Source organism: Hyperolius riggenbachi, chromosome 1 (genome assembly GCF_040937935.1).
Source record: "Hyperolius riggenbachi isolate aHypRig1 chromosome 1, aHypRig1.pri, whole genome shotgun sequence".
Classification (NCBI taxonomy): Eukaryota; Metazoa; Chordata; class Amphibia; order Anura; family Hyperoliidae; genus Hyperolius; species Hyperolius riggenbachi.
The window spans coordinates 73,145,661-74,185,660 of NC_090646.1; the positions used below are offsets into that span (position 1 = coordinate 73,145,661).

The 1,040,000-nt window shown below is 46.0% G+C and overlaps 2 protein-coding genes, 1 long non-coding RNA gene and 10 gene segments (V, D, J or C); 11 read left to right on the forward strand and 2 right to left on the reverse strand.

Moving 5' to 3' along the window:
• The first annotated feature begins 15,714 nt into the window (after positions 1–15,714).
• On the forward strand, positions 15,715–678,203 carry LOC137563083 (Ig kappa chain V-III region MOPC 63-like). The segment is given in 4 exon segments: positions 15,715–15,778; positions 15,903–16,197; positions 669,315–669,352; positions 677,622–678,203. Coding segments are annotated over 4 exon segments (711 nt in total).
• LOC137545463 (uncharacterized) lies at positions 40,217–93,638 on the forward strand. Its single transcript, XR_011026044.1, has 3 exons — positions 40,217–40,379; positions 54,441–54,636; positions 93,550–93,638. It is a non-coding gene; the product is annotated as an uncharacterized lncRNA (long non-coding RNA).
• Positions 232,966–233,498, forward strand: LOC137545468 (immunoglobulin kappa variable 1-8-like). The segment is given in 2 exon segments: positions 232,966–233,020; positions 233,145–233,498. Coding segments are annotated over 2 exon segments (357 nt in total).
• LOC137545472 (Ig kappa chain V-III region VH-like) lies at positions 241,807–242,622 on the forward strand. The segment is given in 2 exon segments: positions 241,807–241,958; positions 242,083–242,622. Coding segments are annotated over 2 exon segments (360 nt in total).
• LOC137545473 (immunoglobulin kappa variable 3-15-like) lies at positions 422,173–422,684 on the forward strand. The segment is given in 2 exon segments: positions 422,173–422,239; positions 422,368–422,684. Coding segments are annotated over 2 exon segments (372 nt in total).
• LOC137561519 (immunoglobulin kappa variable 3-11-like) lies at positions 516,195–516,694 on the forward strand. The segment is given in 2 exon segments: positions 516,195–516,261; positions 516,390–516,694. Coding segments are annotated over 2 exon segments (354 nt in total).
• Positions 565,784–566,299, forward strand: LOC137545480 (immunoglobulin kappa variable 3-15-like). The segment is given in 2 exon segments: positions 565,784–565,850; positions 565,983–566,299. Coding segments are annotated over 2 exon segments (372 nt in total).
• LOC137561529 (immunoglobulin kappa variable 3-15-like) lies at positions 577,957–578,468 on the forward strand. The segment is given in 2 exon segments: positions 577,957–578,019; positions 578,152–578,468. Coding segments are annotated over 2 exon segments (372 nt in total).
• Positions 594,970–595,474, forward strand: LOC137561537 (immunoglobulin kappa variable 3-15-like). The segment is given in 2 exon segments: positions 594,970–595,029; positions 595,158–595,474. Coding segments are annotated over 2 exon segments (372 nt in total).
• LOC137561540 (immunoglobulin kappa variable 3-15-like) lies at positions 599,896–600,404 on the forward strand. The segment is given in 2 exon segments: positions 599,896–599,962; positions 600,091–600,404. Coding segments are annotated over 2 exon segments (369 nt in total).
• A 67,489-nt stretch (positions 678,204–745,692) lies between the features above and the next one.
• RPIA (ribose 5-phosphate isomerase A) lies at positions 745,693–801,854 on the reverse strand. 2 transcript variants are annotated; one of them, XM_068275140.1, is made up of 10 exons: positions 801,768–801,854; positions 786,910–787,038; positions 776,310–776,370; positions 776,167–776,222; positions 774,831–774,890; positions 767,375–767,439; positions 765,544–765,612; positions 763,599–763,740; positions 758,418–758,517; positions 745,693–750,183 (listed from the first exon to the last, which is right to left on the reverse strand). In XM_068275140.1, exons 2-10 carry the CDS (start codon positions 787,000–787,002, stop codon positions 750,086–750,088), a joined length of 744 nt encoding a protein of 247 aa, XP_068131241.1. In that variant the 5' UTR covers positions 787,003–787,038; positions 801,768–801,854; the 3' UTR covers positions 745,693–750,085. The 2 variants fall into 2 exon arrangements, with proteins under 2 accessions (XP_068131241.1, XP_068131250.1); XM_068275149.1 differs by lacking the exon at positions 801,768–801,854 and adding an exon at positions 801,705–801,752.
• A 50,556-nt stretch (positions 801,855–852,410) lies between these two features.
• Positions 852,411–940,639, forward strand: EIF2AK3 (eukaryotic translation initiation factor 2 alpha kinase 3). 3 transcript variants are annotated; one of them, XM_068275159.1, is made up of 18 exons: positions 852,411–852,753; positions 884,034–884,163; positions 901,053–901,247; positions 901,693–901,823; positions 903,237–903,471; positions 908,004–908,166; positions 911,224–911,361; positions 912,632–912,754; positions 912,989–913,087; positions 915,846–916,060; positions 918,200–918,306; positions 918,450–918,572; positions 921,352–921,501; positions 923,541–924,318; positions 927,011–927,178; positions 928,298–928,399; positions 933,316–933,378; positions 936,376–940,639. In XM_068275159.1, the coding sequence occupies exons 1-18, from the start codon at positions 852,500–852,502 to the stop codon at positions 936,550–936,552; spliced, it is 3,351 nt and encodes a 1,116-aa protein (XP_068131260.1). In that variant the 5' UTR covers positions 852,411–852,499; the 3' UTR covers positions 936,553–940,639. The 3 variants fall into 3 exon arrangements, with proteins under 3 accessions (XP_068131260.1, XP_068131270.1, XP_068131278.1); XM_068275177.1 differs by lacking the exon at positions 852,411–852,753 and adding an exon at positions 882,206–882,303; XM_068275169.1 differs by lacking the exon at positions 912,989–913,087.
• A 51,418-nt stretch (positions 940,640–992,057) lies between these two features.
• LOC137545484 (immunoglobulin kappa variable 4-1-like) lies at positions 992,058–1,028,513 on the reverse strand. The segment is given in 3 exon segments: positions 992,058–992,477; positions 1,027,962–1,028,319; positions 1,028,447–1,028,513. Coding segments are annotated over 2 exon segments (375 nt in total).
• Between the last annotated feature and the right edge of the window lie 11,487 nt (positions 1,028,514–1,040,000).

Here is a 1,040,000-nt window from a genome sequence, read left to right on the forward strand (position 1 = left end):
TATTCATTTTAGGCATCTAGAGGGATAGAAACCTTTGCAAACTTTAAAATACTAAATTTCGTAATCGTAATTACGAAAATTTGCGTAATTTGCGAAAATTACGAAATTTCGATTACTGCTAAAATCGTAATTGTAGTAATTTCGCGAAATTTCGGAAATTCGTAATTAGGTCATTACGCTCATCCCTATGCTTGACCCAATACTCCATGGGATCAACAGGGGCCACGCTGTCAAGCCCGCTGAAGGACCCCATGTAGTCAGGCCACCATGCGGGTCAAGCGCTGCCTGTGACTGGAGAAGGATGCTGTTGCAGGCACCTCCTCTCTAGTCCTTGGCAGCTCTACACTCATGTAGAGCTCTTGGGTCAGAGACAGCAGGTCTGTGGTGCACGTGCGCTTGCTCCTGGTGGATGCAGGCACCTGCTGCTGTCTCTGTGCTGGCTGGACAGATGGGGTGGATGTCTGAGGGAAGGCTTCCTCCAAGCGCTCAACAAGGGACAGCTGCAAATCCCTCATTTGTTGCGCACAGTCTCCTCCTGCAGGCAGGAACTGGCTGAGCTTCCCCTTCAGACGTGGGTCGAGGATCATGCAGATCCAGATGTCCTCCCTCTGCTTCATCTGGATCACCCTTGGGTCCTTGCGCAGGCACCTCAGCATGTGTGCTGCCATTGGGAAGAGTCTGGCCACGTCTGTTGGCACATCATCGACAGCCCCAGAGCCGACATTGCTGTCCTCCTCTGCCTCCTCCACCTCATCCTCTCTCCACCCCCGCACCAGTCCAGCTGCGTTCTGCTGCTCCCCCTCATCAGCAGCAAGGTCAGGGACCTCCACCAACTCCAAGCCCTCCTCCTCCTCCTCAGAAGTGGCCTGTGAAGCTGCCTGCAGCTCCTGCTGGTCCAGGACTGCCGCTCCCTCTTCCACCAGTGCATACAGGGCCCGGTCCAGCACACACACCAAGGGGACCCACTCGCACACCATTGCATGGTCCCTGCTGACCATGTTCGTGACCTGCAGGAAGTGTGCCAGGACTGAGCACACCTGCTGCATGTGCCCCCAGTCCTCTGTGGAGATGATGGACGGGAGGTTGGTGGCGGCACACCCAGTTGCAGTGATGGAGGCAACTGTTGCACATGCAAGGTACTGACTGACAGCCTGCCTCTGTTCAACCAGACGCTCCAACATCGCCAGGGTGGAGTTCCAGCGAGTTGGAACATCGATTATGAGCCGGAGCTGTGGCAGGTGCAGCTCCTTCTGCACCTCTTCCAGGCTCGCTACGGCTGCAGGTGAGAGCCGGAAATGATGCACGACCTTCCTTGCCGCCTCAAGGAGTCGGTCCATCCCCTGGTAGGTCCGTAGGAACTTTTGGACTACCAGGTTCAGGACGTGCGCCAGGCAGGGCATGTGGGTCAGGTCTCCCCTGCTGATGGCAGCAACCAGGTTTGCCCTATTGTCGGACACCACCTCTCCGACTCTGAGGCCTCTGGGGGTCAGCCAATTCCTCTCCTGCTCTCGGAGTTTGGCCAGGACGTGGTTCGCCATCAGTTTGGTCTTCCCCAGGCTGACCAATTCCAGCAGCGCTTGGCAGTGGGCGGGGCTTCACGCTGCTGCTGAGGCGGGGGGTTTGGGCTGGTGTGCCGGAGGATGGAAGATGAATTAGGGTCTTCTGCATGCGCGGACCTCCCGCACATGCACAGAAAATACCGACTAATGCCACCATTATTACACTCTCATGGTCTGGTGATAATACAAGGGAAAGGCTATGGAGACATGACGCAGACTTATATAAAAACCCCAATACAGTGGAACCTTGGTTTGCGAGCGTAATGTGTTCCGCAAACATTCTTGTAATCCAAAGTACTCTTTTATCAAAGGACATTTCCCCATAAGAATTAATGGGAACCCAGTTGATTCATTTCACAATCCAAAAACAGTTATAGCTAAACAGTATAAAATAAAAATGTAAACAAGACTTTCACTATAAGTAACAGAGTCAGTGCCATCTGTTGACTCACCCCAACTGTGTTTTGTGACTTTAACAAATAAATTATCCAATGACAGTTGCTTTTGAGGATTTCATGGAAATGTTGCTTTGCACAGTCTTTACACTCACATTAAAAGTACAATTAAGTACAATCCTGCAGCACCAAAGGGGGAAGAACCATCGGCCCAGTTGTGATGACGTGACACATATGGACTTTACTTTGCTTGTATATCAAGATGTTGCTTGTATAACAAGTCAAAATTTCACAACAAATGTGTGCTTGTATTGCAAAGTGCTCTTAAAGCAAGTTACTCTTAATCCAAGGTGTTACTGTATAGTCTTAGATATAACAGATAAGATTAGAGATTTTTTGATGATAGAGGAGACGTTCCTGATAAAAAAAAACCTCTGGCACACATGTAAATGCTGTTTGTTTGTTTGTTGTTGTTTGTTTGTTTAAGTCTGAGGGGAAAATAAAGAAGAAAAAAAAGAAAACCCAGAATGCCCTGCAACTTCCTTTGTGCGGCAGATGTACCAAATAAGAGCCAGGGAAACTGGGGAATGAGGTTTTATGAAGAAGGAAAATTAGAGGTATTTTTTAACTTTTGGGCTGTCTGGTTAGCATCCTTATTACTTGTTTACCATATAAAAATAAATAATTGATTTTTGATTTTATGGTCGACAGTTACTTTTTAATCAAACATAAATCCAGACAAAAAAAAAGAGGTCAACAGGAAGTAATCAATCATCTATTGAAAATGCTGACAGCCTTAGAAGAGGAAGACAAACAAAACCCATCAAACAACTACTTAGAAAAAAATACAAAACTCAAGCTGAATGCTATCTTGAATACACAATGTCAAAAACAGTTTAAAGTGAACCTCCGGACTAAAAATCTACTCAGCAGAACTGAAAAGGCTTAGTGTTTCTTTAACAGTTTCACAGCATCAGAACGTTGTTTTTCTTACCAAAGCATCATTTTTAGCTGCATTTTTAGCTAAGCCCCACCCATCAAAGAAAACTGCCCGGGCTTTTTTTCCCTGATGCTGTGCAAAGCATGATGGGATTTCCTATGTTGTTATTCACGTTGCCTAGCAACTGGGAGGGGTGATCAGCACACAGGACAGTTGGAACTGCGTCTCATGCTCCCTGTCACCTCCTTTCAACCAAAAAGATGGCTGCCCCCATTAAATCACAAACCTTTGCCTGTTCTTTTAAAACAGGGTGGGTAAGAGATTATATTACCTATCTATTTTAATTAACATAACTAATATAACTTAATGACAGTATGTTTGTTTAGGCTGAAGTTCCTCTTTAAGGAAATTGAGAAATCCTATATCATGGGCATAGTTATTATTTATTTATTATTTACAGGGAAATTGTTAGCAAGTATACTACATAATGATAGAACCCTTACATTTATTAGCCAAATTAAAGGGAACTTAAAGTGAGGCCTCCATATTTACGTCCCTTTAAGCAATACCAGTTGTCTGGCTATCCTGCTGATCTCTTTGCTGTGCAATAGTGTCTGAATCACAAGCCTGAAACAAGCATGCAGCTAATCCAGTCAGATATCAGTCAGATCACCTGATCTGCATACTTGCTCACGGTCTATGACTTAAAGTATTAAAAGCAGAGGATCAGCAGGACTGCCAGGCAGTATGCACTGCTTAAAAGAAAAATTATTATGGTAGCCTCTATATCCCTCTCTCTTAAAGAGAACCCGAGGTGGGTTTGAAGAATATTATCTGCATACAGAGGCTGGATCTGCCTATACAGCCCAGCCTCTGTTGCTATCCCAAACCCCCCTAAGGTCCCCCTGCACTCTGCAATCCCTCATAAATCACAGCCACGCTGCTGACAAACAGCTTGTCAGAGCTGGCTGTGTTTATCTCTATAGTGTCAGTCTGCTGATCTCCCAGCCTCCTGCAGAACTCCAGTCCCCGCCTGCATCCCTTCCCTCCCTGCTGATTGGAGGGAAGGGACGGGGGCTGGGACCAGAGCTATGCAGGAGGCGGGGGAGCAGCTGAGACTGACACTACAGATGTAAACACAGCCTAACAGCACGGCTGTGATTTATGAGGGATTGCAGAGTGCAGGGGGACCTTAGGGGGGTTTGGGATAGCAACAGAGGCTGGGCTGTATAGGCAGATCCAGCCTCTGTATGCAGATAACATTCTTTAAACACACCTCGGGTTCTCTTTAAGGTTTCCTCTAAAAACAAAAATGGAGAACTTAAAGGGAATCTGAAGCAATTGCGGAAAAAAAAAATACCGAAGGAGAGTGAAAGCTCTGGGTCCTGTAGAGCCTTCCCACTCCTTTCGCACTCCCCGCGCTCCAGTGCTGGCTCCCCAGCCGGAGACTGCTCTCTGCCGCTGCAGGAGGCTTTAGCAGATGCTACTATTTGCCCAACACTGGGAGCGAGTCAAGGAAGCCTCCTATACTAGATGGGCTACTGGCACTCTGGCTGGTGTTTGCGAGGAAACAAAAAACATTTATTTACATTTTGCTAGTAAAACTGATCGTTTAGAAGTAATTTTTGTTTATTTCTCAATTGTGTATAAATATAGAATCAGTGCTCAGTCATGTGATACAGAGAGGTGAGGTGTGACCTATGAGGACAGGACATAATTTGCATGTTTACTGTGTGACCTATGTGAGGTGGGCGTGTCCCCCTAATGATTGCAGCTGTTATATAGGAGACATTGTACAGGTGACATCTCAGTAGTCTGTGTCTGTCAGTGCAGAGACACCAGGATGGGATCTCAGGGGCTTCTGCTGGCCGCCATACTGCTCTGTATTCATGGTGAGAGCGTCACATAATGCCATACACGGCAATACTATGGATAATGGGTTACACTTACTGTGCATAGACACTAATGATGGAAGTTACTATAATAATGTGTAATCAGTTTCTTTATACTCCTCAGGCTCCTGGGCACAGATTACACTGACACAGTCTCCTAATGATATCACTGCCAGTCCAGGGGATACAGTCACCATGTCATGTAAAGCCAGTACTGGCATCGGCTATTACTTACACTGGTACCAGCAGAAACCAGGACAACCTCCAGCACTGATTATCTATCAGACAAGCAATCTTCACTCTGGAGCCCCAGCCAGGTTCAGTGGATCTCGGTCAGGACAGGATTACACTCTCAGAATCACTGGTGTGAAGGAGGAAGATGAAGCCGTCTATCACTGTCAGCAGTATTATAGCTTCCCATACACACAGTGATACAGAGCTGTACAAAAACCTCCTTCCTCTTTTAGCAGCAATGTAAACACTGGCTGCCACATGTCACACATGCAGCTGGATGAGGATCAGGTTAGGTAATTATCTGGCAGAGATGATGAGTAAACATATTTCATTTCTCTCATCTATCTATAAATCTTTGATACATCATAAATGAAGAACAATTTGAAAAGCTGAAAGCTATAGGACATTTGAGACCCCTGTAAATGTCTGCAGTTCCCCCCTCAGGTGTGTTGTCAGTGGTGGCATGACTGGCTGAGTGATAGTTTGCTGTCTTAGGGCCCATTTCCACTAGAAGCATGCAAATTTGCATGCTAGTTTCATCACGCAAAAATGCATGACATTTTTTTTCGTTCTGTTGACATTAACAAAACCGTACATGAAACCCTGCGAAAAACTTGATCCCGAGAATGGATGCTAAATCTCATGCAGCATCCAAAAACTTACAGCAGTGCTGTCCAGATTTTCCCCAGATGCAAGTTTCACATATAACGGAAACGGGCCCATTGAAATGCATTGATATGTGAATTTGTATGCAGTCATTCCCTGTGAGTGCACATGATGAGGTTATACTGTATGTTATGCTAAAGGAACAACTGGGGCCACCTGGCTGTCAGGTAACCCACCCTGACCTCTGCACCAATGCCGTCATGTGATGGGAGGAGTCATGTGATGGGAGGGCGCAGGCCAGCACATATTAGATGGGGAAGTGGACTGGGCAGTAAATAGGGTCTCATCTCCTTCCTCCCCCCACTTCCGTCATCTGAATAGCACTCACAGCGCCTGCACTGTGCACTCTGCCCTCACACGTGGTGCGCCACTTTTGGCGCATGCGTCTAATCAACTCCCACGTAGTGCGCCTTTTTCGGCACACTACCCACCCATTGACACCTGACGGCAGCGATTGGCTGCATACTACGAATCCACGCTGCCAGGCCCCACCAGCTCACTCCCGCCCGGCCTCTCCCAATTGGCTAACAAGCCACAGGCATCATATTTATAGCACAAAGCAACCTCATATTGTTACAGAGGCGCTACACGTGCTCTTGGCGAATTTCTGGTAAGATTTATATCTCCTTTTATTTACATTGCCATTATATGCTAACTGTAACGATTGCGGAATAATTTCCGTGGTCAGCGCACAGGATGAGCACTGACACTGTGGAAATCCTCCACAAGCGTGTGAATGACAGAACCCAGCTATGGTGCTATGCACCTGTAGAGGGAGATTCTCACCGACAGATGGAGCTGTGGAGTACAGAGGAACACAGCCTCTGCACTGCCACAGATGCCAGAGGGGAATTGTACGATTTGAAGCAATGCAGGGCAAGATTGCCCTTAGAGAGAGATAGCACAGAGACAGATAGTATATGTGTCCACCAATCTAGTCGCCACCCAGTGACGGTGAACACACAACAGGGGAAAATGACGTGAGAACGCAATCGCAAGGGTTGCGATTGCCAATAGTGACACAAGACCGAATTAGACAGAGCACAAGTGTAGCAAGAAAGACATAGCAAATAACAATGTCAAGGAAAATAACAAACGCTAGCTAAACGTGAACTCCGCACTCATTCGCAACAGCGAATGCGTTAAAGACACGATCACCGCATGTTAGGCGCCCAGTGATAAACGTGCCACCCTAACTAACCAATGTAACACAAACACGAAATAGAGAATGCGAACGCTTTCTAAACGGTTACCTCACCGAGCCTACAACAAGCGTTCGTACCAGACAAGACAGAGAGAAGGAGTAGCCAGCAGCAACCGCAGCTCTGGTCTATACTCCCAGAAAGAGCACAGAAGGAACCACCTCTACTACCGCTAGAGCGGATGCGATCCAGACAGACAAACAGAAGAATCAACGAGTAGCAACCGCTGCTCTGGTTTGCACCCCTAAGACGGGATACAGGCAGAACAATCTCCTGTCAACCGCCGCTGGTGACAAGACAATCGCAACAGATAGACAGTAAGGCAAAACAGATAATACAACCTGACTGCACTAGAAGGGATGCCTAGTGCAGTCCCAAGGAATTACTCTAAGATAATCTTAGCAAATAATCGCAAAGGCTGATACTCCAGGAGAGTTAGCAGGAACAAACCATCATGACCAGCAAGGAATTCTGGGAGCAAAAGGTATTTATACTGCCAGCCATCAAAGGAAGCAGCTAAGCAATTTGCATGACAAGTGTATGCAAATTCCTCACCAGCAGAGCAACTCTGAAACTTGCAAAGCGAAGACAGGTCTCTTTTCCAGAGACCTGCAGCACTCAGACCTAAAGAATGGACAAACAGCTGTCTGCCCGTGCAGACAGCTGAGCAGATCATTACACTAACACTGCCTACATCTTATTATGCAATCCTACCACTGCTACTCCTTTCTTTTGCACCTTAGAATGCATCCTGAATACCTGCTACTTTTGCACCTTATTATGTATCCCTGGTACTGCTAGTACCTATTCACCCACCTCCTCCCTCCATTATACTATATATAATTGGGCATCCACCCTCAAGTGACATTATGTGACTATTTGCATCTAATGTTGCTTGCACTCAGCACTTTATTATATTATATACTCTCATTATTATTTTATTTATGGCATCTGACACCTTACTATTCTTGCACTTTTTGTACACTGGTACTACATGACACACTATTTTATAACACGTATGTTTTCATTCTGAAAAATCGATAGCTAAGTACTGCATACATTCTGCAACTAACCAGTTTCAGAACTCACTATAGCAATGTTTGTTGTCTCTTGTCCACAGTTTGTCCCCCACTTTATTGCTTGATGAAGCGGGCCGTGCCTGCGAAACGCGTTGCATCCTTTGGGGTACCTATAATAAATGTGTTTGTATAAATTCATACAGTCTTTCATGTCTGCTTTCCAGAGGTAAGTCCACCACCTCCTCCCAGCAACTTTTTAGAACTTTTATCAATTTTTATCCTGCTGGCGTCTCTGTTCTCTTACTAGTATAAAATAAAAATGTAAACAAGACTTTCACTATAAGTAACAGTCAGTGCCATCTGTTGACTCACCCCAACTTTGTTTTGTGACTTTAACAAGTAACTTATCTAATGACAGTAACATTTGATGATTTCAGGGAAATGTGACTTTGCACAGTCTTTACACTCACATTCAAGAGAATCTGTATTGTTAAAATCGCTCAAAAGTAAACATACCAGTGCGTTAGGGGACATCTCCTATTACCCTCTGTCACAATTTCGCAGCTCCTCGCCGCATTAAAAGTGGTTAAAAACAGTTTTAAAAAGTTTGTTTGTAAACAAACAAAATGGCCACCAAAACAGGAAGTAGGTTGATGTACAGTATGTCCACACATAGAAAATACATCCATACACAAGCAGGCTGTATAGAGCATTCCTTTTGAATCTCAAGAGATCATTTGTGTGTTTCTTTCCCCCATGCACTGAAGTTTCAGGTTGCTCTTTTCTTCCTGCAAACAGCTTTGCCCTTGTTTGTAATTCCTCAGTATGTGAAAGCCCAGCCAGCTCAGAGGACGATTTATCCAGCTTGTAAAAGATAAGAGAGAAGAGAGAAGCTGCTCTAATCCTAAATAATACACAGGCAGTGTGCAGAGAGGGGCCAGAAGGGGGAGTTCATAGCAGAACCACAACACTGAAGAACTTGGCAGCCTTCCAGACACAGGCTGACAAGTCTGACAGGGGAAAGATACATTGATTTATTACAGAGACTGTGTTAGTAGAACGTGCTGCAGTAAGCCAGAACACATTAGAATAGCTTTTGGAACTTGTAGGATGATAAAAAACAGGATGCAATTTTTGTTACGGAGTCTCTTTAAGTAGAATTAAGTACGATCCTGCAGCACCAAAGGGGGAAGAACTATCGGCTCAGTTGTGATGACGTGATGCATGTGGACTTCACTTTGCTTGTATATCTAGACGTTGCTTGTATATCTAGACGTTGCTTGTATATCAAGTCAAAATTTCACAAAAATGTGTGCTTGTATTGCAAAGTGCTCTTAAAGCAAGTTACTCTTAATCCAAGGTGTTACTGTGTAGTCTTAGTTATAACAGATAAGATTAGAGGTTCTTTTTTATTAATGATAGAGGAGAAGTTCCTGATAAAAAAACCTCTGGCACACATGTAAATGCTACACCAGAAGAATCTTAAAGTGGAGCTGTCAGCTATACTATCTCAGAAAAAAACCCACACATATATAAGTAGATAAATACTTGCTCTGTTTACATAACATATGCATTGCACTGTCCACATTTGATTTTAATGATTTTTCTATAGTAAAAAAAGAAAAAAATCTTTCTAAGAATTTCCATTTTGTCTGTGTCTATCCTGAAGCCACCCCCCCCCCCCCCTTTTCTCCCAGTCTTCAGACACTCCCGCCCAGCTCTGCAGTAGAAAGTGCATTGAGAAATATTGGCCAATTAGAGAGGAACAGAGGTGTGGGAGAGTAAACAGGAGGAAAAGAAGCTTCAGCCAATCAGGCAGCATTAGTTACGTCTGAGGGGAAAATAAAGAAGAAAAAAAGAAAACCCAGCAACCAGGGAAACTGGGTAATGATGTTTTATGGGGAAGAAAAATTAGAGGTATTTTTATCTTTTGGGTTGTCTGGCTAGCAATTCTTATTACTTGTTTACCAGATAAAAATAAAAATGTTTTTTTTTTATTTTATGCTCGACAGCTACCCTTTAATTAAACTTAAATCCAGACAAAATAAGAGATCGACAGATAGTAATCAATCAACTATTAAAACGCTGACAGCCTTAGAAGAGGAACACAAACAAAACCCATCAAACAACTATTTAGAAGAAATACAAAACTCACGCTGAAAGCTATCTTGAATACACAATGTCAAAAACAGTTTAAGGAAATTGAGAAATCTTATATCACGGGCATAGTTATTATATATTTATGTAACGATTGGTGTAGCAACACAGATGTCTGGTTATTGTGTGATCTGCAGTATCACCAATAATCCAGACACTATACCTGATTATGTGGTGATCTGCAGAATCACCAATAATACAAGTATAGCTAACAGGTAACAGAAGTGTATAGAAGTGTATAGTGCTTGGTGCAACTAGATAACTGATTAGTTTAACTAGACCTCACCAGAGGAGCTGGTGGGTACTATCAGTAGAACCTCACCAGTGACAAGGGCTCACTGGTGAGTGGAGTGGTCAGACAGGCTAGGTTCGGTAACAGACAGGCAGTTACAGTACAAATTCGGCAGGCAAGAGAGTAGAGGTAATTCAGGCAGAGTCAGCAACAGCAAAGTCAGAAGTGAGCCAGAGTCGTACACAGAATATCAAGTAATAACAATATATAACAATCCTAGTCTTGTGTGAAATCCCCGGTTTCCTCCCGGATCAAAGCATGCCGGATACTGACTAAGGTCTGAGCGCTAACACTAAGTATTGACGACAGCAGACAGTTTGCAAGTGAACACCAAGGGCTTAAGAAGCAGAGGAGACCCCACAGCCGCGCCCACTCCCATCAACCAATCAGAAGCGCCGTGAGTCTCCTCTGACGTCCGCCGACCGGCAGGTCAGCTGACGCGCCTCCTTCCAGCATAAAGGTCCTGTCTAAGCGTGCCCCCACGCGATACAGCAACCCTACGAGCCACTGATAATCCCATCCTCGGCGTGCTAGACGCCGGAGGATTGGGTGAAACACCCACCAAGGAAACCGAGGCAGCTGCGTAGGCACCCCGCCTGCCCGCAGCTGCATCTTCTAAGAATGTTACAGTACCCCCCCTTGAGGCGTGGACTCTGGACACGGTCTACCTGGTCCCACATCTTCCCTAAGTTCCTCCGCATCAATCACCAAAGGGAGGGAGTGAGAGGAATCCACCTGAATAGCAGGATTTAACAGGGACACATGGGAAGATCTAACCCCCCTTATTCTGGAAGGCAGTGCCCACACCATGTCACCTGGTGCAAACTCCCACTCCTCAGACCGTCTCTCATCCGCCTGTTGAAATGATTCCAAAGCAGAAGCCGCATCCTCCCAAATTTCAGCAGCAGCAAGAACCAGTTTCTCGGGAAGGATGCCTACCGGGGTAGAGGGCTGCACTGTCTCGGGCTCAAAACATCTAGACAAGGCGTCTGCCTTAATGTTTTTACTACCCGGTCTGTAGGTAATAATGAACCTGAATCTCGCGAAAAACAGGGACCAACGAGTCTGTCTGGGACTGAGGCGTTAAGCCCCTTCAATATACACTAAATTCTTGTGATCGGTATAGACTGTTATGGTATGTTCAGCTCCCTCGAGCCAATGTCGCCATTCCTCAAAAGCAAGCTTGATAGCCAACAGCTCTCGATTCCCAATATCATAATTTCTCTTAGCGGGAGAAAACTTCCGAGAGAAATATGCACAGGTGTGCAACCTGCCCTGTAGACCGGAGTGTTGAGACAGTACAGCCCCAACCCCGATTTCTGAAGCATCCACCTCAACAATGAAAGGGAGAGCAACATTCACATGTCTCAAAATGGGAGCGGAGCAAAACAACTCTTTAAGCAATGAAAAGGCAGACTGAGCTTCTGATGACCAATTGTAGGTATCTGCCCCCTTCTTGGTAAGCTCAGTAAGAGGTGATACCACAGAAGAAAATCCCTTTATGAACCTTCTGTAGTAGTTGGCAAAGCCAAGGAATCGCTGGAGTGCCTTCAACCCCAAGGGTTGCGGCCACTCCAGGACAGCAGATACCTTCCTGGGGTCCACAGACAATCCTGCGGTAGAGATTATGTACCCCAAAAAGAGAACCTCAGAAACTTCAAAAAGACATTTCTCAATTTTAGCATACAGGGAATTCTGTCGAAGTTTCCCTAAAACATACTTCACGTGTTCCCTGTGTTCAGCTAAATTGGATGAAAAAATGAGTATGTCATCTAAATAGAGGAGGACGAATCGCCCTAGGACTTCTCTAAAAACCTCATTAATTAATTCTTGGAAGGCGGCGGGTGAGTTGCACAACCCGAAGGGCATAACAAGGTACTCGTAGTGCCCGTCGGGTGTGTTGAACGCCGTCTTCCACTCGTCACCTTCTCTTATGCGAATCAGGTTGTATGCCCCTCTGAGATCAAGTTTAGTGAAGACACCTGCATGTGTAATCTGAGAGAATAGATCAGCAATCAGAGGGAGAGGATAAAGATTTTTCACAGTAATCTTGTGCAACCCTCTGTTATTGATACACGGCCGAACACCCCCGTCCATTTTCTGCACAAAAAAGAAGCCTGCCCCGGCCGGGGACCTAGATGGGCAGATGAACCCTTTGGCCAAATTTTCTTTGATATACTCCTGCATGGCAAGTTTCTCAGGCCCAGAAAATTATACAAATGGCCCCTAGGGGGCATACAACCTGATCTCAACTCAATGGGACAGTCAAAACTTCGATGGGGTGGAAGTTTGTCTGCGGCCCGGGGACAGAAAACCTCCGCAAAGTCAGAATACTGAGTAGGCAACCCCTCCACTTGGACCTTGGTGGCACATACCGTGACCTTCTCCATACAGTGATGATGGAAATAGGAGGACCAGCTCAACAATTGTCTGGTACTCCAGTCAATCTGAGGGGAGTGTTTTTGAAGCCATGGCATACCAAGAATAACAGTGGAGGTAGCCATTTTGAGAACAAGAAATTGTATTTGTTCTTTATGTAAAGCCCCCACCTGACATAATAATACAGGAGTCTGAGAGAGAGATTGTTTTCCCTGCAGTGGAGAATCATCCATGGCAGTAACAACAAGCTGACGTCCCAAAGAACGGAAGGGAAAACCAAACTTAACAGTAAAATCATAATCCATGAAATTGGCTGAGGAGCCAGAGTCTATAAGGGCCTGGGTAGCTTGTACCTTATCTTCCCAGGTAATAGAACACGGGAGGAGTACACGATTATTCTTTAAAGGCAAGATAGGATCGCCTAGGCTAGTACCACCAAGAACCAGTTTTTCAGCCTTCTTGGGACAACTTTGGACCATATGCCCCGTCTCTGCGCAAAACAGACAGATTCTATCCAAATATCTCCTGTTTTTCTCAACCTCAGAGAGCTTGGTGTGTCCAATTTGAATTGGCTCGTCCTGAGGAGGAGCAGGAGCAAGAGTGGGGAAAACAATCTGAGAAAATCCCCTGGGGGCTCTATCCCGAGTCTGCCTTTGATATCGGAGTCGGCGATCAATCTTCACAGCAAGAGAGATCGCCTCATCCAAAGACTTGGGTTCTGGGTGACCCAGCATCAAATCAGCAACAGCATCAGATAGTCCTGATAAAAAACAGTCTAATAGAGCATACTGCCCCCATCTGACTGACACTGCCCACCTTCTAAACTCAGCTGCGTAAGTTTCCACAGTGTTATGCCCCTGTCTGAGGGTTTTGAGTTTCCTCTCTGATGTCATAGCTAAATCAGGATCATCATATATGACTGCCATCGCTTTAAAAAAATCCTGAACAGATGCCAGCGCCTTGTGAGTATCGGGGAGACTGTAGGCCCAAGACTGCGATTCACCAGATAGTAAAGCCTTTATAAAAATGACCTTCTGACTCTCAGTCCCCGATGAGGTTGGACATAACTCAAAATATGAAAGACACTGATTCTTAAAATTCTGAAAATCGGGCCTGTGCCCAGAAAACCTTTCAGGGAGAGGCATTCTGGGCTCCGTAACAAGAGGGGATGACACTGGTGCATTAGGTGCTTGAATGGTGTGCACCACCTCAGACAGTTGACTAATCTGAGTCTGTTGGGCATGGGCGTAACAATAGACCCTGGAAGGGATGCAGTCGCAGGGGGGCCCAGAAGCCACAGGGGGCCCTGTCCTGAAAGACTGACAACTAAAGACAAGGAGAGAAAACTTTCTGTTCTATGCAGTTTTTCTAATGACTGCATCTGTTCAGCCACTGATAAGGAACCATACAAAGATTTGTAGGCAATCCCTATTCAGTGTTCAGCAGGGTCTTGTGTACAGTGTTGCTGTCTTTCCTGTGTACTGTAGTACTGTAGTGATGCTTGAGGAGTCTGGGCACAGAGAGAAAAAGCTTTCTATCCTCTGCACAATTGTTCTAATGACTGAGTCGGGGGAGGGGGGAGGTTGGCGGAAGGGGCCCCATCCAAATTTTCTCAGGGGGGCCCAGTGATTTTTAGTTACGCCCCTGCTGTTGGGTGTTAACCGTGAGGGTCAAATGATTAACAGCCGTGATCAAAAGTTCAACATGACTGCACAGTGCATCCATCGACATTTTGGTCTGCTGTTCTGTAACGATTGGTGTAGCAACACAGACGTCTGGTTATTGTGTGATCTTCAGTATCACCAATAATCCAGACACTATACCTGATTATGTGGTGATCTGCAGAATCACCAATAATACAAGTATAGCTAACAGGTAACAGAAGTGTATAGTGCTTGGTGCAACTGGATAACTGATTAGTTTAACTAAACCTCACCAGAGGAGCTGGTGGGTACTATCAGTAGAACCTCACCAGTGACAAGGGCTCACTGGTGAGTGGAGTGGTCAGACAGGCTAGGTTCGGTAACAGACAGGCAGGTACAGTACAAATTCGGCAGGCAAGAGAGTAGAGGTAATTCAGACAGAGTCAGCAACAGAATCAGATGGGCAAAAGTACAGAATCGATAAGCAAGAGCAAAGTCAGAAGTGAGCCAGAGTCGTACGCAGAATATCAAGTAATAACAATATATAACAATCCTAGTCTTGTGTGAAAGCTCCGGTTTCCTCCCGGATCAAAGCAGGCCGGATACTGACTAAGGTCTGAGTGCTAACACTAAGTATTCACAACAGCAGACAGTTTGCAAGTGAACACCAAGGGCTTAAGAAGCAGAGGAGACCCCCACAGCCACGCCCACTCCCATCAACCAATCAGAAGAATATACATTGCTTAAAAGGAAATAAATATGGCAGCCTCTATATACCTTTCACTTAAGGTTTCCTTTAAAAACAAAAATGGAGAACTTACAGGGAATCTGAAGCAAATACAAAAAAACAAAACAAAAACAAATACCCACCAAAGGAGAGGGAAAGCTCTGGGTCCTATAGAGCCTTCCCACTCCTTTCCCACTCCCCGCGCTCCAGTGCTTGCTCCCCAGCCGGAGACTGCTCTGCCGCTGCAGGAGGCTTTAGCAGATGCTACTATATGCCCAACACTAGGAGCGAGTCAAGGAAGCCTTCTATACTAGATGGGCTACTGGCACTCTGGCTGGTGTTTGCGAGGAAACCAAAAACATTTCTTTGCATTTTGTTAGTAAAACTGATCATTCAGAAGTAATTTTTGTTTATTTCTCATTTGTGTATAAATAGAGAATCGGTGCTCAGTCATGTGATGCAGAGAGGTGAGGTGTGACCTGTGAGGACAGGAGATAATTTGCATGCTTCCTGTGTGACCTATGTGAGGTGGGCGTGTCCCCCTAATGATTGCAGCTGTTATATAGGAGACATTGTACAGGTGACATCTCAGTAGTCTGTGTCTGTCAGTGCAGAGACACCAGGATGGGATCTCAGGGGCTTCTGCTGGCCGCCATACTGCTCTGTATTCATGGTGAGAGTGTCACATAATGCCATACACGGCAATACTATGGATAAGGTGTTACACTTACTGTGCATAGACACTAATGATGGAAGTTACTATAATAATGTGTAATCAGTTTCTTTATACTCCTCAGGCTCCTGGGCACAGATTACACTGACACAGTCTCCTAATGATATCACTGCCAGTCCAGGGGATACAGTCACCATGGCATGTAAAGCCAGTGCTGGCATCAACAACTACTTACACTGGTACCAGCAGAAACCAGGACAGCCTCCAGCACTGATTATCAGATATGCCACCACTCTTCACTCTGGAGCCCCAGCCAGGTTCAGTGGATCTCGGTCAGGACAGGATTTCACTCTCAGAATAACTGGTGTGAAGGAGGAAGATGAAGCCGTCTATCACTGTCAGCAGAGTAGCAGCTTCCCATACACACAGTGATACAGAGCCGTACAAAAACCTCCTTCCTCTTTTAGCAGCAATTAACTTCTAATTGACATAATGAAAGGAAAACTGTACAGAAAGGCAGCCACTTAATTTCTAGGAATTAATTTTATCATAGCATGTAGTCTGCCTCCATTAGGGATGAATATGCATTTTTTCAAAATATTCTTTATTTTTCATAACAAAGTTTGACAGTATTCAACGTGCAATACAATGTCATCACAGACAACTCCAGTTAGGGCCAGTTCACTTTGGGGTCATTCTTGAGCGCTTTGCTGATCGCCAGCGATCAGCAAAGCGCTGCTACAATGCATCCCTATGGATACATGTACACTACAGTGGTTGCAATTTCAATCAATCGAAACCGCGCTGCATGCAGCGTTTTGGGGGCGATTGCCCTGTGATTCCCATGCTATTGAACGGGAATCACAAGTGCAAATTGCAGCAGAATCAAGATATTTAAGTTAAAATCGCGATCGCGGGCTAGCTGTGCTCCGAACGCCCAGTGTGAACTATCCCTTACAGGGAAGCAAATCTATATAGACAGCGCTGATAATCTATGATAACACAGGATTACTATGCATCAAATAGTCTATGGCAACTGAGGGCAGTTCAAGTCACTCAGCAATATTAGTGATTAAAGATAAATGCTGCCCTGAAAGAGGGATACACAATATATCTTGACCATAGAAGAGAGAAGGAGAAAGTACAGAGAGAAAGAAAGAAAAGGCAGTAGAAGAGACAAATTAGAACCTTTAGATTAACCAGCAAAGGACACACCACAACCCTGTTAGTGATAGCTACAGAGGTGTAGCATGAGGTGAGCATGGGGGAACATATGTCCCTGGGCAAACACTGGTATGGGCGCTCAGCATGCCTGCTTTTGTTTTTTAACTTACAGCTGTCCGTGATCACATGACGTCATCTGCCGGCCACAGCATAAATAAAAATACTAACCTTTCAGCTTTCTTGTATCCTTGCATCACCTGCAGCAGAAATCTAGGCATTGACCACAGACTGTAATCCAATGAAAGTGTTTGTTGTGTCTCACCCTTCCCCTAGTCATGGTCAAGCCTAGGTAGCCAGTTCACAATCCTCCTGAGGGTCACAACTCAACACTTATTCCATAACAAATAATGTGAAGGAGGCTCTCAATAGTCTTTTGAATTTGTGTTGATTAAATCTAGGCAGTTACACAACATGTTTCTGGGTTACCACTTCATCGGGTGTACATGCTACCTCAGAATCACAGTGAATATATACAAGTGTTAGTACATTGGGTATACATGCTACCTCAGAATCACAGTGAATATATACAAGTGTTAGTACATCGGGTGTACACGCTACCTCAGAATCACAGTGAATATATACAAGTGTTAGTACATCGGGTGTACACGCTACCTCAGAATCACAGTGAATATATACAAGTGTTAGTACATCGGGTGTACACGCTACCTCAGAATCACAGTGAATATATACAAGTGTTGGTACATCGGGTGTACACGCTACCTCAGAATCACAGTGAATATATACAAGTGTTAGTACATCAGGTGTACATGCTACCTCAGGATCACAGTGAATATATACAAGTGTTAGTATATCGGGTGTACACGCTACCTCAGAATCACAGTGAATATATACAAGTGTTAGTATATCGGGTGTACATGCTACCTCAGAATCACAGTGAATATATACAAGTGTTAGTACATCGGGTGTACACGCTACCTCAGAATCACAGTGAATATATACAAGTGTTAGTACATCGGGTGTACACGCTACCTCAGAATCACAGTGAATATATACAAGTGCTAGAACATCGGGTGTACACGCTACCTCAGAATCACAGTGAATATATACAAGTGTTAGTACATCGGGTGTACACGCTACCTCAGAATCACAGTGAATATATACAAGTGTTAGTACATCGGGTGTACACGCTACCTCAGAATCACAGTGAATATATACAAGTGTTAGTACATCGGGTGTACACGTTACCTCAGAATCACAGTGAATATATACAAGTGTTAGTACATCGGGTGTACATGCTTCCTCAGAATCACAGTGAATATATACAAGTGTTAGTACATCGGGTGTACATGCTTCCTCAGAATCACAGTGAATATATACAAGTGTTAGTACATTGGGTATACATGCTACCTCAGAATCACAGTGAATATATACAAGTGTTAGTATATCGGGTGTACACGCTACCTCAGAATCACAGTGAATATATACAAGTGTTAGTACATCGGGTGTACATGCTTCCTCAGAATCACAGTGAATATATACAAGTGTTAGTACATTGGGTATACATGCTACCTCAGAATCACAGTGAATATATACAAGTGTTAGTACATCGGGTGTACATGCTACCTCAGAATCACAGTGAATATATACAAGTGTTAGTACATCGGGTGTACATGCTACCTCAGAATCACAGTGAATATATACAATTGTTAGTACATCGGGTGTACATGCTACCTCAGAATCACAGTGAATACTGTATATACAAGTGTTAGTACATCGGGTGTACACTAGAGTTGGGCCGAACCTCCGATTTTAGGTTCGCGAACCGGGTTCGCGAACTTCCGCGAAAGGTTCGGTTCGCGTTAAAGTTCGCGAACCGCAATAGACTTCAATGGGGATGCGAACTTTGAAAAAAAAAAATAATTATGCTGGCCACAAAAGTGATGGAAAAGATGTTTCAAGGGGTCTAACACCTGGAGGGGGGCATGGCGGAGTGGGATACACGCCAAAAGTCCCCGGGAAAAATCTGGATTTGACGAAAAGCAGCGTTTTAAGGGCAGAAATCACATTGAATGCTAAATGACAGGCCTAAAGTGCTTTAACCTCCTTGGCGGTAACCCCGTGTGTGACACGGGGTAAGCCGCCGGAGGGTGCCGCTCAGGCCCTGCTGGGCCGATTTACTTAATTTTTTTTTTGCTGGACGCAGCTAGCACTTTGCTAGCTGCGCCAGCACCCCGATCGCCGCCGCCGCGCACCCGATCGCCGCTATCCGGTGCGGCGCGCGGCCCCCCCCCCCCCCAGACCCCGAGCGCTGCCTGGCCAATCAGTGCCAGGCAGCGCCGAGGGGTGGATCGGGTCTCCCAATGACGTCCCGACGTCGCTGACGTCGGTGACGTCATCCCGCCCCGTCGCCATGGCGACGGGGGAAGCCCTCCAGGAAATCCCGTTCTTTGAACGGGATTTCCTGATCGGTGACCGCCGAAGGCGATCGAAGCGGGCGGGGGGATGCCGCTGAGCAGCGGCTATCATGTAGCGAGCCCTCGGCTCGCTACATGATAAAAAAAAAAAAAAATTTAAAAAAACTGTTGCGCTTCCCCCTGGCGGTATTTTTCATACCGCCAAGGGGGTTAAAACATCTTGCATGTGTATACATCAATCAGGTAGTGTAATTAAGGTACTGCTTCACACTGACACACCAAACTCCACTGAACAGAACAGGTATGCAGTGGCGGGTTCACTAAACAGGTATACAGTGGCGGGTCCACTGAACAGAACAGGTATGCAGTGGCGGGTTCACTGAACAGGTATGCAGTGGCAGGATCACTGAACAGGTATGCAGTGGTGGTGGGTGGGTTCACAGAACAAGTATGCAGTGGCAGGATCACTGAACAGGTATGCAGTGGTGGGTGGGTTCACAGAACAGGTATGCAGTGGCAGCAGGATCACTGAACAGGTATGCAGTGGTGGGTGGGTTCACAGAACAGGTATGCAGTGGCAGGATCACTGAACAGGTATGCAGTGGTGGTGGGTGGGTTCACAGAACAGGTATGCAGTGGCAGGATCACTGAACAGGTATGCAGTGGCAGGATCACAGTACAGGTATGCAGTGGGCTGAGGGCTCACTGAACAGAACAGGTATGCAGCCAGGAAGAAGTTAAGCCTAACTAATCTTTCCCTATATGAGAGACTGCAGCAGCTCGCCCTACTCTCACTAATGCAGGCACACGAGTGGCCGTAATGGCCGCCGCTGCCTTATATATATGGGGTGGGGCTCCAGGGGCTAGTGTAGCCTAATTGGCTACACTGGGCCTGCTGACTGTGATGTAGAGGGTCAAAGTTGACCCTCAGGTGCATTATGGGGCGAACCGAACTTCTTCCGCAAAATGTTCGCGTGCGGTACCCGCACGCGAACCACCTAAGTTCGCGCGAACCACGTTCGCCGGCGAACCGTTCGGCCCAACTCTAGTGTACACGCTACCTCAGAATCACAGTGAATATATACAAGTGTTAGTACATCGGGTGTACACGCTACCTCAGAATCACAGTGAATATATACAAGTGTTAGTACATCGGGTGTACACGCTACCTCAGAATCACAGTGAATATATACAAGTGTTAGTACATCGGGTGTACATGCTACCTCAGAATCACAGTGAATATATACAAGTGTTAGTACATCGGGTGTACACGCTACCTCAGAATCACAGTGAATATATACAAGTGTTAGTACATCGGGTGTACACGCTACCTCAGAATCACAGTGAATATATACAAGTGTTAGTACATCGGGTGTACATGCTACCTCAGAATCACAGTGAATATATACAAGTGTTAGTACATCGGGTGTACATGCTACCTCAGAATCACAGTGAATATATACAAGTGTTAGTACATCGGGTGTACATGCTACCTCAGAATCACAGTGAATATATACAAGTGTTAGTACATCGGGTGTACATGCTACCTCAGAATCACAGTGAATATATACAAGTGTTAGTACATCGGGTGTACATGCTACCTCAGAATCACAGTGAATACTGTATATACAAGTGTTAGTACATCGGGTGTACATGCTACCTCAGAATCACAGTGAATATATACAAGTGTTAGTACATCGGGTGTACATGCTACCTCAGAATCACAGTGAATACTGTATATACAAGTGTTAGAACATCGGGTGTACATGCTACCTCAGAATCACAGTGAATACTGTATATACAAGTGTTAGTACATCGGGTGTACATGCTACCTCAGAATCACAGTGAATATATACAAGTGTTAGTACATCGGGTGTACATGCTACCTCAGAATCACAGTGAATACTGTATATACAAGTGTTAGTACATCGGGTGTACATGCTACCTCAGAATCACAGTGAATATATACAAGTGTTAGTACATCGGGTGTACATGCTACCTCAGAATCACAGTGAATACTGTATATACAAGTGTTAGAACATCGGGTGTACATGCTACCTCAGAATCACAGTGAATACTGTATATACAAGTGTTAGTACATCGGGTGTACATGCTACCTCAGAATCACAGTGAATACTGTATATACAAGTGTTAGTACATCGGGTGTACATGTTACCTCAGAATCACAGTGAATACTGTATATACAAGTGTTAGTACATCGGGTGTACATGCTACCTCAGAATCACAGTGAATATATACAAGTGTCAGTACATCGGGTGTACATGCTACCTCAGAATCACAGTGAATATATACAAGTGTTAGTACATCGGGTGTACATGCTACCTCAGAATCACAGTGAATATATACAAGTGTTAGTACATCGGGTGTACACGCTACCTCAGAATCACAGTGAATATATACAAGTGTTAGTACATCGGGTGTACATGCTACCTCAGAATCACAGTGAATATATACAAGTGTTAGTACATCGGGTGTACACGCTACCTCAGAATCACAGTGAATATATACAAGTGTTAGTACATCGGGTGTACACGCTACCTCAGAATCACAGTGAATACTGTATATACAAGTGTTAGTACATCGGGTGTACATGCTACCTCAGAATCACAGTGAATATATACAAGTGTTAGTACATCGGGTGTACATGCTACCTCAGAATCACAGTGAATATATACAAGTGTTAGTACATCGGGTGTACATGCTACCTCAGAATCACAGTGAATATATACAAGTGTTAGTACATCGGGTGTACACGCTACCTCAGAATCACAGTGAATATATACAAGTGTTAGTACATCGGGTGTACACGCTACCTCAGAATCACAGTGAATACTGTATATACAAGTGTTAGTACATCGGGTGTACATGCTACCTCAGAATCACAGTGAATATATACAAGTGTTAGTACATCGGGTGTACATGCTACCTCAGAATCACAGTGAATATATACAAGTGTTAGTACATCGGGTGTACATGCTACCTCAGAATCACAGTGAATATATACAAGTGTTAGTACATCGGGTGTACACGCTACCTCAGAATCACAGTGAATATATACAAGTGTTAGTACATCGGGTGTACACGCTACCTCAGAATCACAGTGAATACTGTATATACAAGTGTTAGTACATCGGGTGTACATGCTACCTCAGAATCACAGTGAATATATACAAGTGTTAGTACATCGGGTGTACATGCTACCTCAGAATCACAGTGAATATATACAAGTGTTAGTACATCGGGTGTACACGCTACCTCAGAATCACAGTGAATATATACAAGTGTTAGTACATCGGGTGTACACGCTACCTCAGAATCACAGTGAATACTGTATATACAAGTGTTAGTACATCGGGTGTACATGCTACCTCAGAATCACAGTGAATATATACAAGTGTTAGTACATCGGGTGTACATGCTACCTCAGAATCACAGTGAATATATACAAGTGTTAGTACATCGGGTGTACACGCTACCTCAGAATCACAGTGAATATATACAAGTGTTAGTACATCGGGTGTACATGCTACCTCAGAATCACAGTGAATATATACAAGTGTTAGTACATCGGGTGTACACGCTACCTCAGAATCACAGTGAATATATACAAGTGTTAGTACATCGGGTGTACACGCTACCTCAGAATCACAGTGAATACTGTATATACAAGTGTTAGTACATCGGGTGTACATGCTACCTCAGAATCACAGTGAATATATACAAGTGTTAGTACATCGGGTGTACATGCTACCTCAGAATCACAGTGAATATATACAAGTGTTAGTACATCGGGTGTACATGCTACCTCAGAATCACAGTGAATATATACAAGTGTTAGTACATCGGGTGTACACGCTACCTCAGAATCACAGTGAATATATACAAGTGTTAGTACATCGGGTGTACACGCTACCTCAGAATCACAGTGAATACTGTATATACAAGTGTTAGTACATCGGGTGTACATGCTACCTCAGAATCACAGTGAATATATACAAGTGTTAGTACATCGGGTGTACATGCTACCTCAGAATCACAGTGAATATATACAAGTGTTAGTACATCGGGTGTACATGCTACCTCAGAATCACAGTGAATATATACAAGTGTTAGTACATCGGGTGTACACGCTACCTCAGAATCACAGTGAATATATACAAGTGTTAGTACATCGGGTGTACACGCTACCTCAGAATCACAGTGAATACTGTATATACAATGGTTAGTACATCGGGTGTACATGCTACCTCAGAATCACAGTGAATATATACAAGTGTTAGTACATCGGGTGTACATGCTACCTCAGAATCACAGTGAATATATACAAGTGTTAGTACATCGGGTGTACACGCTACCTCAGAATCACAGTGAATATATACAAGTGTTAGTACATCGGGTGTACACGCTACCTCAGAATCACAGTGAATACTGTATATACAAGTGTTAGTACATCGGGTGTACATGCTACCTCAGAATCACAGTGAATATATACAAGTGTTAGTACATCGGGTGTACATGCTACCTCAGAATCACAGTGAATACTGTATATACAAGTGTTAGTACATCGGGTGTACATGTTACCTCAGAATCACAGTGAATACTGTATATACAAGTGTTAGAACACCACACCCAAAACTGGACAGCCCGTTCCTGGTCAGCTGACCATTGTGACATCGTCAAAGTCCACAGAGTTCATTGTAACCCCTTAGGGTAACAAAACATGAATGGCACTACACACAGGGAGGTTGATTTGCGAGTAATGCGCAATAGCAGCGCAGGATAAAAGAAGTGTTTGCACGCTATGCTCAGTCCTGTCAGCAGAGTGTGCACTCGTTACGCATGATCCTTTTAAGTGCCGCATGATGTCCTGTGGTGTGACCCCGATACTTCACTAGCACAGCCGCTTCTACGTTAGTTAAAGTAGTAGCGGATGTGCTAGTGAAGTATCGCAGTCATGCTATAGGACATCATGCGGCACTTGTAAGGATCATGCGTAACTGCACAGCATACACTACACTGACAGGACCAAGCATAGTATGCGAGCACTTATTGTATCCCACGCTGCTTGTGTGCGTTACTTTTAGTGAACCAACCTCATTGTCTACTCAAAGATATGGTAAACCGATTTTTGAATGAATCGCTCCAAAAAAAATGCTACGTGAGCTTACAGGTTTATTTTCCTCGCTCGCTCCTCCTGCCGTGTGACTTCACATCTCCACCACTACATCGGCCCTTAAAAGTTAAGAAAAACTTACCTCAAGAATGAAGCATAGCTGTAATAAAAAAAAAAAATTATTTTTATTTCAACTATGCTTCATTCTTGAGGTATTTTTTGTACCCTTTAACCCCTTCCCAACCACCTAACGCCTATAGGCGTCAGGAAGGTGACATCCCCAGGACTGCCTAATGATGAAAGGCGTCATGTCCTGGGGCGGGGTTTTACAGGTGATCGCGTGCGCCAATGCGCATGCATCTCTGCTTGAGTGATGGAGCTACTCTAGTCTCCATCATCAGTCTACCAGCGGCGATCTAGCAGACTATTAGACGACAAAACCAAAATCTATTTGCATTCTACAGCTCTGCAATCTACTGCAGAGCTGTACTGGGGACAGCCGTGTCAGGCTGTCCCCCTGGCGGCAAGGAAGTGATCCGCTGTCATAGGCTGAAGCCTATGACAGCCGATCGCGCTGATTGGCTGGTGGGGGGAGGGAGGGTAACAAAAAAAAATGCACAGATATATGAAAAAATAAAAGCAATAAATACAGAGCAATCGGATCTCATAGGCCGATGTCTATTAGAGCCGGTCGCTGTCATTGGCTATCTGGGGGAGGGAAAACATAGATAATTTTATTTAAAAAAATAATACATTACTTAGGAAAAAAGTAAACCTTGCAGCAGCGATCAGAGCCCACCCACAGAAGTCTCTGTTGGTGGGCAGAAAATGGTGGGGGGGGGGGGGGGGTCTGTTTGGCTGCTAAGTTGTATCGCTCTGCAGCAAGCCATTAATGCTGCAGAGCACTTAATTGTAAAAATAGCCTGGTCACTGGGATGGGAAAGCCCAGTCGTTAAATGGTTAAACTGTTTTTAGATATTTTTTGTTTTTCCCTTCCCTTCTAATTTGTGCTATTTACTCAATTGTCTTTGTCACATGAAAAGAACAGCAGTGGGCAGGTATTAAATTATACATGATTAACCTTAGTTGTCCTGTCCCCACTACTCATGTTCCCTCCTGGCTGCACTGCATTGCAAATGCATCCACGGTGTCTGGGTGTCATTAGGCAGTAGGGGTGTATCAGGTGCAGATGTCAAGGCAAAGGCTCTCAAATACAGCAAAAAGAATACAGGTAAACAACATGAAAAATAAGTATGTGTGGACAACATGAAAAATAAATGTTGATGGATTTTGGCCACAAAAACAAAATAATAAATTAAAATAAATTAACAATGAACTAAAAAAAGGAATGTTTATATTTGTTAACCCTTTCAGTAAATAAGTAAACCCTTTTAAATGTTGAATTCCATGACTTGGCAGTAGTAGATGCCACAGGCTTGTTTGCCCTTTTCCAGATGATCCCCATTCTGCTTCGCTGGACAGAGAGTTGGTTTGAACTAAGAATGGCCAAAGAGATTCATATAATGCAGGATTATGCAGATTTTGTGTACAAATTTATGAAGCTAAAAAATGCACCAATCAGATACTGCAAAGGCGAAATTTCGTTTGCCTGTTTTTTTAAACTGCATATATTTGCATGCAAAATGTAATCTGCATAATCCTGCATCAACTTGGAAATATTTTAATCTCAACCATCCATAGTTGGAACCTCTTCTTAAAGTGAATGGGAACCGCATTTAAAAAATGAGACAGATACTTACCCAAGGAGAGGGAAGGCTCTGGGTCCTATAGAGCCTTCCCGCTCCTCTCCTGGTCCCCTCGTTCCAGTGCTGGCTCGCCCGGTAGCAGTATTTGACTAAATTAGTCAAATACTGCTTTACCTGGCTGAAGGAGGCTTCAGAAGTCTTCAGGGAGCCCGAGTGCTCCTGAAGAAGGGCCGTCCTGTACTGCGCCTGCGCAAGCACGCTCTCTTGCACGCTCACGTCTGTGCAGTATGGAGCCGCACGTCTTCAGGGGGACACGGCTCCCGAAGACTTCCAAATACCCTTTCGGCGGGGGATTGAAACGGGGGGGGGGGGGGCAGCACAGGATAGGGAGCACCAAGAGAGGAGACGGAAGGCTCTATACGGCCCAGAGCCTTCCCTCTCCTTAGGGAAGTATTTGCTTCATTTTTTTTTAAATGCGGTTCCCATTCACTTTAAGGGTCCTCATGCTGTCATTTTTCTATTTTTTATAAGAGTACAATCTCGCTAAATTTTAAATTCTCACCCTATGTTTTGCAAATATATCTGTTGTAGAACCACAATGATTTAGTTTTTGACTTGATCAGATACTCCTATCATGATTAAATATATATATATAAATATATATTATAGCACTTCTATCATCATGTCTAGTTTGAGACTTTTTTGGGCCAAATATCCCAAGTATTGTTGTATTGTCTTTATAAATAATTTGATGAGATTCAAAATGATAAAAAGACTCCAAGTTTTATAAAAAAAAAAAAAATAATGAAAAAGTTACCAAAAAGTGACAAAAAAAAATTACAAAATAAGTTTGTAGTATAAGAAGATACTAATTGGTGAATTCAGAGCTTCTTTGTGTATCTTATATTTTAACCCAGGAAAAAACGGCACTGGTGATTATAGACATTTTGGGTGCTGCCATAGACTGTAATGGATTTATTGCTATATCCAGCTGGGCCTTTTTTTCATGGCACCTTTTTTCATGCACGCAATAATAATAATGAGCTTTAGTAGTAATTTTGTAGCAAAATTCAGATTTATTATGCAAAATCTTGGAGGGCAATGATTGGGCAGAAGTGTGGTACAGTTAGTGCCCTTCCACTACTTTGGGAAGGACCCACTGATGATGATGACCCACTTGAAAATGCTTGTCTCACTACAAAATCATTATTTCTTAAGAATATGTGTAATGAATAGCGGAGATGCCGCCGCATGGGCAAGCGGCATGGCGGCTATCTCCGCGTCCCAGCCAGCGGCTGCTGCCACGCAGCAGCGTGATACTGCTTTGCCTGGTACTTCTAGTGCATGGATAGCAACAGGACCTTTATGCTGCTAGAAGGGGAGTCAGCTGATCATGCCGATCAGCTGACTCCAGCTAGGCTCTGGATTGGCTGAGTGACTGGGGCGGCGCTGTGGAGCGCTTTTAGTATATATAGGACTTGCCTGTCACTTGCAAGTGGTCTGCTGTTGCGAACAGTTACGTGTGAGCTCTCAGACCTGAGTCAGATCCCACAGTGTGTTAGAACCAGCCGGAGCTGGGAATTCACACTGAGTCAGATTCCATTGATAGCTTAAAGTACAATTGCTTGCTACTGTGTATGTGTTAGACTAGTTCCCAGGTGTTGAGACCAAGGACCTCACACCTAAGACTAGGAGATCACTACATTGTCACTGCTTATCTGTTAGACTAGATCCCAGCTGTTGAGACCAATGACCTCACACCTAAGACTAGGACTGTGACACATTATTTGTTACCTGTTATGACCTTTGGCTTTCCTGACTACTCTCCTGTTCTCTGATTCGGTACTTCCGCCCATCTGATTATCGGTTGCCAACATTGCCTGTACCTGGATACCGAATCAGTCTTCCGCTTCTGTACTTTGTCTGTCCGTGTGTTGCCGACCTGGCTTGTCTGACCTTTCTGGCTGTCACCTAGCTCTTGGGTAATCAGCCTTACTGTACACCTGTGACACCTGCTCTTCAGGTGGTTACTAGCTGCTATATCAGGCCTATGGTCACCAACTCCTCTGGAGGCCATCGTGCAGCACAGTCAGTGGGTCTCTACCTCTCTAGGTCCACTGGCTGCAGTACAGTCTGATTCCCTGCCTCTCAGGGAATCCTTGGCTGCAGTACAGTCTGATTCCTTGCTCCTCAAGGAATCTCTAGCTGCAGACCAATCCTCATCATATCACTCCAATCAGTTGTCCCTGCCCCTCAGGTATCCACTGGCTGCAGTACAGTCCGATTCCCTGCCCCTCAGGGAATCCTTGGCTGCAGTAGTGTCTATATCTCCTGCCTCTCAGGAGATAACCTCTCCGATTTCTGTTGCACAAAACACTATACCACATTGGGTGTCCTGTGTCTAGCTATACTAGTATTATTGGTGATTCTTCAGATCACCACATAATCAGGTATAGCATCTGTATTATTGGTGATACTGCAGATCACCAATAATCAGAAAAATCTGTGTTGCTGACACCAATCGTTACAATATGTTTATCTGTATAGGCTAATCCCTGTTGACGAACAAAACCCCTCTATTTCCCCCTTAGAATGTCCTCTCTTAACCTCTTAAGAACCACAGGCTTACACCCCCCTAGTGACCAATCTATTTTTTACAATTCACTGCTCTGCAGCTTTAATAGCTTGCTGCAAAACCATACAATGCAGCACACAAACCGATCCATCCCCCTTTTCTGCCCACCTACAGAGATTTCTGTTGGTGGGCTCTGATCGCTGCTGCGGGTTTTTTTATTATCGATTTGTAAGCTATCTTTTTTAAATAAAATAGAATTTTTTTTTTAAATTAAATTTTCCCTATTACAAAGAACCTCTCTCATAGTCATCTGCCTATAAGAGGGGATCACATTTGGAGCATCCCCAGGGAGACAGCCAAGTGACACGGCTGTCCCCAGTACATCGCTGCATTTGATCGCAGCACTGTACAATGTAAATAGACCGTGGTTTCGCTGTCTAACAGTCTTAACAGTCTGCTAGTGGCGATCGCTGCAGGCAAACTGTTGACAGAGCAGAGCTCTGTCACTCAAGCAGGGATGCGCATGCATTGGTGCGCACAATCCTCTGCAAAACACTCCCCCAGGACTTGACGCCATTCAGCGTTAGGCGGTCCTGGAGGAGCCACCTTGCAGCTGCCAATCAGCGTTAGGCGGTCGTAGGGTGGTTAATTCTGATGTGCATATCTGTATTTATCTGCTAAAATATTTATCTTACATCAAGGTTTATATCTAGTTCCTTAATAATTGCCTATTTTTCAATGCTAACGTGAAGGAGAAGTAATGATGGACTATATGACCAATATAACCTGCAGAATAAATATATCTCCCTTCTCCATGTTATGTATGGCTGGGAATCATTATTAGCCAGCTGATGTTATGATAAAACTGTCCCTCCTTCTGCCCTCTGAAAGTCAGGAAGGATCTGATTTGCATGTTTTCTGTGTAATATACATGAGGAGGGGGTGTGTCATCACCCTTACCCTGTCTTATCATAATGCTGATCCTCTGTCTTTATCACTTCCCAATTCATATTTTCAAAAATGATGTCAAAATCAGAAATGGCAACCTCTATATTGCTTTTACAGCAGGTTATATTAGCAAGAACATGTTATTACTCTGTTGCCAGTAAATAGAGAATCAGTGCTCAGTCATGTAATGCAGAGAAGTCAGGTGTGACATGTGAGGACAGGACATCATTTGCATGTTTCCTGTGTGACCTATGTGAGGTGGGCGTGTCCCCCTAGTGATTGCAGCTGTTATATAGGAGACATTGTACAGGTGACATCTCAGTAGTCTGTGTCTGTCAGTGCAGAGACACCAGGATGGGATCTCAGGGGCTTCTGCTGGCCGCCATACTGCTCTGTATTCATGGTGAGAGCGTCACATAATGCCATATACTGCAATACTATGGATAATGTGTTACACTTACAGTGCATAGACACTAATGATGGAAGTTACTATAATACTGTGTAATCAGTTTCTTTATACTCCTCAGGCTCCTGGGCGCAGATTACACTGACACAGTCTCCTAATGATATCACTGCCGGTCCAGGAGATACAGTCACCATGTCATGTAAAGCCAGTACTCACATCGGCTATGACTTACACTGGTACCAGCAGAAACCAGGACAACCTCCAGCACTGATTGTCAGATCAGCAGATGCGCTTTACTCTGGAGCTCCAGCCAGATTCAGTGGATCTGGAGGATATGGACAGGATTTCACTCTCAGAATCACTGGTGTGAAGGAGGAAGATGAAGCCGTCTATCACTGTCAGCAGAGTTGGAGCTCCCCATACACACAGTGATACAGAGCCGTACAAAAACCTCCTTCCTCTTTTAGTAGCAATGAACTTCTTATTGACACAATGAAAGAAAAAATGTAGAGAAAGACAATTGCTTATTTCCAATCACTGATGTTATTATCACAGCAGGTAGTCTACCTCCACCTGTAAGCCATCACACGGTAAATCCATTCTCAGACAAGTTATGGGCCCCATCAGTCCATTTGTACTAAAAGCTGTTGGGATTACAGGGAGCACAAAATATGGAAAAACCCTGAACTCAAAACCCTGAATTCATAATTATAACATCAACTAATAAATAAGGACAAAACACTCTAAACACTACATATGGCAAGAAAAGGCTGTGGTATTTTGTTTTAGACAGAAAACTTTCAGTTATGTAATTTTTTTCTAAAGGTATAAAAAAAAAAACTGAAACCATAAACATAAACCGAAATTATATATTGGGAAGCCAAGACCAACCAAACAAGCCAATAAACTGCCTGGATATCAGATCTCAGGTAATGCATCTGTGTATATAAACAATATAGTTTGCGCGCAAAAATTTGCATTTGCGCACAAAAATGTTATGTTTCATGCGTAATTTCGCGACCGCACACAACGCAAAAACGGTCATTCGCGTGAAAACGGTCATGCTATCAGTTAGCACTCTTTTGTGAATCAAGCCCTATGAATACAATTTGCAGGAACTGATCTTGTGCAGATACTGAACTTTTGTGTCTGTACAGCATCTGTGTGTGCAGCATCTTGCAAAGATTTCTGTCTGATGGGGAGTTCAGCTCCATAGAATAGACTGTGTAGATATGCTCTCATACTACATGGTAGGGGGTAAAATTGGTCTGTGATCTTTCATTTCCCACAGACTTTTATCTGATGTGTGTACCCACCTTTACAGTAAAGACCTGGGTGGCGATGGGTTTCTTCAAAATCTAAAAATCCAGTTGCAATTGGACAGTATCGATTTATGTGAAGTATTCACAAAAGTTTCCTACACACACTACTACACTGCTGACAGAAGATAGGTTCCTCACCTGTTCTCTTGACGAAATGCGCGAACTACTGATGCCACTGTGTACCTGCTTAGGTTAGGCTGAACTCTTAACCCAGCCTCCCTCATTGTAAGTCCATGGTTTATCACATGGTCCACAAGCGTACCAGGAATTTCATTCGAAAGAATTTGTTGCCTTCTTTGTCCACCTCTTATGCCTCCTCCGGGTCTTCCTCTTCCTCCAACTCCACCTTGTTCTGTCTGGATGCTTCCCCCCATCCGCACTCTCCCTCTTGCTCTGACACCATCCATTTTTGTTGAAGATAGGCATCTTGTTGCCTTTTTATAGTGTTTAAAAATCTGATTGGTGTGTGCATAATTATGCACTTGTGTGTGTGCACACCTGGTGACTGTGTTTAACCAATTGGCTCATGTGAGTGTTCATTTGAGAGCCTTTGTTTTGATATTGCAAGGAAGCGTCTATATGAATGATTTTTGAGTCAAATGTACACAAATTGTGTTTAGTGTTTTGAAAATCTATTTATGTATGTGTGTGTGTGTGTATGTATGTAAGCATATATATATATATATATATATATATATATATATATATATATATATATATATATATATATATATATATATATATATATATATATATATATATATATATATATATATATATATATATATATATATATATATACACACACTAGCTGGTCGCCCGGCGTTGCCCGGGTATGTAATTGGCTAGTGTAAGCTCTGCCCACTTTTTCTAATCCTAACACACAATTAGTCAAGGATGACCTAGTTTGTGAGCTTTGTGGTCTTTAGCATCAATAATTGGCATTGAAATGAAATAAATCTAATTGGCTGTGGCTCCACTCCTTTGAAAATCAATAGGTGAATTTTGATTAGCTTTTGTAGGCTCCACCCACTTTTCTGAATATTAATCCCAGTCACCCAGTGACCAACTGTGCAAAGTTTAAGAACCCTGCCACTGACAGTGTAAGAAAAACAAAAGTTTGCTTTCTTAAAACAGAAAGAATTTGCAATAATTCAGGTTGGCGTGAGCTTAAAATGTCGCCCAGTGCATCACTGTTGAACACATGCAAATTAACCATTGTTACCCTTAAAAGCTAAACACCTCCAGAACTGCTGGAATGCAATGATGCGTCTTCTTGTTAATTTGTACAGAGCCATGATAATCCAACATGCATACAGACTGTTTTGGATTGTTTGATCCTCATCAGTGCATGGCATGGATTAATTTGGTTCTATGCAGTAGGGCTTGTAACACCGAGAGGTACAGACTAACCAGCAAGCTCATGGTGACCCAGAACTCATTGGAGTGTGTAAGGGACTACAATGGTCCTAAAAAGCCCCCTTACTAAGATGTTAAGAAAAACAAAAGTTTGCTTTCTTAAAACAGAAAGAATTTGCGATAATTCAGGTTGGAGTGAGCTTGAGATGTCTCCCAGGGCATCACTGCTGAATATATGCAAATTAACCATTCTACCCTTAAAAGCTAAACACACCTCCAGTGCAACAGTGTAAGAACGGCTGCAGTTTACATTTTCCAGTGAAATTTGTATTTGTCTCTGCCCCCTTTTTGGTTATGGGAATAAAAAGTATCCTATACTTTATTCCAGGTAATGTACTATGTGTGTGCCAAATTTCAGTTTACATTCTGGCAGTTAACTTTGTAATTTTCTCCACCCACTGATTTTTTTTTTTTTTTTCCTTTTTTACCTCAGATTAGTCTTAATCTCTCCATAGAGACATAAATGCCCCTTAACCACTTAACATCTCAGTCGTTTTCAGCTTATGCATCCGAGCAATGTTCACCTCCCATTCATTAGCCTATAACTTTATCACTACTAATCACAATGAACTGATCTATATCTTGTTTTTTCCGCCACCAATTAGGCTTTCTTTGGGGGGTACATTTTGCTAAGAGCCAATTTACTGTAAATGCATTTTAACAGGAAGAATAAGAACAAAAATGAAAAAATTCATTATTTGTCAGTTTTCGGCCATTATAGTTTTAAAATAATACATGCCTCCATAATTAAAACCCACGTATTGTTATTGCCCATTTGTCACGGTTATTTCACCATTTAAATTATGTCCCTATCGCAATGTATCGCGACAATATTTTATTTGGAAATAAAAGAGCATTTTTTCCGTTTTGCATACATCACTATTTACAAGCTTATAAAAAAAAAAATAGAGAGAAATATTTCATCTTTACATAGATATTTAAAAAGTTTAGACCCTTAGGTAAATATTTATGTTTTTTTTTTTTTTTATAGTAATGTTTTTTTTTTGTTTTTTTTTATTAAACATTTTATGTGGGCATTTTTGGGAGGGTGGGATATAAAAGTGTTTTATTTGGGGAAATATTGGTGTTGTGTGATGTTTTTGGGTATTTGCTTGTAGTTTTACTTTTTGGCCACAAGATGGCAATCTCGATTTTTTTTACATGACGTCACTCTAAGCGTACAATGAACGCTTAGAGGGACACAGCTTCAGAAAGAGCGAAGCTTCCGAGAGAAGCTGTCGCTTTTTCAGCGGGGGAGAGGAATCAATGATCGGGCTCCCCAGCCCGATACATTGATTCCGTGGCTACCGACTCCGCGGCCGGGAGTGCGCGTGCACGCGCGCGATCGGGCGCGGGAGCGCGCCTGTCCTCCTTGACGTTTTTATACGTCAAGGAGGACAAAGTGGTTAAAAGAGGAATCAGTCCAATCATCATATGGCGTTTATTTTTTTAAACTTTTTTCTTAGGTCATAAAAAATCAATATCCTCCAGAAATTAATTTTCCCCACACTCTTCCCTGTTTAGACACATAATACCCCATTATCCTCACAGTCATATCATCCTGATGATAATCTGACATGTTATAATAATACACCTGCATCCTTCTTACAAGCCACAATGGAAACCCATACCTCCTCGCTGTTATAGCGGTATCTTCTCCAAGCATCTCTCTTATTACAATCTTTATGCGTAAAGTAACATTATCCGACATACTATTCCACAACTTATTCGTCTCTTCCACCACCTTCACAATCTCTTTAACACAACTTCTAGTTTGTATCACACAGTCCCTCTCAAGTGGCTCATAATACTGCCTATCCAGCCGCACACTGGGTATACTATGTTCCAATAACACAGTCTGATCACCTCCTTCTCTCCCAGACGCTGCAACGCATCTCCTGGGCTGCGGAGCAGGGCTGTCCGGCTGCCCAGCATCTTCCACCTGAACTTCCATCTCATCATCCGAATCTTCCAGTACAACATACGGATTAGGTGACAGGGGCACCTCTGGAGCACTCCCTACCCCCAACTTCAGCTTCTTACCCCCTCCTACTCTGCTTTCCTCCTCCTTCCTCAGCCTCCCCCTCCCTCCATGCCTCATCCTTGACTTCTGCTTCTCCCACTCCATCTTATCCTGCTCCTCCTTTTTATCCATCTCTGCACCCCAATCTATGGGCTCCTCTCCCCCCCGTGCCTCCTTTACCTCACCAGAACCTACTACCTTCGGCAGCAACACCGCAGTCTGCTTCTTCTGCACCTTGGCCACACACCCCACTCCTGAGGAACTACTACTCCCAGCTCGGCTACTCTGCACCTTCCCGCTGCCCATCCCACTGCTCACCTTACCTTTGCATACTGACTCCTCCCTCCTCTCTGGCTGACCCGCCTCCTCCCGCCGTCTCCCCCGCTCCTGGGTGACCCCCTGCCCCTCACTCACCCCCGCAATCACCTCCGCAGTCTTCCCAACACCGGACCCACTCTGCACATCCACTTTCCGTGCCAGGGCCTCCTCCTCCTCCTCCCGCAGCACGGCTTGCACACAAGTAGCGTCACCCACCGGCTCCTCCTCCCCAGACACGTCACCATCTGCCGGTGCAGCTCCGCTCACTCTCTCTCCACGAGTCTCCTCCTCCATTCGCTCCACAGCCTGAACACAAGAATCATCACCCACGGACTCCTCAGCCGTCACATTCCCATCTTCCGCAAACAGATCCGCCTGGCTGCACGGACTCTCACCAGCCACTCCCACAATCACTCCAGCCACTCCCACACCAGTCACCTCCGCAATCACAGCCGCTGTCACCTCCGCCGCACGCTCGTCACTCACCCCAGTCTCCTGGCGGCCATCCTCCTCACTGTACTCATCACCCTCCTCACTCTCCACATCCAGCAGCCCAACATCCACCTCCTCACCACCCAGCGTCACATCCATCACAGCCGCATCATCCAGCAACTCCTCCAACTCCCCAATCACATCGGCAACAGTATCCAGAATCGCCGAGAGCGGGACCACCTCACTGACGTCACCACTCTCAGCACCCACACCAGTCACCTCCCCACGCTCCACAGACACCTCCCCATTCGCTGCAGCCCCGCTCTCCTGACCACGCCCACCACTCTCTGCAGCAGTCACGTGAGACGCCAAGCCGGCAGAACCTCCGCCCTCCTCTGCCACCGGCCCGGACGCCTCCCTCCGCTCCTCAACATCAGGTACAGTATCAGGTACAGTATCAGTAGCACGTAACACATCAGCAGCAGCAGCCAGCACAGAGCGCCCGGTGGTATTAGCACCCCAGCCAGCAAACATATTACGGCTCTCCCGAGCCACCTCAGCGTAGAAGAATAAGCTCCTCCCCCTGGTCATCTTACAGTCTCGTGCCATGTGCTCGGCCGACCCGCAGAGATCACACACACGGGGGGCCGGGCACGCAGAGGCCATGTGTCCCTTCAGCCTACAAATGCGGCAGGCTGCCTTATTGGGGCACTGGTCCCTGAAATGGCCATATAGGAAACAATATCGGCAATACTTCGGCTGCCCCTGGTAGTACACCGTGCATCTCTCACCTGCCACGGTAAAGGCAGCCGGAGGGTGCACAGTGCCACCGTACCCATCAGAGTCTTTCTTCAAAACCACCTTAAACTTGATCTTACTCCGATACATCTTATAAGGGTTATACAGTTTCTCAGCATTACCAATATCCTCACAATATTGCTTCAAAAAGGTCCTCACTGTGTGCACTTCCATAAACGGGTTCAAACAATGGACAGTCAAATACTTCACCCCAGGGTCAAACATGGGAGTGATCTGGATCTTCTGCAGCACAGGATAAGTACCCTCCAGAACCAGCTTCTTCCAATTTTCACACAGTGCAAGACATTTCTCCTCGGTATAAAGAGAAAGATCATAAGTGCCCAATTCCACAAACTCCTGAATGGCATAGATCTCTGTTACCTGTAGATCTAGGATATCCAGCAGCACATCAACACAGTCTTCAGACCGATTTCCTTCACCGCCTCCTTATCCACCTGAATTCGCACAGAATTGCGCAGTGGCGTTCTCCTGGGCTCCGTCATCGCAGCAACCAGCTAGACGACCTTCGCCCCTCTGATGTTCCCGGGGCCCCCAAAAGGAGACCCCCCACTAAACCTCCTGACTCAGAACCAAATACAGACACACTTGATCTAAGCCAAAAGGCCGAGCGGCGATGCACAGCCTGATTCGGATTGTTTGATCCTCATCAGTGCATGGCATGGATTAATTTGGTTCTATGCAGTAGGGCTTGTAACACCGAGAGGTACAGACTAACCAGCAAGCTCATGGTGACCCAGAACTCATTGGAGTGTGTAAGGGACTACAATGGTCCTAAAAAGCCCCCTTACTAAGATGTTAAGAAAAACAAAAGTTTGCTTTCTTAAAACAGAAAGAATTTGCGATAATTCAGGTTGGAGTGAGCTTGAGATGTCTCCCAGGGCATCACTGCTGAATATATGCAAATTAACCATTCTACCCTTAAAAGCTAAACACACCTCCAGTGCAACAGTGTAAGAACGGCTGCAGTTTACATTTTCCAGTGAAATTTGTATTTGTCTCTGCCCCCTTTTTGGTTATGGGAATAAAAAGTATCCTATACTTTATTCCAGGTAATGTACTATGTGTGTGCCAAATTTCAGTTTACATTCTGGCAGTTAACTTTGTAATTTTCTCCACCCACTGATGTTCTAATGTTTCCCAGGTATGTATTTGGCTGCTGATGGCTGTGGCCACTTTTTCTAACCCTAACACACAATTGTCAATAGTCAATGACCAAGTTTGTGAGATTTGTGGTCTTTGGCATGAATAATTTTCATTGAAATGAAACACATCTGATTCGCTGTTTGTGGCCCCACCCCTTTTCTAAATATTTAACCCCAGTCACCCAATGATCAACTGTACCAGGTTTGAGGCTTGTGCCATTAACAGTGCAAAAATGGCAGCAATTAAATATTTGCCTTGAAAATCAATAGGTGAATTGTGATTGGTTTTTGTAGGCTCCACCCACTTTCTGAATATTAATCCCAGTCACCCAGTGACCAACTGTGCAAAGTTTTAGAACCCTACAATTAATAGTGTAAGAATGGCTGCAGTTTACATTTTCCCAGTGAAATTTGTGTTTGTCTCCGCCCACTGAAGACTCGGCATTGCCCAGGTATGTATTTGGCTGGTGCTGGCTCTGTCCACTTTTTCTAACCCCAACACAAAATTACTTAATGACCAAGTTTGTGAGCTTTGCGGTCTTTGGCATCAATAATTTGCATTGAAATAAAATAAATCTGATTGGCTGTGGCCCCACCCCTTTTCTGAATTTGAACCCCAATCACCCAATGGCCAACTGTACCAGGTACAGGTGATTAACAGTGCAAGAATGGCATCAATTAAATGAATCAATGTACAGAGGCGCCAGTAGGATAAAAGATACTAAAAGGTTTAAAACATCTAGGTGGCGGTGGTGGACCGACCGACCCAAAACAGACACGATGCTGTCAATTAAAGTCAACGAAAATTTATTCACATACTCCAACAAACACTGCGACGCGTTTCACGGGCATAGAACCCGCTTCTTCAGGCATTAAACAATAGGAGTATCTCACTAAAAAATGACAGAGACATAAACCATATCAGGGAACTGTAAACAACATGTTGTACACTTGTAAATGCAGATTTAGATATGTATCAGGGGGAGAAGGTAATGAAAGGGGTAATTGAGTGCATCGTTAATTGTACTGTGTATGGGAGGTGAGAGGGGGAGTACTGTTAGTCAGAACATTGTGGGAAGAAATTACTGGGCAGGGGGAGACAGGAGGAGGCAACACAAATATATCACCAGGTATTATGATATGTGGTAGTGGGGAATGGGGAACAGAGAGGTGTATGATTATGAGCAATAGTACAGTATTCATAGACTAGATAAAACGTAAAAGGAGTAAATTGCTTACCAGCTCTAGGTCCTGATAGGGTTTGGCACCTCTGTGCTCAAAAACCCCGCTCTGGACCTTTAAATAGATCAGTGTCGGTGCAGGAACGATTGGGAAAGCGTGGCTGGAGGGCGTGGACCTGGATGGTAGCCAAAAAACGAGAAATGTACTGGATACAACTACTGAAAACACTAACTCCAGATGGCCTCAACGAGGTACTGGAGAAAATTTATTAGGTTCACTCCTCAAGTACAACTGATTTCTCTTTTTAATCTGGCGCTCTCCTTTTAGTAATTTTTTACGTTTATATGTGTTGAATTTTTATCTATTGCATCCATGTTTGTGTTATCATTTTTTAAGTTTTTTTTACTTCTTTATTATCTCACTTTACCTCTTTTTATAAGTGTGTATGTGTGTGTGTGTATGTATATATATGTGTGTATATGTGTGTGTGTATGTATATATATATATATATGTATATATATATATATATATATATATATATATATATATATATATATATATATATATATATATATGTTTTACTATTATTGTGTTATATAGGAATATTGTCATATGAAAAGAATTCATATGTACCAACCATATACGAAAATGTGTCAATACGTATACACTTGAATGTATATTACCCCCATACGATATATTTTGATCACTTCTTCTATGTATATATATGTAGATGTATGTTGGGGCGGTGCGGAGTAACGGGGAGGAGTCCCTCAACGGATTTATCCTTGTAGCTTTGCATAGTTTTAATGTTTACCCCTTTGGATCCTTCTCCTTTCATGATTGCAACTCGAATCATGATGGAAGTTATGATCTGTTTACTTATACCAATCCTAGCACCAGGACACACACAACATCACTATCAGCATTAGATACGTTTTCAATTCCTCTCTGGAACAGCTCATCCTTTGCAAACCTTCTCTATAACTTTAATACGATATATACCTAAAATGGCCACTAGATGGCAGCGTCTCATCACTATTACTAATCTGTTAAACAATCCCACGTTCGTTTGAAAATACAGGAAGATTCTGTGTTTTAATGCGTGTCCTCAAAGCTCTAAACATCGTTTGCCTATCTAATGACATGGTTTGACATTCGGTCATTCCCTCATCCACGGGCCTCCCCTCCCTTACATTGCCCTCTGTTCCCCCAACAAATATGGCGGTCCCTGCCTCATGCGCAGGCGCCCTCCATACCCACAACTCCCCAGAGCCTTTCTGTACACGTGGCATATTCAGCCACTCACACATGCGTACTTCAGGCAAGCGGTGAGACTCAATCGTCACACCGCTCTGCCTCCGCGAAGACACGCCCCCTTCCCCATTACGCTCTACAGGGCTGGCTCCCTTGTCCACACCCCCTCGCTCACCTCATTGGCCCCCTACCCTGGCTACCATCCAGGTCCACGCCCTCCAGCCACGCTTTCCCAATCGTTCCTGCACCGACACTGATCTAAAAGGTCCAGAGCGGGGTTTTTGAGCACAGAGGTGCCAAACCCTATCAGGACCTAGAGCTGGTAAGCAATTTACTCCTTTTACGTTTTATCTAGTCTATGAATACTGTACTATTGCTCATAATCATACACCTCTCTGTTCCCCATTCCCCACTACCACATATCATAATACCTGGTGATATATTTGTGTTGCCTCCTCCTGTCTCCCCCTGCCCAGTAATTTCTTCCCACAATGTTCTGACTAACAGTACTCCCCCTCTCACCTCCCATACACAGTACAATTAACGATGCACTCAATTACCCCTTTCATTACCTTCTCCCCCTGATACATATCTAAATCTGCATTTACAAGTGTACAACATGTTGTTTACAGTTCCCTGATATGGTTTATGTCTCTGTCATTTTTTAGTGAGATACTCCTATTGTTTAATGCCTGAAGAAGCGGGTTCTATGCCCGTGAAACGCGTCGCAGTGTTTGTTGGAGTATGTGAATAAATTTTCGTTGACTTTAATTGACAGCATCGTGTCTGTTTTGGGTCGGTCGGTCCACCACCGCCACCTAGATGTTTTAAACCTTTTAGTATCTTTTATCCTACTGGCGCCTCTGTACATTGATTCATCCAGTGAACCACCCTTGGTGGAAGGGTGTTGTACCCTCCTTTTCTTCTATCACAGAGAGCGACATCTTAATCCTGAGTGGGGACAGGTTTATACTCCCCACCTGCCTATACAGTGGTTGCCTCAGCGGTAACCCTTGTTTGTAAGTATAATACTTACCTTTCATTTCTTCCATTCGGGCTAATACCTACTACACTATATTGGGCTCTCGGTTTATCTGCTTATATCAATTAAATATTCCTCTTAAAGATTAATAGGTGGATTTTGATTGGCTTTTGTAGGCTCCACCCACTTTTCTGAATATTAATCTCAGTCACCCAGTGACCAACTGTGCAAAGTTTTAGAACCCTACAATCAATAGTGTAAGAATTGCTGCAGTTTACATTTTCTCAGTGAAATTTGTATTTGTCTCCGCCTACTGATGACCCAGCATTGCCCGATTATGTATTTGGCTGGTGCTGGCTGTGCCCACTTTTCCTAACCCTAACACACAATTACTCAATTACTCAATGACCAAGTTTGTGAGCTTTGCGGTCTTTGGCATCAATAACCTGCATTAAAATGAAACAAATCAGATTGGCTGTTTGGGGCTCCACCCCTTTATACAAATGTAAACCCCAGTCACGCAATGATCAACTGTACCAGGTTTGAGGCTTGTGCCATTAACAGTGCAAGAATGGCAGCAATGAAATATTCCCCTGAAAAATTAATAGGTCATTTTTGATTGTTTTTGTAGGCTCCAACCACTTTTCTGAATATTAATCTCCGTCACCTAGTAACCAACTGTGCAAAGTTTGAGAACCCTACCATTAACAGTGTAAGAATGGCTGCTGTTTACATTTTCCCAGTACAATTTGTATTTGTCTCCGCCCACTTATGACCCTGTGTTGCCCGCTTATGTATTTGGCTGGTGTTGGCTGTGCCCACTTTCCTAACCCTAACACACAATTACGGGGACAAGAGCGGGCTGGGCACCAGCGATCGATTATTCATGTTCCTTAGGCCTCGTTCACATCATTAGCGCAGATGGCTGTGCGATTGGAACGCAACGCGTCCGATCGCACGCCATCTGCGCTCCTATGCGCTGCGCTGCAGATCCCATTCATTACAATGAATGGGATCTGCGCTGCGATTCCCAAAAATGCGTGCAGCACGCGATAGCGCAATCGCGCTGCCGCGCAGCGCATATGATGGGAACGGTAGAAGGGCTGTCTATGCCCTTCTACCGTTCTTGCGTGTCGCACACTATACGCGCTGCCAAAATGCGCACGGCAGCGCGTATAGTCTGAACGAGGCCTTAGTACTACAAGGGTGGGAAGCGATATGTCCAGAGGGGGTCCTATATTGGCATAGGACCCTCTTGATGTAAGTGTTTTTTACTCCGTTTTATTGTGCCTTGTATGGAAAATTAAAGTGTTACTGCTACCCACTGAGAGAGACTTCTTTCTGCTTTTCTGCTTTCCGGCTAAACGAGTCACACAGGAAGCATGCAGATCTGAGTATACCTCTGGAAGTGGAGTAAAGTGGATTGTTTGACTGCCTGACACAGCTTAAATCCTGGCGCCGTGACACTGTTTGACTGCCTAACACACAATTAATCAATTACTCAATTACCAAGTTTGTGAGCTTTGTGGTGTTTGGCAACAATAATTTGCATTGGAATGAAACAAATCTGATTGGCTATTTGTGGCTCCACCCCCTTTCTGAAATTGAACCCCTGTCACCCAATGATCAACTATACCAGGTTTGAGGCTTGTGCTATTAACAGTGCAAGAATGGCAGAAATGTAAATATTCCCCTTGAAAATCATTAGGTGAATTTTGATTGGCTTTTATAGGCTCCAACCACTTTTCTGAATAATAACCCTAGTCACCCAACAACCAACTGTGCAAAGTTTGAGAACCCTATCATTAACAGAGTAAGAAAAACAGAAGTTTGCTTTCTTTAAACAGAAAGAATTTGCGATAATTCAGGTTGGAGTGAGCTTGAGATGTTTCCCACTGCATCACTGCTGAAAATATGCAAATTAACCATTGTTACCCTTAGAAGCTAAACACACCTCCAGAACCGCTGGAATGCAATGATGTGTCAACTTGTTAAATTGTACAGAGCCATGATAATCCAACATGCATACAGACTGTTTTGGATTGTTTGATCCTTATCAGTGCATGGCATAGATTAATTTGGCTCTATGCAGTAGGGCTTGTAATACCGAGAGGTACAGACTAGTGTTGGGCGAACAGTGTTCGCCACTGTTCGGGTTCTGCAGAACATCACCCTGTTCGGGTGATGTTCGCGTTCGGCCGAACACCTGATGGTGTTCGGCCTTTTAAGTTCGGGTTCGCCCCGAACTTCTAATGGCCGCCGAACAGGGCCGAACAGGGCCCCTGTTCGGCCGAACAGGGCCCTGTTCGGCCGAATACGGCCCCCCTATGGGGTCGCAGGCATAAGGGGGGAGCATGCCCCGATCGCGGGGGGGGGGGGGGTCGGAAATTCCCCCCACCCCCTCCGCTAGCACTCCCCCCTCTGCCCGCTTCCCCATAACAAAGTTTCAAGAAGTACCTGCTGTGTCCGGTGGTAGTGTGGGTGGCTGGCAGTGGGCGGCACTATGCAGTGACTGAATGAGGAGGAGGAGTCCGGAGAGTGACGCGTTGAGGGAGGCCGGGCAGCGGGCGGTTCACTGCTGAACCGCCCGCTGCCCGGCCTCCCTCAACGCGTCACTCTCCGGACTCCTCCTCCTCATTCAGTCACTGCATAGTGCCGCCCACTGCCAGCCACCCACACTACCACCGGACACAGCAGGTACTTCTTGAAACTTTGTTATGGGGAAGCGGGCAGAGAGGGGAGCGCTAGCGGAGGGGGTGGGGGGAATTTCCGACCCCCCCCGCGATCGGGGCATGCTCCCCCCTTATGCCTGCGACCCCATAGGGCCCCCAAAAGCTGGATGTTCGGAAAGTTCGGGGTTCGGCCCGAACATGCCGAACATCTCGGCCATGTTCGGCGAACTTTCCCGAACCCGAACATCCAGGTGTTCGCCCATCACTAGTACAGACTACCCAGCGAGCTCATGGTGACCCAGAACTCATTGGAGTGTGTAAGTGACTACAATGGTACTAAAAGCCCCCTTACTAAGATGTTAAGAAAAACAAAAGTTTGCTTTCTTAAAACAGAAAGAATTTGTGATAATACAGGTTGGAGTGAGCTTGAGATGTCTCACAGTGCATCATTGCTGAATATATGCAAATTAACCATTCTACCCTTAGAAGCTAAACACACCTCCAGTGTAACAGTGTATGGCTGCAATTTACATTTTCCAGTGAAATTTGTATTTGTCTCTTTTTGGCTATGGGAATAAAAAGTATCCTATACTTTATTCCAGGTAATGTACTATGTATGTGCCAAATTTCATTCAAATCCGTTCAGCCGTTTTTGCGTGATCGAGTAACAAACATCCAAACATCTTTCCCATTTATTGTAGGAGCGTGCGTGCGTGCGTGCGTGCGTGCGTGCGTGCGTGCGTGCGTGCGTGCGTGCGTGCGTGCGTGCGTGCGTGCGTGCGTGCGTGCGTGCGTGCGTGCGTGCGTGCGTGCGTGCGTGCGTGCGTGCGTGCGTGCGTGCGTGCATATTGTGAAGAGAAAGTTGAGAGACGCAAGACCCAACACTCTGGATGAGCTTAAGGCTGCTATTGAAGCATCCTGGGCCTTCCTAACACCTGAGCAGTGCCACAGGCTGATTGCCTCCATGCCACGCCGCATTGAAGCAGTCATTTCTGCAAAAGGATTCCCAAACAAGTATTGAGTGCATAACTGAACATAATTATTTGAAGGTTGACTTTTTTTGTTTTAAAAACACTTTTCTTTTATTGGTCGGATGAAATATGCTAATTTTTTGAGATAGGAATTTTGGGTTTTCATGAGCTACGGTATATGCCAAAATCATCAATATTAAAACAATAAAAGGCTTGAACTACTTCAGTTGTGTGTATTTGAATCTAAAATATATGAAGGTCTAATGTTTATCAGTACATTACAGAAAATAATGAACTTTATCACAATATGCTAATTTTTTGAAAAGATCCTGTATACACGCACGCACTCACGCACGCACGCACGCACACGCACACGCACACACGCACACGTATATATACACACACACACGTATATATACACACACACACACGTATATATACACACACACACACATATACACACACACACGTATATATACACACACATATACACACATATACACACATATACACACATATACACACATATACACACATATACACACACACACACACACATACACACACATAAATACAGTATACACACGCACGCACGCACGCACGCACACACACACACACACACACACACACACCTAGGAGAGGAACTTTTCCCTCTCAAAAATGAAAAATATTGTTTTTAGTAAAAATGATAAATATCGTTTTAGTAAAAACGATAAATATCGTTTTTTTAGTAAAAACGATAAATATCATTTTAAAAATTATCGTGCATAACCAGGCGCCATTATTTGGCCGGCGCCATTTTTAACTGGACGCTCTTTCCCTCCGGTTTTCCTCTCCCACACCTCTGTTCCTCTCTGATTAGCCAATATTTCTCATGCTGAGACAATGCACTTTCTATAGTGGAGGGCAGGCAAATCAGGCAGAGGAGAGTAGGGCAGGAAATGACATCAGGATTATCTTCAAAATAGCCACAGTTAATATGGAAATTGTCTAGAATAGGATTCTCTGCTTTTCATTTATAAAATTCAGAGGGAATCATAACGTGGACAGTGCAATGCATATGCTATTTAAGTAGAGCAGGTATTTATCTACTTATATATGTGTTGTTGTTTTTTCTGAGATAGTATGGCTGACAGCTCCTCTTTAAAGTCGCAGGTTCGCTCTTAACACCGCAAGTTTCTCACACACCTTACCTACATCCTAGTTCTGCAAGTCAGATCATCTCTCCCATACCCAACCACTGTGATTTCAATAGCATTCTGGTAGCCTGGGTTAAAAATATCCATTTCCACAACATGGAAATAGTAGCAGGGATGTGATCAGGAACAGGATTGCTCTGTGTGTGAAGCTGTCAGCCTGGCACAATGGCAAGGGAAGATGTAGAATTTCTGACACCCACTACAAACAGGGAGAGGTAAGTTACATGTTACCTACTATCTGTTAACCTTCTCTGCCACTACTTTTAACTCAGTTATTGTCACTACCCGCTACCTAACCGCAGCTAACTGGGCTTCAGCCACCCAGCCAGTAGTGTTGGGCGAACAGTGTTCGCTACTGTTCGGGTTCTGCAGAACATCACCCTGTTCAGGTGATGTTCGAGTTCGACCGAACACCTGATGGTGTTCGGCCAAACCGTTCGGCCATATGGCCGAACTAAGAGCACATGGCCGAACGTTCCCCGAACGTTCGGCTAGCACTGTGATTGGCCGAACGGGTCACGTGGTTCGGACCCGAACGCGCTCTGATTGGCCGAACGGGTCACGTGGTTCGGGGAAATAAATACCCGATCCACATCATTTCTCCGCCATTTGTCTGTGGGTTTAGCTTTGGGTAGGCAGGCAGGGTAGTTCTCTCTCCAGCCAGGCTAGCCAGGGTCCCCCCAGTCATTGTGTCGCTGCTGGGAACAGTAGTACACCGCTCACCCACACTATATAGCATTGTGTTTACTGCCACTCTGTGTACACCGCTCACCCACCACTGTATAGCATTGTGTTTACTGCCACTCTGTGTCTCTGCTGGGAACAGTAGTACACTGCTCACCCGCCACTGTATAGCATTGTGCTCTGTGTCGCTGCTGGGAATAGTAGTACACCGCTCACCCACCACTGTATAGCATTGTGCTCTGTGTCGCTGCTGGGAACAGTAGTACACCGCTCACCCACCACTGTAAAGCATTGTGCTCTGTGTCGCTGCTGGGAATAGTAGTACACTGCTCACCCACCACTGTATAGCATTGTGCTCTGTGTCGCTGCTGGGAATAGTAGTACACCGCTCACCCACCACTGTATAGCATTCTGCTCTGTGTCGCTGCTGGGAATAGTAGTACACCGCTCACCCACCACTGTATAGCATTGTGCTCTGTGTCGCTGCTGGGAATAGTAGTACACCGCTCACCCGCCACTGTATAGCATTTCTGTACTGCCACTGTACTGTTGCCAGTCAGCGTGTACTTTAAGGATAAGTGAAATGAAGAAGAAATCCTGTGAAAGAGGGAGGGGCAAGGGAAGAGGTGTTTCCCCTGACGGTTCACGTACAGGCCACAGTGGAGCACCGAAGAAAACCCACTCAATACCGCCCATGTTGTCCAGGAAATCAACCCTCACAAATCCAAAAGAACTGGACCAGATAATTAATTGGATGACCTCTCAAGCGTCCAGCAGTGGGTTAAGCAGCACCAGCACATCACGCACGAGGTCCGAGTCATCAGCCAGTTACAAGGAGCCAGTGGGCACAAAGCTGACACAACCGGCAGCTACACCACGCACACAACTGCCAAATAACCAGTCCGAAGAATTTCCTCAGGACACAATGCTGTATTCGCAGGAGCTATTCCCAGCCCAACAAACTTCCACCTTTCAAAGGTCAATGGAACAGCCAGAAATGTTGTGCCCGGATTCACAACCATTTACTGTGGGAAATGCACCGCGCACTGAAATACAAGGCGAGTCCGAGGACTTTGAAACCCAAATCCCAGAGCAAGTTGGGCAGGAGGGGTTTCAATTGCAGGAGGTCAGCCGAGAAGATCTGGAAGACGACGTTGGAGTGAGCTGCGCAGAGGTTGTTCTGGGGAGCTCTACTCCACGGCGGCGGCCCACAATCACATATGACGAGTTTGAGGAGATGGAAGAGGAGGGTTTGGACAATGTGGACACAGACCCAGATTTTGTATGTGAAGGAGAACATCGCCGTCGTAGCAGCACAGATGAGTCTGTTGAAGAACCCACTGCTGCACGAGTTCGCCTTGTGCCACAAGGTAGGCGGCGCGAAATTTCAGGCACCACAAGCGTGGAAGTTCAAGTGAGACGCAAAAGAGGCGCAAACAGAAATCGCCAGCAAGGCAGGTGCTCCAAAGTCTGGCCTTTCTTTGAAGACTGCAGTGAGGATGGTACCATGGTGATTTGCAAGGTGTGCAAGACCCGCCTGAGCAGGGGGAAAAATATTAACAACCTCTCCACCACCAGCATGACCCGCCACATGGTATCCAAACATCCTACTCTGTGGGCAAACGCGGCAGGACAGGGTACCAGCAACACTGCCTCCCTTGGGGTCACCAGACTCACCACCAGACCCTCCTCAGCAGCAGCAGTAGCCCAGCCATTGCGTGGTTCACAACAACATTCACAAACATCAGATGACGCTGACACTGTCACTTTCCGGAATAGTGCTCTTGAGGTCTCCCAGTCTTCATCAAACACAACAACCAACAGCCCTTCAGTGTGCAGCCCTACGGTTCAGTTGTCTGTCTCGGAGATGTTGGAGCGCAAGAGGAAATTGCCAGCAAATGACCCCCGGGCCGTGGCACTAACAGCCAGCATAGCCAAGCTTCTGGCCTGCGAAATGCTGCCATATCGAGTGGTGGAGACAAACAGCTTCAAGGGCATGATGTCAGTGGCCATCCCACGTTACGTGGTTCCCAGCCGCTACCACTTTGCGCGCTCTGCAGTGCCTGAGTTGCATGAGCACGTGGTCAGCAAAATAACCCAAAGCTTGAAGAATGCCGTTGCCTGCAAGGTTCACCTCACCACTGACACCTGGACGAGTGCGTTCGGCCAGGGTCGATACATCTCCCTTACCGCGCACTGGGTGAACCTTGTGGAGCCTGGCAGTGATTCCTCACCTGCTACGGCGCAGGTGTTGCCCCACGCCGCAAACAGCTGCACCGCCGTCCCTCCCACTGGATAACAACAGCAGCACCTACCTCTCTAACTCCTTCCCCTCCAACGCATCTCAAAGCTGTACCTCATCCGGAAACGCGAACCCAGCAGCAGTAGGATCGTGGAAGCAGTGCAGCACAGCTGTTGGCATGCGTCAGCAAGCGTTGCTGAAGCTGATCTGCCTTGGGGATAAGCAGCACACAGGGGAGGAAATTTGGAGGGGAATAAAGGAACAGACGGATTTGTGGCTGGCACCGCTGGACCTGAAACCGGGCATGGTTGTGTGTGATAATGGGAGTAATCGCATTCGCGCTTTAAGGTTGGCTAAGCTGACACACATCCCTTGCCTGGCGCACGTGATGAACCTAGTAGTTCAGCGGTTCCTGAGGACATACCCAGGCGTGGCCGATCTTCTGTTGAAGGTGCGACGAGTGGCCAAAAATTGTAGAAATTCCAGTACTGCTTCGGGGGCACTCGCCAAGATGCAGGAGCGCTTCAATCTCCCCCACCATCGCTTGCTGTGTGATGTCCCTACGCGCTGGAATTCTACGCTGCACATGCTAGCCCGCTTTTGCGAGCAGAAGAGTGCAGTGGTCCAGTACATGACGGCGCAGTACCGAGGCGCATCCGGATAGCTGCCAAGCTTCTGTGGATCCGATTGAGCCAACATGTTGGACCTCTGCCAAGTCCTCCAAAATTTTGAGCAATCCACGTTGCTTGTGAGCAGTGACAACTCTTCAGTCAGCATTACCATCCCACTGCTGTGTTTACTGAAGAAGTCAATGTTGAAAATCAAGGAAACAGCTGTCATGATGCAACTGGGGGAATCTGAAGGAGAAAACGATCAGCGTGATGATACCAACATCAGGCCATCTGCCTCAGGAAACGCTGGCCCCAGCAGCTATGACAAAGAAGAGGAGGAGGAACAGCTGGAGTTGGAGCAGGAATTTCATGCCACCACTGACGAGGGCCAGAGCGGTGCACGTTGGACTTCCACAATTCAGCGCGAATGGTCAGCAGAAGCAGACCAGGAAGAAGGTGACGACTATGATGCATCACAACTATCACAACGCTCACAAGAGGATGATGAGGATTCTTGCAGGACTCTGGCACACATGGCTCAATTCATGCTAGACTGCATTGAACGCGACCCACGCATTGTGCGCATTCTGGACAACACCAATTACTGGGTTTATACCCTTCTGGATCCACGGTACAAACACAATGTTCCAAAACTGCTTGAAGAAAGAGTCAGACAGGTCAAAATGGAAGAATACCAGCAGGCCCTTGTGGAGACTTTAGAGAGGAGATTGACATCCTCCCCCTCCTCTAGCCAGTTGTACGCCGACAGACTGACTTCCGCAAACCCAGGACGACCAGGAGGGCAGCAAACAACACAAGCCGCAGCTAGTGCCCAAAAGGGAATGGTATCGGCAGTGTCCTTGGAGTGGGAAAATTTTCTGACACCCATGCAGCAGCCCACAGAACAGCAAGCGTGCAGATCCACCTCCAACACCGATCGCCTGGAGAAGATGGTCAAGGACTACATGTCAGATGGCGTAGCTGTGTTGAACAATCCATCTGCACCCTTCAACTATTGGGTATCGAAGCTAGACACCTGGCATGAACTGGCAATGTACGCAATAGAGGTGCTGGCTTGCCCGGCAGCCAGCATTATGTCGGAACGCTGTTTCAGTGCTGCCGGAGGCATCGTCACAGATCGGCGTATCCGCCTCTCCACCGAAAATGCAGACCGTCTGACTCAAATTAAAATAAATCAATCCTGGATTGGAAACGACTACGCAACACTCCCGGACCCCAACCAAGTAACATGAACAATAAACATCTGTGATGGGTTAGCGTTTCCGGTCCCTGTTTATTGAACCTCTCATCTGTATTACATTTATGACTGCATGGCGACAAAATGCATTGCTATCCGCACGCTTCTTGTCCTCATGCAAGGCCTGGGTTGCGCCTCAAAGCGTGGCCTTCTCCTCCTGCACCTCCTCCTGTTCCATCACGTGTGCTGCTGCTGGGTTAGCGTTGCCGGTCCCTTTTTACGGAACCTCTTATCTGTATTACATTTATGACTGCATGGCGACAAAATGCATTGCTATCCGCACGCTTCTTGTCCTCATGCAAGGCCTGGGTTGCGCCTGAAAGCGTGGCCTTCTCCTCCTGCGCCTCCTCCTGTTCCATCACGTGTGCTGCTGCTGGGTTAGCATTGCCGGTCCCTTTTTACGGAACCTCTTATCTGCATTACATTTATGACTGCATGGCGACAAAATGCATTGCTATCCGCACGCTTCTTGTCCTCATGCAAGGCCTGGGTTGTTGTGTCTCAAAGCGTGGCCTTCTGCTCCTGCGCCGCCCTCCTCCTGTTCCATCACGTGTGCTGCTGCTGGGTTAGCGTTACCGGTCCCTTTTCCTGGAACCTCTTATCTGTATTACATTTATGACTGCATGCCGACAAAAAGCATGTTACCTGTGCAAAGAAAAATGACATTTTCCGCATTTAAAAGACATTTTTTCCTTTGAAACTTTACAATCAATTTTCTCAAAAACTATAAGCTCTTTTTCAAATATTTTTTTTCCTCTTGTACCCACTCCCAAGGTGCACATACCCTGCAAATTTGGGGTATGTAGCATGTAAGGAAGCTTTACAAAGCACGAAAGTTTGGGTCCCCATTGACTTCCATTATGTTCGGAGTTCGGCGCGAACACCCGAACATCGCGGCCATGTTCGGCGAACGTTCGCGAACCCGAACATGCAGGTGTTCGCCCAACACTACCAGCCAGCACCCTCTACCTGTAACTACCCACTACCTGCTCTATCTGCCACCTACTGTATGCTACTACCCTTCACCACTTCTCATTACCCATCCACCAAGCACTAGGTAGTGTTAGGTAACACAGCCCGCTGCCCACTATCTGCCACTACCTGTCCACCCACCAACCACTGCCCAATCAGTAGCTGATACCCCCTTTCCCATGAAAAATCTATTCTTTTTCACAAACTCATCATCATCAGGGGGCTTTGTATGGCTAATATTGTGGTGAAACCCCCCCCCCATATGTGATATCAGGACCATGGTTCTGACCTCACACTGTGGGAGCCTCATTGAATTGTGGGAAATAACAGCTGTTTCCAACTGCCAAAAAAGCAAGCAGCATCTCCTTCCACTGACATCACCTGCCATCAGTAAAAAATGTCACCATGTGATAAATGTCAGAATGTAAATCAGGGAGAGGAAAGCTTTTACAATGGGCAAACACTGACTAAATCATTTATACATAATTATTGTAAAAATGAAGCACTTTTTTATTACATTATTTTCACCGGAGTTCCTCTTTAACCATTTAACGGCAAGCATACGTATTAAAACGTCATGCTTTCCCCTATTAATGGCAACATGACGTTTTAATACGTCGCGCGTTCCCGCCGCCGCTCCGCACGTGTCCGCGCCGCTACAGCCGCCGTTTCCGTTGGGTTCCCGTGCTGGGTGATTGGGGAAGAGGACCGAGCGGTCCTCTACCCAATCGCACTGCCTGGAGTGAATGGACGCGACCGCGAACAGCGGCCGCATCCATTCACAAAACAGGAAACTGTCACAGTTGCTAAAATGTAAAAAGAAAAAAAAAGTGATCACTTCCTAATGGGAGAGTGTTCACTAGCACCATCTTGTGGCCAAAAAGTATATTGCACATACAGGCAAATACATAATATCCACACAATATTAATAAAATTAAATTACATTTCCACCCTTTCCCCCCTCAAAAAAAACCCACTTTTAAAAAAAAATCAGCTATAAATAAATAAATAGTTGCCTTAGGGACTCAGCTTTTTTAATCTATATTGTATGAGGGAAAAATAATTTTACTTTATTACATAGGGGCTTGTAATTATGGCCAGAACAAAAACAAAACAAAACAGAAAAATAACACCTATATTTCAAAATAATATATTGTCGCCATACATTGTGATAGGGACATAATTTAAACGGTTTAATAATCGGGACTACTGGGCAAATACAATGTGTTGGTTTTATCAACAGGAGCATGTTTAATTTTAAAACTATAATGGCTGAAAACTGAGAAATAACGATTTTTTCCCATTTTTTTTGAATTTTTCCAATTAAAATGCAATTAGAATAAAAAAATTCATAGCAAAATGTACTACCCACAGAAAGCCTAATTGGTGGCGAAAAAAACGAGGTATAGATCATTTCCTTGTGATAAGTAGTAATATAGTTATTAGGGAATAAAAGGGAGGAGCACTGACAGGTGAAAATTGCTCTGGTCCGTTAGGGTAAAAACCCTTGGGGGTGAACTGGTTAATGTGCCACTGATGACCCCTTAATCTGGCTGCCCAGCGGTGCTTTGAATATTCTGAGGATCCTAGCAACACACATGTCAAACGTCTATAGTTGTATTATTGTATTCTATAAATATTTGTTTTAATAATGAAATAACTGATTGTCCTATATTAGGGTATGCATGTGTATGTGGGGCTAGGGTGCCAAACAGGCCAGAAACTGCCCTGCCTGGATGACAATTTCAAGTTTAGCTTGAAGATTAAAGGCTTATGAAAATGTGACAAACTAATTCTGTCACTGCAGCTGTCATCATTAGTTTAGTGGTTATTTTCCTGATAAGGTAAACTTAGTTCTAGAAGTATGGGGAATTTCCATTGCTGACATCCTTCTGATGCAGCCTGGCAGTACTTTTTGATTCATGTCACAAGCAAGCATGCTGACTAGGAGTCAGTCAGATCACAATCTGCATACTTGTGGTGGATCAGCATTACAGCCAGACAATCAGCACTTTCGTGAGTCATGCAATGGCAGCTCCATATTTCTAGTAAAGGATGTTTATATGAAAACATGCTAATTCTGTTTGTGTAAATATAGAGTCAGTGATCAGTCATGTGATACAGAGAGGTGAGGTGTGACCTGTGAGGACAGGACATCATTTGCATGTTTCCTGTGTGACATATGTGAGGTGGGCGTGTCCCCCTAATGATTGCAGCTGTTATATAGGAGACATTGCACAGGTCCACTTTCCACTAATGCTGCAGAGTAGGAATGATCAATAAGATGCAAATTGTTCCAAAATTATGCATTTTTTAATGCAAATGTATGCAGTTTGAAAACAGACCAATCAATTTAAAGCCAGGTTTAAATTGATTGGTCCATTTTCATGCTGCATATATTTGGATAGTGCATACATTTGCATCAACTCAGAACAATTTGCATATCTGTGATCATCCCTACTGCAGAGTCTTCATAGAGAATACACCTCAAGATAAAGCACAATGCTTCCCATAGTGTAAAACCACATGCACATATTAACATTGCACACTCACATATTCCATAATTGTATTTGGGCACAGAGTTTTAATGGGCTCTCCCCCATGCTGTGGCCACCGGCTGGGCTGAATGATATCTCGTCTCCTCAGGTCCCAGGATCCATCTGAAAATTGCGCCTGCGAATAATGGCACACAGTGTTGCCGCTAATCCATTTGTCACTTATTGCTATTTAACGTTAAAGCCTTATTGTTATTTAGCGTTAACACACAGAACCCTCTCTGTACCTATCCCTAGACTGGAAGAAGGCGTGGCTAAGCGCTGAAACGCGTTGTGACGATCAGACGGCTTGCCGAGACGTGTAGGAGCCAGCGGTTGGTCCCCAGTCCACTTGCTCTCCATCGCATACGGATCCTTGAAGCCCTGGCCAGGCTCAAGAAGTGGGTGATACTCGCTGGCGGCCCCCTACATGTGCAAAACCTGCACATACACTGTAAGTGCAATTGTTTTTAGCGTGGAATTGTCAAATAAAAAGTTAATGCACCATAGGAGCGCACCCTTGTTTTCTTGTTCCCCATATGCTAGATTTCTGGCACCACCCAGTGGAGGGAGCAGCACCGTGGGCATAACATACACCCAAAGGGCCTTACTTAGTCGAAGCTAGCGCCGGTTACACATCTCTTCTCTGTACCTATTCCTAACCCTAAGACCCCCCCTGGTGGTGCCTCACCCTAAGCCCCCTCCTGGTGTTGCCTAACCCTAAGACCTCCCTGGTGGTGCCTAACCCTAAATCTCCACTGGTGGTGCCTAACCTTCACAGTGTTACATTAAATCCATTCACCATTTTGCAGTTAAATAACGTCTGCAGTTTGGCTAATGTAGGGCGCTATTGATAAATAACGTTACCGTGCTCAATAACGTCTGCTGTTTGGCATATTAACGGCGCTATTGATAAATAACGTTACTGTGTGCCGTTTTTTTCTTATTTTTTCCCTGTGCGCTGTTATTATGCAGTACTAACGATAAATAGCGATAAGTGTATCATTTTAATCCGGCACCATTTTTATGTATAGGGACTGTGCGCCATTTTTCACTGATCCGCAGGTCCCCACGGCACTTCCCGCTGTACACCATGCTACCACTTCCTCGTAGCCCCGTCCGACTAGTTTCATCATAGGAAATCTTCTAGGCCCATCTATAGCTCCCTATACAGGATAAAAAGTCCGGTATGAGAATACTGGCCGCAAGAAAAATTGGACGCGCAGGCGCCGTGCCTGTTTTTATCGTTTTTTGTAACGACTATGATTCGGCAGCCCGACTTCTCCCTCCCCTTCTCTCCCAGCGCCGCCCTCCGTGCTCCCCTCTCGGACTCAGAGTAATGTGCACACACAGGGAAGCGATGTAAATCTCACCTCCAATTGCCGCTCACTCGCTGCCGGTCTTCTCCTCTGTGCATAGCCGCTGTACACACGCTGAAAAGCGTGTGTATATCGGCTATGCAGAGAGGAGAAGACCGGCGGCAATTGGCGGTGAGGTAGGTATTTACATCGCTTCCCTGTGCGGCGTGTGCGCATTTACAGTCTGAGAGGGGAGCACGGAGCACGGAGGGCGGCGCTGGGAGAGAAGGGGAGGGAAAGGTCGGGCTGCCGAATCATAGCCGCTAGCGGTGAGGTAGGTATTTACATCGCTTCCCTGTGCGCATTTACAGTCCGAGAGGGGAGCACGGAGGGTGGCGCTGGGAGAGAAGGGGAGGGAGAGGTCGGGCTGCCGAATCATAGCCGTTACAAAAAACGATAAATTCAGGCACGGTGCCTGCGCGTCCATATCTTCTTGCGGCTAAATAGCCGTTTCCGTAAAAAGTCTGTATAGAGGTTTGGTGGCCGATTGGTGATGTGAGGAGCGGTCCCCGTCACAGTGGCCCCGCCCACACCCACATGAAGCCCCTCCCCATCTGGGACATTTAAGAGTAAAGAGGTGCCATACAGGAATCCTAGTGTAACCATCCCCACAGACCTCTCCCTCCCCCAGCATCCACAGTGGCCTCTCCCTCAACTTTGCACCCACAGGGAACTCTCCCACCACCTAGGACCCATACTCCCTCCCCAGCATTAGCACTGCAGTGATCCTGCCTCCCCCAGCACCCACACTGACCCCTTCCTCTCCCAGCACCTACATTGACTTTTCCCTCCCCCAGCAGCACCTTTCCTGTCCCCAGCAGCACCGATAGTGACCTGCTCCAGCACCTAAACTGACCTCTCCCTTCCCCAGCACACCCAATGACTTCCCCTTCCTGCAGCACCCACATTGGCCTCTACTTCTCCCAGCATCCACCCCTTCCCCCATAGCTGGCACCAGGGGCGTAGCAATAGGGGTTGCAGAGGTAGCAACCGCATCGGGGCCCTTGGGCTAGATGGGCCCCGAAGGGCCCTCCCTCAACTATAGTATTAGCTCTCTATTGGTCCTGTGCTCATAATAATCACTTCTATAGATACTTTGAATAGTGGTAATCATTAACAAACTGTTCCCCACCCCCTTTTTGCACCTCAGACACTGTAATTGCTAATTGTTATGTATACAGTGCTTGGGGCCGCCATCAGAATTTTCTGGGCCCCATACTTGGCAAACCTACAGGGCCCCCCTCACGCCAAATAACAATCTCATAGGTAGATTGTGTGGGGGCAGAGCCATGGGATGTGGGGTAGAGTCAAAGCAATTTGCCTGTAGCCCATAACATTCTCCTCCCTGCATTGATGTGTGTTCACCAATCACGCAGCGGGGAAGAGGGAGATGACCACACAACTCCTGTTATGCCACAGTAGAATTGCCAGCAGAGGCTCGAGTGGCACTGCCACTGTTTGGGCCCCAGACCCTTCCTGGGCCCCATACTACTGTCTCTCTTGTACCCCCCTGATGGCTGCCCTGCCATTGTAAAACTTGCATCGGGGCCCACAGCTCCTTAGCTACGCCACTAGCTGGCACCCAGTACTCACGCTAACATGACCACAAGTACCTGCACCCAGGCCTGACATTGCACCCAGTACTCACACCTGCACACAGCCTCCTTATGGCCCCCATTATCTGCACCGAGCACCCACCCAAACAGTACCCACACCCAAAGTACCTGCATTCAAAACCTGCACCTAGAACCCATGTATCCTCCAGTGTAGTGTTGGGCGAACAGTGTTCGCCACTGTTCGGGTTCTGCAGAACATCACCCTGTTCGGGTGATGTTCGAGTTCGGCCGAACACCTGACGGTGCTCGGCCAAACCGTTCGGCCATATGGCCGAACTAAGAGCGCATGGCCGAACGTTCCCCGAACGTTCGGCTAGCGCTGTGATTGGCCGAACGGGTCACGTGGTTCGGACCCGAACGCGCTCTGATTGGCCGAACTGTCACGTGGTTCGGGTAAATAAATACCCGAACCACGTCATATCTCCGCCATTTGTCTGTGGGTTTAGCTTTGGGTAGGCAGGCAGGGTAGTTCGCGCTCCAGCCACGCTAGCCAGGGTCCCCCCCAGTCATTGTGTGTCGCTGCTGGGAATAGTAGTACACCGCTCGCTCAGCATTCTGTTTACTGCCACTCTGTGTACCTCGCTCAGCCACACTATATAGCATTCTGTTTACTGCCACTCTGTGTCTGCTGGGAATAGTAGTACACCGCTTGCACAGCCACACTATATAGCATTCTGTTTACTGCCACTCTGTGTACCTCGCTCAGCCACACTATATAGCATTCTGTTTACTGCCACTCTGTGTCTGCTGGGAATAGTGGTACACCGCTCGCTCAGCCACACTATATAGCATTCTGTTCACTGTTCTGTGTCTGCTTGGAATAGTGGTACACCGCTCGTTCAGCCACACTATATAGCATTCTGTGTACTGTTCTGTGTCTGCTGGGAACAGTAGTACACCGCTCGTTCAGCCACACTATATAGCATTCTGTGTACTGTTCTGTGTCTGCTGGGAACAGTAGTACACCGCTCGCTCAGCCACACTATATAGCATTCTGTTCACTGTTCTGTGTCTGCTGGGAATAGTGGTACACCGCTCGCTCAGCCACACTATATAGCATTCTGTTCACTGTTCTGTGTCTGCTGGGAATAGTGGTACACCGCTCGCTCAGCCACACTATATAGCATTCTGTTTACTGTTCTGTGTCTGCTGGGAATAGTGGTACACCGCTCGCTCATCCACACTATATAGCATTCTGTTCACTGTTCTGTGTCTGCTGGGAATAGTGGTACACCGCTCGCTCAGCCACACTATATAGCATTCTGTTCACTGTTCTGTGTCTGCTGGGAATAGTGGTACACCGCTCGCTCAGCCACACTATATAGCATTCTGTTTACTGCCACTCTGTGTACCTCGCTCAGCCACACTATATAGCATTCTGTTTACTGCCACTCTGTGTCTGCTGGGAATAGTGGTACACCGCTCGCTCAGCCACACTATATAGCATTCTGTTCACTGTTCTGTGTCTGCTTGGAATAGTGGTACACCGCTCGCTCAGCCACACTATATAGCATTCTGTTTACTGTTCTGTGTCTGCTGGGAATAGTGGTACACCGCTCGCTCAGCCACACTATATAGCATTCTGTTCACTGTTCTGTGTCTGCTGGGAATAGTGGTACACCGCTCGCTCAGCCACACTATATAGCATTCTGTTTACTGTTCTGTGTCTGCTGGGAACAGTAGTACACCGCTCGCTCAGCCAGAGTATATAGCATTGTGTTTACTGCCACTCTGTGTACACCGCTCAGCCAGACTATATACCATTGTTTACTGACACTCTGTGTACACCACTCAGCCACACTATATACCATTGTTTACTGACACTCTGTGTACACCGCTCAGCCAGACTATATACCATTGTTTACTGCCACTCTGATTCTGCTGGGAACAGTAGTACACCGCTCGCTCAGCCAGACTATATACCATTGTTTACTGACACTCTGTGTACACCGCTCAGCCAGACTATATACCATTGTTTACTGACACTCTGTGTACACCACTCAGCCACACTATATACCATTGTTTACTGACACTCTGTGTACACCGCTCAGCCAGACTATATACCATTGTTTACTGCCACTCTGATTCTGCTGGGAACAGTAGTACACCGCTCGCTCAGCCAGACTATATACCATTGTTTACTGACACTATATAGCAGACTATATAGCATTGTGTGTACACCGCTCAGCCAGACTATATACCATTGTTTACTGACACTCTGTGTACACCGCTCAGCCAGACTATATACCATTGTTTACTGCCACTCTGATTCTGCTGGGAACAGTAGTACACCGCTCGCTCAGCCAGACTATATACCATTGTTTACTGACACTCTATGTACACCGCTCAGCCAGACTATATACCATTGTTTACTGCCACTCTGATTCTGCTGGGAACAGTAGTACACCGCTCGCTCAGCCAGACTATATACCATTGTTTACTGACACTCTATGTACACCGCTCAGCCAGACTATATACCATTGTTTACTGCCACTCTGATTCTGCTGGGAACAGTAGTACACCGCTCGCTCAGCCAGACTATATACCATTGTTTACTGACACTCTATGTACACCGCTCAGCCAGACTATATACCATTGTTTACTGCCACTCTGATTCTGCTGGGAACAGTAGTACACCGCTCGCTCAGCCAGACTATATAGCATTGTGTTTACTGCCACTCTGTGTACACCGCTCAGCCACACTATATAGCATTGCGTACTCTGCCAGTCAGTGTGTATATTGCTGGGATCAGTAATACTCCACTCACCGTCAACCACTATATGAGCTCAACATGAGTTCCCCAGAGACCTCCGCTGTGAGCAGCACTCCCAACAACAGCAACAGCCAACGCCCCACGCAAGCTATAACATCCACCCCAGCAGCCAGTGGTCAGCAGCAGCCCTCCCCGGAGGAGAACGTTGTGTCCATCAGTCCGTCGCCAGAGCGATTAATGAGGGCTGCCATTGAGGAGATGATGGGGCCTGATGTGGAGGAGGAGGTCTGGCTCAGGCCAGCATCCCAAGTTAATGTTGAGGACGATGAGGGGTCTGTGTCTGGGGATGTTGGGGTGGCAGAGGTGGTGGGTGGGTCAGACTCAGGAGAAGAGTTGTATGATGAGGATGATGATCGGGACCATCTGTATGTGCCTCAGAGTCCGACCCCGGAAAACATGTTGTATCGTGTGTTTAGGTACTAAAATCTGCGTTCCCTCCCAGTAGTGTTGGGCGAACAGTGTTTGCCACTGTTCGGGTTCTGCAGAACATCACCCTGTTCGGGGTGACTATATAGCAGACTATATAGCATTGTGTTTAATGCCACTCTGTGTACACGGCTCAGCCACACTATATAGCATTGTGTTTACTTCCACTCTGTGTCTGCTGGGAACAGTAGTACACCGCTCACCCGCCACTGTATAGCATTGTGCTCTGTGTCACTGCTGACAATAGTGGTACACCGCTCACCCACCACTGTATAGCATTTCTGTACTGCCACTGTACTGCTGCCAGTCAGCGTGTACTTTAAGGATAAGTGAAATGAGGAAGAAATCCGGTGAAAGAGGGAGGGGCAAGGGAAGAGGTGTTTCCCCTGACGGTTCACGTACAGGCCACAGGGGAGCACCCAAGAAAACCCACTCAATACTGCCCATGTTGTCCAGGACAACAACCCTCACAGATCCAAAAGAACAGGACCAGATAATTACTTGGATGACCTCTCAAGCGTCCAGCAGTGGGTTAAGCAGCACCAGCACATCACGCACGAGGTCCGAGTCCTCAGCCAGTTAAAGTCTGGGCTTTCTTTGAAGACTGCACTGAGGATGTTACCATGGCGATTTGCAAGGTGTGCAAGACCCGCCTGAGCAGGGGGAAAAGTATTAACAACCTCTCCACCACCAGCATGAGCCGCCACATTCTATCCAAACATCCCACTCTGTGGGCAAACGCGGCAGGACAGGGTACCACCAGCAACACTGCCTCCCTTGGGTTCACCAGACTCACCACCAGACCCGCCTCAGCAGCAGCAGTAGCCCAGCCATTGCGTGGTTCACAACATTCACAAACATCAGACGATGCTGACACTGTCACTTTCCGGACTAGTGCTCTTGAGGTCTCCCAGTGTTCATCAAACACAACAACCAACAGCCCTTCGGTGTGCAGCGCTACGGTTGAGTTGTCTGTTTCTGAGATGTTTGAGCACAAGAGGAAATTGCCAGCAAATGACCCCCGGGCCGTGGCAGTAACAGCCAGCCAGCATAGCCAAGCTTCTGGCCTGCGAAATGCTGCCATATCGAGTGGTGGAGACAAACAGCTTCAAGGGCATGATGTCAGTGGCCATCCCACGTTACGTGGTTCCCAGCCGCTACCACTTTGCGCGCTCTGCAGTGCCTGAGTTGCATGAGCACGTGGTCAGCTAAATAACCCGAAGCTTGAAGAATGCCGTTGCCTGCAAGGTTCACCTCACCACTGACACCTGGACGAGTGCGTTCGGCCAGGGTCGATACATCTCCCTTACCGCGCACTGGGTGAACCTTGTGGAGCCTGGCAGCGATTCCTCACCTGCTACGGCGCGGGTGTTGCCCACGCCGCAAACAGCTGGATAACAACAGCAGCACCTACCTCTCTGACTCCTTCTCCTCCAACGCATCTCAAAGCTGTACCTCATCCGGAAATGCTAACCCAGCACCAGCAGCAGTAGGATCGTGGAAGCAGTGCAGCACAGCTGTTGGCATGCGTCAGCAAGCGTTGCTGAAGCTGATCTGCCTTGGGGATAAGCAGCACACAGGGGAGGAAATTTGGAGGGGAATAAAGGAACAGACGGATTTGTGGCTGGCACCGCTGGACCTGAAACCGGGCATGAAGCTAGACACCTGGCACGAACTGGCAATGTACGCAATAGAGGTGCTGGCTTGCCCGGCAGCCAGCGTTATGTCGGAACGCTGTTTCAGTGCTGCCGGAGGCATCATCACAGATCGGCGTATCCGCCTCTCCACAGAAAATGCAGACCGTCTGACTCAAATTAAAATGAATCAATCCTGGATTGGAAACGACTACGCAACACTCCTGGACCCCAACCAAGTAACATGACCGATGAACATCTGGGATGGTTTAGCGTTTCCGGTCCCTGTTTATTGAACCTCTCATCTGTATTACATTTATGACTGCATGGCGGCAAAAAGCATTGCTGCTATATCCGCACGCTTTTTGTCCTCATGCAAGGCCTGGGTTGTTGTGTCTCACAAAGCGTGGCCTTCTCCTCCTGCGCCTCCTCCTGTTCCATCACGTGTGCTGCTGCTGCTGCTGGGTTACCGTTGCCGCGTGGTCCCTGTTTATTGAACCTCTTATCTTTATTACATTTATGACTACATGGCGGTACAAAGCATGCTATCCGCACGCTTTTTGTCCTCATGCAAGGCCTGGGTTGTTGTGTCTCACAAAGCGTGGCCTTCTCCTCCTGCGCCTCCTCCTGTTCCATCACGTGTGCTGCTGCTGCTGCTGCTGGGTTACCGTTGCCGCGTGGTCCCTGTTTATTGAACCTCTTATCTTTATTACATTTATGACTACATGGCGGTACAAAGCATGCTATCCGCACGCTTTTTGTCCTCATGCAAGGCCTGGGTTGTTGTGTCTCACAAAGCGTGGCCTTCTCCTCCTGCGCCTCCTCCTGTTCCATCACGTGTGCTGCTGCTGCTGCTGCTGCTGGGTTAGCGTTGCCGCGTGGTCCCTGTTTATTGAACCTCTTATCTTTATTACATTTATGACTACATGGCGGTACAAAGCATGCTATCCGCACGCTTTTTGTCCTCATGCAAGGCCTGGGTTGTTGTGTCTCACAAAGCGTGGCCTTCTCCTCCTGCGCCTCCTCCTGTTCCATCACGTGTGCTGCTGCTGGGTTAGCGTTGCCGCGTGGTCCCTGTTTATTGAACCACTTATCTTTATTACATTTATGACTGCATGGTGGTACCAAGCATGCTATCCGCACGCTTCTTGTCCTCATGCAAGGCCTGGGTTGTTGTGTCTCAAAGCGTGGCCTTCTCCTCCTGCGCCACCCTCCTCCTGTTCCATCACGTGTGCTGCTGCTGGGTTAGCATTACCGGTCCCTTTTCCTGGAACCTCTTATATGTATTACATTTATGACTGCATGCCGACAAAAAGCATGTTACCTGTGCAAAGAAAACAGACATTTCCCGCATTTAAAAGACAGTTTTCCCTTTGAAACTTTAAAATCGATTTTCTCAAAAACTATAAGCTCTTTTTGCTAAATTTTTTTTTCCTCTTGTACCCACTCCCAAGGTGCACATACCCTGTAAATTTGGGGTATGTAGCATATAAGGAGGCTTTACAAAGCACAAAAGTTCGGGTCCCCATTGACTTCCATTATGTTCGGAGTTCGGGTCGAACACCCGAACATCGCGGCCATGTTCGGCCTGTTCGGCCCGAACCCGAACATCTAGATGTTCGCCCAACACTACTCCAGTGCTCTTCGGGAATGGACAAGAAAAAACAGGTGGGTGTGCTTAGTCACGTTCAGTTGTGTTTTATTCTATTAATTTCATGTATTTCAGTAAACTGGTGTGTTTGTGTGAGCATTATTGTGACTCATCATTTCACCCACTAGCGGTAGTGGTAGTGGCAGAGGTAGTGGTAGATTCTCATTTTAAACAGTTTACATGTAAGTATAGCTACACAGGCCTCTCCCAGACAGATAGCCAAAGCCAAACTTATACTTTTTGTGCACCTCGGCCAAGTATGTTGTGGCTCTGCTCCTCCCATTCCATGTTCAGTCCCCTCTCCCAGCGTACATGGCGTTCTGGCGCCAGGGCTTTTCAGTGCAGTGTGAATACTGTATGTACTGGACCTTATTTCTGTCTATTTATCTATCTACTCTGGAGTTAGTCCTGTTGGTTGGTTACTAGATACTAGACACTATTTTGAAAACATATGGTTGACAGTACAAAAAGAAGTGAAAAAGGCAGAGCAGTATTTAAAGCAGATCTGAACTCTTGCACAGGACAGAAGGAAAACACATAGAACTGCACCCTGTATGTATTTAGAGAGTTAAGCCTGTTTAATTCCCCCTCTTCTGTGATAAGTACAATTACAAGTTGTAATTTGATCCCTCAGCTGTGTCAGCTGACTGCCACAGCAGAGACTTAATTGGTAAACACAGGATGTTAACAATATGTCTATTTCCATGAAAGCAGGAAGTAGATACGCTGCAGAGTTATTGCAGGTTTTGTATCAAATTTAGCAAATAAATATTTTTCTTTAAATGTTATTATGTATCTTTTAGAGCAGAGAGGAAGTTCTGAGTTCAGGTCCGCTTTAAAGAGAATCTATAGGCATGACATTGTTACCTGTTTCACATGAATAGTCAGTTTTGTAGTTGCCTGTGGTTCTGTGGTGTATTGGCGAGCACTTCTGCCAGAGCCAGATTTACCATAAGGCACTGTAGGCAGGTGCCTACAGGCTCCTGATGATGGAAAGGCAGCTCACTTCCCTCCCTGAGCGCCTCCCTCTCTCGTTCACTATGCAGAGTCCTGATGAGAGTGTAAATGAGACGTTACTCACCCTGCTCTCTGCATGTCACTGACAAGATCTCCCTTCAGTCAGGGGCACCATTAGCTACTTAATAAGGAGGTTCTTCTAGCTACCTAATACCATACCTCCCAACTTTTTGATATGAGAAAGAGGGACACTTAAGCCACGCCCCTGCCAAACCTCTGATCACGCCTCCGTCACACCTCTAGTTACGCATACCATAAAGATTTCATGAGAAAAATATCTATATATATAATAGAGTAAGTGCCTCAACCTTCAAACAAGAAGAAGAAGTAGTGCCCTGCCCCCAGGGCCGGTCCAAGCAAGCAGAAGGGGCTGGTCCAAGCAAGAAGTATAAATATCAAACCAAGGGCGAAGAGGGATAATTTGCATATTCAGTAGCAGTGCATTGTGGGTAACCACAAATGTTCACTTATAGCTGAATTATTGCAGATTTGTTTCTGTTTTAAGAAGGCAAATTACACCAAGCTTTGCTTTTTTTTAGTAGGAGGGCTTTTTGGTCCCTTTTATCCCCTATACATTCTTAGTAGTTTGGGTCACCCCGAGCTGCTTGGTTACTCTGTTGTACTGGTCCAAGCCCTATCTCATAAAGCCATATCAATCCCTGTTATGTACTGATGAGGACCAAAAGTCTGAAATAGGCTGTCATGTGTGGGTTTGATATGACTATGTAAAATTTAAAGATATGTGCTATATGCTAAAGCCACTCATGGCAAACTGCTAGCGGTTAAGTAAAAACTGCTACACATTGTTGCAAATGGCAGTGTTCTCACTGTCGCAATTGCGGTTAGCGATAACCGCAAACACGCTTCATGCAGCAGTTTGCTGGCGATTTGTGTTTAGCGATTGTGATTAACGTGCAAAGCACGCTAATCGCGATCGCACCAAAACCGCTGCAGTGTCCAGTGATTTTTCCGCGTTAATTGCGTTAAATCAAAGGTTTGCGATTATAGGTGTGGACGGGCCCGTAACAATATGTGTAATCTGCTACCCAAAAACGCTCCTAAAACCGCTAGGCATGTTTGGAAAAGTCTCTAAACATGCCTAGAATTGCTCTGAAAATCTGCTCCAAAAAACGCTACTCATTTTGCAGATCTGCTAGCGTTTTTGGTGTGCACTGGGCCTGATAGTGGTTGTGTGAGTAGTAGTACACATTGCCAGCAATGATATTTGGTGTGTGAGTAGTAGTACACATTGCCAGCAATGATATTTGGTGTGTGAGTAGTAGTACACATTGCCAGCAGTGATATTTGGTGTGTGAGTAGTAGTACACATTGCCAGCAGTGATATTTGGCGTATGAGACAAGGAGTTAACTTTGTAACCAAGAGCTGCTGCCTGTGGTGCCTGTAACCTGATCCCTCAGTGAGCTCAGCTGGGAGGAGTTGCCTCTCTCACTCCATCCCTAAGGCCCCGTTCACACTGCATGCGTTTCCAGACGCGTTTTGGAAACGCGTGCGGGTGGCCTGACACGCACGACATCAGACAGTGCATAGAGTGCACTGTCTGATGTTCACACTGCATGCGTTCCGGACCTGTGCGGTCCGGGAACGCATGCTGCATGCATTTTTTGTAAAAACGCGTGGCTGTCCCATTCACTTTTCAGTGATGGGATCAGCCATGCAACGCACACGAACGCGGATGGCGTGCGTTCATACGCGTTTCATTCCGCACGCATGGCCATCTGCGTTTGTGATGTGAACGGGGCCTCACTCTTCGCTGCGCTTCCTGTTTCTTCCACTGTGATCCGAATCATTCACTGTGATGATCCGGATGATTCGACTCACAAAAAGGATTTGGATCAAAGATCCGAAGCGTTCATGATCCGGACAACACTAATACACCAGCGGTTCTAGATGCTTGCTTGACTTACCGAGGGTGAAAAGGGATAATTTGCATATTTAGTAGCAGTGCATTGTGGGTAACCACAAATGTTCACTTATAGCTGAATTATTTCAGATTTCCTTCTGTTTTAAGAAGGAAAATTACACCAAGCTTTTTTTTTTTTAGTAGGAGGTCTTTTTGGTCCCGTTTATCCACCTATACATTCCGAGTGGTTTGGGTCACCCTGAGCTGCTTGGTTACTCTGTTGTACTGGTCCAAGCCCTATCTCATACTGTCATATCAATCCCTACCAAGTACTGATGAGGACTGAAAGTCTGAAACAGGCTGTCTACATGTGGGGTTGATATGACAGTTTAAAATTTAAAACTATATGCTTGCTATACACCAGCGGCTCTGGATGCTTGCTTGGCTTACCAAGGGTGAAAAGGAATAATTTGCATATTTAGTAGCAGTGCATTGTGGGTAACCACAAATGTTCACTTATAGCTGAATTATTGCAGATTTCCTTCTGTTTTAAGAAGGCAAATTACTCCAATACAGTGGGTAGCATTGCAGGAAGTGATGACAGTGGAACGTGGAAGAGGTGAGTCATCCCTGCCCGCTGCCTCTTACTAATAGTGGCGGCTGCTGCTGAGCTTAAGCAGGAGGGGGAGTGCACATGGGGGACCCAGGTGAGGGAGGGGAGGTCCTGCTGAGCTTAAGCTGGAGGGGGAGCACACATGGGGGACCCAGGTGAGGGAGGGGGGTCCTGCTGAGCTTAAGCTGGAGGGGGAGTGCACATGGGTGACCCAGGTCAGGGAGGCGGTCCTGCTGAGCTTAAGCTGCAGGGGGAGCGCACATGGGGGACCCAGCTGAGGGAGGGGGGTCCTGCTGAGCTTAAGCTGGAGGGGGAGCGCACATGGGGGACCCAGCTGAGGGAGGGGTGTCCTGCTGAGCTTAAGCTGGAGGGGGAGCGCACATGGGGGACCCAGGTCAGGGAGGCGGTCCTGCTGAGCTTAAGCTGCAGGGGGAGCGCACATGGGGGACCCAGGTGAGGGAGGGGGGGTCCTGCTGAGCTTAAGCTGCAGGGAGAATGCACATGGGGACCCAGGTGAGGGGGGTCCTGCTGAGCTTAAGCTGGAGGGGAAGCGCACATGAGGCTCCCAGTTGAGGGGGGTCCGACCCCCCTCCCCGCCGCTGTGCCCAATACCCCCTTCCTGCCCTCTACCCCCTTATGCGGTGTATGCTACGCCGCGGGTCGGCTAGTTTTTTATAATTCAAACCACACTGGTCCTTTCTATCCTGGTTCATTTTCCTTCATATTAACATTTTAAAATGATAATGTATCAATTAAAAGGATGGAAATAAAGTCAATCAAACATATTTTTTTTTAGTAGAGAAATATCCTTTATTAGAAAACCCCTGTGTCCCTGCGTGTGCTGTCCCTGTGTAGCTTGGTAAGTGCTTTTTGCTACTGCGCATGTGCGCAGCACGGACCCAGCCTCACAGAGACAGGAGGACGGGGCCAGGGAGCCAGGCGGGCGTGTGAGCGGGCGGCCGGATGTGAGTCGGGTGTGCGTGCAGCGGGTGCGCACACGCGTCGGGTGCGCATTGCGTGCGCAGTACATGCAGCAGCTAGCGGCGAGATACACATACCCTAGAGCCCGTTTTTAAATGGGCTTGGGTCTGCTGTATATATATATTTTCATAGAAAGAGGGACAACTTCCTGAAAGGGGGACAAATGAGGAGGAAAGAGGGACAGGGGGACAGGGTTCCGAAAGAGGGACTGTCCCTCTAAAAGAGGGACAGTTGGGAGCTATGCTTAATACTAAGGGGCACCACTAGCTACTTAATACTTGGGGCCACTTCTAGAAACTTACTAGGCTACCTCTGGCTAGCTAATACTAAGGGGCACCTGTAGCTACCTATGACATGCAAGGGAAGTAAAGAAGAAGTGACAGCTGGGCCAGCCAGCACACTTGCAGTGCAATTTGGTGGAGGATGGTAGGTTCATGGAGGGCGGGGTCTAAGGTGCCAGGACATCTGTGCCTTATTTATGTGGTATAACAACAGAGGCGCCAAGTAGAGTAAAATTAGTTAAAATTGTTAAAAAGGGGGAAGTGGGTGGACTCACCTCCCTACTGAAAAAATGGCCAGACAACGGGCAGGTTACTTCAAGTTTAAAGTAACATTTATTATGAGCTCCAAAAGTGCAACGCGTTTCACGGGTAACAGTCCCGCTTCTTCAGGCAAACAATTTTTGGAGGGAGCAAAGTCGGGTCAAGAGCCAGATATAGCGCCTCTGTCTGGGGTCAGGTCAGGTTACAATTCTCCCCGCCTGCTTATCCAGTGGTTGCCTTGGAGGCGACCTGTCCTTGTGAGTATAACCATTGTGTGTGTTCAGTGGCGTAGCTAAGGAGCTGCGGGCCCCGATGCAAGTTATTGCAATGGGGCCCCCCCAAGCACTCTATACATAACAATTGATACGGCGCACCAAAACCTGCCAATGGTAACTACAGTGTCAGAGGTGCAAGAAGGGGATGGGGAACAGCTTGTTAATGATTACCATTATTCAAAGTATCTATACAAGTGATTATGAGCATGGGACCAATAGAAAGCTAATACTGCAGTTCAGGGAGGGCCCTACAGGGCCCCTCTGGCCCAAGGGCCCCGATGCGGTCGCTACCTCTGCACCCCCTATTGCTACGCCCCTGTGTGTGTTTGCATCAGACATCACCTCATTAACATACTACACCATATTGGGCTCTCGGTTCTCCCCCTTTCTTTCAATCTGTGCCTTATTGCTTCTGTGAAGTAAATCCGGGTCTGACTTGAGCCCTGCAGTGCCCTGCAGTGTTAGCTTCCCAGGGCCAAATTGTGGCTAGGACACTATTTCAACGTGCAGTTTGAACGTTCTCCCTGTGTTTGTGTGGGTTTCCTCTGAACACTTCACTTTCATCACACCTCACCAAAAACATTGATAAATGTGATGGTTATGCCCAAATTCCTCAGAGGGACAGTAATTTGCTTATATACTATGGGAGATGTCAGCACTGTTTTTTGTAAATACATCATGATATAGCTGTACTGTAGCTTAGATTGCTGTATCTCATTTGTTAGTAAATATAGAATCAGTGCTCAGTCCTGTACAGGGCCGTATTTAATAAAGAAGGCCCTCCATGGGAATGTGACAAACAGGAATCATTAATAGGTGGTTTTATACAGGTGAGGTAATGATTAAAACAGGTATTTTAAGCTGGTGCAATTGCCTGTGAGGGAATTGCATTGGCCTCTATGGCTGAGGTAGGCGCCCCCTGATTGGCTGCTATCCCTTCTCTAGGTAGTGAGGCAAAGTTTGTAGGCCTGTTCAGGATTGGTCAAGTAAGGTATAAGGTGAAGTCTGCCAGGTGTTGCTCGGCCTAAACTTTGTTGTAGCAGCCAATCAGGGGATTTCTCAAGGTATATAAGGAGGTGCTCCTCAGTGCATATCTGCCTTAGTGTCCAGCGTGGATGGGACAAGCTCAAGAGCTGTAATACTGAGCTTGATACGTGAGCTGTGTGATACAGAGCTGTCCCTCCACAATGGAAATCACTAGGCTGTTGGCTGCCCGAGCCGAAGAACCTGGTGGCGTGGAGCTGCTCACCAGGTGCCTGCAGCTAGCGGAGGCGGAGAGGGCTGAAGAGGGAAGAGCCACAGTACCTGTTCATCTGCCGGTGAAGAGGCTGAAGAAGACCAGGCATTCCTATTCTCCAGAAGCCAGCCCGCCCAGAAGTAGGAAGGAGAAGTCGCCGGCGGCTACAAGCAGGCCCAAGAAGAAGAGAAGGAGCGGAGCGGTGCCTCAGCGGCCGGTGGTGTCGGGCAGTCGGCCAGCGGCGGCGAAGAGTCCGGTTCCAGAAGCCCGCCCTGCAAGGATTTATAGTGTGGTCTACCCGGCCGCTTTGACCCCCCCGCCGGAGCTCCCCCCTGGTGTGTCGGGAGCTTTGACGGCGATGTCCGGAGTGATGTCGGCAGTCACCCCCCTGAACAAGGCCCGCCCGGCGGGAGTTTTGAATTCGGCCAATCGGTGCGAGTGGGAGGCGGGGCCTTCCGGCCCACTGGCGGTGCCGACCAATCAGCAAGAGGAGGAGGCGGAGCTTGTAGAGGTCGCCGGAGTGACCTATGAGAATGTCCGGGAGGCGGGTCTTGTTTCTTCCCCCATAGGAGCAACCAATGGGAGCCCTCCCGGGTTCCCTCAGCACAGCGCCGGAGCGAGGATGTCGGCCCCAGCCGGGGGCGGGGCCAGCAGCAGTGACTAGAGCCTTCACCTGCCGCCGTCCAGCGGGGCACACAGCGGGACCTTCTTCTCCTTTCACCAGCTGTCCGGGGCTGTCCGCCCAGAATCCGCGCTACCCATCGGGGGCCTGTCTGGCGGTGTGAGCGGCGCTGGCCTAGGGTCGCCATGGCAACAGGCGACGCCGGCCCCAGCTGCTGCTGGCTGCGCAGCTCCATGCCGAGGCCCCTGCAGCACTGAGCCTGTACGCAACATCCCAGCGATAGGAGCCCAGCCTGCGATCGCTACATCTGGGGATGGTAGGTATGCTTCTGATTCTTCTGTCACTGTTTGACTAAATGTCTTATTGTCAGCTTTACAGCCAAAAGAAAGTGTCCCTTCGGTGAGCAGAGTATGGGATGTCGGGGATGTTGTAAGTGTGGTCCCCCGCCCCCCCTCCCCTCCCTCTAATGAGCCTGTTAGTTCTATGCTTACAAACAATACTCAGGCCCCGGTGGTTTTGCCTCTTGGTAGGCCAGGGGTGCCTGAGACAGCATATAAGGAATCAATGCCCATCAAATTATCACCGCTGGGTTTTCATTTGACAATGTCTGTGAAAGAGAAAATGTGGAAGGGTGATTATATTGACATACTTTCATTGTTACCACATGTAAAAAATGAGAAGAAGGATGAGAAATCGGATGATGACCGCTGTCGACCGGTTGCGAGATCTTTCAGTAATTGGCTACAGGCGTTCTGCATTTACGCCAGTGTAATTGGTGAAAGATCTCCTGAGAAATGTCAGCAGATGTTTGTATATTTAAAATCAATTTTGAGCGCATACAAGTCGTTTGGTGGCTTTGTGTGGTTTGACTATGATGAGGCCTTTAGGCAAAAACTGTCAATTTATACAGAAGCTGGCTGGGGTTCAAAGGATGCTGAACTTTGGCTAAACCTCATGATGCCTCAAAAAGTTGCATCTTTTAAACAACCCACCACCACAGGCATTAGCAATTACAAAAAAGGCGTTTGTTTTGCTTTTAATGAATCACAGTGTAAGTGGCCTGGCACATGCAAATACAGGCAAGAATGCGGATATTGCGGTGGGTCTCATCCGATTTCAAAATGCTTCAAAAAAGCTAATGCTACCGCACAACCCACTAATAAGGAGCTTTTTCTTAAGCATAGTTACGCCAGTGAGCCTACAAAACATGCTCCCGTGGCTGCACATGTACCCAGACAGAGCGACAGGTCACATGCTAACTGAGGGTTTCAAGGAGGGTTTCAGGTTGCCAGTATTTACAGGTACAGGCTGCTGTATGGTAAGAAATTTGAAGTCAATTGAACTGCACAAAGATTTAGTTAGGGAAAAAATCGCTAAGGAAATAGTGGCCGGCAGAGTAGCTGGTCCATTTACGTCACCTCCTTTTGCCAATTTTCGGCTGTCACCACTGGGTATAGTGCCTAAAAAAGAGCCAGGTGAATATAGGATGATTCATCATTTATCATTTCCTAAAGGAAGTTCACTAAATGATGAAATTGATAAGGATTTGACCTCCGTCTCGTACACGTCGTTTGATGAGGCTTTAAAGCTGCTCCGCCCCCTTGGGCGTCAGGCGTTGTTAGCAAAAGCTGACATCAAGTCTGCCTTCAGATTACTGCCTATCCATCCGGACTCCTTTAACTCACTAGGTTTTCACTTTGATAACAGCTTCTATTTTGATAAATGCTTACCCATGGGGTGCTCTTTGTCATGTAGCTATTTTGAGAGTTTCTCAACTTTCTTAGAATGGGTAATTGTTGCAATTTCAGGTCATAGTACTTTGATTCATTACTTAGATGATTTCCTATTCATGGGCCTTAAGGACTCTGTCATTTGTCACAAATTATTATGTACTTTCTCTGTAGTTTGTGTACATTTTCAAATTCCCCTGGCAGTAGAAAAAACAGTTTCACCCTGTACTACAATTGAATTCTTAGGGATTACGATTGACACGGAGCTTATGGAGTTCCGGTTACCTTTAGAAAAAATAAATAAGCTGCAAGTTCTAATTTTTACTTTTTTAGGAGAAGGAAAGTTTTGCTTCAAGAAATGCAATCCTTGTTGGGTTGTTTAGCATTTACTACCAGAATCATGCCCATGGGGAGGGTTTTCTCACGTAGGTTAGCGAAAGCATCCAGTGGTCTTAAATCGCCACGTTCCCACATAAGGATGTCCACGGAGTTGAAGGAGAATTTGATGGTTTGGGCCAAATTCTTGGATAGCTATAACGGTCGGTCAATTTGGCAGGATGAATTTATGACCAATATCGATTTAGAATTTTTTACAGATGCCTCTAGCAGCATTGGCTGCGGGGCCTTCTTTAAAGGAAAATGGTTTAACGCCCAGTGGCCGACTTCTTGGCGCCAAAAGGAGGTGACAGGTAATATAGTGCTATTGGAACTTTTCCCGGTATTAGCAGCCCTATTCATTTGGGGATCTCAATTTGAAGGGAAACGGATATTGGTCCAAACAGATAACAAAGGAGTGGTATTTGCTGTAAACTGCATGTCCTCCAAGTCCCTTTTGGTTGTAAAACTTTTACGGGTTTTGGTCCTTTATGCTTTAAAATTTAATGTTTGGATAAAAGCTTGTCATGTTCCAGGTATCAAAACGATATCGCTGACCAGGCACGTGCACAGGGGGGTGCTTTGGATGCTCAAGCACCCCCCTGGGGAGAACTATAGCACCCGAGGCCCCTCCTCATCAAGGTTTCCAATTGTCAATCTGTAGATGGGCATTCTGTCCAAATTCCTTAGATGTTCCCTGTCTGTACTGCCTGTCCTTTGGGACAGGCATCCATCAAAAATAAATAATCACTTTGCTGCGATAGGGGCCACACACATGAGAAGCATCAGGCTTCTCTTTCCCCCACTTCCCTCCGCCCTCCAATCAGTAACATTCTTTTTTGTGCTGGTGTGCCTCCCCAGCCAATGAGAGAGGCAGCCAGCCGACTAAGCCCGCCCCCACAAACTCCGTGCAGACCATGCAGCCAGCAACAGGAGAAAGAGCTGCAAACATTTTTCTCAGGACAGCCGTCTTCTCCCGACCCCTAGCCAGCCAGGTATAAATAATGTGCTGTGAGACGTGTCCTCTGCTCTGGAGGTATAGGACCTCTGCAGCTAGGAGCAGATAAGAATTCCAATGCTCACATTGCTGTGTGTGTGACTTAGTTCAGAGCCCTGACAGTAAGGCAGGTCTGCAGGGCTACGTGTGACACAGAAACTGCTGGCTGGAGTAATGGCTGGAAAGCTGACCAAATGAATACTGATTCTGTGCAAATTAATTTAATGCAGTCTGGAGTTGCACACAAAACTTTTGTTTTATTGTGAGGTGCATGTATTTTATTTATATAATTTACTGAGAAACAAGCATGACTGAATGATCTCCTTTATGGAATTCATTAGTGTGCAATGCAGACTTGAGACTTCTATACAGGCGGTCCAGGAATTAGATCAGTTATGCTCGTTCTCAGTAATATAAGACACCTTGCAATAAAATGAAAGTTTTGCGTACAACACCAGACTGCACCACCATAGCAAGCTTTGACCATAAGAAAAATGTCAACCTACTCCACTGAGATCGATAGCCGACATTGATTTTACTACAATGTGATTCATCTACAGACTAGCCCCTATCCAGCTCCTTCTCCAACACTGCTGGAAGACCTCTCTGAAGACAGCAGCCAAGTCATGAGGGATGGGGAGAGCACAGCACCCACTAGCTCAAGTAGCAGAAGATTACAGATTGGGTGAGGGGAGCTAAGAGCCAGTGTCACCCTCCCTGCCAGCAGCACACAGTCGCATCCAGTGTCACCCTTCCACTCAGTAGCGCAAGTGTCACCCTCCCTGCCAGCAGCGCACAGTAGTGCCCAGTGTCACCCTTCCACTCAGTAGCGCCAGTGTCACCCTCCCTGCCAGCAGCGCACAGTAGTGCCCAGTGTCACCCTTCCACACAGTAGCGCCAGTGTCACCCTCCTTGCCAGCAGCGCACAGTAGTGCCCAGTGTCACCCTTCCACACAGTAGCGCCAGTGTCATCCTCCCTGCCAGCAGCGTACAGTAGCATCCAGTGTCACCCTTCCACACAGTAGCGCCAGTGTCATCCTCCCTGCCAGCAGCGTACAGTAGCATCCAGTGTCACCCTTCCACATAGTAGCGCCAGTGTCACCCTCCCTGCCAGCAGCGTACAGTAGCATCCAGTGTCACCCTTCCACACAGTAGCGCCAGTGTTACCCTCCCTGCCAGCAGCGTACAGTAGCATCCAGTGTCACCCTTCCACACAGTAGCGCCAGTGTTACCCTTCCTGCCAGCAGCACACAGTAGTGCCCAGTGCCACTCTCCCACCCAGCAGTGCCTAGTATTATTATTATTATTATTTATTGTATTTATAAAGCGCCAACATATTACGCAGCGCTGAACATTAATTTAGGTTACAGACAATATTTAGGGGTGACACAGCAATACGACAATACAGAATACAAGAAAACCAGATCACACAGCACAGTATGAGTACAAGGTAATGCTTAGTCAGTCACTGGAGGGGAGCATGGAGATTAGGCAAGTTAGGTTCACTCAGATGCATAGCATGGGTTCACAGTAATGGAGGTGCATGATCAGGTAGGAGGACACAAAATGAGGAGGACCCTGCCCAAAGGCTTACAATCTAGAGGGAGAGGTAAGGACACGAACGGTAGGGGACCAGAGTTCATCTGTAGGTTTAGAGCACTTGTGAGGGGTAGTAGGCCAGAGTGAAAAGGTGAGTTTTGAGGGCTTTCTTGAAGATGTTGAAGGAGGGGGCTGCCCTAATGGGTGGAGGTAGGGAGTTCCATAGTGTTGGAGCAGCTCTTGAGAAGTCCTGGAGGCGTGCATGGGACTGGGTGATGCGGGGGGCGGTTAGGCGAAGTTCATTGGAAGAGCGTAGTGAGCGGCTAGGTGTGTACCTCTGAGTAAGATCGGAAATGTAGGTTGGACAGGTTTTGTGGACAGATTTGTAGGTCAGACACAGTATCTTGAATTTGATTCTGGACTGGATAGGAAGCCAGTGGAGGGATTCTAGGAGGGGATCTGCCGTGGTGGAGCGATGGGAGCAGTGGATAATTCTGGCTGCCGCATTCATGATGGACTGCAGTGGGGCTGTTCGAGTCATAGGGAGACCAGACAGCAGGGCATTGCAGTAGTCAAGGCGGGAAATTATGAGGGCATGGATGAGGAGTTTGGTGGTGGCAGAGGTCAGGAAAGGGCGAATCTTACAGATGTTACGAAGGTGGAAGTTGCAGGACTTTGTGAGGATTTGGATGTGGGAAGTGAAGGAGAGTGCGGAGTCCAGGGTGACACCCAGACAACGGGCTTGAGATGTAGGGCGAATGGTAGTGTGGTTAACAGTGACATGCACATCTGGGAGGTTTGTGGATGGCCGGGGTGGGAAGATCATAAATTCCGTTTTGTCTAGATTTAGTTTCAGGAACCTAGCGGACATCCAGGAGGAGATGGCTGATAGGCAGGAGGAGACCTTGTCCATGGTAGTGGTGGATATGTCAGGGGTGTGGAGGTAGATCTGGGTGTCATCTGCATACAGATGATAGTTAAAACCCATGGAGGAGATAACCTTGCCAATGGACGATGTGTATAGGGTGAACAGTAGGGGGCCAAGGACCGAACCTTGGGGGACTCCCACCGAGAGGTGGTTGGGGGTGGACGAGGACTCATTGAAGGCGGTCGTGAAGGAGCGGTTGGAGAGGTAGGATGAAAGCCAGGACAGGGCGAGATCGTGAATGCCCAAGGACTGGAGGGACTGGAGGAGTAGGGGATGATCTACTGTGTCAAAAGCTGCTGAAAGGTCAAGGAGGAGGAGAATGGAGTATTTACCTTCAGCTTTAGCTAAGGCAAGGTCATTGACCACTTTGGTGAGAGCAGTTTCGGTTGAGTGGGCAGGCCGAAATCCAGATTGCAGTGGGTCTAGGAGTGAGTTGGCATTGAGGTACTGGGTCAGGCGTTTGTGAACTAGACGCTCCAGGAGTTTTGAGGCAAAGGGGAGGAGGGAGATAGGACGGTAGTTGGAGGGTAGCGAGGGGTCGAGGGAGGGTTTCTTGAGCAGGGGTAGTACAGTGGCCTGCTTGAAGTCTGATGGGAAGGTGCCTGTGGATAGGGAGAGGTTGAACAGGGTAGTGAGGACTGGGGCCAATTCCGTGAAGTGAGGCTGGAGTAAATCAGAAGGGATGGGGTCAAGGGGCGAAGTAGTGGTATGGGAAGTCTGCAGTAGGTGGTTGACTTCCTCGGTGGTAGTAGGGGTGAAGGATGTGAGGGGAGGATAGGGTGGAGGAGGAGCTGGTTGGGAGGGGGTGGGAGGTGAAGATTGGAGATTGGATATTTCTTGGCGGATGGAGACAATTTTGTTGGTGAAGTGGGTGGCTAAATCTGTGGCAGAGAGGGAGGAAACGGAGGGTGGGGGGGTGGGTTTAAGCAGGGAGTTGAAAGTGGCAAAAAGACGCCGGGGATTGGAAGCTTGTGCTCCGATGAGCTTGGTAAAGTATTCCTGCTTCGCATGAGCAAGGGCAGTGTGGAACTGCAGCAAATTGGTCTTGTACTGTAGGAAATCCTGGTTAAGTCTAGTTTTTCTCCATTTCCGTTCAGTGGCGCGTGTTTTCCTCTGGAGGTTGCGAGTATGGGTAGTGCGCCAGGGCTGGGGGTTAGGGGGTCGGTGGCGGCGAAATATTGGTGGAGCAGCTTTCTCTAGGGCTGATGAGAGAGTTTGGCGATACTGAGCTGCAGCAAGATTAGGACAGGTTAGGGTGGGGAGAGTGGAGGAGAGGGCATGGAGGGGGTCAGCAAGGAAACTAGGGTTGAGCTTGCATAGGTCTCGCTGCCATCGACCTTAATTTGGAGGTGCTTTCCGTGAGGAGGTTGAAGGTGAGAAGGTGATGGTCTGAGGGTGGAAAGGGTGCGATGTCAAGGTCTGCAATGGTGGTGGATTTAGTGAATATAAGGTCGAGAGTGTGACCTGCAGTGTGAGTGGGGGTGTTGGCGTGTTGTACTAGTCCAAGTGAGTTGGCAATGGTGAGTAGCCGGGTCACAGCGGAGCTCTTGGCTTCATTGATTGGAATATTGAAATCCCCAAGAATGATGGTGGGGAGGTCAGAGGAGAGGATGTGAGGGAGCCAGGAGGCAAGGTCATCGAGAAATTGTGGGGTGGAGCCCGGAGGGCGGTATAAGACCGCAACAATGGCAGGGAGGGGGTGGTAGAGGCGGATGGTGTGGGCCTCAAATGATGTGAATTGTAGAGAGGTAGGTGGGGTGAGGACACGGAAGGTGCAGGATGGTGAGAGGAGCAGACCCACCCCTCCCCCGATCCTATTGTCTGGTCTGGGGGTGTGACTGAGGTGAAGCCCCCCGTAGGAGAGGGCAGCCTCTGCGGCAGAGTCAGAGGAGGTGAGCCATGTCTCAGTGAGTGCGAGGATGGTGAGGGATTTGGAGAGGAAGAGGTCGTGGACTGCTGTAAGTTTATTGCGGACGGATCTGGCATTCCAGAGACCGCAGGGAAGGGGGAGTATGTGTTTGTGGGTGGGATGGATGGAAATAAGGTTGGAGTGAGGATGGGTGTTGAGGTTATTTGTGGACAGAGGGCTGTGAAGTGTATGAAGCAGGTCAGCAGGGGATGCTTGTCTGGCAGCAGGCTGTGGCCCAGGATTGGGTGATATATCACCAGCTGCAAGTAAGAGTAGGAGGGAGAGAGTGAGCAAATGTGAATGGGATTTAAATGTAGTAGCACCAGTGTCACCCTCCCACCTAGTAGCGCCCAATGTCATCCTCCCACCCAGCAGCACACAGTAGCACCAGTGTCACTCTTCCACCCAGAAGCGCTCAGTAGCACCCAGTGTCACCCTCCCACTCAGCAGCACACTCTAATCCCTACCATAGTCATAGTGTAATGTCCTACCATATTATTATTATGTATTTATATAGCACTGACATCTCCTACAGCACATTACAGAGTACATAGTCATGTCACTGACTGTCCTCAGAGGAGCTCACAATCTAATCCTGCCATAGACATAGTGTAATGTCCTACCATATTATTATTGTGTGTTTATATAGCACTGACATCTCCTGAAGCACATTACAGAGTACATAGCCATATCACTGACTGTCCTCAGAGGAGCTCACACTCTAATCCTGCCATAGACAGGGGGTAGGCCCCTTTTTTAATTTTGAGCACCCCCCACTTAAGGACCCTCTGCACGGCCCTGTCGCTGACTCTTTGTCACGATTCCAGATGACAAGATTCTGTTCCTTGGCACCATCTGCAGAACCGGCGGGGGAAATAATTCCGTCCTTCATGTAGGACCTGCTATGGAACTAATCTGCGCCAGGATTCGACAGTCTGTTTCCAAAGCAATGTGGAATTCCTATTCTGTTGCTTGGCTTAACTGGGTCAAATTTACAAACTGTATGGGTGGCTCTGAGTGGAATTTTTCTGAGGACTTGGTGCTTCAGTTTGCAGCAAGTGCCATTCAGAAGGGCATGTCTCATTCTCACATAATAAAATCTTTAGCAGGTATTTCCTTTTTTCTAAAACTATGTGGTCTGCCAGCCTGTAACTCTTTCTTTTCTGTGATGCAATTGTTAAAGGGTCATAGGCGAGTCACAAATTTACCAGATAGCAGACAGCCGATCACTGTTCACATTCTGTTGGCATTGTGGGAAGCTACGACGGCTATCTGTTCTTCCCCTTTTGAAGAAAAATTATTCAAGTGTGCCTTTTGCCTCATGTTTTTTGCTGCGCTGCAGGTATCCGAGCTCATTGCAGGGAGCAGGGCGATGGCAGGTGGTCTTTAATATAACAACATACTGATAACACATTCAAAAATTGGTATTTTCATTCAGAGGTCAAAAACAGACCAGCTAGGCAGGGGTGAATGGATCGAACTCAATTAAGTGGCCAGGAAATAAACTTTGTCCGTTACTTAATTTAAATGCTTTCTTACAGGTTAGAGGTAATGAGGCAGGAACGTTGCTATGTCATTCAGACGGTTCAGTTCTGACCAATTTCCAATTCAACTCAGTCCTTAAAGGGACTCCGAGCTCACGAAAAAAAGAAAAGTTGTACTCACCAGGGGCTTTCTCCAGCCCAGTGCTGGTCGGGAGGTCCCACGCCGGCGTCCTGGCTCCTCTCCTTCTCCCCGCTCCGGTATAGCTGACAGGCCGCAGCCCGGGCGACACTCGGTGGAGTGTCGGGCTGCAGCTTCCGCGTATGACGCGGATTACGTCACACGCCGGCCGCCTCGCGTCATCACGGCGGCCGGCGTGAAAGTGCTGCGCATGCGCGCTTTAATCGCGCATGCGCAGTACTTTCACGCCGTCCGCCGTGATGACGCGAGGCGGCCGGCGTGTGACGTAATCCGCGTCATACGCGGAAGCTGCAGCCCGACACTCCACCGAGTGTCGCCCGGGCTGCGGCCTGTCAGCTATACCGGAGCGGGGAGAAGGAGAGGAGCCAGGACGCCGGCGTGGGACCTCCCGACCAGCACTGGGCTGGAGAAAGCCCCTGGTGAGTACAACTTTTCTTTTTTTCGTGAGCACGGAGTCCCTTTAAGAAATGCACTACATATGCTGGTTTGGGGAATATGAAAGTCACATCGCATTCATTCAGGATTGGCGCTGCCACAGAGGCAGCAAGATTAGGTTTAACCGAATCGGTAATTAGGAGATTGGGGAGATGGAAATCTAACGCTTTCAAGTTTTACATCCGTCCTTAATTCTGTTTAGAAATTTGGATTGTAGGCCATTCATACATATTCTGGGCACATAAGAGGGCCTTTAGGAGGTGTTATACCGAAAACCTGAATTTGGACCCTGAATATTACACTGTGCATTGGAATGGAGTGAGGGGGATGCAGTGGTTTCAGTTGAATGCAGTTTTAAATGATATGTTACAGAGTTTGCCAAACCCTAACGTTCTAGTGATACATCTAGGGGGGAATGACATTGGAAAAATAAAATCGTTAGACCTCTATTTTCAGATAAGGGATGATCTCAGGGCTTTTCATGTTATCTTCCCTGCTACAGTTGTGGTTTTCTCTGAAATGATTACTCGTCCGGTGTGGTCCATTTCTCCTGATCTTCTCCCTTTCGACAAGGTAAGGAGGAATTTGAATCACAAAATTGAAAAGTTTTTGCCATCCATTGGCGGTTTCTCATTCCGTCACTGGGATCTGGAAGGTGACCCGCAGGGTATGTACAGACAAGATGCGGTGCATTTAAGTGACGTGGGTAATGACATTTTCAATTCTGGTTTGCAACAGTGCATTGAGAGGGCTGTTGGTGGTGGGACAGGCTGTTAGCCTGTCAAGGGGGGGTCCTTGCGGTATTAATATTTGATTTTTAGGTCTGAACTGTAGTTGTGGACCTATTCATGAAGTTTGGTTATTTATTGGTTATTTATTTTAAGCTAATAAAGTTATTTGGACCTTTTTGTGTTTTGTTTTAAACCAATAACATTGGCCACAGCCTTTTCATGCAATAAGTCCGTTTTCTGTGAAGTTATTATAAGTTAAGAATGTATGTATTGTTACATAGTTACATAGTTATTTTGGTTGAAAAAAAGACATATGTCCATCGAGTTCAACCAGTACAAAGTACAACTCCAGCCTGCTCCCTCACATATCCCTGTTGATCCAGAGGAAGGCGAAAAAAACCTTACAAGGCATGGTCCAATTGGCCCCAAAAGGGAAAAATTCCTTCCTGACTCCAGATGGCAAATTGGCAATCAGATAAAATCCCTGGATCAACATCATTAGGCCTTACCTAGTAATTGTAGCCATGGATGTCATTCAACCCAAGGAAAGCATCTAAGCCCCCTTTAAATGCAGGTATAGAGTTTGCCATAACGACTTCCTGTGGCAATGCATTCCACATCTTAATCACTCTTACTGTAAAGAACCCTTTCCTAAATAAGTGGCTAAAACGTTTTTCCTCCATGCGCAGATCATGTCCTCTAGTCCTTTGAGAAGGCCTAGGGACAAAAAGCTCATCCGCCAAGCTATTATATTGCCCTCTGATGTATTTATACATGTTAATTAGATCTCCTCTAAGGCGTCTTTTCTCTAGACTAAATAAACCCAATTTATCTAACCTTTCTTGGTAAGTGAGACCTTCCATCCCACGTATCAATTTTGTTGCTCGTCTCTGCACCTGCTCTAAAACTGCAATATCTTTTTTGTAATGTGGTGCCTAGAACTGAATTCCATATTCCAGATGTGGCCTTACTAGAGAGTTAAACAGGGGCAATATTATGCTTGCATCTCGAGTTTTTATTTCCCTTTTAATGCATCCCAAAATTTTGTTAGCTTTAGCTGCAGCGGCTTGGCATTGAGTACGATTATTTAACTTGTTGTCGATGAGTACTCCTAAGTCCTTCTCCAAGTTTGATGTCCCCAACTGTCTCTCATTTATTTTGTATGGTGCTAGACCATTGGTACGACCAAAATGCATGACTTTACATTTTTCAACATTGAATTTCATCTGCCATGTATGTGCCCATATAGCCATCCTATCCAGATCCTGTTGCAATATGACACTATCTTCCTGAGAGTTGATGATTCTGCACAATTTTGTATCATCTGCAAAAATAGCAACATTGCTCTCTACTGCATCCACTAGGTCATTATTAAATAAATTGAAGAGCATTGGACCCAGTACAGACCCCTGTGGGACCCCACTGCTAACAGTCTCCCATTTTGAGTATGATCCATTGACCACAACTCTTTGTTTTCTGTCCATTAGCCAGTTCCCTATCCAAGAACACATACTCTTCCCCAGTCCTTGCATCCTCAACTTTTGCACCAGACTTTTGTGGGGAACAGTGTCGAAGGCCTTAGCAAAGTCCAAGTATATCACATCTACAGCATTCCCAATATCCATATTAGCATTCACTACCTCATAAAAGCTGAGCATGTTAGTCAAACAGGACCTGTCTTTAGTAAACCCATGTTGATGCTGAGAAATAAGATTATTTTCTACTATGAAGTCATGTATAGTATCTCTTAGTAACCCCTCAAATAGTTTGCATACAACTGATGTTAAGCTTACAGGTCTATAATTTCCTGGATATGATTTTTTGCCCTTCTTAAATAATGGGAAAACGTGGGCTGTACGCCAATCCACTGGGACTCTGCCAGTTGAAAGAGAGTCACAAAAGATAAGATAAAGGGGTTTATCTATAACTGAACTTAATTCCCTTAGGACCCGAGGATGCATGCCATCCGGGCCAGGTGCCTTGTCTATTTTTAATTTATTTAGTCTTGCCTTTACTTCTTCCTGCGTTAAGTATTTAATATTACAGTTTGAAGATTGAGACTCTTCTGCATCTGTAATTTGCAACAGTGCTGTTTCCTTTGTGAAGACAGAAGCAAAGAAAGCATTTAATAACTCTGCCTTACCTTGGTCATCCACCATTGAGTTCCCACCCTCATCCTTTAGGAGTCCTATATAGTGTTGGGCGAACATCTAGATGTTCGGGTTCGGGCCGAACAGGCCGAACATGGCCGCGATGTTCGGGTGTTCGACCCGAACTCCGAACATAATGGAAGTCAATGGGGACCCGAACTTTTGTGGTTTGTAAAGCCTCCTTGCATGCTACATACCCCAAATTTACAGGGTATGTGCACCTTGGGAGTGGGTACAAGAGGAAAAAAAAATTAGCAAAAAGAGCTTATAGTTTTTGAGAAAATCGATTTTAAAGTTTCAAAGGGAAAACTGTCTTTTAAATGCGGGAAATGTCTGTTTTCTTTGCACAGGTAACATGTTTTTTGTCGGCATGCAGTCATAAATGTAATACATATAAGAGGTTCCAGGAAAAGGGACCGGTAACGCTAACCCAGCAGCAGCACACGTGATGGAACAGGAGGAGGGTGGCGCAGGAGGAGAAGAAGGCCACGCTTTGTGAGACACAACAACCCCGGCCTTGCATGAGGGCAAGAAGCGTGCGGATAGCAGGCTTTGTACCGCCATGCAGTCATAAATGTAATAAAGATAAGTGGTTCAATAAACAGGGACCACGCGGCAACGCTAACCCAGCAGCAGCAGACGTGATGGAACAGGAGCAGGCGCAGGAGGAGAAGGCCACGCTTTGTGAGACACAACAACCCAGGCCTTGCATGAGGGCAAGAAGCGTGCGGATAGCATGCTTTGTACCGCCATGCAGTCATAAATGTAATAAAGATAAGTGGTTCAATAAACAGGGACCACGCGGCAACGCTAACCCAGCAGCAGCAGACGTGATGGAACAGGAGGAGGCGCAGGAGGAGAAGGCCACGCTTTGTGAGACACAACAACCCAGGCCTTGCATGAGGGCAAGAAGCGTGCGGATAGCATGCTTTGTACCGCCATGCAGTCATAAATGTAATAAAGATAAGTGGTTCAATAAACAGGGACCACGCGGCAACGCTAACCCAGCAGCAGCAGACGTGATGGAACAGGAGCAGGCGCAGGAGGAGAAGGCCACGCTTTGTGAGACACAACAACCCAGGCCTTGCATGAGGGCAAGAAGCGTGCGGATAGCATGCTTTGTACCGCCATGCAGTCATAAATGTAATAAAGATAAGTGGTTCAATAAACAGGGACCACGCGGCAACGCTAACCCAGCAGCAGCAGACGTGATGGAACAGGAGGAGGCGCAGGAGGAGAAGGCCACGCTTTGTGAGACACAACAACCCAGGCCTTGCATGAGGGCAAGAAGCGTGCGGATAGCATGCTTTGTACCGCCATGCAGTCATAAATGTAATAAAGATAAGTGGTTCAATAAACAGGGACCACGCGGCAACGCTAACCCAGCAGCAGCAGACGTGATGGAACAGGAGCAGGCGCAGGAGGAGAAGGCCACGCTTTGTGAGACACAACAACCCAGGCCTTGCATGAGGGCAAGAAGCGTGCGGATAGCATGCTTTGTACCGCCATGCAGTCATAAATGTAATAAAGATAAGTGGTTCAATAAACAGGGACCACGCGGCAACGCTAACCCAGCAGCAGCAGACGTGATGGAACAGGAGCAGGCGCAGGAGGAGAAGGCCACGCTTTGTGAGACACAACAACCCAGGCCTTGCATGAGGGCAAGAAGCGTGCGGATAGCATGCTTTGTACCGCCATGCAGTCATAAATGTAATAAAGATAAGTGGTTCAATAAACAGGGACCACGCGGCAACGCTAACCCAGCAGCAGCAGACGTGATGGAACAGGAGCAGGCGCAGGAGGAGAAGGCCACGCTTTGTGAGACACAACAACCCAGGCCTTGCATGAGGGCAAGAAGCGTGCGGATAGCATGCTTTGTACCGCCATGCAGTCATAAATGTAATAAAGATAAGTGGTTCAATAAACAGGGACCACGCGGCAACGCTAACCCAGCAGCAGCAGACGTGATGGAACAGGAGCAGGCGCAGGAGGAGAAGGCCACGCTTTGTGAGACACAACAACCCAGGCCTTGCATGTGGACAAAAAGCGTGCGGATATAGCAGCAATGCTTTTTGCCGCCATGCAGTCATAAATGTAATACAGATGAGAGGTTCAATAAACAGGGCCCGGAAACGCAACACCATCCCAGATGTTCATTGGTCATGTTACTTGGTTGGGGTCCTGGAGTGTTGCGTAGTCATTTCCAATCCAGGATTGATTCATTTTAATTTGAGTCAGACGGTCTGCATTTTCTGTAGAGAGGCGGATACGCCGATCTGTGACGATGCCTCCGGCAGCACTGAAACAGCGTTCCGACATAACGCTGGCTGCCGGGCAAGCCAGCACCTCTATTGCGTACATTGCCAGTTCGTGCCAGGTGTCTAGCTTCGATACCCAATAGTTGAAGGGTGCAGATGGATGGTTCGACACAGCTACGCCATCTGACATGTAGTCCTTGACCATCTTCTCCAGGCGATCGGTGTTGGAGGTGGATCTGCACGCTTGCTGTTCAGTGGGCTGCGGCTGCATGGGTGTCAGAAAATTTTCCCACTCCAAGGACACTGCCGATACCATTCCCTTTTGGGTACTAGCTGCGGCTTGCGTTGTTTGCTGCCCTCCTGGTCGTCCTGGGTTTGCGGAAGTCAGTCTGTCTGCGTACAACTGGCTAGAGGAGGGGGAGGATGTCAATCTCCTCTCTAAAGTCTCCACAAGGGCCTGCTGGTATTCTTCCATTTTGACCTGTCTGACTCTTTCTTCAAGCAGTTTTGGAACATTGTGTTTGTACCGTGGATCCAGAAGGGTATAAACCCAGTAATTGGTGTTGTCCAGAATGCGCACAATGCGTGGGTCACGTTCAATGCAGTCTAGCATGAATTGAGCCATGTGTGCCAGAGTCCTACCAGAATCCTCATCATCCTCTTGTGAGCGTTGTGATAGTTGTTGTGATGCATCATAGTCGTCACCTTCCTCCTGGTCTGCTTCTGCTGACCATTCGCGTTGAATTGTGGAAGTCCAACGTGCACCGCTCTGGCCCTCGTCAGTGGTGGCATGAAATTCCTGCTCCAACTCCAGCTGTTCCTCCTCCTCTTCTTCGTCATAGCTGCTGGGGCCAGCGTTCCCTGAGGCGGATGGCCTGATGTTGGTACCATCACGCTGATCGTTTTCTCCTTCAGATTCCCCCAGTTGCATCATGACAGCTGTTTCCTTGATTTTTAACATCGACCTCTTCAGTAAACACAGCAGTGGTATGGTAATGCTGACTGAAGAGTTGTCACTGCTCACAAGCAACGTGGATTGCTCAAAATTTTGGAGGACTTGGCAGAGGTCCAACATGTTGGCCCAATCGGATCCACAGAAGCTTGGCAGCTGGCCGGATGCGCTTCGGTACTGCGCCGTCATGTACTGGACCACTGCACTCTTCTGCTCGCAAAAGCGGGCTAGCATGTGCAGCGTAGAATTCCAGCGCGTAGGGACATCACACAGCAAGCGATGGTGGGGGAGATTGAAGCGCTCCTGCATCTTGGCGAGTGCCCCCGAAGCAGTACTGGAATTTCTACAATGTTTGGACACTCGACGCACCTTCAACAGCAGATCGGGCACGCCTGGGTATGTCCTCAGGAACCGCTGAACTACTAGGTTCATCACGTGCGCCAGGCAAGGGATGTGTGTCAGCTTAGCCAACCTTAAAGCGCGAATGAGATTACTCCCATTATCACACACAACCATGCCCGGTTTCAGGTCCAGCGGTGCCAGCCACAAATCCGTCTGTTCCTTTATTCCCCTCCAAATTTCCTCCCCTGTGTGCTGCTTATCCCCAAGGCAGATTAGCTTCAGCAACGCTTGCTGACGCATGCCAACAGCTGTGCTGCACTGCTTCCACGATCCTACTGCTGCTGGGTTAGCGTTTCCGGATGAGGTACAGCTTTGAGATGCGTTGGAGGAGAAGGAGTCAGAGAGGTAGGTGCTGCTGTTATCCAGTGGGAGGGACGGCGGTGCAGCTGTTTGTGGCGTGGGCAACACCCGTGCCGTAGCAGGTGAGGAATCGCTGCCAGGCTCCACAAGGTTCACCCAGTGCGCGGTAAGGGAGATGTATCGACCCTGGCCGAACGCACTCGTCCAGGTGTCAGTGGTGAGGTGAACCTTGCAGGCAACGGCATTCTTCAAGCTTCGGGTTATTTTGCTGACCACGTGCTCATGCAACTCAGGCACTGCAGAGCGCGCAAAGTGGTAGCGGCTGGGAACCACGTAACGTGGGATGGCCACTGACATCATGCCCTTGAAGCTGTTTGTCTCCACCAATCGATATGGCAGCATTTCGCAGGCCAGAAGCTTGGCTATGCTGGCTGTTACTGCCACGGCCCGGGGGTCATTTGCTGGCAATTTCCTCTTGCGCTCAAACATCTCCGACACAGACAACTGAACCGTAGCGCTGCACACGGAAGGGCTGTTGGTTGTTGTGTTTGATGAACACTGGGAGACCTCAAGAGCACTACTCCGGAAAGTGACAGTGTCAGCGTCGTCTGATGTTTGTGAATGTTGTGAACCACGCAATGGCTGGGCTACTGCTGCTGCTGAGGCGGGTCTGGTGGTGAGTCTGGTGAACCCAAGGGAGGCAGTGTTGTTTCTGGTACCCTGTCCTGACGCGTTTGCCCAAAGAGTGGGATGTTTGGATAGCATGTGACGGCTCATGCTGGTGGTGGAGAGGTTGTTAATATTTTTCCCCCTGCTCAGGCGGGTCTTGCACACCTTGCAAATCGCCATGGTAACATCCTCAGTGCAGTCTTCAAAGAAAGCCCAGACTTTGGAGCACCTGCCTCCTTGCTGGCGATTTCTGTTTGCTCCTCTTTTGCCTCTCACTTGAACTTCCACGCTTGTGGTGCCTGAAATTGCGCGCCGCCTACCTTGTGGCACAAGGCGAACTCGTGCAGCAGTGGGTTCTTCAACAGACTCATCTGTGCTGCTGCTACGACGGCGATGTTCTCGTTCACAAACAAAATCTGGGTCTCTGTCCACATTGTCCATACCCTCCTCTTCCATCTCCTCAAACTCGTCATATGTCATTGTGGGCCACCGCCGTGGAGTAGAGCTCCCCACAACAACCTCTGCGCAGCACACTCCAACGTCGTCTTCCAGATCTTGTCGGCCGACCTCCTGCAATTGCAACCCCTCCTGCCCAAATTGCTCTGGGATTTGGGTTTCCGAGTCCTCTTCGGACTCGCCTTGTATTTCAGTGCGCGGTGCATTTCCCACAGTTAACGGTTGTGAATCCAGGCACAACATTTCTGGCTGTTCCTCCATTGACCTTTGAAAGGTGGAAGTTTGTTGGGCTGGGAATAGCTCCTGCGAATACCCCATTGTGTCCTGAGGTAATTCATCGGACTGGTTATCTGGCAGTTGTGTGCGTGGTGTCGCTGCCGGTTGTGTCAGCTTTGTGCCCACTGGCTCCTTGTAACTGGCTGAGGACTCGGACCTCGTGCGTGATGTGCTGGTGCTGCTTAACCCACTGCTGGACGCTTGAGAGGTCATCCAAGTAATTATCTGGTCCTGTTCTTTTGGATTTGTGAGGGTTGTTGTCCTGGACAACATGGGCGGTATTGAGTGGGTTTTCTTGGGTGCTCCCCTGTGGCCTGTACGTGAACCGTCAGGGGAAACACCTCTTCCCTTGCCCCTCCCTCTTTCACCGGATTTCTTCCTCATTTCACTTATCCTTACAGTACACGCTGACTGGCAGCAGTACAGTGGCAGTACAGAAATGCTATACAGTACCACTATTCCCAGCAGCGACACAGAGCACAATGCTATACAGTGACGGGTGAGCGGTGTACCACTATTCCCAGCAGCGACACAGAGCACAATGCTATACAGTGACGGGTGAGCGGTGTACCACTATTCCCAGCAGCGACACAGAGCACAATGCTATACAGTGGCGAACGAGCGGTGTACCACTATTCCCAGCAGACACAGAACAGTACACAGAATGCTATATAGTGTGGCTGAACGAGCGGTGTACCACTATTCCCAGCAGACACAGAACAGTACACAGAATGCTATATAGTGTGGCTGAACGAGCGGTGTACTACTGTTCCCAGCAGACACAGAACAGTACACAGAATGCTATATAGTGTGGCTGAACGAGCGGTGTACTACTGTTCCCAGCAGACACAGAACAGTACACAGAATGCTATATAGTGTGGCTGAACGAGCGGTGTACTACTGTTCCCAGCAGACACAGAACAGTACACAGAATGCTATATAGTGTGGCTGAACGAGCGGTGTACCACTGTTCCCAGCAGACACAGAACAGTACACAGAATGCTATATAGTGTGGCTGAACGAGCGGTGTACCACTGTTCCCAGCAGACACAGAACAGTACACAGAATGCTATATAGTGTGGCTGAACGAGCGGTGTACTACTGTTCCCAGCAGTGACACACAATGACTGGGGGGGACCCTGGCTAGCGTGGCTGGAGCGCGAACTACCCTGCCTGCCTACCCAAAGCTAAACCCACAGACAAATGGCGGAGATATGACGTGGTTCGGGTATTTATTTACCCGAACCACGTGACAGTTCGGCCAATCAGAGCGCGTTCGGGTCCGAACCACGTGACCCGTTCGGCCAATCACAGCGCTAGCCGAACGTTCGGGGAACGTTCGGCCATGCGCTCTTAGTTCGGCCATATGGCCGAACGGTTTGGCCGAGCACCGTCAGGTGTTCGGCCGAACTCGAACATCACCCGAACAGGGTGATGTTCTGCAGAACCCGAACAGTGGCGAACACTGTTCGCCCAACACTAGTCCTATACAGTCAACCTTTCTTTTTTTAGAGTTGATGTACTTGTAAAACTTTTTGGGGTTAGATTTGATATCCCTAGCGATTTGATTTTCAGCTTCGATCTTTGCCAGCCTAATTTCTTTTTTACAATTTTTATTGCACTCCTTATAATTGCTGAGTGCAGCCTCGGTCCCCTCCTGTAGTGTTGGGCGAACACCTGGATGTTCGGGTTCGGGCCGAACAGGCCGAACATGGGCCAGATGTTCGGCATGTTCGGCCCGAACGCCGAACTCAATGGGAGTCAATGGGACCCCCGAACATGCCCATTTTGGGGGCCCTATGGGGTCGCAGGCATAAGGGGGGAGCATGCCCCGGTCGCGGGGGGGGTCGGAAATTCCCCCCACCCCCTCCGCTAGCGCTCCCCCCTCTGCCCGCTTCTCCATACAAAAAGTTTGAAACAAGTTCAATAGTACCTGGGCTGGTGGCACTGGCTGGCAGTGGAGTGAGGAGGAGGAGGAGTCCGAGTAGCAGAGTGACGTTGAGGCCGGGCAGCGGGCGGTTCAGCGCTAGTACCCTTGTGGTACTTCCGCCCTTTCTCTGACCTCACGTCCTCTGCGTGATGACGCATACGAGGGTACGCGTGATGCGTACCCTCGTATGCAGAGGACGTGAGGTCAGAGAAAGGGCGGAAGTACCACAAGGGTACTAGCGCTGAACCGCCCGCTGCCCGGCCTCAACGTCACTCTGCTACTCGGACTCCTCCTCACTCCACTGCCAGCCAGTGCCACCAGCCCAGGTACTATTGAACTTGTTTCAAACTTTTTGTATGGGGAAGCGGGCAGAGGGGGGAGCGCTAGCGGAGGGGGTGGGGGGAATTTCCGACCCCCCCCCGCGATCGGGGCATGCTCCCCCCTTATGCCTGCGACCCCATAGGGGGCATAGGGGGGCAGTATTCGGCCGAACAGGGCCCTGTTCGGCCGAACAGGGGCCCTGTTCGGCCATGTTCGGCCATGCATTCTGCAGTTCGGGCGAACCCCGAACAGTTTGGCCGAACACCACCAGGTGTTCGGCCGAACTCGAACATCACCCGAACAGGGTGATGTTCTGCAGAACCCGAACAGTGGCGAACACTGTTCGCCCAACACTACCCTCCTGTTTTAGGACCTTATAGGCATTCTTTTTCCTCTTCATTTTATCTCTAACCTTTCTATTCATCCATAGAGGCCTTTTTTTATTCCTAGACATTTTGTTTCCATATGGGATATACATACTACAATATTGATTGAGAATACGTTTAAAAGCTTGCCATTTCCCTTCAGTGTCCTCCCCTTGTAGTACATTATCCCAGTTCACCAAACTTAGTGCCTGCCTAATTTGATTGAACTTTGCTTTTCTAAAATTCATAGTTTTAGTGGTCTCGCTGTCCCGTGGCCTATCAGTCACCAGATCAAATGTTATCATGTTGTGATCACTATTTCCCAAATGTTCTTGAACCTGCACATTTGATACATTATCTGGTCTATTAGAAATGATCAGATCCAGTAACGCATTTCCCCTAGTTGGTTCCGTTACCATTTGAGTCAAGTAATTGTCCTGTAGTGCTGCCAGAAATCTGCTGCTTTTACCAGAATGGGTAGCCTCAATACCCCAGTCAATGTCTGGAAAGTTGAAGTCGCCCATAACTATGACCTCATTTTTACTTGCAGCTTTTTCAATTTGCTGTAGTAATCGCAGTTCTGCAGCTTCATTAATATGAGGTGGTCTGTAACATACCCCAATAAGCAATTGGCAACTTTTATTTCCACCATGAATATTTACCCAAACGGACTCCACATCTTCGCAATCTTCCTCCATCTCATCGTTGAGGACAGCTGCAAAAGAATTCTTAACAAAGAGACAAACCCCTCCACCTTTTTTCCCTGTTCTATCCCTCCTAAACACATTGTATCCTTTTAAATTAGCTATCCAGTCATGGCTTTCATCCATCCATGTCTCGGTTATTCTCACAATGGCATAGCCTTTGTCATTCAGAATGAACTCTAGTTCGTCTATTTTATTTGCAAGGCTCCGAGCATTGGTTACCATGCACTTTATATTTTTACCACCACATTTACCAATTTTGTTTACCTGAAATGGGCTACTTGAAGTTTTACCAACCTCCTTAATCTTTACACTGTCCCCACCCCCCTCTCCACCCCCCATAATGTTAGGCTCCCACTGTCTTTTTACCTTATCTTGTCTACATATTGAGACTTTATCCTCCCGCCTCCCCCCAGATTCTAGTTTAAAATCTCCTCCAACCGTTTAGCCATCTTCTCCCCCAATGCAGCTGCACCCTCCCCATTAAGGTGCAGCCCATCCCTGCTGTAGAACCTGTAGCCGACTGCAAAGTCTGCCCAGTTCTCCAGGAACCCAAACCCTTCCTTCCTACACCAATTTCTCAGCTGAGTCTTCCCCAGCCCCACCCAATAATTGTCTACAGTCCCATGTACAGGACCGTATTTAATAAAGAAGGCCCTCCATGGGAATGTGACAAACAGGAATCATTAATAGGTGGTTTTATACAGGTGAGGTAATGATTAAAACAGGTATTTTAAGCTGGTGCAATTGCCTGTGAGGGACTTGCATTGGCCTCTATGGCTGAGGTAGGCGCCCCCTGATTGGCTGCTATCCCTTCTCTAGGTAGTGAGGCAAAAGTTTGTAGGCCTGTTCGGGATTGGTCAAGTAAGGTATAAGGTGAAGTCTGCCAGGTGTTGCTCGGCCTAAACTTTGTTGCAGCAGCCAATCAGGGGATTTCTCAAGGTATATAAGTAGGTGCTCCTCAGTGCATATCTGCCTTAGTATCCAGCGTGGATGGGACAAGCTCCCCACCCACCCTCCCAGCAGGAAGAAGATCCGTCGTGGTCAAGTTTATTGGTTCCATCAAGGGGTCCTTGCAGTATTAATATTTGATTTTTAGGTCTGAACTGTAATGGTGGACCTATTCATGAAGTTTGGTTATTTATTGGTTATTTATTTTAAGCTAATAAAGTTATTTGGACCTTTTTGTGTTTTGTTTTAAACCAATAAAATTGGCCACGGCCTATTCATGCACCAAGTCCGTTTTCTGTGAAGTTATTGTAAGTTAATTGTAAGTTAAGAAGGTATGTATTGTCTACAGTCCCATGTGATACAGTAAGGTAAGGTGTGACCTATGAGGACAGGACATAATTTGCATGTTTCCTGTGTGACATATGTGAGGTGGGCGTGTCCCCCTAATGATTGCAGCTGTTATATAGGAGACATTGTACAGGTTACATCTCAGTAGTGTGTGGCTGTCAGTTCAGAGACACCAGGATGGGATCTCAGGGGCTTCTGCTGGCCGCCATACTGCTCTGTATTCATGGTGAGAGCGTCACATAATGCCATACACTGCAATACTATGGATAATGTGTTACACTTACTGTGCATAGACACTAATGATGGAAGTTACTATAATAATGTGTAATCAGTTTCTTTATACTTCTCAGGCTCCTGGGCACAGATTACACTGACACAGTCTCCTAATGACATCACTGCCAGTCCGGGGGATACAGTCACCATGGCATGTAAAGCCAGTGCTAACATCTATGGCATGTTACACTGGTACCAGCAGAAACCAGGACAACCTCCAGCACTGATTATATATGGTTTAAGCAATCTTCACTCTGGAGTCCCAGCCAGGTTCAGTGGATTTGGATGGGCACATGATTACACTCTGACAATCACTGGTGTGAAGGAGGAAGATGAAGCCGTCTATATCTGTCAGCATTATTATAATACCCCATACACACAGTGATAATGAGCAATACAAAAACCTCCTTCCTCTTTTTGACAGCAATGCACTCTTTAACCAGATGCTGAAAATAATTAGTACAGGGACAGATGATTACTTATTTAATGGTGAATGTAACTCCATAGGATACATACTAAGTATGCATTACTGATAGAGAGGTAACAAACCCTATTTATGTATACAGTATATTCTGTACATCTGCATCACTCCCAACTTTCTGAGACAGGAAAGGGGGCACTAAGACCCGCTCCTGCCACACATTTAACTCAGGACCGCCTAATAAGGAATTGTGTCATCTCATGTAGCGCAAGATTAGCAGGGAACGAGTTCTCGCTCAAGCCCCGCAGCGATCAGCGTGCCAGCCTGCGATCGCGGCTGGCATGCTGTTTTTTACAGTTCGTGGGGTAATTAAATGTAAACAGCGCTGTGGATCTCTCGCAGCGCTGTTCAAGTGACAGACTTGTCACCTCACTGTCCCTCAGATGCACTCGCAATCGCACCCCTGCCGTAGTCCTATGCCTTGCAGGCATAGTGGAAACTACAGATCGCTCTATAGGGACAATTTGGGGGGGAAGGGGGGAATTAAAGGAAATAGTTTTTTTTTAACAATAAAAGATTATTTTTTTATAAATTAGAAAAAAACAAAAACCTAACAATCGCAGGAGCGATCAGAGACCACCAAAAGAAAGCCCTGTTAGGGACAAGAAAATGAGGTAAGTTTAATTTGGGTGGTAAGTTGTATGGCTGTGCAATATACTGTTAAAGCTGCAGATGCTAAATTGTAAATACAGTAATCACCTGGTCACTAGGGGGGTGTAAGCCTGTGGTTAATACACAGCAACAGTTGGTTAGCAACCTCTGTCAGATGCAGAAACCTCCTCCATTTGGATTTAGGCCCACAAACAGACCCCTGTTTCATATATGGGCAGCCTTGATGTGAAGCAGATGTACAACAGTTCAGTTCAGTGTACAGCCTTCCACAATGTGGATCATGTGCAGCCTTTTTATTCTATGTGCAGCAATCCAACCCATGTGCAGTTGACAAATCACCTGCAGCATTTTCACGAGGACAGGAGCTCTTATAATCCCCTATTGAAGCTGTCCGTATCTGAAAATGTAGGAGTCCATGTAAGGGTTGTTCCACTGACTGCCACAAGGGGGAGCTCTAGACACATTATTGCGTTTTTACGCCTGACAAGGTGGTAGGCTCAGTTCACACTGGCACAGATAGTAATCTGATCCGTAAAGGCATCAGTTTTCCATCTACGACGCTCTGTTCTAGTGTTGGGCGAACATCTAGATGTTCGGGTTCGGGCCGAACATGGCCGCGATGTTCGGGTGTTCGAGCCGAACTCCGAACATAATGGAAGTCAATGGGGACCCGCACTTTCGTGTTTTTTAAAGCCTCCTTACATGCTACATACCCCAAATTTACAGGGTATGTGCACCTTGGGAGTGGGTACAAGAGGAAAAAAATTTTTAGCAAAAAGAGCTTATAGTTTTTGAGAAAATCGATTTTAAAGTTTCAAAGGGAAAACTGTCTTTTAAATGCGGGAAATGTCTGTTTTCTTTTCACAGGTAACATGCTTTTTGTCGGCATGCAGTCATAAATGTAATACAGATGAGAGGTTCCAGGAAAAGGGACCGGTAACGCTAACCCAGCAGCAGCACACGTGATGGAACAGGAGGAGGGCGGCGCAGGAGGAGAAGGCCACGCTTTGAGACACAACAACCCAGGCCTTGCATGCGGACAAGAAGCGTGCAGATAGCAATTTGCTTTTTGTCGGCATGCAGTCATAAATGTAATACAGATTAGAGGTTCCAGGAAAAGGGACCGGTAACGCTAACCCAGCAGCAGCACACGTGATGGAACAGAAGGAGTGCGGCGCAGGAGGAGAAGGCCACGCTTTGAGACACAACAACCCAGGCCTTGCATGCGGACAAGAAGCGTGCGGATAGCAATTTGCTTTTTGTCGGCATGCAGTCATAAATGTAATACAGATGAGAGGTTCCAGGAAAAGAGACTGGTAACGCTAACCCAGCAGCAGCACACGTGATGGAACAGGAGGAGGGCGGCGCAGGAGGAGAAGGCCACGCTCTTTTTGTCGGCATGCAGTCATAAATGTAATACAGATGAGAGGTTCCAGGAAAAGGGACCGGTAACGCTAACCCAGCAGCAGCACACATGATGGAACAGGAGGAGGGCGGCGCAGGAGGAGAAGGCCACGCTATGAGACACAACAACCCAGGCCTTGCATGCGGACAAGAAGCGTGCAGATAGCAATTTGCTTTTTGTCGGCATGCAGTCATAAATGTAATACAGATGAGAGGTTCCAGGAAAAGGGACCGGTAACGCTAACCCAGCAGCAGCACACGTGATGGAACAGGAGGAGTGCAGCGCAGGAGGAGAAGGCCACGCTTTGAGACACAACAACCCAGGCCTTGTATGCGGACAAGAAGCGTGCGGATAGCAATTTGCTTTTTGTCGGCATGCAGTCATAAATGTAATACAGATGAGAGGTTCCAGGAAAAGGGACCGGTAACGCTAACCCAGCAGCAGCACACGTGATGGAACAGGAGGAGGGCGGCGCAGGAGGAGAAGGCCATGCTTTGAGACACAACAACCCAGGCCTTGCATGCGGACAAGAAGCGTGCGGATAGCAATTTGCTTTTTGTCGGCATGCAGTCATAAATGTAATACAGATGAGAGGTTGCAGAAAAAGGGACCGGTAACGCTAACCCAGCAGCAGCACATGTGATGGAACAGGAGGAGGGCGGCGCAGGAGGAGAAGGCCACGCTTTGAGACACAACAACCCAGGCCTTGCATGCGGACAAGAAGCGTGCGGATAGCAATTAGCTTTTTGTCGGCATGCAGTCATAAATGTAATACAGATGAGAGGTTCCAGGAAAAGGGACCGGTAACGCTAACCCATCACAGATGTTCATTGTTCATGTTACTTGGTTGGGGTCCGGGAGTGTTGCGTAGTCGTTTCAAATCCAGGATTGATTCATTTTAATTTGAGTCAGACGGTCTGCATTTTCTGTGGAGAGGCGGATACGCCGATCTGTGACGATGCCTCCGGCAGCACTGAAACAGCGTTCCGACATAACGCTGGCTGCCGGGCAAGCCAGCACCTCTATTGCGTACATTGCCAGTTCGTGCCAGGTGTCTAGCTTCGATACCCAATAGTTGAAGGGTGCAGATGGATTGTTCAACACAGCTACGCCATCTGACATGTAGTCCTTGACCATCTTCTCCAGGCGATCGGTGTTGGAGGTGGATCTGCACGCTTGCTGTTCTGTGGGCTGCTGCATGGGTGTCAGAAAATTTTCCCACTCCAAGGACACTGCCGATACCATTCCCTTTTGGGCACTAGCTGTGGCTTGTGTTGTTTGCTGCCCTCCTGGTCGTCCTGGGTTTGCGGAAGTCAGTCTGTCGGCGTACAACTGGCTAGAGGAGGGGGAGGATGGCAATCTCCTCTCTAAAGTCTCCACAAGGGCCTGCTGGTATTCTTCCATTTTGACCTGTCTGACTCTTTCTTCAAGCAGTTTTGGAACATTGTGTTTGTACCGTGGATCCAGAAGGGTATAAATCCAGTAATTGGTGTTGTCCAGAATGCGCACAATGCGTGGGTCGCGTTCAATGCAGTCTAGCATGAATTGAGCCATGTGTGCCAGAGTCCTGCCAGAATCCTCATCATCCTCTTGTGAGCGTTGTGATAGTTGTTGTGATGCATCATAGTCGTCACCTTCTTCCTGGTCTGCTTCTGCTGACCATTCGCGCTGAATTGTGGAAGTCCAACGTGCACCGCTCTGGCCCTCGTCAGTGGTGGCATGAAATTCCTGCTCCAACTCCAGCTGTTCCGCCTCTTCTTCTTCATCATAGCTGTTGGGGCCAGTGTTTCCTGAGGCAGATGGCCTGATGTTGGTATCATCACGCTGATCGTTTTCTCCTTCAGATTCCCCCAGTTGCATCATGACAGCTGTTTCCTTGATTTTCAACATTGACTTCTTCAGTAAACACAGCAGTGGTATGGTAATGCTGACTGAAGAGTTGTCACTGCTCACAAGCAACGTGGATTGCTCAAAATTTTGGAGGACTTGGCAGAGGTCCAACATGTTGGCCCAATCGGATCCACAGAAGCTTGGCAGCTGTCCGGATGCGCCTCGGTACTGCGCCGTCATGTACTGGACCACTGCACTCTTCTGCTCGCAAAAGCGGGCTAGCATGTGCAGCGTAGAATTCCAGCGCGTAGGGAGTCGGGGACATCACACAGCAAGCGATGGTGGGGGAGATTGAAGCGCTCCTGCATCTTGGCAAGTGCCCCCGAAGCAGTACTGGAATTTCTACAATGTTTGGCCACTCGGCGCACCTTCAACAGAAGATTGGCCACGCCTGGGTATGTCCTCAGGAACCGCTGAACTACTAGGTTCATCACGTGCGCCAGGCAAGGGATGTGTGTCAGCTTAGCCAACCTTAAAGCGCGAATGAGATTACTCCCATTATCACACACAACCATGCCCGGTTTCAGGTCCAGCGGTGCCAGCCACAAATCCATCTGTTCCTTTATTCCCCTCCAAATTTCCTCCCCTGTGTGCTGCTTATCCCCAAGGCAGATCAGCTTCAGCAACGCTTGCTGACACATGCCAACAGCTGTGCTGCACTGCTTCCACGATCCTACTGCTGCTGGGTTAGCGTTTCCGGATGAGGTACAGCTTTGAGATGCGTTGGAGGAGAAGGAGTCAGAGAGGTAGGTGCTGCTGTTATCCAGTGGGAGGGACGGCGGTGCAGCTGTTTGCGGCGTGGGCAACACCCGCGCCGTAGCAGGTGAGAAATCGCTGCCAGGCTCCACAAGGTTCACCCAGTGCGCGGTAAGGTAGATGTATCGACCCTGGCCGAACGCACTCGTCCAGGTGTCAGTGGTGAGGTGAACCTTGCAGGCAATGGCATTCTTCAAGCTTTGGGTTATTTTGCTGACCACGTGCTCATGCAACTCAGGCACTGCAGAGCGCGTAAAGTGGTAGCGGCTGGGAACCACGTAACGTGGGATGGCCACTGACATCATGCCCTTGAAGCTGTTTGTCTCCACCACTCGATATGGCAGCATTTCGCAGGCCAGAAGCTTGGCTATGCTGGCTGTTAGTGCCACGGCCCGGGGGTCATTTGCTGGCAATTTCCTCTTGCGCTCAAGCATCTCTGAGACAGACAACTGAACCGTAGGGCTGCACACTGAACAGATGTTGGTTGTTGTGTTTGATGAAGACTGGGAGACCTCAAGAGCACTATTCCGGAAAGTGACAGTGTCAGCGTCGTCTGATGTTTGTGAATGTTGTTGTGAACCACGCAATGGCTGGGCTACTGCTGCTGCTGAGGAGGGTCTGGTGGTGAGTCTGGTGACCCCAAGGGAGGCAGTGTTGCTGGTACCCTGTCCTGGCGCCCACAGAGTGGGATGTTTGGATACCATGTGGCGGGTCATGCTGGTGGTGGAGAGGTTGTTAATATGTTTTCCCCTGCTCAGGCGGGTCTTGCACACCTTGCAAATCACCATGGTACCATCCTCACTGCAGTTTTCAAAGAAAGCCCAGACTTTGGAGCACCTGCCTTGCTGGCGATTTCTGTTTGCGCCTCTTTTGCGTCTCACTTGAACTTTCACGCTTGTGGTGCCTGAAATTTCGCGCCGCCTACCTTGTGGCACAAGGCGAACTCGTGCAGCAGTGGGTTCTTCAACAGACTCATCTGTGCTGCTACGACGGCGATGTTCTCCTTCACATACAAAATCTGGGTCTCTGTCAACATTGTCCATACCCTCCTCCTCTTCCATTTACTCAAACTCGTCATATGTGATTGTGGGCCGCCGCCGTGGAGTAGAGCTCCCCACAACAACCTCTGCGCAGCTCACTCCAACGTCGTCTTCCAGATCTTGCCGGCCGACCTCCTGCAATTGAAACCCCTCCTGCCCAACTTGCTCTGGGATTTGGGTTTCAAAGTCCTCGGACTCGCCTTGCATTTCAGTGCGCTGTGCATTTCCCACAGTAAATGGTTGTGAATCCGGGCACAACATTTCTGGCTGTTCCATTGACCTTTGAAAGGTGGAAGTTTGTTGGGCTGGGAATAGCTCCTGCGAATACCCCATTGTGTCCTGAGGAAATTCTTCGGACTGGTTATTTGGCAGTTGTGTGCGTGGTGTCGCTGCCGGTTGTGTCAGCTTTGTGCCCACTGGCTCCTTGTAACTGGCTGAGGATTCGGACCTCCTGCGTGATGTGCTGGTGCTGCTTAACCCACTGCTGGACGCTTGAGAGGTTATCCAATTAATTATCTGGTCCTGTTCTTTTGGATTTGTGAGGGTTGATTTCCTAGACAACACGGGCGGTATTGAGTGGGTTTTCTTCGGTGCTCCACTGTGGCCTGTACGTGAACCGTCAGGGGAAACACCTCTTCCCTTGCCCCTCCCTCTTTCACAGGATTTCTTCTTCATTTCACTTATCCTTAAAGTACACGCTGACTGGCAGCAGTACAGTGGCAGTACAGAAATGCTATACAGTGGCGGGTGAGCGGTGTACTACTATTCCCAGCAGCGACACAGAGCACAATGCTATACAGTGGTTGGTGAGCGTGTACTACTGTTCCCAGCAGCGACACAGAGCACAATGCTATACAGTGGTGGGTGAGCGGTGTACTACTGTTCCCAGCAGAGACACAGAGTGGCAGTAAACACAATGCTATATAGTGTGGGTGAGCGGTGTACTACTGTTCCCAGCAGCGACACAGAGCACAATGCTATACAGTGGTGGGTGAGCGGTGTACTACTGTTCCCAGCAGCGACACAGAGCACAATGCTATACAGTGGTGGGTGAGCGGTGTACTACTGTTCCCAGCAGCGACACAGAGCACAATGCTATACAGTGGTGGGTGAGCGGTGTACTACTATTCCCAGCAGCGACACAGAGCACAATGCTATACAGTGGTGGGTGAGCGGTGTACTACTGTTCCCAGCAGAGACACAGAGTGGCAGTAAACACAATGCTATATAGTGTGGATGAGCGGTGTACTACTGTTCCCAGCAGCGACACAGAGCACAATGCTATACAGTGGTGGGTGAGCGGTGTACTACTGTTCCCAGCAGCGACACAGAGCACAATGCTATACAGTGGTGGGTGAGCAGTGTACTACTGTTCCCCTGCAGCGACACAGAGCACAATGCTATACAGTGGTGGGTGAGCGGTGTACTACTGTTCCCAGCAGAGACACAGAGTGGCAGTAAACACAATGCTATATAGTGTGGGTGAGCGGTGTACTACTGTTCCCAGCAGCGACACAGAGCACAATGCTATACAGTGGTGGGTGAGCGGTGTACTACTGTTCCCAGCAGCGACACAGAGCACAATGCTATACAGTGGTGGGTGAGCGGTGTACTACTGTTCCCAGCAGCGACACAGAGCACAATGCTATACAGTGGTGGGTGAGCGGTGTACTACTGTTCCCAGCAGAGACACAGAGTGGCAGTAAACACAATGCTATATAGTGTGGATGAGCGGTGTACTACTGTTCCCAGCAGCGACACAGAGCACAATGCTATACAGTGGTGGGTGAGCGGTGTACTACTGTTCCCAGCAGCGACACAGAGCACAATGCTATACAGTGGTGGGTGAGCGGTGTACTACTGTTCCCAGCAGCGACACAGAGCACAATGCTATACAGTGGTGGGTGAGCGGTGTACTACTGTTCCCAGCAGAGACACAGAGTGGCAGTAAACACAATGCTATATAGTGTGGGTGAGCGGTGTACTACTGTTCCCAGCAGCGACACAGAGCACAATGCTATACAGTGGTGGGTGAGCGGTGTACTACTGTTCCCAGCAGCGACACAGAGCACAATGCTATACAGTGGTGGGTGAGCGGTGTACTACTGTTCCCAGCAGCGACACAGAGCACAATGCTATACAGTGGTGGGTGAGCGGTGTACTACTATTCCCAGCAGCGACACAGAGCACAATGCTATACAGTGGTGGGTGAGCGGTGTACTACTGTTCCCAGCAGAGACACAGAGTGGCAGTAAACACAATGCTATATAGTGTGGATGAGCGGTGTACTACTGTTCCCAGCAGCGACACAGAGCACAATGCTATACAGTGGTGGGTGAGCGGTGTACTACTGTTCCCAGCAGCGACACAGAGCACAATGCTATACAGTGGTGGGTGAGCAGTGTACTACTGTTCCCCTGCAGCGACACAGAGCACAATGCTATACAGTGGTGGGTGAGCGGTGTACTACTGTTCCCAGCAGAGACACAGAGTGGCAGTAAACACAATGCTATATAGTGTGGGTGAGCGGTGTACTACTGTTCCCAGCAGCGACACAGAGCACAATGCTATACAGTGGTGGGTGAGCGGTGTACTACTGTTCCCAGCAGCGACACAGAGCACAATGCTATACAGTGGTGGGTGAGCGGTGTACTACTGTTCCCAGCAGCGACACAGAGCACAATGCTATACAGTGGTGGGTGAGCGGTGTACTACTGTTCCCAGCAGCGACACAGAGCACAATGCTATACAGTGGTGGGTGAGCGGTGTACTACTATTCCCAGCAGCGACACAGAGCACAATGCTATACAGTGGTGGGTGGGTGAGCGGTGTACTACTGTTCCCAGCAGCGACACAGAGCACAATGCTATACAGTGGTGGGTGAGCGGTGTACTACCGTTCCCAGCAGAGACATAGAGTGGCAGTAAACACAATGCTATATAGTGTGGGTGAGCGGTTTACTACTGTTCCCAGCAGTGACACAGAGCACAATGCTATACAGTGGTGGGTGAGCGGTGTACTACTATTCCCAGCAGCGACACAGAGCACAATGCTATACAGTGGTGGGTGAGCGGTGTACTACTGTTCCCAGCAGCGACACAGAGCACAATGCTATACAGTGGTGGGTGAGCGGTGTACTACTATTCCCAGCAGCGACATAGAGCACAATGCTATACAGTGGTGGGTGAGCGGTGTACTACTGTTCCCAGCAGAGACACAGAGTGGCAGTAAACACAATGCTATATAGTGTGGGTGAGCGGTTTACTACTGTTCCCAGCAGCGACACAGAGCACAATGCTATACAGTGGTGGGTGAGCGGTGTATTACTGTTCCCATCAGCGACACAGAGCACAATGCTATACAGTGGTGGGTGAGCGGTGTACTACTATTCCCAGCAGCGACACAGCACAATGCTATACAGTGGTGGGTGGGTGAGCGGTGTACTACTGTTCCCAGCAGCGACACAGAGCACAATGCTATACAGTGGTGGGTGAGCGGTGTACTACTGTTCCCAGCAGAGACACAGAGTGGCAGTAAACACAATGCTATATAGTGTGGGTGAGCGGTGTACTACTGTTCCCAGCAGCGACACAGAGCACAATGCTATACAGTGGTGGGTGAGCGGTGTACTACTGTTCCCAGCAGCGACACAGAGCACAATGCTATACAGTGGTGGGTGAGCGGTGTACTACTGTTCCCAGCAGCGACACAGAGCACAATGCTATACAGTGGTGGGTGAGCGGTGTACTACTGTTCCCAGCAGCGACACAGAGCACAATGCTATACAGTGGTGGGTGAGCGGTGTACTACTATTCCCAGCAGCGACACAGAGCACAATGCTATACAGTGGTGGGTGGGTGAGCGGTGTACTACTGTTCCCAGCAGCGACACAGAGCACAATGCTATACAGTGGTGGGTGAGCGGTGTACTACCGTTCCCAGCAGAGACATAGAGTGGCAGTAAACACAATGCTATATAGTGTGGGTGAGCGGTTTACTACTGTTCCCAGCAGTGACACAGAGCACAATGCTATACAGTGGTGGGTGAGCGGTGTACTACTATTCCCAGCAGCGACACAGAGCACAATGCTATACAGTGGTGGGTGAGCGGTGTACTACTGTTCCCAGCAGCGACACAGAGCACAATGCTATACAGTGGTGGGTGAGCGGTGTACTACTATTCCCAGCAGCGACACAGAGCACAATGCTATACAGTGGTGGGTGAGCGGTGTACTACTGTTCCCAGCAGAGACACAGAGTGGCAGTAAACACAATGCTATATAGTGTGGATGAGCGGTGTACTACTGTTCCCAGCAGCGACACAGAGCACAATGCTATACAGTGGTGGGTGAGCGGTGTACTACTGTTCCCAGCAGCGACACAGAGCACAATGCTATACAGTGGTGGGTGAGCAGTGTACTACTGTTCCCCTGCAGCGACACAGAGCACAATGCTATACAGTGGTGGGTGAGCGGTGTACTACTGTTCCCAGCAGAGACACAGAGTGGCAGTAAACACAATGCTATATAGTGTGGGTGAGCGGTGTACTACTGTTCCCAGCAGCGACACAGAGCACAATGCTATACAGTGGTGGGTGAGCGGTGTACTACTGTTCCCAGCAGCGACACAGAGCACAATGCTATACAGTGGTGGGTGAGCGGTGTACTACTGTTCCCAGCAGCGACACAGAGCACAATGCTATACAGTGGTGGGTGAGCGGTGTACTACTGTTCCCAGCAGCGACACAGAGCACAATGCTATACAGTGGTGGGTGAGCGGTGTACTACTATTCCCAGCAGCGACACAGAGCACAATGCTATACAGTGGTGGGTGGGTGAGCGGTGTACTACTGTTCCCAGCAGCGACACAGAGCACAATGCTATACAGTGGTGGGTGAGCGGTGTACTACCGTTCCCAGCAGAGACATAGAGTGGCAGTAAACACAATGCTATATAGTGTGGGTGAGCGGTTTACTACTGTTCCCAGCAGTGACACAGAGCACAATGCTATACAGTGGTGGGTGAGCGGTGTACTACTATTCCCAGCAGCGACACAGAGCACAATGCTATACAGTGGTGGGTGAGCGGTGTACTACTGTTCCCAGCAGCGACACAGAGCACAATGCTATACAGTGGTGGGTGAGCGGTGTACTACTATTCCCAGCAGCGACATAGAGCACAATGCTATACAGTGGTGGGTGAGCGGTGTACTACTGTTCCCAGCAGAGACACAGAGTGGCAGTAAACACAATGCTATATAGTGTGGGTGAGCGGTTTACTACTGTTCCCAGCAGCGACACAGAGCACAATGCTATACAGTGGTGGGTGAGCGGTGTATTACTGTTCCCATCAGCGACACAGAGCACAATGCTATACAGTGGTGGGTGAGCGGTGTACTACTATTCCCAGCAGCGACACAGCACAATGCTATACAGTGGTGGGTGGGTGAGCGGTGTACTACTGTTCCCAGCAGCGACACAGAGCACAATGCTATACAGTGGTGGGTGAGCGGTGTACTACTGTTCCCAGCAGAGACACAGAGTGGCAGTAAACACAATGCTATATAGTGTGGGTGAGCGGTGTACTACTGTTCCCAGCAGCGACACAGAGCACAATGCTATACAGTGGTGGGTGAGCGGTGTACTACTGTTCCCAGCAGCGACACAGAGCACAATGCTATACAGTGGTGGGTGAGCGGTGTACTACTGTTCCCAGCAGCGACACAGAGCACAATGCTATACAGTGGTGGGTGAGCGGTGTACTACTGTTCCCAGCAGCGACACAGAGCACAATGCTATACAGTGGTGGGTGAGCGGTGTACTACTATTCCCAGCAGCGACACAGAGCACAATGCTATACAGTGGTGGGTGGGTGAGCGGTGTACTACTGTTCCCAGCAGCGACACAGAGCACAATGCTATACAGTGGTGGGTGAGCGGTGTACTACCGTTCCCAGCAGAGACATAGAGTGGCAGTAAACACAATGCTATATAGTGTGGGTGAGCGGTTTACTACTGTTCCCAGCAGTGACACAGAGCACAATGCTATACAGTGGTGGGTGAGCGGTGTACTACTATTCCCAGCAGCGACACAGAGCACAATGCTATACAGTGGTGGGTGAGCGGTGTACTACTGTTCCCAGCAGCGACACAGAGCACAATGCTATACAGTGGTGGGTGAGCGGTGTACTACTATTCCCAGCAGCGACATAGAGCACAATGCTATACAGTGGTGGGTGAGCGGTGTACTACTGTTCCCAGCAGAGACACAGAGTGGCAGTAAACACAATGCTATATAGTGTGGGTGAGCGGTTTACTACTGTTCCCAGCAGCGACACAGAGCACAATGCTATACAGTGGTGGGTGAGCGGTGTATTACTGTTCCCATCAGCGACACAGAGCACAATGCTATACAGTGGTGGGTGAGCGGTGTACTACTATTCCCAGCAGCGACACAGCACAATGCTATACAGTGGTGGGTGGGTGAGCGGTGTACTACTGTTCCCAGCAGCGACACAGAGCACAATGCTATACAGTGGTGGGTGAGCGGTGTACTACTGTTCCCAGCAGAGACACAGAGTGGCAGTAAACACAATGCTATACAGTGGTGGGTGAGCGGTGTACTACTATTCCCAGCAGCGACACAGAGCACAATGCTATACAGGGTGAGCGGTGTACTACTGTTCCCAGCAGAGACACAGAGTAAACACAATGCTATATAGTATGGGTGAGCGGTGTACTACTGTTCCCAGCAGCGACACAATGACTGGGGGGACCCTGGCTAGCCTGGCTGGAGAGAGAACAACCTGCCTGCCTACCCAAAGCTAAACCCACAGACAAATGGCGGAGAAATGACGTGGATTGGGTATTTATTTACCCGAACCACGTGACCCGTTCGGCCAATCAGAGCGAGTTCGGGTCCGAACCACGTGACCCGTTCGGTCAATCACAGCGCTAGCGGAACGTTCGGCCATGCGCTCTTAGTTCGGCCATATGGCTGAACAGTTTGGCCGAACACCATTAGGTGTTCGGCTGAACTCGAACATCACCCGAACAGGGTGATGTTCTGCAGAACCCGAACAGTGGCGAACACTGTTCGCCCAACACTACTCTGTTCCGTTAGCACGCGGTCAATGCAACACATCCGTCGATCCGGTAAAATTGCTGCAGATCCAAACTTGCGACCCATCCAGTGGATCATGTGGAATGGATCCGTTCAAACAGATCAATATGAACAGATCCATAGGTTAACACTGGATCTGTTAGCAACCATTTAGATTTGATTATGATCTGCTGAACGGGCCATTTTTTGTTGTTGTTGTTTTTAGTGCCAGTGAAGTCTGGGCCATACTCTGGACTTCTAATCGTTTCAGGGGAGTTTTATCTGTCTCTCTAGTACCTGCTGCTTCCTCAGGGTGTTTCATGTCTGTGTAGCCACACTAGCATACAGGGATCAGCAGCACAGCAGACAGAGAGGGGCATAGTAAGGCTGGCTGTGCTGCACATTTCATTCCAGTGCAGAGCTCAGTGAAACTTTCTTTAAAGTTTGCCCCTCCCTCCTCTATGATTGGATGGCCACAAAAGCACCAGCATTAGCTAGTGGGAAGCTAGTGCTGCTGCTATTGGCCAACTGCTACATGAGGGCTCTTTCACACTAGAGCCCTTTTCATGCGTTTTAACGTAAAGTCCAAACTTTGCAGTAAGCACGGTAAAATGGAAGCCCATAGACTTTCATTTTACCTTTCACACCCGACGCTGCATTTTGGTGCGTTGTGTTTCAACGCACCCGGGAGCGATGAACCGCGGGGAGCCGGCATTTTCCCATCGAATGAATAATAGCTACCACCGCTGTTTGCGTCGCACCGCAGCATCCCGATGACACGCCACAGGCCATTGATAAGAGGGTCATCTGCAAAAGCAGATGGTTTAAATTGTCTCCCTCCCACCTCCATCCCTTTAATGTCTGGATTACACATGCTCCTCAATAAAGGTTCAAGAGTGAGCACAAACAGGAAAGGGGGAAGAGAGCAGCCCTGCCTGCTGCCACTGCTTACCAAAAAAGGATCAGAAAGGACCCCATTGACTCTTACCCTGGCAGAGGGGCATGAGTAAAGCGCCAGTATCCATCTGAGCAGGTTTGGCTTTAAACCCAAAAAAAACCTCAAGATCTGCTCTGTCAGGATTCAGCTCATCCTATCAAAAGCTTTTTCAGCATCTGCCGATAGGATCATTAAGGGTGAGCTGGAGACCTGTGTTCAATGTATCAAGTTAATGTCTTTATTAGACTTGTCTCTAGCCTCCCTCCCTGTAGAGTTTAGCCTGTCTAACTCCCCCTCATTTGTGTCTAATCACAAGTTGCAATTTGATCTCTCCACTGTCACGTGACTGCCACGGCAGAGATGGCAGATAAGCTTATTTGAAAGCACAGGAGGTTAACAATATGTCTTCTTCCATGAACCAGGAAGTGGAAACAGTGCATGTTTATTTTAGGATTTCTATCAGCTGCAACAAAGAGATGGTTTTTGTTCAAAGGTTATTATGCTGTTGTGTATATTTTAGAGCAGAGAGGAGTTCTAAGTTCAGGTCCACTTTAAGAGATTGTTGTCAGTTGCGGCTCAATAAGAGTACACTATTGACTACTACCACTTCAGCCCGCGGTTGTTTTCACCTTAAAGAGGAACTTCAGCCTAAACAAACATACTGTCATTAAGTTATATTAGTCATGTTAATTAAAATAGATAGGCAATATAATCTCTTACCCACCCTGTTTTAAAAGAACAGGCAAATGTTTGTGAATTCATGGGTCAGCCATCTTTTTGGTTGAAAGGAGGTGACAGGGAGCATGAGACACAGTTCCAGCCGTCCTGTGTCCTGATCACCTCTCCAGGCTGCAGGCGCTAGACTTCAAATTTCAAATATTTTTTTTTTAAATGCGCCAAAACAGCAGGAGTACAGCAACATCAGAAATCCCATCATGCTTTGCACAGCATCAGGGGAAAATGCTGGGGCAGATTTCTTTGATAGATTCTGTGCAGCTTAAAATGAGGCTTGGGTAAGAAAAACAAAATTTTGATACTGTGAAACACCAAGCCTTTTCAGTGCTGCTGAGTAGATTTTTTAGTCTGAAGGTTCACTTCAAAGTGGTCTGAAAGTCAGAATTTCTACTTTGCTCTAAAATATTCCTTACAGCTTTAAAGCTACTATCCCAGAAAAAAATTGTAGCAGAACATCACTGAAATGGTTAAACACAGCACTTTGTCCTGCTAATGCAAAGGCTATTCAGCTTCAAATCTGCATCCAGACTGGAGATAACAATCTTTGTTTGCATTCAAATGTTGATACATTTGTGTGTAACAAGTAAAAAACACTCTCTGAGAAGCTGTCTCAGGCACACACACACAGTTCAGAACAGCTCATTAGAAGATTCTAATATATAATAAAAACAGCTGGAATAAAATGCAATGAGTGCTTTCAGGGCAAGATAAGATACACTTTGGGAATTTGTAATTTGTAGACAGACAATATTACTTGTGCACAAAAGCAAATAGGATAACTGTATGATTAATACAAAGTAGGGCAACACATTTTTATTGAATGTTATGTCAGAGTTTTAGACCACTTTAAGGACAGATGCAGTTTTCCTCCCATTCATTTTCCAATAATTTTATCAATACTAATCACACCTAAATGATCTACTGTATATCTTGTTTTTGCACTACAAATTAGGCTTTTCGGGGGTGATACTTGTTTTCATTAATTAATTTACTTTCTTTGCATTTCATAGGAAAAATACAAGAAAAAAAATACACAATTTCTCTAATTCCATCACCTATAGTTTTAAAATAAACAATGCTACTATAGATGCAACCCACATATTACATATAACACCATATTATTTGGAAATAAAGGTGCATTTTTTCTTTTTTTTCATTTTTTTGTACACACTCAATAATTACAAGCCCTTATTTGCTAAAATAACAGTATTGTGCCCTCATTACCAACATAATAAAAAAAAGCTCAGACCCTAAGGTAACTATATATGTTTTTTGTTTTTAAACTGTCACTTTTTTTTACTTTAATTGTACTTTTTGGCCAATAGAAAGTTATCAGGAAGTGTACAATATTTTTTTAACTAAATTTGTACTTTTATGACCAACGTGCCTGGTGATTCGAGACATGTTGATTCATTCACAGGGGCTTCAGTTTCAGACTGCGGATTAGTGGCAGCAGTGTGGTGGGCCGATCCGCTCTGGGACTACCGTGTTAATATGCGGTAATCCCCTTCTGGCTGACAGCCAAAAAGGAAGTGACGCTCACTTGCGCTCACTTCCTGTTTCGAAAATACAGAAGTGCAAATAAGCATATTGTAACGCCACCACGCTGCAACGCCACTGCATACATTTTTTAAAATCCCTGCATCGCCAAAGACTTACATGACTTCCGGTCTGCCGCAGGTCATCCTTACATCAGGGATATTAATAGCCATAGAAAATACACATCAGATTGCATCAGGATCATAAAGGTTCCCATAAATTACCATATTTTTCTGCATATAAGAAGGGCTGTGGAGTGGGAGTCTAGGAGTCGGAGTAGGAACACTTTTGGGTACCTGGAGTCGGAGTTGGAGTCGGTGGTTTCATAAACTGAGGAGTCGGAGTGGGGGGGTCAGATGATTTTTATAGAAAATCCACTGCCCTGGTAAGTATTAGACTAAGGAGTCGGAGTCGAGGAGTTGGAGCCATTTTGGGTACCTGGAGTCTATCTACTGAGCGCGCCCAGCCGGGCTGCAGCTCTCTTAAGCTGCTCCAGACCTTGTCTCAGATTTCCACACCTTTAAACCTATTTGTGCTGAAACTGGACTCAAAATACGGAGGAATTCCACCCACCACGACCAAGGCTACAACTACAACCAACCAGAACAATCGGATTACTTTGGATGGCAGAGATATAAACTGGATTGAAATCCTCCATGAAGCTTACCACTGCTGAACACACCAAGCCTTCTAACAGCTGACCTGAAACAAGACCTTCAACCTCTCTGGAAACTTGATTGCCTGTGATTGCCCTCACTCCACCCTGTGAGTAATCCTTTATACATTATCCAAGGCATATGCACCAAGTGACTATTTTCCACATTTATGTTATCATTTATCATCTAACTCTTGCAGCTCAACTGTCAGCAGAAGTAAACATCAACATATTGCTCATATACCGCCCCCCAAAAAATGGTCCAGCCTTTCTTAAGGAAATATCTGAACTCTTATCCTGCCTAACAGTGGAACACCCTAGATGGATCATCCTGGGAGACTTCAATGCATGGGTGGATGATCACGACTCCCACCTAGGAAGTGAACTACTTCTCATAATGAGTGAACTGGGTCTCTCTCAGGCTGTCAACCTCCCCACCCACAAGAAAGGGTACACCCTGGATCTTATATTTCATTCCGGACTTTTAATATCACACATGGATATAAACCCAGTGGACAACCACACCATCCACTTCTCTCTGACAGCACCAGCGATAAAACACAGAGGGAAAGAACTCATAAAATACCGTTTACTGAAAGATGTCTCACCCCAGCACGTTCAGAATACCCTCAACTTCGACGCATTAACCAATCATTGCGCAGACCCAGACTCCATGGTCCTGATGTACAACCATGCAGTGTCATCTGCCTATGACGCCCTTGCTCCAGTTCGCATTAAACGGTCTACACCACTTCACCATGCACGGTGGTTTGACAGCTCACTAAAGGACCTAAAGAAAGAAGTGCGCAGACTAGAAAGGAAGTGGCGAAAATCTCAGAATTCAAAAGATAAACACACCCTTGTCTCTCACCTGGAAAGCTACCAAAATGCGATCACCAAGAAAAAATCCTCCTACCTATCACAGGAGATTGCAAAGGCCGCCAACAGGCCAGCCCAACTATTTCGCACAGTTGATAGACTGTAATCCATCCTGTCTAAAACCTACTATAACTCCCTCAAAGGAGCTATGCGAGAAATTTGCTTGCTACTTTGCTGACAAAGTATCCTCTATTCGGTCTCTCATTCAGTCCACAGTACCTAAGACTTATTCAACTCCCGGAAATAGTGGCAAAAACAACCTAACACCCTGGACTGACTTCAAAAGTATTAGTGAGGAAGAGATCTCAGACATCCTCCGTCGCCTCCGCCAGACAACCTGCGACCTGGACCCTGGACCAACTAAACATATGCTGAAATGCCCTGACCTGCTTGGTCCAGCATTTCACAAAATAGTAAATTGCTCACTGCAAGCAGGGAGGTTTCCTACCTCTCTAAAAGAAGGAATCATCAAGCCCCTTCTTAAAAAACCTTCCATGGATCCAGATGCTATGAGCAGCTACAGACCTGTCTCCAACCTCCCCTTCTTAGGTAAAGTTATTGAAAAGGCTGTCTATCTGCAACTTGAAACCAGGCTGTCAGTAAACAACATCCTGGACCCTCTACAATCTGGCTTTAAGAAACACCACAGCTGTGAAACAGCCCTCATCCAAGTCTGCAACGATCTGCTCATGGCAAGGGACAGAGGGGAATGCTCCATCCTAATCCTGTTGGATCTCTCAGCGGCTTTTGATACAGTTGACCATGAAATCCTGCTTAACAGACTGCAGGAGTACTGTGGCATCAGTGGATCAGTCCTCCAGTGGTTCAGATCATTCCTGACTGACAGAACACAGAGAGTATCCCTAGGTCCTATAATGTCCAAACCTGTACCTCTACAATTCGGAGTGCCACAAGGATCAATCCTATCCCCTCTGCTGTTTGCAATCTACATGTTGCCACTCGGTACACTTATCCTACGTCATGGCCTGACGTACCACTGCTACGCCGATGACACACAGCTATACCTGTCCTTCAAACCTGGTGGAACAGACCCTACCCCAAAAATAAACTCTTGCTTAGCTGAGCTACAGGCATGGGTGAATGATAACTGGTTGAAACTGAATGCTGACAAAACTGAGGTCCTGTTTGTCCAAAGCCAGCACTCGCCATCAAAACAGCTCTATCCTAAAGCAACACCAATCAGGATTGGGAATTCAGACATAAACAGCTCCAACCTTGTGCACAGCCTTGGCGTACTAATCGATGAGGAATTGAGTTTCAGAAACCAAATTTCATCTGTAGTTAAATCTTCCTTCTTTCATCTGAAGAACATTGCAAAGATTAAACATCTGATTCCCCCAGAGGATCTTCCAACCCTAGTCCACGCCTTCATCACATCACGGCTGGACTACTGCAATGCCCTTTATGCTGGCCTCCCCAAAAAGGACCTGCGTCGCCTGCAATTAGTGCAGAATGCTGCTGCCAGATTGCTAACAAACCAGCCGCGCCACTGTCACATTACACCGATCCTTCGCTCACTGCACTGGCTACCAGTAGAATGGAGAATACTCTTCAAGATTGGACTGCTGACATTCAAATCCCTGCACAATCTGGGCCCTGGATACATGAAGGACTTGCTGAAGCTGCACCACACCTCTCACAACCTCAGATCAGCAAGTTCTATAAACTTGGTCACTCCTAGAGTGCACCTCAAAAAATCTGGAGATAGAGCCTTCTGTCATGCTGCCCCTACTCTTTGGAACTCCCTACCACACCCAGTAAAGACAGCACCATCCCTGGAGCTATTCAAATCCAGACTGAAAAGCCACCTGTTTAGCCTGGCATTTCCAGATTTATAAAATTCTTCCTCTGTACCACGATGGTCGGAGCCATGCTTATGCGCTTTGAGTCCCACGGGAGAAAAGCGCTTTACAAATGTTATTTGTTGTTGTTGTTGTTGTTGGAGTCAGAGTGTAACGGTTAGTGTCAGCAAGTGACAGATTTCTGATTATTTGGTGATATGCAGTATCACCAATAATACAGAAACTATATCTGATTATGTGGTGATCTGCAGAATCACCAATTATACAGAAATAGCAACACGGTATAGCAATGGTCAGAGAAACTCTGCTGACCGGAGTGAGCTCAACAGACTAGTAGCAATACAAACAGTAATGAGAGCAGCAATGTCAGTATTTTAATAAAGGTGTAGACACACGTGTTTAGGTGCACAGTAGCTCAGGAGTACTACTAAGTGATAGCCCCTTGGCTGTGGGGACTATCACTAGTACTAGAGAGGTCGTACAGGCAGGGTCGGTAACTGATCGGTCAGGTCGCAGTACAAAATCGGTAAACAGCAGGGTTGCTCGGGTAGTACTTTTTAATACCCGCCCGGATCCGGATCCGGGTACCCAGATACCCGGATCTGATTCGGGTACCCGGATTCGACCTTGCGGGTATCCGAGTGAATTCGGATATCCGACCAAATTACCCGCGGGTACCCGACCTATTCGGTTACCCAGTTAGATAAAACGGAAGTGCCCTTTAAAATTTTTTATAAAGGGTTTTTAGGGTAAATGATGCATGTAGCATCATGTTTTTTTTAAAGGGAAAGACTAATTTATTATTTTGTTAACATAAATTGAAAAAAAAAAGGGCCTGTAAATTATTAACATCAGTGTAGGTTCCAGACAGCGGTCGACGGTCGTGCAGCCCACATTGTGTCCAAAGTCCAACAGCACAACTGGGACATGACAGTTTTCAGCCCAGACACCTCCAAAAAATGACACCGCAATTGTGTTTTGGGTTGAATATAGGTGGTGGTATCAGCAGCAGTGGCCTGTGGCACCGTGGCAGTGGGAGCCAGCGCCAGCTTGCTTCAGCCTCTTGAACTCCTCATGCTCATCCCTCCTCAAAACCCAGAACATCCTCCTCAAACTCCTTGCGGCTAACAGCCCTGAGTTCAATCGTGGCGCCTGGAGCGAAAAGCTCGCTGACTGAGGGTAGGCTGCCCGCTCGGGTCGACCCTGACACGGCAGACCTTCTGAGGTTGGCCGTAATGTTGCTCCCTGTCCTCTTGCCTTTGCTGCCCCTCCCCCAGCTGCCGGTGCCAGCAGACATAGTACAACTTATACGTGATGATGTCACCAGATGATGTGGGGTACTTTTACTTTAATAGAATCGGGGTTGGACTTTAAATCAAATCAGCACGGAGTGACAGACTGCAGAGTAGAGGACAGACAGTGCACACTATCTGTTTAATGGTGGGTACACACGGTGCATTCCCGCACTCCATTTCCCGCTCGATTCCCATCGACTCGATTATTTCCGACATGTCCGATTTGCGTTTCGATGGATCGTTAGGTCAATTTGGCATACTTTACATGCGAATCGACCTAAGGATCCATCGAAACGCAAATCGGACATGTTGGAAATAATCGAGTCAACGGGAATTGAGCGGGTAATCGAGTGCGGGAACGCACCTTGTGTACCCACCATAACAACTAACTGCAGTACTAACTACAATACAATACCACAGTAATCCTCCTATTCCCTATACTGTCCTGCTGGCCTGCACAGCACACACAGACACAGACAGGACCTAACTGAGTGAATGAACTCAAACAATTGCAAGCTAGCTAGCTAAAAAAAAAGAATAGAACAATAATGTAGTGAAGGTGTTTAGCACTCAAAGCTTTAGGTTTATCACTGTATACAGCACTTGCTAAGCCAACAGCACTGGAGCAAGTCTGTCAGTGAGCAGCCAGCCAGCCAGCCACACAAGCAAGGACGGCTGGCCAGGGTTCCCTTCTGTGATTGGGTGCCAGGGCTTAGGCTGGGAGGCCTCTGATTGGCTCAATGAGGTCAGGTGGGGCTTGCCAGGGTTCCCCTCTGTGATTGGTTGCTAGGGCTTCTGCTGAGAGCCCTCTAATTGGCTCAATGACATCATCTCCTTACTTTCACTACCCGGATCCGGATATCCGTGGGTACCGGGGTTATGCGGCCAGATACCCGCAGATAGCTATCCGGATCTAAGCCCAGGTATCCGGATCCGAATCTGACCTGGATAGCAGAAAAATGGTCGGATACCCGGGTTTACCTGGATACCCGGATCCGGATGAGCATCCCTGGTAAACAGAATCGTAGTCAGAGTAAAGCCAAGGTCGGCAACAATCAGATATGCGGAAGTACAGAATCAGAAGGCTAGAGCAGATTCGAGGTCGGGCCGGGGTCGGCAACAAGACAGATAGGCAGAGTACAGAATCGTGAAGCAAAGGATAGTCAGAAGTTCAGGCAAGGTTCATACACATAAAGGCAATAATATCAAGTTATAATTATAGCTATCAAACAATTCCTAGCTATGTGTGAAATCCCCGGGGTCCTGCCGGATCAAAGCACACTGGGAACTAACTAAGGTCTGAGAGCTTAACCGCAAAGTTTCAGCAACAGCAGACAATGATGCACTGACAGTTTAGGCCTTAAATACAGACAAATGTGAATACAAGTTCTGCCGAGCAGATTCCAGCCAATCAGTGCCAAAAGTCAGCCCAGCCCTGTCAGCTGACCCGCCTCCTCAAAGCATAAAGGTCCTGTCTCCTGGTGCGCGCGAGTGCTGCCCTGCTTTGATGGACCCTGGAGAGACCTGACCTGCTGGAAAGAGATGCCGAGGAGGCGGCGGCAGAATCCGCCGTGACGTCAGATGCGAGAGCGGCGGCCGCGCCGCTCTCCGCTGCAGAGGTAATTTTGCTGTTACTGACACAGAGTTAGAGTTGGAGTCGTTGGTTTCATAAACTGAGGAGTCAGAGTTGGAGTCAGATGATTTTTGTACCGACTCTACAGCCCTGCATATAAGACATTATTTTTGTCCCCAAAAAATGTGAAGAAAAAGTCCCTGCTTCTTATATGCCAAATACAGAGAGTCCCCAACTTACGAATGGCCCTAATTCAAATAGCCAACTCACTGCAATGTCTGGTACTCCCTCTATTGTCCTGATTTGTCCTCCTAAGTAGCGGCAGCGCAGCTCACCTAATCCTGTGGCTCCAGCAGGAACCAGAGACCTCTCCTCTCCATCACTGCACCTCTAGTGCTGTCTTCTGCTAATGATGGAATGGAGAGGAGAGGTCTTTTATCACAAGTGGAGCCATGGATTAGGTGAGCCATGCTGCTGCTAGTTATATTTATGGACAGGGAGCAGAGGAGGACACAGGGAGCAAAGGAGGATGCAGGAAGACACAGAGGGAGCAAAGGAGGGCACAGAAGGACAGATGAGGACACATGGGGAGCAAAGGAGGACACAGGGGCCAGAATGGGACGCATGGAGGAGCAAAGGAGGACACAGAGGGACAGAAGGTAACACGGTAAGACGATAACAAACAAGAGTGAACAGTCGCGCACTGGTGGATGGAGCAGCCAAGGTGTACTCAGGGTCAGTCCTCAGCCACTAAAAAGATGTATGTACAGTATGGTGGGAGCACCTGGCGCTCAGAATCTAAAGGGTCACAATCTATAGTCAGTCGGGTATCCAATGCGGAGAAACACCGTGAGAGTGACAGTGGGGTGGCAACACCTCCCTTCACCCACGGTGGATCATCCGACTACAGGAAGTCTCGTAACAGTACCTCAAGGCTGGAAAATACCCCAAAACGAAGATGGTGCTTTCTCCTGTATCGCAATCCGTCCCGGAATATGGAAGGGAGAGAGAGACACTCTCAATAGCGCAGCCAGACTCAAAGCTCGCGCAGAGACGCTCCGTCCTTCGTTCTCCACATCCGCCGGCAGTGACGTCAGCCCTCTGCGTTCCACCACTCTCCAGACCAGTGTCAGCCTACTTCCTGGATAAGGGCACACGGAGGGGACAAACACTGATTGTGCAGACTGCGCTTAGTGTTGGTAACGCTGCGCAAAAGAATGCACTTACAGGAGAATTTCTTGATTTTATTGCATGTAAAAGAGTATCCCGATCCGGATTTCGGCCTTACGCCTTCATCAGGGGATACTTAGATAAAAATTCAACAAGCTTATATAGACATATATGATTGAATGGATCCTCCTCCCTCCCTCCCCCCTGACTGGCCGACACTACAGAAGGCAAGGAGGGACAATCCTGTGTCTTCAAATTACAATATATGTACAATCAATGAAACAAATAGTACTTCTTATATCACACAAGCTATAATGTTTCCTAAAACATATGCAGCAGATTAAAACAATGAAATAAAATATGGAAATGTAAAAAGATAAAAAATATATATATATGATATCAGAAAAGCGATCCTAGAAAAACAATTATTCATCTCTAATAAAACAATTTAGATCAATATGAGCATTTAAGCCCCCTGGTCTGAGTGTATCTAACTGATAAATCCATCGTGTCTCCAATTGGGATAGCGTTTTAATGGTGTTTCCACCCCTCCAATTGGGTTTTACACAATCAATAGCAAAACATTTTATACCCTCAGGGGATTTATTATGGCACTCTGCAAAGTGTTCCGGAATACTATGTGACTTGTCATCAGGATGTCGGATGTTATATACATGTTCTGAAAAACGTTTTTTTGTCGTTCTGCCCGTGCGGCCCACATATTGCAGGCCGCACGGACAGATGACCAAATATACCACATATTTGGTCGTACAGGTGAGAAACTGATGAATTTTAAACTCCTTCCCATTCACCCGAGAACTAAAGGTTTTAGTGGCTCTCCCCCCAAACTCACAGATTTTGCAGAGGTGACTCTTTTTGCATGGGAAGAACCCTTTTAGATTGGGGAACATATAGGGCCTTTGTATAGAAATGGAATTTTTTACCAATCTACTACTCATATTAGGTGGCCTTCTAAAAATTACACGGGGTTTTTTGGGGAGACTGGGGCCCAAAACCGGGTCCTGCTTCAAAATCCCTCAATTCTTCTCCACAACATGCCTAACATAATGGTGGTCTTTGGAAAAGGTGGTGACAAAAGAAAACTCATTTTTAAAACTGTCTCTCGCCTGTAACGATTTTTTAATTAATCTCACTGAGCGGTGTACTACTGTTCCCAGCAGAGACACAGAGTGGCAGTAAACACAATGCTATATAGTGTGGGTGAGCGGTGTACTACTGTTCCCAGCAGCGACACAGAGCACAATGCTATACAGTGGTGGGTGAGCGGTGTACTACTGTTCCCAGCAGCGACACAGAGCACAATGCTATACAGTGGTGGGTGAGCGGTGTACTACTGTTCCCAGCAGCGACACAGAGCACAATGCTATACAGTGGTGGGTGAGCGGTGTACTACTATTCCCAGCAGCGACACAGAGCACAATGCTATACAGTGGTGGGTGAGCGGTGTACTACTGTTCCCAGCAGAGACACAGAGTGGCAGTAAACACAATGCTATATAGTGTGGATGAGCGGTGTACTACTGTTCCCAGCAGCGACACAGAGCACAATGCTATACAGTGGTGGGTGAGCGGTGTACTACTGTTCCCAGCAGCGACACAGAGCACAATGCTATACAGTGGTGGGTGAGCAGTGTACTACTGTTCCCCTGCAGCGACACAGAGCACAATGCTATACAGTGGTGGGTGAGCGGTGTACTACTGTTCCCAGCAGAGACACAGAGTGGCAGTAAACACAATGCTATATAGTGTGGGTGAGCGGTGTACTACTGTTCCCAGCAGCGACACAGAGCACAATGCTATACAGTGGTGGGTGAGCGGTGTACTACTGTTCCCAGCAGCGACACAGAGCACAATGCTATACAGTGGTGGGTGAGCGGTGTACTACTGTTCCCAGCAGCGACACAGAGCACAATGCTATACAGTGGTGGGTGAGCGGTGTACTACTGTTCCCAGCAGCGACACAGAGCACAATGCTATACAGTGGTGGGTGAGCGGTGTACTACTATTCCCAGCAGCGACACAGAGCACAATGCTATACAGTGGTGGGTGGGTGAGCGGTGTACTACTGTTCCCAGCAGCGACACAGAGCACAATGCTATACAGTGGTGGGTGAGCGGTGTACTACCGTTCCCAGCAGAGACATAGAGTGGCAGTAAACACAATGCTATATAGTGTGGGTGAGCGGTTTACTACTGTTCCCAGCAGTGACACAGAGCACAATGCTATACAGTGGTGGGTGAGCGGTGTACTACTATTCCCAGCAGCGACACAGAGCACAATGCTATACAGTGGTGGGTGAGCGGTGTACTACTGTTCCCAGCAGCGACACAGAGCACAATGCTATACAGTGGTGGGTGAGCGGTGTACTACTATTCCCAGCAGCGACATAGAGCACAATGCTATACAGTGGTGGGTGAGCGGTGTACTACTGTTCCCAGCAGAGACACAGAGTGGCAGTAAACACAATGCTATATAGTGTGGGTGAGCGGTTTACTACTGTTCCCAGCAGCGACACAGAGCACATTGCTATACAGTGGTGGGTGAGCGGTGTATTACTGTTCCCATCAGCGACACAGAGCACAATGCTATACAGTGGTGGGTGAGCGGTGTACTACTATTCCCAGCAGCGACACAGCACAATGCTATACAGTGGTGGGTGGGTGAGCGGTGTACTACTGTTCCCAGCAGCGACACAGAGCACAATGCTATACAGTGGTGGGTGAGCGGTGTACTACTGTTCCCAGCAGAGACACAGAGTGGCAGTAAACACAATGCTATACAGTGGTGGGTGAGCGGTGTACTACTATTCCCAGCAGCGACACAGAGCACAATGCTATACAGGGTGAGCGGTGTACTACTGTTCCCAGCAGAGACACAGAGTAAACACAATGCTATATAGTATGGGTGAGCGGTGTACTACTGTTCCCAGCAGCGACACAATGACTGGGGGGACCCTGGCTAGCCTGGCTGGAGAGAGAACAACCTGCCTGCCTACCCAAAGCTAAACCCACAGACAAATGGCGGAGAAATGACGTGGATTGGGTATTTATTTACCCGACCCACGTGACCCGTTCGGCCAATCAGAGCGAGTTCGGGTCCGAACCACGTGACCCGTTCGGTCAATTACAGCGCTAGCCGAACGTTCGGGGAACGTTCGGCCATGCGCTCTTAGTTCGGCCATATGGTGTTCGGCTGAACTCGAACATCACCCGAACAGGGTGATGTTCTGCAGAACCCGAACAGTGGCGAACACTGTTCGCCCAACACTACTCTGTTCCGTTAGCACGCGGTCAATGCAACACATCCGTCGATCCGGTAAAATTGCTGCAGATCCAAACTTGCGACCCATCCAGTGGATCATGTGGAATGGATCCGTTCAAACAGATCAATATGAACAGATCCATAGGTTAACACTGGATCTGTTAGCAACCATTTAGATTTGATTATGATCTGCTGAACGGGCCATTTTATGTTGTTGTTGTTTTTAGTGCCAGTGAAGTCTGGGCCATACTCTGGACTTCTAATCGTTTCAGGGGAGTTTTATCTGTCTCTCTAGTACCTGCTGCTTCCTCAGGGTGTTTCATGTCTGTGTAGCCACACTAGCATACAGGGATCAGCAGCACAGCAGACAGAGAGGGGCATAGTAAGGCTGGCTGTGCTGCACATTTCATTCCAGTGCAGAGCTCAGTGAAACTTTCTTTAAAGTTTGCCCCTCCCTCCTCTATGATTGGATGGCCACAAAAGCACCAGCATTAGCTAGTGGGAAGCTAGTGCTGCTGCTATTGGCCAACTGCTACATGAGGGCTCTTTCACACTAGAGCCCTTTTCATGCGTTTTAACGTAAAGTCCAAACTTTGCAGTAAGCACGGTAAAATGGAAGCCCATAGACTTTCATTTTACCTTTCACACCCGACGCTGCATTTTGGTGCGTTGTGGTTCAACGCACCCGGGAGCGATGAACCGCGGGGAGCCGGCATTTTCCCATCGAATGAATAATAGCTACCACCGCTGTTTGCGTCGCACCGCAGCATCCCGATGACACGCCACAGGCCATTGATAAGAGGGTCATCTGCAAAAGCAGATGGTTTAAATTGTCTCCCTCCCACCTCCATCCCTTTAATGTCTGGATTACACATGCTCCTCAATAAAGGTTCAAGAGTGAGCACAAACAGGAAAGGGGGAAGAGAGCAGCCCTGCCTGCTGCCACTGCTTACCAAAAAAGGATCAGAAAGGACCCCATTGACTCTTACCCTGGCAGAGGGGCATGAGTAAAGCGCCAGTATCCATCTGAGCAGGTTTGGCTTTAAACCCAAAAAAAACCTCAAGATCTGCTCTGTCAGGATTCAGCTCATCCTATCAAAAGCTTTTTCAGCATCTGCCGATAGGATCATTAAGGGTGAGCTGGAGACCTGTGTTCAATGTATCAAGTTAATGTCTTTATTAGACTTGTCTCTAGCCTCCCTCCCTGTAGAGTTTAGCCTGTCTAACTCCCCCTCATTTGTGTCTAATCACAAGTTGCAATTTGATCTCTCCACTGTCACGTGACTGCCACGGCAGAGATGGCAGATAAGCTTATTTGAAAGCACAGGAGGTTAACAATATGTCTTCTTCCATGAACCAGGAAGTGGAAACAGTGCATGTTTATTTTAGGATTTCTATCAGCTGCAACAAAGAGATGGTTTTTGTTCAAAGGTTATTATGCTGTTGTGTATATTTTAGAGCAGAGAGGAGTTCTAAGTTCAGGTCCACTTTAAGAGATTGTTGTCAGTTGCGGCTCAATAAGAGTACACTATTGACTACTACCACTTCAGCCCGCGGTTGTTTTCACCTTAAAGAGGAACTTCAGCCTAAACAAACATACTGTCATTAAGTTATATTAGTCATGTTAATTAAAATAGATAGGCAATATAATCTCTTACCCACCCTGTTTTAAAAGAACAGGCAAATGTTTGTGATTTCATGGGTCAGCCATCTTTTTGGTTGAAAGGAGGTGACAGGGAGCATGAGACACAGTTCCAGCCGTCCTGTGTCCTGATCACCTCTCCAGGCTGCAGGCGCTAGACTTCAAATTTCAAATTTCAAATATTTTTTTTTTAAATGCGCCAAAACAGCAGGAGTACAGCAACATCAGAAATCCCATCATGCTTTGCACAGCATCAGGGGAAAATGCTGGGGCAGATTTCTTTGATAGATTCTGTGCAGCTTAAAATGAGGCTTGGGTAAGAAAAACAAAATTTTGATACTGTGAAACACCAAGCCTTTTCAGTGCTGCTGAGTAGATTTTTTAGTCTGAAGGTTCACTTCAAAGTGGTCTGAAAGTCAGAATTTCTACTTTGCTCTAAAATATTCCTTACAGCTTTAAAGCTACTATCCCAGAAAAAAATTGTAGCAGAACATCACTGAAATGGTTAAACACAGCACTTTGTCCTGCTAATGCAAAGGCTATTCAGCTTCAAATCTGCATCCAGACTGGAGATAACAATCTTTGTTTGCATTCAAATGTTGATACATTTGTGTGTAACAAGTAAAAAACACTCTCTGAGAAGCTGTCTCAGGCACACACACACAGTTCAGAACAGCTCATTAGAAGATTCTAATATATAATAAAAACAGCTGGAATAAAATGCAATGAGTGCTTTCAGGGCAAGATAAGATACACTTTGGGAATTTGTAATTTGTAGACAGACAATATTACTTGTGCACAAAAGCAAATAGGATAACTGTATGATTAATACAAAGTAGGGCAACACATTTTTATTGAATGTTATGTCAGAGTTTTAGACCACTTTAAGGACAGATGCAGTTTTCCTCCCATTCATTTTCCAATAATTTTATCAATACTAATCACACCTAAATGATCTACTGTATATCTTGTTTTTGCACTACAAATTAGGCTTTTCGGGGGTGATACTTGTTTTCATTAATTAATTTACTTTCTTTGCATTTCATAGGAAAAATACAAGAAAAAAAATACACAATTTCTCTAATTCCATCACCTATAGTTTTAAAATAAACAATGCTACTATAGATGCAACCCACATATTACATATAACACCATATTATTTGGAAATAAAGGTGCATTTTTTCTTTTTTTTCATTTTTTTGTACACACTCAATAATTACAAGCCCTTATTTGCTAAAATAACAGTATTGTGCCCTCATTACCAACATAATAAAAAAAAGCTCAGACCCTAAGGTAACTATATTTGTTTTTTGTTTTTAAACTGTCACTTTTTTTTACTTTAATTGTACTTTTTGGCCAATAGAAAGTTATCAGGAAGTGTACAATATTTTTTTAACTAAATTTGTACTTTTATGACCAACGTGCCTGGTGATTCGAGACATGTTGATTCATTCACAGGGGCTTCAGTTTCAGACTGCGGATTAGTGGCAGCAGTGTGGTGGGCCGATCCGCTCTGGGACTACCGTGTTAATATGCGGTAATCCCCTTCTGGCTGACAGCCAAAAAGGAAGTGACGCTCACTTGCGCTCACTTCCTGTTTCGAAAATACAGAAGTGCAAATAAGCATATTGTAACGCCACCACGCTGCAACGCCACTGCATACATTTTTTAAAATCCCTGCATCGCCAAAGACTTACATGACTTCCGGTCTGCCGCAGGTCATCCTTACATCAGGGATATTAATAGCCATAAAAAATACACATCAGATTGCATCAGGATCATAAAGGTTCCCATAAATTACCATATTTTTCTGCATATAAGAAGGGCTGTGGAGTGGGAGTCTAGGAGTCGGAGTAGGAACACTTTTGGGTACCTGGAGTCAGAGTTGGAGTCGGTGGTTTCATAAACTGAGGAGTCGGAGTGGGGGGGTCAGATGATTTTTATAGAAAATCCACTGCCCTGGTAAGTATTAGACTAAGGAGTCGGAGTCGAGGAGTTGGAGCCATTTTGGGTACCTGGAGTCTATCTACTGAGCGCGCCCAGCCGGGCTGCAGCTCTCTTAAGCTGCTCCAGACCTTGTCTCAGATTTCCACACCTTTAAACCTATTTGTGCTGAAACTGGACTCAAAATACGGAGGAATTCCACCCACCACGACCAAGGCTACAACTACAACCAACCAGAACAATCGGATTACTTTGGATGGCAGAGATATAAACTGGATTGAAATCCTCCATGAAGCTTACCACTGCTGAACACACCAAGCCTTCTAACAGCTGACCTGAAACAAGACCTTCAACCTCTCTGGAAACTTGATTGCCTGTGATTGCCCTCACTCCACCCTGTGAGTAATCCTTTATACATTATCCAAGGCATATGCACCAAGTGACTATTTTCCACATTTATGTTATCATTTATCATCTAACTCTTGCAGCTCAACTGTCAGCAGAAGTAAACATCAACATATTGCTCATATACCGCCCCCCAAAAAATGGTCCAGCCTTTCTTAAGGAAATATCTGAACTCTTATCCTGCCTAACAGTGGAACACCCTAGATGGATCATCCTGGGAGACTTCAATGCATGGGTGGATGATCACGACTCCCACCTAGGAAGTGAACTACTTCTCATAATGAGTGAACTGGGTCTCTCTCAGGCTGTCAACCTCCCCACCCACAAGAAAGGGTACACCCTGGATCTTATATTTCATTCCGGACTTTTAATATCACACATGGATATAAACCCAGTGGACAACCACACCATCCACTTCTCTCTGACAGCACCAGCGATAAAACACAGAGGGAAAGAACTCATAAAATACCGTTTACTGAAAGATGTCTCACCCCAGCACGTTCAGAATACCCTCAACTTCGACGCATTAACCAATCATTGCGCAGACCCAGACTCCATGGTCCTGATGTACAACCATGCAGTGTCATCTGCCTATGACGCCCTTGCTCCAGTTCGCATTAAACGGTCTACACCACTTCACCATGCACGGTGGTTTGACAGCTCACTAAAGGACCTAAAGAAAGAAGTGCGCAGACTAGAAAGGAAGTGGCGAAAATCTCAGAATTCAAAAGATAAACACACCCTTGTCTCTCACCTGGAAAGCTACCAAAATGCGATCACCAAGAAAAAATCCTCCTACCTATCACAGGAGATTGCAAAGGCCGCCAACAGGCCAGCCCAACTATTTCGCACAGTTGATAGACTGTAATCCATCCTGTCTAAAACCTACTATAACTCCCTCAAAGGAGCTATGCGAGAAATTTGCTTGCTACTTTGCTGACAAAGTATCCTCTATTCGGTCTCTCATTCAGTCCACAGTACCTAAGACTTATTCAACTCCCGGAAATAGTGGCAAAAACAACCTAACACCCTGGACTGACTTCAAAAGTATTAGTGAGGAAGAGATCTCAGACATCCTCCGTCGCCTCCGCCAGACAACCTGCGACCTGGACCCTGGACCAACTAAACATATGCTGAAATGCCCTGACCTGCTTGGTCCAGCATTTCACAAAATAGTAAATTGCTCACTGCAAGCAGGGAGGTTTCCTACCTCTCTAAAAGAAGGAATCATCAAGCCCCTTCTTAAAAAACCTTCCATGGATCCAGATGCTATGAGCAGCTACAGACCTGTCTCCAACCTCCCCTTCTTAGGTAAAGTTATTGAAAAGGCTGTCTATCTGCAACTTGAAACCAGGCTGTCAGTAAACAACATCCTGGACCCTCTACAATCTGGCTTTAAGAAACACCACAGCTGTGAAACAGCCCTCATCCAAGTCTGCAACGATCTGCTCATGGCAAGGGACAGAGGGGAATGCTCCATCCTAATCCTGTTGGATCTCTCAGCGGCTTTTGATACAGTTGACCATGAAATCCTGCTTAACAGACTGCAGGAGTACTGTGGCATCAGTGGATCAGTCCTCCAGTGGTTCAGATCATTCCTGACTGACAGAACACAGAGAGTATCCCTAGGTCCTATAATGTCCAAACCTGTACCTCTACAATTCGGAGTGCCACAAGGATCAATCCTATCCCCTCTGCTGTTTGCAATCTACATGTTGCCACTCGGTACACTTATCCTACGTCATGGCCTGACGTACCACTGCTACGCCGATGACACACAGCTATACCTGTCCTTCAAACCTGGTGGAACAGACCCTACCCCAAAAATAAACTCTTGCTTAGCTGAGCTACAGGCATGGGTGAATGATAACTGGTTGAAACTGAATGCTGACAAAACTGAGGTCCTGTTTGTCCAAAGCCAGCACTCGCCATCAAAACAGCTCTATCCTAAAGCAACACCAATCAGGATTGGGAATTCAGACATAAACAGCTCCAACCTTGTGCGCAGCCTTGGCGTACTAATCGATGAGGAATTGAGTTTCAGAAACCAAATTTCATCTGTAGTTAAATCTTCCTTCTTTCATCTGAAGAACATTGCAAAGATTAAACATCTGATTCCCCCAGAGGATCTTCCAACCCTAGTCCACGCCTTCATCACATCACGGCTGGACTACTGCAATGCCCTTTATGCTGGCCTCCCCAAAAAGGACCTGCGTCGCCTGCAATTAGTGCAGAATGCTGCTGCCAGATTGCTAACAAACCAGCCGCGCCACTGTCACATTACACCGATCCTTCGCTCACTGCACTGGCTACCAGTAGAATGGAGAATACTCTTCAAGATTGGACTGCTGACATTCAAATCCCTGCACAATCTGGGCCCTGGATACATGAAGGACTTGCTGAAGCTGCACCACACCTCTCACAACCTCAGATCAGCAAGTTCTATAAACTTGGTCACTCCTAGAGTGCACCTCAAAAAATCTGGAGATAGAGCCTTCTGTCATGCTGCCCCTACTCTTTGGAACTCCCTACCACACCCAGTAAAGACAGCACCATCCCTGGAGCTATTCAAATCCAGACTGAAAAGCCACCTGTTTAGCCTGGCATTTCCAGATTTATAAAATTCTTCCTCTGTACCACGATGGTCGGAGCCATGCTTATGCGCTTTGAGTCCCACGGGAGAAAAGCGCTTTACAAATGTTATTTGTTGTTGTTGTTGTTGTTGGAGTCAGAGTGTAACGGTTAGTGTCAGCAAGTGACAGATTTCTGATTATTTGGTGATATGCAGTATCACCAATAATACAGAAACTATATCTGATTATGTGGTGATCTGCAGAATCACCAATTATACAGAAATAGCAACACGGTATAGCAATGGTCAGAGAAACTCTGCTGACCGGAGTGAGCTCAACAGACTAGTAGCAATACAAACAGTAATGAGAGCAGCAATGTCAGTATTTTAATAAAGGTGTAGACACACGTGTTTAGGTGCACAGTAGCTCAGGAGTACTACTAAGTGATAGCCCCTTGGCTGTGGGGACTATCACTAGTACTAGAGAGGTCGTACAGGCAGGGTCGGTAACTGATCGGTCAGGTCGCAGTACAAAATCGGTAAACAGCAGGGTTGCTCGGGTAGTACTTTTTAATACCCGCCCGGATCCGGATCCGGGTACCCAGATACCCGGATCTGATTCGGGTACCCGGATTCGACCTTGCGGGTATCCGAGTGAATTCGGATATCCGACCAAATTACCCGCGGGTACCCGACCTATTCGGTTACCCAGTTAGATAAAACGGAAGTGCCCTTTAAATTTTTTTATAAAGGGTTTTTAGGGTAAATGATGCATGTAGCATCATGTTTTTTTTAAAGGGAAAGACTAATTTATTATTTTGTTAACACAAATTGAAAAAAAAAAGGGCCTGTAAATTATTAACATCAGTGTAGGTTCCAGACAGCGGTCGACGGTCGTGCAGCCCACATTGTGTCCAAAGTCCAACAGCACAACTGGGACATGACAGTTTTCAGCCCAGACACCTCCAAAAAATGACACCGCAATTGTGTTTTGGGTTGAATATAGGTGGTGGTATCAGCAGCAGTGGCCTGTGGCACCGTGGCGGTGGGAGCCAGCGCCAGCTTGCTTCAGCCTCTTGAACTCCTCATGCTCATCCCTCCTCAAAACCCAGAACATCCTCCTCAAACTCCTTGCGGCTAACAGCCCTGAGTTCAATCGTGGCGCCTGGAGCGAAAAGCTCGCTGACTGAGGGTAGGCTGCCCGCTCGGGTCGACCCTGACACGGCAGACCTTCTGAGGTTGGCCGTAATGTTGCTCCCTGTCCTCTTGCCTTTGCTGCCCCTCCCCCAGCTGCCGGTGCCAGCAGACATAGTACAACTTATACGTGATGATGTCACCAGATGATGTGGGGTACTTTTACTTTAATAGAATCGGGGTTGGACTTTAAATCAAATCAGCACGGAGTGACAGACTGCAGAGTAGAGGACAGACAGTGCACACTATCTGTTTAATGGTGGGTACACACGGTGCATTCCCGCACTCCATTTCCCGCTCGATTCCCATCGACTCGATTATTTCCGACATGTCCGATTTGCGTTTCGATGGATCGTTAGGTCAATTTGGCATACTTTACATGCGAATCGACCTAAGGATCCATCGAAACGCAAATCGGACATGTTGGAAATAATCGAGTCAACGGGAATTGAGCGGGTAATCGAGTGCGGGAACGCACCTTGTGTACCCACCATAACAACTAACTGCAGTACTAACTACAATACAATAACACAGTAATCCTCCTATTCCCTATACTGTCCTGCTGGCCTGCACAGCACACACAGACACAGACAGGACCTAACTGAGTGAATGAACTCAAACAATTGCAAGCTAGCTAGAATCGTAGTCAGAGTAAAGCCAAGGTCGGCAACAATCAGATATGCGGAAGTACAGAATCAGAAGGCTAGAGCAGATTCGAGGTCGGGCCGGGGTCGGCAACAAGACAGATAGGCAGAGTACAGAATCGTGAAGCAAAGGATAGTCAGAAGTTCAGGCAAGGTTCATACACATAAAGGCAATAATATCAAGTTATAATTATAGCTATCAAACAATTCCTAGCTATGTGTGAAATCCCCGGGGTCCTGCCGGATCAAAGCACACTGGGAACTAACTAAGGTCTGAGAGCTTAACCGCAAAGTTTCAGCAACAGCAGACAATGATGCACTGACAGTTTAGGCCTTAAATACAGACAAATGTGAATACAAGTTCTGCCGAGCAGATTCCAGCCAATCAGTGCCAAAAGTCAGCCCAGCCCTGTCAGCTGACCCGCCTCCTCAAAGCATAAAGGTCCTGTCTCCTGGTGCGCGCGAGTGCTGCCCTGCTTTGATGGACCCTGGAGAGACCTGACCTGCTGGAAAGAGATGCCGAGGAGGCGGCGGCAGAATCCGCCGTGACGTCAGATGCGAGAGCGGCGGCCGCGCCGCTCTCCGCTGCAGAGGTAATTTTGCTGTTACTGACACAGAGTTAGAGTTGGAGTCGTTGGTTTCATAAACTGAGGAGTCAGAGTTGGAGTCAGATGATTTTTGTACCGACTCTACAGCCCTGCATATAAGACATTATTTTTGTCCCCAAAAAATGTGAAGAAAAAGTCCCTGCTTCTTATATGCCAAATACAGAGAGTCCCCAACTTACGAATGGCCCTAATTCAAATAGCCAACTCACTGCAATGTCTGGTACTCCCTCTATTGTCCTGATTTGTCCTCCTAAGTAGCGGCAGCGCAGCTCACCTAATCCTGTGGCTCCAGCAGGAACCAGAGACCTCTCCTCTCCATCACTGCACCTCTAGTGCTGTCTTCTGCTAATGATGGAATGGAGAGGAGAGGTCTTTTATCACAAGTGGAGCCATGGATTAGGTGAGCCATGCTGCTGCTAGTTATATTTATGGACAGGGAGCAGAGGAGGACACAGGGAGCAAAGGAGGATGCAGGAAGACACAGAGGGAGCAAAGGAGGGCACAGAAGGACAGATGAGGACATATGGGGAGCAAAGGAGGACACAGGGGCCAGAATGGGACGCATGGAGGAGCAAAGGAGGACACAGAGGGACAGAAGGTAACACGGTAAGACGATAACAAACAAGAGTGAACAGTCGCGCACTGGTGGATGGAGCAGCCAAGGTGTACTCAGGGTCAGTCCTCAGCCCCTAAAAAGATGTATGTACAGTATGGTGGGAGCACCTGGCGCTCAGAATCTAAAGGGTCACAATCTATAGTCAGCCGGGTATCCAATGCGGAGAAACACCGTGAGAGTGACAGTGGGGTGGCAACACCTCCCTTCACCCACGGTGGATCATCCGACTACAGGAAGTCTCGTAACAGTACCTCAAGGCTGGAAAATACCCCAAAACGAAGATGGTGCTTTCTCCTGTATCGCAATCCGTCCCGGAATATGGAAGGGAGAGAGAGACACTCTCAATAGCGCAGCCAGACTCAAAGCTCGCGCAGAGACGCTCCGTCCTTCGTTCTCCACATCCGCCGGCAGTGACGTCAGCCCTCTGCGTTCCACCACTCTCCAGACCAGTGTCAGCCTACTTCCTGGATAAGGGCACACGGAGGGGACAAACACTGATTGTGCAGACTGCGCTTAGTGTTGGTAACGCTGCGCAAAAGAATGCACTTACAGGAGAATTTCTTGATTTTATTGCATGTAAAAGAGTATCCCGATCCGGATTTCGGCCTTACGCCTTCATCAGGGGATACTTAGATAAAAATTCAACAAGCTTATATAGACATATATGATTGAATGGATCCTCCTCCCTCCCTCCCCCCTGACTGGCCGACACTACAGAAGGCAAGGAGGGACAATCCTGTGTCTTCAAATTACAATATATGTACAATCAATGAAACAAATAGTACTTCTTATATCACACAAGCTATAATGTTTCCTAAAACATATGCAGCAGATTAAAACAATGAAATAAAATATGGAAATGTAAAAAGATAAAAAATATATATATATGATATCAGAAAAGCGATCCTAGAAAAACAATTATTCATCTCTAATAAAACAATTTAGATCAATATGAGCATTTAAGCCCCCTGGTCTGAGTGTATCTAACTGATAAATCCATCGTGTCTCCAATTGGGATAGCGTTTTAATGGTGTTTCCACCCCTCCAATTGGGTTTTACACAATCAATAGCAAAACATTTTATACCCTCAGGGGATTTATTATGGCACTCTGCAAAGTGTTCCGGAATACTATGTGACTTGTCATCAGGATGTCGGATGTTATATACATGTTCTGAAAAACGTTTTTTTGTCGTTCTGCCCGTGCGGCCCACATATTGCAGGCCGCACGGACAGATGACCAAATATACCACATATTTGGTCGTACAGGTGAGAAACTGATGAATTTTAAACTCCTTCCCATTCACCCGAGAACTAAAGGTTTTAGTGGCTCTCCCCCCAAACTCACAGATTTTGCAGAGGTGACTCTTTTTGCATGGGAAGAACCCTTTTAGATTGGGGAACATATAGGGCCTTTGTATAGAAATGGAATTTTTTACCAATCTACTACTCATATTAGGTGGCCTTCTAAAAATTACACGGGGTTTTTTGGGGAGACTGGGGCCCAAAACCGGGTCCTGCTTCAAAATCCCCCAATTCTTCTCCACAACATGCCTAACATAATGGTGGTCTTTGGAAAAGGTGGTGACAAAAGAAAACTCATTTTTAAAACTGTCTCTCGCCTGTAACGATGACATTGGATGACATTGGTATTGAGGGCAATCGCCATGTCAAACCCAATTTCACCAAGAGAGAACATTTGTTGTTACAGGAGATGAGCAAAGACGAAACATGTGTTGTAAAAGCAGCGGACAAAGGGGGGGGGGCATTGTCGTTTGGGAGAGAAATGCTTATATTCATGAGATCCAACAACAATTGAATGACACTGAGACGTATAGACCTTTAAAGGGGGACCCTACCATTAAATATAGAGAGGAATTGGAATTTCTATTGAAGGATGGTTTGGAGGATGATATCTTGACCCAAAAAGAATTTGATTATCTGAATATTAAATATCCCAGAAGACCGGTCATATATGTGCTCCCCAAGCTACATAAAGATCAGGAAGCCCCACCCGGTAGACCCATTGTATCAGGCATCCACTCGGTAACCTACCGGGTGGGGGAATACCTTGACCAGTTCCTTCAGCCCCTGGTCATCACTACCCCGGCTTTTTTAAAGGATACCCTTGATGCCATTTTGCACATTAATGAGGTTAACCGGATGGTCCAAGGATTGGACCACCCGGTTTACATCTGTACTGCAGACGTGAAATCCCTGTATACATGTATACCTCAAGAGAGATCATTAGAAGTTATTGGGGATTATTTGGGGAAAGGGGGAAATTTATTGACTCCTCAGATAGAGTTTTTGAAAAAACTATGCACTTTTTCGTTCACTAAGAATTACTTCTGGTTTGAACATCGTTTTTACAATCAACAACGGGGTGTAGCCATGGGAGCTAAACATGCACCCAGCGTAGCTAACTTATACATGTCGGCATGGGAAGAACAACATCTGGGGAATTACAGGGGGGGGCCATTGATAGCATGGAAAAGATTCATTGATGATTGTTTGTTTTTTTGGGATGGAGATGAGGAGTCTCTACTCTCATTTATTTCCCATATAAACAACAATCAATGGAACCTGCAGTTCGAAGTGTCATACAGCCTCACTTCGGTTAATTTTTTAGATTTTAGTATATTTTTAATAGAGGGACAGTGGAGAACCAAATGTTTCTTCAAAGGAACAGATCGCAATTCATACATCAGATATGATAGTTGCCATTACCGTCCATGGCTCAGCAATGCCCCTAGAGGACAATTTTGCAGGGTCATGAGAAATTGTTCATTTGAGTCTGACTACTGGGAACAGTCCCAAATTATAGAGGAACGTTTCCTATCCAAGGGATATGATGCGAACACTGTACGTAGGGATAGAGAAAAAGTCCTACGGGAAGGACGCTCAGTGAGATTAATTAAAAAATCGTTACAGGCGAGAGACAGTTTTAAAAATGAGTTTTCTTTTGTCACCACCTTTTCCAAAGACCACCATTATGTTAGGCATGTTGTGGAGAAGAATTGGGGGATTTTGAAGCAGGACCCGGTTTTGGGCCCCAGTCTCCCCAAAAAACCCCGTGTAATTTTTAGAAGGCCACCTAATATGAGTAGTAGATTGGTAAAAAATTCCATTTCTATACAAAGGCCCTATATGTTCCCCAATCTAAAAGGGTTCTTCCCATGCAAAAAGAGTCACCTCTGCAAAATCTGTGAGTTTGGGGGGAGAGCCACTAAAACCTTTAGTTCTCGGGTGAATGGGAAGGAGTTTAAAATTCATCAGTTTCTCACCTGTACGACCAAATATGTGGTATATTTGGTCATCTGTCCGTGCGGCCTGCAATATGTGGGCCGCACGGGCAGAACGACAAAAAAACGTTTTTCAGAACATGTATATAACATCCGACATCCTGATGACAAGTCACATAGTATTCCGGAACACTTTGCAGAGTGCCATAATAAATCCCCTGAGGGTATAAAATGTTTTGCTATTGATTGTGTAAAACCCAATTGGAGGGGTGGAAACACCATTAAAACGCTATCCCAATTGGAGACACGATGGATTTATCAGTTAGATACACTCAGACCAGGGGGCTTAAATGCTCATATTGATCTAAATTGTTTTATTAGAGATGAATAATTGTTTTTCTAGGATCGCTTTTCTGATATCATATATATATATTTTTTATCTTTTTACATTTCCATATTTTATTTCATTGTTTTAATCTGCTGCATATGTTTTAGGAAACATTATAGCTTGTGTGATATAAGAAGTACTATTTGTTTCATTGATTGTACATATATTGTAATTTGAAGACACAGGATTGTCCCTCCTTGCCTTCTGTAGTGTCGGCCAGTCAGGGGGGAGGGAGGGAGGAGGATCCATTCAATCATATATGTCTGTATAAGCTTGTTGAATTTTTATCTAAGTATCCCCTGATGAAGGCGTAAGGCCGAAATCCGGATCGGGATACTCTTTTACATGCAATAAAATCAAGAAATTCTCCTGTAAGTGCATTCTTTTGCGCAGCGTTACCAACACTAAGCGCAGTCTGCACAATCAGTGTTTGTCCCCTCCGTGTGCCCTTATCCAGGAAGTAGGCTGACACTGGTCTGGAGAGTGGTGGAACGCAGAGGGCTGACGTCACTGCCGGCGGATGTGGAGAACGAAGGACGGAGCGTCTCTGCGCGAGCTTTGAGTCTGGCTGCGCTATTGAGAGTGTCTCTCTCTCCCTTCCATATTCCGGGACGGATTGCGATACAGGAGAAAGCACCATCTTCGTTTTGGGGTATTTTCCAGCCTTGAGGTACTGTTACGAGACTTCCTGTAGTCGGATGATCCACTGTGGGTGAAGGGAGGTGTTGCCACCCCACTGTCACTCTCACGGTGTTTCTCAACACGGTAAGACAACGGAGGATACATTGGGGACACAGGAGGACACAATAATTAAGGTAGAAGAACTACAGGATGCTCCTTGACCATGGACATACCAGGTTTAGTGTATTTTTCCCCGGTTTCTGACCTCTAAACCTAAGTGCGTCTTATAGTCAGGAGCATCTTAAATGGCGACAAATATGAGTACTGCACATGAAAACTAAATTGCTAGAAGAAAATGCAACTATAAATATCATCAGAATGTGTGCCTTGCTCTTACGCCCAGGTGCATAACTAGAAATCCCCGGGCCCCCTTGCAAAAAAAAAAATCCCCCCCCCCAGGGCCCGCTCAGGGACTTTTTGGGCAGGCAGGAGGGGTCGCAACATAAGAGAAGAGCGTGGCCGCACATTGGGTGACACAGGAAGTAACATGAAGCACTTACTGATCGGAACCTCCGGCGCAATGGAGATTTGTATTCAGCCTGCCTCTGCCCGCCCGCTGCCACTAATGATTGCAGAAGAGGGGGGTGCTGAGAGGAGAGCATGAGGAGAGCCCGATGTGCGGCCATGCTCTCCTCTTATGTTGTGACCCCTCCTTCCCCCCAAAAAGGTCCTGAGCGGGCCCTAGGGGGGCCTAGCCCCCCCCCCCCCCCCCCCTCTCCCATCAGGGCAGGGGTTGCATCTCCCATTGTTACACCCCTGCTTACACCCTTATCCTGTCTTGCTGTAATGCTGATCCTCTGCCTTTATCACTTACCAATTAGCATTTAAAAAAACGATGTCACAAATGACAGCTCCATGTTTCTTTTACAGCAGGTTATATTAACAAGAACATGTTCTTATTCTGTTGCTGGTAATTATAGAATCAATGATCAGTCATGTGATACAGAGAAGTGAGGTGTGACCTTTGAGGACAGGAGATAATTTGCATGTTTCCTGTGTGACCTATGTGAGGTGGGCGTGTCCCCCTAATGGTTGCAGCTGTTATATAGGAGACATTGTACAGGTGACATCTCAGTAGTGTGTGTCTGTCAGTGCAGAGACACCAGGATGGGATCTCAGGGGCTTCTGCTGGCCTCCATACTGCTCTGTATTCATGGTGAGAGCGTCACATAATGTCATACACTGCAATACTATGGATAATGTGTTACACTTACTGTGCATAGACACTAATGATGGAAGTTACTATAATAATGTGTAATCAGTGTCTTTATACTCCTCAGGCTCCTGGGCACAGATTACACTGACACAGTCTCCTAATGATATCACTGCCAGTCCAGGAGATACAGTCACCATGGCATGTAAAGCCAGTACTAACAACTGGGGCAATTTACAGTGGTACCAGCAGAAATCAGGACAACCTCCAGCACTGATAATTAGAGGTGCCAGCACCCTTCACTCTGGAGTCCCAGACAGGTTCAGTGGATCTGGATATGGACAGGATTTCACTCTCAGAATCACAGGTGTGAAGGAGGAAGATGAAGCCGTCTATCACTGTCAGCAGAGTAGCAGCCTCCCATACACACAGTGATACAGAGCCGTACAAAAACCTCCTTCCTCTTTAGCAGCAATGTAATCACTGGCTGCCACGTGTCACACATGCAGCTGAATGAGGATCAGGCATTTGTCTAGCAGAGATGGGTGAAAGCAGGAAAAGTAATGTCACTCATTTTTTCAACACATTTTTAGCACTTTTTACAGACTTATAGCAAAATGTAATCAAGAATTGAAAAAGTGAAGCTCTTTATGAGTCTTGGGACCTTCTGACTGTTCCCAGGCAGTGTCTATTTCATTTGTGTTGCCAGTAGGATTCTCAGTTTCAGCTGAAAAATTACATTTGCTTGTTGCTTTGTAATGTATAGATTTATAATCAGTTTAGATCTTTAGCAATAAGGCTGCATTTCAGCAATGTTTCTGAGATCTTGCTGTCTCCATGTTTAAAGTAAACCAGTAGGGGAAAATGCCCCTAAAGGGTAGTTACCTCGGGAGGGGGAAGCCTCTGGATCCTAATGAGGCTTCACCATCCTTTGCAGCCAGCTCGTTCCAGTGCCGGCTCCCCCGCAGTGACACCACAATATTTACAACCGACAGTGTGCGAATGGGCACTAGCGGCATTGCAGTCGGGCTCCGGTGGAATTAGCCAAGCCTGATGGGGTTTGCTCTACCGCTCAGGTGCAAACCATCTGTGCGGACCTGATCAGGCTTGGTTTTTTCCGCCAGAGCCCATCGGAAATCTGCTACTGCGCCTGCACGCACCACCAACAAGGCGTGCTTTCTGGGGGTTCCAGATCGCTGTACTTAGGCGGAAGGGAGAAGACCTGTTAGGATCCAGAGGCTTACCCTCCCCGAGGTAAGTACCCCCTAGGGGCACTTTTTTCCCCTTTAGGTGCACTCCTGGGCAGGGCCGTGCAGAGGGTCCTTAAGTGGGGGGTGCTCACATTTAAAAAAGGGGCCTGGCAACATCTTCCCCCGCATGCCCCCCTCCTCATTTCTGGCTAGGGGGGTATTGGTTGTTGGGCCAAACGGTTCGCCTGCGAACGGTTCCATGCGAACTTCCGTGGTTCGCGTTCGCGTCCCGCAGGCGAACCTTTGCGGAAGTTCGGTTCGCCCCATAATGCACATGGAGGGTCAACTTTGACCCTCTACATCACAGTCAGCAGGCCCAGTGTAGCCAATTAGGCTACACTAGCCCCTGGAGCCCCACCCCCCCTTATATAAGGCAGGCAGCGGCGGCCATTACGGTCACTCGTGTGCTGCCTGCGTTAGTGAGAGTAGGGCGAGCTGCTGCAGACTGTCTCTCAGGGAAAGATTAGTTAGGCTTAACTTGTTCCTATCTGGCTGCATACCTGTGCTGTGAACCCACCACTGCATACCTGTGCTGTGAACCCACCACTGCATACCTGTGCTGTGAACCCACCACTGCATACCTGTGCTGTGAACCCACAACTGCATACCTGTTCAGTGAACCCACCACTGCATACCTGTGCTGTGAACCCACCACTGCATACCTGTTCAGTGAACCTGCCACTGCATACCTGTTCTGTTTAGTGAACCCGCCACTGCATACCTGTTCTGTTCAGTGGACCCGCCACTGTATACCTGTTCAGTGAACCCGCCACTGCATACCTGTTCTGTTCAGTGGACCCGCCACTGTATACCTGTTCAGTGAACCCGCCACTGCATACCTGTTCTGTTCAGTGGACCCCCCACTGTATACCTGTTCAGTGAAGCCGCCACTGCATACCTGTTGTGTTCAGTGAACCTGCCACTGCATACCTGTTCTGTGAACCCGCCACTGTATACCTGTTCTGTTTAGTGAACCCGCCACTGTATACCTGTTCTGTTTAGTGAACCCGCCACTGCATACCTGTTCTGTTCAGTGGACCCGCCACTGTATACCTGTTCAGTGAACCCGCCACTGCATACCTGTTGTGTTCAGTGAACCTGCCACTGCATACCTGTTCTGTGAACCCGCCACTGTATACCTGTTCTGTTTAGTGAACCCGCCACTGTATACCTGTTCTGTTTAGTGAACCCGCCACTGCATACCTGTTCTGTTCAGTGGACCCGCCACTGTATACCTGTTCAGTGAACCCGCCACTGCATACCTGTTCTGTTCAGTGGACCCGCCACTGTATACCTGTTCAGTGAACCCGCCACTGCATACCTGTTGTGTTCAGTGAACCTGCCACTGCATACCTGTTCTGTGAACCCGCCACTGTATACCTGTTCTGTTTAGTGAACCCGCCACTGTATATCTGTTCTGTTTAGTGAACCCGCCACTGCATACCTATTCTGTTCAGTGGACCCGCCACTGTATACCTGTTCAGTGAACCCGCCACTGCAAACCTGTTCTGTTCAGTGGACCCGCCACTGTATACCTGTTCAGTGAAGCCGCCACTGCATACCTGTTGTGTTCAGTGAACCTGCCACTGCATACCTGTTCTGTGAACCCGCCACTGTATACCTGTTCTGTTTAGTGAACCCGCCACTGTATACCTGTTCTGTTTAGTGAACCCGCCACTGTATACCTGTTCAGTGAACCCGCCACTGCATACCTGTTGTGTTCAGTGAACCTGCCACTGCATACCTGTTGTGTTCAGTGAACCTGCCACTGCATACCTGTTCTGTGAACCCGCCACTGTATACCTGTTCTGTTTAGTGAACCCACCGCATCAGTGCGCATACCTGTGCAGTTAAGTGAACCCACCTACCTACGTGAGTGCACGCAGTGTGATATACCACTCCGTGCATACCCGATATGGACAAAACAGGTAGAGGAAGAGGTAGTGCCAGAGCCAGAGGAAGGCCACCCGGCAGGTCTGCGCGAGGTCGTGTAAATGTAATTTCGTGTGGACCTGGCCCACAGTACAGTGCTCGGAAGAAGGCACGTCCCATCACCTCCCAAGATTGTCAGGACGTGGTTGAGTATTTAGCGACACAGAGCACCTCATCTTGCTCAGCCACCAGCGCTACTACTAGCACCACTTCCGCTGCATTTGACACTTCGCAAGAATTATTTAGTGTTGAAATCACTGATGCACAGCCATTGTTGTTACAGCCAGATGAATTTTCACCAGCTCATATATTTGAGTTACCCGGCAACACTATGGATGTAACGTGTAAGGAGGATGAAGGACCTACTGATGGTGCATGTTTGGATTTGTCTGAGGCAAGCGAAGCTGGGCAGGATGATTACGATGATGACGATGATAGGGATCCTCTGTATGTTCCCAATAGAGGAGATAAAGAGGGGGACAGTTCAGAGGGGGAGTCAGAAAGTAGTAGGAGGAGAGAAATTGCTGAAAGAAGCTGGGGCAGCTCTTCGTCAGAAACAGCTGGTGGCAGAGTCCAGCACCATGTATCGCCACCTATGTACAGCCAGCCAACTTGCCCTTCAGCATCAGCTGCTGAGGTCCCCATAGTGCCCACATCCCAGGGTGGCTCAGCGGTGTGGAAATTTTTTAATGTGTGTGCCTCAGATCGGAGCAAAGCCATCTGTTCGCTCTGCCAACAAAAATTGAGCCGTGGAAAGGCCAACACTCACGTAGGGACAAGTGCCTTACGAAGGCACCTGGAGAAAAGGCACAAACAGCAATGGGATGGCCACCTGAGCAAAAGCAGCAGCAGCACACAAAAGCAAAGCCACCCTCCTTCTCCTCTTCCTCCTCCATCAGGTGCATTATCTGCTTCTGCCGCTTTCTCCCTTCCACCTTCACAGGCACCCTCCTCCACTCCGCCTCTGCCCTTGAGCGGTTCCTGCTCCTCTGCCCACAGCAGCAGTCAGGTGTCCGTGAAGGAAATGTTTGAGCGGAAGAAGCCAATTTCGGCCAGTCACCCCCTTGCCCGGCGTCTGACAGCTGGCGTGGCGGAACTGTTAGCTCGGCAGCTTTTACCATACCGGCTGGTGGACTCTGAGGCCTTCCGTAAATTTGTGGCCATCGGAACACCGCAGTGGAAGATGCCAGGCCGCACTTATTTTTCGAGAAAGGCCATACCCCAACTGCACCGTGAAGTTGAGAGGCAAGTGGTGTCATCTCTTGCGAAGAGCGTTGGGTCAAGGGTACACCTGACCACGGATGCCTGGTCTGCCAAGCACGGGCAGGGCCGCTACATTACCTACACAGCCCATTGGGTCAACCTGGTGGTGAACGATGGCAAGCAGGGCGCAGCGGACCAAATTGTGACACCTCCACGGCTTGCAGGCAGGCCTCCTGCCACCTCCTCTCCTCCTGCTACATGCTCTTCGCTGTCCTCCTCCTCCTTGGCTGAGTGGCAGTTCTCCTCTCCAGCTACACAGCCCCAGCTCCGCAGGGCCTATGCTGCATGCCAGGTAAGACGGTGTCACGCCATCTTAGACATGTCTTGTCTCAAAGCGGAGAGTCACACTGGAGCAGCTCTCCTGGCTGCTCTTAAGAAACAGGTGGATGAGTGGCTGACCCCGCACCACCTGGAGATAGGCAACGTGGTGTGCGACAACGGCAGCAATCTGCTTGCCGCTTTGCATATGGGGAAGCTGACACACATACCCTGCATGGCACATGTCATGAATCTAGTGGTTCAAAGATTTGTGGCAAAGTACCCTGGCTTAGCGAATGTCCTGAAGCAGGCCAGGAAGTTCTGTGGGCATTTGAGGCGGTCTTACACAGCCATGGCACGCTTTGCAGAAATTCAGCGCAAAAACAACATGCCGGTGAGACGCCTCATTTGCGATAGCCCGACTCGCTGGAACTCGACCCTGCTCATGTTCTCCCGCCTGCTAGAACAGAAGAAAGCCGTGACCCACTACCTCTACAACTACAGTAGAATGAAACAGTCTGGGAAGATGGGGATGTTCTGGCCCGACAACTGGACACTGATGGAAAATGCATGCAGGCTCATGCGGCCGTTTGAGGAGGTGACCAACCTGGTGAGCCGCAGTGAGGGCACCATCAGCGACTTAATTCCCTACGCTTACTTCTTGGAGCGTGCTGTGCGTAGAGTGGCGGATGAAGCTGTGAATGAGCGTGACCAGGAACCGTTACGGCAGGAACAGGCATGGGACCAATTTTCATCAGACCCAGCTGTTTCCTCAACACCTGCGGCAGCACAGAGGGGGGAGGAGGAGGAAGAAGAGAAGTCGTGTGCAGAAGACGAGTCAGACTCAGAGGATGATGAGCAAGGTGTTTCTTTGGGGGAGGAGGAGGAGGAGGAGGGGACAGCGGCAGGAGAACAACCTCAGCAGGCATCGCAAGGGGCTTGTGCTGCTCAACCTTCCCGTGGTATTGTTCGCGGCTGGGGGGAGGAGGTTGACTTACCTGACGTCACTGAGGAAGAGCAAGAGGAGATGGAGGGTACTGGATCCGACTTTGTGCAGATGTCGTCTTTTATGCTGTCCTGCCTGTTGAGGGACCCCCGTATAAAAAACCTCAAGGGGAATGACCTGTACTGGGTGGCCACACTACTAGACCCTCGGTACAGGCACAAAGTGGCGGACCTGTTGCCAACTCACCGGAAGGTGGAAAGGATGCAGCACATGCAGAACCAGCTGTCAACTATGCTTTACAATGCCTTTAAGGGTGATGTGACGGCACAACGCCAGCAAGGTACCACTGCCACTAATCCTCCTCCCGTGTCCACGCAGTCAAAGACAGGACGCTCCAGCGATCTCATGGTGATGTCGGACATGCGGACGTTCTTTAGTCCAACGCCTCGCCGTAGCCCTTCCGGATCCACCCTCCACCAACGCCTGGAACGGCAGGTAGCCGACTACCTGGCCTTAAGTGTGGATGTAGACACTGCTGTGAACAGCGATGAGGAACCCTTGAACTACTGGGTGCGCAGGCTTGACCTGTGGCCAGAGCTGTCCCAATTTGCCATCCAACTTCTCTCCTGCCCTGCCGCAAGCGTCCTGTCAGAAAGGACCTTCAGCGCAGCTGGAGGCATTGTCACAGAGAAGAGAAGTCGCCTAAGTCACAAAAGTGTTAAGTACCTCACCTTTATCAAAATGAATGAGGCATGGATCCCGGAGGGCTGCTGCTCGCCCCAAGACTAAGTCAGTCCCCGCACACACAGCATCTCTGCCTGCACGCCGTGTGACTGGCTGCCTGGCCTGCCCCAAGAAGACTAAATCGCTCCCAGTCCCTCCACACAGCATGTCTGCCTGCAGGCCGCTTGACTACCTTCTCCGCCACCACCAACAGGGTCCAGGACTCCAGGCGGATTGCTGAATTTTTTAGGCCGCTGCTAGCAGCGGCCGCTGTAATAATTTTTCTGGTGCGTGTACATGACTGCCTAATTTTTCTGGCTGCACTGCGGGCAGCTGCAACAACAAAAAATAAGGCATGTACATGCGCCCATTCCCCTTCGTGATCATTACCTTGCCGTGGTGAAGGGGCTTGCGTATCACAATGAAGCAATGACCGGCGCCTAGATGAGTGTCTCGGGGGGCACACCCACGATAATAACGTCGTTGCCTCATTGTGGTCAGACCAAATTTGATCAGCTGGACAGTCACTGTTCTGTCATTCAGCTACATCAGCCAGGCGACCATATGGGCTGTAAAGCCACCAAAACCTGCACTCTCGCCATGGTGCGCACCAGTCCAGCACGGCCGTCACTACACAAACAGCTGTTTGCGGTGCGTTACACGGTGAGTTTGGTGTGTCAGTGTGAAGCAGTACCTTAATTACACTACCTGATTGATGTATACACATGCAAGATGTTTGAAAGCACTTTAGGCCTGTCATTTAGCATTCAATGTGATTTCTGCCCTTAAAACGCTGCTTTGCGTCAAATCCAGATTTCTCCCCGGGACTTTTGGCATGTATCCCACTCTGCCATGCCCCCCTCCAGGTGTTAGACCCCTTGAAACATCTTTTCCATCACTTTTGTGGCCAGCATTTTTTTTTTTTTTTTCAAAGTTCGCATCCCCATTGAAGTCTATTGCGGTTCGCGAACTTTAACGCGAACCGAACCTTCCGCGGAAGTTCGCGAACCAGGTTCGCGAACCTAAAATCGGAGGTTCGGCCCAACTCTAATTGGTTGTCATGTTAGTGCTGAATGCAGATACTGGGTGTCATGTGAGTTCTGGCTATGTTTGAGTATCGAGTGCCATGCGGGTGTTGATTGCAAGTACTTAGTGCCATGTAAGATCTGGGTGTATGTACTGGATGTCATGTGGGTGCTGGGTGCAGGTACTGGATGTCACATGGGTGCGAATACTTGGCGCCATGCCTGTACTGGGTGCTGGTACTTTATGTGCAGGTATAGGTTAAGTGGGTGCTTGGTGCAGATAGTGGGGGCCATGTGGAGGCTGTGTGCAGGTGTGAGTACTGGGTGCAATTTTAGGCATGGGTGCAGATACTTGCAGATACTTATTCCTTTATAGCAGTATGAAGGAGACTTTGTCTCCTTCCAACCAACTCTTTTGGTGCCACCACCCTCAAATCAGCAGTGATAGGTACCCACTGTTAGTGGGTTAGAGTGGGCACAGTGGAGCCCACAGTGGAGGCACAGACTCACCTTTCATTACTGGGACCTCTGTCCCTCTTGATCAGCACCCAATCTTATTTTCAGGCATAGAAGAAGTGGTTACCAATATGCAGTGGTTGCTAAGCATTAGTAGATGCAAAACTGCAGTAAGTGCCAAGGTGCAGCGGGTGCCCAGATACAGTGGGTGGTAAGATGCAAAGGTTCACTTTGTGCTAAGTTGCAGTGGGTGATGAGATGCCAAAGTACAGTCTGTGTCAAGCTGCTGTGGGTACCGAGGTCTAGTTTGTATTGGGTGTTTATTTGCAGTGGGTGCTATGCAGTATTGGGTGCTGAATGAGTAGCATATGGTGATAAACAATAGTGGGTGCCATGTGAGTGTTAATTGGTACAGGGAGCCAGTAGGGTATTTGTTGTCATGTGGGTGCTAAAGGCAGATGCTGGGTGCCATGTGGGTTCTGGGTGCTGACACAGGGTGTCATGTGGATTCTGGCTGTATGGGTGTGTATCAACTATCATGAAGGTGTTGATTGCAGGTACTCAGTCCCTTGTGAGTTCTGGGTGCAAGTACTGGATGTGATATGTGAGTGCTTAGTGTTTGTACTGGGCACTAAGTGGAGGCTTAGTGCAACTGGAACTACTGCAGATGAAGCATATGGGTGTTGGGTGCAGGTACTGGGTATCACATAGGTGCGAATACTTGGTGCCATGCCTGCACTGGGTGCTAGCTATGGGTGGGCATTGTGTGTTATGTGGGTTCTGTGTGCAGGTACTTTGGGTGCTAGTACTAGTTATGTGGGTGCAGATAGAGGGTGGCAGTGGGTGGCATGTGGAGGCTGTGTGCAGGTGTGAGTAGTGAGTGCCATGTTGGGACTAGGTGCAAGTATTGTGCCATGTGGTGTGGGTGTGAGTACTGGGTGTCAGCTATAGGGTGAAGGGGTGCAGGTACTGGGTGTCATGTGGCTGTTTGATGCAAGTACTAAGTGCCATATTGAGGCCGGATGTGAGTATTGGGTGCAGGGTGCAAGTACTGGGTGCTTGCTATAGTGGGAATTACTGGTTGAGTGTAATGTGGGTGCTGAATATTGGTGGGATTGTTGTGGGTGCAGGGGGTGGGAGATCACTGTGGTTACTGCTATGAATGGCATAGTTTCTGCTAGGGGAGGTAGAGGTTAGTGAGGTTGCTGGGGGAGGTAGAGCTCAGTGTGGGTGCTGGGGGAAAGGTAGGTCACTGTGGGTGCTGGGGGGAGTAACTGTGGGTGCTGTGGAAGGTAGAGGTCAATATGAGTGCTGGAGGAAAGGGAGGTCACTGTGGGTCCTTTGGGGAGGTCACTGTGGGTCTTGGGGGAGGTAGAGGTCATTGTGGGTGCTGGAGGAAGGGGAGGTCACTATGGGTGCTGCTGTGAATGGCATAGTTGCTGCTAAGGGAGGTAGAGGTCAGTATGGGTGCTGGGGGAAGGGTAATTCACTGTGGGCACTGTGGAAGGAAGAGGTCAGTGTGGGCGCTGGAGGAAGGGGAGGTGACTGTGGGTGCTGGGATAGTCAGTGTAGTTACTGGAGGAGGGAGTGGATGCTGGGTGTTGGGAGAGGTCACTGTGGGCACTGGCAATGGGAGAGATCACTGTAGGTGCTGCTTTTGGGATGGGAGGTCCCTGTGGGTGCTGCAGGGGACAGGAGGGTAGCCACTGGGGTAGGGAAAGATCACTGTGGGTGCTGGGGGAGGGATAGGTCAGCGTGGGTGCTGGGGTAGGCAGGATCACTGCTAGAGCTGGGGAGGGAGAGGTCACTGTGGGTGCTAGGTGGAGGGAGAGGTAACTGTGGGTGCTAGGTGGAGGGAGAGGTAACTGTGGGTGCTAGGTGGAGGGAGAGGTCACTGTGGGTGCTAGGTGGAGGGAAAGGTCACTGTGGGTGCTGGGGGAGGGAGAGGTCAGTATGGGTCCTAGGGGCAGGGAGAAGTCACTGTGGGTGCTAGGTTGATGGAGAGGTAACTGTGGGTGCTGGGGGAGGGAGAGGTTACTGTGGGTGCTAGGTGGAGGGAGAGGTCACTGTGGGTGCTAGATGGAGGGAAAGGTCACTGTGGGTGCTGAGTAAGGGAGAGGTCACTGTGGGTGCTAGGTGGAGGGAGAGGTCACTGTGGGTGCTAGGTGATGGGAGATATCACTGTGGGTACTGGGGAGGGAGAGGTCAGTATGGGTCCTAGGGGGAGGGAGAAGTCACTGTGGGTGCTAGGTGGACGGAGAGATCACTGTGGGTGCTGGGGGAGGGAGAGGTCACTGTGGATGCTGGGGGAGGGAGAGGTTACTGTGGGTGCTAGGTGGAGGGAGAGGTCACTGTGGGTGCTAGATGGAGGGAAAGGTCACTGTGGGTGCTGAGTAAGGGAGAGGTCACTGTGGGTGCTAGGTGGAGGGAGAGGTCACTGTGGGTGCTAGGTGATGGGAGATATCACTGTGGGTACTGGGGAGGGAGAGGTCAGTATGGGTCCTAGGGGGAGGGAGAAGTCACTGTGGGTGCTAGGTGGACGGAGAGATCACTGTGGGTGCTGGGGGAGGGAGAGGTTACTGTTGGTGCTAGGTGGAGGGAGAGGTCACTGTGGGTGCTAGGTGGAGGGAAAGGTCACTGTGGGTGCTGAGTAAGGGAGAGGTCACTGTGGGTGCTAGATGGAAGGAGAGGTCACTGTGGATGCTAGGTGATGGGAGATATCGCTGTGGGTACTGGGGAGGGAGAGGTCAGTATGGGTCCTAGGGGGAGGGAGAAGTCACTGTGGGTGCTAGGTGGACGGAGAGATCACTGTGGGTGCTGGGGGAGGGAGAGGTTACTGTTGGTGCTAGGTGGAGGGAGAGGTCACTGTGGGTGCTAGATGGAGGGAAAGGTCACTGTGGGTGCTAGGTGGAAGGAGAGGTCACTGTGGATGCTAGGTGATGGGAGATATTGCTGTGGGTACTGGGGAGGGAGAGGTCAGTATGGGTCGTAGGTGGAGGGAGAAGTCACTGTGGGTGCTAGGTGGATGGAGAGGTCACTGTGGGTGCTAGGGGAGGGAGTGGTCACTGTGGGTACTAGGTGGAGGGAGAGGTCACTATGGGTGCTGGGGGAGGGAGAGGTCACTGTGGATGCTAGGTGATGGGAGATATCACTGTGGGTACTGGGGAGGGAGAGGTCAGTATGGGTCCTAGGGGGAGGGAGAAGTCACTGTGGGTGCTAGGTTGATGGAGAGGTCACTGTGTGGGTGCTGGGGGAGGGAGAGGTTACTGTGGGTGCTATGTGGCGGGAGAGGTCACTGTGGGTGCTAGATGGAGGGAAAGGTCACTGTGGGTGCTGAGTAAGGGAGAGGTCACTGTGGGTGCTAGGTGGAGGGAGAGGTCACTGTGGGTGCTAGGTGATGGGAGATATCACTGTGGGTACTGGGGAGGGAGTGGTCAGTATGGGTCCTAGGGGGAGGGAGAAGTCACTGTGGGTGCTAGGTGGATGGAGAGGTCACTTTCGGTGCTGGGGGAGGGAGAGGTTACTGTTGGTGCTAGGTGGAGGGAGAGGTCACTGTGGGTGCTAGATGGAGGGAAAGGTCACTGTGGGTGCTGAGTAAGGGAGAGGTCACTGTGGGTGCTAGGTGGAAGGAGAGGTCACTGTGGATGCTAGGTGATGGGAGATATCGCTGTGGGTACAGGGGAGGGAGAGGTCAGTATGGGTCATAGGTGGAGGGAGAAGTCACTGTGGGTGCTAGGTGGATGGAGAGGTCACTGTGGGTGCTAGGGGAGGGAGTGGTCACTGTGGGTACTAGGTGGAGGGAAAGGTCACTGTGGGTGCTGGGGGAGGGAGAGGTCACTGTGGATGCTGGGGGAGGGAGAGGGTACTGTGGGTGCTAGGTGGCGGGAGAGGTCACTGCGGGTGCTAGATGGAGGGAAAGGTCACTGTGGGTGCTGAGTAAGGGAGATGTCACTGTGGGTGCTAGGTGGAGGGAGAGGTCACTGTGGGTGCTAGGTGATGGGAGATATCACTGTGGGTACTGGGGAGGGAGAGGTCAGTATGGGTCCTAGGGGGAGGGAGAAGTCACTGTGGGTGCTAGGTGGATGGAGAGGTCACTGTGGGTGCTGGGGGAGGGAGAGGTTACTGTGGGTGCTAGGTGGAGGGAGAGGTCACTGTGGGTGCTAGGTGGAGGGAAAGGTCACTGTGGGTGCTGAGTAAGGGAGAGGTCACTGTGGGTGCTAGGTGGAAGGAGAGGTCACTGTGGATGCTAGGTGATGGGAGATATCGCTGTGGGTACTGGGGAGGGAGAGGTCAGTATGGGTCATAGGTGGAGGGAGAAGTCACTATGGGTCATAGGTGGAGGGAGAAGTCACTGTGGGTGCTAGGTGGAGGGAAAGGTCACTGTGGGTGCTGAGTAAGGGAGAGGTCACTGTGGGTGCTAGGTGGAAGGAGAGGTCACTGTGGATGCTAGGTGATGGGAGATATCACTGTGGGTGCTGGGGGAGGTAGAGGTCACTATGGGTCCTAGGTGGAGGGAGAGGTCAGTATGCCACACTAGGATTCCTGTTTGGGCCTCTTCACTTCAAAGTGTCCCAGGCGGGGGTGGAGCTTCCCACGTGTGGGCGGGGCTTATTTTGCGCACCGAGAGGGGCCTTTTTTGAAGATTTTAAAAGGGGGGGGGTGCCTGGGCACCCAGAGCACCCCCCTCTGCACGTGCCTGCTCCTGGGGGTGTTGCTAGGATCCCAGGAGACACGAGGGAAACCTTTCGGTACCAACAGAAGAAAAGTTGTGCACCGCAGCAAAAAGTGGTTGTGGTCATGGGATTTTGTGGACATAGCCAAAGAATGTATATCAACCAAAAAAGGGTGTACATATAGCAATCACTGGCATCACCCTAAGCAATATTTTAGAGAAAACTTCTCCATATTGAAAATTAAGAAAATCCTACTAATATAATAAATGGGAAAGTTCGGATGTTTGGATGTTTGTTACTCGATCACGCAAAAATGGCTGAACGGATTTGAATGAAATTTGGCACACACATAGTACATTACCTGGAATAAAGTATAGGATATTTTTTATTCCCATAACCAAAAAGGGGACGGAGACAAATACAAATGTCACTGGAAAATGTAAACTGCAGCCATTCTTACACTGTTAATGGTAGGGTTCTCAAACTTTGCACAGTTGGTCACTGGGTGACTGGGATTAATATTCAGAAAGGTGGGTGGAGTCTATAAAAGCCAATCAAAATTAACCTATTGATTTTCAAGGGGAATATTTACATTGCTGCCATTCTTGCACTGTTAATGGCACAAGCCTCAAAACTGGTACAGTTGATCATTGGGTGACTGGGGTTCAATTTCAGAAAGAGGGTGGAGCCACAAACAGCCAATTAGATTTGTTTCATTTAAATGCAAATTATTGATGCCAAACACCGCAAAGCTCACAAACTTGGTAATTGAGTAATTGTGTGTGAGGGTTAGAAAAGTAGGCACAGCCAACACCAGCCAAATACATAAACGGGCAATGCCGGATCATAAGTGGGCGGAGACAAATACAAATTTTACTGGGAAAATGTAAACAGCAGCCATTCTTACACTATTAATGGTAGGGTTCTCAAACTTTGCACAGTTAATTACTGGGTGACTGGGATTAATATTCAGAAAAGTGGGTGGAGCCTACAAAAGGCAATCAAAAACTACCTATTGATTTTTCAGGAGAATATTTCATTGCTGCCATTCTTGCACTGTTAATGGCACAAGCCTCAATCCTGGTACAGTTGATCATTGGGTGACTGGGGTTTACATTCATAAAACAGGGTGGAGCCACACACAGCCAATATGATTTGTTTCATTTGCAGGTTATTGATGCCAAAGACCGCAAAGCTCACAAACTTGGTCATTGAGTAATTGAGTAATTGTGTGTTAGGGTTAGGAAAAGTGGGCGCAGCCAGCACCTGCAAAATACATAATCGGGCAATGCCGGGTCATCAGTAGGCGGAGACAAATGCAAATTTCACTGAGAAAATGTAAACTGCAGCAATTCTTACACTTTTAATGGTAGGGTTTTCAAACTTTGCACAATTGGTCACTGGGTGACTGGGATTAATATTCAGAGAAGTGGGTGGAGCCTACAAAAGCCAATCAAAATTCACCTATTGATTTTCAAGGGGAATATGTAATTGCTACCATTCTTGCACTGTTAATGGCACAAGCCTTAAACCTGGTACAGTTGGTCATTGGGTGACTGGGGTTCAGACAAAGGGGTGGAGCCACAAACAGCCAATCAGATTTGTTTAATCTCAATGCAAATTATTGATGCCAAAGACTGCAAAGCTCACAAACTTGGTTATTGAGTAATTGTGTGTTAGTGTTAGAAATAGTAGGCGGAGCCAATACCAGCCAAATACATACCTGAACAATGTTAGGAAATAGGTGGGTGGAAAAAAATACAAATTTCATTGTGCAAATGTAAACTGCAGCCATTCTTTCACTGTTAATGGTAGGGTTCTCAAACTTTGCACAGTTGGTCACTGGGTGACTGGGATTAATATTCAGAAAAGTGGGTGGAGCCTATAAAAGCCAATCAAAATCCACCTATTGATTTTTAAGGGGAATATTTAATTGCTGCCATTCTTGCACTGTTAATCACCTGTACCTGGTACAGTTGGCCATTGGATGATTGGGGTTCAAATTCAGAAAAGGGGTGGAGCCACATCCAATCAGATTAATGTTATTTCATTGCAAATTATTGATGCCAAAGACCGCAAAGCTCACACACTTGGTCATTAAGTAATTGTGTGTTAGGGTTAGGAAAAGTGGGCAGAGCCAACACTAGCCAAATATATACCCGGGCAACACCGGACGTCCAGCTAGTAAATAAATAAATAAAGGACACCTAAACTGAGAGGGATATGGAGGCTGCCATATTTAAAAGGAAATAAACAATACCAGTTGCCTGGCAGCCCTTCTTGTCTATTTGGCTGCAGTAGTGTCTGAATAACACCAGAAACAAGCATGCAGCTAATCTTGCCAGATCTGACAATGATGTCAGAAACACCTTATCTGCTTGTTCAGGGTCTATGGCTAAAAGTATTATTGGCAGAGGATCAGCAGGCTAGCCAGGCAACTGGTATTACTATAAGGAAATGACAAGCAGAATTATTGTGCAACACAACTGAGCACTGTGAAGTAGCCCTACAAAGGCTTATTTATTTATTTCATGCAACATTTTACAAAATCCTTTTATTTTCTCCTGTTGTGTTTTCCTCTTCTGCCTCCAAAAATGTATATCTGCATTTGTCCCGAAATGCTCCATTTGTGAAACAAGTTTTATGTAACGGTACGCACACATACATACATACAATTTTGATATGCCACTCAATGATCAATTTTACCACTATGTAGTATGAAGGCCAACAAATCCTGAATACCATGAATAGATTGTGTAGATAAACTCTCATACTAGATGGAAGTGGTAACATTGGCCAATGACAATTGGATGTGCGTCTCTGAGGAAGCAGAGTTCATCTTTGCGAAACAGCTGTCAGACATCTCTTTTCCCCCCACTGCTGTAACCACTGTGTCTACCCACCACACCAAAGGGTTTTGTATGCAGTAGATGCCCATCATCTTTCTGTTTGTTTGGACTGCAATTTGATCGTTTGTGGAGCACGCTGCAGGTAAAACCACTTGTGGTTATATCCTCTCTGCTGCATTTAGTGCCAGTGCTTTTTTCTTCACCTTGCATGAAACAATTGGATGTGTGTATGCACCCTAAGTATTATTATTATTACTATTATTTTTTTTTTTTTCAATCCAATCGGATTTCCCATTTTTTTTTCTATTTTTATTGAACCGGAATGCTGGAAATGTTTCTTCAATTTTTCTAAAGATTGTATGTTGTGTGTTAGATTGTCAATTTATTAATATACACACCCTAGCAATTTCCGTAGAGTTTCCAATCATTTTTATAATAATTGGGGAAAAATTGAACATAGGTGTGTGGTACATTGGTCTATTTTTGAAATGTTACAATCAGTCAGAAAAAATGATTGCAATTCTTGAATTGAACAGATATTTAAAAAAAATTGTTTGGTGTGTGGCCACCATTACAAGGAGGTGGTAAAATTGGGCAAATTGAGCCAACAGATTTTAAATACTGTGAACAGATAGTCTATGTCTAATTACCCTTGGTTACTTTGCCTAACTCTGTGACACTCAGGCCCACTACCTTTGAGTTACACTGTTATATTACCGTTGACTCCACCCACACCCTGTCATGGCCACGCCCATGCTAGTCACGCCCCACTTTCCCTTTATCCTTGGTGCTCCAAATCTTTCAGGATCCTGTCAACACCCCTGAGTCAAGGCTCACAGCTAGCCACCCCTATCTAAGGGAGCACGGGAGACAGTTAGCAGGCTCAGGCACTAAGACAAGGCCAGAGGAAAAGAAACAGCCAGCTGCCTCAATGTGGGGTGGGTGTGGGGCAATGTCACCTGACCTGGTGGTATGTAAAATTTACAAACTTTTCAGGACTGATTTAAACAAATGTGTTAAACTACTAAACGTAACATGCATTTCTGTTTCTGGTAACTGCAATACATTTCCGGAAACTTCAGTCTTCTTGTGCAATTTTGGAAAAAAAGTTTATAGAAAACCCCTCCCACTTTTAGGCCACACACCTAAAGCTGGTATTTTTTTCACACTAAAGGTGGCAACCCTAGCCAGCACCCAAATTCTAATCCCCAGAGGCTGCCTTCCGCTCCAGACAATTGTTTCATTACCTAAAAACGCTTGGCTCATGCCAACACAAATGTCCCTCACAGCTTTTGAGGCTTGGTGTAAAAATACTCCCCTACAAGGTGGCCTCATCTCATTTATCTATAGCCTTGTGTCCTTCAGAACTGATACCACCAAACCAGGCTTCATGATAGGATGGGAGACTGACCTCAATATCACCTTATCAAAATCCAGATGGGCACATTGCATGCTGACACCAATTTTCCTAGAACTCCAACTATCTCAAAGCTCCTATGAACATAACTTATCTGTCATTTCTATTTAATAGCCTTCTGCATCCTGCGATATCCCATAACCACATGACTCATGGAAGATAATATGATGATGTGATATATAAATGATATGCAAATACATATTTTTGTGTTTATGTTAGAATGCAATAGCCGTAACTATTTTCTTTCTCTTTTTCATAAGAGGAGTAGCAGTGTACTCCTTGGACCTCAATACATCTCTCGCATCACTGAGCATGTCAGTAATATAACCTGTGGATGAATATTTCTGCATGTTTCATGCTGGACTAAAATTCAAGGGGATCGATAAACTGCCCAAAAAATAGGAGAGGTGGAGACAGAGGGGGACATTTATCAAGAGTGTCTGAGACAAAATATTGGTAGGGTTTTAGAAATCCGTGCAGAACTGTCTCAGACATAAAGAAATCATTAGATGCAGTGCAGATTCCTTCTAAAACTGTTGTAGATCAGGAGGAGCTAGGAAGGTCTCTCAGACAGTGCAGTGTGTGAGGGGAATTGCTGTTGCTGTGGTAACCAATACATCTGCTGTATTGATAGCAGCAGGAATTCAGCAGGGGGGAGGAGCACCTCACAAATCATGTCTAGCCTGCACTCTGCAATCATGTTTAGCCTGCAGTTCTGCACCTGTAAAACTGCTATCAAGCACTTTTTAATCTGCAGCAGTTTAGGGATGGATTTGCACTTTTCTTAACTGTAGTGCAGGTCTAGAAATTCATGCTAAACTGCCACTATTACCTAGGATTTAAGAAGGTTCTTATCATGCAGCACTCTTCTCCCTGCTGGTTAGAACAGATTAAGAAGAAAAAACTTTCTGTATTGCTTTGATAAATCTGGCCCAGAGAGAGGTTGCTCATACAGCCAGAAAGTAGATGGTTCTACATGCTGAGGTCCAGATAAGGATTAAGATGAAATGTGACCCTGGGCAAGATAGCAGTTTTTGCTATCTTCTACTTTCTGACTCACTAGTCAGAAACAAGCATGCAAACCCAGAAACCCAGATAATGAGCATTTTCAGGAGTCCAGCAATGACAGCCTCCACATTTCTTACAGAAGGATAGCGCTAAAAAAGTTATTATATTTCTGTGGGTAAATATAGAGTCAGTGATCAGTCATGTGATACAGAGAGGTGAGGTGTGACAGGGCATCATTTGCATGCTTCCTGCGTGACCTATGTGAGGTGGGCGTGTCCCCCTAATGATTGCAGCGGTTATATAGGAGACATTGTACAGGTGACATCTCAGTAGTCTAAGTGTCTGTCAGTGCAGAGACACCAGGATGGGATCTCAGGGGCTTCTGCTGGCCACCATACTGCTCTGTATTCATGGTGAGAGCGTCACATAATGCCATACACTGCAATACTATGGATAATGTAATACACTTACTGTCAGTGGCGTAGCAATGGGGGTTGCAGAGGTAGTGACCGCATTGGGGCTCTTGGGTCAGAGGGGCCCCCAAGGGGTCCTCCCTCAAGCACATTATTAGCCCTATATTGGCCCTGTGCTGGTAATATTCACTCGTACAGATGCTTTGAATAGCAGTAATCATTAACACACTGTTTCCCATCCCCTACTTGCACCTCTGACACTGTGGAAATCCTTGGCAGGTTTTGGTGTGCTGTATCAATTGTTATGTATAGATTGCTTGGGTGGCCCCATGTAAAACTTGCACCGGGGCCCATAGCTTCTTAGCTTTGCCACTGCTTACTGTGCATAGACACTAATGATGGAAGTTACTATAATAATGTGTAATCAGTTTCTTTATACTCCTCAGGCTCCTGGGCACAGATTACACTGACACAGTCTCCTAATGATATCACTGCCAGTCCAGGGGATACAGTCACCATGGCATGTACATCCAGTTTTGACGTGTGGACCCTCTGCCTAAACTGGTACCAGCAGAAACCAGGACAACCTCCAGCACTGATTATTTATACTGCCACCAAAATTAATTCTGGAGCCCCTGCCAGGTTCAGTGCATCCGGATCAGGACCGGGTTACACTCTGACAATCACGGGTGTGAAGGAGGAAGATGAAGCCGTCTATCACTGTCAGCAGTGTTATAACTTCCCACTCACACAGTGATACAGGGCTGTACAAAAACCTTCTTCCTCATTTTCTTCTACTTGTTTTGAAATTACAGATAGTCCCCGGTTAACAAATTAGACGGACTATAGGTTCATTCCACTTCAGCCTACAGGGTTGAAATGTTTTTGCATCTGAGCAACTTTCACCTCCCATTCATTTGCCAATAACTTTATCACTACTCGGCACAATGAATGGATCTATATCTTGTTTTTTCCGCCACCAATTAGGCTTTCTGTGGGTGATACATTTTGCTGAAAATTAATTTCTTCTAAATCAATTTTAACAGGAATATTAAGAAAGAAATGGAAAAAAAATATTATTTCTCAGCTTTTGGCCATTATAGTTTGAAATTCATACATGCGACCATAATTTAAACCCATGTACTTTATTTGCCAATTTGTCCTGCTTATTACACCATTATGTTCCTATCACAATGTATGGTGCCAATATCTTATTTGGAAGTAAAGGTGCAATTTTTCAATTTGCGTCCATCACTATTTACAAGCCCATAATTTTTAAAAAATATATTAATACACTCTTTTGACATGCATATTTATCAAGTTCAGACCCTTAGGTAACTATTTATGTTTTGTTTTTATTATTGTATTTGTAAAAATTTTTTATTAAAAATTGTATGTGGGTAATTTTTGGTGTGGGAGGTAAACAGTTATTTTTTTAATGTAAAAAAGTGTATTTGTGTAATGTAAAATGTATGTGGGTGTAGATTTGCTATTTGGCCACAAGATGGCCACAGTAAAATAGTCCTGGGAGCGATCGAGCTCGCTTCCAGGAAGAAGATTGGAGCAGGGGAACTTTTTGGAACACAGAAAAGCTGCAGCGTCTGGAGAGACGCTGTCGGCTTTTCTCCGGGGGGGTCCGATCAGTGAAAGGGATCTATAATCCCTTTCACTGTTCGCTGGGCTAACGGCCGGTAGCGGGAGTGCGCACGGGGGGGGGCCCGCAGGAGCGCGCGCGACTAGCGGGAGTGCGCGCAGCCTAACTGGATGAGAAATTTCGTCCAGTTAGGCTGAAGTGGTTAACCTGAATGCTTTCTAAAAGGAGCACTATCGCGAAATGTATAAAATATTCAAACTAAAAATTATTCATACTGAAGACAAAGCTGGCAAAAGGGATAGCAATAGGTTATAAATGAATTAAAAAAATAAATAAATCACACTAGTGTTTACACTAACATGACAACCTGCATGTGCTGGGCTTTTACCGATGGCTTTTGGGAGGAGTTACTGCGCTGCAGGGGAGCAACAAATGATCCCTTTGAAGACAAAAACCATTCCCCTCAAGATGATAGACCTTGGAGTATCCCAACAACATTTTAGCTAGTAATTAAACTGTACCTAGCCATGCAGAGACATCTGTAGACCAAGGACCCCTCCCCGCTCCTCTTTTATAAATTTGCTATTTATTTTTTTATAAAAAATGAAATTTTCTTTAAAGTTTCTTCCTCCCCCCTCCCTTTCCCCGACAGCCAATCCCAGCGATCGTCTCTCATAGGCATTAGCCTATGAGAGCGAACGCTCTGTGGGCCACTCCAGGAAGGGGGGGGGGGGGGGGGAAGACAGGAAATTTGGGCGCATGAGGCAGGTGGACAAAAAAGGTGCCGCCATTGGCTCCCATATTAAATATCATTTGACAGTCGCTGAATAGAATAAAAGGGCGCCCGTGATAATTTACGTTTTCAAACAGCATCCGTAATAATTTATGTTTCCCAACTTTGCCGGCGACCAGTAACATTTACACATAATATAATACTTATTTATAGTTTTGAGTTAAATCTTTTTTTTCAACATATCAAGCCGTCAACAAATAAATCATAATATACTTTTTTTTATTAACACTCTGTAAAACATTATTATCCACCAAATAAACTGCGCAACAACAAAATCATAATATATCGTTTTTCACACTTAATACTTATAAAACACTATTATCCATCTGATAAACTGAGCAATACCTAAATCTGACGAATAATGATTACAAACATTGGGATCCTCGGATGACCCTCGAATGACGGCAGTCAGGCGGAGGAGGAGAGGATTGCGGCGGCAGGATCAGGTAAGTATGTTTTGGGGCCAAAATACCATACCTTTACAATATAAGACGCACCCACTTTTACCCCCTAGTTTTGGGGAAGAAAAAGTGCGTCTTATATTATGAAAAATACGGTATATAAAATCAGATATATGTGAGTATGTATGTGTGTGTGTGTGTGTATGTGTCGTGATCACTCGAAAACGTCTTGACCGATTTGAACTAAACTTGGTATACAGATCCCTTACTACCTGGGATGATATGTTCTGGGGGTCTTGGGCAGAGCTACAAACAGCCAATCAGATTCCACCCATTCAAGTCAATGGAAAAAATGTAAAAGGCTGCCATTCTCACAGTAATCAAGCCAGAGTCCCCACACTTGGCACAGTTGGTCACTTGGTCACCGAGGTTACAAATCCAGGAAAAGTGGGCGGAGCATAAAACAGCAAATCAAAATTCAGCCATTCATTTTAATAGGAAAATGTCATCTGCAGCCATTCTTAGACTGTAAATCGCAGGGTTTTTACACTTGACACAGTTGGTCACTGGGTGACTGGGATTAATATTCAGGAAAGTGGGTGGAGCCTACAAAGCCAATCAAAATTCACCTATTGATTTTCAAGGGGATTATTTAAACTGCTGCCATTCTTACACTGTTATTGACAAAGGCCTGAAACCTGCTACAGTCGTTCATTTGGTCACTGAGGTTCAAATTCACTAAAGGGGTGGAGCCACAAACAGCCAATCAGATTTATTTGCTAAATAAACTGCTTCCATTCACACATTTTTTATGCCAGGAACCCGAAGGCTCACAAACTTGGTCATTGAGTGACTGCATGTCAGGGTTACAAAAAGTTGGCGGTGCCAAAATAATTTCACTGGGAATATATAAACTGCAGCCATTTTTACACTGTTAATGGCAGGGTTCTCAAAGTTTTCACAGTTGGTAACTGGGTAACTGGAATTAATATTGAGGAAAGTGGGTGGAGCCTAAAACAGCCAATCAAAATGCACCTCTTGATTTAAATATTTAAATAGCTGCCATTGTTACACTGTTAATAGCAGATGCCTCAAACCTGGTACAGCCGGTCACTGGGTGACTGGGGTACACATTTAGAAATGGGGCGGAGCCACAAACAGCCAATCATATTTGTTTAATTTCAATGGGAATATGCAAGTTATTGACCAAGGACCCCAAAGCTCAAAAACTTGGTCATTGAGTGACTGTATGTCAAGGCAAGAAAAAGGTTAGAAAAAGCACCAACAACTACATTTTTAACATGGGAAAATATAAACTGCAACCATTCTTATACTGTTAATGCCAGGGTTCCCAAACTTGACACAGATGGCCACTGGGTGACTGTAATTAATATTCAGAAAAGCAGGTGGTGCCTACAACAGCCGACCAAAACTCACCTATTCATTTTCAAGGGGAATATTTACATTGCTACCATTCTTACACTGTTAATGTCAGGGGCCTCAAACCTGATACAGTCAGTCACTGGGTGACTGGGGTCCAAATTCACTAAAGGGGGTGGAGCCACAAAGAGCCAATCAGATTTGTTAGATTGATTTCAGCCATTCTGTTTTTGGCAGGGTTCTCAAACTTGACAATGTCAAGGTTAGAAATAGTGGGCGGAGTCAAAAACAGCTAACTTTTTGCATGGGAAAATATAAACTGCAGCCATTCTTGCACTGCTAATGGCAGCGTTCTCAAACTTGACACAGTTGGTCACTGAGTGACAAAGATGAATATTCATAAAAGTAGGTGGAGCCTAGAACAGCCAACCAAAATTCACCTATTGATTTTCAGGGGGAATATTGAAAGTGCTGCCATTCTTACACTGTTAATGGCAGAGGCCTCAAACCTGCTACAGTAGGTCATTAAGTGACTGAGGTTCAAATTCACTAAAGGAGTGGAGCGACAAACAGCCAATCAGATTTGTTTTATTTCACTGGGAAAATAAAAATTATTGGTGCTAAGGACCCCAAAGCTCACAAACTTGGTCATTGAGTGACTGTATGTCAAGGTTACAAAAAGTGGGCAGAGCCAAAAACTTATTTCACTGGGAAAATATAAACTGCAGCCCTTCTTACACTGTTAATGGTAGGGTTCTCAAACTTCGGCCATATGGTCACTGGGTGACTGAGATTAATATTTAGGGAAGTGGGTGGAGCCTATAAAAGCCAATCAAAATCCACCTGTTGATTTACTAGGATAATTTTTAAATTGCTGCCATTTTTACACTGTTAATAGCAGATGCCTTAAACCTGCTACAGTTGGTCATTGGGTGACTGAGGTTCAAATGCTGGAGAGGGGCGGAGCCACAAACAGCCGATCTGATTTGTTTAATTTTTATGGGAATATAAAAAAATTATGCCAAAGACCCCTAAGTGCACACACTTGGTCCCTGAGTGTTTGTGTGTTAGGGTTAGAAAAAGTGGGCAGAGCTAACACCAGCCAAATATATACCCGGGCAATGCCAGGTCATCAACTAGTGAGTAAATAAAATATTAAAAATCCCCCATGAAGAGATGGACTGGTCTAAAAACTATCAGTTCCATCAGATTTCTGCTACCTACTGTAAGTTAAGGCAACATAGGAGAAACATAATAAAAGACAGTTTAAATTGGACAGGGAGTGTTGGGCTTACCTCTCCTGGAGAAACAAACCACTGTTGATGGAGGCACACTTTCCTCCAGTAAGGAGCTACTGTATGATTGAGATGCTGACTGTCAGTGGACTCCTACCCACACCTACATCTCCCTGCACTGCATGCTACAACCTCAGGGCACAACAGCACCCCCCCCCCCATTCCCCTCCTAATAGCATTGAAGGAGAGTGTGACTGGAGAAACCACCATGTACCTTTCCAGAACAGACTGTAGAAACCCAGCTGCTGCCATGACGTTGTTGCCCATCTCCAGAAGCCATTCAGACATAATCTGGAATCATTTTAACCTCATGTAAGGCTCGTTTCCATCTGCAGCCCAGGTGGGTGTGCGCCAGCCATGCTCTGCGTTGCATGTGACTCCCCCAGAGGCAGAACTTGCGATCTCATTCATTTATAATGAATGGGATCGGGGTTGCAATCACCCAAAATGTGTGCAACTATTCCCTTGTAAATCACAGCGCATGTATGGAAACAGAGAGCGCAGTCTATGCACTGTCTCCTGTCTCTTCTATTGTATTTCCATAAGCACGGCTGAAAACGAGCCGGAAACAAGCCCTTAAGTATCAGTATAATTATGAAAGGTAGGATAGAAAGGTGCTGGCACTGCAACTAAGGGTGCAGGGAGGGTTGCAGGGGTGCAGACCAGGTATCCGGTGCGATGCAGATAGACCAGCGTGCTCAGGCTCAGATAGACATCATATGCAGGCGGAGAAAAAGATGAGAAATGCCGGCACTGCTGTAAACTGCTTGTTTATTCATAACACATGGTGCAACAACGTAAATTCAAATTTCATGCATATTGAGAGCTAACATACCGGTTTGCTGGTGAAGCTGTGCGGTGGGTGAAGGGGATGAGTGCCTTACAGCCGTTTCGAGCAGATGCGCTTCTACGGAGGCTACCGCAGCCTCCGCAGAAGCGCATGTGTTATGAATAAACAAGCAGTTTACAGCAGTGCCGGCATTTCTCATCTCTTTTCTCTGCCTGCATATCAGTATAATTAAGCTAATTTAAGCACACACGTATAGCTTCACCAACACTCTGAATACAAGAGATGGCGTTTTTCCTTGATCAGAGAGGTGGGTATAAATACATTGATTGCAGTAGCCAAGAATGAATACAGCAATTTATTGGATTTTTTTGTTTCAAACCTACTTACCTATGCACATTTTACATTTTAACTGTTGTTTCTCTTTTGTTATATTTAGAGTCAGTGATCAGTCATGTGATGCAGAGAGGTGAGGGGTGACCTGTGAGGACAGGACATAATTTGCATGTTTCCTGTGTGACCTATGTGAGGTGGGTGTCCCCCCCTAATGATTGCAGCTGTTATATAGGAGACATTGCACAGTAAAATAGGTTCCAAGCAGAAAGGTAACTACTATAGGTATCTAGAATGCTCCATCCAAAAAGTGTTGGAAGATTCAATAAATAAAGCAAGTTTGGAGAGCTCACTGTAACACTAGGGGTGACCCCTTGCCTACCACAGGACAGATCTCTCCTGATGTAAGGGCCGGCCAGGCAGCTTTTACCACTTTTGTCCCTCTTAACAAGCTGTGGAATGGGCTGTTAGTGGTTCTGATCTTCTTGTCACAAAACTGACAATTTGCCCGATTCTCTCTGGGGTAGTGGCTGTGCTCAACCAGGCCCAATGGATGGGGTGCCTGGTAGTGGACAACCACTGCTTAAAGTGGACCCAAATTAAAAATACAAGATTTCAGAAATAAAATCTATTTTCTAAATTACAATAATAAATAGCAGCCTTTTTTCAGCTGCATGATGACAAATATAAAATATTTTACATTTATTGGAGGAACCCCTCCCTTCCTTTCAAATTGCCGGGACAAAATCCGGCAAACTGGTTGAGTAGGTGGTGTCCGGCAATGGAGGAATTGCTAATGGCTGCCCCAGTATAACCCTAGTTATGAAAAGAGAAAGGTGAAAAGCATGCACTGAAATGATCATAGGCTTGAAGGAGTGTTTATTTAACTTTGTATGTGTCAGAGTGGTGCAACTAAATATTTTTAATTAAAAAAAATGTTTGGTTTGGGTCCGCTTTAAGAGTGGAGCACTACAGAGCCCAGAACCGCTAATAGCCCAGTCCCTAGCTTGTAAAAGTGGACCTGAACATTTGCACAGGGCAGAAGGAAAACAGAGAGAAATGCACCCTGTATGTATTTAGAGAGTTTAGCCTGTGTAATTCACCCTCATCTGTGACTAATCAATCACAAGTGTAATATGGACTCTTCAGTTGTGTCAACTGGCTGCCTCGGCAGAGAAGCGAATTTGTAAACACAGGATGTTAATCCTATGTCTGCTTCCATGAAAGAAAGAAGGAGACACACAGTTTTATTGCAGGATTTGTATCAGCTGTAACACAGAAATGTCTTTCTGTAAAGGTTATTATGCTGTTGCTTAACTTTTAGAGCAGAGAGGAAGTTCTGAGTTCAGGTGTGCTTTAATTCTAACTAAGACTTCCATGAATCCCCACAGCCTTATTTTGTGCTCAAAAGCTAAAAATCTAAGTTTAAAGTTTTTATTGTCTCAAATAAGTAATAGTATTTTTCCCCCTTTTCTTTTTTTTTCTTTTTTTTTTTTAGCCTATTAAAGCTACAACATGATAGTAGATTATATCACATAACAACCTGTAATCCATACTGTAAAATAATCTTAGAGTACAAATATAAAATAATACAGATCAACAGGTACAGAGATTTTAAACAGTAACAAAGTAAGGCGTAATGGTATTTATAAAATCCTGCAACAAAAGAGCTCCCAACAGATTGATATCATCCATAAAACAAAATATTAATACCTAAAGGTGTTGCAAAAAATCTCCAGTGGATCCTCCCCAACATTCCGCACATGCCTAGTCCACTCTCTACAGATCAAGGTCCGGTTCATGTGGCATTAAAAAAACGGTCCATTAGAAGATCAAGGGCTTGATTCACAAAAGAGTGCTAACTGTTAGCACGGCCGTTTTCGTGTGAATTTTCACGTTTGCACGCAATCACGAATTTTCACGTGCAATTAAATGTTTTCGCACGCAAACGCGAGTTTTCGTGCGAAATCGGTATCGAAAATTCGCGTTTGCGTAATGTGTCAATCTTTCACCAGATAATAATCGTAACACAGAAAGTTTCACCTGAATATAATCATAATGCAGCAATGTTTCACCTGAAAATAATCGTAATGCGGCAATCTTTCGCTGGAAAGTAATCGTAATGCAGCAATGCTTCACTAGAAAATAATGTGGCAATCTTCACCAGAAAATAATTGTAGCGTAGAATGTTTCACCATAAAATAATCGTAATGTGTCAATCTTTCACCTGAAAATAATTGTAATGCAGCAATGTTACACCAAAAAATAATCATCTTGTGGGCAGTGTTTCTCCAGAGAATCATGCGACCTGTGAAAAAAAAAGCATTTACTGACCTGCAGAAGCCTCCTCTCCCGGCGCGCAGCTCCTTCAGCTCCAGCTGTGAGTCCCGAGCTGACACTGGCAGAGAGCAGGGCTACAGGAAGATGGCGCCCTGTACTGGAGACACAAATAGTCTCCAGAGCAGGGCTTCAAACACCAAATTCCTGTAGCCCTGCTCTTCCTGCCAGAAGACTCGGCAGGCTGAGGTGAGCTGCAGGGAGTGAACTGGCGCGTCGTTTAACAGACGGGGGGTCAGCACGGTCCCACCGCTGGTGGCAGCGCCCCCCGCCGCACAGCAAGGCAGGCGACCGCTTGGTTCTGCCTGGTGGACGAGGCGCCCATGAGCGTCAACATATTCCGCAGCACTTTACAAAGCACAATAAGACGACAAGGGGAACATAGGTACAACCAAAAAATTTACAGTCTCAAGCAGCACAAATATTACAACAAAACAGTAAACATTAGGAAAACGACTCTGCCCTTGCGAGCTTACAATCTAAAGGGTAGTGGGGGACACATTAGGTAAGGGGGGGATGGATGAGGCAGTGAGCCTTTGCCTTTCAATACATTGTGAACAGATAAGTAAATAGGGGCTATAAAATGTTATAGGCTTGTCTGAAAAGGTGTGTTTTAAGAGTGCGTTTGAAGATGTCCAGGTTTGGAGCATGACGAGCAGGCTACACCATCACTCCAGACTCTGTGGGGTCTATTCCTAGAACAAGAAAATAAATGGCTTGCATGGAGAAGTTGCATTTAAGTTGTTTTTTTTTCTGGCTCAAATTTAAGTTTTATTGGTACTTGTTAGAAGACAATTACAACATATGCGTTAAGGTTTTGTTGCATAATAAATCACACTTTTGTTTTTGACTCATTTAGTAATGTTGCATTTGGTCACTAGATGGTGATAGAGGATAAGATTTGAGCTCTTATTTTATCTTTTACCTTATTTAAATGTTTTTTTTACTAGCAATAGATACCAGGACTGGATAAGTAATGGCAATGCTCTAAATGTATATTTTTAAGCCACTAGATGTCAGCATCAGCATTTGCTAAGAAATAGCATATTTTGGGTTCTTATGTAATGAATCCTACTTTACACCAAGCTTTGCTTTTTTTAGTAGGAGGGCTTTTTGGTTCCTCTTATCCCCCTATACATTCCTAGTAGTTTGGGTCACCCTGAGCTGCTTGGTTACTCTGTTCTACTAATAATATAAATGGGAAAGTTTGGATGTTTGGATGTTTGTTACTCGATCACGCAATAATGGCTGAATGGATTTGAATGAAATTTGGCACACACATAGTACACTACCTGGAATAATACATAGGATACTTTTTATTCCCATAACCAAAAAGTGGGCGGAGACAAATGCAAATTTCACTGGGAAATGTAAACAGCAGTCATTCTTACATTGTTAATGGCAGGGTTCTCAAACTTTGCACAGTTGGCCACTTAGTGACTGGGATTAATAGTCAGAAAAGTGGGTGGAGCCTACAAAAGCCAATCAAAATTCACCTATTGATTTTCAAGAGGAATATTTAGTTTCTACCATTATTGCACTGTTAATGGCACAAGCCTCAGATCTGGTACAGTTGGTCATTGGGTGACTGGGGTTCAAATTCAGAAAAGTGGGTGGAGCCACAAACAGCTAATCAGATTTTTTTCATTTCAATGCAAATTATTCATGCCAAAGACCACAAATCTCACACACTTGGTCATTGAGTAATTGTGTGTTAGGGTTAGAAAAAGTGGGCACAGCCAACACCAGCCAAATACATACCCAGGAAACGTCAGGACATCAGTTGGTGGAGAAAAAATACAAATTTCACTGGCAGAATGTAAACTGCAACCATTCTTACACTGTTAATGGTAGACTTCTCAATCTTTGCACAGTTGGTCACTGGGTGACTGGGATTAATATTCAGAAAAGTGGGTGGAGCCTACAAAAGCCAATCAAAATTGACCTATTGATTTTCAAGGGAAAATATTTCATTGCTGCCATTCTTGCACTGTTAATGTTAATGGCACAAGCCTCAAACCAGGTACAGTTGACCTTTTGGTGACTGGGTTTCAAATTCAGAAAAGAAGATGGAGCCACAGTCAATTAGATTTATTTCATTTCAATGAAAATCATTGATGCAAAGACCATAAAGCTCACAAACTTGGTCATTGAGTAATTATGTGTTAGGATTAAAAAAAGTGGGCAGAGCCAACACTAGCCAAATACATACCCGGGCAACGCCGGGCAACCAGCTAGTATGTTATAAACATAACAGGAGTAGTGACCAATTTCCAGTAGGAGCCACGGCTATAGGGATTTGACTGTGTGCCACAGAAATCTGCAAGTTTGCTTTGCAGTGTGATCTGGATGGCAAGCCATGAAAGAGATAAGCAAAGTTAAAGGCCCTCAGGGTATTTGTATTGTTGAAAAATAAAGTTTTGACTTATATATACTTACTAGCTGGTAGCCCGGTGTTGCCCGGGTATGTATTTGGCTAGTGGTGGCTCTGCCCACTTTTTCTAACCCTAACACACAATTTCTCAATTACTTAATGACCAAGTCTGTGAGCTTTGCAGTCTTTGGCATCAATAATTTGCATTGAAACAAATCTGATGGCTGTTTGTGGCTCCACCACCTTTTCTGAATTTGAACCCGTCACCCAATGACCAACTGTACCAGGTTTAAGGCTTGTGCCATTAACAGTGCAAGAATGGTAGCAATTACATATTCCCCTTGGAAATTAACTGTGAATTTTGATTGACTTTTGTAGGCTCCACTCACTTTTCTGAATATTAATCCCAGTCACTCAGTGACCAACTGGGCAAAGTTTGAGAACCCTACTATTAACAGAGTAAGAATGGCACAGTTTACATTTTCCCAGTCAAATTTGTATTTGTCTCTGCCCACTGATGACCCGACATTGCCTGTTTATGTATTTAGCTGGTGTTGGCTCCGCTCCCTTTTTCTAACTTACTCAATGACCAAGTTTGTGAGCTTTGCGGTCTTTGGAATTAATAATTTGCATTGAAAAGAAACAAACCTGATTGGATTTTTGTGACTCCACCCCCTTTTCTGAATTTGAACCCCAGTCACCAGGTTTGAGGCTTCTGCCATTAACAGTGCAATAATGGCAGCAATTAAATTTTACCCTTTAAAATCAATAGGTGAATTTTCATTGCCTTTTGTAGTCTCCACCCACTTTTCTGAATATTAATCCTAGTCACCCAGTGACCAACTGTGCAAAGTTTAAGAACCCTGCCATTAACAGTGTAAGAATGGCTGCTGTTTACATTATCCCAGTGAAATTTGCACACTTTTGGGTTATGGGAATAAAAACTATCCTATATGTTATTCCAGGTGATGTAGTATGTGTGTGCAAAATGTCATTAATCACTGTGGTCCTCAAGTAGTTAAAGAGGACCTGAACTCAGAACTTTCTCTCTGCACTAAAAGATACATAACAGCATAATAACCTTTAAAGAGAGTCTGAAGCCAAAATAATTTGCTGTTTTTATTGCCCAGTTAACTTAAGCAATAAGACCATAGCTGATTTGTTGCAACAGCGCGGCAGAATGAGGTTTTATCCACCTAAAATTCACCGACTTTCAAGGTCATGGATTTTGCTGCCCGGGGGAGGCAGAGTTGTGCGCTGTAGCTCTGCCACCAGACCAGTCAATCTAGGCGGATCGCCGCCTCTCCCCGCCCCTCTCAGTCTTCTTTCATTGAGAGGGGCGGAGAGAGGTGGCAATCTGGGAGAGATTTACTGGAGTGGAGGCAGAGCTACTGTACAAAGCTCTGCTTCCTCCAGGAAGCGAAGGCATAATTTTCCCTGGGAAATTTGGGGGGCTAACTAAATCGTTCTGCCATGCTTTTGTGGCAAATCAGCTATGGTCTTCTTGCTTAACCACCTTAGCGGTATGGACGAGCTCAGCTCGTCCATCACCGCCGGTGGCTGCCGCTCAGGCCCTGCTGGGCCGATTTGCTCGCTGTAAAAAGCAGCACACGCAGCCGGCACTTTGCCAGCCGCGTGTGCTGCCTGATCGCCGCCGCAGCGCGGCGATCCGCCGCGTGCAGCGGCGAAAGAGGGTCCCCCCAGCCGCCCGAGCCCTGCGCAGCCGGAACAAACAGTTCCGGCCAGCGCTGAGGGCTGGATCGGAGGCGGCTGACGTCAGGACGTCGGCTGACGTCCATGACGTCACTCCGCTCGTCGCCATGGCGACGAGCAAAACGAAACAAGGAAGGCCGCTCATTGCGGCCTTCCTTGTTACTGCGGATCGCCGGAGGCGATCAGAAATATTGGTTAGGAGCGCCCTCTAGTGGGCTTTCATGCAGCCAACTTTCAGTTGGCTGCATGAAATCATTTTTTTTTTATTAAAAAAAAACCCTCCCGCAGCTGCCCTGGCGATCTTAATAGAACGCCAGGGTGGTTAACATAACTGGGCAATAAATAACTGGCTTCAGACTCTCTTTAAAGAAAAACATTTCTTTGTTACAGCTGATGCAAATCCTTCAATAAATCTGCACTGTTTCTACTCCCTGCTTTCATGGCAGCTTAACATCCTGTCCTTTAAATGAGCTTATCAGCCTTGGCAATCATGTGACATAGGGGAGAGATCAAACTACAACTTGTGATTAGATACAGATGAGGGGGAATTAGACAGGCTAAACTCTCTAACTACATACTGGGTGAATTTCTCTATGCTCTATTGCTGTCTTGTGCAAGTGTTCAGGTATTTCCCTATTCAAGCCATTTATCTACACGTACTGGGGCTAGATGTCACAATATCTGGAGTGATGGTGGAAATTCGTGTACATATCATAATGCCACATGTAAGCTGGGCACAGGATGGGCCTAATGACGACTTGTGCTGCTACCACTGAAATTCCTGGCATCGTTAAAGCGAAACCGTGACCAAGAATTGAACTTCATTCCAATCAGTAGCTGATACCCCCTTTTATATGATAAATCTATTATTTTTCACAAACAGACCATCAGGGGGCTCTGTATGGCTGATATTGTGGTGAAACCCCTGCCACAAGAAACTCTGAGGACCATAGTCCTGGCAGTTTTCTGTCGGTGAACCTTGTTGCATTGTGGGAAATAGCTGTTTACAGCTGTTTCCAACTGCCAAAAACCATGCAGCAGCTACATCACCTGCCAGCAATAAAAATGTCACCATGTGATAGATGTCAGAATGTAAAGTTCCTCTTTAAATACTATTCCCACTGTAAGTCATAGCAACTCAGAGGGGGAACGACAGCTTGTTTCTCAGCAATAGTGGAGTCATATTCCAGAATCAGGTTACCATAACCCCTTGCTGGATCCAGATGGGAATTATTCACAAAAATTCTATTACTGTAACTCGAGAGATTCAGCACAGGCAGCATTCCTTGCTGTGTGCAGTTGTCATTAAGGAAAACCTGAGGTGAGGTTCTGCCATCATTATTAGGACACAGAGGTACATTCTGCATACAATGCCCAGCCTCTGTTTCCTTATATTGTGCCCCAGGCCCCCCTGCACTCTGCTGTCCCCCAATATAAAAACCACCAGGCTAGCGATATACAGATTGCCGCTAGTCGGCTGTTTACCTTTTTGCTGCCACTCAGCGTGGCTCCCCCGCCTCCGTAAGCTTCCTCTAATCGGCTTACGGAGGCGGAGAGGGAAGGGACGCAGGCGGGGAGCCGCTCTATAGAGGAGGCGGGGGGGCCACGCTGAGTGGCAGCAAAAAGGTTAACAGCCGACTAGCGACAATCTGTATGTTGCTAGCCCGGCGGTTTTTATACTGGGGGACAGCAGAGTGCAGGGGGGGGGGGGGGGGGGGCTGGGGGCACTCTGTAAGGACACAGAGGCTGGGCATTGTATGCAGAATGTGCCTCTGTGTCCTAATATTGATAGCAAGAACCCACCTCCGGTTCTCTTTAATGTATATTAATGTAAATGTATAGAAAAAGGCGTGGCAAAGGTACAATGTGTGATTTCAGCACCATGGACAGCTCCTCCCAGCTGCTTTCCCCACAGCTGATAAGGGATCAGCACCATGGACAGCTCCTCACAGCTACTCTCCACACAGCTAATAAGAGATCAGCACCATGGACAGTTCCTCACAGCTACTCTCCCCACAGCTAATAAGAGATCAGCACTACAGTATGTACAGCTCCTCACAGCTACTCTCCTCACAGCTAATAAGAGATCAGCACTATGTACAGCTCCTCACAGCTACTCTCCCCACAGCTAATAAGAGATCAGCACCATGGACAGTTCCTCACAGCTACTCTCCCCACAGCTAATAAGAGATCAGCACCATGGACAGCTCCTCACAGCTACTCTCCCCACAGCTAATAAGAGATCAGCACCATGGACAGCTCCTCACAACTACATTACCCACAGCTAATAAGAGATCAGCACCATGGATAGCTCATCACAGCTACTCTCCCCACAGCTAATAAGAGATCAGCACGATGGACAGCTCCTTACAGCTACTCTCCCCACAGCTAATAAGAGATCAGCACCCTGGACAGCAGTGTGGATAACCTTGTATTGTGAATAGTGCTGAACAGAGATGACTGATGAGAGACAAATATTCCAAGTCTGTGTGCAAATTGCCTAAAAGCACACATGGACTGAAAGGAATATGGAGGCTGACATTTTTTTTCCTTTTAAACAATGCAGATTGCCTTACTGTCCTGCTCATTCCCTGCCTCTAATACTTTTAGTCATAGACCCTGAACAAGCATGCTGATCAAATGTTTCTGACTGAATATTTTTTTGGATAGCAATATGAATGTAATTTGCATGCAGACCAGGATATTTGCATATCAACTACCACTAATGCTGAACCTGTCATTATCATTTTATTATTTATTCTTATTCTTATTTAGCATTTACAGTATATAGCACCCAAATCTTCTGCAGCTCTTTGCAGAGTATATTGTCTTGTTACTTAAAGAGACTCTAAAGTCTTTTTTTCTCCTTGATTTATTCATATAATCCTGTTAAAAGATAATGCCTAAGTAAAATCGCCGCATCCCCACGGCAGATGAGTGATTTATTACAGAGGATTAGCCCTGCAAAGATCCCAGGCTCGCAGGGCTTTATTTCCTCAAAGAGGCAGAGCTTTAGGCTGTAGCTCTGCCTCCTCCGCACTCAATCTCTGCGGATTGCCACCCCTCCCCGCCCCTCTCAGTCTTCTTTCACTGGAGAGGCAGAGCTACAGCCAAAAGCTCTGCCTCTCCAGGGCAGCACAATCTGCGACCTGCAAAGTCGTAGAACTTTGCAGGTCACTTTCTCTGTATTAAATCACTCATCTGCCGTGAGGATGCGGCGATTTCGCTTGTGCATTAATGCTTAACAGGGTTATATGAGAAAATCTGGAAAAAAAAAGAGACTTCAGAGTCTCTTTAACTGTCCCTCAATGGGGTTCACAATTTAATCCCTACCATAGTCATATCTCAATGTATATCTCGTGTAGTGTATGTATCATAGTCTGGGGCCAATTTAGGGGGAAGCCAATTAAATTATTTGTATATTTGTGGGATGTGAGGGAAACCGGAGAGCCTGGAGGAAACCCACACAGACACAGGAAAAGCATACAAACTCCATGCAGATAGTGCCCTGGATGGGATATGAACTGGGGAACCAGTGCTGCAAGGTGAGAGTGCTAACCATTCACTGATATGGATGTTGAAAAATCCTCCTAACATGTTACATAGTTATGTAGGTTGAGAAAAGTTATTTGTCCATCAAGTTCAGCCTCTACAGCTTCACTGTAGTTCAATTCAGAGGAAAGGCAAGCCACAGTGCCAGAAACCATTCCCCTGCCTGTATCAATGTATTACTTTCCACACCTGCACCAATCTACTGTCTGCAGCAAATGCTGATACTTCCAACCTCTAGTTTTTTTTGTTTGGAACACTGTGTAAGCAAAAGGAAATAATGTTTGCTGCGAAATGTTAGCTACAGAGTAAAATCTTTCATGTAATTCAGTTTAAAAGGTGGTAAATCCTATTTCTAGTGCTCCATTTCATGCAGCCTTTCCTAATTATCTAAAGTGTTTGTTTTTAAATACTAGTATGCAGAGAGCTATCACAGGTCCAAATGCCTTTTATGGGGGGGGGGGGGAGGAGTGGTCCGAGTGGTGACCTGATACAATGCATTTCAAACCATAGCCCTGCCTTCTTCTGTTCGCCTGTTCCCGGTGAAAGTGCACTATTCGCATGTTTGCGAGAAGTGTGAATGATGTGGGCAGTTTGTAGCCAACTTAAACTTTCTCATAGTGCCATTTTTCACCCTTCACCCTGATGTCAGGTGGTACAGGACAGCTAATAAAATGTGGTCACCACCCGGGCCACTCCGGCCCCTTCATAAAAGGCACAATCCTGGTGGCCATTTTAATACTGCATTAGTCAGTATAGGAAGTTGAGCTGCTGCTGCAGATAGAAGAGCAGTGAGAAATAGACTGTGTTTGGTGACTTATGGGAATATTGTGCTGTTTAGCTGCTTCCTAGGTGCTTTACTACTTGCAGTTCACCAGCTAGGGACCCCCGCTCCCGAATAGTCCTTTTGAGGACTGACAGTGACAATGACCTTGCTGTACTTATAATTTGTTGTTGCTTTTGTGTAGTGTGTTGTAGCGCCACAAAACCCCTATACTGTATACAATGTAGTGTGTGGCTGCATCACCATTATAGCCCACCTTCACTGCGCAAAAATAATTTAGTGTTTAACATTTTGACATCACAGCAACTTACCAACTGTACTGTGTTATAGATAATATTAGTGTGCCAAAGAAACACACTGTGACAAACATTTGTGACAATACCCCTTTGCTGACCACTGCCTGCTGTGTGAGCAACCAGTGCTGTTACTGTGTCACATAAACATCTGTGTAGCTGCACTGTGAGTGGCTGCACCACCATTACTGTATAGCTTACCATCACTTAGCCAACCTGGGGACTGCTGTGTGAGTGTCTGCCTTGTTCCTATTCTTCACCGGATGCCAATGCTTACACTTCACTTCTGTCCTTCAATGCCTGGGGAAATACCTCCTCTGAGCAATCCGATTCATTTGGAGAGGCTAGTGTGGTGGTGGAGGTGATGTTGCAGTTGACCACAGCAGAGGAGGATGAAAAGGAGGTTGGTCCTTCTTACATTGTATTCAGAGAAATTAATTGCCTGGCATATGACAGTTTTATTTAAAAATGAGTAAAAATGTAAAGCTTTAATATACAAGGCCTGATATTTCAGGCCTCTCATACATTGGATGTAAGTTACATGTTAGACCGTCACATGCCACCTTTTCCAATGGCCTATAATAGAGTGCCTGCATGTAACCAATGAGTCATTAAAGTGAAAAAAAAATAAAATGTAAAGATTTTACATACAATCAATGACATTAAAAATGTTGGCATCTCACACAGTGGCTGCACATAATTTTAGTCAGGTGAAGACGGCGGCCATTTTAATACCTTAATTTGAAAAAAATCTAGAAACTATAGGGGATTTTTGGCATTTATGCATGAAATTAAGCCTCAGTAAAAAAAAAGTATTTTTTGTTTAGAAACCTTTTGCCCTTGATACCCCTCCGCCATGTCATGGTCCAGGTTCTTGCATACTTTGTGCACCTTTTTAAAAGAAATTCTAGCTGCAGAGATGCTCTGAAAGTTTTTGATGTTTGCCTGCCAGATAAAGAGACACTGAAGCGTCCAAAAAAACTTTTTACTGCAGAATATTGTTTAGCATGAATGCCCTACCTGAAATGCTGTATCCCTGCGGCTGAACTCACAATTAAAACCCCCAAAATCCTCGGGGGAAGATTTGGGGAGCGCTTCCTTGTAGAGGCAGAGCTTTGGGCTGTAGCTCTGCCTCCATACACATCAATCTGCTTGGATCTCCACCTCCTCCCACCCCTCTCAGTCTTCTTTCACTGAGAGGGGTGGCGAGAGGCGGCGATCAGGGCAGATTGACACGCATGGAGGCAGAGCTACAGCCCAAAGCTCTGCCTCCCCCGGGCAGCAAAATCCAAGACTTTGAAAGTCGTGGATTTTTGCCTCGGGATTTCAGGGGTTTATTTGCAAGTTCAGCCGCGGGGATGCAGCCTTTTAGGACGGGTATTCATGCTAAACAATATTCTGCAGTAAAAACTGAGTTTTTAGGAGGCTTCAGTGTCTCTCTAAGTCAATGGTATTTGCTGCAAATTTCCAGTTTGCTAATTTTTGCAGTAAAATTTGTGAATGCATTTGCAAGTGCAAAATCGCCATGTTCGGCCATGCCTAGCTGCCATGCTGAGCTTTAGGCTTTAGCTGTATTTGTACATGGCAAGGAAATTAACAGCGCTACTTAAAGAGAACCAGAGATGAAGCAACCTCATGTATTTTACCTTATAAATCAGTGGGAACATGACAGTAAACACCTAATCTGCTCTTTGTTACATTGTTCTCTGTTTAATTTGCCTGTTATCACCTCTAAGATAAGAATCCCGACTAAGCAGTCGGTCTGGCTTTGCTACAGAATAATTATAGCTGAGACTGTGTTCTTTGCTGTCTTCAAGTCCAAGCCTGCCCCCTGCTGGCTTTGCTCAGGAATCATTATAGCTGAGTCATTATAGCAAAGCCAGAATCAATGCTCAGTCCGGGATTCTTATCTCAGCTAGATAACAGACACTTTTAGCAGTGAGGATGGAACAGAGAGCATGGTAAATGTTTTCTCTAATGTTCCCACTGATTTCTATGGTAAAATACACAATAGTGCTTCGTCTCTGGTTCACTTTAAAAACAGATAAGTGCCTACCTGCAAGAGAGTGCAAGCCCCACTTGTGGGATAAAATACACACCTAGCATACACATGACCTGTCTACCACTGAAGGATGTTGGTTTCCTGTAACAGCTTGCATGCAACTCGTTAAGTACTTGTCCCTCCCACTGCGGATAAGTCATCCTCGATGGGAGGGGACCTAACACTAACTAAATCCTAACCTATGTATATGCATAGCCTGGGGGCGCCACCAAGTAAAATTGCGCAAAAGGTGGATCAGCGCATCACCAGGCCGCCTCCGAATGGCCTCCAATCAGAGGTGCGCTGAGCCCCCCAGAAACTGCAAACGCACCTTGAACCCAAACAGAAGCTCTGCATATACACCAAAAGCAAGGCTGTTAAGTGGGAGCAGCTGACCAAAAATACATTAAAATTAGTACATGGCAAGGAAATGAACAGCGCTACTTAAAAACAGATAAGCGCCTACCTGCAAGAGAGTGCAAGCCCCACCTGTGGGATAAAGTACAGCTGTGTTTGAGTCACACACCTGCAACAGATCATCTCCACTGAAGTCAGGCAACTGGCACTGCTTATTAGGGAATAACATTGGCAGCCTCCCTATTCCTCTCACTTCATGTTCCCTTGCATACAAAATAAATGATCAGTTACCTGGGTGAGGGGGTGGCTTCATGGAGGGTGGCTACAGCACAGCACTCAGCCTTTCATCTGGCTATAAGCCAGCCTCTTCTCTAATGCATACTGAGGAATGGTCATGTAGGCGGTAGAGGGGTGTGGCTATGGTTGCTGCCTACACAGCTATAGTGGGAAGTACAGACAGAAATAAAAAATATACAAACTTTCTACAAATTCATTAAAAAAATGCAAACAGCCATTTATAGAAGATGATACGTTTGTACAGAAAGCAGCATTACCCAGTGTGGGCACAGTGTGTATTCTAAAGCGTGTTCTAAATAACTGTAATACATGGATGCATTTATAATGTAAGGATGGTCAGTGAGATGCTGATAGGTTGGAGTAATTTTCTGGAAAGTGATTGAGCTTTGAAATGGAACAATGGAACTGCAGCTGCTATAGATGACTGGTTCATTTTCAGGCTGTAAAAATGTACCCGTCATCTGAAGTCACAGAACCATCTTCCCCCTCTCCAGCGCTCCCTGTAGCCCCCTGTTCTGCTCAGTCATAATCTTCGACTGAGCAGAAGGTCGAATATGGGTTGGGAGGAAGTGGCAGTTCTTCCTCCCCTGTGCCCATCCATAATTCCGCCCCCTCCACTCGCCACTATAGTTCCACACTTGATTCACTGCACACAGCACGCAGGGGAGCTGCGCTGTGTGTGGGCCTGTGGTAATTGAAGCCTGATATCCTTCTGACCTCAATTACCACAAGCCTGCACACAGTGCAGCTCCCCTGTGCACTGTGTGCAGTGAATCATATGTGGAATTATAGCGGCGAGTGGAGGGGGCAGGACTAAGGACGGCCAGAGGGGAGGAAAAGCTGCCATTTCCTATCCGCCCATATTTGACAGCAGAATGGGGCCACAGTTGTGTGCTAGTCACAGCACAAATAATAAAACAATATTAAAAGTATTGGGGGAAGGGGACCAGGTCAGGGGTTCTTTAAAAATGCATATTATGTGGAATATATCATTATTTGCAATGCCTGAAGGCCACTCTGCCGACAGCTATATGTGTATGTGTTTTGGACAGCAATAGTCATTAAAAAGCTGTTTCCCACTCCCTGTTTACGCCTTCCTTACATTGTGGCTACACTTGAAAAGCCATTTTTGGTGATTAATATTACAGGATTGTTATATATACAGTGCAGGGGTCCGTGTACAGCTCGTTCTAAGGTCATGGCACCATAACTATGCTATTGATCAGTAGGCTTCTGCATATTAATGCAGTGTTGACATTCATTGAGGTTAGAAGTCTAGTTCCTGTATGCCAGCCAGAGGCATGACCTGGAAAGCAGCTCTGACCTGACTGGAATATAGCGGGACACTGCAGTATCAGACTGGGAGACTGGATAGGAAACCACCTATTTTTGTCAAGGAGACTGAAGTCACATTATAGCCCCATCTGTACAAATGAAGTCATCTGTGCCCATGAGATTTGCATCTTTCGGGATTTGCATATAGAAACTGAAGTTATTTTCCCTGTAGATTTCTTGTGATATAAATAATCTGACTGTACAGCCAATGACCCGTGTAACAATCTAGAGACATCAGGATGGCTGTCTTCCTTTACCTGTTGTGTGTGTTGTATATTCATATTACAGGTATGAGGACACTGTACAGTTTGTGGCATACATTTACTACATATAATCATATCACAACTATATGCTATTTTAAAATAAAGAAGAACATATACTGCATATTGAAAGAATGTGTGTTTTTTTCCCTTTGAAACAGGATCTTGTGCAGATATTGTGCTGAATCAGACTCCAGAACACATATTTGTATCTACAGGAGAAGATGCCATCATTAACTGTAAAGCCAGTGAAAGTATTTACAGCACTACCTGGAATGTGGATGCCTTAGGCTGGACTCAGCACAGTCCAGGGCAAAGGGGCAGAGGTCTCATATACGATGCTTTGATAAGATTAGGTGGCATCCCAAAAAAGTATGTTGGATCCGGATCTGGAAGAGACTTCAGGTTCACCATCAGAGGAGCCCGGCAAGAGGATGAAGGAGATTATTACTGCCATCAGTACCTCAACAACCAGTACACACAGTGATACACAGCTGTACAAAAACCTCCTTCCTCTTTTATTGTCTTTATATTATACTAGCAGATATGGACAGAGCACTGCTGGGTTACAGTGGGCATGCTTAGTAAAAATAATAAGTAGGCTGAAAATATCTTCTGAAGGGTACTTATAGCTGTCTCTCCATCAAGCTGGTCTAATACTATACAATCTTGATTGCCAATCTTGTTCAATCCTATCACTTCCATGTAGTGTAAAGGTACCCATAGATTTAGTGATTTTGGCAACCGAGGGACCAACAGATAGAACTCCCTCTCTGATCAGAGAGAGATCTGTTGGCTAACATAAACTGAAGGATGATTTCCAATCAATTTCAGCATGAAATCTTGTGGGAATCAACTATGTGACGCCACCACACCGTCTTGCCGCCCCCGGCCGCTGCTCCCCTAATGTTTTATGTCAAACCCTCCTACCATGTCCGGTGAAGTTATAATTTACCTGCAGTTGTCCACGCTGCCGCCATCCTTGTACTTTCGCATTTGCATCCCCACATGGTTGCCAGCATTATAGCACATGGGGGGCGTGATGTCACACATGCACCTAACGTGCTATATGCCGGTAGTCATATGGGGCCAGAATGCAGAAGTATGGTGAAAATTGTGGCAGAGACTAGAAGACAGCATAGGCAGTAAATTATAATGGCATAGGGCACCGGGGGGGGGGGACAAAAAACATTAGGAGCGCGCTTTCGTCATTCGTGATTATCTCACGCTGTTACCACCACGCACCCGATTGAGCATGTTGACCCAAGATTTTCAAGAATGTCAAATGAAATTGGTCACATTGTCAATCAGACATGCCCTTGTTGTTGGCACTGATTTTAAACTGATTTGATTAATATTTTTAAATTGGATGGTCGATTCTCTCCCAAGTTGAGTAATCTATGGGCACCTTAAATAGAGTTTGAGGTGGGCTCATAAAATGAAAAAAATGATGCTTCCTGATCCCGGGGGCTGAGGGGATCAGGTAGCCACGAAAACCGCTGCTCTCCGCCGCACCTGTGGGCCGCACTGGCCTACTTTCACTTTCGTGACCTCTGGGTCACGATGCTGGATGGAGAGAGAGATTCTCTCTCCCAGCATGCATCGAGGTGGGGGAACAGCCAGGGAGAGAGAGCTGCCTGATGGCAGCTCTGGAAACCCTGCAGAAACGCCGGACGGACGTTTTGAGCAGGGAATCCCTCTCCTATATTTACCCTCCGAGATAGCGACAAATAGTTTCACTAATTTCGGGGGGTGACAGTGCGGCGGTGGGGCAGACAGCGGCAGTGGAGGGACACAGAGGCTGAAGTAGAGAACATGCCTCTGTGTCCCATCTGCCACCCCCCACCGCCTTGGGTTCTCTTTTAATGATTGCTCCTAATCATTTGACTCTTATACATCTAACTCCCCCATTTCCAACAATACCAGGTGAAGTGTAAATGAAAAGCACGTGCCAGTGTCTGCAAATCATTGAACGCTTATATTGAACTGAAAATAGTCAAAGTCTAACATTAAATTTGATACTATCAACATTCAACATTTCAAAGTAGTTGGGACAAGGCAACACAAGTTTGGAAAACTTGTTGTGGATCCAACCAACTGAAAGTTGTCAATATCATGACTAGGTGTAAACAAGTAAAAAAGGGAAGGGTACAGCATAGACTAATAGTGTAAAAAATGAAGTATTACATTTCTTTAAAGGATACCAGATGTCCATTCTGCTCACTCAGCCACTGTTCTCCTGTAAACCTTCCCCGTCTTCTCAGCAGGCTGCTACGTCATTATGCACGACCACAGGGAAGCAGAAAAGACATGCTGCACATGCTCGGCGCAATATGTCCGGAAGACAAGTCAGGGGAGTCATCTGACTGGTGGTGACTTGAGGAGAAGACGGGGAAGGATTACAGGATAATGGGGGCTGACTGAGTGGAGCGGAAGGAGCGGTAAGTATTAGCTTTTACTCCCCTACCCACTGCATATTAGGGGTTTGCTTTGGACATCTGGTATCCTTTAAAGAGAATCTGTAATAAAAAAATAACCTCTGGGGGATACTTACCAAAGGATGGGGAAGCCTCTGGATCCTAACGAGGCTTCCCCCATCCTCTGGTTTCCCTGTAATCCAGCGCTGCAGCCCCCAAACCGTGGCGAGGTAAATAATTACCTACTGCAATCTTGCGCAGGTGCACTAGCGGCTCTCCATTCGGGTTATTATTATTATTTTTTTTTTTTATTTATATAGCGCCAACATCTTCCGTAGCGCTGTACAAACAAATAATGGGGAACAAATATACATAAGAAATACAAGACACTGTACAGTCATGACATTGAATAGAATAAATACAGATACTGTACATACATAGTTGATATGTAGTTGGTACATATACATATGTTAAAATAACAGCAGTATGAGAAACACTAGGAGGAGGTCCCTGCCCTTGCGGGCTTACAATCTAGAGGGTAGTGGGGAGGAAACAAAAGGGAAGGAAACACAAGGATTAGTGGGTGAGCCAGTGTGCCTTCAGTGCTGCCTATAGCTAATTATAGGCTTGTCTGAACAGGTGTGTTTTCAGAGTACGTTTGAGGGTTTCCAGACTCGTGGCATGACGAACCGGCTGAGGGAGAGAGTTCCAAAGGAGAGGGACAGCCCGTGAGAAGTCTTGGATGCGAGAGTGAGAGGAGGTGACTAGGCTGGAGGACAAAAGGGTCTCCTGTGAGGAACGAAGGGTCCGGGTGGGGAGGTATCTGGAGATTAAAGAGGAGATGTATGGAGGCGATAGCTTGTGTAGAGCTTTGTATGCAAGCGTGAGAAGTTTAAACTGGATCCTTTGGGCAACTGGTAACCAATGAAGGGATTGGCAGAGAGGGGCTGCTTCAGAGGATCTAGAAGAGAGGTGGATGAGACGGGCCGCAGAGTTTAGTAGGGATTGGAGGGGTTCCAGTCTGCTTTTTGGTAGACCACAGAGTAGGGTGTTGCAGTAGTCAAGACGGGAGATGATTAGGGCATGTACAAGCATTTTAGTTGCTTCTTGTGAAAGGAAGGGACGGATTCTGGAAATGTTTTTGAGATGGAAGTAGCAGGAGGTAGTTAAAGTGTTAATATGTGGTTTAAAGGAGAGCTCAGAGTCCAGAGTTACCCCTAGGCAACGAGCTTTGGGGGTTGATGCAATTGGGGTGTTCTCTACATTGATTGTGACAATGGGAGGTGGAACAGAGAGCGAAGGTGGAAATATCACAATTTCCGTTTTGCTCATATTGAGTTTAAGGAAACGGGATGACATAAATGTAGATACAGCGGATAGACATTCGGGGACTTTTGATAGTAGTGTGGAGAGGTCTGGGGCAGAACAATAATTTTGGGTGTCATCAGCATAGAGGTGGTATTGAAACCCAAAAGAGCTTATTATCTGTCCCAGGCCATGGGTGTAAATGGAAAAGAGGAGGGGTCCAAGGACGGACCCTTGTGGTACTCCTACAGACAGTGGGCGTGGAGAGGACATGGTATTCGGGTTAAGGCAGAAATAGCCGACTACAAACGGATACGCTCTACTGCACACTGCGCAGGCATGAGTCCTTTGTGCCTGCGCAGTACAGTGAATACAATAGGGTTTGGTTATTTCTGCCTTACCCGAATGAAGAGCCGCTAGTGCGCCTGCGCAGGATCATGGAGAGGTAAATAAATCAGCGCTTGTCAAGCTTGTCGGGGGTGGTTTCGAGGGAGTACCCAAAGCAACAGGGGAGAGGGAAGCCTCATTGGGACCCTGAAGCTTACCCCTCCCGAGGTAAGTATCCTCCAGAGGGCTTTTTTTTAAGTGTAGGTTTTCTTTAAAGAATCTCGGGAATTCATCATGCAGAGCGCTCGTGCGCACATGCACACGCACACACATGTACACGGACACACATGCACACGCACACACATGTACACGGACACATATGTACACGCACACACATGTACACGGACACACATGCACACGCACACACATGCACACGGACGCACATGCACACGGACGCACATGCACACGCACACACATGTACACGGACACACATGCACACGCACACACATACGGACGCACATGCACACGCACACACATGTACACGGACGCACATGCACACGCACACACATGTACACGGACGCACATGCACACGCACACACTTGTACACGGACACACATGCACACGCACACACATGCACACGGACGCACATGCACATGCACACACACACCCTGCTTTAAGAGACAAGGCTGTAAGGACATGATTTTTCAGTCCACAAATTGTATTTTGTTGTACCAAAGAAACCAAAGGGCCCTCAGTGATTCAGAAAACCCGGACCAACATGATTGCAACCCTTTTTGAGATCATATTGGAGGTTGCTGAATGTTTGAAAATTAGCATGCCTGAATACCTATAAGTATACCTGGGAATTTTCAAACACAGCCTAGCCGGAGAATTTGTAGGAGCAGATGCTACAAATCTAAGTTAGTTGCTAGTTGAAAAGAGCATAACTAGTAAGAATGAAGTCTAACAACAGTCCAATCGTACAGTAACAACCACCATGCACATGTGCCCCAAAATAATGTAATTAGACATGTCCTCCCCTCCCAAAAGAACAACACAAAAAAAAAACATAGAGGCAGAATGTCTTCGCCAAATAACATAGCAATATTTTGGCAGCATGGTATTGCACAATAGGCATGATCAGGCAAATTTAGCAAAGGGCCTTTCACCTGTGAAAATAGCAAATAGTGTGAGGTTTGCAAATAGCGAGGCTTTCGCAAATTTGCCACCTGAATTATCCATAGGGCAAAGTTTGATATTTCCATTTTTACATCCTGTAGATTAGTATTGACACCTTTGTAAAAGAAATTGTGGCTGCAAATATGCCCTGTAGGTTTTTGAAGTTCGCTTGCCATTAAACTCACTGAGAGTCTGCCGCGCACGTTCACATAAACATTCACAAACATATGTTTGTCCATAACTAGAGCCTACAGTATAAGTAAGCTGTTCATGTTTATGTGTGCGTATCCAAAGTGCTGCTTATCTACACTTTCACAATTCCAAGAATTTAGCTAATAAGGAAAAATTTAACTTTTGCAAAAATTGATATTTCATTTGTGCTTAACCCTGATGACCACCCCTCACCCTGTTTTCTTCCACTAGAGGTAACATTTCCATGAAGATGCATCAGGTCTTTGGAAATCACTGACTTTAATGCATTGGGTCTGATTCACAAAGCGGTGCTAACAGTTAGCACGCTAGTGAAAAGCCCTTTATCACGCCTAAACTCAGTTTAGGCATGATAAGTTTAGGTGTGATAAGTTTAGGTGTAATAAGTTTTTAGGCGTGATACGTTTAAGCACCAACTGGGTTAGCACCGCAGTGCACAGCTGATCAAAAGTTTTGCGCTAGCAAAGTCTGGTGCACTTTGCATAGAGTTTAATGGCGCTGCTTTGCGTGCGGGACTTTGCGCGCGATCTAAACTTATATAAACTTATCATGCCTAAACTTATCATGCCTAAACTTATCATGCCTAAACTGAGTTTAGGCATGATAAAAATGGTTATCACGCCTAAAGTCTTTAACTGGGTTATCACCGCTTTGTGAATCAAGCCCTTTGTGTCTAATCTCCTATCACACACTAATCAAATATGCAAAAAAAAGTCACGTGTGCAAGTATATAGGCAGATACTGGCTGGTCCCTGTGCATCTCTCACCCCATCCATGCTTTGTGTGTACTCCCTGGGTTTTATTTAAAGCCTGTGCCATCTGCATTTGCTGCTGTATGGGTTATATGGCAGTAAATGCAGGTGACACAGACTCAGAGGCATAGCTATGGGTGGCCAAGGGGGAACATATGTCCCCGGGCGCTGCACTGTGAGGGTGCTCAGAACAGCTGCTGCAACCCCACGCATGTGAGAGGCAGCTTGCTGGCTGCCCGAAGTGCCCCTACTTCTCTGCAGTGGAGTGCAGAAATGTTACAGCAGCAAGAAAAGCGGGCACATCTGTCTGTGTAAACAGGAGGAAGGGGGGCACATTTGGCTATCTAAAGGGGGGCACATTTGGCTATCTAAAGGGGGGGCACATCTGGCTCTTTAAATGGGGGCACATCTGGCTATCTAAATGGGGAAGGGAAGCACATGTGGCTATCTAAACAGCATTTTCTCCGACCAATGACCACACCCACATTCTGATACGTGTCCACACCCATTTTGTCTGGGTGGGGTGGTGCAAAAATTGTCTTTGTACCCGGGCACTGAAAACCATAGGTACACCTCTGCACAGGCTTTAGTAAAGCCGGGGAGGACAGGCAAAGCAAGGATGGAGAAAGAGGAGCATTGAGTCTACCTCTATACTCACGCATGTGACAGGCAGAGGCAGCCAAGTCAGTCTTTTGTGCGCCACCCAACAGCAGTCATTCAGGCAGTTACCACTTTTCAACTCCAAATTGTAAATTAAATTGTTGCCAGTTCAAGAGTTCTGTAAACCTCTGTGGAAGATAAAACTCTACATAAACACACAAATGATAAAAGAAGATATGCAGCTGTGTCACTGGTTGCTAGGCAATGGGTACTTTGTATAAACCTATATATAGACTTCTGCTGCAAATACTGTGGAAATCAAAGTTCTTAGCAAAATTCTGATATCTCCATAAAAGAACACTTCCAAAAAAGGGTAAATATCTGCCACTTAGTAACAGTATTGGAAAAAATAGATTAGTACATAAGCATGTCTGTCAAATTGTCATAAAAAAATAGTAGAAGTATTCTCAAAAATGTTTTCAGCGATATAGGTAAAAATTCTAACTTTTTCAAGTTACTACTGGAGAGTAGCGATGGCTCAACATCGCAAAAGCACAATCACAATTTTTACTGCAAAAATCGTGAGGTGAACGTTTATGGCAACTTTTATAGAGAAAGTTTGCGTTTGCGGCAGCCCCATTGACTTCAAAGCCCTTCAGGGGATATTTAACCACTTGATGACTCAGCCTTTACCCCCCCCTTAAGGACCAGCGCTGATTTTGATGATCTGTGCTGGGTGAGCTCTACTGCCCCCAGCACAGATCAAACACCAGGCAGAGCGACCAGATCGCCCCCTTTTTCCCCCACTAGGGGGATGATGTGCTGGAGGGGTCTGATCGCTCCTGCCTGCGTGTGGCTGGCGGGGGGGGGGGGGGGGGGGGCACCTCAAAGCCCCCTCCACCGCAGGATTCCCAGACTCCCTCTCCTCCCTCCCTTCCCCAGAGATCAGAGGCTGCACAGGAACGGATCTGTCCTGTGCAGCCTCTAACAGGCTCCTGCCTGTCATGTGACAGAGATCCACGGCCGCTGATTGGCCGGGGATCGCTGATCTGGTACAACGCTGCTACTGTTAGCAGCGTTGTTCAAATGTAAACAAAGTGGATTATTTCCGCTTGTGTTTACATTTAGCCTGCGAGCCGCGATCGGCGGCCCGCAGGCTATTCACGGAGCCCCCCGCTGTGAATTGAGAGGAAGCAGCCGCTCGCGCGAGCGACTGTTTCCTGATTAATTAGCCTGCAGCCGGCAACGCAGATGTGCGTCGCTGGTCCTGCAGCTACCACTTTGCCGACGCGCGTTATGAGTGCGCGGTAGGCAAGTGGTTAAGTGCTTACAAAATACAACCCCCAATTGCAGTGTTCCCCATGATAGTTCCACCACATATAGTACCCCTATTTAGGGCATCCCTTATATATTATCTCCAGGGGCATTTCTAGCCCCACACACACAAGCAATAGAACACAGCAGTACATGCATCCAGCTATATTTCAAGTGGTCAGCAGGTACTCGTCAGCCAATCAGGATGCACTAGCATTTATCACAACTTGGTAATTTTAGCCCAATCATAGAACTCGGAAGCATTGGACCAATCAGAGAATGCAGAGTCAACTCAAAAGCATTTGGCCAATCAGAGAATGCAGAGCCAACTCAGAAGTATTTGGCCAAGCAGAGAATGCAAATCATGACCAAAAAAAGACTCTTTGGAAATCAGAAAACGGTAATTGGATTTCTGTGGAAAGACCACCTTACCACTCGGAAATTTTAGCCCAATCACAGAACTCGGAAGCATTGAACCAATCAGAAAATGCAGAGTCAACTCAGAAGTATTTGGCCAATCAGAGAATGATTGAAAAAAAAGACTCTTTGGAAATCGGAATTTGAAAACGGAAATTGGCAGAATCAAAATTAGGAATTTGTGCGGAATTGGAAATCAGCATTTCCAACTATCCTTACTGATCCTCCCTAAGGAATACATTTAGTAGTTACTTCTGTGGGCCTATTGTGGAACTAAATCCCTCTACTTTTCCCCTTAGAATGTGCTCTCTTCGCTCTGATGATCAGAGCTGTGTAAATAAATGCATGTATTTACTAAAATATTTATCTTACAGCAAGCTTTACGTCTAGATCCTAATTTATAAAGGGGAAGTGGCAATGATGGAATATATGACCTATATAACCTGCAGCATGAATACCTCCTTTCTCCAGGGTATGTTAAGTCTGGAAGGTAACCACCCAGGTGATGTTTTGATAAACGTGTCTCTCTTTGTGCTCTCTGGAAGTCAGGAAGGAAGTGATTTGCATCATGTTTCCTGTGTGACCTATGTGAGGTGGGCGTGTCCCCCTAATGATTGCAGCTGTTATATAGGAGACATTGTACAGGTGACATCTCAGTAGTCTGTGTCTGTCAGTGCAGAGACACCAGGATGGGATCTCAGGGGCTTCTGCTGGCCGCCATAGTGCTCTGTATTCATGGTGATTCAATTCCTATATTTTATTTAATAATATTGACATGATCAAATTTGAAGCAAATTTAACCAAATATCTTATTTTCCTATTTCTACTCAGACTCGCTTGGACGAATGGTTATAACTCAGATTCCAGATAATGTGTTTGTGTCACCAGGAGAGACAGTCACCATCACATGTAAACTGAGTGGCTCGACAAGCTTTTTAAGCTGGTACCAACAGAAATCAGGCCAGACACCGAAACCTCTTATCTATCAAAACACCAACCGAGTCTCTGGGATTCCAGAGCGGATCAGTGGATCCAGATCAGGAAATGATTACAGCTTAACAATCAGCAAAGCAGAAATAGAAGATGCAGCAATGTATCACTGCCTGTATACTGGTGATGTACCATTCACACAGTGATACAGAGCTGTACAAAAACCTCCTTCCTCTTTTACTAAATGCTCTCGAGGAATCTTTATCACTGCTCTCTATTTCCATTTCTATAGTGCTGGGTATGTTCTGTTAACTAAATGAGTCAAAACTTAACATTCATAGTTTATAGGACTTCCAAAGTTAATACAAAAATTAATTTTTATCCACCTGGGGCTTCCTTCAGCCCCCAGCAGCTGATTCAGTCCCTTGCCACAGCCACAGTCCTCCTTGGAGTCCCTGCTGGCCGCTCGTAATGATAGTGACCCGCCGGCGGGTTCGACTCTTCTGCGCCTGTGCAGGTTCTCGTTTCCCGCACATCCATGTCTTCTGGCATCTACTGCGCCTGCGCACAACTACTTGGGGCTGGAAGAAGCTCCAGGTGAGTAAAAATAGATTTTTATATTTGCCTCGAAAGTCCTTTAAAGAGAACTTGAGTAGAAGCTGGGGTTTAAACATAGATACTTACCTAAAGAGAGGGAAGCCTCTGGATCCTAATGAGGCTCTCTTTAGCTTCCCATGGTCCCTCACAGCCGAGCGTGGACCCCCTGTACATCTGGGTCACGCTCCTTTTTTGTCATTGGTTTATACTTTTTGTGCCCCTAGGCCAAATATGTGTTGTGGCTTCCTTTTCTTGTGCAGCAGCATCCCTCCCATTCCATGTGCAGCCCCCTCTTCCGTGTGTATCATCCATGTACTTGTAACCTATCTCTTTCATGAACAGCATCAGTTCCCCTTTTTCAAGTGTTGCTCCCCATTTTCACCTTCCTCTTTCCAATGTAGCAACATCTCTTTTATGTTCAGGTGTCCCCTTGGGCTGCTGCCGCCCAAAGCCCAGGCTTTTCTGGAAATCTGGCCTGCACAGAAGCATGGAGCCGCTTGGCTTACCACACAGACTTGTGCCTGAAGAGAAACAGTGGCCAGATGTGATTGCCTATCAGGGCACACCAAGCGTTTTTGGAAGCGTTTTCAAAGCCGCTACCGCCTGTTAATGCTTGGTTAATGTATATCAATGGGATGGTGCACACCAGCGGTTTGAGGTTTTTAGAAAACCGCAAAAAACAACTTTTTTTTTCAGTAACAGCTTTACTGTAACAATATATGAAATCTGCTACACAAAAACACTCCAAAAAAACGCTAGACATGTTACAAAATCTCTCTAAACATGCCTAGAATCACCCCCCTAGAGGGCCCTTTTCCACTACAGCGTTTGCGATTGCTGAATCGCAAAACCGCAAACCACTAGTGATTTTCAAATTGCTACGGTTTGCTTTTTAACATAGGAATTGTGGTCATTTCCACTACCACTATTCGTTTTTTAGTTAATCGCAATCAGGCTGCGGAGTGATTATTGCCACGATTTTGCTATGCGGTGCATAGCAAAGCAAAATCGCGATCGCAAAACACCGGGGAAATTTGTTACTTTGCTGAATCGCAATTGCTAGCGTTCAGCGCGAACGCTAGCGATTGCTAGTGGAAAATCTGTATCTGTAGCTCCAGCTCCTCTACCTAAAATGACCACAGGCAGAGTGAAAATGGCCACCTGGATCGTGCCTTTTATGGGGGGGGGGAGGTGTTTGGGTGGTGATCCTGTCTAATCGGGCATCCTGCCCCAAGTTAGTTCCAGGTGAAGTGTCAAAAAAAGGATCCATGGGAAAGAATAGGGCAGTCATGAACGGCCATAATAGTTTCAGTTAGACACCCGGCGAACGGTTGTGACATGCCTATTAGGCACCCACCAGAGGCGCTAAGGCTAGGCACCAATATGTTATGTAAATGAAGTCGTAGAATATTATAAATTTACTGATATTCTAGTATCGGCTATTTAAATGTCTCAGAGGGTCCCCTTCATCAGAACAGTGCAGACAAATTTGATAGACCTCCCACAGCTGAAAAACATCAGACTCCCTCATGCTTATGCATGTCCTATCATACAAAAATGTTGAAGTATGCAATCACAGTTTGCTATTGTCCCATACCTAAATGTCACCTATGAAGTCATGGGTCAGGTCAATGTCACCATCAAGAGCATGTCAACTCCATTTCCAGAAACCCCAAAAACTGCAATTGAAAAAGGGAATCATGTTGCTCAGGGCCAGTTCTAGACTTTTTGCTGACTGTGGCAAACTTGTGAGGATTACCCCCCCCCCCCCATAAGGTAGTATAATTGCCCACAGTACAGGTAGCCTGGAGGAGGGGTGAGGCAGATTCCTCGGGGGGGGGGGGGGGGGTGCTGAGCTGCAGGGGGTAGTAGCCAAGAAGATGGGCAGTGGGCACAACGGTGGGGAAGGGGGTTGGACAGAACAGTGGGCAGCATTGCAGGAAGTGATGAGCGGTGATACACAGCATCAGGGCCGGATTTGTAGCTTTTACCGCCCTAGGCCTGATGTCACCAACTGCCCCCCCCCCCCACCACCACCACCACACACACAATCACACACAGCATCCTCACCAACTACTCACAAACATTCTCCCACAATAAAACCAGCAATTTTCGTATCCTATTTGATAAAACTCCTGTGTCCCTGCATAGCGCTGTCTCTGTGTAGCTGGGCCCATGCTTTTTGCTATTGCGCATGTGCGCAGCAAGGACCCAGACAGCCATTGGGACTGAAGGACGGGGCCAGTGAGCTGGGCGGACGGGTGGGCAGGCGGACAGATGCGCATGCATGCGCACAGGTAAAAAACAGACCTAAAGTCCGTTTTACAACGGGCTTGGGTCTACTTGTTTAAATATAATGCCCCCAGGGAGGCCACGGAAGTAACACTGGAACATTACAATGATTTTTATACCTCCCACAGGAGCACTAGAGGAAGCGGTACCCTTTACTATAAGCTACACTTCCTATACAGTAGCATAGCCCTCTATGTACTCCAGAGGGAACGTATAAGATCACTGTAGACAGCTCTTTCCCTCACACACATGCAACATATATTGCACGTTAATAACTGCCACATGCGCATTATGCAGTGTGGAAAGTAAAATGTGCCGTGTTGCTGTAAGGGCAGCATAGCAAATACTAAAAGCTGCAACTTCCTCTACTGCTCCTGTGAAAGGTGTGGAAGAGAATACAAATACATATATAGGCACCTCACTAACGTGAAACATCTGGATGGTCCTGAGGCTTCCCAGGGCTTCTTGCACCCCATCATGCCAGTGCTGGGCCCATTCGTTCAGTTTGTGAGCACTGCCATGGACGAGTGTGTCAGTACTGGGCATGCACAAGTAAAGTCCCTGCATGCCCAGTAGAATGAAGGTACTTGTGCACAGTGGTGCTCAGCAGAGCTCGAATATTCGAGTAGCTCGAATATTCAAGCTCTTTTTCAGCTATTCGAGCTCGGTATTCGAGCTCTGAATAGCTGCAGCTATTCGAATGGGCTATTCGAGTAAACGCGAATAGCCCATTCACTATTCGAGCTATTCGAGCAAACGGCGCTATTCGAGCTCGAATATCGAGCTCGAATAGCGTCATAGCCCAGATTGATGTCCTTAGAGCCAATCAGAGGGCTCCCAGGCCCTCTGACGGCAGCCAATCACAGAGGGGGACCCTGGCCAGCCCCTACCCTATAAATAGCGGCCGCCATGTTCCGTTTCTTCGTCCTTGCCTGAGACTTGCATAGAGAGAGAGTTGCTCCTTTGTGCTTTGGCTTAGCAAGAGCTTTATTGTGGTCATTTACCTAGCGTTTTTGCTCACATACACCTCCTATACACACCTATATTGTTGTTAGTTAGATAGACATTGTATTTTAGTTAGTAGCTTTTGTGTTACATAGAGACAGGCCAGCTGCTGCAGGCTTACAGCTTTAGGCCTCAGGGCCTGCCTGTGTGGGCAGCTGTCCTCCTGTCCTCTGTTAGTTTATTTCTCATTAGTATTAGACAGTATTAGACAGTATTAGATAGTATTAGACAGTATTTCTGCTGTCCCTTTACTACTTAGTGATTGTATTTTGTATTGTAGTTGCGCGTGCGTGCACTCACTGTCTGTAGTGTACACACACTCTATTTCCTTGTGATTACTACTGATTATTGTAACTGCTGCTAGTTGTACTTCCTGACTGTTACTACTTACTTACTGTACTAGGGACACTCACTCACTCTCTGTTCATAGGCCAGCTCCTGCGCGTGTTTGCGCGTGCGTGCACTCACTGTCTGTAGTGTACACACACTCTATTTCCTTGTGATTACTACTGATTATTGTAACTGCTGCTAGTTGTACTTCCTGACTGTTACTACTTACTTACTGTACCAGGGACACTCACTCACTCTCTGTTCATAGGCCAGCTCCTGCGCGTGTTTGCGCGTGCGTGCACTCACTGTCTGTAGTGTACACACACTCTATTTCCTTGTGATTACTACTGATTATTGTAACTGCTGCTAGTTGTACTTCCTGACTGTTACTACTTACTTACTGTACTAGGGACACTCACTCACTCTCTGTTCATAGGCCAGCTCCTGCGCGTGTTTGCGCGTGCGTGCACTCACTGTCTGTAGTGTACACACACTCTATTTCCTTGTGATTACTACTGATTATTGTAACTGCTGCTAGTTGTACTTCCTGACTGTTACTACTTACTTACTGTACTAGGGACACTCACTCACTCTCTGTTCATAGGCCAGCTCCTGCGCGTGTTTGCGCGTGCGTGCACTCACTGTCTGTAGTGTATACACACTCTATTTCCTTGTGATTACTACTGATTATTGTAACTGCTAGTTGTACTTCCTGACTGTTACTACTTACTTACTGTACTAGGGAGTCGGGACACTCACTCAGTCACCTCACCCACCAACCCACTCCATTAAAGTACCCCACTTTTCTCCCGCCCTTTTCAAAAACTTTTGTGTTTACGCCCAAAACATCGAAGATGTCTGGAAGTGGCAGCCAGCGCGGTTTGGGCAAGGGGAAGGGCAGCAAGGGAATCAGGAGGAGAGGGAGCAGCATTGTGGCAAGCCGCGGCCGTGGCCGCGCCACCATGCACAGTTCCGCAGCAGCAGCAGCAGCGTCAGTGGCTAACATTCCTCCCATAGCCACTGGCCATGGACGCCTTGGGCGCCGCCCAGCAGGAGCATCTGCAACTCACGCTGCAGAGACAAAGCAGCAGCAGCGTGTAGCACCTGCTCCGATTTTCCTCCAGCCGGGTCGGAAACGTCCCATTGAGGAAAAGGATGCAGACACTGTGGTGCAACTGATGACGGAGGATGAGCAGCCCGCCATCAGCTCTGCATCCGAGGCCTCCACCCTCACCACCACCACCACCACCCCTGTTTGCAGCAGCCGCCCAGCAGGGCCTGGGGAGGAGGCCAGTTCACCGTCACAAGTTGGCGACCTGTCACTCAGCAGTATTTTTACCCCAGGCACCATCAGGGTATTGTCTGCTGTTGTTGGCGATTTGGAGGAGGAGATGCTGATGGGCACTTTGGGGGATGAGGGATTGGACAGCAAGACTGTGGCGACAGTCAAGCAGCCCATCCATGCATCAGGAGAGGAGTTTGGGGGGGTCATCATCCCAGCAGGACATGTTTCAGGAGGGGGAGGATGATGATGACACGGCGACAGACAGAGACTGGGTGCCACCACCTCCAGGGGATGTCGTCCTCAGCAGCTCTGAGGAGGAGGAGGAGGATGCGCTTGTGGGCCTTGCAAGGAGGTGCATCATTGCAAGCATTGGCAGCAGTAGGCAGGTCCCACAGCCTGCTGGTGTCTCAGGCTCAGCAGCAGCAGCAGCAGCATCTGCCAGTACCACCACCAGCCGCACCCAAGCCCCCCCCCCCAACCACCACAGGGAGACAGGCAGCAGCGGTTCCATGCCGTAGGGGGTTGTTTTTGTCACCAATCTCGCATTTTTTCACCATGCCCACAGCGTACAGCAAGTACGCCACTTGCAACCACTGTTGCGGAAGTTGAGCAGAGGTGCAGACCCCTTAAAGTTCAGCACCAGCTCGCTCATCAACCACCTTTCTGCGAAACATTTCCACCAGCATGAGGAGTTCCAGAGGCTGAAGGCATCTGGTGCTGGCAGTGGCACCACACCCATCACTGCACAGCCTTCAGCAGCAGCAGCAGCAGCAACAGCAGCCACCCGCCCTCCTGCTCCTCCAGCAGCACCAGCAGGAGTGCGGAAACGCACTGCTCCTCCCCCCTCTGCAACTCCTGCCGCCGACACTGAGGCCTGTTCTGGCAGCCAGTCCTCAGTGGCCTCCTCTGCTGTGTCTGCTGATTCCCGTGCCAGTAAAAGGCCACGCCAGAGCCTTTTGAGCGAGTCCTTCCAGGGGGTGGTTAGGGCTCTGCCTCCCAGCAGCCGTCGCGTGCGGCAGCTGAACGGCTTGCTGGCACGGGCCATGTGCTCCCAACTCCTGCCGTACACGCTCGTGCAGGAGGGGAGCGACATGCGGGCGCTGCTTGCTTGTGCAGCCCCAGACTGGCAGCTCCCCAGCAGACACTTCTTCGCCCGCAAGGCCATTCCTGCACTGCACCGCTTTGTGATGGCCAATGTGGAGCGAGGGCTGGAGCACGCGGTTGGTGAAAGGGTCCACGTCACCATGGACTCCTGGAGCAGCCGCTTCGGGACAGGCCGCTACCTGTCTTTCACTGTCCACTGGGTCAGCTTGGTGGAAGGGGGTGAGGATGGGAGAGCAGCAGCGGGCACAGCAGCAGCAACACAGTGGGTGGTGCCCCCCCGCAGGGTCAGGGGAACTGCAGCAGGTTCCTCCGATCCTCTGCCATCCTCCGGCACACCTGGCCAAACCCCCCGCCTCAGCAGCAGCGTGAAGGCCCGCCACTGCCAAGCGCTGCTGCACTTGGTCAGCCTTGGGAAGACCAAGCTGATGGCAACCCATGTGTTGGCCAAACTCCAGGAGCAGGAGAGGATTTGGCTGACCCCCAGAGGCCTCAGAGTCGGAGAGGTGGTGGCCGACAATGGGGCCAATCTGGTTGCCGCAATAGACAGGGGAAACCTGACCCACATCCCCTGTCTTGCCCACGTGCTGAACCTGGTGGTGCAAAAGTTCTTGCGCACCTACCAGGGGATGGGCGAACTGCTGGAAACGGCAAGAAACGTTGTGCGTCACTTCCGGCGCTCGGCTGCAGCCTGTGCGAGCCTGGAAGACGTGCAAAAGGAGCTGGAGCTGCCACGCCATCGGCTGATCCTTGACGTTCTGACTCGCTGGAACTCCACCCTGGCGATGTTGGAGCGTCTGGTTGAACAGAAGCACGCTGTCAACCAGTACCTTGCCCTTGCCACTGTTTCCGCCGCTCGGAGAAGGGACAAGACCAGCAACATCCCGTCCATCGTCCCCGATGATGACTGGAGGCACATGCAGCAGGTGTGCTTAGTGCTGGCTCCCTTTCTGCAGGCCACTAACATGGTGAGCAGGGACCATGCTATGGTCTGCGAGTGGGTGCCCCTGGTTTGTCTGCTGAACAGGGCCCTCGATGCTTTGCTGGAACAGGGAGCGGCAGCCTTGGACCAGCAGGAGCGGCAAGCAGCTGCACAGTCCACCTCTGAGGGGGAGGAGGAGGAGGAATTGGTGGAGGTCCCTGACCTTGCTGCTGATGAGGGGGATCAGCACAGCGCAGCTGAGTTGGTGCGGGGGTGGAGAGAGGATGAGGCGGCAGAGGAGGAGGATGAGGAGGACAGCACTGCCGTCGATGTGCCAGCACACGTGGCCCGCCTCTTCCCAATGGCAGCGCACATGCTGGCGTGCCTGCGCAAGGACCCCAGGGTGATCCAGATGAAGCAGAGGGAGGACATCTGGATCAGCATGATGTTGGACCCACGCCTCAAGGGGAAGTTGAGCCAGTTCCTGCAGCCTGCAGGAGGAGACCCAGCGCAACAAATAAGGAGCTTGCAGCAGGCCCTTGTTGAGCGCTTGGAGGAAGCCTTCCCCCAGCCTTCCACCCCCACTGTCCAGCAGCCAGCACAGAGGCAGCAGCAGGTGCCTGCATTCAGCAGCAAGCGCCCCACAGACCTGCTGTCTCTCAGCCACGAGCTCTACAGGACTGTAGAGTAGTGTTGGGCGAACATCTAGATGTTCGGGTTCGGGCCGAACAGGCCGAACATGTCCGCGATGTTCGGGTGTTCGACCCGAACTCCGAACATAATGGAAGTCAATGGGGACCCGAACTTTTGTGCTTTGTAAAGCCTCCTTACATGCTACATACCCCAAATTTACAGGGTATGTGCACCTTGGGAGTGGGTACAAGAGGGAAAATTTTTTTAGCAAAAAGAGGTTATAGTTTTTGAGAAAATCGATTTTAAAGTTTCAAAGGGAAAACTGTCTTTTAAATGCGGGAAATGTCTGTTTTCTTTGCACAGGTAACATGCTTTTTGTCGGCATGCAGTCATAAATGTAATACATATAAGAGGTTCCAGGAAAAGGGACCGGTAACGCTAACCCAGCAGCAGCACACGTGATGGAACAGGAGGAGGGTGGCGCAGGAGGAGAAGGCCACGCTTTGTGAGACACAACAACCCAGGCCTTGCATGAGGACAAGAAGCGTGCGGATAGCATGCTTTGTACCGCCATGCAGTCATAAATGTAATAAAGATAAGTGGTTCAATAAACAGGGACCACGCGGCAACGCTAACCCAGCAGCAGCAGACGTGATGGAACAGGAGGAGGCGCAGGAGGAGAAGGCCACGCTTTGTGAGACACAACAACCCAGGCCTTGCATGAGGACAAGAAGCGTGCGGATAGCATGCTTTGTACCGCCATGCAGTCATAAATGTAATAAAGATAAGTGGTTCAATAAACAGGGACCACGCGGCAATGCTAACCCAGCAGCAGCAGACGTGATGGAACAGGAGGAGGCGCAGGAGGAGAAGGCCACGCTTTGTGAGACACAACAACCCAGGCCTTGCATGAGGACAAGAAGCGTGCGGATAGCATGCTTTGTACCGCCATGCAGTCATAAATGTAATAAAGATAAGTGGTTCAATAAACAGGGACCGGCAACGCTAACCCAGCAGCAGCAGCAGCACACGTGATGGAACAGGAGCAGGCGCAGGAGGAGAAGGCCATGCTTTTTGAGACACAACAACCCAGGCCTTGCATGAGGACAAAAAGCGTGTGGATATAGCAGCAATGCTTTTTGCCGCCATGCAGTCATAAATGTAATACAGATGAGAGGTTCAATAAACAGGGACCGGAAACGCTACACCATCCCAGATGTTCATTGGTCATGTTACTTGGTTGGGGTCCTGGAGTGTTGCGTAGTCGTTTCCAATCCAGGATTGATTCATTTTAATTTGAGTCAGACGGTCTGCATTTTCTGTGGAGAGGCGGATACGCCGATCTGTGACGATGCCTCCGGCAGCACTGAAACAGCGTTCCGACATAACGCTGGCTGCCGGGCAAGCCAGCACCTCTATTGCGTACATTGCCAGTTCGTGCCAGGTGTCTAGCTTCGATACCTAATAGTTGAAGGGTGCAGATGGATTGTTCGACACAGCTACGTCATCTGACATGTAGTCCTTGACCATCTTCTCCAGGCGATCGGTGTTGGAGGTGGATCTGCACGCTTCCTGTTCAGTGAGCTGCTGCTGCATGGGTGTCAGAAAATTTTCCCACTCCAAGGACACTGCCAATACCATTCCCTTTTGGGCACTAGCTGTGGCTTGCGTTGTTTGCTGCCCTCCTGGTCGTCCTGGGTTTGCGGAAGTCAGTCTGTCGGCGTACAACTGGCTAGAGGAGGGGGAGGATGTCAATCTCCTCTCTAAAGTCTCCACAAGGGCCTGCTGGTATTCTTCCATTTTGACCTGTCTGACTCTTTCTTCAAGCAGTTTTGGAACATTGTGTTTGTACCGTGGATCCAGAAGGGTATAAACCCAGTAATTGGTGTTGTCCAGAATGCGTACAATGCGTGGGTCGCGTTCAATGCAGTCTAGCATGAATTGAGCCATGTGTGCAAGAGTCCTACCAGAATCCTCATCATCCTCTTGTGAGCGTTGTGATAGTTGTTGTGATGCATCATAGTCGTCACCTTCCTCCTGGTCTGCTTCTGCTGACCATTCGCGCTGAATTGTGGAAGTCTAACGTGCACCGCTCTGGCCCTCGTCAGTGGTGGCATGAAATTCCTGCTCCAACTCCAGCTGTTCCTCCTCCTCTTCTTCGTCATAGCTGCTGGGGCCAGCGTTCCCTGAGGCGGATGGCCTGATGTTGGTACCATCACGCTGATCGTTTTCTCCTTCAGATTCCCCCAGTTGCATCATGACAGCTGTTTCCTTGATTTTCAACATTGACCTCTTCAGTAAACACAGCAGTGGTATGGTAATGCTGACTGAAGAGTTGTCACTGCTCACAAGCAACGTGGATTGCTCAAAATTTTGGAGAACTTGGCAGAGGTCCAACATGTTGGCCCAATCGGATCCACAGAAGCTTGGCAGCTGTCCGGATGCGCCTCGGTACTGCGCCGTCATGTACTGGACCACTGCACTCTTCTGCTCACAAAAGCGTGCTAGCATGTGCAGCGTAGAATTCCAGCGCGTAGGGACATCACACAGCAAGCGATGGTGGGGGAGATTGAAGCGCTCCTGCATCTTGGCGAGTGCCCCCGAAGCAGTACTGGAATTTCTACAATGTTTGGCCACTCGACGCACCTTCAACAAAAGATCGGCCACGCCTGGGTATGTCCTCAGGAACCGCTGAACTACTAGGTTCATCACGTGCGCCAGGCAAGGGATGTGTGTCAGCTTAGCCAACCTTAAAGCGCAAATGAGATTACTCCCATTATCACACACAACCATGCCCGGTTTCAAGTCCAGCGGTGCCAGCCACAAATCCGTCTGTTCCTTTATTCCCTTCCAAATTTCCTCCCCTGTGTGCTGCTTATCCCCAAGGCAGATCAGCTTCAGCAACGCTTGCTGACGCATGCCAACAGCTGTGCTGCACTGCTTCCACGATCCTACTGCTGCTGGGTTAGCGTTTCCGGATGAGGTACAGCTTTGAGATGCGTTGGAGGAGAAGGAGTCAGAGAGGTAGGTGCTGCTGTTGTTATCCAGTGGGAGGGACGGCGGTGCAGCTGTTTGCGGCGTGGGCAACACCCGCGCCGTAGCAGGTGAGGAATCGCTGCCAGGCTCCACAAGGTTCACCCAGTGCGCGGTAAGGGAGATGTATCGACCCTGTCCGAACGCACTCGTCCAAGTGTCAGTGGTGAGGTGAACCTTGCAGGCAACGGCATTCTTCAAGCTTCGGGTTATTTTGCTGACCACGTGCTCATGCAACTCAGGCACTGCAGAGCGCGCAAAGTGGTAGCGGCTGGGAACCACGTAACGTGGGATGGCCACTGACATCATGCCCTTGAAGCTGTTTGTCTCCACCACTCGATATGGCAGCATTTCGCAGGCCAGAAGCTTGGCTATGCTGGCTGTTACTGCCACGGCCCGGGGGTCATTTGCTGGCAATTTCCTCTTGCGCTCAAACATCTCCGACACAGACAACTGAACCGTAGCGCTGCACACGGAAGGGCTGTTGGTTGTTGTGTTTGATGAACACTGGGAGACCTCAAGAGCACTACTCCGGAAAGTGACAGTGTCAGCGTCGTCTGATGTTTGTGAATGTTGTGAACCACGCAATGGCTGGGCTACTGCTGCTGCTGAGGCGGGTCTGGTGGTGAGTCTGGTGAACCCAAGGGAGGCAGTGTTGCTGGTACCCTGTCCTGCCGCGTTTGCCCACAGAGTGGGATGTTTGGATAGCATGTGGCGGCTCATGCTGGTGGTGGAGAGGTTGTTAATACTTTTCCCCCTGCTCAGGCGGGTCTTGCACACCTTGCAAATCGCCATGGTAACATCCTCAGTGCAGTCTTCAAAGAAAGCCCAGACTTTGGAGCACCTGCCTCCTTGCTGGCGATTTCTGTTTGCTCCTCTTTTGCCTCTCACTTGAACTTCCACGCTTGTGGTGCCTGAAATTGCGCGCCGCCTACCTTGTGGCACAAGGCGAACTCGTGCAGCAGTGGGTTCTTCAACAGACTCATCTGTGCTGCTGCTACGACGGCGATGTTCTCGTTCACAAACAAAATCTGGGTCTCTGTCCACATTGTCCATACCCTCCTCTTCCATCTCCTCAAACTCGTCATATGTCATTGTGGGGGGCCGCCGCCGTGGAGTAGAGCTCCCCAGAACAACCTCTGCGCAGCTCACTCCAACGTCGTCTTCCAGATCTTGTCGGCCGACCTCCTGCAATTGCAACCCCTCCTGCCCAACTTGCTCTGGGATTTGGGTTTCCGAGTCCTCCTCGGACTCGCCTTGTATTTCAGTGCGCGGTGCATTTCCCACAGTTAATGGTTGTGAATCCGGGCACAACATTTCTGGCTGTTCCTCCATTGACCTTTGAAAGGTGGAAGTTTGTTGGGCTGGGAATAGCTCCTGCGAATACCCCATTGTGTCCTGAGGTAATTCATCGGACTGGTTATCTGGCAGTTGTGTGCGTGGTGTCGCTGCCGGTTGTGTCAGCTTTGTGCCCACTGGCTCCTTGTAACTGGCTGAGGACTCGGACCTCGTGCGTGATGTGCTGGTGCTGCTTAACCCACTGCTGGACGCTTGAGAGGTCATCCAAGTAATTATCTGGTCCTGTTCTTTTGGATCTGTGAGGGTTGTTGTCCTGGACAACATGGGCGGTATTGAGTGGGTTTTCTTGGGTGCTCCCCTGTGGCCTGTACGTGAACCGTCAGGGGAAACACCTCTTCCCTTGCCCCTTCCTCTTTCACCGGATTTCTTCCTCATTTCACTTATCCTTACAGTACACGCTGACTGGCAGCAGTACAGTGGCAGTACAGAAATGCTATACAGTACCACTATTCCCAGCAGCGACACAGAGCACAATGCTATACAGTGGCGGGTGAGCGGTGTACCACTATTCCCAGCAGCGACACAGAGCACAATGCTATACAGTGGCAGGTGAGCGGTGTACTACTGTTCCCAGGCCCAGCAGACACAGAGTGGAAGTAAACACAATGCTATATAGTCTGGCTGAGCGGTGTACACAGAGTGGCAGTACACACAATGCTATAAAGTCTGGCTGAGCGGTGTACACAGAGTGGCAGTACACACAATGCTATATATTCTGGCTGAGCCGTGTACACAGAGTGTCAGTAAACAATGCTATATATAGCGTGGCTGAGCGAGGTACACAGTGGCAGTACACACAATGCTATATAGTCTGGCTAAGCCATGTACACAGAGTGTCAGAAAACACAATGCTATATATAGCGTGGCTGAGTGAGGTGCACAGTGGCAGTACACACAATGCTATATAGTCAGGCTGAGCCGTGTACACAGAGTGTCAGTAAACAATGGTATATAGTCTGGCTGAGCGGTGTACACAGAGTGGCAGTACACACAATGCTATATAGTCTGGCTGAGCGGTGTACACAGAGTGGCAGTACACACAATGCTATATAGTCTGGCTGAGCGGTGTACACAGAGTGGCAGTACACACAATGCTATATTAGTCTGGCTGAGCGGTGTACACAGAGTGGCAGTACACACAATGATATATAGTCTGGCTGAGCCGTGTACACAGAGTGGCAGTACACACAATGCTATATAGTCAGGCTGAGCCGTGTACACAGAGTGTCAGTAAACAATGGTATATAGTCTGGCTGAGCGGTGAACACAGAGTGGCAGTAAACACAATGCTATATATAGCGTGGCTGAGCGAGGTGCACAGTGGCAGTACACACAATGCTATATAGTCAGGCTAAGCCGTGTACACAGAGTGTCAGAAAACACAATGCTATATATAGCATGGCTGAGCGAGGTGCACAGTGGCAGTACACACAATGCTATATAGTCAGGCTGAGCCGTGTACACAGAGTGTCAGTAAACAATGGTATATAGTCTGGCTGAGCGGTGTACACAGAGTGTCAGTAAACAACGGTATATAGTCTGGCTGAGCGGTGTACACAGAGTGGCAGTAAACACAATGCTATATATAGCGTGGCTGAGCGAGGTGCACAGTGGCAGTACACACAATGCTATATAGTCAGGCTAAGCCGTGTACACAGAGTGTCAGAAAACACAATGCTATATATAGCGTGGCTGAGCGAGGTGCACAGTGGCAGTACACACAATGCTATATAGTCAGGCTGAGCCGTGTACACAGAGTGTCAGTAAACAATGGTATATAGTCTGGCTGAGCGGTGTACACAGAGTGTCAGTAAACAACGGTATATAGTGTGGCTGAGCGGTGTACACAGAGTGGCAGTAAACACAATGCTATATATAGCGTGGCTGAGCGAGGTGCACAGTGGCAGTACACACAATGCTATATAGCCAGGCTAAGCCGTGTACACAGAGTGTCAGAAAACACAATGCTATATATAGCGTGGCTGAGCGAGGTGCACAGTGGCAGTACACACAATGCTATATTAGTCAGGCTAAGCCGTGTACACAGAGTGTCAGAAAACACAATGCTATATATAGCGTGGCTGAGCGAGGTGCACAGTGGCAGTACACACAATGCTATATTAGTCAGGCTAAGCCGTGTACACAGAGTGTCAGAAAACACAATGCTATATATAGCGTGGCTGAGCGAGGTGCACAGTAGCAGTACACACAATGCTATATTAGTCAGGCTAAGCCGTGTACACAGAGTGTCAGAAAACACAATGCTATATATAGCGTGGCTGAGCGAGGTGCACAGTGGCAGTACACACAATGCTATATTAGTCAGGCTAAGCCGTGTACACAGAGTGTCAGAAAACACAATGCTATATATAGCGTGGCTGAGCGAGGTGCACAGTAGCAGTACACACAATGCTATATTAGTCAGGCTAAGCCGTGTACACAGAGTGTCAGAAAACACAATGCTATATATAGCGTGGCTGAGCGAGGTGCACAGTGGCAGTACACACAATGCTATATTAGTCAGGCTAAGCCGTGTACACAGAGTATCAGAAAACACAATGCTATATATAGCGTGGCTGAGCGAGGTACACAGTGGCAGTAAACAATGCTATATATAGTGTGGCTGAGCGAGCGGTGTACTACTGTTCCCAGCAGCGACACACAATGACTGGGGGGGACCCTGGCTAGCGTGGCTGGAGAGCGAACTACCCTGCCTGCCTACCCAAAGCTAAACCCACAGAGAAATGGCGGAGATATGACGTGGTTCGGGTATTTATTTACCCGAACCACGTGACCGTTCGGCCAATCAGAGCGCGTTCGGTCCCGAACCACGTGACCCGTTCGGCCAATCACAGCGCTAGCCGAACGTTCGGGGAACGTTCGGCCATGTGCTCTTAGTTCGGCCGAGCACCGTCAGGTGTTCGGCCGAACTCGAACATCACCCGAACAGGGTGATGTTCTGCAGAACCCGAACAGTGGCGAACACTGTTCGCCCAACACTACTGTAGAGGCTCCGGCAGCAGTGACTAGAGAGGAGGTGCATGATGCAGCAGCATCCTCCTCCGGTCACAGCCAGCGCCTGACCCGCATGGTGGCTGACTACATGGGGTCCTACAGCGGGCTTGACAGCGATGCCCCTGTTGATCCCATGGAGTATTGGGTCAAGCGCCTGGAGATCTGGAGCGAGCTGGCGCAGTACGCCCTGGAAGTGCTGTCCTGCCCCCCTTTCAGCGTGCTGTCCGAGCGCTGCTTCAGTGCAGCTGGTGGCGTGGTCACCGAGAAACGCTCACGTCTGTCTCACAAGTCTGTGGACAGACTGACGTTTCTCAAGATGAACCAGGCGTGGGTGGAAGGCGAGTTCCTGGCCCCTGTTGTCGGCGAGAGGGGGACATGAACTGGCTAAGAACCATCGTTAATGTGCCTTACCACCCTTTACCACCTCCTGGCTCCTGCTCACTAAGCCAGCCTGGTTCAGTTTGACTATTACGTCGCCTGCAGCCACACATTTTACACCTACAGTGGGCTGCTGTGTACTGCCCTTCTGCTGTCTGTCTGTGTTTCCCACTGCCAGGGTACACAGAATTACATTCTGCTGCCACTCTGCCACCAGCTATTACGTCAAACAATAGCTATATATCTGTGTAATTGGTTGTACAAACAAAACCAAAAAACCATTAAAAAAAAAAAAAAAGGTTTAATTTTTCTGAGGTGCCCGGGTTGAAAACTGTGTTGTCCCAGTTGTGTATTGGACACGATGTGGGCTGCACGACCGCTGTCTGGGACCTCCTGCCTGCTGTGTTTATTTACAGCCCTGTTATCACCGCTAGGTACCAGGGCTATTATGTCACGCTGCCTGCCTGCTGCCACACTCACACTACTCCTCCATTCCTCCTGCTGTCTGTCTGTGTTTCCCACTGCCAGGGTACACAGAATTACCTTCTGCTGCCACACTGCCACCAGCTATTACGTCAAACAATAGCTGCTCACATTACTCCTCCATTCCTCCTGCTGCTGCTGCTGTCGGTCTGTGTTTCCCACTGCCAGGGTACACAGAATTACATTCTGCTGCCACTCTGCCACCAGCTATTACGTCAAACAATAGCTATATATCTGTGTAATTGGTTGTACAAACAAAACCAAAAAACCATTAAAAAAAAAAAAAAAAGGTTTAATTTTTCTGAGGTGCCCGGGTTGAAAACTGTGTTGTCCCAGTTGTGTATTGGACACGATGTGGGCTGCACGACCGCTGTCTGGGACCTCCTGCCTGCTGTGTTTATTTACAGCCCTGTTATCACCGCTAGGTACCAGGGCTATTATGTCACGCTGCCTGCCTGCTGCCACACTCACACTACTCCTCCATTCCTCCTGCTGCTGCTGTCTGTCTGTGTTTCCCACTGCCAGGGTACACAGAATTACCTTCTGCTGCCACACTGCCACCAGCTATTACGTCAAACAATAGCTGCTCACATTACTCCTCCATTCCTCCTGCTGCTGCTGCTGTCGGTCTGTGTTTCCCACTGCCAGGGTACACAGAATTACATTCTGCTGCCACTCTGCCACCAGCTATTACGTCAAACAATAGCTATATATTTGTGTAATTGGTTGTACAAACAAAACCAAAAAAACATTAAAAAAAAAAAAAAGGTTTAATTTTTCTGAGGTGCCCAGGTTGAAAACTGTGTTGTCCCAGACAGTTGTGTATTGGACACGATGTGGGCTGCACGACCGCTGTCTGGGACCTCCTGCCTGCTGTGTTTATTTACAGCCCTGTTATCACCGCTAGGTACCAGGGCTATTATGTCACGCTGCCTGCCTGCTGCCACACTCACACTACTCCTCCATTCCTCCTGCTGCTGCTGCTGTCTGTCTGTGTTTCCCACTGCCAGGGTACACAGAATTACCTTTTGCTGCCACACTGCCACCAGCTATTACGTCAAACAATAGCTGCTCACATTACTCCTCCATTCCTCCTGCTGCTGCTGCTGTCGGTCTGTGTTTCCCACTGCCAGGGTACACAGAATTACATTCTGCTGCCACTCTGCCACCAGCTATTACGTCAAACAATAGCTATATATCTGTGTAATTGGTTGTACAAACAAAACCAAAAAAACATTAAAAAAAAAAAAGGGGTTTAATTTTTCTGAGGTGCCCGGGTTGAAAACTGTGTTGTCCCAGTTGTGTATTGGACACGATGTGGGCTGCACGACCGCTGTCTGGGACCTCCTGCCTGCTGTGTTTATTTACAGCCCTGTTATCACCGCTAGGTACCAGGGCTATTATGTCACGCTGCCTACCTACCTGACTGCCTGCTGCCACACACTCATCCTCCTCCTCCTGCTGCTGAATTTACCTCCTGCTGTCTGTGTGTTTCCACTGCCAGGGAGCACATACAATGGCGCTTCCAACATGCGTGCGCCGCCAGCTATTTGTTACGCTCAAAAATAGCTGCATTTCTTTAAAAAAAAAATTTGAAAAGAGAAATAAGTGAAGAAGAAGACGATATAGAAGAAGATGAAGAAGATGAAGAAGAAGAAGATGAAGAAGAAGAAGATGAAGAAGAAGAAGAAGAAGAAGAAGGAGAAGAAGAAGAAGATGAAGGAGAAGAAGAAGAAGATGAAGAAGAAAATGAAGAAGAAGAAGATGAAGAAGAAGAAGAAGAAACAAGTGTTGGAAGCTATTTAAGGCCAATTCGAATAGTCAGCTCGAATAATGAGCTCGAATACCGACTCGAATAGTGAGCTCGAAGTCCGAGGTCGAATCGAATAGTAAAAATTATTCGACTCGAATATTCGACTGACCTCGAATAATTTACTATTCGAATTCGACCAAACTCGAATTTTAAAAAGGGGTATTTGAGCACCACTGCTTGTGCACAAAGGGAAAAAGCCATGCAGGGTCACCTTCGTTCTACTGGACATGCATGCACTTTAATTGCTCATGTCCACTATGGACATGCTTCGGCACGACCGTACTTACACACTGAGGAAACCAATTTGCCCAGAGAGGGACTGAGTGCTGTAATAATGGTGGGGTATAAGATGTGGGAAATCTCAGGACTATCCAGTGGTGTCCCACTAATGAGGTATCGATATAAAAATGTATTTTTATTTGCTGCAGGATTGCTTTAGGCCTGAGACACAATGTAGAGCACTTTTTGATTTGTCGATTGCGATTTGTATGCAATTCAGTGGGAGGTTTTTGGTATTTTTAACACACAGTGCTGACGGATCAAAATGTGATCTACAGTGTGTCTCAGGCCTTAAGGAGGTTGTGTGTGTAATATTGTGTGTGTCTGTAATACTATTTGTGTAAGACTGTAATACTGGGTGTGTGGGTGTAATAATGTATGTGTATAAAGTGTAGTCGTGCAATAGTGTGTGTAATGGTGAACGGATTGGGGGGAAACAATGCATTTTTTTTTCTTTCTTGTTATTGGAACACGGGGCAGAGGGAACGGATACTTTATCCTCCCAGCAGCTTAGCTTTCATCCCCATAAAACCGTCAGCTATGAGACCTCTAACCTCAGACCCCATCAGACGTCTGCTTCGTGCTGAAAAGCACACTAGACGAGCGATATGGAGCACAGGAGAGGAGGCTGCAGAGTGGTAAGAAGCCCCCCCCCCAATATATATAATTACCTAATATATTAATAAGTTACACAAAGTTAACATTTAGGTTCTACAGGGGAGAGGGGCCCTTAGTAAACATCCCCACCCAGCAATTATCATTTCACATTTGGTTATAGAGTCACTCGGGAACACAGACATGATGCTGCAGCAGACTTTAACTTACAGTGAAGTCTGAAGGTGCAGCCAGCCAGGCAGGGTGGGTGCAGATACTAAGCTGAAGCCAGGGATGTGCACAGCAAAGAATTAGGGAAGGAGCTCTCATTCTCCAGCGTGCCTGTGCACTGAGCCTCACATGGATCCATCAGCCCCAGCGGCACCGCGAGACCGCCCCATCCTAGTCTCCTGACCAGCTCTGTGCTGTGATGTCACACTGATTGACAGCGGGGGCGCCCTGTAGCAAGATGTGCTCTCCCTCGCAAGTTAGAAGCTCGGAGCTGCCTGGGACTCACTGGAGAGCGAAAAAGTATGCCTTCTATTAATAGCCAGATGCAGGCAGACTCGCTTGAGTCCAGGGCAGAGGGGCAGCAGCTTACTAACTTCCCACCATATTGCATGGCTCCGTCCTCCACCATCTCCTCAGTCCTCTGGGCTCCCGCCTCCTCGTAACTAGGCAACTGCAGCCGCTGCCGCCTCCACCTGATCTGCCTTGCCTCTGCTCACATCGCACACGCAGAGCGGGGGCAGACGGCGGGCGGCTCAGCTGACAGCCTATGGAGGAGGGTGACAGGTGCAGTCAGTTAACCTGTCATCCGCGGCCGCCCCACGGAAGACGGCATATTAAATTCGCCCTAGTCCTGTGCCTTGGGTGCCTGCCCACAAATCCGGCCCTGCACAGCATTGGAACGCGTAAGGAAGAGGTGAGTAATTACTTCCCCGCCCACTGTCTGACACATGCTGCGATCATAGCTGGAGGGGGAGAGCGGACGGGGGGACCCAGTTGAGAGACGGGGGTCTGACCCCTCCACTGCTGTGCCCACTGCCCCCCTTTCTGTCTGCTACCCCCTGCAGCTCAGCAGCCCCCCACATCCACGGCCAGGCGGGCACCGCCACCCCCCCCTCCCCCGCCTACTTCCTCCGCCTGAGGAATCTGCTCACCCCACCCCATGGGCGGCCCGTGGGTTAAGATTGCCTGTGCAAGTGGAAGGAGACCTCATACCCATGTGGTGGAGTCACTGGATACAGGTCTTCAAAATGATTGGATCACAGACCACGCCATAATCATCATTAATGGCTGCAATGAGCATACTGTAAGCTCAAGACAGGCTCATCTCTGCACCAACTTCAGCATTCGGAGGGACACATTGCTATGGCAACAGCCTGATCCAATCAGAATCCTACATTGCACACCCAATCATGGCTCTCTATTGGGTAAGGGGCTGCTCTGAAAGTGCCACCCCTGTCTGTCTAAAAACAACAGGATAGACAAGCTAAATAAGTAATTTCCTATTGCATGATTTTTTTCAACTTCTATGGTGTTTATATGGTGTTTCATCCCTCTTTAAGGCTAGGTTCACAGTGGCCATGGCATTGCATTCCCTGTAACAGCAGGAACACAAGATCAAGAAAGTTGCACGGCACGTTATCCGCACATAAATTGAATTACAGTGAAGCACACAGTCAATGAAAAGTATGCTTCACTGTCACTGTTTTGACTGCATGCAGTGGGTGAAGATGCTGTACTGCAACACACCCACCAACTGTGAATATATGTCCCTATAGGTGGTGCATTGTAGTGCAGCAAACCGCTTTACAAAGCAGCCACTATGCCACACCCCAACTCACCACTGTGAGCGTAGCCTCTGGAAATGTGTTTACATATATATATATATATATACTGTATATATCTATATATATAAAATCGTGTGTGTGTGTGTGTGTGCGTGCGTGCGTGCGTGCGTGCGTGTGTGTGTGTGTGTGTGTGTGTGACACCTGGGCGGAGCTACAAACAGCAAATCAGATTCCACCCATTCAAGTCAATGGAAAAAATGTAAAAGGCTTGCCATTCTCACAGTAATCAAGCCAGAGTCCCCACACATGGCACAGTTGGTCACTTGGTGACCGAGGTTACAAATCCAGGAAAAGTGGGCGGAGCATAAAACAGCCAATCAAATTTCAGCCGTTCATTTTAAATGGGAAAATGTAAACTTCAGCCATTCTTAGACTGTTAATCGCAGGGTTCTCAAACTTGACACACTTGGTCACTGGGTGAATGTGATTAAGATTCAAGAAAATAGGTGGAGCCTACAAAAGCCAATCAAAATTCACCTATTCATTTTCAAGGGGAATATTTAAACTGCTGCTATTCTTACACTTTTAATGGCAGAGGCTTCAAACTTGCTACAGTCGGTCATTGGGTGACTGGGGTCCAAATTCACTAAAGGGGCGGGGCCACCTACAGCCAATCAGATTTCCTTGGTGGATAAACTGCTTCCATTCACACATTTTTGATGCCAGGAACCTGACAGCTCACAAACGTGGTCATTGAGTGACTGTGTGTCCAGGTTACAAAAAGTGGGCGGAGCCAAAAAAACTTTTACTGGGAAAATATAAACTGCAGCCATTCTTACACCGTTAATGGCAGGGTTCTCAAACTTTGCGTACAGTTGGTCATTGGGTGACAGATTAAGATTGTGGAAGGTGGGTGGAGCCCACAACAGCCAATAAAAATTCACCTTTTGATTTTCAAAGGGAATATTTCATCTGCTACCATTCTCTTATACTGGTAAAAGCAGATGCCTCAAACTTGGTACAGTTGGTCACTGGGTGACTAGGGTCCAAATTCAGGAAGGGGGCGGAGCCACAAACAGCCAGATTTGTTTATTTTTCAATGGGAATATACAAAGTATTGATGCCAAGGACCCCAAAACTGATAAACTTGATAATTGAGTGACTGTATGTCAAGGTTAGAAAAAGTGGGCGGTGCCAACACCTTCATTTTTTACATTGCAGGGTTCCCAAACTTTACACAATTGGCCACTGGGTGACTGGGATGAATATTCAGAAATGTGGGTGGAGCCTACAACAGCCAATCAAAATGTACCTATTGATTTTCAAGGGGAATATTCACATTGCTACCATTCTTACACTGTTAGTGGCAGAGGCCTCAAACCTGATACAGTCAGTCATTGGGTGACTGGGGTCCAAATTCACTAAAGGGGTGGAGCCACAAACAGCCAATCAGATTTGTTAGATTGATTTCAGCCATTCTGTTATTGGCAGGGTTCTCAAACGTGACACAGTTGGCCACTGAGTGACTGGGACTAATATTCAGAAAAGTGGGTGGAGCCTACAGCAGCCAATCAAAATTCACCTTTTGATTTTCAAGGGGAATATTTACATTGCTGCCATTCATGCACTCTTAATGGCAGAGGCCTAACATCTGCTACAGTAAGTCACTGGGAGACTGGGGTTTAAATTCTGAAGGGAGCGGGCCAAAAACAGCCAATCAGATTTATTTAATTTCAATGGTAAAATGCAACTTATTGATGCCAAAGACCCCAAAGCTCATAAACTTGGTCATTAAGTGACTGTATATCAAGATTAGAAATAGTGGGAGCAGCCAAAAACAACTAACTTTTTACATGGGGAAATGTAAACTGCAGCCATTCTCACACTGTTAATGGCAGAGGCCTCAAACCTGCTACAGTCGGTCGTTAAGTCAAATTGGGGTTCAAATTCTTTAAAGGGGCGGAGCTAAAAACAGCCAGATTTTTTTGCTAGATAAACTGCTTCCATTAGCACAATTTTGATGCCAGGAACCCAAAAGCTCACAAACTTGGTCATTGAGTAGTGACTGTGTGTCAAGGTTACAAAAAGTGGGTGGAGTTAAAAACAGATTTTTCTGGGAAATTGTAAACTGCAGCCCTTCTTCACTGTTAATGGCAGGTTTCTCAAACTTAGCATAGCTGGTTACTGGGTGACTGGGATTAATATTCACAAAAGTGGGTGGAGCCTAAAAATGCCAATCAAAAATCACATGTCACTTTTCAAGGAGAATATTCAAATTGCTGCCATTCTTGCACTGTCAATGGCACAAGCCTCAAACCTGGTACAGTTGGTCATTGGGTCACTGAGGTTCAAATTCAGAAAAGGGGACAGAGCCACAAAAAAAATACAAATTATTGATGTCAGGGACCCCAAAACTCACAAACTTGGGCATTGAGTAGTGACTTTGTGTCCAGGTTACAAAAATTGGGTGGAGCCGAAAACAAATTTCACTGGGAAAGTGTAAACTGCAGCCCTTCTTACACTGTTTATGGCAGGGTTCCCAAACTTTGCCCAGATGGTCACTGAGTGACTGAGAATAATATTCAGGGAAGTGGGTGGAGCCCATAATAGCCAATCAAAATTCACCTGTTGATTTTCAAGTGGAATATTTAAATTGCTGCCATTTTTACACTGTTAATAGCAGATGCCTCAAACCTGCTACAGTTGGTCATTGGGTGAGTGGGGTTTAAATGCTGGAGAGGGGGTGAAGCCACAAACAGCCTATCTGATTTGTTTAATTTCTATGGGAATATACAAATTATTGATGCCAAGGACCCCAAAGCTCACAAACTTGGTCATTGAGTGTTTGTGTGTTAGGGTTAAAAAGTGGGCGGAGCCAACACCAGTCAAATACATACCCGGGCAACGCCGGGTCATCAGTGGCTGGAGACAAATACAAATTTCACTGTGAAAATGTAAACTGCAGCCATTCTTACACTGTTAATGGCAGGGTTTTTAAACTTTGCACAATTGGTAACTGGGTGACTGGGATTAATATTCAGAAAAGTGGGTGGAGCCTACAAAAGCCAATCAAAATTCACCTATTGATTTTCAAGGGGAAATATTTACATTTCTGCCATTCTTGCACTGTTAATGGCACAAGCCTCAAACCTGGTACAGTTGATCATTGGGTGACTAGGGTTCAAGTTCAGAAAGGGGGTGGAGCCACAAACAGCCAATTAGATTTGTTTCATTTCAATGCAAATTATTGATGCCAAACACCGCAAAGATCACAAACTTGGTCAGTGAGTAATTGTGTGTCAGGGTTAGAAAAAGTAGGCGGAGCCAACACCAGCCAAATACATACCTGGGCAACGCCGGGCAATCAGCTAGTCTATATATATATAAAATCGTGTGTGTGTGTGTGCGTGTGCGTGCGTGTGCGTGTGTGTGTGTGTGCCGCGATCACGCGAAAACGGCTTGACCGATTTGAACGAAACTTGGTGCACAGATCCCTTACTACCTGGGATGATATGTTCTAGGGGTCTCGCGGCCCCCCTGCACACGTGGGCGGAGCTACAAACAGCAAATCAGATTCCACCCATTCATGTCAATGGAAAAAATGTAAAAGGCTGTTATTCTCACAGTAATCAAGCCAGAGTCCCCACACATGGCACAGTTGGTCACTTGGTGACCGAGGTTACAAATCCAGGAAAAGTGGGCGGAGCATAAAACAGCCAATCAAATTTCAGCCGTTCATTTTAAATGGGAAAATGTAAACTGCAGCCATTCTTAGACTGTTAATCGCAGGGTTCTCAAACTTGCCACACTTGGTCACTGGGTGAATGTGATTAAGATTCAAGAAAATGGGTGGAGCCTACAACAGCTAATCAAAATTCACCTACTGATTTTCAAGGGGAATATTTAAACTGCTGCTATTCTTACACTTTTAATGGCAGAGGCTTCAAACTTGCTACAGTCGGTCATTGGGTGACTGGGGTTCAAATTCACTAAAGGGGCGGGGCCATAAACAGCCAATCAGATTTCCTTGGTGGATAAACTGCTTTCATTCACACATTTTTGATGCCAGGAACCTGAAAGCTCTCAAACTTGGTCATTGAGTGACTGTGTGTCAAGGTTACAAAAAGTGGGCGGAGCCAAAATAACTTTTACTGGGAAAATATAAACTGCAGCCATTCTTACACCGTTAATGGCAGGGTTCTCAAACTTTGCACAGTTGGTCATTGGGTGACAGATTAAGATTTTGGAAGGTGGGTGGAGCATACAACAGCCAATAAAAATTCACCTTTTGATTTTCAAAGGGAATATTTCATCTGCTACCATTCTCTTATACTGGTAAAAGCAGATGCCTCAAACCTGGTACAGTTGGTCACTGGGTGACTAGGGTCCAAATTCAGGAAGGGGGCGGAGCCACGACAGCCAGATTTGTTTATTTTTAAATGGGAATATACAAAGTATTGATACCAAGGACCCCAAAGCTGATAAACTTGATAATTGAGTGACTGTATGTCAAGGTTAGAAAAAGTGGGCGGTGCCAACAACTTCATTTTTTACATTGCAGGGTTCCCAAACTTTACACAATTGGCCACTGGGTGACTGGGATGAATATTCAGAAATGTGGGTGGAGCCTACAACAGCCAATCAAAATGTACCTATTGATTTTCAAGAGGAATATTCACATTGCTACCATTCTTACACTGTTAGTGGCAGAGGTCTCAAACCTGATACAGTCGAATTTATGCCAGTTTGATACACTATTGGAATAATCAGTAATTTACTGTTTAAATGTTTTGTAAGTACTACTATACCAATATATCCTCATATTGTATAAGATACTCAAGCTCTTGACTCTGTGCGATATACCTCTTGTATACTCAATATGTGTACCACTGTTACTTTCTCTTATCTAATGTTATTTGAGTACCTGTATGTACTTGTATTGTACGTGTTTCTTAAATCAATAAAATTGATTTGTTAAAAAAAAAAAAAAAAAAACTGATACAGTCAGTCATTGGGTGACTGGGGTCCAAATTCACTAAAGGGGTGGAGCCACAAACAGCCAATCAGATTTGTTAGATTGATTTCAGCCATTCTGTTATAGGCAGGGTTCTCAAACGTGACACAGTTGGCCACTGGGTGATTGGGACTAATATTCAGAAAAGTGGGTGAAGCCTACAGCAGCCAATCAAAATTCACCTTTTGATTTTCAAGGGGAATATTTACATTGCTGCCATTCATGCACTCTTAATGGCAGAGGCCTAACATCTGCTACAGTCAGTCACTGGGAGAGCTGGCCAAAAACAGCCAATCAGATTTGTTTAATTCCAATGGTAAAATGCAACGTATTGATGCCAAAGACCCCAAAGCTCATAAACTTGGTCATTAAGTGACTGTATGTCAAAATGAGAAATAGTGGGCGGAGCCAACTTTTTTTACATGGGGAAATGTAAACAGCAGCTTTTCTTACACTGTTAATGGCAGGGTTCTCAAACTTCACACAGTTGGTCACTGGGTGACTAGGATTAATATTCGGAAAAGTAGGTGGAGCCTACAAGAGCCAATCAAAATTCACCTATTGATTTTCAAGGGGAATATTGAAACTGCAGCCATTCTCACACTGTTAATAGCAGAGGCCTCAAACCTCCTACAGTCGGTCGTTAAGTGTTTGGGGTTCAAATTCAGTAATGGGGCGGAGCCAAAAACAGCCAGATTTCTTTGCTGGATAAACTGCTTCCATTAGCACAATTTTGATGCCAGGAACCCAAAAGCTCACAAACTTGGTCATTGAGTAGTGACTTTGTGTCAATGTTACAAAAAGTGGGTGGAGTTAAAAACAGATTTTTCTGGGAAATTGTAAACTGCAGCCCTTCTTCACTGTTAATGGCAGGGTTCTCAAACTTAGCATAGCTGGTTACTGGGTGACTGGGATTAATATTCAGAAAAGTGGGTGGAGCCTAAAAATGCCAATCAAAAATCACATGTCACTTTTCAAGGAGAATATTAAAATTGCTGCCATTCTTGCACTGTTAATGGCACAAGCCTCAAACCTGGTACAGTTGGTCATTGGGTCACTTAGGTTCAAATTCAGAAAAGGGGACAGAGCCTCAAACAGTGAATCAGATTTGTTTCATTTCATGGGAAAATACAAATTATTGATGCCAAGGACCCCAAAACTCACAAACTTGGGCATTGAGTAGTGACTTTGTGACCAGGTTACAAAAAGTGGGCGGAGCCAAAAACAAATTTCACTGGGAAAGTGTAAACAAACTGCAACCCTTCTTACACTGTTTATTTCAGGGTTCCCAATCTTTGCCCAGATGGTCACTGAGTGACTGAGATTAATATTTAGGGAAGTGGGTGGAGCCTATAGTAGCCAATCAAAATTCACCTGTTGATTTTCAAATGGAATATTTAAATTGCTGCCATTTTTACACTGTTAATAGCAGATGCCTCAAACCTGCTACAGTTGGTCATTGGGTGACTGGGGTTCAAATGCTGGAGAGGGGTGGAGCCACAAACAGCCTATCTGATTTGTTTAATTTCTATGGGAATATACAAATTATTGATGCCAAGGACCCCAAAGCTCACAAACCTGGTCATTGAGTGTTTGTGTATTAGGGTTAGAAAGTGGGCGGAGCCAACACCAGTCAAATACATACCCGGGCAACGCCGAGTCTACAGTGGGTGGAGACAAATACAAATTTCACTGGGAAAATGTAAACTGCAGCCATTCTGTTAATGGCAGGGTTTTTAAACTTTGCACAGTTGGTGACTGGGATTAATATTCAGAAAAGTGGGTGGAGCCTACAAAAGTGAATCAAACTTCACCTGTTGCTTTTCAAGGGGAATATTTAATTGCTACCATTCTTGAACTGTTAATGGCACAGGCCTCAAACCTGGTACAGTTGGTTATTGGGTGACTGGGGTTCAAATTCAGAAAAGGGGGTGGAGCCACACACAGCCAATCAGATTTGTTTCATTTCAATGCAGATTGATACCAAAGACCGCAAAGCTCACAAACTTGGTCAGTGAGTAATTGTGTGTTAGGGTTAGAAAAAGTAGGTGGAGCCAACACCAGCCAAATACATACCCGGGCAACGCCGGGCAATCAGCTAGTATATATATATACTAGCCGACCCCCGTGGCGTAGCATAGAGATTTCTTAAGAAAAATATGTTGTTTTATAATTCAAACCACACTGGTCCTGTCTATCCTGGTTCATTTTCCTTCATATTAACATTTTAAAATTAGTAATATATCAATTTAAAGGATTAGAATAAAGTTTAGAGTCAAACTAATTTTTTAGTAGAGAAATATATATATACTAGCCGACCCCCGCGGCTTAGCATACACCACATAAGGGGGTAGAGGGCAGGAAGGGGGTATTGGGCACAGCGGCGGGGAGGGGGGTCGGACCCCCCCTCACCTGGGTCCCCCATGTGCGCTCCCCCTCCAGCTTAAGCTCAGCAGGACCCCCCTCACCTGGGTCCCCATGTGCATTCTCCCTGCAGCTTAAGCTCAGCAGGACCCCCTCCCTCACCTGGGTCCCCCATGTGCGCTTCCCTCCAGCTTAAAGGATACCTTAACTGAACGGGGGGTAAAGAGTTTCACTTACCTGGGGCTATTACCAGCCCCCTGCAGCAGTCCTGTGCTCTCGGAGTCGGAGCCACTCTGGAATCCTCTGGTCCCCTGCTGTCACTTAGTTTCATTTTTGACGACTCACCAGTCGGCCGGCCGCCATGCGTATTATTGGACGCATTCTCTACTGCAATTAGCGCTGTTGCGGACCGCAACGCGTACAAAAATACGCGTTGCTCCATATCTACGCGTGCGGAATGCTGCAACGCGTATTTTTGTACGTGTTGCGGTCCGCAACAGCGCTAATTGCAGTAGGGAATGCGTCCAATAATACGCATGGCGGCCGGCCGACTGGTGAGTCGTCAAAAATGAAACTAAGTGACAGCGGGGGACCGGAGGATTCCAGAGTGGCTCCTAGGGCACAGGACTGCTGCAGGGGGCTGGTAATAGCCCCAGGTAAGAGAAACTCTTTACCCCCCCCCCCCGTTCAGTTAAGGTTCCCTTTAAGCTCAGCAGGACCCCCCCTCCCTCACCTGGGTCCCCCATGTGCGCTCCCCCTCCTGCTTAAGCTCAGCAGCAGCCGTCGCTATTAGTAAGAGGCAGCGGGTGGGGATGACTCACCTCTTCCACGTTCCAGCGTGCGTTCCACTGTCGTCACTTCCTGCAATGCTACCCACTGTATTGGAGTAATTTGCCTTCTTAAAACAGATGGAAATCTGCAATAATTAAGCTATAAGTGAACATTTGTGGTTACCCACAATGCACTGCTACTAAATAAGCAAATTATCCCTTTTCTCCCTTGGTAAGCCAAGCAAGCATCCAGAACCGCTGGTCTACAGCAAGCATTTAGCTTTAAATTTTTAACAGTGAGGCAGGGGTCACACTTGTCTTTCAGTTTCTACACTTTTCAGAAAACTGAAAGACAAACGTGACCTCTACCTTACAACAGCTAATGTAATTTATAGAGAAAACTGACAAATTGCGCAAGATGTCAGTTTTTTTTCTGCATGCGAAATCTGCATTAAAGTGTGACCTAGCTCATTGATTAACATGAGTTCTCAGTTGAAGTCAGTTTTTCTGTGCAGAAAACGCGTACGAAAGCCGGTAAGTGAGACCCCTGCCTCATATCAATCCCACATGTATACAGTCTGTTTCGGACTTTTGGTCCTCATCAGTACTTGGTAAAGATTGATATGGCAGTATGAGATAGGGCTTGGACCAGTACAACAAAGTAACCAAGCAGCTCAGGGTGACCCAAACCACTCGGAATGTATAGGGGGATAAAAGGGACCAAAAACACCTCCTACTAAAAAAAAAAAAAAAACAAAGCTTGGTGTAATTTGCCTTCTTAAAACAGAAGGAAATCTGCAATAATTCAGCTATAAGTGAACATTTGTGGTTACCCACAATGCACTGCTACTAAATATGCAAATAATCCCTTTTCACCCTTGGTAAGTCAAGCAAGCATCTAGAACCGCTGGTGTATTAGTGTTGTCCGGATCATGAACAATCCGAATCCTTTTTTTGAGTCGAATCATCTGGTTCATCTCAGTGAACAATTTGGATCACAGTGGAAGAAGCAGGAAGTGCAGCGAAGAGTAAGGGCCCATTTCCACTATGGCGAATTCGCATGCGTTTTTCTGCATGCAAATTCGCATAGCAATACAAGTGAATGGGACTGTTTCCACTTGTCAGGATTCCTTTGCGTTTTTCTGTGCAGAAAGAATTCGCATACCGCATACCGCTATGCGAATCGCATACAATGTATTTAATAGGAAATTAGCATGCGGTTTGGGTATGCAAATTTTGATGCGAATTTTCATGCAAATTCGCATGCAAGCAATGGAAAATCACACCAGCACTGCCATGGTTAAATTCGCATACATCGTCAGCCATGCGAATTCGCATAAATTCGCATGAAAATTCGCAGAGACGCATAAAATTAGTGAATTTTTCCAGCGACTATTCCCACCGCACAAGTGGAAATGCAGCCTTAGGGATGGAGTGAGAGAGGCAACTCCTCCCAGATGAGCTCACTGAGGGATCAGGTTACAGGCACCACAGGCAGCAGCTCTTGGTTACAAAGTTAACTCCTTGTCTCACATGCCAAATATCACTGCTGGCAATGTGTACTACTACTCACACACCAAATATCACTGCTGGCAATGTGTACTACTACTCACACACCAAATATCACTGCTGGCAATGTGTACTACTACTCACACACCAAATATCACTGCTGGCAATGTGTACTACTACTCACACACCAAATATCACTGCTGGCAATGTGTACTACTACTCACACACCAAATATCACTGCTGGCAATATGTACTACTACTCACACACCAAATATCACTGCTGGCAATGTGTACTACTACTCACACACCAAATATCACTTCTGGCAATGTGTACTACTACTCACACACCAAATATCAATGCTGGCAATGTGTACTACTGCTCACACACCAAATATCACTGCTGGCAATGTGTACTACTGCTCACACACCAAATATCACTGCTGGCAATGTGTACTACTACTCACACACCAAACATCACTGCTGGCAATGTGTACTACTACTCACACACCAAATATCACTGCTGGCAATGTGTACTACTACTCACACACCAAATATCACTGCTGGCAATGTGTACTACTACTCACACACCCACTATCAGGCCCAGTACACACCAAAAACGCTAGCAGATCTTCAAAATGCTAACGTTTTTTGGAGCAGATTTTCTGAGCAATTCTAGGCATGTTTAGAGACGTTTTCTAAACATGCCTAGCGGTTTTAGGAGCGTTTTCGGGTAGCAGATTACACATATTGTTACGGGCCCGTCCACAACTATAATCGCAAACCTTTGCGGGAGTGATTTTCCCACAATTAACGTGGAAAAATCACTGGTCACTGCGGCGGTTTTGGAGCAATCGCGATTAGCGTGCTTCGCACGCTAATCACAATTGCTAAACGCAAATCGCCAGTAAACTGCTGCATGAAATGTATTTGCGGTTATCACTAACCGCAAACGCAGTAGTGAGAACACTGCCATTTGCAACAACGTGTAGCGTTTTTACTAAACCGCTAACAGTTTGCCATGAGTGGCTTTAGCATATAGCATTTATCTTTAAATTTTACACAGTCATATCAAACCCACATGTGACAGCCTATTTCAGACTTTTAGTATCCATCAGTAAATTGCAGGGCTTGATATGGCTTTATGAGAAAGGGCTTGGGCCAGTACAACAGAGTAACCAAGCAGCTCGGGGTGACCCAAACTACTAAGAATGTATAGGGGGATAAAAGGGACCAAAAAGCCCTCCAACTAAAAAAATAAAGCAAAGCTTGGTGTAATTTGCCTTCTTAAAACAGAATGCAATAATTCAGCTATAAGTGAACATTTGTAGTTACCCACAATGCACTGCTACTGCATATACAAATTATCCCTCTTTGTCCTTGGTTTAATATGACACTACTTCTTCTTCTTGCTTGGACCAGCCCCTTCTTCTTGCTTGGACTGGCCCTGGGGGCAGGACGCTACTTCTTCTTCTTGTTTGAAGGTGGAGGCACTTACTCTATTATATATATAGATATACTGTATAGTATATATATATACTAGCTGGTCGCCCGGCGTTGCCCGGGTATGTAATTGGCTAGTGTTACCTCTGCCCACTTTTTCTAATCCTAACACACAATTACTCAAGGATGACCTAGTTTGTGAGCTTTGCGGACTTTGGCATCAATAATTGGCATTGAAATGAAATAAATCTAATTGGCTGTGGCTCCACTCCTTTGAAAATCAATAGGTGAATTTTGATTAGCTTGTGTAGGCTCCACCCACTTTTCTGAATATTAATCCCAGTCACCCAGTAACCAACTGTGCAAAGTTTAAGAAACCTGCCATTGACAAAGTTAGAAAAACAAAAGTTTGCTTTCTTAAAACAGAAAGAATTTGCAATAATTCAGGTTGGAGTGAGCATAAAATGTCTCCCAGTGCATCGCTGTTGAATATATGCAAATTAACCATTGTTACCCTTAAAAGCTAAACACACCTCCAGAACTGCTGGAATGCAATGATGTGTCAGCTTGTTAATTTGTAGAGAGCCATAATAATCCAACATGCATACAGACTGTTTTGGATTGTTTGATCCTCATCAGTGCATGGCAATGGATTAATTAGGCTCTATGTAGTGTTGGGCGAACACCTGGATGTTCGGGTTCGGGAACGTTCGCCGAACATGGCCGCGATGTTCGGCATGTTCGGGCCGAATTCCGAACTCCCCGAACATCCCGCTTTTGGGGGCCCTATGGGGTTGCAGGCATAAGGGGGGAGCATGCCCCGATCACGGGGGGCGTCACGCGTACCCTCGTATGCGTCATCACGCAGAGGACGTGAGGTCAGAGAAAGGGCGGAAGTACTACAAGGGTACTACCGCTGAACCGCCCGCTGCCCGGCCTCCCTCAACGCGTCACTCTCCGGACTCCTCCTCCTCACTTCACAGTGCCACTGCCAGCCACTACCACCGGTACTATTTTACTTTCCTTAAACTTTTGTATGGGGAAGCAGGCAGAGGGGGGGGGGAGCGCTAGCGGAGGGGTTGGGGGGGGGGGGGGAAATTTCCAACCCCCCCCCCCCCCCCCCCCCCCCCCCCGCGATCAGGGCATGCTCCCCCCTTATGCCTGCAACCCCATAGGGGGGCCGTATTCGGCCAAACAGGGGCCCTGTTCGGCCAGGCATTGAGCCGTTCGGGCGAACTCGAACATCACCTGAACAGGGTGATGTTCTGCAGAACCCGAACAGTGGCGAACACTGTTCGCCCAACACTAGCTCTATGCAGTAGGGCTTGTAACACTGAGAGGTACAGACTAACCAGCAAGCTCATGGTGACCCAGAACTCATTGGAGTGTGTAAGGGACTACAATGGTCCTAAAAGCCCCCTTACTAAGATGTTAAGAAAAACAAAAGTTTGCTTTCTTAAAACAGAAAGAATTTGCGATAATTCAGGTTGGAGTGAGCTTGAAATGTCTCCCAGTGCATCACTGCTGAATATATGCAAATTAACCATTCTACCCTTAGAAGCTAAACACACCTCCAGTGAAACAGTGTAAGAATGGCTGCAGTTTACATTTTCCAGTGAAATTTGCATTTGTCTCTTTTTGGTTATGAGAATAAAAAGTATCCTATACTTTATTCCAGGTAATGTACTGTGTGTGTGCCAAATTTCATTCAAATCCGTTCAGCTGTTTTTGCGTGATCGAGTAACAAACATCCAAACATCCGAACTTTCCCATTTATTATATTAGTAGGATATAAGACTATGTATTCTTATGCTTCATTGACTGCAATGTATTTGTGCAAAACTGTTTCTCATATGCAAAAATGTGTTTTCTTATGCTTGATAGATTTCAATGGAGGATTGCAAAAATGTGTGTTCTGATATGCAAACATTTGTTTTCTTATGCTCAGGGGCGCCTCTAGGCATAGGCAGTACAGGCCATTGCCTGGAGTGCCATTGGTCCTGGGGAGCGCCATGTTGTTGGATTAAGCCTCGCCCCCAAATTAAGCCCCACCCACAATTAACTCACACCCATGTGGGTGTTCTATTTCTTGCTTCTGCTGCATCTGCTTAGCGTAAGTTGCAGGCAGCTGACACTTCTGTGCCTTGTGCATCCTTCTTTCATCCTTTGTGCCATCTCTGCCTCCTTCTGTGCCCTTTGTGCCTCCTTCTGTCCCCCTGTGCCTCCTTATGTCTCCTTTGCCTTTATTTGTCCCCTTGTGCTACCTCTGCCCTCCTGTTCCTCCTTCAGTCCCACTCTGCCTCCTTCTGTCCTCCTGTGCCTCCTTCTGTATCCCTTTGTGCCTCCCTCTGTCTCCATGTGCCTCCTCAGTCCCCATGTGCCACCTCTGTCCCCTGCGCCTTTCTCTGTCCCCCTGTGCCCCTTTTGTGCCTCCTTCTGTCCCCATGTGCCTCCTTTAGTCCCCCTGTGACTCCTTCTGTCCCCCTTTGTGCCTCCTTCTGACCCATTGTAGAGGGTGCCATGCTGACCAGATGATCATGACTGCTGTGCAGGGGGGACCGTGGTCACACCCTTCCCTGCCAGATGTTGTGTCCCCAGGTGGTGAACAGGCTTGCGGCGTCTAATAGTTCACTGGCCTGCAGCCCGTAAGCTCACTTCTGCAGCCTTACATTACGTGTATTTTCTGGTGAAACACTGCACGCATTGCGAATTTTCTGATGAAAAACGCTGCCTCTTTATGATTATTTCCTGGTGAAATGCTGCCGCATTACGATTATTTTCATGGAAGGGCGCCATGGGGGTGGGGGGATTTCTCGCCTGGAGTGACAAAATGGCTAGAGGCGCCCCTGCTTATGCTTTAAAGAGTAACTGTTAGCCCCCAAATTGAAATTTAAAACACTATTGCAATGTTTTATTTATTATATAAGTGAGCCAAAAAGCCAATGTACAAGTTAAAAATCAATCTAATTTTGTTACTATGTAACCTTTTCCCCCAGCTCCGGACGCAAGCCACATATCAGATACTGATGAGCATGCAGAGCATGCCTATGTCTGGCCGACCCCCCTCTCCCCCCCAGGACCAGGTGCCAATATATTCTCCCCACCGCAGCTGACCGCTCTGACACGGAGACAGAGCGGCAGCACTTCCAGAGCAGCACCGCAGAGCAGCCGCCGCCGAGTCACATGTGAGAGAATCACATGTGAGAGAGATGCACGGCGCTGGCTGCTCTGCGGTGCTCCTCTGGAAGTGCTGCCGCTCTGTCTCCGTGTCAGAGCGGTCAGCTGCGGTGGGGAGAATATATTGGCACCTGGTCCTGGGGGGGAGAGGGGGTCGGCCAGACATAGGCATGCTCTGCATGCTACAGTTAGGGATGAGCGTAATGACCTAATTACGAATTTCCGAAATTTCGTGAAATTACTACAATTACGATTTTAGCAGTAATCGAAATTTCGTAATTTTCGCAAATTACGCAAATTTTCGTAATTACGATTACGAAATTTAGTATTTTAAAGTTTGCAAAGGTTTCTATCCCTCTAGATGCCTAAAATGAATAACCAACCACTCCTCCTCCTCCTCCTCCTCCTCCCTCTCTCTCTCTCTCTCTCTCTCTCCAGAGATCTGTAGTATTTCAAAACCATACTCACATTCATGACATGTCCAGGGATCAAACCCAGGCCAACCACATGGAAGACAGCTAAGCTCACCACCATACCACCAAACACACACTAAATAAACTGCTAACCTAAATCTTACTTGTAGACAGTCATATGAGACACATGCTGGGTGCAGGGCTTTGTGATTGGACCATGCGATAGAGTGAGGTGCAAAAATGAAATCATGCCTAGCAGAGGATGGTTTCACAGTGCTAAATGCTAGGCTGGCTGTGGTGCAATTGGTTAGTGTGTCTGGCTGGTAACAGCAAGGTTACAGGTTCAATTCCATCCAGGCATGTCTTTTCCTTTTGCGTTCAACAGTTGTCCAAACAGAGCCAACAGAGCCCCAGATAGCCATGTAGAGTTAGGTCACAGCTAGCCTGGCTGTGGTGCAATTGGTTAGTGTGTCTGGCTGGTAACAGCAAGGTTACAGGTTCGATTCCATCCAGGCATGTCTTTTCCTTTTGCGTTCAACAGTTGTCCAAACAGAGCCAACAGAGCCCCAGATAGCCACGTAGAGTTAGGTCACAGCTAGCCTGGCTGTGGTGCAATTGGTTAGTGTGTCTGGCTGGTAACAGCAAGGTTACAGGTTCGATTCCATCCAGGCATGTCTTTTCCTTTTGCGTTCAACAGTTGTCCAAACAGAGCCAACAGAGCCCCAGATAGCCATGTAGAGTTAGGTCACAGCTAGCCTGGCTGTGGTGCAATTGGTTAGTGTGTCTGGCTGGTAACAGCAAGGTTACAGGTTTGATTCCATCCAGGCATGTCTTTTCCTTTTGCGTGCGCGCGCTGCGCCATTGAACCCCATGGGGTATTTTGCGTGCGTAAAACTTTACGCATGCAAAACTTTGTGCTCGGTGTTTGGACAACTGTTGAACGCAAAAGGAAAAGACATGCCTGGATGGAATCGAACCTGTAACCTTGCTGTTACCAGCCAGACACACTAACCAATTGCACCACAGCCAGGCTAGCTGTGACCTAACTCTACATGGCTATCTGGGGCTCTGTTGGCTCTGTTTGGACAACTGTTGAACGCAAAAGGAAAAGACATGCCTGGATGGAATCGAACCTGTAACCTTGCTGTTACCAGCCAGACGCACTAACCAATTGCACCACAGCCAGCCTAGCATTTAGCATTGTGAAACCATCCTCTGCTAGGCATGATTTCATTTTTGCACCTCACTCTATCGCATGGTCCATGGTCCAATCACAAAGCCCTGCACCCAGCATGTGTCTCATATGACTGTCTACAAGTAAGATTTAGGTTAGCAGTCTATTTAGTGTGTGTTTGGTGGTATGGTGGTGAGCATAGCTGTCTTCCATGTGGTTGGCCTGGGTTTGATCCCTGGACATGTCATGAATGTGAGTATGGTTTTGAAATACTACAGATCTCTGGAGAGAGAGAGGAGGAGCTGGCTGTGCTATTCATTTTAGGCATCTAGAGGGATAGAAACCCTTACAAACCTGAAAAAGTAAAATTTCGGTTGGAGATACGAAATTCGTCATTACGGGAGTGAAATTTCGATTACGAAATTGTAAATTACGATTTGAAAATTAATTACGAAATTACGAATTTGGGTCGTAATGTTAAATTTCGCATTCGTAATAAAAGCAGTTCGAAATTTCGAAAATTTCGGCTCATCTCTAGCTACAGTATATGATATGCGGCTTGCGTCCGGAGCTGGGGGAAAAGGTTACATAGTAACAAAATTAGATTGATTTTTAACTTGTACATTGGCTTTTTGGCTCACTTATATAATAAATAAAACATTGCAATAGTGTTTTAAATTTCAATTCGGGGGCTAACAGTTACTCTTTAAGGCAGAGGTACCCACACTTTTCTGGGCTGTGAGCTACTTTTAAAAATTAGCACGTCAAAATGATCTATCTGTGTACAATTTTAGGAGCACAATTGTATGCCAACCGCATTACATTTCCTATTCTGTACATACAATTGTGCTCCTAAAATTGTACACAGATAGATCATTTTGACGTGCTAATTTTTAAAAGTAGCTCACAGCCCAGAAAAGTGTGGGCACCTCTGCCTTAAAGCATAAGAAAACAAATTTTTGCATATCAGAACACACATTTTTGCACTCCTCCATTAAAATCTATCAAGCATAAGAAAACACATTTTTGCATATCTACCATGAAGTAATTTGCGATCTACCAGTAACCCAATTGACACCCCTGCTTTAAGGGATGTTTCCACTAGAGGTGTGCAAATTCATGTCAGAAAATACGTAAATGAATTTGCATGTGTATGCAAATTCGCATGCATATACATGCATTATTTCATGTGAATTGGCATGCGTAGCTTTCGTTATTACAAGTGCTGCTCGGATACTCCTTTCGAAAATCCGGATACCCAGATATCCGATCCGGGTCGGATATCCGATTTCAAAATTTTCTGATCCGAATCGGATATCCGACCTCAGTATCCGGGGTATCCGTCCGGATTTGGATATCTGGATAGAAAAACCAGAGGGGCCCTTTAAATTGCTTTAAAATGTTTTTTTAGGGTAAATGAGGCATGTAGCATCATTATTTATTAAAGGGGAACACTGATGACGTGGGGACTTAAAATCCCCCCGCCCCCCCCCCCCAAAAAGGCTGTCAATTAACATTAGGCCTAGGTTCCAGACAGCGGTCGTACAGCCCACATTGTGTCCAAAGTCCAACCGCACAACTGGGACATGACAGTTTTCAGCCTAGACACCTCCAAAAAATTACGCAGCAATTGTGTTTTGGGTTAAATATAGGTGGTATCAGTGGCCTGTGGCACCCTGGCCTGGCGGTGGGAGCTGCACAAGCAGCAGGGCAATGCAGCAGCAGCAGGTGTAACGTGTGCCAGGAGCATGCTGGACGTGGCACGTGGCAATTGTCACTTAGCACGTGTCACGTGGCACTTGCCAAGTGTCAAGTGCCACGTGACACTTGGCAAGTGCCACGTGACACTTGGCAAGTGCCACGTCACACGTGGCAAGTGCCACGTCACACGTGGCAAGTGCCACGTCACACGTGGCAAGTGCCATGTGAGATGTGGCAAGTGCCACGGGAAACTTGGCAAGTGCCACGGGACACTTGGCAAGTGCAACGTGACATGTGCCAAGTGACACGTGCCAAGTGACACGTGCCAAGTGCCGAGTGACAGTCAGACAGCAGAGGAGAAGATACTAGTGCACACTAACTGTCACACTGGCACTGCTCACAGCACAGCAGTTCTGTAGAAAGCTAACACAGTAGTACTACTACTCTAACAACTACTAGCACTGACTGCAGAACTACAGTACTAACTACACAATAACACAGGAATCCTATCCCCTAATCCCTAACCTATACCTAAGGCTAATAGCTGGCCAGCAGGCAGCAGCTGGCCTGGTCTGTGCACAGCACACACACAGACACATAGCAGCTGCCTGCAGCACATACTCTGTCACACAAATGACATCAAGCTAATTAATGATTTAACAATAGCATAGTGATAGTGAACGGGTTAATCACTGAACAGCTTTCGGTTTATCACTGTGTACAGCCCTTGATAGGCCAGCAGCACTGGAGCACAGACTCTGACTGTCACACTATGACATCAATCAAGCTAATTAACAATTCAACAATAGTGTAGTAATAGTGAAGGAGTTAATCACTGAACAGCTTAGGTTTATCTCTGTGTACAGCCCTTGCTAGCCCAGCAGCACTGCAGCATGTCTCTCAGTGAGCATTCAGCAAGCTAGGGCGATATGTCTCATCATGGCAGCGCTCCTTATTATACAGGGGGGCTGGCCAGTGTTCCTTTCTGTGATTAGGTGCCAGGGCTTAGGCTGGGAGGCCTCTGATTGGCTCAATGAGGTCAGGTGGGGCTGGCCAGGGTTCCCCTCTGTGATTGGTTGCTAGGGCTTCTGCTGGGAGCCCTCTGATTGGCTCCAGGACGTCATCTCCTTAGTTACATTATTTCGGATCCGGATATCCGCAATATCCACGGTTATCCACGTTATGCGCCCAAATATCTGCAGATAGCTATCCGGATTTTGGCCCAGGTATCCGGAATCCGAATCTGGTCGGATAGCTGAAAACAGTTTGGATATCCGGGTTACCCGGATATCCAGAATCCTGATGAGCAGCACTGGTTATTACTATACGTTTTCTTATTTTTTGTTTTTCATTTCTATTGCAATTAATCGAAAACGCGTGACAAAATACATTTTTCTCAAGCACTGGGCCACTGTGACAGTCAATCAGGCCCTGGCCAGCCATTGCTCCACTGTCTCTCTTTTTCTTTTTTCTCTCCCCCCCTTCCCTAACTTTTTCACTTTCTCTTGCCTTGGAGGCAGGACCAGATTACCCACCAGCATAGCTCCCAACTTTCCCTCTTTTGGAGGGACAGTCCTTCTTTGGGAGCCCCGTCCCTCTTTCCTCCTCATTTGTCCCTTTTTCAGGACTTTTTCCCTTTTTCTATATAAATATCTAATTATATAATAGAGTAAGTGCCTCAACCTTCAAACAAGAAGAAGAAGTAGCGCCCTGCCCCCAGGGCCGGTCCAAGCAAGAAGAAGGGGCTGGTCCAAGCAAGAAGAAGAAGTAGTGTCATATCAAACCAAGGGCAAAGAGGGATAATTTGCATATTCAGTAGCAGTGCATTGTGGGTAACTACAAATGTTCACTTATAGCTGAATTATTCCAGATTTGTTTCTGTTTTAAGAAGGCAAATTACACCAAGCTTTGCTTTTTTTTTTAGTTGGAGGGCTTTTTGGTCCCTTTTATCCCCCTAATCATTCTTAGTAGTTTGGGTCACCCCGAGCTGCTTGGTTACTCTGCTGCACTGGCCCAAGCCCTTTCTCATAAAGCCATATCAATCCCTGCTATTTACTGATGGGTATTAAAAGTCTGAAATAGGCTGTCTCATGTGGGTTTGATATGACTGTGTAAAATTTAAAGATAAATGCTATATGCTAAAGTCACTCATGGCAAACTGCTAGCGGTTTAGTAAAAACCGCTACATGTTGTTGCAAATGGCAGTGTTCTCACTACCGCGTTTGCGGTTAGTGATAACCGCAAATACGTTTCATGCAGCAGTTTACTGGCGATTTGCGTTTAGCGATTGTGATTAGCGTGCGAAGCACGCTAATCGCGATTGCTCCAAAACCGCCGCAGTGACCAGTAATTTTTCCACGTTAATTGTGGGAAAATCACTCCCGCAAAGGTTTGCGATTATAGGTGTGGACGGGCCTGTAACAATATGTGTAATCTGCTGCCCAAAAACGCTCCTAAAACCGCTAGGCATGTTTAGAAAACGTCTCTAAACATGCCTAGAATTGCTCAGAAAATCTGTTCCAAAAAATGCTAGCATTTTGCAGATCTGCTAGCGTTTTTGGTGTGTACTGGGCCTGATAGTGGGTGTGTGAGTAGTAGTACACATTGGGTATCATTCATAAAACGTTACCTCATGCGGTAATGCTAATGTGGTGTTTTACCTCATGCGGAGTTTGCGGGTGTGTATTCAAGAAAAGTTTACGCATTTTTTTACCTCATGCGGAAAGGATGCGGAACGGATGCGGTAAAAGTACATAAAACTGCATTCATAAAAACAAAAGGGGGGCGTGTCAGTGCGGTGTTTTCCCACTCCTTATCACCTATAAATAGCTTGCGGTAAGGGTTACCGCATGCTGTAAGTATATGTTGGAAATGGAGCCTTTTGATCTAGTTTTGCAGGAATTCAACAGGATTCAAAGGAGAAGGAGAGATAGGAGACTGAGTTGAACTGGGGGGAAGGCTAATCACACTATAATCAGCAGCTGAGATTAGCGATGTGCTGCTGTCCTGCTTCTACAGCTGGCTAGAGCTGGAGACTCGAGACATCTTGAGCAGGCTTCCCCCTCCAGTGTGTCAGGCTTCCCTGCATTCCTCACCTCACACTCCGTCCAGTGTGTCTCTCGGTTCCTCCTCTTCTCCATCCAGCCAGGCTCTGGTCACATGTTCAGCTAACACCCTGTAATAGAGGCACTTGTGGGACTCCAATCAGGGTCCATGCGCGTTTCCTCGATTTCCCTCATTCATGATGAAAGATCCGCTGCCATCAGGCTCTACTGCTGTACTGCCAGGGACCTCGCTGCAGAAAGCCTGCAAGTTATTGGTGTTCACCTCAGTGTTACCCTCGTCTAGTACTACATGTCTGGCAGCGAACTTAAATAATTACCTCCAGTTATTCACCGAGCACCAGCAATTCCAAAAACAGACGGAAGCAACTCTACCCTGTCACATCGCAGCTACAGAGCACAGAATGCTGCTGCTGGCTACTAGTATCCTCCTCCCCCATCTAGCTGTTGCCTAAGTCGTGCTTCTCCTGCACACTGTGTGCTGGATGGAGAGCAATGCTGGGGTGAGTGCAGCCACGCGGGTCCAAGAGATCAGAGCAGAGGGCCCTGCCACTGCACGTGCATGCTCCTACTTACGCAGGTCTGCATCAATGCTACGAAAGCTTTCCTCTTCTTTCCGGCCATTCTTCCACGCAAGCTCGCGGCTCACAACCCTCCTCGGACCCTCCGCACTTTCACTACTGCTATCCTCCCTCTCCAGAATGCGTGCTTCCGTCTGCACGCTTCCGGCAGTCTGTGGCGCCAAACCAGGACTACGTCACAGCTGCCACTCCCTATTTTACCCATAAAGCACCTTGTTATGCTGTAGTACGCGGAAAAATTCCGCATACCACGATAATCTCCGCACGGCTGCCGCACTACTTCCGCATACTTACCGTTGACCCATCGCTAGTACACCGCAATCGGTACTTTTTTTATGAATACAACAAAATTCCCTCTTTTACCGCATGCGCAAAAATACCGCAGTCGATCAAATTACCGCTAGCTACTTTATGAATTGAGGCCATTGCCAGCAATGATATTTGGTGTGTGAGTAGTAGTACACATTGCCAGCAGTGATATTTGGTGTGTGAGTAGTAGTACACATTGCCAGCAGTGATATTTGGTGTGTGAGTAGTAGTACACATTGCCAGCAGTGATATTTGGTGTGTGAGTAGTAGTACACATTGCCAGAAGTGATATTTGGTGTGTGAGTAGTAGTACACATTGCCAGCAGTGATATTTGGTGTGTGAGTAGTAGTACACATTGCCAGCAGTGATATTTGGTGTGTGAGTAGTAGTACACATTGCCAGCAGTGATATTTGGTGTGTGAGTAGTAGTACACATTGCCAGCAGTGATATTTGGTGTGTGAGTAGTAGTACACATTGCCAGCAGTGATATTTGGCATGTGAGACAAGGAGTTAACTTTGTAACCAAGAGCTGCTGCCTGTGGTGCCTGTAACCTGATCCCTCAGTGAGCTCATCTGGGAGGAGTTGCCTCTCTCACTCCATCCCTAAGGCTGCATTTCCACTTGTGCGGTGGGAATCGTCGCGGGAAAAATTCACGAATTTTATGCAAATTTTATGCGTCTCTGTGAATTTTCATGCGAATTTATGCGAATTCGCATGGATGACGATGTATGCGAATTTAACCATGGCAGTGCTGGTGTGATTTTCCATTGCTTGCATGCGAATTTGCATGAAAATTTGCATCAAAATTTGCATACCCAAACCGCATGCTAATTTCCTATTAAATACATTGGCTATCATTCATGAACAGGCTGTCGGTAAGGGGAACCCGTGCGGGAGAATACCGCCGTCGGTAGTTTATCCTTCTGGGTGGTCATTCATAAACTTTGTGCCTGGGGCGGTAGCAGTGCGGAGGTTTTCTGGAGAATGGTGTCGGCAGGCGGGCGGTAGGCATGCGGAAACAGAAAAGCTGGCCGAGACCCTCCATGCGGTGCTCTCTCTGCTGCTGTGTGGGAGGTCCGTCCCATTCACTTACATGTACTCCGCAAGCTTCCCGCTACATCCAGGGGATCGGTAATCCCCTTCCGCATACCGCTATGCGGAAATGTTTATGAATGAACATTTTGCTACTTTTTCTGGATACCTGCGTATCCACACTGCACAAGGCGGTATGTTGTCACTCTGCACGGGAATGTCAGCTCCGCATGCGGAAAGAGGCTTTATGAATACAACACTTGCTCAGTGCTCGGTAAAGTCAGCGGTATTACGCATTTCCGCATGCGGGAATGCTTTGTGAATGATAGCCATTGTATGCGATTCGCATAGCGGTATGCGGTATGCGAATTCTTTCTGCACAGAAAAACGCAAAGGAATCCTGACAAGTGGAAACAGTCCCATTCACTTGTATTGCTATGCGAATTTGCATGCGGAAAAACGCATGCGAATTCGCCATAGTGGAAATGGGCCCTTACTCTTCGCTGCACTTCCTGTTTCTTCCACTGTGATCCAAATCGTTCACTGTGATGAACCGGATGATTCGACTCAAAAAAAGGATTCGGATCGTTCATGATCCGGACAACACTAATACACCAGCGGTTCTAGATGCTTGCTTGACTTACCAAGGGTGAAAAGGGATCATTTGCATATTTAGTATTTAGTATTATTTCCTTCTGTTTTAAGAAGGCAAATTACACCAAGCTTTGTATTTGTTTTTTTAGTAGGAAGTCATTTTGGTCCCTTTTATCCCCCTATACAGTGCGAGAGGTTTGGGTCACCCTGAGCTGCTTGGTTACTCTGTTGTACTGGTCCAAGCCCTATCACCTCATACTGCCATATCAATCCCTACCAAGTACTGATGAGAACTGAAAGTCTGAAACAGGCTGTCTACATATGGGTTTGATATGACTGTAAAAAATTTAAAGCTACATGGTTGCTATACATCAGCAGTGCTAGATGCTTGCTTGGCATACCAAGGGGGAAAAGGGATAATTTGCATATTTAGAAGCAGTGCATTGTGGGTAACCACAAATGTTCACTTATAGCTGAATTATTGCAGATTTCCTTCTGTTTTAAGAAGGCAAAAGCTTTGTTTTTTTTAGTAGGAGGTGTTTTTGGTTCCTTTTATCCCCCTATACATTCCGAGTGGTTTGGGTCACCCTGAGCTGCTTGGTTACTCTGTTGTACTGGTCCAAGCCCTATCTCATACTGCCATATCAATCCCTACCAAGTACTGATGAGGACCAAAAGTCCAAAACAGACTGTATACATGTGGGATTGATATGAGGCAGGGGTCACACTTACCAGCTTTCGTACGCGTTTTCTGCACAGAAAAACTGACTTCAACTGAGAACTCATGTTAATCAATGAGCTAGGTCACACTTTAATGCAGATTTTGCATGCAGAAAAAAAAACTGACATCTTGCGCAATTTGTCAGTTTTCTCTATAAATTACATTAGCTGTTGTAAGGTAGAGGTCACATTTGTCTTTCAGTTTTCTGAAAAGTGTAGAAACTGAAAGACAAGTGTGACCTCACTGTTAAAAATTTAAAGCTAAATGCTTGCTGTACACAAGCGGTTCTGGATGCTTGCTTGGCTTACCAAGGGAGAAAAGGGATAATTTGCTTATTTAGTAGCAGTGCATTGTGGGTAACCACAAATGTTCACTTATAGCTTAATTATTGCAGATTTCCATCTGTTTTAAGAAGGCAAATTACTCCAATACAGTGGGTAGCATTGCAGGAAATGATGACAGTGGAACGCACGCTGGAACGTGGAAGAGGTGAGTCATCCCCGCCCGCTGCCTCTTACTAATAGCGACGGCTGCTGCTGAGCTTAAGCAGGAGGGGGAGGGGGAGGGGGGGGGTCCTGCTGAGCTTAAAGGGAACCTTAACTGAACGGGGGGGGGGGGGGGGGGGTAAAGAGTTTCACTTACCTGGGGCTATTACCAGCCCCCTGCAGCAGTCCTGTGTCCTCGGAGCCACTCTGGAATCCTCCGGTCCCCCGCTGTCACCAGTCACCAGTCGGCCGGCCGCCATGCGTATTATTGGACGCATTGCAATTAGCGCTGTTGCGGACCGCAACACGTACAAAAATACGCGTTGCTGCATTCCGCACGCGTAGATATGCAGCAACGCGTATTTTTGTACGCGTTGCGGTCCGCAACAGCGCTAATTGCAGTAGGGAATGCGTCCAATAATACGCATGGCGGCCGGCCGACTGGTGAGTCGTCAAAAATGAAACTAAGTGACAGCGGGGGACCGGAGGATTCCAGAGTGGCTCCGAGGGCACAGGACTGCTGCAGGGGGCTGGTAATAGCCCCAGGTAAGTGAAACTCTTTACCCCCCGTTCAGTTAAGGTATCCTTTAAGCTGGAGGGAAGCGCACATGGGGGACCCAGGTGAGGGAGGGGGGTCTTGCTGAGCTTAAGCTGCAGGGAGAATGCACATGGGGACCCAGGTGAGGGGGGTCCTGCTGAGCTTAAGCTGGAGGGGGAGCGCACATGGGGGACCCAGGTGAGGGGGGGTCCGACCCCCCTCCCCGCCGCTGTGCCCAATACCCCCTTCCTGCCCTCTACCCCCTTATGTGGTGTATGCTACGCCGCAGGGGTCGGCTAGTATATATATATTTCTCTACTAAAAAATTAGTTTGACTCTAAACTTTATTCCCATCCTTTAAATTGATATATTACTAATTTTAAAATGTTAATATGAAGGAAAATGAACCAGGATAGACAGGACCAGTGTGGTTTGAATTATAAAACAACATATTTTTCTTAAGAAATCTCTATGGTATGCGTGACTAGGGGTGTGACAGGGGCGTGGTCAGGGTTGTGAAAGAGGTGTGGTTTAAGTGTCTCCCGACATCAAAGGAGGAAGGAACACAGACACTTGCAGGGACAGAGCCATGTGCCTACTCAAGGGAAACATCTCCAGCTGACTGCTCAGAACAGGATCCCAGCAATAACCTGCCCTGAAGTTCCCGGGAAAAGTGAAGCAGCCACCCTGGAGCCAGGTAGGGCGAACAGTGTGGCAGGGGAGAGGTTGTATTATTTTTTCCTGTGGATTTGCCATGATAGACAGTTGCCATACATATATATCACCAGTTCCTGCTATATCCACAAGGGTATAATAGCTTCTTGGCATACTCCTTTTTAATGCAAGTCTGAAGTCACTTAAAGGATACCAGATGCGAACTAAGGAACACCTGGGGGAAGGGGGGGACAGGCATGTACTGTCATCTGATGCCGCTCCCCCTTTCTTCTCTCTGACTGCCCCTCCAATCCTACCTAAATGCCCTCTGGCAGTCAGGCTTTAGTGCGCAGTCGGTAGCCCAGCCGCAAGCGTCCTACAGTGCGCAGCCACAGCCGGGAGCACACTGCGCATGATGTCACAACTACATCATACACAGAGCGCTACGGGCTGCTGCTACACACTGTAAGACGCTTGCGAGCGAACTAGCGCCTGCGCACTACTGTCAGACTCCAGTGACCCGGAAGAGGCTGCTGAGGGACATTTAGGTAGGATGCGGAGGCAGAGAGGAGAGCGGTGGGCATCAGGACAGCTGACAGTACATGCATAGAGAGGAATGGCTCAGGAGCCTTCCCTCTCCTTTCTTGGTCTCCTCTTTCCAGCACAGTTCCCCATTCAAATTTGCCACCTCCAGGAGCAATCAGAAGGTTCCGGAAGCACTCATGTCCTCCAAGTGTTTTTGAAGACCAGCGGTTCCATACTGTGCATGCACTCCTGAGCGCTCACACATGCGCGGTACGGAGCCTCCCATCTTCAGAAGCGCTTGGGGACGCTATGTGGCAGTATAATTCCCTGCAGTCTTCTGTCACCGACCCTGTATGTGCAAATCATAATTCCGGGTACAACCTCCATAGTAACTGGCGAAATAATAGATTCTGATATCAGCAGAACAAGAGACGGTATTTTCACTTTACACATCTCTGCTTTCTTGCTGTTATTTTTTACTCCAAACTCTGTGACCTATATTACAGCAAAGAGTACTGATGTGTGACCTATGAGGACAGGAGATAATTTGCATGTTTCCTGTGTGACCTATGTGAGGTGGGCGTGTCCCCCTAATGGTTGCAGCTGTTATATAGGAGACATTGTACAGGTGACATCTCAGTAGTCTGTGTCTGTCAGTGCAGAGACACCAGGATGGGATCTCAGGGGCTTCTGCTGGCCGCCATAATGCTCTGTATTCATGGTGAGAGCGTCACATAATGCCATACACTGCAATACTATGGATAATGTGTTACACTTACTGTGCATAGACACTAATGATGGAAGTTACTATAATAATGTGTAATCAGTTTCTTTATACCCCTCAGGCTCCTGGGCACAGATTACACTGACACAGTCTCCTAATGACATCACTGCCAGTCCAGGGGATACAGTCACCATGTCATGTAAAGCCAGTGCTGGCATCGGCTATGAATTACACTGGTACCAGCAGAAACCAGGACAGCCTCCAGCACTGATAATCAGAGGTGCCAGCACTCTGCATTCTGGAGCCCCAGCCAGGTTCAGTGGATCTGGATATGGACAGGATTTCACTCTCAGAATCACTGGTGTGAAGGAGGAAGATGAAGCCGTCTATTACTGTCAGCAGTACTGGAGCTACCCTCTCACACAGTGATACAGAGCCGTACAAAAACCTCCTTCTTCTTTTCTCCTGTTTGCACTGAAACGTTGAGTATGTAAAGTAAATAGTAGGCTGCGGAGATGATTTTCTAATATCACAAAAACTGCTATCCTGAATCAGAAAAATCCTAAAAGTGGATTTACTAAACAAAAACCTGTCTGCCCTCCTGTCCACTCTTGCTAGGTTACTAAATACTTTTTCTACTACACTTTAAATAAGCTGAGACACCCTCCAGTACTTTTCTGTTATTTATGTACAGTCCTGGCCAAAAGTTTTGAGACTGTCAAAAATATGTTTTCACAAAGTTTGCTGCTAAACTGCGAAATCGCATGCCATTACTGCTGAGCACCTAATCTACCATGTCGGCCCAAGATTTCCCAGCATGTCCAATTTATACATTTGACCAATTTCAGTGCAAAATCAGTCAAGTTGCTGATCGGACATGCTTGTCAAATTGGATTGACAATCGGCCACCAGATCGATAGATGTATGACCACCTTTAGTGTATGGTCATCGTGGCAGCAGGCATGGGAGGCGGTGGCACAATATTGTGTGTACGTTCACACACAAGGTAGGGGTGGTTGTTAAAAGTTGGCCTAGTGCACTAAAAAGTACAAACCGATCCTGCCTCCAACCTGTCTCCAGACGCTACATCCTGGCCCCTGAGACACACTTAGAAAAGTACTATTTAGAGGTGCCATGTATATGCAAAATACTTGAAAACAGTTTAAAAAGGAGAGGCAATACCTCTCCTTTATAAACAAACCAGTTTTGGCTGAGCTTGTAAAAAAAAAAAAAAGAGTAAAGGTAGCCATACACTGGTCGGTTTGCCATTAGATCGACCAACTGACAGATCCCTATCTGATCGAATCTGATCAGAGAGGGATCGTATGACTGCCTTTACTGCAAACAGATTGTGAATCGATTTCAGCCTGAAACCGATCACAATCTGTTGAGCTGCTCCTGCCGCCTGCCCCCCCCCCCCCCCCCGTATACATTACCTGAAGCTGGCTCCGGGTCCTCTTCTCTGCGCTGCACCGCATCACAGCATCCCGCACCGCATCCCAGCGTACACTGTGTCACTCCGTGACCAGGAAGTTCAAATAGAGCGCCCTCTATTTGAACTTCCTGGTCGCTGGAGTGACACAGGAAGTTATTAATGTACGCTGGGATGGAGCAGGAACAGAGCGGTGCAGCGCGGAGAAGATGCCCGGGAGCCAGCGTCAGGTAATGGATACCTGTATCGGATCGGCCGCCACTAGCGACGCGCTCCCTACCCACGGGCGATCGACGGTAATTTTCCGCACGCCCGATTGACGGACCGATTCGATTTCGGGAGGAAATCGGATCAGCGGGTGCGTTTAGCGCGAACGATTGGCAGCAGATTCGATCCCAGTGATCAAATCTGCTGTCAAATGGCGGCAAATTGGGCCAGTGTATGGCCAGCTTAAGCCCATTATAATATCTATATATATAATAGAGTAAGTGGCTCAACCTTCAAGCAAGAAGAAGAAGTAGCGCCCTGCCCCCAGGGCCGGTCCGAGCAAGAAGAAGGGGCTGGTCCAAGCAAGAAGAAGTAGTGTCATATCAAACCAAGGGCAAAGAGGGATAATTTGCATATTCAGTAGCAGTGCATTGTGGGTAACCACAAATGTTCACTTATAGCGGAATTATTGCAGATTTGCTTCTGTTTTAAGAAGGAAAATTACACCAAGCTTTGCTTTTTTTAGTAGGAGGTCTTTTTGGTCTCTTTTACCCCCCTATACATTCTTAGAAGTTTGGGTCACCCTGAGCTGCTTGGTTACTCTGTTGTACTGGATCAAGCCCTATCTTATACAGCCATATCAATCTCTGCTATGGCTATCATTCATGAAAATGCTGTCGGTGTGGAGAATCAGTGTGGGAAAACACTACTGACGGTGGTTTAGACTTCTGGCTGCTGATTCATAAAAAAGTATCCAGGTGCAGTAGCAGTGCGGAGATTCCCCGAACTAGGCAGGCGGTAGGCAGGCGGTAAGCTTGCAGAGACATGGAAGCTGCCGAGTTGATACATTTCTCCGTGTTCCGCTCTGCTGCAGCTGCCTGGGAGGTCTCTGTGTCTCCATTCACTTAACATTGTTATCGCCACATCAGAGGTAGCGGTACTTCCCAACCTTTATCTTTATGAATTAACGTTTTGCTACATTTTTTACAACAATCACCGCACAAGGCTGTGATTTATCGCTCTGCTCGGTAAGGTCAGCTTTTGATGCGGAAGGAGCCTTTATGAATGCAGATTTTGCTACGTGTGCGGGAAAGTCAGCTGTTTTAAGCATTTCCGCATGCGGAAATGCTTTATGAATGATAGCCTATGTAGTGATGAGAACCAAAGGTCTGAAATAGGCTGTCACATGTGGGTTTGATATGACTGTAAAACTTAAAGCTATAGGCTTGCTTGGCTACTAAGGGTGAAAAGGAATTATTTGCATATTTAGTAGCGGTGCATTGTGGGTAATCACAAATTTTCACTTATAGCTGAGTAATTGCATATTTCTTTCTGTTTTAGGAAGGCAAATTACACCAAGCTTTGCTTTTTTTAGTAGGAGGTCTTTTTGGTCCCTTTATCCCCCTATACATTACGAGTGGTTTGGGTCACCCTGAGCTGCTTCGTTACTCTGTTTTACTGGTCCATGCCCTATCTCATACTGCAATATCAATCCCTGCCATGTAGAGATGGGAAGTTTGGATCTTTTCAATGATCCGGATGATTTGAATCGGATCATTGAAGAGATCCGGATCTTTGATCCGAATCTCGGATCATTTTACTACAGAAGCATTCGGGGGGTGAAATGACTAGCAGGACAGGAGAAGGAGAGGGGGGTGGACACACAGAGAAGGGGAGAAGGTGGACAGAGAAGGGAGGAGGGACGATCAGAGAGCAGAAATGTTTGCTTGCACACAATACCCACATGCTGCAATCATATGCTTTACATATATGTCACCTATATGTTCATCTGTGTACTTTGAAAGCAAACGTCGCAGTGAAAGAGAGCATTCCCAGAAGATAAGTGCAGCTGTTTAGTGCCGAGTGCACGAGGATCATATTGCCCTGCAATCACAGTGCCTGCAAAGTTACTGAGCTGTGCTGAGCCAAAAGCTTCCAATGTGATCACTGTGCACAACTAGGAACAGACAGCCTGTAATGAGCAGCACATTGCAGCCAGTATGTGTGCTCTACACATATCTGGCAGTGGCACCGCTGTCCCCTCTCTCTCATCTACCTTTGGCTGCAAGGCTGCCTCCCCTTCAACTCAGCGATCCATCCCTGCTCTGCTTCCAGGACCCCGCTGCCCGCTGAGAGGGGGCGTGTCGCTCCGTGCCCCGCACCTTTTTCGATCCAAATCACTCATTTTGATGATTCGGATGATTCGACTCACAAAATAGATTCGGATCAAAGATCCGAATCGTTCATGATCCGGACAACACTACTGCCATGTACTGATGAGGACCAAAAGTCTGAATCAGGCTGTCTACATGTGGGTTAGATATGACTGTGTAAAATTTAAAGCTATATGCTTGCTTTACACCAGCGGCTCTGGATGCTTGCTTGGCTTACCAAGGGGGAGAAGGGGTAATTTTCATATTTAGTAGCAATGCATTGTGGTAACCACAAATGATCACTTATAGCTGAATTATTGCAGATTTCCTTCTGTTTTAAAAAGGCAAATTACACCAATACAGTGTGCGGCATTGCAGGAAGTGACGACAGTGGAACGCATGATGGAACACGGAAGAGGTGAGTCATCCCCGCCCGCTGCCTCTTACTAATAGTGGCGGCTGCTACTGTGCTTAAGCAGGAGGGGGAGCACACATGGGGGACCCAGTTGAGGGGTGGTCCAACCCCCCTCCCCACCGCTGTGCCCAATACCCCCTTCCTGCCCTCTACCCTCTTATGCGGCGTATGCTACGCCGCGGGTCGGCTAGTATATATATAATATAGTAAGTGCCTCAACCTTCAAACAAGAAGAAGATATATATATAATGGAGTAAGTGCCTCAACCTTCAAACAAGAAGAAGAAGTAGTGCCCTGCCCCCAGGGCCGGTCCAAGCAAGAAGAAGGGGCTGGTCCAAGCAAGAAGAAGTATAAATATCAAACCAAGGGCGAAGAGGGATAATTTGCATATTCAGTAGCAGTGCATTGTGGGTAACCACAAATGTTCACTTATAGCTGAATTATTGCAGATTTGTTTCTGTTTTAAGAAGGCAAATTACACCAAGCTTTGCTTTTTTTTAGTAGGAGGGCTTTTTGGTCCCTTTTATTCCCTATACATTCTTAGTAGTTTAGGTCACCCCGAGCTGCTTGGTTACTCTGTTGTACTGGTCCAAGCCCTATCTCATAAAGCCGTATCAATCCCTGCTATGTACTGATGGGGACCAAAAGTCTGAAATAGGCTGTTACATGTGGGTTTGATGTGACTATGTTAAATTTAAAGATATATGCTAAAGCCACTCATAGCAAACTGCTAGCGGTTAAGTAAAAACTGCTGCACATTGTTGCAAATGGCAGTGTTCTCACGATAACCGTAAACACGCTTCATGCAGCAGTTTGCTGGCGAATTGTGATTAGCGTGCAAAGCATGCTAATCGCGATCGCACCAAAACCGCTGCAGTGTCCAGTGATTTTTCCGCGTTAATTGCGGGAAAATCACTCCCGCAAAGGTTTGCGATTATAGGTGTGGACGGGCCCGTAACAATATGTGTAATCTGCTACCCGAAAACGCTCCTAAAACCGCTAGGCATGTTTAGAAAATGTCTCTAAACATGCCTAGAATTGCTCTGAAAATCTGCTCCAAAAAACGCTAGCATTTTGCAGATCTGCTAGCGTTTTTGGTGTGCACTGGGCCTGATAGTGGGTGTGTGAGTAGTAGTACACATTGCCAGCAATGATATTTGGTGTGTGAGTAGTAGTGCACATTGCCAGCAATGATATTTGGTGTGTGAGTAGTAGTACACATTGCCAGCAGTGATATTTGGTGTGTGAGTAGTAGTACACATTGCCAGCAGTGATATTTGGCGTGTGAGACAAGGAGTTAACTTTGTAACCAAGAGCTGCTGCCTGTGGTGCCTGTAACCTGATCCCTCAGTGAGCTCAGCTGGGAGGAGTTGCCTCTCTCACTCCATCCCTAAGGCCCCGTTCACACTGCATGCGTTTCCAGACGCGTTTTGGAAACGCGTGCGGGTGGCCTGACACGCACGACATCTGATGTTCACACTGCATGCGTTCCGGACCTGTGCGGTCCGGGAACGCATGCTGCATGCATTTTTTGTAAAAACGCGTGGCTGTCCCATTCACTTTTCAGTGATGGCATCAGCCACGCAACGCACACGAACGCGGATGGCGTGCGTGCGTTCGTACGCGTTGCGTTCCGCACGCATGGCCATCTGCGTTTGTGATGTGAATGGGGCCTCACTCTTCGCTGCGCTTCCTGTTTCTTCCACTGTGATCCGAATCATTCACTGTGATGATCCGGATGATTCGACTCACAAAAAGGATTTGGATCAAAGATCCGAAGCGTTCATGATCGGGACAACACTAATACACCAGCGGTTCTAGATGCTTGCTTGAGAAAAGGGATAATTTGCATATTTAGTAGCAGTGCATTGTGGGTAACCACAAATGTTCACTTATAGCTGAATTATTTCAGATGTCCTTCTGTTTTAAGAAGGCAAATTACACCAAGCTTTGTTTTTTTTTAGTAGGAGGTCTTTTTGGTCCCTTTTATCCCCCTATACATTCCGAGTGGTTTGGGTCACCCTGAGCTGCTTGGTTACTCTGTTGCACTGGTCCAAGCACTATCTCATACTGCATATCAATTCCTACCAAGTACTGATGAGGACTGAAAGTCTGAAACAGACTGTCTACATGTGGGGTTGATATGACTGTGGAAAATTTAAAGCTATATGCTTGCTATACATTGTCAGGTCTGGATGCTTGCTTGGTTTACCAAGGGTGAAAAGTGATAATTTGCATATTTAGTTGCAGTGCATTGTGGGTAATCACAAATGTTCACTTATAGCTGAATTATTGCAGATTTCCTTCTGTTTTAAGAAGGCAAATTACACCTAGCTTTGTTTTTTTTTTTGTAGGAGGTCTTTTTGGTCCCGTTTATTCTCCTATACATTCCGAGTGGTTTGGGTCACCCTGAGCTGCTTGGGTACTCTGTTGTACTGGTCCAAGCCCTATCTCATACTGCCATATCAATCCCTGCCAAGTACTGATGAGGACCAAAAGTCCGAAACAGGCTGTCTACATGTGGGGTTGATATGACTGTTTAAAATTTAAAGCTATATGCTTGCTATACACCAGCGGCTCTGGATGCTTGCTTGGCTTACCAAGGGTGAAAAGTAATCATTTGCATATTTAGTAGCAGTGCATTGTGGGTAACCACAAATGTTCACTTATAGCTGAATTATTGCAGATTTCCTTCTGTTTTAAGAAGGCAAATTACTCCAATACAGTGGGTAGCATTGCAGGAAGTGACGACAGTGGAACGTGGAAGAGGTGAGTCATCCCTGCCCGCTGCCTCTTACTAATAGTGGCGGCTGCTGCTGAGCTTAAACAGGAGGGGGCGCGCACATGGGCGACCCAGGTGAGGGAGGGGAGGTCCTGCTGAGCTTAAGCTGGAGGTGGAGCGCACATGGGGGACCCAGGTGAGGGAGGGGGGTCCTGCTGAGCTTAAGCTGGAGGGGAAGCGCACATGGGGGACCCAGGTGAGGGAGGGGGGGTCCTGCTGAGCTTAAAGAGACTCCGTAACAAAAATTGCATCCTGTTTTTTATCATCCTACAAGTTCCAAAAGCTATTCTAATGTGTTCTGGCTTACTGCAGCACGTTCTACTATCACCATCTCTGTAATAAATCAACTTATCTCTCTCTTGTCAGACTTGTCAGCCTGTGTCTGGAAGGCTGCCAAGTTCTTCAGTGTTGTGGTTCTGTGATGCATCTCCCCCCTCCAGGCCCCTCTCTGCACACTGCCTGTGTATTATTTAGATTAGGACAGCTTCTCTCTTCTCTCTTATCTTTTACAAGCTGCATAAATCCTCCTCTGAGCTGGCTGGGCTTTCACATACTGAGGAATTACATACAGGCAGAGCTGTCTGCACTCTACAGGAAGAAACAGCCTGACACTTCAGTGGAAGATAGCTGCAGGGGGAAAGAAACACACAAATGATCTCTTGAGATACAAAAGGAAGGGTGTATACAGCCTGCTTGTGTATGGATGTATTTTCTATGTGTGGACATGCTGTACATCAACCTACTTCCTGTTTTGGTGGCCATTTTGTTTGTTTATAAACAAACTTTTTAAAACTGTTTTTAACCACTTTTAATGCGGCGAGGAGCGGCGAAATTGTGACAGAGGGTAATAGGAGATGTCCCCTAACGCACTGGTATGTTTACTTTTGTGCGATTTTAACAATACAGATTCTCTTTAAGCTGGAGGGAAAGCGCACATGGGGGACCCAGGTAAGGGGGGGTCCGACCCCCCTCCCCGCCGCTGTGCCCAATACCCCCTTCCTGCCCTCTACCCCCTTATGTGGTGTATGCTACGCCGTGGGTCAGCTAGTGTTGTATGTTAGTACATACCTCCCAACTTTTTGAGATAAGAAAGAGGGACACTTAAGCCACACCCATGTCACACCTCTAACCATGCCTGGGAATAAAGTTTAGAGTCAAGCATATTTCCAAGGAGAAAAATGCATATATGTACACAGATCTGTACATCAGTCCTGAAAGAGGGACACATGAGGGAGAACAAAGGAAAGAGGGACTGCTTGCTCTTTCTCTCTCTCTCTCTCTCTCCCTTTCTTTCTTCTTTCCTCTTCTGCTCTCTCTCACTTGCTCTCTCTCTTCTCTTTCTGCACCTCTAGAACATTCTGTGAGGCATCTGAATTGCTGCAGAACAGCTGAGCACCACAGCGTATGTGGCAGCTTGAGCTTCACTCACTTGGCTCTCAGACGACCCCTCCGGACCTTCAACTACATTCTATGTATGCCTACTTATGTTATTACTGTATGCTTTCTCTTTGCTGTACCATCGCCAACCCTGTGTGTGCAAAACATAATTCCAGGTACAACCCCCATAGCACTTGGTGAAATAAAACATTCTGATTCTGATATCAGCAGAACATGATTTTTTCACTTCACACATCTCTGCTTTCTTGCTGTTATTTTTTTACTCCAAACTCTACATTTTAACTGTTGTTTCTCTTTTGTTTTTATATTTAGAGTCAGTGCTCAGTCATGTGATGCAGAGAGGTGAGGTGTGACCTGTGAGGACAGGACACAATTTGCATGTTTCCTGTGTGACATATATGAGGTGGGCGTGTCCCCCTAATGGTTGCAGCTGTTATATAGGAGACATTGTACAGGTGACATCTCAGTAGTCTGTGTCTGTCAGTGCAGAGACACAAGGATGGGATCTCAGGGGCTTCTGCTGGCCGCCATACTGCTCTGTATTCATGGTGAGAGCGTCACATAATGCCATACACTGCAATACTATGGATAATGTGTTACACTTACTGTGCATAGACACTAATGATAGGAGTTACTATAATAATGTGTAATTAGTTTCTTTATACTCCTCAGACTCCTGGGCACAGATTACACTGACACAGTCTCCTAATGATATCACTGCCAGTCCAGGAGATACAGTCACCATGTTATGTAAAGCCAGTACTCGCATCAGCACCATTGACTTACAGTGGTACCAGCAGAAACCAGGACAACCTCCAGCACTGATTATTTATGATGCCAGCAAGCTTTACTCCAGAGCCCCAGCCAGGTTCAGTGGATCTGGATCAGGACAGGATTTCACTCTGACAATCACTGGTGTGAAGGAGGAAGATGAAGCCGTCTATTACTGTCAGCAGGATAACAGCTACCCATACACACAGTGATACAGAGCCGTACAAAAACCTCCTTCCTCTTTTCTCCTGTTTGCACTGATACTTTGTGTATGTACAAGAAATAGTCAGTAGGCTGTGGAGAGGATTTTCTAATATCACAAAAACTGCTATCTTGAGACGGAAAAATCCCAAGTGTGGATTTACTAAATAAAAACCTGTCTGCCCTCCTGTCCACTCATGCTGGGTTACAAAATACTTTTTTCTACTACACTTTAAATACGCTGAGACACCCTCCAGTACGTTTCTGTTATGTATGTAGTTCTAACACATTTATCACAGTGCTTTGCAGAGAACCACACATTTCACTTTACTAAAGACACATACATAACATAGAGGGCTTCTGTTCTTTGTGATTGTCTCAGCTGACAGTCTGACTGTGTGTCTCTTCCCATATCTGCTTCTCCTTCTTCAGAAGTCAGCTGAGTTACATCATCTGTATTGTATATTGTAATTTACAAAGGCCTTCTGCTTAAATAGGATGCTCTGAAGGCCACCAGTCAACATCTCTATATGGGATTGGGAATTATTTGCAAACTGAGCCTCTCCCCCTAACTTCACTAAATAGGTTAGGTTCCAAACAGGGGAAGCCGTAAAGGACATCCAAGGTGACGTGACATGATGAGATAGACATGCGTTTGTACAGTGCCAAGCATACAAATGACTATGCTGTGTTCCTTTTTTCTTTCTCTGCCTGAAAGAGTTAAAGATTAGGAATGAAAGTGACAGTTCCTGTACAATCAGACCTGGCACAGACAATAGCGTTACCCCTTAATGCTGGGGAATGACAGCCATAAAACACTCTCCTGGCTGAAAATTGCTTCTGAGCAGTAAAGCAGGGATGTAACTAGAGGGGAGTAGCACCTGCGATCACAGGGGGGCCCAGAGCTGTTGGAGGCCCCAACTACTAACCTCCCCTTCCTCCGATACAGGGGACTATCCTTCAGATTAGGGGGTTTTATGGTTACACTTGTTATGGGTGGGAAGATCATGATGGCCATACTTGTTGTATGACCCTTGTGAGGTGGGCCCCCAGGCTTTGGAGAGCACCAAGAGGAGGAAAGGGAAGATGTGGGAACATTGTGGGGGCCCCATGCAAATCTGTATGGCATGCAGCAGATTTCTGCAGCACACAGCCAAATCCCTAACTTGTGCATGGCACGGCTAATGGTTTGGGCCGTGGTTATGTAGCAGAGTGGGAGCCGTGGTCACATCGCCATTTCATGTGAAACTGTCGTAAGGCCATGCACCCTCTGGCGCTAACAGCTGCCTCCTCCTGGAGGCGTATGTAGAAGGGTGCAGGCATGGCAAGTGTTATGGGTGGCGGGCGCCAATAGCATCATGGGCGCCATGCCTGCACCCGTGTTGTGCTACTGAAGCCGCCTGGTGGGTGTTCCGATAGCGGATACACACAGGCAAAGCTAAGCTGATTTTTCCGTCCAGCGGAGAGAACAGAGAGGAGGTGCCACTAGGGGGCGCTCCAGGCGAGAGTGAGGGCACTGAGCTCTGAAGGCTTGTGCATTGCAGATGGGAACATGCTGAGGATTGAGGGGCATGCCTGCACTCTTCCCCTCTTCCAGGATCACAGATCTGCCCTCACCTCGGCATCATCATAGTGGAGAAGATGAGCTAAGAGGCATGCAGATCTGCAGGAGAGGGAGTGCAGTGAGGCATGGAAATGTATCAGTAGATTAGCCCTGCGCAAGGGGAGAGAGAACATTGTTTACTCTCTATGCAGCCCAGACTCTGCAGGCAGCGTCTGTTCAGCTGCAAAGTGATGCATGTGTAGTGCACTGACAGGCTGCCCTGCAATCTGATCCCCCTGTCTGTTATTGCTGCACTCTGACTCTCACAAGGGGACAAGAATGTGATGAGCAGTCACTGTGGGTACAGCAGGCTGTCCTCAGAGGAGCTTACAATCTAATCCTACCATAGTCATAGTCTAATGTCCTCCCATATTATTATTATGTATTTATATAGCACTGACATCTTCTGCAGCGCATTACAGAGTACATAGTCATGTCACTGACTGTCCTCAGAGGAGCTCACACTCTAATCCTACCATAGTCATAGTCTAATGTCCTACCATATTATTATTATGTATTTATATGGCACTGACATCTCCTGCAGCACTGTACGCATACCTCCCAAATTTTCGAGGTGAGAAAGAGAGACACTTAAAGAGACTCTGAAGTGAGAATAAATCTCGCTTCAGAGCTCATATTTAGCAGGGGCACTTGTGCCCCTGCTAAACCGCCGCAATACCGGCGCTAAACGGGGGTCCCTTTACCCCCAAACCCCCCACTGCGACACTTGGTCGCAGACTTGGTCGCTCCTGGAGGCAGGGCTAACGGCTGCAGCCCTGCCTCCAGTCGCGTCTGTCAGCGGCGCATCGCCGCCTCTCCCCCGCCCCTCTCAGTGAAGGAAGACTGAGAGGGGCGGGGGAGAGGCGGAGATACGCGCTGACAGACGCGCGTGGGGCAGGGCTGCGGCCAGTGGCGTAGCTAAGGAGCTGTGGGCCCCGATGCAAGTTTTACAATGGGGCCCCCCAAGCACTCTATATATAACAATTGATACGGCACATCAAAACCTGCCAATGGCAACTACAGTGTCAGAGGTGCAAGAAGGGGATGGGGAGCAGCTTGTTACTGATTACCCCCAAGCACTCTATACATCGCAATCCCTGCCAATGGCAACTTCAGTGCCAGAGGTGCAAGAAGGGGATGGGGAACAGCTTGTTAATGATTACCACTATTCAAAGTATCTATAGAAGTGATTATTATGAGCACAGGACCAATACAGAGCTAAAACTGTAGTTGAGGGATAGCCCTTCAGGGCCCCTCTGGCCCAAGGGCCCCGATGCGGTCGCAACCTCTGCAACCCCTATTGCTACGCCCCTGGCTGCGGCGGTTAGCCCTGCCCCAACCAGGAAGCGCTCCCCCGCATTACGGAGGGGGATTTGGGGGTGAAGGGACCCCCGTTAAGCCGTGGGATGGCGGTTTAGCAGGGGCACACGTGCCCCTGCTATCTATGAGGTCTGAAGCGAGATTTATTCTCACTTCAGACTCTCTTTAAAGCCATGCCCCTGCCACACCCCTGATCACGTCCCTGGCACACCTCTAGTCACGTATAACATAAAGATTTCATTAAAAAAATATGTTGTTTTATAATTCAAACCACACTGGTACTTTCTATCCTGGTTCATCTTTCTTCATATTAACATTTGAAAATAAGAGATATATCAATTTAAAAGATGGGAATAAAGTTTAGAGGCAATTAAACACATTTTTCAGTAGATAAATACATATATTTACATAGAAAGAGGGACAAAGTCCTAAAAGAGGGACAAATGAAGAGGAAAGAGGGACAGGGCTCCCAGAGAGGGACTGTCCCTCCGAAAGAGGGACAGTTGGGAGCTATGCTGTACGGAGTACATAGTCATGTCGCTGACTGTCCTTAGAGGAGCTCACAATCTAATCCTACCATAGTCATAGCCTAATGTCCTACCATATTATTATTATGTATTTATATAGCACTGACATCTACTGCAGCACTGTAAAGAGTACATAGTCATGTCACTGACTGTCCTTAGATGAGCTCACACTCTAATTCTACCATAGTCAAATGTCCTACCATATTATTATTATTATTATTATGTATTTATATAGACTTGACATCTCCTGCAGCACTATATACAGTACAGTCATGTCACTGACTCTCCTCAGAGGAGCTCACTATCTAATCCTACTGTAGTCATAGTCTAATGTCCTCCCATATTATTATTATGTATATATAGCACTGACATCTTCTGCAGCACGTTACAGAGTGCATAGCCATGTCACTGGCTGTCCTCAGAGGATCTCACAATCTAATCCTGCCATAGTCCTAGTCTAATGTCCTACCATATATATATATATATATATATATATATATATATATATATATATATATATATATATATATATATATATATATATATATATATATATATATATATATATATATATATATATATATGTATGTGTATATATATATATGTATGTGTATATATATATATATATATATATATATATATATATATATATACTAGCTGATTGCCCGGCGTTGCCCGGGTATGTATCTGGCTGGTGTCGGCTAGACCCACTTTTCTAACCCTAACACACAATTACTCAATGACCAAGTTTGTGAGCTTTGTGATCTTTGGTATCAATAATTTGCATTGAAATGAAAAAATCTGATTAACTGTTTGTGGCTCCACCCCCTTTTCTGAATTTGAACCCCAGTCACCCAATGACCAACTGTACCAGGTTAACATTAACAGTGCAAGAATGGTAGTAATTAAATATTCCCTTAAAAAGCAATAGGTGAAGTTTGATTCACTTTTGTAGGCTTCACCCACTTTTCTACATAATAATCCCAGTCACCCAGTGAGCAACTGTGCAAAGTTTGAGAACCCTGCCATTAACAGTGTAAGAATGTCTGCAGTTTACATTTTCCAGTGAAATTTGTATTTGCCTCCAGCCACTGATGACCCGGCGTTGCCCGTGTAGGTATTTGACTGGTGTTGGCTTCGCCCACTTTTTCTAACCCTAATGCACAAACACTCAATGACCAAGTTTGTGAGCTTTGGGGTCCTTGGCATCAATAATTTATATATTCCCATAGAAATTAAACAAATCTGATTGGCTGTTTGTGGTCACGCCCCTCTCCAGCATTTGAACTCCAGTCACCCAATGACCAACTGTAGCAGGTTTGAGGCATCTGCTATTAACAGTGTAAAAATGGCAGCAATTTAAATATTCCCCTTGAAAATCAACAGGTGAATTTTGATAGGCTATTATAGGCTCCACCCATTTCCCTGAATATTAATCTCAGTCACCCAGTGACCATGTGGGCAAAGTTTCGGAACTGTAACGATCGGTGTAACAGAGAGGGTCTGATTATTGGTGATCTGCAGTATCACCAAAAATACAGATATATACCTGATTATTGATGATCTGCAGTATCACCGATAAATCAGATATAATGCTAACCTCTGGACACCTGAGGTATGAGTGTTTGGTGCAACAGTAATTCTTTGAGGACAATACCTGGAGTACAGGTACAAGGCAGTAAGGAATACTGCACAAGAGAACAAGTACCTTCTGTTAGATCCTGTTCTAATCACTTTTTTCCGGCACCAGCAACTTCTTATAGTTGCGTCTCATGGACTGTGAGATAACTTGACTCTCAACACAGCAAGCAGGAGATAGACTTTCTCAGGCTTCTTCAATATTCACGTTATTTATTCAGGAAACAGAAATACAGATAGATACAGTTCATCATATCCTAGCCACGCCAATCTTCATGTTGTGTTACAAGCTTCTTGATTAAACTTCCTGCTGAAGTCAATCAGGTACCTTCTTTCTAACCTACGTTACACTAGACTACCTATGTACAGCATACATTATATCAGATTACAGAAAGGAATGAACATACTTAGAGGTCCCAGTCAGCATTGCGAGCTAGTGTGAAAGTCAGAAGCAGAGTGAGCTCCCATAGCTCACTCGCCTTTTAATACCGACTAGGAAAGAGTTAAATATGACATCATCTTCGCCATCCCCTAGACCAGACTATTGGTGGACCCCCTCGTGGTGTTATCATCCACACCTACTCGATTAATAATCAATGAGGCATTTGACACACATACAAGAATGTGGGTATTTATAAAACATGGCTGATGTTTATTGTTCTAGTGGCGTACATGCCCAGGTCAGGGAGACCTGTGGCCTTGTCCATAGAACAGCTTCTTGGTATGTTCTAGTTCTGACAGAACTGAAGATTTTCTCTCTAAGAGAAAATCCCCTTAAAGGGCAGGTCTGCTCCTCAAGCCTTTTTGACTAACTCAGTCCAAATAACTGAGGCCTACTTAAATTATAACAATCCCCCCTAAAAAGGCTTGACCCGCAGATCCCAGCTTCTGAACCCACCCGTACCTGGTTCCTTTCTTTATGTTTCACTTCTCGATGTTCGTGCTCACACACCTTCTCTGCTCTAGGCGGTTATCCCTGGAAGAGAGAGAGCAAGACCTCTTGGTCTTCCTGTAACCAGGCTCTCTGGGGAGGCCCTACTTCTAAATCCCTCTATACCACATGCTCAGCATTTGCGTCACTTGCGTATCACTCACAAACTTGCATGACCACAGAAAAGTGAAACTCGTTTGTTTGTTACAAAACGGAGCAGTAGCCTGAGAATCTCCCGAAGGGAGGAGTCAGGCTGGGAGTAGGAAGGGCCAGAGCATGAGTGACACCAAGGTGGATGTCACTAACTGATCTGTGAACTATCTCCTAAATGGGGAGATAGCTCTCGAGGTCGGGCAAGCCTGGTCGGCAACACACGGACAGATAAGGTACACAGACAGAAGGCTGATTCAGTAATCCTAAGGAACGCAGGGTTTGGCAACAGAGAATCAGATATAGCGAGGTACCAAGTCAGTGATCAGAAGAGTGGTCAGGAAAGCAGAAAGTCATAACAGATAATAAACAATGCCCAGTCTTGGGTGCGAGCTCCGTGATCATCAACACCCTGGAACTAGTCTGATATATAACAGAATGGTAACACAAATCCCTAATCTTGGGTGTGAGGTCCTTGATCATCAACACCCTGGAACTAGTCTGAAGTATAACAGAATGGTAACACAGATTCCTAATCTTGGGTGTGAGGTCCTTCATCATCAACACCCTGGAACTAGTCTGAAGTATAACAGAATGGTAACACAGATTCCTAATCTTGGGTGTGAGGTCCTTGATCATCAACACCCTGGAACTAGTCTGAAGTATAACAGAATGGTAACATAGATTCTGACAAAAGGTCTGAGTGCTTCCACGTAGTGATCGCAACGGCAGACAACCAGAGAATGACCAGCACCCAATATACAGTATATAGTAAAGCGCTCACCAGCGCCTCCCCTAAGTGCTGGACCAATGGGAACTATTTGAATCGTCAGCTGACCGGCTTGGTCAGCTGACTCCCTTCTGGCTGTCATAAAAGTTCTGCCTCTCAGCGCGCGCGCGCGCGCTTCCTTCTGCACCTGTGTGGACTATCAGTCCCAGCCACACCAGACATGTGTTGTATAGCACCGGCCGCACTGGACGCGGAACCAGCCGCACCGCTATCAGGGCATGCGGCGGTTTCTCCGCGTTCAGCCATACTAGCATGCGGCGGTTTCTCCGCGTTCAGCCATACTAGCAGACGTAGGCCTATGCGTGCAAACCGTGGACGCGGAATCAGCCGCCTTGTTCTGAGCACATGCGGCGGCTTTTCCGCGTTTTCTCACAGTACCCCCCCCCCCCCCCCCCCCCCTGAGGAGTGGACTCCGGACAGCTCCTACCCGGTTTCTCAGGATGTAGGGTGTGAAATTCCTTCTTTAATTCATCCGCATGCATGCGGCAATCAGGTACCCATGTTCTTTCCTCAATGCCATAACCCTTCCAGTGAACCAGATACTGTACTGAGTTCTGTACAATGCTTGAGTCTAAAATCTTTTCCACTTCATACTCAGGTTGGTCATCCACCATCACAGGGGGAGGAGGAGTGGAATCTACATGCACTGCTGGCTTAAGCAGGGATACATGGAACGATCTCACACCACACATGCTGGCAGGAAGATCAATGGCATAAGTAACATTGTTGATTTTCCTGGTTACTGGGAAAGGACCCACAAATCTGGGTCCTAGCTTGGGTGAAGGCTGTTTTAGAGCCAGATGACGAGTGGACACCCAGACCAAGTCTCCTGGCCGGAACTTCCACTCTATGGAATGTTTCTTGTCAGCTTGTCCTTTCTGACTCTGAAAAGCCTTCTCTAGATTCTTTTTCACAATTCCCCAAATGTTTTAAATGACTTTTGCCAAGCCTCCAGAGCTGGAAACGGAGTAGAAGCTACTGGCAATGGGGAAAACCTGGGCAACCTTCCCGTTACCACCTGGAATGGAGAGAATCCAGAAGAGCTTTTCAAATTATTGTGTGCAAATTCTGCAAACGGCAAGAACTTGACCCAATCAGTCTGTGCATCCGCAACATAACACCTTAGAAACTGTTCCAGAGATTGATTAATTCTCTTGGTCTGACCATTGGTCTGTGGGTGGTAGCCCGATGAAAACGAAAGTTCCATGCCCAACTGATGACAGAATGCCCTCCAAAATTTAGAAACAAATTGGACTCCCCGATCTGACACTATATTTTCCGGAATGCCATGTAGCCGGAAGATATGCAGGATGAAGAGATCGGCCAACTCCTGGGCCGAGGGGAGTCCTTTCAGGGGCACGAAATGGGTCATTTTACTGAATCGGTCGACTACCACCCAAATGACCGACATGCCCTCAGACTTCGGGAGTTCACCCACAAAATCCATGGACAAATGGGTCCATGGTTCTATCGGGGTGGGTAAAGGCTGCAATGTTCCCACAGGTGCCTGACGGGAGGATTTACTTCTTGCACATACTGCACATTCTCTCACATACTTCTTGCAGTCAGTTGCCAATGAAGGCCACCATGCACACCTAGCAACAAGGTCCTGTGTTCTGGTGGCAAAAGCATGTCCAGCATTTTTGTGGGAGTGGAACATCTGCAATATCTGGAGGCGGAATGGCAACGGTACAAACATGACCCCCTCAGGCTTTCCCTCAGGGACATCCTGCTGGAATGGACTTAACGTTTCAGTCCAGTTCCTCCAGGTCTCTGTGGCTGCCAGCACCACTTTCTGTGGGAGAATAGTCTCTGGGTCTGAGGGCTGTGCTGTCTCTGGCTCAAAACATCTGGATAAAGCATCTGCTTTAATGTTTTTACTACCCGGGGTATACGTAATTATAAATCTGAATCTTGAGAAAAACAGTGACCACCGAGCCTGTCGGGGACTAGTGTTGGGCGAACATCTAGATGTTCGGGCCGAACAGGCCGAACATGGCCGCGATGTTCGGGTGTTCGACCCGAACTCCGAACATAATGGAAGTCAATGGGGACCCGAACTTTTGTGCTTTGTAAAGCCTCCTTACATGCTACATACCCCAAATTTACAGGGTATGTGCACCTTGGGAGTGGGTACAAGAGGAAAAAAAATTTAGCAAAAAGAGCTTATAGTTTTTGAGAAAATCGATTTTAAAGTTTCAAAGGGAAAACTGTCTTTTAAATGCGGGAAATGTCTGTTTTCTTTGCACAGGTAACATGCTTTTTGTCAGCATGCAGTCATAAATGTAATACATATAAGAGGTTCCAGGAAAAGGGACCGGTAATGCTAACCCAGCAGCAGCACACGTGATGGAACAGGAGGAGGGTGGCGCAGGAGGAGAAGGCCACGCTTTGAGACACAACAACCCAGGCCTTGCATGAGGACAAGAAGCGTGCGGATAGCATGCTTTGTACCACCATGCAGTCATAAATGTAATAAAGATAAGAGGTTCCATAAACAGGGACCGGCAACGCTAACCCAGCAGCAGCAGCAGCAGCAGCACACGTGATGGAACAGGAGGAGGCGCAGGAGGAGAAGGCCACGCTTTGTGAGACACAACAACCCAGGCCTTGCATGAGGACAAAAAGCGTGCGGATAGCATGCTTTGTACCGCCATGCAGCCATAAATGTAATAAAGATAAGAGGTTCCATAAACAGGGACCGGCAACGGTAACCCAGCAGCAGCAGCAGCAGCAGCACACGTGATGGAACAGGAGGAGGCGCAGGAGGAGAAGGCCACGCTTTGTGAGACACAACAACCCAGGCCTTGCATGAGGACAAAAAGCGTGCGGATAGCATGCTTTGTACCGCCATGCAGTCATAAATGTAATAAAGATAAGAGGTTCCATAAACAGGGACCGGCAACGGTAACCCAGCAGCAGCAGCAGCAGCACACGTGATGGAACAGGAGGAGGCGCAGGAGGAGAAGGCCACGCTTTGTGAGACACAACAACCCAGGCCTTGCATGAGGACAAAAAGCGTGCGGATAGCATGCTTTGTACCGCCATGCAGTCATAAATGTAATAAAGATAAGAGGTTCCATACACAGGGACCGGCAACGCTAACCCAGCAGCAGCAGCAGCAGCAGCACACGTGATGGAACAGGAGGAGGCGCAGGAGGAGAAGGCCACGCTTTGTGAGACTCAACAACCCAGGCCTTGCATGAGGACAAAAAGCGTGCGGATATAGCAGCAATGCTTTTTGCCGCCATGCAGTCATAAATGTAATACAGATGAGAGGTTCAATAAACAGGGACCGGAAACGCTAAACCATCCCAGATGTTCATCGGTCATGTTACTTGGTTGGGGTCCTGGAGTGTTGCGTAGTCATAGCGAGTGTTGCTGGGTTAGCATTTCCGGATGAGGTACAGCTTTGAGATGCGTTGGAGGAGAAGGAGTCAGAGAGGTAGGTGCTGCTGTTGTTATCCAGTGGGAGGGACGGCGGTGCAGCTGTTTGCGGCGTGGGCAACACCCGCGCCGTAGCAGGTGAGGAATCGCTGCCAGGCTCCACAAGGTTCACCCAGTGCGCGGTAAGGGAGATGTATCGACCCTGGCCGAACGCACTCGTCCAGGTGTCAGTGGTGAGGTGAACCTTGCAGGCAACGGCATTCTTCAAGCTACGGGTTATTTAGCTGACCACGTGCTCATGCAACTCAGGCACTGCAGAGCGCGCAAAGTGGTAGCGGCTGGGAACCACGTAACGTGGGATGGCCACTGACATCATGCCCTTGAAGCTGTTTGTCTCCACCACTCGATATGGCAGCATTTCGCAGGCCAGAAGCTTGGCTATGCTGGCTGGCTGTTACTGCCACGGCCCGGGGGTCATTTGCTGGCAATTTCCTCTTGCGCTCAAACATCTCAGAGACAGACAACTCAACCGTAGGGCTGCACACCGAAGGGCTGTTGGTTGTTGTGTTTGATGAACACTGGGAGACCTCAAGAGCACTAGTCCGGAAAGTGACAGTGTCAGCATCGTCTGATGTTTGTGAATGTTGTGAACCACGCAATGGCTGGGCTACTGCTGCTGCTGAGGCGGGTCTGGTGGTGAGTCTGGTGAACCCAAGGGAGGCAGTGTTGCTGGTGGTACCCTGTCCTGCCGCGTTTGTCCACAGAGTGGGATGTTTGGATAGAATGTGGCGGCTCATGCTGGTGGTGGAGAGGTTGTTAATACTTTTCCCCCTGCTCAGGCGGGTCTTGCACACCTTGCAAATTGCCATGGTAACATCCTCAGTGCAGTCTTCAAAGAAAGCCCAGACTTTAACTGGCTGAGGACTCGGACCTCGTGCGTGACGTGCTGGTGCTGCTTAACCCACTGCTGGACGCTTGAGAGGTCATCCAAGTAATTATCTGGTCCTGTTCTTTTGGATCTGTGAGGGTTGTTGTCCTGGACAACATGGGCGGTATTGAGTGGGTTTTCTTGGGTGCTCCCCTGTGGCCTGTACGTGAACCGTCAGGGGAAACACTTCTTCCCTTGCCCCTCCCTCTTTCACCGGATTTCTTCCTCATTTCACTTATCCTTAAAGTACACGCTGACTGGCAGCAGTACAGTGGCAGTACAGAAATGCTATACAGTGGTGGGTGAGCGGTGTACCACTATTGTCAACAGCGACACAGAGCACAATGCTATACAGTGGCGGGTGAGCGGTGTACTACTGTTCCCAGCAGACACAGAGTGGAAGTAAACACAATGCTATATAGTGTGGCTGAGCCGTGTACACAGAGTGGCATTAAACACAATGCTATATGGTCTGCTATATAGTCACCCCGAACAGGGTGATGTTCTGCAGAACCCGAACAGTGGCAAACACTGTTCGCCCAACACTACTGGGAGGGAACGCAGATTTTAGTACCTAAACACACGATACAACATGTTTTCCGGGGTCGGACTCTGAGGCACATACAGATGGTCCCGATCATCATCCTCATCATACAACTCTTCTCCTGAGTCTGACCCACCCACCACCTCTGCCACCCCAACATCCCCAAACACAGACCCCTCATCGTCCTCAACATTAACTTGGGATGCTGGCCTGAGCCAGACCTCCTCCTCCACATCAGGCCCCATCATCTCCTCAATGGCAGCCCTCATTAATCGCTCTGGCGACGGACCGATGGACACAACGTTCTCCTCCGGGGAGGGCTGCTGCTGACCACTGGCTCACAGCGGAGGTCTCTGGGGAACTCATGTTGAGCTCATATAGTGGTTGACGGTGAGTGGAGTATTACTGATCCCAGCAATATACACACTGACTGGCAGAGTACGCAATTATATAGTGTGGCTGAGCGGTGTACACAGAGTGGCAGTAAACACAATGCTATATAGTCTGGCTGAGCGAGCGGTGTACTACTGTTCCCAGCAGAATCAGAGTGGCAGTAAACAATGGTATATAGTCTGGCTGAGCAGTGTACACAGAGTGTCAGTAAACAATGCTATATAGTCTGGCTGAGCCGTGTACACAGAGTGTCAGTAAACAATGCAATATAGTCTGGCTGAGCGGTGTACACAGAGTGTCAGTAATCAATGGTATATAGTCTGGCTGAGCGGTGTACACAGAGTGTCAGTAAACAATGGTATATAGTCTGGCTGAGCGGTGTACACAGAGTGTCAGTAAACAATGGTATATAGTCTGGCTGAGCGGTGTACACAGAGTGTCAGTAATCAATGGTATATAGTCTGGCTGAGCGGTGTACACAGAGTGTCAGTAAACAATGGTATATAGACTGGCTGAGCGGTGTACACAGAGTGTCAGTAATCAATGGTATATAGTCTGGCTGAGCGGTGTACACAGAGTGTCAGTAAACAATGGTATATAGTCTGGCTGAGCGGTGTACACAGAGTGTCAGTAATCAATGGTATATAGTCTGGCTGAGCGGTGTACACAGAGTGTCAGTAAACAATGGTATATAGTCTGGCTGAGCGGTGTACACAGAGTGTCAGTAAACAATGGTATATAGTCTGGCTGAGCGGTGTACACAGAGTGGCAGTAAACACAATGCTATATAGTCTGGCTGAGCGAGCGGTGTACTACTGTTCCCAGCAGAATCAGAGTGGCAGTAAACAATGGTATATAGTCTGGCTGAGCGGTGTACACAGAGTGTCAGTAAACAATGGTATATAGTCTGGCTGAGCGGTGTACACAGAGTGGCAGTAAACAATGGTATATAGTCTGGCTGAGCGGTGTACACAGAGTGTCAGTAATCAATGGTATATAGTCTGGCTGAGCGGTGTACACAGAGTGGCAGTAAACACAATGCTATATATAGCGTGGCTGAGCGAGGTGCACAGTGGCAGTACACACAATGCTATATAGTCAGGCTAAGCCGTGTACACAGAGTGTCAGAAAACACAATGCTATATATAGCGTGGCTGAGCGAGGTGCACAGTGGCAGTACACACAATGCTATATAGTCAGGCTAAGCCGTGTACACAGAGTGTCAGAAAACACAATGCTATATATAGCGTGGCTGAGCGAGGTACACAGTGGCAGTACACACAATGCTATATAGTCTGGCTGAGCCGTGTACACAGAGTGGCAGTAAACACAATGCTATATATAGCGTGGCTGAGCGAGGTGCACAGTGGCAGTACACACAATGCTATATAGTCAGGCTAAGCCGTGTACACAGAGTGTCAGAAAACACAATGCTATATATAGCGTGGCTGAGCGAGGTACACAGTGGCAGTACACACAATGCTATATAGTCTGGCTAAGCCGTGTACACAGAGTGTCAGAAAACACAATGCTATATATAGCGTGGCTGAGCGAGGTACACAGTGGCAGTACACACAATGCTATATAGTCTGGCTGAGCCGTGTACACAGAGTGGCAGTAAACACAATGCTATATATAGCGTGGCTGAGCGAGGTGCACAGTGGCAGTACACACAATGCTATATAGTCAGGCTAAGCCGTGTACACAGAGTGTCAGAAAACACAATGCTATATATAGCGTGGCTGAGCGAGGTGCACAGTGGCAGTACACACAATGCTATATAGCCAGGCTAAGCCGTGTACACAGAGTGTCAGAAAACACAATGCTATATATAGCGTGGCTGAGCGAGGTACACAGTGGCAGTAAACAATGCTATATATATAGTGTGGCTGAGCGAGCGGTGTACTACTATTCCCAGCAGCGACACACAATGACTGGGGGGGACCCTGGCTAGCGTGGCTGGAGAGCGAACTACTGCAGAACCCGAACAGTGGCGAACAATGTTCGCCCAACACTATCGGGGACTCAATCTCTTAGCCCCCTCAACACCCTGGAACTAGTCTGAAGTATAACAGAATGGTAACACAGATTCCTAATCTTGGGTGTGAGGTCCTTCATCATCAACACCCTGGAACTAGTCTGAAGTATAACAGAATGGTAACACAGATTCCTAATCTTGGGTGTGAGGTCCTTGATCATCAACACCCTGGAACTAGTCTGAAGTATAACAGAATGGTAACATAGATTCTGACAAAAGGTCTGAGTGCTTCCACGTAGTGATCGCAACGGCAGACAACCAGAGAATGACCAGCACCCAATATACAGTATATAGTAAAGCGCTCACCAGCGCCTCCCCTAAGTGCTGGACCAATGGGAACTATTTGAATCGTCAGCTGACCGGCTTGGTCAGCTGACTCCCTTCTGGCTGTCATAAAAGTTCTGCCTCTCAGCGCGCGCGCGCGCGCTTCCTTCTGCACCTGTGTGGACTATCAGTCCCAGCCACACCAGACATGTGTTGTATAGCACCGGCCGCACTGGACGCGGAACCAGCCGCACCGCTATCAGGGCATGCGGCGGTTTCTCCGCGTTCAGCCATACTAGCATGCGGCGGTTTCTCCGCGTTCAGCCATACTAGCAGACGTAGGCCTATGCGTGCAAACCGTGGACGCGGAATCAGCCGCCTTGTTCTGAGCACATGCGGCGGCTTTTCCGCGTTTTCTCACAGTACCCCACCCCCCCACCCCCCCCTGAGGAGTGGACTCCGGACAGCTCCTACCCGGTTTCTCAGGATGTAGGGTGTGAAATTCCTTCTTTAATTCATCCGCATGCATGCGGCAATCAGGTACCCATGTTCTTTCCTCAATGCCATAACCCTTCCAGTGAACCAGATACTGTACTGAGTTCTGTACAATGCTTGAGTCTAAAATCTTTTCCACTTCATACTCAGGTTGGTCATCCACCATCACAGGGGGAGGAGGAGTGGAATCTACATGCACTGCTGGCTTAAGCAGGGATACATGGAACGATCTCACACCACACATGCTGGCAGGAAGATCAATGGCATAAGTAACATTGTTGATTTTCCTGGTTACTGGGAAAGGACCCACAAATCTGGGTCCTAGCTTGGGTGAAGGCTGTTTTAGAGCCAGATGACGAGTGGACACCCAGACCAAGTCTCCTGGCCGGAACTTCCACTCTATGGAATGTTTCTTGTCAGCTTGTCCTTTCTGACTCTGAAAAGCCTTCTCTAGATTCTTTTTCACAATTCCCCAAATGTTTTAAATGACTTTTGCCAAGCCTCCAGAGCTGGAAACGGAGTAGAAGCTACTGGCAATGGGGAAAACCTGGGCAACCTTCCCGTTACCACCTGGAATGGAGAGAATCCAGAAGAGCTTTTCAAATTATTGTGTGCAAATTCTGCAAACGGCAAGAACTTGACCCAATCAGTCTGTGCATCCGCAACATAACACCTTAGAAACTGTTCCAGAGATTGATTAATTCTCTTGGTCTGACCATTGGTCTGTGGGTGGTAGCCCGATGAAAACGAAAGTTCCATGCCCAACTGATGACAGAATGCCCTCCAAAATTTAGAAACAAATTGGACTCCCCGATCTGACACTATATTTTCCGGAATGCCATGTAGCCAGAAGATATGCAGGATGAAGAGATCGGCCAACTCCTGGGCCGAGGGGAGTCCTTTCAGGGGCACGAAATGGGTCATTTTACTGAATCGGTCGACTACCACCCAAATGACCGACATGCCCTCAGACTTCGGGAGTTCACCCACAAAATCCATGGACAAATGGGTCCATGGTTCTATCGGGGTGGGTAAAGGCTGCAATGTTCCCACAGGTGCCTGACGGGAGGATTTACTTCTTGCACATACTGCACATTCTCTCACATACTTCTTGCAGTCAGTTGCCAATGAAGGCCACCATGCACACCTAGCAACAAGGTCCTGTGTTCTGGTGGCAAAAGCATGTCCAGCATTTTTGTGGGAGTGGAACATCTGCAATATCTGGAGGCGGAATGGCAACGGTACAAACATGACCCCCTCAGGCTTTCCCTCAGGGACATCCTGCTGGAATGGACTTAACGTTTCAGTCCAGTTCCTCCAGGTCTCTGTGGCTGCCAGCACCACTTTCTGTGGGAGAATAGTCTCTGGGTCTGAGGGCTGTGCTGTCTCTGGCTCAAAACATCTGGATAAAGCATCTGCTTTAATGTTTTTACTACCCGGGGTATACGTAATTATAAATCTGAATCTTGAGAAAAACAGTGACCACCGAGCCTGTCGGGGACTAGTGTTGGGCGAACATCTAGATGTTCGGGCCGAACAGGCCGAACATGGCCGCGATGTTCGGGTGTTCGACCCGAACTCCGAACATAATGGAAGTCAATGGGGACCCGAACTTTTGTGCTTTGTAAAGCCTCCTTACATGCTACATACCCCAAATTTACAGGGTATGTGCACCTTGGGAGTGGGTACAAGAGGAAAAAAAATTTAGCAAAAAGAGCTTATAGTTTTTGAGAAAATCGATTTTAAAGTTTCAAAGGGAAAACTGTCTTTTAAATGCGGGAAATGTCTGTTTTCTTTGCACAGGTAACATGCTTTTTGTCGGCATGCAGTCATAAATGTAATACATATAAGAGGTTCCAGGAAAAGGGACCGGTAATGCTAACCCAGCAGCAGCACACGTGATGGAACAGGAGGAGGGTGGCGCAGGAGGAGAAGGCCACGCTTTGAGACACAACAACCCAGGCCTTGCATGAGGACAAGAAGCGTGCGGATAGCATGCTTTGTACCACCATGCAGTCATAAATGTAATAAAGATAAGAGGTTCCATAAACAGGGACCGGCAACGCTAACCCAGCAGCAGCAGCAGCAGCAGCACACGTGATGGAACAGGAGGAGGCGCAGGAGGAGAAGGCCACGCTTTGTGAGACACAACAACCCAGGCCTTGCATGAGGACAAAAAGCGTGCGGATAGCATGCTTTGTACCGCCATGCAGCCATAAATGTAATAAAGATAAGAGGTTCCATAAACAGGGACCGGCAACGGTAACCCAGCAGCAGCAGCAGCAGCAGCACACGTGATGGAACAGGAGGAGGCGCAGGAGGAGAAGGCCACGCTTTGTGAGACACAACAACCCAGGCCTTGCATGAGGACAAAAAGCGTGCGGATAGCATGCTTTGTACCGCCATGCAGTCATAAATGTAATAAAGATAAGAGGTTCCATAAACAGGGACCGGCAACGGTAACCCAGCAGCAGCAGCAGCAGCACACGTGATGGAACAGGAGGAGGCGCAGGAGGAGAAGGCCACGCTTTGTGAGACACAACAACCCAGGCCTTGCATGAGGACAAAAAGCGTGCGGATAGCATGCTTTGTACCGCCATGCAGTCATAAATGTAATAAAGATAAGAGGTTCCATACACAGGGACCGGCAACGCTAACCCAGCAGCAGCAGCAGCAGCAGCACACGTGATGGAACAGGAGGAGGCGCAGGAGGAGAAGGCCACGCTTTGTGAGACTCAACAACCCAGGCCTTGCATGAGGACAAAAAGCGTGCGGATATAGCAGCAATGCTTTTTGCCGCCATGCAGTCATAAATGTAATACAGATGAGAGGTTCAATAAACAGGGACCGGAAACGCTAAACCATCCCAGATGTTCATCGGTCATGTTACTTGGTTGGGGTCCTGGAGTGTTGCGTAGTCATAGCGAGTGTTGCTGGGTTAGCATTTCCGGATGAGGTACAGCTTTGAGATGCGTTGGAGGAGAAGGAGTCAGAGAGGTAGGTGCTGCTGTTGTTATCCAGTGGGAGGGACGGCGGTGCAGCTGTTTGCGGCGTGGGCAACACCCGCGCCGTAGCAGGTGAGGAATCGCTGCCAGGCTCCACAAGGTTCACCCAGTGCGCGGTAAGGGAGATGTATCGACCCTGGCCGAACGCACTCGTCCAGGTGTCAGTGGTGAGGTGAACCTTGCAGGCAACGGCATTCTTCAAGCTACGGGTTATTTAGCTGACCACGTGCTCATGCAACTCAGGCACTGCAGAGCGCGCAAAGTGGTAGCGGCTGGGAACCACGTAACGTGGGATGGCCACTGACATCATGCCCTTGAAGCTGTTTGTCTCCACCACTCGATATGGCAGCATTTCGCAGGCCAGAAGCTTGGCTATGCTGGCTGGCTGTTACTGCCACGGCCCGGGGGTCATTTGCTGGCAATTTCCTCTTGCGCTCAAACATCTCAGAGACAGACAACTCAACCGTAGGGCTGCACACCGAAGGGCTGTTGGTTGTTGTGTTTGATGAACACTGGGAGACCTCAAGAGCACTAGTCCGGAAAGTGACAGTGTCAGCATCGTCTGATGTTTGTGAATGTTGTGAACCACGCAATGGCTGGGCTACTGCTGCTGCTGAGGCGGGTCTGGTGGTGAGTCTGGTGAACCCAAGGGAGGCAGTGTTGCTGGTGGTACCCTGTCCTGCCGCGTTTGTCCACAGAGTGGGATGTTTGGATAGAATGTGGCGGCTCATGCTGGTGGTGGAGAGGTTGTTAATACTTTTCCCCCTGCTCAGGCGGGTCTTGCACACCTTGCAAATCGCCATGGTAACATCCTCAGTGCAGTCTTCAAAGAAAGCCCAGACTTTAACTGGCTGAGGACTCGGACCTCGTGCGTGACGTGCTGGTGCTGCTTAACCCACTGCTGGACGCTTGAGAGGTCATCCAAGTAATTATCTGGTCCTGTTCTTTTGGATCTGTGAGGGTTGTTGTCCTGGACAACATGGGCGGTATTGAGTGGGTTTTCTTGGGTGCTCCCCTGTGGCCTGTACGTGAACCGTCAGGGGAAACACTTCTTCCCTTGCCCCTCCCTCTTTCACCGGATTTCTTCCTCATTTCACTTATCCTTAAAGTACACGCTGACTGGCAGCAGTACAGTGGCAGTACAGAAATGCTATACAGTGGTGGGTGAGCGGTGTACCACTATTGTCAACAGCGACACAGAGCACAATGCTATACAGTGGCGGGTGAGCGGTGTACTACTGTTCCCAGCAGACACAGAGTGGAAGTAAACACAATGCTATATAGTGTGGCTGAGCCGTGTACACAGAGTGGCATTAAACACAATGCTATATGGTCTGCTATATAGTCACCCCGAACAGGGTGATGTTCTGCAGAACCCGAACAGTGGCAAACACTGTTCGCCCAACACTACTGGGAGGGAACGCAGATTTTAGTACCTAAACACACGATACAACATGTTTTCCGGGGTCGGACTCTGAGGCACATACAGATGGTCCCGATCATCATCCTCATCATACAACTCTTCTCCTGAGTCTGACCCACCCACCACCTCTGCCACCCCAACATCCCCAAACACAGACCCCTCATCGTCCTCAACATTAACTTGGGATGCTGGCCTGAGCCAGACCTCCTCCTCCACATCAGGCCCCATCATCTCCTCAATGGCAGCCCTCATTAATCGCTCTGGCGACGGACCGATGGACACAACGTTCTCCTCCGGGGAGGGCTGCTGCTGACCACTGGCTCACAGCGGAGGTCTCTGGGGAACTCATGTTGAGCTCATATAGTGGTTGACGGTGAGTGGAGTATTACTGATCCCAGCAATATACACACTGACTGGCAGAGTACGCAATTATATAGTGTGGCTGAGCGGTGTACACAGAGTGGCAGTAAACACAATGCTATATAGTCTGGCTGAGCGAGCGGTGTACTACTGTTCCCAGCAGAATCAGAGTGGCAGTAAACAATGGTATATAGTCTGGCTGAGCAGTGTACACAGAGTGTCAGTAAACAATGCTATATAGTCTGGCTGAGCCGTGTACACAGAGTGTCAGTAAACAATGCAATATAGTCTGGCTGAGCGGTGTACACAGAGTGTCAGTAATCAATGGTATATAGTCTGGCTGAGCGGTGTACACAGAGTGTCAGTAAACAATGGTATATAGTCTGGCTGAGCGGTGTACACAGAGTGTCAGTAAACAATGGTATATAGTCTGGCTGAGCGGTGTACACAGAGTGTCAGTAATCAATGGTATATAGTCTGGCTGAGCGGTGTACACAGAGTGTCAGTAAACAATGGTATATAGACTGGCTGAGCGGTGTACACAGAGTGTCAGTAATCAATGGTATATAGTCTGGCTGAGCGGTGTACACAGAGTGTCAGTAAACAATGGTATATAGTCTGGCTGAGCGATGTACACAGAGTGTCAGTAATCAATGGTATATAGTCTGGCTGAGCGGTGTACACAGAGTGTCAGTAAACAATGGTATATAGTCTGGCTGAGCGGTGTACACAGAGTGTCAGTAAACAATGGTATATAGTCTGGCTGAGCGGTGTACACAGAGTGGCAGTAAACACAATGCTATATAGTCTGGCTGAGCGAGCGGTGTACTACTGTTCCCAGCAGAATCAGAGTGGCAGTAAACAATGGTATATAGTCTGGCTGAGCGGTGTACACAGAGTGTCAGTAAACAATGGTATATAGTCTGGCTGAGCGGTGTACACAGAGTGGCAGTAAACAATGGTATATAGTCTGGCTGAGCGGTGTACACAGAGTGTCAGTAATCAATGGTATATAGTCTGGCTGAGCGGTGTACACAGAGTGGCAGTAAACACAATGCTATATATAGCGTGGCTGAGCGAGGTGCACAGTGGCAGTACACACAATGCTATATAGTCAGGCTAAGCCGTGTACACAGAGTGTCAGAAAACACAATGCTATATATAGCGTGGCTGAGCGAGGTGCACAGTGGCAGTACACACAATGCTATATAGTCAGGCTAAGCCGTGTACACAGAGTGTCAGAAAACACAATGCTATATATAGCGTGGCTGAGCGAGGTACACAGTGGCAGTACACACAATGCTATATAGTCTGGCTGAGCCGTGTACACAGAGTGGCAGTAAACACAATGCTATATATAGCGTGGCTGAGCGAGGTGCACAGTGGCAGTACACACAATGCTATATAGTCAGGCTAAGCCGTGTACACAGAGTGTCAGAAAACACAATGCTATATATAGCGTGGCTGAGCGAGGTACACAGTGGCAGTACACACAATGCTATATAGTCTGGCTAAGCCGTGTACACAGAGTGTCAGAAAACACAATGCTATATATAGCGTGGCTGAGCGAGGTACACAGTGGCAGTACACACAATGCTATATAGTCTGGCTGAGCCGTGTACACAGAGTGGCAGTAAACACAATGCTATATATAGCGTGGCTGAGCGAGGTGCACAGTGGCAGTACACACAATGCTATATAGTCAGGCTAAGCCGTGTACACAGAGTGTCAGAAAACACAATGCTATATATAGCGTGGCTGAGCGAGGTGCACAGTGGCAGTACACACAATGCTATATAGCCAGGCTAAGCCGTGTACACAGAGTGTCAGAAAACACAATGCTATATATAGCGTGGCTGAGCGAGGTACACAGTGGCAGTAAACAATGCTATATATATAGTGTGGCTGAGCGAGCGGTGTACTACTATTCCCAGCAGCGACACACAATGACTGGGGGGGACCCTGGCTAGCGTGGCTGGAGAGCGAACTACTGCAGAACCCGAACAGTGGCGAACAATGTTCGCCCAACACTATCGGGGACTCAATCTCTTAGCCCCCTCGATGTATTCCAAATTTTTGTGATCAGTGTAAACTGTAATCGTATGTTCCGCTCCTTCTAACCAATGACGCCATTCTTCAAAGGCCAACTTAATGGCTAAGAGCTCCCTGTTGCCTATATCGTAGTTTTTCTCTGTGGGTGAAAATCTACGGGAGAAATAGGCACACAGGTGTAACCTTCCCTGCAACCCAGAACGCTGAGACAGCACAGCCCCTACCCCAACCTCTGAGGCATCTACCTCCACAATAAAGGGATAGGAGATGTCGACGTGTCTCAAAATGGGGGCAGTACAAAACAATTCCTTCAGGGTGGAGAAAGCAGCAAGGGCTTCAGGGGACCAGTCGTTAGTATCTGCCCCTTTCTTTGTGAGGCTGGTGAGGAGTGTGATGACTGTGGAGTACCCCTTTATGAACCTTCTATAGTAGTTAGCGAACCCTAAGAATCTCTGGAGAGCCTTCAGTCCCACCGGCTGAGGCCACTCCAGAACAGCAGAGACTTTGGCAGGGTCCATAGAAAGGCCCGAGGTTGAAATTATGTACCCCAGAAAGGCGACAGATGTTACCTCAAAAATGCATTTCTACAACTTGGCATATAACATGTTTTGTCTTAGCTTGCGCAATACAAACCTGACATGATCCCTATGCTCTGAGAGGTTGGCTGAGAAGATTAGTATATCATTCAGATATACCAGGACAAATTTGCCTAAAACTTCTCTGAACACCTCATTAATGAGTTCCTGAAAGACGGCCGGGGCTTTACACAACCCGAAGGGCATCACCAGGTTCTGTAGCGATCGGTGTAACAGAGAGGGTCTGATTATTGGTGATCTGCAGTATCACCAAAAATACAGATATATAGCTGATTATTGATGATCTGCAGTATCACCGATAATCAGATATAATGCTAACCTCTGGACACCTGAGGTATGAGTGTTTGGTGCAACAGTAATACTTTGAGGACAATACCTGGAGTACAGGTACAAGGCAGTAAGGAATACTGCACAAGAGAACAAGTACCTTCCAGTAGCCTGAGAATCTCCCTGTAAGGAAACGCAGAAAGGCCGCCGTCTCTCGAGGTGAGGCGGCTGTTTCCGCGTCCAGCATGGCGTCACAACGCGGAAAAAACGCCGCATGCCGCATAGGCAGTGCGGCGGAATCCGCATTGGTAACGGCGGAATCCGCATTGGTAACAGCGGAATCCGCATCAGAGGCGGCCCCCGCATTAGATACATTGCATGACAGTACTGGTGTGGCTGGGACTGATAGTCCACCAAGATTCAGACTTACACGCGTGCGAGCACAGAGGCAGAGTTTAAATAGCAGTTAGAAGGGAGTCGGCTGACCAGCTGGGTCAGCTGACAAATTCCACTGCTCTCATTGGACCAGCAATTAGGGAGATCCTGGAAAGGTCATAGAGTATATATACTGCTGGTTGTTCACTTGCTCTTTGTCTGGCGTGCGATCACACATGTGGGAGCACCCAGATCCGTAGTCAGATCCGCAAGTGTGCCGGGCCCGGGACCAGCTGGAGCTGTAATCCTACACTTAGCTAGATTCTGTTGATAGCTAAAGTACTAGTTTGATTGTGATTATCTGTTATGACTTTTGCCTGCCTTGACTATCCTCCTGAACTCTGATCTTGTACCTCGATATTTCTGATACTCTGTTGCCGAACCCCGGCTCGTTCCTTGACTCTGCTTCTGCCTCCTGATTTTGTACCCCGATATATCTGATACCCCGTTGCTGAACCCTGCCTGTACTTTGACTCCGCCTTTGCCTCCTGATCTTGTACTTTATCTGTCCGTGTGTGTACGACCTGGCTTGTCCGACCTCGAGAACCGACCTTACTGTTAGAGGCGGTTCCTCGCTCTGTTAGTAACCCTTCCTCCTGAAGGTTACTTCCAGTCTGTCCTTCCTACTGTCAGTCTGACTCCTCCCGTCTTGGAGAGCTCAGGTCTGCGGAAGGAATCTGTGCAGTACTCCTTGCTGCACCGAGGCCTAGTCCTCTAAGTGTTACTGTTACACCTAACACTACACTCTACTCAGGCGAACAGAGGTTAGTTTGTATATCGGATTATCGGTGAGACTGCAGATCACTTATAATCTGGTATATATCTGTACTTCCGGTGATACTGCAGATCACCGGTAATCAGATACTCTCTGCGCCCACCGATCGTTACACTCCCGAAGGGAGGAGTCAGGCTGGGAGTAGGAAGGGCCAGAGCATGAGTGACACCAAGGAGGATGTCACTAACTGATCTGTGAACTATCTCCTAAATGGGGAGATAGCTCTCGAGGTCGGGCAAGCCAGGTCGGCAACACACGGACAGATAAAGTACACAGACAGAAGGCTGATTCAGTAATCCTAAGGAACGCAGGGTTTGGCAACAGAGAATCAGATATAGCGAGGTACCAAGTCAGTGATCAGAAGAGTAGTCAGGAAAGCAGAAAGTCATAACAGATAATAAACAATGCCTACAACCACAGAACTGGGCAAGCACCATCAACCACACAATAATACAATACAGTACTAAGTTGTGAGTGTGCAGAAAGGAACTCAAAAGTATATACAGAAGCTAAACAAGAAAAGTAGTTCCCTCAAAAACCGCACCACTCATCAATAAATAGTAAATTCATCATGTTTATTCAAAAATATACATAAAATTAATTAAAAACAATTGGAAGCCATGCACCACAGGAGTAAAGTATAAATAGTGATATACATATAATATATGGGTGCTAATCAATAACACTGTCCATAAAACACAATGATACTGGTAAGGTGCAATAGTCAATAGGTAAAAAACTACTGATAAATTGAATCAACGCACAAAGCAAGGCAGTCTGACCAACCAGGTGATAAATCGAAAATGATTGTGCAAAGAAAAGCCCACAGAGGGGTCAAGGAAGGAATATAAAGTGCAGGGTGCAGAAGCAGGAACAGCGTCACCGAGCTGAACAAGGGTGTGCAAAGAAGCATAAAAAAGTGTTGAGTGCAAAGAAGACAGCGTGCCCGCTGACCAGTGAACTAAGCTTACCAGAAAGGTATCAATAGGACAGATGAAGCATGGCATCCAGGGACGTGCCTGGATGCCATGCTTCATCTGTCCTATTGATACCTTTCTGGTAAGCTTAGTTCACTGGTCAGCGGGCACGCTGTCTTTTTTGCACTCAACACTTTTTTATGCTTCTTTGCACACCCTTGTTCAGCTCGGTGACGCTGTTCCTGCTTCTGCACCCTGCACTTTATATTCCTTCCTTGACCCCTCTGTGGGCTTTTCTTTGCACAATCATTTTCGATTTATCACGTGGTTGGTCAGACTGCCTTGCTTTGTGCGTTCATTCAATTTATCAGTAGTTTTTTACCTATTGACTATTGCACCTTACCAGTATCATTGTGTTTTATGGACAGTGTTATTGATTAGCACCCATATATTATATGTATATTACTTATTTATACTTTACTCCTGTGGTGCATGGCTTCCAATTGTTTTTAATTGATTTTATGTATATTTTTGAATAAAGATGATGAATTTACTATTTATTGATGAGTGGTGCGGTTTTTGAGGGAACTACTTTTCTTGTTTAGCTTCTGAATAAACAATGCCTAGTCTTGGGTGTGAGCTCCGTGATCATCAACACCCTGGAACTAGTCTGATATATAACAGAATGGTAACACAAATCCCTAATCTTGGGTGTGAGGTCCTTGATCATCAACACCCTGGAACTAGTCTGAAGTATAACAGAATGGTAACACAGATTCCTAATCTTGGGTGTGAGGTCCTTGATCATCAACACCCTGGAACTAGTCTGAAGTATAACAGAATGGTAACACAGATTCTGACAATAGGTCTGAGTGCTTCCACGTAGTGATCGCAACGGCAGACAACCAGAGAATGACCAGCACCCAATATATATAGTAAAGCGCTCACCAGTGCCTCCCCTTAGTGCTGGACCAATGGGAACTGTCAGGGCATGCGGCGGTTTCTCCGCGTTCAGCCATACTAGCAGACGTAGGCCTGCGCGTGCAAACCGCCGCGTTGGACGCGGAATCAGCTGCCTTGTTCTGAGCACATGCGGCGGCTTTTCCGCGTTTTCTCACAGGAACCCTGCCATTAACAGTGTAAGAATGGCTGCAGTTTACCATTTCCCAGTGAAATTTGATTTTGGCTCCGCCCACTTTTTGTAACCTGGACACACAGTCACTCAATGACCAAGTTTGTGAGCTTTGGGGTCCTTGGCATTAATAATTTGTATTTTCCCATGAAATGAAACAAATCTGCTTCACTGTTTGTGGCTCTGTCCCCTTTTCTGAATTTAAACCCCAGTGACCCAATTACCAACTGTACCAGGTTTGAGGCTTGTGCCATTAACAGTGCAAGAATGGCAGCAATTTTAATATTCTCCTTGAAAAGCGACATGATTTTTGATTGGCATTTTTAGGCTCCACCTCTTTCCTGAATATTAATCCCAGTCACCCAGTAACCAGCTGTGCAAAGTTTGAGAACCCTGTCATTAACAGTGAAGAAAGGCTGCAGTTTACAATTTCCCGGAAAAATCTGTTTTTAACTCCACCCACTTTTTGTAACCAGGACACACAGTCACTCAATGACCAAGTTTGTGAGCTTTTGGGTTCCTGGCATCAAAATTGTGCAAATGGAAGCAGTTTATCCAGCAAAGAAATCTGGCTGTTTTTGGCTCCGCCCCTTTACTGAATTTGAACCCCAGTCACTTGAAGTGAACCTCCGGACTAAAAATCTACTCAGCAGAACTGAAAAGGCTTGGTATTTCTTTAACAGTTTCACAACATCAGAACTTTGTTTTTCTTACCAAAGCATCATTTTTAGCTGCATTTTAAGCTAAGCTCCACCCATCAAAGAAAACTGCCTGGGTTTTTTTCCCTGCTGCTGTGCAAAGCATGATGGGATTTCATATGTTCTTATTCACGTTGCCTAGCAACTGGGAGGGGTGATCAGCACACAGGACAGTTGGAACTGTGTCTCATGCTACCTGTCACCTCCTTTCAACCAAAAAGATGGCTGCCCTCATGAAATCAAACATTTGCCTGTTCTTTTAAAACAGGGTGGGTAAGAGATTATATTACCTATCTATTTTAATTAACATAAGTAATGTAACTTAATGACAGTATGTTTGTTTAGGCTGAAGTTCCTCTTTAACGACTGACTGTAGCAGGTTTGAGGCCTCTGCCATTAACAGTGTAAGAATGCCTGCAGTTTCAATATTCCCCCTGAAAATCAATAGGTGAATTTTGATTGGCTCTTGTAGGCTCCACCTACTTTTCCGAATATTAATCCTAGTCACCCAGTGACCAACTTTGTCAAGTTTGAGAACCCTGCCATTAACAGTGTAAGAATAGCTGCAGTTTATATTTTCCCATGTAAAAAGTTAGTTGTTTTTGGCTCCGCCCACTATTTCTAACCTTGACATACAGTCACTCAATGACCAAGTTTATGAGCTGTGGGGTCTTTTGCATCAATAAGTTGCATTTTACCATTGAAATTAAACAAATCTGATTGGCTGTTTTTGGCCCGCCCCCTTCAGAATTTAAACCCCAGTCTCCCGGGGACTGACTGTACCAGATTTAAGGCCTCTGCCATTAAGAGCAGATGCGGAGCTAGGGGGGGTCGGGGTAGGACAGGTACCCCGGGGCGCCGGGTCCCCGAGGGCGCCCAGCTGAGCTGCAGTTTTTTTTTGGGGGGGGGGGAGGGGAGCAGCGCATAGAAGGGGGAGAGCTGTGAGAAGCGGTGGAGAAGGGGGGCCATCTCCCCCCTCCTTCTCTCACCTTAGGTGCTCTCCCTCCCTCGCTGTCCCCTTCATAACTAATGTCCGGGTGGCTGGCAGCGGCGGGCGGGACTTACCTCCGTCTCGCTCCAGCGCCGGAAGTTCGGGTCCTGCAGCCGCTGCTCTGGTCTGGACTAGACCAGAGAGTAGTGGCAGATCCATCCGGCGCTGTGACGAGACGCAGATAAGTCCCGCCCACCGCTGCCAGCCACCCGGACGGACATTAGTTGTGTAGGGGACAGCGAGGGAGGGAGAGCACCTAAGGTGAGAGTAGGAGGGGGGAGATGGCCCCCCTTCTCCACCGCTGCTCACAGCTCTCCCTCTTCTATGCGCTGCTCCCCTCCCAAAAAATATACATATACTGGGGACATATACCCCCTGCCTACATATACTGGGGACATATACCCCCTGCCTACATATACTGGGGACATATATCCCCTGACTACATATACTGGGCGCATATATACCCTCTGACTACATATACTGGGCGCATATACCCCTGACTACATATACTGGGGACATATACCCCCTGCCTACATATACTGGGGACATATACCCCCTGCCTACATATACTGGGGACATATACCCCCTGCCTACATATACTGGGGACATATACCCCCTGCCTACATATACTGGGCACATATACCCCCTGACTACATATACTGGGCGCATATATACCCTCTGACTACATATACTGGGCGCATATACCCCCTGACTACATATACTGGGCACATATACCCCCTGGCTACATATACTGGGGACATATACCCCCTGCCTACATATACTGGGGACATATACCCCCTGACTACATATACTGGGCGCATATATACCCTCTGACTACATATACTGGGCGCATATACCCCCTGGCTACATATACTGGGGACATATACCCCCTGCCTACATATACCGGGGACATATACCCCCTGCCTACATATACCGGGGACATATACCCCCTGCCTACATATACTGGGGACATATACCCCCTGCCTACATATACTGGGGACATATACCCCCTGCCTACATATACTGGGGACATATACCCCCTGCCTACATATACCCCCTGACTACATATACTGGGCGCATATATACCCTCTGACTACATATACTGGGCGCATATACCCCCTGACTACATATACTGGGCACATATACCCCCTGGCTACAAATACTTCGGACATATACCCCCTGCCTACATTTACTGGGGACATATACCCCCTGCCTACATATACTGGGGACATATACCCCCTGCCTACATATACTGGGGACATATACCCCTGCCTACATATACTGGGCACATATACCCCCTGACTACATATACTGGGTTTCATATATACCCTCTGACTACATATACTGGGTGCATATACCCCCTGACTACATATACTGGGCACATATACCCCCTGGCTACATATACTGGGGATATATACCCCCTGCCTACATATACTGGGGACATATACCCACTGCCTACATATACTGGTGACATATACCCCCTGCCTACATATACTGGGGACATATAACCCCTGCCTAAATATACTGGGGACATATACCCCCTGGCTACATATACTGGGCGCATATACCCCCTGGCTACATATACTGGGCGCATATACCCCCTGGCTACATATACTGGGGACATATACCCCCTGCCTACATGTACTGGGGACATATACCCCCTGCCTACATATACTGGGGACATATACCCCCTGCCTACATATACTGGGGACATATACACCCTGCCTACATATACTAGGCACATATACCCCCTGACTACACATACTGGACACATATACACCTGGCTACATATACTGGGCACATATACACCTGGCTACATATACTGGTCACATATACCCCTGGCTACCTGTTCTGTGGACATCTCTACCCCTGGCTACCTGTTCTGGGGACATCTATACCGCTGGCCACCTATTCTGGGGACATCTATACTGCTGGCCACCTACCTGGGGCTACCTATTTTTGGGGAACCACTGCTGTCGGATTGAGTGTATTTTGGGGAACTGCTGCCAGGTGAGAGGTGTCTACCATATTAAGGGGGCATTCTGCCTATTTATGTGAAATGCTGTCTATTTATGTGCCTCATGACTGCTGAATTTGTCTTGTTGGGGGCTTCATGATTTGTAGGGGGCCTCAAGATCGCTGAATTTGTCTTGTTGGGGGCCTCAAGATCATTGAATTTGTCTTGTTGGGGGCCTCATGATTTGTAGGGGGCCTCAAGATCGCTGAATTTGTCTTGTTGGGGGCCTTAAGATCGTTGAATTTGTCTTGTTGGGGGCCTCATGATTTGTTGGGGGCCTCAAGATCGCTGAATTTGTCTTGTTGGGGGCCTCATGATTGCTGAATTTGTCTTGTTGGGGGCCTCATGATTGCTAAATTTGTCTTGTTGGAGGCCTCATGATTGCTAAGTTGGTCATGTTGGGGGCCTCATGATTGCTGAATTTGTCTTGGAACATGCTGGAAGGTACATACTGAGGGAGGGTGGGTGAGCGTGAGCCTGATAACTTCCTGTACATTGGCTCCACCCATACCCACGCCCACATTTATTATATAGTCACGCCCCTCTTTTGGCACGGCAGCCTTCCCCTTAGGGGGCGCATTAATAGTCTTTGTTCCCGGGCTCTGAAAGCCCTAGCTACGCCTCTGATTAAGAGTGCATGAATGGCAGCAATGCAAATATTCCCCTTCAAATTAAACCGGTGAATTTTGATTGGCTGCTGTAGGCTCCACCCATTTTACTGAATATTAGTCCCAGTCACCCAGTGACCAACTGTGTCAAGTTTGAGAACCCTGCCAATAACAGAATGGCTGAAATCAATCTAACAAATCTGATTGGCTGTTTTTGTCTCCACCCGTTTAGTGAATTTGGACCCCAGTCACCCAATGACTGACTGTATCAGGTTTGAGGCCTCTGTCATTAACAGTGTAAGAATGGTAGCAATGTAAATATTCCCCTTGAAAATCAACAGGTGAATTTTGATTGGCTGTTGTAGGCTCCACCCACTTTCTGAATATTCATCCCAGTCACCCCGTGGCCAATTGTGTAAAGTTTGGGAACCCTGCCATGTAAAAAATTTAATTGTTGGCACCGCCCACATTTTCTAGCCTTGACATACAGTCACTCAATTATCAAGTTTATCAGCTTTGGGGTCCTTGGTATCAATACTTTGTATATTCCCATTGAAAAATAAACAAATCTGGCTGTTTGTGGCTCCGCCCCTTTTCTGAGTTTGAACCCTAGTCACCCAGTGACCAACTGTACCAGGTTTGAGGCATCTGCTATTAACAGTATAAGAGAATGGTAGCTGCTTAAATATTCCTTTTAAAAATCAATAGGTGAATTTTGATTGGCTGTTGTAAGCTTCACCCACTTTCCTGAATATTAATCCCAGTCACCCAGTGACCACATTTGTAAAGTTTGAGAACCCTGCCATTAACAGTGTAAGAATGGCTGCAGTTTATATTTTCCCAGTGAAATTAGTTTTTGGCTCCGCCCACTTTTTGTAAACTTGACACACAGTCAAGTTTGCGAGCTTTCAGGTTCCTGGCATCAAAAATGTGTGAATGGAAGCAGTTTATCCACCAAGTAAATCTGATTGGCTGTTTGTGGCCCCACCCTTTTAGTGAATTTGAACCCCAGTCACCCAATGACCGACTGTAGCAAGTCTGAAGCCTTTGCCATTAACAGTGTAAGAATAGCAGCAGTTTAAATATTCCCCTTGAAAATGAATAGGTGAATTTTTATTGGCTGTTGTAGGCTCCATCCACTTTCTTGAATCTTAATCGCATTCACCCAGTGACCAAGTGTGCCAAGTTTGAGAACCCTGCGATTAACAGTCTAATAATGGCTGCAGTTTACATTTTCCCATTTAAAATGAATGGCTGAAATTTGATTGGCTGTTTTATGCTCCACCCACTTTTCCTGAATTTGTAACCTCGGTCACCAAGTGACCAACTGTGCCAAGTGTGGGGACTCTGGCTTGATTACTGTGAGAATGGCAGCCTTTTACATTTTTTCCATTGACATGAATGGGTGAAATCTGATTTGCTGTTTGTAGCTCCGCCCACGTGTGCAGGGGGGCCACGAGACCCCCAGAACATATCATCCCAGGTAGTAAGGGATCTGTATACCAAGTTTCGTTCAAATCGGTCAAGCCATTTTCGAGTGATCACGGCACATACTGTACATACACACACATACAGTGGGTTGCAAAAGTATTCGGCCCCCTTGAAGTTTTTCACATTTTGTCAATATTACTGCCACAAACATGAATCAATTTTATTGGAATTCCAACACAAAGTGGTGTACACATGAGAAGTGGAACGAAAATCATACATGATTCCAAACATTTTTTACAAATAAATAACTGCAAAGTGGTGTGTGCATAATTATTTGGCCCCCTTTGATCTGAGTGCAGTCAGTTGCCTATAGACATTGCCTGATGAGTACTAATGACTAAATAGAGTGCACCTGTGTGTAATCTAATGTCAGTGCCAATGTTGAGAAATTTAAAGCAGGCTTAGGCTACAAAAAGATTTCCAAAGCCTTGAACATCCCACGGAGCACTGTTCAAGCGATCATTCAGAAATGGAAGGAGTATGGCACAACTGTAAACCTACCAAGACAAGGCCATCCATCTAAACCAGTGGTTCCCAACCTTTTATGAGGTATCGCCCCTTAGTAGAAGACGACTCACCCCTGTCACCCCCCTTCTCTTAGTACGGTATACCCTTACGCCAGGTGGTTATGCCAGTGGAGGGGGTACCGCTGTGACCTTGCCAGCTAAAAATAGCCAGTGACTCAACTACTTCGCGCCAATTCCCTTACCGATGTAATGTCAGCTATTGCAGCCCCGCACGTTGTGCAGCCCCGCATGCGCAGTAGGAGCCTGCGTCCCATTAAATTGTGCAGCCACGTAAAACATCCTAAATATCTCCGCTTCCGCACCACGTACACTCCCGAAATTTTCAGGGGAGGGAGGGGACCCCCAGATCTAGCTCTGTGCCGAATTGCAGCCCCCGAGCCCCGCTGGTTCCCGAGACTGATTGCAGCAAACCTATCTCGGGAACTAGCGGGGCTCGGGGGCTGCAATTCGACACAGAGCTAGATCTGGGGGTCCCCTCCCTCCCCTGAAAATTTCGGGAGTGTACGTGGTGCGGAAGCGGAGATATTTCAGGTAAATAATATCTAACTTCCCACTGAGCATGCGCGATACTCAGTGAGGAAGGCTGCTTCCGGGCTGCAATATCTAACATTACACCGGCGCGTGACCAACGAGCCCTGAGGAATTACGCAACTCTATCATGCACACTTGCATATTTTATACAGATCATATTTTTTGCCCATAATTTTCTTAAAAACGAGTGACACTGCGACACTTAAAGGGATTCTTAAGTCAAAAATAAAAAATGATTTTTACTCACCTGGGGCATCCCTCAGTCCCCTGAAGCTGTATGGTGCCCTCGCAGCCTCGCTCCGATCCTCCTGTCCCTGCCAGCGGCTACTTCCGGGTTCGTCGACAGGCTGGCAACGGGAGGGATTCTCCGTGTTCCCAGCCGCTATATCACCCACTATGCTGCTATAGCGTATAACATATATGCTATAGCAACATAGAGGGTGATATAGCGGCTGGGAACGCGGAGAATCACTCGCGTTCCCAGCCTGTCGGCGGCTGTCGCCGAACCTGGAATTTGCCGCCGGCGGGGACAGGAGGATCGGAGCGAGGCTGCGAGGGCACCATACAGCTTCAGGGGGCTGAGGGATGCCCCAGGTGAGTAAAAATCATTTTTTATTTTTGACTTAAGTATCCCTTTAAGATTCTACTCTACAGAAGAGTTAGTTTATTTTTTCTGCCTTTTCATACTGATCGCCCCCCTGTCACCCCCCACAAATTTACCGCCCCCCTTAGAACCCAAATCGCCCACCTGGGGGCGATTGCCCCCAGGTTGGGAACCACTGATCTAAACTCAGAGACCGAACAAGGAGAGCGCTGATCAGAAATGCAGTCAAGAGGCCCATGGTGACTCTGGACGAGCTGCAGAGATCTACAGCTCAGGTGGGAGACTCTGTCCATAGGACAACTATTAGTCATGCACTGTACAAAGTTGGCTTTTATGGAAGAGTGGCAAGAAGAAAGGCATTGTTAACAGAAAGTATAAGAAGTCCTGTTTGCAGTTTGCCACAAGCCATGTGGGGGACACAGCGACCATGTAGAAGAAGGTGCACTGGTCAGATGAGACCAAAATAGAACTTTTTGGCCAAAATGCAAAACGCTATGTGTGGTGGAAAACTAACACTGCACATCACTCTGAACACACCATCCCCACTGTCAAATATGGTGGGGGCAGCATCATGCTCTGGGGGTGCATCTCTTCAGCAGGGACAGGGAAGCTGGTCAGAGTTGATGGGAAGATGGATGGAGCCAAATACAGGGCAAACTTGGAAGAAAACCTCTTGGAGACTGCAAAAGACTTGAGACTGGGGCGGAGGTTCACCTTCCAGCAGGACAATAACCCTAAACATAAAGCCAAGGCAACAATGGAATGGTTTAAAACAAAACATATCTATGTGTTAGAATGGCCCAGTCAAAGTCCAGATCTAAATCCAATGGAGAATCTGTGGCAAGATCTGAAAACTGCTGTTCACAAACACTGTCCATCTAATCTGACTGAGCTGGAGCTGTTTTGCAAAGAAGAATGGGCAAGGGTTTCAGTTTCTAGATGTGCAAAGCTGGTAGAGACATACCCTAGAAGACTGGCAGCTGTAATTGCAGCAAAAAGTGGTTCTACAAAGTATTGACTCAGGGGGCTAATTAATCACGCACACCCCACTTTGCAGTTATTTATTTGTAAAAATGTTTGGAATCATGTATGATTTTTGATCCACTTCTCACATGTACACCACTTTGTATTGGTCTTTCACGTGGAATTCCAATAAAATTGATGCAGGTTTGTGGCAGTAATGTGACAAAATGTGGAAAACTTCAAGGGGGCCGAATACTTTTGCAACCCACTGTACATACATACATCCGATTTTATATATATAGATAGCACTGACATCTTCTGCAGCACGTTACAGAGTACATAGTCATGTCACTGACTGTCCTCAGAGAAGCTCACAATCTAATCCTGTCATAGTCTAATGTCCTACCATATTATTACTATGTATATATATAGCACTGACATCTCCTGCAGCACTGTACAGAGTACATAATCATGTCACTGACTGTTCTCAGAGGGGCTCACAATCTAACCCTACCATAGTCATAGTGTAATGCACTTTACAGAGTATATAGCCATGCCACTGACTTTCCTCAGAGGAGCTCACAATCTAATCCTACCATAGTCATAGTCTAATGTCCTACCATATTATTATGTATTTATATATCTTCTGCAGCACATTACGGAGTAGATAGTCATGTCACTGACTGTCCTCAGGGGAGCTCACAATCTAATCCTAGTGTAATGTCCTACTATATTATTGTTATATATTTATGTAGCGCTGACATGTTCTGCAGCACTTAACAGAGTACATACTCATGTCACATATTAATGTTAGGTGTTTAAAGGGGGAAGGTTATTGTTAGAGTGCAGAGAACTTTGGTAATATGAAGCTTCCAAAAACATATGTACATGAGAAAGTATGTTTTTATAAAGGGACACTGTGACGGGGGAAGGGGGCACAATTTTAGTGTTTGCCATAGGCGCTATGCTACCCAGATACGCCACTGCCTCCTCCATACTCAACATTTTAACATATAGTACATTGATTGCATCTTCACGATTGTCATTTGCACTGAACCACACTTTATTAATCATATGCTTTAAATTAGTAAAGGTATAGTGCCAGACTTTTTCCTTCTTTGGATTACCAGATGTGAGCAGTGATGGCAATGGCTAGTGTGTTTGTGTGCATTTGTGTCATCCTTCAAGCAGTGAAGAATTTGCTAGGACAATGTTATTCTCTTTTAGAAAATGAGGTTTGCCTGGCAGTCATGGTCACTGCAAGCTTCAGATGTGTCTGGGTCACACACTGGCCAGCTCCATGCAGCCAGTGGGGTCATACCAGGAGTCACAACATCGGAGGTCAGCACTAGCATGATCCATAAGCTGCCAGTCATTCCTTGAGCTGCTGCATTTGATTGGTCAAATACAAAAGCTGCATACAGGGTCGGGACAAGGTCCTCCAGCACCAGAGGCAGGGATTCCAAAGTGCGCCCCCCCCCCCCCCCCCCCCAAAGAAACTTGCGGCGCCATAGATGCCCATGTTAAAAGATAGAACTACCGGCCACTGCCAGTAATTCAGGTGCTAGGGGCACATGTATCGTTTGGACAGCATGGTAGCAGCAGTGGAGTTCTGCTAACATTTTTATTGGCGGGAACAGCACAATAGCAGCAGTGGAATCCCGCTACTCTGGAACATAACTCTGTAGTGACAGGGAAAGCGAAAAAAGCACCAATGGAATTTGCATACCCTAGGCAGGAGTAGCAACAATGGTAGCAGCAGGGACACTGGTTAACTGTGTCTGATACAGTGCTGGTCGTAATGGAAAAAGCTACGCTTACGGATCATTACGCGTAATTTTACGCTATTACGCATTACGAAATTACGCATAGCCCTTACGCAATTACGCGTAAGTATACCGTAATTGAGGTTATTACGTTATAGGCTTACGCGTAAAATCCTACTAGCAATTAATGCGTAAGGTCATGCTGCCAAGCGGAAAAGTTGACGCATGGATCAATGTTAGGTAGCTGCCGACTTTAAGGGTAATAGCAAAACCCCCTTAAGTGCTAAAAGCCTCAAATTTGGAGAATATATTAAGGAGATCAGAAGGAATAAGAGGAAAAAAATTTTTTTCAAAAAGACCTTATAGTTTTTGAGAAAATCGATGGTAAAGTTTCAAAGGAAAAATATATACATTTAAAAACCCGCCGACTTTAACGGTTAATAGCAAAGCCTGCTTAAAGTTTAGGAACACCAAATTCACAGGGTATATTAAGGGGATCAGTGGGAATAAGAGGAAAACAATTTTTTCAAAAAGACCTTATAGTTTTTGAGAAAATCGATTTTTAAGTTTCAAGGGCAAAAATGTCTTTTAAATGCGGAAAATGTCAGTTTTTTTTGCACAGGTAACAATAGTGTTTTATTTTCATAGATTCCCCCAAGTGGGAAGAGTTTTACTTACTTCGTTCTGAGTGTGGGAAATATAAAAAAAAAACGACGTGGGGTCCCCCCTCCCAGACCTCTTTAACCCCTTGTCCCCCATGCAGACTGGGATAGCCAGAATGCGGAGCACCGGCCACGTGGGGCTCCGCACCCTGACTATACCAGCCCGCATGGTCCATGGATTGGGGGGTCTCGGAAGGGGAGGGGCAGCCAAGCTTTCCCTTCCCCCTCCGAGCCCTTGTCCAATCCAAGGACAAGGGGCTCTTCTCCACCTCCGATGGGCGGTGGAGGCCGCGATTTCCTGGGGGGGGGGTTCATGGTGGCATCTGGGAGTCCCCTTTAAAAAGGGGTCCCCCAGATGCCCACCCCCCCCCTCCCAGGAGAAATGAGTATAGAGGTACTTGTACCCCTTACCCATTTCCTTTAAGAGTTAAAAGTAAATAAACACACAAACACATAGAAAAAGTATTTTAATTGAACAAAAAACATAACCACGAAAAAAGTCCTTTAATATTCTTAATTAACCATTAATACTTACCTGTCCCTTTAAAAGCCAGTTCCCACGCAATATCCTCGGAAATATACTAATCGTTACAATGTAACAAAGTTATTATAATGTAACAACTTTGTTACTTTGTAACACGACCGCACCCGACGTCACTCGCCGCTCACCCGCCGGCCGCCGCATACACGCTAAGTCCCCGCTGGCTCCCGCCGTCCACTCCGCCCACACCTGTCACCCATATACATGCTGGCACCCATGGGTGCCAGCATGTATATAGGTGACATGTGGGAGAGGCGGGGAGGGCAGCGGAGCCGGCGGGGAATTAGCGTCCCTTCACCCGACAGAGCTCTGAGCTATATAGCTCAGAGCTCTCTAAAGCATCTTTGTATTTGGGCTCCAAGGAGCCCCATTGGTCTTTAGCAGACCAATGGGGTTCCTTCTGATTTGAAGGAACCCCATTGGTCTGCTAAGGACCAATGGGGCTCCTTGGAGCCCAAATACAAAGATGCTTTAGAGATCTCTGAGCTATATAGCTCAGAGCTCTGTCGGGTGAAGGGACACTAAGTCCCCGCCGGCTCCGCTGCCCTCCCCGCCTCTCCCACATGTCACCTATATACATGCTGGCACCCATGGGTGCCAGCATGTATATGGGTGACAGGTGTGGGCGGAGTGGACGGCGGGAGCCGGCGGGGACTTAGCGTGTATGCGGCGGCCGGCGGGTGAGCGGCGAGTGACGTCGGGTGCGTGGTGTTACAAAGTAACAAAGTTGTTACATTGTAATAACTTTGTTACATTGTAACTGATTAGTATATTTCCGAGGATATTGCGTGGGAACTGGCTTTTAAAGGGACAGGTAAGTATTAATGGTTAATTAAGAATATTAAAGGACTTTTTTCGTGGTTATGTTTTTTGTTCAATTAAAATACTTTTTCTATGTGTTTGTGTGTTTATTTACTTTTAACTCTTAAAGGAAATGGGTAAGGGGTACAAGTACCTCTATACTCATTTCTCCTGGGAGGGGGGGTGGGCATCTGGGGGACCCCTTTTTAAAGGGGACTCCCAGATGCCACCATGAACCCCCCCCCCCCCCCCCCCCCCCCGGAATTCGCGGCCTCCACCTCCACCGCCCATCGGAGGTGGAGAAGAGCCCCTTGTCCTTGGATTGGACAAGGGCTCGGAGGGGGAGGGGAAAGCTTGGCTGCCCCTCCCCTTCTGAGACCCCCCAATCCATGGACCATGCGGGCTGGTATAGTCAGGGTGCGGAGCCCCACGCGGCCGGTGCTCCGCATTCTGGCTATCCCAGTCTGCATGGGGGACAAGGGGTTAAAGAGGTCTGGGAGGGGGGACCCCACGTCGTTTTTTTTAAATATTTCCCACACTCAGAACGAAGTAAGTAAAACTCTTCCCACTTGGGGGAATCTATGAAAATAAAACACTATTGTTACCTGTGCAAAAAAAAACTGACATTTTCCGCATTTAAAAGACATTTTTGCCCTTGAAACTTAAAAATCGATTTTCTCAAAAACTATAAGGTCTTTTTGAAAAAAAAATGTTTTCCTCTTATTCCCACTGATCCCCTTAATATACCCCGTGAATTTGGTGTTCCTAAACTTTAAGCAGGCTTTGCTATTAACCGTTAAAGTCGGCGGGTTTTTAAATGTATATATTTTTCCTTTGAAACTTTAACATCGATTTTCTCAAAAACTATAAGGTCTTTTTGAAAAAAAAAAATTTCCTCTTATTCCTTCTGATCTCCTTAATATATTCTTCAAATTTGAGGCTCTTAGCACTTAAGGGGGCTTTGCTATTAACCCTTAAAGTCGGCGGCTTTTTTATATTATACGGGAGCGTAATATTACGCGATTACGGCAGACTGTGTAATTTCAATGGGAGTTTACTGTCTTACGCGTAATTTGTTACGCGTAAAAACGTAACCCACGGTCTACGCGTAAATAATTACGCGTAATACCGTAACCTCACCTGTAACGCTTACGGTGCATTTGTAGTGAATTACGATGCGTAATTACGCTAAGGCGTAATTTCGGCCCAGCACTGGTCTGATAGTTGTGGTGTTGGTGTTAGGTGTAGATAGGCGGAAGGTTGGTGTTAATTGTAGGTAGGGGAGGGTTAGTGCTAGGTGTAGGTAGGCGGAGGGTTGGTGGTAGGTGTAGGTAGGCGGAGGGTTGGTGGTAGGTGTAGTTGGGGGAGGGTTAGTGTTTGGCATTGATGCTGAAGGGGACCAGGAGGACAATAAGACAGTTGATGGACTTCACGGGGCTGGAAGAATAAATCCTCTTCTACCCCTGGTGACAAGTACACTTTGAATGTATGTCAAAACACACACACTGTACACACACACACTGTACACACACACTGTACACACACGCTGTACACACATACACACACTCTACACACACACACTGTACACACACACACACTGTACACACACACACACACACACACTGTACACACACACACACACACACACACACTGTACACACACACACTGTACACACACACACTGTACACACACGCTGTACACACACGCTGTACACACACACACACTCTACACACACACACTCTACACACACACACACACACACACCTAATCAACTCCCACTGCCCTTACACATAATAAATGCCTGAGATGAGAGGGAGGAGCAAGTTACACTGAGGGCTCTACAGCGCAGGGCAGAGCCGTGCCGAAGCATAGGCCGGGGAGGCTCCAGCCTCGGGGCGCATCACTGTGCGAGCGCATTCTGCTCTCCCCGCTTGTGATAAACAGTGGCTGCGGCAGAGACACAACTGCAGGTTAACAAGTCCCGGCGCCCCCCTCCACAGAGTCCCCCGGGCCCCTGCGTCCCTGTACTATGCAGAGCAGCGCTATCATCAAACAGATGACAGGCGCCGCGGAGACTGTAGCATTGCTGTTGCTAGGCAACAGCAGGAAGCGGTGCCGGCTTCTTGCGTGTTGCCTGGGTCTAGGAGGAGTGGCCCCACTTGCTTGCCGTCCAAGACATCGTGGGACCCGGGAACTTCTGGAAGCCTGGCACTGCACATTGCTCAGCATCGGCAGTAGTGAGCAAGTGTCTTGTAGTCTGCAGCGGGATAGTAACCAGGAGACAGAAATCCCCAAGCAGCAACTATACTACAACCAAAGAAATAAAGACCCCTCCCAGAATCCGAAAAAGAGGCAAACGTGGCAAAAGGAAAACGCAACAAACAACAATAAAAGCTGATCCCAAACCCCAACCAAAACAAACCAAATGCATATTCAATCTGTCCGACCACCAATTATCCCATAGCGAAACTACTTTGCTGGAAAGAGGACTGTCATTCTGTCCCACCAATCAACCCAATATGTTTCAGATTTTTTCGGATCTTAACCACTTCTGTGCCAGGGGGTGGTTTTGCTGATCGGTGCTGCGTGGGCTCTCCAGCCCGCAGCACCGATCAGCTAGCAGCCAGGGCGATCAGACTTCCCCCCTTTTTTCCCCACTAGGGGGATGTCCTGCTGGGGGGGTCTGATCGCCGCCGGCTGCTTGCGCTTGCGGGGGGGCTCTCTTCAAAGCCCCCCTCCCCAGCACTTCCTGGCCTCCTTCCCCTTCCCTCCCTCTCTCTCCACTGTGAGCGGCGCAGGACGGAGTTCCGTCCTGCGCCGGATAGGATAGGCTTCAGCCTATCAGGTGCCGGCGGTCCCCGGCCAATCAGAGGCCGGGGATCGCCGATCTCCTCTACGGCGCTGCTGCGGCGCAGCGCCGTATATATGTAAACACCGGGGAAGATCTTCCCCGTGTGTTTACATTTACCCTGCGAGCCGCGATCGGCGGCTCGCAGGGTGTTCACGGAGACACGCTCCGTGAACTGACATGGAACGGTTTCCATGCAATCCACTTCAGGATTCAGGGGCGTAGTTAAGCGTACGCCGAATCCTGAAGTGGTTAATGCCTATATACATAAATTAACGCTAAAACGACATTTTGCCATAAAAAAACTATATCCTCCCACTTTCCATGAACATACTGCCCTGATCATAACCAATCATGAATCCACACCGACATGTACAATATCTACCCCTGAGATCAATACCGAACGTTACATTACCACCCAATTGAAGGGAAGATCCCGCTTCTACCCCACAGCATCCAAAGGCAACTTCATTGATACCTTCTACTCATTAGTACTGCAGGACCTACAAAACATTCACATGGACAGACCCTACCCCTCCCCCAATCTCACCCGTCAACAAAAGACAGCCATTAAAACACTACAGAATAATCATAATCTTATTATCAAGCTGGCTGACAAGGGGGGAGGGATTGTCATTCTTAACACCAAAGACTATCTGGAGGAAGCAGAACGCCTACTTGGCGATACCCATTACTATGAAATTCTTGATACAGATCCCACCCCAGAACTCAATACAAATCTCAAATCCTTCATCAACAGTACATTTTACAATAATATCATTTCCAAAAATGAAAGAAATTACATCATCAATCAACATCCTAAAACTCCATTCTTTTACTACTTGCCCAAGATCCACAAATCCCTCACAAAACCACCGGGACGACCTATTATATCCGGTATAGACTCACCCACCAGTAACCTTTCACGGTTTGTTGATCAACACCTTCAACCACACGTACAATCACTCAGTTCCTATTTAAAAGATTCCACACATCTCATCGAACTTCTTAGTACCATCTCCTGGCAAGACAATTACTCATGGCTTACCTGTGATGTCACCTCCCTATATACCAACATCCCCCACTCATACGGTATTACGGCCATTAAACATTTCCTGTCCACTAACCCTTTAATGCCCCACAGCCAACAGTTATTTCTAGCAAACTGTACAGAATTCATTTTACAGAACAACATCTTCACTTTTATGGATAAGGTATATCATCAGACTAACGGTACAGCGATGGGTTCGTTCTTCGCTCCTTCCTATGCTAATCTCTCTATGGGCCTCCTCGAACTCCAAAAAATGCAGTCTAATAACCCCTATTACAACAATATTCTGTTCTACAAGCGCTATATTGATGATCTCATTTTCATTTGGCAAGGTAACACTGATCTTATTCCCCTCTTCCTCAATTATTTAAATTGTAATTTGGCTGGACTATAATTCACATCAAAACATAACCCGATAAGTATCGAATTTCTAGATTTAACACTCTTCATCGAATCCAACCTCATCAAAACAAAAACATATTTCAAACCGGTAGACGCCAACAACTACATACACTTTGACAGCTTCCACTACCGCCCTTGGACTATCAACACACCTTGCAGCCAGTTTAAAAGAATCCACAAAAACTGCACAGATATTACTGACTATAATTCACAATTTGACATCCCTGCAAGTAAATTTCAAGCTCGGAAATACCCCAAAAAACTAATCAAGGACGCTATATATTTAAAGCAAAAAACCCGAGAAATAGTAATCCATCATCTAACCATACACAACCTACCAACCTGCTTGATGGAAGTAAGTCCACCACTGCCTCCTAAGCAATTTTAAATATTTTAAATATTGTTTTTACTCTTTTGGCGCCTCTGTTCAGTGTATAATATAAGAACAGATTTTTAACTGCTTTAATATAGTGTGCGATCCTAATAGGATCCACATAAGCTTTGGATTGGGGCAAAAAACCCGGAGACGGAACAACATCATTGTAAACATCATTATCATACTGAATGGTTTTGCACATTTCAGACTTGACAGAAATAACCTCTTTATTTGTGGTTGCTATGGGCAACGAATCTTTTGGCTGACAAGCCAAATCAGCAGATTGGCCTGCAAGCACCAATTCATTAACATATGGTAATGACACAGAAAGGTTGCATAACCTAATCTGATCAGCATCATGCGCTGCAGGAAAAAACTCATCTCTGGTTTCAGAGTCCAGTATCTTAAACCTCTTAAAGATACAGGACCCATCTTTGACCAAATCGTACAAATCGGAAATTCCCTCTACACTGGGAATTTTGGTTGGGCTGGTCATACTGTAACGATTGTGGAATTCTCTCCGTGATCAGCGCACAGGATGTGCGCTGACACTGCGGAAATCCTCCACAAGCGTATAATTTGCGGGAACCCAGTAAAAGGTGCAATGCACCTGTAGAGGGAAATTCCTGTCGGCAGGTGGAGCTGTGGAATGTAGAGGAACAGATCCTCTGCCCTACCACAGACGCCAGACAGGAATTGCACGAAGGGAAGAAACGCAATCGCAAGATAAGCGATTGAGGATGAGCACAGAGACAGAGTGAATGTGTGTGCACCAATCCAGTCGCCAACCCGCGACAATGCACACACAACAGCAGACACGAAATAGGAACGTGATCGCGAGAAGTGCGATCGCCAGACGTGACAGAAGGCTACAGCAAGGCAGAGCACGAGAGTAGCAAAGGCACAGCAAATAATACAATGAGGAGACAAGGAAAACAACAAACGCTAACTGAACGCGAACACCGCACTCATTCGCAACAGTGCATGCGTTCGTGCGCAATCCCCGCGTGATAAGTACAACAGGGACAAGCACGCCTAACTAACCACCGACAGACAAACATAAAACAGAGGACGCGAGCGCTTGCTTAACGGTTACCTCACCGAGCCTCCAGCAAGCGTTCGTAGCAGACAAGACAGACACACGAAAACAGGAACAAGCGAGAGACAGGATCCACAGCACTAGCGAAAGAGGCTAGTGCGATCCAGGGAGACAGAACAGAAGGATCCACAGCACTAGCACAAGAGGCTAGTGCGATCCAGGAAGACAGAACAGAAGGATCCACAGCAATAGCGCGAAGCGAGTGCGATCCAGGCAGACAGAACAGAAGGATCCACAGCACTAGTGCGAAGCAAGTGCGATCCAAGCAGACAGAACAGAAGGATCCACAGCACTAGCGCAAGAGGCTAGTGCGATCCAGGAAGACAGAACAGAAGGGGCTACCAGTAACAACCGCTGTTCAGGTTAGCACCCAGACACACAGAACGATTTCTTGTCGACCACCACTGGGACAGGACAATCGCAACAGACAAACAAAACAGATAAACAATCCTAACTGCACTAGGGAAACCTGCCCAGTGCAGACCCAGGAATTACTCTAAGCTAATCTTCAAACAAAGAGCAAGGCTGACACTCCTCCAGGAGTGTTTCACAGGAAGAAATCCTTATGACCAGCAAAGGACTCTGGGAAACATAGCTCTTTATACTGCCAGTCATCAAAGGAGGCAGGTAGGGGATTTGCATAACGAGTGTATCCAAATTCCTCAGCAGCAAGCTACGATACTGACAAAAGGTCTCTCTTCCAGAGACCTGCAGGATGCAGACCTGAACAGTGGTCAAAAGGCTGCCTGTCTGCGCAGGCAGCCCAGCGGATCCTCACATCTGACTTTTATTATCTCAACTGTTATGGAACTATTTACTTTTCCTCTGGCAGAGGAGAGGTCATTAGTTCACAGACTGCTCTGAAAGAATCATTTTGAATGCTGAGTGTTGTGTAATCTGCACATATTAGAGAATGATGCAATGTTAGAAAAAAACACTATATACCTGAAAATAAAAATATGAAAATATTTTCTTTGCTGCTAATCTTCTAGTAATTATTCATAGTACACAACCAATTCATTATATCATATATTTTTTTTCGCTTCAGTGTCTCTTTAAGTGGTTCACAAATTCAGAACAAAAAAATATTGGAATGCATTTAGATGTGAATTTAGAATCACCAGTGGGGCAGATTCATAAAAACCTGTGCAAAGATAATTAGTGCAACATTGACACAAATGAAGACCTGATGCCTAGTTCCAGCATTGTGATTGGTCGATCTAAACACCGCCTCCACATTTGTTTCAGTCTGGGTCCAATTTCCTTACATTATTTTTATATAACTTATCACTTAGAAGTGAATTTCTCTTTAGTTCTGATTTGTATTGTAACTAGAATCAGGGCTCAGTCATGTGATACAGAGAGGTGAGGTGTGACCTGTGAGGACAGGAGATCATTTGCATGCTTCCTGTGTGACCTATGTGAGGTGGGCGTGTCCCCCTAATGATTGCAGCTGTTATATAGGAGACATTATACAGGTGACATCTCAGTAGTCTGTGTCTGTCAGTGCAGAGACACCAGGATGGGATCTCAGGGGCTTCTGCTGGCCGCCATACTGCTCTGTATTCATGGTGAGAGCGTCACATAATGCCATACACTGCAATACTATGGATAATGTAATGTGTTACACTTAGGGCTGGTGCACACCAGAGCGGTACTGGAGCGTTTTTAAAAACGCTAGCTGTTTGAAAACCCCTTGGGTAATGTATTTCAATGGGCTGGTGCACAATAGAGCAGTTCGTTTTTTCCACAAACGCAAACTTGGGGGCTGCAGCATTTTTTAGATTTCTGAGGCGTTTCTGCCTCAATGTTAAAGAATAGAAAAGTGGAAAACCGCTCTGAAAAAACACAAGATCAGAACGGTTTTCCAGGCGGTTTTGTTACAGTAGCTGTTCAGTAACAGCTTTATTGTAACAATATATGAAATCTGCTACACAAAAACGCTCCAAAAAATGCTAGGCTTGTTTAGAAAACCTCTCTAAAGCCCCATTCACACTAGAAATTGCTAGACGCAAACGCTGAGCGATTTCCTGGCGTTTTCCTCTAGTTTTCAGCTTCAGCTAATTGCTGCAAATCGCAAAACGCTTAAATGAGAACAGCCACATAGGCTAACATTGCACAAGCACTTTTCAAAATGCTAGCAATTTTCCACCGAGGCTGAAATCGCCTGAAAAGCGCTCTAGTGTCAATAGGGCCTTAAAATGCCTAAAATAGCTCTGAGAAACTGCTTCAAAAACCTCTAGCGTTTTGCAGATTTGCTAGAGGTTTTTGGTGTGCACTGGCCCTTACTTTGCATAGACACTAATGGTGGAAGTTACTATAATAATGTGTAATCAGTTTCTTTATACTTCTCAGGCTCCTGGGCACAGATTACACTGACACAGTCTCCTAATGATATCACTGCCAGTCCAGGAGATACAGTCACCATGTCATGTAAAGCCAGTTCTGACATCCTGGGCTACTTACACTGGTACCAGCAGAAACCAGGACAACCTCCAGCACTGATTATCCACTATACCACCACTCTTCACTCTGGCGTCCCAGACAGGTTCAGTGGATCTGGATATGGACAGGGTTTCACTCTGACAATCACTGGTGTGAACTGTGAAGGAGGAAGATGAAGCCCTCTATCACTGTCAGCAGGGTTATAGCTCCCCATACACACAGTGATACAGAGCCGTACAAAAACCTCCTTCCTCTTCTAGTAGCAATGAACTGCTGCTCCTCATACTGAAGACAAGACAGCTGCAGTGAATGTTTTGCCTACTTCTAGAGACTGTACGGGAGATCACCATGAAGCAATGAGTAATGAATAAGAGTGGCATGAGAGGGTCCTCCTTTTTTTTTGAGAGACATGCAAAAATCCTTCCAAATCAAACAATGCATCACATGCAAAACTAAGGGGGTAGTTTATTTACTCATCTGCCTTTGTGGGTTAGAATATGTGGGTAGGACCACGGGTGAGTTACCGAGTTACAGGAAAGGATTAGGGAACATTTATATAATATCCAAAGGGGATTGGCCTCCCACAGTGTATCAAATTACTTTGCACAGGTGCGCATACCTCCCAACATTTTGAGATGAGAAAGAGGGACACGTAAGCCACGCCCCTGTCACACCCTTAATCATGCATACCACAAAGATTTCATAAAAAAATATGTTGTTTTATAATCAGGGGCGTCTCTAGCCATTTTGTCACTCCAGGCGAGAAATCCTGTGGCACCCCCCCCCCGTGATTGCCCCCAGTCCCATACCCCGCACCCCTCATGGTGAACACCACTCCTGTGGTGAACCCCACCCCCAAGACCCCCGAAAATCATAATGCAGCAGCGTTTCACCAGAAAATGTACTTATTGCGGCATGGGTTCACCAGAAAATAGTTGTTATGCAGCAGAGCGTTTCACCATAAAATATACTTATTGCGGCATGCACTCACACACACCACACACAGTACGCACACACACACTATACACACACACACACAGTGTACACACACACACACACACACACACACACAGTACACACACTGCACACAACATACACACTATACACAGTACACACACACACACACACACACTAGACATGCACAGCACAGTACACACACTATACACACACACACACACACACACACACACACACACACACACACACACACACACACAGTACACACACTGCACACAACATACACACACACACACAGTACACACACTGCACACAACATACACACTATACACAGTACACACACACACACACACTAGACATGCACAGCACAGTACACACACTATACACACACACACAGTACACACACTGCACACAACATACACACACACACACAGTACACACACTGCACACAACATACACACTATACACAGTACACACACACACACACACTTTAGACACGCACAGCACAGTACACACACACACACACACACACACACACAGTACACACACTGCACACAACATACACACACACACACACAGTACACACACACACACACACACACACACACACACACACACACACACACACACACACACAGAGCACACTGTACACAGCACACAGTAGACATACACTATACACATACAGAGATAGGAGGAGTGGAGTGAGACTGAGAATAGCCTGAGATGGAGCAGTTTATCTGTATTGCAGTCCCACATTACACAGAGACTAGTTGCTGGTAATAGGACTGCTGTCCCTGCCAATCTCTTACACAAGTCAGCAAGCAGCCCTCCTGGAGTCTAGGGACTGTCAAAACTTTTCAACCTGTTTAATACCTTATCTGCACATGCAGTCATTATAACAATGGAGAGAGACCAGACAGATTTTTTCCCACTGACCCTCCAGACGAGTTCTACATCATGCTGTGTATATTTACCAGCTAGCCTGCCCTCTAATTGCACTTTTATCAGCTAGCCTAGTATTTTACATTGCCTTACATCAACAAACCTGAATACAGCAGACACAGGACCAACCCTAAATCATTGAATGAAAGGCGGCCTGGGGGGAAGTCAATGCCTGGCTGCTACACAGTCTCTACATCCACGCAGTTAGCAGTAGCAGAGAGAGAGGGACTGAATTCTCAGGAGTTGGACTCAGGAGCTGATGATGCTGTACTCCTCGGATCCCTGACTAGGATGAGTGCCTTCTCTCACTGACTCATTCATTACTGTGGTTCTTTGAATCATTGAGCTGAAGTCCAGTCAGCCCCGCTGCTGCTGTGTAAACTGACACCTGAGTCAGCTGAGAGGCATTTCTTCTCTCACTACTCAGTGCAGAAGCACCCTTGCCTCTTCCTGTCGCCTTAGGCGAAAATTTATAGCTGCCTAATGGCTCGGACGCCTGTGTTTATAATTCAAACCAAACTGGTCCTTTCTATCCTGGTTCATTTTCCTTCGAATTAACATTTAAAAATTAGTAATATATCAATTTAAAGGATGGGAATAAAGTTTAGAGTCAATCAAACACATTTTTCAGTAGATAAATATATATATTTACATAGAAAGAGGGACAAAGTCCTGAAAGAGGGACAAATGAGGAGGAAAGAGGGACAGAGGGACAGGGCTCCCAAAGAGGGATTGTGGGTGCTCAGCTATGGGTGCGTTATCAGAATCCGTCGGGTTTGCAATTCATGGGAATTTGGAGATATGTAAGAAACTGGAGGGGGTCAAATTTGCAAAAAAAAGTATCTCTAAAAAGGCCTTGTTCACATTCGCATGGCCGTTAGCGTTGGGCGTTTTTTTGGCGCGTATTTTGTTTTTCAATTCCCGGGTGCTTGGGTGGGTGATTCGTTTTTGTGCCTAGCGGTTTTCTAAGGATTTTTTTCCAAACTTTTTTTTAATTCACTCCCTGACGCAATTCAGGAAGTGAACTCTTTGATCCGGAAAATAATTAATACAATGTATTTATTCTTAAAAACACGAATGCAAATGCTGCCCAAAGCAATTTTGTGAGCATTTTGCGTTTCGCCTATACTTTCCATTGAGGCGGAATCGCCCCGAAAATGGTCCATGAACTGTGTTGCTAGCCGCACAGCGCACGATCCGCGCTGATATGAACCTTCTCATAGACATTCATTGTCCACGCGGTTGGGGGGCTTTAAATTGATTGGTCCATTTTTAAGCTGCATATATTTGTAGAAGAATTTGCATCAACTCAGAATAATTTGCATATCTGTGATCATCCCCAATAGGGCAGTTCCATGAGGGGAGGAGGCGGCCCTTTTTGAACATTGACATAAATAGCCTGACGCTCTGACTCACGCCAAGCCCCTGATGAGACCTATTGGATGAAACACGCAGGATGGAGCCAGAGCGTCGTGACATCAATTTTACAGAACTTATCGGCCGGTTTGAAGGTGTGAGAGAGTGGGAGCCACCAGAGGGAGAGGTGACGTAAGTGGAGCAGAACACTGCGTATCTGAATCCCTGTACTAGTGCCCGATTGGACTGCTTATTAACACTACATGCGCTGAGAAACACCCGGAGGTGTAAGTGTATTTCTATTTTCTGGCGCAAGGAGCGTTTGCAGTGACATATATTTACACATGCGTTAGATCCAACTGCTTTTTGAGGTGGCAACGATTCGTTGAGCCCCAACAGGGAAGTGGAACTCCGCTCACAGCCTCTATTAGCTGACAGTGCTGGAAAACGGGCTGCTCAAACCCAGGATGCCAAGTAGTGAAGGTGAAATCTGCACGTCGGTTAAGACAAATCCTTTATTTGATCAAAAACATATCAATCCATACACCAACATGCTGACATGTTTCGGACATTGCACCATCCTTAATCATAGCAAGATTTGTTGAGCCCCATCACTGTTGGTGGGGATCCCCTTGTCTTACTGCACATGTGACGTGGTGTGAAGAGGAATCTGGAATACCCAAGGCCGGATTTAGGCCAAGGCCACGAGGCAATAGCCTAGGGCACCACAGGAGCAAGGGCACCAACGCAGCAGGTTAAAATGGTGCAGCATTTACAAGCTTGCAAATTCTGCAATGCAGGGAGATCAGACGAGCGCGGTACTCTCCTACTAGCCACCTGTGCAGCAGTCACCTTGCTCTCTGTGCACGTTTACATTGTGGCCGGTGGCTATGGACTTGGGCGGCTTTGGAGATGGAAAGGAAAAGGAAACTTGTGCACTGGAGACTAGTGGAGAAATGAGTGACACTGATGGCTGCTGCGGTGTGAAGGCAAGCTGGCTACCTATACTGAAAGGGGGGAAGGAGGGATTAAGGTAGTCATCTGGCTACCTTTACTGGAGGGAAAGGAGGCAGTGGTCATTTGGCTACCTATACTGGGGGGGTCATCGAGCTATCTATACCAGAGGGAAGAGGAAGATGGGTCATCTGGCCACCTATATTGGAGGGAAGGGGGGAGGTGTCATCTTGCTATCTATACTGAAGGGGCAGATGGTGACAGTGGCCTTGGGTGGTAAAGAGTATAAATCCAGCTCTGGGAATACCTCTCACAGTGGTCTTTTACCCTTGCATGTTAAGCTATTGTTGAAGCAGAGTCACGCTATGGAAAGTGTGTTTGTTTTAGGAACATTCACTGATGGTGAGCGCAGCTAGAGAATTTTTTATTGATGATGAACAAGAGTAACTAATGATTTTGTTTAAATATCCTTCAGTATGTATCAGCTGTAGAAATACCATTGCCAAGTATTTGAAGAACAGAAATATAAGCTCTATGTAAGTTTTGGAATTGTTTTGCTGACAAGACACAGAGCATTTATATTGCGCTTTTCTCCTGGCAGACTCAAAGCACCGGAGCTGCAGCCACTAGGGTGCGCTCAGTAGCCAGTAGCTACTGAATAGGTGCTGGATTACTGAACAGGAAGAGCCCTTAAAGGGACACTTAAAGAGAACCTGTACTGAGTAAAATTATTTAAAATAAACACATGAGGTAACTTCAAATGAACATTACATAGTTACCTTGCTATTAGTTCCTCTCAGAAGCGCACCATTTTCTTCTGACAGTGATCGCTTCGAATTCTGACAACATTTTGTCAGAATTGAAATATATCAGTTGCTGTCAGTTATTTATCAGTTGCTGTCAGTTATAGCTGAGAGGACAACTGATGTGCCAAGTAATGTCTATGTTTTCCTATGGCTCAAGTGGGCGATATGACAGTTTAACAGTGTGCTGATCAGAAATCTGGTATTGGGTAATGACCATTTTCAAAATGGAGGACAGAGAATTCCCTTGATCACAGTGGACAAACAGGACGCAGGAGAGGAGAAAGAGATTGAGGAGTAGACTACATGGAAGGTAAGTATGACCTGTGTATGGTTATTTTGACTTTTAATTTTCAGTTCAGGTTTTCTTTAAGACTAAAAAAAAATGAGTTTTATTCACCTGGGGCTTCTACCAGCCACCTGCAGCTATCCGGTGCTCCTGGCCTCGCCGACAACCACTTCCCTTTTCAGCGACAGACCCAACAGGCCTGGGAATGCGAGTGATTATTCGCATTCATGGCCGCAATAGCAGTATAGAGGGTGCTATTGCGGCCAGGAATGCAAAGAATCACTTGCATTCCCAGGCCTGTCTGGCCTGTCACCGAAAACGGAAGTAGCTGCCGGCGGGGACAGGAGGATCCGAGTGAGACTGTGAGGGCACGGGACAGCTGCAGGGGGCTGGTAGAAGCCCCAGGTGAGTAAAACTCATTTTTTTTATCTTAAAGACTACCTCCTGCCAAAAAAGGTCTGAATGGCAATACATATATGTAGTCTAGGCACTGTGTACAGTTAGATGAACATATAAAATTTACATCTTGTACATCATATTTGATTGAACAGACTGATATTTATATCTGTATGTAGCACTTCCTTATTTCTCCTGAAGCTGAAAACATTGTGCCCACCTCTTCAGCCTGGTTAACTCCCCTGCGCCTCCCGCCCCCTGCTGTCTGCTTGCCTGGGTCAAATTACTTCTCTTTTCACAAACTGTAGCACAGAAAAAAGACAGGGAAACTGCAGCAGCCTGTCTTATGTCTTTCTGCTATAATTTTTATTTCAGATGTCTGTCTGTCTGCCTAGATTAGATCACATGGACATGAGGGGTGGAGTTATGACATCAATCTCCCAGCATCCCTTGCACCTATAGTTAGGAAAAAAAAACTGCCCCGGGCCCAATTTCACACTGGGTGCGGGGATTTCAAGATTATATGTGGAATACGGACCCTGGGGGTGAGAAAATCACACTTTATCATGGGTGATTTTCTATATCTTGGCAACTTATTAGGTTAAAAGCAACTTGTAATTTATAATGTAGGTACTCTTTAAGTGACCCTTTAATCAGTACACTATCCAGCCACCCCAGGCGACAGACTGAAATGGGAAGAAGAAAAATCAATGACAATGGCAAAAGACAATCAATGACAATTACAAAAAGACTACAGTAATGTTCTATATTTGTTAATGTTATTAAAATAAAGTAGAATGATCCCTCTATCATGGTGGACAGAGCCCCCATAGGGTACATACTATACTAGGCTGACCAGGCGTCCTCTTTTGCCCGGACAGGTCCACTTTTTACGACCTGTCCGGGCCGTCCTCCCGGGTTTTTGAAATGTCTGGGTGAAGAGAGCCGAACACAGAGCGAGCAGAGCTGCAGAAGAGCCGCTTGAAGAGACAGAGAGCCGAACACAGGCGACTCTTTGGGAGCTGAGGCCAAGACTCAGTCCAGTGTTTTCCCCAGAGCCTATCAGCTGGGCGGTAGTGTTGTCTGGATCATGAACGATTCGGATCTTTGATCCGGATCTTTTTTGTGAGTCGAATCATCCGGATCATTACAATGAACGATTCGGTTCACAGTGGATGTCTGGAAGAAACAGGAACTGCAGCTTCTTCCGGAGTGCCTGTGTGTGTTTAGTGTGTGAGTCAGGAGCAGAATGGCCAGGGGGGAAGGGGGGCAATATCCCCCCAGGCTGCCTTTCATTCAGTGATTTAGGGCTGGTCCAGTGTCTGGTGTATTCAGGTTTGTTGTTGTATGGCAATGTAAAACACTAGGCTAGCTGATAAAAGTGCAATTAGAGGGCAGGCAAGCTGGTAAATATACACAGCATGATGCAGAGCTTGCCTGGAGGGTCCCTGGGCAAACATCTGTCTTGTCTCTCCCCATTGTTATAATGACTGCATGTGTGGATAAGGCATTAAAAAAGTTGAAAAGTTTTTGACAGTCCCTAGACTCCAGGAGGGCTGCTTTCTGACTTGTGTGAGAGACTGGCAGAGCCTCCTGTTTTCCTGCACTGCATCACAAACTGACCTTTGTTAGCTTAAATTAACCCCAAAGTGTTTAGTTAAATCACTGAGATATCCAGCTTTCAGTATGGGCAAAAGAATGGCAAAATGTTCAGTACAGCATGTTTAACTTGTCTTTTCTCAGCAGTTACAGTTTTAGGTTGAACAGAAGACATACAGCCATCCAGTTCAGCCAGAATACTAAATCATTGTGCTTAACTAGCATGGTTTTTAGTCTTCTCTGGAGTTCTCACCATGATTGTCATTTGTCACCTGCCTGTGTGATTTTATTGCATTTTGTGGGGAAATCTTCTGCGAATCTGATTGCATTTTGTGGTCGGTCGGCCCTCCACCACCATGTGGTCTGGAAAAAAAAAAGTCCTTCCATGCCCATGAAGTTGGACAGCACACTGCTAAGGTCTTGTATATTTGGCCCCACCCATGACCACGCCCATGGCCATGCCCACATGCTGTTGTGATCGTCCTCTTTTTTGGAAATCAAAATATGGTCACCCTATACTATACACACATCACTGTCAGAGCTGCTCCAGGCAGAGCAGTGCAATGTTACAGCAGCTATCTCCTCTGGGATCAGGCAGGGCTGGGATGTCAGCAATCACTGCAGTGTTTAGTGCTGCTTCTCTTGTGTCAGTGCTGTGGTCCTTTATGCTGGGGCAACCACCAGTTCATAGTGAGATTCAGGCTGTGCTCCAACCACAGTGGAAAACAGACATTTTTTTGGCCATTGTATTGCTTCACAAAACTGACAGTGAACGGATCCTATTTTATAAATAGGATCCGCCCACACTCAGGCCCGTATATGTACTTACCAGCACCCAAGGCCAGGGCCGAGCCTGGGCGGGTGCTGCGGGTGCATTGCACCCAGGCGCCTGTCTCCAACAGGCGCCGCCCGGCCGCCGCTCACCCCATCTGGCCGCCGCTCTCTCCCTCCCTTCCTCCCTCCCTGTAGTCGCCGCTGCGTCAGACCTCGATCAGGCGGCGACCAATAGAGCGGGCGCTAGGACCCAGCGCCCGCACTGATATGCGGAAGTGACATCACTTCCGCATATAGAGCGGGTGCGTCCGGCGCTCGCACTTACTGGTCGGGTCGCCGCTGATCTTGAGGTCTGCTGAGTGCTGACTGACTGCGAGGTAAGGGGGGAGCGGCAGCTAGAGGGGGGCTCCCTGTCACTCACTAACTAAAAGGGCTCCCTGTCACTCGCTAACTAAAGGGGCTCCCTGTCACTCACTCACTAACTAATGGGTCTCCCTGTGACTCCCTAACTAATGGGGCTCCCTGTCACTCACTCACTACCTAAAGAGGCTCCCTGTCATTCACTCACTACCTAAAGGGGCTCCCTGCCACTCACTAACTAATGGGGCTCCCTGTCACTCACTAACTAAAGGGACTCCCTGTCACTCACTCACTACCTAAAGGGGCTCCCTGTCACTCACTAACTAAAGGGGCTCCCTGTCACTCGCTAACTAAAGGGGATCCCTGTCACTCACTCACTCACTCACTAACTAATGGGTCTCCCTGTCATTCACTAACTAATGGGGCTCCCTGTCACGCACTCACTACCTAAAGGGGCTCCCTGTCACTCCTCACTCACTACCTAAAGGGGCTCCCTGTCACTCACTCACTACCTAAAGGGGCTCCCTGTCACTCACTAACTAATGGGGCTCCCTGTCACTCACTAACTAAAGGGGCTCCCTGTCACTCGCTAACTAAAGGGGCTCCCTGTCACTCGCTAACTAAAGGGGCTCCCTTTCACTCGCTAACTAAAAGGGCTCCCTGTCACTCACTAACTAAAGGGGCCCCCTGTCACTCGCTAACTAAAAGGGCTCCCTGTCACTCGCTAACTAAAGGGACTCCCTGTCGCTCACTAACTAAAGGGGCTCCCTGTCGCTCACTAACTAAAGGGGCTCCCTGTCGCTCACTAACTAAAGGGGCTCCCTGTCGCTCACTAACTAAAGGGGCTCCCTGTCACTCAATAACTAATAGGGCTCCCTGTCACTCACTCACTACCTAAAGGGCTCACTGCCACTCATTGCCTAAAGGGCTCACTGTCACTCACTGCCAAAAGGGCTCCCTGTCACTCACTACCTAAAGGGGGTCCAGGCTGGCTACATATACTGGGGACACTGGCTGTTTGTCATTATGTGCATTTACTGGTGAAAAGCTGTCTCTTATGTGCATTTGCTGGTGAAAAGCTGTCTCTTATGTGCATTTGCTGGTGAAAAGCTGTCTCTTTTTATGTGCATTTACTGGTGAAAAGCGGTCTCTTATTATGTGCATTTACTGGTGAAAAGTGTTTTTTTATGTGCATTTACTAGGGAAAAGCTGTCTCTTATTATGTGCATTTACTGGGGAAAAGCTGTCTCTCATTATGTGCATTTACTGATGAAAGGCTGTCTGTCATTACGTGCACTGGTGAAACGCTGTCTCTTATGTGCATTTAGTGTGGGAATTTTGCCAGTAAAAATAATCTTTTGTCAGTAAATTTTTAGGTATTTGTCAGTAAAAAAATAACGTGAAAGGTTGGCAACACTGCCTGGCAGAGCAACGGGAAAGATACAGGCAGCCCACCTCACACCTGGGCTTGGTGGGGGGGAGGAGCCAACAGCGAGTGAAAGTAGGGTGGCCGCAGGCAGCCATAAGTACGCAGTGTGTGACTGCATCGCACTCGCAGAGCCTCTCAGCCTGAGTTAGTCCAGAGACAAGCAGACTCGCAGGCAGCCAAAGCCAGCCAGGAGCAAGCCCATGGTAGAGGGGTAAGAATTGGGTATCACATGCATGCGTAAAGAGGTGGAAGGTGTGGGTGTGATTAGGCAGGACATGGGTGTGGTTATGTGGTTGGGTGTGGTTATGTGGTTGGGCGTGGTTAATTTAACCACTCCCATAGGCGCCAGAAAAAATCTTGCACCCAGGTGCCAGGCACCCCAGGCTCACCCCTGCCCAAGGCCCACTGTAACCAACTGTTCCCCCCCAATTCTGTCCAACACCCTGACTAGTGATCACTAGTTTTAATGGGGCCCCGCTCTGTTTTGCAACTCTTCCTCCTATTCAACAAAAAAAGCAATGCGTGTTCTGTCCACTCACTGTAATTTTGTACTCCTGCCTGGATGCATAGCAGCTGATAGCACTCTGGGTATGACTACTTCAGAAATGATGCTCATATATGAGCAGCACATGTCAAGCATGCATACCCATAACACTCCCAGCCTCAGCTGCTGTGCCCATCCAGGCAGGAGCACAAAATGACAAGGGGCGTGAGTAGACAGAGCATGCACTGCTTCTTTGTCGACTGTGGGATTGGCTGCAGTCAGAGCCACAAACAGGTGACAAGGCAGTGCAATGGAGAGAAGCCCATCCAAAACAGAGAACAGGTAAGTAGAAGGACCCTACACTTCACACACTGGCATAGATGTAGTGTCAGCTCAGGTGTCTTTTGCACAGTGACAATTTAGCACTTAGGGCAAGGCAAGACAGATCTTAAAATGACTCAGCAGTAAGTTTTGAAACAAAATAATTCCATGTATTAGCTACCTGAAAAGAAAAACAGTGAGCCTGTAAAGAAACGCGGAAGAGCCGCCGCTAGAAGTCAGTGGGAGGCGGCTCTTTCCGTGCATGGCATGGCGGAACGCAGAAAAACGCAAGTATTGTCCTGCTTCCGGAAGTGACGTCAGCCGCTAGAGCGAGAAGGCGGCGATGGAACGCAAGGAAGAAGGTATGTATCCTGCCGCCGCTGCTGCCCGCTGCCCACACACGTTCACTAGCTGGAGGGGAGCGCAGAGGGGAGAGCCCCGAGGACAGTGAGAGGGGGGAACTTCCCCTCTCCCCGCCGACTGTGGGCAAGGCTTTCCTCTCATGCTGCCACCCCTCCAGCACCCAAAAACCGGCCACGAGCGGGCCCCAGGGGGGGAGGGGGCCCGCTCTGAAAATCTGCAGGGGGGCCCGGTGGGGCCTAGTTACGCCCCTGATAGAGTACGAGACTGCCCCAATAAGCCGGGAAACGCTACCGCCTAGGAGTTGTAGGAGGTAACACCCTAGGCGCCCGACTCGTACCCCTAGAAGAAAAACGGTTGCTTTTTCCCTGTACAGTTACATGAGAAGATAAGACCGAGGCCATGGAAGCCTTTATTGATTCAGGCTCCGCTGCTAATTTTATGGATTTTCAGTTCGCTAAAAGGTTGGGTATTCCATTCACTGCGGTGGAACCACCCATTCAGGTCACGGCTGTGGATGATTCCCCCCTGCAGAGGAATCATCCGCTGTCCCAGCAGGGTTGCCAAGCGTCCGTATTTTTACGGACTGTCCGTCAAAATGCTCTTAAAAAAACGCTGTCCGTATTGCCCGTATTTCTGAGGCACTTGTCCGTCCAAATACACATAAATTGAATTGCTCTCCTTTGCGCATGCGGCATGCGCTTCGTTCTCCCTCTCTGTTCCCCCCTCCCTCAGCCTCCCCCCTCCCGTCCAATCACAGATTGCCTTTTCGCAGCTGGCGCCTCTCTCTGCCCAATAAGAGAGAGAGGTAGCTACGTCATGCAGCCCGGCCAGCCAGTCACGAGGTGTACACGCACGATACATAGAGAGGAGCAGCGTGCCAGCAAGGGGAATGGCCTGTCACCAGCCCCGGCCGCTGCCTTCACCTATCCTGCATCCACCCGCCGCCAGGCCAGCCACCAGAGAGAGAGAGAGAGACAGCCAGCCATGCAGCAGCATTCCGAGGGTGAGTGAGTCTGGTGGTGTGACAGGTCCCCCACTCCGCTCCTCCGACAGGACATGTGAGGAGGACAGTCAGAGCCTCTCTTTCCCACTATAGACTCATCTGCGGCCTGCCACTATTACTAACACCTCCACCACCCGACTGTTAGTGCAAGGCAGCCCGCCGTCACAGCCACAGAGACATAGTCATGTCCGATTTGGATTTCGATGGATCGTTAGGTCGATTCGGCATACTTTGCATGCGAATCGACCTAACGATCCATCGAAATCCAAATCGGACATGTTGGAAATAAACGAATCGACGGGAATCGACGGGAAAATCGAGTGCACGAACGCACCGTGTGTATCCAGCATAAAGGTTGGTTGTGAGCTGCTCTGATCAGGCAGGCAGCTTTCCCTTCTTTGCTATAGAAGCTGGGGTCTATAGATGTAAGTGCTGCAGAAGAGGTCAGTGCTATATAACTACATAACAATAATACAGCAGGCATTGCGTTATGACTGTGGTAGGGATTAGATTGTGAGCTCCGCTGAGGACAGTGAGTGAACTGACTATGTAAAATGCTGTGGAAGATCATGTCAATACTAATAATGATGCCCAGAGCTTAGCGCCACTCAAAACTCTACTTGAAGTGAACCTAAACTGAGAAGGCTGTGGATTTTTCCTTTTAAAATAATACCAGTTGCCTGACTCTCCTGCTGATTCTGTGTCTCTAATACTTTCAGCCACAGCCCCTGAACAAGCATGCAGATCGGGTGCTCTGACTGAAGTCTGGATTGAAGACTGGATTAGCAACATGCTTGTTTCAGGTGTGTGATTCAGCCACTACTGCAGCCGAAGAGATCAGTACGACTGCCAAGCAACTGGTATTGTTTAAAAGGAATCCTCCATATCCCTTTCAGTTTAGGTGCACTTTAAAAGTACGCTTTTGACTCCACCCCCAACTCCGCCCCCTGTCCGTCCAAAATTTTGGGTGTCCTGCTTTTTTAGGACTTTTGTCCGTCAAAAATTAGAAATTAGGTTGGCAACCCTGTGTCCCAGACACCAGAAGTGGGGATCACTGTGGGGGTTTTGCATTGGGAGAAATTGCCGTTCTTTGTGTTACACATGACCACGTCCACTATTATCCTTGGCATGCCGTGGTTACAACTGCATTCTCCACACATTGATTGGGCCACCAGTCAATTAATTTCCTGGTCAGATCATTGTTTTCAGCAATGTTTAGGGAAGGTGACTTTGGGTCAAACCAGGATTCAGGTGGAGGGGGTGCCGGAGCAGTATTGGGAATTTTCTGATGTGTTTTGTACCAAGGCAGCAGACAAATTACCCCCACATCGCCCTTTCGACTGCCCCATCGATCTCCGTTCAGGTTGCATGCCCCCCCGAGGTCATTTGTACAATTTATCTGGGCCCGAAAAATTGGCCATGCAGGAATACATCCGTGAAAATTTGGCCAAGGGTTTCATTCGGCCATCCCGGTCGCCTGCAGGGGCGGGTTTCTTTTTTGTTAAGAAAAAAGACGGAGGCCTACGGCCCTGCATTGATTACCGGGGCCTGAATAAGATTACGGTGAAGAACCGCTATCCGTTACCCCTGATAGACGACTTATTCACACAGGTCACCAACGCAAAGATCTTTTCAAAGTTAGATGTACGGGGCGCGTACAACCTGATACGTATAAGAAAGGGCGATGAGTGGAAAACGGCTTTTAATACGCCCGACGGGCATTACGAGTACTTGGTGATGCCCTTCGGGTTATGTAATGCCCCAGCCGTTTTCCAAGAGCTCATCAATGAGGTCTTCAGGGAGGTGTTTGGGAGATTCGTTCTAGTATATCTAGACGATATACTTATTTTTTCCCACAACCTCTCTGAGCATAGGACCCATGTACGTTTTGTTTTGGACAAACTAAGGCGGAACCAGCTTTACGCTAAAGTGGAGAAATGTATCTTCGAGGTAACGTCTGTCACCTTTCTAGGTTACATCATTTCCACCTCAGGTCTGTCTATGGACCCTGCCAAAGTCTCCGCTGTTTTGGAATGGCCACAGCCAGTGGGGTTGAAGTCTTTACAGCAGTTTCTAGGCTTTGCAAATTACTATAGAAGGTTCATAAAGGGGTACTCCATGGTCATTGCACCCCTCACCAGTCTTACTAAGAAAGGGGCAGATACCACTCACTGGTCTCCTGAGGCTTTAAATGCATTCTCCACTTTGAAGGATTTGTTTTGTTCCGCTCCCATCCTGAGACATGTCGACACCTTTTACCCTTTCATTGTTGAGGTAGACGCCTCGGAGGTCGGGGTAGGGGCTGTGCTGTCTCAGCGGTCAGGGTTGCAGGGAAGATTACACCCCTGTGCCTATTTCTCTCGTAGGTTCTCTCTGGCAGAGAGAAACTATGATATAGGCAACAGAGAGCTCCTTGCCATCAAACTTGCCTTTGAGGAGTGGCGTCACTGGCTGGAAGGAGCAGAACATACGATTACAGTATACACTGATCACAAAAACTTGGAATACATCGAGGGGGCTAAGAGGTTAAGTCCCCGTCAGGCTCGATGGTCATTATTCTTTTCGAGGTTCAGGTTTATTATTACGTACACCCCGGGCAGCAAGAACATTAAGGCAGATGCCCTGTCCAGATGCTTTGAGCCGGAGACAGCCCAGGGGGCTGCCCCAGAGTCCATTATCCCACAGAGACTGGTGCTAGCTGTAACAGAGACTTAGGAAGACTGGACAGAGACCCTGAGTCCCTTTCAGCAGGATGTCCCCGAAGGGAAGCCTGAAGGGGTTATATTTGTGCCTTTGCCATTTCGTCTCCGTATTTTGCAGATGTTCCATTCTCATAAGAATGCGGGACACCCTGGGGCGTCTAGAACGCAGGATCTTGTGTCCAGGTGTGCTTGGTGGCCTTCTTTGGCAGCAGACTGCAAGGAGTTCGTTAGGGAGTGTGCGGTGTGCGCAAAAAGTAAACTCTCCCGGCTGGCACCTGTGGGTACCTTGCAGCCTTTACCCACCCCGAGTGAGCCGTGGACCCATTTGTCCATGGATTTTGTGGGTGAGCTTCCCAGGTCAGAGGGCATGTCGGTCATTTGGGTGGTAGTCGACCGCTTCAGTAAAATGGCCCATTTTGTGCGCTTGAAAGAACTCCCCTCGGCCCAGGAATTGGCCGACTTGTTTATCACACATGTGTTTCGGCTGCACGGCATTCCGGAAAACATAGTGTCGGATCGGGGAGTCCAATTCGTGTCTAGATTCTGGAGGGCATTCTGCCACCAAATGGGCATGAAGCTGTCGTTTTCATCAGGCTACCACCCACAGACCAATGGTCAAACGGAGAGGATCAATCAGTCATTGGAGCAATTTTTGAGGTGTTACGTTGCAGAAGCACAGAATGACTGGGTCAAATTTCTGCCCTTCGCAGAATTTGCACAAAATAATCTAAAGAGTTCTTCCACCGGGTTTTCTCCGTTCCAGGTAGTGTCTGGAAGGATGCCCAAATTCTCACCATTACCAGTGGTCCCCACTCCGTTTCCAGCCTTGGAGGCCTGGCAAAGGTCTTTTAAAGACATTTGGTGGACGGTGAGAGATGGTTTGGAAAAGGCGTTTCAGAGTCAAAAGGGTCAAGCTGACAAGAAACGCTCTTTTGGAGTGGAGATTCCAACCAGGAGACTTGGTTTGGGTATCCACACGTCACTTGACCCTGAAACAGCCCTCAGACAAGTTGGGTCCCAGGTTTGTCGGTCCATTTCCGGTAGCTAGAAAGATCAACAATGTTACCAATGCCATTGACCTGCCTGCCAGCATGCGTGGCGTAAGAACTTTTCAAGTGTCACTACTCAAACTAGCAGTCCATGTGGGTCCCACTCCTCCTCCTCCTGTGATGGTACACGATCAACCTGAATACGAAGTTGAGAAAGTTTTAGACTCACGCCTAGTTCAGAATTCATTGCAGTATTTGGTACAATGGAAAGGTTATGGGATTGAGGAGAGGTCATGGGTACCTGATTGTCACATACATGCTGATGATTTGAAGAAGGAGTTCCACACTTTACATCCGGGAAAGTCTAGTAGGAGCTGTCCGGAGTCCACTCCTCGGGGGGGAGGGGGTACTGTAAAGAAACGCGGAAGAGCCACCGCTATAAGTCAGCAGGAGGCGGCTCTTTCCGCGCGTGGCATGGCGGAACGCAGAAAAACCGCCGCGTCTGATGCGGCGGTTGGTGCGCATGACATGGCGGAATGCGGAAAAGCCGCCGCGTCTGACGCGGCGGTTGGCGCGCATGAGCCTGTTGCGAACAGGCTGACCCAGCGCGGGGAGGCCGCCGCCGGTGCTGAGGGCAGTGCGGCCAGCCCCGCGCACGGGTCGACAAGTTCTTTGCAAGACAGTACTGGTGTGGCTGGGACTGATAGTCCACCAAGGTTCAGAATGACGCGCGTGCGCGCAGAGAGGCAGAACTTATATGGCAGTCAGAAAAGGGTCAGCTGACCAAGCCGGTCAGCTGACAATCCTGCTTCGTTTCATTGGTCCAGCACTTAGGGAGGGGCTGGTGAATGATTTTGTATATATACTGCTGGCTGTTCAGTTGCTGGTTGTCTGGCGTTGCGATCACTACGTGGTAGCACGCAGACCTGAGTCAGATCCGAAAGTGTGCCGGGACCAGCTGGAGCTGTATTCCTACACTTAGCTAGATTCTGTTGATAGTCTAAAGTACTAGTTTGATTGTGATTATCTGTTATGACTTTCTGCTTGCCTGACCATTCTTCTGAACTCTGATCCTGTACCTCGATATCTCTAATACTCTGTTGCCGAACCCCGGCTCGTCCTATGACTCCGTTTCTGCCTTCTGATTCTGTACCTCGATATTTCTGATACTCTGTTGCCGAACCCCGGCTCGCCCTGAGACTCCGCTTCTGCCTTCTGAATCTGTACTGTATCTGTCTGTGTGGTTACGACCTGGTTTGTCCGACCTCGAGAACCGACCTTACTGTTAGAGGCGGTTCCCAGTCCGGGTAGTGACGCTCCCTGCTGAGCGTCACTCTTGGTTGTCCTTCCTACGTCCAGCCTGACTCCTCCCTCCGGGAGATTTCAGGTCTTCGGAAGGAGTTTGTGCAGTACGCCTTACTGCTCTGAGGCCCAGTCCTCTAAGTATTACAGTTGCGCCAAACACTCTCACTCTTCTCAGGTGTCCAGAGGTTAGCTTGTATATCTGATTATCGGTGATACTGCAGATCATCAATAATCGGGTATATATCTGTATTCCCAGTGATACTGCAGATCACCAGTAATCAGATCCTCTCTGTGTTACACCGATCGTTACAGATCGGTGTAACACAGAGAGTGTCTGATTACCGGTGAACTGCAGTATCACCGAGAATGCAGAATATACCCGATTATTGGTGATCTGCAGTATCACCGATAATCAGATATATATTCTAACCTCTGGACACCTGAGTAATGAGTGAGTGTTAATGCAACAGTAAAACTTTGAGTACACAAAAACGGATGTTCCTTCCGTAGGCCTAGACTCTCCCGGGGGGAGGAGCTAGGCTGAAGGTAGGAAGGACAGAGTGTGAGTGACACCAGAGAGAGGGTGTCACTAACAGATCTGGGAACTGCCTCTGACAGTAAGGCTAGTTCTCGAGGTCGGGCAAGCCAGGTCGTAAACACACAGACAGATAAAGTACAGATTCAGGAGACAGATACGGAATCCAATGAACAGGCAGAGTTTGGCAACGGAGTATCAGAATAGCAGGGTACAGAATCAGGAGGCAAATACAGAGTCCAGGAACGAGCAGAGTTTGGCAACAGGATATCAGAAATAGCAAGGTACAGAATCAGAGTTCTAAGGAATAGTCAGGCAGGCAGAAGATCATAACAAATAATACAGTTCAAATTCCTAACGCTAAGGTGTGAGTTCCTTGGCCGTCAACACCTTTGGAAACTATGCTAGAACACAGATACAGACAAGGTCTGAGTGCTACCCTGTAGTGATCGCAACGCCAGACACCAGAGAAATGACCAGCACACAGTATATATACCTTAGCGCTCTCCAGCGCCACCCCTAAGTGCTGGACCAATGGATGGTGGTGAAAATGTCAGCTGACCAGCTTGGTCAGCTGACTCTTCTCTGGCTGTCATATAAGCTCTGCCTCTCAGCGCGCGCGCGCGTCCTTCTGAACCTGTGTGGACTAGCAGTCCCAGCCACACCAGACATGTTTTGCAATGTATCAGCTGATTCAGGCGGCTTCCCCGCGTCCCTCCATCATGTCAGCGCCAGTGCCATGCGTACAATCCGCCGCGTCTAATGCGGACTCCACCGCACTGCCCATGCGGCATGCGGCGGTTTCTCCGCGTTGTGTCGCCATGTTGGACGTGGAAACAGCCGCCTCACTCTGAGCACTAGCGGCGGCTTTTCCGAGTTTCCTCACACCACTTAGCTAAAAATTTGCTTTCTACCGTGGGGACCAAAACCAGGACTCGGTCACCAGGATTGAAAGACCGCACTTTTGCATCTTTGTTGTAAATTTGACACTGAGCCTTCTGGGCCTGTTGCATATGTTCTCTAACCAAGGGCTTGACTGCAGCGATTCTATCCTGCATACAACACACGTGTTCAATCACACTTCTATAGGGTGTTGCCTCTTGCTCCCATGTTTCCTTTGCTATGTCGAGAATTCCACGTGGTCTCTGCCCATACAACAACTCAAAGGGAGAGAAACCAGTGGAAGACTGAGTTTGCAAATAACAAATAGGGCAAGAAGCAGTCCCAATCCTTTCCATCTTTTTCAACCACCTTCTTTAGGATATTTTTCAATGTCTTATTGAACCGTTCCACAAGCCCATCCATTTGAGGATGGTACACTGAGGTGCGCAGCTGTTTTATTTTCATCAATTTACACACTTCCTTCATTAATTTAGACATAAATGGAGTTCCCTGGTCTGTCAAGATTTCTTTAGGCAAACCAGTTCTTGTAAACATGTGGAAGAGCTCTCGTGCAATCAGCTTGGAAGATGTGTTTCTCAGGGGTACTGCTTCCGGATAGCGGGTAGCATAGTCTACAACTACCAGTGTATACTGGTGACCCCGGGCAGACCGGACTAAGGGCTAAACTAAATCCATGGCTATTCTTTCAAAAGGGACCTCGATGACTGGTAATGGGACAAGTGGACTGCGAAAGTGAGGAGCAGGCGCACACATCTGGCAGTCAGGGCAGGAGTCACAATATTTCTTAACATCCCCATGCACTCCAGGCCAAAAGAACCTTTGTAAAATCCTGTCCTTGGTTTTCTCATACCCTAAATGACCCCCATGTTTATGGGCAAGGTCTAGAACCGTAGTGCAATAAGGCTGAGGCACAACGAGCTGTTCCACAATTTCATCCTGTACCTTGCAAACTTGGTATAATAAATCAGCATTTACTGCCAGGTGAGGGAACAGTTTGTCAGCCCCCGGAACATGGGGTTCACCATTTACCACCTTAACATTTTCCCAAGCTTTGCTCAGAGTGGGATCTCTCAGCTGGGCAGTACCGAAGTTATCCCGAGAAACCTCTAAATCTGAAAGCACCGTACCCTCTGAGGCTTCTGGGGACAACTCCGTCTCTCCCGCAAGAACAGACAGTGGAAAAGACATTTCATTATCAACTTCATCAACAGCCTTTGTTTCAACATTATTCTTATCCCATCCCTGCTATTTGCATTACCAAGATCTGAACACTTGTCATTTTTCCCTTCCCACAAGTTCCAAAACAGGGGAAAGTCCCTCCCCAAAATAACACTGTGTGCCAAATTTGGGCTCACCACTACTTCCTGTGTGGCAGGCCCACAGTCTGTCTCTAGGGTAAGAAGGGCTGTAGGGTATCGTTTAGAGTCTCCATGGACACACTGCACCGTGATGTGCCTATCACCAAGCAAGGCATTGTCCACCAGGCTGGCATGTACAAGGGTCACCAAACTGCCAGAGTCTAAAAGGGCTTGGACAGTTTGACCAGATACCTTTATCAAAGTCATGTGTGATTCAGAGTTTGCCAGGTATACAGGTCGGGCAAACAAGGACCTCCGCCTGGCATGATCACACTCCATTTCCTCTACAGCCATAGAGCAGTTAACAGCAATGTGTCCCACTCATTACATCGCCAGCACTGAACAGACCCTGGGTTCCTTGTAGTGGACACTGGGCGAACTCTGCCTGTCCCTTCAGGACCCTCAGGGGACTTCTGCTCCCCCACAAATCCTCCCGCCATACCAGCTTTTGTCTTACCAGTACTCTGGGGAGTAGACAGTTTCTGGGTCCAGGAGCGCTGGGCAACCGACCACGCCAGGGAATCCTCCGCAGCCAAGTGACATTCCAACAGCTCAATAAGTTGGTCGGCTAATTGAGGATCTGCATGGCTCACCCACCTTCACAATGCCTGCGGGAGTGAGCACAAAAAACGGTCGACTATAACCCTTTCAACAATCTGGGGACCAGTCAACATCTCCGGTTCAAGCCACTTCTTTACCAGATGGATCAAGTCGTGCATCTGTGACCTCGGGGAGCTTGCTGCTGAGTAGGTCCACTTGTGGACGTGTTGGGCCCTCACGGCCGGCGTAACCCCAAGCCGTCTCAGGATCTCATCTTTCAATTTGTCGTAGTCTTTGGCATTTTCCAAAGCAAGATCAAAGTAGGCCTTTTGGGCATCACCAGTCAAGAAAGGCGCTACCAATCCTGCCCACTGCGGCTTAGACCAGGTTTCCCTCTCTGCCGTCCTCTGAAACGTATGAAGGAAAGCCTCCACATCATCATGTGGTGTCATTTTCTGGAGGAAATGACTTGCACGGATAGCACCTCCATTGCCAGGACCAGCCAACTGATCCTCCTGGTTACGAACCACCAGTTGCTGCACCAACTCAGCCATAGCTTTCCGATCAGCCTCAGCAGTGCGCCGATCCACTTCTGCTGCTGCAGCCAGACTTTCACACATCGCCACAGACTGCTGCTGCACCGCCAGGGTCTGCTTTTGGATGGCTGCATTAGTTTGTCGCTGTTCAGCATTTGCCAGTTGTAAGGCTGCATTGGCCAACGCTAATTGCTTCACCAACTCATCCATGCTGCAGTGCAAGCTTTTAAGTCTCTTATCAAACCCGCTGGCTCTGTAATAGTGCTAGCTCTAGTCTGCCCGCATCCGAGCACCAATTGTGAGGGACCAGCTTCAGATGGTAAGCATTTTAGCAGGAACAGAGCAGCTCCAAGCAGGTTTATATGCAAACATAAATCAAAGTTTATTTTAGCAGCAGGTTCACAAACAACAGTTTGCAGTTCAGTAATAAAGTAAGTAATTCCACAAAACAAGAGTAAGGCCAACTCCGGCCGGGTGCTTACTTTCAGCATTGAGTAACGCACAAATGTCAGTCCAAACACATGCAGTCCCCTGCAGCAGCTTCTCAGCAGAGCTACCTCCTGGAAACAAACGAAAACCTTTTCTGTGCAGACTGACAGAACCTGCTGGACACACCTTCCCTCCACCTCCTTCTCTCCAGAGACTTGTTAGCTCTGTTGTTAACCCTTTGTGGGTTAGACAGGCAGCAGTCCACAAATATAATGCATACCAGTGGTGCTCACCGCCAGGTCGTGATCACGCTTACGCGTGGATTCACGACCATTTTGACGCATTCCGCCTCGGACACGAAAAACCGTGAATGGATTTTCAACCACGAAAATCTGCTTCGACTACGCATGAATGCGGACAGAAATCCGCATTCACGCTCGTGAAACCCGGCGCTGAAGTCGTGGTTTGCGGAAATGCATCAAACTATGCGGAAGTGACACATTGCAGGCCAATCAGAGGGCCCCAGCCAGGCCCTAGCAACCAATCACAGGAGGGGAGCTATGCCCTCCCCTCCTGAATATAAAGCGGCGGCCATGATGGAAAAGCTCTATCCTTGCTAGACTGTGGTGCTGAGAGGATTATCTCCAGGCCATTGTTGTTTGGGCAAGTGCATTTATTGTGTTAAAAACAAAGCGGTTTTTTTTGCTAACACTGCTCTTATACTGTACACAGTTAGCTAGTCAGTGAGTGATTGCTGTAGTTAGTTGTAGTCAGTGTAGTGTAGTGGGAGTGTGGGAGTCTAGTGATTATTTAACTGTGTGTAGTTCAGGCAGGTTCAGTGCTGCAGTGTAGTCAGTGTAGTGGGAGTGGGGATTATCTGTGTGTAGTGCAGGCAGGCAGGTTAGTGCAGCTGCAGTGTTCACTTGCATATTCCAGTGACAGTTATACACTTGTACTATTTACAGGCAGCCAGTCACACCGCCGGCGCCACCACTCTCTGCCAGCACTGTTCATTCATTCTGTCAGTGACCTTGTGCCGTGCCCAGTGCCCACTGCTCGCTCGCTGGCATATGAGCATCTCATTACACAGTGTGACATCCTTGTGTGCCCACTGCATCCTTCAGTGACCTAGTTGTATATCCAGTGCCCACTGCTGTGCCCACTGCATCCTTCAGTGACCTTGTACTGTGCCCACTGCATCCTTCAGTGACCTTGTACTGTGCCCACTGCATCCTTCAGTGACCTAGTTGTATATCCAGTGCCCACTGCTGTGCCCACTGCATCCTTCAGTCACTTGTACTGTGCCCACTGCATCCTTCAGTGACCTAGGTGTATATCCAGTGCCCACTGCTGTGCCCACTGCATCCTTCAGTGACCTTGTACTGTGCCCACTGCATCCTTCAGTGACCTAGTTGTATATCCAGTGCCCACTGCTGTGCCCACTGCATCCTTCAGTGACCTTGTACTGTGCCCACTGCATCCTTCAGTGACCTAGGTGTATATCCAGTGCCCACTGCATCCTTCAGTGACCTTGTACTGTGCCCACTGCATCCTTCAGTGACCTAGTTGTATACCCAGTGCCCACTGCTGTGCCCACTGCATCCTTCAGTGACCTTGTACTGTGCCCACTGCATCCTTCAGTGACCTAGTTGTATATCCAGTGCCCACTGCTGTGCCCACTGCATCCTTCAGTGACCTTGTACTGTGTCCACTGCATCCTTCAGTGACCTAGTGGTATATCCAGTGTCCACTGCTGTGCCCACTGCATCCTTTAGTGACCTTGTACTGTGCCCACTGCATCCTTCAGTGACCTAGTTGTATATCCAGTGCCCACTGCTGTGCCCACTGCATCCTTCAGTGACCTTGTACTGTGCCCACTGCATCCTTCAGTGACCTTGTACTGTGCCCACTGCATCCTTCAGTGACCTTGTACTGTGCCCACTGCATCCTTCAGTGACCTAGTTGTATATCCAGTGCCCACTGCTGTGCCCACTGCATCCTTCAGTGACCTTGTACTGTGCCCACTGCATCCTTCAGTGACCTAGTTGTATATCCAGTGCCCACTGCTGTGCCCACTGCATCCTTCAGTGACCTTGTACTGTGCCCACTGCATCCTTCAGTGACCTAGTGTTATATCCAGTGTCCACTGCTGTGCCCACTGCATCCTTCAGTGACCTTGTACTGTGCCCACTGCATCCTTCAGTGACCTAGTTGTATATCCAGTGCCCACTGCTGTGCCCACTGCATCCTTCAGTGACCTTGTACTGTGCCCACTGCATCCTTCAGTGACCTTGTACTGTGCCCACTGCATCCTTCAGTGACCTAGTTGTATATCCAGTGCCCACTGCTGTGCCCACTGCATCCTTCAGTGACCTTGTACTGTGCCCACTGCATCCTTCAGTGACCTAGTTGTATATCCAGTGCCCACTGCTGTGCCCACTGCATCCTTCAGTGACCTTGTACTGTGCCCACTGCATCCTTCAGTGCCGTTGTACTGTGCCTGGTGCATCCTTCAGTGACCTTGTACTGTGCCCACTGCATCCAGTGATTCATTACTAGCAACATGTCTGGCAGGGTTTCGCGGGGTGAGAGAAAAGGGAGTTCAATTGCCTCAGCCACTTCTGGGACTGCTCCACGTCCAGGGAGAGGACGCCCAGCTGTACATGGTCGTGATGCAGCAGAAAGGGGGGCAGCAAAGCCTGGGCCGAGTCAGCGGACGCCATTGTCCAAATATTTTAAAGTTTCTGGTCCCCATGTGGTGGTTGAGCAAATGGAACCTGACGTACTCATGGACATCATGACTTCCTCCCAGACCTCTACTGTGAGCACCACTCCAAGCAGCAGCAGCAGCCAACGTCCCACGCTTGTTGTGACATCCACCCCAGCACCCACTGGTCAGCAGCCCTCCCAGGATGACAGCGTTCTGTCCCTCAGTCCGGCTTCTGGGAACCTGCTGATGCAAGAAGCTCAGGACTTACTGGGGACTGATGTGGCAGAGATTGAGATCGGGCCACAATCACAAGCGTTGTTGAGTTCTGGTGATGAAGAAGAGGGGTCTGTGTCTGGGGATGTAGGGACAGAAGAGGAGGCGGGGGAGTCAGAGGAAGAGCTGGATTATGATGATGCTGCTGATGATGACGACGTTGTGGACCCTAACTATGTGCAGCCTGCTGAGTCCGTGGAAGAATGGTTAGAGCAGGATGACGAGTCACCTCGGCCTAGGCAAGGATATCGCCATATGTCAGGCAGGGGCAGGGGCATCGGCAGCAGTGGGCGTGGAGGAAGTAGACAGGACACTGCTTCAGCCGGCACCACCACCATGCAACCCCCAGCAACTACTACCACACATTGTTCCGCTGCACCCTCTGCTAGTGGGGGCCGCAGTAAATTAAAGTCACCAGTGTGGGATTGCTTTGAGGAATGTACTGATGACAAAAGGTATGCTGTGTGCAGGTTATGCAGCAAAAGATTGAGCCGTGGGAAAAGTCTGAGCAAGATGGGTTCCTCATCCCTCCAGGGCCACCTGAGAAGCCGCCACTGCCGCGAGTGTGCGGACTTTAAGAGGAAGCAGGCACTGCTGGCAGGGGTTCCTGAGAGCAGAAGGCCCACCAGCGCAGCAGCATCATCCCTCCCTCAGGGTCGTGAATCCCCCACAGCAGCAGTAGTAGTAGCACGCAAGCGCTCTTCCACCTCGGCTACTCAGGACACAGACATTGAGGCTGGCAGCCAGTGTTCGCCTCTCTCCTCTGTCTCCCCTGCATCCCAGCGTCGTCAGACCCTGCTGAGCGACACCTTTCAGGGTCTGACCAAGCCTCTGCCTCCAAGCCACAGGCGGATCCGCAAACTAAATGGCTTGCTGGCCCGGGCCATGGCATCACAGCTGCTTCCCTACTCCCTGGTGCAGGAGGGGAGCGCCATGCAGACGCTGCTCCAATTTGGCATCCCCGAGTGGCAAGTCCCCAGTCGCCACTATTTCAGCAGGAGCGCGATCCCAGCACTCCACAAGTTTGCGGTGGAAAACGTGGCCCGTTCCCTGGACTACTCTGTGGGCAAGCGGGTCCACGTGACCATGGACTCGTGGAGTAGCAGATTTGGGACAGGTCGCTACCTGTCCTTTACGGCCCACTGGGTGACACTGATGGAATGGAGGGAGGACAAGAGTGCATCAGCCCAGTTAGTGGTGCCACCACTAGGGATCAGGGGGGATGCAGAAGGGTCCTGTCACGACACTCCCTCTGCACCCGGAAAGCAAGCCCGCCTCGGCAGCAGCAGCGCCAAGCCTCAGCACTGCCAAGCCCTTTTAAAATTGGTGACCCTGGGGAAGGAGAGGCTTACGGCCACCAACGTCCTGGCCGCCCTCAGGAAGCAGGAGCGGAGGTGGCTGACCCCCAGAGGCCTGGAAGTGGGGTATGTGGCAGCCGATAACGGGGCCAACCTGGTGGCAGCAGTGCTGCAGGGAAACCTCCAGCACATCCCCTGCTTGGCCCATGTGCTCAATCTTGTGGTGCAGCACTTCTTGCGCACCTACCAGGGGATGAGCGAGCTGCTGCAGGATGCCCGGGCGGTGGTACGCTTTTTCCGCCTGTCAGCCACTGCCTCTGCACTCTTGTCCACCTTACAGCAGCAGTATGGAAGGCCACAACACCGGATGATCATCGACATGCCAGTTCGCTGGAATTCGACTCTGGCCATGTTGGAGCGGCTGTGTCAGCACAGGCTGGCTCTTAGGGCCTACATGCTAGACCCAAGTGTCCGCAGCAACCAGCAAGTCCCCATGATTACTGCCCCTCAGTGGACACTGATGCAGCAAGTATGCCTGGTGCTGAGTCCCTTCCTAGAGGCAACCAAGATGGTCAGTGAGGAGCGGGCCTCTGTGTGCCAGTGGGTGCCCTTGGTTTGTCTACTGGAGCAGGCAATGGACAATTTAATTGAGCGTGGGGATGAAGCCCTGAGGCAGTTGGAAGAACAGGAGCAGATGGCAGCACAGTCCAGCTCAGAGGAGTGCTCACAGCAGGTAGTGGAAGAGTTGGAGGTCCCTAACCTGAATGGCTTACAGGCGTTGTACGTGGATGGCGGTTTGAGGAGGACAACGACATGGCACAGGAAGAGGACAGGCATGCGTTATGGGACAATGGCGAGGACGAGGAAGATCTTGCTGGCAGGGCCCACTTGTTTCCCATGGTTGTGCACATGTTGCGCTGCCTTCGCAGGGACCCCCGGGTGATCCAGATGCGTTCAAGGGAGGACATCTGGATTACCTTGATGCTTGATCCCCGTCTGAAGGGGAAGCTGGGAGACTTAATGACGCCATCCACCACCGAGCAACGCACAAGGGAGTTGAAGGAGGCCCTTGTGCGCAGCCTACTGGAAGCATTCCCCCAGCCTTCCACCCCCACTGTAACTGCTCTCCCAAGCCAGCAAGAGGTGCCTGCCATTGCCACTAGCAGCACAACAACAACCACCAGCAGCAGCAGCAACTGGCGCCCCGGAGACCTGAAGAGCCTAAGCAAGAGCCTGTATGCAGTGCAGCAGCCCAGAACAGAGGTGCCCGCCACAGCATCCACCACCAACCAGCACAAGCAACGACTGACCACCATGGTGTCTGACTATATGGGGTCATCCAGCGGGCTCAATGACACCGACAGCCCCGTGGACCCCTTGGAGTACTGGGTCAAGAGACTGGACATCTGGAGCGAGCTTTCCCAGTACGCCCTGGAACTCCTATCCTGCCCTCCTTCCAGTGTCCTCTCACAGAGATGCTTTAGTGCGGCCGGTGGTGTGGTCACAGAGAAGCGCTCTCGGCTCTCCCACGCCTCTGTGGACAAACTCACCTTCCTGAAAATCAACCAGGCTTGGGTGGAAGGTGAGTTCCTGGCCCCTATTGTCGGACACAGGGGGACATGAAGTGGCTGCTGCATGTGCTGTTGTTAACTATGCCTGCCTTTATAAAGACAGTTACTACCTGCCTAGTGCCTACCTTGGTTAATTTTTTGGTGTTATGGTACTACTACCAGTAAGTTGCCATGGTCCTCCTTCTGAGCTGCTGAACTGACCGCCCGCTTTGTCCTCCTGACTCAGTCGCTACTACACTCTGCGTTCACACTGCCCGGGTCACTGGGTGCATTTGATTTTTTGGCCAGCACTATGACGCTGTGCTGCTACTACTACCACCAGTATGTTGCCATGGTCCTTCTGTGCTGCTGCTGAACTGAACGCCAGCTTTGTCCTCCTCCTCCTCCTGACTCAGTCGCTACCACGGTACCACCAATGTACTCTGTCTGCGTTATCACTGCCCGGGTCACCGGGTGCATTTAATTTTTTGGCCAGCACTATGACGCTGTGCTGCTACTGCTACTACTACCACCAGTATGTTGGCATGGTCCTTCTGTGCTGCTGCTGCTGATCTGACCGCCCGCATTGTCCTCCTCCTTCTGACTCAGTCGCTTCCACCAATGTACTCTGTCTGTGTTCACACTGCCCGGGTCACCGGGTGCATTTACTTTTTTGGCCAGCACTATGACGCTGTGCTGCTACTACTACCACCAGTATGTTGCCATGGTCCTTCTGTGCTGCTGAATTGACCGCCGGCATTGTCCTCCTCCTCCTGACTCACTCGCTTCCACCAATGTACTCTGTCTGCGTTCACACTGCCCGGGTCACCGGGTGCATTTAATTTTTTGGCCAGCACTATGACGCTGTGCTGCTACTACTACTACCAGTATGTTGCCGTGGTCCTTCTGTGCTGCTGAACTGACCGCCCGCATAGTCCTTCTCCTGACTCAGTCGCTACCACCACTGCACTCTGCGTTCACACTGCCCGTGTCCACTGACAACTCTGCTGCGATGTCATTGCTAATTGCTGCAAAAAAAAAACAAAAAATTTTTTTACAAAAACCTCTCTGGGGCCTTTTTGGCGTCAGCCACTCATCCTCCTCCAGCGGTACCTTCACCGCCAAGTGCCATTGGAACTCGCCTTCACCTCTTTGACTGCTTAACGCGTATATCCCTTTTTAAAACCACTTATTACCAATTAATAGCCCCATTTAAAGTGTTGATTTCACTTTAAAATCCATTTTCTCTAGAAAAAAAAATTTTGGGGAATTTTTTATGTTGAAGTTATGTTGCCCCTTATCACCTCGATAATCCATGCAATTTGGGGGATTGTAGCATGTATGGGGGCTTTGTTATTAACGTTAAAAGAAAATCCGCCTCCGGGCGGGAATCCACGCGTGATTACGCCATTCACGGCAGAAAATCCGCGTGGTTGCGTGGACGCGGCGGGGCCGAATGCGGATTTTTTTTTTGCAACCACGCGGATTTCCGAATTCGTGGATGAGGCACATCCGAGCATCCCTGATACATACTATATTCCACCCAGGACCTGGCGACCAGATGCACCCACCCTGCTCTACATCTAGTCAGCTCCGGACCCTCTCAAGGCTTTAACCCCTGTCACTCCTGACAGTCAGCAAAAGCCTATCCTCCGGAGCTGCTACAGGATGTAGCGCCTGAACCTGGGTGCAACATACCGTCCATCGCACACCACTTGTGACAAAGAGAGTGGCACTTTGCCAGCCACTTTGTCACAATACCTAGAGCAAAGCATCTTTCAATTTCCCTCCATGGTTGCCATTGGTCTGTTAATAGCCTTGGAGGGAAATTTATAGATGCTTTGCTCTAGGTATACTTAGTACAGCTAGAGCTGCAGTGGGGAACGGCATTTGTGGTGGGTGTGCTGAGATCTTCAATCAAGCTAACTGAGGATATTTGCGTGGGACATTTCTGAGGATATTGGCATGGGAATATTTTTCTAAAGGTAAGTATTCATGGTTAATTAAGACTGTTAACCTCCTTGCCGGTTTTCCCAAGCTCAGCTCGGGGTAACCTGCGTAGGAGGATTTCTCAGGCCCCGCTGGGCCGATTTGCATAATTTTTTTTTCCTGCACGCAGCTAGCAGTTTGCTAGCTGCATGCAGTTTCCGATCGCCGCCACTCCCCGCCGATTCACCGCTACCCGCCGCGCCGCACCCCCCCTCCAGACCCCTTGCGCAGCCTGGCCAATTAGTGCCAGGCAGCACTGAGGGTTGGATCGGGATTCCCTCTGACGTCATCCCGCCCGGTCGCCATGGCGACCGGGGAAGCCCAGCAGGAAATCCCGCCAAAGGCGATCAGAGTGGATAGGGGGATGCCGCTTGTCAGCGACTTTCATGTAGCGAGCCCTGGGCTCACTACATGATTTAAAAAAACATTTTTTTAAAAGTGTTGCACTTCCCCCTTGCCGCAGGAATTGTAACGGCAAGGGGGTTAAAGTACTTTTCTCATTGTTATGTTTTTATTTCATTTAACTCTTTTTGGAAATGGGTAAGGGGTACTATGTAAAGGGGACTCTCAGATGCCACCATGAACCCCCCCCCCCCAGGGTGTCATCGGCCTTCTTCTCCTCCTGGGGTAGCGGAGGGTGGGAGGAGCTCCTTGTCCACGGATTGGACAAGGGTTCTGGGGGAGAAGGGGAGGCTTGGCCGCCCCTCTCCTCCAGAGCCCCCCATATCATGGACCATGCGGGCTGGTATAGCTCAGGGTGTGAAGCCCCACGTGGCCGGGACTCCGCATTCTGGCTATCCCAGCCTGCATGGGGACAACGGGTTAAAGAGGATGGAAGGTGGGACCCCACATCATTTTTTTCCCCACACTCTGAATATATATGTATTATACACATGTTGATACATCATCTGTCATTTTACTGCATTTAACCTTCCTGGCGGTAAGCCCGAACTGAGTTCGGGCTATGCCGCCGAAAGGCACCGCTCAGGCCCCGCTGGGCCGATTTGCATAATTTTTTTTTTGCTGCACGCAGCTAGCACTTTGCTAGCTGCGTGCAGTGCCCGATCGCCGCCGCTACCCGCCGATCCGCCGCAATTCCTCTCGCCGCGGCCGCCCCCCCCCCCCAGACCCTGTGCGCTGCCTGGCCAATCAGTGCCAGGCAGCGCTATGGGGCAGATCGGAGTCCCCTCTGACGTCACGACGTCGATGACGTCGGTGACGTCATCCCGCCCGTCGCCATGGCGACGGGGGAAGCCCTCCAGGAGATCCCGTTCTTTCAACGGGATCTCCGGATCTCCGATCGCCGGCGGCGATCGGAGGGGCTGGGGGGATGCCGCTGAGCAGCGGCTATCATGTAGCGAGACTTTGTCTCGCTACATGAAAAAAAAAAAAAAAATTTAAAAAAAAAGATTTGCTGCCCCCTGGCGATTTTTTTGCAAACCGCCAGGAGGGTTAAAAATAGACTTTTTATTCCTTTAACTTTAAAATTTATTTTTTCAAAAACTACCGCCCTGTCGCACAGCACAGCTCTAGGTATACAGCTCTAGCTATACTCTGTATAGCTTGCTAGAGCATGAAAGCATCTTTGAATTTTGGCTCCACGTCTCCCCATTGATCTATTGATAGACCAGTGGGAATGCTCCTGACCCCCATTGGTCTGTGAATAGACCAATGGGGAGACTTGCAGTCAAAATTCAAAGAAGCTATGAATATAACTAGTGCTGTGCTGTGCGGTGCGGAATGGCGGTGTGTAGTGTCGGGTGCGTGTCTTTGATCTTTTGCTACAATCAAGCATACGAGATGATTGCAATGTGACATTTCCGAGGATATTGGCGTGGGAACCCATTTCTTAAAGGTACAGGTAAGGATTTCTGGTTAATTAAGAACAATAAAGGACTTTTTTCATGGTTGTGTTTTTATTTCATTTAACCCTTTGTGGAAATAGGTAAGGGATACTTTGTACCCCTTACCTTGTCTGTGCTCCACATTCTGGTTATACCAGCCTGTATAAGGGACAAGAGGTTAAAGAGGCTCGGGAGTAGAGATGGCCCGAACAGTTCACTGGCAAACAGTTCCCAGTGAATTTCTGCTGTTTGCGTTCTCAGCGAACTGCAAACATATGGCATGTTCGACCTTCCCCCTGTACATCATCTTGGAGCCAAACTTTGACTCCTTACCACACAGTCAGCAGACACATGGCAGCCAATCAGCTAGCACCCCCTCCTGGACCCCCCAGCAGTTGTGCTGGCCATAGTGGTTTCATTCTCTGCTGGCTGCTGACTGTTAGTGAGAACATGATCAGACTTGCTGCAGATAGGTAGGGTTCTTGTTCCTCACTTGCTGTGAAAGCACCCCAAACAGCCCTTTTGAGGGCTAGTACATTGGTCTCCTGTGTTTTTTTGTGTGTGTGTGACACTCCACAGCTCTTTGACACCCAGAGCTGTGTGCACACTACTGCTGTTGCTACATTAAGTTGCACGCACAGTACCACTCCAGTGCATTATATGTTGGAATGTAATGTGATTTCTGCCCCTTAGGGATTAAAACCCGACTTTGCATCAACTTTGTAATTTTGGTTGGACTTTTGGCATGGATCCCCTCTGGCATGCCACAGTCCAGGTGTTGCCCTTGAAACAACTTTTCCATCACTTTTGTGGCCAGAAACAGTCTTTGTAGGTTTTAAAATTCGCCTGCCCAAGACTACGACGGCTTGCATGTTCACGAACATTTGCGGAAGTTCGCGTTCATTGTTTGCGAATGGAAAATTTTATGTTCGTAACATCTCTACTCGGGAGGGGGGACCCCACGTCATTTTTCTTTAATTTACCACACTCTGAAAAAAAGTTTCCAAAATAGGTAAAGTTGCCAGGGATCTTTATACAGCCATATAGCGGTTGTATCGCGATTAGGGATGCTCGGATAGTACTTTTTAAAATCCGAATTGATCCGGATCCGGATACCCAGATATCCAGATCCGGTTCAGATATACGGATCCGACCTTTTAGATATCCACGTGAACGCGGATATCCGACCTATTCGGGTATCCGGATAGAAAAACCGGAAGTGCCCTTTAAATAGCTTTAAAAAGGGTTTTTAGGGTAATTGATGCATATAGCATCATGTTTTTTTAAAGGGAAACACTCATTTATTAGTTGGTGGACATAAAACAAAAAAAACAAAAAAAAAAGCTGTAAATTAACATCAGGAGTCAGGAGGACTAGGTTCCAGACAGTGATCGACGGTTGTGCAGCCCACATTGTGTCCAAAGTCCAACCGCACAAGTGGGATATCAAAGTTTTCAGCTCTGAAATCTCCAAAAAATTAAAGCTATTGTAGTGGCGTGATAGCTGGTGGCAGGCTATTGTATTTGTAGTGGCGTAATAGCTGGTGGCAGCAGACAATGCAGTTTAGTGTGGACCCTGGTGTTGGTGGGTACCACAGACAGGAGCAGCAGGAGCAGGATGAGTAGGTCGATGCAGCTATTGTAGTGGCGTAATAGCTGGTAGCTCATCCACATATCCAATTTTATCCAGAATATCCCCCTCAAACTCAGTGGTAACAGGCCTGATTGCGCTCGCAGGGTCTGGACTAAACAAGAGCGCACTCACTGAGGATAGGCTGCTCCCTGGGGTCGGCATGGGGTCCCCATGCAATGCTACTGGGCGGCTGCTGCTGCTCCTGCGAACAAGAGTGGTTGTGGAGCTCTCTGTTGTAGAGCTGGTGGTGGTGCCCTGCTCATCCAACATTAATAGCTGAATCACAGGCTCGGCGTCTTTCTCCTGCAATTTGAGGCGCCAACCCTGCTGAAAAATTGCCGCTACACGCTGCTGCGCCTCTGCAGCGTGACTCCCCCTATCAGCTGGGCGCCCAGTGCGTCCACGGCCAGTGGCTACCGGCGGATTGAACATTGGTGCAGCAGAACTGCTGGCGGTGACGGTGCCAGCGTTCCCTCTCTTCTTGCCCTTGCTCTTTCCCCAGGTGCCAGTTCCAGCAGACATGATGATAGTACATCTACTTTGTGTGATGGATGATTGATGGATGTGGGGTACTTGTACTTTATTGCAATCAGGGGAATTGGTGTTGGACTTTAATCAGCACTGACAGATAGCAGAGTACAAGACAGTGTGCACACTAATGGTCTAGACTGTCACACACACTGGCACTCAGCACAGAGACAGCAGCAGTAACCTGTAGTAAGATACACAGTACTCTAACAACTAACTGCAGTACTAACTAACTACACACAATAGCACAGTAATCATATTCCCTAAACTATAATACTGTACCTATTAAGGCTAATAATAAAAGTCTAATTATAAAAGGCTAATAATAATAAGTACTAATAAGTACTAATAGCTAAAGGCTAATAATATAGCACTGTGCAGGCCTATGTGCACAACAGTACACACACAGACACAGACAGACACAGACAGGACGTAGAGAGCTTCTGCAGCCAGAAGCACAGAGACTGACACTCACTAACTACACTCACAACAGAACTAGCTATCTACACAACAATACAACAGTGGTATAATGCAGGTGTTAAGCTGCAAAAACGCTGTCTTTTTACACAGTATAATGCACTTGCTTCAGCCAAACACACTAGAGATATTTCTCTGTGGCAGTCTCAAAACAAGGAGGACTATATCCATCATGGCCGCCACCTTATATACAGTGGGGGCTGGCCAGACTTCCTCTCTGTGATTGGTTGCTAGGGCTTCTGCTGGGAGCCCTCTGATTGGCTCAATGACATTATCTCCTTAGTTATAGTACCCGGAATCCGGAATCCAGATGAGCATCCCTGATCGCGATCCCTGGCCAAAGCGTTGAAACTCCGGAGGGGTTTCCAGGGTACGGACCTCCTGGAAACCCCATCATAACATTCATTGCTCTTTCTTTTGATATATGTAAATTTGCACTACCATTAGGTTTGCTACATATTCTGTCATTTACCGCATTTATATATATTTTTTTTCCTATGAAACAATAAAACTGATTTTCTCAAAACTATAAGGTCTTTTTGATTTTTTTTCCTCTAGTAGCCACTGTACCCTCCACATACCCTGAAAATTTGCTGTTAACCGCTAAAGCAATTTTTTTTTTGTTAAAAAAAATGTGTTGAACGCAAATTTCAAATACCGCTGGTTCGTTGTGAAGTATTCGCCTGGCAAAATACTTCGGCACATCTCTGCTTGTTATTCATTTTGTGTCTTGCAATTGTCACTGTAATTATCAATTCTGTATTTTGCACCAGTGTCTATATTTGGATGCTCGCTTAATTCCGCGGAATTGTTAATTCCGTGATTCCGGCCGGAATTAGGTCAATTCCGATTCCGGTAGTTGGAACGGAATTGCTATACCTCTCAAACGGAATTCCGTGGAAATTTTATTATTTCCTCGGAATTTTCCGGTATAACACAAAAATCAATCTCTCAATTTCTCTCTCTCATCCATCTGTATCATCCTGTAGGGAATTGCAGTTTTTCAAAACAGCTTACATACCTTGGCCAGGATTTGAACCCAGGTCTCAGTGTGTAGTAGGTATCTGTCTTACCCCCTAGACCACCAACCACACTACACGCAAAAGCTGGCCTAGCATGTACCAGGCATTATGATCAATTCAATAGAAAGAGTAGCATGATTAAGGATTTGTACTTTTTTAAAAGCCAGCTTACATACCTTAGCCAGGATTTGAACCCAGGTCTCAGTGTGTAGTAGGTATCTGTCTTACTCCCTAGACCACCAACCACACTACATGCAAATGCTGGCCTAGCATGTACAATTATGATCAATTCAATAGAAAAAGTAGCATGATTAAGGATTTGTACTTTTTTAAAAGCCAGCTTACATACCATAGCCAGGATTTGAACCCAGGTCTCAGTGTGTAGTAGGTATCTGTCTTACCCCCTAGACCACCAACCACACTACATGCAAAAGCTGGCCTAGCATGTACCATTATGATCAATTCAATAGAAAAAGTAGCAAATCCCGGCCAAGGTATGTAGGCTGGCTTTTGAAAAAGTACAAATCCTTAATCATAGTAGGTAGTAGGTAGTAGCAGTGTTATCGAGTCTTGGCCAAGGTCTCTGCACTGAATAGGTGCAGGCTTAGGCAGGGCCAATTTCCCTGTTTCTGTTTGGATTTTGCGTTTGCGTTAAACGTGTAAATTTTTCTATATACTTTTCTCCATTTACGCAGTTGTGGCGGCATGTACTGTATGTGAGTGTGTGGGAAAAAGCAGAAAACTGTGCGTTTGTAAATTGCAAAAAAAACATGAACGCAAAGCACACGTTTCCCCTGCAAGGGTATTTACTTTAATAGCCTGTATAACTGTGTTTTGCTGTTTGCCGCAAGCCCGCAAAACATGCAATGGGCTCAATTCACAAAGCAGTGCTAAAAGCCCATAGTAACTTATTGTGCACTAAACTTCGCGTGCTAACTGCTAAGTAAGATAATGTCGCACGTGATGTGTCTAAAACATTGGGTGTGCCTATAATGTTGCCCCTGGTGCGACCTTATTGAGAGAGAGAGAGAGAGAGAGATTTAAAAAAAAAAATTCTGACGGAATGCCGCGGAAGTTCATTAAATACGGTGGAATTTTATAGTGTCGGAATTTATCATTGACGGAATCCGTGAATTCCAGCAGAATGGAATTTGTTGGTTCCAATCATCCCTGTATTTGGTGTATATATCATTAATGGCGTCAATTCACCAGAGGTTACCAACCTATTTATCTCTTAGGAGGTACTTTACCTCCTGTGATATCTCCAAATAGCAATTCTCCAGAAGTATAGGGGAAAATATCGACAGAGAGAAATGCAAGAGATAAATGTGAGAGAAGTATGAGATAAATAAGTGATAGTTAGTTTTTCTCCAAATCACAATTCACCAGGGAAGAAAGGGGGTGTGGCCATTCGTTATTTTTTCATCTCTTTATCCCCTGAATGAACCTGGAGATATCGTGGTTTTCACACAGCAGCTGCTGCTGTGGAAGATGGAGCCTTTTGAGCTTACTCTGTAAGGCCTGGTGCACACCAAAAACCGCTAGCAGATCTGCAAAATGCTAGCAGATTTTGAAACGCTTTTTCTTATTTTTCTGTAGCGTTTCAGCTAGCATTTTCGGTTTTGTGAAGCGTTTTTGGTGTAGTAGATTTCATGTATTGTTACAGTAAAGCTGTTACTGAACAGCTACTGTAACAAAAACTGCCTGGCAAACCGCTCTGAAGTGCCATTTTTCAGAGTGGTTTGCGTTTTTCCTATACTTAACATTGAGGCAGAAACGCCTCCGCAATCCAAAATCTACAGCAGCCCGGGAGTATGCGTTTCTGCAAAACGCCTCACGCTCTGGTGTGCACCAGCCCATTGAAATACATTACCCAAGCGTATCCACAGCCGCAAGCGGATCGCAAAACGCAGCCAAACCGCTCTGGTGTGCACTAGGCCTTAGAGCTTGCTTCTATTATGAGGAGACGAAGGCGCAGGAGGAGGCTCTGTTTAATCGCCCCTCGTATTTTTCGTGAGAGAACAGTTCTTGATAATTTTACAGAGACAGAGGTGGTGAAGAAGTTCAGACTCACTCGTGATATGATTTATGACATGATCCGGCAGTAAAAGGTGGGAATACTCTGGTCACGTAGTGGTAAAACTCTGCCTCCTACCCACAATGCTTCACTTTCAAGCTTACAGAGAGGAAAAGTATCCCATGTAAATCATTAATACCGATTACCTAACTCTCTGCTTTCTCACACTTTCCTCATGCATATCTCTCCATTATCCCCTGCAATCGAACATTTTTCTCTCTGTCCTCTCACACTGGTGAATTGACTCCAGAGTGTTAAAATACCTCATGAGATAAACTACCTACCTTTTTTCTCTTAGTAAATCCTCTCTGGTGAATTGACGCCATTGTGTGTATTATTATGTCCCCTATGGTTGTCTTTTACTTTGTACAGTGCTACGGTATGTGCTGGTGCTTTATAAACCAATAATAAAGGAGATCAGGACTTGTTAGTATCAGGAATGGGCCGTGCATTGTAATGGAGCAATCTGTGGGCAGAATTATCTAAACAAGTGCGTGGGAATTTGAGGCAAAACTGAAATAAGGTCCCATTCACACTTGAGCGTTTTGCCGGCGATTTCGGCAAAACGCTCAAACACTAGCGCTTTTGAAAGTGCTAGTGTAATAAAACCCTATGGGCCTGTTCTTAGTTGGGCGATTTGTGGCACAAACGCATAGCCTGCACTGTTTTCAGCCGATTTCCCTGCGATCGCGTTTCAGTGCTATAGAAGCGCTAAACGCGATTGCGGAGAAATTGCTGCATTGTCCAGTGTCTTTTTCCCGTGAAATTGCGGAAAAATCACTCCCGCAAAACTCCAGCAAAAATTGCTGGCCTTCTAAGCTTCTACGCTTCTAAGTGTGAATGGGGCCTAAGGATCCTGACAGACAGCTCTGGGCAGCCGCTGCACTTTTGCACCACTTTTCCTTGTCCATTATAATAATCAGGCCCTGAAAATTTGCATAGCAGGCTAAACACGTGAGTAGTTTTTCTTTCTACCACACCTGAGGAGGGAAGAAAGATACTAATCATTGCTGCCAAGGGTGATTATAAGAATTTCATGGGAGCATTTAACTTAATAACCAGAGATGTCAAAAGTGTAATTTTCTCTTATGATAGTACTAGGCAGTGGGCACCTTAGCTTGTTTAATAACGGGCTAGGTCCATCACCACCGCCACTTATCAGCATGCACGTGCGTGCCCCCGACACACGTACGCGCGCCTGGCCCCCTGCCTGTCCTGCTCCCGTCCAACAGCTGTCCCTGCGGCACATGCGCAGTAGCACGCAGGGACACACACACGGATATGGGACGCAGAGACACAGGGGTTTTATTAGGTAGGATATGTAGAATCAGTGCTCAGTCATGTGATACCGAGTATTGAGGTGTGACATGTGAGGACAGGAGATAATTTGCATGTTTCCTGTGTGACCTATGTGAGGTGGGCGTGCCTAATGATTGCAGCTGTTATATAGGAGACATTGTACAGGTGACATCTCAGTAGTCTGTGTCTGTCAGTGCAGAGACACCAGGATGGGATCTCAGGGGCTTCTGCTCAGGGGAGGACTGGGACCTTTCGGCCTGGGGGGAAAACACAAACTAGAGGCCCTTTTTCATGGCAGCCTCAGCCCAAATGACTATATGCCAGTAGTCACGTGGGGCGCCATTGAGAAAATACATTAAGGACACTTGTAGGACAGCGGGACAGGTAAAAGTATAACTGCACAGGCACCGGGGGTCACATAATACATTTGGAGGGATGATGCAACCACATCGGCCTGAGTTTTCCAGAATCTCAGATTTGACCAATTTCCACCTGAAATCAGTCAAATCGTCGATTGGGCATGCTTGTGGCAGCACCAATTTTCATTCAATTTGATAGTAATTATCTAAACAGTTGGTTGATCGCCAAGTCAACAGATGTATGACCACCGTAATTCCCCAAGGCTCCCCGCCACCTCCTCACACACACTTATGTCCAAAGAGGAACTGTTCCTTTAAAAGAGGGACAGTTGGGAGCTATGATTGTGAGAGAGCAGACAAATGATTTTTTTTTTTACGGACCCTGCAGGCAGGCCACTGCTCTGCATCGTACTGTGTACATTTACCAGCTTGCCTGAGCTCTAATTGCTCTGTAATTGTGCTTTTATTTCCCTAAGCCAGCCTAGTGGTTTACATTGCCTTATACAAAAACCTGAATGCAGCAGGCCCTGCACCAGCCCTAAATCATTAAATGAGAGGCAGCCTGGGGGGAAATGTCCCCCCCTTCCCCCCTGGCCAGTCCTCCCCTGCTTCTGCTGGCCGCTGTACTGCTCTGTATTCATGGTGAGAGTGTCACATAATGCCATACACTGCAATACTATGAATAATGTGTTACACTTACTGTGCATAGACACTAATGATGGAAGTTACTATAATAATGTGTAATCAGTTTCTTTATACTCCTCAGGCTCCTGGGCACAGATTACACTGACACAGTCTCCTAATGACATCACTGCCAGTCCAGGAGATACAGTCACCATGTCATGTAAAGCCAGTAGTTTTATCAGCGATGGATTACACTGGTACCAGCTGAAACCAGGACAGCCTCCAGCACTGATTATCACATATGCCACCACTCTGCATTCTGGAGTCCCAGCCAGGTTCAGTGGATCTTGGTCAGGACAGGATTTCACTCTCAGAATCACTGGTGTGAAGGAAGAAGATGAAGCCGTCTATCACTGTCAGTATTATAGCTCTCCATACACACAGTGATACAGAGCCGTACAAAAACCTCCTTCCTCTTTTAGCAGCAAAGAGCTTCTAAATGACACAATGAAAGGAAAACTTTACAGAAAGACAATTATTTATATCCCCCAACTTTTCAAGTTAAAGTACTTCTGTACCAATGTTTATAGACCTGCATAAAAAAGCACCACAGCACAATTCAACTACTCCTGGATTCCTTTGCTGTCTTCTCCTCCCTGTCAGGCGTACGTACAAAAAGGGCGCCTGGACAAAAAGGGCGCGGGGTGTAAACTCTAAATAATAATTAATCATTAATAGGGTTTATAAATATAGTGTGCTATATTTCGTTTACAAATAATGTTTAACAAAATTATAAATCATTAAATAATGTTTATGAAATCGGAAATTGTGAAAACGTTAATCTTCCCTGTTTCAAAAGTTAAACTTATAATTACATTTATAAAAAAACCAATAATATATGTTTAATTGTTATAATTGTATATTATTGTGAATAACCGTCATTTATGGTTTGTTCTTATAATAAAATCTGAAAATATTGTTTATAAAGATGATATAAATATAACTACGTTCGTAATAAGTGTTGTAATACATTAGTAATTATTACTAAAATTTTACTAAAACTATACCTAAGCCTACTCTTACATAGAACCCTACCTGTACCTATCCCTAACCCCTAGACTCCCCTGTTGGTGCCTAAACCTAAGACCCCCCTATTGGTGCCTAAACCTAAGACCCCCCTGTTGGTGCCTAAACCTAAGACCCCCCTGTTGGTGCCTAAACCTAAGACCCCCCTGTTGGTGCCTAAACCTAAGACCCCCCCCTGTTGGTGCCTAAGTAACCCTCCCTGTACCTACCCCTAACCCCTAGACCCCCCTCTTGGTGCCTAAACCTAAGACCCCCCTGTTGGTGCCTAAACCTAAGACCCCCCTGTTAATGCCTAAACCTAAGACCCCCCTGTTGGTGCCTAAACCTAAGACCCCCCTGTTGGTGCCTAAGTAACCCTCCCTGTACCTACCCCTAACCCCTAGACCCCCCTGTTGGTGCCTAAACCTAACACCCCCCTGTTGGTGCCTAAACCTAAGACCCCCCCCTGTTGGTGCCTAAGTAACCCTCCCTGTACCTACCCCTAACCCCTAGACCCCCCTCTTGGTGCCTAAACCTAAGACCCCCCTGTTGGTGCCTAAACCTAAGACCCCCCTGTTAATGCCTAAACCTAAGACCCCCCTGTTGGTGCCTAAACCTAAGACCCCCCTGTTGGTGCCTAAACCTAAGACCCCCCTGTTGGTGCCTAAACCTAAGACCCCCCCCTGTTGGTGCCTAAGTAACCCTCCCTGTACCTACCCCTAACCCCTAGACCCCCCTCTTGGTGCCTAAACCTAAGACCCCCCTGTTGGTGCCTAAACCTAAGACCCCCCTGTTAATGCCTAAACCTAAGACCCCCCTGTTGGTGCCTAAACCTAAGACCCCCCTGTTGGTGCCTAAACCTAAGACCCCCCCTGTTGTTGCCTAAGTACCCCTCCCTGTACCTACCCCTAACCCCTAGACCCCCCTATTGGTGCCTAAACCTAAGACCCCCCTGTTGGTGCCTAAACCTAAGACCCCCCTTTATTATGTGGATAATAATGTTTTACTAATTGTGGATTCAAAAAATATTTTGCAATTTATGTTACGTACTGATCGCTTTATTTTGTGAATAATAATGTTTTACAAACAGTAAGGGATAAAACTTTAAATAATGTTTTAATTATTTAAATAAGATAAATATGTTTAGTATTTTCATAAACGTTATTCGGCACGGGTGCATTTTATAAACGTAAATCACCACAAGTTCAGTTATAAATCATTAAACATCGCCGGGCGCCGTTTGTAAACTTTATTTAGCTCCTGGCGCCGTTTATAAACTTTATTTAGCTCCGGCGCCCTTTTTTCCTACTCGGCGCCCATTAAACTCTATTTATTATGGGAGTGAATGGCGGCGCCCTTTTTGTCCACTAGCGGCATGCGCCCTTTTTTCCCAGCTCCCCCTGTCAGCTCTCCTGTTCTGCGGCCGTGTCCCCCGGATCTCCCGACATCTTCACCTCCATGTCGCTGGCCCAAAAGTACTTACAGATCAGCGCCATAGCAGTGGAGATGCCGGCTCACTGGCGAACTCAGGGGGCTATTCCGGGTGTCTGGAACCTCCCCCCTGCACTGAGCTGTGTATTCAGCCAGGGAAGCCCGCATAATATAAACAGCCTCATTCTCCCTCCCTTCTTACTTCTGGTGCCTCCCTCCAGCTAATAGAATGAGAGAGGCAGCCGAGCTTCCCTCACAACCCTCACAAGAAGATGCAGCCTGCAGTGAGAGAATGTTGATTATGGAGTCCTGGACTCTCCACAGCACAGAAGTGTCAGACATGATGAAATTAGAGTGCAGGCAAGCTGGTAAATATGCACAGCATGATGCAGAGCTTGCCTGGACTCAGGGTCTGTGGGCAAACATCTGTCTGGTCTCTCCCCATTGTTATAATGACTGCATGTGTGGATAAGGTGTGGATAACAAGCTGAAAAGTTTTTGACAGTCCCTAGACTCCAGGAGGGCTTCTTTCTGACTTGTGTGAGAGACTGACAGGGACAGGAGTCCGATTACAGGCAAGTAGCCTGTGTGATATGGGACTTCAATACAGATAAGTTCTCTGCTCCATCTCAGGCTATTCTCAATTTCTCCACTCCTCTCTCTGGGCTAGTGCAACGCCAAAATGACAATAGCAATCGCTAGCAATTTGTGAGTGTGATTTTGTGAAGTGATTTTCAGAGCGATTTTTGAATGAATTGCTCAAAAACATGCTACATGCAGTATACCTGCGATTTTGAAAAAATCACAACGCTGCTGTGGGAACACCCACATAGGGTAACATTAGCCAAGCGCTTTTCAAATCACTGTTGATTTGAAAAACGCTCAGAAGCACTCTTGGTGTGCACCAGCCCTCCCTCATTCACCTTTGTTTCCCTCTTCCCCTAGAGCTGACTGTGTGTTCTTGTCTTACAGGAAAGCTAAATAAAAGTGCAATCCTGGTGAGGCAAAATATTATTATTTAGTATTTATATAGCGCCGACATCTTCCGCAGATGCATATATCCCTGCATCATATGGGTATCGCTTGCGCTATGTGACACTATGTAGCATATTCCACTGAATTGTCCAAACTAAGTCTATCTCCTGTTCCTCTCTTGGGGAGTTGTTCCAGCGCTGTACCCCGTTCACATTTCCTGCTACCAGAAGCCCTCAGAAACACTAGTGTCCTTGAGTACTTCCAAAGATAGGCAGCTCCGTAATATGCCAGCGCACTTTTGTGCATGGGCAGTATGGAGCCACCTGTATTCGGAAGCACTCGGGACATATGTGCTTCTGGACCTTTCAGGAACCCCCCCCTTAAAAATCCTGCGTTTGCCCCTGCGGCTGATACCAGAAGACACAGCCGCAGAACAGGAGAGCTAGCAAGGCAGAAAAGGCAACAAAGGGATCCAGTAGTAGGTGAGTTGTGCTGTGGTGCTTTTTTTTTTTTGCAGATCTTTAATCGTCAGCGATGCAAGGAGATGTGATCAGGTAGGATAACTGCATTTTACTCACCGCACATATTCGACGCAGGGGCGGAGCTTGGGGGGGCGGGGTAGGACATGTGCCCCCGGGCGATGGGTCCCTAAGGGGCGTCCAGTGAAAAATGGCGCCGGCAAAATAATGGCGCCCCCTTCTGCCCGATATATGTTTAAAACGATATTTATCGTTTTAAAGGTTAAAATAGTGCAGACCTTTAAAAACGAAAATTATCGTTTTAAAACTTTTTTTTTTCTCCTGCCTGAACGATATTTATTGTTTTGACCCCTGCTTTGCTGCCGTTTGGAAAATATCTGCCCGCCGGCATTAATGTTTAATAGCAAAGCCCCCTTAAAAGCTAAAAACACCAAATTTGCAGGGAATGTTAAGAAGAAAATTGTGAACAAGAGGAAAAAAAAATCTTTCAAAAAGACCTTATAGACCTTCTTCTGACCGTGGGAAAATTAAACGCCCACCGACTTTAGCGGTTAATAGCAAAGCCCCTTTAAATGCCAGAAACACCAAATGTGTAGGGAATGTTAAGAAAAATAGTGGGAACACGAAGAAAAAAAATGTTCAAAAAGACCTTATAGTTTTTGAGAAAATCGATTTTAAATCTTCAAAGGAAATGTATCCATTTAAATCGCGTACTGACATTTCGTGGAAACTTTTTCCGCAGACTTTAGCAGTTAATAGCAAAGTCCCCTTAAATCCTAGCAACACCAAATTTGCAGGATATGTTAAAAAGATACTGGGAAACAATATTTTTTTAAAAAAATTGAAAAATGTTATTTTTTTTTTTTTTAAATTACATTTTTTGGGTTATGTTCAGAGTGTGGGAAAAGTTTTGAAAAAAATGACGTGGGGTCCCCCCTCCTGAGCCTCTGTAACCCCTTGTCTCCCATGCAGGCTGGGATAGCCAGAATGCGGAGCCCCGGCCGACTGGGGCTTCGCACCCTGAGCTATACCAGCCCGCATGGTCCATGGTATGGGGGGGGCTTCGTGGGGGGAGGGGCGACAAGCCTTCCCCTCCCCCCCGGAGCCCTTGTCCAATCCATGGACAAGGGGCTCTTCCCCACCTCCGGTGCCCTAGGAGGAGGTGGCGGGCGACAACTCCCTGGGGGGGGGGTTCATGGTGGCATCTGGGAGTCCCCTTTAAGAAGGGGAACCCAGATGCCTGCCCCCCCTCCCAGGAGAAATGAGTATAGGGGTGCAGGAGTACCCCTTACCCATTTCCATAAAGGGTTAAATGAAATAAAAACACAACCACGAGAAAAGTCCTTTAATGTTCTAAATTAACCAGAAATACTTACCTGTACCTTTAAGAAAAAAATCCCACGCCAATTAGGTCCCACGACAGTATCCTCTATCTTGCGACCTTCTGTTACATCTTGATTGAAGATCTCCACCGCCCCGACGCTACACACGCCGCCTCCGCCACCGCACTGCTCTTAGCTATACTTAGTATAGCTAAGAGCAAAAAGCATCTTTAAATTTTAGCTCCAATGGTCCCCATTGGTTCCTTAACAGACCAATGGGGATCAGGGGGATCCCCATTGGTCGATAAGGAACCAATGGGGAGCCTTGGAGCCAAAATTTAAAGATGCTTTTTGTTCTCAGCTATACTTAGTATAGCTGAGAGTTGCGTCTATGCATCTATACAGACGCATTAGCGCTAGCTGCCGCTGCCCTCCCTGCCTCCCCCCACCTGTCACCCTCACCCATGCTGGCACCCATGGGTGCATTGGGTGCCAGCATGGGTGAGGGTGACAGGTGGGGGGGAGGCAGGGAGGGCAGTGGCAGCTAGCGCTAATGCGTCTGTATAGACGCATAGACGCAACTCTCAGCTATACTTAGTATAGCTGAGAGCAGTGCGGCGGAGGCGGCGTGTGTGGCGTCGGGGCGGCGGAGATCTTCAATCAACATGTATAGAGGATACTGTCGTGGGACCTGATTGGCGTGGGATTTTTTTCTTAAAGGTACAGGTAAGTATTTCTGGTTAATTTAGAACATTAAAGGACTTTTCTCGTTGTTGCGTTTTTATTTCATTTAACCCTTTATGGAAATGGGTAAGGGGTACTCCTGCACCCCTATACTCATTTCTCCTGGGAGGGGGGGTGGGCATCTGGGGGACCCCTTTTTAAAGGAGACTCCCAGATGCCACCATGAACCCCCCACCCAGGAAATCGCGGCCTCCACCTCCACCGCCCATCGGAGGTGGAGAAGAGCCCCTTGTCCATGGATTGGACAAGGGGCTCCGGGGGGGAGGGGGAGGCTTGGCCGCCCCTCCCCCCCGGAGCCCTCCCATACCATGGACCATGCGGGCTGGTATAGCTCAGGGTGCGAAGCCCCAGTCCGCCGGGGCTCCGCATTCTGGCTATCCCAGCCTGCATGGGGGACAAGGGGTTACAGAGGCTCGGGAGGGGGGACCCCACGTCATTTTTTTTTTTTAAATTTGCTATTAATTTTTTTTTTTTAATGTTCAGAGTGGGGGAAATAAATAATAAAAAAAAAAAAAAAACACAAATTTGGTGTTTTTAGCTTTTAAGGGGGCTTTGCTATTAAACATTAAAGCCGGCGGGCAGATATTTTCCAAACGGCAGCAAAGCAGGGGTTAAAACGATAAATATCGTTTGGGAGCAATATAAATATAAACGATAAATATCGTTTTTAAAGCCGGCACCATTTTTTAGCTGTCAAAAACGAAAAATAACTAGTGATAATGGTTCTCTATGGGGCGCCGTTTTTTAACTACGATAACTAGCGCCATTTTTAACGGACACCCCCTAAGGGCGCCCAGCCGTGCAGTGTGCTTTTTTTTTTTTTTTTTTTAATTCTCCCAGACCAGTACCTCGCTTAGCTGGGCTGGCCGGGATCTCCCTGTCAGTGACATCACGGGGGGGCCGGGCCGCCAGCCGGGGCATGATTGCCACACAGCTTACAAAGCCGACAGACTCCAGAGTCCAGTTCTGCCCCTTGTCTCAGCCAGCCAATTGTCGCCCAGCCTCTTTCCTTCCCAGCCTCCCCTACTGTCCCCGCTGGTCAGGCTCCACCCCCTCTGTTTACCTCAACAGGCATGGACGTGCATCGAGCTGCCAGCAGAGTTACAGAGAGAATTAGAGAGCAGCTAATTAGTGGAGCCCAGCAGTGCCGCGTTCCAGCATAGGAAGGTTTGATCTCTGCACTCATCTCTCTTCTCTTGCCTGTAGTTGCTGGCTGCGTTGTTGTAACCCATCCCCCCAGCCCTCTGCCTGTCATTCAGTGTTCCTGTCAGCCTTCTTGTCTGCTGGGACATGCTGCTAAATGAGCTCACAGTGCATCATCATGGAAGATGAGGAATTTATTGCAGACCCCACTCATAGTCCTTGTGTAGCAGAAGTAATGGCTGGTCACTACTGCTGATCTGCATACATGCTCCCTCTGAGCAGCTGTGACATGTTAGTTTTTAGTGTTAGTTTAATCTTTAATCAGCTTTCCTCCTGACACCATTTCCTCTTCTTTATTTCTCTCTTAACACTAAAGGTGGCCATACATCTGTAGATTTGGTGGCTGATCAACCATCTGATTTGATAATTATCGAATTGGATGAAAATCTGTGCCGGCAAAAGCATGCTCGCTCGACGATGAGACCGTATCGTTCGGACATGCTGGAAAATCTCAGGCTGATCGGGTGCATGTCGGTAATGGCATGTGATGATCGCAAGCAATAAATGCGATGGAAATCCCGAACCACTGTCCTCCCCTAATGTACATGTACCCCCCCCCCCCCCCGATGCCCCGTGCATTTATACTTTTCCTGTCTTGTGTCCGATACTAAGTCTGCACTCCTCTTCCGGATTTGCGCCCCACGTGGTTGCCAGCATATTGTATGCAGGGCGCGTGTGTGATGTCATGCTATAACACTGGCAGCCGAGTCCGAAAGAGGAGTACAGACTTAGCAGCGGACACAAGACAGGTAAAGTATAACTCTACGGTACATGAGGGGGGGGGGGGGGGGCACATGTACATCAGAGGAAGACAGCGGCCAAGGTGGCGACACAAGGCTGGTTGCCAAAAGATTTAAAGCTCAAACTGATCGGGAATTAGTCTGTGGTTTATGGCGGCCAACAGATCTCTCTCCGATCCGGCCAACAGATCTCTCTGCGATCAGAGAGAGATCTGTCTGTTGATCGACTGGCCACCAAAATCTGGCTAGATGTATGGGTACCTTTAGGGCTGGTTTCCATTATGCTGGCATGCGTCTGGCGAGACACACACACCGGAGCTTGCACTGATGTGAGTACACACCAGAATCCCTGCAGCCCGGCCATGCATGGCTATAGAGATTCAGATGCATGCAACAGAAAACTGCAGCATGCCTACCAGAATCGCACCAGCAAGCAGTTCGGACAGCATGCAGGTGTCTAAATAGGCAGCGTTTCCCAGTCCAGCTCGCATGTGGGCAAACGCTGAGTATTTCGCTGTGGAAATGGGCTCTTAGCAGGCACTAGTTCAAAGAAGCCTGAGATGAGACACGCGTGTGCTCATTTATACTTACCTGGGGCTTCCTCCAGCTTAGTCCATTGGCTCCCTCACTGTCACTATGATCTTCCGCTGCCGGTAATCAGACTTCTGCCCATATCTGGCCCTGGCTGCTCGCCTCCTTGATCGTGCTCCTGTGGCGATGAGTGTTTTGCCCCTGCATAGTTAGTTAAGGCTTATGACAGGGCTTCTGGCCACGTGAACGCAACCAAGGAGGCATGCGACCAGGTCCATACATGTGCAGTAGTTCTCTAGTTCCTGGCTGGCTCAGTCAGTGTAATATTACCTTCCGGGTCTCAGGCGGCTCACGCCCCCACGTGGTGATGCATGTGCGAGCACAGACTATGCTATGAGACGCCGCGCTAGTAGGAAGTGCTCAGGAGCTGATTGGCCAGTCGCAGCTAGGCTGCTGATTGGTGCAGGGGAGGTATTTAGGGTTGCTCCTTTGCCATTTTAAACTGCCCGTGAAAGCATTAGCTTCTGCTAAGTGGGTGTGATTACTCTTATTGGATTATCTGGTTACCGACCTTGCCTGTTATTTGACTTCTCTTTGATCGCTGCCTGGACTGAATTTCTGCTTGGAACTGACCCGTCTGTGATTGCTGCCTGGTTTGACCCCTTTGTGTTTTTTATTATTCTTGGATTGCCGCTTAGACTAACCTCTGCTAGTACTTAAGCACTTTTTCATCTGCTTTCATCTTGTGTCCTACGTGTATGACCCTTGGCTGGCCTGACCTCACTATGACTATGGTAGGGATTAGATTGTGAGCTCCTCTAAGGTCACAGTCCTCCATAATGTCCTACCATATTATTATTATTATTATAGTACTGACATCTGCAGCACATTACAAAGTACATAGTCATGTCACTGACTGTCCTCAGAGGAGCTCACAATCTAATCCTACCATAGTCATAGTCTAATGTCCTACCATATTATTATTATGTATTCATATAGCATTGACATCTTCTGCAGCACATTACAGAGTACATAGTCATGTCACTGACTGTCCTCAGAGGAGCTCACAATCTAATCCTACCATAGTCATAGTCTAATGTCCTACCATATTATTAGTATGTATTTATATAGCACTGACATCTTTTGCAGCACCTTACAGAGTACATAGTCATGTCACTGACTGTCCTCAAAGGAGCTCACAATCTAATCCTACCATAGTCCTAGTCTAATGTCCTACCATATTATTACTATGTATTTATATAGCACTGACGTCTTCTGCAGCACTTTACAGAGTACATAGTCATGTCACTGTGTGCCCTCAGAGGAGCTCACAATCTAATCCTACTGTAGTCATAGTCTAATGTCCTACCATATTATTATTATGTATTTATATAGCACTGACATCTTCTACAGCACATTGCAGAGTACATAGTTTTGTTACTCTAGCTACCTAAAAGGGAAGGGGGGGGGGGGCTCTCTTGCTACCTAAAGGTGGCCTCTCTGGTTACCTACGGGGTGGGCTCCCTGTCTGCACACATAGTGGCCTCCATGACCATGGCCACATTCTAGTATATTACCACACCCATTTTCTCCGGGGCGTGGGGGGGGGGGGCGCAAAAACTGTCTTTTTCAAAATCCTAGCTACGCCTCTAATTTTGACGTTCTAGTCAGTCGAATATTTCAGCTGGCTAAAACGGGGACTCCTGGGGCACTGAACTGAAGGGATGGTGCTGTGACATATGTTCACAAAACGGAACAGACAGCAATCAATCCCCTTCTCGGTTCAGGGGTACTTTAACCTCCGTAGCGTTCTGGACGAGCTGTGCTCGTCCAGAGACGCTAGAGGGCACCGCTCAGGCCCCGCTGGGCCGATTTTGATAATATTTTTTTTCAAACACTTTTCAAGCACTTTGCTAGCTGCGTGTTTGCCCCAATCGCCGCCGCTCGCCGCCGATCCGCCGCTACCCGACGCAAAAGAGGGCCCCCCCCCCCCCGCACACTCCGTGCACAGCCTGGCCAATCGCCGCCAGGCTGCGCTTTGGGGTGGATCGGGAGTCCCAGTGACGTCACGACGTCGATGACGTCGATGACGTTACTCCATTCGTCACCATGGCGACGGGGGAAGCCCTAAAGGAAATCCCGTTCAGAACGGGATTTCCTTATGGGCTTGATCGCCGGCGGCGATCAGAAGGGTGGGAGGGAGAGAGGAGGAAGGGGAGAATCATGTAGCTAGCGCTAGGTTAGCTACATGAAAGGAAAAAAAATCGGGCGAACCCCCCCCCCCCCCCCCGCGGGAATTGAAACGCCCAGCAGGTTAAAGGACCACTACAGCGAAAACAAAGAAAACACTGAGAATTCTCCATGAGGAGATGGACTGGTTCAAAACTTTTCATTTCTGTCAGATTTTACCTGATTACTTTTTTTTTGCTGCAGTGGTCTTTTAAAGGACAACTGTAGTGAGAGGTATGTGGAGACTGCCCTTTTTTTACCTTTTAAAGAGAACCTGAACTGAAAATAAAAAGTCAAAATAACCATACACAGGTCATACTTACCTCATGTGTAGTCTATTCCTCAATCTCTTTTTCCTCTCCTGCGTCCCATTTGTCCACTGTGATCAATGGAATTCTCTGTCCTCTTCAAAAATGGCCATTACCCCCTAACAGCTTCCTGGTCAGCATACTGTTAAACTGTAATATCACCCACTTGAGCCATAGGGAAACATGGACATTACCTTGCACAATCAGTTGTAACTGACAGCTGCTGATATATAACTGACAGCAACTGGTATATTTAAATTCTGACAAAATATTGTCAGAACTGGAAGGGATCACTGTAAGAAGGAAACGCTGAGCTTCTGAGAGGAACTGACGGTGAGATTAGTATGTAATATTAATTTGCAGCTATTTCATGTGTTTATTTTAAATAATTTTCCTCGCTTCAGGTTCCTTTAAGGGCACTTTCACAGTGCAACATTAAAGTCACACGTTAGAAAATGTTTTAATGTGGACTAACAGCAATACTAAGTCTGTGCAACATTCACAGTGCACACGTTGCGTTTGTGTGTAACGTGTAGCATTATTAGAAAGTGCGGCATGCTGTGCGTTATACACGTTATTAACTACGTTGGACTGTTTGCACATGCTCAGTAATGACCTGGAAGCATACTTTTCATTGCCTGTATGCCCTACTGTATGCGACGATAACAGGGCATAGAGTTGCGTTGTGACATTTTTTGGGACGTTGCGTTATTAGTTTGCGTTGCGACTTTAACATTGCATCAAAACGCAACGTCCCATAGTGAAAGTAGCCTTAAGCAATACGAATTGCCTGGCTATCCAGCTGTTCAATAAAAAAGGGGGGTACCCCTGAACAAATATAAATAATAACAACCATAAATAAAGGCACGGCATTTCGGTACATGTGGCAATAAAAGTCCATGGTACTTTGTTTTAGACATAAAACTTTAAAATATGTTTTCTAGTTGAAGATGTAAAAAAATCTGTTAAATTCAAACGACAAAAATAAATAAAAATGTGATATTATAAAGCCAAAACTAACCAAATAAACCAGTAAACTTCCCTGACATTAGATCCCAGGCAACACGCCTGTATATGAAAGGACACCTGAATTGCCATTTTTATTTCCTTTGAAACAATCCACATCGCCTGGCTGTCATGCTATTTCTCTGCCCCCAAAACTTTTAACCATAGATCCTGTACAAGCATGCAGACCAGATGTTTCTCCCAAAAATCTGACAAGATTAGCCACATGCTTGTTTCTGGTTTGTGATTGTGACTACTGCAGCCAAATAGATCAGCATGACTGTCAGGCATCTAGTATTTCTTAAAAGGAAATAAATATGGCAGCCACCATATCCTTCTCACTTCAGGTGTTCCTTAACCACTTAAAGAGAACCCGAGGTGGCCTTGTATTACGTTAGTGGGGCACAGAGGCTGGTTGGGCACACTAACACCAGTCTCTGTTGCGCCATCGTGTGTCTCAAAGACCCCCCTGCTCGCCGCTATACCCCCACAGAGCTGGCGACACGCAGCGCGTCGCCAGCACAATGTTTACTCTAGCGCTGTCTGTCAGCGCCGCTCCCACGCCTCCTCCGCATTGCCGGTACCCGCCCTCGTCCCTTCCCTCCAATCAGCGGGAGGGAAGGGACGAGGGCGGGTAGCGGCGATGCGGAGGAGGCGGCGGAGCGGCGCTGACAGACACCGCTAGAGTAAACATTGTGCTGGCGACACGCTGCGTGTCGCCAGCACTGCGGGGGTATAGCGGCGAGCAGGGGGGTCTTTGAGACACACGATGGGGCAACAGAGGCTGGTGTTAGTGTGACCAACCAGCCTCTGTGCCCCACTTACGTAATACAATGCCACCTCGGGTTCTCTTTAAGGACCGGGGCTGTTCTTTGAGATCTGCGCTGCGTGGGCTGGGCTCTCCAGCCCGCAGCACAGATCGTGAGCAAGGCAGGGCGATCAGACTTCCCCCCTTTTTTCCCCACTAGGGGGATGACCTGCTGGGGGGGTCTGATCGCCGCCGCTCTGTGTGGCCGAGCGGGGGGGCTCTTCAAAGCCCCCCTCCGCAGCCTTTTCCGCGCTCTCTCCTTCCCCTTACCTCCCTCTCCCTCATTAGGCTGCGCAGGACGGATATCCGTCCTGCGCAGTGTAGGATAGGCTTCAGCCTATCAAATGACGGCGATCCCTGGCCAATCAGAGGTTGGGGATCGCCGATTTGCCTTACGGCGCTGTTACGCAGCAGCGCCGTATTGATGTAAACAGCGAAACAGCAGGGATTTCTTCCCCGCGTGTTTACATTAGGCGTGCGAGCTGCGATCGGCGGCTCGCACACTGTTCACGGAGACAGTCTCCGTGAACTGACATGGAAAGGCCGCTTGAACGAGCGGCCGTTTCCATGTAATAACCACTTAAACCCGCTGCCGCCTATCGGCGTTAGCTGGTCCTTACAAATTCCTCACATACCTGGCTTAAAACCTAGTTTTCAAAGTCTGACCATTTTCAACACTCAACCATGGTGATTTCCACAGCATCCTGACAGCCTAAATAGTCGGCGCATGTTATGCTTTTGTTGTGTTGGGAACAGTGAAGCATACAGTCAATGAAACATATGCTTCACTTTTACTGTTAACATGCACATTTAGCAGTGCGTTATGATGACCCAATCTGTTTTACGGTGGTGCATTGATGTGCAACAAGCCACGTTATAGTGCAAATGTTATGCCACACAACAACGCACCACTGTGAATGTGTCCTAAATATAGAATTATAGAATAAGTGCTCAGTCATGTGATACAGAGAGGTGAGGTGTGACCTGTGAGGACAGGACATAATTTGCATGTTTCCTGTGTGACCTATGTGAGGTGGGCGTGTCCCCCTAATGATTGCAGCTGTTATATAGGAGACATTGGCTATCATTCATAAAGCATTTCCGCATGCGGAAATGCTTAATACCGGTGACTTTACCGACCACTCAGCATAATCCCCATTTATAAAGGCTCTTTCCGCATGAAGAGCTGACAGAGCGATACATTTCCGCCTTGTCCGGAGTTTTTCTAGATTAATCTAGAAAAAGTTACAAACACGTGCATTCATAAAGATTAGAGCAAGCGGTATCCGGAAGGAAAATACCGCTTGCTCGACAGTAGCGATAGGCGGGCGGATTACATGTAAATGAATGGGACGGACCTCCCAAGCAGCATCAGGCAGAGGAGCGCACGGAGGGAATCGGGCAGCTTTTATGTTTACGCATGTCTTCCGCCACGCTACCGCCAGCTTCCTCCAGAAAACCTCCGCACTTGTATCGCAACAGGCAACTTCTTTATGAATGCCCACCCAGAAGTCTTAATTACCGGTTGCGGAGAAGAACGGTGTTTTCCCGCACTACCGACAGCCTCTTTATGAATGATACCCATTGTACAGGTGATATCTCAGTAGTCTGTGTCTGTCAGTGCAGAGACACCAGGATGGGATTTCAGGGGCTTCTGCTGACCACTATACTGCTCTGTATGTGTGGTGAGAGCGTCACATAATGCCATACACTGCAATACTATGGATAATAAAAAAAAATTACATTTAATTTGTGTAATGAGAAATGTTGATGGCTATAATAACAGTTGTAATCAATGTCTTTATACTGCTCAGGCTCCAGGGCACAGGTTACCCTGACACAGACTCCTAATCACATCACTGCCAGTTCAGGGGAGACAGTCACCATCACATGTAAAACCAGCTCTGGCATCACCAATCACTTACCCAGCAGAAACCAGGACAGCCTCCATCACTGATTATCAGATATGTCACTGGAGCCCTAGCTAGGTTCAGTGGATCTGGATGGATGCAGGATTTTACACTTATAATCACAGACATGAAGGAGGAAGATGAAGCCAACTATTACTGTCAGCAGAATTAGAAAGTGGTGTGCAAAAGTATTCGGCCCCCTTGAAGTTTTCCACATTTTGTCACATTACTGCCACAAACATGAATCAATTTTATTGGAATTCCACGTAAAAGACCAATACAAAGTTGTGCACACATGAGAAGTGGAACAAAAAACCTACATGATTACAAACATTAAAAAAAAATAATAATAATAACTGCAAAGTGAGGTGTGTGTAATTATTCAGCCCCCCCCCCCCCCCCCCCCCCCCGAGTTAATACTTTGTAGAACAACCTTTTGCTGCAATCACAGCTGCCAGTCTTTTAGGGTATGTCTCTACCGGCTTTGCACATCTAGAGACTGAAATCCTTGCCCATTCTTCTGTGCAAAACAGCTCCAGCTCAGTCAGAATAGATGGACAGCGTTTTTCAGATCTTGCCACAGATTCTTGACTGGATTTAGATCTGGACTTTGAATGGGCCATTCTAACACATAGATATATTTTGTTTTAAACCATTCCATTGTTGCCCTGGCTTAATGTTTAGGGTTGTTGTCCTGCTGGAAGGTGAACCTCCGCCCCAGTCTCAAGTCTTTTGCAGATTCCAAGAGGTTTTCTTCCAAGATTTCCCTGTATTTGGCTCCATTCATCTTCCCATCAACTCTGACCAGCTTCCCTGTCCCTGCTGAAGATAAGCACCCCCAGAGCATGATGCTGCCACCACCATATTTGACAGTGGGGATGATGTGTTCAGAGTGATGTGCAGTGTTAGTTTTCCACCACACATAGCGTTTTGCATTTTGGTCTCATCTGACCAGAGCACCTTCTTCCAACTGCCCTCGCTAGATCTTCTCTACTCCATGAGAATGAAGACAAGGGCCTCCAAGATCTTACTCGACCCCTCCCACCCAGGCAGACGATACTTTGTGACCCTTCCACTGGGTCGCCGCCTGAGATCCATCCCCGCCAAGACCACTAGGCGCATGAACACCTTCTTCCCCCAATCGGTTCTCCTGCTGAACTCACTGAACTCAACCCCACGGCCTACATCCCGGGGACACTCTAGCCCCAGGCATCACTTCCTCTCAGCTGCAAACTCTGCCCCCCCCCCCCCCTTCGAGACTCTAATTGAGACTGAGATGGCCTAAATGTATGTATGTATGCATGCATGTTTACCCTGCTTGCCTTTGCTATGTTTTGCCATGTGTTTTTATATGTCCCCGATCTACTCTTGCCATGTGAACCACAAACAATTCCGGGCACACCACTTGGTGTGCTTGGCGATAATAAAGATGATTCTGATTCTGATGTTTGCTGTGTCCCCCACATGGCTTGTGGCAAACTGCAAACAGGACTTCTTATGCTTTTCTGTTAACAATGACTTTCTTTTTGCCACTCTTCCATTAAGGCCAACTTTGTGCAGTGCACAACTAATAGTTGTCTAATGGACAGATTCCCCCACCTGAGCTGTAGATCTCTGCAGCTCATCCAGAGTCACCATGGGCCTCTTGGCTGCATTTCTGATCAGCGCTCTCCTTGTTCAGCCTGTGAGTTTAGGTGGACGGCCTTGTCCTGGTAGGTTTACAGTTGTGCCATACTCCTTCCATTTCTAAATGATTGCTTGAACAGTGCTCCGTGGGATGTTCAAGGCTTTGGAAATCTTTTTGTAGCCTAAGCCTGCTTTAAATTTCTCAATAACGTTATCTCTGACCTATCTAGTGTGTTCTTTGAACTTCGTGGTGTTGTTAGTCCCAATATTCTCTTAGACAACCTCTGAGGCTATCACAGAGCAGCTAGCTGTATTTGTACTGACATTAGATTAAACACAGGTGCACTCTATTTAGTCATTAGCACTCATCAGGCATTGTCTATGGGCAACTGACTGCACTCAGACATAAGGGGGCTGAATAATTACGCACACCCCACTTTGCAGTTATTGATTTGTAAAAAATGTTTGGAATCATGTATGATTTTCGTTCCACTTCTCACGTGTACAGCACTTTGTGTTGGCCTTTCATGTGGAATTCCAATAAAATTGCTTCAGGTTTGTGGCAGTAATATGACAAACTGTGGAAAACTTCAAGGGGGCTGAATACTTTTGCAAACCACTGTAAATACCCATACATACAGTGTTACAGAGCCATACAAAAACCTCCTTCCTCTTTTAGTAGTAGTGAACTCCTGCTGCTCAAACTGAAGAAAAGACAGCAGTAATGGTCATGTCTAGGAGAACTCATGGAGATGCATGTGATCAGTTTGGTCAGGTGATAGATATGCAAGTCTCTGATTTGCTAGTCATAATCATGTGCTAAAGCAGCATGTCTTCACAGCAAATCAGAGGTTTGCAAATCTATCAGCTTGTCAAACAAATCACATGCTTCTTCATGAGCTCTCCTAGACATGATCATCACTAAAAGACAGCTACAGTGAACATTTTACCTACTTCTAGAGGCTTTAAAGGAGATCACCATTAGGAGTCACTGCACTGAGTAATGAACAAGTATAACTAATGATTTTGTGTAAACAGCCTTCAAAATGTATTCGCTACAGAAGTACCATTGCCAAGCTTTCAAAGAGCAGAAATTTTGAAATGTTTTGGAAATTATTTTATGACAAAAGCAGACTCAAAGCACCAGAGCTGCAGCCACTAGGGTGCGCTCAGTAGCCAGCAGCAATGTTATCGAGTCGTGCCTGAGGTCTCCCTATTATATAGGTGCTGGCTTACTGAACAGGAGGAGTCCTTCGAGTGAACCTAAACCTAACATAAAAAAAGATTTTTTTTACTTACCTTGAGCTTCTACCAGCTCCCTGCAGCCGCCCTGTGTCCGCCCCAGTCACTCAACAATCCTCTGGTCCCCCATAGCGGCTGAGTTTCAGTTTAGAGTGACTGGCCAGTCGATGACCACTAGCAGTCAAAACGGAGCTGGGAAAAAAGGGCGCAGGCAGCTAGTGGACAAAAAGGGCGCCGCCATTCACTCCCATAATAAATAACGTTTAATGGGCGCCGAGCAGGAAAAAAGGGCGCCGGAGCTAAATAAAGTTTACAAACGGCGCCCGGAGCTAAATAAAGTTTACAAACGGCGCCCGGAGCTGTTTAATGATTTATAACTGAGCTTGTGTTAATTTAGGTTTATAAAATGCACCCGTGCCGAATAACGTTTATGAAAATACTAAATGTATTTATCTTATTTAAATAATTAAACCATTATTTAAAGTTTTATCCCTTACTGTTTTTAAAACATTATTCACAAAATAAAGCGATCAGTACGTAATGTAAATTGGAATATATTTTTTGCATCCATAATTAGTAAAACATTATTATCCACATAATAAAGGGGGGTCTTAGGTTTAGGCACCAACAGGGGGGTCTTAGGTTTAGGCACCACCAGGGGGGTCTTAGGTTTAGGCACCAACAGGGGGGGTCTTAGGTTTAGGCACTAACAGGGGGGTCTTAGGTTTAGGCACCAACAGGGGGGTCTTAGGTTTAGGCACTAACAGGGGGGTCTTAGGTTTAGGCACTAACAGGGGGGTCTTAGGTTTAGGCACCAACAGGGGGGTCTTAGGTTTAGGCACCACCAGGGGGGTCTTAGGTTTAGGCACCACCAGGGGGGTCTTAGGTTTAGGCACCAACAGGGGGGTCTTAGGTTTAGGCACCAACAGGGGGGTCTTAGGTTTAGGCACCAACAGGGGGGTCTTAGGTTTAGGCACTAACATGGGGGTCTTAGGTTTAGGCACCAACAGGGGGGTCTTAGGTTTAGGCACCAACAGGGGGGTCTTAGGTTTAGGCACCAACAGGGGGGTCTTAGGTTTAGGCACTAACAGGGGGGTCTAGGGGTTAGGGGTAGGTACAGGGAGGGTTACTTAGGCACCAACAGGGGGGGGTCTTAGGTTTAGACACCAACAGGGGGGTCTTAGGTTTAGGCACCAACAGGGGGGTCTTAGGTTTAGGCACCAACAGGGGGGTCTAGGGGTTAGGGATAGGTACAGGGAGGGTTCTGTGTAAGAGTAGGCTTAGGTATAGTTTTAGTAAAATTTTAGTAATAATTACTAATGTTTTACAACACTTATTACGAACGTACTTATATTTATATCATCGTTATAAAGAATATTTTCAGATTTTATTATAAGAACAAACCATAAATGAAGGTTATTCACAATAATATACAATTATAACAATTAAACATATATTATTGTTTTTTTAATAAACGTAATTATAAGTTTAACTTTAGAAATAGGCAAGATTAACGTTTTCACAATTTCCGATTTTATAAACATTATTTAATGATTTATAATTTTGTTAAACTTTATTTGTAAACGAAATATAGCACACTATTTTAATAAACCCTATTAATGATTAATTATTATTTAGAGTTTACACCCCGCGCCCTTTTTGTCCAGGCGCCCTTTTTGTACGTACGCGTCAAAACAGGCCATGCTGTGTCGATTTGATGCAATTCTGATTAGATTTCCAGGACAATATTCTAACCTGTAAATCCAGGCTGTAAATAATCAGTGTAATGTTTAGGAGACATTGGGCACGGCTTGACAAAGGAGGCTGAACCTCTGAAACATTGCTCCCTGTGGCTGATGCAATGCACCAAGTTTGTTTAAAAATAAAAGCGTAACAATTTAAACTTGATAGTGTTGGCGTCATCTTTTCACTTCAGTATAATGTTTAAAAAATGAATACACAACCCCTCTAAACTGTTATTAGAAGGGTTTGTTATATGGGCTCAGTGAGTTTGGGCCAGTGAGATTTCTAACACCTAGTAATATTTTGTGTATCCTTTACAAACTTATTTTGAAAAACAACATTATTTCTATGTAAATGATCAATTTCTTACTGGTGCCACAAAACTAATTGATGTACTAAGGTCATGATCTTTCTGTGTATGAGATTGGGGTAAGGAGACAAATGGTGCCTTGCCTGGGGGGCAATATGGCCAGAAACAGCCCTGGAGGGAGGCCACACAGACAGATAAGTGGGACTGAGGCCCAGTGCACACCAAAACCGCTAGCAGATCTGCAAAACGCTAGGCGTTTTTGTGAGCAGATTTCCTGGCTTTTTTTTTATAAAAACGCTAGTGTTTTTTTTTTAAATAAGTGTAGCGTTTTTACTAGCGTTTGCGGTTTGCGTTTTTAAGCTGAAAGAGGTTGAAATATCTCAAAGAAAAGGTTAAAAAGTGTTATATTGATGATGTATGTGTTTCCAATGAAAATATTAAGGTTAATTAACCATTTCCCCTCCCCCGGGACGAGTAACTACGTCCCTGCAAACTGCCATAACTCTGTGCAGGGACGTAGGTACTACGTCCCTCCCACCACGCCCCCCCGCTCGCCCCCCCCCCCCCCCCCCCCCCCGCGCTCGGTACCGCCGCTCATTACCGCCGATCGCCCGCCGCTAGAACAATGAATGGGAAAACAAACCCCATTCATTGATCTAATTCCCCGTGTGAATGGCTGCAGCCGTCTATGCAGACGGCTCGGCCATTCATTCATTCCGTATGCGTAGTGCTTCCATTTCCGTACAAACAGTACGGAGCTGAAGTCACTACTGAGGACATCTTGTGGCCAAATTGTAATATTACATCCCCCTTTTTTTTTCGGTTTATTATCCCTAGTTACCTTTTTTATTATTATTATTAACCCCTCACTCCCCTAAGTTACCATTTTTTTTTTATTTATTTTTTTTTTATAAAAAAAATTACAAAATTAAAAAAAAATACATAAATAGTTACCTTAGGGACTGAACTTTTTTAATATGTATACAAAAACGGTATACTACAATTACTTTATAAATTATGGGCCTGTAATTGGGGATAGACGCAAAACTTAAAAAATGCACCTTTATTTCCAAATGAAATATTGGCGCCATACATTGTACTAGGGAAAAAGTTTAAACGTTGCAATAAACGATACAAACGGGAAAATAAAATGTGTGGGTTTTAATTACGGTAGCATGTTTCATTTTGAAAATATAATGGCTGGAAACTGAGAAATAATGTTTTTTTTTCCAATTTTTTTCTTATTCTCCTTATTAAAACTGAGTTAGAAGAAAATAATTTTTAGCAAAAAAGTACCCCCCAAAGAAAGCCTATACAGTGGCAAAAAAAACAAGATATAGATTGTTTCGCTGTAATAAGTAGTAATAAAGTTATAGGTGAATGAATGGAAAAAACGACGGGTGAAAACTGCTCTGGTTTTTTGAGCAGAAAAACCCTTTGAGGTGAAGAGGATAAAGTCAATTGAACAATATAAAAGGGGCGTTGTCCTTCACAGTGTTGTGGATTTGTTATGGAGTATAGACAGAGTTGTTTGGAGACGGAGAGTATATTGGTTGTTTGGGAGAAAATGTATCCCGATTTGATTTTGTTATTTGCTGTAACAGCATATATGAGGCACAGATCAAGGGCCCGGAGATTCTGGGTGCATCCTATGCTGCAAGTGTGGCAGAGGAAGGGACAATTTTGGACTATCTACCGTGTGTTGAGGAAGCATCCAGATACGTTTTTGGGCTACACCAGGATGTCTATTGCCAGGGAATTGTTTTTGCTTTGATTTACATATTGAATAATGTATTAACTGTATATTTAGCAAATATATTTGTTTAAATTGGCAATATGCTTGTTCATGTTGTTTTGGCCACACACTGCTGAAGCAATATACATAACCTTGACTCTAACCAACCTTGTCTTGAATATGTTCATCCAAAAGCAGGTTTGTGTTACAATCTTTTCTTAAAGGGAACACAAACTGAGAAGTATATGGTTTTTGGTTTTAACAGTAATAGCAGTTGCCTGACTCTCCTGCTGATCCTGTGTCTTTAATACTTGTAGCCACAGGCCCTGAACAAGCATGCAAATCAGGTGCTCTGACTGAAATCAGACTGGATTAGCTGCATGCTTTGCTTGTTTCAGGTCTGTGATTCAGCCACTCCTGCAGCAAAACAGATCAGCAGGACTGCCGGGCAACTAGTATTGTTTAAGATGAAACATCCATATCCCTATCAGTTTACCTTAAAATATCCTGTTGAATGCAGGTTGTCTATGTAAATCTAGCATGCATCATACATTTACCACACACTAATGACAATTTTTTTTTTTGCTTTGATTTTATTTTTTTCCCCCTTAAAAAAATTAAAAAAAATGGCATTGTAATGTTGTGAACATACTTTTGTTTGTAAACCTAGCACAATTTTCATCTTGTACAAAAATAAAAGAAGAATTTCTAAAATGAAATCAGGTTTGCACAACCAACATCATAAGTTGTAAACATTACTTTCTCCTTTAACAGTTTTGATGCACTGTTGGAGAAGTTAAGGGATGGTCTTAGGAGGAAAGATACCAATTATAGACGAGCAATTTTGCCAACTGAACGACTAATCATAACATCGAGGTAAAAATAAAAGCTTTTTAACATTTTAACATAAAACATTGTTTGCTCATGAACTGGAAGTACTATTAATCCTGTTACTATTAATCCTGTTGGTACAGGCATTCTGTGATTGTATTCTCAGCACTTAAAGAGGAACTCCAGCCTAAACAAACATACTGTTGTTAAGTTCCATTAGTTATGTTAATTAAAATAGATAGGTAATATAATCTCTTACCCACCCTGTTTTAAAAGAACAGGCAAATGTTTGATTTCATGAGGGCAGCCATCTTTTTTGTTGAAAGGAGGTGACAGGGAGTATGGGACACAGTTCCAACTGTCCTGTGTGCTGATCACCCCTCCCAGTTGCTAGGCAACATGAATAACAACATAGGAAATCCCATCATGCTTTGCACAGCATCAGGAAAAAAATTCCGGGCAGTTTTCTTTGATGGGGAGGAGCTTAGCTAGAAATGCAGCTAAAAATGATGCTTTGGTAAGAAAAACAAAGTTCGGATGCTGTGAAACTGTTAAAGAAACACCAAGCCTTTTCAGTTCTGCTGAGTAGATTTTTAGTCCGGAGGTTCACTTTAACGATGGTGGCGTAGTGTCAGACCTGCTTTGTGAGTGGTTTTGATTGTTAAAGTCAGTGTACACAAAATTTTCATTAAACAATGATGAAGTATGATATGTATGTGTTGGCTCATTACACGCAGGTGGTGGTATAGGGAAATGAGCATGGCGACCATGTCTGATGTTTGGCCTATGCATAGCTGGGTAAGTAGGTGGCTCATACACATGATGAGGATGGTAACTTTGTTGTTGGTAGTGAGTATAGTGATGTTGATGGCCAGGGGCAGACATGTGTTGTTGAGGAAAGTAGTTTTGACAATCTTCTGATGGCTGTGTGTCAGATTGCAAAAAACTGTCCAGTGTATTAGAAATTGCAAGTCTGGCTGCACATTGTTTGTGTTCAGGAACTTTTTGCAGAAAAGGCACTAAACTTAAAAGATACTGTGTGCAGGGATGTTTTAATTTGTGTACTTCCTCCTCCCTTTTCTCCATGTGATCCACAGCCTTTTCTATTGAATTGATTAGCTTCTCATCATATTCAGCCCTGCTTATACCTTTCCCCATTCTCCTGCCTTGGGTTGATGCCCTGAACCCTCTATGTGTCAAATTTTTGCGTGGACTGGTAGCTGGTGAGTTGTGTTGTGTGTCATCTGGTGGAGTACATTCACTTTCATTCTGTGTCATTCTGTGTCGCTGTCTTGTGGTCCTGGGAACTGAGGTCTTGTGCTTCCACCACACTGTCTGTTTGTGGTAACACTTCAGCTTGTTCCTCTGCAGGGTCTGGTGGTAGGCTATCTTCAGTTCTTCAATAAAATTAAAATATATATATACTAAAGATATTTATATTGATGGTACAGCAATAGGTTCACATTTGCGCCATACTTACGCTGGATAATCATGATGTGGTCTTAGGAATTCTAGGATTGATGTGAATTGGTATTTGACCTGTTGTGAGCTGCCAGAACCACTTTTGGATTCCTGAAATTGTTTTTCTAACTCTTTATGGTAACTATCCCGTACTGACTTCCATCTTCCCTGAAGGACAGCAACTGCAAAACAAAATTAACCCATTTATTTTTCTATTCACAGATTCTTGGCAACAGGACACTCATATGCTGCACTGCACTATCAATTTAGGATGGGAAGATCAACTATCCGTTATCTGGTTTTGGACACCTGCACCTTGCTTTGGAATGTGCTTCAACTAGATTCTGCAATGTGGGAGTCTAACATTTGGAATTTGTGGGAAAAACATATTTTTCCAAACTGCCTAGGAGCAGTAGATGGCAAGCATGTGAGAGCGGTCAGTGGCAGTCTTTATTATAATTATAAAAAATACTTTTCACTTGTATTAATGGCTGTGGCTGATCCAGAATACAAGTTCATATATGTGGATGTGGGTGGTTATGGTAGTTCTCATGACTCAGCTATATTTCAGCATGGTCAGTTTGGAATTAAACTTCAAGCTTGAAATTTGAATCTGCCTGCACCATGACCCTGGCCTGGCCCACAAGAACCTAATTACCCTTGTGTGTTTGTGGGTGATGAGGCTTTTGCCCTTTCTGAGCATGTCATGCGACCCTATGCTCAAAGGAATATGTCGCACAAAAAAGTGGTCTTCAACAACCACCTAACAAAAGCAAGGCAAGTTGTTGAATGTGCCTTTGGGATTCTTACTAGTAAATGGCGAATTTTCCACACTGCCATCAATATGCAGCCAAAATATGCAATCACTGTGGTAAAAGCCATTGTGTATTGCGTAACTACTTGTGAACATTAGATGGCGCACAAATGGAAGAGGAAATTAGACCAAGTGGACTACAAAATGTTGCTGCTGCAACATTCCATGGGTAAGTTACAGCACTGCAAATGCGAGACAGACTAGCAGATTACTTTGTGTCCTAAAATGCTGCTTTCTTTAAAGAGACTCTGTAGCAAAATTTTGAGCCTTATTTCTTCTATCCTATAAGTTCCTATGCCTGTTCTAATGTGGTCTGTCTTACTGCAGCCTTTTCCAGTTGCACTGTCTCTGTAATAAATCTTATCTTCTTTCCTCTGTTGGCTCTGTCGGGCTCAGGCTGGAATGTGTGGAATGTGCAGCACTGCTTGTCATTGGCAGAAGCTTTACACACCCTCTCCAAGCTCTGCATGAGTCAGACAGTAAGCTGTTCTCAGCCTGTCATACTGGTTAGAAGCCATGTCTTTTGTTTGTAAACACTGACTAAAACTGTTAATTACAACCCAGGATTGCAGCAGGGAGTGGCAGAAACAGCACAGAGGGGCCCAGGAGAACATAATGAAGAGAATGGTATGCTTTTTATTGTAAGAATTTTAGAGTACAGATTCTCTTTAAATACAACACTTGAAAAACACAGTTATGAAAAATTGTACATTATGGGGATAAAACTTTTTATAAAACTATATATACCTGACTGTAGCAACTATTATTATATTCAATAACATATACTAACTTAAACCTGCATCATGTACATAAATGCACACACAGGCACCTGCACTTTGAACACTACAAACATATATAGACAGATATAATAATGATACATTTCTAAGTTTGAATGTTGTGGAGGGGACAGGGGAACATTATGTACAGCAATGCAGGTATTCAGAATTACATTAAGAACAAAAGGAAGTTTCAAATTATTACACTTACTTGTAGCTTCTTTGGCCTGTGGTGACAACTTATCCCAGGGGCTCTGAAGAAATTCCTTGGCTATATTACTCCAATAAATATTTGCTTTGGCAACATCTTTATAACCAGACAAACTTTTATCATATAATTCTGGTATATTTTGAATTTTTATAATTAAAGCTTCAGTCTCAAACCATTTCTGTGGCATCTTGCTTGATAGAAAGCCTCTCCCAGCATGTACACCTCACAAACAGGAAGTACACTTTGACCTGGAACAAAACAGCTCCCTCCTAAAAACGCTACTGAAACCGCTTGTTCTAGCGTTTTTCAGAGCAGTTTGCGTTTTTCCTATACTTTACATTGAGGCAGAAACGCTACTGCAAAAGTGCTGCAGGACCCATGTTTGCAGTTTGCTAAAAACCGCAAACCGCTGGTGTGCACCATCCCATTGAAATACATTAGCCAAGCGTTTTCACAGGCGGAAGCGGTTTGCAAAACGCTTCAAAAACCGCTCGATGTGCACCAGGCCTGAAGGAAGTTTAGGTAGTTGGTCTGATTCAAGGTTGATGGCACTACATGAGAATTAGAGATAGTCAATGAGATGCAAATCATTTTGAGTTGATGCAGCATTATGCAAATTTTGCATGAAAATGTATGTGTCAGAATCCGCTCTGCTGGCCTTGATTCCTTGGACTGTGTTGTTTCCTATGCAGCTTGCATAGTTCAGTCTAAGGAAAAGAGGCCTTTCTGTCAGTTTGAAAGGCTGACTGATTTGCATCCACTTGTCATGCAAATTGCTTATCTGCTTCCTTTGAAGGATTCTAGTATAAATGTCATTTTCTCCCAGAATTCCTTGCTCGACATAGTTCCTCATTAGGGAAACTTACCTTAGAGCCTCAGCATCTTGTTACTATATTCTAGTGTAGTTAATTCTTGGGGAGTGCTCCTTGCATTCCTATTTAGTGCAGTCAGGTCTGTGTTATAATTTGTCTTGTCTGTGCGATTGTACTGTCGCCAGCGGTGGCTGACAGTGAATCGTTCTGTCCTGTTCTTAGATCGCATTCGCCCTAGCGTTAGAGGCGGTGGATCTTTCTTGTCTGAATCTTGGAGTATAACCTTAGCTGCGGTTGCTACTGGTTACTCCTTCTGTCTGCCTTGTCTGGAACGAACGCTTGCTGTTGTCTGGTGTGAGGCAACTGATTAGCAAGCGTTTGCGTTATCTGTTTGTTTTCTTTCTCCGTGTTCATTTGTTAGTCAGGGTTGGTACGTTTTGCCACTGTTGCGCTTAACGTGCGGTGGCCGTACCATTAACGCGTTTTGTCTCTGTTGTGCATATCGTGCCGCGTTTAGCTAGTTCGTTTGGTATTTTCCTTGGCGTTCAGGTTGTGGTTATTTGCTGTGCCTTTCTTACTCAGTTCACGCTCTGTCTTTGCTCTATCTTGTGTTGCTGATAGCAATCGCCTCTCTTGCAATTAGCTTTCTTACTCTGGTCTGTTCTGATGGGATATGTCTACCATCGCTAGGTGGCGACTAGATTGGTAGACATTCATATAGACTATTTCTGTTCTTGCTTTCTTCTGAATTGCTACTTTGTTGCCCAGTCTTGCTTAATCGTACAATTGCAATCTGGCATCTGTGGCTGTACAGAGGACTTATCCCTCCACAGCTCCAGCTGCTGGTTGGAATTCTCCTCTACAGATCTATACTGGGTACTTTGCTTCTGTGTCTCGATTACCTTCTGCTTCAGCGCACGCGGTGTGCGCTGACTAGAAATCGCCCGCAGATCGTTACAGTATGCAGCTTGAACATGAGCCAATCAAATCCTGCTGAGGTAAGAGCTGGTCCATTGTCGAGATTTGCATAATCCTGCATCAACTCAAAATTATATGCATCTCATTGACCATCCCTGATTAGAATGACTACAGACAAAGGTTTTGCCGTTAACTTTCCTATTATTATATCCTGTAAATGAAGAATCCCAGAGGCTGTTAGCATTTATGATGGGTTGCACATCACGGTGACATGTTCAGTGAGGGTAGAAACACACTAGGCAGAATCACATATGCGTTTTCCACTACGTGCTATCTAAAATGCATATGTGATTCTGTCTAGTGTGTTCCTACCCTCACTCTGCACAGGATGCTAAATAAGGCCCAGTGTACACCAAAAACTGCTAGCAGATCTGCAAACGCTAACGGTTTTTGAAGAAGTTTTTAGAGCGATTCTAGGCATGTTTGGAGCGATTTTCTAAACATGCCTAGTAGTTTTTGGAGTGTTTTTGTGTAGCAGATTACAAATATTGTTACAGTAAAGCTGCAACTAAAAAGCTTTTGTAACAAAAACACTTGGAAAACCGCTCTGATCAAGTGTTTTTCAGAGCGTTTTTCCACTTTCCTATACTTAAAGTGGAATGAAACCCAGCATTTCCTCTTTGCTCTAATAGATTTTTTACAACATATTATATACAACCAGCATTTTTTTTACTAGAACAGCATTCAAAGGGTTACACACAGGACTTAGAAGTTTCCCTGCCAGCAAAGCTGGACGCATCCAAAGTGTACATAATGTTATCTTGTGTTTAAAGGGAACCAGAGATGAACGTTTCACACAAAATAAACATATCAGTTGATAGCTTGTAAAGAATAAATTCTCTACCTAATAATTTTGCAGCTCTGGTGTGCCTTTTTTAGTGTTTTTTATCCATTATTGCTCCAGGAAAAATCAAATATGGCCGCCGGCTCATATCCCTTCTCCTTCCGGGTTATAAGTTGTTCTGGATGTGCTGTCTAGGCTATATGAGACTATGCTGCTATCTAGGCTAAATGCAGCCTTTCATCTATGTGCTTTCATTTTGGTATGATGTACAGCTGCCTGTAGGAAGTGTCTCTCATAGGAATGAAACTGCAGTCATCAGTATCTACAGTATGCAGACAGAGCGCACACAGAGCACACAGGGATCATATTGCAGCCACACTCTCTCAGCAGGAGCAGCCCCTCCCATGTCATCACAGCTCTCAGTATGCAAAGCAGGAAATCTAAGCCAGGAGGGGGAAGGCTTGGGCTTGAAAAGACTTAACAGAAGAGTGACTCAGCTATAATGGTTCCAGGTCAATCCATGGACTGAATAGTCGGTGGATTTTTATCACAGTTGCTAATAGACTAATTAAGCAGATAACAATGAAACTAAAAGCAGGGTAGGTGTTAACTGTCATGTTCCCACTGATAAATGTAATAAAATACATGAGGGTGCATCGTCTCTGGTTCTCTTTAATTGTATCATGTGAGGAATGTAAATAAACACTTCTCTGACACTGCCAGGTCTCCTGAACAAAGTTAGACAATTTAGAAAGCATTTCTGCTTGTTAGAACATGAATAAAGCAGTTATAAATAAAATGCAAAGTCAGCTTTCAGAGCAAAAAAAAGTGTACTTTGGGAACGTATAATTTCTAAATGAATACTAATACCTATGCACAAAAGCAAATATGATAACCGTATCGCATATAAAAAGTAGGAAAACATGTTTTTATTGAATACTAGCTGGACGCCCGGCGTTGCCCGGGTATGTATTTGGCTTTTCCTAACAATAACACACAATTACTTAATGACCAAGTATGTGAGCTTTGCGGTCTTTGGCATCAATAATTTGCAATGAAATAAAATTAATCTGATTGGATGTGGCTCCACCCCTTTTCTGAATTTGAACCCCAATCACCCAATGGCCAACTGTACCACGTACAGGTGATTAACAGTGCAAGAATAGCAGCAATTAAATATTCCCCTTAAAAATCAATAGGTGGATTTTGATTGGCTTTTATAGGCTCCACCCACTTTTCTGAATATTAATCCCAGTCACCCAGTGACCAACTGGGCAAAGTTTGAGAACCCTACCATTAACAGTGTAAAAATGGCTGCAGTTTACATTTGCGCAATGAAATTTGTATTTTTCTCCACCCACTTATTTCCTAACATTGTTCAGGTATGTATTTGGCTGGTGTTGGCTCCGCCTACTATTTCTAACCCTAACACACAATTACTCAATAACCAAGTTTGTGAGTTTTGCGGTCTTTGGCATCAATAATTTGCATTGAGATTAAACAAATCTGATTGGCTGTTTGTGGCTCCACCCCTTTGTCTGAATTTCAACCCCAGTCACCCAATGACCAACACCAGGTTTAAGGCTTGTGCCATTAACAGCGCAAGAATGGTAGCAATTACATATTCCCCTTGAAAATCAATACGTGAATTTGATTGGCTTTTGTAGGCTCCACCCACTTATCTGAATATTAATTCAAGAATGGCAGCAATGTAAATATTCCCCTTGAAAATCAATAGGTTAATTTTGATTGGCTTTTATAGACTCCACCCACCTTTCTGAATATTAATCCCAGTCACCCAGTGACCCATTGTGCAAAGTTTGAGAACCCTACCATTAAAAGTGTAAGAATTGCTGCAGTTTACATTTTCTCAGTGAAATTTGCATTTGTCTCCGCCTACTGATGACCCGACATTACCCGATTATGTATTTTGCAGGTGCTGGCTGCGCCCACTTTTCCTAACCCTAACACACAATTAATCAATTACTCAATGACCAAGTTTGTGAGCTTTGCGGTCTTTGGCATCAATAACCTGCATTAAAATGAAACAAATCATATTGGCTGTTTGTGGCTCCACCCCCTTTTATAAATGTAAACCCCAGTCACCCAATGATCAACTGTATCAGGTTTGAGGCATGTGCCATTAACAGTGCAAGAATGGCAGCAATGAAATATTTCCCTGAAAAATAAATAGGTAGTTTTGTATTGCCTTTTGTAGGCTCCACCCACTTTTCTGAATATTAACCCCAGCCACCCAGTAACCAACTGTGCAAAGTTTGAGAACCCTACCATTAACAGTGTAAGAATGGCTGCTGTTTACATTTTCCTAGTAAAATTTGTATTTGTCTCCGCCCACTTATGACCCGGCGTTGCCCACGTATGTATTTGGCTGGTGTTGGCTGTGCCTACTTTTCTAACCCTAACACACAATTGATCAATTACCAAGTTTGTGATCTTTGCGGTGTTTGACATCAATAATGTGCATTAAAATGAAACAAATTTAATTGGGTGTTTGTGGCTCCACCCCCTTTCTGAAATTTAACCCTAGTCACCCAATGATCAACTGTACCAGGTTTGAGGCTTGTGCCATTAACAGTGCAAGAATGGTAGCAATGTAAATATTCCCCTTGAAAATCAATAGGTTAATTTTGATTGGCTTTTATAGACTCCACCCAACTTTCTGAATATTAATCCCAGTCACCCAACGACCAACTGTGCAAAGTTTGAGAACCCTACCATTAACAGTGTAAGAATGGCTGCAGTTTACATTTTCCAGTGAAATTTCTATTTGTCTCTGCCCCCTTTTTGGTTATGGGAATAAAAAGTATCCTATACTTTATTCCAGGTAATGTACTATGAATGTGCCAAATTTCATTCAAATCCGTTCAGCCATTTTTGTGTGATCGAGTAACAAACATCCAAACATCCGAACTTTCCCATTTATTTTATTAGTAGGATTATGTCAGGGTTTTATACCGCTTTAACATTGAGACAGAAATGCCTAAAAAAACCTGAAAAAAGTTGCAGGACCCGCGTTTATGTGTCGGGAAAAAAGAACCGCTCTGGTGGTGTGCACCAGCCCATTGAAATACATTAGCAAAGTGGTTTTCTACCCCCTTAGCGTTTTAAAAAATGCTCAGAAACGCTCTTGATGGTGTGCACCAGCTCTACATGTCATGAGTTTTCTACCACAAGAGGAATGGTTCAAGCATTGTGATTGGTCGCTCTAAACACCTACTCCACATTTGTTTCAGTCTGGGTCCAATTTCCTTGCATTATTTTATACAACTAATCACTTAGATGTGAAATTCTCTTTAGTCCTGCTTTCTGTTGTAAATAGAATGCAAAGTAGTGAGGTGTGACCTGTGAGGACAGGACATAATTTGCATGTTTCCTGTGTGACCTATGTGAGGTGGGCGTGTCCCCCTAATGACTGCAGCTGTTATATAGGAGACATTGTACAGGTGACATCTCAGTAGTCTGTGTCTGTCAGTGCAGAGACACCAGGATGGGATCTCAGGGGCTTCTGCTGGCCGCCATACTGCTCTGTAATCATGGTGAGAGCGTCACATAATGCCATACACTGCAATACTATGGATAATGTGTTACACTTACTGTGCATAGACACTAATGATGGAAGTTACTATAATAATGTGTAATCAGTTTCTTTATACTCCTCAGGCTCCTGGGCACAGATTACACTGACACAGTCTCCTAATGACATCACTGCCAGTCCAGGAGATACAGTCACCATGTCATGTAAAGCCAGTGCTGGCATCGGCTATGAATTACACTGGTACCAGCAGAAACCAGGACAACCTCCAGCACTGATTATCAGATTAGCAGATGAGCTTCACTCTGGAGCCCCAGCCAGGTTCAGTGGATCTGGATATGGACAGGATTTCACTCTCAGAATCACTGGTGTGAAGGAGGTAGATGAAGCCGTCTATCACTGTCAGCAGAGTAGCAGCCTCCCATACACACAGTGATACACAGCCGTACAAAAACCTCCTTCCTCTTTTAGCAGCAATGAATTCCTGCTCCTCACACTGAAGATAAGACAGCTGCAGTAAATGTTTTGCATTACTGTAGGGGTAGACTGTACAGGAGATCACCATGAAGCACTGAGAAATGAATACAAATAACTAATGATTTAGTTTAAATATCCTTAAATATGTAACAGCTGTAGAAGTACCATTGCCAAGTTTTTAAACAGCAGAAATTTAAGCTTTGTGTAAGTTTTGGAAATTCTTTGCTGATAAGACACAGAACATTTATATGTTCTCCTTTTCTCCTGGCAGACTTAAAGCACCGGAGCTGCAGCCACTAGGGCGCGCTCAGTAGGCAGTAGCAGTGTTAGTGAGTCCTGCCCAAGGTCTCCTTACTGAATAGGTGCTGGCTTACTGAACAGGAAGAGCCCTTAACCAGTACAATATCCAGCCACTCTTTGCTGGTGGCAGACTGAAATGGGGTAAAAAAAACAAAACATTCAATTAAAGAAAGACTTGAACAATGTTTTCCTATATGTTCTAATTTTAAGAAATAAAAAATAAAAAGTTGAATGATCCCTCTATTATAGTGGGCAGAGCCCCCATAGGGTTATACACACATCACTGTCAGAGCTGCTCCAGGCAGAGCAGTGCAATGTTACAGCAGCTCTCTCCTCTGGGATCAGTCAGGGCTGGGATGTCAGCAATCACTGCAGTGCTTAGTGCTGCTTCTCTTGTGGCAGCACTGTGCAGTGGTGCTCATCCAATATACGGATATCCGAACTACCCGGATAATCCGAACTTTTTCAGCTATCCGAACCCGGATTCGGATTTCTGTGCAAATCCGAATAGCACTATCCGAGTAACGCGAATATTTATTCGCAATCCGGATATCTGGTCGGATATCCGGTTCGGATATCTGAATCCGGATACTGTAACCATGGAGATGATGTCCATGATGTCAATGAGCCAATCAGAGGGCTCCCAACCTAAGCCCAAGCAACCAATCACAGAGGGGAACCTTGGCCAGCCCCTCCTGACCTCATTGAGCCAATCAGTGGGTGCCCAGCCTAAGCCCTAGCATCCAATCACATAAGGGAACTATGGCCACCCCCTCCCCTTTATATAAGGAGGGGTGCCATGATGAGAAATCTCGTCCTTGCTTGTGTGACTGCTCACTGAGAGACATGCTCTCCTGTGCTGCTGCCTGGCCTAGCAAGTGCTGTATACAGTGATAAACCTAAAGCTTTTCAGTGATTAACACCTTCACTACACTATTGTTCTATTGTTTATTAGTTAGCTAGCTTTATCTCATTCAGTGACAGTCAGAGTTTATGATGCAGCAGCTGCTATATTAGGTCCTGTGTCTGTGTGTGCTGTGCACAGACCAGGCCTGCTGCAGGCCTGCTATTAGCCACAATATAGGTTAGGGAATAGGATTACTGTGTTATTGCGTAGTTAGTACTGCAGTGCTAGTTAGTTGTAGTACTACTGTGTTAGCTTACTACAGATTACTGCAGTGCTGCTGTGCTGAGCAGTGTCAGTGTGACAGTTAGACAGTTAGTGTGCACTGTCTTCTCCTCTGCTGTCTGTCACTCTGTGCTGATTTGCTTTAAAGTCCAACCCCGATTTTAATAAAGTACAAGTACCCCACATCATCTGGCTGAAGCAAGCTGGCGCTGGCAGTAGTCAGACTCGGAGCACCAGAACCCCCTCTGCCACTCCTGCTGACACCGAGGCCTGTTCAAGCAGCCAGTCGTCAGTGGCCTCCCCTGCTCCCTACACCGCTTCCCATGCAAGGAAAAAACTCTGCCAGACCCTGTTGGGCGAGTCTTTCCCTGTTGTTGGTAAGAGGGGGACATGAAGTGGCTGGGAATCACTATGCCTGCCTCACCACCCTTTACCACTACCACCACAACCTCCTGGCTTCTCCTGATTAACTATTACTATCTAAGCCGCCTGGTTCACAATTTTTTTACAGCCGTGGTACCACCAATGCTACGTGCCACATACACGTGCCACGTACATGTGCCACGTCCGGCATGCTCCTGGCACACGTTACACCTGCTGCTGCTGCATTGCTCTGCTCCTGCTGCCTTTGCTGCTCCCACCACCAGGGTGCCACAGGCCAATGCTGCTGTGCTGATACCACCTATATTTAACCCAAAACACAATTGCTGCGTAATTTTTTTTTTAGGTGTCTAGGCTGAAAACTGTCATGTAGAGATGGCCCGAACCGTTCGCGGGCGAACCTGTATGGAGCCGCTACTACTTCCGGGTCGCAATGACCCAAAGTAGTACAGCTGCGCTGGGCCAGCGGTGCGCGTCTTTGATCATGCGCCCATTGCCGGCCACTCTCTGCGCATGAGCGTGACGTCACTCATGATGTCACGCACATGCGCAGAAAGTGCCTGGCAACAGGAGCACAATCTAGGACATGCACCACTGTGCCAGTGCAGGCGTACTACTCCGGGTCATAGCGACCCGGAAGTAGTACAGGTGAGGAGTTCGCCGGCGAACGGTTTGCTGACATCTCTACTGTCATGTCCCAGTTGTGCGGTTGGACTTTGGACACAATGTGGGCTGCACGACCGCTGTTTGGAACCTAGGCCTAATGTTAATTTACAGCTTTTTTTTTTTTTTTATATTTTAACCACTTAAGCCCGAAGGGTTGACATTTTTTTACATCCGAGCAACTTTCACCCCCCATTCATTTGCCAATAACTTTATCACTACTCATCACAATTAATTGATCTATATCTTGTTTTTTCCGCCACCAATTAGGCTTTCTGTGGGTGGTATATTTTGCTAAGAGCCACTTTACTGTAAATGCATTTTAACAGGAAGAATAAGAAAAAAATGGAAAAAATTCATTATTTCTCAGTTTTCAGCCATTATAGTTTTAAAATAATACATGCCTCCATAATTAAAACTCACGTATTGTATTTGCCCATATGCCCCGGGTATTTCACCGTTAAAATTATGTCCCTATCACAATGTATGGCGACAATATTTTATTTGGAAATAAAGGTGCATTTTTTCCGTTTTGCGTCCATCACTGTTTAGAAGCCCATAATTTATTAAATCATATTGATATACTCCTTTGACATGCATATTTAAAAAGTTCAGACCCCTAGGTAACTATTTATGGTTTTTTTTTTTTATTATTGTAATTTTTTTTTTTTAATTTAAACTTGTATGTGGGTATTTGTTGGTGTGGGAGGTAAACAGGGTTTTTTTTTAATATATTTATATGTTTATCTTTAAAACTTTTTTTTTTAGGTGTAATTTGCTATTTGGCCACAAGATGGCCAGAATCAAAAAGTCCTGGGAGCGATGGATCTCGCTCCCAGGCAGAAGAAAGGAGACCAGAGCTCAGAAAAGCCGCAGCGTCTGAAGAGACGCTGTCGGCTTTTCTCCGGGGGGGGGTCCGATCAGCGAAAGGGATTTATAATCCCTTTCACTGATCGGTGGGCTAGCGGCCAGCAGCGGGGGCGCACACGGGGGGGCCCGCGGGAGCGCGCGCGACCCGTGGGAGTGCGCGCAGCCCAACTGGACGAGAAATCTCGTCCAGTTGGGCCTAAGTGGTTAAGTTCCCACATAATCAATTAGTGTTTCCCTTTAAAAAAATATGATGCTACATGCCTCATTTACCCTAAAAAACGTTTTGGAAGCAATTTAAAGGCCACTTTCGGTTTTCTATCCGGATATCCAAATTAATTCAGATTTCCCGGATAATGCGTTTGGATATCCGCATCTATGCGGATACCAAAAAGTTCAGATTTGGATATCCGATTCGGATCCAGATATCTGGGTATCCGGATCTGAATCAATTTGGATTTTATAAAGGGGTATCCGAAGACCCCTGGCGCTGTGGTCCTTTATGCTGGGGCAATCATCACCAGTTCATAGTTACCTTCAGGCTGTGCTCCAACTACAGTGGAAAACAGACATTTTTTGTCCATTTTATTGCATCACAAAACTGACAGTGAACTGATCCTATTTTAAAAATAGGATCCACCCACACTCAGGCCCGTATATGTACTTACCAGCACCCAAGGCCCACTGTAACCAACTGTTCCCCCCCAATTCTGTCCAACACCCTGACTAGTGATCACTGATTTTAATGGGCCCCCTCTGTTTTGCTGCTCTTCCCCCTATTTGACAAAAAAGCAATGCGTGTTCTGTCCACTCACTGTAATTTTGAACTCCTGCCTGGATGCATAGCAGCTGATAGCACTCTGGGCATGACTACTTCAGAAATGATGCTCATGTATGTCAAGCATGCATACCCATAACACTCCCAGCCTCAGCTGCTGTGCCCATCCAGGCAGGAGTGCAAAATTACAAGGGGCGTGAGTAGACAGAGCATGCACTGCTTCTTTGTCCTCTGTGGGACTGGCTGCAGTCAGAGCCACAAACAGGTGACCGGGCAGTGCAATTGAGAGAAGCTCATCCAAAACAGAATACAGGTAAGTAGAAGGATCCCAAACTACACACACTGCATACCTCCCAACTTTTGGAGATGAGAAAAGGGACAGTTAAAGCGGAGTATAACCCTGGATTTCAACTTTGCTCTAAAACATTATTTACAGCATATTATATGCAAAAAGCATTTTTTTTTTACTAGACCAGCATTGGAAGGGTTAAACACAGAGGTTTAAAGTTCCATGGAGAGATATGCAGAAGTTCAGATTGTTACATTCTATTTAGTTATATGTATCTATTGAGAAATGTTATGCACTCTTTGGCTGTCCTCCAACTCCTTCTCAGTGAGAGAGATGAGACACATTCAACACTTAGATACATTTATGTAAACAAAATGTATCTATGTCAGCTTTGGATGGTCTGCAGAAATCTCCAGGAACTTTAAAGCCCTGTGTAACCCTTCCAATGCTGGTCTAGTAAAAAAAAAAAATGCTGGTTGCATATAATATACTGTAAATAATATTTTAGAGCAAAGTTGAAATGCAGGGTTAAATTCCGCTTTAAGCCATGCCTATGCCACACCCCTGGCCACGCCCCGCCGCACCCTTAGTCACGCATACCATAAAGATTTCATAAGAAAATATGTTGTTTTATAATTCAAGCCACACTGGTCCTTTCTATCCTGGTTAATTTTCCTTCATAGTAACATTTTAAAATTAGTAATATATCGATTTAAAGGATGGGATTAAAGTTTAGAGTCAATTAAATACATTTTTAGTATACAAATAAAAAAATATATATACTGTATTTATATAGAAAGAGGGACAAGGTCCTGAAAGAGGGAAAAATGAGGGGGAAAGAGGGACAGGGCTCTCAAAGAGGGACTGTCCCTCCGAAAGAGGGACAGTTGGGAGCTATGCACACTGACATAGATGTAGTGTCAGCTCAGGTGTCTTTTGCACAGTGACAATTTAGCACTTAGGGCAAGGCAAGACAGATCTTAAAATAAGTCAGCAGTAAGTTTTGAAACAAAATGATACCATGTATTGGCTACCTGAAAAGAAAAACAGTGAGCCTTTGGCTAATGAGCCTTTTTCAGACTTTGTATTTGTATCAGTATACATTAGAGCACACAGCATATATATTAGAGCACACAGCTATATATATTGTATATTCAGTATCAGAATACAGCTTGTTTCGCAAATATACATAAATGTAGAAGAAGACAGCAGAAAACAAAGCAAGCTCTCACCAACATGGGCTGCAACTGAATGACTCATCACCTCATATGCACCGCTTAAATAGCTCAAATGCACACTCAGCAATCAGACAGATGCAAAACATATGCAAAACTAAATACTTACTATGCAAAACAGGATAGCACAATGGGTGCTGCTAGCCTGGTAGTTACAGAAATGTGAAAACAAAATATAGGTAGAAAGCTGTGCATCCCTGACCCAATACTGTACAATTGAATGGTTAATCACTGTGGCGCACACCGCCCCCCCTGGACTAAAATGTACGCCCGCATCCAAACAATGCAATACTGGTCTATGGAGAAATTTTAGCTTCCATCATAGTTTTGCATGCAAAAATATAATATACTGGACATCTGCACCAACGTTGAGGTAAATCTCCAGAGCAGATGTCCTAACACTAAACTGACCTAAGTTAAAAGCAAATGTCTTTACAGTATTGGGTCAGGGATGCGCAGCTTTCTACCTATATTTTGTTTCCACAGTTCTGTAACTACCAGGCTAGCAGCACCCATTGCGCTATCCTGTTTTGCATGGTAAGTATTTAGTTTTGCATATTTTTGCATCTGTCTGATTGCTGAGTGTGCATTTGAGCTATTTAAGCGGTGCATATGAGGTGATGAGTCATTCAGTTGTAGCCCATGTTGGTGAGCGCTTGCTTTATTTTCTGCTGTCTGTATTGAATGTAAGTTACACATTTTAGCGTAGCTGCTGCCAGGGTAAAGACATTTGCTTTTAACTTAGGTGTCTCCAACTATTTGTGTCTCCAGTACAGGGCTTCGGGCGCCATCTTGCCATAGCCCTGTCAGCGCGGGAGATATGCAGGGGGAAGGTGGTCCCGGGAGGAGCGCGCCAGAGGCCGGAGACTTCTGCCAGGTGAGTAAATGCTTTTTTTCCAGGTGAACTTTGCCCGCATTGTGTTTCTTGTCTGGTGAAATGTTTGCCCACATTACGTTTCTTTTCTGGTGAAATGTTTGCCCGCAGTGCGTTTCTTTTCTGGTGAAATGTTTGCCCGCATTGCGTTTATTTTGTACTGACATGTTGCCCGCATTGCGTTTATTTTGTACTGACATGTTGCCCGCATTGCGTTTATTTTGTACTGACATGTTTGCCCGCATTGCATTTATTTTATACTGACATGTTGCCCGCATTGCGGTTATTTTGTGCTGCCATGTTCCCTTTTGTGTTTATTTTCTGGTGTCCGGGGTAACTGTTACTGCATTTATTATTTAATGGTCATAGATGGCTATGTTTGCTGCTTTGTGGTTACGGTATACTATTAGCATCACACAGTTTCTGCACACCCATGATGCAAAGTCTCGTTTGTCCACATCATGGCGTAAACACTGCTTTCTTATGCCTCGCTGTTACATCATTACGTTAGCTCCGCCCATACAATGTCATGGCCACGGCCATCTTTAGCCCCCTCCCCCCAGTCTTCGTCGCTGCGCGCTCCTCAGTCCTCCCCACTTTTCGCCGCAGCGCGCTGCGCGCGACGCCCCCCTCCCCGTCCCAGGTTGGACCCACAAAATTCTGGTCACTCTAATATAGGGAGAGGAATGGAGGAGACTGATCATGGTTGGCGAATGAGGCTAAACTGTTTCTGGATTGAGTGTCATTTTGTTTTCAGAAATTCACAATTAAACTATACATTTCTCTTCTGTAGGTAAATATAGAATCAGTGATCAGTTATGTGATACAGAGAAGTGACCTATGAGGACAGGACATGATTTGCATGTTTCCTGTGTGACCTATGTGAGGTGGGCGTGTCCCCCTAATGATTGCAGCTGTTATATAGGAGACATTGTACAGGTGACATCTCAGTAGTCTGTGTCTGTCAGTGCAGAGACACCAGGATGGGATCTCAGGGGCTTCTGCTGGCCGCCATACTGCTCTGTATTTATGGTGAGAGCGTCACATAATGCCATACACTGCAATACTATGGATAATGTGTTACACTTACTGTGCATAGACACTAATGATGGAAGTTACTATAATAATGTGTAATCAGTTTCTTTATACTCCTCAGGCTCCTGGGCACAGATTACACTGACACAGTCTCCTGATATCACTGTCAGTCCAGGGGATACAGTCACCATGTCATGTAGAGCCAGTGCTGGCATCAACAACTACTTACACTGGTACCAGCAGAAACCAGGACAGCCCCTGGCATTGATTATCTATGGTGCCAGCAATCTTCAGTCTGGAGCCCCAGCAAGGTTCAGTGGATCTGGATATGGACTGGATTTCACTCTCACAATCAGAGGCATGCGTAAGGAAGATCAAGCTGTTTATTACTGTCAGCATTATTACAATACATACACACAGTGATACAGAGCCATACAAAAACCTCCTTCCTCTTTTTGGTAGTAATGAACTCCTGTTTAAAGAGGAACTCCAGTGAAAATAATGTAATAAAAAGTGCTTCATTTTTACAATAATTATGTATAAATGATTTAGTCAGTGTTTGCCCATTGTTAAATATTTTCTCTCCCTGATTTACATTCTGACATTTATCACATAGTGACATTTTTACTGCTGGCAGGTGATGTCAATGGAAGTAGATGCTGCTTGCTTTTTTAGCAGTTGGAAACAGCTATTTCCCACCAGGGACGGGACAAGGTCCACCACCAACAGAGGCTGAGCTGCCCAAGTGCGCCCCCCCCCCCCATGGGCCACAACTATGTCACTGACATGGATTCCTGGCCAGTCCCTCCCTGTTGTTCCTCTTTACGGGGTGGTGTATATAAGCCTGGGTGCTTGGACACAAATCTTTGCACGACCAGATTCAGCACATGTGCCATACAGGGTATGTGTGTCAGCTTTCCCAAATTCAACGCAGCAATGAGATTGCTGCCGTTGTCACACACCACGTTGCCGATCTCAAGCTTGTGCGGGGTCAGCCATTGCTCCACCTGTTTGTTCAGAGCAGCCAGGAGAGCTGCTCCAGTGTGACTCTACGCTTTCAGGCAAGACATGTCTAACACTGCGTGACACCGTCGTACCTGGCATGCAGCATAGGCCCTGGGGTGCTGGGGCTGTGTAGCTGGAGAGGAGATCGCGGCACCAGCCAAGGAGGAGGAGGAGGATGACGACAGCGAAGTGGTGGTAGCAGGTGGGGAGGAGGTGGCTGGAGGCCTGCCTGCAAGCCGCGGAGGTGTGACAAGTCGGTCCGCTGCGCAGCCACGTACTCCCTGCTTGCTGCCATCGGTCACCAGGTTGACCCAATGGGCTGTGTATGTAATGTAGTGGCCCTGCCCGTGCTTGGCAGACCAGGCATCCGTGGTCAGGTGGACCCTTGACCCAACGCTGTGTGCCAGAGATGACACTACTTGCCTCTCAACTGCATGGTACAGTTTGGGTATGGCCTTTTGTGAAAAATAATTGCGGCCTGGTATCTTCCACTGCGGTGTACCAATGGCCACAAACTTACGGAAAGCCTCCGACTCCACCAGCTTGTATGGTAATAGCTGGCAAACTAATAGTTCCGCCACGCCAGCTGTCAGACGTCGGGCAAGAGGGTGACTGGCAGACATTTGCTTCTTACGCTCAAATACTTCCTTCACGGACAGCTGGGTACTGCTGTGGGCAGAGGAGAAGGAACCGCTCAAGGGAAGAGGCGGTGTGGAGGAGGGTGGCTGTGAAGGTGCAAGGGAGAAAGTGGATGAAGACGATGCACCTGAAGGAGGAAGAGGAGAAGGAGGGTGGCTTGTCTTTTGAGGGGTGCTGCTTTTCCTCAGGTGTTCTTGCCGTAGCTGTTTGTGCCTTCTCTCCAGGTGCCTTCGTAAGGAACTTGTCCCTACGTGAGAGTTGGCCTTTCCACGGCTCAATTTTTGCTGGCAGAGACAACAGATGGCTTTGCTCCGATCTGAGACACACACGTGAAAAAATTTCCAAACCGCTGAGCCCCCCTGGGGTTATGGTGCTACGGTGGCATCAGCAGCTGACGTTGAAGGGTATGTTGGCTGGCTGGCCATAGCTGGCGATACATGGCGCCGGACACTGCCCCCAGCTGTTTCTGAGGACGAGCTCCCTCTGCTTCTATCATGGAGTCGTCTCCTCCTACTCCTCTCTGACTCCTCCTCTGAACTGTCCCCCTGGTCATCTCCTCTACCGGGAACATATGTGGTATCTGTATAATCGTCATCATAATCCTCCTGGCCAGCTGCGCTTTCCTCAGACACCTCCTCAACTGCACCAACTTCAGGTGGTCCATCATCCCCATCCACACACGTTACGTCCATACTATCGCCACCTAACTCAGACGTATGAGGTGGTGTACCTGTGCCTTCTTGTTGTTGTTGCAGTAGTGGCTGGGAATCAGTGATTTCACCACCACCAAATAACTCCTGCGAAGTGTCAAATGCAGCGGATGTGGTGCTTGTTGTAGCGCTGGTGGCTGCGGGAGATGAGGTGTTCTGTGTTAAATACTCAAGCACCTCCTCACGATTTTGGGAAGTAATGGCACGTGCCTGGTGGCCTTCCTCTGGGTCTGCCTCTACCTCTTCCTCTACCTGGTTTGTCCATTTTGTCCATCTCGGGGGGATGCTAGGTATATGCAGTGAGGTGGGTTCACTCAACACAACAGGTAGTTAGATGCAGTGAGCTGTGTTCACTGAACAGTAAAGGTACTTAAGATGCAGTGAGGTGGGTTCTCACTCAACACAACAGGTAGTAAGATGCAGTGAGCTGGGTTCACTGAACAGTAAAGGTACTTAAGATGCAGTGGGGTGGGTTCTCACTCAACACAACAGGTAGTAAGATGAAGTGAGCTGGGTTCACTGAACAGTAAAGGTACTTAAGATGCAGTGAGGTGGGTTCTCACTCAACACAACAGGTAGTAAGATGCAGTGAGCTGGGTTCACTGAATAGTAAAGGTACTTAAGATGCAGTGAGGTGGGTTCTCACTCAACACAACAGGTAGTTAGATGCAGTGAGGTGGCCAGGTGGGTTCACTCAACACAACAGGTAGTTAGATGCAGTGAGCTGGGTTCACTCAACACAAAGCTAGGTGGGTTAAGTAAACACAACAGGTACTGGGTAGTTAGATGCAGTGAGCTGGGTTCACTGAACAGTAAAGGTACTTAAGATGCAGTGAGGTGGGTTCTCACTCAACCCAACAGGTAGTAAGATGCAGTGGGCTGGGTTCACTGAACAGTAAAGGTACTTAAGATGCAGTGAGGTGGGTTCTCACTCAACACAACAGGTAGTAAGATGCAGTGAGCTGGGTTCACTGAACAGTAAAGGTACTTAAGATGCAGTGAGTTGGGTTCTCACTCAACACAACAGGTAGTAAGATGCAGTGAGCTGGGTTCACTGAACAGTAAAGGTACTTAAGATGCAGTGAGGTGGGTTCTCACTCAACACAACAGGTAGTAAGATGCAGTGGGCTGGGTTCACTGAACAGTAAAGGTACTTAAGATGCAGTGAGGTGGGTTCTCACTCAACACAACAGGTAGTTAGATGCAGTGAGCTGGGTTCACTGAACAGTAAAGGTACTTAAGATGCAGTGAGGTGGGTTCTCACTCAACCCAACAGGTAGTAAGATGCAGTGGGCTGGGTTCACTGAACAGTAAAGGTACTTAAGATGCAGTGAGGTGCGTTCTCACTCAACACAACAGGTAGTAAGATGCAGTGAGCTGGGTTCACTGAACAGTAAAGGTACTTAAGATGCAGTGAGGTGGGTTCTCACTCAACACAACAGGTAGTAAGATGCAGTGAGCTGGGTTCACTGAACAGTAAAGGTACTTAAGACGCAGTGAGGTGGATTCTCACTCAACACAACAGGTAGTAAGATGCAGTGAGCTGGGTTCACTGAACAGTAAAGGTACTTAAGATGCAGTGAGGTGGGTTCTCACTCAACACAACAGGTAGTTAGATGCAGTGAGGTGGCCAGGTGGGCTCACTCAACACAACAGGTAGTTAGATGCAGTGAGCTGGGTTCACTCAACACAAAGCTAGGTGGGTTAAGTAAACACAACAGGTACTGGGTAGTTAGATGCAGTGAGCTGGGTTCACTGAACAGTAAAGGTACTTAAGATGCAGTGAGGTGGGTTCTCACTCAACACAACAGGTAGTAAGATGCAGTGAGCTGGGTTCACTGAACAGTAAAGGTACTTAAGATGCAGTGAGGTGGGTTCTCACTCAACACAACAGGTAGTTAGATGCAGTGAGGTGGCCAGGTGGGTTCACTCAACACAACAGGTAGTTAGATGCAGTGAGCTGGGTTCACTCAACACAAAGCTAGGTGGGTTAAGTAAACACAACAGGTACTGGGTAGTTAGATGCAGTGAGCTGGGTTCACTGAACAGTAAAGGTACTTAAGATGCAGTGAGGTGGGTTCTCACTCAACCCAACAGGTAGTAAGATGCAGTGGGCTGGGTTCACTGAACAGTAAAGGTACTTAAGATGCAGTGAGGTGGGTTCTCACTCAACACAACAGGTAGTAAGATGCAGTGAGCTGGGTTCACTGAACAGTAAAGGTACTTAAGATGCAGTGGGGTGGGTTCTCACTCAACACAACAGGTAGTAAGATGAAGTGAGCTGGGTTCACTGAACAGTAAAGGTACTTAAGATGCAGTGAGGTGGGTTCTCACTCAACACAACAGGTAGTAAGATGCAGTGAGCTGGGTTCACTGAACAGTAAAGGTACTTAAGATGCAGTGAGGTGAGTTCTCACTCAACACAACAGGTAGTTAGATGCAGTGAGGTGGGTTCCCTCAACACAAAGCTAGGTATATGCAGTGATGAGGTGGGTTAAGTAAACACAACAGGTACTGGGGTATATGCAGTACTGGGTAGTACAATGTGCAGCTCCCTGTCACACACACAGGTTGTAACTGAATGTGCCTTATACCTGTATAAGGGGGGGGTGGGGCTCCAGGGCTTAGTGTAGCCTGAATGGCTACAATGTGCCTGCTGACTGTGATGCAGAGGGTCAAAGTTGACCCTCATAGTGCATTATGGGGCGAATCGAACTTCCGCAAAAGTTCGCCTGGTGTAGGCGAACGCGAACCCCCTAAGTTCGCCTGGAACCGTTCGCCGGCGAACCGTTCGCTACATCTCTATTAACCACATGGTGCCCATACATCTTCAGCTTCTTCTGCAGTGTATGGGCAGCTGACAGATCTCTCTCTAATCAGATTTGATCAGAGAGAGATTTGTCTCTTGGTGGAATCTATCCATCTTTGCTAGATGTATGGCTGCCTTTACTCTAGCATGGCAGCATTAGGACCCTGTGCAGTGTCATTCCTGTAAGTCCAGGTACTTATCAGTACTGGGAGCGGAGAGGGTTCCGGGAGAAGTAGAGAAGGCTTTAGCACAGTTTAGGATGCAGAAGGGACACACACACACACACACACACACACACACACACCACACACACCACACACACACAGGCACACACACACACACACACACACACACCACACACACCACACACACACAGGCACACACACACACACACACACACGCACGCACGCACGCACGCACGCACGCACGCACACACACACACACACACACACACACACCCCTTGCCATTAGAATTCCATTCTCCATCAGCCAGCCACGCTTCACTGGGCTGACTTTTATTACCCCATCCTGGGAGAGCAGCTGGATGACATCATTGACACAAGTCAGTAAAAAAGAGTTGAAAAAACAAAACTTTCAGACCAGCTGAGTGCCCTTACTAGGAACTGTCTACCAATCTTACCATACAAAACTATTTATAACTCCTTCTCGGATGCAGTCTTTACAACTACTGTGCAGATAGCCTTTTCTCTCCCTCCCTTACTTTTGTCTTGCAGGACAGGGGAAAAAAAACCTTTTTTTTCTAGACTGCCTGTGGAATGAAATGCCTTTGAAAGCGCCCAATCCTGACCTGATAACCTGCCGCTCAGAGGCCGGAGCCTCTCGGGCCTCTATGCATGGGCGTAAGGCCCGTGGTTGCAGGGGTCGCCGTGGCGACCGGGCCCGCCTCCTAAAGAGGCAGGGGAGGGGCCCGGGGGACTGGACCCCCCAGGTGTTGAAATCCCCGCAGCTCACTGCGGGGACTGGCTCCCGGAGGCAGAGCAGGGCTACGGCAAGATGGCTGCCGAAGCCCTGCACTAGAGACTATTTGTGTCTCCAGTACAGGGCTTCGGGCGCCATCTTCCCGTAGCCCTGCACTCTGCCTGTCAGCGCGGGAGAAACTGGCTGCAGGAGAGGATCGTCGCTGAGGAGCTGCACGGGGGAGGCTGGCTGCACGTCGGGGAGCTCACGTCAGTGGCTGGCCAGGTGAGTAAATTTTTTTTTTACTTGTACAGGTTTATTTTCTGCTGACTGCTCCCCACGTAGCGTTTTTTTTCTGGTGACTGCTCCCCACATAGCGTTTTTTTTCTGGTGACTGCTCCCCACATAGTGTTTTTTTTCTGGTGACTGTCCCCACATAGCGTTTATTTTCTGGTGACTGCTCCCCACATAGTGTTTTTTTTCTGGTGACCGCTCCCCACATAGCATTTTTTTTCTGGTGACTGCTCCCCACATAGCGTTTTTTTTCTGGTGACTGCTCCCCACATAGCGTTTTTTTTTCTGGTGACTGCTCCCCACATCGCGTTTATTTTCTGGTGACTGCAGTGCTCCCCACATAGCGTTTATTTTCTGGTGACTGTCCCCACATAGCGTTTTTTTTTCTGGTGACTGCTCCCCACATAGCGTTTATTTTCTGGTGACTGTCCCCACATAGCGTTTATTTTCTGGTGACTGCTCCCCACATAGCGTTTTTTTTTTCTGGTGACTGCTCCCCACATAGCTTTTATTTTCTGGTGACTGCTCCCCACATAGCGTTTATTTTCTGGTGACTGTCCCCACATAATGATTATTTTCTGGTGACTGTCCCCACATAGCGTTTATTTTCTGGTGACTGCTCCCCACATAGCGTTTTTTTTCTGGTGACCGCTCCCCACATAGCGTTTTTTTTCTGGTGACTGCTCCCCACATAGCGTTTTTTTCTGGTGACTGCTCCCCACGTAGCGTTTTTTCTCTGGTGACTGCTCCCCACATAGCGTTTTTTTTCTGGTGACTGCTCCCCACATAGCGTTTTTTTTTCTGGTGACTGCTCCCCACATCGCGTTTATTTTCTGGTGACTGCAGTGCTCCCCACATAGCGTTTATTTTCTGGTGACTGTCCCCACATAACGATTATTTTCTGGTGACTGTCCCCACATAACGATTATTTTCTGGTGACTGTCCCCACATAGCGTTTATTTTCTGGTGACTGTCCCCACATAGCGTTTATTTTCTGGTGACTGCTCCCCACATAGTGTTTTTTTTTCTGGTGACTGCTCCCCACATAGCGTTTTTTTTTCTGGTGACTGCTCCCCACATAGCTTTTATTTTCTGGTGACCGCTCCCCACATAGCGTTTATTTTCTGGTGACTGTCCCCACATAATGATTATTTTCTGGTGACTGTCCCCACATAGCGTTTTTTTTTTCTGGTGACTGCTCCCCACATAGCGTTTTTTTTCTGGTGACCGCTCCCCACATAGCGTTTTTTTTCTGGTGACCGCTCCCCACATAGCGTTTTTTTTCTGGTGACTGCTCCCCACGTAGCGTTTTTTCTCTGGTGACTGCTCCCCACATAGCGTTTTTTTTCTGGTGACTGCTCCCCACATAGCGTTTATTTTCTGGTGACTGTCCCCACATAACGATTATTTTCTGGTGACTGTCCCCACATAGCGTTTATTTTCTGGTGACTGTCCCCACATAGAGTTTATTTTCTGGTGACTGTCCCCACATAGCGTTTATTTTCTGGTGACTGCTCCCCACATAGCGTTTTTTTTCTGGTGACTGCTCCCCACATAGCGTTTATTTTCTGGTGACTGCTCCCCACATAGCATTTATTTTCTGGTGACTGTCCCCACATAACGATTATTTTCTGGTGACTGCTCCCCACATAACGATTATTTTCTGGTGACTGTCCCCACATAGCATTTATTTTCTGGTGACTGCTCCCCACATAGCATTTATTTTCTGGTGACCGCTCCCCACATAGCGTTTTTTTTTCTGGTGACCGCTCCCCACATAGCGTTTTTTTTCTGGTGACTGCTCCCCACATAGCGTTTATTTTCTGGTGACCGCTCCACACATAGCGTTTATTTTCTGGTGACTGCTCCCCACATAACGATTATTTTCTGGTGACTGCCCCCACATAACGATTATTTTCTGGTGACTGCCCCCACATTGCGTTTATTTTCTGGTGAAAGCTCCCACATTGTGTTTATTTTCTGGTGAATGCCCTCACATTGCGTTTATATTCTGGTGAATGCCCTCACATTGCGTTTATTTTCTGGTGAAAGCTCCCACATTGTGTTTATTTTCTGGTGAAAGCTCCCACATTGCGTTTATTTTCTGGTGAATGCTCCCACATTGCGATTATTTTCTGGTGAATGCTCCCACATTGCGATTATTTTCTGGTGAATGCTCCACATTGCGATTATTTTTTGGTGAATGCTGCGCACATAACGATTATTTTCTGGTGAATGCTGCGCACATAACGATTTTCTGGTGAAAGCTGCGCACATAATTATTATCTGGTGAATGCTGCGCACATAACGATTATTTTCCTTCAGACTGGAATCTTGCTACTAATTGCTCTATTTCGTCTGGGTGCTGCGTATGTTTGCAAATTGAACGTGGCAGCCATGCTGCTGGAAAGCGGAATTGATATAGCCATGCCATGCACAGCTATGGGGATTTGGATATGTGTGTGCTTCGGGTGTTGCGAGGGGGGGGGGGGGCTGTTGTTGCCGGGAGGGGGGGGCCCACATCCAGATTCCGCATCGGGGCCCAGAGGTTTCTAGCTACGCCACTGCCTCTATGTTGTCCCGGCCCTGTTTCCCACAATGCAATGATGTTCACAGACAGGAAACTGCCAGGACCATGGTCCTGACACCACAATGTGGGAGGGGTTTCACAACAATATTAGCCATACAGAGCCCCCTGATGATCCGTTTGAGAAAAGGAATAGATTTCTCAGGGGAAAGGGGGTATCAGCTATTGATTGGGATGAAGTTCAATTCTTGGTTACGGTTTAGTTTTAACACTGTAAAGACAAAACTTTAGAGGAGGATAGTTACCTATTTCCCTATGGTTTAGTGGTAGCCACCCATGCCCATTTCTATGGGCATGCAGGGTGAGGCTTTGCCCGGAGTGCAGTAGTGGGGGAGAATGCAGACATTGTCAGTGTTTATGTACACTTACCTGCCGGGATCCAAGCGCTGCATTTACTTTCTTGCATCCTGTCTCTCTCACTGGTAACGATAACCGCACCCTCTAACGAGTGCTGTTACCAGTGAGAGAGACAGGATGTGAACTACCAGGAAGTTAATGTGGCATGTGCATCCCGACAAGTAAGTGAACATAAACTTTGACAAGGTCTGCATTCACCAGCCTCCCCAATGAAGTAAATTAACCACCCTGGCGTTCTGATTAAATCGCCAGGGTGGCTGCGGGAGGGTTTTTTTTAAATAAAAAAAAACTATTTCATGCAGCCAACTGAAAGTTGGCTGCATGAAAGCCCACTAGAGGGCGCTCCGGAGGCGATCTTCCGATCGCCTCCGGCGCCCAGAATAAACAAGGAAGGCCGCAATGAGCGGCCTTCCTTGTTTTGCTTATATCGTCGCCATAGCGACGAGCGGAGTGACGTCATCGACGTCAGCCGACGTCGTGACGTCAGCCGCCTCCGATCCAGCCCTTAGCGCTGGCCGGAACTTTTTGTTCCGGCTACGCTGGGCTCAGGCGGCTGGGGGGACCCTCTTTCGCCGCTGCTCGCGGCGAATCGCCGCAGAGCGGCGGCGATCAGGCAGCACACGCGGCTGGCAAAGTGCCGGCTGCGTGTGCTGCTTTTTATTTCATTAAAATCGGCCCAGCAGGGCCTGAGCGGCAGCCGCTGGCGGTGTTGGACGAGCTGAGCTCGTCCAGACCGCTCAGCTGGTTAAAGATCTATCTATCTATCTTTCTATATCTATCTATCTATCTATCTATCTATCTATCTATCTATATACATAAAAGATGAGACTGGGGTATGGCTGGATAAAATGGCAGTACCTTCTGCAGATACACCATGGCAAATGTGACAGTAGAAGGGACAGAGATACCATGGCAGTGGTAAAGGTGTGTATGCACGCACTACTGTAATGAACAACGGGTCCGTCAGACCCTCTCGCTGGGTGGACGTTCAGCTGACAGTAGTACATGTGTACGCACTGTCGGCAGACTGATAAGGCTGTTTCTGAACGATCTGCTTATCAGATCGTTCAGAAAAAGCCTTATCAGTCTGCCTGACTGACTGTACACACGGACTGCTGTCGGCAGAGTTATCACCAGGGGCGTAGCAATAGGGGTTGCAGAGGTTGCAATTGCATCATGGCCCTCGGGCCAGAGGGACCCCGAAGGGCCCTCCCTCAACTACAGTATTAGCTCTCTATTGGTCCTGCGCTCATAATTATCACTTCTATAGATACTTTGAATAGTGGTAATCATTAACAAACTGTTCCCCATCCCCTTCTTGCACCTCTGACACTGTAGTTGCCATTGGCAGGTTTTGGTGCACCGTATCAATTGTTATGTATAGAGTGCTTGGGAAGCCCCAATGTAAAACTTGCATTGGGGCCCACAGATCCTTAGCTACACCACTGGTTATCACTATGGTGATAAGACATGTAGTATTCAGGAAACTTTTTACCTCAAGCTAACTCTTCTGTCTTTAAGTTAAGATGAGATCTCTAAAGTTAATGCTTCAATCCTTAAAATCTATATATATAATAGAGTAAGTGCCTCAACCTTCAAGCAAGAAGAAGAAGTAGCGCCCTGCCCCCAGGGCCGGTCCCAGCAAGAAGAAGGGGCTGGTCCAAGCAAGAAGAAGTAGTGCCATATCAAAGCAAGGGCGAAGAGGGATAATTTGCATATTCAGTAGCAGTGCATTGTGGGTAACCACAAATGTTCACTTATAGCTGAATTATTGCAGATTTGCTTCTGTTTTAAGAAGGAAAATTACACCAAGCTTTGCTTTTTTTTAGTAGGAGGGCTTTTTGGTCTCTTTTATCCTCCTATACATTCTTAGTAGTTTGGGTCACCCTGAGCTGCTTGGTTACTCTGTTGTACTGGTCCAAGCCCTATCTCATACAGCCTTATCAATCCCTGCTATGTACTGATGAGGACCAAATGTCTGAAATAGGCTGTCACATGTGGGTTTGATATGACTGTGTAAAGCTTAAAGTGATAGGCTTGCTTGGCTTACTAAGGGTGAAACGGAATCATTTGCATATTTAGTAGTGGTGCATTGTGGGTAATCACAAATGTTCACTTATAGCTGAATTATTGCAGATTTTCTTCTGTTTTAAGAAGGCAAATTATACCAAGCTTTGAATTTTTTAGTAGAAGGTCTTTTTGGTCCCTTTTATCCACCTATACATTCTGAGTGGTTTGGGTCACCCTGAGCTGCTTGGTTACTCTGTTGTACTGGTCCAAGCTCTATCTCATACAACCATATCAATCCTTGCCATGTACAGATGAGGACCAAAAGTCTGAAACAGGCTGTTACATGTGGGTTTGATATGACTGTGTAAAATTTAATAGAGATGTGAAGTTCAGATCTTTTCAATGATTCGGATGATTCGAATTGGATCATTGAAAAGATCCGGATCTTTGATCTGAATCTCTGATCATTTTACAAGGGAAGCATTCAGGGGGGAAATGACTAGCAGGACAGGAGAAGGGGAGGGGGGTGGACACACAGAGAAGGGGAGAAGATGGACACAGGGCAGGGAGTGGACAGAGAAGGGAGGAGGGACGAGCAGAGAGCAGAAATGTTTGTTTGCACACAATACACACATACGGGATCGGTTGAAAAGGGCGCCCGAGCTGCCTGTATGAAAAGGGCGCCGCCATATACATCAATGTTATTTCTGGAAATATGGGCTACAAGGTGTAGAAAAGGGCGCCCGAGTTTTGATATAGGCTACAAACGGGCTCCCCTTTGTAGCCCATATTTTTTATTTTTTCGGCTACAAGGTTTTCGGCTACAAGCGGGCTCCCCTTTGTAGCCCGTATTTTTTTCGGCTACAAGGTTTTCGGCTACAGTAAGGTGCCCCTTTGTAGCCCATATTATTGCCTTTTTTTCTATGGGCTACAAGTGCTGGAAGCCGAATTATTTCATTCCCCCACTATCCATGGCGGCCTGGAGGGGGAATAGTAATTAACACATCCTGGAGTATTTTTGTAGCCGAAGTTTTCATATGGGCTACACCAGGCGCCTTTTTTGTAGCCGAAGTTGGTATATATGGGCTCCACCAGACGCCCTTTTTTACCGGCGCCCTTTTCATGTAGACCCCACACATACTGCAATCATATGCTTTACATATATTTCACCTATATGTTCATCTGTATACTTTGAATGCAAACGTCGCACAGTGAAAGAAAGCATTCCCCAAAGCATTCCCAGAAGTGAAGTGCAGCTGTTTAGAGCAGTGCAGGAGGATCATATTGCACAGCAATCACAGTGCCTGCCCTGTCCTAGCCCAGCATGCTGGCTGTAACGTAACTGAGCTGTGCCAAAAGTTTCCAATTTGTTCAATGTGCACAACTACGGAACAGACAGCCTATAATGAGCAGCACATTATAGCCAGTATGTGTGCTCTACACATATCTGGCAGTGGCACTGATGTCCCCTCTCTCTCATCTACCTGTCCCTGCAAGGCTGGCTCCCCTCCAACAGAGCGATCCATCTCTGCTCTGCTTCCAGGACCCCGCTGCCCACTGAGAGGGGGCATGCCGCTCCTGGCCCCGCCCCCTTTGCAATCCGAATCACTCATTTTGATGATTCGGATGATTCGACTCACAAAAGAGATTCGGATCAAAGATCCAAATCGTTCATGATCCGGACAACACTAAAATTTAAAGCTATAGGCTTGCTGTACACCAGTGGTTCTGGATGCTTGCTTGGCTTATTAAGGTTGAAAAGGAATTATTTGCATATTTAGTAGCAGTGCATTGTGGGTAACCACAAATGTTCACTTATAGCTGAATTATTGTGACTGTGTAAAACTTAAAGCTATAGGCTTGCTTGACTTACCAAGGGTGAAAAGGAATCATTTGCATATTTAGTAGCGGTGCATTGTGGGTAATCACAAATGTTCACTTATAGCTGAATTATTGCAGATTTTCTTCTGTTTTAAGAAGGCAATTACATCAAGCTTTGATTTTTTTAGTAGAAGGTTTTTTTGGTCCCTTTTATCCCCCTATACAGTCCGAGTGGTTTGGGTCACCCTGAGCTGCTTGGTTACTCTGTTGTACTGGTCCAAGCCCTATCTCATACAGCCGTATCAATCCCTGCCATGTACTGATGAGGACCAAAAGTCTGAAATAGGCTGTCTATATGTGGGTTTGATATGACTGTGTCAAATTTAAAGCTATATGCTTGCTTGGCTTACCAATGGGTAATTTGCATATTTAGTAGCAGTGCATTGTGGGTAACCACAAATGTTCTCTTATAGCTGAATTATTGCAGATTTCCTTCTATTTTAAAATGGCAAATTACACCAATACAGTGTGCGGCATTGCAGTAAGTAACGACAGTGGAACGCACGATGGAACACGGAAGAGGTGAGTCATCCCGCCCGCTGCCTCTTACTAATAGTGGCGGCTGCTACTGTGCTTAAGCAGGAGGGGGAGCGCACATGGGGGACCCAGGTGAGGGGGGATTTCCTGCTGAGCTTAAGCTGGAGGTAGAGCACACATGGGGAACCCAGTTGAGGGGGATCCAACCCCCCTCCCCACCGCTGTGCCCAATACCTCCTTCCTGCCCTCTACCCTCTTATATACTTGTATGCTACGCCGCGGGTCGGCTAGTAACTACATAATTCTAAAGTTGAAGACAGGCTGTTAATTAACTGCATGTGAAAATAACTACAGAGGAGGTAACTTAACTACAGAGGAGTTAACTTAAAGAGAACCTGTACTGAGTAAAATTATTTAAAATAAACACATGAGGTAACTTCAAATGAACATTACATAGTTACCTTGCCATCAGTTCCTCTCAGAAGCTCACCATTTTCTTCTTACAGTGAACCTTTCCAGTTCTGACAACATTTTGTCAGAACTGACATATATCAGTTGCTGTCAGTTACAGCTGAGAGGAGAAGTGATGTGTCCATGTTTCCCTATGGCTCAAGTGGGCGATGTTACAGTTTAACAGTGCTGACCAGAAAGCTCTTATGGTGTACTGGCTATTTTCAAAATGGAGGATGGAGAATTCCATTGATCACAGTGGACAAACAGGACACAGGAGAGGAAAAATAGATTGAGGAGTAGACTACACAGAAGGTAAGTATGACTTGTGTATGTTTATTTTGACTTTTAATTTTCAGTTCAGGTTTTCTTTAAGGAATGAAGTGATAAGATAACTCTCTATCACACTGGTGCGTGATGCGGTAACATAATACACAGATAATATACAATACAGTAATAAGGCCTAGATCGGTCAGTACTTGTGCACAAGTATAGTCAAGGGACAAAGTCGTGAGGCGTAAATTCTAGTCAAATTCCAAGCTGGGCCATACACGTGTATCAGATGTCTTTCGTATTGTAAGGATCAATCAGAAACAGAGTCAGGGACAGGCCGAAGTCAGTAACAGGAATCAGATGGCTGAGGTACAAAAGGACTAGACAGAGGCGAGATCAGAAAACAGGCAGAAGTCGGTACACAGAGAATCATACAATGAGAACAATACTCTATAACACCACAAGGGTATTATGAGAAATGACAAATTACAGCTATCAATAATAACTAGGCAGAGAACAGGGCCAAGAACCTGCGAACTGATTAGTATCAAGGCCAGTGAGCAACTGAAGCTCCTGGCCTTAAAGAGACTCTGAAGCGAGAATAAATCTCGCTTCAGAGCTCATAGTTAGCAGGGGCATGTGTGCCCCTGCTAAACCGCCGCTATGGCGCTGCTAAACGGGGGTCCCTTCACCCCCAAACCCCCCACTGCGACACTTGGTCGCAGACTTGGTCACTCCTGGAGGCAGGGCTAATGGCTGCAGCCCTGCCTCCAGTCGCGTCTATCAGCGGCGCATCGCCGCCTCTCCCCCGCCCCTCTCAGTGAAGGAAGACTGAGAGGGGCGGGGGAGAGGCGGAGATACGCGCTGACAGATGCGGAAGCGCTCCCCGGCTGTACGGAGGGGATTTGGGGGTGAAGGGACCCCTGTTAAGCCGCGGAATAGCAGCGTTTTAGCAGGGGCACACATGCCCCTGCTATCTATGAGGTCTGAAGCGAGATTTATTCTCGCTTCAGACTCTCTTTAAATACAATTCCTAATTTCTCCAAAACACTCCCCCAGTGCTGTCCCTAAGTGACATCACTGCTGATGTCACTTAGATCCTTCTTCTGAGCCTATAAGGCTCGCTCCAGCTTGCGCGTGCGCTGTGCGACCTTTGAGTCGTGCGTGAGCCGGAAGTCACCGCCGGAGGGATGCTGGGGATGCCGCCAGAAGATGTAAACGTGACAGTCCCGCCGCTCGCCCGGACCTCGCCGGAGACGCCGCGGGACCTGCCGCTGAAAGGTAAGATTATTACACTCTCAGTGTGAAAACTTTTCTCTACACCTTAATAAGGCAAGATGGATATGTAGTGGTAAGTTTTCTCTTGCCTTATTATCTCCAGCATGATTTTAGTGAATTGAGGCCAATGTCACAGAAGGCACAGGACATGTAAGAAACTAGTGTGACATGCATGTCTTTAAAGCACTGGTTCCCCAAAAATAAATGGCAGGGGTAAGGTAAATGTCCCCTCCACATATGTGGGTCCTGCAGCATTTATGAGGCAATTCAGCCTCAGTTTTAATTATACGAAAAGTGGAAACTCGTTCTAAAAACGAACTGCCATAACAAAGTGATTTTCCATGCATTTTCTTTTCAAAAGCTGTTCAGTTCCAGCTCAAACTGTACAAAAAAAAATCTCTACACCAAAATGCTCCAAAAATTTCTAGGCACATGCCTGGAAGCTTATGTTGCAAAAGCTATCGAGCGCTCAGACCAGTACTGTTAGCTGCCAGAGGAGAATTCCAATCCACAATGGAACTGCAAAGAATGTAATCTGTAATCCTCAGCGCTGAAAAACGTCACCCTCTTCTGTTGCTACAGCCTGCAGTCACCCAGTGCTCTTTTAGATACACAGTGTCCACCACCAAGGGACAAACAACAAGCCAGGCTCAGTAGTTTCCAGCAACAGGGGGTTACAAACTTTATTCCACAATCTTCATCAATTACTTACATTGTGGGCCCATGCAAACTGGACCCAAACTACATAAACACGCATATAAGGTTTTTGCACTGACCAGTATCAAAGTGCACCTTATCACACCATTCAATGATTGTTGTCTGAGATAGCCCGTCTCTCCTTCCCTACCGGGTTTCGGCGTTATGCCATCATCAGGGGATTAGGGATGGTCGGAAATGCCAATTTCCGATTCCGCGGTAAATCCGCATTCCGACATTGCCAAATACCGATTCCGCTTTCCGCTACCAATTTCCGCATTCCAATGCGGAATTTCCGCCGGAAATCGCGGAAATTCCGCCCGACTTTAACATCGATTTTCTCAAAAACTATAAGGTCTTTTTGAAAACTTTTTTTTGCATCTTGTTCAGGAGATCCTGCTTAATAAACCCTGAAAATTTGGTGTTTCTAGGACTTACGGGGGCTTTGCTATTAACTGCTAAAGTCGGCGGATTTTTACTGTAATTAAAATGCAGAAAATAGGCAGATGCAGATTTTCTGCATTTTACATTACAGTAAAAATCCGCCGACTTTAGCAGTTAATAGCAAATCCCCCTTAAGTCCTAGAAACACCAAATTTTCAGGGTTTATTAAGCAGAATCTCCTGAACAAGATGCAAAAAAAAGTTTTCAAAAAGACCTTATAGTTTTTGAGAAAATCGATGTTAAAGTCGGGCAGAATTTCCGCGATTTCCGGCGGAAATTTCCGCGATTTCCGGCGGAAATCCGCCTAACACACTTACATTACCGATTTCCGCATTCCGATGCGGAAATTCAATTTCCGATCGGAATTTCGGAAATTGCATTTCCGTGGAATCCGAATGAGCATCCCTACAGGGGATATGGAGAGCAGGCTCAAGATAGGGCTATTATATAATAAATAGTATTAGTTACCTTCAATGAAGTCCACTCGATAATCCCACCCGTGCTATCCAGGATTGCCCATAAAATTCATTAGGCAAACCTCATTGGTGGAGAGGTGTCACATGACCGCCTCCACCAACCTCCGCGATAGGCTAGAGCCCAACTAATCACTGATTGGGCCCAGCGGGGTCAAGTGGTAGTGTGACATCATTCTCTCCTGCAGGCATTGGTCGCTGTAAAGTCAGCTGACCTGCCTGCAGTGAGTCATCGGCTTGTCATACCCACGTATGGCAAGAGATCTTGCAAAAGCATTCTGGGGGATGTAGTTTTCAATGCGGACATGCGTGCAAACAGTGCGCACGCATCCGCAATCAAGCGCTAGAATTCACTGTGCGAACAATAAAATTAGTAATAATAATATTTTAAAAAAGGATATTTTTAAAAGGTATTTTTAAAGGGATTTATACATATTTATCTTAAGGCTGTTTTTTTTAACCACTTGCCGACCGCCTACTTCATATTGGCGGCGGCAAAGTGGCAGCCCCAGGACCACGTAACGCAGATTGGCGTCAGGTCCTGGGGCACTCTCTGGCCGGGGATCGCGCGCTGGGATGCGCGCGCATCCACCGGCAATAGGCTCCGCCCACCCGCAACGTCAACCCGCCGGCCAATCGGAAGCGCCGGCGGGTTGTTAACCCCGCGATCGCCGCTACAAAGTGTATAATACACTTTGTAATGTATACAAAGTGTATTATACAGGCTGCCTCCTGCCCTGGTGGTCCCAGTGTCCGAGGGACCACCAGGGCAGGCTGCAGCCACCCTAGTCTGCACCCAAACACACTGATCTGCCCCCTGATCGCCCACAGTACCCCTCAGACCCCCCCCTGCCCACCCCCCAGACCACCATTTGCACACAATCACCCCCCTAATCACCCATCAATCACTCCCTGTCACTATCTGTCAACGCTATTTTTTTTTTTAGTCCCTAAACTGCCCCCTGCTCCCTCCTGATCACCCCCCACCCCTCAGATTCTCCCCAGACCCCCCCCCAGACCCTCCCCCCCCTGCGTACTGTATGCATCTATCCCCCCTGATCAACTGTCAATCACCTGCCAATCACCTGTCAATCACCTGTCAATCACCCGTCAATCACCCCCTGTCACTGCCACCCATCAATCAGCCCCTAACCTGCCCCTTGCGGGCAATCTGATCACCCACCCACACCAATAGATCGCCCGCAGATCCGACATCAGATCACCTCCCAAATCCATCGTTTACATCTATTCTCTCCTCTAAACACCCACTAATTACCCATCAATCACCCATCAATCACCCCCTATCACCACCTGTCACTGTTACCCATCAGATTAGACCCTTGCGGGCACCCAATCGCCCGCCCACACACTCAGATTGCCCTCAACCCCCCCCCCCCCTTATCGATTCGCCAGTGCATTATTTACATCCGTTCTTCCCTGTAATAACCCACTGATCACCTGTCAATCACCCCCTGTCACTGCCACCCATCAATCACGCCCTGTCACTGCCACCCATCAATCAGCCCCTAACCTGCCCCTTGCGGGCAATCTGATCACCCACCCACACCAATAGATCGCCCGCAGATCCGACATCAGATCACCTCCCAAATCCATCGTTTACATCTATTCTCTCCTCTAAACACCCACTAATTACCCATCAATCACCCATCAATCACCCCCTATCACCACCTGTCACTGTTACCCATCAGATTAGACCCTTGCGGGCACCCAATCGCCCGCCCACACACTCAGATTGCCCTCAACCCCCCCCCCTTATCGATTCGCCAGTGCATTATTTACATCCGTTCTTCCCTGTAATAACCCACTGATCACCTGTCAATCACCCCCTGTCACTGCCACCCATCAATCACCCCCTGTCACTGCCACCCATCAATCAGCCCCTAACCTGCCCCTTGCGGGCAATCTGATCACCCACCCACACCAATAGATCGCCCGCAGATCCGACATCAGATCACCTCCCAAATCCATCGTTTACATCTATTCTCTCCTCTAAACACCCACTAATTACCCATCAATCACCCATCAATCACCCCCTATCACCACCTGTCACTGTTACCCATCAGATTAGACCCTTGCGGGCACCCAATCGCCCGCCCACACACTCAGATTGCCCTCAACCCCCCCCCTTATCGATTCGCCAGTGCATTATTTACATCCGTTCTTCCCTGTAATAACCCACTGATCACCTGTCAATCACCCCCTGTCACTGCCACCCATCAATCACCCCCTGTCACTGCCACCCATCAATCAGCCCCTAACCTGCCCCTTGCGGGCAATCTGATCACCCACCCACACCAATAGATCGCCCGCAGATCCGACATCAGATCACCTCCCAAATCCATCGTTTACATCTATTCTCTCTTCTAAACACCCACTAATTACCCATCAATCACCCCCTATCACCACCTGTCACTGTTACCCATCAGATTAGACCCTAATCTGCCCCTTGCGGGCACCCAATCACCCGCCCACACCTCAGAACGCCCTCAGACCCCAGCCCTGATCACCTCGCTAGTGCATTGCTTGCATCTATTTCCCCCCTCTAATCACACCTTGAGACACCCATAAATCACCTCCTGTCACCCCCTAGCACACCTACCCATCAGATCAGGCCCTAATTTGCCCCGTGTGGGCTCCTGATCACTCGGCCAAACCCTCAGATCCCCCTCAGACCCCCTTCCGATCACCTCCCCAGTGCATTGATTGCATCTATTCTCCCCTCTAACCGCCCCCTGAGACACCCATCAATCACCTCCTGTCACCCCCCTAGCACTCCTATCCATCAGATCAGGCCCAATACATCCTGTCATCTAAGAGGCCACCCTGCTTATGACCGTTTCCACAAAATTTGCCCTCTCATAGACCACCTGTCATCAAAATTTGCAGATGCTTATACCCCTGAACAGTCATTTTGAGAAATTTGGTTTCCAGACTACTCACAGTTTTGGGCCCGTAAAATGCCAGGGCAGTATAGGAACCCCACAAGTGACCCCATTTTAGAAAGAAGACACCCCAAGGTATTCTGTTAGGTGTATGATGAGTTCATAGAAGATTTTATTTTTTGTCAAAAGTTAGCGGAAATTGGATTTTTATTGTTTTTTTCACAAAGTGTCATTTTTCACTAACTTGTGACAAAAAATAAAATCTTCTATGAACTCACCATACCCCTAACGGAATACCTTGGGGTGTCGTCTTTCTAAAATGGGGTCACTTGTGGGGTTCCTATACTGCCCTGGCATTTTAGGGGCCCTAAACCGTGGGGAGTAGTCTAGAAAACAAATGCCTCAAAATGACCTGTGAATAGGACGTTGGGCCCCTTAGCGCACCTAGGCTGCAAAAAAGTGTCACACATGTAGTATCGCCATACTCAGGAGAAGTAGTATAATGTGTTTTGTGGTGTATTTTTACACATACCCATGCTGGGTGGGAGAAATCTCTCTGTAAATGGACAATTGTGTGTAAAAAAAATCAAAAATGTGTCATTTACAGAGATATTTCTCCCACCCAGCATGGTTATATGTAAAAATACACCACAAAACACATTATACTACTTCTTCTGAGTACGGCGATACCACATGTGTGACACTTTTTTGCAGCCTAACTGTGCTAAGCGGCCCAAAGTCCAATGAGTACCTTTAGGATTTCACAGGTCATTTTGAGACATTTGGGTTCAAGACGACTACTCACGGTTTAGGGCCCCTAAAATGCCAGGGCAGTATTGGAACCCCACAAATGACCCCATTCTAGAAAGAAGACACCCCAAGGTATTCCGTTAGGAGTATGGTGAGTTCATAGAAGATTTTATTTTTTGTCACAAGTTAGCGGAAATTGATATGTATTGTTTTTTTTTTTCACAAAGTGTCATTTTCCGCTAACTTGTGACAAAAAAAAAATCTTCTATGAACTCACCATACCCCTAACGGATTACCTTGGGGTGTCTTCATTCTAAAATGGGGTCACTTGTGGGGTTCCTATACTGCCCTGGCATTTTAGGGGCCCTAAACCGTGAGGAGTAGTCTAGAATCCAAATGCCTCAAAATGACCTGTGAATAGGACGTTAGGCCCCTTAGCGCACCTAGGTTGCAAAAAAGTGTCACACATGTGGTATCGCCGTACTCAGAAGAAGTAGTATAATGTGTTTTGAGGTGTATTTTTATACATACCCATGCTGGGTGGGAGAAATCTCTCTGTAAATGGACAATTGTGTGTAAAAAAAATCAAATAATTGTCATTTACAGAGATATTTCTCCCACCTAGCATCTGTATGTGTAAAAATACACCCCAAAACACATTATACTACTTCTCCTGAGTACGGCGGTACCACATGTGTGGCACTTTCTTGCACCCTAAGTGCGCTAAGGGGCCCAAAGTCCAATGAGTACCTTTAGGATTTCACAGGTCATTTTGCGACATTTGGTTTCAAGACTACTCCTCACGGTTTAGGGCCCCTAAAATGCCAGGGCAGTATAGGAACCCCACAAATGACCCCATTTTAGAAAGAAGACACCCCAAGGTATTCCGTTAGGAGTATGGTGAGTTCATAGAAGATTTTATTTTTGTCACAAGTTAGCAGAAAATGACACTTTGTGAAAAAAAACAATTAAAATCAATTTCCGCTAACTTGTGACAAAAAAAAAAAATCTTCTATGAACTCACCATCCTCCTAATGGAATACCTTGGGGTGTCTTCTTTCTAAAATGGGGTAATTTGTGGGATTCCTATACTGTCCTGGCATTTTAGGGGCCCTAAACCGTGAGGAGCAGTCTTGAAACGAAATTTCTCAAAATGACCTGTGAAATCCTAAAGGTACTCATTGGACTTTGGGCCCCTTAGCGCAGTTAGGGTGCAAAAAAGTGCCACACATGTGGTATCGCCGTACTCAGGAGAAGTAGTATAATGTGTTTTGGGGTGTATTTTTCCACATACCCATGCTGAGTGGGAGAAATATCTCTATAAATTGACAATTGTGTGTTAAAAAAAGAAAACAATTGTCATTTACGGAGATATTTCTCCCACCCAGCATGGGTATGTGTAAAAATACACCCCAAAACACATTATACTACTTCTCCTGAGTACGGCAATACCACATGTGTGGCACTTTTTTGCAGCCTAACTGCGCTAAGGGGCCCAAAGTCCAATGAGCATCTTTAGGCTTTACAGGGGTGCTTACAATTAGGCACCCCCCAAAATGCCTGGACAGTGAACACACCCCACAAATGACCCCATTTTGGAAAGTAGACACTTCAAGGTATTCAGAGAGTAGCATAGTGAGTCCGTGGCAGATTTCATTTTTTTTTTGTCGCAAGTTAGAAGAAATGGAAACTTTTTTTTTTGTTTTTTTTTGTTACAAAGTGTCATTTTCCGCTAACTTGTGACAAAAAATAAAATCTTCTATGAACTCACCATGCCTCTCACTGAATACTTTGGGATGTCTTCTTTCCAAAATGGGGTCATTTGGGGGGGATTTGTACTATCCTGGAATTTTAGCCCCTCATGAAACCTGACAGGTGCGCAGAAAAGTCAGAGATGCTTGAAAATGGGAAAATTCACTTTTGGCACCATAGTTTGTAAACGCTATAACTTTTACCCAATCCAATAAATATACACTGAATGGGTTTTTTTTTATCAAAGACATGTAGCAGAATAACTTTCGCGCTCAAATGTATAGGAAATTTTACTTTATTTGAAAAATGTCAGCACAGAAAGTTAAAAAAGTCATTTTTTTGACAAAATTCATGTCTTTTTTGATGAATATAATAAAAACTAAAACTCGCAGCAGCAATCAAATAGCACCGAAAGAAAGCTGTATTAGTGACAAGAAAAGGAGGTAGAATTCATTTAGGTGGTAGGTTGTATGACTGAGCAATAAACCGTGAAAGCTGCAGTGGTCTGAATGGAAAAAAAGGCTCTGGTCCTTAAGGGGTTTTATGACTGCAGTCCTTAAGTGGTTAAAGGGAGAGAGTGTGCTCATCTTGTTGTAACACCTCGTGGCCTTACTGTACTCATATACAGATATATGCAAATCACTAGCATATTATTGTAAATAAAATGTACATCTATATAACAACAATAAAATATCCATAAAGATAATACAAAGCAATAACTTAAATAAAATACACTTACGTGACCACAACTATGTTAGTGCCGCCATCTAGTGATAACTCAGGTATTTACATCTGAAACATATATTTGCACATCAACCATGTCAATAAAAGTATATATTACGAATTGTCAATAAAACAATTGATACTAAAATCAACATTCAGTCCTCCTGGCTTCAGAGTCTTAAGTTTATAAATCCATTTTATAAATCCATTTATTTTCTAGTTGCAATAAGTCTCTATCCTTGTTCTGTCCTCTCCACTTATTAGTTACTTGATCAATAATGCAAAAGTTCATTCTACTGGGATCCTTATTGTGGTATTCTTTAAAGTGATTAGGGACCGAGTGGTCCACTTCACCCTTCTCAATATTATGCACATGTTCATAAATTCTCCTTCTCCCCTCACGTTCTGTTTTTCCCACATATTGAAGTCCGCAAGGACACTCCAGCAGATACACCACATACATACTTTTGCAATGGAGAAATTTCTTAATATTAAATGTTTCACCAGTGACATTGCTTTTAAATGATTGTTGCTTTCGTGGGACATCCTTACACATCCTACAACTATAACATTTTTTACACTTAAAGTATCCATCCATAGTGAGAAACGTACGCGGCACTGGTTGTTGGTTAAAAGAGTTGGTTAGAACATTTTGCAAATTAGATGCCTTTTTAAATATCACACGAGGTTGGTTACCCACCACCTCCTTTAAGTCTGGATCTAAGTGTAGTAGATGCCAGTGCCGTGTTACTATTTTTTTGATGTCATTATGTTGCAGATTAAAATCTGTTATAAAAGGTATTTCGGTTTGTTTCATTGTTCTAGTGTTTATAATATTATCCGTTTCAACATCATCCACTCTTATTGCACTATTTCCATGTATAATTTCATACCGGTCTTTTGCTGCAATTTCTGATCGTACCCGTTGTAGCTCAACGTTATCATATCCATTTTCAATAAATCTATCTATCAGTAGATCCGTCTGTGTAATATAGTCACTTAATCTAGTACAGTTTCTAAAAATCCTCAGAAATTGACTTCGTGGGATAGATTTCAGCCATGTTGGATGATGGCAGCTCCCTTGGGAAATGTAGCTGTTGCGATCCGTCTTTTTAAAATAAGTTTTAGTATTAAAATTACCCCTCTCATTTGTAATAATTAAATCCAAAAAATTCACATTCATAGTACTGTATTCACAGTTAAAAACTAAGTTGTCATTATTTGTATTAATAAAACCTATGAACGTTTCCAATGATTGCACTTCTTCCTTCCAAATAAAAAACACGTCATCAATAAAACGTTTCCATAAAATTAAATCCGAATGTTGTCTTTCATATATATATTGTTCTTCCCATCTGGCCATAAACAGATTGGCCAGACTGGACGCATACCGTGCCCCCATGGCTACACCGATCTTTTGTAAGTAAAACGTTTTTTCAAACCAAAAGTAGTTATGTGATAATGCAAAATCTAAAATTTCTATTAAAAAGGAGATCTGAGCATTACTCAAAGTGTCCTGTGCTTTCAAAAAGTACTCCACTGCCCTTAATCCTGCATCCTGCTGTATCACTGTGTATAATGAAGATACATCAGCTGTTACCAAGATGTGTGGTTCCCCACATTGTACACCTTTAAGAATTTGGATTAGATGTTTGGAATCCTTTAAATAGGAAGGTGCCTTCGTGACAATAGGCTGTAAAAACGTATCAATAAATTGGCCCAATCTGGCCGTTATTGACTGTATCCCACTTATAATTGGTCTCCCTGGGGGGTTAGTACAGTCCTTATGTATTTTTGGGAGGCAATACATTACCGGAGTCCTATAAAATGAGGGTACTAGGTATTTTGCTTCCTTTTCTGTCAGAATTCCTTCACCTATACCTTTCTTTATTAGTTCCTTCAATTTTTCATAATAATTACCTCCTGGGTCTGTTCTTAGTTTTTCATACGTTTTACAATCTTCAAGTAAATCCAGCACCATTCGATTATATTTGCTGGTATCCATAATCACAACACCACCGCCTTTATCCGCCGGTTTAATGGTGATTTGTTTATCTTTGGATAAAGTGCTTAGTGCTTCCTTAAGGTGGCGATCAGTGCTAGCTGCCTTCACTGGTAATTCCTCAATGTCGTGCAAAACCGCTTTTTTGAAAGTGTCTATTATGCCACTGTTGGCACATAGAGGGTTAAATGTTGATTTGTTTTTTAACCCACTATATAAAAAGGATCTATTAGCATTCAGATCTACTGTAGATACTGTCGGGGCATTCCGGCCACTAAAAAACTTCTTTATTTTCAAATTTCTAATAAATTTATGAGATCTATATACAGCTGAAACTTGTTCATTGGTTTGGGGGGTGCAAATTTCAGGCCTTTATCCAAGACCATTACTTCATTTTTCGATAGTTCTTTACTGCTTAAAATATAAATCCCTTTACCTAATATGCTTTTGATTTTTTGTTTACTCCTCTGTTGTCTGTATCCTCCTCTGACTCCTCTCCGTCGCGACTTTGCCGTTTTCTGCGTTCCTTTGAAGGTCCTGCCTCTAAAAAATCCCGATCAATAGTGTCAGTTTTTTGGTCCTGATGTTTAGGGATTTCGTCTGGATTTAGGGCGCTAAATCGATTATAGACTGGAATAGTAGGGTTTTGCCAGACTTTATTTGTGTCATATCTTGGTTTTGGTCTCCACCCAAACTGTTGGCGGGGGGTCTATATACCCTATTCCTAGGTGGTATGGGCGGGGGAGGGTTATCCTGTTGGAAATATTTTTTCCGGTCATATAATTTTGGATTCGATGGTTTTTTCTGCCAATATGGTCTAAAGTTTTGATAAGGTGTATGGTTTTGTTTAGGAAAGAACTGCTGTTGTTTTGGATTTCTTGGATTATATCTTAGTAGTGGAGTACGTGGGGTATTTGGAGGTGGAATCCCTTTTCCTTTCTGTATTTTTATTGGTATATCAATTGGTTTATTCATATCTTTCAATACATTCACCTCTGTGGCTCCTGTCACTTCCACTGGCGTTTCTTTTGTTTGCTGCCATTTATATGCATTCCTATTGGTATAATCATTGTAATCACGTGTGTATTTCTTTTGTTTTTTACCTCTTAATTCATCGTCTACTTTTTTAAGGTGATAATGTAAGTCACTGGACATCCCTTTAAAATCCTCCAATTCACTTACAGGTTCTAATTTAATCCTCATTTCGTCAATGTTTTTATTTAAATCAATCATTTTTCTCCTTTTAGCTATTAGCAACATGTCAATTAATTCTTTACCACATCTATCAAAGAATTGTTGCCATTCCTCGGGAGGTACATATTTTAATTCCTGCTCATTTGGGCAGAAATCCTACCTTAGTCTACGTGGGATATAGCCATCTTTCCTCTGTCTCTCCAAAGAGACTACCTCCCACCATAATGATAATTTTTTTCTCAGAAATGAAGCCCAATGTTTTCATATGTGATTCTAAATCATTACTACCAGCTTCCTGGTTAAACACCTTGTCCAAATCATAGGCACGGGTGTCCAGGAAGTCAAATACCTCTATTCCGAAGACACAAAGGTGTCTAGTATGCTGCTCAAATAATATGGAAACAAAATAGTCTATGTTGCAAAAGCTATCGAGCGCTCAGACCAGTACTGTTAGCTGCCAGAGGAGAATTCCAATCCACAATGGAACCGCAAAGAATGTAATCTGTAATCCTCAGCGCTGAAAAACGTTACCCTCTTCTGTTGCTACAGCCTGCAGTCACCCAGTGCTCTTTTAGATACACAGTGTCCACCACCAAGGGACAAACAACAAGCCAGGCTCAGTAGTTTCCAGCAACAGGGGGTTACAAACTTACACTGTGTCCTGGGTTTAAATCCCAGCTATGGTATATAAGCATGCTTTTCAAAAAGTACAAATCCTTAATCGTGCTACTTTTTCTATCGAATTGATCATAATGGTAGTATGGTTTATGCTAGGCCAGCTTTAGCATGTAGTGTGGGTCATGGTCTAGAGGGTAAGACAGATACCTACTACACACTGCGTCCTGGGTTCAAATCCCAGCTATGGTATATAAGCTGTTTTGAAAATCTGCAATTCCTTACTGGATGATATAAGTGGATGGATGGATGGATGGATGGAGGAGGAGAGAGAGTGAGAGAGAGAGAGAGAACCGAGCTAAAGTCATTTAGCTTGCAAAAATGTTCAGTTGTATCTAGAAGGTGAGTCTCTTGGGCGAGAATTATATCCGTTTTGAGAATTTCCAGTTCTTTGTTTAATGCAAACCGCTTAATAGGTGATTGAATTGAGACCATTAACATTTAGTGATGTAAACCTAAGTTCCATAATGTCCTGGAAAGATGCAATTTAATAATGATAAAAGAAGCCAAGAGGTTGCAGAGTGTAACCAGGGATTATTGGGCACGAGTTGGGTCTGGTGCATTGTAGTAGGTACTATAATGACATATTGAGGAAACACAATGTAGACTAATATATGTAGTATGAACAGTAACCTTAACATTAACTCAGGGAACATTTGGTTCATTACTATAGTAAGTGAGAAGTCTGAGAAGAGGGCTAGGGAGGATCTGGATTTGTGATCCTGCCAAAAGAAGAGGCACTAGTGAAAGGCAACCAGAGAGGGTACTAGAAGTAGTTGGCGAAACCTCTCATTCATTTTTTGGTAGTCCACCAATCAAATATGTTTTTATCCCATTGGGTAGGTGGTTTAATGAAGGCTGGCGAAGCAGCGGAATCTAGCTTGATCTTCCAGCTTTTTATCAGATGAAGGCCTTCCTCCACACTGTGAATGACGTAATTTTTCCCTGCTTTGGTAATTAAGAGCTTGAGAGGGAAACCCCACTTGTAGTGAATCTGATGATTATTTAGTGTAGTAGTAACATTCTTAAGATCTTTTCTGAATTTAAGGGTAGCCTGTGACAGGTCAGGAAAGATTTTTATTTGTTTGTAAGCATCTGGTAGACTTTTGTTGCTTCTCAAACCCTGCAGAACAGCTTCCTTGGCATGGCAGAATGCAAGTCTAAGCACTACGTCCCTTGGCGCCGGACTCGGACGCCTTGGCCACAGGGCTCCAGCCTTTTTTATATTTTTAGAGGGCTATCCTTCCTCCACTCACCTCTGGCTTCACCTCTCGCTTAGGTAGGAGGCGGAGGACATGGCAACTGCCAGTCCGGCTCTCTATCAGCCACTGATCGCAGCAGAGGACGGCCGGCAAGAGGATAAGCTGCTCGCTCGGGGACCCACGTGCAGCGTGCAGGCATGATGAGACATGGAGCTCTGCCGATCTGCCGCCGGACTATCAGCGACACCACCCGCGCTGACACCACCACAATACTGAGGGCTCCCAGGGAAGAGGCACCCGTCCTCCGTATGTTCCAGCCATGGAGCATGATGCCTGTGCAGGCCACCGGCTCCTCTGCTGGTCGGGTGCGCCCCGCCTCACTCAGAGGACCAGCTGCTCGGGTGGATCAGCGCTCCTGCACTGGCATCTTTGTTGCTGCCCAACTGCTTCCCTGAGCCAGCCCCTCCAGCCACCGCTACGACAGAGGCCTAAGGGATCGGCTGCCACACTTAAGCAGGCAAGGGAGAGCTGCTGACCCAGAGCTCATTGGTAGCACGGTACCCCACTACCCAGGGCGACCAGGATGCCACCAGCACTGCAGGAGCAGCCTTCCTCCACAGCCTGGGTTTGAGGAGGCTATAGGATCCCCCTCCACCACGTGGGCCACTGTGATGGGGCCTAGGAGTCCAGGAAGCCAGCCGGAGCATGTTGGACACCCCACATGCTGGAGACCTGACCACCACGGCTTCCTGCGGGGCCTCCCACGTGGAATCCAGAGAGGGCCTTCACCAGCCACAGCCTCCACCAGCCGCAGCCCCCAGCCTGCTCGGCCACCCAGGGTCTACCCCTGCCACTGCCGCGGACCAGGTCAGCCTGCACCACCTCCCAGCCCTGAAGTTCAGCGATAAGCCTGCTCCACCACCCAGCCGTGAAAATGCGCGTGGGGTGGGCCATCTGGCTGTTTCCACAGGGATGGCCACTACTCAGACTGACTTTTCCCAGAACGTCATTTCGGACAGCACCCCTGAATGAGACTTGTCTCCCTCCCCACTGTGGACAGGAAACTGTTAAAAGAAGAATTTGCATAAGCAATAGGCAGCCACATATAAGATACTACACCTACCACAGTACCTCAGTTTAGTTTCCTGTCCCGGATGGGATGCATGGGAGAGGTCTCCAGGAGTGCTATCCATGTCAGGCGGCAGGACCAGCGTTTTCCAGGGCTCCAAGCAGCTCTTTTCAGTGAACAGTCGGAGCCCTGCAGCGTGGAGGAGGCTTCTCCATTGGAGGCAGCAACTTTATGCGCGCATGTGCGTGCATTGGAGAGAGTTCACTTCTGGTTGAACTGGAGGTAGTCACGTGCTGGCGTCCCGCGTGATCTGAAGTCTGAGCCGGGCGGCAGGGGCCGCGGCGGTGATTAGGAATCAGCATACAGCTGATTCCTTAAGGTAAGAAGCTGATTAAGCATATGCTTAGCCGGCAGGGGCCGCATGCATAATTAGATCAGCTGTATCAAATCAGCAGCACAGGTATAAGTTTGTAGTGTCCATGATGCACTCTGGTTTGTAGCTGGGATCATGGAGGACGCCTCTGGGTCAGCTCCTGCACAATCTGCTAAATCTGCCCAGAATCCCTCTCTGGCAAGTAGATGTGGTTATGTTTCTTCTGCTTGGCTGGTTGTATGTTATATATAAGGGGATTTGTCTAATGGCTGGCTATCGTTTATTATGTTTTATACCCCAAAAGATATAAGACTGAGAAGGTTGAAAAGTCTGACAAATCTTCTACTCAGTCCAGTCAGCATGGATTAGCAACTCTGAATGGAAATTGTGCCAGTATTGTACAGAGAAGGTCCACAGACAGCAATAGGAAAGTAAAGATTCTGCTATTGCTTCTACTGCCTCAGCTGCTTCAGATAGGCCTGGGACTAGTAGTGATATGGATTATCTGCCTGTTATAGCTAATCCATCATCTCCTATGTTGTCTGCACCTCCAACTATGCCTCCTGCTTCCAAGAGACATAGGCCTCTATTCATAGAGCATACCCGCATGCGATAATGCTCAAAACAGCTGACTTTACCCACCATTTAGCAAAGTGTGCATTCATAAAACCTGTGTCCGCATGAAAATCTATAATTCCTGAGCAGGTGTGGGAAATTACCGCCTTGTGCGGAGATTATCACAGCACATGTCACTGAAGGTTAATTCATAAAAATTAGAGCAGAGAAACCCTGGCTGTTTAGAAAAGGCAATAAGCCAGCAATAACAGGCAAGCTAATGGAGAGACAGACCTCCCAGGCAGCTGCAGTGAGAGCAGAACAAACTGCATCCCAGAATACCCAGGCTGTGTTTTTAACCTCTTGGGTACCTGTTTTCAGATAAATTTCACATCAGAAAGCCTGCATGTGTAACATTCTTGAAGTTCTTCTAAGCTGCAGCAATTAAATAGATTGTTTAGAAGAACTAGACAGATTCAGGGCAAGGAGAGGCAATTTAAACAAAAATGCACATGTAAAGGAATGCTGGGGCTGCCTCCTTTATAGTAACTCTCTCTGCACAGAGAAAATGTATCAAACTAGGAGGAAGATTTGAGTAAAACTGACTAAGGGCCTTTTTTTTCACTACCCTGCGAGTTAAGATTTGATTCTGATCGCGAGGTACGTTAAACTAATTGAAACTGCAGCAGCAATTTCCATTAGTGCAATCTGATTGCGATGCGATTTGGACAAAGCACAATCGTCATCCTCCTGCGTTTGTATGAGATTAAGCTGTACTATAAGTATAGTAGCGCAATCGCATAGTGGAAATTGAAGTGCGATTAGGATCGCAAATGCGGTTGCGATCGCATTTCATAGTGGAAAAGAGCCCTAACCGAAATGTTTTTTTACCTGAATTAATGAGACTTACTAATGGCTATGCATGAGGCAATGGGTATTAAGTCTGAGCAGAAATCTTTGACACCTTTGGATCAAATGTATGAGAGTTTGGCAGATCCTCATTCTCGGCTTATTCCAGTCCATGCTACTCTTAAAGAGACTCCGTAACAAAAATTGCATCCTGTTTTTTATCATCCTACAAGTTCCAAAAGCTATTCTAATGTGTTCTGGCTTACTGCAGCACGTTCTACTATCACCATCTCTGTAATAAATCAACTTATCTCTCTCTTGTCAGACTTGTCAGCCTGTGTCTGGAAGGCTACCAAGTTCTTCAGTGTTGTGGTTCTGTGATGCATCTCCCCCCTCCAGGCCCCTCTCTGCACACTGCCTGTGTATTATTTAGATTAGGGCAGCTTCTCTCTTCTCTCTTATCTTTTACAAGCTGCATAAATCCTCCTCTGAGCTGGCTGGGCTTTCACATACTGAGGAATTACATACAGGCAGAGCTGTCTGCACTCTGCAGGAAGAAACAGCCTGACACTTCAGTGGAAGATAGCTGCAGGGGGAAAGAAACACACAAATGATCTCTTGAGATTCAAAAGGAATGCTGTATACAGCCTGCTTGTGTATGGATGTATTTTCTATGTGTAGACATACTGTACATCAACCTACTTCCTGTTTTGGTGGCCATTTTGTTTGTTTATAAACAAACTTTTTAAAACTGTTTTTAACCACTTTTAATGCGGCGAGGAGCGGCGAAATTGTGACAGAGGGTAATAGGAGATGTCCCCTAACGCACTGGTATGTTTACTTTTGTGCGATTTTAACAATACAGATTCTCTTTAAGATTAGGATTAAGAAGGAGTGGGATAATCTAGGAAAATGGCTTTTTGGCCCAGATCATTATCTAAATGTTATCTTTCTCCTGAAGATCAGGGTTTTGGGGAACCCCGCCTAAATTAGATCCATATTTTTCAAGGGTATCAAACAAAACTGACCTACTTTTTTGAGGATTTCTGGGAAATTTTGAATGATTTCCCTAAAGTTTGGAATGCTTCCAATTTTCTAGTGGACGCTTCAGATGATACGGTTAAACGTACGGCCAGAACTACGGCATTAGTTAATTCATCCAGAAGAGGTGTATGGGTAAAAACTTGGAATGATGACAATACTTCAAAATCAAGTTATGTGGTGTACCTTGTGAAGGGGGTCTGCTGTTTGAGTCAGTTAGACGACCCTCTAGACAGAACGGCAGACACACACACACACACACAAAAAAAAAAGATTCCTGTTAAAGGAATACTATCGATTCACATATTTTCAATTGACACAGGAATTGTTTGGGAAGTGCTGCTAAGTACTGGTGTATTAACTCCATCAGATTCGCACCATCTAAAACAGATTTTTATTAAGTGATCTTCAGATAAAATACATCAGGTTAAAATCCACATGTGGGTATGCCTAGGATGACGCACAGGCGTTTCGGGCCGCTCTCAGTCCTTTCTCAAATCATGGCAGGCCCACAATAATCACAAACCGCTCATCACGAACTTATAAGGTCCACAGGAGGACCACACAGAAGACTAGTAATTAGCATATATGCATATTCATAAGAAACAAGAAACACCAATCACATTACATGTTACATAGAGGTCGTTAAAATAAACCTACCAGTAAAGTCAAACTCTCACAGAATAGTATAGATTGCATATAAATCACAAAAAACACTTACCCTAATCACCCTCATGTATATACTAGAGTGGAGATATATGTATCTACGGATCTCCGTGTCTAAATATCAATTTCATGGGTAAGCTCAAACGACCTATCAAAATGAAGCCTACTGCGTCCGCATAGAAGACTTCCTAAGAAGGCGACCAATCACAGGACGCGTTGTAAACCCAAAGGCATGTCGCATGAAAAACGAGGCCAATCAAGAGCAGGAGCTCACGTCGTTGTGTGCGGGTCAAGGAGAGGCGTAGATGGCCAATCACCACCTCGCCGACAGCGTCCGCCTATCTCGCAAGTCTCTGGGAGGAGCGTCTGCATGCAATCACACCCACCCACTACGCTGGACCAATTCTAGTGAAGCCGACAGCGTCCGCATATAGAACTAAACGCGTCAAAAATAGACGCGTCATACGCTACTACAAAACACGTGATGTTTCCTGCCAATGGGCGACCCGCCGACCACGTCCGCTGTGAAAACACCCGGAAAACTTGGCAAGTGGTGCGCACCACGCGATGTAAACATCACGTGGGCGCGCATCAGCCAATCAAAATCCGCATACACAGGGTAGCATCATCGCATCCATGTAAATTAGCCATGCAAACATGCCCAAGAGCCACAACAACCAGTGAACGTTACCTCCCTATCCTTGATAGTGGGACTGGCAGGACGGCAGGCACAACACATAAAATAAAATTTCAAAACCAATATAGATATAAATACAGCCCTCACCGAGCCGCCACTCCCCGCACCATGGTTTTTACAACCATCTGTAGGAAAAGACAATACAAATAAGTAACACGACCTACTTCATATCAATGCCGCCAATTCATAGTCTCTGTTAAGACCCTTAGGTACAAGGGTATCAAGCAGGGGTGAGCCTGGGGTGCCTGGCACCTGGGTGCAAGATTTTCTCTGGCGCCTATGGGAGTGGTTAAATTAACCGCGCCCAACCACATAACCACACCCATGTCCTTCCTAATCACACCCACACCTTCCACCTCTTTACGCATGCATGTGATACCCCATTCCTACCCCTCTTCCATGGGCTTGCTCCTGGCTGGCTTTGGCTTCCTGCGAGTCTGCTAGTCTCTGGACTGACTCAGGCTGAGAGGCTCTGCGAGTGCGACGCAGTCACACACTGCGTATTTATGGCTGCCTGCGGCCAGCCTACTCTCGCTGACGTCGGCTCCTCCCCCTGCCAAGCCCAAGGTGGGCTGCCTGTATCTTTCCCGTTGCGCCACACAGCCTGCCAGTGTTGCCAACCTTTCACGTTATTTTTTACTGACAAATACCTAAACATTTACTGACAAAAGATTATTTTTACTGACAAAAATTCCCCACTGAATGCACATAACAAGAGACTGTTTTTCACCAGCAGATGCACATAACAAGAGACTGCTTTTCACCAGCAAATGCACATAACAAGAGACTGCTTTTCACCAGCAAATGCACATAACAAGAGACTGCTTTTCACCAGCAAATGCACATAATGACAAACAGCCAGTGTGCCCGGGATAGGTAGCCAGGGGGTATATGTGCCCGGGATAGGTAGCCAGGGGTATATGTGCCCGGGATAGGTAGCCAGGGGGTATATGTGCCCGGGATAGGTAGCCAGGGGGTATATGTGCCCGGGATAGGTAGCCAGGGGGTATATGTGCCCGGGATAGGTAGCCAGGGGGTATATGTGCCCGGGATAGGTAGCCAGGGGGTATATGTGCCCGGGATAGGTAGCCAGGGGGTATATGTGCCCAGGATAGGTAGCCAGGGGGTATATGTGCCCAGGATAGGTAGCCAGGGGGTATATGTGCCCAGGATAGGTAGCCAGGGGGTATATGTGCCCAGGATAGGTAGCCAGGGGGTATATGTGCCCAGGATAGGTAGCCAGGGGGTATATGTGCCCAGGATAGGTAGCCAGGGGGTATATGTGCCCAGGATAGGTAGCCAGGGGGTATATGTGCCCAGGATAGGTAGCCAGGGGGTATATGTGCCCAGGATAGGTAGCCAGGGGGTATATGTGCCCAGGATAGGTAGCCAGGGGGTATATGTGCCCAGGATAGGTAGCCAGGGGGTATATGTGCCCAGGATAGGTAGCCAGGGGGTATATGTGCCCGGGAAAGGTAGCACGGGGGTATTATGTGCCCGGGATAGGTAGCCAGGGGGTATTATGTGCCCGGGATAGGTAGCCAGGGGGTATTATGTGCCCGGGATAGGTAGCCAGGGGGTATTATGTGCCCAGGATAGGTAGCCAGGGGGTAATATGTGCCCAGGATAGGTAGCCAGGGGGTAATATGTGCCCAGGATAGGTAGCCAGGGGGTAATATGTGCCCAGGATAGGTAGCCAGGGGGTAATATGTGCCCAGGATAGGTAGCCAGGGGGTAATATCTGCCCAGGATAGGTAGCCAGGGGGTAATATGTGCCCAGGATATGTAGCCAGGGGGTATAGGGTCCCCGTTCAGGTAGTGACAGGAGCGCACCCAACCCTCCCCTCCCGCCGCTGCTGCCGCCGCTCCCCCCTCACCTTGCAGCAGCTTCAGACCTCAATCAGCGGGCGACCCGACCAGTAAGAAGGCGCCAGGCGCACCCGCTCTATATGCGGAAGTGATGTCACTTCCGCATATCAGTGCGGCGTGCTAGGTCCTAGCGCCCGCCCGCCTGATCGAGGTCTGACGTGGCGGCGCCGGCGGCTACAGGGAGGGAGGGAGCGAGCGAGCGAGCGGCGGCCACAGGGGGAGAGCGGCGGCCGGGCGGCGCCTCTCAGAGGCAGGCGCCTGGGTGCCTTGCACCCGCAGCACCCGCCCAGGCTCGGCCCTGGTATCAAGTTTATTAATCCAATCATTCTCCCTTAATGATAAAAGTTTCTTCCTATCTCCCCCTCCCCTACGTGGAATGGGGATCCCCTCAATTACCTGTACCCTTAACTGAGACAAAGAGTGTTGTTTGTTACAAAAATGGTCAGAAACGGAAAGTTCCCGATTTTTATTCCTAATATTTGATTTATGTGAAGCCACACGGTCTCTGAGGGGTTGAGTGGTCTTACCCACATAACCCAGCCCACAGGGGCATTTGAGTAGATACACAACATATCTTGAATCGCAACTAAAGTTGCCTTTAATATTATATTTGGTCCCCCGGCTGGGGTGGGTAAAAATGTCCCCCTTGACCACATAGCTACACAAATGACAGCTTAAACATGGGAACAGTCCGTTTCTCTTAATGGGGTTGACTTTCTCAGGGCCCAAATCATTCCTAACTATTTTATCCCTAAGTGATGGTGCCTTTTTATAGGACAATAGGGGCAAATCATGGAATTACTTTACTGTAGGCAATCCTTGTTTTAGCATGGGCCAATATTTATTAATAATATGACCAATTTTGTCCGACAGAACATTATAGGTGGTAACACAGGGTATTCTGTCTGTCACCCCTAGTCTAACACATCCTCTACTCTTACCCCAGTACATCCCTGACTTGAACTTAAAGTCTGCCCGTAGGCAACTCAAGGGGTACCCCCTCTGTAAGAATTTGTATCTCATTTCTTCTAAACGTAATGCTCTAGTCTCCACATCCCCAACTATCCTCTCTATCCTCTTGAATTGTCCTTTGGGTATATTGTATTTGACATGTGGTGGATGAAAGCTTGTAAAGTGCAGAACGGAATTCCTATCTGTCTCCTTCACATACAGGTCTGTCGTCAATTTATCGCCATTCCTAATTACCCAAGTATCCAAGAAGTTAATATAGCGATTTTTCTTGACAGGATCCTGAGACCAATGGTGATCACCTTGGCGTCTTATCTGAAGGATACACAGGAATTCCTGACAGCCATCTCAAGGGTCGAAAATTTGGGGGAGACATCTCTGCTGGTCACCATGGACGTGAGTAGCCTCTATACCGCGATTCCCCATGATGGGGGATTGGAAGTGGTTGATTTTTTTCTGATGCTCTGTTCAGATTTTGATCAAAAACAGAAGCGTTTTGTGTTGCAGCTACTTGAGTTGATTCTGAAGAGCAATTATTTTTTGTTTGAGTCTACATTCTACGTGCAGCGGAGGGGCACTGCGATGGGCTCGAACGTGGCCCCTTCCTATGCCAACCTCTTTATGGGTTTGTATGAGGAGGCTTTTGTTTATGCTGATTCTTTATTTTGTAGACATGCCGTAATGTGGAAGCGGTACATTGATGATATTTTTTTGATTTGGGACCTGTATGTGAAGGAGACAGATAGGAATTCCGTTCTGCACTTTACAAGCTTTCATCCACCACATGTCAAATACAATATACCCAAAGGACAATTCAAGAGGATAGAGAGGATAGTTGGGGACGTGGAGACTAGAGCATTACGTTTAGAAGAAATGAGATACAAATTCTTACAGAGGGGGTACCCCTTGAGTTGCCTACGGGCAGACTTTAAGTTCAAGTCGGGGATGTACTGGGGTAAGAGTAGAGGATGTGTTAGACTAGGGGTGACAGACAGAATACCCTGTGTTACCACCTATAATGTTCTGTCGGACAAAATTGGTCATATTATTAATAAATATTGGCCCATGCTAAAACAAGGATTGACTACAGTAAAATAATTCCATGATCTTCCCCTATTGTCCTATAAAAAGGCACCATCACTTAGGGATAAAATAGTTAGGAATGATTTGGGCCCTGAGAAAGTCAACCCCATTAAGAGAAACGGACTGTTCCCATGTTTAAGCTGTCATTTGTGTAGCTATGTGGTCAAGGGGGACATTTTTACCCACCCCAGCCGGGGGACCAAATATAATATTAAAGGCAACTTTAGTTGCGATTCAAGATATGTTGTGTATCTACTCAAATGCCCCTGTGGGCTGGGTTATGTGGGTAAGACCACTCAACCCCTCAGAGACTGTGTGGCTTCACATAAATCAAATATTAGGAATAAAAATCGGGAACTTTCCGTTTCTGACCATTTTTGTAACAAACAACACTCTTTGTCTCAGTTAAGGGTACAGGTAATTGAGGGGATCCCCATTCCACGTAGGGGAGGGGGAGATAGGAAGAAACTTTTATCATTAAGGGAGAATGATTGGATTAATAAACTTGATACCCTTGTACCTAAGGGTCTTAACAGAGACTATGAATTGGCGGCATTGATATGAAGTAGGTCGTGTTACTTATTTGTATTGTCTTTTCATACAGATGGTTGTAAAAACCTTGGTGCGGGGAGTGGCGGCTCGGTGAGGGCTGTATTTATATCTATATTGGTTTTGAAATTTTATTTTATGTGTTGTGCCTGCCGTCCTGCCAGTCCCACTATCAAGGATAGGGAGGTAACGTTCACTGGTTGTTGTGGCTCTTGGGCATGTTTGCATGGCTAATTTACATGGATGCGATGATGCTACCCTGTGTATGTGGATTTTGATTGGCTGATGCGCGCCCACGTGATGTTTACATCGCGTGGTGCGCACCACTTGCCAAGTTTTCCGGGTGTTTTCACAGCGGACGTGGTCGGCGGGTCGCCCATTGGCGGAGAACATCACGTGTTTTGTAGTAGCGTATGACGCGTCTATTTTTGACACGTTTAGTTCTATATGCGGACGCTGTCGGCTTCACTAGGATTGGTCCAGCGTAGTGGGTGGGTGTGATTGCATGCAGACGCTCCTCTCAGAGACTTGCGAGATAGGCGGACGCTGTCGGCGAGGTGGTGATTGGCCATCTACGCCTCTCCTTGACCCGCACACGACGACGTGAGCTCCTGCTCTTGATTGGCCTCGTTTTTCATGCGACATGCCTTTGGGTTTACAATGCGGCCTGTGATTGGTCGCCTTCTTGGGAAGTCTTCTATGCGGACGCAGTAGGCTTCATTTTGATAGGTCGTTTGAGCTTACCCATGAAATTGATATTTAGACACGGAGATCCGTAGATACATATATCTCCACTCTAGTATATACATGAGGGTGATTAGGGTAAGTGTTTTTTGTGATTTATATGCAATCTATACTATTCTGTGAGAGTTTGACTTTACTGGTAGGTTTATTTTAACGACCTCTATGTAACATGTAATGTGATTGGTGTTTCTTGTTTCTTATGAATATGCATATATGCTAATTACTAGTCTTCTGTGTGGTCCTCCTGTGGACCTTATAAGTTCGTGATGAGCGGTTTGTAATCATTGTGGGCCTGCCATGATTTGAGAAAGGACTGAGAGCGACCCGAAATGCCTGTGCGTCATCCTAGGCATACCCACATGTGGATTTTAACCTGATGTATTTTATCTGAAGATCACTTAATAAAAATCTGTTTTAGATGGTGCGAATCTGATGGAGTTAATAGACTGTTAACTTGTGACTCCAAAGGCGATTCCTGCACATCGACTGAACCATTGGTGCTGATGCAATTACGTTTATGGCTAAGTACTGGTGTATACATTTTAGTAGCAACCTCTTTGTTTACTGTTATCAAAATACATTCAAACTTTACTGACAAAACTGACTCTGAGCCATGAGGAGAGGGGAAATTCCCCTCACACTTGATCAGTTAACTCTATGTGTAGCTCTGTGTGTGACAGAGAGAACAGCTGCAGTTTCTGTGTCCTGTGTTTCTGACTGAAGTGTCTGTAGAGAGCAGAGGAAATGTAACTAATTGTCACAGCTTTTTCATACTGTTTTTGCTTTCAGAGTTTGATATGTTTGATATTTGCTTTCTGTAGTCTGATATGCAACTCTGGCTGTGCATTGAAGCAGACACCCCTTCTGCAATTGATTTGTCCCAATATAGCTAATCCTGCCCTCAATAAATTACAGCTTTTGCCTCTGATATTTAACATGAAAGGTAGGAAAATGTTTACACAGCAACTTAGACATTATTTGTACATTGTCATTTTAGAACACTTGGGTATTGATAGTATTCCTTTTTTAAGAAAGGACCATTTCAAAGTAAACGGACTTTTCGTCCCTCTTCTAAGAATAAGTCAGATCCCTAGTCCTTTAAGGGCAGGAGATGGGCTCCCTACAAGTCACAGAAGCCCAAGTCCAACTTCACTTTTACCAAGAAGTCAGATAAGCAATGACGCTAGTATTCCAGTGAGATAGAGAATTGCAGATTTTCTTTTTTTGAAACATGGCAACTACAGTTCACAAAAACATTGGTTATTTAGGCTGTTTTCACAGTGGAACGTTACAGGCACTCGTTAGAGCAGCCTGTAACGCAGCCCAACTCACAGTAATGAAAAATCAATGGGCTGTTCACAGTGCCCACGTTGCGTTACAGTGTAACGCTGGACGTTAAAGAAAGTGCAGCATGCTGTGCGTTATATGCGGTTTTAGCCGCATTCGACTGTTTGCACATGCTCAGTAATATGTGTTTTTATTTTTTCGTGCAGGAGTCAGCTATTGTGGCCAGCCACATGACTAATTAATATGCACTTTAGTGTTTACTTCCTGGAGCTGCCGCTTATTGGCTGGCGGGACCACATGATGCGGAGTTTTCCGATCACGTGGTCTCCACAGTCTTTGCCGCATGTGCCGTTTTTGTCCGATAGTATGCGTCAAAAAGTATGCATCACGGACGCATAACGCGGCTCTATATGACGCCTAACTTTAAAGTTCACATGCGTTGCGTTGGGGGCACGTTATGCGACCTTAGCGTTGCATCTAACGCAACGTCTTAGTGGGAAAGAGCCCTTAAGGTGGTTTTTGGAGGGATACAGAATAGAGTTCAGCCAGCCTCCTCTTCAGGACTTTTGCATTACTCCCCGCTCACAGGATCAAATAAAGTTTTCAGCCCTACAATCGGAAGTCCTTTCCCTGTTTACATAAAAAAAAAAAATAATAATTCGAGAAGTACCGAAATGTCAGAGGACAGGGATTCTATTCCCCTGTTTTTTTTCTAGTGAAGAAGCTACAGGGAAATTATCGGTTCATACTAAATCTAAAGAGTCTAAACCAGAAGGTAAAATACAGAAAATTCAGGATGGATTCGATCTATTATTCATCTTACAGAAGGACGATTTCCTAGCCTTTCTAGACCGAAAAGATGTGTATCTTCAATTACTGATACATCTGTCTTCAAGAGGTAAGAATGTATCAGTTTAATGCTTTGCCCTTCGGATTATCTTCAGCTCCAGGGTTGTTTATGAAGGTAATGTCTGGGGTTCTGGCTACACTTAGACAGAGAAAGGTTAACATTTATGTTACCTTGATGATTTTCTGTTTTGGTGGACATCTCCCAATTCGGTAAGAGATCAGATTGTTACGACAATAGTCTTCCTACAAGAACTAGGTTAGATCATTAATTGGGTGGAATCTTCCTTAAATCCTACACAGATTATAAATTATTTTTTGGGGGGCTATTTCATCAGCATAGCAGACACAGGGGAAGCAATTAAATTCTATCATGGCTCACTCCACAGGAGGCATTTCGACTTCTTGGGCAGAGAGGGCAGGGACCTCTATAGATCAGGTTAGATCAGGTTTGCAGAGCTGCAAACTGGTCAAGTCAATACGTTGTAAAGCATCATCGCCTTAATGTATCTGCCTCTGCAGGTTTATCCTTCAGAAGGAAAGTTTTGCAAGCTGTGGTGCCACCCTAAGGCTTTATTTCTTGTACATCGTCTCATCCAGGGGTGCTGTCCGAAATGACGTTCTGGGAAAGACCACTTTACTTACGGTAAAGTCTTTTCCAGTAGTCATGAGGACAGCACCCCTGCAACCCGCCCTTATTTGGGTAGAAAAGAGAAATAAATTTGTGTAAGCATCATTAAATATCCGTGTCATCTTTTTATTAACTGAGGTACTGTGGTAGGTGTAGTATCTTACTGTATATGTGGCTGCCTATTGCTTATGCAAATTCTTCTTTTAACAGTTTCCTGTCCACAGTGGTGAGGGAGACAAGTCTCATCCAGGGGTGCTGTCCTCATACAATACCATACCATACCATACCATAACATTTCTATAGCGCTTTTCTCCCATAGGACTCAAAGCGCTTAGGCTCTCTCAGATTCAGTAATTAGTAGGATGAAGTATTCACACAACAAAAGTTATATTTCTGCAAATGCCAAACTGAACAGGTGGGTTTTCAGTCTGGATTTAAACACGTCCAGGGATGGAGCTGTCCTGATCTGTTGAGGTAAGGAGTTCCAAAACGCAGGGGCAGCATGACAGAAGGCTCTGGGACCAAAAGTTTCCAAGTGGACTCTGGGTATGACTAGATTATTAGAACCTGTTGATCTGAGAATGCGGGGATTGCTACGCAGCTGCAACATATCTTTCATGTATCCAGGGCCTAAATTATTCAGGGATTTAAATGTCAGTAGGCCGATCTTGAATAGGACCCTCCATTCTATAGGTAGCCAGTGAAGGGAGTGCAGGACTGGCGTTATGTGGCAGTGACGGGGTTGGTTGGTTAGCAGTCTGGCAGCAGTATTCTGTATCAGCTGTAGTCGGTACAAGACCTTTTTTGGAAGGCCAGTGTAGAGAGCATTGCAGTAGTCCAGTCGGGATGTGATGAAGGCGTGGACTAAGGTTGGCAGATCTTCTGGGGGTATGAGGTGCTTGATTTTTGCAATGTTCTTCAGGTGAAAATAGGATGATTTCACCACAGCAGAGATTTGAGTTCTGAAGTTTAAATCCCAATCAATTAGAACTCCCAGGCTACGCACATGATCAGAGCTGCGCAGATCCGTGCCTCCTATTCCCAGTGGTGAAGACTGCAAGTTAAATTGTTTTGTTATCATGCTCTGCCCTCCTATCAGAAGGACTTCAGTTTTGTCTGCATTTAGTTTCAGCCAGTTGTCATTCATCCATTGCTGTAGTTCACGTAAGCAGGCGTTTATAGTTAGAGTTGGGTCTGTCACACCAGGCTTGAAGGAAAGATATAATTGGGTGTCGTCTGCATAGCAGTGGTATGTCAGGCCATGTTTTTGGATTAGTTTTCCCAGCGGTAACATGTAAATTGTGAAAAGCAGGGGAGAGAGGATTGAGCCCTGGGGCACCCCATACTTAAGTGATACAGGGGTGGACAGGAAGGGCCCCATAGACACTTTGTGGGTTCTGCCACTCAAGAAGGATTGGAACCACTGAAGAACTATGCCATCAATGCCGCAGTATTCCTGTAGCCTGTTTATCAAGATGTCATGGTCAACTGTATCAAAGGCTGCAGAAAGGTCTAGCAGTATGAGGATGGAGCACTCTCCTCTGTCTCTTGCCATGAGCAGGTGGTTGCATATTTGGATGAGGGCAGTTTCAGTGCTGTGGTGTTTCCTGAAGCCAGACTGGAATGGGTCATAACTGTTGTTTTGTAGGATTTTGGCTTCTAGCTGGAGGTAAACAGCTTTTTCAATTAGTTTGCCCAGAAAGGGGAGGTTAGAGACAGGTCTGTAGCTGGTCATTGCATCTGGGTCCAGGGAGGTTTTTTTGAGGAGAGGCCTGATGATTGCTTCCTTCAGTAAAGCAGGAAATATCCCTGATTTTAAGGAACAGTTAACAATTTTTAGGAATACCGGTACGAACAGGTCGGGGCAGGTCAACATGAACTGTGTTGGGCCAGGATCTAGGTCACAGGTAGTTAGGCGGATGTGAAGGAGGATGCTTGATGTGACTTCTTCATCAATTTCTTTGAAGTTTGACCAAAGTGTTACATTGTCTCTGCTAATGGTCTTCGGCGCTATATTAGGCTCAGATGCTGTAAGTTGGATGGCGGACCTTATAGCGGAGACTTTGTCTGTGAAGAAATGGGCAAATTGGTCACAGAGGTCCTTTGAAGACTCGATGTTAAGTTTTTGACATGCCGGGTTGCAGAGTTTTTCCACTGTGCGGAACAGTTGGGCTGGTTTGTTAACTGCATTTGCAATCTCTTGTGATAGAAAGGATGATTTTTTTCCCGTGATTACCTTTTGGTAGCTCTTCAAGTGGAGGATTAAGGCATGTTTGTCTTCTGGGGACTGAGATTTGCGCCACAGTCTCTCAAGTTTTCGGCCTTGTCTTTTCAGCTCTTTTATAGCGTTATCAAACCACTGCGCATGATGGTGTGGAGTAAGATATTTGGTGCGCAGAGGAGCAATGGTCTCAAAGGTGGAGGACACACATTTGTTGTATTTAAACACCAGAGTATCAGGGTCCAAGCTGGAGTCAGTCAATTCATCAAAGCTAAGGTTATCTCGGATATGTTGAGGTGTTAGCCCTTTCAAGCGGCGATATTTTATTTGATTCTTGACCTGGTGTTTGACAGCTGGTATTGAGAGGGAGAAGTGGATAGTGTGATGGTCTGACCAGGCAACAGGATTAATTTCCACATTGGCTATTGACAGCCCAGTATGGAATATAAGGTCCAGAGTGTGGCCTTTCCTGTGAGTAGCAGAGCTGATTGATTGGAGGAAGCCCAGTTCATGTAAGGCACGAGGTAGCTCTATTCCAAGTTTTGAAGAGGAGTCATCCACCCATGTATTAAAATTTCCAAGAACAATCCATCTGGGGTGTTCCAGGGTTAGGTTGCATAGGAGGTCTACAAGTTCCTTAAGGAAGTCTGAGTGTTTTTCTGGTGGGCGGTAGATCAGCAATATGTTAATGTTTTTCTCAGCTGAAAGTTGCACCCCCAAGCATTCAAACGAGTTGGTAGGACCTACAGTAAGTGGTCTGATTTTCAAAGCTGATCTAAAGCAAAGTGCAACCCCTCCTCCCCTGCGTTCTTTCCTGTTGCAGTATATCACGGAATAGTTTGTTGGCACGGCAGCCTCCAGGGTGGGGCCAACTGGTTCAGAAAGCCAGGTTTCAGTCAGGCAGGCCAGATCAGAAGACTCTATTAGATCATGTATGATTGCTGTTTTGTTGTTTATCGATCTGACATTACAGAGGACAGCCTTGATGGGGCTACCCTGGGAGCTAGGGTCTGAGATTGATGACTGCAAGACAGAACAGTCTCCAGATGTGTGGCTGTCATCTCTGCTGGATTGTGCTGGAGCTATTAGGGTTGTTGGCTGGGTGTACTCTGTAGATTTTGTCACAGAGTTATTTTGGTTCTGCGGTGAAGACTCATGACTACTGGAAAAGACTTTACCGTAAGTAAAGTGGTCTTTTGTATCCTGCAGCCCAAAAATGACTCTGCCTCTGTCTCTCTCCCTGCCTTGGCTCTCTTTCTTCTACACTCTTTCTTAGCTATCCCTTCTCTCTTTCTCTCTCTCTCTATACACTCTCTTCCAGGACACGCTGCGGGGATCTGGGACTGCTGCGGAGCTGAGCGAGCGCCACCGGTAGACGGCAGGCTGCTCCCCTCACACAGCACTCCAGACTTCCCCATGCGTCCTTCACTAGATTAAGGGCTCTATGTATATATAGGTATATTGTTATTGTACTACTGCACCTGATTGTATGTGCTGGATTGCACATATGTGTTTGTACCATCTCCGACCCTGTTGTGCCAAAAATAATTCCGGGTACAACCCCCGTTGTACTTGGCGAAATAAATATGATTCTGATTCTGATGTTGTCGGGCAGGTGGTTCGGTTTAGGGACCCTGTGTGCCTTATTGATAATAAAGTCTTTTTCAGGAGTACTGGGAGAGATGGTTTTAAAAAGCTTTAGCAGGTATGACTTGCTCAGATATTCCTCTGATTTTTAGGTTCTGCCTTCTGTTTCTATCTTCTAGATCGACCAGTTTTCTTTTCATTAGATCCATCCCATCTGTATTATGATCAAGGGAGTCAATTATCTTGTTATGTTCTCGTGTGATAGCTGTAATCCTGTCCTCTGCTGTGGAAATCATGTCTTCCATTTCAGAATCAGAATCCTTTATTTCGCCAAGTACAACAGGGGTTGTACCCGGAATTATTTCTGGCACATACAGGGTCGGTAATGGTACAGCAATACGCAAAAACAGTATTATACATTACATATAGTAAACGAGTACATGAAGTATAACAGCGAAGCAAGCGTAGTGGGTCCCTGAGGGGTCATCCGAGTGCTATGTGAGCGGAGCGCCACATCATTGGCAGCGCTCGATGTCTCTGCAGCGGTTCGGACGCACCTCGGGAATGACCTCGGAAAAAAGTAGAGCAGAGAGAAAAAAAAGGAGAGCAGAAGGCCTAAGAGCAGAGAGAAGAGAAGAGAGAAGGAGAGACATTCTTTGGTGGTTGCAGCAGTGCTGTATCTGGCTGATGGCCTGTTTAAATGTCCCAGTGTCCATGCGACCTAGTCAATGCGATCACCATTCTGGAGGCCTAGAGTCTGCGCAGTGGAGACCCGACATGGTGGTAAACAGCAGGACTTCTGACACTCATGTTGTGCCTGTGGTGATGGGATACTGTCTGCGGCGGAGGAGAGCATGGGTTCCTAGGGCCATGCTGTCTAGTTTGTGGCCACAGACCAGAGTCCTAGGGACCAACAATGGGACTGCAGGCACAGTAGGCCAGGCCTGAGGGGCAGCGCAAGACTTTCTGGCCCACGATGTGGGGTGGTGTATGTGTCCCTAGCAGCGATGAAGGAGAGCATGGGTTCCAGGGGCATGCTGGGCTGCTGCTTTTAAGGGATCAGGCTGTGTGGGGATCATCAGCCTACCTTGTTTGTGGATAGGGCAGAGGCTGATCCGGTCTCGGCAGAAGTGATGGAGAGCTGCTGAGGATGGTACAGGGGGCCAGCATCACTTCCCCACGTGGAAAGCCGATGGTGTCCCAGTTTAGGTTGGAAAGCCATGGTAGAAGCGGCAGAGGAGGCTGGAACAGCGGCTAGATCCTTTCCAGGAGCCACGGTGAATGGTGCAGGGGCCGTGTTACTTCCCCGCCCGGTGAGCCGATGGATAGTCCAGGAACCAGAGATGCCGATGTGCAGCATCTGTGAAATAACAGGTTGGCCGCACTTCTTGATCCCCTCAGCGGCGTGGTGCAGTCTGGGCGGCGGTAGTGGGGTTACAGATCCTGGCACGTGGACTAGCCCGATCAGCTGTCTATAGCAGCAGTCCCGCGGCTGATGACTGAGCGCCGTGAAATAGCCTTCCTGTGTCCCCACATCCTCCCCGATAGGTTACGGGGGATTTGGGGGCACCAGTGTTAAGAAAAAGGACAGATTTGGGGGCACCAGTGTTAAGAAAAAGGACAGAAAGTAGAGAGAGAAGCCGGAGCCCTGCGGCCGTGGCTACCGGTGCGGTCCTGATAGAAGAGCTTACAGATCTAGAGAGCACATTAAAGTCTGCTGAAATTGAGTTTTTTAGCATCAACAGCATGTTTTTCATAGCATCTTGTGTTAGGGGCTGGTCAGTTGTGTGCAGATCCTCTAAGGAGTACTGTGCTGCTGCTGTGTTCACAGGGATAGTGTGTGGGCCTACCTTATTTATGTCTTCAGGGCCTCCTGATAACCTCAGCCTCGATTTGACCAGGCTGCGCAGTGTGGGAGAGCCTTCTAGCGGTGTGTCATCATTATCGGAGAGATGAGCGGCTGCTTTCTCCGCTGGCTCCGATGCGCTGTCAGCAGTGACTGATTGTTTTTCTAGTGAGGTCGCTGACTTTGTCTGGTCCTCTCCCTCAGCACCATCTTGACGAGGGGAGCTAGTGTTGTGTCTGCGCTCTGGGAAGAAGTCTGTGAGCTTTTGTGGCTTGCCAAGTCCTTTCTTCTGTTTGCGACTTGCCTCTAGGTCCATGGGTATTTCACCATCCTGGTCGGACTGCATTTTTTGCTTTGTACAGGCTGCTTTGTGCTGATCTTGGAGGTTCTTTGCCAGAGCTCACGTCTCAAGATGCAAATTACGCGTGCAGCAGGCCACGCCCCTTTCAGCACTGGTTCTGGCTCCTTAAAGCTAACCTGAACAGAAAAATAAAAGACAAAATAAGCAAACACATGTCATGTTACCTCCCATATAGTCTACTCATCAATCTCTTTCTCCTCTCCCACGTCCTGTTTCTCTAATGTGATCTATGGAATACCCCATCCTCCAGATTTGGCCCACCCTGGGTGTCATCATGGTTGGGGGTGCCAAGCATACATATGACTAGGTTGTGTCCCTTTTTTGATTACTGTCACTGAAAGGGGCGAGTTTCCAGGGCTCTGAATGACAGTTTCTCTCCAATCACTTCTGACTGTAGGGTAAAGCCAGCCATACACTATACAACCACTTCGCTGTTCAGCACTGTGATCAACATTATGCTTGTGGGTCGATTACAAGCAAATTGGGGTGCCAATGGAAAACACAGTTTTTGCCCAATTAAATGTTGTTGTCTAATTGAATGTCTTATTGGGCAAAAAAAAATGTATTTAATGTATGACCATCTTAACTCTCACAAATAACTAAGTACAAGCTATACATTTCTTGCAAGACAGAAATACTGTACAATTCTTAGTGAAGGAAAAATATAAAACAGGGTAATAATTGAAGATGGGGTCTGTAAAACACCATCGTTCGGCTGAGAGAAGAAAAACTTTAATCTATTTGTTTACACCTTCAAACATGAAATAAGACTGTGGAATTGCAATAAAAAGTCTATTTAGGAACAGAATTATGAATTCAAGTGTTAAACTCATCAATTTCTTTTCAGTTAAAGTGTTATTAAACAATTTTACATTTGTAAAGGTTTTGAGTAAAACTACTAAATGTTATACTGATTTTAGTAAAATATAAGCTACTTTTTAAAGATACACTTTGGGAGCTGAGTGCCTCAAGCTTCTGTTTTTACTATATACTGTATATATATTACCATTTTAGCCTGCTGCTGCGCACACACTCCCGTGCCACCGCCCGTTAGCCCGGAGATCAATGAATGGGAACGAAGTCCCCAGTAGAAAGACCAAAGGCTTTTTTGAGATGCTGCTATCTTTCTGAAGAAAAAAAAAAAGTTTCCCGTCCTCCCTATACTTCCTGTGAGCGAGAATGCTCACTTCCAGGACTAAAAAAAAAAAATTGACTGTGGCCATCTTGTGGCCAAATAGTAAAACTACATCTACATACATGTTTTTATTAAATAAACACATTATTACATTTAAAATTAACTGTTTACCTCCCACACCAAAAATTACCCAAATAAAATTTTTAATGAAAAAAAATTACAATTAAAAAAACAAACAAACATAAATAGTTACCTAAGGGTCTGAAATGTTTTAATATGCATGTGAAGAGGGTATATTACTAATATTTTACATTATAAGCTTGTAAATAGTGAACTAAAAAAATGCACCTTTATTTCCAAATGAAATATTGGCACCATACATTGGGATAGGGACATAATTTAAATGGTGTAATAACCGTGACAAATTGGCAAATAAAATGCATAGGTTTTAAGTATGGTAGCATGTTTTATTTTCAAGCTATAATGGCAGAAAACAGAGAAATAATGATTTTTTTCCCATTTTTTTCTTAATTTTACCGTTTAAAATGCATTTAGAGAAAAATAATTCTTAGCAAAATGTACCACCCAAAGAAAGCCTAATTGGTGGTGGAAAAATAAGATATAGATCAATTCATTGTGATAAGCAGTGATAAAGTTATTGGCAAATGAATGGGAGGTGAAAATTGATCGGATGTATAAGGTGAAAAACGAATGAACGCTGAAGTGGATATACAGTATAGTATGTAGTGTAATGTATTAGGATGTAATTTACTATTGGGCCACTAGATGTCCCCATCAGTTTATTTGGAATGTGTAGTGTTTACTACATATACAGGAAATAATGTGTGTATGTTTTCACTTTCATTTTGTCTATGACCACACAGCATCTCATTGATGCCGGCGATCATTGATCACAGGCACAGGAACTGCGTTCCCATACATTGATCTGTCTTCTAGCAGGCAACAAAGAGAACGCACATGGAAGCGTGCACAGGAGCGTGCAAAACGGCAACGTGGCAAGGTACGTATATTTACACCACTGGAACGGGAACAGTCCTCATGTGGGGCGTAGATACTGTGCCCAATTTCTGTCAAGTGGTTAAAACCTCCATGTTTAATGTGATGGATGGCTTCACTAACTAACAGGGAAGCTCAGGAGCTCTCTTCATTTTACTCATAGTTTGGTCAGCGAATGTTCTTTTGTGATGTTCATCCATCTCTCGTCCCGGCGAGCAACATCTTCTGTCAGTCTGTGTCTTCATTCTTCAAATATTCTCCCATCACACACCTTTTCAGGCCTGTAGATAGACCTCCGTGGCGATGCACACCTCCTGCAGGTACACCACTCCTGCCCAACCGTAGTACAATTGCACAAATGGAGACGGCACACAAATGGCTTCAGTAGAAAACTGTATTGAATAGCATGCAGATGCACACACACAACATGTTTCGGGTGGAGCCCTTCCTCAGGTGTGCCACACCTATCACCTGTGAAACCTAAATACCCACCAACAGGAAGTCATGAGACAAACACAGTCACATGACCCATAATAACAAATACAACAATACAAATATAATATTTTCCATCTGGGGAACTACACGAACAGTGTCTACCCCAGCTAACTGAGGATTAGGTCACCCAAGTACTGTCATAACAACATATACTCTTTAGACATACATGTGTCTTCATTCTCCCTGTGTTCATCCACCACTGCTTGCATCTTCTCTGTGACCCAGCACATGTTATTAGGTAATAAAATGCCCTGGGTCGAAGAGAAGATGCAGCAAGTGGTAGATGAAGACTGGAGTGCACAGAGCCATGGAGTGGTGAGTTGCTACTCTTCCAAAGACATTGCAAGGAGCACAGTTAAGTTGGAGGTGACCTGGGGGTGGGGGCAGTCTGCACTGGGCTTTGTGGTAATTTTCCAGGTTACCCATATGGTTGCATTGGCCCAGGAGATAATATATATGACTACCAGAACATGTTTGCTATACCTACTTATTTATAATTGGTTTGTCAATTCATTTAATAGAAAGCAACCAAGATATTAGAACAGGCTCTCTGGCTTGATCTACATACTACTTCAAATGTAAGATAACAGTCAATTCAAACAGAGAAGTGTGATCTGCATTCTGGTTACAGAAGGCTGAGCTCACTGGAGTGTGTAGAAGTGCAAATTACTGAACTGAAACTGAGAAAGAGGGGTAAAAAAGAAAATATTTGCACCTCTCCAGTATTTGCATATACAGAGTCCCGGGGGTGTCCCCTCCTCCGTCACCCTCTATATAGATGTCATTGTACAGGAGATGTCTTCTAGTCTGTATCTGACCCTCCAGAAACACGAAGATGGTTTCTCCCAGTTATCTGCTGGCCGTCATCTTCATTTCTATTCCGGGTGAGAGATGAGGCTCCTCCCATCATTCTGTGCACATCCATACATTGTACAATACATACACACATCAGCACTGATAGGGAGATAGACATGTATGAATAATGACTGCGTCTCTTCCCATCCTCAGGATCCTGTGGGCAGATTGTGATGACTCAGACTCCAGAGTATATCGCTGTGTCTCCAGGAGAGAAGGTCACCCTCTCATGTACAGCCAGTACAACTACACATAACTATATAGCCTGGTACCAACAGAAATCAGGAAAGTCTATAACACTTCTCATCTATAGTGCAGACCGTCGATACTCAGGAGTGCCAGACCGCTTCACTGGCAGCCGTGCTGGATCTCATTACAGTCTGACAGTGACTGGTGTGAAGGAGGAAGATGAAGCCGTCTATCACTGCCAGCAGGGTTATAGCTCATACACACAGTGATACAGAGCTGTACAAAAACCTCCTTCCTCTCTCACATAGGCAGACATCACTACACACTGCAGCAGGTGTATAATTTTCACAACAAATAAATAACTTCCTTTTCTGTATGTAAGGCTGGCCATGCATGGGATGCTTGATAAGAGTCAGTGACAATGTAATTTATATTCAGAGATCATCAATAAGATGGCAATATACATGGTATAATGAAATTCTGGACAGAGCATGAAATCTGTATCAGTGGCTGCAACCTGCCGGATAGTCATTGTCTGCAGCTGATCATCACTGAGGCATCGTACATGCACAATGTGCGATTTTCAGGCACATTCAACCACTCAGATCACATTTTCCAGTAATCTATTCACTGTCTGTCAATTTGCAGATGGATAAATGCCTGATTGCTTCTAGATCTGACAGAATGGTGACTGCATGGGCAGGGGCGTGACTACAAATCCTGAGGCCCCTCCCCCAGCAAAACTTTGATGGGGCCCCCAATGATCACACCCTTTCCCTTGCCTCCCCTTGGTTACCCCCACGGTCTGGCGGCCCAGCTTGCAAGGGTCATGAAACAAGTGTGGCCAACGGCCCATGTGCAATTCACTTTTCACCTAGGAGATCATTTTCATCTTCTCTTTAAAATAACTTTTCAGCATTTTACAATTGAAAAAGTACCAAAATCAGTGGCGTAACTGCATCCGTGGATGGCCCGGGGCCTGCTCAGGGCCATTTTGGGGGTCACAGCATAAGGAGAGAGCATGGGCACACAGTGGCGTAGCTAAGGAGCTGTGGGCCCCTATGCAAGTTTTACATTGCCCCCCCCCCCCCCCCCAAGCACTCTATACATAACAATTGATACGACACCAAAACCTGCCAAAGACAACCACAGTGTCAGTGCAAGGAGGGGATGGGGAACAGTTTTTTAATGATTACTACTAATAAAAGCATCTATAGAAGTGATTATTACCAGCGTAGGACCAACAGAAAGCTAATACTGCTGTTGAAGGTGGTTCCCTCAGGCCCAAGGGCCCTGATGCGATCGCTACCTCTGCACTCCCTATTGCTACGCCACTGGGGGCACACATCGGCCATGAGGGGAGACAGCCCCCCCCTCACCTCAGGCTCTTCCCTCAGCGTTCCCCTCCAGCATCGATCAGCGGCAGCAGGGGGGCAGTAACACATACCTTCATGCATTCCACATGCCGGAGGTTCTGTTCTCTAAGTGTCTGATGCTACTTCCTGCTTAAACAGGAAGTAGCGTGAGGCACTTAGAGATCAGACCTGCGCGGTGGATGGAAGTATGTGTTCCAGCCTGCCGCTGCTGCCAATGATTGATGCTGGAGGGGGAGCGCTGAGGGGAGAGTCTGAGGTAAGGGAGGGGCAACCTCCCCCCTCCCTATGTGTGGCCATGCTCTCCCCTCATGCTGAAACCCTTTCTGCCCCCCAAAATGGCCCTAAGGGGGCTCTAGGGAAGCTACCCAAATATTGGTGAAAAAGCACTATCAAAATTATTTTGAGTTTTGTCTTGCTTGTTGGTGGTTCAAGATGCATTTTACAACGAGGTGTCAAAATATCACCAAGGCAAAAAGTCAGGAGAAAAAGTGAATTGCATATGGGCCCTGATCTGAAGGAAGGACCCCTTTATTGGAGGAAGGGAGCATTGGTAGTTGGGGCCCTCTCACAGCTCTGCCCCCCCCCCCTCTTTTCCCCGTGGTTGCAAGGGCTGCTCCCCTGTAGTTACGCCACTCTGCAAAGGTTTGTACTATAATGAGTAGTATGCAGAATAGCAGTACAATCTATTATAATGGGCTTTTTGTGTAAAAGCATCGCCCACATAAGGTACTGTAATCAGCAGAAGATTTCTTCACCTTAGCTGGGCAGCTCTATCTTGCATCAACAACTGTATCATCAACACAATGGCTCTGTATCTTTAAAGAGACTCCGTAACAAAAATTACATCCTGTTTTTTATCATCCTACAAGTTCCAAAAGCTATTCTAATGTGTTCTGGCTTACTGCAGCACTTTCCACTATCACAGTCTCTGTAATAAAACAACTTATCTCTCTCTTGTCAGACTTGTCAGCCTGTGTCTGGAAGGCTGCCAAGTTCTTCAGTGTTGTGGTTCTGTGATGCATCTCCCCCCTCCTGGTCCCTCTATGCACACTGCCTGTGTATAATGATCTCTTGAGATAGAAAATACATTCATACACAAGCAGGCTGTATACATCCTTCCTTTTGTATGTGTGGACATACTGTACATCAACCTACTTCCTGTTTTGGTGGCCATTTTGTTTGTTTATAAACAAACTTTTTAAAACTGTTTTTAACCACTTTTAATGCGGCGAGGAGCGGCGAAATTGTGACAGAGGGTAATAGGAGATGTCCCCTAACGCACTGGTATGTTTACTTTTGTGCGATTTTAACAATACAGATTCTCTTTAAAGCTTTTGCACACAAATGGTCTCTAGTAACAGCACTTCAAAGAGATTTGGCCTCTTCAGGTTGTGGGTTGCTATATTTCTATCTCAGCAAGCCTCCGCTGAACACTGGCTACTAACTGAACACACACTGTAACTTGTAGTTGGCTCTCAGGCCTATACTCATCTGGCTCCTGGGGTCCTGTATGTGGTGTGAATTTGGAGAGAGATAGGATGCTGTTAGTCAGGGGTGGTTGGTGATAGTGGGCCTTGGGCAGTAAAAAGTACAAATCAGGCCCTGGTTGTCCATTCATTTAATTGAAAGCAACCCAGAGATTAGAACAGACTCTCTGGCTTGATCTGCATACTACTTCAAATATTAGACAACAGTCAATTAAAACATAGAAGTGTGATCTGCATTCTGGTCACAGAAAGCTGTGCTCACTGGAGTGTCACTAGAAATACAAATTACTGAACTGAAACAGAGAAAGAGGTCTAAAAAAGGAAATATTTGCACCTCCCCAGTATTTGCATATACAGAGTCCCTGGTGTGTCCCCTCCACCGTCACCCTCTATATAGATGTCATTGTACAGGAGACATCTTCTAGTTTGTATCTGACCCTCCAGAAACATGAAGATGGTTTCTCCCAGTTATCTGCTGGCCATCATCTTCATTTCTATTCAGGGTGAGAGATGAGGCTCCTCCCATCATTCTGTGCACATCCATCTATACATTGTACAATACATACACACATCAGCACTGATAGGGAGATAGACATGTATGAATAATGACTGTGTCTCTTCCCATCCTCAGGATCCTGTGGGCAGATTGTGATGACTCAGACTCCAGAGTATATATCTGTGTATCCAGGAGAGAAGGTCACCATCACATGTACATCCAGTGCAGCATCATATAATTCTATAGCCTGGTACCAACAGAAATCAGGAGAGTCTCCAACACTTCTCATCACTGGTGCAGTCACCCGACACACAGGAGTGCCAGACCGCTTCACTGGCAGCAGTGCTGGATCTCCTTACACACATTACACTATGACAGTGACTGGTGTGAAGGAGGAAGATGAAGCCAACTATCACTGTCAGCAGTATCATAACTACCCACTTACACAGTGATACAGAGCCGTACAAAAACCTCCTTCCTCTCTCACACATGCAGACATCACTACACACTGCAGCAGGTGTATAATGTGCATAACAAATACAAAACTTCCTTTTCTGTATATAAGGCTGGCCATGCATGGGATGCTTGATAAGAGTCAGTGAAGAAGTAATTTATATTCAGAGATCATCAATAAATCGACACTATTCTTGGTATAAAGCAATTCTGGACAGAGCATGAAATCTGTATCAGTGGCTGCAACCTGCCGGATAGTCATTGTCTGCAGCTGATCATCACTGAGGCATCATGCATGCACAATGTGCGATTTTCAGGCACATTCAACCACTCAGATCACATTTTCCAGTAATCTATTCACTGTCTGTCAATTTGCAAATGGATAAATGCCTGATTGCTTCTGGATCTGACAGAATGGCAGCTTCACAGGCAAATCATGGGGGCCCCCAGCAAGACTTTGATGGGGCCCCCAATGATCACCCCATTTCCCTTGTCTCCCTTTGGAGCCTTTTACTGGGGGCCCAGTTTGCAAGGGTCATAAAACAAGGGTGGCCAATGGCCATCATAATCCATAACAAGTGAACAGAGGCATAGCTATGTTTTTCAGCACCTGGGGACAAAGACATTTTTTGTGCCCCCCGCCCTCCAGACCTGGACAAAATGGGCGTAGACACTCAGTCAGAATTTGGGCGTGGTCATGGGTGGAGACAGATGGACAAATGCTGTTTAGATCGCCACATGTGCTCCTTCCCCATAGATAGCCGGATGTGCCCCCCTCCTCCTGTTTATATACACAGATGTGCCCCGTTTTTCTGCTGCTGTAATGTTTCGGCACTACTCTGCAGAGGGAGGGAGAGAAGCAGGGGCACTTCAGGCGGCCAGCGAGCCAGTGCTGTGGGTGCAGTGGCTCCACTGAGCGCCCTCACAGTGCTGCACTGGGGACACTTGTCCCCCTTGCCCACCCATAGCTACACCTCTGCAAGTGAAGCCTCAAAAACACCAGATCTGAAGGAAGGACCCCTTCTGCCCACCCACCACACAAGCACATAAAGTGAAGTAAAAGATATGCACACCACCAAAACAGAAAAAGGGCATTTTTTTTTTCATATTAGAGGCTGACAAAAAGTGTGCTTTCTTTCTGCTTATTCTTATTATTCTCTTAGATAATACTTTTCCTAAGTGTAGTTCAGGACCAACAAGTTCAAATGATTGAAAATTGGAAAAAAATACATTGATCATGGAACGATTTGAAGTACCCTTGGAAAAAATCATTAATAACATATTTTCCGGACCATAAGATGCACTTTTGGAACAAACAAAATGAGCCAATATATGTAAAAAACTGCCGTGGAAATACGCACTAGTAATTCAAAAGAAAAATAATCACCCATATAGCAAAAACTATATATAAGTATCAAAACTTGCTCCATAGTTTTGAAAAAAAAATGCATATTAATCTTTATTTAGACAGGGACATATCCCATACAAACAATTAAAAACACATAACCAGTGTGGGCAGATTCCAGTGATTTAACCACCTTAAGCCGATGGGCGGTGGCAAGGGCTGGGCCCAAACGACCGCAATATGCCCATCGGCGGCGGCGGGCGTGGTCATTCGTGACGCGATCAGCCGCCGGCGACTGGCTCCGCCCCCCTCGCGCTGTAACCCGCCGACTGTTCGGAAGCGCCAGCGGGTTACTAGCACCTGGATCGCCGCACGCAATATGTATAATAGGCTTTGTAATGTATACAAAGCTTATTATACCGGCTGCCTCCTGCCCTGGTGGTCCCAGTGTCCGGGGGGACCACCAGGGCAGGCTGCAGCCACCCTAGTCAGCACCCAAGGACACTGATTTCCCCCCCCCCCTGCCCCCTGATCGTCCACAGCACCCCTCAGACCCCACCCTGCCCACCCCCCAGACCACTGTTTGCACCCAATCACCCCCTTAATCACCCATCAATCACTCCCTGTCACTATCTGTCAATGCTATTTTTTTTTTAACCCTAAACTGCCCCCTGCTCCCTCCTGATCACCCCCCCACCCCTCAGATTCTCCCCAGACCCCCCCCCCCCTGTGTACTGTATGCCTCTATCCCCCCTGTAATAACCCACTGATCACCTGTCAATCACCTGTCAATCACCCCCTGTCACTGCCACCCATCAATCACCCCCTGTCACTGCCACCCATCAATCAGCCCCTAACCTGCCCCTTGCGGGCAGGCAAACTGATCACCCACCCACACCAATAGATCGCCCGCAGATCCGACGTCAGATCACCTCCCAAGTGCAGTGTTTACATCTGTTCTCTACCCTAAACACCCACTAATTACCCATCAATCACCCATCAATCACCCCCTATCACCACCTGTCACTGTTACCCATCAGATTAGACCCTAATCTGCCCCTTGCGGGCACCCAATCACCCGCCCGCACGCTCAGATTGCCCTCAGACCCCCCCCCCCCCCCCTTATCAATTCACCAGTGCATTATTTACATCTGTTATTCCCTGTAATAACCCACTGATCACCTGTCAATCACCTGTGAATCACCTATCAATCACCCATCAATCACCCCCTGTCACTGCCACCCACCCATCAATCACCCCCTGTCACTGCCACCCATCAATCAGCCCCTAACCTCCCCCTTGCGGGCAATCTGATCACCCACCCACACCATCAGATCGCCCACAGATCCGACATCAGATCACCTCCCAAGTGCAGTGTTTACATCTGTTCTCTCCTCTAAACACCCACTAATTACCCATCAATCACTCATCAGATTAGACCCCTATCCTCCCCTAGGGCACCCAATCACCCACCCACACCCTCAGAATGACCTCAGACCCCCCAGACCTCCCCCCCTGTGTACTGCATACATCTATTCTCACCTGTAATCACCTGTCAATCACCCGTCAATCACCCGTCAATCACCACCTGTCACTGCCACTTATCAGATCAGACCCTAACTTGCCTCTTATGGGCATCTGATCACCCTCCCACACCATCAGATTGCCCCAGACCTACCCTCAGATCACCTCCAAAGTGCATTGTTTACATCTGTTCTGCCATCTAATCACCCACTGATCACCCATCAATCAGCCCCTGTCACTGATACCCATCAGATTAGACCCCTATCTGCCCCTAGGGCACCCAATCACCCGCCCACACCCTCAGAACGCCCTCAGACCCCAGCCCTGATCACCTCGCCAGTGCATTGCTTGCATCTATTTCCCCCCTCTAATCACACCTTGAGACACCCATCAATCACCTCCTGTCACCACCTGTCACCCCCTAGCACACCTACCCATCAGATCAGGCCCTAATTTGCCCCGTGTGGGCTCCTGATCACTCGGCCAAACCCTCAGATCCCCCTCAGACCCCCTTCCGATCACCTCCCCAGTGCATTGATTGCATCTATTTTCCCCTCTAACCACCCCCTGAGACACCCATCAATCACCTCCTGTCACTCCCCTAGCACTCCTATCCATCAGATCAGGTCCAATACATCCTGCTGTCATCTAAGAGGCCACCCTGGTTCCACAAAATTTGCCCCCTCATAGACCACTTGTCATCAAAATTTGCAGATGCTTATACCAGTGGCGGACACAGCCAGCAGTGGGCCCCTGTGCAAAATATCAATTGTGGGCCCCCCTGACCTGCGGCGCGCGAAGATATGCCCAGAAAATACGTGCAATGATGTCGGCAGATATGACCAGAAAATACGTGCAATGATGTCGGCAGATATGCCCAGAAAATACGTGCAATCATGTCGGCAGATATGCCCAGAAAATACGTGCAATCATGTCGGCAGATATGCCCAGAAAATACGTGCAATGATGTCGGCAGATATGCCCAGAAAATACGTGCAATCATGTCGGCAGATATGCCCAGAAAATCCGTGCAATCTTTTCGGCAGATATGCCCAGAAAATACGTACAATCAAGTCGGCAGATATGCCCAGAAAATACGTGCAATCAAGTCGGCAGATATGCCCAGAAAATACGTGCAATCATACGTGCGATGACGGGTACATGAACTTAGCAGCAGTTAATTCAGCAGTTGACATCAACAGCGAACTTTGAGTAAAGCCCTGTCTCCTAATAAAAAGGAATACCTGGGTCAGGGTGGGTGGGTGGGCTGTGGGATTACCTGGGTCTGGGTGGGCTGTAGGATTACCTGGGGGGGCTGTAGGATTACCGGGGGGGGGGCTGTAGAATTACCTGGGGGGGCCTGTAGGATTACCTGGGGGGGGAGCTGTAGGATTACCTGGGGGTGGGTGGGTGGGCTATAGGATTACCTGGGTCTGGGTGGGCTGTAGGATTACCTGGGGGGGCTGTAGAATTACCTGGGGGTGGGCTGTAGGATTACCGGGGGGGGCTGTAGAATTACCTGGGGGGGCCTGTAGGATTACCTGGGGGGCGGGCTGTAGGATTACCTGGGGGGCGGGCTTTAGAATTACCTGGGGGGTGGGCTGGTCGGTCTGGGAGGGTGAAAGATAAGATTACCTGGTCAGGAGGGTGGGTGGACTATTTGCTCAGGCTTGGAGGAGGGCCCGATCACTCCCTCACCTCGGCGGGCCCCCCTCCTGTTATGCGCGGCACCGAGCGGGAGATACAGCTATTAGTCTCCGGGCTGCAGCAGACACTAGAGCTCCAGCCGCCTGTCCACTCCTGTCTCCTCCTCAGCAATACCGCTCTGCACTACTTCCTGATTCAGTGCGTGCAGAGCGGTATTGCTGAGGAGGAGACAGGAGTGGACAGGCGGCTGGAGCTTTAGTGTCTGCTGCAGCCCAGAGACTAATAGCTGTATCTCCCGCTCGGCGCCGCGCATAACGGGGGGGGGGGGGGCTGCTGAGGTGAGGGAATGATAAAAGTCGGGCCCCCCTGGGATGAAAAAACTTAAAAAAAAAAAAAAAACGCCTGCAATGCCTAATGGGCCCCTCAAAAACGGAGCTTGAGGGGCCCCTGTGCGCTTGCACGGCCTGCACGCCCGTATGTCCGCCACTGGCTTATACCCCTGAACAGTAATTTTGAGAAATTTGGTTTCCAGACTACTCACGGTTTTGGGCCCGTAAAATGCCAGGGCAGTATAGGAACCCCACAAGTGACCCCAATTTAGAAAAAAGACACCCCAAGGTATTCTGTTAGGTGTATGACGAGTTCATAGAAGATTTTATTTTTTGTCAAAAGTTAGCGGAAATTGATTTTTATTGTTTTTTTCACAAAGTGTCATTTTTCACTAACTTGTGACAAAAAATAAAATCTTCTATGAACTCACCATACACCTAACGGAATACCTTGGGGTGTCTTATTTCTAAAATGGGGTCACTTGTGGGGTTCCTATACTGCACTGGCATTTTAGGGGCCCTAAACCGTGAGGAGTAGTCTAGAAAACAAATGCCTCAAAATGACCTGTGAATAGGACGTCAGGCCCCTTAGCGCACCTAGGCTGCAAAAAAGTGTCACACATGTTGTATCGCCGTACTCAGGAGAAGTAGTATAATGTGTATTGTGGTGTACTTTTACACATACCCATGCTGGGTGGGAGAAATCTCTCTGTAAATGGACAATTGTGTGTAAAAAAAATAAAAAATGTGTCATTTACAGAGATATTTCTCCCACCCAGCATGGTTATATGTAAAAATACACCACAAAACACATTATACTACTTCTCCTGAGTACGGCGATACCACAAGTGTGACACTTTTTTGCAGCGTAACTGTGCTAAGGGGCCCAAAGTCCAATGAGTACCTTTAGGATTTCACAGGTCATTTTGAGACATTTGGGTTCAAGACTACTCCTCACGGTTTAGGGCCCCTAAAATGCCAGGGCAGTATAGGAACCCCACAAGTGACCCCATTTTAGAAAGAAGACACCCTAAGGTATTCTGTTAGGTGTATGATGAGTTCATAGAAGATTTTATTTTTTGTCACAAGTTAGCGGAAATTAATTGGTATTTTTTTTTTCACAAAGTGTCATTTTCCGCTAACTTGTGACAAAAAAAAAAAATCTTCTATGAACTCACCATACTCCTAACAGAATACCTTGGAGTGTCTTCTTTCTAAAATGGGGTCACTTGTGGGGTTCCTATACTGCCCTGGCATTTTAGGGGCCCTAAACCGTGATGAGTAGTCTAGAATCCAAATGCCTCAAAATGACCTGTGAATAGGACGTTAGGCCCGTTAGCGCACCTAGGTTGCAAAAAAGTGTCACACATGTGGTATCGCCGTACTCAGAAGAAGTAGTATAATGTGTTTTGGGGTGTATTTTTATACATACCCATGCTGGGGGGGAGAAATCTCTCTGTAAATGGACAATTGTGTGTAAAAAAAATCAAAAAATTGTCATTTACAGACATATTTCTCCCACCCAGCATCTGTATGTGTAAAAATACACCACAAAACACATTATACTACTTCTCCTGAGTACGGCGGTACCACATGTGTGGCACTTTTTTGCACCCTAAGTGCGCTAAGGGGCCCAAAGTCCAATGAGTACCTTTAGGATTTCACAGGTCATTTTGCGACATTTGGTTTCAAGACTACTCCTCACAGTTTTGGGCCCCTAAAATGCCAGGGCAGTATAGGAACCCCACAAAAGACCCCATTTTAGAAAGAAGACACCCAAAGGTATTCCGTTAGGAGTATAGTGAGTTTATAGAATATTTTATTTTTTGTCACAAGTTAGCGGAAAATGACACTTTGTGAAAAAAAACAATTAAAATCAATTTCCGCTAACTTGCGACAAAAAAAAAATCTTCTATGAACAATTGTCTATCTGTAAATAGACAATTGTGTGTAAAAAAAATAAAAAAATTGTCATTTACGGAGATATTTCTCCCACCCAGCATGGGTATGTGTAAAAATACACCCCAAAACACATTATACTACTTCTCCTGAGTACGGCAATACCACATTTGTGGCACTTTTTTGCAGCCTAATTGCGCTAAAGGGCCCAAAGTCCAATGAGCATCTTTAGGCTTTACAGGGGTGCTTACAATTAGGCACCCCCCAAAATGCCAGGACAGTGAACACACCCCACAAATGACCCCATTTTGGAAAGTAGACACTTCAAGGTATTCAGAGAGGAGCATAGTGAGTCCGTGGCAGATTTCATTTTTTTTTTGTCGCAAGTTAGAAGAAATGGAAACTTTTCTTTTATTTTTATTTTTTGTCACAAAGTGTCATTTTCCGCTAACTTGTGACAAAAAATAAAATCTTCTATGAACTCACCATGCCTCTCACTGAATACTTTGGGATGTCTTCTTTCCAAAATGGGGTCATTTGGGGGGTATTTATACTATCCTGGAATTTTAGCACCTCATGAAACATGACAGGTGGTCAGAAAAGTCAGATGCTTCAAAATGGGAAAATTCACTTTTGGCACCATAGTTTGTAAACGCTATAACTTTTACCCAATCCAATAAATATACACTGAATGTTTTTTTTTTTTATCAAAGACATGTAGCAGAATAACTTTCACGCTCCAATGTATAGGAAATTTTACTTTATTTGAAAAATGTCAGCGCAGAAAGTTAAAAAAGTCATTTTTTTGACAAAATTCATGTCTTTTTTGATGAATATAATAAAAACTAAAACTCACAGCAGCAATCAAATTGCAACAAAAGAAAGCTGTATTAGTGACAAGAAAAGGAGGTAAAACGCATTTAGGTGGTAGGTTGTATGACCGAGCAATAAACCGTGAAAGCTGCAGTGGTCTGAATGGAAAAAAAGGCTCTGGTCCTTAAGGGGCGAAAAGACTGTGGTCCTCAAGTGGTTAAAATGGATAAAAACAATGATTAAAATCTCCCAGTTCTAACGTAATCAGTATCCCCAGCTCACAAATATGTCACAAATAGTGATGAGCTCACGAGTAGTAACCTACATCCATGAATAAAATGAGGCTTAATTGCCTCAAGTGTGCGGCTGGGTGAGAGGGGGTTACTTACCCATAAGTCCGTGGTCCTGTATGCGTTCCAAACATCTTGCATGCATCCTATTGGACAGGTTGCAAGACTCACTATGCGCACTTCCTCCTTCCAGCTTGAAGGAGAAAGTGCACGTAGTGAGTCTTTTTTTAATCGAGTAGCTCACTACTCGTGAGCTCATTACTAGCCATACATACTATGTAGAAATGCACTAGTTGCAAAAATTTAGCAGTAGGAGAACAGAGGCGCCAGCAGGATAAAAGTGGATAAAAACTTTAAAATTTGCTGGGAGGAAGTGGTGGACTTACCTCCATAAAGCAGACACGAAAGACTGTCTGAATAGTAGTCACATTTATTAATTAGTACCCCAAAACAGTGCAACGCGTTTCGCAGGCCCAGCCCGCTTCATCAGGCAATAAAAATGGGGACAAGACAGAATTTCAGCAATAGCAGGTGTAGCGCCTCAGCTATTGCTGAAATTCTGTCTTTCGTGTCTGCTTTATGGAGGTAAGTCCACCACTTCCTCCCAGCAAATTTTAAAGTTTTTATCCACTTTTATCCTGCTGGCGCCTCTGTTCTCCTACTGCTATACCGTGTCCACCCCTGGTGGAGGGGTGATCTACCCCCTTTCGCATCTACAGAGAGCGACTTCTTATCCCTGAGTGAGGACAGGTCTAATCTCCTCACCTGCCTATACAGTGGTTGCCTGTGTGGTAACCCATGTTTGTGAGTATAATTTTCTCACGATAACCTTTACTTCATTTATGCTTAACATACTACTAGAGTTGGGCCGAACGGTTCGCCGGCGAACGTGGTTCGCGCGAACTTAGGTGGTTCGCGTGCGGGTACCGCACGCGAACGTTTTGCGGAAGAAGTTCGGTTCGCCCCATAATGCACCTGAGGGTCAACTTTGACCCTCTACATCACAGTCAGCAGGCCCAGTGTAGCCAATTAGGCTACACTAGCCCCTGGAGCCCCACCCCCCTTATATAAGGCAGGCAGCGGCGGCCATTACGGCCACTCGTGTGCCTGCATTAGTGAGAGTAGGGCGAGCTGCTGCAGTCTCTCATATAGGGAAAGATTAGTTAGGCTTAACTTCTTCCTGGCTGCATACCTGTTCTGTTCAGTGAGCCCTCAGCCCACTGCATACCTGTACTGTGATCCTGCCACTGCATACCTGTTCAGTGATCCTGCCACTGCATACCTGTTCTGTGAACCCACCCACCACCACTGCATACCTGTTCAGTGATCCTGCCACTGCATACCTGTTCTGTGAACCCACCCACCACCACTGCATACCTGTTCTGTGAACCCACCCACCACTGCATACCTGTTCAGTGATCCTGCTGCCACTGCATACCTGTTCTGTGAACCCACCACTGCATACCTGTTCTGTGAACCCACCACTGCATACCTGTTCAGTGAACCCGCCACTGCATACCTGTTCTGTTCAGTGGACCCGCCACTGTATACCTGTTTAGTGAACCCGCCACTGCATACCTGTTCTGTTCAGTGGACCCGCCACTGTATACCTGTTCAGTGGACCCGCCACTGCATACCTGTTCTGTTCAGTGAACCCGCCACTGCATACCTGTTCTGTTCAGTGGAGTTTGGTGTGTCAGTGTGAAGCAGTACCTTAATTACACTACCTGATTGATGTATACACATGCAAGATGTTTTAAAGCACTTTAGGCCTGTCATTTAGCATTCAATGTGATTTCTGCCCTTAAAACGCTGCTTTTCGTCAAATCCAGATTTTTCCCGGGGACTTTTGGCGTGTATCCCACTCCGCCATGCCCCCCTCCAGGTGTTAGACCCCTTGAAACATCTTTTCCATCACTTTTGTGGCCAGCATAATTATTTTTTTTTTCAAAGTTCGCATCCCCATTGAAGTCTATTGCGGTTCGCGAACTTTAACGCGAACCGAACCTTCCGCGGAAGTTCGCGAACCCGGTTCGCGAACCTAAAATCGGAGGTTCGGCCCAACTCTACATACTACACTATATTGGGCTCTCGGTTTCTCTACTCTTTAGTTGCAAAAATTTGTATAAGTTGACTTGTACAAGTCAGCAAAAAAACAAGAGCAGAGAATGTTACAAGTTCACCTTGCTGCGCAAAAATCACATAAAAATACAAAATCTAAATGTATAAAGTGCTAAAACAACAATGAAAAAAATCAATGGTGGGCAAAAAAACCCAAAAGTGCTCTGTGCAGTAGAATGTGTGCACATGTACCGCCATAGAAAATCATATGGGCATGCACATACACACATATACACTGTGTCAATAAAACATCCAGCAGCAAGGATAATAAAAGATATTCCTGTGTGGGAAAGTGCTAAATAGTGAAAGTGCTATAGTGCAATAGATGGCTGACCAGGTGTGGAATAAGCGGGGAGACCGGGAGACAGCCTGACGCAGTTGCAGTTAGCGGCTGCTCCTGAAGGAAGAAAAAAAGGAAAACTCAGAAAAACTCAGAAAAATTAGTTTAAAAACATTTTCCTTTGTATTTTTAAAATTGATTTTCTCAAAAACGATAAGGTCTTTTTGAACAATTCTTTTTTAACTTGTACTGACTCCTTAACATATGTAAAACAATTTTGGTAGCAATAGTATGTATAGGAGATTTGCTATTCACCTACAAAGTCGGCACGAAATTACACATAATTTACAAGTAAATTCATACGTAATCACGAATGCTTACAATTACAAATTAAATTGCACTTACACTTTTCCACACATTTTTGCATTACGATTATAATGCGTAATTGCAAATTACGATGCATAATTACACGTAGGCGTAATTTCTGCTTACCACATACTACAACATGGTGCAAAGAACCTCTGCAGAGATGAAGAACTAAGAGTAACTTACCGCAAGTGTCCCCAGAGCCGTCCACGCTGTCCCTAAGAAACATATGGCGCAAGTTTTGATAGTTTTTCACTATATGGATTTCTTTTTCATAAGATGCACTTTTTCTCCCCCAAATGTCAGTGCATCTTATGCTCCGTAGGTATGCCCCATAAGTAAATGTTGCTATTCCCTGTGTCCCTTCTGTCCCCGTGTCCTCCTTTGCCCCCTTTCCTGCGTCTCTACTGTCCCCAGACTCCCCATGTGCGCCTGTGTTGTTTCTGTTCCTGTGTCCACCTAGTAGGTGATATACTTACCAATCAGTGTAAAGGATGGCATGAGTTAAAGAGAAGCCGTAACCAAGAAGTGAACTTCATCCCAATCAGTAGCTGATACCCCCTTTCCCATGAGAAATGTTTTCCTTTTCACAAACGGATCATCAGGGGGCTCTGTATGGCTGATACTGCCGTGAAACCCCTCTCACAGTGTGAGGTCAGGGCCACGGTTCACTGACATCACACTGTTGCATTGTGGGAAATAACAGCTGTTTACAGCTGCCAAAAAAGCAAGCAGCATCTTCCACTGACACTACCTGCCAGCAGTAAAAATGTCACCATGTGATAAATGTCAGAATGTAAATCAGGAAGAGGAAAGATTTTACAAAGGACAAACACTGACTAAATCATTTATACTTAATTATTGTAACAAACACTGATTAAATCATTTCCCTGTACCTGCAGAATCAAAACAGCCCCAAAGCATGATTGACCCCCCGCCATGCTTCACAGTAGGCAAGGTGTTCTTTTCTTCTTATGCCCTGTTCTTCCTCCTCCAAAAATAACGTTGATACATGGGCCCAAACAGTTCTAACTATTTCATCAGTCCACAGAACACTAGCCCAAAACTTTTGTGGTTTGTCCACATGACTTTTGGCAAACTACAGTCGACTCTTCTTATTCTTTGGAGACAGCAAGGGGGTGCGCCTGGGAGTTCTGGCATGGAGGCCTTCATTACGCAGTGTGCGCCTTATTGTCTGAGCTGAAACTTCAGTACCCACATCTGACAAATCTTTTTTCAGTTTCTCAGCAGTCACACGGGGACTTTTCTCCACTTTGCGCTTCAGGTAGCGCACAGCAGTCGAAGTCAGCATCTTCTTTCTGCCATTACCAGGTAGCATTTCAACAGTGCCCTTTGCCTTGAATTTGTGAATGATGCTTCCTATGGTGTCTCTTGGTATGTTTAACATCTTTGCAATCTTCTTATAGCCATTGCCAGTGGCGTAGCTAAGGAACTCTGGGCCCCGATGCAAGTTTGACAATGGGGCCCCCCACGCACTCTATAAATAACAATTGATATGGCGCACCAAAACCTGCCAATGGCAACTACAGTGTCAGAGGTGCAAGAAGGGTATTGGAAACAGCTTATCAATGGTTACTACCATTTAAAGTATCTATAGACGTGATTATTATGAGCACAGGACCAATAGAGAGCTAATACTGCAGTTGAGGGAAGGCCCTTTGGGGCCCCTCTGGCCCAAGGGCCCCGATGCAGTCGCAACCTCTGCAACCCCTATTGCTACGCCCCTGGCCATTGCTCTTTCTGTGAAGAGAAATCACCTCTTCTCTTGTCTTCCTGGATTATTCTCTTGACTTCACCATGTTTGTAAACACACCAGTAAATGTCTAGAAGGAGCTGAGTATTACAGTCATTTTAAATCTGTCTAATTGGTGCTTTTTATGCTTGATTGCTGCTCGTTAACATCCACAGGTGTTTTCAATACCTGATCGAAAACACTTGAATGAACCTCTGTTCTTAAGAGTGGTAGTCTTTAAAGAGACTCTGAAGCGAGAATAAATCTCGCTTCAGAGCTCATAGTTAGTAGGGGCATGTGTGCCCCTGCTAAAACGCCGCTATCCCGCGGCTAAACGGGGGGCCCTTCACCCCCCCTTCACCCCCAAACCCACCCCCGCAAGACTTGGTCGTGAATTTGGTCGTGCATTTTTTTCTTCCTGGAGGCAGGGCTAACGGCTGCAGCCCTGCCTCTAGTCGCGTCTATCAGACGCGCATCGCCGCCTCTCCCCCGCCCCTCTCAGTGAAGGAAGACTGAGAGTGGCGGAGGTACGCGTCTGATAGACGCGCATGAGGCAGGGCTGCGGCGGTTAGCCCTGCCTCATTGTGGAAGAGATTCCGCTCTGTACGGGGGTGGGTTTGGGGGTGAAGGGACCCCCGTTTAGCGGCGCGATAGCGGCGGTTTAGCAGGGGCACACATGCCCCTGCTATCTATGAGGTCTGAAGCGAGATTTATTCTCGCTTCAGACTCTCTTTAAGGTGTTGAATAATTGTGTCAATGAAGAAATCACAAAAAAACATTTAATACAGTATTACAAAAACAATTGATGTCATTTTAGTTGCATTTGGTTCTTTAAAAAGTCCTTGTAAGATTTCATTCTGAACACAATTACAAATGTACACTAAATTCCCTAAAATCCTTTACAGCATTGGGGGTTGAATAATTTTGAACACAACTGTAAATCATCCAATCAACCACGCCTGCTATTTTAACTCAAGCCGATGGTCCCGGAGGTGGGACCACGGCTCTGTCATTGGGCCAATGATGGAGCTGTGGTCCCGCCCGTGGAAACATCGGCTCGAGTTAAAACAGCAGGCGTGTATGATTGGCTGATTTTGTTGCAGCTCCACCTGATTGGCCGCACAGCATCTGAAGGCTGAAGCAATTCTTTGGTGTTATTTATGGAGAAAAGATTTTCCATTGAGAATTTATCCTTATTGTCTTTATTATTATTGCTCACCCCCATATGTTGGATACGTCAGTCTTAATAGACCAGGCCATAAGATGCACTATTTCTCCTCCAAAAGTGTGTGTGTGTGTGTGTGTGTGGGGGGGGGGGGGGGGTAGGCATCAATGTGTCTTTAGATCCAAATAATACAATTCGGACCAACTCCAGGTATCCTGTCCTCCCACAAGCATATACAGTAGCGGTCTGCTGCCGCCAGATCCACCAATCAGGGCTGCCCACTGCTCCCCTGCACATCAATAGTCTGCTAAGGGAAGGCCCATCCATCGCAGTAGCTAATCAGTGCACAGCTTCCCATATCATCATGGTGATGGGGATGCTCAGCACCCCCCTGGCCAAAGACACTATGAGTGGCTCCGAAAATCTCCGCAGGCAGGTCATAGATGGGCTCCCTCAGCCAATCTCCAGTCGCCAATCAAGTGGGAAACATTGATGCCAGATCCACCAATTATGCCTGTCAGCTGCTCCGTGTTGTGTCTGTCCGAATCACTGCTACTGAGCAGTGATTAGCCCTTATGATGATTCCATGGTCCCACCTCCGAGACCATCGGCACCAGTCACAACGTGGAGCAGCAGCAGACAGACGTGATTGACTCAGCCAGGACATTTATCTCAGGGCCCCCATCACCGTGGTTATATGGGAAGCTGTGTGCTGATTGCAATGGACGGGTCTTCCCTAAACAGACTATTGATGTGTGTGATAGGGATGATAGATGCGCGAGCCTGCAGTTAATGACATTTGGCTTGGTTTTGAACAGGGAGGCATGGTACACCTCCATAGGAGGTCCCTCCTTTTTGCACACATCAGCCTCGTCACTGGGAGACTTCTCATATCTGACAGAACTGCTTGGCAGTGTTGGCACACAGGCCCTGGCACCAATACAAGAGACTAGTGGGCAGAGGCAGCAAAGGTAATGATGCAATATCACGGTCTCTGATGATTTGCAGTGTGTTATGGTTTGTGTTTATATAATGCACATTGTGTCATCATGCAATTAAACACCACACTACAAAAACCTGGTGATCTAACCTATACTTTTGCATAATGTATACTGAGGGCTCCTCTCTCCACATTATGCCCTTGCACCATGGACACACCAGGCTTAGTTGTTGTTGTTTTTTCCACTGGCTTTGTATTCTAAATGTAGGTGTGTCTTATGGTCCGTAAAATATGGTAAATGAGCCATAAATTGAATGTATCCTTTGTCACTGTCATTTAAGGTAGGTAGTAAAAATGGGACAGAATTCCCTGGACAGCAGTGGCACAGTCCAACTGCTAGAAATGTATCCTTTCCAGGGTGTTCTTTTGCAAAGAACCATTAGCAGATAGACTAGTCAAAACCCTGTCTGATCTGTCAGATTTTGCCACCTTATACTGATAAAATACTTGGTGCTAACAACAATGGTAGGAAAATGTAAACCTGGGCTTCTATGGCCAAATCATTCAATTCATCCAATTCCTACAGTCACCCAGTGCCCAGAGACACAAACAGGTGACCATCACCATAAATAGCAAAAACACATAGTGAGTGTACAAGATAAATGCAGTAAAGTTTAATGATGAAAATAATGCATTTGATTACAGAATAGTCAATACTCAAATTGCGGGTCCAGTACACCAAGCACCCATTAATTCAAACATGAAGAAGAGAGAACCGAGAGCCCGATATGGTGTAGTATGTCAAGGTAATTGGATAATTAGAAAGAGTATGAATTGTATACTCACAAACCAGGGTTACCTCCAGGCAACCACTGTGTAGGCAGGTGAGGAGATTAGCCTGTCCTCACTCAGGAATAAGAAGTCGCTCTCTGTAGGCTTGAAAAACAAGAAGGGGTATCCCCCTCCACCAAAGGTGGATACAATCAGTATTATGGTAGAGAACAGAGGCGCCAAAAGGATAAAAACAATATTTAAAAGTTTTAAAATTATTGCTTAGGAGGCAGTGGTGGACTCACCTCCCACAAGCAGACACAACAACTGTGTATTCACAAAAGGGACATTTATTGGTATACTCCAAATAAGGTTGCAACGCGTTTCGCAGGTCAAACCCGCTTCATCAGGCAATTACAGGAAGGAGCACACAACAGCAGTATGTCCAGATAGCACCTGGCGCCAGGTGCTATCTGGACATACTGCTGTTGTGTGCTCCTTCCTGTAATTGCCTGATGAAGCGGGTTTGACCTGCGAAACGCGTTGCAACCTTATTTGGAGTATACCAATAAATGTCCCTTTTGTGAATACACAGTTGTTGTGTCTGCTTGTGGGAGGTGAGTCCACCACTGCCTCCTAAGCAATAATTTTAAAACTTTTAAATATTGTTTTTATCCTTTTGGCGCCTCTGTTCTCTACCATAATATTAATTCAAACATGCATGGAAAAGCATAACAGTGTAAATGCACAGCAGAGGTAATGCCCACTTTTCAATTCCCAACCGGTTTCGTCATTGTACCGTCCTCATTGTACATTCGTTACTTTTTTGCTATTTATGGTGATGGTCACCTGTTTGTGTCTCTGAGCACTGGGTGACTGCAGGAATTGGAAGTATTGCTACCATTGCTGTTAGCACCAAGGTGTTTAACAGCATTTTGTGACCTATTGTGGAGTAGGATATCTCTGGCTGCAGCATAACTATTTACAATTCACCCGCCTTAGCAGCACTTATATTTTTTCTTATTCAACTTTTGCTACCTGCTGCAAACAACAACATAGTACAAAATACATTTTACTTTTTTTTATTATGAGTTTGCATCTGCACATATTTTAAATAGAAAGGTACTGTATATACTCAAGTATAAGCCCAATTTCGTCCAAAAAAAGTGGCCCAAAAGTGGGGGTCTTGGCTTGTACTCGAGTCACTACTCTTTGAGTAACCCCCACAGTGCCCCCACTATATGCACAGTGGTGCATCATCTGAGGGAGACCACACACTTGACATTTCCATGGGAGGTCCCAGCTAACCTCATCTCGAGTTATAGCCTTGGAAGGCATACTGGGACAGTGTCTACTGAGTGGTGAGAATCCTTGTATTCCTATTCAAGTTTTAGATACATGACTATGTGGCTCTGCATTCCTTTCTTTATCTTTATGTCAGCTTAAATTTTGCAACAGGAGAACTTTGCATGTGAATCTCCATTGTAGGCTTATGTTCGGGCTTATTATTACAATCTGTTGAAATTATGCTACTGTACTTTTCTAACATATGGTTGTGGCCAGCCATGGCTTTGCGTAATGTTGTGGTTTTTGCCACCTCCGGCTTGTAATCAGGTCAAATATTTTTCCAATTTTTTAAGGTAAAAGTTGGGGGGTTGGCTTATTCTTGGGTCGGCTTATACTCGAGTATATACAGTATTTCATGATAGTGGCCCTTTAAGTACAAATAGAAGAAAGTGTGTTAGTGTAAGCTGAAAACTACATTTAAAATAAAGCATCTTTTTATTTTATAAGAGCCTATTTTGTCACACACACCCCCCCCCCCCCCAACCTTGAGCAAAGTCTGTGTTATGACCATGTCTGCAGCGTTTACTGCTGGCTGCAGTGGTATTGTAACCCAAGCAGTTCTGATGTCATTACATGCATTTTCTTGCATAGTTTAGTTTGCACTTAAACTAGTTGCTGATTCCATCTGCAGTCGCTCTGAAGTTAATGACAGTTTAATATGCTTTTGTGTAAACAAACATTGTCTGCTGCAATGGAGGGGCAATCCCTTTCCTGCAGGCTGCATATCATTGTCTGCCTTTTCCTGCTATCAGCCTGTGATTAATTACCATTCACTTGTGTGGGAATCTGCAGGTCTGCTCCCATTGGATGACCTCAGTATAAAGAACTGCTTCCTGCAATGCTTGATGGGCTACCATAGTCTCAGATTCTGTCTGTTACTCTGCTCGTGCCCCACCTCGTTCCTGGTCCGTGTGGACTGCGCTGACTCCTGCGAAGGGGTCAGCGAGTCCTCCTAGTTCTGCTCTTGTTCTAGAAGTTGTTACTTGCTTGTCTTGTGTCATATGTTGGTTCATCGCCAATATATACGCATACTTGCGCATTTTGTTATTTTCCTTGTATTCGTGTTACGTTGATACATCAGTGTCGCTGATATATACGTACACGAACTGTTTATTTCCTGTGTTCAGTTAGTTAGCCTTCCAGCACATTTTGGTAGTTTGCGCGTATCGTGAGCACCCGTGCTGAGCTAGTATCCTGCTCCTGGTCCTGTTTGTGGATTGCGTTTGTCTCTGCGAGGAGATAACGAATCCTTCTGAATCCTGTCCAGTTACCGTTTGTGGATTGCGTTCATCTCTGCGAAGAGATAGCGAATCCTTCTGAGCCCTGTTCCCTGTATTGCTCCAGTGCTAGTCAGTGTTCCTGCTTATGTCATATATCGGTTCATTGCCGATATATACATATGTTAGTCAGACGTTACAAATAGTTTCATTGATAGCTGTAATTGTAATACGCTAGGAAAACATACTTATTGTATATTTGTCTGTGTTACGTTCATCTATCTTGATCCTGCTATTTCCTGACTATCTTGTCCTGTCTTTGTGAGGCACGCCATCGCTGCAAGCGCATTGGCTGCCTCATTCCAGTCTGTCTTGTTGTGGACGCTTGCTGTCACTAAGTAGTGGCTAGTTAAGCAGGCGTTCATTCTGTCTACCTGTCCTGATCTCCTCAGTCCTGGTTTATGCGCTCAGCGCTACTTTGCGCTGAGACGTTATTACGAAAGTGTTGTTTGTGGCTGTACGGATCTGCACCGGCTCTGTGCACCACAATCTCCTATTGGAGTCAGTCCTCTCCTCCACCAAACTGGGGATATCCTGATCCCTTGTGCTGGTGTGTGTACCTCCTTCACGTCAGATTTTGTGTTGTATGCTGACTGTGGAGATTACACCCCCAAGCCTAACAGTCTGCCTATATTCTAGCAAAGTCAGTAACCCTTTGCATACTCACATGCAAAAGTGCATACAAATGCATACACAGAAATGCAGAACCACTGCTAAGCCGGGGTGTTGGTACAAAAGACTAAATTCTTTTGCATAGTCACCTTCATTGTGCAGAAGTACCCCAGCATTTGTAGGTGCTCTAACTCTGGCCCTGTAACATGCATAGTGTGACATGCAATTTAGGAGCACGTATTCTGATGGCATCTCCTGGGACAGATAGTGCATCAAACTTATCCCACAAGGGAGCTAACAAAATATATCCATGTGCACCATACACACACCAGCATAAGCTGTGCGCATACTGACAATGGTCACAGAAAGGGGACGGAACGAGTGCATTGGATTAAACCCTGGCCACTAGGGTCAGTTACAAGAGAATAATACATATATCCAAGCACATCACCTCAAGTTAGGACATTTAAATAAAATACTAGAGAGGTGCTAAAGGGGGTATAACTTTGCCATTTTGCTGGCAACACCCCCTTTAGCACCTCCCTAGTAACTTATTTAACCACTCTGCAACCACCTAAGGCAGGATGGCGGCCGCAGAGTGGCTCTCTTGTTCCTCCAGGATGTGCCTGTGAGTTCGCTCGCTCATTGCGGCATTTGCAGGGAAAGAGTGCTCCTGTGAGCGCCCATTCACTGCAGAGGGACGCAGAGGCGCGTAACGAACAGTCTGCCATCCACAATCAGAGCTGGCAGACTGTAAACATTTACAAAAAAACTGCCGAAATAGTTGTACTGAGCTACGATCTACTGCAGTGTTGTATGGGGGACAGCTCTGTCACTGAGCTGTCCCCAGGGGAGGCACACAAAGTGATCCCTCTGGCTGATGCCTATGAGAGGTGATCACTCTCGGGGGAGGGAGGGAAATTTAAACAAAAAGACAAATTTTAATTTAAAAAAAATACTATTTAAATTAATAATAATACAAAAAACATTACAGCAGCAATCAGATGCCACCAACAGAAAGCTCTGTTGGTGGCAAGAAAAGGAGGCAAAAATCATTTGTGTGCTAAGTTGGATGGCCGTTAAATAAACCGTAAAAGCTACGCAGTGCTGAATTGTAAAAATCGCCTGGTCACTACTAGGGGGGTTTACGCCTGTGGTCCTCAAGAGGTTAAATGTCCTAACTTGATGCAATGTGGCTGGATTTATCAGGGCCCCCAACCGCCCCGATTTAGTTGTGACGGTCCCGATTTTGGGGGGCCGTCCCGTTGTCCCGCGCTGCCGCCCCCCCCCCCCCCCCCCGGTCCCGGCCGCTGGGCAGAGTGAGGGGGGGAAAAGCCGTTCAAGGCACCAGCCCGGGATGCGTACGTGGCATGGATGGCCGCCGCCATTAAGCTTCTCCCTCCCTCCCTCCTAATATGCCCCCCAGTGTCCCCTTCCCCCCGCAGAGTAAAATGGGCAGCGGAGCGGGCTGTAACTCTTTCCACTGCCGTGGAACTCTTTCTACAGCCCGCTCCGCTGCCCATTTTACTCTGCGGGGGGAAGGGGACACTGGTGGGCATATTAGAAGGGAGGGAGGGAGAAGCTTAATGGCGGCGGCCATCCATGCCGCATACCAAGCTGGTGCCTCGATCGCTTTTTTCCCCCTCACTCTGCCCACCCACGGCCACCCTCCTCCCCACCCACTGGCACCCTCACAGTGCCTCCCCTTTCGGGAGTAATTAACAATTAATACTTATTTTTAAAAAAAAAACAATTGTGGGGTGGGCGTGACTAGGGGTTGGGGTGTGGCATGGGGTGTGGCCTAAGTGTTCCGTTTTGCATCATTTAAATGTTGGGAGGTATGATTTATAAGGTTTTTTTTTTGTTTGTTTGGTTTTTTTTGCCTATATTCTAGTTCTTCCTAGTCTAAAATCATTTGCATCCCCACACTCAAATCCTGGCTACAACCTTGGGTGAGGGTGGGGTGTGTGTCATGCTTAGTTTTTAGGCTTGTGTTATGCATACTGAAGGAATAAAGATTGGTGTTAGCTGAAAAAAAAGAATTGCATCTTCTAGCACTAAGAATGTCATAACTGAAGCGCATATTGAGCAGCTCTGAGTTGATTAGAGCTGTGATCATGATCCTGCACATGGGGAAGCATTTACAGTGAATCATTTGACGTCTAACACATAATGAAGTGAAGAGAGATTTGTGAAACAAGACCTTTTTTCAGTAGTTCCTTTTACTACACAGCGCATATTCTATAATCTGTAAGAACTCGCCACAAAGTGGATCTAGCCTGTTGGTGTAGCTCAACAGCCTGTGTCCCAGCACACTCTCTTGTATCCTCCCTATGCCATGGTCTGGGCAAGATAAAATGTCATGAAGGTTTGTCACTTGGCTTAATCAGATGCGTGCATGTGACACACAGGAGGATGCATACATGTAATACACAAGAGCACTGGCATTTCAATAGGGGAAGCAACCCCTGCCTCCGCAAGGGCTTCACATTACAGGAGACCTCCGGTGGTGAATGGAGGTATTTATAGCTGCCGCCGCCGCTGCTGACACTTAGATGCAGGAGGGGAGCGCAGAGGGGAGAGCCCGATGTGCAAAGCTTTCCCCTCATGCTGCGACCCCTCCTGTCCCCCCTTCCCCCAAGACGGCCCTGAGCGGGCCCCAGGGGGGCACTTAAATTCGTGCAGGGGGGCCCGGGGACTTCTAGTTACGCCCCTGCACAGGAGGTTACATAGATTCAATGAGTATTTCTATCTCAATTAGAGAGGAGTGGAGAATATTGATCATAGTTGTCCAGTGTGATTACAGAAACTACAACCATTTTTTTCCTAGAAAATAAAGTGATCAGTCATGTAATACAGAGAGGTGAGGTGTGACCTGTGAGGACAGGAGATAATTTGCATGTTTCCTGTGTGACATATGTGAAGTGGGTGTGTCCCCCTAATGATTGCAGCTGTTATATAGGAGACATTGTACAGGTGACATCTCAGTAGTCTGTGTCTGTCAGTGCAGAGACACCAGGATGGGATCTCAGGGGCTTCTGCTGGCCGCCATACTGCTCTGTATCCATGGTGAGAGTGTCACATAATGCCATACACTGCAATACTATGGATAATGTGTTACACTTACTGTGCATAGACACTAATGATGGAAGTTACTATAATAATGTGTAATCAGTGTCTTTATACTCCTCAGGCTCCTGGGCACAGATTACACTGACACAGTCTCCTAATCACATCACTGCCAGTCCAGGAGATACAGTCACCATTACATGTAAACCCAGTGGTTACATCAGCAACTACTTATACTGGTACCAGCAGAAACCAGGACAGCCTCTAGCATTGATTATGTACTTTGCCACTGCTCTTCAGACTGGAGCCCCAGACAGGTTCATTGGATTTCAGTCAGGACAGGATTTCACTCTCATAAACAGAGACATGAAGGAGGTAGATGAAGCCATCTATTACTGTCAGCAGGGCAACAGCCTCCCATACACACAGTGATACAGAGCCGTACAAAAACCTCCTTCCTCTTTCAGCAGCAATGAACTCAGTTTACATGGTCAGGGACGGTTGTAGAGTTTTTGCTGCCTAAAGCAATACATTGTGAGGAAACCCCCCTATGTGTGTGTGCAAAGCCAGACCGGAGAGGAGAGTGCATTGCAGGCACTACGCTTACCTCCCTCTGCTTCAGCCAAAATGGCATCTGCTTCCAACTGGCCCACAGCATCTAATCCCCAGAATGCCGGGTATGTTCTGCACCGCAGCATCACTCACTCACTCTCAGCAGATTAGCGATGGTATCACAAGCCACACTTGAAGTCCTGATTCCCCTCCGACAACAGCAACGCCTCATTTGACCCAGCAGCATGTTATAGGTCACATGAGGCACCGCTGTAGCCATGAATACAGAGAGCAGGTGAGTGAAACGGCACTGTGCATCTAGGAAAGGGGAGACGGGGAGTGTGAGGAGGGGAACATTTGGGGCAGGGAGCCACCTCTTGCAATGCCCAAATTGTTGCCACCCTGAAGCACCGCCTCTGTACATGGTTAAAAAATGCTGCAGTAAAAGAGGATTTTTTTCTAGCTACTGATTTTAACACACAACTAGGATACATACAGTTGGATACCACCGAAAGGTACATATTATGTGAAATTTCATATATGGAGCAGTGTAAATTTTAAAAATTATTGATGCCCAAACTGCGTCCATCTGAAAATGGCGCCTGTGAATAATGGCGCACAGTGTTGCCGCTAATCCATTTGCCGCTTATCGCTATTTAACGTTAAAGCCTTAATGTTATTTAGCGTTAAAGCCGTATCGTTATTTAGCGTTAACACACAGAACCCTCTCTGTACCTATCCCTAACCCATAAACCCCCCCCCCCCCCTGGTGGTGCCTAACCCTAACCACCCCCCTGGTGGTGGCTAACCCTAACCACCCCCCTGGTGGTGACTAACCCTAAGACCCCCCCCCCCCCCCCAGTGGTGCCTAACCCTAACCTTGACAGTGTTACATTAAATCCATTCACCGTTTTGCAGTTAAATAACGTCTGCAGTTTGGCTTATGTAGGGCGCTATTGATAAATAACAATAGTGTGTGCCACTACTGATAAATAACGTTAGTGTGTGCCACTATTGATAAATAACGTTAGTGTGTGCAGTTTTTCTTCTTTTTCCCCTGTGCGCCATTATTATGCAGTACTAACGATAAATAGCGATAAGCGTATCTTTTTAATGCGGCGCCATTTTTATGCATAGGCGCTGTGCGCCATTATTCACTGATCCCGCCCAAACTGTATCTATGTGAACGTGTACCTGTAGATGCAAATACTTCTGAGTTTATGCAAATTTTTATGCACATATATCCACCTTGAAGGTTAAGCTTAGGCGTCAGTCAAATCCCACCCAGGTTTAAATTGATTGTTATATTTTCAAGCTGCCCTGTACTACCATACAAACCCATAAGAGAAAACGAGGGCTGGAGAGGAATCCATGCAATGATAATTCCTTAATGCATAGCGTGCCTAAAACAGCCACTTCATCAGAAGGATCTCTTATGGGTTTGTATGGTCATACAGCAGGTAGTATTGTATCCCAGTATTTGCACTGCCATTGCATTGGGCCTCATTCACTTGTATTCCTATTATATGAATATTGTTGCACTTTACTACTATTTATTATTTATTAACTGATGGTTGTTGCCTTCATCTAGCACTTTTGTGTACACAATAATTATTGCATGCTGTATGTTTACTGTATGACCCGGGTCATACCCCTGTATGGGCTATTGCAGCCCCTGCTGGAGAGGTTTTGTCCTTGCTGATCCGTATTATCCCCTGTGGTTGAATGACATGAGCTATTCAGTCCTTGTTATCATTTTAATTGTCGAATGACACTTTTTTTGGCTATCAAATAAACTTTTTGAATATAATTGCATGGAATTGGTTCTTTGTTCTTTTGATCAAGAAATATGATATGATGGTGCTTTTTACAGGGAAATTTCTTTTTTCAGTTCGAAGCATAGTATTTTGGTAAATTACCAAACCTTCTACCTCACCTGCAAAGCTCACAAACTAGGTGATTGAGTAATTGTGTGTTAGGGTTAGAAAAAGTGGGCAGAGCAAACCCCAGCCAAATAAATACCCAAGCAACGCTGGTCAATAAGTTAGTATATATATATATATATATATATATATATATATATATATATATATATATATATATATATATATATATATATAGTGTGTGTGTGTGTGTGTGTGTGTGTGTTACAGAAACCATTTTATGTTTAAAGAGAACCCGAGGTGGGGATCTTAGAGTTTAATCTATACACAGAGGCTGGGTCTGGCTATCGTAGTGCCCAGCCTCTGTTGCTAGTTGACTATGCCCTAAGTCCCCCCTGCGCTCTGCACGAGCCCATAAATTACAGCCGCGCTGGCGACACTGAGCGTGTCGAAGCGGGCTCTGTTTACCATTCTAGTGCCACTCACGCCGCTCACGCCAAGGTTTATTTGTCTAATTTGTCCAATTTACGCAAATTATACAGAAAAAAAAACTTTCTTGTATACATATAATCCCATGAAAAAAACTCTTTAAAAATAGGTTGGAACAATTGGCCAACCGACATCTGACCATATCATGCAAATACAGCTTAGTTATAGGACAGCACGGTGGCATAGTGGTTAGTGCTCTCGCCATTCAACACTGGGTCCCCGGTTTCGAATCCCAGCCTTGTCAACCTCTGCAAAGAGGTTGCATGTTCTCCCCATGTCTGCGTTGGTTTCCTCCGGGCCCTCCATTTTCCCCCAAATCCCAAAAACATACAGATAAGTTCATTGGCTTCACCAAAAAAAATGGCCCTAGAGTATGATACACAGGGTTGAACTGGGCCACAGTAGTACAGTTTTTTCCCTCGGTGGGCCCCGCCTCATGGTCTCTGGTGGGCCCCCCCTCCTTGTCTGACAGAGCTCCAATTGCTGCCTGCAGCACAAAAGTTCTCTTCTCAGTGCTGTAATCACTCATGCTGAGAGCAGTGGCGTAGCTAAGGAGCTGTAGGCCTCGATGCAAATTTTACAATGGGGCCCCCCAAGCACTCTATACATAACAATTGAGACGACGCACCAAAACCTGCCAATGGCAACTACAGTGTCAGATTGTTAATGATTACCACTGTTCAAAGTATCTATAGAAGTGATTATTATGAGCACTGGACCAACAGAGAGGTAATACTGTAGTTGAGGGAGGGCCCTTCGGGGCCCCTTTGGCCCAAGGGCCCCGATGCGGTCGCAACCTCTGCAGCCTCTGCGGTCGCAACCTCTGCAAAGTAGGACATTACTTTATATTGAAGGAGGGGACTCTATGCAAAGTTTTGCTGGGCAGCAGTGTCTCTGAATTACAATGCTGCTAAGATCATGTACATTTGTCCCTGTCCATAATACATCATGACCACGCCCATCTTCCGATGCATGGTCACACCCCTTTTTTCACTGCAATCATGGGACGTGTGGGCCCCAGGTTGAAATTTCTTTAGTGGGCCCCCAGTGTCCCAGTCCGATCCTGATGATACATACACTACACGATACAGACAGATATCTAACTATGGTAGGGATTAGATTGTGAGCCCCTTTGAGGGAGAGTTAGTGACAAGACAATATACTCTGTACAGCACTGCGTAAGATGTTGGCGCTATATAAGTACTAAATAATAATCTATATATATAAAATCGGATGTATGTGTGTGTATGTGCCGCGATCACTCAAAAACGGCTTGACCGATTTGAAAGAAACTTGGTATATAGATCCCGTACTACCTGGGATGATATGTTCAAGGGGTCTCGTGTCCCCCCTGCACAGATGGCAGCAAACAGCAAATCAGATTTCACCTATTCATGTCAATGGAAAAAAATGAAAAAAGGCTGCCATTCTCACAGTAATCAAGCCAGAGTCCCCACACTTGGCACAGTTAGTCACTTGGTGACCGAGGTTACAAATCCAGGAAAAGTGGGCGGAGCATAAAACAGCCAATCACATTTTAGCTTTTAATTTTTAATGTAAAAAAGGTAACCAGCAACACATTCTTAAACTGTTAATGGCAGGGTTCTCAAACTTGGCACACTTGGTCACTGGTAGAATGAGATTAAGATTCTGGAAAGTGGATGGAGCCGACAACAGCCGATTAAAAGTCACCTATTGATTTTTAAGGGGAATATTTAAACTGCTGCCATTCTTTCACTGTTTATGGCAGAGGCTTCAAACTTGTTACAGTTGGTCATTAGGTGACTGGGGTCCAAATTCACCAAAGGGGCAGGGCCACAAACAGCCAATCAGATTTCCTTGCTGCATAAAACTGTTTCCATTCACACATTTTTGATGCCAGGAACCTGAAAGCTCACAAACTTGGTCATGAGTGTGTCAAGGTTACAAAAAAGTGGGTGGAGCCAAAAACAAATTTCACTGGTCAAATATGAACAGCAGCCATTCTTACACTGTTACATAGTTACATAGTTATTTTGGTTGGAAAAAGACCTACGTCCATCGAGTTCAACCAGTACAAAGTACAACACCAGCCTGCTCCCTCACATATCCCTGTTGATCCAGAGGAAGGCGAAAAAACCCTTACAAGGCATGGTCCAATTAGCCCCAAAAGGGAAAAATTCCTTCCCGACTCCAGATGGCAATCAGATAAAATCCCTGGATCAACATCATTAGGCATTACCTAGTAATTGTAGCCATGGATGTCTTTCAAAGCAAGGAAAGTATCTAAGCCCCCTTTAAATGCAGGTATAGAGTTTGCCATAACGACTTCCTGTGGCAATGCATTCCACATCTTAATTAATCTTACTGTAAAGAACCCTTTCCTAAATAAATGGCTAAAACGTTTTTCCTCCATGCGCAGATCATGTCCTCTAGTCCTTTGAGAAGGCCTAGGGACAAAAAGCTCATCCGCCCAAGAGCCGGCCTTTGGGGGGGCAAGTGGGGCGATCGCCCCAAGCCCCGCGTCTGGAGAGGCCCCGCGCTGCCACATACTAACAGTGTGGGTCTGCCTATGAGGCAGCCTGACACAGCTTCAGCCTCCTTAGGTAGCAAATTGCTTCAGGCGACAAGCAGGCAGAAAACGGAAGTAAGATAGTGAGGCTACCCGGCATGCCATATCCCGTCTGGATGCCCTTCCTGCCGCATACTTAACCTATTTTGGTTTCTGGACGTAGAAACTACGTCCAGAAACCATGTGCGCTACCGCGTGCCCCCGCGGCCGATCGCGCGCGTGCACGCGCACTCCCGGCCGCGGATTCGGTAGTCAGGGAATCAATGTATCGGACTATGAAGTCCGATCACTGATTCCTCTCCCCCGCTGAAAAAGCGACAGCTTCTCTCGGAAGCTGCGCCTTTTCTGGCCATTCACTGCCTGATGCGCCACTCTAAGCGTGTGTTACGCTTAGAGTGACGTCATGTAAACAAACTCATGGCCGCCATCTTGTGGCCAAAAAGTAATACTACACCTGAAAATAAAAATGAATTAAAACCAACACACATTTACATTATAAATCTATTGTTTACCCCCCACCCTCCCAAAACTACCCAAATAAAATGTTTACTATAAATAAAAAAAACATTACAATAAAAAAAAAAAAAAACAACATGTAAATATTTACCTAAGGGTCTAAACTTTTTAAATATCAATGTAAAGATGAAATATTTCTATATTTTTTTTATTTTAAACTTGTTAATAGTGATGGATGCAAAATGGAAAAAATGCACCTTTATTTCCAAATAAAATATTGTCGCCATACATTGTGATAGGGACATAATTTTAACGGTGTAATAACCGGGACATATGGGCATATACAATACGTGAGTTTTAATTATGGAGGCATGTATTATTTTAAAACTATAATGGCTAAAAACTGAGAAATAATGAATTTTTCCATTTTTTTCTTATTCTTCCTGTTAAAATGCGTTTACAGTAAAGTGGCTCTTAGCAAAATGTACCCCCCAAAGAAAGCCTAATTGGTGGCGGAAAAAACAAGATATAGATCAGTTCATTGTGATAAGTAGTGATAAAGTTATAGGCTAATGAATGGGAGGTGAACATTTCTCTCGTGAAAACCACGGAACCTGAATGGGTTAAGGTGGCCACTAACTGTCCAATTTCTAGCGAAAAATCGTTCGAGCGATCAGAAATTCTGATCGGACGAAAAATCGTTCACTACACCATCAACTAACCAATCTTTGCTTCCTATCTATCATGACCACCAAGAAAATCCAAATTTTCGTTCGACGAAAATTCATTCGGGCGACATTTTTTTCACTCGTTCATAATCGATTGTGTCCATCAACTGAGATTATTTACAACCAATCCGATCAGAATTTCTGATCGCTCGAACGATTTTTCGCTAGAAATTGGACCGTTAGTGGCCAGCTTTAGACTGGCTTTTGCAGGGCTGTGACTGGCTTCTAGATGGCAAAGTTCCAGCCCCCCTGCTTTCAGAGACAGCCAGCCAGTAAAGAGAGAGAAGCGGCTCTTTTGAAATAGTAAAGGCTGCCGAAGATTTCAGTGACAGTCCTGCCTGTTCGTGTCTGCAGCTTTCCCACCAAGTGTCACGTTTCTCCCCTAATCAGTCACTCCTAATTAGCCTCCTCTTGAAGATCCAGTGAGGAGACAGGTACGCTGGCCATGCGGATATCACAGAACCTTGCCTTGTACAGATATCAGCTACAGGCTCTCTCCCAGTGGTAAGCCGACACCTCTTCTGTCTCTCCTCTGCATTTGTCTGCTGTGCTAGCCCTGTTAACACTAGCCAGCATTTGTGTGTGTGTGTGTGTGCAGAGCTGGGACAAGGTCCTTCAGCACCCAAGGCTGAGACACCAAGTGCGCCCCTCCATCCCTCCCACTCCAGCCGTCACACACTGATTGCTACTAGACTAAGAGGCGCCCCAGGGCCCCCAACCTCCCCAATACCTTAATCTCTAGTTATCTGACTTGCAGTCACTGCCATGTATCCCCTTTTCCTATTTCTTTCTGCTTCAAACACAATTGGGAATGACAACTGAATGAATTGTGCGCCCCCTCCTACACTGCGCCCTGAGGCTGGAGCCTCTCCAGCCTCTGCCTCGGCCCGGCCCTGTGTGTGTGTGTGTGTGTGTGTGTGTGTGTGTCTGCTGTGCTAGCCCTGTTAACACTAGCCAGCATGTGTGTGTGTGTGTGTGTGTGTGTGTGTGTGTGTGTGTGTGTGTGTGTGTGTGTGTGTGTGTGTGTGTGTGTGTGTGTGTGTGTGTGTGTGTGTGTGTGTGTGAGTGTGTGTGTCTATTTTGCATATATGCATCTATTTTTTAAACAGCAATTAGCACTACTGAGCACTTTTTCCTAATGTGTACCAGAGATGGGAGAAAGAAAAAGTTTCATACATACCTGGGGCTTCCTCCAGCCCCATGCGCACGGATCGCTGCCACGCCACCGTCCTCCACTGCCTGCAGCTCCGGTACTGGTCCCGTAACTAACTCCAGTCGCGGCCAAGTGAAGTGCGCTCGCTACACATCTCTCCGGCAGCAGTGCAGTGGACTTGCGCAGTGGACAGTGACTTACGACTGACAGTGATGACCAGGGCTGTGGAGTCGGTACAAAAATCTTCCAACTCCGACTCCTCAGTTTCTGAAACCACGACTCCAACTCCGACTTCGGGTACCCTAAATTGCTCAGACTCCGACTCCTCGACTCCGACTCCTTAGTCTAATACTTAAAGAGACACTGAAGCGAAAAAAAAATGATGATATTATGATTTGTATGTGTAGTACAGCTAAGAAATAAAACATTATGATCAGATACATCAGTCTAATTGTTTCCAGTACAGGAAGAGTTGAGAAACTCCAGTTGTTATCTCTATGCAAACAAGCCATGAAGCTCTCCGACTAAGTTAGTCGTGGAGAGGGATGTGATCTGACTTTTATTATCTCAACTGTAAGTGAATTGTTTACTTTTCCTCTGCTAGAGGAGAGGTCATTACTTCACAGACTGCTCTGAAAGACTCATTTTGAATGCTGAGTGTTGTGTAATCTGCACATATTAGAGAATGATGCAATGTTAGAAAAACACTATATACCTGAAAATAAAAGTATGAGAATATTTTCTTTGCTGCTAATCTTCTAGTAATTATTCATAGTACACAACCAATTCACTATATCATATTTTTTTTTTTGCTTCAGTGTCTCTTTAACAGGGCTATGGATTTTGTATAAAAATCATGCGACTCCCGACTCCGACTCCGACTCCACAGCCCTGGTGACGACTGAAAGAGGGGCGCTGCGGGGGACTGGAGGTTTGCTGAGTGATCATCGCTCAATGACAATGCAGGCACAGGGCAGCTGCAGGGAGCAGGTAGAAGCCCCAGGTAAGTTAAACTCATGTTTTGTTTTTTACTTATATTAAGGTTCCCTTTAAAAGCCCGTGAGTGTGGTGGTACAGTATATGGCCTACATGTCTCTAGGCCCCGCACATAACATTCGCCCCAGGCCCCACGTACTCTAAGGCCGCCTCTGCATCCACCAAGCTATTATATTGCCCTCTGATGTATTTATACATGTTAATTAGATCTCCTCTAAGGCGTCTTTTCTCTAGACTAAATAAACCCAGTTTATCTAACCTTTCTTGGTAAGCGAGACCTTCCATCCCACGTATCAATTTTGTTGCTCGTCTCTGCACCTGCTCTAAAACTGCAATATCTTTTTTGTAATGTGGTGCCCAGAACTGAATTCCATATTCCAGATGTGGCCTTACTAGAGAGTTAAACAGGGGCAATATTATGCTAGCATCTCGAGTTTTTATTTCCCTTTTAATGCATCTCAAAATTTTGTTAGCTTTAGCTGCAGCGGCTTGGCATTGAGTACGATTAGCTATTAGCTGTTAATGGCAGGGTTCTCAAACTTTGCACAGTTGGTCACTGGGTGACTGGGATTAATATTCAGGAAAATGGGTGGAGCCTACAACAGCCAATCAAAATTCACCTGTTGATTTTCAAGGTGAATATCTACATTAAATATTAATCTATGTTTTGTGCGCTCACTCTATGCAGTATAAACATTTACTATCCCAATGTGACAAAAATTAATAACACAAAAATGAAAAAAAGTGAAAAAAAAGTCAATAATAAACGTCCTTTGTACAGTCCAAAGACTTAAAGGGATACTGTAGGGGGGTCAGGGGAAAATGAGTTGAACTTACCCGGTGCTTCTAATGGTCCCCCGCAGACATCCTGTGTTGGCGCAGCCACTCACCGATGCTCCGGCCCCGCCTCCAGTTCACTTCTGGAATTTCAGACTTTAAAGTCAGAAAACCACTGCGCCTGCGTTGCCGTGTCCTCGCTCCTGCTGATGTCATCAAGAGCGCACGGCGCAGGCCCAGTATGGTCTGTCTGCGCAGTAAACTCCTGGTGACATCAGCGGGAGTGAGGACATGGCAACGCAGGCGCAGTGATTTTCAGACTTTAAAGTCAGAAATTCCAGAAGTGAACTGGAGGCGGGGCCAGAGCATCGGTGAGAGGCTGCGCCAACACAGGATGTCTGCGGGGGATCATTAGAAGCCCCGGGTAAGTTCAGCTCATTTTCACCCGACCCCCCTACAGTATCCCTTTAACTATAAGAAGATTGCAAGTACATGTGAGCGCAGCATCTTAAAGGAGAACTGAATATCTACATTGCTATCATTCTTACACTGTTAATGACAGAGGCCTCAAACCTGATACAGTCAGTCATTGACTGGGGTCTAAATTCACTAAAGGGGGTGGAGTCACAAACATCCAATCAGATTGGTTAGATTGATTTCAGCTATTCTGTTATTGGCAGGTTTCTCAAACTTGACACAGTTGGTCACTGGATGACTGGGCTTAATATTCAGGAAAGTGGGTGGAGCCTATAACAGTCAATCAAAATGTGCCTGTTGATTATCAAGAATAATATTGAAACTGCAGCCATTCTTAAGGGGCCCATACACTGGTCAATTTCAGCCATCGATCGTTTGAATCTATAGAATCGATTGATGGATCAGAAATCGAAACTATCAAATTCCCCATTCGATCAACTTGCAGCTGATTTTGATCGATTTCAATGGATTTGATCTATCTGACAGGATGGAAAATCTAGGTGGATCTGCTGCTGGTAGCAGATCCATGGCCCATAGAGTTGCATTGGATCTAATGGTTCAATAATGCATTTAGATCGATTGGAAATCTGTACCTAGTGTGTGGCACACATTAGATAGATTCCTGTCAGATTGGACTTGACAGGCATCTGACAGAAATCTATCTGATGGTTGAATCTGCTGCAAATCTATAAGTGTATGGCCACCTTTACACTGTTAATGGCAGAGGCCTCAAACCTGCTACAGTCGGTCATTAAGTGACTGGGGTTTAAATTCACTAAAGGGGCAGAGACACAAACAGCCAATCAGATTTCTTTACTGGATAAACTGCTTCCATTCACACAATTTTGATGCCAGGAACCTGAAAGCTCACAAACTTGGTCATTAAGTGACTGTGTGTCCAGGTTACAAAAACTGGGTGGAGTTAAAAAAAGATTTCCCGGGGAAAATGTAAACTGCAGCCCTTCTTCACTGTTAATGGCAGGGTTCTCAAACTTTGCGTAGTTTGTTACTGGGTGACTGAGATTAATATTCATAAGAGTAAGTGGAGCCTAAAAAAGCCAATCAATATTCACCAGATAATTTTCAAGGGGAATATTAAAATTGCTGCCATTCTTACCCTGTTAACCACTTTGCATCCAGACCTTGTTTTCAACTTATTGACCAGAGCAGTTTTGACAGTTTAGCTATGTCCCTATTTAATCAGAAATAACTATATCCCTACTTATGACACATAAATAAAATATATATTGTTTTTTTCAAGTCAAACTAGGCTTTCATTGTATGCTATTTTTTCCCCTCAAACAATTTTGTTTTCTATGCATTTTAATTGGAAAACAAAGAAAAAATAGAAAAAACATGTATTTCTCAGTTTTACCAATTCCAGTTTAAAAATAAAAAGTGCTACTGTAGATAAAAAAACACAAATTTTGTTTGGCTATTCTTACTGCCTATCACAAAACTTAGATTATGTTCATGTCATTTATGGTGAAGATATTTGATTCTGAAATAATGCTACAGAGTGTGTTTTTCACTATGAAATGAGAAAATACAAGTATTTTTAATAGTAAAAATCAATCTCATTTGCTCAGGAAACTTACATTCCAATTCACCAATTAGTCCTGCATCAGATAGTACCAAAAATGTGCACAGGAGCAAGCCCAATCCTGCACTGCTTCTGCTACAAGACGTATATCTACTGACTTGTGGCTTAGATGAAGTCCCAGAGGACGTATATCTACTGACCTGTGGACGAAGTGGTTAATGGCACAAGCCTCAAACCTGGTACAGTTGGTCATTGGGGTTCAAATACTGAACAGGGGCGGAGCCAGAAACAGTCAATCAGATTTGTTTTTATTGATGCCAAGGACCCGAAAGCTCACAAACTTGGTCATTGAGTGACTGTGTGTCTAGGTTACAAAAAAGTGGGCAGAGTCAAAAACAAATTTCACTGAGAAAATATAAACTGCAGCCATTCTTACACTGTTAAAGACACGGTTCTCAAACTTTGCCCAGATGGTCACTGTGTAACTGAGATTAATAATCAGGGAAGTGGGTGGAGCCTATAATAGCAGATGCCTCAAACCTGCTACAGTTGGTCACTGGGTGACTGGGGTTCAAATGCTGGAGAGGGGCAGAGCCACAAACAGCCAATCTGATTTGTTTAATTTTTATGGGAATAACAGGTAGTCCTCGGTTAACGAACGAGATAGGGACTGCCCACTCGTTCTTAACCTGAATCTGTTCGTATGTCGGGACTACCTGTTTTGCCCCCTTGAAAATGAAGAATATGGGCAGCGGAGGGTAAATAGAGGCCTACTCACCTGATCCTCGGCCGTAGAGGGTCCCCTCGCGGTGCCCGGAAGGTCCGCAGCCCGTCCTCTCGCTTCCTCCATTGTTCCCCGGCGGCTCCTGGCTTCACATGCGGCGCATAATGACGTAATCAGGAAGAGCCCCCTAGTGGCGGCGCTTCCTCGGGCGTGACGTCATGCGACGGGGCGGAGCTACGGTCGCGGCGTTCGCATCGGCGGGTCGTTCGTATGTCGGGCGTTCGTAACCCGGGGACTACCTGTATACAAATTATTGATGCCAAAGCTCACACACTTGGTCATTGAGTGGTTGTGTGTTGTGGTGCTAATACACGGTACAATTTTTTATTTTTTTTTCGATTAGATAATTTTGTTTGATTATTCCGTTAGATTGAATATAAAGATTTTTTCAACATGTCTGACTGGATTTTTATTGAAAAAACTGGATAATCGATTCTTTTTTCTTGATAAAAAAAAAATGTTTTCTACTTTTATTCGATCGTTTCGGTCGCATAAAGGCACCTTTAGGGTTAGAAAAAGTGGACAGAGCCGATACCAGCCAAATACATACCCGGGCAAAGCCGGGTCATCAGCTAGTAATAAATAATAATAACACAAGTCTGTGGGAATCCAAAATGAACAAATCCACTTCTCCTTTAAGGCCGAGCAAGGCGTATGTATTGTCCCGCCGCCGGTGATCTGTGCGCAGGGTAAGCCAAATGACGACTCACCCTGCTACCGCTCAAATCCCCGGTGGCATTAAATAATGTTTGGAGGGAGAGGTAATTCAGAGTCTGGCAATTGTCAGATCCTCAATTTACCCTTGTGCGTGGTGCGCAGTATAGCACTAATGCCATAGCGACACCCAGCTTCGGCGCTGACAAAATGACCTGCTCCACCAACAAGGCCCATCAAACCATATTGTACATCCAAATGCACTGCTGTCGGAAAACAATGCTCTATAATTAACTATCCAATTAACCACTTAAAGAGACACTGAAGCGAAAAAAAAATTATGATATTATGATTTGTATGTGTAGTACAGCTAAGAAATAAAACATTAAGATCAGATACCTCAGTCTAATTGTTTCCAGTACAGGAAGAGTTGAGAAACTCCAGTTGTTATCTCTATGCAAACAAGCCATTAAGCTCTCCGACTAAGTTAGTCGTGGAGAGGGCTGTTATCTGACTTTTATTATCTCAACTGTAAGTGAACTGTTTACTTTTTCTCTGCCAGAGGAGAGGTCATTACTTCACAGACTGCTCTGAAAGACTAATTTTGAATGCTGAGTGTTGTGTAATCTGCACATATTATAGAATGATGCAATGTTAGAAAAAACACTATATACCTGAAAATAAAAATATGATAATATTTTCTTTGCTGCTAATCTTCTAGTAATTATTCATAGTACACAACCAATTCACTATATCATATATTTTTTTTCGCTTCAGTGTCTCTTTAAGGACCAGGGGGTTTTCTAATGATCGGTGCTGCGTGGGTTCTACAGCCCGCAGCACCGATCAGGAATGTGGCCGGGCGATCAGGCTTTCCCCCTTTTTTCCCCACTAGGGAGATGTCCTGCTGGGGGGGTCTGATCGCCGCCGGCTCTGTTCGTTCGGCGGGGGGGGCTCCTCAAAGCCCCCCTCCGCAGCCATTTCCGCCCTCCCTCCGCTCACCTCCCTCTTCACCTGTAATGCGCAGGACGGAAGTCCGTCCTGCGCATCCTAGGATAGGCATTAGCCTATCATATGCCGGCGATCCCCGGCCAATCAGAGGCCGGAGATTGCCGATCTATGTCATGGCGCTGCTGCTGCTGGATTTCTTCCCCACCTGTTTACATTTCGCCGGTGAGCCGCGATCGGCGGCTCTCCGGCTGTTCACGAAGACAGCCTCCGTGAACTGGCATGGAAAGGCCGCTCGATCGAGCGGCCGTTTCCATGCTATACCACTAACGACCCGCCGACGCCTATCGGCGTTAGGCGGTCGTTAAGTGGTTAAATAAGTAGGAACCCAGAAAAATGGTACCAGCTCATCATGTTGTTCCCCTATCCTCCACACCACCATGGATCATCCGTTTTATTTTTGTATCCTCACCAGGGGTCCCCAATTTTTTTTTTTTAGGTCTTCACACCTAATTATTTATTTATGAATTCATTACTGAGTCTGTTAAATCTCAGAAAGTTTTCATGAGATTTTAGAGTTCACTAGATTTGTTTGTGTATTATTCCAAAAATAATATCATTTTTAAATGGGGAAACATAATGTGTATTCTGGTCACAGAAAAGCTGAGCTCAATGGAGTGTGTAGAAGTGCAAATTACTGAACTGAAATGGAGAAAGAGGGTTTAAAATGAAAATATTTTCTTCTACCCAGAGAAGTTTGCTTCAGTTTGCATATACAGAGTCCCTGGGGTGTCCCCTCCCCCGTCACCCTCTATATAGATGTCATTGTACAGGAGACATCTTCTAGTTGTATCTGACCCTCCAGAAACATGAAGATGGTTTCTCCCAGTTATCTGCTGGCCGTCATCTTCATTTCTATTCAGGGTCAGAGATGAGGCTCCTCCCATCATTCTGTGCACATCCAGTTATACATTGTACAATACATACACACATCAGCACTGATAGGAAGATAGATATGTATGAATAATGACTGTGTCTCTTCCCATCCTCAGAATCCTGTGGGGAGATTGTGATGACTCAGACTCCAGAGCATATCGCTGTGTATCCAGGAGAGACGGTCACCATTACATGTATACCTAATGCAGATACATATAATGGTATAGCCTGGTACCAACAGAAATCAGGAGAGTCTCCAACACTTCTCATCTATTTGGTAGGCAGCCAACACACCGGGGTGCCAGACCGCTTCACTGGCGACAGTGACACACATTACACTCTGACAGTGACTGGTGTGAAGGAGGAGGATGAAGCCGTCTATCACTGTCAGCAGTATCTGAGCTACCCTCTCACACAGTGATACGGAGCCGTACAAAAACCTCCTTCCTCTCTCACATATGCAGACATCGCTACACACTGCAGCAGGTGTATAACCACAGCACAGTCACACATAATGTACACTGCTCTGAATACAGGAATACATGAGGGGATATTTGTGAATTACTGACAAATATGTGTGATACAGCTATAGTTTCAGCACAAAATCCAGGCCACTGAAAACAGACAGATAAGAGATGTATCAGTGGACATGATGTTCTCACCTTCTGGGAAGTAGTCATGTGTCGTTCTCAAACAAGCCGACTCTAAGAGCTGATGCTTTAAAGAGAACAAGAGGAGCCGATGCCCATTGAGCAGAACTGAAGCTTCAGCAGCTCCTTCTTAGCTCTGGTGTTTGCGCTGAAGAGGGGTAGTGTAATAGAGTGTATAGTTAACTACAATCCTGAAAGTGGTGCTAGTAGTGAACGGTATGATTTTGAGCTTTAGTGTGGTGGACAGAGCTGTACGGTAGTGACAGGCGGGCAGGTGAGGTTGACTGTGCTGAGGGGAGGAGGCAGAGCTGGCCTCACTTGGGGTGGAGTCAGGGCCAGAAGCTGCAAATAGAAACATCCAAGTGCAGGGTCGGCCCAAGGCAGAGGTGAGAGAGGCTCCAGCCTCCAGATTAAGGCATTGGGAGCCCTGGGGCACCTCTTAGTCTAATAGCAATTAGTGTGTGACGGCTGGGGTGGGAAGGATGGGGGGACGCATTTTGGTGTCTCAGCCTTGGGTGCTGGAGGACTTCGTCCCTGCTCTGTCCAAGTGATACTAAATGAAGAGTTGTTCAGGAGCCGTAAGACCCAGTTCTTTAAAGGGAGCCAATGCAAAAGAGCTGAAGCTTTGAAAAGAGCCGTACATCCCATCACTACTGGGTAGGCAATGTAAGGACCGCTGCGTCCAAACAACAGCAGAATGCTGAGACCCGGCTGCTGCTCCGACTTCTGGGTCTCGGCAAGCCGCTGACATCAGTGGAGCACAGAGGGCTCCTTAGACCTCATTGGATAGGCAGAGGACGCGCTCTCAGTACGCGCTCTGCCGATATAAATAACTTTCACGTGCAGGCTTGCGTGTCAGCTGAACAGCTGAAACGCTGAACTACTATTGGGGTAATTTTGGTCGGCCGGCCACTCCTGGGAAGGTTCATCACTGTTCCATGTTTTTGCCATTTGTGGATAATGGCTTTCACTGTGGTTCGCTGGAGTCCCAAAGCTTTAGAAATGGTTTTCTAACCTTTACCAGACTGATAGATCTCAATTACAGTACTTTTTGTTCTCATTTGTTCCTGAATTTATTTGGATCTTGGCATTATGTCTAGCTTTTGAGGTGCTTTTGGTCTACTTCTCTGTGTCAGATTGCTCCTATTTAAGTGATTTCTTGATTGAAACAGGTGTGCCAGTAATCAGGCCTGGGGGTGACTACAGAAACTGAACTCAGGTGTGATAAACCACAGTTAAGTTATTTTTAACAAGGGGGGCAATCACTTTTTCACACAGGGCCATGTAGATTTGGAGTTTTTTTTCTCACTAACTAATAAAAAACCATCATTTAAAACTGCATTTTGTGTTCAATTATGTTATCTTTGACTAATAGTTAACGGTTTTTGATGAGCAGAAACATTTAAAGGGGCACTATGGTGAAAAATTATGTTTTACAGTCACTGTACTATGCATAGCTGTTTGTAGAGCATAGTAGTTAACATGTAGTGAGTCACAGGGTTTTTTTCTAAAACACTGACATCAGCATGTTATACATTTGCAGTCACGTCGGCATGAGTACCTTTCCGACGCGACTCAGCCTGAACAATGTAGCTGTAGGAGGCATCTTTCCCTGTTGCTGTAACTGACTCCCCTCTCTGCAGCGCTGGAAGGTTTGTTCTAAATTTCAACTGCACGATCGTGCAGTTATACTGTTCCCCCATGCGCCGTAAAGAGTAGCAGCTTTTCTGCTGTGCGTGGAGTGGAACGCACCCTCCCTCTTAGGTGGGCTGCAACTGCGTGTGAGGAGGACTGTGGAGGAACGCATCATCATCTTTACTGATGATGCTGCCCGGCAAGGACCCCTGTAGCGAAGCTGGCATAGAAACGGACACCTAATGTTGTCCGTTTCTATGGCTACCAGGCTTCGCTCTGTGAAGTGCGCAGACAGAGCAGACACAAGCGCTGTAGCTGTGTCCTGCTAATTGTACAGTAGTTGTGATTGTTGTTTTTTTTGTAGTGAATTTTTTTTTTACCCAATCGTTTTTTCAGTATTTTTTTTCTAAAGCAAATTGCAGGTAGTTATTCAGCAGAGTAATTAAAGGGACTCCGAGCAGTGCAGAAACTATGGAAAGATGCATATCATTTTAAACCTCTCTTTCTCCTCTTTCCAATGATATATAAACCACCGCCCTGCGTCTTTTAGTTTTCGCTATTTTCGCGATTGAAATTGCCGCGGCCGCGATTTCGATCGCGAAAATAGAGAAAACTAAAAGGCGTAGGGCAACGATTTAGGTGTCGTCAGAAAGAGGAGAAAGAGAGCTTTAAAATGATATCCATCTTGCCATAGTTATATTGTATTACACAGGACGACACTTTCCCCAGTGTCAGCAGCTCCATTCTGCTGAATGCAGCTGCTGACTTTGAGAAAAAGTCGCCCTGTGTAATACAATATAACTATGGCAAGATGGATATCATTTTAAAGCTCTCTTTCTCCTCTTTATGACGACACCTAAATCGTTGCCCTATGCCTTTTAGTTTTCTCTATTTTTGCGATCGAAATCGCGGCCGCGGCAATTTCAATCGCGAAAATAGCGAAAACTAAAAGGCGTAGGGTGGTGGTTTATATATAATTGGAAAGAGGAGAAAGAGAGCTTTAAAATTATGCGCATCTTTCCATAGTTTCTGCACTGCTCGGAGTCCCTTTAAAAAAAAAATAAAAAAATGAATAACTACCTGCAATTTGCTTTAGAAAAAAAACACTGAAAAAAACGATTGGGTAAAAAAAAAAAATTCTCCACAAAAAAAACAACGCCGGTTCATCAGTGTGTGGATATAAATACAAATTTCACTGGAAAAATGTAAACTGCAGCCATTCTTACACTGTTAATGGCAGGGTTCTCAAACTTTGCACAGTTGGTCACTGGGTGACTGGGATTAATATTCAGAAAAGAGGGGGGGAGCCTACAAAAGTGAATCAAAATTCACATATTGATTTTCAAGCAGAATATTTCATTGCTGCCATTCTTGCACTGTTAATTGCACAAGCCTGAAACCTGGTACAGTTGGTCATTGGGTGACTGGGGTTCAAATTTAGAAAAGGGGGTGGAGCCACAGCCAATCTGATTTGTTTCATTTCAATGCAAATTATTGATGCTAAAGACGCAACGCTCACAAACTACAGTAGGTCATTGAGTAATTGAGTAATTGTGTGTTAGGGTTAGAAAAAAGTGGGCGGAGCCAAGACCAGCCCAATACATACCCAGGCAATGCCGGGCCATCAGCTAGTAAGTAAATAAACCACAGAAAGGCTATGGCTTCTATCACCATTTCAGTTTTACCCATAGGGCTTGATTCACAAAGCGGTGCAAACTGTAAGCACGCTGGTGAAAAGCCCTTTATCACGCCTAAACTCAGTTTAGGTGTGATAAAAACAAACTCGCGCAAAAGTTTTACGTGCGTAAAGTGTAGTACGCATAAAGTTTTGCGCGCGTAAAGTTTTATGCACCCATTAAACCCTATGCAACTTTCTGCGCGCACCAGACTTTGCGCGCGTAAAACTTTGCACGCGTAAAACTTTGCACGCGAGTTTTATTCCTGAAGACAGTGCTAATTATCACGCCTAAACTACTTTAGGCGTACTAAGTAGGTTAGCACCGCTTTGTGAATCAAGCCCATAGTGTATCCTTAATGGCTCCAGTTTCATTCATAATTGTTTTAACATATATATGTGTTACTGAAACTCTTGTATTTAACTTTAGAGAAATGTAATTTTGCATTTAACTTCTGACAACTTTCTAATGTTAGTAAAGCAATTATAGGTTTGCTTAAAGTGAAACAAGCACCATTTTTGGCATCTCAATAGCACATTAAATGCAAGTCAGCAATATGTCTCATTATTTTAAAAAAATAAACTTTTATCTTACTATTTATTTTTACATTTAAAGTTTAGCAGAGGTTTTATTAGCCTACTTCAGCAGGCCTGCCTGTCCTGGCTGCAGAGATTTCAGGCAGCCCAGCTAATAACTTATGTAATGGTTTTATTGCACTTATTAGCAAGAAGTAAGGGGGGGAGGGAAGGACAACTGCTTCAAAAAAGTTATTCAGAGTAAATGTGTAAAGATGGCATTTGTGACTTCTGTAAATAAGGACTGCGAGAAGGGGAGGGGTAAAGGGGACATGGCAGCTCCCATAGCTATAAGGGCTCGTTTCCACTGTAGCGGTGCGGAATCGCCTGGATTCCACCGCAGAAGAAATCGCATGCAGGTGCGGTTTTTTACGCGTTATTTTACGCGATTACGCATGCGATTTCGCATAGGTTAGGCTATGTGCGTTTTTAACCATGTCACTGCCTGTGTTAATTTACATTGGTTCCTATGCGGAATCGCATGCGTAATCGCGTAAAATAACGCGTAAAAAACGCATGCGATTTCCCTATTAAATACATTAGCGGCGATTCGCATGCATTCCACTAGCAGGCGAATTCGTTGGCTCTTTTGTGCGTTTTTTCACCGCTCATAAAAACGCACCACGCAAACGCTACAGTGGAAACAGGTCCATTCACTTGCATTACATGTGCGAATCTGCATGCGTTGGACGCATGCAGATTCGCGATAGTGGAAACGAGCCCTTACACATTCGAGGTGAAAGAGGGTGCTTAGTTCCCTTTAAAGGGAAGGTCCAAGCAAAAAAAAAAATGAGTTTCACTTACCTGGGGCTTCTACCAGCCCCATGCAGCCATCCTGTGCCCTCGTAGTCACTCACTGCTGCTCCAGTCCCCCGCTGGGAGCTTTCTGACCTCGGAGGTCAGGGCCGAATTGCGTACATTTTTACACATTCCCGCTCGTGCAGGAACATTAACGCATACATTTTTACGCGTTAGTGGTGCAATGCGTAAATTTTTGTTCCTGCACTAGCTGGAATGCGTAAAAATGTATGCAATGTGGCCCTGACCTCCGAGGTCAGAAAGCTGCCAGCGGGGGACTGGAGCAGCAGTGAGTGACTACAAGGGCACAGGATGGCTACATGGGGCTGGTAGAAGCCCCAGGTAAGTAAAACTCATTTTTTTTTTGCTTGAACCTTCCCTTTAAAGCAAATCTGAAGTGACCTAAAAAAACATAGGGTGTTCTCAGTCATCTCCCTGTGTACGTTCCCCCACTGTCTGGCGTTCAAATTTGCTGCCTCCTGAACTGCTTAGAAGGCTTCGGAACAAGTCATATCCTGAGTGCTTGCAAAGATGGGCGACGCTGTACTGCGCATGTGCGAGTGTGGGTGAGTGTGCTACGTGCATAAACAGTGCAGAGTTGCCCGTCTTCAAAAGCATTCTGGGATACAATTGCTTCCAAAATCTTTTAAAGGACTTACCAGCCCAACACGGTAAAAAAAGGTCTGTACCTGTATGACGTTGGAAGGCACGGAGGACGCTACGTAGCGTGGATCAGGGAGGGAGGCCCTAGAGCTGCGCAGCCACACTCACGGCGGTGCGGACTGCGCAGCCGCGGCCTCCTCCGGCGGCCATATTTGAGGAGGCAGGGGAGCCCGACCTGGGCTGTGGGGTCGGGGTCTGGCCCGGGGGGAGGCTAAGCAGCGGGGACCCGGCGGAGCTGCACGGAGGGCGCGGATGGCGTCCTCCGTGCCTTCCAACGTCATACAGGTACAGACCTTTTTTTACCGTGTTGGGCTCGTAAGTCCTTTAAGGATTCCCGAAGGCATATTCAACCAATTGGTCAAATAAATGCAACAAGGGTGACAGCGCTAGACCAAGGAAAAAGAGGGAGGAATGGAAAAGCTCTACAGGATTTAGAGCCTTCCCTCTCCATAGGTGATTATCTTTTTTTTAAGCTGGCTTCAGTATGACTTTAAAACCATAAAAACATTTGCAGATTACAGGACTTCCCATAATTCCCAGAATACAGTTTGTGTTATTGGTTCTGAGGTTACACTAATCAGGATGTAAAACTTTAGGTATCTCAGTATTGGCTAACCTCAGTGACCCATTTATTAAACAGGAAAGAAGTGTACATTTGTGAGGGGATACCAGGTATGCCATACTTTTCTGTACTTAAAGTGAACCGAGCACCTTTTTAGCACTCAGGACATTTCTAGAGCACATGAAAAATGCATGCCAACAATCTGTTTCATTATTAAAATAAACTTTCATTTTACCTTGTATTTTACAATCAAAGTAGTTTTATTAGCCTGTTTCAGCAGACCTGACTGTCCGCAGAGCTCTCAGGAAGCCAATTGTTTTATTGAGCTAATTACCCAAAAGTAAACAATAGCTTTTCATCAACAAAGGGGTTGGGTAATTAGGACTGTTTGACACACACAATGGGCTCGATTCACAAAGCGGTGCTAACCCAGTTAGAGACTTTAGGGGCCTGATTCACAAAGCGGTGCAAACACTTTGCACGCGCGAACTCCCGTGCGCAAAGTTTTGCGCGCGCAGCGCACCGTGCTTCGCGCGAAGTGCCCATTAAGCCCTATGGGACTTTGCGCGCGTACGCGCGGGAACTTCGCGCGAGTTAGAGCACAAAGCGGTGATAACTTTGCTGGTGCAAAGGTTATCACGCCTTAAGTCTTTTAGGCGTGATAACTGAGTTATCACCGCTTTGTGAATCAGGCCCAAGGCGTGATAACCATTGCACCACGCTGGTGAAAAGCCAGTTTAGGCATGATAAGTTTAGGCGTTATAAGTTTAGGTGTGATAAGTTTGGGCGTGATAAGTTTATATAAGTGTAGATAGCGCACAAAGTCCTGCACGCAAAGCAGCGCCATTAAACTCTATGCGAAGTGCACCAGACTTTGCTGGCGCAAAACTTTTGATCAGCTGTGCACTGCGGTGCTAACGCAGTTGGTGCTTAAACTTATCATGCCTAAACTTATCACACCTAAACTTATCATGCCTAAACTTATCACACCTAAACTTATCATGCCTAAACTGAGTTTAGGCGTGATAAAGGGTTTTTCATCAGCGTGCTAACTGTTAGCACCGCTTTGTGAATCAGGCCCAATGTCTTTTAAGAAACAGTCCTAATTACCCACCCCCTTTGTTGATGAAAAGCTATTGTTTACTTTTGGGTAATTAGCTCAATAAAACAATTGGCTTCCTGAGAGCTCTGTGGACGGTCAGGTCTGCTGAAACAGGCTAATAAAACTACTTTGATTGTAAAGTACACGGTAAAATGAAAGTTTATTTTCATAATGAAACAGATTGTTGGCATGCATTTTTCATGTGCTATAGAAATGTCCTGAGTGCTAAAAAGGTGCTCGGTTCACTTTAACTCACTCCCACTTATCACTCCCTTTCCGGATGTTCATCCAGGACACAACATGAGCAGCTCCAGAACAGGTATCTCTGTATTACAGTAAAGTCTTATTTAACTGGCACAGGCGGGGATTACCTGATGGCGGATATGTGTGTTTTCCGGTTGCTTGAAAAGTCAAACAACTGGCGTTAAGAGCAACACTAACCTCCCCCAACAGATTAACTTCACAGCGGTGTGCAGCAGAAACTACTTACAAATCCTTCCAGCACTGTCCTTTTGACTTCTTGCCGTTCACTGTTGCATTGGGGTGCACTCCTTGTAAGGCGACAATGTCACGTGACCTGATGGAGATCAGGTGACATGCTAGGGAGCCATGCGTACTACACTGCCACCTTCCTGTTTATAATCCCTGCATCACCATAGACCTACATGACTTCCGGTCTGATGCAGATCACCGCAGGTCGCTGTAGGAGCCGCGGGGTAACGTAATTATGGCCGTGCCATAAATCAGCGACTTCTGGTGCACCGCATGTTGTATGAAAGCACCCATAGGCTTTCATTAACATAGATGTGAGGTGCTGTAAAATGACCCACCGCACCGCGCCAGTGTTAACGGGCCCTCAAATGACTCTAGGTGCCACCTGGTGCACACGGTGCTTCCACTAAGTATTAAAGTGGACCTGAACTCTTGCCCAAGATAGAAGTAAAACACAGAGAAATGCACCCTGTGTGTATTTAGACAGTTTAGCCTGTCTAGTTCCTCCTGATTTGTGATTAATCACCACTGTAATGTGATCTCTCAACTGTGTCAGCTTAGGAATGTCCATTGTCATCTCCCCTGATGACGCAAGACTGCGAAACCGGTCGGGAAGGTAACAGGCGGTACCATTGTCTATTGATCTACGATTGACCATTACTTGCGCGCTAATCTTCTGGGGGTTCCCTGTTTATGGGCCCCGTATGTGAGTTATTGTTTTTCTATTTACTGCCTTTTAAAGAAATTTTATCTAAATAAACGGGTTACGCTTAGATATTGCCGTTTTTGTTTTCCTATATAAATTCCTGAAACTTTACCTCCATACGGATGTCCACTGGATCTTCACGACGTCTGATGTTCCCTGGACATTATCTGTGACCTGAGCCATTTTACAACCTTATAATGTGGGTTGTTGGGAGCTGGTAAGCCTTTTCTAGTTTTGATGTTTGGCGGATACCTACCTCTGAGCATTTGATATGGTGGTGAAGAATTTACCATTCCCTACATATAATGACTTTATAAACCTGCACTGACCTTTGATGTAAACACTACAGTATATCTGTTTCCATGAAAGCAGGAAGTAGACACGCTGCAGATTTATTGCAGGCATTGTTTGTATCGACTGTAACAAAGAAATGTTTTTCTGTAAAGGTTATTACTCTGTTGCTTATCTTTTAGAGCAGAGAGGAAGTTCTGTGTTCGGGTCAGAATTTTAAATACTTTTGGAAATGTGATATTTCTAAAAAAAAATATATATATATTATAAATTTACATTACTGTTTATACTTTGCTTTTTACTTTGTCTTTATAGGGGAATGATTGTGGATTAATGATTGATTGCAGTATCCGGATGCAGCATAATGAAACTAGAAAAAGTGAAGGGGGATGAATACTTTCTGTAGCTGCAATATAATACAGCAAAATGTCTGGATCTTCTTTTTTTTGGTGTGAAATCTGATGTATTAGGAATTACAAAGAATACTGTATTTGCTAATCAAGATAAAGTCTACACAGGACCATCTAACATAACCTATTGTATTTGTGGCTAAGGAAGGCTACTACCATCCCAGCAATCAATGTGAGAATCAAAAATGAAAAGGGATCAGACAAAAAGATAAGACTTTGGAATGGGATTTTTTAAGGAGAACTTATAGCAAAATATTTCTTATATCAAACCTTGGATGGACTAATCTTCCCAAATTATACTAGATAATAGTTTAAAATCAGCCACATTTCATTAAGACATATACTGTAATCATTAAAAGTACCCACTTTACATAAGCACACAATGAAAGAGTAGTATAGGCCAGAATGCAAGCTTCAAATGTTGCTGCTGCCAGAAGCTCCTACTCCACAAAACCCCTGAGGACAGTGCGTGGCCGAAACCAGTCGGGTTTTATGCTGGGTACACACAATGCAATTTCCCGCCCGACAGACGGGAATCTGGCTATTTTAAATCTACAACAGGTGGTACTCTTTAACTATGTGATGATGGTCACTGTTATGTGTTGTTGTGCACTTTGTGACTGCAGGATTATGCTGATTTTGTCAAGATTTCTTTCTCCAATTTATATTAGTGATATGGGGGGGGGGGGTGCAGAGAGCGGCACACAGGGGACACAGAGTCAAGTCATACGCCAGGAAGTATGCCTCTGTGTCCCCTATCCGCTCCCCAATCCCCCCCCCCCCCCGATCCCCACACCATCTTGGATCATATGGCCGGCTGACAGCTGACCATATCATACAAATACAGTTTATCTATAGGAACACAAGTCTGTCTGTATCCAAAATGCACAAATTTGCTTCTCCTCAGAGGCCCAACAAAGCCCATCAGACCGTATTGTACATCCAAATGAATTGCCAGAAAACAATGCTTTATAAATACTCAATTAAATATGTAGGAACCCAGAGAATATGGTACCAGCTTGTCATATTGTTCTCCCATCCTCCCCACCCCCATGAATCATCAGTTTTATTTTTTTGCATCCTCTCCAGGGGTCCCCAATTTTTAATGTTTTGTATTTTTCTTTTTTATTAGGTCTTCCCACATATTTATTTATTAATTACTGAGTCTGTTAAAGTCTTCATGAGATATTAGAGCTCACTAGATTTGTCTGTGTAAAATTCCAAATATAAAACTGTCAAATGGGGAAGCATAATGAGTATTCTGGTCACAGAAAGCTGAGCTCACCGGAGTGTGTAGAAGTGCAAATTATTGAACGGAAACAGAGAAAGAGGGTTAAAAAAGAAAATATTTGCACCTCCCCAGTATTTGCATATACAGAGTCCCTGAGGACTCCCCCATCACCCTCTATAAAGGTCTCATTGTACAGGAGACGTCTTCTAGTTTGTATCTGACCCCCCAGAAACATGAAGATGGTTTCTCCCAGTTATCTGCTGGCCGTCATCTTCATTTCTATTCAGGGTGAGAGATGAGGCTCCTCCCATCATTCTGTGAACATCCATCTATACATTGTACAATACATACACACATCAGCACTGATAGGGAGATAGACAGACATGTATGAATAATGACTGTGTCTCTTCCCATCCTCAGGATCCTGTGGGCAGATTGTGATGACTCAGACTCCAGAATTTATCTATGTATCTCCAGGAGAGAAGGTATCCATCACATGTACATCCAGTCCTGGGACTGGGAATGCTATAGCCTGGTACCAACAGAAATCAGGAGAGTCTCCAACACTTCTCATCTATGATGCAACCGGCCGATACTCAGGAGTGCCAGACCGCTTCACTGGCAGCAGTGCTGGAAATCCTTACACACATTACACTCTGACAATCACTGGTGTGAAGGAGGAAGATGAAGCTGTCTATATCTGTCAGCAGAGAAGCAGCTACCCGCTCACACAGTGATACAGAGCCGTACAAAAACCTCCTTCCTCTCTCACACAGGCAGACATCGCTACACACTGCAGCAGGTGTATAACCACAGCACCGTCACACATAATGTGCGCTGCTCTGAATACAGGAATACATAAGGGGATATTTGTGAATTACTGACAAATATTGTATAAACATGAGTGATACAGCTATAGGCTCAGCACAAATCTCAGGCCACTGACCACAGACAGACAAGAGATGTATCAGTGGACATGATATTCTGACCTGCTGGGAAGCCATTCTATAGATGGACATTTCTGAGGTATTTTCTCAGTAAAGAATGATGATGTACATTGCTGAAGATCTGCCACTCCACCTTCCTGGACCGAACTTCTCTATCACAGAACAACTCCAACCACAAACATACAAAAATAATGCTCCCGAAGTCACAACATCAGATCACTTTTTTAACCTTTTCACTTGAATTTTTTTCATGTATTTTAGAATGATGACACAACTGTGTCTGTTTAGGACCGCTGCCTCTTATCCCATGACTCTGTGATGTGGCCTTGGGGTTGTTTCCCTAAAGTCACAAAGGATCGGAAAGAAGAAGTCACCACTTGAAAGTCATACAAGCTGCTTGTTATGTTGTAAAATAAATCTTGTGGTTGATCCTCTTTCCAGCCGAATGATCATAATTGAATCAACCACAGAATAATCCATTTATTATGCACTTACTAAGTGATGACCCGGCAGTGCCTGGGTATGTATTTGGCTGCTGTTGGCTCTGACCAATTTTTCTAACCTTAAAGAGAAACTCCAACCAAGAATTGAACTTTATCCCAATCAGTAGCTGATACCCCCTTTTACATGAGAAATAGAATGATTTTCACAAACAGACCATCAGGGGGCGCTGTGTGACTGATTTTGTGCTGAAACCACTCCCACTAGAGGCTCTGAATACCGCGGTACTCCTGGCAAAACATGTAACAATGTTCACAGACAGGAAATGGCTGTTTAGAGCTGTCTAACAGCCAGAACAGCTAGAAACAGCTACATAACATGCCCACAGTAACAATGTCACCATGTAATACATGTCAGAATGTGAATCTGGGAGAGGAAAGATTTTACAATGAGCAAGCACTGACTAAATCATTTATACATAATTATGGTAAAAATGAAGCACTTTTTTTATTACATTATTTTCACTGGAGTTCCTCTTTAACACACAGTTACTCAATGGAAAAAAAAAAACTCAAAAGGAAAGGTCGTTGACATAATTAATTTGTATTTTCCCATTTAAATGAAACAAATCTGATTGGCTGTTTGTGGCTCCACCCTCTTTTCTGAATTTGAACCCCAGTCACCCAGTAACCAACAGTGCCAGGTTTGAGGCAAGTGCCAATAACAGTGCAAGAATGGCAGCAATTTAAATATTACCCTTGAAACTCAATAGATGAATTTTGATTGGCTGTTGTAGGCTCCACTCACTGTGCAAAGTTTGAGAACCCTGCCATTAACAGTGGCAGGATTAAGAATGGCTGCAGTTTATATTTTCCCAGTGAAATTTGTATTTGCCTCCGCACACTTTTTGTAACCTTGACACACAGTCACTCAGTGACCAAGTTTGTGAGCTTTCAGGTTCCTGGCATCAAAATTGTGTGAATGGAAGCAGTTTATTGCGCAAAGAAATCTGATTGGCTGTTTGTGGCTCCCGTTAGTGAATTTGAACCCAAGTCACTTAAAGAGAGTCTGAAGCGTAAAAAAATAGCTCTTTTTACCTTGCAGTTCTCTTCAGCAATAAATGCCATAGCTGAAATGCTGCATTGCCATGGCACAACGGGGTCTTAATCACCCCAAAATCCCCATGGCAAGATTTGGGGCTCCTTCCGGGTAGAAGCAGAGCTTTGGGCAGTAGCTCTGCCTCTACTCGCATCAATCTCCGTAGATCTCGACCTCCTCCTGCCCTTCTCAGTCTTCTTTCACTGAAAGGGGTGGGGAAAGGCAGAGTTCCATGGAGATTGATGCGACTGGAGGTAGAGCTACAGCACAAAGCTCTGCCTCCCTTGGGCAGCAAAATCCACAACCTGGAAAGTCGTGAATTTTTGCCCCAGGATTTTGGGGCGTTAAAACCTCATTGTTCCAAGGGGATGCTGTGTTTCATCTCTGGCATTAATGCTGAAGAGGACTTGAATGTAAAAAGAGCAATTTTTTTTACTCTTCAGACTCTCTTTAATGACCCACTGTACCAGGTTTGAGGCCTCTGCCATTAACAGTGTAAGAATACCAGCAGTTTAAATCTTCCCCTTGACAATAAATAGGTGAAATTTGATTGGCTGTTGTAGGCTCCACCCACTTTTCTGAATATTAATCCCAGTCACCCAGTGGCCAACTGTGTCAAGCTTGAGAAACCTGCCATTAACAGTGTAAGAATGGCTGCAGCTTATATTTTACCATGTAAAATGTTAGTTGTATTTTTTGGCTCCGTCCACTGTGTCTAACCTTGACACACAATCACCCAATGACCACGTTTATGAGCTTTGGGGTCCTTGGCATCAATAATTAGCATTTTACCCTTGAAATTAAACAAATATGTCTGTTTGTGGCCCCTGCTCCTTTTCAGAATTTGAACCCCAGTCACCAAATGACAGACTGTACCAGATTTGAGGCAACTGCCATTAACAGTGTAAGAATGGCAGCAATGTAAATATTCCCCTTGAGAATCAATAGGTGAATTTTGATTGGCTGTTGAAAGCTCCACCCACTTTTCTGAATATTAATTCCAGTGAACCAGTGACCAACTGTGTGAAGTTTGAGAACCCTACCATTAACAGTGTAAGAATGGCTGTAGTTTATATTTTTCCATGTAAAAAATTTTGTTGTTGGCCCCGCCCACTTTTTCTGACCTTCACATGCAGTCACTCAATGACCGAGTTTATGAGCTTTGGGGTCCTTGGTATCAATAATTTGTATTTTCCCATAGAATTTAAACAAATCTGATTGGCTGTTTGTGGCTTCACCCCCTCTCCAGAATTTGAACCCCAGTCACCCAGTGACCAACTGTAGCAGGTTTGAGGCTTGTGCCATTAAGAGTGTAAGAATGGCAGCGATGTAAATATTCCCTTTCAAAATCAATAGATGAATTTTGATTGGCTGTTCTACGCTCCACCCACTTTCCTGAATATTAATCCCATTCACCCAGTGACCAACTGTGCAAAGTTTGAGAACCCCACCACAGTGTAAGAATGGCTGTAGTTTATATTTTCTCTGTGAAATTTGTTTTTTTGTAACCTTGACACACAGTCACTCAAAGACCAAGTTTGTGAGGCTTTGTGTTCCTGGCATAAAAAATGTGTGAATGGAAGCAGTTTGTCCGTTCATTACATTATTTTCACTGTAGTTCCTCTTCAACATATATAAAGTATGTGTCAGGCTAGGTGCACACTTAGCAGAAACGCAAGCATTGCAGAAAATGCTGCGTTTGTGCCACTAATAGAAGTCCATGGGCCGCATTAAAAATACGCATATAAAAAATGTTGGTTTTTGTTGCATAATATGCAAAAACACATAAAAAACACACATAATGCAAGTCAACGGGAATGCAATGGTATGTTTTTTTATATATTTTTTATATTTGTTTTGTGATGTATTTTTGCTTCCTGTTGTCTTCTTAGTGATTAGCATAAAATGCAATTGAAAAAACGCATACAAAATGCATATACGTTTTGTATATACAAAACGCAAATGCATGAAAACGCACGCAAAGCGCTTGAAAAATGCATCTGCCAAACAAAAACAAACAAACAAAAAAACACTAATGCAAACGCACTAAAAATGCAGCAAAAACGCACACACACAAAAAATGCACATGACAGAAAACACAACCTTTCACACTCTGTTATGGTTACCTTACAGAAAACATTTTGTGTTTAACTTTAGAGAAATGTAATTTTGCATTTAACTTGTTCGGACAACTTTCTAATGCTAGTAAAGCAATACAGTAAGTTTGCTTAAAGAAAGTCTGAAGTGACCTAAAAAATGTAGGGCCTACCTGGAACCTACCCGATCCTCTCTCTGCGTACACCTTCCCCCCCTGTCCTGTTAGTAATGTTTGTTATCAGCTAACTACGATTTCGCAAAATTTTACAAACATCTTCCCTATAAGTGATTACGATTTGCATGCCCGTTTCTAGGGCCATGCGGGGCATCCCGTCGCCCTGAGCGCTGTTGGGAGGGGGGCGCTGTATTGGAGAGGGAGCCGGAGCCACGGGGAGGGCAGCCCGACCTCTCCCTTCCTCTCCTTTCCCGGGCCGCCCTCCGTGTTCCCCCCTCAGATGCAGAGTGACTGAGCAGGAAGCGCTGTATACAACATACCTCCCTGCGTTCCAATCGCCGCTCTCTCGCCGCCGGTCTCTTCCTCTCGGCCTACACGCTGATACACACGCTGCTTCCTGTTTAGCCGGAAGCAGTGTGTGTATCAGCGTGTAGGCAGAGAGGAAGAGACCGGCGGCGAGAGAGCAGCGATTGGAACGCAGGGAGGTATGTTGTATACAGCGCTTCCTGCTCAGTCACTCTGCATCTGAGGGGTGGAGCAGGAGGGCGGCCCGGGAGAGGAAGGAAGAGGAAGGGCTGCCCTCCCCGTGGCTCCGGCTCCCCCTTCCATTATGGGGGGGGTAGCTACCTAATCTAAACTACGCTGGGGGGCAGCTACCTAATCTAACCTACGCTGCGGGGCAGCTACCTAATCTGACCTATGCTGGGGGGCAGCTACCTATCTAACCTATACTGGGGGGCAGCTACCTATCTAACTGATACTGGGGGGCAGCTACCTATCTAACCTATACTAGGGGGCACCTACCTAATTAACCTACACTGGGGGGCAGCTACCTATCTAACCTACACAAGGGGGGCAGCTACCTAATCTAACCTGTACTGGGGGCAGTTACCTATCTAACCTATACTGAGGGGCACCTACCTATCTAACCTATGCTGGGGGGCAGCTACCTATCTAACCGATACTGGGGGGCAGCTACCCAATCTAACTTATACTGGGGGGCACCTACCTATCTAACCTATACTGTGGGGCACCTACCTATGTAACCTATACTGGGGGCACCTACCTTTCTAATCTATACTGGGGGCAGCTACCTAATCTAACCTATACTGGGGGGCAGCTACCTATCTAACCTATACTGGGGGGCACCTACCTAATCTAACCTATACTGGGGGGCACCTACCTAATCTAACCTATACTGGGGGCACCTACCTATCTGACCTATACTGGGGGCACCTACCTATCTGACCTATACTGGGGGCAACTATACTGGCTACCTATACTGAAGGCACCTACCTGGCTAACCTATAGCTGGGGCAACTATACTGGCTCACCTATGCCTGGCTACCTATACTGGGGTACCTATTCTTGGCTACCTATACTGGGGGGACCTATACTAAGTGCAACTAGACCTGGCTAACCTATACTGCGGGCACCCATACCTTGCTCCGGGGAGGGGGGGTTGGGCGCAATTTTTACACCCTCGCCCTGGGTGCATTTTAGCCTAGAAACTGCACTGACGATTTGCAAATGATTTCATGTAATCATTCGTAAATTCACATAAATGGTCGTGTAATTTTCGCGTCATTTTTTTGTCAACTTTAGCAGTGAATAGCAAAGCTCTCATGCATGCTATTTACACCAAAATTGCTACATATGTGAAGGAGAATAGTGGGTACAAGTCAGAATTTTTCAAAAAGACCTTTACAGAATTTTTCCTTTGCATTTTTAAAATTGATTTTCTCAAAAAGTACAATTTTTTATTTTTTATTCCCAGTATTCCCCTTAAAGAGAAACTCCAACCAAGAATTGAACTTTATCCCAATCAGTAGCTGATACCCCCTTACATGAGAAATATAATGATTTTCACAAACAGACCATCAGGGGGCGCTGTATGACTGATTTTGTGCTGAAACCCCTCCCACAAGCTCTGGGATCGCAGATTCGCAGTACTTTTGGCAGTTTGTTACAATGTAACAAGGTTCACAGACAGGAAATAGCTGCTTACAGCTGTCTCTAACAGCCAAAACAGCTAGCAGCAGCTACATCACTTGCCAGCAGTAAAAATGTCACCATGTGATAAATGTCAGAATGTAAATCGGGGAGAGGAAAGATTTTACAATGGGCAGACACTGACTAAATCATTTATACATAATTATTGTAAGAATAAAGCACTTTTTTTTATTACATTATTTTCACTGGAGTTCCTCTTTAACACGCATAGCAGTTGTGATGATGATCGCATATATGCGGGCTTTGCTATTAACCGCCAAAGTTGGCACAAAATTTTGCAAAGTAAAAGATGGATTACGTTTATACATGCAATATTTATTACAAATGTTCCAAAATGTTTGCATTACAATTTGTCATCGTAATTGCGAACTACGATGCAGAATTACAATTATGGGAAATTTATATTTATCACTAGTCCCACTTTCTAATTTGCTGCCTCTGGGAGTGCTCAGAAGGCTTCGGAAGCAGTCATGTCCCGAGTGCTTCCAAAGAAGGGCGACTCTGTACTGTGCATGTGCGAATAAAAGTGAGTGCGCTACATGCATGCACAGTGCGCAGACATCTGTCTTCAAAAGTACTCTGAGGATCCCCGAAGGCATATCCAATGCCAGTTTGTCAAATAACTAAAAGAAGGTTAGTAGTGATGGACAAAGGAAATAGAGGGAAGCCTGGAAAAGCTCTATAGGATTCAGAGCCTCACCTCTCCATAGGGGAGTAGATAACTTTTTTTCTTTTTTAACCATTTAAGGATGACACTAATTGAAATCTACGCCCTGTTTTGATGCTGATGTTGTTGCCAGGGTGTAGATTTCAACTCACCGACGCCACGCGTTCTCGCCGATCTCGTCACTCCCGCTGATCTTGCCACTATCTCCCCGCTACATTTCACTCGCTCTGACACTGTCCATCAACGTAAGCAACTCCCACTGACTTACATTCATAGACACGGTCAGGTGCCAATGAAAGCGGCTCCTGACCGCCGGTCAGTGACCGGCTCACGGGACTCTGCCATCATAAAGATATCAGAGTGGGTGGCCTGAGGTTTCCCGCGTGCGGCGTGGATGGCGGTTGCGGCGAGTATGTGCAGCGGTTCGTCCGTTTTTCACAGTTTCTTGTACCAGCAGTCTCTGGTCCTTAAAGAGACTCTGAAGTGAATAAACTAACATGTGATTACTATAAAGCACCTTACATAGTGCTAAACCGCCACTATCCTGCGGCAGAAAGAGGGGTTTTTACCCCCTAATCCCCCCTGCAAAATCCACGACTTTCTTGGTTGTGGATTTTGCTGCTCATGGAGGCAGAGCTATGAGCTGCAGCTCGGCCTCCATGCTTCTCAATCTGCCGACGGATCTCCGCCTCTCCCGCCCCTCTCTGTGAAGGCAGATTGAGAGGGGCGGGAAGAGGCTGCGATCAGCGGGGATTGCTGCAGAGCTGAGGCCGAGCTGCAGCTGAAAGCTCTGCCTCTTCAGGAAGCGCTCCCCGGGCACCACGGAGGAGATTTGGGGGGTAAAAACTCCTCGTTTTGCTGCGGGATAGTGGCAGTTTAGCACTATGTAAGGTGCTTTATAGTAATCACATGCTAGTTGATTCACTTCAGTCTCTCTTTAAGGGGGGCAAAGACCGCTGGTACTTAAGTAATTAAGCTGGCTTCAGTATGACTTTAAAACCATAACAACATTTGCGGATTATAGAACTTCCCACAATATGCACGCAGTGGAAACTCTTCCATTGCTGTGCATGTGTTTCAGCACACCTGCGGTGCGATGCGGCCATGTAGCTGCATCGCACCGCTCCTAGTGGAAACGGGCCCTAACTGTCGGTCATAAAATAAAAAATCAATTCTTTATTTTTATCTGGTAAACAAGTAAAAAGGATGCTAACCAGGCAATCCAAAAGTTAAAATCACTATTACGTTTCGTGTTGATAAATGATCATTCCCCAGTTTACATGACTCTTATTTGGTAAACACAATATTTGGTACACTAAAAGGAAGTTGCAGGGCATGCTGGGTTGTCCTTTTTTTGCTTCTGTACTTCCCCTCAGACTGAACTAATGCAGCCTGATTGGCTGAAGCAACTTTCCCTCCTGTTTTCCCCTACCACACCTCTGTTCCTCTCTGATTGGCCAATATTTCTCATACTAAGACAATGCACTTTCTATAGTGAAGCGCGGGCAAATCAGGCAGAGGAGACTAAGGGAGGAAATTACATCAGGATTGGCTTCAAAATAGCCACACTGACAGTAAAATGGGAAATGATAAGAAGGATATTCTCTTTTTTTACTGTAGAAAAATCACTAAAATCAAAACATGGATAGTGCAGTACATATGTTATGTAAGTAGAGCAAGTATTTATCTTAGATCTACTTATTTGTTTTTTTTTTTTTTTTCTGAGATAGTATGGCTGACAGCTACTCTTTAACAATCGCTCCCAGTTACGGCTCCCAGTCTGGATGTTCACCTAGGACATAATGCTGAGCATACACGGTGCAACTCTGCACCGGCATCGAGCCGCCGGCTCAATGCCTGCGCGTCCTTGCTCGTCCGCGCGGATCGATACCCACCCGTCCCTGCCGGCGCTTTTAATCAGCACTTCGTTTATTTCCATTGTTCTCCCTGCCGGTATCGAGCGCAGGACCGATCCGGCGTGGTATCGGACAGGTTGGATCCTATCAATCGAGCCATCAGCGGCTCGATTGATAAGAACTATTGCACCGTGTAAGCCCAGAATTACATTTGTCCAGAGGACAAACAGCTATCTGTATTACAGTAGAGTGTCATTTACTGTATCTAGCACAGGCGGGGATTGCCTGATGCACAATATGTGTATTTGGCGGTTGCTTGAGAAGACAAGCAACCGACATCCTACTAATATAATAAATGGGAAAGTTCGGATGTTTGGATATTTGGATGTTTGGATGTTTGTTACTCGATCACGCAATAATGGCTGAATGGATTTGAATGAAATTTGGCACACACACAGGGGCGTTCCTAGGGTCGTTGAAGATCGGTGGCACCTGGGGGCACCAGGTGGGGTATATATGCGGCAAAAAAATGGGCGTGGCCATGCGGTGAGTGGTTGTGGCCACGGGTGGGGCCAAATGTACATGAATTTAGCAGCGGTGTAAGCTACAGATAACGGGCCTGCCCATTGAAATATTGGATGGAGCTCCCTGTCCTTTATTTATATAATTTACAATCAGTATAGGCATAGATTAAAGATGTATACACACATACAATTTTGATTGGTCAATCACTGACCAATCACTGACCAATTTTACCACCCCCGTGTAGTAAGTGGGCCAAGAGACAATGAATATGAAGAACAGAGCTAAAATTGGCTAATCAAAATTGTATATGTGTACCAGGCTTTACAGCTAATACTGTACATACTGAAGGTAACAGGGATCAGCATAGAATACAGCTGGTTTACAATCAGTAAAGGTACAGAGTAACACCTTATACTGTACACACTGGAGGTAGATTAGCACACACAGTGCAGGCACCAGAGGACAGCTTATACTGTAGGTAGTAGAGATCATCACACTGCAGCTAGTTTACTATCAGTACAGGCACAGAGTAACAGCTTATACTGGAGGTAGCAGAGATCAGCACACACTGCAGCTAGTTTACTATCAGTACAGGCACAGAGTAACAGCTTATACTGTACATACTGTAGGCAGCAGAGATCAGCACACACTGCAGCTAGTTTACTATCAGTCGAGGCAGAGAGTAACAGCTTATACTGTACATACTGGGGTAGCCAAGATCAGCACACACTGCAGCTGGTTTACTATCAGTACAGGCACAGAGTAACAGCTTATACTGTACATACTGGGGGTAGCAGAGCTCAGCACACACTATAGCTAGTTAACTATCAGTACAAGCATAAAGTAACAGCTTTTACTGTACATACTGGAGGTAGCCTAGATCAGCACACACTGCAGCTAGTTTACCACCAGTGCAGGCACAGAAAACAGCTCATACTGGACATTTTGGAGGTAGCAGAGATAAGCACACAGGCCCAGCCAGTCCCAGGTGCTGTTTGGCTATTACTACTGGGCTGACTGCAGGCTGGCTGGCTAGCTGGCTTTGCCTGCACTCTCTCCCCGCCTCCACCCCAAACCCCCACCTGGCTTGTGGCTACTACTGGGCTGGATGTCTGTGTGGCTAGCTGGCTCTGGCTACACTCTCTCCCCTCCTCCACCCAATCCCCCACCTGGCTAGTGGCTACTGCTGGCTGCAGGGTGGCTGTGTGTGGCTAGCTGGCTCCACTCTCCCCTCCTCCACCCCAAACCCCCCACCTGGCTAGTGGCTACTACTGGGCTGGCTTCAGGGTGGCTAGCTGGCTCTGGCTGCAGTGCTGCACCCTCTCATCTCCCCCCTCCCCCCACCAAACCCCCACCACTTGCATTTGCTGGGTGCCACTTACTGTGACTGCGGTGTTCTGCTGGCTGCAGGCTGCCTGGTGGGTGGTCTCTCTGGCATCTGGCTGCAGGCATCTTGCTTCCTTGTGTCCACTGTCTGCTCTGGAATGAGCCAAAGGTGAGGTGGTCTGACTCTGCAAACCTGGCAGCGGCAAGCCAGGGAGAGCGGGGGTGTACTGGGGGTCAGTTGCTCTGGCAGGCCCACACACCAGTCCAAACTTGAGAGGCACTGTGAGGGGCACCGGCCGGGTGAGGCAGACTGAGGCGGCAAGGTCTGAGCGCCCTGAGGCCAGATGGTGGTGTGGTCTGTGGTGGAGGTGTGGAGCAGTCTGGCGGCGAGCGGATGCTTTGGCGGGTGCAGAAGCCGGCGCTGCCAATATGACGCCATGTGCTGTCTTGCCTTGCCTGGGTCAGACGCTGTGCAGGGGGCGGAGCTAGTCACACTCCACGGCTCCAGCCCCCTGCCTTTCAACAGAACTCCATGCCCCCTGCCAGGTGCTCCTCCGCTTCTAATTGGAGCATGTGGCGGCAGGGGGCGGATCAAGGCAGCGGATGCTGCCTGTCACTTTCAAAGTTGATGTCGGGAGCCGGAAACCAGGGATGAGCAGAAACTACGCCAGTGCGAATTTACACATCGTAGTTGGCATCTATGCATCGTAGTTCGTAGGTGAAGTTGCAGAACTATGCTTACGAATTTACGCGTAGCAAAGTACCGTTATGCGTAGCCTACGCTTACTATGCGTAGTTAACATGTGTATTGCGTAGTGAACTACGTATGCATTACTCGCGTCTATTTTTCCGTGTACGATTGTATGCTTACAAATTTACGCATTGGAAAGGGGAATGTACGCATAGAAGAGTTCCCAGGATAATCATCTATAGAGGAATTAATGCGTAAAATTTTCTGCAGACAGGTAAAAGCATCCGCATGCACTATGCTTCACACTACGCGTAGTTGCGTATTTTAACGCGTATTCTACGAAATGCATACAAAGCGAATAGTTTGGCGAAGCTTAATTGCGTAAAACTACGTGTAGCTCCAGCGTAGCGAAGTTGGCTGACTACGATCATCCCTGCCGGAAATGTGAGCGGCCGCCGTATCAAGCGAACGGCGGCCACATTGACTGTTAACTTGTGCCGGTTTGCCCATCAGTCGGGGCACCTGTGTTGGGCACCCCCATAACGCAGATCAGGGGCACCCTAGGCCAGGTTCGTGGCACGGGCCACGATTAAACAGTGCTCACAACGCCCCTGCCAAAGACCGCAAAGCTCACAAACTTGGTCATTGAGTAATTGATTAATTGTGTGTTAGGGTTAGGAAAAGTGGGCGCAGCCAACACCAGCCAAATACATACCCGGGCAATGCTGGGTCATCAGTAGGCGGAGACCAATGCAAATTTCACAGAGAAAATGTAAACTGCAGCAATTCTTACACTTTTAATGGTAGGATTCTCAAACTTTGCACAATTGGTCACTGGGTGACTGGGATTAATATTCAAAGAAGTGGGTGGAGCCTACAAAAGCCAATCAAAATTCACCTATTGATTTTCAAGGGGAATATGTAATTGCTACCATTCTTGCACTGTTAATGGCACAAGCCTTAAACCTGGTACAGTTGGTCATTGGGTGACAGGGGTTCAAATTCAGACAAAGGGGTGGAGCCACAAACCGCCAATCAGATTTGTTTAATCTCAATGCAAATTATTGATGCCAAAGACTGCAAAGCTCACAAACTTGGTTATTGAGTAATTGTGTGGTAGGCTAGAAACCCACTAGGAGAGCTTTTTGGAGTGCTTTGTGATTTGAAAAGCTCTAACTAATGTAATGCTATGGGTGTGATCCCACTTGAGTGATGTGATTTTATAAAAATCCCCCATAGCATTGCACTACCAAGAGCTTTTTCAAATTACTCACGCTTACAAAGCGCTCCCAGTGGGTTTCTGGATTTAGGGTTAGAAATAGTAGGCGGAGCCAACACCAGCCAAATACATACCTGAACAATGTTAGGAAATAAGTGGGTGGGTTTATTCCCATAACCAAAAAGGGGGCGGAGACAAATACAAATTTCACTGGAAAATGTAAACTGCAGCCATTCTTACACTGTTAATGGTAGGGTTCTTAAACTTTGCACAGTTGATCACTGGGTGACTGGGATTAATATTCAGGAAAGTGGGTGGAGCCTATAAAAGCCAATCAAAATCCACCTATTGATTTTTAAGGGGAATATTTAATTGCTGCCATTCTTGCACTGTTAATCACCTGTACCTGGTACAGTTGGCCATCGGGTGATTGGGGTTCGAATTCAAAAAAGGGGTGGAGCCACATCCAATCAGATTAATTTTATTTCATTGCAAATTATTGATGCCAAAGATCGCAAAGCTCACATACTTGGTTATTGAGTAATTGTGTGTTAGGGTTAGGAAAAGAGCCAACACTAGCCAAATACATACCTGCGCAACGCCGGGCGTCCAGCTAGTTAAAAATAACACTACCCTCCATCCTCTGTACAGCGGTGTGCAGCAGAAAATATTATTATTATTTATATAGTGCCAACATTTTCCGCAGCACTTTACAGAGTTTATTCTTGTCACTATCTGTCCCTCGAAGGAGCTCACAATCTAATCCCTACTATAGTCATATGTCTCTGTATTGTATGTGTCATATTTATTGTAGTTTAGGGCCATTTTTTGGGGGGGGCAGTTAACTTATGCGTATGTTTTTAGGCTGTGGGAGGAAACCAGAGTGCCTGTAGGAAACCCACGCAGACACAGGGAGAACATACAAACTCCTTGCAGATGTTGACGTTCTGGGATTTGAACCAGGGACCCAGTGCTGTAAAGCAAGAATGCTATCCAGTAAGCCACCGTGCCACCCAGACGGCTAACAAAACCTTTGGATGCTGTCCTTTTGACTTCTTGCAGCTCACAGCTGCTTTGTGGTGTCCTCCTTGTGCGGCCCGATGTGTCACGTGACCTGATGCAGATCAGGTGACGTACTGGGGAGCTGTACGAGATTGCTACAAAGCAGCTGGGAGTTGCAAGAATTGAAAAGGGCAGCACCCAAAGGTTTTGTAACTAGTTTCTACTGCACACCACCGTCACACATAATATACACTTGAGGATGCCTTTATGAATCGGCTAGCCAATACTTGAACCCTCATAAACATCTCTGGAGAGACCTGAAATTGTCTGTCTGCTGAAGGTCCTCATCCAATCAGACTGAGCTCTAGAGGATGTACAAAGATGAATTGCAGAAAATCAACCAATTCAGGTGTGCAAAGCTTGTTGCCTCAAATAACTTGAGTTGGTGACTGCTGCACAGGGTGCTTCCACTGAGTATTAAAGGATACCCGAACTGACGTGACATGATGAGATAGACATGTGTATGTACAGTGCCTAGCACACAAATAACTATGCTGTGTTCCTTTTTTTCTTTCTCTGCCTGAAATAGTTAAATATCAGGTATGTAAGTGGCTGACTCACTCCTGACAGGAAGTGACTACAGCGTGACCCTCACTGATAAGAAATTCCCCTTTTTACCTCTTTCTTGCTCTCAGAAGCCATTTTCTGCTAGGAAAGTGTTTTATAGTTGGAATTTCTTATCAGTAAGGGTCACACTGTAGTCACTTCCTGTCTGAGTCAGGACTGAGTCAGCCACTGAAATACCTGATTATTTAACTCTTTCAGGCAGAAAAAGAAAAAAGGAACACAGCATAGTCATGTGTGTGCTAGGCACTGTACATACCAATGTCTATCTAATCATGTCACATGTCAGTTCGGGTATCCTTTAAGTAAAGGATTTGAATACTTATGGAAATGTGACATTTATATCTATCTATCTATCTATCTATCTATCTATCTATCTATCTATCTATCTATCTATCTATCTATCTATCTATCTATCTATCTATATCATGTGTAAGATAAAGTGTACACATGACCATCTAAGGTAACCAATTGTATTTGTGGCTAAAGAAGGCAACCACCACCCAATAGCAATCAATGTGAGAAGCAAAAAACTAAAAGGGATTAGGCAAAATGAAGAAGAAAAGCAAAAATTAGACCTTGCAAAGAAATGAACAGCGCTACTTAAAAACAGATGAATGCTTACCTGCAAAAAAGTGCAAACCCCACTTATGGGATAAAATACACAATGAGCATACACATGACCTGTCTACCACTTGGAGGATGTTGGTTTCCTCTAACAGCTTGCATGCAATTTGTTAGGTACTCGTCCCTCCCACTGTCGAAGAAGTCTTTCCTCCATGGGAGGGGACCTAACACTAACTAAATCCTACCAATGCGTATGCATAGCCTGGGCACGCTACCAAGTAAAATTGAGAATTGTGCAAAAAAAGTGGGATCAGCGCATCACCAGGCCGCCTCTGAATGGCCTCAGCTCAGAGATGCGCTGAGCCCCCCCCCAGAAACTACAAACGCACCTTGAACCCAAAAAATGGGACCTTGAATGGGATTTTAAGGGAAACTTATACAAACGATTGTTATATCAAACCTTGGATGGAATCATCTTCTCATATGATACTAGATAATAGCTTAAAATGAATCACATTTCATTAAGAAATGTAATCCTTAAAAGTACCCACTTTACAAAAATACACAATGAAAGAGTAGTATAGGTGCTCCTTATAGACCGGAATACAAACCTCAAATGTGGTGACTGCTACCAGAGACTTCTATTCCACAATACCTCTGTGGACTGCGCAAGGCCGAAACCAGTTGAGTTTTGGAGAGTGGGTGTTATCTCTGCTGATACCTATGCACTAGCACTTTATGTGCTTATATGCGAGTTTGAATAATTGCTGGATCCCTGGTGTTCAGGACCAGTGGCGGCGCCAGGGGGGTGCTTGGGGGTGCTCGAGCACCCCCTAGAATTGTCCAAGCACCCCCAAAGCACCCCCTGGAGTGAACTGACTTCAGGCGTCTAAAAGACGCCAAGTCAGTTCACACACCGGCAGCACGGAGCAGCAGGCAGGGCTACGGTAAGATGGCCGCCCGGAGCCCTGTTCTGCAGACTTCGGGCGGCCATTTTCCCGTAGCCCTGCTCTCTGCATGCAGGCAGGAAGTCTCGTCGTGACGTCGGGAAGGAAGAGGATCGTGGGCGCGCGGGCGCTGCGCGCCACAATGAGGTCGGGACTCGGGACGGGAGGTCGGGAAAGAAGGTCTTCTGGCTGTAGGTGAGTAAATGGGTTTTTCTTTTCTTTTTCAGGTGATGCGGATTGTGCATATTGGGGTCATATCTGCTACGGATTGTGCATATTGGGGTCATATCTGCCACGGATTGTGCATATTGGGGTCATATCTGCCACGGATTGTGCATATTGGGGTCATATCTGCCACGGATTGTGCATATTGGGGTCATATCTGCCACGGATTGTGCATATTGGGGTCATATCTGCTACGGATTGTGCATATTGGGGTCATATCTGCTACGGATTGTGCATATTGGGGCGATATCTGCTACCGATTGTGCATGTTGGGGTCATTTCTGCTACCGATTGTGCATATTGGGGTCATTTCTGCTACCGATTGTGCATATTGGGGTCATTTCTGCTACCGATTGTGCATATTGGGGTCATTTCTGCTACCGATTGTGCATATTGGGGTCATATCTGCTACCGATTGTGCATATTGGGGTCATATCTGCTACCGATTGTGCATATTGGGGTCATATCTGCTACCGATTGTGCATATTGGGGTCATATCTGCTACCGATTGTGCATATTGGGGTCATATCTGCTACCGATTGTGCATATTGGGGTCATATCTGCTACCGATTGTGCATATTGGGGTCATATCTGCTACCGATTGTGCATATTGGGGTCATATCTGCTACCGATTGTGCATATTGGGGCCATATCTGCTACCGATTGTGCATATTGGGACCATATCTGCCACCGATTGTGCATATTGGGACCATATCTGCCACCGATTGTGCATATTGGGACCATATCTGCCACCGATTGTGCATATTGGGACCATATCTGCCACCGATTGTGCATATTGGGACCATATCTGCCACCGATTGTGCATATTGGGACCATATCTGCCACCGATTGTGCATATTGGGACCATATCTGCCACCGATTGTGCATATTGGGACCATATCTGCCACCGATTGTGCATATTGGGACCATATCTGCCACCGATTGTGCATATTGGGACCATATCTGCCACCGATTGTGCATATTGGGACCATATCTGCCACCGATTGTGCATATTGGGACCATATCTGCTACCGATTGTGCATATTGGGACCATATCTGCTACCGATTGTGCATATTGGGACCATATCTGCTACCGATTGTGCATATTGGGGCCATATCTGATAACGATTGTGCATATTGGGGCCATATCTGATAACGATTGTGCATATTGGGGTCATATCTGCTAACGATTGTGCATATTGGGGTCATATCTGCTACCGATTGTGCATATTGGGGCTATATCTGATAACGATTGTGCATATTGGGGCCATATCTGATAACGATTGTGCATATTGGGGCCATATCTGATAACGATTGTGCATATTGGGGCCATATCTGATAACGATTGTGCATATTGGGGTCATTGGACGTGTTTTTTGTTAAAATCTGCTCACATTACGTGTATTTTCTTGAGAAAACCTGCACAATTATGTGAATTTTCTGGGAAAAGGGTCACCAAAACTTGGGCCCTCTGTCTTTGCGTTGCACTTTTAAAGGGAACCCGAGGTGAGAATAATATTGAGGCTGCCATATTTATCTCCCTTTAAGCAATACCAGTTGCCTGGCTGCCGTGCTGGTCCTCTGCCTCTTATTCTTTCAACCATAGACCCTGAACAAGCATGCAGCAGGTCAGGGGTTTCTGACAATATTGTCAGAACTGACAAGATTAGCTGCATGGCTTGTTTCTGGTGTAATTCAGTTCACTACTACAGCCAAATAGATCAGCAGGGCTGCCAGGCAACTAGCATTGTTTAAAAGGAAATAAATATGGCAGCCACCATATCACTCTCACCCTGGGTTCACTTTAAATTACAGTTAGCCCCGCCCTCATCCGGTCATGACCACGCCCATTTTTTCGCCGCGGCGCGCTTCGCGCGCCGCAGGTTGTGGCCACACCCATTTTTGGCGCGGCGCGCTTCGCGCGCCGCAGGTCGTCAGCTCCCCCGGAAATTGGTCCAGCACCTGCATAGCACCCCCTAAAAAAATTTCCTGGAGCCGCCACTGTTCAGGACCCACAATGTGAGTATCTTCTGTTCCCCAATTGATTTTATTGTTTTAAAGAATAAACCTTTCCTCTATTTTAACTACTAGCCGACCGCCCCAGGTCCGCCTAACGCTGATCGGCGTAAAGTCCTGGGGCTCTGTTTTGCAGGAGAGCTCGCGCAGGCTGCACGCGCATCTCCTGCTTGGTGGGTGATTGCCGCTCGGGAGACTGTTAGACGGTTAAACCGCCGTCTAATTACCCGTACAGCGCTGCGATCTACAGCAGCGCTGCACTGGGGACAGCTGTGTGACACGCCTGTCCCCTCCATTGGCTCAGAGGTGATACGCTGTCATAGGCTGAAGCCTATGACAGCCAATCACAGTGATAGGCTGGCGAGGGGAGGGAGGGGGAACTGTAAAAATAATAAAAAAAAAACAGATAAAAATATTAGGAAATAAAACAAATATTTATATAAAGAAACAAACACTTGGGGTACAATCAGACTCCACCAACAGAGAGCTCTGTTGGTGGGGAGAAAAGGGGGGGATATCACTTGGCCTTAAAGCTGCAGTGGCCTATTTTACAAAAAAAAGGCCTGGTCTTTAGGGGGGTTAACACTGTGGTCCTCAAGTGGTTAAACACGTGCATGAAAAAAGGGCATCAGGAAAAAAGGGCCTGGCTGGATAACGAAATCTCATTTGTTGGTTAACAATAAAAAACATTTTAAAACAGACGGAGTTGATAGCAAAAATATATTAATGTTAAAAATCGTGATGTAATTCAACAATACTGCTTAACCCAAACCTACTCTCACACAGAACCCTCCCCTAGTGGTGCCTAACCCTAACCCACCCGGAGGTGCCTAACCTTAACTACCCCCCCATATTGCCTAACCCTAACTGCCCCTGGTGCCTAACCCTAACCACCCCCTGCGGTGGTGCCTAACCATAACCCTTCCCTCTGCAGAAACCCCCTTTTCCACATAGAAACGATAATATCTTTGATAATGTAAAATCTGTACATACAAACAAAATAATATGATAAAAACTATAATGTTGGAAGCTTCTAAAACGATAACATACTTCAAAAACTTTAAAGCCAGTGGTTACCAATTAAAAAATAAAAAAGTCAGATACTCACCTAAGGAGAGGGAAGGCTCGGTCCTAATGAGCCTTCCCTCTCCTCTCCCGGTGCCCTCAGTGCTGCGCTGGCTCCCCCGTTCGCGTCCGCCACCGCAGGGACTTCGGAGGTCTTCGGGAGCACTCGGGCTTCCGAAGACGGGCCGCTCCATACTACGCACGCGCGAGTGCGTCATAGAGGGCGCTCGCGCATGCGTAGTATGGAGAGGCCCGTCTTCGGGAGCCCGAGTGCTCCCGAAGGCTTCCGAAAGCTCCCTTCGGCTGCGGAAGTGGCAGTATTTGACCGAACTGGTCGAATAAATACTGCTACGGGGGATCCTGCGCGGGACCGGGCACCGGGAGAGGAGAAGGAAGGCTCATTAGGACCGAGCCTTCCCTCTCCTTAGGTGAGTATCTGACTTTTTTATTTTTTAATTGGTAAACATTCACTTTAATGTTCTAATGTTGTGAAGGTTATTTATTGGGTGCCTTTTTTCTGCTTTTTTTCGCCGTATTAACAATAATTGCATTAGAGTCAATGGTGGCGTCCTTTTTGTCCAGTAGCTGCCGGTGCCCTTTTTTCCTGCTACCATTTTAAACTTACCACTGACGCCACTCTTTAAACTATGTGTTGATAGTCGCCATTATGTGTTATTGAGCACTTGGTGACTGCAGGATTGTGCTGATTTGGGTACCCAACCCAAATTGAAGTTGCTACTTTTACAAATGCCAAGGTTTATTTGTCCAGTTTACATAAATGATACAGAAAAAAATATTTTTTGTATGCGTTGTATACATATGATCCCATGAAACAACTCTTTAAAAATGGGTTGGAATATTTGGCCAACCGACATCTGACCATATCATACAAATACAACTTACTTACAGGAACACAAGTCTGTGGGAATCTGAAATGCACAAATACGCTTCTCCTTAGATGCCGAACAAGGCGTATGTATTGTCCCGCCGCCGGTGATCTGGGTGCAGGGTAAGACAAATGATGGCTCACTCTGCTGTCGCTCAAATCCCTGGTGGCATTAAATACTATTCCCCTCCGAGTTGTAGCAACTCGGAGGCAGTGCCAGGATGAGGCAGAGGTGAGAGAGGCTCCAGCCTCGGGGCGCAGTGTAGGAGGAGGCGCACAACTCACTAAGCTATCATTACCTTATTGTGTTTGAAGCAGAGCCAGAGAGAAATAAGAAAGGGGGATACATGGCAGTGACTGCAAGCCAGATAACTAGAAATTAATGACAGAGCGAGATGAAATCTGCACTAGAAGCTGCTGGCAGCCTATGCAAAGCTTGTGAAACAGCTGTAATACCTGCCCTAATTGTACGTTGCTGTCTTGTTGGGGATGAAATAAAGTGTGGAATATTGCAACGCACCGGTGCCTGGACCCTGTCCTTCTATTGTACCTAACTAGAGATTAAGGTGTTGGGGGGTTGGGTTCCGTGGGGCTCCTCTTACTCTTCTAGCAATCAGTGTGTGACGGCTGGGGTGGGAGGGATAGAGGGGCGCACTTTGGTGTCTCAGCCTTGGGTGCTGGAGGACCTTGTACTGCCTCTGCTCGGAGGAGATATAATTCTGCATCACTGAATTACCCTTGTGCGGGGCTTGTAGCATAGCTCTAGTTTTATGGTGGTGCCCAGCTTCGGCGCCAGGCGAAGAAATGTCCTATTTCTGCTGCCAGAAACAATGCTTTTTTATCTACTCAATTAAAAAAGTAGGAACCCAGAAATATGGTATCAGCTCATCATATTATTCTCCCATCCTCCACATTACCATGGATCATCAGTTTTTGTATCCTCACCAGGGTTCCCCAAATTCTTTTTAGGTCTTCACATCTCTTTATTTCTTATTGAGAAGGCCATTAAATCTCAGAAAGCCTCATGAAACATAAGAGCTCACTAGATGTGTCTGTGTATTATATAGTAAAACTTTGAAATGGGGAAATGTAATGTGGTCACAGAAGGCTGAGCTCTCCGGAGTGTGAAGAAGTGCAAATTACTGAACTAAAACAGAGAAAGGGCTAAAAAAGGAAATATTTGCACCTCCCCGGTATTTGCATATACAGAGTCCCTGGGGTGTCCCCTCCCCCGTCACCCTCTATATAGATGTCATTGTTCAGCAGACTCGTTTGTATCTGACCCTCCAGAAACATGAAGATGGTTTCTCCCAGTTATCTGCTGGCCATCATCTTCATTTCTATTCAGGGTGAGAGATGAGGCTCCTCCCATCATTCTGTGCACATCCATCTATACATTGTACAATACATACACACATCAGCACTGATAGGGAGATAGACATGTATGAATAATGACTGTGTCTCTTCCCATCCTCAGGATCCTCTGGGCAATATGTGATGACTCAGACTCCAGAGTATATCTCTGTGTCTCCAGGAGAGAAGGCTACCATCTCATGTACATCCAACTCTCTAACTTGGAATAGTATAGCCTGGTACCAACAGAAATCAGGAAAGTCTCCAACACTTCTCATCACTGGTGCATCCAGCAGATACACAGGAGTCCCAGGCCGCTTCACTGGCAGCAGTGCTTCTTACACACATTACACTCTGACAATCATTGGTGTGAAGGAGGAAGATGAAGCCGTCTATAGCTGTCAGCAGTATGATAGCACCCCATACACACAGTGATACAGAGCCGTACAAAAACCTCCATCCTGTCTCACATATAATGACAGCACTACACACTGCAGCAGGTGTATAATTAACCACAGCACCGTCACCCATAACACACACTGCTCTGAATACAGGAATACATGAGAGGATATTTGTGAATTGTAGTCTCAGCACAAACCCAAGGCCACTGACAGACAAGAGCCGTATCGGTGGACATGATATTCTGACCTGCTAGGAAGCCATTCTCTGCAGATCTACATTTCTGAGGTATTCTCTCAGTAAAGCTTGCAAAGGAAACACTATTCATGGGAATGTTGGGTCAAGAAGGGTTAAACATGATAAAACTGATATGGGTATTTATATTCAAATGGGGAGTAAAGCTGTAAGTGGGTAGTGAAAGGGTAACTGAGAGCTTTACTGTAACTGAGAGCTTTTCTGAAAAGGTAATTGAGAGAATTTCACAGGTTTCTGTGAGCTTTTCAAAAACTGAACAAAAAGCACAAACCAGTATATGCTGCTCAAAAAACTGCACTTTATTAAAAAATTGTATAGTAAGTAATTTGAATATTACATATACACACACTGTATTTATATTATGTCAGAATAAACTGACATAGAAATGATTGCCAATGCAATACAAAGTGCTGCTGCCGACACTGGACACCAAGGGGAGACCACCATAACTAATTGAATCTTATCCTGCAATACTGGAGTAGTATACCATTGGTAACGCCTATTGCAAAATTCCAAAAAATGATCAAATTGGAGTAGATTGTATGTATATATATATATATATATATATATATATATATATATATATATATATAGGGACATGACCACTTATAGGAGATAGAAAGGGGGCCTAATCAATATTTTCCCATCCACCTGTTAGCAATTAGACCTTGGTGATGAATATACCCACCTCTGTGAGGAGATCACAGACAGAAATTATTCAAAAATGGTCATAACCACTCACAGAGGGCATAGATAAGCATGACCAACATGATCCAATAAGTATCAGTCAATATGCATCAGTATATAGAGTACGGAAACCAAGCCAGCTAGGCTGATATAAAGAGAAGCCCGATAAACCTAGCTAATCGAGTCTAACCTGGTTATACTGTACTACTACTGGACTACTGTAATGCTCTCTACACTGGCCTTCCAAAAAAGTTCTTGTACTGCCTACAGCTGATACAGAATACTGCTGCCTGACTGCTAACCAACCAACCCCGTCACTGCCACATAACACCAGTCCTGCACTCCCTTCACTGGCTACCTATAGAATGGAGGGTCCTATTCAAGATCGGTCTACTGACATTTAAATCCCTGAATAATCTGGGCCCTGGATACATGAAAGATATGTTGCAGCTGCGTAGCAATCCCCGCATTCTCAGATCCACAGGTTCTAATAATCTAGTCATACCCAGAGTCCACTTGGAAACTTTTGGTCCCAGAGCCTTCTGTCATGCTGCCCCTACGTTTTGGAACTCCCTACCTCAACAGATCAGGACAGCTCCATCTCTGGCCGTGTTTAAATCCAGACTGAAAACCCACCTGTTCAGTTTGGCATTTGCAGAATTATAACTTTTGTTGTGTGAATACTTCACCCTACTACCAATTACTGAATCTGAGAGAGCCTAAGCGCTTTGAGTCCTATGGGAGAAAAGCGCTATAGAAATGTTATTGTATTGTATTGTATATACACCCTGGCTACATATACTGGGCACATATACACCCTGGCTACATATACTGGGCACATATACACCCTGGCTACATATACTGGGCACATATACACCCTGGCTACATATACTGGGCACATATATACCCTGGCTACATATACTGGGCACATATACCGCTGGCTATATATACTGGGGACATATTCCCCTGCCTACATATACTGGGGACATATACCACTGGCTACATATACTGGGCACATATATCCCTGGCTATATATACTGGGGACAACTGGCTGTTTGTCATTATGTGCATTTACTGGTGAAAAGCTGTCTCTTATATGCATTTACTGGCAAAAAGCTGTCTCTTATTATGTGCATTTACTGGTGAAAAGCTGTCTCTTATTATGTGCATTTAGTGGTGAAAAGCTGTCTCTTATTATGTGCATTTAGTGTTGAAAAGCTGTCTCTTATTATGTGCATTTACTGGTGAAAAGCTGTCTCTTATGTGCATTTAGTGGTGAAAAGATGTCTCTTATTATGTGCATTTACTGGTGAAAAGTTGTCTCTTATTATGTGCATTTACTGGTGAAAAGCTGTCTCTTATTATGTGCATTTACTGGTGAAAAGCTGTCTCTTATTATGTGCATTTACTGGTGAAAAGCTGTCTCTCATTATGTGCATTTACTGGGAAAACACTGTCTGTCATTATGTGCATTTACTTCATATTTTTTTATGTAACTACATTAGCTGGTATAACTACATTACAGTTAGCCCCACCCACGGGCAGGGTATATGAGGGATACATTTATTAAAACATATAAGGGCATCAATATTAAAAAAAAATCTTCAAAAAACTTTATGGTAGGCGTGACTTGGGGGTGTGGTTAGGGTGTGTGTTGGGGGTGTGGTTAGGGGTGTGGCCTGTGTCCCAATTTCTAATTTTAAAATGTTGGGAGGTATGGTAATGGGAGGGGCACTGCTGCACAAGGAACAGGAACCACAACATTCTTGGCCTAAGGGCACAAAAAGCATAAATCCAGCCTTGACTGCGCCAAAGCACCGTCTTATCATTATATCACATGTATGTCCCCTCTTGCTCAGTTTGCTGCAGATGTTCTCAGGTGTGCAATCAATTGAATACAGTTGTTATGCTGCACTCTCTAGTAACCTGCAATGCATCAGAAGCTTCACATAGCGTGTACAGTTCTGTTAATTACCAATGTACTCTGTTAACTCATGCAATCTACTTGTGGTTCTGATTAATTGTGTGCTCTCACCAGGGCCGCCACAAGACTTTTTGCTGTCTGAGGCAAACTTGTGAGGTTGCACCCCACCGATTGGAATGATTGCACAGCACCTGACAATTTGCACTGCACGTTATAGCTGCGGTGCAACCCAAAAAAATAAACACCCTCAGTATAGGTACGTAGGTAGCCAGGCATAGGTGAACCATGTATAGGTAGCCAGGTATAGTTGCCCCCAGTATAGGTCATCCAGGCATAGGTGCCCCCAGTATAGGTCAGCTAGGTATAGTTGTCCCCATTATAGGTTAGCCACGTATAGTTGCCCCCAGTATAGGTTAGCCAGGTATAGGTGCCCCCAGTATAGATTAACCAGTTATAGGTGCCCCCAGTATAGGTTAGCCTGCTATAGGTGCCAACAGTATAGGTAGCCAGCTATAGATGCACCCAGTAAAGGTAGCAAGTTACAGGTGCCCATAGTTTAGGTAGCTAGCTATTGGTTGCCCCCAAGATAGGTAGTTAGCTATAGGTGCACCAGTATAGGTAGCTTGGAAGGGAGAGCTTGTAGGCACACAGTGGCAGATAGGGGGCCTCAACTTCTCCCTCCCTCACATGGGGCCCCTCCTTTCATGCTCCCCCCTCCAGTATTTAGCGCTGCAGCAGTGAGCGGGTGGGTGGGCAACGACTCACCTCTTCCTGGCATTGGAGCTCTGCATGTCACAAGTCTACTGTCTCCAATACTGATCACTGTACTTCCGCTAATCAGGAAGTACAGTGAGTGGTGTTGCAGACAGAAGACCAGTGACATGCAGAGCTCTGGTGGCAGAACCAGGAAGAAGTGAGTCATCATCTGCTCATCCGCTACTGCAGCACTAAATACTGGAGGGGAGAGCTGTGTGCCTGCAAGCTTCCCCTTCATGCACTGCTACACCCATCCAAGTAGAGGACCCACCAGGGAATTTTCTGACTCCCCAGTGGCCCAGTCCGAACCAGCAAGGAGTGGGGTGAGGAAGGGGGGGGGGACGGAATGCCGCCTGGCCTGATGTCAGGATGCTGCCTGAGGAAGTGGCATCACCTGGTGTCATGGGAGGCCCTGGGCTGGCACCCCCTTTTATCCCTGTAGTTCAGCAGATTTTAACCACCTCTGGCTGCATTTGTATCATGCATATTATATCATCTTTATCCCAGTGTATGAAGACATCCAGACTTCCTTCTCCACTCCAAAGTTTTTTATCTCTCAAATTGTAAAACAGCAATATAAAAGCCACGTAGCATAACACATTAAAAACAAACAGCCTCTGTGTGCGCAATAATAATAATATGAACATTTGTATAGCGCTTTTCTCCTGTTGGACTCAAAGTGCTCAAGAGCTGCTGCCAGTGCTATCTACTCAAGAGGCCACCCTGCAGTGTTAAGGACTGGAGTCTTGCTTTGAACGCCTTACTGAATAGGTGCTGACCCTAGGGAGGCCCCGGTCTCCCATCTCAAAGGCAGCGCCCTTAACCAGTACTCTGTCCAGCAATACAGTTGCATTTATGCGCCTGGGACTTCAAAAAAGCATATAACCAGCTATACCTGGTTATCTATACTGGGACACCAATACTTGGCTACCTATACTGGGGGCACCTATACTTGGCTATCTATACTTGGGGCACCTTTATGTGGCTACCTATACTGGGGGCATCTATTCCTAGCTACCTATACTTGGGGCACCTATACCTGGCTTCCTATACTGGGGGCACCTATAACTGTCTACCTATACTGGGGGCAGCTACTGTATACTTGACTTCCTATACAGAGGGCACATATACCTGGCTACCTTTACGGGGGAAGCTATACCTGGCTTTCTATACTGGGGGCACCTACACCTGGCTACCTATACTGGGGGCACCTATACCCGGCTATCTATACTCAGGGCACCTATACTGGGGGCACCAATAACTGGATGCATATACTGGGGGCACCTACTGTATACCTGGCTTCCTATACAGAGGGCACCTATACCTGGCTTCCTATACTGAGGCACCTATACCTGACTATCTATACTGGGGGAACCTATGCCTGGAACCTATACGTGGCTACCTCCCTTTACTAAGGGTGGTTTTTTGTGTCACACTGCTGCTATAACTTGTGGTATAAATTGTCAGGTGCTGTGCTCACAAGTTTGCCTCAGGCAGCAAAAAGTCTAGAACCGGCCCAATAGGACTAGACACATACAGTCCCATGATCTCGTACACTGCTGAAGATTTGCTGCTCCATCTTCATAGGTTGAACTTCTCTATCACAGAACAACTCCAACCACAAACATTTACAAATAATTGTGTCGAAATCACAACATCAGATTGTATTTATTAATTTTTTTATTTTTTTTTAGCCTTTTCACTTGAGTTTTATTTATTATTTATTTATTATTTAGGATGAGACAACTTTGTCCGTTTAGGACTGCTGCCTCTTATCCCATGATTCTGTGATATGGCCTTGGGGTTGCTTCTCTAAAGTCACAGAAGTTTGGAAAAAAAAGTCACCACTTGAATGTCATACAAGCTGCTTGTTATGGTTGTAAAATAAATATTCTGGTTGATCCACTTTCCAGCCGATTGATCATCCTACTAATATAATAAATGGGAAAGTTCGGATGTTTGGATGTTTGTTACTCGATCACGCAAAAATGGCTGAACTGATTTGAATGAAATTTGGCACACACATAGTACATTACCTGGAATAAAGTATAGGATACTTTTTATTCCCATAACCAAAAAGGGGGCGGAGACAAATACAAATGTCACTGGAAAATGTAAACTGCAGCCATTCTTACACTGTTAATGGTAGAGTTCTCAAACTTTGCACAGTTGGTCACTGGGTGACTGGGATTAATATTCAGAAAAGTGGGTGGAGCCTATAAAAGCCAATCAAAATACACCTATTGATTTTCAAGGGGAATATTTACATTGCTGCCATTCTGGCACTGTTAATAGCACAAGCCTCAAACCTGGTACAGTTGATCATTGGGTGACTGGGGTTCAATCTGAGAAAGGGGGGTGAAGCCACAAACAGCCAATTAGATTTCTTCCATTCCATTGCAAATTATTGATGCCAAACACTGCAAAGCTCACAAACTTGCTAATTGAGTAATTGATTAATTGTGTGTGAGGGTTAGAAAAGTGGGCACAGCCAACACCAGCCAAATACATAAGCAGGCAACACGGGTTCATAAGTGGGCGGAGACAAATACAAATTTTACTGGGAAAATGTAAACTGCAGCCATTCTTACACTGTTAATGGCAGGGTTCTCAAACTTTGTACAGTTAGTTACTGGGTGACTGGGAATAATATTCAGAAAAGTGGGTGGAGCCTACAAAAGCCAATCAAAAATAACCTATTGATTCTTCAGGGGAATATTTCATTGCTGCCATTCTTGCACTGTTAATGGCACTTAAACCTGGTACAGTTGATCATTGGGTGACTGGGGTTTAAATTGATAAAAGGGAGTGGAGTCACAAACAGACAATATTATTTGTTTCATTTTAATGCAGGTTATGGATGCCAAACACCGCAAAGCTCACAAACTTGGTAATTGAGTAATTGAGTAATTGTGTGTTAAGGTTAGGAAAAGTGGGCGCAGCCAACACCAGCCAAATACATAATCGGGCAATACTGCGTCATCAGTGGGCGGAGACAAATACACATTTCACTGAGAAAATGTAAACTGCAGCCATTCTTACACTGTTAATGGTAGGGTTCTTAAACTTTTTGGTCACCGGGTGACTGAGATTAATATTCAGAAAAGTGGGTGGAGCCAACAAAAGACAATCAAAATTCACCTATTGATTTTCAAGGGGAAAATTTAATTGCTGCCATTCTTGCACTGTTAATGGCACAAGCCTTAAACCTGGTACAGTTGGTCACTGGGTGACTGGGGTTCAAATTTAGACAAAGGGATGGAGCCACAAACAGCCAATCAGATTTGTTTAATCTCAATGCAAATTATTGATGCCAAAGACCGCAAAGCGCACAAACTTGGTCATTGAGTTATTGTGTGTTAGGGTTAGAAAAAAGTAGGCGGAGCCAACACCAGCCAAATACATACCCGCACAATGTCAGGAAATCAGTGGGTGGAGAAAAATACAAATTTCATTGGGAAAATGTAAACTGCAGCCATTCTTACACTGTTAATGGTAGGGTTCTCAAACTTTGCACAGTTGGTCACTGGGTGACTGGGATTCATTTTCAGAAAGGTGGGTGGAACGTACAAAAGCCAATCAAAATCCACCTATTGATTTTTAAGGGGAATATTTAATTGCTGCCATTCTTTCACTGTTAATGGTACAAGCCTCTTGCACTGTTAATCACCTGTACCTGGTACACTTGGCCATTGGGTGATTTGGGTTCAAATTCAGAAAAGGGGTGGAGTCACATCCAATCAGATTTATTTTATTTCAATGCAAATTATTGATGCCAAAGACCACAAAGCTCACAAACTTGGTCATTAAGTAATTAAGTAATTGTGTGTTAGGGTTAGGGAAAGGGGGCGGGGCCAACACCAGCCAAATACATACCCGGGCAACGCGGGCAATCAGCTAGTAAGTAAATAAACCACAGAATAATCAATGTATTTACTGGGATACGCTATGGCTCCTGTAAGCATTCCAGTTTTACCCATAGTATATCCTTAATGGGTGACTCAACTTTTATTAATTGATTTTAATAGCCCGTATGGTGACACAATGGGCTTGATTCACAAAACGGTGCTAACTGTTAGCACGCTGTGAAAAGTGCTTTGCGCGAAATTTCGCGTGATAATGGTTATTGTGCGCAAAATTTGCGTTCATGCATTAACACAAATTTTTTTGCGCGTTAACTTTACATTATTGTGCGAACGCGAACGTTAACACGTGAAAAATTTGCGTTAACGTGCGAACGCGAATTTTTGCACGTGATAACTGTTTTTTCACGCGAAACCCGTTTTTTCAACAAAAACGCGCTGAAACGTGCGCAAAGCCGTGCTAACAGCCGTGCTAATAGTTAGCACCATTTTGTTAACCAAGCCCAAGATCTGATACACACATATTTTCATGCAGCTGGTATCAGGAATATCAACAATAAAAATAACCTTTAACAGGAATCTGTAACCGCTTTAACTGTTTGATGTTTATTTAGTACCAATAGGAAATCTTGCTTTGCAGCGCTGGGTCCCCAGTTCGAATCCCAGCCAGGGCACTATCTGCATGGGCGTTTGTATGTTCTCCCCATGTCTGTTAGGTTTTTCCTCTGGGCACTCCGGATTCCTCCCACATCCCAAAAAAGACATATAAGTTTATTGCCTTCCCCCTACAATTTCCCTGACCACCGGGACAGTGATAGGAATGCGCATACAGTATGTGTGCGCGCGATTGCGAGTTGCGGACCCAAATAATCAGATGAGCATACCTATGTCCCTGATCCACAAGTGAAGTTTACAGGGATCTAGATATGCATAGTGGAAATCCAGAAGTGGTAAAAGGAACACACCACTTTTCATAAAGCTCTAATTCAGCCTCTCATTTGTTTCAATGCATATGATAGTAAATGTACATTAATCAGCAATGCAGAAAGCTTTTTGCCTTGGATATCAGTACATTTTTACAAGAATTACACTTAAAGTGAACCTGAACTAAGAACTTCCTCCCGCCTCTAAAAGACAAGCAACAGTATAATAACCTTAAAAGAAAAATATTTCTTTGTTACAGCTAATAAAGCTCCTACAGAGATGCTGTGGGGGTACATATTATTTCAGTGCCGCTCAGTTCGGCGCAGGGAGAGCCGAATGACGGCTTTCTCCACTGCTGCTAAACTCTTGTCGCAACTCGGAGGGAGATGTAATTCGGGGTCTGGCAGCCGCCAGAGCCCTAAATTACCACTACGCACCCCACGCAGCATAGTATTGCTGCTATGACGGCACCCAGTTTTGGTGCTCAGCCCTCAGAGATGCACGCCAAGATGAACTGATCCAATGCTGCAGTGTGGCAATTCCTGGTTTGCTGGGAGCACAGAAAGGGTTAACCTTCTGTGTTTATATGTTAGCTCATAACAGTTTACAGCTCAAATTACACTGGCTCTTTATTTGCTGAGAAGGGAGAAATAGACAGGCTATTCTCTATAAACACACACAGGGTGGATACAGGGTAGATTTCTTTTTGTTTTTCATCTCTCCTGTACAAGAGTTTAGGTCCGCTTTTAAGAACCTGGCTGGGTGGCTCCTGTTGATGCCGGTTTCCAGAAGAGTGGGAGTTATTTCCACAGCACAGAGCAAATCTTCTCAACCCACCCACCACCTCTCACTGCTGAGAGAGATTAACTCTGTGATCAGCACTGCAGTCATGGGCGTAGGGCCCGTGGTCGCAGGGGTCGCCGTGGCGACCGGGCCCGCCTCCTAAAGATGCGGGGGAGGGGCCCGGGGGCCTGGACCCCCCAGGTGTTGAAATCCCGGGGACTGGCTCCCGAAGGAGCAGGATGCTGCAGCGGAGCAGCCAGTTTCTCCCGGAGGCAGAGTAAGGCTACGGCAAGATGGCTGCCGAAGCCCTGCACTAGAGACTATTTGTGTCTCCAGTACAGGGCTTCGGGCGCCATCTTCCCGTAGCCCTGCACTCTGCCTGTCAGCTAGGGAGAAACTGGCTGCTCCGCTGCAGGATCGTCGCTAGAGGAGCTGCACAAGGGAGGCTGGTTGCACGTCGGGGAGCTCACGTCAGAGGCTGGCCAGGTGAGTGCATTTTTTTTATTTGTACAGGTTTATTTTCTGGTGACTGCTCCCCACATAAGGATTATTTTCTGGTGACTGCTCCCCACATAACGATTATGTTCTGGTGACTGCTCCCCACATAACGATTATTTTCTGGTGACTGCCCCCACATAACGATTATTTTCTGGTGACTGTCCCCCACATAACGATTATTTTCTGGTGACTGCCCCCACATAACGATTATTTTCTGGTGACTGCCCCCACATAACGATTATTTTCTGGTGACTGCTCCCCACATAACGATTATTTTCTGGTGACTGCCCCCACATAACGATTATTTTCTGGTGACTGCCCCCACATTACGATTATTTTCTGGTGACTGCGCCCACATAACGATTATTTTCTGGTGACTGTCCCCACATAACGATTATTTTCTGGTGACTGCTCCCACATAACGATTATTTTCTGGTGACTGCCCCCACATAACAATTATTTTCTGGTGACTGCCCCCACATAACGATTATTTTTTGGTAAATGCCCCCACATTGTGTTTATTTTCTTGTGAATGCCCCCACATTGCGTTTATTTTCTGGTGAATGCCCCCACATTGCGTTTATTTTCTGGTGAAAGCTCCCACATTGTGTTTATTTTCTGGTGAAAGCTCCCACATTGCGTTTATTTTCTGGTGAATGCTCCCACATTGCGTATGTTTTCTGGTGAATGCTGCGCACATAACGATTACTTTCTGGTGACTGCTCCCCATAATGCGATTATTTTCTGGTGAATGCGCCCACATTGTGATTATTTTCTAGTGAATGCTCCCACATTGCGATTTTTTTCTGGTGAATGCTGCGCACATAACGATTATTTTCTGGTGAATGCTGCGCACATAACAATTTTCTGGTGAATGCTGCGCACATAACAATTATTATCTGGTGAATGCTGCGCACATAACTAATATTTTCTGGTGAATGCTGCGCACATAACGATTTTATGATGAATGCTGCGCACATAATAATTATTATCGGGTGAATGCTGCGAACATAACGATTATTTTCCTTCAGACTGGCATCTTGCTACTAATTGCTCAATTTCCTCTGGGTGCTGCGTATGTTTGCAAATTGAACGTGGCAGCCATGTTGATGGAAAGCGGAATTGATATAGCCATGCCATGCACAGCTATGGGGATTTGGATATGTGTGTGCTTCGGGTGTTGCGAAGGGGGGAGGGGCTGTTGTTGCCGGGAGGGGGGGGGGGGGGGCCCACATCCAGATTCCGCATCGGGGCCCAGAGGTTTCTAGCTACGCCACTGACTGCAGTTCAGTAATCATCTCATCTTCCTGGCCAGATTTTCCCTGCTCAGTGTAGAAAAGCATTTAACCTTTCCTACACCCTCCCTAGTGTGTCTCTAGAAGCTACTAGTACCCCTCATCATCCTGCTCTGTCTGCATAAAGAAAACATGTCTCAATTCCCTTTTATTTAGCTCTTTTTGAAAACACTGGGAAGTGTGAAATGCTTGTATACACACTGACCAATGACAGGTAGAAAGAATATAATGAGTACTGGCTGTAAAGATTTAATCTCTCAGCAGCAAAGGGATGAGGTAGGCTGGGTCACCTCTGTACACAAAGGGACAGACTGTCTACTGCACCTCTCTCAGCTTCTCTCTGACTACCTGTCAGTGGGTGATGATGGGACAGGGGGAGGAGATTTTACAACTATGTGTCCAAAAGAAGTGCACTGACATTTCCACAGGAAATAGTGCTACCAGGCCCAGGCAGCCAGGTACTTAATAATCTACTATCCTATGCATTATAAATGAGAGGCTGTACTAGAGATTTCAATGGTAAAGTGTGTAGTCAGTCCCAAATTTTCCTTTAATTAATAGTTCAAAAGTTATATCAACCTGCACACATCCTACACAGCAGGACTTCCCAGGTTTTTGGTGACAATAATTGCTGTAGTACCAACATAAGTAGCTTCTGACACTGCCTACAAAATCATATCCAATTATTTCAAGTACATAAATCATTATTCCAATAAATAAAAATAACAGTACCCAAATTATTACACCAAACATTCCAGAGAGCTGTGAAAGGTTCAAATTAAAAGAGGTATTTACTCAATTTTATTTTTAGACTGGTGAAGAATGTTGTGATTTATTCAGAAAAATGAACCAAATGTTTTTTCACCACCAGGGGGTGGAAGAGCATAAGAAATAGATACAAGATAACCAACAAAGCCACCAACATTAATGTTAATGTGCTGCCCATACACTGCAGGCTGATTCCTGATCAATTTCAACATGAAATCCCATGGGAACCAGGCAAGTCTGTCATATCTGCCGCATCCGGAACCTTACCGCTGCCCCCTAGTGTTTAAATGTGTCCCCTGTGTGTGTATTTATACATTACCTCTCCTATGTCTCCCATTGTGCAGTGCCCACCCATCTTCCACTTGCCGCTCCTCAGCTTGCACCTCACATGCCTCCAGCGTATAGCATGTGGTTCGTTGTGTCACACACTTCATCGGCGGCGTGTGAGGCGCAAATGACAGAGGAGGAAGTGGAAGATGGATGTGCACCGCGTGGAGGGACATAGGACAGGTAATGTATAAATCAGCGTTGTGCAAACTACATGGCCCACGGGCCGGTACACTGGACCTCCAGCCCAACGTCAGGCGGCTGGGTTCCTCTCCCCTCTCCCCCTCCCTGCAGAGCTGCGAGCCGGTGGCAGGGGATTTGAAACTCACCTTGATCGCCGATCCCATGTTGCGTCTCCATGATGGCAACAGGAGGTTATATGATCGGACGTCAGGACAGACCAGCGTATTACACACTGGTAGCCAGTGTGTAATATGCTGGCACGTCCCAACGTTGGTTACATCATCAATTGGGCATGCTCTTAGCAGCACCAATTTTCATCCGATTCGATAATAATTATCAAATTGGATGGATAATAACTATCGGATCAGATGGTCGATCAGCCGTCAAGTGGAGCAGTGTATGGCTACCTTTACAATCAGCTAGTCTTTCGGTTTGATGCATTATCATACCTCCCAACTTTTTGAGATGAGAAAGGGGGACACTTAAGTGAATGTTTACCATTTAAAAAAAGAAAAAGTCAGATACTCACCTAAGGAGAGGGAAGGCTCGGTCCTAATGAGCCTTCCCTCTCCTCTCCCGGTGCCCGGTCCCGCGCAGGATCCCCCGTGGCAGTATTCGACCAGTTCGGTCAAATACTGCCACTTCCGCATGCCGAAGGGAGCTTTCGGAAGCCTTCGGGAGCACTCGGGCTCCCGATGACGCGACCGCTCCATACTACGAATGCGCGAGCGCCCTCTATGACGCACTCGCGCGTACGTAGTATGCAGCAGCCCGTCTTCGGAAGCCCGAGTGCTCCCGAAGACCTCCGAAGTCCCTGCGGCGGTGGACGCGAACGGAGGAGCCAGCGCAGCACCGAGGGCACCGGGAGAGGAGAGGGAAGGCTCATTAGGACCGAGCCTTCCCTCTCCTTAGGTGAGTATCTGACTTTTTCTTTTTTTAAATGGTACCCATTGGCTTTAAGCAATGCCCCTGCCACACCCCTAACCACGCCCCCAGAACAATCCTAGACACACATACTATAATATTTCAGAAGAAAAATATGTTATTTTATAATTCAGGCCACACTGGTCCTCTATATCCTTGGTCATTTTAATTCATTGTAACATTTAAAAATAAGAAATATAGCAATTTAAAGGATGTGAATAAAGTTTAGAGTCAATCAAACACATCTTTCAGTAGAAAAATACATATATATTTACAATGATCTGTACATGAGTCCTAAAAGAGGGACAAATGGAGGGATTGGGTCCCCAAAGAGGGACTGTCCCTCCAAAACAGGGACAGTTGGGAGATATGAAATTATTGATTTGCCGTGTACTATTCATAGAACCGAGAAGTGATGCCTCAAATGAGAAGTTCCTTTAAAAACACAGGCTTTTCTGTATATGTTCAACTTTAATTTACTGAAAATAAATGAACTGAAACCACACAATTTGCACCTCCCCAGTATTTGCATAAACAGAGTCCCTGGGGTGTCCCCTCCCCCGTCACCCTCTATATAGATGTCATTGTACAGGAGACGTCTTCTAGTCTGTATCTGACCCCCCAGAAACATGAAGATGGTTTCTCCCAGTTATCTGCTGGCCGTCATCTTCCTTTCTATTCAGGGTGAGAGATGAGGCTCCTCCCATCATTCTGTGCACATCCATCTATACATTGTACAATACATACACACATCAGCACTGATAGGAAGACAGACATGTATGATTAATGACTGTGTCTCTTCCCATCCTCAGGATCCTGCGGGGAGACTGTGGTGACTCAGACTCCAGAGTATATATTTGTGTCGCCAGGAGAGAAGGTCACCATCACATGCACAACCAGCACAGATATAGATGATGATATCTGCTTGTACCAACAGAAAGAGGGACAACCTCCCAAACTTCTCATCTATGAGTCAAACAGAGTGTCTGGGGTGCCAGACAGGTTCACTGTAACTGGATATGGATATAGTTTCACTTTGTCTATTAATGATGTGCAGCCTGATGATGTTGCACTTTATTTCTGTCAGCAGAGTGACAACCGTCCATACACACAGTGATACAGAGCCGTACAAAAACCTCCTTCCTCTTTCTGTCCTCTTCACCCTGACTGGCAATCACTGCTGCACTGATGTGTGTATTCCTGCAGGGGCCTCCCTCTTCCTTCATGCTGCATACCTCCCAACATTTCAAAGTCCCAAAACGGGACAAGTAGGCCACACCCCTGGCCACGCCCCCAACCCCCTAGTCACGCCTACCCCAGGGAAAAAAAGTTTTTTGCTTTTTTTTTAAATTGTTAAATTACTCCCAAATGGGAGGGTGCCGGGGTGGTGAAGAGAAGGAGGAGGAGGAGGAGGAGGGTGGCCAGGCAGAGAGAGGGGGAAAAAAAGCCGATCAAGGCACCAGCCCGCCCGGTATGCGGCATGGATGGCCGCCGCCGCCGCCATCATTATCCTTCTCCCTCCTCCTAATACAGTATGTGCCCCAGTGTCCCCTTCCCCCCGCACAGTAAAATGGGCAGCGGAGCGGGCAGTAAGTCTTACCACTGCCGTACCGGGATCCCATCTGGTCTTCTCGCTTCCTGTGATGTCACAGGAAGCAGGAAGCGAGAAGACCAGATGGGATCCCGTTACGGCAGTGGTAAGACTTACTGCCCGCTCCGCTGCCAATTTTACTGTGCGGGGGGGGGGGGGGAAGGGGACACTGGGGCACATATTAGGAGGAGGGAGAAGGATAATGATGGCGGCGGACATCCATGCCGCATACCGGGCGGGCTGGTGCCTCGATCGGCTTTTTTTCCCCCTCTCTCTGCCTGGCCACCCTCCTCCTCCTCCTTCTCCTCACCACCCCGGCACCCTCCCATTTGGGAGTAATTTAACAATTTAAAAAAAAGCAAAAAACTTTTTTCCCCTGGGGTGGGCGTGACTAGGGGGTTGGGGGTGTGGCCAGGGGTGTGGCCTACTTGTCCCGTTTTGGGACTTTGAAATGTTGGGAGGTATTCAGCATTTTGAACGCCTTACTGAATAGGTGCTGACCCTAGGGAGGCCCCGGTCTCCCATCTCAAAGGCAGCGCCCTTAACCAGTACTCTGTCCAGCAATACAGTTGCATTTATGCGCCTGGGACTTCAAAAAAGCATATAACCAGCTATACCTGGTTATCTATACTGGGACACCAATACTTGGCTACCTATACTGGGGGCACCTATACTTGGCTATCTATACTTGGGGCACCTATATGTGGCTACCTATACTGGGGGCATCTATTCCTAGCTACCTATACTTGGGGCACCTATACCTGGCTTCCTATACTGGGGGCACCTATAACTGTCTACCTATACTGGGGGCAGCTACTGTATACTAGACTTCCTATACAGAGGGCACATATACCTGGCTACCTTTACGGGGGAAGGTATACCTGGCTTTCTATACTGGGGGCACCTACACCTGGCTACCTATACTGGGGGCACCTATACCCGGCTATCTATACTCAGGGCACCTATACTGGGGGCACCAATAACTTGATGCATATACTGGGGGCACCTACTGTATACCTGGCTTCCTATACAGAGGGCACCTATACCTGGCTTCCTATACTGAGGCACCTATACCTGACTATCTATACTGGGGGAACCTATGCCTGGAACCTATACGTGGCTACCTCCCTTTACTAAGGGTGTTTTTTTGTGTCACACTGCTGCTATAACTTGTGGTATAAATTGTCAGGTGCTGTGCTCACAAGTTTGCCTCAGGCAGCAAAAAGTCTAGAACCGGCCCAATAGGACTAGACACATACAGTCCCATGATCTCGTACACTGCTGAAGATTTGCTGCTCCATCTTCATAGGTTGAACTTCTCTATCACAGAACAACTCCAACCACAAACATTTACAAATAATTGTGTCGAAATCACAACATCAGATTGTATTTATTAATTTTTTTATTTTTTTTTAGCCTTTTCACTTGAGTTTTATTTATTATTTATTTATTATTTAGGATGAGACAACTTTGTCCGTTTAGGACTGCTGCCTCTTATCCCATGATTCTGTGATGTGGCCTTGGGGTTGCTTCTCTAAAGTCACAGAAGTTTTGAAAAAAAGTCACCACTTGAATGTCATACAAGCTGCTTGTTATGGTTGTAAAATAAATATTCTGATTGATCCACTTTTTCCGCCAAATGATCATAAGTAAATAAACCACAGAATAATCCATTTATTTACTGGGATACGCTATGGCTGCTGTAAGCATTCCAGTTTTACCCATAGTATATCCTTAATGGGTGACTCAACTTTTATTAGTTGATTTTATAAGCTCGTATGGTGACACAATGGGCTTGATTCACAAAACGGTGCTAACTGTTAGCACGCTGTGAAAAGTGCTTCGCGCGAAATTTCACGTGATAATGGTTATCGTGCGCAAAATTTGCGTTCGTGCATTAACACAAATTTTTTGCGCATTAACGCTCACGTTCGCATGATACATTTGCATTATCAAGCGAACGCGAACGTTAACACGCGAAAAATTTGCGTTAACGTGCGAATGCGAATTTTTGCACGTGATAACTGTTTTTTCACACAAAACCCGTTTTTTCCACAAAAACGCGCTGAAATGTGTGCAAAGCCGTGCTAACAGCCGTGCTAATAGTTAGCTCCATTTTGTGAATCAAGCCCGAGATCTGATACACCTATATTTTCATGCAGCTGGTATCAGGAATATCAACAATAAAAATAACCTTTAACAGGAATCTGTAACCGCTTTAACTGTTTGATGTTTGGTTAGTACTAATAGGAAATAGCAGTCTTGCTTTGCAGCGCTGGGTCCCCAGTTCGAATCCCAGCCAGGGCACTATCTGCATGGCCAACAACAATGAGGACAAGGCACTCCACGGGCTTCAAACTTGCGTTTGTTTATTCAGAGCTTAGACACATACATGTTACGGGTCACCTGACCCTTCCTCAAGTGTCTCCACTATCTGCATGGTGTTTGTATGTTCTCCTAGGTTTTTCCTCTGGGCACTCCGGATTACTCCCACATCCCCAAAAACACATATAAGTTTATTGCCTTCCCCCTACAATTTCCCTGACCACCGGGACAGTGATAGGAATGCGCATACAGTATGTGTGCGCACTATCGCGAGTTGCGGACCCAAATAATCAGGTGAGCATATCTATGTCCCTGATCCATAAGTGAAGTTTACACAGTAGATATACATAGTGAAAATCCAGAAGTGGTAAAAGGAACACACCACTTTTCATAAAGCTCTAATTCAGCCTCTCATTTGTTTCAATGCATATGATAGTAAATGTACATTAATCAGCAATGCAGAAAGCTTTTTGCCTTAGATATCAGTACATTTTTACAAGAATTACACTTAAAGTGAACCTGAACTAAGAACTTCCTCTCGCCTCTAAAAGACAAGCAACAGTATAATAACCTTAAAAGAAAAATATTTCTTTGTTACAGCTAATAAAGCTCTTACAGAGATGCTGTGGGGGTACATATTATTTCAGTGCCGCTCAGTTCGGCGCAGGGAGAGCCGAATGACGGCTTTCTCCACTGCTGCTAAACTCTTGTCGCAACTCGGAGGGAGATGTAATTCGGGGTCTGGCAGCCGCCAGAGCCCCAAATTACCATTACGCACCCCACGCAGCATAGTATTGCTGCTATGACGGCACCCAGTTTTGGTGCTCAGCCCTCAGAGATGCACGCCAAGATGAACTGATCCAATGCTGCAGTGTGGCAATTCCTGGTTTGCTGGGAGCACAGAAAGGGTTAACCTACTGTGTTTATATGTTAGCTCATAACAGTTTACAGCTCAAATTACACTGGCTCATTATTTGCTGAGAAGGGAGAATTAGACAGGCTATTCTCTATAAACACACACAGGGTGGATACAGGGTAGATTTCTTTTTGTTTTTCATCTCTCCTGTACAAGAGTTCAGGTCCGCTTTTAAGAACCTGGCTGGGTGGCTCCTGTTGATGCTGGTTTCCAGAAGAGTGGGAGTTATTTCCACAGCACAGAGCAAATCTTCTCAACCCACCCACCACCTCTCACTGCTGAGAGAGATTAACTCTGTGATCAGCACTGCAGTCATGGGCGTAGGGCCCGTGGTCGCAGGGGTCGCCGTGGCGACCGGGCCCGCCTCCTAAAGAGGCGGGGGAGGGGCCCGGGGGCCTGGACCCCCCAGGTGTTGAAATCCCGGGGACTGGCTCCCGAAGGAGCAGGATGCTGCAGCGGAGCAGCCAGTTTCTCCCGGAGGCAGAGTAAGGCTACGGCAAGATGGCTGCCGAAGCCCTGCACTAGAGACTATTTGTGTCTCCAGTACAGGGCTTCGGGCGCCATCTTCCCGTAGCCCTGCACTCTGCCTGTCAGCTAGGGAGAAACTGGCTGCTCCGCTGCAGGATCGTCGCTAGAGGAGCTGCACAAGGGAGGCTGGTTGCACGTCGGGGAGCTCACGTCAGAGGCTGGCCAGGTGAGTGCATTTTTTTTATTTGTACAGGTTTATTTTCTGGTGACTGCTCCCCACATAAGGATTATTTTCTGGTGACTGCTCCCCACATAACGATTATGTTCTGGTGACTGCTCCCCACATAACGATTATTTTCTGGTGACTGCCCCCACATAACGATTATTTTCTGGTGACTGTCCCCCACATAACGATTATTTTCTGGTGACTGCCCCCACATAACGATTATTTTCTGGTGACTGCCCCCACATAACGATTATTTTCTGGTGACTGCTCCCCACATAACGATTATTTTCTGGTGACTGCCCCCACATAACGATTATTTTCTGGTGACTGCCCCCACATTACGATTATTTTCTGGTGACTGCGCCCACATAACGATTATTTTCTGGTGACTGTCCCCACATAACGATTATTTTCTGGTGACTGCTCCCACATAACGATTATTTTCTGGTGACTGCCCCCACATAACAATTATTTTCTGGTGACTGCCCCCACATAACGATTATTTTTGGGTAAATGCCCCCACATTGTGTTTATTTTCTTGTGAATGCCCCCACATTGCGTTTATTTTCTGGTGAATGCCCCCACATTGCGTTTATTTTCTGGTGAAAGCTCCCACATTGTGTTTATTTTCTGGTGAAAGCTCCCACATTGCGTTTATTTTCTGGTGAATGCTCCCACATTGCGTATGTTTTCTGGTGAATGCTGCGCACATAACGATTACTTTCTGGTGACTGCACCCCATAATGCAATTATTTTCTGGTGAATGCGCCCACATTGTGATTATTTTCTAGTGAATGCTCCCACATTGCGATTTTTTTCTGGTGAATGCTGCGCACATAACGATTATTTTCTGGTGAATGCTGCGCACATAACAATTTTCTGGTGAATGCTGCGCACATAACAATTATTATCTGGTGAATGCTGCGCACATAACTAATATTTTCTGGTGAATGCTGCGCACATAACGATTTTATGATGAATGCTGCGCACATAATAATTATTATCGGGTGAATGCTGCGAACATAACGATTATTTTCCTTCAGACTGGCATCTTGCTACTAATTGCTCAATTTCCTCTGGGTGCTGCGTATGTTTGCAAATTGAACGTGGCAGCCATTATTTTCTGGTGACTGCCCCCACATAACGATTATGTTCTGGTGACTGCTCCCCACATAACGATTATTTTCTGGTGACTGCCCCCACATAACGATTATTTTCTGGTGACTGTCCCCCACATAACGATTATTTTCTGGTGACTGCCCCCACATAACGATTATTTTCTGGTGACTGCCCCCACATAACGATTATTTTCTGGTGACTGCTCCCCACATAACGATTATTTTCTGGTGACTGCCCCCACATAACGATTATTTTCTGGTGACTGCCCCCACATAACGATTATTTTCTGGTGACTGCGCCCACATAACGATTATTTTCTGGTGACTGCCCCCACATAACGATTATGTTCTGGTGACTGCTCCCCACATAACGATTATTTTCTGGTGACTGCCCCCACATAACGATTATTTTCTGGTGACTGTCCCCCACATAACGATTATTTTCTGGTGACTGCCCCCACATAACGATTATTTTCTGGTGACTGCCCCCACATAACGATTATTTTCTGGTGACTGCTCCCCACATAACGATTATTTTCTGGTGACTGCCCCCACATAACGATTATTTTCTGGTGACTGCCCCCACATAACGATTATTTTCTGGTGACTGCGCCCACATAACGATTATTTTCTGGTGACTGCCCCCACATAACGAATATTTTCTGGTGACTGCTCCCACATAACGATTATTTTCTGGTGACTGCCCCCACATAACAATTATTTTCTGGTGACTGCCCCCACATAACGATTATTTTTTGGTGAATGCCCCCACATTGTGTTTATTTTCTTGTGAATGCCCCCACATTGCGTTTATTTTCTGGTGAAAGCTCCTACATTGTGTTTATTTTCTGGTGAAAGCTCCCACATTGCGTTTATTTTCTGGTGAATGCTCCCACATTGCGTATGTTTTCTGGTGAATGCTGCGCACATAACGATTACTTTCTGGTGACTGCTCCCCATAATGCGATTATTTTCTGGTGAATGCGCCCACATTGCGATTATTTTCTAGTGAATGCTCCCACATTGCGATTATTTTCTGGTGAATGCTGCGCACATAACGATTATTTTCTGGTGAATGCTGCGCACATAACAATTTTCTGGTGAATGCTGCGCACATAACAATTATTATCTGGTGAATGCTGCGCACATAACTAATATTTTCTGGTGAATGCTGCGCACATAACGATTTTATGATGAATGCTGCGCACATAATAATTATTATCGGGTGAATGCTGCGAACATAACGATTATTTTCCTTCAGACTGGCATCTTGCTACTAATTGCTCAATTTCCTCTGGGTGCTGCGTATGTTTGCAAATTGAACGTGGCAGCCATGTTGATGGAAAGCGGAATTGATATAGCCATGCCATGCACAGCTATGGGGATTTGGATATGTGTGTGCTTCGGGTGTTGCGAAGGGGGGAGGGGCTGTTGTTGCCGGGAGGGGGGGGGGGGCCCACATCCAGATTCCGCATCGGGGCCCAGAGGTTTCTAGCTACGCCACTGACTGCAGTTCAGTAATCATCTCATCTTCCTGGCCAGATTTTCCCTGCTCAGTGTAGAAAAGCATTTAACCTTTCCTACACCCTCCCTAGTGTGTCTCTAGAAGCTACTAGTACCCCTCATCATCCTGCTCTGTCTGCATAAAGAAAACATGTCTCAATTCCCTTTTATTTAGCTCTTTTTGAAAACACTGGGAAGTGTGAAATGCTTGTATACACACTGACCAATGACAGGTAGAAAGAATATAATGAGTACTGGCTGTAAAGATTTAATCTCTCAGCAGCAAAGGGATGAGGTAGGCGGGGTCACCTCTGTACACAAAGGGACAGACTGTCTGCCGCACCTCTCTCAGCTCCTCTCTGACTACCTGTCAGTGGGTGATGATGGGACAGGGGGAGGAGATTTTACAACTATGTGTCCAAAAGAAGTGCACTGACATTTCCACAGGAAATAGTGCTACCAGGCCCAGGCAGCCAGGTACTTAATAATCTACTATCCTATGCATTATAAATGAGAGGCTGTACTAGAGCTTTCAATGGTAAAGTGTGTAGTCAGTCCCAAATTTTCCTTTAATTAATAGTTCAAAAGTACACATCCTACACAGCAGGACTTCCCAGGTTTTTGGTGACAATAATTGCTGTAGTACCAACATAAGTAGCTTCTGACACTGCCTACAAAATCATATCCAATTATTTCAAGTACATAAATCATTATTCCAATAAATAAAAATAACAGTACCCACATTATTACACCAAACATTCCAGAGAGCTGTGAAAGGTTCAAATTAAAAGAGGTATTTACTCAATTTTATTTTTAGACTGGTGAAGAATGTTGTGATTTATTCAGAAAAATGAACCAAATGTTTTTTTCACCACCAGGGGGTGGAAGAGCATAAGAAATAGATACAAGATAACCAACAAAGCCACCAACATTAATGTTAATGTGCTGCCCATACACTGCAGGCTGATTCCTGATCAATTTCAACATGAAATCCCATGGGAACCAGGCAAGGCTGTCATATCTGCCGCATCCGGCACCTTACCGCTGCCCCCTAGTGTATAAATGTGTCCCCTGTGTGTGTATTTATACATTACCTCTCCTATGTCTCCCATTGTGCAGTGCCCACCCATCTTCCACTTGCCGCTCCTCAGCTTGCACCTCACATGCCTCCAGCGTATAGCATGTGGTTCGTTGTGTCACACACTTCATCGGCGGCGTGTGAGGCGCAAATGACAGAGGAGGAAGTGGAAGATGGATGTGCACCGCGTGGAGGGACATAGGACAGGTAATGTATAAATCAGCGTTGTGCAAACTACATGGCCCACGGGCCGGTACACTGGACCTCCAGCCCAACGTCAGGCGGCTGGGTTCCTCTCCCCTCTCCCCCTCCCTGCAGAGCTGCGAGCCGGTGGCAGGGGATTTGAAACTCACCTTGATCGCCGATCCCATGTTGCGTCTCCATGGCAACAGAAGGTTATATGATCGGACGTCAGGACAGACCAGCGTATTACACACTGGTAGCCAGTGTGTAATATGCTGGCACGTCCCAACGTTGGTTACATCATCAATTGGGCATGCTCTTAGCAGCACCAATTTTCATCCGATTCGATAATAATTATCAAATTGGATGGATAATAACTATCGGATCAGATGGTCGATCAGCCGTCAAGTGGAGCAGTGTATGGCTACCTTTACAATCAGCTAGTCTTTCGGTTTGATGCATTATCATACCTCCCAACTTTTTGAGATGAGAAAGGGGGACACTTAAGTGAATGTTTACCATTTAAAAAAAGAAAGACAGATACTCACCTAAGGAGAGGGAAGGCTCGGTCCTAATGAGCCTTCCCTCTCCTCTCCCGGTGCCCGGTCCCGCGCAGGATCCCCCGTGGCAGTATTCGACCAGTTCGGTCAAATACTGCCACTTCCGCATGCCGAAGGGAGCTTTCGGAAGCCTTTGGGAGCCCTCTATGACGCACTCGCGCGTACGTAGTATGCAGCGGCCCGTCTTCGGAAGCCCGAGTGCTCCCGAAGACCTCCGAAGTCCCTGCGGCGGCGGACGCGAACGGAGGAGCCAGCGCAGCACCGAGGGCACCGGGAGAGGAGAGGGAAGGCTCATTAGGACCGAGCCTTCCCTCTCCTTAGGTGAGTATCTGACTTTTTCTTTTTTTAAACGGTACTCATTGGCTTTAAGCAATGCCCCTGCCACACCCCTAACCACGCCCCCAGAACAATCCTAGACACACATACTATAAGATTTCAGAAGAAAAATATGTTATTTTATAATTCAGGCCACACTGGTCCTCTATATCCTTGGTCATTTTAATTCATTGTAACATTTAAAAATAAGAAATATAGCAATTTAAAGGATGTGAATAAAGTTTAGAGTCAATCAAACACATCTTTCAGTAGAAAAATACATATATATTTACATTGATCTGTACATGAGTCCTAAAAGAGGGACAAATGGAGGGATTGGGTCCCCAAAGAGGGACTGTCCCTCCAAAACAGGGACAGTTGGGAGATATGAAATTATTGATTTGCCGTGTACTATTCATAGAACCGAGAAGTGATGCCTCAAATGAGAAGTTCCTTTAAAAACACAGGCTTTTCTGTATATGTTCAACTTTAATTCACTGAAAATAAATCAACTGAAACCACACAATTTACATCTCCCTAGTATTTGCATATACACAGTCCCTGAGGTGTCTCCTCCCCCGTCACCCTCTATATAGATGTCACTGACAGGAGACATCTTCTAGTCTGTATCTGACCCTCCAGAAACATAAAGATGGTTTCTCCCAGTTATCTGCTGGCCGTCATCTTCATTTCTATTCAGGGTGAGAGATGAGGCTCCTCCCATCATTCTGTGCACATCCATCTATACATTGTACAATACATACACACATCAGCACTGATAGGAAGACAGACATGTATGATTAATGACTGTGTCTCTTCCCATCCTCAGGATCCTGCGGGGAGACTGTGGTGACTCAGACTCCAGAGTATATATTTGTGTCGCCAGGAGAGAAGGTCACCATCAAATGCACAACCAGCACAGATATAGATGATGATATCTGCTTGTACCAACAGAAAGAGGGACAACCTCCCAAACTTCTCATCTATGAGTCAAACAGAGTGTCTGGGGTGCCCGACAGGTTCACTGTAACTGGATATGGATATAGTTTCACTTTGTCTATTAATGATGTGCAGCCTGATGATGTTGCACTTTATTTCTGTCAGCAGAGTGACAACCGTCCATACACACAGTGATACAGAGCCGTACAAAAACCTCCTTCCTCTTTCTGTCCTCTTCACCCTGACTGGCAATCACTGCTGCACTGATGTGTGTATTCCTGCAGGGGCCTCCCTCTTCCTTCATGCTGCATACCTCCCAACATTTCAAAGTCCCAAAACGGGACAAGTAGGCCACACCCCTGGCCACGCCCCCAACCCCCTAGTCACGCCCACCCCAGGGGAAAAAAGTTTTTTTTTTTTTTTTTAAATTGTTAAATTACTCCCAAATGGGAGGGTGCCGGGGTGGTGAAGAGAAGGAGGAGGAGGAGGAGGAGGGTGGCCAGGCAGAGAGAGGGGGAAAAAAAGCCGATCAAGGCACCAGCCCGCCCGGTATGCGGCATGGATGGCCGCCGCCGCCGCCATCATTATCCTTCTCCCTCCTCCTAATACAGTATGTGCCCCAGTGTCCCCTTCCCCCCGCACAGTAAAATGGGCAGCGGAGCGGGCAGTAAGTCTTACCACTGCCGTACCGGGATCCCATCTGGTCTTCTCGCTTCCTGTGATGTCACAGGAAGCAGGAAGCGAGAAGACCAGATGGGATCCCGGTACGGCAGTGGTAAGACTTACTGCCCGCTCCGCTGCCAATTTTACTGTGCGGGGGGGGGGGGGGGGGGAAGGGGACACTGGGGCACATATTAGGAGGAGGGAGAAGGATAATGATGGCGGCGGACATCCATGCCGCATACCGGGCGGGCTGGTGCCTCGATCGGCTTTTTTCCCCCTCACTTTCCAGCGGCCGGGACCGGGGGGGGCAGCGCGGGACAGCGGGACGGCCCCCCAAAATCGGGACCGTCCCACCGAAAACGGGGCGGTTGGGGGCCCTGATGCTGCATCATGTATACCTGACAACATCACTTTGTATAAAATATTATCATTATTATTATTGTTTATTTATATAGCACTAACCTTTTCTGTAGCACTGTACATAGTACAAAACAAATATTAGGTGACATATATACATGAGATGATCATGACACTGTACAGTCATGACAATCAATACGGTAGCATAAGGACAAATACATACATAGTTAATGTGTAGTATGATATCTGTAGAGTTGATACATGTTTATATGGTAAATAACAGCAATATAAGAAACAATAGGAGGAGGTCCCTGCCCTTACAAGCTTACATACTTTATACTGGTTGAACTCGATGGACGTATGTCTTTTTTCAACCAAAATAACTATGTAACTATGTAACAATCTAGAGGGTACTACTGAGGTGGAAATAATAGGGAAGGAAACACAGGGGATTGGATAGTGAACTTCCAGTGCTGCCTTTAGCTAGTTATAGGCTTGTCTGAATAGGTGTGTTTTCAGAGTACGTTGGAAGGTTTCCAGGCGCGGAGCATGACGGACAGGCTGTGGGAGAGAGTTCCAAAAGAGAGGACAGCCCATGAGAAGTCCTGGATGCAAAAGTTAGAGGAGGTGACCTAGCTAGAGGAAAAAAGAGTCTCCTATGAAGAACGGAGGTTCTGGCTGGGGAGGTATCTGGAGATTAATAAAATGAGCTCCCTTATTCTAATATACACATACATCTGCCAGGAGGGCTATAGAGCATTTACCATGAAGAACTCGGGGTCCGTTTTCACCAAGTACGAATTGGTAATGTGATTTTTCACATTAAAAATGAAACCAATGCATGTCAAATAAATACAGTGTCATGGACATCATAGACTACAAGGAAGAAATTCCTGTAATCTCCCATGATGCCGCCTGTCTAAGCAGGATGCAAGAGGAGAGGAGAGGTACCTTCGCTTAACTTTGCATTTTTGATTTTTATGTGTAAAACTTTGTGTTCCTGCATATTTCAGTGAGAGACGCATTTTTTTTTTTATTTTATTTTTGCAAGAAACAAAACCATGATCAATGGTTGATTATTTATAGCTTTATTTTTTAATTTGTACATGCTTGTTTTGTTTTTCTCCTCACCATGTGAATACATGCAGTGATTATTGTCTGACACATTAAAAGGTTTATGATAATTAATGTTTACATTTCACATTACACTACAAGTCTCCATGTATATGGAGGAAGCTGAGCTCAAATGACCTCTGCTGTAAATTGACTTAGTGGAAATTTCAGGCACTTTTAGTTTGTAAGCATTTTTCTTTCACTTAAAGGATACCACCAGTGGTGCTCAGCAGAGCTCGAATATTCGAGTAGCTCGAATATTCGAGCTCTTTTTCAGCTATTCGAGCTCGAATACCGAGCTCGAATAGCTGCAGCTACTCGAATGGGCTATTCGAGTGAACTCGAATAGCCCATTCACTATTCGAGCTATTCGAGCTAACAGCGCTATTCGAGCTCGAATACCGAGCTCGAATAGCGTCATAGCCCAGATTGATGTCCTTAGAGCCAATCAGAGGGCTCCCAGGCCCTCTGACGGCAGCCAATCACAGAGGGGGACCCTGGCCAGCCCCTACCCTATAAATAGCGGCCGCCATGTTCCGTTTTTCCGTCCTTGCCTGACTTTGTACAGAGAGAGATCTGCTCCTTTGTGCTTTTGCTTAGCAAGAGCTTTATTGTGGTCAACTACCTAGCGTTTTTGCTCACATACACCTCCTATACACACCTATATTGTTGTTAGTTAGATAGACATTGTATTTTAGTTAGTAGCTTGTGTGTTACATAGAGACAGACACAGCTGCTGCAGGCAAGCTTACACTGCTTTAGGCCTCAGGGCCTTGCCTGTGTGGGCAGCTGTCCTCCTGTGACTGTCCTCTGTTAGTTTATTATACCAGTGTTTCTGCTGTCCTACCTTTACTACTGAGTGATTGTATTTTGTAGTAACTGTACTAGGACACTCACTGTCACTGTTTGTTCATAGCTCCTGCGTGTGTGCGTGCACAGTACACACACACACTCTATTTCCTTCTGATTACTATTGATTATTGTAATTTCTAGTTGTACTTACTAACTACTTACTACTAGGGACACTCAGTCACTGTTCACAGGCTAGCTCCTGCGCTGCGTGTGTGTGTGCGTGCACTGTCAGTACATACACTCTATTTCCTTCTGATTACTACTGATTATTGTAATTTCTAGTTGTACACTTACTTACTACTTACTACTAGGGACACTCAGTCACTGTTCATAGGCTAGCTCCTGCGTGTGTGTGTGTGCGTGCACTCAGTACACACACACACACACTCTATTTCCTTCTACTTAATCTGATTACTACTGATTATTGTATTTTCTAGTTAGTGTACTAGGGGACACACTCACTGTTCACTGTTCACACTTATACTGATTACTGAATTATTGTATTTTGTATTAGTACTGTACTAGTAATCACTTAGCGATCTAATCACTTAGTGATTAGTGTCACCTCACCCACCAACCCACTCCATTAAAGTACCCCACTTTTTCACCCGCCCTTTTAAAAAACTTTTTTGTTTACGCCCAAAACATCAAAGATGTCTGGAAGTGGCAGCCAGCGCGGTTTGGGCAAGGGGAAGGGCAGCAAGGGAATCAAGAGGAGAGGGATCAGCATTGTGGCAAGCCGCGGCCGCGCCACCATGCACAGTTCCGCAGCAGCAGCAGCTGCGTCAGTGGCTAACATTCCTCCTATAGCCACTGGCCGTGGACGCCTTGGGCGCTGCCCAGCAGGAGAATCTCACCTTGCAGAGACACAGCAGCAGCAGCAGCAGCATGTAGTACCTGCTCCTATTTTCCTCCAGCCGGGTCGGAAATGTCCCATTGAGGAAAAGGATGCAGACACTGTGGTGCAACTGATGACGGAGGATGAGCAGCCCGCCATCAGCTCTGGATCCGAGGCCTCCACCCTCACCACCACCACCCCTGTTCGCAGCAGCCGCCCAGCAGGGCCTGGGGAGGAGGCCAGTTCACCGTCAGTCGCCGACCTGTCATTCAGCAGTCTTTTGACCCCAGACATCATGAGTAAATTGTCTGCTGTTGTTGGCGATCTTGAGGAGGAGATGCTGATGGGCACTTTGGGGGAGGAGGGATTGGACAGCAAGACTGTGGCGACAGTCAAGCAGCCCATCCATGCATCAGGAGAGGAGTTTGGGGGGTCATCATCCCAGCAGGACATGTTTCAGGAGGGGGATGATGATGATGACACGGTTACAGACAAAGACTGGGTGCCACCAGCTCCAGGGGATGTCGTCATCAGCAGCTCTGAGGAGGAGGAGGATGCGCTTGTGGGCCTTGCAAGGAGGCGCATCATTGCAAGCATTGGCAGCAGTAGGCAGGTCCCACAGCCTGATGGTGTCTCAGGCTCAGCAGCAGCAGCAGCAGCAGCATCTGTCAGTACCACCACCAGCCGCACCCAAGCCCCCGCCCCAACCACCACAGGGAGACAGGCAGCAGCGGCTCCAGGCCGTAGGGGGTTGTTTTTGTCACCAATCTGGCGATTTTTCACCATGCCCACAGTGTACAGCAAGTACGCCACTTGCAACCACTGTCAGCGGAAGTTGAGCAGAGGTGCAGACCCCTTAAAGTTCAGTACCAGCTCGCTCATCAACCACCTTGCTGCGAAACATTTCCACCAGCATGAGGAGTTCCAGAGGCTGAAGGCATCTGGTGCTGGCAGTGGCACCACACCCATCACTGCACAGCCTTCAGCAGCAGCAGAAGCAACAGCAGCCACCCGCCCTCCTGCTCCTCCAGCAGCACCAGCAGGAGTGCGGAAACGCACTGCTCCTCCCCCCTCTGCAACTCCTGCCGCCGACACTGAGGCCTGTTCTGGCAGCCAGTCCTCAGTGGCCTCCTCTGCTGTGTCCGCTGATTCCCGTGCCAGCAAAAGGCCACGCCAGAGCCTTTTGAGCGAGTCCTTCCAGGGGGTGGTTAGGGTTCTGCCTCCCAGCAGTCGTCGCAAGCGTCAGCTGAACGGCTTGCTGGCACGGGCCATGTGCTCCCAACTAATGCCGTACACGCTCGTGCAGGAGGGGAGCGACATGCGTGCGCTGCTTGCTTGTGCAGCCCCAGACTGGCAGCTCCCCAGCAGACACTTTTTCGCCCGCAAGGCCATTCCTGCACTGCACCGCTTTGTGATGGCCAATGTGGAGCGAGGGCTGGAGCACGCGGTTGGTGAAAGGGTCCACGTCACCATGGACTCCTGGAGCAGCCGCTTCGGGACAGGCCGCTACCTGTCCTTCACTGTCCACTGGGTCAGCTTGGTGGAAGGGGGTGAGGATGGGAGAGCAGCAGCGGGCACAGCAGCAGCAGCAACACAGTGGGTGGTGCCACCCCGCAGGGTCAGGGGAACTGCAGCAGGTTCCTCCGATCCTCTGCCATCCTCCGGCACACCTGGCCAAACCCCCCGCCTCAGCAGCAGCGTGAAGCCACGCCACTGCCAAGCGCTGCTGCACTTGGTCAGCCTTGGGAAGACCAAACTGACGGCAACCCATGTGTTGGCCAAACTCCAGGAGCAGGAGAGGATTTGGCTGACCCCCAGAGGCCTCAGAGTCGGAGAGGTGGTGGCCGACAATGGGGCCAATCTGGTTGCCGCAATTGACAGGGGAAACCTGACCCACATCCCCTGTCTTGCCCACGTGCTGAACTTGGTGGTGCAGAAGTTCTTGCGCACCTACCAGGGGATGGGCGAACTGTTGGAAACGGCAAGGAACGTTGTGCGTCACTTCCGGCGCTCGGCTGCAGCCTGTGCGAGCCTGGAAGACGTGCAAAAGGAGCTGGAGCTGCCACGCCATCGGCTGATCCTTGACGTTCCAACTCGCTGGAACTCCACCCTGGCGATGTTGGAGCGTCTGGTTGAACAGAAGCACGCTGTCAACCAGTACCTTGCCCAGGCCACTGTTTCCGCCGCTCAGAGAAGGGACAAGACCAGCAACATCCCGTCCATTGTCCCCGATGATGACTGGAGGCACATGCAGCAGGTGTGCTTAGTGCTGGCTCCCTTTCTGCAGGCCACTAACATGGTGAGCAGGGACCATGCTATGGTCTGCGAGTGGGTGCCCCTGGTTTGTCTGCTGAACAGGGCCCTCGATGCTTTGCTGGAACAGGGAGCGGCAGCCTTGGACCAGCAGGAGCGGCAAGCAGCTGCACAGTCCACCTCTGAGGGGGAGGAGGAGGAGGACTTGGTGGAGGTCCCTGACCTTGCTGCTGATGAGGGGGATCAGCACAGCGCAGCTGAGTTGGTGCGGGGGTGGAGAGAGGATGAGGCGGCAGAGGAGGAGGATGAGGACAGCACTGCCGTCGATGTGCCAGCACACATGGCCCGCCTCTTCCCAATGGCAGCGCACATGCTGACGTGCCTGCGCAAGGACCCCAGGGTGATCCAGATGAAGCAGAGGGAGGACATCTGGATCATGATGTTGGACCCACGCCTCAAGGGGAAGTTGAGCCAGTTCCTGCCGCCTGCAAGAGGAGACCCAGCGCAACAAATAAGGAGCTTGCAGCAGGCCCCTGTTGAGCGCTTGGAGGAAGCCTTCCCCCAGCCTTCCACCCCCACTGTCCAGCCAGCACAGAGGCAGCAGCAGGTGCCTGCATCCAGCAGCAAGCGCCCCACAGACCTGCTGTCTCTCAGCAATGAGCTCTACAGGACTGTAGAGGCTCCGGCAGCAGTGACTAGAGAGGAGGTGCATGCAGCAGCATCCTCCTCCGGTCACAGCCAGCGCCTGACCCGAATGGTGGCTGACTACATGGGGTCCTACAGCGGGCTTGACAGCGATGCCCCTGTTGATCCCATGGAGTATTGGGTCAAGCGCCTGGAGATCTGGAGCGAGCTGGCGCAGTACGCCCTGGAAGTGCTGTCCTGCCCCTCTTCCAGCGTGCTGTCCGAGCGCTGCTTCAGTGCAGCTGGTGGCGTGGTCACCGAGAAACGCTCACGTCTGTCTCACAAGTCTGTGGACAGACTGACGTTTCTCAAGATGAACGAGGCATGGGTGGAAGGCAAGTTCCTGGCCCCTGTTGTCGGCGAGAGGGGGACATGAACTGGCTGCCGGAAGAACCATCGTTAATGTGCCTTACCACCCTTTACCACCTCCTGGCTCCTGCTCACTAAGCCAGCCTGGTTCACTTTGACTATTACGTCGCCTGCAGCCACACATTTTACATCTACAGTGGGCTGCTGTGTACTGCCCTTCTGCTGTCTGTCTGTCTGTGTTTCCCACTGCCAGGGTACACAGATTTACCTTCTGCTGCCGCTCTGCCACCAGCTATTACGTCAAACAATAGCTGCCCCTGCTGCCTGTATTTACCTTTAAAAAAAAAAAAAAAAAAAAAAAAGTTTAATTTTTCTGAGGTGCCCGGGTTGAAAACTGTGTTGTCCCAGTTGTGTATTGGACACGATGTGGGCTGCACGACCGCTGTCTGGGACCTCCTGTTGTGTTTATTTACAGCCCTGGTATCAACGCTAGGTACCAGGGCTATTATGTCACGCTGCCTACCTACCTGCTGCCACACTCACACTACTCTCCTCCATTCCTCCTGCTGCTGCTGCTGCCTGTCTGTGTTTCCCACTGCCAAGGGTACACAGATTTTACCTTCTGCTGCCACTCTGCCACCAGCTATTACGTCCAACAATAGCTATATCTGTGTAATTTGCTGTATAAAAAAAAAAAAGTAAACCATTAAAAAAAAAAAAAAAAAAAGGTTTAATTTTTCTGAGGTGCCCGGGTTGAAAACTGTGTTGTCCCAGTTGTGTATTGGACACGATGTGGGCTGCACGACCGCTGTCTGGGACCTCCTGTTGTGTTTATTTACAGCCCTGGTATCAACGCTAGGTACCAGGGCTATTATGTCACGCTGCCTACCTACCTGCTGCCACACTCACACTACTCCTCCATTCCTCCTGCGGTTGCTGCTGCCTGTCTGTGTTTCCCACTGCCAAGGGTACACAGATTTACCTTCTGCTGCCACTCTGCCACCAGCTATTACGTCCAACAATAGCTACTCTCATTACTCCTCCATTCCTCCTGCTGCTGCTGCTGTCTGTCTGTGTTTCCCACTGCCAGGGTACACAGAATTACCTTCTGCTGCCACTCTGCCACCAGCTATTACGTCCAACAATAGCTATATCTGTGTAATTTGCTGTAAAAAAAAAAAAAAAGTGAACCATTAAAAAAAAAAAAAGGTTTAATTTTTCTGAGGTGCCCGGGTTGAAAACTGTGTTGTCCCAGTTGTGTATTGGACACGATGTGGGCTGCACGACCGCTGTCTGGAACCTCCTGTTGTGTTTATTTACAGCCCTGGTATCAACGCTAGGTACCAGGGCTATTATGTCACGCTGCCTACCTACCTGACTGCCTGCTGCCACACACTCATCCTCCTCCTCCTGCTGCTGAATTTACCTCCTGCTGTCTGTGTGTTTCCACTGCCAGGGAGCACATACAATGGCGCTTCCAACATGCGTGCGCCACCAGCTATTTATTACGCTAAAAAATAGCTGCATTTCTTTAAAAAAAAATATATAAAAGAGAAATAAGTGAAGAAGAAGAAGACGATATAGAAGAAGAAGAAGAAGATATAGAAAAAGAAGAAGACGAAATAGAAAAATAATAATAAGAAGAGGATATAGAAAAAGAAGATATAGAAGAAGAAGAAGAAGAAGAAGAAGAAGAAGAAGAAGAAGAAGAAGAAGAAGAAGAAGAAGAAGAAGAAGAAGAAGAAGAAGAAGAAGAAGAAGAAGAAGAAGAAGAAGAAGAAGAAGAAGAAAAAGAAAAAGAAGAAGAAGAAGAAGAAGAAGAAGAAGAAGAAGAAGAAGAAGAAGAAGAAGAAGAAGAAGAAGAAGAAGATATAGAAGAAGAAGAAGATATAGAAGAAGAAGAAGAAGAAGATATAGAAGAAGAAGATATAGAAGAAGATATAGAAGAAGAAGATATAGAAGATAAAGAAGAAGAAGAAGAAGAAGTATATACACTACTGAACAGAATTTTGGACACAAATTCTCTTCTCTTTCCACCTTTTTTTTTAAAGGAACATCCCCACATAATCACTTGCTGTTGTTACTTGGAAAAAAAGATGTTTCTTGCATCATTCACCCTCAAAACAAGTGTTGGAAGCTATTTAAGGCCAATTCGAATAGTCAGCTCGAATAATGAGCTCGAATACCGACTCGAATAGTGAGCTCGAAGTCCGAGGTCGAATCGAATAGTAAAAAATATTCGACTCGAATATTCGACCGAATTCGAATAATTTACTATTCGAATTCGACCAAACTCGAATAATAAAAAGGGGTATCCGAGCATCACTAGATACCACAACTGAAATGTGACATAATGAGATAGACATGTGTATGTACAGTGCCTAGCACACAGATAACTATGCTGTGTTCCTTTTTTCTTTCTCTGCCTGAAAGAGTTAAATATCAGGTATGTTAGTGGCTGACTCAGTCCTGACTCAGACAGGAAGTGACTACAGTGTGACCCTCACTGATAAGAAATTCCAACTATAAAACACTTTCCTAGCAGAAAATGGCTTCTGAGAGCAAGAAAGAGGGAAAAAAGGGGAATTTCTTATCAGTGAGGGTCACACTGTAGTCACTTCCTGTCTGAGTCAGGACTGAGTCAGCCACTTACATACCTGATATTTAACTCTTTCAGGCAGAGAAAGAAAAAAAGGAACACAGCATAGTTATCTGTGTGCTAGGCACTGTACATACACATGTCTATCTCATTATGTCACATTTCAGTTGTGGTATCCTTTAAAGAGGAACTTCAGTGAAAATAATGTAATAAAAAAGTGCATCATTTTTCAATAATTATGTATAAATGATTTAGTCAGTGTTTGCCCATTGTAAAATCTTTCCTCTCCCCGATTTACATTCTGACATTTATCACATGGTGACATTTTTACTGTTCGCAAGTGATGTAGCTGCTGCTTGCTTTTTTGGCAGTTGGAAACAGCTGTAAACAGTTATTTCCCACAATGCAGCAAGATTCACAGACAGTCTCTTAGAGAAGGTAGCGCATACACAACTAGAGCTATGGAGCAATATGTGTATTGAAAGTTCATATACACTTTAAATGATCCGCATCTGCTACTAATTGGACAATCTTCACAGTGTCTTGCTATCTCTTCCTACTACCTCCACCAAACACCATGTGAGCTGACACTCACCGGACAGTAAGACCTCCACTCAGGTTTAATAGAGCCTTGGGACACTTCGGGCCGTCCCCTCCACACCAGCCACGACTTGTCACCTCCTTTTCCTTTTACAGCAGATGCACCTCCATACGCATATGACCTCAAAACAAATGCCTCACATAGCGTAAAACCATAAATTTTATTGAAATATAAAAATCTATTGCACTCACAGATTGCCTTTTGTTACAGCATAGAGTTTGGGTACAGGCTTTCCCCCGTGTAGTTGGGCCCAGGCTGGTACTTATCGTTCCTCGGCTGAAGATAGAATGGCGTGCACCTCCAATCTTGCCCCAAGCCAAAGCGCCGCTCGTCCACCCACGACAGTCTTGGCTTTCACTTCCGCATCCTATGCCCCGCCTTACATGTTTCGTCTATGCGACTCGTCAGAAGCTAAGGCTAAGGGCAATGTGAAAGCCATTAAGTATACTCCCCTAGTCCCTCCCTCCCAGTGGCGTAGCTAAAGAGCTGTGGGCCCCGGTGCAAGTTTTACATGGGGCCCCCCCAAGCACTCTATGCATAACAATTGATACGGCGCACCAAAACCTGCCAAGGACAACCCCAGTGTCAGAGTTGCAAGAAGGGGATGGGGAACAGTGTGTTAAGGATTACTACTATTCAAAGCATCTATAGAAGTGATTATTACCAGCACAGGACCAATAGAGAGCTAATACTGTGATAGAGGGTGGACCCTTCGGGGCCCCTCTGGCGCAAGGGCCCCGAAGCGGTCGCTACCTCTGCACCCCCTATTGCTACGCCCCTGCTCCCTCCAGCTACGATGTTCCTCCGCGGCCATAACATTTTGCTCCACCAGCGTTCCAGCATACCACCTACTTCCTCCCTTGCAAACGTCTATCATCATCTCTATGCGCCTGCTCAATTTCACCAACCATATCCCCCTCACGGAACTACGCATGCCCGGCTGAGAAGAGACACCTACTCCACAATACTCCCTCCCACCACACACCCCACACGTGACCCATATCACGTTCACCGCGCGCTGTGTGCCAGCTATGCGTTCCACCCGGATAACTCACTATCTGTGCAGTGACCCAAAGAGGGCTATAGGCGCACGCGCATTGCTGCAAGGGGTGTACTTTGAGTACACTACATATGCCTACTCCATTTACTAACTAAAATATATTTAAAGACATACAGTATTTGTGCCCAACTATTCGGGGAAAACTTTGTTTACAATACAAATAACAATAACATGTTACAAATCAAAACGGGGACAACTCCACAGCCCTAAACAATGGAGCATTATCACCTCCCACTAAGTTATGTCCCTATTTTTATAACTTTAATCCCAATTTTCAAAGATAGGGCATAGAGACATCACCTGTCATTGTGTGTTTCCTTGTGGAACAGTAATTTTATTATTGAGAGTAATCAAAATCCAGGCAGAAGTCGGTGCAGGCGGCAGGCAGAGAGTAGACAAAATCCAGGCATAAGTCGGTGCAGGCGGCAGGCAGAGAGTAGTCAAAATCCAGGCATAAGTCGGTGCAGGCGGCAGACAGAGAGTAGTCAAAATCCAGGGATAAGTCTGTGCAGGCGGCAGGCAGAGAGTAGTCAGAATCAAGGCAGACATTGGTGCAGGCAGCAGAATATATATAATATATATGTATATACATATATATGCATACACATGTATATACTGTACATATACACTCACCTAAAGGATTATTAGGAACACCTGTTCAATTTCTCCTGTCCTGAACCTCCTGAACTCCAAACTGAATGTCAGAATGGGAAAGAAAGCAATTTTGAGCGTGGCATGGTTGTTGGTGCCAGACAGGCGGTCTGAATATTTCACAATCTGCTTAGTTACTGGGATTTTCACACACAACCATTTCTAGGGTTTACAAAGATTGGTGTGAAAAGGGAAAAACATCCAGTATGCGGCAGTCCTGTAGGCGAAAATGTCTTGTTGATGCTAGAGGTCAGAGGAGAATGGGCTGACTGATTCAAGCTAATAGAAGAGCTTCGTTGACTGAAATAATCACAACCAAGGTATGCACACAACAACATGCATAGCCTTGAGATGGATGCACTACAATAGCAGAAGACCCTACCGGGTTCCACTCATCTCCACTACAAATAGGAAAAAGAGGCTACAATTTGCACGAGCTCACCAAAATTGGACAGTTGAAGACTGGAAAAATGTTTCCTGGTCTGATGAGTCTCGATAGAGCCAGAATTTGACGTAAACAGAATGAGAACATGGATCCATCATGCCTTGTTACCACTGTGCAGGCTGGTGGTGATGGTGGTGTAATGGTGTGGGGGATGTTTTTTTGGCACACTTTAGGCCCCTTAGTGCCAATTGGGTATCGTTTAGTTGCCAAAGGCTACCTGAGCATTGTTTCTGACCATGTCTATCCCTTCATGACCACCATGTACCCATCCTCTGATGGCTACTTCCAGCAGGATTATGCACCATGTCATAAAGCTCGATTATTTCAAATTGGTTTCTTGAACATGACAATGAGTTCACTGTACTAAAATGGCCCCCACAGTCACCAGATCTCAACCCAATAGAGCATCTTTGGGATGTGATGAAACGGGAGTTTCATGCCCTGGATGTGCATCCCACAAATCTCCATCAACTGCAAGATGCAATCCTATCAATTTGGGCCAACATTTCTAAAGAATGCTTTCAGCACTTTGTTGAATCAATGCCAGGTAAAATTAAGGCAGTTCTGAAGGCGAAAAGGGGTCAAACACCTTATTAGTATGGTGTTCCCAATAATCCTTTAGGTGAGTGTATATGCATATACATGTATGGAAGTACTATATATATCCATACACATGTATCTACATACTAGCTGGTCGCCCGGCGTGGCCTGGGTATATATTTGGCTAGCGTTGGCTCTGCCCACTTTTTCTAATCCTAGCACACAATTACTCAGTTTGTGAGCTTTGCGGTCTTTGGCATCAATGATTTGCTTTGAAATAAAATAAATCTAATTGGTTGTGGCTCCACCTCCTTTTCTGAATTTTAACCCCAGTCACTAAAAGGCCAACTGTACAAGGTTTGAGGTTTGTGCCATTAACAGTTCAAGAATGGCAGCAATTAAATATTTCCCCTTGAAACTGAATAGGTGAATTTTGATTGGTTCTTGTAGGCTTCACCCATTTTTCTGAACATTAATCCCAGTCATCCAGTTTCCAACTGTGCAAGGATTGAGAACTCTACTATTGACAGTGTAAGAATGGCTGCAGTTTACATTCTGCCAGTGAAATTTGTATTTTTCTCCACCTACTAATGCCCTGACGTTTCCCGGGTATGTATTTGGCTGGTGTTGGCTGTGGCCGCTTTTTCTAACCCTAACACACAATTACTCAATGACCAAGTTTGAGAGATTTGTGGTCTTTGGCATGAATAATTTGCATTGAAATGAAATAAATCTGATTGGCTGTTTGTGGCTCCACCCCCTTTTCTGAATTTGAACCCCAGTCACCCAATGAACAACTGTACCAGATCTGAGGCTTGTGCCATTAACAGTGCAAGAATGGCAGCAATGAAATATTCCCCTTGAAAATCAATAGGTGCATTTTGATTGGCTTGTATAGGCTCCACCCACTTTTCTGAATATTAATCCCAGTCACCCAGTGACCAACTGTGAAAAGTTTGAGAACCCTACCATTAAAAGTGTAAGAATGGCTGCAGTTTACATTTTTCAAGTGAAATTTGTATTTGTCTCTGCCCACTGATGACCCGGCATTTCCTGGGAATGTACTTGCAAACCAGGGGTCGAGGGGTGCTATTTTAGCAATAACAATCAGCCAGGAGCAAGCTAACAAGCCTACAAGAGCCTAACTAATCTTTCCCTATGAGAGTCTGCCAGCAGCTGTCCCTTCACTAAGTAATGCAGGCACATGAATGAGTGTAAAGTCCGGGGCTGCCTGCCTTATATAAGGGGGGGGGGGGGAGTTGCTCCAGGAGAGAGTGTAGCTTAATTGGCTACAATGTGCCTGCTGACTGTGATGTAGAGGGTCAAAGTTGACCCTAATGGCGCACTATGGGGTTCAATCGAATTCCGCAAAGGTTCGCATTCGCACCAAAAGTTCGCCTGGAACCGTTCGCATGCCAACCGTTCGGCCATCTCTACTGCAGATATGCCCTGAAGGTTTCAGAAGTTTGCCTACCATTAAAGTCATCAGGGCTCGCCATGAACAACTGGTTTGCAAATATTTGAGGAATAATTTGCGTTCAAGAACTCAAAATTGTGATGTTCGGACATCCCTTGTAATGAAGTGTGATTTTGAGGAATACCAGAATTTACTAGCTGTGTGCAGTGAAACAGAGACAATGGTAAATATGGTATAACCAGAATATCACAGCACAGACAGAGTGAAATGAATTTCGAGGGAGCAGATGATGTTAGGATCAAACGGAACAATTTTCCTACATGTGAGGAGAAGAGATGACATCTATCAGCCGAAGCATTATGCAGACACGCAGTGATGTTTTTTGTGTGGTAAATTTGTCTTAGGGATGGGACCCACTAGAGCAATTTTGGCCACATTTTTGGATTGCCTGCAATTCCAAAAAATGGTTTGCCAATGAATGTCCATGATGAGGAGCCCACTAGAGTGAGTGCTCTAAGGCTTATCGTAATTGCTAGTCTGTGAGGCCTAGTGGACTTTTAACCTTCCTTTAGTCCTGGTAGCCCAATCTCCTCTGCAGTCTTCACCCTATATGGTACGTCCCTGCTCAGCTGAGGGATGATAAGTACATCATCCCGACACTCGGTTACACGCAGATATTTAAGTGCGCAGGGTATTAGGACTGAGGCCGTAAAGGTAAAAGTACCAATAGAACTACACTAGACAGATACAGGCAGGAATAACAGACAGTCCAGCTCAGCAACAGGTGATCAGAATAGCATGATACAGAATCTCAATTTATTAGCCAATTCAGTAACAATCCATAGGTCATAGTAGTAGTAGTTCATGGTAGTTTAGAATAATATGACACCAAAGGATAAGACAATATCAGGTCAAGTTTCTCCTGTTTTTTGAAGATAATTTTTCTTCATCTGTTTAAAATAACTTTTTAGCCCTCTGCAATAAAAAAAAATGGTCCAAAAAGTAGGTGAAAAAGAACTGAATAATTTTCAAGCTCCTAGTAGTTCTGCGCCTGCGCAGTAAGCCACGGACAACGTGGCAGTGATCGACAGCGGCGCTTGGTGCAGGTGCAGTAAGGAAGACCTCAAGGTCATCCTCTGCACCGTGCGGGGACCCCGGGATGGCGGCTGAGAACAGAGCTGGCAGTGTGGGACAGCCAGCTGCAAGGGGTTGGAGAAAGCCACAGGTAAGTAAAGCGGATTTTTTTTAAATTTGGCTGATGATTCCTTTAAAGGGTACCTGAGATGGGGGATATCAAAAATGTATTTGTACCTCCTTCCAGCTCTGGCCTGATTGCTCCCATGTGCTGTCCTCCGCGCATCCGCAACGGGCCCCGGTAAGTCATCCAGTTAGAGCCAGTCAGCACAGGCGCAGTCAGGCTGTGCGCGCTCCCCCGTCTCGCTCCCGTGGCATGGGTGTGTTCTGCGCTTGCGCAGTACTACTGCACAGGCACAGAATGCTCCCAGCCATTGTGCATTAATCCCTTTATGTGTTATCTTGGCCATAAGTTCCATATAATTCTTATTTTTGAAGTACTCTTGTTAGGCTTGTAAGCTTATACCTAACTGTTGTGATGACCGTACACAGTTCTGTATTGTATGTGTTATAATGTTGAATACTGTAGCTACTTGAGGACCTCTGTCTCAAAAATCTTAAAATTTAAAATATATGTAAACATATACAATTAAGACGTTTGTTTCTTCCAGAGTAAAATGAGCCATAAACTACTTTTCTCCTATGTTGCTGTCACTTACAGTTAGTAGAAATCTGACAGAACCAACAGGTTTTGGACTAGCCCATCTCCTAATGGGGTTCACAGGGATTTCTTTATTTTCAAAATGCACTTAGTGAATGGTAATTGCTCCGTCCAACTGCCAAAAAAGTGTACGCTGAGAAGGAAGATTGGCCAGCATCATTATATAAATCTTTTTTAAGGAGTGTCTTTATAAAGAGTAAAGGTCATGCTGAGATTCACCTATAGAGAGATGGACTAGCCCAAAACCAGGCGGTAATGTCAGATTTCTACTACTTACTGTAAATGCCAGCAACATAGGAGAAAGGTAATTTATGGCTCGTTTTACTCAGGAAGAAATGTACCGTATTTTTCGGACTATAAGACGCACTTTTTCTCCCCCAAAAGTGGGGAGAAAACGTCCCTGTGTCTTATAGTCCAAATGCAGGGAATGCCAGACTTAAAATCACAGACGAACAGCTGACCCGCCGCATGTCGGGATTCCCTGCACTCCTGTGGTCTTTGATCCTCCTCCATGTCACCCTCAATTCAATATATTTGCCTGCATGTCCTTTGTGTCCGCCTCTTTACTAGAGATGGGCCGAACCTCCGATTTTAGGTTCGCGAACCGGGTTCGCGAACTTTCGCGTAACGTTCGGTTCGCGTTAAAGTTCGCGAACCGCAATAGACTTCAATGGGGATGCGAACTTTGAAAAAAAAAATAATTATGCTGGCCACAAAACTGATGGAAAAGATGTTTCAAGGGGTCTAACACCTGGAGGGGGGCATGGCGGAGTGGGATACATGCCAAAAGTCCCGGGGAAAAATCTGGATTTGACGCAAAGCAGCGTTTTAAGGGCAGAAATCACATTGAATGCTAAATGACAGGCCTAAAGTGCTTTAAAACATCTTGCATGTGTATACATCAATCAAGAAGTTTTGAATCAGGATGATACCATTTATTGGCTAACTTAGAGATGGATAAACAGTGAGCTTTCGACTTATAAAAAGCCTTCGTCAGACTGGTTCCTGATCCTGACCAGAACTGAAAAACACAGCTTATATACACTGACATACAGAGGAGAAACATTCTTTAGCAAACATAAACGTAATTAGATGCCTTAACTGTTACTGAGGAGGCTTTCCCAGGCATCCTATCTAAATTGATAAGATCAATAGAATCCTCAACATGACATAAAGCAGACTCTGGTGATGAAGAGACATCGTAAATTCCGAATTCAAATGGTAACTGGCCTGGTTACATGCACCATTAATTCTAAGCTTAAGAGAATTGTGGCATTTAAAGCCAGCACCTGAAAGCAAATAAAATGACACAGCATATGGCACAAAAATGAATGAAAAGATAGAAAAATTAAAATTAAAAGAACTGTGGCATTTAAAACCCATCGTACCAGCACAAGAAGTTGGAGTCCTTGTTTAAACCATCTTGTACAGTTTTGAACCAATGTATAAACTTAGTTTCTTGTGTTAGTCTCATGTTTCCCGATTTGAAGCCACCCATTAATACAGTGACGCGAAAATCGCTTAAACTGTGTCCAGGTAAACAAAAGTGTGTTGGTATTGGGAGATCAGTATAATTTGTAATATCCTTTTTCCTGCTGTTAATAGTGGATCTGTGGTGTGTCATGCGATCCCGCAGTGGTTGACTTGTTTCTCCCACATAAATTCCTTTGGGGCATTTTGCACACATGATCAGGTATACCACATTAGATGAGTCGCAGGAAAAGGTGCCTTGTACTTTGTATTCCTGTTGTGTACCCGGTATTAGTATCCTGTCAGTGGAATGGATGTATTCACAGGTCCCACATGTTTTCCCTCGGCAGGGGAATGTTCCATTCTGTTCTTGCCTATTTATATCTAATGACTAATGAGATTCGTTCTCACACACAATTATTTCACTTTTGGGGAGGACCTCTATTTGCAGCAAATGGGAGTGGCAATGGGCTCACGGTTTGCACCGCAGTACGCAAATCTCTTCATGGCAAAGATTGAAGAAGAATACCTGAATACTTGTCATATAAAACCCATGGCCTACTTCCGTTTTATCGACGACATCTTGATCATCTGGTCTGCAAGTGAGGAGGATCTTGTCCAATTTCACAGGAACTTCAATGCTTTCCATCCCACAATCAAACTGAAATTGAGCTACTCTCACAAGGAGATTAACTTTCTTGACACCACCATATACATCAGAGAGAACAGCTTACAAACGTCCATGTACCGCAAACCGACGGATCGTCCCACATACCTCAGGTATGACAGTTTCCACCCCAAACATATAAAGAATTCCATAATTTACAGCCAGGCAATAAGATGCAATCGGATCTGTTCTGACAAGGATGAAAAAGACAAACACCTGGGTTACCTGAAGAAGAATTTCATAAAACAGGGATACAATCCTCTAATGGCTGAGACCCAAATCAGGAAAGCTAACAACATCCCTAGGACTCAGCTCCTGGAGTACAAGCAGAGCCAGGAAGAGAGCCGTGTCCCACTGGTAGTAACCTACAACCCATGCCTGGAAATCTTAAGAAAGATTGCAAAAGAACTTCATCCTGTTCTACACAAGGATCAGAGACTGAAAAAGATATTCCCTGAACCTCCCCTCCTTGCGTTCCGACAGCCACCCAATCGTAAGCAGATGATAGTGAGGAGTGCCTTAAATAGGCAAGAACAGAATAGAACATTCCCCTGCCGAGGGAAAACATGTGGGACCTGTGAATACATCTATTCCACTGACAGGATACTAATACCGGGTACACAACAGGAATACAAAGTACAAGGCACCTTTTCCTGCGACTCATCTAATGTGGTATACCTGATCATGTGTGCAAAATGCCCCAAAGGAATTTATGTGGGAGAAACAAGTCAACCACTGCGGGATCGCATGACACACCACAGATCCACTATTAACAGCAGGAAAAAGGATATTACAAATTATACTGATCTCCCAATACCAACACACTTTTGTTTACCTGGACACAGTTTAAGCGATTTTCGCGTCACTGTATTAATGGGTGGCTTCAAATCGGGAAACATGAGACTAACACAAGAAACTAAGTTTATACATTGGTTCAAAACTGTACAAGATGGTTTAAACAAGGACTCCAACTTCTTGTGCTGGTACGATGGGTTTTAAATGCCACAGTTCTTTTAATTTTAATTTTTCTATCTTTTCATTCATTTTTGTGCCATATGCTGTGTAAGATGGAATTCACTGTCACTATTCATTTTATTTGCTTTCAGGTGCTGGCTTTAAATGCCACAATTCTCTTAAGCTTAGAATTAATGGTGCATGTAACCAGGCCAGTTACCATTTGAATTCGGAATTTACGATGTCTCTTCATCACCAGAGTCTGCTTTATGTCATGTTGAGGATTCTATTGATCTTATCAATTTAGATAGGATGCCTGGGAAAGCCTCCTCAGTAACAGTTAAGGCATCTAATTACGTTTATGTTTGCTAAAGAATGTTTCTCCTCTGTATGTCAGTGTATATAAGCTGTGTTTTTCAGTTCTGGTCAGGAACCAGTCCGACGAAGGCTTTTTATAAGTCGAAAGCTCACTGTTTATCCATCTCTAAGTTAGCCAATAAATGGTATCATCCTGATTCAAAACTTCTTGCTTTTACTCATGGCTAACACGGTACAACACTTTACTGCTTCTACTATACATCAATCAGGTAGTGTAATTAAGGTACTGCTTCACACTGACACACTGTAACGCCCGGTGAAGCACAGAGAGGTCTGATTACCGGTGATCTGCAGTATCACGGGAAATACAGACGTATACCAGATTATATGTGATCTGCAGTATCACCGATAATCCGATATACTAGCTAACCTCTGGTCACCTGGGTAGAGTGTTGTGATTGGTGCAACAGTAATACAGAGGACAAGCCTCAGTGCAGCAAGGAGAACTGCACAGATTCCTCCCGCAGGTCTGAGCTCTCCAAGACGGGAGGAGTCAGACTGACAGTGGGAAGGAAAGTCCGAAAGTGACACTCAGGCGGGAGTATCACTAACAGGACGGGGAACCGCCTCCAATCGTGAGGTCGGTTCTCGAGGTCGGACAAGCCAGGTCGTATACACACGGACAGATAGGTACAAAATCAGTAGGCAAAGGCGGAGTCAAGGTACAGGCAGGGTTCAGTAACGAGGTATCAGAGATATCGGGGTACAAAATCAGTAGGCAAAGGCGGAGTCAAGGTACAGGCAGGGTTCAGTAACGAGGTATCAGAGATATCGGGGTACAAAATCAGTAGGCAAAGGCGGAGTCAAGGTACGAGCCGGGGTCGGCAACAGAGTATCAGATATAACGAGGTACAAGGTCAGAGTTCAGGAGAATAGTCGAGGCAGGCAAGAGTCATAACAAATAATCACAATCAAACTAGTACTTTAGCTATCAATCTCTAACTAAGTGTAGGATTACGGCTCCAGCCGGTCCCGGCACACTTAAGGATCTGACTAACGGATCTGGGTGCTCCCACGTATGTGAACGCAACGCCAGACACCAGATGAATGGACAGCCAGCAGTATATATACACATTAGGTGTCCCCCAGCACCTCCCTGATTGCTGGACCAATGGGAAGTGAAGCTATGGTCAGCTGATCAGCCTGGTCAGCTGACTCTTCCCTGGTGTCATAAAGTTTGTCTGAGTGCGTGCGCGCGCGTCACTCTGAATCTTGAGGGACTACGAGTCCCAACCAGCACAGCCCCGCTCTGCGGTGTCTCCGCAGCGGGGACCTGCCGGCTAATCGCCGCATCCAGCGCGGCGGTTACGCCGCTCTCAGCTGGCTGATTCACGGAGGTAGCCGCCTCAAGATGTGAGGAGGCGGCTGCCTCTCCGTGTGAGTTGCTGCCATATGCGGAAGGAGCCGCCCGCCGCTGGTTCATGGCGGCGGCTCCACCGCGCTTTCTCACAGTACCCCCCCCCCCCCCCCCGAGGAGTGGACTCCGGACAGCTCCTTCCAGGTTTTTCTGGATGTACAGTATGAAATACCCTCACTAACTCGTCCGCATGCATGCGGTTCCCAGGAACCCATTGCCTCTCCTCAATGCCGTATCCCTTCCAATGTACGAGATACTGCACTGAATTCTGTACAGTACGTGAATCTATGATTTTCTCTACCTCATACTCGGGTTGGGCATCGACCAAAACAGGAGGAGGAGGAGTGGGACCCATCTGGACTGCGGGTTTGAGAAGTGATACGTGGAAAGACCTCACTCCCCGCATGCTGGTGGGAAGATCAACGGTATATGTGACATCGTTGATCTTCCTAGTCACTGGGAATGGACCCACGAACCTGGGACCAAGTTTGTCAGAAGGCTGTTTTAGTGACAGGTGACGGGTAGACACCCAAACCAAATCTCCTGGTTGGAATCTCCATTCTAAGGAGCGTCTCTTGTCAGCCTGACCCTTCTGACTCTGAAATGCTTTTATGAGATTATTCTTGATGGTCCACCACATGTCTTTAAATGACCTTTGCCAAGCCTCCAAAGCTGGAAACGGAGTGGAGGCGACTGGCAATGGGGAGAATTTAGGTAGTTTCCCGGTTACTATCTGAAACGGACAGAATCCTGAGGAGGAACTCTTTAAATTATTGTGCGCAAATTCTGCGTAAGGCAAAAACTTAACCCAATCATTCTGTGCTTCTGCAACGTAACATCTTAAAAATTGTTCCAATGATTGGTTGACCCTCTCCGTCTGGCCATTTGTCTGTGGGTGGTAACCCGAAGAAAATGACAATTTCATGCCCATCTGGCGACAAAATGCCCTCCAAAATTTCGAAACAAACTGGACTCCCCGATCGGATACAATGTCTTCTGGAATGCCATGTAGTCTAAAGACATGGTTGACAAACAAATCGGCCAGTTCTTGGGCCGAGGGGAGTCCTTTCAGGGGCACGAAGTGGGCCATTTTACTAAAACGGTCGACCACCACCCAGATGACCGACATGCCCTCAGATCTCGGAAGCTCTCCCACGAAATCCATGGACAGGTGGGTCCATGGCTCACTCGGGGTGGGCAACGGCTGCAATGTACCTACAGATGCTAGGCGGGAGGGCTTGCTTTTTGCGCACACTGTACTTTCCCTAACAAACTCCTTGCAGTCAGCGGCTAACGAAGGCCACCATGCACATCTGGCCACGAGATCTTGCGTTCTAGACGCTCCAGGATGTCCCGCATTTTTGTGAGAGTGGACCATCTCCAAGATCTGGAGACGAAACGGTAACGGGACGAATAACACCCCATCAGGTTTTCCTTCCGGGATATCCTGCTGGAAGGGACTCAAAGTCTCTTTCCAGTCCCCCCAAGTCTCGGTAGCGGCCAACACCACTCTTCGTGGGACAATGGTCTCGGGGACAGAGGGCTGTGCTGTCTCCGGTTCGAAACACCTAGAGAGTGCGTCTGCCTTGGTATTCTTACTACCTGGCGTATATGTGATCAAAAATGAAAACCTCGAGAAAAATAGCGACCATCGAGCCTGCCTTGGGCTTAACCTTTTAGCCCCCTCGATGTATTCCAGGTTCTTGTGGTCGGTATAAACCGTGATGGTGTGCTCAGCTCCCTCTAGCCAGTGACGCCACTCTTCGAAGGCCAATTTGATGGCTAGGAGCTCCCTATTGCCTATATCGTAGTTTCTCTCTGCTGGAGAGAATCTCCGGGAAAAATAGGCACACGGGTGTAATCTACCCTGGAGACCTGAACGCTGGGACAGCACAGCTCCCACCCCGACCTCCGAGGCGTCTACCTCGACAATAAATGGGAAGGAAGTGTCCACATGTCTGAGTATAGGTGCTGAGCAGAACAACCCTTTTAACTTAGAAAACGCCTGTAAGGCCTCAGGAGGCCAATGAGTGGTGTTTGCCCCTTTTTTAGTAAGGCTAGTGTGAGGGGCGACCACCGTGGAGTACCCCTTTATAAACCTTCTATAATAGTTCGCAAACCCCAAGAACCGTTGTAGTGATTTTAACCCCACCGGCTGCGGCCACTCCAGGACCGCGGAGACTTTGGCAGGGTCCATAGACAGACCTGAGGTGGAGATTATATATCCCAGAAAGGCAACCGACGTGACCTCAAAAATACACTTCTCAAGTTTGGCGTATAACAAATTCTGCCTCAGTTTGTCTAATACAATCCTGACATGGGTTCTGTGTTCCGAGAGGTTGTTAGAAAAAATTAGAATGTCGTCCAAATAGACCAGAACGAACTTCCCTAACACCTCTCGAAAAACCTCATTGATTAGTTCCTGGAAGACGGCCGGGGCATTACATAACCCGAAGGGCATTACCCTGTACTCGTAATGCCCATCAGGGGTATTGAAGGCCGGCTTCCATTCGTCGCCCCTTCTTATACGCACCAAATTGTATGCCCCCCGTAAATCCAGTTTTGAAAATATCCTAGCCCCTGTGACCTGTGTGAATAAATCGTCTATAAGTGGCAGCGGGTAGCGATTCTTCACTGTGATTTTATTGAGGCCACGGTAATCGATGCACGGCCGTAACCCCCCATCTTTTTTCTTAACAAAAAAGAAGCCTGCCCCAGCGGGTGATCGGGACGGCTGAATGAAGCCCTTGGCCAAGTTCTCGCGGATATACTCCTGCATGGCTAGTTTCTCGGGGCCAGATAAATTATATAAATGGCCTCGAGGAGGCATACAACCTGAACGAAGGTCAATGGGACAATCAAACGGGCGATGTGGGGGCAATCTATCTGCCGCCTTGGGGCAAAATACATCGGCATAATCCGAGTACTGTTCCGGTACGCCTTCCACCTGCACCTTGGTCTGACCTAATGTCAGCCTCCCCAAACACTGCTGAAAACAATGAGGTGACCATGCTGTCAACTGCCCTGTGGCCCAGTCAATTTGCGGAGAATGAACCTGCAACCAAGGCATGCCTAGGATAATAGTGGAGGTTGACATATGTAAAACAAAAAATTGCAACTGTTCCCCGTGCAATACCCCAATGGTGAGCTTTACAAGCGGAGTCTGTGACAGGGGACAATTCCGCTGCAAAGGGGAATCATCTACTGCCGTGACCTGAATGGGGGGTGTCACGGGAGTGAGTGGTAGACCCAACTCCTGAGCAAACTCAAAATTCATAAAATTAGCCGCTGAGCCGGAGTCAAGAAAAGCTTCAGCGGCTACGGACTTATCCTCCCATGTAACAGTACAAGGGAGAATTAATTTTCTTTCTTTAAGGGGTGAGGATTGTGTGCCTAGGGTGCCACCCCCCACTACTCCTAGGCAGACCCGTTTCCCGACCTGTTAGGGCAGTTTCGTACCCTATGCCCTGCCTCTGCACAGTATAGGCACAGTTGTTCCGTCATTCTCCGCCTCCGCTCCACCTGGGTCAGTTTTGATCGACCAATTTGCATTGGCTCTGGTGGAGGCAAGGCCGGAGAGGGCGAGATGGACGGAGATGCTGTTACTGAAGATGCAGCAGCCGGTACTGCGTACGATGTCACCCTGACCCGGTGACTACTCCTAGCCTGTCTCTGATGGCGTAGCCTGCGATCTACGCGAATGGCCGATGATATCGCCTCGTCAACTGTCTTGGGCTCGGGCACGGTTAACATTAGGTCGGAGACCTCCTCCGACAACCCAGACAAGAAGTAATCCATAAGGGCAAAATTATCAAATCTAGAGGTGACGGACCACCTACGGAACTCCGCCGCATAATCCTCGACCGAACCTCTGCCTTGCCGTAAAAGTTTGAGCTTCCGCTCTGAGGACGCAGCAAGGTCAGGGTCGTCGTAGATTATGGCCATGGCCTTAAAGAACTCCTCCACCGAGGTCAGGGCAGTATCGGTGGAAGGCAAATTGTAGGCCCAAGACTGGGAGTCTCCAGTCAATAAAGTTTTAATAAAAATGACCCGTTGGGTCTCAGTCCCCGAGGATCGGGGTCTTAACTCGAAATATGACAACACTCTACTCCTGAAATTCCGGAAGTCAGACTTGTGGCCGGAAAACTTATCTGGTACAGGCATACGTATGTCATCACTAGGAGGGGATCGCACTGAATTAACTGATGTCTGTAGGGTTTTCACAGAGCCTGATAAGGCATCAATTAAGGCTTTGTGCTGGCCCAGTGCTTGGTGAATGTTATCCACCGAAGTGGCAAGCACAGTCAGAGGATCAGTGCGTGATTCCATCGTTTTTGTGGTCTGGCGTTCTGTAACGCCCGGTGAAGCACAGAGAGGTCTGATTACCGGTGATCTGCAGTATCACGGGAAATACAGACGTATACCAGATTATATGTGATCTGCAGTATCACCGATAATCCGATATACTAGCTAACCTCTGGTCACCTGGGTAGAGTGTTGTGATTGGTGCAACAGTAATACAGAGGACAAGCCTCAGTGCAGCAAGGAGAACTGCACAGATTCCTCCCGCAGGTCTGAGCTCTCCAAGACGGGAGGAGTCAGACTGACAGTGGGAAGGAAAGTCCGAAAGTGACACTCAGGCGGGAGTATCACTAACAGGACGGGGAACCGCCTCCAATCGTGAGGTCGGTTCTCGAGGTCGGACAAGCCAGGTCGTATACACACGGACAGATAGGTACAAAATCAGTAGGCAAAGGCGGAGTCAAGGTACAGGCAGGGTTCAGTAACGAGGTATCAGAGATATCGGGGTACAAAATCAGTAGGCAAAGGCGGAGTCAAGGTACAGGCAGGGTTCAGTAACGAGGTATCAGAGATATCGGGGTACAAAATCAGTAGGCAAAGGCGGAGTCAAGGTACGAGCCAGGGTCGGCAACAGAGTATCAGATATAACGAGGTACAAGGTCAGAGTTCAGGAGAATAGTCGAGGCAGGCAAGAGTCATAACAAATAATCACAATCAAACTAGTACTTTAGCTATCAATCTCTAACTAAGTGTAGGATTACGGCTCCAGCCGGTCCCGGCACACTTAAGGATCTGACTAACGGATCTGGGTGCTCCCACGTATGTGAACGCAACGCCAGACACCAGATGAATGGACAGCCAGCAGTATATATACACATTAGGTGTCCCCCAGCACCTCCCTGATTGCTGGACCAATGGGAAGTGAAGCTATGGTCAGCTGATCAGCCTGGTCAGCTGACTCTTCCCTGGTGTCATAAAGTTTGTCTGAGTGCGCGCGCGCGCGTCACTCTGAATCTTGAGGGACTACGAGTCCCAACCAGCACAGCCCCGCTCTGCGGTGTCTCCGCAGCGGGGACCTGCCGGCTAATCGCCGCATCCAGCGCGGCGGTTACGCCGCTCTCAGCTGGCTGATTCACGGAGGTAGCCGCCTCAAGATGTGAGGAGGCGGCTGCCTCTCCGTGTGAGTTGCTGCCATATGCGGAAGGAGCCGCCCGCCGCTGGTTCATGGCGGCGGCTCCACCGCGCTTTCTCACACACACCAAACTCACCGTGTAACGCACCGCAAACAGCTGTTTGTGTAGTGACGGCTGTGCTGGACTGGTGTGCACCATGGCGAGAGTGCAGGTTTTGGTGGCTTTACAGCCCATATGGTCGCCTGGCTGATGTAGCTGAATGACAGAACAGTGACTGTCCAGCTGATCAAATTTGGTCTGACCACAATGAAGCAACGACCTTATTATCTTTTGTGTGCCCCCCGAGACACTCATCTAGGCGCCGGTCATTGCTTCATTGTGATACGCAAGCCCCTTCACCATGGCAAGGTAATGATCACGAAGGGGAATGGGCGCATGTACATGCCTTTTCTTTTGTTGTTGCAGCTGCCCACAGTGCAGCCAGAAAAATTAGGCAGTCATGTACACGCACCAGAAAAATTATTACAGCGGCCGCTGCTAGCAGCAGCCTAAAAAATTCAGCAATCCGCCTGGAGTCCCGGACCCTGTTGGTGGTGGCGGAGAAGGTAGTCAAGCGGCCTGCAGGCAGACATGCTGTGTGGAGGGACTGGGAGCGACTTAGTCTTCTTGGGGCAGGCCAGGCAGCCAGTCACACGGCGTGCAGGCAGAGATGCTGTGTGTGCGGGGACTGACTTAGTCTTGGGGCGGGCAGCAGCCCTCCGGGATCCATGCCTCATTCATTTTGATAAAGGTGAGGTACTTAACACTTTTGTGACTTAGGCGACTTCTCTTCTCTGTGACAATGCCTCCAGCTGCGCTGAAGTTCCTTTCTGACAGGACGCTTGCGGCAGGGCAGGAGAGAAGTTGGATGGCAAATTGGGACAGCTCTGGCCACAGGTCAAGCCTGCGCACCCAGTAGTTCAAGGGTTCCTCATCGCTGTTCACAGCAGTGTCTACATCCACACTTAAGGCCAGGTAGTCGGCTACCTGCCGTTCCAGGCGTTGGTGGAGGGTGGATCCGGAAGGGCTACGGCGAGGCGTTGGACTAAAGAACGTCCGCATGTCCGACATCACCATGAGATCGCTGGAGCGTCCTGTCTTTGACTGCGTGGACACGGGAGGAGGATTAGTGGCAGTGGTACCTTGCTGGCGTTGTGCTGTCACATCACCCTTAAAGGCATTGTAAAGCATAGTTGACAGCTGGTTCTGCATGTGCTGCATCCTTTCCACCTTCCGGTGAGTTGGTAACAGGTCCGCCACTTTGTGCCTGTACCGAGGGTCTAGTAGTGTGGCCACCCAGTACAGCTCATTCCCCTTGAGGTTTTTTATACGGGGGTCCCTCAACAGGCAGGACAGCATAAAAGACGACATCTGCACAAAGTCGGATCCAGTACCCTCCATCTCCTCTTGCTCTTCCTCAGTGACGTCACGTAAGTCAACCTCCTCCCCCCAGCCGCGAACAATACCACGGGAAGGTTGAGCAGCACAAGCCCCCTGCGACGCCTGCTGCGGGTGTTCTCCTGCCGCCGTCCCCTCCTCCTCCTCCTCCCCCAAAGAAACACCTTGCTCATCATCCTCTGAGTCTGACTCGTCTTCTGCACACGACTTCTCTTCTTTCTCCTCCTCCCCCCTCTGTGCTGCCGCAGGTGTTGAGGAAACAGCTGGGTCTGATGAAAATTGGTCCCATGCCTGTTCCTGCCATAACGGTTCCTGGACACGCTCATTCACAGCTTCATCCGCCACTCTACGCACAGCACGCTCCAAGAAGTAAGCGTAGGGAATTAAGTCGCTGATGGTGCCCTCACTGCGGCTCACCAGGTTGGTCACCTCCTCAAACGGCCGCATGAGCCTGCATGCATTTTCCATCAGTGTCCAGTTGTCGGGCCAGAACATCCCCATCTTCCCAGACTGTTTTATTCTACTGTAGTTGTAGAGGTAGTGGGTGACGGCTTTCTTCTGTTCTAGCAGGCGGGAGAACATGAGCAGGGTCGAATTGCAGCACGTCGGGCTATCGCAAATGAGGCGTCTCACTGGCATGTTGTTTTTCCGCTGAATTTCCGCAAAGCGTGCCATGGCTGTGTAAGACCGCCTCAAATGCCCACAGACCTTCCTGGCCTGCTTCAGGACATCCACTAAGCCAGGGTACTTTGCCACAAATCTTTGAACAACTAGATTCATGACATGTGCCATGCAGGGTATGTGTGTCAGCTTCCCCATATGCAAAACGGCAAGCAGATTGCTGCCGTTGTCGCACACCACGTTGCCTATCTCCAGGTGGTGCGGGGTCAGCCACTCATCCACCTGTTTCTTAAGAGCAGCCAGGAGAGCTGCTCCAGTGTGACTCTCCGCTTTGAGACAAGACATGTCTAAGATGGCGTGACACCGTCGTACCTGGCATGCAGCATAGGCCCTGCGGAGCTGGGGCTGTGTAGCTGGAGAGGAGAACTTCCACTCAGCCAAGGAGGAGGAGGACAGCGAAGAGCATGTAGCAGGAGGAGAGGAGGTGGCAGGAGGCCTGCCTGCAAGCCGTGGAGGTGTCACAATTTGGTCCGCTGCGCCCTGCTTGCCATCGTTCACCACCAGGTTGACCCAATGGGCTGTGTATGTAATGTAGCGGCTCTGCCCATGCTTGGCAGACCAGGCATCCGTGGTCAGGTGTACCCTTGACCCAACGCTCTTCGCAAGAGATGACACCACTTGCCTCTCAACTTCACGGTGCAGTTGGGGTATGGCCTTTCTCGAAAAATAAGTGCGACCTGGCATCTTCCACTGCGGTGTTCCGATGGCCACAAATTTACGGAAGGCCTCAGAGTCCACCAGCCGGTATGGTAACAGCTGGCGAGCTAACAGTTCCGCTACGCCAGCTGTCAGACGCCGGGCAAGGGGGTGACTGGCCGAAATTGGCTTCTTCCGCTCAAACATTTCCTTCACGGACACCTGACTGCTGCTGTGGGCAGAGGAGCAGGAACCGCTCAAGGGCAGAGGCGGAGTGGAGGAGGGTGCCTGTGAAGGTGGAAGGGAGAAAGCGGCAGAAGCAGATGATGCACCTGAAGGAGGGTGACTTTTCTTTTGTGTGCTGCTGCTGCTTTTGCTCAGGTGGCCATCCCATTGCTGTTTGTGCCTTTTCTCCAGGTGCCTTCGTAAGGCACTTGTCCCTACGTGAGTGTTGGCCTTTCCACGGCTCAATTTTTGTTGGCAGAGCGAACAGATGGCTTTGGTCCGATCTGAGGCACACACATTAAAAAATTTCCACACCGCTGAGCCACCCTGGGATGTAGGCACTATGGGGACCTCAGCAGCTGATGCTGAAGGGCAAGTTGGCTGGCTGTACATAGGTGGCGATACATGGTGCCGGACACTGCCACCAGCTGTTTCTGATGAAGAGCTGCCCCAGCTTCTTTCAGCAACTTCTCTCCTCCTACTACTCTCTGACTCCCCCTCTGAATTGTCCCCCTCTTCATCTCCTCTATTGGGGACATACAGAGGATCCCTATCATCATCATCATCGTAATCATCCTGCTCAGCTTCGCTTGCCTCAGACAAATCCAAACATGCACCATCAGTAGGTCCTTCATCCTCCTTACACGTTACATCCATAGTGTTGCCGCGTAACTCAGACATATGAGCTGGTGAAAATTCATCTGGCTGTAACAACAATGGCTGTGCATCAGTGATTTCAACACTAAATAATTCTTGCGAAGTGTCAAATGCAGCGGAAGTGGTGCTAGTAGTAGCGCTGGTGGCTGAGCAAGATGAGGTGTTCTGTGTCGCTAAATACTCAACCACGTCCTGACAATCTTGGGAGGTGATGGGACATGCCTTCTTCCGAGCACTGTACTGTGGGCCAGGTCCACACGAAATTACATTTACACGACCTCGCGCAGACCTGCCGGGTGGCCTTCCTCTGGCTCTGGCACTACCTCTTCCTCTACCTGTTTTGTCCATATCGGGTATGCACGGAGTGGTATATCACACTGCGTGCACTCACATAGGTAGGTGGGTTCACTTAACTGCACAGGTATGCGCACTGATGCGGTGAGTTCACTGAACAGAACAGGTATACAGTGGCGGGTTCACAGAACAGGTATGCAGTGGCGGGTTCACTGAACAGAACAGGTATGCGGTGGCGGGTTCACTGAACAGTACAGGTATACAGTGGCAGGTTCACTGAACACAACAGGTATGCAGTGGCGGGTTCACTGAACAGTACAGGTATACAGTGGCGGGTTCACTGAACACAACAGGTATGCAGTGGTGGGTTCACTGAACAGGTATGCAGTGGTGGGTTCACAGAACAGGTATGCAGTGGTGGGTTCACAGAACAGGTATGCAGTGGTGGGTTCACAGAACAGGTATGCAGTGGTGGGTTCACAGCACAGGTATGCAGTGGCAGGTTCACTGAACAGGTATGCAGTGATGGGTTCACAGCACAGGTATGCAGTGGTGGGTTCACAGAACAGGTATGCAGTGGTGGGTTCACAGCACAGGTATGCAGTGGCGGGTTCACTGAACAGTACAGGTATACAGTGGCAGGTTCACTGAACACAACAGGTATGCAGTGGCGGGTTCACTGAACACAACAGGTATGCAGTGGCGGGTTCACTAAACAGGTATACAGTGGCGGGTCCACTGAACAGAACAGGTATGCAGTGGCGGGTTCACTGAACACAACAGGTATGCAGTGGTGGGTTCACTGAACAGGTATGCAGTGGTGGGTTCACAGAACACGTATGCAGTGGTGGGTTCACAGAACAGGTATGCAGTGGTGGGTTCACAGCACAGGTATGCAGTGGTGGGTTCACAGAACAGGTATGCAGTGGTGGGTTCACAGCACAGGTATGCAGTGGCAGGTTCACTGAACAGGTATGCAGTGATGGGTTCACAGCACAGGTATGCAGTGGCAGGTTCACTGAACAGGTATGCAGTGATGGGTTCACAGCACAGGTATGCAGTGGTTGGTTCACAGAACAGGTATGCAGTGGTGGGTTCACAGCACAGGTATGCAGTGGCGGGTTCACTGAACAGTACAGGTATACAGTGGCAGGTTCACTGAACACAACAGGTATGCAGTGGCGGGTTCACTGAACACAACAGGTATGCAGTGGCGGGTTCACTAAACAGGTATACAGTGGCGGGTCCACTGAACAGAACAGGTATGCAGTGGCGGGTTCACTGAACACAACAGGTATGCAGTGGTGGGTTCACTGAACAGGTATGCAGTGGTGGGTTCACAGAACAGGTATGCAGTGGTGGGTTCACAGAACAGGTATGCAGTGGTGGGTTCACAGCACAGGTATGCAGTGGTGGGTTCACAGAACAGGTATGCAGTGGTGGGTTCACAGCACAGGTATGCAGTGGCAGGTTCACTGAACAGGTATGCAGTGATGGGTTCACAGCACAGGTATGCAGTGGCAGGTTCACTGAACAGGTATGCAGTGATGGGTTCACAGCACAGGTATGCAGTGGTGGGTTCACAGAACAGGTATGCAGTGGTGGGTTCACAGCACAGGTATGCAGTGGCAGGTTCACTGAACAGGTATGCAGTGATGGGTTCACAGAACAGGTATGCAGTGGCAGGTTCACTGAACAGGTATGCAGTGATGGGTTCACAGCACAGGTATGCAGTGATGGGTTCACAGCACAGGTATGCAGTGGCAGGTTAACTGAACAGGTATGCAGTGATGGGTTCGCAGCACAGGTATGCAGTGGTGGGTTCACAGAACAGTTATGCAGTGGTGGGTTCACAGCACAGGTATGCAGTGGCAGGTTCACTGAACAGGTATGCAGTGATGGGTTCACAGAACAGGTATGCAGTGGTGGGTTCACAGTACAGGTATGCAGTGGTGGGTTCACAGAACAGGTATGCAGCCAGCCAGGAACAAGTTAAGCCTAACTAATCTTTCCCTGAGAGACAGTCTGCAGCAGCTCGCCCTACTCTCACTAACGCAGGCAGCACACGAGTGACCGTAATGGCCGCCGCTGCCTGCCTTATATAAGGGGGGGTGGGGCTCCAGGGGCTAGTGTAGCCTAATTGGCTACACTGGGCCTGCTGACTGTGATGTAGAGGGTCAAAGTTGACCCTCAAGGTGCATTATGGGGCGAACCGAACTTCCGCAAAGGTTCGCCAGCGGGACGCGAACGCGAACCACCGAAGTTCGCGTGGAACCGTTCGCCGGCGAACCGTTCGGCCCATCTCTACTCTTTACCCTTCGCTGTGCTATTGTCATGTAAATCACCGGCAGAAGCCGCTCGTATTAAACAGCAGACTGTCCCCAGTGTGTCAGTCTCTTTGCCCCTCGCTGCGCTATTGTCATGTAAATCAGCGGCATCGGACTGTCCCTGTATACATTGTCCGCCTCTTTGCCCCTCGCTGCGCTATTTTCATGTAAATCAGCGGCATCGGACTGTCCCTGTATACATTGTCCACCTCTTTGCCCCTCGCTGCACCGTTTGTTAATTAAATCAGCGGCAGAAGCCGCTCCTATCACTCACCAGAAAGAGCGTGCCTGCGGTGAACAGGGACTCCTTTCTCGCTCACTCCTTCCCCCAAGTGCCGGTGTTCCAACATTTTAGCATACCCGACAAAATAGCATACACCGGTACTTCATGGTTGCATCATTACACACATGACTGGCACTTGGGGAAGGAGCGAGCGAGAGAGCAGTCCCTGTTCGCTCTGGCTGGTGAGTGATAGGAGCGGCTTCTGCTGCCAATTCACATAACAAACGGCGCAGCGAGGGGAAAAGAGGCGGACAATGTATACAGGGACAGTCCGATGCCGCTGATTTACATGACAATAGCGCAGCGAGGAGCAAAGAGACGAACACACTGGGGCAGTCTGCTGTTTAATACGAGCGGCTTCTGCCACTGATTTACATGACAATAGCGCAGCGAGGGGTAAAGAGACAAACACAATTTGTATACACAGGACAGTCTGCTGTTTAATACGAGCGGCTTCTGCCGCTAATTTACATGACAATGGTGCAGCAAGGGGCAAAGAGGCTGACACAATATGTATACACTGGGGACAGTCCGCTGTTTAATACTGGGTGCAGCATGAGGACACTGGGGAACAAGAAGAGGATAGTGGGGGGCAGCAAGAGGTCCCTGGGGGCGGGAGAAGGAAACTGAGGGGCAGCATGAGGTCACTGGGGAACAAGAGGAGGACACTGGGGGGCAGCATGAGGTCACTGGGGGGCAGGAGAAGGAAACTGGGGGGCAGCATGAGGACACTGGGAATAAGAGGAGGACACTGGGGAACAAGAGGAGGACACTGCGGGGCAGCATGAGGACACTGGGGGCAGAAGGAAACTGGGGGGCAGCATGAGGACACTGGGGAACAAGAGGGGGACACTGGGGGGCAGCATGAGGACACTGGGGGGCAGCATGAGGACACTGGGGAACAAGAGGAGGACACTGGGGGGCAGCATGAGGTCACTGGGTAACAAGAGGAGGACACTGGGGGGCAGCATGAGGACACTGGGGGGCAGCATGAGGACACTGGGGAACAAGAGGAGGACACTGGGGGCAGGAGAAGAAAACTGGGGGGCAGGAGGAGGAAACTGGAGGGCAGCATGAGGAAACTGGAGTAACAGGAGGAGGACATTGGGGGCCAAGAGCAAAACACAAGGGTGGCAGGAACAGGACAGTAATTGGGAGGACACCTTCAAGATGCTCCTGGACCATGGACGTACTAGGTTTGGTATATATATTTTTTTCCTGGTTTTTGTCCTCTAAACCTGGGTGCGTCTTATAGTCCGGAGCGTCTTATAGTCCAAAAAATACGGTACTTATTATTTGTATGTGTTTTAAATTTTACGATTTTCACAACAGTTCCTCTATAATGTTACTGTTAATCTGCAATTTTTAAATAAAAAATTTCAAATAAAATAATTCAGAATTTCTCTAGTTTGCCTAAAAGCACTATGTACAGAAGAAATCCCCCCTCCCCTTTGAAAAAGTGTCTTGCCACTAATCTGAATGTTGGGACATCTCCAGCCTTCAGTATTTACTGCAAGGGGTGGGGCTACCAGCAGAGAGGTAGCAGATGCAGGGCTCTCTTGGAGTGATTCCAAAGAAAAAGACCCAGCAGGTAATTATTACTTTATGTTAGAAGAGAATCCATAGAATCTTAGTGTTGATCGAACACCCAGTTATTCGTGCTCGGGTCAGCCCGGCCGAATATGGTCCAGATGTTCGGTATATCCGACCGAACACCGAGCCTAATTGAAGTCAATGGGGACCCGAGCAAGCCTTGCAAAATGAGGGAAACTTCTGCAAAATGGGTTGGAAATAGTGGGGGGGCATTTACACATAGATCTTAGGCTCAGAATAAAAGTAAAATGCAATAGTGTGTTTTTTTATGGGCACAACTGTTCCCAGCTGGCACTGAAAGTACTGTTGTTGTTTTTTTCAACAATAAGCAACAGTAAGATGCAATCAACTGTGTTTTTTTATGGGCACAACTATTCCCAGCTGGCACTGAAAGTACTGAAGTGCAGTGCCTGCTGGCAGTGGTGAGGCAGGGGCACTGTGGCTGCTGCCAGTGGTGAGGCTGGGGCACTGTGGCTGCTGCCAAATGCCAGTGCCTGGCAGTGGTGAGGCAGGGGCTCTGTGGCTGCTGCTGGCAGTGGTGAGGCTGGGGCACTGTGGCTGCTGCTGGCAGTGGTGAGGCTGGGGCACTGTGGCTGCTGCTGGCAGTGGTGGTGAGGCTGGGGCACTGTGGCTGGCCTGGCTGGCAGCGCTGGCACCTAACCGCTAGCTCTGTCTCCTAAAGTCCTACCTACCCCAAGCTAAACCCTAAAGCGAATGGCGGAGCCAGCCGCGCATTCGGGTATTTATATACCTGAACACGTGACCCGCTCGGCTAATCACAGCTATGGTCACAGCCAGCTAGGCTGTGTGACCATAGCTGTGGAAAAAGCATTGTCACCGCTTATTGGCTATCTGCAACGGCGCCAATAAGCAAGGGGAGGAGACCGAACAGCGCGGCCGAGCACCATGCGGTGCTTGGCTGTGCTCGACCCGAACACGCAAATGTTCGGGGAATAACGAGCAGTGCCGAGCACTGTTCGATCAACACTATGTGGCATTTAGACAGATTTTTCACTTTAACACCATAAAATAGGGCTACAGTTGGTACTACTTTTATACTGTATGGCCTATACATGTAAACCTTTATAGTTTATTCTTTGATATTTGAATGACTGAAAATATATTATTTACAAACTGCATCCTAATTTGTTGTATTTACTTGAGGTTTACAATAAAGTCCTTTTGTGAAGCAAAAAATAAATAAACAAATCTCAATTAACTTGCATGCATTCATTTTTCTTATTAACTTTAACCACTTCACCACTGTGGGGTTTTTCCTCTTCTGTACCAGAGCAATTTTCACCTTTCAGTGCTCCTTCCATTCATTCGCCTATAGCTTTATTAATATTTATCACAACAAAATGATCTATACCTTGTATTTTTCCCACCAACTAGGTTTTCTTTGGGTTGTACATTTTGATAATTTGAAATTATTTTATTTTAAATGCATTTTAATGGGAAAAATAAGAAAAAACATGAAAAAATCATTGTTTCTCAATTTTTGGCTATTATATTTTTAAAATAGTACATGCTATTGTAATTAAAACCCACACATTTTATTTTCCATTTATTCCAGTTATTAAAATATTTCCCTAGTAAAATGTACAACGACAATATTTTACTTGGAAATAAAGGTGCATGTTTTCAATTTTGCACCCATCACTAATTACAAGACCATAATTTAATGAATATATCCTTTTGACATACATATTAAAAAAAAAAGTTCAATCCCTAAGATAGCTCCCACCTACTTACAGTCCTGGATGAAATACATGTACCTAATAACAGCTTGTTGGTATCACTGGACGTGGAAGCACTTTATAGTAGCATACCGCATGACAGGGGAATTCTAATTGTTCGGAGGTTCTTTAATAAGATGGGTGTGGAACATAGAGAACTTAAAACACTAATAGTGGAATTATTGTATTTTCTGCTGACGCATAATGCGTTTGTGTTTGGGGGGACCCATTACCTCCAGGTGCAGGGGGCGGCGATGGGGACGACCTGTGCCCCATCGTATGCAAACCTGTACCTGGGGGGGATGTGAAGAGGAGATCTTCTCGGAGGATGGATATGATTGTATGCACCTTATTTCAACATGGCATAGGTTTTTGGATGATATATTCCTTGTATGGGAGGGTACGGAGCAGGAACTACATGAGTTTGTTAATTGGTTAAACACCAATGAATGGATTTTGAAATTTACGTATACATTCAGTCAAACTAAACTGGAATTTTTAGATCTTATAATCATTAAACAGGAGGATGGCACTTTGGCCACTACATTATATAGAAAGCCTACTGCTACCAACTCTATTCTGAGAGCTGATAGCACACACCCTATTAATACCATAAATAGTATCCCCTACTCTCAATATTTGAGAGTGAGGAGAAATTGTACAGATATAAAGAGTTTTGAGAAGGAGGCTAAACAATTACAATCTAGGCTCCTTAGGAGGGGATACTCAAAAAAATGTCTTAAAAGGGCCTATCATAGGGCCTTAGGACAGGATAGGAAGACACTCCTATATGGAAAAAAGGACAAAAAAAACCTAAAAGATACTGGTGAGGATTACTCGTTGTCTATGATCACAACATATTGTGGGGAGCATCACATTATAAAGCAGGCTGTGAACAAATTCTGGCCTATTTTAAAACAGGATAAAATTTTGAGAAAGGCAGTTCCGAGATACCCCCGTATAGTATATAGGAGATCAAAAACTATAGGCACCCAGATTATGAATAGCCACTATCAGGGAATGACCCGTGGAGAACCGTGTAAAACGAGAGGTACGTATGGATGCGGAGGGTGCCCATACTGTCAATATATATATAGGGGACAGAATGTGGAGGTTAAGGCTAGGAAAACTACTGTTAAACTTAGACATTATGCCAATTGTAGTACTCCAGCAGTGATTTATATAGCTATTTGCAGATGCGATGCATTTTACATAGGCAAGACCAAAAGAGAACTTAGTGAAATGATATATGAACATCATTATGATACTGGGAAAAAAGGAGATAAATCAGTGATTGCAAAGCATCTGATAGAAGCCCATGGGGGGGGGGAATAAAAAATTTGTTAGATTTGCAGTATTAGATAGGATACACCCCAATATCAGGGGGGGGGGTGATATAGATAGGAAACTGTATCAGTTAGAAGCTAGATGGATCTGGAAACTTGCAGCAGAAGAAAAACCAGGTCTAAATGATTTTATTAGCTATAAGATGTTTCTGTAAAATTTGGGATATGAATTGACCTCTTTAATGTATAAGATGATGCGTATGACAGGGACGGGGCCCTCTTTGTAATTTTCTATTTGTGGACCATTCTATTACACCCCCCTTTTTTTATATAAAATTCTTTTATATTTACCTAATTCTATTATGGTATATATTTCCTATTATACGTATGGGTGTCTGTAACCCTATATATATATATACCTTTTGTCCTGCATATTCTGGTTTATCCACCAGATGCTAGGACTCACTATGTATATTATATATACCTACAAGGTTTTTTATATATCTACATATTGTCCCTATTTTCCGCAATTAGTTTGCTTAATTATTGTATATAATGGGAACTTACACCTTTTCTTAATTTGATGGTGGAGGCTGCTATGTACTGGGTGTACATTGGTGACTGCGCAGATCATGGGAGCTGCGCTATATAGATCTATCCCCGAAAGGTGCGCGTCACATCCGGTAGATTATGACGCACTTCCGGTTTTTCGCCATCTTGCGTTCCAGACAGATGGCGTGCGGCTCAGAGCAGCGTGCACTCGCCGCCATATCGGGGCATGCTACCTGTCACTCCTCCTCCGCACTTTCTGATTGGTTGGGACTGGGTCTATTTAGTCACAAGGACAGCAATAGGGTAGTACTCACTATTCCTGGATGTAGGTTTACATCCAGGATCGACGTTGAATGGGCACTTTAGTCTTCTGACAGGTATGGCACCCTATTAAATTATAACTTGGTATCTTACACAGGCTTATGTGATTTTCTCTTGGTGTGATGTATCTGAGTACCCATGTATGATCTATGATGCTACTTATGGGGGGATGCTGGGGACTATTATGGTTCATACAGCCCCCTACACTGTGATGCTGATCTGCAAGGTCTACTCAGAACTTACTCACTGGGTGTTTTTCAATGCTGGAATATAGATATGGTTTACACCTAAATTTGCACTCTGATAGATTATTAATACATATTTAACACGGACTTGTGGGAATTTTCTTTGGTATGATTATTTACTATCTTTTATCTGAGTACCCATGTATGCAATATGATGCTATATATGGGGGGACTGTGTGGACTATTTTTTGCTCATATAGTCCCCTACTTTGTGACGCTGATTTGCATGACTTGCATGGTTTACTTAGAGTTTATGCACTGGGTGTTTTTAATGCTGGAATTTGGATATGGGGACTCACATTTTGTATATATCATAATCTGTGGGTGATTTGCACATGTGGAAATATGTGCTTGATAGATCACAAATGCTACACGATTGGTGATGATGGTGGGGGAGATAACCCGCTGAATATGGCGTATATTTATGGGCTTATTTTTTGAATATCTTGAATATCTTTTAGATTGCGGACTTATGTTTGTTGATGGTCCACTGATGGTAAGATCTTTTATTATATTGGCCACTGTATCCTGATATACGCATGGATCTTGGTTGGTATGTAATTATTTGTACAATCTATATTGTGTTTTTGACAGATGTATATGTGTACCGTGTGCCTCTGAGGAAGCGGCTTTTGGCCGTGAAACACGTGTCAGGCAACCGTTCTTTCTTGCAATTTGGAAATCCAAAACTATTTTTGTTTTGTTTTTTTGTATTTTTGTATTTTTATTTTATGCTTATAATTGATGTAGGTAACTATGGGAGAGGGTGGGAGGAAAGGAGTTAATGTTTAATGTAAGTGTGGGTCTTCATTACAAATGAATGTAGGTGTAATTTTACTATTTGGCCACAAGATGTCCTCGTGCATTATAGCCTATTAGCGTACTATAAGTACACTAAACAGGAAGTAATGTGTTCATGCGTTATTTCGGAAGTTACAAATGATTGTGGCATCTCATTGATGCCGGCGATCATTCTCATGGGGACTTAGATTAATGAATGGGAACCGCGGCTGGTGGCAAGAACAGTGTTGGAAGTGAGCGTGGTAGCGAGCGGCTGCCATCCGCAAGCCATTGACGATTATCTACAGTGCTTGACAGGAACTGTCCTGCTCGAAATAGATATACTTTAGGAATCCACAGAAGTGGTTAAATAATAATAATAATGCCCCTTTTACTCTAGGGCACTTTTTTGTGTTGCATTACCCTTTCTGCATGCAGGGTTATGCAACAGCAAAGAAAAAGTATGGGGCCTAGTACACAAACCACGACGTTGGCGGCGAAGCGGAATAACGCAACTACAACCTAAAAGCCGGGATATCCAAGTGATGTACTTCCTGTCTAGTATGGAGTACGTCACTGGGTGTGGAAGGGCAAAGGGCATGCGGGGGACATGAGAGCGGCGTCTGGGGCCGGCGCTATGCATATGACCCTGTTGGCGCACCCTGCCACACGGTCATATTAATCGATTTTTTTAACTGCTCTGGCCGGGTATAAAACCAGCCTACAATGAGCATGCCTCCATTAATATATCAGTACCAGCTTTATGCCCATAAATAGGTGTCTGTGACAAGAGAACAGGTGAGTATGAGTGTCCCCTTCTGCTCCATTCACCAGAGCCCTATACATGTCTACATTGTTAGACACAATGAAGAAAGAGAAGGGGTTAAAGTGCTACTGCATAGAATGTTGTGCCAGTCTACATACAGTATTTTTACATTTTCTTTTCTTTTTTTTATGTTATCCTAATCCCTCATGTTCTCTCACCTTACCCAATAATTTATGTATTATTTATTATTTATTTGTTGTATTTATAAAGCGCCAACATATTACGCAGCGCTGGACATTAATTTAGGTTACAGACAATATTTAGGGGTGACAAACAGCAATATGACAATACAGGAATACATGCAAACCAGATCACACAGCACAGTATGAGTACAAGGTAATGCTTAGTCAGTCACTGGATGGGAGCATGGAGTTAGGCAAGTTAGGTTCACTCAAATGCATAGCATGGGTGCACAGTAATAGAGGTGCATGATCAGGTAGGACACAAAAGGAGTGAGGACCCTGCCCAAAGGCTTACAATCTAGAGGGAGAGGTAGGGACACGAGAGGTAGGGGACCAGAGTTCGGCTGTGGGTTTAGAGCAATTGTGAGGGGTGGTAGGCAAGAGTGAAAAGGTGAGTTTTGAGGGCCTTCTTGAAGGTGTTGAAGGAGGGGGCTACCCTAATGGGTGGAGGTAGGGAGTTCCATAGTGTCGGAGCGGCTCTTGAGAAGTCTTGGAGGCGTGCATGGGACTGGGTGATGCGGGGGACGGTCAAGCAAAGTTCATTGGAGGAGCGGAGTGAGCGGCTTGGTGTGTATCTCTGAGTAAGATCAGAAATGTAGGTTGGACAGGTTTTGTGGATGGATTTGTAGGTCAGACACAATATCTTGAATCTGATTCTGGACTGGATAGGAAGCCAGTGGAGGGATTCACAGAGGGGAGCCGCCCTGGTGGAGCGATGGGAGGAGTGGATAATTCTGGCAGCCGCATTCATGATGGACTGCAGTGGGGCTATTCGGGTCTTAGGGAGTCCAGACAGAAGGGCATTGCAGTAGTCGAGGCGGGAAATTATGAGGTAATGGATGAGGAGTTTGGTGGTGGCAGGGGTCAGGAAAGGGCGAATCTTCTATAACCGCCTCTCACAACTCCTCACAATCACACTGGCTGTATTTTCCTGGTCACAGTGCTGGAATCATACTATCTCAGTACTGCTCCTTCCCAGAATTCCTGTGGTGCCTCACAGATACTACTATTGTCCTCATTGCTTCTCCCCCTCCACATCATTCCAATATAGTCACAACTCTTGCTGTGCATGAGAAAAGGAGCACAATCTGTAATACTGGGAACACATGATGCGATGTCTGATTAAAGGGTAATCTGATGGGAAGTTGTATCGTGTGTACATGTCCAAACTGCTCCCGATCGATATTCTGATGATAACTTTGCCAAATTGATCCCTTTATCAATCAGAAACATATTGGACAGGTCAGAAATATCTCTCCGATTCCCATTGATTGGTCCAGAAGTTGCATCATGTGTTCCCAGAATAACAGCCCAGTCACTCTCCAGTTGGCTAAAGGAGGGGTGATTGACACATACACCACACCCACTCTAATTTTGGAGGCGGGTCCACTGTGATGATCTGACATCCCTCCTCCAGAAACTAATGCAACCCAGGCCAGAAGCTGCAGCCTGAACTTATTGGTGAATAAGGGCTTATTCACACTAAGGGAACCCTAAAAGCGCTTGTGCAATGATTCCCTATAAGAGTGTTCACATCTGAGCGGTTGGATTATGGTCTATTTACCAAGGCGCTGCCTGAACCATTTTGGGGGCGATTTGCCTAAATGGAAGGTATAGGGAAATTGCAAAATGCTTGAAAAAGTGCTTTGTATAGCAATTTCCCCAGCACTTTTATGAATAAATACATTGTAAATACATTGCAAGAATTTTAAATCAGGATGATACCATTTATTGGCTAACTTAAAAGAATAAACATAAGCAAGCTTTCGGCCTTGCAGCCTTCGTCAGGCTTACAATCCTGTATGCTTGCAGGCTGATGGTACAGACAGCTATATACAGTGGCTTGCAAAAATATTCGGCCCCCTTGAAGTTTTCCACATTTGGTCACATTACTGCCACCAACCAGAAACAATTTTATTGGAATTCCACATGAAAGACCAATACAAAGTGGTGTACACGTGAGAAGTGGAACGAAAATCATACATGATTCCAAACATTTTTTACAAATCAATAACTGCAAAGTGAGGTGTGCGTAATTATATAGCCCCCTTTGGTCTGAGTGCAGTCAATTGCCCATAGATATTGCTTGATGAGTGCTAATGACTAAATAGAGTGCACCTGTGTGTAATCTAATGACAGTATAAATACAGCTGCTCTGTGATGACCTCAGAGGTTGTCTAAGGGCCCGTTTCCACTAGTGCGGTGCGAATCCCTGGGATTCCACCGCTGACAAAAACGCATGCGGATGCGATTCCGCATGCGTTTTTTGCCGCGATTTCGCGTGCGAATTCGCATAGGCAGGGTCTATGTGAATTTAACCATGTCACTGCCTGGTCCAATTTGTATTACTTTGCGTGCGAATTCGCACGCGAAATCGCGGCAAAAAACGCACGCGCGGTTTCCCTATCAAATACATGGGCTGCGATTCGCCTGCATTCCTCACGCAGGCGAATTCTGCAGGCCCTACCGTGCAGAAAAATTCTGCACATAAAAACGTGCGTTTAAAAAGACAAGTGGAAACAGTCCCATCCACTTTCATTGACTATGCGAATTCGCATGCAGGCCACGCATGCGAATTCGCCCTAGTGGAAACGAGCCCTAAGAGAATATTGGGACCAACAACACCATGAAGTCCAAAAAACACACCAGACAGGTCAGGGATAAAGTTATTGAGACATTTAAAGCAGGCTTAGGCTACAAAAAGATTTCCAAAGCCTTGAACATCCCACGGAGCACAGTTCAAGCGATCATTCAGAAATGGAAGGAGTATGGCAGAACTGTAAACCTACCAAGACAAGGCCGTCCACCTAAACTCACAGGCCGAACAAGGAGAGCACTGATCAGAAATGCAGTCAAGAGGCCCATGGTGACTCTGGACGAACTGCAGAGATCTACAGCTCAGGTGGGGGAATATGTCCATAGGACAACTATTAGTCGTGCACTGCACAAAATTGGCCTTTATGGAAGAGTGGCAAGAAGAAAGCCATTGTTAGCAGAAAATCATAAGAAGTCCCGTTTGCAGTTTGCCACAAGCCATGTGGGGGACACAGCAAACATGTGGAAGAAGGTGCTCTGGTCTGGTCAGATGAGACCAAAACGGAACTTTTTGGCCAAAATGCAAAACGCTATGTGTGGCGGAAAACTAACACTGCACATCACTCTGAACACACCATCCCCACTGTCAAATATGGTGGTGGCAGTATCATGCTCTGGTGTGCTTCTCTTCAGCAGGGACAGGGAACTGGTCAGAGTTGATGGGAAGATGGATGGAGCCAAATACAGGGCAATCTTGAAAGAAAACCTCTTGGAGTCTGCAAAAGACTTGAGACTGGGGCGGAGGTTCACCTTCCAGCAGGACAACGACCCTAAACATAAAGCCAGGGCAACAATGGAATGGTTTAAAACAAAACATATCCATGTGTTAGAATGGCCCAGTCAAAGTCCAGATCTAAATCCAATCGAAAATCTGTGGCAAGATCGGAAAACTGCTGTTCACAAACGCTGTCCATCTAATCTGACTGAGCTGGAGCTGTTTTGCAAAGAAGAATGGCCAAGGATTTCAGTCTCTAGATGTGCCAAGCTGGTAGAGACATACCCTAAAAGACTGTCAGCTGTAATTGCAGCAAAATGTGGTTCTACAAAGTATTGACACAGGAGGCTGAATAATTACGCACACCCCCTTTGCAGTTATTTATTTGTAAAAAATGTTTGGAATCATGTATGATTTTCGTTCCACTTCTCAAGTGTACTCCACTTTGTACTGGTCTTTCACGTGGAACTCCAATGAAATTGATTAATGTTTGTGGCAGTAATATGACAAAATGTGGAAAACTTCAAGGGGGCCGAATACTTTTGCAAGCCACTGTACACACAACATCAAAAGGGGATACATAGATTTTTTGAAGCATACATACATGTCATTAAGATGCCTTAAAGAGGAGCTGTTAGGTATAAGGTCTCAGAGAAAAAAAAACACATATATCAGTAGCTAAATATTGGCTGTACTTACATTACATATGCATTTCACTGTCCACCACGTTTGGATTTCACAGAATTTTTATATAGTATTTGCAGAGAATGATGCTCCTGACAGCTCATGGCAGGTTCCATGTTTGTCTGTCTCCTATGAAGCCAATTGTGATGTCATATCCTCCCTGCTTCCTGATGATTCGACTCACAAAAAGATCCTAATGGACAACACTACTGTGCAGTGAATATTAATTAGCCATGTGGCTAGGAACAATAGCGGACTCATGCAGTGTACTCTAACGGAACATGTGCCCTGTGATTTTTCAGTGCTGTGAGTTTAGGCTGCTGTTACAAGCTGCTGTAACATGAGCCTGTAACTTCTCACTGTGAAAGCAGCCTTAGGGCGTGTTAGGGAAATGAAGGGGAGGACCCAAGGTAGTGCACTGGGGAGAAGAAGCAGCCCCAGAATGCTTTGCAGTATCTGTTATGCGTCCTGCGGCCTCCTTAGGAGCTTGGGAATAACAGCTTTGCTGTTCAGCACACATCAAAGTAAGAGAGATTTTTAACTTCAGTATTGCCTTTTTGGCTTCCTTCTAAACTGTTTAACACAGGAGAATAGAGGTTTAAATTATCTTTTGCAGCCTGACAGTTACTCTTTAAGTGAAACAGAACATCTAAATGGGGTGGGAGGTTGTTAGCTGAGATAAGACTCTTGTTTACACAATGTTCACAGACTTGGGAAGTAAGCTGTCACAGAGCCATCGTAAATTCCAAGTTCACAAGTTTAGCTATATAGGCTGAAAAAGAATTTTGGCATTAAATATCATCAGTGTCATACCAGCATGAAAAGTTTTTGTGCATACTCAAGAATTTGTCCACCGCTTTGACCCAATTTATACATTTTGTCTCTGCTATCAATCTGTCATTTGATGTTTTGAAGCCACCTTTCAGGGCAGTGACACGAAGCTCATATACTGTATGCTGTGTCCGTTGGAACGAAAGTGTGTAGCAACTGGGAGTTCAGATTTGGTATTGTTAATAGTGTGCCTGTGTCCATTCATACTGTACGTTTGTGCAGAGTTTGTCCAGTTTCTCCCACGTACATAACATTGGGGCATTAAGCTGCAAAGCCGAAAGCTTGCTTATGTGTATTCTTTTAAGTTAGCCAATAAATGGTATCATCCTGATTTAAAATTCTTGCTTTTACTGATGGCTAACATGGTACAATACCTTACTGCTACTGGTAAATACATTGTATTTATTCTTTTCAGGGTCTGGGAGTTCACTTCCTGACACAAGGCAGGAAGTGAACTCCCAGACCCAGAAAAGAATAAATACAATGTGTTTACCAGCAGCAGTAAGGTATTGTACCATGTTAGCCATCAGTAAAAGCAAGAAGTTTAAATCAGGATACCAAAACAAATCGCTCTGCAAAAGTGCTTAGAAAAGTGCTTTACAAAAAATCTTAGCACGCAGGTAAGCTCCGAGAGGAGCTAAAAAAAAAATCACTCACAAAATCTCAAAACGCTGGCGTCAGCGATTGCGATTTTAGATGTGAACAAGGCGAAAGGAAGGATTTAGGTTTGGGGACCCCTCCTTAGTGTCAGGAAAAGAAGAGGGATGATGGGAGGTAAAATAATTCATGTACATAGGCTTGTCTGTCTTTATCCCCTGTGTTAGTCATTTGTTAGAGCTCTTTTCCTCTATGAAATACAATCGCAATTGCACTCCAATGCAATGGTGGTGATCACTAATTTCCACTACTGCGATTACGAGTGAGGTACCATACACAGTATAGGAGCTGAATCGCACCCATAAATGCGTCTGGATGATGAATGCATTCAGGACAAAATAGCACCACTATCAAATTGCACTAATGGAAACAATTACCGCCATTTCCATTTTTTTTGCAATCCATTAGCAGTCAGAATCAGACTGCAAAACGCAAGCCCTTAGGGTTCTTTTACACTGTGTCAGTTGCTGTCAGTGGTAACTGATGTGCATAGTAATATACCTGTTTCCCTATGGCCTCTTTCACACTATGGGCTTGATTCACTAAAGCGTGCTAACACTTAGCACGACAGTGATAATCCGCTTTGCACGTGATATAATGCGCGCAAAAGTTTGCGCGCGTAAAGGTATGACTTAGCGCGAACAGCTTTACGCTTCGCGCAAAGTATAGTTATCACGCGCTAAGTATCATTATCATGTGAAGTCACTGCAGATCACACGAACGGTGTGTAGATAATGAATTATTACTGTATACAGTATATTACGCAGCGCGCGTTAAACTTTGCACGCGCCGTATTACATTAACTCACATGTTAATGTAAGCACCATTGCTGATTTCATTGCCAAACTCTATCTTATGATTGCGTGAAGTGCCATAGTTTTCAACGGCATTCCGCACTTAGCGCGTGAAGCGTAATGCCGTCCGCACAATAAAACTTGACACGCGAACGGTGGAAACTGTTCGCGCACATAATGCTTTGTGCGCTCGTTTGCGCGTGCAAAGCCTTTACACGTGATAACTGAGTTATCACACTTTAGTGAATCAAGCCCTATACACTGAAAAACTTTAAAGTGTACCAGAGGCAAAATAAACAAAATTGTTGTATACATACCTGGGGTTTCCTCTAGCCCAGTGATGGCTAACCTTTCAGAGGCCGAGTGCCCAAACTGCGACCTAACATCGACTTATTTATCTCCGAGTGCCAATGGGGGGGGGGGGGGGGGGTTGCGGCGCAGCGCCGAAAAATGGGCATGGCCATGATATTGTATGGCCGGAGCTAACGTTATGATGTAACAGCGAGGCATAAGAAAGCAGTGTTTCCGCCATGATGTGGTGAAATGAGGATTCGCATCATGGGTGTGCAGAAACTGTGTGATGCTATTTATTAGTATACCCGCCGTAACCCCAAAGCAGCAAATATAGCCAACTATGACCATTAAGGGCTCATTCACACTATGTGCTGCGCTGTCAGTTTTGACGCACCGCACATAATGTAAGATTCATATGGTAACATGAAAGTCAATAGACTTCCATGTTACCATTCACACTACAGGTGTGCGTTCCCATGCGTTACGTTGTAACGCATCTGGGAACATTTTAACGCACAACGCATACGTTTCCCCGATGGGTACAGCTGCCGACGTCCACGCTTTAGCGCACCACAATGTGCATTCCGTGCGATCACTGTGCGTTGGCAGCGCATGCATGAAATTGCATTCGTGCATACGTTCTGTAGTGTGAATGAGCCCTTAATAATAAATGCAGCAACAGTTACCCCAGACACCAGAAAATAAACGCAATGTGTGCAACATTTCAGCAGAAAATCATGCAATGTGGGCCACATTTCACCAGAAAACAAACGCAGTGGGCCACATTTCACCAGAAAATAGACGCAGTGGGCCACATTTCACCAGAAAATAGACGCAGTGGGCCACATTTCACCAGAAAATAGACGCAGTGGGCCACATTTCAAGAGAAAATAAACACAGTGGGCCACATTTCAAGAGAAAATAAACGCAGCGGGCCGCATTTCACTAGAAAACAAACGCAGCGGGCAGCATTTCACCAGAAAACAAACGCAGCGGGCAGCATTTCACCAGAAAACAAACGCAGCGGGCAGCATTTCACTGTAAATAAACGCAGTGGGCCACAATTCACCAGAAAATAAACGCAGTGGGCCACAATTCACCAGAAAACATACACAGTGGGCCACATTTCACCAGAAAACATACGCAGTGGGCCACAATTCACCAGAAAACATACGCAGTGGGCAGCATTTCACTGTAAATAAACGCAGTGGGCCACAATTCACCAGAAAATAAACGCAGTGGGCCACAATTCACCAGAAAACATACGCAGTGGGCAGCATTTCATAGTAAATAAACACAATGTGGGAAACATTTTAGCAGAAAACTACACAGTGGGCCGCATTTCACCTGCAAAAAAAAGTTATGTACTCACCTGACAGAAGTCTTCCCTCTCGGCTGGGCTCTGGCGCGCATCTTCCCCGGATCTTCTGCAGCTGAGTCTCCCGCGCTGCTGCTGACAGGCAGAGTGCAGGGCTATGGGAAGATGGCTGCCGCCGAAGCCCTGTACTGGAGACACAAATAGTCTCCAGTACAGGGCTTCGGGACGGCAGCCATCTTGCCGTAGCTATGGTCTGCCTCCCGGGAGACTGCGGGGCTGCGGGCTATGAACTGGTCTAGTAGACGCTGCGGCCAGTTCATAAGCAGCGGTGGCGTGCCAGCAAATTAGGCTACGCGTGCCGAGCCCGGCACGCGTGCCATAGGTTCGCCACCGCTGCTCTAGCCCCATGGGCACGGATCGCTCCCACGCCGCCGTCCTCGGTCTTCTCCAGCTCCGGTATCGGGTCCTGTTAGTTCTGCCAGTCGCAGCCAGTCTGCGCAAGAGGAGGTGAGCTCTCTACGTATCTCTGGCGGCCGCCAGACAGATACACAGAGGGCGCACTTCTCTGCTCTCTGGTTTCCTTGGTCTCTGGTTTCCTTTAAGCTTTTTCACAATACACTCCTATGGAGGAAAGTAACGCAACACATACTGTACTAATACATACCAACACATTAAAGTGAGCTGAATGAAAATTAAGGTAGTGTAAAATTGTTTTTTTTTTTAATATTATATGAAGCTGGGCTTACTGGAGTGATATATAAGAAAGCACTGATTTAAAACAGTCATTTAAATAACCACAATATTTGCATATACAGAGTCCCTGGTGTGTCTCCTCCCCTGTCACCCTCTATATAGATGTCATTGTACAGGAGACGTCTGCTAGTTTGTATCTGACCCCCCAGAAACATGAAGATGGTTTCTCCCAGTTATCTGCTGGCCGTCATCTTCATTTCTATTCAGGGTGAGAAATGAGGCTCCTCCCATCATTCTGTGCACATCCATCTGTAAATTGTACAATACATACACACATCAGCACTGATAGGAAGACAGACAGACATGTATGAATAATGACCGTGTCTCTTCCCATCCTCAGGATCCTGTGGGCAGATTGTGATGACTCAGACTCCAGAGCATATCTCTGTCTCTCCAGGAGAGAAGGTCATCATCTCCTGTAAACCCAACGCAGATACATATAACTATGGAGCCTGGTACCAACAGAAATCAGGAAAGTCTCCAACACTTCTCATCTATAGTGCAGCCACCCGACACACAGGAGTGCCAGAGCGCTTCACTGGCAGCAGTGCTGGATTTCCTTACACACATTACACTCTGACAGTGACTGGTGTGAAGGAGGAAGATGAAGCTGTCTATCACTGTCAGCAGCATTATACCACCCCACTCACACAGTGATACAGAGCCGTACAAAAACCTTCTTCCTCTTTTATAAGCCAATATAATGACATGAGAAATAACACACAGATTTTCTGGCTGCTGGCAACAGCAATATCAACAATAAATAACAATCATTAACCTCCCTGGCTGTATGATTATTTCCGGATTTAGGGTTTAAAAGCGGTGACATTTTTTAGCATGCTTTCAGACCCTAAAATCCAGAAATAATCATCCTCCACAGAGATCTGCGGCAGCCCAGCATTTACTCACCTTCAAGGGATCCAGGACTGCAATTCTCCCTCCCTCCTCCAGGTGGTGCTGTAACCCTATAGTGAGATTGCCGCCTGACAACAAATGGCAATCTCCCCAGAGGGATACAGAGCTTACAAGGACAGGAAGGTGAATGGGTGGAGGCGTCTGGATCCCCCGGGAGGTGAGTTAAATTGCCTGTTGTGAGCTATACTCTGCATAGATCTCCCGGCAGCTACCTCAAGTCAGCCTCTGAACTGCGGTTTCCCATCCCGAGGCTGCCGCCAGGGAAGTTGATAGGAATCTGTGAACTTTTTTTTTTTTTATTTAGTACTAGATGGAAAAAAAAGTATTATTGTTTTATTTTAGATTTGTATTCCCGTAACCAAAAAGGGGGTGGAGACAAATACAAATGTCACCGGAAAATGTAAACTGCAGCCATTCTTACACTGTTAATGGTAGAGTTCTCAAACTTTGCACAGTTGGTCATTGGGTGACTAGGATTAATATTCAGAAAAGTGGGTGGAGCCTATAAAAGCCAATCAAAATTCACCTATTGATTTTCAAAGGGAATATGTAATTGCTGCCATTCTTGCACTGTTAATGGCACAAGCCTCAAACCTGCTATTCTTGCTCTGTTAATTGCACAAGCCTCAAACCTGGTACAGTTGATCATTGGGTGACTGGGGTTCAATTTCAGAAAGGGGGTGGAGCCACAAACAGCTAATCCGATTTGTTTCATTCCAATGCAAATTATTGATGTCAAACACCGCAAAGCTCACAACCTTGGTAATTGGTATCATCCTGATTTAAAACTTCTTGGTAATTAAGTAATTGATTAATTGTGTGCTAGGGTTAGAAAAGTGGGCACAGCCAACACCAGCCAAATACATAAGTGGGCAACAGGAGGTCATAAGTGGGCGGAGACAAATACAAATTTTACTAGCAAAATGTAAACTGCAGCCATTCTTTTTTTTTTTTTTTTAATATTCTTTTATTTAGTATCTTCATGTCAATTACACGTTTCAAATTCAATCAAGGCGAAATACAATGTGTCAAATGTGTATTACATACAGAGTTTCAGAAAGCATATCGGTCTGAGTCCTTATAGGAGGAAATCTTTTAACTCGTGGCTCGTCTTAGATAATGTCATAAGTAGGATAATGAAATCTGCCACTGCGTCATTTGCTAATACTTCCATATCTTCCAGTATATTGACATAAAAACCTATGTTTTTTTTAACATTTTGTTTTATCTTAACTCCAAACTATTCTCGAATAGAGCCAATGAGTGCTACACAAAGCAGTGCAACACCTGGCCTCCAGCGAGAGCAACATTAACCATAACAATGGAGACACATCCAGACACAATGAGTGACACCTCTGTAAGATAGCACAAAAGTTAGAGTAATTCCACCAATCCAGGGTAGCTGTGTATCATATGTATGTGGTCTATCTCTCTGCACACCCACTGCTACTCAGCTCCGCCTAGTCCCCTCCCTCTAGAACCTTATTAAAGTCCTCTGACTCCCGGAACACATTCCAGAATGTCCAAGTTTTGCGGAATGCTTCTTCCCTATTCAGTGCAATATGTGCTAGATCCTCCATACTGCGTATATAGTCCATCTCCGCCACTATTTCTGATGAGCAGGGTATTGTGGTCGTTTTCCATTTTCTCACCAGTAGGCACTTGGCTGTGTTTAGTATATGTCTCACTATTGACCTTTTGTATGCCCTTAGTGACCATTCATTCTGGTGTAGCAGATAAAACTCTGGTGTGAATGGGGTATCTCTATCTGTTACGTGTCTAATTAGTCGTTCTATTTTGGCCCAGAAGTCTTTAAGGAGAGGGCATTCCCATAGGATATGAAACAGGCTTCCGGTTGTCCTCTGACATCTCCAACATTTATCCTCTGTGTTTGGAAACATACTGTGTAATCTAGAGGGGGTATAGTTGTGACAGTATTTTAAAGTTAATTTCCTGTATCCTACAGGATAGGGAAGACTTGTGGGTAAAGATACAGATATTTCTCCTCTGCTGAGGAGAGAAAGACTTGTGTAGAATACCCTCCCATTTATCAAAGTATGGAACTGATTGGTCTTGCTGTTCTATCAGAAGGATGTATAGTTGGGAAAGCGTTTTTTTGACTGGGCCCTCTCATGTGCATAGTTGTTCAAAATCAGTTTTCTGTCTGAGGTGTGAAGGTCTAATTCCTTCTCTATTGAGTAGATATCTGATTTGAGAGAAACCCCACCAATCGAGATCTGGGTTCTGGGCCATTTGTTTAATGTCATCTAGTAGTCGCCATTCCCCTTGGTGGACTAGGGAGGACAAGGTTATGTTCTCTGTCTTAGCCCACGTATTATGTGGTCCCACTCCATATTGCATTGACACATTAGGGTTATCTATTGGGGAGAACATAGGCGATGGCCAGGGTGATATGTCAGGCAATGACCGTAGTCGAAAAAAGAGCTGTACTGTGCGCCTACAGAGAGAAGGCAAATCAAACCCCTTGGGCAGGGATTTTGTGGACCAGAGCAGATTAGTTAATTTTCGCTTGGACATTTCTTGTTCCATGTTCGTCCATTGTTTGTACCTCCCATGTCTACACCAGTCAACCACCCTCGTCAAGACTGCTGCTTGGCAGTATAGAGTCACATTTGGCACCGCTAAGCCCCTGTGATGAAACGCGGAAAAGCCGCTGTCTCTCAAGGCGAGGCGGCTGTTTCCGCGTCCAGCATGGCGTCACAACGTGGAAAAAACGCTGCATGCCGCTTAGGCAGAGCGGCGGAATCCGCATTGGGAACGGCGGAATCCGCATTGGAGGCGGCTCCCGCACTCAGTTCACTGGATACATTGCAAAACAGTACTGGTGTGGCTGGGACTGATAGTCCACCAAGATTCAGACTTACACGCGCGCGAGCACAGAGGCAGAGTTTAAATAGCAGTTAGAAGGGTGTCGGCTGACCAGCTGGGTCAGCTGACAAATTCCACTGCTCCCATTGGACCAGCAATTAGGGAGGTCCTGGAAAGGTCCTAGAGTATATATACTGCTGGTTGTTCACTTGCTCTTTGTCTGGCGTGCGATCACATATGTGGGAGCACCCAGATCCGTAGTCAGATCCGCAAGTGTGCCGGGACCAGCTGGAGCTGTAATCCTACACTTAGCTAGATTCTGTTGATAGCTAAAGTACTAGTTTGATTGTGATTATCTGTTATGACGTTTGCCTGCCTAGACTATCCTCCTGAACTCTGATCTTGTACCTCGATATTTCTGATACTCTGTTGCCGAACCCCGGCTCGTTCTTTGACTCTGCTTCTGCCTCCTGATTTTGTACCCCGATATATCTGATACCCCGTTGCTGAACCCTGCCTGTACTTTGACTCCGCCTTTGCCTCCTGATCTTGTACTTTATCTGTCCATGTGTGTACGACCTGGCTTGTCCGACCCCGAGAACCGACCTTACTGTTAGAGGCGGTTCCTCGCTCTGTTAGTGATCCTTCCTTTCAGTCTGTCCTTCCTACTGTCAGTCTGACTCCTCCCGTCTTGGAGAGCTCAAGTCTGCGGAAGGAATCTGTGCAGTTCTCCTTGCTGCACTGAGGCCTAGTCCTCAAAGTGTTACAGTTACACCAAACACTACACTCTACTCAGGTGAACAGAGGTTAGCTAGTATATCGGATTATCAGTGATACTGCAGATCACGTATAATCTGGTATACATCTGTATTTCCTGTGATACTGCAGATCACTGGTAATCAGATCCTCTCTGTGCTTCACCGATCGTTACAGAACGCCAGACCAAAAATACTGATGGACGCACAAGCTGACCCTCTGTCTGTGCTTGCCACTTCGGTGGATAACATCCATCAAGCACTGGGCCAGCACAAAGCCTTAATTGATGCTCTTAAAGGCTCTGTGCAAACCCTTCAGACGTCAGTTGATTCGGTGCGATCCCCTCCTAGTGATGACATACGTATGCCCGTACCTGATAAGTTTTCCGGCCACAATTCTGACTTCCGGAATTTTAGGAGTAGAGTGTTGTCATATTTCGAATTGAGACCCCGATCATCGGGGACTGAGACCCAACGGGTCATTTTTATTAAAACATTGTTAACCGGTGACTCCCAGACCTGGGCATACAATCTGCCTCCCACAGATACAGCTCTGACCTCAGTTGAGGAATTTTTTAAGGCTATGGCCGTAATATACGACGACCCTGACCTTGCGGCAACCTCTGAGCGGAAGCTCAAACTTTTGCGCCAAGGCAGAGGGTCGGTCGAGGATTACGCGGCAGAATTCCGTAGGTGGTCCGTCACCGCTAGATTTGACAATTTTGCCCTGATAGATTACTTCCTGTCTGGGCTATCTCCGACCTAATGTTAACTGTACCTGAGCCCAAGACAGTTGATCAGGCCATATCATCGGCCATTCGAGTTGATCGCAGGCTACGTCATCAGAGGCAGGCTAGGGGCAGTCACCGTGTCAGGGTGACTTCGTACGCGGCACCATCCGCTACTCCCCTAGTAACACCTTATCCGCCTGTCTCAACCTCTCTGGCCTTGCCTCCGCCCGAACCAATGCAGATTGGTCGAGCGAAACTGCCCGAACAAGCCGGGAAACGAGTCTGCCTAGGAGTAGTGGGGGGTGACACCCTAGGCACGCCATTCTCACCCCAAAAAGAGAAAAGATTGCTTCTCCCCTGTATGATTACATGGGATAATAAGTCTGTAGCCACTGAGGCTTTTATTGATTCGGGCTCAGCGGCTAATTTTATGAACACTGAATTTGCTCGGGAGTTGGGTATTCCTCTCACTCCAGTGAGTCCCCCCATTCAGGTCACGGCAGTAGACGATTCCCCTCTGCAACGGAATCGTTCCCTGTCACAGACACCGCAGGTGAAGGTCACCTTAGGGGTACTGCATGGGGAACATCTACAGTTTTTTGTATTGCATATGTCAACCTCCACTATCATCCTAGGCATGCCGTGGTTACAAGCCCATTCTCCACAAATAGACTGGGCTACGGGTCAGATAACCAGATGGTCCGATCATTGTCACCAGCACTGTTTAGGGAGGGTGACTTTGGGCCAAACCAGGGTTCAGGTGGAGGGGGTTCCTGAACAGTACATGGAATATGCTGACGTATTTTGTCCCAAGGCAGCGGATAAGTTACCCCCACATCGCCCTTTCGACTGTCCCATTGATCTCCGTCCGGTTGTGTACCTCCCCGGGGTCATTTGTACAATCTGTCAGGGCCCGAAAAATTGGCCATGCAGGAGTACATCCGTGAAAATTTGGCCAAGGGTTTCATTCGCCCGTCCCGGTCCCCTGCTGGAGCAGGGTTCTTTTTTGTCAAAAAGAAAGATGGAGGCCTGCGACCCTGCATCGATTATCGCGGTCTCAACAAGATTACTGTAAAAAATCGCTATCCGTTGCCACTGATAGATGATTTGTTCACTCAGATTACGGATGCTAAAATCTTTTCTAAGCTAGACTTGCGGGGCGCGTACAATCTGGTACGCATAAGACGGGGCGATGAGTGGAAAACGGCCTTTAATACACCAGACGGGCATTATAAGTACCTGGTGATGCCCTTCGGGCTATGTAATGCTCCGGCCGTTTTTCAGGAACTCATTAACGAGGTATTCCGGGAGGTGTTGGGGAAATTTGTTCTGGTTTATCTTGATGATATTCTTATCTTCTCCAACAACCTCGCTGAACATAGAAACCATGTGAGGTTTGTGTTGAATCAGTTAAGGCAGAACTCGTTATACGTAAAACTTGAGAAGTGCATCTTTGAAGTAACATCTGTCGCTTTCTTGGGGTACATAATCTCCACCACGGGCCTATCTATGGATCCTGCCAAGGTCTCCGCTGTTCTGGAGTGGCCACAACCGGTTGGGTTGAAATCCCTTCAGCGCTTTCTTGGCTTCGCCAACTACTATAGACGGTTTATAAAGGGGTACTCCACGGTCATTGCTCCCCTTACCTGTCTCACTAAGAAGGGGGCAGATACCACCCACTGGTTTCCTGAGGCTTTACAGGCTTTTGCCACCCTGAAGGGCCTATTCTGTTCAGCACCCATCCTCAGACATGTGGATGCCTCTTTCCCGTTCATTGTAGAGGTAGATGCCTCGGAGGTTGGGGTGGGGGCTGTGCTGTCTCAGCGGTCAGGCTTGCAGGGTAGATTGCACCCGTGTGCGTATTTCTCTCGCAGGTTCTCCCCTGCAGAGAGGAATTACGATATTGGCAATAGGGAGCTTTTGGCCATCAAGTTGGCTTTCGAGGAATGGCGACATTGGTTAGAAGGAGCTGAGCATACCATCACGGTTTACACTGATCACAAAAACCTAGAGTATATCGAGGGGGCTAAGAGGTTGAGCCCGCGCCAGGCTCGGTGGTCGCTGTTCTTCTCCAGGTTTAGTTTCATTATTACGTACACTCCAGGTAGCAAAAATGTTAAGGCGGATGCGTTATCCAGGTGTTTCGAGTCAGAGGCAGCACAGCCCTCCGTTCCAGAGACCATTGTTCCTCAGAGGTTGATACTGGCAGCAACTGGAACTTGGGAGGACTGGAAGGAGACTTTGACTCCCTTTCAGCAGGACAACCCGGAAGGGAAGCCCGCAGGGGTTTTGTTTATTCCTCTGCCATTTCGTCTCCAGGTACTGGAGATGTTCCATGCGCATAAGAATGCTGGCCATCCAGGGGCATCTAGAACACAGGATCTGGTGGCCAGATGCGCCTGGTGGCCGTCACTGGCAGCAGATTGCAAGGAATATGTGAAGGAGTGTACGATATGTGCCAGGAGCAAACCCTCCCGGCTGGCACCTGTCGGTACCTTACAGCCTTTGCCCACCCCGAGTGAGCCGTGGACCCACCTGTCCATGGATTTTGTGGGTGAGCTTCCCAGATCTGAAGGCATGACAGTCATTTGGGTCATAATTGACCGCTTTAGCAAGATGGCCCACTTTGTGCCATTGAAGGGACTCCCCTCGGCTCAGGAGTTGGCCGAGTTATTTATTACACATGTATTCCGATTGCACGGCATTCCTGAAGACATAGTTTCAGATAGGGGAGTGCAATTTGTTTCCCGATTTTGGAAGGCTTTTTGCCAACTCATGGGCATAAAGCTATCATTCTCGTCTGGTTATCATCCTCAGACAAATGGCCAGACTGAGAGGATAAACCAGTCCTTAGAGCAGTTTTTGAGGTGTTATGTTGCAGAGGCGCAAGACGATTGGGTCAGATTCTTGCCCTTCGCGGAGTTTGCTCAGAATAATTTTAAAAATTCGTCCTCCGGATTTTCCCCCTTTCAGGTAGTGACAGGGAGATCACCCAAATTTTCCCCATTGCCTGTGGTCTCCACTCCGTTCCCAGCCCTGGAGCTCTGGCAAAGGTCATTTAGGAACCTTTGGGGGACGGTAAGAAGTAACCTGGAAAAAGCATTTCTGAGTCAGAAGGGTCAAGCTGACAAAAGACGCTCAGTGGAGTGGAGGTTCAGACCAGGAGACTTGGTCTGGGTATCCACACGTCACTTGACCCTGAGACAACCTTCTGATAAACTTGGTCCCAGGTTTGTGGGTCCATTCCCGGTTGTCGGGAAAATTAATGATGTTACATATACCGTTGACCTTCCCACCAGCATGCGGGGAGTAAGGTCTTTCCATGTATCCCTTCTTAAACCAGCAGTCCAGGTGGGTCCCACTCCTCCTCCTCCTGTATTGGTAGATGCCCAACCCGAATATGATGTGGAGAAGATTATTGATTCACGTACTGTACAAAACTCGGTACAGTATCTCGTTCATTGGAAAGGGTACGGCATTGAAGAGAGGCAATGGGTACCAGGGAGGCGTATGCATGCGGATGAGTTAAGGAGGGAGTTTCATGCCTTACACCCCGAGAAGCCTGGTAGGAGTTGTCCGGAGTCCACTCCTCGGGGGGGGGGGGGGTACTGTGATGAAACGCGGAAAAGCCGCTGTCTCTCAAGGCGAGGCGGCTGTTTCCGCGTCCAGCATGGCGTCACAACGTGGAAAAAACGCTGCATGCCGCTTAGGCAGAGCGGCGGAATCCGCATTGGGAACGGCGGAATCCGCATTGGAGGCGGCTCCCGCACTCAGTTCACTGGATACATTGCAAAACAGTACTGGTGTGGCTGGGACTGATAGTCCACCAAGATTCAGACTTACACGCGCGCGAGCACAGAGGCAGAGTTTAAATAGCAGTTAGAAGGGTGTCGGCTGACCAGCTGGGTCAGCTGACAAATTCTACTGCTCCCATTGGACCAGCAATTAGGGAGGTCCTGGAAAGGTCCTAGAGTATATATACTGCTGGTTGTTCACTTGCTCTTTGTCTGGCGTGCGATCACATATGTGGGAGCACCCAGATCCGTAGTCAGATCCGCAAGTGTGCCGGGACCAGCTGGAGCTGTAATCCTACACTTAGCTAGATTCTGTTGATAGCTAAAGTACTAGTTTGATTGTGATTATCTGTTATGACGTTTGCCTGCCTAGACTATCCTCCTGAACTCTGATCTTGTACCTCGATATTTCTGATACTCTGTTGCCGAACCCCGGCTCGTTCTTTGACTCTGCTTCTGCCTCCTGATTTTGTACCCCAATATATCTGATACCCCGTTGCTGAACCCTGCCTGTACTTTGACTCCGCCTTTGCCTCCTGATCTTGTACTTTATCTGTCCGTGTGTGTACGACCTGGCTTGTCCGACCCCGAGAACCGACCTTATTGTTAGAGGCGGTTCCTCGCTCTGTTAGTGATCCTTCCTCCTGAAGGTTGCTTTCAGTCTGTCCTTCCTACTGTCAGTCTGACTCCTCCCGTCTTGGAGAGCTCAAGTCTGCGGAAGGAATCTGTGCAGTTCTCCTTGCTGCACTGAGGCCTAGTCCTCAAAGTGTTACAGTTACACCAAACACTACACTCTACTCAGGTGAACAGAGGTTAGCTAGTATATCGGATTATCAGTGATACTGCAGATCACGTATAATCTGGTATACATCTGTATTTCCTGTGATACTGCAGATCACTGGTAATCAGATCCTCTCTGTGCTTCACCGATCGTTACAGCCCCCTTTTGGTTTTGGTTTATATAGCACATTCCGTTTGAGTCTTGGGGGTTTACTCTTCCAAATGTATCTATTAAAAGCAGTCTGGGCATGGCGTAGAAATGTTGTAGGTATCGGTATGGGAAGGGTCTGGAAAAGGTACAGCAGTCTAGGCATAACGTTCATTTTGACGACTGCAATTCTCCCTAGCCAGGATATTTGTGGGAAATCCCATTTTTTAAGATCCGCTGTAAGAGTTTGTAGCATCGGGGGGAAGTTGTGTGTGAACACACTGCTCAGAGAGTCCGATATAAAGGTACCCAAGTATTTAATGTGTTTTGTTTTCCAAGTAAATGGAAAGTTATGTTCTAGTTGGGTTTTTAACTTATCGTCTAGTCCCACACTATAGGCTTCACATTTACCATAGTTTATTTTAAGAAATGATAGTTTGCTATACCGTTCGAATGCTTTCATCAGGTTGGGAAGGGCTAGATGCGGTTTGGAAAGAAAAAACAAGAGGTCGTCCGCGTAAGCTGCTACTTTATGGGAGGTGCTACCCACTTCAATACCTGTTATGTCTTTATTTAGTCGGATGTGACATAGGAAGGGCTCCAGGGCTAAGGCGAAGATCAAAGGGGACAGGGGACACCCCTGTCTCGTACCATTGGTGATGGCCAGGGGGTCTGACAGAATCCCGTTTATTTTTATGCGGGCTGATGGAACTGAATAAAGGGCATCTATGCACGATATCATCCTGTCCCCAAGATTGATATATTGTAGGACACTGCAGCCATTCTTATACTGTTAATGGTAGGGTTCTCAAACTTTGCACAATTGATTACTGGGTGACTGGGATTAATATTCAGAAAAGTGGGTGGAGCCTACAAAAGAAAATCAAACTTCACCTATTGATTTTCAAGGGGAATATGTAATTGCTGCCATTCTTGCACTGTTAATGGCACAAGACTTAAAACTGGTACAGTTGGTCATTGGGTGACTGGAGTTCAAATTTAGACAATCTCAATGCAAATTATTGATGCCAAAGACCGCAAAGCGCACAAACTTGGTCATTGAGTAATTGTGTGTTAGGGTTAGAAAAAGTTAGCGGAGCCAAAACCAGCCAAATACATGCCCGAACAATGTCAGGAAATCAGTGGGTGGAGAAAAATACTAAATTAATTGGGAAAATGTAAACTGCAGCCATTCTTACACTATTAATGGTAGGGTTCTCAAACTTTGCACAGTTGGTCAGCAGCAATCCTCCTCCCAGGACTTCCTTACATCCTTGTCAGTTATAACTGAAACTTTCTCGGCAAAGAGCCAAGGAAAAAGCAAGAATAGTTTGAACAATTACTGCACAGAGACATCAGTTGGACGCAGTAGGCCGAGTGCTGCGATGACATACTAGGTCATCCCTCGGCTGAGTGGGGACGCACCACATAGAGTGAAGACTGCGGAGGAGATTGGAATATTGGGGCTGAAGGGAGGTGAGAGCTTTACTAGACCTCACAACTCCATTAACTAGTCAAATCACTTGAGCCATAGGGAAACATGGACATTACCTTGCACACCAGTTATCCTTTTAGTTATAACTGACCTGAAATGATATAGTGGAAAAGGGCCCTAAGGCTTTCAGTTTATGGAGAGACAAGTCTGACTAGATCAGTGTGGGCAAACTACGGCTCACGGGCTGTACCCGGCCTGTATGGTATTTTCATCCGGCCCACTGATGCAGGTCAGGGTTAAGTATCTCCTCTTTTCTCTCCCTCCCTTTATATGCATCAGTAGCATCAGCCATGCGCCTCCTTGACTGCGCTCCTGTGGCCTATGCAGTTACAAGCCTTAACTTACTACATAGAGTGATCCCGGCCACAGGAGCACAAGCAAGGAGGTGCCCAGCCAGGGCTGTGCATGCGCAGTAGTCAGCAACTACCGGGGCTGACTGTGGAAGAACTGAGGGGACCGGACAGAAACTGAGGGAGTCAACAGACTACAGGGTGCTGGAGGAAGCCCCAGGTAGGTTCAAATCCTTTTGTGTTGATTTTCTCAAGTTTATTTTACATTCTTAGAAATCCTCTTGACATATTATTACATGAGTAGTTCTCTTCTTGGTCTGCATCATATCTCAAATGTAATACAAATAATCACTTGATAATGGGGAACTATGATGTGTAATCTGGTGGTCACAGAAGGCTGAGCTCACCGGAGTGTGTAGAAGTGCAAATTACTGAACTGAAACAGAGAAAGAGGGTTACAAAAGGAAATATTTGCACCTCCCCAGTATTTGCATATACAGAGTCCCTGGGGTGTCTCCTCCCCCGTCACCCTCTATATAGATGTCATTGTACAGCAGACTAGTCTGTATCTGACCCTCCAGAAACATGAAGATGGTCTCTCCCAGTTATCTGCTGGCCGTCATCTTCATTTCTATTCAGGGTGAGAGATGAGGCTCCTCCCATCATTCTGTGCACATCCATCTATACATTGTACAATACATACACACATCAGCACTGATAGGGAGATAGATAGACATGTATGAATAATGACTGTGTCTCTTCCCATCCTCAGGATCCTGTGGGCAGATTGTGATGACTCAGACTCCAGAGTATATCTCTGTGTATCCAGGAGAGAAGGTCACCATCACATGTGCATGCAGTGAAGCTACATATTATAATGTAGCCTGGTACCAACAGAAATCAGGAAAGTCTCCAACACTTCTCATCTACGCTGCAGTCACCCAATACTCAGGAGTGCCAGACCGCTTCACTGGCATCAGTGCTGGATCTCCTTACACACATTACACTCTGACAATCACTGATGTGAAGGAGGAAGATGAAGCTGTCTATCACTGTCAGCAGACTGTCTGGTTACCATACACACAGTGATACAGAGCCGTACAAAAACCTCCTTCCTCTTTTATAAGGCAATATAATTGACATGAGAAATAACACACAGCTGGCATCAGAAATATCAACAAATAGACTATTTTTTTTATTTATTCAGTACTAAAAAGGAAGAAAAGTGTTATTGTTTTATTTTAGTCATATGGATCTGACATACACTGTAAATATGACATGTTTAAAACGGAATTCAATCTATCTTTACTTACCTGTGGCTTCTTTCAACCGCTACAAGTCTTCTGGGCCACTCATCCCAGCTACGGTGCTCCCCGGCGTCCCGCTGACCGCCTTTAAGTATCGCCGAATGATCTGCACATGCGCGGGCACCTGCACAGGGATGCACCCGTGTCATCAGGTGCGTATTGCACCTGAGCAGACTACTGTACAGGCGCAGTACCTGCCCGGTGACCAGGGTTGCTCAAATCCGACCCGGGAGACATCCGGATAGTTGCTATCTGGATATCTCCCAGGAAAGCTGTGCGGGGGGGGGGGGGATCAATCTTACCAAAATGATGTCTTCTTTGAGTCCATCCCTGGCACCTCCCACGATGCGTCTCCCCCCCCCCCCCCCCCGCACAGCTTTCCTGGGAGATATCCGGATAGCAACTATCCGGATGTCTCCCGGGTCGGATTTGAGCAACCCTGCCGGTGACATGGTTGAGGGCACTTACACTTGCATGCGCAGAAGCACCAAACCATACGAAGCTGCAGCAAGGGACCCAGAAGACTTCTAGGGGTTGGAAGAAGCCCCAGATAAGTAAAGGAAGATTTTTTTTTTTTTACCTTGTGTGTCCTTTAAGCTGAAGAAACATTTCAAGTCTATTTGGTCTACAGTCAGTGGATCTCCATTACAACAGCCTGCAGTAAAAAATGATTTATTCTTTTCAGCAGCAAGTCTCCCCACAGGACTTCCTTACATCCTTGTCAGTTATAACTGGAACTTTCTCAGGAAAGGGCCAAGGAGAGAGCAAGAATATTTTTAACAATTACTGCACAGAGACAGAGACATCAGTGGGACGCAGTAGGCTGAGTGCTGCAACAACATATTCAGTCATCCCTCGGCTGAGCGGGCAACGCGCCATATAGAGTGGAGATTGGAGTACTGGGACTGAAGAGAGGTGAGAAATTCATTAGGCCTCACAACTCCGTTAACCAGCAGGGCCGTGCAGATGATCATCAAAGGGGTGGTGCTCAAATTTGAAAAAGAGGCTGTCATCTATCAATCGTGTATGAAATATAGCCTCTACAGAAAGCAGTATTAGACAGTTATTGACACCCCCCCCCCCTCCCCTTCCTTTATATCGTGTAGGTGGGACTCCGCTCACAACCTCGTCCACCAACAGTGCAGGAAAAATGGGCTGCTCAGACCCCAAGTCCAGTAGAGTAGAAAGTGGATTCCGCACAATGCCGGTAGGAACAAACTTGCTTTATTCAATCACGTACATGACAAGCTAAAAATCCATCACCACATGCTGACATGTTACACGTCCTTAATCACAGCATAGCACCCTCCTCCACTCCGCCTCTGCTCTTGAGCGGTTCCTGCTCCTCTGCCTACAGCAGCCAGGTGTCCGTGAAGGAAATCTTTGAGCAGAAGAAGCCAATTTCTGCCAGTCACCCCCTTGCCCGGCATCTGACAGCTGGCTTGGCGGAACTTTTAGCTCGCCAGCTGTTACCATACAAGCTGGTGGACTCTGAGGCCTTCCGTAAATTTGTGGCCATTGGGACACCACAGTGGAAGATACCAGGACGCAATTATTTCTCTAAAAATGCGATACCCAAACTGTACCGTGCAGTTCAGAGGCACGTGGTGTCATCTCTGGCACACTGCGTTGGGTCAAGGGTCCACCTGACCACGGATGCCTGGTCTGCCAAGCATGGTCAGGGCCGCTACATTACTTACATAGCCCATTGGGTCAACCTTTTGACTGATGGCAAGCAGGTAGTACGTGGCTGTGCAACGGACCAACTTGTGACACCTCCATGGCTTACAGGCAGGCCTCCTGCCACCTCCTCTCCTTCTGCTACATCCTCTTCATCTTCTGCATGTTTTACTAGGTCTGAAGATACATGAAAAATGCAGGAGATAAGACAGGAAAAAAGCATAGTGAATTTCACTCACTTCTTGACTTATTTCAATTATAGGGAGCAGGAAGAACTGCCATTTCTAATACAAAAATGCATCTAGTATTCAAATCTGTATTAGAGTAAAACTAAATGCATTCTCAATTTTAGACACCAGATGGCAGTATGGCAATGGCCCGGGGCACCTCTGGCCATTTTGTCACTCCAGGCAGGAGCCCCTGATCTACCGCCACTATACCACTATGTCCAATTGTAAAAATGTACTGTTTGATTGTACTTTTGGTACATTTTTGCCATGGATTGATTGAAATTCTGATCGATGTGGTGGTTGATAATCGCCAGATTCGATCATTTTGAAAGAATCTGTCTGTAAAAATGAATGCATGTATTGACAGCTATAGGCTAGGGTTACTAATAACAAGATTGGGTGATTCAATTGTAAGGGTAAGATCGGGCGGGGGGGGGGGGGGGGAGGGGGGGCGCAAAGTAGAGAGTAACAAGGAACATTTATAATTACTTTTTTCCTGGCGGACTCAGTGCTGAATCGCTCAGTGGGCAGTAGCAGTGTTAGGGAGTCTTGCCCAAGGTCTCCTACTGAATAGGCGCTGGCTTACTGAGTAGGAAGAAGCAGAGATTTGAACCCAGGTTGCCTGTGCCAGAGGCAGAGCCCTTAACAATTAAACTATCCAGAGAGAGGAGGAAAATAACTTTTATTTTGCTTTCCTTTAAGACAAGAAGACAGCCAGCACTAGGGGAAGGGGGGGGGGGAAGGTGAATGAGGGAGAGAAGAGGAGTGGAGAGAGACTGAAAATAGCCTGAGATGGAGCAGACAGCTTATCTGTATTGCAGCCACATCACACAGCCTGTAATGTGACTCCTGTCCTGCCAGTCTCTCACACAAGGCTGCAGCAGCCCTCCTGGAGTCTAAGGACTGTCTAAATCTTTTCAACCTGTGTAATACATACCTCCCAACTTTTTGAGATGAAAAAAGAGGGACACTTCTGCCATGCCCCTGCCACACCCCTGATCCCTCCTCCGTCACACCCCTAGTCACGCATACCATACAGATTTCATAAGAAAAATATGTTGTTTTATAATTCAAACCACACTGGTTATTTCTATTCTGGGTCATTTTCCTTCATATTAACATTTTAAAATTAGTAATATATCAATGTAAAGGATGGGAATAAAGTTTACAGTCAAACACATTTTTAGTAGAGATATATATATTTACATAGAAAGAGGGACAAAATCCTGAAAGAGGGACACATGAGGAGGAAAGATGGACAGAGTGACAGGGCTCCCAGAGAGGGACTGTCCCTCCAAAAGAGGGACATTTAGGAGCTATGACCTTATCTAGCTGACCACATGCAGTCTTTACAATGGTGAGAAAGCAGACAGTTTTTTTCTAAGGACACTTTAGGAGGCAAGCCTCTCTTCTGCATCATGCTGTGTACATTTACCAGCTTGCCATCAAATTGTACATTTATTTCCCTCAGCCAGCCTAGTGCTTCACATTGCCTTATATATTGTACCAGCAGCCTGGGGGAATATCACTCTCCTTCCTCCTGGCTAGTCCGTTCTGGAATGCACACAGACACCATCCTACTCTCTTCTTTTCAAGTCATAAGGAGGGGCGGGCAGGACAGGAGTCACACAGACACACTTTAGATTCTGAGATAACACTAACATTAGGGAATGCCATACAAAGTGTTGTAGACAAAAGGTTTGTAGATTCCTTATTTGAGGCTGAGCAGTAGAGGCTTTCATTAGAACTTTTTATCTCCGTTCCCTAAGTTTTCAGCCTCTAAGGACAGCAAAAATAAACATTTTTTTCCCTCAAAGCCGCCCTGCAATAAATCTGCCGCTCTAGGCAATCAGCTGGTCAGCTGGTCTCTAGAAGCGCCTCTGGCAATGGCAAAAGCTGATTCCTAGATTATCCCCTAAATTCATTGCACTTCCATTAGTGCATGCAGCAATAAAAGCAACTGTCTTCCTGTCAATTAGCTCACAGCTGGTTAATTAACCAGCACCCAATGCCGTCTATTTTGTACATTTCTTTCCCTAAAGTTGCCCATACATACACCGATTTTCCCATTCATTTCCCTGTAGATGTCACCACTTTGATCAGATAGGCATTGATTCCTTTAAATGTGTGAAGGAATTTTGATTCGATTTTATGCAAAAATCGATCAAACTTATTGATCTGACAGGATGGAAAATATGTGTCGATCGTGGTTTGGGCAGGAGCGGTGGTAGATTGACGGCTCATAGCATCACACTGCATCAACCAATGCAATGCGTCAGTTTGCTCAATTTTCACTTGTGGGCCCCCTATTGCTATAGACAACTCTGATAATTAGTTACTGATCATTAGTAATGCAAAAACTGAACTGTGAGATAGAAGTAGAGGTGGGTATGACCCGATTGAAAACTAATTTCAAATACATATTTAAGAAAAAGTACAAAATCTTTATTAATCATTCATATTTCACTTAAAAACCACATAAAAATATGCTCCGCCCCTCCTCCCATCAACCCACCAAATCCCCCAGTCCCCCAGTACAACTAAATGTCAATTAATTGATCTTACAAGGTCCTGACAAAATAGTGGGGGAGATTTATTAATGCATGGACCTGAGGAAGCGCTCCTATGTAGAGTGCGAAACAGCTGTTGACAATCTTTTACATGCTTGTCCCTCTCTCTCCTGGCTGACTGCTGCCTTGTTTGCATGTACCATTTTTTAATTCATTTTCAATAAAAGTCTTTTTTTACTGGATGTGCCCAGCCGCTCCTATCTCTACGTTATCACCCTCACACACTGCACTGTTTGAGAGACCTTCCTAGCTCCTCCTATTTTATAACAGTTTTAGAATGAATCTGCATTATCTAGTGATTTCTTAAGATGCCTGACACAGTTCTGCATGGATTTCTAAAAACCTACCAATATTTTGTCTCAGACACACTTGATAAATCTGGCCCAGTGAAGCGTATGCATCTGCTTCACTCAAGAGGATTTTTTTGTGCAGTTCGATCCTGATGTAGAGAACAAACAACTGATAGGCTAAAGTGGTGCACAAGGGTACATTTTCAGTTTGATTGACACATGCCAGTTCAATTCCAATCTAGCCACAACTGTGAATCAGTCAGTCACAAGGTAACGGTTAATGGTCATACAGCACCAGCTTTGTATATAACCGCCCAGGGCTCATGAGCACAAAAGCATTTCAACTTAGTGGTCTCACATAGATGTGGTATGCTAGCTTCATCAACATCAATCAACATTCAAGATTATCCATGCGTGTTGATGCCCACCAACGCACTGATACAATGTCCTCAATACAGGCATAAAGTACCCTTGTGCAGTATAAGTGACGGTAGGTCACAGAGAATATTGCAATTTTGGCAGCCTGAGCTCGAACTTTAAAGAGAATCTGTATTGTTAAAATCTCACAAAAGTAAACATACCAGTGCGTTAGGGGACATCTCCTATTACCCTCTGTCACAATTTTGCCGCTCCCCGCCGCATTAAAAGTGGTTAAAAACAGTTTTAAAAAGTTTGTTTATAAACAAACAAAATGGCCACCAAAACAGGAAGTAGGTTGATGTACAGTATGTCCACACATAGAAAATACATCCATACACAAGCAGGCTGTATACACCCTTCCTTTTGAATATCAAGAGATCATTTGTGTGTTTCTTTCCCCCTGCATCTCTCATGCACTGAAGTTTCAGGCTGCTCTTTTCTTCCTGCAAACAGCTTTTCCCTTGTCTGTAACTCCTCAGTATGTGAAAGCCCAGCCAGCTCAGAGGACGATTTATCCAGCTTGTAAAAGAGAAGAGAGAAGCTGCCCTAATCTAAATAATACACAGGCAGTGTGCATAGAGGGGTCTGGAAGGGGGAGTTCATAGCAGAACCACAACACTGAAGAACTTGGCAGCCTTCCAGACACAGGCCGACAAGTCTGACAGGGGAAAGATACATTGATTTATTACAGAGACTGTGATAGCAGAAAGTGCTGCAGTAAGCCAGAACACATTAGAATAGCTTTTGGAACTTGTAGGATGATAAAAACCGGATGCAATTTTTGTTACGGAGTCTCTTTAAGATGCAGAAATGTATGTGACAATAGCAATGTCCATAAGCGTGTTTGCAACAATAATCATTAGTAATATCCATAGAATTTGGACAAATCGGTGTGACTAAAGCGTATTCTCAACTTTAGCCACAAGATGGTGGTATTACAAAGCATGTCCACAAAATGATTGAGGTTTTGTTTTTGTTGTTTTGGACCCTATAGTAAGTATAGGCTTTTCATTATAAGCTTCCATAACAGCATATGAATGGGTTAAGTTCCACTCCTTAACCCTAATAGGAACCTAGTTATCATTGATCCCTAGAGTAGAACCCTAGAGTAGCATAGTTAGTAATCCCTAAAGTAGCAATATTTTTCTTGACCTCACCTGTGAACAGGACCCTATAGCATATTGATTTTTATTTTTCCAATTGCTTGGCTGACATTCTGGCAGTCATCCATCCTGGTTCAGCTTTTCCTAAGATGCAGATCTGTGCTACAAGACAAGACTCTTTTCCAGAGTTAACTCCTAGGGGATATTTTTTAACTTCTCTTTAAATTAATTTTTTAGCATTTTATAAATGAAAAAGTAACCAAAAGTTGGTGTGTACAGTCAGCCTACTGGTCCAATCAACAGGGGGCGCCTCTAGCCATTTTGTCACTCCAGGCAGGAAAACATGTGGTGCGCGGAAACCGCCCCCCCACCCCACCCTCAGACATGGCACAAGGGACTGAAGGAGGCACAAGGAGACAGGAGGCACAAAAAGGACAGAAGGAGGCACAAAGGGGGAAAGAAGGATGCACTAGGCACAGAGGTGGCAACTGCCTGCAACTTACGCTAAGTAGATACAGCAGAAGCAATAAAACAACCATGGCGGCAGGGGTTAGTATGGGGCTTAATTTGGGGGCGGGGCTTAATCCAGCTACATGGCACCCCCAGGACCAATGGCACTCCAGGCAATGGCCTGTACTGCCTATGCCTAGAGGCGCCCCTGCCAATCAAAGTGCAGGAATATCATTCTTTGAAGTCACTGGACCCGCCGGGGCTCCGGGCAGGTTCAGTGGAGCATTCGTTAAATTTGACAAAGCGCTTGTTAAACTATCAGAGCCAAGAATAATTTAGCTGCACATGCTGCATAGCGTGCGCTGAGAATTATTACCACTCCCTGCTATCATTAAGCTACTCTGCTCAGTCTGCTGTAGCAGCGCAGCTTAGTGAATCAACCCCTATGTGTGTACTGCAGGTTAATAGTGTTTGATGAATCAATCCCCTTATCTGTTTTATCTAATTAACCATCTCGCCTTTTTTGTTTAGCTTTCCTTACAGTTAAGCCCCATCTACATGATACGATTCATTGTACGATTCGATTACGATTCTATTTACGATCTGATTAAATCCAACATGTCCGATCGGGATTCGATTCGATTCAATTCGATCTGCCATTGTTTTGCAATGGCAAATCGAATTGAATTGAATCCCGATCGGACATGTTGGATTTAATCAAATCGTAAATAGAATCGTAATCGAATCGTACAAAGAATCGTATCATGTAGATTGGGCTTTAAAGAGGAACAGTAACCAAGGTTTGAACTTCATCCCAATCAGTAGTTGATACTCATTTTCCCATAAGAAATCTTTACCTTTTCTCGAATAGATCATCAGGAGGGTCTGTATGGCTAATATTGTGATTAAACCCCTCCCACAGTGTGATGTCAGGACCTCACACTGTGGGACCCTTGTTGCATTGTTTGAAATAACGGCTGTTTCCAACTGCTAAGCAACCAGTATCTCCCTCTGTGCATATGTATATCTATAAAAATAAATAAATAAAAAAAAGTTTAGCCTTTTCACATTATTAGGGGGTGTGGTTATAGATAATGCAAGTTTGTGCTGCCCCCTGGAGTCCACCTATGCCCATGACGTCTTCTTGGTTCCCCTGGTAAGCAGAGGCGACCTCCCCAAAGCCGGCGATCACCGCGAGTCGCAAGCCACACACACGCTGATCGCACTCCCATGGCCAGGAGCGTTCTGCTCCTGGTACAAAGCTGCATCCATTTCAGGGAAAATTAGGTCAGCAAGTATTGTAGATAGAATTGCTATAGTTTTGGTTTTGCTATATCATTGTGTTATTTTGTATACAGAAAATTATCTATGGGTTTTATACCTGTTTACAGGGGCATTGCTAGCCCCAAAGATCAGTGGCACGTGCCCCGGATCTATTTTGGGATGCCCCGGATGTCCCTCAGGAAGAGTCAGGCAGCAGTACTAGCCTCCGGCCACTTGGTCTCTAGATTCTGCAGACAACTCCTCTTCCGGGCTTTTGTCCCTTCTTCATCACAACACTCAACATGCCCAATAGAGGCACCACTGCACCCAGCATGGCACCACAAAGGGCATCTATGTGGGTCTACTAGATGCTGTGGTGCCATGCTGGGTGCCATGTTACCTTTATGGGGGCATGCAGGGAGCTGTGGTTCTACTGAGGGGGCATGCTGGGAGTAGTGGTTCCTCAATGGGAGGCCCATGTGAGCATGGGAGGGGGTCCACTAAGAGGTCAGGGAACGCTATGGGAGACTGCCAGACAACTTGGCAGCGGGCCAGCATGCCCATCAGAAAGCCAGATCAGCCAGGTAACTCTGCCTAGTTATGTTTAACCACTTGAGGACCCACCCTTTACCCCCCCTTAAGGACCAGCGCTGTTTTAGCTGATCTGTGCTGGGTGGGCTGTGCAGCCCCCAGCACAGATCAGGGTGCAGGCAGAGCGACCAGATCACCCCCCTTTTTTCCCCACTAGGGGGATGATGTGCAGGGGGGGGGTCTGATCGCTCCTGCCTGCTTGGGTGTTGCGGGGGGGGGCACCTTAAAGCCCCCCTCTGCGGCAAAATTCCCCCCTCCCTCTCCTACCTGGCCCCCCCCGGTGATCCGGGCTGCACAGGACGCTATCCGTCCTGTGCAGCCAGTGACAGGACGTCCCCTGTCACATGGCGGCGATCCCCGGCCGCTGATTGGCCGGGGATCGCCGATCTGCCTTACGGCGCTGCTGCGCAGCAGCGCCGTATAATGTAAACAAAGCGGATTATTTCCGCTTGTGTTTACATTTAGCCTGCGAGCCGCGATCGGCGGCCCGCAGGCTATTCACGGAGCCCCCCGCCGTTAATTGACAGGAAGCAGCCGCTCGCGCGAGCGGCTGCTTCCTGATTAATTAGCCTGCAACTGGTCCTGCAGCTGCCACTTTGCCGACGCGCGGTATGAGTGCATGGTCGGCAAGTGGTTAAAGAGAATCTGTACTCTAAAATTTTTACAGCAAAAAGCATACCATTCTATTTATTATGTTCTTCTGGGTCCCTCTGTGCTGTTTCTGCCACTCTCTGCTGCAATCCTGGCTTGTAATTAACAGTCTTAGGCAGTGTTTACAAACAAACTAACCAGCTTGTGATAGGCTCACATAAGCAGAGTGTGTGAGTCATACAGAGCCTGCAGGGGGCCTGCAGAGGGTGTGTATCGCTTCTATCCAATCACAAGCAGCACAGCACATTCCACACATTCAAGCCTTAGCCCGACAGAGCGACAGAGCTGACAGAAGGAAACTGTAACGAAAAATCCGCAACGCCGGATGGATTGCGGAAATATGGTCGCTTCCAGTCCGGCAAGCGGACCTTCCAACGCGGGATGCGGAAATTCGTCCGCATCCGCTGCGCAACATTGTCCGAGCACTATGCTCCAAACTCACCAGCATGCTGCTCACCAGGGCTCTGCCATCTTGCCTCTAGGGGGCGGGCGCGCACGACAGACACGCCTTTATACTCTTAGAAAGCGTGTCAGCTGACCTGGAGGTCAGCTGACCTTTTAGCCTGCTCTGATTGGTAGCTGCCTGGGGTTGAGACTTCTCTCCCAGGCAGTATATGAGGAAGTGTTTTTCAGTCACACTTCGTCTGTGTTTGCGATACCCTGTGTCAGCACTCAGACCTAGTCTGCCTTGTATTTGAGATTGTGTTATATATTGGTTTATCGCCAATATATACACATATTATACTGTCTTGATTTATCGTGTATGATTCTGTGCCTGTCTTGACTACTCTTCTGCTTCCTGATTTTGTACTTCGCCAGCCCGTACCGTTATCGACTATTGGCTTGGTTTCTGACTATTCTCTTGTCTCACGTTTCTGTACTGCTGCCGCCTGATCTGTTGCCGAACCTCATTTTGTCTGACCTTTCTCCCTTCAGTGGAACGTCTCCCACTGTAGGGTTCTATCAGAGGCTTGCCTCTTTGAGACGACCGCCACTAGCAAACCCTTGCTGCTTGAGGCCGAGACTCCTCCACTCCGTCTTTTGGAGGATCTCACACACAGGGTTCCCATTCAGAGGTAACCACACCTCTGAGGAATTACGGTGTGGTGGATATTTCCACAGACTTGAATTTACGCTGTATATTATTATTGTTGTCTGCTGTTCCAGCTTGCTGAAGGTTGTATCTCCGTGTCCTATAGAGATACTCTTTGGTACCAAGCACCCTTTTGCATACGATTGTTTCGTGTCACGTTATACTTGCATTATTGGTGATTCTGCAGATCACCATATAATCAGGTATAGCATCTGTATTATTGGTGATACTGCAGATCACCAATAATCAGAAGATCTGTGCTTGCTGACACCAATCGTTACAGAAACAGATTAGATCATATAACAGAGATTACACAGCCACTGTGCAATTAGGAAAGGCTGCAGTAAGCCAGAGCACATTAGAAAAGGCAAAGGAACTTATAGGATAGAAGAACTAAGGCTGACAATTTTGTTACAGAGTCTCTTTAAGTGCCACTGCCTATTTATGTGATATGCTGCATTTTTTTGCTTTGTTTTAATGGAGAGGGGGGGCCAATCTAACATTCTGCTGGGCAGGCCTACTTAGACCACTTTTAAGTTCATGTAAATTTGTCTCCACCTTCTGGTGCATGGCCACACCCATTTTACATCTGGAGTGCCCTAAAAGTGCCCCGGATCTCTTAGGATCCTAGCAACGCCCCTGCCTGTTTAGCTGTAACTATTCTAGAAATGATCTCACTAGTTCAGTTTTTGGAATAGACACACTGTACACTGTGTAGGCTCAGCTACATTGCTTAGGCCGTGTTCACACTATGGAACATAGGTGACCATGTGTTTTTCTCCATTATTGTCCATTGCAGTGCTGATCCCTTTCACTGATAATGAATGGAACAGCTCTGGGTTTGGACAAGAATGCATGCAGCAGTGTGTTACTGCTACTCAGGACGTAAGTAAGAACATCAGACCAGGGCCGGATTACCGTAAGGCACTGTAGGCGAGTGCCTACAGGTGCCTTATGTGGCACAGGCGGCTCCCCTCCCTTCCCGAATGTCCCCTCTCTCAGCAGAGCCGAAGGGCGATGTCACTCACCACCTGGCTCCTGTCTGGCAGCTTTAGGCACGTAGCAAGGTGTGGAGATCTGAAGCTTAATCTGTGCCTACTGTGAAAGTGAGAGTAGCGTGATGGGCGGTGTCGGTATTGCATCCACCACACCAGCTGCAGCACAGCTCATCTGTGCACTCTGGCCACACACACACTGCCATTTGCCGCCTGCTCTTTTCATCTTGGTGGGGGGGTGGGCTTGAAGCAATGTAAAGTGGTGGCTTAGTTGTGTGTAGCCCCCGATCATTTGTAGCCCCACCCCTGATTGTGTGTAGCCTGTTTTGAAAGGTAACTAGGGCCATATTTATAATTATTATAATTTTTTATTATTAAAGTAGAGGCGGCCTTATCCAAGATTTGGCTGGGCAGGCCCACTCTTGGAATTATACCACTGCTAGGGTCATGTTCATTTAGCTCTTTATATGATATGATATATGATATAAGAAATATGGGTCAGGGGTGTGGTCTATGTTGAGAGGCGGAGTTTAGGGTACTTGAATCTCTGTGCCTACAAGCTCTTGAAGTGTAAATCCAGGCTTGCATCAGACAGTGCAGTCTATGCACTACTATTGCATTTGCGTATCACACACTCTTCTCTCTAAGATCCCTGACAAATTGGGTGAAGTATGGGAGCTTTGAAATTAACTGTGGAAATTGGCGGTATTGCCTTTAATGTAAATACCTGAATGCTTTTGGAATTCCGTCGGGTTTGGAATTCGGCAATTCTGACCATCACAATACAATTTTATTACTTCTTATTGACTTACCTTGTATTACCCATCACTATGATCTGATATGACACGGGTAAGGGCAGCACACTCAGGTTACCTAATATCAAATCTTTTGTAAAATGGATCTAATTCCGATTTGATGGATTACATCCTGTAAACAGCTCTGCTCTGTAACATTAGTAAATCAGGGCCACGGTGTGTACTCCAGGAGGTATAAACAAACTCACAGGATGGTACAGTAGTGTCTCGGTAATGCGGCACCAATGGGGATCGGCTGATGCCGGATAAATGTGCTTTCAGTTTGCTTGAGACCAGGGGCGTAGAAATAGCCATAGCAGCCATAGCAACTGCTATGGGGCCCTGGAGCATTGGGGGCCCAGGTTGTACTTGATGTGTTTCCTATTAACTTTCCATTGTTTATCCACCTCTGACTTTGTCTCTTAGCCCAAGGACTATACACAGTGTACATTGCACGGGAATGTAAATTGGTCAATCAACTTATATCCATAGGGTAGGGGCAGGTGGCATTGCTCAAGAGTGCCTTGTTCTGAGGGCCCCTTGAAAATTTTGCTGTGGGGCCCCATAATTTATAGCTATGCCACTGCTTGAGACTTGATGTTAAAAATAAGCCAAGCTAATACAGTGCTATACCCCACTCTATATACATACCATGAACTCTGTATTAAATATTGAAGTGTACACGAGGCGTGACAGGGAAGGTGGGGGAGACAGACGAGACACAAAGGCATGTTCCCTGGTCCATGACATACACCTCTCCTAGTCACCCTCCAAAATTTCAGACATGGAGCTTGTCAGCAATCTTGAGGGAAAGGGATGTCCCTTGCAGGAGAGGCACTCCTGCAAAACGCCCACAACAAGCACCAGCTCTAACAGGGCAGCTCTGCCTCTCTCCCGCCTCTCCCATATCACTGCCCCGCCTCCCTGCACTCTGCTTTGTGATGAGACAAACAGAGCAGAGCTTGCAGCATCTTGACGCCAGGTGTCACGGAAAGTGAAAGTAAGGGATTACCAGCCACAGGAGTGACAGAGAGCGGCGGGGATTAAGGCCTCCTGATTCGGCTAGCCCCCTGGATCAGGTAGCATGTTTATTTATTTATTTATTTTACAAAGTTGCCCACCTTGGTTTTCCTTTAACCTCTTCTCAACCGCCTTACGCTGATAGGCGTCAGGAAGTTTGCAGCCCCTGGACCACGTAACGCCTAGAGGCGTCAAGTCCTGGGGTGGAGTTTTGCAGGGGATTGTGCGCCGATGCGTGTGTATCCCCGCTTGAATGACGGAGCTCTGCTCCGCCAACAGTGTGCCAGCAGCGATCGACTGTTAGACAACGTAACCACTATCTATTTACATTGTACAGCACTGCGATCGCGATCTACGGCAGCGCTGTACTGGGGACAGCCGTGTCACTCGGCTGTCTCCTGCAGAGTAATAACAAAGGATCTCTCTCATAGACTGATGCCTATGAGAGGCGATCCATATGATTGGCTGTCGGGGAGGGGAAAATAAACAAAATAAATTTTTTTATTAAAAAAAAAAAAAATTAATTAATTAAAAAAAAAAAACAAAGCCCTGCACTAGCGATCATAGCCCAGCAACAGAAATCTCTATTGGTGGGCATAAAGGAGAGGGGTCATCTGCTAAGTTGTATCGCTCTGCAGCAAGCAATTAAAGCTGCAGAGCACTAAATTGTAAAAAATAGCCTGGTCACTAGGGGGGTTAAACCTATGGTCCTGAAGTGGTTAAAATACAGAAATCGAAAGTATATGAAGCTTGAGGGGGAGCCATGGAGCCCAGTCTTTAAGCACAGCAGAGCTCACAAACAGTCTACGTTGGCCTTCATCCCTGTGGGTACTGCGATTTCTGACAGCTTAGTGATACTGCTGGTTAGTTGAGTTCTGGATAACTGGGTTTCTATTGTATAGTAATGCCTGGTAGCATATTGCTATGTATATTAAAGCTTTCCTTGTTTTAAAGAGGGGTACTAACAGGCCGGGCCGAGGCAGAGGCGAGAGAGGCTCCAGCCTCAGGGCGCAGTGTAGGAGGGGCACACAGCTCACTTAGCTATCATTCTCTTATTGTGTTTGAAGAAAAGAGAAATAAGAAAAGGATCTACATGGCAGTGACTGCAAGCTAGATAACTAGAAATGAAGGGGCTGGGAGGGTTGTGAGCCCTGGGGATGCCTCTTAGTCTAATAGCAATCAGTGTGTGATGGTTGGGGTGGGATGAAGGGGCGCACTTTGGTGTCTCAGCCGTGTCCCACCTCTGGGTAGTAAACTGTCCCTGAAAAATCCCCTTTTAAAATATTGTGCATGACAGTGACACTTCAGGGTGGTATAAATATTCACAGGCTGGTGTAATAGTTTGCAGATATTACGGATGGCTTTGCACCAGGGGCACTAAATCTTTTCTTAAAAAAAAAACACTTTGTACAACAATGTGGATGACAGAGATTCCTCAGCGGACTAACGCACCAGGCAGCCCAGGCGGTCACCTGGAGCGTCATGCAGGGGCAAAGCGCAGCTGAGGCGGGACCGCAGCCTTGCACCTCTACTATGCCTGTGACAAATTTTGTTTATTTACTTGCAGAGTACCATGTGCTCTCGCTCAGCCATCCTCCACCGCCGCCTCTATATACACCCCCTCTCCGGCGTCTCCGCCATGGCCAATAGAAGCAGTGTTCAACACTGCTCTTCCCACTCCCCCGGCTCCTACTCAAGTCTAGCCACCCAGTCCCTTGTCTATGGCAGCAGCCACACAGGTACATTGTTTACTTTGTGTGGCGCCACATCTAACTCCGCCCCTGCCAGTCAAACGTGCATCGTCAGGCATTTAGATTCGGCCGCCTGCCAGCCAGACTGTACCCCCCCCTGTCCTGCCCCCTGACCCTGCGTGGCTGCGTCCCCTCACCCCCAGCCATGTGGCTGCATAACACAGTGACTACATCCCCATTATTATTCCTGTATACCCTGCCTGTTGAATACATATTCTGTATATCCCACCTCTGCATCCTTATTATTCTTCCTGTATTCCCTACCTGCGGTACACATATATCTCCCCTCCCTGAAACCCCCATTATCCTTCTTATATATCCTTCCTGTCATATATGTATATAAACCCATTTCCCCATCATTATTACTGTAAATTCTAGTTATAGTATACATATACACCCCCATCATCTTTACTGTATTTCCTACCTTATATGCATATATATTCTCCCATTATCCTTGCTGTACGTCTACCTTACATATACCCTACTCCCCTGCAGTCACCTCTTTGCCACCCTCTAATCCCCTACTGTCACCTCTCTGCCACCCTCTATTCCCCTGCTGTCACCACTCTGCCACCTTCTACTCTCCTACTGTCACTTCTCTGCCACGCCCTACTTCCCTGCTGTTACCCCTCTGCTACCCTCCACTCTCCTGCTGTCACCTCTCCGCCACCCTCCCTTGCTGTCATCTCTCTGCCAGCCTCTACCTTCCTGCTGTCACCCCTATGCCACCCTCTACTCTCCTGCTGTCACCTCTCTGCTACCCTCCCCTGCAGTCATCTCTTTGCCAGCCTCTACCTTCCTGCTGTCACCTCTCTGTCACCCTCTGATCCCCTCCTGCTGTCACCTCTCTGCTGATGGGTTTATGTAGCTAAATTGGGCATGCTGGGTAACTGTTATTTGGGTGGGCATGCTTCATATCTGTATTAGTTGTGTGGGCATGCTGTGCACCTTTGTTATTCGTGTGGACATGCTGCATATCTGTATTAGCTGTGTGGACATGCTGTGCACCTTTGTTATTTGTGTGTGCATTCTGAATAACTGTATTACTTGTGTGGGCATGCTTTGTACCTGTGTTATTTGGGTGTGCATGCTGCATAACTGTTTACTTGGGTGTAGTATCTAACCGGCGCCATGGCGGAGGGGGTCGTTTGGGGCAAAGGGTACCAAAGGTTTTCTTGCCTGGAGTGACTTAAAGACTAGAAACGCCCGTTACACCATCATGATGACTCTGCTACACAGATGTGACTGTCACTGAGAAACCACAGAAATCACTTCTTCCCAGTATTTGCATATACAGAGTCCCTGGTGTGTCCCCTCCCCCGTCACCCTCTATATAGATGTCATTGTACAGGAGACGTCTTCTAGTTTGTATCTGACCCCCAGAAACATGAAGATGGTTTCTCCCGGTTATCTGCTGGCCGTCATCTTCATTTCTATTCAGGGTGAGAGATGAGGCTCCTCCCATCACTCTGTGCACATCCATCTATACTTTGTACAATACATACACCCATCAGCACTGATAGGAAGACAGACATGTATGAATAATGACTGCGTCTCTTCCCATCCTCAGGATCCTGTGGGCAGAGTGTGATGACTCAGACTCCAGAGCATATCTCTGTGTATCCAGGAGAGAAGGCCACCATCTCATGTACAGCCAGTAGAACTACAAGTAATGGTATAGCCTGGTACCAACACAATTCAGGAAAGTCTACCACACTTCTCATCTATGCTGGAATCAGCCGACACACAGGAGTGCCAGACCGCTTCACTGGCAGCAGTGCTGGATCTCCTTACACACATTACACTCTGACAATCACTGGTGTGAAGGAGGAAGATGAAGCTGTCTATCACTGTCAGCAGTATCACAGCTACCCATTCACACAGTGATACAGAGCCGTACAAATACCTGCTTCCTCTCTCACATAGGCAGACAGCACTACAGAGCATACATTTAAAAATAGCATTGCAAAATTATGGAGAAGGGTGATGCCGGTAATGACATTTTGTTACTAATGTTATTTGATGTTTTATGACATTTCTAAAACATTAAATAACATTAGTAATAAGATGTCATTACTGGCATCTAGCATTATTATACATTTCCAGAAGCCAGCCTATCACCATGCAAGGACAGAAGCTACATGGTGATTGGCTGGGTGCAGGACACCTGCAAACTAACCAGAAAGTGTAGGAGACGCAATCAACGGGACCAAGTTATGTAATATAATTATACCCCTGCCTACTCTGAACCCTCCTATGCCTAACCCTAAAACCCACCTGGTGCCTAACCCTTAACCACTCCACCCCCTGCTGCCTAATCCTAACCACGCCACCCCCGCTGCCTAATCTTAACCACTCCACCCTCACTGCCTAATCTTAACCACTCCACCCTCACTGCCTAATCTTAACCACTCCACCCTCACTGCCTAATCTTAACCACTCCACCCTCACTGCCTAATCTTAACCACTCCACCCTCACTGCCTAATCTTAATCACTCCACTCCCGCTGCCTAATCTTAACCACTCCACCCCCATGCATAAACTTAACTTCCCCCTGCCTAACCTTAACCTCCCACCGCCTAGCCCACCTAATCTTAACTCCTTAATCTACACCCTGCCACCATGGGCAGCAATAGTAGAAGCTGCAAAGTTAAATTATGGTGCCTAGGCTTAGGGTTAAGGTTAGGCATAATTTATTTATTTTTCTTCAAACTCAGCACACATGAGTAGTCTCAACTATTGGTGTAGCCGCATTAAATTGCCGCACCCCAAGTTGAGTGGTGCTATTGCCATAGTTTGAAATGTTTATAATATTTTATATAGTAAACTTTATTGTCAACTGTCACGGAACAGCCGTGAGAAACAAAACGCGATCGCGGTCGGTTTGTGACACAATCGTTAAACCGAGATGTGATATGTAATCTCCCTCTGCTCTAGGAGCAGCTGGGAGGTTTTGGTCTTAGCTGAAAGAATACCTGTAGAAGGCTGGGGGGAGGTGTTGATTAGCTGGGACAATACTTATGCCCACCGAGGATGTTTATTTTTAATTACCTCAGAGTCACCAGATGGGGACTCTATTCAGAGAAAGGCTGTTATTCAAAACCTGCTTTCACCCAGACTATCCGGCACTGACCAAGGGCCATCTGAATGCATATGATGTATGGTTTCTTGTCGATTATATTTGCAAAGCCAGATTTGTCAGGTTCACTTGGTTGATGCACACATTTCCTCTCTGGTGTAATTAGCATTGCATTTTCTTTCCTTTGGAGGCAAGTGGTGAATGGCTTGTTTTAGGAGGTGAGAGCCCTGGAGCAGGCTGTTTGCGCTTGTCCTCCCCTTATGTGTCGCGCCCAGGTCATGCGCATGTAGCAGAACGCAATGGACGTTAAGGTAAGTGCCTGTTTTTAATCTTGGGAGGTGTGTGCGGGCGGCTCTTCCCGGCGCTGGCCACGCTGGGGAGATCGCCTGCACCCCCCAGCCTCCCCCTCCGGGTGCCGCTGTGTGGGTTCCAGGCAGTGAGAGAGCCTGGGACCCCCACGGCCCCCCGGTTGTATGGGGGCAATGGGAAGCCTCCTCGTGGCGCCCCTGGATAGTGCTATGTAGCAAGAACTAATTCCCGCAGGGCGATTGGTTTGCGGTTTTGGATTTTGACCCTGCATATTTAGGCATGCTAAAGCAAATGCATATTTGCATGAGCAATGTCTCGTGATTAGCCAATAGGCCAAATTTGCAAGCCAGATTTGTCAGGTTCACTTGGTTGATGCACACATTTCCTCTCTGGTGTAATTAGTACCTCAATAAATTATTAGAATATTACACTGCTAGTGCTGGTTCATTCACCTTGTATTTGTTGGAAATATCAACAGAATTATTACCTAAACTGCAGTATAGTGAAACAACCACAAGATGTCACTGTCTGTAAAATGTGATGATGATCTCTGTGGCATTGTTATTTCCTGTTTTCACTCTGTGGGGGACATTTATCAAGAGTGTCTGAGCCAAAAATATTAGTAGGTTTTTAGAAATCCATGCAGAATTGTCTCAGACAGCCTAAGAAATCACTAACTAGTGCAGATTCCATCTTAAAAATAAGAGGAGTTAGGAAGGTCTCTCAGGCAGTGTGGTGTGTGAGGGGAATTACTGTTGCTGAGGTAACCAACACATCTGTTGTCAGCAGGCTCTGAGTGGGGGGGGGGGGGGGGGAGCCCTTCACAAATCACATCTAGCCTGCAATGCTGCACTATCTGCAGAACTGCTATGAAGCACTTAATCTGCAGCAGTTTAGGGATGGATTTGCACTTTTCTTAAAGGAAAACTTAAGTAAAAAAAAAAAATGACATTTACTCACCTGGGGCATCCCTCAGCACCCCGAAGCTGGATGGTGCCCTCGCAGCCCCGCTCCGATCGTCCTGTCCCCGCCGGCGGCTACTTCCGGTTCGGCGACAGCCGCCGACAGGCTGGGAACGCGGCTGTTTTTCCGCGTTCCCAGCCGCTGCTATCACCCTCTATGCTGCTATAGCGTATATATATACGCTATAGCAGCATAGAGGGTGATAGCAGCGGCTGGGAACGCGGAAGAACAGCCGCGTTCCCAGCCTGTCGGCGGCTGTCGCCGAACCGGAAGTAGCCGCCGGCGGGGACAGGACGATCGGAGCGGGGCTGCGAGGGCACCATCCAGCTTCGGGGTGCTGAGGGATGCCCCAGGTGAGTAAATGTCATTTTTTTTTTTTGACTTAAGTTTTCCTTTAACTGTAGTGCAGCTCTAGAAATCCACACTAAACTGCCGCTATTCGTAAGATTTGAGAAGTTTCTTACTATCACGCAGAACAGTTCCTCTGCTGGTTAGAACAGTTTTAGAAAAAAACTGTCGGTAATGCTTTGATAAATCTGGCCCACTGTTCCTCTCTGTTCTAAGTAAGCTGCACTACCTGATTGTGGTGTATGTTTTATCTCTGCATGTTTTTCTTCACTAAAGAGTTCTAACTTGTTATACGGGGTGCCCATCTGCATGTATAGACCACTCTTCTCCATCAGTATTACCCTTAAAGGAGTTATCCGGGCTAGATAAAGAAAATAAAGGCTTCTTACCGGGGGCTTCCTCCAGCCCCCAAGCTCCCAGGACCTCCCTCGCCGAACCTCTGCGCGCAGCCGTTCGCCGGAGCTCCGTCCCGGTCCCCGGCGATGTCAGAGCGAGTCTGCTCGGCCCACGTGGCGGTGATTGACAGCGCTGCTCGCGCAGGTGGAGTACAGAGCGACCTGGAGGTCGCTCTGACGTCATTGTCGGGGACAGGGATGGAGCTCTGGCGAACGGCTGCGCGCAGAGGTGCGAGGGAGGTCCTGGGAGCTTGGGGCTGGAGGAAACCTCCGGTAAGTAGCCTTTATTTTCTTTATCTAGCCTGGATAACTCCTTTACAGAGAATCTGTACTCTAAGATTTTTACAGCAAAAAGCATACCATTCTATTCATTATGTTCTCCTGGGCCCCTCTGTGCTGTTTCTGCCACTCTCTGCTGCAATTCTGGCTTGTAATTAACAGTTTTAGGCAGTGTTTACAAACAAACTAACCAGCTTGTGATAGGCTCACATAAGCAGAGTGTGTGAGTCATACAGAGCCTGCAGGGGGCCTGCAGAGGGTGTGTATCGCTTCTATCCGATCACAAGTAGCCCTGCACATTCCACACATTCCAGCCTTAGCCCGACAGAAGAAAACAGATTAGATCATATAACAGAGATAACACAGCCACTGTGCAATTAGGAAAGGCTGCAGTAAGCCAGAGCAAATTAGAACAGGCAAAGGAACTTATAGGATAGAAGAACTAAGGCTGGACATTTTGTTACAGAGTCTCTTTAACTTTGATCTGATATGACACAGGTAAGGGCAGCACACTCAGGTCATCTATTATCAGATTATGTTTTAAAGGATTCAATCCAGATTGGTTGGCTCTTAACTGCTCTGTAACATTAGTAAATCAGGGCCACAGCGTGTACTCCGGGTGGTATAAATACAGACTCGTATAATAATGGTCTGGAAGCATATTGGTATAAATATTAAAACTTGACAAGTATGCCAGATGGGTGCTAAACTGCCCGTGAAAAATAACCTTTTATAATATTGTGCATGGCAGTGACACCTCAGGGGACATTCCACCATGGTGCTGCCTCCACTACACAGATGTGACTGTCACTGACATACCACAGAATTTACATCTTCCAAGTATTTGCATATACACAGTCCCTGGGGTGTCCCCTCCCCCGTCACCCTCTATATAGATATCATTGTACAGGAGACGTCTTCTAGTTTGTATCTGACCCTCCAGAAACATGAAGATGGTTTCTCCCAGTTATCTGCTGGCCGTCATCTTCATTTCTATTCAGGGTGAGAGATGAGGCTCCTCCCATTACTCTGTGCACATCCATCTATACATTGTACAATATATACACACATCAGCACTGATAGGAAGATAGACATGTATGAATAATGACTGTGTCTCTTCCCATCCTCAGGATCCTGTGGGCAGATTGTGATGACTCAGACTCCAGAGCATTTCTCTGTGTCTCCAGGAGAGAAGGTCACCATCTCATGTACATCCAGTTCCAGGACTGGGAACCTTATAGCCTGGTACCAACAGAAATCAGGAAAGTCTCCAACACTTCTCATCACTGGTGCAACCAGCCGATACACAGGAGTCCCAGGCCGCTTCACTGGCAGCAGTGCTGGACCTTACACACATTACACTCTGACAGTGACTGGCGTGAAGGAGGAAGATGAAGCCGTCTATCACTGTCAGCAGAGTAACAGCCTCCCATACACACAGTGATACAGAGCCGTACAAAAACCTCCTTCCTCTCTCACATAGGCAGACATCACTACACACTGCAGCAGGTGTACAACCACAGCACCGTCACACATAATGCACATGCTGCTAACCTGAGACCAGCAAAATAAAAAAAATATACATACCTGGGGCTTTCTTCAGCCCCCTTCATGCTCCTTGCCGTCTTCCTATGCCGTCTGGAACTTCCGGTAGATGGGCCGAAAATTCCACTAGTCATGGTGTACTGCACATGCGCGGCCCGGCCACGTGCCCCATCGCACTCCCGTCGCCAGGAGAGTTCTGCTCCTGCACAGTACTTCTGCACAGGCCCTGAACGCTCCCGGCCACGGGAGCGTGACGAGAGAGCACACACAGCCAGACCAGGCCACCTAATGGAAGATCCAGGCAGCATAGGAAGATAGCGACAGACCGATCAGTCTGAAGGGCATAGCCCCCAACTGTCCCTCTTTTGGAGGGACAGTCCCTCTTTGGAAGCCCAGTCCCTCTGTCCCTCTTTTGTCCTCATTTGTCCCTCTTTCAGGACTTTGTCCCTCTTTCTATGTAAACATATATACTGTATGTTTCTACTAAAAAATGTGTTTGATTGACTCAAAGCTTTATTCCCATCCTTTAAATTGATGTATTATTTAATTTTAAAATGTTATTATGGAGGAAAATGAACCAGGATAGAAAGGACCAGTGTGGTTTGAATTATAAAACAACATATTTTTCTTATGAAATCTTTATGGTATGCGTGACTAGTGGTGAGATAATGCGTGATCAGGGGTGTGGCAGGGGCGTGGCTTAAGTGTCCCTCTTTCTCATCTCAAAAAGTTGGGAGATATGCAAGGCCGTTGGAGGGAGCCCCAGGTATATACAGTATATATCTTGTTTTGTTTTTGCTGGTCTCAGTTACACTGTAAAGGCACTGGGGGGGTAATATGGGACACAGACTGAGGCATGTTCCCTGCTCCATGACATGTCTCTGTGCCCCCCGTGCCTCTCTCAAAAACTGGTACACCTTGGTTCATGGGATGCAAAAACAGCTATTTTATGGAGCATATTTACAGTCAACATACAACTCTATGCCAGAAATACATATACAGTAGAATCCCTTCATAGTAAACTATACATTTTATTTCATTTTAAACAATGCAGATTGCCTGACTATCCTGCTGATATTCTGCCTCTAATATGTTAAGCCGCAGACGCTGGACAAACATGCAGATCAGGTGCTCTGAGTCAAGGTGCTCTGAGCCAAGTCCGAACCAATTAGCTGCCTGCTTGTTTCAGGTGTATGATTCAGGAACTTCAGAGCAGCTAAAGAGATCAGCAAGACTGCCAGGCAGCCAGGGGCGTAACTAGAAATCACTGGGCCCCCCTGCGAATATTTGGATGGGGCCCCCCCCATAGGTGCCAAATAATCGTAATGGGGCAGCGTTTCACTGTAAATTAATTGTAAAGTGGGCAGCATTTTACCAGACAATCGTAATGTGGGCCAGAAAATCGTAATGTTGGCAGAGTTCACCAGAAAATCGTAATGTGGGCCTTTAGAAAATCCTAATGTGGGCAGAGTTCACCAGAAAATCCTAATGTGGGCACCAGTCACCAGAAAATAGTAACGTGAGCAGCAGTCACCAGAAAATTGTAACGTGGGCAGCATTCACCAGACAATCGTAATGTGGGCAGCGTTCACCAGAATATCGTAATGTGGGACAGAAAATCATAATGTGGGCAGAGTTCACCAGAAAATTGTAACATGGACAGCATTCACCAGACAATCGTAACTTGGGCAGTGTTCGCCAGAAAATCGTAATGTGGGCCAGAAAATCGTAATGTGGGCAGCGTTCACCAGAAAATCGTAACGTGGACAGCATTCACCAGACAATCGTAACGTGGGCAGTGTTCACCAGAAAATCGTAATGTGGGCCAGAAAATCGTAATGTGGGCAGAGTTCACCAGAAAATCGCAATGTGGGCAGCAGTCACCAGAAAATCGCCATGTGGGCAGCAGTCACCAGAAAATTGCAATGTGGGCATCAGTCACCAGAAAATCCTAATGTGGGCAGCAGTCACCAGAATATCGTAATGTGGGCAGCAGTCACCAGAAAATCCTAATGTGGGCAGCAGTCAGTCACCAGAATGTCGTAATGTGGGCAGCAGACACCAGAAAATCCTAATGTGGGCAGCAGTCACCAGAAAAATCGCAATGTGGGCAGCAGTCACCAGAAAAATCGCAATGTGGGCAGCAGTCACCAGAAAAATCGCAATGTGGGCAGCAGTCACCAGAAAATCCTAATGTGGGCAGCATACACCAGAAAATCGTAATGTGGGCAGCAGACACCAGAAAATCACAATGTGGGCAGCAGACACCTGAAAATCGCAATGTGGGCAGCAGACACCTGAAAATCGTAATGTGGGCAGCAGACACCTGAAAATCGTAATGTGGGCAGCAGACACCTGAAAATCGTAATGAGGGCAGCAGACACCTGAAAATCGCAATGTGGGCAGCAGTGACCAGAAAATCGCAATGTGGGCAGCAGTGACCAGAAAATCGTAATGTGGGCAGCAGACACCTGAAAATCACAATGTGGGCAGCAGACACCTGAAAATCGTAATGTGGGCAGCAGACACCAGAAAATCGCAATGTGGGCAGCAGACACCAGAAAATCGCAATGTGGGCAGCAGTGACTAGAAAATCGTAATGTGGGCAGCAGACACCAGAAAATCATAATGTGGGCAGCAGACACCAGAAAATCGCAATGTGGGCAGCAGACACCTGAAAATCACAATGTGGGCAGCAGACACCTGAAAATCACAATGTGGGCAGCAGTGACCAGAAAATCATAATGTGGGCAGCAGACACCTGAAAATCGCAATGTGGGCAGCAGACACCTGAAAATCGTAATGTGGGCAGCAGACACCTGAAAATCGTAATGTGGGCAGCAGACACCTGAAAATCGTAATGTGGGCAGCAGACACCTGAAAATCGTAATGTGGGCAGCAGACACCTGAAAATCGCAATGTGGGCAGCAGTGACCAGAAAATCGCAATGTGGGCAGCAGTGACCAGAAAATCGTAATGTGGGCAGCAGACACCTGAAAATCACAATGTGGGCAGCAGACACCTGAAAATCGTAATGTGGGCAGCAGACACCAGAAAATCGCAATGTGGGCAGCAGTGACCAGAAAATCACAATGTGGGCAGCAGACACCTGAAAATCGCAATGTGGGCAGCAGACACCTGAAAATCGTAATGTGGGCAGCAGACACCTGAAAATCGTAATGTGGGCAGCAGACACCTGAAAATCGTAATGTGGGCAGCAGACACCTGAAAATCGCAATGTGGGCAGCAGTGACCTGAAAATCGTAATGTGGGCAGCAGTCACCAGAAAATCGTAATGTGGGCAGCAGACACCTGAAAATCACAATGTGGGCAGCAGACACCTGAAAATCACAATGTGGGCAGCAGACACTAGAAAAAAAAATGCACCTGTGAAAAAAAAACAATTCACTTACCTGACAGAAGTCTTCTCCTCTCCCGGCATCTGGCCCGCAGCTCCCCGAGTCCTCCTGCAGCACATCTCCCGCGCTGACAGGCAGAGTGCAGGGCTACGGCAAGATGGCTGCCGAAACCCTGTACTAGAGACACAAATAGTCTCCAGTGTAGGGCTTCTTCGGCGGCCATCTTGCCGTAGCCCTGCTCTGCCTGCCGGAGACTATGCAGGCTGCTGGTGGAGCGGGGCTGCGGGGAATGAACTGGCAGACGCTGCGGCCAGTTGAGCACCTTGCTGGGGGGTCCAGAGCAGCGCTCCCCCCACGCACAGTGAGCGGGCCCCAGAGCAGCCCCGGGCGGCCGGCCCCCCTGCGGCTGAGAGAGTCGCATCCCCGGTAGGTACGCCGGTGGTGACAGCCTTTCCTCCTCCGGGCCCCTGACTTGCTAGGGGCCCCCCTGCAACTGCAGGGGCTGCAGGGTCTATTCCTACGCCCCTGCAGGCAGCTGGTATTGTTTAAAAGGAAATAAATATGGCAGCCACCATGTGCTTTTCACTTCCAGTTCTCTTTAAAGTGAACCTGAACTCAGAACTCCCCTCTACTCTGAAAGATACACAACAGCATAATAACCTTTAAACAAAAAAGAAAATTTCTTAGTTACAGCCGATACAAATCCTAAAATAAATCTGCACATTTTCTACTTCCTGATTCATGGAAGCAGACATATTGTTTACAGGCAGCTTGTGCTTTCAAATGAGCTTATCTGCCATAGGCAGTCATGTGACACAGGGGGGAGATCAAATTACAACTAGTCATTAGACACAAATGAGGGGGAATTACATAGGTTAAACTCTTTAAATACGTACAGGGTGCATTACTGTTATGTTTTTCGTGTGTCCTGTGCAAGAGTTCAGGTGCACTTTAAGGGATTTGTTCTCTGCACAGCAGCCATATCAGTGTGACATACAATCTGGTGCATTCAGCTGTCAGTAAAAATAAATTAACTTTAAAGCCTTTTGGCTTTCCTTTGTTGTCAGCTGTGTCTGCTCAAAGTAACTAGCTTCTGTTTACTCTTTAGGAGAGCTGGACCTGCATTGCTGTTCATCTACCTCATTTGCATTCAGATAACATTGATCTTTTTACTTTTTAAATGCAAAAATCCAAAAGTGGACACATACAAGTTCTACGCAGGTTTAGTATTATGTGTACAAAGTAATTGACTTGCACACCAGCAGTGAGATTCAAATGCATAAGGATTGTATTCAGTAACAACAAAAATGCATACAACATTACCCGTAGCAATTAACTGATAGCATAGGCTCACTTTAACAGTGTATAATGGAGATACAACAAAGTGGGAGCAAATCACAAAGATCCCCTGGGATCATAAGCCTCATGAGGCTCCTTCCTGGCTGCTGCAATGATACTGAGTAAACTTCTTTTTTAAATACCTGACAGATAGAAGCGGCACGCACGCTATAGACACCCAGGCCGCCCCAATTGGAGTCGCGGACGTCACGCGGCAGGCGCCGTGTGCGTCATGACTTCACTTCCGGATACTCCAGTCTCCACCGCTCCGCTGCCAACCAGGCCAGAGCGGCGCTTGCTAGCCCTGACATGGCCACCGCACGTGTGTGGGTGGGGACAGGAGTCCAGGATATACACAGCCAACAGGAGAGCAACAAAGCAGGGAAACAGAGGCAGTGTTAACATAAAAGTCCATAAAGCAGGTCTTGTTGTAAGTGAAGTGCAGGTTTAGTGCCATCTACAAAATAAGGGAAAGAGAAAGCAATTACTCAGAAGGTAAAGTACATACAGCAATTTAAAGGGGGAAGAAGCAGCTTCTTCCCCTTTAAATTGCCGCACGTACTTTACTATATGAGTAAAGTACGTATATGAACACTGCACGTATATGGATATCCTGGACTCCTTTCCCCGCCCACGCACGCGCACGGCCATGTCAGGGATGGCAAGCACCGCTCTGGCCTGGTTGGCAGCGCACGACTGGAGTATCCGCAAGTGACGTCATGATGCACACGGCGCCTGCCATGTGACGTCAGCGACGCCAATCGGGCCGGCCCGGGTGTCCATAGCGGGCGTGCCTCTGTAACCAGAATGAACCAGGACTGACAGGAAGAAATCAACCAGACACTGATACAGTAATTTGGAAGTAAAGAGTTTTATTAATACCAAAAAAGAAAATTTGGTAAAAGTAAATGTAGTCTCAACCAATGAAAAATACCAAAATGTTTACAATACAATTCAGTTACAATCTTTGTTCTTTATAATAGACAACTCTGGCTGTCCCAGGAAGGGATACCCAACTCCGTAATCCCAGCACATCGACGCCTCCCAGGTAAGTATCTGTACGGAATTTACTAATATATATATATATATATATATATATATATATATATATATATATATATATATTCACTTAAATTACACTAAATAAATAAATAATTTGATTAATACATTAGAAAATTAATAGAGAAGGAAATTGAGAAGAATCACGTTAATAAATAGATAAATTAGTTAATGAATAGAAAAGGGAAGATAAATAAGTAAATAAATAAAATTATCTCTCTCCCTTCCTCTCTCAGATAATTAAAAGTTGTGTTTCTGTTTCTTGCAGGTGCATTCTCACAACCGAGGTCTTAAAGGACATCCGAGGTGAAATAAACGAGATAAACAATTGTATTTGTCCTCCTCCTTCTAAAAATTACTTTTAAAGTTATCACACAGTTTTATTTTATATTTAGATCAACTTTTTAAGCTTTTACTGTTTCATGGCATTTTCTCAATGACACATTAATTGAAGTATGCCAGGGTTAAAATATATGAACTATTGATCTTTTTTTTATCTCTTTCCTGCTCTTAGAAGTCATTTACTGCCACAAAAGTTTTCAGGCAGAGAAAGAAAAAAAGGAACACAGCATAGTTATTTGTGTACTAGGCACTGTACATACCCATGTCTATCTCATCATGTCACATGTCACCTCGTGAGTCCTTTAAGGGTAAGAAAAAAATAAAAAAAAATACCAAAAAGAAAAAGTGAGTATGACTGGAGAGAAAAAGAAAACAATAATAGTCTTTAGAAAAAAAATGCTCCTTTGTTCACTCATGGATTTCTTTTTCATAGGATGATCCAGATGTCACCAGTACAGTCTTTCTAAAGGTCACTAACCAATAACTTTTATTTAAAGGAATACTATCGATACCCAAGTGTTCTAAAATGACAGTGTGCAAATAATGTCTAAGTAGCTGTGTAAACATTTTCCTACTTTTCACGTTAAATATCAGAGGCAAAAGCTGTAATTTATTGAGGGTAGGATTTAGCTATATTGGGACAAATCAATTGCAGAAGGGGTGTCTGCTTCAATGCACAGCCAAAGTTGCATATCAGACTACAGAGAGCAAATATCAAACATACCAAACTCTGAAAGCAAAAACAGTATGAAAAAGCTGTGACAATTAGTTACATTTCCTCTTCTCTCTTCAGACAGTCAGTCAGAAACACAGGACACAGGAGCTGCAGCTGTTGGGAGCTCCCTTCTCTGTCACACACAGAGTTACACATAGAGTTAACTGATCAAGTGTGAGGGGAATTTCCCCTCTCCTCATGGCTCAGTCAGCTCAGTTTTGGCATCAGTAAAGTTTGAATGTATATTTATACCAGTAAACAAAGAAGTTGCTACTAAAATGTATACACCAGTACTTAGCAGCACTTCCCAAACAATTCCTGTGTCAATTGAAAAAAATATGTGAATCGATAGTATTCCTTTAAACTGGTAATCCCTTTGTATTAATCTTCTTCTTTCTCTTCCAGGCTTCAGGAATAGCTGCTGAACGATCCAGACTATAGTTGAGTATCTTTTCTCAAAACAACAAGAAATCCTGGCCACTTTTAACTAAACAACTCAGTTATTTAGCACATCTCAGCATGTATGTATAAAGCAGACGACGGAGGCCTTTACAGTCTATGTGAAGGTTAAGACACAGCATTAGAGCCATTATCTCCTAGGTAATTACCTGAGATTGATTTAACAGGCTGTAATTACAGTCCATATGCTTATTCACAGTCATAATATCGAAGATAAATGCTGTTATGGTGAACTAAGCAGTATCAGCTATGCAGAGTACTGGAAACTGTTCAGGAAGGGGGTCTCAACTTTTATATATATATACTAGTAGACCCAGCCCATTTAAAAACAGGCTCTAGGTCTACGGCCGCCGCTGCACATGCACGTGCAAGCAAACGCCGCGCGCCCGACGCAGGCGCGTGCCGGCACCCGCCCACCTCGCTTGCCCACACCTGTCCACCTCGCTCGCCCACACCCGCCCACCTCGTTCGCCCACACCCGCCCACCTCGCTCACACGTCCAGCTTCCTGGTCCCAGCTGCCCGTTACTGTGCACGTGCACAGTAACAAAATTCCTGGAACACAGGGATAAAACTGCTGGACGCAGCGACACTTAGCTTTTATTAGGTAGGATATATATATATATATATATATATATATATATATATATACTAGCTGGACGCCCGGCGTTGTCCAGGTATGTATTTGGCTGGTGTTGGCCCCACCCCTTTTTCCTAACCCTAACACACAATTACTTAATGACCAAGTTTGTGAGCTTTGCGGTCTTTGTCATCAATAATTTGCATTAAAATAAAATAAATCTGATTGGCTGTGGCTCCACCCCTTTTCTGAATTTGAACCCAAATCACCCAATGGCCAAGTGTATCACCCCTATGCCACCCTCTACTCTCCTGCTGTCACCTCTCTGCTACCCTCCCCTGCAGTCATCTCTTTGCCAGCCTCTACCTTCCTGCTGTCACCTCTCTGTCACCCTCTGATCCCCTCCTGCTGTCACCTCTCTGCTGATGGGTTTATGTAGCTAAATTGGGCATGCTGGGTAACTGTTATTTGGGTGGGCATGCTTCATATCTGTATTAGTTGTGTGGGCATGCTGTGCACCTTTGTTATTCGTGTGGACATGCTGCATATCTGTATTAGCTGTGTGGACATGCTGTGCACCTTTGTTATTTGTGTGTGCATTCTGAATAACTGTATTACTTGTGTGGGCATGCTTTGTATCTGTGTTATTTGGGTGTGCATGCTGCATAACTGTTTACTTGGGTGTAGTATCTAACCGGCGCCATGGCGGAGGGGGTCGTTTGGGGCAAAGGGTACCAAAGGTTTTCTTGCCTGGAGTGACTTAAAGACTAGAAACGCCCGTTACACCATCATGATGACTCTGCTACACAGATGTGACTGTCACTGAGAAACCACAGAAATCACATTTCCCCAGTATTTGCATATACAGAGTCCCTGGTGTGTCCCCTCCCCCGTCACCCTCTATATAGATGTCATTGTACAGGAGACGTCTTCTAGTTTGTATCTGACCCCCAGAAACATGAAGATGGTTTCTCCCGGTTATCTGCTGGCCGTCATCTTCATTTCTATTCAGGGTGAGAGATGAGGCTCCTCCCATCACTCTGTGCACATCCATCTATACATTGTACAATACATACACACATCAGCACTGATAGGAAGACAGACATGTATGAATAATGACTGCGTCTCTTCCCATCCTCAGGATCCTGTGGGCAGAGTGTGATGACTCAGACTCCAGAGCATATCTCTGTGTATCCAGGAGAGAAGGCCACCATCTCATGTACAGCCAGTAGAACTACAAGTAATGGTATAGCCTGGTACCAACACAATTCAGGAAAGTCTACCACACTTCTCATCTATGCTGGAATCAGCCGACACACAGGAGTGCCAGACCGCTTCACTGGCAGCAGTGCTGGATCTCCTTACACACATTACACTATGACAGTGACTGGTGTGAAGGAGGAAGATGAAGCTGTCTATCACTGTCAGCAGTATCACAGCTACCCATTCACACAGTGATACAGAGCCGTACAAATACCTGCTTCCTCTCTCACATAGGCAGACAGCACTACAGAGCATACATTTAAAAATAGCATTGCAAAATTATGGTGAAGGGTGATGCCGGTAATGACATTTTGTTACTAATGTTATTTGATGTTTTATGACATTTCTAAAACATTAAATAACATTAGTAATAAGATGTCATTACTGGCATCTAGCATTATTATACATTTCCAGAAGCCAGCCTATCACCATGCAAGGACAGAAGCTACATGGTGATTGGCTGGGTGCAGGACACCTGCAAACTAACCAGAAAGTGTAGGAGACGCAATCAACGGGACCAAGTTATGTAATATAATTATACCCCTGCCTACTCTGAACCCTCCTATGCCTAACCCTAAAACCCACCTGGTGCCTAACCCTTAACCACTCCACCCCCTGCTGCCTAATCCTAACCACGCCACCCCCGCTGCCTAATCTTAACCACTCCACCCTCACTGCCTAATCTTAACCACTCCACCCTCACTGCCTAATCTTAACCACTCCACCCTCACTGCCTAATCTTAATCACTCCACTCCCGCTGCCTAATCTTAACCACTCCACCCCCATGCATAAACTTAACTTCCCCCTGCCTAACCTTAACCTCCCACCGCCTAGCCCACCTAATCTTAACTCCTTAATCTACACCCTGCCACCATGGGCAGCAATAGTAGAAGCTGCAAAGTTAAATTATGGTGCCTAGGCTTAGGGTTAAGGTTAGGCATAATTTATTTATTTTTCTTCAAACTCAGCACACATGAGTAGTCTCAACTATTGGTGTAGCCGCATTAAATTGCCGCACCCCAAGTTGAGTGGTGCTATTGCCATAGTTTGAAATGTTTATAATATTTTATATAGTAAACTTTATTGTCAACTGTCACGGAACAGCCGTGAGAAACAAAACGCGATCGCGGTCGGTTTGTGACACAATCGTTAAACCGAGATGTGATATGTAATCTCCCTCTGCTCTAGGAGCAGCTGGGAGGTTTTGGTCTTAGCTGAAAGAATACCTGTAGAAGGCTGGGGGGAGGTGTTGATTAGCTGGGACAATACTTATGCCCACCGAGGATGTTTATTTTTAATTACCTCAGAGTCACCAGATGGGGACTCTATTCAGAGAAAGGCTGTTATTCAAAACCTGCTTTCACCCAGACTATCCGGCACTGACCAAGGGCCATCTGAATGCATATGATGTATGGTTTCTTGTCGATTATATTTGCAAAGCCAGATTTGTCAGGTTCACTTGGTTGATGCACACATTTCCTCTCTGGTGTAATTAGCATTGCATTTTCTTTCCTTTGGAGGCAAGTGGTGAATGGCTTGTTTTAGGAGGTGAGAGCCCTGGAGCAGGCTGTTTGCGCTTGTCCTCCCCTTATGTGTCGCGCCCAGGTCATGCGCATGTAGCAGAACGCAATGGACGTTAAGGTAAGTGCCTGTTTTTAATCTTGGGAGGTGTGTGCGGGCGGCTCTTCCCGGCGCTGGCCACGCTGGGGAGATCGCCTGCACCCCCCAGCCTCCCCCTCCGGGTGCCGCTGTGTGGGTTCCAGGCAGTGAGAGAGCCTGGGACCCCCACGGCCCCCCGGTTGTATGGGGGCAATGGGAAGCCTCCTCGTGGCGCCCCTGGATAGTGCTATGTAGCAAGAACTAATTCCCGCAGGGCGATTGGTTTGCGGTTTTGGATTTTGACCCTGCATATTTAGGCATGCTAAAGCAAATGCATATTTGCATGAGCAATGTCTCGTGATTAGCCAATAGGCCAAATTTGCAAGCCAGATTTGTCAGGTTCACTTGGTTGATGCACACATTTCCTCTCTGGTGTAATTAGTACCTCAATAAATTATTAGAATATTACACTGCTAGTGCTGGTTCATTCACCTTGTATTTGTTGGAAATATCAACAGAATTATTACCTAAACTGCAGTATAGTGAAACAACCACAAGATGTCACTGTCTGTAAAATGTGATGATGATCTCTGTGGCATTGTTATTTCCTGTTTTCACTCTGTGGGGGACATTTATCAAGAGTGTCTGAGCCAAAAATATTAGTAGGTTTTTAGAAATCCATGCAGAATTGTCTCAGACAGCCTAAGAAATCACTAACTAGTGCAGATTCCATCTTAAAAATAAGAGGAGTTAGGAAGGTCTCTCAGGCAGTGTGGTGTGTGAGGGGAATTACTGTTGCTGAGGTAACCAACACATCTGTTGTCAGCAGGCTCTGAGTGGGGGGGGGGGGGGGGAGCCCTTCACAAATCACATCTAGCCTGCAATGCTGCACTATCTGCAGAACTGCTATGAAGCACTTAATCTGCAGCAGTTTAGGGATGGATTTGCACTTTTCTTAAAGGAAAACTTAAGTAAAAAAAAAAAATGACATTTACTCACCTGGGGCATCCCTCAGCACCCCGAAGCTGGATGGTGCCCTCGCAGCCCCGCTCCGATCGTCCTGTCCCCGCCGGCGGCTACTTCCGGTTCGGCGACAGCCGCCGACAGGCTGGGAACGCGGCTGTTTTTCCGCGTTCCCAGCCGCTGCTATCACCCTCTATGCTGCTATAGCGTATATATATACGCTATAGCAGCATAGAGGGTGATAGCAGCGGCTGGGAACGCGGAAGAACAGCCGCGTTCCCAGCCTGTCGGCGGCTGTCGCCGAACCGGAAGTAGCCGCCGGCGGGGACAGGACGATCGGAGCGGGGCTGCGAGGGCACCATCCAGCTTCGGGGTGCTGAGGGATGCCCCAGGTGAGTAAATGTCATTTTTTTTTTTTGACTTAAGTTTTCCTTTAACTGTAGTGCAGCTCTAGAAATCCACACTAAACTGCCGCTATTCGTAAGATTTGAGAAGTTTCTTACTATCACGCAGAACAGTTCCTCTGCTGGTTAGAACAGTTTTAGAAAAAAACTGTCGGTAATGCTTTGATAAATCTGGCCCACTGTTCCTCTCTGTTCTAAGTAAGCTGCACTACCTGATTGTGGTGTATGTTTTATCTCTGCATGTTTTTCTTCACTAAAGAGTTCTAACTTGTTATACGGGGTGCCCATCTGCATGTATAGACCACTCTTCTCCATCAGTATTACCCTTAAAGGAGTTATCCGGGCTAGATAAAGAAAATAAAGGCTTCTTACCGGGGGCTTCCTCCAGCCCCCAAGCTCCCAGGACCTCCCTCGCCGAACCTCTGCGCGCAGCCGTTCGCCGGAGCTCCGTCCCGGTCCCCGGCGATGTCAGAGCGAGTCTGCTCGGCCCACGTGGCGGTGATTGACAGCGCTGCTCGCGCAGGTGGAGTACAGAGCGACCTGGAGGTCGCTCTGACGTCATTGTCGGGGACAGGGATGGAGCTCTGGCGAACGGCTGCGCGCAGAGGTGCGAGGGAGGTCCTGGGAGCTTGGGGCTGGAGGAAACCTCCGGTAAGTAGCCTTTATTTTCTTTATCTAGCCTGGATAACTCCTTTACAGAGAATCTGTACTCTAAGATTTTTACAGCAAAAAGCATACCATTCTATTCATTATGTTCTCCTGGGCCCCTCTGTGCTGTTTCTGCCACTCTCTGCTGCAATTCTGGCTTGTAATTAACAGTTTTAGGCAGTGTTTACAAACAAACTAACCAGCTTGTGATAGGCTCACATAAGCAGAGTGTGTGAGTCATACAGAGCCTGCAGGGGGCCTGCAGAGGGTGTGTATCGCTTCTATCCGATCACAAGTAGCCCTGCACATTCCACACATTCCAGCCTTAGCCCGACAGAAGAAAACAGATTAGATCATATAACAGAGATAACACAGCCACTGTGCAATTAGGAAAGGCTGCAGTAAGCCAGAGCAAATTAGAACAGGCAAAGGAACTTATAGGATAGAAGAACTAAGGCTGGACATTTTGTTACAGAGTCTCTTTAACTTTGATCTGATATGACACAGGTAAGGGCAGCACACTCAGGTCATCTATTATCAGATTATGTTTTAAAGGATTCAATCCAGATTGGTTGGCTCTTAACTGCTCTGTAACATTAGTAAATCAGGGCCACAGCGTGTACTCCGGGTGGTATAAATACAGACTCGTATAATAATGGTCTGGAAGCATATTGGTATAAATATTAAAACTTGACAAGTATGCCAGATGGGTGCTAAACTGCCCGTGAAAAATAACCTTTTATAATATTGTGCATGGCAGTGACACCTCAGGGGACATTCCACCATGGTGCTGCCTCCACTACACAGATGTGACTGTCACTGACATACCACAGAATTTACATCTTCCAAGTATTTGCATATACACAGTCCCTGGGGTGTCCCCTCCCCCGTCACCCTCTATATAGATATCATTGTACAGGAGACGTCTTCTAGTTTGTATCTGACCCTCCAGAAACATGAAGATGGTTTCTCCCAGTTATCTGCTGGCCGTCATCTTCATTTCTATTCAGGGTGAGAGATGAGGCTCCTCCCATTACTCTGTGCACATCCATCTATACATTGTACAATATATACACACATCAGCACTGATAGGAAGATAGACATGTATGAATAATGACTGTGTCTCTTCCCATCCTCAGGATCCTGTGGGCAGATTGTGATGACTCAGACTCCAGAGCATTTCTCTGTGTCTCCAGGAGAGAAGGTCACCATCTCATGTACATCCAGTTCCAGGACTGGGAACCTTATAGCCTGGTACCAACAGAAATCAGGAAAGTCTCCAACACTTCTCATCACTGGTGCAACCAGCCGATACACAGGAGTCCCAGGCCGCTTCACTGGCAGCAGTGCTGGACCTTACACACATTACACTCTGACAGTGACTGGCGTGAAGGAGGAAGATGAAGCCGTCTATCACTGTCAGCAGAGTAACAGCCTCCCATACACACAGTGATACAGAGCCGTACAAAAACCTCCTTCCTCTCTCACATAGGCAGACATCACTACACACTGCAGCAGGTGTACAACCACAGCACCGTCACACATAATGCACATGCTGCTAACCTGAGACCAGCAAAATAAAAAAAATATACATACCTGGGGCTTTCTTCAGCCCCCTTCATGCTCCTTGCCGTCTTCCTATGCCGTCTGGAACTTCCGGTAGATGGGCCGAAAATTCCACTAGTCATGGTGTACTGCACATGCGCGGCCCGGCCACGTGCCCCATCGCACTCCCGTCGCCAGGAGAGTTCTGCTCCTGCACAGTACTTCTGCACAGGCCCTGAACGCTCCCGGCCACGGGAGCGTGACGAGAGAGCACACACAGCCAGACCAGGCCACCTAATGGAAGATCCAGGCAGCATAGGAAGATAGCGACAGACCGATCAGTCTGAAGGGCATAGCCCCCAACTGTCCCTCTTTGGAAGCCCAGTCCCTCTGTCCCTCTTTTGTCCTCATTTGTCCCTCTTTCAGGACTTTGTCCCTCTTTCTATGTAAACATATATACTGTATGTTTCTACTAAAAAATGTGTTTGATTGACTCAAAGCTTTATTCCCATCCTTTAAATTGATGTATTATTTAATTTTAAAATGTTATTATGGAGGAAAATGAACCAGGATAGAAAGGACCAGTGTGGTTTGAATTATAAAACAACATATTTTTCTTATGAAATCTTTATGGTATGCGTGACTAGTGGTGAGATAATGCGTGATCAGGGGTGTGGCAGGGGCGTGGCTTAAGTGTCCCTCTTTCTCATCTCAAAAAGTTGGGAGATATGCAAGGCCGTTGGAGGGAGCCCCAGGTATATACAGTATATATCTTGTTTTGTTTTTGCTGGTCTCAGTTACACTGTAAAGGCACTGGGGGGGTAATATGGGACACAGACTGAGGCATGTTCCCTGCTCCATGACATGTCTCTGTGCCCCCCGTGCCTCTCTCAAAAACTGGTACACCTTGGTTCATGGGATGCAAAAACAGCTATTTTATGGAGCATATTTACAGTCAACATACAACTCTATGCCAGAAATACATATACAGTAGAATCCCTTCATAGTAAACTATACATTTTATTTCATTTTAAACAATGCAGATTGCCTGACTATCCTGCTGATATTCTGCCTCTAATATGTTAAGCCGCAGACGCTGGACAAACATGCAGATCAGGTGCTCTGAGTCAAGGTGCTCTGAGCCAAGTCCGAACCAATTAGCTGCCTGCTTGTTTCAGGTGTATGATTCAGGAACTTCAGAGCAGCTAAAGAGATCAGCAAGACTGCCAGGCAGCCAGGGGCGTAACTAGAAATCACTGGGCCCCCCTGCGAATATTTGGATGGGGCCCCCCCCATAGGTGCCAAATAATCGTAATGGGGCAGCGTTTCACTGTAAATTAATTGTAAAGTGGGCAGCATTTTACCAGACAATCGTAATGTGGGCCAGAAAATCGTAATGTTGGCAGAGTTCACCAGAAAATCGTAATGTGGGCCTTTAGAAAATCCTAATGTGGGCAGAGTTCACCAGAAAATCCTAATGTGGGCACCAGTCACCAGAAAATAGTAACGTGAGCAGCAGTCACCAGAAAATTGTAACGTGGGCAGCATTCACCAGACAATCGTAATGTGGGCAGCGTTCACCAGAATATCGTAATGTGGGACAGAAAATCATAATGTGGGCAGAGTTCACCAGAAAATTGTAACATGGACAGCATTCACCAGACAATCGTAACTTGGGCAGTGTTCGCCAGAAAATCGTAATGTGGGCCAGAAAATCGTAATGTGGGCAGCGTTCACCAGAAAATCGTAACGTGGACAGCATTCACCAGACAATCGTAACGTGGGCAGTGTTCACCAGAAAATCGTAATGTGGGCCAGAAAATCGTAATGTGGGCAGAGTTCACCAGAAAATCGCAATGTGGGCAGCAGTCACCAGAAAATCGCCATGTGGGCAGCAGTCACCAGAAAATTGCAATGTGGGCATCAGTCACCAGAAAATCCTAATGTGGGCAGCAGTCACCAGAATATCGTAATGTGGGCAGCAGTCACCAGAAAATCCTAATGTGGGCAGCAGTCAGTCACCAGAATGTCGTAATGTGGGCAGCAGACACCAGAAAATCCTAATGTGGGCAGCAGTCACCAGAAAAATCGCAATGTGGGCAGCAGTCACCAGAAAAATCGCAATGTGGGCAGCAGTCACCAGAAAAATCGCAATGTGGGCAGCAGTCACCAGAAAATCCTAATGTGGGCAGCATACACCAGAAAATCGTAATGTGGGCAGCAGACACCAGAAAATCGCAATGTGGGCAGCAGACACCTGAAAATCGCAATGTGGGCAGCAGACACCTGAAAATCGTAATGTGGGCAGCAGACACCTGAAAATCGTAATGTGGGCAGCAGACACCTGAAAATCGTAATGAGGGCAGCAGACACCTGAAAATCGCAATGTGGGCAGCAGTGACCAGAAAATCGCAATGTGGGCAGCAGTGACCAGAAAATCGTAATGTGGGCAGCAGACACCTGAAAATCACAATGTGGGCAGCAGACACCTGAAAATCGTAATGTGGGCAGCAGACACCAGAAAATCGCAATGTGGGCAGCAGACACCAGAAAATCGCAATGTGGGCAGCAGTGACTAGAAAATCGTAATGTGGGCAGCAGACACCAGAAAATCATAATGTGGGCAGCAGACACCAGAAAATCGCAATGTGGGCAGCAGACACCTGAAAATCACAATGTGGGCAGCAGACACCTGAAAATCACAATGTGGGCAGCAGTGACCAGAAAATCATAATGTGGGCAGCAGACACCTGAAAATCGCAATGTGGGCAGCAGACACCTGAAAATCGTAATGTGGGCAGCAGACACCTGAAAATCGTAATGTGGGCAGCAGACACCTGAAAATCGTAATGTGGGCAGCAGACACCTGAAAATCGTAATGTGGGCAGCAGACACCTGAAAATCGCAATGTGGGCAGCAGTGACCAGAAAATCGCAATGTGGGCAGCAGTGACCAGAAAATCGTAATGTGGGCAGCAGACACCTGAAAATCACAATGTGGGCAGCAGACACCTGAAAATCGTAATGTGGGCAGCAGACACCAGAAAATCGCAATGTGGGCAGCAGTGACCAGAAAATCACAATGTGGGCAGCAGACACCTGAAAATCGCAATGTGGGCAGCAGACACCTGAAAATCGTAATGTGGGCAGCAGACACCTGAAAATCGTAATGTGGGCAGCAGACACCTGAAAATCGTAATGTGGGCAGCAGACACCTGAAAATCGCAATGTGGGCAGCAGTGACCTGAAAATCGTAATGTGGGCAGCAGTCACCAGAAAATCGTAATGTGGGCAGCAGACACCTGAAAATCACAATGTGGGCAGCAGACACCTGAAAATCACAATGTGGGCAGCAGACACTAGAAAAAAAAATGCACCTGTGAAAAAAAAACAATTCACTTACCTGACAGAAGTCTTCTCCTCTCCCGGCATCTGGCCCGCAGCTCCCCGAGTCCTCCTGCAGCACATCTCCCGCGCTGACAGGCAGAGTGCAGGGCTACGGCAAGATGGCTGCCGAAACCCTGTACTAGAGACACAAATAGTCTCCAGTGTAGGGCTTCTTCGGCGGCCATCTTGCCGTAGCCCTGCTCTGCCTGCCGGAGACTATGCAGGCTGCTGGTGGAGCGGGGCTGCGGGGAATGAACTGGCAGACGCTGCGGCCAGTTGAGCACCTTGCTGGGGGGTCCAGAGCAGCGCTCCCCCCACGCACAGTGAGCGGGCCCCAGAGCAGCCCCGGGCGGCCGGCCCCCCTGCGGCTGAGAGAGTCGCATCCCCGGTAGGTACGCCGGTGGTGACAGCCTTTCCTCCTCCGGGCCCCTGACTTGCTAGGGGCCCCCCTGCAACTGCAGGGGCTGCAGGGTCTATTCCTACGCCCCTGCAGGCAGCTGGTATTGTTTAAAAGGAAATAAATATGGCAGCCACCATGTGCTTTTCACTTCCAGTTCTCTTTAAAGTGAACCTGAACTCAGAACTCCCCTCTACTCTGAAAGATACACAACAGCATAATAACCTTTAAACAAAAAAGAAAATTTCTTAGTTACAGCCGATACAAATCCTAAAATAAATCTGCACATTTTCTACTTCCTGATTCATGGAAGCAGACATATTGTTTACAGGCAGCTTGTGCTTTCAAATGAGCTTATCTGCCATAGGCAGTCATGTGACACAGGGGGGAGATCAAATTACAACTAGTCATTAGACACAAATGAGGGGGAATTACATAGGTTAAACTCTTTAAATACGTACAGGGTGCATTACTGTTATGTTTTTCGTGTGTCCTGTGCAAGAGTTCAGGTGCACTTTAAGGGATTTGTTCTCTGCACAGCAGCCATATCAGTGTGACATACAATCTGGTGCATTCAGCTGTCAGTAAAAATAAATTAACTTTAAAGCCTTTTGGCTTTCCTTTGTTGTCAGCTGTGTCTGCTCAAAGTAACTAGCTTCTGTTTACTCTTTAGGAGAGCTGGACCTGCATTGCTGTTCATCTACCTCATTTGCATTCAGATAACATTGATCTTTTTACTTTTTAAATGCAAAAATCCAAAAGTGGACACATACAAGTTCTACGCAGGTTTAGTATTATGTGTACAAAGTAATTGACTTGCACACCAGCAGTGAGATTCAAATGCATAAGGATTGTATTCAGTAACAACAAAAATGCATACAACATTACCCGTAGCAATTAACTGATAGCATAGGCTCACTTTAACAGTGTATAATGGAGATACAACAAAGTGGGAGCAAATCACAAAGATCCCCTGGGATCATAAGCCTCATGAGGCTCCTTCCTGGCTGCTGCAATGATACTGAGTAAACTTCTTTTTTAAATACCTGACAGATAGAAGCGGCACGCACGCTATAGACACCCAGGCCGCCCCAATTGGAGTCGCGGACGTCACGCGGCAGGCGCCGTGTGCGTCATGACTTCACTTCCGGATACTCCAGTCTCCACCGCTCCGCTGCCAACCAGGCCAGAGCGGCGCTTGCTAGCCCTGACATGGCCACCGCACGTGTGTGGGTGGGGACAGGAGTCCAGGATATACACAGCCAACAGGAGAGCAACAAAGCAGGGAAACAGAGGCAGTGTTAACATAAAAGTCCATAAAGCAGGTCTTGTTGTAAGTGAAGTGCAGGTTTAGTGCCATCTACAAAATAAGGGAAAGAGAAAGCAATTACTCAGAAGGTAAAGTACATACAGCAATTTAAAGGGGGAAGAAGCAGCTTCTTCCCCTTTAAATTGCCGCACGTACTTTACTATATGAGTAAAGTACGTATATGAACACTGCACGTATATGGATATCCTGGACTCCTTTCCCCGCCCACGCACGCGCACGGCCATGTCAGGGATGGCAAGCACCGCTCTGGCCTGGTTGGCAGCGCACGACTGGAGTATCCGCAAGTGACGTCATGATGCACACGGCGCCTGCCATGTGACGTCAGCGACGCCAATCGGGCCGGCCCGGGTGTCCATAGCGGGCGTGCCTCTGTAACCAGAATGAACCAGGACTGACAGGAAGAAATCAACCAGACACTGATACAGTAATTTGGAAGTAAAGAGTTTTATTAATACCAAAAAAGAAAATTTGGTAAAAGTAAATGTAGTCTCAACCAATGAAAAATACCAAAATGTTTACAATACAATTCAGTTACAATCTTTGTTCTTTATAATAGACAACTCTGGCTGTCCCAGGAAGGGATACCCAACTCCGTAATCCCAGCACATCGACGCCTCCCAGGTAAGTATCTGTACGGAATTTACTAATATATATATATATATATATATATATATATATATATATATATATATATTCACTTAAATTACACTAAATAAATAAATAATTTGATTAATACATTAGAAAATTAATAGAGAAGGAAATTGAGAAGAATCACGTTAATAAATAGATAAATTAGTTAATGAATAGAAAAGGGAAGATAAATAAGTAAATAAATAAAATTATCTCTCTCCCTTCCTCTCTCAGATAATTAAAAGTTGTGTTTCTGTTTCTTGCAGGTGCATTCTCACAACCGAGGTCTTAAAGGACATCCGAGGTGAAATAAACGAGATAAACAATTGTATTTGTCCTCCTCCTTCTAAAAATTACTTTTAAAGTTATCACACAGTTTTATTTTATATTTAGATCAACTTTTTAAGCTTTTACTGTTTCATGGCATTTTCTCAATGACACATTAATTGAAGTATGCCAGGGTTAAAATATATGAACTATTGATCTTTTTTTTATCTCTTTCCTGCTCTTAGAAGTCATTTACTGCCACAAAAGTTTTCAGGCAGAGAAAGAAAAAAAGGAACACAGCATAGTTATTTGTGTACTAGGCACTGTACATACCCATGTCTATCTCATCATGTCACATGTCACCTCGTGAGTCCTTTAAGGGTAAGAAAAAAATAAAAAAAAATACCAAAAAGAAAAAGTGAGTATGACTGGAGAGAAAAAGAAAACAATAATAGTCTTTAGAAAAAAAATGCTCCTTTGTTCACTCATGGATTTCTTTTTCATAGGATGATCCAGATGTCACCAGTACAGTCTTTCTAAAGGTCACTAACCAATAACTTTTATTTAAAGGAATACTATCGATACCCAAGTGTTCTAAAATGACAGTGTGCAAATAATGTCTAAGTAGCTGTGTAAACATTTTCCTACTTTTCACGTTAAATATCAGAGGCAAAAGCTGTAATTTATTGAGGGTAGGATTTAGCTATATTGGGACAAATCAATTGCAGAAGGGGTGTCTGCTTCAATGCACAGCCAAAGTTGCATATCAGACTACAGAGAGCAAATATCAAACATACCAAACTCTGAAAGCAAAAACAGTATGAAAAAGCTGTGACAATTAGTTACATTTCCTCTTCTCTCTTCAGACAGTCAGTCAGAAACACAGGACACAGGAGCTGCAGCTGTTGGGAGCTCCCTTCTCTGTCACACACAGAGTTACACATAGAGTTAACTGATCAAGTGTGAGGGGAATTTCCCCTCTCCTCATGGCTCAGTCAGCTCAGTTTTGGCATCAGTAAAGTTTGAATGTATATTTATACCAGTAAACAAAGAAGTTGCTACTAAAATGTATACACCAGTACTTAGCAGCACTTCCCAAACAATTCCTGTGTCAATTGAAAAAAATATGTGAATCGATAGTATTCCTTTAAACTGGTAATCCCTTTGTATTAATCTTCTTCTTTCTCTTCCAGGCTTCAGGAATAGCTGCTGAACGATCCAGACTATAGTTGAGTATCTTTTCTCAAAACAACAAGAAATCCTGGCCACTTTTAACTAAACAACTCAGTTATTTAGCACATCTCAGCATGTATGTATAAAGCAGACGACGGAGGCCTTTACAGTCTATGTGAAGGTTAAGACACAGCATTAGAGCCATTATCTCCTAGGTAATTACCTGAGATTGATTTAACAGGCTGTAATTACAGTCCATATGCTTATTCACAGTCATAATATCGAAGATAAATGCTGTTATGGTGAACTAAGCAGTATCAGCTATGCAGAGTACTGGAAACTGTTCAGGAAGGGGGTCTCAACTTTTATATATATATACTAGTAGACCCAGCCCATTTAAAAACAGGCTCTAGGTCTACGGCCGCCGCTGCACATGCACGTGCAAGCAAACGCCGCGCGCCCGACGCAGGCGCGTGCCGGCACCCGCCCACCTCGCTTGCCCACACCTGTCCACCTCGCTCGCCCACACCCGCCCACCTCGTTCGCCCACACCCGCCCACCTCGCTCACACGTCCAGCTTCCTGGTCCCAGCTGCCCGTTACTGTGCACGTGCACAGTAACAAAATTCCTGGAACACAGGGATAAAACTGCTGGACGCAGCGACACTTAGCTTTTATTAGGTAGGATATATATATATATATATATATATATATATATATATATACTAGCTGGACGCCCGGCGTTGTCCAGGTATGTATTTGGCTGGTGTTGGCCCCACCCCTTTTTCCTAACCCTAACACACAATTACTTAATGACCAAGTTTGTGAGCTTTGCGGTCTTTGTCATCAATAATTTGCATTAAAATAAAATAAATCTGATTGGCTGTGGCTCCACCCCTTTTCTGAATTTGAACCCAAATCACCCAATGGCCAAGTGTACCAGGTACAGGTGATTAACAGTGCAAGAGGCTTGTGCCATTAACAGTGCAAGAATGGCAGCAATTAAATATTCCCCTTAAAAATCAATAGGTGGATTTTGATTTTTCTCCACCCACTGATTTCCTGACATTGTTTGGGTATGTATTTGGCTGGTGTTGGCTCCGCCTACTTTTTCTAACCCTAACACACAATTACTCAATGACCAAGTTTGTGCGCTTTACGGTCTTTGGCATAAATAATTTGCATTGAGATTAAACAAATCTGATTGGCTGTTTGTGGCTCCATCCCTTTGTCTAAATTTGAACCCCAGTCACCCAATGACCAACTGTGCCAGGTTTAAGGCTTGTGCCATTAACAGTGCAAGAATGGCGGTAATTACATATTCCCCTTGAAAATCAATAGGTGAATTTTGATTGCCTTTTTAGGCTCCACCCACTTCTCTGAATATTAATCCCAATCACCCAGTGACCAATTGTGCAAAGTTTAAAAACCCTACCATTAACAGTGTAAGAATGGCTGCAGTTTACATTTTCTCAGTGAAATGTGTATTTGTCTCCGCCCACTGATGACCCGGTATTGCCCGATTATATATTTGGCTGGTGTAGGCTGCTCCCACTTTTCCTAACCCTAACACACAATTACTCAATTACTCAATGACCAAGTTTGTGAGCTTTGCGGTTTTTGGCATTAAAATGAAACAAATAAGATTGTCTGTTGGTGGCTCCACCCCTTTTATCAATTTAAATCCCAGTCTCCCAATGATCAACTGTACCAGGTTTGAGGCTTGTGCCATTAACAGTGCAAGAACGGCAGCAATTAAATATTCCCCTGAAAAATCAATAGGTAATTTTTGATTGGCTTTTGTTGGCTCCACCCACTTTTCTGAATATGAATCCCAGTTACCCAGTAATTAACTGTATAAAGTTTGAGAACCCTACAATTAATAGTGTAAGGATGGCTGCAGTTTACATTTTCCCAGTAAAATTTGTATTTGTCTCCACCCACTTATGACCCCATGTTGCCCGCTTATGTATTTGGCTAGTGTTGGCTGTGCCCACTTTTGTAACCCTCACACTCAATTACTCAATTACCAAGTTTGTGAGCTTTGCTGTGTTTGTCATCAATTATTTGCATTGGAATGAAACAAATCTAATTGGCTGTTTCTGGCTCCACCCCCCTTTCTGAAATTGAACCCCAGTCACCCAATGATCAACTGTACCAGGTTTGAGGCTTGTGCCATTAACAGTGCAAGAATGGCAGCAATGTAAATACTCCCCTTGAAAATCAATAGGTGAATTATGATTGGCTTTTGTAGGCTCCACCTTTCTGAATATTAATCCTAGTCACCCAGCGACCAACTGTGCAAAGTTTGAGAACTCTACCATGTAAGAATGGCTGCAGTTTACATTTTCCAGTGAAATTTGTATTTGTCTCCGCCCCCTTTTTGGTTATGGGAACAAAAAGTATCCTATACTTTATTCCAGGTAACGTACTATGTATGTGCCAAATTTCATTCAAATCCGTTCAGCCATTTTTGCGTGATCGAGTAACAAACATCCAAACATCCAAATATCCAAACATCCAAACTTTCCCATTTATTATATTAGTAGGATGCAGTGGCTTGCAAAAGTCTTCGGCCCCCTTGAAGTTTTCCACATTTTGTCACATTACTGGCACAAACATGAATCAATTTTATTGGAATTCCACATGAAAGACCAATACAAAGTGGTGTACACGTGGGAAGTGGAACGAAAATCATACATGATTCCAAACATTTTTTACAAATAAATAACTGCAAAGTGGGATGTGCCCTTTGGTCTGAGTGCAGTCAGTTGCTCATAGACATTGCCTGATGAGTGCTAATGACTAAATAGAGGGCACATGTGTGTAATCTAATGTCAGTACAAATACAGCTGCTCTGTGACGGCCTCAGAGGTTGTCTAAGAGAATACTGGGAGCAACAATACCATGAAGTCCAAAGAGCACGCCAGACAGGTCAGGGATAAAGTTATTGAGGAATTTAAAGCAGGCTTAGGCTACAAAAATATTTCCAAAGCCTTGGACATCTCACGGAGCACTGTTCAAGCGATCATTCAGAAATGGAAGGAGTATGGCACAACTGTAAACCTACCAAGACAAGGCTATCCACCTAAACTCACAGGCCGAACAAGGAGAGCGCTGATCAGAAATGCAGTCAAGAGGCCCATGGTGACTCTGGATGAGCTGCAGAGATCTACAGCTCAGGTGGGGGAATCTGTCCATAGGACAACTATGAGTCGTGCACTGCACAAAGTTGGCCTTTATGGAAGAGTGGCAAGAAGAAAGCCATTGTTAACAGAAAAGGATAAGAAGTCCCATTTGCAGTTTGCCACAAGTCATGTGGGGGACACAGCAAACATGTGGAAAAAGGTGCTCTGGTCAGATAAGACCTAAATTGAACTTTTTGGCCAAAATGCAAAACGCTATGTGTGGCGGAAAACTAACACTGCACATCACTCTGAACACGGTGGTGGCAGAATCATGCTCTGGGGGTGCTTCTCTTCAGCAGGGACAGGGAAGCTGGTCAGAGTTGATGGGAAGATGTATGGAGCCAAATACAGAGCAATCTTGGAAGAAAACCTCTTGGAGTCTGCCAAAGACTTGAGACGGGGGCGGAGGTTCACCTTCCAGCAGGACATGACCCTAAACATAAAGCCAGGGCAACAATGGAATGGTTTACAACAAAATATATCCATGTGTTAAGCTAGATACACACGAGCTACATTTGTAGCTGTCGCTAGCACACGGGAGCGTGTGCGCGACAGCTCGGCGACAGCTCTGCGCCAAGTCCCTCTGCATCCACATGGCAGCAGAAGGATTAGCGATGCGGCGGAAGCTGTCGCCGAGGTCCCTTCCCCCCGCCGGAAGCTCTGTGTGCTGTGTGTGGGTTGCTGTCGCTAGCCCGCATACACATGCGGGACTAGCGACAGTTCCGGCAAAGTTGCGGCGACAGCTGTAGCCAGCGATTGAACATGTCAATTGCCTGGCGACAGCTCCGACGGGCGACAGTTCGGGGCGCGAGCGTCATACACACGGGCGACCTGTCGCCGCAACACGCCCGTGCCACGTGGTTGCGGCGATGGCCGTACCCCGTGTGTATGAGCCTTTAGAATGGCCCGGTCAAAGTCTAGATCTAAATCCAATCAAGAATCTGTGGCAAGATCTGAAAACTGCTGTTCAAATGCACTGTCCATCTAATCTGACTGAGCTGGAGCTGTTTTGCAAAGAAGAATGGGCAAGGATTTCAGTCTCTAGATGTGCAAAGCTGGTAGAGACATACCCTAAAAGACTGGCAGCTGTAATTGCAGCAAAAGGTGGTTCTACAAAGTATTGACTCAGGGGGCTGAATAATTACGCACACCCCACTTTGCATTTTTTTTTTTTTTAGATGTTTGGAATCATGTATGATTTTTCGTTCCTCTTCTCACATTTACACCACTTTGTATTGGTCTTTCACGTGGAATTCCAATAAAATTGATTCATGTTTGTAGCAGTAATGTGACAAAATGTGGAAAACTTCAAGGGGGCCGAAGACTTTTGCAACCCACTGTATATATATATATATATACAATGACATCTCCTCACTTCCCACTTAGTGATGAAAACATGGCCAGAGAGCAGGGGACAAAAAAAAACAATGCAGTTCCAAAAGAAAAATGAGTAAAACATACTAATGGCAGGCAGGCAGTTAGTGAATCTCAGTCTCTTCCTTCAATCTCCTTCACTGTCCACTGGCGAACGGAAGGGGCTATACCGGGTGACTGGAACACCCCCCCCCCCCCCCTGCACGAGCTGTGTATTCAGCCAGGGAATCCCGCATAATATAAACAGCCTCCTTCTCCCTCCCTTCTTACTTCTCCTTCTTTATCTGGCGCCTCCCTCCAGCTAATAGAATGAGAGAGGCAGCCGAGCCCGCCCCCACAAGAAGCTGCAGCCTCAGTGAGAGAATGTTGATTCTGGAGTCAGGGGCGTACCTAGAAATCCCCGGGCCCCCCTGCAAAAAAAAAAAATCCCCCCTCCCCCCCCCCCCCCCAGGGCCACTCAGGGACTTTTGGGGGGCAGGAGGGGTCGCAGCATAAGAGGAGAGTGTGGCAGATCGGTGGAGAGGGGGGAAATTCCCCCTCCTCCCTCACCTCGGGCTCTCCTCTCAGCGCTCCCCCTCCTACAATCATTGGTGGTGTTTGTGGCAGCAGCGGCGGCAGGACGACTCATTACCAACTTCAATTTTACTAGCGAATTCAGTTTATTAATACTATAACTGTATTTCCCCCTCTCTTTATATTGGCTATGTACAAATATAGGTTATACTCATCACTCCAAGATTTTCATTGCGGACTTCACGTCTTCTGTCCTTATTATTGCCTCTGTAAACGATAGTGCCTCTCTCTCTCTCTCTCTCTCTCTAAGCCTTTTAGGCCCTGCGGGATAGCGTCTGATTGCTGCAGGGAAAGTCTCCTGGTACCCGCTTGCTCGTTTCTGCAGTTGCCTCTTCCAGACGGTCCCCGCAACTCCAGCCGTGTCCTCTTTCCTCCTCACACTGCAGCAACTGCGCCACCACCTCAGAGAGAACTGGGTAGTGTTGTCTGGATCATGAACGATTCGGATCTTTGATCCTAATCTATTTTGTGAGTCGAATCATCAAAATGAGTGATTCGGATCGCAAAAGGGGCGGGGCCAGGAGCGACACGCCCCCTCTCAGCGGGCAGCGGGGTCCTGGAAGCAGAGCACAGATGTATCGCTCTGTTGGAGGGGAGCCAGCCTTGCAGGGACAGGTAGATGAGAGAGAGGGGACATGGGTGCCACTGCCAGATATGTGTAGAGCACACATACTGGCTGAAATGTGCTGCTCATTATAGGCTGTCTGTTCCGTAGTTGTGCATAGTGAACACATTGGAAGCTTTTGGCTCAGCTCAGCACAGCTCAGTAACTTTGCAGGCACTGTGATTGCAGCGCAATATGATCCTCCTGCACTGCTCTATACAGCTGTACTTCACTTCTGGGAATGCTTTGGGGAATGCTTTCTTTCACTGTGCGACGTTTGCATTCAAAGTACACAGATGAACATATAGGTGAAATACATGTAAAGCATATGATTGCAGCATGTGGGTATTGTGTGCAAACAAACATTTCTGCTCTCCTCTCATCCCTCCTCCCTTCTCTGTCCACTCCCTGCCCTCTGTCCATCTTCTCCCCTTCTCTGTGTGTCCACCCCCCTCCCCTTCTCCTGTCCACAGCAGGGAAAGACCTGTCCTGCTATTCATTTCACCCCCGAATGCTTCGGTAGAAAAATGATCCAAGATTCGGATCAAAGATCCGGATCTTTTCAATGATCCGATTCGAATCATCCGGATCATTGAAAAGATCCGAACTTCCCATCTCTAGAACTGGGTAAATCCAGTTTTCCCTAACGGCTTTCCCTTGCGCCGCTCAATCCCCTGTGCTCGCGCTCTCAGCGCGAGCGACCCCCTTTCTCCAGAAACTTCCCAGCTGCGCATTCCCGGTTGCCTAGCAACCTGAAGAGAGTGTACGCCCCACACATTCGCGTGCACTCTCTTCCACTCCCCTGCAGCCACCAGCCGCAGCTGTCTGCCATTCATCTGAGCCAGCAGCGCACAACATCTGCTGCTGCTCAGAGAGACAAAAAAATAAATCAATACATGTACATTTCAGGGCGCTCCCTTGCCAGGCTACACCGCTTCTATCTCTCAGTAGAGGTGTAGCGAACGGTTCGCCGGCGAACGGTTCCAGGCGAACATTGGGGGTTCGCGTTCGCCTGCGCCAGGCGAACTTTTACGGAAGTTCGATTCACCCCATAATGCACTATGAGGGTCAACTTTGACCCTCTGCATCACAGTCAGCAGGCACATTGTAGCCATTCAGGCTACAGTAAGCCCTGGAGCCCCACCCCCCCCTTATATAAGGCAGGCTCCGGCGGCCATTACACTCACTCGTGTGCCTGCTAGTGAGAGGAAAGGGACAGCTGCTGCAGACTTGTTCTTCTAGGGACAGATTAGTTAGGTTCTTGGCTGCTTAGTTTGCTCCTGGCTGATTGTTATTGCTTTATAGCACCCTAGCTTTTGTCAGAGCTCATCCTGTACTTTTTTTTTTTTTTTACTGTGTGTCAAACTGACACTTTTGTTGCATGCACAGCCTTGCTAATTGATAGTGTGTGTGTGCCACTGCCAGCAGCCCAGCACATTCAGTGACTGACTGCCTGTGTGTGTGACAGGGAGCTGCACATTGTACTACCCAGTACTGCATATACCCCCAGTACCTGTTGTGTTTACTTAACCCACCTCATCACTGCACATAACTACCTGTAGTGTTGAGTGAAAGCAGCTCACTGCATCCTACTACTACCTGTTGTGTTTACTTAACCCACCTCATCACTGCACATAACTACCTGTAGTGTTGAGTGAACCCAGCTCACTACATATACCTACTACCTGTTGTGTTTACTTAACCCACCTCATCACTGCACATAACTACCTGTAGTGTTGAGTGAACCCAGCTCACTGCATATACCTACTACTACCTGTTGTGTTGAGTGAACCCAGCTCACTGCATCCTACTACTACCTGTTGTGTTTACTTAACCCACCTCATCACTGCACATAACTACCTGTAGTGTTGAGTGAACCCAGCTCACTGCATATACCTACTACTACCTGTTGTGTTGAGTGAACCCAGCTCACTGCAAATACCTACAACTACCTGTTGTGTTGAGTGAACCCACCTCACCGCATCCTAGTACCTTTACTGTTCAGTGAACCCAGCTCACTGCATCCTACTACCTGTTGTGTTAAGTGAACCCACCTCACTGCATCCTAGTACCTTTACTGTTCAGTGAACCCAGCTCACTGCATATACCTAGCATCCCCTCGAGATGGACAAAATGGACAAACCAGGTAGAGGAAGAGGCAGACCCAGAGGAAGGCCACCAGGCACCGGCAGGTCTGTGCGAGGTGGTGTTGCTGTGATTTCGTGCAGACCTGCCCCAAAATACAGTGCTCAGAAGAAGGCACGTGCCATCACTTCCCAAAATCGTGAGGAGGTGATTGAGTATTTAACATAGAACACCTCATCTCCCGCAGCCACCAGCGCTACAACAAGCACCACATCCGCTGCATTTGACACTTCGCAGGAGTTATTTGGTGGTGGTGGTGGTGGTGAAATCACCGATTCACAGCCACTACTGCAACAACAAGAAGAAGGCGCAGGTACACCACCTCCTACGTCTGAGTTAGGTGGCGATAGTATGGACGAAACGTGTGTGGAGAGGACTGATGAAACACCTGAAGTTGGTGCAGTTGAGGAGGTGTCTGAGGAAAGTGCAGCTGGCCAGGAGGATTATGATGACGATTATACGGATACCACATATGTTCCCGGTAGAGGAGATGACCAGGGGGACAGTTCAGAGGAAGAGTCAGAGAGGACTAGGAGGAGACGACTCCATGATAGAAGCAGAGGGAGCTCATCCTCAGAAACAGCTGGGGGCAGTGTCCGGCGCCATGTATCGCCAGCTATGGCCAGACAGCCAACATGCCCTTCAACGTCAGCTGCTGATGCCACCGTAGCGCCATCACCCCAGGGGGGCTCAGCGGTTTGGAAATTTTTTAACGTGTGTGTCTCAGATCGGAGCAAAGCCATCTGTTGTCTCTGCCAGCAAAAATTGAGCCGTGGAAAGGCCAACTCTCACGTAGGGACAAGTGCCTTACGAAGGCACCTGGAGAAAAGGCACAAACAGCTATGGCAAGAACACCTGAGGAAAAGCAGCACCCCTCAAAAGACAAGCCGCGGAGAACAACCGCGGCAGCCGTCACAGGGGGCTTCTGCTGCTCCACGTTCCCATGGTATTGTTCGTGGCTGGGGGGAGGAAGAATGGCTACACTTAAACAATTTAAAAATACAACCATCTAAACTTTCAACCAATTTAAAAATACAACCATCTATCATTTTCAAACAATTTAAAAATACAACCATCTACATTTTCAAACAATTTACAAAAATGCCAACAAAACTTGCCCTCCGTAAAACATTCTTGGCAAATGCTTTCGACTTGGTTTGTCTTCCGCTGGCTCAAGGGTCCATCTGACCACAGATGCCTGGTCTGCAAAGCACGGTCAGGGCAGCTACAGCATGGGTCTCAGCAGGCTCCCACTTCGGGCCGGAATCCAACCTTCATTCCTCGCGGTGACAATGGCAGACTTGCCCTCCATAACGGATTCCCGTTAAAGGATTTAAAGTTAATTCATTTCAAATACACAGCAGGGCCTCGAAATTCCGCCTCCTGTATTGTTATTTTTGGTCACTACCTCGGGGCGGGCGTGCATGCCTGCCTGCTGCCCTCCTTTGATGTGTAGTGGTAGCCGTTTCTCAGGCTCCACACCGGATTCCATCCCTCATTCCCCGGCCATTACCCGGGGTCACAAATGGCAGACTTGCCCGCCTCCATATGATTCTCGTGAAAGGAATGTGGTGTCATCTTTGCCCGCCATAACTGGTTCTCGTTCAAGGTAGTGTTGGGCCGAACAGTTCGCCTGGCGAACCTCTCTGGGCCTCTTACTACTTCCGGGTCGCAATGACCCGGAGTAGTACGCCTGCGCTGCCCGGCGGAGCGCGTCCTAGATCGCGCTCCTGTTGCCGGGCACTCTCTGCGCATGAGCGTGACGTCACTCATGACAGTACGTGGACGTAGGTTTGAGGAGATGGAAGAGAAATTTCTAGCCAGAGGTTACCCTAAAAATATTTTGCAGAGATCACGTGCGAGGGTGACTGACCGTGCTGAGGGATGCAGACCCAGACAACAGCTGAGTAAACGTATACCCTTTATTACGAAATATAATACAAAGAGCGATACGATCGCGAAAATTGTCAGACGCCATTGGCATCTGCTGTCTGACACTTTTCCAGAGATTGAATATTTTAGATATCCTCTATTGATTTCTTATAAACGTGCCCCAACCCTCCGTGATCGGTTGGTGCATGCAGAAAGTGTGAGGGAGGTCCCTCAGAGAACAAATAGGCGAGGTACTTATCCATGTCTCAACTGTGTGCACTGTAGTGCTGTGATTAAGGGGGGTGAAATCTGTCACCCCTACCGCGGCACCAAATTTAAGATTAACGGGTGGCATACATGCGACTCTAAGTATGTCGTATATGCCTTGAAATGTCCATGTGGTTTGCTTTATATTGGACAAACCACACAGAAATTAAAAAAGCGATTGTCGTCGCATAAATATGCGATTCGTGAACGGTTAGTCGATCAAGCGGTTGCGTCGCATTTTGTACAGGCTAAACACAGTGCAAGTCAGTTGAGGTTCATGGTTATTGAACAAGTGGCTCCACTGAGACGTGGGGGTGACCGCATTAAAAAATTACTTTGGAGAGAAGCATATTGGATTAAGAGGCTGGATACAATGGAGCCACGGGGCCTTAATAGAGAATTGGATCTTATTCCCTTTATATGACTGCCCGCCTCCATTGTACCCAGCCTGTATGATATCCAGAATCAGTTTATTTATTTTATTATTATTTACAGTAATTTTTTTTTTCTTTCTATTTTTATCATTTTTATGATTTTGTAATTTTAATTTTTTAATTTTTTATCTCTATTATATCTTTGTAATTTTGACAGGCATTTTGAATAAAAACTTTTTCATTGTTCTTGTACCTAGGAACAGTGTCCTATAGGGTGTATGTCTGGGAATAGGGTCCTAAAGCATAGCTGGCTGCCCTGCACTTCGCTCTCTGCAAATCCATATGCTCCCTTACACTTTACTAGGTATGCCATTGATGTGTGTTATTACTGTGGTTTAGACATAGATTTTGGCCTAGATGATTAATGTATGAGTGTCACATATGATTATGTGGTCGCTCTGCCTACAATGTTTACCATTTATGCTACTTCCTATTTTGATATGGGCTTTCCTCATGTCCTCCGTCTCTGCCCCGCCTTCCAACAGATGACAGACAGCGGCTGCTGCCGCTGACGTCATCGCGTCTCCCGTCTAGACGCCTGACGGCTGCGCTTCTGCGCTGTCGTCGTGGCGTCATCCGACATGGTCCCCTAGCTTGTCCGCATGCGCGGCCAGCGTGGTTTGACAGCCGGATAGGACGGGAGAAGGGGGCAGAGGCGGCGGTCATTGGGTGTTCGTGGATGGGAGGGACACAGGGGAGGCGTCTGCATCAGCAGGTGAGCGTTTTTAGTTCCCCATCAGGTCCGCAGGATTGTGGATGTGACTGATTGGTTAGGATATTTTGAATTGATTGGCCACTGCTGATTAGTGGTGCTCAGCAGAGCTCGAATATTCGAGTAGCTCGAATATTCGAGCTCTTTTCCAGCTATTCGAGCTCGGTATTCGAGCTCCGAATAGCTGCAGCTATTCGAATGGGCTATTCGAGTAAACGCGAATAGCCCATTCACTATTCGAGCAAACGGCGCTATTTGAGCTCGAATACAGAGCTCGAATAGCGTCATAGCCCAGATTGATGTCCTTAGAGCCAATCAGAGGGCTCCCAGGCCCTCTGACGGCAGCCAATCACAGAGGGGGACCCTGGCCAGCCCCTACCCTATAAATAGCGGCCGCCATGTTCCGTTTCTCCGTCCTTGCCTGAGACTTGCATAGAGAGAGAGTTGCTCCTTTGTGCTTTGGCTTAGCAAGAGCTCTATTGTGGTCATTTACCTAGCGTTTTTGCTCACATACACCTCCTATACACACCTATATTGTTGTTAGTTAGATAGACATTGTATTTTAGTTAGTAGCTTTTGTGTTACATAGAGAGAGACTCAGACAGCTGCTGCAGGCTTACAGCTTTAGGCCTCAGGGCCTTGCCTGTGTGGGCAGCTGTCCTCCTGTCCTCTGTTAGTTTATTTCTCATTAGTATTTAGCATGGGCGTCCGCAGAAAATTTTCCAGGGGGGGGCAAAAAGTGGGGAGTTAAAAATTTGGGCTGGTGTTGTGTGGCGCGCGTAGCGCGCCAAAAAATGGAGCTACGTCATGCGGCGCGCGTAGCGCGCCGCGCCGAAAAATGGGTGTGGTCATGAACCAGAATGTGGGTGTGGTCGTGGGTGGAGACAAGTTTACATGAACTAAGCAATGGTGGGACATTAGATTAGGACAATGGTGGCGAACCTTTTGGAGGTCGAGTGTCCAAACTGCAAAGTCACTTTACTATCACAAAGTGCCAACAGCAATTTAAACTAAATACAAACGTTTTAACTCATACATGAACATTATGGAAAATTAAGTTGAAAATAAACTGTGAAGATAAACAATTTCATCCATCGTACTCCTGAAAAAAATTATTCATTTTTTTTAGAACCTCCCAGTTTCATTTTCTGTTTTAAAAAGCAGAAAAAGTAGGTTTAATGCTATTGTCTCATATGATGATGATTCAGCTTTTTCCATAGTCTCGCAGTTAGCAATCATGTGACCCCCAACAAGACAAATTCAGCAATCATGAGGCCCCCCCCATCAAGACAAATTCAGCAATCATGAGGCCCCCAACATGACCAACTCAGCAATCATGAGGCCCCCAACAAGACAAATTCAGCAATCATGAGGCCCCCAACAAGACAAATTCAGCAATCATGAGGCCCCCAACAAGACAAATTCAGCAATCTTGAGGCCCCCAACAAATCATGAGGCCCCCAACAAGACAAAGTCAGTAACCATGAGGCCCGCAACAAGACAAATTCAGCAGTCATGAGGCACATAAATAGACAGCTTTTCACATAAATAGGCAGAATGCCCCCTTAATATGTAGACACCTCTCACCTGGCAGCAGTTCCCCAAAATACACTCAATCTGACAGCAGTGGTTCCCCAAAAATAGGTAGCCCCAGGTCTATAGGTGTCCCCAGAATAGGTGGCCAGCGGTATAGATGTCCCCAGAACTGGTAGCCAGGGGTAGAGATGTCCCCAGAACAGGTAGCCAGGGGTATATGTGCCCAGTATATGTAGGCACGGGTATATGTCCCAGTATATGTAGGCAGGGGGTATATGTCCCAGTATATGTAGGCAGGGGTATATGTCCCAGACAGTATATGTAGGCAGGGGTATATGTAGGCAGGGGTATATGTCCCAGACAGTATATGTAGGCAGGGGTATATGTCCCAGACAGTATATGTAGGCAGGGGTATATGTCCCAGACAGTATATGTAGGCAGGGGTATATGTCCCAGACAGTATATGTAGGCAGGGGTATATGTCCCAGACAGTATATGTAGGCAGGGGTATATGTCCCAGTATATGTAGGCAGGGGTATATGTCCCAGACAGTATATGTAGGCAGGGGTATATGTCCCAGACAGTATATGTAGGCAGGGGTATATGTAGGCAGGGGTATATGTCCCAGTATATGTAGGCAGGGGTATATGTCCCAGACAGTATATGTAGGCAGGGGTATATGTCCCAGACAGTATATGTAGGCAGGGGTATATGTCCCAGACAGTATATGTAGGCAGGGGTATATGTCCCAGTATATGTAGGCAGGGGTATATGTCCCGGTATATGTAGCCAGGGGGATATGTCCCCAGAAAAAGTGGCCATGTGTGCAGGAGGAGGGGAGCAGCGGAGAGAAGAGGGAGAGCTATGGGCACTCACCTTAGGGGGCTCTCCCTCCCTCTCTCGCTCTCCCCTCCGGAGTCCGGAATGAAGTGTGCAGCGGCTGGCAGCGGTGGGCGGAACTTACCTCCTCTCGTCGCACGCGCCGGATGGATTAGCCGCTACTCTGGCCTGATCCAGACCAGAGTGCGGCACCAGAACTTCCGGCGCAGGAGCGAGAGGAGGTAAGTTCCGCCCACCGCTGCCAGCCGCTGCACACTTCATTCCGGAGGGGACAGCGAGGGAGAGAGAGACCCCTAAGGTGAGGGAAGGGGGGGGAGACGTCCGCCCTTCCCCACTGTGCCCATAGCGCTCTCTCTCTTCTCTGCGTGTTCCCCTCCTGCTGGCTGCACGGGCACGCGGCCAGGGGGGGGCAGCGGGCGGCCAGGCTCGGGCAGATGCCCGGTTTTGCCATATGTGCGGACGCCCATGGTATTTAGACAGTATTAGATAGTATTAGACAGTATTTCTGCTGTCCTTTACTACTTAGTGATTGTATTTTGTATTTTAGTTATATACTGTAACTGTACTAGGACACTCACTGACTGTCACTGTTCATAGGCTAGCTCCTGCGTGTGCTTGCACTCACTGTCTGTGTACACACACTCTATTTCCTTCTGAATAGTTATATACTGTAACTGTACTAGGACACTCACTGACTGTCACTGTTCATAGGCTAGCTCCTGCGTGTGCTTGCACTCACTGTCTGTGTACACACACTCTATTTTCTTCTGAATAGTTATATACTGTAACTGTACTAGGACACTCACTGACTGTCACTGTTCATAGGCTAGCTCCTGCGTGTGCTTGCACTCACTGTCTGTGTAGTACACACACTCTATTTCCTTCTGAATAGTTATATACTGTAACTGTACTAGGACACTCACTGACTGTCACTGTTCATAGGCTAGCTCCTGCGTGTGCTTGCACTCACTGTCTGTGTACACACACTCTATTTCCTTCTGAATAGTTATATACTGTAACTGTACTAGAACACTCACTGACTGTCACTGTTCATAGGCTACTAGCTCCTGCGTGTGTGTGTGCACTCACTGTCTGTGTAGTACACACACTTTATTTCCTTCTGAATAGTTATATACTGTAACTGTACTAGTACACTCACTGACTGTCACTGTTCATAGGCTAGCTCCTGCGTGTGCTTGCACTCACTGTCTGTGTAGTACACACACTCTATTTCCTTCTGAATAGTTATATACTGTAACTGTACTAGGACACTCACTGACTGTCACTGTTCATAGGCTAGCTCCTGCGTGTGCTTGCACTCACTGTCTGTGTAGTACACACACTTTATTTCCTTCTGAATAGTTATATACTGCAACTGTACTAGGACACTCACTGACTGTCACTGTTCATAGGCTAGCTCCTGCGTGTGCTTGCACTCACTGTCTGTGTACACACACTCTATTTCCTTCTGAATAGTTATATACTGTAACTGTACTAGGACACTCACTGACTGTCGCTGTTCATAGGCTAGCTCCTGCGTGTGCTTGCACTCACTGTCTGTGTACACACACTCTATTTCCTTCTGAATAGTTATATACTGTAACTGTACTAGGACACTCACTGACTGTCACTGTTCATAGGCTAGCTCCTGCGTGTGCTTGCACTCACTGTCTGTGTAGTACACACACTCTATTTCCTTCTGAATAGTTATATACTGTAACTGTACTAGGACACTCACTGTCACTGTTCATAGGCTACTAGCTCCTGCGTGTGTGTCTGCACTCACTGTCTGTGTACTGTACACACACTCTATTTCCTTCTGATTACTGATTGATTATTGTAAATTCTACTTCCTGACAGTTACTACTTACTTAATGTAGTAGGGACACTCACTCAGTCACTGTTCATAGGCTAGCTCCTGCACGTGTGTGCGCGTGCGTGCACTCACTGTCTGTAGTGTACACACACTCTATTTCCTTGTGATTACTACTGATTATTGTAACTTCTAGTTGTACTTCCTGACTGTTACTACTTCCTTACTGTACTAGGGAGTCGGGACACTCACTCAGTCACCTCACCCACCAACCCACTCCATTAAAGTACCCCACTTTTCACCCGCCCTTTTCAAAAACTTTTGTGTTTACGCCCAAAACATCGAAGATGTCTGGAAGTGGCAGCCAGCGCGGTTTGGGCAAGGGGAAGGGCAGCAAGGGAATCAGGAGGAGAGGGAGCAGCATTGTGGCAAGCCGCGGGCGCGGCCGCGCCACCATGCACAGTTCCGCAGCAGCAGCGTCAGTGGCTAACATTCCTCCCATAGCCACTGGCCGTGGACGCCTTGGGCGCCGCCCAGCAGGAGCATCTGCAACTCACGCTGCAGAGACGCAGCAGCAGCGTGTAGCACCTGCTCCGATTTTCCTCCAGCTGGGTCGGAAACGTCCCATTGAGGAAAAGGATGCAGACACTGTGGTGCAACTGATGACGGAGGATGAGCAGCCCGCCATCAGCTCTGCATCCGAGGCCTCCACCCTCACCACCACCACCACCACCACCCCTGTTCGCAGCAGCCGCCCAGCAGGGCCTGGGGAGGAGGCCAGTTCACCGTCACTCGCCGACCTGTCATTCAGCAGTCTTTTGACCCCAGGCATCATGAGTAAATTGTCTGCTGTTGTTGGCGATCTTGAGGAGGAGATGCTGATGGGCACTTTGGGGGATGAGGGATTGGACAGCAAGACTGTGGCGACAGTCAAGCAGCCCATCCATGCATCAGGAGAGGAGTTTGGGGGGTCATCATCCCAGCAGGACATGTTTCAGGAGGGGGAGGATGATGATGACACGGTGACAGACAGAGACTGGGTGCCACCAGCTCCAGGGGATGTCGTCATCAGCAGCTCTGAGGAGGAGGAGGAGGATGCGCTTGTGGGCCTTGCAAGGAGGCGCATCATTGCAAGCATTGGCAGCAGTAGGCAGGTCCCCCAGCCTGCTGGTGTCTCAGGCTCAGCAGCAGCAGCAGCAGCATCTGCCAGTACCACCACCAGCCGCACCCAAGCCCCCCCCCCCCCCCCCCCAACCACCACAGGGAGACAGGCAGCAGCGGTTCCATGCCGTAGGGGGTCGTTTTTGTCACCAATCTGGCGTTTTTTCACCATGCCCACAGTGTACAGCAAGTACGCCACTTGCAACCACTGTCAGCGGAAGTTGAGCAGAGGTGCAGACCCCTTAAAGTTCAGCACCAGCTCACTCATCAACCACCTTGCTGCGAAACATTTCCACCAGCATGAGGAGTTCCAGAGGCTGAAGGCATCTGGTGCTGGCAGTGGCACCACACCCATCACTGCACAGCCTTCAGCAGCAGCAGCAAAAGCAGCCACCCGCCCTCCTGCTCCTCCAGCAGCACCAGCAGGAGTGCGGAAACGCACTGCTCCTCCCCCCTCTGCAACTCCTGCCGCCGACACTGAGGCCTGTTCTGGCAGCCAGTCCTCAGTGGCCTCCTCTGCTGTGTCTGCTGATTCCCGTGCCAGCAAAAGGCCACGCCAGAGCCTTTTGAGCGAGTCCTTCCAGGGGGTGGTTAGGGCTCTGCCTCCCAGCAGCTGTCGCGTGCGGCAGCTGAACGGCTTGCTGGCACGGGCCATGTGCTCCCAACTCCTGCCGTACACGCTTGTGCAGGAGGAGAGCGACATGCGTGCGCTGCTTGCTTGCGCAGCCCCAGACTGGCAGCTCCCCAGCAGACACTTCTTCGCCCACAAGGCCATTCCTGCACTGCACCGCTTTGTGATGGCCAATGTGGAGCGAGGGCTGGAGCACGCGGTTGGTGAAAGGGTCCACGTCACCATGGACTCCTGGAGCAGCCGCTTCGGGACAGGCCGCTACCTGTCCTTCACTGTCCACTGGGTCAGCTTGGTGGAAGGGGGTGAGGATGGGAGAGCAGCAGCGGGCACAGCAGCAGCAACACAGTGGGTGGTGCCCCCCCGCAGGGTCAGGGGAACTGCAGCAGGTTCCTCCCATCCTCTGCCATCCTCCGGCACACCTGGCCAAACCCCCCGCCTCAGCAGCAGCGTGAAGGCCCGCCACTGCCAAGCGCTGCTGCACTTGGTCAGCCTTGGGAAGACCAAGCTGACGGCAACCCATGTGTTGGCCAAACTCCAGGAGCAGGAGAGGATTTGGCTGACCCCCAGAGGCCTCAGAGTCGGAGAGGTGGTGGCCGACAATAGGGCCAATCTGGTTGCCGCAATAGACAGGGGAAACCTGACCCACATCCCCTGTCTTGCCCACGTGCTGAACCTGGTGGTGCAAAAGTTCTTGTGCACCTACCAGGGGATGGGCGAACTGCTGGAAATGGCAAGGAACGTTGTGCGTCACTTCCGGTGCTCGGCTGCAGCCTGTGCGAGCCTGGAAGACGTGCAAAAGGAGCTGGAGCTGCCACGCCATCGGCTGATCCTTGACGTTCCGACTCGCTGGAACTCCACCCTGGCGATGTTGGAGCGTCTGGTTGAACAGAAGCACGCTGTCAACCAGTACCTTGCCCTGGCCACTGTTTCCGCCGCTCGGAGAAGGGACAAGACCAGCAACATCCCGTCCATCGTCCCCGATGATGACTGGAGGCACATGCAGCAGGTGTGCTTAGTGCTGGCTCCCTTTCTGCAGGCCACTAACATGGTGAGCAGGGACCATGCTATGGTCTGCGAGTGGGTGCCCCTGGTTTGTCTGCTGAACAGGGCCCTCGATGCTTTGCTGGAACAGGGAGCGGCAGCCTTGGACCAGCAGGAGCGGCAAGCAGCTGCACAGTCCACCTCTGAGGGGGAGGAGGAGGAGGACTTGGTGGAGGTCCCTGACCTTGCTGCTGATGAGGGGGATCAGCACAGCGCAGCTGAGTTGGTGCGGGGGTGGAGAGAGGATGAGGCGGCAGAGGAGGAGGATGAGGAGGACAGCACTGCCGTCGATGTGCCAGCACACGTGGCCCACCTCTTCCCAATGGCAGCGCACATGCTGGCGTGCCTGCACAAGGACCCCAGGGTGATCCAGATGAAGCAGAGGGAGGACATCTGGATCAGCATGATGTTGGACCCACGCCTCAAGGGGAAGTTGAGCCAGTTCCTGCCGCCTGCAGGAGGAGACCCAGCGCAACAAATAAGGAGCTTGCAGCAGGCCCTTGTTGAGCGCTTGGAGGAATCCTTCCCCCAGCCTTCCACCCCCACTGTCCAGCAGCCAGCACAGAGGCAGCAGCAGGTGCCTGCATCCAGCAGCAAGCGCCCCACAGACCTGCTGTCTCTCAGCCACGAGCTCTACAGGACTGTAGAGGCTCCGGCAGCAGTGACTAGAGAGGAGGTGCATGATGCAGCAGCATCCTCCTCCGGTCACAGCCAGCGCCTGACCCGCATGGTGGCTGACTACATGGGGTCCTACAGCGGGCTTGACAGCGATGCCCCTGTTGATCCCATGGAGTATTGGGTCAAGCGCCTGGAGATCTGGAGCGAGCTGGCGCAGTACGCCCTGGAAGTGCTGTCCTGCCCCCCTTCCAGCGTGCTGTCCGAGCGCTGCTTCAGTGCAGCTGGTGGCGTGGTCACCGAGAAACGCTCACGTCTGTCTCACAAGTCTGTGGACAGACTGACGTTTCTCAAGATGAACCAGGCGTGGGTGGAAGGCGAGTTCCTGGCCCCTGTTGTCGGCGAGAGGGGGACATGAACTGGCTAAGAACCATCGTTAATGTGCCTTACCACCCTTTACCACCTCCTGGCTCCTGCTCACTAAGCCAGCCTGGTTCAGTTTGACTATTACGTCGCCTGCAGCCACACATTTTACACCTACAGTGGGCTGCTGTGTACTGCCCTTCTGCTGTCTGTCTGTGTTTCCCACTGCCAGGGTACACAGAATTACATTCTGATGCCACTCTGCCACCAGCTATTACGTCAAACAATAGCTATATATCTGTGTAATTGGTTGTACAAACAAAACCAAAAAACCATTAAAAAAAAAAAAAAGGTTTAATTTTTCTGAGGTGCCCGGGTTGAAAACTGTGTTGTCCCAGTTGTGTATTGGACACGATGTGGGCTGCACGACCGCTGTCTGGGACCTCCTGTTGTGTTTATTTACAGCCCTGGTATCACCGCTAGGTACCAGGGCTATTATGTCACGCTGCCTGCCTGCTGCCACACTCACACTACTCCTCCATTCCTCCTGCTGCTGCTGTCTGTCTGTGTTTCCCACTGCCAGGGTACACAGAATTACCTTCTGCTGCCACACTGCCACCAGCTATTACGTCAAACAATAGCTGCTCACATTACTCCTCCATTCCTCCTGCTGCTGCTGCTGTCGGTCTGTGTTTCCCACTGCCAGGGTACACAGAAATTGCAGAATTACATTCTGCTGCCACTCTGCCACCAGCTATTACGTCAAACAATAGCGATATATCTGTGTAATTGGTTGTACAAACAAAACCAAAAAACCATAAAAAAAAAAAAAAAAAAAAAAAAGGTTTAATTTTTCTGAGGTGCCCAGGTTGAAAACTGTGTTGTCCCAGTTGTGTATTGGACACGATGTGGGCTGCACGACCGCTGTCTGGGACCTCCTGTTGTGTTTATTTACAGCCCTGGTATCACCGCTAGGTACCAGGGCTATTATGTCACGCTGCCTGCCTCATTGACTGCCTGCTGCCACACACTCATCCTCCTCCTCCTGCTGCTGAATTTACCTCCTGTTGTCTGTGTGTTTCCACTGCCAGGGAGCACATACAATGGCGCTTCCAACATGCGTGCGCCACCAGCTATTTGTTACGCTCAAAAATAGCTGCATTTCTTTAAAAAAAAAATTGAAAAGAGAAATAAGTGAAGAAGAAGACGATATAGAAGAAGATGAAGAAGATGAAGAAGAAGAAGATGAAGAAGAAGAAGATGAAGAAGAAGAAGAAGAAGAAGATGAAGAAGATGAAGAAGAAGATGAAGAAGATGAAGAAGAAGAAGATGAAGAAGAAGAAGAAGAAGGAGAAGAAGAAGAAGATGAAGAAGAAGAAAATGAAGAAGAAGATGAAGAAGAAGAAGATGAAGAAGAAGGAGAAGAAGAAGAAGATGAAGAAGAAGGAGAAGAAGAAGAAGATGAAGAAGAAGAAGAAGAAGATGAAGAAGATGAAGAAGAAGATGAAGAAGATGAAGAAGAAGAAGATGAAGAAGATGAAGAAGATGCAGAAGAAGATGAAGAAGAAGAAGATGAAGAAGATGAAGAAGAAGAAGATGAAGAAGAAGAAGAAGAAGAAGAAGATGATGATGATGATGATGAAGAAGATGAAGAAGATGATGATGAAGAAGATGAAGAAGATGAAGAAGATGAAGAAGAAGAAGATGAAGAAGAAGAAGAAGAAGAAGAAGACAATATAGAAGAAGAAGAAGAAGATATAGAAGAAGATATAGAAGAAGAAGATATAGAAGAAGAAGAAGATAGAAGATAAAGAAGAAGAAGAAGAAGAAGAAGAAGTATATACAGTACTGAACAAAATTCTGGACACAACTTCTCTTTTCACTTTTTTTTTTAAAGGAACATCCCCACATAATCACTTGCTGTTGTTACTTGGAAAAAAAAGATGTTTCTTGCATCATTCACCCTCAAAACAAGTGTTGGAAGCTATGTAAGGCCAATTCGAATAGTCAGCTCGAATAATGAGCTCGAATACCGACTCGAATAGTGAGCTCGAAGTCCGAGGTCGAATCGAATAGTAAAAATTATTCGACTCGAATATTCGACTGACCTCGAATAATTTACTATTCGAATTCGACCAAACTCGAATTTTAAAAAGGGGTATTTGAGCACCACTGCTGCTGATGAGTAATACTATATATATGGATGTATATTGTTGTGTAGTTGATATGCAGCAAGCTTGATAAAGAGGCGTACGCCTCGAAACGTCGCATTTTACTGCTGCTATACTCTGATGAAATAAAAGAGCAATATATTACTTCAGATGGTGCCGGCTCTTCTCTACACTTGCAAGATTGATCCGGAGTGCTGCTGGATCCGGGCCTGGGCACATCGCTTATGCGGCAACTGGTTGGATGCTCCACAATACCTCTACCACTGATGTTATACAGCATAGTGTGAGCATTCATAGTGCAATATGGAGGACGCTGACGTTGGGTCACTGGTGTTCACGTACACCCCAGAGGAGACCACGAGGATAATGGCACGTGTGTCTAAGGAGGTGGCCTTTTTAAACATGGCAGATGACAAGGCGATTCGCAAACAGATCCTGCGAGTTGCCAAAGCACACATTACCTTTGAACTTCATTCAAGAACTCTGGCCGAGTATCACAGAGTCAAACGCATACCTAGGGGTATGAGATCAAACGTGGCACCTATCATGTTTCCTACAGATAAAGACTTTTGTGTCAAGTGGAGCAGTATCTGGAACAAAGCGTCTTTTGACGCAATGGTGTTAACGATTGAGCGTATACAGGAAGAGTTACCTAAATTGGAAAGAACACGTGTGGAATTAAAAGCCAAACTTCAGGAAATCATTTCCCCAGAAGAATATGAGGGATTTCTCATTGAGTTGACCAACAACTTGGAGAATCATGAGAAGCAGATACAGACCATCAAACGCCAAAAGTTCCAAAGGGATGAACATGAATATAAGATGGGATTCGTATATAATTGGCAAAGACCGATTCCACGGCCCCGTCCCCCACGACGACCGAGACAGGGAGACAGACCGGGAGGTCGTCCTGTTGATAGCCAACCAGACTCACCAGATGCTCCAACTTCATCTTCTCAAGAAGGATCGTCGGATTTACCCTCAGGTCCAGAAGGAACCGCAGGGGCGGGCGTAGGAGGAGGAGGAATCAGGGAGCGGTTGCGGCCTCGACGCAACCAAGCATATCGGAGAATGTGATTGTGGTTAACATCTCCTCGGTCCAATTGACTCAGGCACAGCTTTCTGCATTGAATTTGGGATTATCATTTGCTCCCACTCATTTTCCGGACCCACTTGAGGTGGATGTAGAACTTCAACGTTTTTTTCGTACAATTAAATTGAAATACTTTTTTTCTATGCCCAGGACATTGGACTTCACCTCCACACTTGATGATGAGGTGGATCAATTACAGCTGGGACAGACGGGATTGCGGTCTAAGAGCAAATTCCAGCCCCCGTCATGTCAGATTATTGACATTTTTGTCAAGAAAGTCCAGGGTGAAATAGACCTTATGTTCAGAAGATCTAACTTTTTAGGTGTTTCAGTACGGAATAACATTACTAAAGCACAACAAAAAGCTTTGAGAGAATTGTCTGATAATCCCCTTGTCACAGTTAAGCCAGCAGACAAGGGTGGAGCGGTGGTTGTTATGGATACGTCAATGTACCGGGGAGAGGTCTTGAGACAGCTCTCTGATACATTGACGTATCGGTTGCTTGATCAGGATCCTCTTCCGGGTATACAACATTCTATTTCTGAGATAGTGTCAACAGCAGTTAGAGACGAGATCATTGATGATAAGTTAGCTAAGTATTTAATACAAGAATATCCTATTACTCCAGTGATTTACGTCTGCCCAAAGATACAGAAGAGATTGGATAATCCGCCGGGTCGGCCCATTGTTGCAGGGGTTGACTCGGTGTTTGCTCCAATCGCAAAATATTTGGATCAATTACTGAGACCGTATGTGGTGGCGCTTAAGTCGTATTTGCGAGATACTCGGATGTTCTTGAGTATCATACGCAATATGGACTCGGTGCCAGATCCATGTTTACTTGTTACTTTGGATGTGGAGAGCCTCTATACCTCCATCCCACATGATGGGGGTATAGAGGCGGTCCAATACATCCTGGAAACTGCCTCTGATTATGATGCTAAACAGATTAGGTTTATTTGTGATTTGTTGTCTATAGTGCTGAAACACAATTATTTCAGATTTGATCAATCATTCTACCTTCAGGTGAGGGGTACGGCTATGGGGTCGAATGTGGCCCCGTCCTACGCAAACATCTACATGGGGACATATGAAGAGATGTATGTATACACTAATGACTTATTCAAAAAATATGCTGTACAGTGGTACCGTTATATTGATGATGTTTTTTGTGTGTGGGCGGGGTCACATTTGACCCTTCAGCTGTTTGTTGAGGAGTTGATGGCACGATGTAGTGACATTAGGCTTACAATTCACAGTTCAGAGAAGCAGGTAGCCTTTTTGGACACACTGGTCACCAGAAATGGTGATCGGTTGGTTACCGATCTCTATGTTAAGCCCACGGATGTGAACTCCCTATTGCATTTTGGGAGTTTCCACCCGTGGGCTACGAGGAGATCGGTTCCAACGAGTTAATTTCATAGGATATCCAACATTGTTGATGATAAGACAGTGCGTGGACGTAGGTTTGAGGAGATGGAAGAGAAATTTCTAGCCAGAGGTTACCCTAAAAATATTTTGCAGAGATCACGTGCGAGGGTGACTGACCGTGCTGAGGGATGCAGACCCAGACAACAGCTGAGTAAACGTATACCCTTTATTACGAAATATAATACAAAGAGCGATACGATCGCGAAAATTGTCAGACGCCATTGGCATCTGCTGTCTGACACTTTTCCAGAGATTGAATATTTTAGAAATCCTCCATTGATTTCTTATAAACGTGCCCCAACCCTCCGTGATCGGTTGGTGCATGCAGAAAGTGTGAGGGAGGTCCCTCAGAGAACAAATAGGCGAGGTACTTATCCATGTCTCAACTGTGTGCACTGTAGTGCTGTGATTAAGGGGAGTGAAATCTGTCACCCCTACCGCGGCACCAAATTTAAGATTAACGGGTGGCATACATGCGACTCTAAGTATGTCGTATATGCCTTGAAATGTCCATGTGGTTTGCTTTATATTGGCCAAACCACACAGAAATTAAAAAAGCGATTGTCGTCGCATAAATATGCGATTCGTGAACGGTTAGTCGATCAAGCGGTTGCGTCGCATTTTGTACAGGCTAAACACAGTGCAAGTCAGTTGAGGTTCATGGTTATTGAACAAGTGGCTCCACTGAGACGTGGGGGTGACCGCATTAAAAAATTACTTTGGAGAGAAGCATATTGGATTAAGAGGCTGGATACAATGGAGCCACGGGGCCTTAATAGAGAATTGGATCTTATTCCCTTTATATGACTGCCCGCCTCCATTGTACCCAGCCTGTATGATATCCAGAATCAGTTTATTTATTTTATTATTATTTACAGTAATTTTTTTTTTCTTTCTATTTTTATCATTTTTATGATTTTGTAATCTTAATTTTTTAATTTTTTATCTCTATTATATCTTTGTAATTTTGACAGGCATTTTGAATAAAAACGTTTTCATTGTTCTTGTACCTAGGAACAGTGTCCTATAGGGTGTATGTCTGGGAATAGGGTCCTAAAGCATAGCTGGCTGCCCTGCACTTCGCTCTCTGCAAATCCATATGCTCCCTTACACTTTACTAGGTATGCCATTGATGTGTGTTATTACTGTGGTTTAGACATAGATTTTGGCCTAGATGATTAATGTATGAGTGTCACATATGATTATGTGGTCGCTCTGCCTACAATGTTTACCATTTATGCTACTTCCTATTTAGATATGGGCTTTCCTCATGTCCCCCGTCTCTGCCCCGCCTTCCAACAGATGACAGACAGCGGCTGCTGCCGCTGACGTCATCGCGTCTCCCGTCTAGACGCCTGACGGCTGCGCTTCTGCGCTGTCGTCGTGGCGTCATCCGACATGGTCCCCTAGCTTGTCCGCATGCGTGGCCAGCGTGGTTTGACAGCCGGATAGGACGGGAGAAGGGGGCAGAGGCGGCGGTCATTGGGTGTTCGTGGATGGGAGGGACACAGGGGAGGCGTCTGCATCAGCAGGTGAGCGTTTTTAGTTCCCCATCAGGTCCGCAGGATTGTGGATGTGACTGATTGGTTAGGATATTTTGAATTGATTGGCCACTGCTGATGAGTAATACTATATATATGGATGTATATTGTTGTGTAGTTGATATGCAGCAAGCTTGATAAAGAGGCGTACGCCTCGAAACGTCGCATTTTACTGCTGCTATACTCTGATGAAATAAAAGAGCAATATATTACTTCAGATGGTGCCGGCTCTTCTCTACACTTGCAAGATTGATCCGGAGTGCTGCTGGATCCGGGCCTGGGCACATCGCTTATGCGGCAACTGGTTGGATGCTCCACAATACCTCTACTCCTTGGATGTGTAGTGGTAGCCGTTGCTCAGGCTCCACACCGGATTCAAACCCCTCATTCCCCGGCCATTACCCGGGGTCACAATGGCAGACTTGCTCGCCTCCACAGGATTCTCATTGCAGCGGTACTGAACAAGTACACAGCAAGTAGAAAATGTAATTTAAAAACAAAACGTAAGCTTTTTAACAATGCCATGGAAAGTTGAGAAGGAAGTCACACATTACCTGACATCACTGAGTGAGGAAGAGCAATCTCGCCATGTTGCGCAGTAGTCCAGCATGGCCGTCACTACACAAACAGCTGTTTGCGGTGCGTTACACAGTAAGTTTGGTGTGTCAGTGTGAAGCAGTACTCTAATTACACTCCCTGATTGATGTATACACATGCAAGATGTTTTAAAGCACGTTAGGCCTGCAATTTAGCATTCAATGTGATTTCTGCCCTTAAAACGCTGCTTTGCGTCACATCCAGATTTTTCCCCGGGACTTAGGGCATGTATCCCACTCCGCCATGCCCCCCTCCAGGTGTTAGACCCCTTGAAACATCTTTTCCATCACTTTTGTGGCCAGCATAATTTTTTCTATTTTTCAAAGTTCGCCACCCCATTGAAGTCTATTGCGGTTCGCGAACTTTTCCGCGAACCGAACTTTCCGCGGAAGTTTGCGAACCCGGTTCGTGAACCGAAACTCGGAGGTTCGCGACATCTCTATCTCTCAGGTATTTAAACAAGCAGTTTACTCAGTATCATTCCGGCAGCCAGGAAGGAGCCTGATTCATATACGCTCTGACAAAGGGAAACCCCCCGAAACTGCGCTGTCAGGGTATAACTAACCCCTTAGGACTCTCTTTTTTTTTTTGCTATATGTCAATTTCATTCTCATGCTGTTTTGACTTCTGGTACTTCCATGTTGTATACTAATTGACATTGTTTTTTGCTGTCCTTTGAGGTTGATGATCCCAGTGGATCTTTGTGATTGTGATTTGCTCCCACTTTGTTGTATCTCCTAAATTCCATTATACACTGTTAAAGTGAGCCTATGTTATCAGTTAATTGCTACGGCTAATGTTGTTTGCATTTTTGTTGTTACTCAATACAATCCTTATGCATTTAAATCACAGTGCTGGTGTGCAAGTCAATTACTTTCTATAGTGTTTGTAGGACTGCTATTGCATCTGGTTTACAGTCTCAGCACCCAATTGAGTCTCTCTGCTTAAAATGATTTTTATGTGTGAACCAGGTGTGCAAACCTTTAATGTTTAAATTTAGTACTATGTGTACCCATGTTTACCTCATCATGTCACATGTGAGTTCAGGTACAATTTCATGTGGTTGTTTTTTTTATTTTGTTTTATTTTTCCATTGTTCCTCTGCCTTGTGACTTTACATCTGGGTGTCCATGCTCTCTATGCATTTATATACTACATATGCTTTTAATTGTACACAGTGGTGTAGGGATCAGCATAGTCAAGGGTAGCCCGATGGTCTTGGCTTCTGTGAAGGGGGTCATGGAGACCTGTGGTGGGCCCCTGAATTGCTGAGTAAGCAAGTGTAGCAGTGAAGAAAAATGACATATCTTACCAGGCTCCACTGAGGGCTCAAACCCACTAGAGCGATTTTCTGAGCATTTAGGGAACAATTCAAACCGCTAGCGATTTCCCTAAACGCTCAGCTGATGTTAATGGATGGGCCAAATTCCACTTGAGCGATTGCAAATTACCAAATCGCAAAACGCAGGACATGCAGCATTTTTTGCGTTTATCGTTAGCGTTTCTGCAATGTAAAGTATATAAATGCTGCTGGCATAATCGCTCGTCAAAACCTACACAGATCAAATTTGCTAGCGTTTTGAAATTACTACACACTGTAACAAAATGAAAAATAATTGAAAGGACCAATCAGAATTAAAATGCTAATCGTTACACAACCGCTGGCAAATTGAATACACTTTTTAAAATCGCTCCCTAAAACGCTCATACAAAATGCTAGCGATTGCGATTAGCGATAGCGTTTTGTAGTGGGTTCCAGGCCTGATCTATGTTCCTCCTGAGAAAGTCAGAACTTTTTGGCATAAATCCAGAAGTACTTCAATAAATTATTAGAATATTACACTGCTAGTGGTGGTGATTACAAGAATTGTATCATTGCTGTCTCACTCACCTTGTGTTTGTTGGAAGTATCAACAGGATTATTACCTGCAGCATAGTAAAACAACCACAAGATGTCACTGTCTGTAAAATGTGATGATGATCTCTATGGCATTGTTATTTGCTGTTTTCACTCTGTGTTCCTCTCTATTCTAAGTAAGCTGCATTGCCTGATGGTGGTGTATGTTTTATTTCTGCATGTTTTTCTTCAGTAAAGAGTTCTAACTTGTTATACTGGGTGCCCATCTGCATGTACAGACCACTCTGCTCCATCAGTATTACCCTTAAAGTGAACCTAAATTCACGTAAAAAAAATGATATTAACTCACCTGGGGCTTCCCTCAGCCCCCTGCAGCCGATCGGTGCCCTCGCAGCCCCGCTCCGATGGTCCAGGACCCGCCAGCGAACACTTCCGGTTTGGCCGCCACCGGCCGACAGGCATGGGAACGCGAGTGATTGTTCGCGTTCCCAGCCTGTATATCGCCCCCTATGCTGCTATTGCGGCCAATACTTAATATTGTAATTTTCGCCCCTTACAGTGAACCTAAGGAGGCCGCAATAGCAGCATAGGGGGCGATATACAGGCTGGTAACGCGAACAATCACTCGCGTTCCCATGCCTGTCGGCCGGTGGCGGCCAAGCCGGAAGTGTTCGCCGGCGGGTCCTGGACCATCGGGCACCGATCGGCTGCAGGGGGCTGAGGGAAGCCCCAGGTGAGTTAATCTCATGACACAGGTAAGGGCAGCACACTCAGGTCATCTATTATCAGATCATGTTTCAAAGGATTCAGTCCAGATTTGTTGGCTCTTAACTGCTCTGTAACATTAGTAAATCGGGGCCACAGCGTGTACTCCGGGTGGTATAAATACAGACTCGTATAATAATGGTCTGGAAGCATATTGGTATAAATATTAAAACTTGACAAGTATGCCAGATGGGTGCTAAACTGCCCCTGAAAAATAACCTTTCAACCCATTGTGCATGGCAGTGACACCTCAGAGGACATTGCACCATGATGCTGCCTCTACTACACAACTGTGACTGTCACTGACATACCACAGAATTTACATCTCCCCAGTATTTGCATATACACAGTCCCTGGGGTGTCCCCTCCCCCGTCATCCTCTATATAGATGTAATTGTACAGGAGACGTCTTCTAGTCTGTATCTGACCCTCCAGAAACATGAAGATGGTTTCTCCCGGTTATCTGCTGGCCGTCATCTTCATTTCTATTCAGGGTGAGAGATGAGGCTCCTCCCATCATTCTGTGCACATCCATCTATACATTGTACAATACATACACACATCAGCACTGATAGGAAGATAGACATGTATGAATAATGACTGTGTCTCTTCCCATCCTCAGGATCCTGTGGGCAGAGTGTGATGACTCAGACTCCAGAGCATATCTCTGTGTATCCAGGAGAGGAGGTCACCATCACATGTACATCCAGCTCTAGCACTTTTAACCATATAGCCTGGTACCAACAGAAATCAGGAAAGTCTCTAACACTTCTCATCTATCATGCAATCCTCCGACACACAGCAGTGCCGGACCGCTTCACTGGCAGCAGTGCTGGAGAACCTTACACACATTACACTCTGACAGTGACTGGTGTGAAGGAGGAAGATGAAGCCGTCTATCACTGTCAGCAGTATTATAGCTCAAACACACAGTGATACAGAGCTGTACAAAAACCTCCTTCCTCTCTCACATATGCAGACTGCACTACACACTGCAGCAGGTGTATAACCACAGCACAGTGATAGACAATGCTCTGCTTAAAGCAAATCAGTAAAAAGGGAGTACTTACCTTGGGAGGGGGAAGCCTCTTGTTCCTAATAAGGCTTCCCCTGTCCTCTTCACCCTCCGGGATCCAGCGCTGGCTCCCCCAAGCAGCATCTATGTAAACATTTACTTTCTGCGCACCTGCACAGGTGCAGAAGCGGCTTTCTGAAATAGCCAAGCTCTACTAAGCAGGCTCGTGACTTCACAGTAGAGTTGACCCAATTCCGCCAGAGCCCATCAGAAAGCTGCTACTGCGCCTGTGCTGGAGTGTGAAAGGTAAATATTTCAGCTGCTACTGCGTCTGCACCACAGCTGAGCCGAGGCTTGTCGGCTGAACTTTTGGGGGCTGCCAGCGCTGAGTCCCGATGGGTGAGGAGGATGGGGGGAGCCTCATTAGGATCATCAGAGGCTTCCCCCTCCCGAGGTAAGTGCCCACCCAGGCCCCCTTTTTTTGTTGCAGTCAGGGCCGGCCCGCTCATGAGGCGGGGTGAAACTTTTGCCTCAGGCGGCAAATTTCCAGGGTCGGCACCCGCCCGTCCGTGGGTGCGGGGAGCCGGCCCGCCGAGCTGGAGGGGTAGCTGGCAGGACGGGGGTATTGGGCCAGCGGCGGGGAGGGGGGTCGGACCCCCCCCTCCCTCGTCTGGGTCCCCCGTCCTCCGCTCCCCTCCAGCCTAAATAGACGCAGCCGTATATGTAAGAGGCACGGGCGGGGAGACACTCACCTCCTCCTCGCTCCAGCGTGCGCTCCACTGACATCACTTCCTGCAACGCTGCAGGAAGTGATGTCAGTGGAGCGCATGCTGGGAAGAGGTGAGTGTCCTTCCCCGCCCGTGCCTCTTACATATACGGCTGCGCCTATTTAGGCTGGAGGGGAGCGGAGGACGGGGGACCCAGGCGAGGGAGGGGGAGGGGGGGTCCGACCCCCCTCCCCGCCGCTGGCCCAATACCCCCGTCCTGCCAGCTACCCCTCCAGCTCGGCGGCCCCCCAGAGCGCCCCCCCCCCCCCGAGGGGGGGGGGAGGGGCGACGGTGGCAATTTTTTTTTTTAAATTTGCCTCAGGCGGCAAAAAGTCTAGGGCCGGCCCTGGTTGCAGTGTCCCTGTAAACGTACCTGAGACGGGGAAAAAATTCTATTTCACTTACTTGGGTCTCCTTCCAGCCCCCACAGTTTTACAGGTCCCTCAGTTTCCTCCTGATCCACTCCACAGTGCAGCTGTGCCCCTCTCCAGATGCTCGCCAACAGAAATAATCGCGGGCTACTGCACATGGTCGGCCTAGTCAGTGTGTTTCCTTGATCACAAATCCAGTTATAGCAGCGTGACTGAGGAGGTATGCAGCCCGGGCCTTACATGTGCAGTAGCTCACTACTGGCGATTTTTTTGAAGAGGCAGAACAGAGAAGGTCAGGAGGAAACCGAGAAACCTGTAAGGCTATGGGGGGCTGGCAGAAGCCCCAGATAAGTATACTAGAAAGTGTCCCCCCGTATCAGGTTTGCTTTAACACAACAAAGGTGGAAGATAAAGATGCCTATTTATAATATGTCTGAAAATTGAAAAATATTTTAGAACATATTGGCCTATGACAGTGATCTGCAAACTTGGCTCTCCAGCTGTTAAGGAACTACAAGTCCCACAATGCATTTACCTTAATGAATCATGGCTGTGGCTGTCAGACTCCTGCAATGCATTGTGGGACTTGTAGTTCCTTAACAGCTGGAGAGCCAAGTTTGCAGATCACTGTCCTATGAGAAGATATGAGATCATGCATTGGCTGCCTATTCTCCAACCTGTTGGCAAGGATTAGAGTGAACAAACAAAGGAGGCAGGGTTGCTCCATCACCCCTGCTGTATGTTTTAACCATTTACTGCAGCGAAGGCAGTATATTTACACCCCACTGGTAGTTATTAATGGTTCCAGGGGCGTAGATATACGTACCTCGCCAGGGCCGGCCTTTGACCTGGGCGACCGGAGTGATCGCTCAGGGCACCGGGCCGCCGGCTTCCAGGGGGGGCACTCCTGTCCTGCCGTCCTGGCCGCATATGTTACTTTGTGCTGTGGGCAGCTGCGGGCTCCGGCTGGGTCCATTGCGTCTCGCTCCACCCCCTGGTGCCGCTGGGGGTGATGGAGGCGAAGACCAGCAAATGCTGCGGCGCTGCCTCTTGGCGTCAGTGCGAGACTCCGCCTGGCCCCGCGATAGGATGGATGGCTGAAGCGGGAGCACGTGTGCCAGCCACCCTGCCCTGCCCTGTGTGACACGAGTCCTGGCTCTGTGCTCCCAGAATCCATCCCAGCTGGCACTGAGAAGAGAAGACTGACCAAGTGACCAGCAGCAAGTAAGGCTCCCCATCCCCAACCTACCTATGCTGAGGGGAGGGGGGGGGGATACAATCTGCTGCCTGTCTAAATACACTAAAGGGGATCTCTAACTAGTAGCCTAAGCCTATACACTAAGGGAGGATCTGCCTATATATACACTAAAGGGGGGATCTGCCTACAAGACTAGTAGCCTATATACACTAAGGGGGGAGCTGCCTATAATAGGCTGATCCCCCCTTAGTGTATATAGGCTGCTAGTCTTGTATTTGTAGGTAGATCCCCCCTTTAGTGTATATAGGCTAATAGTCTTGTATATGTAGGCAGATTCCCGAAGAGGATGAATGGGGGGGGCACCAAAATCTGGTTACGCTCAGGGAGCTGTGAAGCCTAAGGCCGACTCTGTACCTCACTGTGATTGCCAGCCACACGCACACGCTCCCGCATGTGTTCTTGTTGCTGCCCGTTAGTACACTGATCAGTGACTGGGGACATTAACTGATACAATGATATCAATGACATGCTGATGGTCAATGATAAAATGAAAATGAAAACATGCACACACTATTTCCAGTTTACTGTTCACAGTACACAGGAATATAAAGTGGAGGGACATCTAGTGGCCAAATAGTAAAAATACACTGTAATACATTCAATTAAATAAAAATAAATAAGTGTGTTCCAGAAGCCTTCCGAGGGCTAACAGAGCTGCATTCAATCAGTTGGTTGAATAGTTCTAACGTCTAACAGGACCGGAATGAGGGGACCGATAGGGGACAGGGAAGGCTCAATAGGATTCAGAGGCTTCCCTCTCCATAGGTAAATATCAGACTTTTTTTTTTAGTCACTCCAGTTTTAGTTTGACCTTAGAACCATTCTTTCATAGTATACGTATGAATGGAGACATAAAAGGATTGAATATTGGGAACAGACACCTCACATTATCTGCATTTGGGGATGATGCTTTGTTCTATATCACTGAACCACACACAACTTTTCCTATTTTACTGTAAGAATTTTAGGAGTATGGTGAAACTGCACTGGGTTCCCACTCCCAGCTACTTAGCTATGCCACTGCCCAAAGTCCTTCATAAGCTATCTCCACTCAGTGTTTATCAAGCTTATTTGGAAGGAGGAAAAATCTAGGTTGGTGTATCATACCATGATTAGACTCAAATTGTAAGGGGGACAGGGGTCCCATACATAAAAACTTATAATAGAGCAGGTGCCCTTAGGAGTATTGATTAACAACATAGAAGATTACAAAAAAATGAGTTTCAATTTAGAACATTCTAGCTAGTGGAAATTTAGTAGGTGCCATTTGGGCTGCTTCTGTGAACACAAGACAAGACAAACAACATTTATATTGCATACTTTATTATACTTTTCTTCTAGTAGACTCAAAGCACCAGAGCTGCAGCCATTAGGAAGCGCAATATATAGGCAGTAGCAGTGTTAGGAAGTCTTGCCCAAGGTCTCCTAAGGGCTCTTTCACATCAGAGCTTGCGTTGGAGAACGCTCAAAGCATACGTTTTGTTGTATGCCTTTTACTGCGTTTTGATATGCGTTGCACTGCAGTGAGTGTGCGTTTTTAATCCGTTTTCAATGCGTTACTGCACATAGAAAAACGCAGGTAATTTTTTTTTCTTTTAGTTGTCAACTTTCTACATTGTTCCTCTGTTGCATTCTGGGACTGATTGCCTGCGTTAACGGATTAAAAACGCGCATAGTGTGCGTTTTACATTGACTAACATTGTAACGCATAAAGCTAGCGTTGGCCAAAAAACTGCGCCTGGGTGCAGTGGAACGCAACGCACAAAAAGGCTGCGTTATATGTGAAAGCTAAAATGAAAGTCTATGGACTTTCATTTCACCTTGGGTAACGCAAACTTTATCCTTTGCGTTGAAACGCAGAAAATCTGCCCTAATGTGAAAGAGCCCTAATGAATAGAGGCAGGCTTACAGAACAGGACGAGCCAAGATTTGAACCCTTGTCGCCTGTGTCAGCCCTTTACCAGTACACTATCCAGCCAATGCATACAAAGGTCTCTCCTAGTTGACTCCCCCATGCGTCAGGCATACTTTTTGTCAGTGGGACATCACCCAAAAGAAATATATTCAGGCTCCTCCGCCCTCCCCGTTGACTCCACTTAAAGGTTTTCCATATTTTCAGCCAGGAACGGAAAGGGTTTTTGGGAGGGTCATGGAAGGGCACCAAACATATCACAATATGCAATTTTCCTATGGGTTCAGCTTTAAAAATCCTTGCAGAACTTATGGAGGACTATGGGGCCTTCCACTTTGAGTTTTGGAGGCTGCACCAGATTAAACACTGGATTACCACTCTGGGAGACATTAGGGAGAATAACAGATTTAACGGACTTGGAGTAAACGTTTGTGCAGGAAACAAAACCTTCACATATGATGTCTACTATTCCTAAAATAATTTTACAAGGAGAATGTAAATGGAGACCTATGTTTCTTAGAATGTGAGAGGGACATAGGATAGCATTTAAGAGGCCTAGTTCTAGAAGATATTTAAATGGCACAGTCATCTTCTATTAGTACATATATACAGAAGAGTTGTTATAAACATCTAGGACGGTGGTACAGGACACCTGCTCAATTGGCTACATTTTATGACTCCCAAGATTCTGCATGTTGCATTGCTGCACCTTTTCTGGGGCTGCCTGAAAATCAAATCGTTGTGAGATTTGGTGCTGCTGTTGATTAACCACTTCAGGACCACAGTCTTTTCGCCCCTTAAGGACCAGAGCCTTTTTCTCCATTCAGACCACTGCAGCTTTCACGGTTTAATGCTCGGTCATACAACCTACCACCTAAATGAATTTTACCTCCTTTTCTTGTCACTAATACAGCTTTCTTTTGATGCTATTTGATTGCTCCTGCGAGTTTTACTTTTTATTATATTCATCAAAAAAGACATGAATTTTGGCAAAAAAATGATTTTTTTAACTTTCTGTGCTGACATTTTTCAAATAAAGTAAAATTTCTGTATACATGCAGCGCGAAAAATGTGGACAAACATGTTTTTGATTAAAAAAAAACCCATTCAGTGTATATTTATTGGTTTGGGTAAAAGTTATAGCGTTTACAAACTATGGTGCCAAAAGTGAATTTTCCCATTTTCAAGCATCTCTGACTTTTCTGCGCACCTGTCAGGTTTCATGAGGGGCTAAAATTCCAGGATAGTACAAATACCCCCCAAATGACCCCATTTTGGAAAGAAGACATCCCAAAGTATTCAGTGAGAGGCATGGTGAGTTCATAGAAGATTTTATTTTTTGTCACAAGTTAGCGGAAAATGACACTTTCTGACAAAAAAAAGAAAAAAAAAAGTTTCCATTTCTTCTAACTTGCAACAAAAAAAAATGAAATCTGCCACGGACTCACTATGCTCCTCTCTGAATACCTTGAAGTGTCTACTTTCCAAAATGGGGTCATTTGTGGGGTGTGTTCACTGTCCTGGCATTTTGGGGGGTGCCTAATTGTAAGCACCCCTGTAAAGCCTAAAGATGCTCATTGGACTTTTGGCCCCTTAGCGCAGTTAGGCTGCAAAAAAGTGCCACACATGTGGTATTGCCGTACTCAGGAGAAGTAGTATAATGTGTTTTGGGGTGTATTTTTACACATACCCATGCTGGGTGGGAGAAATATCTCCATAAATGACAATTGTTTTATTTTTTTTACACACAATTGTCTATTTATAGAGATATTTCTGCCACTCAGCATGGGTATGTGGAAAAATACACCCCAAAACACATTATACTACTTCTCCTGAGTACGGCGATACCACATGTGTGGCACTTTTTTGCACCCTAACTGCGCTAAGGGGCCCAAAGTTCAATGAGTACCTTTAGGATTTCACAGGTCATTTTGAGAAATTTCGTTTCAAGACTACTCCTCGCGGTTTAGGGCCCCTAAAATGCCAGGACAGTATAGGAACCCCACAAATTACCCCATTTTAGAAAGAAGACACCCCAAGGTATTCCGTTAGGAGGATGGTGAGTTCATAGAAGATTTTTTTTTTTTGTCACAAGTTAGCGGAAATTGATTTTAATTGTTTTTTTTCACAAAGTGTCATTTTCCGCTAACTTATGACAAAAAATAAAATCTTCTATGAACTCACCATACTCCTAACGGAATACCTTGGGGTGTCTTCTTTCTAAAATGGGGTCATTTGTGGGGTTCCTATACTGCCCTGGCATTTTAGGGGCCCTAAACCGTGAGGAGTAGTCTTGAAACCAAATGTCGCAAAATGACCTGTGAAATCCTAAAGGTACTCATTGGACTTTGGGCCTCTTAGCGCACTTAGGGTGCAAAAAAGTGCCACACATGTGGTACCGCCGTACTCAGGAGAAGTAGTATAATGTGTTTTGGGGTGTATTTTTACACATACCCATGCTGGGTGGGAGAAATATCTCTGTAAATGACAATTGTTTGATTTTTTTTTACACACAATGGTCCTTTTACAGAGAGATTTCTCCCACCCAGCATGGGTATGTGTAAAAATACACCCCAAAACACAATATACTACTTCTTCTGAGTACGGCGATACCACATGTGTGACACTTTTTTGCAACCTAGGTGCGCTAAGGGGCCTAACGTCCTATTCACAGGTCATTTTGAGGCCTTTGGATTCTAGACTACTGCTCACGGTTTAGGGCCCCTTAAATGCCAGGGCAGTATAGGAACCCCACAAGTGACCCCATTTTAGAAAGAAGACACCCCAAGGTATTCTGTTAGGAGTATGGTGAGTTCATAGAAGATTTTTTTTTTGTCACAAGTTAGCGGAAAATGACACTTTGTGAAAAAAAAAACAATACATATCAATTTCCGCTAACTTGTGACAAAAAATAAAATCTTCTATGAACTCATCATACACCTAACAGAATACCTTGGGGTGTCTTCTTTCTAAAATGGGGTCACTTGTGGGGTTCCTATACTGCCCTGGCATTTTACGGGCCCAAAACTGTGAGTAGTCTGGAAACCAAATTTCTCAAAATGACTGATCAGGGGTATAAGCATCTGCAAATTTTGATGACAGGTGGTCTATGAGGGGGCAAATTTTGTGGAACCGGTCATAAGCAGGGTGGCCTCTTAGATGACAGGATGTTTTGGGCCTGATCTGATGGATAGGAGTGCTAGGGGGTGACAGGAGGTGATTGATGGGTGTCTCAGGGGGCGGTTAGAGGGGAAAATAGATGCAATCAATGCACTGGGGAGGTGATCGGAAGGGGGTCTGAGGGGGACCTGAGGGTTTGGCCGAGTGATCAGGAGCCCACACGGGGCAAATTAGGGCCTGATCTGATGGGTAGGTGTGCTAGGGGGTGACAGGAGGTGATTGATGGGTGTCTCAAGGTGTGATTAGAGGGGGGAAATAGATGCAAGCAATGCACTAGCGAGGTGATCAGGGCTGGGGTCTGAGGACGTTCTGAGGTGTGGGCGGGTGATTGGGTGCCCGCAAGGGGCAGATTAGGGTCTAATCTGATGGGTAACCGTGACAGGTGGTGATAGGGGGTGATTGATGGGTGATTGATGGGTAATTAGTGGGTGTTTAGAGGAGAGAATAGATGTAAACAATGGATTTGGGAGGTGATCTGATGTCGGATCTGCGGGCGATCTATTGGTGTTAGGGGCTGATTGATGGGTGGCAGTGACAGGGGGTGATTGATGGGTGGCAGTGACAGGGGGTGATTGATAGGTGATTGACAGGAGATCAGTGGGTTATTACAGGGAATAACAGATGTAAATATTGCACTGGCGAATTGATAAAGGGGGGTCTGAGGGCAATCTGAGCGTGTGGGCGGGTGATTGGGTGCCCGCAAGGGGTAGATTAGGGTCTAATCTGATGGGTAACAGTGACAGGTGGTGATTGATAGGTGATTGATGGGTAATTAGTGGGTGTTTAGAGGAGAGAATAGATGTAAACAATGGATTTGGGAGGTGATCTGATGTCGGATCTGCGGGCGATCTATTGGTGTGGGTGGGTGATCAGATTGCCCGCAAGGGGCAGGTTAGGGGCTGATTGATGGGTGGCAGTGACAGGGGGTGATTGATGGGTGGCAGTGACAGGGGGTGATTGATAGGTGATTGACAGGTGATCAGTGGGTTATTACAGGGAATAACAGATGTAAATATTGCACTGGCGAATTGATAAAGGGGGGTCTGAGGGCAATCTGAGCGTGTGGGCGGGTGATTGGGTGCCCGCAAGGGGTAGATTAGGGTCTAATCTGATGGGTAACAGTGACAGGTGGTGATAGGGGGTGATTGATAGGTGATTGATGGGTAATTAGTGGGTGTTTAGAGGAGAGAATAGATGTAAACAATGGATTTGGGAGGTGAGCTGATGTCGGATCTGCGGGCGATCTATTGGTGTGGGTGGGTGATCAGATTGCCCGCAAGGGGCAGGTTAGGGGCTGATTGATGGGTAGCAGAGACAGGGGGTGATTGACGGGTGATTGACGGGTGATTGACGGGTGATTGACAGGTGATTGACAGGTGATCAGGGGGGATAGATGCATACAGTACACGGGGGGAGGGGTCTGGGGGGGGGTCTGGGGAGAATCTGAGGGGTGGGGGGTGATCAGGAGGGGGCAGTGGGCAGGGGGGGGGATAAAAAAAAAATAGCGTTGACAGATAGTGACAGGGAGTGATTGATGGGTGATTAGGGGGGTGACTGGGTGCAAACAGTGGTCTGGGGGGTGGGCAGGGGGGGGTCTGAGGGGTGCTGTGGGCGATCAGGGGGCAGGGGGGGGGAAATCAGTGTGCTTGGGTGCAGACTAGGGTGGCTGCAGCCTGCCCTGGTGGTCCCTCGAACACTGGGACCACCAGGGCAGGAGGCAGCCAGTATAATAGGCTTTGTATACATTACAAAGCCTATTATACTATTTTCATGTGGCGATCCGGGTGCTAGTAACCCGCCGGCGCTTCCGAACGGCCGGCGGGTTACTACGAGCGGTGGGCGGAGCCAGTCCCCGGCGGCTGATCGCGTCACGAATGACGCGATCGCCGCATAGCCACCCACGCAGCCGCCCCCGCCGATGGGCGTATTGCGGTCGTTTGGGCCCGGACTTTGCCGCCGCCCATCGGCTGGGGGCGGTCCTCAAGTGGTTAAGAAAACAACTGATGAAGAGATTGTGGCAGATCCTTGGCAGGCGTACATGCAAAAAGGGCGTCGGGAAAAAGGGCGCGTGGTGTAAACGATAAGCAGTAATAGCGTTTATAAAAGGGCGCGTGGTGTAAACGATAATCGATAATAGCGTTTATAAAAATATTGTGTTGTATTTCATTTACAATAATGTTTTACAAATTAAAAAACATTAAATAATGTGTATGAAATCGCAAATTGTGAAAAAGATAATATTTCCTGTTTTAAAACTAAAACTTATAATTACATTTGTTAAAAAAAGATAATATATGTATAAACATTATAATTGTATAATATTGTGTATAACCTTCGTTTATCGTTTTTTCATGTAATAAAATATGAAAATATTGTTTATAACGATGAAAAAAAACATAAGTACTTTCGTAATAACTGTAGTAAAACATTAGTAAATATTACTAACATAGTACTACAACTAAACCTAACCCTACTCTCACACAGAACACTCCCTCTACCTATCCCTAACCCTTAGACCCCCCCTGGTGGTGCCTAACCCTAAGACCTCCTGGTGGTGCCTAACCCTAAATCCCCCCTGGTGGTGCCTAACCCTAAGACCTTTAGACCCCTCTGTTGGTGCCTAACCCTATGACCTCCCTGGTGGTGCCTAACCCTAAAATCCCCTGGTGGTGCCTAACTCTAAGACCCCCCTGGTGGTGCCTAACCCTAAGACCCCCCTGGTGGTGCCTAACACTAAGACCCCCCTGGTGGTGCCTAACCCTAAGACCCCCCTGGTGGTGCCTAACCCTAAATCTCCCCTGATGATGCGGTCGCGTTTTTTTCTTCCCCTAGGGGGACATTACCCGTCGTGGTTAACCGCCCCTGGAAGCTACATGTAGCTTCCAGGGGCTCCTTGAACACCAGGGAAAATCGGGACCCGAACGCCGCATTCGTGTAAACGCGCGTGAAAGCTTGGTACAAACGATGGGAGCATTTAACGCCAAGCCCCGAACGCTGGCGGTAAACGCTCCGCAAGCGTCCGTCTGAACCAGCCCTTACCCTAAAACCCTTAGTGATCGTTTTATTGTGTGGATAATAATGTTTTAGAAATAGTGACTGTAAAAAATATATTTCAATGTACTTACTGATCGCTTTATTGTGTGAATAATATTTTACAAACAGTAAGGGATAAAATGTTAAATAACATTTTAGTTAAATACAATAGATATGTTTAGTATTTTTGTAAACGTTATTCGTCACAAGCGCATTTTGTAAACTTAAATCATCACGAGCGCAGTTTGAAAACGTTAATAATCTACGGGCGCCGTTTTAAAACATTAATAATCTCTGGGCGCTTTTTTTTCCTGTTCAGCGCCCATTAAATGATATTTATTATGGGAGTGAATGGCAGCGCCCTTTTTTGTCCACTTGCCTCACGCCCAAATTTCCTGTCACCCCTTGGCAGGTTCTGTTTCAACTTACCCTTTATTTTCTTAACATATATAAGTAACATCAGGACATGATTCTCTAGCACCAGAGGCAGAGATTCCTAAGTACGCTCCATCCTCCTCCCTCCTTTAAATTGTGCCCGTCCCAAGTATAGGTAGCAAATGTGCAGCCAGTATTAAGTAGATTACTCCCCCCCCCCCCCCCTTCACATACACACACACACTATTGGTAGCCAAGATCAGCCCCCAGAATTAGGTAGATTTTCCTCCCTAGTCTAGGTAGCCAGATGTGCGCTGAGTAGCCCCCCTCCCCGGCTTGGATAGCCAGATGAGCCCCCGTATTAGGTAGCCCTTTTCTCACTATAGAAAGGCATATGAGACTCCAATGTTAGGCAGCTCGCTTCCCAGGTTTGATAGTTAGATGTACCCCCATTATCAGGTAGTCCCCCCTACCCAGTATAGGTAGTCAGATTTGCCCCAGTATTAGGTAACCTCCCCATCCCCATTAGAAATAGCAGGGTGTGCCCCCAGTATAAGTAGGCTTCTTCCTTAGTATAGATAGCAAACCTGAAGTACTACCAGTAATTAGGAATTCAACTTCTCTGGTTTTCTTATATGAGGCTTATTCATCCTACAGTTACATACATCTTGTAATGTCCTCCTCTTTTTTCAAAATAGGACAATATTGACATGATCCCCATTACCTGATTTTCTTTACCTTCAAGAAATGAAAATTATGTATTAGATGCTATTCACTCTTTCCTCCACAAGATGTCTCTGTTTCACAGTTTTTCTCTGCATAAGGATGGTGTACAGCTGTAACAACCTCTTATCTTCTCTGGAACAGCAGTGGTGATTTTTCTGATCCTACATAGCTACAATAACAACCCTATCATGTTATATATGTAACAATAGGGATTGCAGAGGTAGCGACCGCATCAAGGCCCTTGTGTCAGAGGGGCCCTTCTTTAAGCACAATATTAGGTCTCTATTGGCCCTGGGCTGGTAATAATCACTTCTATAGATGTTTTAAATAGTAGTAATCATTAACAAACTGTTTCCCATCCCCTACGTGCACCTCTGAAATTGTGGAAATCCTTGGTAGGTTTTGGTGTGCCGTGTCAATTGTTGTGTATATAGTGCTTGGCGGGGGGGGCATGTAAAACTTGCACCGGGGCCCATAGCTCCTTAGTTACGCCACTGCATGTTATGTTTGTTTCTTAAAGAGAACCTGAGGTGGTTTGTGGGGGGCATATGGGACACAGAGGCTGTTCTCTGCCTCATGACATGCCTCTGTGTCCCCACACCATCGCTCTCTGCCCCCACCGCTGCGCTATGGCCCCCTGAGACTAGCGACAATAATTGTCGCTACCTTGGAGGTAAACATAGGGGAGAGAGATTTCTTGTTTAAAACGGCCTCCAGGGGCATTCCTGCAGGGTTTCCAGAGCTAACAATAAGCAGCTCTCTCTCCCTAGCCGCGCCCCCTGCAACTCCCCCGCCTCCCTGCACGCTGTATTAGAGAATCAAACTCTCTTTCCAGCATCATGACCCAGAGGTCGTGAAAGTGAAAGTGGCCCAGTGCTGCCCACAGGAGCGGCAGGTTTTTGTGGCTACCTGATCCGCTCAGCCCCCCGGATCGGGTAGCCTACCTTTTTTATTTTATGAGCCCACCTCAGGCTCTCTGTGAAGTGTAAGATCCGAACTGATCACAGACTTCTTGCATACCTCCCAACTTTTTGGAAGGTATGAAACAAGCTGTGAAAGTAAAAGGACAGTGATCAATTCTGTGTTGTCTTATTTTAATTACAGATAACTGAAATAGCCACCGTTGCTAATACCGAAACACATCTAATAATCTTGAGAATAAGTTGAAATGCATTCTCAATTTTAGCCACAAGATGGCAGTATTGCAAATGCAATGGCTGGATGTTAGATTATCCACTGTAGCAGAAAGTACAGTATGTGCAATGCTGTAGTACATGCGGGGAAAAAAAAGCAAGAAGTTTTATATCAGGATGGTACCATTTATTAAAGAGGAACTTCAGCCTAAACAAACATACTGTCATTAAGTTACATTAGTTATGTTAATTAAAATAGATAGGTAATATAATCTCTTACCCACACTGTTTTAAAAGAACAGGCAAATGTTTGATTTCATGATGGCAGCCATCTTTTTGGTTGAAAGGAGGTGACAGGGAGTATAAGACACAGTTCCAACTGTCCTGTGTCCTGAGCACCTCTCACAGTTGCTTGGCAACATGAATAACAACATAGGAAATCCCATCATGCTCTGCACAGCATCAGGGGGAAAAAAAGCCTGGGCTTTTTTTCTTTGATGGGTGGAGCTTAGCTAAAAATGCAGCTATAAATGATGCTTTGGTTAGGAAAACAAAGTTCTGATGCTGTGAAACTGTTAAAGAAACACCAAGCCTTTTCAGTGCTGCTAAGTAGATTTTTAGTCCGGTGGTTCACTTTAACAACGTACATCCAGCAACTGAAACCCATCACCTTACTGTCAATCAGCTGTCCATTGTCAGCTTGTTGGATAACCAACAGCTAGTGGTTTCTGTTTTCTAAATTGATTTCCCGTATTGAGCCTGTGAAGATTTACATTACATTACATTGTATCTATCAGTGTGGCCATACGTGGCCAGATTTGTTATTGTTTTCTCATAAATTTTATCTGCTCCAGCACTAGGTTTCATGTATTCTGTTCTCTGCAGCCGCACTCTGTGCTGCATAACTGCCTTCAGCTCCTGAAGTCGTCCTGCATGTTCAAGTAGGCAGCACAGCGATTGGCTGCAGGGAACAGAGAAAGGAGGTAACCGAACTTGGTGCTGAGGCAGATAAATATTATGCTACTCTACTGCACTATTTTACAATATCGGTAAAGAGTGCCTGGCGGGCAGGGCTTGCTGTACTGCCCAAATTCACTTATTTTGGGACATTCATGTAAAAAATGCACCGGGAAAAAAGGGCAAGGGGGATTGCTGCTACTAGAATATCTGTAAAATTACACTTGGAGAAATACAAAAATTGAGACCGAGAGCCCAATATGGTGTAGTATGTCACAAAAATTGAATTACAGTGTTATAATGACAAGTAATATACTCACAAGTCTGGGTTACCACAAAGGCAACCACTGGATGCACAGGTGGGGAGAATTATGACCTGACCACACTCAGGTGTTAAGAAGTCGCTCTCTGTAGACAGGAAAAATGGGGATATACCCCTCCACCGAGGGTGGACTAGATCAGATTGAAAATTTGTGATAACAGAGGCGCCAAATTAGAGTAAAACCATCTAAGATCAGTTTAAAAGGAGGGGGGTTGGTGGATACCGCCCTCAGGTATACAAAGACCAGCCAATGAGTCGTTATATATAAATAATATATATACTGTGGCGCTGGGCCTGAAAATTGATACAGCCTCGTGTATCTCCGACACTGATTGCCTGATGAAGCGGGCACTTGACCCGTGAAACGCGTTGCATAACTGGAGAGTCTATAATAAATTATATTATTTATATATAACGACTCATTGGCTGGTCTTTGTATACCTGAGGGCGGTATCCACCAACCCCCCTCCTTTTAAACTGATCTTAGATGGTTTTACTCTAATTTGGCGCCTCTGTTATTACAAATTTTCAATCTGTAAAATTACAGATATTCTACTACTTAATTCCAATAATATTGTTCCATCAATTTAAAATGACAGTGGAGAGTTAGAAGTTTGTGTTTTTTTTTTTTTTTCACTTGTACAACCATTTATTACATTGATTTGTGAGGCCATTGAGTGGGAAGAACCTGCTACTGCTCCTTCAGTTGAAAAGAAGCACTTAGTCAATTAGTAGATATTTATTATTGCGGTGCACTTTTTTGCTATTTCCTTTTCAAAGTCTAGTACTGCAAGAAAGAGGAGAGCATTTGAAGCCCAACATATTGTCTAAAAAATACAAGAGGAGGCAAAATCATACAAATCCGGAAAAAAAAGCTGGAAAAGTTTTTATGCAATCTTCCAAAGACTCACCAGACAAAAGAACACCGCTAACAGGCATCAACAACGAAAGCAGGAGCGTTTCTTGGACCCTAAGAGATCCGGGCACTTTTGGGAACGCCAGCCGGAAAATGGGTGTGGCCACGCACCATAATGTGTGATCATGGGTGAAGCCAAATTTACATGACTTAATAGCGGTCTAAGTAGGCATGTTGGAAATATTGGATGAAGCCCCCTCCCCAATAATACAAAAACAAACCTCCAAAATGCAGCATATCACATACATAGGCAGTGTCATTTAAACATAACTAGGCAGAGTTACCTGGCTTCTGTGCTGGCTGGTCTGCATTTATGCTGGGTGGGCTGGCCTAGTTATCCAGGTAATCTGGCAGTTCCCCCATAGCATTCCCTGACCGTCTCGTGGACCCCTCCCATGCTCCCACAGGGCTCCCACTGAGGCACCACCCCTCACAGCATTCCCCCATAGAAGAACCACAGCGCCCTGCATGCTCCCATTAAGGCATCACAGTACCCAGCATGGCATCACAGCACCCAGTATGCCCACATAGAGGCACCACAGCTCTCAGCATGCCCACCACTGAGGCACCACAGCTGACACTGCCTGGGGGACATCCGGGGCACCCCAGAATAGATTTGGGGCACGTGCCACTAACTTTGGGGCTAGCAACGCCCCTGAACGAAAGCGCTTCTAACTAGCATAAGGGGGGGGGGGGGGAGAGGGATATAAAAATATGTTGAACAGAAAAAAAAAGTTTTACTTTACAGTTTAACAAAAGATTTGGAAATAACCTGAATTCAACTGGTGAAAAGGGCACTGGATCTCGTTTATAGTAGGACTATAAAGTATGTATAGAGGATCAATTAGCTGCTTGGCAAGATTTTATCCAAAGAGACCTTGGCAAATAGTGGCCCAGGATGGTGACGTACTTCATTTAGAATGCGCCATAATCTCTTCTGGTGGAAAAAGTTTACTAACTAACTAGCCCAATAGGAAACCTTGCCCAGGTATAAGGCTTCTTATAGGTCTACTGACCTTTTCCACACCTTTTCCACCAGAAGATATTGTGCATTCTACAAGCTGTGGATAGAAATACCCTTCACAACATTAGCAGATGGGAAGTCATGGCAGATGGGAAGGTGCCATGCCAACATATGTCCTGATTCCTGACCATCCTGGATACAAACATGTCTATGCGTTCTAGACCAAAATCAATGACCTTCACAAGGCCTGTACTGTCCAGGAGGAAGTTGCCTGGCTTGACGTCTCTGTGAAGAAAAAGAATGTGAGGTGTGTGCAACAAATACCTATCTAGAGGAAGTGTTTTCTAGGCTACAAGCTATGTCTTGCGTATCACAATCTTAGAGTACAGGAACCGTAGGCAACTAATGGAGTAATGGATCTAATGGAGCAGAATACATATTTATAATTCAGTTCAGTTTCAGGTTGGAGAGGAATCGAGAAGGCGTCGCAGCTGCTGCCAGTAAGCTCAGACTTGAAACTAGCAATGCAAACCTCTGACATGATATTTCTGAAGGAGCAAATATGGCATCTGGTGTTTGGCTGGAGGGAAGAGGGTACTCATGCTTAAATCTGAACTCAAGATGTTTTGTAATTAATACAAACAGAATATAATGAAAACAATCCTTAATAATAAAAGCCTGAAGTACCTGCATCCGTGGTCTGCATCTGTGTCAATCGCCGAGTGTGCAGGTGCAGAGTCTTGGGTGTGGCCACTTGTGTGGGTGGGCATGCACGCATGTGTGGAGACACGGACGAGGCCATGCGTGTGGGAGGCCATGTGAGCAGGTTTGGGGGAGTGCTCGGCCAGGACAGCGCATGCGCAGTGGAGCGTGACTGGGCCAGTCAGGGAATTTACCGGGCCACACAGCAGAACAACTGAGGGAATTGGGAGAATGTCAATCAAACAGACAAATTACAGGGGGCTGAAGGAAGCCTCAGCTTCATGTTGTATCTAAGTGCTATTATATGTCCCCATTACATGGGTATCTTTTTAGTGCCCATATTAAAGTCTCCACCTATTTATAGCATCCCCATTTAGTGTCCTCTATTGTGTGCTCACTTATAGTGGCTCCTGTGCTATGCATTCCTTATAGTAGCTCTGCTCTGTGCCCTATTATTTTCCATGGTGATCTAGTAGCTCCCTTTTCGCACCTATAGTTTTCCCTAGTTTCCATCCCCTCCTCCTTTTAGCTTTCCCTGGTGATCTACTGCCCCTTATAGATTGCCATGGTGGTTGTGTGCCCCCCCCTCATTTTATAGCTTTCCTTGGGGTCTAGGGGTCCCCCTCCCTTTCATATAGTTTTCCCTGGTAGTCTAATGGTCTATCCCTCCCAATATATCCTTCCCTGGTAGCCGAATTGTCCACCCTCCCTTATTTTCTTATAGTCTAGTGGTTTCTCCTACCCCTTGTAGCTTTCCCTGTTTCCCTGGTGTATTGACCCCTTCTCCACCTCATAGCTTTTCCTGGTAGTCTAGTGAACCCTCCCCCCTTATAGCTTTCCATGATAGTCTAGTGCCCAAACACACACAGACACACAGACTTCACACCCCCCTTGCAGATAATACAGATAAATAAGATCACATCAATGTCTCTAACATTTGTTTAGTAGCTGATTTAATTTCCTTCATAGCTGACTGGTTTTGAAGCATACACTTTCATTAAAGAACGGAAGGAAAACAAGTCATGCAACGCCTATATTCAGTTTCACAAGTTAGGTAAGTTTTTGTACAGATTGGTAATAAAGATTTATCACTGTGGTGGACTTTTGGTCGTGGGACCAAAGTAGAAATTAAACGTAAGTGTGCCCTAAATTATAATCTTTATATGCTGCTTTGCTCTGCATAACATCAATCTTTTTTTCTATCAGACTCCTTGTAAGTATTATTTTAATGTGCAGCTTTTGTATTTATCTAGACATTTTTAAAAATTCAATCTGTTAAAAATGAATAGGTATGATTTTAACTTAGTGATGTGAATGCCTTTGTAAACTGTAGGGTAGGGAATCTGCCTTTGTGAACTGTATGGTAGAGAACCAGTTTTAAAAGACACATACACTGTACCTAAATCATAATTTAGTATTTCCTGGCATGATCATATTTTGAGTTGGAATAGACTGGGCTTGAACTCCCTACATTGAAAATGAATGGGATCACTTTTAGGGATAAAAAACACTCAGGCATATGTACTGATACAGAAAACATTATACCTTTTAAATGATCTTATTTTTAAACTGTGCTCATGAGCAATAGTCTCTTTAGAAAAAGTTTATCATATGAAGAAATGCATGTTATAAAATGTATATAAAAAAATTCAAATGGCAAAACACTTGCTATATTGTATAACATTTCCACTCGCAATAGCAAGAAACATACAGTAAACAATAAATCACGTTGTAGTGCCAAAATCTGGCATATTAAATTACTGCTCTAAATTGTAAAATTATCTTTAGAGAAACTTAACAAGTCATAGAAATAGCTAAATAATTCAGAGAGATTACTTTAATAGCACATTGTTAAAACAATGTAAACCTAACTGTTTACTGCAAACCTTTTTTAAATTTTTTTGATAAATAATGGGGCTTATTTTGCCTAATCAGAACAATAAAATCAGCCTAAATATATAGACCTCACAAAAAGATCTATTTACATTTTAAATGAAGAACTGTAACAACAAAGACTACAAGACTGAACACACTTTCTCACAGTATTCTGACTTTAAAGCAGATTGGGGGAGATACATGTAGAACACAAAAAAAAACACCTGTTACTCGGACGTAAAGAGTAATTACTTTGCATGTACTTCATAACTGATTGACTTTGAAGTAGTTTTTTTCATCCAAAGATGGAAGTAATAATGTTATGCAACATGTACTTTAGGTTTCACTAGTTAGAAAGGTTTTTGTACAGCTTCTGAGTAAGGATCAATCACTGTGGCGCACTTTTGGTAAAGGTACCAAAGTGGAAATAAAAAGTAAGTACATACTTAAATATTACTTTTGCTTTGCACCCTGCTGGAACATTTTTACAAACTGTTTTTATGTTTTTCCCCTTAGTATGCATTGTTGAAAATTCCACATATGTCTGAATTGTTTATTTGTAAAAAGTAATATATATGTCTTAATTAAATTGTCATTATGTTTTTTTTTTAATATAATGTTGCAACTAACTACTAAGATAACATAAGAAGTGTAATTGGATTTTTTTTAATGGTTGGAAAAAATTACACAAATAGAAAGGTTAAGTTTTTTAGTTTATGACTGTTGAAAAGTTAAACAGATGTTCTTAGTCTCAGTTCATTGATGTGAAATTTTCTATACAAGGTAAATGGGGCAAGTATCTATTGTGAAAAGCTTTGGGCAAAAAAACTATTTGGAGGTGATGGGCCTAATCTAATTCACATTTTTCCTAAGTTTCCTCCCAGGAGATAATTTTTCATCTTCTGTTTAAAATAACTTTTCAGCACTCTGCAATGGACAAAAGTACCAAAAAGTAAGTGAAAAAGTGCTGTCAAATGCATGTTGATGACTGAAAAGGCATTTTATTGATAAGATGTGAAAATATCACCTTCAAGAAAACGTAGGACAAAATGTGGATTGGATTAAAAATCAAACCTGTAACTTGGATATGAAGTGTAATTACTTTGCAGTCACTCCATAGCTTATTTTGAAGTAGTTTCTTTCATCCAAAGATGGAAGTAACAATGTTATGCAACATGCACTTTAGGTTTCACTAGTTAGAAATGTTTTTGTACAGCTTCTGAGTAATAGTTACTCACTGTGGCTCACTTTTGGTAAGGGTACCAAAGTTGAAATAAAAAGTAAGTACATATTTAAATATTACTTTTGTTTTGCACTCTGCTGGAACATTTTTGCAAACTGTTTTTATTTTTTCCTCTTAGTGTGCATTGTTGAAAACTAAAGATATTTCTGAGTTGTTTACTTGGAAAAAATAACATATGTCTTTTTTTCATTGCCATTGTTTTTTTCATATAACTTTGCTGCTAACTACTAAAATAAAATAAAAAAGTTTAACTGGAAATTTAATTTTAACATTATGGAAAAAATCACATAAGCAAACAAGTTAAGCTTTTTAGTTCATGACTGTTTAAAAGTAAAACATGTGCTCTTAGGCTCAGTTCCTTGCAGTATTTTTTTTTCATACAGGGTGGATGGGGCAAGTATCTATTGAGAAAGACTTTTGGCCAGAAAACTACTTGGAGGCAATTGGCCCAATCCAATTCACATTTTCTCCTAGGTTTTCTCCTAGGAGATCATTTTTTGTCTTCTGTTTAAAATAACTTTTCAACACTCTGCAATTGAAAAAGTACCAAAAAGTAGGTGAAAAAGTGCTGTCAAAATTATTCAGAGTATTTTCTTGCTTGCTGGTGGCTTAAAAGGTATTTTATTGATAAGATGGGAAAATATCATCCAGGAGATAACATAGAAGAGAATGTGAATTGAATTGGGCCCAATTGGCCCATATGCAACTCACTTTTTCTCCTGAGTTTTCTCCTAGGAGATAATTTTTCATCTTCGATTTAAAATAACTTTTTAGCACTGTGCAATTCAAAAAAATACCAAAAAATAGGTGAAAAAAATACTGTAAAAATTATTTTGAGTAGTTGTTTGCTTGCTGGCAGTTTAAAATGCATTTTATTTACAAATTGTGAAAATATCACCTTGGAGAAAACTCAGGTGAAAAAGTGAATTGCATATGGCCCAATATGTCTTTAAAAAAATCAAACCTGTTAGTTTGATATGAAGGCCTATATGCAATTAACTTTTTCACCTGAGTTTTCTCCTAGGAGATAATTTTCATCTTCTCTAAAAAACAACTTTTCAGCATCTTACAATTAAAAAAAGTACCCAAATGTTAGTAAAAAAGTGCTATCAAATTTATGTTAAGTGTTTTCTTGCTTGCTGGTTGTTTAAAAAGCATTTTATGGCACGGTATGAAAATATCACCTTGGAGAAAACTTAGGGGAAAAAGTTAATTGCATATGGGCCGAAGTGTAATTACTTTGCAGTCACTTCATAACTTATTTTGAAGTACTGTAGTTTCTTTCATCCAAAGATGGAAGTAACAATGTTATGCAACACAAACTTTAGGTTTCCCTAGTTAGAAATGTTTTTGTACAGCTTCTGAGTAATAGTTACTCACTGTGGCTCACTTTTGGTAAAGGTACCAAAGTTGAAATAAAAAGTAAGTACATATTTATATATTACTTTTGTTTTGCACTCTGCTGGAACATTTTTGCAAACTGTTTTTTTTTTTCCTCTTAGTGTGCATTGTTGAAAATTCCAGATATTTCTGAATTATTTATTTGGAAAAATAACATATGTCTGGATTCAATTGTCATTTCTTTTTTCATATAACTTTGCCACTAACTACTAAAATTAAAAAAAATGCAACTAGAAGGTTTTTTTTAGCAGTATGGGAAAAAAAATCACACAAACAAACAAGTTAAGCTTTTTAGTTCATGACTGTTGAAAAGTAAAACATATGCTCTTAGTCTCATTTCCTTGCAGTGATTTGTTTTCATACAGGGTGGATGAGGCAAGTATCTATTGTAGAATACTGTTGGCCAGAAAACTACTTGGAAGCATTTGGCCCAACCCAATTCACATTTTCCCCTAAGTTTTTTCCCAGGAGATAATTTTTGTCTTCTGTTTTAAATATATTTTAAGAACTCTGCAATTGAAAAAGTACCAACATTTGTGTGAAAAGGTACTGTCAAAATTATTCTGAGTGTTTTCTTGCTTGCTGATGGCGTAAAAGGCATTTTATTGATAAGATGTGAAAATATCACCTAGAAGAAAACTTAGGAGCGAAAAAAAGTGAACTGGATCAGGCCCAATTTGTCTTAAAAAAAAAATCAAACGTGTTAATTTGACATGAAGTGTAATTACTTTGCATTCACTGCATAACTTATTTTGAAGTAGTTTCTTTCATCTAAAGATGGAAGTAAAACGTTATGCAACGTGTACTTGAGGTTTCACTAGTTAGAAATGTTTTTGTACAGCTTCTGAGTAATGGTTGCTCACTGTGGCTCACTTTTGGTAAGGGTACCAAAGTTGAAATAAAAAGTAAGTACGGTACATATTTATATATTACTTTTGCTTTTTATTCTGTTGGAACATTTTTACAAACTGTTTTTTTCTCTCTTGGTATGCATCATTGAAAACTCCAGATATTTCTGAATTGCTTATTTGAAAAAATAACATGTATGTCTGTATGTAGTGTTATTGTTTTTTTTTTTTTTCTTACAACTTTGCAACCAACTACTAGGATAAAAAAAAAAAAAAGTTTAACCTTATGAAAAAAAAATCACATAAACAGACAAGTTATGTTTTTAGTTCATGACTGTTGAAAAGTAAAAAGGATGTTCTCAGTCTCAGTTATTTGCAGCTAAATATTTCAAACAGGGTGCATGGGGTAGGTATCTATTGTGAGATACTGTTGGCCATTAAACTACTTGGAAGCAATGGTCCTTATGCAATTCACTTTTATCCTGAGTTTTCACCCAGGAGATCATTTTTCATATCCTGTGAGAAAAAGTACTAAAATGTGATCACAAAAGTGATATCAAAATTATTTTGAGTATTTTTTTGCTGGCTGGTGTCTTTAAAAACATTTTATTGATACACGGTAAATGATCTACTGTAAAAAAAACTCGTGAGAAAAGGTAATTGAATAGGGGCCATAAAAATTCAAACCTGTTACTTTGACATGAAGAGTAATTACCTTGCATTCACTTCATAACTTATTTTGAAGTACTGTAGTTTCTTTCATACAAAGATGGAAGTAAAATGTTATGCAGCATGTACTTTAGGTTTCACTAGTTAGAAATGTTTTTTGTTCCGCTTCTTAGTAAAAATTAGTCACTGTGGTTCACTTTTGGTAAGGGGACCAAAGTTGAAATCAAAAGTAAGTACATTTTAAATATTACCTTTACTTTGTATGCTTTTGACCATTTCTGCAGATTAATTTTATTTTTTCCCCTCAGCATGTACTGTTTTAAAGTTTCACATATTTCTAAGGTGTTTATTTAGAAAAACAACATGTATGTCTGAGTTCAAATGTTATTGTTTTTTATTAACTACAGAAATCTTAAGACTTTTAGCTGAAAATATGTTCTAAACTGTATGAAAATATTCACACAGACAAGTTAAGGTTTTTAGCGTATCTCTGATGAAGAGTAAAATATATGCTCTAATTTCCATAAAGTGAAATTGTTCATACAGGGTGCATGGGGCACGTATCTTTTTTAGTACACTTTTGTCTAGAAAACTTTGACTTTGAGGCAATGGGCCAGATCCAATTCATTTTTTTCTCCTAAGTTTTCTCCTAGGAGATAATTTTTCATCTTCTGTTTAAAATAACTTTTTAGCACTCTGCAATTAAAAAAAATACCAAAAAGTAGATGAAAAAGAACTGTCAAACTTATTCTGACTATTGTCTTGCTTGCTGGTGGCTTTAAATGAATTTTATTGATAAGATGTTGAAATATCACCTACGAGAAAAAGTGACTTGGGTAAAACTCAATGGCCCATATGTAATTCACTTTTTCACACGAGTTTTCACCTAGGAGATAATTTTTTATCTTCTATTTAAAATAACTTTTCTTTACTTTTCAACTAAAAAAGTACCAAAAACGTAAATGAAAAAGTACTATCAAAATTATTTTGAGTATTTTCTTGCTTTCTGGTGGCTTAAAATGGACTTTATCGACAATTTTAAAAATATCCCCTGGGAGAAAACTCAGGTGAAAAAGTGAATTGCATATGGGCCAATGGCTCTTACGCAATTCACTTTTTTTCCTGCGTTTTCACCTAGGTAATATTTTCACAACTTGTAATTAAAATGCCTCTTACACCACCAGCAAGCACACAAATACTCAAAATAATTTTGAACAATACTTTTTTGTTATACCTTGTAGGACCAAAGGTGCACATTATGAAATGTGACAGAATCACTAGCTATAACATTTATCTCATAATCTTGTAACTAAAATTGGTTTTATATTTGGAAAGCAGTAAAAATGTAATGATCAAAGAAGAAGAAGGTTAAGTTTTTGTAAACATACAGTAGTTTACAATATTGAAATTGCTATTAGATTGTAAGAAACCTATTAAGAGGAAGTAACCAGTCTGGCTCTTGTTTGGTAAAAAAACAAACAAAAAAAAAACCTTAGAGGTTAAATGTAGGGAAGAGTACATAATGGCTAATTATTTATTATTAATGCATTTAGTGAGTATTTTTGTGCTAATTGTATATATATACATTTAGATAAAAGTTAATTTAGATGATTAAAAGTAATTTAAACAAAATGGCTAAAATGTTAAAGCATTATATACGTAAAATCTTGTGAGATAATTGAAAAGTATGTATTTATAGTAAAATACACTAATGCTGCCTACACTTGTAGAAGTCTAATGGTAAAAGTTTTGAGTAATCTTATCAGCATGCACATAGTATAAAGAAATGCATAAATAGTCTGTACAAATTATATTATATCATCCTCTTACAATGCTCTGCTCTGCAGTATGATAATTCTTACTTACATACTGCTATCAGTCTATCTTTGAAGACCATAGTACTGTGTAGACATCTAGTATTATTACACATGTATAAAGCACTGACATCTTCCACAGTGCTATTGCCTAATTAATGTAACATGTAACTATGCCACCATGCTGCCCATATGCTCACATCTATATGACCATACATGTGATCTGGGTAAAAGTAGATACAAATTTAATTTCAACAGTATTGCTACTTAAAATATTTTTTATCCTAAAAATAATGTGTAGAACGTGAATCAAAGGGAAAAAACACAATACAAAATTACATTTGAACTATGAGGTATTAATAATTATGTTTGTTATTTATTTTATCCCACTATGGTCTATCACTAGAGATATCAATGTTTATGTTTCAAATAACACCACAAAACACAATTATGTGCAAATTCTGTTTATTGTAAACAAATAACGAATGACATTATGTATGTTGAGTACAATTCTGTTTTCCTAAAACAGAGACTATTAGCACATGTTCAGCTTTATGAGTCAAAATCAACCCTCAAAGGACTGTAAGTGAATGAACAGGGTAGGCATGCATACAGTATCAATAATCAGAAGTATACCTATATTTTAAAGAGGAACTGTCGCGAAAATCTTAAAATATAAAACCCATACAAATAAGAAGTGCATTTCTTTCAGAGTAAAATAAGCCAGAAATTACTTTTCTCCTATGTTGTTGTCACTTACAGTAGGCAGTAGAAATCTGACATTACCGACAGGCTTTGGGCTAGTCCATCTCTTCATGAGGGATTCTCAGCATGGCATTTATTCTTTATAAAGACATTCTCTGAAAATGTTTAAATCAAAGATGCTGGCCAGCCTCCCTGCTCACTGCACACTATTTTGGGAGTTGGACGGAGGAACTGCCATCCATTAAGTGCTTTTCAAAATAAAAAAAAACCTGAGAACCCCCCTATGAGAAAATGGGCTAGTCCAAAATCTGATTTCTACTACCTACTGTAAGTGACAGCAACATAGGAGAAAAGTAATTTATGGCTCATTTTGCTCTGGGAGAAATGTACTTCTTATTTGTATGCGTTTTAAATTTTAAGATTTTCATCTAGAAAGCAGACAAGGTATAAAACTTATGCTAGATGTGGCACGGAAACACTGATTCACCCTAAGTACTGTAAGTAATAGCAAATAGAGAATATACAGTGTGTATATATATATATATATATATATATATATATATATATATATATATATATATATATATATATATATATATATAGTACATGGGCATATTGTAAAAGGAAGATACTGTAATGTTGAATACTTGAGTTTTTGTACAGGGAAGTAGTTGAGAATAGTTACTGTGGTACATGTCAGCAATTAATTAAGGTTAATCATAGAGTTCAAAAGTGCACTGATTTACCAATTCATACATATTAATAATTTACCTAATATGAACTTGACATAATGGTCAACAAAGTTGTGTATATTATAACTCAATAGTGTCCACCATTTTTGTTTCCAGGAAGAGTAGATGCCGCTCCTCACGCATTCATCTTCCGTCCTTCAGAGCAACAGATACAAACAAACACAGCAACGATTGTATGCCTGATTGAAGAGTTCTATCCATCAGACGTCATCGTGGCGTGGAAAGGAGACAGCAGCGCCATAAGCTCCGGTGTTATTAACAGTGAGAAGATAAAGGGAGCAAATAACACTTACAGCATGAGCAGTACACTTACTATGCCAGTTAGTGATTATAACAGATATGAATCATTCACTTGTGAAATCACTCATAAAGCTCTGACATCAACATTGAGCAAATCTTTCAAAAAGGCTGAATGTACGCTATAGGGTAAAACAAACAAAAGAAACAACATCCTAAAATTACCCTGATTTAACTTTGGAGAGTTTCCTCTATATTTACCTATTTAATACGGTATATACATTTACCAAATACATTTTTGCCTTCAGACGTATGTTTTGGCAAATACATTGTTATCTATTTTAATACTTCTACCTATTTGATGGAAACAAGTATATATGTTCTGCTTTTGTCTTGATATGTCATAAAACTAAATAATAAAAAAAAAATATTCTGCTTCAATCAATTGTTTTATTTCTTATTGTTACTACTGTTCCTATTACTGATTACAGCAAGATTCTTTTTTCACAGATTACCCGGATTTCCGTGCCAGAAGTTTCTGGCCCCCTAAGGACCAGAGACTACTGGACTAAAAAACGGCACTTACCGTTGTCACGTCACACTGACACACCACTATCATCGTTCATGCCAATCTCCCATCACTGTAGCCCCCTCGCTCTGCCATCTCTATGACGGCAGAGCTCCCTGAGCTGGTCAGGAGCCAATTTCATTGGCTCCTGACCCTGTCATCAATGTCAGCCAATGTGATTGGCTTACAGTGATCACAGGGTAAGGACCCAATAAAGGGAGCTAAGTCGTCATACCGACAACAGAGTGAGGGGACTGCAATGGCAAGAGAGCGGCGGGAGCGGCAGGAGCATGTGGCAAGGAGGATTGAAATCTACGCCCTGACAAAGATAACAGGTGCCAAACAGGGTGTAGATTTCAATCAGCACAGTCCGCAAGTGGTTAAATAATTATCACAACACATACAACACAAAATGCTTTAACAAGGGGGACATATATACAGTTACTTGTAGTCCCTTCTTTGTGGAATGAGCAAGACTGGGATAGCCTTCCACATGTTTGCTGGGGGTGGAGGGGAATTATCTGTATTATATAAAAATCAAAGCTGGGACAAATTGGACTAAGCAATGTGAGATGTAAAAGGAGCGTAGTGTGTGTAATATCAGTGGAATGCAGTCAGATTATACACACAACTCCCCTATTACTTCTCACATTCCCTGGTCCACTCAGTCCCAGCTTCACAGATTGTAATTCCGTTTTGGAGGCTGTAGGCAAGGTTAATGAAGTACAATGTTGGGGGATTTTGTTATTGTTTTTTTTTTTCATGGTTTACATAAATTTTAAAATCCCCATATATTGGGTGGTGTGGCTCTGTAAAATGTATAAACTATAAGCTTGCCATACACCAGCGGGTCTGGATGTGAGCCTGACTTCAGGGTCATAAAGACATAATTTGCATATTTAGGAGTAATTCATCATGGGAAACCATAATTGCTCACTTAAAGGACACCTGAAGTGAGAGGTATATGGAGGGTGTCATATTTATTTCCTTTTAACCAATACCAGTTGACTCAAACACTGCCACTCCAGCTCAGGAGACTTGGGCGCAGCAGTGAGTAACATCGGCACCGTCAGAAGACGGAGCTGAAGTTACTTATAAAACACTATAATTCGGCCTCCAGAAATTGCTGGAAGCCGAATTATTTCATTCCCCACCATCCATGGCGGCCTGGAGGGGGAAAAGTATTTAACATCAATGGGAATTTGTGCAGGAGCAGGATAAGCCATACAGGCTGTATCCTGCGCCCAAGTCTCCTGCGCCGATACCTCTCATACGCAGTTGCCTGGCATTCTGCTGATCTATTTGGCTGCAGTAGTGTCTGAATAACACCAGAAACAAGCATGAGGCTAATCTTGTCAGATCTGACAATAATATCAGAAACGCCTGATCTGCTGCATGCTTGTTAAGGGTCTAAGGCTTAAAGTATTAGCAGCAGAGGATCAGCAGGGAAGCCAGGCAACTGGTATTGCTTAAAAGGAAATAAATATGGCAGCCTTCATATCCCTCTTGCTACAGTTGTCTTTTAAAGCTGAATTATCTTCTGTTTTAAGAAGGCAAATTACACTCAGCGTTACTTTTCAGTAGGAGGGCTTTTTGGCCTCATTTACCCCCTTATAATTTTACTAGTGCAGTGATCTGCAAACTTGGCTCTCCAGCTGGTAAGGAACTACAAGTCCCACAATGCATTTGCCTTTATGAATAATGACTGTGGCTGTCAGACTCCTGCAAAGCATTGTGGGACTTGTAGTTCCTTAATAGTTGGAGAGCCAAGTTTGCAGATCACTGTTCTATTGGCTCTGGATCACCATGAGCTATCTGGGTGTTCTGTCAACATAAAAGAGAAAAAGTACACAGGTGACTAGTCAGAACTGTTGACACTTGTTTATATCATCTACATCCTATCCAATTCATCACCTGGGTTCATATGGAGTGCCAGTTGTGTGTGGTCCGGTGTTAGTCATGGAGAGACTCCGAAGACACAACAACAAAAGTTGTTTAGGTGATACCTTTAATGACTAATTGTACAAGATTTCTCTGCAAGCTTTCAAAACTTTAAGTTTCTTCTTCAGGCAGGTTTCAGAACTGGGTCAGAACCAGGGCCGGGCCGAGGCATAGGCTGGAGAGGCTCCAGCCTCAGGGCGCAGTATAGGAGGGGGCGCCGAATTCATTCAGCTGTCATTCCTAATTGTGTTTGAAGCAGAAAGAAATAAGAAAAGGGGATACATGGCAGTGACTACAAGCCAGATAACTAGATATTAAGGTGTTGGGGAGGTTTGAGGCCCTGTGGCCCTCTTAGTCTAATAGCAATCAGTGTGTGATGGCTGGGGTGGCAAGGATGGAGGGGCGCACTTTGGTGTCTCAGCCTTGGGTGCTGGAGGACCTTGTCCCAGCTCCATGGCATTGCCATCTTATACATGTTCAGCTCATCTCAGTAGCATATACTGTCCTTCAGAGAGGACAGGGAGGAGGATAATCAGGTGGCACTTGGGGACAAAACGATTGTCTGAAAATATGTCAACTGGTTGCTTATTACCCACAGGAAGTCAGGTTCAGAAGATGTTGTCTGTGCAGACATCACACGGGCAGCCACAAACATTAGCAATAATCATTTAGGCCAACAAATCATTCTGAACTAGATTAATTACAAGTTAAGGTAGTTACGTTAGTTAGAATAATGAAAAAAAAACGACTTTCTGTTATTAAGTGGATGAAATTTGCCCCCATTCATGGGTCAGATTAGATTATACAGGGAGTTGTTAAGAAGTTTATTAATAATTGGTTGTGTAACTGAGGCCTCTTTCAGATGGGCAGCTGACAGGTGGTGCATTCACTTCCTGTCAGCTGCTCTAGTGGACCATAAATTAGAAGGGAAGGAGGTGCCCCAAAAATATAAAATAGCTTAAAACTATTTAAAAGGTAAGAAAAATGTAACTCAAGAATGAGCATAGTTGAAATAAAAATTTTGTAATTGTATTGAAAACACACCAGATAATGCATTTTGCGGGTATGAACCCTCTTCTTTAGGCCAATGAACAGTGTCTTGAGGTCAGTGTAGTCAGTGTTCAGCCTTCCATGCAGGAAATCCCTATAAGCTCTTTGCCTAAAGCTTATTTAAAAGCCTTAAAGGTAATCTAAACTGAGAAGGATATGGATTTTTCCTTTTAAAATAATACCAGTTTCCTGACTCTCCTGCTGATCTTGTGTCTCTAATACTTTTAGCCACAGCCCCTGAACAAGCATGTAGATCAGGTGCTCTGACTGAAGTCAGACTTGATTAGCTACATGCTTGTTCCAGGTGTGTGATTCAGCCACTACTGCAGCCAAAGAGATCAGCAGGGCTGCCAAGCAACTGGTATTGGTTAAAAGGAAACATCCATATCCCTCTCAGTTAAGGTTCCCTTTAAAGGATACCAAAGCCAAAATAAGCTAGAGAAATGGGGGAGTAGGCATATACTGTGACCTGACCAAATACCTACCACTCCACCTGTTCTCCTGACGTCACTTCATCATGCGCATGGCATCATATGCATGCACAGAGTGCTCCCGGCCATGGGTGCGCGCAGTAGGATACACCAGTAGCCAGCACCTGCACAGTAGTGGCTGATTCTGGTGACCTGGGAGAGGCTGCCGGAGGGGCATTTAGGTAGATGACGGGGGCAGAAAGGAGAACAGTTCTCTAGCTTATTTTGGCTCTGGTATACCTTAGGCTATATGCCTGGGGTTTATTAAAGAAAAAAAAAACTTACTGGCAGTGATCTGCTAAGACTACAATCGCACAAATGCTAATTTGCTAGCTTTTTAGCAAACTCCACTATGACCTACGTGACAGATGCAATATTCTATCCCCACAACAGTCTGTTTTTTAAAGTAAAGTCCAGGCCAGGTTTTCTGGAACACTTATAATATCCTCAATGATTGGAGATCTCTGGTGAAGCCATTAGTGAAACATGCCTATTGTGTTTGAACTGTTGCATTTCAAATAAGCATTGCAAGATGTTACCACCTTCCTAACAAAAATGTCAGTTTAAGTGGTGCAGACTTCCATATATTGCTTTATGAGGCCAGATCTATATACAGCAAGACCCTCAGTATCTGGCACAGATGAAGATTGCCAGTTACATGTGGCTTAAACTGGTGTTACACAGCACAAACACCCCCCACCTGAACAGCAGAAACTACTTACTAACTTCTATGGCACCGCTGCCGTCTTCTACGCATTCTGCAGCTCCCAGTCGCTTTCTGGCATTCTCAGTGTACAGCTCCTGGCGTGTCACCTGACCAGCACCAGGTCACATGACACGCTGGGAGCCATGCATGGATGCTGGAAGGCCCTGTTATCCCCTCAGGCATGCCGGTTAGTTGAGACTTCCAGTTGCCTGAGTTCTGTATAACAGGGACTTTGCTAAGCATAGGTGAATGTACATATGCCCTGGAGCAGTGGACCTACTGACGTGCTGCAGTACACTCAGAGCAGTCTTTATGCCTGGAAGTACAGAGCAGCTCCCAGTTTCCCCAGCAGTAGCACTGAGAAAGCTGCACACCTTTGTTTTTTAGGAAGGCAGTCAAGGAGGTAACCTCTTATTAATAATATTAATTAATAATAAGTCCTGTATTTGTATAGCGCTTTTCTCCTGTCGGACTCGAAGCACTTGCAAGGCAGCCATAAGAGCGCACTCAGTAGACTGTAGCAGTGTTAGGGAGTCTTGCCCAAGATCTTCTTACTGAATGGGTTTTACTATAATGGAGGTTTCTGGGAGCACCATTTTAACTGAGAATTTTCCCCCAAACATTTCAATACACGTAAAAAATGAAATGAAATGACAAAATGTCACTGGATTGGGGGAAAAAAATGAAATTTAAAACTTTTTAACATTCTCCATGCTTCAAAACGGAAATTTGCCTTCTTAAATCAGAAGGTATTTGTGATTATTCAGGTTGGAGTGAGCACATTTGTAAAAAGGCTTTTTGGTCCTTTTTAACACCTTACACACTCCTACGAGTTCTGGTTCACCATGTGCCTGCTGGGCAATCTGTAACTCCGACCTTCAAACTAAGCCCTATACACTCTTTCTAAAACAAAACTTTAAAAAAATGTCTGGAGTTCCACTTTAATTAGTCTTTAAAAACTTAAAGGACTTCCAATGCAAACATTAAAAACTACTTTTTTCTCACCTGGGGCTTCTTCCAGCCCTCAGCATCAGTCTCATTCCCTCGCCGCAGCCCCAGTCCTCTTTGCTGTGGCCGCTGGCCACCCACAATGATGGCGAGCTGCCAGCGGGGTTGGCTCTTCTACGCCTGTGCGGGCACTCATGCCCACGCATCTAGGTTATCTGGCACGTACTGCACCTGTGTAGTAGTTGTGCACAGGCGCAGTACACACTAGATAATGTAGACACGTGGGCAGAAGAGCCGACCCTGCCGGCAGCTCGCCATCATTGCAGGCGGCCAGAGGGGACACCGAAGAGAACCAGGGCTGCGGCAAGGAATTGAGACTGCTTCTCGGGGCTGGAAGACGCCCCAGCTGAGTAAAAAGTAGTTTAATGTTTGCATCAGAAGTCCTTTAAAGCAAACCTGAAACGAGAAAACTCACTTTTGATACTTAACTTAGTATGGGGAAGACTCTGGACAGCATAGTCTTCCCATTCCTCCATCCGCCCCATCAATCCACTACTGTCTTCAGGGGTAGCTATTTGACTGGATAGCTCTTCTGAAGTACTCACTTCTCTGAATAGTTCTAAGGATGAGCGCACCACTACTGCGCATCTGCAGACCAGACTCACGCATGTGCAGTAAGGATGTGCTTATCCTCGGAATTACTCAGGGACGTCAGTAGTTCCAAAGAGCTATTCCAGGCAGTGAGTCAAATACCTACACCGGAGGACAGTGCTGACTGACAAGCTGGACAGAGGAACTATCCAGAGCCTTCCCTTTACTGAGGTGAGTTCTCTCTTTAAGGACCAGCACTGTACAGATAAGTGATTGCAGTATCCACTCAGGGCTACAGACACCTACTTATACATAGCCAAATGAGCTGGGATTAGAAAGTTCTGTCTTTTTAATCTCTAGTGACACCACTGTCAGTGTGATGGCAGGGAGTCCAGACACAAATCTCTTAGTCATTCCCAGTGCAGAAAGTCACATGATCACTGGTGAACACAACAATCACTTACACATTATAAAACACGGAGTATAAATACAATGGTTACCTTACAAGTGCTGAGGCATTCTTGTCATGGAGGTTATTGAGCTAAAAACAAGCCTAGGGCTGCAATCACAGCATCAGTAGCATAACTATGGGGGGAGCAGCATATACAGCTATAGGGACCTGGAGGTCTCCTTTACCCCCTCTGGTAAATGAGCCCCCCCCCCCTTTGACGTTGCCCCATTAGTTGCAATCTGAGTCGTTGCTTGTTCTAACACTGACATCATGTCCATTATCCTCTTCAAGCCAGTCATCAGCTGCCTGTTGGATGTCACTTAGCTGTGAACATCACCTGAGTGTTACTGTGTAAGGCCTCTTTTACACTATACACTGAAAAACTGATGCACTTTAACTTTCCATAGCAGTGCATTGTGAGTAACCTTTAATTAAAATGCGTACAGTGTGAACTAAGCCATAGGAAAACATGGACATTACTTTGAAAATCAATTATTCTGATAATCAATTGTACTGATATAGTGTAAAAGGACCCCAAGGCTTGGTTCTCACTTAATACTGTACATTTCCGGTCCAGTCCAGTACTGATCTGTCCTGTCAGTTTTGCATCAGTTTTCGATCAGTTTTACCTGACTGGACCGGAAATGTACACCTTTTATGTGTGAACCCATAGAAACACATACAAAATAAATATAAAACTGACAGGACTGGAGTTGACTGGAAATGTACAGATTAATGTGTGAACACATCCATAGAAACACATACAAAACTGATGCCAACTGTTGTAAACTGACAGGACTGGACACCCTTTTATGTGTGAAGCAAGCCTAATGCAATGGAGAAACATTAGGAGCCCTATAGAGGCATGCATGTCTCAGCATAGTTGACATCTGCTGACTGCTGTGAAGAGGAGAGTGGACCAGACATAAAGCCAGGTTCTTCTGAATATCTGTGCCTCCTTCCAAGAGTTGTTTAATACATATGACTCCAGAGATGTTAACTTCTAGCAAGTCTATGTGCCATATTTTTTTGCTGTAGTGATATAATATGTCCTTTTTGTAGGGCAGTTGTACTCAAAATAAGAATTAGAAGCCCATAGCTCATCTATAGCCTAAGTGGTGCTCAGGGCCCAGTGGCGGCTCCAGGAAATTCTTTTAGGGGGTGCTATGCAGGTGCTGGACCAATTTCCGGGGGAGCCGACAACCTGCGTTGCGCGAAGCGCGCCGCGGCAAAAAATGGGTGTGGCTACAACCTGCGGCGCGCGAAGCGCGCCACGGCGAAAAATGGGCGTGGTCATGACCGGATGAGGGCGGGGCTAACTGTAATTTAAAGTGAACCCAGGGTGAGAGTGATATGGTGGCTGCCATATTTATTTCCTTTTAAACAATACTAGTTGCCTGGCAGCCCTGCTGATCTATTTGGCTGTAGTAGTGAACTGAATTACACCAGAAACAAGCCATGCAGCTAATCTTGTCAGTTCTGACAATATTGTCAGAAACCCCTGACCTGCTGCATGCTTGTTCAGGGTCTATGGTTGAAAGAATTAGAGGCAGAGGACCAGCACGGCAGCCAGGCAACTGGTATTGCTTAACCAGCTGAGCGGTCTGGACGAGCTCAGCTCGTCCAACACCGCCAGCGGCTGCCGCTCAGGCCCTGCTGGGCCGATTTCAATGAAATAAAAAGCAGCACACGCAGCCGGCACTTTGCCAGCCGCGTGTGCTGCCTGATCGCCGCCGCTCTGCGGCGATTCGCCGCGAGCAGCGGCGAAAGAGGGTCCCCCCAGCCGCCTGAGCCCAGCGTAGCCGGAACAAAAAGTTCCGGCCAGCGCTAAGGGCTGGATCGGAGGCGGCTGACGTCACGACGTCGGCTGACGTCGATGACGTCACTCCGCTCGTCGCTATGGCGACGATATAAGCAAAACAAGGAAGGCCGCTCATTGCGGCCTTCCTTGTTTATTCTGGGCGCCGGAGGCGATCGGAAGATCGCCTCCGGAGCGCCCTCTAGTGGGCTTTCATGCAGCCAACTTTCAGTTGGCTGCATGAAATAGTTTTTTTTTTATTTAAAAAAAACCCTCCCGCAGCCACCCTGGCGATTTAATCAGAACGCCAGGGTGGTTAAAGGGAGATAAATATGGCAGCCTCAATATTATTCTCACCTCGGGTTCCCTTTAAAAGTGCAACGCAAAGACAGAGGGCCCAAGTTTTGGTGACCCTTTTCCCAGAAAATTCACATAATTGTGCAGGTTTTCTCAAGAAAATACACGTAATGTGAGCAGATTTTAACAAAAAACACGTCCAATGACCCCAATATGCACAATCGTTATCAGATATGGCTCCAATATGCACAATCGGTAGCAGATATGACCCCAATATGCACAATAGTTATCAGATATGGCTCCAATATGCACAATCGGTAGCAGATATGACCCCAATATGCACAATCGTTATCAGATATGGCCCCAATATGCACAATCGTTATCAGATATGGCCCCAATATGCACAATCGGTAGCAGATATGACCCCAATATGCACAATCGTTATCAGATATGGCCCCAATATGCACAATCGGTAGCAGATATGGTCTCAATATGCACAATCGGTAGCAGATATGGTCCCAATATGCACAATCGGTAGCAGATATGGTCCCAATATGCACAATCGGTAGCAGATGTGGTCCCAATATGCACAATCGGTAGCAGATGTGGTCCCAATATGCACAATCGGTAGCAGATATGGCCCCAATATGCACAATCGGTAGCAGATATGGCCCCAATATGCACAATCGGTAGCAGATATGGCCCCAATATGCACAATCGGTAGCAGATATGGCCCTAATAAGCACAATCGGTAGCAGATATGGTCCCAATATGCACAATCGGTAGCAGATATGGTCCCAATATGCACAATCGGTAGCAGATATGGTCCCAATATGCACAATCGGTAGCAGATATGGCCCCAATATGCACAATCGGTAGCAGATATGGCCCCAATATGCACAATCGGTAGCAAAAATGACCCCAATATGCACAATCTGTAGCAGAAATGGCCCCAATATGCACAATCGGTAGCAGAAATGACCCCAATATGCACAATCGGTAGCAGAAATGACCCCAATATGCACAATCGGTAGCAGAAATGACCCCAATATGCACAATCCGTAGCAGATATGACCTCAATATGCACAATCCGTAGCAGATATGACCCCAATATGCACAATCCGTAGCAGAAATGACCCCAATATGCACAATCCGTAGCAGAAATGACCCCAATATGCACAATCCGTAGCAGATATGACCCCAATATGCACAATCCGTAGCAGATATGACCCCAATATGCACAATCCGTAGCAGAAATGACCCCAATATGCACAATCCGTAGCAGAAATGACCCCAATATGCACAATCCGTAGCAGATATGGCCCCAATATGCACAATCCGTAGCAGATATGGTCCCAATATGCACAATCCGTAGCAGATATGACCCCAATATGCACAATCCGTAGCAGATATGACCCCAATATGCACAATCAGCATCACCTGAAAAAGAAAAGAAAAACCCATTTACTCACCTACAGCCAGAAGACCTTCTTTCCCGACCTCCTGTCCCGAGTCCCGACCTCATTGTGGCGCGCAGCGCCCGCGCGCCCACGATCCTCTTCCTTCCCGACGTCAAGACGAGACTTCCTGCCTGCATGCAGAGAGCAGGGCTACGGGAAAATGGCCGCCCGAAGCCATGCACTGCAGACTCGAAGTCTGCAGAACAGGGCTCCGGGCGGCCATCTTACCGTAGCCCTGCCTGCTGCTCCGTGCTGCCGCTGTGTGAACTGACTTGGCGTCTTTTAGACGCCTGAAGTCAGTTCACTCCAGGGGGTGCTTTGGGGGTGCTTGGACAATTCTAGGGGGTGCTCGAGCACCCCCAAGCACCCCCCTGGCGCCGCCCCTGTCAGGGCCGGTTCTAGGTGATATGGGGCTATGGGGCGAAAAAAACAAGGGGCCCCGTAGATGACTTTCGCTGACATTACTGTGCCATTTCCAAAACTAACTACAGGGTCACTTTATTTTAGGGTTTAGATGGCAGACTTTAAGTCCATCTTGCATGCATATCCCCAGTGCCCTCACTCTCCACTACAGGGTCACTTTAATTTAGGGTTTAGGCTAAAGTTAAACCCTAAATTGAAATTACCCTGTAATGGGGATTGGGGGGGGGGGGATGGATATAAGTATGTAAGATGAATGAAGCCTACCACCTAAACCATAAATTAAAGTGACCCTGTAAGGTGGATTTGAAGTCTGGGGGAGGGGGGGGGGTTATGCAAAATGAACTTGCAGCTTGCTATCTAAACCCTAAAAGTGACCCTGTATTGGGGTGGGAGGGGGAACTGGGGATATGCATGCAAGATGAACCACCCAAATCCCCACTACTCACACACTACTACAGGACTTTAGGTTGCAGGCTGCATGTTCATTTATTATACAGAAGCGCTGTACTGGGGACAGCCGTGTGACACGGCTGTCCCCTCCTGAGACACGGAGGTGATCGGCTGTCATAGGCTGAAGCCTATGACAGCTGATCATGGGGATTGGCTGGCGGGTGGGGGGAGGGAGGGGAGGTTATAGTATTACAAAAAAACACTTATGGGGAGGTTACAGTATTACAAAAAAACACTTATTTTTATTTTAAAAAAACACACAAACAAACAAATAAACAAATAAACATGGGGGGGGGGCGATCATACCCCACCAACAGAGAGCTCTGTTGGTGGGGAGAAAAGCGCCTCCGTATATAGGAAGTGGCATCTCTGTTTACGTCCTGCATACGGAAGTACTGTTAGAATGACGCTCTAGCTGACTTTACCGCTGATCTGCGGTTTGGATTATGCCGCCGGGGGTCTGATTATGAGCACGGGGATGCTTCTTTCAGAAGGAGGGGGTTTGCACGAGGTAAAGCGGCCGCGGGGGAAGAGGTGGGGGGAGGGGGGACTCATGCATAAGTGGAATCTGGCTATGCAGGGGGGGGGGGGGGGTTATCTGGCTATACTTAAAGGGATGTCTGCCATAAACAAGAGGATTTAGCTATACATTAGGGGGGTTTGGGTATACACTAAGGGGAAAGGGGTATGGCAATACATTAGGGGTCTGGCTATAAACAAGGGGGGGGGGATATGGCTATACACAAGAGGGGTGGGGGTCTGGCTATACATTAGATGGGTCTGGTCTGGCTATATTTAAGGGGGATCTGGCCATAAACAAGGGAATGTGAGATCTGGCCATAGACTAGGGGAATCTGGCTATACACAAGGGGGTTTTCGCTACCTCCACAAATAAGCCCTACCACAACTTTTGGAGGAAAAAATAATATAAGACACTGCCTTATTTTCGGGGAAACATGGTAAGTGGCTGACTCAGTCCTGACTGGTAACAAATTCCCCTTTTTATCTCTTTCTTGCTCTCAGAAGCCATTTTCTGCTAGGGAAGTGTTTTATAGTTGGAATTTCATATCAGTGAGGGTCACACTGTAGTCACTTCCTGTCTGAGTCAGGACTGAGTCAGCCACTTACATACCTGATATTTAACTCTTTCAGGCAGAGAAGGAAAAAAAAAAGGAACACAGCCAAGTTGTTTGTGTGCTAGGCACTGTATATATCCATGTCTATCTCATCATGTCACATCATGTCACCTCGGGTATCCTTTAAGAAGGTTTGTAGAAATCTTTGCAGAATTATCTCAGACATCTTAAGAACTCACTAGATAGTGCATCTATTGGAAATCGATCTAAGTGCATTATTGGACCATTAGATCCAATGCAACCCTATGGGCCATCGATCTGCTGCCAGCAGCAGATCGACTTAGATTTTCCATCCTGTCAAATAAATCAAATCAATCGAAATCGATTGAAATCCTCTGCAAATCAATCGAATGGGGAATATGATGGAATTGATCGATCGATGGCTGAAATCGACCAGTGTATGGGCCCCTTTAGTTTCTCACTTATAGCGTGCCATAATTGCTGTGCATTTTATTTTTGCATACAAAAAAATACAAGAAAGTCACATAGGCATTGCCCTGCTACAACTGCCAACCTTATCACATCGTTTTGAAAACTGCAACACTACAGTGTCCTGTGAAGCTGATCAGTGCTTATCCCTTCCAGTGCTGGGAATTGCTCCTCTCTGTAATTCTGCATTCTTTAGAGCTGTCCCATGTACTGCACTTCTGTGTGGATCAGGAGCCAGTACACTGGTGACTCTCGGGAATGCAGGAGACTAGAAGAGAGGGTCAATGCTCAGCACTGGAAGGGTTAAACACAGAACAGCTTCACAGGACACCACAGGTGTTTCTGATTTAGGAATTCAGCAGGGGGGAGGAGCACTTGCCTAGTCTACATTGCACAATCTGTAGAAGTGCCGTTGAGCAATTCTTAAGGTGCGTACACACATGCGACTATAGTCGTTTGTAACGATCGTTCCCCGATCTTTACCAACGACGATCGTTACAAAAAACGAACCACCGACTATTAAGGCAAACGACGAACGAGCCAAATCGCTACAAAAGAAAGTTCTGTCTCGGCGGATTTTAACCAACGACGATCGTTTGCAAAAGTAGTACATCGTTGGAAACGATCGTTCGTACTAGGCTTGACATGCGCATTTCACTATTTCTCCATGAAACTTCTCATTTTTATGCGCAGGCGCAATAGTTGCTTTCTGTGATGTAACGTTCGTTCTAACGATCAGATCGTTACACACATTTTAAAACTACCTTTACTTAGGTCGTTCTTTCATCAATTAAAAGTTCGTTCGTCGTTCTTAACGAACGATCGTTGTCGCATGTGTGTACGTAGCTTAAGGACCCTTTTACACTTAATCCCAGGGCCGGGCCGAGGCATAGGCTGGAGAGGCTCCAGCCTCAGGGCGCAGTGTAGGAGGGGGCGCACAATTCATTTAGCTGTCATTCCTAATTGTGTTTGAAGCAGAAAGAAATAAGAAAAGGGGATACATAGCAGTGTCTGCAAGCCAGATAACTAGATATTAAGGTGTTGGGGAGGTTGTGGGCCCTGTGGCACCTCTTAGTCTAATAGCAATCAGTGTGTGAGGGCTGGGGTGGGAGGGATGGGGGGGGCGCACTTTGCTGTCTCAGCCTTGGGTGCTGGAGGACCGTGTCCCGCCTCTGCTTAATCCACTGCGTTGGGCATGTGTTTGCATTAATTCGCGTTAGTGTGCACTTTTTTTTGAAATGTGAGGGCCCGTTTCCACTTGCGCAGTGCAAATTTGTTGCAGAAAACTCGAAAACGAATTTGCATGCGGATGTGAATTTAACAGCGAATTCGCGCACGTTTTTGCTTTTTTTTCTAAGTATGCAAACTAAACCATGTCAGTGCCTGTGTGCTTTTACATTGTAGGCGAAAATGTACGCAAATTTGTATGGAAAATTTGCATAGCGAATTAATTACATTTTGTATTAATTACGTTGTATGCGAAACTGATGGCTCTGCTGTGCAGATTTTTCCTGCACAGAAAAATGCTCTGTTTTCCTGACAAGTGGAAACAGGCTAATTAAGTTGTATTGGTTGTGCGAATCTGCATGCAGAAAACGCATGCAGATTCGCGATCGTGGAAACAGGTCCTGATAGAAAACCTCTTTGTTACAATCCCCACACACAGGCATCTGCAAAAAAAGTGTACAGTACTCTTTTTTGCGGATGCCAGAGTGTGGGGATAGGTTTTCTTTTACATTTCGGGGAAAATCGTGCACTAACGAAACGCATCGGATTAAGTGTAAAAGGGCTTCGTTTCCACCTATCTGCTTCTGTCTGCTTTTCAGCAACATGTATCAATCTGAACATTGATGTGCTGATAAAAAGTGGACAGAAGCGGACAGAAGTGCACTAAGTGGTTAGTGGAAACTGGCCCTTAATCAGCGTCAGTTTAGGGATGGATTTACAATTTTCTTAACTGCAGTGCAGTTCTAGAAATTCACGCTAAACTGCCGTTATTAGGAGGACCTGAGCCCACTGATGCAATTGTGTCCGCTTTTCAGTTACACATCAGTGTTACAGATGCTGAAAAGCGGACAGAAGCGGACACAACTGCGTTAGTGGGCTCAGGCCCCGAAATAGGGTTTAAAGAAAACCTGAACTGAAAATTAAAAGTCAAAATAAACATACACAAGTCATACTTACCTCATGTGTAGTCTACTCCTCAACCTCTTTTCCCTCTCCCGCGTCCTGTTTGTCCACGGTGATCAAGGGAATTCTCTGTCCTCCATTTTGAAAATGGCCATTACCCATAACAACTTCCTGGTCAGCACACTGTTAAACTGTAACATCGCCCAGTTGAGCCATAGGGAAACATGGACATTACCGGGCACATCAGTTGTCCACTCAGCTATAACTGACAGCAACTGATATATAACTGACAGCAACTGATATATTTCAGTTCCGACAAAATGTTGTAAGAACTGGAAGGGATCATTGTCAGAAGAAAATGGTGAGCTTCTGAGAGGAAATGATGGCAAGGTAACGATGTAATGTTCATTTGAAGTTACCTCAGTACAGGTTCCCTTTAAGAAGTTTCTTACTATCATGCAGAACAGTTTCCCTGCTGGTTAGAGCTGTTTAGGAAGAAAAAACTGTCGGTAATGCTTTGATCAGTCTGAGCCTTGTTGCATTGTGGGAAATAATGTCTGTTTCCAACTGCTGAGCAACCAGTATCTCCCTCTGTGCATATGTATATCGCATTGTTAAGGGGTGTGGATATAGATAATGGCAATAGGTGCTGTCTGTTCTTTTTTTTATGTCTGCCAGTAGTAAAGATGATGACATGCAGGCTCATTGTGGATCAAACAACGTGAACAAATGACATGGCAAATATCAATAATTTCTTGAGCTTTCTTCGATTTTTTAACTTCTCACTTTGCAACGTATTGATTTATTTTTTCCCGTTGTCACTGAAGCTCCTCTTTAAAGTGGACCTGTACTCAGAACTTCCTCTCTGCTCTAAAAGATACGCAACAGCATAATAACCTTTAGGCTGTATTCACAGTGGGACGGAGGATTTTAATGGGTCGTTAAAGTCACAACGTGTCTGTGTTAAGAGGTAACGCACTGCAAGCTGTGAGTTACCACAACGCAACCATTTTTTTTATGCGACTTTAACGACGCACTGTGAATGGCCCATAGGATTAGCATTGCAGTGCGGTAAGCTGCGTTATAAGACTTTATAACGTGCGACCATAACGTCCCACTGTGAATGCGACCTTAAACAAAAAACATTTCTGTGTTACAGCTGATACAAATCCTAAAATAAATCGGCACTGTTTCCACTTCCTGATTCATGGAAGAAGACATATTTTTAACAACCTGTGCTTTCAAATGAGCTTATCTGTAGTTGCAGTCATGTGACACAGGGGAGTGATCCAATTACAACTTGTGATTAGACACAAACGAGGGGGAATTAAACAAGCTTAACTATCTAAATACATACAGGGTACATTTCCGTATGTTTTCCTTTTGCCCTGTGCAAGAGTTCAGGTCCACTTTAAGAAAGCTTTTTATTGGTCAACAGCTACAGTGACAAAAGCACTGTTATATTATGTTTTTCCAATATAAATATATCAGGAAATGTTAATCAGCACTGTGAAGGGAATAGGGACATGGGGGAGGGACTAAATACACAGCGAAAAGACACTAATGGGGACACTGGAACCTTTGCACACATAAAATTCTTGCATGAAACACTTTCCAACTTCAGTGTAAAGGTCCTCGTACCAGTTTAGAGAGTAATACCTACATTATTGGAGCACATACTTGATAACTGTGATAAAACAAAATCTGCATGTTGCTGTTATTTTACAGTTCAGCCTTTATCCACACCTGTGTCACAAATGAGCTTAAAAGACACCCGAGGGGAAAATAAACTGATACGATAAATTAACAATTGCACATATCCTCCCTCTCCTAGAAATGACTTTTTTTTTAGATATCCCACAGTTGTGTTATATATTTAACCACTTGACCGCTGAAGGTTTTTTTTTACCCCTTTGGGACCAGAGCAATTTTCACCTGGCAGCGATCCTCCCATTCTTTCGCCAATAACTTAATCACAACTAATCACAACGAAATGATCTATATCTTGTTTGTTTTTGCAACCAACTAGGCTTTCTTTGGGAGGTACATTATTCTAAGAATTATTTTACTGTAAACGCATTTTAATTGGAATATTAAGAAAAAAATTGAAAAAAATAATTATTTCTCAGTTTTTGGCCATTGTAGTGTTAAAATGAAACGTTCTACTGTGTATAAAACCCACCCATTTTATTTACCCATTTGTCCTGGTAATTGCAATGTTTAAAATATTTCCCTAGTACAATGTATGGCGCCAATATTTTATTTGGAAATAAAGGTGCATTTTTTCAGTTTTGCATCCATCACTAATTATAAGCCCACAAATTTAAAAATAACAGTAATATACCCTCTTGACATACCTATTAAAAAAAGTTCCGTACCTAAGGCAACAATTTATGCATTTTTTATGTATTTTTTTTCTATACAAAAAAATAAAAATGTTTGGGTACTATGGGGGAGTGTGGGAGGGCAATAGTTAATTTTAGATGTGTGTGCTAGATTAATGAATGGGAACTGCGTGTCTCTAGGCGTGAAGGCAGCTGGTTGCCAAAGGTGCCGATCAGAACGCGCCCCTGGCTGGGATTGGGTACCGCCCAGAGAGAAGAGGAGCCTCATCCATGGCCCTTGCTAAGAGGCAGAGAGATAAGGAAAATGGAGGCGGAACAGGCACATGCAGAGAGGGGGGCTGTGGGTGCCCAAGCACTGTAATTACAGCGTAGGAGATCTGGATGCAGCCGGCACAACCATAGGCCATAATAGGAATTGCGGCTATAGCGGCGCACACTGACTAGCTTCGGTGTCAGTGACTTCGGTCAGAAAACGAAGCAAAAGTTATATTTTAAAACACTATAATTCCCCACTAGCCACGCAGACCTGGAGGGAGAATAGTAATTAACATCGCCGGGACTTGTGCAGCAGCAGGATAAGCCATATACCGGCTGTATCCTGCGCCCAAGTCTACTGGTGGCGATTATATATGTACGCGCCCAAGCCTCTCCCTTTTTTAATTTCTAGTAAGAAAGCCTGTTTGGTAAAGAAAATAAAGCTCTGTCTTAGGCCACAATAAGCTCCACCCACCTCCCTTTGGGAAGCTCCGCCCACCACACTCTGGAAGCTCTTCCGCCACCTGGAATACTTTGGAGTACTCCAGTGAAAATTATGTAATGAACAAAAGTTAATTTTTACAATAATTATGTATAAACTAGGGACCTTAGCCCATTTAATAACGGGCTCTAGGTCTGTCGCCGCCGCCACCTGTCACCCCCGCAGCCCACATGCACGCACCCTCCCGGACCCCTGGCTGTCCTGCTCCCGTCCCAACAACGGCATGACCCTGTGGCACATGCGCAGTAGCGCAAACACAGGGACACACACACATGGACATGGGACGCAGAGACCCAGGGGTTTTATTTGGTAAGATGATTTAGTGAGTGATTGCCCATTGTAAAATCTTACCTCTCCCTGATTTACATTCTGACATTTATCACATGGTGACATTTTTACTGCTTGCAGGTGATGTCAGTGGAAGTAGCTGCTGCTTGCTTTTCTCTTTAAGAGGTGCAATATAGGAATCCTAGTCCGGTCATCCTGTCAACTGTGTGAGAGCAGGTAAGATGGTGTCTCTCTAACAGCTGCACCCACAGTGACCGCTCCCTCCTCAGCACTAGCAGTGGTCCTGCCTTCCCCAGCACCCACACTGAGCTTTCCCTCCACCAGCACCCACAGTGACCTTTCCTTCCTCCAGCAGCACCCCTCCTGTACCAGGCAGTGGCCACAGGGACCTCACCCAGCACCTAAACTGACCTTACCTACCTCAGCACCCATAGTGACCTTTCCTTCCCCCAGCAGCACCCCTCCTGGCCCCAGCAGGAGGAGTGGAGCTACACATGATCGGTCCCCCCAGCAAAATTCTGATAAACCCCCTGTCCCAGATTAGGGAGGTAATAGGCACCAATACAGATAAGTGGCTAGTGCACTCCTCTGACTTATGCTACGTACACACATGCGACAACGATCGTTCGTTAAGAACGACGAACGAACTTTTAATTGATGAAAGAACGACCTAAGTAAAGGTAGTTTTAAAATGTGTGTAACGATCTGATCGTTAGAACGAACGTTACATCACAGAAAGCAACTATTGCGCCTGCGCATAAAAATGAGAAGTTCCATGGAGAAATAGTGAAATGCGCATGTCAAGCCTAGTACGAACGATCGTTTCCAACGATGTACTACTTTTGCAAACGATCGTCGTTGGTTAAAATCCGCCGAGACAGAACTTTCTTTTGTAGCGATTTGGCTCGTTCGTCGTTTGCCTTAATAGTCGGTGGTTCGTTTTTTGTAACGATCGTCGTTGGTAAAGATCGGGGAACTATCGTTACAAACGACTATAGTCGCATGTGTGTACGCACCTTTACACCTTCTCACTAATGCAGCTACAATAGCTCTTAATAAAGCTCTTACAGGCTTTCAATAGGTTATTGGGCAAAATATTGTGTAAAGTACTGGATCGCTACACCATGGGGGGTGTCACCACCCTATTAAATTAGCATACGAAAGGTGAAGCGCTCAACAGTACTTAAATATTCTCGTATTACAGAAAGTTATAAACTATGTCTCAGAATAATAGATAATAAATCCCAATATTGGTCTCGTAATCAATGCAGTGAACAGTACTTAATAACATGAATGCACAGCATTAATAGTAAGAGGTAAAAACAGTCCACCTGTAAAAATTCAGGCAATTTCATATCCCAAAGTTCTAACTTGTACACATGAAAATGTCCTAAAAATCTAAATTGCACACATGGAATGTCCCACAGCATAATGAAGTCCACAATATAAATCTCCTTGACTCTTAATCCCACTTTTTAGTTCCACCGATCAATTCAAACAGCTGAAATACTCTTACCAGCAGGCTTGGCTGATTGTATTACAGACCAGCAGACAGGGCATGTATGTCTATGTAGTTCCTTGGACTCAAATCACCTTCTTCCTAGGTAATGCTCAGAAAAGACAGGGACAACATAGCATAATCCAATTACGGCAAAAGGATCAAACCACCACCAGTGCTCCCAGCGTGCCTCCAAAAGTGTACAAAACACCACAGTGATGGATATAGGAGAAATGCAGGCTCACCTATTACACTGGCTGATCCTGTATTGACCAGCTATAAGCGCTTTCGCATCAGATGATTCCTCAGAGTAAGACCGGACCTTTAAAACTCAAGAGACAATGCTCTCATAGCGTAATTCCGTTTAATATATAAAAAATTACAAAGTAATGCACTCACATGTAATAAAAGATTAATGCGCATATGAAATTTTAGGACGTCCTCACCACCGCCTCGTTCATAGAGCGTCTCCACACACCGCACCTGAGACCCCGCCCTACTGGTTTCGTCAAATGACCCATCAGGGCCCCTGGATTTTAGGGTCTAAAAGCGGTGCAAATTTTTACACACTTTTAAAAGCAGGAGAAATTCATACTGCAGTGAGATCTGTGGCAGCCCTTGCACTTACTCATCTCCCTGGGATCCAGCACGGCAATTCTCACTCCGTCCTCCAGGTGGCGATGTGCCCTGTAGTGAGACTGCCGCCTGTCGTCATGGCAATGAACAACAATCTCACCTAAGGGATCCAACGCCTATGAGGAATGGAAGATTAATGGCTGCCAGCATCTGGATCCCTGAGGAGGTGAGTTGAAACGCCTGATGCGCTGCACTGTCTCTGCATGCCTCCCGGGAGCTACCCCGAGTCAGGCTCGGGATTACTACTCCAAGCCTGACTCAGGGTTACCACCAAGGAGGTTAAAGCAAACCTGCTTTAAAGGACAACTGAAGCAAAAGGGATATGAAGACTGCCATATTTATTTCCTTTAAAACAATACCAGTTACCTGGCTATCCTGCTAATCTACTGCCTCTAATACTTTAATCTGTAGACCCTGAACAGGCATGCAGCAGATCAGGTGTTTCTGATATTATTGTCAGACCTGACAAGATTAGCTGCATGCTTGTTTCTGGTGTTATTCAGACACTACTGCAGCCAAATAGATTAGCAGGGCTGCCAGGTATTGTTCAAAAGGAAATACATATGGCAGCCTCCATATTCTTCTCACTTCAGGTTTCCTTTAAAAAAAGGGAAAAGTTAGATAATGACCTCAGTACAGGAAATCCTCTGGAGCCTTCAAAAGCTTCACATGTCCTCCTCAGGAACATCACTGGACGCCAGGACCCTCTGGTGAGTGAGTGTTGCTGCACTGTGCAGGCGCAGGACAACTTGCACCTATGAAATAGCATGGAGCTGTTCGGCTTTTTACGCTGAGCCCGAGCAGCTCCAGGCTACTACACAGGTTCAAGACATCCTGTGCCTGCACTCATTAACAAACAGGAGCACGGCTGCGTGCACTCAAGGCCTCGTTGGTGAGGTTCGGGAGTTTAAAGCACTGGTGGAGACACGGAGAATGGGGGAAAAATCCAAAGGCTTCCTTCTACTGAGGCAAGTACTCATTTAGGGAACTAACTTTTTTTATCCTTCAGGCTTCCTTTAAATAAGTAAAGTGAGAATAAAAACACAAACTTTATTTTGTGCTAACTTATGTTTCTTTTGTCTAATATTGTTTATGGGACAATATCTTCCATTATGTAATATTGCTTATGAGATATCCCATTTAGGGCACATCACAAAAATGAGGGGAATTGGAAAAAAACAAATGAGAGAGGACAGAAAGAGAGAATGAGTGAGGTGTCCAAAACTATGATCAGTTTCAGGTGCAGAGTTACAGAAAGGACTCTGAAGTACACGTTGTGTTCGGTGATGTTTGAAGCATCTTCAGTTCTCTATTTCAAGGGAAGTGAGGATTGGTAGCGCTGCAGGTGGTGGAGATGAAGTGTGACCAAGCTCATTCTCTATGACTAAACCTGAGCTGTGAAAGAAAGTCCACCCTGCAGATGTGGCACAATGACTGATCAGTTTGTGAACTATTATCAGAGGTGTAATACATTATACATGGAGTCCAAGTGTCCATTTGTACTGTACTCTAGATGAAGGCCTACTGGAAGAGTCCACAGCATGACATCACCATAATCTAGCTAAGGAAGAACTTTAAAGTGTACATCCATTTTTGCTCAAAACCTGAATCCTCACTGGATCATTTATAATTAAAGTGTACCAGAGACAAGTTAAATTAAAAGTTTTATTCATACCTGGGGCTTCCTCCAGCCCCATCCGCATGGATCGCTCCCATGCCACCCACGTCCTCAGCCTTCTCCCTCTTTGGTACGGGTCCCGTAACTTCAGCCAGTCGCGGCCAGTCTGAGCAAGTGCAGTGCACTCTCTGCAGCGGAGATTAGTACTGTGCCTGTGCAGTACTATTCTCCGCCGGAGAGAGCGCGACTGGCCGTGAAGTTATGGGATCGGTACCGGACCCGGAGAAGACTGAGGACGGTGGAGTGGGAGCGATCCATGCGGATGGGGCTGGAGGAAGCCCTAGGTATGTATACAACTTTTAACTTAACTCATCTCTGGTTTCCTTTAACCTTCCTGGTGGTCTTTTTAACCTTTTTTTTTCTTAGCATGTAGCTAGCCTAGCGCTAGCTACATGCTTCCCCCCTCCCTGCGGCGTCCCCTCGTACTGTCTGATCGCCGCCACCGCGCTTGCCCATAAGGAAATCCCGTTCTGCACGGGATTTCCTTGAGGGCTTCCCCGTCGCCATGGCGACGAACGGAGTGACGTCATCGACGTCACAATCTTAATCTGTCACCCAATGACCAACTGTGCAAAGTTTGAGAACCCTGCCATTAACGGTGTAAGAATGGCTGCAGTTTATATTTTCCCAGTAAAAGTTGTTTTGGCTCCGCCCACTTTTTGTATTCTTGACACACAGTCACTCAATGACCAAGTTTGCGTGCTGTCAGGTTCCTGGCATCAAAAATGTGTGAATGGAAGCAGTTTATCCACCAATGAAATCTGATTGGCTGTATGTGGCCCTTTAGTGGGGCACCTTAGTGAATTTGGACCCCAGTCACCCAATGACCGACTGTAGCAAGTTTGAAGCCTCTGTGTAAAGGATATCGGAGATACCACCGCATGGCCAAGCGGCATGGCGGCTATCTCCGCGTGTCAGCCGGCGGCCTATGCCGCGCAGCTACATGCTGCTGTGTTGCCTGGTCCTTCTAGTGCACATAGATTGAGAGCTACGCACACGCGCGCGCGCGCGCCAGGCGACAAGACCTTTATGCAGATAAAAGAGGAGTCAGCTGATCAGCCGGTCAGCTGACTCCAGTAGTGCTCCGGATTGGCTGAGTGACTGGGGCGGCGCTTTGGAGCGCTCTGAGTATGTATAGGACCTGCCTGTCAGTTGCTAGTTGTCTGCTGTTGCAAATGCTAACGTGTTAGCGCTCAGACCCTAGTCAGATTCTACAGTGTGCTAGAACCAGCTGGAGCTGGGGATCCACACTTAGCCAGTTTCCGTTGATAGCTTAAAGTACTAATTGCATTGTGTTATCTGTGTACTATACCTTAGTCTAGATCCCAGGTGTTGAAACCAAGGACTTCACACCTAGACTAGGATATTTCTACGTTGCTATTGTTTATCTGTTATGACCTTCTGCTTCCTTGACTACTCTCCTGTTTGCTGATTCGGTACCTCTGCCTATCTGATTATTGTTGCCAACTCTGCCTGAAACTATACACCGAATCAGCCTTCCGTCTTTGTACTTTATCTGTCCGTACGTTGCCTACCCTGCTTGTCTGACCTTCCTGTCCTCACTAGTGGGCCTAGCCATTAGTGAGGAATCTCTAAGAGCTGTCACCTACTCCTTAGGTGATCAGCCCTTGCAGCACTGTCTGTAACACTTGCTCTTCAAGTGTCCGCTAGCTGCAGTAGAGTCTTAATCACCTGCTCCTCAGGTGATCATCCTTGCAGTACATTCAGTGGTCCCTGCTCCTCAGGTGTCCACTGGCTGCAGTACAGTCTGAATCTCCTGCTCCTCAGGAGATCCTTGGCTGTAGTGTAGTCTTAATCACCTGCTCCTCAGGTGATTATCCTTGCAGCACAGTCAGTGGTCCCTGCTCCTCAGGTGTCTACTGGCAGCAGTACAGTCTGAATCCCCTGCTCCTCAGGGGATCCTTGGCTGCAGTAGTGTCTGAATCTCCCACTCCTCAGGAGATCTCCTCTTCTCATTACTGTTGCACCAAAACACAATCCCACATTGGTTGTCCCGTGTCTAGCTATACTAGCATTATTGGTGATTCTGCAGATCACCACATAACCAGGTATAGTATCTGTATTATTGGTGATACTGCAGATCACCAATAATCAGAAAAATCGGTGTTGCTGACACCAATCGTTACACTCTGCCATTAAAAGTGTAAGAATAGCAGCAGTTAAAATATTCACCTTGAAAATCAATAGGTGAATTTTGATTGGCTGTTGTAGGCTCCACCTATTTTCTTGAATCTGATTTCCTTGAGGGCTTCCCCCGTCGCCATGGCGACGAACGGAGTGACGTCATCGACGTTGTGACGTCACAGGGAGTCCCGATCCACCTCATAGCGCAGCCTGGCGGCAATTGGCCAGGCTGCACAAGGGGTATGCGGGGGGGCTGTATTGCGGCGGGTATCGGCGAGCGGCACCGATCGAACCAAACACGCAGCTAGCAAAGTGCTAGCTGCGTGTTTGAAAAAAAAATATGCAAATCGGCCCAGCAGGGCCTGAGGTATCCTCCATGGCGGCTTACCCCGTGTCCAGCACGGGGTTACCGCTAAGGTGGTTAAGCAGATACATCATGTTGGACCATATGCAATTTTTGTTTTGAGCTTTCTCCTGGGAGATAATTGATTATCTTCTATTTAACGTAACTTTTCAGCACAAAAGTATGGTCAAAATTATTTTTAGTATTTTCTTGCTTGCTGGTGATTTAAAATTCAATTTTCGACAAGTTAAAAAATATCACTTAGGAGAAAACTCAGGGGAAAAAGTGATTTGCATATGGGCCTTTGTCCTCTGGAGCTGACTATAGATGTGATGTAAAAAAAATAGGGGGGTATTGAACTAGTAGGATTTTTTAATGGACTGATAGTTATCTACTACTAGCTGATTGCCCGCGTTGCCCGGGTATGTATTTGGCTGGTGTTGGCTCCGCCTACTTTTTCTAACCCTAACACACAATTACTCACTGACCAAGTTTGTGAGCTTTGCGGTCTTTGGTATGAATAATCTGCATTGAAATGAAACAAATCTGATTGGCTGTGTGTGGCTCCACCCCCTTTTCTGAATTTGAACCCCAGTCACCCAATAACCAACTGTACCAGGTTTGAGGCCTGTGCCATTAACAGTTCAAGAATGGTAGCAATTAAATATTCCCCTTGAAAAGCAACAAGTGAAGTTTGATTCACTTTTGTAGGCTCCACCCACTTTTCTGAATATTAATCCCAGTCACCCAGTGACCAACTGTGCAAAGTTTAACTACTTCCCGACCGCCGTATAGACAAATGGCGGCCGGGAAGTGGACGCCGCAAGGACCGCCGTATTGACAAAATGCGGCGGTCCTTGTATGGGCATGGGCGGAGCGATCGCGTCATCCGTGACGCGATCCTCCGCCTCCGCCTGGCGCCGCTCACCTGCCGCAACATCCCGCCGGCCATACGGAAGCGCCGGCGGGATGTTAACCCGACGATCGCCGCATACAAAGTGTATAATACACTTTGTAATGTTTACAAAGTGTATTATACAGGCTGCCTCCTGCCCTGGTGGTCCCAGTGTCCGAGGGACCACCAGGGCAGGCTGCAGCCACCCTAGTCTGCACCAAGCACACTGATTTCCCCCCCCCCTGCCCCAGATCGCCCACAGCACCCATCAGACCCCCCCCTGCCCACCCCCCAGACCCCTGTTTGCACCCAATCACCCCCCTAATCACCCATCAATCACTCCCTGTCACTATCTGTCAACGCTATTTTTTTTTATCCCCCCTCCCTGCCCCCTGCTCCCTCCTGATCACCCCCCCACCCCTCAGATTCTCCCCAGACCCCCCCCAGACCCCCCCCCCCCCATGTACTGTATGCATCTATCCCCCCTGATCACCTGTCAATCACCTGTCAATCACCTGTCAATCACCCGTCAATCACCCCCTGTCACTGCCACCCATCAATCAGCCCCTAACCTGCCCCTTGCGGGCAATCTGATCACCCCCCCACACCAATAGATCGCCCGCAGATCCGACGTCAGATCACCTCCCAAATCCATTGTTTACATCTATTCTCTCCTCTAAACACCCACTAATTACCCATCAATCACCCATCAATCACCCCCTATCACCACCTGTCACTTTTACCTATCAGATCAGACCCTAATCTGCCCCTTGCGGGCACCCAATCACCCGCCCACACGCTCAGATTGCCCTCTGACCCCCCCTTATCAATTCACCAGTGCATTAATTACATCTGTTCTTCCCTGTAATAACCCACTGATCACCTGTCAATCACCTGCCAATCACCTATTACCCATCAATCACCCCCTGTCACCCCCTGTCACTGCCACCCATCAATCAGCCCCTAACCTGCCCCTTGCGGGCAATCTGATCACCCACCCACACCATTAGATCGCCCGCAAACCCGCCGTCAGATTACCTCCCAAATGTATTGTTTACATCTGTTATCTTCTCTAAACACCCACTAATTACCCATCAATCACCCATCAATCACCCCCTATCACCACCTGTCACTGTTACCTATCAGATCAGACCCTAATCTGCCCCTTGCGGGCACCCAATCACCCGCCCACACGCTCAGATTGCCCTCAGACACCCCCCCCCCTTATCAATTCGCCAGTGCATTAATTACATCTGTCCTTCCCTGTAATAACCCACTGATCACCTGTCAATCACCTGCCAATCACCTATCACCCATCAATCACCCCCTGTCACTGCCACCCAACAATCAGCCCCTAACCTGCCCCTTGCGGGCAATCTGATCACCCACCCACACCAATAGATCGCCCGCAGATCCGACATCAGATCACCACCCAAGCGCAGCGTTTACATCTATTCTCTCCTCTAAACACCCACTAATTACCCATCAATCACCCCCTATCACCACCTGTCACTGTTACCCATCAGATCAGACCCTAATCTGCCCCTTTGCGGGCACCCAATCACCCGCCTACACGCTCAGATTGCCCTCAGACCCCCCCTTATCAATTCGCCAGGGCATTATTTACATCTGTCCTTCCCTGTAATAACCCACTGATCACCTGTCAATCACCTGTCAATCACCCATCAATCCCCCCCTGTCACTGCCACCCATCAATCACCCCCTGTCACCGCCACCCATCAATCAGCCCCTAACCTGCCCCTTGCGGGCAAACTGATCACCCACCCACACCAATAGATCGCCCGCAGATCCGACATCAGATCACCACCCAAGCGCAGTGTTTCCATCTATTCTCTCCTCTAAACACCCACTAATTACCCATCAATCACCCATCAATCACCCCCTATCACCACCTGTCACTGTTACCCATCAGATCAGACCCTAATCTGCCCCTTGCGGGCACCCAATCACCCGCCTACACGCTCAGATTGCCCTCAGACCCCCCCTTATCAATTCGCCAGTGCAATATTTACATCTGTTCTCCCCTGTAATAACCCACTGATTACCTGTCAATCACCTATCAATCACCCATAAATCACCCCCTGTCACTGCCACCCATCAATCACCCCCTGTCACTGCCACCCATCAATCACCCGCTGTCACTGCCACCCATCAATCAGCCCCTAACCTGCCCCTTGCGGGCAATCTGATCACCCACCCACACCAATAGATCGCCCGCAGATCCGACGTCCGATCACCTCCCAAGTGCAGTGTTTACATCTGTTCTCTACCCTAAACACCCACTAATTACCCATCAATCACCCCCTGTCACTGCTACCTATCAGATTAGACCCCTATCTGCCCCTAGGGCACTCAATCACCCGCCCACACCCTCAGAATGCCCTCAGACCCCAGCCCTGATCACCTCGCCAGTGCATTGCTTGCATCTATTCCCCCTTCTAATCACACCTTGAGACACCCATCAATCACCTCCTGTCACCCCTTAGCACACCTACCCATCAGATCAGGCCCTAATTTGCCCCGTGTGGGCTCCTGATCACTCGGCCAAACCCTCAGATCCCCCTCAGACCCCCTTCCGATCACCTCCCCAGTGCATTGATTGCATCTATTTTCCCCTCTAACCACCCCCTGAGACACCCATCAATCACCTCCTGTCACCCCCCTAGCACTCCTATCCATCAGATCAGGCCCAATACAACCTGTCATCTAAAAGGCCACCCTGCTTATGACCGGTTCCACAAAATTCGCCCCCTCATAGACCACCTGTCATCAAAATTTGCAGATGCTTATACCCCTGAACAGTCATTTTGAGACATTTGGTTTCCAGACTACTCACGGTTTTGGGCCCGTAAAATGCCAGGGCGGTATAGGAACCCCACAAGTGACCCCATTTTAGAAAAAAAGACACCCCAAGGTATTCTGTTAGGTGTATGACGAGTTCATAGAAGATTTTATTTTTTGTCAAAAGTTAGCGGAAATTGATTTTTATTGGTTTTTTTTCACAAAGTGTCATTTTTCACTAACTTGTGACAAAAAATAAAATCTTCTATGAACTCGCCATACACCTAACGGAATACCTTGGGGTGTCTTTTTTCTAAAATGGGGTCACTTGTGGGGTTCCTATACTGCCCTGGCATTTTAGGGGCCCTAAACCGCGAGGAGTAGTCTAGAAAACAAATGCCTCAAAATGACCTGTAAATAGGACGTTGGGCCCCTTAGCGCACCTGGGCTGCAAAAAAGTGTCACACATGTGGTACCGCCGTACTCAGGAAAAGTAGTATAATGTGTTTTGGGGTGTATTTTTACACATACCCATGCTGGGTGGGAGAAATTTCTATGTAAATGGACAATTGTGTGTAAAAAAAAATCAAACAATTGTCATTTACAGAGATATTTCTCCCACTTAGCATGGATATGTGTAAAAATACACCCCAAAACACATTATACTACTTCTCCTGAGTACGGCGGTACCACATGTGTGGCACTTTTTTAAACCCTAGGTACGCTAAGGGGCCCAAAGTCCAATGAGTACCTTTAGGATTTCACAGGTCATTTTGCGACATTTGGTTTCAAGACTACTCCTCACGGTTTAGGGCCCCTAAAATGCCAGGGCAGTATAGGAACCCCACAAATGACCCCATTCTAGAAAGAAGACACCCAAAGGTATTCCGTACGGAGTATGGTGAGTTCATAGAAGATTTTATTTTTTGTCACAAGTTAGCGGAAAATGACACTTTGTGAAAAAAACAATTAAAATCAATTTCCGCTAACTTTTGACAAAAAAATAAAAACTTCTATGAACTCACCATACTCCTAACGGAATACCTTGGGGTGTCTTCTTTCTAAAATGGGGTCATTAGTGGGGTTCCTATACTGCCCTGGCATTTTAGGGGCCCTAAACCGTGAGGAGTAGTCTTGAAACAAAAATGACCTGTGAAATCCTAAAGGTACTCATTGGACTTTGGGCCTTTTAGCGCAGTTAGGGTGCAAAAAAGTGCCACACATGTGGTATTGCCGTACTCGGGAGAAGTAGTACAATGTGTTTTGGGGTGTATTTTTACACATACCCATGCTGGGTGGGAGAAATACCTCTGTAAATGACAATCTTTTGATTTTTTTACACACAATTGTCCATTTACAGAGTTATTTCTTACACCCAGCATGGGCATGTGTAAAAATACACCCCAAAACACATTGTACTACTTCTCCCGAGTACGGCGATACCACATGTGTGGCACTTTTTTGCACCCTAACTGCGCTAAAGGGCCCAAAGTCCAATGAGTACCTTTAGGATTTCACAGGTCATTTTGAGAAATTTTGTTTCAAGACTACTCCTCACGGTTTAGGGCCCTAAAATGCCAGGGCAGTATAGGAACCCCACAAATGACCCCATTTTAGAAAGAAGACACCCCAAGGTATTCCGTTAGGAGTATAGCGAGTTCATAGAAGATTTTATTTTTTGTCACAAGTTAGCGGAAATTGATTTTAATAGGTTTTTTTCACAAAGTGTCATTTTCCGCTAACTTGTGACAAAAAAATAAAATCTTCTATGAACTCACCATACTCCTAACGGAATACCTTGGGGTGTCTTCTTTCTAAAATGGGGTCATTTGTGGGGTTCCTATACTGCCCTGGCATTTTAGGTGCCCTAAACCGTGAGGAGTAGTCTTGAAACGAAATTTCTGAAAATGACCTGTGAAATCCTAAAGGTACTCATTGGACTTTGGGCCCTTTAGCGCAGTTAGGGTGCAAAAAAGTGCCACACATGTGGTATCGCCGTACTCGGGAGAAGTAGTACAATGTGTTTTGGGGTGTATTTTTACACATACCCATGCTGGGTGGGAGAAATAACTCTGTAAATGGACAATTGTGTGTAAAAAAATCAAAAGATTGTCATTTACAGAGGTATTTCTCCCACCCAGCATGGGTATGTGTAAAAATACACCCCAAAACACATTGTACTACTTCTCCCGAGTACGGCAATACCACATGTGTGGCACTTTTTTGCAGCCTAACTGCGCTAAGGGGTCCAAAGTCCAATGAGCACCTTTAGGCTTTACAGGGGTGCTTACAATTTAGCACCCCCCAAAATGTCAGGACAGTAAACACACCCCACAAATGACCCCATTTTGGAAAGTAGACCCTTCAAGGTATTCAGAGAGGGGCATGGTGAGTCCGTGGCAGATTTCATTTTTTTTTGTCGCAAGTTAGAAGAAATGGAAACTTTTTTTTTTTTTTGTCACAAAGTGACATTTTCCGCTTACTTGTGACAAAAAATAATATCTTCAATGAACTCACTATGCCTCTCAGTGAATACTTTGGGATGTCTTCTTTCCAAAATGGGGTCATTTGGGGGGTATTTATACTATCCTGGAATTCTAGCCCCTCATGAAACATGACAGGGGGTCAGAAAAGTCATAGATGCTTGAAAATGGTAAAATTCACTTTTTGCACCATAGTTTGTAAACGCTATAACTTTTACCCAAACCAATAAATATACACTGAATAGGTTTTTTTTTTATCCAAAACATGTTTGTCCACATTTTTCGCGCTGCATGTATACAGAAATTTTACTTTATTTGAAAAATGTCAGCACAGAAAATTAAAAAAATCATTTTTTTGCTAAAATTCATGTCTTTTTTGATGAATATAATAAAAAGTAAAAATCGCAGGAGCAATCAAATAGCACCAAAAGAAAGCTTTATTAGTGACAAGAAAAGGAGCCAAAATTCATTTAGGTGGTAGGTTGTATGAGCGAGCAATAAACCGTGAAAGCTGCAGTGGTCTGAATGGAAAAAAAGTGGCCGGTCCTTAAGGGGTAGAAAGCCCTAGGTCCTCAAGTGGTTAAAAACCCTGCCATTAACATGAATGGCTGCAGTTTACATTGTCCCAGTGAAATTTGTATTTGTCTCCACCCACTGATGACCCGATGTTAACCCAGGTATGTATTTGACTGGTGTTGGCTCCGCCTACTTTTTCTAACCCTAACACACAATTACTCACTGACCAAGTTTGTGAGCTTTGCGGTCTTTGGTATCAATAATCTGCATTGAAATGAAACAAAATCTGATTGGCTGTGTGTGGCTCCACCCCTTTTCTGAATTTGAACCCCAGTCACCCAATGACCAACTGTAGCAGGTTTGAGGCATCTGCTATTAACAGTGTAAAAATGGCAGCAATTTAAATATTCCACTTGAAAATCAACAGGTGAATTTTGATTGGCTATTATAAGCTCCACCCACTTTCCTGAATATTAATCTCAGTCACTCAGTGACCATCTGGGCAAAGTTTGGGAACCCTGAAATAAAAAGTGTAAGAAGGGCTGCAGTTTACACTTGCCCAGGGAAATCTGTTTTTGGCTCCGCCCACTTTTTGTAACCTGAACACAAAGTCACTACTCAATGCTCAAGTTTGTGAGTTTTGGGGTCCTTGGCATCAATAGTTTGTATTTTCCCATGAAATGAAACAAATCTGATTCACTGTTTGTGGCTCTGTCCCCTTTTCTGAATTTGAACCTCAGTGACCCAATGACCAACTGTACCAGGTTTGAGGCTTGTACCATTAACAGTGCAAGAATGGCAGCAATTTTAATATTCTCCTTGAAAAGTGACATGTGATTTTTGATTGACATTTTTAGGCTCCACCCACTTGTCTGAATATTAATCCCAGTCATCCAGTAACCAGCTATGCTAAGTTTGAGAACCCTGCCATTAACATAACAGTGAAGAAGGGGTGCAGTTTACAATTTCCCAGAAAAATCTGTTTTTAACTCCACCCACTTTTTGTAACCTTGACACACAGTCACTACTCAATGACCAAGTTTGTGAGCTTTTGGGTTCCTGGCATCAAAATTGTGCTAATGGAAGCAGTTTATCCAGCAAAGAAATCTGGCTGTTTTTGGCTCTGCCCCTTTACTGAATTTGAACCCCAAACACTTAAAGACCGACTGTAGCAGGTTTGAGGCCTCTGCTATTAACAGTGTGAGAATGGCTGCAGTTTCAATATTCCCCTTGAAAATCAGTAGGTGAATTTTGATTGGCTCTTGTAGGCTCCACCTACTTTTCTGAATATTAATCCTAGTCACCCAGTGACCAACTGTGTGAAGTTTGAGAACCCTGCCATTAACAGTGTAAGAAAAGCTGCAGTTTACATTTCTCCATGTAAAAAGTTAGTTGTTTTTGGCTCCGCCCACTATTTCTAATCTTGACATATAGTCACTTAATGACCAAGTTTATGAGATTTGGGGTCTTTGGCATCAATAAGCTGCATTTTACCATTGAAATTAAACAAATCTGATTGGTTGTTTTTGGCCCCCTCCCTTCAGAATTTAAACCCCAGTCTCCCAGTGACTGACTGTAGCAGATGTTAGGCCTCTGCCATTAAGAGTGCATGAATGGCAGCAATGTATAATAATAATAATCCGAACATTTATATAGGGCTTTTCTCCTGTCGGACTCAAAGCGCTCAAGAGCTGCAGCCACTGGGACACGCTCAGGAGGCCACCCTGCAGTGTTAGGGAGTCTTGCCTTGAACTCCTTACTGAATAGGTACTGACCCTAACCAGGATTTGAACCCTGGTCTCCCATGTCTAAGGCAGAGCCCTTAACCAGTACTCTATTCAGCCACTGCTAAATATTCCCCTTGAAAATCAAAAGGTGAATTTTGATTGGCTGCTGTAGGCTCCACCCACTTTTCTGAATCTTAGTCCTAGTCACTCAGTGGCTAACTGTGTCACGTTTGAGAACCCTGCCAATAACAGAATGGCTGAAATTAATCTAACAAATCTGATTGGCTGTTTGTGGTTCCACCCCTTTAGTGAATTTGGACCCCAGTCACCCAATGACTGACTGTATCAGGTTTGAGGCCTCTGCCACTAACAGTGTAAGAATGGTAGTAATGTGAATATTCCCCTTGAAAATCAATAGGTACATTTTGATTGGCTGTTGTAGGCTCCACCCACATTTCTGAATATTCATCCCAGTGGCCAATTGTGTAAAGTTTGGGAACCCTGCAATGTAAAAAATGAAGTTCTTGGCACCGCCCACTTTTTCTAACCTTGACATAAAGTCACCCAATTATCAAGTTTATCAGCTTTGGGGTCCTTGGTATCAATACTTTGTATATTCCCATTGAAAAAAAAAAAACAAATCTGGCTGTTTGTGGCTCCGCCCCCTTCCTGAATTTAGACCCTAGTCACCCAGTGACCAACTGTACCAGGTTTGAGGCATCTGCTTTTAACAGTATAAGAGAATGGTAGCAGATGAAATATTCCCTTTGAAAATCAAAAGGTGAATTTTTATTGGCTGTTGTAGGCTCCACCCACCTTTCAAAATCTTAATCTGTCACCCAATGACCAACTGTGCAAAGTTTGAGAACCCTGCCATTAACGGTGTAAGAATGGCTGCAGTTTATATTTTCCCAGTAAAAGTTGTTTTGGCTCCGCCCACTTTTTGTATTCTTGACACACAGTCACTCAATGACCAAGTTTGTGAGCTGTCAGGTTCCTGGCATCAAAAATGTGTGAATGGAAGCAGTTTATCCACCAAGGAAATCTGATTGGCTGTATGTGGCCCTGCCCCTTTAGTGAATTTGGACCCCAGTCACCCAATGACCGACTGTAGCAAGTTTGAAGCCTCTGCCATTAAAAGTGTAAGAATAGCAGCAGTTTAAATATTCCCCTTGAAAATCAATAGGTGAATTTTGATTGGCTGTTGTAGGCTCCACCCATTTTCTTGAATCTTAATCACATTCGCCCAGTGACCAAGTGTGGCAAGTTTGAGAACCCTGCGATTAACAGTGTAAGAATGGCTGCAGTTTACATTTTCCCATTTAAAATGAATGGCTGAAATTTGATTGGCTGTTTTATGCTCTGCCCACTTTTCCTGGATTTGTAACCTCGGTCACCAAGTGTCCACCTGTGCCAAGTGTGGGGACTCTGGACCTTTTACATTTTTTCCATTGACTTGAATGGGTGGAATCTGACACACACGCACACGCACGCACGCACGCACGCACGCACACACACACACACACACACACTGAAAATAGTCAGAATGCAGCAATGTTTCACAAGAAAATAATCGGAATACGGGCAGTGTTTCACCAGAAAATAATCGTAATTAAGCAATGTTTTACCAGAAAATAATTGTAAAGCAGCAATGTTTCACCAGAAAATAATCGTAATGTTGGCAGCGTTTCACCAGAAAACCATCGTAATGCAGCAATGTTTAACCAGAAAGTAATCGTAATGCGGCAATCTTTCACCAGAAAATAATCTTAATGCGGAAATGGTTCACCAGAAAATAATCGTAATGCAGCAATGTTTAACCAGAAAGTAATCGTAATGCGGCAATGTTTCACCAGAAAATAATCATAATGCAGCAATGTTTTATCAGAAAATAATCGTAATGCAGCAGTGTTTCACCAGAAAATAATCGTAATGTGGGCAGCGTTTCACCAGAGAACAATCGTAATGCAGCAATGTTTAACCAGAAAGTAATTGTAATGCGGCAATGTTTCACCAGAAAATAACAGAATGGGGCAGCGTTCCATCAGAAAATACTCAGAATGCAGCAATGTTTCACAAGAAAATAATCGTTCACGAACGACTGAGCGCGCGGTGGTCGAGTCTGAGAGGCGGCACATACATTGGAGAGCCTTTCGGAGGCCACCGATACGGGGGAGAGCCCGGAAAAACTCATGCTGTTATTTTAACGTGGAGATTGTAAGTGCAATAAATTTTAGAGTATTCTCTTTTAAAACGGTATCATGCTATGAGCAGTTTTTATTTGGAGGTAAAAAGACCCACAAATAAAGGTGGAAAGAAGGCAGAAAGGTGATCTTAAGCTCGCAGAGGTCGGGGGTGACCCGGGAATAACCCCAAGGCATCACTTAGACCTATGGTGGTCTAAGTAGAGGGTGAGATTTATTCTAATTGCTTGGCGTGGTCAGGGCCGGATTTGTATTCTTTACCACCCTAGGCCACTGTCACCAGCCGCCCCCTTCAGTATAGGTAGCGAGATAACCCCCCCCCCCCAGAGCAGGGACAAGGTCCTCCAGCACCCAAGGCTGAGACACCAAAGTGCGCCCCTCCATTCTTCCCACCCCAGCTGTCAAACACTGATTGCTATTAGACTAAGAGGGCCACAGGGCCCACAACCACCCCAACACCTTAAGGAGACACTGAAGCGAGAATAATTCTCGCTTCAGAGCTCATAGTTAGCAGGGGGTCCCTTCACCCCCCCCCCCCCCCAAATCAACGACCAAATTGGTCGTAGATTTTGCTGCTGCTGAAGGCAGGGCTAACGGCTGCAGCCCTGCCTTACAGCGCGTCTATCAGCGGCGCATCGCTGCCTCTTCCACGCCCCTCTCAGTGAAGGAAGACTGAGAGGGGCGGGGGAGAGGCGGAGATACGCGCTGACAGACGCGCGTGGGGCAGGGCTGTGGCGGTTAGCCCTGCCCCAATGCGGAAGCGCTCCCCCGCTGCACCGAGGGGGATTTGGGGGTGAAGGGACCCTCGTTAAGCCGCGGGATAGCGGCGTTTTAGCAGGGGCACACATGCCCCTGCTATCTATGAGGTCTGAAGCGAGATTTATTCTCGCTTCAGACTCTCTTTAATATCTAGTTATCTGGCTTGCAGTCACTGCTATGTATCCCCTTTTCTTATTTCTTTCTGCCTCATACACAATTAGGAATGACAGCTGAATGAATTGTGCGCCCCCTCCTACATTGCGCCCTGAGGCTGGAGCCTCTCCAGCCTCTGCCTCGGCCCGGCCCTGACCCCCCCCTTCCCTCTAGTTTAGGTAGCCTGATGACCCCCCCCCCCCTCCCTATAGGTAGCCAGATGACTCCTCCCCCCTTTCCCTCCAGTATAGATAACTAGATAACCCCTCTCCCTTCCCTCTAGTGTATGCAGCCAGATGACTCCTCCCCCTTTCCCTCCAGTATAGGTACCCAGATGACTCCCTTAATCCCCCCCCACACACACACCTTTCAGTATAGGTAGCAGCCATCTGTGTTACTAATTTCTCCGTTAGTCTCCAGTGCAGAAGCTTTCTCTTCCTTTCTGTCTCCAATGCTGCCCAAGTCCATAGCTGCCGGCCACAATGCAAACGTGTACAGAGAGCACTGGCTGCTGCACAGGCGGCTAGTAGCAGAGTACCACAGTCAGGCGCTCACCTGATCTTCCTACATTGCAGCATTTGCAAGCTTGCAAATGCTGAACCAGTTTAGCCTGCTGCTCTGGTGCCCTCCCTCTTGTGGTGCCCTAGGCCATAGCCTAGGTGGCCTAGGCCTAAATCCGGCCCTGGGTGTGGTGGTGGTGAACTATAAGAACAAGCAATCAAGATAAAGGGGACATTTAACAACATAGTGCAGTGATAGGCTGCACAGAAGTGTGTTGCGTTTATTTTGTACTGACATGTTGCCCACATTGCGTTTATTTTCTGGTGTCTAGGGTAACTGTTGTTGCATTTATTATTTTAATGGTCATAGTTGGCTATGTTTGCTGCTTTGGGGTTACGGTATACTATTAAATAGCATCACACAGTTTCTGCACACCCATGATGCGAAACCTCGTTTGACCACATCATGGCATAAACACTGCTCTCTTATGCCTCGCTGTTACATCATTATATTAGCTCCGCCCATACAATGTCATGGCCACGCCCAGTCCCCGTACCCCCCCCCCCCCCCCTTTTTCGGCACAGCGCTTGGGGTTCTACTGCACATGTATACTTGATTAAACTATGAGGTAGGGGACACACTTGACTGTTTTCATGTGTGTTTTCTGCACAGAAAAAGTGATTTAAACTGAAAATTCATGTTAGTCAATGGACTAGTTTCGTGCGCAGAAAAAACACCTGACATCCTGCAGGTTAGCCATTATCCTGCATTAACTGTTGGGAAAAAACGCTTGCATTTTTCTACACACAACCACACATGGGCCCATATGCAATTCACTTTTTCTACTGTGTTTTTTTCAAGGAGATAATTTTTCACCTTCTCTTTAACCTCCCTGGCGTTCTATTAAAATCGCCAGGGAGGCTGCGGGAGGGTTTTTTTTAAATTAAAAAAAAAGTATTTCATGCAGCCAACTGAAAGTTGGCTGCATGAAAGCCCACTAGAGGGCGCTCCGGAAGCGTACTTTCGATCGCCTCCGGCAATCGAAAGTAACAAGATAGGCCGCAATGAGCGGCCTATCTTGTTTCGCTTTCCTCGTCGCCATGGCGACGAGCGGAGTGACGTCATGGACGTCAGTCGACGTCCTGACGTCAGAGCCGCCCGATCCAGCCCCTAGCGCCGGCCGGAACTGTTTGTTCCGGCTGCGCTGGGCTCGGGCGGCTGGGGGGACCCTCTTTCGCCGCTGCACGCGGCGGATCGCCGCGGAGCGGCGGCGATCGGGCAGCACACGCGGCTAGCAAAGTGCCGGCTGCGTGTGCTGCTTTTTACAGAATGGAAATCGGCCCAGCAGGGCCTGAGCGGCGACCTCCGGCGGCATACCCCGAGCTCAGCTCGGGATTACCGCCAAGGAGGTTAAGGGCTCTTTCACACTAAGACGTTGCGTTTGATGCGATGTTAAGGTTGCATAACGTTAGCTTTGAAGTTGGACGTTATATAGAGCCGCGTTATGCGTCTCTTGATGTTACGTGATGCGTACTTTTTGCCGCATACTATCGAACGAAAGCGGCGCATGCGTCAAATTAACGTCCTAATGTGAAAGCAGCCTAAAACATTATTTTTAGTACTTTTCCATTGAAAAAGCATCAAAAAGTATGTAAAAAAAGAACTATCAAAATGATTTTGAGTATTTTCTTGTTTGCGGGAGGTTTAAAAGGAATAAAATAGAGATGGCCCGAACAGTTCGCCGGCAGACAGTTCCCGGCAGATTTGCCGTGTTTGCGTTCTCCACGAACTGCAAACATATGGTGACCCGCCCCTATACATCATCATTGAGCTAAACTTTGACCCCTTACCTCACAGTCAGCAGACACATGGCAGCCAATCAGCTAGCACCCTCTCCTGGACCCCCCACACCCCCTATTAAAAAGCAATTGTGGTGGCCATATTGGATTCATTCTCTGCTGGCTTCTGACTGTTAGTGATAACAGGGTCAGACTTTTTGTGTGACACTCCACAGCCCCCTGACGCATCCATCTGAAAATGGCGCCTGTGAATAATGGCGCACAGTGTTTCCGCTAATCCGTTTGCCGCTTATCGCTATTTAACGTTAAAGCCTTATTGTTATTTAGCATTAAAGAGACACTGAAGCAAAAAAAAAAAATGATGATATTATGATTTGTATGTGTAGCACAGCTAAGAAATAAAACATTAAGATCAGATACATCAGTGTAATTGTTTCCAGTACAGGAAGAGTTGAGAAACTCCAGTTGTTATCTCTATGCAAACAAGCCATTAAGTTCTCTGACTAAGTTTAGTCGTGAAGAGGGCTGTTATCTGACTTTTATTATCTCAACTGTTCCTGGACTATTTACTTTTCCCCTGCTAGAGGAGAGGTCATTACTTCACAGACTGCTCTGAAAGACTCATTTTGAATGCTGAGTGTTGTGTAATCTGCACATAATATAGAATGATGCAATGTTAGAAAAAACACTATATACCTGAAAATAAAAGTATGAGAATATTTTCTTTGCTGCTAATCTTCTAGTAATTATTCATAGTACACAACCAATTCACTATATCATTTTTTTTTTCGCTTCAGTGTCTGTTTAAAGCCTTATCGTTATTTAGCGTTAACACACAGAACCCTCTCTGTACCTATCCCTAACCCCTAAACCCCCCCGGTGGTGCCTAACCCTAACCACCCCCCTGGTGGTGTATATTGTACTGTAACTATACCTAACCCTACTCTCACACAGAACCCTCCCTGTACCTAACCCTAACCACCCCCTTGGTGGTGCCTAACCCTAAGACCCCCCTGATGGTGCCTAACCCTAAGACCCCCCCCCCCCCCCTGGTGGTGCCTAACCCTAACCTTGACAGTGTTACATTAAATCCATTCACCGTTTTGCAGTTAAATAACGTCTGCAGTTTGGCTTATGTAGGGCGCTATTGATAAATAACGTTAGTGTGTGCCACTATTGATAAATAACGTTAGTGTGTGCCGTTTTTCTTCTTTTTTCCCTGTGCGCCATTATTATGTAGCACTAACGATAAATAGCGATAAGCGTATCTTTTTAAAGCGGCGCCATTTTTATGCATAGGCGCTGTGCGCCATTATTCACTGATCCCCCCCTGGCAGGCACCCAGAGCTGTGCACACTATTGCTGTTGCTACATTAAGTTGCACGCACAGTACCACTCCAGTGCATTATTTTTTCAGTGTACTAGTTAGTAGACCTTAGCCCATTTAAAAATGGGCTCTAGGTCCCTCTCTCACCGCCACATGTCAGTGCGCATGCACGCACACACACCGCGCACGCACCTGTCCGCCCGCACACACATCCGCCCAGCTTTCTGGCCCTGTCCCAACGGCTGTCAGTGCGGCACATGCGCAATAGCGCAAACGCATGGACAAAGGGACACAGGGACTGGAGTGTATGCAGGGACCGTTAAGTTTTATTGTATAGGATTCTGATAGCACTATTGCATTTCTCTGTGTGTGCCACTCCACAGCCCACTGACACCCAGAGCTGTGTGCACACTCCTGCTATTGTTGTTGCCTCATTAAGTTGCAGGCACAGAACCACTCCAGTGCCTTATTATTTCACTATATTCTGATAGTACTATTGCATTTCTCTGTGTGTGACACTCTACAGCCCACTGACACTCAGAGCTGTGCACACTACTGCTATTGTTGCCACATTAAGTTGCAGGCACAGTAACACTCCAGTGCATTATTTGTAGGAATGTAATGTGATTTCTGCCCTTTAGGGATTAAAAACCGACTTTGCGTCAACTCCGTAATTTTTGGTGGGACTTTTGGCATGGACCCCCTTCTGGCATGCCTCTATCCAGGTGTTAGGCCCATCAACCAGTGATGCTCATCCAGATTCCAGATACCCGAACTATCCAGATATCCGAATTTTTTTCTGGTATCCGAACCCGGATACTGATTCCAGGTACCTGGATAAATCCGGAATGCACTATCTGAGCTAACTCAGATACCTGTTAGGTATCTGGAAATCAGTCCAGATACATAGTTTGGGTACCTGGATCTGGATAGCGTAACTACAAAGATGACATCCATGACATCATTGAGCCAATTAGAGGGCTCCCAGCTGAAGCCCTAGCAACCAATCACAGATGGAACCCTGGCCAGCCCCTCCAGTATAAAAGGTGGGCGCCATGATGAGAATCTCGTCCTTGCTTGTGACTGTTCACTGAGAGACATCTCCAGTGCTATTGGCTAAGCAAATGCTGTATTACTGAGTTAAACCTAGCGTTTTTGCTCCTAAACACCTGTACTACACCAGTATTTTATTGTTTTTTTAGTTACCTAGCTTGTATTTTGATTTTAGTCAGTGCTGCAGCTGCTAGGCTAGGTTAGGGCCTGCTGTGTGCACAGGCTAGGCCTGCTGCCAGCCTTAGCTACAGTATAGCTTGTAGGTTATTAGGGATTAGGTTACTGTCACTGGCGTACCAATAGGGGATGCGACCCCTGCCGTCGCAGAGGGGCCCGGGGCCCCCCTAGGGCCCCGCTCAGGGACTTTTGGGGGCAGGAGGGGTCGCAGCATAAGAGGAGAGTGTGGCAGATCGGTGGGGAGGGGGAAAATTCCCCCCCCCTCCCTCACCTCGGGCTCTCCTCTCACCGCTCCTGCAAACATTGGTGGCAGCGGGCAGCAGCAGCGGCGGTGGCGACGGGATGAATACATTAGAGATGCGAAGGGTTCGGATCTTTTCAATGATCCGGATGATTCGAATCGGATCATTGAAAAGATCCGGATCTTTGATCCGAATCTCGGATCATTTTACAAGGGAAGCATTCGGGGGTGAAATGACTAGCAGGACAGGAGAAGGGGAGTGGGTGGACACACAGAGAAGGGGAGAAGATGGACAGAGGGCAGGGAGTGGACAGAGAAGGGAGGAGGGACGAGCAGAGAGCAGAAATGTTTGTTTGCACACAATACCCACATGCTGCAATCATATGCTTTACATATATTTCACCTATATGTTCATCTGTAAACTTTGAATGCAACAGTGAAAGAAAGCATTCCCCAAAGCATTCCCAGAAGTGAAGTGCAGCTGTTTAGTGCCGAGTGCAGGAGGATCATATTGCACAGCAATCACAGTGCCTGCAAAGTTACTGAGCTGTGCTGAGCTGAGCCAAAAGTTTCCAATTTGTTCTCTGAGCACAACTACGGAACAGACAGCCTATAATGAGCAGCACATTATAGCCAGTATGTGTGCTTTACACATATCTGGCAGTGGCACCCATGTCCCCTCTCTCTCATCTACCTGTCCCTGGCTCCCTTCCAACAGAGCGATCCATCTCTGCTCTGCTTCCAGGACCCCGCTGCCCGCTGAGAGGGGGGCGTGTCGCTCCTGGCCCCGCCCCTTTTGCGATCCGAATCACTCATTTTGATGATTCGGATGATTCGACTCACAAAAAAGATTCGGATCAAAGATCCGAATCGTTCATGATCCAGACAACACTAGAATACATTACCTCCTTCTCGCTGGAGGACTTCCGTACTCTAAGAGCGACTTCCTGTTTACACAGGAAGTTGCAAGAAGCTCTCTTAGAGAACGGAAGTCCTCCAGCGAGAAGGATGTAATGTATTCATCCTGCCGCCACCGCCGCTGCTGCCACGAACACCACCAATGACTGCAGGAGAAGGAGCGCTGAGAGGAGAGCCCGAGGTGAGGGAGGGGGGGGGGGAATTTCCCCCCTCCCCACCGATCTGCCACACTCTCCTCTTATGCTGCGACCCCTCCTGCCCCTGAATGGGGGGGGGGCCCGAATTTTTTTTTGCAGGGGGGCCCGGGGATTTTAAGGTACGCCCCTGGTTACTATACTACTGCTAGTCTATCTACTAGTACTATTACAACTAGTCTACTACTACCAGTTATATATGTTAATTTGTATTGAGTTAGCTTACTTTAATTGCAGTGCTGCTACAGTGTGACAGATAGACAGACAGTTAGTGTGTCAGTGTGTGCTACTCTGCTGTCACTCCATTAGTTGAATTTCTACTACTGCTACTATCTACTAGTACTACTGATTTGAATAAAGTACAAGTACCCCACTTCATTTGGACATATATGAAGTTGTACTATGTCTGCTGGCACTGGCAGCCGAGGGAGGGGCAGCATGAAAAGCAAGGGCAAGAGGAGAGGGAGCAGCATTGCCGCCACCGTCGGAAGTTCTGCTGTGTCAGTGTCCATTCCGCCGCTAGCCACTGGCCGTGGACGCACTGGATGCCCAGCTGTTAGGGGGAGTCACATTGCAGAGGTGCAGCAGCGTGTAGCGGCCATTTTCCAGCAGGGTCGTCGGCGCACATTGGAGGAGAAAAACGCTGAGCCTGTGATGGAGCTGATGTTGGATGAGCGGGCCACTACCAGCTCTACAACAGAGATCTCTACCCACCACACAGAACAAATCTTCTGCTGCCAGCCTGCCACTGTCACCTGCTATTACGCCACTACAATAGCTGTATTTTGTTGGAAAAAAAACTTTAATTTTTTTGAGATGTCTGTGTTGAAAACTGTGATGTCCCAGTTGTGCATTGGACACAATGTGGGTTGCACAGCCGCTGTCTGGAACCTCCTGATGTTAATTTACAGCCATTTCAGTTCAAATCCAGATATCTGGATTTTTCCAGATTTTTTACTATCTGGATCCGGAACAACCCAGATATCAAAAAGAGGTATCCGAGCACCACTACGTGAAACAACTTTTCCATCACTTTTGTGGCCAGAAACAGTCTTTGTAGGTTTTAATATTCGCCTGCCCATTGAAGTCTAAGGCGGTTTGCATGTTTGCAAACATTTGTGGAATTTCGCTTTCGCCGTTCGCGAACGGAAAATTCTATGTTCGCGACATCTCTAGAACAAAAATGACATGGTGTGAAAATATCACCTAGGAGAAAACTCAGGAGAAAAAGTTAATTGCATGTGGGCCAAGGAGTGCAGGAAACACATGCAGAAAAAGTGCGCAGGAAACTGAAAGGAAAGGTTTCGGCACACGGCGCTCAGCACAGACCACTGAAACTAGGTGCCCTATAGCAATAATGTTATATTGTATGGGGCGCGTTAAGTTAATTCGGGGTTTCGGTCATCGCCGCACCCTAAATTACATCTCCTTTCGAGTTGTGCTGACTAGGAGGGGGAAGAGTAGTTTACGCCACTGGGGGGATTTGGGGATTGGATCGGCAGCAGAGTGAGGTGTCATTCAGCTTACTCTGTGCCCATCTCACCAGTGGCGTACATACAGGGCCGCCATCAGAATGTTCTGGGCCCCATACTTGGCAAACCTACAGGGCCCCACTCACGCCAAATAACAATCTGATAGGTAGATTATGTGGGGGCAGTGCCACGGTATGTGGGGTAGAGTCATAAGCAACTTGTCTGTCGCCCATAATGCCCTCCCCCCTGCATTGATGCGTGTTCACCAATCACGCAGCAGGGAAGAGGGAGTTGCCCACAGAACTCCTGTTGTGCCACAGTAGAATAATTGCCAGCAGAGGCTCGAGTGGCACTGCAACAGTTTGGGCCCCAGACCCTTCCAGGGACCCATACTACTGTCCCTCTTGTACCCCCCGATGGCTGCCCTGCGTACATATACTAAAAGATGTAATGTTGTACACGTCAATATTACCTTTACTACCGTCAGCAACGCAACAAGTGTTATGCACATAGTGTGACCCATAGTCCATGGCTCTTCCTATTCAGTAAGCCAGCACCAATTCAGTAAGGAGTTCTTTGGGCAAGACTCCCTAATATTGCTACTGCCGACTCAGTTGCCCAGGTTGCTATAGGAGTAAACTGAGCTTGCTGTTAGTTTAGCAAATTCTTTTCTGGCTGAACAATGAAATGGAAATATAGTGAAATAATATTATATTGTAAAAATAATTATTTTATGGCAAATTTATAACACAAATGGAATTTCTCTATTAGTGAAAAAGATGCTTTGTGCAGGTTTAATTTATTACATATTTACCAGTTTGGGACTGCATATATGTATACCGAAGCCATAGGTTCTAACTATAAACAATTATACTTTTGTGAATATATTACATTTGGTCACTGGTTTTCCCATGTGTTCCCTATAATTAATGTATTTAAAAAATTAGCACAACAGGACCCAGGTACATTTAAAAATATTACAAAATAATCAATTCATATATTGAAAACCTTCACTGTTTATTATGCTGTATTTTCATCAATGCTGAAGTTTTTAAATTTTTTTTTGAAGTTTTAAAGGAGGAAGGCATAAATTGTCATTGGATTGGGCACTCAACAGGAATCATTTGTAATGTTTTAAAAATATTCCTCATAATCACTTTTAATATAAACCTTCTGACCCTGAAGGGCATCATGCTTCAAGCTAGTGGCTTCTTTGGCAGCAGCCTTTTAGGGTGAGCAAGCATTATCCGCCATTCATTTCAACTCATGATCGGTAAACAAAAGGTTAACATCACTTTAAAAATGTGGATGTCAACATAGTGGCCTACATGATATTACACCACAACACCCTCTAGTGTACGGATGACCAAAATACAACATCCTTCTAGATGGTGATTGGGCAAGTAGCACCACAGATTAGTTTTCAACCAATACCCCAGATGTGGTTGAGTTTATTAAAATACATTTTTAAGATCAATGTAACCTCTTCCCCAGACGTCTGCCCAGTTTTCTAGCTTGCAGGAATTCCCTCACAGGGCTCAGTCAGTATCCACCTCTACATTGGCTGAGCGCTGGCCACTCCACTGATGTGCATCTAGTAGGTTTTGCAGTGTGATACATGAATCATGTGATATCTGTTTGTTTTATTTTTAATTACAAAAATTGTTGACAGGATCCAGGTTATGTTCATTATGTCATATGCAAACTGCGCCCACTTTACTTAACCTGTCCCTTTAAATCAGTTTATAGAGTATTCGCTGTCAAAAGTCCACAGTCTTAGATGTATATATTTTTGTATGACAGCGCTCCTCTTCTTGAATTCTCACACCTAGAAAAAATAAACACATCTATACACAGTGCATTACTGTTAAATATCAATTGTCCATTTAAAAACACCCCTAAAGTGCCAATCTCGTGTTCACTCGTGCTTAACCCTTAGTGCATAAGCTTCACCAATCTCTTAGCAAGATATGAGCTCACCAGATGTACATCACCTCACAAACCAGGTGGATCTAGCGCATAAGACACTCCACAACGATCAGATGTTTTCAATTTTCAAACGGATATTTTAATCCAGTTTCCTCAATAAAAACAATAGACATAGCACATAGCATAAAATCCTTTTAAAAAACAAATCTCCTGCACTACAATTGCGCACTCACGTGATCCTCAGGAGGTTCTAGGCATATCGAGTAGGTCAGGTTGCTGTCCCAGTGATGCACCCTCAGTAACGGCGTCCCGCTTCCCGCGCACTCACGTGATCCTCAGTAGGTTCTAGGCATATCGAGTAGGTCAGGTTGCTGTCCCAGTGATGCACCCTCAGTAACGGGACGCCGTTACTGAGGGTGCATCAATGGGACAGCAACCTGACCTACTCGATATGCCTAGAACCTACTGAGGATCACGTGAATGCGCAATTGTAGCGCAGGAGATTTGTTTTTTAAAAGGATTTTATGCTATGTGCTATGTCTATTGTTTTTATTGAGGAAACTGGATTAAAATATTCGTTTGAAAACTGAAAACATCTGATCGTTGTGGAGTGTCTTATGCGCTATATCCACCTGGTTTGTGAGGTGGTGTACATCTGGTGAGCTCATATCGTGCGAAGAGATTGGTGAAGGTTATGTTCATGCCTAGAGCCCTGTTTTACAGTGGGTTGCAAAAGTATTCTGCCCCCTTGAAGTTTTCCACATTTTGTCATATTACTGCCACAAACATGAATCAATTTTATTGGAATTCCACATGAAAGACCAATACAAAGTGGTGTACATGTGAGAAGTGGATCGAAAATCATACATCATTCCAAACATTTTTTACAAATAAATAACTGCAAAGTGAGGTGTGCACAATTATTTGGCCTCCTTTGATCTGAGTGCAGTCAGTTGCCAATGACATTGCCTGAAGAGTGATAATGACTAAATAGAGTGCAACGTGTGTAATCTAATGTCAGTACAAATACAACTGCTCTGTGAGGGCCTCAGAGGTTGTCTAAGAGAATATTGGGAGCAACACCGTGAAGTCCAAAGAACACACAAGACAGGTCAGTGATCAAGTTATTGAGAAATGTAAAGCAGGCTTAGGCTACAAAAAGGTTTCCAAAGCCTTGAAAATCCCACACAGCACTGTTCAAGCGATCATTCCAAAATGGAAGGAGTATGGCACAACTGTAAACCTACCAAGACAAGGGTATCCACCTAAACTCACAGGCCGAACAAGGAGAGCGCTGATCAGAAATGCAGTCAAGAGGCCCATGGTGACTCTGGACGAGCTGCAGAGATCTACAGCTCAGGTGAGGGAATCTGTCCATAGGAGAACAATTAGTCATGCACTGTACAAAGTTGGCCTTTATGGAAGAATGGCAAGAAGAAAGGCATTGTTAACAGAAAGCATCAGATGTCCCGTTTGCAGTTTGCCACAAGCCATGTGGGGGACACAGCAACCATGTGGAAGAAGGTGCTCTGGTCAGATGAGACCAAAATGGAACTTTTTGGCCAAAATGCAAAACGATATGTGTGGCGGAAAACTAACACTGCACATCACTCTGAACACACCATCCCCACTGTCAAATATGGTGGTGGCAGCATCATGCTCGGGGGGTGCATCTCTTCAGCAGGGACAGGGAAGCTGGAGTTGATGGAGTTGATGGAAAATGGAGTTGATGGAAAGATGGATGGAGCCAAATACAGGGCAATCTTGGAAGAAAATCTCTTGGAGACTGCAAAAGACTTGAGACTGGGGCAAAGGTTCACCTTCCAGTAGGACAATGACCCTAAACATAAAGCCAGGGCAACAATGGAATGGTTTAAAACAAATCATATCCATGTGTTAGAATGGCCCAGTCAAAGTCCAGATCTAAATCCAATCGAGAATCTGTGGCAAGATCTGAAAACTGCTGTTCACAAACGCTGTCCATCTAATCAGACTGAGCTGGAGCTGTTTTGCAAAGAAGAATGGGCAAGGATTTCAGTCTCTAGATGTGCAAAGCTGGTAGAGACATACCCTAATAGACTGGCAGCTGTAATTGCAGCAAAAGGTGGTTCTACAAAGGATTGACTCAGGGGGCTGAATAATTATGCACACCCCACTTTGCAGTTATTGATTTGTAAAAAATGTTTGGAATCATGTATGATTTTGGTTCCACTTCTCACATGTACACCACTTTGTATTGGTCTTTCAAGAGGAATTCCAATAAAATTGATGCATGTTTGTGGCAGTAATGTGACAAAATGGGGAAAACTTCAAGGGGGCCGAATACTTTTGCAACCCACTGTAAATATTAGGTTTGCTAGCAAACCTACATATTATTTAGCCTTGCTATTAGGTTAGCTTTAGTTATTTTTTTATGGCTGTGACAAAAAAAATCTGCTCATTGGGGGGAAAAACCCTTCAGCATTGTGAAATAATTGCAATACTTCTGCTGTTCAGATGTGTGACCATTACTGGAACTTAAGGCTAAAAATAAAACAGCAGGTGTTCTGAAGAAATGCTGATTAGCTTACTGCACTACTTCAGATGAATCTAGCTGACTATTAAATGTATCTTTATGTTCTGTATATTTTAATATAAAGCACTATAATAGGACAATTTGAGAAGGCGCTAAATAAAACTGCCGTATTTTTCGGACCATAAAACGCTCCTGACCATATGACGCACCTAGGTTTAGAGGAGAAACACCAAGGGGAAAACATATATATTAAACCTGGTGCATCCGCTGTGAAGGGATATCTTGTGGAATATGCCCACTTTGTACCTCATGCCCCCTTGTACCTCTTGTGTCCACCTCTGTCCTTGTTGTGTCCTTCTCTATGCCCCTTTGTGTCATCTATGTCCCTTTTGTGCCCCCCTTGTTGTGTCCTTCTCTATGCCCCTTTGTGTCCTCTATGTCCCTTTTGTGCCCCCCAATGTCTTCAGTTTGTCCCCTCCTCTGCATGGGCACAGTACAGGGAATGTCCGACATTGCAGCGGGTTGGAGGTTCGTATTGGCGGGCGTTCACAAGTCAGGAACTCCCTGCATTTGGACTATAAGACGTAGTGGCTCCCCCCCCCCCCCATTTTTGGGGGAGAAAACGTGAGTTTTTATAGTCCAAAAAATACAGTATTTCTGTTGTCACATCAGTTCTTGCTTTGAATTCAGTTCAGTTCAGTCCAGTTGAGTCCAGTTCAGTCTTTGATCTGCACAGCAGATCAACTCAGCCAAGCAACGGCTGATTGCTTTGTTTGCGCAACTCGCCCTGCCTATCATGTGACATCACATGTGCGCACTGCATCGTCCCTCTGCCTCCCCGCATAGCAACAGAACATGTCCACAGCTGAACAGCTGACACGTGTCTGTATAGTCCGGCCCAGCAATATAGTCCGGGGATCGGGTCCCGATTTCTGACAGACAACATCAGTCACCCCGCGTGTATGGGTCTTTACATTTACTGCTGTGTTATTGATAAGAAGGCAAAGGGCATCTTCCATTATTTGTCCTTTTACAGTTGTACAAATATATAATGTAATAAAAAAATGTTTTTTACCTGGCCAAGGAAACTGATAAATGTTAACTTACGCAAAAACAAACCAGGGAGGAGTAAAGAGAAGGAACAGTGGGTTTTGGGACCTTTCTGACATGTTCCCCTGTCCCAACTGCTTGGACTGTTAAGGCATAAAGGCTAAATATATTGCACACATCAGACAACATATATTTTCAGATGCAATATTTCTGTATTTGCAACTCTACATAAGTTGTACAGTATGTATGATAATATGTATGTGTGGTCTGGCATGCCTGGACCAAACCACATGGAAGGTTAATATTTGACTGAATGAGATCAAATGTAATATCTGCATGTTGAAGATTCTCCCCTCATCCAAATGTGTCTGATGGGGCAAGGGTAGATTCTCTAAAGACAGTTTGATAGGGGCAAGAGTACTATCTCTAAAGACAGTCTGATAGGGGCAAAAGTAGATTTTTTAAAGGATACCCAAACTGACATGTGACATGATGAGATAGACATGTGTATGTACAGTGCCTAGCACACAAATAACTATGCTGTGTTCCTTTTTTTCTTTCTCTGCCTGAAAGAGTTAAATATTAGGTATGTAAGTGGCTGACTTAGTCCTGACTCAGACAGGAAGTGACTACAGTGTGACCCTCACTGATAAGAAATTCCAACAATAAAACACTTTCCTAGCAGAAAATGGCTTCTGTGAGCAAGAAAGAGATAAAAACAGGAAAATCTTATCAGTGAGGGTCACACTGTAGTCACTTCCTGTCTGAGTCAGGACTTAGTCAGCCACTTACATACCTAATATTTAATTCTTTCAGGTAGAGAAAGAAAAAAAAGGAACACAGTAATCAAATCAAATCAAATCAAATCAAATCAAAGATAGCTTTATTGGCATGACCAAGATTCATTACAGGTATTGCCAAAGCAAGGGGAAATAGGGGACATGGGAGGGGGTGGGGTAGGGGGACAATGGCTAAGCAGTCAGTGGACATTTTTAGGTTTACAGTTCTGTTATGCTCCTCTCAGTCTGTGGCATGCTGTGACATAGTGTGCAGCGATTGTCACTGTGGATTCCTCTTCTCCTAGTAGGATATATGTTTTTCTCTCATCTTCTAGTGTGAGAAAGTCTGGGAATAGTTCCGACAATTTCTTAAAGTAAGTGTCCCTGGTTGCAGTATATTTGGGGCAGTGCAGCAGGAAGTGGCTTTCATCCTCAAGGGTCTTCTGCTCACAGTGTTTGCATAGTCTCTCTTCCCTGGGTTTGTACGTCTGTCTGTGTCTCCCAGACTCTATTTCGAGGTTGTGAGCACTCAATCTGTATACACTCAGGATTTTCCTCTCTTGAGAGTTTTGCAGCTTTTCCAGGTATGGGGCCATTTTATATTCTCTTTGTAGAGACTGGTATATGGCTAGCTTTTGTGACTGTTTTATTTCACTCCTCCATTTTTCCACATAGTTTTCTTTGCTCTTAGCTGTGGTGTGTTTTATCTGGACTTTTGTTATGACCTGTGGGTCGGGGGTTGGAGGGAGTATAGAGCTGACCACGACTTTCAGTGCAGTATAGTTATTTGTGTGTTAGGCACTGTACATACATATGTCTATCTCATCATGTCAAATGTCAGTTCGGGTATCCTTTAAAGGGAAGGTGTGAGGTGATCAAACATCAAAAACGTACTTACCTGGGGCTTATTTCAGCCCCTTGCAGCTGTCCTGTGCCCTCGCCGCAGCTCCGCTCCCTGCCAGTGGCTCGGGGTCCCCTACAGTGCAAGATGCCTACTGCGCTCCACGGCTCACCGACTCGCACTGACGTCATGTGGACCGTACTGCACAGGTGCAGTAGTTCTCCACCTGCACAATGCAGTCCGGATGACGTCAATGCCACTCCGTGAGCTGCAGGCTGGATCGCAGAATATGCAGACCTGGAGAGGTCGGCATCTGCACCAGAGGGGACCGGGAGCCACCGGAGCTGCAGCGAGGGCACAGGACGGCTGCCAGGGATTATTAATCACCTCGGACGGGTTCGACTATTCTGCCATGAATTGAGACGGACTCACAAATTCGACTCAGATTTTTCCAGTGAATGGGGCAATCACAGCTAAACACGCCCGTGATCACGGAATAGCATTTAAGCTATTATTAAAGCCCCCATACATGCTACAATCCCCCAAATTGCATGGATTATAAAGGTGATAAGGGGCTACAACTTAAACAAAAACAAATACCAAAAAGAACTTTTAGTTTTTAAGAAAATGGCTTTTAAAAAGTTAAATCAACACTTAAACCACTTCACCACTGAGGAGTTTTACCCCTTGAACACCAGAGCAATTTTCACCTTTCAGCGCTCCTTCCATTCATTCGTCTATAACTTTATTGTTACTTATCGCAATTAAATGAACTATATCTTATTTTTTTTGCCACCAATTAGGCTTTCTTTAGGTGGGACATTATGCCAAGAATTATTTTATTCTAAATGTGTTTTAATGGGAAAATAGGAAAAAATGTGGGAAACAATTATTATTTTTCAGTTTTCGGCCATTATAGTTTTTAAATAATGCATGCTACTGTAGATAAAACCCATGAAATGTAGTTGCCCATTTGTCCCGGTTATAAAACCGTTTAAATTATGTCCCTATCACAATGTTTGTGATGCGTGCACGAGCGGCGGGAGCGCGCGCATGAGCGGCGGGAGCGCGGACAGCGGCGGTAGTGCGGGAGGTACGGATTTCTCTGTCCCTTGGTTTTATAAGGGTGGAAAAAGGGACGGAGAAATCCGTACCGCGGGGGGTAAAGTGGTTAAATAGGGATATTAATTGGTAATAATTGGTTTTAAACAGGAAAATACACTTTAAGCAATCGCAGAGGTGATTGCGAGTCCCAATGGCACCTGGCGGTGGTGGTACCACTGGAGGAGGATGAGTGGGCGACGTCACAAAAACACCCAGAAAGGTTTTTGTAAATGTTTTTTTTCCCTTGCATCGATAGAAATGACATGGCAGCAAAGTTGTCCGATAAATCAGCCCAAATATTGTAGCATCCGTGGACCCTGGTGGTGGGTACACAGACTGCTGTTGTCCTTAGATACAACATGAGAGGCGGCAGCAGGAGGACTAAGCAGCACTCTGCGGCAGCACAGAAGAAGAGTATGGTGTTGGGAGCACAGACTTTAGTACTTAAACACAACATACAGCACATGCAGACGGTCTCGATCATCATCACCTTCATTATAATAGAACTCTTCTCCTGACCCCCCCTCCCCCCCCCACCCCCCTCCCCCCCCCCACCACCACCACCACCACCTCTGCCGCCCCAACTTCCCCAGACACAGACTCCTAATCGTCCTCAAAATAAACTTGGGATGCTGGTCCGGAGCTCAACCTCCTCCTCCACATCAGGCCCCATCATCTCCTCAACGGCAGCCCTCAATAATTGCCCAGACGCTGGACTGAGGGACACAACGCTCTCATCCGGGGAGGGCTGCTGACCACTGGTTGCTGGGGTGGATGTCACAACTTGCGTGGGGCGTTGGCTACTGCTGCTGGGAGTGCTGCTCACAGCGGAGGTCTGTGAGAAACTCAAAATGGGCTGCTCCTCCGTCATCATGTCCATCAATGCCTGTGAGCCAAGCACCTGAACGACCACACGGCGTTGTGCCAAGCTGCTGAAAATGGGTGACACCGGTGTCAGCTGACTCGGCACAAGCTGTGCTGCGGATAGTCACCTCTCTACTGCACACCTTACAGCTGAGCACCCCCTCCCTGGCCGTGGACCAGTCCCAGAAGTGGTGGAGGTAATGGCACTCCCTCTCCTGCCAAACCCACGATCCCTGCCAGACATGTTGTATACTATGCATAAGATTTCAAGGTGGAGAAAGTGTGCTGCTTTTTACAGTCAATACGTGTGTAGGCCTGGGGACAGACGGAATATAACAGGGGGCTTTTATTGACTTTTCAGAAAAGAAAAAAAAAATACAAATAAATGCGCAAATGGCGCAAATACTGAATACAGTAATAGAACACGAAAATCACTGGACAGCGCCACGGTGTGACTGCACTATGCGCACAGCAAAGTAACTGGCTGCATGCTACTAGCACAGTACAATGTCACTGACTAAACTTCGTGACTGAACAGTGGCAGTGACTGCAACTATCTGAAGTTTATCACTGGCTAATGAGCTGAATACAAGTTATATACAGTAAAATAATAAAGAGTACAAAAATGAGTGGACAGTGGTCTGCCTGCAGTGCACTAATAGAACCAGTGGCGTAGCTAAGGAGCTGTGGGCCCCGATGCAAGTTTTACATTGGGGCCCCCCAAGCACTTTATACATAACAATTGATACGGCGCACCAAAACCTGCCAATGGCAACTACAGTGTCAGAGGTGCAAGAAGGGGATGGGGAACAGCTTGTTAATGATTAACACTATTCAAAGTATCTATAGAAGTGATTATTATGAGCACAGGCCCAATAGAAAGCTAATACTGTAGTTGAGGGAGGGCCCTTCGGGGCCCCTCTGGCCCAAGGGCCCCGATGCGGTCGCTACCTCTGCACCCCCTATTGCTACGCCCCTGAATAGAACAGTACAAGGTCACTGATTAAACTTAGTGACTGAACAGTGGCAGTGACTGCAACTAACTGAAATTGATCACTGACTATGAGCTGAATACAAGTGATATACAGTAAAATATCGAATGGTCGATTTCTGTGATTCAGAATAGATTACTGCGTCGAATACCGGAGCCAAATAGTGAAAAAATGCTTGTGAATCATTGCTAATCCGTGATCACGGAAAATATCTGCCCAACACTGCCACGCAGTAGCCACACGAGTACGCCCACACATGCACAGTAAGCCAGAGCCGCTTGTGTACGAGCAGCCGAATGCTACTGCGCATGCACGGCCGCAACAGTGGAGGAAAATACTCAGAATAATTTTACTGTAACATTTTACCTACTTTTTGGTACTTTTTCAATTGCAGAGAGCTGGAAATGTACTTTAAACCAGGCTTTGTCAGCCAGGGTTCCTTGAGTACACTGCAGGGTTCCCCCATTGAGGGTGAAGTATTATAGAGCACATCATAATAGGGGTAACTACAAAAATAAGCACTAAATTGGGGGTCAGAATAATAATGAGCACATTAATTAAAAGCACTAGAATAATTAAGGAGACAGTATAATGAGTGGCAGAGGTGTGTGTGTGTCTGTGTGTGTGTCTGTGCCTGTGTGTGTGCCTGTGTGTGTGCCTGTGTGTGTGTCGTTGACCCTTTTGAACGAAACTTGGTATACAGATCCCTTACTACCTGGGATGATATGTTCTGGGGGTCTTGCGTCCCACCTGCACACCTGGGTGGAGCTACAAACAGCTAATCAGATTTCACCCATTCATGTCAATGGAAAAAATGAAAAAGGCTGCCATTCTCACAGTAATCAAGCCAGAGTCCCCACACTTGGCACAGTTGGTCACTTGGTGATCGAGGTTACAAATCCAGGAAAAGTGGGTGGAGCATAAACAGTCAATCAAATTTCAGCCATTCATTTTAATGGGATAATGTAAACTGCAGCCATTCTTAGACTGTTAATCGCAGAGTTCTCAAACTTGCACACTTGGCCACTGGGTGAAGGAGATTAAGATTCAGGAAAGTGGGTGGAGCCTACAACAGCCAATCAAAATTCACCTATTGATTTTCAGGGGGAATATTGAAACTGCTGCCATTCTTACACGGTTTATGGCAGAGGCTTCAGACTTGCTACAGTTGGTCATTAGGTGACTGGGGTCCAAATTCACTAAAGGGGCGTGGCCAAAAACAGCCAATCAGATTTCCTTGGTGGATAAACTGCTTCCATTCACATATTTTTGATGTCAGGAACCTGAAAGCTCACAAACTTGGTCATTTAGTGGCTGTGTGTCAAGGTTGCATTATGTGAATGGGGTTCAAATTCAGAAAAGGGGCGGAGCCACAAACAGCCAATCAGATTTGTTTAATTTCAATGGAAAAATGCAACTTATTGATGCCAAGAACCTCAAAGCTCATCATCTTGGTTATTGAGTGACTGTATGTCAAGGTTAGAAACAGCCAAACACAACTAACTTTTTACATGGGAAAATATAAACTGCAGCCATTCTTACACCGTTAATGGCAGGGTTCTCAAACTTGACACAGTTAGTTACTGGGTGACTGCGATTTATATTCAGGAAAGTGGGTGGAGCCTACAACAGACAATCAATATTCACCTGTTGATTTTCAAGAGGAATATTAAAATAGCTGCCATTCTTGCACTGTTAATGACACAAGCCTCAAACCTGCTACAGTTGGTCATTGGGTGACTGGGGTTCAAATTTAGAAACGGGGGCAGAGCCACAAACAGACAATCAGATTTGTTTTTATTGATGCCAAAGACCCAAAAGCTCACAAACTTGGTCATTTAGTGACTGTGTGTCCAGGTTCAAAAAGTGGGCAGAGCCAAAAACAAATTTCACTGGGAAAATATAAACTGTGGGCCTTCTTACACTGTTAATGGCAGGATTCTCAAACTTTGCCCATATGGTCATTGGGTGACTGAGATTAATATTGAGGGAAGTGGGTGGAGACTATTATAGCCAATCAAAATTCACCTGTTGATTTTCAAGGGGAATATTTAAATTGCTGCAATTTTTACACTGTTAAAAGCAGATGCCTCAAACCTGCTACAATTTTGTCATTGGGTGACTGGGAACCAAACGCTGGAGAGGGGTGGAGTCACTAACCATTAATCTGATTTATTTAATATCTATGAGAATATACAAATGATTAATCCCAAAGCTCACAAACTTGGTCATTGAGTGCTGGTGTGTTAGGGTTAGAAAAAGTGGGTGGAGCCGACACCAGCCAAATAAATACCCGGGCAACGCCGAGTTATCAGCTAGTAATATATAATAATAATACCCCTATATATAATAGGGGGTAGTGAAATAAACAGCCTCACCTGCTTTCAAAGACCTTGCTTCCTGCAAAAAAAATGCAGGAGTTCCTCAAGATCAAAGATTTGTTTCCTTGAGATCCAAAAGTTATTTGCAGGGTTCCTCCAGGGTAAAAAGGTTGAGAAAGGCTGCTTTAAACAGATGAAAATGTATCTCCCAGGAGAAAGCTTAGGAGAAAAAGAATTGTATTGAGTCCCAAAACTCTACCGGCTACTACATTAACCACTTTGCCGTCCGGGGACAGTATATCTACGCCCCTTTCAACTTCATTTCCCCGTCAGGGGAGTGGAAATACGCACCCCCGCCGATACTGCCGCTGTTCGTGCTCCCGCTCACACGTGCGCGCTGCCGCCCGCTCATCCGGAGATCAATGAATGGGAACACAGTTCCCGTTCTTGATCTAAGTCCCTGCAGCAATGATCGGCTGTGATCTGCTGCTTCCAGGAGAAGCTGCGCAATCATTGTGTAAACAAAAAAAAAATAAAGTTTCCCATCCTCACTACTCTTCCTGTAAGCGTACTTACTACGCTTATATGACCATTCACAAAAATGACTGTGGCCATCTTGTGACCAAATAGTAAAACTACAGTCAAAAGCATTTTTTACATACAAATACATATTTTTACATTTTAAATTAACTCATTACCTCCCACACTCCCCAATTGTTACCAATTTTTTTTTTTTTTGTAAAAAAATAAAAAAATAAATAAATAAATAAATAAATTGTTACCTTAGGGACTGAACTCTTTAAATATTTATGTCAAGAGCGTATAACACTGTTACTTTATAAATTATGGGCTTGTAATTAGGGATGGACGCAAAACTGAAAAAATGCACCTTTATTTCCAAATAAAATATTGGCGCCATACATTGTGATTGGGACATAATTTAAACGGTGTAATAACCGGGACAAATGGGCAAATAAATTACATGGATTTTAATTACAGTAGCATGCACAGGGCCGGGCCGAGGCATAGGCTGGAGAGGCTCCAGCCTCAGGGCGCAGTGTAGGAGGGGGCGCACAATTCATTCAGCTGTCATTCCTAATTGTGTTTGAAGCAGAAAGAAATAAGAAAAGGGGATACAAAGCAGTGACTGCAAGCCAGATAACTAGATATTAAGGTGTTGGGGAGGTTGTGGGCCCTGTGGCACCTCTTAGTCTAATAGCAATCAGTGTGTGACGGCTGGGGTGGCAGGGATGGAGGGGCGCACTTTGGTGTCTCAGCCTTGGGTGCTGGAGGACCTTGTCCCGGCTCTGAGCATGCATTATTTAAAAACTATAATGGCCGAAAACTGAAAAATGATTTTTTTTCCAAATTTTTTCCCATTTTCCCATTAAAACACATTTAGAATAAAAGAATTTTTGGCATAATGTACCACCCAAAAAAAGCCTAATTGGTGGCGAAAAAAACAAGATATAGTTCATTTCATTGTGATAAGTAATGATAAAGTTATAGGCGAATGAATGGAAGGAGAGCTGAAAGGTGAAAATTGCTCGGATGCTGAAGCAGTAAAACCCCTCAGTTGTGAAGTGGTTAAACTAAAAAAAAGATCATTTATGTTAAATAGTAGACTTGACATGATCTAATTGGAATTTGGTTGTCCAAAACACCCTGAATGCATTATTAATTATGGTTGTTGACAGGGGCGTAACAATAGGGCCCAGCTACTTTCTTTGGCTGCAGTAGTGTCTGAATCACACACCTAAAACAATCATGTAGCTAATCTTGTCAGAAACATCTGATCTGCATTCTTGTTCATGGTCTGTAGGTAAATGCATCAGAGGATCAGCAGGATTATTTAAAAATTAAATAATATATCTCAGCCTCCATATCCTCCTCAACTCAGGTACCTTTCCAGCATACTAAAAATGAGATTACAAGTCAAAAGGTGGTAAAACAGTCCCAGGTAGTGAGCCATGAAAAGCTGCTTAGTATCAGGAATTTCCCCGTCTGTCACTGCTCAGTGGAGAGAAGAGAAGATACTGTTGGTTACACTTGTGTGCCACCACCAGTTACTGCACGTTTGTGAAGCTCGGGGGACCTAGTGGAGGTGACACAGGTGCAGAAGAGAACAGAGCCAGGACAAGGTCCCCCCAGCACCCAAGGCTGAGACACCAAAGTTACCCCCCCCCCCCCAGCCATCACACAATGATTGCTATTACATTAAGAGGAACCCCAGGTACCCCCCCCACCCCTTAATCTCTAGTTATCTGGCTTGCAGTCACAGCCATGTATCCACTTTTCTTAATTATCTCTGCATCAAACACAATAGGGTAATGATAGCTGAGTGAGTTATGCACCCCCTCCTACATTGCGCCCCGAGGCTGGAGCCTCTCTTGCCTCCACCCGACCCAGGGTGGGAAGGACATCTGAATGAAGACAGCAGCTGTCCAGAAATCTTTGACTACTTCAGTAAAGGAAAAATAAAACACAATTTATTATATTACTGTATATTATGTTGCCTGCCTCTGCTAATGATTGACAAAGCTCTGTCGGATCCAGGCTGAAACGGAGCTAAGGGTTAAGAATCAATGGCTGTAAATGGCTCTCAGACTGTAGTTTAACCCTCATGATCACTAATTACAGGATATACAATTCTTGCATGACAGAGAGACACTTCTTAAAGTGGGATTGTCAGCCACAAAATCAAATTCCATTTACCCACTGCTCTGTTTATAATGCAGACTGCAACCTCACCCTGCATTGCAAGCACTCCAATCGATTCAGAAATGTTTCTGCTGTAATAAATCTTATCTCAGTCAGCATGGCTCTATTTTTGCCATTGCCACGTGCAGGAAGCTTGTCATCCCTCCTCCCACATTCCTGCTCCTCACTGATTGGCTGACGTGTTTACAAAGCAATCTAGCTATGACATTGCAGTTTCTAGGAGAAAAAAAAAAAGTAAGGGAGGAAATGACATCAGGATTGACTTCAGTCAAAGGGAATCAAGATGGCAAATGCCAGGAACAGAATTCTCTTTATTTACTTTATAAAATTCACTGAAATCAAAACATGGACAGAACAATACATCTGTTATGCAAGTAGGACAAGTAGTTATCTACTTATGTGTTTTTTTTTTCTTCCAGGTATAGAATGGTTGTCCCTGCTGCTTTAAGGGGGCAATACATCTTGTGATTTTGGCAGCCGATCGACCAATAGACAGATCTCTCTCTGATTGGATCTGATCCAAGAGAGATCTGTTGGCCGCCTAAAACCGCAGGCCGTTTCTCAACATAGCGCAATGCGCTGGCAACCACGTGCCGCAGGAACCAGAAGAGAAGTCCGTTGGACGGCGGAGAGGAATTGTATTAATGCAGGAACATGGGGGTACATGTAAACTAGGGGGAGCAGTGGCTGGGAGTTTCCATCACATTTGTCGTTCACGATTATTGCTGCGTACCCGCATTGTTGATCAGGCATGAGTTTGGTGGCACGGATTTTCATCCGATTCAGTATCGAATCTTATGGTCGATTGGCTGCCCAATTGATAGCTGGTACCTTAAAGAGACTCTGTATTTAAAAAAAGCCCACTGGGGGGTACTTGCCTCAGGAGGGAGAAGCCTCAGGGTCCCAATGAGGCTTCTCCATCCTCTGTAGCTTCGGGGAATCCCCCCCCCCCCCCCCTCCCGACAAGCAAGAGATTTATTTACTGCTCAGCGATTCTGCATAGGCGCACTAGCGGCTCTTCGATCAGGCTAGGCAGAAATAGCCGAGCCCGATTATATCCGCTCTACTGTTTAAGTGCAAAGATTTGCGCCTGCGTAGTAGAGCGGATCGATGGGGTTCAGCTATTTCCGCTTTAACCAGAATGAAGGACGGCTAGTGTGCCTCAGGATCGTGGTAGGTAAATATTTACCTTGCCACGATTTGGGGGGTCCCAGCAAAGCATCGGAGGGACAGAGGAGGATGGGGGAAGCCTTCTTAGGATCCAGAGGCTTCCCCCTCCCAAGCTAAGTGTCACCCAGAGGTTTTTTTGTTTTTAAATACAGTTCCTCTTTAAAGTGGACCTGAACTCTTGCACAGGACAGAAGGAAAACATAGAGAAATGCACCCTGTATGTATTTAGAGCGTTTAGCCTGTCTAAGGCTCATACACACATCAGACTATAGTCTTTGGAAAATGAAAGATCACAGACCAATCTTACCACCCTTCATGTAGTATGAGAGCCATACCTTCACAGTCTTTTCTATGGAGCTGAACTCCACATCAGAAAAAAATCTTTGCAAGATGCTGCACACACAGATGCTGTACAGACACAAAAGATCAGTATCTGCAAAAGATCTGTTCCTGCCAAAAATCCATTCCTGAAAATTGCAATGATAGTCTATGAGAGCTGCAGATCATCATACACACATGATTTAACTGACATTCATCTGCAGATCAAGCAATCATCTGCAGATCTGAAAATCCATCCTGGTGGATCTGATCTGCAGATGAATGTCAGTTAAATCATGTAAGATTGCTCTGTGATCTTTCATTTTCCAAAGACTATAGTCTGATGTGTATATGCACCTTAATTCCCCTTCATTTGTGTCTAATCACAACTGTGATGTGATCTCTCCAGCTGTGTCAGCTCTGGAATCTCATCTAACACAGGATGGTAAAATTATGTCTGCTTCCATGAAAGCAGGAAATAGACACACTGCAGATTTATTGCAGGATTTGTAACAGATGTAATTATTGCTGATTATGCTGTTGTATATCTTTTAGAGCAAAGAGGAAGTTCAGAGCTCAGGTCCACTTTAAATGCAGCAAACAGATAAAACAGGTTACATAGTCTGGGATTTGTCTTTGTGGAGCTGTAAAGCATGAACAAATTATCTTCTTTCACCTGGAACAAAAAAACTTAGATTTATAGCTCTTGAAAAATAAGACTGGGATTGTAGTACAGTCCTTTTTAGGATAGTGTTACTATAAATACAATTTCTATTTCATCAACTCATTTTTGCCTCAGGCTGGTTTCACAGTGAGACGTTACAGGCGCACGTTAGAGCAGCCTGTAACGCAGCCCACCGCACAGTAATGAAAAATCAATGGGGCTGTTCACAGTGCCCACGTTGCGTTACATTGTAACGCTGCGTCACAAGACAACGTACTGCATGCAGTACTTTAGACGCGGCTGAGCCGCGTTAGACTGCTTGCACATGCTCAGTAATCTTGTGGAGGAGCGGAGAGCGGCCAGGCACATGGCTAATTAATATGCACTGCACGTTGTGACGTGCAGTGTTTACTTCCTGGAGCGGCCGCTCTGTGCGGCGATTGGCCGGCGGGACCACGTGATGCCGCATGCGCACAAGAGTGCGCATCACGGCATCACTGACGCCAGAGTGAGCTGCACAACACGGCTCACTCTGACGTCCAGATCCAGCACCACCAGGCGTTCAGTTAGGGGGACGTTATGCGACCTTAACGCCCCCTCTAACGCAACGTCCTGGTGTGAAATTAGCCTCAGGCCTGATTTATGCACTAAGAGATTGATTAATTAACCCTTTCGGGACCGGCCGCCTAACCCCCCTTAAAGGGAACCTAAACTGAAAGGGATATGGATGTTTCCTTTTAAACAATACCAGTTGCCTGGTAGTCCTGCTGATCTCCTTAGCTGCAGTAGTGGCTGAATCACAGACCTGAAATAAGCATGCAGCTAATCCAGTCTGACTTCAGTCAGAGCACCTGATCTGCATGCTTGTTCACGGGCTGTGGCTAAAAGTATTAGAGACACAGGATCAGCAGGAGAGTCAGGCAACTGGTATTATTTTAAAAGGAAAAATCCATATCCTTCTCATTTTAGGTTCCCTTTAAGAATCAGGCATTTTTGCATGGGGGAAGGGGGGCGTTTGGGAGGTCAGGCATAGTGTCCCCCCTGCCTCCAGATGTCCCCCCATTCGCCAGCAGCCTTCACTCACCTTCCAGGCTCCAGCGATGAGCCACAGTGTACCCCTCCGCTCAGCTTCCCCACTCCTACTGCTGCTCCGTTCCGGGTCGCGGCTTGATGACGTCAGAGCAAGTGGGGATGCCGGCCAGAGCCGAGGGGAATGGCAGGGAGGCGAGTGGATCGTCTTCTCCCCCCCCCCCCCCCCCTACCGCCGCAGCTCTGTAAGTGATCATTGTGATCATGTGATCAGAAGCCATACGCGATGGCTTCTGATCACTGAGGGGAGATGTCGACTGTCATATGACAGCTTAATCTCCCCTCTCGGGTGCGCACGATCGCGTCAGGAGCGGAAACGGCGGGCTTTTTTGTGAAGCGTAGCGTGCGCTGGTAACTTACGCATGCTTCTTGCTAATGACGGCCGCTCTACTCATCCCGCCCTGGGCCCCCTCGGGTCCAGTGGCTTCATAGGACGTGGTCCTCGCTCTTTGATTGGCCCAATAGGCTGCCTGTCATTTGACAGGCAGTTACCAGCGCACGCTACACTGCACTACTGTGCGTAACGCACGCACAACTTGCGCTCCTCACATTGGGCCTATTTCCACTACACGCGGATTGTGGATGCAGAAAACTGACTCCAATGAATGCCTATGGGAAATCTGCATCAGAAAAATTGCGTTAAGTGGAAACAGGCCCATAGGCATTCATTGGAAGCAGTCAGTGCTAGCCACTTTGAAACCATATCCATGTGCCCTTTGACCTTCCATTAGAGCAGGGGTAGGGAACCTATGGCTCGGGAGCCAGATGTGGCTCTTTTGATGGCTGCATCTGGCTCACATACAAATCAGTAGGGGTTGATTCACTAAGCTACACCGCTCAAGCAGCGCAGCTTAGTGTGGCAGCGTAAGTAACATTTTCAAAGTAGGCACGCTACTGCTGTAGTATTTACTACTAACTTACTTGCACTATCCCAAAACAAACAGCTGCTCCAATTGTCCCACTCTGGACCCTGTCAGGTCCAGTGACTTTGTAGGATGAGAACCCTGCACTTTGATTGGCCCATTAGGCTGCCTGTCACAACAGGCAACCTATTGGGTCAAAGTGCGGGGATCTCGTCCTACGAAGTGAATCAACCCCCAAGTCAGCTAGCTAATTGTACAAGCTGTTAGTCGGTATTTCTCCTGTCTGGCTTTCTGGGAAATTGCTGATATTGCTGAAACCCAAGAGAAGACGTGTCTGATACTTCCACTTCCCGATGGATCAACTGTATACACATCACCATAGCAACAGAGACATGAGCCCTCTGCTGCGCATGCGCAATGTCCCAGTTTGAAACATATTGTACGGCTCTCACGGAATTACATTTTAAAATATGTGGCGTTTATGGCTCTCTCAACCAAAAATGTTCCTGACCCCTGCAATAGAGGTTTGCACAAGTGGCTCATACACATTTTCCACTTTCTGTAGAGGAACAGTTCTGAGCATTGTACACGTTGCACAGCAGATGTCACACATGGCTGCTCTGAAGCAGAACGATTTGCATTAGAGAAGCGAAACACAGCTGTCCCCGGTCACAGAGAATGCTCCCTGTACAGGGCGGTGATACAGTTTTGGTACTAGGAGATACAGTAGGTGAAACTTGAAAAATTAGAATATTGTGCAAAAGTCCATTTATTTCAGTAATTAAACGTAAAAGGTGAAACTAATATATGAAATAGACTCATTACATGCAGAGCGAGATATTTCAAGCATGTGTTATAATTTTGATGATTCTGGCTTACAGCTTATGAGAACCCCAAAATCAAAATCTCAGACCATTAGACTATTGTGAAAATGTTCAATATTCCAGGCTCATGGGCCCATATGCAATTCACCTTTTCTTTTGAGTTTTCTCCTAGGAGATATTTCATTTTCCATTTAAAATTACTTATCAACACTGTGCAATTGAAAATATACCAAAAGTACTGTAGGTAAAAGTCCTGTCAAAATTATTCTATATTCTAGTAAGCAAGTATTTTCTTGGTGGTTCGGTGGTTTAAAAAGTATTTTTTTGATAAGGTATGAAAATATTGATTATTTCACCACTAGACTATTGCAACTCTCTGCTCTGCGGTCTCCCTGCCAACCATTTAGCTCCCCTGCAGTCTATCATGAACTCTGCTGCACAACTCACTCACCTCTCCTCCCGCTTCTCCAGCCCTATCCCCCTGTCAGTCCCTTCACTGGCTGCCAGTTACACCTCATCCACCTCTCCTCCCGCTTCTCCAGCCTATTCCCCTCAGTCAGTCCCTTCACTGGCTGCCTGTTACACCTCATCCACCTCTCCTCCCGCTTCTCCAGCCCTATCCCCCTCAGTCCCTTCACTGGCTGCCAGTTACACCTCATCCACCTCTCCTCCCGCTTCTCCAGCCTATTCCCCTCAGTCAGTCCCTTCACTGGCTGCCTGTTACACCTCATCCACCTCTCCTCCCGCTTCTCCAGCCCTATCCCCCTCAGTCCCTTCACTGGCTGCCAGTTACACCTCATCCACCTCTCCTCCCACTTCTTCAACCCTATCCCCCTCAGTCAGTCCCTTCACTGGCTGCCAGTTACACCTCATCCACCTCTCCTCCCGCTTCTCCAGCCCTATTCCCCTCAGTCAGTCCCTTCACTGGCTGCCAGTTACACCTCATCCACCTCTCCTCCCGCTTCTCCAGCCCTATCCCCCTCAGTCAGTCCCTTCACTGGCTGCCAGTTGCACCTCATCCACCTCTCCTCCCGCTTCTCCAGCCCTATCCCCCTCAGTCAGTCCCTTCACTGGCTGCCAGTTACACCTCATCCACCTCTCCTCCCGCTTCTCCAGCCCTATCCCCTCAGTCAGTCACTTCACTGGCTGCATGCTACACAAAGGCTACAATTTAAAATCCTTACTCTTGCCTACAAAGCGCTCCACAACATAGCTCCTTCCTATCTTAATCAACTTATTTCCAGATACCATCCTACACGCAATCTCCGCTCTGCTAACGATATCCTTCTGTCGTCTTCACTGGTCACCTCTGCTCACTCCCGCTTACAAGACTTCTCTCGAGCCTCTCCCCTCCTCTGGAACACTCTCCCTCAACATTTGCCACTCACCCACACTTATTATTTTTAGGTGCAATCTGAAAACTCACCTATTCAGGGAAGCATACTCTCCTACCTAGGACACCGCCCACGGACCACCATTACTACCATCTCATACACAGCTTCCCTTTACCTACTATATATTTCTTTCATTTAACTTATTTTCAAGAGTAATATACTGTAAAGTTACCCTTTATAGTGGGATGGGGGGGTTGAAATTCTATAGAGATTTTATGACATTCTGCATACAGACAGGCAAACAGATTCCAGTGTAGTAAATAGATATTGGGATTTGTTGAGTTAATTCTAGCACGTACCATATTGAAGAGGCATTTGCCCCATGGAAAAAGGTGTAACGTTGCACATACAGTACATATGCTGTGCAGCCACACTGCGCTGCAGGTGCCTCAGCGGAAAACAGGAAAAATACTGTATTGCATGTAAAAAGATTGCAGCTTCTCTCTAAAGCCTTGTATATTAAACATAATATCCTCCAAAATGATCCTCAGAGGAGGGAATGAGCAACCAGCACCCGAGTATAAGAGTTTTATAGGGCAACTGAGCAACACGTATAAGGAGGCTGCCATATTTATTTCTTTTTAAGCAATACCAGTTGCCTGGCTATCCTTCAGATCCTCTACCTCTAATACTTTTAGCCATAAACCCTGAACAAGCATGCAGCAGGCAGGTCAGATGTTTCTGACATTGTCAGATCTGAAAGATTAGCTTCATGCTTGTTTCTGGCATTATTCAGACACTACTGCATCGTAATAGACCAGCAGGGCTGCCAGGCAACTGGTATTGTATAAAAGTAGAGAAATGTGGCAGCCTCTATATATCTCACTTCAGTTGTCCTTTAACAATAGCCACCAGTTCTTAGTGAGCCAACATGATGGATCAATAATTATGGTACGTTTACCGTATCTTTCAGACTATAAGACGCAAATTTTTCTCCCCCAAAAGTGGGTAGAAAGTCCCTGCGTCTTATAGCCCACTGATATGTACAGCTGACCCAGCGCAATGTCAGGGACTCCCTGTATTGTCCTCCTGTGTCCTGTGCGCCTCCTGTAGGTAGTCATTAGCGGCAGCCGCTATTACTCATGTCATCCGTGGTGTTCTCTGTGCCCCCCCCCCCCCGATGTCCTGAAAGCTCACTCTCCTGTAAAAGGTAATTAGCAGCGGTAGCCGGCCACGGTCATCACTGACCTCCTCCCTTGAGCCGGCAGCGATCAGCAGCTTCTGTCCCCCTAGTGCTGGCATTTCCTGGTCGCATCATTATAGATGCGGAGTGAGAGCCAGAAGCAGCGTGTGTGCGTGTGAGAGAGAGAGAGAGAGTTAGTGGAACAATTAAATCACTAGCAATTTCCTTAGAGACACTGAAGTGAAAAAAAAATAAATTATATAATGAATTGGTAGTGTAGTACGGATAATTACTAGAAGATTAGTAGCAAAGAAAATATTCTCATATTTTTATTTTCAGTTATATAGTGTGTTTTATAACATTGCATCATTCTTTAATATTTGCAGTTTACACACTACTCAGCAGTCTAAATTATTTTTTTTTAGAGAAGTCTTGTGAACTATTGACCTGTCCTCTGGCAGAGAAAAAGAAAAATTCTTTACTGACAGCTGAGATAAACTTCAGAAGACAGCCCTCTCTGCGACTTTGAGGCTGCTTTCACAGTGGGACATTACAGGCGCACCTTAGAGCAGCCTGTGACGCAGCCCAACCCACAGCAATGAAAAAAATCAATGGGCTGTTCACAGTGCCCACGTTGCGTTACATTGTAACGCAGCACGTCTACATAACGTACTGCATGCAGTACTTTATTATGGGCGGAGAGGAGGCGGGGAGAGGACGCTACGTAGCCAGGCACATGGCTACATATTATTCACTGCACTTGCAGTGTTTATATCCTGGAGCGGCCGTGGATTGGCTGGCGGGACCACGTGATGCGGAGAGCTCCGCTCACGTGGTCTCCGCAGTGCCTCCGACAGAGCAGGCGCACCAAGAGCTGCTTGTAACGCGGCTCTTGGTAGCCTCCTGCTCCAACACCACCAGGCGTTGCGTTAGGGGCACGTTATGTGCCCTATAACGTCCCCTAAACGCAACGTCCTGGTGTGTATGTAGCCTAAAAGTTGTAGAGCTTAATGGCTTTTTTGCATAGAGATAACTGGAGTTTCTTAACTCTTCCTGTACTGGAAACAATTAGACTTATGTTTCTGATCCTAATGTTTTATTTCTTAGCTGTACTACACATACAAATCATATCATATTTTTTTTTCGCTTCAGTGTCTCTTTGAAAGCTCTGCCCATGTAAATTGATGGGACAGATTCCACTGGGGAGATTGCGATTAGGGAAATCGCAAATCGCAAGACATGCAGTATTTTGATAGCGTTTGCCCTCCAATGTAAAGAATTAAAGCACTGGCAAATCGCTAATTAATTGCTACACATAGCAATTTGTGTGTGATTTTGAATTACTGCAAACTGTAAAATAAATTAAATAAAAATTATTTGAAATTACCAATCAGAATTGAAATCTCTAATCGCAAATTGCTGTCACAATTGCTGGCAAAAATCTTACATTTTTTAAAATCGCTACCAAATTTGCAGGAAAACGCTCATGAAATTCCTTACAAAACGGTGATTAAAAAACGCTAGCGATTGCCATTTGCGGCTTGTAGTGAGTTCCTGGCCAAACTGCATTCATGAATACCCTGCCCCATAAAATCAGTCAGACAAAAGTATTATTTGTTTAAATCTTTTATTTTAGGAATATAGATTAACAATCTAAATTGCATTGGTAATAAGAAAAATACAGTGATAATACAGATACAAGCCAGCTATATGCGTAGCTAACTAGATGTTCTAAAACTCATGGACCATCCAATTTAGGTTTTTACAGAAGGAAGCTGATTGGTGGAGGGGAGAATGCGTTCGTTACAGCTAATGAAAAATCTCACAACCGCATCTGGTAGCCTCCTCTATAAATCAGAAGACATCAAGCCCATCAAATATAATCTCTATGCAAGTAGATAACTTGGTCTGATGATATTTGACTGAAATTTCCCCTAGTCTGTTTTCACTTCAAATAGCCAATCAGATGCATTTTTTATTTTTTGAACCTGATAATTTAAAGGACAACTGAAGTGAGAAGTATATGGAGGCTGCCATATGTATTTCCTTTTAAACAATACCAGTTGCCTGGCATCCTGCTGTTCTATTTGGCTGAAGTACTGTCTGAATCATACCTGAAACTAGCATGCGGCTAATCTTTTAAGATCTGACAATAATGTCAGATACCTGATCTGCTGCATGCTTGTTCAGGGTCTATGGCTGAATGTATTAGAGGCAGAGTATCAGCAGGAGAGCCGGGCAATGTGCATTGTTTAAAAGGAAATACATATGGCAGCCTCCCTATCACTTACACTTCAGTTGCCCTTTAAGTAAAAACAAGCAAAGCAAGTCGCTTTAAAGCACAAGACCCACTGTGCCAATGTGGCTGTATTGCAATACCAGAGTTCAGCAGCAGATGGCACTATAGGGAAAGGTGGCACTATAGGGAAAATCTAAATTTGCAGCTCTAGATTCAAATCATTTTAAACTGGGATTTTTGGTGAAACCATGGACGAACATTTGGAATTATTTAGATTTCTAGTACTATAATGAGGCCTTATGTAGCAGCAACTTAAAATTTTAAGGATTTATTTATTTTTTTGGAAGCCAGCAGTGGAAAAGGTTGTCCCTATAATAGTGATCTTATCGATCTTCTCAAACTTGAACCCACAGCAAATGGGAAATGTACATTAATGGTACATTTTTTTTATTTTAAGTCCCTCAAACCAGTGTGAAGTTAGTAAAAAGTGCAGTTTTCTAGAGAGAAGAGCCTAGTTTTGTTATTGTGCCCAGACTTGTGTGCCAGTAGCGTTTCACATTTTAATAACAAGTTTACTTTCTACCAGGTTTTTTTCCCTGCTGTATCGGAGAACCCACTGAGTATTTTGGTATTTTAGTGGATAAAAAAACAAAACAAAAAAACACAACATAGTAGTTGTTGCCCAGACAAACATGGAAGCTATTTTATGGCTTCAGTCAGCATTTAGAAAACTGCCACTTGTCAATCAGTACCCATCAGTGTAGTAAAAGGCCATGGTCTTATCACTCCCAGATGCACCAATTTCACCAAAAACCCAACTATGATCGCCTGTCTGTTCAGATCTAAATGTAACTATGGTGCTGTGACAACATAGAGCAGCTTGATGATAAACTGTGCTTTGTTTATGGACTGAGCGCTACATACAGAGTTCTAAAGTGAACTTCACCGAAATTCAATTTAAAGTCAACTGGGATTAATCTTCACTATGGATAGTTAATAAAGGGATCCTTACTGCTTAGGCACGGCTGAAGCAGGTCAAGTACAGCCGCACATGTGCTTAAAGATGAGCCTGGCCTTGATCAGATTCCCAACAAGCGCTTGTTGGAAATCTTTGAGGGGTCTGCAATCGGCAACAGGGGCCTGGAGGACGCCATGGAGAGCCTCTACAGAGTCTAAAGGCCTTCCCCTCCACCTTCAGCTGGGGTCCTCTAAGACAGGCATGTCCAAAATCCGGCCCCGGGGGGCACAATGTGGCCAGCCGAGCCATTTCTGGAGGCCACCAAAGTGCTCTACGGTTAATTCCATGCGGCCTGCCGGCTGTAGCTGCTGTGCATGTAGAAGACAGCAGCAGCAACTGATTAGCAGCTACCACTGGGCTAACTGTAAATAGGTTATTTCCTGTGTAAATGTTTTATTTGACAAAAGGTCACAGGCATAATGTACTTAATGACAATCAGCAAAAATAGTGTTTAAATTTCGCTGGTTAGGCCCCCTAGTGCTCCCAAGAATGACGGTATGACCCTTGGCCTGAAACATTTGGACACCCTTGCTTTATGCAAATTCAGTCTGTCATGCGGTTGTTTATGATGGGGGAAAGATTTCCTGCCACAGGAAGCCACTGAAATTCTCTCCCATTCCAGCTAAAAACTGATTAAATCAGCAATAAAGTCCGATGTTGCTATGGCACCGTTCCATCTTACATAGTGATGCTGTTTGAAGCTCACAAAATAGCTGCCATTATCTTGGCAATAGGACTATGTCAATACTTTGGCATATTAGCCCAATCCATGCAGTAGTGGTATTACACTCTTATGGCACAAAAAGAAAATATAAAAATAAGCAGAATATCCAAGTAAACAAAATAAATCTTTAGACTAGCTGTATCAAATTATGTACAGTGGAAACTCAGTAATTTGGACGGCTACAAAAATAACAGAGAGGAAGAACAGCTATTTATGAACTACCAAAACAACATGAGATCATCCAGTTCCACACGTGGGTGTTCTGCAGCATCTGGTCATTTCTGACAGCTTATTACTGTTAGGTTATGTGGTGTTACGTACAATCATGACGTACAGTGGTTTAACCGTTTTGCTGTTAATACAACATAATAAAACAAGGACTATGGATCACGGTAAGAATACAGAGGTAAGGGAGACCGTTTGAGTTTTGTACATAAAAAGGAAGAAATCTTGTGCCTCATAACAACCAATCAGATTATCTCTTCTACGCTATAGAAACAGCAGCTGTGATTGGGTGCTACGGGGAGCAAGTATACACAGTACTGGAAAGGGGGAGTGGGCTAAGCGATCCAATTTTTAATATTCACTTTTAAAGGCTTATTGTTATTTAGAGTAAATATTTGTCAAACTAGCAGAAAGAAGACATGTCTGTGTTGCCTAAAGCAGAGTTCCTCTCAGAAATTCAATAAAGGCTCAAAGTCTAAGCAATTTAACAGTACCTATTGTAATATACAGTAGATCATCAACCAAGAACAAAATGTCTGACTTACTGTACACATCTTTGGAGTTAATATATAGGAGCAAAGAGCAATGGTATTAAATAATTCCTAATAAGGGCCTAATTTAATAAGGACTTACACAAACAATGTATAAATGGCAACTCTTAGCACATTTCCACTAAAAGCTCCTGACCAGGATGCCACCGCCCGGTCACTTTGGAGCAGGTTGAGTCAAATGACGGCTCACCCTGATGCCACTGAAATACCGGGCGGCGTTAATTACTATTCCAACTCCAAGTCGTAGCAACTGGGAGGGAGAAGTAATTTGGGGTCGGGCTATCATAGCAACTCGGACGTAGAGGTAATTTGAGGTCCGATTATCACCTGGCACTCAAATTACACTGCTGCGTGGCCACAAACATAACAATATGTCTATGGGTGGCGCCCAGGTCCAGCGCAGCTTGGGGAAGAGCACACGACAATATGACCTACCTTGAGCCTTCTGTCCAAAAAGAGCCTCTGCCACACAAGCCAATGAAAGCCCAAACCAGAATACTACCAGCTGTATAGGATGAGACTGAGTGTAAAGCCCTAGGGTACCAGAACAAAGAGGAATATGGAGGTTGCCATCATTATTGACTTTTTGTGATTAACAGGCTGTCATATTGGTCATTTGGTTTCAGTAGATTCTTATTCAGGCACCTGCAACAAGCATACAGCCGGCAAAGTCTGACCCAGAAGGAGTAAGCCAACATTAAAAAGGGACGGAAGAGTCAACACAGCAACGACACATTGGAACAAAATAAATAGTCAGTAATTGCAGCTTCCATATTCATCTCCCTTCCCTTATCTGAAGGCTCTGCTCTGAAAATAAAATGATGCCCTCAAGAGATGATAGCCTCTATGCACCTCAGTATGGGAGAGAACTCTGCATTTCAGAGACTCTTCTGGTACTGGCATTGGTGGTCTTCCACTCCCCTCCATCAACAGGTCTCACCCCTTTTAACCAGCAGAGTAGTTGGGTAGGACACCATTAGCCTTTGCCCCATATTATCAAACAACCCTACAGTCTCTGTACAAAGCAGCTGGCACGGACAGTAAAACTTGGTGGTGAACCACCTAAATCCCTTATATATAGAAGCACAGTAAATGTACCACGCTTACTGGACATGTACCAGGGAAAAGAAGGCAACAGTGAACTACAAAAATATTCAATAACAAAAGATAAAGTAACCAACATAATGAGAAAAAATTGTGAGTGGCAAGGAGAGAATCAGGGAGAACAAGGCACAACACTGTGGAATTAATGTGCAGGCTTGTCACGGAAGGAGATTGTCCCGTCCTCCATGCCAAAGTAGACCCGCTCAGCCATGTTGATAAAGAGACCAGTGTCCACCACACCTACAGACCAAGAGACAAAAAAAAAAAAAAAAAAAAAAAAAAATACACATTAAATGTATGTAAAGGATTTTAACAGGATTCAGCTACCAACACAAAAGGTTTTGGACATGCATCAATACACCAGCTTAAAACAGGGGACACATTTTAACCACTTCCCGCCAGCCAAAAATGGCCATGTGCACGTTCCCTCCCGCGGGTGTACGCCGATAGGCTGCTCTGCAACACTGATCGATTTAAATTGTACCTGAAGGCAAATTTGGAAGAAAAAAAGAAAAAAAAAAAAAAGTCAAATACTTGACTCAGAGCAAGCCCCAGGATTGGATAATCCAAAGCTTCCTCCATTCCGCTCGAGCTTGCCTAATTCCAGCCCCGGGACCATCTGAACATATTCCACAACAGCTTGTTAAATCACGCAACGATCCTGTTGGGGTTACAATCCCAACTGCGCTACACAGGAGCAAGACGATCCTGCGCATTAGCATAGAGCCGCTTGTGAGTGGACTTTTCCTCCCTACACAAGCAGCTCTGTGCTACTCTGTTGTCCATGGACAGGACTGCAGCCGCAAAGAAGGGGGTTCCAGTAACCAGCAGTGGGCTCAAGATAGATCAGAAAAACCTCTATGGTCAATGACATGCAAATAATTCCAACTTAAAGGATACCACAACTGAAATGTGACATAATGAGATAGACATAGGTATGTACAGTGCCTAGCACACAAATAACTATGCTGTGTTCCTTTTTTTCTTTCTCTGCCTGAAAGAGGTAAATATCAGGTATGTAAGTGGCTGACTCAGTCCTGACTCAGACAGGAAGTGACTACAGTGTGACCTTCACTGATAAGAAATTCCAACTATAAAACACTTTCCTAGAAGAAAATGGCTTCTGAGAGCAAGAAAGATAAAAAAAAGGGGGAAATTCTTATCAGTGAGGGTCACACTGTAGTCACTTCCTGTCTGAGTCATGACTGAGTCAGCCACTTACATACCTGATATTTACCTCTTTCAGGCAGAGAAAGAAAAAAAGGAACACAGCATAGTTATTTGTGTGCTAGGCACTATACATACCCATGTCTATCTCATTATGCCACGTCAGTTGTGGTATCCTTTAAAGGGAACCTGAAATAGGTTAAAGGGAACCTAAACAGATGGATATGGATGTTTACTTTTTAAACAATACCAGTTGCTTGGCAGTCCTGATCTCTTGACTGCAGTAGTGGCTGAATTACAGACCTGAAACAAGCATGCAGTTAATCCAGTCTGACTTCAGTCAGAGCACCTGATCTGCATGCTTGTTCAGGGGCTGTGGCTGAAAGTATTCGAGACACATGATCAGCAGGAGAGTCTCTTATTTTAAAAGGAAAAATCCATATCCTCAGTTTAGGTTCCCTTTAAGAAAAAAAAAAAAGTTTCACTTACCTGGGGCTTCTCCCAGCCCCCTACAGCCGCCCTGTGCTGGTACTAAACGATCCTCCGGTCCCCCACCGCGGCTCGGTTTCAATGCCAGTGGCCGTTCAGTGGCCGTGTGCATCCTCGTTCATGTCCTCTCACAACTGCTTGCTGGTTCCTGGCAACTGCTTGTTGCTGCTTGATAACTGCTCCCTGAGCACGCAGTTCAGCAGCCTCACAGGCAGCTTAACTGTGTGCTCAGCAAGCAGCGAGCAACAGTTGCCAGGCTGCCCCAGCAGCGAGCAACAGTTGCCAGGCTGCCCCAGCAGCGAGCAACAGTTGCCAGGCTGCCCCAGCAGCGAGCAACAGTTGCCAGGCTGCCCCAGCAGCGAGCAACAGTTGCCAGGCTGCCCCAGCAGCGAGCAACAGTTGCCAGGCTGCCCCAGCAGCAAGCAACAGTTGCCAGGCTGCCCCAGCAGCAAGCAACAGTTGCCAGGCTGCCCCAGCAGCAAGCAACAGTTGCCAGGCTGCCCCAGCAGCAAGCAACAGTTGCCAGGCTGCCCCAGCAGCAAGCAACAGTTGCCAGGCTGCCCCAGCAGCGAACAACAGTTGCCAGGCTGCCCCAGCAGTTGCCAGGGAGCACCAAACAGTTGTGAGAGTTTGACAATCTTTTCACAGCCTATTCACTGCTCATGGAAAAGGACCCTTAGCGATCAAGTGCCCACAAGCTGGATTCTCAGCCAAGATGCTGCCTTGGCGGTTTCCGGGCTATTGTTCATACAAGACTTTAGTCTGAATACTTTCCTACTGCTACAGGTTTGCTTTAACTTTTCAAAACAACACATTTCACAAACAAATCAACTATTCATTCATATAGATAAATGGACTTCTCCATCAGGCTTCTGATTTCAGCATTAGATTTGTTCTCTCAGCTGTATACACAAAGCTATAACTATAAAGCTTACATTCCTCATCACTCATGTTGCTTTTTAAGAAATTGGGATATTCAGTACGATTAAAAACCTGATCTCTGCTCAATGCCTTGACAAACATTTCTACGACCATGACATGAACACACATAAGAATTAGTCACAGAAACTAGCAGAGTTTCGGCTGGTGAGGAATAGAGAAGGCAACGTCTTCTGAGCTGCACCTGGATCTCAGGTCTCTGACCACAAAGTATGCTAGAGAAACGTGTCCTGAAATCATACGCGTCCCGATACTGCATGACTTCACACAAGTCAGTCATTACAGGATCCCACCTGCCTCAATGAAAGCAGGCCTGGTGGAAAATCTGACCAAAGGGAAACTGCTAATGTACATTATATGATAGATCATTTTAAATAATAATAATAATACACATTATATGTTGTCTGTGTTGAATATCTGAAGGGATTAGATTTCCAGCACCAAACATGGCTAAATCTGCTTAGGCACAGTCCACAGTAAACGATGCATAGGACAAGCACAGTGCAGCACACAGACCTCAGTGACACCAACCTATTCCTCAATAATTCTGGATGAGGGATTCAGGGGGTATTTTAGACAGAGGATCAGTTTAAAGTGCATCTGAACTCATGCGCAGGACACAAAGAAAAAAACACAGGATAATGCACTCTACTTGTGTTTATAGTGAAGAGCCTGTCTAATTCCCCTTCATCTGTGACTAATCACAAGTCTAATTTGATCTCCCAACAGTGTCAGCTCAGGAATCTCGGGCAGCCTTGGCAGCTAATTTCCTCTCTGCTCTAAAAGATAAGCAGTCATATAGTTAACATTCTGTGTCAGCTCATTAATCTCAGCAGAGCAGCTAATTGGTTGACAACAGAGCTCAAATTACACTTGTGATTAGACACAGATGAGGGGGGATTAGACAGGGTCTTCACTCTAAACACAAAACCGGTGGATTAACCTGTGTTTTCTTTGTGTCTGCGCATGAGTTCAGGTTACAGCATAACCACCTTTAAAGAGGAACTCCAGTGAAAATAATGTAATAAAAAAGTGCTTCATTTTTACAATAATTATGTATAAATGATTTAGTCAGTGTTTGCACATTGTAAAATCTTTTAAATCCCTGATTTACATTCTGACATTTCTCACATGGTGACATTTTTACTGTTGGCAGGTGATGTAGCTGCTGCTTGTTGTTTTGGCAGTTGGAAGAAGCTGTAAACAGCTATTTCCCACAATACAACAAGGTTCACAGCCCAGAAACTGCCAGGAGTACCACGGTCCTCAGAGATTCTTGTGGGAGGGGTTTCACCACAATATCAGTCATACAGCGCCCCCTGAGTATCTGTTTGTGAAAAGGAATAGATTTCTCATGTAAAAGGGGGTATCAGCTACTGATTGGGATAAAGTTCAATTCTTGGTTTCTCTTTAAAGAAACACATTTCTTTGTTACAGCTGATACAAATCTCACTAATATCAATGCGAAAGCTTGGATGTTTATTATTTAACCACGCAAAAATGGCTGAACGGATTTGAACGAAATTTGGCACACACATAGTACATTACCTGGAATAAAGTTTTGGATACTTTTTATCCCCATAACCAAAAAATAGGCTGAGACAAATACAAATTTCACTGGGAAAATGTAAACTGCAGCCATTCTTACACTGTTAAAGGGACACTGAAGCGAAAAAAAAATGATGATATTATGATTTGTATGTGTAGTACAGCTAAGAAATAAAACATTAAGATCAGATACATCAGTCTAATTGTTTCCAGTACAGGAAGAGTTGAGAAACTCCAGTTATCTCTATGCAAACAAGCCATTAAGCTCTCCGACTAAAGGGGCCCATACACTGGTCGATTTTATGGGCGATTCGACCGAACGACATGAGAATTCCGTCGAATCGATCAGTAATCGGGTACAAAGTCTAGTCCTGGAGAGGGCTGTTATCTGACTTTTATTATCTCAACTGTAAGTGACCTGTTTACTTTTTCTCTGCTAGACGAGAGGTCATTACTTCACAAACTGCTCTGAAAGACTTATTTTGAATGCTGAGTGTTGTGTAATCTGCACATATTATAGAATGATGCAATGTTAGAAAAAACACTATATACCTGAAAATAAAAGTATGAGAATATTTTCTTTGCTGCTAATCTTCTAGTAATTATTCATAGTACACAACCAATTCACTATATCATATTTTTTTTTTTCGCTTCAGTGTCTCTTTAATGGTAGGGTTCTCAAACTTTGCACATTTGGTCATTGGGTGACGGATTAATATTCAGAAAAGTGGGTGGAGCTTACAAAAGCCAAACAAAATTCACCTATTGATTGTCAAGGGGAATATTTCATTGCTGCCATTCTTGCACGGTTAATGGCACAAGTCTCAAACCTGGTACAGTTGGTCATTGGGCGACTTCGGTTCAAGTTCAGAAAAGGGAGTGGAGACACAAACAGCCAATCAGATATGTTTTATTTCATTATTTGTATAATTATTGATGCCAAAGACCACAATGCTCACAGACTTGGTCATTGAGTAATTGTGTGTTAGGGTTAGGAAAAGTGGGCGCAGCCAACACCAGCCAAATACATAACCGGCAATGCCGGGTCATCAGCTAGTCCTAAAATAAAATGTGCACGGTTTCTACTTCCTGATTCATGGAAGCAGACATATTGTTAGCATCCTGTGCTTTAAAATGAGCTTACCTGCCGTGGCAGTCATGTGACACAGGGGAGATATCAAATTACAACTCGAGGGATAAAAAAAAAAAAAAAAAAAAAAAAAAATCAGTTTTACTTGCCTGGGACTTCTACCAGCCCCTCCAGCCGTCCCACGGCCTCACAGTCACTCACGGAGCCTTCGGTCCCCCGCCGCCAGCTAGTTTCATTTCCGCTGACAGGCCCAACAACACGTATTTTTCGTTGCTTTCCCATCCGCAATAGCATCCTGCGCCTGTGCAGGATGCTATGGAGGACGGGAACATGAAGGATACGCATTGGCCAGCAAAAACAAAACTAGCTGGCGGCAGGGGACTGGAGGCTCCGTGAGTGACTGCAAGGGCATGGGACGGCTGCAGGGGGCTGGTAGTAGCCCCACACAAGTAAAACTGTTTTTTTTTTTTTATTCCTGGCTTTAAGTGTCCCTTTAATGATGGGATGTCTCTGGCCCTTTAAAAAAACAAAAAAAAAAAAAAGTGTTCCTACAGGCTAAGGACTCGTTTCCACTATTGCGGTGCGGAATCGCCTGGATTCCACCACTGATGAAATCGCATGCGGATAGGATTCTGCATGCGTTTTTTGCCGCAAATTCGTATAGGTGAGGGTATATGCGATTTTAACCATGTCACTGCCTGTGTGAATTTACATTGGTACATATGCGAATTTGCATGCGAATTTGCGGCAAAAAACGCATGGGGAAAACGCATGCGATTTCCCTATTAAATACATAGCATGCGATTCGCATGCATTCCACTCGCAGGCGAATTCTGCGGCTCTCTTGTGCGTTTTTTCACCGCTTGAAAAACGCACCTCAAAAACCCTACAGTGGAAACAGGCCCATCCACTTGCAATACATGTGCGAATCCACATGCGTTGGACGCATGCGGATTTGCGATAGTGGAAACGAGCCCTAAAAGTCTACTCAGCAGCACTGAAAAGGCTTGGTGTTTCTTTAAAGGGAACCTTAACTGAACGGGGCTACCTGGGGCTATTACCAGCCCCCTGCAGCAGTCATGTGCCCTCGGAGCCACTCTGGAATCCTCCGGTCCCCCGCTGTCATGTAGTTTCGTTTTTGACGACTCACCAGTCGGCCGGCCGCCATGCGTATTATTGGACGCATTCCCTACTGCAATTAGCGCTGTTGCGGACCGCAACGTGTACAAAAATACCGCACGCATAGATATGTGGCAACGCGTATTTTTGTATGCGTTGCGGCCCGCAACAGCGCTAATTGCAGTAGGTATTGCGTCCAATAATACGCATGGCGGCCGGCCGACTGGTGAGTCATCAAAAACGAAACTAAGTGACAGCGGGGGACCGGAGGATTCCAGAGCGGCTCCGAGGGCACATGACTGCTGCAGGGGGCTGGTAATAGCCCCAGGTAAATGAAACCCTTTACCCCCGTTCAGTTAAGGTTCCCTTTAACAGTTTCACGGCATCAGAACTTTGTTATTTCTTACCCAAGCCTCATTTTTAGCTGCACAGAAGAAAGCTGCCCGGTCATTTTTCCCCTGATGCTGTGCAAAGCCTAATGGGATTTCTGATGTAATTCTTGTTCGGCTTTTTTGGTGCAATTTTTTTTTTGTTATTTTGAATTTGAGATTTGAAGCCTAGCGCACGCAGCTGGGAGGGGTGATCAGGACACAGGACAGTTGAAACTGTGTCTCATGCTCCCTGTTACCTCCTTTCAACCAAAAAGATGGCTGCCCCCATGAAATCACAAACATTTGCCTGTTCTTTTAAAACGGGGTGGGTAAGAGATTATATTACCTATCTATTCTAATTAACATAACTAATGTAACTTAATGACAGTATGTTTGTTTAGGCTGAAGTTCCCCTTTAAAGAGAATCTGTATTGTTAAAATCGCACAAAAGTAAACATACCAGTGCGTTAGGGGACATCTCCTATTACCCTCTGTCACAATTTCGCCGCTCCTCGCCGCATTAAAAGTGGTTAAAAACAGTTTTAAAAAGTTTGTTTATAAACAAACAAAATGGCCACCAAAACAGGAAGTAGGTTGATGTACAGTATGTCCACACATAGAAAATACATTCATACACAAGCAGGCTGTATACAGCCTTCCTTTTGAATCTCAAGAGATCATTTGTGTGTTTCTTTCTCCCTGCAGAATCTCATGCACTGAAGTTTCAGGCTGCTCTTTTTTCTCCTGCAAACAGCTTTGCCCTTGTCTGTAATTCTTCAGTATGTGAAAGCCCAGCCAGCTCAGAGGACGATTTATCCAGCTTGTAAAAGATAAGAGAGAAGCTGCTCTAATCTAAATAATACACAGGCAGTGTGCATAGAGGGGCCTGGAAGGGGTAATTCATAGCAGAACCACAACACTGAAGAACTTGGCAGCCTTCCAGACACAGGCTGACAAGTCTGACAGGGGAAAGATACATTGATTTATTACAGAGACTGTGATAGCAGAAAGTGCTGCAGTAAGCCAGAACACATTAGAATAGCTTTTGGAACTTGTAGGATGATAAAAAACAGGATGCAATTTTTGTTACGGAGTCTCTTTAAGACCAGAGCCATCCGTGCCATTTTAAGCAGTGTGATTGCTGCGATTGGCTCACAGCAATCACGCGGTCAGAAGCCAATGAAATTGCCTCCTGACTGATATACGTAAGCTCTGCTGTCAGTGTGAGAGCAGAGCAGGCGGGTGCAGTTAATCAGACAGTGGCAGGAACGGCAAGAGCCAGCAGACGGTGCTGCGGCAGTGATTAAAATCTATGCCCTGGCAGGAATAACAGCACACAGAAAGGGCATATAGCTAGTTCACACGTGGGTGCTTCTGGGGAGCTTATCAGTGCTTTGCTGATTGCCAGCTGTGACAAATATTTCATTATGGGATTTTTCTCACAGCAGCGCTTGAGACTTGCACAAAACGCAAAGGCGTTGCAAGCAATATTTTGTGGGTGTTGGGATGAGATTCCCATTCTCTTGAATGGGAATCGCTGAAAGAAAAAAAAAAAGCTGAAGTTTAGTGTGGCAAAATCGCAACTGCAATTTGTGTTTTGCGATCCGAGTGTGAACCAGCCCTTGCTGTAATCTTTACCAGCACCAGACTTTAGAAAATCGGATTCATTCGTCTCATGAAATGCTTAGTATTGGGAGTACACTGCTGCCCTCTAGAGGACAGAGGAGAAATTTCCAGCAAAGATACCTTACCTGGAATCATTTTGATGGCTGTATTAACAACATTCCAGTCATGGACTCTGTCAAACTTCCAGTCTAGTAAAAAATTCCCATTATCTGTAACTACGGGGCCCTAGACAGAAAGAAAGAAAAAAAAAATCATCTGTTAACAGCATGAAGTGGCAATCTTACACAATTAGAGTAAACACATAAACTATGCTCATTTCAAATTTTTTTTTTTTTTTTTGGTATTTATCATGGCACTATTTTTAGACTTTTTATAAACAAACAGCCCCTGTGGGAACGTACCTTGGGAGGGAGAAACCTCCGGATCTTATTGAGGCTTCCCCCATCTTCTTCACCTCTAGGATCCGGTACTGACAGCACCCAAAACTCAGCAGACAAGCATGTCGGCCATGGCACAGTAGTAGCTGAAATATTTACCTTACGCGCTCCTGCGGAAATAGCAGAACCAGATCAGGTCTAATCTACTGCGCAGCAGTAGAACGGACCCGATTAGGCATGACTATTTCCACTAGAGCCCATCAGAAAGCTGCTACTGCGCCTGCACAGAAACACAGAAGGTACATTTTTACATGGCTGCCGTTCAGGGGCTGGCAGCGCTGCATCCCAGAGGGTGAAGAGGATGGGGGAAGTCTCATTAGGATCCAGAGGCTTCCCCCTCCCAAGGTAAGTACTCGGGTAGGGGCTGTTTTTTTTTTTTTTTTACATATTCAGTTTATTCAGTGTAACTGTCAGGCATAAAATTCTGTATTTTTATCTGGTAAACAAGTAATGCTAACCAGGCAATGCTAAAGTTAAAAATAACTTACTTTTCGTCTCCATAAGACATCATTCCCCAGTTTCCCTGGCTCTTATTTGGTACATCTTTCACACAAATGATGTTGCAGGGCATGCTGGGTTGTCTCCTTCTTTATTTTCCCCTCAGACATAACTAATACAGCCTGATTGGCTGAAGCCTCTTTTCCTCCCGTTTTCCCCTCCCACACCTCTGTTCCTTTGCTGAGACAATGCACTTTCTACTGCAAAGCTGGGTGGGAGTGACTGAAGACTGGGAGGGGGGCGGGCAATGATACACAGACAGAGTAAGGGAGGAAATGTCAGGATTGGCTTCAAGATAGACACAGCCAAAATGGAAAATCCTAAGAAGGATTTTCTATTTTTTTTTACTATAGAAAAATCACTAAAATCAACATGTGGACAGTGCAATACATTTCTAAGTAGAGCAAGTATTTATCTACTTATGTGGGTTTTTCTCTTAGATAGTATGGCTGACAGCTCCTCTTTACGCTTTTTGCGCATTATCCCCAGTAGATGCATTCTGTTTTATGAAGGCAAATTTTATTCAGCATTGCTTTTTGGTCTGTTTTAGCACCCTATACTTTCCGGTTTCTGGGTCACAATGAGCTGTCTGGGTACTCTACAGTACTGCTCCAAGTCCTATCCCATAGAGCCATATCAATCCCTGCCATGCACTGGTGGACCACAAAATCCAAAGCAGTCTGTCTGCAGAATACCGCTAAAAGATTGTTCAACCAAGCCCACCATTTCCACATAACACCGATCCTTCGCCACTCCACTGTCTACCCTTAAAATCATCTTCAAATTTGGCATACTAATGTTCAAACACGTTTTAGGGCCTGAATTCTCGAAGGCTTTGCCACATCTACATCACACATCTCACAATCTCAGATCAAAAGGATCCAATAACTTGGGTCAACCTCCAAATCAAAACCTTTGGAGCCAGATCCTTCTATCATGCTGCCCCAACCTTTTGGAATGCCTTACTACACCCAATCAAGACAGCACCAACCCTGGAAACATTTAAATCCCCCCCCCCCCCAAAAAAAAATAAAAATAAAAAAATAAATACCTATTTAGTTTAACATTTATAGACACTTTTTCCTCTGTAGCACATTCCAACATGCAACATTGTGTTAATCGGAGACATATCTATGCATGTTGAGGCCTATGGGGAAAAAGTACTTTACAAATCTTAAAATCTTATTGATGTAATTCTACAACACTGTGTAACTTGATAATCTATCTAGAATCTAAGCCAGAGCACTCACACCACTGCCAGATTTGTACTGCCCAGCGCAGCATACAGCTATGCGATGTATGGCTCAAATCTATTCCAGTCCACTCAATCCCCAAAATACTAGTTACAAAGACATTAAAACCTCACTCTTGAGGCTGGTTTCACACTGCAAACTGGAGGCAGCAATGCGGTGAGTCGCGCCTGCCTCACCGCCAGAAACAGGCCCTTTAGGGAAAATCAGGTTATTATGCAATGTTACCTGTCTGCCCACCAGAAGGTGTGTTTAGCTTCTAAGGGTACCAATGGTTAATTTGCATATATTCAGCAGTGATGCCCTGGGAGACATCTCAAGCTCACTCCAACCTGAATTATCGCAAATTCTGTTTTAAGAAAGCAAACTTTTGTTTTTCCTAGCATCTTAGTAAGGGGGCTTTTAGGACCATTGTAGTCCCTTACACACTCCAATGAGTTCTGGGTCACCATGAGCTTGCTGGTTAGTCTGTACCTCTCGGTGTTACAAGCCCTACTCCATAGAGCCAAATTAAGCTATGCCATGCACTGATGAGGATCAAACAATCCGAAACAGTCTGAATGCATGTTGGATTATTATGGCTCTGTACAAATTAATAAAAAGCTGACACATCATTGCATTTCAGCGATTCTGGAAGTGTGTTTAGCTTCTAAGGGTAACAGTGGTTAATTTGCATATATTCAGCAGTGATGCACTGGGAGACATCTCAAGCTTACTCCAACCTGAATTACCGCAAAATTCGGTTTTAAGAAAGCATTTAAAAAAAAGGAGGCTTTTAGGACCATTGTAGCCCTTTACACACTCCAATGAGTTCTGGTTCACCATGAGCTTGCTGGTTAGTCTGTACCTCACTAATATTATAAAATGGGAAAGTTTGGATGTTTGTTACTTAATCGCGCATTTTGAATTTGGATTTGAATGAAATTTGGTACACACATAGTACATCACCTGGAATACCCGTACAACTCAGCACACAAGTGATTACCTAGTTCCCCCCCCCCCCCCTTTCCGCCCATTAGTGGGCTGTGATCGCTGCTGAGATTTTTTTTTTTTATATAAAGATTTTTTAATCAGCATTTTTAATTATTATTTCTCTTCCCTCGCCAGCCAATCATAGCGATCGGCTGTCATAGGCATTAGCCTATGAGAGCCGATCGCTCTGGTGCTTCCCAGAGGGACAGCAGTATCACACGGCTGTCCCCAGTACAGCGCTGCTGTAGATCGCAGCGCTGTACAGCGTTATTAGACATCGGTTTAACCGTCTAACAGTCTTCTAGCGGCGATGGCCGTTGGGAGACTGATGACGGAGCGGATATGCAAGCGCACCAGTGAAAACCAGCCCCAGGACTTAAAGCCAATTGGCGTGGAGCAGTCGGCAAGGGGTTAAAGTGAACCTGAACCAAGTACAATTTAAAACAAACACATGATTTACCTGCAAATGAATATTACATTTCCCCTCAGAAGCTTAATCATCAATGATTCCTAATAGTTCTGGCTAGATTTAGTTGTTCTTGTCTCTCCGGAAGCTGAAAACCTTAGGGCCCTTTTTCACTAACAGTTACTGTCAGTTATAACTTAAAGTGAACCTCCAGACTAAAAATCTACTCAGCAGCACTGAAAAGGCCTGGTGTTTCTTTAACAGTTTCACAGCATCAGACCTTTGTTTCTCTTATACAAGCCTCATTTTCAGCTGCACAGAAGAAAACTGCCCGGGCATTTTTCCCCTGATACTGTGCAAAGCATGATGGGATTTCTGATGTTGTTTTCTCGTTCTGCTGTTTTGGTGCAATTTTTTTTTTTTTTACATTTTGAATTTGACATTTGAAGCCTAGCATGTGCAGCTGGGAGGGGTTATCAGGACACAGGGCAGTTGGAATTGTGTCTTATGCTGCTTGTCACCTCCTTTCAGCCAAAAAGATGGTTGCCCCCATGACAAAGATGGCAGCCCCCATGAATCACAAACGTTTGCCTGTTCTTTTAAAACCAGGTGGGTAAAAAAATGATATTACCTATCTATTCTAATTAACATAACTAATGTAACTTAATGATAGTACGTTTGTTTAGGCTGAAGTTCCCCTTTAAAAGGACAACTAGTGTGCAAGGTAATGTCCATGTTTCCCTACGGCTCAAGCAATATTATTGGTTAACGAAGTGCTGACCCGTTAGCCATTGCTTTCCACTGTCCCTCTGTTGGAAGGACAGCCCCTCTTTGGGGACCAAATCCCTCTGTCCCTCTTTCAGGTGTGATGTACAGATCTATGTATTTTTCTACTGAATATAGCACCCAAGGCTGATACACCAAAGTGCGCCCCTTCATCCCTCCCACCCCAGCCGTCACACACTGATTGCTATTAGACTAAGAGGCGCCCCAGGGTCCCCAAAACCTTAATCTCTAGTTATCAGGCTTGCAGTCACTGCAGGGCCGGGCCGAGGCATAGGCTGGAGAGGCTCCAGCCTCAGGGCGCAGTGTAGGAGGGGGCGCACAATTCATTCAGCTGTCATTCCTAATTGTGTTTTAAGCAGAAAGAAATAAGAAAAGGGGATACATAGCAGTGACTGCAAGCCAGATAACTAGATATTAAGGTGTTGGGGAGGTTGTGGGCCCTGTGGCCCTCTTAGCCTAATGGCAATCAGTGTGTGACAGCTGGGGTGGGAGGGATGGAGGGGCGCACTTTGGTGTCTCAGCCTAGGGTGCTGGAGGACCTTGTCCCTGCTCTGAGTCACTGCCATGTACCCCTTTTCTTATTTCTCTCCAATTCAAACACAATAAGGGAATGATAGCTGAGCGAGTTGTGCGCCCCCTCCTACAATGCGCCCTGAGGCTGAAGCCTCTCTCGCCTCTGCCTCGGCCCTTAGCGCAGTTATGCCGCCTTCACGACTGTCCCTGTGAACTGAGCCTCACTGACTGACATGAAAGCTTACTAGTCGCAACCTGAAGAAAACCTTGGGATTTCCCACTGCAAACTCGCGGGGCATGGCAGAGGGAATTCTAGCCGTATCACTATACCGGACTCTTTTTTTTCTCAGGAGTTCTTCTATAATATATCTTTTTTCAAAATGATATTATAGAACTATAGCGGTAAGTTACAAATGATGTGCCACTGATGCACTTTTTACTTACAGCCTTGCTGACCGCTATTCGCAGCTCAACAACCCCCCCAAACTGCTGCTGGATGGCCCTGGTCACTGGAACGTAGGCCACTGGCAGGACCTCTATGGGAATCCCCTTCTTCCACTGCTGGCCAAACTCCTTGGAGTCCTTCCTGAAACAGACACAAGACGCGACTCAGAACCGTTATAAAAAGCAGAACAGCGGGGGCTAGTGTATGGCCCGGTTTTAGTCATGGCGAGAATCCAAAGACATAACCAAAGTTGTATAACCCCCCCTGGCGGTATGAAAAATTCCACCAGGGGACAGCGCAGCAGTTTTTTTTTTTTTTTTGAAATCATGTAGCGAGCCCATCCCCCCGCTTGGATCGCTTTCGGCGATCTCCGATCAGGAAATCCCGTTCAAAGAGGGGGGGGGGCGCGCCGCAACGGATAGCGGCGATCAGGCGCGGGGCGGCGATCGGTGTGCTAGCTGCGTCCAGCAAAAAAAAAAAAAAAAAAAAATGTAAATCGGCCCAGCAGGGCCTGAGCGGCACCCTCCGGCGGCTTACCCAGTGTCACACACGGGGTTACCGCTAAGGAGGTTAAGTGATACCTTTATTGACTAACTGTACAAGGTTTCTTTGGAAGATTTCAAAACTAAGTTTCTTGACCCAGTTCGAAAACATGCCCGAAAAAGAAACTTAAAAAGTTTTGAAAAGCTTGTGAAGAAATCTTGTACAGTTAGTCATTAACCACTTCACTACTAAGGGGTTTTACCCCTTGAGCACCAGAGCAATTTTCACCTTTCAGCGCTCCTTCCATTCATTCGTCTATTACTTTATCATTACTTATCACAATTAAATGAACTATACCTTGTTTTTTCCGCCACCAATTAGGCTTTCTTTAGGTGGGACATTATGCTAAGAATTTTATTCTAAATATGTTTTAATGGGAAAATAGAAAAAATGTGGGAAAAAATTCATTATTTTTCAGTTTTCGGCCATTATAGTTTTTAAATAATGCATGCTACTGTAATTAAAACCCATGAAATGTATTTGCCCATTTGTCCCGGTTATCAAACCGTTTAAATCATGTCCCTATCACAAGGTTTGGTGCCAATATTTTATTTGGAAATAAATGTGCATTTTTTTTTCAGTTTTGCGTCCATCCCTAATTACAAGCCCATAGTTTATAAAGTAACAGTGTTGTACCCTCCTGACATAAAGATTTAAAAAAAAGTTCAGTCCCTAAGGTAACTATTTATGTATTTTTTTTTTAATTGTACATTTTTAATTTTTTTTTAATTAAAAAAAAAAAAAATGGGGAGTGTGGGAGGTAATGAGTTAATTTTTTGTGTATACGTAATGAATTTGTATGTGAAAAATGCTTTAGGGTGTAGTTTTACTATTTGGCCACAAGATGGCAACAGTAACTTTTTGTTTAATGCGACCTCCAAGCATCCTTCCGGACGCTTGGAGGAAGTACTAGGAGGCTGGGTAAGTTTTTTTTTTCACAATGATCGCGCTGCTTATCGGAAAAGCAGCGGATCATTGCGGGGCTTAGATCAACGAACGGGAATGGATTTTCCCATTCATTGATCTCCGGGCGAGCGGCGTGTTTACGAGCGGGAGTGCGCGCTAGAGCGAGCGGGAGTGCGCGTTAGAGCGAGCGGGAGCGCGGGCAGCGGTGGGAGCGCGGAAAGTACGGATTTCTCTGTCCCTGTGGGGTGAAAGGATGAAAAAAGGGACGGAGAAATTCGTACGGGCAGGGGTAAAGTGGTTAAAGGTATCACCTAAACAACTTTTGTTGTTATGTTGTCTGCTAGTGTACAAACGCTGCAGCAGTAGAGTCGATGGGTAAGGCATTCATAGAGTCAATCAGCAGTTTCTAGCCTGGTGTACATTAATCACAAGTGGGATGTGATTGGTCAGTTTATGCCAACAGTATTTGTACTGTATGACAGATGACAAACGTACCTGTAATCTGCAATGACAATGAAGGACTTTGCACAACCTGCGACTATTTTCTCCTGTGCCAAACATCCTCTGTAATGTGCAAAATGGGAAATAAAATGCAGACAAGCATTAGAAAAGGAAAAAAAAAGTAAAATGTATAAATGTGAAATCAAAAAGGGATAAAAAGAATAAACATGTAAAAGGGATTACAAGCAATACAAATCAAATCAAAGCTAGAGGCCATCTTGGAGGGGGGGGGGGGGGGGGGGGGGGGAAGGACAAAACTCTACTACTCTAGTAGTCCACAAAGCACCCCCAATATTCAGCGTGTACAAGCATTTTGTTGAATGGTTCAAGGGATACAGCAGCATTTAAGTAGCGGTGCGAAGACAGACCCCGGAGGCTTTTTGACAATCTGTGAGTACATATGGCGTCGTGTCCAGTGCTTCCCTCTAGGGGTGGTCAATGAGATGCAAATTATTCTGGAGGGATCATACACGTGTTTGCAGGAAACGCAGACAATGTCTTGCAAGTGTTTTTTCTGCACCATATGTGCGTTTATTTGTAACTGAATGCAGGCTTTTTAAAAAATTATAGTAGTCCGTGTCAGTGAAGAAACCCAGCCGTGCGGTTGCTTGCAGCCATTATGCCGGTCCCAAGCCCGGATAAATGGGGAGGGTTAGAGAAAGACCCAGCGACCTGTGTTGCTGGCGATGGCATTCCATGGAAAGCAAGAATGACGAACAAAGAAGTATTGGAACATATAAGACCAGACATGTCACTGGAAGGCAAGAGGACCAGAGTCAGACTCACATATTTCGGCCACGTGATGCGATCAAATTCCTTAGAGAAAGACCTAATGCTAGAACTGAGAATGTGTTGGCTTGGGAGGGGGGGGGGGGGGGGGAAACTTACCTTGGGAGCGGGAGGCCTCTGCATCCTAATGAAGCTTCCCCATCCTCCTCCATTCTCTCGATCCTGTGTTGGGACTGAACCGTCCAGGACAATCCTGTGAGCTCTTAGTGCAGGCATACTTTCATCTTTTGTTTCGGGCTCAGACGAAAATAGCTGCGTCTGATCAGATCCACTCTACTGCACAGATGCAGACACAGTGTGCTTGATCAATGGAGCAGGTACGATTGGGCTTGGCCATTTCCACCTGAGCCCAAACAAAAGCCGCAAGTGCACCTGCGCACGCCTCTCACAGGATTGTTATGGTCCTGGAGCAAGCGCTGGATCAGGGCTGCAGGAGGAGGAGGACAGGGGAAGCCTCATTAGGATCCAGAGGCTTCACCCTCCAGAGCTAAGCAACCTCCTAGGGATCTTTTTTTTTTTGTTACAAGTTTACTTTAAGGCTGCTTCCACAGTGGGACGTTACAGGCGCACGTTGTGCAGCCTGTAGCGCAGCCCCACCGCACAGAAACGAAAAATCAATGGGCTGTTCACAGTGCCCACATTGTGTTACAGTGCAACGCAGCACGTCATGTAAGAGTGCTGCATGCTGTGCGCTATGTTAGACTATTTGCACATGCTCAGTAATGTTGGAGGAAGAGGTCTCCCCTCCTCCTCCGCGACCAGCCACATGGCTAATTAATATTCACTGCACTCAGTGACGTGCAGTGTTTACTGGTGGGAAAGCAGCCTTAAAGAAAATTTTGCTTTAGCGAGGGGAAAAAAAAAAAAGAAAAAAGCTGGACGTTTTTGTGCCTAAATATTGGGCTGCTCTTGTATGGTCTGTGGACACCTCACCTATGTATCTACTGCATGGGACAATGCTGAGAAAAGTGATGTGATCAAATTTACTAAAAGCCTTCCAATGCAAACAACAACAAAATCAAGCAATACACTTTACCCTCCACCCTTGATGAGGTTTAGTTCTGAATCAACTTCATCAGCTCCATCGATAGCGACATCAAGCTGTTTGAACATAAAAAAAAAAAAAAAAAAAAAAAAAAAAAAAGGAATAAGTGACAGGAAACACCATTCTGATCTACAGTCATAGGTCATGTGACTAATGGTGGGAAGCATTTTATCCACCAATCAGGGATTTTAATGCTAACCAACAAGAAGATCAGGGAATTGCCACTGTCAACATTCTCACTAGTATACCAACACGCAAGTTATAGCCAAACTTACATGGCTATAACTTGCATTAGAGTGTTGATTTACAATATTAGGTTTTTCTAAATAAAGTTGAATAAGTAAAGTGCAATATGTTTGCATACAGTAGAAAATAAAATAGCAGGTTGTACAGCAAATCAAATCAAATCAAATCAGTGTCTAAAGCATACATATCCAACATTTGGGGTTAGGATCGAATGCTGGGAATACATGGCTCAATTCTGAGCCATTTAGATGGCTCGATAGATAATTTCCGACATGTCTGATCTCACACCTGATCGTTTCTGCGCTTAATTCTGCATGGAGGACAATGGGAAAAGAAAAAAACGAATGGAAGATAAGAGAATCGCCCGCAGAAACAAGCGCAGAAAACGATCGGGCACGGAATTGAGCGGCAAAAGCGACCCGTGTATGCCCAACATAATATTTAAGAGGTTCTCCCTTTGTTGGGCTCCACCTCTCTTGCAAATCTCCTGAGTCTGGAAATTCCAAGCAGATTTATAGTAGATCTAGCATATGCTGCCTTACACTTTTCGATCTGTGGCAGATTCGACCATCAGATAGATTTCTGTCAGATGCCTGTCAAGTCGAATCTGACAGGAATCTATCTGATGTGTGCCACACACTACGAACAGATTTCAGAATGAAATCTATTGGAGAAAATAAATTAAAAAAAAAAAAAAAAAAAAAATCGATCTAAATGCATTATTGGACCATTAGATCCAATGCAACTCTATGGGTTATAGATCTGCTGCCAGCAGCAGATCGACCTACATTTTTCATCCAGTCAGATAGATCAAATCGATCAAAATCGGCCACAAATCGATCACCTGGTTAAATAGAATGGATTTCCGATCTATTCTATCGAATCAATCTATGACTGAGATAGATCGATGAAAGCTTAAAGCGGCCTGTGCTGGACGGTTTGGCCTGGAGGGGGAGCCGCGGAAGAGCTCAGCATCACTTAGCCCAGCATAGGCAACGGGGGAGAGCCACTGTGAGTGGATTTTAGAATAACATTTTTTTTTTTACTGATTTTTAACTGTATTGCGCTATGAGGTTAGAGTGGCAATCTAGAGTGTATCTGCCCGCCTCTGGGATGAATGGGTTATAATGGGGAGTCCTGTCAGGTCTACAGGTCCATCACTCCTCCTCGGCAGTCCAAAGCAAAAAACGTTCTCAATAGGACTAGACCCTCCACAGATTTATATCAAATCTTTATTGCATTTCAATGACAGTAGTACAAGAGCATAACAACAGCATGACATTTCGGGCAGAAGCCCTTTCTCAAATGCTCATTTGAGAAAGGGCTTCTGCCCGAAACGTCATGCTGTTATGCTCTTGTACTACTGTCATTGAAATGCAATAAAGATTTGATATACATCTGTGGAGGGTCTAGTCCTATTGGGAAAGTGTTTTGCAAGATAAGGAGTGCTAAGACATATGACACCAAAAACAGCTAGCAGATCCGCAAAATGCTAGCAGATTTTGAAAAGCTTTTTTTCTTATTTTTCTGTAGCGTTTTAGCTAGCATTTTGCGGTTTTGTGAAGCGTTTTTGGTGTAGTAGATTTCATGTATTGTTACAGTAAAGCTGTTACTGAACAGCTACTGTAACAAAAAACGCCGGCAAAACCGCTCTGAAGTACCGTTTTTCAGAGCGGTTTGCGTTTTTCCTATACTTAACATTGAGGCAGAAACGCCTCCGCAATCCAAAATCTGCAGCAGCCCGGGAGTATGCGTTTCTGCAAAACGCCTCCCACTCTGGTGTGCACCAACCCATTGAAATACATTACCCAAGCAGATCCGCACCCGCAAACAGATCGCAAACCGCAGCAGAACCGCTCTGGTGTGCACTAGGCCTAACAGTGGTCAGAGATATCCGATGAGTCTTTTCACAGAAGAGTGCAGGTTAAGAACATACATATACACATACATACTAGCTGATGGCCCGATGTTGCCCGGGTATGTATTTGGCCGATGTTGGCTCTGCCCACTTTTCCTAACCCTAACACACAATTACTCAATTACTTAATGACCAAGTGTGTGATCTTTGCGGTCTTTGGCATCAATAATTTGCATTGAAATAAAATAAATCTGATTGGCTGTGGCTCCACCCCTTTTCTGAATTTGAAACCCAATCACCCAATGGCCAACTGTACCAGGTACAGGTGATTAATATTGCAAGTGGCTTGTGCCATTAACAGTGCAAGAATGGCAGCAATTAAATATTTCCCTTGAAAATCAATAGGTGAATTTTGATTGACTTTTGTAGGCTCCACCCACTTTTCTGATTAATCCCAGTCACCAATTACACAAAGTTTGACAGCCCTACCATTAACAGTGTAAAAATGGCTGCAGTTTATAGTTTATCATTGAAATTTGTATTTGTCTCCGCCCAATGATGACCCGGCATTGCCCGCTTATGCATTTGGCTGCACTCAATTTTCCTAACCCTAACACACAATTAATCAATTACCAAGTTTGTGAGCTTTGTGGTGTTTGGCATCAATAATTTGCATTGGAATTAAACAAATCTGATTAGCTATTTGTGGCTCCACCCCCTTTCTCAATTTGAACCCCAGTCACCCAATGATCAACTGTACCAGGTTTGAGGCTTGTGCCATTAACCGTGCAAGAATGGCAGCAATGTAAATATTCCCCTTGAAAATCAATGGGTGAATTTTGATTGGCTTTTAAAGGCTCCACCCACTTTACTGAATATTAATCGCAGTCACTCAGCGACCAACTATGCAAAGTTTGAGAACCCTACCATTAACAGTGTAAGAATGGCTGCAGTTTACATTTTCCCAGTTAAATTTGTATTTTTCTCCGCCCACTTTTTGGTTATGGGAATAAAAAAGTATCCTATACCTTATTACAGGTAATGTACTATGTGTGTGCCAAATTTCATTCAAATCCGTTCAGCCTTTTTTTGCATGATCGAGTAACAAACATCCAAACTTTCCCATTTATAATTTTAGTAGGAGAATAGAATAGAGTATATATATATATATACACACACACACACACATATACACACACATATATATATACACACACACATATATATATATACACACACACATATATATACATATATATACACACACACACACACACACACACACACATATATATATATACATACATACATACATACATACATACATACATATACATTTATATATATACATATTTATTAATTACTAGCTGGATGCCCGGCGTTGCCCGTGTATGTATTTGGCTAGTGTTGGCTCTGCCCACTTTTCCTAACCCTAACACACAATTACTTAATGACCAAGTATGTGAGCTTTGTGGTCTTTGGCATCAATAATTTGCAATGAGATAAAATTAATCTGATTGGATGTGGCTCCACCCCTTTTCTGAATTTGAACCCCAGTCACCCAATGGCCAACTGTACCAGGTACAGGTGATTAACAGTGCAAGAATGGCAGCAATTAAATATTCCCCTTAAAAATCAATAGGTGGATTTTGATTGGCTTTTATAGGCTCCACCCACTTTTCTGAATATTAATCCCAGTCACCCAGTGACCAACTGTGCAAAGTTTGAGAACCCTACCATTAACTGTGTAAGAATGGCTGCAGTTTACATTTGCACAATGAAATTTGTATTTTTTCTCCACCCACTTATTTCCTAACATTGTTCAGGTATGTATTTGGCTGGTGTTGGCTCCATCTACTATTTCTAACCCTAACACACAATTACTCAATAACCAAGTTTGTGAGCTTTGCGGTCTTTGGCATCAATAATTTGCATTGAGATTAAACAAATCTGATTGGCTGTTTGTGGCCCCACCCCTTTGTCTGAATTTGAACCCCAGTCACCCAATGACCAACTGTACCAGGTTTAAGGCTTGTGCCATTAACAGTGCAACAATGGTAGCAATTACATATTCCCTTTGAAAATCAATACGTGAATTTTGATTGGGTTTTGTAGGCTCCACCCACTTCTCTGAATATTAATCCCAGTCAACCAGTGACCAATTGTGCAAAGTTTGAGAACCCTGCCATTAACAGTGTAAGAATGGCTGTGGTTTACATTTCCCAGTGAAATTTGCATTTGTCTCCGTCTACTGATGACCCAGCATTGCCCGATTATGTATTTGGCTGGTGTTGGCTGCGCCCACTTTTCCTAACCCTAACACACAATTAATCAATTACTCAATGACCAAGTTTGTGAGCTTTGCGGTCTTTGGCATCAATAACCTGCATTAAAATGAAACAAATCATATTGGCTGTGTGTGGCTCCACCCTGTTTTATGAATGTAAACCCCAGTCACGCAATGACCAACTGTACCAGGTTTGAGGCTTGTGCCATTAATAGTGCAAGAATGGCAGCAATGTAAATATTTCCCTTGAAAATCAATAGGTTAATTTTGATTGCCTTTTGTAGGCTCCACCCACTTTTCTGAATATTAATCCCAGTCACCCAGTAACCAACTGTGCAAAGTTTGAGAACCCTACCATTAACAGTGTAAGAATGGCTGCTGTTTACATTTTCCCAGTAAAATTTGTATTTGTCTCCGCCCACTTATGACCTGGCATTGCCCGCTTATGTAATTGGCTGGTGTTGGCTGTGCCCACTTTTCTAACCCTAAACGCACAATTAATCAATTACCAAGTTTGTGAGCTTTGCGGTGTTTGGCATCAATAATTTGCATTGGAATGAAACAAATCTAATTGGCTGTTTGTGGCTCCACCCCCTTTCTGAAATTGAACCCCAGTCACCCAATGATCAACTGTACCAGGTTTGAGGCGTGTGCCATTAACAGTGCAAGAATGGCAGCAATGTAAATATTCCCCTTGAAAATCAATAAGTTAATTTTGATTGGCTTTTATAGACTCCACCCACTTTTCTGAATATTAATCCCAGTCACCCAGTAACCATCTGTGCAAAGTTTGAGAACCGTAACATTAACAGTGTAAGAATGGCTGCAGTTTACATTTCCCAGTGAAATTTGTATTTGTCTCCGCCCCCTTTTTGGTTATGGGAATAAAAAGTATCCTATACTTTATTCCAGGTAATGTACCATGTGTGTGCCAAATTTCATTCAAATCCGTTCAGCCATTTTTGCGTGATCGAGTAACAAACATCCAAACTTTCCCATTTATTATATTAGTAGGATATGATACATGCAAAAAAGAAAAGAAGCCATGAGAGTAGTATACATGCTGCCACTTGGAGAAATCATACAAAAACATGGCCTGACATATTGCTATGCTGATGACATACAGCTATATTTGTCATTCAAACCTGATGTCACAGACCCTACTCCACAAATAAACGCATGCTTAGCTGAGCTTCAGGAGTGGATGAATAATAATTGGCTAAAACTTAATGCTGACAAAACTGAGGTTCTTGTTATCGAGGGCCAGGGCTCAACAGCAAAGCAGCTCCAGTCTCAACCAACACTGCTAAGGATAGGGAGCTCAGACCTGAACAACTCAGACTGTGTGTGCAGCCTGGGAGTACTGATTGATGGGAAATTAAGCTTCAGGATTCAAATCTCAGCTGTTGTGAAACATTCCTTCTTTCACCTAAGGAATATTGCAAGGATTAAACACCTAATTCCTTCAGAGGATCTTCCAACCCTAGTTCATGCCTTCGTCACATCAAGGTTAGACTACTGCAACGTCCTCTACACAGGCCTGCATAAAAAAGACTTACGCCGCCTGCAATTAGTACAGAATGCCGCCGCAAGGCTGTTAACGAGCCAACCCCGCCATTGCCACATAACACCAACCCTGAGCTCACTCCACTGGCTACCGATAAAATGGAGAATTCTGTTTAAGATTGGCTTACTGACATTCAAATCCTTGCACAATCTGGGCCTTGGATACCTGAAGGACTTGTTGCAACTACATCACACCCCCCACAATCTTAGATCAAAAGGACGTAACACCTTGGTCACCCCCAGAGTCCACCTCAAAACCTTTGGAGACAGACCCTTTTGTCATGCTGCCCCTACACTTTGGAACTCCCTGCCACACCCAATCAGGACAGCCCCATCCCTGGAAACATTTAAGTCTAAACTGAAAACCTACCTTTTCAGTCTGGCATTCATGAACATCTGACTATCTCCTCTGTAACACAACCCAGCCTGAAACCCTGTATTAATCTGAGACACAGCTATGCGCTTTGAGTCCTATGGGAGAAAAGCGCTTTACAAATGTTATTGTATTGTATTGTATTGTATAATTGAATGAACTTTTTAAGAAAAGGACTTTGTGTACGGATGTGCGCTGAACATTGGCTAGATTTGTGAAAAAGGTTGGCCAAACCTAGGTTGGAGCGCACTCTGGTGGCACTGTATAGTTTTTTTCAGCTATAGCGCTTTGATAGGTTATGATCTCTTAGCTTATATGACACATGTGAGCACAGCATAGCTCATATTTCAGCAGTTTCTGCAGAGGGGTGAGGTGCATTTCCCTTCTCAGCCTAATTTCACACTGAACTGCCCTTAAAGTGGACCCAAACCAAACATTTTTGTTTTTTAATTCAAAATATTTAGTTGCACCGCTCTGACACATACAAAGATAAATAAACACTCCTTCAAGCCTATGAGCATTTCAGTGCATGCTTTTCACCCTTCTCTATGCATAGCTAGGGTTATACAGGTGGCAGCCATTAGCAATTTCTCCTTTGCCGGACACCACCTACTCCACCAGTTGGCCGGATTCTGTCCCGGCAATTTGAAAGGAAGGGAGGGGTTTCTCCAATAAATGTAACATTTTTATATTTATCATCATGCAGCTGGAAAAAAAGGCTGCCATTATTAGAATTTAGAAAATAGATTTCATTTCTGAAATCTTGAATTTTTAATTTGGGTCCACTTTAACCCATTCATAAGAAGGAATGTGGGAGAAGAGATAACAAGCTTCCCTTCCCCAGCAATGTACCAAATAGAGCCAAGCTCACTGAGATAAGATCCATTACAGCATAAACATTTATGATTATATTGGAATGCTTGCAATGCAGGGTCAGGTTGTAGACTATATAATAAACTGAGCAGTGGGTAAATGGAATTTGATTTTGTGGCAGACAATCCCACTTAAGTGGGGCTTTAAAACATTTTAACCACCTAAACTTTAGGTGCATTATGCTAATGATACAAGTTGCATTAACCAACACTCTCTTCATTCACAATGTAATAAACAATCTTACCTCTGGGTGTCTCTCCAGATCTGTCAGATTCAATCCATTCTGTAGTATCAGCTGACGTGCCTGCAAGTAAGAGTATTGTTACTTTGCAATCCATCTTCCCTACATACATGAGAAGATCACAAGAACGCTGTGCAGGGATCACAAGAGAGTCTAATGGTCTGTTCTGCATTCAGCAATTAATCTCCTCAACGTCATAATCATTTTCAGTAGCTAGAGATATGGCCTATTTAGTTCAGTGTTTCAGCAAACCATCCTTTTTGCACCGCCAAGGCGGTGGGAGCAGTGTCCCAGGAACACCATCTTTACCAGATACATGCTTAATCACTTCTACAATTGTAAGTGCAATTCCTGTTTTTAATAAACAGTACTTCACTATTAAGAGTATTTTTCAGTAAGTGTACCACTGAGTGAAGGTCAATATCAAATCCTGCTGCCTGTTGATGGTCATTGTTCACAGGATGCCTGGGTAAGTGCGGGCTAAGGTGGGGGTGGGGAACCTGTGATTTACCAGGTGGTCTGTTGTGTGTGAAGAGAAAAGTGAATTGCAGGTGGACTGGTGAAGGGGCATCAATTCTCTGCAGAACAACTGTACCCTATGTATGTTTTTTTAGTCTCTTTTATACGAAGTGTTGTGCTTTGGTGATATTTTTCAATTGGGCTTATCGACTGGATGAATATTACTGGTCCCTGCATCACTGAAAATCACCTAGGAGTCTGAAGCGCAGTGAAGTCTTGTGGTCATTTAAAACTGGCATTATTAGATAATAAAAATGGCAGCTGTATTCCTCTCACTTAAGGTTCCTTTTAAACCCTAAACTTGGCAGTTATATCACCATGATGGAGCTTCTTCCCGAGGCAGGTGATTTTGGCACCGTGCACATAGCACACGAGTTGGGCGCCGCTATAGCAGCGATGCTATAACCCGAGTCCTGCGCATGGGTAATTCAGTGCTCTGGCGATCGCCGGACCCAAAATCACTTCTCTTTCAGAGTTGCTACGACTTGGAGGGGGTATAGTATTGAACATGGCCAGAAGTGGCAGCAGGACAAGCCGTCATACGACCGTCATGCGCCCAACTCACCGGCGGTGTGTAGAAAAAAAGTAAACTTGCTTTATGATGCTTCCATTTTTCAAAATAATGAAAAAATAAATAAATAAACAGTTATACAAGGAAAACACACCAAACACCAACAACTTAGGGCCGGGTAAGACAGATGGCTGCCGGCATCTTTTCCTGGCATACTATAAAACACAAATAATTACTGGGAACCATGAGCAAACCAAATCAGCATGCATGAAAAATAGCATGCCTTGTCTGGCATAACACAGTGCTCACCTGGAAGGATGTCGGAACGCAGGACACATTAAGGCTCTCCTTCTTCACCCTCTCAGCTGAAGAATAAAGCAAGAGAAAAATCACAAAAACATGTAAAATCCTAAATATCACAAATAATGGAAAAAAACACACACACCCCATACCTAATCGATTGACTGCATGGACAATCGTAGAACCGCTTCCAATGCCAAGAACTTGATTATTCTAAAAAGAAAAAAAAAATATAACCATATAAAATTATATGAGCTGATATGCCACTTTGCAGCTACATTTTCCATGTTCGAACAAAATGTATGCCCAGTCCCAGCTACAACTTTACATTTGGCATGAGCACAGCTGGGAAGGATTAGGACTTATCAATTTGTTCCCTTTCCATCTGTGTCCCCAGTGGAGAGTAGGGATTGCAATGCTTAGAAGAACTTGTTGGAGATGCATGTGATCAGTTGCATCAGCTGACATCACAGCAAATCCGAGCCTTACAAATCTATCAGCTGATCTAACTGATCACATGCTTCTCTGACAGTTCTCCTAAGCATTGTCATCCCTAGTGGAGAGATGATCTCACTTCCTGTACCTGAAATCTTCAGGAAATGAACACAGGGAAGGCACCAATGATTCTGGTCAATGTCAGAGGTGCCCATAGGGATGGATATAAAACAATGATTACATATTGTATTTATACTGATATCTGGGGAGTAAAAGGTTTTAATGCCCGAAATCATAAGGAAGAGTAAATCCTGGAGTACAGTGGATTGAGAATCCTTTGGATATGGGGAAGGTGGGTCATGCAGTAGCTGGATAGTGGACAGGTTAAGGGCTCTGCCTCTGACACAGGAGACCCGAGTTTGAATCTCAGCACTTCCTATGAGACCTTGGGCAAGACTCCCAAACACTGCTACTGAGCATGACCTAGTGGCTGCAGTTCTGGCACTTTGAGTCCACCAGGAGAAAAAATTCCACACAGACATAACAGGGAACATGAATGTTCCCTGTTATGTTTGTGTGGATTCACCACGATGCAGTTTGAGTTTCACGGGCCAACTGTATACCTTTGCCCTCTTTTAGTGCCATCTCTGAGCACATTGAGTTGTGCCACCACTTTTCTCCAGTCTTCTACACAGTGGAGGATTTGGAAGGGGTCTCAGATGAGGAGGTGAGGGAGCTGGCAGTAGCCACGCAATGAAGATATGTGTCCCATGTGTTTTACCTGCTTCTTCTGCAAAAAGAGGAGTTGCATTTGGTGCTTTAACTAGTTTTAAACTACTTTACGACCTCCTCACGCCAATGGGCATGACCGCGGCAGCAGCCCCAGGACCGCCTAACGCCAATTGGCGTCAAGTCCTGGGGCTGCAGTTTCCCAGGGAACGGCCGCACGCATGCGCGATCGTTCCCTGCCACTTCGCGGAACAGAGTTCCGTGATTAGCCTGCTAGCCACGGATCGCAGCTAGCAGGCTGCGTGTAAACAAAAGGGGAAAGAAATCCCCTTTATTTACAGGCATACAGCGCTGCGGTCTTAAGTAGCGCTGTACAAGATCGGCGATCCCTGGCCTCTGATTGGCCGGGGATCGCCGTCTTCTCATAGGCTGATGCCTATGAGAGGTGGAGAGCAGGACGGATCGCCGTCCTGCTCAATTCTTTAGGCAGAGGGGAGGAGGGAAGGAGAGGGACGGTGGCAGCGGCAATGAGAGGCTGAAGAAAAAATAAATAAAAGTGCCCGCGGCGATCGGACCCCTCCGGCAGCATGTCCCCTTAGGGACAAAAATAGGATGCGAGTCCGATCGTCATACTCCTTCGCTGGGCTGTGCAGAAGGCTGAAAAGCCTGCACAGCCCAGTGCAGCAAAAAAGTGCCTGGTCTTTAGGGGGGTTTAACACTGCGGTCATCAAGTGGCTAATTTACTACAGTACATAAATGTATCCCATATTTGGAGGTAAGTGGCCACCACCTAAGGGCGAGAAAAAGGGCCACCGGACATTTGGGTGTTGCCATAGACTATAATGCGAATTACGGCTATAGTGGCGCTCAGAGGGTAACTCCCTGGGAAAAGACGGGAGCCTAAATTATGGGGGAAAAAAAAAACAGAGCAATTCAGCCACCAGCAACAGCTGGCACCCGAACAAGCAGAACATCCAGCAACACAGCAGAGTAAGTACCGCGGAAGCAGGAAACTCTAGAAGGCGCACCCTGCCCTTGCAATCATATAGTATGCTAGATGTAGGAAGTGGCTGGGCATGGGCAACCTGAGATCATTTTCCATGGCAACAGCCAACATCCAGTGTTAATGAACTGCTACAATAGAATCCCTTTATAGTAAACTCAGAAGGACCAGGACAAGTAGTTTACTATATCAGAATTGGTCATACTTTGTATATTTATACAGGCGCATTTGCTGGGACCTGATCGAGATTCTAATATATATATATATATATATATATATATATATATATATATATATATATATATATATATATATATATATATATATATATATATATATATATATATATATATATATATATATATATATATATATATATATACATACACACACACACACTTTTTTTTTTTCTAAAACCGTATAGGATTTTCAAGTCATAAGCGTAACCACTTTACCCCCGCCCGTACGAATTTCTCCGTCCCTTTTTCCGTCCTTTAACCCCCCAGGGACGGAGAAATCCGTACTTCCCGCCGCTGCCCGCGCTCCCGCTGGTAAACACGCCGCCTGCCGCTAGTAAACACGCCGCCGCCCGCAGATCAATGAACGGGAAAATCCATTCCCGTTCGTTGATCTAAGCCCCGCAATGATCCGCTGCTCTCCGATGAGCAGCGCGATCATTGTGAAAAATAAACACTTACCCAGCCTCCAAGTACTTCCTCCAAGCTTCCGGAAGGACGCTTGGAGGTCGCATTAAAACAAAAAGTTACTGTGGCCATCTTGTGGCCAAATAGTAAAACTACACCCTACACATTTTTTAACACACAAATAAATTACTTTTACACAAAAAATTAACTCATTACCTCCCACACTCCCTTTTTTTTTTTAATTAAATGCTAAATGTACAATAAAAATACATAAATAGTTACCTTAGAGACTGAACTTTTTAAATATTTATGTCAGGAGGGTACAACACTTACTTTATAACTATGGGGATTTAAAGGAATACTGTGGGGGGGGGGGGTGTCGGGGGAAAATGAGTTGAACTTACCCGTGGCTTGTAATGGTCCCCCGCAGACATCCTGTGCCCGCGCAGCCACTCACCGATTCTCCGGCCCCGCCTCTGGCTCACTTCTGGAATTTCCGACTTTAAAGTCAGAAAACCCCTGCGCCTGCGTGGCCATGTCCTCGTTCCCGCTGATGTCACCAGAAGTGTATAGCACAAGCCCAGTATGGTCTGTGCCTGCGCAGTACGCTCCTGGTGACATCAGGGGAAGCGAGGACACGGCAACGCAGGCGCAGGGGTTTTCTGACTTTAAAGTCAGAAATTACAGAAGTAAACTGGAGGCGGGGCCGGAGCATCGGTGAGCGGCTGCACGGGCACAGGATGCCTGCGGGGGACCATTAGAAGCCCCGGGTAAGTTCAACTCATTTTCCCCCCGACCCCCCTACAGTATCCCTTTAATGTAATGTAAAAACTAATGTAATTCGGGATGGACGCAAAACTGAAAAAAATGCACCTTTATTTCCAAATAAAATATTGGCGCCAAACATTGTGATAGGGACATAATTTAAACGGTTTTATAACCGGGACAAAAGGGCAAATACATTTCATGGGTTTTAATTACAGTAGCATGCATTATTTAAAAACTATAATGGCCGAAAACAGAAAAAAATTTTCCCACATTTTTCCTATTTTCCCATTAAAACACATTTAGAATAAAATAATTCTTGGCATAATGTCCCACCTAAAGAAAGCCTAATTGGTGGTGGAAAAGACAACTTTACTTACGGTAACGTCTTTTCCGGTAGTCAGGAGGACAGCATCCCTGGATGAGATTTGTCTCCCTCCCCACCGTGGACAGGAACTGCAAAAGAAGAATTTGCATAAGCGACAGGCAGCCTGCTATATAAGCTACTTACTTGCTGCTATACTTCAGTAAATATAAAAGATAATACAGACATTAATAATGCTTATACAAACCTCTGATACTCCACCCAAAAAGGGCGGGTTGTAGGGGTGCTGTCCTCCTGACTACCGGAAAAGACGTTACCGTAAGTAAAGTTGTCTTTCCCGGATCGTCACTCGGACAGCACCCCTGGATGAGACGATATACTAGAGATCAGGCTTAGGGTGGGACCACTGCTTGCAGAACCTTCCTTCCAAAGGATAAATCTGTGCCTGCAGATACATTAAGTCGATAATGTTTCACAAACGTGTTATGACTCGACCATGTTGCAGCTCTGCATATCTGATCAATAGAGGCCCCTGCCCTCTCTGCCCATGACGTAGAGATACCTCTTGTAGAATGGGCCCTGACAGAAGAAGTTAACGTCTTCCCTTGCACCTGGTATGCTGATACAATTGCTTGCTTGATCCAACGTGCTAGGGTTGTCTTAGAAGCCTTATTTCCTCTTGACCTGCCTGCAAACAGGACAAAAATTGCGTCTGACTTTCTCCAAGAGTTAGTCCTTTCCAAATAATGTAATAAACATCTTCTTACGTCTAGAGAATGTAGTCTCTTTTCCTTATCATTTGTGGGATTCTCACAAAATGACGGAATATAAATTTCTTGGTTTCTGTGAAATGAGGAAACCACTTTAGGAAGGAATGCTGCATCCGGGCGTAATGTTACTCTATCTTCTGAAATAACACAATACGGCTCCTTTATGGATAAAGCTTGTAGCTCCCCTATCCTTCTTGCAGTAGTAATGGCTAGAAGAAATATGGTTTTTAATGTTAGGAATTTGTCAGAGACCTGAGATAAAGGTTCAAATGGAGACTCGCATAGACCCTGTAAGACCGTATTGAGATCCCAAGCAGGTACTCTTGATCGTATAGATGGTTTTAGTCTTCTCAGTGCCTGAAAAAAACGAACTATATAATCTTCCTGTGCTAACTTTCTTTCCAGAAAAACACTCAGGGCTGATACCTGAACCTTCAGAGTACTAACACTGAGGCCCTTCTTATAGCCACATTGTAAAAACTCCAAAACTGACCTAAGTGATCTATTGTTAAAAGATCTGTTTGCACACCAGTCCTTAAAGAGACTCTGTAACATTAAAAACATCCCCTGGGGGGTACTCACCTCGGGTGGGGGAAGCCTCCGGATCCTAATGAGGCTTCCCACGCCGTCCTCTGTCCCACGGGGGTCTCTCCGCAGCCCTCCGAACAGCCGGCGACTGTGCCGACTGTCATTTCAATATTTACCTTTGCTGGCTCCAGCGGGGGCGCTGTGGCGGCTTTCCATTCCGAACTACACGGAAATACCCGATCTCATTCGGGTCCGCTCTACTGCGCAGGCGCAGGAGACTTGCGCCTGCGCAGTAGAGCGGACCCGACGGCGATCGGGTATTTCCGTGTAGTTCGGAATGGAAAGCCGTCAGAGCGCCTGCGCAGGAGCCAGGAAGGTAAATAATGACGTCACCGCTGCCCGGACTCCACGGAGGGCTGCAGCGAGACCCCTGACGGATGGAGGACGGCGTGGGAAGCCTCATTAGGATCCGGAGGCTTCCCCCACCCGAGGTGAGTACCCCCCAGGGGATATTTTTATGTTACAGTTCCTCTTTAAAGACTCTCCATGCCTTCTGGTAGATTCCCCGAGTTACCTTTTTCCTACTATTGAGTAATGTTTCTGCCAGATCATCTGAGAAGCCCTTGGACTTTAGTATTTCCCACTCAGGTTCCAGGCTGATAGATGAAGTAGACTCAGATCTGGATGCAACACTGGGCCCTGGGACAACAGGTCCTGTATCAGTGGGAGTACTATTGGTTCGGATATCGCTAGAGACTGAAGTAATGTGAACCATGGACGTTTGGGCCACATTGGAGCAATCAATATGAGTCTCGCCCTGTCCTGAATGATCTTCTTCAATACTCTTGAAAGTAATGGAATTGGAGGAAAAGCATACATCATCATACCCTCCCAACTGATTGTGAACGCATCCACCACCCAAGGTGAATCCTCCTGGTATAGGGCACAAAATTTCCGACATTTTGAGTTCTTTCTCCTGGCGAATAAATCCAGTTCTGGGCATCCCCACTGTGAAATTATCATCTGAAAGACCTTCTGGTTGAGTGACCACTCGTTCTGGTCCAGCCTCTCCCTGCTTAGATAATCCGCCACCTGGTTTGATGTCCCCTTTAGGTGACGTGCCTGTAGAGACTCGATATTGCTTTCTGACCAAAACATAATCTTTGATGTCTGCTTCCATAATATCTGACTTCTCGTGCCTCCCTGTCTGTTTAAGAATGCCACAACTGCCCTGTTGTCGGTCTTTATAGTTACATGCGATCCTCTGATTTGATCCTTGAAGTGTAGTAGTGCCATCCATACTGCTTCTAGTTCTCTGCTGTTTGATGACCTTGAGCTGATCTGTATAGACCACTGTCCCTGGGCTGGAAGAGCATCCAGGTGTGCTCCCCATCCCCATAAACTGGCATCCGTTGTGATTATCCTTTGTTCCGGGTAATTCCACAAACGACCTGTTAAAGTGAACCCGATCCTGCCACCACAACAGAGACACTTTTATGCTGTGAGGAATAGAGATCCTCCTGTCTAGCACTGTGAGGCTCCTGTTCCATGATCTGAGTATCCACAACTGTAGTACTCTTGCGTGGAATTGTCCCCACTGTACTGCGGGAAATGAGGCTGTTAGGAGTCCGAGTATTGCCATTGCTTTCCTCAGCGATATTGTTCTTGAGTTCTGAAAGGAAAAAACAGCGTTTAGAATGGCAAAAATCTTTCTATCAGGCATGAAGATCTTCTCCTTTCTAGTATCAATGTTAAAACCTAGAAACTCTATGACCTGGGATGGAACAAGGGAACATTTCTCCCAATTAATAAGCCAACCCAACTGCTGGAGATAGTCTAATGTCGATAATGTCTGTGACCTTACCACTTCAGCTGAAGGGCCCCAAATCAAAAAATCATCTAAATATCCGAGGATATTGATTCCCCTCAGTCTAAGCTCGGCTAAAACCTCGGACATCACCTTGGTAAATAGCCATGGTGCAGAGGAAAGTCCAAAAGGAAGAGCAATAAACTGAAAATGTCTTACCTCTTCCTCCATGAGCACTGCAAATCTTAGATACTGTTGAGATGATGGATGGATGGGCAGGTGAAGGTATGCGTCGTTGAGATCTATGGAAGCAAGAAAATCGTTTCTCTGCAAGAGATGAATCACAGATTTTATATTGTCCATCCTGAATTTTCTGTATTTCACATTTAGAGTTAACTTTTTTAGGTTTAGGATAAACCGGTAAGTTCCCTGTGGCTTTTTCACCAGAAACACATGAGAATAGAACCCTTTTCCTCTCTGGCAGCTTGGTACATATCTTATTACCCCCTTCTCCTGAAGGGACAGGACCTCGTTCTGTAATGCCAGACACTTTCTTTGATCCTGGGGTTGTGGAGTAATGCAAAACCTTAGAGGAGGAGGATGACTGAACTCGATCTGGTACCCCTCTGAAATAATCTTTAGCAACCACTGACTTGTGAACTGAGGCTGCCATACTTCCAAAAAGTTTGCAACCCTCCCCCCCACTGGGATCCTGGCGTCATTGCTTATCCTGTCTCTTGGCAGGATTGAAGTTGGGTTTTGACTTCTGCGGTCTATACGGGGCCCAACGTTTACCCTTGGAAGATTTGGAGTCCTGCTCAGATCTGTTGGGGGGACGAAATGGCCGCTTATACTGAAATGGTCTTTTCTTTTCTGGAAAGTTTTTCTTTCTATCTGATGTTCTATCTAGTGTATCATCTAATTTTGATCCAAAAAGCAGCCCCCCCTCACATGGAATACCACACAGTTTTGATCTCGAGGAATTGTCACAATTCCAGGTTTTAACCTATATACCTCTTCTGGCTGAGTTAACTAAGGCAGTCGTTCTGGCCGTAAGTTTTACTGTGTCATCTGAAGCATCTATAATATAATTAGAGGCATTTAAAACTTTAGGAAAATCGTTAAGAATCTCTTCTCGGGAAACACCGGAAGCGATCTTATTCTGCATTTCTAACAGCCATGTCTTCAATGATCTACTCACTGCTGTTGAAGCTACAGCGGGCTTAAATGTCAAGGAAGAGGATTCCCATGCTCTACGCAGAAGGTTGTCCATCTTTTTGTCGATTGGATCCTTCAGACTTCCAAAATCCTCAAATAATAAGTCCGTTTTCTTTGACACCTTTGAAAAAGATGGGTCCAACCTAGGCGGAGGACCCCAAAACCCCTGATCCTCTGGAGAAAAAGGGTAACGATTGGATAAGGACCTAGGCCAGAAGGCCCGCTTCTCAGGGTTATCCCATTCCTTCTTAATCATACCCTTTAAGGTGGAATGGACTGGGATAAACTGAGGCTGGGGTTCCGCCAAAGTTCTGTACATCTCATCCAAAGGCGTCAAAGATTTTTTCTCTGTCTTGATACCCATTGTATCATACATAGCACCTAATAAGTCCTTCATTAAATCAGCAGAGAAAGCAAATTTCGATCTATCAGAATTAGAGACTTCCCCATCTGATGGATGATCCAATTCAGAAATCTCCCCCTCAGATAATTCTGAATCCTCCACCTCGCTTTCTCTTCTACGTTTAGAACCGGAGGGCCCCGGCTGAGATAAATCCAATACAGGAGATGCTGGAATAGTAACTACAGGCACTGTGTCCATATCTCCACCAGTTCCTTGGACATCCGAAGGAACTATAGGATTTGAAGCAATGGCAGATTCCTTAATCTCTTTTATTGCTGTAGACATTTCTGACCTCATCCAGCCCATTAAATCTTTAAATATGACGGGTGACTCATCTTTAACCACCTTTTCTGTACAGTTCTGACACAGCTTTTTGGAAGATGAAGATAAACGACCGTTACATATTGCACATTTCTTCTCAGACCTGTTTGAACCATGCTGACTGGTTTGAGCAGCAGCCTTGTCAGGCCTTTCAGACTTTTCATTTTTATCAGATTTGTCCGACTTGTCATGTTTTTTAGGCTATAAAAAAACACAAACAAGGAACAAATATTACTAGAGGTTTTATATTATATATCAAACAAGCAGGAGTATTTCAGGTACCACATCTACTTGCCAGAGAGGGGTCTTGGCCAGACTTCGCAGACTGCAAAGGAGCTGAACCTGAAGCGTCCTCCATGATTGCCAGCAACATCTGAATCATGGACTCACCTCTAGCTTAAATACACATAAGCAGACCCAGCTGAAGACAATCAATGCTACCCTTGTTGCATAATTTATGTTAATCAGCCTCACATACCTTGATGAATCAGCCTGCAGGCTGACTGCATATCACCGCCGCGGCCCCTGCCGCTTGGTCAGGCATCTTAATTGGAATCAGCTGTTCGGCTGATTCGCTTCTCACCGCCGCGGCCCCTGCCGCTCTGCAGACCTCAGATCACGCGGGACGCCAGCGCGTGACTACTTCCGGGTGAACCGGAAGTGACCTTCTTCATGCGCGCGCCTGCGCGCATAACACAGCCGCCTTCACTGGAGAAGCCTCCCATACGCTGCAGGACTCCCCACTGATCACTGCTCAGCTCTGATGGGAGTCCTGCTACACGCTGCCCCTGCCGACTGACACGGATGGCACCCTGGAGACCTCTCCCTCCGCTCCGTCCGGGACAGGAAACTATACTGAAGTATAGCAGCAAGTAAGTAGCTTATATAGCAGGCTGCCTGTCGCTTATGCAAATTCTTCTTTTGCAGTTCCTGTCCACGGTGGGGAGGGAGACAAGTCTCATCCAGGGGTGCTGTCCGAGTGACGATCCGGGAAAAACAAGATATAGATCGGTTAATTGTGATAAGTAATGATAAAGTTATAGACGAATGAATGGAAAGAGCGCTGAAAGGTGAAAATTGCTCTAGTGGTCAGGGTGTGAAACCCCTCAATGGTGAAGTGGTTAATAATAAGGCTGGCAGCCTTTGTACTGCGCACCAGTCTCCGCTTGTCTAGTGTACCAAGGGAGTGACTGGGATTACTTGGCATTCCTGCCTTCTACATGCTTAGCAAGACTAATATTTACCAGACAAGACAATGTCTCCAAGTTAAAGGAAATCACAAGTGAGAGGAATATAAAAATGCCATCACCAGCTACATTATTCTTGCCTGGCTGTTATGCCGATTCCAAACTTCTCCTAAGGCTTGCTTTACATTGCAAATTGCGTGCTCGTGCGTACACACACACACACACACACAGCGGGGGGGGGGGGGGGGGAATCTCCTAGGGAGGGTATTTGACGTGTGTAATGTCCTGGCTGCAAGGGTGGGAAGAGGTAACAAACATGGAAGATAGGAGGGTTTCATGGCAAAGTTAGGGATGGCACCCAGAATTTAGTAAGGAAATATATGGAGAAGACAATTTATGAAACTTTTATAAGCAAGTGTTACTTGTATCATTTAGATCTGCTGGGTAACTGGCAGCCAGTGGAGGGACTGGTAACGAAGGGCAGCATCAGTGACCCAGGAGATGACTGGAACAGTTCAGGAGGGAATGGGGAGACATCAGTCTAATTAATAGCTGACCAAAAGGACTAGGTTGCAGTAATCCTAAAAAGGAGTAGAATTAAAAAGGTCAGAACAAACCTGGACATGATTGTCCACAGCAGCACATCCCGCCAGTCTCTTGGCCTCCTCGGTCATCCTGCTGATGGTGGTGAGCAGCCGACGCTGTATCATGCAAGGAGCACGCTGGCGTCTGAGCAGATGTCACAACTGACGAGAAGATAAGAGCATGAGAAGGGTTACTACAGGAGTGCATCAGTAAAGTCCTAGTACAACAGAATACCCAAGCAGCTCAGGGTGACCCAGAACCACCAAGAACATAAAAGGGACTAAAAGAGACCAAAAAGCCCTCACTGTGTGGAGGTTACTTAGGATTGGGGGGGGGTGGGGGGGGCGAGCGGGGAAACTCCTGTATCTTGGCTTTAATGCAGCCACTTTCTAGGTGCTTGTATGAAGAATAGAATGTAGACTGATAGTTACAGATGTTGTTCAGGAATTTATTTTCATCCCACTTTGCAAAGCTTGGATTAGCAATGCACATGATTCTAGCCTTTACCATGGTTTATTTGTAGGAGCAGACTGGTACACACCTGGTGCTGCTGTTCTATCCAGCCTATAGCTGGATACTTATTTATCCGGTAAAGAGTTCATGAGTTTATTTTCTACATTGATTATCATTCCCTGAAGCAGAAGAACACAAGAGAGCAGTAGAGATCATGCAAACCTGGCCTGGATTTATAGGCTTTTGCAAAACATGCAACAAGACTGTGGTGTCCTAACAGTACAAATGCTGCAGGCAAGATGGAAATTTGTCGTCCTAAAGTAAAGGCACACACCCAAAACGCGACTTTTCTCCCTCAACTGGGTTTTTTTTTTTTTTTTTGCACGACAAGATTGTTTTTCATGATGTCACAATGTGGGTGCATGTGCACAATTACACGAACAATGTTTTAAGACACGGCAATTACAACTGTCATGGTGGATCTTTAAGATCACCAACGACTCCCATGATGGTTTGAACCTTCGTTCGCGGCCGTCATGTGCCATCGCGTGTTTTTGCCGTAGAAAGTTGGATTGGGGAGTGCTTGTTCCTCTGATCACATCGCCGTGGGTTCTCCAAGCCATCTTCTGGCAAGTATGTAGCTTAAAGCGGTATCGTCACCATAAAAATCAAATTTCAACAGCAACTGGTCTGAGTGTATTAAGTGATAAAGATGCTAATCCTGCATTCAAAACTTTCAAATGATTTGGAGTTATCACATACTTAAGGAGCACTGGCCCTTTAGTAGTCGGTGCCAGAGAATTGCATGCTGGGGGTTCTTTTTATCTATAATCTATTCCTCCTCTTCCCTTTATTTCCCCTGCCAGCTCCTTATCTGAAACCTAATCCCCTACTCACTTGTGTTTACAAGCAAGGCTGAGGCGACTCAGCGATTGGAGGAGACAAGAAAAAAAGTAAAGGGCAGAAATGCCATCACGAGTTAGCCTTAACTGTGGGCAAAAGACATGGCCCCCACCAGGAACAGAATTCTCATAATTTACTATATAACATTCACTGAAATCAAAACGTGGACAGTATAATACATGTGTTATGTAAGTAGATCAAGTATTTATCTACTTATATATGTGTTTTTTTTCCCTGGCGTAGTATGGCTGATCCTACTGCTTTAACAAGTCAGTTTAACCCAGAAGAGTAAATTTAAAGGGAACATGAAGGGAGGAGGATAGGGAGGCTGCCATATGCATTTCATTTTAAATATCAGTTGCCTGGCAGCCCTGCTGGTCCAGACAGACAGACACAGACACACACGATCTGCATATGCTTGTTTAGGGTCTATGACAAAGCATTAGAAGCAGAGGATTGGCAGAACAGCCAGGCAATCTGCATTGTTTAAAACAAAATAAATATGGCAGCCTCCATAACTCTCTCACTTCTGATTGCCTTTAAGACTGGCAAATCACTGAACAACACAGCTGCTGCTTCATCTATTCCAAGTTGTGATTTGCTGGCAATCTATATTAAAGGACAACTGAAGTGAGAAGAATGTGGCTGCCATATTAATTTCCTTTTAAACAATACCAGTTGCCTGGCAGCCCTGCTGGTCCATTTGCCTACAGTAGTGTCTGAATCACACCAGAAACAAGCATGCAGCTAATCTTGTCAGATCTGACAATGATGTCAGAAACACCTGATGTGCTGCATGCTTGTTCAGGGTCTCGGATAAAAGTATTAGAGGCAGAGGATCAGTAGGCTAGCCAGGCAACTGGTATTGATTAAAAGGCAATAAATATGGTAGCCTCCATATCCCTCTTGTTTCAGTTGTCCTTTAATCTCCCTGGCGGTAATCCCAAGCTACGCTCGGGCTACCGCCGCAGAGGATCACATGGCCCCGGGAGGATTTTTTAAAATAAAATTTGTTGTATAGGCTTAAGCTAGCACTTGGCTAGCTAACTATGTCCCCAAAGTTTCTCCGCTCCCCACAGATCGCCCCCGATTGCTGCTGTAATACGTACCCCCCAGGGATCCCGCAGCCTCCAAATCAGCTCCAGTCTTCAGTATGGGGAGGATTGGGACTGCGCATGACGTCAATGTCGCCATAGTCCGATTGTCGCCATAGCGATGAGTGAAGCCGAATTGTGAAGCTGCGGTTCTCGCGGGATCGCGGAGGGGTAAATGTTGCCAGCGGCAATTGGGGGGTTTAGTTAGGTGCGGCGAGGCTTGGGGGACATAGTTAGCTAACGAAGTGCTAGCTAACACAAAACGCATTTTATTTTTTAAAAAATGTAATTAAAAAAAAAGAAAAGAAAAAAAAAAAGTTGTTTTAAAAAAATCCTACCGCGGACACAGCCTCTGAAACTGCGTACCGCCAGGGAGGTTAAAGGATACCCGAGGTGACATGATGAGATAGACATGGGTATGTACAGTACCTTGCACACAAATGACTATGATGTGTTCCTTTTTTTCTTTTTCTGCCTGAAAGAGTTACATATCAGGTATAAGTGGCTGACAGGAGGTGACTACAGTGTGACCCTCACTGATAAGAATTTCCAACTATAAAACACATACCTAGCAGAAAATGGCTTCTCAGTGCAGGAAAGAGATTAAAATTGGCCAATAGTTCATAGATTTTAGCTCTGGCATACTTCAATGAATGTGTCATTGAGCAAAAACAAAGCAGAAAAAACAAAACAAAAACAAAACAAAACCCTTAAAGGGACACTTAAAGAGACACTGAAGCGAGACTAAATCTCGCTTCAGGTCTTATATATAGCAGGGGCACGTGTGCCCCTGCTAAAACGCCGCTATCCCGCGGCTTAACGGGGGTCCCTTCACCCCCAACCCACCCCCCGCAAACCAGGGTCGGAAAAAAGGTCGCTGGACCTGATCTTCCTGGAGGCAGGGCTAACGGCTGCAGCCCTGCCTCCAGTCGCGTCTATCAGACGCGCATCGCCGCCTCTCCCCCGCCCCTCTCAGTGAAGGAAGACTGAGAGGGGCGGGAGAGAGGCGGAGGTACGCGTCTGACAGACGCGCATGGGGCAGGGCTGCGGCGGTTAGCCCTGCCCCAACCAGGAAGCGCTCCCCCGCTGCTCGGAGGGGGTTTGGGGGGACAGGGACCCCCGTTAAGCCGCGCTATAGCGGCGTTTTAGCAGGGGCACGCATGCCCCTGCTAGCTATGAGGTCTGAAGCGAGATCTATTCTCGCTTCAGACTCTCTTTAAGTCAAACAAAAAAAATGAGTTTTACTCACCTGGGGTTTCCAATAGCCCCCTGCAGCTGTCTGGTGCCCTTGCCGTCTCCCTCCGATCCTCCTGGCCCCGCCGGCAGCCACTTCCTGTTTCGGTGACAGGAGCTGACAGGCTGGGGACGCGAGTGATTCTTCGCGTTCCTGGCCACAATAGCGCCATCTATGCTGCTATACCATATATCATATACCATATAGCAGCATAGAGGGTGCTAATGTGTCTGGGAACGCGAAGAATCCCTCGCGTCCCCAGCCTGTCAGCTCCTGTCACCGAAACAGGAAGTGGCTGCCGGCGGGGCCAGGAGGATCGGAGGGAGACGGCGAGGGCACCGGACAGTTGCAGGGGGCTATTGGAAGCCCTAGGTGAGTAAAACTCATTTTTTTTTTGTTTGACTTAAGTGTCCCTTTAAGCAAATTTAAACTTAAAATAAAACTGGAATATCTTAACCACTTAACGACCGCCTAACGCCGATAGGCGTTGGCAGGTCAAAGTGGTGTTTCCATGGAAACGGCCGCTCATCCGAGCGGCCGTTCCATGTCAGTTCACGGAGGGTGTCTCAGTGAACAGCCTGCGAGCCTCCGATCTCGGCTTGCAGGCTAAATGTAAACACGCGGGGAAGAAATACCCGCTGTTAACATCATACGGCTGAAGCCTATCCGAGGTGTGCCACCCACAGCACAGAAGAGAGGGAGGGAAGGCGAGGGAGCGTGAAAAAAAATCGCTGCGAAAGGGGGCTTTGATGAGCCCCCCCGCTTGGACATCTTCCTAGTGGGGAAAAAAGGGGGGGTGAAGTCTGATCGCCCTGCCTCAAACCCGATCTGTGCTGCGGGCTGGAGAGCCCACGCAGCACAGATTAGCAAGAAATCCCCTGGTCCTTAAGTGTTTAAAAAGTCATTTTTAGAAGGAGGAAGATAGATACAATTGTTTATTTCATTCGTTTTACTGTCACCTCGGGCCTCAAGGATACACATGCAGTGATACAAAGCATTTCGATGAACCTCTGGCACAGACTCGCCCCACACCTCAGCTAGAGACGAGCCATGTGGGGAGCAGATGAAGCAGCAAATGAGAAATGGAGCTGCATTTATCTGTACTAACATCTCAGTTCAAATCAAATCCCTTCTGTAAGCACTGACAGGCACTGAGCCGCCATATAGCCAGAGGTGATAGAAAAAGGAAATAAATACCAGTTGTAAAGAAGAATTTACCGTGCTTCCAATAGTTCTATCCAGCAGCCGATGTTACAAGTTCAGAGTGATACACAAAGCAGTGAGAGGATCTTGTGCTGCTTCCCATTACCACATCTCCTACATCCTTACCCAATCAATTCTGGGTGATGACTGACCACATGTTCTGCATTCACTACACAGGAGCTATGGTAACATGAATCTAATCAGGAACTACAGAACCTTATAGCTGCCTGAGACACATCTAAGCAATTATCTGAGAAGAAGGCCAGGCAAACAGTAAAGCGGGATTGTCACCATAAAAAACAAATTTCAACAGTAGCTGGTCTGAGTGTACTAAGTGATAAAGATGCTAATCCTGCATTCAAAACTTTTTCCACTGTTATGATTTGGACTTATCACATATTTTAGGAGAACTGGCCCTTTGAGGCCCCATTCACATTTGAGTGTTTTGCCGGCGATTTCGGCAAAGCACTCAAACGCTAGCTCTTTTGAAAGAGTTAGTGTAATAAAACCCTATGGGCCCGTTCTTACTTGGGCGATTTGCGCTAAGCTCCGCAAAACGCAAACGCGTAGCCTGCACCATTTTCAGGCGATTTCCCGGCGATCACGTTTCAGTGCCATAGAAGCGCTAAACGCGATCCCGGAGAAATCGCTACACTGTCCAGTGATTTTTCCCTGTAAAAATCGCAGAAAGATCACTCCAGCAAAACACGCTTCTAAGTGTGAATGGGGCCTAATAGTCGTTGCCAAACATTTGCATGCTGGGGGTTCTTTTTATCTTTAATATAGTCCTCCTCTTCCCTTTATTTCCTTCCCTAGCTGACTAGCTGAAACATGATCCCCCTGCTCACTTGTGTTTACAAGCAAGGCTGAGGTGACTCAGCGATTGGAGGAGAAAAGAAAAAAAAAGTTAAGGGAAGAATGACATCAGTATTTAGCCTCAGCTGTGGGCAAAAGACATGGGGCTTGATTCACAAAACGGTGCTAACTGTTAGCACGCTGCGGATAGTGCTTCATGCGAAATTTCAAGTGGTAACGGTTATCGCATGCAAAAATTCATGCGTTATCGGTCGCGTTTGCGTGATAAATTAAAGCACCATTTTGTGAATCAAGCCCAAGGTTTCCACCAGGAACAGAATTCTCTTAATTTACTATATAACATTCACCGAAATCAAAGCATGGACAGTACAATACATGTGTTATGTAAGTAGATCAAGTATTTATCTACTTATATATGTGGTTCTTTTTCCTGGCATAGTATGGCTAATCCTGAACTGTAGTGAAAATAATGAATAAAACTGCTTTTTTTTTTTTTTTTTTTACAATATTAATTTATATTGATTATTTAGTCAGTGTTTGCCCATTGTAAAATCTTTCCTCTCCCTGAAATGTATCACAGGTGGTGACATCTTTAGTTCTGCCAGGTAATCTGGACAGAATGTTCTTTTCTGAGGGTTCTATGCACAGACAGAGGGAGATATTGCTTGCTTGGCAGTTGGAAAAAGCGGTTATTTCCCACAATGCAATGAGGTCCACAGCAAACTGTCATGGTATCACACTATGGGAGGGGTTTCACCACAATATCAGCCATACAGTTCCTCTTTAAATCTGTCACTAGAGAGAAGTGTTTGTATATTCCCCAATAGGCTGATGGGCTCACTGGTCACTGATATACACATCCCCCATTCTGTTACAGTAGGAGTGGATTTGCAGCCTGACATTGAAACTGTAACCAGGTCCCATACCTGGTCACACAGCAGGAGGGAGGAACCTGCCACACTAGTGCAGAGCAGAGAGGGTCAGTGAGATACAGCAGATAACGCTCTTGCAGTGCTAGATCCCCAGTTCAAATCTGGCTACAAAGTTACAACCTGAATTACTTTTCCCGCACAATGCCTGTGAATCCCCAGTTACTGTAAAAAGATAAAATAAAAAAAAACTGTATGTGGTAAAAACGCAGAGAACACACATCTCATGCAGCAAAATGCTTGTGGGGAATCGTCTGCAGTTACCGCAAACAAATTATTATTATTATTATTATTATTATTAACTATTGACCCGCGGAGAGCTGAGGGAGGATGGGGGCAGAAGGGGCAGGCGAGTGCGTGTGACGGGTGCGAGTGATGACAGACCTAGCCCGTTTAAAATCTTCAAATTTAAAATATATGTAAACATACAATTAAGATGTATATTTCTTCCAGAGTAAAATTAGCCATAAATTACTTTTCTCCTATGTTGCTGTCACTTACAGTAGGTAGTAGAAATCTGACAGAACAGACTTTCTGACCGGTTTTGGACTAGCCCATCTCTTCATGGGGGGTTCACAAGGATTTCGTTATTTTCAAGATGCACTTAGTCAATGGCAGTTGCTCCGTCCAACTGCCAAAAAAAAGTGTACGATAAGCAGGGAGGCTGTCCAGTATCATTGTATAAATCTTTTTTAGGGAATGTCTTTATAAAGAATAAAGGCCATGCTGAGAATCCCCTATGGAGAGATGGACAAGCCCAAAACCTGTTGGTAATGTCAGAATTTCTACTACCTACTGTAAGTGACAGCAACATAGGAGAAAAGTCATTTATGGCTCATTTTACTCTGGGAGAAATGTACTTCTTATTTGTATGCGTTTTAAAATGTTAAGATTTCCGTAACAGTACCTCCTTGAGGGCTGGAACCCACAAGAGCGCTTTTCAGAGCATTTAGGGAGCGCTTGAAAACACTAGCGATTTCCCAAAACGCTCAGCTAATGTTAACGGATGAGCCAACTTAAACTGGAGCGTTTGCGATTCCCAAAATCGCAAGCGCAGGACATGCAGCATTTTGTTAGCGTTTGCGCTTTGAATGTAAAGTATATTATCGCTGGCGTAATCGCTCATCAAAACTTGCACGGAGCGATTTTGCTTGCGTTTTAAAGTTAATGTACACTGTAGCAAAATTAAAAATAAATGAAAGGACCAATCAGACTTTAAAACGCTAATCGCTACACTACCGCTGGCAAATTGATTACACTTTCTAAAATCGCTCCCTAAAACGCTCATGAAATCGCTTACAAACTGTTCATACAAAACACTTGCGATTAGCGATAGCATTTTGTAGTTGGTTCCAGGCCTCAAGGCGTCATCAAGCAAATTTAACTACCCCCTGATCTGCTTACCTAGGGCTTCCTCCAGCCTTTTGAAGCTGACATGTCCCACGCCGCAGCTCTGCTCTCAGCCGCCGGTCCGAGGTCCCCGTACGGCGCAGAGAGCGACCTCAAGGTCATCCGTACTGTGCCTACGGGAAGTGCCGCTGTCAATCAAGCCAGCAGGTAAATATGACATCTCCCCGCGCCACTCAGCTCACCCTGCCAGGACGGGGGAAGGGATACTTACAGCAGCCACGGCCGGATTTCTACTTTTTCTGCCCCAGGCCAGGAAAGCCCCCATTCCATGTGTAACATCCATGTACTGCAGCCCCTCCCATTATAGTAGTCCCTCCCATTCCATGGGCAGCCCCCTCTTCCATGTGTAACATCCATGTACTGCAGCCCCTCCCATTATAGCAGCCCTCCCATTATAGCAGCCCTCCCATTCCATATGCAGCCTCCTCTTCCATGTGTAACATCCAAGTACAGCAGAATCTCTTTCATGAACAGCTCCCTTAGACATTAGCTTCCCTTATTCATGTGTTACTCCCCATTCACAGCCTCCTCTGTCATATGTAGCAACCTCTTTTTTGCTTCCAGGTGCCTCTTGGGCTGCAGTCACCCAAAGCCCGGGCCTTTGTGGCCTTTTCAGAAATCCCACCCTGCCAGCTGCAGAAAAAAAAATGGCCCTGTAGCCCACATATAGAATTGCTATATGTGGCTGCTTAAAACGGACCCAAACCAAACATTTTTTTAATTCAAAATGTGATATACACTCTGCAACACAACTGACCACTGAACTAGCCCAAGTGTTTAATCAGCAGAATAGGCCCATGTTTGTAACTGAAACACAAGTGAGAATTAGGTTTACTGTAGAGAAAGCGGTCATAGGGCTGGTGCACACCAGAGCGGTTCTGGAGCAGTTTTTTAAAACGCTTGCAGGGGGGAAAACCCCTTGGCTAATGAAAGTGAATGGGATGGTGTACACCAGTGGTGTACATGGTGTACACCAGAGCGGGTTGTTTTTTCCACAAACGCAAACTCAGGGCTGCAGCATTTTTTAGATTTCTGAGGCGTTTCTGCCTCAATGTTAAAGTATAGAAAAGTGGAAAACAGCTCTGAAAAACGCTAGATCAGAGCGGTTTTCCAGGCGTTTTCGTTACAGTAGCTGTTCAGTAACAGCTTTACTGTAACAATATGTGTAATCTGCTACACAAAAAAAACTCTCCAAAAAACGCTAGGCATGTTTAGAAAACCCCTCTAAACATGCCTAGAATCGCTCTGAAAAATCGGTTTCAAAACATCTAGCATTTTGCACATCTGCTAGAGGTTTTTGGTGTGTTCTGGGCCTGAGAGAAGGGGGGGGGGGGGGGGGGAACAAACAAAAGCCAAAACATCTAAAAACACTAAACTTTATGCAACAATAAAAAAAAAAAAAAAAAAAATTAACAAATTAACAGCTACAAAAGGTTTCTTTCTGACTTGGGAAATAGCAGTATTCTAAAGCTACAACAAACAGCTGAACACAAAGCAATTCTGAACAATATACACCAAAATAAATGTAGGTGAACAAATAATGGGTGGCAAAGCTGACAACAGCTTATTTGTTTTCATATAAGCAGCACAATCAGCGTCAGCACTCTGCAGGAGCCAGCCTTAAAGCCTAATCTACACAATACGATTCTTTGTACGATTCGATTACGATTCTATTTACGATCCGATTAAATCAGACATGTCCGATCAGGATTCGATTCAATCCGATTTGCCATTGTTTTGCAATGGCAAATCGAATTAAATCGAATCCCGATCGGACATGACGGATTTAATCGGATCGTAAATAGAATCGTAATCGAATTGTACAAAGAATCGTATCATGTAGATTGGGCTTCAAGGACAACCGTAGTGAGAGGTATGTGGCCTGTTGGTCGCTAACTCCAAAGTATAGTCTGAAACTGGCCTCATACTACATGGAGATGGTAGAATTGGTCAATCAAGTGTGTACCAGGCTTAAGGGTCAACTGTAGCTAGAGGCATGTAGAGGCTGCCTTACTCATTTCCTTTTAAACAATATCAGTTGCCTGGCAGCCCTGCTGATCTATTTGGCTGCAGTAGTGTCTGATTACAGAAGAAGAAAGCATGCAGCTAATCTTGTCAGATCTGACAATGTCAGAAACACTTGATCTGCTGCATGCTTGTTCAGGGGCTACGGCTTAAAGTATTAGATGCCAAGAATCAACAAGATAGCCAGGCAACTGGTATTGCTATAAAAGGAAATAAATATGGCAACCTCCATAGACCTCTTGCTACAGTTGTCCTTGCGTTTTATGCTGCGTTTTATATTAAAAAGTAAAGATTTCTGACGTGTTTCCGGTTCTTGGCACAGCCCCGGACACCTATTGTTGTCCGTTGCCGTAGAGACCAGCTCTTGGCTGTATGCAAGATCCCCGACTGCAGCGCTGAGTGAGGACACAAGCTCTTTAGCAATTGAAGGGGACTTCAGTGGGCAGCATGATTTACAGAGCCGTACAGCGCTGTGCTACGCTGTACAACAGCTCCGTTAGGCAGAAGGGCTGCACAAGAGTGCAGTTAGAAAATGGACCAATCCTTTTCCTGACGAACAGGGGGTGAAACATACCAGCCACAGACAGCTGGTACAGTTGCCTCCTGCAGGCTGATGGTGTAGTCTAAAGGTGGCCATACACTCGTTAGATCAGCAGCAGATAGATCAGAAAATCTACTGATGATCTATCTGATGTGTTTAAAAACTTTTTACTAGGGAACAGATTTCCAATAGATTTCAGTATGAAATCCATTGAAAATCAATTTGATGGCATTTTGTTGCCATCAGATTTCCATTAGGCCCAATGCAAATTGAAAAGCCATCTCCAGAGATAAGCCAATTTTTTCCAACATGTCAGATAGATTGAAATCGGCCAAAAATCTGCTGAGTGTATGGGCCCCTTAAATCAGCATCAGGTAAACGTAACTTCTGACGTGACTCCATCAGTGGAGATTAGAAATGTAAGTGTAAAAATAGGCTATAATCAGCCACTATAGATGTGTGAAATATTACTGTCATTGCTCATATTTTATATTAAATCCTGTAAAATGCAGAATTTAGCAATAGTGCCCCTTTAAGTGTGAACCTAACAGACACTTCCAGGTTTCCCGGATCACAAAAGGCTCATACACACATCAGACCATAGTCTTTTGAAAATGAAAGATCACAGACCAAATTTTACCCCCTTCCTGTAGTATGAGAGCCATACTCTACACAGTCTTTTCTATGGAGCTGAACTCCACATCAGACAGAAATCTTTGCAAGATGCTGCACACAAAGATGCTGTAGACATTCAAAAGATCAGTATCTGCAAAAGATCTGTTCCTGCAAGAGATCCGTTCCTGCAAAATGCATTCATAGTCTATGAGATCTGCAGATCATCATACACACCTTGTTTAACAGACATTCATCTGCAGATCAGATCCACCAGGATGGATTGTCTGATCTGCAGATGAATGTCAGTTAAACAAGGTGTGTATGATGATCTGCAGATCTCCTAGACTATGAATGCAATTTGCAGGAACGGATCTTTTGCAGATACTGATCTTTTGAATGTCTACAGCATCTTTGTGTGAAGCATCTTGCAAAGATTTCTGTCTGGTGGGGAGTTCAGCTCCATAGAATAGACTGTGTAGAGTATGGCTCTCATACTACATGGAAGGGGGTAAAATTGGTCTGTGATCTTTCATTTTCAAAAGACTATGGTCTGATGTGTGTATGAGCCTTTAGTGATCTGGGAAACCTGGAAGTGTCTGTAAGGTTCACACTTAAAGGGACACTATTGCTAAATTCTGCATTTTACAGTGACGGGACCCGGTACCGGCGATAGAGGAAGCGGAGGATGGCGGCGTGGGAGCGATCCAGGCTTATGGGGCTGGAAGAAGCCCCAGGTATGTATAAAAGCTTTTTGTATTTTTAATGAAGGTTCCTCTCTGGTTCCCTTTAAAAATACAGAGCCAAACTGAAATCGCTGAGGTTTTCAATTAACAAAAGTGAAATTTCAGTGTTTCAGGATGGTTTGTTCATCACATCTCCCAGCAATTATTAATGTTACATACACACTTGAATGATAAATGAAAGATATCAGACCAATTTTACCCCCTTCCATGTAGTATGAGAGCCATACCTATACAGTCTATTCTATTGTGCTGAACTCCCCATCAGATAAAAATCTTTGCAAGATGCTGCACACAAAGATGCTGTACACATTCAAAAGATCATTATCTGCAAAAGATCTGTTCACGGGATCGATTCCATCGATTCGATTATTTCCAACATGTTTGATCGTGTTTCGATGGATACAGCCGATTTTGCATACTTAACCACTTGAGGACCCACCCTTTACCCCCTCTTAAAGAGGAACTGTAACATAAAAATATCCCCTGGGGGGTACTCACCTCGGGTGGGGGAAGCCTCCGGATCCTAATGAGGCTTCCCACGCCGTCCTCCATCCGTCAGGGGTCTCGCTGCAGCCCTCCGTGGAGTCCGGGCAGCGGTGACGTCATTATTTACCTTCCTGGCTCCTGCGCAGGCGCTCTGACGGCTGTCGGCTCCGAACTACACGGAAATACCCGATCGCCGTCGGGTCCGCTCTACTGCGCAGGCGCAAGTTTCCTGCGCCTGCGCAGTAGAGCGGACCCGAATGAGATCGGGTATTTCCGTGTAGTTCGGAATGGAAAGCCGCCACAGCGCCCCCGCTGGAGCCAGCAAAGGTAAATATTGAAATGACAGTCGGCACAGTCGCCGGCTGTTCGGAGGGCTGCGGAGAGACCCCCGTGGGACAGAGGACGGCGTGGGAAGCCTCATTAGGATCCGGAGGCTTCCCCCACCCGAGGTGAGTACCCCCCAGGGGATGTTTTGAATGTTACAGAGTCTCTTTAAGGACCAGCGTTATTTTTTGTGATCTGTGCTGGGAGGGCTCTGCAGCCCCCAGCACAGATCAGCTGGCACACAGAGCGATCAGATCGCCCCCCTTTTTCCCCCCCTATGGGGATGATGTGCAGGGGGGGTCTGATCTCTACTCCTGTCTGGCATGTTGCGGGGGGCACCTCAAAGCCCCCCTCCGCGGCAAAATTCCCCCCTCCCTCTCCTATCTGCTCATCCCCGGTGATCGGGGCTGCACAGGACGCTATCCGTACTGTGCAGCCAGTGACAGGCTGTCCCCTGTCACATGGCGGCGATCCCCAGCCGCTGATTGGCTGGGGATCGCCGATCTGCCTTACGACGCTGCTGCGCAGCAGCGCCGTACAATGTAAACAAAGCGGATTATTTCCGCTTGTGTTTACATTTAGCCTGCGAGCCGCGATCGGCGGCCCGCAGGCTATTCACGGAGCCCCCCGCCGTGAATTGACAGGAAGCAGCCGCTCGCGCGAGCCGCTGCTTCCTGATTAATCAGCCTGAAGCTGGCGACGCAATACTGCGTCGCTGGTCCTGCAGCTGCCACTTTGCCAACGCGCGGTATGAGTGCGCCGTCGGCAAGTGGTTAAAAACGAAACACGATCAAACATGTTGGAAATAATCGAATCGATCCCACGAATCGCGCAGCAAACCGCAACATGTGTATCCAGCATTAGAAAGACTCACAATCTAATCCCTCCCATAGTCATTTCTATGTATGTATCATGTGGTGTATGTATCACAGTCTAGGGCCAAATTAGGGGAAAGCCAATTACCTTGTCTGTATGTTTTTTGGATGTTGGAGGAAGCCAGAGTGCCTGGAGGCATACATTTTAAATCGGCACTGGTAGACTTGGGCGCAGGATACAGCCGGTATATGGCTGATCCTGCTTCTGCACAAATCCGGGCCGTGTTAATTATTATTCCCCCTCCAGGCCGCCATGGATAGTGGGGGAATGATATAATTTGGCTTCCAGCTATTGCTGGAAGCCGAATGATTGTGTTTTTTAAGCAATTTTGGCTCCGTCTTCGGACAGCGCCGACATTACTCACTGAGCGCCGCTGTAGATGTGATTCCCATTATAGTCTATGGTGGCACCTGCTGCTCCCAAATCTAGCAGCACTGAAAAGCAGGGCTGTGGAGTCGGTACAAAAGTCTTCAGACTCCAACTCCGACTCCTCAGTTTCTGAAACCACGACTCCGACTCCAGGTACCCAAAATTGCTCAGACTCCGACTCTCCGACTCCTTAGTCTAATACTTAACAGGGCTGTGGATTTTATACAAAAATCATCCGACTCCCGGTGCTCAAAATTGCCCCGACTCCAACTCCACAGCCCTGCTGAAAAGCACTGCTCTGGCCTGGAGGAAACCAGAGTGCCTGGATGAAACCCACACAGACACCGGAAGAACATACAAACTCCATACAGATAGTGCCCTGGCTGAGATTTAAACCACTAACCATTACACCACCACCACTGTTGCCCGTGAATTGCAAACTATGTAGCCTTTAATGGCTATGCTACATCTGCATTGAAAGGGACAAATCTGCACCTTTATTTTGCATGCTTGCTGGATATGATTCAGATTTCTATATGGATGCATTGATTAAAAAATATGCTATGAAGATAGTGACAATAATGGTGCAAATGTAACTTTTTTATAGCTGTAAAATCCTTAGTGCTAAACAGACTGGACACAATCACATCTATCTCATCAGGTTTGTTGAGGCTATACATATGGTGAGGCTTCTAGCTTACATAGAGCTTCTGCAAAAGGCTTCAGGCAACAAACCAATACAGCAAGTTCACATAAACATACAGTAAACACAGCACAACATAGAGAATACTGTGCAGACTCAGGACCTGGTCTCCCTGCAGACAGCACCGGTCATCAGGACATACAATGCAGCACTCTGACATACTCACACCAGAGTCAGCTCCTGTCTGCTTTCTTTGCACTGATCACACTGACTGCACACAGCGTGCTGCTTTCCCAGTAATGCACCGCGGCCCGGTGACGTCATCCAGCAGTACAGCCAATAAGAGGCTGACGAACTGCAGAGAATCAACAAGATAGTTCATTGCTTTATCACCAATGCTGTACAGACGAGGTAGCTGACAAACAAACAAGGAAAAGAACCGAAATAATAAATATGGAACGTCCTGGTAAATGTAGTCTGACACACCACTGTATGTGAATGGTGTACTTCCTGGTTTGTCCACGAGAGGGAAGCATAGACTGCAAATTAAATTGAAGAGAAATTTCACTTTCCTGGTAAACCGAAAGACTTCTTTCCAGATTTCTACCTTACAAGTTGCTGGCAAATATTATTTTGGCTTCATTAACCTCTTGACAACCAGCTAGTGTTGGGCGAACAGTGTTCGCCACTGTTCGGGTTCTGCAGAACATCACCCTGTTCGGGTGATGTTCGAGTTCGGCCGAACACCTGGTGGTGTTCGGCCAAACTGTTCGCGTTCGCCCGAACTGCCAAATTACTAGCCGAACAGGGCCCCTGTTCGGCCGAACAGGGCCCTGTTCGGCCGAATACGGCCCCCCTATGGGGTCGCAGGCATAAGGGGGGAGCATGCCCCGATCGCGGGGGGGGTCAGAAATTCCCCCCACCCCCTCCGCTAGCGCTCCCCCCTCTGCCCGCTTCCCCATACAAAAGTTGCAAGAAGTACCTGTGTCCGGGTGGTAGTGGGTGGCTGCCTGGCTGGCAGTGGGCGGCACTATGCAGTGACTAAATGAGGAGGAGGAGTCCGGAGAGTGACGCGTTGAGGGAGGCCGGGCAGCGGGCGGTTCGCTGCCCGGCCTCCCTCAACGCGTCACTCTCCGGACTCCTCCTCCTCATTTAGTCACTGCATAGTGCCGCCCACTGCCAGCCAGGCAGCCACCCACTACCACCCGGACACAGGTACTTCTTGCAACTTTTGTATGGGGAAGCGGGCAGAGGGGGGAGCGCTAGCGGAGGGGGTGGGGGGAATTTCCGACCCCCCCCCCCCGCGATCGGGGCATGCTCCCCCCTTATGCCTGCGACCCCATAGGGCCCCTACAAGCGGGATGTTCGGGGAGTTCGGGGTTCGGCCCGAACATGCCGAACATTGCGGCCATGTTCGGCGAACTTTCCCGAACCCGAACATCCAGGTGTTCGCCCAACACTACAACCAGCTAACGCCGATCGGCGTAAACTGGTCGTCTGCGGGTTACCATGGAAACGGCCGCTCGATCGAGCGGCCTTTCCATGTCAGTTCACGGATGGTGTCTCCGTGAACAGCCGGAGGGCCGCCGTTTGCGGCTCGCCGGCAAAATGTAAACACGCGGGGAAGAAATCCCCGCTGTTTACATCATATGGCGCTGCTTCACAGCAGCGCCGTAAGGCAGATCGGCGATCCCCGGCCTCTGATTGACCGGGGATCGCCAGCATCTGATAGGCGGAAGCCTATCCTTCAATGCGCAGGACGGAACTCCGTCCTGCGCATTACGGAGAGAGGGAGGTAAGGAGGCAGAGGGCGGAAATGGCTGCGGAGGGGGGCTTTGAGGAGCCCCCCCCCGCAAAACGCAGATGGCCGGCGGCGATCAGACCCCCCCCCGGCAGGACATCCCCCTAGTGGGGAAAAAAGGGGGGAAGTCTGATCGCCCTGGCATAATACTGATCTGTGCTGCGGGCTGGAGAGCCCGCGCAGCACAGATCAGCCAATACAGCCCTGGTCGGCAAGTGGTTAAAGAAAACTTGAGAGGAGAGGGTAAAAGAATTCATACTTACTTGCATTGTCGGACTGGAAGGTGGAAAAGCTGAGGAAATCCCCTTGCTGGCAGGGCCGGCCCTAGACTTTTTGCCGCCTGAGGCAAAATTAGAAAAAAAATCGCTCCCCCCCGTGGGTGGTGGGGGGGGGGGGGGTGGTGCCGCCGAGCTGGAGGGGTAGCTAGCAGAAAGGGGGTATTGGGCCTAGCGGCGGGGAGGGGGGTCGGACCCCCCCCTCCCTCGCCTGGGTCCCCCGATCTGCGCTCCTTCTCCAGCGTAAAGTACCAGCCAACCTGCATATGAGAAGAGGCAACGGGCGGGGGAATCACTCACCTTCCGCGTTCCATCGTGCGCTCCACCGACGTCACTTCCTGCAAGGCCGTCCACTTACAATACAGTGGGCGGCGTTGCCGGAAGTGACGTCAGTGGAGCACGCGATGGAACGCGGAAGGTGAGTGATTCCCCCGCCCGTTGCCTCTTCTCATATGCACGCTGGCTGGTACTTTACGCTGGAGGAGGAGCGCAGATCGGGGGACCCAGGCGAGGGAGGGGGGGGTCCGACCCCCCTCCCCGCCGCTAGGCCCAATACCCCCTTTCTGCCCGCTACCCCTCCAGCTCGGCGGGCGGCCCCAGCGTCCATGGACGGGCGGGTGCCGCCCCCCCAGATCTGCCGCCTGAGGCAAATGTTTCACCCCGCCTCATGAGCGGGCCGGCCCTGCTTGCTGGCCAAGCAGCAGTAATCAGGTGTTGCTGCTCACAGTGAAGACTTGCTGCAGGTTTCTATTGGAAGTGATAACACAGCGTTACTGCTGCTTGGCCAGCAGGTGGATTTCCTCAGTTTTTCCATCTCCCAGTCCGTTACTGCCTCCGTTCGCCTGCTATCGGCACCGCAATCCACCTTCAGTCACATCACATCATGTGCATGCGCAGGCCGGGATGTCGGCACGTCCGCCATGTTCACATAGCCGAGAGCGTTCTGTGCCGGGGCATGAGCAGAAGAGCCCCACTGACGCAAGTGAACAAGGATTACTGGGGCCAATAGTAAGCGAACGGAGACACCCGGGAGAATGGCGAGAGGGGCAACGGTGGTCATAGGACTGGAGGAAGACCCATGTAAGTATAAATTATTTTAACCCCTCATCAGATTAGCTTTAAACAGTGTTTATGTGCTTAAAAAGAGTCTGAAGCCTCCTAAAATGCCCCTTTTTTCAGCCAGTCTTATTAAGCATTAATGGATTTGCTGAAACGCTGCTATCTCGTGGCAAAATGAGGCTTTAATCACCCCTAAATACCGGGGCAAAAATCCATGACTTTCAAAGTTGTGGATTTTGCTGCCCGGGGAGGCAGAGCTTTGAGCTGGCGCTCTGCCTCCATTCGCGTCAATCTCCGTGGATCTCTGCCTTCTCCCGCCCCTCTCAGTGAAAGAAGATAAGAGGGGTGGGAGGAGATGGAGATCCACGGGAGATTGACGCGAATGGAGGCAGAGCTACAGCTCAAAGCTCTGCCTCCAACAGGAAAGAGCCCCACAATTTCAGGGTGATTAAAGCCTCATTTTGCCGCACGATAGCGGCATTTCAGCGAATCCATTAATGCTTAATAAGACTGGCTGAAAAAAAGGGGTATTTTCGGAGGCTACAGATTCTCGTTAAAGCACCCTTGCATTGGGAAAAAATATTAAATAAAGCCCATTGACCTTCCCGTCCCTCGTGGCTGGTCCTCTAAAGCTGGCCATACCTAAGTCGACATGACCAACAGATAGATACCTCTCAGATCATGATCAGATAGAAGAGGGATCTATCTGATTGAAACCCGTTGCACACTGTATAGCCAGGTTTTCTTCTCTCCCTGTGCATCTGTGTTCAAAGGCGGAACACTACGGGATGCTATACAAAATTATGTAGCACAGAATAATCTTATTTCAGTTCGACAGCATGGTTTTACTAAAGACTGGTCCTGTCTCGCCAACATTCTCAGCTTTTATGAAGTGGTGGGTGGATGAAAATTTAGATCTTGGGAAAGCTATGGATGTAGTGTACTTGGACTTTGCAAAGGCTTTTGACACTGTTTCCCACAATAGCCTGATACAGTTGAGGATACAGGGGCTAGGAGAAAATGTGTGTATGTGGACAGAGAACTGGTTAAGGGATAGATGGCGAAGAGTGGTGGTAAATGGAACATACTCCGAATGGGAAACTGTTAGCAGTGGGGTACCGCAGGGGTCAGTACTTGGTCCTATTCTTTTCAATTTATTTATTAATGATCTAGTAGATGGAGTACAGAGTAATGTAGCCATCTTTTCAGATGATACAAAATTATGCAAAATTATCAACACTGAGGCCTGGAACCCACTACAAATCGCAATCGCTTTTAATGAGCGTTTTGTAAGCAATTTCATGAGCGTTTTCTGGCGATTTTGGTAGTGATTTTAAAAAGTGTAAGCTTTTTGCCAGGGATTGTGTAGCAGTTTGCGATTAGCGTTTTTAATTCTGATTGGTCCTTTCAATTAATTTACATTTTTTTTACAGTGTGCAGTAATTTAAAATCATTCTGTATAGCGATTCATGAGCGATTACGCCAGCGTTTATATACTTTACATTGCAGAAACGCAAAATTCTAATGCTCAAAAATGCTGCATGTCCTACATTTGCAATTTTGGTAATTGCAAACGCTCCAGTGGAATTTGACCCATCTATTAACATTAGCTGAGCATTTAGGGAAATTGCTAGCATTTTGAATTGCTCCCTAAAGGGCTTACATTCGGGATATGGCTTATATTTCAGGCATGCTAGGAATACCTGCTAGGGCTTATTCTCAGGGGATGTCGTACTTTACACGGTAGGTGCCCCCAGTGTTGGTAGCTAGGTACAGTTGCCTCCAGTATAGGTTCGCCAGGTACAGTTGCCCCAGTATAGGTTGGGCAGGCACTCTCTTCACTTCCTGTTTCTGCCTGGTTCTGCCCCCAGACTTTTGCCACCTGAGGAAGTCGCCTAGCTTCCTCATCATGGGTGGTGGACCAGGCCTATTTATACAATATAAGGCTTATGTTGTAATTGGCTTATAACAAATACCAGTAAAAAAAAAAAAAATTTGAAAAGGAAAAACCAAAAAAAAACCAAACAAAAAAAACACCTTTTATATACAGTTACATAAAAGGATAATATACAGTTTAGTTTAGTGATTACTTCACTTTCCATTCAGCTGCTTCTGGTAGTCACATCTATAGCAAGTTGCAGCCATCCAGTGGTGGTATTTGAATACTATCGCTGCCAGTAACAAAAAAAATCTCTTTATTGCATCCTCACAGTGGAAAGCTAGTAAAGGTGTTAATTAAAGTCGATTTATCTCTCAAACCTCTCTGAACACAATTAGAGTTATACCTGCATATAGGATGGATTGGAAGAGGTGCCCCAAAAGTATAAAAAGGTTATAAACTGTAAAAATTAACAAAAACAACATTTATTGAACAATAAAAAGTTAAGGGGGCGGAGTTGGACATGGAGGAGTGAAGGTGGGATCCTGTGGGACTTCTGGCTCAGTGGGACACAGCAAACTGTCGTGGAGAAGTACGAGGGAGTGTAGTGATGCCATGACTCATAGCTGTTGCAGCTGAGTGTGGCTGCTACCTCTCCTACTTTTGCATCGCCGCACCTACCTCCGCATTGTAATCATTGCAATCTCATGAAGCAAGGTAAAACACTTGTATCAGGCGCATAGGTTACAGTGTGTTTATATTAACAGCATGCAGTCAGAGTAGGAGGAGAAGCAAGAGGAGAGCAAGCGAGGTGAAGAGGTCATCATTGAGGAAAAGCAGCTCGTTGTGCTGTGTCAGAAGTCTGACAGTGAGTGAGGAGGGGGAGGCAGGAGAGCAGCAGTGTTTTGTTTGATTTCCACAGTAGAAAGGAGGAAATGGCACTGCTCTCTTGGCTGAGGAGGAATGGAGGACGGCCGACTGGCTGAGGGTGAGCAGTTTGTTTGTCACAGACTCCCAGCCAACCAGTGTGTTATTGTCCTGAGCTGCAGCATGTCATGCCTTAATTTGTTTCATATACTTCCTTGCTGACTGAGAACATTAAATGAAACAGATTAAATAGTTGGGTGCTGTGCGATCATTCCAAATCGGGAAGGGCATCCTCGTAAGTCTTTTTCCAATATATCAGCACACCAATTTAGTTGGGATCACGCTCTTTTATTGAGCCTTCAGTATCCACGAACATGTAGATAGGCTATTTGTTTGTGGATACTGATGGATATTGGATACTGATGGCTCAATAAAATAGCATGATCCAACTAAATTAGTGTGCTGATATATTGGAAAAAGACTTTGCTGAGTGACTGCCTAGGTCACAATATCAAGCACCCAACTTCACACTGAGGTGTGCCCATGCACAGCTTTATCAACCATCCACGAGTTTGTAACTTTTATCTAGGTAACTTTTTTTTTTATTATTTAAATAAGTTTGACTTCTGCTGTACTAAACCAACACTCATAGCCTAGAAGAGACTGAAGTGCAACTGTGTATAAATCTATGCCTAATTGTACGTTTGAGTAACCCTACTATATGAGCCGCGGGCCGGTTCCTGACATAATTGGCTGGCAGTGGTGGGATCGTTTGGTACATTAGTACGCAGTTTAGCTCGCTATTCTGAGTACTAAAGGCTGGAAGCTTGCTAGAAGCAACTAGCCTACAGAAGTCTACTCGGTGCAGAATCTATATACTTTTTTTTTGTTCAAAAATACACACACGGATATTTGCATAAAATAAAAATGGGATATAACGTTACCGCATAGGTTAGAACGTGGTTTGGCGGGAGAACGCCGCTCCGATTCGCTCGGGATCACTCTAGCTTTGCGCTGCCTCCAAGAGACGATCCTTTCTAGGCATCTGGCTCTGCTTTTTATACTGTGAGATACGCCCGGAGGCTGCAACTTTCTTGGGGAGGGTAGGAACTAGTTTTAAATGTGTATTTCGCAGCAGATCAAAGGTGGGGACTTGACTGATCTTGGCATAATAAGCCATTTCCTGGCCAGAGGCAGTTTCTTGCCCCAAGACAATTTCCCCGTTTGTGACATCACGGTCTGCCGAGCCACTTGTCACATCTGGGCTAGGTGTGACATGTGAATTTCAAGGTTTTTCCTGTCTCAGTTTTCAGGTCATCAAAAAGGACTTCCCCCACGCCAGGTGACCACTGATTAAGGCTTCCTCAACCTTCCAGCAGGCCTGTCATATGTAAATGTCAAACATTCCTGTCCAGTTTGAACTTGGCAGACTCACTTAGTCGGATATTGTTTTGACCAACAGGCAGCCATCTACATTAATACAAAAGATCAAAGCAATGCCCCACATTTGCAGGGTGTCAGACAAAAGGGAACCTAATTACCTGTTTCTGGCTGTCCAGAGGAACTGTATGCTAATGTCGGTCTATTGACACACACACACACACAATCACATTAACCGTTTCCTGGGGCCAGGTCGCACCTTCAAGAGCCAGACTAGCTTTTAGCAGACATAGTAGACAGAAAAATGACAGAAATATGTTCCTGTATTCCCTAACATCATCAGCACCCCAATATATCACCACAGTCTCCTCCATACATCTCCTCACTAATCTCAAGATATTGTCCCTCCCGCAACCTTCGCTCCTCCCAAGAAATTCTCCTGGCCTCTAAGCTGATCACCTCCTCTCATTCTCGCATCCAGGACTTTACATGAGCATCACCCCTTATCTGGAACTCTATTCCACAGCCTGTACGTCATGCGGTAAACCTGGACGTTTTCAAACGCACTCTTAAAACACACCTTTTCAGACAAGCTTATAACATTCTATAGCCCTTATTTACTTATGTGTTCACAATGTAATCCGAGGCAAAGGCTCACTGCCTCATCCATCCTCCACCCCCTTACCTAGTGTGTCCCCCACTACCCATTAGATTGTAAGCTCGCAAGGGCAGGGTCATCCTCCTAATGTTTACTGTTTTTGTAACAATATTTGTGCTGCTTGGAACTCTGTACATTTGTTAGTTGTATCTATGTTCCCCTTGTTGTCTTATTGTGCTTTGTAAAGCGCTGCGGAATATGTTGGCGCTATATAAATTAAAAATAATAATAATAATCGCAATCCTCGTAAGTATGCCTCAGGCAGCATAAAGTCTAGAACCAGCCCTGGTAATGTGTGGGATGTCTGAGCAAGGGCGCTGCTTAGGTTTTGTGGTCCGTCCGCCCCCCCCCCCCCCTGGGATAGGTGGCCAAAGGTGCCCTCGCATATAGGGCATTGATGTCAATGGGGGTATGTAGTGATCCTTCCGTCTTCCCATCTCCAACACTCCCACACCTGTAGATCGGCAGCAATCCGAAAAGAGGAGAGCAGTGCATAGTAATCGCGCGCCACACTTTAAATGCAAGAAGTGAGCAATGGCATGTACTCCATGGCCACTGCGCCACTCTCCCCTCTGCTTGTCATGGGAAGGAAGCGGTTGCCATGCAAGTTATAGATAGGGCATCCCTGGCATCATGGGACACCCCTGCTGTGGGTAAGGCCCCAAGTGGCTGCTTTCTTTGCCTGGGCCTAGCTGTACCCCTGAGGACAAGGATAAAAAGAAAGGATAATAAGAAGGAGTGTAATACCTCTGAAACGATGGATACAGCCAGAGCCGGGCCGAGGCAGAGGCGAGAGCGGCTCCAGCCTCAGGGCGCAGTGCAGGAGGGGGCGCACAACTCACTCAGCTGTAATTCCCCTATTGTGTTTGAATCAGAGAGAAATAAGAAAAGGGGATACATGGCAGTGACTGCAAGTAGATAACTAGAGGTTAGGGTACTGGGGAGATTGGGGGCCCTGGGGCGCCTCTTAGTCTAATAGCAATCAGTGTGTCACAGCTGGGGTGGGAGAAATGGAGGAGCACACTTTGGTGTCTCAGCCTTGGGTGCTGGAGGACCTGAGGAAGCGGCTTGGCCGCGAAACACGTTGTCACTTGTGCCCTAATAAAGCTTGAAAAACTTCAACTACTACTGTACGTATGAGTCCTACTGTGTCAAGGTAGGAACTTAAGTACCTTATCCTAATTATTACTAAATTTACAGTTATATGTCCACGGGCGCCTCCTACTCTCCTCCCAGTTTATCCTACCCCTGTCTAGGGGCGTGCACACTTGGAAGGCCCTTCCAGTGGCATACTTTTTCGCTTGGAGCTGCGACCAACCACACTGCTAGAAGCAAGGCCGAGTGAGGACGGTACTTCCTCACATGCGATCAAAAGTGGTTGCATATATATAGCAATCCAAACCTTGTGAGTATATTTCCTCCGATCTGCACACATATTCTGGTGTCCCTTTGATAATACACCAGATCGGGCTCCCGGTCTCTCTGTGTCTTTTTTTGTCTCCCACAAAGAACTTGTCCCGGCTTTGGAAACGGCGTCCTAACGCCCATTGTCAAAGTTTTCCGCTGCTGCAAGTAAAACACCACCGCACACAAGGGTGACTGTCAGGAACCGGCCCGCGGCACGCCTGCGTATACGGTTCCCGACTGCGAGTTTGACCAGGTCGAGAGGGGAAGCAGCCTTAGTCAAGCTAAAACAAGGCTGTGACCCCTCAGAACACTTCTCACTGCCACTACTAGCTGTTGCTAGACACTTCCACTCTGCTGTCGAGTTACTTGCACTGGCGTTTTTGTACGTTGGGTCAGCTGCGCGCTTAAGACTACCGTATGACAAACGCCCCACACACACGCACAATTGCAATCTTAGACTGTAGTGAAGCAAAACCACTAACAGTCGTTCCGAACGATACTGTTAGCCACTCCGGGTCTTCCCACTCTGCTGTCGAGCGCAGAAGTGCCCCATACACAAAATGCAATTACAATCTTATACGGTAGGGTTGCTCAATCATACAATCAGGCATGGACTTATACACAGTTACACTTCAGTCTCTTCTAGGCTATGAGTGTTAGTTTAGTACAGCAGAAGTCAAACTTATTAAATAACAATTTAATATTCCAGGAAAAAAATGGAACAATGCAGAAAATAATATATACAAAAGATTTACAAAAACACTAAAAGTTACAAAATAAAAGTTACAATGATACACACAAGGATATTTGCATAAAAATAAAACGGGGATCAAAAAATTACCAACTTGAAGGTCTAAACGTTGTTTGCGGGAGAACGTGGTTCCGGCCAGTAGCCGGGGAAGTTCTAGCGTTGTTGCTATCTCCTGGAACTACGAGTTGTGACTGTCCTAGCTGCTGTTTTATAGTCCCAAGTGTTGCCCCGGGCAAAGAATGTTTCATCCCACAATCTAATGCCATTTCCCAGCTTGTCATATCCTTCCTGTGATATGCGACCTTCAAAGCTTTCCTGTGTTAGTGTTTGATCTTTTCAGAGATTTCAGAACACTTCCATAACCCCAATTTCCCCAGGTAAAGGTCTATACATAAAAGAATGTGAAGTGAGGCTTTTCAACATTGCATCAGGCTGTCATATGTAAAGTACAGAGTTTCCTGATAGCCTATGAAGTTGGCAGATTCAATTAGTCCGATTGTCTTTTGGGACAATTGGGTGTCTACATGTCAAAGAGTTCAAAAGCTATGCAGACAACCCAATTAGCAGTGACCCACTCTCAGAGGAACTGCATACAGAAACTCAAAAGTACTTCCTATTGTCATACAGCAAACACAGCTTTCCCCAAAGCCAGAATGGCTGTAGCCGACATCACATATTATACAGTCAGAAAAATGAAAGAAACATGTTCCTGTATTATCCGTAACATCATCAGCATCATAACTAGCTGCTATATTCCTGACAGTGACTACCAAGGGGTCCAGGGCCGGCCTTTGATATGAGCGACCGCAGCGGTCGGTCAGGGTGCCAGCTCTCAAGGGCGCATGCGCCCTGTCGCCCCTTGCCGCCCCGCTGTCTCTCCAAGCGTTTTCTCCGTCTGTAATTAGAGCAGGACTACAAGAACATGGTCGCCGATGTCCACAAATGCGGACAATTGGCAGCCATTTTCTTGTAGCCCTGCTCTAACTACAGATGGAGCAGAGGCGGGGAGAGAAGAGTGACGTCGGCACTGGAGTGTGGAAGTCAGGTGAGTCTACTACCTAAGCTGGGGGCAACTATGCTACCTATATGGGGACAACTATGCTACTTACACTGGGGGCAACTATACTACCTATACTGAGGGCTACTATACTACCTATACTGAGGGCTACTATACTAGCTACCTTTACTGTGGCAACTATACTACCTATGCTTGGCTACCTACACTGAGGGCACCTACACATGAGATCCTATACTGAGGGCACATATACCTGGCTACCTACCTACCTATACTGAGCCTGAGGGCATTTTTTGGCGAGGGACGCACCACAGCTATAACGAGCGTTGCAAATTGTTGGTGCTTTATATGGGCCTGTGTGTGTGTGTGTGTGTGTGTGTACGTGTGCAAAGAGGATAGGGGGGGCACCAAAATCCGGTTTCGCTCAGGGTGCAGTGAAACCTAAGGCAGGCGCTGAAGGGGTCACACCTACAGAAAACTCACCAGGAATGGAAGCTGTTCCACCGGGGAATATGAAGGAAATATGGAGATGCCTTTGGAGCCTCCCTACAAGGCGAGACATGGAGGATCAGACAGATCGGATAGTGGCAATTAGAGAGGATTTATCTGGGCTAAAATTGTGCAGATGGAGGAGATGGAGCTAAACAAATTCAAAGATGCAGAGGAGCGCCAGAGAATGGTGACCATCTCACTCAGATATGAATTGGAGTATACACAGAAATCGGGAGAGAAGGAAGAATTATTATTATTTAGTATTTATGTAGCACCGACATCTTCCGCAGCGCTGTACACAGTATATATATAGTCTTGTCACTAACTTTCCCTCCGAGGGGCTCACAGTCTAATGCCTACCAGAGTCATATGTCTATGTATGAATCGTGTACTGTGTGTATCATAGTCTAGGGCCTGTATGTTTTTGGGATGTGGGAGAAAACCAGGGTGCTCGGAGGAAACCCACACAGACAGAAGGAGAAAATACAATCTCAATGCAGATAATTCCCTGGCTGGGATTTGAACCAGAGACCCAGTGCTGCAATGCAAGAATACTAACCTCTATGCCACTGTGCTGCCCTATCTGAGGGCGTGGGGAGTTCCGGGAAAGGTACAAGGTGAGGGCATAGTACTCTCTTCTTTACAATCTATAGCTAACTGTCTATAGCTATATGTGCAGTGCAGGCCTGATTTTTTATCTGCCGCTGGGGAAATGTGCCTTCCCCAGCCTGGCAAGGTATGCAGAGCGGCGCAGGCAGCTGTCAGGTTTACCTGTTCTGGGGGGCTTGGTCGGCTTCTCCTCCCCCTTGGTGGGAGAGGGGTGATGGATTCCACCACCGGGTGGTGCAGTCCAGCTGCAGAGATTAGAGAGTGCTGAGAGAAGGATATAGTGTTGGTTTTCCCAGATGAGCAATGGAGGAAGGTGCAAGCATTGGCCAGCAAATTCTCCATGTCAGTGAGGAGTCAGGAGGCTGGGTACAAGGTCTTTGCACAATGGCACAATGGTACTATATGCCCATTAGATTGAGCAGGATGTTACCGAGCACCTCAGCATTATGCTGGAGGTGTGGAGTAGAGAGGGGGGAAATCCTGCATATTTTTTGGACATGCAGGGAACTGAGGCCCTACTGGGAAAAGGTCAGGAGTATCATAGCTGTCATTACAGGCATGGAACCGCCTGATGACCTGGCCTTCTTTTTCCTCCAGTGTCCTGAACTGAATCGTCACTCAAAAATATAGAGGTCACTTACAAGACACTTAGTAAATGCAGCAAAGATATTAGTACTAGCAAAACAGTGCAATACAACACAGGCCCCCCACAGTTCAGGAATAATTTGAGGAAGAATAGATAGAATACCCAGAACACGGAGGAGCTCACCCATTATATTCATGATAATTGTCAATCCTACCAGAATACTTGGTGGGAATTTAGAAATTGGGAAGGGTATGTACATAAATTTGAGATAACTTGAGGGATTAGATCTTCCTATTCTCCTATCCATTTGACGAATGTATGCCATTTTTTCGTAGTGAAGAAGCGAGAATACGAAGTCGGCCGCGAGGCGCCACTCCCCATGTGGCGCAGAGCTGTCTGTTTTTTCTCCTCTTTGTTCTCAAAGCACCCTCTTTTGTTTTATTTCTTTATTAGGGGAGAGGGCTGGGGGAGGTCTTGTATGTATCTTATTTAAATTTGAAGATATAGGTATATGGACCATTCAATAAATAGGAATGTACTGTACATTGGAATTGATTAATTGATCGGCCTGAAGGCCTTAATGATGGAAATACTCTACCTCTTTTTGTAAAATGTGTTTCCTCAGATCATGATCACTGTGTCTTTAGGATAAACAACAGGTATTTGGATATCCTATTAGCATAGCCGGGACAAGGTCCTCCAGCACCCAAGGCTGATACACCAAAGTGCGCCCCTCCATCCCTCCCACCCCACCCGTCACACACTGATTGCTATTAGACTAAGAGGCACCCCAGGGCCCCCAACAACTTAACCTTTAGTTATCTGGCTTGCAGTCGCTGCCATGTATCCTTTTTTTATTTCTCTCTGCTTCAAACACATTAGGGGAATGATAACTGAGTTGTGCGCCCCCGCCTACACTGCACCCTGAGGCTGGAGCCTCTATCGCCTCTGCCTCGGCCTGGCCCTACCTATTAGGAATTAATAGCTATGAATCCATACTGTTTGTCCCTAAAATGCTGCGATTTTGATCTGAGGACATGGGTCTGACCCGTGAAACATGTCATCTTTGTGCAATAAATATCGTTTTGAATATCCAATCCTCGTCTAAGGTAAGACTGTGTATTTTAAACAGTTTTTAAACTTATCACAATTTTGGGGTGCCTCCTTCCACCTATCCTAGCCACTCCCCTTAAGGGATTCCCTTAATAATTTATCCAGTGTTTTTTGTTTTTGTTTTTTTATTTGCTATGTACCCCTTGCAAAATAATGTCAAGAAACCATTGCAGGGTCAGATCTGCACATCTGGCCAGCCTCTCTGCTAACTTCCTTCTCACTTCCTCTAATCTGATGAGTCATGCTGTCTGCTCTGCTTTATGTAGTCCTATCCATCCTCAGGCTGCTCCAAACACTGAACATACAGAGCAGTTGTCTTGTCTCTGCACAAAAAGATAGCTAACAACATAGTTATCAGAAGGTAAAGAGGGAGTTATCAGAGAGGCTGGGCATAACTGCAGATGTGTGCAATATGGTTCAGCCACTTGTCAGAGGGATAGAAGAATACACAAAAATACTTGTATCCATTCTCATGGGATATACCTGTTCGGCAGAAACATATGGATTCTAGAAAGTTCCAGCCCTTCCTGTGGTGACGCCTCACACGTCAGCACTAGTCACGAAATAAACAGCTACTTCATGACAGCTCTGTATGAAGTTCTGTGTTAGAGTAAACACTGTTATCTGCTGTGAAGGAAAATGTTTACCCAGCTGCAAGACAAGGAACAGCATATCTGTACAGTAAAGAACGTTGGTGGACAATATAATACTTTTTTCAGTTTTGAAATAACTGAGTAGGGGAGGATTTAAATCAAATCTAAAAATGAACACACACTATACAGATGCATCTCTGTCTGTCCCACCATCCTCACTGTCTGCCCCTCCACCTGTCCTACTAACCCCCCCCCCCCACACACACACACACACACTATCTGTCCCTCCATCTCTCTTCTGGCCCCTAATCTCTGTCCTAGTGATGGGCGTAATGGAAAAAACTACGCTTAAGGATCATTACGCGTAATTTTACGTTATTACGCATTACGGAATTACGGCGTAGACATTTATCTACGGTTCATGTCTGTAATTACGCATGGTCCTTACGCAATTACGCGTAAGAATACCGTAATGCAGGTTATTACGGTACAGTTTTACGCGTAATTCTCCTACTAGCAATTAATGCGTAAGGCCATGCTCCCAACCGGAAAAGTTGACGCATGGATCAATGTTAGGTAGCCGCCGACTTTAAGGGTTAATAGCAAAGCCCCCTTAAATGCTAAGAGCCTCAAATTTGGAGAATATATTAGGAGATCAGAAGGAATAAGAGGAAAAATTTTTTTTTCAAAAAGACCTTATATTTTTTCAGAAAATCGATTTTAAAGTTTCAAAGGAAAAATGTATACATTTAAAAACCCGCCGACTTAATAGCAAAGCCTGCTTAAAATTTAGGAACACCAAATTCCCAGGGTATATTAAGGGGATCAGTGGGAATAAGAGGAAAAAACATTTTTTCAAAAAGACAAGGGCTCAGAGGGGGAGGGGAAAGCTTGGCTGCCCCTCCCCTTCCGAGACCCCCCAATCCATGGACCATGCGGGCTGGTATAGTCAGGGTGCGGAGCCCCACGCGGCCGGTGCTCCGCATTCTGGCTATCCCAGCCTGCATGGGGGATAAGGGGTTAAAGAGGTCTGGGAGGGGGGACCCCACGTCGTTTTTTTTTATATTTCCCACACTCAGAACGAAGTAAGTAAAACTCTTCCCACTTGGGGGAATCTATGAAAATAATACACTATTGTTACCTGTGCAAAAAAAACTGACATTTTCCGCATTTAAAAGACATTTTTGCCCTTGAAACTTAAAAATCGATTTTCTCAAAAACTATAAGGTCTTTTTGAAAAAAAAAATTTCCTCTTATTCCCACTGATCCCCTTAATATACCCTGGGAATTTGGTGTTCCTAAATTTTAAGCAGGCTTTGCTATTAACCGTTAAAGTCGGCGGGTTTTTAAATGTATACATTTTTCCTTTGAAACTTTAAAATCGATTTTCTGAAAAACTATAAGGTCTTTTTGAAAAAATTTTTTTTCCTCTTATTCCTTCTGATCTCCTTAATATATTCTTCAAATTTGAGGCTCTTAGCATTTAAGGGGGCTTTGCTAATAACCCTTAAAGTCGGCGGCTTTTTTATATTATACGGGAGCGTAATATTACGCGATTACGGCAGACTGTGTAATTTCAATAGGAGTTTACGGTCTTACGCGTAATTTGATACGCGTAATAACGTAACTTGCGGTCTACGCGTAATTAATTACGTGTAATACCGTAACCTTACACGTAACGCTTACGGTGCATTTGTAGTGAATTACGATGCGTAATTTCGGCCCAGCACTGCTCTGTCCCCCCATCTGTCCTTTTGGCCCACTACTTGCCCCTCCATCTGTCCTGTCCTACTGTCTCCACTGTCAGTGCCTGCCCCTCCATTTGTGCTACTGTCCCCACAGCCTTCCCCTCTATAAATCCTACTGTTCCTACTGCCTGCTCCTTCAGCTGTGCTATGGTCCCTACAGCCTGCCTCTCTATCTGTCCTACTGTCCCCATTGCCTGTCCCTTCATCTGCCTTATGTCCCTACCCCTCCATCTGTCCTACTGTACCCTACTGCCTGCCTCTCCACCTGTCCTATGTCTCCACTGTCTGTCCTTTCATCTGTACTACTGATTCCACCACCTGCCCCTTCATCTGTCCTATTGTCTGCTATTCACACTGCCTGCCCCTCTGCCTGTCCTACTGTCCCCACTGCCTGCCCCTCTGCCTGTCCTACTGTCCCCACTGCCTGCCCCTCTATCTGTCCTACTTTCCCTACTGCTTTCCCCTTGATCTTACCCTACCTCTCCATCTATCCTACCATTGCCAGTGTATTTCTATCCATGTGTGTTCATTGGCTGTCTCCACCTTTACTACAAACATGCACACTGCCTCTCCTCCATCCTGCCATCCACACTATTTGTCTCTAAGTTTGTCCTTTCATACAGATCAGAGAATAATGGCGCACAGCACCTATGCTTTAAAATGGCACCGCATTGAAAACATATACGCTTAACGCTATTTAACAATAGTACTGCATAATAATGGCGCACAGAGAAGAATTAAGAAAGACGGCGCACAGTGCCGTTATTTATCAATAGCACCCTATATATATCCAAACAGCAGACGTTATTGCGCACAGTGACATTACTTATCAATAGTGCCGTACATAAGTCAAACAGCAGACGTTATGCAACTGCAAAACGGTGAGTGGATTTAATGTAACACTGTTAAAAATTCTAAAGATGTCCCAGATTGAGGATTTAAAAAACCCATATTAATATTATTAACGTTATCAAATTTGTTCAAGTAATGTGCAGTACTGTAAACGTTAACTAACATTATTAACTTTGTTCAAGTAATGTGCAGTACTGTATTAATTCAATTCTAATGCAATATTTAATAAAAAATTATATTTTATTTTTATATATATATATATATATATTTATATTTATTCCTCATCCTAATCTTATTTTTATATAGGAAACAAAAATAATGTGAAAACATTGTGTCTTTGGTTTCTGAGAAGTCGCTTTTAAAACGGTAATTAACGATTTAGTGTTATCGTTCATTAACAATAAGCGCAAGACGGATTAGCGGCATCACCGTGCGCCATTATTCACAGGCGCGATTTTCGTATGTATCCCTTTCATAACCCCCACCTGTCTCTCCATCTATCCTGCCATTGCCAGTGTGTTCCTATCCATTTGTCTTCACTGGCTGTCTCCATCATTACTCCATTGCCTGCATGCGTCCTTCCATGCCTGCCTCTACACACCTGTAGTGAGGTTTGTTGTGGAGCCTAATGAATTGTAGTTACACCTTTGGTTCCCAGCACTGCATCCTGCTGCAAAAGCGTTCAGAAAGCAGGGCTGGCGCTTCCATTAAGGCAAGGGGGACAATTGCCCTATGGGCCTCCAATTGCTGCTGCAACCTCCCCCTTAACTGTTACGTGCTCCATACTAGGGCCCCTGCACAATAGCAGCATTGGTATCTCACCTGTCCTAGTGGCCGCATGCTGTTCTGTTCCTTCGCGCTCCTGGTCTTCTTCCAGCTGCCTGCCTCTTGCAGCCGGCACATGTCATTACGCTCATGCATAACATGCGGCAGTCACAAGAGGCCGACAGCAGGAAGAAGACAGGAGCAGCGCACTGGCCACTGGGACAGTTAACTTATGATGCTGGTATTGTGCAGCCAGAAGCCCTGAGGAGCACATAGGAGTTAAGGGGGGAGATGGGGGGGTGGCAGCCGGTTTGGGGAACCCTGAGAAGTGAGTTTTTGTGGGGGGTCCCAGGTTACCTTTACCCCGAGGCCTCATCAGACCTTAAACTGGCCCTGTCAGAACGTGTAATAGTACTGAGTCCGTTATGATTGCCGTAGGATTGTAGGTAAGCGGAAGAGACCAGTGCTACATCATCTTTCCGCAGTAAAGTTTAAGTGATTTTTTTTGGCTCTTTAAATCCAGGAATACATTCATGAGTAATATAACTCTGTGTGAAGATGAGTCAGCCCCGGAGACGCTCAATACTCAGATCACGGTCATTCATTTCCTGAACTGAATAACCCCATAAGTGCTTGAATTGTTTCCACTGAAGAATTAGAAAGCTCTGATTGGGGATGGCTGATCGATCGTAACCTGCCTCTTATAGGAACATTGGAGAGAAAAGACATCAGTCTCACTTATCATATCTATGAATGAATCTAAAGCTGTCCATCTAGGAGAATCATCTGTGTTTGTGGTTACAAGGAATTTGCAAATACTCTGTCCTCAGAAAGTAGATCTGACTGGGGGTCGCCCATTCAATAAACATATCTCCTTCACACCTTACCAATAAAATACATTTTCAGCTCCTAATAAACAAAAAGGTATTCAAAATAAGTTGTTCAAAATTAAGTTAAAGGACGACCAGGATGCCAAGTCCTTGTCAAAGTTTGAACATTTATTTCTCTTGTCCATTCAGAAAGTGATATGAAACATTGGATTATGCCTGATCCTCCGCCTTTATCTTTAGGGCCCGTTTCCACTATGGCGAATTTGCATGCGCATCCTGCGATTTCGCATGGGCAATACAAGTGGATGGGACTGTTTCCACTTGTCAGGATTTCTGAGCATTTTTCTGTGCAGAAAAAATTTGCATGGCAGAGCCATAAGAATTTGCATACCGCTATGTGATTCGCATAGTGTATTTAACCACTTTACCCCCGGCGGTACGAATTTCTCCGTCCCTTTTTTCCCTCCTAAAAAACCAGGGACGGAGAAATCCGTACCTTCCGCGCTCCCGCCGCTGTCCGCGCTACCGCCGCTCGTGCGCGCGCACCCGCCGCTCGTGCACGCCGCCGCCCGCTTGCCCGGAGATCAATGAACGGGAAAATCCATTCCCGTTCGTTGATCTAAGCCCCCGCAATGATCTGCTGCTTCTTTCAGAAACAGCACGATCATTGTGAGTCTCCCAGCCTCCTACTGCTTCCTGTAAGCGTCCTTCCAGTCGCTTACAGCTCGCATGTAAACATACTCACTGTGACCATCTTGTGTCCAAATAGTAAACTACACTCTAATGCATTTTACACATACAAATAAATTGTTTTACATAATAAATTAACTCATTACCTCCCACACTCCCCAATTTTTTTTTTGTAATTTTTAAAAAAAAAATATATATACAATAAAAAAAAAACATAAATAGTTACCTTAGGGACTGAACTTTTTAAATATTTATGTCAAGAGGGTATAACACTGTTACTTTATAAACTACGGGCTTGTAATTAGGGATGGACGCAAAACTGAAAAAAATGCACCTTTATTTCCAAATAAAATATTGGGACCAAACATTGTGATAGGGTCATAATTTAAACGGTTTTATAATCGGGAGTAATGGGCAAATAAATTTCATGGGTTTTAATTACAGTAGCATGCATTATTTAAAAACTATAATGGCCGAAAACTGAAAATAATAATTTTTTCCCACATTTTTTTCCTATTTTCCCCATTAAAACACATTTAGAATAAAATAATTCTTGGCATAATGTCCCACCTAAAGAAAGCCTAATTGGTGGCGGAAAAAACAAGATATAGTTCATTTCATTGCGATAAGTAATAATAAAGTTATAGACGAATTAATGGACGGAGCGCTGAAAGGTGAAAATTGCTCTGGTGGTCAGGGGTAAAACCCCTCAGTGGTGAAGTGGTTAATAGCAAATTCGCGTGCGGTTTTGGTATGCGAATTTTCATGCGAGTTTGCATACAATTTTGCATACAAACAATGGAAAAGCACACAGGCACTGCCATTATTAAATTGGCATACATAGTCATAAATGCAAAATCGTATGCGAATTCGCATAAAACTTTGCATACAACTGCATGCCAAATTCGCATCCGCATGCAAATTTTTTCTGCGGTGCTTCCCACCGCACAAGTGGAAACCGGCCCTGAGTCTATGATCTTGTAGATCAACTCTTGGATGGAGAGGTTGAACTTAAAATTGCTAAATTTTTTAAAACTTGCCGCAGGTATGAGGAAATGTCTATAGCAGGATAGAGGGTGCTATTGTGGACAGGAACGCGTAGAAGCAGATGCGTGGCCAGGTCTGTCGGGTTTGTCGCCAAAAACAAAAGTAGCTGCTGGCGGGAGACAAGAGGATCCATCAAGACTGCGAGGGCACAATATGGCTGCAGGGGGCTGGTAGAAGCCCCAGGTAGGTAAAACTCTTTTTTTTCCACCTAGAAGGTACACTATCAAACCAAGTGTTCTAAAGTGACAATGTACAAATAATGGCTAAGTAGCTGTGTAAACATTTTCCTACTTTTCATGCTAAATATCAGAGGCAAAAGCTGTGAGAGAAAGCTCTGCCTGTCTCTAACTGAGCTCTCTGCACACACAGGGTTAACAGATGCACTGTGAGGGAATTGCCACCTCCCCTCATGGCTCACTCTGTTGTCAGATTAGAGCAGACTGCCATCAGAAAAGTGTGAAAGGAATTAGATAACAGTAAACAAAGAGATAAGGAATCAAATGTATACACCAGTCCTTAGCAGCACTTCCCAAACATTTCCTATCTCAATAACAAAAAAATGTTCATTGATAGTGTTCCTTTAAGTGTCACTTTAATGAGATCTTTTGTGAATAGATCATGGTATGTAATTAATCAAATAGCGGGCGAACTGGGCAGATTGGAGATCCGGAAATGTGCTGGGACGGTCTGATGGGGCTGGGGGTGAGGGTATGGTTATGTTGAGAGAGTGGGTGGGAGAGGGAAGGGCTTTTTTGATTAGTTGTGTTTTTCTTTTGTTTTTACTGCTGTTGTATGATAGTCTTATAGTAAAATTAGACTATCAGTAGCTGCTGTTACCCATCACCTACACCTTTAGGGTGGAATAAGTACCTTGAAGGATTTCACCCGAACTGTATATGGTCTTGATTTCAAAACTTCTTGGTGATTATGTGTTTTTTGTATTTCTGTTTCTGACATGTTATGGTATTGCATTAAGATGGTTTTGTGAAAAATGAGATGTACTTATGCAGATATGCAATATATCAGCTGTACTGTATATGTATCTTATGAGTGCAAAATAAAAATAAATCAAAGTAAACCTAAAGTGAGAAATTCACTTCAGGCAAGCGAAAGTCTCAACTAACCGGCCTTCCCAAAGGCGCCTCGTCCACCAGGCCGAACCAAGCGGTCGCCTGGGGCGCCGGAGCCGTGCGGTGGGGGGGGGGGTGCTGCCCCGGGCGGGGGGGACCGTGCTGACCCCCCAGGTGGTGAACTGGCCGCCAATTCACTCCCTGCGGCTCACCGCAGCCTGCGGAGTCAGAGCAAGGCTACGGGAAGATGGCGTCCAAAGCCCTGCTCTGGAGACTATTTGCATCGTCCCGTAGCCCTTCTCTCTGCCTGTCAGCGTGGGACTTTCAGCTGTCTGCAGGCACATCATCGGGAAGCTGCGCGCCGCCAGGAGAGGAGACTTCTTCCAGGTGAGTAAATGTTGGTTTTTTTTACAGGTTACATCATTTTCTATGGGGGAAACGCTGCCACATCACGATTATTGTATGGGGGAAACACTGCCACATCACGATTATTTTATGAGGAAACGCTGCCACATCACAATTATTTTATGGGGAAACGCTGGTCACATCACGATTATTTTATGGGGAAATGCTGCCCACATCACGATTATTTTATGGGTAAACGCTGCCACATCACGATTATTTTATGGTGAAACGCTGCCCACATCACGATTATTTTATGGGGAAACGCTGGTCACATCACGATTATTTTATGGGGAAACGCTGCCCACATCACGATTATTTTATGGGGAAACGCTGCCCACATCATGATTATTTTATGGGGAAATGCTGCCACATCACGATTATTTTATGAGGAAACGCTGCCACATCACGATTATTTTATGGGGAAACGCTGCCACATCATGATTATTTTATGAGGAAACGCTGCCACATCACGATTATTTTATGGGGAAACGCTGCCACATCATGATTATTTTATGAGGAAACGCTGCCACATCATGATTATTTTATGAGGAAACGCTGCCACATCACGATTATTTTATGGGGAAACGCTGCCACATCACGATTATTTTATGGGGAAACACCCACATTATGATTATTTTATGGGGAAATGCTGGCCACATCACGATTATTTTATGGGGAAACGCTTCCACATCCCGATTATTTTATGGGGAAATGCCCACATTACGATTATTTTATGAGGAAACGCTGGCCACATCACGAATATTTTATGAGGAAACGCTGCCATACACAATATTTTATGAGGAAACACTGCCACATCACGATTATTTTATGGGGAAACGCTGCCACATCACAATTATTTTATGGGGAAAAGCTGCCACATCACGATTATTTTATGAGGAAACGCTACCACATCACGATTATTTTATGAGGAAACGCTGCCACATCACAAGTATTTTATGGGGAAACGCTGCCACATCACAAGTATTTTATGAGGAAACGCTGCCCACATCACAATTATTTTATAGGGAAACGCTGCCACATCACGATTATTTTATGAGGAAACGCTGCCACATCACGATTATTTTATGGGGAAACACTGCCACATCATGATTATTTTATGGGGAAGCGCTGCCACTTCACGATTATTTTATGGGAAAACGCTGCCACATCACGATTATTTTATGGGAAAACGCTGCCACTTCATGATTATTTTATGGGGGAAATGCTGCCACGTCACGATTATTTTATGGGGAAACGCTGGCCACTTCACGATTATTTTATGGTGAAAGATTGCCACATTACAATTATTTTATGGTGAAATGCTGTCTACATTATGATTATTTTCTAGTGAAAGATTGCTAAATTATTTTATGATGAAACATTGCTGCGTTACGATTATTTTCTGGTGAAAGATTGCAGCATTACAATTATTTTCTGGTTAAATGCTGTCCACATTACGATTATTTTCTGATGAAACATTGCTGTATTGCGATTATTTTCTGGTGAAAGATTGACACATTACGATTATTTTCTTGTGAAGCATTGCTGTATTATGATTATTTTCTGGCGAAAGATTGCTGCGTTACCATTATTTTTTGTTTTCTAGTGAAACATTGCTGCATTACGATTATTTTATGGTGAAACATTTTGCGTTACGATTATTTTCTGGTGAAAGATTGGCGCATTACGATTATTTTATGGTGAATCGCTGCCCACATTATGATTATTTTCTAGTAAAACATTGCTGCGTTATGATTATTTTCTCGAGAAACATTGCTGCATTATGATTATTTTCTGGAGAAAGATTGACACATTACGATTATTTTCTGGTGAAATGCTGCCCACATTACGATCATTTTCTGATGAAACATTGCTGCATTACGATTATTTTCATAGGGGGCATCACGAGGCGGGGGGGGGAGGTGCGCCACAGACGAAATGGCTAGGGGCACCCCTGGGCATGCCTAATGAATAACAGGGACTGTGGACTTCTTGGGAGTCTGCTTAAGGGGGGGGGGGAGCGGGGGGTGTTGCAGGGCATAAAATACTCACCGAGCCCTCAGCGCCGTCTTCTAACCTTCCTGTAGCTCCTAGTGGCTTTCTGGCATCCGAGCACAGCTCCTCGTGTGTCACGTGATCTGATATGGGTCAGGTGACACGCCGGGAGCTGTGCCCGGAGTAAAGATGGAGAGCCACAAGGAGCTACAAAAAGGTTTGTGCTTTTTCGGCTGGTTGCTCAAGAAACAGGTGAGCACATAATCCCTGCTGGTGCCAGATACAGGGGACTTTGCTGGACATACCTATGTAGAGGGAAGGTTCTGGATACAATAGAGCCTTCTGGGTCCTTGGTATGTCCCATCATTTCTGTGACGTCCCCAGTTAAAGTAATTCAAGCTGTCAGGTCTTCAGTACTCTTAGGGCAACCTTCTGGACTAGTTGCATCCCCTGAGCTGTTTGGAAGATAAGCACATCTGTACTGCGCATAGGCTAGCCCAGACTTCTGCACATAGGCAGCGCTACACTGGGGCACACTGTGCTCCCCCTCCCGAGTCCCCCCCCTGCTCAGTAGCTCACAGTTAAATGTTTCCAGCAGCGTACAGGCTCCAGCAGCATACAGTTAACAGAATAGGGTCTGTGAAAAAACTCTCCATGTCAGCCTGAGACTGTATTAGGCATTAAGTAAGCCAAGGGTCTTATCTGTTTGCCATAAATACCTCTCAATTCTTGCAGGATCAATTTTAATTAATGTATTTGGATGACACTTATATTTGCAAACAATCTACCTCCTTCTGATTGTATGCTTTCACATTGTCAGTCCACAGGAATAGAGTCTGAAGAGGCTTACAAGCTGAAAGCTTACTGTTTGTTTTTTTTTAATTATCAATTAAAGTAAAGTTGGATTTTACAGACAGTAAGTTTTCAATTAGGATAATAAGACTGATTCAAAATGTCTTGTCTGTAAAATACAAGCTGTAGTCTCAAGCAACTATTCAACCTAGCAGGTCCTGCCTGCTCTGTCTCTTCATGCTTTTCATAGAACTATAAGACATCCCCTGAAAATAAGCTCCAGCACATCGTTTGGAGCAAAAATTAATATAAGGCACTGTCTCATTTTCGGGGAAACACAGAAGTATGTATGATGACCACACAGGCAGAATATGCAAAAAAAAAATCCAATAGGACAAGGAGGACTAACCGGAGGCAATCAATAATTTCACTCTTTGGCGCCAACGCTGACTTTTTTTATGAATGAAAACCCGCTACAGAGATGACATCACTGATAAGTGAGAGATGTTTAAATATAAATCGTCCCTAGAGAGCTGTGCAGGATGAGCTCATCGGATAGGCTGTCACGTGACAGGATGGTTTCAATGCATCTTAAATGAGATCGGTCAGACACCACAGAGACAAGAGATCCCCCCCTTTATCTTGTGTGAGAGAATGACCTCATCTCATTCACTGGCATTCAGTGGTGCCTCCCACCCCCGCCCGGATACCATCAAAGACCTGCTTTACTATGGAAATTACCACATGGATCAATATCTGGTAACCTGAGCAGAATCTCTTCCTATTCCTGAGACGGATGCTGAACGCTGATACGGATGCTGAATGGATTTATAGGAAGCAAAGCTATTTTTTTTAGCAATTTGTACCGAGTGACGTAATGCCATATTTTTATACACTTCACTGCATTTCAGTTATCTCCCTTATTTTTATTATTATTAAGCATTTATAGGGTGAAGATATTTTCTGCTGGGAGTGTTTTGAACAATTCATGTCACTGCCTGTCCCTCAAAGGAGCTCACAATCCAACCCCTAGTAAAGATGCAAAAGTCAGCAAAACACCATGAGGCCTGAAACCCACTACAAGACGCTATCGCTAATCGCAATCGCTTGCGTTTTTAATGAGCGTATTGTAAGCAATTTTATGAGCGTTTTCTGGTTATTCTGGTAGCGTTTTTAAAAACTGTAAGGGTTTTCCAGCTATTTGTGATTAGCGTTCTTTGTTCTGATTGGTCCATTCAATTAATTTTAATTTTTTTACAGTGTGCATCAATTTAAAAACGCTAGCAAATTCTCTCTGGATTCATAAGCCATTACGCCAGCATTTATATACTTTACATTGCAGAAATGCTAACACAAAACGCTATCGCTCAAAAATGCTGCATTTCCTGCATTTGCGATTTTGCTAATCGCAGTCGCTCCAGTGGAATTTGGCCCATCCATTAACATTAGCTGAGCGTTTAGGGAAATCGCTAGTGGTTTGAATCGCTCCCTAAACGCTCATAAAATCTCTCTAGTGTGTTAAAGCCCTCAGAAGGCCTGCAGTTTATACTTTCCCTGTGAAATTTGTTTTTGGCTCTGCCCACTTTTTGAAACCTGAACATACAGTTACTCAATGACCAAGTTTGTGAGCTTTCAGGTCCTTGGCATCAATAAAAACAAATCTGATTGGCTGTTTGTGGCTCCACCCCTTTGCTGAATTTGAACCCCAGTGACCCAATGGCCAACTGTACCAGGTTTGAGGCTTGCGCCATTAACAGTGCAAGGATGGCAGCAATTTTAATATTCCCCTTGAAAATAAACAGGTGAATATTGATTGTCTTATTTAGGCTCCACCCACTTTTCTGAATATTAATCCTTGTCACCTAGTAACCAACTATGCAAAGTTTGAGAACCCTACCATTAACAGTGAAGGGCTGTAGTTTACATTTTCCCAGGGAAATCTGTTTTTGACTCCACCCAGTTTTTGTAACCTTGACACACAGTCACTCAATGACGATCATAGTGATCACGTGATCAGAAGCCATACGTGATGGCTACTGGTCACTGAGTGAAGATGTCAGCTGTCATGTGAGCTGTCACTGTCTCGGGTGCGCACGATCGCGTCGGGAGCGGAAATGGCGGGTGGCGTAAATCCTACGCAGCATCAGGCTAGAACAGCCACATATGCGGCGTAGGATTTAATATAGGCGGTCCCCAAAAGATTAATGGTAGGACTGTTTTGTTCCTTCTGACTTGTTTGCTGTATGCACGCATATAAACACAGCCTGAGATGGATTAAAATGCAATTTTACTCACAGCAGTGCCGGATTTTTATTTTCTACTTAAAGTATTCCGCTATGGGATACCGGAAGGCACATTTTACATTGGGGGGGGGGCAGCGCCGAGGCGACGGATGCGGCGTCACAATTCCTGAAAGATTTCATGCTGAAATTGATCGGGAATCATCCTGCGGTGTATGGGCAGGCAACAGATCTCTCTCCGCTCAGATTCTATCAGAGAGAGAGATCTGTCTCTTGTTCGTTCTGCCCATACATCGTCTGATGTATGGGCAACTAAAGATAGCAAGGGGGTCACAGGTGTGAGCAGCACATGATCATGATTCCTAAACTTTGCGCACTTTTCTGCATGCGCAGTAGACCCAGACAGACGTCACTGAGCCTGATAACAGAGCTCACTGCAGATGAATGGCAGACGGTGTGGGACTCAGAAATGTTTATGGGGCGGGAGGAAGTCCCGGGTAAGTATCAGAGCTTTACATTTATTGATCTCTGATTCTCTTTAAGAACATTTTCATTAAACAAGGTTACAGTCCTCCTATGACTGAGGCCCAAATCAGGAAAGCCAACATCAAACCAGAAAGAGGACCGTGTCTCAATGGTTGTCACCTGTCATATCAGCAACCACCCAATCTAAAACAGATGATTGTCAGGAGTTCTTTGAATAGGCCACAACAAAACGGAACGACAAAAAAGGTGTGGGACCTGCAGACACATTTACTCCACTGACAGGTTAACGATACCAGGTTCACAACAGGAGTACATAGTACAAGGCACATTTTCCTGTGGTTCCACCAATCTGGTATATCTGATCATGTGTGCTAAATGCCCCAATGTTATGTATGTAGGCAGGGGCGCCGCGAGGCATAAAGCAGACCACGCGGCCGCTTGGGGCCTCAAGATCTTAGGGGCCTCGGCGGCTCCGTGACGTCGGCGTGACATCACTGTTTTCCCGCAGCCCCGTGGGGCTGGCAGAGCAGGGCTACGGGAAGATGGCCGCCACCGAAGCCCTGCTCTGGAGACTATTTATGTCTCCAGTACAGGGCTTCGGGTGGCCATCTTCCCATAGCCCTGCAGTGCATTCAATCAGCGCGGGAGATTGGAGGAGGGAGGGAGCTCCGTGGGAACTGCGCGCCTGAGGAGCCGGCTGGGAGACGGGGAGAGAAGACTTCTGTCAGTGCCAGCCTGCCAGGTGAGTAAATTCTTTTCTTTTTTGCAGCCCTAATTGCGTTTATCTGCTGAAAATGTTCCCTAATTGTGTTTATCTGCTAAAAATGTGCCCTAATTGCGTTTGATATCTGCTGAAAATGTGCCCTAATTGCGTTTGATTTCTGCTGAACTGTGTCCTAATTGCGTTTGAATTCTGCTGAAAATGTGCCCTAATTGCGTTTGATTTCTGCTGAAAATGTGCCTAATTGCGTTTGATTTCTGCTGAACTGTGCCCTAATTGTGTTTGATTTCTGCTGAAAATGTGGCCCTAATTGCGTTTGATCTCTGCTGAACTGTGCCCTAATTGCGTTTGATTTCTGCTGAAAATGTGCCCTAATTGCGTTTGATTTCTGCTGAACTGTGCCCTAATCGCGTTTGATTTCTGCTGAAAATGTGGCCCTAATTGCGTTTGATTTCTGCTGAAAATGTGCCCTAATTGCGTTTGATTTCTGCTGAACTGTGCCCTAATTGCATTTCATTTCTGCTGAAAATGTGCCCTAATTGCGTTTGATTTCTGCTGAAAATGTGCCCAAATTGCGTTTGATTTCTGCTGAAAATGTGCCCAAATTGCGTTTGATTTCTGCTGAAATGTGGCCCAAATTGCGTTTGATTTCTGCTGAAATGTGGCCCAAATTGCATTTGATTTCTGCTGAAATGTGGCCCAAATTCTGTTTGTTTTCTGTTGAAATGTTGCACAAATTGCGTTTGTTTTCTGTTGAAATGTTGCACAAATTGCGTTTTTATTTTCTGGTGTCTGGGGTAACTGTTGCTGCATTTATTATTTAATGGTCATAGTTGGCTATATTTGCTGTGCTACGGTTAAGCTCCGCCCATACAATGTCATGGCCACGGCCATCTTTCGGCGCGGCGCGCCTCAATCACCCCCACATCCATTTTTCCCCGCAAACAGCCCGCCCCAATCCGCCCTCCTGCTCCACCCACATGTCATGGCCACGCCCACTTATGCGGGATAGCCACACCCATTTTTTGACACGGCGCAGGATAGGGCCACTTACTACAGTCCGCTTGGGGCCACAAAAACCTTAGCTGCACCCCTGTATGTAGGAGAAACTGGGCAAACTCTGCGCAAACGTATGAATGGACACAGGCACACTATTAATCCAGAATCTGGACTCCCAGTTGCTACACACTTCGTTCCAACGGACACAGCATGAATGATCTTCGTGTCACTGCCCTGAAGGGGGGCTTCAAATCATCAAAAGATAGATTAATATCAGAAACAAAATGTATAAGTGTGTTAAAAGCTGTGAACAAAGGCTTGAATAAGGACAAAAACTTTTTATGCTGGTATGAGGCTGATGATATATAATGCCATAACTCTTTCCCAGCCTATATAGCTAAACTTGTGAACTCAGAATTTACAATGCCTCTGTGACAGTCTGACTCCCAATTCTGTGAGTATTGTGTAAACAAAGAGTCTTAACTCACCCCATTTAGATGTTCTGTTTCACTTAAAGCATCTTAATGACTAGAGATGGGCCAAACCTCCGATTTTTGGTTCACGAACCTTGTTCGTGAACTTCCGTGGAAGGTTCGGTTCGCGCAAACTTTCGCGAACTGTAATAGACTTCAATGGGGAGGCGAACTTGGAAAACCAGAAACACTTATGCGTGTGATGGGAAAGATGTTTCAAGGGGTCTAACATCTGAGTTTTTTCATGGATGAGTGGGATAAACGCCAAAAGTCCCGAGGAAAAATCTGGATTTGACGCAAAGCAGCGTTTTATGGGCAGAAATCCCATTGAATGCTAAATTGCAGGCCTAACTTGCTTTAAAACATCTTGCATGTGTATACATCAATCAGGGACTAAATACCCACCAGCTCCTCTGGTGAGGTTAGTTTAAGTTATACAGCTCATGTGACTGATAGTACCTTACCAGCTCCTCTGGTAAGGTCTAGTTAAACTATTCAGTCGATTGTGCTGTTCGTAGCTTACCAGCTCCTCTGGTAACGGTTTAGCCAAACTTTGTTGTCACTCTTGCTGTTAGTACTGTACCAGCTCCTCTGGTAAAGACCTATTATTTATACTACTGTTGTTGCAGCTAGTACCCACCAGCTCCCCTGGTGAGAGCTAGCACTGTTGTTGCAGCTAGTACCCACCAGCTCCCCTGGTGAGGTCTAGCACTGTTGTTTCAGATAGTACTCACCAGCTTCTCTGGTGAGATCTATCCATTTAATCTACTGTTGCACCAAACACTTTACACCTCTGTTTCTCAGCCTTCTATACTTGCATTATTGGTGATACTGCAGATCACCATATAAACAGGTATAGAGTCTGTATTATTGGTGATTCTGCAGATCACCCAATAATCAGACGTCTGTGTGCTACACCAATCATTACACTCGCCAGCTATTACCATACAAGCTGGTGGAGTCAGAGGCTTTCCGTAAATTTGTGGCCATTGGGACACCGCAGTGGAAGATACCAGGCCGCACTTATTTTTCACGACAGGCCATACCCAAACTGTACCGTGCAGTTGAGAGGCAAGTGGTGTCATCTCTTGCGAAGAGCGTTGGGTCAAGGGTCCACCTGACCACGGATGCCTGGTCTGCCAAGCACGGGCAGGGCCGCTACATTACGTACACAGCCCATTGGGTCAACCTGGTGACCGATGGCAAGCAGGGAGTAACTTGTGACACCTCCATGTCTTGCAGGCAGGCCTCCTGCCACCTCCTCTCCTCCTGCTACATCCTTTTTGCTGTCATCCTCCTCCTCCTCCTTGGCTGAGTGGCAGTTCAACTCTAGTGGTGCTGCCATCTCCCCCTCTCCAGCTACACAGCCCCATCTCCCCAGAGCCTACGCTGCATGCGAGGTACGACGGTGTCACACCATTTTAGACATGTCTTGCCTCAAAGCGGAGAGTCACACTGGACCAGCTCTCCTGGCTGCTCTTAACAAAGAGGTGGATCAGTGGCTGACCCCTCACCAGCTGGAGATCGGCAACGTGGTGAGTGACAACGGCAGCAATCTCCTTTCCGCTTTGAATTTGGGAAAGCTGACACATGTACCCTGCATGGCACATGTGCTGAATCTGGTCGTGCAAAGATTTGTGTCAAAGTACCCAGGCTTAGAGGACGTCCTGAAGCAGGCCAGGAAGTTGTGTGGGCATTTCAGGCGGTCTTACACGGCCATGGCATGCTTTGCAGACATTCAGCAGAGAAACAAGTTGCCGGTGAGACGCCTCATTTGCGATAGCCCGATTCGCTGGAATTCCACCCTGCTCATGTTCTCTCGCCTGCTAGACCAGGAGAAAGCCGTCACCCAGTACCTGTACAATTACAATAGAAGGACACAATCTGGGAAGATGGGGATGTTGTGGCCCAACAACTGGACACTGATGCGAAATGCATGCAGGACCATGCGGCCGTTTGAGCAGGTGACCAACCTGGTGAGTCGCGCTGTAGGCACCATCAGCGACTTGATCCCCTACGCTTACTTCCTGGAGCGTGCCGTGCGTAGAGTGGTGGATGAAGCTGTGGAGGAGCGTGAACAGGAACAGTTACGGCAGGAGGAGTCGTGGGAGCGATTTTCATCCGAACCAGATGTTTCCTTGACACCTGCGGCACCACAGAGGGGGAGGAGGAAGAAGAGGAGTCGTGTGGGGAAGGAGAGGAGTCAGACTCAGATGAGGATGAGGAAGGTGTTTCTGTGGAGGAGGAAGAGGCAGCGGCAGAAGAACAACCGCAGCAGCCGTCACAGGAGGCTTGTGCTGCTCCATGTTCCCGTTGTCAGGATCATGTCCTGTCATGATCATGTTTGTAGCTTATCCTGCTGGCCGCGATGTTTCTGCGATCAAGCTGTTCTGCTCAGTTGTAATTCTATTTCTGCAAGTTGTATTTTGTTGGCCATGGATCTAAGACCTAGTTCTGTCAGTCTGCCTGCAGCTTCTGATCAGTCTCATTACCATAACAGCAAATCCTGCTAGAAGTGGGTTATACCACTGAAAACTATGTAGGCAGCAGTTATGGTTGTGAAAAGAAAGTAAAAAAAAAACAAAAAACACCCCTAACAAATGGATTAGCCTCCCAGCCGTCATCCGTCACTATTTACAATACATGTTGTATTGATGAAACCATTCATTTATAAAAAAAAACTTTTTACACTATTTTAGAAGGATGTTTAATAGTTTATGCATAAACCACTTTTTATTTTTTTCCTCATTCGCGAAAGAACCTCTTTAACTCTTCCTGTATTGGAAACAATATGAGACAATATGGGTTGGTCAGTACCAGGCAATAGGTCAGTCCAGGCAGCAATCATGGGATGTCAAGATACAGGCAAGGTCAATTCAGGCAGTAAACAAGGTGGGAAACAGGTACAAGCAAGGGTCAAATCCAGACAAATCAATCCACACGTTAATATATGCAAAAGGTGAGCAACTAGCAACTGCTAACACTATCACAGGCAATTTGGAATAAGCAAGACCAGGTTTAAATATTGCAGGCATATAATCAGTGGCTGGCCACACAAGCTTCACTCAATCATACAGCAAACCTGCCTGAATGTCAGCTGACTAGCTATGTCAGATAAATCTATGTTAGCCTGGCCCTGGGAATGTACTGAGAGCGCAGAAGGAGACGCGCCCGTCCACCTAGATTGCCGCTGTCTGCATGCATTCACCGCGAACAGCAGGAGCATTACTGACAGAGGACGGCTGCCAAAACCCGGAAGTCTGAGGAGCGCCATGGGCACCCACGGAAAGTGAGCTAATTACATGTTATTAATATGACCAGTGAACAGTGAACTCTTGTAGGAATGATTCATCGCCCATACGATTACGTCATCAATGTAACATTTCCACAATTTCTATTCGGGCAACCCCCCCCCCCCCCCCCCCCCCCAAAGTCAACAAAGGAGTTTTCTCACCTAGACAGAAAGTGCCTAATGCACAATTTTAAGGGAAGAATCGACTTCCTCAGAACACACACAAGGACAAGGATGAGTAGGTATGGAAAGGAGGGAGGGAGGAGGTAGATAGGATCAGGTGATCTCCTCTCATGGCTGTTTTCTCCCTGGTGATACCCATTCTCATGGCAGTAGCCAGTTTTCTCAACAGATCATGTACCACATGACCAACTTTTTCCAAAGGAAATTTCTCTGGATCAGCTGCATCAAATGTTAACCACCTTAGCGGTATGGACGAGCTCAGCTCGTCCATTACCGCCAGAGGGTGCCGCTCAGGCCCTGCTGGGCCGATTTACATGAAATAAAGAGCAGCACACGCAGCCGGCACTTTGCCAGCCGCGTGTGCTGCCCGATCGCCACCGCTCTGCGGCGATCCGCCGCGAGCAGCGGCGAAAGAGGGTCCCCCCAGCCGCCTGAGCCCTGCGCAGCCGGAACAAATAGTTCCGGCCAGCGCTAAGGGCTGGATCGGAGGCGGCAGACGTCAGGACGTCGGCTGACGTCCATGACGTCACTCCGCTCGTCGCTATGGCGACGATCTAAGCAAAACAAGGAAGGCCGCTCATTGCGGCCTTCCTTGTTTATTCTGGGCGCCGGAGGCGATCAGAAGAACGCCTCCGGAGCGCCATCTAGTGGGCTTTCATGCAGCCAACTTTCAGTTGGCTGCATGAAATATTTTTTTTTTTATTTAAAAAAAACCCTCATGCAGCTGCCCTGGCGATCTTAATAGAACGCCAGGGTGGTTAAATGCATGTGAGTAATGACATATGTCATGGAACAGCCGTGAGAAACGCAGGCGAATCGGGAAGATTCGCGCAGTCCATTTTCTAAACGATTCCTGGTTAGATTTGTGCAGTCATTGCAGCGAACAGAAATATCAAAAGACAGTTTTATTTTCCTTTTACCAAATGGCAGGAAGCCTTCAGCAGAGTCTCCCAGGCACCCAGCTGTGCTAAGGGCCCATCCATCAGATGAAGTCAGATAAGTAGCCTGACAGAACCAATTTAGAGGAGGGAGAGTAAGACTCCCCGGCCCCGATCACAGCAGGCAGGCCGACACGTAGCCTGCTGTCCTAGCTTCAAAGAGCCTTCACCTAGAACTGACCTGTCGTAACTCCTAGATGTATATAATATTCCATAAACTGCTATATGTGTCATATTTCCTGTGTTGCCAGGCTGGCAGGCCCTCCAAACTCACAGAGGATGCGGGCTTTGCCTGGCGCTGGTACTGAGAATGTTTCAGAGCATTCTGAGCAAAGGGCTGCCAGTTAGGCAGTTTGAAAGTGCCCTGATGATACCACAGGGGTCCTACCCCTAATGTTTGGTATCAGGGTGCTGGGTAAATTGGGACGGACCTGAAAATTTTAGTAAATCTGCCCTGACCTGTACGGTTCTGTGAGATAGAGCCCATATATGGTTATATATGATTTTTAGTCCCCAGGGGAAGGGGGAGGACTCATCTCATATTCTAAGGGGGTGTGCGGTTCCAGCCCTCACTCCCTCCTACTGGATAAGGGGTATAAGAATGGCAGAGGACCCAAAATCAATGTCCTCCATTTTGAAACATCATCCTGATTACATCCTTGCCAGCTTGAGGACATGCTGGCATCTGGCTTGTTTGGACTTTGCTACTGAACTGAACTGAACTGAACCCAAGAACTTTATGAGTTTTTCCAGAAGGACAAATTTCCACGAACTCTAAGTATTTTCTCCCTTTTATTTTTATACTGGCTATTAATGTTTCTATAATTGTTGATTTTATTGATTTTCTGTATATATCAATTATTTATATTGCGTTTTAATAAACGACGCTAACGTCATTTGTTTATTCAGCTACCCTGCTATTCAGCCGCGCAAACTGAACCCTGACTTCTGAAGAGTTGCTACTATTGTTGCTAGCTAGACAGAATAGAGTGTGTTTAACCGTTTTAATTTGCAGGTCTAGACTCAGCCAGTCAGTGGGTGCCTCTGTCCCATGATAACAGAGGTGGTGGCAGTTATACCCTGAAATAGTGTGTAATTTGTAAGTACCGTAACTCACAGGCTCCCTTCTAGTCGGTCTGCTGCCAAAATTCCAGCGGTTTCTGCGCACCGATTGCAACCACAGCTTGCATGGTCTGTGTGCTGAAACCGATTGGAAGGCATTGTGCGTCCCAGCCACTAGGGGTCCTGTGACAGCATAGTCCCCTATTTACCACCATGCTTGATCACTGTTTCAGTTATACATGCCGGGGGCAATACTGTAGGTCAGGGTTTCCCAACCCTCTCATGTACCACCAGTGCAAGTTTTGTGGCCACAGAAGCAGATAATAATCAGCTCTGCTGAGACACTTATCACCCCACCTGTGAATGTTTGTGGTTTTCTACAAGACATGCCCTGTTGGTGGTACTTGAGGACAGAGTTGGGAAGCTTTGCTGTAGGTCAACAGAAGATTTGATCATAATGATCAAATCTGTAGAAAAAAAAATCCAGTGCTGAAATCTATTGGAAATCGCTTTACAGTGTGCCAAATAGTAAAATTACACCTACATACGTTTATTCTAATAAAAAGACCCACAATCACATTTAAAATTAACTTCTTCCCTCCCACACTCTCCCATAGTACCCCCATTTTTTTTCTTGTATAAAAAAAAATATGCAAATTAAAAAATACATAAATAGTTATCTTAGGGACTGAACTTTGTTTTAAATATGTATGCCAAGAGGGTATATTACTGTTAATTCTTAAAGGGACCCCGAGCAGTGCCGGAATTTAAAAGATTACACTCATGACGTCACGCACATGCACAAAAAGTGCCCGGCAACAGGCGCGTGATAAAGGACGCCCACCGCCGGCCCAGCGCAGCCGTACTACTCCGGGTCATAGCGACCTGGAAGTAGTACAGGGCAGGGGCATAGCAATAGCTATAGCAGCCATAGCAGCTGCTATAGGGCTTCTATAGGCCCCTGAAGCAAAGGGGGCCCAGTGGGTACTTAAACTCCCTGCCGGTAAGCCCGACCTAGGGTCATGCTAGCCGCTGCAGGGGATCACATGGCCCCGGGAGGATTTTTTTCAATAAAACTTGTGCTATATGCTTAAGCTAGCACTTTGCTAGCTAATTATGTCCCCCAAGTCCCTCCAGTCCCCACCGATCACCCCCGATCACCGCCGTAATACGTAGCCCCTAGGGATCCCACGATGGCACAGCCTCACAATCAGCTCCAGGCTTTACTATGGGGAGGATCGGGACTGTGCATGACGTCGATGACGTCATGTCCAATCGTCGCCATGGTGACTAGTGAAGCTGGATCATGAAGCTGCGGCTCTCGCGGGATCGCGGAGGGGTAAATATTGCCGGAGGCAATTGGGGGGTTTAGTTGGGTGCCGGGGGGCTTGGGAGACATAATTAGCTTGCGAAGTGCTAGCTTAAGCATATAGCGCAAGTTTTAATTAAAAGAATCCTCCCGTGGGCGCAGCCTCTAAAACTGCGTACCGCCAGGGAGGTTAATGTGTTCCCCGTTAACTTTCTTGTGTTTCTCCACCCTCTGACTTTAAGTGCCCCATAACTACAATATGGGCAGTGTTGATTGCATGATAATGTAAATTACCCAATTAACTTGTTTCCATGGGGTAGGGGCAGGTGGCATTGCTTAAGAGTGCCTCCATTCGAGGGCCCCATGAAAGTTTTTGCTATGGGGACCCATAATCTCTAGCTACGCCACTGGTACAGGGTGAAGTGTTCGCCGGTGAACGGTTCCGAACCGTTCGCCGACATCTCTATATATCAGCAGCTGTCAGTTACAACTAAATGTGCAAGGTAATGTCCATGTTTCCCTGTGGCTCAAGTGGCTGATATTACAGTTTAACAGTGTGCTGACCAAGAAGCTGTTATGGAGTAATGGCCATTTTTCAAATGGAGGACGGAGAATTCTATTGATCACAGTGGACAAATGGGACGCAGAAGAGGAGAAAGAGATTGAGGAGTAGACTAAACGGAGGTAAGTATGGCCTGTGTATGGTTATTTTGACTTTTTATTTTTAGTTCAGGTTCTCTTTAAGTGACATATACTATTAAAAATAGACAAGGCACCTGGCCCGGATGGCATGCATCCTCGGGTCCTAAGGGAATTAAGTTTAGTTATACAGGGAGTGCAGAATTATTAGGCAAATGAGTATTTTGACCACATCATCCTCTTTATGCATGTTGTCTTACTCCAAGCTGTATAGGCTCGAAAGCCTACTACCAATTAAGCATATTAGGTGATGTGTGTGGTGATATATTGGGGTGCTTATGATGTAAGGATAATATTTTCATTTTCCTGTCTGCTATGTACTTCAGATGCGTATGTATGGGTGGTCATCTGGCTTTGGGGAAGCTGTACTTGTCTGTATGACAGTGTGGAATACAATTACCCTCAGTTCCTCTGGGGGCAGGGAGCTAATTAGAAGCCCCATTGTCCCATTATACAAATCCAGACAGAGTCAGGGAACTTCAAAGGCTAACAAAAAACTCTAGAATTTACATCTGGCAAGCCTGCTGGAAGGTGGAGGAAGCCTTAATCAATTGTCACCTGGAGGAAGGGGGGGGGGGACCTTTTTGATGATCTGAAAACTGAGACAAGGAAAGGTTTGAAGTGGCATATCACAGGAAAGGATATGACGCGCGTTATGTATGGACTAGACCTGTGGAAATTGAATTATTGGTGGAGTTGAAAGGCCTCACTTAACAATCTCTTGATGTATAGACATTGTAACCTGGGGAAATTGGGCTAAGGAAGTCTTTTGTTGGGTGTGTGTACTATAGTGGATGTTGGATCTCTGGAAATCCAATTATGACTGAGGATGTAATTAAATCTAGCTTCCCCCCGTCCACACAGGCTTACAGCCTCGGGGCGAATATTTCATTATAAAAACCAGGGGACAGCTACCTCAAATCAGTTCTCTTCTGACGGTAGCGACAGCTGGTCTCCCGTCCCAAGCTAAGGGGCTCCTGATCAAAGCCAGAACTGTGTCCGTCCACAAAAGTCCAAGATTCTTCTATCTGGATCCCTGTATTTGGTAAGCAAATCACTTTTGTGTGTATCTTTGTAACTCTTAATTTTGTAACTTTTTTACTTTGTTTTTTGAAATCTTTTGTATATATTCTGTTCTGCATTGTTCCATGTTTTTCTGGAATATTAAATTATTATTTAATAAGCTTGACTTCTGCCGTACTAAACTAACACTCATAGCCTAGAAGAGACTGAAGTGTAACCGTGTATAAGTTTCATGCCTAATTGTATGCTTGAGCAACACTACCATATGAAATTGTAATTGCATTGTGTGTGGGGGGCGTTTGTCATACGTTGGCCTAAAGCGCGCAGCTGACCCAACGTACGAAAAACGCCAGTGCGAGTAGCGACAGCAGAGTGGCTAACAGTATCGTTCGGAACGACTGTTAGTGGTTTTTTTGCTTCACTACAGTGTAAGGTTGCAACTGTGTGTGTGTGTGGGTGCGTGGCGTTCCCGTATTCGGCCTAAGCGCAAAGCTGACCCAAATACGAAAACGCAGATTGCGTGTTTAGCCCTCGACAGCTGAGGGGACGTGTCTAGCAACGCTAGTGGTGGCAGTGGGAAGTGTTTGAGGGGTCCCAGTCTTGTTTGTAGCTTAAATAAGGCTGTTCCCCGCTTAATCTGGTCAAACCCGCAGTCGGGAACCGTATACGCAGGTGTGCCGCGGGCCGGTTCCTGACATAATTGGCCGGCAGTGGTGGCAACGTTTAGTACATTAGTACGCAGTTTAGCTCGCTATTCTGAGTACTAAAGGCTGGAAGCTTACTAGAAGCAACTAGCCTACTACTCAGTGCAGAATCTATATACTTTTTTTTTGTTCAAAGATACACACTTGGTATTTGCTTCCCCCCCCCCCCCCTTTTTTTCTTTTTATTTTTTGCAACGCGATGGCTCAGAAAGCATCCAGCTATGCAAGGCAAAACAAAGAGATACTACTCAACCTGTGTGAGCACAAAGGCATCGAGATGGTGAGCAGCCAGACTAAGGAGCAGTTAGTTCGTGCGCTCGAGGAGTATGATGAGGCAGAGCAAGCCCGTGCTTCAACGTCAGTGGATGCAGCTCACGACACGACAGAGGAGGAATCGCTCCCGCCACAGAATGCGAGGGGAGACGATGTCCGGGATGATCCACCGAACACGGAGATGACATCTCTGGAAGCTGATCTACAGCTACTGAACTCGGCTGATCCTGAACTGCGCCTAAAGCTGATCCTACTGCACCGACAGGCAGAGAAGGAACAAGTGGCACAGCGACACCAGCTGGAGCTGGCTAAACTTCAGCAGCAGAACCGATCTGCTGGACCCGCAGAACGCGAAGGTGAGCGAGTCCACAGAATCCCCCTGGATAAGTTCCCCGCTATGGACAAGGACTCTGACATAGACACTTTCCTACAGGGGTTTGAAAGGACTTGTCGGCAGTATGGGGTGCCCCGTGAGCAGTGGGCAAGATACCTCACACCAGGGCTGAGAGGCAAGGCCCTGGAGGCGTTTGTGAGTCTCCCCCATGAAGAAGAAACAGACTTTGAGGCAATTAAGAAAGCCATCATTGCGCGCGGCGATACCACCTCACGCCAGAGGTGTATCGCAAACGTTTCAGGACAGTGCAGCGAGGTCCTAATGACAGTTACCTGGATCATGCTTGCAACCTGCGCACTGCCTTCCAGCAGTGGTTAAAAGGACTGGCAGTTAAAACCTTTGATGCCCTGCAGGAACTGATAATAAAAGACCAGTTCCTCCACACGTGTCCTGTGGAGGTCCGGCAGTTTGTACGGGACCGAGAGCCGAAGACCGTGGATGAGGCCGCGAAAGTTGCTGATGCCTACACATCCAATCAAGCATCTGATTTTCGGAGGACTACGGCACCCAGCTGGAAGGGAGAAAAGACTGCGAGACCTTCTCCTCTGAGCACCCAGCGAAGCCAAGCACCGCAGCCTCCTGGAGGTAAATCAGCCACCGTTGACACTCGGAAATGTTTTGCCTGTAACAAACCGGGTCACATCAGTGCTACTTGCCCAGAAAAGAAGAAGGAAGCCCCAAACTCTGGCGGGGCCCGGAATGCATTGTGTGCCACCAGGAATGCAGGTAGCTATGCAGAGAATCTGCAACCTGTCACGGTTGGGGATACGGTTACCACCGGTCTAAGAGACACTGGAGCAGAGGTGACTCTAGTGCACCCCCAGCTTGTGAACCCTGAGGAGTACATTCCTGGCAAGACTATGGCTGTCAAAGGAGTTGGGGGTGTCACCCCCGCCATACCCACCGCCTTGGTCCACCTGGATTGGGGGGCCGGCAGCAGAATGAAAGAAGTGGGGGTAACGGATGCCATCCCCACGAACGTTTTGTTGGGTACTGACCTGGGACGGTTAGTGGCCCGGTATGAGCCTACTCCAAACCCCATGGAGCCTGCATCCCCCGCAGAAGTTCAGGACTCTTGCAAGGTACTGTGTGATAATGCTGTTCAAGCGGGGAGTGCTGGTGAGGCCCCAGGGGCTACGGACTGTATACTAGGAGCCAGCCCTAGTGAGTCTCCAGTGCCCAGGCCTGGAGGGGGACACGATGTTACCATGAATGCAGATAATGTTGATGTAATATGTGATGTGTTGCATAATGACATGTGTACAGTGAACGCTCCGTCAGCTGCAGTGGTGACCCGCAGTGCTCACCGGGCTGCAGCAGACGAATTGTCCACTGAAGGGGCTGATGTCACTGGGTCGGGCTCTTCCACTTCAGAGCCTGGCTCTGAGGACCCAGAGGCCTCTCAGTTTGCCACCTCCATGGGGGCCAAGTTTTCACCCTCATTAGCCAACCTCTACATGGGCTGGTGGGAGGAGTTCCACATCTTTGGGGGTGGTGGGCGCCATCTAGAGCGGGTTGCGTGGTACGGGAGATTCATAGATGACATCCTGGTGGTCTGGAGGGGGGACCCGGGCCTGGTGGAATCTTTCATGGCTTGTCTTAATGACAACCAGTGTAATTTACAGTTCACCCATGTATGGCATTCCACCTCTATTGACTATCTAGATTTGACCTTGGAGGGGGACTTGGGCTTGGGGACTGTTCATACGAAGACTTTTAGAAAACCCTGTGCTGGGAATTCTACATTGCGGGCTACCAGCTGTCATCCCGCGCATACCGTCCGGGCAATTCCGGTGGGCGAATTTATTCGGGCCCGCAGGAATTGCTCGGACGAGACTGCTGCGAGACGTGAGTTTGCAGCGGTTGAGAAGCGTCTTTTGGAAAGAGGGTACCCCAGGTGGACTATTCAGAGGGGCAGACAGTGGGCAGCATCCATGTCAAGAACTCAGTTACTTAGATCAAACGCCACTGGCCGGGTTCCCGATAGGAGGCCTGCATTCGTGACCACCTATAGTTCTGAATTCCGGGAAGTGAAACGCATTATAAATAAATACTTACCAATCCTGGAAGGTGACGATGAATTGCGGCCTTTTCTTCGGGATGGCGTCAGTTTTGTCAGTAGGCGGGCTCCCACATTGGGCAGCCTTCTGTTCCCCAGCATGTATAGTTCTCGAACCGACTCTTCCACTTGGCTTTCGGTTAAGGGTTCATACATATGTGCAACCCCGTCCTGTAATTACTGTGAGCTGCATGTAGGGACAAAGTACATAGAATCCCTGCATAATGGATTTAGATCTACTGTAAAGCACTTTATTAACTGCAGCTCAAAAAAAGTGATTTATTTAGTTACATGTTCCATTTGTTCACTTCAATATGTGGGCTGCACTACCAGGACGCTTAGGGCCAGAATTTCTGAACATTTTTTGGGAGCCAATTGGCTGACCCAGAATATTTCTAATGTCGCTAGGCACTTTCGTACTGTACATGGGGGCAATATGTCTGGCTTTTCCTTCCAGGGCATCGAAAAGGTTTTCTTGCCCAGGAGAGGAGGAGACCTACATGCAATGATTAGAAAAAGGGAGGCACTCTGGATCTTTCGCCTTGGAACCAGATCGCCACATGGATTAAATGCCAGGTGGGATCTGGCTTTGGTTACAGGTTGACGATATTTATGTAACTATATGCTTAGTTTATCGACCCATGTCTTGCATGTATTTGTGTTTAATTTTAGCTAAATTGTGTGTAGTGACAAATGCTTTATATACATTTTGCATAGTCCTATGTATACATTCACATGCCAGACCTGCTATTACTCTCCTCTTTTTGATGGATTATTTTTGCTCCTTTTTTATCTTTGTGTATGGTTTTTAATTTTGTTTTGTTAGGTTTGGGGATGATAACTTTTATCAGTGTGGGACGGAATACATTAGGCACTCTCCTTCCTTTGCCTGGTGGGTTGGGCCATGCCCTGCCTCTCACTGTTCCATCCCCCCCCTTTTTAAACCTCACTGAGAAAGCTGAAAAATGACTATGATTAAGGACTTGGCGTCCGAAACATGTTAGTTGAGTGTTTTCTGCATGTCTGGATACGTCCTCAATAAATATACCGATATATCGATTTTGGAGACATTGGTGCGGACCTTCCTTTCTTTCACAGTTTGCCACCTCCCTGGTGCCTGTGGCCGGCAGCACTGAGTTCCTCGAGGCTGTACGGCTTGATAGCAGCCTGGAAGAGCTCAGGGGTCTGGCGGACAGGGCACCGGTGGAGGGCGACAGAGTGAGGGTGTACTGGGAGCAAGGCAGACTGTACAGAGAGGTTATTCCCTCTGAGCCGTCTGAAGTGGAGGAGGCAGACCGGCAGCTGATTGTTCCCCACAGGTACAGGGAACAGCTATTAAGAATAGCACATGAGGTGCCCCTGGCTGGTCACTTGGGGATCCGCAAGATCAAATCCCGTCTTGCCCACAATTTTTATTGGCCCCACATGGGGACAGATATTGCTGATTTTTGCCGGTCCTGTGTCGCATGTCAGCGGGTCGGCAAAGCAGGTGACACAGACAAAGCCCCACTGAGGCCCTTGCCCATCATAGAGGAGCCCTTCCAAAGGGTTGCGGTTGACATCATTGGGCCTCTAGCAATACCCAGCAGCACAGGGAAAAGTTTCATTCTCACGGTGTTAGATTATGCCACTCGCTACCCTGAAGCTGTAGCCCTGAGCTCCATACGGGCAGACAAGGTTGCGGACGCATTGGTGCGCATTTTCTCACGGGTCGGTTTTCCTCGCTAAATGCTCACCGATCACGGCCCGCAATTCATGTCGCGCCTAATGGAATGCCTCTGTAAGCAAATGCAGGTAGAACACATCATGGCCAGCCCTTACCACCCCCAGACAAATGGATATGTGAGCGGTTCAATAGTACTCTGAAACAGATGCTAAGGGTGTTTGTTGAATCGCAAGGGAGAGACTGGGAGCGTTACCTACCCCACTTACTGTTTGCTTATCGTGAGGTGCCCCAGGCATCCACCGGGTTCTCGCCCTTTGAGCTCTTATATGGGAGGAGGGTACGTGGGCCCCTCGATCTCATTTGAGAGGTCTGGGAGGGGCAGGATATGGGTCCGGGGCTCTCCATAGTGGAATACTTTCTAAAGTTCCGGGAAAAGATGGACACCCTGGTGGGGTTAGTGCGAGAGAATCTTACTCAAGCCCAGGCCACCCAGAAGCAGTGGTATGACCACGGGGCTAGGGAGAGAGTTTATGAGGTAAGTCGCAAGGTATGGGTCCTAAACCCGATGCGACAGAATAAGCTGCAGGCCGCTTGGGATGGGCCCTATACCATACATAGGAAGATTAGTGATGTGACCTATGTGGTCGCGCTGGATGACCGAGGTAAGCAGCTGAAAATGTACCATGTCAATATGTTAAAGGAACATCATGATAGAACCGCTTGCGCTCTCCCTGTCTGCAGTTTGCTACCGGACGGTGAAGCAGAGGCCCTGGTTGACATCCTGGCCTCCACCCAGGAAACCGACTCTGTTACCGAGGTGCAGATCAATCCGGAGTTGACAGCAGAGCAGCAGGCTGGGCTATCTGATGTGCTGACCCTTTACCGTGGTACCTTTACAGCCCGCCCTGGTCTGACCAGCCTGGCTGTACACCATGTTGACACCGGAAATAACAAGCCAGTTAGACAGTCAGCCTATAGAGTCTCCCCTGAGGGTCAGGCCCACATCAGCAAGGAGATTGAGGAAATGCTGTCACTAGGGGTGATCCAACGGTCGCACAGCGCATGGGCATCACCTGTAGTGCTAGTACCCAAACGGGACCAGACCACTCGGTTCTGTGTAGATTATCGAAAACTAAATTTGATAACTGCGTCAGATGCTTACCCAATGCCGAGGGTCGACGAATTGTTAGATAAGCTAGCTGGCGCGCAATATCTAACAATCGTGGATTTGAGTCGGGGATACTGGCAGGTCCCTCTAACAGCTGAGGCACGGGAGAGGTCTGCCTTTATCACCCCCTCAGATCTGTTTGAATTTAATGTAATGCCTTTCGGAATGAAAAACGCCCCGGCCACCTTCCAAAGGGTTGTAAATGGTCTCCTGGAAGGTTTGGAACACTGCGCTGTCGCCTACCTAGATGACATCGCCGTGTTTAGCGCCAACTGGAACGACCACTTAGCGCAGCTGTCACAGGTTTTGGGGCGCATCACTGCGGCAGGACTAACAGTCAAGCCTAGCAAGTGTCAGATAGGCATGAAACAGGTACAGTACCTGGGACATGTGGTGGGGGGGGGGGAGAGCTTCGTCCAGATACTGGGAAGGTAGATGCCATTGTGTCCTGGCCCACCACCCACACGAAGAAGCAGATTCAGTCCTTCTTAGGGACTGCGGGGTACTATAGAAAGTTTGTCCCCAACTACAGTGCCCTCGCCAAGCAATTGACAGACCTCACAAAAAAGAAGCTGCCCAAGCAGATTCTCTGGACACCAGAATGTGAACAGTCATTCGCAGCTCTGAAGAGGGCCCTAGCCAGCCCTCCCGTGTTGCAAGCGCCAGACTTCAGCCGACGGTTTGTAGTCCAGACGGACGCCTCAGCCTTTGGCCTAGGTGCTGTGTTAAGCCAGGTAGACCAAACTGGGGAAGAACATCCGATTCTGTACTTAAGTCGGAAGCTGCTACCCCGGGAGGTAGCTTACGCCACCATAGAGAAGGAGTGCTTGGCAATTGTATGGGCCCTACAAAAGCTGCAGCACTATCTCTACGGTTGCGTATTCACAGTCGTAACCGACCACAACCCTCTTAGTTGGTTACATTGGGTTTCTGGTGACAATGGCAAATTGCTGAGATGGAGCTTAGTTCTCCAACAATATAGCTTCACCATTCAACATTGGTAGGGGAGCAATCATGGGAATGCGGACGGGTTGTCCCGTCAAGCAGAACCAACTATGTAGGCGGATAATCTGGGAAGATCATCTGCCTTGCCCCATTCTAAAGAGGGGAGGTGTGGTGATATATTGGGGTGCTTATGATGTAAGGATAATATTTTCATTTTCCTGTCTGCTATGTACTTCAGATGCGTATGTATGGGTGGTCTTCTGGCTTTGGGGAAGCTGTACTTGTCTGTATGACAGTGTGGAATACAATTACCCTCAGTTCCTCTGGGGGCAGGGAGCTAATTAGAAGCCCCATTGTCCCATTATACAAATCCAGACAGAGTCAGGGAACTTCAAAGGCTAACAAAAAAACTCTAGAATTTACATCTGGCAAGCCTGCTGGAAGGTGGAGGAAGCCTTAATCAATTGTCACCTGGAGGGGGGGGGGGGGGGGGGGGGGGAAGACCTTTTTGATGATCTGAAACCTGAGACAAGGAAAGGTTTGAAGTGGCATATCACAGGAAAGGATATGACGCGCGTTATGTATGGACTAGACCTGTGGAAATTGAATTATTGGTGGAGTTGAAAAGCATCACTTAACAATCTCTTGATGTATAGACATTGTAACCTGGGGAAATTGGGCTAAGGAAGTCTTTTGTTGGGTGTGTGTACTATAGTGGATGTTGGATCTCTGGAAATCCAATTATGACTGAGGATGTAATTAAATCTAGCTTCCCCCTGTCCACACAGGCTTACAGCCTCGGGGGCGAATATTTCATTATAAAAACCAGGGGACAGCTACCTCAAATCAGTTCTCTTCTGACAGTAGCGGCAGCTGGTCTCCCGGCCCAAGCTAAGGGGCTCCTGGTCAAAGCCAGAACTGTGTCCGTCCACAAAAGTCCAAGATTCTTCTGTCTGGATCCCTGTATTTGGTAAGCAAATCGCTTTTGTGTGTATCTTTGTAACTCTTAATTTTGTAACTTTTTTACTTTGTTTTTTTAAATCTTTTGTATATATTCTGTTCTGCATTGTTCCATGTTTTTCTGGAATATTAAATTATTATTTAATAAGCTTGACTTCTGCTGTACTAAACTAACACTCATAGCCTAGAAGAGACTGAAGTGTAACCGTGTATACGTTTCATGCCTAATTGTATGCTTGAGCAACACTACCATATGAAATTGTAATTGCATTGTGTGTAGGGGCGTTTGTCATACGTTGGCCTAAAGCGCGCAGCTGACCCAACGTGCGAAAAACGCCAGTGCGAGTAGCGACAGCAGAGTGGCTAACAGTATCATTCGGAACGACTGTTAGTGTTTTTTTTGCTTCACTACAGTGTAAGGTTGCAACTGTGTGTGTGTGTGGGTGCGTGGCGTTCCCGTATTCGGCCTAAGCACAAAGCTGACCCAAATACGAAAACGCAGATTGCGTGTTTAGCCCTCGACAGCTGAGGGGACATGTCTAGCAACGCTAGTGGTGGCAGTGGGAAGTGTTTGAGGGGTCCCAGTCTTGTTTGTAGCTTAAATAAGGCTGTTCCCCGCTTAATCTGGTCAAACCTGCAGTCGGGAACCGTATACGCAGGCGTGCCGCGGGCCGGTTCCTGACAATGTGCATCTCTGTAATAAGAAGGGGTGTGGTCTAATAACATCAACACCCTATATCAGGTGTGCATAATTAGGCAACTTCCTTTCCTTTGGCAAAATGGGTCAAAAGAAGGACTTGACAGGCTCAGAAAAGTCAAAAATAGTGAGATATTTTGCAAAGGGATGCAGCACTCTTAAAATTGCAAAGCTTCTGAAGCGTGATCATCGAACAATCAAGCGTTTAATTCAAAATAGTCAACAGGGTCGCAAGAAGCGTGTGGAAAAAAACCAAGGCGCAAAATAACTGCCCATGAACTGAGAAAAGTCAAGCGTGCAGCTACCAAGATGCCACTTGCCACCAGTTTGGCCATATTTCAGAGCTGCAACATCACTGGAGTGCCCAAAAGCACAAGGTGTGCAATACTCAGAGACATGGCCAAGGTAAGAAAGGCTGAAAGACGACCACCACTGAACAAGACACACAAGCTAAAACGTCAAGACTCGGCCAAGAAATATCTCAAGATTGATTTTTCTAAGGTTTTATGGACTGATGAAATGAGAGTGAGTCTTTATGGGCCAGACGGATGGGCCCGTGGCTGGATTGGTAAAGGGCAGAGAACTCCAGTCCGACTCAGACGCCAACAAGGTGGAGGTGGAGTACTGGTTTGGGCTGGTATCATCAAAGATGAGCTTGTGGGGCCTTTTCGGGTTGAGGATGGAGTCAAGCTCAACTCCTAGTCCTACTGCCAGTTTCTGGAAGACACCATCTTCAAGCAGTAGTACAGGAAGAAGTCTGCATCCTTCAAGAAAAACATGATTTGCATGCAGGACAATGCTCCATCACACGCGTCCAAGTACTCCACAGCGTGGCTGGCAAGAAAGGGTATAAAAGAAGAAAAACTAATGACATGGCCTGCTTGTTCACCTAATCTGAACCCCACTGAGAACCTGTGGTCCATCATAAAATGTGGGATTTACAAGGAGGGAAAACAGTACACCTCTCTGAACAGTGTCTGGGAGGCTGTGGTTGCTGCTGCACGCAATGTTGATGGTGAACAGATCAAAACACTGACAGAATCCATGGATGGCAGGCTTTTGAGTGTCCTTGCAAAGAAAGGTGGCTATAATTGTCACTGATTTGTTTTTGTTTTGTTTTTGAATGTCAGAAATGTATATTTGTGAATGTTGAGATGTTATATTGGTTTCACTGGTAAAAATAAATAATTGAAATGGGTATATATTTGTTTTTGTTAAGTTGCCTAATAATTATGCACAGTAATAGTCACCTGCACACACAGATATCCCCCTAAAATAGCTAAAACTAAAAACAAACTAAAAACTACTTTCAAAAATATTCAGCTTTGATATGAATGAGCTTTTTGGGTTCATTGAGAACATGGTTGTTGTTCAATAATAAAATTATTCCTCACAAATACCACTTGCCTAATAATTCTGCACTCCCTGTAGATAAACCCCTTTATCTTATTTTTTGTGACTCTCTTTCAACTGGCAGAGTGCCAGTGGATTGGCGTACAGTCCACGTTTTCCCATTATTTAAGAAGGGCAAAAAATCAGATCCAGGAAACTATAGACCTGTAAGCTTAACATCAGTTGTATGCAAACTATTTGAGGGGTTACTAAGAGATACTATACAAGACTTCATAGAAAATAATCTTATTTCTCAGCATCAACATGGGTTTACTAAAGACAGGTCCTGTTTGACTAACATGCTCAGCTTTTATAAGGTAGTGAATGCTAATATGGATATTGGGAATGCTGTAGATGTGATATACTTGGACTTTGCAAAGGCCTTCGACACTGTTCCCCACAAAAGTCTGGTGCAAAAGTTGAGGATGCAAGGACTGGGGAAGAGTCTGTGTGCATGGATAGGGAACTGGCTAATAGACAGAAAACAAAGAGTTGTGGTCAATGGATCGTATTTAAAATGGGAGACTGTTAGCAGTGGGGTACCACAGGAGGCTGTTCTGGATCCAGTACTCTTCAATTTATTAATGACCTAGTTAGTAGGTGCAGTAGTGAGCAATGATGCTATTTTTGCAGATGATACAAAATTGTGCAGAATCATCAACTCTCAGGAAGATAGTGTCATATTGCAACAGGATCTGGATAGGATGGCTATATGGGCACATACATGGCAGATGAAATTCAATGTTGAAATATGTAAAGTCATGCATGTTGGTCGTACCAATGGTCTAGCACCATATAAAATAAATGGGATACAGTTGGGGACATCAAACTTGGAGAAGGACTTAGGAGTACTCATCGACAACAAGTTAAATAATCGTACTCAATGCCAAGCCGCTGCAGCTAAAGCTAACAAAATGTTGGGATGCATTAAAAGGGAAATAAAAACTCGAGATGCTAGCATAATATTGCCCCTGTTTAACTCTCTAGTAAGGCCACATCTGGAATATGGAATTCAGTTCTGGGCACCACATTACAAAAAAGATATTGCAGTTTTAGAGCAGGTGCAGAGACGAGCAACAAAATTGATACGTGGGATGGAAGGTCTCACTTACCAAGAAAGGTTAGATAAACTGGGTTTATTTAGTCTAGAGAAAAGACGCCTTAGAGGGGATCTAATTAACATGTATAAATACATCAGAGGGCAATATAATAGCTTGGTGGATGAACTTTTTGTCCCTAGGCCTTCTCAAAGGACTAGAGGACATGATCTGCGCATGGAGGAAAAACGTTTTAGCCATATATTTAGGAAAGGGTTCTTTACAGTAAAAGTGATTAAGATGTGGAATGCCACAGGAAGTCGTTATGGCAAACTCTATACCTGCATTTAAAGGGGGCTTAGATGCTTTCCTTGCGTTGAAAGACATCCATGGCTACAATTACTAGGTAATGCCTAATGATGTTGATCCAGGGATTTTATCTGATTGCCATCTGGAGTCGGGAAGGAATTTTTCCCTTTTGGGGCTAATTGGACCATGCCTTGTAAGGATCTTTTCCCCTTCCTCTGGATCAACAGGGATATGTGAGGGTGCAGGTTGGTGTTGTACTTTGTACTGGTTGAACTCGATGGACGTATGTCTTTTTTCAACCAAAATAACTATGTGACTGTGTACAGCACTGTGGAATATGTTGGTGCTATATAAATAATAATAATATAAACTAGCTTCTCTGGAGACCTCATCCTGAAAGAGGGACAAATGAGGGTGAAGGAGGGACAGGGCTCCCAAAAAGGGACTGTCCCTCCGAAAAAGGGACAGTTGGGAGCTATGGTTACAATGTTATGCCAGCTGATATTTTTGCAAAGTTTTCAGCATCTCTTCCTATAGGATCAGGTTTGGGCGCTATGACTGACTACACAACTGCATGCGATGACAGCATGAAACTGGCTTGCTAAAGTTCCCATTCAAAACACGCCAGACGTGAAAGGGTTAAACCAGATGTGTTTATTTTGGTGTCAGATGCATGTGACCCGTGGCCCCTCCCCTCTCCCATTCATATCAATGGCGGCTGAGGAAACACTCAAATCCAGCCACGTATATACTGACGCCTTCACCCAATCCCTCTCCAGTCCCCCTCGCCGTTCCGCCCCTCGCGGTGACGTTAGCAGTAACCAATGGGAAACAAACTGCTCAGCCTACGCTAGCCAATCGCCTAATCCAGATTTCACAAACAAAGCCTATTGGTTAGTCGCTCTCTGAAAAAGACTGGGTTGGGAAACTGAAGCGATGTGATTGGCTGACTCGCTGCTCCTGGCTGTATACAGACTAGCACAACGTATCCCAGGAGGCATTGCGAGCCTGACAGCGCTGAACTTATTCACCAATAGAATGAGTCAGGCAATGTTGGTGGGCGGGGAGAGGGGAGAGTGACTGACAGCCTATGAGGCCAGTGAGTGTGAGCGGTGTCAGCATGCCGCGCTGTGATTGGCTGGCCGGGGTGAGCGGTGTGGGAATACCACTGTCCGCACAGGGGGAGTTGGCTGAGGCTAGTGAAGTGATGGCGGTGCTGCTATGAGTTGTGTACACATGTAGCCGGGGACATGGCGGGCCGGGGCCTGTGCTGGTGGCTGCTCGGCCTGGCAGCGGTGACGGCGCTAGTGAGAGCGGCGGCGGTCGGGCTGGTGGAGCACGGGGCTCCGGGGATAGGGCAGGGAGAGACCGCCTCTATCAGCCTTTTGCCACCACCGGGGGGACTCGGAGCGGCCGCCGCCTATCCAGCCGGGGATGTCACTGTGGAGGATGATGAGGTTGTGGGGGAGACGGAGGACAGCGGACGGGAGAATACCAGAGCCAGGTGAGGGGTGTGTGTGTCTGTGTCTGCACCTGTGTGTGTGTGTGTGTGTGTGTGTGTGTGTCTGTGTCTGTGTCTGTGTCTGCACCTGTGTGTGTGTGTGTCTGTGTCTGTGTCTGCACCTGTGTGTGTGTGTCTGTGTCTGCACCTGTGTGTCTGTGTCTGCACCTGTGTGTGTGTGTCTGTCTGTCTGTCTGTCTGCACCTGTGTGTGTCTGTGTGTGTGTGTGTGTGTCTGTGTCTGCACCTGTGTGTGTGTGTGTCTGTGTCTGCACCTGTGTGTCTGTGTCTGCACCTGTGTGTGTGTGTCTGTCTGTCTGTCTGCACCTGTGTGTGTGTGTGTGTCTGTCTGTCTGTCTGCACCTGTGTGTGTGTGTGTGTGTCTGTCTGTCTGCACCTGTGTGTGTGTGTGTTTGTGTCTGTCTGTCTGCACCTGTGTGTGTGTGTGTGTGTCTGCACCTGTGTGTGTGTGTCTGCACCTGTGTGTGTGTGTCTGCACCTGTGTGTGTGTGTGTGTGTGTGTCTGCACCTGTGTGTGTGTGTGTCTGCACCTGTGTGTGTGTGTGTCTGCACCTGTGTGTGTGTGTGTCTGCACCTGTGTGTGTGTGTGTCTGCACCTGTGTGTGTGTGTGTCTGCACCTGTGTGTGTGTGTGTGTCTGCACCTGTGTGTGTGTCTGCACCTGTGTGTGTGTGTGTGTGTGTGTGTGTGTGTGTGTGTGTGTGTCTGTCTGCACCTGTGTGTGTGTGTGTGTGTGTGTGTGTGTGTGTCTGCACCTGTGTGTGTGTGTGTGTGTGTGTGTGTGTGTGTGTCTGCACCTGTGTGTGTGTGTGTGTGTGTGTGTGTGTGTGTGTCTGCACCTGTGTGTGTGTGTGTGTGTCTGCACCTGTGTGTGTGTGTGTGTGTCTGCACCTGTGTGTGTGTGTGTGTGTCTGCACCTGTGTGTGTGTGTGTGTGTCTGCACCTGTGTGTGTGTGTGTGTGTGTGTGTCTGCACCTGTGTGTGTGTGTGTGTGTGTGTGTGTGTGTGTCTGCACCTGTGTGTGTGTGTGTGTGTGTGTGTGTGTGTGTCTGCACCTGTGTGTGTGTGTGTGTGTGTGTGTCTGCACCTGTGTGTGTGTGTGTGTGTGTGTGTGTGTGTGTGTGTGTCTGCACCTGTGTGTGTGTGTGTGTGTCTGCACCTGTGTGTGTGTGTGTGTGTCTGCACCTGTGTGTGTGTGTGTGTGTGTCTGCACCTGTGTGTGTGTGTGTGTGTGTCTGCACCTGTGTGTGTGTGTGTGTGTCTGCACCTGTGTGTGTGTGTGTGTGTGTGTCTGCACCTGTGTGTGTGTGTGTGTGTGTCTGCACCTGTGTGTGTGTGTGTGTGTCTGCACCTGTGTGTGTGTGTGTGTGTGTCTGCACCTGTGTGTGTGTGTGTGTGTCTGCACCTGTGTGTGTGTGTGTGTGTCTGCACCTATGTGTGTGTGTGTGTGTGTCTGCACCTGTGTGTGTGTGTGTGTGTCTGCACCTGTGTGTGTGTGTGTGTGTCTGCACCTGTGTGTGTGTGTGTGTGTCTGCACCTGTGTGTGTGTGTGTGTGTCTGCACCTGTGTGTGTGTGTGTGTGTCTGCACCTGTGTGTGTGTGTGTGTGTGTGTCTGCACCTGTGTGTGTGTGTGTGTGTGTGTCTGCACCTGTGTGTGTGTGTGTGTGTGTGTGTGTGTGTCTGCACCTGTGTGTGTGTGTGTGTGTGTGTGTGTGTGTGTGTCTGCACCTGTGTGTGTGTGTGTGTCTGCACCTGTGTGTGTGTCTGCACCTGTGTGTGTGTGTGTGTGTGTGTCTGCACGTGTGTGTGTGTGTGTGTGTCTGCACCTGTGTGTGTGTGTGTGTGTGTGTCTGCACGTGTGTGTGTGTGTGTGTGTCTGCACCTGTGTGTGTGTGTGTGTGTGTGTGTGTCTGCACCTGTGTGTGTGTGTGTGTCTGCACCTGTGTGTGTGTGTGTGTGTGTCTGCACCTGTGTGTGTGTGTGTGTGTGTGTCTGCACCTGTGTGTGTGTGTGTGTGTGTGTGTCTGCACCTGTGTGTGTGTGTGTGTGTGTCTGCACCTGTGTGTGTGTGTGTGTGTGTGTGTGTGTCTGCACCTCTGTGTGTGTGTGTGTCTGTCTGCACCTGTGTGTGTGTGTCTGTCTGCAGCTGTGTGTGTGTGTGTGTCTGCAGCTGTGTGTGTGTGTGTGTGTGTCTGCACCTGTGTGTGTGTGTGTGTGTGTGTGTGTGTGTCTGCACCTGTGTGTGTGTGTGTGTGTCTGCACCTGTGTGTGTGTGTGTGTGTGTGTGTGTCTGCACCTGTGTGTGTGTGTGTGTGTGTGTGTGTGTCTGCACCTGTGTGTGTGTGTGTGTGTGTGTGTGTGTGTGTGTGTGTGTGTGTCTGCACCTGTGTGTGTGTGTGTGTGTCTGCACCTGTGTGTGTGTGTGTGTCTGCACCTGTGTGTGTGTGTGTGTCTGCACCTGTGTGTGTGTGTGTGTCTGCACCTGTGTGTGTGTGTCTGCACCTGTGTGTGTGTGTGTGTGTCTGCACCTGTGTGTGTGTGTCTGCACCTGTGTGTGTGTGTCTGCACCTGTGTGTGTGTGTGTGTGTCTGCACCTGTGTGTGTGTGTGTCTGCACCTGTGTGTGTGTGTCTGCACCTGTGTGTGTGTGTCTGCACCTGTGTGTGTGTGTGTCTGCACCTGTGTGTGTGTGTGTCTGCACCTGTGTGTGTGTGTGTCTGCACCTGTGTGTGTGTGTCTGCACCTGTGTGTGTGTGTCTGCACCTGTGTGTGTGTGTGTGTGTGTGTGTGTGTGTCTGTGTGTGTCTGCACCTGTGTGTGTGTGTGTGTGTGTGTGTGTCTGTCTGTCTGTCTGTCTGTCTGTCTGTCTGTCTGTCTGTCTGTCTGTCTGTCTGTCTGTCTGTCTGCACCTGCGCCTGTGTGTGTGTGTGCACGTGCCTGCACCTGTGTGTGTGTGTGTGTGTCTGTCTGCACCTGCGCCTGTGTGTGTGTGTGTGCACGTGCCTGCACCTGTGCGAGTGTGTGTGTGGAGGATACCAGAGCTACCGTACGTGGGGGATGTGTGTGTGCCCTGTGTGAGTGTGTGTGGAAGATACCAGAGCTAGGTGAGGGATGTCTGTGTCTGCGCCTATGTGTACAACTTTGCCTATGCGTGTGTTTCTGTGCCTGCGTGTCCGCTCCTGCGCTTGTGAGACTGCATGTCTGCAACTGTGCTTTGTGTGTGTTTGCATATGTGTGTTTCTGCACCTGTGCTTGTGTGCATGAGTCTGTCCACACTTCTGCTGCTATGTGCATGGGGTCCAAACACTGCTCACGGGAGAAGAGCGCATGGGACTGCTGACACTTAAAGGAAACATGAAGTGAGAGTGTTGCAGAGGGCATCTCCTACACATTTGTGATGGTCTAAGAAGGGGGTCTCCCTGTACAGTATTGGGATTATGCTCTTGACCAGTGTTACCAGTGTTAATAATTGAAACCTCTTTTAACCCATAAGTGGAGGTTCCCATGCTCCTGACGCATTTTGTCCTAAGTATCATGAATCTAGGATGGATGTCTGAAAGCTTGCATCAAAAACGTTTAAAGGACAACCGAGGCAAAAATAAACTAATGAAATAAACTATTTTATCTTTCTTTCTTCTCCTAAAATTGACTTTTTAAGATTTTCCACAGTTTTATTTTATGTTTAAATCTACTTTTAAGTTTTAACTGTTTGTTTGTTTTTGCTTAATGACACATTCATTGAAGTATACCAGAGCTAAAATCTATGAACTATTGACTTTTTATCTATTTCTTGCTCTCAGAAGCCATTTTATGCTAGGAAAAAGTTTTATAGTTGGGATTTCTTATCAGTGAGGGTCACACTGTAGTCACTTCCTGTCTGAGTCAGGACTAATTCAGCCACTTGCATACCTGATATTTAACCCTTTCAGACAGAGAAAGAAAAAAAAAAAAAGGAACACAGCATAGTCATTTGTGTGCTAGGCACTGTTCATACACATGTCTATCACATGTCACCTCGGGTATCCTTTAAAGGTGTAATCTTTACTTTTTTTTTTTTTCCTTATCCTCGTGACTTTCATATTTCTCTTGGCTAACGGATCAAAAACAGGTTTTGTCTTCTGTCAAAATAACAATATAGATGAATTCAGTAAATGTCATGTGCTTGGCATTCAAACCTGTCACACCTGCCTTTTATTGCTACAGATCTCTGACTCTAAGGCTACTTTCACAGTGGGACGTTGCGTTTTGATGCAATGTTAAAGTCGCAACGCAAACTAACAACGCAATGTCCCAAAAATGTCACTACGCAACTCTATGCCCTGTTATCGTCGCATACATTAGGGCATACAGGCAATGAAAAGTATGCTTCCAGGTCATTACTGAGCATGTGCAAACAGTCCACCGCAGTTAATAACGTGTATAACACACAGCATACAGCACTTTCTAATAATGCTACACGTTACACACAAACGCAACGTGTGCACTGTGAATGTTGCAGAGACTCAGTATTGCAGTGCGTTAGTCCACGTTAAAACCTTTTCTAACGTGCGACTTTAACCTCACACTGTGAAAGAGGCCTCAACCTATAGGGCTTGATTCACAAAACGGTGCTACCGGTAACTGTTAGCACGCTGTGAAAAGTGCTTCATGTGATAACGGTTATTGCGCACAAGAATTCGCGTTCGCAAATTTTTGCACGCGATAACTGTTTTCCTGAGCGAAACCAGTTTTCATGCAAAAAGCCGTGCTAACAGCCGTGATAAGTTAGCACAGTTTTGTGAATCAAGCCAAAAGACTGTATATAATGAGCTCAAGTTGGAGCTTTTTGTTTTTATTTTTGCAACAACTCAGATTTCCTTCAGGCCTCTAGCACACTACGTATTTCTGATTTGCAATTTTGACCCGATTTTTACATGCGACTCTGATTTTTAATCGATTGATTTTTAATCCAGCACGCTGCATTTTTCTGCATTTTTCTTCTTGTGTTGATAGCATCCAGGGAAATCGGAATCCGTAAATTGCTATTCGGAATTGCAAATTGGATGTGTGATTGGCAGTGTGCAAGAGGCCTTTTTTTTGGCAGAAATTATGCTTCATATGACCCTGAGCCATTGCCCAGTGACAGGGTCACATGCATATTGCCGCCCCTTGGCTAGTGACTTAAGGTGGGTACACACGTCAGATAAAAGTCTTTGGAAAAGGCAAGATCACAGACCAATTTTACCCCCTTCCATGTAGTATGAGAGCCATTCTCTACACAGTCTATTCTATGGAGCTGAACTCCCCATCAGACAGAAATCTTTGCAAGATGCTGCACACAAAGATGCTGTACACATGCAACAGATCAGTATCTGCAAAAGATCAGTTCCTGCAAAATGCATTCATAGTCTATGATATCTGCAGATCTCATACACACCTTGTTTAATGGACAATTATCTGTAGACCAGATCCACCAGGTTGGATCTTCAGATCGGCAGATAATTGTCCGATCTGCAGATGAATGTCCATTAAACAAGGTGTGTATGATGATCTGCAGATGTCATAGACTATGAATGCATTTTGCAGAAATGGATCTTTTGCAGTAATTGATCTTTTGCAGATACTGATCTGTTGCATGTGTACAGCATCTTTGTGTGCAGCATCTTGCAAAGATTTCTATCTGATGGGGGGTTCAGCTCCATAGAATAGACTGTGTAGGTATGGCTCTCATACTACATGGAAGGGGGTAAAATTGGTCTGTGATCTTTCATTTTCCAAAGACTTTTATCTGACGTGTATACGCACCTTTACTCCATGCTGGGCAGGAAGTGAGTCTCTGGGATTCCCATTGGTGCGTGCTGCACTGCGCTCCTGTTATGCCCACTTGCGACGGCTATTGACTTGCATTGCTGTATAATCCGTGCGGTAGTCGGGGATCATGCGTTAACGTGTTGCAGCGTTTGAACTGTGCAAGTCTCTTACATGCAGTTTGGTATTCCCTGCTGAACAGTGCAGTACATTTCCCCATGTAAGGCTCAGTTCGCTCAGGATTCCTCTGGCACCAGGGCCCAACTAAAACTGGTTAGGACCATGGAACCTGAACTGAAATACCCACAGGTACTACACAGCAGTACAGAGCAGCCACAAAGTTAAAGCGGACCCAAACCAAACATTTTTTTATTTCAAAATATTTAGTGTCACCACTGTGACACATACAAAGATAAATAAACACTCCTTCAAACCTATGATCATTTCAGTGCATGCTTTTCACCCTTCTCTATGCATAACTAGGATTATACAGGTGGCAGCCATTAGCAATTCCTCCATTGCCAGACACCATCTACTCCACCAGTTTGCTGGAAAAATCCCGGCAATTTGAAAGGAAGGGAGGGATTCCTCCAATAAATGTAAAATATTTTATATTTGTAATCATGCAGTTGAAAAAAGGCTGCTATTTATTATTATAATTTAGAAAATAGATTTTATTTCTGAAATCTTCTTTTTTTTAATTTGGGTCCACTTTAAGACTGTGCATGCGCGGGGTATATAAGTTCTGATTCAAAGGTCGTGACCAGCAATAGTTGGGGCCTAGCATGGGAGAAATGCCAGGTAAATGGATCCTTACATGGGAAAACTGATTACACTGTACAGCAGGGGATACCAACCTGCATTTCATTAAAAACTGATTTTGATTTTGACCTTGGGCATCCTTTTTTGACCTGAGCACTGAATATGGAATCTGCCTCATGTTTAACCACTTGAGGACCCACCCTTTACCCCCCCTTAAGGACCAGCGCTGGTTTAGGTGATCTGTGCTGGGTGGGCTGTGCAGCCCCCAGCACAGATCAAAGGGCACTCAGAGCGATCAGATCGCCCCCCTTTTTTCCCCACTAGGGGGATGATGTGCAGGGGGGGTCTGATCGCTCCTCCTGGCTGGCATTTTGCGGGGGGGGCACCTCAAAGCCCCCCTCCGCGGCGAAATCCTCCCCCTCCCTCTCCTACCTGCTCCCCCGGGAGATCTGGGCTGCACAGGACGCTATCCGTCCTGTGCAGCCAGTGACAGGACGTCCCCTGTCACATGGAGGCGATCCCCGGCCGCTGATTGGCCGGGGATCGCCGATCTGCCTTACGGCGCTGCTGCGCAGCAGCGTCGTACAAATGTAAACAAAGCGGATTATTTCCGCTTGTGTTTACATCTAGCCTGCGAGCCGCCATCGGCGGCCCGCAGGCTATTCACGGAGCCCCCCGCCGTGAATTGACAGGAAGCAGCCGCTCGTACGAGCGGCTGCTTCCTGATTAATTAGGCTGCAGCTGGCGACGCAGTACTGCGTCGCTGGTCCTGCAGCTGCCACTTTGCCGACGCACGTTATGAGTGTGCGGTCGGCAAGTGGTTAAGTAGTTTGCTCAACTTCTCTCTTTATGCAAATGGCATTGCGTAGAAATAAATAAATATGGCAGTCTTTCATATCCTTTTTAGGTCAGTTGTTCTTTTATGCTTGCAGTGGGAAATAAACTATTGGATGAGAAATGCTAAGTATTTCTCTGAATGACTGGGGAATATTAGGCATTTGAATACCTTACATCGGTCAGATTTCAGCAAATGGTCTGATCAAAGTTTGATCTGATCGCTTTGCGGCTGGTTTTGCAGCGCTGGATGCAGTAATAAGCTTTGAAGCCTCAGATCACATTCTGATGCACTTGGTGGGGATCAGAATGTTTGATCAGTAAATTGATTGCATACTGATCAGGAAATACTGAAGCCACACAGATGCGCGCACACACAAAGTAGATGGTCAAGGCTGTCGCTGCTGAGAATCTAGTGTGTATATGACATCCTCAGTGCAACGCCAAGAGAACCAGTGTGCCAGACCATCTCGGCCCAGCACACTATTCTCCTCCGTACTCCTCCTACTGAAAGCTGTTCTCTTGTGTATTGCGCCTTCCCTTTCCACCACCACAGCAGCAACAGAACACTTCACTATGCTATAGCCTTAGTGCGTCTCTCTACTACACTTGTCTTGAGTGCAGACGGTCCCTTACTTATAAACCGGTTCTGTTCTTGGAAATTGTTGAATTTTTTTTTTGTAAGTGGAGTCCTGTGTTAAACGAGGTGTGAAACGATGATAAATTATTTACTTTCAGACAACTCTGGAATTTGGCCTTTTGGTATAATTTGGTGGTTTTTTTTTTTTTCTTTGGTTGATTTCATTTAACCTCCCTAGCGGTATTGACAGATTAGCCGTCCATACAATACATGCGGTGAACAGTATAAACGTGCACACACATCAATACTCTCCTGCACTGTATACTAGACCCTTGCTTGACACATTTTGGCAAGTTACAGGAAAAAAAAGTTATAAAAATTAATATTATCACTTTTTGCACAGAAATCCTGGAGAAATTGAAATTAAACTACTTATAACCATTTAGGGCCCATTTCCACTATCGTGAATCTGCATGCGTTTCCTGCATGCAGATTCGCACAGCCAATACAAGTGGATGGGCCTGTTTCCACTTGTCGGTTTTCTGTGCAGGATTTTTCTGCACGGCAGAGCCCTCAGAATTCGCCTGCGTGTGGAATGCAGGCGAATCGCACACTATGTATTTAATAGGGAAATCGCATGCGTGTTCCCCATGCGTTTTTTGCCGCAAATTCGCATAGGTACCAATGTTAATTCACACAGGCAGTGACATGGTTAAAATCGCATATACCCTCACCTATGCGAATTCGCGGCAAAAAACTCATGCGGAATCGCATCCGCATGCGATTTCATCAGCGGTGGAATCCAGGCGATTCCGCACCGCAATAGTGGAAACGAGCCCTTATACAAGACTGTAACATTTAGGGCTCATTCACACTAAGACGTTGCGTTTGCTGCAACGTTAAGGTCGCATAACGTGCCCCTAACGCAGTGCATGTTACCTTTTGAAGTTGGACTTTACATTGCACTGCGCTATGCGTCGCTTGATGCGTACTTTTTGACGCATACAGATCGAACAAAAACGGTGCATGCGGCACATTTAAAAAAATAAAAAAAAAATTACTGAGCATGTGCAAACATTCTAACGCAGCCACATACGAGTATAATGCACAGCATGCTGCACTTTCATTAACGTGCAGTGTTCTACTCCTACGCAAAGTGTGCACTGTGAACCAGCCCATTGATTTTTCATTGCTGTGAGTTGGGCTGCTGTAACGTCGCGCTGTGAAAGCAGCCTTAAAGGACACCTGCTAGTTTAAAGAGGAGCTTTAACCTAAGATTGAACTTCATCCCAATCAGTAGCTGATACCCCCTTTCCCACCAGAAATCTTTACCTTTTCTTGACTAAATCATCAGGGAGATCAGTGTGTCTGATATTGTGGTGAAACCCCTCCCACAATGTAATGTCATGACCATGGTTCTGACAGTTTGCTGTCTGTGAACTTTGTTGCATTGTGGGAAATGACAGCTTTTTCCTACTGCTAAGCAAGCCACATCTCTCAGTGCATAGAACTCTCAGTAAATCAGGGAGAGGAAAAATTTTACTAGGGGCAAACTCTGACTAAATCTATAAGGGCTTGTTCACACTATGAGCATTTGTGTATTATTATTATTTTTTTTTTTTACAGATCTTCCTAAAAGCACTTGTGCAATGATTCCCTATGAGAGTGTGTTTACATATTAGTGGTCCAATTACGATCCGCTTCCCAATGCGATGCCTGTACCATTTTCTGAGCCGAATTGAAGGTATACGGAAATCGCTAAGTGCATGAAAACGCGCTTTGTATTGCGTTTTCCCGAGCGCTTTTCTCGGTCAAAGAGTCCACTTCCTGACTCATGTTAGGAAATGAAAATCTCAATCGCTCATCAAAAGCTGCTACAAAATCGCCCAACGCTCACAAAACGCTGGGAATCGCTTTAAAAAAATCACGCACAAAAACGCTCCGTGCTTGCAATTTATAATGTGAACCTATCCTAAATTAATATTGTACAAAATAAGCAATTTTATTCATTGTTTTCACTACAGTTCCTCTTAAATTAGTATTCAGGGTAATTAAACCTTAAAGAGGAACTTCAGCCTAAACAAACATACTGTCATTAAGTTACATTAGTTATGTTAATTAAAATAGGTAATATAATCTCTTACCCGCCCTTTTTTAAAAGAACAGGCAAATGTTTGATTTCATGATGGCAGCCATCTTTTTGGTTGAAAGGCGGTGACAGGGAGTATGAGACACAGTTCCAACTGTCCTGTGTCCTGAGCACCTCTCCCAGTTGCTAGGCAACGTGAATAACATAGGAAATCCCATCATGCTCTGCACAGCATCAGGGAAAAAAAGCCTGGGCTTTTTTACTTTGATGGGTGGAGCTTAGCTAAAAATGCAGCTAAAAATGATGCTTTGGTAAGAAAAACAAAAAAGGTCTGATGCTGTGAAACTGTTAAAGAAACATCAAGCCTTTTCAGTTCTGCGGAATAGATTTTTAGTCCGGAAGTTCACTTTAACAACAAAAATATGTAGTAAAAATGCTCCATCCTAATCCTGTTGGATCTCTCAGCTGCTTTTGATACAGTTGACCATGAAATCCTGCTTAACAGACTGCAGGAGTACTGTGGCATCAGTGGATCAGTCCTCCAGTGGTTCAGATCATTCCTGACTGACAGAACACAGAGAGTATCCCTAGGACCTATAATGTCCAAACCTGCACCTCTACAATTCGGAGTGCCACAAGGATCAATCCTATCCCCTCTGCTGTTTGCAATCTACATGTTGCCACTCAGTACACTTATCCAACGACATGGCCTGACGTACCACTGCTACGCCGATGACACACAGCTATACCTGTCCTTCAAACCTGGTGGAACAGACCCTACCCCAAAAATAAACTCTTGCTTAGCTGAGCTTCAGGCATGGATGAATGATAACTGGTTGAAACTGAATGCTGACAAAACTGAGGTCCTGTTTGTCCAAAGCCAGTGCTCGCAATCAAAACAGCTCTATCCTAAAGCAACACCAATCAGGATTGGGAATTCAGACATAAACAGCTCCAACCTTGTGCACAGCCTTGGCGTACTAATCGATGGGGAATTGAGTTTCAGAAACCAAATTTCATCTGTAGTTAAATCTTCCTTCTTTCATCTGAAGAACATTGCAAAGATTAAACATCTGATTCCCCCAGAGGATCTTCCAACCCTAGTCCACGCCTTCATCACATCACGGCTGGACTACTGCAATGCCCTTAATGCTGGCCTCCCCAAAAAAGACTTGCGTCGCCTGCAATTAGTGCAGAATGCTGCTGCCAGATTGCTAACAAACCAGCCTCGCCACTGTCACATTACACCGATCCTTCGCTCACTGCACTGGCTACCAGTAGAATGGAGAATACTCTTCAAGATTGGACTGCTGACATTCAAATCCCTGCACAATCTGGGCCCTGGATACATGAAGGACTTGCTGAAGCTGCACCACACCCCTCACAACCTCAGATCAGCAAGTTCTATAAACTTGGTCACTCCCAGAGTGCACCTCAAAAAATCTGGAGACAGAGCCTTCTGTCATGCTGCCCCTACTCTTTGGAACTCCCTACCACACCCAGTAAAGACAGCACCATCCCTGGAGCTATTCAAATCCAGACTGAAAAGCCACCTGTTTAGCCTGGCATTTCCAGATTTATAAAATTCTTCCCCTGTACCACGATGGTCGGAGCCATGCTTATGCGCTTTGAGTCCCACGGGAGAAAAGCGCTTTACAAATGTTATTTGTTGTTGTTGTTGTTGTTGTATTGTATATTTTGAACATGAAGACAACTTTGATTCTCTGAAAAGTTGGTACTGGATTCGCATGTAAGTAGGGGATAGTTTGGCTACTTGGATCTCATCCTAACTGACCAATCTGTGGACATTTACATTTGTTTTTCAGTCTTATTTGAAGTCCTATGGAAGGATTGATTATACGTCTCCCACGGTATAAAAGCCTCTCTGATCATACTGTGTTGTATGCTAATCACAAGAGGGCCGATGTTGTTAATGAGTAACTGAATTATTCATTGCCCTTTTTGTTGTAATTAATTGTTGCCTCTTTTTAATCACAGACGACATAGCCAACGTGTTAAGTATATTAGCTGCCTCTGAGGTTTTGTCCAGAGCGATTTATGTGGAATATATTCTAGTTTATATAGTTTGTGCTCCCTTAATAGTTTATTGTTCGGTGGTGGCTTTCCTGTGTCACCTAACCTCTCATGGGGACATACTAATCTACAGTCAGCAGCACAAATATTTGTTCATTGCAGCTTTTACTGGGCAGGATGCTTTGTTTCTTTGCAAAGGACTTTGTTACCGGACTCGATAAATTACAGCTATTAAAATAACTCATGAAAATCGTTTCTTGTGCATAAAGAGAGAAGTTGAGCAAACTACCTAAACATGAGGCAGATTCAGTGTTGCCGACTCATACCTTTAATTACTGACACATATGAATTATACATGTTTTGTGGCTAGGTAGATGCAGTTAAGGCACTGATTATGTGCATATAGCCCCAGAACCTGAATAACATAGATGTGTCAGTAATTAAAGGGATGAGTTGGTAACACTGGGCAGATTCCATATTGCTCAGGTGTGTGTGTGTGTGTGTGTGTGTGTGTGTGTGTCAGTGTCAGTCTGTGAGAGTCAGACTGTGAGATATGGGAGCATTTCCGCCTGTAGCTCTGCAGTTGGGTCTGTTGGTTTCAGGTGTGTGTGTGTGTGTGTGTATGTGTATGTTATATGGGAGCCATTAAGCTTGTAGCTCTGCTGTCAGGGCTGTTGGTTTCAGATTGTGTGTGTGTGTTGTGTTTGTTATATGGGAGCTGATCAGCCTGTAGCTCTGCTTTCAGGTTTGTTGGTTTCGGATGCTCTGTGTGTGTGTGTATAGCTGTAGCTCTGCTCTCAGGCCTGTTGGTTGCAGATGCTGTGTGTGTGTATAGCTGTAGCTCTGCTCTCAGGCCTGTTGGTTGCAGATGCTGTGTGTGTGTGTATAGCTGTAGCTCTGCTCTCAGGCCTGTTGGTTGCAGATGCTGTGTGTGTGTATAGCTGTAGCTCTGCTCTCAGGCCTGTTGGTTGCGGATGCTGTGTGTGTGTATAGCTGTAGCTCTGCTCTCAGGCCTGTTGGTTGCGGATGCTGTGTGTGTGTATAGCTGTAGCTCTGCTCTCAGGGCTTTTAGTTTCTGATGCTGTGTGTGTAGCTGTGGCTCTGCTTTCAGGTCTGTTAGTTTTAGACAGTGTGTTATGATATATGGGAGACATTCAGCCTATAGCTGTGCTCTCAGGGCTGTTGGTTTCAGATTTTTGGTATGTGTAGCCGTGTCTCTGCTCTCAGGCTGTGTGTGTGTGTGTGTGTGTGTGTGTGTGTGTGTGTGTGTGTGTGTGTGTGTGTGTGTGTATATGTATGTATACAGCTGTGGCTCTGCTCTCAGGGCTGTTGGTTTTGGTGTGTGTGTGTGTGTGTGTGTATATATAGCTGTCTCTGCTCTCAGGCCTGTTGGTTGCTGTGTGTGTGTATGTGTGTAGCTGTGGCTCTGATCTAAGGGCTGTTGGTTTTGGTGTGTGTAGCTGTGGCTCTGCTCTTAGGCCTGTTGGTTGCGGATGCTGTGTGTGTGTATAGCTGTAGCTCTGCTCTCAGGCCTGTTGGTTGCGGATTGTGTGTGTGTGTGTGTGTGTGTGTGTGTGTGTGTGTGTGTCTGTTCTCGGGCCTGTTTGTTGCGGATGCTGTGTGTGTGTAGCTGTGGCTCTGCTCTCAGGCCTGTTGGTTGCGGATGCTGTGTGTGATGGGGCTATTTCTGCCTGCATCTTCTGCCTTTTGGGAGCAATTACAGGCAAGTGTCAGTGAGGAATCCTCAGATGGGAATTATCACATCTTTGTTGGTCCTCCTCTTTCTGGCACTTGTACAAGCTTGACTCTCACAGTGCTGGGGATAGAATAACATCTGCAAAAACATCCTTTCCTATTACTCAGCATGCTCTGCATTACAGTCGTGCAACTATGATAGATGCACTTTCATTGTGTCTTTAGACTTTAGTGACACATCCTTGTAGGAGATGTAGGATGCAGGTGGTGCTTCTACATTATTAAAATGTGTCATTCTGCTGTATGTGTTGAGACCACAGTGCATGGCATACCTAATGAACCATCAATTTTAAAACAGCTGTTTTTTCCCCTTTAAAAGTGGAATTGAGGTTGAACAGTTTTTTTGTTTATTTATATAGAGCCGATATCTTCTGCAGCACCATTAGATCCAATGCAACTCTATGGGCCATGGATCTGCTACCAGCAGCAGATCGACCTAGATCTTCTATCCTGTCAGATAGATCAGATCAATAGATTTGAAAGAATCGATTTCTGATCGATCGATACTATAGAATCGATTGATCAATTGCTGAAATCGACCAGTGTATGGGCCCCTTTACAGTACATAGTAATGTCACTGATTGTCCTCAGAGGCGCTCACAATCTAATCTCTATCATAGTCAAATGGCCTACCGTGGTATGTATGTATGTATGTATGTATGTATGTATGTATGTATGTAGCAGCGACATCTTCTGCATCACTTTAGACTACAGTAGTATAATTATTATTATTATTATTATTGATTTATATAGCACTAGCATCTTTTGTGGTGCTGTACAGTCATGTCACTAACTGTCCTCACAGGAGCTCACAATCTAATCCTACCGCAATCATGGTCTCCACAGAAAAATCCCTCCCGCCATCACAGCCCCCACATAGCAGCAGAACATATCGCTAGCCTCCAGGCTATGTATGCATCTGTACAGGGATGGCCTTCAATTTGGCCCCAGGGATGGAATAACTAAGCGTATAAGGCTTAATTCCTCTCTGTGGAGCTTTGTGCCATCATGTGAACGGTCACCATTCCATTGCGAATATCCATATACCCCTGAAGGCCTTCCACAGTTCAGCTGGGAGCCGAAGGACACAAGGAGACCACCAACTCCGCAAACAGTCCAACTAAATGCAGAAAGGATCAGGGCTCAACCATGTGGTGCTCACAGGTGATAAATCTTTATTTAGCAAGAAGCAGAATATACGGAAAAACTTCAGCATTTCTCTGTATATTCTGCTACTAAATAAATGAAGATTTATCACATGGATGAGCCCTGGTCCTTTCTGCATTTCGTTGAATTCTCACTGGTCCCTCTAGAAGAGCAGCATAGCAAGTGGTGTTCATTAGATATTCCTGCCTGGTGATAAAGCAGAGAGCAATGTTCTCCAGTGCTGATTAAAGTGCTATTGTGTGGGAATTTAAATACTGTATGTTGTATGTTGAGAGATATCTTGTGAGAAACTGAATGGTCCGTTTTAAAATGCATGCAGACATGGGTCGATTTTTTTTTTTTTTTTTTTTTTTTTTTTTTAATGATTAGCTTCTGAGGACTGTATTGGCTTCCTCTTCAGCAGTCCACTGAGTTAGAGTCCTCTGTTTCCCAACAGAGGGTCGGTGCACACCAAAAACTGGTAGCGGATCCGCAAACGTTAGTGGTTTTTGAAGATGTTTTTCAGAGCGATTCTTGGCATATTTAGAGAGATTTTCTAAATGTGCCTAGGGTTTTTTAGAGCATTTTTGTGTAGCAGATTTTATATTTTGTTACAGTAATACTAACTAACTGACTAACATTAGCCAAGAGGTGCCCCCCCTTCCAGAAAGACTCACTGCCTCTGTGTTGCCTTTTGCATGTTCTGCACACTTGATGAGACAGAACAAGCTGCTCAGTGGGCAAGCAAGTCTTTACAGCAGTCCTTAGAAAAAGTGTCAACTGAAGTAATATTGTTTTGGGCAAAAGACGAAGAGTTGTATTTAGATTTGGACTACCATCAATAGATTGAGGTTATTTATTTCTTTTATTATTTTTTGCTGAATTGGATGAGTCAGAAACCTGGAGTGCCTTTGAGACCTTCTGTTACTGGAAACTTCTTGCCTAGATTGTTAGCACAGCTCCTCCATCATGATTCTAACACAATTTTTCCAGTTCAGAATACCCATGCATCTTCCAATTACTCAGTTAGTGTAAAGGTGCGTACACACATGCGAATATTAGTCGCTTGAAACGATCGTTCCCCCGATCATTTCAACTGACGATCGTTTAAAAAAAACATCCAACGATCATTAAGTCAAACGACGGACGAGTTAGATCGTTAAAAACAAAAGATTTGACTTGGCGGATTTTTTTCAACGACGATCGTTTGCAAAAGTAGTACATCGTTAGAAACCGGTCGTTCGTACTAGGCTTGACATGCGCATTTCGTATATCTCCATAGAACCTTTCATTTTTCTGCGCAAGCGCAACAGTTGCTTTTTGTGATGCAACGTTCGTTCTATGAATGTGTCCTGTGACACGTTAATTGCTACATGATTACACCATAATTGTCATTTTTACAGGACCGAGTGTATTTTTGTATGTCTTGTCAACGCTATATTATGTAAATGCTCTACCTACATACCTACAGTATGAAACCTTGTACTGTAATGTACGTAACGTTAGTTTTACAGTGTAACGTACGTTTTGAATTGTTCGTTACGTGCGGGCAGAAGTTGCTATGATGTCACTTCCAGGAACAGTATGTGACGTTGTTCCAGATCATTCGTTAACAAACGATCAGATGGTTACACACCTTTAAAAGCTAACTTTACTTAGGTCGTTCTTTTGTCAGTTAAAAGATAGTTCGTCGTTCACAACGAACGATCGTTGTCATATGTGTGTACGTAGCTTGAGTGTGGAAAACAAGTAACAAGACCTCCTTTTTGTGCAGCTGATTACTAGAGAGGATCAGGAGTTGCTTATTTCCTACACAAATTGTGTTGTGATTGGTATGCGGCCTGAAATCTGACCAAGCAGTTTCTGCAGATTATGATTGGTCCAGCTTTATTCTGTTAATGTCTACTGAGTACTCGCTGAGATGGTCAATGAGATGCAAATGTTTCTGCTAATTTTATGCAGCTTAAAAACCGGACAATCCAATTTCTCTGCCTCCTGCATTTGGACAGTTTTCAAACGGCATAACTTGGAGTTATTTGTATCTCATTGACCTTCCCTAATTACTCATGCAGGAAAAGGAAATACTTGGGCTGTCAAATTCTTGAGATAATAAAGTGCATCGCCTGCTTAAAGCGGATCTGAGATGAAAAACTAACTATAACAAGTAACTTGTCTATATATCTTATGTACAGTTTATGGTTTAAACAGCAAATCTGTCTGCATACTGCTTTAATAGAAAATGATTATTTCTTCCTGTGATACAATGACAGCAGCCATGTTGTTTGTAAACATTACACAGAGGCAGGCTTATCTGCACCATCAGCACTCAGACTGAAAAAAACCTAATCCCTCCTCCCCTCTGCCTCTGAAATCTCTGGCTAGTAACCACCTCCTCCTGCCCAGACTGAGCTCCCATGAGCCCTTGCTACTGCCAAGGTTCTCTGAAAACTGTGGGTGGGGGTTATTTAGTTTATAGGGAATTAGAGTATTTAAACAAAAAACAAAAAAGTATTTGGCTTTAGGAATGCCCTATAAACTATAGGAAAGGAACACAATTATGCAATGAGTAAAAGTTCATCTCGGATCCACTTTAAGGTTGTTTTTGGAAATTGGTAGGGAGCTGAAAATCATAAAAGGTATTTTTTTACAACATTTTACTGTGACATTTTTACAGCACTAATAGATGTTTGTAGTGTGTAAATAATCATATTTCAGCCTGACCGCAATGAAAGCAGTGCTGTGAGTTTTGTTTACTGGAGACACTTTGAAGTTAAATAAGCAATGAACATTATGTTCTATGCAGTAACACAATGCTTTACAGGTACATTGCTGAACAGCAGCAATTACAATAAATGTCATAACTTCTAAAGTTCCTGCCAGTTATAACCTGTTGTCCCCAATGCAGATCACACATGGTCAGATATCTGTTAGATCAGCAGGATTTACCTGCAGTGCTTGTGGTCACTAAAGTAAGGGCCAGTTTGGTTCACCCGGCCGGCGGCAGCTTGTTTCACCGATGCTAACTGTCACGGACGGTTGCGGGGCCGCAGTCGCGTCCTGGAACCGCCCGTGAAGAAAAAGCAATCGCACTCGATTCCCTGCATCGATTGCGCTTCAAATCGGTACAATCTGGGATGAGTGTGTAGGGACAGCTGAAGTCCTTTTCTTAGCAAAGAGAGCACCATCCTAAAGGCTGGATGGCTCTTTTGATATGCTAATGAGCCTGAGCCTAATCTGCCCCAGAGAGTCCCTGGCTTCAAGCTGTGCTGATGGCCCATCCATCAGGTATAAGGTGACAAGCACAATGGCAGAAGCAATCTAGTTGGGCTAAAAGCCAGACCCACTGGCTCATTCCCAGCAGGGGAGGCGACACCTCGCTGGCTGCTCCAAACTTCAAAGAGCCTTTGCCTGGGAATAACCTGAGTCTCATAGCAAATCCATAACTTCCCAGATCTGTCATATTTCTGGGGTTCCTGAGATGGCAGCTTCGCCAAACGTGGGGGAAGTGTAGCATGAGCCCCAGTGCTGGTTCTGAGGAAGTTTCAGAACATTCTGAGGTAAGGACTTCCAGTTAGGCAGTTTGAAAGTGCCTGATGATACCACAGGGGTCCCACCCCTCATGTCTGGTATCAGGGCGCTGGGTAAATCGAGACAGACCTGAAAATGTTAATAAATCTGCCCTGACCTGTACGGTTCTGTGAGATAGAGCCCATATATGGGTAGATATGATTTCTAGCCCCCAGTACAAGGGGAGGGCTCATCTCATCTTCTAAGGGGGTGTATGGCTCCCCGCCCTCACTCCCTCCTACTGAAGCAGGGGCATAAGAATGGCAGAGGACCCAAACTCAGTGTCCTCCACACTGAAACATCTTGAACTCATGAGATGCCAGCTTGAGGATATGCTGGCATCCACCTGGTCTGAACTCTGAACTCAAATTGAAACCCAGAACTCTGTTTTCCCACAAAAAGGACATCTTTCCAGGAACTAAGTATTTTTCTCCCTTCTTTTATTTTTTTTATACTGGCTATTACTGTTTTAATAATTGTTGATTTTAATAATTGTCTGTATATATTAATTATTTATATTGCGTGAATAAACGACTTTCTCCAAGTCATTCACTGTCTGCTACCCTGCTTATCAGCACACACAGAACTGATCCCGGGTCTCTGAAGATACGCTACTGTTTGTTTGTTGTTGGCTAGACAGAATATCGTGTGTTTAACCGTTTTATTCGCAGGATTAGTCAGTTAATGGGCTCCACGGTCCCATGGTAACCGCGGTGGTGGCAGTACCCTGAACCAGTGGGTGAAGTTGTAATCACCCGTGTCGCACAGGCTCCCTTCTGAGTTGTCTGCGGCTAATTCTTAACGGTTCCTGCGCATTGACTGCGACCAGAGTTCGCACGATCTGTGCGCTGGCACCGTTTAGAAGGCTAAGTGCGGTCAGCCACTAGGGCTCCTGTGACACTAACCTTCTCTCTTTTTCCTGATATAGAGCAGAAAAGCATTTCCATTGGTTCCCCCTGTTCCATCAGTGCATGATGCAATGGATCCCGGCAGAAATTCAAAAGGACGGATGGCAGCAGCTGTCCATCTGAACCAGTCCTAAAGCTAAACTTACTGTATATACTCGACTATAAGTCTAGAAATTTAGGTCGGATTCACTTCATAAAAGTAAAGGGGTCGACTTATACACGAGTCACAGACAACACTGAGCATACTGAGTAATGTGTGTACTAATAGTGACATTCCCATCTGCAGCAATGTACCCAGTGGTAAGTGACACTTTCTTGATGAAATGCCAAGAAAACACAGGTCTGAAAGTCCTGGCCACAACAGTTAACAAGGAAAGGGCAGGGGGGGGGGGGGGGGAATACTAGGCTGCAGGAAGGGGAGTGAATAATTGCAGCACTTGGGGGGCCTGGAGGAGGTATTGGCTGCACTTAAGGGACAGGAGGGGTTAATGACTTCAATACTGTATGCAATGCAGTCATTAACCCCTCCTGGGCCCCAAGTGCAACCATCAACTTTGCTGGGTAGACTTATACTTGAGTCAATAAAAAATTCCAGCTTGAGAGGGTTGAATATTGGAGGCGACTTATACACGAGGTCGACTTGTATTCGAGTATATGGTACACAAATCAATTGCCTTTTGTTAGTTAGATCAACTTTTCATTTGATCGACTTGCTAAATGAAAATATTAAGGGCCCTTATACACTTAGAAATCTGAAGCTAAAAAAAACAGTTGAACTTACTTTGCGCTTTTCGCAGACCCTCCCCCCCCCCCCCCCCCTCCCTCCAACCAGCAGTAGCTGGCCGGCAATGCGCCTCCTCTTTGCGTCCCCGTGCACTCTGTTCTGTGCATGTGCAGTATGGGGAAATCGCTACTGCACATGTGGGTCATCGCTGCTAGCTGGAGGGCGCAGAAGGACTACACGGTAACAGGATGACTTTTTAACGCATTTTAACTTTCCATAGCAGTACATTGTGAAAAAGCTTCGGTTTTTTTCAGTATATAGCATGTAAGAGACCATAGGGAAATATGGACACTGGACTGCACATCATTTGTACTTTCGGTAGTAATACATACATCAGTAGATGTGTTTCCATTTCTGTAATGGGAAAAGGTCCCAACTGTAGATGGGTACATTGAAGGAAGCATACGTGTGAATGCTTCCAAGTCTTTGATCAAAAAAGGATCCATTGGCCTCAATGATGCTTGCTTTTGGTTGATCACATTGAGAAATAATGAACCGGTCTTGCAATGCCATGACAGAATCCTATAGAGTGCTTAATCAAATTAAATGATCGCCTTGTCTATGGCAGACTGCGTGAGCGAAGGCATGTGATGTGTAATAGAAACATTATTAGTGTGTGTCTGGGACGCAACATATTGATGACGTATGAATTGGTAGAGGATGGAGAGGTCAGAGTTGGCAGGTCTCTGTCTGGGCTGGACAGTCTGGGATGTACCATATTAATGACGTATGAATTGGTAGAGGATGAAGAGGTCAGAGCAGGCTGGACAGTCTGGGACACACCATATTGATGATGTATGAATTGGTAGAGGATGGAGAGGTCAGAGCAGGCAGGTCTCAGTGTGGGCTGGACAGTCTGGGACACCATATTGATGACGTATGAATTGGTAGAGAATGGAGAGGTCAGAGCAGAAAGGTCTCGGTGTGGGCTGGACAGTCTGGGATGTATCTTATTGATGACGTATGAATTGCTAGAGGATGGAGAGGTCAGAGCAGGCAGGTATCCGTGTGGGCTGGACAGTCTGGGACGCACCATATTGATGACGTATGAATTGGTAGAGGATGGAGAGGTCAGTGCAGGCAGGTCTCAGTGTGGGCTGGACAGTCTGGGACGCACCATATTGATGACGTATGAATTGGTAGAGGATGGAGAGGTCAGTGCAGGCAGGTCTCAGTGTGGGCTGGACAGTCTGGGACGCACCATATTGATGACGTATGAATTGGTAGAGGATGGAGAGGTCAGAGCAGGCAGGTCTCAGTGTGGGCTGGACAGTCTGGGACGCACCATATTGATGACGTATGAATTGGTAGAGGATGGAGAGGTCAGTGCAGGCAGGTCTCAGTGTGGGCTGGACAGTCTGGGACGCACCATATTGATGATGTATGAATTGGTAGAGGATGGAGAGGTCAGTGCAGGCAGGTCTCAGTGTGGGCTGGACAGTCTGGGACGCACCATATTGATGACGTATGAATTGGTAGAGGATGGAGAGGTCAGAGCAGGCAGGTATCCGTGTGGGCTGGACAGTCTGGGACGCACCATATTGATGACGTATGAATTGGTAGAGGATGGAGAGGTCAGTGCAGGCAGGTCTCAGTGTGGGCTGGACAGTCTGGGACGCACCATATTGATGACGTATGAATTGGTAGAGGATGGAGAGGTCAGTGCAGGCAGGTCTCAGTGTGGGCTGGACAGTCTGGGACGCACCATATTGATGACGTATGAATTGGTAGAGGATGGAGAGGTCAGAGCAGGCAGGTATCCGTGTGGGCTGGACAGTCTGGGACGCACCATATTGATGACGTATGAATTGGTAGAGGATGGAGAGGTCAGTGCAGGCAGGTCTCAGTGTGGGCTGGACAGTCTGGGACGCACCATATTGATGACGTATGAATTGGTAGAGGATGGAGAGGTCAGAGCAGGCAGGTCTCAGTGTGGGTTGGACAGCCTGGGACGCACCATATTGATGACGTATGAATTGGTAGAGGATGGAGAGGTCAGAGCAGGCAGGTCTCAGTGTGGGCTGGACAGTCTGGGACGCACCATATTGATGACGTATGAATTGGTAGAGGATGGAGAGGTCAGAGCAGGCAGCTCTCAGTGTGGGCTGGACAGAAGGGCACACCAGGTCTGAGGGAGTTCTGGTGTTACAGAAGTTCCTGTGTCCAGTGGGATGAGGTAGCAAGCAGTAATATGTCAGCATGCAGGTAGGTAGGAGGGGGACACTGCTATTTAGATTGTGGGTTATCTACCTTCTACTTCAGTGTATGTTTTTAGTATTCCTTTTTTCTCCCAATATTATTGATCCTTTGCCTTGTCCAGATTTGCTTACTAAAAAAAAGATGAATTTAATTTCCTGTTTTAGCATTTCCTTCTCACTATCCAGTTCTGACTAATGGCAAAATTAGTTCTGCCATAGCTGGGTCAGATGTTTGTGAGTCTCATGTAGCAGAATATATAGATTCTGGAGCTGGAAGAATGGGCAGTTATTAATATACTTCGGTGTTAACATCTGCTCTGCAGATGAAATAACGTGTGGGTAAATATAAGGGATCATAATCTTTGGCCAGTGTAGTAAAGATTTCACAAGTGGATTGGAAATAGGGAGACCTTTCTGTGATCTGTGAGTACAACACAAAAGGCAAATGTTGTTTTTTGTTTGTGTTTTGTGTTGTATTTCAGTGTATATTACTGTGTTGATAATTCCCTTGTTGCTCTTTTTTGTAGTATTTTTAGTGTTTTTGTTTTATCATTGTATTTCCACCTATATTACTGTGTGTTTGTGTGTGTGTTTTGTTTTTTTTGTATTGAATTTCCATGTATATTACTTTGTTGATAATGCTATTGTGAGCTGTTTTTCGGCATATTTTGTGTGTGGTTTTGTTTTTTGTTTTTTTTTGTATTGAATTTCCATGTATATTACTTTGTTGATAAAGCTCTTGTGAGTTGTTTTTTGGAGAGGATACTTTGAAAATCATGTGCTGTATACAACTGGTGTAAAAAGGTTACCTAATTAGTATATATCTTTTCTTCATGTCCCTTGGAAATATGGTTACATTTCCTGCCTTGGTCATTTCTCTGCACACTGTGACACATGGCAGTGTTTGTTTTCAGACCAGTTTGATCTGTTTTGTGTAGAAGTGAAAAAAATATTGTAGCCTGCAGCTGTAAGATGAGAAAGCTGAAAGCTGTAACTTGTTTGGCAAGAAGGGAGTTGAGTGTTTGTCTGGAAGCAATATGTGATACACAGCAAGGAGGAATACAGAGAGCTGTGCGCGCCTCACTGATATCTGGGCTATAGGCAGTATGTGATGCACAGCAAGGAGGAATACAGAGAGCTGTGCGCTCCTCACTGATATCTGGGCTATAGGCAGTATGTGATACACAGCAGGGAGGAATACAGAGAGCTGTGCGCTCCTCACTGATATCTGGGCTATAGGCAGTATGTGATGCACAGCAAGGAGGAATACAGAGAGCTGTGCGCTCCTCACTGATTTCTGGGCTATAGGCAGTATGTGATGCACAGCAAGGGGGAATACAGAGAGCTGTGCGCGCCTCACTGATATCTGGGCTATAGGCAGTATGTGATGCACAGCAAGGGGGAATACAGAGAGCTGTGCGCTCCTCACTGATATCTGGGCTATAGGCAGTATGTGATGCACAGCAAGGGGGAATACAGAGAGCTGTGCGCTCCTCACTGATATCTGGGCTATAGGCAGTATGTGATGCACAGCAAGGAGGAATACAGAGAGCTGTGCGCTCCTCACTGATATCTGGGCTATAGGCAGTATGTGATACACAGCAAGGAGGAATACAGAGAGCTGTGCGCTCCTCACTGATATCTGGGCTATAGGCAGTATGTGATGCACAGCAAGGGGGAATGCAGAGAGCTGTGCGCTCCTCACTGATATCTGGGCTATAGGCAGTATGTGATACACAGCAGGGAGGAATACAGAGAGCTGTGCGCTCCTCACTGATTTCTGGGCTATAGGCAGTATGTGATGCACAGCAAGGGGGAATACAGAGAGCTGTGCGCGCCTCACTGATATCTGGGCTATAGGCAGTATGTGATGCACAGCAAGGGGGAATACAGAGAGCTGTGCGCTCCTCACTGATATCTGGGCTATAGGCAGTATGTGATGCACAGCAGGGAGGAATGCAGAGAGCTGTGCGCTCCTCACTGATATCTGGGCTATAGGCAGTATGTGATACACAACAGGGAGGAATGCAGAGAGCTGTGCGCTCCTCACTGATATCTGGGCTATAGGCAGTATGTGATGCACAGCAAGGAGGAATACAGAGAGCTGTGCGCTCCTCACTGATATCTGGGCTATAGGCAGTATGTGATGCACAGCAGGGAGGAATGCAGAGAGCTGTGCGCTCCTCACTGATATCTGGGCTATAGGCAGTATGTGATGCACAGCAAGGAGGAATACAGAGAGCTGTGCGCTCCTCACTGATATCTGGGCTATAGGCAGTATGTGATACACAGCAAGGAGGAATACAGAGAGCTGTGCGCGCCTCACTGATATCTGGGCTATAGGCAGTATGTGATACACAGCAAGGAGGAATACAGAGAGCTGTGCGCTCCTCACTGATATCTGGGCTATAGGCAGTATGTGATACACAGCAGGGAGGAATGCAGAGAGCTGTGCGCTCCTCACTGATATCTGGGCTATAGGCAGTATGTGATGCACATCAAGGGGGAATACAGAGAGCTGTGCGCTCCTCACTGATATCTGGGCTATAGGCAGTATGTGATACACAGCAGGGAGGAATACAGAGAGCTGTGCGCGCCTCACTGATATCTGGGCTATAGGCAGTATGTGATGCACAGCAAGGGGGAATACAGAGAGCTGTGCGCTCCTCACTGATATCTGGGCTATAGGCAGTATGTGATACACAACAGGGAGGAATGCAGAGAGCTGTGCGCTCCTCACTGATATCTGGGCTATAGGCAGTATGTGATGCACAGCAAGGAGGAATACAGAGAGCTGTGCGCTCCTCACTGATATCTGGGCTATAGGCAGTATGTGATGCACAGCAAGGAGGAATGCAGAGAGCTGTGCGCTCCTCACTGATATCTGGGCTATAGGCAGTATGTGATACACAGCAGGGAGGAATGCAGAGAGCTGTGCGCGCCTCACTGATATCTGGGCTATAGGCAGTATGTGATGCACAGCAGGGAGGAATGCAGAGAGCTGTGCGCGCCTCACTGATTTCTGGGCTATAGGCAGTATGTGATACACAGCAAGGAGGAATACAGAGAGCTGTGCGCTCCTCACTGATATCTGGGCTATAGGCAGTATGTGATACACAGCAGGGAGGAATACAGAGAGCTGTGCGCTCCTCACTGATATCTGGGCTATAGGCAGTATGTGATGCACAGCAAGGGGGAATACAGAGAGCTGTGCGCTCCTCACTGATATCTGGGCTATAGGCAGTATGTGATGCACAACAGGGAGGAATGCAGAGAGCTGTGCGCTCCTCACTGTTATCTGGGCTATAGGCAGTATGTGATACACAACAGGGAGGAATACAGAGAGCTGTGCGCTCCTCACTGATATCTGGGCTATAGGCAGTATGTGATGCACAGCAGGGAGGAATGCAGAGAGCTGTGCGCTCCTCACTGATATCTGGGCTATAGGCAGTATGTGATACACAGCAAGGAGGAATACAGAGAGCTGTGCGCTCCTCACTGATATCTGGGCTATAGGCAGTATGTGATACACAGCAGGGAGGAATGCAGAGAGCTGTGCGCGCCTCACTGATATCTGGGCTATAGGCAGTATGTGATGCACAGCAAGGGGGAATGCAGAGAGCTGTGCGCTCCTCACTGATATCTGGGCTATAGGCAGTATGTGATGCACAGAGAGGAATACAGAGAGCTGTGCGCTCCTCACTGATATCTGGGCTATAGGCAGTATGTGATGCACAGCAAGGAGGAATACAGAGAGCTGTGCGCTCCTCACTGATATCTGGGCTATAGGCAGTATGTGATGCACAGCAAGGGGGAATGCAGAGAGCTGTGCGCTCCTCACTGATTTCTGGGCTATAGGCAGTATGTGATACACAGCAGGGAGGAATACAGAGAGCTGTGCGCTCCTCACTGATTTCTGGGCTATAGGCAGTATGTGATGCACAGAGAGGAATACAGAGAGCTGTGCGCGCCTCACTGATATCTGGGCTATAGGCAGTATGTGATACACAGCAGGGAGGAATGCAGAGAGCTGTGCGCGCCTCACTGATATCTGGGCTATAGGCAGTATGTGATGCACAGCAGGGAGGAATGCAGAGAGCTGTGCGCTCCTCACTGATATCTGGGCTATAGGCTGTATGTGATGCACAGCAAGGAGGAATACAGAGAGCTGTGCGCTCCTCACTGATATCTGGGCTATAGGCAGTATGTGATGCACAGCAAGGAGGAATACAGAGAGCTGTGCGCGCCTCACTGATATCTGGGCTATAGGCAGTATGTGATACACAGCAGGGAGGAATACAGAGAGCTGTGCGCTCCTCACTGATATCTGGGCTATAGGCAGTATGTGATGCACAGCAAGGAGGAATACAGAGAGCTGTGCGCTCCTCACTGATATCTGGGCTATAGGCAGTATGTGATGCACAGCAAGGGGAATGCAGAGAGCTGTGCGCTCCTCACTGATATCTGGGCTATAGGCAGTATGTGATGCACAGCAGGGAGGAATACAGAGAGCTGTGCGCTCCTCACTGATATCTGGGCTATAGGCAGTATGTGATGCACAGCAAGGGGAATGCAGAGAGCTGTGCGCTCCTCACTGATATCTGGGCTATAGGCAGTATGTGATGCACAGCAAGGAGGAATACAGAGAGCTGTGCGCTCCTCACTGATATCTGGGTTATCCAGGCTGCCTTGCCGCTGCCAGAGCAGCTGGGTTGTCTGTGCATGGGGATTTCCAGCATCACTGCCGTCTCCATGGTGCTGAAGGATGCTGGCTGGCCTGCAGGATGACAGCGCTCTAGGGTAGCTGTCATTCTGAGAAGCCAGGATTTCCTTGCTTAGGTTAGCATCCTGGGATTTGTAGCAACTGAACATTTACTTTATAGGTTGTTTATAGCTGCTTTAACAAAAGGGCTCACAGCACTTGCTATAACCCAGGATTTAACTTCATTCCAGTCTGTAGCTGATGCCCCATATCCTACAAAAAATCTTTACTTTTTCTTGAATAGACCATTAGGGAGAAGGGGGGGGGGGGTTGTTTTGGGACTCTATGGCTGATATTGTGGTGAAACCCCTATCACAGTGTGATGTCGTGACCACGGTCCTGACAGTTTGCTGTCTGTGAACTTTGTTGCATTGTGGGAAAGTAACTGCTTTTTCGAACTGCCAAGGAAGCAAAATATCTGCGTATCTGTGCATAGAACGCTCAGTAACGAACATTCCATGCATGCAGATCCCCTGCAGCCCCCGAGGTTTTGTTTTTGGAAAAAACGTACCGCTCTGGTGTGCACCAGACAATTCAGATACATTAGCCAAACGTCTTTCAAAGCGCTGGGGTTTTGAAAAATGCTCTGAAAAGCTCTTGGTGTGCACCAGCCCTGAGGCCCCATTCACACTTAAAAGCGCAAAATTGCGGGAGTGATTTTTCAGATGAAAGAGTCAATGAACACTGCAGCGATTTTTCTGCGATCGCGTTCTTACTTGCGCTATTGCACTGGAACGTGATCACCGGGAAATCGCCTGAAAATGGTGCAGGCTACACATTTGGCGATTTGCGTTAATCGGCAGCGATTTAACGCAAATCGCCCAAGTAAGAACGGGCCCATAGGGTCTAGCGCTTTAGCGTTTTGCCGAAATCGCCGGCAAAACGTTGTAGTGTGAATGGGGACTAAATGAGTAAAGATATGTAGTTTCCTAGAAAACTTTCAGCACTACTGGATCAGAACTGTACAAAAAAAACATGTACAGCACAGTTAGTCATAAAATGACATGCACTTGCCGTCACCTCCTGCTTCAAGGTATGTGGAAGTGCATGGAAGCGTATTGTAAAAATACGCTTTCACGCCAGGTTGGTAATTTTTAAAAATTCCCCACGTTGCTATAGACTAACATGACTTGTGGGCCGATGCAGAAGCCGTGCAGTAACGTAGTTCTGGACCTGCGGCGGAATGCGGCCAAAACACCACTTCCGTTGTGCCGTACCGTGGCAGTATGAAAGTCTCCATAGACTTTCATTGCCCGGCAGTGGGCTCCGGTAAAAATACCACACCGCCCCGAAGGTTGCTTGGTTTTGCAGACTCTGACAGTGTGGCTGAATGTTATGCCTGGTACACATGATGCAATTTTCCTTCAAATTTACAGTCAAATCGATTATTTCCAACAGGTTCAATTTTCTGACCACTTCAAATCAGTCAAAAATCAGATTGATCGGAAATCACATCGGACCTGTCAGAAATATTCCATTTGACTGTCAATCTGATGGAAAATTGCATTGTGTGTACCAGGCATCACATACGGTAATTTGATCACAATAATTGATAGAAGCTAATGTCTAATCAATCGATAATACTACACAGAGCATCATTAGGATTTAAGAATGGATAAGGTTGTACAACCAAGATTGCATATCTTTGTAGTTGAAGGCTATAGCTGGCCATACACCTTTAGATTGTCACCCAGTGTCGCTATATGATCAGTTCCTTTCTCGAAATAATCGGTTCGAAAGGTATTCTATTCCAACCGCACACATCAGTTTTCCAGCAGGGAATCTATTGAAAATCAATAAAACTACAACGTTGCACTACATCAAATATGGCCTATCTATTAACTACTGTTCCTGCACTGCTTCTATTCAACCTAGATTTATATCCCTGCTTGCTTGATACTTTAGATCAATTTTTCGTCACAATTGAAATGTTACCACTTCTTATGATCCTATGATCTCATACTGCATACATACAGCACAAAACAAGCTACCAACGATGTATTTTATTTTCACCTTACTTGATGTAATTTTTCATTAGTGTTTTGTCCTTGAAATTGAGAAGTGACGAGTCAGCTTTTTAGAGAAGCACAAGGGCTTTAGGTTTTGCGAAGGGTTAATATCTCCTGATTCTACGCTTCAGTAGTTGGCTTCACGTGGGATAAATGTAATCTGTTTGCAGTGCAGCTCAGCTTGGGAAAGTCATGCTGCTCTAGGCAGATGCTTGTGTCGCCCCGCTGTGCTGGGAGCTGTCTGTCTGTGTGCTGCTGGAGGGACATAAACGTCCAGGATGATACAGAAGTTTAACATTGATGTGCTGCATTTTGCTAGGTGAGCATTGGAATGTGGAATGCCTGTATGACTTGAGGATGTGATGGCTGGCGCTTGTTGTTGGTTGAGGAATGAACCTGTTCTCTTTAACAGGCAGATGGTGTATCGTGTTTGCAATGTGGCTCTATTGTACTTTGGTTTACTTAACTGGCTCCTTACAGATAATAAGCATTATAGAACCAAAGCCAAATGTTTGGTGTTTTAGTCCTGGATTGTTGGTAAGGTTATGATTGTGTACACACTTGCTGTAAAGCCTGCAGCAAAAAAAAGGTTGAAATGATGAATTGTATGTGTAGTACAGACGGGGAATAGAACATTAGTAGCAGATAAGAGTCTCATATTTTTATGTTCAGTTATATAGCTTTTTTTTTTTTTTTTTTTTTTTTTACATAGACTGTTTGCAGTCTACATTGCATAGGAATGTACACTGCCCCATCAACTCATATCCCATAGGATGGAGCAGGTGGCATTGCTCAAGATTGCCTTTGTTTGATGGCCCCATCAAAATTCTGCTATGGGGCCCCATAATGTCTGACTACGCCTTTGGTATGCCTTCCAGAATTTAAATGATATCAATCTGTGGGCTTTGATACGGTTTGGAGCACTATTACTGTGTATGGTCAGTCTTAAGATTCAGATTCGATTAGAGATAAATTTGTCTCTTGTTCGAATCTGCCCATATTCGTTCCAATGTATGGGCACCTTTACGGTGCATACACACATCCAATTTTTATTGGTCAATGACTGGCCAGTTTTACCACTAAAGGTGGCCATACATAAGAATGAATATGGGCAGATTCAACCGAGAGACAAATTTATCTCTAGTCGAATCTGCCCATACACTGCAGGCCGATTCACGTCCGATTTCAGCACAAAATCATCAGGGAATCGACTGAGCCGCCGCATCCGCCCCGCCGCTGCCCCCAAAATGAATAAATGTATGTAATGTGTGCATTTATACATTACCTGTCCTGTAGCAGCTTCCGAACGCTGTCCATCTCGCCGGGTAACAGCCGCATACACGCTAGCGGCGCATAGCGTCTGACGTCAGCCGACAAGCGCCTTCGTGACGTCAGACATAGCGCCGCCGGTGTTTATGCGGAACCCGGCTAGATGGACGGAAACCGCATGGAGGCTGACACCGGACAGGTAATGTATAAATGCACTACACTACATACATTTACACATTGCGGCGGCGGAGGTTTCGTCTTCTCATCGATTGTTCGCAATCCGGCCGCCGTACCACTGCGCACCCGACCAGCCAACTTTGACCTGACATTTTCCAACATGCGCAATTGACTGTGTGGCCAATTTCTGTCCTGAAATTGGTCGCTTTGTCGGTTGGGCATGCACTTGGCAGCACCAATTTTCATCCACTTTGATTATAATAATCGAATTGGATGGTCGATTGGTTGGTCGGCTAGTGTATGGCCCCCTTAACATGTAGTATGAGGACCAACAGAACCTGAATACTAGGAACTGATTGTGTAGGAAGGCTCTCGTACTACATGGAGGTGGTAAAATTGATCAGTGCTTGGCCAATCAAAATTGGATGTGTGTACGCACCCTTACTATGGAGTTTACAGATTTATAGCCAACACCGCTGTGGTAACGGAACATCCTTCCAACGCAGGTTTACAATGCTTCCTGTGGCAAGGAAACTGTAAACTATATATTGAGGATTTTAATTGTCTACTTGACAGTAATAAGCCTCTTGCTTCTCCCCTCAGGTCTTTGGTCATTATCAGCACGCTGGATGGAAGAATCGCTGCTCTGGATGCAGAGAATCATGGGAGGAAGCAGTGGGACCTGGATGTTGGCTCGGGCTCCCTCGTGTCATCTAGCCTTAGTAAACCAGAGGTAAGGCCCACCGCCAAATAGGGAAATGCCACAAGCCATACAGTTAGGAGCCAGGGCTGTGGAGTCAGTACACATCATCCGACTCCTCAGTTTATGAAACCACCAACTCTGGCTCCAGGTACCCAAAGTTGCTCTGACTCTCCGACTCCTTAGCCTAATACTTACCAGGGCTGTGGTGTTGGTACAAAAAATATCCAACTCCTCAATTTATTGAATCTGACGCCTGGTACCTAAAATTGTTCGGACTCTGACTCCACAGCCCTGTTAGCAACTATGATTACCATTTCATGTTCTGTGAGAAATACATAATTCATTACCTGATATGACCTACTTACAGCTCTCAGTGATATGTTTGTGCTCGTGTTTTGCTTCATTTAAAAACGCTCTAGAAATCGTTTACTGAAACAGCTTCTATGCTTGTGAAATGGGAGTGATTTTAGTGTTGATGGGAACTATGGAGGTTAGAAAAGAAAAATGTTGTGATGTCGAGTCAATAGACCCCCCAAACTCGTCCTCAATGTGCAGGGAATCCTCAACAGCAACAAGATTTACCTACTAGATGCCTGTACTAGGGCATTTTATGTACACTTTTTTTTTTTGTCTTTAGATTGCTTCATAATGGTAATCAACTGCAAAATACATACTGTAAACTCTTTTATCCAGAACTCTCATGCATTTTCTGCACACCATGTGTGTTGGCATGAAGAAAAAGTGTGCATTTTTTTCACAGCAGCTAATGTAATTGATAGAGAAAATTGACAAAATGTGCAGAATTATCCTGCAGGATGCCAGTTTTTTTTGTGTTTGAAATCGCATTAAAGTGTACCAGAGACCTGCAAATGCAAAGATTTTTTTACTTACCCGGGGCTCCCTCCAGCCCCATATGCACGGAAGCGTCCCTTGCCGTCCTCCGTCCGCAATCATCCCCTGTAACTGGCTCAGTCAAGGTCTTCTGCGCATGAGTGGACCATTCGTAGTAGACCCGGACTGACGCGACTGAGCCAGATTCCGGGGATGATTGCTGCTAAACGGCAGACCGGGAGAGGACGGCAAGGGACGCATCCGTGCTTATGGGGCTGGAGAAGCCCTGGGTAATTAAAAAAATCTTTGGGTTGCCGGTCTCTGGTTTACTTTAACCACTTAAGGACGAGAGCAACTTTCACATATCGGCGTTGCTCCCATTCATTCACCAATAACTGTACTACTACTTATCACACCTAAATGATCTATGTATTTTTTATTTTTTCAGGACAAATTAGACTTTTAGAATGTGATTTTCTTTAGTAATTACCTTATGTTCTATGCATTTTAAAAGGAAAATAAGGGAAAAAATAGAAAAAAAAACATTTCTCAATTTACATTCAGTATAGCTTTACAATAAACAGTGCTAACTATATGTTAAAAAATTGTATTTGCTTATTCATCCTGGTTATTAAAACATTTAGATTTTGTTCCTAGCACAATGTATGGTGACATTATTGTATTTGGAAAGAAAGGTGTCTTTCTATTCTTTTATTTTTTTTTTTCTTTCTCATTATACACCATCGATGATTACAAGACCTTATTTGCAAAAATTATAGTAATATACCCTCATGGCATACATATTTATTGTATTAAAAAGCTTTATTGAGCATATCAACAAATATACAAAGCTTTTGAAAGCAGAACAGATAAAACATAAGGTATTAGCATACCAACTAAACATCAAGAAACTATGGGGGAGCATCTAGAGGACATAATGTAGATAGTTGGGCCGTCCGGCCTGGGAAATGGGGTATCCGATACCTCCTTCTGAGATCCCAGGGGTCAGTCTGTCCTACCTGTTTTTGGTGTAAGACTATATTGCTCCCTCTAACACATACATAAAACTTAAAAAAAAAAAAAGGAAAAAACCACATACATAAAAATAAAAACAGGATAAAAAGAAAGAACGAGCTATCAAGATACATTCCTGCATAAGGTATTTGGTTACAAGAGTCCTGAGTAAATCCAAACCTGTACATCATACTATAGTGAGTGAACACATATGTCCAAGGGTAGTTAAGAACTCCTATATGTTTTCCAGGATTCCCAAATGAGATCAAATCTTGCCATATTTTCAATGCTATAATAATAAACCCGATCCATTATCATCATTAAGTCCAGACGTTGGGTAACCAGTGATAACTCTAGTTCTGTGGTTTTCCATTTGAAGGCTATTGACCACTGAGCGGCTATTAGCATGTATCTATATAAAGGTCTAAATCTACCTGGCACATCATCATTAAAAGTATACAACAGGGCCTGGGAGGCGGATAACGAAACCGGAAAGCCAAACACCTCTCGAATCATGGTTTTCCATGAGTTCCAGAACCGCTGTGCTCTGGGGCAGTCCCAGAAGACATGCAGTATCGTTCCTTCCAATCCACATACTCTAAAACAAGTCGATGGGACCGAGGGATATATTTTATGAATTTTTGCCGGGGTGTAATACCAGCGAAATAAAATCTTGAGTGCCGTGTCCTTGACCATATTAGATTTGACTACACCAGAGACAGCGGTCCGGATATAAGACCAATCTGTTGGCTCAAATTGAGTTCCTAAGTCGCGCTCCCAAGCTCTCATATATGTCAATTTATTCTCACTGTCACAACCTATCAACTGGGCATATAAAGAAGAGATTAATCCTTTTTGTCGTGAAGATCCAAAATAGAGTGACTCAAACAGTGAAGGTTCAAACTCTGGGGGTGAAGAAAAGATGGAGGAGAAGTAATGTTTTATCTGACAAAAGCGAAATACCTCCTCTGGGGGGGCATCTTGACTAAATCTGAGCATATTAAAGGTAACTGGAACATCTCTAATCCAAAATTTATTGGCAGTTGAGCGGCCCTTATCCCTCCACCAGGAAAACAACTGTGGGTTCCTAAAAGCCGGAATAAAACGAGGATTTCCAAAGATGGAGATCCTGGAGGAGGGAAAGGTCATAAGCTTATATGATGAGGCAATCGAGATCCATAGCTTAGTCAGTGACGAAACAATCCTGTTCTTGCCGGCAAGAGTTGATGTATCTCTTTTAGTTACAACCGTGACCAAAGTAGATAGGTAGAATGGGAAGATTGTGGTAGATTCAAATTGGTACCAGGTGGGGGGGTTAGAATTTATTCCCCAATCTATGATTTGACTGAGCTTAGAGGCTAAGTAATAATGCCATAGGCTGGGTAAACCGATACCACCCTGTAAAGGGGATCTGTACAGGACTTGTGCTCGAATTCTGGCTGGTTTGCCGTCCCAAATAAACTTGTTAATTTGTGACTGTATGCTAGATATCGATTTTTTAGTAATAGTTATTGGGAGCATGCGAAACAAATATAACAATTTGGGGAGAATAATCATTTTACATGCTACACATCTGCCTAGCCATGAAACCTTAAATGAGGACCATGTTTTCAGGAGTTGAGTAATATTATTGACTGCATGTGAGAAGTTAGTTCCATATAAATCCCCATAGCTAGGTGTAAGAAAGACTCCCAAGTATTTAAATTTAGTTTTACTCCATTTGAACCCGTAAGTAGAGTCTAACCATTTAATTGTATGTGGATAGAGATTAATCGGGAGGGCTGTAGATTTAGCGAGATTTACCTTAAGGCCAGAAAATTTTGCGAATTTGTCCAATATTTGGAATAAATTGGGCATGGTTGTTATAAGTCTAGTCAAGAACAGGAGAGCATCGTCAGCATACAGAGTTAATTTGATGTTGTCAATTCCATAACCATGGATGTCAGGATGTCGTCTAATCGCCACCGCCAGCGGCTCTAAAGCAAGAGCGAATAGCAATGGGGAGAGAGGGCAACCCTGACGGGTACCACGTTTGAGCTGAACAGGAGCGGATGATGCGCCAGGGATGCGGATCACTGTAGATGGGGAGTCATACAATGCTGAAACTGCTGTAATTATAGGGCCAGTTAGGCCAAAGCCTTCCAAAGCAGCGGTCAGATACTGCCAACCCACTGAATCGAACGCCTTGCTAATGTCTAAACCCAACATCATAAATCTAGAGTTTTTAAGTTCAGCATCCTGTAATATGTTAACAGCTAGCCTAACATTATCAGAGCCTTGCCTACCTGGGATGAATCCAGTTTGAGTGGGAGCGACGAGATCATGCACCATTGAGCCTAATCTAGAAGCCAGGATTTTAGCAAAAAGTTTGATATCATTGTTAAGGATAGATATAGGTCTGAATCCTGCCGGGGTAGAGTGATCAGTGTCCGGTTTAGGAATCAGGGTCATATTGGCCAAAAGCATATCTGGGGGGAGTTTTTCACCTTGGAGAACAGCATTAAACATAGAGGTCAGAGGGTGCAATAGTGTATCAGCAAATTTTTTATAATATAAGGGTGAAAACCCGTCAGGGCCCGGGGCAGTAGAGGATTTAAGCAGCTTAATTGATGCTGATACTTCTATGGGAGTGATCGGGGCATTAAGAGTATGCAACTGATCTGGTGAGAGGGAGGGCAACTGTAGAGTATCCAACCATGCTTTAAGTTCCATATTGTTAGATGATATTTCGGTTCCTAGCAAATTTTTATAATAGTCCTCAAATATTTTTAAGACTTTAGGAGGTAGTACCTCCTCTCTGCCTCCAGGGCTTTTTAATTTATAGACATGTGGGGGTTTATAGTATTGGTTTAATTTACGTGCAAATTGAGTAGAAGGGTTATTGCCTCGTAGGAGGAACTTTGCTTTGGAAAACTTCAGCGCTTTAGCATGAGAGTTATCTAGTATAGAATTCAATTCGGTTCTTTTCAGATTGATTTCATGTAAAATTTCTCTAGTTGTTGTGCCATAGTGCCGTTTATATAGTAAATCTAGCTCGGCAGTTAATACCTGAATTCTTTGTGATTTTAGTTTCTTTGCCCGTGCTGCTTTTGCCATAAAGATACCTCTCAGAACTGGTTTATGTGCTGCCCATCTTAGGATAGGGGAGGTGTTATCCTCATTGTTAAATACAAAATATTCCTCCAACTCTCCCACCACAGCCTGTCTATCTGAATCCTCAGCCAAAAGAGAGTCGTTAAGTCTCCAGTTGCCGGGATTGAAGGGTATACCGAAACCAGTCAAGGAGGACTGAACCATATGATGGTCAGACCAGCCACAAGTAACAATATCCGTGGAGGTAGAGTTGGAGGCAATTATTGGGGACAAGTAAATATAGTCTAATCGGGCATAGGATTGGCGAGGGTGAGGAAAAAAAGGTATATTGCCTGCAGCCGATGTTATGGGCTCTCCATATATCTATTACTTTATTTCTAGAGAGGAAGCTAGTAAGTTTTCTTGGAAAAGTTTGTGCGAAAGGGGATTGAACCGATCTATCCAGAAGTGGGTTAGCTACCGCGTTGAGGTCTCCTGCAACTATCAAGTGCGTTGAGGATAGTCTATCCAGTTGGGATGATAAAAGTTGTAAGAAGGCAGTTTTAGAGGCATTGGGAGCATAACAATCAATCAGTGTAACAGCTTTACCCTCCAGAATACCTTTAAGGATTAAAATTCTGCCCTCCGGGTCCATGAAAGAATCAATATGTGTGAATGAGACTGAGTTATGGAACACTATTGCAACTCCTCTAGCTTTTTTGGAAAATGAGGCATAATAGGCCTTGTTATATGCCCGGTGCAAAAAAGTGGGTGGTTTAGAGTTAATAAAATGTGTCTCTTGTAGAAACAAGACTGAGGCTTTCAGGCTCTGATAATGTTGGAATGCTTTTCTACGTTTGACTGGCTCATTTAACCCCTGGACATTATGTGTTATCATATTGAACATTCTAGGCATGAGAAAACTGTAACGATAAAAAAATACAGCATTTACACTTAGTGGCTCTTGGTCTTTTTGAATAGACAGGACTCCTGTGGAATGAAAAGAGAGATTCAAATATCCTAAGATTGCAGGAACATAACTACTTAAACCAAACATATAAAACAGACATAAAATCAACATAATCTCTGGGCAATCACTCCTAACTGTCCCACGACTAGTAGGCCCAGAAACTCTCAGTGGCTTAACCCGGACCACACTGAGAGGGGGGGTAATACCCGTATCACTAAACCCAAATTGGGTAAAGAACAGTTAAAGTGGTGCAGCGGTGAAGGACCGTTTCCCTGCCATTTTAGGTATTAGAGCGCCAAGATCGGGGAGCGTTGTTCAATGGTTGTTTACGATATTTCTCCAATTGGGCGAGAGTGACTTGCAGGCCTAGTGAGTTCAAAAGAGAAACTCCTTGCTCCAGTGTGGCTATGACGTGGATTTTGCCGTCCCGGGAAAGTAAAAGCTTAGTGGGGAATCCCCACTTATACTGCAACTGTTGCTCTCTGAGAAAGGCTGTTAGAGGAGCCAGGGATCTGCGCCTTTGTAAAGTGAACTGCGACAAGTCTGTGAAGACTTTGATGTTGTTGTATGGAGCCGGAAGTTGCGTATTCTGGCGCATGTAAGAGGAAAAGGCTTCTTTAACGTGGTAAAACTGAAAGCATGCTATAGCATCTCTGGGGATCCTTTCAGGTAGAAAGGCGGGCTTAGGCAGTCTGTGAGCCCGCTCGATTGTGTATTCAATGCTAGAAAACTGAGGTACTGCTGACCTAACCATTTCTATTAAGTAGCTTTTCAATTGTGCGCTGTTTATCGATTCATCGATACCCCTGAATTTAAGATTACAGCGGCGATTACGGTCCTCTAGGTCAGCAATCTTCAGCTGCGTAGCCTCATTAGCTGAGTCATGTCGTTCAAGCTCAGTGACAGTCTTATTGTGTTCCTCAATTAACATGGAGACACTGTCTTCAGTAAGTGACACACGAGCTCCCAGATCATCATGAAACTGTTGCATGGAATTTGCTATAGTCAATATCTTATTTGACATGGAGGTTTCCAAAGCAATCATCATATCCTTAAGAAAAGCACGGTCCACTGGCTGGTTGGAGTCAGGGATCTCTGCAAATGCACTGCTGTGGCCTGTGACTGCTGTGAGCAGGGAGAGAGCTTCTGCCTGTGAGTCTGCAGGGCCTGACAGCCTGGGTTTAGATTTGGCTGGGCTAAGAAAGGTGGGGGAGGGTACCCCCTGTTCTGAGGACTCTGAGGCTGATGGACTGCGGGGAAGGGCCACATTGGATGCCTGCTTTGTGGGTATTTGTGAGGCCCCTCCGCGGCTGGATGCGGAATTTTGTACGCTTGCCGCCTGTTTGTTGCTATGGGATGCGTTCGTCATGCGTACTGGTAATGCGGACTTACGCGTCCCGGAGGAGCCGGCGCCCTCTTGCTCTCCATGCGGCCCAGGTCTTCTTCTCTTAAACATGTCGGGGATGCGTTGTGGACGCTGGATATCCTGCTGTGAGGTGCTGGAGGCTTCCATCTCCTCTTCCGCTGGGGTTTGGGACTGAATTTCCCCGTCTGGCATGCTGTAAAATGTCGCTGTAGCTGGCTGGGATCAGGAGCTCTTCACACTGCTGCCATCCACGCTGAGCTCCGGCCACGCCCCCCATGGCATACATATTTAAAAGGCCATGTACCTAAGGTAACAATATATTTTTTTTCTTTTATATTCTGTAACTTTGTTATCATTTTACAAGTCTCTTATTTTGGTACAGAGTATGCAAAAATGTAATTGCTTTTGATTGTTTGTGACTAAAAAGAATACACAAGACATGGGCCTCAACCCTAAAACTGTCTAAACTGTATTCTACTACTTATCCCGGTTAAAATGTTACCACATATGTCTCTAGTAGTTTTCTTAAAACTTTCCCAAGTTTGATCATAATTTTGAAAATTAATTTTTATGTTTTGATTGAGTTTGTCCCTACCTATTTTTTATGTGACGGGGGGTCCAAGCTGTAAGACGCACCAAAATGTATACTACAACTCGTCATGGTTAAAACGATACCACATGTGCCACATTTTAGTAACAAACTGGTGATGCATTGACTACAAATACAATTAATACAATGTACGTCATTTTTCATGAAGTGGTTAAGTGTGAAGTAGTCCATTAAGTAACAGGAGTTCTCTGTGTATGGCCTAGTGCACACCAGAGCGGTTCTGCTGCGGTTTGCGATCCGCTTGCGGGCGCGGATACGCTTAGGTAATGTGTTTCAATGGGGTGGTTCACACCAGAGCGGGAGGCGTTTTGCAGAAACACATACTCCTGGGCTGCTGCAGATTTTGGATTGCGGAGGCGTTTCTGCCTCAATGTTAAGTATAGGAAAAACGCAAACCGCTCTGAAAAACAGCACTTCAGAGCGGTTTGCAAGGCGGTTTTTTTTTTTTACAGTAGCTGTTCAGTAACAGCTTTACTGTAACAATATATGAAATCTACTACACCAAAACCGCTACACAAAACCGCAAAACGCTAGATGAAACGCTACAGAAAAAGAAGAAAAAGCGTTTCAAAATCTGCTAGCATTTTGCGGATCTGCTAGCGGTTTTTGGTGTGCACCGGGCCTATCTGTGCAAAAAAAAACACAAACGAAAACTGTCAAGTGTGTCCCCTGCCTTAAAAAGAACCGGGGTGGGTTTGACAAATCATATTAGGACACAGAAACAAGTTTTGTATACAATGACCAGGCTAGCGACACGCAGATTATCACTAGCTTGTTATTCACCTCATGCTGCCACTCACCCCCGTTCTCTCATCTCCTGTATAGCGCGGCTCCCCGCCTCTGTCCCTTCCCTCCCCGCCTTTGTAGGCCGATTGGAGGAAGCTTACGGAGGTGGCGAGGGAAGGGACACAGGCGGGGAAGCGGCAGTGAGTGGCAGCATGAGGTAAATAGCAGGCTAGTGACAGTCTGCGTGTAGCCAGCCTGGCTCTTCTGTTATTGGGGGACATCAGAACTGGGGGGGGGGGGGGGGTTAGGCTGGTGGAGCAATGAAAGGACACAGAGGCTGGTCATTGTATACACCGCTTGCCTCTGTGTCCTAATATGATTTGTCAAATTCACCTCGGGTTCTCTTTAAGTTACTTTTATATATATTTCAGGTAGTCCCCGGTTAACGAAAAAGATAGGGACTGTAAGTCTGGTCTTAAGTTCAGTTTGTATGCAAGTCAGAACACTGTACCACCTTGTCTCCAGTGTCCTCCTGTCCCTCCAGTGTCTCCCTCTAGCAAACGCCCAGCCCCCCCCCCCCCCCCCCTGTGCCTCCACTGTGTCCTCCTGTGCCCCTATAATTACTGCCAAAAATGTGTTGTGTTTTTTTTTCTCCTCTAAAGATCTGCCCCTGCTACACCTCCAATGACCTTCACCTGACTGCCCAGCGCAACTCTCACTCACACTGCAGGACTTTTCTAGAACTTCCCCACTTTCTGGAACTACCTCCCAATAGCCCCCCCCCCCCCTTCAATAACCTCAAACAAGCCCTCAATAGCCACCTCTTCGATATGGCCATTCACCACCCCACCTGCCCACACCAATGCACTCCCTACCTACCTCTGTCAGTCACGTACCTTCAGCACAACCCCCACCTAAGGTGTCCCAGTCCCCTCACTTTAGATTGTAATCCTTTAATGCCCCTCATAATAATGTGAGGACCTCTAATAATGAGTTGGTCCACCATAAGGGCTGTTTTCCACCAGCAAGTGCAGTTGCACTGTATTTACGGTCGCGCAGGCTATAGCCATCGGGAACGGTGCTTGATCACGGCGACATTCGCGCTGACTGGCAATTGCAAAAAGATGTAGTCGAAAATGCGCACCATGATTTACTTGTAAATTGTGGTGCTTTAGCAATCGGCAAAACGGCTGCGATATGCAATTTTAAGCGGTGGAAAGCTCTGCAGCTCTGATGTATAGTATAGTACCACCACGTTAAATGTTTTTTTAGTTTAGATCACCTTTAAATCTGTCAACCGAAACAACCAACAAAGATCATTTTGAGTGACAATTACTCGTGTGAAGATAAGATGGGCAAACTGCTTGCTTCTGTTTTGCCGGTAAATGTTTTTATTGTCACGCTATTTGGTAAATTAAAAGCAATTTGCAGAAGCAAAGAACCTCTTATCAAATCAGAGCAGATAAGCGCTGAGATAGTCACCTGATTGATGAGGATTAGCAATATCCTTATCTCCCCCTGATGAATTGTTGCTCTATAGAGGGAAATACACATCATGGCTTAATCCTTATCTGTCAGGCAGCTTAATTATGTGTGTGCTGGAGTGTGACCCTGAGGCTGCAGCAGCAGCAGTGTGTGTGTATCTGCTGCTCAGTCCCAGATCCCTTAATATGCTCTGTATTACCCACATTCTGCCAGTCTGGTGACTCACTGGATTAGGAGGTGAGGTAATGCTGTGTGCAGAGGGATGATGTCATCTTTCACCTGCAGTCACCATGCTCATTACCAGTGCGAGTGTCCTTCAATGTCTTCCGCCTCTAGGGCTGCTGCAAAGCATCTTGGTGCTTCATCAATATTCATGCACATTCCTTATCTGGATTCCCCGGCATCTGAGCGCTCTCTGTCAGTATGCATTAAACCTAGCTGCTCTGTCTGCTTTCTCACCAAGTACCGTATGTCATGGAATTTCTTTTATTGTGTTATGCTGGGAATACACCATTAGATTTTGTGGTAGATAGATGGTTCGATAGATAATTTCCGACATGTTCGATCTTATTTTTAATCGATTTTCTGATCGCTTTCTCATAGAAGTGAATGGAAATTGATAAGAAAAGATAAGAAAATAACTCGGAAATAAGATCGGACAGTAAATCGACAGAAAAATCTCATCTTGTTTTCCCAGCATAAGCCTATGTTTCCACTGTAGCATGACATTTTTGCAGCCAAAAAAATCGTACTAGATTTTTCTGATTGCTCAAAATTCACTTGTAAATTTGTATGTGTTTTTATGCGAATTTTTGTACACGAAAATTCACATTAGTCATAACAATCTGCCTAGTAACAGCTTAGTCATGACTGCTGACAACTTCCTGTAACCATAGATTAATGCAAATTTTCACAAAAATTTGCATTGCTATGCATTACCTATGCAAAGCATTGTACGTAATGTCCCAAAAAAATGATGCAAGACCTCAGATTTTTGTTTTTGCGAGTATGAAAATTTGCATTGAATGAAACTGCCCCATTTACTACCATTATTTGCCAAATCAATGCAAATTTTCTGATAGAAAAATCTAACACAAAACGTGGAAACTTAGCCTCATATAGTTTTATTTTAGACTGTCGTTTGATGGTGATGTGAATAATCACACTGCCCAAGTCTTCTTCTTTACACTATTGTCCTTGATTCATTTATCTGTGCAATGTCCTCTATTTTATTTTATTTTTGAAATCTTAAAAATATTGACTTGCTGCGTTATAGTGTCATGACAACCACTATCAATTTATCACTACGTAGTTATATGTTTGAATTTACATCTCATTGACCACTCCTAATCTTACACATTGTGGAGTAATTTTGGCTCACTCTTCTTGGCAACATTGTTTAAATTCTTTGAGGTTTGCAAGAATTTAATCTATGCACAGCTCTACAGCATTTAATTGTGTTGAGGTCTGGACTCTCACTTGGCCATTTGCAACATCTTAATTTTTTGTCCTGTTGAATGAGTTTTAGCTGTCCCACAAATTGCCTCATGTTTGGGTACAGAGTAGTTCATGGTTGATTCGGTGACTGCAAGGTGTCCAGGTTCTGTGGCTGTAAAACAAACCTAAGGGCCTGTTTCCATTGATTCCAGATTGGATGCAGAAAAACTCCAATGAATGCCTATAGGCCTGTTTCCACTAAACACAGTTTTTCTGATGCAGATTTTCCCATAGGCATTCATTGGAGTCAGTTTTTCTGCGTCCATTCTGCATCAATTCTGCATCCTATCTGCGAGTAGTGGAAACAGGCCCTAAATCCTCGCTCATCATCTCACCAAATGTGGTGTTGTGCATTATTGTCTTGTGGTTTGAAACTTTGTTCACTTACAGTATGTCCCGCTGCTCTTTGTCGTCAAGCCACAATTGTTCATTACTTTTTGTTTTTTTGTTATAGTGTAATGAACTTTTAAAGACTTTTTTTCTTAGCATGTTAGTCTGAGGTGTAGCTCTTAGGTCCCGTTTCCACTAGAGTGAATCTACATGCAGATTCGCGTAGCTAGTTTATAGTCAATGAGCCTGTTTCCACTAGCACAAAAATCTGCGCGATGTGCTGTGCAGAAAAAATCTGCGCAGTAGAGCCATCAGAATTCGCCGCACACTGCAAGGCTGGTTTGCGATTAGCATGTAATGTAATTAATAGGAAAATAGCATGCGTTTTCGTCATGCGATTTTCCATGCGTTTTCGCGTTTGTTTTTGCGTAAAAAAACAATGTTCATGCTTATCGGCATTGACATGGTTAAAATGGCATACTGCAAACCGCAAGCGTTTCCGCGCGAAAATCCGCAAACTCACTCATACGAATCCACATCCACGTTTTCCGCAGCAGAATCACACCGTCATAGTGGAAACGTAGCCTTAGGGTTTGGGTTTTGTTTTTGCAATTTCTCTGTGCTGTGCACAGTCTGACCTTGCGGTGAATTGTATGGAAGGTTTTCTACCAGGAAGATTGTCTGAATTATGCTGGATACACACCATGCGTTTCCGCGTTCGATGCGTCCGTCGATACGCATTGATTCGATTATTTCCGACATGTCCGATTCAAGCTTTGATGGATCGTTAGGTCGATTTGCCATACTTTACATGGCAATCGACCTAAAAATCATCGAAATTCGTTCGGAAATGCTCGGAAATAATCGTATCGACGGACGCATTTGACGCGGAAACGCACGGTGTGTATCCAGCATAAGATTCTTCACACGTAGAAACCTTTCATCATCTTTATTTATCAAGGAGTTTGGAAATTGTTATAAACCCAATTGCTTCTCTAAGATTATTGCTGATGTCTTTCCTCCTTGGTATTGTGTTGGAACAAACCTGAATGCTTCAGACCAGGAAACAGCCCAGCCTTCAGTTTCTGCTGGTCAAACTTGCTGATCAATTAATCAAATGCATTTCGTGTACTTAATTCTTCACACACTTCTAATGCATTTTGAATGTTTATTTAATAATAATCGTGTACTATGTCATGTGTTTTTGTTCATGTAAGGTTGTATTTACCTGATTATAATGCGGGTAGGAACCAGGTTATGTAGTCATGATATGTAAAACCTTTAGAATAGAAATGATTATTGTTCTGGCTGTATGTATGACAGATTGCATAATAGCTCAGCTGGAGTCTGACTAGACGTGCTCAGTAAGATGTAATTATTTCCAAGTTCATGCAGGATTATGTACCGTACATGTGTATGCAAATATTTGCTGCTTGAAAATGGACCAATCAAATCCCACCAATGTTTAAACCAGGGCTGTGGAGTCGGGAAAAAATACTCCGACTCCTAATTAATTTAAACTGTAATTAAAATAGAAAATATGATAAAATGTTCTATTTCTCAGATAATAGTCATCATAAATCATTTATACATACAGTAATAGCTGTGCTTAGTCCACAAAATGAAATAAACCAAAACCAAAAAATTAGTTACTTGTGCTGCTTCAATAAAGCAGTCCTCATATTTTTAAAGTAAGATATACATATCTGATTGTGACTGTGTGTGTATGTATATGTGTGTGTGTGTGTATATATATATATATGTGTGTGTGTGTGTGTGTGTGTGTGTGTGTGTGTGTGTGTGTGTGTGTGTGTGTGTGTGTGTGTGTGTGTGTGTGTGTGTGTGTATGTATATATATATATATATATATATATATATATATATATATATATATATATATATATATATATATATGTATGTATGTATGTACACAGGAATCTTTTATATATACTAAATAACATCTATGCTGTAAGAATAAAGCCTGATGTGTAGCCGTGTCACTAATAGAGATGGTCAATGAGATGGAAATCGTTCTGCGTTGATTCTGATTTATGCAAATGTATGCACTCTCTTTGCTCATGAAATCAAATAATTTGATATGTTGTTAAAATTTGGTTTGGTGACTACAAATTAAATGGTACCTGGGAAGGATGAAAAGAAAAGTTTTATACATACCTGGGGCTTCCTCCAGCCCCCTTCAGGCTTATCAGTCCCTCGCTGTCCACCTCCACCACCTGGATCTTCTGCTATGAGTCCTGGTAATTCAGCCAGTCAGCGCAGTCTAGCCACATGCCGCTCCTACAGCCAGGAGCGTTCTGCACCTGCGCAATAGGGCTGTGCAGGTGTAGTACGCTCCTGGGGCGGAGTGTGTGCATGTGTACTACGCCAGACTGGCTCAAGTACCTGGACTCATAGCAGAAGATCCAGGTGGCGGAGGAGGACAGTGAGGGACTGATTAGCCTGAAGGGCCTGGAGGAAGCCCCACGTATGTATAAAACTTTAATTTCATCTGTCTCAGGTTTACTTTGTTACACAGTAGTACTATACTCTACATATGCACTCTCCACAGAGCTGCAGGGAATCCACTGAGAATGTTGTGCACATTGATCACAGAGGAGTTGTCTACCACCCATAAACCTGGTTCAGATTGTGCATGAAGAATGTGTAATAGAGGAAGAATTCCCCCCCCCCCCATTCTCCTGCAGAGTACCTGCACATCACTCTTCAGTGTTCTCCCCACAGTTTTTTTTCCAGCTGGGTGGCATGAAAGTAGCCGGGTGGCATGAAAAAGTAGCCGGGTGGGGCGAGTAGAAAGAATGCAGGGCCGGTGCTTCTCTGCACATTTCTGCTTGCAGCAGAGGAAGAGGTGAGCCGATGACAGCCGGGTGCTCACCAAAACTAGCCGGGTAGAGCACCCAGCTAAAAGAGCCTGGGGAGAACACTGCTCTTACATGTACCCACAGTTACATTGCCTAGGGCCTGATAGATGTTGTTTGTTCCGGCCTGTACCTTTTTCAAGTACTCTTACAAGGACTACAAAAGTTTGCTTTCCTAAAACAGAAAGAATTTGCGATAATTCAGGTTGGAGTGAGCTCGAGATGTCTCCCAGGCACCACTGCTGAATATATGCAAATTAACCATTGTACCCTTAGAAGCTAAACACACCTCCAGAACCGCTGGAATGCAATGATGTGTCAGCTTGTTAATATGTACAGAGCCATAATAATCCAACATGCATACAGACCCCAATGAGTTCTGGGTCACCATGAGCTTGCTGGTTAGTCTGTGCCTCTCGGATTTACAAGCCCTACTCCATAGAGCCAAATTAATCCATGCCATGCACTGATGAGGATCAAACAATCCGAAACAGTCTGTATGCATGTTGGATTATTATGGCTCTGTACATATTAACAAGCTCACACATCCTTGCATTCCAGCGGTTCTGGAGGTGTGTTTAGCTTCTAAGGGTACAATGGTTAATTTGCATATATTCAGCAGTGATGCTCTGGGAGACATCTCGAGCTCACTCCAACCTGAATTATCGCAAATTCTTTCTGTTTTAGGAAAGCAAACTTTTGTTTTTCTTAACATCTTAGTAAGGGGGCTTTTAGGACCATTGTAGTCCCTTACACACCCCAATGAGTTCTGGGTCACCATGAGCTTGCTGGTTAGTCTGTGCCTCTTACAAGGACTAGTTTTAGTCTATGACTAAAGGGAATAAATATGGCAGTCTCTCTATATCCTTATCACTTCAGTTGTCTTTTAAAATTCCTAAGCGTTGGCAGTTAAGAGACAAATACTTTTAATCAACAGGATTGTAATATGCAAATTAGAGGAGTCTGAGTCGAAGTCGCTGGAATCCTAAACTGAGGAGTCGGAGTCGGTGGATTTTTGTACCGACTCCACAGCCCTGGTTTAAACTGATTGGTCCCCTTTCAAGTTGCATACATTTGAATCCAAATATACAAAATCCTGCCTGAACTCTGGGATATTTGCATCTCATTTCTCATCCTTACTGGTCAGTAATGGGGATAATGGTCAATTACCGGTAATTTAGTGTCCATTAAGGATCATGCAGATTTCTGTATGAAAATTGAATGCAGCTTTAAAAAGGACCAATCGAATTTTACCTTGGTGGGATTCATTTGGTCCATTTTCAAGATGCTAACATTTGCTCGAAAAAATGTGCATAATTCTAAATCAGTTTGGCATTATTTGCACCTTTCAGACTATACCTAATCCGTATCATGGATAGCAGCAACTTTGAGGCCTCCCCCACACTACCTCCTCAAATAAGCAAGCATGAGGCCACACCCCCACATCACCCTCAAGCATGAAGCCACATCCCCTCTACCCCCACAAATGAGCAAGCAACAAAGCCTATGCGTGCCTCCTCTGCTTGGACGCAAATTAAGTTGCTATGCCATTCTCTTTTTTTTTTTTTTTTGCTTTGAGGTCTGTCAAATTGCCTGGGGTGAGGGGAACGAGATTCATATAATGTTTGACCACTCACTGATGATTCTAAGCCTTCTGATAGGTGCATACACAATATAGCTTTAATATAGCTCCTTAAAGTAAACCAGAACTGAATAAAGTAGAAAAATCGATACTTACCCGCTGCTTCCTGCAGCAGCATAAACCCATGTGAGACCCTTGGCGTCCTCCCGTGGTCTGCCGTTTAGCCGCGATCAGCCCCGGTAATTGTCTGTCACGTCAGTCTTGGTCTACTTTGTATGCGCAGGTGGTCCGTGCATGCACAGAAGACCAGAAGATGATCCAAACTGGACGTGATTAAGACACGGACTGATCACGGCTGAATGGCAGACTGCTGGAGGATGCAGAGGGACTCGCACGTGTTTACGCTGATGCAGGAAGCAGCAAGTAAGTATCAATTTTTTTTTTCTTCTTTATTCAGCTCTGGTACACTTTAAACTCATCTGAACAGAAGATCCAACCGTCAGACTGCAGCGTGTTCCTGAATGCTGTCTCTAATCTTTTTGTTTTCTGTGTCATCCTAGGTATTTGGCAATAAGATGATCATCCCCTCTCTGGATGGAGATCTCTTTCAGTGGGATCGGGACAGAGAGAGCATGGAAGCCGTTCCATTCACAGTGGAGTCTCTCCTGGAGTCGTCATACAAGTTTGGTGATGATGTTGTGCTGGTTGGAGGGAAGTCTCTCACCACGTATGGTCTCAGTGCCAGCAGCGGCAAGGTGAGCCCTGAGCTACCTCAGCACGATGACTTTTTTTCCCCCTCCCTTTTATTAGTAATGCTTTAACCGGACAACACATGACTAAGCTAAAGCTACTTCAGATTGATTTGCAGTGAGCCGGCAGCTGTAGCTCTCAACAAACGAGCAGTTCAGCCGCCTGTGGAATAGAGGTGTAAAGGATGGCAAACTGGTCTGGTGTTTAACTTTACCCCAGTATTGTAAAGGTCCCCTTAAAATATCAGACAGATTTTGGTGCAAGCCGTATGTGTGCAATGCACAGTATGTAAGTAAAGAGGATGAAACTGCAAATCCAATGGCACAGCATGTTAGCATTATTGATCACAGGTGTCCTTTTTATTGATTTTAATTTTTTGAGAGGATAAATTTAGTTACATTTGAAGCTTTGTTGGTATGCTTATAACCACAGCTGCCTCTATTGTTCCAGGTAAAATATGTCTGCTCAGCGATGGGCTGTCGTCGGTGGGATGATGAAGAGGTTGAGCAGGATGATATTCTGCTGTTACACCGGAAGCAGAAGACCGTGCGGGCGGTGGGACCTCGCAGCGGCAGTGAGAAGTGAGTGTGATCCGCATTGTGTTTGTAGGTCAATGGGGGGGGGGGTCACACTGTAGATGCTGCACACAGCCTTGTTATAGCTGTGCTCCATAAACACAGGTGGAATAAGCATGTGGCCCGGCAGTGGTCTGGTGTATGGTACAATATATCACATGACAGTGGCGTATATATTACCCTGACGTTCAGTTATGTTCCCTCCTCTATTCTGCAGCCTCTAGATTGTTAACCACCTGGGCCCCAGAGGTTTATACCCCTTAGTGACCAGGCAATTTTTTACAATTTAGCAGTTTAGCACAAATTTAATGGTTTATTGCTTGGTTATACAACTTGGCACCCAAATTAATTTTACCCCCTTTCCTTCTCACAAATAGAGCTTTCTTTTGGTGGTGTTTGATTACTGCTGCTATTTTTAGTTTTTCTTTTAATTAAAAAAAAGCACACATCATTTAAATGGCTTCCCCCTTAATTGGCCCTAGACTAATAAATACACCACAGGATCCATATATAGACTTATGACTATGGTAGGGATTAGGTTGTAAGCCCCTCCGAGGGACAGGTAGTGACAAGACTATATATTCTGTACAGCGCTGCATAAGATGTTGGCGCTATATAAATACTTAAATTCATAATTAATGAAATAAACAGCCTGCCAGTGCCGATCATTGGCTGGCAGGCTGATCAGTGGGCACAGCTGCGTACACTGACGGGAGCGTGCGCTTGTGCGAGACTCGTCTAATCTTGTTCCTCGCGAGATCATGCACATATGCGTCGCGGAGGAACAAGAGCTTTACTGTCCTGCCGCAATCCTGTGTTAGGCGGTCCGCAAGAAGTTTCGGGCAAGGTTTGCACTTCATCAGGCCTTTGTATTAAAATTATTCTCCTTAGACTAGATCAGGCATGGGCAAACTTGGCCCTCCAGCTGTTAAGGAACTACAAGTCCCACAATGCATTTGCCTTTGAGGCATGACTGTGGCTGTCAGACTCCTGCAATGCATTGTGGGACTTGTAGTTCCTTAACAGCTGGAGGGGCCAAGTTTGCCTATGTCTGGACTAGATCAACATGAAAACCAAGTTCAGTTGCATGCGAATAAACGTTATAGGGCATCTGCACCAACCAGCTTATAGCCCAACACCATCCCACTGGATGGACAAGAATATGTGCTGCTACCTGGTAGCACTCCCCCAAGTTTGTGTCCCACAGCACAATTTATCAGTGTCCCTGCCTAGAAAATGATTGAAATCTGGGATGGAGTTCCCAGTGAGCAGCCATCTTGTCAGTAGGACCTGTGGATTTGTGTCGCATTTGACGGTTAGATCAGGATGAATGAAGCCTCATGCAAGGCGAGCTCAGAGCCGGGAGTTGTGTTCACAGATACACATGATATCGTGTTGATGAAATGTTTTGTACCATAGGTGGAACTTCAGCGTTGGGCACTTTGAGTTGCGCTACATCCCAGATGTTGAGCCAGGCGTGGGTTATATTGAAGGCCAGCTGGAACCCAGTAGGGGCACTGATGAGTCCAAAATCATTGCTGACATCGATGAGCAGGAGATGGGGACAAAAGATTCTGTCATCAAGGTGTCTGTGGCAGACTGGAAGGTCATGGCCTTCAACAGGAAAATGGGTACCCTGGAGTGGGAGCACCAGGTATGAACAAGCAGGTGGTAGAATGTGTTAAAGCAAATCGGAGGTGAAAATAAACTGATGACATACCGTAAACCATTTTATGGCTGTAATCCCTTATCGGTGAAGGGCACTATAGTCCTCAGGATCCCGACTGGAGAGAAACTGTCAGCTGCATACCTACATGTTAACTCTTTCAGGCAGAAAAAGAAGAAATTGAACACAGCCTAATTATTTATGTGCTTGGCACTGTACACGCATGTCTGTCTCATGTCAGATGCATTTTAAATATATAGGTAGTCCCCGACTTACGAACGACCCGCCGATATGAAAGGCATGGATTCTGTTTCCATGGGAACAAGAAAAAAAATTCAAATTAGACTTGTTGTTTTTGAGAAAATTGATTTTAAAAAAATCTAAAAAAAAATGTCTTTTAAACTTGTAAAACAGGTACAAAGTACAGAGGTGACACAGAGGGGGACACTGAAGGCACAGAGGAGGTACAGGTGACAGAGATGGCACAATGTTCTGACTTAAGAATGGATTCAGGTCAAGAACAAACCTATAGTCCCTATCTCGTTCGTTAACCAGGGACTACCTGTAGCTAGAATAAGTACAGTTTGGATCAGGACTGTGGAGTCAGGAAAAAATGCGCCGATGCCCAGTACATTTTAACTGTAATTAAGAGAAAATATAAAATATTATATTTCTCAGACAATAGTCATCAGAAATAGCTTGTATGTACAGTAATAGCAGTGTTGCAATAAAGCAGTCACCATATTTTCAAAATCCGATATACATATGTGATTGTGCCTGTATATCTGATGTGTACACAGAAATCTCATATATAGTAGACTCTCGTTCTGATATAGTAAACCTCTGGATATAGTAAACTCAGTCCTCAGTCCCAGCAAACTGAATCTGTATAAATATACAGTGTATGACCAATTCTGATGTAGTAAACTACTTTTCCTGGACCTTTGGAGTTTAGTATAACGAGATTCTACTGTATATAAGAAATAACATCTCTGTTGAAAGAATAAAGCCTGATGTGTAGTTGTCACTAATTTACACAGTAGTAATATATACTCTATATATGCTCTCCCTGCAGAGCTGTTGTGAATGCACTGAGAAAGTTGTGCACACTGATTACAGAGGTGTTGTCTATCACCTGTAAACCTGATTCAGATGGCGCATGAAGAATGCATAATAGAGGAAGAATCCCATGTTCTCCTGCAGAGTACCTGCACAGCACTCTTACCTGTACTTGCAGTTAAATTGCCTAAGGCCCGATCACTGTTCTTTGTTCTTGTTTACACCCTCTACAAGTACTCTTTCCAAGGACTTTTGATTCCTATTTAAAGGGACATAGTAGAAGTAGATGTGTAGCACTCCTCAATGTGGTCTGCTGGATGTGCCTGGTGAAATCCAGCAGTACTCTGGATCTTGAATCAGTAGAAGAAAGTAAGCTGGCACCCTCCAAAGTGAATTTATGCTCTTTTTATTTGTTCATAATATCACAGCAACAAATTCACTGTGGAGGGTGCCGGCTTACTTTCTTCTACTATTTAAGGGGACTCAGAGATCACATACACTACAGCTCTAATACTTACCCGGGGCTTCCTCCCGCCCCATAAACATGTCTAAGTCCCACACCGTCCTCCCACGGTCTGCCGTTCAGCTGCAGTGAGCTCTGTTACGAGGCTCAATGACGTCACTCCGGGTCTACTGCGCATGCACGGGAGGTCTGCACATGTGCAGCAGACCCTGACTGGCATCGACTGAGGCTTGTTACTGAGATCACCGCGGCTGAACGGCAGACCGTGGGAGGACGGCGTGGGACTTAGACATGGTTATGGGGCAGGAGAAAGCCCTGGGTAAGTATCAGAGCTGTAGTGTATGTGATTTCTGAGTCCCCTTAAACAGCTGCTTTACAGCCATATCCAAAGTTTCGTTTTGTTTAGTCCCAAGATTATTTACAATGCATTTCTGGTGTACATAAGAATACAGAACACAGGAATACGCTAATGTTTAAAAGTTAGAATGTCCCAACACATTGGCCTCAATTCACTAAGCTTTATCAAACACTTTATCAAACGTTTACACAATAAGGGTATAAGAGGCGCCCTGGTGTAATAAAAGCATCGAAAAGCAGTTTACAAAGATTTTTTCGTCACTGAGGTAAGCTACCTCAAATTTATTTTCCGTTTTTATTTTACAAAGGTTTTTATTAGTAGCACAGGCAACACGTTTCGCGGGTCAGAGCCCGCTTCCTCAGGCCAATAACAGTGCCAAACTAAATGACAGATTCAGCAAAGGGAGCCTCACTTTATCAAACGTTTGATAATTTACCTTATGGGTAAAATCTAATTTTGAATACACTAAGGTGTTATAGATTTATTCAACGTTTTATTGATAAAACATTCGATTAATTTTGAATTCACTAAGGTTTTATATATTTATCGAATGTTTTATCAATAAAACGTTGAATAAATCTATAACACCTTAGTGTATTCAAAATTAGATTTTACCCATGAGGTAAATTATCAAACGTTTGATAAAGTGTTTGATAAAGTTTAGTGAATTGAGGCCATTGTCTGTTTAATAAGGTTCACTGGATGATTAATAAGGTTCTGATGATTGTTGTACCAACTCCACAGCCCTGGTTTGTAGGTCGGTGTCCAGAAATATCCTGCTAGTGGAGAGAGGGCCAGCCCAGCAATGTGGTCTGAATCAAGCACTACTGCATTGCCCATGCTAGGCCTGAACGAATTTAGGAAAAGATTGAATTGAGCGATTCCTGTCTGAAATTGCAATTTCGATTCGATGCACGGTTTTCTTCCAATCAAGCTTTGTTCCCCCTCTTTGCCTAGTTGTTCCCTCCTCTGTCTCTCTTTGTGCCCCCTTTGCCTCTTTATGCCTAGTGGGTCTCTCTCTTGCCCCTTTTGTGTCTCTGTGCCCGCTCTTTCTCTGTGTCTCTCTGTGCCTCCTCTGTCCCCCAAGCTGCATCAGTGATGGACATAGCTTCTAATGCATGGAATACTTCCTGTATGTCATGTGACCTACAGGAACCCGGAGTTTTGCCAAGCACACTTCTTCAAACTTCCCCCATGTGAAAATGACGTGATCGCGATAATAGCCGCTTTGACGATTCCGAAATTGTGATCTTGGTGATCACGATTTCGATTTAAATTCGATTCATCTTTCAGGCCTAGCCCATGCTGTCCGAGATTCATGCTTCTAGAAGTGATTAGCTTGTAGGAGAAAACGGGAAGTGCAAGTGTTACATGATTGCTGCGGGTCAGACTCTTACAAATGCAGCTGTGAGAGGACACCAGTAACACAAGGGCAGTTGCTTGCTGCTTGCTAGTGATGAGTCAGAAGAGCAACATCACCAAGTGATTCACCATCTCCATTGGGGACTTTTTGGGTTATAGTCCTCTCGCTGAATTACAGCTTTACTGTGACATTTAGATTTTTGTGAAGGGAGAAACATGAAATCCTGTTGTTAAATCGTTGTTTAAATGTCATTTTTCTGATCGATTTTTCTTAAAAACAAGTTTTTTTGTTTTGTTTTTTTTTCCTTTAGGCTGGTTTCACAGTGGGACGTTACAGGCGCACGTTAGAGCAGCCTGTAACGCACCCCACCGCACAGCAATGAAAAATCAATGGGCTGTTCAGTGCCCACGTTGCGTTACATAGTAACGCTGCGCCACCAGACAACGTACTGCATGCAGTACCTTCTAAGCGGCAGAGCCGCGTTAGACTGCTTGCACATGCTCAGTAACGTTGGGGAGGAGCGTAGAGCGGCCAGGCACATGGCTAATTAATATTCACTGCACTCAGTGACGTGCAGTGTTTACTTCCTGGAGCGGCCGCTCTGTGCAGCGATTGGCCGGCGGGACCACAGGATGCCGCATGCGCACAAGAGTACGCATCACGGTCGCCAGAGTGAGCTGCACAACGCGGCTCACTCTGACGTCCACCTTAGAGAGCACCAGGCGTTGCGTTAGGGGCATAACGTCCCCTAAAACGCAACGTCCTGGTGTGAAACTAGCCTTACTTGTTGCCACTACTCCCCTAAGCTTATGTAGCAATTTTGATGATGATGGCTTGTATGGGGGCTTTGCTATTAACTGCTGAAGTCAGCACAAAATTACGACTAAATTACACAAAATCAATTCAATTTCCAAATTGTAATTGCGTATGGCTGTAATTGCGAAAATGTGCGTCAAATTTGGCGTAATCATAATTGGATTACAATGATCACTAGACCACAGTCAGAATGATTTTTTGTGTAGCTGTTCTAGCGCCAAAGATGCGTTATAATTTGTTTCGCTCAGGTAGACTTTAAAGTGGCAAAATAACATGAGCTTGACCTGATTATTTTTTACAATTTTATTTTTTCTATTTAACTATTTAGGGCCTTTAAACTAATCCTCTTCTGTATTCCTCTTGTCATACAGATATTTCTCTGTGTATGCTACCTTTTTATGTAATGTGTTCACAGAGCGATTCCGAGATTTCTCATGGTACTTTTGGTTTCATCTTTTCAGTTCTGCACTCCCATTGCTTCAGCCTGGTTGGTTAAAGACGGGAAAGTCTTTCCCATCAGTCTGTTTGATGACACAAGTTACACATCCAATGATGATGTATTAGAGGATGAGGAAGATATTGTGGAAGCAGCGAGAGGTGCCACGGAGTCTAGCTTCTACCTGGGTAAGTTTCAGTGTTCAAAAACATCTGTGCGAGTCGTCCTGTCTTGTCTGGGATGGTACGTAAAGGAATTCTGGGACTTTTTAACCACTTCCCGTCCACCTAACACAGGATGACAGCAGGACAGCGGCTCTCTCATACCTCCTGGATGCCTATTGGTGTCATCTCACAAGGAACGAGATTTAACAGGAGCTGGCGCTCGCACGAGCGTACTCTCCCGTCACTGCGCACAGGGGACCCCAGTGATCAGCACCAAAAGAAAGCTCTATTTGTGAGAAGAAAAGGTGGTAAAATTAATTTGGGTGCCAAGTTGTATGACTGAGCAGTAAGCCGCTACAGTTGTGAAGTGGCGAACTGTAAAAAAAAAAAAAAAAAATGGCCTGGTCACTAGGGGGGTATAAACCTCTGGGGCTCAAGAGGTTAAAGTAAAAAATGTTGATACTTGCCTCGGGCGAGAGAAGCTTCTGGATCCCCATCTTTTCATCCCATTCCAGCGCTTGGACCCTCAAAGTTCCTCAAAGCTTGCCTGCACTGCGCACACGCAGGCAGCTCTTGCATGTGCAGTAGCACAAAGACGTGGGCTCGAGCTGTGAGCGCTCAGCTGTGTGCAGTGGCAAGCTGTTGGCAAGCTCAGTTTGCAATGTTGGGGGTAGCAATTAAAAAATGGAGACAGCATGCCTGAGCCTTAACTAGCCGGCCAGCTGTTTATCGGGATAAATAGCTCTGTTAGAAGTTCCGATGGATATTTTGAGACTGGTAACTGTATGACGTAACTGACCTGTTTGCAGAAAGTCTTTTTCTTCCTATGGGTGATGTCTCGCCGGCTTATAAAAGCTCCGACCACCAGCTTTAGGTGGGAGTTGAGATTACACAGGAACATCTGGCTGGTGGGTATTAGTTTCTGATGGTTGCCATGTCTGCAGATCTCACCCTAAATGCTGCGGGGAGATGACTGCACAGGCCTTAAGCCTGATTATAGTATTAGTCCTTCACCCTCATGCCCCTTCCAGATATTACATCATCGGGATTCATTTTATCCATGAAATGTCTGCCTTTATGCTACCAAAATGCTGTACAGTATGAGCAGTCTATCCATTTTTTACGGGCTTCTCTTGTTCTATCCACTCCTCTGTGCAACTGTTTAGAAAAATAGCGTCGTCTATTTAGAAATGTTCTCAAGTTCTACCTTCAAGCAAACGTCTTGATTTGCAGCTCACGTTAATAATTTTAGGTATTATTTGGCTGTGTGCAAAAATGTTTTAGGATATCTTGGCTGTATGGAATGCATCCTGCTGCCACTAGAGGGAGCTGCTCTAGTTATGCAGCTTACAATGAATTATGAGTAAAGTTTGTACATAGAGGAGCCAAGGAGTCACTGTAGTGAAAATACAATATTCATTTATAGATTAGTCAGTGTTTGGCCGTTGTAAAAACTTTCCTCTCCCTGATTTACATTCTGAAATGTATCACTGGTGGTGACATCTTTAGTCCTGCCAGGTGATCTGTACGGAATGTCCGTTACTAAGAGTTCTATGCACAGAGGTAGATGGTGCTTGCTTGGCAGTTTGAAAAATCCATTATTTCTCACAACGCAACAAGGTTCAGAGACAGCAAACTGTCAGGACCATGGTCATGACATCACACTGTGGGAGGGGTTTCAACACAATATCAGCCACACAAAGGTCCCTTCTGATCTAATCGAGAAAAGGTAAAGACTTGTCATGGGAAAGGGGGTATCAGCTAATGATTGGAATGAAGTTCAGTCCTGGGTTACTGGGTTATTGTTACTCTTTAACCACTTCAGCCCGAGAGCAATTTTCACATATAGGCACTGCTCCCATTCATTTGCCAATAACTTTATTACTCCTTATCACAACTAAATGATCTATAGATTGTTTTTTTCAGGACAAATTCGGCTTTTAGTGTGTGTTCATTTTGTTTAGTAATCACCTTATTTTCTATGCATTTTAAAGGGAAAAAGATGAAAAAAAACAATCTATTTCTCCATTTACATCCATTATAGCTTTAAATTAAACAGTGCTGACTATAAGTTAAACCCACTAATTTTATTTGCTCATCCATCCTGGTTATTGCAACATTTAGATTATGTTCCTAGCACAATGTATGGAGAGAATATTGTATTTGGAAATAAAGGTGTCTTTTTTCTGTTTTGTGTTTTTTGCTTTCTCATTGTACACTGTCGAAGATTACAAGGCCTTATTTTGAAAAATAATAGTAATATACCCTTATGGCATACATATTTAAAAAGCCAGGTTCCTAAGGTAACAATCTATGTTGTTTCTTTCATATTCTGTCACTTTGTTTTCATTTTACAAGTCTTTTATTTTGGTACAGAATACGCAAAAATGTAATTTCTTTTGATTCAGTTTGTGACTAAAAAAAAATACAGGAGACATGCGCCTCAACCCTAAAACTCTTTAAACTCTATTCTACTACTTATCACGGTTAAAATGATACCACATATGTCTCTTGTAGTGTTGCTAAAACTTTCCCAAGATTGATCATAATTCTGAAAATGACTTTTTATATTTGATTGAGTTTGTCCCTACCTATTTTTCATGTGACGTGGTTCACAGGTTTTAGACACACCAAAATGGATTCCACAACTCGTCACGGTTAAAATGATACCACATGTGCCTCATTTAGTAGCAAACTGGTGGTGCACTCTCCACAAATACACTGCACAAATATATTTGTCCAGTTGGGCTTAAGTGGTTAAAGGACATGCATGCAGTTTTCATGCCAATATTGAATTTAGACTTACCAAATTTGACTAGAATTTCATTGGTTGGTCTAGTCCCAAGCTGCGTACAGTTTGAATTTGCATATAATCTAGAATATTGACATGGGGATTGGTACAAAACTTTAGCATAGGATTTGTCCACAAGATCAGGTATTGACAGGTTGACTCTTTGAGAGTGTTATTGCTTTTTAATTTCTATTTGCTTCATCTCTTATCCTTACCAGATTGTTTTTGTGTGTGCGGTCATTCACTGTGGTATGAGTATAAGTGACGCGGTTTCCCTTGATATTTTCCAGGTATGTTCCGTGGGCAGCTGTATCTGCAGGCGTCCGTCAGAGCGTCTGAGAAGTTCCCGGTAAATCCAACCGCTCTGGACAGGATGAAAGACCATGCCATTATATCGCTGCCAAGAATCAAATGGAAGCCTCTAATTCGTAAGGGCTGCTGTTATTTGTTGTTTGTTTTGAACGTAATCACGGTAAAAAGCAGCAGTCAATTGGATGTTTGCGCTCTGTGTAATCCTGTAATGAATTGCTTCAGTGAAAGCTGCCCATCTACAAGAACATAGCTTTATTAGTCAACTAAAAATGTTTACAAAAGACTCATGGTGGGGCTGCCCATAAATCACTGTGAGTGGATTTTGGCTTACCTCTGCACAAAAGGGTGTCAAATCAAGTGTGTTTCTAAGGGTTCGTTCACACAGACAGCTGAAGGCGTTGAATTCACCTCCTGTCGGCTGTTCTCTTTCACTGGGTGCTTGTTATCACTTGGTACCAGCGCTTGATAGAAGCCTCCCCCCCCCCCCCTTCCCCAATGGAGGCACAACTGAGCTTGGCTGTAACTGTGCTCAGATGCGACACAATCTTACACCTGGTGTCATTAAAACGGACCCAAACCAAACATGTTTTTTAATTCAAAATATTTAGTTGCACCACTCTGACACATACAAAGATAAATAAACACTCCTTCAAGCTTAAGAGCATTTCAGTGCATGCTTTTCACCCTTCTCTTTCCATAACTAGGGTTATACAGGTGGCAGCCATTACTTCTGAGCTTAGTAGGAGGTTTTAGATCATGGGTGTGTTTGTCATCAGCTACCCTCCCTCACAGGGGCATCGTCTATGTGAAATCTCACACAAGCTGAGATCACCTCCCTTGTGACATAATCAGTAGCAGCCTGTGTTTTGTTTTTTATCTCTTCCACCAGTCTGCCGGATTCTGTCCCAGCAATATGAAAGGAAGGGAGTGGTTCCTCCAATAAATGTAAAATATTTTATATTTGTCATCATGCAGCTGAAAAAAGGCTGCTGTTTATTATTGTAAGTTAGAAAATAGATTTTATTTCTGAAATCTTGTATTTTTAATTTGGGTACATTTTAAGTGGTTTAGGAATATTAAAGATTGCAACAGTAGAATGTATAACTGGCGTCTGTTGCTTAGAACTTTCCCATAAGGGGGGATGATTGAGTGTGCTGTTGTCGTGAACGTCATCACTTCTGTGGAGAAGATGGTGGAGCCCATATGGACAGGAGGCTACTGGCGCAGCACCCCATAAGTGTAATGATGCTCACCCCAACAGCTAACTCAAAAAAAAAAATGTAACATCAGGTTCACAGTTCCCTTTTAATTTGAATTTCCATGGAACTTAAAGAATTACATTATCTGCATTGTTTAATACATTTCTTCTCCTGTATCTATTCCTAGACTCCCCCTCCAGGACGCCAGTGTTGGTTGGCTCTGATGAGTTTGATAAGTGTCTCAGCAATGACAAGTTTTCTCATGAGGAGTACAGCAATGGAGCGCTGTCTGTGCTGCAGTATCCATATGGTAAGTCTGCATCATTCATGGCTGCCATTGTTAGGCACCTCCCACTGTGTAAACAGCATATCTGTACAGGGATTGTTCCTAAAACTCACCAGTGACAGTCCCGAGTGTTAGCTATTCAGTGTCTGTAGAGAGCTTTAAATGTGGAATGCCACAGATCAGAAGTCAATGTTTCTACAGTCCTCTACTAGATTACTTCATGCAATAGTCATCCTGACTTGCTCACCTTGTTTCTAGCAAAGACTGAAGGAGTCCCCAGACTTGAAGGAAACGTGGTAGTGGCTGTGAGAGTGGATACACCTCCTCCGCCTCTGCAACCGTCTGCTCTTCCTACTGGTATATCACCATACTGTGTGACACCATTCCCTCACTGTGTGGCTGTGCCCATTGCCCACAATGCATTGCGTGTACTGAAACCGTGCTGTAACTGCCATTCACCATATAACAACCTCATCCTTCAATGGATCATTGGTGTGCTGTGTGTCATCTGTTTGGCAGCTTGGGTCCTAGAAATGTAAACAGTGCAGTCCAGAGAAAATGGGGTGAGGTCTAGTACATTTTTCAATCAACTCTAAAGTATTAACTTTTAGAACAGCTTGGGGTTTTTTGTTCTCAATAAAATCAGGGTTAGGAATTGATACATTTGCTTTTACTGTGGACACAGCTGAGAGATCAAATTACGATGGTGATTAGTCACAGATGAGGGGGATTAAAGGAATACTTAGGGCCCGTTCACACTGCACGCGTTTCCATATGCGTTTTGGAAACGCGTGCGGGGGGGCCGACACACAGGACATCAGACAGTGCATAGAGTGCACTGTCTGATGTTCACACAGCATGCGTTCCGGACCTGTGCGGTCCGGGAACGCATGCTGCACGCAGATTTTACAAAAACGCACGGCTGTCCCATTCACTTTTCAGTGATGGGATCAGCCACGCAACACATACGAACGCGGATGGCGTGCGTTCGTACGCGTTGCGATCCGCACTTTGTAGTCTGAACGGGCCCTAAGTCTAGAAAAAAAATGACATTTACTCACCTGGGGCATCCCTCAGCCCCCCGAAGCTGGATGGTGCCCTCGCAGCCCCGCTTCGATCGTCCTGTCCCCGCCGGCGGCTACTTCCGGGTTCGGCGACAGCCGCCGACAGGCTGGGAACGCGGCTGATTTTCCGCGTTCCCAGCCGCTGCTATCACCCTCTATGCTGCTATAGCGTATATATACTCTCTATGCTGCTATAGCGTATATATATATATATACGCTATATCAGCATAGAGAGTGATAGCAGCGGCTGGGAACGCGGAAAATCAGCCGCGTTCCCAGCCTGTCGGCGGCTGTCGCCGAACCCGGAAGTAGCCGCCGGCGGGGACAGGACGATCGAAGCGGGGCTGCGAGGGCACCATCCAGCTTCGGGGGGCTGAGGGATGCCCCAGGTGAGTAAATGTCATTTTTTTTTTTCTAGACTTAAGTATTCCTTTAAGACTCTACTTTTTAACATTACTTTGCATTTCCGGTTTACTTCAAAAGGTCTGAATAAAGTGCTATCATATTTATTACATTTACTGGCAGCAGTGTACTAATGGGGTCAGTCTGACCACCCTGTAGGGTTAGGTTGACTTTTATCACTACTCTTTTATTGTTCAATTTGCAGTTACCTTAGAAGGGGGTTATTTTACATTCCTCTGACTAAATCTGTTGGTATTTAAGAGATTGACTTACCGGTACTTTCTGGTGTGCCACCGTTCCATTGGGAGCAGGATGGCTAAGATATCAGCATAGGTGTAACCATAGTACGGTGCAAGAGTGGGGTATTTTATTTTTTATTTATTTATTTTTTTGGTGGTGGAGGCGGGGGGGTTATATCCTAATTAACTAAAGCAAACCTGAAGTGACCTAAAATGAGAGGGGCCCCTCTGGCTCCCATAGAGCCTTTCCAGTCATCTCACCGTCTCCTCATTCCCCTGCTGTTCCTCTTTTTTTAAAATTCACGCCTTCGGGAGTCCTTGGAAAACCTTAGGAAGCACTCGGGTACTCAATTACTTCCGAAGGCTGCCTGAGGAGGGACAACAATGTGTTCAACCTGCAGGTCCAATCATTTCACTGAGGGAGCAGATAGGAGAGGGAAGGCCCTATGGCATATACTTAATAGGTGAGTATTCTACTTTTTTTTAGGTCACTTCAGGGTCATTTTAACTACATAATTTATATTATGTTGTCTCGCACGGCAGAGATCACCCATTCCTGTCTGGCACTGCATCATGTGTTCTTTTTTTTTTGTTTTTTGTGAATGTGGAAACTGGGTCTGACTCTGTAGGTTGGTGTGTACCTATCAGAACACATTACAGTGACACTGAAGGGAAAATAAACTTACAATATAATGAATTGTTTGTGTAGCACTGTTAATTAAGAGAACTATAGTAGCAAAGAAAAGTCTCAGATTATTATTTTCAGTTATATAGCTTTATTTATAACATTGCATCACTCTGTCATATTTGTAGTTTATAAACCACACTCTGTAGTTTAAACTGTAAAACAGAGCAGAGCTAAGACCCTTTGAAACTAAGCTGTCGCTCACTGTTTCTTGACTGTTTAAAGAGAACCTAAACTGAGGATATGGAGTTTTCATTTTAAAATAATACCAGTTGCCTGACTCTCCTGCTGATCCTGTGTCTCTAATACTTTTAGCCACAGCCCCGGAACAAGCATGCAGATCAGGTGCTAAAACTGAAGTCAGACTGGATTAGCTGCATGCTGGATTCGGGAGTGTGATTCAGCCATCACTGCAGCCAAAGAGATCAGCAGGACTGCCAGGCAACTGGTATTGTTTAAAAGGAAACATCCATATCCCTCTCAGTTTAGGTTCCCTTTAAGTGCTTCAGAAAACAGGACTGAATTCGACCAAGTTGGTTGAATAGCTCAGAGAACCTCCTGTACTGGAAAACATGAGATTTTTTTTTTCTTTGCTACACATACAATTCATGATCTCATAACTTTATTTTCGCTTCAGATATGCTTTAACTGTTGTAATACTCACAAAGCATGGTGGATCTCTCCATTTGTAGGATCATTCATTGTGTAATGTTTTTGTTCCCCAGACAATGGCTACTATTTGCCGTACTACAGGAGGGAGCGCAACAAAAGGGGGACTCAGATTACCATTGGGATACAGGAGAACCCCAACATCCGGAAGAAGGATCCCGTTCTGCTGCTGCACTGGTGGAAGGAGATCATAGGCACCATCCTGTTGTGTATCACTGCTACCACCTATGTGGTGCGCAAGCTGTTCCAGCCCAACCCACAGAATGCCAGGGTAGGTGTGACTTCCCCTCCTGCCTTGCCTGGCTGATGTGCAGAGTGTCCATCTGTTTCCTTTATTTGTAGTCCTTCCTAAAGATTTAGTATTGCCACACAATGCTAGTCTGCAGCAACTACAGCTGCCAACATTTACTTGTATTTAGAAGCCTCTTAAAAGAGAGAATGTTTTCCCTCTACACACCAGTACATAGTTACATACTGTACATAGTTACATACATACTTAGTTGAAAAAAGACATCTGTCCAAGTGAAAAAAAAACAAAAAACACACACCATCCTGATCCCACACATATCTCAGTTGATCCAGGAGAAGGCGAAAAACAAGGCCTTGGCCAATTAGCTTTAAAAGAAAAGGCAGTCAGATAAATCCCTGGATCAACTCTCCTGGGAATTACCTGGTAATTATCGCTGTGGATTTTGCTTTAAAGGGGCCCATACATTTGCCGACCAACCAATCGACCATCCAATTCGATTATTATAATCGAATTGGGTGAAAATTGGTGCTGCCAAGTGCATGCCTGACCAACAAAGCGACCAATTTCGGGACAGAAATTGGCCGCATGGCCGATCGCGCATGCTGGAAAATTTCGGGCTGAAGTTGGTTGGTCGGGTGCGCTGCAGTACGGCAGCCAAATTGCGAACGAGACGATGAAACCGCAATGTATAAATGTATGCAGTGTGTGGGCATTTATACATTACCTGTCCGGTGTCGGCCTCCACGTGGTTTCCGTCCATCTCGCCGGGTTCCACATAGTCTGACGTCAAACGCTAAGCGCCGCTAGCGTGTATGCGGCTTACCCGGCTAGATGGACGGTCACCGCGTGAAGGCCGACACCGGACAGGTAATGTATAAATGCGCACACACACTGCATACATTTATACATTGCAGGGCGGATGCGGCGGCTCAGACGATTCCCTGATGATTTCATGCTGAAATCAGACAGGAATCGGCCTGTAGTGTATGGGCAGATTCGATTAGAGATAAATTTGTCTCTTGGTCGAATCTGCCCATAATCTTCTAATGTATGGGCACCTTAACCAATACCAGTTGCCTGGCAGACCTGCTGATCTTTGGCTGCATTAGTGTCTGAATCACCCACCTGAAATAAGCATGCAGCTTATCCAGAATTCTGTTAGAACTCTTTGGGCTTGATTTACAAAACGGTGCTAACTTTAGCACTGGCCCTTAGCACGTCTAAACTCAGTTGAAATGTGAGAAGTAGTGATCGTGCGCAAAGTTTTGCGCGCGCACTGCACAGAGCGCAGGGCGCTCCGCGCGAAGTGCCCATTAAAGCCTATGGGACTTAGCGCGCGCATAGAACTTTGCGCGCGTAAAACTTTGTGCGCAAACCTTTGCGCGCGATCTGATTTGAGAAATCCGGTGCTAACCTACTTAGCACCCTGGTTAGCACGCCTCAAGACTTTAGACGTGCTAAGTAGGTTAGCACCTCTTAGTAAATCAAGCCCTTTATCTGCATGCTTGTTCAGGGTCTATGGCTAAAAGTATTACAGGCAGAGGATCAGGGGGACAGCACAGAAACCTGCATTAAATATGGCAGCCTCCATAGCCCTCTCTTCAGGTGTCCTTTAACATGGCTGCTGCTCCCACTTCACACTTAAAATATATAACTCCTTAGATTAAAAGTAAAAATGACACTCCAATAAAGTTCTACTTACCATGACTATTACTGGTACAATTTTAATTTTAAGTGCAGTCAAGTAATTTATTTAAGTATTTATATAGCACTGACGTATTACACAGCGTTGTAAAGAGTATATTGTCTGGTCACTAACTGTCCCTCAGAGGGGCTCCCAATCAAGTCCCTAACATAGTCATATGTGTGGATCGTGTAGTGCATGTATGGTCTAGGGACAGTTTTTTGGGGGGGAAGCCAATTAACTTATCTGTATGTTTTTGGGATGTGGGAGGAAACTGGAGTGCCCGGAGGAAACCCACACAGACACGGGGAGAACATACAAACTCCTTGAAAATGTTGACTTGGCTGGGATTCGAACCAGGGACCCAGCGCTTGCAAGGCGAGAACGCTAACCACTATGCCACCGTGCTGCCCCGTAATGGAGGAAAGTAATCGCTGTAAGTGGAGAAAAATAATCACTGTCTTTTTTTCTTTCAGAAGAGGAAGGAGTCGGAGACGCAGTGTCAGACTGACCACAAGTATGAGCCGGCGATGGGAGATATCTCTGAGAGCAGGAGTGACTACAGCTGTGGCTATGTTTCAAGGTTGGTTCCTCAAGACCCTCATAGAAGTCTCAGATGTGTGTCAGTGTGAATGTATGAGACTGTAATCAGTAGTTTGGCTTGTTTTGTATATGATCCCAGGAGCAGTCTTTTTCCAGTTATTTGATTTGCTTTCTTTAATGCAGATATCTCACAGACTTTGAGCCTATTCGATGCTTAGGCCGGGGTGGCTTTGGAGTGGTATTCGAGGCTCGCAATAAAGTAGATGACTGTAACTATGCAATCAAAAGAATCCGCCTCCCAAACAGGTAATGGCTTACCCTGTTAATATTTTTCAGGTTTATAAAGTGTATCTGTCACCATATTTCACAACAGAATGGGCTGTAACATTCAAGGAAAGTGTTTAACCTTTTCTCTACTGAATTAGAAAGAGAAAATGATGTGCGCTGTGGCGCTGCATATTTAGTTGCCTCCCTCAGACTAATGCAGTCCTGTAGTGCGGCGGGGCATAGCTAGCACAGTTGACCCAGTATAGGGAGTTTCGTTGCCCCAGTTTGGCTAGTATAGTTACCCAAGTATGGCTAGCATAGTGCCCAGTATAGGTAATATACAGGGAGTGCAGAATTATTAGGCAAGTGGTATTTTTGAGGAATAATTTTATTATTGAACAACAACTATGTTCTCAATGAACCCAAAAAACTCATTAATATCAAAGCTGAATATTTTTGAAAGTAGTTGTTAGTTTGTTTTTAGTTTTAGCTATTTTAGGGGGATATCTGTGTGTGCAGGTGACTATTACTGTGCATAATTATTATTATTAACTTAACAAAAAACAAATCTATACCCATTTCAATTATTTATTTTTACCATTGAAACCAATATAACATCTCAACATTCACAAATATACATTTCTGACATTCAAAAACAAAACAAAAACAAATCAGTGACCAATATAGCCACCTTCCTTTGCAAGGACACTCAAAAGCCTGCCATCCATGGATTCTGTCAGTGTTTTGATCTGTTCACCATCAACATTGCGTGCAGCAGCAACCACAGCCTCCCAGACACTGTTCAGAGAGGTGTACTGTTTTCCTTCCTTGTAAATCTCACATTTTATGATGGACCACAAGTTCTCAATGGGGTTCAGATCAGGTGAACAAGGAGGCCATGTCATTAGTTTTTCTTCTTTTATACCCTTTCTTGCCAGCCACGCTGTGGAGTACTTGGACGCGTGTGATGGAGCATTGTCCTGCATGAAAATCATGTTTTTCTTGAAGGATGCAGACTTCTTCCTGTACCACTGCTTGAAGAAGGTGTCTTCCAGAAACTGGCAGTAGGACTGGGAGTTGAGCTTGACTCCATCCTCAACCCGAAAAGGCCCCACAAGCTCTTCTTTGATGATACCAGCCCAAACCAGTACTCCACCTCCACCTTGCTGGCGTCTCAGTCGGACTGGAGCTCTCTGCCCTTTACCAATCCAGCCACGGGCCCATCCATCTGGCCCATCAAGACTCACTCTCATTTCATCAGTCCATAAAACCTTAGAAAAATCAGTCTTGAGATATTTCTTGGCCCAGTCTTGATGTTTCAGCTTGTGTGTCTTGTACAGTGGTGGTCGTCTTTCAGCCTTTCTTACCTTGGCCATGTCTCTGAGTATTGCACACCTTGTGCTTTTGGGCACTCCAGTGATGTTGCAGCTCTGAAATATGGCCAAACTGGTGGCAAGTGGCATCTTGGCAGCTGCACGCTTGACTTTTCTCAGTTCATGGGCAGTTATTTTGCGCCTTGGTTTTTCCACACGCTTCTTGCGACCCTGTTGACTATTTTGAATTAAACGCTTGATTGTTCGATGATCACGCTTCAGAAGCTTTGCAATTTTAAGAGCGCTGCATCCCTCTGCAAGATATCTCACTATTTTTTTACTTTTGTGAGCCTGTCAAGTCCTTCTTTTGACCCATTTTGCCAAAGGAAAGGAAGTTGCCTAATAATAATTATGCACACCTGATATAGGGTGTTGATGTCATTAGACCACACCCCTTCTCATTACAGAGATGCACATCACCTAATATGCTTAATTGGTAGTAGGCTTTCGAGCCTATAGAGCTTGGAGGAAGGCAACGTGCATAAAGAGGATGATGTGGTCAAAATACTCATTTGCCTAATAATAATTCTGCACTCCCTGTAGTCCCGGTATGGGTAGGTAGTGCCCCAGTATAGCTAGTATAGTGCCCAGTATGGGTAGGTAGTGCCCAGTATAGGTAGGTAGTGCCCAAGTATAGCTAGTATAGTGCCCAATATAGGTAGGTAGTGCCCCAGTATAGAGCCCAGTATGGGTAGGTAGTGCCCCAGTATAGCTAGTATAGTGCCCAGTATAGCTAGTATAGTGCCCAGTATGGGTAGGGAGTGCCTCAGTATAGCTAGTATAGTGCCCAGTATAGCTAGTATAGTGTCCAGTATAGGTAGGTAGTGCCCAGTATAGCTAGTATAGTGTCCAGTATAGGTAGGTAGTGCCCCAGTATAGCCAGTATAGTGCCCAGTATAGCCAGTATAGTGCCCAGTATAGCCAGTATAGTGCCCAGTATAGGTAGGTAGTGCCCAGTTTAGCGCCCTAGTATGGGTAGGTAGTGCCCCCCTCCTCCCGCGACCGCCGTTCTGTTACCTTATGAGCGGGTGGCCGCTTGTTCTATTACATTCCCCCAGGCACCGCTCTCCTCTTCGCAGCAGCGCGTCTTGCGGCTGCTGTAAGGCGGGAAGGAAGCAGGACAGCGGCTTCCTGTAGCGGCGATATGCATACCATCTTTGGAGAGGGGAGAGATGACAGACCCGCCACGGCCCAGCTGGAAACTGCCAACGGTGGTTGGGGACCCCTGCTTTAAAGGACTGGACATAAAATGGAGACAGATAACAGTAAAGATCCAAAAGGCATACTATCCAAAGCTAAAATAACACTTCCTTTCTTGAGTTGCGCTTGTAATCATTACAGAAATGTTTAAAAACTGTTTTTATGATGAGCTAAAAAATACCCCTATGTCACGGCTTGGTTCATGTTCTGTGAATGTGATTTTCTGCTCTCTGTGTTTTTGCTAGGAAACTGGCCAGGGAGAAGGTGATGAGGGAGGTGAAGGCCCTTGCCAAGCTGGAGCATCCTGGGATTGTGCGCTATTTCAACGCATGGAAGGAGGAGCCGCCAGAACTGTGGCAGGAGCAAATGGATGAGCTGTGGCTAAAGGATGGAAGGTGTGGCCTCTTTATTTTTCATTTCACTGAGGTTTTTTCCCATCTCATTTTGTAAAGTGATATTGTAGTGGGCCTCTGTATCTGGTAGTAAGATTGCCCACTAGGCAGCCTTACTACCTCAGAAGCACTGGCTGCTGTCTCCTACAGGGTCTATAGCCATAGAAAAATCAGACAGTAGACTAGACTTGCAGATTTCTTTACCCCACCTCCCTTGATGTTTCCTGACCTCTGTATTGATGCAGAGACTAGGTGATAACACCACTGAGTGTCCAGGAGATGGCGAGGCTGAGCTTCTGATCCTGGAAGTCCCAATACTGGGAAGCTGGGCATTCATCTAGTGATATTGCGTCCCAGTCGACAATCCAATTTGATAATTTTTTTCGAATTGGATAAAAATCATTTTCACAAAAAGCATGCCTGCTCGCCCATTCAACCGATTTTAGACCCAGATTGGTTGAATGTATCATTGGAGCAAGCTGGAAAATTTCTGTCCGACGTGGTCAAACAGTTGTACGGTGGTAACCGTGTGCAGTATCGGAAAAAAACCAAATTTACAGCCCCTCCAGGCGGCTGTCCCCCCAAATGTAAATGAGCTGCTGATTCCCAGTCTCCTCTATTGTGTAACATCGTTTGATGTATGGGCACCTAGACTCCCAGTGGCTGACAAGAGATCTGTGAGATCAGCCCGCACTGCCAAGGTGGTAAGGGTGTATAGTGTGCTGCCATGTACACCTTAGGTCCTCAACACATTGCCCATCTAGCCATGGGGTGCTTTGAACTTTTTACAGTTACCTCATTGTAAAGTTTGACATGACATAAAATTTATTCTTACCAGTTAAAAGTGTAAGGTATGGCTAGGCTTTGAAGGCATTTATCCATAATTTGAATAGTCCTAGCAAATGTGTTCGGGGAACTCTGGATTAGAGTTCCCCCAACCCTGTCCTCAAGGCCCAGCAGCAGTACATGTTTTGCAGGAAACCACAAACCTGCACAGGTGGAGTAATTGGTGCTGCAGCAGAGCTGATTAAAACTGCCTCTGTGGATTTATACAACACGTACAGTGTTAGGGGTCCTTGAGGACAGGGTTTGGGAACACAGCTCTAAATCACAGTTCCCCAACCCTGTCCTCAAGGCCCACCAACAGTACATGTTTTGCAGAAGCCTACAAACATACACAGGTGGGGTAATTAGTATCTCAGCAGAGCTGATTAAAGAGACACTGAAGCGAAAAAAAAATATATGATATAATGAATTGGTTGTGTACTATGAATAATTACTAGAAGATTAGCAGCAAAGAAAATATTCTCATTTTTATTTTCAGGTATATAGTGTGTTTTCTAACATTGCATCATTCTCTATGTGCAGATTACACAACACTCAGCATTCAAAATGATTCTTTCAGAGCAGTCCGTGAACTAATGATCTCTCCTCTGGCAGATAAAAAGAAAACTGTTCACTTACAGTTGAGATAATAAAAGTCAGAAGACAGCCCTCTCCACGACTTTGAAAGTCGTAGAGATTAATGGCTTTTTTGCATAGAGATAACAACTGGAGTTTCTTAACTCTTCCTGTACTGGAAACAATTACACTGATGTATCTGATCTTAATGTTTTATTTCTTAGCTGTGCTACACATACAAATCATAATATCATAATTTTTTTTTTCGCTTCAGTGTCTCTTTAACTACCTGTGTGGATTTCCACAAAATATGCACTGTTGGGCCTTGAGGACAGGCTTTGGAAACACTGCAGATGACTTAACACCCAACAGAGAGGGCACTTAAAGGAAACCTGAGATGGGATAAAATAAAAAAAAAAAAAATACATACCTACACCTGCCTATCTACACTTCAGCAACTGCTGTCTTTCATAAATGTAGTAATGTTGTAGGAACGTGTACTACACACTGTAGTAATGTTGAGAACCAGCCTGTAAAAATAACATTTAAAAAGCGAGTATGAGAGCACAGGAAGGATATGAAATTAAAATGTTAAATGTGCTGTGATTCAGCAACCAATTTTTCTATCTTCTTTAACACAGCACGGATTGGCCGTTCAGCTCCCCCTCTCCAGTGGACGGGCTCTCTGTCAAGATTCGGAGCGGTGATCCGTACTCCATGAAGGAGCAAGTAGAGGTCATCACTCCTTCATCAGAAAGCTTCAGTTCCCTTTCCACTGAGTTCATCCCTGTAAATCCAGGAGCTCACCGAAGGCGCTTGCCGCCTCCTCATTTTTCCACAGACAATGACCAAAACCAATCATTTGATGCCATGGTGAACCTGCAGGACAGTTTCCTCACAGACTGTGATAACAGCATGATGGATGATGATGAGCAGGATGGCGAGGTTTCCTATGGACATGGCTCTCGGAACAGAGAGGACATAGGCTTACACGAGAGAACCTCGTCATCCATAATCTTTGAGGACTCTGGTTGTGACAACGCCTCTAATGTAGACAACCGAGCCGATGTGTCCGTTGTGGTCACAACCGGTGAGTTCTCCAACAGAGACTCCGGAACGAAGGACTCCAATGAAAGTAAACCCACTTCTGCAAGCACTTTCTCCACTTCTCCTCCCCGACCAAAAACACTGAAACTAGACCTCACCAAAAACACTGCCGAGAAGCTGAACCCTGGCTCTCCCAAGGTTTATCTTTATATTCAGATGCAGCTGTGCCGCAAGGAAAACCTCAAAGACTGGATGGAGGCACGCAGCTCTCTGGAGGAAAGGCCCATGGCCGAATGCCTCAATATCTTTCTGCAGATTGCAGATGCCGTTCAGTTTCTGCACAGCAAAGGCCTAATGCACAGGGACCTGAAGGTATGTTCACCTGCTACATGTCTTGGTATTTCACATTGCTCACGTTGCTAAGTTTTTGGACACTTTCTTAGTGTTCTTTTACTGCTTACAATTATTCACATTTGAAGCTCTTGAGGGCCACATTCCATTCGGGGGGGCTTGTGTTTGAAACCTGTGCTCTAGAACAATGGGCTTTCTTGATTAATATTTGTAAAGATTGTAAAGTAAAAGTGGAACATCGGTTGAGGGTCCTCCTTAAAGAGTAACTGTCAGGCTGCAGAAGCTAATTTAAACCTCTATTCTCCTGTGTTAAACAGTTTAGAAGGAAGCCCAAAAGCAATTAGTGAAGATAAAAATCTCAGTTACCTTTGATGTGTGCTTATCAGCAAGTCTGTTATTCTTAAGAAGACTCAAGCCGCATATCATACTGCAAAGCATTCTGGGGCTCTCCCCTCGGCTGCTAATGAGACGTTACAGCAGCTTGTAATCCTGTAGCACTGATAAATCTCGGGCAGACTACACTGCAGGAGTCAGCTATTGTTCCTAGCCACATGGCTCATTAATATTCACTGCACACTGTGTTATTTAGTACAAGCTTATCTGTGATCAGGAAGCAGGCAGGACATGACCACACATTTGACAGAAAAACATGGAGCCTGCCATGAGCTGTCAGGAGCATCTATCTCTGCATATACTATATACAAATTCTGTGAAATCCAAACGTGGACAGTGAAATGCATATGTAATGTAAGTACAGCCAATCTTTAGCTACTGATATATGTGTTTATTTTCTCTGAGACCTTATACCTAACAGCTCCTCTTTAAGAAAAAAAAATGAGAAATTCAATTATTTTTTTAATTGAATCTAACACCTGATCTAGTTACCAAAAAGTATAGTGTATGTCCTGTTCACAAATTACATTTTTTACAGAAGTCCCAAAGGGTCACGTACCTTATAACCGGACTTCACATCTGTTCATTTTTATAAATTGTTCGTAATATAAATGTTCACATATACAAATGTCAACGTTCAAATTACGAGTACGGTAGTCTTTTGACCCTTAGTACCGTATTTTCCGGTGTATAGGATGACTGGGCGTAAAACACGCCTCTTTCAGCCTTCTGGCCCACTCTTGTATCCTATTTACCTCCTCCTCTGCCTCTCAGATCTCACACATATGTGCCTGCACACTTCACTACAGTCTTCAGCAGGGAGATCTGAGAGGCGGGTAACAGGATAGGATATATCAACCGGCATCAATGACACCCGGCGTATAAGACAACCCCTGACTTTTTAGAAGATTTTCAAGGGTTAAAAAGTGGTCTTATACACAGGAATATACAGTACTTAATTACTTATAAGTAAATGTATTCGTGTGTTACTAAAGTTACTTTAAACTCTTGCAGAACCTAGAGAAAGGAAGGGCTTGAGGGATGAGATTGTGTTGTCTGAATGTTCTCCCCATGTTTGCATTAGTTACTTTTGGGCACTCTTTTATTTTATTTTTTTTACCCAAAACGTGCTAGGTTTACTGGCTGCCTCTAAACATTGGCCTTAGACCAGGAGGTGGACAAAGAATTATGCACCACTCCTACTACTTCTCTCTTCCTCCTTCCCTTCCTCCCTCCTGAATTGAGCCCGTGGGGAATGATTGGGTGTATCTCACTCAAACACTTGTTCCTTCAGCGATCTCCATGGTGGCAACAGCATCATATGACTCTTTGGTACGTACTGACGGCATGTCACATGATGCTGCCATTGCCATGGAGATCGAAGCTGGAACGAGTGATTGGGTGAGTTGGTTGTGGTGTTCAATGTTGCATGCAACTTTGAAAGGATGGTTGGAGGAGTCTGGCCCTCTAGCAACGGATTCGGCCTGCGGGCCGTAGTTTGCCTATGGCTGCCTTAGGCGATGAGGACATATGACTGACAGGGATTGCATTATGAGCCTCTCTGAGGGATAGTTGGTGACAAGTCAATATGCAGTGTAAAACACTGCAAAAGAGGTTGAGCAGAGGTATATAAATACAAAGTGGATAAAATAATTGTGGGACATGCAGTTTTACCTTCTTTCATTGTCCTCCACATGGAAGAGCCTTTTCTCTGTCAATACAAAGCGTAAAGGTCCGTACACACGCCGGACTGCAGGCAACGACGGGTCCGTCGTCACCTCCCGCTGGGCGGGCGTTCCAGCGACAGTCCGGTATGTGTACAGTCTGTCTGCAGACTGATACGGCTGTTTCTGAGCGATCCGCCCGGCGGATTGCTCAGACAGCCGTATCAGTCCGCCGACAGACTGTACACACGCCGGACTGTCTGCTGAAAATCCGCCCAGCTGGAGGTGACGACGGACCCGTCGTTGCCTGCAGTCCGGCGTGTGTACGGACCTTAAGGCTCTCTACACACATCCAATTTTAATCTGCAGATGACTGGCCAATTTTACTACTGCCATGTAACGCGAGGGCAAACAGATTTTGAATACTATAAACAGACTGTGTGGTTAAGCTCTCATACTACATGGAAGTGGTGAAATTGGGCAATTTTCTACAGATCAAAATTAGATGTGTGTACTGACCTTTTAGTTACCCATGCACTTTTTTTTGGGCATATAGGCGGAAGTATCTATTATTAGCATTTCCATAGTGATTTGTTGAAACCAATTTCTTTACACTATGCTCGGTGTTTATCATCTTGCTTTTCCCCCCCCCCCAGCCTTCAAATATATTCTTTACGATAGATGATATAGTAAAAGTTGGAGACTTTGGGCTGGTGACTGAGATGGACCAGGAAGATGAGGATGAAGTGGTGCTGACGCCAATGCCGGCGTACGCCCGACACACTGGGCAAGTCGGGACCAAACTCTACATGAGCCCGGAACAGGTAAACTGATGCCGTCACATGCCAGAAATCTGAGCTGTGCTGTATACACCTGACCTATGCTCTGCTACTACAAGTCCCAGCAGCACCTCCTGCTGATTCCAGGTCAGGCTGTCTGCATGTGGCCCTGATCCATTTCCTGTGACGGGGTTCCGTCTCTCCAGGAAGCTTGTTCTTCACTGTGGGCATGTCCATGTCTCTAGACGCCACCTGCTGGCAAATGTAGGCACTTCAGTCAGAGTTGCTCCCAATCCAGCAAATTGCTTTAGTTATCTGAAGGAAACGTCTGGGGATTAGTTTTGATTGTTTTATTTATTATCGATTTTAAAATCGATTCTTTTTTTTTTTTTTTTTTTTTTTTTAAAGGAAATAGGCAAAAAAAAATTACCTGGGGCTACCTCCAGCCCCTGGAAGTTTGTGTCCCTCGCCCCAGGTCTGCTCTCAGCGGGTCGCCTGGGATCCAACGAGGTCGACGGCGTCTGCGCGAGTATGTCGCTCTCTTTCACGCTTCAATCGCCAGGAGCGTTCAGCACAGGCGCAGATGAGAGCGTGACCACAAACGCGCAGTAGCCGCACACCTCGCTGGGTCGTCAGCTGCTAAGGATGACCCAGCGAGGTCGTCCAGCAAGGTCGGGGTCGTTGCTTTTATTAACCTAGAAAAAACAGAAGAAAATATTATGTATGAAGAGGCATTGCAGTGTCATATAATAGAATGTAGTAAATTATTCAGGATACTGATATTTGTTGTCCTGAGTCTATGTGGGCAGCATGGTGGTGTAGTGGTTATCTGCAAGGAGATTGAATGTTCTCTCCATGTCTATGTGGGTTTCCTCCAGGCACACCAGCTTCCTCCCCCTCCCAAAAACATACAGATAAGTTAATTGACTTCCCCTACTAAATTATGAATACTAAATAATAATAATCTATAGGTTTCTTTATATTGGTATGTCGTCCCGCCCTCCTAGTGATGCTTGGCCTAGGCTGTTAAGCTATGCGGAATAGTGATGGTTGCTAAAGTCTAAGCGTTTTTTGCTGCCAGGGTGTAGAAGCTAAGACCTGATTCAGTTGGTGTTTTGTGCCTTTTCAAGGAAATGAATTAACTGGCCTGGTCTTTGTTTGTAGATGTATGGCCAAAGTTACTCCCACAAAGTGGACATCTTCTCCCTGGGCCTGATATTATTTGAGCTGCTATATCCGTTCAGTACCAATATGGAAAGAGTAAGAGTAAGTACCTCATTACAGTTTAATATATGCCTTTTGATTTATCGGAACTTGTGTAAAGTTAAAGCAAAAATAATCCATCACTTATAACTATACAATTTATATTTTACTGTTTAACCTCCCTGGTTAATGATTCTTTTTGGATTTTAGGGTCTACACTTTTTTGTGTGTGCTTTTAGACCAGGCATGGGCAAACTTGGCCCTCCAGCTGTTAAGGAACTAAAAGTCCCACAATGCATTGCATGAGTCTTACAGCCACAGTCATGACTCATAAAGGCAAATGCTTTGTGGGACTTGTAGTTCCTTAACAGCTGGAGGGCCAAGTTTGCCCATGCCTGTTTTTAGACCCTAAAATTCAGGAAAAATAAATCGTACCCCAAAGGGATTTCCTGCAGCTCCTGCACAGAACTCGCCTCCCCTGATCCTTCGCTGCATTTCTTCCTTCTATTCTTCGGGTGGTGCTCTATCTTTAGGGTGAGATTTTACCTGAGGGATTGAGAGCCAACGGAGGAGACTGTCCGGATCCCGGGAAGTCGGGGACTTGAGTATCAAGTGCAGCACAGGCTCTGCAGTAACCTGCCCGCGGGTGCTCCGATTCAGGCTCGGGATTACTGCTCGCAGCATGTTTTTGGAGGGGTTTTTTTTGCCAACCCAAACCTGTGGTTGGGGATACCTTCAGGGAGGTTAAATAAGTTGTAGATATGTTATGTATTCATGGGCATGTGGGGCTGTATTGGTCAACTGGAGAGGTCAGTTACAACAATAGCCTGAATTGGAGTGGCAGTTCAGGACATTGTATAGTAAGGTAGGCTCCTGTTTTAAAGTGAACCTGAAGAGTTTTTAAAATTAAAAAAAAAACTTGCCTAAGGAGAGGGAAGGCTCTGGGTCCTTCCTGTTCCTCTACTGATCCCCTTTCCCAGCGCTGTCTCCCCGTTTAGCAGTCTCTGACTAATGGGTCCTGAAGACTTCCGAAGCCTCCCGTGGCAGAAGAGTTGAACAGGGGAGCCAGTGCTGGAATGAGAGGAACGGAAGGCTCTACAGGACCCAGAGCCTTCCCCCTCCGCGGGTAAGTATCTATTTGTGTTTGTTTTTTATTTTAAAAACACTTCAGGTTTGCTTTAATAAAGCACAACTCCAGGCCAAACTTACAATTCTCTAGCAGGACAGTATTCCTCTATAGAAAGTAAAATATGCGCGTGTTAGAATTTGTAATCCAGCAGCAGAAAATTGAAATGCCCAAATAGCTTTTCTTTAGATTTCTTTAGATTCTTTAGATTTGATGGTTACATGTATTTGTAGATGCAGTAGAATACTGTACTGTTGGCCATCAGTGAAAGCAGGAAATGTTCAGCCGGGGGGATTCCTCTTATTATAGGAAAACCTTAAAGAAAAAGATTGCTTTGAATGCCTCATCCATATTGACTAGTGTATAGGTACCATGAACTCGCCTTGACACTTCCTGCTCCTCTGCAGCTATGGTGGAATCTGTCCTGTAGTAAGATTAGCATGGAGATCAAGAAATGGTGTAAACTTTGAAACTCACTGTTTACATGCATTCCTCCACTACTCTTGTCCGGTCTTTGTTTATTAGGAATGGATTTTGTAACAATCTTCCTACACATCTAATCAAAAACACAAACAAATCAATTTTGTTAAAATGCAAGTTGATTGAGTTTTCCAGTAGATGGCACTGTTTACTCTAATAGGAAACCATTTGAAAAATCCTCATAAGCAATAGACAAGCTTGTTACTATTTTGGTCCCATCACTAGCAGACTGTAACCAAGTCTATCTGATCTAGGAATATGACGTGTGTGTGTGTGTGTGTGTGTGTGTGTGTGTGTGTGTGTGTGTGTGTGTGTGTGTGTGTGTGTGTGTGTGTGTGTGTGTCATAAAAATTGTGTAAAAATGTTGATCACGTCACCAAAAGTAGGATGCCAGTACTGATATTAATTAAATCAAAAAACTGGCAGAAGTAGGCATGTATGTGAAGCAGTTCTCGTGCCCACCGCTTGTCCTCTGCCCCCTCCACTCTCATCTAAATGCCCCCCTCAGCATCTTCCGGGTCTGGCAGTCGTGCTCAGACGCTGACCCGGTGTGTTGTTGTGTGACCGGAAGTGCTCTGCACATGCGCACAGCGTCAGTCGTAAAGTCATGCGCAGAGCTCTCCCGGATACAAACACACAATGAAGGATGTGCGCTGATGGGTCAGCGCCTGCACACTACTGCCCGACCCAGAAGAGGCTGAAGGGGGAATTTGGGGGGAGGGATGGGGGCTGGAGGGGTTACTATGGGAGTAGTGGGCATGAGGACTGCTTCACGTACATGCCTGTTCTTGGGGAAAATGTTTTAATTTTAGTCAGCTATGTATCCTTAAACCCTGTGTGTGTGTGTGTGTGTGTGTGTGTGTGTGTGTGAGTGTGTGTGTGTGTGTGTGTGTGTGTGTGTGTGTGTGGTGCGTGTGTGTGTGGTGTGTGTGAGTAGTGCGTGTGTAGTGCGTGTAGTAAGTGTGTGTGTGTGTGTGTGTGTGTGTGTGTGTGTGTGTGTGTGTGTGTGTGTGTGTGTGTAGGTGTGTGTGTGTAGGTGTGTGTGTGTCTGTGTGTGTGTGTCTGTGTGTGTCTGTGTGTGTGTGTCTGTGTGTGTGTGTCTGTGTGTGTCTGCGTTTGTCTCTGTCTCTCTATCTCTCTCTCTGTGCACGCATGCATGTATGCCTGGGTGTGTGTGTCTGCGTTTGTCTCTCTCTGTGTGCGCACATGCATGTATGCCTGGGTGTGTGTGTTTGCGTCTCTCTCTCTCTCTCTCTCTCCTCTCTCTCTCTCTCTCTCTCTCTCTCTCTCTCTCTTCTCTCTCTCTCTCTCTCTCTCTCTCTCTCTCTCCCTCTCCCTCTCTCCACATGCATGTATGCCTGGGTGTGTGTGTCTGCGTTTGTCTCTCTCTCTGTGCGCGCATGCATGTATGCCTGGGTGTGTGTGTCTGCGTTTGTCTCTCTCTGTGTGCGCACATGCATGTATGCCTGGGTGTGGTGTGTCTGCGTCTCTCTCTCTCTCTCTCTCTCTCTCTCTCTCTCTCTCTCTCTCTCTCTCTCTCTCTCTCTCTCTCTCTCTCTCTCCTCTCTCTCTCTCTCTCCTCTCTCTCTCTCTCTCTCTCTCTCTCTCTCTCTCCCCCTCTCTCTCTCCCCCTCTCTCTCTCCACATGCATGTATGCCTGGGTGTGTGTTTTGCTGCCTGTGTTACATTTTCTTGCTGCACAGTTGCAAGCGAGAAACCAGTGGTATGCGCACCAATATGAAAGGAAAAACTGCCAAAGCTGAAATGCTAAAGCACTCTCACTCCACTGAAGCAAGTTGTGCTACATGTCGTCATGCACTTATGATGGGAAATCAGTACACTTAAATATTTAGAAGGAACTCTAGGGGAGAGACCTATGAAGCTGCCATATTTATTACCTTTTAAACAATACCAGTTGCCTGGCATTCCTGCTGATCTTTTTGGTCAGTAAGGTCTAAATCGCACACCTGAAACAAGCATGCATCTAATCTTGTTAGATTTGTCTGACGTCTGATCTGCTGCTTGTTCAGGGGTTATGGCTATAAGTATTAGAGGCAGCCAGACATTATTTGTGCATTTGCATTATTTAAAAGAGCATAAACATGTCAGCCTCCATATCCCTCTCACTTCAGGTTCCCTTTAAAGGACAACTGTAGTGAGAAGAATATTATGGAGGCTGCCATATTTATTTCCTTTTAAACAATACCAGTTGCCTGGCAGCCCTGGTGATCTATTTGGCTGCATTAGTGTCAGAATAACACCAGAAACAAGCATGCAGCTAATCTTGTCAGATCTAACAATAATGTCAGAAACACCTGATCTGCTGCATGCTTGTTCAGGGTCTATGGCTAAAAGGATTAGAGGCAGAGGATCAGCAGGGTAGCCAGGCAACTGGTATTTCTTAGTAGGAAATAAATATGGCAGCTTCCATATACCTCTCGCTTCAGTTGTCCTTTAAAGGACAACCGAGGTGACATGTGACATGATGAGATAGACTTGTGTATGTACAGTGCCTAGCACACAAATAACTAGGCTGTGTTTCTTTTTTCTTTCTCTGCCTGAAAGAGTTAAACATCAGGTATGCAAGTGACAGTTTCTGTCCGGGTCGGACTGGGTCAGACTATAGCATAACCCTCACTGATAAGTAATTCCAGCCATAAAACACTTTCCTGACAGTAAATGGCTTCTGAGAGCCGGAAAGAGATCAAAAGGGTCAATAATTCATAGATTTGAGCTCTGGCACGCTTCAATGAAGGTGTCATTGAGCAGAGACGATGAAACAGTAAAAACCTAAAAAGTAGATTTAAATATAAAATAAAACTGTGGGATATGTAAAAAAAAAAAAGTTATTTTTAGGAAAAGGAGGATAGATACAAGAGTCACCTGCAGGATTTCCATCTCCTCCTCTGCCTGCAGTGCTGGAATAACGAGTACCAGTCTCACCCAGCTGCTCTGCGTTGTAAGAGGCTGGCACAGCGCGTGCCTCTCCTGTCTTCCTGGTAAAACATTAGTGTGCTACTGAAGTGTAGATGGCTGTGTTTCTTTGGCAGAACATCAGGTACAGAATTCAAAATTGTAGATGCATTCTGTAGCCGCAGCACAAGCACAGATAATGGACTTTGTGTCCTTTAGTGTGATTTATCATCTAGTCCAGCATGAGTTGGAGGAATCCACCCATATTCATGCATTTTTATTCATACAGATGGTTGATACGGTACTGGCCAATTATATGAAGGATATAAACTAGCAAAAAATACAGCCAAGTACTTCAGAAGGACACATAAGGGAACCTCGTTAGAGTTGGTGGCTTTTTCTTTTTGGATCATTTTATGTCACTGTGTACTTACGACTTACTACTTTTATTTATTATTAGATATTAACAGACCTGCGTGATCTGAAGTTCCCTGCCTTGTTTACACAGAGATACCTGCAAGAGGTAAGTCGAGTATGTGAACCTCTGCAAGGCTGTGATTCTCAGAATGCAGTCTGGAGACCACTGGTAGCCCACATTATCATCACAGGCAGCAGAAGCTATAACAGTAGCAGAAAAAAAAAATGTCATAATGTGTCCACTTGAGTCATTAAATCCTGGTTTTACTGGTTAGTCACGCCCTCTTTCTGAAAAACTGCCATGGCAGTTTTTTGTCTTTGCAAAGACTGCTAAGAGGTTGTGTTTGTGGATGGGAGGAGCCTCGGCGTGGCCTTATAGGTACTCTGCTTCTACCTTTTGCCACTGAGGCAGCTTATCTCAGAGAGGAGAGGTGAAGAGAGTAGTGCAGCTGCCACTGTGCTTCTGCATTGGGTAAAAAGGGGGAACAGCCGTAGTGTCATCCTGGTTTTTTTTCACTTTGGAATTTACAGGAGCTCCAGATTAAGCCTTGTAAATGTGCTGGATTGATTTGACGTGAATTCTCAGAGAATCTAGCATGTGTACAGTTTCCCACAATCCCTCTTGGCGTGTCAGCCGAGCAATCAGCTTGGTGGACTGACTCATCAAAGTGCTAGTACCAGGGCATGGTTCTCTGTCATTCTGCCTGCTTTGTTACACTCCTCCATTGGCCCTCCCCCATTGCAAAGCAACAGAACACATCGCTGTCTTGGAACTGCAGTGCTGATTTCCTCCTGTTCTCTCTGAATTGGCAGGCAGATTAATCAGGTAGGACCACATGACACACAGTATGGCAAACAACAGTTCATATCATCCATGCCTCACAATAGAAACTGGGTTTGAGTCTCAAAATAGTAACCCACAAAGAACGATGTAAAATATCTCAGCAGATGAACTGATTTTATCAGATATTTCTTGAAATGTCAATTCACAAAGGCTGCTTTGAATTGACACCCCTGTTGTATGACACATATTCACAGTTCCAGATTGGCAGTGGAAGGCTTCGATTGTGATCCACTAAGGTTCTAACGGTCTGTGTGACGGAAAAGTGATCTCTGCATCGCTATCTGCGCTCGGCGCCGCCTGCCGAGAGGCATTTGTGTACAGCAATCACTCTGAACTTCATCCCACGTTTTAGACGTACTGCATGTTTGCAGCATCATAGCAATGCACTACCAAAAAGCTATTTATACCACAGATGGCTTTTATTTTTCATGTGCTGCAGACACTACTTGGAGTCCTTTAAAATACCTTCCATGCTAACAAAACAGTCTCAAATGTCTTGTGAAGTTAAATTCTTCATGAACTAACAAAGTGTGATGTTTGACTGTGTAATACCTGTTGTGCATAAATAACGAATAACTGTGTCCTGTGTATGAGGAGGTGGACTTCTAGTTCACAGGAAGAAGTTGGTGAAGGTAGAGTTAACGTATGCCTGAACTTAGATGGATATGGAAGCTGCCATATTTATTTTCCTTTAAACAATGCCAGCGTTACAGGTGCTCTTTAACCATGTTATGTTGAAGTAAAAAGCTAAAGAGCAGAAAGTACTAGAAGAAGTAAGCATTTTGAAAGCCCTTTTTATCCTGGCTTAAGTTTTATTTGGCCGCTGCACCACTACACCCTCAAGGCCCCCCAACAGAGCATGTTTTGTGGAGGTCCACACGGGTAGTTAATCCGCTCTGCTGAGAAATGAATTATCCCACCTGTGCATGTTTGTGGTTTTCTGCAAAACATGCACAGTTGGTTGGCCTTAAAGAGAACCCGAGGAGTGTTTAAAGAATGTTATCTGCATACAGAGGCTGGATCTGCCTATACAGCCCAGCCTCTGTTGCTATCCCAAACCCCAATAAGGTCCCCCTGCACTCTGCAATCCCCCATAAATCACAGCCATGCTGTGAGGCTGTGTTTACATCTGTAGTGTCAGTCTCAGCTGCTCCCCCGCCTCCTGCATAGCTCCGGTCCTTGCCCCCGTCCCTTCCCTCCAATCAGCAGGGAGGGAAGGGATGCAGGCGGGGACCAGAGTTCTGCAGGAGGCGGGGAGAGCAGCAGACTGACACTATAGAGATAAACACAGCCAGCTCTGACAAGCTGTTTGTCAGCAGCGTGGCTGTGATTTATGAGGAATTGCAGAGTGCAGGAAGACCTTAGGGGGGGTTGGGATTGCAACAGAGGCTGGGCTGTATAGGCAGATCCATCCTCTGTATGCAGATAATCTTCAAACCCACCTCGGGTTCTCTTTAAGGACAGGGTTGGAGAACTCTGCTGTAGACCACTAACATAAGAATTAATATGAATGTGGGTTTCCAACAGTTGCAGATATCTTTCTGCTAACTAGCCTTGCTCTTCCGAGTAGCTACAGACTCTTAGCCATTCAGAATCTAAATGTTAAATACAGCAACTGTGACTGCATGAGAGGGAGGGATAACTCACCCATGCGGACGTGTGATCCGATGCGCTCCATTTGCGTCGCATGTTACGTTCCAAGTTTCATTTCGGTCACTCCCACGCTTCATTTCCGGGTTGGAGCAGGAAGCGTGGGAGTGACTGGAATGAGACTTGGAAGTGATGTGAATCGCAATGCGAATGGAGCGCATCGGATCAGACGTCCGCATGGGTGAGTTAACCCTCCCTCTCCTGCGGTCACAGCTGCTGTAATTAACATTTCAATTTCGAGTAGCTATGAGTACATAGCTACTCAGAAGAGCAAGGCTACGGGCAAAAGTAAATTTTTAGTGTTGGCAGCAAGGTCATGTGACTCCTGCCACCCCATTATTTTGGGGCATGGGCTTGGAACGCTTCCTTACATTGTCTCCTGCCGTTGAAGCCATGTCTCTCTGTCCAACCCAGCAGTAGAGGTGTTGCTGACTTTGAGGGGTGGTTTGCTCAGACACACACAAGTTAACAATATCCTGCTGGCTACGGATCTAAAAACTTTACTGATGGTGCTGAAGTTTTGTTTCTGACGCCTTGTCGCAGATGGTTTGGTGTATACTCTTGCTGTAACCTTTCATTCCTTAAATATGTCTTTCTGTTCTTTTATAGCAAAACATGGTTCGGCTTATGCTGTCCCCTAACCCCAGCGAGAGACCAGAGGCTGAAGAAATCATTGAGAACCCTTTGTTTGAGAGCATAGACCATCCAGGCAGGCTGACGCTGAGACAGAGATCACGCACACTAAGCTCCTCTGGCCTGAAGACTCTGAAGCATTCCATTAAGTGACCACTTCTCCTCAGTGTTTCGTGTCGCACTTAATTATGTTTGACCAAAATGACTGTGTGCTAACGAGACTGTATCACTGATGAGGCTCTGATGAATTTCATCACAAAATCTTCTAGGCTTTATTGCCACACTTTTTTGAAAAGATGAACAGATGTCCTCCTTTTTGGACATGGTTTGAAGACGCTCTCATTGTGAATGATAAAAAGCACAAGCTGCTTGGAGGCATTGTGGTGGTCTGAAGATGAAATCAAACTCTTGGTTTATCCTAAGATCTGAGATTTGCTCCATAAATTGTTAATGTGTCCTGTAGATAACTGGTCCAGATTCTGGAGCCCACAGCAGCCACAAGCATATTCTTATGTACTTTGCTGTCATACGAAGTACAGTTTGAAAGATTTTGGGCAGTGATTTAGCGAGGCATGTTCCTTAATGAGAACCGGCTTCTGGGTAAGTGCCATTTTATATGGCATGCCTGTAAGTTAATGTCCCATAATTGGCTCTCCAAAAATGTCCTTCTTTGTAATAATGTATCTCTTTGGTGGCAACTTATAGACCTGGCAATATGAGGTGTGTATAAGATCCAGCAGGCTTCAACTGTGGGTGATTGTTCTAAGTGGACAAAAAGGCCACTTGATTCTCTAAAACATGGAGAGTGGGGTAGTTCTTTATTGGCTTTCCTAATAAGATGCAGAGAGTCCTTTACTCCTTTTTTGAGGGACATACTATGAGACAAAAATCGTTTTTGTAGACACTTTGTCAAATTGGGTTCTTTGTGTTTTCTAGAAGATGTTCTCTAGATTTGTTATTTGGTCTTTTTTAATTGTATTTTTACAATAATGTAAAGCACAGCTTTTTGCGATGTTACAAGAGGATGATGGGGGAGTTCATAATGTATAACAGAACAAAATATTTTTCTAAATTGGATGTGGTGATATGATCTACAGGAAATCAAGTTTGTATTGTAAACTAATTTGAACCCTGCCTCCCTATGCACATACTAATGGATGTGCCTTTATTCTGCTTGATTAGCATTTAGTGTCGTATACTGGCTAAAAATGAAGCCTGTTGGGGTCACTAAGAACCAGTGATTTTTTTTTGTTTTGTTTTGTTTTCTGTCCCGAGGCATTAGCGGCAGTGGACTATAAGTGTGATAACTGGAAGAACCGAGATGAAGACTTGCTGTTAGTAGTCCACCAGATGCACTTCAATCATGAACATGCACAGGATATACATTAGCTAGAATCTAACTACAGTAGTGTCTCGGTTATCCGGCACTATTGGGGATCAGTTGATGCCGGATAAGTGTGCTTCATGGTTGCTTGAGACTTAATGTTCAAAATAGGCCTAACACAGTACTATGCCCCACTCTATATACATTCCACGAACTCTTTATTTAATGTTAAAATACAGTAATTAAAAATATATTAACTTTGTGGGATCCGTAGAGCCCAGTCTTTAAGCACAGCAGAGCCCTCAAACTGCCCAAGAAGTTGGCCTTCACTACTTTGAGTACTGCAGGCGATTTGTGCTGGTTGGATGAGACTGCTGCTGGTCAGTTGAGTTCTGAATAGCTGGGACTCCACTGTAGTTCCTTTTGGGAGCTCAGACACACTTGAATGACCTTTGGTGGGAAGAGGTGTGGTTGGTGGAACCTGCATCATCACATGACGTGTTGTCCTTACAGAGTCTAAAGTCAGTAGCTTGGATCTTCATACACTTGAAATTGTGGGCAATTTTTTTCACTTTGCCATAGTCCGTTCTTAAAGCCTGCACTTTTTCTCTCAGAAGCTGTGCCCCCTTTATGAAGTTATCATAAAGGGTCCAAAATGCTGCTTCACTGTGTGATGTGCATAAAGGGGTAAGTCCATGGCTGGAAAAACCTCTGGCGTGAGGTCGCCAAGGCCCATTTAAAAAAAATATAGTTGCCACCTTACTTTTGTGCTTTGTCTTTAATTTTCAGTGTATCTTGCTCCAAAAAAATGTCCTATTGGATCCAGGTTAGAGTAGGCTGGTTCCTGAATTCCATACTTTGTCCCACCCCTGGGATAAATGAAGGAACTGGCTTTCCTGCCTCTTATTAGTAGAAACTTCAGTTCATATTTTTGGCCCAGTGTGCCTTTGGGAAACCATACATTGTGCTTGTCATCGGGGCTTTGGGTCATAGTACTTTCATTTGTATGGAGGTGGAAGGCTAAAAAAACCAAATGGGCAATACGTCAAGTTTGTACTGGCCTAGAAAGGCAGGGTCTTTCTGGTTTACCAGTGTACATGTATGGGGAGTTCTGGTAAGGATCTGGCAGTCTGGAGGATGTTTCCTCAAACCCAGTCATTTTGTGGTTAGCAATCACTGTCTCGGTGTTGTCACTGTTTAGAAGGCCAAGTATAGCGTAAGTTTACAAAATGGCTTCTGTGACGTCTTAACTATACAAAAAGGCCACTCCATTTTCTGACCTTCTTTCTTTATCTTGGTTTTTTTTGTAAATGCTGCCGCAATGTAATTTGTCAGGGCTTTTAAATTTTACATAGTCCCAAAAAGCTTTCTTATAAGTCATGAAATAAAAACGTACTCTGTAGATAAACTATGACTAAATGACAGCACTGTAGTTGGACACACTTGTTTGTATTGTACTGGGAGGTTATCACGTGATCTAACTTCTAAGGGGTGCATTAGAAAGAGCTCCAGTTTTACCTCATTCTTCCTCACTAGTGATGCCCATGTCTAGGAGAACTCATGGAGACGCTTGTTATCACTTTGGTCAGGTGATAGAGATGTAAGCCTCTAATTTGCTAGTCATGATCATGTGCTAATGCAGGATATGATCACAGCAAATCTATCAGCTGATCAAACAAATCACATGCTTCTCCATGAGTTTTCCTAGACATGACCATCACTGTCTTCCTTGATAGTGATGGTCAAGATGATGCAAATCATTATGACTTTAATGCAGATTGCACACAGCTTGGAATTAGGAAAATCAAATCTACTTGGCCCAGTTCCACGCTGCATACAATTAAAGTTTGAATTATTTTCAACTCATTGACATTCTCTATTATCCAGTAGGGTGGTCAATGAGATGGAAATTGTTAAGAGTTGATGCTGGATTATGTAACTTTTCAGTGCAAATTTACAGTATGCAGCTTGAAAATGTACCAATGGAATTCCACCTTGGCGTAGTTTGATTGGTCCATTTTCAAGCTGCCTGAATGTGCATTGAAAATTTGCACAATCCTGCATGAACCTGAAAAATTTGCGTCTCATATACCATCCCTATGCTCGAGTTAAGCTGACCTTTCCTGGGTCTTGTGGACATTTTTTGCAGCTTTGCAGCTCTATCTTGTGGATGTCAATGATCTTTGAAGGTCTAACACTTCACATGACAGTAGTCTCTGGATGGTGCCTGGTTTGCAGAAATCGGAGCATGACACAGGCAACATATTAATAGTATGTATAATACCTCCACATTTCTCATCTTGTACCATTGGGGGAGTTATCCTTTAAGAAAGGGCCCAGTACATGTGGATCTAAAATGTCTAAGCACCTTCCAGTTAACCTTTGCACAGAACATATGATTCAGTTATTGCCTTATCTGCAATCAAGCTGATTTGATCTGCATCAAACATGTAAATTGCACTACAGCGCTAACCGCAGACTGTATAGTTTTCACCAGTTATTTGGCGGACTTCGAATGTTATGTATGTTGGTGAACCATTTATTTGAAGGTTTAATTACCTGTTAACTTCACTTACAGTTCTTACTTGTTGCGGGCCTGGGCTGCCCTCTGCGGCAGGGCCGGGACCTGACAGACCTCATGTCAGAGAATATACAAGGACCAACAAGATCTTGGTGTTTTATGTTGGGACTTGTAGCTCCTCTGGCCCTGCAGGGCCCGACCCATTGGCTTGTGGATCATTTATGATGTTTCATTGTACTTGTTTTATGTAAATATGTTTTTATTTATGAAGTAAGGTCAATCCAATTGGGTTGGTGCTGTACAGGGCACTTATTGCATAATGAACACAGTTAAGTGCATTACATTTTGTGACTTTTTTTCAAGTCTAAGTGATTTAATAAAAAACAAAAAGTGCACTCCTCGTGTTTTATTTATATGTGAATTCAAATCCTATTGTTAGTTTGTGTTAAATCCTTGCCCCTAGGGCCAAGCATGGGTCATGAAACTGCACCTATCAACACTTACTTTGGAAGATAGTCCCACACGTCACAGGTTGGTTATCAAAGCATCTAGAACTGAGAGTTGAACTCCAGTCCCCAAGGGCCGAAGTTCTTACACATTTGGTAAGCACATTCCCCCTTATCCTTACTTATAACTTCCTCCCAGATAGTTCTGCATAATGGAGATGTACATTATATACTCTCGTATAAGCCTTAATTTTTCAGCACAAAAAATGTGCTGAAAAGTTACCCCATTAGCTTATATGCGAGTCGGTGGAGCTGAACGGATGGTGGAGCAGGTTTCGTTACTGGCAGAGTAGAATGTAAGAATCGTGCAATAGTGATCCTACTCTTGCCAGCCCATACCCTGCAACATGGTGTGCAGAGTGTGCTACTCAAGACTACCTGTGTCCCCTGATTTTGTGGAGTGGAAAGCAATGGGTCAGTAGTGCATTCAATGGGGATTCTTCCTGTGTGGCAATTGCTTTGTCTTCTATCTATGACGCCATGTAGTGACGTCTTGAGGCACAGCTGTATCATCCTTGGGGCACCTCTGGCTATGGGAAGGGGGTTAATGGGGAGGGTGCTTTTACATTAAGTCAAGCACTTTTTCCTGGTTTCTGAGGGAAAAGTGGGTACCTCGACTTTTACATGGGTCGGCTTATATGCGAGTATATATATGGTATGTGCCTTACTTGTCCAGCTCACAATTACTGAATGCAGGTCACACACACACGTGGACCAATCTGTTGGTACCCTTTCACACAAAAAAATCCCCCAAAGTTCTTTATGACTTAAATAGACACAGACCATATTTTTCGGCATGTAAGATGTACTTTTTAGTACTTTCAACTGAGCAAACCGAGCATGCTTTAGGATGTTAGTTCTGTCCAGCTATGAAAAAACACATACTTAGCTGTATGACCGTTCCCAGTTAGCTTGTTCTAGTAGAAACTAGTATGAAGGAGGGGAGTCTCTCAGGTTGAGCCCAGGAAGAAGTCTGCTTTGGCATTAAAAATTAGCAGCAGCAAACAAGTATTCTGGTTCCACTTACAGCATTTATCACAGAATGTTAGGAAGCAAAAGACAGTCAGAATTAACATGCTTGCTTTCACTACCCGCAGACCGCTACCCGCGGGTACCCGACCCGCTGCAGGCCTCTACTTCAGGGTACAGACTCACCAGATCCAAGGGTCTAATGACCAAAACTCGCATCCGGGGTGTGCCCCCCCCCAACTGCCTCTCGGGCACTCTATGGGTCGTCTCGATCCCTCTCCGGCTGGCTTGGATTTTCCCACTGCTGGTGACTGGCTCTCTGGTTCACGTTCAGCTTTTAAAAATGAATAAAAGAGGACCCGCCTCTAATAGTGCATTACTTCTTTTATTAAAAGTCCTTTAAAAACAAGACTTTCTTAAAAAACAGCATTATAGCGAGGCTTGCATCACACAGATCATGTAGGGAGAGTTGGTTCCCCTGTGGCCGTGTCTCTCCCTACTTGTGTCTCCGCTCGCTCTCTCTTAAAGAGACACTGAAGCAAAAAGAAAAAATGATGATGATATGATTTGTATGTGTAGTACAGCTAAGAAAAAAAACATTAAGATCAGATACATCAGTCTAATTGTTTCCAGTGCAGGAAGAGCTGAGAAACTCCAGTTGTTATCTCTATGCAAAAAAGCTATTAAGCTCTCCGACTAACTTAGTCGCGGAGAGGGCTGTTATCTGACTTTTATTATCTCAACTGTAATTGAACTGTTTACTTTTCCTCTGCTAGAGGAGAGGTCATTACTTCACAGACTGCTCTGAAAGACTCATTTTGAATGCTGAGTGTTGTGTAATCTGCACATATTATAGAGTGATGCAATGTTAGAAAAAACACTATATACCTGAAAATAAAAATATGAGAATATTTTCTTTGTTGCTAATCTTCTAGTAATTATTCATAGTACACAACCAATTCATTATATCATATATTTTTTTCGCTTCAGTGTCTCTTTAATCGCCGTTATAAAAAGCCGCGTCAGCGTTTCACTAGCAAGTGACGCCGCTCATGGATCTAAAGTTCCGGCTACGCGCACTGCGCATGTCTAAAGCTATGTCACACGGAGCCTCCTTTTATTCATTTTATTCATTTTTACAAGCTGAACATGAACCAGAGAGCCAGTCACCAGCAGTGGGAATATCCAAGCCAGCCGGGGAGGGATTGAGACGACCCATAGAGTGCCCGAGAGGCGACGGGGGGGCCCACACCCCGGATGCAAGTCTTGGTCGTTAGACCCTTGGATCTGGTGAGTCTGTACCCTGAAGGGGTTTATCAATCACTTTTGGAAGATTCATTGAAGGGAGAGTGCAGATCCTTGTTTGTTCAGATCAATAAGATGCTATAAAGTTCTTCGAGACAGTCTAGTAAGCTCTCTTGAGGAATGAACATGTATCTTGGAAGTCCCACTATGAAATGATTCCGACTTCAGGACTCGTTTAGAGGTTGTTGTTTTTTAAGCAGAACACATACAATAGTTATGTGAGAGATGTAGTAAATTCAGTAAAAATCCTACAAGCATAAGAATTGTAATCTCTATTCAAACCTGGGTCTACATTCCTGTGCCTTTTGAGGGGGCTCAGAGGGTGAGTTGAAAGAAAAAAAAAAACCTGGAGAGACAATGATGTAACTAGGGGGGGGAACAGTCCCTGCAACTGCTGGGGGGGGGGGGGGGGCAGAGTTGTGGGAGGGCCCCAGCTACTAACTTTCCCTTTCTCTGATACTCCAGATCAGGGGTTTTTTTGTTTTTGTTTTTTGGGGCTACACGTTATGGGGGTAAACATCCTGATGACCACACTTTTATTATGACCCTTGTAAGATGGGTTCTCATGTTGTGAGGGTCACCAAGGGAAGGGTTGTGAACATTAAAGAGGCCTCATCGAAGTTTTGCTGGTGAGCCCCATGATTTGAAGTTACACTCCTGAGAGACATAATAACTTTTTATCACAAGTGGATCCAGCTGTCATCTGTACTACCAGGGGCTTTTTTTTCTGGATATTGGTGATCATAACAATGTCTCAACTGTGTGTTAACACTGTTACATCCTGTTGTAAGGGAGATAAATAGAGCTTAATGAATGGCCTAATCTAGCCATTTACAGGATACAAGAGGTAATTTACTGACCGAAAACATTGAAAGTGTTTCTTCCATAGCAACAACTCTAATGAATGGATAGAGCCTGAATGGTAACATTTAGAGGACACTGCCACAAAGAAAAATGGTGAATAAATACATCATGCGATTTGGATTAATGAATGTTACCCATGATTTAGTATGCTAGCGTAATCTAACCCTTATTGTTTCTAGCGTGGCATCTTTGCATGTATTAAATGGAACCTGAAACGAGAAGTATATAGAGGCTGCCATATTTATTTCTTCTTATAGGACCTCTGTCACAAAAATCTTAAAATTTAAAATACATGTAAACCTAGACAAATAAAATGTATGTTTCTTCCGGAGTAAAATGAGCCACAAATTACTTTTCTCCTATGTTGCTGTCACTTACAGTAAGTAGTAGAAATCTGACATTACCGACAGATTTTGGACTAGCCCATCTTCTCATAGGGGGGTTCTCAGGGTTTTCTTTATTTTTAAAAGCACTTAGTGAATGACAGTTGCTCCATCCAACTGCCAAAAACGTGTACAGTGAGCAGGGAGGCTGACTAGCATATTGTATAAATCCTTTTCAGGGAACGTCTTTATAGAGAATAAAGGCCATACTGAGAATCCCCTATGGAGAGATGAACTAGCCCAAAATTTCACTTCTGTCAATTTCTACTGCCTACTGTAAGTGACAGAAACATAGGAGAAAAGTCATTTATGGCTCATTTTACTCTGGAAGAAATGTACTTCCTATTTGTATGCGTTTTAAATTATAAGATTTTTGTGACAGTTCCTCTTCAAACAATGCTGATTGCCTGGCAGCCCTGCTGATCTATTTGGCTGCACTAGTGTCTGAATCACACCAGCAACAAGCATGCGGCTAATCTTCTCAGATCTGACCATGGCAGAAACGCCTGATCTGCTGCATGCTTGTTCAGGGTCTATGGCTGAAAGTATTAGAGGCACAGGGTCAGCAGGACAGCCAGGCAACTGATATGTCTTAAAAGGAAGTAATACATATGGCAGCCTCCATATCCATCTCGATTCTGGTGTCCTTTAAGTTTATACACAATGTTTCTATTCAATCTTTAAAGGGAACCTTAACTGAGAGGGATATGGATGTTTCCCTTTAAACAATATCAGTTGCTTGTCAGTCCTGCTTATCTCTTTGGCTGCATTAGTGGCTGAATCACACACCTGAAACAAGCATGCAGCTAATCCAGTCTGACTTCAATCAGAGCACCTGATCTGCATTCTTGTTAAAGAGAACCAGAGAGGATAAAAGAAAAGCTTTTATACATACCTGGGGCTTCCTGCAGCACGGATCGCTCCCACGCCGCCGTCCTCCGCTGCCTGGATCCGCCGGTACCGGGTCCCGTCATTACCGCCAGTCGGCTGGCGGACGCGGCCAATTCTCTGCATCACAGGGGCTCCCTCCATACACTTATGCTTGCGGCTGCCTACTGCGCAGCCGCATGCGTAAGGGTATGGAGGGAGGCCCTGTGATGCGGACAATTGGCCACGTCCGCCGGAAGTGACAGGACCCGGTAGCGGCGATAGAGGAAGCGGAGGATGGCGGCGTGGGAGCGATCCAGGCTTATGGGGCTGGAAGAAGCCCCAGGTATGTATAAAAGCTTTTTCTATTTTCACATTTCATTCCTCTCTGGTTCCCTTTAAGGGACTGTGGCTGGAAGTATTAGAGACACAGGATCGGCAGAGTCAGGCAACTGGTATTATTTTAAATGGAAAAAATACATATCCTTCTTAGCTTAGGTTCCCTTTAAATATCATAGTTTCTGTCCTTGTCCTGTACTAAGAAATATTTATAATCGGGCTGTTTACTTCCTCCTGTGCAGCAGCTAATGTGGTTGGCTCTCCTGGGAAAATGGTCTCTAACATTCAGTTCCCTGTGGGTCTTAATTCTGCTTTGTCCCTCCCCTTTTATGCCACAATAACAGACTGTAGACACCCTGAGGCTTGAGGACTTCACTGCTCACTATGCAAGTTCACCATTAATCAGATGCCAGTGCCTATGTACTTCTCACATGATCCTTATGCAATTCCAGGTTAACTGCCTCCTATGGACTGTTGTACGTTGATTTGACATTCTGGGCCGGTGATGGCTAACCTTGGCACTCCGCCGTCAAGCGCATCCTGCGCAGGTGCAGTATGACTGCGCAGGACACTCTTGATGGCGGCAAGGTGGAGAAGAATGCACGTGGCCGGTGAAAATGAAAATAATGCGCAGCAGGGACCGGAGGACACTCGAGGAGCGGCGAGGGTACAGGAGCGCTGCAAGGAACTTGGGGAAGCTCCGGGTAAGTGAAACTTTCTTTAGGTGCCAGTGTTAAGGTTCCCTTTCAGGTAAGAGTGACCCTTAAGGACAACTGTAACATCCTAAAAAAAAAAAAAAAAATTACTGACCTAAGAGGGGAGGCTCTCGATCTTTTAGAGACTTCCCATTCTTCTCCATGCGTCTACCGCCGGGCCTCCCATTCCAGGATCTGACTTTAATGTCAAAGAAGTACTCTGGTCTCCAAGTACTTCCGGCGGCTCCGTAGACAAGTGACCTAAAGATGCAGCCAGCAGGAAAGTTGAACTAGGGCCGGTGGTGGAATAAGGGGACCCAGAGAGAAACACGAAGGCCCTAAAGGATCCAGGGCATTTCCTTCTCATAGGTGAGTATCTAACTTTTTTGTTTTAAAACATTACAGTTACCTTTTAGAGGTTACCTTGTTTCTCCTACTCACTTCGGCTCTGGTATTCTTTAAAGTGAATGGGATCCGCATTTAAAAAAAATGAAGCAAATACTTAAGGAGAGGGAAGTCTCTGGGTCGTATGAGCCTTCCGACTCCCTCTCTCCGTGCTCTCTATCCTGTGCTGGCTCCCCCCGTTTCAATCCCCCGCCGAAAGGGTATTTTGAAGTCTTTGGGAGCCGTGTCCTCCCGAAGACGTGCGGCTCCATACTGCACAGGCGAGAGCGTGCAAGAGAGCGTGCTTGCACAGGCACAGTACAGGGCCGCCCTTCTTCAGGAGCACTCGGGCTCCCTGAAGACTTCTGAAGCCTCCTTCGGCCGGGTAAAGCAGTATTTGACTAAATTAGTCAAATACTGCTACTGGGCGAGCCAGCACTGGACCGAGGGGACCAGGAGAGGAGCGGGAAGGCTCTATAGGACCCAGAGCCTTCCCTCTCCTTGGGTAAGTATCTGTCTCATTTCTTTAAATGCAGTTCCCATTCACTTTAAGGATCGTGGCAGTGCTTTTCAGAAGGCAAAATGCTTGAGAACTGCATGGTTTGCTTCTGTAGGGTCACTCTGACTTTCCTCCTCTGTTCTCCTGGGAGCAGCTCTGAGGAAGATACGTTCTCCTCTCCACGGGCTTCAGCTAATTCCAGCGTAATGAGTCAGTGGCCTGATCCTGCTACTTGCTGTAAGTTTCCCCTGAAGAATGGAGGTGCCCAGTTAGGTTGTCATTATGCCATTGTCAGTAATAATCACTAGCATTACATTGTCAATATGAAGGACATATGGTGACTTTTCTAGGAAGCACTGTAGTCATTGTGACCCGAGTCTCTGTTCGCATTCACAAAAGCTGTTATTTCTCCTGCTCCTGCCTGCGTTCTGTGTAGCAATTTTACAGCCACCCTTATTATGGTCTCTCAGGTTCTGGAGAAATAATATGATTATCAATTGTCATAATTTCAGGAAAATGCAGACTGTGTATCAGGAAATAGAACTGATTTCTGGATGTATATGTTAAAGTGTAACTGTCGGGTATAAAATAAAAAATCAATTCTTTATTTTCATCTGGTAACCAAGTAATTAGGATGCAATATAAGACTGAACAGAGGCGCCAAAAGGTTAGAAGCAATAATTAAAATATTAAAAAATGCTTAGAAGGCAGTGGGGGACTTACCTCCTTCAAGCAGACACAGGCAACTGTGTATTTCAACAAAATGAATTTATTGGTACACTCCAAGGTATTGCTTACAACGCGTTTCGCAGGACTAACCCGGCTTCATCAGGCAGTATAGGTAGGAGTACACAGCAAAGTGTCGGAATCGCGCCAGGTGCGATTCCGACACTTTGCTGTGTACTCCTACCTATACTGCCTGATGAAGCAGGGTTAGTCCTGCGAAACGCGTTGTAAGCAATACCTTGGAGTGTACCAATAAATTCATTTTGTTGAAATACACAGTTGCCTGTGTCTGCTTGAAGGAGGTAAGTCCACCACTGCCTTCTAAGCATTTTTTAATATTTTAATTATTGCTTCTAACCTTTTGGCGCCTCTGTTCAGTCTTATATTGCATCATATATCCACCCTTGGTGGAGGGGGATACCCCTTTCTTTCTTCACGTCTACAGAGAGCGACTTCTTAATCCTGAGTGGGGACAGGCTAATCTCCTCACCTGCCTATACAGTGGTTACCTGGAGGTAACCCTGGTTTGTGAATATATCTTTTACTCTTAAATATACCATTTGCCTTGACTTACTACACTATATTGGGCTCTCGGTTCTCTCTTCCTTTATAAGTAATTAGGATGCATTGCTAACCATGCAATCCAAAAGATAACAAAATTTGGTACGCAAAAAGGAAGTTGCAGGGCATGCTGGGTTGTCCTTTTTTGCTTCTCTAGTAGAGAAGTAGAAGTAGAGAAGCAAAAGATGACAACCCAGCATGCCCTGCAACTTCCTTTTGCGTACCAAATTTTGTGTGTACCAAATAAGTCAGGTAAACTAGGGAATGATCATTCATCAACAAGAAAAGTAATAGTGAGTTTATCTTTTGGATTGCGTGGTTAGCACCCTTATTACTTGTATACCAGATAATAATAAAAAATAGATTTTTGATTTTATGCCTGACAGTTACACTTTAAGCAAAAATTGTTTTTCTAAAAGTCTTATAACTAAAAGCGGGATTGTCAGCCACAAAATCAAATTCCATTTACCCACTGCTCAGTTTATTATGCAGCCTGCAACCTGACCCTGCATTGCAAGCACTCCAATCTATTCAGAAATGTTTCTGCTGTAATGACTCTTATCTCAGTCAGACTGGCTCTATTTGGACCATTGCTGACAAGAAGGAAGCTTGTCATCCCTCCTCCCACATTCCTGTTCCTCACTTGATTGGCTGAGGGCAGTTCAGTGTGACACCTCACCCCTCTGCAGAAACTGCTGAAATACGATCTATGCCAGTGGTTCTCAACCTGGGGTCCGCATACCCCTGGGGGTACATCAGTACCTGTAAGGGGGTCCCCCAGGGGCCGCAGAGAAAATGGCGGAGAACCACTGCAGCACAGTTTAGAATGACTATATCAGCTATTTAAAATCTCCCCGCAGCGCACGCTATGCTCCATTCACAGGCGCTCATGTGGGAGATGTGTAATAGCCTAGCTCTCTGATTGGCCCAAATGCTGCGTGTCACAGCAGCATGTGCACCCGCCCGCACCACCATCGCTTCCAATCAAAGCCGCTGCTGTGACAGGCAGCATTTGGGCCAATCAGATAGCTACGCTACCCTAATCTCCCGCATGAGCGCCTGAATGGAGCATATCGTGCGCTGCCGCCCAATTGTGGGACCCCCCAGGTGTTGAACTGGCCGCTGCGTCTAATAGACGCTGTGCCAGTTCATTCCCCACAGCCCGCAGCCTCGCTCCAGCCTGCATAGTCTTCGGCAGGCAGAGCAGGGCTACGGGAAGATGGCGTCCAAAGATCTGTACTGGAGACTATTTGTGTCTCCAGTACAGGGCTTTGGGTGCCATCTTCTTGTAGCTCTGCTATTCTATTCAGCGCAGGAGATTTGCAGGAGCAAGATCGTCCAGGAAGCTGCACACCAGAGGCCGGCCGGGAGAGGGGACTTCTGCCAGGTGAGTAAATTATTTTTTTTGCAGGTGAAATGCTGCCCACATTGCCTTTATTTTCTGCTGAAATGCTGCACACATTGCAATTATTTTCTGCTGAAATGTTGCACAAAATGTGATTATTCTCTGCTGAAATGCTGCACAAATGGCGATTTTTTTCTGGTGAAATGTTGCACAAATGGCGATAATTTTCTGCTGAAATGCTGCCCACATTGCCTTTATTTTCTGCTGAAAAGCTGCACACATTGCGATTATTTTCTTGCTGCCCACTGTACGGTTATTTTCTGATGAAATGCTGCCTGCTTTACAATTCTTTTATGGTGAAATGCTGCACACATTTTGATTATTTTATGGTGAAAGATTACTGCATTCCGATTATTTTATGGTGAAACGCTGCCCCATTACAATTGTTTGGCATCTATGGGGGGGCCCCATCCAAATTTTTGCAGGGGGGCAGAGTGATTTCTAGTTAAGCCCCTGATTATAAACTGTGCTGCAGCACATATACAGTATGTATGTATTGTATGTATGCAATACATGGGGAATATAGTTTTTCTGGGTGGGGATGGTTGAGCAGGCCACGGGAAGGGAGGGGGTAGCCAAATACGCTAGTATTTGGCTCCACCCACATTATGTCATGGCCACACCCACTTTTTTTCACCGCGGCGCGCGATTCGGTAGGAGGTACATTTGCTTAGGGATGACCCACAAAGGGGTACCTCTGCTGAAAAGGTTGAGAACCACTGATGTACGGTATGCACTGCACCTTTGAACACCACATTAGAAAGTTCATAGACATTTAGTCAGAAGCTCAGCCTATATATTTAACTAGTGCATGGAGCCTCCAATCAGTGGTGACCTAACTCTTCCCTCTACAACCACAGGAAAAGAGAAAATAGGAAGAGGACGGAGAAGGTTGAGGGAGGGCCCAGTATAAACCAGAGCCACCTTTCTCCCCTCCCCACGTCCAACCATCCAAAAAAATCAGATATCTATGAATCCTATTAAAGAAAATTGACTCAAAAGGGCCTTCCCCCTCAACCCAGAGTAAAAAAACCTCCGACCATATCCAGGTCTTCTCATATTTCTCCTGTCTGTTCATGGCCGGATGAATAACCATCTACGAGTAATTTAAAGTAAAACCCAAAGGGGGGCATTTTTTATTAAAAAGAAAAAAACACGCTACCTGATCCGGGGGGCTAGTTGGATCAGGTGGCATCAATTATCGCTGCTCCTATGTCCCGCAATTGCCGACATTAAAGGGAACCTGTACTGAGTAAAATTATTTAAAATAAACACACGAGATAACTTCAAATGAACATTAAATAGTTACCCTGCCATCAGTTCCTCTCAGAAGCTCACCATTTTCTTCTGACAATGATCCCTTCCACTTCTGACAAGATTTTGTCAGAACTGAGATATATCAGTTGCTGTCAGTTATATATCAGTTGCTGTCGGTTATAGCTGAGTGGACAAGTAATGTTTATGTTTCTCTATGGCTCAAGTGGACGATGTTACAGTTTAACAGTGTGCTGACCAGAAAGCTGTTATGGGGTAATGGTCATTTTCAAAATGGAGGACGGAGAATTCCCTTGATCACAGTGGACAAACAGGATGCAGGAGAGGAGAAAGCGGTTGAGGAGTAGACTACATGGAAGATAAGTATGACTTGTGTATGCTTATTTTGACTTTTAATTTTCAGTTTAGGTTTTCTTTAAGTTAAAAACAAACAAGCAAGCATGGCCATGCCTCCTGGGATCACGACACTGCAGTTTTGGCTCTCAGAGCACGGAAGCGTGGGAGAGGTTAAGGAGAGGCAGAGCTGGCCAATCAGAGCTGGGAAAGGGGCGTTTCTAACGCCAGAAGGGGCGTTTTTCAGACGTGCCTCATCTGCAAGCGACGCCCAGTCCTCCTGTTAGCTGCAGACAAGCTGCTTGTTGCCAGTTTCAGAGTTTAACAGCCCAGCACTGGAGGAGCAGAGAGCGGGGGGGGGGGGGGGGCACAGAGGCATGTCATGAAGCAGGGAACATCCCTCTTGTGTCCCATCCTCCCCCTCTCGGGTACACTTTAACCACTTGCCGACCGCCTTAAGCCGATGGGCGGCGGCAAGGGCTGGGCCCAAACGACCGCAATACGCCCATCGGCGGTGGCGGGCGTGGTTATGCGGCGATCGCGTCATTCGTGGCCGTTCGGAAGCGCCGGCAGGTTACTAGCACCCGGATCGCCGCACGGATAGTGTATAATAGGCTTTGTAATGTATACAAAGCCTATTATACTGGCTGCCTCCTGCCCTGGTGGTCCCAGTGTCCGAGGGACCACCAGGGCAGGCTGCAGCCACCCTAGTCTGCACCAAGCACACTGATCCTGCCCCCCCTTCCCTCTGATCGCCCGCAGCACCCCTCAGACCCCCCCCCTGCCCACCCCCCAGACCCCTGTTTGCACCCAATCACCCCCCTAATCACCCATCTGTCACTCCCTGTCACTATCTAAAAACGCTATTTTTTTTTAACCCTAAACTGCCCCCTTCTCCCTCCTGATCACCCCCCCACCCCTCAGATTCTCCCCAGACCCCCCCCCTAGCTGTGTACTGTATGCATCTATCCCCCCCTGATCACCTGCCAATCACCCCCTGTCACTGCCACCCATCAATCAGCCCCTAACCTGCCCCTTGCGGGCAATCTGATCACCCACCCACACCAATAGATCGCCCGCAGATCCGACATCAGATCACCTCCCAAGTGCACTGTTTACATCTGTTCTCTCATCTAAACACCCACTAATTACCCATCAATCACCCATCAATCACCCCCTATCACCACCTGTCACTGTTACCCATCAGATCAGACCCTAATCTGCCCCTTGCGGACACCCAATCACCCGCCTAGGCGCCTACACGCTCAGATTGCCCTCAGACCCCCCCCCCTTATCAATTTGCCAGTGCAATATTTACATCTCTTCTTCCCTGTAATAACCCACTGATCACCTGTCAATCACCTATCAATTACCCATCAATCACCCCCTGTCACTGCCACTCATTAATCACCCCCTGTCATTGCCACCCATCAATCAGCCCCTAACCTGCCCCTTGCGGGCAATCTGATCACCCACCCACACCAATAGATCGCCCGCAGATCCGATGTCAGATCACCTCCCAAGTGCAGTGTTTACATCTGTTCTCTCCTCTAAACACCCACTAATTACCCATCAATCACCCCCTATCACCACCTGTCACTGTTACCCATCAGATCAGACCCTAATCTGCCCCTTGCGGGAACCCAATCACTCGCCCCACATGCTCAGATTGCCCTCAGACCCCCCCTTATCAATTCGCCAGTGCAATATTTACATCTCTTCTTCCCTGTAATAACCCACTGATCACCTGTCAATCACCTACCAATCACCCATCAACCACCCCCTGTCACTGCCACCCATCAATCACCCCCTGTCACTGCCACCCATCAATCAGCCCCTAACCTGCCCCTTGCGGGCAATCTGATCACCCACCCACACCAATAGATCGCCCGCAGATCCGATGTCAGATCACCTCCCAAGTGCAGTGTTTACATCTGTTCTCTACCCTAAACACCCACTAATTACCCATCAATCACCCCCTGTCACTGATACCCATCAGATTAGACCCTAATCTGCCCCTAGGGCACCCAATCACCCACCCACACCCTCAGAACGCCCTTAGACCCCAGCCCTGATCACCTCGCCAGGGCATTGCTTGCATCTATTTCCCCCCTCTAATCACACCTTGAGACACCCATCAATCACCTCCTGTCACCACCTGTCACCCCCTAGCACACCTACCCATCAGATCAGGCCCTAATTTGCCCCGTGTGGGCTCTTGATCACTCGGCCAAACCCTCAGACCCCCTTCCGATCACCTCCCCAGTGCATTGATTGTATCTATTTTCCCCTCTAACCACCCCCTGAGACACCCATCAATCACCTCCTGTCACCCCCCTAGCACTCCTATCCATCAGATCAGGCCCAATGCAACCTGTCATCTAAGAGGCCACCCTGCTTATGACCGGTTCCACAAAATTTGCCCCCTCATAGACCACCTGTCATCAAAATTTGCAGATGCTAATACCCCTGAACAGTCATTTTGAGAAATTAGGTTTCCCTACTACTCCCGGTTTTGGGCCCGTAAAATGCCAGGGCAGTATAGGAACCCCACAAGTGACCCCATTTTAGAAAAAAGACACCCCAAGGTATTCTGTTAGGTGTATGACGAGTTCATAGAAGATTTTATTTTTTGTCAACAGTTAGCGGAAATTGATTTTTATAGTTTTTTTCACAAAGTGTCATTTTTCACTAACTTGTGACAAAAAATAAAATCTATGAACTCACCATACACCTAACGGATTACCTTGGGGTGTCTTCTTTCTAAAATGGGGTCACTTGTGGGGTTCCTATACTGCCCTGGCATTTTAGAGGCCCTAAACCGTGAAGAGTAGTCTAGAAATCAAATGCCTCAAAATGACCTGTGAATAGGACGTTGGGCCCCTTAGCGCACCTAGGCTGCAAAAAAGTGTCACACATGTGGTATCGCCGTACTCAGGAGAAGTAGTATAATGTGTTTTGTGGTGTATTTTTACACATACCCATGCTGGGTGGGAGAAATCTCTCTGTAAATGGACAATTGTGTTTAAAAAAAATAAAAAATGTGACTTTTTCAGAGATATTTCTCCCACCCAGCATGGTTATATGTAAAAATACACCACAAAACACATTATACTACTTTTGAGTACGGCGATACCACGTGTGTGAAACTTTTTTGCACCCTAACTGCGCTAAGGGGCCCAAAGTCCAATGAGTACCTTTAGGATTTCAAGGATCATTTTGCGGCATTTGGTTTCCAGACTACTCCTCACGGTTTAGGGCCCCTAAAATGCAAGGGCAGTATAGGAACCCCACAAGTGACCCCATTTTAGAAAGAAGACACCCCAAGGTATTCTGTTAGGTGTGTGCGCTCCCCTCTCCCTCATGTGTGACTAGCAACGGAACAGGTCCTCTTCACTTCCACTTCAGTGTACCCTACGCTGTTCAGCCAATCAACTTGCAGTTCCCAATGTCTGTCTCATATCATGCAATGATGGAAGTCGCAAGTTAATTGGCAGCATGTCGCAGGCTTCCTGGAAAAGTGAAGAGGTTCTGTCCTGCTGCTGGAAAAAGGTTAATTATAAAACTCTGCTGCCGCTACTCAGCATCCCAGGACCGAGCCACCTTAGTCCCAAGGCCCTCCTGCGATGCCAGTTGTAGGGGATATCCTTACACCCGTGGTCATAAACAACCCAAACATTCTCATCTCTGCTTGTTTACTTAATTACTGCACTGCAGCAAGTCCCCAAAGGAAGTTCCAGGAGAGATGGTCTTGTTTTTAGTGTCACACAAAGAGGCATTAGAGGCACCCAGCTGATGATAAAACTGTGTTAAAAACAGTTAAAATAGAAGGGGGAGGTGGCTTACCTCAATGGCGACAAAGACAGATAATGACAAAGACCTTTAATATTCACTTGGCAACGCATTTTGTGGGTCTCAGCCCACTTCCTCAGGCCAAATAAAGTGCCAGATTTCGCTATAGCCAGCGCTGAAGGCGCTTGTTCTTAGTGTGATAATCACGTGATTACTCCCAGTTATTGGTCCTTTTACCAAATAATCCAGAATTATAACTTGATCACCCCCAAGACAGTGTTTAGTGTAACCTGGCTGAGACACAAAGCTTCTTTGCACCCGGAAATATTTTTAGAATATTGACAGCTATGCCTGTGACAGAGGAATGTGTCATTATATATTATTAAAGAACAGGAATCAAACAGCGAGCCACGGATGTAGACATGATGCAGACCTCTCGAGTCATAAATAGCAACTGAGCCATTATTACTGTCAAAGCCTGAATTAATGCTGAAATCATTTTCTGCTCACCGGGGAGGCCTGGAATCTTGATTGCATTACTGAGATCTATATTTCTGGACATAGCACAAACTCTCACCTGCTAAGGTGCTGTGATTGCTCTACCAGTGTAATGCTGGGTCTAACGTACCCACAGAAAATACAATAAATCAAGGTCAGGTCGAAGCTTGGGTCATACACGAAAAGTTAGAAATGCACGGTACAGAAAGACTAATGTAGAGCTAGGTCAAAAACGGGCTAAGAACGTTACACAGGTAATCAGATGACTACAGTACAAAGGATAGAGACGGGTGCTAGGTCAATATTCAGACAGACGTCATACACATAGGATCAGATATACGAGGCACAGACAAGGGTGAGACAGAGACAGTCGTTAAGCTAGCCGAGCTCTATAACAGGTATCAGATGAGTGAGGTACAAAGGGATGAGACTTTAATCAGAGTGGTGGTGGACTTGCTGGATCATACACAGAAATACAAATAATAATTACTATAATTACAATATATATATATTACACAGGTCTAACTGACTGGAGTACATATATATTGGGCTGATGCGCAATATATGAAATGTAGCTCTCAAACAACTATCTCACAAGGATAAGGACCAAGAACCAGCGACTTCACTAGAGCTGCCCCTATCCTGTGGAACTCTCTCCCGCTGCCCATCAGGCTCGCTCCCACCTTCAACACCTTCAAAAAAGCACTCAAAACTCACTTCTTCAAGGAGGCCTACATCAACTCGACACTACCCTAATCCTTTCTGCCAATAACTTCTTGATGCACCCCCTCCTTTTGTGTCACCAGCCCCTCCCTCTAGATTGTAAGCCTTTGGCAGGGCCCTCTTCCCTTGTGTATCATACTTGACTGTGTGCACTTTACCCAGAATTTGGAACTGGTAATTTTTTACCACTACCATTCCAGTTTATGATCTGGCATTGTACTATTATCTGCATTGTGTTGTGTATCGTATTGCTATTACCTGTATTGTTGTATCTATGGTCTGTTACCTGTATTGTTCTGTCAACCCTGTTATCATTGTCTGTAAGCCTATTTATTGTACAGCGCTGCGTAATATGTTGGCGCTATATAAATCTAATAAATAATAATAATAATAATAACTGATTAGTATCAAGGCCAACGAGCAAGTGAATACTTTGGCCCTAAAGGGAACCTAAACTGAGAAGGATATGGATGTTTCGTTTTAAAATAATACCAGTTGCCTGACTCTCCTGCTGATCCTGTGTCTCTAATACTTTCAGCCACAGCCCCTGAACAAGCATGCAGATCAGGTGCTCTGACTGAAGTCAGACTGGATTAGCTGCATGCTTGTTTCAGGTGTGTGATTCAGAGACAGCAGCTAGAGAGATCAGCAGGACTGCCAGGCAACTGGTATTGTTTAAAAGGAAAAATCCATATTCCTCTCAGTTTAGGTTCTCTTTAAGTACCCAGGAGGCAGAGCACAAGCCCAGCCCCCAAAATTGAGAGCACCTCCTGCAATTAGGTGTCAGCTGATGACGTCACAGCTGAAACCCCCATCAGACACGCCTCCTCAGCCTATAAAGGCAGCTCTGAGCTGCGCGTGTCCTGCCAGAAACAACACACCGACCCACATCTACAGGGGAGCCGGGGATGCCAACATTCTGATTCAGCGTCTACAGGGGGGCTGGGGATGCCATTGACCAAAGAGGAAGAGGAAGCTTCCTCCAGCTGCTCCATGCTATCAGCACAGCCTCCAGATACCACATCAGATTAGTTTGTTACAACCAGCAACCATCCCAGAGCCTCAGTACCCCTTACAGGCACAGCATTCTAACCTTCAGGGACCACTATTGTGAAAAAAGTAGACAGTTAAAATTTGACAGAACCGACAGGCTTAGGGCCTGTCCATCTCCTCATGGGGGATTCTCAGGGCACTGGCGTAGGGCCCGAGGTCGCAGCGGTCGCACCCACGACTGGGCCCGGCTCCTGCAGCCTGGGGGAGGGGCCCGGGGCCCCCGCATGTGTGTGTGTATATACTTGCAGCGGCCGGTGCTCCAACACTTTATCCTACAAGTCGAACTAACCTACATCCCATAGACTTTTACTATCCCTGTCTCTCTCTCTGTGGCTGTCTCTCTTCCTGTGTCCCTGTCTCTCTCCCTCTGTCCCTGTCTCTCCCTGTCCTCGTCTCTCTTCCTGTGTCCCTGTCTCTTTCCCTGTGTCTCTCCTGTGTCCCTGTCTCTCTCCGTGTCCCTGTCTCTCTCCCTGGCTATCTATAGTGAGGCACCTATTCCTGACTACCTATACTGGAGCACCTATTCCTGGCTATCTATACTGGGGCACCTATTCCTGGCTATCTATACTGAGGCACCTATTCCTGGCTATCTATACTGAGGCACCTATTCTTGGCTATCCATACTGGGGCACCTATTCCTGGCTATCTATACTGAGGCACCTATTCCTGGCTATCTGTACTGGGAGCACCTATTCCTGGCTATCTATACTGGGGCACCTATTCCTGGCTATCTATACTGAGGCACCTATTCCTGGCTATCTGTACTGGGAGCACCTATTCCTGGCTATCTATACTGGGGCACCTATTCCTGGCTATCTGTACTGGGGGCACCTATTCCTGGCTATCTGTACTGGGAGCACCTATTCCTGGCTATCTATACTGGGAGCACCTATTCCTGGCTGTGTATACTGGGGCACCTATTCCTGGCTATCTGTACTGGGGGCACCTATTCCTGGCTATCTATACTGGGGCACCTATTCCTGGCTATCTGTACTGGGGGCACCTATTCCTGGCTATCTGTACTGGGAGCACCTATTCCTGGCTATCTATACTGGGAGCACCTATTCCTGGCTATCTGTACTGGGAGCACCTATTCCTGGCTATCTGTACTGGGAGCACCTATTCCTGGCTATCTATACTGCGGCACCTATTCCTGGCTATCTGTACTGGGAGCACCTATTCCTGGCTATCTATACTGCGGCACCTATTCCTGGCTATCTGTACTGGGAGCACCTATTCCTGGCTATCTATACTGGGAGCACCTATTCCTGGCTATCTGTACTGGGAGCACCTATTCCTGGCTATCTATACTGAGGCACCTATTCCTGGCTATCTATACTGAGGCACCTATTCCTGGCTATCTATACTGGGGCACCTATTCCTGGCTATCTATACTGAGGCACCTATTCTTGGCTATCCATACTGGGGCACCTATTCCTGGCTATCTATACTGAGGCACCTATTCCTGGCTATCTATACTGGGGCACCTATTCCTGGCTATCTATACTGAGGCACCTATTCCTGGCTATCTGTACTGGGAGCACCTATTCCTGGCTATCTATACTGAGGCACCTATTCCTGGCTATCTGTACTGGAAGCACCTATTCCTGGCTATCTATACTGCGGCACCTATTCCTGACTATCTATACTGCGGCACCTATTCCTGACTACCTATACTGGGGCACCTAATCCTGGCTATCTGTACTGGGAGCACCTATTATTATTATTTAGTATTTATATAACGCCAACATCTTCCTCAGCACTGTACAGAGTATATTGTCTTGTCACTAACTGTCCCTCAGGGGAGCTCACAATCTAATCCCTACCTGGCTACCTATACTGGGAACACCTATTCCTGGGTTACCTATACCCTAGGTACCTATACCTGGCTATTTAATGTAGTGGGGGGGCCCAGGTCCAAATTCCGCATCGGGGCCCTGAGGTTTGTAGCTACGCCACTGTCTCAGGGTTTTTTTTTGTTTTCAACAGCATTTCCTGAACAGCAGTTGCATAGTCTAACTGACAAAATAGAGTACAAGTGATTAGGGAGGCTGGCTGGCATCTTACTATTTTGGCAGTTAAACTGCTGTTCAGGAAATGCTGTTGAAAACAAAGAAAACACTGAGAATCCCCCATGAGGAAATGGACTGGCCCAAAACCTGTCAGTTCTGTTAGATTGTTACTGCCTATTTATTTTTGCGATAGTGGTCATTTCAGCAGTTGGGTGAAATTTAAAGTACATCTGTACTTACATATAAAAGTATTTTTACATATTGGCACCCAAGGCCAGGTTTATAGATTTTGTGCCCCTAGGCCAAGTATGTTGTTGCTTTCCTTTTATCTGCAGCAGTCCTCCCATTCCATGTGTATCCCTCTCTTCCATGTGTATCATCCATGTACTGTAGCCCCTCTTTTTCATGCACAGCTCCCTTAAGCATCAGTTTCCCCTTTTTAATGTGTTGCTCCCTATTTTCGGCCTCCTCTTTCAAATGTAGCAACCTTTCACGTTCAGGCGCCCCCGTTGGCTGCAGCTGCCCAAGGTCTAGGCCTTCGTGGCCTTTCCAGAAATCCAGCCCTGTTGGCACCTTCAAATGCATCAGAAAACTAAACTGGACTGGTAGACTCGTCCTGTGTAAATCCACTTCCTTTACTTTTACCAGTTTCTTTTCCCTTATAAAACTGCATTAAAAACAATTAAATAAAAAAAAAGAAAACATAAGAAAGGAGGCACCTCACTTGCAGCTATCAGCACCCTTTGGCACTTTCATTTGGCCTGAGGAAGTGGTCACGTACCTACAAAACCCGTTGGAAGTGCATAATAAACATTCATCTAATACATGAATTTGTCTTCATTAAGATAAGCCACCTCACTTTTTCTTTCCTATTTTATTGTTTTTAACGTAGTTTATCTGGGCGCCTCTTTTCCCCTTCTTGTGCCTCCACCCTCTTCTTGGAGGGATGTTACCCCCTTTGATCCCCTGTGGCTTGACCACCCTTCAGGTCAATCGGGTTGATTTTTGTTACAAGAGTGCGACCACCTCCAGCTTTTCCTTGAAATCTGACACTACAGACACACACACACACACACACACACACACACACACACACACACACACACACACACACACACACACACACACACACACACACACACACACACACACACACAAACAGACACACACACACCACACTACACACACTACAGACACACACACACACTACACACACTACAGACACACACACACACAGACACACACACACATCACACTACAGACACACACACACCACACTACACACACTACAGACACACACACGCACAGACACACACACACATCACACTACAGACACACACACACCACACTACACACACTACAGACACACACACACACTATACACACTACAGACACACACACACACAGACACACACACACATCACACTACAGACACACACACACCACACTACACACACTACAGACACACACACGCACGCACACACACTACAGACACACTACAGACACAAACACACAGCCAACATACTTTAAAAACCTTCCTTAGGGGGAGATTAATTTTAAATATTTTTATATACTGTATATGGTGCACAGTTCATTTTAAATGTAAATATACAGTTCACAACCGCCTGGTCCAAGTTTCCTCCTCCCTACCGTAGTTTGAAGGTCCGTTAATTCGTCATTCTAGATCATCTGCACTGTGGTCTGTGAAGCCAGCATTGACAGGCAATGGCATTTTATGTGTCTTTATGTTGTAATACGGATCACTGACATTCTGTTGTTTTCACCCACGCAGCACCTGCTATTACAACATGTCATTTTCTAATGTGCTCACTGCTCAGTGACTAAAGCCACCATAAGCCGCAGCCTGCAGGTCAGTGAGCAGCTCTGCGTGATGCTGTACATAAAGGATGCTCACTACAGACTCGTTCCCCCATAATCTGCAACTGCAGGTAGAGAACTCAGAACTCCTTTGCATGTGTATTTATTTCTGTCGGAATGCATTGCTTTCTAGTATTCCTAAACTCAAGTCTTTAGGGTACAGGAACGCTTGCGGCACTTGCTTATAGAAGGGGCTGTATTCCAATCAGTGGTGCTCATCCAATATTCGGGTATCCGAACTACCCAGATAATCCGAACTTTTTCCACTATCCGAACTTTGAATAGCAATTCGGATATCTTTCTAAATCCGAATAGCACTATCCGAGCAAACTTAGATTTCCCATCTGAAATCCGAAATCCGGGCGTATAGTCAGTTAGGATATCCGAGCAGAGGCCTTCAATGGCAAAAATCCCTTTCGGAGGCATAGAGAGAGAGGAGAGAAGAGAGAGAGGAGAGAGAGAGAGAGTTTTGGAAGTAATTTAAGCCATTGTCAGGCCACTTCCGTTTTTCTATCCGGATATCCGAATCCGACTGAATATCCCAGATATTGGGTTTGGATATCTGATTCTACTCAGATACCAAAGAGTTCGGATTCGGATATCTGATTCGGATCCGTATTTCTGGGTATCCGGAACCAAATTCAATTCGAATTTTGAAAAGGGGTATCCGAGCAGCACTAATTTCCAATGCATTGGTAGTAATAATATTAAAGTGGACCTGAACTCTGGCAAAGGACAGAAGGAAAACATGGAGAAATGCACCCTGTATGTATTTAGAAAGTTTTGCCTATCTAATTCCCCCACATCTATGTTTAATTACCATGTAATTTGATCTCTCAGCTGTGTCAGTCCTAGGCAGAGCAGCTAATTTGTAAACACAGGATGTTAACCCTATGTCTGCTTCCAGGAAAGCAGGTTTATTGCAGGATTGGTATCAACTGAAACAAATGTTTTTTTTCCTTTAAAGGTTATTATGCTGCTGCTTATCTTTTAGAGCAGAGAGGAAGATCGGAGTTCAGGTCTGCTTTAAGAATTTTTTGTGTGCAAAAATATTGCAGGCTAACACATGTGAACCCTTTTGCAAACTGGTGAATCTCAAATGCACAGTCACAAAGGTGTGTCCGCATGTTAACCCCGATGCAAACACGTCCACATGTGCCCACACAAGCCTGTCTCTGATTGGTTCAGTTGGCCATTGTCCAGAGTATAAGGCTGGCTGCAGTGCTGGACAAAGGGAAGCTGCGTTCATCTGAGAACCAAGGCAAAGTGAGTTAAACAATTACCCACATGCCTTCTGCTGCTGATCTCTGTATATATGGGAGGCCACTAGACCAGCAGAGAAACTATGGTGAGCACTAGACCACCAGGGAAACTATTGCTATGGGCAGCACAAGCCCTTCTACACCTCTTTACAAATATATGTTATGATTTGAAATTCTCATACTCAATGTATATAATACGGATAACACATACTTCAGCTGCTTAGAAAAGAGGAAGGAGGTTTTTGTACGGCTCTGTATCACTGTGTGTATGGGGTGCTCCTACTCTGCTGACAGTGATAGACGGCTTCATCAGCTGGATTCACTTCATTGATGGTTAGTTTGTACTCAGTTCCAGATCCTGAACCAGTAAACCTGTCTGGGGTCCCTGACCAGCGATTGCTGGCTGCATAGATAAAAAGCTTGGGAGGTTGGTTTGGCTTCTGCTGGTACCAGGCTAACCAACTGTAATGACCGACGGTGCTGTCTAAGCTCTGACTGGCTGTACAGGAGATAGTGACCTTCTCCCCTGGATACACAGCGATATGCTCTGGAGTCTGAGTCATCACAATCTGCCCACAGGATCCTGAGGATGGGAAGAGACACAGTCATTATTCATACATGTCTATCTCCCTATCAGTGCTGATGTGTGTATGTATTGTACAATGTATAGATGGATGTGCACAGAATGATGGGAGGAGCCTCATCTCTCACCCTGAATAGAAATGAAGATGACGGCCAGCAGATAACTGGGAGAAACCATCTTCATGTTTCTGGAGGGTCAGATACAAACTAGAAGATGTCTCCTGTACAATTACATCTATATAGAGGGTGGCGAGGGGAGGAGACACCCCAAGGACTCTGTATATGCAAATATTGTGGTCATTCATACAGTATCTGTGTTCTCTGCTTATATAACACTCCAGTGAACCCAGCTGAATGTGAGCAAAAACGTCATACTACTTCCCAATTTTTACTTTTACTTACTGAAATTATACTGTATATAATATATATATATATATATATATATATATATATATATATATATATATAGCGTATTTTGTAAAGCTACCATGTAATTTTGCTTTTTACTGTTTAGTTGTAGAGAGATGTCCCCAGCATGGCGGTCTGACAATGGATTTGACCTCTTTTGTACCTCACGCTGCATTCCTCCAGACAGTTCATCTTCAAAGAAAAATTGTTGACAGCAGTGGTGTAGCTAAAAAGCTATGGGCCCCGATGCAAGTTTTACATGGGGCCCCCCAAAGCACTCTATACATAACAATTGATACGGTACAGTAAAACCTGCCAAGGACAACCACAATGTCAGAGGTACAAGAAGGGGATGGGGAACAGTGTGTTAGGGATTATTACTATTCAAAGCATCTATAGAAATGATTATTACAAGCACATGACCAATAGAGAGCTAATACTGTGATAGAGGGTGAACCCTTCGGGGCCCCTCTGGCCCAAGGGCCCCGATGCGGTCGCTACCTCTGCACCCCCTATTGCTACGCCACTGGTTGACAGTCTTTTCTGTAAGGCCCGGTTCACAATGGTGGAAATAAAAGCTCAGTTTGCGGATCCTAACCGAACAGATCTTAATGGATGTGAACAGATCCAATGTTAACCTATGGATCTATTAACCGATATATCCGTCCAGATAGCCTGCACAGCTGCTGCAGGGCCACGTGCGCTCCCGCCGCCTTTCGCTGCCCCTGAGATGAATGAATGGGAATACAGATCCCATTCATTGATCTATGTCCCCCTAGGAAAAACCATCGGGAGCTCTCGCTTGCAGGATGAAAAATCAAAAACTCACTGTGGCCAAATGTAAAACTACATCTACATAATTTTTTCTTTAAAATATACACAAACAATTTCATTTAAAATCCCCTGTGTACCTCTCCACTCTGAAAAACACCAAATCAAATTTTATATTAAAAACAAATTACAATAATAAAAAAGCAACATAAATAGTTACCTAAGGGTCTGAACTTTTTTAATATGCAAGTCAAGCGAGTATATTACTATACTTTTTTTAAATTATAAGCTTGTAAATAGTGATGGACGCAAATTGAAAAAATGCACCTTTATTTTCAAATAAAATATTGGCGCCATACATTGTGATAGGGACATAATTTAAATGGTGTTATAACCGTGACAAATGGGCAAATAAAATACGTGTGTTTTAATTATGGTAGCATGTATTATTTTAAAGCTATAATGGCTGAAAACTGAGAAATAATGATTTTTTTTCAATTTTTTTCTTAATATTCCCGTTAAAATGCATTTAGAAAAAAATAATTCTTAGCAAAATGTACCACCCAACGAAATCCTAATTGGTGGTGGAAAAAACAAGATATAGATCAATTAATTGTGATAAGTAGTGATAAAGTTATTGGTGAATGAATGGGAGGTGAACGTTGCTCAGATGCATTAGGTGAAACGACACTGTAGGCTGAAGTGGTTAACATTGTCTGTTAGAAGGGATCCATTCCACAAGATCGGCTGAACGGACTGCAAGTTTTGTGCTGCAGCAATTTTTCCAGACCTCTGAGCCCACCAGAATGGAAACAGAAGCTGAAGTGCTGCATTGGGTGCAATGAGAAAGCGAAACGTTTTTTCACACTAGTGAAGAAACGGACCGTTCTAGCCAACAAAATCCACTTTGGTAATGGGGGGATGTGGGGAAACGGAATGAAAGCAGCTCAACGGCAACAGAGTGAAAATGGATCCGATCGAATCGGCCGGTCATCGGATCCGTTTTCACAGATCCGTTTGCCACATAATTGCCAGTGTGAACCGGCCCTAAGAGTTCAATATAGTTTGGGCCTTCATTCAAACTGCAGGAAAAAAACACAGCTTTTTCCAGAAACGCAGGAAAGGCAGTGCAAAATTGGACAGTGAATGTATCCTTTGTCATTAATAGGATGCGTTCACACTGTCAATCGGAATGGGAGCACAACGCGTATGGACTGGACCGCAGAAGCAAAGTTCTGATCTCCTGCTATTTTCTGAAACAGTATCGTGATCGTGACACAAATTCCACAAATGGAAGCCTATGAGAAAGGACGGTGTCCGTTCCCACTACATTGGGCAATGGTGGAAAATGCTCTTCTGTCCTGTATACCAATAAGGAGTGTAAGTATATACATTTAACTCCTGAGACAAGACTGTCAGCATTCAGAAGAGATAATTTATTGTCACAAACAGGCACATTGTTCATCACCTTTTACCAGGTTAAAGTGGAATGAAACCCAGCATTTCTTCTTTGCTCTAAAATATTATTTACAGCATATAATATACTAACACCATTTTTCTTTTTTTTTTAGTAAAACAGCATTCAAAGGGATAAATCACAGGACTGACTTTTTCTCCTGCAAGGGCAGCCGCATCCGAACTGGTGATAACCTTATCTTGTGTTTACATTCTTCACTTGATACAATTAAGTAAACATTCTCTGACTGTGCAGAACCTTTTGCTAATGAGTCCTGAACTGAAACACTGCTCAGAAATCATTACTGGGTGCATTTACAATAGAATTACAACAGTTATGAATAAAATGCACCAGCAGCTTTCAAAGTAAATAAACTGAAGTTTGGGAACTTACAATTTCTAAATGAATAATAATACTTGTGCACAAAAGCAAATATGATAATTGTATGATTTACAAACAGTAGGAAAAAAACGCTTTAAAGTGCCTAATTGGGAAATCACACACTGCTAAACCCTTTAACTGATCAGATTACAGTCAAATACAAAACAGAGTAGTACTAGTAATAAAAATAATAATAATAATAATATCAATGATAACAATAAAGATAGGGCCGCATATGCAATTAACCTTTTCTCTTGAGTTTTCTCCTAGGAGATAATTTTCATATTCTCTTTAAAATAAGTTTGAAGCATTTTACCAATGAAAAAGTACCCAAAATTTGATGAAAAAGTAATATCAGTATTATTCTGAAAATTTTCTTGCTTGCTGGTGGTTTAAAAACCATTTTATGACCAGGGCCCATATGTAATTCACCTTTTTGCCTAAGTTTTCTCCTAGGTGATAATTTTTCATTTTCTATTTAGAATAACTTTTCAACACTTTGCAATTGAAAAAAGTACCAAGTAGGGGGAAAAGGAGTCATTATTATCACCCTTATTTTATTATTGTAAAATAAGGGTGATAATTATAGAAGCATCAGTAGTAGATAAATGATAGTAGTTGGTAACTACTAAAAAATAGATGAAATCAATAAAATAATCATTATTCAAAAATAGATAGTACACAATAAAACATTACAAAAGGATGCACAACAAACTCCTAATTTAGACGTGAAACTGACACATGCGCATGCTAAACCTATGGAGAGGACCCTATAATGTTCATATCTTTGTGGGAGCATGAAAGTAGGTTGAAAAAACTTCTTAAAGAGACTCCGTAACAAAAATTGCATCCTGTTTTTTATCATCCTACAAGTTCCAAAAGCTATTCTAATGTGTTCTGGCTTACTGCAGCACTTTGTACTATCACAGTCTCTGTAATAAATCAACTTATCTCTCTCTTGTCAGACTTGTCAGCCTGTGTCTGGAAGGCTGCCAAGTTCTTCAGTGTTGTGGTTCTGTGATGCATCTCCCCCCTCCAGGCCCCTCTCTGCACACTGCCTGTGTGTTATTTAGATCATGGCAGGTTCTCTCTGCTCTATTATCTTTTACAATCTGGATAAATCCTCCTCTGAGCTGGCTGGGCTTTCACATACTGAGGAATTACATATGGGCAGAGCTGTCTGCACTCTGCAGGAAGAAACAGCCTGACACTTCAGTGGAAGATAGCTGCAGGGGGAAAGAAACACACAAATGATCTCTTGAGATTCAAAAGGAAGGCTGTATACAGCCTGCTTGTGTATGGATGTATTTTCTATGTGTGGACATACTGTACATCAATCTACTTCCTGTTTTGGTGGCCATTTTGTTTGTTTATAAACAAACTTTTTAAAACTGTTTTTAACCACTTTTAATGCGGCGAGGCGCGGCGAAATTGTGACAGAGGGTAATAGGAGATGTCCCCTAACGCACTGGTATGTTTACTTTTGTGCGATTTTAACAATACAGATTCTCTTTAAATGAAGCATTCATATTGTTGTAATTATAATACAGTATAATAATGAAGGGTTACATTTGTTAAATGGGATTAAGAGCATATAAATCAACATAGGAATTATAGTAAGGTTAATTAAACCATACCTCCAAACTGTAAGGCTTGGTGGTGTATTCTCCACAGTCAGCATGCAACGCATGAACTGGCGTGGAGGAGGTACACACACTAGCACCAGAAAACAGGCTATCCCTAGTATAGTGGAGGGGAGGACTGACTCCAATAGGAGATTGTGGCGCACAGAGCCAGTGCAGATCTGACAGCCACAAACAATGCTTTCGTTATAACGTCTCAGCGCAAAGTAGCGCTGAGCGCATAAACCAGAACTGAGGAGATCAGGACAGGTAGTCAGAATGAACGCTTGCTAGCTAGCGGCTACTTAGCGACAGCAAGCGTCCAAAACCAGACAGACTGGAATGAGGCAGCCAATGCGATGCGGCGATGGCGTGCCTCACAAAGACAGGACAGGATAGTCAGAAAATAGCAGGATTGAGATAGAAGAACGTAACACAGATAAATATACAATAAGTATGTTTTCCTAGCGTATTACAATTACAGCTATCAATGAAACTATTTGTTACGTCTGACTAACATATGTATATATCGGCAATGAACCGATATATGACATAAGCAGGAACGCTGACTAGGAATGGAGTAACACAGGGAACAGGACTCAGAAGGATTCGCTATCTCTTCGCAGAGATGAACGCAATCCACAAACAGTAACAGAACAGGATTCAGAAGGATTCGTTATCTCTTCGCAGAGATGAACGCAATCCACAAACGGTAACAGGACAGGATTCAGAAGGATTCGTTATCTCTTCGCAGAGATGAACGCAATCCACAAACAGAACCAGGAGCAGGGTAACTACCTCAGCACGGGTGTTCACGGTACGCGCAAACTACAAAAACGTGCTGGAAAACTGACTAACTGAACACAGGATATAAACAGTTCGTGTACGTATACATCAGCGACACTGATGTATCACGTAACACAAATACAAAGAAAATAATAAACGTGCTGGTATGCATATATATTGGCAATGAACCAATATATGATGCAAAACCAGCAAAGTATCTTTAACAAGAAACACGATCGGGGGCTAAAGCGACAGCAAGGCAGGCTTAAGCTGAAGCTATGAAAACCCAAGGAAACCCTGCAGGAAGCAGATCTTTATACTGAGGTCATCCAATGGGAGCAGACATGCAGATTCCCACACAGGTGAATGATAATCAGTCACAAGCCGACAGCAGGGAAAGACAGACAAAGCTATGCAACTTGCATGGAAATAGATCAGAACTGCCTGAGCTGCAGCACTACTTCCAGCAATAGCTGCTGCAGCAGCGATCATTACAGTACCCCCGCCTTTAAAAGTGGATTCCAGACGCTTTTCAAAACTGAAATTTCCAACAAAACAGTCTGACTGATAATTCATGATGACCGGGACAGCCCGGCAAGACCGAATTCCAGAATCAGTCCCCACAAGACTGGACCCATCAGAACCAGAACCTACAGAACCATGCCCATCAGTACTACAAGCCCCAGTGTGACACCCATCAGAACCATGATTTCCAGAAGAAAGCCCTCCGAAACTCCCTGAGCGATACCCACCGCCTTCCAGGAACAGTTCAGAAACGCCAAAGCCTTTGCAATGCCCACCGGTACTGTCTTTACCAACACAAAACCCACTGTTGAACCAGTCCAAGGCACCAGGACAAGTTTTCTCAGAGACCTCCCAGAACACCTTGAAGCTCCAAAGAGATCCCCATAGGTCAGAATGCCCCTTAGGCTCACATGGAGAACCATCAAGAACCCCTATGGAACCTAGGGCAATTCCCGAGTCAGGGCCACAAGGACAAACATCAATATCAGGGCTTTCAGGGACCAGAACCATCTCTGGGCATGCAGGCAGACTGGCAATATCAGAACGTGTTCCCACTAAGGAAGCATCAGAGCACGCTAACACCTTAGACACACTTGGGCATTCTGGCACACAAAGAACATCTGGGCACACCGGCACAAGAGAAACCTCTGGGCATGTCAAGGAACTGTGAGCCTCAGGGTCAGCCAAGACAGGACCAAAACCAGGACTGGCCAAAAAAAAATCATGACTAAACTTCGCAACTACTGGACTTTTACACGAGAATGCAGGATCAGACTTAGATGTCGCTGATTCCAGCAAAGTCAGTAACAAATCAGATTCAGGGGCACTAACAAGACAGGACAAATCTTCTGATGTATGCACTGAACCAGATAAGGACTCCACAACTACCTCTGGACTGGACAGAGACTCATTTAATACACTGGATTGGAGCTCATGAGGCGCTGCAGAACAAGTCAGTATTGCAGCAGCCCCCACTGGACTAGGCAAAACTGAGGAATTCCCTGGACAGGAAGGGGACTCTGGAACCTCTGCCACAGCGGCCAGAGAACCAGAATCTTTCAGGATACAGGGCTGGGTTTCAGGAACACTCATCAGACCGGACTGAAATTCTGAGATTTCTATTATTTTGACCAGAGAATCAGAATTATCCATGTTACAGGGCAAGACTTCTGAAACATTCAGAGGACAGGGCTGGAGTTCCTCGGCTGTTACAACACTGGAGAGGGACTCAACAACATTGGTTAAATCAGACTGTGTACAGGGCAAGGTATCTGACACACTTGCTGACGAGGACAATATTTCAATGGCTTCTGCTTTGCTGGGCAGAAATTCATCAAGTTTTATTAGAGCAGACTGTAATTCCAAAACAGCTGCTAGACAAGTGAATATTACTGCAACACCAACTGAGGTAAGCAGTGCTTCAGCCTCCTCTGCTAGAGGGTTTAAAGTATCCAAAGTACTGGGTGAAGCATAAGACTCTGCGACCACAGCTTCACTGGACAGGATCACTGAACAGTCCATATTGCAGGGCAAAACCATGGAAGCACCTGCTGGACAGCATAATGATTCTGTGACCTGAGTTTCATTGGAGAGATCTACTGCACAATTCATGGTACAGGGCAAATTTATTGGAAAATTTTCTGAACAAGGTAATAATTCTGCGATTTCAGGTTCACATAGCAGATGCTCTGAGCTATTCACGAAACTAGAGCGAGGTGTAGAAACAGGAAGATCAAGACACAATGTTTGCGCATCTGAATCACCATTCATTTGTAAAATTGGAAAATTCAGATGCTGGGGTTCTGAGTTTACTAGACAGGATTGCTGGGACTCGGAAACTGATGTAGTGCATCTATTGGCATCTGCTGGATCAGACAGGAGTTGAACTTTATTAACACAGGTAATTTCTGCAGAAGTGTTTGCAGAGACAGGCAAGATTTTTCTGGTGTCTGTTTCACTAAACAAAGAGTCATGAGTACTGGCTAGGCTGGACTCGGAAGTCAGCAGGATCTCTGGATTCTCTGCTGAGAAATTTGCGCAGGGCAAGGTTAAGAATGTATCAGTGGCTTCTGTTTTACTGGGAAGTAACACTGAGTTATCCATGGTACAGGGTGGAATTGCAGGAACTTCAATTTCACACAAAAAGAGCTCCGAATCACCTGCTGAATCAGCCAAAGGTGCTGAAGCAGGCGGGTCAGAACGCCAAATTTGCGAATTCGGAGTCACATAAAAATCATCCAAAATCAGTTCCCACACATCAATCAAGGGAGCCACACAGTCATACCTACACACACCAGCCTCTATTAGGTTATAGGCTGACTTAATGCATGCGTTCAATACCATTTCACTTTTTGCACTGTAAAATTGACAAAATGAACTTGAATCATTCTTCCATTCACAGACCAGGGCTTCCATCTCTCCCCTCTCGAATGGAGGATCCCATGCATACTTAACAGGCAGATCATGGTTTGCAGATATGATTGCGGCAGGCACATGTATAGGGTTAATTAGCAGGTGATTGTCAGATTCCTTATTTTTAAGAATCTCCAATACCTGTAGCAAGTGTTGAACTGTAGTGTATGCAAACTTCCCTTGGTTCACAAATAAGTTGATTTGTTCAATACTCTGTAATATCTCATCATAATCATACTCAGATAATTCTTTTAAACAAAAATCTTTATTTTCCCTAGCCAGGGAGGAAAGTTCATTAGTAGTTTCATAAGTCCATTTAACTCCCCTGAAAGACAATTGCATTTCATTATCTGTTAATGGCAGAATCTCATTATAGGTCTCAGTCGCTAAGGATAACGATTCTGCAGATTGGACACGTTTCTTAGAACGTTTGCGTTTTGCCTTTGACCTTGCGGTTTTTGGTGATTTATTCAAAGCTGCAGGAAAATTATCAGTCCCACAAGCAAAACACATTCCATGTAGGACTCAACCCTCCAAGGATGTAATATCCAATATTAAATTTTTATTCCATTGTTGCGGATATAAAAAGTATACAAAAATAGCACGACGTTTCGGGCAGTGGCCCTTTCTCAAGTGCTTAACTTCTGACATGATTATACAACATATATAGACCTGAACAACACACCACACCCAAAGCATTGGGGGGCGGGCACATACTTAAAACATTTTTAACCCTATCAAGGGAGAGGGGTGGCCATACCTGTCAAAGGAAACATCTGAGACTATAGTCTTCATTAAGGCCATTAGGTGATTGGGTCCCCAGTCGCTCCATCCAAAAAGTTTCACGTCTAAGGAGGGTGTTCCTATGAGGCCTACCCTCCTGAAATCTGACCACCTCCAATATCTGCCACCTAAGCTGACTGACATTGTGTTTATGTTCAAAAAAATGGCGTGCTAAAGGGGAAACTTTATTGCTGTCTAAGTCCCTATCTCCACCTTTCCTGAGTACCTGGATATTGCTCTTGTGCTCATTGAGCCTGGTTTTAACCTCCCTTGTGGATTGCCCCACATACCCTAGGCCACATGGGCACTTAATGTAGTATACCACTCCCTTAGTGTCACATGTTGCATAATCATTTAATGTAATGGGGGCCCCTGTGCGTGGATGGCGTACTACGGTACCTTTAATGATGTTATTACAATGTTGGCAATGTAAACACGGGAACGTCCCCACCTTGGGAGGCCCTAAAAATCGTTGGGTCAAGCCCACCGATTTACCAATATCAGATCTCACTAGATGGTCCCTAAGGGATTTACCTTTCCTGTAGACAAACCTGGGTGGTGTTCTACATATTGAAGCGACTTGGGGGTCCGTCTCAATCACCGGCCAGAACTTCAACATCACGTCTCTTAGCAGTGCCGATTCTCTACAATAAGTTGTGATAAAACACACCTCATCAATTTGATCCTGCTCTGACATCCTATACTCTCTCAATGTTTCCCTATCCATTTGGGATACCTCTGTTGCTAACTCCTCACACCTCTTCCTGCTGTAACCCCTTTTCACAAAATCATCTGTGAGAAGCTGTGCCTGCCTCCGATACAACTCATCAGTGGAGGTAATCCTCCTAGCTCTCACATATTGACTTTTAGGTAATCCGTTCAACAATGGTCTAGGGTGACAGCTGCTGGCTAAAAGAAAGCCATTTTTATCAGTGTCTTTTCTATACAGATCGGTTTCAAAACCGTGTTCACCTTTTCTAATTACAACATCTAAGAAATGAATGCTGCGGTCACCATATTCCATCTTGAACTTAAGGGTACTATGTACCTGATTGAGAGTATCAAAAAACAGACACAGCTCACTCCCAGTGCCTGCCCAACCAAAAAATAGATCGTCAATAAATCTACAGTATCCCTGGATGCCGGTGGGGGCCCCCGCACCCAAAAAATGTACAGACTCAAAATCGGACATAACAATGTTAGCTACAGTAGGGGCATAAGGGGCCCCCATCGGCACCCCGAGGACCTGCAGATAATAATCGTCACCAAACCTAAAGTACGAATGTGAAAGGCTGAACTCAAGCAGTGTCATAATAAACAACAACATCTCATTGTTAACCCTACTATCCTTTTTCAGACGCTCCTGGACAGCAGTCAATGCCTCACTATGTACAATGTTATTATATAAATTGACTACATCCATCGTGACTAAGAAATCTACATCTCTACTGTCAATCAAGCTAAGGGTATTAAGAAAATGTGTGGTGTCCTTGAGACACTTTTCATCTGCCTTAACAATCGGCTGCAACCAAGTGTCCACATAAATGCCTAGGGGTTCCAGGAGAGAATCGACCGCTGAAACTATCGGTCTTCCGGGAGGGTGCCTGAGATCTTTGTGGACCTTTGGCAGTGTATAAAATACAGGCACCCTGGGACAATCCTTTTTCAAGGCCGCACAAAGTTCTTTACTGATGACATCCATATCTGCGGCCTCCTGTAACAACAGGTCAATTTCTGATTTAAACTGTATAGTGGGGTCCCGTGGTAATTGTCTGTACATTGTGGTATCACCAAGCTGGCGTCTAATCTCCCCAATATAATCCTTTCGATCCTGGACCACAATTGCCCCCCCCTTATCAGCCTTTTTGATTATGATTGACTTGTCCCTCTTCAATTTATTCAGGGCCTCATTCTCTTGATATGTTAGATTATATTGTTTCCTATGTTTCTGCTTTAATTTTTTGGTAGTCTCCTTCAGTACCAATTTCTCAAACAGATCCAATGCGCCACTCGATAGCGGCGGATCGGCCACACTCCTAGGTTTAAGTTTTTTAGGTACATCCCGGCATTCATATAGGGCACTACTTTCAGGGGCCCCTGTGTTTTTCGGTCGATTCAAACTATGCCACACTTTCCACTTGATGTTCCTGGTGTATTTATATAAGTCTACCTTCACATCAAACATTTTGATGCCACTTGTGGGGACAAAGCCCAAACCTTTATTCAATACAGCATACTCCCCTTGAGTTAATAATTTGCTAGAGATATTGATGACTCTCTCATCGCGATTTGCTAACTGCAGTCGACCCGCAGTGCCTGAGCTGTCACCTCCTCTCTCGCCCTGTGTCGCCCCCTCTCCATCATTTGTCACATCCACCAGTCGCTCCCCTCCCACACTTGTCATAGCAGTGTACCCCGGGGTGTCATCACTAACCACCTCCGCAGACATGCTCGGGGATTCTTCCGCATTGTATACGGCCCTCGCGCCGGTTTCTGTGAGCCGACACATGTCCTCTATTGTTGGCTGCGGGTTATGGGGCGATTCGGTGGGTGTGAGTGTGGATGTGGGGCTCCTTGCGGTATATTAGAATTGGGAGAATCTGTTAGATATACCTTCTCTGGAACACAGGTGGATCCAGTGGAACAAATAAAAGTACAGCTTGAAGCAGCAATTAAAAGAGAAGTGACACTCTCATTACATGCTTCCACCTTAACAGAATATATAAAAGTTGATAGAATCCCAAGAGGACTTAGAATTGTGTTATCACCTCTGTTATGCAAGGACAACCCTGAATTTTTAACCAAATGGTATGGAATCTTAAATAAGTGTTCGCAGGATCTCATGCTATTAACTGTCCAATACCTACACCCCCAGATCACGGAAATCCATAACGAAGTGGAAAGGTTGACAGCGGAGTTACTTAGCAAAGACACGCTGGAGGCATACAATACTTTCAAGCAACAGTTGGACACAACCATTAAAGATCTAAAGGAAGGGATCCTGAAAGGAAAGATTGATAAATTCAAACGAGACACACAGGACTACGAAAAGAACAGAGTCTATACCTGGCGCCTCGTGAGACGCTTGGCGCGTCAATATCAGCAGAATCCCCCACCGGTGGGTGGTGCGTCTGAATCGGAAAACTCTGGAAGTGAACAGGAGTACACAACCCCTTTTCCCCGCACACAGGGAGAACCCAGAGGTGGAAGTGGCAATCCGCCCAGAGGAAGGGGAGGTCCCGCCGGCGGAAGAGGACGCGGAGGTCGACGACCGCAAGGAGCCCCACATCCACACTCACACCCACCGAATCGCCCCATAACCCGCAGCCAACAATAGAGGACATGTGTCGGCTCACAGAAACCGGCGCGAGGGCCGTATACAATGCGGAAGAATCCCCGAGCATGTCTGCGGAGGTGGTGAGTGATGACACCCCGGGGTACACTGCTATGACAAGTGTGGGAGGGGAGCGACTGGTGGATGTGACAAATGATGGAGAGGGGGCGACACAGGGCGAGAGAGGAGGTGACAGCTCAGGCACTGCGGGTCGACTGCAGTTAGCAAATCGCGATGAGAGAGTCATCAATATCTCTAGCAAATTATTAACTCAAGGGGAGTATGCTGTATTGAATAAAGGTTTGGGCTTTGTCCCCACAAGTGGCATCAAAATGTTTGATGTGAAGGTAGACTTATATAAATACACCAGGAACATCAAGTGGAAAGTGTGGCATAGTTTGAATCGACCGAAAAACACAGGGGCCCCTGAAAGTAGTGCCCTATATGAATGCCGGGATGTACCTAAAAAACTTAAACCTAGGAGTGTGGCCGATCCGCCGCTATCGAGTGGCGCATTGGATCTGTTTGAGAAATTGGTACTGAAGGAGACTACCAAAAAATTAAAGCAGAAACATAGGAAACAATATAATCTAACATATCAAGAGAATGAGGCCCTGAATAAATTGAAGAGGGACAAGTCAATCATAATCAAAAAGGCTGATAAGGGGGGGGCAATTGTGGTCCAGGATCGAAAGGATTATATTGGGGAGATTAGACGCCAGCTTGGTGATACCACAATGTACAGACAATTACCACGGGACCCCACTATACAGTTTAAATCAGAAATTGACCTGTTGTTACAGGAGGCCGCAGATATGGATGTCATCAGTAAAGAACTTTGTGCGGCCTTGAAAAAGGATTGTCCCAGGGTGCCTGTATTTTATACACTGCCAAAGGTCCACAAAGATCTCAGGCACCCTCCCGGAAGACCGATAGTTTCAGCGGTCGATTCTCTCCTGGAACCCCTAGGCATTTATGTGGACACTTGGTTGCAGCCGATTGTTAAGGCAGATGAAAAGTGTCTCAAGGACACCACACATTTTCTTAATACCCTTAGCTTGATTGACAGTAGAGATGTAGATTTCTTAGTCACGATGGATGTAGTCAATTTATATAATAACATTGTACATAGTGAGGCATTGACTGCTGTCCAGGAGCGTCTGAAAAAGGATAGTAGGGTTAACAATGAGATGTTGTTGTTTATTATGACACTGCTTGAGTTCAGCCTTTCACATTCGTACTTTAGGTTTGGTGACGATTATTATCTGCAGGTCCTCGGGGTGCCGATGGGGGCCCCTTATGCCCCTACTGTAGCTAACATTGTTATGTCCGATTTTGAGTCTGTACATTTTTTGGGTGCGGGGGCCCCCACCGGCATCCAGGGATACTGTAGATTTATTGACGATCTATTTTTTGGTTGGGCAGGCACTGGGAGTGAGCTGTGTCTGTTTTTTGATACTCTCAATCAGGTACATAGTACCCTTAAGTTCAAGATGGAATATGGTGACCGCAGCATTCATTTCTTAGATGTTGTAATTAGAAAAGGTGAACACGGTTTTGAAACCGATCTGTATAGAAAAGACACTGATAAAAATGGCTTTCTTTTAGCCAGCAGCTGTCACCCTAGACCATTGTTGAACGGATTACCTAAAAGTCAATATGTGAGAGCTAGGAGGATTACCTTCACTGATGAGTTGTATCGGAGGCAGGCACAGCTTCTCACAGATGATTTTGTGAAAAGGGGTTACAGCAGGAAGAGGTGTGAGGAGTTAGCAACAGAGGTATCCCAAATGGATAGGGAAACATTGAGAGAGTATAGGATGTCAGAGCAGGATCAAATTGATGAGGTGTGTTTTATCACAACTTATTGTAGAGAATCGGCACTGCTAAGAGACGTGATGTTGAAGTTCTGGCCGGTGATTGAGACGGACCCCCAAGTCGCTTCAATATGTAGAACACCACCCAGGTTTGTCTACAGGAAAGGTAAATCCCTTAGGGACCATCTAGTGAGATCTGATATTGGTAAATCGGTGGGCTTGACCCAACGATTTTTAGGGCCTCCCAAGGTGGGGACGTTCCCGTGTTTACATTGCCAACATTGTAATAACATCATTAAAGGTACCGTAGTACGCCATCCACGCACAGGGGCCCCCATTACATTAAATGATTATGCAACATGTGACACTAAGGGAGTGGTATACTACATTAAGTGCCCATGTGGCCTAGGGTATGTGGGGCAATCCACAAGGGAGGTTAAAACCAGGCTCAATGAGCACAAGAGCAATATCCAGGTACTCAGGAAAGGTGGAGATAGGGACTTAGACAGCAATAAAGTTTCCCCTTTAGCACGCCATTTTTTTGAACATAAACACAATGTCAGTCAGCTTAGGTGGCAGATATTGGAGGTGGTCAGATTTCAGGAGGGTAGGCCTCATAGGAACACCCTCCTTAGACGTGAAACTTTTTGGATGGAGCGACTGGGGACCCAATCACCTAATGGCCTTAATGAAGACTATAGTCTCAGATGTTTCCTTTGACAGGTATGGCCACCCCTCTCCCTTGATAGGGTTAAAAATGTTTTAAGTATGTGCCCGCCCCCCAATGCTTTGGGTGTGGTGTGTTGTTCAGGTCTATATATGTTGTATAATCATGTCAGAAGTTAAGCACTTGAGAAAGGGCCACTGCCCGAAACGTCGTGCTATTTTTGTATACTTTTTATATCCGCAACAATGGAATAAAAATTTAATATTGGATATTACATCCTTGGAGGGTTGAGTCCTACATGGAATGTGTTTTGCTTGTGGGACTGCATTTGAGAGGTGTGATGGACCTCTCACCCTAGTGGGACTCCCCGAAACAATTTGAATCACATTCTGAGGCCGGTGGACCATTGTTTATCCGGAAAATTATCAGTAACACTTTCTGCTTGCTGCTCATTCTTGCAAGCAATTGAAGGAGCAGCTGATTGGCCTGCTGCCAGGAGTTCATTAAGAGGAAAAGGCAATGGATCTATGCGCAACCAGTTATGGATCACAAACGCTAGAAATTCCAGCGGTCTATCTTTCAAATCGGAATGATTGAGAACATCAAATGCCCACTGGAATAATTCCCCTTTAAACAAAAGATAACTTAGTTGGAGTGCCCAGGTTGAAACAGGAGTCGCTTGGAGATCAGGATTGGTCAGGAACCTGGCACATTCAGAGAAAAACTCATTTTCTGTTTCAGAGCTAAGTTCTTCAAATTTCTTAAAGGAACAGGAACCATAATTAACAGTGTCATACTTTCTGGGAATCCCCCCCACAATGGGGATTGGTAATGGGGTTTTCATAATGTAAGGCTTGGTGGTGTATTCTCCACAGTCAGCATGCAACGCATGAACTGGCGTGGAGGAGGTACACACACTAGCACCAGAAAACAGGCTATCCCTAGTATAGTGGAGGGGAGGACTGACTCCAATAGGAGATTGTGGCGCACAGAGCCAGTGCAGATCTGACAGCCACAAACAATGCTTTCGTTATAACGTCTCAGCGCAAAGTAGCGCTGAGCGCATAAACCAGAACTGAGGAGATCAGGACAGGTAGTCAGAATGAACGCTTGCTAGCTAGCGGCTACTTAGCGACAGCAAGCGTCCAAAACCAGACAGACTGGAATGAGGCAGCCAATGCGATGCGGCGATGGCGTGCCTCACAAAGACAGGACAGGATAGTCAGAAAATAGCAGGATTGAGATAGAAGAACGTAACACAGATAAATATACAATAAGTATGTTTTCCTAGCGTATTACAATTACAGCTATCAATGAAACTATTTGTTACGTCTGACTAACATATGTATATATCGGCAATGAACCGATATATGACATAAGCAGGAACGCTGACTAGGAATGGAGTAACACAGGGAACAGGACTCAGAAGGATTCGCTATCTCTTCGCAGAGATGAACGCAATCCACAAACAGTAACAGAACAGGATTCAGAAGGATTCGTTATCTCTTCGCAGAGATGAACGCAATCCACAAACGGTAACAGGACAGGATTCAGAAGGATTCGTTATCTCTTCGCAGAGATGAACGCAATCCACAAACAGAACCAGGAGCAGGGTAACTACCTCAGCACGGGTGTTCACGGTACGCGCAAACTACAAAAACGTGCTGGAAAACTGACTAACTGAACACAGGATATAAACAGTTCGTGTACGTATACATCAGCGACACTGATGTATCACGTAACACAAATACAAAGAAAATAATAAACGTGCTGGTATGCATATATATTGGCAATGAACCAATATATGATGCAAAACCAGCAAAGTATCTTTAACAAGAAACACGATCGGGGGCTAAAGCGACAGCAAGGCAGGCTTAAGCTGAAGCTATGAAAACCCAAGGAAACCCTGCAGGAAGCAGATCTTTATACTGAGGTCATCCAATGGGAGCAGACATGCAGATTCCCACACAGGTGAATGATAATCAGTCACAAGCCGACAGCAGGGAAAGACAGACAAAGCTATGCAACTTGCATGGAAATAGATCAGAACTGCCTGAGCTGCAGCACTACTTCCAGCAATAGCTGCTGCAGCAGCGATCATTACACAAACTATCCCTTTTTCACAGGGACAGTCCCTCTTTGGAAACCAAATCCCTCTGTCCCCCTTTCTACCTCATTTGTCCCTCTTTCAGGACTAATGTACAATCCTATGTAAATATACAGCATGTATGTATTTTTCTACTGAAAAATGTGTTTAATTGGCTCTTATTGCCATCCTTTAAATTGATATGTGTCCTAATTTCAAATGTTACTATAGAGAAAAACTAGTGATGATAGAAAGGACCAATGTGGTTTGAATTCTAAAATTACATCTTTTGCTTATGAATTTTTAGAGGCATGCATGGCTAGGAGTGTGGTGTGGGCGTGATTAGAGGTGTGGCAGAGGCGTGTCTAAGATGTCCCTCTTTCAAACCTCAAAAAGTTGGGAGTTATGAATAAACACACTTACCAGGTGTCTGAACCTTATGGCATTTGACAATTTTTGTGTAGTGTCCTTATACGCACTTAATCTATGCAAGATGTGTGTAGACTGTTGCACCAGAATGTAACCTCTGGTTAGAAAGTGATTGTGCAAGTGAGCATATGCACACGCAGAACTATGCTTAGAATGATATACAGTAGGTGTGTGCAAAAGAGGGTGCACATGTGTAAAAATGTCTACTATTAGGCTTCTTGCACACAGGGACGTTACAGGCGCACGTTAGTGCAGCCTGTAACGCTCACCCAACGCACAGCAATGTAACACAAGTGGGCTGTTCACACTGCCCACGTTGCGTTACATTGTAACGCAGCAAAGTGCTGCATGCTGTGCGTTCTAGGCGGCTAAGCCGCGTTAGACTGCTTGCACATGCTCAGTCATGTTGGGGAGGAGTGGGGAGCGGCCAGGCACATGGCTAATTAATATTCACTGCACGCAGTGACGTGCAGTGTTTACTTCCTGGAGCGGCCACTCTGTGCGGCGATTGGCCGGGCGGGACCACGTGATGCCGCATGCATCCAAGAGTACGCATCACGGACGCCAGAGTGAGCTGCACAACGCGGCTCACTCCGACGTCCACACCAGAGAGCACCAGGCGTTGCGTTAGGGGCACGTTATGTGCCCTATAACGTCCCCTAAACGCAACGTCCTGGTGTGTCACTAGCCTTAAAGCAGACCTGAACTAAGAACTTCCTCTCTGCTCTAAAAGATAAACAACAGCATAATAACATTTAAAGAAAAACATTTCTTTGTTACAGCTAATACCAATCCTGCAATAAATCTACAGTGTGTTTACTTCATGCTTTCATGGAAGCAGACATAGGATTAACATCCTGTATTTACAAAGTAGCTGCTCTGCCGAGGCAGTCAGCTGACACCGCTGAGAGTTCAAATGACCATTTATGCTTAGTCACAGATGAGGGGGAATTAGACAAGCTAAACTATCTAAATACATACAGGCAGGGACGGATTTACCATGAGGCACTGTAGGCACGTGCCTAAAGGCCTCTGATGATGGAAAGGCTGATACAAATCCTGCAATACATCTACAGTGTGTCTACTTCCTGCTTTCATGGAAGCAGACATAGGGTTAATATCCTGTATTTACAAAATAGCTGCTCTGCCAAGGCAGTAAGATGATACCGCTGAGAGTTCAAATTACCACTTGTGCTTATTTACAGATGAGGGGAAATTAGACAAGCTAAACGATCTTAATACCTACAGGGTGCATTTCTATATATTTTCCTTCTGTCCTTTACAAGAGTTCAGGTCCACTAAGCCATGTACATAATAACATGAGTTTGGGGGTATGTTGTGATTATTGCTCCCTTTAATTAGCATTATAGATAAAAGTGCCTTACGTTGAAAAAAGATTAAATCAAATAAAAACATAGTAAAAATAGGTTAGTGTGAAAAGAAAAAAAAACATCAACACATAAAGATATAGATAAATAGATGAATTACATATCTTAAAATGCTACAGTAATGGCCATAAAATCAGTAATAGCCATGAATGTAAATCTTAAGAGAAAATGCACATAATAGTACAAGAAAAAAATTCAAAAGACTACCATTAGATATACTGTATAGCATTACATTTCAGCATTAACATGTAAAGTCAAAAAGAAAAAAAATATTTGCACGGTGATTTCTCTACAGCTTAATTCATTTTGTCATGTTTTATGTCCAAAAATTCAGGTGAAAAAAGCAGAGACGAGACAAGGTCCACCAGCACCCAAGGCTGCAGGGCCGGGCCGAGGCATAGGCTGGAGAGGCTCCAGCCTCAGGGCGCAGTGTAGGAGGGGGCGCACAATTCATTCAGCTGTCATTCCTAATTGTGTTTGAAGCAGAAAGAAATAAGAGAAGGAGATACATGGAAGTGACTACAAGCCAGATAACTAGAGATTAAGGTGTTGGGGGCCCTGGGGTGCCTCTTAGTCTAATAGCAATCAGTGTGTTACGGCTGGGGTGGAGGGATGGAGAGGCGCACTTTGGTGTCTCAGCCTTGGGTGCTGGAGGACCTTGTTCCGGCTCTGCAAGGCTGAGACACCAAAGTGCGCCCCCCCAACCCTCCCACCCCAGCCGTCACACACTGATTGCTATTAGAGTAAGAGGCGCCCCAGGGCCCCATAACACCTAAATCTCTAGTTATCTGGCTTGCAGTCACTGCCATGTATCCCCTTTCCTTATTTCTCTCTGCTTCAAACACAATAGGGGAATGATAGCTGAGTGAGTTGTGCGCCCCCTCCTACACTGCGCCCTGAGGCTGGAGCCTCTCTCGCCTCTGCCTCGGCCCAGCCCTGGAAAAAAGGTTCTCTTGCTTGTAGTCAATTGAAACGATTTGCCTGTAATTGAGTCAATCACGAAAAATGACATCTGTATTGTATCAAATTTGTACGCTTCTTAACCACTTCCGGACCTTGATGATTGAATGCTACACCCTGTTTTGATCCCCTTATCTCTGCAAGGACGTGGATTTCAATCATCCCACCGCACGCTCCCCCTGCTACCGCTGATCGCATCGCTCTCTCCCCATCGCAGATCACTCGCCCTACTGTCTATATGACGGCAGAGCCGTTCAGGAACCGATTTCATTGGCTCCTGACAGGGGCGGAACTAGGCCCCACCGGGCCCCCCTGCAGAATTTCTGAGCGCCCCCCCTGGGGCCCGCTCGGGCCGTTTTGTGGGGGTTGGAGGGGACGCAGCATGAGGGGAAAGCCATGCAGCAATGCTGCGGGGAGGGGGGAAGGTCCCCCCCCCCCCTCACCTCGGGGCTCTCCCCTCTGCGCTCCCCTCCGCCTTAAATCTAAGTCCGGGCAGTGTCTGGGCAGCGGCGGGCAATCTTCGGGTGATCCGGATAGTAGTTATCCGGATGACACCCAGTACTGCTGTGCTGTGCGGGCTGGGCGGAGGATCAAGCTTACCCTTCTGACGTCTTCTCCGGCCGTCCCTCGACGCCTCCCACGATGCGTTCCACTCGGCGCTCACGTGACTTCAAACACTTCCTCCTTCAACCCGGAAGGAGGAAGTGTTTGAAGTCACGTGAGCGCTGAGTGGAACGCATCGTGGGAGGCGCCGAGGGACGGCCGGAGAAGACGTCAGAAGGGTAAGCTTGATCCTCCGCCCAGCCCGCACAGCACAGCAGTACTGGGTGTCATCCGGATAACTACTATCCGGATCACCCGAAGATTGCCCGCCGCTGCCCAGACACTGCCGGGACTTAGATTTAAGGCGGAGGGGAGCGCAGAGGGGAGAGCCCCGAGGTGAGGGAGGGGGGACCTTCCCCCCTCCCCGCCGAATTGCTGCATGGCTTTCCCCTCATGCTGTGTCCCCTCCAACCCCAACAAAACGGCCCCGAGCGGGCCCCAGGAGGGGGGCCGGGCCCCCCCCCCGCGGGTGCAGGGGCTGCAGGCCCTATTGTTACGCCAGTGGCTCCTGACCATGTAATTACTGTGAGCCAATCCCATTGGTTTACATTGATGGACAGGGTCAGGAGGCAATGGAAGAGGCTCCTGACCGGCTCACACAGCTCTGCCGTCGTAACGACGGCAGAGAGAGGGGCCTGCAGCGATGTAAGAGCAAGCAGTTTGTTTGTCACAGACTCACAGCCAGCTAGTGTGCTATTGTGTTAAGCTGTGTTTAATTGCCGGGTGCTGTGCAATCATTCTTAAACAGAAAGGTTGGGGGGGGGGGGGGGGGGCATCATCACAAGTTTTCCTCAGGCAGCAAAAAGTCTAGAAAAGGACCTGGGTGTGCTTTATCATTAATTACATTTCATAGCCATAGGAAGTCCCTTTATTAGGGTGCAACCATGATGAAGGTCATTCTTGTGCTTCTGAAACATTGGTTGCTAAACATGCCTATAAGATAGAATGATGAGCCATTTGCAATAATTATCGTTGCTATGGGCAGCACAAGCCCTTCTACGCCTCATCTTTACAAATATATGTTCTGATTTGAAATTCTCATGCTCAATATATATAATACAGATAACACATACTTCAACTGCTTAGAAAAGAGGAAGGAGGTTTTTGTACGGCTCTGTATCACTGTGTGTACGGTGAGCTCTTATACTGCTGACAGGAATAGACAGCTTCATTATCTGGATTCACTTCATTAATGGTTAATTTATACTCAGTTCCAGAACCTGAACCAGTGAACCTGTCTGGGGTCCCTGACTGGCGAGTGCTGGCCCGATAGATAAGAAGCTTGGGAGGTTGGTTTGGCTTCTGCTGGTACCAGGCTAACCAACTGGAAAGACCACTGGTGCTGTCCAAGCTCTGGCTGGCTTTACATGAGATGGCGACCTTCTCTCCTGGATACACAGAGATATACTCTGGAGTCTGAGTCATCACAATCTGCCCACAGGATCCTGAGGATGGGAAGAGACACAGTCATTATTCATACATGTCTATCTTCCTATCAGTGCTGATGTGTGTATGTATTGTGCAATGTATAGATGGATGTGCACAGAATGATGGGAGGAGCCTCATCTCTCACCCTGAATAGAAATGAAGATGATGGCCAGCAGATAACTGGGAGAAACCATCTTCATGTTTCTGGAGGGTCAGATACAAACTAGAAGATACCTCCTGTACACTGACATCTATATAGAGGGTGACGGGGGAGGGGGCACCTCAGGGACTGTGTATATGCAAATATTGTGGTTATTCGTATCAGTGTTCTCTGTTTATATAGCACTCTAGTGAGCCCAGCTGAATGTGAGAAAAAAAAACATCATAGTACTTTATTATTTTTACTTTTTCTTACTGAGAAAAAATATATATGTAGCGTATTTTGTAAAGCTATCATGCAATTTTGCTTTTTACTGTTTAGTTGCAGAGAGACTCGATGTCCCCAACATGGCGGTCTGACAATGGAATTGCACTCTTTTGTACCTCACGCTGAATTCCTCTAGACAGTTCGCCTTCAATGAAAAGTCATTGTTTTTGTGGAAGGCACTCTGGCAGAAAAAAATGGTCCATTTGCAGATCCTAGTGGAACAGATCCTAGCGGATGCGAATGGATCCAATGTTAACATTAAGGATGGTCAGAAATGCTGATTTCCGATTCCATAGAAATTCCAATTTCTGCAAATGCCGATTAGGGTTAGGCACCACGGGGGGGGGGGGGGGCTTGGTTGGAGGCGGGTACTTAGGGTTAGGCACCACCCCGGGGGTGGTTAGGGACCACCAGGGGGGTGGTTAGGGACCACCGTAGGGTTAGGGTTAGGCACCACCAGGGGGGTGGTTAGGGACCACCGTAGGGTTAGGGTTAGGCACCACCAGGGGAGTGGTTAGTTTTAGGAACCACCAGGGTAGGGTTCTGTGTGAGGGTAGGGTTGGGTTAAGCTGTATTGTTGAATTACATAACGATTTTTAATGTTAATATCTTTCCATTATTATTTCCCATATGTTTTAACAACGGAATTTATCATTAACCAAGCTTGACAACAATGTTTATCGTTATCAGATTTCGTTATCCACCGGCGTCATTTTGTTATCCAGCCGAGCCCTTTTTTCACGGCAATCTTCTTTCATGCATGCCTTTTACACATAGAAACGATAATATAGTAAAATCTGTACATACAAACGAAATAATATGATAAAAACTATGACGTTGGAAGCTTCTAAAACGATAACACACTTAAAAAACTTTAATGGTCTAGTAATGCTAACAATATTTATTGGAAACCCTTTTTTTCTGCTTAAAGGGACTCCGAGCTCACCCAAAAAAAGAAAGTTGTACTCACCAGGGGCTTTCTCCAGCCCAGTGCTGGCCGGGAGGTCCCACGCCGGCGTCCTGGCTCCTCTCCTTCTCCCCGCTCCGGAATGGCTGACAGGCCGCAGCCCGGGCGACACTCGGTAGAGTGTCGGGCTGCAGCTTCCGCGTATGACGCGGCTGACGTCACACGCCGGCCGCCTCGCGTCATCACGGCGGCCGGCGTGAAAACACTGCGCATGCGCGTTTAAAGCGCGCATGCGCAGTACTTTCACGCCGGCCGTGGTGATGACGCGAGGCGGCCGGCGTGTGACGTAATCCGCATCATACGCGGAAGCTGCAGCCCGACACTCTACCGAGTGTCGCCCGGGCTGCGGCCTGTCAGCCATTCCGGAGCGGGGAGAAGGAGAGGAGCCAGGACGCCCGCGTGGGACCTCCCGACCAGCACTGGGCTGGAGAAAGCCCCTGGTGAGTACAACTTTCTTTTTTTGGGTGAGCTCGGAGTCACTTTAACAATAAGCAGGAAAAACGATAATTGCATTAGAGTCTATGGCGGTGCCCTTTTTGTCCACTAGCCGCTGGCGCCGTTTTTTTCCTGCTACCCCTCTGTCTCCCTTTCTCCCTCATTTGTCCCTCTTTCAGGACTGATGTGCAATCCTATGTCAATATACTGCATGTATGTATTTTTCTACTGAAAAATGTGTTTAATTGGCTCTAAACTTTATTGCCATCTTTTAAGTTGATACGCTTCTTAATTACAAATGTTAATATAAAGAACTAGCGACAGGGCCGGATTTCCCATAAGGCACTGTAGGCACGTGTCTACAGGTGCCTGATGATGGAAAGGCGGCTCATTCCCCTCCTTGAGCGCCTCCCTCCTTCCCTATGAAGGATCTCGTGTGGAGTGTAAATGAGAGGTTACTCACTCGGCTCTCGGCAGTCCACTGACCAGATCTCCCTCCAATTAAGGACACATCTAGCTACCTAATACTTTTGGGAACCTCCACCTACCTAATACTTGGGGGTACCTCTAGCTACTTAATACTGAGGATAGCTCTGTCTACATAATACTAAGGGTCACCTGTAGCTGTAGATTGGCAAGGAAAGTAAAGGGAGAAGTGACAGCTTGGACAGCCAGCATACTTGCAGTTCCTGGGCGTTTGTAGGTTCATGGAGGCCGAGGTCTAGGGTGCCAGGACATCTGTGCCTATAGGCTCCTGTGTTGTAAATTCGGGCCTGACTAGTGATAATAGAAAGGACCAATGTGTTTTGAATTCTAAAATTACATCTTTTGCTTATGAATTTTTAGAGGTATGTATGGCTAGGGGTGTGGTGGGGGCGTGATTAGAGGTGTGACAGGGGCGTGTCTAAAATGTCTCTTTCACATCTCAAAAAGTTGGGAGGGATGATTAAACACACTTACCAAGTGTCTGAACCTTATAGCAGTTGACAATGTTTGTGTAGTGTCCTTATACGCACTAAATCTATTCAAGATGTGCGTAGATTTTTGCACCAAAATGTAACCTCTGGTTAGAAAGTGATTGTGCAAGTGAGCATATGAACGTGCAGAACTATGCTTAGAAAGATATACAGTAGGTGTGCAAAAGAGGGCGCACATGTGTAAACATGTCTACTTCTATTACCTACCTAGCGACCGCGTCATGCTGATGGGCGTGACCGTGGCGTCAGCCCCAGGACCGCCTAACACCGATTGGCGTCAGGTCCTGGAGCTGCAGTTTTACAGGGAACGCGCGCACGCATGAGCGATCGTTCCCTGCCGGTTCACGGAGCTCCCCTCCATGATCAGCCTGCTAGCCGCGTTCATGGCTAGCAAACTGTTTTCTGCCGAAAGGGGAAAGAATCCCCTTTGTTTACCTTTGTACAGCGCTGTGATCTCCTGCAGCGCTGTACGGGGGACACTCGGCTGTCACTCAGTGCCGCTCCTAATGCGTGTCCTCTCATAGGCTGATGCCTATGAATGGCGTGGATGAGTGCCGATCGCCGTCCTATGGCACAGGGAGGAAGGAGGAAGGTAAAAGCCTCCCCTTTTTTTAATTAAAAAAAAAAGATCGCAGCAGTGATCAGAGACCTCCTACAGTGTGTCCTATTAAGGACAAGAAAAGGAGGATACATTCATTTGTGTGCTTAGTTGTAGGGCTGTGCAGCACGCTGACAAAGCTGCACAGCCCTGTATTGTGAAAAATGGCCTGGTCACTAGGGGGGTGTAAGCCTGAGGTCCTGAAGTGGTTAAAGCAGACCTGAACTAAGAACTTCATCTGTGCTCTAAAAAACATTTCTTTGTTACAGCTAATACCAATCCTGCAATAAATCTACAGTGTGTTTACTTTGTCCTTTCATGGAAGCAGACATAGGATTAACATCCTGTATATACAAAATAGCTGCTAGTCAGCTGACACCGCTGAGAGTTCAAATGACCATTTATGCTTAGTCACAGATGAGGGGGAATTAGACAAGCTAAACTATCTAAATACATACAGGCAGGGCCAGATTTACCATAAGGCACTGTAGGCACGTGCCTACAGGCGCCTGCTGATGGAAAGGGTTCCTACTTCCCTCTCCTTGTGCCTGCCTCCTTACCTATGCAGAGTCCTGAGCAGAGAGTACATGAGAGGTTATTCACTCAGTTCTGTGCATTCCACTAACCAGTGCTCCCTTCAGTCGGACGCACCACTAGCTACTAAATACTGAGGTTCCTCTAGCTACCTAATATTCAGGGGCACCTGTAGGTAAGGTGGGCAAGCTAAGTAAGGGAGATGTGACAGCGGGGCCAGTCAGCACACTTGTGGTGCAGTTCGGCAGGTGTTTGTAGGTTTGTGGAGGGTGGAGTCTAGGGTGCCTATAGGCTCCTGTGATGTAAATCCGCACCTGCATACAGGTTGCATTTCTCTATGTTTTCCGTCTGTCCTGTACAAGAGTTCAGGTCCACTTTAAGCCATGTACATAATAACATGAGTTTGGGGGTTTGTTGTCATTATTGCTCCCTTTTAGTGAGCATTATAGAAAATGCTAATTGTGCAAAGATAAAAGTGCCTTAAAGGACTTACGAGGCGAAATAGTCCAAAAAAGTTAAATACCTGTATGAAATATCAATGCACGGAGGGCGCCGTCCGCGCCCTCCGTGCCGTTCCGCTGGGTCCCCGCATCTCAATGTGCCCCTCCGGCCGGTCCCGACCCCACAGCCCGGGTCGGGCTCTCCTTCCTCCACTAAGATGGCCGCCGGAGCTGGCCGCGGCTGCGCAGTCCGCATATGCGCGAGTGCGGCTGCGCAGCTCTAGGGCCTTCCCCTTGATCCACGCAACAGGAGACGGCCTATAGCGTGGATCGGGGGGGAGGCCCTAGAGCTGCGCAGCTGCACTCGCGCATATGCGGACTGCGCAGCCGCATATGCGGACTGCTCAGCCGCGGCCAGCTCTGGCGGCCATCTTAGAGGAGGAAGGAGAGCCCGACCCAGGCTGTGGGGTCGGGACCGGCCGGGGGGGCACATTGAGATGCGGGGACCCGGCGGAACGGCACGGAGGGCGCGGACGGCACCCTCCGTGCATTGATATTTCATACAGGTATTTAACTTTTTGGACTATTTCGCCTCGTAAGTCCTTTAAGTTTAAAAAAGATTAAATCAAATAAAAACATAGTAAAAATAGGATAACGTGAAAAGAAAAAATATCATCATAAAATAAGGATATAGATACATAAATGAATACATATCTGAAAATGCTACAGTAATGGCCATAAAATCAGTAATAGACATACATGTAAGTCTTAAGAGAAAATGCACATAATAGTACAAGAAAAATTTTCAAAAGACTACCATTTAGATATACTGTATAGCATACAATTTCAGCATTAACATGTAAAGTCAAAAAGGAAAAAAAAATATTTGCAAGGTGATTTTCTCTACAGTTTAATTCTTGTTGTCATGGGTTATGTCCAAAAATCCAGAAAGGTTCTCTTGCTTGTAGTCAGTTGAAACGATTTGCCTGTAATTGATTCAATCATGAAAAATGACATCTGTATTGTATCAAATTTGTAAGCTTCTTAACCACTTCCGGACCTTGATGATTAAAATCTACACCCTGTTTTGATGCTCTTATCTCTGCCAGGGCGTAGATTTCAATCATCCCGCCGCACGCTCCCCCTGCTACCGCCAATCGCATCGCTCTCTCCCCATCGCAGATCACTCGCCCTGCTGTCTACATGACAGCACAGCCAGTCAGGAGACGATTTCCTTGGCTCCTGACCATGTCATTACTGTGAACCAATCCCATTGGTTTACATTGATGGACAGGGTCAGGAGGCAATGAAAGCGGCTCCTGACCAGCTCACACATCTCTGCCATTATAGCGACGACAGAGAGAGGGGCCTTGATGTGAGATCGACGTCACTGGCGGGAGCAGTAGGTATGTGCGGCAATTGTTGGGAGGCTCTGTTCTTTGATACCGGCAGTCTCTGGTCTTTAAGGGGCCAGATTGCTGGTACAGAAGTGGTTAAAAATACAGTGGTTTGCAAAAGTATTTGGCCCCCTTGAAGTGTTCCACATTTTGTCATATTACTGCCACAAACATGAATCAATTTTATTGGAATTCCAAGTGAAAGACCAATACAAAGTGGTGTACACGTGAGAAGTGGAACGAAAATCATACATGATTCCAAACATTTAGAAAGAAAATAAGTGCAAAGTGGGGTGTGCGTAAATATTCAGCCCTCTGAGTCAATACTTTGTAGAACCACCTTTTGCTGCAATTACAGCTGCCTGTCTTTTAGGGTATGTCTCTACCAGTTTTGCACATCTAGAGACTGAAATCCCTGCCCATTCTTCTTTGCAAAACAGCTTCAGCTCAGTTAGATTAGATGGCCAGCGTTTGTGAACAGCAGTTTTCAGATCTTGCCACAGATTCTTTATTGGATTTAGATCTGGACTTTGACTGGGCCATTCTAACACATGGATATGTTTTGTTTTAAACCATTCCATTGTTGCCCTGGCTTTATGTTTAGGGTCATTGTCCTGCTGGAAGGTGAACCTCTGCCCCAGTCTCAAGTCTTTTGCAGACTCCAAGAGGTTTTCTTCCAAGATTGCCCTGTATTTGGCTCCATCCATCTTCCCATCAACTCTGACCAGCTTCCCTGTCCCTGCTGAAGAGAAGCATCCCCAGAGCATGATGCTGCCACCACCATATTTGACAGTGGGGATGGTGTGTTCAGAGTGATGTGCAGTGTTCGTTTTCCACCACACATAGCGTTTTGCATTTTGGCCAAAAAGTTCCATTTTGGTCTCATCTGACCAGAGCACCTTCTTCCACATGTTTGCTGTGTCCCCCACATGGCTTGTGGCAAACTGCAAACGGGACTTCTTATGCTTTTCTGTTAACAATGGCTTTCTTCTTGCCACTCTTCCATAAAGGCCAACTTTGTGCAGTGCACAAATACAGGGAGTGCAGAATTATTAGGCAAGTTGTATTTTTGAGGAATAATTTTATTATTGAACAACAACCATGTTCTCAATGAACCCAAAAAACTCATTAATATCAAAGCTGAATATTTTTGAAATTAGTTTTTAGTTTGTTTTTAGTTTTAGCGATTTTAGGGGGATATCTGTGTTTGCAGGTGACTATTACTGTGCATAATTATTAGGCAACTTAACAAAAAACAAATATATACCCATTTCAATTATTTATTTTTACCATTGAAACCGATATAACATCTCAACATTCACAAATATACATTTTCCTTAGAAAAGAGGAAGGAGGTTTTTGTACAGCTCTGTATCACTGTGTGAGAGGGAACCAACCATGCTGCTGGCAGCAATAAGCTCCTTCATCCTCTGCATTCACTTCATTGATGATCAGTTTATATTCCCTTCCAGATCCTGAACCAGTGAACCTGGCTGGAGTCCCTGGCTGGACTCTGTTGGCAAAATAGATAAGAAGCTTGGGGGGTTGGTTTGGCTTCTGCTGGTACCAGGCTAAGTAGCTACCACCACTGTCTAAACTCTGTCCGGATGTACATGTGATGGTGACCTTCTCTCCTGGAGACACAGCGATATACTCTGGAGTCTGAGTCATCACAATCTGCCCACAGGATCCTGAGGATGGGAAGAGACACAGTCATTATTCATACATGTTTATCTCCCTATCAGTGCTGATGTGTGTATGTATTGTACAATGTATAGATGGATGTGCACAGAGTGATGGGAGGAGCCTCATCTCTCACCCTGAATAGAAATTAAGATGACGGCCAGCAGATAACTGGGAGAAACCATCTTCATGTTTCTGGAGGGTCTGATACAAACTAGAAGACGTCTCCTGTACAATGCCATCTATATAGAGGGTGACGGGGGAGGGGACACCCCAGGGACTCTGTATGCAAATATTGTGGTTATTCATATCCGTGTTCTCTGCTTATATAACACTCTGCTGAACCCAGGTTAATGAAAGCAAAAACATCTTTGCACTTCCCCATTTTTATTTTCAGCCTGTAATCTCTATCTCGGATTTAAAAAAGTGGTGGTTGGCTGTGTTGTATAATATCGAAGGGGCAGAGATAGCACTGAGGGACAGATGGCGGGTTTGGGGAGCTCTAATAGTGGGTTTTGGGAGGGGCCTGTTGACCCCAGTACTGTGTTCAGGAGAATTCAACCATGTCATTCAGAGGGTGGAGTCACGGTGGCCCTCAAAGTTGAGGACTCGGTGTGGGTGGGTTTGGATGAAGTTTTGGTGAGTGGTAAATACATTGTTGGTTTAAGTAGGGGGATTAGGCATTATGAAATAGATTAAAATAAAAATCTTGAAATAGGCTTTATGTATACGGAAAAAGAATTGCAGCGGAATTCTGGTTTGCGAGCATAATTTATTACGGAAACATGCTGGTAATCCAAAGCACTCCTATCAAAGCGAATTTCCCCATAAGGATAAATCAAAACTCAGATGATTCATTCCACAATCCAAAAACATTTGTAGAAAAATATTTAATACAAAGTACTGTACTCAGGGATGGTCGGAAATGCCCATTTCCTGTTCTGCTGAACTTACGATTTCCGCCAATGCCAATTTCTGTTTTTTTTAATTTTCTCGTTTTCTGATTTTCCATTTTTCGCCATTCCAATGTTAAAGGAGAATACTATTAGTCATTTTTTGCAACAGAGAATGCATAAAAATTAAAAAACTTTTTGGGTTAAAATGGAAAACAGAAATCAGAGAAAAAGAAATCAGAAAACCGGAAAATCATTATTATGATTGGTCAAACATTACTGCGGTGATCCAGTTTTTGCTAAATAAATTTTACAATCTCTAATTGGTCCAATGCTTCCAAGTGTTTGCGGTGCGTTACACGGTGAGTTTGGTGTGTCAGTGTGAAGCAGTACCTTAATTACACTACCTGATTGATGTATACACATGCAAGATGTTTTAAAGCACTTTAGGCCTGTCATTTAGCATTCAATGTGATTTCTGCCCTTAAAACGCTGCTTTGCGTCAAATCCAGATTTTTCCCGGGGGCTTTTGGCATGTATCCCACTCCTCCACCTGGGGGTCCAGGTGTTAGACCCCTTGAAACATCTTTTCCATCACTTTTGTGGCCAGCATAATTTTTTTTTTTTCAAAGTTCGCATCCCCATTGAAGTCTATTGCGGTTCGCGAACTTTTACGCGAACCGAACCTTACGCGGAAGTTCGCGAACCCGGTTCGCGAACCTAAAATTGGAGGTTCGGCCCCACTCTAACTGGTAGTAGAGGGTGACCCCCACATTCACCCAATCCGTGCTTGCTCATTATTAGCTTATATGCTGATGGATGAACACTTTTCTTTTATAATAGGCTTCTTTTTAGCATTATTATTATTTGCAGTAAATAGAAACAAACACATTTTGAACCTAAGGATATCTTAGAGCATATGTAACCAAATGTAGTGGTGCTCGGATACCTCTTTTTGATATCTGGGTTGTTCCGGATCCAGATAGTAAAAAATCTGGATAAATCCAGATATCTGGATACCTCTTTTTGATATCTGGGTTGTTCCAGATCCAGTTAGTACAAAATCTGGATAAATCCAGATATCTGGATTCGAACTGAAATGGCTGTAAATTAACATCAGGAGGTTCCAGACAGCGGTCATGCAGCCCTCATTGGCTATCATTCATAAAGGACCAGTCGGTAGTGCGGGAAAACACCGTTCTTCTCCGCAAGCGGTGCTTATGACTTCAGGGTGGTCATTCATAAAAAAGTAGCCTGTTGCGATACAAGTGCGGAGGTTTTCTGGAGGAAGCTGGCGGTAGTGTGGCGGAAGACATGCGGAAACATAAAAGCTGCCCGATTCCCTCCGTGCGCTCCTCTGTCTGATGCTGCTTGGGAGGTCCGTCCCATTCATTTACAAGTAATCCGCCCGCCTATCGCTACTGTCGAGCAAGCAGTATTTTCCTTCCGCATACCGCTTGCTCTAATCTTTATGAATGGACGTGTTTGTTACTTTTTCTAGATAAATCTAGAAAAACTCCGCACAAGGCGGAAATGTATCGCTCTGCTCGGTAGTGTCCTTTTTTCATGCGGAAAGAGCCTTTATGAATGCTGACTTTGCCGAGTGTTCGGTAAAGTCAGCTGTTTTATGCATTTCCGCATGCGGAAATGCTTTATGAATGATACCCATTGTGTCCAATGCACAACTGGGACATCACAGTTTGTAGCCCAGATATCTTAAAAAAAATTAAACAGTTTTTTTTTTTCAACAAAATACAGTACAGCTATTTTAGTGACGTAATAGCTGATGACAGTGGCAGACTGGAAGCAGAAGATTGTTCTGTGTGGTGGGTAGAGATCTCTGTTGTAGAGCTGGTGGTGGCCTGCTCATCCACCATCAGCTCCATCACAGACCTGGCGTCTTTCTCTTCCAATGTGTGCCGATGACCTTGCTGGAAAATGGCCGCTACACGCTGCTGCACCTCTGCAATGTGACTCCCCCTAACAGCTGGGCGTCCAGTGCGTCCAAGGAGAGTGGCTAGTGGCGGAATGGACACTGTTGCGGCAGAACTGCCGATGGTGGCGGCAATGCTGCTCCCTCTCCTCTTGCCCTTGCTTTTCATGCTGCCCCTCCCCCGGCTGCCAGTGCTAGCAGACATAGTACAACTTCATATATGTCCAAATGAAATGGGGTACTTGTACTTTATTCAAATCAGTAGTACTAGTAGATAGTAGCAGTAGTAGAACTTCAACTAATGGAGTGACAGCAGAGTAGCACACACTGACACACTAACTGTCTGTCTATTTCTCACACACTGTAACAGCACTGCAATTAATGTAAGCTAACTCAATACAAATTAACTATATATAACTGGTAGTAGTAGACTAGTTGTAGTAGTACTAGTAGAACTTCAACTGATGGAGTGACAGGAGCACACACTAACTTTCTATCTGTCACACACTGACTGACTTTAACAGCAGCACTGCAGTAACTATCTGAAGTAAATGAAGCTAACACAGTAGTAGTACTCTCTTTAACAGCCAACTACACACAATATAAGACTAGTAGTAGTACAGTAATCTAATCCCTAATAACCTACAAGCTATACTGTAGCTAAGGCTGGCAGCAGGCCTAGCCTGTGCACACAGCAGGCCCTAACCTAGCCTAGAAGCTGCAGCACTGAGTCTGACTGTCACACTGACTAAAATCAAAATCATGGACATCATCTTCGTGGTTACGCTATCCGGATCCGGGTACCCAAACTAAGGATCTGGACTGATTTCCAGATACCTAATAGGTATCTGAGTTAGCTCGGATAGTGCATTCCGGGTTTATCCAGGTATCTGGAATAGTGATGGGCCGAACCTCCGATTTTAGGTTTGCGAACCGGGTTCGCGAACTTCCGCGGAAGGTTCGGTTCGCAGAAAAGTTCGCGAACCGCAACAGACTTCAATGGGGAGGCGAACTTTGAAAAATAGAAAAAATTATGCTGGCCCCAAAAGTGATGGAAAAGATGTTTCAAGGGGTCTAACACCTGGAGGGGGGCGTGGCGGAGTGGGATACACGCCAAAAGTCTGGGTGTGAAGCAAAACAGCGATTTAAGGGCAGAAATCACATTGAATGATAAATTGCAGGCCTAACGTGCTTTCAAACATCTTGCATGTGTATACATCAATCAGGTAGTGTAATTAGAGTACTGCTTCACACTGACGCACCAAACTAACTGTGTAACGCACCGCAAGTTACCAGCTGTTTGTGTAGTGACGGCCATGCTGGACTACTGCGCTGCGCAACATGGCGAGATTGCTCTTCCTCACTCAGTGATGTCAGGTAATGTGTGACTGCCTTCTCAACTTTCCATGGCATTGTTAAAAAGTTTACGTTTTGTTTTTAAATTACATTTTCTACTTGTAGCGGTACTTGTTCAGTACCGCTACAATGAGAATCCTATGGAGGCGGGCAAGTCTGGCATTGTGACCCCGGGTAATGGCCGGGGAATGAGGGATGGAATCCGGTGTGGAGCCTGAGCAACGGCTACCACTACACATCCAAGGAGGGCAGCAGTCAGGCATGCACGCCCGCCCCGAGATAGTGACCAAAAATAACAATACAGGAGGACTATCGAGGGCTTGCTGTATTTGAAATGAATGTACTTTAAATCCTTTAATGAGAACCAGTTATGGCGGGCAAAGATGACACCACATTCCTTTCACGAGAATCATATGGAGGCAGGCAAGTCTGCCATTTGTGACCCCGGGTAATGGCCGGGGAATGAGGGATGGAATCCGGTGTGGAGCCTGAGCAACGGCTACCACTACACAGGCAAGGAGGGCAGCAGGCAGGCATGCACGCCCGCCCCGAGGTAGTGACCAAAAACAACAATACAGGAGGACTATCGAGGGCTTGCTGTATTTGAAATGAATGTACTTTAAATCCTTTAACGAGAACCAGTTATGGCGGGCAAAGATGACACCACATCCCTTTGACGAGAATCATATGGAGGCGGGCAAGTCTGACATTGTCACCACGGGTAATTAATGGGCGGGGAATGAAGGTTGGATTCCGGCCCGAAGTGGGAGCCTGCTGAGACCCATGCTGTAGCTGCCCTGACCGTGCTTTGCAGACCAGGCATCTGTGATCAGATGGACCCTTGACCCAGCGGAAGACAAACCAAGTCGAAAGCATTTGCCAAGAATGTTTTACGGAGGGCAAGTTTTTTGCCTTTTTTTTTCAATTGTTTGAAACTGTAGATGGTTGTATTTTTAAATTGTTTTAAAATGTAGATGGTTGTATGTTTAAATTGTTTTAAAATGTAGATGGTTGTATTTTTAAATTGTTTGAAAATGTAGATGGTTGTATTTTTCAATTGTTTTAAAATGTAGATGGTTGTATTGCGTTCCGGAGTTGGAGCCTGAGAAACGGCTACCACCACACATCCAGGCAAGGAGGGCAGCAGGCAGGCATGCACGCCCGCCCCGAGGTAGTGACCAAAAATAACAATACAGGACTCAGGATGACCTTTTGAGGCCCTAATTGTAATGAATCAACTTTAAATCCTTTAATGGGAATCCGTTATGGAGGGCAAGTCTGATGGTGCCTTCACTGCGATTCACCAGGTTGGTCTCCGGCGAGAATCTGTTATGGAGGTCAAGTCTGCCATTGTGACCACTGACCATGGCTAATGGCGGGGGAACCCTTCCTGGTGTGATTCCGGTCCGGAGTTGTAGCCTAACAAACGGCTCCCACCACACATCCAGGCAAGGAGGGCAGCAGGCAGGCATGCCCGCCCCGAGGTAGTGACCAAAAATAACAATACAGGAGGACTATCGAGGGCTTGCTGTATTTGAAATGAATGTGCTTTACATACTTTAACGAGAACTAGTTATGGTGGGCAAAGATGACACCACATTCCTTTCACGAGAATCATATGGAGGCGGGCAAGTCTGACATTGTCACCACGGGTAATTAATGGGCGGGGAATGAAGGTTGGATTCCGGCCCGAAGTGGGAGCCTGCTGAGACCCATGCTGTAGCTGCCCTGACCGTGCTTTGCAGACCAGGCATCTGTGATCAGATGGACCCTTGACCCAGCGGAAGACAAACCAAGTCGAAAGCATTTGCCAAGAATGTTTTTTACGGAGGGTGTAACGATCGGTGTAGCACAGAAAGGATCTGATTACCGGTTATCTGCAGTATCACTGGGAATACAGATATATACCAGATTATAGAAGATCTGCAGTATAACCGATAATCCGATATACAAACTAACCTCTGGACACCTGAGTAGAGTGTTTGGTGCAAACAGTAATAATGAGAGGACTGGGCCTCAGAGCAGTAAGGAGTACTGCACAATTCCTTCAGGACTCTCCCGGAGGGAGGAGTAAGGCAGAGAGAAGGAACGACAGAACGAAAGTGACACTCAAGAGGAAGTGCGGTTGCCTCTAACAGTAAGGTCGGTTCTCGAGGTCGGACAAGCCAGGTGTAAACACACGGACAGATAAGGTACAGATTCAGAAGGCAGAAGCGGAGTCTAAAGTACAGGCAGGGTTGGCAACAGGGTATCAGATATATCGGGGTACAGAATCAGGAGGCAGGTGCGGAGTCTAAAGACGAGCCGGGGTTCGGCAACAGAGTATCAGATATAACAAGGTACAAGATCAGAGTTCAGAAGAATGGTCAGACAGGCAAACAGGTCATAACAGATATTCACAATCAAACTAGTACTTTAAACTATCAACAGAATCTAGCTAAGTGTAGGATTACAGCTCCAGCTGGTCCCGGCACACTTTAGGATCTGCCTAAGGTCTGAGTGCTACCACGTTGTGTTCGCAACGCCAGACAACCAGCAACTGAACAGCCAGCAGTATATATACACAGGCATCTCTCCAGCACCTCCCTAAGTGCTGGACCAATGAGATGTGGAGCCAGTGTCAGCTGACCAGCCTGGTCAGCTGACTCACTTCTGGCTGTCATATATTTCCTTCCTTAGTGCACGCGCGCGCGTCACTCTAAGCCTAGAGGGACTACGTGTCCCAGACACACCAGCACCGCTCTGCGGTGCCTCAGCAATGGGGCCATGCGCGCTAACCGCCGCATCCAACGCGGCGGTTTCTCCGCGCTCCGCCATGCCCCATATGGAGACAGCCGCCTCACACTGAGTGGAGGCGACTGCCTCTCCGTGCTCCGCCATGCCACGTGCGGAAAGAGCCGCCTCCCGCCGACTCATGGCGGCGGCTCTTCCGCGTTTCTTTACAGAGGGCAAGTTTTTTACCTTTTTTTTTCAATTATTTGAAACTGTAGATGGTTGTATTTTTAAATTGTTTGAAAATGTAGATGGTTGTATTTTTAAATTGTTTTAAAATGTAGATGGTTGTATTTTTCAATTGTTTTAAAATGTAGATGGTTGTATTTTTAAATTGTTTGAAAATGTAGATGGTTGTATTTTTCAATTGTTTAAAACTGTATCCATTCAAGTGCAAGTTATGCACTGACTGCCAGGTATAATGTGCAGTCACAGATGCAGTGAAAGGTATGCAGTGACTGCAAACAGCCGTTTGTGTAGTGACGGGCGTGCTGGACTGGTGCGCACCATGACGAGAGTGCAGGTGATGTTGGTTTTCCAGCCCATATGGTCGCCGGGCTGATGTAGCTGAATGACAGAACAGTGACTGATCAAATTTGGTCTGACCACAATGAAACAACGACCTTATTATCTTTGGTGTGCCACCCCCACCTGAGACACTCATATAGCCGGCGGTCATTGCTTCATTGTGATAAGCAAGCCCCTTCACCGCGGCAAGGTAATGATCACGAAGGGGGATGGGCACATGTACATGCCTTTTGTTTTTTTGTTGCAGCCGCCTGCAGTTCAGCCAGAAAAATTAGGCAGGCATGTGCACGCCCCAGAAAAATCAGTATAGCGGCCGCTGCTAGCAGCGGCCTTAAAAATTCTGGAATCCGCCTAGAGTCCTGGACCCTGGTGGTGGTGGCGGAGAAGGCAGTCAAGCGGCCTGCAGGCAGAGATGCTGTGTGTAGGGACTGACTTAGTCTTCGGTCGTGCAATAGCCCTCAGGGATCCATGCCTCATTCATTTTGATAAAGGTCAGGTACTGAACACTGTCATGACTTAGGCGACTTCTCTTCTCAGTGACAATGCCTCCAGCTGCACTGAAGGTCCTTTCTGACAGGACGCTTGCGGCAGGGCAAGAGAGAAGTTGTATGGCAAATTGGGACAGCTCTGGCCACAGGTCAAGCATGCGCAACCAGTAGAGCAAGGGTTCATCGTCGCTGCTCGCAGTCGCAGTGTGTACATCCACACTTAAGGCCAGGTAGTCGGCTACCTGCCGGTCCAGGCGTTGGTGGAGGGTGGATCCCGAAGGGCTACTGCGAGGCGTTGGACTAAAGAATGTCCGCATGTCCGACATCACCCCGAGATCGCTGGAGCGTCCTGTCCTTGCCTGCGTGGACTGGTGAGGAGGAGGAGGAATACTGCCAGTGGTACCTTTATTGCGTTGAACTGTCACATCACCCTTAAATGCATTGTAAAGCATCATTGACAGCTTGTTCTGCAAGTGCTGCATCCTTTCCGCCTTGTGTTGAGTTGCTAACAGGTCTGCCACTTTGTGCCTGTACCGAGGGTCTAGTAGCGTGGCCACCCAGTACAGGTCATTCGCCTTGAGTTTTTTGATACGGGGGCCCCTCAACAGGCTGGACAACATGAAAGAGGCCATCTGCACAAAGTCAGATCCAGACGTACTGTCCATCTCCTCTTGCTCTTCCACAGTGACGTCACGCAACTCCTCTTCCTCCCCCCAGCCACGAACAATACCACGGGAACGTGGAGCAGCAGAAGCCCCCTGTGACGGCTGCTGCGGTTGTTCTTCTGCCGCTGCCGCCTCTTCCTCCTCCACAGAAACACCTTCCTCATAATCATCCGAGTCTGACTCCTCTCCTTCCCCACACGACTCCTCTTCTTCCTCCTCCTCCCCCCTCTGTGGTGCCGCAGGTGTTGAGGAAACCTGTGGTTGGGCTGAAAATTGGTCCCACGACTCCTCCTGCCGTAGCTGTTCCTGTTCCCGCTCCTCCACAGCTTCATCCACCACTCTACGCACGGCACGCTCCAGGAAGTAAGCGTAGGGGATCAAGTCGCTGATGGTGCCTTCAGCGCGACTCACCAGGTTGGTCACCTCCTCAAACGGCTGCATGGTCCTGCATGCATTTCGCATCAGTGTCCAGCTGTTGGGCCACAACATCCCCATCTTCCCAGATTGTGTCCTTCTACTGTAGTTGTACAGGTACTGGGTGACGGCTTTCTCCTGGTCTAGCAGGCGAGAGAACATGAGCAGGGTGGAATTCCAGCGAGTCCGGCTATCGCATATCAAGCGTCTCACCGGCAAGTTGTTTTTCCGCTGAATGTCCGCAAAGCGTGCCATGGCCATATAAGACCACCTGAAATGCCCACACAACTTCCTGGTCTGCTTCAGGACGTCCTCTAAGCCTGGGTACTTTGAGACAAATCTTTGCACGACCAGATTCAGCACATGTGCCATGCAGGGTACATGTGTCAGCTTTCCCAAATTCAAAGTGGAAAGGAGATTGCTGCCGTTGTCACACACCACGTTGCCAATCTCCAGCTGGTGGGGGGTCAGCCATTGCTCCACCTGTTTGTTAAGAGCAGCCAGGAGAGCTGCTCCAGTGTGACTCTCCTCTTTGAGGCAAGACATGTCTAAAATTGTGTGACAACGTCGTACCTGGCATGCAGCGTAGGCTTTGAGGAGATGGGGCTGTGTAGCTGGAGAGGAAGAGGAGATGGCAGCACCGCTAGAGTTCAACTGACACTCAGCTGAGGAGGAGGAGGTTGACAGCGAAGAGGATGTAGCTGGAGGAGAAGGAGAGGAGGTGGCAGGAGGCCTGCCTGCAAGCCGTGGAGGTGTGACAAGTCGGTCCGCTGAACAGCCACGTACTCCCTGCTTGCTGCCATCGGTCACCAGGTTGACCCAATGGGCTGTGTACGTAATGTAGCAGCCCTGTCCGTGCTTGGCAGACCAGGCATCCGTGGTCAGGTGGACCCTTGACCCAACGCTCTTCGCAATAGATGGCACCACTTGCCTCTGAACTGCACGGTACAGTTTGGGTATGGCCTTTCGTGAAAAATAAGTGCGGCCTGGTATCTTCCACTGCGGTGTCCCAATGGCCACAAATTTACAGAAAGCCTCTGACTTCACCAGCTTGTATGGTAATAGCTGGCGAGCTAATAGTTCCGCCACAACAGCTGTCAGACGCCGGGCAAGAGGGTGACTGGCCGAAATTGGCTTCTTCCACTCAGACTTCCTTCACGGACACCTGGCTACTGCTGTGGGCAGAGGAGCAGGAACCGCTCAAGGGCAGAGGCAGTGTGAAGGAGGGTGGCTGTGAAGGTTCAAGGGAGAAAGCGGATGAAGACGATGCACCTGAAGAAGGAAGAGGAGAAGGAGGGTGGCTTGTCTTTTGAGGGGTGCTGCTTTTCCTCAGGTGTTCTTCCCATAGCTGTTTGTGCCTTCTCTCCAGGTGCCTTCGTAAGGCACTTGTCCCTACGTGAGAGTTGGCCTTTCCACGGCTCAATTTTTGCTGGCAGAGACATCAGATGGCTTTGCTCCGATCTGAGACACACACGTTAAAACATTTCCAAACCGCTGAGCCCCCCTGGGGTGATGGCGCTACGGTGGCATCAGCAGCTGACGTTGAAGGGCATGTTGGCTGGCTGGCTGGCTGGCCATAGCTGGCGATACATGGCACCGGACACTGCCCCCAGCTGTTTCTGAGGACGAGCTCCCTCTGCTTCTATCATGGAGTCGTCTCCTCCTACTCCTCTCTGCCTACCCCTCTGAACTGTCCCCCTGGTGATCTCCTCTATTGGGAACATACGTGGCATCCGTATAATCGTCATCATAATCCTCTTGCCCAGCTTCGCTTTCCTCAGACAACTCCACAACTGCACCAACTTCAGGTGGATCATCATGCCCCTCCTCACACATTACGTCCATACTATCGCCACCTAACTCAGACGTATGAGGTGGTGTACCTGCGCCTTCTTCTTGTTGTTGCAGTAGTGGCTGTGAATCAGTGATTTCACCACCACCACCACCAAATAACTCCTGCGAAGTGTCAAATGCAGCGGATGTGGTGCTTGTACTAGCGCTGGTAGCACTGGCTGCTGGAGATGAGGTCTTCTGTGTTAAATACTCAAGCACGTCCTCACAATTTTGGGAAGTGATGACACGTGCCTTCTTCTAAGCACTGTACTTTGGTCCAGGTCCGCACGAAATCACAGCAACACCACCTCGCACAGACCTGCCAGTGCCAGATGGCCTTCCTCTGGGTCTTCCTCTACCTCTTCCTCTACCTGGTTTGTCCATTTTGTCCATATCGGGGGGAAGCTAGGTATATGCAGTGAGGTGAGTTCACTCAAGAGAAAAGGTAGATATGCAGTGAGGTGAGTTCGCTCAACCCAAAGGTAGTTATATATGCAGTGAGGTGAGTTCACTGAACACAAAAGGTAGCTATGTGCAGTGAGGTGAGTTCACTCAACCCAAAGGTAGTTATATATGCAGTGAGGTGAGTTCACTGAACACAAAAGGTAGCTATATGTAGAAGCTTTCCAGAGGCGCCAATAGAATAAAAGTCACTTAAACGAGCTTAAAACCGATGGGGCAGTGGTGGGCCTATCCCATCCATGCGGACAAAGCAAACAAAGGAAGGACTGTGGCATCAACAGTCAAACAACAATTTATTTATACTCCACAGTAAAAATAGGCAACGCGTTTCACGGGCTCAATCCCGCTTCATCAGGCCAATCAAAAAGGAGCATACAGCTGAAAACAAAGTGTCAGAGGACATAGTGTAAGGCAGGTTTTGTGAGTATCACTCATGTTCACAAACAATTCAATGTCAAAACATAACTATATGAACGTCAAAACATATTCAGAGGTACTTATTATGCTCTTAAATCATGCAATTCTATGCAAAGTGATTTTATGCAGAACATTTTCATGTAGAAAACTCGGGATTTAGCCTATTAGCTCTACTGGCCACTGTATTCCTTTTGCTTTTCATGCAACAGTTATAAATAGAGGTACATTTGATCAGGTGAATAAATGCATGTAAATTAATATGTTCCTTAACCACTTGCCGACCGCACGCTTATACCGTGCGTCGGCAAAGTGGCAGCTGCAGGACCAGCGACGCAGTATTGCGTCGCCAGCTGCAGGCTGATTAATCAGGAAGCAGCCGCTCGTGCGAGCGGCTGCTTCCTGTCAATTCACGGCGGGGGGCTCCGTGAATAGCCTGCGGGCCGCCGATGGCGGCTCGCAGGCTAAATGTACACACAAGCGGAAATAATCCGCTTTGTTTACATTTGTACGGCGCTGCTGCGCAGCAGCGCCGTTAGGCAGATCGGCGATCCCTGGCCAATCAGCGGCCGGGGATCGCCGCCATGTGACAGGAGACAGCCTGTCACTGGCTGCACAGGACGGATAGCGTCCTGTGCAGCCCGGATCTCCAGGGAGGGCCAGGTAGGAGAGGGAGGGGGAGGATTTCGCCGCGGAGGGGGGCTTTGAGGTGCCCCCCTGCAACACCCGGCAGGCAGGAGCGATCACACCCCCCCAGCACATCATCCCCCTAGTGGGGAAAAAAGGGGGGCGATCTGGTCGCTCTGCCTGCACGCTGATCTGTGCTGGGGGCTGCAGAGCCCACCCAGCACAGATCAGCTAAGACAGCGCTGGTCCTTAAGGGGGGGTAAAGGGTGGGTCCTCAAGTGGTTAATGGGATCAAGTGGTATATAATAATAAATGGGAGCTACCTGTTGATTCAGTATTGGGTCTAAATTTAAAGAAAGACGGGGGAGGGCAAATGTGTCACCAAGAGAGGTAAAAACGTATTTGCAGCTAAAAGGACAAAGAGTAAAAATATATAGAGTAAAAATATGGAGTAAAAATACAGAACAAAAATATAAAGTAAAATATATATATATACATATTATTATCTATAGAATATAGGGTAAACATATGTATTATTACCAGGGTGAGGACGAGGTCAATCAAAGTATAATAGTACTAGAAATGGTAGTGATAATGATCTCTGTTAAACAATAAAACAATAGAACAATAAGACAATCAAACAACAGACCAGCGTTGCCTGAACACTGGCTTACCTTAACAGCATCAAAACCACACTGAGCGCCTCTGTAATCACATAGAATGCTCCAGTGTCTTAAGAAGGGGGAGTGTAAGCTTTTCCACCAATCAGCAACTGCCATGTGGAACGTATGATGTCATTGCTGTGGGGCGGAGTAGAGATGGAAAAGTACCAGGTGTGAAAACTTACACACTGGCGTGATGGCTGCTGCCTATAGTGGCTACATAGTGTAATGGTCAAGGGCTCTGCCTCCGACACAGGCGACCCAGGTTCAAATCCCGGCACAGCAAGCCAGCACACAATTTAGTTTTTGGACATCAGTAATAATGAGGTAAACAAACATTTTGGAGTGTGAGGGAGATAACGTGGTAATAAAAAGTTTATAAAAAATATGTGTAAATAATAATAATAATAATAATAATAATAAAAATGTATATATATAAAAAATAATAATAATAAAATAAAAATAAATAAATACATAAATTTAAAATGAATAATAGTAATAATAATAATAATAATAATAATAATAATAATAATAAAAAGAGAGCGACATTTAAAAACTATAGCGGCTATATGTGGATCCAACATTCAGTAAACCTTTTCCAGTACTTCATTCAGTCCTTCTGGAATAAGGGTTTTGAGTACTTGGATCCAATACATTTCTCTTTTTTTTGAGATTTTCATGGGCGTTGGGTGAAGTCTCACCAATAGAGTCAATCAAGGTTATGGAGAAGGAGTCTGGGTTACTGTGGTGGTGTGAATGAAAATGCCTGGAGACACTGTGGAAGGGAAATTTATTTAAGATGTTTCTCTTGTGCTGTCCTATCCTGTTACGTGCCATTTGTGTTGTCCTGCCCACATACTGGAGACGACAGGCACAGGTTATGACGTAAATGATATTTTTTGATAGGCAGGTGTTGTTCTGTTTGATGGAATATTGAATACCTGTGGCTGTGGAATGAAACACTGGGGTATTGGTAACAAACTGGCATGCAGAACATCTGGGGCTTCTACAAGGGTGAGAGCCTGGTTCGATCGGGGACATGGTAAGAGTGGGAGCTGGAGGTGGTGTATGGAGACGACTGGGGGCTAGGAGATTCCGGAGATTGGGAGCTCTCCTATAAGTGATTGCTGGTTTGGATGGTAAAATTGTTTTAAGATAGGGGTCTTGTAGAAGGATTTCCCATCTATTATGAAGAATCTTTTTAATGTTTTGATGTTCTTTGTTGTATCTTGTGATAAACCGTGGTGGTGGGTCTGATGTGGTCGGAGAGGAGGACGGTGGAGCTAGGTTCATAGATTTTGCTCTCCGACTGGCGTCTCTAATCAGTTTTCTAGGATATTTACGAGCTGCGAATTTTTTGGTCAGTAATTTAGATTGTTCCTCATAGTCAATATTTTCAGTACAGTTGCGGTAAATACGTTTAAACTGACAATATGGGGTATTGAGTGTCCACGGCCGGTGATGATAACTGTTAAAGTGGATGTAGTTATTGGAATATTGGTTAATCTCCCCACCTGCCTTCACAGTGGTTGCCTAATGGTAACCCTGGTTTGTGAGTATTAAATTGTTATATTACTCATTATTAATTATCATCTATACAATATCACACTATTGGGCTCTTGGTGTCTCCCCTCCCTTTATACAAAAGGTAGCTATGTGCAGTGAGGTGAGTTCACTCAACCCAAAGGTAGTTATATATGCAGTGAGGTGAGTTCACTGAACACAACAGGTAGTTAGATGCAGTCAGCTGAGTTCACTCAACACAAACGTAGTTAGATGCAGTGAGGTGAGTTCACTCAACAGAAAAGGTAGATATGCAGTGAGGTGAGTTCACTCAACCCAAAGGTAGTTATATATGCAGTGAGGTGAGTTCACTGAACACAACAGGTAGTTAGATGCAGTCAGCTGAGTTCACTCAACACAAAGGTAGTTATATGCAGTGAGGTGAGTTCACTCAACTTAAAAGGTAGTTATATGCAGTGAGGCAAGTTCACTCAACACAAAAGGTAGTTATGTGCAGCGAGGTGGGTTCACTCAACACAAACGTAGGTGTATGCAGTGATGAGGTAGGTTAACTAAACACAACAGGTACTAGTAGTAGGTAAATGCAGTACTGGGTAGGTAGTACAATGTGCAGCTCCCTGTCACACACACAGGTGTCAATGAATGTGCTGCTGAATGCTGGTGGGCGGCTGGCAGTGGGACACACACATTATGAATTAGCAATGCTGTCTAAGCAACACAAGTGTCTCACACACACAGGTAGTAGTCACTGAATGTGCTGCTGCTGCTGGCAGTGGGACACACAGTATGAATTAGCAATGCTGTCTAAAAAACACAAGTGTGTCACACACACAGGTAGTAGTCACTGAATGTGCTGCTGCTGCTGGCAGTGGGACACACAGTATGAATTAGCAATGCTGTCTAAAAAACACAAGTGTCAGTTTCAAACACAGAAAAAAAAAATTGATCACACGAGCAGGATGAGCTCTGAAAAGAGCTTTTCTGGGGCGCTATTATAGCAATAAGATTCAGCTAAGCAAGCTAAGAAGGCAAGAGCCTGACTAATCTGTCCCTAGGAGAACAAGTCTGCAGCAGCTGTCCCTATTCTGTCTCTAGCAGGCACACGAGTGAAGCTAATGGCCGCCGGAGCCTGCCTTATATAAGGGGGGGTGGGGTTCCAGGGCATAGTATAGCCGGATTGGCTACAATGCGCCTGCTGACTGTGATGCAGAGGGTCAAAGTTGACCCTCATAGAGCATTATGGGGTGAATCGAACTTCCGGGAAAGTTCGCCTTCGCCGGCGAAGGCGAACCACCCGATGTTCGCCTGGAACCGTTCGGCCCATCTCTAATCTGGAATCCGTATCCGAGTTCGGATACCAGAAAAAAGTTTGGATATCTGGATAGTTCGGGTATCTGGAATCTGGATGAGCATCACTGCCATATAGTAAGTTCGGGGCATCGGTACCAGTGTTGCCAACCGCCCGTAAATTTACGGGCAGCCCGTAATTTTTGATACAAATTAAACTACCTGTGAATTCCGTAAGGAATTCAGCAGCGTCCGTAAAAGGGCGGCCAATCGGCCGCCCGCTCCGTTGCAGGAGGACAGTGTAACGATAGGTGTCAGCAACCAGAGAGATAATCTGATTCTTGGCGTTCTGCAGTATACCCAAGAATACAGATATACCTGATTATTGGGGATCTGCAGAATCGCCAATAATCAAATATGTCTAACCTCTAGACACCTGAGTGTGTAAGTGTTTTGGTGCAACAGTAACCTTTGGACCACCGGGTTAGCAGGTGGTCCAATAAGTAGAGAAGACTCTACTGCAGTCAAGGACACCTGGAGAGGGAGTCCCTGACTGATAAGGAGCAGTGTCCCCTCTGTAGAGCAGGGGACCCCTGCGGAAAGGCTGGACACCCTGCGGGGGGTGACAGCCAGAAGGTCAGACAGGCCGGGTCGGCAACAGAGAATCAGATATGCAAGGTACCAAATCAGAGATCAGAAGAATAGTCAGGAATGCTACAGGTCATAACAGATATCAGAACAAGGCCTAGTCTGAGGTGTGAGGTCCGTGATCTCAACACCCTGGAGCTATGCTAGAGAATAACACAGATGATATACAGTATTGCTAGTCTGGGGTGTGAGGGCCGTGATCTCAACACCCTGGAACTATGCTAGAGAATAACACAGATGATATACAGTATTCCTAGTCTGGGGTGTGAGGGCCGTGATCTCAACACCCTGGAAATATGCTAGAGAATAACACAGATGATATACAGTATGCCTAGTCTGGGGTGTGAGGGCCGTGATCTCGACACCCTGGAACTATGTTAGAGAATAACACAGATGATATACAGTAACTGGCTAAGTGTGGATTCCCAGGTCCTCCTGGTTCCACCACACTGAAGGATCTGACTAAGGTCTGAGTGCTAACACGTAGGCATTCGCAACGCCAGACAACCAGCAACTGAACAGCAGGAGATATATATAGTAAAGCGTCCCACAGCGCCGCCCAGCTCCCATCAACCAATCACTGACTGAGCAGGAATCAGCTGACCGCCCTGATCAGCTGATCTTCCTCCTCTTGTTATAAAGAGCTTATCTTGCAGTGCGCGCGCGCGCGCGTAGCTCTCCATCTGTGTGCACTACTAGTTCCAGACAGCCCAGACACATGTTGCTGCTGGGAAACCGCTGCACTGGACGCGGAATCCGCCGCCTTACCGTCAGAACATGCGGCGGCCCCCACGCCATTCTTCCCATGTGCACCATTAGTTCCAGATAACCTAGACGCATGCTGACACGGACAAACCGCCGCGTCAGACGCGGAATCAGCCGCCTTACTGTCAGAACACGCGGCGGCTTTTCCGCTGTTCATCACAGTACCCCCCTTCCCGAGGAGTGGACTCCGGACACTTTCCACCAGGCTTTCCAGGATGTAAATCATGGAACTCTTTCTTCAAATCCTTCGCATGCATGCGGCAATCTGGCACCCAAGATCTCTCCTCTATGCCATATCCTTACCAGTGGACTAGATACTGCACGGAATTCTGCACCAGGCGAGAATCCAGAATCTTTTCAATCTCATACTCTGGTTGGTCAACCACCAACACGGGGGGGGGGGGGGGGGAGGAGTCCACCTGTACACCTGGTTTCAACACGGACACATGGAATGATCTCACACCTTTCATGCTGGGTGGGAGATCAACAGCATATGTGACATTATTAATCTTCTTGGCCACTGGAAATGGTCCTATAAATTTAGGACCTAGCTTGGGTGACAATTGTTTCAAGGCCAAATGACGAGTGGATACCCACACCAGATCTCCAGGGGAGAATCTCCACTCTACAGACCAATATTTATCTGCCTGCTTCTTCTGGGTTTGGAAAGCTTTCCCTAGGTTCCTCTTAACTATTCCCCAAATCTCTTTCAAGGCCTTCTGCCAGTCCTCCAAAGCTGGAAAAGGAGTTGATGCGACTGGCAAAGGAGCAAACTTGGGTGATCTCCCTGACACCACTTGAAAAGGGGAATACCCAGAAGAAGAGCTCTTCAGATTGTTGTGCGCAAACTCTGCAAACGGCAAAAACTTTACCCAATCGGTTTGCGCATCAGCAACATAGCACCTGAGAAATTGTTCCAGGGTGTAACGATCGGTGTAACACAGAGAGGATCTGATTATCGGTGATCTGCAGTATCACTGACAATACAGATATATACCGGATTATAGATGATCTGCAGTATCACCGATAATCAGATATATCTCTAACCTCTGGACACCTGAGTAATATGAGTGTTTGGTGCAACAGTAATACTTTGAGGAGAGCACCCGTAAAGAGGGTGCAAGGCAGTAGGAGATACTGCCTGAAAGCAGGTTCCTTCCACTGGTCTGAGGCTCCCCAAGGGGTGGAGCCAGGCTGAGAGTAGGAAGGACCAGAGTGTGAGTGACACCAAAGGAGAAGTGTCACTGACAGGTCTGTGAACTATCCCAAAGCAGGGGAGATAGTTCTCGAGGTCGGACAGGCCAGGTCGGCAACGGACAGACAGATCAGATACAGAGACAGGAGACAGATACGTGGTCCTAAGACAAGCGGGGTTCAGCAACAAAGTATCAGATATAGCGAAGTACCAAATCAGAGTTCAAGAGAGAGGTCAGGAAAGCAGGAAGTCATAACAGATAATAACAATGCCTAGTCTGAGGTGTGAGCTCCGTGATCATCAACACCCTGGAACTAGTCTGATATATAACAGGATGATAATACAATTCCCTAGTCTTGGGTTTGAGTTCCTTGATTCTCAACACCCTGGAACTAGTCTGAAGTATAACAGAATGGTAATACAGTTCCCTAGTCTTGGGTGTGAGTTCCTTGATCATCAACACCCTGGAACTAATCTGAAGTATAACAGAATGGTAATACAGTTCCCTAGTCTTGGGCGTGAGTTCCCTGATCATCAACACCCTGGAACTAGTCTGAAGTATAACAGAATAACAATCACACAGATACTGACAAAAAGGTCTGAGTGCTACCACGTAGTAATCGCAACGGCAGACACCAGAGAAGTGACCAGCACCCAGTATATATACTATAGCGCTCTCCAGCGCCTCCCCTAAGTGCTGGACCAATCAGAAATGGTTGAATTGTCAGCTGACCAGCTTGGTCAGCTGACACCCCTCTGGCTGTCACAAAAGTTCTGCCTCTCCCCTTCTGAATCTGTGTGGACTATCAGTCCCAGCCACACCAGACATGTGTTGTAATGTATCCGCTGTGCAGGGCGTGGAAGCAGCCGCGCCGCTATCCGAGCATGCGGCGGTTTCTCCGCGTTCAGCCATGTGGACAGCTGTAGGCCTATGCGTGCAAACCGCCGCGTCAGATGCGGAATCCGCCGCTTTGGACCCGGAATCAGCCGCCTTGCTCTGAGCACCTGCGGTGGCTTTTCCGCATTTTTTCACACAGGGATTGGTTAACTCTCTCGGTCTGGCCGTTGGTCTGAGGGTGGTAGCCTGATGAGAATGCGAGTTCCATGTCTAATTGATGGCAAAAGGCCCTCCAAAATTTCGAAACAAATTGGATTCCCCCATCTGACACTACATTCTCCGGAATGCCATGCAGCCGGAAAATGTGCTGGATGAAGAGATCAGCCAGTTCCTGGGCCGAGGGGAGTCCTTTCAGAGGGACAAAGTGTGCCATCTTACTGAAACGATCCACTACCACCCAAATGACCGACTTGCCTTCAGACCGAGGGAGTTCACCCACAAAATCCATGGAAATATGAGTCCAAGGTTCATTGGGGACTGGCAAAGACTGTAACGTGCCCACGGGGGCCTGACGAGAGGGCTTACTCCTCGCACAGATCGTGCACTCCCTTAAAAATTCCTTACAATCAGACACTAAACTAGGCCACCAGACACATCTAGCCAGTAGATCCTGAGTTCTGGTGGCTCCAGGATGACCGGCATTCTTGTGAGAATGAAAAAACTGTAGAATTTGTAACCAAAAGGGCAGTGGCACAAACATGACCCCCTCTGGCTTCCCCTCTGGAACATCCTGTTGATAGGGACTCAAAGTGGTTGCCCAATCTCTTCAAGTCTCAGTGGCTGCCAGGACTACCTTTGGGGGCAGGATAGTCTCCGGATCGACAGACTGCACTGACTCGGGCTCAAAACACCTAGAGAGCGCATCGGCCTTGATATTCTTACTTCCGGGAGTATACGTGATTATAAATCTAAATCTAGCAAAAAACAGGGACCACCGGGCCTGACGGGGGCTAAGTCTCTTAGTCCCCTCGATATACTCCAAATTCTTATGGTCTGTGTAAACCGTGATAACATGTTCTGCACCCTCCAGCCAGTGTCGCCATTCCTCAAAAGCTAATTTGATGGCTAGGAGCTCCCGGTTGCCGATGTCCTAATTTTTCTCGGCAGGTAAAAATCTGCGAGAAAAGTAAGCACATGGATGTAGCTTGCCCTGCAATCCTGACCTCTGTGACAACACCGCTCCTACCCCCACCTCTGAGGCATCAACCTCCACAATGAAGGGAAAGACGACGTCAACATGCCTCAGTATTGGGGCACAACAAAACAGCTTCTTTAGAGTCGAGAAGGCCGTATGAGCCTCAGGTGACCAATGATGAGTATCAGCCCCTTTCTTAGTGAGACTGGTGAGAGGGGAGATGATGGTAGAGTACCCTTTAATAAATCTTCTGTAGTAATTGGCAAACCCCAGGAACCTCTGGAGTGCCTTCAGCCCCACGGGCTGAGGCCAGTCCAGGACAGCAGAAACCTTCCCTGGGTCCATCGAGAGACCAGAAGTGGAGATGATGTAACCTAGGAAGGCTACCGACTCTACCTCAAAGAGGCATTTCTCTAGTTTGGCATACAGCTGATTCTGTCGTAACCTCTCCAATACCCATCTGACATGCTTGCGATGTGCAGCGAGGTTGGACGAAAAGATTAGTATATCGTCCAAATAAACCAGAACAAACTTCCCCAACACTTCCCTGAAAACTTTATTGATTAACTCTTGGAATACGGCTGGCGCATTGCACAACCCGAAGGGCATCACCAGGTATTCGTAATGCCCATCGGGTGTGTTAAAGGCCGTCTTCCATTCGTCTCCATCTCTGATGCGAACCAGATTGTATGCACCCCTGAGATCTAGCTTAGAAAAAATCTTGGCGTTGGTCACCTGTGTGAATAAATCGTCAATCAATGGTAAAGGGTAGCGATTTTTCACAGTGATCTTATTCAGTCCTCTGTAATCAATACAGGGGCGAAGACCTCCGTCTTTTTTCTTCACAAAAAAAACCCCTGCTCCTGCTGGTGACCGAGAGGGACGTATGAACCCTTTCGCCAAGTTTTCCCTTATGTATTCCTGCATAGCTAGCTTCTCTGGCCCAGATAGATTATAAAGATGACCTCTGGGCGGCATACAACCAGATCTCAGATCGATAGGACAATTAAAGGCACAATGGGGGGGGAAGTTTGTCTGCTGACTTTGGGCAAAAGACATCAGCAAATTCTGCGTATTGTCTTGGTACACCTTCAACCTGAACGTTGGTATTACCCAGGGTTACTTTCGCTAAACAATGATGATCACAGTGGGACGACCAGCTCGTTAGCTGACCCGTAACCCAGTCTGAGGTGAGTGGATTTGTAACCAGGGCATGCCAAGAATGACGGTAGAGGTTGCCATATGCAAGACCAGAAATTGCAGACTCTCCCCATGTAAGACCCCCACCTTGAGATGCACATTAGGAGTCTGGGACAAGGGGTGGTTACTCTGCAGATGAGAGTCATCTACCTCAGTGACCAAGATTGGTTGATTCAAGGGAAGCATAGGTATACCCAATCTTTTTGCAAACTCGTAATCGATAAAATTAGCTGCTGAACCAGAATCAATAAAGGCTTCCGTAGAAGCAGTCTGACCCTCCCATGTGACCGAACAAGGGAGTAACAGACGATCATTATGTAGAGGTAAAGACTGCGCGCCCAGGGTATTACCTCTGACTACACCTAGGCGGCAGCGTTTCCCGACTTCTTGGGACAGTTCCGCACTATATGACCCTCCTCTGCACAGTATAGACAAAGCTGCTCCGTCTTCCTACGATTCCTCTCTGAACGAGTTAATTTGGAGTGACCAATTTGCATTGGCTCAGGTGGCGGTGAGGTAGGTGGAGACGTGGCATAGGAGACATATCTAACCCTGTCTTTACCACGGGTTTGCTTTTGGTATCGTAACCGACGATCCACACGCACTGCCAGAGAGATTGCTTCCTCAAGTATCTTAGGTTCAGGGTATCCCAACATCAGCCCCGAAACTGCGTCTGACAACCCCGATAAAAAACAATCTAGTAGTGCAAAAGCCCCCCACCTAGCCGAGACTGACCACTTCCTGAACTCAGCTGCATAGACCTCCACTGGATCCTTGCCTTGACGCAAGGTTTTTAGCTTCCGCTCAGAGGTAGACGCAATGTCTGGGTCGTCATAAATTATGGCCATGGACTTGAAGAATTCTTCAACTGACCTAAGTGCTTCATGCCCTGTTGGTAAATTATACGCCCAGGTTTGAGCATCCCCTGAGAGTAAGGTTTTGATAAAGGTAATTCTCTGTGCCTCTGTCCCTGACAGATTAGGCCTCAATTCAAAATATGACATCACACGATTCTTAAAATTCTGAAACTCAGATCTATGGCCAGAAAACTTTTCAGGTACAGATATTCTCAAGTCTGTGACTGGAGGGGATCGCACTGAATTGACAGTCGTCTGTAGGACTTGTAGTGACCCAGATAAAGCAGAGATCTGGGCCTGCTGACCGTCCATCACTCTGAGGAGATTTTCCACCGAGGTGGTGAGTGTGTCCAGACGAGTGCTAAGTGCTTCCATATTGTTTTGGTCTGGCGTTCTGTAATGATAGGTGTCAGCAACCAGAGAGAGAATCTGATTCTTGGCGATCTGCAGTATCCCCAAGAATACAGATATACCTGCTTATTGGGGATCTGCAGAATCGCCAATAATCAAATATGTCTAACCTCTAGACACCTGAGTGTGTAAGTGTTTTGGTGCAACAGTAACCTTTGGACCACCGGGTTAGCAGGTGGTCCAATAAGTAGAGAAGACTCTACTGCAGTCAAGGACACCTGGAGAGGGAGTCCCTGACTGATAAGGAGCAGTGTCCCCTCTGTAGAGCAGGGGACCCCTGCGGAAAGGCTGGACACCCTGCGGGGGGTGACAGCCAGAAGGTCAGACAGGCCGGGTCGGCAACAGAGAATCAGATATGCAAGGTACCAAATCAGAGATCAGAAGAATAGTCAGGAATGCTACAGGTCATAACAGATATCAGAACAAGGCCTAGTCTGAGGTGTGAGGTCCGTGATCTCAACACCCTGGAGCTATGCTAGAGAATAACACAGATGATATACAGTATTCCTAGTCTGGGGTGTGAGGGCCGTGATCTCAACACCCTGGAACTAAGCTAGAGAATAACACAGATGATATACAGTATTCCTAGTCTGGGGTGTGAGGGCCGTGATCTCAACACCCTGGAACTATGCTAGAGAATAACACAGATGATATACAGTATGCCTAGTCTGGGGTGTGAGGGCCGTGATCTCGACACCCTGGAACTATGTTAGAGAATAACACAGATGATATACAGTAACTGGCTAAGTGTGGATTCCCAGGTCCTCCTGGTTCCACCACACTGAAGGATCTGACTAAGGTCTGAGTGCTAACACGTAGGCATTCGCAACGCCAGACAACCAGCAACTGAACAGCAGGAGATATATATAGTAAAGCGTCCCACAGCGCCGCCCAGCTCCCATCAACCAATCACTGACTGAGCAGGAATCAGCTGACCACCCTGATCAGCTGATCTTCCTCCTATTGGTATAAAGAGCTTGTCTTGCAGCGCGCGCAGCTCTCCATCTGTGTGCACTACTAGTTCCAGACAGCCCAGACACATGTTGCTGCGCGGAAACCGCCGCACTGGACGCGGAATCCGCCGCCTTACCGTCAGAACATGCGGCGGCCCCCACGCCATTCTTCCCATGTACACCATTAGTTCCAGATAACCTAGACGCATGCTAATGCGGACAAACCGCCGCGTCAGACGCGGAATCAGCCGCCTTACTGTCAGAACACGCGGCGGCTTTTCCGCTATTCATCATAGACAGCAGTGCAGTGGAAGAAGAGGTGTGGGGGCAGCGGTGAAGAAGGGGGGCAATCTTCCCCCCTTCTCTCACCTTAGTGCTCTCCCTCCCTCGCTGACTGTCCCCCTCCTGATCTAAGTGACGAGTGGCTGGCAGTGGCGTTTGGCAGCGGGCGGGACTTACCTTCCAAAATATGGCATCACACGATTCTTAAAATTCTGAAAGTCAGATCTATGGCCAGAAAACTTTTCAGATACAGACATTCTCAAGTCTGTGACTAAAGGGGATCGCACTGAATTGACAGTCGTCTGTAGGACTTGTAGTGACCCAGATAAAGCAGAGATCTGGGCCTGCTGACCGTCCATCACTCTGATGAGATTTTCCACCGAGGTGGTGAGTGTGTCCAGACAAGTGCTAAGTGCTTCCATATTGTTTTGGACTGGCGTTCTGTAATGATAGGTGTCAGCAACCAGAGAGAGAATCTGATTCTTGGCAGTATCTGCAGTATCCCCAAGAATACAGATATACCTGCTTATTGGGGATCTGCAGAATCACCAATAATCAAATATGTCTAACCTCTAGACACCTGAGTGTGTAAGTGTTTTGGTGCAACAGTAACCTTTGGACCACCGGGTTAGCAGGTGGTCCAATAAGTAGAGAAGACTCTACTGCAGTCAAGGACACCTGGAGAGGGAGTCCCTGACTGATAAGGAGCAGTGTCCCCTCTGTAGAGCAGGGGACCCCTGCGGAAAGGCCGGACACCCTGCTGGGGGTGACAGCCAGAAGGTCAGACAGGCCGGGTCGGCAACAGAGAATCAGATATGCAAGGTACCAAATCAGAGATCAGAAGAATAGTCAGGAATGCTACAGGTCATAACAGATATCAGAACAAGGCCTAGTCTGAGGTGTGAGGTCCGTGATCTCAACACCCTGGAACTAAGCTAGAGAATAACACAGATGATATACAGTATTCCTAGTCTAGGGTGTGAGGGCCGTGATCTCGACACCCTGGAACTATGCTAGAGAATAACACAGATGATATACAGTATTCCTAGTCTGGGGTGTGAGGGCCGTGATCTCAACACCCTGGAACTATGCTAGAGAATAACACAGATGATATACAGTAACTGGCTAAGTGTGGATTCCCAGGTCCTCCTGGTTCCACCACACTGAAGGATCTGACTAAGGTCTGAGTGCTAACACGTAGGCATTCGCAACGCCAGACAACCAGCAACTGAACAGCAGGAGATATATATAGTAAAGCGTCCCACAGCGCCACCCAGCTCCCATCAACCAATCACTGACTGAGCAGGAATCAGCTGACCGCCCTGATCAGCTGATCTTCCTCCTATTAGTATAAAGAGCTTGTCTTGTAGCGCACGCACGTAGCTCTCCATCTGTGTGCACTACTAGTTCCAGACAGCCCAGACACATGTTGCTGCGGGGAAACCGCCGCACTGGACGCGGAATCCGCCGCCTTACCGTCAGAACATGCGGCGGCCCCCACGCCATTCTTCCCATGTGTACCATTAGTTCCAGATAACCTAGACGCATGCTGATGCGGACAAACCGCCGCGTCAGACGCGGAATCAGCCGCCTTACTGTCAGAACACGCGGCGGCTTTTCCGCTATTCATCATAGACAGCAGTGCAGTGGAGGAAGAGCTGTGGGGGCAGCGGTGAAGAAGGGGGGCAATCTTCCCCCCTTCTCTCACCTTAGTGCTCTCCCTCCCTCGCTGACTGTCCCCCTCCTGATCTAAGTGACGAGTGGCTGGCAGTGGCGTTTGGCAGCGGGCGGGACTTACCTTCCGTCTCGCTCCTGCGCCGGAAGTTCTGCTGCTCTGGTTCTGGACCAGACCAGAGTAGCGGCAAATCATCCCGCGCCGGCGACGAGACGCAGGTAAGTTCCGCTCGCTGCCGCCTGCCACTGCCAGCCACTCGTCACTTAGTTCAGGAGGGGAGAGCGAGCTGCTCCCCTCCTGCTTTGGGGGGTCACCTGGCTACCCATGGGCACATATACCTCTGGCTACATCTACTGCGCACATATAACCCTGGCTACATCTACTGGGCACATATAACCCTGGCTACATCTACTGGGCACATATAACCCTGGTTACATCTACTGGGCACATATAACCCTGGCTACATCTACTGGGCACATATAACCCTGGCTACATCTACTGGGCACATATAACCCTGGCTACATATACTGGGGACATATAACCCTGGCTACCCATGGGCACATATACCTCTGGCTACATCTACTGGGCACATATAACCCTGGCTACATCTACTAGGCACATATAACCCTGGCTACATCTACTGGGCACATATAACCCTGGCTACATCTACTGGGCACATATAACCCTGGCTACATCTACTGGGCACATATAACCCTGGCTACATCTACTGGGCACATATAACCCTGGCTACATCTACTGGGCACATATAACCCTGGCTACCTATACTGGGGACATATAACCCTGGCTACCCATGGGCACATATACCTCTGGCTACATCTACTGGGCACATATAAACCTGGCTACATCTACTGGGCACATATAACCCTGGCTACATCTACTGGGCACATATAACCCTGGCTACATCTACTTGGCACATATAACCCTGGCTACATCTACTGGGCACATATAACCCTGGCTACATCTACTGGGCACATATAACCCTGGCTACATCTACTGGGCACATATAACCCTGGCTACATCTACTGGGCACATATAACCCTGGCTACCTATACTGGGGACATATAACCCTGGCTACCCATGGGCACATATACCTCTGGCTACATCTACTGGGCACATATAAACCTGGCTACATCTACTGGGCACATATAACCCTGGCTACATCTACTTGGCACATATAACCCTGGCTACATCTACTGGGCACATATAACCCTGGCTACATCTACTGGGCACATATAACCCTGGCTACATCTACTGGGCGCATATAACCCTGGCTACATCTACTGGGCACATATAACCCTGGCTACATATACTGGGGACAAATAACCCTGGATACCCATGGGCACATATACCTCTGTCTACATATACTGGGCACATATAACCCTGGCTACATCTACTGGGCACATACAACCCTGGCTACATCTACTGGGCACATATAACCCTGGCTACATCTACTGGGCACATATAACCCTGGCAACATCTACTGGGCACATATAACCCTGGCTACATCTACTGGGCATATATAACCCTGGCTACATCTACTGGGCACATATAACCCTGGCTACATCTACTGGGCACATATAACCCTGGCTACATCTACTGGGCACATATAACCCTGGCTACATATACTGGGGACATATAACCCTGGCTACCCATGGGCACATATACCTCTGGCTACATATACTGGGCACATATAACCCTGGCTACATCTACTGGGCACATATAACCCTGGCTACATCTACTGGGCACATATAACCCTGGCTACATCTACTGGGCACATATAACCCTGGCTACATCTACTGGGCACATATAACCCTGGCTACATCTACTGGGCACATATACCTCTGGCTACATCTACTGGGCACATATAACCCTGGCTACATATACTGGGCACATATAACCCTGGCTACATCTACTGGGCACATATAACCCTGGCTACATCTACTGGGCACATATAACCCTGGCTACATCCAGGGCCGGATTTAGACTTGTTACCGCCCTAGGCCATCTGTCACCAGCCGCCCCCCCCCCCCCCCCCTTGCCTCATACACATACCAATACACCCCAACCACCCTACCCCCCCCCCCCCCCCAAACACAGAGCCTGAATATACTACTTCTTACATCCCACCATTCTAGCACTGGGCCTCTCTGCTCAAATAGGTTTCTTCATTGTGCAAGCACAGGCGTGGGTGAGAGTGACCGCACTGGGCATGCACAAGTATGGTCTGCGCATGCCCAGTAGAACTAAGGCACCTGTGCAAGGTTTTGTTTTTTTACCCTGTGCACATGCACTTCATTTTACTGGGCATGTGCAGACCTTACCTGCACATGCCCAGTACAGGTACACTCACCCACGCTCGCTTACTGAAAAACCAATTCAACCAGAAAGGAACCCAGCACTGGAAAGGTGAGGTATAGGAAGATACAGTAACCCCCTGGACTATCCTCCCATTCCATAGAGGTACCACAGCTCCCAGCAAGACCAAGACCTACCTCCCTTATAGAAGTACCACAGTTCCCAGCATGCTCCTTCCCTCCATAGAGGCACCACAGCTCCCAGCATGCTCCTTCCCTCCATAGAGGCACCACAGCTCCCAGCATGCACCTCTTCCATAGAGGCCCGACACTTCCCACATAGTACTGGGTTGTCTCCCAGGGCCTCAGAGATGGCTGCTGGGCCCCCAGGCCTCCTCTAGTGTGAATAGTGGTCCCCCGGGGCCACTGCAGGACATTTTTTGTGGAACGCACTCACCTGGCTTGCTCCTCTGTGTGCTTCATCCTCGTGACCTGACAGAATGTACATATTCAAGTGGTCACAAAGCATGCAGAATAGCACACCAGCCGGACAGATGTCTGTGTGCACCGCTGTGAAAACTCAGAAGGGGCCCACTATTTACTTTGGAGGCGACCAGGTGGTAGACCAGCTGGCTCTGGGGCCCTGGGGGAAAACAATACTATTTGGAGCAGGAGGGGCATGCTGGGATCTGTGGTGTGTCTATGGAAGTGGGGAAACATGCTGGGATCTGTGGTGCTTCTATGGAGGGAGAGGGGCATGTTGGCACCAGTAGTACATGTATAAAGGGGGGGGACTTGCTGGGATATGTGGTACCTCTATTGAAGGGAGAAGGGCTTGCTGGGGGCAGTGGTACCTCTAGAGAGAGGAAGTGGACAAATAGGACATGTAATGCTGTGGGAGAGGGGATGTCAGGACTCAGGAGCATGTACTCACATGCATGCAGGCCAGGGTCACAGGGACATCGGATTCTCCAGCTTCCTGTTGTAGCCAGTGAAGGCTGCACTGCATCTCCACATGTTAGCTGAGGTGTCCCATTCGGATGAGCACTTTCTCCTTCCCCCCTGCTTTGCTGTCCGGAGTCCTCGGAGGGGAGGGGAGAAGGAACTAACAGCTGCCGTGTGATCCTGGTCTCTGCACAGCAGGAAGTTCTCTGAGACAGGCCACGCTGTCGGCTGAGCTGCAGGCTGTGTGTTAGCTGCCTCTGCCTGCTGGGCTCTTGTGCCAGCGAGTCCAACCCGGCCATATAAGCTGCCCATGCTTTTAGCCTTCTGCAAATGCCCCATCAATGCACCCACTGCCCGACCTGCTATGATTTATTCCAACCCTACTGTACTCTCCTCCACACCTCACACTAATAAACAAACACAAGCAGCTCTGTTACATGGCATGGCCCGGGTAGCCAGACTCAATCTGTTCGCAGCTGCCTGCTACTCTGATGCAAAGCCGGTGTTCGGCTGTGGACAGATCAGGTTTGGCTGCCTCATGCTATGTAAGTTTGTAACATAGCTGCCCCAGTAGCTTCTACAATGCCTGCGCCATGGATTTTTGTACATGTTACCGCTGCCCTCCGACTGAGAGCTAAGCAGTGACTCCCCACAGATCAGCTGTTTTAATCATCAGCCTGTGTGGCCGCCCCGGCTTGTATCCCAGTGCCGCTCCTTCCCGCTCGCTAACCTGCCCGTACAATGTAAACACAGATCCTGCTCCATAAGGTTGCTGTAGCTTGCAGGGCTGCTGCTCGGATTCAAACAAATAGTGGCAGATAAATAGCGGTGTTTCCTTCATCAGAGCGATCAGAGAGTTCCCAGACGCGCCATGTAATTCAAATACAGGAAGTGACATCACTCACTTCCTGTACATGGCGCGTCACTGGGAACTCTCTGATCGATCTGATGAAAGAAACACCGCTATTTATCTGCCACTATTTGTTTGAATCCGAGCAGCAGCCCTGCAAGCTACAGCAACCTTATGGAGGAGGATCCGTGTTTACATTGTACGGGCAGGTTAGCGAGCGGGAAGGAGCGGCACTGGGATACAAGCCGGGGCGGCCACACAGGCTGATGATTGAAACAGCTGATCTCTGTCAGCTGCAACAGCGCCCCAGCCAGGCTGCCGCCCTAGGCCTCAGCCTTTGTGGCCTGCCCACAAATCCGGCCCTGGCTACATCTACTGGGCACGTTTAACCCTGGCTACATCTACTGGGCACATATAACCCTGGCTACATCTTGGTGATGCCCTTCGGGCTATATAATGCTCCGACCGTTTTTCAGGAACTCATCAACGAGGTCTTCAGGGAGGTGTTGGGCAGATTTGTTCTAGTCTACCTAGATGATATACTTATTTTCTCCAACAACCTCTCTGAACATAGGACCCATGTGAAATTTGTCTTGAATAAACTAAGGCAAAACTCTTTGTACGCTAAAATTGGGTCAGATTCCTGCCCTTCGCAGAATTTGCTCAAAATAATTTGTAAAATTCTTCTTCCGGATTTTCTCCTTTTCAGGTGGTGACGGGGAGATCACCCAAATGTTCCCCTTTGCCAGTAGCCTCCACTCCGTTCCCAGCCCTGGAGGCCTGGCAAAGGTCATTTAAGGACCTTTGGGGGACAGTGAGAAGTAACTTGGAAAAGGCCTTTCAGAGTCAGAAGGGTCAAGCTGACAAGAGACGGTCATTGGAGTGGAGGTTCCAACCAGGAGACCTGGTCTGGGTGTCCACACGTCACTTGACCCTGAGACAACCCTCTGACAAGCTTGGCCCCAGGTTTGTGGGTCCATTCCCGGTAGCCAGGAAGATCAACAATGTTACTTATACCGTTCATCTTCCCGCCAGCATGCGTGGGGTAAGGTCTTTTCACGTATCCCTGCTCAAACCAGCAGTCCAGGTGGGTCCCACTCCTCCTCCTCCTGTGATGGTAGATGCCCAACCAGAGTATGAAGTGGAGAAAATATTAGACTCGCGCATTGTGCAAAACTCGGTACAGTATCTGGTACATTGGAAAGGGTACAGCATTGAAGAGAGACAATGGGTACCGGGGAGTCGCATGCATGCGGACGAATTAAGGAAGGAGTTTCACGCCTTACATCCCGAGAAACCTGGTAGGAGTTGTCCGGAGTCCACTCCTCGGGGGGGGGGGGGGGTCCCATAACGGCATGGCGGAGCGCGGTGAAACCACTGCTTCAGACGCGGCGGTTAGCGCGCATGTCCCCACTGCGGAGACACCGCAGAGCGGGGCTGCTGTGGCTGGGACTCGTAGTCTGTGTAGGTTTAGAAGGACGCGCGTGCGCGCGGAGAGGCAGGTCCTATATGGCAGCCAGAATCAGGTCAGCTGACCAGGCTGGTCAGCTGACATCCCTGCCTCCTCTCATTGGTCCAGCACTTAGGGAGGTGCTGGAGAGATCCCTGTGTATATATACTGCTGGCCGTGCAGTTGCTGGGTGTCTGGCGTTGCGAACACATACGTGGGAGCACTCAGACCTGTAGTCAGATCCTTAAGTGTGCCGGGACCAGCTGGAGCTGTAATCCTACACTTAGCTAGATTCTGTTGATAGCTTAAAGTTCTAGTTTGATTGTGATTATCTGTTATGACCCTGCCTGACTATCCTCCTGAACTCTGATCTTGTACCTTGCCTTTCTGATACTTTGTTGCCGTACCCCGGCTCGTCCTTAGACTCTGTTTCCGCCTCCTGATCTTGAACTTCGATATTTCTGATACCCTGTTGCCGAACCCTGCTTGTACCTAGACTCCGCCTCCACCTTCTGAATCTGTACTTTATCTGTCCGTGTGTTTACGACCTGGCTTGTCCGACCTCGAGAACCGACCTTACTATTGGAGGCAGTTCCCCGTCCTGTTAGTGACACTTCCTCCTGAGTGTCACTTTCAGACTATCCTTCCTACTGTCGGCCTGACTCCTCCCGCATTGGAGAGTTCAGGTCTTCGGAAGGAATCTGTGCAGTACTCCTCACTGCACTGAGGCCTAGTCCTCTAAGTGTTACTGTTGCACCTAACACTACACTCTACTCAGGTGAACAGAGGTTAGCTGGTATATCGGATTATCGGTGATACTGCAGATCACTTATAATCTGGTATATATCTGTATTCCCAGTGATACTGCAGATCACCGGTAATCAGATCCTCTCTGTGCTTCACCGATCGTTACACCTACCTACATATACTGGGCACATATAACCCTGCCTACATATACTGGGCACATATACCCCTGCCTACATATACTGGGGACATATACCTCTGGCTACATATACTGGGCACATATACCCCTACCTACATATACTGGGGACATATACCTCTGGCTACATATACTGGGCACATATATCTGCTGGCTACATATACTGAGGACACTGGCTGTTTGCCATTATGTGCATTTACTGGTGAAAAGCTGTCTCTTATGTGCATTTACTGGTGAAAAGCTGTCTCTTATGTGCATTTACTGGTGAAAAGCTGTTTCTTATTATGTGCATTTACTGGTGAAAAGCTGTCTCTTATTATGTGCATTTACTGGTGAAATGCTGTCTCGTATTATGTGCATTTACTGGTGCAAAGCTGTGTCTTATTATGTGCATTTACTGGTGAAAAGCTGTCTCTTATTATGTGCATTTACTGGTGAAAAGCTGTCTCTTATGTTCATTTACTTTTACGTGCATTTACTGGTGAAAAGCTGTCTCTCATTACGTGCATTTACTGGTGAAAAGCTGTCTCTCATTACGCGCATTCACTGGTGAAAAGCTGTCTGTCATTACGTGCATTTACTGGTGAAAGGCGGTCTCTTATGTGCATTTACTGGTGAAAAGCTGTCTGTCATTACGTGCATTTACTGGTGAAAGGCTGTCTCTTATGTGCATTTACTGGTGAAACGCTGTCTCTCATTATGTGCATTTACTTGCCATGCCCACTTTAGTCGCCGCAAATTTCCTCGAACATGTTGCCCCCTACCCATTTGACTGCCCCTCATATGTGCCAGTCTAGAACCGGCCCTGTACCCCTGCCTACATATACTGGGCACATATACCCCTGGCTACCTGTTCTGGGGACATCTATACCCCTGGCCACCTATTCTGGGGACACCTATAGACCCGGGGCTACCTATTTTTGGGGAACCACTGCTGTCAGATTATATGTATTTTGGGGAACTGCTGCCAGATTATGTGTATGTTGGGGGAATCGCTGCTGCCAGATTACATCTATTTTTTGGGAACCACTGCCATATTATCTGTATTTTGGAAGAACCTCTGCCAGATTACGTAGATTTTTGGTGAAATGCTGTAAGATTACATGTATTTTGGGGGAAGGGGGGAAAACACTATGGCAGAGCTCAAACTTCCCTGGCAGACCTTTCACAGCAATATTAAAATCATGTATATTTGGCCCCACCCATGACCACGGCCACATTCTGTTGCGTGGCCACGCCCATTTTTTCGCCGCGTGGCTTTGTCAGTAAAAAAAATCTTTTGTCAGTAAATGTTTTGGTATTTGTCAGTAAAAAATAATGTGAAAGTTTGGCAACACTGATCGGTACGCAGTAATGGAGGGGGGCAGAGGACCCCCCCGTTCTTAAATTTACATTTGCTCTAAAGTATCCTTTAAAAATATTTATCGTCAGATGGCAGTTGCCTGCCCCATAGTAAGGCTGCTCATTATTCCTTGTAATGGTTAAAACGGGATTGTCAGCCACAAAATCAAATTTCATTTACCCACTGCTCTGTGTTTATTATGTAGTGTACATCCTGACTCTGCATTGCAAGCATTCCAATATAGTCATAAATGTTTCTGCTGTAACTAATCTTATCTCAGTCAGCCTGGCTCCTTTCTGTTACACTGCTGGGTAGAGGGAAGCTTGTTATCTCCCCTCCCACATTCCTGCTTCTCACTGATTGGTTGAGGGCAGTTCAGTGTGACATAAAGCTGAAAAGGGAAATACACCTCACCCCTCTGCAGAAGCTGCTGAAATGCAATCTATGCTGTGCTCACGTGTGTTTACAAAGCAAGCTAGATATGACAGTGCAGCAGGACGTGACATCAGGATTGGCTTCAGTCAGAGGCAGTAATGATGGAAAATGACAGTTTTCTCTTTACTTACTATATACAATTCACTGAAATCAAAATGTGGAGAGTACAATACATACAGTATGTTATGTCAGTAGAACACCAACATAGAATAAAAGGGAGCACTGAAAGTCAAAAAATGATTGCGTGCCCAGACCCTCACCCCAGTGCTTCTTGGGATGCACCAGTCAAAAACAACCAATGGTTGGCACCGCTGATAGTATTAAAGCTCTTTATTCCATATGAAAAATGGCAGCAGTAGGTGGTTATGGGTGAAGTTTTGGCGTGTGTGGGATAAATTTGAAAAATGATCAAGTTAAAGCGGAATATAATCCTGCATTTCAACTTTTCTCTAAAACATTATTTACAGTATATTATATGCAACCAGCATTTTTTTTTACTAGATCAGCATTGGAAGGGTTACACAGAGCTTTTAAGTTCCTGGACAGAACTGCAGAGGCATCTGAAGCTGACATAGATACATTTTGTTTACACTAAAGTATCTAAGTGTGGCATGTGACTCACTTTCTCTGACTGAGGAGCTGGAGGACAGCCAAAGAGTGTGTAACATTTATCACTTGTTACATTCTATTTAGTTAAATGTATCTTTATGAACTTCTGCATATCTCTCCACGGAACTTTAAACCTCTGTGTTTAACCCTTCCAATGCTGGTCTAGTAAAAAAAATGCTGGTTGCATATAATATGCTGTAAATAATGTTTTAGAGCAAAGTTGAAATGCAGGGTTATATTCCGCTTTAAGTAGAGGGAGCAGGCGTAAAGGATTAGAATGAAATGGAAAAGAATTCTATATTGTAGCATTTGAACATTTTTTATTTTTTCACTGGATTTTCCAATAGTGGCATGTATGGGGCACTGGTAAAAAAATAAACAAATGCCACAATGTCTTTAGGAGAATGGGTCAAATCCAATTCATTTTTTCTCCCAATATTACATATTTGTTGTTTGAGTGGTAGTCAGGGGTGGAGTGGAGCAGTGACTGGCTGTGACTTGGAAGGTGCAGTGGAATATTCCTGTGGTGATTGCATGTTACACACAACTGCTAAGGACAGCACCACTCAGTAACAGGCAAGGGGTGACTTGAGATAACTATGGCTGCTATGGGCCTCTTGTTTACCAAAGTAATGTTATGAATTATAATCCTCATGTTGTCGCTGGTAAATAAACTGACACACATCAAATGAACCTGATAAATGTACAGATAACACATGTTTCTGTTACCTTAGAAAAGAGGAAGGAGGTTTTTGTACGGCTCTGTATCACTGTGTGTATGGGGTGCTCCTACTCTGCTGACAGGAATAGACGGCTTCATCATCTGCACTCACTACATTGATGGTTAGTTTGTACTCCGTTCCAGATCCTGAACCAGTGAACCTGTCTGGAGTCCCTGACTGGCGAGTGCTGGCCCAATAGATAAGAAGCTTGGGGGGTTGGTTTGGCTTCTGCTGGTACCAGGCTAACCAACTGTTGCCAATATAGTCCAAGCTCTGGCTGGATGTACATGATATGGTGACCTTCTCTCCTGGATACACAGAGATATACTCTGGAGTCTGAGTCATCACATATTGCCCAGAGGATCCTGAGGATGGGAAGAGACACAGTCATTATTCATACATGTCTATCTCCCTATCAGTGCTGATGTGTGTATGTATTGTGCATGTATAGATGGATGTGCACAGAGTGATGGGAGGAGCCTAATCTCTCACCCTGAATAGAAATGAAGATGACGGCCAGCAGATAACTGGGAGAAACCATCTTCATGTTTCTGGAGGGTCAGATACAGACTAGAAGACGTCTCCTGTACAATGACATCTACTGTATATAGAGGGTGACGGGGGAGGGGACACCCCAGGGACTGTGTAAATGCAAATATTGTGGTTATTCATATCCGTGTTCTCTGTTTATATAACACTCCAGTGAACGCAGCTTAATCTGGCCAAAACATAATTGGGCTTCCCCATTTTTATTTTTACCCTTTATAACTGATGGAAATGAAAAAAACATGTAACATCTTTTGTAATGTTACCATAAAATGTAGCTTTGTACTGTCTAATATTTGAGAAACTTGATGTTCCCAACATGGCTGTCTGTGGCACATGTTTGATCACCCCCTCCATTCACAGCCTTTTAGCCAGTAACCTCTTTCTCTTGGATGTTAGGAAGTGGTGGCTTACATGCAGGGCCGGATTTCTACATTTTACCACCCAAGGCCCACTGTCACCAGCCGCCCCCCTGACAACGTATATAAATAAAATAGCGCTGCAAAAAAATGGCACAGGGTGATGCTGATAATGACATCTTGCTACTAAGTTTTAAATAACCTTAGTAACAAGATGTCATCGTGGCCATCTGCATATATTACCTGGTCCCAGTGATCACATCCCCTCCTCCATTTCCTGGTTAGTTTGCAGTAGTCTTTCAGCCGGCCAATCACCATGCAGGGACTGACATCACATGGTGATTGGCTGGCTGCAGAACTACTGCAAACTAACTAGGACATGAAGGAGACACGATGGCTCAGGACCAGGTAATGTATGCCTTCACCCCTGCCTACTCTCACATGAACCCTCCACCTACCTTTTCCTAACCCCAAGACCCCCAGGTGCCTAAACGTAGCCACTCCACCCCGGCTGCCTATCCCCCCGCCTAAGTTTACCTACTCCCCGTTTACCATAGGTGGCAATAGTCAAAGCCGCAATTAGCCATAATTTAACCTCCTTGCTAATCGTGGCCTTTAGTATTTAGTATGGCGGTGCCATTTTTATAGGCCCCCTCCCATCAGTCTAGGTAGCTTTCTCACCAATCCCCCTTCCCTTCAAGAGAAGCTGAGATGAGAAGCGTCTTAGGTTCCATACTTGCCGGAGGCTAAGCAGCTGATCTGTCCCTTGCCGCAACTCCAGGATCCCCTCCGTTGCAGATGCCGACCTCTTCTGCACAATCATGCAGGCACAGAAGATGCCGACCTGGCGACAGAGGGGACCCCGGAGCTGCAGCAAGGGACAGATCGGCTGCCAGGGGTTGAAGGCAGCCCCAGGCAAGTAGATCTTTTTTTTCCCCCTCCGATGTTTCCTTTGAGCCCCCTTGAGGCTGCTCATCCCTCGCCATCTTCTCGGGTGGCTCCAGTCACCCGCAATAGTTCCTGAAAGCCTGGCCAAGTTGCGCTTTGTCGCACATGTGCAGCCCAGCCAGGAGTGCTACCCTGTCACACTCCCCACCCTCGAAGTGTTCAGCGCCATGCGTGACGAATCGCAACTCAGCTAGGCTTTCGAGCACTATTGCGGATGACTGGAGTCACCTGAGGAGATGGCGAGGAATGAGCAGCCTCAAGGGGGCTTAAGGAAGCCCCAGGTAAGCTTCTGTCTCAGGTACACTCTCAGTATAGGTAGCCATCACCCCCCTCCCTTCAGTATAAGTAGCCATCTTCCCCATCCCTCAGTGTAGGTAGCCACCCATCCTTCAGGGCTCGTTTCCACTGTTGCGGTGCGGAATCGCCTGGATTCCACCGCAGAAGAAATCGCATGCGGCTGCGTTTCCGCATGCGGATTTAGCCGCGATTTCGCATGCGATTTCGCATGGCAAGGAGCCAGGCGAATTTAACCATGTCACTGCCTGAGTAAAGCTCCATAGCAAACCATGCGAAATCGCACGCGAAATCGCGGGGAAATCCGCATGACAAAGCCGCATGCGATTTCCCTATTAAATGCATTAGCGGCGATTCGCCCGCATTCCTCCCGCACGCGAAATCTGACGGCTCTGCCGTGCAGATTTCCCCCGCATGCCAAAACGCACCCGCACGACACACAAGTGGAAACAGCCCCATCCACTTACATTGACTATGCGAATCCGCATGCAGTGCCCGCATGCGGATTCGCTATAGTGGAAACGAGCCCTCAATATAGCTAGCTCTCCCCCATCCCCCTTCAGTACAGATAGCTTTCTCTCCCTTCTCCCCTTTTTTCAGTATAGGTAGCCGTCTCCTCCACCCACCCAGCAACCCTCCCTTTAGTATAGGTAGTGCTCTCTCCCATCCCCCCTCCTTTCAGTATAGCTTGCTGTCTCCATCATCCCACCTCCCTTCAGTGTAGTAGTCGTCTCCCCCTCCCTAAAGTATATAGCTAGCTGTCTCCTACACATTAATCTTAAAACGCAGGCAGTACTTGACTTACAGCAGCCTGCTGAAGTATTTTCTCCCTTCGGAATCCATCACAGCAGACAGGGAGGGAGGTTCCGATCTGCTCAGCGTCTGCACACTTGGGGTTCTGATACATCCATCAGCCCCAGCGGCACCGCGAGATCTCCCATCCACTACACACTTCTGGCTGGGCTCAGCCAGGCTGTCACTTACTTGACAAAGCGACCAGCCGGGTGAGTGATGGGCCCGCTGCGAGCTGGTGTACTGCATGGGTCTCGGGAGAGAGAGTCTGCCTTCTGGCTGCTGCCGTCTCTCTCTCTCTCTCTCTCTCTCTGCAACATCGATACTTCTAGTAGCCGTGGCCGCCCCTTGCTAGCTGTTTACACAGTACAGAGCAAAGCAGGGCGGGCGGCTGCGGACTTGCACAGTAGCTGACACTGATAGTTATGGCGGCGGGTGACCGACATAGCGTCACCCGCCCCATGTATTTTAGCTAAATCTGCCGCCCTAGTCCTGTGCCTCGGAGGCCTTTCCACAAATCCGGCCCTGCTTACATGGCTTTGCAGCATAATGTGGCCCTCTCTTCCAAGCAAAAGAAAATGTGCTCTGTCCTTTTGAATTTTAAAAGTTTTCCCAGTTGAATCAGGAAAAAAAATATTTTATATAATTAAAGCACGGCGAAATTAACGAGACTTACCGTTTGGTGCAACATTTTTAAAATTGATTTTCTCAAAAACTACAAGCGCTTTTTTTTTAAAAACTAAAGTTATTTATGACACATGCCCCCATCAACTTTAAAGTGACACTGAAGCGAAAAAAAAAAAGATATCATGAATTGGTTGTGTAGTACGAATAATTGATAGAACATTAGCAGCAAAGAAAATTATCTGATATTTTTATTTTCAGTTATATAGCTTTTTTTTTATAACATTGCATCATTCTCTAATAATTGCAGTTACCACAATACACTCAGCATTTTAAATGATTTCACAGAGCAGAGCTAATGACCTTTTCAACTTTCCTCTGTAGTAAAACCTTAACCAATTAACCTTCCTGGACGTAAAAGTTACGTCCAGGAGGCCATGTGCGCTCCCGCGGCCGATCGCGCACGTGCACGCGTGCTCCCGGCCCGCGGTTCGTTAGCCAGGCAATCAGTGAATCAGGCTATGGTGCCCGATCACTGATTCCTCTCCCCCGCAGAAAAAGCGACAGCTTCTCTGAAGCTTCTCTTTTTCCTCTAAGCGTACATGTTACGCTTAGAGTGACGTCACGTAAACAAACTCATGGCTGCCATCTTGTGGCCAAAATTTAAAACTACACCTAAATGTTAAAAAATATAAAAATAATCATATATTTCATTAAAAATGACAATTTACATCCCACCCTCCAAAAAATACCCACATAAAATGTTTAATAAAAAAAACAAAAAAAATTACAATAAAAAAAAACACGTAAATATTTACCTAAGGGTCTGAACTTTTAAAATATCAAAGTAAAGATGAAATATTTCTATTTTTTTTTAAATTATAAGCTTGTAAATAGTAATGGATGCAAAACGGAAAAAAATTCACTTTTATTTCCAAATAAAATATTGTCACCATACATTGTGATAGGGACATAATTTAAATGGTGTAACAACCGGGACAAATAGGCAAATACAATACGTGGGTTTTAATTATGGAGGCATGTATTATTTTAAAACTATAATGGCTGAAAACTGAGAAAAATTTTATTTTATTTCTGTTTTTTTCTTATTCTTCCTGTTAAAATGCATTTACAGTAAAGTGGCTCTTAGCAAAATGTACCCCCCAAAGAAAGCCTAATTGATGGCGGAAAAAACAAGATATAGATCAGTTCATTGTGATAAGTAGTGATAAAGTTATAAGCTAATGAATGGGAGGTGAACATTGCTCGGATGCATAAAGTGAAAACGACTGAATGCGAAGTGGTTAAACACACAACATACAGTGAGAGACAGTTAAGATAAAAGCTTCAGAGGACAGAGCTCACTGGAACTTTGCAAGTCACAGAGCTCAGATAAGCTCTTTTGCATAGATTGCAACTGAAGTTTCTTAACTCTTACTGTACTGGAAACAATATGAGACTCAAATCTGTGCTGCTAATGTTCTATTATTTTAACTGTACTACACATACAATTCATTATATCATAAGTTTATTTTTCACTTTATCTCTAAGTTAGCCAATAAATGGTATCATTCTGATTCTAAACTTCTTGCTTTTACTCATGGCTAACACGGTACAACACTTTACTGCTTCTATTTTCACTTTAGATTCCCTTTAATGTATTTCATGAAATGTGTTTGTGCAAATTCTCTGCTATGTTTGTACTTTGGTAGGTGGGTAATAAACTGTTAGGTTAGGTAAAGAGAGAAGGCATCACACTGAAATGATCTATATATTTTTTTTTGCGGGACAAACTAGGCTTTCTAGGCTAGGAGTGAAGGAGTTAAAAAAATAATGAAAATAATTAATTTTTCTATGGTAAGTGTATAATGGTGTATTTGGAAGTAGTTTTACTTTTTGGCCACAAGATGGTGCTATACTAACTCTGTTTTCTAAAAATAGAAAACAGAACCAAGTATTTACATGTGTTTATAGGTGTTTGTAAACAAGGACATATAAAAGCGTGGCAGAAGTTGCTAAGTGGTTAAGAAATTGATTAACCCCCCTGGCGGTATGAAAAATTCCGCCAGGGGGCAGCGCAGCAGTTTTTTTTTTATTTTTTTATTTAAATCATGTAGCGAGCCCAGGGCTCGCTACATGATAGCCGCTGCTCAGCGGCATCCCCCCGCCCGCTTCGATCGCCTTCGGCGATCTCCGATCAGGAAATCCCGTTCAAAGAATGGGATTTCCTGGAGGGCTTCCCCCGTCGCCATGGCGACGGGGCGGGATGACGTCACCGACGTCAGGACGTCATTGGGAGTCCCGATCCACCCCTCGGCGCTGCCTGGCACTGATTGGCCAGGCAGCGCACGGGGTATGGGGGGGGGGCCCGCGCGCCGCAACAGATAGCGGCGATCGGGCGGGGGCCGGGGGCGATCAGAGTGCTGGCGCAGCTAGCAAAGTGCTAGCTGCATCAAGCAAAAAAAAAAATTATGAAAATCGGCCCAGCAGGGCCTGAGCGGCACCCTCCGGCGGCTTACCCCGTGTCCAGCACGGGGTTACCGCTAAGGAGGTTAAAATAAAAATCCTAAAGCTTTTACGTAGTAATGTATACAGGTAGACCCGGACTTACGAACGCCCGACTTACGAACGACCCGCCGATACAAACCGCATGGATTCAGTGTTTCCATGGGAACAAGCCAAAAATGTTTTGTTTTTTTTCAAATTGGACTTGTAGTTTTTGAGAAAATCGATTTTAAAAAATTCAAATAAAAAAAAATGGCTTTTAAACTTGTATAAGCAGGTACAGAGGGCAGAGGTGACACGGGGGGGGGGGGGGGGGGACACTGGAGGCACAGGGGGGCACAGAGGAGGTACAGGGGACAGAGATAGCACATTGTTCCGACTTAAGAACAAATTCAGGCTAAGAATGAACCTACAGTCCCTGTCTCATTTGTTAACCGGAGACTACCTGTACTGAAACACAATGCTCACACACTTTCCCTTGCCAACCCCTTGTGACTAGTGTTGGGCGAACAGTGTTCGCCACTGTTCGGGTTCTGCAGAACATCACCCTGTTCGGGTGATGTTCAAGTTCGGCCGAACACCTGATGGTGCTCGGCCAAACCGTTCGGCCGCACGGCCGAACTAAGAGCGCATGGCCGAACGTTCCCCGAACGTTCGGCTAGCGCTGTAATTGGCCGAACGGGTCACGTGGTTCGGACCCGAACGCGCTCTGATTGGCCGAACGGTCACGTGGTTCGGGTAAATAAATACCCGAACCACGTCATATCTCCGCCATTTGTCTGTGGGTTTAGCTTTGGGTAGGCAGGCAGGGTAGTTCTCTCTCCAGCCACGCTAGCCAGGGCCCCCCCCAGTCATTGTGTGTCGCTGCTGGGAACAGTAGTACACCGCTCGCTCAGCCACACTATATATAGCATTGTTTACTGCCACTGTGTACCTCGCTCAGCCACACTATATATAGCATTGTGTTTACTGCCACTCTGTGTACACGGCTCAGCCAGACTATATAGCATTGTGTGTACTGCCACTGTGTACCTCGCTCAGCCACGCTATATATAGCATTGTGTTTACTGCCACTCTGTGTACACGGCTCAGCCAGACTATATAGCATTGTGTGTACTGCCACTGTGTACCTCGCTCAGCCACGCTATATATAGCATTGTGTTTACTGCCACTCTGTGTACACCGCTCAGCCAGACTATATAGCATTGTGTGTACTGCCACTGTGTACCTCGCTCAGCCACGCTATATATAGCATTGTGTTTACTGCCACTCTGTGTACACCGCTCAGCCAGACTATATAGCATTGTGTGTACTGCCACTCTGTGTACACGGCTCAGCCAGACTATATAGCATTGTGTGTACTGCCACTCTGTGTACACCGCTCAGCCAGACTATATAGCATTGTTTACTGCCACTCTGTGTACACGGCTCAGCCAGACTATATAGCATTGTGTGTACTGCCACTCTGTGTACACCGCTCAGCCAGACTATATAGCATTGTGTGTACTGCCACTCTGTGTACACCGCTCAGCCAGACTATATAGCATTGTTTGTACTGCCACTCTGTGTACACCGCTCAGCCAGACTATATAGCATTGTGTGTACTGCCACTCTGTGTACACCGCTCAGCCAGACTATATAGCATTGTGTGTACTGCCACTCTGTGTACACCACTCAGCCAGACTATATAGCATTGTTTACTGCCACTCTGTGTACACCGCTCAGCCAGACTATATAGCATTGTGTGTACTGCCACTCTGTGTACACGGCTCAGCCAGACTATATAGCATTGTGTGTACTGCCACTCTGTGTACACCGCTCAGCCAGACTATATAGCATTGTGTGTACTGCCACTCTGTGTACACCGCTCAGCCAGACTATATAGCATTGTGTGTACTGCCACTCTGTGTACACCGCTCAGCCAGACTATATAGCATTGTGTGTACTGCCACTCTGTGTACACGGCTCAGCCAGACTATATAGCATTGTGTGTACTGCCACTCTGTGTACACCGCTCAGCCAGACTATATAGCATTGTTTACTGCCACTCTGTGTACACGGCTCAGCCAGACTATATAGCATTGTGTGTACTGCCACTCTGTGTACACCGCTCAGCCAGACTATATAGCATTGTGTGTACTGCACTCTGTGTACACCGCTCAGCCAGACTATATAGCATTGTGTGTACTGCCACTCTGTGTACACCGCTCAGCCAGACTATATAGCATTGTTTACTGCCACTCTGTGTACACGGCTCAGCCAGACTATATAGCATTGTGTGTACTGCCACTCTGTGTACACCGCTCAGCCAGACTATATAGCATTGTTTACTGCCACTCTGTGTCTGCTGGGAACAGTAATACACCGCTCACCCGCCACTGTATATCATTGTGCTCTGTGTCACTGCTGGCAATAGTGGTACACCGCTCACCCACCACTGTATAGCATTTCTGTACTGCCACTGTACTGCTGCCAGTCAGCGTGTACCTTAAGGATAAGTGAAATGAGGAAGAAATCCGGTGAAAGAGGGAGGGGCAAGGGAAGAGGTGTTTCCCCTGACGGTTCACGTACAGACCACAGGGGAGCACCCAAGAAAACCCACTCAATACCGCACATGTTGTCCAGGACAACAACCCTCACAGATCCAAAAGAACAGGACCAGATAATTACTTGGATGACCTCTCAAGCATCCAGCAGTGGGTTAAGCAGCACCAGCACATCACGCACGAGGTCCGAGTCCTCAGCCAGTTACAAGGAGCCAGTGGGCACAAAGCTGACACAACCGGCAGCGACACCACGCACACAACTGCCAGATAACCAGTCCGATGAATTACCTCAGGACACAATGGGGTATTCGCAGGAGCTATTCCCAGCCCAACAAACTTCCACCTTTCAAAGGTCAATGGAGGAACAGCCAGAAATGTTGTGCCCGGATTCACAACCATTAACTGTGGGAAATGCACCGCGCACTGAAATGCAAGGCGAGTCCGAGGAGGACTCGGAAACCCAAATCCCAGAGGAAGTTGGGCAGGAGGGGTTGCAATTGCAGGAGGTCGGCCGACAAGATCTGGAAGACGACGTTGGAGTGAGCTGCGCAGAGGTTGTTCTGGGGAGCTCTACTCCACGGCGGCGGCCCCCCACAATGACATATGACGAGTTTCAGGAGATGGAAGAGGAGGGTATGGACAATGTGGACATAGACCCAGATTTTGTTTGTGAACGAGAACATCGCCGTCGTAGCAGCAGCACAGATGAGTCTGTTGAAGAACCCACTGCTGCACGAGTTCGCCTTGTGCCACAAGGTAGGCGGCGCGCAATTTCAGGCACCACAAGTGTGGAAGTTCAAGTGAGAGGCAAAAGAGGAGCAAACAGAAAATCGCCAGCAAGGCAGGTGCTCCAAAGTCTGGGCTTTCTTTGAAGACTGCACTGAGGATGTTACCATGGCGATTTGCAAGGTGTGCAAGACCCACCTGAGCAGGGGGAAAAGTATTAACAACCTCTCCACCACCAGCATGAGCCGCCACATGCTATCCAAACATCCCACTCTGTGGGCAAACGCGGCAGGATAGGGTACCAGCAACACTGCCTCCCTTGGGTTCACCAGACTCACCACCAGACCCGCCTCAGCAGCAGCAGTAGCCCAGCCATTGCGTGGTTCACAACATTCACAAACATGAGACGACGCTGACACTGTCACTTTCCGGAGTAGTGCTCTTGAGGTCTCCCAGTGTTCATCAAACACAACAACCAACAGCCCTTCCGTGTGCAGCGCTACGGTTCAGTTGTCTGTGTCGGAGATGTTTGCGCGCAAGAGGAAATTGCCAGCAAATGACCCCCGGGCCGTGGCAGTAACAGCCAGCATAGCCAAGCTTCTGGCCTGCGAAATGCTGCCATATCGAGTGGTGGAGACAAACAGCTTCAAGGGCATGATGTCAGTGGCCATCCCACGTTACGTGGTTCCCAGCCGCTACCACTTTGCGCGCTCTGCAGTGCCTGAGTTGCATGAGCACGTGGTCAGCAAAATAACCCGAAGCTTGAAGAATGCCGTTGCCTGCAAGGTTCACCTCACCACTGACACCTGGACGAGTGCGTTCGGACAGGGTCGATACATCTCCCTTACCGCGCACTGGGTGAACCTTGTGGAGCCTGGCAGCGATTCCTCACCTGCTACGGCGCGGGTGTTGCCCACGCCGCAAACAGCTGCACCGCCGTCCCTCCCACTGGATAACAACAGCAGCACCTACCTCTCTGACTCCTTCTCCTCCAACGCATCTCAAAGCTGTACCTCATCCGGAAACACTAACCCAGCACCAGCAGCAGTGATCGTGGAAGCAGTGCAGCACAGCTGTTGGCATGCGTCAGCAAGCGTTGCTGAAGCTTATCTGCCTTGGGGATAAGCAGCACACAGGGGAGGAAATTTGGAAGGGAATAAAGGAACAGACGGATTTGTGGCTGGCACCGCTGGACCTGAAACCGGGCATGGTTGTGTGTGATAATGGGAGTAATCTCATTCGCGCTTTAAGGTTGGCTAAGCTGACACACATCCCTTGCCTGGCGCACGTGATGAACCTAGTAGTTCAGCGGTTCCTGAGGACATACCCAGGCGTGGCCGATCTTCTGTTGAAGGTGCGTCGAGTGGCCAAACATTGTAGAAATTCCAGTACTGCTTCGGGGGCACTCGCCAAGATGCAGGAGCGCTTCAATCTCCCCCACCATCGCTTGCTGTGTGATGTCCCTACGCGCTGGAATTCTACGCTGCACATGCTAGTACGCTTTTGCGAGCAGAAGAGTGCAGTGGTCCAGTACATGACGGCGCAGTACCGAGGCGCATCCGGACAGCTGCCAAGCTTCTGTGGATCCGATTGGGCCAACATGTTGGACCTCTGCCAAGTCCTCCAAAATTTTGAGCAATCCACGTTGCTTGTGAGCAGTGACAACTCTTCAGTCAGCATTACCATACCACTGCTGTGTTTACTGAAGAGGTCAATGTTGAAAATCAAGGAAACAGCTGTCATGATGCAACTGGGGGAATCTGAAGGAGAAAACGATCAGCGTGATGGTACCAACATCAGGCCATCCGCCTCAGGAAACGCTGGCCCCAGCAGCTATGACGAAGAAGAGGAGGAGGAACAGCTGGAGTTGGAGCAGGAATTTCCTGCCACCACTGACGAGGGCCAGAGCGGTGCACGTTGGACTTCCACAATTCAGCGCGAATGGTCAGCAGAAGCAGACCAGGAGGAAGGTGACGACTATGATGCATCACAACAACTATCACAACGCTCACAAGAGGATGATGAGGATTCTGGTAGGACTCTGGCACACATGGCTCAATTCATGCTAGACTGCATTGAACGCGACCCACGCATTGTGCGCATTCTGGACAACACCAATTACTGGGTTTATACCCTTCTGGATCCACGGTACAAACACAATGTTCCAAAACTGCTTGAAGAAAGAGTCAGACAGGTCAAAATGGAAGAATACCAGCAGGCCCTTGTGGAGACTTTAGAGAGGAGATTGACATCCTCCCCCTCCTCTAGCCAGTTGTACGCCGACAGACTGACTTCCGCAAACCCAGGACGACCAGGAGGGCAGCAAACAACGCAAGCCGCAGCTAGTGCCCAAAAGGGAATGGTATCGGCAGTGTCCTTGGAGTGGGAAAATGTTCTGACACCCATGCAGCAGCAGCCCACTGAACAGCAAGCGTGCAGATCCACCTCCAACACCGATCGCCTGGAGAAAATGGTCAAGGACTACATGTCAGATGACGTAGCTGTGTCGAACAATCCATCTGCACCCTTCAACTATTGGGTATCGAAGCTAGACACCTGGCACGAACTGGCAATGTACGCAATAGAGGTGCTGGCTTGCCCGGCAGCCAGCGTTATGTCGGAACGCTGTTTCAGTGCTGCCGGAGGCATCGTCACAGACCGGCGTATCCGCCTCTCCACAGAAAATGCAGACCGTCTGACTCAAAT

Excerpts from the sequence above, each read along its gene's own strand:
- EIF2AK3 (XM_068275159.1), top strand. The coding sequence starts at position 852,500 with ATGGCGGGCCGGGGCCTGTGCTGGTGGCTGCTCGGCCTGGCAGCGGTG. Across the intron at positions 918,307-918,449 it reads AGCTGTGGCTATGTTTCAAG|ATATCTCACAGACTTTGAGC; the intron begins GTTGGTTCCTCA and ends TCTTTAATGCAG. Across the intron at positions 924,319-927,010 it reads TAATGCACAGGGACCTGAAG|CCTTCAAATATATTCTTTAC; the intron begins GTATGTTCACCT and ends CCCCCCCCCCAG.
- RPIA (XM_068275140.1), bottom strand. The coding sequence starts at position 787,002 with ATGATACAGCGTCGGCTGCTCACCACCATCAGCAGGATGACCGAGGAG. Across the intron at positions 765,613-767,374 it reads AACCTCATCAAGGGTGGAGG|AGGATGTTTGGCACAGGAGA; the intron begins GTAAAGTGTATT and ends TGCACATTACAG. Across the intron at positions 763,741-765,543 it reads ATTGTCATTGCAGATTACAG|GAAGGACTCCAAGGAGTTTG; the intron begins GTACGTTTGTCA and ends TGTCTGTTTCAG.